Source organism: Lynx canadensis, chromosome A1, assembly GCF_007474595.2.
Source record: "Lynx canadensis isolate LIC74 chromosome A1, mLynCan4.pri.v2, whole genome shotgun sequence".
NCBI lineage: Eukaryota > Metazoa > Chordata > Mammalia > Carnivora > Felidae > Lynx > Lynx canadensis.
In genome coordinates, this window is record NC_044303.2 from 168,354,965 (window position 1) to 169,256,295 (window position 901,331).

Here is a 901,331-nt window from a genome sequence, read left to right on the forward strand (position 1 = left end):
TACAAAACTAACAAGAAAACATTCCTTGACCTTCAAGTTGCCATCATGTTGCTTTCCTTTGCTTCATTTCTGTTGACCAATCTGTATTCATTTTTCTCCATTCTCCAGATAACTTTCCACTCAAAGTTAGTCAATGATCTTCTAATCATCAAATCCAAAGGTCTTTTCGTATTTTTCATTTTCTTGGACCCTTAGCCTTTTCATGTTACACTTTATATTCCTGACTCTCTCCTGGGCACATGATAAGTTCTCAATACATATCAGTCCTGTTATAATTGCATCAATTTCAAAACTGTTCCCCCTACTGACAATCTCTCTATCCATCATGTGTTCCACTGCCACAGTTATTTTCTTAAAGGAAACTCAACTTTGCTTAAATATCTTAAATAATCTAGTCCCATATCCATTTCCAGCCTTATTGCTTGTTTCTTGATGTACCAACCAAAGTGGATGACACAAAATGAAGCCGTTTCCTCTTTTGCAAACAAAATACTTTCATTTTGCTTATGCTGTTTTTTCTTTATTTTTTTAAAAAAATTTTAATGTTTATTTTGAGAGAGAGACAGAGACAGAGTATGAGTGGGAGAGGGGCAGAGAGAGAGAGGGAGACACAGAATCGAAACAGGCTACAGGCTCTGAGCAGTCAGCACAGAGCCCGATGCGGGGCTCAAACCCACAAACCCCGAGATCGTGACCTGAGCCGAAGTCAGACGCTTAACCAACTGAGCCATCCAGGCACCCCATTTATGCTGTTTTTTTCACTTTGAACTTCTCTTCCTTAGGAGATCTTTATGTCATAGTACTACTTATTCTTTAAGATCCATCACAAATGCTACCTCTGTGAAGCCTTGCCTGGTTCCTTTAAATGGTAACTTCTTTTCCTCTAAATTTCTATAGCTTATTGGCAACCCTCATATTATAAATTCAGATGCACAAATGTGAATAATTATTAAATTTAGAGAGCATAACACTTTTCCAAAATGACTACATCTTTCCTACATAGGGAAAACAATATAAACTACTCTACCTTTCTTGTCTTGCATTAGTTTAGACAAAACACCATCTGAGAACTGGGAAAACCATAATTTTCTTTAATGTTTTGCCTGTAATTTGTAAAACAACAGAAACTATTCCTGTGGACATGTTTAAAATTTTTCCCAGATGCCATAATTTTAGAACTGTATGGCAATGTCTTCATGACACCCACTGAACATCCAGATGCTGAAAGAGTCTGGAGGACCGGAACAAAAATGATTAGCAATTTTGGAAATAGGCTCTATGTGGAAGTAATTTATAAATGAAGGAGGAGGAGGAGGAGGACAAAGAGAATGAGGAGGGCAAATTATTTGACTCAGAAAAGAAAAGGTAGGGGCAGGAAATGTTAGCAATTAGTTTGTGAGTGTCTGAAAAAACTATTATATGAGTGACAGTGAGCAGCTGTTTCATGTTCCTACTCAGAGGAGAACAAATGTTTCGGGCTATTGCAAAGAGACATTAGGAAGAGTCTCCAGACTCTAAAGTTGGGAGAATTGTGGGGTATGATAGCATATGGTCAAAGAAAGGAAGAAGAGACATCTTTCCGCACTGGGGTCAGGGTGGTACCATGGCTGGAAGAAAAGATACTGGAGATAAGGCTCATTTAGGGTTTTTATTTCAATGAGGCCATACATATGGAGAAAGAAGTGATTCTATCTCACAGTATATTAAAAATTTAGGAATATAATCTATCCTCTAGAAAGGAAGAAAGGTTCTCAGAATATGGCGTTGTGGGTGAGTGCACAGTCTTCAGAATGATATTCTGGTTATTTCTCCTAGGCCACGTACTTCCTAGCTTTGTGACCCTGGAGAAGTTACTCAGCTGCTCTAAGAAGCAGTTTTCTCATCCGCAAAGTGGAGATAACAGTTGTGCCTCCTTCACAGAGATATGAGCAGTAGTGAGATGATGTTCAATAAATGTTACTGTTTATTGTTTTGTTAGATATGTAGAACCTTTTAGATACTATATTAGGCATATTCCCAATCATTTCCTTTACAGAGCTATCATCCAAGCCCTATATAAGATAGGACGATATGATGACTTTTCACCAGAGTTCTGTTCTTTAATTAAAAATGAAAGCCCTAGGTATCAAAGACCAGCCTGCTGAGTTTCCGTACCTTTCCCAACCATGAGACATTTCCCTGATGTCTGCAGCACGTCTTTGACGTCTGGGACAGAAGACCAATTTGCCTCCACCCCCACGTGGCTCCACCTGTCACCATTATTATGTGATCTTTATAAAATTAAACTGAGAATGAACCAACTTTTTTTCATTAGGCTTTCAACCAAAGCCATTAAGCTTACAAATATGGTGTCTGTTTAAAAAAATGAATGGATATAGGAAAAAATTCCTGTTTTTAATTTCAAATCTTCAAAACAGTATTTATACCAACTAATGTATTCATGTTCAATTTGAGCTATAAATGTATTTCTCACCATCTGATTAATTTGTGATAGGGGGTCTATTTGTAGCCAGTGGTTAATAAACAAAGTATATTTTCCTCTAGGTCATTGTTTCTTTCTTCCTCTACCATACATCTTCAGAAAAAGGCATTTTCTCAAGGATCCCAGTGTGTGAATCCTTTAACTCTTCTCTGTTTATATCAAGTGAAGAGATCATCATTCTGATTTTGGCAGTACTTATTGTATATCAATATAGACACCTGGTAAGATTTCAATTCCCCACTTGAGAGTCAGTTAGAAAGCACAGAATGCTACCTGTGTGGCTTTATTAGAGTTTGTATGTATGTGTATGTATGTGTTTGTGTGTGTGTGCATATATATTTCTTTTTTTAAGGAAAGTTTAGATTCTCAGGAGCAAGGATAATGAAGCATATGTTCCACTCTTAGCAAAACAAAGAGTTCAGTACGAAGTGTTATGTGTAGCTTAATACAAAAATATATTAATGACTATCTCTACACTAATTGTGAAATTAAAAAATCCAAATCATAGGGTTGAATTTATATGGCTGAGTCAGAAAGAGTCATCATAATTGGAATTTCAGCAACGTTTGGGTGATAGAAATCAGTGGGGCATGACAAGCTTTAGTTTGAGTTATACATAAAGATAGCTTAGTACTGGAATGAGACATACATGATGTATAAAGGAATCCTTTGACACTATGAAAATAGTTTACCACTGTGAAGAGAAGAGGGGAAGGTTAAATTACTTTGGCTATAAAACCCCTTGTAATGCAAAACCAACTGAACCGACTTTGTTTCCCAGATGTCTTCAGCACTGCATAATTACAGAAGTTGGAGGAGTATCTGAAGATTTCAGGGTATGCCTTATACAGAAACAGCAACCATAATGATAAAAGTTTTAAAATATGCTAGGATGGACAAAGGAAGTACCATTGTATAGATTTAGTAAAGATGCCAAAAATGTCAGCCTTTGGAGTAAGAAGAATTTGAGTTTGAGCCCTAGCACCACCACTAACAATCTGTTGGACCTTGAGAAAGTCCTTCACCTCAGTGAGCTTTAGTTTCCTTGCCTTTGAAGTGAGCACAATAACAAGGCCGACTATATGCGGTTGATGTAAAGTTTAAATGAGACCTGAACTAAGCCCTTAGCATAGGGTTGGGGCACAGAGGAAGGGCTCAATAAATGTCAGCTGTGATGTTGGTAATGATAAGGGTGAAAATGATGAAAAAGAAGAGAAGGAAGAGAGTGAAGATCAGCCAAACTCAAATCTATAATCCTTTTAAAAGAGATCCCGGAGAAACAATTGTCTGGTGATGAAGTGGGAAAATCCTTTTTTTCCAAGGGTAAAATAAAGTATAGCACAGGATTTAGGTGCATTCCTTTCCCTGTCCTTGTAGAAAAATATTCATTGTAAAATTGAAATGGAGACATATGCATTTTGTCAGAATGGAAAGAGGAATTTTTTCCCTAGAATTAAGAACAAACCTTAAATATAGTATTTTAAAACTTCTGTCCCTTGGCTAAAGCCCAATATAGCTAAGAGTTTATTAAAGAAGGCAGTTTCTTTACTCTCTCTAGTCTGTAGGGACAGTGGAGATGGAGTGTGGCACATCAAAAGTTAAGGCTCAGTGAGCAGGCTTTCTTGAAATTGACAAGCTGATCCTAAAATTTATATGGAAATGCAAAAGACTTTGAATATTCGCAACAGTCTTGAAAAAGAAGAACAAAGTTGGAGGACTTACGATATTCTGGGAAGCTACAGCAATCAAGACAATGTGATACTGGCATAAAGACTAGCAGAGCAATGGAACAGAATAGAGAGCACAGTGGTAGACTCCCACTTAGGTGGGAATTTGTTTTTTGACAAGATGCCAAAGTAATCCAATAGGAAAAGGCAATTCTCATCAATAAATTGTACAATAAATAAAAGGAAATAGGGGCGCCTGGGTGGCGCAGTCGGTTAAGCGTCCGACTTCAGCCAGGTCACGATCTCGCGGTCCGTGGGTTCGAGCCCCGCGTCAGGCTCTGGGTTGATGGCTCAGAGCCTGGAGCCTGTTTCCGATTCTGTGTCTCCCTCTCTCTCTGCCCCTCCCCCGTTCATGCTCTGTCTCTCTCTGTCCCAAAATAAATAAAAAACGTTGAAAAAAAATTAAAAAAAAAAGGAAATAAATATCAATAAATTGGATAACCATATGGAAAAAGGGTGAACATGACCCCTACCTCACATTATACACATAAATTAATTCAAGATGGATTATAGACTTAAACGTAAAAGCTAACATCATAAACTTTTAAGAGAAAATGTTTCAAAGATAGGAAAATATCATGCTTTGGGGGCAGGTTAATTTTTTTTTTAGATAGGACAAAAAAAAAAAAAACACACTAACCATGAAAGAAAAAAAATTAATTCAACTTCCTCAAATGGAAAATTCTCTCATCAGAGGACACTGCTAAGAAAGTGTATAGGCACACTGAAGACTGAGAGAAAATATTTGCAAAGCATATATCTGGCAAAAGACTGGTATTCAGTATGTAAAGAACTTCTACTACTATAACTTAATAAGAAAGGGGGAGGGGAGCCTGGGTGGTGCAGTCGGTTGAGCGTCCGACTTCAGCCAGGTCACGATCTCGCGGTCCGTGAGTTCGAGACCCGCGTCGGGCTCTGGGCTGATGGCTCAGAGCCTGGAGCCTGTTTCCGATTCTGTGTCTCCCTCTCTCTCTGCCCCTCCCCCGTTCATGCTCTGTCTCTCTCTGTCCCAAAAATAAATAAAAACGTTGAAAAAAAAATTTAAAAAAAAATAAGAAAGGGGGAAAAAGATGTGAAGACACTTTGCAAAAGAAGATATAGGAATAGCCAAAACTACATGAAAAAAATGCTTAATGTCATTAGTCATTAGAGAAATGCAATTAAAATTGCAATGAAATACCATTACACACCCACAAGGAATGCTAAAGTTAAAAAGAGACAACATCAAAAGTTGACAAAGATGTAGACTAATTAGAACTCTTATAAGGTATTGGTAGGAGCAACAAATGGTAGAACCTGGAGTAGGTATGAGCTACTTTATGTCTATAGAAATTCCACTCCTAGGCATTTAATAAAAGAAATTAAAGCATGTGATCACAAAGGCATATATATGGTAATGTTCATGGATTTATTCATAATAGCTAAAAACTGGAAATAGTTCATCAACAGGATAATGTAGAAATAAACTCTGCTCTATTCATACAATGGAATACTACTCAGCAATTAAAAGAGGGAAAACTATATTGGTTATGTACAACAATCAATTTTGAATGCATCAAAACAAGGCTGAGGGAAAGAAGCCTTATACAAGATTCCACTTTCAGAAGTTTTAGAAAAGGCAAACTAATATATGGTGGAAAATGTCAGAAAACTGGGTGCCTGAGGGGGCAACAGTGTACTGGGAAGGGGAATGTGGTAACTTTCTTCAGTGTTGCTAATGTTCTATATTGGGATAGGGCTTGTGTTAAACAAATATATACATTTGTCAAAACTCGGAGAATGTTTACTTAGATTTGTGCATTTCATTATATGTAAATTTTACCTCAAATAATGAAACTTAGCTAATGACATGCATGCTGAAATGTTTGGGAAGAAGTATACTGATGCTTGAACTGTCTTTGAAATTCTTCTAAAAGTAAGATGGATTGATAGATGCATTGAGGGATGGATAGATGGACTGTTGTGTGATAAAGTAGGTATAGTAAAATATTAATGGTGTAATCTAGGTAGAGGGTATGTGAGTATTCACTGTAAAATTCTTTCAACTTTTCTATATGTTTGAAAATTTTCATAATAGAGTGTTGGGAAAAAGTTTAAGGCTGAATGGGTTGCCAAGACCCAGTTGAGTGAGTTTTGTCCTTCTCCTGTTGAATATAGAATATGGAGCCATGAAGGTTTTAAGCAGGGCAGTGCTAAAATCAGATTTACATTTTAGAATGACCTCTCTGCCTGAAGTGAACAGGGTAAATTGTAGGCATAGGGGTAGGAACTAACTTCAGCCTAGGAGACCAGTTAGGACACTATTCCAGTATTTTTGTGAGAGATTTAACAGGATATGTCCATCAACAGATGAATGGATGAAGATGTGAGATAGATATATATATAGATATAGATAGATATATAGATAGATAAAGATATAGATATAGATAGATATATATAGATATAGATAGATAGATAGATAGATCTCACATCTTTATGTATAATGTATATACATAATGGAGTGTTACTCGGCAATCAAAAAGAATGAAATCTTGCCATTTGCCACAATGTGGATGGAACTGGAGGGTATTATGCTAAGCAAAATTAGTGAGTCAGAGAAAGACAAATATCATACGACTTCACTCAAATGTGGAATTTAAGATACAAAATCGATGAACATAAGGGAAGGGAAGCAAAAATAATATAACAACAGGGAGGGGGACAAAACATAAGAGACTCTTAAATATACAGAACAAACTAAGGGTTGTTGGAGGGGTTGTGGGTGGTGGGGGATGGGCTAAATGGGTAAGGGGCATTAAGGAAGACACTTGTTGGGATGAGCACTGGGTATTATACATAGGGGATGAATCACTGGAACCTACTCCTAAAATCATTATTGCACTATGTGCTAACTTGGATATAAATTAAAAATAAATAAATAAATTTAATTAAAAAAAACAGGATAAGGTCTATAAAATGACAGTAGGTGACAATAAGATATTGGGGGAGAGGGCAAGGAAGGAGACTAAGATGGCTCCCAGATTTCTGGCATTGTTCACAGAGTGAATGGCAGTGACAACCTCTGAGAGAAAATAGAGATGAAGCAAACGAGGGGTTGGTGCGGGGATGAGAAAAGATGTTTCACGCCACATGAACATGTTGACTTTGAGGTTCACTGTTGTTCTCTGAGGTGAAGATGTTAACGTGGCATTAGTATGGGTCTAGAACTCAGAGAATAGGTGAAAGTTAGAGATATGGATTTTATTTTATTTTTTATTTAAAAAACTTTTTTTTTATAACATTTATTCATTTTGAGAGACAGAGAGAACAGAGCGTGATGGGGGGGAAGAGCAGGAGAGTGAGGGAGACAGTATGCAAAGCAGGCTCCAGGCTCTGAGTTGTCAGCACAGAGCCCAACGCGGGGCTTGAACTCACTGATCACGAGATCATGACCTGAGCTGAAGTCAGACACTCAACTGACTGAGCCACCCAGGTGCCCCTAGAGATATGGGTTTTAAACTCATCAACTAAATGATGGTGTTGAAGCCATGCCAATGAAAGACTGTCCAGGGAGAGAACCAAAGAGAGAGCCCTACGGTTACTGACACTTTAGGGGTTAGCTGAGGAAGAGGATCAAGGAAAATGAGGCCAAGGAGGAAAAATGTAGAGAAATATCTATAGTTCTCAAAAGTAGTAATGACAAAATTCATATAGAGGCAGTACAAATAACTCTATTATATAGATTTTGGGAAAGGAAGGAGAGAAGTCAGGAAAATTTTCAAACAGGCAATGTCATTTGAACAGGACTTTAAAGGGTAAATAGGAGTTGTCAATGCCAACAAGGGAGATAAAAGAAAGGCAGAAGGAACAACATGATAGGCTAGAAGCTTCAAAGACTATTTGGGGAATTTCAGGCCATGTCTTTTTAACTTTCACTTGGGGACTGAAATATGGTATTTTCACCAAATATGAGACTATTCACCAAATATGGATATAGTTATGGGGTTTGGGATGATCAGCTTCTATACTTCTCCCTGATTTAAACCACTAGTTTTCAACTAGGGTGCATTGGAATCTGCTGGATTGCTTGTTAAAACCAGATTGCTGGGTCCTATTCCCTGAGTAACTGATATAGTATGTGTGGTAAACCCAATACTTTGAATTTTTTAGTAAGACCTCAGGTGATGTCAACGCTGCTGGCCCCAGGATCACGCTCAGATCCACTGAGGATTCCAGGGAAGAAGACGTGCCACACAATCCCCAGCATCACCTCACAGTGTCTTTCTTATCAAAGGGACTAGTTATACAGGGAGAAAGGATAGTTCCATTGCATAGTCCTCGCATCCTTCTCAGGAGTTTTTTGTTTTGTTGTGTTTGCTTTTGTTTGTTGTAGAAAGATCTTTCTTAAAAAAACATTTTTTTAATGTTTATTTTTTGAGAAAGAGAGTGAGCAGGGGAGAGGCAGAGAGAGAGGGGAGACACAGAATCTGAAGCAGGCTCCAGGCTCTGAGATGTCAGCACAGAGCCCGATGTGGGGCCTGAACTCACGAACCACGAGATCATGACCTGAGCCGAAGATGGATGCTCAACAGACTGAGCACCAGGTGCCCATCAGATCTTTCTTATCTAAACTTTAATTTATAGGAATTTGGGGAATTTTTGAGGCTGAGATCCCTTCAACAAAATGACTCATACTCATGGTAAGGCCTAGGCCCTTCTCTGTCCACACACCCTGAGATCTAAGAGAAAATGACTACCATGCATTTCTCCCCATCCTTGGCTGCTCCATGGAACTGATGGCTGGATGAGATTACCAGAGTAAACCTATCTGATAACAATATTTTTTGGGTGTTTTGTACATTTTAAAGTACATTGACATCAATTCATCATTTTATCTTCCTGATAAGCCAGCACTGTTATTACTGGTAGATTAAAAAAAAAAAAAAAAAGGCAAGCACAAAAAGATGATGGTTGTCAAAATCTCTACAATGGTTCCTGGTCTAGTGGTGACCCCAGTGACATCACAAGCCTCTCCTAGAAACTGGTGACAGTTTTGTTAATTTCAAAGTTTATCTCTTCCACAGGTCTGCAACACATCCACAGCACGATCTAATGCAAATATTCTAAAGTTAATCAGGAATTGTCTGTGGTAGGAGGCAATGGCAAAGGATTGATGGATTTCAGCTACATGCCACTTGTGGGCTGGAGAAGTAGTGCAGGGCACCACAGGATTTCAGAACAACTGTAAAGAGTTTATTCTCTGCAGTCTCTATTTCCACTTGTAGCAAACAGCATCATGACTACTTCTACATTCTAATGGAATATTTTCCGTTTTGCCTTAGCAAAAGCACTAAAGCTCACTCCCAAAACTGCTTCTGCAATTTTAATATCTTTAAAACTGTCTGTAGATGACAAATACATTACCATAAACTAATAAAAGTCAGCTTGAGAAAGAGTATTTCGCATCATGGTAAGGTCAAGGGACGCTCATTCACTCTTTTATTCATACTTATAAGTACTCCATATGTCGGGCACTGTCTAGGCACTGCAGATATTTAGATTCATATTAATAAACTACAGTCCCCGCCTTCAAGGGAATTTATAGTATAGTCACATGGTTAAACAAAAAATACAAAAGATTAATAGCCACTGTGCAAAATGAACCTAAGGGAAGCCTTTCAATAGTGAATGAGAGTCTACAATTCTACACCTTTTGGCGTGGTCAGTAGCAGCAGCCCTATGGGCAAATTTAGTACAGAGAAGAAACCAAAGCAAAACACACATATAAAAAACACTCAGCAGCCTAGAATCAGCCTTGAGGTTGTATAAACATGTTGAGTTAAAGGCACTGAAGGTCACTATACTTTTGAAACGTAAAGTGTAAAGTCAAGAAAGAGCAATCCCTGTGTGATAAAGTAGAGAAATGATTTCTTCAGAAAAAAAAACACAAAAATTCTTTAAAATAAAATATAATGTAAAAGGTAAAAACCTACCTGGCTCTAATTATAGTCATTGTGGTATTATACATATGTTAAGTTCAGATGCGATGGGGTAGATAAACAGCACAAAAGATAGATTGTTGAGAACCTTTTGAAAACTACATATTATAGTTTAGAAGCTGGATGAAAAATTCTGTTGCTAAAGATAAATTTCACAAAGAATATGATACAAAGCGAGAATTCAAGAGATGAAGTTTCAGCAAAAGAAGTTTAAAGTAAAACAAAAATGTCCCCTGTATTCATTTTTTGTGAAATGTTCATGGAGAATAAAGTCTTCCAGGAAGTCATTACGTAGCACTTAAGACATGTGAGTGTTTCAACTCTCCAAAGCCAGATGGTATTCATTGTGGGGTCCCAGGAGGACTCACATGTGAATGGCCATAGCATTGGTCAGGACATAAAATACAGCCTCAATGCTGCGTTCTTACCTAAACATTGGGCTCCACTGGGAGTTTTTTCTTGAATAAAGGTTTGAGAATTGGGTCCCATCATCTGTTAGTACAGAGGGATTATTTCTGGAAATTACAAAGGTGTTTTGTCCTCAGGAGATATAAGAAACTCAAAAACTCTGAGCCTCCTGAATTCTAAAACACTACTTCAAAGACTAATTGAACCAATATGCAGTTTATAACCTTGATATATTCTGAAGCAAAAAATGAAATCAATATTCAATTTAAATCTTTCTGGGGAAGTACAAAATGGGGAGAATATAACTAATCCAACATACTTTCTAAAAGTGATTTATATTTTCTGTTTCCCCCCCCAATTTTCTATTATGAATATGTATTCTTTCTATAATCAGAAAGATGGTTGAGACAAATAACTATAATACGCCATATTAAAACATCTCTTAAAATAGTTATCTTAAGAGTATAATGAATCATGGTGGCTTTACTCAAAAAGATTTAGGATAGCCAAGTATAATAGCTTAAGGCAACCACTCTCAAATAAGACCGCCAAATAGAGACTGTAAGATGGATAATCCAATACATGGTATGAATTGACAGTCTAGCATGATTTTATTAGAATAGAGAAAAATTAATAGAGATGTTAGTGAGCTATTTAAGCTCTAAAATGAAATCTGGGCATCCTCATTTTTACCTGATTAAGAAAAAAAGGACCACTATGAAATTAATACCAAAAAAGTTAATAAAAATATAAACTAATACCTCCACTTTGCATAGAGCTAAAATATAGAATACTGTGTCAAGATTACAGTAAAAAAAAGATCATGGAGGTATATAGTCTTATGATCATTAATTATATTTTCTCTCCACAAGTATAGACATTTTCTATCAAGCTCTCCTTTTTTTACAATTTTTTAAAACATTTATTTATTTTTGAGAGATAGAGACAGAGCAGTTAGCAGGGGAGGGGCAGAGAGAGAGAGGGAGACCAGACTGAAGCAGGCTCCAGGCTCCGAGCTGTCAGCACAGAGTCCGATGCTGGGCTCGAACTCACGGACCGCGAGATCATGACCTGAGCCAAAGTCGGACACCCAGATGACTGAGCCACCCAGGTGCCCCTCTCAAGTCCTCTTATTAGGTAATTTGAAGCTATCAAAATCCATAGGATATTATATTTCCCAGGGAACTGAAAGTGTTGTGTAAAATAACCTCTATTAAGCATGAGATAACATCTGTCTCCAGGTCAAAGAGATGATATGCAGTGTTGCAGGACACTGGTTCCTTTTGTTCCCATTGGATTAAGATAAAGTCAGACAGACATTGGCTTCAAGTGACTGTGCCTATCTTATACCCCAAAATTTACCCAGGGCCTAGTGTCAATCAACAGTCTGGAGGGCAGAATCTCGTCCTCTGTAAACAATAAAACTTCATTTTTAACTGATAGCTGACATCCTCCATAAGAGCTATTAGCACACTGCAAACTCCCAGCAATAACCTTGTGGGGGTAAATATAAATAGTTATGATTAATGTCTTGGCCAAGGTCAAGGACTACTGTTTTATTGTGCTCATATCCTTAGTTAGTATATACATCTTCTATTAATTTGCTGATCACATATGAACTTCAGACAGTGTACATATTTAAAATTTGGAGAAGTTGATTCTATAGAAAACACTACCCTGTGACGCTTTAATTGAATTAAAATGGTCTAAACAGTCCTGCCAATACAATTCTCCCTTTGCATATCTGACTTTCTGAAAAACACACAGTCTCTTTGTAGTGTTCAAGCAAGTAGCCTTGAGCTGGAAGCAAGAGTGAAGGTCAAATAAGAAAGGAAACCTCAAATCAGATACATTTCATTTTGCACCAAGAATTTTCTATCACATTTGCCTCTATCAAAATCAGCCTATCTTTACCGTTTGCTTTTACCTGGAGTAAAAATTAGAGTTACAAATTGTAAATATACAGGGAAAAGATAATTTAGCACACTGTTTTATCACTGTCAACTCAGTGGTTTTCATAACTGAATCCCACATATTTTGAGAATGTCATTACTCCTTTGCAGTGTTATAGAGCAGAGTAGAGCAAGCCCACCTCCACCAAAGGTCAGAGAGAGAGAACCAAATGATCCAGGGAAGGACAGAATGTGACCTGTTCATAATTAAACCTTCTAAAAAAGATCAATCGAGTAGGATAGTGGCCAGGGTGGGAGGGAATAAAGGTGCACATGTTAGAGAACAGTCCCATTTTCTGAGCCTTCTTATTCCCCCCCACCTACCCTGATGATGCCAAGGGTGATAACTGCTCTTTTAGATCAGGGCATAATGCTCTTCAGTGCCGTCATTAGAGCCCGGGGAAGGTGAGGCTCTTGTTTCGTGATGCTAAGATGCACATCTGTTTATTCCTCTGTACCTAGGGACAGAAAAAGGCAAGGGGAGTTTACTCTGGGTTTCAACATCTGTCAATATCCCGGCAGAAATTTCCAGCAGCTGAAGTCAATCAGTTTCTGGAAAGTGCTAAGCAGCCATACCAAGTGCTCCAACTAACATTACCTCTGATGTGCATGACCAGGCATATTTCACTGTTCTCTGCCAGGCGTGTTAGTAATGCAAGCAATATGCAGCTCACTTTACTTGCTGACTGGCTTAAAAAGAGAAAATTAAATACATTTCTCATAAGGATATTTTGTGGAATTTTTCCCACATCATTAATAAAATGTAGCCCTGGTTTAGAGGCATTTCCTGAGAGAAAACATTTCTTAACCTAAACTAACTGAACTATGTGAAACAGTCTGCCTGTATACACCATCATATTTTTTTCCTGATTACGTGTAATGGCTCTCCTATCATCCTGCAAGCTTACCCATATCATTGAATTGTTCCATGGCCATCTGAAAAAATTGACTTGCAAACTTTTTAAAGTGGTTCTCGGGAAATGGGCGGTTATTCAATTTTCTCCTCATAGTTACAAAAAGACTGGATGGTATCAGAAATGACATTTCTGAATAATTATGAAAAATAACGACATGCTTTCTTCAGCTAGGTACGTACTTCCTCCACAACTTTGACATAACAAGCTATAACATTGCTTCCTTCCTTATGGCTAGAATAAGGAAGATAACTCAAATGTGACAGAAAGTAGCAATGCTATAAATAAGTACAGAGTCAAATGAAAGCTTTCCTGTTTGCCATCAGGATGCATATTTTCACCTTCTTCCAAAGAAGGGGTTGCATATCCCAGTGATGCTTTAAATCCATTCCGAGTTAGGTTTTGCAACATTCCGTTTAATTACTACTCCAGATCCCCAGTGAGGCAAGTTGCTACTCCCAGACTCCTAAGTTTACGGTTTCCTGCTAGGGACGGAGGTGCTGTGCGCGATTTGCATTCTTTTTATTTTCCATTGGAATAGCCACATGAGATGTTCTGATTTTTCAACAGACTCTCTTGGCCTCTGTCTCAGTCAGAAAATTTTCTATTAAAAAGAAGGAAAAAAAAAATGACCTTACAAGAAGATACCACACATCTTCTGTTTAATCCCAGGAGCCCTCTAGCCAATTTGAAAGTCAACATCAGACGAGAGGTAATGCTTTTTTGTTTTGTTTCAATCTGAACTCTCACAGTTGCTCAAATTGAATCAAGAAGCAAGAGTTTCAAACTAAGTGTGAGCTAAAATAAAACTGGGAGACATCCGCTTTACAAGGTTGTGTGGTGAGAACTTGCTGAGTACACCCTGAAGAGAAATAAAGGAGGGGTAGGCTTCCGTAAGAGATTGCAGCCACACAACAATCCCCAGAGCAGTGTGTAGGAAGAGAATGTACATGCCTCCCGCAGCATAATCCACGTTGCTATAATGTGGCTTGGTGAATATATTTCAGCACTGGGGTTTTTGAAAGAACTCGGTGAGTGAGATGCCCTCAGAAATAAAAACAAAGTCTGGTTCCAAGAATTTTAGTGATTCTCGTCCCCATCTGGCAACACTCACCACACACACACACACACACACACACACACACTCGCACACACACGCACACAAACGCACCACACACGTTAAATGTACCATAGGGACAACGGTGCTGTGTCTAAAGAGAAAAATAGAACAACTTTCTCTCTGGGATGCTGGATCAAATTCCCAGTCTCCTAACTAGGTTAGGACTCTGTCCCTGCTCTGGGCATTGCCTTGTGGCAGAGAATAACCTCCTGCTCCATTCCTATTCCCTGAAAAAATAAAGCCTTCAAGAAGAAAGAATGTCCTATTGTTGGAGCAGAATTATTCCTCCAGCTTCTCAAAGAGGAGGTATTTTTGGCATCTGGGAAGAGATTGTGTCCAGAGGGGCTTCTTAGTTTTACAGCTGGGTCCACTCAAACCAGTCCAACAAGCCAGCATTACATAGAGGAGCCCAGCCAAACACAGGCACTTCAATCATGTTCAATTCACTTGGGTTTTGGTAAATGAAATAAAACCCCAAGCTTGGCTTTTTATTTTTCTTAGGGCAAAGTCCATTAGAATTGATATAATCGCTTGCTATGGTTACATATGCCACATTTATTTTTAAATAACTCCACATCCCAAGGGCTCCTGATTTCCATCTACACGGCAGGTAGGACGGTGCAGGAAAATCAGTTTCAACACAGTCTACATTTTACCAGGCTCCAAAAAAAGCACATCTGGAGATGCACACCTAGGTTGATAAGAAACTGGGCTGCTTGGTAAATGTGTCTTGCATTTTGTGTCCTGCAAAAGGGCACCCAGCCAAAGGCATGGCCGGGGGATGAAATCTATCCTGTAATCTGCTGGCCAAGCCGAGCATCCTGCCATGGGGTTCCAAATGCCTGGATGGAAGAGGCCTTTTGCATGCTCTGCATAATATGCCATCCATGTATAACCCGTTATGCACATGGGACTGTATCCACAAAGCACCTGAGAGGCTCATATTGGCTCTAAGAGCACCGAGTAGAGTCTGGATCTATTGGAGGAGGTTTCTCTACTGGGGGAGGGCTCAGGTGCCGACTTCTTCTCTTGGCCCTTGTGAGAAGCCAAAGTTGCAGACAAATTTTGATATTTGACACGAGCTTCCCCAACTCTGTTTGCTCTGCTTCCTGGCTAAATGGTACTTTGTGCTTCTCCTAAAGCAGTTTACCTATGCTTTTGCTTAAGCTACCCAAGTCTCACGCTTGCCTTCTCTTCCTGATCGGTTTCCTTGCAATTAGGAACTGGGTCATACTCATCTTCAAATGCTGAACCTTGCTCGTTAATGTTTTGTTTAATCCAGAGATTGCAAACCGTGGCCTGCAGACCACCTGGCTGGTTGCATATCATTTGGCCCAACAGAGTTTTACAAATTGTGAATTAAGCTTTACATTTTACATAGATATTTACATTTATGAACGGAGATATCCCACATTAAAATTTGCATTTCTATTTCTTCGGAAAAATTGGAGTGCTGGCAATATCAGACTCTCTTTCCTCTCACGGCAGCTCTCACCCAGAGCAGAGGAGCTACTGCCCTTTTTGATCCGGTGTGTTCTCTGGGTCACAAAGTCACCGTGGTGCCCTATTCTTTCTGTGAATTGTCTGCCTTGCTCTTCTGGGCATATTGGTTTAACTGAATAGGAGCCCATTGGAATAAGTGATCCAGTAATCTCCCTTATATTCAATTACTGGGTGTAATGCTGTAGTGCAGAGTTATCATCATGTTTTCCTCCTTCTCATCCATGGAAGATGACTTTCACATGTGCAACACACTCTCAAGGGCACTGTCAGGGTTATTCTAGCTGTTACAAGACCGTGAGAGGGTTGCTATAGCTTGGAAAATCTCTTCTTAGAAAAAGAAACCAATACTTTGCAGGCTCCAAGAAAACTATTACTGGTAACAAATTTCTTGTGACATCTCACAACTGATCATGACACACCTGTGTGGAGTGAGAGTGCATTGAGAACAGTTCTTGTAGCTGAGAAAGGAAAGCATAAATAGTTTAGAGAATTGTGTTTATAAAGCATGACAGAAAAGAAGCATCAACAAGACCTCCAAGTAAATAATTTTAGGTCAGGGTAAATACTAGTTTACTAACTTCAGTTCAATTTCCCACACATATACTTATAGCCAGGGCCAGCCCACTGCATGGGAGAAATTGGCAGCCGCCTTCTTCTTGTGATTGGACTGGTAAAGAATCTCTACTATTAGACTCATTTCTAGGATTTAGGTAAAGACAGGGTATCCTCTCTAGGAGACTCTTGAAGACAGAGAACACTAGCAGACTCTTTCGGACGCTCTCCTAGAACTTGAATTAGGATTGGTGTCTCAGATTAGTAGTTTGTATCAAGAGAGTGGCAGGAATCTTGGGTATGTTTCAAGAGAGGTGGGGGAGGCTGGGAGCTTGGCAGCAATAGGGAGGGAGAAGCAATAGGTCTGAAGCAGGGGTGATAGAGCCAGATGAAGGATTAATAGAGAGCCCTGGGGTGCTGGGAACTGATTTAGGGAAAGAGATCAGGAGATGAGCTTTGGAGGAAGAAGAATAGAGTTGTGGAGAAATCCATGGGGGTTCATTACTCGGTAAATTCTCTCCAAAGTTGGCTTTCTTAGTGATTTTGAAAGTCACCAGTGTTATACCAGTTCATTTAAAGCACGGTTGATGGATTGCATCAGAAGCCAGTCTTTGCCTGTGGAGTAAATGGAAAGTCAGATGCTAGCCCCTAATGTCGAGTGTGGTTTTTGTCTTGATCACCAATCCGTTTTTCAGGATTTTTAATAGGGTGACTGGCATTTTGCCTGAGAGCAATAGATTTTTAGGGTAAAGTTTTGAAAGTGTGATGTTTCTAGGAATTAGATTGTTAACGGGCACAGTAAACGGATAGGGTAGTTCATTTTTCTTTGTAGGCTTGGATTACTTACAAGTTTGGCCTGAGCAATTTAGGAACCGTCTATCGAGAATTAAGTATTTATTACTCTGCCAAGGTTTTCTTCTAATTCAAAGTGAAGAATTTGAAAGAAAAAAGAAGGGATTTCAGAGGTTTGTAAAAATGTGGTACAGGCTAACAGTTTTTGTCATAGCTCTTTAAAATGTTTTTACCACCTCTCAGAGGGATTTAAATTTCAGCCGTCTGAGGCCGGCTAATTACGGAGGGTAAAGTTAAAAGTTGTTTCTGTGCTCAGGGAGGACAGGGGGAATGAAAGCAGTGAACCACAAAACTGTGTCAGGAAAGTTTACTTTTCGTGGTCATTGAATTAATGAAGGAACAAGCCAGCTCTGGTCCCTCTCTGTCTGTCTTCACACCACCCTGGCCTCCCGCCACAAAGAGAGACACTTGTCAAACCCAACACCTTCTCCACCGGAGGGGGACTGACAAAACAGACCCTCCTTGATTAGAAAAAAAAAGGTAGGAAATTTCTAATTCTCAGTTTCCACCCACTCACTCACTTAAAATGTGACAAGTGTGTTTCTGGGGTGTCCTTGCAAGGACACAAGGATGAGAGGTCATGGGGCAGAAAACACAATGGCTGCCTCTTTCCCCGCCTCTGTCAAAATGGAGAGTGAGCAGATGGCCCCATCTGTAGCCGGAAGGAAGCAATGATTTGGGAAAAGAACTCTGTGGTTTTTTTTTTTTCTAATTGCAAAAAGAATTAGAAGAAAAAGTTAATAGTTGCAGCTAGAAATAGGCCTGAAGAATGGCCTTTATCATCTGCTTTTGAGTAGGGCTAAGAAGAGATGAAGCCAGGCAGGGAACTGATGAGGGCCATCAGGCACTCAGAGCTCTGTGGGCACCCAGACACAGTTGATACCTGGAGGGACAAACGTTGCTGTAAAGTCATTTCAAACTTGCTCAGTGATTTAGTAGGAATAATTTTACAACGGGCTTCTAAATGTTGTATCCCTGTTTCATTTCCAGACAAGAATGCAAGAGATGTTTATAACAGATCCCCAGCCTCTGTTTAGGGATGGCTAAATACATTCTGGTAATTAGCTTAACTTTGATCCAAAGCAGTGCTTTTTCCTTGGTAAAATAATAAATCAGTGAAAAGTTTTGGAACACTCTCACCTTTGACATCTCTGCCCATGAATATCAATGGATATTGTTAAATTTGATGTTAACTTTTAAAAATCTCAGGTCTGGTTGTCCTGTTAATAAATAGTACTTAATATTTATTAATGAGTTCAAAATGAAAACTAATCTATTAATGACAGTGTCTATGTGTTTCTGTATAAGACTGCCCACACTTTGGTAAATTCTTATCGTAAAATGCTTCCCAGTTTCTCACTTTATTGTTGGAGATGCTTGCTTAGTCACATGGCACAAGCAATAAAGAGAGAAGACAGACTTTACCTTCCATACTAATGAATGAATTATGTTCAGCTCTGTTTGCCATGTTTATGTATCCCTCTCCCTTGAAACCCAGAAGGGAAAGAGTGAGATACAATTACTATTTAGCTAAAAAGTCATCACAGGCAAAAGTGTATCAGATGTACTGTCTACCCTTCTCATTCCTGTTTCCTGGCATTTCCTCAGCTGTGTTGTCTGTGAAATGGGCTGACCCCATATTGGACCTGGAAATATAAAAGGAGGTGCGATTCCTTTTATATAGGGGGAGAAACAAATAGCTATACTTAAGTATCTGATATGAATGCTTAATTTCACCAATATAGAGCATAGCCTCATTATACTAACAACTGGTATCTTCTAAAGAAAGATTTAGAATGCTACTTCAATTGTATAATTATAAGAGTTTCTAGAATATCATTCTCCTGGACAAAATAGTCCCAGCCCCCAAATAATAATCAAAACAGACTTTAAGGAAGAAAATTTACTTGTATCTCACCACTTAAAGATAATCACGATTAACACTATGAACTATTCCCTTTTAGACTTTTCATATGCATATTAAATGCCATTTTTATAAAGTTGGAATCCTGCTGTATACATGATATTGTACTCTGATTTTTTATTCAACATTAAACCCACTCTCCCATGTCATCATATGTTATCTAAAAATTAACATTTGAGGGGCACCTGCGTGGCTCAGTCAGTTAAATGTCTCTTGATTTCAGTTCAGGATCATGATCCCAGTTTTGTGAATTCAAGCCCCACATCGGATTGGGATTCTCTCTCCCTCTCTCTCTCTCTCCCTGCCTCTCCCCTGCATGCACTCTGTCTCTCTCAAAATAAATAAACTTTAAAAAATATTAAAATGATTAACTAAATAAAAATGAACATTCACTTCTTGTAAATGAAAATTACACCTTTACATGCTGGGGAAAAAAATCAATTCACTGGAAAATGTGATGTGATGGGAAGCAATTCTTCCCAATGTAGACCTCAGTTTTACTCCCCAGGGTTAATTAACCATGGTCAGTAGTTTCTTGTAGACATCAGCTTTTAGTGACTGGGTTTTTATCACACTAATGCAATGGGCAAAACATTTCACAGAATTTCAGTTAATGAAAAAGGGAAGTTCCTATGCTGTTCTTTTAAGATGATGTGAAACCATGTCCATTGTTCATATCAGTAGGATTGTTGTATGTGATTGGGCAGGTAAACAACGAGAAATCTGTATTGGTAAGTGCAAACAGCTCTGGAGAGTGTTATTATGGTCAAAGGGTTAGAGCAGCCAGTAACATTGACCCCTAACAAAAAGACCATGGGATCCATGAGAAAGGCAATATATTGTCACTCTTTTTCAAAATTTTTTTCATATTTACTTTTGAGAGAGAGACAGAGAGACAGAGTGTGAGAGGGGGAGGGACAGAGAAAGAGGGAGAGACACAGAATCCAAAGCCGGTTGTAGGCTCTGAGCTGTCAGCACAGAGCCCAACGTGGGGCTCAAACTCACAAACTGTGAGATCATGACCTGAGCTGAAGTAGGACGCCCAACCGACTGAGCCACCCAGGCTGAAAGCACCCTGTCACTCTTTTTTTTTAATGAATATAATTTATGGTCAAGTTGGCTTACACACAACACCCAGTGCTCATCCCAACAAGTGCCCTCCTCAATGCCCATCACCCATTTTCCCTGTCCCCCACTCCCCCATTCACCTTTAGTTTATGCTCTGTATTTGATAGTCTCTTGTGGTTTGCCTCCCTTCCTCTCTGTTTGTATTTATTTGTTTTTCCCCTTTCCTTTCCCCATGGTCTTCTGTTTAGTTTCACAAGATCCACATATGAGTGAAAACATATGATATCTGTCCTCTGACTGACTTATTTCACTCAGCATAATACCTTCCAGTTCCATCCATGTTTCTGCAAATGGCCAGATTTCATTCTTTCTCATTGCCAGGTAGTATTCCATTGTATATATAAACCACATCTTCTTTATCCCTTCATCAGTTGATGGACATTTGGGCTCTTTCCATAATTTGGCTATTGTTGAAAGTGCTGCTGTGAACATTGGGGTACATGTGCCCCTATGCATCAGCACTCCTGTATCCCTTGGGCAAATTCCTAGTAGTTGTATTGCTGAGTCATAGGGTAGATCTGTTTTTAATTCCTTGAGGAATGTCCACACTGTTTTCCAGAGCGGCTCACCAGTTTGCATTCCCACCAACAGTGCAAGAGGGTTCCTGTTTCTCCACATCTTTGCCAGCATCTGTCGTTTCCCGATTTGTTCATTTTAGCCACTCTGGCCCGTGTGAGGTGGTATCTCAGTGTGGCCTTGATTTGTATTTCCCTGATGATGAGTGTCACTCTTGATTTAGGATCTCATACTCCACATTTCTTCCTAGGCATGCTCTTGCATCTTGAAGGTCACCATTTCAGGTGCCTAGGGGCCAGGGCACATGCTCTGGGCAGGGGCGGGGGGCGGGTAGTTGCTTCTCAGAGTACTACTTTATGGAAGTGCCATCTAGTATTAACTTTTGATTTCCTTTCTTTTTTTTTTTTTTTAAGCTTATTTATTTATTTTGAGAGAGAGAGTGAGTGAGCAGGGGAGGGGCTGAGAGACAGGGCAAGAATTCCAAGCAAGCTCCATACTGTCAGCACAGAGTCTGATGTGGAGCTTGAACCCACAAATGGTGAGACCATCACCTGAGCCAAAATCAAGTGTTGGATGCTTAACTAACTGAACCACTGAGGTGCCCCCACTTTTGATTTCTTAATGAGAAATAAAAAACCTAAATTTTCATGTGAATGTGCCCAATTTTTAAAGGTTGGCAATTTATTAACAAATTTACCAAACTGGACTAATGAAACTTGCCTACAGGCTTCCTTCAAGTATGGCCTCATTTTTCTCTCGTAAAAGCCCCCTGGTAGAGGACACTCATCGCTTTAGCTTTACTTACAATCCTTGACATCCCCCTCCCCATCTCCTTCCTGACAGGAAGCTGTGTGACACAGCTGGCACTGACCTAACACCCTAGCACAAGTGTAAGCACACCAAGGGCAAAAGGTGGGCAGGACCTCAGGGCAGGGCAGAATGAGGACAGTCCCAAACTTGCCATAGAGAGAAAGTGGCATTTTGACCTCTTGGTTCTACTGCTGTGATAATATAAGGGGACCCCCCCCAGGCTACAGGGCTACAGTAGTACTCATTGCCACAGTGCCTGCCTTGTGCCTCCCTGGTGGAATGTTTTTTTCTTTGACAAGGGCGCTCAGGCCAGGGCAATTGTGGGTGAGAGATCTCAAAGTGGTCTAATTATCTTTTTTTTTTTAAATCCACTTAAGATGATCTAAATTCTTCCCCTTTCCCCTGCTCCCTACCCCCCTCCCCACCCCACCTAAAATATTCTTTCTGAAATCCACCTAACTCCTTTTGTTTGACTTAGCAGATGTGCCCTTGAGTGTGCCTGGGTGAGTTTATTCTGTCACCTAAGAGGCAAAAGAAAGCAAATTCAATTTTACATAAGTAGTGAAAGAAAAATACCATCAGGAAGCTTCAGTGCAGCAACTGTAGATGTTTTTCACAAAAGGAACTTGAAAATGTTCTTTGTAAAAATGACAAAGTTTGATAACAAGAGTCAACAAACCAGTCTGGAAGCTGATGGCCCATAGACATGACGGCCATTTGGCTTGGAATGGTAGCCATTAAGGGCATTGAAACACGATATAGATCTCAGGTCCCATCTTTAACACAAGCAGACATTAGTTTACTCAAAATGGCTTACAACTGATGTCTTTATTCCTCTCCTACTTAAAGAGGTGCCTTACTATTTGAATATTGAAACATGGAATCAAACAAACCTATCAATCTATTTTTTTCTAATTACTAGCATTCTAAATTAATGAGATCTTTTAAAATATTCATGTTCTTTGACTTGGTCACACCACTATTCCAAGGAAACAATTCTAAACAATAGTAAAAAATAGAAAACACGTTCAATAGCCAATAATAGTGGAATGGTTAAGTAAGCCACAGTTTATGATATCAGTGCAATGTTATACAACTATTGCAATGATTATAAAGATTATGCAATACTGTAGAAAATACTTCTACTAAAATGTAGTCAGAAGGGCAAGATGCAAAATTCTAAATAAGCATGATTATATATTATACAAGCCATCCAACCAACAAGGAAAAAAAAAAAGGAAAATAAATCCTTTGTAGAGGAAATACAGGAATGGACAAAAATGTATTGAAAAGTTAAAAGTAGCTACAACTAAGTGATAGTACTTTTTCTCCCTCTTTCCTTATTTTTCTGCATTTTCTTTAATGATCACATATTATTTTTATCATGGAAACAAAGTATAAATGTTTAAAATGGGGCTGGCCCTAATGCTTTAGAAAATGGCAGCTAACATCAAAATGGATTCAACAAAGTGGATTTCAGGCTGACATAAACAGGATTTTCTGAAGCAAACGTTCATCCAGTGCAATGATGATCCCAAAGCATGCTTCTGAGGAGGGAAAATAAATCCCACTCTTCCCTCGAATAACTCTGCCAACACTATGCATAGAATCAAGTTAATCATTCTGAGGATGGTTTACAACCCAAAGCAAGAGATTTTCTTATTTTTTATCATAATCTCAGCAAAAGCTTGTATGAGTGGTACAATCGGTCAGAAAATTAACCTTATTAAAATCCAACCACAGTATTAAGTCAGGGATTTCCATGGAAGCAGATTCAGAAGGTTGAATGAATGTAATGTGAAGTGGAATTTCCTTTCATTTTGTACCCCCTTCCCTCATAAATCTCTGCCCTTCAATTTCATCAAGTGATCCTTTGTTCTGACATTCTGGGCAGGAAGTATGCAGAGAACTGATCAGCTTTCCCAACACCTCTCGTGATTTTTGAATATGCACGTGTTTGAATACATCAAACACATCTGCTTCAAGACAGTCCATGCTAAATATTCTCAACATGTGTAATTCATATACCACGGCAGCTCCCTTCCTCTCCTCTCCCCTTTGTGTAATAGCAACTTACACATACACACACCAGAGTTTTCCCAGCCCGATTTTTAAAATGAAGGAAAACAAATTTACAACAAGAATGTGTAAAGAAAGCAGTATGCTCCTATGTCCAAGTAACCACCAAGAGTGAAATAGATCAAATTCAATAAGTAGGAAGAGAGATGGGAAAGGCAGAGAGGATTGAGGCAGAGGAGAGAAATTTGGGCTGGAAATACAATTGTGTGGTTTTCAGAGGCTTTTCTGAGCTTTCTCTTCTCTATTATCACCTTACAAATAGCCCATTGAGTAGAAGAGAATACAAATATTTGTTTTAGATTTCTTGGCTAACGAAAAATTTTAAAGAAGATATTTTATTATTCTTGTATAGTTTTTTGCTTTATTCCTTTGTAGTGGCAAAAACACACAAAATGAATGCACAAAACAAACATTACTATTGATGCCACATTGACTTACTTTTCATCTTGATTTCTTGGTCTCCGTGGCTCAGAAAAATGTACTGATTGGTTGGCAATCATTCCCAAGACCTTTCCATAGGGATGTGTAAGAATTAAGTCTGCAGGTATAAGAATTAAATTTGAAATAGACCAAGTTCATATTATCTTTCCCCAGTCATTATCATCTTTCCCTTCATTTATCCAAAGAAAATATTACATACTCTCTCCCTGGCCTCTTTCCCAATTTTCTTGGTTGTATTTGAAAAGTCTTCAAACTCAACATGGCTTATCCTTGAAGGAACAGAATCACTGGCATTGAAAATCTATAACAAGGCTTCAAATTTTGTTCTGAAGGCAATCTGGGAGGAATTATTTTCTGTCCTTGGGATTTAGTTAACCTATTTGGATCCACTCAAAAAATAAGGATAACTATAGAACTTGATAGACTAGAACTCCTAAGAAGTTCAGGTGAACATCACTTTCTGGTAAACCATATTTAGTTCATCTTCCTATCAGCAACACTCAACACGGGTGAGGGTCAACATCCTACCACTAAATGGTGCCTCACAGCCCCTGGTTCTTCCCTTTCCTGACTAGTTTTCAATTTTACAAAGAGATATGACCTTTACTCTATGGTTTCATATTTCCTTGAAAAGACAGGAAAAAAATATGGAAGACTTTATTAAAATGTCTTATAAAATCCTGCCCATTCCTTAAAAGCTGGCTCTAGCTTCCCAGCTTCTCTCTTCATCCATTTCCATTGGAACTTGAAATCTTACTCTAGTTACCCAAGTCACGGTGGAAGTTTCTCATCATTTCCCACGGATTCCTGTGACCAGAGCATGCATTTAAAATAGCAATAGCGGGGCGCCTGGGTGGCTCAGTCGGTTAAGTGCCAGACTTCAGCTCAGGTCATGATCTCACGGTTTGTGGGTTCGAGCCCCACGTCAGGCTCTGTGCTGACAGCTCAGAGCCTGGAGCCTGCTTCAGATTCTGTGTCTCCCTCTCTCTCTCTGCCCCTCCCCTGATTGTGCTCTATCTCTTTCTCAAAAAAAAATAAACATTAAAAATTAAAAAAAAATAGCAATAGCTTGCAAATTTGAATATACAAGTCTACAAGAGTTCCAAGTGCCCACTAGACTTGGGGTTACCAGGAGGTGTGGAGACGGCTTCTAAAATGTTAGTAGACTGGCACACTGGTGTTAAAATTAACCCAGTGGAAGTGTTCCTCAATGAGTTACTTCTCAGTTAAAAAAAAAAAAACAAACAAAAATAGGGTTCCATAACTACTGTGCACTGTGTGAAGAACATTATACATTACTTATTCAAATTTTGAAAGATTCTCTGGCCTCTATGAACCCTTCATTTTTCCTCCCGGGCTTTTCTCCCAGGAGGGATGTTGCTATGTGTGACCCTAGAAGCCACCCCAAATCTTTATTGGTCTCAGTTCTTTAGTAATTCCACTGACATCCACCTCAAAAACGTTGACACTTTCTTTTATAGTGACATTGGACAGACTATCTCTTTGGGATTGTCTTAATGAAAATGGAATCCAGCTAAAACACACACACACACACACACACACACACACACACACACACACCACATTCTTCTCTTGCTTCCAAACCCAAATGCTTTTACTTTCCTTTGATTTTCAGCATGCCTCTTTGGGAGTAAAGACCTACATTGTTTTAGGCAACTTTCAGTGAATGGATCATTTCCCTGCCTTATTTCTGCATTATGAACACACTCATGATAACCATTAATGAGAGGAAGGGTTTTTATGATAGCGTCTAGCATCCGGTTTTCAGCTCTTAAATTCTCCCTATATGCTCACGGATCCTATTACCTCTGGGAGCGCTCTTATTAATCTCAGTGTCAGAGCTGTTTCAACAAATCTACTGTAATAATGAAAAGTCATCTTATCACACTTTGCTCTCAGTAAATTTACCATTCTTTGATAAGGTTGCAAACAACTGGGAAGTAATTGATCTGTAATTAGTGTGGCAACTGCTGAAGAGAGTCTGTGCTGGGGTTTCATCATTTATCTGCCCAGCACAGCGCATCCTGCTCTCGAACACTAAATTATTTAGCACTCCTTTCAAATACAAATGGTCTCAATGGGTTCTCCATTATTTTAAGAACTTTATGAAGAGGAGGCTACCATTTAAATTTGTGATTATCTGTCACCAGTGCAGTGCTTAAAGGGGTGGGCCTGGAAGGGGATCATTTTTCACACATGACTCGCCTGCGGAAGCTGCCTGCACTATGAATGGAGAAGAACAGGGCTCTTTGATCTGACCAAACTTGCACAATTTATCTTTCAAACGCACTAAAGCTTTTGATAAATGTCAATTTGACAATTAAATTCTTCAAGGGCCACAATATATCACCATCACAGTGTCTATTTTTGAGGGTCGGTCAGCCGTAACATCTTTCAGCAGACTGCAGCAAGCAGAAGTCAGAGGGGAAATGATAGCTCTTAGGCCTCGCTCTTCTACACCAGGGTATTTTTATCTCTTACTAAGTGAAAGAGCTGTGATCTTTCTCTTCAAGACAGGGCACAACTCCAATGGCAGAGTTTAAGGTCTCTCTTGCAACCCAAAGTGATTATGTTCAAGATCTGTTCTCTATCATCCCTCTGATCTTTCAGGGTTGAAATGAATGAACCCTCACCTGTCATGTGCTCTTTTTGACAGTCTATTGCTATAGTTCATATATATATAGGTAGATTTTTTTTTTCTCCTCGCAAAGGTATTTTCCTTTGTGTTTTGCAAGAGACAAGTTAAGGCAAGGTTGTCGTTCTCCCGTGTCTCAGAGTTGGTAGGAGGAGGGGGGAGTTGCGACTTTGGTTTGATGCTAAGACTCAGTTTATCCTTTGATTACAAAGGTCACTGATGGAGTCAAAAAATGTGGAGTGTAGCTGCAGGTTGGAGGGAACAGAGAAACTAAACAGGAGGCATGAAGGTTTCAGGTGAGATTTCACCGTCAAGGCCGTTCCAATCATTTAGGGTACAGGAAGTTAAAAGTTATTTCATGCCTAAGCTTGGATCTTTCTATGCCTCTTTGAGAACTAAAATAGCTATCAGATCATGAGGAAGGATTGGTCTCTGCCTTCTCAGGGTTTACATTCAAAAGCACTTCTCCTCTTTGCTCTTTTTGCTCCATGAAAATGCAACCCTCTCTGGAAGAATAACAATTGTAATGTGACATTTTGAAATGTTTCACATGAAAGATGATTTCGAACTCCATGGTTACGAAGGAGTTTCTGAAGAGCTGACAAAGGAAGATGCTTTGGACACAGCAACAATGCCTCTGTGATCACCTTTCAGGCTCTTCCATCATCATAGATAATGTCGCCAAAGCCCAGCACAGCCCCACCACCTAGACATTCGGCGTAGATATGATGCTATCTTTTGACAAAACCGACATTTCAGTACGATTGCAAAGAAAACTAAAGCTCCCAGATCAGATGGCTGACCTGCTGAAAATACAGACATAAGTTGCTGTTCTGATGTCTGTGTGCTCTCCTTTCTCAAGGACTGAGGAGAATCACTGTAATCCTTACTATCTCTAAGAAAAAGTGAAAAAGAGCCAACTGACTAAGTGTCTTGAGGGCATCTCACTGTTTCCAACACAGATTAATTTTTTGGATGGTCTATCATGCAGTATTGTCAATCAGACCCTCCTCGAATTGTAATGTGACATTAGCCCTCAATACAGCTGGAGTCCTGAGTGCTGAGAGTGAGCACACACACACACACACACACACACACACACACACAAATTGAGGTCACTTCCCTGACCTTCGAAATGTTTGCAGTTCTCTGATGTTTTGTAAAGGACTGAGAATAACAATTATTTGTAGTTGGGGCTACCAGAGGATTTTATCGTGTTATTTCAAAATGACAAAACTGGGCGCAATGACAGGGGGTGGAAAGTCATCCTGGTGAATGCCATTTTAAGGTACAGTTCTATATAGCACCAAGAACTCTAGATAAAATTTACCAAGTGATCATTTAGCTTTTCTATGGCAGCCATATGCTATTTAGCTCTTTGCTCTGTTGTGTGTCTTAATTTAAGGTACAAACCTTCCCAACTCTATCTTATTGAATTGTTTTTCTCCAACTCTATCTTATTGAATATCCTTAAAAATATCAGTGGTTAGGTAAATCTCTATTTACTGATGGATAAACAATCACCTATTTTAAGTACTGATATTCAGACATTCCATCTATCATAATATTTTCTTCTAAGAGACTGGCAAAGTCCTTTGCAATGATATTGCTGATGTAATAAACTTCTAAAATATTCTCCTCTGTGTAAATTGTCTTCTGAAACATCACTAAATGAATCAAGCACATTAAGTTTATGGAAATCAGACTGAAAAGTTAATCCATAATTGAGAATTTCACCATTTACTCCAAAATTGCACTTTGTAAGTATCTTCTGTTATCTAACAGTCTCTCCTGCTTCTAGAACTTCCCAGGTCTTTGTTCCTTGCACTGTCTTTTGATGCTTCACATGCTGTAGAACAGGCCCATCTCTACCACTGGTGGGTAGGGTCTCAGGCGGGAGCACAAATCCAGGCCAACATATTATATATCTAAATATTGAAAAGTTACACTGTATGTCTGAAAGGTTACACTGATTGAGGTTAGCACGCTCAATAAAATGTTTATTCTTCTATCCTGACAAATAAATGTTCATAATAACAACATTGAGTAATATATAAAAAGACATAGTTCTTATATGACTAAGAGTCTGAAAAATAGTTTAAAAAATGACAGAATTCAGTTACTCTTGCACATGTCTGGATGTTTTGTTGATATGCTGCTGTTTGAATAAATAATAAAATAAGACATTCATAATTCATAAATTATTATATATTTATCTCCTAAAATTTTTTTCTTGCCTTCCTTTCAGCAACATTATGTTGTTTTATTTATTTCTTAAAAATTTTATTTAGGTGAAATCCACATAACATAAAATTAACCATTTTAAAGTGAACGATTCAGTGGCCATGCATTCTCAATGTGCAACCACCCTCCTATATAGTTGTAATACACTTTTATGACCCCCTACAAAAAGCCCCACAGCTACTAAGTCCTTACTCCCCATTTCCCACTTCCCCAGCCTCTAGCAACCATGAACAAAAATATATTGTAATAATTAAGGTTTTCACATAATTTTTGTTCTATTGCCAAAAATGATCTGGTGTTAAATATGAAAGGAAATAGTAATCAAATATGAAATCTGAATACATTTGCATCAAAACTTTAAATCAAACATAAAAATTATTTATATTTAGTTTTCAAATATTTCTCAAGGAAGTTAATTTTCTTCTACAATGTTAAAATTATATATTCAAATTAAAAGGCTAAATATAAATTATCATCACCGAACATAAAAATTTTAAGTAAACTTTAAAAAATAATGTTAACTTTCTAATTTACTTTTTGAAATTTCGTTAGTTTCACAAAAATTAAATATATGCAATCCTAACATTCAATGTTCAATATAAGATACCTACAGGTACGCAAATTTAGTAGTAACATTAGTTATTCAATATTGCAAAATGTTCCCCAGCTACCATATGAAACCTGCAAACACCAGGCTAAGTTGTGGGCACCTCCAGAACAGTGAATAAGGACATAACTAGAAGAAACAAAAACAGATACTTCTAACTAGGGATGTGCTGCTAAACCAGTGAGGGATGGAAAGTGCCCTGATTAGTAGTGTTTACCAATTACATGGTGTAAATACTCTCACAATGGCTAATTTCAGGCTATCAATGATTTAAAAACCAGGTCTCAAGATATCCTGCCTCTAACAATTGGCTCTTGGGAGCAGGTATAAGCTAGCCCCAACACTCTGCTGTTTAGCACCTTGAGAAATGATACACTATTATGCTATTATGTAGGGGTGTGTAACATCCATTTTATCTGAGAGGAAGAGCTTGTCTTTTCTTACAAGGCATCCTCAGCTCAATGGTCCCCATACTTAGAAACAGTCTCTATTTCTTTCTAACGCTAAGTTTCTTTTGAGCCATTTGGCTCAATTTTCTCTGGTACACAGGATTCCCACTCAATTTATAGAGTTCGGGATGCTTTTATAATGGTAAAAACATTGAATTATAGAATTATTTCTTTTTCCATTATTGATTCTTATAATTTTGTGAATTATAAATATGTGGATAGTGGATCTCCTTCACTTATCTCCTATATCTATCTTTACCTATAATTTTTCTTTCCAAATGCTTTTTAACTCTTAACATTTCCAGGTCCCCCCCCCCCCCCGCCCTGACACATTACTAATTTATATTCTCTTTATTGTCTTTCCTTTCTCGGAATCCTTCCAATTTTATTTTTATTTTTATGACAGTTTTGTTTTTTTTGTCTACTTCCTCTTTTAGTTCTGCCAAGTCATTTCATCTCTCCATTGGCTCATATCTTTCTGTAGTTTTTGCATTTCTATATTGTGATCTCCCTGGTCCAGCAGAAGGCTACACACAGCTCCCATCCATCACTCCAAACAAATAAGGTATAGCTTGCCTTTTTCTGCATGAGTCTCACTTTCAGAAAGTGGATTTAAAACTGAGGTGTAATTTACATTCAATGAAATGCACAAATCTTAAATGTTCAAGCTGACGAGTTCACAACTGCTTATGCCTTATACCTTGTAACCCTCACCTTTACCAAGTTATGGGACATTTCCATCATACCAGAAAGTTTCTTTGAGTTTCTTCCCTGTCAGTCACTACTTTCTTCCACCCCATTGTCTTATATGTCAACTACTATTCTGATTTTTATCACCATAGATTAGCTTTGCCAGTCCTATGATTTGTATAAATGGAATCATACACTATGGAATCTTTCTGTATTTGGCTTCTTTTACTCAGCATAAATTGTTTAAGATCCATTAAACTTCTGGGTAAGACAGCAGTTTATTCTTTTTTGTTGAGGATTGGTGTTGTATTGTAAGAATAAACCTCAGGCCATTTATCCATTGTTAATGGAAATTTCGGTTGTTACCTAGGTTTCACTATTATGACTAAAGCTGGCATGAAAACTCTTGTACACATATTTTCATAGAAAAACACATTTATTAATTTGGAGTAAAGACCTAGCAGTGGAATGTTGGGCCATAAGTATTTTTAACTTTATCACAAAGTTTTCTACAATTTTACAACTGCATAGGAAATGTATGAGAATTCTATTTGGTCCACATTCTCAACAATACTTCACAGTGTCAAATCATTTTCATTTTGTCCATTTTAGTGGACTGTAGTGGTATCTGCAGTGTTAATTTGCATTTCCCTGATGACTACTGATTTGAGCAATATTTGGTGTACATATTAATCAATCACATATCTTCCTTGGCAGAGGGTCCCTTTGCCATTTGTAGTAAAAAAATTGCCAAGGAAAGTTCTGGCCTTTGTGCTTGTTTTCTGGGAAGTAATTTATGTTATACTTTTGTTTAGGGCATGGGTGCTGGCCACCGAAAGATCAACCTTATGAATGGAGGCTGGGTGCTTTGGGTCATGTGGAGTCAGTTCACCTATAGGCTGAGATCAACCATGTAGGCAATCAATCAATCAATCAATCATGCCTATGTAATGAATTCCCATTAAAAAGTATGGATCCCAAACTTTAGATGAGCTTTCCAAATTGGCAGTATTCTGTATATACCGTCAAACATCAATGCTGGGAGGGTAAAGTATCTTGGGGACAATAGAAATCTCAAATTGGGGACCAACCCAGACTCTGCCCTAGCAGTCTCTTTCTTTGACTAATTTTCTGTATTTTTTTTCTATAATAAATTGTAACCGAGAGTATAATAGCTTTTGGTAAGTTCTGTGAATACTCCAGAGAATTATTGAACATGAAGGTGGTTTTGGAACCACCCCCCACCAAACTTGAAATTGGTGTCAGAAGTGAGAGTGATCTTGTGGAAGACTGTGCCCTAAGACTTTGCAGTTTAGCTAACTTTGGGTATATCCATTTTTATAGGATTATTTGGTATTTTGTTATTGAACTATAGATGCTCTTTACATATTTTGAATACAAGCACTTTGCCAAGTATATCTAAGGCAAATATTTTCTCCCTGTGTGTGGTTTGCCTATTTGTTTAACAGTGTGATTAAATGAGCAAAAGTTTTGACTTTGAAGAAGTCTAATTCATTATTTTTTTCTTTTATACTTATTGTTTTCTGTGTCCTGTCTATGAAATCTTTTCTTGTTCTGGTGTAATACAGATATTTTGCTATGTTTTCTCTAGAAGCTTTATGCCCCTCATATGTTATCTTAGAATTTATTGATTATACCTGTCTCCTATCTTCTTACTGAAAAGGATGTTCACTTAAATTTCTTCATTTACTTTCGCTTTTATATGGAGGAAAGAGAGACAATGGTGACCCATGCTGCTCTGTTCATACCGGGAGTCTACAGAAATGTAATTTTAATTTAGAAAAACAGTATCAATATTCCATTAGTTTTGTATATTTGAGATCAGTTGCATTACTAAAAGGCATGAATTTACAGCTCTTTTGAAAGTAAACTTTACTCCAGGAGATTATAGTACCAGCCCCATATAGGTGTATGATATTGAAAGAAACACTTTACTCCTTCTGAGAAAGGAAAGACCAATGGCATATGCTTTTGACACGGGGAATGGGGAGTCAGAGACCCAATGGCCCACACTCAAATATTACCGGATGGCACTGAGGTAAAGGAAGAGCAATGGAAGAGACAAGACAGAAGAGTCCATGATCAATTTTTCAATGTAGATGCTTCCTTTTTTCTTAAAAAATACTTAGACAATTTATAATACCTATTTCTATAATAAGCCGAAAACTCCCTTGTGACTTTTAGAAATGCTGATCTCGTCCAATCAGAGGAAGGAGGACTTTACACAGAAAATAAATACTTGGAAAACACGATCTGGAATAAGATTAATAAACTGAAATCATAAATGTATATATGCTGCAGCCAAGCTCAACTTACTGCTAATAAAATGTAAATGGGATCAGAATTTCAGTCTTGAAAGAGCTTAGGCAATGAGTTAGTAAGGCTAATGGAATGTCTATTATAGCAGATTTAACTATTACTGGGCATTCCGTACTTAGCAGAGATCACATCAGAGAGTTTGCTGCTATGACACTAATCAACCAGCAATCCTGGGAAACATCTTCTACATAGACATTTTGCTGAAGTAGAAACCAAAGGGGCATCTATATGCATATATACAAATATGAACGAGGATTATTTGTAAAACATGCACATGGTTTTCCTGTTTATCATTTCTCATTTAATAATCGAGGGCAAGGGCAAGATCTATAGAGGTTAAGACTAAGTAATTCTCTAATTTTATTTATTTTTCCTTTTGAACTTTTAATCGTAAAAGTGGCTAGTTTTATCTATCTATCTATCTATCTATCTATCTATCTATCTATCTATTTTAGAGAGAGAAAAAAATGTAAGTGGGAGAGAGGGGCAGAGGGAGAGAAAGAGAGAATCTTAAGCAGGCTTCACGCTCAGCAGGAACCCTGATGCAGGGCTCCATCCCATGACCCTGGGATCATGACTTGAGGCCAAATCAAGAGTCAGATGCTCAACGGACTGAGTAAAGGTGGTAGTTTTAAAACTAGAGATGTTATATGAGGTTTGGGTTCCACTTGCAAGTCTTATGATATTTAATTCAGACTCTTTATTATACCCTTCCCCACCCTCATCTTCCTAAATGACAGTCTGAAGTTTTTTTTTAAATAGGATATAGACCAGAGTTGGCCTTCTTGTAATGGCACTGCTGATGTTTTATAGTCTCCTGTGTTTAGAAATGCAGACTTAATTTTTGTCACTGGCTATAAAATACTAATTTTCTTTCACAGACAGCTGCTGAAATCACTATACCCAACAAAAGAATCTTCAATTGGTTCTTGCTAATATAAGTTCATGAAAAATATGAAGCATAACTCCTTGTAAAATAGAAAATGTTCTTTCTCTTTTCTCTGTTTCCACAAAATGACAAGAGTATCAATGAACTGACAAATGTGCCAAGTACCAATTTCATTTGAGGATTTTACTATTTCAGAAATACAGGTGCAGATTAATATGTCTTTAGATTTATATTTCGAGATGAAATTTTAACACTGCAATACCCTTGATATATAATAAAATATAAATAATATTCAGCTGTTATGTTCCATGCCGAAATTATCCTATCGATGCTCATCATTTATCATTTGCTTCTAACTATGGAAATCTATAACTCTTAAACCGACAAGTTCTAACTCTTTCATTTACTTTGAGACTGCAATTGTGGCAGGATTCATAAATTCGTTTCTTGCCTCAGTTCAGTGGCCATCTATAATCTCTATCTGACATATTTTTAATCCCTTCCCTAATTTCAATAAAAAAACGTTCTTTAGAAATAACAGAAGAAAAATAAGTACATTATATTCAAAGCCATTGATTATCTTCCAGAAAGCTTACCTATTAAAGCCATCATGTCATTTGAACTTTTAATAGAACTGCATTGTGCTAATACCGCTTTCCTTCTAATTTCATTTTGCAATGAAAATCCCTGTAGCAGTTTTTTCCAAAGTGTTTTCCTTGAGTCCTGGAGGATACAACATGTCTTCAGCCAGAATAAAGGGAGGCATGATTTAAGAAGCAAGTGTATTTGAGAAATTCTGGGTTAAAATAAGGTAAGGAGTTTTCACCTTTTATTACAGAATTCTCAAGATTTTGGAGATGTTAATGTTATTGTGACTTCCCAAAAAGGTCATGACCTCCAAAACTTTTCCCAAATATTGGGGACTGTAAAATCGTTTCAAAATATATTAAAAAAGGGGCGCCTGGGTGGCGCAGTCAGTTAAGCGTCCGACTTCAGCCAGGTCACGATCTCGCGGTCCGTGAGTTCGAGCCCCGCGTCAGGCTCTGGGCTGATGGCTCGGAGCCTGGAGCCTGTTTCCGATTCTGTGTCTCCCTCTCTCTCTGCCCCTCCCCCGTTCATGCTCTGTCTCTCTCTGTCCCAAAAATAAATAAACGTTGAAAAAAAAATATATTAAAAAAAATGAAAACAGATCTTATTAACCTCCAAGTTCCCATTCTGTTGAGGTACTAAAATCAATCTTAAACATATCAATAAAGGAAAACTAAGTAAATTACAGAATACACAGTTGAATATTGTACAGCCATCAGAAATAATTCTTCAAAGATCTTTGGTATGAGGACATGTTAATGATATATTAATATTGAGTAAAATAATACACAATTACAGAGAATTTGCAATATTACTGAAAGTTATTGAAAATTTGAAAATTATTGAAAGGTGAAATCACATAAAAAATGGCTCATGATTTTATGGCTGATTTTTTTTCTTTGCATTTTCCTACAAATTCCACTTCTTAAAAATTAATATGTATGAATTTTATAATATGAAGAAAGTAAAAACTGTTTCCTTTTTGTTTTCTTTATCATCATCAGCTCATCATTATTTTTCATTTGAACATTTTAATTGACTCTATTTTCCCTTTACCTCCAATCAATCCTTTGTCTCAGGAGTTAACAAATTTTGGCCAACAGGCCCCATTGGGATGTTGCCTGTTTTTGTAAATAAAGTTTTTTTGGAACAAGGTCATACCCACTTGTTTGCATATTGTCTATGGTTGTTTTTGTTCTGTAACAACAGAGTTGAGCAGTTGTGATCAAGACTGTCTAGCCTGAAAGTCTGAGTTATTTACTCTGTTGCAGGGCTGGGACTAGGGATGCAAATGAGGCCGTCAAGGGGCACTCACTCTCAGGAGAGAGGCACTCACTCCCAGGACAATTATGTGCTCAAACATGTGTAGCACTGAACTATCCAGTAGATGCTTGCATCTTGGGCAATGAAAGAAATAGATATGCAATAGATTTATTGGGGGAAATGCCTGTGCAGAGTAAGTGGAAGAAGATCAGGAGTAGGTGGGGAGTTCTTCAGACCAATAGTCTGGCCTTTTTGTAGGAGAAGGAAAAAGAATAGTAGGTCTGGCCTTTTTGACAGGAGAAGGAAAAAGAATCAGTTAAGAGCAGCCTTAGGATACAGCGCTGTTCTGTGAAAGTCTCAGCCTGGCCAATGTGGAGTTCAAGAGTGAGACTAACAGTACAGGAATCCCTCGCTGAGCAGGAATGGCCTGAATCTAATACTCCTGCTTTAGTACAAACACCGAGGTGGGCCCACAGGTGCCAAAGTTGGAGGCCATCAGCTGAATATATGTCCACCCAAAGATCTTTTGAAGAAACATCTAAGTGGTACACCTCCATGTCACCACAGTGCTTATTAATACTTGCTTATGTGATTTGAGGTGTGTGGATATTGTGGTTTAGTCCTACAAATCATTATATCCCTCCCTTCCCACACACACTTTTGGCTTGATAGAGATTGACTCCGTTTCAGACTAAGGGAATCAGGGGTGTGTCATCCCCAGTGCCATAGTGATTGGTGCATGGGTGGTTCAATCAGAATGAGGTTTAGGACTTTTAGTCATTAGGTATAGTTAGAGGTGAGTTCTCTTCCCTTGGATGTAAAGGAAGCATGTAACTCTGGTTGCTGCCAGTAGGACACATTAGTCAAGAATACTTTTGGCTAGGGGCGCCTGGGTGGCTCAGTCGGTTGGGCAGCCGACTTCAGCTCAGGTCATGATCTCACGGTCCGTGAGTTCGAGCCCCGCGTCGGGCTCTGTGCTGACAGCTCGGAGCCTGGAGCCTGTTTCAGATTCTGTGTCTCCCTCTCTCTGACCCTCCCCCATTCATGCTCTGTCTCTCTCTGTCTCAAAAATAAACATTAAAAAAAAATTAAAAAAAAAAAGAATACTTTTGGCTAAAAGTAACCAAAATGCCCAATTAAAGTAATTGGTTACTGTTAAAAAAATACATCAGAGATGAGAGTTTGTTGGCTTAAGTTCAATGGTTTTTCGGCAACAAGTCCATAATTCACTTTGTCTTATTATCGCAGCAGATCCATTCTTATGCATTTGTAGTCAGCAGCAGGGGGCAGAGGGAGCACAAAGCACAAAGCATCATTTTCCTCATATGCCTTCCTCCTATCAGGAGAAAAAGTTTCATTCTCAAACACCCCTGAAGCAAGGACTGGGTTACACAGCTACCTTTTAAACCAGATTCAGAACCTTGATCTCTGAGATCAGAGGATCTCTATTACACACTAACCAAAAGTAAATTTCCATCTAGTGTAGAGGTGTGAAGCGGTGGGAAATGGCTGCTGGAAGGGTGACATAGAATCACCCACTTAGTTAGCTTGCAAGGCCAGCTGAACATGAAGCTAATAAAAAGAGAAAGATAGAGCTGGGAAAAAAGATAGAGGAATGGAACCAGAGTTCCCATCATATCACACTTAGGGTTCATTCTATCTCAGGAATATTCTGTTATATGAAACAATGGAACCATATGATGATCAAGTAAGACTGAACTGATTTTCTCTTTCCTACAACTGAAGAATCCTAGTTGACTGAAGGGAAGAGAATGTTATCTTTAGAGTTTCCAGGACAGAGTAGCAAAGCTGAAAATCAACCAAGGGGGTTGGGCTGTATTAGTTAAGATGCTTTCTGTTGTAAGTTATAAACAAACAAACAAACAAAAATCCCTAAGTCAAAGTGACTACATAACAATGTAATGTATTATCTTTATGAAAGGAAATCTAAAAGTAGGACAGGATCCAAGAATTTGGCAGCTCAAGAACACCATCAACAACTTAGATTCTTAACAAGCAATGGGTCAATAAAGAAATCAACAGAGAAATAAGAAAAAATACTTTGCGATACATGAAAATAGATATACAACATGCCAAAATTTATGAGATGCAGTGAGAGCAGCTCTAAGAGGGAAGTTCATAGTGATAAATGACTACTTAAAAAAAAAAAAAATCTCAAATGACCTAACCCTATACCTGAAGAAACTCCAAAAAGAAAAATAAATAAATCCCAAACTTATAAGGCAGTAAATAACAAAGATCAGAGTGGAAATAAATGAAATAGAGACCACAAAGACAATAGAAAAGATCAATGAAACAAGAGCTGGTTCTTTGAAAAGACAAAATTGACACACCTTTAGCCAGAGTCACCATAAAAAAAAGAAAGGGCTCAGGAAAATACAATCATAAATGAAAGAGAAGAAGTTACAACTGATACCACAGAAATGCAAAGGATTATAAGAGACTACTATGAACAATTCTATGCCAACAAATTGAACAACCTAGAGAAAAATAGACAAATTCCTAGAAACATACAACCTTACAAGAGTGAATCATGAAGAAATAGAAAATCTGAATAGGCAAATTACTAGTAAAAAGACTGAATCAGTAATAATAAAACAAAACAAAACAAAATAAAACCAAAAACCTCCCAAGAAAGAAGATTTCAGGACCAGACAGCTTCACTGGTGAACTATGCCAAAAAAAAAAAAAAAAAATCAAAGAATTAATACCAATCCTTCTGAAACTCCTCCATAAAATGCAAGATGAGGGAACACTTCCAAACTCATTTTACAAGGCCAACATTACCTTGATCCCCAAACCAAATAAGGACACTACAAGGAAAGAAAATTACAAGCCAATATCCTTGATAAAAACAGATGCAAAAATCCTCAACAAATTATTAGCAAACCAAAATCAATAGTACATTAGAAGGATCATACACCATGATCAAGTGGGATTTATTTGAGGGATGCAAGAATTGTTCAACATCTATATATCAATCAATATAACATCACTTTAACAAAATGAAAGATAAAAATCCTATGATCATCTCAATAAATGTAGAAAAGCATTTCACAAGATTCAATATCCATTTATGATAAAAACTCTCAATGAAGGGGGAATAGAGGTGCCTCAACATAATAAAAACCATATATGGCAAGCCTATAGCTAACATCATACTCAATGGCAAAAAGCTGAAAGCATTTCCTTGAACACCAGGAACAAGAGAAGGATGCCCACTTTCACCTTTTTTATTCAACATAGTATTGGAAAGTCCTAACCAGAACAATTAGGCAAGAAAAAGAAATAAAAGCACCCAAATTGGAAAGGAAGAAGTAAAACTTAGACTATTTGTAGATGACATATTACATTTAGAAAACCCAAAAGTTCCCACCAAAAAAACCTGTTAGAACTAATAAATAAATTTAGTAAAGTTGTGAAATACAAAATAATATACCCAAATCAGTTGTATTTCTATGCACTGATAACAAACTATTAAAAAGAAAACTTAAGAAAAGAAATCCATTTATAATTACATAAAAAATACTAAAATACTTTGGAATAAATTTAACCAAGGAGGTAAAAGACCTGTACACTTAAACACTAAGACATTGATGAAAGAAATTGAAGAAGGGACAAATAAGTGGAAATACATTCCATGCTCTTGATTTGGAAGAAATAATAGTGTTAAGCAGCCCATACTACACAAAGCAATCTACAAATTCAGTGCAATCCCTATTAATAGTCCAGTGGTATTATTCACAGAAATAAAACAAACAGTCCTAAAAATTTGTATGGGACTACCATAGATCCCTGATAGCCAAAGCAAATCTGAGAAAGAACAAAGCTGGAGATTCATGATGTACTCCCTGATTTCAAAACAGTAATCAAAACAGTGTGGTACCGGTATAAAAAGAGATGAATGGAACAAAATGGAGAGCTCAGAAGTGAACCCATGCATATGTGGACAATTAATTTATGACAAAGGAGCCAAGAATATCCAACAGAGAAAGAAGTTTCTTCAATAAATGGTGCTGGGAAAACTTGATAGCCACATGCGAAAGAAGGAAACTTGACCACTATCTTATACTTCACACGAAAATTAACTCAAAATGCATTAAAGACTTGAATATAATATGTGAAACCATAAAACTCCTAGAAGAAAATATAAGTGGTAAGTTTCTTGATACTGGTCTTGGCAATGTGTTTTTGACTCTAACTCCAAAAGCAGAGACAACAATAGCAAAAATAAACAGGTGGGACTACATCAAACTAGCAAGCTTATGCACAAAAAAAGAAACCATCAATGACATGAAAAGGCAACCTACTGAAATGGGAGAAAGTATTTGTAAATCATATATCTGATAAGGGGTTAACATCCAAAATATATAAAGAACTCCTACTACTCAATGACAAAAAAATCATAAACAATTCAATTTAAAAATGAGCAGAAGATCTGAATAGACATTTTCTAAAGAAGACATATAGATGGCCAAAAGGTACACATGAAAAGATGTTCTATATCACTAATGGGGAAATGCAAATCAAAATCTCAGTGAGATGTCACCTCATACCTGTTAGAATGGCTATTATCAAAAAGCCAAGAAATAACATGTGCTAGTGAGGATATGGGGAAAAAAGGAACTCTTGTGAAATATTGGTTGGAATGTAAATTGGTATATTCACTATGGAAACCAGTAGGACATTCCTCAAAAAAAATCAAAATAGAACTATCATATGCAATTCTACTTCTGGGTATTCATCCAAAGAAAACTAACCACTAATTTGAAAATATATATGCCTCTCATGTTTTGATGAGTCTGCAGTATATTTTCAATAGCCACGCAACCCAAATATCCAGTGAGGGATGGATGAATAAAAAAGATGTGATATATGTGTGTGGAATACTATTCAGCCATAAAAAAGAATGAAATGCTGCCATTTGCAACAACATGGATGGACCCTGACAGCATTATGATAAGAGAAATAAGTCAAACCGAGAAAGCCAATACTGATATAATGGTCTCACTTATGTGCAGAATTTTAAAACAACAACAAACCAAGCTCATAGGTACAAAGAACATTTTGGTGGTTGTCAAGGGTGGAGTGTAGGAGATGGGAAAAATGAGTGATGGTGGTCAAAAGCTACAAACTTCCAGTTACAAAATAATTAAAACATATGGATATAATATACAGTGTGGTGACCATAGTTAATAATAATTTGTTACATATTTGGAAGTTGCTAAGAGAGTATATCTTGAAAGTTCTGCAGTGCCTGGGTGACTTAGTTAAGTGTCTGACTTCGACTCAGGTCATGATCTCATGGTCTATGAGTTCCAGCCCTACCTGGGGGTCTGTGCTGACAGCTCAGAGCCTAGAGCCTGCTTCAGATTCTGTGTCTTCCTCTCTCTGTGACCCTTCCCTGCTCATACTCTGTCTCTGTCTCTCTGTCTCTCTCTCTCTCTCAAAAAAATAAACATTAGAAACATTAAAAAAAAAAAGTCCTAATCTCAAGGAAAAAAACTTGTAACCGTGAGGTAACAGATGTAAACTAGACTTACTGTGGTGATCATTTTGAAATATATACAAATATCCAATTATGTGGTGTACCCAAAACTAATACAGTGTTATAGATCAATTATACAAAAGAAGGAGAAGAAGGAGGAGAGAGAGAGAGAGAGAGAGAGAGAGAGAGAGAAGGGGAGGAGAAGGGAGAGGGGGAGGGGAAGGGAGAGTGAAAAGAACTGAGATTCTGTCTCCCTGCTCAGCCATCACCACCAAATTTAGCCTAAGGTAAAGATGGCTGCCTTTGGCAACGGAAGCAACATCTAACATGAGAGAAAGGGTGTAGAACCTAGGTCTTTCTCTTTAGTTTGATAGGATCAATCTGGACCAAAAAAAACCACATGAAGCAAATGATTGTGTAGAGGAGCAGCAGGGCTGAGATTTGGGAATAGCTGAAATGTATATACTGGCGCATATACACACACAGCTAGTGGCCTGTTTCTTCAGTTTGGAATAAATCTAGTCTCAAGTACTGCTTTCATCATCATAATTACATAAACTAATAACTGCTAAGTGTTTACCATATGCCAGGCACTCTTCCAAATATCTTTACATGCACTATCTCATTATCCTCACCAACTGCAACAGCCCTTTGAGGCTGTTTTTATCATCCCTGCTTTACAGAGGAAGCAACTGAAGCCACAGAAACATTAAGTCATTTGGACAAAGTCACACAGCCAGTAAGTGGCAGAACTGGTATTTGACTGCAGGAAATCTGAATACAAATTTCAGTATCTGACACTCCTGGATTTGGATTCTTCCCTCTGTTATTTCCCAGCTGTGCAACCTTGGGCAAGTCACTTCACTCTTCTGAGCATCATGTTCCTGTTCCATGCAATAAGATCACATGATAGATTATGATTTACGTCATAGATACTCTCATCACTGTGCTAGAGTTCCCCAAGACTACCCTCAGATTCAATGATTCACTAAAATGACTCAGAACACAGAAAAGCTGTTTTACTTACAGCTTATTATAGTGAACAGACACATATTAAAATCAGGAAAAGGAGTATAGGGCAGGCACAAGTTTCCAGTTATCCTCTCTCAGTTGAGTTTACAGACAATGCTTATTTCTCCCAGTAATAATGTGTAACAACATGTACAGAGTATTGCCAACCAGGGAAACTTATCTGAGCTGTGATGTCCATTGTGTGGTAATGTGGGCATGGGGTAATCCCACCCTTCCCAAGGTCACAATGATACAACATGGCCCAAGGCCATCACCATCAGTTACATCATTAACATAAAGTATTGGGGTGGCCCAAGGCCCCAGGTATAAAAAGGCATTGTTATCAAGCAGGATATTCCAAGGATTTAGAAGTTATTTCCCAGAGCCAGTCAAGGGCCAGTTTTCTTCTGAACATGAAGGGTTTGAACATCTCAGGCCTGGTAGTTAACCCTCTCCTTTACCCCACTGTCACAGCCAGAAAGCATTATTTAGCAATTAAGGACCTGAGAGGATCCATCCAGTTTAAACTTATTGATTACCGCTTTACAAAGATTAATATTTGCTATTTCTGGTCCCATAACTCATAAATATCAATAATCTGCTCTATTTTAGAATCTCAAAACCAACACATTTTTTGAAGGTTTATTTATTTTTGAGGGAGAGAGAGACAGAGCACAAGCAGGGGAGGGACAGAGAGAGACGGAGACACAGAATCCAAAGCAGGCTCCAGGTGCTGAGCTGTCAGCACAGAGCCCCACCTGGGACTGGAACTCACAAACCCTGAGATCACAACCTGAGCCGAAGTCAGAGGCTTAACTGACTGAGCCACCCAGGTGCCCCAGAACCAACAATTTTAAAAGGGAAGATTTCTCAAAAGCCATAGTACTTATCATAGCAAGAAGTACAAATGGTTTGGAGTTATACTGTATTTATCATACAATATATGATTGGTGATAAGTACATCAATTTGTTTCCTTCTAAAGTCAGATGATCTCTTTTTGTTTTATTCAGGAATATGTAGACAGATCCAGATGTTTATTTTTCTATTTGGACTTTTATGCCAGTAATCTCAAAGATTTTTTTGAGTGCACACACCTTTTTAATATAACTTTGACCTAGCCACTCTAATTTATGTGTATTAACTTATTTATAAATCATGTGCCCTTCACTAAAATAATGCATGTATGATAAGTTACACAATAGAAATCTTAAAATGATGAAATTGAAAAGTAAATGTAAATAGAAGTTCTAATATGGTTTTTCCTTAATTGAGTGGATCATCTTGTGAATCACTTGGGTACACATCTTCTCTGTGGATATTGTTATTCTACACACTGAAACCGTACCCCAAGTCCTTAATATCAGGCTGTCCTGGATAGCCTGGATCTCTCTGAGGCCCTCACCTTAACATTATTGTAATAGCATTATATTATGGAGGATATTATTTGATAAGGTAGTAGGAGAAATAATCGATATGTATGAAATAACACACTAGAACATTAAGCTGTATGGCAAAGAGACTAAGGATTCAAGGCAAGCTCCAGAAGTTGGATTTATCAGATGAGGGAGATCAGGAAGAGTCCACAAAAGAGGGCGGCATGTGGCTGGCTTTTGAGATGAACGGAATCGGGTTGGCAGGTGAACAAAGTGAACTCAAGTGAGCAAAGGCCTGGAGGGAGGACTAAATGTGACCCAAACTGCAGAGAATGTGAGACCAGTCTAACTGAAAGACCCAGCCAGGCCAGTCTTGAAGCTCTTCACCTCCTCTCCCATTTGGCCACTAAAGTGATTCAATCTGCTTCTTTTCCTAACTCTCAGGAGCTCCAGTGGCTGAAAGCTGTCCTCTCAGACATCAAGGTAACTAAGTTCTGTCTACTATCCTCACGTGTCAGCTCCTTAAAAATTCCTTTCCTGAGCTTTCTAGCCTCTGGCTGGCTTTCAAACTCTTCCTCAAGTAGTTATCAATCACAGGCTTTTTCTAGGTGGGACTAGGTTGGATAGGTGATAGGAGAATTTTAGTCAGGGGTAAGCCCTCCTTGCGATGGTAAGCAATTCATGTTTTCAAGTTAAAAGTCCTGCCAGTAAGCTATGTATTGTCTTGTGCTGTGTGCAGTTTTTATTTAAAAATGTGTAGTGGGTAGAGGCTGAAATAAGATTCCACTGATACATCAACTCTCTCAGTAAAGTTCACTTGGGATCATGCCTTGAGAACGTTCCATCTTCTGAGAGTAGGTCTGAAGGAAGCTCACCAAGAAAAGAGCAGGGAGGGTGGGTGATGTGGCAGGAAGTATATGTTAATGCAGTTAAAAATTAATTGGCATGTGTGTGGTAATAGGAAAACTGAAAGGAACAGATGTTGAAGAGAGGCCAGTTGCCAGCACACAGGGATAGATTGCCTGTCTTTCTGCCGGTGCTCAAACCGAGCTCCTAGGAGAAATGGTTTTGCTACCTCAAGGTCTTAACGGAACATTAGTCAGGACCGTGGAGACTGAGTTTTTGCCAAGGAGATGTCATCATCAACCAGATTTCAAAGAGGCAGTGCAAGCATACTATGTGCAAAGAGGCTCTGTTCCTTGTACACTGTTTCAGACCAAGCTCTTCCAGGCTCGGATGCTCACATAGCCCCTTCATGGAAGCAAAACTCAAGAAGCCTGTTGTTTTCTCTCGGCACTCAACATGTATGGTCCTTGACACATTCAAGAGTCACCAAATCTCCAGATTCAATCCAGCCACACAACTGGCCTCAGGCTGCACCTATTATTATTTACGGCACTACGATCTGTTAGACCAATGGGACTTCCGCAAAGATATGTTTCCATATCCACATAATTCCATTCATTAGTTAATTCACAATAAAAATATAGTGAGTGTTCCCACAATGCTTTGTGCAAGCACTGGTTATGTACTGGAGATCTATCAGTGAGAAGAAATAAATATTCTTGCCCTTATGGGGCTTATATTCCAATGGAAAATAATAACCAATAACCAATAAACATAACAAGTTATATATTACAATGGAAGGGATATGTACTATGGATAAAGAGAAAAAGCAAAGCAGAGTAAAGAGGATAGAGAGTGCCAGGGTAGGAGTGAATGACAATTTCAAATTGAGTGATCAGGGCAGGCTTCTACATTACAGGGAGCAAATGGATATTAGAGGGAAGAGAATTTAAGTCAGTGGAAACAGCCAGCAAAAGCCCTAATTTGGGAGGTGCATGAGCAGAAGGAGCAAGAGAAAGAGGAGAAGAAAATGAAGTCAGAGAAGAATGGGCCCAGAATACCAAGGACCTTTTGGGCAATAATAAGGCCTTTTGGCGTTGGGTCTAGGTGAAATGGGAACCATAGTAGTGTTTTAAGCAGAGGAGATACATGATCTGACATGTTTTGAAAAGATCTCTCTGCTTACAGAATTGAGCTAAGAGACAATTATAGACACAGAGAGATGATTTAGGAGATTATTACAATGATCTAAGCAAGAGATGATGGCAGCTTAAACCAAGGTAGGAAGAAGCAGTTAGATTCTAGATATAATCTAGACTATCCTCTGCTTTAGTTATGCTTGAGTGTCCTGAAGTATAAGCTACTGCACAGCCTTCACCATGTGTTAGCAATACACTCTGTCTTGAATTTCCCAAACTTACTTTTTCATGTAATATTTATTATGATCAATGTTGAATGGTGTTTTTTTAATGTTTATTTATTTATTTTGAGGGGGGGAGGGGCAGAGAGAGAGAGAGAGGTAGAGAGAGAATTCCAAGCAGGCTCCATGCTGTCAGCACAAAGCCAGACACAGGGTTCAACCTCATGAACCATGAGATCATGACCTGAGCTAAAATCAAGAGTCAGACACTTAACCAACTGAGCCACCCAGACTCTTGGATAGTGTTGCTTTAATGTCTAAGCTTCAGGGTAGAAATTGGTAACTGGCCATCTGCCTGTATCTGTTATAAAGTGTTTTGTTTTTATTTTTTGTTTTTTGCTTTTTAAAATGGAACTAGCATCCTAAGAATAAGAGATACAAATAAAAATCTGAATTCCTAGCTTCACTTTAAAAATTGGAATATCTGGCATTGCATTTTCTCATGATAACCATCAGCTAAAACTGAATGGCTATTCCCATTACAGCCACCCACTCCCCCAAGTCCCTACATGGTATATGTTGACATTACTTGCCTGGACCATGTAGGCATCAGGGGTTGTGAAAATGCCCTGGTCCAGAAGGAGTTTTGAGGACCAAGAGGGTCATTGATATAGGTCAAGGCCAAAGATGCTACCAGGACATTAGACTCTGGGGTGTGGGACACTCAAGGAGACAAAGAAGTTTAAAGCTCATTTGTACATACAAATACCCTTTTTGGGTTTTTCTCTAAAAACATTTGTCTTTCTCCCTGGGTCCCTCTGTCTCCTCTCACACAGTTGGTATGATGAGACAAGCCAGACTTCTTCCAGCTTGTGACAAAGATTACTTCTCTCCCTTCCTCCCTTGTAAAGAACCTAGTGGATATAAGTGGGGCTTCAGGTATCAGAACCCAAGGAGTGGGTGGCAGAGGCCACATACTCTAGACTTTAGGAAGAAGACTACTATCTTGCTGTTGAGTCTACTATTTTCTGCCTTTTATTGACCTGTGACTAGTAATACCTGGATGACCAACACAGGTATGAGGTTCTAAGTAATGACTTGAGCCATAGACCTTGGGCCCTCCAGCTCTCCACGGTCAGGGGTTCCATGGAGGCCTCTGGGATCAAATTCCTCTAGTCATGAAACATGTGCATTTGCTTAGAGTTTCCCTTGTGAACCTGGAGTATCTATATTCAAATTGTCAATGAGATGGTGACTGGGGGTTCTGGCTATCTCTCTGCATAAGAGATATGTGGCCCTCAAATGAGAGCACTGAATCAATGAAAAATATCTCAAAGGCTTTATTTCTGCACTTATTAGAAAAAGACAAGGAAAGACTCATTCTGTTCTCTATCTCCTTTTGCTATGGATCGCAAGGATGGAGCAACAAGGTCTACCTTACTCGTTATATGATACAATGTCAAGCACACTCCTGCATGACTCTTACCAGAATCATCCATATACTTGAGAAGGCTTGAAATTCCAACAGTCTTTCATTTAACTATTTAAAATGAGATTTGACGTGTAAACCATAGAAGCACTAACCCCCTGGCAGCACTAGGCCCTATTAAGTTCTCAGGGTAGCACAGAGAAAGCAGAGATGATAAGACAAAGAATCCAAGTGTGTTTACTGACCACCTTTCACCACAAAATGAGATCAAGCAATAATCTTGGCCCGGGCTGGACTCAGGAGGAGACATCACAAAAATTTTTTTTGCATCTCCTGGTCTTTTCCAAATTCCCATCCTCCCATCACCATGGCATGGCATGGCAACCCACATGTTATAAAGGGAGAAAAGGCGATTTGTGAATCTTAGCTCCCTGACCTTCAGGACTCTTTAAGTTTTATTCTATGCTTTTGAAGACCAATTACCTAATTTGTACATTGCAAGGGAGAAGATTTCTATGGAAGGATGTTGGAAGTAGCATAGAGTTTCTAAATGGTTAGGTAGAAACAGCAAGAGGGCTATCATGCTAATGACTGGCCACTCAAGGTTATTCCATCAACAGAGGAAGATGTCAGGCCCCTAACTGAGAATGGATGGGGCAGAAAACTAAAATGCTTATGACTGATCTAAGTTCACTTAAAGTCCTGTTTGAGTGTTAGACCTTCATATCACTGAAAATTTTCTCTGCATGCTTAACTTATTATTACTGAGAAATAAAAACATCTGGGAGAAGCTATACACATGCTTTAAATTCTCACTATGGTAGAAACGACTGATTCCATACCACTCCTGAAGAGCACAGCTTTAAGTAGAGGAAGGGCAATACCAAATCTAAGATCATAGATGAGTACAGTGGAGATAATAAAATCAACTAACTAGGGACACCTGGGTGGCTCAGTCAGGTGAGCATCCAACTCTTGATTTCATCATGATCCCAGAGTCATGGGACTGTGCTCTGCACTGAGCATGGAGACTGCTTAAGATTCTCTCTCTCTGCCTCTCTCTCACTCACATGCAATTTCGCTCTCAATAAATAAATAAACTAACTAACTAACTGGAGTTCATACACAATAGGTACAAAAAACCCTGGAGTCTATCATTTAAACAGTTTGCTTTTAAGGGTGCCTGGGTGGCTCAGCTGGTTAAACAGCCAACTTCGGTTCAGGTCATGATCTCATGGTTTGTGAGTTCTAGCCCTGCATTGGGGTCTGTGCTGGGAGACTGCTTCAGATTCTGTGTCTCCCTGTCTCTCTGATCCTCCCCTGCTTTCACTCTGCCTCTCTCTCTCAAAACTGAATAAATGTTAAAAAATTTTTTTTAATGTTTTAAAATTTTAAATGTTTAAAAAAAACATTAAACATTAAAAAAAAAGTTGACTTTTAGTTGTATGAATTGACCTTGAGTGTGGAATGCATTGGGCATGTGATGTTTTAGGTATGGTCGTTGCCCTCACAAAAGAGCTTATACAGAGAGTTTGATAGGGTTTTAAATTCCCACACATGTCCTTAACTCTGGAGAATAACCTGATGGTTACCAGAGGGGAGGTGCATGGGGGGATGGGTGAAATAGGTGATGGGGATTAAAGAGTGCACTTGTGATGAGCACTGGGTGATGTATGGAATTGTTGAATCACTATATTGTATACCTGAAACTAATAACACTATATGTTAATTATACTGGAATAAAAATAAAAATAAAATTTTTTTTAAAATTCTAGGGGAGGGGTGCCTGGGTAGCTTAGTCGGTTAAGCATCAGACTCTTGTGAGTTCAAGCCCTGCAGCATTGGGCTCTGCATTGCCAGTGCAGAGCCTGCTTGTGATTCTCTCTCCCCCGCCCCCCCCCGCCCCTCCCTCCCTCCCTCTCTCTGTCTCTCTCTCTCAAAATAAATAAAAATAAACTTAAAAAATTCTAGGGGTGCCTGGGTTGCTCCATTGGTTGAGCCTCTGACTCTTGATTTTGACTCAGGTCATGATCCCAAGGTTGTGGGATTGAGCCCTGCCTCAGGCTCTGAAATGAGTGTGATGAGTGTGGAGTGTGCTCAAGATGCACTCTCTCTCTCTGCCCCTCTCCCCCTCTTGCTCGTGCTCTCCATCTCTCAAACACACACACAAATTCTAATGCATGTCCTGATTTGGGGTGAAATAAGCATTAAATCATCCCTGGTATGAGGCAAGTCCTTTCAATGTGGTTCCCAGATGCCCCTTAACAAGCTCTAATTTGAGCCAGGTGCTCAGGCATGATCACTTCCCTATACCTAAGTCTGAGCTATGGCCCAAGTAGCATGTCCATTTTTCTGAGCCCAAAGGGGCAAGAGTCAATGCATTATTGTTAATGGGAACTCGTGACCTTGCAGAGGTCCGGCCCCGAAAGGGTCTGGTGTTATCTCCTTGCTCTGTGTCACATTTGTTACTGACCACAGCTAAAAGAATTGTGTTTTGTTTTGTTTTGTTTTGTTGGTTCATTTGCAATCTGAAGAAAGATTTGGACCTCAGGATGCAAATGACAAAATGTACTTTGTACCCTTGTAAATGATTTGAGCCCCCTAAATTCTTAGTGTTGTAGTACTGACACGGGGACAAACAGCCCAAAGAATAGAGATATTCTGGGTCCTCAGAGAGCCATTCCTGTGGATGTCCTGCTGCTCTCAAACAATAGCAGCCAAACAGAGAAACAGGAAAACATGATCAGCCATCCCGGAAATCAAAAAGAGATTGAGTGGGGGATGAGGAGGGGTAAGACAGCAAACATATGGAAGAGTTTTCAGTTATGGAGGAAGGAAGCCAAACACAGGGGCCATTATTTCAATTTTCTTCAGTTTTCAACCTTAAGAGATGCCCAGGAAATACTTTGTGCTAATTCTCTTTTCTTAAAAAGCTGAAAAATCTTTCAAAACCAGAAAGAAGTAAATGTGGCTTACAACTGCTTTGGCTTTTTTTTTTTAAATTTCTTTTCCCTGTATTTCAAAATAAATTGCATTTCTTCTACCCAGGAGTTAACTAGTTCAAAGCTGTTGCATGAGTGACAATTTCACTAAAATAACCAGAAAATATTTGCTATGCAGAAATTCTCATGAAGTTAAATATTGCATGGGACCGTTTTATACAACACCGGATTCATTCACTTTTGAATATCCTGGACACATAGTGGATACCTTCTGTTAAGAAGGGCACTCTAGGGCTTTTATTCATTTCCATGGTGCTTCTTGGCCTATTTTCACCTTTTTGTCAGTAATGTTCTCTGTAGAGAAGCAATTTAGCTGAGAAAAAAATAAACAGACCAGAATTTAAAGAACTCTTTTATCTTCATAAGCCTCACATGACTTCTGACTCATATTTCAAAAAACATAGTCTAAAATTTTCATGGGGATAAACATGCTTTTGTAATATTTTTCTAACAAAAATATTCATACTTCTTTTCAGAAATTAATTAGTATTCACAGCCATCAGTGTTAAAATTGTATGATTTCTATTATGAAGTCATTTTAATCACTCAAGATACATAAGCTGTTGAGTGTTTCCTTGGATTGCAAGACAAGACAATCAAAATAACAGAGAGTAAAAAATAATCTCAGGTAAACAGACCCCATGATCTTTTCATATACAAGTGCAAATATGTGAGTGTGTGTGTATGCAAGGTACATTTTAGAACAAATCTTAACTCTCTCAAAATGTCACTTCAAAAACAAAGAAAGATTAAAGGTGAAAATTTGAAAAAAATTACCTCAGCAATAGCTCCAACTTTAAGCTTAGTGACAGTGTCACCCTTTAATATATACTGTTGCTTGGAAAAGAATGCTCTTAACAGTCTTCATCCTTATATTCATATATTAAAATTAAGCATATCTATCACTTATACATCTCTCAGGATCACAGAAATCATTGTATAGTTTGCCACAATCAAGAAGTGAACTATCATTATCAAAAGTGGTAAGGGGAATTGGGATACTCACGGTCCCTTGGCTATGAAATCCACCGTACTTCCCCAAATCCTTGTGATGTCAGAGTAAATCCTACTAGAGGCTCTGTAAAATACCATACCAATCCTTTAACCAGTGTCAATGAGGCAGGTACTGAAGCCATGGGGGCAGGAGTGCGGGTAGGGAAAGACATCTGCTGGAAAATAATCAGAAGTTCTGCCTCCTATTGCAAAATTGGACAACCTGGCCACAGAGCATGCATTCCTACCAGGAAATGTGAGGCAGCATCAGAAGAGCCCTGCCCTCTTTAGACTCGACAGCTCACGTTCTGTCTGTAAAGCCTCATACCTTGCCTGTTTCACTCACCTGTTTCCTTCCTCACACCTGTAGGCATTTGAATTGACTCTAACTTTAGAGAATACGTAACCCAATACCCTTCAGCTTGCAACATACTACCTGGTCTTAGGTGTCCTCATTTCCTTGAGGCCTTCCCTACTCCTCTGAAGTCCAGGGCTGGTGTCTTCATGCCCACAGGGCCCCGCACATATCTCTGTCATTGTGCTTTACAATGATGGCTTAATGTGTTTGCTGCCCAGGGTTAGTATATAGTCCCTACTCTCTTGGCTTCGCAGGAACACTAGGATAAGCACATTCCCCAAAGCCATGAAGAGATACAAGATGAGATAAGATAAGGGCCATATTCATATTTAATTAAGGAGATCATGAAGTGGGGGACTGGGGGCCAAGTAGTTAAGCGTCTGACTCTTGGTTTCGGCCCAGGTCATGATCTCATGCCCTGCACTGGGCTCTACACTGACAGTGTGGAGTCTGCTTGAGAGTCTCTCTTCCCTCTCTCTCTCTTTCTCGAAATAAATAAATAAACTTAAAAAAAAATGAAGTCCCTTCTGGGAAGACCAACGACCTTGATCTTCCAAATGAAGAGGTTTATGCACAAAACTTTCAGTGGTACAACTGGGGCTCTTGGTTCTCTCACAGGGAGCCCAGAGGAAAGAGTCCTACATTCCAAGGTAGAGGGGCAGCGGTGCCAGGAAACTGTTGGAAAAGAAGTAATGCTGTAACTGGACAGCAGGGGTGCTAACACAGTAGCAGGCACCAGCATCCCTGAAAGGCTTCGTGAGACACAGTACTGGGTGCCACCCCAGAGTTTCTGACTCAGTGGTGTGGGGTGGAAGCTGGAAATTCGCATTTCTAAAGGTGATGCTGCTGGTCTGGATTCATCTTTTGATAGACATGGCTTTCCAGTTTGCAAAACTCTTCTGTAGGCCTCGGCTCGTTTGTTCCTCCTGATGACCTTGTGGGGAGCTCTGTGACTACTGGGAGTGTCCAAGGGTAACTGACGGCCTGAACAACTGTACCATCTCAGAATAGGGAAGAAATAAAAATGGCTGTCAGACAAGACAGTGCCTTGGAGTCCAGGCCCTGGGGATTTATCTGTACTTCCTTGTCAAGAACAACCCTGCTGCTCCAGTATCAGTACACCCTTACCCCCCGGAGAGCTTTTATGTATGGTGAATGCTCTCCTCAAGTCCCAGCATTCATGAAGTCAGTCTCTTATCCCTAGACTGGATCATGAAAGTCCTGCCTTTTCCCACCATGTGCTGTGCATTGCTTACTTCATGATCCAGAGCAAATGCTTTCTACTTCCCAGGAGTGCTCTTCTAGTAGCTGCCCTGTCCTGTTGTTCACAGTGGTTCCTGGCTATAGGAGAGGAGCTATTTATTTGTAATTAACAATTTCCCAACAGCACCCCTAAGTCTTTATCTGACAGTTTGTGGACGAAGCCAGAGGTTGCTTACATTAGCTTTTATGCATAACTATTGAGGATGCCAGTTGGACATAGGCGACCAACTTTTACAGAAGAGATTAGAGGCAGAAAGCTTATTTGTATGTGTTCCTTATAGTTTACAAAGTACTTGCATGGGTCATGTCTAGTTAATCCTTATAAAATTGCTCTGGGTATATTCCACATTTTATAGATGAAGAGGATAAAATGACATATCCTGAGGTTGTCAGCTAAGAAGCAATGGAGTTGACACACCTCTCTCCTACCCATTGTCTACCTCTGCCCATCATAAAGGCAGAAAGTCCAAGCAGCCTCATTCTTTCCCATGTATATCACGAGACATGTATTCTTTCAGATGAATGTCCCGCCTGTGGTATATTCAGATACTAGCCAGACCTTCACACTCCTTATCTCCATAGTGAAGCCCTCCTTCTGTCCTGTGGTTCTTTTACTGCTTTGTACCATAAATTTCACATATACCTGCCTATTTTGTCCACTCAGGAGAAGGTAAGACCTAGCAGAGAGAGTCCTGTATTCCTTCCATTCTCCCTATGGCCCTACCACAATGCTGCAAGCATAGCAGGAGCTCTGTGAGCACATGCTGAATGTTCACTGACTAGGGCATAAGAACCTGGCCTTTGTGCAGTTCTATAAACACCAGACAGGGTGAGATGCGTTTTAGTTTTCTATTGCTGTTGTAACAAATGACCACAAATATAGTGGCTTAAAGCAACACAAATTTATTATCTTACAGTTCTGGAGGTCAGAAATTTGGAATGGATTTCATGGGGCTAAACCCAAGGTGTTGGCAGGATCGCATTACTTCCGGAGGTTCTAGGAAGAATCCCTTTCCTTGATTTTTGCAGCCTCTTGAGACTGCCTTCCTTCCTTGCTTCCTGGCCTCTTTCTTCCATCTCCAGCAACAGGGGGTTTGAGTCCACACATTGCGTCACCCTGGCCTTCTCTTATGCTGCCCCCTTCCCTTGTGACCCTTGTGATTACATTGGGCCCACCTGGATAATCCACGCTAAATCAGCTGATTAACAATCTTTTTTTTTTTTTAATTTTTTTGTGTGTATTTATTTTTGAGAGAGAGACAGAGTGTGAGCAGCAAGGGGGGATGGAGGGTGGGGGGCGCAGAGAGAGAGGGAGACACAGAATCTGAAGCAGGCTCCAGGCTCTGAGCTGTCAGCACAGAGCCTGACGCAGGGCTCAAACTCACAGAACACGAGATCATGACCTGACCCGAAGTCGGACACATAATCAACTGAGCCACCCAGGCGCCCCAACAATCTTAATTCCATACTCAACCTTAAATTCCCCTTTGCAAAGTAACACAACAAATTCCCAGGTTTCATGGATTAGGGTGTAGACTTCTTGGGAGGGGAAGGGGAGCTTATTCTGCCTGGCACACTGAGGGAGCCAGAGAGTAAAAGATGTCCAGAAATTGATAAAATTCACACAGACATAACTCACTGAAAGCACCTGCTACCACTGCCTACTGTCTGAGCATCACTTGTAAGGCATCTGCCTCTGTGCTAAGGGCCTTATGTATATTTTGTGCATACATTTAATCCTCACATCTATCGAGTGATATTGGTATTAGCCCCACTTTTAGATTAGGAAACATAGTCAAAGAGAAATTATGAAACTCGCTTGTGATCCATAGAAGCATTCAGTAATGAGCCTCTTCATACCACTCCACACCTAGGCCCCCGGGGTCCTCCTCAGCTCCACACTGTGGGCCACACACAGCTCTGCATTTTCATAGTCCCCGTTTCCATAACTCACAGCCTAGATCCCGCTTAACTATACAGAAGGTAGAGTAAAAGGAGACCTGGCAAAACCCTCCAGCAGGTAACTCTTAAGGGATTTGTTTTCCCTCTTATTCTTGTTGTTCAAGGAGACAGATGATAATTAAAATGTCAGAGCCCTTCATGCTTCCCTGATCAAGATAACTACTTTACCACAGGTGATAGAAAGAAAAGGAGGAAAATGTCTGCTGTGGAGGAACATGGGTGATGATTCTGAGAAGGGGGCAAAGCTGGGGAAACTGATCCCCTGGACTCAGGGGAGAGCCAACTGCAGCTCCAGCTGAACCAGAGTGAGTGCTCCCCTATAGGGTCTCCAGAGGCCTTCCCTTTCCAGCCCTCCTCCCAAATTCTCATTCTGACCAGCTTGAAGAAAGCCAATTCCCAGCAGATACATCCCACGGCTTGCTAATTCTATCCAGTCTCTCCAATTCAGTTAATTCCCAGTTTCAGTAACAGAAGCAGCAGCTGTCAAGATCAGCAGCTGTGTTCTTTGTCTCTAGCTCTACCTCTCTGCCTTCTCTCTCCAAGTTAACTGAGTGGATCACATACAAACTTCTGGGGGGGGGGGAAGGGAATACAGGTTCTGGGTAACATGAGAGAAGAAAGGAGAAATGAACTTGCAGGAGCTTCAAAGCGTCAGGTCGGCTGGAGACAATAGAGAGAATTCTTCCGCAACCTCCAAGTCCCAGTTTAACATAAAACAATCTCCTCAGTGCCCACACGCTCTCTAGAACATCCAGTTCTCAAACTTACTGTGACAAGGAAGCAGCTTTGTACCTTCCAGTGTATTGCAGACCGGTGCATGGTTCTACTGCGCGTGACCCGTGAGCAAGCTCACAGCACACGTGACTCATGTTGCACAGCAACAATACCTGGACTGGCCTAGCCCATGGTCAAGAGACCATATGCATGGGTGTCAGGCCAATGTCAAGTTGCTATAAAAATTCCTACACATTCTAAGTTTCTGTATTTATCTCATTGACAAGCCACAATATCCTATACGCTTCATTGAGGAAGTATGATCTGTACAAAGATTTAAAGCATGTTAGCTGGCAAATTTCTGGAGGTAGCTTTAGGCAGAGGAAACAGCCAGAACAAAGGTGGGAGACAAGATGGCTAGAGTTCAAGGAGTGAGGGGAGAATTTAAAACGATGAGTTTCTGGGGGCACCTGAATGGCTCTGTTGGCTAAGCATCCCACTCTTGATTTAGGCTCAGATCATGATCTCATGGTTGTGGGGTCTAGCCCTGTATTGGACTCTGTGCTGACAGTGTGGAGCCTGCTTGTGATTCTTTCTCTCCTTGTCTCTCTGCCCCTCCTCCCCCACTCTCAAAATAAATAAATAAATAAATAAATAAATAAATAAATAAAAGCTGAGGTTCTGCAAGTGAGGGAGGTAGGAGGTCATGTTGGGTTTTGTAGGTTGTTGAAGGATTTTGAATTTATTTATCTTTTTACTCTGAGCTAAATGGTGTGAATTTTAGGATTTTGAGCAAAGGAGTGGCATGATATAGCTTCAGTGTCAGGGGGCAAGGCTGAAGGCAGTGAGCCCAGTCAGCTGTTGCAATAATTCAAGCAAGCGATATGGAAGGCTCAGACCTGGGTGTCAATGTTGGAGGACTGACAGGAAGTACCAAATTAAATATATTTTGAAGACAGAGGGTGGATAGGTTACTAGAGAAAGACAGGAGCCAGGGATGGTGCCATTGTTTTTGGCCTGAGCAACAGGAAGGGTGGAGTTGCCATCACGGAGTTGGGGAGGGTGTACCTGAAGTCAATTTGGTGGGAAAGAATCAGGCGTGTGATTTTCAACATGTTAAGATTGAAATATCCAATAGACCTCCAAGCTGAGATGAGAGATGCAGTTGGATAGACAAGTCTGGAGTGTGAGGGGATGTATGGGGAGGAAATATAAGTGAGGGATTTACCAGTATTTCAAGCCTCAGTGGGGTCACCAAGGGAGTAAATTTAGAGAAGAAAATACTCCAAAATTAAGAAATGAGGAAGAAGAGGAGGAACGGGTGAACGAGGGGTAGGATGGAAACCGAGAGTGTGGAGACTGGAAAGCCAGTGGAGGAGAGTGTCTGAAGTAAGAATTCAGGCAAATGTCTGAGCTGCACTTTCCACATCTGCCAAATGGGGATAGTAATGTCTCAAACAAAGTCACTGTGAGGATTATGAGTTAATCCATTTGATAAATATGTATAAAGTGTAGTTGCTGTTCTAGGTACTTTCATTTGAGTAACACACAGTTCCCTACCTCAAACGGGAGGTTACATATGTATGAAACACCTGGCGCCATGCCTGACCCCGGAAGGTGCTCAATAGATAATGTTACTTCTCTGCTCAGAATAGTAATTGCCTGTGTGTGGCCTATGTGGATTCACACTCTCCTCTGCTTCTTGAGACCAATTAAAATTACTTAGCACTAATTAGTTGGTATGGATAAGCAAGGGAATCTTTCCTTTCTTTACCACTGCAACCCTTTCACTCTAAAGCTCTAATACTCCATCGAATATGTGGGTTCCTTTTGTGATTAGGGAACGAGAAGAATCCACTTTGGGAATTACTAACTAGTCTTTACCTAGGCTGATCCAAGGGCCTGTGGTCCCCTGAAGGAGGCCAGAAGCCCAATCACACCATGTACACAACTCAGCCCGATTCCCCTCCTCCCAAGCCTAGAAGGAAGTGGAATAAAGCAAAGAGAGTTTCCAAAAAGGGAAAGGAATCAAGGATGGGTAGCCTCAAATAAGTGGCCTGGAAGGCCCTTCTTTACCCAAGGCCCATGGAGAGGCTTGGAGTGTCCATTGTGTGCGTTTCCAGAATGTGCATGTGGGTTTATGTGTGTAAGACTCCTTTATTTCCCTGTAAGCCAAGCAGCCAGCTCCTTCAGTTGTCCCCTTTTGAGTGTCCAAGCAGCCTACAGCCTGGAACAGCACCTTCCCCTCCTTTCCCTGCCCTCTCTCAAGCCCTTCTGTCGAAAGGATGCATCTGATACTGGGACCCCGTGGGCCAGGTAACCAAGGCAGCCAAAAGCCCCCAGAGCCTAGGCAGGCCTACCTGAGAAAGCAGTCAAGGTGGGGCAGTTCCCCCCTGGCTATGTTCTTTCTCCCTTAATGTTGTCCTGCCCATCCGGGCTGCTGCTGAGGGCAGTCCTGTGGGGCCTGCTGTTTGCTGTATGGCTATGGGTGACATTGCTCCAGTTTCTCTCACATCACCTTTGTTTTGATCTACAGAAGTCTGCTGAGTTTCTTCTGGGCCTTGTCATGTTAACAAAAACAAATGTAATAATATGCACTTGAAAAGGCTCGCATGTCTTGATATTTTAATAAGCTTTTGATTCTACAGGGACCTCTGAGGCTTTTAAAAGTTTAAAGTTAATAAAGAGAGTAAAAGAAAAAAATATGAATTGTTTTTAATTATTATTATACAGGATTAACCAAGCCAGTTGTGTATAATTAGACAGTAGCTACCTTGCATTGTAGAGGCAGTAAATAGGCCCACAGGGGGGCTTCCAGAAGGCTGAGGTGTTTACAAGACACTGGAGATGTTTTCGCCAAGCACATAATCCCTGTTGCAGTTACTATTGCTTTTATAATGGATGTGTTCATTACGACCAGAGACTAATCTGCGTATCTATCATCTTTCTAGCCCAGATGACTCTGGAGTGGGGGATGACAGTGGAGAGTGTACAATATAATTCGGTGGTAAAATTATTAAGAGAGCCTATTAGCATACAGCTTTTTTTTTGTGGCTTTATTTTTGTTGCCATTGCTGAAAGGAATTTTAAGAAGTTAAACAATTGCCAGAGGAGTGATGATTAAGATATTGCTAAGAAAGTTTTTTTTTTTTTTTCCCTTAAATACCTCCAGCAGTGAAAGCAATGGGCCAGGAGTCCTAGGCCTCTGTTATGAATCCGTCTATGACTTTAGGGAATTCATTCATTAATTTAACATTTATTGAGTGCTGCCATATGCCAGGCATTGTTGTAAGTGTTATTGGAGGAAAATAATGACTAAGAAATACTGGATCCTTCTACCTAGGTGTTCTCAAACAGAGATATCCCTCAGAGTTGCCAGGGGAGCTTCAACATACAATTAATCAGTGAAGACCCCAGCCCAGACTTAATAGAGCTGGAAGCATTTCCAGGATATGACCTGGGCATAAGCATTTTGAGAAAGTGTTTCAGTAATTCTGAAGGTCTCTGACTGGAGTGGAAGTGAATATAATTACACAATAAAATATATGAGTGCTATGAAAGAAGAGTGTGCTCTGAGCTTCCAGTTCTTTATTTTTATAGTGGCAATAATAATACCTGTCCTATATATCTATGTTAGGTCGGGTTCCCAAGGGAGCACGCTCCAAGAAGGAGCACGTAGGAAGTTTACTGAGGCGTGCTCTCGGGATAAGCCATCTTTGGGAGTGAAATGGACTAGTCATTGGTGCCTCCCTGGCAGGGATGTGATTTGGGGCAAGGCAGCTCGCTCCAGCTCGGGGCCAATTCCTGGAGTGGATCAGCTGACAGCCATCAGCTACCACCTCCACCCGCAGTCCCACTAGGAGGAGGAATGAGACCCTTAGTCTTGAAAGGGCATCTGGGTGACATGCCACAGCATCCGCTACAGTATCCTACAGAAACAGATGTTGAAATGGAGACTGGGAACTACTTCAGAAGATAAGAGGTTGCTCATTTTCTATTATTAACCCATAAATAGATTTGCTTTTGACAGTGGCTTTTGAATTCTATGCATTTTCGATGTGAGAATGATCTATGACATATGTCGCCTCGTGATTACCACGGTTGATTAGGCTGAGCTGGCTGGCTGGGCTAGCACCCTATTCTTCTCCCAAAGCTTCTTGGGTCCTTCTAAAAACTGCACCTGACCACTTGGGCTGAGAAGGTACATTTCCAGGGAGAGAATAATCAACTGTTGATAAGAGACATAATGGGGCTGAGCTACACACTTTACACCTGCTTGCACACTTTACACACTTTACACCAGCTTGCACGTTCTACTTGGTGGCATACCGTAGCCACATCAAAAGTGGGAGTTCTTTTATTTACATTTGTTAAATATTTTTCCTACTCAAAGATGAGTTGCTGGAGTCGTCTCATGCATTCAAACAAAGAGCTTAAACTCTGTGCTTCTCCATTCCAGCATCTAGAAATGCAGGGGCTAATTAAAATGACCTTTAAGATCTATCTCTCCGGCTCTAACATTCTATGATCCCTTGAGTATTTATCTGGGGCTGGGAGAACCATATTTCCTCCCAGACAAGAATAGGCAATGTAAGGAGACCTCCACACAGAAGCCTGTTTTGCTAGAGTGGAAGCATTATAAAATTCCTCTAATGTAACAACAAACCTGCAAGGAGATTTTTTTTTTCTATGCAGCTTCTCCACTGCCATCTCTTCCATATCTACACTGGAGCTAGGAGGTCAAGAAGTACTTAGGCATGACTGCAGGTGAGATGCAAATAGGAAGACAATACCAACAGGACGAAGAAAAATAATTGAAATTGGGTACAAAGTTGAAGCCTCCGCCATTGTCTTGGCTGGACATATATTACAATTAATCCTCAAATCATGTTTACCCATGTTATTGATGCAGTTAAGCAATCAGGATGAGAAGTATCAATTTAAACAAAAAACTTTACATTTATTTAAAGAGCCGTCTTTCATCAAGCTGCTCCATGTCTCAGCATGGTCAAGAATATTGTAAATAACAAAATACGCTCCATGCAGCTGCCCTGGAGCCCAGAACTCCCTGTTCTGGGAATTGAAAACTGCAAAGCGGTTCACTGGGGGATAGTAAGCTGAAGTATAAGTGGTTAGAGCTAGATGGATACTTGGAACTCGAGAATGCTGGTTGTAAGCCTAGATGGCAAGGTGGAGAAGAGTTTCCAATGTATTCGCTTGGTTTTTAGGACTTTGAGTTTCAACCACAGGCCATTGGATATACGAATAGGTATTTGTATAAATACATGTCTGTATAACATTTACATAATTTTCTTCTCCCTGGGCGGGAACCAGAGATGAAGCCACCAGGATAACCGGCTAGGCTTGGGACCAGACTACTTTGGGGACCTGAAAAGGAACTTTGGAGGTGAGGCAGTTGCCAGGATTTGGGAACTTGGAAGACTGAATGAAATGACAAAATGGTTTTAAAAAAGATAAAAGAATTACTTTGGAGCAGAATTGGCTAGGAGGAATGCTAATGGTCTGCTTTTATTATGTCGTACAGAAAGAGAAATCCTGAGAAGCCACAAAGAACACTCAGCCCTATGGAATAACTGTGAGGTGTAGAAGAGGAATTTAAAAAGAAAAATTTGAGACAGGCATTAGGGAAGAGACAGAACTTCCATATTCCGAGGGGACAGTGAGCACACTCAAGGCATTTAAAAATTGAGGTTGAATTAAACTCTTGGAAATATTTTCTATTGTCGGCAACGATTCTGTGCTGGCCCACTGGGATGGAGTACATCATCTAACAAGACGTTTTCATTTCTAATTTCTTTAACTCCATGGAAAATCCTTCCTGAATTCTCCACAACTCTCTGGGTGTTTACTAAGTGAAATAACTTAGTGCCCTCCACAGCCTTCACTAACGTACTATCTACTTGTTCCTCCAAATCAATAATAAACACATTAAATAACATTGGTCCCCAAACGGACCCAAATGCACCACATTATTAACCTCCCTCCACTCCAGGAGACCAACTGACACTCTTTCCTGCTGCTTAGCTGGTTTTGTGAAAACCCCCAGACTTTGATTGCTCCTGCCCAGCTTAAAGAAGAGTCGAACTCTGCTTCCGTTCTTTCCGGACTAGCGCTGCATTACTATCAGGCTGGGGGCCTGGACTCCTGGGTGCCGGGGGTTGGGGATAACACCAGTCCATGTGATGGGAGGCCCACGTGATTGAGCAAAGAAGGAAAAGAAAACAGAAAAAAAGTTTATTGTTCTGGCTGAAAATTCAATTGCTCTACCATTTTTCAATCCCATTGAGAAATGTCAATGTTCTTTCCCACCGTCTGGCAGTGGCAGATTTGACCAGGTGTCTCCACACAGAGTGGGTTCTCACAGTTGGGCTGCGTGTGTGTCATAAAGCTAAATAAGGAGCCAGTTCAGTCCGCCACCCCCCTTTGCTTCTGCCGGCCAGACACACTTCCCCATATGACAGTCTTATAAATAGCTGCTAAGCAGCTGGTCCTCCTCTCACCTCCTGACTCCATCAGATTCCCCCACCAGAAGCCCCTGACAGTCATGCAGCTGGGAGCTCTCCCTTTTCCTCCTTCTCCCCTCTGTACCCTCCACCTCTGACATGTGGCCACCCCCTCAGCTATGTCCACTATAACTACCCAGGGATTGACTTGGGTGGGAAAAGGACTCAAGGAGGTGAGGGCTGGATTTGACCACAGAAGCAAGCTGTCACCCAACTAAACGAGGGGATGGAAGGTTGGGAGACACCGCAGTGAGACTCCCGACAGCCTATAGTACAGGAGCCAGATGGCTGACCCAGCAAAAATCCCAGGAATCATTCTGGAGTGAGTCAAACATTATAAATATCTGTGGGTATCTGCTATGCCTCTATACATGTACATATTTGAGGATCGTTTTTGGGCAAATAAATATATAATAAAATGCATTATTATTAAAGTTTACAAAGTACTAAGAATATATCCTGAGTTCAAACTGAAGGTAGGATTTAGAATAAGGAAAATATGTAAAAGAAAGATTTGGAAGCCAATATGTAATAAGGAGGTGATAAAATAGAAGTGTTTTCTTCCTAAATACTGTTGACATTTATAAAAACTCAGGCACTACTTCACGTGGTATCAGGGCTGCAGGGATGGCCGAAGGGACTCAAGTCATTTTACAGGAATTAATTGAGTGCCACTATGTGCCAGGCAGGTGATGCAAAGAGGCATCTCCTGGTCTTGATCAGCCCCTGGGCTGGTGACACAGCCACACAAGTAGAGGGCCAGTAGATGTTGTAGAAGGTGGAGTGGTCAATTTTGCTTTTGGGAAAGAGCATTGTGGGGGTCTATAGAGAGGATACAAGGCAGTCTAGTCTATACGGACAGCAGGAGGTCAGGTAGGAGACAATGTATAGTTGTGGCAGGTCTAGGAAATAGTGAACAAACAGATCTCGATTGTCACCTGAAGAATCCTTCCATTTTCTTGTCTACTTAACATGGGTGGACCTGAATGTTTAAATCTCTCATAGTTTAAATCTCCTATCAGGGAGTCTTCAAGATAAGTTTCCCAAAATACCCACACATTTCACTGTAAATGCGTAGACATGCCTGCCACTGAGGGACCCTTCACAGACTGGACATAATCTCTGCCACAGCTAATGTTGGCCCAGGACTCCCTCCTGTGTTAACAAACACCTAAACACTATTTGGCTCTTTCATGGGCAAGGCAAAGGCCCAAGGGCAGATAGAACAGAGATCACTGTGAAGGGGGAGCACAGACACATCCTGAAGTGCTGGTGGGGCCCAGGCAGAGGGCAGGTAGACAGGGCTGGGCAGAAGCTGGCAATGCCCTCTTCAGAGGTCAGCCAATTTGCCACATTCTCAGGGAAGGCTTTTCCAGCCCTTCATTATATATTTTCATCACACCATGTATCTTTTCTTCACAACTCCATTGTCCTTGTATGATTATTTATTGATGTACGTTCCTTTCTAGAGGACAGTCAGCAGAATGGCTTTCTTTTCCACCGAATTTCCGACTGCTAGCACCTGCCTTGCATTCAAGAAATAACGATTTCTTAAAAGATTATAGGAGCTGATATTTATTGAGAAGTTTATATTATACAATTTAACCTTCAACAACCACTCTTGAAATAAATAATATTAATTGACCCCATCTTACAGATGAGTGAATGGAGAATCAAAGGATTGAGTAACTTACCAATGTTAATGAGTAGCAGAGCTGGGGCTGAACTCTGGCCATCTGACTTTAGAGTCCATGCATTACCACCTTGCATGGGCTAGGACAGGCCACCAGGTGGGCCTGGTGGCTGAAGAGGAAAGCAGAGTGGCCCAGCGAGGGGGAAGCAGAGAAAGTGTCAGATAAAGTGGTGGGGGGCATACAGAAATCCACTCGTCCGTTTCTGCGGAAGAGGCCTGGAATTCTGGCTTCACCACTAGCTAGCCTCCATCTCAGCTGTTTCGAGAGTATTTTAGCCTGTGAGTGAGGCTGGTCTTCCTTAACAGATGCTGCCCACCCACTTGGACTGGTCTCCCCAGCTGTGCATTGCTGTATTCAAGCTGTTGAATGTTTCCACAGGTGTCCCAGAGGGAGCAGGTGCCTCCAGCTCCTTACAAAGCCTTTCCTACTGTCACCCCTGACCTAAGCCCTGTTCTTGGGAGCCTTGGCACAACAGGTGAGAGGCCAGGTGGCTGGGGATTCAAGGGTCACGGAGTTTCTGGGAAATACAGAAGGCGAGACTCACAAAGATTGTCATCACATGGTTAAATCTGAAGTGGCCCGTGACCCCTCAGAGCCTGGGATTTGGATGGTCTCCTGCAAGTCCGAGACTTTCTCTATGTCAAAGCTATTTCATTACTTCTAAGTATTAATTTGATACCAACTGAACAATATTTTGTAATGTCCTGAAAGTCAAGCTGGCTTCATCAGAGTAGTTTTCTTCAGTGAACTGAACCTGTTAAGTGCTCTCTACTTATTGTCTCGTTTGATGCTCATCTGGTGATTAGGTATTAGTATCTGAAGTTTACAGATGAAGAAACCAAGGCTCGGAGGAGTGACTGTAATTATTGGATGTTGTCAGGGAGTGAATGGTGGTGTTGGGAGCAGAACCTTGATCTTTCTAAATGTAGAGTTCAACATCTTGGCAATCACGGAATTCTGGGTTAATAACTCATTATGGCTGCTAAGATACTACCTGTACATTTTTTTCCATTTTTGACTCTTGAAAATGAGATCCTTTGAACAGTCAGATCCATTACTTATAATATTGTAAGGAGTTAATGTGAGATTTTCTTTCTTAATCAACAATTTGATTATTTAATGACTTTTTTTAAGATATAAGGAACCAAACTAAAAATCCCATCTCAGTCTGCAGTCCAAAATCTAGGGGACCTAACCTTTATTTTCTTAAAGAAAAATGCCAGGGGGAGAAAATGGGGCAACATTGTTTGAATGGTTTCATTTGGGGATTATTATTATTATTATTATTGGTGCTCAACTGAACAACAGCTTTTGTCTAAAAAATTAAATGTGACAAGAAATTAATCCACATTGTGATCTAATTATTTTTAGAATTATGAGAAAAATGTAAGGTGTCTCAAGCATTTAGCTTTGAAAAGTGTCTGTGGAAATTAACTTTCATTACCTTTCATAAAGGTTTTTAGTTTTCTTGCCATCCTTAAATGGCATTTTCAACAGTCACTAATACCACTATTGCTGTCATGTAAGGACACTAGCATAGAAGGCAGTGTTCCATAAAAAGCCTGACTTTAAAGAACATGTGACTTGTGATGGTCTGGGCTTGTTCAAAGTGTAATTTATTAAATTCGTGAATCAGAATGTAGAGTAGGATCAGACACCCAGCCAGTTTCCTGACTTCCTCACATCTCTGAAGGATCAACGGTTAAGTACGAAGGAATATCAAACACAGGGAGCTTCCTTAAGGGATGTGAAAAGTAATAGCAATTTGACCTTTGAAAATTAGATTACATTGGACTCAATATAATGCAAAAGTGGAATAGAATTAGTTAAGTGAATTAAAAATATTGGAATTAGGAAAATAGAAATCGTGATTGTGGCATTTTTTTTAATAACAAATGCTTTAGAAATATTCAGTACACCCATCTTCCCCAAAATATGTCCCTCCCTGTTGTAGGCCCCAGTGACCTATATACTGGTTATTAAAGTTGATCTTTGGGGAAGAGTCACTGAATCCAGAAGACATCAACCAAACTCAAAAGGTAATCTGGGAAGGAACTTGTTATGTTGTCTATTCTTAGGAAAAGTGGTGTTTATTACACCATTCAGGAAAGAAAAAATCACAGGTTAACTACCAGTTTTGTACCAGAAGTAGCAGAAATTCTATTGTGAGGAGAGTGAAGGGAAAGTAACAGGAAAGGGAGAAAACATATGGCCTTCACAAGAGAGGGAGCCACAGCGAGTAGTGAGCGGAAAGTGCAAAACCCCCAGAGCTGAGGGAAGTAAAGAAAGGAGCTCTGGACATGGAGAAAGCCAACAGATGCTAAACTTTATTTACTACGCAGTTCTGTGGCCCTTTCTGCCATTTGAGATCCAAAGTTCAATGTTAGCACATGGTTGGCTATCTGCATTCTTTTTTTTTATTTTTTTATTTTTTTAATTTGTTTTTGAGAGACAGATAGAGACAGAGCACAAGTGGAGAAGGGGTAGAGAGAGAGGGAGACACAGAATCCAAAGCAGGCTCCAGGCTCTGAGGTGTCAGCACAGAGCCTGATGCGGGGCTCGAACTCACAAACCTCGAGATCACGACCTGAGCTGAAGTCGGATGCTTAACCAACTGAGATACCCACGTACCCCAGGCTATCTGCATTCTTTAAAAAAATTTTTTTTGTTTAAAATTTACTTATTTTTGAGACAGAGAGAGACAGAGCATGAATGGGGGAGGGTCAGAGAGAGAGGGAGACACAGAATCCCAAGCAGGCTCCAGGCTCTGAGCTGTCAGCACAGAGCCCGACGCGGGGCTCAAACTCACGGACTGCGAGATCCTGACCTGAGCCGAAGTCTGATGCTCAACCGACTGAGCCACACAGGTGCCCCCTATCTGCATTCTGAAACATCTATTCTCCTGAATAATATTGTTAAGCCCCAGTGAAGATTGTCTTAGGTCCTCAAAACAAAAGGCGACCACATCCGAATTCCATGGAGGTCTATGGTTAGGTGGGAGATGATGGGGGTGGATTCTGCCCCAGAATACAAAGAGGAATTCAACAGTGGAAGCACTTAGGTGAGAGAAATGACAAACTAACCTGTCAAATTCATCCTCTCACAAATCTTGAATGCAGTGAATTCTTACATAACAAAGCACCATTTCCCAATGGTGTCAAGTATCTGTTTGCTTGCTTCTCTTCTTACTCCAACTGGGAATTACAAGGTACTCACACATGAGTATGGCATTCACAACACTTACACATGGCTGCCGATGTGTATTACTCTGAAATTTGTATGTACACATGGGTCTATATGTAACATGAATGAACATGATACTGATGCTTTACATTGACGGGTAGGTGGGAATTTAAGAGTAGGGTTGCAAATAGTTTTTTTTTTTTTCCAATGAGACTATGTGATAAGATTTATGTTTAAAAACTTAAAAATCTAGCTTTTATTTTTTTATTTTTGTTTTTTATTCTCAAGTTAGTTAACATACAGTGTAGTCTTGGCTTCAGGAGTAGAATCCAGTGGTTCATCACTTACGTGTAACACCCAGTGCTCATCCCAAAAAGTGTCCTCCTGAAAGCCTATCACCAATTCTCCCCACCTCCTCAACCCTCAGTTTGTTCTCTGTATTTAAGAGTCTCTTATGGTTTGCCTCCCTCTCTGTTTTTACCTTATTTTTCCTTCCTTTCCCCTAAGATCATCTATTACGTTTCTCAAATTCCACATGTAAGTGAAATCATGTGATATCTGTCTTTCTCTAACTTATTTTGCTTAGCATAATAGCCTCCACTTCCATCCACGTTGTTGCAAATGGCAAGATTTCATGCTTTTCCATTGTTGTGTAGTATTCCATCATATATATATATATCTATATATATATGTATATAGTGTAGTATATATATATATCTATATATATATGTATATACATACATATATATGTGTATATATATATATATATATATATCACATCTTCTTAATCCATTCATCAGTTGATGGACATTGGCTATTGTTGTTAGCCAAGAATTGGCTATTGTTGATAGCACTGGCATAAACATTGGGGTAAATGTGCCCCTTTCAATCAGCATTTTCATGTCCTTTGGATAAATTCCCAGTAGTGCAATTGCTGGGTCATAGGGTAGTTCTATTTTTAATTTTTTGACAAAACTGCACACTGTTTTCCAGAGTGGCTGCACCAGTTTGTATTCCCACCAACAGTGCAAGAGAGTTCCCCTTTCTCCACATCCTTGCCAACATCTGTTGTTTCCTGAGTTGTTAATTTTAGCCATTTTGTAAAGTGGTATCTCATTGTGGCTTTGATTTGTAAAATCTAGCTTTTGAATGTTTATTTTATAATTATTAAAATGATAAATTATCATAATTTGTATAGTGCTTTTTAATTTTAATAGGTTATTTTGAATATTTTAAAAGAAAAATATTTTTATTGTAAAAACACATCACATAAAATTTATCATCTTCGTCATTTTTAAGTGTATAGTAGTGTTACTATATGCCTTTTGTTGTACAACAGATCTTTAGAACATTTTCATCTTGCAAAGCAGAATATCTATATCCTTTCAACAATAATTCCCCTTGCTCTCCCCTTTCCAGACCTGGGCAATCATAACACTGCCTTCTGTTAAAAGAAAAATTATTTAAAAATATAAAACAATTTTAACTTTGTTAAAGTTTTACTTTCATTTGCATTTTAATGAAAATAAATTTTTCACATTTTTATATAAGCTAATAATATAACTATATCTTAATGTTTTAAGATATTTAGATGTTACTCTTAATAGAACACAAATTATATGAAAATGTTACCTAAAACATCTTAATTAATGATTTTGTTAAAATGAATGAAAAATTTTTATGACATAAATATATGATAGTTTATGAATTATGTATATCTTTATTTTGTTATTCATTCAAACACCTTCAGCTCATCAACGGAACACTCAGACATATGCAATAACAATTAATTCAGTCATTTTTGACATTTTGCCAACTTTAGATCATATAAAGGCTATAATTTTACCTATATTTTTCAATTTTGTCTCTATGAAATATATTTGTCAAGGAAGGGAAATAGAACATATTTTAACAGCTTATTAGCTTTAAATATTTCAGCATATGGTATGCGGGTGTTTATTTGTCATCTTGTCCTGGCCCCTAAAATATGGGCTGCCTGATTTCAATTGCATGCCTAATTATCTGTCTTTACCAGGCTACCATAAATTTTGGAAGAACAATTATTTGTTTTGCTTATTGTATCTCCTGTGTCTGGTATAGACCTGGTATATAATTGATCCTCTTAGAAATGAGTTGCCCTTCATTGAACTTTGAAGTCACCTTCATTGATGACAACTCATTGAGCTATTGAGCGTGGGCCACTGTATTAAAAATTCACGTTAAGTGCACACTAAGTACTACAGGCAGTAAGTCTTGCTAAATCCAAGACTATAATATGGGGATAATATTACCTACTTCACAGGGTTGTTGTGAACATTTGAAAAGATAATTCATACGAAGAACTTAGCACAGGGCTGGCGCAGAGTATCCACCCAGTTAAATGGCGGATGGTGGCAGTAGTAGAGGGAGTAGTCAGTGAACGTTGGTAGTAATGGTGGTAGTGGTGGTAGTTGTAAGCAGTGATGCTGATAGGGAAGCTCAGCAGTGAACTGTATCTTTGGGCTCAGAGGGTCAGGAAAGGCATTATGAAGGAAAACATAGAGGTATTAGAGAGTTGAGGGTACTTGAAAGAATGTTATTTTTTAAAAGATATATCAAGGAGTCTAAGCTGGCATAAAAAAAAAAAACTGAAGAGGGGCACCTGGGTGGCTCAGTCAGTTGAGCGTCCAACTTCGGCTCAGGTCATGATCTCAGGGTTCGTGAGTTCGAGCCCCACATCGGGCTCTGCACTGATGGCTCGGAGCCTGGAACCTGCTTGGGATTCTGTGTCTCCCCCTCTCTCTGCCCCTTCGCTCATTCTCTGTCTCTGTCTCTCAAAAATGAATAAACGTTAAAAAAATTAACAAAAAAAACTGAAGAAAGATAAAGTAGAGGAACCCACGGGTCAGTTGGAGAAAGAATAGGGTGGTAGCACTGAGTGGTATAATTCACAAAAGAACTGGCATGGAGGGAAAGAAGGCAGGGGAATCACAGTTAAGGTGTAGCAGCAGAAAGCAGAGAGTACTGAGTCAGCCTTCCTGCTAGCCTTGAGGCATACTAGATGGGAGAGAATTAACAGCCAGATCTTGAAAGGGGTGAGGAGATGCAAAATCCTTGGGGAAGGTCCTCCTTGAGAAGAGAGTTAATGAGAGCACTCTGAGAAATGATTATATACCTGTGGGCTGGTGGGGAGGGTGGGGTGGAATATGGCAATTCCAGACAGCAAAGTAGAAGTTTTGTTGGTAGCAGGTGGGGACTGGGGAGCTGGGTCAGGAGCAAGGAAGAAAATGGTGATGGAGCAATTCAGCAGGATATGAAGATCTGAGTTTGTTGAGAATCCATTCACTATGGAGCTTATGTTTGCTGCTCTGACTGATGAAAACAGGGAGGAGAGGTATTGTGAATTTATTTTCACCAGTTTCCTTGGAAAGGAATAATATATCATCACAGTCCTGTCACCAAACGTGTCTGAACTTAGATAAATGACGCAGCTTTCTGTGACCATCTCTTCATTTAAAATATAAACTCAGTAATACTTGCCTTGTGTATCAATGAACATTTAAATATATATTTATTATATATGTTTAAATATATAAAATCTTAAACATAATAAAATTTTAATATATATTTAAATATACATATTATGTATATATACAATTGAAGGCTTAGAAAAAATTTTAAATGCTTTTAAAATATAAGGTATGATTATGATACTCATATATCAAGTCGGATCATGTTCTCAGTTCAAATATTCCAAATACACTAGTGCTGTAAATATGTGGAGACCTGTGAGATATGAGCTTTTACTGCTTTCTAGATTTTTGTGAGACATGAATGATTCGGAACACTGGTCCTAACAATAACCTCAACGATCGATATGTTGCAAGTCAAGTTGGATGAAGAGGTACATGAAGAAAGAAGAGTAAAGATTAGAAGAAGGTAGGCTAAACAACTAGATGGTTCCATGAAACCAAAGAAGAGGTCGTGGTGGAGAGCACTCCACAGATAAGGCTTCTACTTCCCAACTGGAGCCATGTCTCCATTCCGTGCCACACAATGCAGCAGTCTTGAGTGGGGAAATAAAGAAGAACTTAACAGGATAGAAATTAAATTAGCAACATGAAAGGACCTGAGTCATATTTGGGTAGAACAGTGATATTACTTCCCTGGATGTAGCAATATTTTTTCCCAAAAGCTTGGCCATGTACAGCTTTAGTCATACATCTCTCCAGAAAGTTTTAATTCACGTATTTTCTCCTGTGTTAATGTATCACATTGAGTGTTGACAGACTAGGCATTTAATTATCTCAGATTGCTGTACTTTCCTTCTCGAATAATGAACTGGATCCTGTACCAAAGTGTGAGGTACATACAACTTCTCTGAGACACGGGGGACTCTTCCTTAAGTTGCATGGGGATTCAGCTATTCACATATACCCCAAGGGGGTAAGTGAAGCAATTATCTGGAGATTTCAGGAAAACTACTGACTTGTCTTAATTATCTGGATATAAGTAAAATCCAATTTCAACAAACTTTAAGACACTAATTGTTTTGAATATTGAATATTGTTTGCAAGAAGTATGTCATCATTTGGGCATTAGACCTCTGTTATATAGGTAGTTATCATTGTAATGATGTCTGTTATAATCAGATTTAACCTTCTTAAACTATCTAGAAAGTGGCCCTAAATGATCTTTTTTTTTTTTTTTAAGATACATAATCCACACTTTGAGTAAACACAAACAGAAAATGCACTTATCAGTGCTATTTGGACTTGCAGACTGTGAACTCTGCCATACTCTAGTTGTGGTTCTTGCAAAATAATTTATTCTGAGTTCACTGAAATGAAGGCAGCAATGGGTTTGGCTTCCTTATCCTAGTCAGGTTAGCATTCCAGGATGTTCGTTTAAATCAGCTTACACATGGTATCTGAGCATTGCCTTCCCTTAGGCTGGCCCTTCATGTGGACTGGTTATATGAGCTGCTGCATGTGGCAAGGTCATCACTCCCAGTGCCCAGCCTTCCCCCTCAACATGTTTAGGCAATACTACAAGAGGGGTTCTAAGTAGTTTCTCTGTAAGCATCTTTGCCTCAAGCATTTTCACCGGAAGCATTTTTACCACATAACCAATTGGCTGTAAGGCAATTTTGCTGTAAAAGAAAATCACAAAAAAATAAAAGGTGGGCATTCATTAAAAAGAATATAATGAAACATGAAAAATGAATAACAGAATTTTAAAAACTTTATTGCAAAATACAGTCATTTGATTACATTTAAAATGTGTGTAGTTTCAGGCAATACTGTGCAAATAACTGATTTTATTTTGTGAATTGTACCTAAGCACTTGTCTTCTAAGTCTTTCGTTCATAGTATTATACTTTCTTTTGGTTGTTGATTCATCTTGCTCAACATTGCACTTTTTCTATTTTTACTAAAATTTCTTCCTTCATTCAGAGTCAGTTTCCAAATATTAGGATATATATTTGCAATTGACCTTTGTATTGCCTGTTGAAAGCTTTCTCCACTGCTCTTTGTTCTTGGCATGTTGTTACATGTCCATTGATGGATATTCCGAAGTTCTATGGGAAGCATAGGATCAAAACTCTGCACCAGTGTATAGACCATCATAAGGGCTGAGATTTATATAATATAAAATCGAAGTTCTGTGTCAATGGAGAAATGAAACCAAACTGTCAAACCAAACTGTCAACCAGTTATTTTTTTATCTTTTTACAGCAAAATTGCCTTATGGCCACTTAGTTATGCGGCGAAAATGTGTGCGGTGAAAATGCTTGCAGCAAAGATGTCTACAGCAAAGATGCTTATGGTGAAAATATGGAACAGGAGGGTATGTGGGCTTGCCACCTCATATTTTCATGCCACTACAAAGTCTTTAATTACTACAAGACCACAAGGGGTTGAGTCCCGTTAAGAAATAGAAGAGCAATACACCAAATTATTATCTGAAGGCCTAGCATAGCATCTTACAACCAGAGGGTGCTAGAATATTTACTAAGTAAATGAGAATGTATCTATGGTGTGCCCCATATTCAAACACAGCTGCCACAGAACTATCTAAAAAAAAAAAAAAACCTGCTTCACACACATTTATAGTTTGATCCAACTTTCCATCTCAACTTTAAACCTCAATTTTCAACCACCCAACTGACATCAGCATTTTAAGGCCCCATAAGCCATTCAAAATCAACATCCTAAAAAGCTGGTATGGCAGGCATCCCCTAAAATGGCAGCCAATGATCCTGATCCTGCCTCTTGGTATTCATGCCCTTGTGCAATCCCCTCCTCTGCAATAGGCTGGGTCTGGCAACGTGCTTCCAACACACAGAATGTAACAAAATTTATAGGACATTAATGGTGGGTTTAGGTTCCCCAAAACCTCTGGCATTTGTGTTGCTTGCCCTCTCTTGCTCCCTCATCCTGTCTCTCCTTTGTTCACACTCTCTTTTTCTTAGAGCCCTTGCTCTAAGGGGAAACAAGCTGCCATGCTGTGAGTAGCTCTGTGGGGAGGCCCATGTGGCAAAGAACTGATATCTTAGCCAACAACCAATGAGAACCTGAGGTCTGCCATAGCCACGTAATTGACCGTGTAAGTGGGTTGTCTGCGACCTCACAACACCTATGTGAGTGAGCCTAGGCATGGATCCCTCTGAAGAAGTCTTCAGTCTCAGTCAAGCTTGAGAAGAATGCAGTCTCAGGTGACACCTTGATTGTACCCTGTGAGAGACCCTGAGTCAGAAACACCCAGAAATCTGTGTCTGGATTCCTGACCCATAGAAAATGTAAAATAATAAATGTTTATTGTTTTAAGCTACTACATTTGGTAGCTAAAAACAATATATATTAGATAACCAATATAGCCAGTCCTGTGTTTTCTAGGGTATTATAACAGTTGAATAAATGGTATCCTTGCTCCATACTGCATTTTCTTACCACAAATCCAATCATACTCACCTTATTAAAAATATTTTATGGATCCTTATTGCTCTAAAAGAAAAATTCTAAAAATCCAGCACAGAACATCCTAGCTCCTTTGTAATTTGGCGTTTACCTGCAGCTTTTCAACCTATTTTCTGTTAGTGCTACCACTCGAAATGTCTCTGCTCCAATGACACCAAATTACCGGCAAATTCCCAAGCACACCACATATTTTATGTTCTTCTATTTTGTCTTGGCTGTTCCTTCTGCCTGGAATGGCCTCTCCACCTTTCTCCTCTTTCTCCTGGAAAACTGCTACCCATCCTTCAGGCCCCAGGCTCTGATCTTCCTCCCTGGAAAGCCTTCTCTGTTACAGGCAAACTAAGGCACTCCCTCCTCTGTGGTCCCACAGTTTTTGCTCCTATCACATCGTAGTGTCTCTGACTAGAACACAAATTACTCACAGGCAGGAAACTTGATTCCTAGAGCATGATCATTAAAAGCAAAGAGTTGGGAGCCAGGCTGATGGCGTTAAAAATCCTGACCTTACCTCTTCACTTAGCGGTGAGCCTTGGACAAGCTTTTAAACCTAAGTCTCAATTTCCAAATCTGTAAAATGAGGATGATAAAAGAACCTACCTATAGGGTTGTTTTATAGTTCAATGAGGTATGTGGAAGGTACTCAGCACAGTGGCTGGTGGTACTAAGAGTTCAGTACATGTCATTTTTACTCATATCTATAACCACAGAGAATAGCATATAGTACAATTTCAATTAACATTTCACGATCCTCGGAGAATTATTTGCATTTCCAATGGGGACAAAAGTAGGCAAAGAAATAAATGTTATAATAGTGGAATTTCAGACATTCTGGATACCTGGTTTGCTTCCTTCTAAGATTGGTCCTAGGTATTAATATGAAAACAACTAATAAATTAACAGGTAAGAGACAGAGCAGGGTTCATTTATTCAGTGGTAACTATTTGTGAAAAGTCTGGAAATGAAAAGATTTTCCCCAATAATTAATGAAGTGATTGTAGTGTTGAGGATGAAGAAACCATTTGCATTAAAAAAAATTGCCAGGGTATCAATTTGAAGGATCCATAGTCTTTGACAAGCTCTTTCAAGTGGTAGGATGCAGTAGAAGAGGCATAGGCTGAAGAGTCTGAAGACCTGAGTTCTAGATCCAACTCTGCATTTATTGGTATGTCTTAGGGGAGGACATACTCATGCCATCTGTGAATGGGGATTGGCAATACCCATTCTTCCTAATTCACAGCAGGTTGGGAGGAGCAAATGAGACCATGTATGAGAAGACAATGTTAGAAAGTTTAAGAAAACAGAAATGCATGATGTCTGTATTTTTTGTGGTTTCCTATTTAAATAAGAAATAGTCAAGCACGTGTAAGGACAGCAATGAAAGACATAATTGATTCTGCTTATGTAAATGTGTTTTTTTTTTCTTATATGCTTTCCAAAAAACTCAAAAGGAAGTCATCAGACTAAAAGTCATTTTAAGGAGATTTTTTTTTTTAATTGGAGTAAAAGTGATTTTTCTTTTTTGGAACTAACAGAACACGACTTTAAAAAAAATGAAAAAAAGAAACCCTGAGAGATCCAATATTTATCACAAAGGAACTAAAAATTAAGAGCTAAGAAATAGCTTCTTTACTCAGTGCTTGAGTTCTTAAAGATGTCATTGGGCCAGGTAGATCAACTCTTAAATATTAGCAAGCCTCTGTTTTCCCAGGGGTCTATCTGGAATCTCTCTGTAGTCACTTAAACAACTTGTCTTGAAAGGGGAAACTTACCCGATCTTTTCCAAAACCTCTGTTGTAAGTAAAAAAATCAAATGCAAAAGACAACTCCAGGTAAACTAGATAAACATGATTATCCTTAAAGGGTGATTCATTCCAGTAGAAAACAAATAATGAAAGAAAGTGGTAGACAACCAACATGGTCCACATATTAAATGGGGTATTCCGATTCCAGAGGTTTCTTCTTTGATGATCTCTCAGAGATAAAAACCACTTTTCACAATTTGAAACAAAAGTAAATGGAAGTTTGCAATGCTAAGAACCCCTGTGGAAATAAGGCGAAATAAGACAAGGCCTTCAGACCTGTGAGAAAAATCAATCTGATGGAAAATTGACAAACTTGTTTAACGTGAGGCACCAGAGCTAAGGGCTGACCTCAGAGACCTCCACTGAGACACCCGTGAAGTTCCCGTCAGTTCCCTTAATCCGTTCAATTACACAACAGCATTGCAAAAGGAACCGTTTTTTTTTTAACCAAACATCACTTTAAATTAACTTTTTTTGCCATTGTGCTTTAAGTTCCAATTTCTTTCTCTTCATTCTCTCCTCTATACTAAATTATTAAAATCACCAACTGCTCTAAAATCAAAAATATTTCAGAAAGCAGTGATGCCAAATTTGGATTGACTAAAGTGAAATCAGACAGAAGGAAAGATATTTTGAACATTTCCACGCTTGGTGCATTGTTTAAGGATATGGCAACAAGTAATTAAAATTGACTACTTGGCTTTTCCCCCATGAAACCAACGCTAAGCTCAGTGTTTGGCCCCATTATAGCCTAATTCAGACCAGGCAGGCATCTGAATGAAATGAAACACACTAATATATTTACAAACAGACTGGCTTTTTTCTTCATCTATAACTTGTTTCTTTCTAAAAATATATTTATGAGCTCTAATAAGATGATAGAATAAGTAAAATTAGATTTTAATTGAAAAGCCAAATTGGAAAGTCAGAATGAAAAGACAAAGTAGATAAACTTTCACAACTAGAGAAAGGAAGAGGTCTTGATTGTTTTTAATAAACAGATTTTATGTCACTTAAATGGACCTGCATGTGTAGCTAGCCATCAAAATTCCCATCATCTATTTATACATACATTTACACAAATAAAAATGTATACACAAGCTCACAGAGGGAGAATTTTACTCTCAAATTACAGACATGCTCCCACCACTGGCTTTGTTGCCTTGGGTGATCGCTGCTATCTCCAGGCAGGAAGTCTCTGTTCATACCTGTCAGCTCCTGGCCTACTCCCTCACTTTACTGTACTGTTACAGTGTTGAGGAAGGTCATTGAAGAGACATGACTGCTGGTTGACCCATGAGCTGGCTGCAGGCAATCCAAGGCTCCTCTTCCCCTTCCCTGTCCTTGGAATGTGGGTTCCGCTTGCCTTTCCCACTCCCAGAGACTGCTCCAAGGACATAGCCTTGAGATAGTGATGTGGTGTTCAGAACACCTGCATAGTATACATGACTGAACCTGGTTAAGGTGTCTGTAAGCTTTCAGATTTGACAGGCAGGTGCAAGGATTTAGTCATCTTGCTCCTACCCAAGACAGGCCTTGTGTGTAAGTTCCCTTTGCTTATTAAAATTGCCACCTACCAACCTGAAGAGGCCTGCCCCTTTCCTTGGCCTCTCCCTGCCCTCTGAGTACAGGGGCCAGTTTCAGATTACACCCGAGAAGCTCCAAGAGGGTTGCCAAACAATATATACACATCTGTTATCCCTATTCCATTGTGCTCAACAATTGAGTTCAACCAACTCACTGAATCCTCTCTGTGCCAAACACTGTACCATGTGCTAGATACACAGAAATGGTCCCTACTGTCAACAAACTTATGGAATAGTGAGTCCTTTACAGTTCCTGCATGGAAGGGCCCTGTACTCCAGGTAGCACTGAGCAGAATAAAATAGGTGACTCCCCAACTAACAAGTAGGTTTTATTTAAAAAGACAAGTGGGGGGGCTTATTGTTTGATTGGGAATTGATTCACATTTATTTCTCTGAAAAAAAAATTTTGCAATGGTTCTTACATGCCTAGGCATATGAAAGCTTGTTTAACTCCTAATGTGGTTGAAATTCCTCATGATGCCAAAGAAACGTGCAGTTAAAGGAAACTGCACTGTTGTAAGTGTAAACCATGTGAGATATGAGTTCCCTACTTTTTAAAAGTCTGTACTATCAGAGTATAGAAAAGACTTTCAAATATTACCTCATTTGATCCCATGAGTTCAGAAGCTTATTGATGTCAATTTTTATGAATTAAGAAACCAGGTTCGGTGAGACCATGTGACTTGGTAGGGATCACCTAGTTAGGAAGTGGTGTGTGTAGGCCTGGGAACCTCCTGATGCAAGAACCCGGGTTCTTCCTTCTACCTGAGACTGTCTCCGAATATCTCTGCGGTCATATAAGCTATTGCATTAAAGAATTGAATTTTAATTAAAATTAGAAGTAAAATGATTACCTAGAACTTTCCAGTGTTCCTGGTATATTTGATTTCTTCCTTGTATCTTCAAAGAATAAATGCTCTTGGAGAAGGACGAATTTATCCTGAAGTGGTTTTTATTGGCAGTGGATGAGCAATGGGTGAACCATAAATTACTAGGTTTACCAGTTGTTGGTGCCATTTCTAGATAATGACCATCCTTAAAATTTTTTCTCTTTTGATGTTCAGGTTTCAAAATCAATATACTGATTACTTTAAAAAGAGAGAAAGGAGCTGCTGCTAAAATAAGAAAAAATAAAAGTAAAAGGAAACTGGTCCGATTTGATTTAGACATGGATCATCCAATTTTTTTGTTTGTTTCTTAAATGTTAGAGTGAAAGAGAAATCTCAAGACAGTCATTAAGACATTAGTTGTACATGGGTTGCATATTTTATCAAGCATTTTATGCAAAAGATGAGCTCTTCAAGAAAATCAGACTTAAGTAGACTTTCTTTCTTTCTGAGGGATCAAAGGTGTCATCAAATGATTGATACTTGTAAAAACTGACTTCAAAATGAAAATGCCTGAATTCCAGTTCTGGGCTGAGGATAAAGAAACAGAGGCATTTACACCACAAATTGCTAGACTGAGTGTCGGAGGTGAATCTGTTGAGAAATGCAGTATCTCCTGCTGTTTCTAAGTTCACAATACACCTTCTGTATGCAGACTAACTCCTGCCCCCTCCACCCAGCTCCATTTCACTTATACTACACACATAGTTTATTACTGTACCATATAACGGTGACATATTACTTTTACTTTGTGAGTAGCATATTGCACTTTCCCACATGTTCCCAAGCTGCAAGCTTTTGTTAGGTCTCGTGGGAAATTTGTGATGGTGTGAAGTGAACTCCTGTCACCACTCGATGGATTGCAAAAATAGTGTAGTTCTTGCCAAAGACCAAGATCGTATCTTGAAAGATGGCACTGATCAAATCAGTATCTTCCAAGATTTGTTGTAGCCAACCTTATTTCAGTGTATGAAATGCATATAGTATAAGGACACATAGTTGGCTATCTCCTTTTATTGTATTCCTTCTAGCTAATCCTTTGGCACGGATTTCCAGAAGTATAAAACACGCAAGGTGGGTATGTCCAGACATCTCCGTTGCCACTCTGTGGGCACGGGACTGACCACAGCTGGTGGTCAGCGATCATGAAGAGGATATCGTGGAGTCCCACAGACCTAGATTCAAAGCCAAGCTCTGTTGCTGAGTGGACATGTAACCTTGGGCAAGCTACCTAACCCTTCTGAGCCTTGGTTTCCTTCTCTGCACAGTGGAGCAGAGCAATAATGTTTACACCACAGGCTTGAGAAGTACCAGGCACACAGCAGGCACACCTTATATGCTAATTTAGTCTTTTATTCCCTGTGAGGCACTAATCTCTTTTTCCTGTATGATCCACTCACTTTTCATCTCTATATTATCCCACTCTTGAGTACATATCTGTACTCTTATAGGTGTTCTTGTATTGTGTGGATTTATGTCTTTATATGCATACCACTGAATATTGAGCTCAACAGCAATTTTTCCTGTGCTACCTTTAGGAATTTCAAAATAACTTTGTTTTCATGTTTCTTAACACAGGCCATTTAAAAATTTTTAATTTTTTTAAAATTGCTAATTGGTACAATCAATAAAAATAAATATTCCTTTTAAAATGGGATCCCTGATGCCAAAATATGCAAAAGGACTCATAATTTAAAAAGACTGTCTGAATGAGTTCCATTTACTTGAAGCTTATCTGACAATACACTGAAAAATTAAGCATGTAAAAAAAAGAGTGTCTGTTACAAATTTGCTCACTTATTAAAGAAACTATTGAATTCTAAATGGGAAAAATGTAAAGGAAAATACTTAGAAGAAATGCTAGAGAAGAGAGAGCAGAATCTTACTGAGGGATACATTCTCCACTTTCATATACATTTTGACCTCAGGATATACCAGGCAGGGAACAAGACAGATAATGCTAGAAAGAGTCCTAGTGTTCATCACCATATTGGTAATATGGTCTTAGAGAGTGTCTGCAGTCCTTTGCTTAAGCAAGGACGTTAGAACACAACTATTTCAGAAAGCAGGAACAAACGTTAGTGTGCCAAAAAGCAGTCACATTTGAAAAACTAGTGCCAAAATTCAATTGAGTTTGCCCAGGGCCTTCATCCCGATACACTGCTATGCTTCGCCCTTTAGCAAGCAGTCATTAGGAGCTTCATCAGAGGGACCCTCTGAGAGATTTTTGTTTATTAAGCTATTTTATCCTTGTGGCAGAATAATACTTCTGAAACTTTAATCAATGGATTTTGTACCCATTCAAGCAGCTGGGCCACTTTATGCTCATTGCTTCAAGGGAAGGATGCTACACAAAGTGGAAATCAAAATTACATTCCTGGCTTTTGTCATCCAAAATCCTGGGCTCTTGCGTGTCCTAAGGAGAAAAAGTGACAAAAAGTTTGAGAGCTATGGATTTGAGGGAGAAAATGTAGAAAAGTATTCCTCTTTACCCGTAACTCCTCAGACCAGAAAAAAATTCCCTGAGCTGGAGAAAATGGAAGAGAGACAGGGAGGAATCCATAGAATATAGATGGTGGTGGCTCCTGGACACAAGGGTCTTTTGGCCCTGTCTCCTGGGCTGAGGCCCCAGGGAGGAGAAGCAAGGTGCTTTCCCAAACCTGAGACCAGAGAGCACCTGTGCCCTTTCCCAGAGGGATGAAACGGCAGTACAGTGAATCTAGGTAGACAGGGCGGGCCTATGATGGCCTTGCAGAGATTTTCAGCTTTCAGAATGGCACGTGGCATGAAAACAGCAAAATGATGGCTCTAACATCAATCATGGCACTGAACAGTGGAGAGAGATATTTGACCCCACGGGTCCAGGTGAACAGGAGCAAAGGACCAAATATGGACTCCTAAGTAGAGACTTGGGTGGCAGACACTCCAAACACCAAAAGCACCCCCCCCCACCTCTTTCCACCTGCCACTCTGTACCCTCTGAGGATCCCTGGCCCCCAGATGCCACCCCCTGGAGAATGGCAAGAGGGGACCTTAGATTAATGGAGGGTAAATTTCCTCCACCTCAGCAGAGCCAGGGCTTAATCTAAAATTAAGCAGAGTTAAAGAAAAATAAATCCTCACACACCAGATTTGTGATGTGCAGTCTCACTGAAGCCCTCATAAAAAGTCCTGAGATGAAACTAGAGAGCCCGCCTGAGAGACAAGAGCAGGTGAGAGAAGAAGCCTGAGAAGGAGTAGCCGGAACGCGGATGGGGCAACAACGTCTCCTGCGGTCGGAGGCACACCCTCCCCGCTCTCTTCCCGAGTCTCATCTCCAGCTCTGTCTAAGTTTTGAAGCTGAGAGAAAAGAAGGCATGTCAGAGGGAATTGGGGCCTTTAATACCGTGCGCTGCAGTTAGTTCTTGAAGCAGAGTAACTGCCGAGGTGTTTAAAAATGAAGTGCAGTCCTCCACTCTGAGCGCCTCACATGCAGGAACTTCAGTGAGCTCACATCCCTTTCACATTTGTTCCAAAGGCTCCCCTCACTCCTGAGGGTGAAGCTCTGGGTTTTTCAACTGTTCAAATGCAGTGTTTAGAGACGGGCACAAAGTTTCCGATTCCAAAGCAGTAGCAGTGGAGAATGGAGCCCGAGGAGCCTCAGGGCTTCCTTGCCAGGTCCCGAGCAATGGTGGTGCCCCCAGAAGGCAGCCCCCCGAGGAGCTGTGGCCTCAGACCCTCCAACTGGAGCCACAAAGAGCCTGAGTCCAAAGGGAGCCTCTCTGCTCGTTAAAACACCGAATGGCTGAGCCGAAAAGACTCCATGTCGCTAAATCATGATAAAGCAGGCTTTATTTTACAATATGGTATGGGTGTTGGTCACTAATACTGAAGGCAGCTGACAGATGAGCCATCTACATCCCAGGAAGGAAACAGGACTGGCTGAATTTTAAGCAAAAGCCTTGGAACGACAAACACAAATATGTTAAGGCCTGGCCAAGGGCAAGTCAATAAATAAAAAGGGAAAGACAGACTCCCTGGTGTGGCTGCCAGAGGTTAAGATTGATTACTTTGCATGTGTTGTAAGAGAAGTTGCATGTAATGCACTTCATATTTTTGCTTCTAATCGTACCATTTCTGGCTTTCAGAGGAGTTCCCTTATCCCGGATGCACACTAGAAGGCCTGGCAGATAAGGGAAATATATTCCTTCTGGACAGCCTCCCTATAACGTGTGGTCACAATGAAATCAATTGTGTCGTCTCAGGATCCCTCTCAGGGCATGGGAAAGAAGATGACAAGAGCATCTCTTGGGGTCTGCAGGGTCCTCTGAAGCCCGAGAGTAGGGCCTTTGAAGGTACAGATCTATCTGGTAATATTTCAGGGACATGTGGAAGGCTCCTGCCTCCTCCAGTTGCTCCCAGGTACACAAAACTCTTTTAAGTAAATACAATCTTTCTTTCCACTGCTAGAAGGAAGTTCACATTGAGGTGTAAATGACTGATATCAGATTCTTTTCCAAGGATGGCTTTTGAGAAGAGGAAAAAGGAGGGAGCCTGGGACTATTATTGGTAGCTGCCGTTGTGCCTTGGGGAGGAAGGGGATGCTGTGTGGGGGAGAATGATGAAAAATGTGAAACGTGAAGTTGCCAAGTTGATCACTTCATCATTTTCCACGGGGCCGGTCTTATCCAAAAGTAATGACATGGCTCTGCTGTGCCATGCGGAGGTGTCATTTAGGATAATCCATCAATGGGGAGATCTTATATGTTCCACATTATTAACAATGATGGAGGTGGAACTGCCACCAAAACACATGGCCTTCTCCAGCTCTGGCTTTCTGGGTTATTTAAGCTTCGTGTAAAAGACAGTCCTAATGTCTGCCTAGCAGAGCTGACAGCTGAGTCTGGGTGGGGAGGGCAGTGGTTGAAAACCAGCAGGATCTCCTTGGACCTTTTACAAATGAAGGACCCAAAAGGTTCTTGACCAAAAAGTCTTTTCATCATGAATATCTCAATTCTCCTTAAATTAAGTTATAAATTTAACATGAGCTCAGTAAAAGTACTCTAGTTCTTTCCTGGACCTAAACAAATGAGCTGAATTTAAAGTTCAGATGGAAAAAACAAATAATCAAAATAACCTGGAAACCTCTGAAAAATAATTGGCCAGAGCAGGGATTTTTAGAGACCAATTCTAGTAGATACTAATAAAAAGTTCCAATGTTTAAACACTGGTGTTGCCAGATAAAAAGACCTTTAGACAGGATAGATATTATAGAAGAAAAATAAAATACGTATACATATAGAATTTAGTATATGCTAAAGACTGACTTTTTATACCAGACATTGGGAACACTGAGTGTCATGTGCTGAGCGATAAAATTGGATCCATACTTTATACTATATACAAAGATTAATTCTTTACATGTGAAAAATGAAACACAAAAATACCAGAAGGAAACGTGGGAGAATCTTGCTGTAGGAAAGCCCTTTCTAATTATGACTGAAAATTCAGAATCCATAATGAAAGAGATTGATAAATTCAGCCACATTAAAAATAAACAAAGTTCTCCATGCAAAAGTAGCATAAAGAAAGTAAAAGAGAAAAAAAAATAGTTGCAACTCATATACAGACAAAGCGCTAATTTCTCTATAAAAAGAACCCCTAGAAAAGAAGATAGAATCCAACATAGAATAATGAACAAATAACATGAAAAAAAACTGTAGAAAAAGAAACACAAATGCCAAACATACATCAAAATGATCAGTGTCACTCATTACAAGAGAAAAGCAAATTAAAAATATCCAGAGATGCCATTTCTTTCCATGAGACAAACAATAATCCTGAAGTCAGACAACACATTCTACTAGAGGGGCAGGGAAAGAGGAGCACGTAGCCATTGCTGATTCAGAAGATGAAATGGGAAACTCCCAAGGGAGGAAATGTGACAGCGTCCTTCAAAATAATAATGCATCTGCCCCACTTCCACTTTCAGTTAAGATAGAGTTAAATAAAACTAAATGTATTCTCTCACCTTAAATAACAATAGACAGAAGAAATGTTTGAAGGAAAAATGTTTATACATTGGACAAAAGCAGATAGAACAGCGGTGACGGTTAACTTTATATGTGAACTTGACTGGGTCACATGGTACCCAGATATTTGGTCAAACCCTACTCTAGATGTGTCTGTGAGGGTGTTTCTGGATGGTATAAATGTATGAACCATATGCAGTAGACTGGATAAAGCAGATTGCCCTGCCTAGTGTGGGTGGGCCTCATGCAATCAGTTAAAGGCCTGAATAGAACAAAAAGGCTCCCATGAGTAAGAAAAAACTCCTTCTTCCCGATTGCCTTTGGGCTGGGATATCATTTTTTTCCTGTTTTCATACTCAAACTGAAACACTGGCTCTTTCTGGATCTCAGACTAAAATTACACCATCTGCTTTCCTGGGTCTTCAGCTTGCCGACCACAAATCTTAGGACTTGTCAGCCTCCATAATCACTGGATCCAATTCTTTATAATAAATTATATATATCATATATTATATATCCTGTTGGTTCTGGTTCTCTGGAGAACTCCAAGGTGAGCCTGTGGTTGCCACAGCCTATGTCCGAAGAGAGTCTCCAGGTTCCAACCCAGGGACAGGGGAGTCCCAAATCACCTGCAGCAGGCTAAGTTGAGGAGACAAAATTTAGATTTCAGGGAGGTTAAACTTCACAGGGTAAAGCACCAGGCAGGTAAGAGGTCACAGAGAGAACACTTCAGAGATCCCAGTGTTCCCTTTCATTCACTGCCTAGGAACACTCTTCATCCATGAGTTGGTCTCAACTGTAGGTGTCATTTATTGCGGCAAACATCTTTACAGATTGTGATCCTTGACTTTAAAGACCCGTTTTCTACACAATGTAGCCTCTAAGCCCCAACCCACTGCTTCATTTGGTGCACAACTTGAGAAACAAAGATCTACTCTCAAGGAAAACTTGGTTGTGTTGGACTCAGTGGAAGACAGGTGCTTGTTTGCAGCACAGTGCCCTTCTAAGAGATTTTCAGAGACCATTTTGACCACCTGCTATTTTCACCTGCATTAGACTTTATCTCTGTGCGAAATGCAAGTCAAACAAAAAAGAATACTAGATTTTAAGTCAGGAGACTTATAGGCTCTAGTCTGTCACATAACTGCTCTGGGTTTGTTTTCATCCTTACAAAAAGGAAGTTGCTTCATTACGTGATCTCTAAAGACCGTTGAGTTCTACAATTCTAAAAAAATTTCTAATAATACATCATAGTTACAAAGAATTTACAACACTCTAAGATAAGGCATAATTGCACTCATTCTAAAATATATAGTTATGCTACTTAATTTTACAATGAGACTTAATTAATTCTCTTTTCCCACCGTCAAAAGCCCCAGTGGAATAATTGCCTTTGCAAGTAGTGCAGAGATTTGGTGCCCTGATTGGACACTCTGGATCACAATTTGCTTTCATAGCAGCAGGAGAAAACCTTGGCAAGTAGCAATACTTTATTCACTGGAGAAAAGGAGAATGTGGTTGCCATAGGAAAGCCACCTCTATCCCTCTCTTTACAGCCCCAGAAGCCCCTCCTGAAGAGCTGTCGCCAGGTAAATGTTGCCAGGTAAGTGCCATGGGAAGGATTTAGCTCAGTGGATAAATCTTGTTCCTTCGCCTGCCTTGAACAGGTGAATCCATCTGAAGCAAATGTTCTGAATTGGACTTTTTCATAGAGACTTGTTGAAATAATCAGTGCCCCTAGGCCCCAGAGCCACCAGGGAACGTCTGACTTAACCACAGTTTTACTCATCTTTCAGCTGAAGCAGACCTTCAAACATAAACCTGAGTTGTCAGGGGCACTGAGTGGATTTGTGACCCTCCCTGGAGGTGGTTGGCTCCAAACCCCGAGAATGTGTTACATGAAAAAATAAATGCCTTTTTTTTTTAACCATCTGTGAATGAAAAACATTCTTCATATGTTTAACTGTTTTAAATTGCCATATGTCACACACACACACACACACACACACACACACACACACACCCCACATGCCTGTTTTGGGGTTGGGATCAAGTCAGCACTATAGGTTTGGACTCCTCTTTCAACCCTCGGCTTTTCCTTTCAAGGAGGCTATGTAGGTAAACAACTTCCAGGTTTGGACCTACCCAGAAATAGAGCAATTTTAGTCTTAGCAGGGGTGCTATGACTGACTTTTCTGGAATTTCAACCATCTGCTGTAATTCTCCCCCTCCCCTTTCAACCATTCACTAAACTGCCCCCATGCTGCCACAGAATCACAAACATGTGAGGCCCCAAACCATGGCAAAATAGGGCAATGGCACTTTATGTAGCTTTATTTTATGAGTGGGATAGATGGGTAGAGAGGAAAGGGAGAAGGAAGAAACTAAAAGAATTCAACCGTCCCTCATTAACTCTGAATAAAAGAACTCATTGGCTTCTTTCAAAGACTTTTTGTTTGGTTGTTTGTTTGAATTAATTTTTCTGGGAAAACTAGCAAACTAAGCTTTTCTTATTGTCTGAAGTCCACCATTCATCTCTCAAAGCTGTTGGAGGAATAAGGCAAAATCCTTAACGGTACCTGTCGCAGGATCTGTTTTGGTCTGACCCTCCCATGGTGATTAAAGAATTGTCAGTGAGCAAGGTGCTAACTCATGGAGGCATTATTTTCTAGATCTAGAATCAAATCCTCTTATGAAGGACCTTTTTAATAGACTTACAGATATTGCCAAGTAAGTCCATTTATAGCATGCAGAGGGTACTGGTGTTTGCCTACTCAGATCAACCCCCTTCCTGACTTGCTGGCACAAATGTTTCTTCGCACCAGAGTATTGATAGTGATCCATTCTCCCTGAATGAGGTTTTCATTTAGCCATAACCATGTGACCCAATTCGAGACAAAGAGCTATAAAAGACTTGGGGCTTCTGGGGGAAAGCTGTCTTTGGAAGACATAGCTAACGTTCACTATTATCTGGTTCTCCTCTACTAGACATACATGGTAAATTGTGCTTCCCTATTTCCTTGAAGTGAGGCAGGGACTTGGTAGAATTCTGGCCAATGAAATCTAGGAGGAAGTTACATGTGTCACTTCAGGCCAAAAGATTTAACAGCAGGAGCTACACTTTCCAACCTTCTCTTCCCCTGTCATTGCAACATCTGAAGTTCTTTTTAAGATGAGAGCCTCAGTTAGCGTGGATCCTTTACAGTGAGTTAGCAAATCTGTGCAAGACATGGAGCATGAGCAAGCAGTGTACTAGTACTGTCTTAAGCCATTAACATTTGGAGGTTTGTTTGTTACTACAATATATAATCTATTTTATCATGACCGATGCAGCTTTTCTTGCTCTTGAGAAATAGACATAAATGCAAGAAGGAACAGTTTCTGGAGACTATTTGGTGAGGATATGACACTTGGAGATGCTGCTGCCATCTTGTAACCATGAGGGGACAGAGTGGATCAACTCAAGTCAGAGGAGAATGCTTACACATAAAAACAAAGCAAATGGGCCCTTGACAATGTCATTGAACCACAAAATTAAACCTGGAAGAGCCTGTCACCAGACTTCTTATGTGAGATAATCAACATCTCATTTTTATGCCACTTTCAGCCAGATTTTCTCTTATTTGCAGCCAAAAGCATCTTAACTGATACATTGCAGAAGAGGTTATCTGCCTGTCTCTTTCTCTCTGTATCTTTCTTTGACTCCATCCATCCATCTATCCATCCATCCATCCATCCATCCATCCATCTATCCATGTGATAAACAAATATAGCATTTAGTTTTTAGGTCATGCCAGTCATGGGAAACAAAACAAAACAAAGGAACACCGTAGTTTTAACTGAAGCTGTACAAGGATTTGCTGGAACTCCAAATTTCCTGCAAATCACCCCAGTGATCACTGGTGCTGCTTTTATTACTGACCACCTCCAGAAGGCCACACTGAATCTTTTAAGGTAGTGCTGGAAAGCTGAAGGTTGTCTGAGCCATAGGGCCTCTTTGTTGGCTACTTTCAGTTTAGTCCTTCTACAAATATGTCTCCTGTGTATAGGCTTCGTGCCGGGTACTGCCATAGCTACAGGGAATGACACATAGTCCCTGCCATGAAGAAGAGACAGGATGGCTGGGCAGGGAGGTGAAACAGAAAAATCAAGAGGCCACTTGAATACAGTTGAATGCCACTGTGATCTGCAGATCCCCTGCAGCTTCTCATCACCTTCTCTTCTGGACCCCACTCTGCCCACCACATCTGTGTCCAATGCTGGCTTCTCATCACAGCGGTCTGTGCCTGTCCTATAAGCTCCAAACCTTCACAGCCAAGTATTCATCAAGCCCTGAAATGGCTTTGCTCTGTGAGGTCTAGACTGATGCCTAGAGGTGGATTAGGGTTTTTCTTTAACTCTCTACTGGCCACATTACAGCCTTGTTTTGACCACTCCTAACCAGTGAGTGTTTCAGGACAGTCTCTTACCTGCAAGATGGCTTCCTGAGCACCCATCATGAGGACTGGAAGGCAGTCTTTCTGTCCCTTGATTCCTGGCTCTGGGGCCAACAATCCTCTCAGAGCTGGAAATTCCAATTATGGAATGAACTGTCCCAAAGCAGATGCTTATATAGAATTTGGGGTACAAGATTTTCTTTAGGGAATAATAGCTGTGAATGGAAAGCAGATAAGGTGGGATTAGACAGAGGAACAAATAAAACGACAATGCTCAGCCACCCCGGTGTGAGTACTGCCCTTCAGAAGATACAGTGTTGGACTGTAATGCCCAGGCCTTCATACTGCTCCTCTTGCTCAGTCTCCAAATGAGAGCTGCCTTGGAAAGAGCATGATCACAAGCAAGGCACCCTCCGCAGCTTGGGCTGACCATGACGAAACTGATGGCTGGAGCTGTGTCTGCCGCACTCCCACAGTACAGCAGCAAGTCCTTCCCTGAAGGGGATCTGGGAGGCACATCTCAGTGTCCACCACAGTCCACCCTTTGAGCTGCTTGGATCTAATTCTCCATATGTGTTCAGGGAGCAGCTCCTCCAGGGTTCCCATGAACCTCTTTTAAAAAGGGGAAATCAGTGAGTAATTACACTCCCAGTGTGGTTGTCTGAGCAAGGCAAGTATTTTCAGGGTCCACAGCGATGTTTATTTTCTTATCTTCCAGTCACCCTCATGTACCACCTCTGCTAACCTTGGTGGCTGGACCCAGACCACCCTCTCCACGGATCATTATATCTTTCTCTAATGGCATTGTTAATTCTGTCTATTTAGAGTGAGAATTCGGGGCGCCTGGGTGGCGCAGTCGGTTAAGCGTCCGACTTCAGCCAGGTCACGATCTCGCGGTCCGTGAGTTCGAGCCCCGCGTCAGGCTCTGGGCTGATGGCTCAGAGCCTGGAGCCTGTTTCCGATTCTGTGTCTCCCTCTCTCTCTGCCCCTCCCCCGTTCATGCTCTGTCTCTCTCTGTCCCAAAAATAAATAAAAACGTTGAGAAAAAAAAAAAAATTTAGAGTGAGAATTAGGTAAGGCATAAAAAGTGGCACCCATCTGGTTCCACACATAGTCCTCCCTGTTTCCACATTATAATAGAAGCCCACCTGCCCCTGATGACCAGGGTCACTTATCTCCATAATTCATCTTGCCTACCTCTCCCTGCATACAAGGATCCTATAATGCTTAGGTAGCTATAGTTAGAATTTAATGGGACCCTTGCTGTGTCCCCTAGAGGAAGTCTATCTCCTTTGGGACATCTTTGGGTTGCAGGGACATGAAGCACAATGTTCCCTAGTGGGTCGTTGGGAGTGGGGTCCACTCCTATCCCTATGCCTTGGTTCCTAGACACATGAATTCTTCCTATCGGAAGCATAGTGTTGTAGGGACATAATGCCCTACAAAGGCTTTTGGTTCAATGTATATATTATATCCTTCTGGGCAGTGTGGAATATATATGATCAACCCATGGATACCATGGTCACGTGGGGATACCACAGCTTCTTTGAGGGCATCTGCTCAGATGTTCATTTGTCAAGGTCCTACGTTTCCCCGCCAGGAAAACCCTGACCTTGGGTTAACAGATCTTTCTTGGTTGGTTCATCCAGTCTGACTTGAAGTCCTGGGCTTGGTCCTTGGCTTGCTGCACTCTCTAGCTAGAGGAGAGGAGAGCTTCACTGTGTGCAAGCAAAGAGGCCCTAGGCTTTCACCTCTGGCTTTCGGTTACCTATTTCTTGCCTTCAGTTGTTTGTGATCTTTCCTTGGAGCATCATCGATACTTAGCAGTAGTCCCCTAATCCTGTTATCTTTCTGTCCACACCATCATAAGTTTCAGGTGCCTCACATATAGTTGTCACTAGTAAATTCCCTTCCACCAATATGCCATAGCAATCCACCACTGAGGGGAGTTTTAACAAAAGGACCACCACCTGGTGCCCGAAAATGGGCCCTAATTGCCAGTGAAGTGGTAAGTGGTTTGGCTTTAAAGCTCTATCTTATCACCCCCTGCTATCTTAGACTTCTCTCAGTATTGAAAGGCTGATTCCCCAGAAGCAGTTCCTGAGGCAATTTGGGGACCATGATATTTATTAAGTATTAATACCTATAAAGAGAAGGGGGAGAGAAAGGATTGGTCCAAGGAAGAAGGTGATCTGTGATGCAGGCCTGACAAAGCTTTGGCCAACCTGGCAGAATGCTCTGGAATAAGTGTTATCTAGAGAGTCTCACACAAGCTTCCCTGGAAGAACGTGACCAGCCAAATGCCTTCTGCAGCTGAGGCTGATGCTGAAGTTGCCGATGGCTGAAGGCTGGCTGCTAGCTTCACTCCCTCCCTATGGCCGGCCTGGAGGACCCTCCATGAATGGGAATCTGCCCAGCATGTGTCCAAGTCTAACACCTAGTTCTCCTTAGGCAACTCAGAGACCTCACGAACAGGTCTGTGGCATTGCACAGGGTGGGGTGGGTGCAGGACTGAAGCCACGCCGTGGTTCCTGTTGCACGGGTTCTACAAACTCAACCCTTTATTTTCCCATTGTAGGAGGGGGAAGATGACCGGGAGGGCCCAGAGAAAGACTGTGTATAATTTAGGAGGTAAAAAGAAAAAAAAAAAAACCCACAATGATCTAAGGAAAAGAAAACGGAAAGCTTTCCCTCCCCAAATACTCTCTTTCATTGTCTTTTCTCCCTCATCTTTTTTCATCCAAAACCCAGAATAAGAACATCTGGGTTGGGAATTTCCCTATAGCCTCCAGGAAGAGAACCAGACATGTCTGTGTGGACTTTCCTTCCAAATTTTTGCTGGAAGTGTTCACAGGATGGTTGCTCTTCCTTGTACAGTAGTCCCCCTTAACTGCAGAGGATATGCTCTGGGACCTGCCTAAAACCGTGGATAGCACCAAATCCTATACACATGTACCTGCAATAAAGTTTAACTTATGCATTAGGCAGAGTAAGAGGTTAGCAACAATAACTAATAACAAAAATAGAACAATCTTAACAGTAATCTGTAATAAAGTTATATGAAAGTGGCCTCTCAAAATATCTTACTGTATTGTACTCACCCTTCTTCTTGTGATGATGTGAGATGATAAAATGCCTACGTGATGGGGTGGGAGGTGAATGACTCAGGTAATGATGTAGAGTTAGGCTACTATTGACCTTCAGATGATTCGCCAGAAAAAGGATCATCTGCTTCTGACCGCAGTTGACCACAGGCACCTGAAACAGGAGAGCAAAAGTGCTGATAAATGGGGACTACTGAATTTGGAAATCCAAACAGGAAAAGAGATATCTCTTACTGGGCTCCATAAATGCCAGTCCCAGGAATCCCACCACTGGTCCTATTTCCCACCCTATCCCTAACCATCTTGTGCCCTCCACCCGATGACCATCCTGCAGGAAACTGATCAAGTGCATCATTTTTTCTGGTGTGACCAGCCATGCGAATATAGTGAGGCATTTTCTATAGGCCTACAACATTGCATGTTTAAAAAGTTAAGACCAATTTAAAGTGCAAGTATTACTCTGAAAATGCTCCCTAATTAATAAATGTTCTACATTTTTATGTGGGAATGTTTAATATTTAATTTTTCAATAATTTTATCATTTATAATTTATTAAATTTATTTTGTGGCTTGTATTTATTAAAAATTGATACACTTCCTATTTTTTTTACTCCAATGTTAGACTATTTTTATGCAAAGTGAAAAAAAACTGTGCTTTTAAGTCACTGAATTCTTTTTTTAAAGCCTCGATGGCAGGGTATTAAGGTTCCAATATCCTCAGCCTCCTTTATGATACTTCTCCCAACATTTTCTCAATGACTATTGTGTTTTCTAGGTCAGGGGATCGGCAACCTTTTAGATGTGAGTGAAGATGTTCAGCTTTTTTTCTCCGATGATCTGGGAGCAGAGGTTTTTGCAGTGCTAAATTTCATGGAATAAGAATGGTAGGACTTAGAGCTGCAACAGTCTATAGGTCCCTGAAAACTCAGACCCAAGATGTATGAAGATAGGTTGAATTGCTGAATGATAGCTCAAGCATATGCAGCTTGCCATCAGGCAAGATAAAAGGTGACAGAGAATACTAGGGGTTGGTGGTAAATGTCTCAACCATTCAAAATGAAATGTTTTCAAAGAAACAAAACGCGTATGATGTCTGTGGTCTGGATTCTGCAAGGAAACCCTTGAGTCTTGAAACTGAAGTCTGAATACAGCCTCTGCAAGGAAACCCTTGAGACTTGAAACTGAAGTCTGAATATAGGGCTGTATGTCCTCCTAGGTGGTGGGAATGGTATTATTAAACTTCTTTCCGTACTGTGGATTTGGGGCGGCTCAAGTTGTGATTGAGGTCGGAAGACCACATGTGTGTTAAATGGAGAGAAATACTAGGATAAAATTCGGTAAACACACAGCAGGCCCAATTCATTCAGTGCACATGTGTTTATTTACTAGGTGAGGTGCCCATGAGGTCAGATAAAAAGAGAGACACGAGGGGGTGTGAAGGGCATTGTGGTGAAAATTGGCAGCATGAACAAGGAGAAGGGAAGCATGATCTTTTTCGCACTGTAAGGCACCAAAATTCTACGAACCAAAGCCAGTTAAACGGGGATGTCAAGTGTTGCGAGGTGCTGGGTTCAAAAATAAGATATAAAATCATTAATGTCAAAATCTACCACTCACCGCACTTGACACTTTTTTTTTTTTAATTTTTTTTTTCAACGTTTATTTATTTTTGGGACAGAGAGAGACAGAGCATGAACGGGGTAGGGGCAGAGAGAGAGGGAGACACAGAATCGGAAGCAGGCTCCAGGCTCTGAGCCATCAGCCCAGAGCCTGACGCGGGGCTCGAACTCACGGACCGCAAGATCGTGACCTGGCTGAAGTCGGACGCTTAACCGACTGCGCCACCCAGGCGCCCCTCGCACTTGACACTTTTAATGACAACTCGTTTCCTCACCCCAGCTAGAACCCAGGGCAGAGTCCACATCTGTTTTATCTTTATTTCCCGGCATCCCACACAGTGCTTTGCTCACAGTTACTCCCATAAAGATGGGCCAACTGAATGAATGCTTATACCCAGACCATCTCTAGCTTGTAATCCACAGGCAGATAGGGTGTTTGTATTTTTCATCAATATGCCTTCCCAAGAGCCTAGAACAGTGCTCTGCCCTGAAGGTGCTTGAATGAATGCTGAGCCAGTTGAGGAGAACCCTTTGATACTCAATTCTTTTCCTGATCCAGGCCTCCCCCAGTGCCCTTCTCCCAACCTGGCAAGGCTGAGTTGGGTCTCCTTCAGTCCCAAACACTCCTGTAATCTAGCTGCTGAGCGTCTGTAGCATTTTGATATAATGCATTAAAACATTTCCTCAGCCAAGCGTTTTACACAACATAAAATATTTTCCTATGCTAATGTTTCTTTTATTGAGTTTTTTACAAAAAAAAAATTATCACACATTCTACGGATATTCAGCAACACTTACTCAACTGAAACACAAAATAAAATTACAGAAACACCAAATACAGACATTCTCTCAAATTAACCGGAAAGAACTTATTGTTAGTGAGGAATAAATGCCACAAGGTAAACTGCAGCACAGCACTTGGCTCGGGCTTTCTTCCATCAAGCATCATCACATCGGTGGGGGACCTCACCGGTGGGTCAGTTCTGCTGTCCCTTTATCTGCTGACCCAGCACCCAGGACTGAGCACTTCAAGTTTAAGTCATAGAAGAGGGTTTACACTGTAGCTCCAGGCTCCACAAAGCAGACAGATGCTACACATTGTACAGCCTCAAATGAATGGAAATGAGGAGGATATGTAGACTTGGCAAAAGCTACTGGGTTGAGAGAACACTCCCTGCCAGAGGAAAGTAGAAGTGGCCTCACTCTGGGGAAGGACCATTGCCTGGGAAGAAGATGATACGGAGACGTCAGAGGTGAGCAGATATTAAAGATCTGTGCATGGAGGTGAGACTGTGACAAGGAAGAGGTGTAGGGAGCATGTCAGATAGGAGGTCAGTGAGGGGACGTTATGTGGAGGTGCCTCTGTTCTGGGAAGTGAGGTCCAAGCTTGTGTATGGCACTCAGGGAAGACTTCGAGTAGAGTAACTGTGCAAAGCTTAACTCTTTATGCTTCCATTTGCAACTGTGAATTCCACCAGTTTGGACCCCTGTGAGTCACAGGCCAAGGACCAAGGAGCCTGGACCCCGGCCAACAGGGTTAATGGCGCTTGTGCATGCATATATGCGTCACATCTGATCCTCGAAATCACCCACAAATTTGTCGTGAGTGTTTTTACTTCTGCTTGACAGATGAGGAGGCCAAGGACCAGGAAGTTTGAATAGCTTGCAAAATGTTGTCCTCCATTGAGAGAGGGAGGTCAGTTCCTCCGACCACTCACCCACTGGTCCTCTCTCTTATTTCCGTTACATCTCTGTTCAGATTTCACCCTTTCATTGAAGGTTTCCCTGATCACCATTTATAAGTAGGAACCTCACTCCACATCAGCACCTCTCTCCCCTTTCCCTGCCCCCAAACTTATGACGCTCAGAAATACTAATACTTCCTTGTCTGCTGTTTACTGATCTCTCTTCCTCCCCCACCACAATGTGGAGTCAACGCAAGAAGGATTTGTCTATTATATTTACTGCTATATCCTCCCAACCTAGAACAATGCCTGGCACATCACTCTTGCCTAATCTTATTTGACATGTATGGACCAGGACTTCTGAATCATCTGGGGATCTTGTGCAAATGCAGATTCTGATGCCTGGGATAGGGCCTGTGGTGCTGATGTGACCTGTCTGGGGACCGTCTTCCACGAAATCTGGCGTTCCTTTAGCTCAGATTGGGTAGTGGGCGGAGATGGCCATAGAAGAGGGTGAGGCAGGGACAGAAAGGAGGAGAATAATCAAAACAAATCCTGTATAAATAATTTTCTAACCTCAGTAATTCGTCTTTGATCTCATGAGCATCTTGAATGTGTGATATTTCTAAATTATAAACCCCACAGCACTCTGACCAGCCACCAAGCCTCAGATCCACCAGCTTCCCTGAAGAACACTTTAGAAGTTGTTCTGCAGTGGAAAACCTGGTTCAATTGCTAAGCACACCTTAAAAACAGAAACGCCTCGAAGGCTGCGGCCAAAGAAACCAACTCTCTCAAACAGGGATTTTCTTTAGGGTCTGTTTGGCAAACACGTATGTTTCTTACTTTGAGGCAGGTCATGTCAGCAGTTTAATTTAAGACATCAAATGAGAAACAATCTGTCTGGTATAACCTTTTGCCGGTGAAATGAACAGCCTCTGAGCCAGCTCCCAGAGAACACTCTCATTATCCTGGTCTCCGTGACATGGGACATATTGTCTCTTTTCTTGACTTGACCTTAACACATCACTGATGCAAAACATATTTCTAGTTTGAAAAATAGTCATCTAGAAAATAAAACCATTTCATCGTCTCAGCAACAGTTCTGAGCCTCAGCACTGTTGAAAATGTGTTTTATTTGTTTGATTTGTACCACTGACTGGTTCTAGCCTCTTAAAAAATTAGGGAAATATTTGTGAGCAGAGAGGTACACTGAAAAAATTTATTCTTTCCATTCCAAACATAAGGTCAGCAGACTAAGATCAATGGGAACATGGATTCTTTGATTTTGATCACCAAAGTTTCTTGGAAACTCAAGGAGAAAGAGGGTGTTGTTTGGAAGTGAAGATTCATGATCAAATTAAAGGGGAAAATATATGAAATCTCTAAAACTCTTTAAAATAGCAAAAACGTGGGGCGTCTGGGTGGCTCAGTCGGTTAAGCAGCCGACTTCGGCTCAGGTCATGATCTCGCGGTCCATGAGTTCGAGCCCCGCGTCGGGCGCTGTGCTGACAGCTCAGAGCCTGGAGCCTGCTTCGGATTCTGTGTCTCCCTCTCTCTGACCCTCCCCCGTTCATGCTCTCTCTCTGTCTCAAAAATAAATACATGTTAAAAAAAATTAAAAAAAATAAAATAGCAAAAACGTGACTTATATCGTGTAGAGTTCAGCGGAATGGGGGGAGAAAGATTAGGGTCCATTTAAGTTAATGAGAGACTTTCATAGATGAGGAAATTGTGGCTTGCAGAGGGAGACTTGCTCAAAAATATGTAGCGATAGTTGGAAGACGCAGGACTAGAATTCAGGGCTCCTAGTTTGCAGGTTAATGACCTTTCCACTGCACTTACTTCTTTTCCCTGACAAAAATCCTATACAATAGGTATGCTTGTATTTATTGGTGCATTAATTATATGAGGGCTTCACTGGACCTAGATCAGTTAGGATTAGCATCAACTACCACCAACAATGGCTGAAATAAGATAAAAATTTATATTTCACTCATTTGAAAAAAGATTGGTGGTAGGCAGATCTGCTGTGGTAACTCCCCAGAAATTAGGGACCCCCACTCTTAACGTTTTGTTCCATCTTCCTATTGTCAATTCATGACCCAAGATGGATGCTGAAATTCCAACCATTATGTCCACACTACATGCTGGAAGATGAGAAGAAAGATAAAGGGCAAAGGGTCTTTGTTTTGCTGTCTTTTTCTCTTTTAAGGAGGCTTCCACAAATTTCCAACAATTTCTTCATATATCTCACCAGCCAGAACTTATATTGCCTCAAGGGACAGTGGGAAAGGTGACTCCACATCAAATTAGGGTTCTATTCCTGAGGAAGAAAGAGAACATGGGTCTTTGGAGGCAATGAGTGGTCTCTGCCACTGGACAGTGTGTATATAGCATTAAAAGCACCCCTGTGGCATGTCTACATTTGGCTTCCTTAAAATCAAAACATTAGGAGTTATGGTTCTGGGAGTGGTAGATCAGTTTGTCTTGGACTAACCGTTGCACAGAAAACAATTAAACTCTGGGGGTAGAAACAAAAACAAAAACAAACCTCTTGACGTCACAGGAGAACACCCTAAAGTAAGCAACTATTAAAGGGAATTCAGCCATTTAAAGAAAGGAACCACACTCCCTTGGGTGAGCCCCACCTTTACATGGCTTTTCCCCTGAGGGCACTCCCCAGTTGTCATGGTACCAAGATGGTTGGAACCTGAGCAGAAAGCTGCTATCTATAGACTTGAAGGCTCAGAGAAGCCTCCAAGAGATGGGACATTGAGCGGGGACATTCTGGAAATAAAAGACACCATCAGAACCTGCATACAAACTCTCCGACAATCCTTGGCTGAGTTCTGTTGTGTGCCTGCATGGGGAAGACCCCAGTAAAAGCCACAATTGGAAGGCTGGAAAGATTAAAAAGGCATTTCAGCTCTGCCAACACAGGCAAGAAAGCGTTTGGAGTCTAAGTCCCTCCAAGTTAGAGGGACTTGGCTATTATTTTTTTAAAATATTTTTTCCTCTCCTATTCTTTTCTTTTTTTTTCTTTGTCTGGGATTTTCACATGTATTAGGGTACTTGTACCACAGGCCACTGAGGCTTTGTTCTTTTTTCTTCCCTTAGCTTTTTTGCTTTCCATTCTTCGGATTACATCATTTCTATTGCTATATATTCACACCCAGTGACTCTTCTGCCAACTCACATTTGCTCTTAAACCCATATTCAATGAATTTTCTATTTCAGATATTGTACTTTTCAGTTCTAGAATTTCCATTTTTTAAAATATAGTTTCCATTTCTCTGCTAAGATTCCCCATCTGTTCACTCATTATGATCATTTTTTTTTTCTCAAAGTACTAGGGCATATTTATAATAGTTTCTTTAAAGTTCTTGCCTGCTAACTCCAATATCTGGATCGTATCAGGTCTATTTCGACTAATTTTTTTTCTTGAGTGTGAGTCAGCTTTTCCTTCTCCTGAACATACCTTTTAGTTATTTTTATTATACACAGGATCTTGTAGATCATATGTTGCAGAGTTTCTGTCTTCTGTTATCTTCCTGTGTTGACTTTTAACTTTTTTTCCTTTAGGCAGTTAGATTATTCGTTGATGACCTTGAACTCATGAGAGAGAGTTAGAGAGAAAACACAAGTCACTAATAGCAGAATGGAAAAGAGGTATCATTATAGATCCTACAAACATGAAAAAAAACTAACAAGCGACTATGGACGATTTTATGACAATAAATTCTATAACTCAGATGCAATGAAGAAAAAATCCCTTGTGTTATGCTGACACAAGAGAAAAGAAAAAAATGGAAAACCTCACAGAGAAACTATAGGCCCTATGATTTCACTGGAGAGTTCTTTCAACCATGTAAGAAACAAATAATACCAATTTTACATAGTCTTTCAGAAAATAAAGAAATATTACAAGGTCATAATATAACAGATAAAAATAAATGTGAGAATCTATATGATTATATAATTAATTTAAAAGGAATTTCTTCAGGATAAAGAAAAATGATATTAGAAGAAAATAAGTCATTACTTTATGTAATGAGGATCACCAGAAATAATAAATATGAGGGTAGATATTAAAAGATTAAGAAAAACATTTGACAAAATTCAACACTTGTTTGCAATGAAAACTCTCAGGAACTAAAAATAGAAGTGAATCTTGACAACCTTATGGAGGTCATCTACAGAACCTTATAGCTAAGAACATAATTGTGAATGACTAAATGCTTTCCCCCTCAGATCAGGAACAAGGATGTCAGCTCTCACCAGGTCTATTCAATATTCAACTGGGGCTCATAAGCCAGTGCAATAAATCAAGCAAAATAAATAAAAGGCATAAATATTAGTAAGAAATAAGCACTATCCTTATTATTATGATATTTTGGACTAAAAAAAACCCTAGGAATCTGCAAAACAACTAAGATGTAATAAGTAAGTTTAGCAAGGTTGTTAGATGCAAGACAATAGATAAAAGTAAACTACAATTCTATATACTAGTAGCAAACAATTTAAAAATAAAAAATTTAGGGGCACCTGGGTGGCTCAGTCGGTTGGGCATCCGGCTTCGGCTCAGGTCATGATCTCATGATTTGTGAGTTCGAACCCTGCGTCGGGCTCTGTGCTGACAGCTCAGAGCCTGGAGCCTGTTTCGGATTCTGTGTCTCCCTCTCTCTCTGCCCCTCCCCTGCTCATGTTCTGTCTGTCTCTCTCTCTAAAATAAATAAACATTAAAAAAAATTAAAAATAAAAAATTTAAATTCCATTTATAATAACATCAAAGTATGTAAAATACATAGGAATGATTTTAATAAAAGCAGTACAAGACCTCTATTCTTAAAGCTACAAAACATTGAGAATAATTAAAGTTTAATAAATGGAGAAATATGTTTATGGATTAGGAGGCTCAGTATTGTTGATAAGTCAATTATCCTTAAATTTATCCAGACTTTTTTTTTAAGTTTATTTATTTTGAGAGAAAGTGTGCATGTGTGTGTGTGTGCACGTGCACACACACACACACACACACACACACACAGGAGTTGGGGATGGGCAGGGAGAGAGGGAGACAGAAAGAATCTCACAAACCGTGAGATGAAATCAAGGGTCAGATGTTTAATGACTGAGCCACCCAGGCGCCCCTATCCAGACTTTGAAATAAAATCCCAATTAAAGTTCTAATGGACCCTTAACATGGTTAAATTTAAAACACTGACAACATCAAATGTCAGGATGTGGAGTAATAGGAACTCTCATTCATCGGTAGTGGTGGTGGTGGAAAATGGTATAACCACTCTAGAAAACAGTTTTTCACAAGGTCTATGTTCATATACATATTCTATCACTCAGCAATTCCACTCCTAGGTAGTTACCCAAGAAATTTGACTCCTAGGAATATACCCCATAAGAAGAGTTGTACAAAGTTATTTACAGCTGCATTATAAATAGTAGTCAAAAACTGGTAACAAATTTCAACAGAATGGATTTAAAAATGTGGTATATTCATACAATGGACTCAGCAATGATTGATACATATAACAGTGTGGATAAATCTCAAAAACAATTATGTGAGGGAAAGACATTATACCCAAAGGATATATACTGTATGATTCCATTTATAAGGTGTTCAATAAGAGGCAAACAGAATAGGGAATAGAAATCAGAACAATGGTTGTCTGTGGTAGGGTGAGAGGATTGAGGAAATTTCTGGGGTAGCATATACACACATATGTGTATATGTATACACAAACACACATATACATTATATATATTGTTTTTTTTATAAATTATATAGCTTGTTTGTGGGCTTGTTACAAAAGTCTACACCTTTGTCACAATGCAGAGAACTGTACCTTAATATATATGTATTTTATTGTAGATGAACTACACTTCAATTGAAAAAATGGTATTTTTAAAACATGATTTCTCATCAGTTGGATATCTGTTTTGGTTTAAGCAGGTCAAGTAAAAGCCCTCTTATTAGCAAATTTAGGACAGCTAGTTAGCTACTTAATTGAAAAAGTTTATTTAAATATCATTTAAACATATATACGTTCATATATTTTTTCAGTATTTTAATATAAAACATATATGCACATCTATATAAATATAAAACACATATATAAACACACATAACTTATATACAAATTTATACTAATATAAGACACACACATACACATTCAATGGCCAAGGCCATTTGTGTTCTACATTGTCATTCTTGTATAAACCATCACCATAACATACCATTTATGATTTCTAGTGTCAATTTCTTTAAAATGGAATAAGAAATTAAATTCATTGTGGAAGCAATCTAAATGCAAACTCCTTCTAGGTTTTTATAATTTTTCCCACATTTGTGAGCTCTCACATCTTGTGAGCTCTGTAACTGACTTGAAAGATTTTTGTGTGTGTGTGCTTTTCCTTTCATCTCAATTTCCAAAGCACTCAACTTTGTTTTCATAGCAGAGAAGTGACACTCTCTTTTTCCCATTCTTATTTGATTGGTTTACATCATATTTAATTTAATTACATCGTCACAATAACCATATAACCTTGCATTAAGGCACTGTTCAGATCCCTGTAACTTCTCATTTAAATCCAAGATAATGGCCTCCTTCCATACATCAAGATGTAATAAAGTCACAGGAAGGTAAAGCTTTGTTTTTTTAATCTATAAACCTCTTTCAGGGTCCCTCACCTTCCTTGCCCTCTTTGCATCGCTTTTGCCCCAACAGCTATAATCCACAGTGAAACTGTGGCAACCCTCTCAGCCCTTTCCTATGTGCTTTCTTTTCTCTGAAATGGTTTAAAGATCTTTACAATCATTGTTTCCGAAGTGGCCAATAAACATGTGAAATGGTACCCAGCTTTTTAAATATTCTGGGGAATGCAGACTAAAACCATGATAAGATATCACTACATGGCAATCAGAAGGAAATAAGTGATCACTAAGCACTTCCATACTCTGCTGATGGATATGTGAACTGGCTCACCCAATTTGGAAAATGGTGTGGTATCATCTAATAAAATTGAAGATAGGCAAATAGTAGCACTTCCTCTCCTATGTCTGTATCTGGAGATGTGTGCTTATGTGCACTATGACACTTGTACAAGATTGGTTTTGGCAGCAGGATTTGTAATTGTCCCAAACTGGAAACAAGCCAAATGCTTTTCAATAGCAGGATGGATAAATAGTAGTGCGTCCACACAACAGAATATTAAGCAGCAATAAAACCGTATAAACTAGAGTTACACGCAATAAAATGGATGGATCCTAGAAACACTATCAAATAAAAAAGAAAGTCACAAAACAATACACACAATATGATTCTTTCATGCAAAGTTCAAAACCAGGCAAAACCAAACTATATTTTTTAAAGTTTTTTTAATGTTTATTTGTGTGTGTGTGTGAGAGAGAGAGAGAGGGAGAGAGAGAGAGAAAGAGAATGAGTGGGAGAGGGGCAGAGAGAGGGAGACACAACATCTGAAGCAGGCTCCAGCCTCTGAGTTGTCAGCACAGAGCCTGATGTGGGGTTCGAACCCACAACTGCGAGACCATGATCTGAGCTGAAGTCGGACACTTAACCGACTAAGCCATCCAAGCACCCATATCTTTAAGGATGCATACAGGTAATACAGCAAAAATAACAAGAAAATGATTTGCATAGAGTCCAGGAGAGTGGTTGCATCTGGAGACAGGGTGATGCATGGGCCAGGGAGGGGGTACTTTTGGTGAGGGCTTCTAGGATGCCAGTCATGCTCTATTTCTTGACTTAAGTGGAACTTAGTTCACAACTGTATTACATGAATGTGTTATATTCTGTTGTATTCACAGCAAAACGTTTTAAAACACTGAGTGTTTTCTATGTTTGGGGATCAGTTTCAAATATATAGTTAATCCTTACAGGCATGAAGATTCTGATCACTAATTTTCTTAGACTGTTTGGTTAATGATTAGAGTGAAGTAGAGCTAAGAAGAAACAGGAACAGTAACATTCAACAGCAGGGAGAAGAGTAGAGAAGTGGACCACACATTCATTAGTATACATTTGAGGGAAGGCAGTCGTCTTAAGTTATCTAATAAAGAGGGGTGCCACTTAATTTCACATTAAGCCAAATTATTTAAGTTATCTATAAGTGTACTTCCCAGTATTTGCCTCTCCACATCCATGAACCCCGTATAGTAATTCAACTTTTGATTTGGAATCAAAAAAACATTAATAAAAGCTTTATTGAAATCCAATTATCAAGATGTCTTTTCTCCCCCACTTTAGCCAGTAAGTGACTCAGTTGCAAGATATTCCTTAAAATACCATAAAATTATTTCTATTAACAAAATCAAGTTTGCTGAGATTTCTCCATTTATTTTAGCATTATTTGTAAAAATTACCCTTGTTATTAGCCACCGAGGACCATCAAGGCAGAATATATTTTTATAGCACTTCTTAAAAAGCCCTTCTTTAGGCACTACTTTTTCATCTTTCGTTATGTTAATCACTAAAAACTTCAAAGAACAGAAGATTGAACAGACTGCCGTCAGTAGGCATCATTTATGACTGGATGTTACATATGAGCACATGTGTGTGTGCATGCATGCGCGCGCGCGCGCGCGCACACACACACACACACACACACACACACAGGGCCACAGACACACCACTGGGAGATTTAAGGCTGGAGAAAGAATCTGAGCGAGTGCCCGTCAGCCTGTCTCGCTAGGCATTCCCAGGTCACTCAATGTTAATGCCTCTCATGTCCAGATCTCTCAAGTGATGCCAAACGGGGAAAAGTACAAGAAACATCTATCACGTGGTGAATACAAGAGCCAAAACAAACACTTGCCCTTTGGGTGTTTCTCTTTTCTTGGACTGATGGCATCCATACATAGTTTTATTATCCAAGAAGAATCATAAAAAGGGGGATGCTATTTGGAGTTGTTACAGAGATGATTTTACTGTGCTCAAGTTTATTTTCTGGAGATGGTTGCATTTCAGGGACTGAGGGAGCTATATTGCTGCATTTATAACTACAAAATATATCAAGAAACTAGAAATAATTTTTAGAAGCATGATGCCCCAAACAGAAAGCAACCTAAAATCCACCACTGGTAATATGGGTAAATCAACTGTGGTTTATTCATATAATGAAGCAGATATACTTGACCCTAAAACTGCTCGTTTCAGCGATAGGTTATCACATTATCAGACAAGTCTCTGTATCTCTAAAAGGTTTGATATCAGATTTATCTGTGTAATTAAAAATGAGGTGATAATGAAAGGGTCCCCCACTGTTTTACAAAACAGTGTGGTGGTCCTTCGATTCCTGTGGTAATGACATGACAGGCCGCAAGAAATCCCATAGCTGCCTCACCGCCACTTGGACAGCTGTTCTGCTCACAATTCCAACGACAGTCGGCTAGAAACCAGGAAGTTGGACAACACTATGCTCCCAGCGCAGAAGAGAAGGGTGAGTTACTGTGTTCCCCACCTCTGCCACCATTTAGACACGGGATTGTGTAAACCCTGCTTCACACGGAGCTAACCTCCACTACCAAACCAGGAGGGAACCTCACAATTCTTGATAATCAATCATTTTAAACAAGGTATACAACCCTTTTCCTTTAAAAGTTAATAAGATATTTGATACAAAATATTTTTTTACATAAACATACATTATGAAGCAGATTAATAAAACAAATACTCTGAAGCCACCTTCAACTTATAAAATAGAATCTACAGATTCTTTTGAAGTCCCTTTGTGAGGTCCTATAATCCCAACCCACTGTCTGCTCCCCACAGAGGTAACCACCACTCTGAAATTTGGCAGTTGTTACCTTTATCTTTCCTCCTTTTTATAAATACATGTGTGTCCCTAAATAACAGCTTACTTAATTTTGCTTGTTTTCACTTGATTCTAGGATAGAACACACTCTAGGTTTTCTTCCTACCTTTCAGGTTATTCCACCTCAATTTCCTTGCTCTTCCAGTCTTAGAAATCTAGCATGCCCGGACACAGTCCTTAGACCTCTTTCCAGCTAAATTAATGGGTGATGACCAAGTATGATGGTTACAGACAGGTGCATACATGGTTTTAAATGCCACCGATAAGTCCCTCTTCTGAGCTGACCTTCCGTATCTGACTGCATACTCAACATACTCACTGAATGTCTAATAAGCATCTCAAAATCAACTCATCCAAAACTGAGACTTCGATCTTCTCCAAAAATTTTTTTTCTTCTCCAAAAAATGGAAACTCCACTATCTTTTTTTTTTAATTTTTAAATTTTACTTAAATCCAAGTTAGTTAACATATAGTGTAATAATGGTTTCAGGAGTAGAATTTAGTGATTCATCACTTACATATAACACTTAGGGCACATCCCAACAGGTGCCCTCCTTAATGCCCATCCCCCATTTAGTCCATCCCCCCACCCAACAACCCTCAGAGTGTTCTCTGTATTTAAAAGTCTCTTCTGGTTTGCCTGTATCCTATCTTATTTTTTCTTCTGTGAGATTAGAGAGATTGTTTGGAAAAGTCTCATACTATATCCACGTGTCTTAATCTCTCAGTCTTCCACATGGAAATTATCCATACAAAAGAAAAAAATGTCTTTTCTTTAACTTCTGTTTCACTTTACTCAGATCTACCTTTCAGTTTGCAAATTCCCCCTTTGGCTGAATACCACTACTATTCAAGCCTTCCATCTTCATTTCTTTTTTGTTTTTAATTTTTAATGTTTATTTCTGTGACAGAGAGAGACAGAGCATGAGTGGGGGAGGGGCAGAGAGAGAGGGAGACACAGACTCAGAAGCAGGCTCCAGGCTCTGAGCTGTCAGCACAGAGCCCGATGCGGGGCTCGAACACACAAACCGTGAGATCGTGACCTGAGCCGAAGTCAGCCTCTCAACCGACTGAGCCACTCAGGCGCCCCCTTAATTTCAATTATTACATTTTGATTTCTAAAAATTCTATTTAGCTCTTTTAAGAATGTATCTGTTCATTTTTTGGATAGCTTTTTTCTTATATGTGTTTTAAATAACTTTTTTATATCTTTAAGTGTATCAAAACTTTTTGTATTATGGACTTGAAAATTTAATATTGACGCCTTTGCAGATGTGTGTTTGTTTTTTCTTTTCTGTTGACTAGCAACTAGTGTTGGTTTATTTTCTGTTCTCTGTGATTTAAATTTTTTTTTAATGTTTATTTTTGAGAGACAGAGAGAGAGAGAAAGAGAGAGAGAGTGTGTGTGTGTGTGTGTGTGTGTGTGTGTGTGAGCGGGGGAGGGGGAGGGGCAGAGAGAGAGAGAAAGACACAGAATCTGAAGAGGCTCCAGGCTCTGAGCTGTCAGCACAGAGCCTGATGCGGGGCTCGAACTCACAAGCCGTGAGATCATGACCTGAGCTGAAGTTGGATGCTTAATCCACTGAGCCACCCAGGCGCCCCCCGCTTTAAAAAAAAAAAAAATTCTTTAAAACTTCTCTGTGATTTTAGACTGTGAGTTTAAATTAGTTGCCACTCTATTTGGGGGGGGGGTTCTTTTAAGGACTGGATTAAGGGTACCTTTCTCAAAGGATGATTTTTGTTTGCTTTTGTCAGGCAATGAGCATTCCTGTAATGAATCCTTTTAAAATACAAATAAGCAACACAAACTATGCAAGTACTGTAGATTCAGGTACTAAACCATGTGAATGGTAGCCAGTGGCTATTAATTTTCAAGAAAACCTTAAAAAAAAAAACAACAAAATAACTCGAGACTAGCCAAGGCTGAAAATGACTATTTGCATCTTCAATTTTTGTTTGTTTTATTTTAGTTCACTATTTGTAAAAGGATGTTGCCTTTCAGGGATCCTGGTTTTATGTGAGGTGAACTCTTGATTTGTGTCCCAATTATCCACAGGCCCAAAGTTTTATACACATTCTCTAGGCTGCAATGATCAGTATAGTCTCCCAGATTTTGCAAGTTTCCAAGCTTCTCTAGAGATAAAAGTTTTAGCAAGCATCACAATCACCCAGAGGATTTTCTAGAACACAGATTGCACGGTCTTTGCCACAGTCACTCAACTCTGCTGTTGTAGCACAAGAGCAGCTACAGATAAGACATAAACAAATGTGTGTAGTTGTGTTCCAATAAAACTTTATTTACAAAAATATACATCAGGCCAGGTTTGGTCTGGGGCCATAGTTTGCTGACCCCTGTTCTTGATGGATGTCCCTACTCTGTTCCTGGTCACAAGGGGTTCCTTTTGCTTTCTTGCAGGCACAGCTAGTCATTTAAAAAGGTTTAAAAAGGGGTGTCTGGGTGGCTTAGTTCGTTTAAGCGTCCCACTCATGATCTCAGGGTTTGTGAGTTCTAGCCCGGTGTTGGGCTATGGGTCGGGCTATGCACTAACAGTGTGGAGCCTGCTTGGGATTCTCTCTCCCTCTTTCTCTGCCCATCTCTCTCTGTCTGTCCCTCTCCCCACCTCCTCCCTTCCACACTTGTGTGCACATGTGTTTTCTCTCTCTCTCAAAATAAATGAATAAACTTAAATTTTTTTCTAAAGGTAAAAGGGTTTAAAATTATTTTACTGAAAAATTTCAGAGGTTACATAGCAGAAAATCTTTCAGGATCTTCATTCTAACATATTGCCAGAAATAGAAGTCCTGCATTTAAATTTCTACTTGTTGAAAGAATTTAGGGCAAGACTTTTCTAGTGGAAACGATCTTCCCTCCCTACAAATCCAATCTCTTTAGTAGTCCGTGAAAAGTTTATGATTAGGCTTGGTTTTTCTGTAGAGGCTTTTTCTACTCTCTGACCCTACAGAACATACTTTTCTATTTCACTTGGCCGTCTACCTACCTACCCAGCTACCTACCTTAACTTGGCTACACCCTGAACTTGCCTTGCTGTCTCATTCCTGCATGACTTTGCACATACTTTTCCATCTTCTAGGTTTGCTCTCCCTTCCTTCCCCACACTAAGTTTGTAAATTCCTGTTATTCCTTCAGCCCTCATTAGAAGTACGTCTTCTATGAAGTTCTTCCTCTCCAAAGCTGCTACTCTGTCTCATGTGTGCCCTCTAATTATGCCTATTATTACACCTATTGTACTCCACTGCCATTGCTAGTTTTCAAGAATGTCTCCTTGCTAGGCTATGAGAAACAAGGATGGGAATAAGTCTTATTTATCTTTAAATGACCAGTGCTGGGTACATGTTTTTTACTCAATAAATTTAACTGTTTACTTTTGAAAAATGGAATAAATGGCAAAGCAAATGAATGACTGTTTAGGGAATGGGATTTTAAACAAACCACTTGTTTAAACCCTTAAGGTTTTAATCTATCTCAGTAATCACTGGCCAGATTAGAACCTCCTAAACCCAGTCTTGTTCATTATCCTGGTTAGTCAAACCAACATAAAGTCAGGAGTGAAACACACAAGGACGTGGACCGCTGCATGCATCACACCCAACCAGCAATAGGGAGGCCATTTATTATCTCTAAAATAAAACAAAAGACAAAGTATTTTGTTTCTCTTTTATTGCAACCCATTGCAAGGTCAAAAGATTCACGGAAATATAGAAACTACAAACTGGGTGAATTTCCTTTATCCACTCAAAAAGACATTAAAGACAAAGGACCAGAATTTTTCACTACAGCAATATATTTCATAGTCTTTATTCTGAAAATACTGTTGACATTTTGGAGAGGATACAAAGCCCTGCATTAAACGTGTTCACATATATTTATGACATTCTAAGCAAAACAAGAAACTATATTGCCCAGAAATCATTTTAAGCCTCATTTCAAAGCATCTAATGAGAACACATTCAACAACCATCACAGGATCACTCAAGGTGATGCTTTTTTTTTTTTTTTTCTGGTTGTTTTTTTTTGAGATTAATGCTTTGAGGCTGGATATGATGTTTCTACAGATTTCTACAAATATACCAAAGCAGTTTTCCAGGTTTATGTTGCATCAGGCTTTCTGGATTAGTCAACATCTTAAAGAATAAGTGCAAGTTCCCCACCCCACCCCACCCCCAAGCTAAAGCATGTTATAGTGCTGTATTTGAGATTCAAACAACGCAACATTATAAAAAAAATCAATTTTACACTTCTGAAACCATTTGACAAGCAAACTGTAACACTCTAAAGATGACAACTTTGAACTGAAATGGCACCATCCATATCATCAATGGCTCTCCCTTCTTTTTTTTTTTTAACTATTTAAAATATAGTGTGACGTATATAAAAATTAAACTTTTGCTTATTCACTCAAGCTACTATTTCTATACATACTGTCTTATAAATTAGTTTTGGATTAAAAACCAGTTAAAATATTGTGAATTAAAATATTTTTCAGTGGTGGGGAAATGAATATGAAAACGATACTATTTCATGTGCAAGATGAACTCTTTTATTAATAATAAACAGTTTTTAATCTTACACAAATTGTTTTCCTTTCAAATTAAATTAGTAATCTATCTAGTGATGGAAAAAATACCCTTGGTGCTTACTAAGTAGATTTTCTTAACTGATTGGGATTAAAAGCAAAACAATGCCACATCAGAAACATGTTGACGTAATCAAAGGAAACAGTGTTTACAAAAAAGGAGTCTTTATAAATAAGTGAATAGTATTTGAATGTAAAGCTATATTTTGTTTCTTACAGCTAGTATCATTTTAGCCATATTGGGGCTTACAGAAAGTGAAACTCAAACCTTAGTATATCTGTTAAAGACCAAAAAAAACCAGTTATGTCCACATTGGGGGAGAATAAATAGCAAACTCACAAGTCAGGGTTTTGTATCTAGCTCTACTGTGAAAGATGATCACTCTTTAGCTTAAAAAGGCTCCCTGTGGTCTTGATTATAAATCTAGACACAGGCAAGTTTACTTGAGCCTGAGTCCCTACTATGAATTAATTGTAAAGATGTGTGAAATCAAAACACATATTCATTTACTTATTGATATTGTCTTAACTGAAAGCTGGCAATCTTTAAACAAAGAAATGCTTATTTCTGACAAGTTGTAAACAAAATCTTAATGAGAAGACTTTCTAATTTTTCCTCTTAACTCATACATTAACCAGCAATAGATCTTTGCAGTAGCACAAGAACTATTCAAAAATAACATGCATATATCCATAAAACCTGTTCTAAAGCTCAAAGCAAAGCAAAGAAAAAAAAAAGAAAAAAAGAAAGTAATAGGAAGATTGTCTACTTATATCTCACTCATTAATTTTCTATTCATGTGACTACCTCCAAATTTCAGAAATACACGTTCATAATTACCAAAATTAACAAAAAAATAATTAAATGATCGGTAGGGTTGTTTTTAAATAACTGCGCACTATTAATTACATTGGTGCCTTTAATGTGGAGAATGCTAAGGTTAGCTCCAAATATCATTAAAATATATCTGGACCAGTTACTATCCATGAAATAAAAGCTAACACAACGTTAACACAAAACTTCACTGAAATATTCAGGACTCAACAGAACACATTTGCAAAATAATGAATAATTAACTTTTGTGAGCTGGCCAGGGGAGTTCAGATCGTTGCCTCCATATAAAAACTTCACAGAAGGCTTAATTCTCTCTAGTCCCTACATCATCTCCAGATAGCAAGTTGACCATCTGTGGATACAGTGAGTTAGGCAGAGCCACAGTGGATGACATGTTTCCTCAGTGACCTGGAGGAAGGCCCGTGTCAGAAATGGTCTAGAAAGAAACTGCCCTGGAGTTGTGTACGCACGCACGTGTGCATGTTTATGAAGGAGTGTAAGAACGTATATGTGTGTATGTGCTTGAAATTTTGCAGGGTACTGGTTTCCTGGTTTCCAATTAGTGCAACATCACTTCTGGTCTGGTGATCATCAGAAGTGCAGGATTCTATGCCATCAAAAGGCAAGACAGTTGCATTTATTTTGGGGCGTCTTCAAGAGGCAGTAGTTAGAAGCTCAAAATAATAGACCGATGTTTTTTTGGTTCTACAGGAAGAAAAATTTTTTAGAGAAACAAGTCTTTGAACTTAAAAACTAAAAGGTGTGTGTGGATTTTGAAATCTTTAATTTTTAAGGAAAAAAAAAAAGAACCCCAGCTCACCTGGGAACAAATAGCAATTGCGCTTATGCTATGCAGTATGCAAACAAGACACAAATATACACACTCGGGTACACCCGTACACGTGGAACAGTTAAAACCCTTCCAAGGGATGGCCTGTCCCAAATCTCCTGCTCTTCTCTGCCCTGCTGACTGATCTGAGTGGACCTACGTGGGAGCAGGAGTGTTAGGAGGAGGCAGCAGACATGTTGGGGGTCCAGCCCATCTGATAGGCTCTCTCCAAGGTCCTCTTGCAGTCCTGCAGCACGGTGCTGAAGGTGATGTGGGGGTACTGCTGCACCAGCTGCTCCACTGTCACTTCATTGACCTGCAACCAAAGAAGAGCCATCGTCAAGCACAGGACGGGACGGCTGAGACCGCCCACTGCCCGTGTCCTCTGACTGACGTGCTAATGGTGGTAACAGGAACTCTCACCTCATTCCCCATCAGCAATGTGAGCCAGTGTTCTGTGAGAAGGTATGTGTCCCTTTTTGCCTGACCTTCCCAATTTCCTGAGTACTACATTCACCCTCAGGGATTTTTTAAAGAAGACATAGGATATCAAGAAATCAAATGTGTTTTCTAGAAGCATAAATGATAGCGACTTGTTGAGATCTTAACAATGCCCACTGAAAAGCTCGTGCCTGGGAGGAGAGGCAGCAGGGAGATAGCATTCTAATGTGCATTTAGCTACATCATCAACCTGACAGCTTTTTTAGGACAAAACTGTAGAGTGGTAGAGAGGATCCACAGGAATCTAGATGGAAGTGTTGGGGGAAATGTTTATTTTTCTTCCCTTTAAATGTTAAGGCACTGCAAACTTCAAGTCCCTTTGTGAAAAGGGCTGAAATGTGAGGAATCAATAATTAAAACATACATGGCTGGCAGGTCAGGGATGGCCCCAATAGACCTTAACCATCAAAGATACCACCTTGATTCTTGATTAGACAAGGCAATCAGACAGGCCTAATTAAAACTAACACCTTTACAATTGCTGTGCTGTGAAGGGATTAATTTGTCAATTATTTTTAAGCTGATTGCAGTTCATATCACAGAAGTAGACAGCTTCCTTCATCCTTTAGATAAATAAATGATTAACCTAAGAACCACAACTTTTAGGTAGCTTTATTTAAAATCTTTATTGAACACTTGGGCACTTTCAAATGCATCAATATTTCATTTATACTGAGTAAGCTGGTCTGAAAGAAGGTGCTTATGATACATAATTTTGTGCTCCCTCTCCATGTCTGTCCATTCTTGAAAAAGATCAGGACCACCAAGAAATGCCTAAAACAACATCAAACCCTTGCTTTTTGCTTTGAAAGCCTGCTTAGAAGTATGACAACCATGACATTCAGTCGTCTACACTTTTCTGAGATAACATGATGTTTTCTGGGTGATTTGGAAAACTGTTATATATAATCTTTTTTTTTTTAAATTGAGAATTGATATTTCAACATTGCACTGATGATACTTAATCTGTCAGAACACCTCTCTATTCAAGACTTGCTTGTATTAAATCAACTTTCACTCCAAATTCAACCAAACCATGTAGTTAATTCTTTTTGTGATAGTTATGATGTATAACATTGTTTTCAAAACCAAGAAGAAAATTATTTAAAGTAAAAAAGAAAAACTGACATACAAATTAGAGTTGAGAATATGAATTGATGGCCTTAAGAGGATTCTTATGCAACATTTTTAATTTTTTAATTTCAATTTATGATCTGAGTTTTGCTTGGGTTGAGGCAGCCTAAGACAGTACACTTAAGAAGGCCATGCACCATCTGGCTCTATATATCTCGGTAGTGTATTTTTGATACTCCAGTCACCTGACTTAATACCAGATAATCAAACTGTCCAAGTTCTTTCTGGCCTCAGGGTCTTTGCACATGTTATTCTCTTTACCTGGAATACTTTTTAACCCACTTCCCCCTAAAAGCCCTCTCTTCATGCCTACTTCCTACCTACTCTTGAGTTCTTAGCTTCAGTGTCATTTCCCCAATGTCATTTCACTGCCCTATCCCTGCTCCCCCCCACCCCAAATTAGGTAAGGCTTTTAGGTTATTTACTCTTCTAACATTGCCCACTTTGTCTTCATAACACTTATAAAGTTAGTTTATAATTACTTAATTTAATATCTGTTTCTCCTGCCCCAATGTACAATCCACAAGAGCCATGATCGTTTTTGTACCCACAAGTCAGGCCTAGTTATTAGTGACAGAATGATAAAAAAAAAATACCAAAAGGCAAGTAAGAAATGGAAACTCAAGAGCAAGGCAAAACCAGACATTAAATACTAATCACACAAAGACCAATTCCCTGAGGAACTCTTATTTGGCTCAGGAATCCCCTCCTTCAAGAAGCCTTCCCGAAGCAAGCCTATCTCCCAGAAAGGTAGGGTTAGGTACCCCCTTCTCTGTGCACCTGTGGTGGGCACCCTGCATGGTTCTTTCTTTTATTTAAGCACTCTCACTGTGTAATCATCTCTTTACTTGCCTATGGCTTCCACCTGCATAAGAAGAGCCTCTAGGGACCAGAGACTGTCTCTTACCTTTAAGGCTGTCAAGCTGTGTGCAACGTAGAGAAGAAAAATGGCAACTGTGGTTCATACCATGGACTTGAGAGTCAACCAGAAACAGGTTTGAACCCTCGTTTCACTTTACTTCTTTAAGATTTAGTTTCCTCAACTATACACACAGGATAAAACTACTTAAAAGTAACAGGATTGTTGTAAGGCTTAAGTGTAATGATATGCTTAACACTGTGACTGACTTAAAAAGGTCCCCAAATGGTAGCTCTTATTATTAGAGCAGGCACTTGGTAAATGGTTATTAGGTGCATGAGTTAATTAACGATACGCTAGGGTGACTGATTCTCTGTCGTGATGCTCCATATTGTTCAATTTCTGAGATATTTCAGAAGTGAACCTTGGTATCATTAGTTGTAGTGTTCAAAATAAAATAATCATAGGGTGAGAAGTAAGCTTTAAAACATACATCATATACAGGAAGAGTCGATTCTACCTTATTGGTCTCTGGAGGTGATTCTAGAACTTTCCTTAATGGAACAGTGCAGGTTTTAAATATCTACTTTCAGAAAATCCTCCCTTTTCTTTACCTGATATTCCCCACTTTGCTGTTAGGTTACCTTCCTCCCTTCTGTCATAAACAAACCCATAAGGATGCAGGTCTCATTAAGAAAGAACTGAAGTCATTTGGTCAGACAGGATGCATGGCAAGGGGAGAAAGTCCTGACCACTCAGTATTCAAGGAACAATGACCAGGAAAACGGATAACAGAAAACCGAGAAGAGAAAACATTTAAACCCACTGTAAAGATGGGCACTGTCTTCTGTGCTGCCTCTTTTCTGATCTACATGTGGGCTTGCACAAAGTCCGATACCTAGGGATTGACAGGCAATCTGTTTTGGAGGTCCAATTTTTAAACACAGAAAAAAAATATTTCTATGTGGTAACTGTTTTGTGGGAAGAGAGATACAATTTACCTTAAGCAAACCTGATATATAAACACAAATTTATGAAGTATATAAATTAGGGGATAATTATTCACTTTGGTAAAGGCATCCACGGTCAGGTTAACTGATTTTCTCTGCCAATATTGTATATATACTTTGATTTACCAAAATTCAATTTACCTATTTCAGTTGCTTAAAGTAAGGTATACCCATAGCTGAGAATACAGAGTATGTTAGGTCTCTGGCTTTCAAAGGTTATGGGCAAGAATAGACAGTAACTTGGTTTTGTATAGTTGAATTAAACCAGCAATCCTCTGTGGATATAATATGTCTTCTAAGTAATCTTTTTGCTAACTGTGCTCTGTAAATTCTAGAAAACAAAGCAAAGGGGAAAATGCAAATATTCCATTTTAGAGCTTTGTTGGGTAGAAGCTATTCAGGGGAAATACATGTGTTCCCACTAGGGAAGTTTCTATCTTTTACTTAAGTGTCTCCTGGCGATACAGTGTGACAAATTTTATACTAAAGTTATTTTCATTTACTCCTCAGAAGTACAAATTATGCTCACCTCTTTGTATAGAATCCATAAGCACTTTGGTGCCTTAGAGAAAAAGTTCAGCGTTAGACACCAGGAGGGTCCAAAGCATTTTAAATTGTTACGCCTACATACACATTTCTGCAGACATTTTGTCATGCACAACTCCACTTGCTAGAATGAAAGGAACAATTCTCTGTTCCAACTCATAAAATGTGTGTAATATAAAAAGGGAACATAGATTAATTTTTTTACATTTCTCCATGATCCCTGGTTTTCTGTATTCAATTTCTTTTCCTCTTGCTGAAAACCATCAACGGCAACTCCTATATTACACTTGAGATTTGAAAAATGCAGCCTATCTTCCTAAAGAAATATGCAGTGGTGTCATTTGAAGAAATTACTGTGATTAAAGGAAAAAAAAAGTGTGTACCACAGGTTATTTTTTAAATATAAGAAAGATTGGATTTTATAGTTCTCTCCAAAGACTGCATAACCATAATTTACATTTTCAAAATTATTATAACTCTTTTCAAGGTAGTAGCAATTTGTCTGGTATTTTAATCTATTTTGAGTTAACATCTATTAGCACTTTTTGAAAATGTGAGGTAAATTGCTATGCTAATTAAGGTAAATCATACCATAGTTTCATTCTCTTCCTGTTACTACTATGGAAGGATGAGAAGAGACTCTTCGAGCTTCGGAGATTCAGTTCAAACAATTTCTCTAGACCATCACACTCATTCCTTCACCTTATCAATACTTTCCCCAGAAAGTTCCAGCTAAGTGCAAGCCCAAATCTGAAGTATCTCCCCAATGATACCTACCATTCAAAAAATGCTATTTCTGATAAAATTTTCAGAAAAAAACATTTATGTGAAGTGATTATTATTTCCTCTTTGTCTCATGTTTTAAAATAGGACACATTTCTTGTGAGGGGGGAAATATTTGACACCTGAGTGTATGAAACTCACATTCATGAATATAATAAACCACTTAAAATCACTTTTTAAAAAAAATCATTTTTTTTAAATGGAGAAAGTTTCCACGCAAAGGTGACCACTACTGAAAATATCAATAACATTAAAATGTATTACGCTATTGCTAGACTGTGTTTCTTGACAGCAAAGAGTATTTGAGTCATCTCTTTGTTTTCAGTCCTTTGCACACTGGCTGGCATATTCTCGCCCCCATTAGATTATGAGCTCATGAGATAAGAGTTTTTGTTGGTTTTGTTCACTGCCACATCTCTGGCACCTATAGAATGCCTAGCACCTAGTAACTACTCAATAAATATTTGCTGGCTAAATTAATGTAGTAGTTGTTCAATGAACAGGTACAGAGTAAACACAAAAGCACGAATTAGTTCTGCATCAGAAACAGTGGACATAACCTCACCTTGTTCCCAGACTGTTCCCACTACAGGGGTAGCAGTCTCTAAAGTCTGGGCATTATGGCAGCTCCAAACTCCTTTCATCCTTTGAAGTTCATACCTAAGGCGATTCTCTGTGTTACTCTCCTTTCCAACCGACATCACCGGGCGCCTCTTTCCAGATGCACCTTCCCTCGGGTTTCCAATAATTTGGCACAGGACACCAAAGTAGCTCATGCTGGTGGTTCAGTAATTTCTGCTGGGTCATTCTGCTGTCAGACAGTACTAAGGAAAAGCTAGGCCATACTGGAGTTAAATGAGGGCAGCCTTCCTTACTGGAGATCAGTGACACACTAGACTGGATGGATAACACTGAGAAACACATTACTGGTCACTAGATATGAGCTTGTTTCCAAAACGTTGCAAAAACCCACTTCTGCTTCCAGCGTCAGTGCCCTGCTCAGGGCGGCAGGCCCAGGTGGGCCCCACAGAAGATTCTGAAATTTTCTGACATTTAACGTGCCTTCTCATGTCACAGTTATCTGGAGGCAGAAGGAGAACTGTGGGCAGATCCCCTGACTCAAAATGATGCTACCTCAAAATAATGCTACCCAATTTCTTGGGCTTCAGAAATTCTACCTGCCTTTACTGCTCCCTGGGGGGCAAATGGAAGTCCGAAGAACTTTTTGTTGCTATCGTTGGTGTTGTCATCACAGTGACGTGTGGCATTTGTTGTCCCAGATAGCATGAAAATAATACTGCAACTCACAGTACAGTCCTGGGCAAGGAAGAATTCTTCAAACCAAATTGTCCTACGCCCCCCACTGAGAAACACTGTGCTCATCAGAATAAGGCACTTGTGTGGTAGGGGATAAATCAAACACATTTCTTCTCTTCAGCATGGTTTACTTTGGCAAAAAGTTGAACATAATTTGTTAATTCTTCACCATAATGACCAATAAAGGCAAAACGAAGTATGCCTCCACTCTAGCAAGGAGGGAATGGGAAAAGTATTAAATGAACATCTACTATTTTCCAGGCATATACGCATTAATACTCCTTATTTCACATGAACTGTGGCTCAGAGAGGATTAGTATTTCACACAGGGTCATGTACCTTGTAAATAGAAGCTAGCATTTGAATCCAGGACCCCTAAGCAAAGATGTTCTCTGCACTGTGCCATGTTGCCTTGGCACATAGGTAACAGCAAGACACAGGAAGTGCCATACTGTGGCCTAGCTGATCACCTGGCCAGTAAACTGTTCACTGACATTCCTTTTCCATCTATGGTACAAAAAATGATTTCAATTTACATATAAGCACATTTCAAAGTCCTTTACAATGTCTTCAAAATGGCTGCTCTGTGGGGATGTAAATTATAATAGATCTCACTTTGCTTGTGGAATATTCCATGGTGCAGCTGTGGTTGCATGAGACTTTGAAACACGATAGAAACATGATGAAGCTGCAGGACTAACAAGGGACCTTCTGGCAGGGCAACTGCCCATGACATAAACAGGCATTGCTTTTTCTCCAGTCTCCCGCCCATCAACACGTTTTTCTGTGTCCCAGACAGAGGTAGAATGGCCAACTTGACAGACAAGGTTCTTGACCCCTTGGAGCAAGGAAAATGGACAATTATACCAGCAACAGCAAAGCTTGAGGATTGATTTCTAGGGGAAGTGCAGATTGCTGTGGACAGAGGCACCTGACCTTTTCCAGGAGAGCTGGAAAAGGCTTTCCAAAAGAAGGAATATTTAATTGAACTTCTGGACAGGGAAGCATCAGCCTGTGTACACATTTGTTAAATACACACATATTATTCAGGGAAGAAAGGAAACCCATTCATGAGCCAGAATAAACCACTATCCTGTCCCTTACTTTGTAAGCTTTGTAAGGTAATGTTTCTCCAGCTCATCTAGCAAACTCAAGTGTGTAACTTCAGTACTTCTTGCTTCACATAGCTCCATTCTGAGGAAAGGGGAGTGAAGAAAATGGATCCCCCCTATCTTCAGGTGGGAAAAGTAAGGAACCCACAGTACATCTGTGAAGGGGCTGCAAAGAGCACATTCAACTACTCTCTCCTAATTCAGGGCTCTTGCCCTCACACTGGTCTGTCATTCTTCACAGACTCCCTGGGCAATGTCACTCACTGCTAACAGCCCCAGAGGCTGACTCCTGGCGGCCCAGAGGCAGAGTGTTGTCTGTCGGGCAATACGCCTCCGGAATCTGCTTCTCTCTGAGTTTCCTGGCTCTCTGGGAAACTGTACTGGCTATCAGTGGAACCCGGCATTCACAAGGTGTAGAAAAAGTCATCTCAGACAATGCATATTCAAAACAGGCCCAATTGCTCTTTAAGCAAGTGCCCACTGGCCCCGAGATGGGCACATATTAAAATGGATAAAATAAGGGTAATGTGAATTCTAGTAATATGTCAACTTTGCATGTAAATGAGATGAGTCATCTAAGTGCAGTTTAAAATATTTTAAATAGGACACTAAGAAAAGAATAAAACAGCAGATGATACATTGGTTTTCCCAGGACCCTGCACAGCCAACAACATGCAGCAGGCTCTCTTTGGGGATTCTATTTTCTTCCCTTCGCAGAGGGATTTCTCATGTCCCTGCTTGGGTGACATACCATGTCTTACCTATGTTTCCCTACGTTAGAACAGGGAGGTCCAGGACACCAAAAATTTGGAGGGACTTTTACAGTCTCTTACTTCATTCTCTTCACACTCTTTCTCTTCAGCAGCAAGGCTAAGCTTTCCAGAAGTCTGGAGGAGGATACAGCAGTAGCTCAGTATGCATGAACAGGCTGCAGGCAGAGCCCACAATGAAGATTAAGGGTCTTTCCCAGACTGGTGAGAGCTGTGAAAATGATTCTACGTGTGAGCCAAAGCACCTGCTCTTTGTCTCTACTCAACAGTCAACTTCGCATTCCTTTCCTTCCCTCTGTCTCTCTTAGTCAAGCCAAGGCCCTTCACCACAAACCCCACAGCAACTCAGACATAACAAATGTTTGATAAACATTTATTGACGTGGGATGAGTTAAACTGTGTCTGCAAACAAGAACACAAATAAGAATACAGTGGATCTCAGCATAATTGCTCACTAGAATCACCTGGGGATCTTTTAAAAACCCCAGTGCCCAGGTCATATCCCAGACTAACTGTACCTGCATCTTGGGGATGTGGACCCAGGCACCAGTGTTTTTTAAAGTACCCACCCCCCAACCCTCCAGGAGATTCCAATGTGCAGCTTGGGCTGAGACCCACTAGGTTAAAGTTTTCAGCTGTGAAGTTCCCAGAGGGCACAGGTGATTTCTGCTCCTGGGAATCTGAAGGCAAAGTCTGAACTAAGATTATCTGAAGACAACAAGTAAGCACTTGCCTCCCACGCTGCCCTATTAAACTGAGTCAGGGGTTATGGAGAAAACAAATGGTTGCTCCTACAGCTTATTGGCCCATCTTTTTACAAATACTCACCCCTACCCGAAACAAAAGGTATATTCTTTGAATGTGGTAAAAACAGACTGGCTTCCTGTCACCATTGGTCTTGGATCTCTAGTTGGGCACAGCCCAAGGAGGCCACCTCCTGAGTTTTCCAATAGCTAATGGAAGGGAAGATTCCCCTAAACCCAGCTATACATGGATGGATGTAGTGCTTCCTCAAGGGACCACCCATAAGGTGAAGGACAGGGCACGCACGACTAAGTATTTAATATAATTTTAAGAAGAAAAATTGATCATTTTATTGGAGACTAAAAGCTACCTGTTACATATGGGAGTCAGGTGTCTACAGGCCACCCACAATGCACTATGCTTCATGCATGAACCTCCCTGAGGTCTTCAAGGATGGATTTTTTTTTAATAGAAAGAGGTAAGAAATATTACTCTTGGGTGGCAAAACACTCATCTAAAAGTCCCAAAGCATGGAAAGAGACAGATACTGAGAATGCAATGAACCTGACAGAGGCAGGCTCATAAATTCAGTCAACTTTGTCAAATGCAGTCATTCCATTTCAGAATCTGCAATGATTGGAAGTGTTATGCTCTGTCAATATCACAACAGGCCTGGCTTCATGCTGTCTCTTTTTCATGAGATGTGGGTAGCCTGTTAACACTAGCATTGCTTTCTATTCACTTGAATTAGCACAGTGAGGAAGCAGCAAAGAACCTGGGAGGATGAAGATCACAGAAACGCCTGCAGTGTTAAGTGAGAATCGGGGCTCGCCAACCTGAAGCCTCTAATTAGAGATTAGTGTGACAGGAGTCCAACAACCAGACTGTCAGAGAGAAATTAGTGACATTTTCATTCCGTTTATCCAAGCAATCCTTCACCAAGAAGGCTGTTTCAAGTCAAGTGTAAGCTCTATGCAGAGCCTTGCATAGGCCACTCTGAGGCCACTGACCGCTGGCCATGGAATTGACCTAGCGCACAAATGCATACATTTTTTAGTATAGATTTGCATGTGCGGTACAGATGAGAACCAAAGCAGACCTGTGTGGGACATCAGGATGGAGATAGCTACTTGGTGAGTCATCTGCAATTCTCTAAATGGTTCAGCAAAAGATCGACTATTTGAGAAAAACTGGGCCCTTAATAAGATAATTAATGTAGTCACTAACTGAGCGGTAAGTACAACGTATTTATAGAACACATCTGGGTGTTTCTAAATTAAACTCACAAAGTTAAGCTAAAAAACACAATCGAGAAAGAAAACTCTCAGAACTAAAAATGTCTTCTTGTACGCTTAATGGCTTTCTTGATTTCAGTTTTTATTTTCTTACAGAAAGCCTGGGGCAGTGGTAATCACCAGTGGACACCTGACCAAAAAAAAAAATATCTTTCTAAAATGGCATTTGCCATCAGGTAGAATTTATGGATTTGACCTGTTTCCTAAAACAAATTTATTACCAACAAAAATTTATTCTGCATAAAAGTGATCTGTAAATCTGTAGATTAAAAAGCCTGAAAACAAGTGGTATTTCTGGTTTTCAGAAGAGAGACTCTACATAAATCAAAGAATTCCAGGGTTAGGCTCAGAAGGATGCTGAGCCCAATCACACAGCAGATGCCTGAACTCAGTCTGTGACTGTCCTGAACCCCAGGGGCTTTCAGCTACACTCAGAATTCCCCAGCTACAGGAAGCTGGTGTTAAATCCAAGGTGTTACCTTTCTAATTTCCCTCTGTCCAGATACTTCTTATAATCTATAAAATTATCAGGAGGAAGTGGGATCTAATGTTTTTCAAACTTGCTTTTAGCTGTACAATACTTCTGCAAACCAGAATAATAAATAAATACACAAACCAAATAAGTAAACTAAATAAACAAAGCAATAAAAGTGGGGTTGCTCTGGCTGAAGTCAGTTAGATGGTAAGGACCAGGCACCCTGCCCTCTTAGCTGCTCTGTTATTCCCAGAGACTCTGAGGAACCTCCTCAGAACCTTGGAGCTACACAGAATGCAGATAAGAAACACAATCCATTCATCCATCATCCAATACGTATTTTTTAGGTAACTGTTATGTATCAGCCCCTATGGCTGGGTCTGGCAATATAACAGAAGGAGAAATCCATGGATCTTACAACCTAGTGAGGAGGAGAGTGATGGGGATGAAGAAGGTAGGAATTCACCACCACATGGTTCTTGCTTGCAAATGGTCCTTGCTTGCTTCATGTAAGGAAGTTTACATGCATTAACTCATTTAATTCTCTCCATAGTCTATGGGATGGGTGTTATTTTTATTCCCTCTTTACAGATGAGAGAGGCAGTACGGGAGATGGAGATAGAAAAGCCAGGATTGTGGTGACATTGAAGGCAAGAGAAAAGCGTTCTCATGAAAGAGGGCATGGTTACCATATGCGTGCAGTTGCTAAGGGATGAGACCAATTGTGGACAGAGAAGTGGCTGCTGCATGTGGTGACAAGGAAGTCACTGGTGATGTTGAACAGACTCAGTGGCATGATGAGGATGGAAGTAAGACTGTAAGGAGTGGTGAAAAAGGAAGGATGACTGTTCATAGTCTATCCTTTGCAGAAAGGAGTTTAATAGGAGAGTGGCAGAAAATAGAACGGTAGAGGAATGCAGCTGAAAGAAGTTGTGGGGTCAAAGCAAGGTTCTTCATGCAGAAGAAATATACTTTGGGGTACCACTTTCAAAAATTAATTTGCAGTCTTACTGCATTGTAATTGCCCATTTGCTGGCCTGTCTCCCCTAGGAGACTCCCCTACCTATGGGGTAGGAACTGCCTTGTTTGCTGTTTTTTCTGACCCGTCTCCTATCACCGTGACTGGAACCCAACAAGCACACTCAACAAATATTTCTTGAATAAATGGATAAAATAGATAAAAATTGGGAGAGGGGAAGGAGTTTGGGTTTTTTCTTGAAAAACCACTTGCCAAATAAAACTTTCACTGCAAACCTGCTGCTGGATGGCCAGGTTTCATGTGCGGGCTGAGCCTGTTCCTTCCCAAGGAGTCCCTCAGTCTCCTGAGCCACTGTGGGCTGTCTTTGTTTCTATTCTGTGAAGTCAGGTGCTTAGGAGTTCTGGGATCTAATCTGAACCCTGTTAAGAAACTGCTGTTACCTTTTCTGTTTCTAAATTAGAAAAATAATATGATCCTGCAATCTAATTCTTTCATATAATTACTTAAGCCAAATCAAAGTTCCAAGGAGATTATTTACTACAAAGCAATGACGCTCCCTGGTGCCTTCAGGCAAACTCCAACATAACATTCTATTCCTCCAGCATTTGGGGAACAGTAGGCCCTCTGCTTCCTCCTTTCTAAAAAAAAAAAAAAAAAAAAAAATTCATACATCATTCCCATAATAGAAGTGAGCAAAATAGAAGCAGCTCCTTACAGCACTCTCCCTTAAAGCGTTCTAGGTTGGTGTCGATTTTCCTGAAGAAGCAAACCAAACAAGTCCCAGCCTGCACACTGAGTGGCCTTCTAACTTGGCAAGTCTTTACTCTGTTTACCCCAAAGGACTGAGACCTATTGGTCTCTGAGTTTCTTCTTCCTTTATAATAAGTGGAATTGTTACTTAATGAATTTTAGCTATGATAAAAATAGATTCTATTTGTTTCTGAGAACTGCTAAGTCTCGGGGCCTGGTGTTTCTCTGTAAGATCTTCGCATGTGAATTTCTATTCATGGCTACAATATCATGAGCCAGGTAGTTCATGTCATGGTTGAATATCACAGACCAGATTCTAGAACAGATACGTATATATGAATAAATATAATAGCACTAGTAGTGGACATTTACTGAGGGCTTGCAGCGTGCATGACTTTGGGCTAAGTGCTTTATTGCAATACCTCATTTAGTCTCATGACAACCCTATGGAGTAAATACATCCCAATTTTTCAGATGGTGAAACTGAGGCTTTTAGAGATTAAGCTGTCCAAAGTCCACAGGCAGTCAAGTGAAGTAGGTAGAATTTAAAAACCCAGCAGTTTGACACCAGTGCTTACCAGTTTAACCTTTGCCATAAAAGCTCCATGCTGTGTTTCTTGCTTTAATGCTTAAATACAGGGAAGGCTTTTCAGGTGCCCAGGATTGGCAGAAGAGGAGATGGGAGCGCTTCGCCACAGTGCGGTTGTGAGGTAACCTCTGAATTTCAGCTGATGTGTTTTTCTGTTTCAATTACCAGGAATAATCAGGAGAGGGTTGTAAAAATGTGTTTTAAAGTGTTCCTATGCGAAAATCACCTGGAGAAACTGTTTTATCAGCAAAAGGAACAAGATGCTGATACTTCAAGCGAAGGACTTCAGTTCAGATTTTAGAGTCCCAGCCATGCTGTCACCATTTTTCATCTTCCCTCTCCCTCTGAGCACATGACTACGGGCTGTCAGGGCAATGGTTATGTCGCCTAGGCCTTGGGCTGCACAGTCTAACACAGGCAAGACCACTCCCACCTTATCAGCACAGGACGGTTTGTTTCGTTTTGTTTTTTCACTTTATTTTCTTTGATAAGGCATAAATTTTCAATTCTCAGTTTTGGCTATGGGCAATCTGGAAACAGCTGTGCATGAATGGCAGGGAAGAGGGGAGTCCCTGCAGGTACACACTTTGTTTCATGGCTGAATTGCTACCCAAACAGTCCTGGACACAGCGCCCCACAAATTATTTTTCCTTTAAACTGATTTTTCCAGTTAGTTCTGTGTATTAGTTACAGAGTCCTATATTATTTTCCCCATAGGGCTTTCCTGCTCCTGATTCCTAAACAAGCTGATAAAAACTCCATTTTCTCCACAGAAATATTTAGGTTGTTGAGGCTTTCTCTTACCATAATTACTTCCTGAAAAATGCAGTGGTCAATTTTTCCTGAATATTTTTACATTAAATTGGGCACACAAAACTTGGCCCTTGATATTTGAAGGCTGTAAAGTAGATTTCTGGCTTTAAAGAGATGACTGGTTTCTATTACTTGCTTTCTGGGTTGGCTTCTTATTGATTTGATTAAATCTCCCTACCATTTAAATGAGGAACTCTGTGTGAAAACAAGAATTTCTTATGACCTGAAGAAATCATTTCTTATTGAAAGAAATCATCTATTTCACTCCTCGACTAAGTACTTCAGGAATTGGAGCAGGTGAGGAGAAAGGTCTTGGCAATGGTAGTTTGATGAGAAATGAATTAATTCGATTATTTCCATGGTGTGGATCAATAATAGTCAGTCTCGCAGAGGCCCCTGGCCTGAAGGCAGCTGGATAATCAATAGGATCACACAGAGGCTTCTCCTCCCCCAGCAGCCTCTCTGATCTTTTCTGGGCGGACTCTTCACGCCTGTGTAATTCTAATTTATGTCAACTAGAAATCAAAGAAATTCCAAGAGGCTTTGGTCATAGGACATTGGGGTGGACCTTTCAAAATCTATTTGCGTCTATTCCTTCAGTAATGTGGCCCCCACAACCCTCCTGGCGCCTCTAGAGGCCAAGGAGAAGGAGCCTCCTCCCAACAGAAGGGCAGCTACCTGGTCCCGGCCTAGGCAGAGGGGCGGCGTTAGGTAAATCGAGGTACACTTTCTCCTTCCTATCTACAACTCTCCAGGGACATAAGAACAAATAGGCTTTTTAAGCCAAATGCTTTGCCAAGAGTGGCTCCCTCAATAACGCTCTTTAATGATACCCCAGACGCTGGCATTTTCAAATCAAATGAACAGTGTGTAAAATTAGTTCTGCATGAAGTTTAAAAAAAAAAGAAAGAAAGAAAGAAAGAAAGTGAAAGGGAGCTTTTAAAAGCTCCAGCATTTCTTCATCCAACTGCTTTTCACAAGGGTTTGGCATTTGAGAATTGCTACATTTATGATGTTATTCGCTGCTCATAATTCAGGCCCTCTGTCTCCGAACTTCTGTATTAACACACACTGCAGAGGTTTCCACCACGACTTTTTATCACCGAGGTTTCCCAAACCAGCCAGGCTGCCTCTGGCGAGGTCTGGTTTCTCAGCCAATGCCATGCCACTGGGCTCCCTCCCTTCTCATCAACCCTGTTACCCCAAACATTTTTCATTAACCTTGAACATTGCGTTTCCATTTGCCCTACAGCTTTCCCATGATTTTTTTTTGTCCTTTTCAGTTTTGTTCTCCATCCAAATGGCCTTGTAAGAAATGAGGAAAATATCCTATTATGAGAAGAAACAGATCTATATGGACTCTAGAATTCTACAGAATATTCTATTCTAAGGTTGTGAAAATATTCTCTGACCAAAACCACCTACTGTCTATAATTGTGGAAAGCAGAGTAAACATATCACTCTTATTAGAGAGTCCCGTTGATTATACAAGCAGTTTTAACTAAATCACCAAATAAATGCGTGTTAAGTTGATAGGTGATTTTGGGTCAACTCTAATTCCCAAGGTCAAGTAAGCCTTTGAACAGTCTTTAAGAATATAAGTTCACCCCAATTCATCAAAGCCGTCTCACACAGCGTTTTCTTCTCTTGGTTCTTACAATGCACTGAAGTTTAGGAGATTAAGTGGCGTCGGCTTTAAAACTCAAAGTAATGCCTCTAACATGCTTATCCATCCAGCAATCGGAACAGCTACTCAAACACGGGCTTCTTAACGCACTTCCTAGTTTTACAAGTGTTCAGGGAATGCTGCATTTGTGGAATGGCTGGAGGACTCCTCCCTACAAGTCACCAATGTTGTAGCCAAACAAGTTGTCTGACAGTCTAAGCGTACGTTGCTTTTATCTGCTAAGAATATGGTGAATGTTTCTCATCTGTTCTTTGTTTACCAAATGAGAGAGAGAAAGAACAGGGAGACGGAGGAAAACACCTTTTCCTACAACAAATGCAATGCATTTCGTCATTCTTTCAATTCCTCAAAAGCCCAAGTGAGGAAAAAAGCTCAAGTTCGGTAAAGTATAGCTTCCAAATTAAATATAAGTGGCCCCAAATGAAACTGGCTGTGTGTGAAAGAAAATATAACTGCCTTCACTATTTCGCAGAACTATAGGATCGCAGATCACAAGCCCGGGACACAAAGACATCACAAACCCCATCTTTCCCCCAGCGCAGGGATCCCAGTGACAATATTCCTGACAAGGGGGTTAATGGTGTAGAGCATTGAGGTTTCTTGCTCCTCTTTTGGATCCAGTTGGTGTGCAGAAAGGGGAAGAGCTCAAATTGATGACTTATTAACGGTTAGCAGATTTGGTTAAGGGACAGAGAGAAGAGTGATAGACCCAAATAGTTTTGTTCTTCAATTATTGGTTGGCACAGATGCTCACCTTGAGATAAATCGTGGGTCTTCATGTCCATATGCTGATCATGATTTCTCTGTGTTTTCTATTTCTATTCTTATTTTTCTCCACTATTTTCTTATTACTCTCTTTTTGTTTCCCTGCCTATTTGAATTGTCTTCTCTTCAATTCAGCCTTTTCTCACCCTGCAAATCTTTCTTTATCCCTACACCCTGGTTAGTAAGTTGATTCTAAATACAGATTGTCCTATGGAGGCATTAGTTTTCCTTTGTCGAGTATGTAAAAAAAAATGTAATTTTGACATCTTAGTATAGAAAATAATAACCTTAATTTTAACTGAGGAAAAACTAAAAGGGCAGCATCTTTTCTAATCTTAGTTTATTTTTTCCTGTCTAATTTCCTTTCAAAATCAGATAGCAGGCAGTACAATTTTTTCTCATTTGGAAATTTCAAATATCAAAACACAGGTTAATATGACATTGATGATAAGAATAATCAGTAGAACTGAGTATTTTATATATAACAAACATGATTATTCTAAGGGCTTGGTATATGTGCATTCATTTAAATGCTCACAGAACTCTACAAGACAGGTACTATCATTATCTTCATCTTACAAATGAGGAAACAGAGGCACTGAGTAACTGCCCAAGATAACACTACTAAGAGCAGAGCCCAGATGTGAACCTAACTCTGGCCTCTGAACCCATGCCCTCAACTATTAACCTCTTTGTTACTCACATTGTTACTTTGAGTCTTGATAAAAATTTAAAATCTGGAGACAGATTGCATAACACAAATTTTGAAAGCTGAGTAGCTACTTACTCTAGGTTTCCATCCAACTAAATCAACAAACAAGCGATTATGTGCAAGGCTTTATTTGCACTTTGTGGGTGGCTTGGAAACTTCTTCTGTCCTCACAGAACCTCTTGTGTCTGGTTCTGAGCTGCCCTAAGCCTAAGGACGCCAGGCAGTAAGGCTGGCCCCAGCATCCTCTGGGCTGGGCCGCACCACAGCAGGCTATGGGCAGACAGCATGGTGCTGGAGCCAGAGGCTCTCAGAGCAGTTCAGTGGTTGGAGACAGGATTCAGAGGCCGCCAGAGGAAAGGACTAACGCTCTCTCAGGGAGCCCACTAATCAGAACAGCCTCCCCATCCCATTTTGGACTAATTTGCGTCTGGGTAGAAAAGGATCCTTTCCTTAACTTAAAATAAGCAAAATGCTGGTCAGCAAATATGTCGGAAATAATCTTCTCCTGTACTAACTGGAACATAAACTTTTACCATTCATCTCTGAAGATGGAGCTGACCTCAACAAATCTAAGGAGTACAGACTAGAAATATGGTAATTTCTAAGAGTGCTTGTGGATATACAGATCCGTTTTGAACGCATACATTTTGGCGTCCTTGGTTCAGGTAGTACCCAGGTAGTAGCAGTTTCTTCTGGCAGACATTGAGCAAAGCTGCTGTCATTGTTTAGCGTTTCTAGAATACTCCGCCTACTGTAGATTCTTTAACTTGTTTTAAAAGAAGTCTTTAAAAAAAAAAAGATTTTATTTTATTTATTTAAAAAAAATTTTTTTTTCAACGTTTATTTATTTTTGGGACAGAGAGAGACAGAGCATGAACGGGGGAGGGGCAGAGAGACAGGGAGACACAGAATCGGAAACAGGCTCCAGGCTCTGAGCCATCAGCCCAGAGCCCGACGCGGGGCTCGAACTCACGGACCGCGAGATCGTGACCTGGCTGAAGTTGGACGCTTAACCGACTGTGCCACCCAGGCGCCCCCAAAAGATTTTATTTTTTAAGTAATCTCTTAACCCAACATGGGTCTCGAACTCACAACTCTTGTGAGATCAAGAGTCACATGCTCCACTGACTGAGCCAGCCAGATGCCCCTCAGAGGAGTCATTTTAAAGTGAAAGGGTTAGTAGCAGCATTAGGTTAGTTAGTAGTGAAATCTGAGGGAGACTTGCAACCCCTGGGTCTAAGTGCTGTTGCTTAGTAACAAAGTCAGCCAGCTTTTTAGGCTGGGCTGAGAATATATAGTAAAATCTCTCTAAACATAACTAACTGGCAAAGGCCTAGTATAAGCTGGGATTTTAAAGCATTTAAAGCATTTGGAGAAAAGAACTAGGTCAATTAACAAAAATGACAAAAGCACACAAAGGATTTGGGCCATTCTTCTATTGGCCCCCAAATTTGGTACATTTAGAAAATGCGTGGGGCGCCTGGGTGGCGCAGTCGGTTAAGCGTCCGACTTCAGCCAGGTCACGATCTCGCGGTCCGTGAGTTCGAGCCCCGCGTCGGGCTCTGGGCTGATGGCTCAGAGCCTGGAGCCTGTTTCCGATTCTGTGTCTCCCTGTCTCTCTGCCCCTCCCCCGTTCATGCTCTGTCTCTCTCTGTCCCAAAAATAAATAAACGTTGAAAAAAAAAAAAAAAAAAAAAAAAAAAAAAAAAAAAAAGAAAATGCATGTCCTTTGAGAGACATATATATTTAGTTTCACTCTCTTTTGCTAGATCTGTCCCTAATCACCAGTTGCAAAAGTAGCACACATGTGTAAATTATTATAAGATGCTAGCACTTTCTGAGCAAGTGTCTGAGGTGGATCTGTTCCCAGGGGGCAGACCCCGTGCCTGGAGACGGCACCCAGGGTGTGCCACGGGCACTGGGCCCAGACCCTGGAGACCTGCGGTAAAATCTTGGATGACTGGCCTCAGGCCAGGGTCTGGTCTCACTAAGTCTCCATTTTCTCCTGTTCATAGCACAAATAACCACTTCTTAGACTTACAGGGGAAACATGGAAGCATCTCGGTAGTACTTGGTGATCAATACAGATTTTTATCATTTTCCTTCGTAGTCTTCAAGGGCCCCATATTAAACGTGGCACAATTTCCCAAACTCACACTCACATCTCTGGCCAGTGCCACACACCTTCAGTGGGACCTCTGGGACCATTTCTCATCATGTACTAAAAGTGACATCTTAAGTGCAGAAAGGCACAAATTCCCACATAATATTCCCTCACTGGCCCTTTCTTGCCCCCAGATGGCCACAATACATACATGTTAAGCACTGAAACCACACACTTCAAATTGTGAAAAACCAGTTTGGCACTGTTCTTTCCACCTTACTGTTGCAGGAAACTTGGAATCCAGAAAAGAATTTTACCGTTAGACCCTGCACATTGCTGTGTGATGTGCAAACACTTTTAATTTTGGTCCGTGGACTTAGGGACAGGAGGCCAAATATAATTTGTGCGTATGATTGCTTTTCCTTTCTGCATAAGCACAAAATTCATTTTTAAATAGAAAAATGCAAAAATAACCTCAGATTAGTTTAGAAAACCAGGCATCTTGCAATGCATAACTGTAACAGTACATGTATGTGCACGTACACATACATACATATAGGGGGAGAGAGAGAGAGAATATGATAGAAAGCTATTAACTACAAACTTGATAGGTAACTCTTACTTTATCACATCTCATCAGTCCCAAATATCTTAGAGATTTGCTGCTCTGCGCAATCAGGGTGGCTCCTTGATCTGTAATTTCTTTACACCATCCAACATCCACAGTCTCTATTGTCATGCTGTACCGGCCAATGGCTATCAGTGCTGCAGAGAGGGACAGAAAGAGAGAAAGCAAGCATAAATGTTAGCAGTGTATGGGATCTCTATCTTATTATGACTATTTCTCTCATTTCCTCAGTAAATTTGTTCCTGAAATGTTGTGTGTAAATGAATGTTTTGTAAACGAAATTAAATTTGAAATGCTTTAGGAAAGCTTGCTCTATGACAAACCCTTTCACAAAGTGAATAATCATTCCATAATTCCCCTTTCATTGGAACACAGCTTCTTATCAGTTTTACTCATTACAAGGTTACCTGTACTTTCAAACATTCATATCTGCAGAAGGAATAAATTAAAATGAATTATATATATAATGTTACAGAAAATGCTGAGTAGAAACTAAACTTTACCCAAGATAACTTTAATAAATTTTTTAAAAGAAAAATCCATGTAAGCACCATTTTGAGGTGTATTATACCGCATATAAATTTCTTTACCGATTGGCATAATTTTTTCCAGCTGTTCACGATCTGTAAAATGTAAGACTATATAATATTTTTCACATTAGTCCTTCTTGGGACTGTTAGGAATTAAGAGTACATTATACATACAGTTGAACTTAATTGGTGCCATGCTACAGTGTGGTAAAGGGAATGCATTTGTTATGCTGAATTTCCTCACCATTATCAGAAGTCTTCCTTCTATTAACATATAAAATGAAGCCTGTCATCTGAAAACTATCAGTATCTCTAGTCTTCTTGACTGTTTAGCATTGGACCACTACTAAAGGGCAGATGCTTATCCCATAATCTACGATGAGCACCACTTATCACTGCTCCATTACCCAGCACCCTGTCAGAGCGACCAATCAGTGAAGGTGGCTCTTTGCTACGGACTTCTGACTTGATAGACATGCACATCTCTACATTTGTGGAGCAGAAAAACAGATTTCAATACCTCCAGCCAGAATAAGTTCATGGTGCATTGGTTTGTAAAAGAAAACCCTGAAAACAATGCCACACATTTTAAAAAGGACAGAGAAATTGTTTGCTAATTATTTCCTCATTCTAAGATAGGATGAGTTGATTTCTGTGACATTAAAGGCGGATGATATTTTCCAATTGACTAGATTGATAAGAGCAGAGTGAATTACTCACGTAAATAAATGTTAACTCTTACAGCTCACAGAAAAGGACTTGGCAAAATCTCTTTGCCAATTACCTCAGTAATATTTTTTTTTACTAGAAAATTCATGCCTATGATTCAAGTATCAAAGCACTCCTAAGTAGCCTGATATTTAAGGTTTACAAAAACACCCATCATCTCAGTGTCTTCCAGTGAAAATGCGATGAAGGACACAAATTTTTTTTTTCCTAGAAATTCCTCATGCCACGAATTTGTTCATGCTTTCACCTTTGCCCACCTACTTCGACATTTGTTATTTTTTTTTAATTTACTTAGAAAGAGACAGCACAAGCAGAGGTGAGAGAAAAGAGAGAGTGGGAGAGAGAGAATTCCACCCAGGCTCCACACTGTCAGCTCAGAGCTTGACACAGGGCTTGAACTCACAAACCATGAGATCATGACCTGAGCCGAAATCAAGTCAGATGCTTAACCGACTGAGCCACCCAGGTGCCCCGCTAGTTTGACATTTAGTTTTCAAGGAAGTGGAGCAGGGTAGAGGGGGTTTTGCCAAAGGTTTGCCAAGTGGTCTGAATGATATTTTGTGCGCAGAAGTAATATCCCGGGTTAATCCCATCGGTGTCCCTGCCCTAAGAAAGCCATGATCTCTGGCACCATCATAATTTCACTAGTTATGCTATCCTAAGGATCTCCTATGATGACTGAAGTAGAATATACATAAAAGAAATTTCTTTCAATTTCAAACTGTAATTTCAGAAGATGACAAATCATAAGTTGCAGAAGGCCCCAGGTTGGTAGATATGTACTTTTATTTAGGTTTGAGGCTAGAACATGAAAGCTCTGCCCGGACAGAAAAACATAAAAATAATGATCTGAGAAGTTTTTTAGAAGCTGCTTTATAAGCAAATGAAGAGTCAATAGCTTTTGATTCTAACTGCTAAGAACACTGGTGTTTATTATTTCCCTTTTTTTCCTTTCTTGTCCAAATTAAAATAAGCAGTAAACAAGACAACTGAAGATAAATCAGGGCATTCTATGTTTGTTTTGACATGGCTCTATACCGTAAAGTAAGAACTGAACTTTATTATTCCTTAACTTGTTCATTTATTCAGCAAACACCTCCTGAGTACTTGCTCTAGAGCATTTTGTCTAATGTCTATTGACTATCCATGGGCTAGGCACTGGGCTAGGAATTTTAGGCATATTATTTCATTAAATCCTCTCAGAAACCCTATGAAGTTTTATTATTATTTCCATTTTAAAGATCAGAAAACTGAGTCCCAGAAAGAATGAATGACCTTCCCTGTCACAAGACACTAAGTGAGGGATAATAGGCTGAGAATTAGGCTCTCAGTCCCGGCTGCACATGAGATCTACTAAGTCAGAACCATGGGGCCAGTCACCAGGCAGTTCTAACATGCTGCACCACTGGCGTGTGGAAGTGGAACCGTGGGTGTGACATGAGGGGCCTGTGCTAGGTGCTGGGGACAGAAAGATTCAGAACTCAGAGGCCAGCTGAGTGGGGTGGAAATGAGGAACACCCAAGTAAATAGTGACAATACAATGCTCATCCCCCCTCTCTTCCCATTCCTATCTCATTCTGGCTTCTCAGATCTCAAGTCAAAGGTCAGCTTCTCAAAATGGATCACTACTGGAAATGCTATTATTAATTTGTTTGGTTACTTTGTTGGCTACTTTGTTGTAGCCCATCTCTCCCATAAGTATGACAGCTCCTATTCACTGCTGTATGCCCAGCCCCTAGCCTGTGCCTGGTACGGAGGTAGTTCTTAAAAGTATTAGTGGAACGTACCAATGACTGGAATATGGTTTGGGTCTACTACAGAAGCATGCCAAGGGGGCACCGGAGCCCCTCACTCTTCAAGGGAGAAGAGAAATCATAGGAGCTCTCATGGAAGAGCTGAGCGAGGTCTTGAGGGATGAGTAAGGATTCTCTAGGAGAACAAAGGAGCTTGGGCAAGTATGTTGGGCTAAGGAAACAGCATATGTAAGCATAGAGAGATGTGAAAGGGTAGGGCAGCTGTAGGCCATTCTGTGCAGCTGAAATAAAAACAAGGCCAAGAAGTGGCAGGATTTATTTTAGAAATATTTATTCAATGATTAATGACACTTCAGTAGGTATAAGAGACACAGAGTAGCAAAAACAAGCAGAGTCCTTGATGTCCTTCAACTTACATTCTAGTAGGAGAGACAGGTGTGAAGCAAATAAACACACCACCATATATAAATCTAAATTGTAACAAATGTTCTGAAGGAAATTGACTGATTACTTTAGGAATAACACTTGAGGGGGAGGGGGGGGAAGGGGGTGGGCACTAGGGAGAGTCTTCCTGATGAAGTTACTTTTAATCTGTCCAATAGCCCTGCAAAAACAATACTCATTTTATGGTAGAAAACTGAAGTTAAATACTTCAGCCAGGCCCCACCCCTACTAAGTGGCAAAACCAAGGTGCACACCGAGATAGTTTGGCTCCAAGGCCAGTGTTGGTTCTACCATAGCAGCACACAGGTCGTTGAGGAGCCTGCATGTGTACAGAATGTATTTTTCCCCTTTACCACCATTCAGGACTTAACCATTACAGCTTGCAGGGAGCCAAGTAAAACACGGTGACCATAAAACACGGTCCACCAGAATCTGTAAATTCCAGAATATACAGAACAATTTACATCTTTGTGACTATATCCTACCTTTGAATATTTTTTCATTGTTCTTCACAAGCTAACCATGACACTTGTAGTGTGGTACAGTCTCAAGTTCATTTCCAGGCTCACTACTTAGTAGATGTCTGACTTCAGGATATTTCACTTTTCTGAGTCTCAGCTTCCTCACTTGGACAATGGGGATGTTGACTATATGTCCTGCTTACTTCACGGGGTTGGTCTGAGGTTCAAATGACATAATACATGTAAGGGGCTTGGCACTACATAAATGTCATGATTTATGTGATATTTTCCCAAAGCATTCTACAGTGGTGCAGTTGATATAAAATGAAAAGACTTTAAAGAGTTTTGAAAAATAAAATGCTCTGGGAAAATGAGAACATTATATAAGTATTTAGTCATTATGTCACTGCTAGAGCTCCTGAACTGCCTACTCTCTATTGGTGATCATGAACTTGTAGATTGCACCTGGGATGATAGGGCTGCAAATGTAATGTGTGATTACTACCTTCACTAGGGGCTGTTGACACATTACAATGATATTTATTGAGCCTTGAAAAGAGATAAATTATGCAAGACTAATTCCTAATCTCAATGCAGTTTGAATATACGTTTTTATGTGCTAAGTACAACTAGCAAAAATAGTTAAATTCTAAAAAAAATTACACAAGTTAAAAGCTATAATCCAGTAACATATCATTATCAAGAAAATACATTAACCCCCTAAAAGGCATTTCCATAGACAGAGAAAGTGAAAACCATGAGCACATATATATTAAATTTTGACTAAGAAATTCCATTTCCAGGGGTGCCTGGGTGGCTCAGTGGGTCAAGCATCTGCCTTCAGCTCAGGTCATAATCTCGCGGTTTGTGATTTTGAGCCCTGTGTCAGGCTCTGTGCTGACAGCTCAGAGCCTGGAGCCTGCTTCAGATTCTGTGTCTCCCTCTCTCTCTGCCCTCCCTCTGGTTGTGCTCCATCTCTCACTCTCTCAAAAATAAATAAACATTAAAAAATTAAAAAAAAAGAAATTACATTTCCAGGAATATACCCTGGAAATATACTTTTTGAAAAAGATACTTTTAATAATACTAGGAACTTTTAAATCATTCAGTGAAAAAAGTAAAGGTGCAAGAATTTATATGGTGTGCTATCACCATATAAAAGAGAATACAATTAAAAAAAAAACACAAATCTGCTCCTTTGTGAAAAAGGAATATGGGAGAGAGAAACCAGGAAATACAGAGACTGTTAAGTATACGGGGTTGGTGGGAAAGGGGAGGAAGGAAGGGGCATAGAATGTGGAGGTGGGGATGTGAGGAGGGAGGGACACTTCCTGGAGTATCTCTTTGAATATAGCTTTGACTGTGAATCATAGTAATGTTTTACATACCTCCCAAAATAAAAAAAAAAAATTAAAACTAACAAGGATGTAGGGGAATGGGAAGTAGAATACAAACAGTAACAAATGAAGCTAACTGTATTACAAATGAAGAGCGTGACCCAGACAAATAAAATAACCACACAGAAGAGGATGGGAATTAAGAATTCAGTCACTTTGGAAAACATTATTTTGGCAGGATATTGTAAGGTGAAATCCAAAAAGAACTGTCAGCAAACATTGTATTCCAGTTAGTAATTCTATTTCTCACAGGGCTATGAGGTAGCAATTCAGTAACTACTTTATGTGTAATCTAGGATTGTAAATGATGAGAGCCAGTCTTTTTACTGTCAGAGAAAGAAGTTATAAATAAGAAAAGGGGAGAGGCTTATAATAAACCCTGTGGTATTGATTTGGAATCAGAGGTACTAGAATGAACTGTTGGTTCATAACAGATACACAGATATAGAAATAACTAATAAATATGAGGTATGTGCATGCATGGGTTAGTATACATGCATATATTCCCTATCTTTTCAGCTGAGAGAGACTAGGAGCAATGGCACTCTAGTAGCAGTGATGTACAGGCACCCAGATCTTTTCAGCTGAGAGAGACTAGGAGCAATGGCACTCTAGTAGCAGTGATGTACAGGCACCCAGATCTTGATTTATAAATATCATTCTCTAATAAAAAGAATTAAGTCTTCTTATAGAAATGGTTGATTCCTGCACTGGGGCAGGGAAATACAAGATAAGTCTGAAACATCTTGTGATATCAGAAAAAACAGGTGCTTAAAAGAGTGAGGGCATACAAAAGGACACAGGATCCATTCAGAAGAAGCTGCCAATGGCCACAGCTGGAACAATGTGAATCTCAAAATAAATGAGTGTATTGGACTATACTTGACAAAACCAAATAAGCATCCACAAATCCATATTCATAGAGGTAGAAAGATAGAAGATGGATATACAGTCAAGGAAGGACAACTCTTCCTTACAGAAAAATTCCAATGAATCAATTTGGAAAGAATGGGGGAAATACAAAAACATCATTAGGCAAAGACCGCAGTAATAACTGTTGCAGTCCAAGTTCACAAATGGATGCTAAAATCAGTGGGTGAAAGTTTTGGGAGAAACAGTATAATAGCATAGTGCCAAAGATATTTATCAACTGCAAAGGGAAGTCAGTATAATTACTAACATCACAGTGGAGAGACCCAGCAGCCATCACCTTAACCAAAAGACCAAGGTTAACATCACCAGTAATAACACATACAGACATCACATGTACCACCTGATCACTTCTTCAGTATTCTTGCCAAAATAATCTCAATCCAAACATCACACAAACCTAAGCTGAAAAACATTCTACAGGTCTAGAGGGTAAGGGTAAGGAAATATAAGAAAAGAATGAGGAAGCATCAGAGATAGGAGGAGACTAAGGAGACAGGACAAGCAGATATACTGTGAGATCCTGGATTGGATCCTGGAATAGACAAGAAAATTAGGAGGAAAACTGGTGAAATTCAAATAAGATCTATAACTTAGTTATCTTATTGCTTCAATGTTAATTTCCTGGTTTGATAATTATACTATGGTTATAGGAGTTGATCACACTAGAGGTAGCTAGGTGAAGGGTATTATGTGAACTGTCTACTAGTTTTGCAACTTTTCTGAATTCTAAAAGTATTTTGGGGTGTCTGTCTGGCTCAGTCAGTAGAGCATGCAACTCTTGATCTTGGGGATGTGAGTTCGAGCCCCACACTGGGTTTAGAGATTACTCAAAAATAAAATCTTAAAAACAGTATTTGAAAATAAAGATTTTAAAAGCGTAGATAAGCTAGTAACAGACAACAAGTGAATGAACTAAGGAGAGAACTAAAATTTTCTAAGTGAAAGCAGGTATTACTTTCACAGCGAACAATCTGATATATAAATGTTACAACTAAAAATACATTTTTTTCTTCATAGGAGGAAGATTAGTCACACGAGTGCATTAACAAGTAACCTGCATGTGCCATTTTGTCCTTTCCAGTTCTATTTTCTGCTATGGATCTATGTACCTGCAATACAATCAGAAGAAATGCCCTGGTGCTTGAAAGAACTAGGGTTAAAATTTAACAGTGGGATTAACATCTTTCATGTAATACTTGGAAAAAAGGATTTGCAAAGAAATTTCTTGGCATGGATACAAAGAGATAAATATGAAAAGCACTCTTCTTTGTAGATGCCACAGAAGCCCCCAAAACAAAGAAATGACACTTTCAGAGACATTCGTTGTTGTGTGATTGTCTCTGGGAAGGCTCCCTCCACCCTGCAGGGACTATAGCAGTGGTTCCTAGCCCTGCCAGTTCAGGAGAATCACAGGTGCCTAGAAAAAGTACAGATGCCTGAGTCCCACCCCTGGAGATTCTGACTCAGGAGAAGCCATAAAAACTCCTGTGATCCCGATGTGCAGCCAGGGCTGAGAACCACTTGAAGAGAATAACCTGTAACTCGGGCAAAGTCAGTCAACTAAAAACAAAAGAACTAATTTTCAAGGATATAAGTAGCTTTGTGTTCTGATATTTTAATACAACTTTGTCTCTCAAACAGTAGTGACTTCTTGTACACAATCCAATACTTTTTAACTTCTGTATTTCTAATTTATATCCTTTCCTTCCATTTTGATATATTACTATTAAATTCCTCCTATCATTTTTTTTTAATGTTTATTTTTATTTTTGAGAGACAGAAAGAACACGAGTGGGTAGGGGCAGAGAGAAGGAGACACAGAATCAGAAGCAGGCTCCAGGCTCTGTGCTGTTAGCACGGAGCTCGATGCGGCGCTCAAACCCACAACTGCGAGATCATGATCTGAGGCGAAGTCGGAAGCTCAACCAACTGAGCCATCCAGGTGCCCCATATTCCTCCTATTATTATGTAGTAAACCTGACAGTGACCATATGCTATTTTTCCAGGTTGTCCTTTTTAGTAAATATTTTCCTTTAGTTCATTGCACTTATTTATATTTCTAATACAGCACTTATCAGAGTTTGTTTCATATTAGAATTATTTATCAAACACCTGTCTTCCTACTAGATTGTAAAGTCTTTGAAGCAGCAAATGTAGAGAATGCTTTTCTAGGACCTCTAAGTCTCTGAAAATCAAGTGTCACTCATTTTTTACAGCTTCAGTGAATTTTTTGGAAGTATAACATGCATGCAGAATATTGCACAAATCCTAAGGGTACAATTTGATGAATTTTGACAAAGTTAACCCAGCTATGTAACACTCTCTAGATTGAGAGACAGGGCATGACCATAACCCCTGAAGCTCACTCGTCCCCAACTCCAGTCACTGTTATTCTGCCACTAAGAATAGCTACTAACCTGACTTCTAACCACACAGATTAGTATTCTTGTGTTTGAACTTCAAATATATAGAGTCAAACACCCAGTACTCTTATTTCTGGTTTTTCAGCAGTCTGTTATGTTAATGAGATCCATCCACATTGTTAAGGGTATGAATAGTTTGTTCATTCTCATTTCCAAAGTGGCGATAACATTTACATTCCTACCAGTAATGTGTGAAGATTCCAGTGTCTCTACATCCTTGCCAGTACTTAGTGGTACCTGTCTTTCTGATCATAGCCATTCTGGTGGGTGTGAGGTGCTACCTTATTGGGGGTTATAATTTTCATTTCCCTAAGGACTAATGATGTTGTGCATCTTTCCATGGTTTCATACACTGCTTTAAAATCCCAGCATAACAGGGGCGCCTGGGTGGCTCGGTCGGTGAAGCATCCGACTTCGGCTCAGGTCATGATCTCACGGTCTGTGAGTTCAAGCCCCGCATCGGGCTCTGTGCTGACCACTCAGAGCCTGGAGCCTGTTTCAGATTCTGTGACTCCCTCTCTCTCTGCCCCTCCCCCTGTTCATGCTCTGTCTCTCTCTGTCTCAAAAATAAATAAATGTTTAAAAAAAAATTAAAAAAAAAAATCCCAGCATAATATTATGTGCCTTTATCCTTTCAAGCACTCAGTAAGTATCTATTAAATTAAATTGATGAAGAAGGAGAGGCACGTAAGTTTTCTATTATTAGACTACCTAGCAAAGAATAGCAAAATATCTGTTTCTAGACGACAGATCATTTTCCACATAATTTGAGGGAATGTACCAGTAAAATAAACTAGTCTAGCCTCTGGAGACACGAAAAAAATCTTCAAGTTTCTTAAAATAAGAGAGTAAATTCAAAAAATTTACAGTTATAGAAAACTTTCCAAATGCTCATTTATTTGTGGAATTTCAAAGACTGTGGAGTATGCTTTATTTAGGAACTCTAAATCTCTTACAATCAAGTGAAAAATAAATATAATACAAAAATTGTGGTGGATAACATTGGAGTGAAAATGTTGAATTATGGTAGAATTTTCAAGACACTTTATGTAAGGGCATTCATTTTACAGAACTCTTCTTACTGAGTTCAGAACAGCAACATGCAAGTCTTATCTGACAAAGGGAAGAAGCTGGCTGTGGCCCCTGACCTTTCGGGGAAAAGACTCTCCTGCCCTATACATCCTGAAATGGAAATACAACATTATTTATAGGCTGCACCTGCTTTCCTTCCTAGGAGATTAGCAAGTTCGTGGAAAGTAAGAGTTCACATGAAGAATTTTTTAAAGAATTTTTTAAGTTCATCAGAAGCAAGGATAAGTATTTTTTATTTTTTATGCTTTCCAAATTATTTTTAATAGCAGAAAGACACAAATCACATTGGGTAGGTAGAAACTATTTTTGAGTATGTGACTTCTGAAAACGTAATAAACAAAAGGCATATTTAGAACTAACCTTCATTTAACAGGAATCTGATCCACTGCTCTGGTTTTCAGTGGTGCTGTTTTTGGTGGAAACCAACCCTCTGAGAGGAATGTTAGGTTCCCTTGATAATCCCCTTATTAAATTTTGGAATCCAAGATGAGGAAGAAAAAAAAAAAAAGCCTTACTAATCTTAACATTAGCTGAGAACCTTAAAGTCCCTGGTTCAATGATTCTTTTTTATTCTAGCTAGCCTGCATAAATACATATATTACTTATCAAAGAATTATGCATATTTTTAAAAATTCTGACATTATATTAGATTTCCTCACTTTCTGAGAAGTGAATTCTGGGCTTCAATATGTTGGTTCATGGATATGGAAAAGTATATCAGTGTTTCTGACACAGATTTGCCTTGTCCGCCTTTCTGAGCTGGAGTTTCCAGACTGCCATAAAGATGGAGCATCAGTATCAAGCAGGCATCATATACAAATATTTATCTGACCCCACGTGAAGCAGAGCAGGATGCCACGGCAGCAACTACCGCTTGAGAGATACCAAGGTTGGTGACAACATAAGTGTTACCAGACTGCCCAACAGGCATTGTAAAAATATCTTGACATTGAAGGGAAGGAAACCGAAGGAAGAGGGAAGAACACACGAGGATGTCAGCAGAGTGAATATATCATCTCTTCCTTCTTTAAACAAATACTAATCAAGTGCCTCCTAAGCACCAGGGAATGTTTCAGGAACTGAGCATAAAGAGAGCAAATCCCTGCCCTTGTGAGGCTTGTATTTGGAATACAAATAAATAATTAGAATACCTAGGTTTTCAGGTGGTGATTAGGCTTCTGAGAAAAATTCAGCAGGGCCTAGAGATGGGAGTGCTACAATTTTAATTAGGGCAACCATGGAAGGCCTCACAGAGAAAATGACATCTGAGCAAAGATCTGAAGAGGTGAGGGAACAAGCCATACAGATATCTAAGGGAAAGGCATTATGTTCAGAGAACACCTAATGCCAAGGCCATGAGGCAGGAAGGTTGCTGGTTTGTTTTAGAGTGAGCAAAAGAGCAAGGTGGTGAGTAGTGGAGAGGAGATTGGGGAGAGTTAATGGAAAAGGGGGTGGTCAAAATCATCTCATAGATCATTTTAACGACATTGGCTTTCCCTCTAAATGAAATCAGAAACCACTGGAGAATTTGGGGCAGAGGAGTGATATGATCTAATTTAAACTTTCTCTGGCTTCTGGGTTGAAGACAGGCTGTAAGAGGCAAGAGCAGAAGCAAGGAGACCAGTAAGGAGGCCACTGCAATGATCTAGACAAGAAGTGACAGTGGCTTGGCCAAGGGCTATGTAACAGAAATGGGGAGGAGTTGAACTAGACTACAGTAGAGAGACCCAACAGTATTTGCTGATGGACTGGGTGTGGAGTAAGAGAAGGAGAAGAGTCAGGGTGTTAAGAGAAAAGAAATCTTTTCTTTTCGGCACTTAGATTTGAAAGACATTTCCTGCATGGAATTTTACATAGCTGTTCCTTGGGTCCTTGTGTGTCTAAGTGTTCTTGCACTAGTAGGAATATATCAGTTTCTTCTCTTGGATATAAACTCTGAGAGGGGCAAAGACCACCTTTATTCATCTTTATATCATCATTATCTAGCATAGGGCCTTTACTTGTTAGTATTCAATATATGTTCATTTAAATATGTACATCTTAGATATCACAATTAAAAGCACTTAGGGAAAAACAACTTAGAAAGGGGTCTTGTTTGCATTCTCTAGAGTTCATATTCATTCTTTTATTCTAAAAGTATTTACTGAGTAGCTACAGTATATTAATCACTATGATGTTTGTAGGTACCTTTGAGGAGATTATAGGTAATAAACATTTCCCCCTATATGTCTCTGCATTTAAAAATTTTCAAGAGTGTGGGCTACCTAGGTGTCTCAGTTGGTTAAGCATCTGACTCTTGGTTGCAGTTCAGGTTATGATCTCATAATTCATGAGTTCGAGCCCCACACCGGACTCTGTGCTGACAGCACAGAGCCTGCTTGGGATTCATTCTCTCTCTCTCTCTCTCTCTCTCTCTCTCTCTCTCTCTGTCCCTCCCCTGCTCTCTCTTGGGCATGCTCTCTCTCTCTTAAACAAACAAACACACAAACAAACTTAATTTTTTTTCTAACACTAGGCATGTTTTACTTTACCAAAAAATCGGTTTTTAAAAAGAGGAACTAGATAGATTTCTTAGTTTTACCAGAGTAAAGGGACAAACTTAACATTTTTTTTTTAATGTTTCATTTTACTTTTTTTTTTTTAAATTTTTTTTTTCAACGTTTATTTATTTTTGGGACAGAGAGAGACAGAGCATGAACGGGGGAGGGGCAGAGAGAGAGGGAGACACAGAATTGGAAACAGGCTCCAGGCTCTGAGCCATCAGCCCAGAGCCTGACGCGGGGCTCGAACTCACGGACCGCAAGATCGTGACCTGGCTGAAGTCGGACGCTTAACCGACTGCGCCACCCAGGCGCCCCTCATTTTACTTTTGAGACAGAGAGAGAGTGAGCAGGAGAGGTGAAGAGAGAGATGAAGACACAGAACTTGAAGCAGGCTCCAGGCTCCAAGCTGTCAGCAGGGCTCAAACCCACAAACTGTGAGATCATAACTTGAGCCAAAGTCAGATGCTTAACCAATTGAGCCACCCAGGTGTCCCAGAACTTAACCTTTCTGAAAGTGGGGTTTCTCTCTAACCTTGCTCGTCAAGGCAAACAAACACATTGACTGGTACCAAAATTCAATACCTAAAAATCATGAAATCCTGTGAAAAAAGCATAAAGCTATTTGCAAACTAAAATTAAATACAAAAAGGTAAGTTCACTTACTCCTCCTTAACTATAACCACAGCAGTTATTACTCAGGGGCCGTTGTCCAGACCATAGATTAGCTTAGATACTGGCAAAAACTTGCTTATGGATCTTTCTGCCATAAGAAGGGAAAAGGAAATAAAAACATGAAATTCAAAGCATTTCAATTTGAGTTTTTCAAGTTTATGGGGTGCCTGGGTGGTTCAGTTGGTTAAGTGCCCAACTCAGGATTTTGGCTCAGGGAATGATCTCATGATTCCATAGATAGAGCCCCATATTGGGCTCTGTGCTGACAGTGAGGAGCCTGCTTAGGATTCTCTCTCCCTCCCTCCCTCTCTGCCCATCCCCTGGTCATGCACACGTGAGAGGTCACTCTCTCTTTTAAAATAAATAAACAAACATCAAAAAAAAGTTTAGTGGAGAACCAGATTAAAATTCAGGGAACACTAAACTTTCTATATTCTTTTTGTCTTCCAGGGGGAAGAAGAAATCCCAGTTCTCACACTAGAGCAAATGCTCACACAGGCAGGGAGACACAGACACAGACGTATATACATATATTATTCTTAGGCCCTAATTCACAGGTAGACTTATCTTAAAGCTACTGAAGGGCCTTCTGAAGGTCCAACATTTACATGGACCTTCACAAGGTCCTGGTTCACAGAAATGTACTCATAGGGTAATGTATTTTTGTAAAATTCTGTAAAAGCAAGATGCTTTTGTATTCTTTTCTTTAAGAGAGATCTCAAATTGTTTAAACCTCAGGTCCTGAAAAATCCTGAATTTGTCCCTGATCCAACACAGAATATTCTGATTCAGTGGCTTTGGGGGTGGATATCAGGAAGCTGTATCTTTTTCTTTCCTATTTTTTAATGTCACCAAGTGATTTTGATGCATAGCCAGGTTTGGAAATCACTGACGAAGGACTTACAGACTGATCAGTTTAATGAGTCCCTGACATCTAGGTAGTATTTCTATCTGGAGCTTTGCCACCATTGATTGGGACATAAACCATATAACACTATGTAGTTTGGAAAAAGCTGACAATTGGCAACATTCACTTCCACATTGCAGTGATGAATCACATAACCCTCTGTGCCGAGTAATTAACTATCCATTTGTATGTACTGGCTGTAGCGATATAGTTCTTTTCAAAGAGGAAGGAAGGGAATTTGGACATAACATTAACAGTTGTTAATACCAAGCAAATAGAGTAAATTGGATTTATTAAAAAGAGTATGTGTGTGGATTTTTCCCTAGGAATTGATATAATTTGTCTAGCTTTCTAATTATAGTTGGGACAGAAAATGGCTGAACCCCAAGACCTCTCACGGTATCTAATAAACTTTTACTTACAGGGAGAATATTTCTTGGGTTGGAGAATGACAAATAATTTACTAAGCTTTTCCTGAAAGATAGCTAAAGGTGTTTCACCTATATCTAGCTGATGAATTAGCTTTAGCTAATAATCAGTGTCATGAGACAGGGAAGAAGCAGCCTGTAATTACTTTGAAAGGAATGAAGGAACAGATCTGATAAAGAAACTAAATCAGCTAATTCCTCTAGGGGTATACCGAGTGGGAGAGAAGCTCACCTCCCTGCCAGTTTAAAGTGAGGCAAAGACAGGGGGCATGGGAAGTTTTCACATGCCCGGCTTCCATTCCCACTTCCTGGTAACAAACCCTTAATTTTCCTTTCCAAAGGTGCACCATGGGGACTGTAATCAAAGGTTCCCTCCCATTCTCCAACATGCAGGTGGGCATGTGTCCCAAATCCGACTATAAGCATACTCACTTCCTAGTATGTGATTTCTGCCCAGAATGACTTAAGAAGTAAAACAGCTGGAGACACCCATCCTGGGGGAGGTTACCGAAAGAGACTCTCATTAGTCCCAGCTATCTAGAGATCCCATGTTCTTATCTTTCCCACAGCCTGATTCTGGGAGTTACCCCATCTTCTTCCAATAATTTCTTTGCTTTTGTTCTGGGTTTTGTTTTCACTTAAAGTAGTCTCTGTTGGTTTCTATAACTTGCAACCAAAGAATCTTAACTCATACAGAAAACTATGTGCATGACAACTCAGTTTTTTTTCTACAATAACAAAAAACCCAGACAGATTCTCAACAATGCCCTGCTGAAAGAGTCACACCAGCAGAAAATAGAAACATGGCTCCGTAAATAAACATTGGTTTTGTTGGTAGATGTTACTAACATATCTGTACTCACTCTTGGGAGAATTAAAATAACTCTATTTAGTTCCACGATATCTTTTTAAATTTTTTTTTTAATTTTTTTTTCAACGTTTATTTATTTTTGGGACAGAGAGAGAGACAGAGCATGAACGGGCGAGGGGCAGAGAGAGAGGGAGACACAGAATCGGAAACAGGCTCCAGGCTCTGAGCCATCAGCCCAGAGCCTGACGCGGGGCTCGAACTCACGGACCGCAAGATCGTGACCTGGCTGAAGTCGGACGCTTAACCGACTGCGCCACCCAGGCGCCCCTAAATTTTTCAAATAATAACTCTATTGTTTGCACAAAAATGGTTCAAGTTATTGTAAAAGTTAAATCAATGAAGGAAAGTACAATAACACTCTAAAATTATCCCAAATCCCATTATCCAGAAATACCATCACTAATACTTGGTAACCATTCTTCCAGCACCTTCTTCCACATATAGACAGAGCACAAGAAAGAGAAAAATAATTTCAGAAATCTTGGAAATAATTATGCATGCTTTAAAAAAGTATTTAATTTGTTTTTACTTGAATTTAACCAAAGTAAAGAAATTGAATTGAAAAAGAATCATAGAACTTTGGTAAAATATTTCTTTACCAAGATAATTCTTAAAAGAGTCTACATAAATTCAGAACAAAATGTATGAAAATATGAAGAATTTGGAGTCATTTATAAGATTCTATACTTTACCTCAGACAAAAATCTATCAACTCCCTTCTAGAAAAAAAAAAAAAGAAAACTGGTAGGCATTTCTACCTCTTTCTTCTTCCTTTCATATTCATCACCTCTATTATTATTTTTAACATTGTCAGGTTTCAGTGTTCCCACCTGCTTTAGTAACCACAAGTCTCTTGGTTGTTTTGCTCTGGTTCTGTATTAGGTGGATTAAATACCATGAGTTCCTTCATGATTTTTCTTTTTTCATTCCTGAGGTCTTTTTTTGATTAATCTTTTGGGTGACTAGATACTATCTATAAGTAGTTTGTTTGTGTTTTTTTTTTAGAAAGATTCATCATATATTCCCTAAGTTCTGAATGCTTGAAAGACTGTTTGGCTTATGTTTAAGGAACAACATGGCTAAGTATTAAATTTGGGGGCATACTTATTTTTTACCTTCAGAGCTTTATATACAGGTGTTTCAGTGTTGTTGTGGAGAAACTAAGTCCAATCTGATTTCTTCCCCTTTATACGTGTCTTTTTTAATGTCTGAAAGCTATATGATTCCTCCTTTATTTCTTAGGATCAATGTATTTATCAGGGAGTGTCTTTATTATTCTGCAGTGATTTATTTTCCTAGAACATGGGGGACACTCTTGATTGTTGTAGATTTAGAACTCTTTAGATGCAGGATCCACGTGTTTCACTCTTGTTCTGTTGGCTTCACTTGTTCCTCCCCCCCTCCCTTGTAAATGATGCACTCAAATAAAATGCTAGGTACAGACGCTGTAAATGGTCTTATGTTTGTTCCTTTCAAATTCTTCTTTGATTACCTGTGGCTGGCTATCTGTGTGCAATATGGGGAGGTGAGTAATAAGTTGGAACTAACTAAGAATCTTTGGGTCCAGTATCCTCACCACATGTCTGTTATTTCCTTTATCCTGACATACCTGTTCTTCTCTCGGATTTCTATGTTTAAGATGTTACGTGTTACTAATAACAAAACCATTTGAACCATTTTTGTGTTTAATTTTAGCACCTTCTTCTTCTCTCCCTCTTTCACCCATTTTGCTTCTGGAAGTCTCTTCTGTTCCAAAGCAAGGTGGCAGAAGATGGTGATGGCTCATCAACATGGTTTCTCCTTTGGTGACCTCTTACTCAACACTTTTGGGATGTAAAATTGGGACTCTACATGGGCATAGAGATTCATGGCTTGAATCAATGAATTATCGCTATCCCTTTCTAAATGGGATATACCTATTACATGTTAATCACAGGTATCCCCCCAAATTTTTTTAAGAATTGTGAGGTTTGAATCAATAATGTTGACAAAAGAGAATTCTTAAACTGTAGACTAATTTGGCTAATATTTATTTTATGATTACTACACACAAAATAACAAGCGAGATAAAAAGATGAGTAAAACAGAGTCCTTGTCCGTGCTTTCAGTGCGATAGGGAGAATAAATTACATACATTTTTAATGTTATTTATTTATTTATTTTGAGAGAGTGAGAGAGAAAGCATGATCAGGGGAGGGACAGAGAGAGAGAAGGAGAGAGAGAATCCCAAATAGGCTCCACACTCATCATGGAGCCCAATGCAGGGCTCTGTCTCAGGATTGTGAGATCAGGACCTGAGCCAAAATCAAGAGTCAGACACTTAACCAACAGCCATCCAGGTGCTCCTCATCTTTTGTATTTTTTAAATGTTCCTACAAATAGTTCAAATCCCCATCCATATTTTTCCAAAAGCTCAAAAAAATAAATCAACTGAATAGTTCCATTACCCAACTACACCATCCTGTCTCCATGCCCTCTCTTCTGACGTCCTTCAAACTCCTGCTTGTAAGATTTCCTCTTTCAGCTCTCCTATGGGTCCAATGTCTTCTCCTTACCATGCTTATTCATTTTTGTGATGAAACACATTTTTTAAAGGGTTAGTGGGAGACAAAATTTGAGTCCTTAAATGCCTAAAATCACCTTTATTTTACTCTCACAATTAATTGTTGGGCATTGTATAGAAGTCTAGATTGAAAACCATTTCTCCTTAGTTGTGAAGGCACTGCCTCATTGTTTTCTAGCTTCCCATATTGCTTTTTTCTCCAGCTTTATTGAGATATAACTGACATAGAACATTGTGTAAGCTTAATGCATACAATGTGTTGATTTGATATACTTAAAATAGTGCAAAATGGTTACCATCCATATAGCTTTTAAGAGATTTGGTGTCACTCTTACTTTTTATCGGAAACATCGATCCTACCTTCTTAGGAAACTTTTAGAATCCCCTTTTCATCCTTGGCAATCTAAATTTTCAAGATGATTTGCCTTCATGTAAATCTATTTTTATACATGGTGCTGGATATTTGGTGGGCCCATTCAATCTGGAAACTCAGGTCCTTTCTTTCATAGCAGCCTCTTCTTTGTCAAGGAAGGAAGTGCTCTTCTTATTTCTGAGAATAGTACTTACAGTTTTTGAAGTCTTCTTCTGCTATCTGCATTGCCTCTGTTTTCTCTTAGCCTAATTTCTCTGTTTGTTTTAATATCTCTCTTCTATGTTGGATGCTTTTCTCAACAGTCTGGCCATCTAAGGATCTTTGACCATATCACTTGGGGTTTCTAGAGTACCTAATGCCTCTGAAGGCTAAGCCTTGCCAGGGTTCTGCAGGCCAACAAGCTCACCTGTTGTGGAGTCCCTCTCTAAAAACATTTGGGTTGTGAATTCCCCTGCTTTTGTTAAGATGGTTAGCACTCCTTCTTATTTCTGATTTCTAATAATGTGTTGACATCTCTCATCCTTTCTTATCTCCTTTCCTATTTTCTTTGTCTAAAAAATTCCCTTTAACATCGTTTTAGCAAGATTTTACAACAAAAAGATTAATGCACGTGGTCTGTTGGCTATTTTAATTGGTGAGAAAAATCATGGGAAAGGTATGGTCTTTCCTAATTGTTCCCCGTTTTAGGCATTCATTAAAAGTTGCTTCCTCTGAGCTTGAATGAAATATATCATTAAAGGAAAGGTCAGTTTCTTTACATGTGTATGTGTTATATACCCAGTCTATTAAAGGCACAGTAAAAGCAGGACAACTCAGCATCAAGGGTGAGCAGTATATCCTGGAAAATGTAAGTAAACCTTCTAATTAAACAATAATATCTTTTCAGTTATTCCTGGCCCCTGACCTATTATTTTCTCCGTATTTAATATTACTCTGCTTTAAATTTACATTAATCCATATGGTTAATAGCTTGTTTAAAAAACATCTATTGGGATGCACTTTAACTATTTTATCAAGTGGAATACTGTATTTACCACTGAGTTAAACAACATCTGAAATTAAATCCCAGATGCTGGAAAATTCTCCATATATTCTCAAGGAATAGTTTCTGTAATTTGGCTGTTCCCTTCCTAATATATTTGAAACACTTTTTCTGGTTTCACCAACACCTTAATAGATGAAATGTTTTTATTTTAAGATATTTGAAAACAAGTAAGTAAACACCTGGTATTTTATGCAAAAGAATATTTTCAGTAAAGAAACCATTTTTGCTAACATAAGTGTATTAGCATGACTTGCTCAGTGCATCTTTTTAGAGATAGAATTCCACTTGGTTAATTGTAGCAAATCTTAATGAAATAGTATTGTGCTTCCATTCACTTCATTGCATCATCTATCCACAATATATGCCAATATATGCAATAGTCATTAAATTCAGCCAACTTTTTTTCAGGTCCAAAGAGAAAGATGTCTTCAAAAAAGTAGCCTGTGAGTGACATTTCCCTCAAATCGGTAATATCATAAATATTTATATATACAGTTATAAACAAACTATTATTAGTTTAAGAAATGCAATTTATCCTCAGCGATAACAGCTTTAAAAGTTAAAAAGCAGAATTTACACATTTTAGTTCTCTAGAATTTTATGCTTTCAACAAAAAAAAATGTTCTAACTAAAGAATATCAGGTAAGATAATTCTCTATTTACTAATCATTGCATTTCTTTTTTTTTTTAGATATGTATACAGAATGTAGTAACCACTATGCGACTAAAAATTATTTGTGTGCACTAAATAAATTACTTTTAAGAACTGTTCAGATGCCAGGAAATGAAAGATTTTAAATAAAATTACATCCCCCAAAGCTTCTATTTAAGTTAAACGCTTCGCATTTATTGAAGCTTCTTACAAAATCTACTGAATTTCAGGTAATGATTTCTTTTTAAGATGAACCCTATAAAAGCAGAAAGTAGCACTCATAGAGGGGAACCAACAAAGTGGAATGTAGTTAGTTTCTAGAACATTTTTATTAGATGCTAAATAGAGAAAGCCTCTCCCAAGACAGCATTACATCTCAGGGGATTAGAAGATTTGTAAAGCTACTATCCTCTCCTAATGAAGGGCTTATCTACTACAAAATATTTTCAGTCATAACATTCAGAGTATATTATCATATCCATGAACATAAGCTGTATTTCAGACTGTAATCAGGCATGGTACTGTATGTTTTAATAAGATTCATATAATATCTGTAACTGTTCTTTAGCATATTATGAATTTTATTAACCCAGATAAAGTACTCTCTCATTAATATGGAATTGTGGGAAAGAGAGTTCCATATAAAATAAAGAGGTAGCAGACATTTACTACTTTACAACAAATTAATTGATGTGAAGTTGCCATATTTATGGGTCAAAAATTATTAAATATGGCAATTCTATATGGTTCAACATTTATATACCAAATGATTCTTATTTTAACTATTTTGGAGAACAATAGTTCTGGAAAATTTTTACAGATTTCTTTATCTTTTAAAATAGCATTTATTGTATCTAGTCAAACTTTTCCTTGGTTATCATGACTTTACTCTACTATAATAGGCCAGGCACAGAATTATAGAAGGGCTCTTTAGTAAGCCCACATGCCTAAAGGGTGATGTAGGTAAACTAAATGAACAAAGTTGCTTTATTACATTATTTGACACACTCTGTTTGCATATTACACACAGAAATATTCTTTTCCTCCTTAAAAAAAATGTAGTTGTTCCCTTTCTTTCTACACCACTCAGCCCACAAAGCCTGTTTCCCCCCATTCCTCCCTTTGATGGAGACTCAGATGTCACAAATATTTTGCTCAGTTTCTTTTAAACCAGACTGTTAAAAATACATATATGCAAAGATAAGTGGCAGCCAGCACGAAGCCTCAGTGCTGGGGAGACAGTGGGGCTGAGTGGCGATTGTGAAGATCAAAATGGCCTCCCTAAATGGTGGAGGGTTGGCAAACTGGATAGATACCCCATACACTGCAGTCAATCAGAACTGCCAAGAGCTAATGCCTTTTAGGAATGTAAATCAGTGCTGCTGGATCTTCAATCTTTAAGAGAGGCTTGAAATCAATTTTTAAGAATGTGAATCTGTTACTTAAGTGTTAGCAACTGAAAAAAAAAAAAAAACAAAAAACACTGTGCAGATCAACCTAATGGGAGCTAAACAGAACATATCTGTGAGATGAATATGGCCTATTAAGCACAACTGTGGAATCTCTGCTCTAGTTGGTCTCATACTATGCTGTGTGGTTTTAGGTCTTTCTACGTATTTCTCTCTTCCCGGTTGTCATAGCTATTTTTCAGTGCCTCCTTAGATTGTTGGACAGCTTGAGAAATCAGATAATCCCACGTATCACAACAGTATATAAAGTTGGAATGAATGGGCTCTACAGGAGTAAAGGAAAAGAGGTTTCTTTGAAAATAACTTAATTTTAATTTAATTTATTGATTTCAACGTGACATCACAGTATGGGTTTTAAAGAAATATTTACTATTGATGCAGTACTAATGCAATTAGGAATGTAAGAGAGACTGGCAAGCAGAATAGTGCCATGCACTCTAACCCTATCACAGCATCCCCCATTTAGGGTAGGAGTTGCAGTCAAAATCGTTAACACTGTGAGATTTCTTTTTTTTTTTTTTTCAACGTTTATTTATTTTTGGGACAGAGAGAGACAGAGCATGAACAGGGGAGGGGCAGAGAGAGAGGGAGACACAGAAGTGGAAACAGGGTCCAGGCTCTGAGCCATCAGCCCAGATCCTGACACGGGGCTCGAACTCACGGACCGCGAGATCATGACCTGGCTGAAGTCGGACGCTTAACCGACTGCGCCACCCAGGCACCCCACACTGTGAGATTTCAAACAGCTAGGTTAGGATTATCTTTCAGCACCCAAGCAAAAAGCATGGTAACTCACAGTCTATTTTCTTCCTTCCATAAAGTAGAAAGCTATCTGAAGATGATGCACTCTTAAAAATCATCTAAAAATATCTTCTCATACTTTCTTCTCATCTGCCTTTATTTATTTTTTAAAAGTTCTTATTATGGAAATTTAAAAACAAAAGTAAGAGATTTTATGCATGTACTTTGTGGTATCTATTTTAATTGCACAAAGTGGTTTTTTTTTATGATAACTTGCAGGCTTCTGGTTTGTGTTCTAGTTGAAGTTGGTTGGTAATTGATCTCCAGACAATTGAAATTTTACTGTAGTTTAATAAAAATCATCATTCATGGCATTGCCTGAACAAAAAGTGAAGAGAACAGAAATCTGTGTTTTATCTCAGTAATTTATGAGGCTGAAGAACTTTCCTTCAACCTATTTCATCAACCTTTATATATAAAAATGAAAACCATTAAGTAGTTTTGATTTTGTCTTTGTAACTCCATTTATAATCGAAGTTTAAAGAAAAAGATTTAGGCAACAAACTTCTGGAAAATATTTCCCATTTCACAGAACTTTTAGTGAGACATTCCCCCTAACACTTCAGATTTTCAACTTAAGCAATTTTAGTTTTCCTTGATATTTCAAAGAATTTAAATTTAGAAAGAAACTATCATTGCATATAGTTAATTGAGGTACATTTATAGTGGCAGCAGTAGCCAGTCACATAATAATTATTGAAAAAATTATTTACTGAGCACCTTCAAGGTAGATTAAACACAGTATTTCAGCCTCACTATACGGTTGCACAGTATTAGTTTGAACCCCATGAAATTGCTATTTTGGTAGACCAAATACCAGCAATTGCAAATGATTCAACCTAATAAGTAATATTAGCATGAGTCTTATATCACAGCAAAGAAAACTAAGCAGATGCTGGTAGAATGAGCTATCCAAAGCCACGCAGCTCGTTAACAACAAAGTTAGGATTCACAACCAGGTCCAGCTGGTCCCAAAGTCTGTATTCTTATGTGGTGGGGGAACCTGATGACAGGTGTAGGCAAAACTAAGGGGAAAAGGGAGAAGACAGTACCTTAACTGTAAGAGTTTTTACCATTTGCTTAAGCGGAAAATAATAATATCAATATTAACCAGGAAAAATAGAAACCATCATACCACAAAGTGCAAAATGGTTGGACATTTGCTTTCGCACCATGACTTGAGCTTTACTGTTGCAACTTCAGAAGCAATTTTGCACTGTTCCTATTCATTCCCCCAGAACAGATTTCCTGAGACCATCAGGATACCATGTCAAGAGTTGGTAGGAGGGAAGCCTTGGTCATATGATCCAAAGACTACAAGGGCAAATTTCTCCAATGCATTTATAAGCACACATTTGTAAGAGTAACATTGTGACTTTTATAATCAGTTTATTCACTATAAAAGAATGAACTTCCAAAGCATTAATGACTCTAAGCCTCCATACCTCTCCAGAGCTCCAGTGCATTTTTGCATCTGGGGGTTCCCCTAAATTTTCCAGAGGTACTCAAATGCAACATGTCTAAAAATAAACTCAGCATTCTTGACTCCAAACCTCTCATTCTTCCTATTCCTTATCAGGTGATGGCACCAATAAGTTGCCCAGATCAGAGCCGGGAGGGTCATCCTTTGCTTTTCCTCTTCCTTGGCCTTCATATTCAATCAGTAACCTAGGACTGATTCTGTCTCTTGAACAGCTCTTCAGTCTTTCCCAATCTCTCCATCTCAAAAGCCTCTATTCTAATTTGGATCCTCATCATCTCTTGCTAACCAGTGACCCAGTCTAACTGGTTTCCCTGCCTCCAGTCTCACCCCCACTTCAATCTAGGCTTCACATAAAGAAAGCTTTCCGATATGTTCACTCTCTAGTTTCTAGTCATATCAAGCTGTTTAAAAAGATGAAAAACCACCTTCTTAACTTGCACATGCTAATTTGGGGCTTGAACCCAAAGGCAGGGGCATAATAACTACTAGATAAGTCTATTTCGTGGCAGGTAAGTAACACCCACTGACAATAAAGCTGGGCCTATTTACTTAGGTTCTTGTTTAAAAAAATTTTTTTTTGTTTATTTTATTTTTGAGAGAAAGAGACAGAGCGTGAGCAGGAAAGGAACAGAGAGAGAGGGAGACACAGAATCTGAAGCAGGCTCCAGGCTCTGAGCTGTCAGCACACAGCCCAACACAGGGTTCAAACACACGAACCGTGAGATCATGCATGACCTGAACTGAAGACAGACGCTTAACAAACTGAGTCACCCAGGCATCTCTTTACTTAGGTTCTTAAGGGAGTGTTTACTTATGCCAATAATCAAATATCATAGCAAAAACCAAGTGTATTTTCCCTAAATAAAGTCCTAAAGGATTAAAGGTACAAAACAATAACAACAGCTACAATTTCAATGCTTATGTCACTTCTATGAATTTAACATAAGCTGAATTGTTATTAGACTTCCAGCAGACTGCTAAAGAACCTTGAATTCTGCTGAAGTACTTCCAGATACTACACCAATTCCAGGGGTGGAGCAGAAGGAGGAAGAGGATGAAAAACAGCAGCAGAGAGAGAAGAGAAAAGGGAAACTCTAAGTAAGTCAGATCCCTGGTACCTGCTTCCAATCCAAACAGGGCAGCTCAACATTTTTTTTTTTTTTAAGCTAAATATACTGTGGCTCTTCATCAGATTTAATGATAAAAGGGCAACAATGCTTAAGATAGTTGTTTAAAAGTTACTGCTCTATAGTCTAAAAATTTACAGTAGATGAAAAATACTTCAATTTAATGTGTAGTAACTAATTGTTTATGTAAAAAACAGCTTTTCACTAAATAATCATTAACACAAAACCTATCCTTCTTCCATATAAAACGATCTTTAGTGTGTCTTTTTTTAAAAATTTTTAAAAATGTTTTTATTTATTTTTGAGACAGAGAGAGACAGAGCATGAGCAGGGGAGGGGCAGAGAGAGAGGGAGACACAGAATATGAAGCAGATTCCAGGCTCTGAGCTGTCAGCACAGAACCCGATGCAGGGCTCGAACTCACAGACTGTGAGATCATGACCTGAGCGGAAGTGAGATGCTTAACCCACTGAGCCACCCAGGCGCCCCCGTTTCTGTGTCTTCTTAAAGATTTTCTGCTTACAAGATACTTAATATATTTCTAAAAAGAGTTTATCCCAGGGGCGCCTGGGTGGCTCAGTTGAGCAGCTGACTTCCGCTCAGGTCATGGTCTCGAGGTCCATGTGTTCCGGCCCCGCGTTGGGCTCTGTGCTGACAGCTCCGAGCCTGGAGCCTGCTTTGGATTTTGTGTCTCCCTCTCTCTCTGCACCTCCCCCACTTGTGCTCTGTCTTGCTCTGTCTCTCAAAAAATAAATAAATGTTAAGTAAAATAAAATAAAATCAAAAGAGTTTATCCCAAACTGAAGACTTTATCCAACATTATTCTGATAAATTCCTTTTGCTTTGATTTCTCACAGGCTCTACTTTTGATTATCAAACAAGAGTACTCTTAAAACAAGGTGCGTGGAGGGGCCCCTGTGTGCCTCAGTCAGTTAAGCCTCTTGAATCGATTTCAGCTCAGGTCATGATCTCATAGTTTGTGGGTTCGAGTCCCACTTTGAGCTCAGTGCTGACAGTGCAAGCTTGCTTAGATTCTCAGCCTCCTGCTTTCTCTGTCCCACCCCCACCACTTAACACCAGCATGCACACACTCTCTCAAAAATAAATAAACATTAAAAAAAAACCAAACGACCCCCCTAAAAAACCCCAAGGTGTGTGGAACACTTCCTCAGACTTCTATGTTAATATTTGTTTACTATTTGTGAAATGGTGTATACCTATTAGTATAAACTATGAAAATGAGACCTTTAAATAGATCAAATACAGACAACTGCAGACATTTGTAGTTAAATGTGGCCAGTGACAGGTAAACCTGAACATACCATCACAATATATGTGTGTGCCTATGTATATACATGTATGTATATGTATGTATATATTTATGTGTGTGTATATATATACATACATATATATGTATATATGTATACACACACACACACACACACATTTCTTCTTTTTGGATATATAGACGAGGCTATAACTCACCTATACTAAAATGTCATTTTTAAGCTTTTATCCATTTGGAATTATTTTTATAATGGAATTTCGTATCATATTTTGGGGTGAAGACTTACCTTTTAATAAACTGTATATGTTTCATATTTACTCTGGGCCTCATCTACCTCAGGCAGCTGTGGCCTCCTGTGGTAATTTGTGGGTCTACCTTCGTGCCTCTGGGCAACATTTCTTGAGAATGAAGTATGGGACTGCAGTCAAACTCAGCAAGAATATAAGGGCATGGCCACGCTGGGAACCAATCTAATATGATGCCCAAATGAACTGAAAAGGAAGAGAGGCAGACTACATGCCTAAAGCAAACTTTTTTTTTTCCAGGAAGTTTAGCAAATCTGGTTAAATTCCCTAGATCCAAATGTACATTTTGACCTTTTCTTGGAAACTAGATGACAAGCCAGTCAAAGAGTGAGAATCATTTTTACTAATTCATATTTTTTGAAACCACACTCTTTAAACGTCACAACTATTCAAGATGTGTTCTAGTTAGCATTGCTAAATGTAAATAAGATATACCTGGAAATTATTACTTTAAGCTTCATATACTACAGCAAAATTGGTAAAAACCATTTTAAATAAAGGGAAAATAAAAGAGAAAACAATATAGTGTCCACCAAAGAGACTATGAATAATATAATAATCATGAAAGGAGGAATGGTTTACGACCATGTGCTATCTGGTAAGTGCTTTTATATACATTTCCTCAATTAGTCTTCATCCCATTCTCATGACATAGATGCTAATGGTATTATATAAATGAGGAGGCTATACTCCAAATGAGGCTGAACAACTACAACTTAAGTTCCATAGTTAATAAGAGGTAGGGCCGGGACTGGAGCTCTAGCACATGGTCCATTGACTGTCCATCTCACCTCAGAACACTAAATAATTAGAAACAACTTGGAAAGGAAAGAAGGCAAAAGAATTTGGGTGGCGAGAACATGCCTATGAACAGGTCTATTAAATACGAATTGTTATAAATAGTAAACTAAAGTAACCAAAGAGATTAAAAAACAACTAAGGAATGGGCTATCCTCTCATTTAAACAGTCTGAACAAGACAAAGAAATTACACGGTCATAAATGCTATGCAATATTTGGTAACCTATAATACTACTGTCACATTAAACTTAATTTTCTTTCAGTTAGGTGTACATCTCAAGCAGTCTCCATTCTGCATGGATACAAGGCAGATATTTCCCAGTCAGACTGAGAAATATAGTCAACTTTTGAGTCACAATTAATATTTTAGTAAAATAGATAAAACCCCCATGACATGTATAGCAATTCTTTGATAAATGGAGCAAAATACTAATAGCTAATTTGCACCCTCCTACCCTCTTGTCCTCTACCTCTCCTTGACCATATCATCCATTTACACTTCACACATTTACCTTATAAAGATCTATGAAGTGTGACTACAGTGTAATGAATAAGGAATACTTTCAAAAGATGACTAATTTGAAGGAGATGACAGTGATCTAAATAGGGAAGTTCTAGTATGCTGGTTAAAGATTAGTAACATTACTTTATAGATGTTCTTTGTTCATTGTGAATGAAATTATGCAGTAGCCACAGGCTACTGAATGTACATATAAGCTCAGTACTCAACACCTGTGTAATCCCAGCTCAGGATGGCTGCAAACTAATCCCTCTTCAAAGCAAAGCAAAACACACACACACACACAAAAGGAATCAACCAAGCAAACAAATAATGCACAGGATTCTACTTGGTATTCCCTTTACTTAGTAATATGCTAATAACTAATTATCACTATTTTGGTTACTTACTTATAAGGAGATTTATTTGCTAATTTCACCAATACTCGAATACTGCCTTCTGCATGAAGAGAAATCTATTCATTTATTCAACAACTATCTAAGTATCTATTAGGTTCCAGGCACAGTTCTTAGGCACTGCAATATGAAAGAATGAATTGGGTGGGATACTGATAGAAAATATATTCTTTTTTTTTTTTTTTAAGTTTTATTTATTTATTTATTTTGAGAGAGAGCAGGGGAAAGGCAGAGAGAGAGGGAGACAGAGAATTCCAAGCAGGCTCCATGCTGTCAGCGCAGAGCCTGATGGAGGGCTCGAACTCACCAACAACAAGATCGTGACCTGAGCTGAAACCAAGACTAGGATGCTTAACTCACTAAGCCACCCAGACACCCCAAAAATATGTTCTTTTTAAGCCAAAATGTCCAAATACTAAAATTTAAATGAACCTGGAGCCCTCATTACAGAAAATGATATATATGAAAACTGAGAAACATAACCAAAAATCTGTATAAAATTAATTCCCTATAAAGAGCCATGTGTTCAAAAATAGGGAGAATACCATGTGTGTTAGGGTAGTCAGGAAAGACTCTTGTAGAAGTGGGCTGTAAGCTGAGCCATGACACTGTGGGCTGGGAAGGGATGAGGGGGCATTCTAGAAATGGGGTAGGTGATTGGGGCGCCTGGGTGGCTCAGTCGGTTAAGCGGCCGACTTTGGCTCAGGTCATGATCTCGCGGTCTGTGAGTTCGAACCCCGCGTCGGGCTCTGTGCTGACAGCCCAGAGCCTGGAGCCCGTTTCGGATTCTGTGTCTCCCTCTCTCTGACCCTCTCCCATTCATGCTCTGCCTCTGTCTCAAAATGAAATGAATGTTAAAAAAAAAAAAAAAAGAAATGGGGTAGGGGAAGCAAAGGCTCTGGGTAAGGAATGCACATGGCAGCATGCAGTTCAACAATCATATCAGTGATGACTTGATCATATCAGAACACATGAATCTATGGAGAGAAACAACGGGCATCAACGTATGGTCTTCCTGGGAAGGTCGTAAGTGCTAGTCTCGGAAGCTGAACTGTACTGAAAGCCCCCAACAGCCTTACACTTATAAATCCATGACAGTGATCTCCTTCTGAAATGATTCTTCTTGCTGTGCTGACACACACTTTTGCTGGCTGCAGCATGGCAAGTGGCCACAGTGATAAACTCTGCCCCATGTTAATTATGATTAACCAAACTTGTGACAATCCCACTTGTGCACTTAAATGAACATAAACAGATATGTACAGCAACGTATATTGAGATTCTGAGGGGAAAATGAACAAAATTAAACAGAATTCTGTACTATAAACCAATGTAGAGCGAGTAAAAATACAGTGAAGTAGTATTTCCAGGCAGACCATTTTGAAGTCTCATTATTAACTCCTTTAAGTGGGTCCTGAGTACTTCACAACAATTGTGCCAAGTTTCCATGGAAAGAACCACAATTTGTGCATAGTGCTTCAAGACTGTCAAATTAGTTTCAATAATGATACCTACTGTATGTGAACAATGTTTATTGCTCAGTGGCTACACATAACTTGAATATTCTTTAGACTAACAGAGCTTTAAACCATAATTAGCTGCCTTGCCTAATGAGCACATTGGAACTTTAGGAAGGTGATTGAATGAAATCGTCTTCAAAATCCTTAAGCAACTGTGTGAATGATGGAAATACAAAGAATAGCTATTAGCTTTGCAGGCCTTTGAAACATTTTCCTCCTGCACTAAAACATTTCGCCAGCCTATCCTGCTTCATAAGCTTAAGTAGCAAAATCTTACTTTTCTCACTAATTAAGGCCTTTTGCCTCAGGGATTGTTCAGGAAAACATAACACAAATGGCAGCATCCCCTTCACTTCCTTGCCCAATGAATTCTGAGACTTTAAATAAAATATAAAGCACGAATGCAGGGATAATAGAGGCAAGTGGAAAGGTGCATATAAAGATGGGAAGGATGTTAAAGTTAACCTATGTTAATGTAGCTTCTCCCAAATAATCCCAGGCAGAATTCCATAAGCCTCATGCTCCAGGTGCTGGGACCAGACCAGAACTGGCCTCTACTTCAAGGAGGTCTAACCATCTTGGGGATGAAAGTCAATTTTGAACAAGGTAAACACATATGTTTACAATTACATTACAAAAATTGATGCCTAATGGCTTAATATGTAGAATATATATTGGTTGCATTCTAAGAATACTCCTTCCTTAGAAAAGTAAAGACACTAAATTATTCTTGGACAGCTACACACATTGAACTAAAGTGACCTCACCATAAGCCACTCACATCAATGCAGTTAGAATCTTCAATGTCATTTGCTTGTAGGAAGAGAAGTTATCTAGACTGGGTGAAGGCCTGGCCATGGGGGATTAAGAGACAAACTATTCAAAGAATTCAAGAAAGTAACCATTACAGAAAGAAAAATAATAGAATCGGGCCTGACTCTTGAAAACAAAGAGAGAAGCAAATAAAAATTAATCAAAAAATCTTACATTCCTCAAAACTTAATCAGTGGAAAATTACAACTAAAACTACGAGGACTTCCACTTCACAGATGAAGAAGGCTGACACAGACTTCTAAGGCTCATTGTTTCAGTCTTCCAATGTGCAAAATAAGAACCAGTGTAGTATGATACAGGCTCAAGAAAGAGTGTTTCTCTGAAACCCACAGCAAGCAAGCATCAGACTGGAAGGGGTAAAAGTGTAAGTGTCCATTAGAGCCAGAAACATGCCAGAGACATCTCTGATATTCCTAGAATCCAGGACATTCATGGTCCTAGAAAATGGCAATAAAATAAGATATATGAGGCAGGGCACCTGGGGGGCTTAGCTGGTTAAACATCTGACTCTTGATTTCAGCTCAGGTCATGATCTCATGGTTCATGGGATCGAGCCCCACATAGGGCTCCACACTGACAGCACAGAGCCTGCTTGGGATTTTCCCTCTCTCCCTCTCTCTCTGCCCCTCCTCTGCTCATGCATTTGGTCTCTCTCTCTAAGTAAATAAATAAACTTAAAAAAAAAAGAAGCTATATGAGGCAAAATATTAGGAGACAAAGATAATCAGGAGTTTCACAAATTACGATTACAAGAGACTCAAACTAACAAACTTTAAAAAACACTAAGAAAGTTTGGGGTACCAGGGTGGCTCAGTCGGTTAAGAGTCCGACTTGTGCTCAGGTCACAATCTCGCATTTAGTAGGTTCGAGCCCCATGTGGGGCTCTGTGCTGACAGCTCAGAGCCTGGAGCCTGCCTCAGATTCTGTGTCTCCCTTGGTCTCTTCCCCTCCCCCACTCATGCTCTGTCTCAATCTCTCTCTCAAAAAATGAAAAAAACATTTAAAAAAAAACCTGTTTTTAAATACTAAGAAAATTTAGTAAGTGAGCCAGTTACAAGATCCACAAAACCAAATGCATTCAAATTTAGTAACAACAACCAGTTAAAATTTAAAAGAAAAAGATCTCACTGATAATAGTAAAAAAAAAAAAAAAGGTATACAGGAATAAACTTTAAAAAATGTGAAATAGCTTTGTAGAGAAAATTGTAAAACTTTAGTAGAGGGCATAAAAGAAGACCAGAAATGGAGAGCTATGTCCAATTTATGGATGGGAAAATTCACTGCAGAAAAATCTATACACTGAATGTATACCAACATAGTTTTTAAGTGAAATTTAAGAAATTGGTTGTAATATTACTATGGAAGAATACTGTGTAAGAATAGGGAAGACAATTTTGAAAAAGAATTCAGAGAGGATAAATCTACCAGATGTCCAGTCACAACATAAAGTTACAATAATGAAAACAGTATTGTACTGGCGAGGGGATAGACAAATAGAAGAGATCCCAGAAATAGGCCCCAATACATGGAAATGTTGTTTATGAGAGAAGCACCGTATCAAATCAGGGGCGAAAAGATATCAATAGATGATTCTGGAGACAATTCACGATCCTTATATAAAAATATGTAGATCCCAACCTCATCTATAAAATAAATTCCAGGTGGATTAAAGACCTGAACTTTAGAAGAAAACTAAAATAATTACTAAATACTATGGAAGAATATTTTTTGGACTCTGGGTTGGGGCAGGACTTAATAACAGAAAACACACTATGTCAGCTCTGTGGCTGGCACTTTACATGTATTAATTCCTATACCTCATGACAACCTATAAAGTACATGTTATTATTATCCTCATTTTACAGCTGAGAAAATGAAGGCATCAAGAGGTTATGTAAGTTGTCTAAGACCTCAGAGTCGGTAAGTGGCAGAGCTAGGATTCAAATCTCAACTGTCAGAGCCTAAAGCACATAAAAGAATAGATTGATAAGTGTGGCCCTATAAAATTCCATCTTTTTAAAGACAAAGATACTTTAAGCTAAGGGAAGTAAGTGGCAGATCGAGAGAAAACACTTGCAGCACGTAACAAAGGACTGGTATCCAGAATACATTTTTTAAAACTTGGCAAAAGCCTACAAAAATAGAAAACTGTACTAGGGCTACAAATAATTTAGAGGGGAAATAAAACTGGCTAAGAAACACATAAAAAGTATTCATCTTCATTTATAATTAGGAACATTCAAATTAAAATATCACTTAAGGGACATTTCTTATTGGACAGAACAGCAAATAAAAAGGTTTGATGATATAATGTGTTAGGAGGAGTAAGGAAAATGAACACTCTCTTATACTGCTCAGGGAATTATAAATCAATGTGACCACTTTAAAGAGCAATTTGGAAGTACCAATTAAACTGAAAATGAGTACAACTTGGGATCCAGACATTTACGATACTAACAGCTCACTTTATGGAGCGCTTACTAGGTGCCAAGCCTGTAACTCAGCACCTTGCATATCTAAACCCATCTAATCCTTAAAACAACTCTATGATGAGGAGAATGAAGCTTAGATTGTTTGGGTAACTCATCCAAGGTCCCGTAGCTAGTAAGTCAAGAGCTGGGATTTAACCAGCAAAATACATTGCGTCACTATGCACAAGGAGGGCCACTGAGGAATCTGTAATAGTGAAAGCATGAAAAAAGGAACTTAATGTTCTTCAAAAAGGGAGATGAATAAAATATGGTATATTCCGGAGCCTGGGTGGCTCAGTCGGTTAAGCGTCTGACTTCAGCTCAGGTCACGATCTCGTGGTCCGTGAGTTCGAGCCCCGCGTCGGGCTCTGGGCTGATGGCTCAGAGCCTGGAGCCTGCTTCAGATTCTGTGTCTCCCTCTCTCTCTGCCCCTCCCCCATTCATGCTCTGTCTCTGTCTCAAAAATAAACGTTAAAAATTTTTTTTTAAAAAAAATATGGTATATTCATTTCATGGAGTTCACAAAGTGGTTAAAAAAATGAGCTAAATCTGTATGTATCAATACAGATGAATCTCAAAACAATATTGTTGAATGAAGAGGCATGTTGTTAAAAGATGTTTACACTAGAATTCCTTTACATAAAAAAATAAATACAATACTACATGTTTTTGATGAATACATACACATATGAATATATATAAAGATAGCCTAAAAGAACTACACATATTACAGTGTTTTCCACTTGGGAAGTAGGGTGGTGGCTAAAAGGTATTTATTTACCTGCAACATTATACAAGTTTTTAAAGGACAAAGTATCCATGTATTATCAGTGCAGTTAAAATGTAATAATAAAGTTCACAATTTGGCCCAAAAGGCTCGGGTTCAAGTTCCTGCTTTGCCACTTACTTTTCATACTTGCCCAAGGAATCAAATGTTATAAAGAGGTGTACTTTAAGGACTTAAGGAAGACTTTATGTCTGATGTGTAGGCAAGCCCTGGGACCCTTTTAGAGAGAGAGTTTCAGTGGCTTGACTAGGTGGGAAACAGCTATCATAAGATTGTTAGGTGGTTTAAAAGCAGTGACTATATTGAATTTATTTTGTATCTTAACACACCATTTTGTCTTTTCACACAATACCTCACAATAAATATTTATTGAATTATTAGAAACTTTAGGAGGATGTGTGCTTGTATGGGTGGGTCAGGGCAAAAACTGAGGAAGCTGGTATGGACTCTGAATGACTACAGGACAGCAGCTATGAAGGAGAAAGAGATGGTGACATTTTTGTGGGACCGGCAGATTGGAGGGGTTTGGCAAGCTGCCTTCATTGCATTCTGAGTAGGCAGAAGTGGAGGTATAGAAACGATGTCAAGTCTCGGAGCTGAGCAGAGGACATGGGACGAGAGAAGCACATGCGCAGATCACTGGTTGAGAGAAACATTTTCTCTGGATAGGAGCAAAGGAAAGAAGAACCATGAAGAGATGGTGGTGATGCTGATGATGGTTCCCTTGATCCTCTGGGGACCCTACTTGGGTACAAAAGCTTTAGAGCTGCCTTAAGAATTGTGGAACCTTCAGTGATGCAGATCCAGGATCTCTTCACTGCACCCCACCCTGGAGAAGAGGGGTGCAGGCTGGTAGGGATGAAAGGCCACATTCTAATCCTTAGACTCCTCTCCTTATGTATGTCTAAGGAGAGCATTCAGGGCTTGGCATCATAAACTCAGCACAGGAGGATGCTATCTGCTAAAGGCAACAGTATCACTGCTCATTCTGAAAATACGGACGGTTGGGGGTGGAAATGCAAATCCAAGTTGGGGCCAACCGGGGCAATTTAGGGCTGCTAAAAACATGTAAGACCATGTGCCACGCAGGACTGAAATGAACATATTTGGATGAGCTTATTCAGAGAAACAGAAAAAAATAGAGGGGAAAAACTTGCGATTTCATTCTGTGAGGTTTTTTGTTTTTGTTTTTTTCCACACAAGAAGCACTTCACACAATGACATGAATATAAAATGCAACCATAAGTCCATCATATGAAAGTTCAGCATTCTACAGGAATATTTCATTATAGATTTAGTAGGAAATCTGGTAAAATGCTTCCTGTTGAGTCTAGCTTTTCTCTAAATCCTACATGCAGTTTGTTGTAAACCAGAACAGTGTTCAAACCAGAGTTTGGTCAACTGAGGTGGGCACCTGAGGTACTAGAATCAATGGGGAAGTGACCACTTATGTCTGTGGATCACACCCCTCCTAAATTAACATTTTGAAACAAGATTGCAATGTCCCTACTGAAAACACCCACATAAGGGAATTGCATTGTCTTTTGAGAGGTAAAAGAGATGATGGGCAAGATAAACTTTTCCCAACCAATTTAAGCCTAGGCCTGGAAGACACTACTCTTTTTAGGTACACAGTTGCAAAAGATATTCACTGGCTGCCTCCTAATTATTTGGTCTCCATCCTCTTTCCCTTGTTCTAAAAACACTCAGATTTTCCTTTAAGAATTAACCCATCCCCCAATTCTTAGCTGTACCTAGATGGAATTCAACGTATCTTCAACTCTGGAGCTAAGGCTTTGAAGAGCTAAAGCACACTTGTGAATCCCATCTACCTGGCCAAAGTGATTAGTGAACATTTGACATTAGTCAATCCCCCCAGAGTAAATCCCAGGGCTTCTTGCTGGGAGTGCTGGGACAGACTTTTTCCTCCCTTGGGACAGTACTTAATGATGTCTTAGGTCTAGAACCACTATAGCCCTTTTTGTTACCACAAGGAGGGTTGGCCTAAGGACAACACCAATACATTGAGGGAGGCAGAGTGGAAAGAGCTACAGAAATACAGAGCTGGAGGTTGAGAGCCTGGAACTGCTGGTCCAAACCCTGTGTGTAACTAGAACTACCTCTCCAGTTCCATGAGCCAATCAAATTCACCCCTCCTATTTTGTTTAGATCAGTTAAGTTTGTATTTTTATTAATTGCAACCAAAAGATTCCTAACTGAAAGTATTTCATTTGTTTGATTAAGCGTTTTAAAAATATAGATAGAACGCCGAAATACATTTTGGTCTTTGATGGAGAGGCTAATAAACTATCTTTTGTGTATAGAAAAAAACTAGTTTCTTACTGTAATTGAAAATTTAAAATATATTATTTGCTTAGACCCAAGCATCCCTTCATTATTTTGGCACTTCCTAAATTTATTCCATATGGAATACGGAGGGGATGTTTGAATTCTAAATGAAGAGTCTCAACCATTACAAGCTGCATAAAACATAAGTAAAACATTTTTGCCAATTTTTTTTTATTTGTATACCCTATTTTAGATCTGGGAATCTGACACTAAAAATGGTCTCAGATTTAATGTTGATTTGTATTCAATGCCAACAATAAAAAGAAAAAAGAAGCCTAGTTAATATGTCTTTGGTGTTTTTATTTTAGAGAACTGCTATTTCATAAGAGCGGTTTCCCAGATTGTGTAGGGGCTGGGGTAGGGGAATGGTTTATTCTTTATATGTTAAGAAAAATCTCCACCAATAGTCTGGAAAAATATACAACAGTCTTTTCTGTAAGAACTTATGAAAGTAATGAGATTTTCCCCCCTTAGCTTCTAAGAAATGTACAGTGAGCCACATTGTTCTTGCGTCATCTAGTCTTGGGACATATAATTTTAGAACCTGAATGTACCTTTTTGCATGTAAAAATAAAAGTAATTTTGGTGCTGATAATAAATCAATAGCTAAACAGGAGAGCTGTGTTTACTCCAGCCGTGTCCGCTGCCTTGTTCAACGGCTAGAACCAAATACCTTAATCCAAACTTGACTTCCCAAACATTTCATCGTTATTGCTAGCTCCTGCTGTCTCCCGTCTGTGTTCAATCAGGCTGACATCTATTGGTTCAGAGACCTTTACACATCTGCCAGCAAAGGATGCTTGGTGCCAGATCTCCACGCTTACCAATAGGCACCTCTGGATTTCTCACCTCATCGCTTTCCAGGTATTTTCTCTCACTATATAAAGGCTCACTTGATACTTTCTTTGCTCCAAACAATAGATTTTTCTTCTTGTGATGGGCAGTCTAATGAGAACCTAAACTGGTTGCTTAAATATCTTCTGTGTAGCACAGACCTCACCTAAGCCCTGCCGGGCAGTGGAGATGGTGTGGTAAACACAAAGTCCAGATCCCAGGTATTATGTCCACATTTAGTCAATAAAGACTAGCTGGTTTGGGACTATAATAATCAATCCGTTGTTTTCACAAGGTTTTATAAAATGGAAGACCACCTAAACATGTTTAAGGTCATGCTTTTAAAGTCTAAAACAAAACATACCACAGAGGTTGGGAAGGCTCTTAGTTGAGGCTGACGTCACCATAAAACCCCACCTTCTCCACATCCCAGGGGAACACAGGGGTGAGTAAGGTTATCTCACTTCCCCCAATCTCTTTTCTGACATTGCGATTTTCCTTAAAGCTGCCTCACTTCCTACTTCCCTTTTTAAATGTAGTTTCATGAGATAAAAATGACACCAAGTAAAGAAGTTTGGGAATATACAATTCTGACAAGACTGTTCTTTCCTCCAAGAAATTCAGCAGTAAATAGGCATTATGTTTAATCATTTTAAATGAAGTCAAGTCTAAAATTTGCTATTTTTATTCCAAAGCACAGGCTATACAAACATCTTTCTTCTTTCTTACATTAGGAAATAAACTTCTTAATAAGCTAACCTATTTCCCGTGGCTGCTGGGCATAAAATGTGCTATTTAACTGAAGAATATTTTACCTCTTCCCTTTATCTTGTTCATTTCCCACAAAATAATGTACACACTTCACCTTCAGACTGAATACGAAAATGTCTTAAAAATATGTGGTTAAAGAAGTTTGTTTTCTGAATCACAAATACTCAGAATGAGAAACTGTTTTGTCAACATGCTAAAAATTTAGTCTTTGAGCGTGATCAAAGGTATGCCACTAAGACATAGCAACTTTTGGTCGAAGAATCCTATTTAGGATTTCCTATTCCACAGCCTGTCAGGGCATTTCTATCCTTTCCTAAGGGCACTTCAAAGAAACGAGTAAAAGTTTCTAGAATATATATAAACCTTAAATATATTTTACCTTGTTAACTTGCAAATATTAATAGATTACCGCCACCACCACTGCCCCTATTACAAGTAGTATCATTACCAGTTGCCGACAGGAACTGTCAGCTCACCAGAAGGGAACAGATACAGGGTGGGGGAGGGCTTCCTATTTTCCTATTCCAATTTCTAAGATTCCTGAGGGTTTAAAATGTTCTTGTGAGAATGCTAGTAAAACCACAGCTGAAAATCCAGAGAATGAGCATTCTATAAAGCCCGATATGAAATAGTATCGGAAGCTTTAGAAAGCTGTGGATTTTTTTTAAGAAGGTGAAAGATGAAAGGAAAACCTGTACAAGTGGCACACCAAGAAACAGATGGTCTTTTTAAAAAATGAACCAAGAGTGTGCCTTCCACAAGCACGCTTCTTAATTGTAGCATACTGAGCACTTCGATGCAGATTATTTCAATTGCTAAGCACAGAGCCGAATAACAGGTTAGCTCATTGACATTAAATGACATAGTGTACTTGAAGCTCATCTACTATTTAGTCTGTAAACACCTGATATGCAAAACTGTATGAGGAAACTAGTGCCAAGATGGTGGTAAGATCAACCAGTGTTCAGTGAAGACTTAAAAGCTTGGCTTTCGTTTTGCTAAAGATGCTCTCTTTCATATTTAATCAATGAACTCAGTTCCGTCTTAAGAGCTTGATTTAGAATGTACAATTTTGTTTCATTTCGGCTTATTCCAAAACAAGTTAAAGGAAGCTTAGAACTGGGGAGGGGAGGAATAGCTCAAGAACTTATAGGAGTTAAAAAGCAACAAAATTTCACCAGAAAAATTAAAAACAAACAAATAGGTTTAGTGAGTATATCTTCTGCAGGGCAGACTGAGGAACACAGATACAAGAATGATGACCCTCAGCCAAGGTCTTGTGTCTTTCTCACTTTGGTTTGCCAGCTTTGTGTCCCCTCATTGCTTCCTGTAGAAGCCTTTCAGCCAGGGGAGAAGCGCAACCACTGATGCTTAGGAAAGCAAGCTGTTCCTCGGCTCCCTGGTGGGAGAGGAGTCAGAGCAAGGGGGGCCTCCTCCGAAGGAGAGGCAGATCTCCCTTGCCAGGCTGAGGAGGGCACAAAAGGGGGCAAAGCCGGAAGTGACTGAGAATAGCACACAACTGCTCTCCAGCTTCCTTGGAGAGCTGTAACACAGCCACGGACACCTTTTTGGAGCTGGCTGGGAACTCTGGGCACCTTTGGGAGAGTTGCTGAGATTTTAATACCTGTTATGCAATGCACAGAAATTTTCTTCAAGAAATCTTGCTCAATATATTCTCATTTATTTGGGTATTAAGTTTCCAAAGTGAACTTTTTAATGGACTCTCAAGTTTACTATTGCTTTTACTCATCACAGTGGCCAAACACGTTCTGAATACTAAAATTTGGAACAAGGATACGAGTAAGTTTGTAGCCACATACCTATACTGCTGGCCTATACACACATAAAAGACCATACATTGAAATATCTATATGAATCTATATTTAATATCTCTATACGTTTATTTGTAACAGTTTCATTACTGACATGTATCTCTGCAAATTATATAGATAAAATCCTGGCGCTCCACTGAGTCATGGAAGGCAAGTGCTTTCAATAGACTTTAAGTCCTCAAAGGCAAGGAATGTGTCATATTCCTTTGTTGATTTAACAGCACTTTGCCTTGCTGAGTGATTAACTCTATCAACCAATCTTTGCTCAGCCCTCCTCTGGATTTTGTGTCTTGATCCAGGGAAGTCATGCATGAGCTCTTGTTTTAGTTCCACTTATTTTTTCAAACTTGGACCCTCTCTTTGCTGCCTTACTGGGGGAGGGGGGCTGTGTTAGAGGGGTGGTATTTGTTAACTTAATTTTCAAGTAGCAGGTCTATTTTATGTTACCCCCTAGTGAAACTTTGTTGACTCTGCAACAAATACTTCTTGTATCACTTTAGTCTTCTTAAAGACAAAGAAACAGGTTTTCACAGTCAGTAAGAAGAAAAAATATATAGGGTCCTGAAAAGAGGGAGATGGGATTTCTTGTTTTGGCTATTACCTTAGCAAGTAATTGGGATTATAAGACTGGCAGTCTTGACTCCTCTCTTGGTCTCACAGCCTTAATTGATCCAGTAGCAAGTGCTGTTGGCTCTGCCTTCCAATGATCCAGAATCCAACGGATTCTCCCCACCTCTTGTACTACCCTGGGTCCAAGGCAATTTCCTCTCTTGCCTCGATTACCAGTGATTGTGACAGCCTCCTGACCCATCCCTCTTCATCTGCCTTTGTCTCCCTAGGATCTATTCTTATGAATGGCCAAAGGAATTCTTTCAAAGTGAATCAGCTCAGGGTGCCTGGATGGCTCCCACTCTTGATCTGGCTCAGGTGATGATCTCATGGTTCAGTTCGTGAGTTCAAGCCCCGCACTGGGCTCTGCACTGGCAGCAGGGAGCCTGCTTGGGATTCAATCTCCCCCTCTCATGCTCGCTCTCTCTCTCTCTCTCTCTCTCTCTCTCAAAATAAATAAATAAAACCTTAAAAAAATGAAGTGAATCAGCTCAAGTCCCTCCTCTGTACATCAGCCAGTTGTAAGGGCTCTTACCTCACTCAGAGTATTGCCATAAAGGCTTTATATGCTCTGGCCTCCTTTACCTCCTGGTCTTCATCTCTTTACTTCTCCCCATCTTGCTCACTCCACTCCAGCCACACCGCTCTCATCACTGTTCTACCAACAAATGAACCATCCTCCCAACTTGGTGACCTTTGCACCTACTGTTCCCTTTACCCGGATATGCTCAATCCTCCCTCCCCCCAAAACCTCATGGGCTCCACTCTCACTTCTTTCAGATCTTTCTTTTACAGTTTCCTTCTCAGTGAGGCCTTCCTTCACTCCTTTTGTTAAAATGACACTTCTTCCCACGCTCTCCTATCCCCCTTGATCTGCTTTATCTGTCTCCGTATCACTTATCAGCTGATTCTATGGATTTAGTTACATTAGAATGTAACCTCCTCCACTCCGAAGAGGGCAAGGATTTTTGCCTGTTTTCTTCACTGCTTTGCTTACAGTTGCCCTAGGACAAACCCGGGGTACAGTGCTCAATAAATACTTAAAGAATAATGATGATGGCTAAAGAGTGCAACCAAGCAACTTTTTAAGATCCAGTTTTACACTACAAGTTGCAAAATGCATATTCAAAAACTTCAACAAAAAAAGCAAAGTTATTTAGTGTCCTGACTCTTCAGCCATTAGATATTTTTAAATGACATGCTGGTTCTGTTTGACAAATCTGCAATTTGAGAGCTGAAGTGACTGGGCCTGCCACATTCACATCTAAAGTGTGTATATGAATCTTAACATATGGTTCACAAGTCTTAGCACCACTGACTTTGTCACTTAATCAGCACAATTCTGGTGGCCAGAAGAGTTAATATAATGTTCAGGCATATATGAAGTACTACAAAGGATTAGAACAACCTGGCTCAGTATGAATCTGGGAAAATTTTTTAGATGGTCCACTTTAAGGACAATGGCATCCACATCTCAAATCCTGAAGTGAACTTTTGAGAAAATTGAATGACTTCTGTATAGCACCTTTTATAAATCTAGCAGAAACCAAATTTACATCAATGCCAAAGGCAGAGTGAATCTTTCTCCAGGAAGTGCCTAATCCTGCAATAAACCTGTTGAAGAGACAGGTTTAATGTTCGGCAAGGCTAAGTGTTTAAGAGGTCCCCGTGGTATAATTTATCACCACTACAAGTTTCTCCTTTCCTTTAAAAGCCATGAAAATTGCCCCACAATCCCACTAGGAACTAAGTTTCTTATGTCAGGACCATGGTTTACAATTCGTTTCTACTTTCATAGCACTTCTTTGTTTATTCCTTGTTGAAAAAAAATACATGCTATTATATATACTACAGAGCCACAGGATATAGTCACATGAAAATTCAGAGGATAAAATATTTAAAAACGAACACTACAATAAACTGAGTAAAAACAGCATTATATTGTTTATTTGACATGGCACAACAAGTTGAATAGGAGGTTTCAAATGTAAATGGGAATGAAGGAGGTGGTCATTGAATTTTTATTTCCAGCCTAGTCATAAAATTAATTATCCACATACTCTTAGCACAGTGACTATATTAGAGTCCATGAGGTTTATTCAGGAATTCTGTAAAGCTGAACATCCCTGAATTCTTTTCATCATACTAGTTGTAAAAGAAAACGTGTGCTAAATTTACCAAGAGCAATAGTGTTCAAAATTAGTGTTTCAGAAATGTAAAGAGAACTTTTTTTGTATTTACATGCCAAACACATAAAAAGAATAAATAAAGACACAGTTGGCAAAGACTTATTTTCCTTTTAATCTGCTTTAAAAACAAACCAATTTAAAAAATTATGCAAGTCTATAGGCGCACACATATTTATTTGATGTCAGGGTCCATTTTCAGGGACACGCCCGTTTATAACAATACTGTTTATTAATAAACAGTCACAAGAGGACTGGTAGGGCATGAGGAATTTTTTATCATAAATGATAAACTTGAACTTCTCAGATTTCAGTTCAGAATATCCTTTGGTAGGGTTTTATGTAAAGTTTTAGGAGGGGTTCGGTGCTAGTCTTTGAAAATTCTGAGTATGTAACCCTGCCTTTTGACTAACGTTTCTGATTTTGGCCTAGAAGTGCTTGCTTTCCAAATGAAACTTGCTTCATACCTCCCTTGCCTCCATTTTATGGACCATATAGGATGCAGAGAGCAGTAGCTGGGCATGTATATTCCAAAGTTCATATACATTCCCATATTATGCCACTATTTTCACATAAAGTATTAAGATATCAACAACACAAAACTTGGCATCGATCAGCTCTTCTAATGAATTTTTCTTAGCAGAAAGCAATGCAAACTGAGAAGCAGTGTGGCAAAGGGCAAGGCATAGCAGGTAGCATGGCATGAAGGAAAGGGCTGGTCATAGAAGAGAATGGAGAAAATGGAGGCAGCACGCCAAAATTTTCATGCTTTTTTTTTAATTTTTTTTAACATTTATTATTTTTGAGACAAAGAGAGAGAGAGAGAGCATGAACAGGGGAGGGTCAGAGGAAGAGGGAGACACAGAATCTGAAACAGGCTCCAGGCTCTGAGCTGTCAGCACAGAGCCCGACGCGGGGCTCGAACCCACAGACCGCGAGATCATGACCTGAGCCGAAGTCAGACGCTTAACTGACTGAGCCACCCAGGTGCCCCAAAATTTTCATGCTTCTTACACAAAACACAACACATAGAACTTGAGGAGTTAAATCTAAGCTGGCTGTCATTATGGATAATGAAAACTTGGAAGGGGCTGTGGGAGCAGCCAGGGTGAACAGACCAACACTCAGGCATCCCTGGTGAGGGGTTAAGGTGTATGGGGCAGTCTCCTGTGACCCAGGAAGGGGGCCCAGGATGCACACTGCATCACACCCATGCTCTTGGCCAGGAAGCTGGGTGACTGAGAGGTAAGATCAGGAGAGAAGCATCTGCTAATAGAAATCAAGCATGGGTCAGAGATTTGTGCAGGGACAGTCACAACCTGGGATGGGAGAGGGAGACACTCCCTCCTCAATCTATACATAAAGGAGATCTCTTCTCTTATTGTGCTTGAGCCTCTATTGAAGGCCTCTATTGAAGCCTGAAATTGAAGAAGACTTGATTTCTCTCTCCTCTGCTGTCACTGCTACTCCTCCCTCTACCTCTTGCTTTCCAGTGAAGATATAGTTCACACAACTCAAACCTGATTTGGCTTGGATTTACTAACTCCTGATTCAATTCAATTTTAATATCTACAGAGCACCTGCTGAATACAAAGCTCATATTTCCTGTGACCACATGGGCAGATGGTACTGCTGGGAAACAGAAGAGTGAAAGATGGATCCTAAAGCCCTTGGCAGAGACCTGGGTATCACCAGGCAGATTCTGAGCAAGAATGCCTGCCACTGGCTTCCCTACACAGCTACCAAGGGATGGCAGGAAAGCTAGAGAGAGGCCCTTAAGACTTTCTTTCCCTTAGTGTATGGAACATTTTATTTCCAAAATGGATTGAGGTCAGACAGAAATACCACAAGGCATGCTGAATCTCTGAATGTGAAAAGTTTGCAGTGTGTGCTGTGGGCACTGGAGTCACTAATATGTATGAAAGTCCATGGGACTCTTTCACCATGTAATACATTACAACGTCTGAAAAATCAATGTCCTAGGGCACAGAGAGATGAATACAGAGCTTTTCAATTATCTTTTTTTTCCCTAAAAATATTTCTCCCCTCAAACAGATTCAAAGGCAATATGATATTGTTTTCATTTTTGTTAAGAAGATGTTGAGTCTATGCAAGGATCTCACCCGGTTCAATCCCACTGGGTAATGGCCCACTGGGCAGAAGACTGTATAGACCCTGAAAACACAGTAGGTTAATAAAACTCTCCCCGAGAGCTCAATGAATGAGGATGAGATATCTTCAGCAATTGACTTGTCTGTTTAACAGTCTGGCTGCACCCAATTTCTTTCAGATTGACATTGTCTTTTCCTTTCTTTTCTTTTTTTTCTTTTAAGCCAATGTCTTCTGTCAGTAAGTACACGGATCACGGTATTGTTTTAAAATAAAAATTTCCTGTCACACTCACATCTGGGGAAATATAACAGAAGCAATCCAAAAATCCTTGCTTTTTCATATTTCAGTCAAATAAGAAACCAGAGTTAGTTTAATACAACAGCAGAAACCTAACTTTCAATCTCAATTGCCCAAAAGGCACAGGGTCACCTGGTACCTTTGAAGAAAAACAGGCCTGCACATAAATGATGCAATCCCAAGAGTAAACTTGAACACTTCTGAACTTCTTGGGAGGGCAGAAGGGAGTATTTTAGTGGGATTCATTCTGTGTTTTGGAATAGGTATATTCTACCTATACCTAAAGCACTCTCTACTAGTGTTAACAAGGTGTGAAAAGAAGGCTTGCTGGCCTTGTTACAGTGGCAAAGCCCTTTCTCCAAACCAAATTTTACACAAAAGGCCAATAAATAATAAAACCAAAAGCAAAGTGTCTCTGTAGCAATGGGTATGCAAGTGTGTTGGGGGCCAGAGAAGGAAGAGACGATGAAGGCTGGAGTCTAAATAGTGCTAGTCCATAGGAGGTCCTTGATAAATATTTGTTAAAAGAATAAATGGCTTATCTTTTCAGGAAAGGAAAGACTGGATTACTCTAAAGTCCCATAGTGTGTTTACCTCAAATAGACTCAGCTCGTCCATTCCTCTGGTGGCCTATTATGGCATTTTCCTCTATTCCTGGTCTCAGTAAGAAGGCCCCTATAACCAGGGGATGCCTCAGGTGCCTGAGCCCTGAGAAGGTGGGGATTTACTGAGCCTTTGATCCCTCCTGTTTCTTTGCTGATTCACATTGTCTTAAGTCCCTGGTACTTTCCAAATACAGTTCCACAGCTGCCTGGCACACTGACCTTCTGGCCACCCAATCCCTGCATCTACTGTTCCCTTGTCAGCAAATCTGTGCTCAACAGCTCAAGATTCTACTGAGAGGCTGCCTCTTTGTCAGATTTTACATTATTGCTGCAGTGAAATTAAATGCAATTTTTTAAGCTACAAAGAGTTAAGATTCTTCCCTAAAACACTAGGGTACTTGATATGCTACATTTATTTTCAAGGACACAGGATTCTTAATATCCACTCTTTCATTGATTCATTCAACAAAAATTTATTGAGTGCCTACTCTATGGGAAGCACTGCCCTTGACATTGGGATATCACAATGAATAAGACTGATAAATTCTCTTCCTCCATGGTAGTAACATTCCAGTGCGAGAAGTCAAACATATAAACAAATAAAGGAACATGAAAAAGTAAAGAAAGAACACAAGATAGTGATGAGTGTGCTGAAGAAAATTAAATAGTGAGGGGATGGAGGTGAGGGGCCAGGATGAGGGGCCATTTTAAATGGAATAACCAGGGAAGTTCTACCTGAGGAGGTAACATCTGAGCTCAGTGAGACTCGACTTTTGAGAGCATGTTCCTTTGAGACGTCAGTTTATAACTTTCACCAGGAAATACCAAAAATATGAAAGAAGTACATATATATTTTTATTTGTCTGCATTTATGTGGTTTAGGTTCCACTAAAAGCTGAGCTTCATGGCAAGGAGCCACATACATTTCTAGTTGGGTATGAGGAGTCTTATTAGACAAATATTTATTTCATGAAACTGGGTAAAATGCTCCAGATGGTATCTAGGCATTTGCATTGAGCTTCATGTCAAATTAATAATCATTAATTAAGGTTTAGATTACTCAGAATAAGCTGGATTGAACAAAGATAAATAAGTCGTCAGGCCAGTCCTTACTCCCTGTAAAACCTTCAAGCAGACAAAGTTTGGCCTTGAGCCTGCTCTATTCTCCTTCTAGCATCCTCTTTTTATCATATTCACCACCAATGTACCCAGAGTCTTCATACTTTACAGTTTAGCAATTCTGGACTTAACCAAGTAATTGAAAGGATCTGCCCTAAAAAGAGTCTGAAGAACCCTCCTTTTAACCTAAAAGCAATTTCACCCGATGATCTGTTTTAAATTGGGTAAACCATCCATCACAAAGTTCTTGAGACCAATTTAAGAATTCAACAAAATTTCTTGTGCCTAATAACACCCTTGCTCTGCTGCAAAGGAAAGCTACAAAGATAATATGTGAAATAGAGCGATTCTGAAATCTTTGCATTTTCTGATTTGTGTTATGGTATAATACAATGGAAGAATTGCTTCTGACCCTGTCAAGTGGAACCTCAAGGACAAAGATTTTATCGTTTCTTTTCCTGGAAAATTGATGTAAAGATTCAATTTACTTTGGAGTGTCCAAGTGATTCAGCAACTAAGAAAAAAAAAAAGATTGATTTTTTTTCATATAGATGTTAGGTAATTAAGTTCTAATTTGATAAAAGACCTGATCAAAACATGGTGACCATTCTGAAACATTCCCCAGTGCCAAACAATTACTTGTGATGCTTTAGAAAGAAAAATGCTCAAGTACATTCCTTTATGTAAGTCAGGGTTGTGTTTCCATACTAATGCTCCCACCTTATCTGAAAAAGGAATTATAAATCTGTTTGTACCGCCTCTCATGTTTCTACGTATTTTGAGCTTGCCACATATAGTCTTTAATTGTGGTTTTGGGGGAAGAGCTATGTAGCAAATGCTATTGGTGCCCTCCCAGATCCCTTCAAAATCATAGTTTCTGAAAAGGCCAAGGGCTTCCTGTTGCAAGCACCTGTGATTGCTGAGAGCATCTCTGGCCCAGAACATGCCTGGACTGCACATGGTGCTGGATGGAAATGCTATGGAATTAACTCCCAGAAACAGCCCTTGGCCAATGACAAAAAGGCAAGGGTTGAAAAATACCCCAGTTTCTTTTCCCCTTGGGGAGACAACTCAGAGGCATTCCCTATGTCATCTTCCAGAGACCCCCCAAGTGGGACAGTCTCAGCTGCCTACTGCTGTAATGTGTTCATTAATGTATCCTCTAATGGCATTCCCTTCCTGCCCCGTTTTCCATCTGTACTCCCTTACCAGTGCTTCTTGGGATAGCCTCCGAAATAAGCTACTTGCATTCAAATCCTTGCCTCAGAGTCTCTCAAGAATTACAACCTAAGTAATCTACATCTTAAATATGCAAACAGACTATTAATGCTAAGAACAGGCCCAAAACAGACCTTTTTTGTGCATTTCTTAAAACAATGTAGTACTTTGTACATAATATGTGTCATACATAATGATGAAGAAAGCATCTAACAACTGAACACATCTATGTCATGCACTGTATCAAACTTATATCCTATTGACTTTCTCAACAGCCTTGTGAGGTGGATACTATTGAAGGAATAGACTATCTGGTTCACTGTTGAGCCTTAGCTCTTTGCATCATTATACCTGTTGCCTAAATCCCATTTTACAGATGATGTAACAGTGACTTAGAAAGTAAGTTACTTGGGGTGCTTGGGTGGCTCAGTCAATTAAGCACCTGACTCTTAGCCTGGCTCAGGTCACGATCTCACAGTTGTGAGTTCAAACCCCATATTGGACTCCATGCTGACCGTGTGGAGCCTGTTTGGGACTCTGTCTCCTCTCTCGTCCCAACCCCTCTCTCAAAACAAATAAAATAAACTTAAAGAAAAGAAGAGAGAAAAGAAAAGAAAAAAAAGAAAGGAAAAAAAAAGAAAAAGCGGAAAACAAAGAGAGGGAAGAGAAGAGAAGAGAAGAGAAAGAAAAGAAAAGAAAGAAAAAAAAGAAAACAGAAAAAGAAAGAGAAAAGAAAAAAAGAAAAGAAAAAGAAAAGAAAAAAAGAAAAGAAAAGAAAAGGTAGGTAACTTGCCGATGGTTCTGTAGCTGTAAACTGCAGAGATGATTCCAGAGTTCAAGCCTTTAACGCCACGCTATCCTAGAGGATGGCCTAGATGAGGAAGAGGACTAAGGAGTCCAGTTAAAATATTTATTTGCTCTAGGCTTGCAGAGAGATTAAGTTATATGTGGGGTTGCTAACATCGTTGTCACACACATAAAATCTGCATTTCTTGTATCTTCATTTATTGATTATAGTGGTCATAATCTTTCTGGCTGCCTGTATCCTTCCCTACTCTTTCTCCTGGTGTCTTCTGAATAAGCAAATTCATGCGTCTGTCCTTGTATATGTATGGTAAGAGTATTGCAACATTCAATTTGGTGATTAACGTGTGTCACAATCCCTTGACCAATAGCCATTTCTCAGGTCAAGTTAGAAAGGCAGAATAACTAGCCTGCCTATGCTAGGTGAAGAAGTGAGTGGCTCCCTTTTATCATCATCATCATCATTATCATGAAAAAAAAAAAGAAACTAATATGGAGGGAAGCAGGTAGAGGGATATATGTGGCAATATTTATTTTCTGCCCTCAAAATAAATTAGGAACATTTAGTACGTCAATGAAAAAAAATCTTTTCAGTTGCTAATGCACATTTTTGAGCTATCTATACCTTTTTTTAATAAGTTAATGATGTTGCTAGCCCATCAACTGGAAACCTATTTGTTTTTGGACTCTTGACTTGAATTTGTTTGAAAACACAGCACAATAAAATGCTAATTAAACATGTGAAGACAACAAACAATTTAAATGATGTATCTAAAAATTGCCACAGGTGAATGAGCAATTAAAAATAAGCTAAACTTAAAGTGAATCTATAGAACAGGTCTTAGTGGTTATTAAAATAATGCCCCTAAAGTCCTATGACTTAATAAAACACTCCCCAGAAAAATAAATGCTAAATCAATTTCTCTTCAAATATTTAAAATGTTAAGGTTAATCTATTTGGGTGAACTAGCCATGACAAACTGACATGCTGTAAATAATAAACGACCTCTAATAATAAGAACTGTAACTACATTACATAATAGGCAATATTTAAATTATGGCTCAGAGCCACAATGCATGCTCTAGGCAATTCGCTACAGGAGGAAGAAGTGCAATGGTACCTCGTACTATCGACTTCCGTTACCCATGATTTTGTAGAGGAGCACGTGAGTGAGAGTCTTTGGAAAGCTTTTAAAGTCTGTTTCTTGAGCATCCCATCTGTCCAATAGCTAAGAACAATTGCTTCCTTTTATATAAAAGATTATGAACCAAATGTGGAAACCAAAACATACAGAAAAGAATTTCTCCAGTTAATAAGTTCTCATAAGACTTTAACTGTAAACACACAATGATTCTCTAGTAATAAAACTCGATATAAAAAAGCATTTTATCTATCACAAGGTCATACTTTTCACTATACATAGTAATTTTCTTCTGAAGAAAAGGTTCTTAACTTTACATAAGCATTCTTTATAAGGGACCAAAACTTTCAATAAAAAAAAATTATGAGAAATTAACCCAACATACGCCACCTTTCTCTTGAAACTTACTGATGGTATTCTACATGTCTTCCAAGAAGTTAAGGAGCAAGAATGAAGGAGGTGGCACACTGCTTTTTTCCTATCATGTTAGCAATACTCTTTTAAATCACCTGTTCTTATAACTGACCTATTTGGCACTAGTTATCAAGTATCCAAATATTTTAAGGATGGCAAACAATATTATAAAATGACTAATTTCTTACCATTCATCCTCAGAGCCTTTAACCACATTAAGGTACCCTGGGAAAAGAAATTCTGGGACAGTTCCTCTCAACCATGACAAAGGAAATTCTAAATAATAATTAATATGAGAAATATTGACTGCTGCGAGCACTGGTGTAGGAAACGTGGGTATATCTTAAAGTCTGGTAAAGAGAAGCAGCGTGCAGAAACACATAAAGAGAAAATAGGGCTCCTATGGGCCTGCTCTGAAGCTCTAAGGAAGCTTTTTCACTAAGATTAAAGAGGTAGTGGGAGAAAAAAGCCTTGACTAGCTTTGCAGGAAAATACATATACAGTAGCAATCCATCACATCCTTAGTTGTGAAACATTTATTCTTTTAAACTTTATTTACTTAAGAGAGTTTGGCTGTAGGATTTGTTCTAAGAGACAAAAAAGCTTCTTTGATTTTTAAACAAGTCAGCAAAGATGACCTCCCAAAATGTGTGCTAGATATTCCTTTTGAAGAAGCTATATTGCATTTAAAATAAAATTACATTTTAATTTTACGTACAGAAACTCACAATTACTTCTTTTCTTAAAGGGATTCTATGCTTGGGCTTAAGGAAGGCATACACTTTGCATATTTCATTCACTGCTCAATAGCTTCAAATTTTTACTTTATGGAAGGACAGTGTCTAAGAGAAGGAGGTAGTGGTTTTAACTGGATTAATACCTAACATATTATACTATGTGAGCAAAGGCATGTATCCCTAATCTTCCGAATAAAGTTATTTCATGCTGTATTTAGCTGTATGGCCTGCCTATGATTATGCAATCATCAATGTAAGTGCATGCAGCCGTTTTGTAGAAGACGTGCTCTTAAAACAGAAGTTATGTATTTCCTAATTACCTCTCTGGAAGAAGAATTCTGGCTAAAGCAGATTTTTTCCCCTCCAAATGCACACTGGACACCAGAAAAAAAAGAAAACAATCTCCTTGTGCAGGAGTGAATATCTAAGGCTCTCCATCTCGTGCACTGCCATTTTACCATTTACCTTTCTTTACATAGTTCAGTAGAGGGGAAATAACACAAGGCAATGAAAGGTGAAATCTCTCTCCACCTCAAAGGAACTTGCCATATTGGTGGTGAAAGAAACTCTCTGTCAATATTGAAAACTGTGAAGACTAAACAGACACAATAAGAAAGTCTTCAGAAAGAATTTATTTTAAATGGCTTGTCTTTTATTCTTTGAGGTAGGGTGGAGGATATGGAGTCAAGAGCTTTTGAAAGCCTAAATCTAATTATTCTGTGGTTTCCGATTTTTCCTGATGCTTCTTTTCCTACTCTAGTCTCATTACTTAAAATGAGCTGCATTTGTTTGGCATTATTAAATCTGATAAATTAACCTAAATGCTATAAAATTACTTTTACTACTACTTAATGGAAAAACGTATTAAATTATTATGAAAACAACATTTTAACTACGATGGATATGTAGTGTATGCTAGTAAAAGTGAAAATATTTTAATACGTTATTTTTTTCTTATTTTTAGAGATTCTAAACACTGTGGCAGATTTTCTTGGATTTACTCTCAATCTAAAATGTTGATTTATTAAAAATATGGACATGGCATAAGAGGCCAAAAATAGGAGTTGGAATCAGATACCTATGAAACACAATGGCTCCAAGGAAACATTTGCTGATACAATTAGAGGACTACATAATGCTTACAGATCTCTGTGGGAGGAATCAAAGAGAGAAGGCTCACTCCATCTCCTCCCCCATCAGTGTACGCAAGCAAATGTTTTTGTTATGACTTCCCCAAAGAGGATGCAGCATAGGGTGGAAAAGGATGGGAGCCAGCAGCTGTGAAATTTTCTTGCCCCATTTCCTTACATTTCTACACCTATTTAGTCTGGATGTTATATATATCCTTTCTGAAAATCATACTCTTAAAAACTCATGTACTTTCCATCAGCAAAGTCCATTTATTCTGCCTCTAAAATATACTTTGAATCCCTTCACTTTTGTCCATCTCTATTCTTACCATCATCTCTCCTTAGACCACAGCAAGAGTGGCCAAACTGGTCATCTTTCCACCACCCCCTCCATTAATTCTGTACACAGTAGCCAAATAAAACTTTGTAAACAGTATTCTGATAGCACTGCTTTGCATAATACTCTTCAATGGCTTCTCATTGCATTTAGAATACAACCCAAGCACACTGCCACTGCCTATATAGGATAGTCACCTACCTATCTGACTTCCTCTGTACATTGTCCTTATTTTTCTGGGTTGTGTTGGAATTCTGTCAGTTCCTTCAACTCACCACCTTCTCTCCCTCTGCACGGCCTCTGTGGCTATTGTTTCCTTAGTTTCTTTTATCCTGCCCCTTTCTCATCTTGGGTTTAGATATTTCCTTCTAAGAGTAGTCTTCTCTGATAATTCTGTCAGGTTGGACCCCCCCACCCTGTTCTTTGTGTAACAGAGTCCTGTAAATTTCCTTAAGAACAATTTTGTTAATTGGTTTGTTCATGTTGTTATGGACCACTCTCCAACCAGTATACAAATGCCAAGTGTTGGGCAGGATTATGTGTGCTTATTCTAGGCCTGCAGCCCAGTGGCTAGGAGAGCACCTGGCATTGCCACTCAATAATCACTTGTTAAATGAATAAACACAAGAGAAAAAACTGAGGTGAAGAGGAGATCTAGCAGCATCCTAGTGTTGTTTTATATTTCACTTCACTGTGTTACCTGTTTATATGAAACTGTGACCTACAGTTCAAACTGTTACTGCAAGCTTATCTATAAAAGGTGAATGATTTTAGAAATTCACACCTTACTAATAAATACTGCAAAGTTATATCCTTTTTTAAAAAAAGCTTTATTTACACTAGTTTGTCAATAATTTCTACCTTGACATTTCCTATTGATTGTTAAGCATCTTTTGGAATTTAGCGCTATCACTTTTTCGTGCTGAGTAAAAAGTAAATAAGGACATTTCTCCTTGGGGCTATATATACATACAGCCCATGTGGCTAGCCTTTGTGAACCGCCACTTGTGGTTGAGCTGAGCAGTTAGTTGGACTGAACCAAACAGTAAAACTAAGTGATGGATACTTCTGAGACTCTCAGTTGCACATCTAAGCAGACCAGGCAGTAGGGTTAGCCTCAAGTAGAGCCACTTGATCCTGCTTTTGCTATGAAATATGTAAGAAGCCAAGACCTCTTTAATATTTTTGAGCTATTCAAGTTAAAGAGAATTTTTTTAATTGAGTAATTTAAACAGGTATCTATTTTATTCTTACTCCTTCCAAACATGACTTCATTATGACACTTCTAGTTTAAAACAGACAGAATCTCTAGACCAATATGTTTAGTTAATTTCTGTGAAAATATAAAGGCATCTGAGGCATGGAATTCTAGATAAATATTTATCCATGTGCTCACTCCATGTGATAGGTCATATGTTTACATTTTACATTCATTATAAACATAAATTTAAATCAAGCATTTATCAACGCCAATATCACTAGAGTAATTATCACTTAGTGTTACACTAATTTCTTTCTGTGTCTATCTATATTCTTGATATACAGGTGCCTCTCAAATTAATGAGCCTCACAATCACTGAATAACTTGTTTAAAAGTGCATCTTCCTGGGTCCTACCTACAGATTATGAATCAGTAAGTCTGGGGTGGGGTCCAGGGATCTGCATTTTTAACCAATTTGGCAGGTGATGTGGATGCTGATGGAAAGAGGCACACATGCTCAAAGCCACCGGTCTAGTCTTTCCTCCTTTGCAGAAGGATTTTTATCTAGCACTTTTTAATGTCTCCTTCAGCACTTTGCACATTACCTGGCATCTCATGGGCATCAATAAATTTTCACTGAATGAACTAACTGTTCATGAGAATAGAAAGTTTATTATATGATTTTATGAAACAACTAATGGAATATTTTCATTGGTATAATATATCTTTTGAATAGTAATATTGGCAAATACTAGTTTTTTGGGGGGAAAGAGCTACATTTAAGGAATACATTTATGTTTAAAACTTTCTAAGAATACAACGAAACTGGATATTTTAATGACCTGCATGTGGCTAGCAGCAGGTGGAATTATTGTGAAGAATAGGAAAGCACTTTCTCCTACTTGATCTATTTTACGCAATTCCATTAAGCGGCTTGAAATAAAGTGCTGACTGTTGTCTACTGAACTCTCAACCCCAAATATATTTAATAGAACAAATTTGATTTGTTTTAAAAGCATTATCGTATCTCAAGTCATTGAACTAAGACAGTCTTTTTTCTCCTTTAGCATATGGCGAAAAGATTTTTAAGAATCAAAGACAATCCTAAAATATTCGAATTGAACATGATTTATTTCAAAATAAGACAGTCTTTTTTCTTCTTTAGCATATGGTGAAAAGATTTTTAAGAATCAAAGACAATCTTAAAATATTCAAATTGAACATGATTTATTTCAAAATAAGAGATATCTGTTAAGTTTAAAGAGAAACTGGAAAGAACAGCAAAGGGGGGGGACCCCATAACTCTCTCTAAAACAGTGTTTAGAATCCAAATTACTCTAAGCCTGAAAAATCTATCACCACCAATAGTAAGGAGCCTGCTAAGAAATACACAGGATGTCTAGTTCAGTGTTGATTGTGGATATAAATAGGAATTCTAGAAATTGGGTATAAGGTTATGGTTATTATGAGAGCAAAAATGGAGACAGAGATGGTTTGAAAGGGGTAAATGAATAGTATCAGAAGACAGGAGGAGACAGATGTAAGGAAAGGACAGGATTTTGAATCAGAAGATACAAGTCTGAGATCCAGATAGATGACCTTAGCTGGATCACTTTAAAAGAAGTCTCAGTTTTCTTACTTAAGGTATGAAATAGTATGGAATTTACAGGCTTATTCTGAAGACATATATATACTGTTCTGCAGATTTCAAAGAGAAAAATTCTAGTGAATCATTCTTTGACTGTCACCCAATACATTAAATGAGGATTTTATATAAATTAAATGAATTATTTTCTTAATTTCAAAATAGTCAATATGACAGAATAAGCAGATGATCACATAACAGATAAGCAGATCACATGATACTGTAATATTTAAAAAATATTTTAAAATTATTATCCCTATGTCAAAATTATTGAAAATTTAGTCAAGCCTGAAAACTTTTTTTGAAGCAGGATAAACTTCACCAAAGGTGTTTTTTCTTTTTGAAACTAGGTACATGCTCCCAATGTTAAAGATGGGGTGGGTTTTTTTGTTTGTTTTTACTTTCTTTCCTATTTTGTTTTCTTAATTTCATTTTCTTCTCATTCTTTCACTGTGTGCTCTTTATTTGCAGAGTGACTCTGGTTACCAGTTCTGAAACATGTCCCTTACTGGGGAGAGGTGGGTGGAGAGGCAGATTTCTAGCTGTCACCATGAGTGCATTTCAGATTGGGCCCTGACGGCAGGAGTCTAGGAGCTTGATTCTCTTACTATGTACTGTATTTCCTATAAAAGCACAGTAATGCATTTTGAACTACTGCCCTACTTACACACATTTTATCACATTTATGTACTTGTAGAAGTACATAAAGTCATGTTAAAAAGGTAGGTGCCAAATGTCACCCTAAAGCACAGTGCTCTCATGACTGGAAGTAAAATGGGTTCCAAAAATGTGGACTTCAAGTCAGGTGGCCTGTGAAATGAATTGTTCTAAGGAGTTATTGTCATCTGTCTACAGTAAAGAATGGTCAGTAGAATAGTAAGATGATGTGTTTTGTTTTACTGTACTTTTTACACACAATATGCCATTTAAATAAAAAGTGGTATTTTTATATATTACTTAAATGTGTATTTCCTCACAGAACATGCAAAGAATGCCTAGATTAGACTCTCTGGTTGTTATGTGTGAATAGCTGCCTTCAAAAATCAAGGACTCTGAGGAATTGATTTGAAAGTAATTGCTGTCCTTTTTACATTAGCAGGAGACTATAGAAAAGGTATATAAATATTACTGACTTGCCTTAGCTTCTCTGTAAAAACCATACTAAAGCAAACAAAACAATGCTCTTGATTCTCAAAACAACTTTAAAATAAAAGGCACACACACACACACACACACACACACACACACACACACACTCCTCTCAAAAGTGTTGTCAGCGTTAACAGAACACTTTTCACAGTGATTGTTAGGAGTCTTTAAGAAAGAAGGTAAATGAGCTTTCAGGGTTTACCTTAAAAATATTTTATACTCTAGTGTTTTAGAAGTAATGATGAGACAAAAGCTTTATAAAGTAGAATTACATCATTTTTTTTCTTAGACACTTTTACAAAAGGTAAGCATGTTAGCTGGCATGAAAGGCCACCTTCCTTCTACTAACCCAAAAAGGAATGTTAGGTAACACATATGAATAGAAATGCCACCACTAGTTTGCCCAACAGGTTCACAAGATCTCACTCTACAAATAAGTCAGAGCAGGGGAAGAAGCAAAGGAGGGGAAGCTAAGATTCTATCACCATAGCAACCTGAGAGGGTGGGGAAAGGCAGGGAAGCACATGCTACCAGCTAATCAATTAGGAGAATTGTTGGCAAGCTCAAGAAATCCTGGAGAACCTGAGCAGTGCTGTAGAGACTGCTATAGATAAGAGTCAAGTAACACAGGAACTTAATTGGGAATTCTCTTTTCAACTTATAACATGCCACCATATTGTTAACACCCAGATATTAATAATACTATATTTCATACCAGCCACTTTGCTATATGCCATCTGTTCCCAAGAAATCTTATTTCTTTATGTTATTACTAGAAGTATGATAGCCATAAAAAAGTTGTGCTGATAATTTCCTTTTAGTTTGCATTAAATTGCACTATTAGATGAGTTTGAAAATGAACTTGATTTTTCAAATGCAGTTTCTCACCAAGGCATCCTGTAGCTTTGACGTTTACATCACTGTCTATTTTATATTCTCAAATCTGCGCAAATTCTTAATAGCTTACGAAGTCAAAGTATAAATTCCTTCCTAAGATTTATTTGTTTCGTGTGGCAAGATTATTCAACTTACTGTTGAGTGGGGTCAAAAAAGCTTGTAAGTCACTTAATTTACTATTTATTTTTTCTAAAATTATTCCCAAAGGCTGAGAATCCTCTTAAGTTTGCTACTTTTCTTTTGCCTTCTGGCTAAGTATTCCTCCTCCCCTTCCTTGTGTCATCTTCCACCTTGGCAGATCTAACAAGTATTCTTTTGTCCTACTTTTCTTGAATTCAAAACTGTTGATGACTCTACATTAGAAAGATGACTGATGTGTTACACAAAGGCCCCTATGTAGGTGAAGTCTGGAGATGTGCTAAGCAGCCCATTATTTTCACAGTACAGTGATCTGCTTGTGGAATTTTCAGAAAACATTTCCAAGGGACAAGACATCAGAGCCTCCACTCCTGTTTTATATTGACTTTTGACCTAACATTGGACCAGTAAATCCCACGTGTAAATATGAGGCTGGGTGGCAAGACTACTTTCTTAAATATTTACATTGGTAAACCCTGCAGGTTATAAATTACAACAGAAACAAGATGATCAGCTTTATCCACCATGAACTTGTCTTTAGCACTTACTTTTTTATATTATATTAAGCAGGTTGGCAAGAGTTTAACTAGCAGTTAAAGAAACTCAAAGAGGAAAAAAATTAAACAATTCATCACTGAAAATAACCATGGATAAGAAAAATGGCTGAGAATAAAACCACAATGGCCAATGTCAGCATAGGAAAGTGTTTCCTGAATTAAAAAAAAAAAAAAAGTCAAGATAAAACTTGAGTAACAAATCTTATTATTAAGCAAAAATTCTATATTCTCATTTGTAAACACAAAAGGGTATGAATTAACTTAGTGATAAAAACATATTATAGGACGCATGTGAAACATCCAATAATCATCTGAACATAAATAGGCTGAGATGCTCAGTCACCAACTGGTGAAGCAGGGATGCAAATCAGCCCGTCTTATTCAATCTATTGTGTGCAGTGATTCTCTGAGAGTAGAATAAAGGGCTCAAAAGCCTGTGTTAGACTGATTTTTGTCTTCTGGGAAACACCACTTAACAGCTCGGTATATCATTAAAAGCCCGTGAGATAGTCATTCAAGGGCTGCTGCTGTAGGCTGACATGGGAGCTTTCAAAATGCATACAGAGAAAGACAGCTCATGGTTATAGGTCTTTCTGCAGAATAAGTCCAGTGGCCAAAACACTGAAAAGCTTACTGACCTCCAATATCATTTCTTGTCTGTCCCTCCAAATCATGAGATGGACTTTTATCATCACACAAAAATAATGTAAGCTTCTTGAAGGTAGAAACTGTGCCTGTATTTCTTTCTATCCTGTGGCACCTTGTATGTTTCTAGGTGAATGGAAGATGTGCAATACATAGATGCTGAATTGAATTCCACCATAAGATCACGTACTTGTCCCCATCAGCAGAACCCCACATACTGCTCACTGCCAATATTGAGATTACAGGGGTCACTGGCAGCACTCTGCCTAATGGTGTGCTGACTGACAGAGTAGAAAATCAAATCAAGAAGGCCAGCATGACCTTTGTGTCAGGCAGACAGGGAGCGCACTCACTGTAGCAACAGGGTCAAGATCAAAGTGACGAATGTCCAACCTTCTAGTACGTGGCTAGAGACCTGAACTGACCACATCGGATTATCTGCGCAATTTCATCAGCATCACCTGTGAGTAATACTTAAGCTCCTAGTAAGCAATGAGAGAGAAGCACAAATATCACATTCCCAGACTGCAACAAATTTACCAGCTTGAAGAAGTGCACTTGACAACAGGCCTCTTGTGGATTATGCAAGCCTGCCGATTAGACATGAAAACAACTGCTTTATGGTGACCTGAAATGGGATTAACGTAAGCTGGACGAGTGTTAGAAATTCTTTAAAGAACCCAGTGAAGTAGCATTCAAAATGATACAGCCTCACTGTTTAAAAAAAAAAAAAAATCCTGGGAAAACAGGGAAGATGAGATGAATCTGGTTACCAGTAATCAAGAAATGGGACAGCTCACACTGAGAAAAACTGTGGGAAAACATGGTCCTAGCCATCAAAGTCACTAGTTTCTGTGAATCTAGGGTGACAAGGGTTATTAGTCACTTCTCTGTCTTTTAGCCACATCAATTGTCACGAATGGTAGTCAGAAGCAGTAGCATTATCTTTAAACACTAAGGATATAAATAAATACACTGTATGTAAACATACGTCCAAAGGATTTCAGCTATTGAAAAGCTCCTTTAATTCTAAGAGAGATAGTCACGTCAGTAGGTAACTAAGGCACTGCAATTTACATCTGCTTAGTGGTGATATATTAGTCTAATTTCCAGAGGGCTTCCAACTTGATTTTCTCCATATGTTACCCATATGTTATATTACCATAAACATGTCTTCTGGAAAACAGCCATATGCTTCACTTTTATACCTGAATAATAGTGGCCCTTTTTTATCCTTTGGTTGTTATCTCTTCTGTGGATTCTGAAATATTTACAGGAATTAAATTTGAAAAGAATTGTTTTAAAATCAGTTCAAAGTAATCCCTATTATTCACAATACTGCTTTTCTAGGACCTAGGAACTTCTTTCTATAATAATAAAATCCCCACGCTCGAGTATCAAGGTAGTATTATTGTTTAAATTTGGGTCAAAGAAACCTTAGCATGAATTTCAATATATTATCCCAACCAATGTTCCTAAGTATACTCTAAAAGTAGAGGATTTTCTCCTACTGACGAATGAGTCATGGATAATTATCATCAATCATCTGCATCAATCTCATGAGATTAACAACAGTTTATAGTTACTGAGTACAGATGACAGACCAAGTATTGTGCTATGGAACATAATACGTCATTTTTATTTTACCTACAAGTAAAATGTAGTAAAAAATGTAGTAATGATGTTTATAGCTACATTATTTAAGGTTGAACTCACGGTAATTTTCAGTCATCACAATGGTGATTTTGCATATATATCAGACCCTGATAATCCTCATGCTTCTAGGGCATGCAACATGAGAAAGAGTAAATAAATGATCTGATTCTTTGATTACTCTCTGTCTTTGTTCCCCATTCTCTTCTTCTTCTAACCTTCTAACTACTGGAATCTCCAGTCTCATACCAGGGATCAGGAAGGGCTGTGATGATCTGATTTCAATAAATGCCTCTGGGCAGATGACTGTAGCCATAAAGTATCAGTGTGTATACAATTTTTTATTTCTGCCTTAGAGTCAGAAATTCATAGTCAGTGTCTACCCTTGGTAGATTCTCATTATTTCATGTCAGTTTGGGGGAGAGGGGTTACCCTGTTTCCAGTATTTCCTATTTCTAATCATGTAAAATTGTATAGAATAATTCTGTTCATATGTAATCTCAGTTGTTTCACTCTCTTGCTATAGCATATCCTTTACAAATCCAGGATCCTCTGTTTGTCTTTCAAAGTATCCTATCAAGGGCCTGGCTCAGTTGGTAGAGCATGCGACTCTTGACCTCAGGGTCCTGAGTTCAAACCCTAAAAACTCACAAAGTATTCTAACAGTCGATTCCATGGAGCTCTGTCTACTCCTTTCTCCAAGCCAGCCAATAAGACCTTGAAAGAAAGGGCAAGAGGGTTCAACCAACCTACACCAGATGAATCCAAACTTCACAGACCACGTTTCACCTGTTTCCTGCTCTATCACTATCCCACATAGTACTTACAGTTACATCCATATGGAAATCAATGAGGAGGCAGTAAGAATAATACCAGTGAATATTTAATGCTTACCATGCACTAGGTACTATACTAGCCACTTTATAAATAGTATCCCATTTAATTCTCACAAGCTTAAGTAGCAAATAATATTATTCCCACTTAATGGATAATGAAATTGAGGCTCAGAAATATTAAATAACTTGCACAAGGTTACAAAGCTAGTATGTGGCAGGGCTATCACTTGAACCCAGGCTGTCTGACTCTGGAACCCATGCTATTGCTCCCCATGAGTTTTTAGAATAAATTTCATTTATTCATAGGTTGAGTACTCATTATGTTCTAGGCCCTGTATAATAGTACAAAGAATAGTAAAACATGGACCCAATCCTCAATAACCTCAGTGTTTTAGAGGAGGGGAGCATATAGATAAATAGTGATACATCAGACAACTGAGTGCCTGCAAGGTGATAAGGATACACAGTGCAGAGGGAAGAAAACCTCACCCAAGAGAACCAGAAAAGGCTTGCTAAGTAAGGGTGCTGATGCCTAAGGGGCATCTTAAGAAATGGGAAAACTTTGGTGGGCAATGATAGGGTCTCTTCTCCAAAATATTTTTTAACACATGGAGATGGAGGTAGGACCGCCTATTTGAGAAAACGGAGTATAACTGTGGTAATCATTTCACAATATATGTAAGTTAAATCATTATGCTGCACACCATATACTTATATAGTGTTGTATGTCAATTACACCTAAATAGAACCAGAAAAAAGTGGTGTAGTTAGAGGGTGTATACAGCAGACTAGCATGAGCTTACTGGACAAGTAGCGAAGCCATTCTATGAAGGATCTTAAATACTAAGGAGTTAGGCTGTTTTCTGTTCACAAAAGTTATAAAGTGTAGAGGCGCGCAGTAGGATTTCCATTTTAAAAGGCAGTGGTTCACAAACCTGGCTGCATATTAGAATCATCAGGGGATCTTTCAAAGAACTACTGGAGCCCCGACTTCACTCCCAAAGAATCGAATTCTAAGGATATGGGGCAGGGCCTGGGCATCAGTATTTTAAAAAGCTCCCTAGGTGATTCAAATATGCAGGCTAGGCTGAGAATCATGTTTCTTGGCTTCCAGTGTCTAATTTATAAAAAAATTGACTTTCATTAAATATTTGCCACACAAGCAGCAAAACATAACCACCAATCCAGAAGATTCCACCTAAGATACAAATCTAAACAATGTCTCACAAAATTGTTGCTAAATAAAGTGAAAATTAAAAACAAAACACTTTTGCTTGTGATTGCATGCTGAAGGTAAGGGTCTGCTGGCAAGATGTGGGCCAGAATGTGTTAAGTTATAGCACTAGATGAGGAAACGGTGTGGAAAAGCCATGACATTTAAGGGGTACAAAGAAAGTCAAATGCTCATCTTAAAAACCTTTTCCTCAAATCTCCTACCAACGTATCTTGGGTAAAAATAGGTAAAAATCCTTTTTATCTTTACATTATTCTATGGAATCATGGCTAAGCTCTGCCATGGCAATTGCAGAACACTCTCAACTGAGTTATGTAATGGAAGTACCTGCAGCAGTGAAAGTTATTCTAGTTCTTGGGTAGAATGATAGATGCTCCAGAGTTTCTTCCAATGTGAAGCCACCAGGGACCTAGTTGCAAGCATGCGTTTTTATAGATACCTCAGCTAATGTAAAAGTCCTAATGCAAACTTTAGTGCTTGGGAACATTAAGTAGGTTTGGGATGCTTCCCCAGAGAGTTTTAGTTCCATTAACACAAGACTTGGTGGCTGAGCATGGATGTAATCCTGATCCCATGTTAGAGATAGAGAAAGAGAAATTCTTCACTGTCTTCAACTTAGCACTCACATTTCAAAAGATAAGAAGAACCTTTCAGTGTCAACAGAACTAAAGATTCAAGTGGAACCTAATTTAGCATCTTGCACACACCCTTTCCCCCAAAAGAGCTCAAGTGGCAGAATATAGCTCAACTATTTCAACTGTAAGAAGAGAAGAAGAGAGATTTTTTTAGGCCTTATTCAGAAACTGTCATGACTGAAAGTTCTGTTGTTGAACTTAGTGGTTCCCTTAGTGGTTCTGACAGCTGGCTCTCAAGTGGCAAAAGGATGCATCTCCTTGTGAAAATGTCTGTTGCCAACTTAGAGATGCCATGATGGTCACTGCCCATAGAAGTCCACTGTACACAGATGTTCCCATGTGGAATTTTCTACCTCTTGGCATAAGGCTAAAGTAGCAATACCAGCAAATATGCTGAGCTTGCATAATTATCCACAGGGTGTCTAACATTCCCTCACTAGGCCTTTCCCTACCACCATGGTCCATCAAATCATATAAAGCAGGCTCTAAAAAACAAAACAAAAGCCCAAACCAAGACTGTTCTCCTGGAGAGTTCAAAAAAGAGGTGACGGGATCTCCACGGACATTTAAGGCTTCCCAGAGATAGATCCCACCATCATTTTCACCTCAGTACCAGCCCCTCTCCATTCCAGAACACCACCAGTTCTGCCAAGTATTTCTGCAACATTTACTCAGTCATCCCTTTTTCTCCATCCAGTCTTTTTTTTCCGTTTCCTTTCTTCCCCCCCCCCGCCCCCCACCACCAAATCCAGCCCAATCATTCTAGGCGATCTTCCCATCTCTGCTACATCCTCTCCTCAATCTGTCTCCTATTCAGTGGTCAGGAAACTATGACCAAGGGCTGGCTCCTGCCTTCTGCCTGTTGCTGTATATGAAGTTTAATCAGAACGCAGCCACACTCATTCATTTATGTATTCTCTATGGCTGCTTTCATGCTACAGTGGAGAGAGAGACCACGTGGCTCACAAAACCTAAATTATTTACAATCTGGCCCTTTATAGAGAAAGTTCACTATTGCCAGGATGAGTTTGATTAAAAGTATAAATCTGATCACACTGCTTCCATGCTTAAAAGATTTTTGTGGCTACATTTGGTAGTGAGGGACCAAACTATAGTTCCCAAATACAGTATTTCTGGCCCACTAAATAAACTCCTGATCTTGAAGGTGACTTGCACATACACATCTTCTTTATTTCCTAACACTTAACATATTGTTCTATTCGCATTCATCTCTTGGTATTTCATTCATGCATCTATCTACAGATACGGTTGCCTAGCTAAGTTATAAGAAATTGGCTTAAACTTAACAGGATTAAACTTTCAAATGAACATAATGAAGATTTTACGCTGCTATTTATATTGAGGCTACTGTTATTTCAAAATAGTTTGAGAATTTCTCCTAGATGCCTGCCTTCAGAATCCCTTTATATTCATACAAGGAAAAGAATTTTAGGAGTTTGCAGTCATATCTCGTTTTAAGTTAAATAAAAAGTCACTATCCAGCTTCATCACCAAGTTTATTCTAAATGAAATCTGACCTTAAAGGGAAAAATATCTGCCAATGGTGGTAGGTAATAAATAGTTTACAGCAGGCTTTGAATGCAATTTTAAAAAGGGACACTCTCAGGGCACCTGGGGGGCTCAGTAGGTTAAGCATCTGACTTCAGCTCAGGTCATGATCTCATGGTTCGTGAGTTCGAGCCCCACATCAGGCTCTGTGTGATCACATGGAGCCTACTTGGGATTCTCTCTCTCCCTCTCTCTGTCTCTGTCTCTGTGTCTCTCCCTGTCCCTCCCCTGCTTGTGCTTCTGACTCTCTCAAAATAAATAAATAAACTTAAAAAAGTTATTTAAAAAAATGGGGCACTCTCACAGTTTGTGAGTTTGGGCCCTGCATCGGGCTCACTGCTGTCAGCGCAGAGCCTGCTTCAGATCTTCTGTCCACTCCCCAACTTGTTCTCTCTCTCTCTCTCTCTCTCTCTCTCTCTCCCTCCCTTCCCCCCTCCCTCCCTCTCAAAAATAAATAAACATTTAAAAAAGAATGTAATTAAAAAAAGAGAAATTTCAAAAATATTTTCAGTGAAGGCAGCCATCTTGAAAGAAATACTTCTATTTAGGCTGTTAGCTTTGATGGGAACACTCTGTGGTCCAGAACATATTTTTTGTTTAATGAAATGACACTGTGTAAAGGATGGAATACCCAATAAGTGGTTAGCTACATTAAAAAAAAAAATTGGATTCAGGTAGATAACAGACCTAGGTATAAAAACAAATTACAACTTTTCGGAGAAAATGATCTTCCTAAATTTTGGATGGGGAAGGGCTCTAAAAGACAAAATAGAAGAAACAAAGCAAAAGATGATAAATTCAACTCCATTAAAATTAAAAACTTGTTCATGAAGATACCATACATAAACTCAAGTCAGATTGTAGATTTAAAGAAGGTATTTGCAAAGCATACAACTGACAAAAGATGAACATCTAGATGCCCTAAGAATGACCGTAAACCAGTAAGATAAAAGCAATCTCCTAAAACAGGGGGAAAAAGATATGAACAGGCAATCCAAAATAAGATTGGACTTGAAGTTCCAATAAACATTCCTAAAGATTCTCTACCTCATCATAAATCAAGTAAATACAAATTAAAGTCATAATGAGATATCATCTCACACCAATCACATTGGCAAACATTAAAAAAATCTGCAACACCAAGTGTTGGCAGGGATACTGAGCAATGAGAAATCTTATACCTGATGGTAGGAGTGTAAATTAGCACAACTTTGAGAGCAAATTGGCAGTATCTAATAAAGCTAAAGATGCACTCCTACATTTATTCTTAGACACAAAGATACACACACCCACAGAAGGATATTCATTGCAGCACTGTTTGTAACAGAAAAGAGAAAAATCACCTAAATGTCCTTCAACTGAAGAGTGGAAAATTAAGTTGGGGCTGTTTACAGAATGGAAAAATGAATGAATTAAGACACATATACCAACGTGGATAAAACCTGGAGGTATACTGCTGAATAATAACCAAAAAAAAGTGAGAAGCAGAATATGTATGTATTAAAAAAACACACATATAAAAATTTAAAACCTGCAAAGGAACAATCAATTATATTGTTCAGGGATACATACAAATGAAGCAAAAGTACATAGATGTGTGTGAGAATGATAAATACTAAAATCAGGAGAGTGGTTACTTTTGGAGGAGGAAGGAAGGCATGTAATTAGGGACTTTAATTGCATCTGTAATCATTTGTTTTTTTAAGCTAAGGTGTATTGATGTTTCTATACTATTCTCTATGCTTTTCTGAATACCTGGAATTTTCACAATTTAAAAAGTCAATCGCTTTGAAGACCATTATTGTTGAAGGAAGTTGCCATAACATCTACCTCCAAAATATAAATCTAACAGCCAGACATATTCCAGTCCCTGAACATGGGAATATCTCATAAACTGGTGAGATTTTAAACTACTCAAACAGGGTTTTCAGTCCTAGAATTAGAATTTAAAGGTTGGCCAGTCTAACCCTCTCCCATTTACAAGTAGGAAATGGCAGGAATAACTCAGTCAGTATTGTCTATTGGCCAGTGACAGGGTTAGAGCAGTTGGGTCCGTACCCTAGCGGCTACAACCACAGACACAGAGTGTAATGAAACAGAGGGATTCTCAAGCACAATATCCAACATTCCAGTATTATTACTTTTGTCAATCTTACTTAAGCTTGAATCACAACTATGTATCTTGAAACCTTCATTAAGGACAGGAGCCCCTGGATACATTATGGACTTGAGATGTCTCTGTATTATGACAGTTCTTATTTATCAAATGAAAATAGTGAGGTACAAAACAGAATGTATAATACAGAGCCACTTTATAAAAAAAGAAGGGAAACAAGAATATCGTATTTGTTTGGCTCACATATGCAGAAAAATACCCACAGAGGATAAACCCAAACAGCAGTTAGCTGTTAGCAGGAATGGGTACTGGGCAGAGCAGGTGACATGATTCGGAAGGTGACTTTTCACTATATACATTTTTATACATCCTCTATTATGAAAGATACATCGTTTTTCTCAGTTTCTTCTCTCAATGAACTCCAGTTCCAGCTTCTTTTCATGCCTGCACGACTTTTTCATAGACTTATCAGAAAAGGATGGTGATGGTCAGGGCCTGACAGGTGGAATACAATAGCCATTACCTTGGCAATGCTATAGACCCAAATTTCAAGAGCTCAGCCTCTCATGTACTAAGACTTTCATTTTCACTCCAGAGTTCAGGTGCTTAATGCCTACTGCTTTTTGCAATTAAGTAAAGCTCTCTAAGCTCTGGCAGGTAACATGGTGCAGGCTTTGCCTGGGCTGTGAGGTGCTCAGGTTCCTTTTGGTGTCTGGAATATGCCTGCCAGCCCACTTGGCAAGCATGTCATACCTTGAGCCCTAGCTCCTGATGCTTACTGGCTCTCATTATCCTGACTTGTTTGGCTGACCTTGACCCTGTGCTGCTGATTCTCACTAGGGTATCTATGCTAAGCTTCTTTCTCCTCTCTTCTCACCCATCTCACCTACTGATCCCCAAAATGTGAAGTTCTTGCTGATGTATTTTTCTGTTACGATCACTGTCGCCACTCAGATGGAAGCTATTTCTTCCTTAACTTTAAATTTGTTTTCTTCCTCTACAGCTCCTTTCTGAAGCGCAGGGTTCTAGATGATGGCTTTAAGAAAATTCATGACCATTGAGAAATCTCTAGACTGAGGACCTAAGACTCCCAGGCTGGATTGGAAGAATACCTTCTCTGGTCCTTACTTCCTCAACTCAAAAATGAGCAATTTAGTAGACATTATCTATAAGGCTTATCACAGAGCTAAAATTCTATGACTTTCCTTTTTTTAAAAAAAAAAATTTATTCTACCTCCTTCTAGCTCTGTTCCTTCTCCTACCTAAACGTTTCAAACATGCTCTGAACAGAACAGATGTGTTTGGACACATGTACCCATGATTTAATCTCATAGAAATATATCAGAGACGACTAAAAAGATCGGAAACATAAAGGAACAAATGGGAATTGTTGCCTGCCAACTTTCCTCATGGGAAAAAGGCATTCTCTCCCAGAGAGAGAGGTATTATGGCTATAAAACAGTCTTCATTTTCTCATAAGGGCATTGTCTTATATAAATTTTTTAAGGATATGATGTAATAGAGAAGTAAACCTTTTGAAAGTAGTATCTTATTTTTAACTTTAACATATAGCATCCATTCGTTTAGCACCCACTAAGATATTTTCTGAGCACATAATCATCTAAGTAACTAGTTCTCCTTAACTAATTTGTATTTTTAATCACCACTGTCATCTTGTGGGAGTCACCTCAGAGTTCTCCTTTCCCTTGGCAACAAGTCCAACCAACCACTAAATCTTGACTCAACCTCCATAAGAGACCTTGAACTATCCACTTCTCCACAGCTCCCTTGCCCACCCACCCATCTCTTGTCTAACCTTTAAAAGTCTTGAGGTGACCTCTCTGCCCTCGGGCCATCTTCGTCTCCCTCCACAGAGTAGCCAAAGCAACTTTTTAAAGCCCATACCTGGCTGCACCACTCCCCAGGAAACACTCTTCAGTGTCATATTGATGGCTTGCAAATCAAATATACACTCCTTCCCTAGCTTTCAAGCATGTAGGATTTGTTTCCTGTCCACCTTTCCATCATTATCAATCTATATGAGCTTGATCAAGTTATGGAATCTCTCTTTACATTATAATTTTTATGCTATCAAATGCAGCTAAAGAGCAGAACCTTCCTGTAAAGTGCTTATGACACTTCTTGATACACAGCAAGCACTCAGTGAGTGTTAACTATCTGAATATTTTACACTCAGCAGACTCAGAGAACATCCACTGTGTGTATGATACTAGGCTAGGCACCTCAAAAAAACTAGTAAACTCTTTCTAGGACTTCTCCCACTATACACCCTTTTCTCATTGTTATGCCAACAAGGAGATTACTACATTTAACTAAACTATATAAAGTCTTACACTTGGGTTAAAATATCAATAGCACTAAAAATGGCTTAGGGCATTTCACAGTTCATGGAAAAAGACCTTATGAATTTTAGGTGACTGCAAGCATGTAAGAGAAAAGACCCTGGTGGTTTCCAGGCTGCTTCCCTATCCCAATGCACACACAGAAAACAATCTAAAGAAATATTAGACCATGATACTATTTAGAACTAAAGCAAGAGAAGCCACATTTTGCCCTGGTCAGGTAACACTCGGTTTTATTCTAGGCACTATATTATAATAGCAGGATTCACATGTGACTTAAGGATGAATTTAGGACAAGTAGGAAGGTAAAGGGCCTGCAAACAATGTATGAGATAGTTAAGAGAACCGAGGTAATTAGCCTGGGGAAGGAAAGACCTGACAGAGAGGATGGATGAGATATTTCAAATATTTGAAAAGTCTTTTTATAGAAAACACATTACATAGGTCTTAATGAGCAGAGTTAGACCCAAAGTATAGAAGTCACAAGGAAGAAGACCTGAATTTTCCTTATTAGGACTACTCAAAAAATAGGAGGAAAATACTTAGAGGAGTAACAAATGGCTCTTCACAGGAAAAGCTTTAAGCACAGGCTGAATGATCATCTTCTAAGGACCATGAGGAAAGAATTTCTTTTTTGGACAAGAGAGGGTAATAGATAATATTTACTAAGCACTTAATGATGTGTTAAGAGCTTTACAAAATTACTCACTTAATCCTCACAATAACTCTGTGAGATAGATACCATCATTTTGCCGATGAGAAAGTTGATACAGGTTAAGTGACTTGCCTATAGTCCAACAGAAAACAGTTGAAACAGGAGTCAAGTACAGGCTGCTTAAGTCCAGAATTTGGACTCTTAGCCTCCATGCTACACAACTTCTAAACCAGCTGATTTCTGAATGTTTCCACCTGTAATTCCCGTGTTTCCATCTCTCACCCCTTTTTGCAGTCACTTGTTAACTGGCATCCCATGTGCCTATAATTTCCTATTACTAAGATCTGTCAGAAAAGGAAATTTTACTGGAATAGATGAATGTGTACCATTTCCTGGAGATATACAGGAATTCATAGGTAAGAGACATAGCTGCAGCAGAAGGGAAACGTTAATCTATACAAACTCTGCAAGAAAAAGTCTCTGTAATCAAAAAGGACCCTATTAGATATTCCTGTGCTTATTCATAAGGAGAATTATTGGGATGGTTTTAGATATGCAATCATTTAAAATATACAATACTTAAGAAAGAGATCCAAGAGAAAAAACCAAAAGGTATAGCAACCTTTACAAATATCTTCTTCTTGCCATTAGATTAAAAAATGGTAATTGTAGGTAATTATTAAGACTGGTAACATTCTGAAAATAGAATTACTACACAATATTCCCCATAAGGAGAGAGTTAATAAAGTAAAATTTTTTGGAGTATTTTGAGATCCAGGTAAAAATGGGGTGGATAAATGAGATAATGACAAAGAGCAAAACACCCCACAGAATGCACAGATATCTGTTCTGATAAAAACTTCTGGGTGTATTACTATGCTCAAATGTCTCAGATGGTCTCATCTGGCACAATTTGCAGTGACAGTAAAAAATACAATTTGCTCATTTAGAACATGTTTTAGAGCTGGGTGAGAAATAATTTCCCTAAATTGAATATTTGGGAACCAATTACAACCCCAAATCTGCTATTAACCTCAAAATAGGTAATTGCAAGTTTGTGTCTAAATCCATTTGTCATAATGGAGCAAATTAAGAATCACGTGATGGACGTGATTAATGTGTGACAGTTATCATGAACACCATGAGCCAAACTAATAACAACATCAAAGAGAGATTCCAAATGTGATGCAGCCATGAAGGCAAAACTAATTTTCAAATTATAATAGCAACATCCAAGAAAACTAATGTTTTCTTTGTGTGACAGTCACGGCTGGGCATCTGGAGGATGGCTGTCCACTAATGTCCCAATAAATGGCAGGCACACACTGGAAAGGTTGTCCTCATGTGGTGAGCTGAGCACAGTGGTTGCTGCTGCTGTCATAATGGACCAGTCATGCAGTGGGTCACAGCGTGCTGGAAAAAAGGAAGTCTCATTACAGGCTCGGGCTCAGGGCTCTATGTGCCTGTCAGTTCTGACTTACACTGCAGAAACACATTTTCAATTCCTATAAGTAATATTCCTGCTTTATTCTTGTGCAACATTTCTTCCCGATTTTTCTGTTGAGAGAATACCAGAAGACTTGGAAAATACTTGGGAGTGTTACAGCAAGAACTTGTATTAGACAATAGCCACCTTGGAGTTAAGATAGAAAACTGCCTGTGGCTTCTGTGAGAACAGGGGCTCTAGCTGATGTCACTTGATACCTGGAGGGAGCACTCAGCCTGGCAGCCACTGGCAGGCCTGGTGCTGCCAGGTGAACCACACAGGAAAGGGCAATGACCTTACTCTACCAGCCTGAGTGCCATGAGATCAGAAAGAAAGTCTTTCTCATCTTCACATCCCTGGCACCAAACATGGTGTCTGGAGTAGACGGCCAAGAAAAAAGGGCGCATTACATATGAGAGTTAAGCAAATAGGCTTGGAATCCTGGCTCTGCCATTGACGAACCTCTGACGCTGGGCAACTTATTTCAGTTAAGTCTCCATTTTTCCTTTGCAAAAATGAAAAACAATTGTGAGGATTAAATTAAATAATGAATAAAGCAGTTAGTACATAGTGGTGCTAAAAACTGCATCAAGTACATTTTAATGATGAAAGCTGCCTAGAAGTATGAGGTAAGGGAAGCCAGAGAAAAAGCCCAGCGTAGTCACTTTTCATAGATCAAAGATAGCAACAAAAGTTTCCCACATAGTGCTCTATGGGGTGAATACAAATAACCTGTGCTTGTCTAAAGTACTTAGAGAAAAATCTAATTGGCTTTTTGGCATTTTTCTTGTAATGGCTAAAACTTTTTCCCCCAAAACGATAAATTCTCATGAGAATAAACACTGATTAGAATTAATATTTCTTGCCTGGTTTTAGCCCAACACGTTTCTTAAAATCTTGACTACTTTAACACTTGTAAAAACTCAAGGACAGGAATACACGTATGTTTAAAAAAAAAAAAAGCAAACTCCTTTTTACTTTTAGTCAGTTGGTATATGTAAGAATATATCTGCCAATTTAAGTGTCAAAACAAAATCATTGATGGCTCCTCTTTTTCAAACATTTTTACATTTACTCCTTGCATTCTTCTGTAATGACCTTTATATGATTTTATCTCTTTGGATAGGATAAAAATTGGATTTTTTTACATTGCTAATAGTCTTTTTTTTTAGTGTTATTTATTTTTGAGAGAGAAACAGAGTGCGAACAGGAGAGGGGCAGAGAGAGAGAGAGAGAGAGAGAGAGAGAGAGAGACAGAATTGAATTCCAGGCTCTGAGCTGTCACAGCACACAGCCCAACAGGGTCTTGAACCCATGAGCCATGAGATCATGACCTGAGCCGAAGCTGGACGCTTAACCAACTGAGCCACTCACGTGCCCCTGCATTGCTCACAGTCTTAAAACTCAGGATATTTTAGGTGTTGGCAGTTTTCCACATCTGCCACCAACATTACTGCAACTATCTTAGTAACATGTCGGAGGATAAACAGCATTATTAGTTATTTGGAGACTCCAGTCACAGAGTTGGTTAGAAATGATGAGTATTTTAATACAATTGTTTTTTTACTGAAAGATTGTGCAAAAAGGACTATTAGGCCTTTGAGGAGCTCTATGAATTACAGTTTTCTGATGTATGTCAAAGTTTGGGTTCTAGAACGTGTCTTTTACTATATCATCAAATAGCATAGACAATCAAATGATGTGTTCAGTAGTTTTGTTTAAAATATTGGCCTGTTTCCAAAACTTGGACCTGGAATAAGTAATAAGAGATGAAACTGAGGTTGTTCAAACTATTTAAATGGCATAAATGGGCTATTAAAACATATTTAGACTTAACTATACTGGGTGTGTGAATCTGATTTAGCCTAAAGAGGTCCAGCTTTTCTTAGAACAGGCAATAAGTTAATTTGACTTTCCTGATGCATAATATATAAATATTCAATTGATATAACAAGGTGAAATCCATATGTATGTCTTGTGATTTGTGATTATAACCTTCTAAGAAACACTACTCTGGTGCCACAGCACAATGTCTGTCTCATCAGACACAAAGACTGGACAGATAGTCAGGAGACATGAACTGTCACTCCTTCCGCAATTCTCCTTACTTACTCTGCCTAAGCTCTCTGTCATCTCACATGCTGGTCATCTCTTCTCCTTAATCCTATCATCTGCCCCCTGACAACACATTTCTTTCTACCTCATTTTCCAATTTGAAACTGCTGTGTTCCTCCAGACTCAGCCCTCCTCCTTCACTCTCAGTAAGTATCCTCTTTTCTCAAAGGTCAGTGTCCTTTATGCATTCAACTATGGCTTCTATGTGGGCAAGTTGGAATGTTTCTTTATGAAATGTTAAAATGTAAGGAATCTCAGGACTCTGTTATTTTATACATAAGAAATGGAATTTGGAAGCCATGAAGTCACTTGACTAAACCTACCCACCTAGTTGGCATCAGGGAGGGCAGTAGAACATAGGTCTCTGCCAACTCCAGTTGTCTGCTCTCTAACTATACAATACTGCATCCATTTTTAGCCTTGGTGTCTCATTTGATCTAATGTATTTCTACCTTCTTACTGGATATCACATTTAAAATGTCCAAAACCAGATTGTTGACCTTCTGCCCCAAGCCAGATCCCATGACATCTTTTTTACTAATCATATTTCACTCTCCAGGGTATCCTAGCAGGAATCTTTAGATCACTATTGACTCCTTCCTTTAATCTGCTAAATATAATTAATAAGAGATCTTTGGTACAGAGATTATATAGAAATATACCCATCTTTCAAGGACAAGTGTGAGTACTAGCTCTTCAACCAAGCTTTCCAAGGTCATCAACTTACACTGATTTCTCTTTCCTCTGAAATCGTAGAGCATTGCCCGAGTTTACCAATTATTTTGATACTTAGTCATATATCTTACTGTCACTAATTACCAAACTTTAATAAACTTTTTTGCATTTCTCATAAGACCTAGAAAAGTTCATGCATATAGTAGGTACTAAATAAATCCTCATTATTGAATCATATTTCTTTGTAACTTGTTATTGGCTGACATATCTCTAAAATATGAATAAGATGCTTAAAAGTATTATCTGATAGTTTTGAATATTAAAACAAAGAAACTGAGTTCTGAATAAATATTTCTCTTAGAAGAGCATCTTATTTAATATAGGATTTCCAAGTGAGCAGAAGGTAAATAACAGGCACAAAATAAAATGGATATAAAATAACTCTATCAAGTATTATGGATATTACCAAAATGGGGGCATTTAAATAAATATTTTTCCTGACACATATTTGAAACACACAAAAATAATTTAAAATAGCAACAGCTTTAAGAGGTCAGTGCTGTCTCATTAGGAAAGATCAGTTCAGAAAATAGGCTGACTTGTGCACTGAATAGCAGTCACTCAGGCTGCAGGGCGATGGAAGGTGCACTGTTACAGAGTGCAGGGGTGCTCAGAAGGAAAACATCCCATTCCAATTTCCCACATCTAACTTGGGGAATCACTAGCAGGCAAAGACAGATGATTTAATTGTTCAGACTGGTACACAGGAGAATGACAACCTCAAAAGTAAAGAATTGTTTTCCCCTTCCTAATTAGTCAAAGAAAGTTGACATACCATGGCATATTCATGAGTCTACAGGAGAGGAAACAGATTTTAAAAGGAGAGATGAATGAAAAGATAGCAGATGGAGAGAAAATGGTTTTGATCACAGGAATGAAGGGAAATCGAGATAAACTAGAATCAGAAAGCTGAAATGGTTAGCACAAAATTAATAATTGTGGAAAACAGAAAAGAAGTGGAAGAAGGGTAATTATGGAAAACTTTCTCATTTTTATTATTATCTATAAAATTAGGCTCAAGGAACTGACTATAGATTGTGCAACGACTGCTCTGATACAAAATAGACTTTAAAGCCAGAGATTTACTCCAGAAGCCACACGGGAAATTTAATCTCATTAATTTACTGATAGACTTTAGATATGTTAAGTATGGAACACAGAATGCATTTTGAAAACTGACTCTCTAAATTTTATGCAACTTCAAGGAAAGATTTTTTTTTTTTAATTACAAAGCCATTTCTCACAAGTAAATCTTGACAACTAGTAAACTATAAGGAATTTCATTTTTTTATTATATTTGTTGATATTTGTTAATTTGAAAATAAAATTTGTTATATTTGTATATATATATTTGTTTGATATTTTATTTCCAATAAATAATAGCCGTTTATATCAACAAAATTAATGCATTAAGTAGGAGGAAATACTTGTCCAAAATTCAATACATTTCACAAAATCATTCTCTCTTGCACCTGACTAACCTAGTCTGTAGAGGAAAAAAAAAAATTAGAATGGATAATACCAGCAGCACAAGTATGTGATTTTTTAAAAACAAATAACTAAGAAAGATTACAAAGACGTTCCACTTTTAAAAACTAATAACTAAGAAAGATCACAAAAATGCTTCAGTTTGCCACAAACTGATTCTGAAACCCTATTTAATGTTGATTTTGCAATCAGAGTAGAGGCAGCTCAGAGCCAGCGAAGCTCCCAGTGACAGGAGTCTCCGAAGGAGATGAATGAGATCATCCTATTGATAAGGTCGCAATCGATCTGAAGCAGACCTTTTTTAAATTAGCAAAATGTTGCAGCACTTTAGGGAGTGTCAGCAACCGCCTTTCTCCATGAAAAATGCACTGGCTTATGGAAAACTAATTTTTTAAATTAAAAATTTGTCTTATAACAAAAAAAGTGTTGCTGCACCTATTTCCCCCCAATTCCTTAGTAGCTCAGAGACACGGGTTCTCAAGGCAGCCTACTCTTACATCTGGTTTCAGAACAGCCCACCTCCCAAAAATCTTGTAGAATTAAGTTGTGCTCACTAATTAAAATCAATGTCTGTGGCTAAGTGTGTCAAAAGAAAGATTCCTCAAAATACTAATAGATATCAATCTTAAATACAATTGTGATCCCATCAAAATGAAAACATCTTTAGCATTACTTGGAATGACTAACTCAAAACCAATGACCTCTTGAATTAATCTGAAGAAAGCAAACCAATGGCTTCAGTTTTCTTGGGAAGAAGAAAGTGGGCAGAGAAGGAATGCTTAGATTGTGAAGGGGTTGACATTAAAGCCATCAACAACTTAACCATCCTGTGGCAAGAGAAGTTGATTTCTTTTTCCTTCAAGTAAAGATTATTATAGAAACTCTTCCAGATGTATATACACATGATGAATGGATGAATAGATACATACGGTTAATTTTGGTAATGCCTTTAGAAAAGCAATTCACTGGGGCGCCTGGGTGGCTCAGTCGGTTGAGCGCTTGACTTTGGCTCAGGTCATGATCTCACAGCTCTGTGGGTTCGAGCCCCACATCGGGCTCTGTGCTGACGGCTCAGAGCCTGGAGCCTGTTTCGGATTCTGTGTCTCCCTCTCTCTGCCCCTAACGCACTTGCATTCTGTCTCTGTCTCTCTCAAAAATAAATAAACATTAAAAAAAAAAAAAAAGAAAAGCGAATCACAATGTGAAAAACTGTATCAGAATTATCCAGGGTACTTGTTAAAAATTCAGATCCCTAGGAGCACCTGGGTGGCTCCACTGGTTAAGCACCTGGGTGGCTCCATTGGTTATTTGGCTCACGTCATGATCTTGCAGTTTATGGGTTCAAGCCTTGTGTTGGGCTCTGTGCTGACAACTCAGAGCCTGGAGCCTGCAGCCTGCAGCCTGCTTCGGATTCTGTGTCTCCCTCTCTCTCTGCCCCTCCCCCGCTCTCTCTCTCTCTCAAAAATAAATAAACACTAAAAAAAAATCAGATTCCTAGAATCTGCAAGTATGGCAAAAAGCTTGCAGTATTACAATGCTCCCTGTGTGATTATTTTGCACCATAAGGTTTCAGAACTATTGCTGTAGTAGCCACTTCACTTGTGTACAGCGTGCTACAGGTGATCTCTAGCTTTCTTTCCAAAGGCATAAGGTGCAGTGATCAGAGATGTCAGGTAGACTGAAGGCTCCAACTCTTGTTCTTCCCTTTATAATATAACATTCTGCAAGTTATTGAACTCTCAAAATCTTGAAAATAAAGCTTTTAGTACATCATAGAGATGCTCTGGGGATTCAAGAAAATTTGTGTTAAGAGTCTGGCATACGGGAGGCTCTCAAAGATAGCATTATTAGTTCAATCCCCACAGTGACAATTAACTTGTTGTGCAGCTGGTCCACAGAATTTACCTCAAAACAGCAGCCAATAAAGAAATGGACTATTTTGGGGTTGTGTGCTCCTAACTATCCAAGCCATGGTGATTTGATGAAACCCTAACAAGTTTTACAAATACTTCCCAAGGTTAATTTTGTGGGAATGGGTAGAAAAGAGACTGTTTATTGGATAATTAAGGGCAAAGTCAAGAAAAGCACTGAAAAGAAATGGTTCCAAAACAAAAGTAAATTTTTGCATTTTCTCTGTGCCCAAATCTAAGAACCTATAGTGTTGAGAAGGTAGCAAGTGAATTTGCATAGATTTCACATTTAAAATTATGACATAATTTGTCACCTTCAGGACCGTGAGATTGATTTCTTTAATTTTAAATTTACATGGTTTCACTGCTTTGCTTAATATAGTCACTTCTTGATTATTCCTTTCTTTCCTTTGTGCTTTCTCAACCTTCTAGTGTCACTGATTAAGAATCCTTATACCAGAAAGTATACATCCAAAACGACAAAGGGCACTGGCTTTATAAGTAATCCAGGTGAGGATAATGGAGATAGAGACCCAGGAAGAGTGGTTGTAAACAGCATCTGGTTCCACCAACTGTTCCACCACACTCAGCCAATTAGTGTGATCAGGAAGTAACATGCTAATAAACAGTTCTAACACTGGAAAGGAGAGAAAGGAAACAAGATTTTTTCATTGGTTAGAAAAAATGGCTTCAGGCCAAATTACCAAAAAAAAAAAAAAAAAAAAGAATCACCCAGGAAGAAGAAAATCTTTAATTCCTGTTTAGAATATACATTTAGAAATACATTACTTAAAAAGGACTATCCTTAAAACTGATATTTTAGTGAAGAAAATGTTACATGTCATTTGTTGGAGCTTCCCAAAGACTTTAATGCATTGGAGATATTAGATTCCTCAAGTTGGGGTATATTCCATGTCTCCATCTAACAAGCTGTGTAGCTCTCTGTCCATATTATCTCAAGTACAACCTAAGCTGCTTTGTATGTCCAAACACAGCATAAGCACACACTTATGTACATGTATAACAAAAGTAAGTAAGCACTCTTAATTGTACTTTGACAACAGAGCATATAGCTGGTGATTATTTAAAACATAATTGTGGTAGAAACTTCCTAGTGATTCAGTTGGATTGAGAAAAAACCAGAAATGTTTAAAAATGAACCCCCATTTCCCATTTTCACTTAACAGTTTTAAGATGACCTAGTTAGGGCACCTGGGTGGCTCAGTCGGTTGAGCGTCCGATTTCGGCTCAGGTCATGTGTGAGTTCAAGCCCCGCGTTGGGCTCTGTGCTGACAGCTCAGATCCTGGAGCCTGCTTCAGATTCTGTGTCTCCCTCTCTCTCTGACCCTCCCCCGTGCTCTGTCTCTCTCTGTCTCAAAAATAAATAAACATTTTTAAAAAATTAAAAAAAAAAGATGACCTAGTTGATTCTACAGGGCGATGTACATCAACATGTAGAATGCATCCTTAAACAGCAATTTCTGAACCAACCATCCTGTGCAAGCCTCAAGGCCCTGTGTCCCTGTGAATTTGTAACTGTCGATGTGGTAGAGAAAAGATCTAAGTGGAAATAGTACAATGGCCATGTAATACAGGTAGAAAGCATAATTACCTCCCGTATGACTCAGTCAACTATGGTGCATAGAAATGGAGTGGCTTGGGGAAAAAAAAGTGAATCATGAGTAAAAATAGGAGAAAAGATAGCCCAGATTCTTTTTTTGTCAGTTGTTCAAAGCACAGAGAGATATAGAACTGTTCCTGTAGCTGTCTGTAAGTTTAAATATCTCCTCTCTTCTCACTGACCATCAATATTTCCCCGTATTTGGCTTTAAGACTCCTACTGACTAACATAAAATCTTTACTCTGAGAACTAAAGGTACACCGTACTGATCTCACAATCATCTACACTAGCGCCAGCCAGCTCAAAATTTGAGAATCGACATCTCACATACTTTTCCTACATCCTCTTGTGAAGAAAGAAAAGCCTAAATTATTTATTCCTCTGCAGTAATTCCAGTCAAAATTAACTTGTCCTTAAAAAGCAGGAAAACACAAATGACTTAGCCGTTTGATGTAGAGATACTTGTTATGTGCTCCTCTGTCTTATAGGCTCCTTTTTTTAAAATCATCCATTTCCTCTTTAATTATATTTCAAATTGATCTTACTTAACCACTGAGTTCAGTAAAAACAACATGACACATTAGAACTTATGATGTTCTTCATTTTATCTAAAGATGTGAACTACGGCATGTTGCATTTTGTACACCTCAAAAAATACTTTAAGAGCTCCTTCCTCATGCCCACATGAAAAGTTATCAGTGTCCTTCCATCCCTCAATAGCTGCTCCTTCAGTGACCACTGCTCATGCCCAAGCTGTGACCTGTTCATCGGCAGCCTATGTTTAATGCAAATGTAATAGAGGTTTGGAGATCATTCAAGCTCTGAGGAACAGCGCAAGGGTGCTAAAATGAACACTCCTGTGCGTGCTCCTGGCATACCCCTGAACAATAGGCTCTTCCTCTAGTCCGGGTCTCTTCCCACTTAATGTGGCTGCCAGCTAACACCCATGAACCACTCTCCTTACATTGGACAGACCTCTGCTTTCTCAGAGGTATCTAAATTAAACGGATAACTTTCAAAATTACATGTAAAATAATCTTGTCCTAAAGCTAAGACATAGAAAGTGAAGGAAAAATTGCATCAAGTTCTAAATTTTATAGGGGTTATTGTACATCTTTCAAAATTTTGCATCTTCAGTTTTATGAATGATGGGTAATCACACATTTTCTTAAAATAAATTCTGTCATATTATAGTTTAAAATGTCAGGTATGGTCAAGGTTCTGTGGAAATTAGTGGAGACACGAAGATCAGGTGCTTTAGCATCAGGAAGTGACTTGAATCATGTGGTCTCCATGGTAACAGCCTTGGTGCTTACATCAAAGGGCCTTCTCTTACATGCACAATACCCCATGATGTTTCTGATGAGTGCTTGGGCCATAGGATTGTTCTCCTCATAGGTGGGGGCCCTCTGCATTCAGGGCCGGTTATTAACCTAAGTTTGGGATGCTGATGGTTGAAATTATCAATCACAGAACCCTGGGTTTAGCAGAGTACAAAAACCACTTCATATAAAGAAGAATGTTCAGGAATCATTTAGAAGAACCTCATGTATTTTCAACTTACTTTTATTCAGTTACACAAGAAATTAAAGCGTTTTGAGCCATGATCATTATTTAATATACGGGGCCGCTATATAATCACACATACAAGCACTTATACGCACACAGGCACATCTTTAGTATCAAGATAAATTTTATTTCTGTATACATTTTGTGATGTGTCTCACCTGCCTTTCACATGGGTCTAATCAATACCCTTATATCTCCTTTCATTCACTCATCAAATTCACTAGCTTATTTGCTTGGTACATTTCAACACTCACACTGTAAAAGCATGTTAATCACTCCATCTTATGGTATATTTTAATAGCAGTAGCTTTTATTATGCAAAAATGTTTATATCCCCAACATACAAAGTTATGTGAATTTATAACATGGGAACTATGTCTGCTGTTTATTACTAAAAACAGTTTCAGGTCCCTTCCAATGTGGTCTTGATTGAAGCAGAACAGAGCTTAAAGTGGTTTGCTAAGGTTGCGGCTAGAAATGGCCTCTTAGTTCCCTGTTTCTTTTATACTGTGGGTTTTTCTTTTCCTTCCTTCCTTCCTCCCTTCCTCCCTTCCTTCCTTCCTTCCTTCCTTCCTTCCTTCCTTCCTTCCTTCCTTCCTTCCTTCTTTCTTTCTTTCTTTCTTTCTTTCTTTCTTTCTTTCTTTCTTTCTGTCTCTGGAACTAACATGGTCTCACAAAAGCAAGAAAGGCTCTGGGAGGTTTATTCAGCACTTTGTAATAAAATCCATACTTACTGCAGGGAATGTTTCAGTAGATCTGTTCTCAATGACTAAAATTAATCTGTGTACCTTCCTTTTCACGTGACACACAAGTCCCAGGGCCTTATTCTGTTGTGGAAACTGATATTCAGATTAATCAAGAACAGGAATGATATGGGTAGAAGGCAAATTTGGAGAATTCTGTGGTTCCTGTTGGTTTTCAATTCCTTTTTATTTTTGCTCCTCTGAATACATTGATTTTCATGTGGGCTGGAGCTTGCTCATTTATCCATGGTTCTGGGATTCAGCTTGTCCTAAGTCTCCTGACATGCATAGTTGCTCATTCATCAACTTTCTTCTTTACAGTAACCCCCAAAGGTTTCTGATAGACTGAAAATATAGCAACCCATTGTTCTTGGGTCTGACAGGTTGGCTACAATTGGAAATATTCTAATATGGTAACATTCAGTAACTATTTACTGACTGCTTCCTCTGTGCCATGTACTGTGCCAGGACAGAGGAATACAAAAGTTTGAAGTCACAATCCCAAGCTTTAGGGAGTTCCCAATGTAGAGGGAAAGAAGGATGGTAAGTTTTAATTCTCACAAGAGTGGGATGCAGGCTCCATACCACAGTATAAAAATAGGAAGTTATGGGTGTGCAGAGGAGATGCAGGTAGGCTGAGTGCCAGAGAAGGTTTCCTTGAAAAGGTGAAGTCTGAGCTTAGCACAAAGTGCTAGTAAGAACCAGCCTGTCTGCAAAGAAGTGGAGTCCAAGCCAGGGAGGGACACATAAGGTGAAATAGGCAATACGTACAAGAAACATAGACATAGGACGCTCGAGTGCAGTCAACTTCAGATGAACCAAGGTAATGCGGTAGGGAATGGGCACCAAGAGGGTGGAGCAAAGACAGCGGAAATAGTCATAGGTGATTCAGACTCATGGTTCAAACAAAATCAAAACCTGGAACAATGTGGATTAAACAGAACTAACAGAAAATGTTTTTCTTGGTAAATATGCATTTCTTGAAAGACACCTGGTTTGAGAATGTTTTCATTTAGAGATGGGAGACTATCTCAGTTGCACTGATTTCTCAGCTAAACTTTTTAACTTCAAGTAATCATGGGTTGGGGTTTATGTATGTGGGGTTAGGTGGGAGGGAGCAAAGGATCGGGGATCAGTTCTGGGGAGTCTAGGGAAGAGAAGATCAAGATTTTTATAATGATAACTTTTATTCATTAATTCCTTATGGTAAATGTGACTTAGAAAAGAGTGAAATGCCCTTGGAATGAAAAGGGCGAATTCAATAAATTTTCACCACAGATCTGTTAAATGCATTTTTTGTTGTCTCAGTCTTTAAAAATAAAATATTTACACTGTTTCTGTTTGGAAAGTTCTTTAAATGGATGATGATGTTGGCTGCACAACACTGTGAATATACTTAATGTCAATGAATTGTACACTTAAAAATGACTAAAATAGCAAATTTTTTGTTTTGCATATTTTACAAAAAAATTAAAATATATATAAAGTTATGTATAGTAGGGTCCCCCCTTTTCTGTGGGGGATATGTTCCAAGACCCCCCAGTGGATGCTTGAAACCAAGGATAGTACCCAATCCTAAATACACTATGTTTTCCCTATACTTACATACCTATAATAAAGTTTAATTTAGAAATTAAGTACAGTAAGAGATCAACAATAACTAAAAATAAAATAGAAAAATTATAACAACATACGATAATAAAAGTTATGTGAATGTGGTCTCTCTCTCTGAAAAAATCTTATTGTCCTATATTCGCCCTTCTTTTCGTGATGATGTGAGATGATAAGATGCCTACGTGACGGGATGGATTGAGGTGAATGATGCAGTCATTGTGATGTAGGACATTGTTACTGACCTTCTGATGATACATCAGAGGAAGGCCATATGCTCCTGGACAATGGCTGACCATAGGAATTGAAACCATAGAAAGTGAAACTGCAGATGAGGGGAAACTACTGTATATATTATATGTGATGTAAAATATATAAAATATACATTACGTAAGTTAGGATTTACAGTACAAAACTTTTTATATAGTGTAAATCAGCATTAACAACATTAGTTAATAACCCATGCCTTCACTGTGACTATAAACAGTCCACTGTATAAATAGCTACCAATTATTGACCATTTACTCCAGCAGGCCCTCTACACAACATACCACACATGCTCTTTGATACTGATATTATTCGCATTTTACAGATAAGGAATATATACTATTAGGATAACAAAAATCATTTACAAGCAAAATTTGAAGATCATCATGTAAAAGTTATTGCTATCACCTTGCATCTCAAATGCCTGTTTCTCATACTCTTAAATGCACTTTAAAAGTTATCTATGAGCCAGGTTCTTTGAAACTAATAACTGAGCATGTATCAGGTTTTTTTTTAATGAACAACTTCTCATTTTATTTTTTTAAAAAATGCGTCTAACCATAAGCTAATTATTTTCTTGGTAAATTAGAAAAGAGTAGTGGTTATCAATAAATTTACATAGCTGATAAAATTTTTTAATGACTTCATTAATTTCAAGGTCCATATAGGCCTCCTTGTAGATAATGTCTGAATTTGGCAAAAGAATAAAATTTCATAAAGAAGACAGTTGGGGTGCTAGGTGACTCGGTTGATTAAGTGTCTGACTTGGGCTCAAGTCATGATGTCATGGCTCATGGGTTCGAGCCCCGTGTCAGGCTCTGTGCTGACAGCTCAGATCCTGGAGACTGCTTCAGATTCTGTGTCTCCTTCTTTCTCTGCCCCTCCCCCACTCGTACTCTATCTTTCTCAAAAATAAATAAACAATAAAAAATTAAAAAAAAAGACAGTTATTTTAAACAATGCATGCCACCCAATAATCTAGTTCTAAAAAGCTATCTGAATAATTTCATAGTACAAAATCCATCCTCCTTTAGGGTGGTTTTTAAATTTGTAACAGCAAATATCTGTTCATGATAGGGAAATATATATATATATATATATATATATATATATATATATATATATTATTTGGGAGAGAAAATCATACACTATTAAAGAATATTTTCTTCTTAATATTTGTAGGATTCCAGAACCCTGATCTTTTATTAAACTACAAATATTTTATAAACTCCAGGACTTTACCAGAATACTTAAAGCATTAACTTCAAGTTAGAAGCCTATGGCTTAGGTACTGGTACACCCATCCACCTTTTCATTGAGGGCCTACTATGGGCCAGACAACTTTTTAGGCACTGATGAATAAGACAGACATAGTACATTATTTCTAAAATGTGGAATGAGAAATTAAACGAAACAACATATAGATGTAAACTGTAAGTCCTATATAAGAAATATACAAGGTGCTAAGACTAAACATAAGAGAAAGGATCTTTTTGCCATTTTGCCATTAATTTCAATGAACTGGGAGCAAAGGCTTTGAAGTCAGAAAAAACTGGATTTTAATCCTGACTTCTCTAGTCAGTTGCTGTGTTACTTAACAGCTGTGTTACTGAACCTTTCCAAACTTTAGTTTTCTTTACCTAGAAAGTGAAGATAGCACTTCTTTTTCTTTGAGTGTCATTCTAAGAGGGATAAAGTATACAAAATGCCTAATAAAATCAACGATATACATAGTGGTGCCATTATTACCATAAGCCCTCCATTCATTATAAAGTACAAAAACTGAGCATGAAACACATTTAACTCTGGGAGCACAGAAAATCATGTTACTTCTCTGTGACAGTCAGTTGTTCTGCCATTGTTAGCATACAGACAGTCCCCAACTTAACAACTGTTCAATTTAGGATTTTTCAACTTTACAACAGTTCAAAAGCAATACATACTCAGTAGAAACTGTACTTCGAATTTTGAATTGTGATCTTTTCCTGGGCCAGTGATGGGTGGTAAATACTCTTCTGATGGTGGGCAGTGGCGGCCACAGCTCCCAGTCATGTGATCACGAGGATAAACAACCCATAGACTTATAACCACTCTGCATTCATACAGCCATTCTGCTTTTCATTTTTGGTACAGTATTCAATAAACTATGCAAGACATTCAACACTTTCTTATAAAACAGACTGTGTCTTAGATGATTTTATCCAACTGTAAGCTAATATAAGTGTTCTGAACACATTTAAGGAAGGCTAGGCCAAGCTATGATGTTCAGTAGGTTAGGTGTATTAATTATATTTTCAGCTGGGGCGCCTGGGTGGATCAGTCAGTTGAGCATCGAACTCTTGACCTGGGCTCAGGTCATGATCTCACAGTTTGTGGGTTCAAGCCCTACATGGGGCTCTACACTGACAGTGTAGGGCCTGCTTGAAATTCTCTCTCTCTCTCTTTTTCTCTGCCTCTCCCCCAGGCTCTCTCTCTCCCAAAATAAATAGAAACCTAAAAAAAGTACATGTATTTTTGACTTATGGTATTTTCATCTTAGAATAGGTTTACTGAGACATAACCCTACTGCAAGTTGAGGAAGAACTGTGCTCAAATTTTGCAGAGGCAAGTCAACAATTTTATTATTCAGAAACTCACCCTAGGGTTTAGGTAACAGAAAGTAAACTGTGGTAAGTAGATTCTTTTCTAGTTAATGAGGCTAATCATCAGATAATTTATAACATCTAAAAATTCTGAGTAAATGCTTAAGTTTGATTTCCTTTGCTGGTACAAAAGAGACCTAGCACACTTATCACCTAGGCAAATGTCCAAATAAACAAAGTTTGAGGAATATGAACAAAGTAGAATAGCTTTTATGTCAGTAAGAGCTTTTTAAGATTTATTATAGTCCCAGTCTAACACACACAGGTGAACTTACCACACGGCTGACAATTTTTTATTTCACTTTGTGTAGGGACAACCTGGCATCAGGCAAAGGTTCCCATTTTCTTTATCCAAATGGATAATTTTGCCCAAAGAGATCACTTTGTCATATGAGCTTTCATGTGGTGAGCTGGCAGATTTGCTGCCGCCTTATATGATCAAACAACAACAATAAAAATCACAGGGGAGGCAGTGCATGGGCAAAGCACAATTAGAGCCATGAATAATTCTCAGGGATAAAAATTATTACTTGGAGAATAAACACTGTGAAGTTGTTTATTATCTATTCCTTTCATAAAATTACCCAAAGTGAAGAGTACTTAAATGTAATACAAATATCAAATGTAATACCAATATCCTAACTGGATCCTAACTGCACGATGACAATCCTGAGCCAAGAAGCTACCCCCAACTCTCATAATTTAAATGAAGTATCTTAGTAAAAATGATAGTTCCATTAAATGTTGTTCCATTATCATTAGCACAGATAGCTTTACCTTCAAGGCTATTTATAGGAAGCTAATAACTGAGACCCCCAAGACCTCGATTTGCATAAAAAGAAGGCAAGGCTACATTCACTCAGGTATACAAATGGCAACCACATAGACAAAAGCTCTAAGAACTCATAATCTCTTCTTTTCGGATTTCGTCAGAGATGGCTGGCTAATTGGAGGAACTCATGAAAGTTCCTTACAATCCAATTAGCACTTCAGTGCAATTAAGTGGTAGAGGCTTCCCTATTCTGCAGAGACTGCCTTTGATCTTGCAGTGAAAAGTGTCCTTCCTTAAAGCTGAGGTTTTGATTTTTTTCTCAGTAATTAGTGCTAATTGTAAACCCAAGCCTGACCTGCTATAAACAGAGTGTTTTACCGCATTTGACACTAGGACCTTAAATCAGTGTTCTCTTTTGTCTATATTGTACTTGCTTATTAGAAGTCTGGCTATTTTGCTCATTATTTGATGCACAATGGATAAGTACATACTAAAGTCAGCTAAAACAAATGCCTTGATCTTAAGAGCTTGTGTGGGTATTTTCACTGATGTCTTTTAAGCCCAGTTACCATAAAAGTAGTTGATTGAATTTCACTTAAGGAATATACTGTAGTTTTTCCAAACAAAGAATGACTATTCAAAAGCAATTTCTAAAGAGGTTTAGTGACCCTTGTATGTTTGGAAAATAAAAACAAAAGATGAAAATGGTCTTTTCATGGGAGCAAACATAAAGAACTGCATAAATCAACTGCAGTAGTCTGCTGAAAAATACCTATTATAACAATGTCTACTAAACTCAACTCATTTGTTTAGATTCATAAAAACGAATTAAAATATAAGCCTATTAGTGAGTAGGGCAATGAGATAGCTCTATACGGAAATAAGATACTGCAAAATAAAAAATCCCAGATCTTCTCTAAGGTATAGCTAAGACCCTCTGAAATTAGCATACATTTTCTATGCAAATTCAAAGCGGCTGGATAGTAGATAGGATGTTCCTCCCCCAAATATGTTTTTAAACATACCCTATTCCGTTACTTAGTAAATGGTTTCCTCAGAAAAAAATTATAAATGAAACTAGGCCCAACTCTGATGATACTATTAGACATTCTGAATTAGGACCAAATTAGTGATCTTGAAGTAGACATAGTCTAGTGCACAGACACAAAATTACCAGAGGGAAAAATAATGTATCTAAGTAGAAACACACACTACACATAAAATATGATGACACCAATTAGCACTCCTTAGAAATGGCTATTTTGGTGAATTTCTTTTCCTTGCAGAAAAAAGTGAAGAATCTAGAAAGAGTAGTCAAGGACATCGTGCCTGAATATGACCGAAACAAATAAAAGCAAGATGTGCTCTTAGAAATTGTCCCTTGTTTTATGTCTTTTAAATTTATTTTAATCATCTAAAAAACTGAAGTATTACATGCATATAGTTTGGAAATCAAGTAAAAGGTCTGTTAAAAACTTAAGAGTGACTAAAGAGAAACAAAAAAACCCCAGATGCTTAAATACAGAAAACTAACTGGTGGTTGACACAGAGGGAAGGTGGGGGGGGGGGGGGGGGTAAAAAAGATAAAGGGGATCAAGAGTACATTGATCACGATGAGCCCTGAATAATGCATGGAATTAGTGAATCATTATATTGTATACCTGAAACTAATGTAACACTGTATGTTAAGTACATGCCAATAAAAAAAGAAAAAAATACCCTTAGGGATATTTATCCCATCTCCTCTTCTCCTCCTCTCCAAAGGAAATGACTATCAACTCTTTCAGTCATTGCTTTGGCTCTTCACCTCCATAGTTTTACAAGACCCGTGCTCTAACCCCTGAGCTATGGAGCCAACTGACCTCCATAGTTTTAAATCACCTAAGACTTCTCTAGTGAGATAGCTCACAGGGATAACCCCTGACTATCTGTATTCTGGGGCTCATCTGGAAGAAGACCTCATATTTAGTAGTAGACTTCCACTTGTGTTTTCAATGTGGTCCCTCATGGTCTTCAGTCCCTGAAGTCTCTGAGGCCTGAGACTCTCTGATTCAGTCTCCCTGACAGCTTAATCTCCTGCCTGGATAGAAGTGGCCAGGTCATCTGACTAGGCACAGAGGAGATGTGGGGGAAAGGAAGATCAGGAGCTCTAGCTGCAACTTGTATACCTTTTCAAGCAATCCGTTTTCAGTACCCTCACCTTCTATTACTAGAAATTTCTGAGCCCTTTCTGAGAAGCAGATTGGCTAGCTGTTCTTTGGTACTTTCAACTTGTAAGTGTTTTTGTTTGTCCTCTCTAGTAAATTCTCTCTAGTAAATAACTTATTTTTTAAAATATTTATTGTGGTAAAATATATATTAAAAACTTGCCATTTTACCTATTTTAAATGCACAATTCAATGGCAACGATTAAATTATTATGCAACCATCACCAATATCTCCTCCCAAAGATTTTTCATTATCCCAATCATTTTTCATTCTTCCATTTATTTCTAGCTTCACAACTGCATTCTTGGGGTAGGGTGAGCTCCTACTACTTTAACCACAATTGAACTTTATGTGTGTGCTTCTTTTTTTTTTCTAGTTTTGGGGTGATTTTCAAGAGTAGGGTACAGAAATGTTTTTATTCTGTCATCGTAAAACCTAAAAGTCCTCTTTATTTTAAAGATGGAACAACTCTTGCCTGGAGTTGAGCAACTTGCTCTGGGTACTGATGATTTGCCTAATTACCCACCAGGGCTGTTTCCATCAACTATACCATTCATGTCATTACTGGGGTCCCTGTGAGTTTAGATTTTTTTTTTTGGCACAGTTTTAAATTGTGTATACCATGGAGATCAAAGACATAATTGTTGGACAGTTGATGCTTAGGAAATTAACTAGAAAATTAAATAATAGAATTAAATCTCTAGAAATTCCTGGAAGTGCAATCATGGAAGAACTAGACCAATGTCGACAGTTAAACTTATCATCTTCTCCTTGAGCTGGCAGACTTTATTTTAGGACCTGTGTAATACAAACTTTTCAATATTTTGCTGAGCATGCACCCCGAAGTAGATGTAGGTAAGACCTAGATTATCTAATAATATAAAAGCAAAAATGATAAAATAACATTTTCTGTATCATGATGTGGCTTTTTATGTTACAAATCCTCACTCCCTGTATGGCAGGTATCACTGTGACCACCTATTTTAAAGTGAGAGAAATTATTTTAATCTCAGGTATTACCTCCTTCACTGATGAACTGGAAAGAAAAAAGAGTCTTGCTAGGATAGTGTAACTAAAATGACACGTCAAGAGTTAAACCTATAGTTGATTTGAGTGTCACTGGAGGAAAGGAAGAAAAAGAGGAGGATTAATAAAGACAAAAACATCAAAGAAATGGAACAACAATGCTCTCAGGTAGGTATCCCTGTACCTATTTTATAGATTTTATAGATGAAGGAGCTGAGGCTCAGGAAAGTTAATCAACTTGCCTTACATCACATAGCTATAGGCGATAGAGCTACGATTTGAACCCAGATCGAGGGTTTTCAACAACTCAGTTCTGTGTGCAGGCTGAAAAGTTCCCAATAACTCAAAAACAAAGTTTGGTTACATGAATAAAGTAAATCTAGAGTAAGCACAAAATATTACAGTAGACTGATCATGGTGAGGGCAGGGCAATTTCTTCTTGTTTGAAAGGCAATTTAGTCTCTTCTTTTTGAGTAGACACATCTGTTACTCTTGATAACTAGTCATAAATATGGAAAACACCGGACGAGACACACTAAACTATGCCCATGAAAATGTAGTTGAAAAATTTGTTGTTACTTTTAAGCGAATTTGATGTCTACTTATAAAAACCCATTCAACCAACTTTTAAGTGAATTTGATGTAGAGTTATAAAAGCCCATTGAACCACAACAAAATTATTTTAACATAAAACTTACTTTACACATTAACAATTTGGTCAAGAATCTAGAAATAAATAAAAATGGCCTCTGAGCAAGCATGGAGAAGAAAAGCCAAAGTAAATGCACTGTGTGCTTTCCCTACTAGAAAGCCTAGGGCCCCTCCCTTGGGAGTCCAGTGACTCTTATTCTAGGTACAATTCTAACAAGTCAGTTTTTTTCTCCTTGTACACCAAAGCACATCAACAGCAATAAACAGAAAGAGATGATATATTGCCAAAAGAAGGAACACAAGAACATCAAAAACACAGACAAATGACCATGATGAACTTCTAAAAAATGATTCAAGAAAGATGGTGGCTGAGGTCAGAGGTTGTCAAACCACAGCCTGCAGGCCAAATTCAACTGCTGCTTCTGTTCAGTGACAAAGTTTTAACAGAAATCAGCTATGTTCATTCACTGTATATTTTCTATAGCTGCTTTCACAGGGCAGTGCCAGAGCTGAGTAGCAGTAACAGACACCACATGGCCTGCAAAACTTAAAATATTAATATCTGGCCCTTTAAAGAAAAGTTTGTTGACGGTAGAATCTAGCTCATTAAAAGTGTGGATAAACAGCTTCCCATAACTCACTGGGGCCTATGGACATAGCATACCTGAGCTATCCAGAAATTACTGGCTTGTGTTTAGTAGGCTTCAGCAGGCATTATTTAATAAAGCATTGAAGGCTATGACCCATTTTATAAAGGTTTCCAGGAAATATTATTTTTAACTAACACAGAACTAACATTTCAGTTAACCAGAAAACTATGTCTATAGAACACCTGAATGAATTACGTTCCTAAAGGAAAATCTAGTATTTCAAAACATAAATGACTCAGAAGTCAAAATCGTACAGTTATTTACTGGCACAAGCAGGTCAACAAAATGAAATCATTTCAGATGCCCTTGCTGAAACACTTTTTTCCTTTAAGATCAAAGTTTGTGTTCTAATTTCCTTCAGGTGATCCAGTCTCAGGGCTATAGAAGTATCATGTTCCCTAACCTGAGCACACTGGAAACACTGATATCAGACAAGTGAATTGGCATTTTTTGAAGAACTACCACTGTAATTTAAACTACTCCTTGATCTTCCCCAAAGCATGCTAGAGAACCTAATTTCCATAAAACTTTCTAACCCAATTTGAACAGTATAATGTGGACAGTGGGGAATAAATGGGTTTGATCAATTATGAATTTATATGATATGTTAGTAAGCTATTCAGGCTAAGTCTTACAATTCAGTATTTTGAACACTAATGCCATGCTACATAATTTTAAAATGGTGCATTTCAGAAAAACCTCACTAGGGCATATTTGCATATTTGGAAATCTAATTAACCCAAGCATATCTTAAAGCTTTCAAGAGAGAACATACAATAACATTTTTGTCAGCTGAATGTTTGCTTGAGGCCATGTAAGGATTTTATCATCTGGTGTAATTTAACCCTTCAGCTCCCAATTTTTATGCAGGAGCTGTTTAACCTGGGAGTGAGGGGTGGGCAGATGGAATCTTCCTTCTCTCTAGGCCTGCAAATGGGGGGCTAAGCATGACCAAGAGGACTCTGACTACATCAAGAACACTATGAAGTGCCTGTGATGACTCTCTTCACTACCAAATCCAAGTCCAAAATGGTCTTTTCTCCCCCGCCTTGGATAGCATAACAGAGCTGCTTTTCTTTCAGGAACTACTTGAATTAGGTGGAAAAAAACAAAAAACCACCACATTGCATAGGTGAAAAGCATTCTGTTAATATTTTTTATGGGGAGGGGGAATACTTCAAAAGGAGACAGGGGCCCACTGAGGGACACTGCCTGACCCACCTTCCCAGATGCTACCTCCACTGCCCATTAACTATAACTTCCTCCAGTGGGATTTTCCTCTCCCCCTAGGCCTGAATCTAAGTCCACTCTAGAAAGCAGAAAGCAGAAAGTAAAGGCCAGTTCTTTGGACCTACTGGCTCCCTATGAAAATGAAGCACTTGGATCCCTATATGCATCACTGTCTCTGCATGCCTGGTAGTGGAGACTGATCTTTGGTCAAAACCCCAGTGTCCTGAGATCTTTCCTTTGCAGTTTTGGCCATTTACCTTACCAGAATGAAAGAAAAGACCTCCTGTCCTTGTTATTGCATCTCCCCAGCGGTTGTTGCAAACATGGGGGCTCAGACTGCAAGACACTATTTGTACTCGCATGGCCTTCACCTGTTTTTCCAAGTTCCCTGTGGATGCTCCCTGTTACAGAAGCCTAGAGGAAATGTTGTTTGGGGAAGAAACGGAAGTCTCTGTATTAGCATTAATTGAGCAGAAAACAAAATTTATGAGGAATGCTGATATTCCCAGTAGAATCTAAATAAATGATACTTGAAATTTCAGGAGATATAATAAAAAAATTATGAACTTAATCTGCAACCATATACCGTCCGTTCGCAATAACACTCATTTTAAAATAAAAAATCTGTTCCAAGAGGACTGGTATATTAGGGAACACTCTGAGCATAATGTGAATTTTGCATTTGCTTATGTGGAGTTCTTGGTGAGAAATGCTAGGTGAGCACAGAAAACTGCACCCAGCTGAACTGAATTGTGGAGAAATTTACAAATCACACATAAGCATACATCTCGAACTTCTCATTTCACTTCCTGTGTTGTGACGCAGTAATGAGCCACATTCATGCCCATCTGCTGTCACAACTTCCCATCAGATTTTAGATTATCCCCTTCCACGACTTTACCCTCTGACTCTGACTTCCACAAGTAAACTCCAGGTCTTTTTCATGGGACACTGCCATATTTATTATAGTATCTAAGTAGCACTGTAGTATTAGTATGTATTCCTTAACTAACATGTGTAAAACTGCACTGCCATTTTTTATTAGGTTCCTATCTGTTTGTACATCTCTGATGAAGTTTTTTCATGTTTGTCTCTAACCCCCTTTCCTAACCCTAAGCTATAATGTTCTGTGCAGCATGATGAATCTAGAAACATGCATGTCACCTTAAAACAGAACTGACTGTAAATCAGATTCATTGTTTTATTCCAGACCAAAGAAAGGGCAGAGGGCAGAATCAATATCATTTTAGCTGATAAAATGAAACAAATGTTTTTATGTGTCTTGCTAAGCAGAAACAATCAGTTCACATAGGGTAGTCCTCTTGGAATTTTAAGGCACACAGGGCTCCCCTCCCATTGCACCTTGATTTGGCTCAGATGTCATATCCTCCAGCACAACCTTCCCAACTTCCACAACCACCTCAATCTGTATTAGATGCACCCACTCTGTGCCATGTGTTTCAAAGCTGCCTGCTCACTCCTTTGGCACAGGCCTCATCGCATCACACTGCAACTCTGTTTACTTATTATTCTCATTCACCGCACTGTGAGCTCTTTAGAGCTGTCTTTGCACATGTGTTTGGATTCTGAGCATGTAGCATAGTGTCTAGCGCAGGGGAGGTGCCCAGAAGATGTTTGTGAAGGAAGAATAAAGGAATGTCCAGTTATTTGTATTACTCACAGCCTTGAGCATAGTGCTTTTCACAGAACAGGCACTCAATAGACACTGTTGAATAAATGACAGAAAACAGAAAACGAGAAGTATACTTGTTTAGAGACAAGAAAATGGGAAGCAAAGCCATTTCTTGAATATGTCAAATAAAGTCTTAATATAAATATTGTGAATTTGTCTTTATAGATGCATAAGAAAGGAAGAGGATTACGACATTTTATAACCACGAGAGAACAGTTAAATTCCTCAAGAGGGGTCTGCCTCAGTTCCCCCATCAAACAGGTTAACTGTAAAGCTTTCCAGCCAGGAAGGCTTATTCCATTTTAAACACCTTCAAAGATTGTATTATGTCTCTTGGTAGCCTTAGACAATGCTTAATGATATTTTATAATCAAGAAATCCCTACCAATGTAAAAGCAAGCTCTCCCTTGCTACTTTAAGCTAATTTTCTTTTGTTCTTTATTCTGTAACGATGGAGAACTGGTCAGCATTCTTATTATAAACCTCTGTATACTATAAGACAGTTATTAAGTCATCTCTTAGCTTTCTATTTTCCTGGCTAAGCAACGGAACTCCTTTAATCTTTCCCCACATGACCTATTTTACATCCCATTAAGCATTTCTGTTGTTCTTCTACAGACCTTTCCCAATTTTCACAGTTCTTTTTCAAAGTCGACAAAATAGTTTAATAAAAGCTCATACAACACCAAACATAACAAAGGATTATTTCCTAACTCCCCAAATCCCAGTATCATACGAGTTTTATAGCATGCTTTGCTAAAAGCCAACCAGCTCTTATCACCTCCCTGTGCCTCTTAGTCTACATGCACTCTCTGAATGGGTGGTGTCTGAAGAGATCCTGACACCCAAACTCTCCTTGTGAACAGCTGTTCAAAGGTGCCCTGAGCACATGCGACACCCTCTGTGTCTGTTCCCACCAGCTTGCTGAACTAGGGCTCTGAGTCGCGAAGCACATTCCGTGTGTGCCTCACCTTAATTTTCTGTAGCCCAGACCATGAAGGAGCTAAACATGTCTTTTGCAGAGCAAAGCTGGCCTTTGTAATCTTGTTTTAGGCTGGGCACTACTCTGCTGACTCACCTTGAGCTCACAGTCCTTTTCTTGTCATTGCTGTGCTTGGATAATCTTCCTCCCTCTGCTGATAGTATTGTTTACTTTCTTCTCTCAGAATATAACCTTGAATTTGTTCCATTTTTTGAAATGTGATTTATATAATTTATTAAGATCATTTCGAATTCTAGTTCTAGCTTTCCAAATGTTTGTAACCTCCTGTTAGCTTAGTGTAATCTCCAAACTTAATCAGTATGCTTTTCATTCTGTCACCCAAGAAATAATGAAATGCAGAATGGAATCTAACATAGGCACCAGGACTGAATCCTGAAGATCTCCAATTAACGGACCCCTATGGCTTATGATAAGGACTTCAGAGGGTAACAGCCTAAATAAAATTTTAAAAAATTAATTTAAAAAAAGCATATGTACCTAATTGTGATGGGATCTATTTAGACATAATCTTCTTATTTAATGATAATGGGTAAATGGGTAGCAGTATATGGGGTAGAATTAAAGGTGATCACAAATAGATAATTACTCCATCACATTGCTTTCCTTTAGTCTGTATAGATTAATATTTCATCACAGAAGGAAATTATATCAGTTTGGGTAGCTTTCCCATTCGAAAAACAAAAAGATAAAATTATAACCAAGGTTTGTTTGTTTGTTTATTTATTAAATAGGCTCTTTGCCCAACGTGGGGCTTGAACTCACCACCCCAGGATCAAGAGCCAGGCACCCCTATAACCAAGATTTTAAAATGGTGGTCTCCTTTGGTTATTGTCACTGTGGAACTTAAAAGTAAATCAACAATTAATTATTTAAAATATAAAAAGTAAAAAGATTTTTAAGTCAATATAAGAAGCTAAATATAGGGACCTGAACAATCTAAGTGATTGTGATAGTCATACTGTCTTGAGATCAAGTTGCTGAATGACTCAACAAAATATTTACTGCGTAACTGTACGGAAAGGCAAAAACTAGTGAAAAGTAACTTTAAAATTAAATATATTCACTAAAAGGATTCCATTACTTTCTAAACTTCAAACCAAATACTGTACACATTTAAACAAAAAAGAGCAAAGCAATTATGTCTTAATGGTTGTAAAGGCTTTCTTCATTGGTAATTTTAAACTAGATAAGTAAATTTAATTTCCACTCAAAAAATATTTGATCCTAGAGAAATTTCCATCAGACAACATTTTTGTCACTATCGCAACCATTTCCAAAAGTCATAAACAATACACTTAGAGACAATTAACAACAATGTCCTTAAGGAACAGTGTTTAGTCAGTTCATCAAAAATAACTATTGACTGGAAATTTGATTGCGATATAGAACCTTACTTACTTACTTCTTTTAGCTCCACGTTCAGCTATTTTGTTATTTTAGGCTACTAGGTTGTTTTGTGCAGCTGTTAGATGTTTTCAAAACTGCACAGAAATGGGTCAAGGGAAAATTACAAAAAACTCTCTCAGTAGAATCAGATTTATGGAATGTTTGATAAAGGGATATCTTCTGTTAACAGAAAAAGGAACATATATGAAAAAGAAGAAAAAAATCTGAGCTGTGCATTCAGCAAAGAGTGAACTGACCTTGGAATTGTATTGTATAAACATACAATTTTCCCCCATTAGTTTTCTGCTGGCATATACACTCTGTCTGCATATAATGTTAATGCATCATTTATTTATATCAAAAGCCTTCTCTAGACAAGCGTCCTAAAAATATAGTAAGATTATTTGTTCTGGGAGTAAAGAACTTAAGAAAATCCTCATTCTTAAAATACGCTCTTTTATAAAATCAATTCACAGATATTCAGTGTCTAGTCAATAAGCTATGGATTGCCAATAAACATGCTCAAATACTTCTCCTCCTCTTCCTTCCCTTTCTTCATGTATTGGCTTTGACTGCTCATTAGCACACCCAGGACAAGACAAGATGGGTGACACAAATCTATCGATTTAGAAGACTTGCCAAAAACTTCTGGAAATTTACTTCCCTTCAGTAATCTTGTTTTTCATTACAGTTCTTGAAATATGTTTAATTAATGGGATTAAGTCCAAGGTCAAGTAAACAGGTCATATAAAGAAATAATATCATAAAATATAATTTCATTTCTAACATCCCATGAGCTTACAATGTATTCTTACAAAAATACTATTTGATATTTGTGCTTTAAAATTTTATATAGTATTCAAGATTAAAAATGGATACATGTTTTTTATTTGCTTGGGCACAATCTACTACATTAAAGAGTATTTGAAAAAAAAATGTGTCATTGCCTGAGATTTGGATACTTTTTTATTATAGTGGGTTTTTCTTTAATTGTAATGGCATTAGGATTAATAGAATTTGACTCATGAACTGAACATGCAGAATGAACTTACTGTTTTCTTCAGTAACACACAAAGAATTCTAGAAATCAAAAGATAAAAGATGCATGGAATCTGAATCAATCTAGATGTAAATTTGACAGTTCATTTTTATTACAGATGATAGAGTTTTTGAGATAACAGGCTTATAAATAATATCAAAGATTCCATTTGTAAGGTTCAGCTAGGAGTCTTGCTCAACAATCAGATTGTTCTGATTTTCCTACTTTAGTTAAAGTGGATTTTTCAGAAAAGAAATTTAAACATGGTTGACCTAAAACAGGTAACAAAGCTTCACAGGGGAAATGTTTAATATTCCAACATAAAGATAATTATACCAATAGTGGGCATGCTGTAAAATCACTTTATAATATCAAAATTAACATAAATAATAGTTTATGCCAGCCCTTTGTTTAATAATACATCCAACAAATGTGGATATGGTAGCAGGAAATTCAACAGAAGTTAGAAAGGTTATGTTTGTATGTTTGAATTCCTGGTGATGGCAATTTTTTCCCCCTACTATTTCTGTGGTTTTCAAATGCTTGACTATGAATAGCTATCATTTTACAGACAGATAAAAAGATGCTAATATTAAAAAAAAAAAGTTTAAAACCCAAATACAATTCTGAGAAGATTGGAAGATTTCTGCTAGCATTCTCCAAGGGATCATAAATCTCCAGATATTATATATGATGTACGCTGACTTCTCTCAGGGTTGATATACAATCACTTGGAAGAATCATGACTTTATTTTAAAAGTCTATCTTATCTCCACTGGTTACAAGTATAAAGAATATTTTAGGCATTAAGGAAGCAGAAAAACCTAAGATTCTCTATCTGCAATTTTTCCTCACATTGCTAGATTTCCCTCGAACCAATTACTGAAGTTGATATAAGAATGTCTGAAATACAGGGAAAAAAGATATTTGAATCATTCAGGCTATTTGAAGCAAATTCATAATAGTGAGTCACAAAGTGTTATTGGATTATTTTACTCAGTACTAGATGCTGGATAAAAATGACGAAAAAAAGACCCTACCCTTTTCCTCTCAGGTCTCAGCAATGTGTAAACTCAGAGTCTAGGTGGGGGTGACACTAGTGGCAGGGTCTGAGGCAGGACAGGTCTGCCCGTGATTTCTTGTGATTGTGTAGTTTGTGCTCTCCCTCTATTTGGGGATACCTTGTTCCAGACAACAGTAAAGAAACAATACAGGAGATAAGTTATGAGTAGAAAATGGAGCACATTTCATTTTTTAAAAATGCTTTAAAAACTTTTTTTTTACTCTTTTTGAGACATCTCATGTAATAGCAAGCAATTAGAGGGAAAGAAAGGGTGAGACAATAAAAGAGATCATGGAACAGATTTCAATATAAATAAATAGTGTTTAAACTGAGGTCTCAAGCTATAAAACAAGTGATTCTAGTCTTGTGGCGGTGGGGAGAGAGAAGCAGGTATTGTAAGTACTAGAATGTACTTTGAGTGTATTCTCATAGAAGAATAAGAGACATTTTAAGCCCATATTCGCCTCCACTCTTTTCCCTCTTTCCAAGGTCATTATCACTGGGAATTGGCTGGAGAAGAGGGCTGGAAATTTCGAGGGTGTTTGCTATTTAAGTACAAGTTTAAAAGTAAAAAATGTGCATCCCTGCCACTATTATAGGACAAAGAATATATAGCTGGGTGTAGGCAGGCAGGGATTAAGTCCTATTTGTATATTACACTAAATTATTCATTGGACATAATTCTTCCTAAGCAGGTTGACAAAGAATCATAATAAAGTGTTTAGTAAAAGTGGGATTTACTAAACTGTGCATATTCCAAATGCCGTTTTAGAAATGAGAGGCAAGTGGGTTATCTCTACGTTATCATTTATTTAGGGGTTATCACTGATTTTCTTTGTAATATTCTGTATTTTCAAATGATAAGGAATACACACACACATACACAATTTAAGAGTATCCTGCTGTATTGCTAGGAGCTTTAAATTTATTACTGCTAAATTTTCAATGATCCCACAGTTTATAGAGAAGAGAGCGAGAGTATAGAGAGAGTTTATACCCCTAAGTTTATAGAGAAAAAAAGACTGTGGCTCAGAGAAGGTTAGCTGTGCTTAAGTTCACACATAGACAATTAAATGTCACAGGTCAGATTTTTTTTTTCTTTAAGAAAAATACTAAAGAACAGAGATGAACTGAGTATTACTGTTGCTATGAAGGGCATTTGTGGGCCTTGGATATTACCTTGACAAATCTTTCTTTTTTAATGTTATTTTTGGGAAAGAGAGACAGAGTGCAAGTGAGGCAGGGGCAGACACACACACACACACACACACACAGAAGCAAAAGCAGGCTTCAGGCTCGGAGCTGTCAGCACCGAGCCCGACGTGGGGCTCGAACTCACTGTGAGATCATGACCTGAGCCGAAATCAGACACTCACCGAACAAGCCACTCAGGTGCCCCACCTTGACAAATTTTGATAGCCACTACCTGAAGTCTTCACCTGAGTGACAGGGATATCCCATGGATTGGCTCCAAGAAACATGATTAACAAATTCTACATGAACCTGCATATGTGTCTGGACAAACCTATTTGTCTGGGCAGAAAGTTTCTAATTTTCATCAGTAATGATTAAGTACTTGTTCAAGAGAAACCTTATACGTAGTTTCTTCTTCAATAAACTTAGGCAATATTCCTTGTACGGTTGGATTCATTAAACATAGGCAAGTTATTAAAGGATGGGCTGGGGGCTTGTGGAGGGCGGGGTGGAGCTGAGGCAGATGCAGGCTGGTAAACCTGGCTGGGAACTTACGCTTTGAGAATAGTGGAGCTTGATGATTCTCAAACTTCAGCATCATCAGAATCAACTGGAGGGCTTGTTAAAATACAGATTGCTGAGCCCCACCCCCAGAGTTCTGGATTCATTCAGGCTGTGGTGAGGCCCGAGAATCTGCATTTCTAACAAGTTTCCAGTAATTCTGCTGCTGCTGCTGCTGCTGTTGCTGCTGCTGCTGCTGGATAGGGAAGAACACACTGAGTCGAGGCACAGACTCGGGGACCCAATGGGGTTTAAACCCTTGGCCTACTACTTATGAGGGTGGTATCATTAACAAGTTACTTAACCTCCTCCTACCTCTGTTTTCGAATCTGTAAAGTGGGCATGATTATATCTAATAAAATTAAACAGGATAACATATGTGAAGGTTATTCCAATGTATGACACACATTAAGAACTCAACAGATTTGATGCATAAATCAGTAAACTCAATAGTTCAAAAAACATTTATATACATCTAATAAGGTTATACACACACACACACACACACACACACACACACACACAACACTTGGATTAAATAGAATTATAAAGTACTGAAACAACTCCATAGGAGAGGACAATATATTAATCAAGGCAAGTTGAGCATAGTAAGACAGTTTTAATCGTCTTTCAGATAAATAAACCCTTTCAAATTATGAGTCAAACTAATCATATCATTGCTATTTCCTTAAATTTGCAGCCTCTCAATCACCGCAGGCCCATCAATGCTAACAGAATCCATGGTAACCACACAAAGTAAACATCCACCTACCCATTAGTGCCAGCAATTATTTGGCATTTGTTATGTTAGTTAAACTGTGTAATGGTGTGTGAGAAATCAGTTTCTGCTTCCTTGACCCTTTGGAAAGCTGGTTTTCCAACCCAGCATGCCTTGCCGAGACTCCAAAGTGTGACAGCTGTGACTCCAGGCACTGATTCTCTCACAAGCCCCTTCTGGAAATGAGGCAGCAAACATCAGGGTCTCCTCCAAAAGAGTAAGAATCTATTATGGGCACATGATTATTGATAATGACCATTTCTATTTGGGGCTAACAGCTAACTAGGACTTATATTGTTCGTTTAACAAGTATTCATCATGAACCCTGAACTATCCCTCAGAGAACCTTAATTTGGATGCATGTGATACACAAGAACACAATGAAAGGATTATTTTCATGCCTTTAGATTTCAAGAAAACATATCCTGTTTACTTATGTTGAAGATGTACAAAGAGATTTAAAAATAGTTAAGAATAGCTTTAAATGTAAATGCGTTTTCATGCTCTCACAAACCCTTGACCTTAATTCTACAGATACTGTAGACCTAAAACTACACAGAAGTTTACTTAATACACAACATTTTGTTACCTCAATAGATGTTTACTATGTCTCCTTAGTAAAATCTCCTGTAATAAATTCTGGGAGAGATACAAAAGTGAGTAAGTGCTTGACTGTCATTAAGGAACTGATAATTCATAGAGGAGATGAGATACAGTCATGAGGGGAAAAAGGGAGGCATCTGGGGCATGGCCATGTCACAGAGACTGGATTGAGGATAAAATGCTTATGGCAGAGTGAGAAGCAGCCTGGCTTGGCTTGCATAGGAGTTCATGTTGTAGAGACGTAGGACATATGGTGAAATAAAAGAAGACCTGGGGGTGAAAATGAGTTCTGTGGACCTGATCATCCCATTCATAGCCAAAGGTTTCGCTAGCCAGAATCCTAATGTCAACGATGTTTTTTTCTTTACAGTTTCTGCACCTTTGTGCCACTCATGGATATACCTAAAAAATGTTTACAAGGAGTGACCACAGCCTGGCTTAGAGCTCTTCTCTGTCTCCACAGGCAGAGGAAAGCAACTCTTGCTAGAAGCATAACAGAAAGAGTAGAGGTGGAAAGCTGCTCAGTCAGGGCAGGGAATGGTGAAAAAAGAACTAACAAGGTCATCCCCTACCCCCTCCATTCAGCCTGCAGGGTCCCACTGGTCTAACGAACACTTGCTCTATTCTGGCCTGAAGAGTGTGTTCTCTTTAAAGAAATCTGGGTCGGCAGTGGCAGCTTCTGTTTTAAAGCATAACACAATATGGCACCAGGGCAGGGGACAGAATACAAGGAAAATATTCTCCTTGACATTCTTGTTGGCATGTGAAGGAGAGAGAAACCAATGAATAAACATAGTAAGTAAACCAAATATTTATTCTACAGCCATGCCTAGATGACTTTTTAATTCATGTTGGTTGCCCTCTTCCACTATTTCCCTTCATCGCAGCCAAAACACAATGCCTCTCTATGGATAAAGCTATATGTACATGTGACCTTATCAGAGAAATGAACAAAGAGATCTGAACTAAGCCTGATTAAGACAATGTCAAACATGGCTGCTTGTTTACTGTCTAACATTTCTAATATAAGTTTAGAGTAATACTGAGTGGGGTCATAACTACAAGGATAATGAGAAGAGTTTCACATAATATTTTTAGGTGGAAAAAAAAAAAGGCAAGGATGAATCCTGAGCACAAAGGTAAATAAAATACATTTGAGAATACTTACTCTCCACTTAAAGCCAGAGAGATTCTCATCCTTAACTGCTATAAAGATGAGAATAAAAATTCTCATCTTTAACTGCAGATAATACATAAATGAATTTTCTTTCATTTGTAAGCAGAAAAGCTTAAAAGGATATTTGTACTTGAAGGTACATCAGGGCATACTTTACAGGATTACAGTACTAGGCCATCAATATTGACCTTATCTATACAAAAGATTTTTATATTAGGATGTCAAGGAAATGTACCAGGTTCATACAGAAACAAATTCTTCAACATTCAGTAACACAACTATGAAGTGAGTACTCTGTTTTATAATCCTTTCACTTGGTGCACTGATGAATATAATACATGGCAATGAACTTGCTATGAAAACAACAACTGATATTTCAAAATGAAACTTTCCTCTGCAGAGAACCAGAGAAAGAATGCATCCATTTGCTCAGGGCGCTGCCTGGCTACACTTCATTTATGCAGATTTTAGGTTAATTGATAGGACTCACAGACAAGGGTTCTATAAACCATTTTACCGAGCATATATCCTGATTATAATGTCATGTTAAGAAATGGAGTGCAATCTGTCTTCATGTCATATTTAATAGATTTCTAGTAAATAGCCCACAAGTGCTCCTTCTAACAGGTGGATATTTAATGCCCTGTTGTACTTTCATAATTAAGGGTCTGGCAGGATTTCCATTACAATCAAGACTCATGGTAGGGAACAAAAGGAGTGGTTTTCATGTTTCCTGGCCCGGATGACCACAGTGCTCCCCTCATGCCCACAGCCACTTTGGGCCATGGGGAATACACCTAGGAGGCTACTCTCAGAAGAAAACTGAGGAAGTTGGCTGTTTGGTTATCAGCAACCTCTGTTGTTATGGAAGCATTCCTTTCCTTTTCCTGGCTCATTTGCTCCTTCTGAGTGTCTGTTCTCTCCTTTTTACTCATAAAAGTCCAATACACCTTCATCAGGAGCAGACATGATGGCTTCTCTTTGATGTCATTTCCTTTCCAAGGCTTGGCTGTTGCCCTGCTGTTTCCTCTGGAAGAAACCTGGCCGCCCTGTACCTGGGATGCGCAGTGGCAGCCCTCTTTGCCTTTTGAATAACAGTGCATGAAGTTCATAAACAAAACCAATACAGAGATGGCAAAGGGGGAGGTGAATATGATGCATGGGAAACCTTTCCCCACGAAACAAAGATGCATTTACCAGAAATTCAGGGGATAAAACTACCCCTAAGGTCCATTCTAAAGTAGGTCTTCAAACAGTAGGAATGTCAGAAGAGTTAAGCCAAGGGAGGAGGGCAGAGTCCAGGCAGGACTGGAAACTGACCTGGTGTCATGTTCCCTATGCTCTTTTGTGTGGATGTATCACACCCCGCGAGTGTTGAGACTCATCAGAAAGAAAAATAGAAGGGTTTGAGTAGCATGGAGAATAACATAAGTAGAAGGAGAGACAGGAAGAAGGAATACATGATGAGGGAAAAGGTCAGAGGGGTGTTCTGGATTGGTTTAACCTGTTTTGAAGTAAAAAGATTAAGGTCCAAAAGGGGAAAAATGGAGTTGCCAATCATGCCCCTCAAACATTAGCAATTTTGAAAATTCTTATTAATTTCATCACAGGCAGACTATGTGGTCTAGTGAGCAAGCACAGCCTTGGGGGTTTGTATACATGAGGTTTCTGATTCTCGGCTTTCCCCCCATGAGCTAGTTGCATCAAATTTGCACAAGTCACCTGGGAATAACGACATTAACTTCCTAGAGCTATTATGAGGGCAAGCTTAGATATTTAAAATACTTTCAAGGAGTCACGGTCCCATTTCCATCTCCCTTCAAGCCATATAAATTTCAAGTTATTTAATTTTAGAAATTTGTAATATAAGTTATACTTAAGTCTTATTTTTTAAAGAAGTTTATTTATTTATTTTGGAAGAGACAGGGAAAGATAGAGAGAGTGCATGAGTGGGGGAAGAGCAGAGAGAGAGAGAGGGAGAGAGAGAGACTCCCAAGTAGGCTCCACGCTCAGCAAGGAGTCCGACACAGGGCTGGATCTCACAACCTCGAGATCATGACTGAACCCAAATCAACAGTCAGAGGCTTAACTGACTAAGCCACCAAGGTGCTCCATTCTTAAGTCTCATTTTTACAAAACTCAGACACAGTATATTAACTAATGAGTACATATGGTTGGAATGACAATATTAACAAAGGTCTAGTCCCTCATATGGTGAGGTCTGCAGAGGTACTCTGGGTCTGGTTTCAGAGTGTAAGAAGCCAGCCATACAACTTCAGTTCCCAGATGACCATGAGTTCCTGTTACCTCCTAGCTACAACATACACTGTATCCTTCTAATGACCTTTCCCTTTGCTCTTGCAACCAAAACAGCCTAAAACAATTGAATCAAAATCAGATAAAAATTAAAAACCGGTTATCATGGCATCCAAATTCCTACCTGTTTTGCACTGGAATTATATGACCATAGAGGGGAAAATAATTTGTTATGCTTTTAAGGTAGATAAGCTATTTAAATATTGAGAGATACTATTCACAAAACTAGTATCCATTTTATTTAGCACGCAATAAGGATTTTATGCACACCATTCTCATATATGCATTTCTGGGCAAAAGGAAGAAAGTATTTTTGCTGCTGAAGTTGCATATACTTTTCTAGAATAAAAACTTTATACTAACCTTGTGGAGAAAATCAGAATGAATTAGTATGGTATATACAATAACCTACTATGTCATCGTGCCAGAAGTTTGACCAATTCCTTTTCATGGAAGTTTGAAAATGTCAAGTTCATTTTTAAACCCATGGCTAGTTTCATCTACTTTAAACCAGAAGTGACAAAATAGGAATTGACTGGGGGGAAAATTCTGCAATCCACTGTTCTTAATATTTGATAATCCATGTGAAGCAGGTTTACCACAAACTGCTGTGACAGAACAAAGATGACAGATAAACTCCTGTGACCAAATTAATTGGAAATAGATGCCTCAGTCTTGTGATCCTATTTCAGTTTTTGAAAGAATTATATGCACCTTCAGAGCATGCCACGTCTAAGGATGATTAGTCCTTGTACTGCTGGCATCAGGCTGATATGGCATGTTGCCAAGTGTCTCAAGAGAAAGCTAAAAGTTCAGTGGAGGTGGTGCAGACTGTGTAGCTATTCCAGGATTACCTCAGAGAACATCCTGGCTTTTCCGCTGAAAGCTTGTCAGAGTTTGATATCTATTCTCTTTGTGCCTGTGATGTGTGTTTTCAGGCTGCCATAAATGGACTTCCTTAAATTGGTCTCTTGTTTTTCTCACTTTTGCCATATTGCTGAGAAACATAAAGTAACTTCAGGCATTTTATCAGGCCATCTATATCCACATATCTGTTTCCACTTTTATTATGATTTATACATGTCAGAGTGATCTGGTGTTAAACTATGGCAACCAATCCCAAAAAGAACTCTTAATGTCTTCCACTTGTCTGAAAACAATAACATGATGTTAATTATTACGTAGAGGTAAATGGTCAACCATCTATCAGTCTGCAGCCAGCCAAAATAGAGCCGAATATTAAACACAGCCCAAATTAAATGATGAAATATCCTACAAATTACTAATTATAAACATATCATAATGTCTCTTGAATTTGCTTCCAACTAATTCAGTATGCGGGAAGAGAGCAGAGAAGGTGAGACTACAGACAGAACCAGTTTAGCTGTCTATTCAACTACTGAAGTTGGGTACTACATACACAGGCTTTCATTACAGTTTTCTGTAGAAACTTTGGTTAACATTTGAAATTTTCCATGATAAAAACATTTTAAAAACATGAAACCTAGCAACTTTGGAAGGTTATATTATCTAATGTGGCTGAAACAAATTTACTTTTCAGACTAGAAATATAATCTACTGAATCATCAGTATCAAATCTACTCTACACAGGAACCATAATAAATATATGAGATAAAATATATCTGTAGCTAGAGTAAATATTTCAATGTCTCATATAGATATATGCTCTTTATACTGATAAATCCTCTTCTTGCCTTGTCAAATCGACCATAACTAATGTGATATAAGGAAACCAGAAAGAAAGGATTAATTTTAATAGGGACTTTTTTTGTTGGCATGTTTAACCTCAAATCACAAAAGATGTAAATGCTCTCAAATTAACCTTTTTTTAATGCTAAGGAAAAGTATTAGATTAAACATACGTAAAAAAACAGTCTACTCAAATGTTAGAACAATGTAACACAAATTTGACACTAATTTATACATATTTATCCTTTTATTTGCAATGTGAATAATGTTGCAATAAGTATCTGCATTTATAGCAAAAGAATTCAAGTCTCCATATCATATCTTGATATACTTTTCAATGTAACAAGGATACATACTGAAATCCAGTAAACTGTTTAAAACAGACCTAATCATGTCACTTAATGTAAGTTTAAGTAAAATAGTCTTTCAAATCAAATTATATCAGAATTATTTTGACAACTTGGTAGTCATTCTCACTAAGAAAACATATTACATATTAACACACTAAGTGCTTTAGTTAATAGAGTGACACATTTACAACAGTGCAGCCCTATATATAATGACAATTTCAAAAATTATCAGTCACTCAAAAATTAATAATACATTCCAAGAATCAGATCTGAGGATGTAAATATCTAACAAATGTCATAATTTTGTTACTTGTAAGATCAATTGTGGGGAAACTATGTTGATCTGGCTGAGCAAAATTTTTAAGTCTATACAAATTTATTGATATCCTAAATTGAAAATTACTAATAAACTCAGACATGAAAAGTCAGATTATTGAAACTTTAACACATTTTTGATCAACTGCTTTATAAAAAGGTGACTGGAGAAGATTTGCTCTTTTGAGAAGACGTAGGGAAACACAGGAGTGGGAACTTAGAAGTATATTACAGTTCATGTATTTTAGATATTTTATCTTTATAGTCTTTAATTATTAAAAACAGAAAAGGTGGTATTAAGAAAACAAATATTTTAAAGTGATATATAAGAGCCAAAAAACACATAAGTACTGTAGATTTTCAGCTATTTACAACTGTTACTGCTTAATGTGTTAGCCAACACTCCTCTTTTTTTTTTTTTTTTTTTTTTTTTTTTTTTTTTTCAACGTTTATTTATTTTTGGGACAGAGAGAGACAGAGCATGAACGGGGGAGGGGCAGAGAGAGAGGGAGACACAGAATCAGAAACAGGCTCCAGGCTCTGAGCCATCAGCCCAGAGCCTGACGCGGGGCTCGAACTCACGGACCGCGAGATCGTGACCTGGCTGAAGTCGGACGCTTAACCGACTGCGCCACCCAGGCGCCCCAACACTCCTCTTTTCTTAAAAAAAAAAAAAAAAAAATACATGCACAGAAAAACCCTTTAGATTCATAATGGTCATTTCTCCTGTGCTGGGGTTAAAACAAAATTTGTATTTTAAAAGAATAATAGCAAGGTGCCTGGGTGGGCTCAGGTGGTTAAGTATCTGACTCTTGGTTTCCGCTCAGGTCATGATCTCACTCGTGTTTTTGAGCCCAGCATCAGGCTCTGCACTGTCAGTGCAGTGCTTAGGATTCTCTCTCTCTCTCTCTTTCTCTCTCTCTGCCTCTCCCCTGTTCCCTCACACACATGCTCACTCTCTCTCCCTTTCTCTCAAAACAAATAAACTTAAAAATAAAATGAAATGAAATAAAATAAAATGTAAAATAAAAGAATAAGGACAATTATTGAATCAAACCTAATAGACGTGGTGCTTTGTACAAGTTCTCTCATGACCTCCTTCCTAAAGTCGTGAATTTATTTTCAGATTAGGAAAAAGGCTCATGTAAATTCAGTAGCTCAAGACACACTTCTAGTAAGACAGTAGTAGTGCCTTGGCTCAATGCCTGCTCAGGCTCTTTGCATACTGTGTGTCCAGAAAATAAAACCTGCCTTCAGTGGGCATCTTGTTTATTGTTTTTAAACAATATTTACAATAAAGGTATTCAAAGCCAAGAAATTTAGCATAATTTAGCACATGTTGAATAGATGCTCTGAACCATGGGTGAGAATGAGAAAAGGGAGAAATGGGTTTTGACAATTCTTGGGAATGAATAAGAAGCTGTGGTCAGGCCAAGCAATGATTAAGTCTATACCCACCTTAATGATAAAAGACAATACTTTGACAGTGTTTAATTCATCGTGGATGTATTAGGTGAAATTAAATTGATGCTGATGATTGAAAGAATTATTTTCTAAATTCATTTGATTCTCTTGTATAAATATTGGCTACAAGAGAATACTGCTGGAATTTCTGTGTGTGTATGTATATATATGTGTGTGTATGTGTGTGTGTGTGTATATACTTGATAACAAAAAAATCTAATGATAAGAACTAAACATCATCAATACAAACATGTGGTATCACCAGATTTTCTTTAGTGCATAGGGCCAATTTTAATATATTTCTTCTTTTATCAAATAAAAATAGTTTTTAAAAATAAGGATCAAATGACATAAAATTCACAATCTGCCCCATAATATATCCTGTGTGTAATACAACTACAATATCCTGAAATCCATGATTAGTTTGAAACCAAGTAACTCTATATCCAGGAGTCTAGCAAGATATCACCTTTCAACTCATTACCACTTTTTCTGCTGCAGAAACAGATTAATCTGAGAACTTACTGGTCAAACACTTTTCCTCTGCTTTCGCAATTAAAAATTTTTTTCAATCATTTTTTTGAAGATGTCATACAGGGTGCTAATGCTTTCATAAGCACAATCAATACCTTTAGAGCACTGAAAAGTTGATATGAGTTGAATATATAGGCTGTTACAAATAAAGTTCTCTTTCTAGGTAGTTCAGTTTTAGGAGTGGTATTCTTGTGAATCCAAACAAATGATTTTATAAAAAGTAGAGAAATACAGTTAAAGATCATTTACTATATATGAATGATACATCAAACACAAATAAACCAGGACTATTGAAAATAGACCAAATTTGAGTATTTAGTTTTAAAATGAGAATATTGATTAGATTAAATTGATTAAAATAAAATTAGTCATCTAGATATGACAGCACATTTGAATGTTTTGATCCATTAGTTTAAAAACGATTCATTAATTATGGGGCACCTGGGTGGCTCAGTTGGTTAGGCGTCTGCCTTCAGTTCAGGTCATGATCTCACAGTCGTGAGTTTAACCCCCACGTTGGGCTCTGTGCTGACAGCTTGGAGCCGGGAGCCTGCTTTGGATTGTCTCCCTTTCTCTCTCTCTGGCCCTCTCCCATTCATGCTCTGTCTCTCTCTGTCTCTCAAAAATAATAAATAAATGTTAAAAATCAAAAACAAATAAAGATGATTCATTAATAAAAAAGAGCATGATAATCTGATCTTTTATTTAGCCTAATGTAGGTAACCACCCACCTGGAATTTAACCCCAAGCTAAATTTTCTCTTAGACAACAATGAAATTTGGCAAAGAAAGAATTTTGTGCAAAGAAGCCACCTTTTGACTAGACTGAATAAGAAAGAGGATAATCCCTAATGGCTATTTAACCTCATATCATGTCTATTTGCCCATAGAATGTTCTCATCTGAACATCTAAATAAGGGTGTATTTGATGTATTTGGAGTTGCTAATATTTCCAGAAAGATATAAGGACATATGTGACTCCCTGAATTAACTTAATTTCTCCACTAGGATCTCCCTGTTGGAACTGTTTATGGATCTTTACTCAAAAAGGCCATAATTACGGGGCTCCAGGAGGGAGCTTTGAAGTTTCTTTCTGTTCCTCCCCTAACTCCTCCACGTTTCTCTCCATGGAGGAAGAGTGTGGACTTCAAGTTGGATTCTAGCATGGCAATTGAGCAACAAGTTCTAGGGATGAAATTCTCAAAAGAGGTAAGAGCTTTTCTGTACCTAGTATGGTGGTTGCCTTCTTCCAGCATCCTTCTGTGAAGTTCCACTCAGCATCTTCCCCATCATCCCTTTTCCTCCAGCATGGGCAGACAAAACTGGAGCTATTGCCCCAGGAGTGAGAGGTGCAGACGATCATGCCTTTTTGTTTCAACGTGGTTACTAATTCTAAGGATTGGTGTTTGGGGGCAGAAACCCGCTTGGTTTGTTCTTAGATGAAAGGAGCACTCCATGTTTTTTTTTTTTTTTGAGAGAGAGAGCATGAGCACAAGTAGGGGAGAGGGGCAAAGGGAAAGAGAAAGAGAGAAAGACAGAATCTCAAGCAGGCTCAAGGCTCAGCACGGAACTTGATGTAGGGCTCGATCCCACAACCATGGGATGATAACCTAAGGAGAAATCAAGAGTCAGATGCTCAACTGACTGAGCCATCCAGTTGCCCCTATTTATTATTTTTTTTATTGGAGTTCTGTGTTAGGTTTGGGGCCAAAGATTTTCATTATCATTTCTTCATTCAACAATTAATTATCAAGTGAGTAATGATTCAGGGTGCAAACTCTAGAATTAGTCTCTATAATTTGAATTCTAGCTCAATCACTGAAAAAACTGCAGAACTTTGGATATGAATTTCTTTGTGTCTTACTTTTCTCATCTGTAATTTGGGGATAATAATAATAAGTCTCTAGTAGGGTTGTTGTAAGAACTGATTAAGTTAACAAATGTGGAAACTCTTAAAATAGACCTGACATATAACAAGAGCTCAATAAACATTAGTTACTATTATTGATAATTTTTTAATATAATAAATATTGATAATGCTAGTCTTACTTGGCAAGCAGCTAGCAAGGGAGGACACAAATATGCACATGAAAGATAAGGTCCCTGCCCCCAAGGAACCTGTCTTATGGTACCGAGTCTTCATCTTCCTTTTTTTTTTTTAATTTTTTTTAATGTTTATTTATTTTTGAGACAGAGAGAGACAGAGCATGAACGGGGGGAGGGTCAGAGAGCAAGGGAGACACAGAATCTGAAGCAGGCTCCAGGCTCTGAACTGTCAGCACAAAGCCCAATGCAGGGCTCGAACTCATGGACCGCAAGATCATGACCTGAGCCGAAGTCGGACGCTTAACCAACTGAGCCACCCAGGCGCCCATGAGTCTTCATCTTCTTTGGGACTCTAGAATTTGTCTGAAACATGATTCTTGACGTAAAGTACCGTCTTAATACCAATCTAACATTTTATCTTTATAACAAACATCAACTTTCAGAATAAGACCAGGCTAAAATCTTTTGTATATTTAAAGAGGCCCAACTTTATACTTCAAGCTTGATTTACTAACAAATGATTTTTTTAAATGATAATATTAGCTAATAAGACTTCATGAGAATGAATTGAAGTGTACGTGATGACAGATAAATGGAGGCCCAAAACATAAAGGATCCCAACCTTTCTCCTCAGTTCCTTATACCTGTCTTCAAACATGGGGTCTTGTTTTCTAAAAGCATCTGGTTTGTTTAACATGACTACACAGCTATCATGGCTGTGTATGAGAACAGATGGAGCAGGTAAATGGGCTTTTTTTTTTTTCTAATTTTTTAAAAACGTTTATTTATTTGAGAGAGGCAGAGAGAGAAAGAGTGCAAGCATGGGAGGGGCAGAGAGAGGGAGACAGAATCTGAAGCAGGCTCCAGGCTCTGAGCTGTCAACACAAAGCCCGACATGGGGTTGAACTCACAAACCGCAAGATCATGACCTGAGCCGAAATCAGACGCTCCACTGACTGAGCCACCCAGGCACTCTGGTAAATGGGCCTTCTGAAAGCAGAGACAAGAGTGTAAAAGGCTGAGATCAAGGAACAGTGCTGAGGTTTTATGGTCTATGGTCCTGGAGGCCTGGGAAGTATCATGCATATGCCCATAGAAGATGTATTTTTTTTCTAATTTACCTTGTTTTGATTTAAAAGAACATAGGGTTCTTTGAAGCAGTGATATCTAAATATAACCAATCGTAAAACTCACCAGAGAACTACTAAATAACATTAACAAAAAACCACAGAGCTCTGCTCACCACCCCTAAATCTCACCCTACCCCTGGCAAGAGTCAGATTTAGTAGGTCTGATAGAAGGATGATCACTTGTAGTTTCCCCACTCCCAGAGCTGCCCAGAGTATTTGAAGAGAGTACCAGGGTAGGATGTACTCACCTCAGTTTGATATTTAGAATTATCATGCAGCCCCCAACTTCCACAGAGACTGTGGTTTTACCAGTCTAGGGTGAGACCTGACACTAGTATTTTAATAAAGCACGCCCACCTGATTCTAAGGTGTAGTCAGACCTACGGACCATGGGCCTAGTTCAACAGTTTCCTTCTGAGCAGTTTATAGCAAAACTGGATGTGATTTCTGTGCTTCAAAGCTAAGATATGCCATTGTCATTACCAGTAGAAGTTATATGAGCTCTGACTCTGCATTACAGCACTGAGTGAAGACACAAACATAACTTGGGGTACACATCCCAACTACTAATGAAGCCAAATTATAGATAAGATTAAAAAATTAAATTCCAAAGTGACAGATGTACTATGTAATCTTCATCCACTCCCCCAGAAATAACCTGAAGACTGCTCTTTCATATCTAAGTTTCTCTTACTACTTTATCTCTTTCTCTTTTTGGTATTTAGATACTACTTGTGCTGGGAGAAAAACAATCCTGCATGGTTTATCTGCTTTTTTACAATATCCTTTCATCAGCTTAGAAAAATGAAGAGTCAACATAATTTATTTTCAGGGGTACCCTACATAAAACACATATCCAAGCATTCATTCCAGTGCTTAGGGTAAGGAGATTTAATCATGGTATTTAGTGAAATAAAACCTACCTGCCTAAATCAGAATTTCTTCCAGATGAAGTGAGAGGGGTGATGAAACAGGACCTCACTTATTTGCATCTAAAAATACTGGGATAAAAATTAGACACACACACACACACACACACACACACACACACACAAACCCACACACTGACATTTAAAGATATAAAGTTGGGGCAGGTATAGGACCATCTAGACAGTATAATACCATGTAATACTAAGAGTTTCCTTACACCAAACAAGAATTAGGAAGTAGTACATCTCTTTGTACAGTTCAATGACCAATAGATTTAGTCAGACTGGAAAGGAACTAATTTCCCACTCTGGGAACATATCACAAATATCCAACCTAACATGAAAAGTACAATATCATTAAATACAGACAGTAATGAAATTTTCTATTAGCGCACATCAGATAAGAATACTTTGTCTCCTTGAGACTGGAACACAAATCCCAAAACTATTGTCCTTGAAAAAGATGTATAAACAAGGCCATGACTCTGCGAATATCTATCATTTTTTTCATGTTAAAAATCTTGCCTTTACTAAGCAGATTTTCCTCTTTGTCCCTCTACATAATGTAAATGGTAACTGATGGCACATTGAAAATGGAAGAATTATTCATATCAGTTCCAAATGTACTTTGGGGGACAAATTTTTAAAACTTTTTATCATGAAAAATTTCCAACATACACAAAAGTAGAAAAAATAGTACAATGAACTTCCATGTATCCATCCATCACCTAGCTTCAATAATTAATTAACCCACTCGCAAAACTGTTTTTGTAAACACCCCTACCTACTCTCCCTACCCTAATGGACACACTGACTGGATTGTTTTAAAGCAAATTCCAGGGGCGCCTGGGTGGCGCAGTCGGTTAAGCGTCCGACTTCAGCCAGGTCACGATCTCGCGGTCCGTGAGTTCGAGCCCCGCGTCGGGCTCTGGGCTGATGGCTCGGAGCCTGGAGCCTGTTTCCGATTCTGTGTCTCCCTCTCTCTCTGCCCCTCCCCCGTTCATGCTCTGTCTCTCTCTGTCCCAAAAATAAATAAACGTTGAAAAAAAAAAAATTTAAAGCAAATTCCAAATAGCATGGCAGATCATTGGATGGGGGCAGGGGGCAGGGCGGGCAGAGGGCATTTAGTCAAGCCATTATCCAGCATCTGAATAATTTGATTTTGTGTTCTTTTTAAATGCATATCTCTTGAAATGGGCAGAAAACATGAATAGACACTTCTCTAAAGAAGACATCCAGATGGCCAACAGGCACATGAAAAGATGTTCAGCGTCGCTCCTTATCAGGGAAATACAAATCAAAACCACACTCAGGTATCACCTCACGCCAGTCAGAGTGGCCAAAATGAACAAATCAGGAGACTATAGATGCTGGAGAGGATGTGGAGAAACGGGAACCCTCTTGCACTGTTGGTGGGAATGCAAAATGGTGCAGCCGCTCTGGAAAGCAGTGTGGAGGTTCCTCAGAAAATTAAAAATAGACCTACCCTATGACCCAGCAATAGCACTGCTAGGAATTTATCCAAGGGATACAGGAGTACTGATGCATAGGGGCACTTGTACCCCAATGTTCATAGCAGCACTCTCAACAATAGCCAAATTATGGAAAGAGCCTAAATGTCCATCAACTGATGAATGGATAAAGAAATTGTGGTATATATACACAATGGAATACTATGTGGCAATGAGAAAAAATGAAATATGGCCTTTTGTAGCAACGTGGATGGAACTGGAGAGTGTAATGCTAAGTGAAATAAGCCATACAGAGAAAGACAGATACCATATGTTTTCACTCTTATGTGGATCCTGAGAAACTTAACAGGAACCCATGGGGGAGGGGAAGGAAAAAAAAAAAAGAGGTTAGAGTGGGAGAGAGCCAAAGCATAAGAGACTGTTAAAAACTGAGAACAAACTGAGGGTTGATGGGGGGTGGGAGGGAGGGGGGGGTGGGTGATGGGTATTGAGGAGGGCACCTTTTGGGATGAGCACTGGGTGTTGTATGGAAACCAATTTGTCAATAAATTTCATATATATAAAAAATAAATAAATAAATAAATAAATAAATAAAATAAAACCATTAAAAAAAATAAATGCATATCTCTTGTACTTTTTTCATTCATAAAATTTTTTCTCTTATGTTTTAATGCTTTTATAGCTTGCCCAGAAAATAAAGGTTCTCTTAAACAGGCATACTAAAGGTGATGAATGATCATTCTTCACACATGTGTATTTTAGATGGGTAATCTGAGACTCTATTAAAATAGATCATCAGGTAAGAAATTAGAGATGCAGGGATTTATTAAACACACATTTGCAACTATGTTCTAAACAAAGCTATTAAATACATGTGGTTTTCTCAACATTTTTCATATATCAGGAAAGCTCAACTTTTTCATTCCACTTTTACATTCATTTGACTAAGCAACAAATAGTCTACATAGATGCTTTTCATGTATCTAAAAACCAAGGCCCGCATAAATAGGACAATTTCTTATGTTTTCCTTTTTAATCTAATATATGTTTTTCCTAGGGTGTTTCATTTTTACATGTAATGTCTTCCTTTAATATAATGTGTATTCAAACCTTCCTTCAAATCATAATCCTTTGTATCATGATGTTATCCTAAAGAGTAAAGTCATGGCAGTACTAAAACAAAATGTGGTGGTAAATCAAAATTTGTATCTGAGAATTCCACAGTCAACCAATTTTTGAACACAGCCCATCCCACCAGATCAAGCTCACTTCAAACTAACATCTTTTAGTTCAAGAATACATGTTCCCATTAGTGTCCTAGTCAGGACTGTGGTGCAGAGTTTGAAGAGCTAGTAGTGATTTTCAGTATTATGTTAAAATCACATCGAAATTATCCTTATGGTTAATTCTACATATTTAAAAACAAATTTAAAGGTAAAAATTGTATCTTACTAAAGAAGGCTTGGAAGAGACACAATAACACTGATTCATAAATATAATAAACACTGATTCAAAAGCTGGATTGTTTTTTCTGACTATTCTGGAAGATTTCAAAACTACTTCCAATAAAGATTAGTGACATGGTATCCAAAAATTGTTTTTAAAAAGAAAATCCTCCATTTCGATGCTAAGTAATTCCAAATGTTAAAAAGAAATCATTGAAATAGTGTTTTCTTGCTATTGTAGTGCTTTAAGTCAGATGAATTTGTGATAGGGCAAAATCTTATTGTGTGTGTGTGTGTGTGTGTGTGTATGTGCATGTGCGTGCAGGTACCCACATATGCACAGATTATAAATCTCCCTCCCTCCCTTTTAGGCCACAGGTAATTAATTTAAAACTAGTTTATCTTCAGGCTGAAGACAGCAATGAAATTACATATTTAAAATAAAACATACAAGACAATAAACAATAAATTTTAGAGACTTCTATAATGCTACATTTATTTAAAGAAAAATGCTCTTGCAGAAAAGGAGGAAAAATTAATCTGTCCTATTAGAAGTAATGATACTGATTACCCTTGGGGTAGGGTAATCACTGGAAAGGGTCAGGAGGAGTGAGGATTGTAGTGTGGTGGAAATGCTTTTTGATCTGAATGCTGGTTACAGGGTATATTCACTTCGTGAAGATTTACTGAACTTACAATATGTGCATGTTTCTTTATATATACTTTCAAATTAAAAATAAAAATAAAAAAAAAATTAATGTTTACTTATTTCTGAGACAGAGAGAGACAGAGCATGAGCAGGGGGGCAGAGAGAGGGAGACACAGAATCAGAAGGAGACTCCAGGCTCTGAGCTGCCAGCACAGAGCCTGACGCGGGGCTGGAACCCACAGACAGCGAGATCATGACCTGAGCCGAAGTCGGACGCTCAACCGACTGAGCCACCCAGGTGTCCCTATACTTAAAAGATTTTTAAGTAGAAAATGAATTAAAAGGATATTACACCATTTTTGTTTATATTTTTATATATCAGTACATATTTTCACATTCGTAAATATACACACCACCAAACATATATATGAAGCGGTTCTTTTAATTTCAGTGCTGTACAAGGCAATTATTTCTTATTTAACCTGATTTATTTAAAATATATGCTCCTTTGAGCAATTCGGAATAATTTGGGATGTGACTTGGCCTCCATTAGGAGTAAAGATGGCTAAATGAACTCTTTTAGTATAGGATATTTAAACTATCTCTATCAGGTAAACCAAAAGAACCGAAAAACAAAGATATATTCTTCATCAATTCTAACAGGCCTTTTTTAGAGACTACAAAATTTCCCTTACTTTTAAGGAGTAAAAAAAAGTAGCATGTTCCATAAAAGTTTGTACATATGTGCATCAATGTAACCAAAAGCCTGATGAACTCAAATTTCTGAGGGCTTTTATAAATTATTCAAGATCTTTAAAATAGATCTTATTTTTGAAAAATGATATGAAATGTACAGTAAGATATTCAAGTAGTATGATCTCACTGAAAGTTTAATTTAATAATATTATCAGATAAATAATATGTAATACCCAAATAGTATTAGGTCAATGAACATTTAAATGAATTCTATGAAACCTAATAAAAGACACAAAGCTATTATCCTAAAAGAAGGTGAAGTTTCTAGTCATGGAACATTGAAAATGAAAAAAATGCAGACATCAAACAAACCTGAAATCGGCCTATGGTGAAGTACACAGGATAGCTGAGCGTGGAAGAGACAGCTCGCTATAACAGATTTATTTATTTAGAATAATTAGACACTCAGGCAGAGGAAGCTACTTAATTTAAGGTTTAGCTTATGACCAAAAGCTCAATAACTTCAACAAGGTTAAAATGCTCAAAATCTTTACCAATTCTGAATATTCTCATATATAGCATATCTGTTTTCCCCTTTGTTCCTATGATACTGCTCTCTGTATTGCCCAGTTTGCCTGCCCAAATCGTTCCTTCGTTCCTCTACCAATCTGACATTCATCCTCTCTGAAATCTTTGATCACACCCCAGCTCCCAATGATCTTTTTCCTTCTCTAGAATCCTCTGGCACTAGGAGCTTAACTTTTATGTAAGACGTGTTTTATGAATGCAACTCATTTTTTTCTGATGGGAAAAGTAAAGAAAGGACAACTTCCATGTACCACATTTTCTCATTGAATCTTTCCAGCAGTCCAATTCACAGATGAAAAAATTTAGAATCACAGAGAGACTAAATAATTTGTCAGTCTTCACAGAGATATTAAAAACCAATATTGGGTTCTGAATACGGAGGCTGCTTGACTCCAAAATATTAGAGCCTCTATCTACCTTCAAGCAGATGGTGATTCTGAAGGACAGGGAAGACTGTACTTCACCATGGTACCTCTTCTAGAAAATGGGTTGCATGACTAACTCCACTACTCCTTGTACATTGCCAGAGATAGATGTCAATAATGAATCTGCACATGCTCAGACACCCTGTTAATAGTAGCACAGGGACTAGAAACTATCTTCTGGTTCCTCTGCCCCATGTTCCACTGAACACTCAAGGATGAACAATTATATCTAAGTGGACAGCATATTGTGTGGAAAGGATACCAGATTTAAGGGCAGAGAAATCAGGAGACTATAGATGCTGGAGAGGATGTGGAGAAACTGGGAACCCTCTATGCACTGTTGGTGGGAATGCAAATCGGTGCAGCCACTCTGGAAAGCCGTGTGGAGGTTCCTCAGAAAATTAAAATAGACCTACCCTATGACCCAGCAATAGCACTGCTAGGAATTTACCCAAGGGATACAGGAATACTGATGCATAGGGGCACTTGTACCCCAATGTTTATAGCAGCACTCTCGACAATAGCCAAATTATGGAAAGAGCCTAAATGTCCATCAACTGATGAATGGATAAAGAAATTGTGGTTTATATACACAATGGAGTACTACATGGCAATGAGAGAGAAGAACGAAATATGGCCCTTTGTAGCAACGTGGATGGGAACTGGAGGTGTGAGGCTAAGTGAAATAAGCCATACAGAGAAAGACAGATACCATATGTTTTCACTCTTATGTGGATCCTGAGAAACTTAACAGAAACCCATGGAGGAGGGAAGGAAAAAAAAAAAAAGAGGTTAGAGTGGGAGAGATCCAAAGCATAAGAGACTCTTAAAAACTGAGAACAAACTGAGGGTTGATGGGGGTAGGAGGAAGGGGAGGGTGGGTGATGGGTATTGAGGAGGGCACCTTTTGGGATGAGCACTGGGTGTTGTATGGAAACCAATTTGACAATAAATTTCATATATTGAAAAAATAAATAAATAAAAAATAAATAAATCCTATCTCTAGCATTACTTTGTATCCTTAGGCAACATTTGCAAATACTCTCAGCCTATTTTCTTATCGGTACAACAACAGTAATAGAGGTATTGAAGGTCTGTAATGAGAAGACTAAGGGATCTGATAAATGTTAAATTACTAACAAAATACTCACAGCTAGTCTTCTTGTTCCCTCCCAACTTACATGTCACAGTGAAATGCTGAATTCTGGTATTCTACTGAAATGTCATCATCTGCAGGGGTTCATCATAAACCACAGTCCAGAAATGTACAGTGTATGTCCTCTACAGGGGATCTACTCCACCTGGTCTTCCATGACCCCTCCAGGTGTCTATAAGAGAACCGTGCTCCTGGCTACTCATTACTCAAGAGTATTAAGGAGATGGCATCTTGAAAATAATTTCAAGCATTCATTATCATATCAAATAAGACAGATTTCAATAGAAGAGGGCAAGGAGTTGTGAAGGATATGGGTTCCTTTTTATTTCTGATTTGTTCCAGTCTACCTTCCAGGATGTCAGATGAACAGTCTTTATTTATAAATTATCCTACAGCTGAGAACAAAAGGATGAGATTATAAAAGGCAGGAAAAAGCTTCAGAAAGATGAAGAAGGAGGTAAACTTAAGGTCTATTAACTACATGGATGAATTAACACCCTGAATCAACAAGGCAATAAAATAAATGAAATCCATGTTCAGTGACTGGTTGCATCATTGCCACAAAGGGGAAAAAAAAACCAAAAGAAAACAAAAGTCAAACTGACATCCATTTTTCTCATGTTACTAAATTTAGAATGAATCCGAAAATGGAGTTTTACACTAAAAATGGCTAACCTATGGGGCACCTGGGTGGCTCAGTCAGTTAAGCATCTGACTCTTGGTTTTGGCTCAGATCATGATCTCACAGTTTGTGAGTTAGAGCCCCACATCGAGCTCTGTGCTGGCAGTGCAGAGCCTGCATGGGATTCTCTCTCCCTCGCTCTCTCTCTGCCCCTCCCCTACTTGGGCTGTCTCTATCTCTCTCAAAATAAATAAATAAACTTAAAAAAAAAAGATGGCCAATCTAGAGCTGTACTGCAATACAGTAGCGACTAGCCATACATGGCTGTTGAGCACTTGAAATGTGGATCATCGGAATTAAGATTTCAAAGACTTAATATAAAAAAGAGAATGGAAAATACCTAAGTAGTAATGTTTTTAATTAGTTATGTGCTGAAATAATGATATTTTGGATATGTTTTGTTATATAAAATACATTATTAAAATGAATTTCATCAATTTCTTTTCACTTTTTTCAATGCACTTATAGAAAATTTGAAATTACATATGTAGTACACATTTGTGGCTTGCATTACATTTCTATTAGACAATGCTGGCCTAGAATGAGAATCAAAGATATGTGACATTCAAGCAAGTGATATACATGAGAAATACTCTCTTCAACTCAAATAAGAGGAGTTGAACTTCATTAAGAATTATATTTGCCAACTGCTTCCTGAGTCACAGATGTTCATGTGATATTATGCAGTAGGTATTTAGCATGTTATCACATTGTCACCCAAAACGTTTTTGATCTTTAAGACAGTGATCTACAGAGATATGATTTAAAGAACTTAATTCTAAATATCTATTTTAAATGTAAATTCTAAATATATTTAATGACATAGATGTCACTAGAATACCAGATTTCAATGTGTGTGTGTATGTGTGTGTGTGTGTGTGTGTGTGTGTGTGTGTGTGTGTGTGTTTGTTTGTTTACAAGGTCAGGAAGTCAAAAGCAAAAGCAAAAGCTCTGAGAAACCTGAGACTTGTCATCTCTTTCCCAGACTATTCCAATGTCTTCCTTATTTATTTGTCTCTTCACTGGTCTCTTCTCAGTGCAACCCATCCTCCACACCACTGCTAGAGTTCTGGTTTGGAAGATTAATTGGATTTTGTCACTTTCCTCCTCAAACACCTCCAACAACTCCCAACATTTATAGCATAAAGTCTAAATTCTTCAGAGTTAAAGCTTGCCAACATCTCACTCCAAACCTCTTTCCACTCTCATCTCTGAGAATTTTCCACCACTAGCAAATGCTTTGCCCTTCCCAATTATGCCAAGCTTGCTCAGGAGCTCTGCTGCTCCCTGTCTCCTCCTGGTCTGGTGGTGATCTCCCCTTGCCTTTAGTGATATTCCCAGATGACTTGGGATGGCCTTTTCTATACCCTTCGGGTATCTGATATATTGATATCTTCATATATCACACTTATCACATTATATTGTACAGGGCTGTTGCCCCACTGAAGATCAGTTTGTGAAGGAGGAGATGAAGACAAGCATCTTGACATTATACCTTTGTGCCCCTAGATCTAGGAGAGTGACAGACATGAACTGGATCTCCAATAAATATTCACTTTTTCCCTTCATCTTAGGTATGACCCACATAAGACTCTCATGTTTTTGAAGCATCTAGTGCTTTCCTACAAATATGACCAACATCCCTACTGTTCTACCAGTTTGGAATGCTTTTCTTTTTGAAATTTGTTTCCTTTTGTTTTTACTTTTATCAGAACAATACATGTATATTGTTTCCAAAAAAAAGTTAAATACTACAACCAGCAGTCTCATGTTGTACACTTTCTCATTTTCAAGCCCTACTTCCTAAAGTCCATGACTTCCAACTCCTTTAGGTGTTTCTTTCTGTTCTTCCCTTCATTCTTATATTTCTTAGACTGTGCTCTTAAGGAGCTCAAAGGCAAAAGCAGATTTATCTGAATCTTTATGCTTCCTAAAATATCTTGTAGAGTACTTTACACATAATAGATACTCAACAAACACTTGTTGGTTGATTGAATGAATGGAAACGTGAATATTCATGTTCTCTGGTGCTTGAGCATAAACTACTCAATAGTTTCGAAAGTGAAAATGCATTCATATACTACTATCAAGGCAAAGAAATAGGATAAAATGGGGTACCCATTAAGAACAAACAAGAAGGAGATAATGAAAGACGAGACAAGGTGGGCAGAAACCAGGCATCTTCCAAACCAAAAAAATCAGTCAGGGTAGCCGGGGAATATAGGTTACCTGAATGAGTTTTAAAATCGGATACATTTAGATTTGCATTCTAGCTGAATAACCTCAGGCAAATTACAGAACTTTCCTTGGTCTCCATTTACTTATCTGTAATTGGTGATAATGCTCCCCCCCTTCAAGATCTGCTATAAATGAGCTTCTATTATGACCTATAAATGAAAGCTGCTTTATTATTTTGTGTGCATATGGGAATAATAATAACAAAAACAACATCACCCTGACAACCTCAAAGATAAGGCTGACTTCTGGTCTAACCAGAAGCTTCTTGTACACTTACTGCTGAGGCTTCCTCAGGCGAGGGCGGAAACAGAAGGAAGTGGTTATAGTAGGTAATGGCAAATACGTGGGAAGACATGAGGACAGATTCCTTCCTTCTAAAGGCAGAATTCTACTTACATCTATATGTTAATCATCTTTTTTGTTGCTTGCTTCAGAGATTCTACCAAGAAAAATAAAGTCTCTTTTTTAAATGGCACACTCAAAAGCACAATAACAATATTTTAGAAATGACAACAGATATCTGACTGCTGCTAAAATTTAATTCATATACTTGATGGAAGAGTGTATTTCATAAACATCCTATACTAATGTAATCCATACACTGAGTAAAAACTCTATCTTCAACTTTCTATTAAGATAGATACGCCAGGATCTCAAGACAATAAAATCTCACTAGAGAGTATCATATACCAGAACCTTAAATTGCTCTCAGCATCTCCCTGATGATTCACTGCATTAATGATAAGTGATTGGTTAAAAGCATTTAAATCAACCTTATGATCTTGAAATTTTCCATGAACAAAAACAATATCCATTTAGAAAGATCTTGCAAAAATGATTTTGTTGTATAGAAAAAGAGAAACATAGCACAATAAATTATTTTAAAGCATTTGGCTAGTGAAGTAATTTCCTCTACTAGGTGGCATATAACACAAGCCCCTGAATCGCAAAGTGCTTATAGGTGACGGGTAATCCAAAATACTTGTGCCCCCTTCCATCTACCACAGACACATGAAATTATAAAATAGGTGATGCACAAAATCATTAAGCTGATCTGAAAATATAAAACCTCAAAGCAACTAACAATATCAGAATGTTGTCCTCATAGCCCTAAATAACCTAAGGGTGGAGGGAAGAAAAATTATCTTCACATATGGTGGTAGACTTTGCTAGTTGTACAATATTTTTTTATATATAACAACTGTAACTACTTACTAGTTGTGGTCCACTTTAGAGAAAAGAAGACCCCAAACAGAGAAATAAGGATGGTTTAAGTGGGGATGTTTTTATGTTTTTAATGAAAGCACAGGTACAAACCAAGTCTCTGAAATGGAATTAATTTCGAATTAAATGACTTTATCATTACAACTTTTTAAGTCAATGCTCATTCTAATAACAAAAGTAGAATTTAAGTAATCTGGATTTGGACATTTGAATAAATTAAAAGCGTATTTCTTTCAACTGAATTCTTTGGCTGACAGGGCATAAGAGAAATTCACTTCTTTGGGGAAGGCAGCTCCCTGTGTCCTAGAATAAAAACTAAAACAAATGACAAATAAACAAAAATATCTTGTGCCTAATACATTTGACATTCTATTGGTGTCTTCCTCCTGTGTTATTAAGGGCCTTTGATGACTATAATAACTACAGAGAGAGAGAGAGAGAGAGAGAGAGAGAGAGAGAGATACACACAGAGGGAGAGAGTAGAAGGAAAGATACACACACAGATATGATCACTGTCTTGCAAGTGGATATTTTCAAATGTCAAAAATTTCAACTCACAAATTTCTGTTATTAAATTGTAGATTAAAAACCCAAATAAAAAGCTTCTCTTTCAAATACTGTTAAGCTCCAGATATACAAAAAAAAAAATCTTTTTACTACAAAGTAGCTAGAAATGCTGGATGAAATTTAATAAGCATTTCTCAAAATACACAGCTGACTTTGTAAGAAAGCAAGCAAAAATTTACCATACAACTCAGCAATTCTTCTTATAACCATCCACTCAATATAAAAAACAAAAACAAAAACATGCGCTCATACAAAGACTTGCATGAGAGTGTTCATAGCAGGATTATTCATAATAGCAAAAATTTAGAAACAACTCAAATGTCCATTAACTGATAAACAGATAAACAAAATATGGCATATCCAAAAAACAAAACAAAACAAAACAAAACAAAATACGGCATATCCATGCAATGGGATACTATACAGCAGTAAAAAGGAATAAAACATTGAGATATGCCACAACATAAATGAATATCAAAAACATAATGCCAAGTGAAAGAGGAAGATGCAGAACACCACACCTTTTATGATTCTATTTATATGAACTGTCCAGACAAGGCAAATGTATATAGATAGAAACTAGAATAGCAGTTGCCTAAAGTTGGATATGGGAAGAGAGATTAACTGTAAACAGACAAGAGGATCTTACTGGGGTGGTAGAAATACTCTAAAACTAGATTTTGGTGATAGTCATACAATTGTTAATTTACTAAAATAATTTAACTGTGTACTTAAAATGGGTGAATTTTATGTTATATAAATAAAGTCTTCCTAAAAAGAATGTGAAAAATTTAAGGACTCCCAAATTAAGGAAGAATGCCACAATTACCTGGAAGAGACTTGTTAATCTTGGTAGCCTGAGTTTAATGGCCATGTAGGCCTGAAGGGGGAAAAATGAACTCCTCTGAGAATTAAAGTCCTAAACCATCCTTCACATAAATTTGGACTGTGAATTACCCTTTAATACTGCTCTTGGAAACCTCTACCCAAGTAATAAACTCAAACTCACCTGTCCAAAAAGATAGTGCCCCAGAGCTCCTGATGGAAGCAAACACAGATTTTTGGAGGCACATCCAGTAGCCCAAGTCCCACTGGAGTTCTACAGATAAAGCTCAAATCAGAGCTCACATTTAAAACACAAAACAAAAACAAGACTAAGTCCCAAAGGAGTTCAGATTTTAGATTACAAGATCATAAATGTAATAAATGTATATTTAAAATGTTTGAGAAATAAAAAGGAAACTGAAAACATGAACAAATAAAGACTATATGAAAATGAATCAGAATTTCTACAAATCAAAACCATGATTACCCAAATTCAAAATGCAACAGACACTTAAAGAGACAATTAGACAGAGCTGAAGAAAAAATTAATTAATTGGAAGACAGATCTGAAGACAGAATCTTTTATAACCCATGGAAGGATAATATAAAAGAGAGTTTAACAGACAAGAAAGTCTAATATATGATAAACTAAATTAAATTAATTAAATCTCCAGGAAAAAAGCATAGAGGTAATGGAGGAAAGGTAATGTTTGAGAACTTAATAATTGAAACTTTCCCCAAACTGATTAAAGAACCGAGTCCTTAGATCCAGGATTCTCTACAAAGTCTAAGCATGGTAAATAATAATAAATATATAAATAGAGCTGTCAGAAAAACTGCAGAACGCTAAAAGGAAAAAAAAAAAAGGATATTATCAGCATTCCAAAGAAAAAAGGAATCACTAAAAAGGGATGATGACTGTCAGCTCTCTCAATATAATAGGAGCCAGAAGATAGCGGAATAATATCTTCAAAATACTGAAAGAAAGTAAGTATAATTTTAAAATATTATGTACATAGCTACATATCACTCAAGAATTGGGTACCCTAAAATGTGATCTTATATTTTTAAAACATTTCTGCATAGAAGGCCCACCACACATCTTTGTTCGTGAATACAATGTTCCCCATTCTTGAATAAACTAACAACAATGTTATCCTGCCTAATCTAAGCTATCAGGTAAGAAATTATATATTATTTTCTTAATGTATATAAGAAGTTAATAAAGAACATTTCTAAAATCAGTACACAAAGAAATAATACCCTTTTATCACATAACATGACTTACTTGAGTAATCAATATATTTTCTACCCCCCATTGCAATTCTGAGGAAAGGTAAGCCTAGTAGGTCTCCCAAAGAAGGCTGACAGTGGGAGGTGGGAAGTCTTATGGTCTGTAGGAGAAAAAGGCCTCCAGCTGGGGAAAGAGGACAGCTTGGTTTTGGCTTCGTTTCTTCCTCTGTAAAAAAGTAGGGGCTTCATAGACATCAACATTTTCTGATGGCTGCTATGGCTCTCAAGCCTGATAATCTTTTAGCCCAATCCTATAGGATGAAATTTCTGTCTTCCATAATTTCAGAAGCCATAATAAAGCTAGTTGGAAATATTTCTAGATGGAATTTGTAGCACATTATATAACACATTCTTGCAAAATTTTCCCACTAATAATTGTATTAACTAGAAGTTTCCAGTCTGGACTCCTCATCCCATTCCCCAAGCCCCAAAAGATTTAATAACAGCAACAGCGGTTTTGAAAGAGGTTTACAAAACTGACAGCTTTTTTCCCCAAGAATACAGTGCTGGGTAGGGGATACTAGGTGCCAGTTTACAGGTCTTCCCAACAGTACCAAGTATATTGCTACAGTGGCAAATTTTCAATGACTTTTTTTCTTCCTGTTTAGTTGTGTCATTTGGGACCAGACTGATACATTAGGCATAAGCAATATTCTAGGTGATTTTGCTGCCTGGTGTTGGCTAGGCTTTCCCTCCCATGTAAAAACAAAATGGAAATTTAAAAGTGCTTGTACCTGCCGCTAAGTCTAGACCATGTCTAAGGTTTCAGAATCCCCAGTGAGGCCAGGCCTAGCTAATCCAGAGTGGTCCAGAGGCTGGAACAGAGGGGTGTAAACACAGCAGTACCATCCTGTCAAATGGCTTACTCCTTTCACCTCAATTTTAGGAGTAAAATGTCTGTTTCTTTAAAACCAAAAACAAAATACAGTGCCAGGCAGAGAAAGCAAGAAATATGGTAGTTAAATGTCTGCCCTCTAATATAACATAATGTTAAATTTAAGGCCAAGTCTAATACTAAAAGATACTCAACATCACTTATTATCAGAGAAATGCAAATCAAAGCCATGAATAGATATTACCTCATACCTGTCAGAATGGCTAAAATTAACAAAACAAGAAACAATAGATGCTGGCACGGGTGCAGAGAAAGGGGAACCCTCCTATGCTGTTGGTGGGAATGCAAACTGGTGTGGCTACTCTGGAAACCAGTAAGGAGCTTCGTCAAAAAGTTAAAAATAGAACTACCCCACGACCCAGCAACTGCACTACTACGTATTCGTCCAAAGGATACAAAAATATTGATTTGAAGATATACATGCACCTGGATGTTTATAGCGGCATTATCAACAATAGCCAAATTATGGAAAGAGCCCAAATGTGCATTGACTGATGAATGGATAAAGAAGATGTGATGTGTGTATACATATATGAATGAATATTACTCAGCCATCAAAAAAGAATGGTATTTTGCCATTTGCAATGTCGTGCATACAGCTTGAGTATATTATGCTAAGCAAAATAGGTCAAAGACAAATACCACATGATTTCACTCATATATGGAATTTAAGAAACCAAACAGATGAAAATAGAGGAAGGAAGAAAAAAAAAGAGAGACGGAGGCAAACCATAAGAGACTCTTAACTATAGAGAACAAACTGAGGGTTGTTGTAGGGGAGGTGGGGCAGGGAGATGGGCCAAATGGGTGATGGGCATTAAGGAGGGCACTTGTTATGATGAGCACTGGGTGTTACATGTAACTGATGAATCACTAAATTTTACTCCTGAAACCAATACTACATACACTATATGCTAACTAACTAGAATTTAAATAAAAACTTGAAAGAAAAAAAAAATAAGAAAAATAAAATTAAGGTAAAATCTAACACTGACTTAAAAATCCTACAGTGACTAGAGAGCTAACAAGCTTGTCCCTTTCTGAATGAGAAGTTGACCTTTGGTTAACTTCCTAGATCTGTTCCTCTCAAACGGTACATTAACTATGTTACTAGGCAACATTGCTTACAGTAACAATGGCAGCTAATTGGTAGACAGCATCTGAGTGGTTTAAGAGAACTATAAATACCTGATGGGGACACCACGGCTTTGGATTTCTTTAGTGCAGTCATTCTTGTAAGGATTCATGTAACTTTCAGGGATGCTAGATGCTGTGCCTATTGACCATTACAAGAGACATTCGTTCATGGGGGTATGAAATTTCTAAGCCAGGGCAGTGCCCACACCCACACCATGTGGATCTCATCTCCTTGCACTTGAACTTTCATCTGGTGGTGAAAGAAAATACTTCCCTGACTGCTGGGTGAGCTGTGTGATGGACTGGTGCAAGGCCTCCTAGAGAAGAGGACTGTCCTCTGGCAAGAGAAGGTTCCCATCCTCATCCTTCTGAATAAACTGTGCCAATGGTGGTCTACGATGGCTAAAAGTCTAAATGTTCAGTTGAATGCGGGCAAAACATCCGAATGTTTAATTTTTTGTGTTTCTTATGGTTTTAGGTCTATAAATCAGGACAAACAGCATAATGCTAAAGTCACAGACAAATTAATTTTAATAATATTTGTATTGGTTCTTTCACTCAAGAATTTTTTTAGAAGGTTCATTGTAGTTGCTCTATGATAAACAGATGGTAAGGTAAGATGACAAATAGGAAATACAATTAAGTAGCCAGTGCAGTTATGAGTGGAGCTGGCTTTATTTGAGATATATTTCAAGGGTGGAGCTGCCCTGGCTTATTAGTGGATGTGATGAGAGGTATAAAGAAGAGTGAAGCATCAGGGACACCTAACTTTCGGCTAGAATAACACGGTGAACAGCAATGCCATTTACTGAGTCAGAGGAGACCAGCAGTGGTTATAAAGAAGTGATAGAAATGGTGGTGAAGAATAAACAGGCTTCTACTCTGCATTTAGATTAACCCCCTGAAAAGTAAGTACTTACATACGGCAGTGTGGGGAAATGATGCTTTGAGAAAAGTGATAATACGGATCCAGTTTTATAATCAGAATTATATACTTAATTCCTTTTACAGGAAGTGGGGATGAATAAAGAAGAAAAAGTAAGAAAGGCAAAACACAGCTTTAAGTGTGCAGCACATCATGTGTTAAATTGAAACAACCCCAAAGTTCAACTTCCTTTACTGTTCAAGGAGAAAATCCTTCACTATGTACTTCAGGATAAAGGATTTGCAACTATATGGTGCTTGAGAAATATGCTATTGCTGTAATTTAACTCACTGTATGTGGGCTTCAAGATGCACAGTGGCATTCCAAACCAACTTTTAAAGAAAATTGCATGGAATTTTCAAGACATCAGGAGCGTTCTTTAAAGTTATGCAGAGAAAACGGATTTTTGATAGTTATGAATTACATTTAGTGCTGCCAGATTGCAGGGAACACTCTCTTTGCCTCAGTATGGTTAGAATTACTGTTGACAAAGTTTTAATTTAAATTTTAAGGATTTAAATGGAAGAATATAGGTCACTGAATTTTCATTCATTGTGTAAGTATTACTAGTGGCAGAAAGCAAGCTTTGTTAGTGAGGGTCCAATTTTGGCCCTGGAGTCCATCTTTTCTGTAGTAGTTGGGAACTGAGTATGTGTTAGTGAGAATAATTTGGCCCTCAGTCAGTCAATCAGTGGACTGAACACGCACAGTTAGAAACCTGCCTGGCACAGAACAGAAGCTTGGTTCAGAAATAATAAATGCATTTGTGAGACAGACTCAAGTCCACACAAATCATTTATTACAATCACAAGCTAGAAGGGATTCGATCTTTCCTAGCAGGTTGTAGATTTAGATAGATTTGCAATAGTCGGAAAACACACTACACAGCCCCGAAGTCTAATTCTACAATTTTCAACTGGTTTCCTAAAGTTGAAAAACAGAGGTAAATATTTGTAGAGCCCACTGCATATAAAAAGATGTTTTCAAGAGCCTTGCCATATCCAGGAAACCATAAGAAATTATAGTAGGTGTCTAATTTAAACGTTGTATCTTAAAATAACAAATGTAAAAGTATATGCTATATAATCTATTAAAAATAAAGACCACTTCCTGGAAGAGGAATTTAAAAACTGTATTTTTTCATAAATCCGAATGAGTAGAGTAAGTTTCAGATCAACAATCTAGCAAAAGGATGAAGTATGAGTGGCACAAGAAAACCAGCATACTGTGGAAAGGCATAGCCTTTTGAGCCTTTGTGTGTGTAGAGGAGAGGATCTTTCTTCAGGTTTGTGCTGTTTGGTGTCCCACTGTCCTCATTGGCCCCCAGCTCTAGAATCTGTGTTTTCCTCCAGAGAATGATGAGTATAATGGGTAATACTGACACGTATAGCACATACTCGTGTGCATTCCCTAAATGTGCTCTAGCCCCAAAACGTTGTTGAAGTAAGAACACAACAGAAATTTGGAGGGATATGCGTATGGGGAGGAGGTGACTGACTTTCATAATAACACATGTCACAAGCATGTAAATAATTAATAACAGTATACTGGTAAGTACCACATGCCAAAAGCTGTGACAACAAAGAACCCATAAATTATGCGCAAATTTCAATATGCTTCCTAAACTCACCCCTCCTTCTGCTGCTCAAGAAAATTTTGCCAGAATCCAAGTGAGTGAAAAGAAGAAATTACTAAATTTGTTCTAATTTATAATTCTTTAGAAAATAAATCCTTTCCAAACCTTGATTGCAAGGTGTGTTGTGATGGCAAAGTTGAAAACGAATGCTTTAAAGGATTTCATGTGATTTCTTATGTAAACCAGAGCAGAAGGTATGATTCTCAGAAAAAGCCAAGTACATTTGCCTCAACATAAAATAGGACTGATTGAATTTCAAACTCTTCGTTTATTTTGTAGAGCTGAAATGTTAAGTTCCTTATTGCTGTTCAAAATTGGCTTCAATTGTATGCTATTATATATGTATATATATATATGTATAAAAAATATATATATTATTCTCATTCATTTGAAAGAAGTGTTTGGTTACTATAGGATATACGTGATTTAAAATTTCAAATATATTCTCCTCAAGCACATTCAGAATGTCATGCTGGATGATTTCAGCTTGGTCATGAGCTGCTTCACGCACGCCGGTCTTGTCCTCAGTACACCAGAGAAGCATCTCTGGACTTCTAATCTCCAAATCTGACTTTCCAAGGCTGACTTCAGAGAGATTCTCAGACAGAGGGCAGGGAAGGGGATGGAGCCTACCAGGGTATTATTGTGATTTTAAATCTAAAAGAACAGAAGAATCCTTTCTGAGAGGAAATACAATATCTTCAAAGCAAAACTGCTTTCTTGGAGAAGCTCCTAGACATAAATGTGAAGAAAGAGATAGTAGGAAGGGAAAAAGTGGGAAATTTCATCTAAGAAAGAGAGACAGATGATTAAAAGTCGTCATTCAATCATCAGACAGTACTCAGCTAGTTTCTACTAATTTTTTTTTTTCCTCTAAGAATGATTTGCCACATAAAAGTATCATGGTAAGCAGGTTTTACATTCTATCAGTATAAAGGTCGTTCATTTTGAAAGGATACATTATATAACAAATAGAAACCTACCCTAACTCACTGAAGACAGACAGAATTTTCTTTTGTTTACTTCTTATTTCCAATTTTTAAAATCTCCTTTTCTCTGCCCACATTCAGTCATTCGTAATGAAAGACAAGTCGCTTTCAGGTACTCAGCACACATTGCACACAGACACACACAGGCTGGATCAGCCACGTCAACTCCACACAATTGTTTGAAAAGTTGAAAAGTTCAAACTATTTATTTAATGTCATGCAGATAAACCCAAGAAAAGGAACATATTTGACAGATAAATTTTAGGTGACTGAGTCTTATAAACCCAAGGAAATGTTTTAGGATAAGCGTTAAAATGAACACTTTAATATTTAAAAGTACACTGGATTTACCAAATTAGGAAATTAACAAAACTACCTTTTTGCCTCAGGAGAAAGTTCCATTTAGTAACTATCTAAGGTGAAATCAATCATCAAGAGAATCTCTTTGGTTCTCTTACTCCCAAAGATACGAGACAGAAGCACCACTAACCCCTTATTCCATACATAATAAAAGCAACATGTGGGATTTGATGAGCATGGGAAGATTGGCATCTGCTACCCCAAGAAGAATGGTGACCATTCTGTAGCAAGGAAATCCATCAGTTTTCTACTCCTGAGCAGGTCACTGACAGATGTATTTCTTACCTATACACCGAAGGAGAAGTTGAACCAGAGCAGCATCAACTCCTGGTTATTCTGGTAAGTGATAAAATCAATTTAGTGAGAGTCCAACAAGCATTTTAAATGCAAAACGTATTTTTCACGGTAAGACAAGAAAGTATGAAGGCCCTGAATGAGATTATAGAAGACCATACAGTTTGAACAATTTTCTACTTACTTCCAAATGGATCCAAGAGGTCTAATTTTACACTTAACTTAAAACAAATGCAGCAAACAAATCATAAACAAAATCAGAAGGAAACTCCAAAAAGCTGGAGTAGCTAAAATGTAAAATTACTTCTCCCTTCTAATTCCCACCTCTAACTTCTCCAAAAGCAGAACATGCAGGTAAGATGAAGAGAGTGTTGAATACAAGGAACTAGAAATTTCTAGTGTGTTGGGAATCTCTAAATGAGGATGCTTTAAAACTCAGGGGCTGAATTGCTGAGTTGTAATGGGAAGGTTGGACTTGTGATGAAATACAGAATAAGTTTTAAGCTGGAGGAACAAAAGAAAACAATAATAGTCTTATATGGTGACATAAGATTCAGAGCGCAACAGATTTTAAAAGATGAAATTTTCTAAATTAAAAAAAAAAAAAAGAGAGCCTAATTCACTCAAAGAACCAGAGCTCTTTAGAAAAGCAGCTGATGCCACATCTCTAATATGAAATGCACAAAGCCTGTTGTATCTGGCGTAATCAGTCTATATCAAAGGCACATGGGAACCAACTTGAAGAAGCTTCCATTACCAAAGATAGGACAAACTGACTGTAAGGGATTGCTGAGTTTATAATGATAATTCAACAACAACAACTCTTCACTGGCACCTTTGGAGGATGATGGAAACATAAAGAGAGGAAAGGTAGTAAATAAAGAGAAAAAGTCATGTATTAGTCTTTTCTTTCCTATATAAACTGAACGCAGGTAGACCAAAAAGTTGATCATGGAAAGTTGCTATTACTATAAGGAAGCGCTGCTAAAAAAAGAAAAGAGAAAGACCTTCTATAAAGTCTGTAAAGCTCAATCCTATCAGTGTTAGTGGACATAATGATGTGAGCCTAACTAGTGACAGACATGCATGCAGTAAAATCAATTATTTTAATGTTCAATTTATATTTTATTGTAAGTGCTACCACTTTCTAAGGGGAAACATAATAAATGTTTTTGTTTTGTTTTAAAATAAATCAGATGCCAAGTATCTTAACTAGGTAATTAGTCAGCAAATAATGAAAAAAGATTTAGTCAAACATCAGCTGGGGAGAGTAAAATCATTTCAAAGGGAGGGTGAAACCCTAGAGAATGCTTGCAAGTGGAGGAGATGTGGTTTGATGCTTTAGAAGGAAGAGATGCAGGCCTTATTTTTTTTTCTCCCTTTCTACTCCTCCTTTTCATATCTCAGAAAATGGGGAGCTCTAAAATTAAAGGGCGTAGAGGAGGTAGACTGCAAAGCCACACCGAAGAGAGAGTCCATTCTGACTTTTCTGAGAACATTCTTGGAAGAGGCTCTCCTAAGGGAAGGAAAGGAAGGGGCACCTGAGACAGGTGATGACACTGAGGCCCCAGGAACCTCTGGGCTCAGGTTCAAGGGAGATGAACTTAAAGAGGAGCACAACTGCTTATGTTTTTGAGAACCGTATGACTGCTTATCTCTAGAAATAACTGTACTTTTAAAAAGTTGCTATGAAATTAGGTCATTTAGTATTGGCTAAAATTGCTTTTAAAGACTGTTTCAATGAAAAAAATCATTTGTATATGAAAAACAGAGACATTTGAGGAGTTATCTGCACATAATCCAGTAAATGATTTGAAGTAGGAGATTTTAGTTCCAGATTTGCTAACTAATTAAAACCTGTCTGGGCTCAACTTTCTCCTCTACTAAAAAAGAGCAATAATATTTCTGCTTCCTTCATAAATTTGGGGGAAAATTAAATTTTTTTTAGTGCTTATTTATTTTGAGAGAACGAGAGAGAGGGAGAGAAAGAGGGAGCAGGGGAGGGGCAGAGAGAGAGAAAGGACACAGAGGATCCAAAGCAAGCTCTGTGCTGACAGCAGGAGCCCCACGGAGGGCTTGAACTCATGAACTATGAGATGATGAGCTGGGCTGAAGTCAGATGCTTAACCGACTGAGCCACCCAAGTGCCAATTCTGGAGAATAATTTAGGTAGGAGATGTAAGAAAAATTTTTTACTTATGAAGAATTATATATAGTGTTGAAATTATTAAGAAAATATTTGTTGAATACATGATTACACATTGAACATCAATGAGAGTCTCCATCTTCTGGCTAGGGAATGTTTAATCACAGCATGCAACTGATATTTGGTGCTGGCATAACAAACTTATGGTGAATAAGCACATTAAACCTATTAAGTTCTGTAACTATATAATTAGATCTTACAGGGTAGCTTTGTGACAGTGTTTGTCCACAGATGGATAAACATGGTGGCGTGCAATTCAGTCACATTTCTTAAGCTCTGACAACTGGGAAAATCTAGCAAAGCTTTCTTAGTAATAAATACTTTTAAGCACATCACTGACCTATGAGTGATTATACAAGAGAATGACTTACTATTAAATCCTTATCATACCACTACTTAACAAACTATGTGAACCTGAGCCTTTCTAGGCCTCAGTTTCTACATCTGTAGGCCTGAATATTAACAGTACTATCTAAAGTGGGGCATTAAGGGGGTTAAACAATGCCTACAGAAAACACCCAAAAAATGTTAACTATTCTATCATTATGATTATTGTCATGAAACTTTACATTAGATTTCTTTCAATTGAACTGGATACTTGATTAGTAGTTAGAACCCAAAGTGGTGTTTCCTTTTATATATGTTAAGTGAAGTTGTTACCATGGGAATGGTGAATAAGACAGGAAAAGTTGAGATGAAAGTTGGAACTTACCCTGAATTTTCAACTAGAATATTTTCATAAGGTTTCTTCAAAATTTGCCCGTGTGTGCACGTAATCACTTTGGATGATTTCTGTTCTTTCTTTAGATTAACCAACGCATACAAACTCATCCATTCAGACACCTGTTCTTGCTCTGAGCCTTTCCTAGGGCTGTACTACCTCAAATGCCCTTCCTTCTCATCTCTGTCCTCCCATGCCTCTTCCATTACAGACACTTCCCCAGTGATTTCAATCCCTGATGATTGGCCCCTCAAAACCCTATATCTCGTAGGGCCTATTTTTTTTCTTTGACCTCATCTTATTGTTTAATCTGTTAAAAAACTTTTCACTGTTTCTATCTTCCTTCTCAATGTTAAAGAGTAAACTTCCTATCCAACTCGGTATCCTCCACGGCACCCAGCCAGCAGTTATACAGTAAACATCTGCGGAATGAAACAAAACATAAAACCAGTCCAGAATAAATCGCAGGATTAGAAGGAATTTAAACATCATATAGGTCAATTCCTTACTCAATGCTTCCATCTTTCCACATTCTCCTAAAGAGATTATCTCAGCTTGAATAATTCTTTTTTAAAAAAATTTTAAAAGTGATCTTTACAGTCAATGTGGGGCTCCAAACCACAACCCCAAGATCAAGAGTAGCATGCTCCACTGACTGGGCCAGCCAGGTGCCCCTCAGCTTGAATAATTCTTGTAATAGAGAACTCACTACTATTCAAGGCATCTATTTTCAAGAAGTTTTAAACACTAGGAAATTGTTTCTCATGTAGGATACTGGAAACATAGTATTATTGCAATTATCTTGGTGTTCACTGTAGTCCCCTTTAGATCTAGTTGTCACTGGTAATAATAAAAATTCAATAATAATACAGCATACTACAGGGAAAACAAATGCTTAGAATGCATACTCTCAAAAGTGTGTGATTTGGGACAAATTTCTTTATCTATAATAGGCCTCCTTTATAAGATTAATGTTAAAAACAGCTAATTAAAATTAAAATTAAATGCTACATTTTAGAAATGTTAGAAGTAATTGAGGAAAGTTGGAAAGTGAATGTTTTAGTTAATGATTCAGTTAAATATAGAAATTTAGTATTTATTTATAAAAAACTAATTAATTTAGAGCAACAACATACATGCATCTGGAGGTATAAGAAAGTTTAGGAGCAAGCAAATAGAAATTGGTCCATTTGTCTTGCTAATGTAGGTTAAAGGTTTCTTAATTAAAAAAAAAAAAACTTCTTATATTAATGAAGCTAAAGCGGGCCTGTGAATTGGTTATGGGAGCATTAGCTTGAAGAAACGTCTTTAGTCCTTCTCAATAGATTTGAGATTCTGTAGTCTGTTAGGTCAAGGCAGAGTGATAAGCATTGTTACTGCTCAGCCTTTTACTTCAAGGTTATGTAGATGCAGTCTTAGGATGACCTAGGAAATAGGGAAGGAAGTCAACAAATTCTTTGCTGTTGAGTAAAGAAAAACATTCGAAAAAATTGCAATTAAATACCAAATGTTTGGTGAGAAATTACGACAATTACTGAGAAGAAAAAAAAGAATATAATATTTGCTAAGTACAACAGTAGGTATATCAATCTAGCAGTGAGGAACTTCAGGAATAGAAATAGAGAATTAGAAGTGAAAAGAAGTAACTTTCAAGATGGACACATAAACAAGGGAAATTTGCAACAATAGAAGATTTAGCAATTTAGTACTATTTTGTTAGAAACAATAAAAGCTATCTATATTTAAATGATAGAATGGAAAGAAAGCATGAATAATCAACAGTAAACAATAAGACATTCTTTTTGACTTGCAAATGTATTTTCTAAAGTTCTTCTCTGTCACTTTACAACTATTAGAGTTATTCCTGCTGACAAAGGGAGCTGAATCTTACCCAACAATCTTGGAACACTTTGAAATACAATTTGAAAATGAAACAAAATGTAAAAGGAAAAACCAGAGATTTAATTTTAAGTGGAATATCATTGTATGTAATGCATACCTAATAATATGAAAAATAAAGTAATATAAAAAAGAGCAAAATTATTTTTGGTATGAGACTTTTTCTTGAATACTTTATCAGTGTTGGTTTGACAAGAAAAGATGAAGCCCTCTTGATACGAGTGTAATCCAGAATACTTGTCAGGGTTTCTTTTTGTCTCTTCAGCATGCATACTTGTTTTTTTTTTTTTTTTTTTTTTTAATTTTTTTTTTTTTTTCAACGTTTATTTATTTTTGGGACAGAGAGAGACAGAGCATGAACGGGCGAGGGGCAGAGAGAGAGGGAGACACAGAATGGGAAACAGGCTCCAGGCTCTGAGCCATCAGCCCAGAGCCCGACGCGGGGCTCGAACTCACGGACCGCGAGATCGTGACCTGGCTGAAGTCGGACGCTTAACCGACTGCGCCACCCAGGCGCCCCCATACTTGTTTTGATAATGCATCCAGGATCCCAATTTGAGTTAACAAACAGCTGAAGAGATCTGGTATCTCAAGAAGAGGTAGGGAATGCACAACCTAGAAATCTTTCAATAATGTTCAAAGTTCAACAAGGCTGGGGTGTGGCGTGGATTACACCAAAGCACAGATTAATGTCAGCAGGCCACTCCCTGCCATTCTTCCTGTCTGGAAGAAGATGCATTACCTTTTTTTTTTTTTTTCCTTTTTTTTAAATGAGCAAGTTAGCCCTGTCCTCTCAATCCCATCAGAATGAAATCTCCAGGAATACAGAAACTATATATGTCTTGCACGTAGCATGGAACACATCACATAGTAGGTGCTGAATCAATCTGCTGACAGAATAAATACGTATCACGTCTTCTGTGCAGCAGGCCAACTGAAATGACATCTGAAATGATCACCATGGGAATAGTGACCTCCTTCACTTGGGAGACCTTTTGCTCAGAGCAATCCAAAAGCTTTTGTGGCAAGCCTTGAGGTTAGGTTTAAAAGTCCCAAATCAGGCAGAAGACCAATGGCAAGCAGAAGAAGGGGTAACCAAAGACTGTGCTGAAAGAGTAGCCCCAGGGCCTGTGGGAGAGACAGAGGAGCCTGTGGAACAGCACAGAATGACCCTGTGGGTTGTCAGTGACCTTGTAGGCCCCAAATATTGATGTCAGAGTTAAGTGTTTACAGTCCTCTTTAATTAAAGGTTATTTGACAACTTGAGAGGGAAAGCAAAAAGATATCCTCTAGAGTGTATTTCTAGGGCCCTTAGGAGTGCTAAGGTCAAAGGAAATGTGATAACAACCCAGAAAGAAAACAGGGCCCTTTTTACAACTGCTCCCTGACATAGGGCCACACTGGTAAAACTCACTGGAAACGCTAGGGGAGGTAAGTGCTTTATTCATCCATCCCATTCATCCCACCACATGCTCTGTGCCATGCACTCCAAGACAGACTGGCTCTGATGCCCACAGGCTTGAAGGATACACATGACTTTCTACTCCTCGTATTCCTTTTAATCCCAGGGATACAATTTTCCAGAGAACTTTGAACAGAAAAGCGTTTGAAGGTAAGCAGAAAGTAGGTTAAAAACTATCAGCTGACAAATTCTTATAGGAACAAAAGAAAGCATAAGGGGAGCCAGGAGAAAATTATCCAAACAAAAATGAAGAAGAGATGAGGAAAAAACTAGGGAGGCAAACAAAAGATTTTAAACTTTCTGCTGCATCTTTCCCTTTATTCCCTACTAATAAGAATGTGGTTGACATAGCTTAGGTATGTAAGTCAATGAAGCAAGTACAGGTCAAACTTCTAGATCATGATTCCCACAGACAGGAAAGCCACACTAGGAGGAAGAGGAGGAGGAGGAGAGCCGATTCTTCTTCAGAGAAAGAGATGATTCTATTATTTTAAGAACTGCTAATGAATGAATACCCACTTATGCCACTAGGTACAACGCAGATGTTTTATATTCATATTCGCTACCTTTTATGGTACATTTTATTATGTGCTTAATAGATGACAAAACTAGGAGGTTAAGTAACTTGCTCAAGGTCATAAAGAAAAGTAGAAGCAAAGCTGGATTCTAACCTAACTCTCTGACTCCTAAGTTTGAGGGTTTTTTCCCCCCACGATACTGCCTACACAACATTTATTTGTTCAGGGAAAGAAGAGTGACGATATTAGATTTCTCTTCAGGGAGCAATTTCCCAAGACTATATTTTCCATTTAGCTGTGCCTGAATTATTGATTTGTTTATAATTGCCATCCTTTACCATAAAGATCTATGTTCAATATGGGAATAAGAAGCCTATTAGAATGATAGTTTTCTTCATGACGACTATATCATACATCAATTAAAATGAACATAACTTCATAACAGCCTGGCCAGGTGTTGCTAAGTACTATATTACCGCATTCAACATCTGTGAGAATCTTGACAAAAATTACAAATGATACGCCAGGCGGGCTGCTGTTTCTGAATCAATGCATTCTGCAAAAAACTTCAAAAATCTTGGGATACTATAATGAAAGCATGTACAAACACAGCATCACAGAGGGAGGAGATGAGGATGAGACTAACTAGCTCGAATATGAGTAAAGCAATAGGAAGCAGAATTATGGAGGAGTCTCTTAAAGGATGAAACTCCCCCAGTATCAGGTGTGCATCAAATTTCACAATTTTAAGTAGCCTTAATAATCTAAAAGTTCTATGGAATATATCTCTACTTATCCAGCTAAAGAAGAAAATAGGCATCTGTTTTTCCACCCCAAAATTTATAATTAACACAGAGCAAGGGATCACAGCCAGCCTCCCCCAGCAGAGCACTTACCTCCAATAACACACTGTTTCTCTGGTTAACAAAGGATAATCCTTTTGCTGTCTTTCTGACAAAAATTATTCATGTGTTATCAGCATGTTACCAGGGAAAAAGAGATGAACGGATCTGAACTTTCAATGATTTGTTTTAATTTTATAATCAAATAGCAATTATAGTACAATCGCATAAACTATCGACCTTTACCCCTCCTCCTCAATTGTGCCCCAACATTTTGAAGAACAGAATCAATAGATGAACACTGACTTTCACCATTAACCCTTTGAATACCTAAAACCTCAGGAAAGATGGAAGAGAGATGAGGTGAGACAGAGAGCTTAACGCTGAAGGAACTAAGATACTGGAAATATTGTGACAGATTTCTCATCAACATGGCAAGGAAGTCCCCTAACTGTCCATCTCTGGTGCTTTCAGATGGACTGGATCAGTTGTTCTCAACTTTGGCTGATATAACATCATTTAGGAAGGTTTTATAAAACCTTTGCCTGGACCCCACCTCACAGAAATTCTGATTTAATTACTCCTGAATAAGACTCAGGAATCAGTATGCTTTAGAAATTCCCCAGGTGATCCTAATGTGCAGAAATCCACCGACTTAAAATAATTCAGAGATATGAATAAATGTAAATCATATTGGCAAGGTTTTAACATAGTTTTCACCTCACTGGAAGAAAAAAATTCTAAAATTTCTAAACACCAAAACATGATAATTTCAATAAACAATAGCAATAAATAATAACAACAGACAACAGCAACACTAACAATAAAAACCTCTTCCAAAACCCAGGAAAGGAAAAAGGGTAGAAGAATTTTGTATAAAAATTTTTCCCTCTCCACCTCCTATATAGGAAAGCAACATTTTTCAATGCTAATCATTAGACCTGGTACCAGGTACTTAAATATGAATCAGACATGAATTCCCCATTTTTAAAAATGAGGACACTGAGCCTCAGAGATGTGAAGGAACTTCTCTATGGCCAAAGAACAGATAAAGAACAAAGATTGAACTTGATCAAGTCTCAAGTCCAAAGATTTTTCTCCTCTCTGTATCTTCTGAATCATTTCTTTGCACTTGCTAACTTAGGTGCTGGGACAGAGTGTCATTTTAGCAATATTTTCCACTGTAGGACCTTGAAGAGTTCATTCTAAGGAACTTAATCCATAGCTCTAGTGGCAATTAGCAACCTGACATTGGCACTGAATAGGTAAAGGAGAGAAATATATAAAATTATATTGGAGGGGCAGGTAGGAGACTAAGAGTAAAGGAGCTTGAATGCTAAGTAAAGAGTCTGGAATGAATGAATATATTAGCTGATTAACAAGTCCATAGGTATTGAGTATATGCCCTGGGTTGGACAGAGAGAACTCTCTAAGGTCTAGACAATAGGGAGATATTGAAGATTTTAGAATTACTGTATCTAAGGGGCAATCTAATATGCCAAACCAGAAAACAAACTATAAGAAAAGAAAAACCTATCAAAACACTCCTTTTGCCTGGTATAAGTAAGAAAAATAAAACAAAACAAAAACCAACAACCCAAAAACATTATGAATAAATCAACATAAGGCTCATTTACCATTATAAAAAACAAACTCTGAAAAGAAATTAGCATTATTTTAAGCCAAATCTTGTTTTATGTTATTTTTTATTATAGCTGCATAGAATTTTTCTTTTTTTTTTTTTTTTCAACGTTTATTTATTTTTGGGACAGAGAGAGACAGAGCATGAACGGGGGAGGGGCAGAGAGAGAGGGAGACACAGAATCGGAAACAGGCTCCAGGCTCCGAGCCATCAGCCCAGAGCCTGACGCGGGGCTCGAACTCACGGACCACGAGATCGTGACCTGGCTGAAGTCGGACGCTTAACCGACTGCGCCACCCAGGCGCCCCGCATAGAATTTTTCTAAAGGCTGAATTTAGTAGCCGATAAAATACAACTCTCCAACCCAGGTCAGATGGTCAGCATGACATCCTAGGATTGGAGTCATTTATTAGCATATGTCAGAGTTAACAATAAAAAAAACTTGATGAATTATTAGTTTCCCTCAAGGTAGAAAGCATATTCTCAAATTTAAATGAACAAATTAAAAAATCAGAAAAGAGGAAAGAAAACCATTTCAGTCTCCCAGAATGCCAAATATCTGCTTAAAACTCTATATTTAGATTAAATATACAAATTAATAAGAAAAAATATATAAATGTGAACAAAAAAGAAAAGGCTAGGTTACTCTTTTATTACTCCAATGAGATGATTTCGTACTTTTCATTTTTTTCTAAAACAACTTGCTCTTCTCCACTTTAGAAAGATACTGAAAATTAAGGTAATTTAAAATCTTGCATCCAAATGTATACCCTTTACTTTTTACATATCTACGTGTGGAAGTTTCCAAAGCTTTAAGAAATTTAAAGCATTAAGTAGCATGCCATTTGGGGTGTCAGCAGGGAATGTATTTGACATGACATTAAATTAAGCATATTAACTCAAGTAATAACTTTTTAGTTATACTTATTATTATATCAAATATTAAATTATGCTCATGCTTATTTTCACTGGACAGCTTTTTTAGACATACTTTTTAATCCAATGTGAGTGTGTATGTGTGCATATGCACATAGTGTGTGATTGCATGTGGTGAAAAATTGACACTGCATGTTCATTTTACTCTGGGCCCTCGTCTCATGATTTCTTAATTTACTTTGGTATCATCAGACATCATAAGATGAGCAGTCTCTATGAGATAGTAGCTCTTGATTTCTTTTAAAAAGTTTTCAAAGATTTTGTAACTTTTTAATTCTAGAAAAAGGAATAGGACAAGGACTCATTACATACCATAATCTGTGATTTTACAGGACACCAAATACAGCTCTTTCAGGTTTTGTCCTTCCTTTGCAATGACCTCCACACACCTGAAACACACACATAAAAAGTGGTGAGTTACACTAATGCGTTTCAAGTTAAATTAGCAAGAGTCTGGCCATGACTGTAACAGGAAGAGGTCAGCATTTGATGAATGCCACAGCTCTCTTCTCTCAACAAACTTCTTTCAAGTGTGTCAGGAAAAAGTGTTATATTCTCTGCTTTAAACTCAAGTGTAGTAATACCTAAATGACTTTGATTAAATACATTTATGACTAGTGTATATTTTAAAACCAAAGTGATGAAAAAGAGACGGTTCTGTAAAAGTAATGTCACATTTAGTAACAGATTAGTAAACACAGGCTATATAAAGAACATGTCATTTACATAATAAAACGATATATAACAATTATAATGAAACTAGAATATAGATGGATGGGCTCTTGGTTCAATTATTAATGATGGAGTTTGATAACACTAAAATATACATTTTTGTGTGCTTTATTCCACAAAAATCAGAAATATTTTTAAAATCTATAACATTAATTATAGATGAAAGAAAAATCTGAACACATAAGAACCTTAAAATCTATTACTTTAAAATGTTTAATTCTTAATATTTTAAGTGAATTATTGCATAGATATAATAATATAGATAGATATGTAATATAAAGATATGTAAGATTTAAAGTCTTATCTGGTTTCATTTAAGTTAAAAGGTTTTTGAATGGTGCACTCAGCTCTAATAGCTATAGCGGAACATGTGGTAAAGAACTGAATGAACTTTAAAAATAATGATTAACAACGCCATCCGTTTTGTGGCTCAGTCTCCCATAATATCAGAAAAACCTGTACAGTCATACTGAAATGTAGGAATATGCATCCTTCAATGTAGTCCCTGTTTTAATCTTTATAAATAACAGTTAAGTAAAAGGGTAAAAGCAAAAAGAGTCATTAACCTTTTCTAGGAAGTAAGGATCAAGTAATTTGATACCTGTGTGTATAATCCATCAAAAAATTACTGAGTATCCATCTCTGCCTTGCAGATATTTTATTTGCTGTCTGGCTTATTTGTAGGAATCTTCATAAAATGTCAGAAAAATTTATATGATTTTACTTCACATAATTCATTACTGAAGGTTAAATTAGTTATAAAGAAGACATACTTTTTCCTTTAAGATATTTTTATAGAATGTTGTTTTAATGAAATGATAAACATTTCAAAGTTCCTCAGAATAAATGAATAAACATTGTTTTTGGCTTTTTTAAAAAAACGATTTATGACAAAAACAGAGAAGTTATTCCATGGCTACAACAGAAAACTTAAAAACAGCAATACAATGCAATTACCATTGATAGAGCTTATTATGAAAGGGAAATTTTAAATCTAATTCCATGTCATTTGGCTTTAATGTAATATTTGAATAAACTCATAAAAAAGGAAGGGCAAAAGGAGATGAAACATTACAGGCAACAACTATGTTTTATTTACAACTTTAAAAATGAATTTTCACATGTGAAGGATAAAAATAAAGACCCTAGATAAATACAAAACCCTTAAATTAAAAGAAATGACTACCTTCTCTCATGCCAAAGGTACGTTTCATCATCCTCCTCTAGCACCTACCAAAAAAGTTTAACAGATGCACTATTCTGTATGACTACTACAAAATAAAATAAATTAGTACAGAAATGTTTGTGTCATTTATTTTATTCTCATGCTCTTTCCAAATAGTCCAAAATGCCTGATTTTACATTTGATTGTGAAAAAACTCTAACCAGATGCAATATCCTATCTGTGTTCCTGTCACTTGATTCTTTATAAGATATGCCACAAGCACATAGGAACATTAAAGACACACAGAGCAAACTACAAAGAGCAAATAACACAAATTGATTTCACTGTATAAGCCAGATCAAATGCTATTTCATAGGCAACAAGAACCAGTATTCACATAAAATAAGATAATCAATCACTGGATGAAAACTCTTGAAAAACTGATGAAAGGCCATGAGCATCAGGTTTCCCCACTGCGTGTCAGAGGAAAGTTATCATGAATAGATATGGCAAGTAAATTTAGCTTATTCAAGAGGCGACAGCCAAGAGATAACACATGATTAAGAAGAAAGCAGTAAATATCTTTTAGACAGAAAAGGAGAAAAGAAATATAAGAGAAAAGCACTTTGCTTTTACAAAGTATCACCTAGGATTTTTGCTGTTTTTAAAAGTTCAGCTGCATGAGGTTTTCCAAACACTTTTAATTACCCTGTAATCACAGCCAGTGTACTAGAAGTTACACACAACACAGAGGTACTCCTTGAATAAAAATTCATGGAGAGAAAAAAAAAATTCCTTGGAAGATGTGTGGCAAAACTTAATTTTTTAATGTAAATATCACATCATTCCAAGGTGTGATATTTGAAGCAAGGAACCCCAAGTTCTGTGAATGTAGGCTGAAACTCTTAACACGATATTACGCAAAATTGAGTGTTTCAAATAAGTAGCTAAAATACCTGTTGTTTTGAGAGTTGAAAGTGGAAACAGTTTGTATTGTCTTGTTACTGCAAATTGATGGAAATGGAGCCCCACATCAACTGGCTAGTGCCTGAAATCCAGGGATTAGTCCAGGTCTAGTTTCCTAGGCAGCCTGCAGTGACAGCAGGTCATGATGAGACAGACACCTGCATGGTGACTGTCCTTTCCTCCTGAAACTTTTAGAGTCCATTACAGTATGTATTTACAGGAAGTATGTGAACATAATACTATAGTCTGTGGACCACATTTACTCTAAATAATTGTTTCGAGTCTTGGCTCTAGTCTGACCTTTAGTGTATTAACATTACAGCATTTCCCAGTTCACTGTATAGCACTATGCAGGCAACAAACAAGGTGGTAAAACGTAGCAGTTATTGAAACTTTTGACTACAGGTACTTATATAATTTTTTAAGGGTCAGTTTTTAAATGGTAGCAATAAAAAAGAAATGTTTGTAAAGTGATAATCTTTAAGGAGAGCGAGAGAAACAAGGACCACATTTAAAACCTTTGTTTCTCCATCCCCTCTCCTATTCACAGATAATGCATAGGAGGATATCCATTAATTTCAGTGATAAATTATAGTTTTGTCCTGAGGGACAAGCCATGAGTCCCTAAACTCAGAATCTAGAATTCAATTTTTACCCATTCTTCACCCCATGCTTGTCCCCACCATCCCTAAAGACAAATCTCAGAATATCGTATGACTGGACATTCTCTATGGGTCAGTACATTCAAAGCTTTCTCACTTAATGCATGACAACATAAAGAATTACAAAACTTGGAAAAAGAACTATATCCTTAGGGAAAGAAACAATCTATAAGATTATTAAGGAGAAATTAATAATGAGAAAATGGCATAAAGGAAAACTTCAGATTATCAAATAAAAAAATATCCAACACAAGTCTGCTAAACTTTTCCCTAAATTCTGAGAAATAAAGTGAGACATATCTTAACAAGAAGAAATAAAAAATCTGGCGAAATATACCCTATTCTCACGTCCATGGACCCACAGAACCACCTAGCTCCTTTGAAAGCCTGTATTACCATTCTCTATAAACATGAGGGCCTATATGAACAATTTATCCAAATCAAATGTTCTAGGATCAATATATTTTAGTTTCTTCTGAATTGCCTCCCTCAAATTATTTTCTTCTTTTATGCTTTGGCAGGGTTCTGAAAAAAAATTTAAAATTTGCAACCACTGTAAATTCTTGAGTAACAGCTGTTGAGTACATATGTGTGTGTGTATACATACATATATACATATAAACTCTTTTAGAATTCCAAAATGTGACAGAAAACCTGCTCCAAAGTATACAAAGCATCCAGAATTATTATTTATAATAATGCAATGTTATGCTCACTTGCTTTTGATAATGTTTTAAAATGCACCTGAAACATCTGATGAAATTCGAAAAGCAACAAAAAGGTTACTTTTGTCAGCTATAGAGGATTTTTTTTTCAGAAGAAAAAGCATTTACTTAGTTTCAGTGGAGGGGAAATCTGTCTCCTTAGCAATAGATTCCTAATCACCTGATTTATGTGAAGGGTAAAGGTTAATGAATTAAGCTGTGTAAGCTTCAAAACTATCAAAGGAATTCAAAAGAGCCTTGAATTATGGAAAACAATGGCCCATTCTACATACATACCAAATTTTTATGTTTTTTGTCTCCTACTCAAAAGCTAGAACATGGCATTAGTGACAATTGAAAAGAACTAATGAGGAAATATGACTACATTGCTTGCAAGAGGAGTGTCCTAGGAGACCTTGTTACTGTTTGTGATGTGCTTCAAACCCAAAAGAAGCTAATTGGAGCTGCCAGACACTGGTTTGCAAATCTCACTTTAAAGGACAGGCTCAATCACCTTAGAGGTGTGGAAAGAAATGTCCCCATTAGAGATGCATTAGTATGTGGCTTGGTGAATTTCTAAATAAACTTTAGGATGTTCTTTCCTAAGTCACTTTTAGATTTGAATAATAGATATAACTTCAAGGAGAGGAAAAAATGCAACAAGACAAAAACAACCCCACAGATTTAAAACAAAAAGTATGAAAAGTGCTGTAAAGTAATTGGCAAATAAGTACAATGGGGAGCTAGGTATGTTTAAGGTTGAATAAACATGGAGATCAAACTTTAAAACTCCTGAAATGCAAACACATTGTAAAAGTGATCTATTGGGGGGTTTAAGGAATAGAACTTCATTTTCATCATTTCTTGAAACTGAGCAAGCCAATAAGCCACCCTATGCTACATAGCTTATAAAAGCATAAGAAGCTGCAACTCACAGACACATACAAATGAAAAAGGAATAAAAAGGATTTACAAGATCTAAGGAGAGCAACAACAGAGCAAACTTACTCCAATTCTGTGCTACAAAAGCTCATCCTGACTTCAGGTCATTTAAATGATAGCAGAGGTCACCAAAACACAATTTGGCATCTTATGGAAAGAATAATGATATTTGATTGATTTTTCTAAATCCTCCAATTGAGTTTTACTGAAGAATAATCCAATCCCAGTGCAGCAAATGAATTGGCATGATTTACAGGTGTATCTTGCTTTCAGAAAATGCCCTATATAAACGATTTCTATTTACAAAAAAAAGACACATTTACAGGTAAACATGTACAAGACGAATCGACCCAATAATCTATTAATAATAGTACATTTCTCCTTATTACATGTCACTATAATTTCATCTATAAACATTCCATTTACAGTTACTTTTTCTAGTAATAGGACACCTTAACCTCACAGAAATGGTATGCAGTAGTTATTGTTGTATTTAACTTAAACAACTACACATGACAAATGAAAGACACAACAGCATCAAAATGATGTGCTGAGTGTGCTTTGTATTTTATGATACACTTTTGTGTAAACATTCTTCTAGTCTATTCCATTTACAACATGATACCAAAAAATATGCAAGTCTATTTTCTCATGTAAACTTCCGAAGATATTCTCATAGTAGACATGTTCACCATAAGATATTTTTTTTAAAGGTTGACTTGCAATGAAAATGCTAAAAGCATTTGCTCAGAGCATGTTCTTAATATACCACAGGGGCAAAGACTAGCAGTGACATGTAAAATGTCACCAGCTCCACCAGTTAACAATAGTTATTGTGGGACACTCATTAAGTTCTCACATACGAAACGTTATTCTCTGGAAAGCCGATATCTGATTAGTGGACCTAAGATTAATTTAGGCATTTGCTACTTAAAACAGTAGAGAACTGATGCCCATTTTGTCACATGGATAGTGGAAGAGAGACTTACTACAGTAAGTAGTACAGTAAGTAGACTTATTACAGTAAGTACCTACTACAATAAGTGACCTATAAATTGAAATGTTATTGAAACCTAAGTCCTAGGGGTTTGCACCTTTAGACACCTTTGAGGAGGCAAAGCAGATGTTGTCATTGCTGATCCTTCTGGACCAGCCTTTCCGTAAGCATCTCTAACATTAGGTAGGCTTCCCAACTGGAAAGCTAGAAGGAGTCAGTGCTGAAAAAGGAGTACACAACAACAAAATAATATTTTCCAATATATTTAGGAATGACCATTACAAATCAGCTCTAACTGAAATATTTTGCTTCTTCATTTATATAGTAAAATATGTTTTAATATAATTTGGATGTTTCTCAGAGTATTTTAAAAATGTTTTTTGGAAAGAATGAAGCCTGTACTATTTTAAAAATGTACATCTTCTTTAAGCTACTAAGAAACAAGATGGTTAAAGGTTTCCCCAAAGGGAGCTTAAACCAACAAATTTGTGACAAACATGGATTTGGCTTTAATATTTCAGATACATTTATCCAAAGTCTTGTTTTTAATTTTAGCCATTGTCCCATCCTTTTACCACAACTACACTAAATCATTATTTAACAACTTGAGCTCACTTAGTCTGAGCATTCCTCAAAATATGCAAGAAACAGAAAAAAGATCCAACGCTTTTATTTATTTATTTTTTATTTATTATTTATTTATTTATTTATTTATTTATTTATTTCAACCATGCTTTATTGAGTGCAAACTATGTGTTAGAAACATTAAAAGATATAATCAGAAAGCCACATTATTATAAAATGATGGACATAATACTTATAACCTTGATAAATCAACTGTTGTTTATTTTTGTTATTGTTAATAATAATGTTCCCACCTAGGAGCAAAAAAAACACAAACATATCATTGAAAACAGTTATATTTCAGGACTAAAGGAAATCCTAGAAAGAAAGGAGGAAGAAATGTAAAGGCAAGACTTTCTAATTCAGCATTGTATTCATTCCTCAATGGGGGAAAACATAGTTACTTTGAAACAGGAAAAGTTAAAAAACCTCCTCTTCCTTTAAACTTTTTGGGGTTCCATCAATTTATTACCAACATCTCTGGGGGAATACGGCACTGCACAATGTTGATACTGTTAAGACTGGTGCTACTTCTATGGTTTTCTGGCATATTTTTAGACAAAGGACAAAAGAGAAGATTTTATTATTCTACATGTTACAAAAATTTATTGTGTGGAAGCAAAATCCCAGGCCCTTAAAAAAAGACTCAGGAATATAAAAACATATAAAGCTATGGTCCATTTTAGTGAATTGTAATTCATCAGAAGCCACTCCCCTTCTGAAAAAAAGTGATGCAAGATTCTGGCAAGCTCCACACCACGCCCCACTACCACCACCAATAATAAAGAAAAACTTTAATGTTAAAGCTAGAAGAGATTTTTAGGCTTCCAAACAACTAAAATGAAACTGAGGTGGACTATTCCACATATAATTGATAATAATCACCCTGCCCATTCCTACCCCATTTACCCTAACTGCTGTAAGTAGATAAGAAAGTCTCAATCTAACGGACATCATATCCTTCGTGCTCACCTTTGATTTAAAATGGCTAAGACTGAATTATTTTACTGGAATATAAAAGCACCCAGAAGATGAGATTTCAGGCATCATTCAGGAAGGAGTTAAGTACTTCCTTACCAGAAGACACCACAAGTCGGCTTTGTAGTGACTAATTGCCTCTTTAACCTCTGTACTCTGGGAGCTGGCCTGTGCTTCAATACTAGTTCTGTGATAGAGCCAAAGACTGATGTTCAACATAGACCTCCCATGACCTGCGTAGCCAAGGAGTTAACTCAGACAAGATGCTGACAAAAGGTTTCCTTCTCACTTGGGAAGGCACAAAATCTCTTTTTGGATAAGCCAAATTCTCAGAAGACTATAAAACACAGCAGGTAAAGACAATTTATAAAAGTCAAAAGAATGGTTTCACTCTGGCTAACAGTGATTTTAAACATCCAAATGTATCATTCAAAATTTTGCTTGAGAAATGGTTTTAGTGATAAGAAAAAAATAGATTATTTATTTTAACATGCAATGAAGAGGGCACCTAATTTGATTTCTTTGAAAGCTTATAATTAGATAGCTGTAATAAAACACAAAGAAAGGAGGTCAACGTTCTCCACTCCAAATGTTTCCCCTACGCTTCAAGTATTCATACTCAGGAAGCCTGTACTTTGTCATTAAATTTTTAAGCTTGGAAAATTTCTGGCTTTAGCAAAAGCCAACAAAAGAATTTTTACAGGTGATTTTCAGTAGTGATTACACAAAAATAATTAATTCTGCAATTGGGAGAAAAGCATAGTGAAGGCCTCTTGTCAGGTTCTGAAAAAAGAAAGGGAAAGGAGTGAGTTCTAGATTAAGGAGCTGGAAAAGGGAGGGCACTGGGAACAAAATAACCTGCATATTCATCCACAAAGAAGAAAACGGAAAGCTCACACAGACTTGATGAAGGCAGAGACATTACATACATTTGACTTTACTAATACTTGGCTAGACTGAACTCTGAACCCTTTGAGGCTTAAGGATCATTGCTGCTGAATTCATAAAAACCTATTCCAAAGCTCTGAAACTGCCACTGCTTTATTCTTGTTTTCTCCCATATCATTACATATTAATGTTCGTGTCAGAGGTAAAATAATCTTTGCTCTAACACTTATGGGAAAGGGAAGCATTGGGTCATGCTTAATTGTTCTGCTACATTGTAGTTACACAAAAAGATAACTTTTTCACTTTAAAAAAGAAATAACAATTACATTTCTTTTTCAAAAAAAAAAGAAAGAAAGAAAACAGCCACATATTTCTACAAATGACAATAAGGGGCATTGACCAAGAATTCTCTTATGAAAAGTATGCAGTTTATATTTTGTAAATCCCAACAAAAGAATAATGGCTGGTTTCAGTTAATTTTTATCTATCTGAAGGATATAGAAACAAAGTCCTCCAAATTTTCTTCTTAAATAATATTTAAGTAAATACAACAGAATGAATTTCAGAAATTCCAGGGAAAGGCTATTGAATCTTACTTAGCTTTTCTGGCTACCAGGCCGATTCAATGATTCCTAATATAAAGTTCATTTGCCTATAAAATACACTTCCAGAGGATTCTCTCTTACCTCTATCCATCAATGAAAAGACTTGATCATCAACCATTTAATTTATATTCAGAAGAGTATATAATATATATGTGCATGTGTGTATACATTTTTGAATGTAATTCTTTTGTTATAACTACTTTTTAAAAAGTTTTTATTTATTTTTTTGAGGGGACGGAGGGGCAGACAGAGAGTGAGACACAGAACCGGAAGCAGGCTTCAGGCTCTGAGCTGTCAGCACAGAGCCCCACATGGGGCTCGCCCGAACCCACGAACCACGAGATCGTGACCTGAGCTGAAGTCAAACATTTAACTGACTGAGCCATCCAGGCGCCCCTATAAATGTAATTCTTAATACATTTTCCCTTACCAATACTATCATTAAATGAGCAAACACATAATTGTTATAAATGCACTTAGTACAAATTTTAGCAGTCTTGACTCTGAAATATCATAATCACTAAAATCCAGGTTGCTCTGCTTGGACTAGTCATCGGTCTATTCCCTATGAAGGGGAAACACATTTCTGCTCCTAGGGAGAGTGGTGGAAAGCTAATGAAACCAGTGTGTAAGACTGATAGAAACCATGGAGGGAAGCATTGCCCAATTTCTCCTTGCAGAAAGTTGCAAAAACATGGGGAAGGAAGAATCATTTCACCATTTGTTTCAGACAGTGGGTACCTTGCAGGCAACATCATGTCTGACAGCAAGAACAAGCAACACTCCCAAACCCAGTACTCAGCTTTATGTTATTCTAAAGTTATATCAAAATGAACGGCACATCTCTGGCATATTTCTCAATGCTCTACTGTTGATTATAGTTACAGTTCTGTCTGCATAAGCAACAAACCATGTAGCAAAATGGAGTAACAGTATTAACATTCCTGCTCTGCATAAAAAAAAAAAAACAACAAAAAAAAAAAACAAAAAAAAACCACTTCTCTCAAGTACCCAACTAAATAAAGGAATTCATTCTGCTATTCTGAGAAAAAGCAAGATTGAGAGTTGAGAAGAGAGTTTACTGTTTTTAAAAGTAATTAGTGGAATAAAGAGGCAAGAGCAATGCCAGGTGTTTGAAAGGGATGTCAGGTAAATGTGCTTGGAATCTGATGATCAGTTTTGTGCTTCTATGGGTCCTGAAAGTATCATGAGTCCTTCCCTGGTAATGACAGAATTGTATTAAAAAATAAAATTAGAGCACAAATTCCTTTTTGTGATCTTTTATTGAAAGGTAAATACGTAGTCCTCAGAAACAAAACACACTTAGGCCATTTAGCAAAATTTGGGGCTTTGGGGAAAATAATGGCAATTCAATGACACACCAAACTTTTAAAAAGGTGAATGAAAATATAAAGAGTAATAATAGTATAAGCAAGTCAGAGAATGTGATATAAACTCAGGGATGTACTAGTCAAACTAGTGGCTTCAGTTAAGATTGTGAAAGAGTATTATAAAGAGGAAAAAGAAGAAAACAATATATATAACATGTAACAATACAAATATGTAACATACTACATTACATATAACATGTGTAATGATTCTTGTTATAAATAACATATATATGTAATAATGAATATATAAAAATATATTCATTTATTTCATCATTAGTAGGGGACTTGAATTTATTTTGTTTACTTACATTCAGGTTTTTTCCACTAGAAATGCATACAAAATTATAAAGAAAATATTTGAGGCAAGAAAGGTAAGAAATACGGATAGTAAAATAATGTCAGGGGTATACTCACCCTGAAGGGATTCATACGATTCAGTGCTGAAAAGCCTCTGCAAGTGGGTTAAGATTTTGGAATAAGCTTTCAAGGAACCAAAGTAAAGAGGAAAGTAGGATTATTTCTAAGATTCATAATATCAATGATTTTTTAAAAATCTAATGTTCAAAAGAACCTACAAAAAGACTAGATATGCCTGAAGCAGTTCTGGGTAAAGGCTAACGTTTCAAAAAAAAGTATCAAAATATTCTGCATCATTTAGAAAATGTCCTCTCATTTCTTAATACCACTATGGACTTAACCCATGAGAAACTGGCCATTCAAAAAATTTAAAAATTAAAACTATATTATACATGATTAATAACAGTATAATAATAAAATAGATTTAGTTACATCGGAATTTTGCTAAATTTTAATGTTTCATATACAAAATCAATCAGTTACAGATACTGGAAATATGTTTCAGATGCTCAGACTGTCATCATCATATGTGAGTGTGTGTATATGGGTGCATCCACTGTCCTAGTGTTGGGAATGGGGTTCAACATTCCCCAATCAAACAAAAACATTCCCAAATGAACAAAAAGATTTCTAAATCTTTTCTGTAAAATGGAAATTACGATATCTGCCTCCAAGGATTTTATAAAGGTTACATTTCATAATGTCTGCAAAGATGCTTTTAGTTATTCAACAAACATTTACTAACCCTTACTATGCCCCTAACTATATGGATACAAAGATGGATAAGCCAAGCCTCTTCCCAAGGGGGATTCACAATCTTGTCAACTTTAACATCCTCCACACAAATAAGACAGGGTTATTTAGAATAGAATAGAATTTCCTAACATACATTTCTCAGAAAACTAGCACTCTGGGGCTTTAATAGTTGGCATATGCAAGAAAGAAATGTATGGTTCAATAAGTTCATGCTAAATCAAATTTTTTCTTAATAAAAAAATTAACATAAAACACATAGGATAGCACCTGGTACACAGTAAGCAATTAAATGTTAATTAATATTATTTAGGCCCTAGCACAGAACTTGGCACATAAAAAAACACCTGTGGTAGGCTGAAAAATGGCCCCCAAAGATAACAATTCTTATTCCATGGAACCTATAAATGTAGGTTTTTTTACAATTATACATTTACATTTTTACATTTTTTTTACATTTAGGTTCTTTTTTTATGTTTAATTTTTAAATGTTTATTCATTTTTGACAGAGAGAGAGAGAGAGACAGCAAGAGGGAGGGAGGGGGAAAGAGAGAGAGGTAGACTTCAGGCTCTGAGCTGTCAGCACAGAGCCCCACACGGGGCTTGAACCCACGAACCTGGAGATCATGACCAGAGCCGAAGTCGGAGGCTTAAGGGACTGAGCCATCCAGCCACCCCTAAATGTTTATTTATTTTGGGGGGGGGAGAGGAGGGGACAGAGAGAGATGGGGGACAGAGGATCTGAAGCGGGATCTGTGCTGACAGTAGGGAGCCCCATAAGGGCCCTAACCCACAAACCGTGAGATCATGACCTGAGCTGAAGCCCCCTGTTTAACTGACTCAGACACCCAGGTGCCCCTATAAACGTAACCTTATGTGGAAAAAAGGGTCTTTGCAGGGGGAGGTTCTCCCGGATTATCTGATGAGGCTCTTCAAACAATACCTAGTGTACTCCTAAGAGAGGCAGACGGAGAAGTGACACAGAGGGTGAGGACAGGTGGAGACAGCAGTGATTTGGCCACAAGCCAAGGAATGCTGGTAGCCACCAGAAGCTGAAAAGAGGAAGAATGGATTCCTTCCTAGAGCCTTCAGAAGGAGGCTGACACCTTGACTTCGGCCCAACGAAACTGATTTTGGATGTTTGTCTTCCACAGTCATGAGAGGGTACATATTTGTGGGGTGTTTGTTGATTTGTCCTTTCTTTTGGAAATAACAGACACGTTTAACTGTGCCTGGTTAGAGATTTGTTTCCTTTTGGGAATTTTAAAAGGAAAGGAGGCAAATTTCTCTTCTACAAAAAGTAAACTGACTTGCCTTTCTGCTGTAGGTGGCTCCAGAAGTTAGTTTTGGGGGTATTGCTCTGTAATTGGTCAGGGTTGCCATAGGAAGAGTTTAAAGACAGAACAAAAGTCTGACTTGGCCCCTCAACCCCCCGAGGTCAGGAAGCTGAGGGAGCAGCGTGCGCTGCCCGGTCGCCCCTGTGGCAACACCCTGTGACCCTCAGAGCAATGCGAGCGGTCCGCCCGGCCGCGGTGGCTTCTGAGAGCACCCGAGCCGGCCTCACTCGCTCCTCCCCCGACGTTGAGGGTACAAACTGGGAGCAGGAGAGGAAGCGACGCTGGCGGAGGGAGGCTGTGTGTCCCGAGGCGCGAGTGTGGGGGGAGCGAGCTCAGAAGCCGAGAGCGGCTGACAAGGCGCTGCCTGCCGACTGCCAGGGCGGCCGACTCGACGCCCCGGAACGGCTTCCGGCGGAAAGAGCTCTCCGTTAGGCTGGGATCCGATCCTACCGGAAGAGTTTTACCCGTTCTTGCTTGCTGGCTGTGGTGCTGAGGAAAAACTATGATTGGATGGAGTGTGCTTCTTTTTTTTCTAGAAGATTCCATGAAGCTTCCCAGCAACTCTTTCGTTTCCTCCTCGTTACTGTCTGGAACATCCAGTTTTCTAGTAGGTTCTTTGTCTTTGGGTATTGTAAACTTCCTCTCTTTCCAGAATGTGCCTCTCTGTTCTTGAGAACCCTCCTGCCCCACCCGCTCTCGGCGAGTTTCCCGGGCTTGTCTCTGGGGGGTTTGTCTGTGTTGTGTGAAGGAAGTGCCTCTGTTCTCCCGGGTGGGTCTGCTTGCCGTCTTGCAAAACCATCCATCAGAGGTCAGGTTCCACCTCCGGTTTCCTGCTGCTGATTTCCCTCCGAGCCTGCTTCGTGGGCGCGGGGTTGGCCCTGGGCTTCCAGGCGGCGGTGGCCCACTCCCCACATGGGCCTTTAATTTCGGGACTGTTTTACACCGTGAGTTTGGTTTCTTTTTAGAAATCTGCTATGACTGGGTGCTATTTTGGAAAGACTTCGACTGAAATTCAAGTTTCTGAATTCTTCCATTTTTGCATTTTCTAAGGAAATATCACTGAAACCACCAAAAATATTGCACGTGGGATGGCTGGTTTTTCTTGTTCAGGCCATTCTGCCAACGGGCTAACTTTTAGCTGGAAGGACGTGGTGAAGGGGAAGTAGAGCGCGCTGGAATGTCGACACCTATCTTTGTTCATGCTTGCAGCTGATGCCAGGAGAGGACTCAGCCCAGGCCATTCAGTGGGTGACAGGGAAAGGCTGACTAGGAGGCCAGGTATTCTGGCATCTTTGTTTTTAAGCTACTAAATTTGTGATAATTTGTTATAGTACCAATAGGAAATGAATCCAAAGCCTAATAAATGTTATTAAACTAACCATTATACATGTGGCACCAAGGAATGTGATTTATAAAGGTAACAAGCTAAGTGCAATTATGATGATGTTACTGGATAAGACAAAATTTTAATTTGTGAAAGGGACAAAAAAGGAAAACTTTAAAGAATGTAACCATATCTAAAGCCTGAATTAGAATAAATTCCAAAAAAGGTATGTCTTTTTTAGAATAAACAATCATTCCCCCCCAACATTTTATTACAGAAATTTGCAAACATACAAAAAGTTGAAAGAATTGTTCAGTGAAAACCCATTATCCACCACCTAAATTCTATAATTAACATTTTCTACATGCGCTTTATGTCACATGTATCCATCCATCTATTTCTCTATCCATCCAGGTATCTATCATCAATTTAACTTATTTTTTGGTGCATCTTAAAGTAACTGCAAACATTTCACTCCTAGCCACTTCAGCATATACAGCATTAACTAGAGTTCAATGTTCTTTTTTTTTTTTTAAGTAAGATTTACCTACTGTGAAATGCATAAATCTTAAATGCAATCAGTTTTGACAAAAGCACACATCTGTCTACCTTGAACTGCTATCAAGATTATTTGTAGCACCCCACCAACTTCCCACATGCCCCCTTTTAGTCAGTCATTGCTCATACCCACCCAAAAAGGCAACTACAGTTGTAGATGTTTTGTTATTTTATTTTACCATAGCTTAGTTTTGATTGTTCTAAACCTTCATAAAAATAGAACATACAGTATGTACTCTTTTGTGTAAGGCTTTTTTTTTTTTTTTACATAGCATAAAGGTTTGAGATTCATTATGTTGTTTCATATTTCAGTAGTTCTTCCTGATTGTAACTTACAATTGACAACAGGCATTCCATTATATTAATATACCAAGTTTCTTTATCCATTCTTCTCTGGAAGGGCATGTGAACTGTTTGCAGATTGGGGGCAACTGCGAATAATAGTGCTTCTAGGAACATTGCTGTACAATCTTTTTGTAGATATATGCTTTCATTTCTCATAGGTAAAAACCTAGGATTGGAATTGCTGCGTCATAGAGTATTAGCAGTATGTATTTAGTAGATGATTAGTTTTAGAAGAAACTGACAAATCTCCTTCCAAAGTTGTAGTACCATTTTACATTGCCACAAACACTTTTGAGAGTTGTAGTTGCTTCCTGTCCTCACCTGTTGATGTTATCAGACATCTAGACATTCTGGTGAGTATGTAATGAAGACTAAACATTAAAAAACATAAATGTTCTATCACGATAATAATTAAATTTTTTATATCTGTTTTTTGAGTTTATTTATTTTAGCAATCTCTACACCCAGTGTGGGGCTTAAACTCCCAACCTGAAGATCAAGAGTCAGATGCTCTTCCAACTGAGCCAGCCAGATGCCCCTACTCTTTTTATCTTTTAAGAAAATACTTACACAATGACAAACTATATTTGGAAACGGATCAATATTTTAAACTTTATCTTTGTATTTCCATAATTTTTTAATGCACACAACATTAAAAGTACATATATATGATATGGATTTACTCATTATACAGACAAAGCTTGGTATAGACTCTTTGTAATAGCTTTTTGGCCCAGATGCAACATTCCATCTGCTAGGTCTTTGGGACATCTTCATGGCTAATTCCATTTCTTTTATCATCTTTATCCCAGGCAGTGTAACTAACAGTAATCAGATAATTTTAGGAAAGAAGTCTTAGTCATTTCATATAGCCCTCAATGTTACCTTATATGTTGCTTTCCACGTTATCTCTCGTAAGTTGAACTAGAAGTTAGAAACTAATTTAAAATCAGCTCCAAACTATGATCTCCTCTATAACCACCAAGCTTTTCATCATTTAAGGTTTATAACCTAAATCAGTATTTGGTGGAAGACATTATAGAATGTTGTGACTTACAAAGTAGGCTGCTTATTCTATTACCAAGAACATTGTAAAAAAATATATAGCCAGAAACTAGATTAGGACTTTGGCATTCGTCAGCAAATAGTAAAAGTTGGATACCGTGGGTCTCTCAGAATTTTCTTCAATTACTGGGGATAAAAACAAATGATTTTCCTTTCTTTTACTATTTATAATTATTTAAGCAAAATGGCCAATTTTAAGAAACTTGCAGTCCACTGATTTTCATAGCTACATATAATATATATAAAATAAAAATCTTAACTGAAACATACAGAAAATTTCAAGTGAACATTAAGATGCTTAGTACTGCTGAAGAGATAAAGTCAATGTTTTTCTATAATCATATGTGAACACAGAAAAAGAAAAGATCAAAGAAAATTTAACCTGACAGTTTATCTTTTTCCACTCCATTGTAAATTTTATTTATGTCTTACATACAATGATTCACCTCTGATCTAGATGATTTGGGTAAAGCAACTAAACATCAGGTATTTAAAGAATTCTGTAAACATGGCTTCCAAATAGGATCAAGGAGGGAAATAGTCATGAATCTTTTAAAGTATTCGATTAAGGCTCGAGACATATAAAAGTTCGTAGTAAGCCATACTAAGATGTGCCAAGCACATATTTGAGGATTTCAGCTACATCTGAAAGAGCCTTCTGATACATAATATAAAGATAACTTGAAGATATTAATAACTTTAAGCATATTACTAAAAACCTTACATGATCAAAGTCTGGTATTCAGTGAGGGAAAAAGATACCTTTATTTCACAATTATGTAAAACTACAGTAAGAATTCTACGCACTACTGTATTATTTTTCATAATATCAATATTTAAAAATGGAAACCACTAAGAAATAATTGCAAAGTTATTAACTGTGTGGAAGCTTTTAAAAGTCATTTTATACTTCTACATTATTCAATTATCCCATATAACTTTCAAAACATTCAGTCTAATTCTTTTTAAAGTGAACTTTAAACACTGATTAGAATCAATGTCTATAAATCCCTGCAAGGAAAAATAAATGCATGTTTACTGCAAAAATTAATACAGAGCTGAAATCTTTAAGTTTGGAAATCTCTCTTAACAGATAGTACAACCAATATCAAACATTAATTATAAAGAGGCATTCAGAATTATTTGGGGGAGAAAGAAGTCTTAATGGGCATCGGGCTGTGTATTCATATATTAGTACAGGGCCATATTTGTTATTGAGCCTAACTTCTTTTTTTTTTTTTTTTTAATGTTTATTTATTTTTGAGAGAAAAAGAGAGAGAAAGAGGAGCTCAAGTGCAGGGGAGGAGTATAAAGAGAAAAGGGAGACACAGAAGCTAAATCAGGCTCCAGGCTCCGAGCTGTCAGCACAGAGCCCGACACAGAGCTCAAACTCACCAACTGTGAGATCATGACCTGAGCCGAAGTCAGCCAAAGTCGGATGCTTAACCAGACTGGGTCACCCTTATTGACCCCAGCTTCTAACACCCATACCCAGTCACCCTGAGTCTGGTCTTCAGCCAAACACCTAGCCCCTCTATTCTTGGAATCTTAAATTTTATTGCCTTATCCAGGCCAGATAAAGATGAGCAGAAGCCATGAAGTCCTCGACAAACAAAAAACACCACATGGTTTCTCTCTCACCTGTAATTGCATAACAATTAAAAAATCCACTAAACTGTACAATTTATAAAAGGAAGATCAAAGTTGTTTTCTTTTTTCCCCCCAGATTGTTTATGTTGTCCCTGTGGTGCTGATACACTAAGCATGCACTTGGTCTGCTTAACAATAATCTAGTAGAATGCCTGATCTTATAATGACTGCTACTTCACTGGGAACACTCTATCCCCCCATTTTATGGACTACAATGATTCCGCCACTTTTTTTTTGTTCAAATTTTGTTCACCACCTATTTCTTTCAATGTAGATTGAAAACTAAGAATGACTTCTGGCACTTATATTTTGCATAACTGTCTGACTTGGTGCACTGAACACATTTATTACCTAGATGTTTTCTCAAAACACTATGCCTTTTAATATATTTAGATCTTACCAGAGCCATAGATATAGGGTCCAGCCACATTTTATATGGCTGAGTCTGTGTTTTAAACAAACATTTGAATATGAATGCTTTTAGATCAGACATGTGCTCTTTAGTTGTAACAGTCCCCACCATTCCCTAATGAATACATTTGATCTACTTTACTCGTGTACATTCTTTGTCTGGCTTTTATGGGCATTTAGGTTTGCAATTCCTGAAAATACCATGTATATTCATCCACATTGGTTTAAAACCCTTAATTCAGACCCAAGTGCTGGTCTCTTCTCAGACTGACTGTTGCTCCTGACCCGTGGTTTTCCTTCTCCTCTGCTGTGACCACTGTATGAAGTATATAGCTCATCATCCTGACCTGACTTCTAGTTCTGACCTCATGCAGGGTCCATGTTTTACTCATCTGTGATGCGATGCTCAGGACAGGTTTGTTGAATGAAATGAGTGAAGGATTGGTGCTGACAAGTCATGCCCTTGTATATACTTAGAATTCTAAATAAAAGGACTAAATACATCACTTTTATTAAGAATATGTCAATAAGGGGCACCTAGGTGGCCCAGTTAGTTGAGTGTCCAACTCTTGATCTAGGCTCAGGTCACTATCTCCCAGTTTGTGGTATCGAGCCCGTGTTGGGGTCCCTTCTCGGGATTCTCTCTCTCCCTCTCTCTCTGCCCCTCCCCAGCATGCACAAGCTCTCTCTCTCTCTCTCAAAATAAATAAATACAAACTTTAAAAAAAGAGAATATATCAACAAAGTAGGACATTATTTTTAAGCAGAAGGACTAGATGATTTGTAGTTATGAGGAGAAATATCTATGAAAAATCTGGCTACCATAAAGGATAAAAAGCATGTAATAACAAAATGTAAAGGGATTTAAAAGGAGAAAAACTGTATATGGAAATCCATAAAGTTAAAAGTATAATAATAGGATAAGAACATGTACTAGAAACATGAAGTGGGCTCTGCTGAATTCCTAGTAGACTTATCTTCTACACTAGATAAGCCAAAATGATTCAGAAGACGCTATAATATTCATTTTTAGGTAAGCAAAAGAAGGAACAAAAACTGTAATAAACTCTTAAAAAATGTGACGGCTACTGAAAATTATAAATTGCTATTAATTTCAAGGAGCTCATCTTACACTTCTTGATCTTGGAAAGGAAATATTTACCTGAGGGAAGTAAATTCACTTTCCATGACAAGTTCTACTTCAGGACAAAGAAAATACCACAATTTGTCAATGTGAGAGTAAATATCACAGCAAGAAAATAAATATGGTTTACAAGGTATTATTTTCAAAGAAGGAAGATGAGGTAAACAACATAGTTCAAAAGTACTTTTTATTTAAAATATATACCCTTTAACATTTATTTGCTTACAGAATTAAGACGGTATGTTTACTAGAAGGATCTGGAACACATTTCTTTTTAGTGTAATTTGGAAATGTCAGTGCTTTCAAGAGGCAGAATGGCAGAGTGCTATGGAGCACAAATTCCGCAGTCTGAGAGCCAGGGACCAGACCAAATCTGGTCTGTTACTAAACCTCCCTGTGCTTTACTCTGCTTAACTGTGCAGTGGGGTAAATAACATTCACTTCAAAAGGATTTTGTAAAGATTAAAATAATATATGTAAGTTGTTTAGAATTCTACCTTGCACATATTAAATGATACATATCTTAGCTATTGTTACTTTATTTAAAATTTCCATTATCTCTAGATGTGATGCACCTCCTGATTTAATTAAGACATATCTGGTACTACCTATCCAGTATATTGCTGAAAAACCAGAAACCTCAATTTAATCAAGCTTCTAATTTACCTATCAATTCATAGGCAATATGGGGGATGGGCAAGTAGCAAAACATATTGTATGACACCATAAGAAGACAATCAGCTAAATTCTACAATGTAAGAAATTTGTAGGACAAACAATTCATGATCTTCAACAAATAAATGACATGCAAATGTAGGAGGTGGGGGTATTATTCACCAAAAGAAACTAAAACATGTATCAACCCAATGCAACATGTAACCTAGTTTAGATCCTAATTTAAACAAATAAGCTGAAAAAAGACTTTAAAGAAATTAGTGTTGCTTGTTAGCTGTAATAATAGTATTGTATGTGTACACTTAAAAATCTCCATTCATCGGGGTGCCTGGGTGGCTCAGTTGGTTAAGTGTCTTGACTTCAGCTCAGGTCATGATCTCACAGTTCATGGGTTCAAGCCCCACATGAGCTCTGTGCTGGAGCCTGCTTCAGATTCTGTGTCTCCCTCTCTCTCTGCCCCTCCCCTGTTCATGCTCTGTCTCTCTCTGTCTCAAAAATAAATAAATGTAAAAAAAATTATTAAAAAAAAAGGTGGGGGGCACCTGGGTGGCTCAGTCGGTTAAACATCTGACTTCGGCTGAGGTCATGATCTTACGGTTTGTGGGTTCAAGTCCCACGTTGGGCTCTGTGCTGACACCTCGGAGCCTGGAGCCTGCTTCAGATTTTGTTACTCCCTCTCTCTGCCCCTTCCCTGCTCATGCTCTGTCTCTCTCTGTCTCTCAAAAATGAATAAATGTTAAAAAAAAAAATTAAAAAAATAAATAAAAATCTTCATTCATTAGAGATAACCGAAGAATTTACAAATGAGGGGAGTACCTGGGTGACTCAGTTGGTTTAAGCGTCAACTTCGGCTCAGGTCATGATCTTGTCCTTCATGAGTTCGGCCCTAAGTCAGGGTCTATGCTGACAGCTCACAGCCTGGAGCTTGCTTCAGGTCCTGTGTCTCCCTCTCTCTCTGCCCCTCCCCTGCTCACACTCTATCTCTCTTTCTCTCTCTCTCTCTCAAAAATAAAATAAACATTAAAAAAAAGAATTTACAAATAAGTATTTGCTCAGGATTTAATTTAAAAGACTCCAGGAAAAAAAAAAAAGTTAGAGGGAAATCAATTAATGAATAAGAACAGCAAAATGTTGGTAATTGTTTAATTTGGGTGATGGGTACATAAGAGTTCATTTTTTGATTCTACACTTATATATGTTTGAAACTTTCCATGATAAACTTTAAATTTTTAAAATTTATCATATGGTAGTTTAATGTGTTTACCCTAAAATCTCTTTATGCTATCCATATTTGTTCTTCTAATTGTGCAACTTAACTAAATGTTATAATAAATTAAATGTAAAAGTGAAAAAGAGATAATTATTTTTATAAAACTACGTCGAATGCTTTGCATATATCTGATAAAAGTAACTCACTAAAAATGCTTTTGAATTAGGTGTGAGATAATCTTAAAAGTTTAGGGGAAAGTCTAAAATTTAGAAGGTTTGTACTTATATTGCTTCTTAGTGCTAAGAAGTATCTTAGTGTACATTCCACTTTAATGTACTGAAAACTGGAGATCCCTGATGATGCAATTGGGGTTGGCAGAGGTGAGATGATATGAAACACCCATCAGAACGCTCTTGTACAAATAAAAGGTCTTAGTCCTTCAGCAGAACACTGGTGAATAAGTGGGCATTTATAGAATTTTAAATGATACAAACTACTTTAATATTTTATTTTACAATCCCTACCTCCCCCTTAACTCTTGAAATAAACAAATACTAATCCCCATAAGGGCAGAAAAGAAGAGTTTCTACTGAGTTACAAGTTTGTTTTGTTGTTCTTTAATAAATGTTTTGGACCCCCTTTTTAACTTAATGGAATCCATAGATTACTTCTGTTTTAAATCCTGTCCCAAATATTATTTCTATTTAAGTTAATTGATTCATAATATCAGATTAAAGTGGTATAGATTGAGAAAATGATATGATGTTTATAGTTTTAGAATGAAGATCATATTACCACAACTATGGCCTCTATAAATCAGAAGTTGGGGGTCTTTCTAAATTGCAAAAAGCTGTGTTTTGCATTTGACCAAAGATAAAATACACAGTAAAATGTATTGATATCAACTAGACTTAGAAAATGACAAGTTATTTATTTATATTCTGCTTACTTAACAAAAGAATTGGCAGTAGCTTAAAATGAAAGTAAATGTTCATTTTAGCTAGTTATAAGACAATGAGATGATGACTTTGCTCTAAAAGGAAAACAAATGCTTAAAATAAGCTTCCTTTCCAAAAGCCAAGTTATGTAAGATATTCAAAGTCACTATAATAAAGCACCAGAATTAAAATATTTTTTCCTGTTAAAAATTATCAGTCTTCATTTGTACAGTGGAATATCAGTACTAATTAATTTTGAGGTTTATTCATACACTTTGGGGACAATAATCACAGAAAGCTACCCCAAATCCTAGCTGTATGTTCTAATATACTGAAAATAGAAAAAAAAATTATCTCAGTAAAATATATTTTGCTATAGTTTTGATTTAATTATAGCCCCTATCTCAAAGCTGTTGGAAAACATGACAATGCAGCAAATCAGCATAAAATGAATACATAATAAGTGCCTAAAGCCCCATGCCAGAATTCCTCATCATCATAAATTTAAAAATGACATTGTTTGGTACTTTATTTAAAAATAGTAAAAATGGTGAAGATATTACTTTACATCTTGGGAAACAAAATAGAAAACTTTATATTTTAGTTTCTCTAAACCAAACTTTCAAAATGATAAGAATTACATATTTAGGTATAATAAAATCTTGAATTATGAATAAGCATTTAGAAATCTGACACTGCCTTTTAAAACTGCAGTGGATATTATGACTGCTGTCTAGGAGCCACCCCAAACACAGCTGCCGCTATGAGTTTTGATCATTTGGAGCTTCTAGACTCACTCAAAAGGCAGTTTATTTATAAAAAGACAATGTGGACTTAGTTGTCAACTTTCATATCTGGCTGTGGGAAGGATATGGGGAAACAGATACACATGTGGCAGGAGCATAAATTATCAACATCATTCTGGAATGTAGTCTGGTATTATTCATCCCTTCATTTTATATACTTAAGGACCGCCATACATGGCCTAGGGATATTCTGGATCCTAGTGATATAGGATGGACAAAACTAAGAAAACTTTCAGTGACTGTGTCCTATGACACAGAAATTCTATTACTGCAAACATAAGTAGAATAGGTTAAATAAAATTATGGTATCCAGATGCACACATGTAATAGGATGATACATATTTTCCTTGACATGTCAAGATTTCAAGAAACAGTCACAAATAAGAATATATCACAAATAAAGTCACAAAGCAGAATGAATAACATGGACACTTCTATATTACAGCTTTTTAATATTTCTTCCATATTCTTTTTTTTTAAATTTTTTTAATGTTTATTTATTTTTGAGACAGAGAGAGACAGAGCATGAACGGGGGAGGGTCAGAGAGAGGGAGACACAGAATCCGAAACAGGCTCCAGGCGCCGAGCTGTCGGCACAAAGCACGACACGGGGCTCAAACTCACGGACAGCGAGATCATGACCTGAGCTGAAGTCAGCCGCGCAACTGACTGAGCCACCCAGGCGCCCCTCTTCCATATTCTTAAATTGGTTTAGATTTAATATCTTTCTTTCAAAACATTAATTACCAAAAGATTTGTAGGAATAAGGAGATAATTTCTGAGGTTTTGTGGGCATGAGATTTTTATCATGAAAGTTGACTATCAGACATTAAATATGTAAGAATATAAAGGTAGAGTGCAGATTTGGTAATGTAGGAGTGATTTGGTTTAGATATTTGGGGCAATAAAGCAACTATAAAATTTGTAACAATGTATCAGTAGATATGGAGCATTATAGCACAGAACTTGGAATCAGAGGTCTAGGTTCACACATGGTTTTGTCTTGTGATGTATGACCATGAACCAGATTATTTAACCTCTATGGTCTATGACCTTAACAATAAAATGGAGATAATGGCTTCACAGGATTATTGTGAAGATAAATGGTATAATACACATACAGTGATTCATAATCATAAGCACTCAATTATTATTTCAGTTGTTAGCCATTATTAATACTTCTAAATCAGAAAATATGTATTTGTAAAATATTTTAAGGGTTTTTTTTCTTTAGTATTTTCTTACTAAATTTAAATTAAATTACATCTTTAGGGGGCATCTGAGTGGCTCAGTTGGTTAAGCGTCCGACTTCAGCTCAGGTCATGGTCTCACAGCTCCTAAGTTTGAGCCCCACATTGGGCTCTGTGCTGACAGCTCAGAGCCTGGAGCCTGCTTCAGATTCTCTATCTCCCTCTCTCCCTGACCCTCCCCAACTTGTGCTCTGTCTTTCTCTCTCAAAAATAAACATTAAAAATTTTTTTAAAAATTAAAAAGATTTTAAAAAATTAAATCTTTAGTATTTTATTAAATATTAAAATTATTGGCATGAGAATGTTCCTCTTTCCAATACAGGAGGCTCATGTTTAATCAAATTTCACGACTAGGTGTTAAGCAGAAGAGATTTCTCATGCCATGGTTTTGATATAGTGCTGTGCCCAGAGATGGAACTTAGCATACAGAAATTTATGGATTCACATGGTCTACAATAAACTCCTATAAAAACATCTATGAAGCACTCTTTGTCATCATTTATGGCATGAAAATAGACACCTGGCCTATGATCTTTACCGATTTAAGCATATCTTAGATGGAACACAATGTTACCAATGATTTACATGTTTTGAAATATTTTCTCAACAATACAATTTTAAGACTTTTTCTGTCTACACACTTAACTCCTACAGGAAATTACAGAATGCCCATCTAACTATTGACACTTGGAAAGTGAATTATGAATAGATGGCTGCAATAGACAGAATAAGCATCCAGGGCTTTAGAGACATATCCCAGAGGAATCTAGATCTCTCTCCTAAATATCCAGTAAGGAAATGGAGATTTATCAAAAAAGACAGGTAAGCTATCAACCACCCAAAAGCATTTTGCAAATGCCTTCAAAACCCAAAGTCTATTCAAGAGATCAGATATACAAATGAAAAACTTAGGAAAAAAAAATGTTTGACATAATGTAAGATAAACATGTCTCAAAATAAAATTTAAATTTGTTTTAAAAAATTTTGTTTTGTACTAAACTATTAAAATTTCACATCAGAAATAAACTTTCAAAACAAAATGCTTTAAGATAACTTGTACAAAATATCAATGCCAATAGTATCTTCGCATTGTGAAATAATTTTCATAATGGTGTGTCTTTAATGTAATAGAAGAAATTAACATCATAAGTTTCATTATGAAAATTTCAACAAGAAATTCTTTTCATGTTAAGAATTTACCAAGAGTTAGTTTCCCATAGTTCTAAAATGTAGTTTTAAGTGTCTCAAAAACACATTTTTTTAACGTCTTTCCCATTTAAAGTTCCCAAAGACTTATAAATTTTTAACTCCATCTCCCCAGGCTGTATAAATTCTCTTTTTGGAGGCTTTTGGATGCATGGATTTGATCTATATACAATTTAGCTAAAAATTAAATGCATAATCTTCAAAAACTCTAAATCTTTTACAGTTGTGCTGTTGAAGATGAAAGAACTTGTATACAAATGTTTAAAAGTATATAAACCTTCCTATGTAAGATGGAAAACAAGAGGCTCAGTACTTTTTGTTAAATCTGTCCAAAGGGATTTTGTTAAAATAGTATGCTTAAACTTTCAGCAATCTCATTACAATAGATATTTCACTGGCAACAAAAAGGTTCCACTGTCAGAGTAATAGTCAATAATAATTTTACTGCTACTAAAAAATGGCATTATTAATTGGTACTTTAAAAATCTTTTGAAATAGGGGCACCTGACTGACTCAGTTGGTGGAGCATGTGACTCTTGATCTTGGGAGTGTGGGTTTGAGCCCAATGTTGTGTGTAGATTACTTAAAAAAATAAAATCTTAAAAAACTGAAATTAATTATACATCTATTATCTTAGTTTATACTTGAAAACACTGTGTATGTGGTTTTATTTTCATTTGATAATTGCGAGGACTGAGTTGTAGGGATATTAAGTCCTGGGGGCAACAATATAATATGTTGTGATAGTAATAAGTTAGTAAAGGAATGAGACCAGGTTACTAGTTCCTATATCTAGGACCTCTCTGCTAGATAATGAAAGAATTAAGGCCAGTAACATTAGTGAGCATTCAATAGCTGGTAATTTGCCAAATATTTACCTATTTAATTCTGTGATATATTACTCCATTCTACCATTTTCCATTTTCCAAATTCAGAAATAGGAGCACAGCCTTACTGTTATATCCAGTAAGTGGCAGATTTAAACTGAGGTTGGCATGATTATGATTACAAAGTGTGTGCTTTTTCTCTAAGAGAATAAACTTAAAGCTAGAAATAATTCAGAATCTATGATATGCACTCCTTCCCTACTAGTTATCTACACGGACACTTTCTTATATGAGAAAAGGGAGGGGAATGGAACTCAAAACACCAGGTAAATCTGGGCCAGGTCTGTAGCTTCTTACTATTCCGATATTTCTACACCTCTTCCTAAAACTGAAGTCCTAGACTAATGCTTTGAGATACTTCCACAAAAGTTGTCTCTGGAGACAAAAGTAAGCTAGGAGAAGGGCAGACTTTAGGAAGAAAAACACTCACTATATTTGATGTTTATTTAGCTGAATACTGACAAGAGCCAAAAACATTGTTTGCCAGAATGCAGAGACTTTCCAAACAAAAAAGACAGACTTCGTTCAAATCAGATGAAAAAACTGATTTGGGTCACAATGCATATAAGCACAGAAAAAGCTCTGTATTGCAGGCCCATTTCACTTGACTTGACCAAGTATTTTCCCAAGTGTAAATTGTTCTAGGGAACAACTTCTGATATTTCAAACTTGACTGTAATAATAATCTACACTATGCTTTTTTTTTCCTTTTTACAATAATTACTACATAGAGGAATATTTATTTAGTACATTATCCACTAGGTACAGACCTATAGTGCATTTTCTAAAGGTATAGACAAAGACTAGCTCCAGGGCAGATGAGGCTAAATGGCATAATCTCTGGATATTAAATCTGGCAGGGCCTTAAGGGTTTTATCATCCTTTCATTTACATATGAAGAAGCAAGAGCCTAGAGGGATTGAGGACCTGCTCCCACATCACTGGACCCTGGAAAGTGGCTGCACTGCCAATGAGTGGTGGCCTCTCCTCATCGGATTTGGCCATGGTGCCTTAGCAGGAGGACGTGTCAGAAGCTTTTTATCCAGCACTTCCCTGGCATTCTCTGCAGATCTGGTCCAGAGCCACCAGGCTAAGCAGGAGTAGCTACGGGCACTGAAAAATATTGCCTCAGGATGCTGTTGTTCTGCTTTTTTGCTATGCTGCTTTGTTCTCCAGAGGAACCATCACAAACATCATGGTCAGGTTGCAATTTTGAGCATGAAATGTTTGCAGTGGGAATATCAGGCAGGTGTCTGACATCTTAGATATTTGTTTCTAGACTAACATACCCACAATTTTCCCCCAACTACTATATTGACAGGCATTTATGACACTCGAGAGTATTTCTAAATTTTATAAGGATAATTTGCGGGGGGGGGGGGGATCAAGTGCTTTTCATCATATCTACATAGGGAGTGATTTTACACTCTACACAGGGGAAATAAATATATATACCTTGGAACTCAGGAGGAAATCGTCAGTATATATGTACTACTATTTGCTAAGTATATATCTACATTTTACCTAAATATCACTATACCCAAATATGTGTATATAGAGACATTGCACAGCTAAAAAATATATTGACTGGTATTAGTAAATTCTACTTCATGCCATTTTTCAGTTAGATGGAAATTAAAGTTTTTCTTAGAATTAATTCAGTAACTATATTACTTAGGAAATTAATCTGGTTTGCATTATAAATGGCAGAGAGATATAGTGAGATCACATGGACGTCCCTTTGGTGTTCACCCAATCCATTATTTGATATACTAAGCTCTCAGCCACCCATCTCTAATAAGAGTTTATGGAACACACAGCACTTTTTAGCCTATTTTTTTCACCAGACAGAATGTGTCACATGCCAACAAATTCAATAATCTCTTACAGATTAGTACCTTAGCCACTCGACTCTCACTATTAGTTACACTTCTGAAAATCCTTTTCAGAAAGCTACCTTCCCAAACACTCATTCATCACAGAAAGCAACGACCTCTGACTTCTACATTTAAATCTCTAAATTCACCCATCACTCTCTCAAAGACACAGCCTTCTTTGGTTTTAATTTTTCTCGTTCCATCCTCGCCTTCACATCCTATGCCTTCCTTCTCAATGTAAGTCAAACTCCCCCCACTTTCACCGCCACCCCCACACATATTAAACCAAGTCTGCACAACACCACCGTCACCAAAAGTGGAGGTGGCAAAAGACCTTCTAAGTCCTCCCCAAGGCCCTGCCCACAGACCCAGTGCAAGGCAGGTTGAAAACCACAGACTTAAGTCTAGACATACTCAAAATAAGATGGTCTTTTATTATTATTATTATTATTATTATTATTATTAATTCCCTATTTTCTGTCAATCTCTTACTCGCGCTTTTGAATTGTACCACTGAGATCATTTATGTCTTTGGCAAAAAAAGAAAAAAAAAGAAAAGGTGGGGGAGGTAGGGGAGGAAAGATAGGAGGGAGAGGGAGTGGGAAAGACGGAGGAAGAAAGAGTGAGATTGATTAAATGAAGGGGGCTAATTCTGGAGACTGGCCTTTCCTGCTGCCCTACTAGACCCCATACAGAGGTTGCTCTTTCTTTGGCCCTTTCAACCCTAGTAACACTGAAAAGCCCGACCCTAAAAAGACTTTTCCTTTCCCATTGAGTTCTTTTTATAATCTCGATATTTAAAGGCATTAAATGAATTAGTCAAGTTTATGAAGTTACTCTACATTAGAGCTCATTTTTGTTATGTTACCATTTCCCCTAACTGACAAGAGTGTGCTAGTATTAATTTTTACTCTCCACAATTTTGTTACTCTTCAAACATTGCATATAAATTGATATCCAGGTCAAGGAATCCTGAATACTTTCATAGATATATATTTAATTAAAATCACGACTTCCATTGTTGCAGGTGTGGGCCTCCTTCAGTCATTTAAGCTCTCTAGACTTTATTTTTCCTACTTAAAAAAAAAAAAAGCCAGGGGAAATGCTACTTATGCATAAAACACTTTGAGCTCCCCAGATGAAAGCCCGCATATATAAGTGTGATGCGTGTTTATTGCCTCTTCTCTGATGAAAAGTGGCAGCCTTCTGCTTGAAATGGGATTAGAAATTCTGACTATAACAGAGAAGAGAGAAGCACAAATGAGTAACAAGCAGTCAGAATAAATAAAATTGAAAAGATGGAGAGCACTCCTTTTACAAAAGGAACATCAGTTGTGAAACTTGTGGTTTAATTTGGTATGCTTTCCACTTTTAAAAAATTGGGCTCAACTGCATGTATAATGAGCTACAAGCAGAAGGTACATTCAGTAGTACATGAATAAAAAATGACCTTTTCATTTGCTCTTCCGTAGCTTGGCATTCCTATATTATTAAAATATAATGTATTAAAGATTAAGTAAGCATATTAGCATACAGACATCATACTTATGTGGCCATGGATACGAGGGCTATACAACATAAAGCTAGAAATCCAGCTATATAAAATTCATATTTTTAAAAGTATAGGTATCAATTAAAAAGAACACAAACTTTTCTAACAACAAAGTTGGCAATTCTACCAAGGATGAAAAAGAAAGGAATGAGAGGAGAATCTCCAAAGTGAGCCACAAATAAGAATCACAAACTATTCAACAGCTGGGAGTAAGCTGGATTCTATGTTCTAGGGAACATATTAAATAGATAAACTCCCTAGCCTAATGAACCTAGTATTCTCAATCTAGGATTTAAGATGCTAAGGCAATTTTCATGCCAACATTTTGGAGGGGGGCAATAGCCATTTATTAAATATTCTTCTGGTATTTATTCTAAATTTTCTATGGCTTATTTTCCTTTCTCACTTTTTCTTTTTGACGTTATAACATACAAATTTATAGAATATTAAGATTGCACAAAGGAGTGACTGCAAAAACATAAAAACATAAAATTACTACATTTCCAAAGGACAGGGCTTTCTTTTCACCTCATTATTATGTAAGCAATACAGGTTCATAAAAGAAAAGTTAGAGTTCAGGAAAATAAAAAGAGAAAAAAAAATAATCCTATGAGTCTAATGCAGTCACCAGTCACTGCTTATATATTTCCTCTTATTGTTTTCTAATAATGTAGCTTTTTGTGTTTGTGTATGTGTGGGTTTTTCTCTCTTTTATCTCATACACTGTTGGAGACACAATGTTATATCACACTCTTTTCAGTTAGTATGTCAAGAAACATTTTACACCCAAAGCATGCATTTCTGTTTTATTTAAAGTTCATTTTTTCATTTCAAAAAATTGCTTTATCCATCACAATGGAAAGTTGACATTCCCCAGAACTTTGTCATTTGTCCTACAGACTGTTCCCCAATGGCTTGAGAAATGATGGTGATGGTCTTATTTGGAACACTCTGAGAAAAGGAGATGCTGCAATGAATTGGTTATCTAAACCCAGAGAGGCACCATCATTTCTCCTAGTCAGCTATTCAAGAATTTAGCCTCCTGTCTCATTTGCAAGCAAGCCTGAGGTGAGGTTCAGTACAAAGCATAGGCCATTCAGTAATCTTAGTTTAATGTGGCTTTTAAAGACCTGAACTGTCAATCCCCTACCTTCACGGCCTCTCATTCTACTGTTTTCACTTGAGGAGATAAGAAGCCCAGTCTTTGAACTATATTCCTAATCTGTCACAGTCGTGAGTGAATGATCTGTATGTGTACCCACAATGCAACCATGTATTGGAAATTCCTTCATGCATGCATTCATTGAAATGAATAAAATTCTTTCCTAAGTTTAAGAAAATAGGTAAGACAAAAATCAAACTAAATTGAAAAGTTGATGGAAGAAGCAAACCCTTGCTTTTAAAATGATGTAAATATGAAACAGGCATTTATAACAGATATGTCTTTCTTGTTTTCCCTGTCATTCGCTTGCATAAAAAGCAACAGTGATTTTTTAAAACAGTTTGCTATGAATAAAATTTATCATCTACTGATGCATTATTTCTCACTTTCTTTTTCATATTATCTCTCAGAGATAAATGGCAATAACAAAGACATTAAAATGACACTAAGAATAGCTTTTTATAGTTTTAATTATTTTTTCCTTTTTGGCAATAAAAATGATGTGGTATGTTTGCATGTGTTATATATTGAGAAGCAATAATACTGTTTAAATATTCATAATTGTGGAGATAGTTTTTACTTGATATTTTAAATGTGAAATAGATTGCTTCTGGTCCCTAATATTACGGCCCTGTTTATTAATATATATTGCAGGCACACCTATATTTATGTCAGTCAATCACTTACCATGCTCTTTATTCTATTCTGAAGTATTCTCCACACAGATAATATTCTTTTATGGGTCCATCAAGTTTCACTTTCTGAGAAATAACTTCACAATTTCTAATGTAGATAATGAGCACTCATTTTCCTACTTCTCTTGGAATCTGAGCTCATTTTAGTCTATGAAATAAAAACTAAACTTCAGGGCAAGGGAGATCCTGATGGGTGGCAAACAACATGTGCACCCAGCCCTCCAACAGTCACAGAGCAGACATGGCATCTATGGGTGGGTGCCCAGCGGAGGCATGGCAGGCCTCTTGAGGATGACACTTCACCTGGGTCGGCAAAGTTGGGACCTAGTCCTCAGTACTCCAGGAATGATTTTGTGCTTTTAGGGAAACTGAGAAGTCTATCTGGGATACACTCATGAAAACTCAACTCCTATAATGCTACCTTACCAATTTAAAATGACACCTTTCTGAAATGCAAGCGGACTCCCTGGCCTGGTCAGATGGGTGCATTCTCCCCCACATGGAAACTTACAGGTCAGAGTTTGTGAGATGGACAGTTAGACCTAAAGGGCTTGGTGTTCTTATTTCAGGGTTCCTGGGCTTAACAGTTTGGGGCAGTCTTCCTTTCTGCACCTTTCTTCCATCAAAGGTTCTCACCTGGCCTGCTTCTTTTTACTTTTAATTTTAAACATCCTATCTATTTTTAGATATATATTTTAAGAGAGATTACATTTAAATGATACAGCTGTAAGACAGTGAAAATGAAGTCAGACCCCCCCACTCTTCTATCCCTAAATGCCCTGTTTCTCTCCTTGGAGGCTAGCTATCTACCCTTTAGCAATTTCATGAATAGCCTTCCACAGATAACCTATGCATTTACAAATATACGCCATATGTGTGTATGTGTATATATACATGGGTAAGTTATATATATACATATTCATATGTATGTGTATATATATAGTTTGTCTCCCATAAATAGCATTGCATACATGCTGTTTCTGCATTTCACTCTTTTTTTTTTTTTTTTTTTCTTTTTTAATAGCTGAGTCACAAGATCATTGGGAGAACTTTTCTTTGGACATTTTACCAACCTCCGTCTGTTTTGTTTTTGTTTTTTTGTGTGTTTTTATTTTGTTGCTGTTATTTTGTTTTGTTTTTTGTTATTTGTTTTTTTTGTAGAGCTACCCTGATTGTGTTTTTGTCCTCTAACTATGTCTTAGATAAATTTAGTTCTCCTTCTACTGGTGTCTTGGGCTTTTCTTTACTTACTCTTTTTCTGTCTTTGACAGTTAAATACTTGGACTTTATCCCCTGAGATGTATCTACTTATCAAGACAAGTTCTGCAGGAGAAATATCTAAATCAACCTCCAATATTAGTGGGACCAGAAAGTCTGATGGTAATTTCCCAGTGATCTTTCAGTTCTTTTTTTTTAACCTGAATAAAAAAACATGCTTATAAATTACTTACATAGTTGGACTATATACCTCTCTAGGTATCTTTGACCAGAAACTAATTTCAGCTTTTAAGAGGCCTAGACCATCTGAGATCATTCTTTTAATCCTAATGAAAATGTATAATGCCTAAAAGAAAGATGCATTTTACTTTTAAACTTCTCATATAGAACTTGTTAGTTTTACATTGTACATACAAATAACACATACAGTAAGCATCCTTAAATATTATTTTACACACATGGTTATTTGTTAGATAAGTACCTCAAAGTAGAATTCCAGGTCAAAAGGTATACACATTTTTTTTTTTAAATTTTTTTTTCAACGTTTTTATTTATTTTTGGGACAGACAGAGACAGAGCATGAACGGGGGAGGGGCAGAGAGAGAGGGAGACACAGAATCGGAAACAGGCTCCAGGCTCCGAGCCATCAGCCCAGAGCCTGACGCGGGGCTCGAACTCACAGACCATGAGATCGTGACCTGGCTGAAGTCGGACGCTTAACCGACTGCGCCACCCAGGCGCCCCTACACATTTTTTATTTGGAAAGTATTGCCAAGTACTTTCTCATATTTTATAATGGTAAAAACTTGAAATTCGAAAACACAATGTAGTAATTGACCCTTTCCATGTTGTGACTATAGAATGATTTACTATGAATTTTTACAGAGGAGGAAGACAATTCAAAATTAATAAATTCTGCTTCTAGTTAACCTCTTACTCTCGAAGCTAATAATTCAAGGTATATGTTTGATTCCTATCCCTAGATAGGAAAACAAGAAAACTACTTGGATTGAACCTGAAAGAAAGGATTTTAAATCTCAGTTTTAAAAGAGTCCTTCTTTCCAGTAGCCTTCAAATTGTAGGGCAAAATTCCTCTCAAGGAAGAGGTGATGAGGAAAAAAAAGAAAAAGGAAAAGAAAAAAAAATGAGAAAAATGAAATAAAACCACCAGGACTTGAGCTAGAAATCCTATGGTTACCAATACATCTCATATGAGAAAGGAAGGGCTACCAAAGAAAAAATGGACAGTACCTGAGGAACGAATGGCTTCATAAGGAGACAGAGAACTACTGAAAGTCAGGTTCCTGGCAGGGATTTTTACTTTATACCGTTGCTGATGAGAACGTCTTCCAAATGCTAAGAAGGGAAAGAATGGAAGAGAAACTGGGCAGACCTAGGCTCTGAAACTCAAAATGCTTTTCCTGGGGGACATCATGAAATTGATTATAAGGAGGGTTATGAAATCTTAGAAATCACTCAAAGTCTGCAAACTACTACTGTTTGTTATTAACTAAGTCACTGTGTTGGCCAATGAAAGAAGCATTTTAAATCTCTAAGACATAATAACCATTAATGTTAATTTATGTAACAGGTAAGTTAAATATATAGATTATCTTTTAAATCTTTTTTTACTTAAGAAGGCGCCTGGGTGTCTCAGTCAGTTAAGTGTCTGACTTCAGCTCAGGTCATGATCTTGCAGTCCATGAGTTTGAGCCACGTGTCAGGCTGTGTTGACAGATCAGAGCCTGGAACCTGCTTGGATTCGGTGTCTCCCTCCCTCTTTGCCCCTCCCCTGCTCAGTCTCTCTCTCTCAAAAATAAATAAAAATTAAAAAAAAAGAAGAAGTTTGGCATATAGGGGTACCCAGGTGGCTCAGTTTGTTGTGCGACTGATTTGATTCCAACTCTTGATTTCAGCTCAGATCGTGATCTCATGGTCATTAGACTGAGCCCCACAACAGGCTCCACACTAGGTGTGGAACCTGCCTGAGATTCTCTCTCCTCCCATCTTTGCCCCCCCCATTCTCTCTTTCTCTCTCTCTCTCTCTCTCTCTCCCTCCCTCCCTCTCTCAGAAGAAGAAGAAGAAGAAGAAGAAGAAGAAGAAGAAGAAGAAGAGGAGGAAGAGGAGGAGGGGGAGGAGGATGAAGAGGAAGAAGGAGAAGAAGCAGCAGTAGTAGTGGTAGTAGTTTGGCATATATACTTGGCCTGGTCTCATGCGTACATGTACATGACCCCACCATCGTATCACATACTTAAAATAAAAGCATTGATCATAGTGCTTGCTTCGGCAGCACATATACTAAAACCGGAACAGTACAGAGAAGATTAGCATGGCCCCTGCACAAGGATGACACGGAAATTCGTGAAGCTTCCATGTTTTTTTTATATGTACAATGGAATACTACTTGGCAATGAGAAAGAAGGAAATCCTGCCATTAGCAGCAACGTGGATGGAACTGGAGGGTATTATGCTAAGTGAAATAAGTCAGGCAGAGAAAGACAGATACCATATGTTTTCACTCATATGTGGATCCTGAGAAACTTAACAGAAGACACTAGGGGAGGGGAAGGGGAGAAAGAAAAAAAGTTACAGAGAGGGAGGGAGGCAAACCATAAGAGACTCTTAAATACTAAGAACAAACTGAGGGTTGATGGGGGTTGGGGGAGAGGGGAAAGTGGATGATGGACATTGCGGAGGGCACCTGCTGGGATGAGCACTGGGTGTTGTATGGAAAACAATTTGACAATAAATTATATTTAATTAAAAAAAAAGCATTGATCATAGTAATTATAATCTCCATTCTAAAGTGACTTCAAACAACTGTATAATTCTTGGGAACTATAATGCAATCTTTTAAATTAACTATATATGAATTTTCCTGAATAAAGCAGGTTTCAAGTGTATAATTTGTATCTAAAATTTGAGGCCAGTGTCAAAACTTTAAAGTGTTCTTTTCATTATGTATCATTTTGGAAGGTGAACAACTGCAATTTTTCTCCATTTTATTATCTGCTTTATAAACTTGGATATTTTCACAAGGCTATCACCTGTTTTATAATTACACTGTTTACCTGAAGTAGGATTTAAGAATTTCTCACTTTTATTCTCAGTTATTCAAAACACAACATATATGCCTTTACAGTATGGTTTTCTGATTTATATATGGAAGTAAATGAGATAATTATATCTTACATTAAATAAAGCACTGGATCTTGAAAATAAGCACTGAGCATATAAGTGTAAAATCTAAATAAGCATTTAAAGCAAAAATAAATTTTACAAATGGATTATTTAGTTTATCTTCTAAAAAAAATAAATTATTAATTTTCTTCTTAGATGTACAATAAAGCAAGGTCATGGTATCATATAACTCTGAATCTAGACTATGTTTTAAATAGATGTCCTAAAAGACATAACTAGATTATATCTCATTGAAAAGGTATTCTAAAAGGAAAGTGGTGGATATCAGTAATAATTTAAATAACAGAAAAACTTGTTATCATAAGAATGTGGGGGGGCTATACACTAACTAGACGGTCTGTCTGAGTCATGTAAAATAGACAATACCTAACTCTTATGATTACATTGTTATATGTGTACTTTTTAAAACCTTCCATCCAGGACCATATATATCATTGCATTCCTATTAGCAGGCACCAAATCTCAAAAATATTAGCAGCTCAATAAATGATCATTCACTGAATACTGATTAAATGAATTGACTATAACATTCAAGTTTCAGTTAAAACATGCACAGGCACTCCTAAAGTAAGTGGTAAAATAAGAAAAAATACTTTTTTATGTGACTAGAAAGTGAAAACTTAAAGGAATAATTATAATCACTAGAAAATTAGTTTCTGTAATCTTCGAGCTTAAGGGCCTCTACGTTCCATGAGCCCTTCTAAGGCCTGGGAGCAATCCTTGCGTTGTATTTGCCTGGTCATATGTTCTCATAAATTTTTTGTATGATATTTTAACTATGACTAAGACTAATGCACATTTAGAATTCAAGTTTTTTGTTTATAATTTTGTGTTTGATTTCTTAAGGAACGGAGGGAAAGTTGTAAACCTGAAGGCTCTACCGACTGGGATGTGCTCCTCCACAGTTTCCTACCACCCAGAGCCGAGTACACCTTAACACAAGAATGGAAACTGAACCAACAGTGGGTCAGGAAGTCCAGATTTAGTGTACATTCATAAATATTTGTCACTGTTTGTAGAAAAATAAAAATATGACCGATTCTAAGTTAACAGGCGAGCACAGTATTCTGAAATACACTTTATCATCTAACAGATCACGTGGTGAGATTCCAATCATGTATCAGCACGTGTTCTCAAATTGCAGTCTTCTTTACTGGCAATTATGCTTGGACATTTATTGACAGATAACAGCTGCTCTAGTACCTCACTTATTTTACTTCATGTGTTGACATTTCCCATTTCCTCATATTTTCAGAAAGCCTAGAGTACTTGAAGAAAACAGACACTTTGATATTACTTCTTAAATCCTTTATGTTTCATTCAACATGTGAAAATATCATAAAGTTGCTAATTCCTGCCTCTGTGATCTAACATGTCTCATTTAAAAATGTATAGCAATTAAAATACACATATAGCATTCAATTTGCAGTTAAATGTTTTGACATGCTTACTCTACCAAAATATCTAAAGTCAACTATCATGAAAACACCGTGAAATACTTTGAGCCAATGATGCTTTTGTTAAAGCACAGCACACAAAAAAAGTTCTCTTTATACAAATAAAATACAAATACTCCTAATTGCTCACAGACTTTTTCTGACAAGTGTTAGTCCAAAACGAATATTTACAGTCTATGCTGAGCAATGAATGCCTGGAAAATAGCATTCACAGTGCAAACACTGACAGTTTTAACCAAAAAAACAAAATAAAACAAAACAAAACAAGAAACAAACAAAAAAACCCACACCAAAACAACAAAAAACCCAAAAAGCAAACTTGTACATTGGTGCTAACTAATGGGGCAACTGAAATACTCTCGGCCTTGAAAGGATGTAAGAAAATATTTCAAGAACATCTGATTCCGCTGAAAATAAGATCATTAGATTTCTTCTTAAAACAAACGCCTGAAGGTGTGAGTGTGATATTTTACACACACACCACACATACACACCATGATCTACAGCAAGGAATATTTTGATCCTTTCATGTGACATTTTGTTACTTGGGGAGTAGAAGAGAAATACGAAAAACTGACACGGAGAAGATGTCCTAAAATGTACAAATGAATCATGTTTACTGCAGCTATAACATCATTTGCTTTTCCTCCCTGTGCTATGCTATACCTACATTTAACGAGTGATTTTGTATTTTAAAGGGGGAGATATTAAGGATTTAAGGACTTAATTTTAACAGTTTGGCTATTCAAGAATGCTTATTTATTCTGAAAATAGAAACCTTAAGGACATACCTTTTTTTAAGTCAAAGAAGATAAGGAATATGAGTGATGTCTGTGTGTAAAGAAAGAAAAAGGGAAAATCAGTTTTAAAGGATAATTTTGTGTTATCTCTGCTAATGTGCTTTTGTATATGCATCATTCCAGCAGTATGCATACATAGAAAATAAGGGCTCATAGGACAAAGTCACAAAGAAAATTATCCTCATTAAAAAGCTGGATTTTATAACCTGTAGGTCGGGGTATCACAGAGGTAAATTTAACTTCTTACTGATCATGGAGAAAAGGAAGATTATTTTTCCTGCACCCTCACTGCCCACCTTGGACTGGTCAGTAAAGAAAGGAGTCTTATTTTTTTTTGGGGGGGTGGGGGTGGTTTGAAGGGTGTCACGCCCCCACGTAGCTGGAGGAAGAAATGAGAGCTGACGACTCTTTGCATATATCTTTCTAATTTCAAAACCTTCCTTATGCAGATGCCTGAAATCAAGTTCTATAGTATTGATAACTGATTTTTTTTTTTCATTTTATATTCTAGATTACTAGCTATAATTATTTTGAAGCCCTCCAGTGGTCAAATAACAAAACTAATCTGTATAGAATATTCTTACAAAGAGAATTACCCATCTATGTTAGTTGCTTGATTCTTCCTTTATTGCTGTCCTAAGAGGTTTCTTTGGACATATAGCATATATTTCAAATTAAAATATTATGCATTAAAACAGCAGATTAAGTACAAGTATTTCTCCAAATAACAGATTTGTATATGAATCTACCAATGTTGGAAAATCTCAGCATAAATTAATATATTCACTATATCATTCCATTTATACTCAGTCAGGTCCTGCAAAGCCAAATTTGGCAAAAGATTCAATAACACATCCAATCACAAGGCTCTGAGCAGGTTAACGATGGTTTTCTTCAGGATTACATTCATCTCCATGAAGTGTGGCTATCTTTGAACACTCCTGTTAAGTTCAGAGACAATAACTTTTAAAGATACTCTTAACAGGTCTTCCCTATTACTAAAAATCTTATCTCTCATGCTAGCAAATGCAAAGAGCTTTTCATGATAGCATGAAGAAAGAAATTGCCATAAAATGAAAACTGAAAAATTACACTGTTTTTAAGTCACCGACAGGGTTTATTTCGCAAGGGTACACTTCATCACTACAAATGCTTCGAACCCATCTCACAAGATGTATCTGCTTTCCTGCTGTTGTTTCTATTGCATAAATCAAACCAGTACTCATTAGTGTAAACTCATTAGGGTAAACCAAACCTCAATTGCAAGATCTCAGCATTTTTGAAAACATAGATATAAAGATATCCAAATTAATGTCACTTAATTAAAAATATATAGTTTGCTTTGGACAGTTTTTACTAACTCTGATCCTTATTATCTGGACTAGTGAGATTAAGGTAATTTAGGGCTGTATAGTTTCAGAGTGCAGCAAAGCATAAAGACCTTCTAAAACAGAGAGGCCCAAACCCATAATAGCCACTACCATGTAACTAACACTGAGAAATGCAATTTTAATTTGCAGCAGGAGCTTAAGGAAACACTTTGGTGTAAATAAAAGTGAATCCTTAAAAAAATAAAAAAAAATTTTGGTAATTTTGCACATGAAGTGGGTAAGGCACTGACATAATACTTTCTTTTTAAACCAACGAAATACAGTTTCTTGATGGAGAAAGAGCTGTCTGAGCTAATCAGAATCCAAAGCATCTTGAGATCAAAACAAAAAAATCAATGTGTGAAACATTATGTGCTACTGAGATACAAATGGCACTAGCATCTTAGGTGGCACTGCTGGGACAAATTCAGTCTCCCTGAAATTCCCAAAGTGTAACTTGGCTTTGTTGCCAAAACACACATTTTAATATCCTGTTTTGAAAGTAGAAATGTAGACACTAAGAATTTCATGATCCTACTATACTCAAATGAAGTATATCTGTATGAAGTTTTCAGGTGAAAGGCAATGGAGCACAATCTGTAACAGGAACGACCTGCTTCAAGACTCAGTAACGCTGGAAAAACAAAATTCCATTTGTGTCACATATCTCACGCATAGGCTTGAAATTAGATGGAAAACTGCATCTCACTCCTGGCATCTCCAGTTGTGAAGATGACTTCAGCAAACTGCATGGGTTCCTCTCTGTCCAGTCTCAAGCTAGATCTAAACTGACACAAATCTGATTCCAAGTCACCTTCCTCATCCACAACCCCTGTGAGTAGGTGGGTGGGGAGAGTCATTCAGTCCTCTTCTAAACTTGCTTTGATGTCACAGAGGAAGTAGCTCTACTCCTTTCCAAGCCTAATCTCTTCAGTCCCTTTGTGATACCGTGATTTATAATAAATATAATAAATACGTATGTGGTCTTCCTCCTTCTTTCTATCACAGAGCTCCTAAAACCCTTGGGGAATATCCTAAGTGATGAGGGAGATAAAGGTGTCTTTTGTTATGTTAATGAGGTGGTTTTTGGTCCTGTGCCCAAGGAAGGGTCTGGCTGCTAGGAGAACCAGCCCTGTGATTGGAGGGCTGTAACTTTCTGTCATTGCCCCACCACACCCCTGGAAGGGGAAAGAGGCTGAAATTTTAATCAATTCTCAGTGGCCAATGGTTTAATCAATCATGCCTATGTAATGAAGACTCCATAAAAACCTAAAAGTATGGGGTTTGGAGAGCTTCAGGGTTGGTGAACACATGAAGCTTTTGGGGATAGCCATTCAGGGATAGCATGGAAGCTCCTTGCCCTTTCCCAAGACCCTGCCCTCTGCTTCTCTTCCATCTGGCTATTATCTGCTTTTATATATCCAGAGTTATATCCTTCTATAATAAACCAATAATCTAGTAAATAAAATGTTTCTCTGAGTTCTGCGAGCTGCTCTAGCAAATTAATCAAACCCAAGAAGGGGGTTGTTGGAATCTCCAAGTTACAGCCAGTTGATCAGAAGCACTGGTAACAGCTGGGCATGCACCTGGCATGTGAAGTAGACTGAGCCCCTCATCTATGGGATCTGATGTTATCTCTGGGTAACTGGTATCAGAATTGAGTTGAACTGCAGGACATCCAGCTGGTGTCAGAGTACTGCTGGGTGTGACAGAGATCCCCAAACACTGAAATTGGTGGTCAACCTTACCTACTCATTCTAGACTTGACCATTTTTTCTCTCTTATTCTTCTGTCCCAACCTTAGTCAGCCTCTCGATGCCTCTGTGTTTCTCAAATTCTAAAAGGAACTTCCCTTATTCTACTTTACTGTGAAATCATTGTCACACATGTTCCTGCCCTTCGTGGTTACAGGCCAAATCATTTACACTTGCTGTCCCTTCTGTTTCTCTTTCATTTACTCCTTGGTACATTCTAATTCAGTTTCTCTTCCCTACATTTTAGAGTACAACTCCAGTAAAATTGCCTATCACAGAATTTCCTAAATCAAAAATCTAGAACAGAATCTCATCTTAACACAACTTCCACAATGTCCGGATCTGCCAAAACTCATTGATGAAACTGTCTTCTCCCGGGCAGCCATCAGATTGGTTCTTTTCCTATCTTCCTGATTATTCTGAGTTTCCTAACACAATGTTGGAGATGTTTCCTCAGCTCCCTTGAATGGAGTGACCTTATCTATTGCAAGTGATGGGTACATGACTCTGCCTGAATGACTCCCAAATGCATCCCAGGCCCTGAGCTTTATTCTTAATCTTTATGCCCTCAACACATCTCTACATACACTTTGAGATTCAACTTCTCTGAAACCCGTTCATCATCTTTATCTCCTTATACTTTAACCTAGATAAAGCTTTAGACAGCTCATTTGAAAAAAATCTAATGAGTTTTAAAAAATCTTATTAACACCCCAAACTCTCACAACACACTGTATAAATGAGAGAGCTATTACTACAAATCAAGTACGACCAACAGCAAGTCAAAAACAGTTACACAGTCATGATCTGCAGAAACTCTCCCAGAAGGTATGACATGGAAGTCCTCAGCCATATCTTGATCCCAACCACTAATAACACTTTCTAACTCATCCCTAATTAACTCTTTTGCATTAGAAACATTTGAGATGTCTAGAGCCAAGCTAAGGGGCACTCAGCATCTCTCTCAACATGAAATATGTTGCTTTTAGTGGAAAGATGTTAGGGAGCTAAACAAATAAAAGGACCTCATCTTAAGTGAAAAAGATAAAGGTATATAGGCTCATGTCCATAAAATTATTGAAATACATATGCTTATTTAATGATAGCCTGCTTTCACTTACACATATTTTTGCTTCAGGAAGAACACTTTTAGTCGTCAAGTTACAAGAGTTAGAAGGCCAGTAAGGCAATATTTTAACGATATTTCATGGTAATAGCTGGTTAAATGGCAGAGTAAAGAGGATAAAACGAAAAATGAAAAATTCTGTGTATATATTCCTACATTGAATAGCACCAAATATAGGACAAACTACACTTAATGGGTAAAGATTGAACTACATTGGCTTTGAAATTTAGACCTAAAATGAGTACAAGGGGTGAAGAGAACAGTATTTTAAATAGTTATTACCACCTTACTTTTTGTAGCAGCTGTGAAGACTTGAGACACAAGTAAAATGAAAGAAAATGTTACTTGTGAATGTAATTACTACCAGTTATAAAGTATTATGTGTAGGGACGTAAATTGAAGTCAAAACCTATCATGAAAAATATTACACATGAGGAAATGAAAGATAACCAAAATTGAAAAATAAATAAGTAATTAACCTGCTCTACCTGAAGGCTTAGGAGATGATGATGACTAAACAATACGGAGGCTTTACATCATAAGCAAGTTTCCCTCTAAATCCCACACAAGAAGGCTCTTACTATGGAAAGCATTCAGCACTATATTTATAATGCATTTTCTATACTTAGACTGACATAGATATAAATTCTTACTGAGGATTAGGTCAATCTCATGAAACAGGCTCCAGAATTTAACTATATTTAGCTAGGAGAGAAGTAAAAAAAAGGAGGGTACAGTATTACAATTCTATGGTAATGAAAATACTACTGGAAAAATTAATACGAAAATCTTTTCACAGTTTCTATACATGTTTTATAATAAGTCATATAATAACCATATCATGCAAAACCAAGTAGATTTTTATCATTTTCTTGCCAGAAAAAGGGTGAGACACTGAAAGCTATATGGGTGCTCATTCATTCACTCTTCATCCAATATTTACCTGTTATCCATTAACTGATGGACTTGTTGCTAAGTAATAATGAAGACAGTACCTTTCCTCACAGAAACAGACAAACAAATACCAAGTAATATGGTGAGGGCCATCACAAATGTTTGTGAAGGTGCTGTGGAAGCCTCAGGGAGAGGTACATAACTGAGCAGGTCTCTCTTGTTCAATGTGAAAGAAACTCAGAAGTAGGCTGGATGCAGAGAAAGAGGATCTCTTTTTCACTGCTGGTGGGAATAAACACTGGTGCAGCTACTCTGGAAAACAGTAGGGAGGTTCCTCAAAAAATTAAAAATAGAACTACCCTACAACCCAGCAATTGCACTACTAGGTATTTATCCAAGGGATACAGGTGTGCTGTTTCGAAGGGGCACATGCACCCCAATGTTTATGCAGCACTATCAACAATAGCCAAAGCAGGGAAAGAGCCCAAATGTCCAAAGATGGATGAATGGATACAGAAGATGTGGTATATATATACAATGGAGTATTACTCAGAAATCAAAAAGAATGAAATCTTGCCATTTGCAACCACGTGGATGGAACTATGGGGTATTATGCTAAGCGAAATTAGTCAGAGAGAGACAAATATCATATGACTTCACTCATATGAGGACTTTAAGACACAGAACAGATGAACACAAGGGAAGGGAAGCAAAAATAATATAAAAACAGGGAGGGGTACAAAACAGAAGAGACTCATAAATATGGAGAACAAACTGAGGGTTACTGGAGGGGTTGTGGGAGGGTTGTAGGTAAGGGGCATTAAGGAATCTACTCCTGAAACCATTGTTGCACTATATGCTAACTAACTTGGATGTAAATTAAAAAAATAAAATTAAAAAAATAAAATTAAAAAAATAAAATAAAATAAAATAAAATAAAATAAAATAAATAAAGGAAAAGAAAAGAAAAAAGAAGTAGGCTGGATGCCCTGTCAGAATGGTTAAAATTAACAACACAAGAAACAACAGGTGTTGGCAAGAATGCAGAGAAAGAGGAAACCGCTTACACTGCTGGTGGGAACGATGCAGTCACTCCAGAAAACAGTCTGGAGGTTCCTCAAAAAGTTAAAAATAGAACTGCCCCATGATCCAGCAATTGCACTACCAGGTATTTACCCAAAGGATACACAATACAAATTCGAAGGGGAACATGTACCCCAATGTTTATAGCAGCCTTATCAATAATAGCCAAATTATGGAAAGAGCCAAAATGTCCACTGACTGATGAATGGACAAAGAAGATGCAGTATGTAGTTATGTATGTATATGTACATATTATCATATATATGTATATGTATATATATATATATATATGAATATTACTCAGTCATCAAAAGGAAATAAATCTTGCCATTTGCAATGATGTGAATGGAGCTAGAGTGTATTTTGCTAAGTGAAATAAGTCAGGCAGAGAAAGACAATGCCATATGATTTCACTCATATGTGGAATCTAAGAAACAAAACAGATGAACATATGAAAAGGGGGAAAAAGAGAGAGACAGAAAGAAAGAAACAAACCATAAGAGACTCTTTAGGATAGAAAACAAAAGGAGGGTTAATGGAGGGAGGTGGGCAGGGGGATGGGCTAAATGGATGATGGGTATTAAGGAGGGCACTTGTTGGGTGTTGAACACTGGGTGTTACATGTACGTGATGAATCACTAAATTCTACTCCTGAAAACAATGTTACACTATATGTTAACTAACTAGAATTTAAATAAAAATGTGAAAAAAAAAGAAGTAGGTTGTATGAAATGCCAATAAATTGGGTTCCACACAAAAGTAAGGTACATTCAGGAATAACTGAAAGTAGAGATAATGAAGTCCCTTTCTGTCTTTTTCCTTTTTTTTTCTAATATAATTTATTGTCAAATTGGTTTCAACACCCAGTGTTCATCCCAACAGATGCCTTCCTCAATGCCCATCACCCTCTCTGTGTCTTTTTCCACTTCTCTCTCTAAATTGACTTCATTCTCTCAGAATCATTTTGTCGACAATGCAGAACCATGGCTGAGGAAGCTCTGGGCTCACACTCTCTCATTCTTTGTGCTGGACTAGTGAGCTTGAGCTATATTTACAGTTGATCCAGAAAAATCACTCTCAGGAACACGACCTTAGAGGTTCAAAGCCAAACATATCTGATTTTGGGGAAGATGGTGGAATGTGAACAGCAAAGGTCACATGGCTAGTCCTGGTCCAGCAGGAATTGTACTTCCTGGGTATGCTTACTTTTAGAAAGCTGGGTGCTTCCCAAAGAGACCACTGGGAAACTTTTAGTGAGTATCTTGACTATTTTGCTGAAAAATAATTTGTATAACAGGGCAGAGTGATCCTGAAACTCTCTCTGTGAGGGTCCTTTATAGAATTTTGGGTATATTCCTGAAACAGGAAGTCTCAAGATATAATCGCCGATTCCTGATTAATAATAAAATATAAATAATATATTTCATGTTGTTTGATGTGATGAAAGGTACAGGGTGGAATTTCAGTGCTGTTAAAGAGAAGACATTCTTTACCTGTATTTTAATCCCCTATACTATACAAGAACCAGAGAAAGTCATTAGAGAAAAATAAAATAACCTCAAAATCAAAAATCCCATCATTATTAACCTCTGTTTGAAAAAGTTAAATGTGTAATTATAGGCTCACTGGGAAAACATAACCAACATGGTTATAAAAAACTGTATGGTTATTTTGTGGGTGCAAGCAATGAGGTTTTAAGGATTATCTCACAGGGGGGTTAGAAATGGCAAATTTGTGATATATCTTAGGTTGCATAAAGCTGGCTTGTCTCCTGTTTACTACCCAGCAATTGCAATGGGCCTAATTTACACAACAATTACTTAGAAGTAACTCCTTTGAAATGCATTGTGTGATTAATTGACTTGGCTTCAGGAATGCAATGTTGTTTCTACATTGTTGTTCAGTTCAACCTAATGCCCCCTAGAGCACTGATCCAATTAAGAAACAAGGCAGGGAGGCAGATATTAAGCATAGTATTTCTATATTACACAGCACTTTGTACAGGATCGAACACCACCATCTACTGTCTGCAGGCACTTGATTTATTCAGTGCATCCTTGTGACACTGGACATATGGCTCATGGAAATGAATAAATAGGATTTAAAGTAAGTATCTTAGAGAAAAATTAAAACCAGATAAATTTAACTTATTGAAGCATGCTTTTAAAAATAAAACCCTGTGGGGAAACAAAAACAAACTATTGGGACTTCATCAAGATTAAAAGCTTCTGCACAGAGAAGGAAACAACCAACAAAACTAAAAGGCAAACTTCAGAATGGGAGAAGGTATTTGCAAATGGCATTTCTGATAAAGGCTAGCATCTAAAATATAAAGAACATAAAATATAAAGAACTTAATCAAATTCAACACCCAAAAAACAAACAATCCAGTTTAAAAATGGGTGGCTGGGTGCCTGGGTGGGTGGTTCAGTCAGTTAAGCATCCAACTCTGGATTTTGAGCTCAGGTCATGATCCCAGGGTTGTGTGATTGAGCCCTGCGTAGGGCTCTGTGCTAAGGGTGAAGCTGGCTTGAGATTCTCTCCCTGAAAATGGGCAGAAGACATGAGTAGACATTTTTCTTTTTTTTCTTTTTTTATTTTTTTAACATTTATTTATTATTGAGAGAGAGAGACACACACACAGAGCATGAGCAGGGGAGGGGCAGAGAGAGGGGGAGACACAGAATCCGAAGCAGGCTCCAGGATCTGAGCTGTCAGCACAGAGAACTCACAAACTGCAAGATCATGACCTAAGCTGAAGTCAGTTGCTCAACCAACTGAGCCACCCAGGTGCCCCTAGTAGACATTTTTCTAAAGAAGACCTACAGATGGCCAACAGACACATGAAAAGATGCTCAACATCACTCATCATCAGGGAAATACAAATCAAAATACAATGAGATATCACTCACACCTGTCAGAATGACTAAAATTAACAAAAAAGAAACAACAGGTGATGGGGAGGATGCACAGAAAGGGGAACCCTCTTACACTGTTGGTAGGAGTGCACTGGTGCGGCCACTCTGGAAAACAGTATGGAGGTTACTCAAAAAGTTAAAAATAGAACTACACTATGACCCAGTAACTGCACTGCTAGTTATTTATCCAAAGGATAAAAAAATACTGATTCAAAACGATACATGCATCTCAATGTTTATAGCAGCATTATCAACAATACCCAAATTGTGGAAAGAGAGCAAATGTCCATTAACAGATGAATGGACAAGGAAGATGTGGTGTATATACACAATGTAATATTACATACCCATTAAAAATGAAATCTTGCCATTTGCAATGATGTGGATGGAGGCAGAGCGTATAATGCTAATTGAAATAATCAGTTACAGAAAGGCAAATACCATATAATTTCACTCATGTGTGGAATTTCAGAAACAAAACAGGTAAATATAGGGGGGAAAAGTGAGGCAAAGCAGAAAACAGACTTTTAACCATGGAAAACAAACTGGCAGGGGGATGGGTTAAATGGGTGACGGTTTTTAAAGAGGGCACTTGTTCTGATGAGCACTGGTGTTGTATGTAAGTGATGAATCACCAAGTTCTAATATTATGCTGTATGTTAACTAACTGGAACTTAAACAAAAACTTGAAAAAAATAAAATGAAAATAAAAGCTTAACTACAGTTAAAACTTATTTTTCTCATAGAAGTAAAAAGGATAATGATCTGGCCTAAGGATTACTCCTGTCTGTAGTAAAAGAATTTTCTTCTGGCATTAGAAGTCTCCAAACAAATTGCCATGGGGAAACAATTCTTAAATTTCAACAAGGGTTTGCACTTCCCATTATTCTAAGAAGAAATCATCCACTTGGTTAGTAGAGACAAAGTCTGGACTCAGCAGAGTCACATACCAAATGCCCATGCAACACAACCTTTGCATTTTGGTAAGTTAGGGCCCTGCCTGCTAAGACTGCCTTCTCTAAGATAAAAAACCATACGCAGTCACAGGGTCTCCTTATAATCCTATGTTCAGATAGTACTCAAGCTTTGCCTGGCAAATAATGTCCAAGTCATTCCCCCAGGCCCTGTTCCATCTGTACCCAACCTCCCTTCCTTTTCTCTCCTCTCCAACTAACTTTCCACTCTACCTGCTTAAACTTCAGCACCCTCTGGGCTGTAACATCATCAAGAAGAAAAAGCTTAAGGACACTCTCAATTCTAGATACAGCTTGAGGAAAGAGGCTTCCTGGTATAACACATCTCCAGTATTACCAGGGAAGAGCCCCAGAGGATGAGAAAACCTGAAACCAGAAGCACACAGGCTTAACTGTATTCTACCTCTATCCGTACCATCTGACCCTGGGAAATATACTCAGTGTCTCAGAGCCGGTTACATATTTAAATATGGAGACATTTGTAAAATGAGGAGGGTGATAGAGGATTTCCCAAAATTTCCTCTGGTACCAAAACACTATTGCTGTAACGTAGAAAGACAGTGGTTTCATCATGTTCTGTAGGCTCACATTGCGTGGTTCAAATCTCACCTTCATCACTTCCTAATGGTAGATGTCTAGTTTCTCATTTCTAAAATGGCAAGAAACCTCATAGCATTGTCATGAAAATTAAACTACTTAATATTATTGGTAAGTGCCTGGGGCGCCTGGGTGGCGCAGTCAGTTGAGCGTCCGACTTCAGCCAGGTCACGATCTCGCGGTCCATGAGTTCGAGCCCCGCGTCAGGCTCTGGGCTGATGGCTCGGGGCCTGGAGCCTGTTTCCGATTCTGTGTCTCCCTCTCTCTCTGCCCCTCCCCCGTTCATGCTCTGTCTCTGTCTGTCCCAAAAATAAATAAAAACGTTGAAAAAAAAATATTATTGGTAAGTGCCTAGAATAGTACCTGACACATAGTAAGTACTCAATATATGGTAGTTGTTCTCCTTGTTACTCTAAAAATTTCCAACCAAAGACAGGTGTACAAGGAGACACCTGACTTGCTGCTTCTGTCTCACAGTAGACAAAATTCCACATTAACAGCAATCTCTTCTACTTATGTCACATTTTCTTATCTCCAGTTGCAGAAATATTCCTTCATATTCTGCAATGTGCTCTAAGAACACGAACCCCCGTGACAACCCAAAGTGATCTACAAATTCCTGTTAGCAAAACATCAGAATAATAATAATAATGAAAACAAAAATATCATATAATAGCATTGTTGTTTTCTCTCCAGTACCCTTTGCAAAATTTATTTCCAACCTTTGATAAACAGATTGAACTATGCTATGACTGGATCATCTTTGGTCAAAAGTATTAAGAAAAGACTGTGGAGCAAAAGTGAAAATAGCTGAATTCTTGCAATACCTAGCAGGAAGTGGAGCCTTTCAGCAATATCTGGATAATAAAATTTGTTATTTAGAGAAATATTGCACTTGTAAGTCAGCTATTTGGATTTGTTTAGGAAACAACATTATACATCAGTATTGCCAAAATTTTATGGAATTAATGCATTAATTTGTCTTTGCCCATGACTGAAGGTGGGGGGGATACAATGAAAAATATAATCTTATAATAATGTTTAAGAAGGTATAAAATGTGAAAAATCTTTAAATGGTAGAAAACATCCACCAAATGACTGTTTTGGGAAGAGGAAAATAAAGCAAAAAACACCCCTCTCCGTGGCTTTTCCTTCACTTTTACCTCAGAAAACACACACGCACGCACGCACATACCTTAAGGTAACAGCTACTTTGATCATGCACACAGGAATAAACATTTTCCATTCCTTCCCCAGTTCCACAAGTACTCACAAAACATTACTCTCTAGGATTTTCCCATTTGTGAAACAAAGCATCAGTCTCATTGTTTATGAAACCATTAGACTATACTTAGCTTAAAGCATACTGGAAATGTAAATGTTCTCATAAAATAAGATTACACATGAACAAAATATAAAAACGTAACTGCACCAAACAAAACAGAGCAGGCAGTCATATATTGGGACCTGGACCTTGAGTCCTGACCAAATTTCCATAATTTGGAGACCAGTGCTTAGTATCATCCATGTAAAGGATCTGACTGACAGCGAAGAAAGGGGAAAAAAAAGCAACTTTGCAAATGGAAAATAGTCTCAGACTGATTTTCATAAGAAAGGTGGAAAACTCACTGTGTTTAATCGTTTCTACTTAGCAAAGAATTTATCTTTCATATTCTTATAAAGTGGCTTTCTTCTGTGTTATCAATAAAAACTAACACTGACCTTCCTCCTGGAAGGTTAAACTTCTAGCTTCTGTTTGAAACGCTAGAGTGCCTTTTCTCAGAAGAAATGCTACATATACGTGCCGCAAGCAATGAGAAAGAATACACCATCTCTCCGACCCTTCATTAGTCAGAGGATCTTGGCAACAGCAATGCTACTTGTATACGGTCTCTGCATGAAAAACTGTTTTCAAAGGTAACCTTGCCAAGGGCTATGTTCTGTCTTGGCAAAAGGAAGCAAACTTTACTTTTCTACCAATCGGTTTGCTCTGCATGAGAAACAGGTGTTAAGGTATGAAACGGGGCTCGGAGCAGTAGCAAAATAAAACTCACCCAAAATAAGTTTCATCTGGAAAAAAATACAACTCAGATAATAAGCCTGCAGGGCCGACATGTTTTTGCAAAATGCAAATCATGAAAACTGGTTAAGGGATTAAATGCTCTTTTGCAAAAATGACCATGGAGATTATAATCATTAATTAAAATCATGTAAATAATTTTCTGAAAGAACTCTCCCTTTTTATCTCACAGGTTTCAAACAGCCTAATGGTAAAAAGGTTTAGTCTCAGAAGACATTCTCTAATTAAAACCAGAAATCTGGTATAATTAATAAGTGTCAGTCTGCAATCTCAACCACTTAGTAAAGGCAGAGAAATCAAATGCTGATATTTTTGTAAAAACTCCAATAAAACCTCCAAGAAAATGAAATTTTTTATAGAGTCTACTTCCTATCTATACAATAGGTGTCCCAAATGGGACTAGGAACTTGTTAAGTGGATAAATATTTTAACACTTACAATTCCTATATGTCAGTTTTATTCATTTTTCTTTTCTCTTTGGCCCCAGGAACAGACCACAGCTAAGTCTCTCAGCATCTTCTCTACCTCTGCCACTGGACTATGCTCCTGCATTCAGGCAGAGTGGTCCCGGGACTATGCCTGAGCTCTCCTAGCACATACATGATACTCCTTCCAGCTCTGGCCTGGGTAGTATGCAGACACAGGTCCCTGACCTTGGCTGCCTGCTACTACCAGAGGTCAACCAGAGGGAAGAGCCTGTGGTATGCTGAAGATAGCAAAGAGAATCCCAGAGAATGGAGCTGGAGCTGCTGGATTAAGGAAACGGGGAAGGCCACCTGACCTCTGGGTCTCTGTTTGCATGAGCCAATGAAGTTTCTGACCGAAGTGACTGTAGCTGCTTATAACAAAGAATTCAAACCAATATAAGTATATATAAAGCATTCGATTCAAACATGTGGGAAATTACATGACAGTAACGTTAAAGACAAATGAGCTGCTCAGATCCTCCTTCCAGCAACGGCTTGCTGCCAAGTTTGGGGCATCGGCAGCACCAGACTCAGATGCTGGCCTCTGCCACAGGGTCGACCTCCCTGTAGACAGCCACTTCGCCTAAGCAGCAGTCTGCGACGGTGGCTGAGCAGGGGGTGGGGGGGGGGGGACATCAAGAGCCACCCATTCAGCCCTAAGCAGGACACCTGGACAGAAAATGCTGACTCCGGAACTCCCTGCAGGGCTGGCCAAGACCTTCCTATGGCTGCATCAGTTTGAATTTTCCCTCAGCCCAAGCCTTCCTGCATGCTTCCTTTCACAAGGCTTGATCCCTAATACACACCTTAGACCCTGACCTCCATCTCAGTGCCTGCAGCCAAAGAACCCCACAGTGACAGACACGGTCTCTATCCAAGTGAGCATTACAACATATTGTTAACAAAGTAAGACAAGAGCATAAAAACAAGTATATATGTGAAACCATATGAGGAAAATCCTCACCAAATCTCTACAAACAAAATGTACAACATAGATTCTCTTCTGTCCCACCTCAGCGTCTCATTTTCCAAACTTTCTTTGATAATACAAATTCCTTCAGGCACATGTAGAAGAAATCTTCATAAGGGAGAAAGGCATTATTTAATAAATTGGATTAATACTATTAAGTTAGCTGGGAACCTACTTAAAATCGACAAGGCTATGAGCAATGTGATATTTCCCATGAGTCACCAGTTTTGCTTTTTTTAGTCACTCTGAATGTTGCAATGATAACCTTTTTTCTCATTATTGCTGTTTTTTATTAAAGGGGATTTGATGTACAATCTGGGTAAGATTTAAGTATTTAGGTGATGGCAAATAGATGTTTTCAATCAAAACTTTCTGTGAAGCAAATTTCTTTTAAGTGAATCCTATTTTTTTAATTAACTGCCATTATAAGAGATCAATTGAACAATAAAAAGATCACACCTGGGAATGAAGGTTTTCTTTAAAACTAATATAAAGATATAAACAACTTCGATAAAACAACCCCAATTTAGGGATTCTATCCTCATTGCCTCATCAAAACATTTCTTGCTCTAGACACCAAAGACATTCACAGCACAACCCCATGGACACTCGTTAATCCTTTCCTACAGACTTAATTTTCTGAAGTATTATCACTCCGTTGGCAATTCTCTCGAACATCTACCACATAACACTCTTGGCTTCCCTCTCATCTTTCTCCTTTTCCTGTACACTTTCCAGGCTCGTTCCCTTCCGTGCAGTCATGAAAAGACATCACTTCAAGCTTGGTCCAAGGACCTTAGCCCCCTCTCATTCTATAAGCAATCCTTAGTGTCCACACCATACCATGGTTCTAAAGCAGCATCCATCCAGAGATACACATAATCCACTCATACACAGACCACTCACAGAACACTTCAGATAAATGCCTCAAAAGCACCTCCAGTTCCACATGCCAAAGACTAAACTCCTAACCGCCATTCTCCCAAGTTGCCTATCTCAGGGAATGGTGCTACGGTTCATCCTATAATGAAAAACCAGAACCAAATAGCCTTAGTGATATCTCCCTCTAGTTCACTGTCTCCCCACATCCAAATCCATCATCAAGTACTGGTGGTTCAGCCTCAAAAATTTTCACATGATGATAAATTCTTCATATTTATTTTTCCAACATGTGAAAACGTAAAAAGCCACTTTTAGCTCTTGGGCCAATTTTAGCTCACAAGCAGTGAGGTGGATTTGACCGATGGGCTGTAGTTTGCTGACCTGGGTCTTGTAAGATACCCTAGGGGGTTCTCAAAACCGCATGCCTTACTAAGTTTATATCACATGAGGGTTTCTTAAGGGATTTTCAAATGTCTGGTTCTATTTTGTAGGTTGTTACACATTAACACAACACACAACACTCTCTCTCTCTCTCTCTTCTTTATATACTAAAATAACCAATGAATTAACTTGTGCCACCAAGTTTTCTTTTTTGCTCCAGTGCGGGGAGGGGAGTCTGCTTAAAGGAATTTCTTCTCTTGTCATCTTGATTTAACTGAAGACTATCATAAGGTGACATCAGCAAAGCAAACTATTAAAACCAAACAAAACCTTACCATGTAAAACTATTTATCTGTGTGAGTCAAGATTTTTCTCTGAAATGTGCAACCGAAACAAAATACAGAAAAGAATTGAAAGCTGAGGCTAACATTGTATTGCAACTGCTATCCAAAGCATATAATTTAAAACTAATAGCAATCACAAGAGTAATTAACATTTATCGAGTCCTTACTATGAGCCAACCCCTTTGCTACTTATTTAAATTCTTTGGTTCATTTAAATACCCTTGCTTTTTAAATATTTTCTTGAGTAAATATCATATACACCTGAACTTGTACAACAAAATCAGAGCACAAAAAAACCCACATTTCTCTGTCTTCTGCGTTGGCATTTTGCATAAAACTTCACTTGGGAAGGGAAGCCTGTATTTTTCCTTTAATATGCTACCCACTTTGACACTTTATTGCATATTCTTATTATTTGCTGCTCTGCTGTTTGTTTTATATAAACCTTGCTCCTTCTAGGATCAGGCTGTTCTTGAGGACAAGCATCAGGCCTTATGCGTTTTCTCCCACTCTTTATGCTAACTCTTCACTCCTTACACACAAAGCCTGTATCCCACGTACCCCCCTAAAACAGGGCTTAGCACACAGCAGGTCCCCAAGAAATGAACTACTGCTTATGCATGTGAATTGTTAACATAATTTGTGAATTCTTCAGTTGTACATTTTGTTTAAATGCATTTCAGTTAAACTGAGGTGCATATAAAAATTCTTGTAAATTTTTAATAAACTCTAATCCTTATATTACAGATCAGAATATATGTGGGTAGCAAAATGAAATATTTAGTTTTAGTAAAAGCAAAAAAAAAAAATCTGTAACAACTTGTTTTCTTTTGTTAATTTATGTGTCAAACTCTCCTGTCCAGAAAACACAATGCCCCTCCTACGTTTATACTCTGGCATTAGCTTTGCAATCTGCTAGGCTGGAAAAAAAGTGTGACTCTGGACACAATTAGTTCCATATATTACTTTACAAACTAAAATTTATTTGAATGTGCCGACAAAAATTAATCAGTGTCTTTTTTTTGCAATGAAAAATCAGAGAACCTCTACAAAGCCTCTACCTTGTACACTTGGACCAGGCTATCTGAACTCTTCCTAATGACTGTCACACGCCAGAGAGAGGTAGGTATTCACAATGACGATAGCTAAATGAGACAAAGCATTGGTCTTGAAAATCTAGAGGGTGAGGCTGGAGCTGAGTGGTTCTGTATTTATATAAATATGAAATTTACAGAATTTGGAATTATTTTCTTTTCATTGCCAAGAAACATTTAAACATCTCATTAAAGGCTTTCCCCTACATAAGTACACAAACAGGTCTTTTCAATTACATACCTGAGGGATGAATATTTCCCAAAGGGAAGAAAATGAAAACAAGCAGTAACTACTGGATTTGTGCATACTGTTAAGATGTATTACATATTTTAGAAAACTTGATCACTTTTGTTTTGTTTTAAAGAAAGAAAAGACTATGAATTGAGGAATTTAATTAGAGTATGTTCTCTTCAATTCCCAAACTAAATAAGTATATAATCAATCTGTGAGATAATTATGTGGAGAATCAGCAATGGAGAGCAAAATAAAACATTTCTAAACCATTTACTTAGACAAATGATAAAGTATTTAATAATTACATTTTTAACCTCACACACACAGACCTCTTCACACACATACTCCTCCCCAGTACCACTGGTCAGGCATACTTCCAGGTATCTTTTTAGGGAGACTCATTTAAAATTTGGTTTTTATAATTTGTTAAAATTGTTAAAATTTTATAATTTGTTAAAATATTCCACTGTTGAAAAGATTCCTTTTTTTTTTCGTATTTTACATGGCATAGTCAACTTTTATGATAATAATCCCACTTAAAATCTTAGTCTACTTTAAAAAAATTAAATGCAGTAGTTTAGCACAGTTACTATCTTCCTTCCCCTGGAACTACTGCCCTTGTGAGTTTTATAAGAAAACTCAGTCCTTCACCACGCCCCACAGCATTTTGCCAGTAATTTACTAAGAAAGAGCAAAACTTTATGAGGAAGCAAAGGTGAATCCACTGATGGGGAGCATTAAAATGATTACTAAAGAAGATTTGCTTTGAATTTCTAATAAGGAATTCATCTTGAAATGTATCCAAAAGCTGAAAAGGCAATTTACACTGCCAGATATTCCCTAGGGGTCACCAATGAAAAAATATTATATCATACAGTGTTTAGCGTCTTAGCATCCTAGAATAATTTCCTTTACTCCCCATTCAAGTTCACAATCCCACACTGACAGTTTTTAACATCTTTTGATTTAGTAATTTTACTGCATTTATATTTGCAATGATTATATGCAGACCTGAGAGTTAAGTGGGTGGATCTGTCTAAGGGTAAGGACAATAGAATAAGATTTAAAATCTTTAACTCAGTAGGGTGTCTATGTTTTATTCTAATGCCTAACTTTATTTCAAGATGTAATGTAAATGTATGATAATGTGGAAAGAAAGGAGCACGATGTTTAAAAAATCAAAGCCATCAAGTACTTAGAAAGCCACAGATTCAGGATGCTAGAGCCAGAACACATCTGCATGTACTATAATCCTTAATTTTAGATGTCCATATTCCCCTTTGTAGTTCTTTGAACACTCAGTGTGCCAACATAGCATAAAGCCAATGGTTTAAACATCAAAATCTGTACTTGCACATAGTATGCTCTCTAAAGGCTGCACAGTCAAGACCCCTGGGCCCAGAAACTTAAAATGATTACTAGAACACAGGTATAAAACACAATCAGTGGCACTTAGCAGGGTGTGCTTTTTCAGTCATTATTTTGTGCAAATTAAGCTCCCTGTGACCAGTTAGTTCATCAAGAAGCAAGGGCAAGACACGAGGGACAAGCTCTTCCGCACAAACAAGTTATGAAATCATCTTTCTGATAAAATGGTTAAAATTAATTATGTATCTCTGTGTATCTTACATCCAGGAAGCTGTCCAAACCCTGGTAAACTCAGCGATTCTAAGAGACAGAAGCAACTATTATATGATCAAGTTTCCATCATGCAAATGCCAGCAGGACAAGCGTATAACACTGGGTAAACAGCATGTGCGATTTGGAGAAAAACCAAGGGAGCCTCTCCCTACTCATTCATTCTCTTTCTCTCCTTTATCTTTAGAGAATACCAAAACTATTCCTCAACTCCACTTTGCATGTTCATGTGAACAATAAATATTTAGAAGTTTCTCATTCATGTATAAAAATGGGTCTTATGGTTAAATAACACAAACAAAAGCTGCAAGTGTGCTATTGTTTTATGAGAGAAAGAGCTTTTTGCAGTTGAAAATGGATTACTTACAAAATCTGTATGGGCTGTCATATTCTGCTCTAAAGATGTTACTGTTCTAAACCATTTCTGGGGACTAATTATTATATGATTTGCTATGATTAGGAACCTATGGAAACTGAAGCAAAGTGAAAATGATAAAACCTAAAGTTTGAAAGGCTCTCATCAAAATTGATAGAAACAAGGGTACAACTAAGTAAATCAGTGAGTGATCTCTTATGAAAAATCAACCTAAGGTTTAGCTAGGCCTGCCTATTTCTTATGCATTTTATCAGAGCATTTCAAAACAGATAGGGAAGCAATGCGACCAATCATCACACTGAGGAAAAAAAAAAAACAAAAAACCTGCTTCTCTGGCCACATATGTTAAGTGATATATTTAGTTTTTCTATTTTATATATAAGTGAGTCTTTATAGAAGGCAAATGTGTTATTTATAACATTCATTTAAAAATCACAGCACGTTGTATGTTTACCCTTGAGGGACAGGAGGACTTGTATTTTTCTTCCTATTAATAGTGTTTTACATGTGCTCAGAATCCTACTTTTTATCTCTAAGCAACTTGTATAAATACCATCAGATGGCAAAGTTGTTTACCTATAGTATGAAAATGAAGAAAGAACGGGGAACAGAAATCAGTGGAAACCTCAGATGCTTTCTCACTTAATATGTGGTGTTTATTTAACCTTTACCCTACTGTTAGAAAGAAAAAGAGGGGATGGTATTTATGCCCATTATGCGGGAAAACAAGCTATGTAAAATTTAAATACGTTATTTTAGTAAGCTATTAACAAAGAAATTAGAGAACAGAAGTTTCTTCCAGCCTTAACCCCATATACTATATTGAAAAAAATCAACTGAGTAGCTATTCTATTCACATTAACAAAATGCTATCTAGCATCTGACTTGATAATTTCCTGACAACTGAGAAGCTTTTCCTGTTACTTCAACAAATCTTAATAATACGTGTTGTGTTAGGAACACATTATATGTTAGGAACTTTTCTGTATCATTCATCACTGTTAATATCAAGCCAGAGGTAACAAATGGCAAATATAGTTACATTTTATTCACAATAAGGGCTGATGTGATGATAAATGGCATCATTCATAGAGTTTTCACCTTTAAGTCAGATGTCAGAACAAAATGACACAAATTCAATTGTTTGAAAAGAACTAGGGAATTTTATGAAGAGAACTGTCTTCTTAGAAATAAGAAAAACTGATAAATCAATATCCTAGACAGGTAAAATCAATGCCGGACATGGACATGCTATCTATGCCAAAACATAACTTTAAAAATATAAACTTATTTTTTTTTAAGTTTAAAATTCTAAAGAGCTGAAAATGTTCTGGGTCTGTTTAAACAGCATGATTACCATATCAATCTACTTATCTTCCTCAATATAGACTTAGTGTTCTAAAACTGTTATGCTTGTTAGCAATATCATAAAGTTAAGGGAGTGAAAAAAGCGTGATTGATTACTGCAATACAAAATATCCTATCTGATTTTGTTTTTAAATGTTGGTCATCCTGTTGTATAGGTACTGAAACAATAATTTATTTAGGCATGGAGATCTTACACATGAAACATTAGCAAAGTGATCTTTTCAGCTCAGTAGGAAGCCATTAATTCATTATTGATAACATTGTTACTGTCCAAGTGGAAAATACAGTGCTTTTCAGACATGAGCAGGAATAGTACTTAATTTAGACAGTTACCCACATAGGACAACCTTAGTGTTACAAGACTCATTATCTCCATAATGCCTTTGGTAGCAGTCCAAAATTACCACCAAAGTTGTGGACCTTGTCCCAAAGGACCACCAGAAAATGTGCTTATGTTGCCCTGAAGGGAGAGAGCATGATAGCTCGGGGGAGTGGAGTGAGTGACAGAGGAGAAGGTAGTAAAGCTTTCTAACATTCACATATTGGCTCAGATCTGGACATTAGATTATCCAGGAGTACCCTCTGGAAGAACAAGAGTTTGGCATCAAGCAGACAGAAGAAAACAAATTAGATTTCCCTTATTTTGGGTGTGAGGGTTTAGGCAGTACCAACAATGTACCTGGATGGTCAGACACATGGAAGAAAAATATCAGGAAATAAGGAGGTTTCTGAGCAACCAGAAAGCAGTATGAAGTTCTGGGGGAGAGGGAAGGCCCCACAGCAATGGCTGTAAGGCCAAGAGAAACACGTCAAACATAAGCATCCTGTTTTGAGTTTTGCATTGGAAGTTAGAGAGAAGGGCTTACAATGTGTTATTGAATGAGGCAGTGGTGTGGATTCAATGCACTTCTGTGGAACATTTTAACCAGTCCAGTGATTGGTCAAGTAGAATCAAAGTATACCTATTATTTGGATAAAACCCTACCACTATGAAAGTGAGGGAGAGCTTTAAGATTTAGTTTTTAACACAAAGAACTAAGCAACTCACTTCTGCAAGATTGGCTCTGTGCCATTCAGATCTCAGTTTAAATTTTTTTTTTTTTCAACGTTTATTTATTTTTGGGACAGAGAGAGACAGAGCATGAACGGGGGAGGGGCAGAGAGAGAGGGAGACACAGAATCGGAAACAGGCTCCAGGCTCTGAGCCATCAGCCCAGAGCCCGACGCGGGGCTCGAACTCACAGACCGCGAGATCGTGACCTGGCTGAAGTCGGACGCTTAACCGACTGCGCCACCCAGGCGCCCCTCAGATCTCAGTTTAAACATTAAATCTGCATAGGTGCCCTCTCTGACCACCCAACATTTCTCTCATGCCACTCTAACTCCCGGAAAAACATTTTATACTATCTGATCAGTTTCTTATTCACCTACCCACAAATCCTAAAACAAAAGCTTCATGAAAGCAAGGAACTTGCCTATCTTATTCACCGCTGGATCTCTTACACACTTAGTAAACTCTTACTAGGAACTAATAAACATTAGTTGAATGAGTACATGCACAAGTGCATGGTCAGATGAATGAGCACATAGTTACTTCAGCGTATCTTCAATAAATATTTGATGATTGATTGTACTCTTTAAGGACCAGAAATTTCATCTAGACTGTCAGGTACTACAGACATTTTTAATACCTGTTTATAAAAATCCACAGTGAGGGGCGCCTGGGTGGCTCAGTCAGTTAAGCATCTGACTTCAGCTCAGGTCATGATCTCACCGTTCATGAGTTCTATCCCCACATCAGGCTCTGAGCCTGAAGCCTGCTTCAGATTCTGTGTCACCCTCTCTCTCCTCCCCTCCCCTGCTTATGCTCTGTCTCTCTCTCAAAAATAAATAAACATTAAAAAAAATTAAAGAAAAAGTCCACAGTGATATCACAGATGCATTTAAAAAAAAATCAAGTCTTCAATCTGAGAGCATTTGCCTCCTGTTCATTTTAATTTGGAGTTAACTTGCCCCAGAAACTACTATTTTTTTAAAATCCCTCTTGAACAGAATGTTACCAAACATTCCAAACTGAAAAAAATAATAACATATTTTAAAATTTTTTTAATTTATTTTTTATTTTTTAACATGTGTTTATTCTTGAGACAGACCAAGACAGAGCATGAGCTGGGGAGGAACAGAGAGAGAAGGAGACATAGAATCTGAAGCAGGCTCCATGCTCTGAGCTGTCAGCACACAGTCCAACGTGGGGCTTGAACCCACAGACCATGAGATCATGACCTGAGCCAAAGGTGGATGTTTAAATGAATGAGCCACCCAGGCGCCTCCAAGATAATAACTTATTTTAATAAAGAGGAAATAAAAGATTGTAAATATGAATACATGAAGGATGTAGCATTATTCAGAGTTTAGAGAACAGAGGACCAGTTACCTAGACTCTTAAAATATTTTACTCAAGCAAATATGAAGAGGAGCACCACAGCAAAAAAGTCATCAAAGACAAATCATGCTTACTTGAGTCATCGGCATCTACCTGATGTTTGCTTTGCCTCTGACACCAAAATTAACAGCCTCATTGGATTAAAGCTTTCCCACTGGGAATTCACCAAGATATGCTTATTCTCCAACTAGACAATACTATATACATAGGATTTTTTTTAATGTTTATTTTTGAGAGAGAGAGCATGGGCCCACACGTGCAAACGAGGAAGACACAGAAAAAGAGGGGGACAGAGGATCCCAAGCGGACTCCTCCACAGACAGCAGAGAACCCCATGCAGGGCTTGAACTCACAAACCTTGAGATCATGACCTGAGCTGAAGTCAGACGCCTATCCGACTGAGCCACTCAGGTGCCCCTATAAACATAGTTTTAAAAACTGAACTCTAATGTAGTTGATTGGTGGTTAAACTAAGCCAAAGAAAAATGAAGTATAAAATAGTTTATTATATGACAAAAATAGACATTAACATACTTATCAATTACCTTTGGTACACAGAACATCTTTCATTCTGTTAGCTGAGACTCTATTAACCAAACCTTTTCCATGTCCACAACAGTATGGTAAGTCTTAACCATAAAAATGTACCATTTTCTTAATTACTTTATGGAGAGTAGATTATGCCTGGTATGTGCTTACTGCTTGTATTACAATATAGCAGGGTTTTAGAAGATTGTTCATCTGTGTATAACCTATATTAGAGACAAATTAAACTATTCTAATTATGTCAAGGACCTTTGCATTTCAGTTAAGATACTATTTATAGTATGATTTTTATATCTATATCTACCATTAGCATTCTAAAAACAGTCACTGAAGGAAAAGTTATTTATGTATCATAGGGTTATTTGAATATCACAAAAATTTTTAAAGTTTTTAAAGGTATTTTACATTTTGAATTTCTTTACCAGGAGGACATTTCATTCCATGAAACCATTCTGAACCACAAGAAATTATTGTTTAACTTTATATTATGAAAAATTTCATAATAAACCATTAAAACCATGTAAAAAAGTAGAGGAAATAGTATAGTGAACATTCATGTATGTACTGCCCCCGGTCAACAATGACCAACTCATAGCCAATCTTAAGTCATTTATACACTGACCTAACTTGTCCCCAACTTCCGTGTCCACTTCAAATTGTTTTTTAAGCGCATCTGAGAAATTGTTATTATATTTCTAAGTATTTCAAAATATATATGTTTTAAAATTTTTTAATGTTTATTTTTTTGAGAAAGAGACAGAGTATGAGCAGGGGAGGGACAGAGAGAAAGGGAGACACAGAATCTGAAGCAGGCTCCAGGCTTTGAGCTGTCAGCACAGAGCCCAATGTGGGGCTCGAACCCACGAACCACAAGATCATGACCTGAGCTGAAGTCAGACGCTTAACCGACTGAGCCAGCCAGGCGCCCCTCAAAATATATTTCTAATAGATGCTCAGATTTTTAATATTTATATACCATAGCTTTTTGATGGTTTCATTTAGCTATTTATACCATACTAGGAGCCTGGTTTTATAACCCAGAACTAAAAGATGCTTTAAAAGGGCTTGTTAGGAGACTCTCCTCAATAATTTAGAAAATCCGAACCAGTTTTAAAACAGCTAAAATAAGTTTCTATTCTGGCTTCTTCAGGTACTTTCTGGCAGGCTCTGATTACAGAATTTTTGTTCTGTTTTTAAGAATAAAAGTTAGAATGGAAAAGCAAGTTATAAGGTCATAGTTTTAACCAATCACTAGGGCTTAATTTTTCTTCCTTTCTTTGCTTTCAAGGCGAAAATACTCAGAAGAAGATCAATTCATTCTTAGAATTTAGATGTACTGAGACAAATTTAGACATTTCAGTACAAATACAGATGGAGCTGTAAACATAAAAGATCAGAACATCAGAAATTCCATAGCAAAAATCTGTGGTAAATTACCCCAGCTTTAAGAGGGAAGACATTTTATGGAAGAGAAAACAGTGAATGTCCACACTGCTCTCTAGTTTAAAGAGTTTGTTCTTCAGGTCTTTGATGTGAATTTCGGAGAGCTATCAAATAAAAGCGTTGGGCTATGTCATTTTTACATCAGCCACTTGTTTCTGGGCATGCTAGGAGGAGAGGCATTCAAGAACCTCTTCAGAACTTCTCTTTCAAAGTTTAATTATGAATGGAATAGCATAGCAGGAAGACAGAAATTCAATGTGTGTACATAGACCTCTGTCCACAGGCCAAGATTTTATTTCCAAAGGACACAAGGCCTTCTCATTGAACAATGCAATGGTTAGCTCATCATACTGACACAGGGCCTGTGCCAGGACATTTAAGCCTTTCGATGTTCCACTATTCATTACTCTCTGATGCTTGCCAAGGACCAGACTGAGCCCATTCAGTATAAACTTAGTGCTAGGCCTAATCAAAGGGGTTCAAGGAAAACATGAACAAGTGTTTTGTATGCAGAATCCAGCCGCTGGCAGTGTCTATTAATGTAACACTGTTCCCAGCTAATTCTCATTTAGAAAATGGCTTTTGAACTAAATTGAGTTACCTCTCTCCTGTATTTTAACATTAACTGACACAAAAAGGAGAAAATGTTTATAATTAGTCATTTTAAAATGTACTTTATAATAGTGATTTCCCAACCTATCATCTCCTACGCTTGCAACGGCACTCGGGCAGGGAAACCGGACAACAAGTAGCAACTTTTAATCATCACCTACACTAATCTGTTGCTTTTATTTTAACTAACAAAATTATTCAAAACCACTAAAAATATAAAACGGAATGTATAAAGGATGCCACTTCAGTTGGGAGAAATGCTAAAGATATACTTGCAAAATTTTCAAAATAGACATCACAGAAGCAAAAAGCTCTTGAGAAAATGGTGTATGTGACAGAAACCTGTGTGAAGGGGTTCACCAGTTCCCAGGGTAGCTGAGCTCCTGAGCAGCTGGGACTCAAATGAGATGAAGTGAATCAGTTTGGGCAGCCTGTCCTCAAGGAACAAGGATTAAATACAGTCTACCACACCGCTACACCTACCTCCCACGAAGAGGTGGCCATTACAGACTTAAAGGGTTTTTGTCTCTAGAGAATGAGATTCATGAAAATGGGATATGGAGAGATTCGGGGACATCAGAGATTCTAACCCGAAAATGAAACAAACTTGTAACATGTACTATTTTTAAGTAGTAAAAGTTTTAGTCCTAAACTAGTTTTCAGTCTCAGATTAGGAAAATAATTTATTACAAGTTTCAATCCCCTCTGACTGAAAGTGGCTTTTTTTTCTACCAAACTTTTAGAATTGAGGAAACAAAATCCTAAGTGTGATGATTAAAGGGACAGAATTTTGCATCAGACATACCTGAGTTCTATTCCTGATTTCAACACTAATTGGGACCTTGGGCAAATTATTTAATCTTTCTGAGCCACAGATTCCTTATGTGTAAAATGGAAATAATGCCTACATTGTTACTTGGAATTTGGAGTGTGTGATGGTAGGACTCTTTCCTTTTCAGCTAAGTCCGCCCTTGATCAGGAATGGTCCAGTCCAAAAGCAACTGTCGCACTGTTGGCCCTGTCTTTGGTTTTGCTCTCATTTAAGTTCACCGGTGTACATGAGGCTCAACAACAAAAAACGGAAGACAAAAAACCTTCCTGACAAAACATTTCTGCAAACAGGACACAGGCATAGTTTTTCCTGTGTTTCACCAACGCTTAATTAATTGTCTAAACGGTTCCTGGCAGAAGAAATATTTAAATCATACCTTTTACAAGACTGAGGCTCTTATGACAAAGCAATTCTCTCGTGAAATTTTTTTCTGCCAATAACATTTACTATTCCAAACAATGTAAAGTCAGAGATGAGAGACTAAATAAAAGAGGTGATATTGACTAATAGGAAAAGGTAAATATGCTATAAGCACTACAGTGAAGCCAATCAGAGGGGGAGAAAAAGATATTTGCCATCAGAATTACTGGGTGCTTTGCAAATATGTATAACACCTTGTGAAGCTGTGGGACTATTTAATTTTTCTGTCTTTAAAGGTTTTATTTTATGTGAGCCAGTTTATCTGTCCTTACTCTGCTTAAAACCAGCAGCTGTGAATTCACTTGGCTAGAATTTAGAAAGCAGTCAGAGCAAAAGACACCCATTTCATCAGCTTTATACAATTATGGAGAAGGTAACCTGTATTCAGTAATCCAACTTCTAAAACTTCAGAAAAGTTGCTCCAGCATAGGGTTTTAGGCTGCAGCCACTTCGCTTTCCAGTGGCATGAAGAATTTTCAAATTCAAGAAGAGTTCATTAGAAAAAAAGCATAAGGCTGGGCTATTGCCTCTGCCTCAAAAACAGTACACTGGTTATCTCTGTTGTTGTTTAAATGATCGCTTGGTCAGCGATCCCATCACTGGTACCTTCAATGTAAACCTTTAGTATAAAACACTACTCACCTACTTTAAGAAAAAAATAAAATATAACACTGGTCAACAGATGATTATGAGCATCGAAAGCAAAGGAAAAAGCTGTGAGAAGATTAACTTTGATTTTTTTATGTCATGTCATGTATTTTATTAAGCAATCTCATACACTTCTGCAGTAAAGCATTTTATTTTTCAAATGTTTCCAGCCAATAAGGTATTTGCTCTTTCATTTACTGCAAAGCTTATACCTTTTTATTTTGATGGAATACGTATTTTGGGGGGCAGTAGGGTGGTCTCTTCCACAGTGTTTGTATTGACTATTTTACTTCTCAAGAAGTCTCCCTCTATTCACCTTTTTTTCTCAGTCGACAACAAGTTGTTCTTTGGGTTTTTGTCGATTTTCCCTTTCTATTCCCCTCTAGCTGCTATCCTTTTCCTTCTTCCACAAAGCAAACTGTGCCAGACACCAGCCTGTGCTGGACTTTCTCAAATTCCCTTCATCAATTTTATTGTCTTCCCTCACCCAAATATTAATTTCACTGCATTTCTAAGTGTTGTTTTCGTTAGAAAGATTATCTACAATGAAAATAAAGAAATTAATCAATCCTCTAAGGATTCTCCTGAATTTACAGAAGATCACACTGAGATACAGGCTCAAAACGTCCAACTCAATCTATGATCTTTAGTATCTCCTAGAAGACAGACCTCTGTGCATGATGGGGAAGAACAAAAGCTGAAAATACAGCCTCTGTCCTCCAAGAAGCTTCTTATTTTAGTTGGAAGAGTAAGGCTAACACACATGCGAAAATTAAATAAAAACAGATGAAAGAGTAAAAGATTCATTCAATGAACGTAATAAATGATTCATAGTTTTATGACAGAACAAGTGTGACAAAACAAAATGAATAGGATGTTTCCACTTCTGTTAAAAATGTATTTGGCTATATATTAAAAATGACCAGGAGTATACATACAGAGAACTCTGGGAGTAGACAGGACTTCACCTTTTTCTTCACATAGTTTGGATATGCCAGATTTTTTTTTTATTTTATTATACTTTATTATTTACTTATTTTAAGATTTAATTTTTTTTATATATATGAAATTTATTGACAAATTGGTTTCCATACAACACCCAGTGCTCATCCCAAAAGGTGCCCTCCTCAATACCCATCACCCACCCTCCCCTCCCTCCCACCCCCCATCAACCCTCAGTTTGTTCTCAGTTTTTAACAGTCTCTTATGCTTTGTATGCCAGATTTTTTAAAGTATGAATTGCTATTTGTATTAACAAAGAACTGACAATAAATAAAATGGTTCATATGAGTAAAGAGAAGAGAAGGCTTCTTGAAAAAGGCAGAACACGAATGAACCTTGAAGAACAGGCAGGGAGTGATGGGCCAGGCTGGTGGCAGAGAAAGCTCAAAGCACTGTGGGAGCAAAGTTTTGGCACTCGCAAAAGATGATAATTATGCCAATGTGGTTTCAGAAGATGATTCAGGTAAAACTGCAGGAGAAAAGTTGGGCTGTTGGGGTGCCTGTGTGGCTCAGTCTGTTAAGCGTCTGACTCTTGATTTTGGCTCAGGTCCTGATCCGAGGGTTGTGGGATCGAGCCCCACACTGGGCTTGGGCTGATAGTGTGGAGCCTGATTGGGATTCTCTCTCTCCCTCTCTCTCTCTACTCCTCCTCCTCTTGCGCGCGCACACACACACCCACACACACACTCTCTCTCTCTCTCTCTCAAAATAAATAAACTTTAAAAAAAAAAAAGGCTGTCGTCAAAGGCTTTGACCTGATGTTGTTATTAAGCCACTAACTAGATCTTACATGTGTTTCTGAAAGTTGCCTTAACTACAAAAAGGGTAAAGGAGAAAACATAGCTTTCTTTGAATACATATCCAAGTTACAAACATAAATAGAGCAATTGTGGGAAAAAGCTTAAAATGTTAGAGAGAGAGCTACTTCAACTCTTAATTTTTGTGTATGTTATTGATTATGTGCTTCATTTCTTATCCTCGACAAGTTATAAAATTCTTCCCAAAATGAATAGGACAGAGACAAACTTTGCTTTCAACATGTGTGCTAATACAACTACTTCTAAAGTTAATCAACAATAACGATGGGAGGAAAGAAACTTATTTTTAGAGTTTATACTGTATTAGAAAAAGGTCTTTAAAGCAAAAATACTTAATATCTCCCTCTATTTACTTAAGAAACAAGTATCAAGCAGAGAGTAAAAGAGATGGTGACAAGAAGGAACAGCAAGAAGAATCTGATGCTCTATAATTTGCAAATTAATTCTACATATTATTTTATTAGACCATTGTTGGAAAGTGGGGAATTAATCCTACTTGAAACAGTGGAAGACTGAGGCTCTCAGGAGTGAACTGATTGACCTACTCAAGGTCACTCAGGCTGGGTAAGAAGTAATCAACTGGATCTAGAAGCCAATTTGTCTAAGTTTAGTGTTCGTTTTACACCACAGCTAACAACTGCACCATAGTATGTGGCAGGAGAACTAAGTATAAAACAACCAAGCAGGACAGGATTCTAGTTCGTCTAAATATGAAAATTAAAGGAAATGAAAGTTAAAAGACAGATAACAAGTATTGGCCAAAACACAGAAAAATTAGAACCCTTATATAGTGCTGGTAAAATGGTGTAGCCACTTTGGAAATGAGTCTGGGGTTCCTTGAAAATATTATACATAAAGTACCATATGACCCAGCCCTTCTACTCCTAGGTGGACAGATATATATATATATATATATATATATATATATATATATATATATATATAAAATCTCCAAGGGAAATGAAAATATATGCCCACATAAAAACTTGTACACAAATGTTCATAATAGCATTACTCATAAGAGCCCCGCCCCAAAAAATAGAACTCAAATGTCCATCAACTAATGAATGGATGGACAAAATATGGCATATCCATACAACGGAATAATATTTCCAATAAATAGGAATGAAGTACAGATAAATGCCAAAACCTGGAAGAACACTGAAAAAAATGTGTTAAGTTACAGACACCAGATGCAAAGGGCACATGTTATATAGTATTCCACTGATACGAAATATCCAGGTAAATCTATAGCAACAGAAAGTAGACTGGTTGCCAAGGGCTGGAAGAAGGGGATAATGGGGAGTGACTGCTACTGGTAACAGCGTTTCTTTTTAGGTTGATTAAAATATCCTAAAATTAGATTTGGTGATGGTTGCACAACCTGTGAATATAGCAAACACCACTGGATTGCACACTTTAAGATGCTGGATTTTACGGTATGTGAAATACATCTATGTAAACTGTTATCTTAAAAAGAGGTGAAAAATTAGGGGTGCCTGGGTGGCTCAGTCGGTTGGGTGTCTCAGTCAGTTGGGTGTCTGACTTCAGCTCAGGTCATGATCTTGCGGTTCTTGAGTTCGAGCCCCGCATCAGGCTCTGTGCTGACAGCATGGAGCCTGGTGCCTGCTTCGGATTCTGTGTCTCCCTCTCTCTCTGCCCTTACCCCACTCATGGTCTGTCTGTCTTTCTCTCAAAAATAAATAAACCTTAAAAAATTTTTTTAAAGAGGTGAAAAATTGAAAGAAACAGAAAAATATACATATATATACATACACACACACACATACAGTATCTTTCTTAACAATGTCTGACTTTTATTTTATTTTATTTATTTATTTTTTTATTTAACGTTTATTTATTTTTGGGACAGAGAGAGACTGAGCATGAACAGGGGAGGGGCAGAGAGAGAGGGAGACACAGAATCGGAAACAGGCTCCAGGCTCCGAGCCATCAGCCCAGAGCCTGACGCGGGGCTCGAACTCACGGACCGCGAGATCGTGACCTGGCTGAAGTCGGACGCTTAACCGGCTGCGCCATCCAGGCGCCCCAACAATGTCTGACTTTTAAACACAACTGTGGGTTTTTTGTTGTTGTTGTTAATTGACATAGCGAAATGAAGGATTTCCAACTCTGATTAGGCAGTATTTTATTTTATAATTCAGCTTCCTTTATAGTTGGAAAACATCATTTCAACAGCCTCCTATAAGGGAAACCTCACTCTTGTCATTCGCCAGTCTTAAAGACATGAGGAAGGTGAATTACAGAATCAAACTATCTTTGGAAAATACTTCATTTGAATGGAATATGGAGAGAGAGATAAAGTGAAAAATACTTTTAAAGGGAGAGAGGACACGTACATAAAGTAAATATGCCTCGGGAGCCATGAGGACTTTGACGGGTCAGGATGGGCACCCATTTTCTTAGGACTGACTCATGTAAGTCCTTCCCACCTTTTCATTCAGCTCATCTCTCTTCAATGACATGTATCCTTCTAATGGATGTCTGCCCCCAAAGCCTCTTATTTTGATACTGTTTTTATTGAAACTGATTAATTATACCCTAGGCAACATTTTTTTCCTAAGCTTACATCCCTTTTTGTTTTTCTAAAACTTGAAAATCTGTACTATGAAATGTAAGGAACATTTTCCCGTTTCATTTGATCCAACACATGTACTTATTCCTTGTGAGATGTATGGTGTAAAGAGTAAGAGCAGAGCAGCAGAGCCAGACTTCCTGGGTTCTAATCCTGGCTGTGCTATTCATTAGCTCTAATTCTATAAACCCAAGGTAAGTCACTTGACCTCCCTGGGGGGTCAGGTTCCTCATCTTAAAATGGTAAAATAATAGTAACTTCCTTGCAAGCTGTTGAGGATTAAATGAATTAATATACATAAAGCACTTTGATCAGTACCATGTACATAATACAACATAAGCACAGCCTAAGAGTTAACTAATTCCTTAATAATGAAAACAGGAAAAACCTGCAGTCCCTTAATTTATTTACAGCTTGCACCAGGGTCAGCCTTATCCCAGCTGAGCATCTGGGCTGACAGAGCACAGGGCAAGGAGCTGGACTATTACCTGTGTTCCCTATTTCACCTACTCAACTGAAACCACTGAGTCACCTTTTGCTCTGTGGGTCCATATCAGAGAGAACAGATGTTGGGTCCATCACTAGAGAGAGAACAGTATGCAGCAAAGAAAGTCTGCACAGAAACTCATTTTAAATTCCCAATGTTCCTTTTCGCTATCCATTTATTGCCTCTATTTTCTATTCTGTCTCTGCTCTGTAAGAGTCCTTTCTAAGTATTCCTCTAAAATTTTACATGGCTGTTAGTCACTCATTGCTATACTACTTGGAAACGGTTGCATGTAATAGAAGGGAGGAAACAATCTTAAAGAAATTGATCTAAAATCTTGAGTGTGTTTCAAAAAAAAAATGAAAATTTCTGTAATCTTCACAGTGATAAAATAATGTGTTCATTATATTTGTAATGTTGATATCCACAATATTACCTCCTTATTTAAATGCAGAATGGTCTTAGTTTCCTGAATAGGAGGAAATGGAAAAAACGATGGATTAGAAAAAGAGTTCAACATTTTTTTTTTCTGAGCTAGCCTAGGGTCTGAAACAGAAGAAGGCTTGGGAAAGTACATTTGACCCTGGAACAACACAGGTTTGAACTCTGTGGGCCCACTTGTATACAGATTTTTTTTTCCCCACAGTACTATAAGTGTATTTTCTCTTCCTTATGACTTTCTAAATAACATTTCCTTTTCTCTAGCTTACTTTATTGTAAGAGTACACTATATAATACACCTAGCATACAAAATATATGTGAATCGACTAATCAACTGTTAATGTTATCAGTAAGACTTCCAGTTGACAGTAGGCTATTAGTTATATGCAGATTTCTGACTGTGCAGGAGACTGGTACCCTTAATCTGGAGTTACTTAAGGGCTAACTATAAATAGCACCTTGGAAACTCCATTCCTTAGCTGCAATGTGGAACAGCTGCATAGGGTTGGTGTAGGTACCAAGAGAGGTCAAGACAAGCCATTCTCTACTCTTCTCTTTAGTTCCCAAGCCAGGCTGTAGCCTTAGAATGCACACTCTATCCGACCACTTGCCACAATCTCCACTGCTATCATCCAGGCCCCCACCACCATCAGATCTCGTGTAAGCTAATACTGCCTAACTAATTTCTCTGCTTCCATCCTTTCCTTGCTGTGTATTCTCAACTCATCAGCCAGCATGATTCTTTTACACCATAAATGAGGGGCACTGGGTGGCTCCACTTTGGCTCACGTCATGATCTCAAGGTCCATGAGTTTGAGCCCACATTGGGCTCTGTGCTGACAGCTTGGAGACTGGAGCCTGCATTGGATTCTGTATCTCCCTCTCTTTCTGCCCCTCCCCTACCTATGCTCTCTCTCGGTCTCTCAAAAATAAATAAATGTTAAAAAAAATTAAAACATAAATGAGATCATGCCATTCTCTCATTCAAACCTTCCAACAACTTTCCATCATATGTAAAATTCAGCCCCTTCACATGACCTATGAGGCCCAACACAATCTGCCTGCCGGCTAGCACTCCAATCTTATTTCCTACCACCCCTCCTTCCTTTAGTGAGTTTGCTCTGGCTACACTGCCCTCCTCTCTGTTTCTCAAACATACAAATGTGGTCCTGGTTTAAGTCTCTGCTCCAGTGCCAGCTCCTTGATGAGGCACATCCTCACCACCACAAACAATAACAGGCACATCCACTGAAACTCTTACACTTGTCTTATCACTATCTGATGTAAAGAGCATTTTGACTTGTTCATTTTCCATCCCTCCTACTAGAATGTAACTCCACGAAGGCAGGGTCTGTTATGTTCACTGTTGTAACTCCAGTGCCAAGAATAGGGAGCTCAGCAAGTATTTGTTGAATAAATGAATAAACAATCAGACGAGTCTCAGTGAAAGTGCTTAGAAAACTATGAAATATCATCAGCTCTTCAGATACAGCAATCATCTTAGTGCCCTTAGGGCTGAGCATCTAGTAATTCTGAAGGATGGATAGATGGATTTATGAATGAATGAAGTTATTGTGTTTAAATATAATCAGGTTAGGATTGAGCTATATATTTGAATAAAGACATGAGTAGCTATTACTAAAGGGTTTTAAAATTTCCTTTGGCTTTCCTATTATATATAAAAAAATTGTTCATCTCCATTTTTTTCAGCACTAAGTAGAACACACCTTACATAACCAGTGTCCTTACTTAAAACAAGACAAATTGGGGGAAAGCACACCCATTAGATCTCATTCCCCGGGGGGCCAAAAGACTCACACCCTCAGACAAAGACCTATTAGGAAAGCAGAAAGGAGAGCAGACAGAGAAACACATGAGATTTGCAAAAAGATAGGACAAAGGGTAATAGAATGTAATACTTGCCAGAGCTCCAATTCCCAGGATTCCCAAACATGCCGTTTTATGATCCATATTCTTTTATTGTATATTCTTAATATAAGCAATATATACCAATAGAAGGGCAATATATGATTAAAACACTTTATGATATTAGGAATACTACCTTTTATCTAATCACTTTTTATACAACAAATACATTAATACACTGCCCCCCTTCCTCTACCATAGAAGATGGGGTAAGATGGACTTCAAGCTGTACTACAAAGCTGTAATCATCAAGAAAGTATGGTACTGGCACAAAAAACAGACACTCAGATCAATGGAACAGAATAGAGAACCCAGAAATGGACCCACAAATGGATGGCCAACTAGTCTTTGACAAAGCAGGAAATAATATCCAATGGAATAAAGACAGGTCTTTTCAGCAAGTGGTGCTGGGAAAACTGGACAGCGACAAGCAGAAAAATGAACCTGGACCACTTTCTTACACCATACACAAAAATAAACTCAAAATGGATGAAAGACCTAAATGTAAGACAGGAAGCCATCAAAATCCTCGAGGAGAAAACAGGCAGCAACCTTTGTGACCTCGGCCACAGCAAATTCTTACTCAACACATCTCCGGAGGCAAGAGGAACAAAAGCAAAAATGAACTATTGGGACCTCATCAAAATAAAAAGCTTCTGCACAGCAAAGGAAACAATCAGCAAAACTAAAAGGCAACCAATGGAATGGGAAAAGATATTTGCAAACAACATACCAGATAAAGGCTTGGTATCCAAAATCTATAAAGAACTTATCAAACTCAACACCCAAAAAACAAATAATCCAGTGAAGAAATGGGCAAAAGACATGAATAGAACTTCTCCAAAGAAGACATCCAGATGGCCAACCGACACATCAAAAAATGCTCAACATCACTCACCATCAGGGAAATACAGATCAAAACCACCATGAGATACCACCTCACAGCTGTCAGAATGGCTAACATTAACAACTCAGGCAACAACAGATGTTGGCGAGATATGGAGAAAGAGGATCTCTTTTGCACTGCTGGTGGGAATGCAAACTGATGCAGCCACTCTGGAAAACAATATGGAGGTTCCTCAAAAAATTAAAAATAGAGCTACCCTATGACCCAGCAATTGCACTACTAGGTATTTATCCAAGGGATACAGGTATGCTATTTTGAAGGGGCACATGCACCCCAATGTTTATAGCAGCACTATCAACAATAGCCAAAGTAGGGAAAGAGCCCAAATGTCTATTAATGGACAAATGGATAAAGAAGATGTGGTATATATACACAATGGAGTATTACTCAGAAATCAAAAAGAGTGAAATCTTGCCATTTCCAACTACATGGATGGAACTAGAGGGTATTATGCTAAGCGAAATTAGTCAGTCAGAGAGAGACAAATACCATATGACTTCACTCATATGAGGACTTTAAGATACAAAATAGATGAACATAAGGGAAGGGAAGCAAAAATAATATAAAAACAGGGAGGGGGACATATTAAGAGAGTCTCATTAAGAGACTCTTAAATATGGAGAACAAACAGAGGTTTACTGGAGGAGTTGTGGAGGGGGAAAGGCTAAATGGGTAAGGGGCATTAAGGAATCTACTCCTGAAATCATTGTTGCACTATATGCTAACTAATTTGGATGCAAATTAAAATAAATAAATTTAAAAAGAAATGGAAGAAGAACTGAATGGAACTGATAACAAGTTAAAATATAGTAACATAAAATTTCTCAATGTGAATGTATGAGTGTGTCATGCACGTATATATATTTTAATTAATTTACCCGAAAAATAATATTAGGCTCTAATTAAAAGTTGACATTATGTACCTCCAAACTTAAAGGTAAAGTATAAAATAAAACTAAGTATGTTTTCATTATACTTTCCTATTTAGATCAATATTAACCACTCAATTATTTAAAAAAAAAATTCCACATGAGCATATATGCTCTTTGAGGAGTATTAAGCGTTATGTGAGGTCCAAAGATTAATAAGGCATTGTCCTTGCCCTAAACTGATTCAAAAATTGTTAAATATAATGTTGCTTAAGCATTCTCACCATACACACATACATAAAACATTATTTATGTTAGGGGATAGATGTGTTAATTATCTTGATCTTGGTAATCATTTCTCAGTGAATATGTATATCAAATTATCACATTGTATACTTTGTATCACATTATATACTTTGTCAATTATCCCTCAATAAAGTTGAGGGAAAATAGATGTAACCTTGAGGATGTATCCTAATATGTTTACACTATTGTTATAATTTACAAATATGTTGGAGCCATAATTATTATTTAGAGTGATTTTTCATTTCTAATTTTTATTATTTTTAAAGCATAATCTTCTTCTACTGAGGTAATAGTTACCACAAAGATTTCAAAATTCAAACTGGTTTTACAAAGATTTATATTTCCTTTCATTTAAAAAAAAAAAGTTGGGGGAAGAGGGGCACGAGATACATCCATTCTGTCAAAGTCAGAGAAAGAATTCTTTTCTGCATAATAAAGATTTTCTTTTAAAAGTCTGTTATATGCATAACATAAGGTATAGAGAAGTTGAATCACTATGTTGTACACCTGAAACCAATAGAACATGGTGTGTCAACTATATTCAAATAAAAAAAAAATTTAAGTCTGTCATATGACAGAGTCAAATGCTGTTACTCTCTTCTAGCTTACAGACCAATAAAGCAATTAACATCATAACTTACAGACGCTAAAGTGTGACCCCTGTTCGTCTCACAGCTCCTGGATGGGATGGGTGTACCCCCATCTCACCCTGGTTCCCGGGCCTGCCTTGCCAACCTCTCACTGTTCTGTGAGCACTTGTTCTCACTCACCTTAAAATGGATATGAAAAAGATCTGTGGATTCAAGAACACCCCAGAAGAACCTGAAGTATAATTTTGAATTAATCTCTTAGATTGTCTCTTTGAGTTTAATTTGAAGCAAATTCTTCAGGAATGCCAGATATTTATTTATATTAACAACTGAAATGGACTAAGATATATATTTCCAAATATTGGATTCCTGAGATTTCTTAACTGGACATTAATAGAAATAACCACAGTCTATTATAATCAGCTATGCCATTAAAAAAAGAAAAAGAAATTAATGAATTCATACATGTATCATAAGCAAAAATCCTATCTGACTGTAGGAATTAGATTTTAATTAATGGACCCTTTATCAAGTTTGTAAATAAAGTTGACTTCTTAAAAATAGTTTCCTGTTTAGAGTCCTACTTTCCACACAGAGGAAAAGAAGGCTTAGAATGATTTCAACTTTCAAATGCTGAGTAATGTGGAATATTTTCTAAGTATTCTTTATTTTACTATATAAGAATTTGTTATTTTTGACGAGAATCATCACTTGCCAATCCTACTGCGGCTTTCTTTCTTTCTTTCTTTTTAGTACACTGGCATGCTTTGAGAAAGGGGAAAAAAAAGCAATTCTGTGCCTGAAAAATATCACACAGCCATTTGCTGTACCTTAATTTTTTTAACACAAAAAAGCCCCACACATTTTAATTAGGATGGCATTTTATGCATTTCCTTGATCCTAATTAGTGGTTCAAATAAAATATCATAATAGTTACTAAACCTGGGATCTAAGCCTTCTTACCCCTCTCAGCCAGTACTGAAGAGTCCGTATTCACCAGCATCAAGCCTCTTTCATGAGGACAATGGCAACAAGAAATCTTCAACAAGTGCTGGCCTGACCCCCTTTCTTTTTCTACGATCCAGCTGAGCAGCAAAAACTGCTTGAAATTCAGCAATCACATTTCTCACTGTTCCAGAATGACCTATTTCGCACTAGAATGAACCAGTGAATTCATACATATAAATAACTATCTGCAGACACTGCTTTTCAAAATACGAACAGGAATAGCCAAAAAAGGGGGAGCAGCAGTTAAAAACGAAGGTTTGACTGAATGGGTACTTTTCGACTGTTTGATATGACAATTAGAAACAAAGCAGGTCTGCAGAACTTAGATGTCAATGTTGTATTTAAACTCTTTGAAATTATCAATACATAATATCCATGACAGTACTAGCTAAACCAAGTTAGATTTTTTTCTTAAAACATGTATTATCATATTCCTAGTGTGTATTTATTTAAACTGTCTTTTCTAGAGAACTAAGAAATAAACAAGTTAACATTTCTGAGCAGAATATGCTTCTGAAGGATTTGCAGCATCCTTCATCCACAAGCATTTATTGAGTGCTACTCTGTGCAAGATCTAATTATATGTTACATCCAGCAATCACAAAGTGTTCTAAGACCTTCTGATCTCTCAGGAAGAGTCTTCCCCATTCTCATAACCATTCAGTCAATGTATAAAATCATACACGCCAGCTTTCTCCACTAGGCTATGGGATCATGCTTTATTCATTTCTGCATTCTCCGTGACTGACAAAATCCGATCACATAATGAACTCTCAATGAATATTTGCCAAATGGATTGATTACTTAGTCCCAGCTCTTCAGTTTACAGAAGGTCAGGCATTGTTCATGGAGAAACCACTGCATGACTCATGTTACAGTTCTGTGTCACAAATTCATAAGGTCCTAAAACCTATCTTGAACTGACTAAAAATTCTGACTTCAGGCTTCTGATCAGATGATCAAAAATCTTAAATAAATTAAATTCATGTTAAATATTTTTAAATGTTATAACAATAAAGTTTCAGTGGATTCTGTAACTTCTGCTTCTAGCCATGATGAGAAAAGAAACCAGATTTACCCTCCTACCTCAGAAAACTACTACGCTAGACAACATATATAAACAAACAAACAAACAAAACTGGTATTCATACATTAAACAGGCAATGCAGGACAGTGATCTCTGAGAGAAGGGAAAGAAAACAGGTAAGCCCTACACGTAAAACACTCCTGCCTAGAGAGTTTCCAGCATGATGCATGGGGCAGGAGATCCCACACAGAGCACAACAGCAGTGCTCAGTTCAGGAGACAGAGTTCAGAGTTGTGAAACACCAAGGTGGCCAGAGTCTGCTGGACAGAGTGCCAAAAAGGAAGGAGCTGCATAAAAAGAGCAAATGAGCAAGCTCTGGAAATATACACAGGAGTCTGGTCAAGTATTTGTATGAGTACTGGTCTGACTGTGCATAAAAGAAAGCTACTGAGGCTAGAGAAAGAATCATCATTAAGAAGCAACTGGGACAATCTCTGGAGCTCACAAAGGCCTGGAAATATTTGAGTTTTCCAAGAGCCAGGATAGAAAGAGCTCCTAATCTATATATAGGGCATCAAGTCAAGGCCTCAGAAGGGCAATGCCTCACTGCTGTAGCCAAAATTTCCCTTGGCTAACGGTTGTTCTGGATGCACCTAACAAAGCTTAAAAGCAAGCCACAAATGATCAAACTGTGCCCAAGTAACTTAATTGCATCCCAGGACAAAATCCAGAAATATTTAAAGGAATACAAAAAACCTAGTACTCGACAAATTCATATTCACGATGTCCGGCATCCAATCAAAATTACTAGTCATGAAAAGAAACAACAAAATATATCCCATAACCCAAGAGAACAATCAATCAACAGAAATAGACAAAGTAATGACATAGATGATAGCATTAGTGAAGAAGGATATTTAATCAGCGTTATAAATGTATCATTGCTCAGAAGGGAGAAGAGAAGCATCAGCGTGAAAGAACTGAAAAATGTAAAAAAAGATCCAAATTGAACTTCTGGAGATAAAATAATATGCTGATATGCTTTAAGGTCAAAATATTCTACATTTTAAAAATTTCATATTTCCATAAATCTTTAACTTCTTCCTCTGATTTCCTCTGATATTTGAACTCTAAAATAAGGGTAAAGTAGGGGTATGTCACAGCCCGTTGGTTCCAAACTTTCTCTTAATCTGATATTCATAGTCTTAATCATTCTTTCTAATATTTCTCGTCATTGCACCCCCATTTGCAAGTAAATAGTTACTCTTCTAAAATTACATAGCATACAGTAATCCAGTTGAATGCGATCTAGATTTTCTTAATACCTTACCCTCTCTTTCTCATACTTTCACTCTAATCTAGATCTCTATCCTCCAGATGTGTTGGTGTCATAGAGGAGGTGTGGGTAGGACATCAGGAGACATGTACTCCCATCTGGTCTCTGCCTCTGTCTGAAGACCTGAAGAGCATATGCCTAATGTGGCCGGATCTCAGTCTCTTTACCTGAGAAGATAATCTTTGATTTTAAGATTAAGACCTTAATATTGTCTTGGTACGCCTGGGTGGCTCAGTTGGTTGAGTGTCTAGACTCTTGTTTTCGGCTCAGGTCATGACCTCAGGGTCATGGAATCAAGCCCCACAATGGGCTCTGCACTAAGTGTGGATCTCATTTAAGATTTTCTCTCCCTCTGCCCCTCTACCCTGCTCATGCACACACACTCTCTCTCTCTCTCTATATATATATAAAGAAAAAAAACCCAAAAACTTAATATTGTTTTCATCAGCAATTTTAAATACTTTCCAGTCACTGAGTCCCTTAGGCTAAATAAGCAAGACACACATATGTCATCCTACTCTTGGAATGGGTGTATTGGAGAAGAAGCACAGGAGAAGGGATGAGACAAATCCCTTCTCACATATTCCATCCCTTCTAGTTCTGGTTACCTATTTTTAAAACTATGGATTATCTCCACTAGTCACCTCCAATGTCAGACTTATTCACTCATTCATTTACACGCACTTACTGAGTATCTGCTATATGCCAGCTATTGGGTGAGGCAATGGGATATAATGGTGTGTATGATAGCATGACTGTCCTTTACAAGGTTGTAGATGAAGGAGGAAAGATGGGAAGGATGGAGAGGAACAACATACCATCTTTTATTAGAGTAGGGGTGATTGAGTGTTTATTAGTATCAAATTAGTATGCTATATCACTCTGATAATCAGAAAAATATTGCTGCATTGCCCTAATCTAGGTCCCATATATAGGCCAGTTTATTCCTAATATAGTCAAAATTTAAACAATGAGTATTTGTTACTAATAGTCATAGTAGTTTTAAAATGACTAAAGCTGGTATCTGTGAATATAGAACGAAGTCATTTAACCATTGCAGATAATATAAAATCATGTGTTGGGAAAATTCTATCTTCTTAAATTTGGCTTTGAATACATAAAGAATGAGAGGAATTATGAACAGGGGTAATATATATGAATCAATCCAATAAGTAATAAATACTGGCACATGGAAAGAAAAAAATACTTCTGCGATGTCTTTCTCAGAGGCAGGAAAACTACTAAGGGACTCTCAAGCAGACACCAAAACACCATCAAAAATGGATGAGTCTCTGAAAAATATCCCCTTACAAGTGAACACACCTCACATTAAAATAATCCAATTTTAGGGATGCCTATTTTAAAATCATCCTTTCTTGTTTGTTAAAAAGAAAAACACAGGCCCAAAGACATCACTTAGGTTAAGGTCCCAAGTCAGTAAACCAAGACTTAATTTCCTGGTCAGCACCAGGAAATTTACTGATAAACCGCCTCTGTTCCCCTTAGGAGGGCGACCTTGTCTAAAACAATGGATGCTTTGCTCATAATTTCCTTTTCTCCGCTCCCTCTCTACCTTTAAAAACCTTTCCTTTTCTGTAGCCCTTTGGAATTCTCCTCTGCTTGCTAGATGGTATACTGCCACATTCATGAATCAATTAGTAAAGCTGATTTGATCTTTAAAACTTACTCAGTTGAATTTTTGTTAACATAGAGAAACTGAAAAGTCTGTCCCCAGAATCTCTCTACACACTATGTCCTTCTGCCTTGAGATAACTCCTGAAGACTACACCTGAAATAAGCAAGCTAGGGATGTAGCTGTGTAAGCTATTCTTCAGAAAACTGGTTTTTCAAAAGAAAAAGTAAACAGAATTAAGGCACAAATAATTATGAAACATCGTTTAAATTTCTTCCATTTCTTTTAGAACTTGTGCATAGGGAAGAACCTTCTAATACTTTTGTAAATTATTTAAACAATAATCCTTTACATTCTTTCAGTTATAGAAAAAGAATTGTGGCAACAACTCTTTGGATTACACGATAGTGTTATACATGAAGGTCATAAAGCTGACCTTGATCATCATTATCCATAATAAAAAAACTAGAAAACACCTTCCCCCAAAACAGTTTATATGCCACTTTGTGATTATAACATGTATAGATTGTATATACTCCAACTCCTAGAACTTCCCAATTGTTTATAGATTTATTGTGCATGGTAACGATGTGTTTACTCTTAAAATACTTTTGATTTGTTAGTGTCTTAGTGAATTCATTTCATTCAATTCCCTATAAGTTGTTGTCTCTGGCTTCCAAATTACTATAAATTCAGTATGACATCAAGCATAAATCATCATTTATATTAATTGAGTGTTATTATTATTGAAAGACAATTAGGTACACATCACTAAATGTCTGATTGAAACAAATTAGGCAAGAAAATAATTTTATAGACAATAATGAGGAATAAAGTTGTTGTATGTTCAGTAGCCCCACATTCTTTGTTTGTGATGGTGTAGGATATCAAGTGACTTTTATATTCGTATCTGTGGACATTTGTTTTTCAAACTATGTATATCAGAAAGACATTCAAATGGGCAAATTTTACCCTGATACTGAATGGAGCACACAAATGCTTGGCACATTGCAAAATGTTTCAAGCTTGGTTGACTTTTAAATGCCTGAAAAGGGAATTAGAGATAGGCCACTGAATGCTAATCACACTGCTGCATCTACTCACCACAATTTAAATTCTTAGGGTGAACATATTTATCATTGACTTGTGATGCTACATCATTTTTTAATATTGCTCTCAAGCTGCTGGATAGAATTTCATGTCCTAAGTCCAGAGAACCAAGGTAAATGACAAACATGTTGCAGATTTCTTTTCTTATCTGGAATATTAATAGAGTGCCTCTAATCCTATATAAAAATGCAGTCTGAAAAACGCAGCCATTTCAATATGGTATGCACTCTTTTCAGTGTATACAAGATCACAGTCCCCAAGCAATTTTCTAAAAGAATGCATCAATCACACGACAATTGGGCAAATTCAAGACATATTAGAAAAAACTGAGGAATAATCATTAGGAAATATACGTGCAGGTGCAATAATCTGATAGAACAGTAAGTATTCAAGTTATGCAAACAAAACTATTTGCCCCTTCCAAGAACCCATGGTAAAATCAGAAAGTTCTTACTAGTGGGGAAACAAAACAAAAACAGGAAAAACATGGGCTTTTATTCATTGGATTTTTTAACGTTTATTTATTTTTGAGAGAGAGTGAAAGAGAGACAGAGATAGAGCGCACAAGCGGGGTAGGGGCAAAGAGACAGACAGACAGACAGACAGAAAGAATCTGAAGGAGGCTCCAGCCTCGGAGCTGTCAGCACAGAGCCCGACACAGGGCTCAAATCCACAAACCATGAGATCATGACCTGAGCAAATGTCAGATACTTAACCAGACTGAGCCACCCAGGCACCCCTCATTGATTTTTAAACTAAGTTTTTTACGTGTGAAAATTTAATATATATTCATACTGATTCTGGTATATAAAATGTCTTTATAGTAAATTAAATTTTTTTCTTTAAAATGCACATACCATCACATACATAAACATTAATCCTTAACTTCTACACTGCCTCACTTTTTAGACTTGTTTTTTGGTATAGCTCATAGGCTCACTTCATTACAAGAAGAGTGTGGTGGGGACTAGGGCAAACTGGAAAGCACAGACCCATCCATCCAGAGGTGGTAATGAATATTCAGCTCAAGTTGCCTGGGGAGAAGTGGGAATGCAGATATGGTATTTCCACGTCTTCCAATTTTTAGGAAAAAAGAAAAGAATTTAAATCTCTCAATTTTTAAATTATTGCAACTATTTCAAAATTGAAAAAGTTATTTCTCTGAGTAGTTCTAGAAAATGACCACATACATAGACCACGTTAGTAGTAAGCAACTGAGCAAGAAGAAAAGGAACAAGAATTGGAGCCATCAGAAATGAAAGAGAAGGTGGGGTGCCTAGTTGGCTCAGTGGGTTAAACATCCGACTTCCACCCACATCGTGGTCTTGCAGTTTGTGGGTTTGAGACCTTACATTGGGCTCAATGCTGTCAGCACAGAGCCCACTTCAGATCGTCTGTCCCCCTTTCTCTCTCTGCCCCCCTCTCTCTCTCTCTCTCAAAAAAAAAAAAATTTTAAAAAAGGAAATGAAAGAAAAAAAATCCAAAATACTGCCTCATTTGGACCCTGTCCTCAGTCAGGTAAGACTAAGTTTAAAAAGTTTAAAAAGCTGACATGAGGGGCACCTGGGTGGCTCAGTGGGTTGAGGGTCTGACTTCGGCTCAGGTCATGATCTCGCAGTTGATGAGTTTGAGCCCTGCACTGGGCTCTGTGCCAACAGCTCAGAGCCTGGAGTCTGCTTCAGATTCTGTCTCCCTCACTCTCTCTCTGCCCCTCCCCTGCTCATGCTTTGTCTCTGTCTCAAAAATAAACATTTAAAAAAAAAAAAAAAAAAACAAGCTGACATGACCAAGGCTCAAAGGGATTAAAATAAACACAATCACACCGAAATTAAATAACATAACACAGTTTGGCCACTTTTCATGACTGTTTTTTGTTTCTTTGTTTGTTTTTGAGCTATATAGAGCTATATAAACATAGGTTTACAAATATCTTTTCCCATTCCATTGGTTGCCTTTTAGTTTTGTTGATTGTTTCCTTTGCAGTGCAGAAGCTTTTATCTTGATAAGGTGTCAATAGTTCATTTTTGCTTTTTAATTCCCTTGCCTTTAGAGATGTGTCGAGTAAGAAATTGCCATGGCTGAGGTCAGAAGGTTTTTTCCTGCTTTCTCCTCTAGGGTTTTGATGGTTTCCTGTCTCACATTCAGATCCTTCATCCATTTAGAGTTTATTTTTGTGAATGGTGTAAGAAAGTGGTCTAGTTTCAACCTTCTCCATGTTGCTGTCCAGTTCTCCCAGCACCATTTGTTAAAGAGACTGTCTTTTTTCCATTGGATATTCTTTCCTGCTTTGTCAAAGATTAGTTGGCCATCCATTTGTGGGTCCAATTCTAGAGTCTCTATTCTATTCCATTGGTCTATGTATCTGTTTTTGTGCCAATACCACACTACACTGATGATTACAGCTTTGTAGTAGAGGCTAAAGTCTGGGATTGTGATGACTCCCACTTTGGTTTTCTTCTTCAATATTATTTTGGCTGTTCGGGGTCTTTTGTGGTTCCATACAAATTTTAGGATTGCTTGTTCTAGCTTTGAGAAGAATGCTGGTGCAATTTTTATTTGGATTGCACTGAATGTGTAGATTGCTTTGGGTAGTGACATTTTAACAATATTTATTCTTCCAATCCATGAGCATGGAATGTTTTTCCATTTCTTTGTATCTTCTTCAATTTCCTTCATAAGCTTTCTATAGTTTTCAGCATACAGATCTTTTACATCTTTGGTTAGATTTATTCCTAGGTATTTTATGATTCTTGGTGCAATTATGAATGGGATCAGTTTTTTTATTCTCTTTCTGTTGCTTCATTATTGGTGTATAAAAATGCAACTGACAAATGACATATCGGATAAAGGGTTAGTATCCAAAATCTATAAAGAACTCACCAAACTCCACACCCAAAAAACAAATAATCCAGTGAAGAAATGGGCAGAAAACATTTCTCTAAAGAAGACATCCAGATGGCCAACAGGCACATGAAAAGATGCTCAATGTCACTCCTCATCAGGGAAATACAAATCAAAACCACACCGAGATACCACCTCATGCTGGTCAGAGTGGCTAACATGAACAAATCAGGAGACTATAGATGCTTGCAAGGATGTGAAGAAACGGGAACCCTCTTGCACTGTTGGTGGGGATGCAAACTGGTGGAATCGCTCTGGAAAACAGTGTGGAGGTTCCTCAAAAAATTAAAAATAGATCCGCCCTATGACCCAGCAATAGCACTGCTAGGAATTTACCCAAGGGATACAGGAGTGCTGATGCATAGGGGCACTTGTACCCCAATGTTTATAGCAGCACTTTCAATAATAGCCAAATTATGGAAAGAGCCTACATGTCTACCAACTGACAAATGGATAAAGAAGATGTGGTTTATATATACAATGGAATACTACTTGGCAATGAGAAAAAAATGAAATCTAGCCATTTGTAGCAACGTGGATGGAACTGGAGAGTATTATGCTAAGTGAAATAAATAAGTCAGACAGAGAAACACAGATAACCATATGTTTTTACTCATGTGTGGACCCTGAGAAACTTAACAGAAGATCATGGGGGAGGGGGAGGGGGAAAAAGTTACAGAGGGGGGGAAAAAGTTACAGAGAGGGAAGGAGGCAAACCATAAGAGACTCTTAAATACTGAGAACAAACTGAGTGTTGATGGGGGGTGGGAGAGAGGGGAAAGTGGATGATGGGCATTGAGGAGGGCACCTGTTGGGATGAGCACTGGGTGTTGTATGGAAACCAATTTGACAATAAATTATATTTTAAAAATAAATAAACAAACAAACAAACAAACATCGGTTTGTTTAGAAATTTTACTAAAATGGTCCTGGCTTGAAAAAAGATAGAACAAAAATTTTGAAATAAAGAGGACTGTGAATAAAATCTCCTTTGAAGGAATGTAGTGAACCAGAAAGAAAACAGAAAGAAGAAAGAGAAGTCCTAAAAGTCAAGGAAGCACACAGTGTGGGAGGTGGGAAGGCCTGCAGCCGGACAGCAATAAAATGACTCCAGAAGGCAGCTCTATGAGAAAGACGGGGAAGCAAAATAGGAAGTAAGTGAGAACTAAGCCAGATCATGAGAGATTACCAGCAAGCCACAAGGGGGTAAAGAATATCAGCAATTCGACTAGGTAATTAACAACAGTAGAAGAGGTTAAAATAAAGAATAAGGGATGAAGGATGCATAACGCATTTTACAGAAGAAGTTATGGGCACAAAAAAATCTCATCACTCTGTTCAAGCAGCTTAGAGAGATCCATCCTGCAATGAACACCCAGGTTTTTCATTTCCAGTTAGGCCAACAACCCTGAGTCCTTAGCTTCAGCAAGGCTCAGACACTTACTCTTTCACATATTTCATCATGTATGTGACTCTACAACCCCAAAAAGAGAAGGGGCACATACAAAAATCATGAGGTAGATCAAAACAATTTTAAAAATCATACTTTTGTTAGGGTTAGGAATGTTTTGTTTGATAGTTAGGGTGTCTGAAACATTTAAGGGATTCTGACATCTTAGGAAAGCTGTCATTTTAGGCTTGCGACTTTTATTTAAAATACTTAAGAGAAGTTGACTAATGGTAAACTTGAGATTTTCATTAGAAATATTTAAGGATAGTTTGACTAAGTTTATACACAGTGTTTGAAAAACTAATTGACTGACATATATGTTAAGCTTTCAATTTGTAAATTGTATTTAAGGGCTCAGGAAGATTTCTGGAAGATCTCTAAGGCTATCTTGCTAGAAGTTTAAAATGCTTGAGAAAATTAAGTATATTAGAGGTTAAAGTTTGAAATGTTTACAGGAATTTAATTAATCAAGTTTAAAAATGGTGTAAAATGTTTAGAATTTGTCAAACTTATAAGCTAATTAATTGATCATTAATCAAGGAACACATGAAAGTGAGTATTTAAATCTAAACTAAAATTACTAAGTTTTATTTTTTTTAGTAAGTCTTATTTATTTAAGTAGCTCTATACCCAACGTGGGGTTTGAACTCATGACCCCGAGATCAAGAGTCCTAAGCTCTTCCAAGTGAGACAGGTAGGCACCCCTAAATTACTAAATTTTAAAATGACAAGATTAAAAAAAAATTTTAACGTTTATTTATTTTTGAGAGACAGAGACAGAGAGACAGTGTGAGCAGAGGAGGGCCAGAGAGAGAGAGGGAGACACAGAATCCAAAGCAGGCTCCAGCCTCTGAGCTATCAGCACAGAGACCGACACAGGGGCTTGACCTCATGGACCACGGAGATCATGACCTGAGCCAAAGTCAGACGCTTAACTGACTGAGCCACCCAGGCACCCCTAAAATGACAAGGTGTTTAAATTGAGCTTAAAGGCTTATAAAACTTAGGTTTAAGATTTCAAACTTAAAAAAATGAATAATAATTAAAAATGCAAGGAATATGAGTTTTCCTTTCAAATATAAGAAACTCTCAAAGATTAAAAGCCCAAATGACTGTATGAAGATGACATTAATTTCCCCAATCAAGCGATAAGCATTTTTTTCAATACCTTGAGATATCAATACTTAATGCATGAAGAGAAAGGCCTGTTGCTTAAAATGAGAAAAGCTCAGGGGGCACCTGAGTGGCTCAGTTGGTTAAGTGTCTGCAGCTCAGGTCATGATCTCACAGTTCGTGGGTTCAAGCCCCGTGTTAGTCTCTGTGCTGACAGCTCAGAGCCTAGAGCCTGCTTCAAATTCTGTGTCTCCCTCTCTCTGTGCCCCCTCCCCCACTCACTCACTCTCTATCTCTCTCTCAAAAATAAACATTTTTTTAAAAAAGAAAGAGAAGCTCAGGAAGAAGCTATCAACTGTCTCCCTTCCCCTAGAAATTTCTAGTGTACATTCTTAAAGGTTTTAAGAAGTCCTGGAATAAAGTAATGTTTCACTTTTGCTTTTTTCAACGTGAAAGTTCATTTAATGCATTTTAACATCTTGCAGAATTGCAGAAGGTGCTCCACAGAACAGAGTTTGGGAAACCCTATACTAGATAGTTGTGAAAAACTCCTTCAAGGATTCTTCTTTGTCAGAATACTGGAACCATAAGGAATCAAAGAGCAGTTATAGGAGATCAAGGTTTCCATTATTTGGTACTATCACACAACAGTTGGCAGGTAGGTTGCCTTAATGAAATGGGATAATGTTCATATATTTATTGTCAGGGTCCACAACCAGTGTTTGTGCTTTCCTGAGTATTATACACGAGCCTTCTCTTTTCTTTAAGCCCCATCCATATGCATGATTTTCACTATCATCTACATCCTGGTGGCTTCAAAATCTTTATCTTCAGTTTGACTTCCATCTTTGGATTGGGATGAAACTTTTTAGGTATTCCTAAGGGACTTCTCTAGTCCCTCAAGCCTTCATATCACTAAGACTTGGAACACTCATAATGACTCTCAAATTTATCCTTTCCTTTCCATTCTGCTTTTTACTACTGATGTTCAGGATGTCTACAATTTCTCCTGGACCTCGGCAATAGTCTTCTATCACGTCTCCCTGCTTCTGACTGCCCTCTAATCTACTTTATATAACTCTTTGGCTTTTTGGTACATTCAATGCCTCCCCATAATCTATACACAATAATTTTTTAAATTCTCAGTATGATATCACTATCCCTCATGCTCTGTCTCCTGTTTACCTACTTAGACTTTCCTCTCATTATGACCGCCACACGTAACCCTGTGTTCTAGACACTTGCAACTTCTTACACTCCCTAGTATCTGCCATGTCCCTCCAAATCTCTAAATGTTTTCACATGAGGCTTTCTCTGTTTGGAGTGCCCTTACTATTATTCCTTCTTCCAAAAAACTCCTACCTCATTCATTAAGACTCAAGTGAAATGTCTCCTCCTCAGGGAGCCTCCCCTGCCCTTTGCATACTTCCCAGTCTGGGCTAATTCACTGCACTTTATTCAAATATGTAAAAGGCACTCATTTCAAACTGCTGCAATTATTTGCTTTACATCACTGCCTTGCCCACTAAGACTGAGGTGGCATGGATTATTTTCTAGGTATTTAAAATATGTTTTTAATTATCTACTACACTACCTACATTGAGTCAGTATCTCTAAAATAAGTTTTTAAAATCCTAAGTTTGCAATGTGATCATTTCCTTCTTTGCCTTGTTCTAATAACCCTCTTCGAAACTCGAGCAGAAATCCTTATCTCCCATCCTCCATCTATTCCCTCAACTGATTTTCTTTCCTTCCCTTCTAGTCCTTTCCCCTCCCCTCTCTTCTCTTTTCTTTTCTTTTCCTGGCCAATAATAAATCGTAAATGTCTACTTCTGTCTTCTACAACTAAAGCACAAAATATACTAAAGTTTCAAATACCTTAGTTTTCATGTGGGTCTCTCTTGGTCAGAAATCCTTATGCCTTGAAGGATATGAGAATCTGGAGGTCCTGTGCTGACTCTGCTGATAGTGTCAGAGACCTCAGTCTCTCTTCCCTTAAGGAGAAAACTGATTCAATTCAACAAATATTTACTGAACAACCACTAAGTAGAAGTTACTCTTAGGAGAGATGCAGCTCCAGCTAAGAAGACACAATTTACCCTACCGGCCAAAAACTACTCATGACAGCTAGCCTTCCATTCTTTTGGACCCTACTGAAATATTCTAGGACTTCTAGTACAATTTACTATCTACAAGAAACCTTTCCTAGTCACCTTCTCTCTGTGATGTGTCCTTTGTGTTTAAATATAACTTAGGTATTTGGTTAGATCACAGTATGTACGCTTTGATTCATTCATATGTTTTCTTCCATTCATTTCTCAATTTCTCCGTATCTCTAGGTTTTTCTTGCCTCAGGAACAGAAACATTGTTTCCTGTTATATTTTTGTTGTCGCAGATAGAACCTAGTATAGTGCTCTGCATACATTATAAACTCAAAGAACACATGTGTTCTAAAAGGCAATATTCCAGGATTATGATTTTCATGTATTAATATCGTTCATCTAACAACTCACTGGGTTAACATCCCTTTTGTTAATCAAGTTACTATAAAGTCAGGCTCAGATAAAAGCAAAAGATGTCCATACCTTATTAAAAATACAAATAAATGTGAAAGAATATGACATTCCAATAGCCTCTTATCACTCTTGTTAAGTGCTCAGGGTGAGGACTGCGCAGGGTCAGAAGGGAAGCTCCCACCTGACCCTGGCATGGATAATCATGTCCTGAGGTTGTGCAAGGGGAATGCCACTAGTCCCAAGTCAACAAGCTCATTCTATTCATAGCCTGGAATAAATTAGGCACTTCAGGGAATGGAAACTGCTATTCTCCCCAGGAGGAACCGGGGCTATATGAGCAGGTCAGAGTACCTGCCTTGGGCATGTCAGGTGCCCAGCCAGCTGTGAAGTTCTTCCTAGCCTTGCTCAGTTGGAAGCAGCATAATAGGGCCCATTGTTAACACTGTGAAAATCAGGAGCCTCAACTTTGGAAAGAATGTGTTTTCCATCTCTCCAAAACTCAATGAAGAAAGTTCTGGAATGTAGACCTTAAGGATTAATAAAATTGTAGCATTCATATTTTTGCCAGAAAATTAAATAAGTACATCTAGTACTCTAATGAGGAGTTGGCTGTATAGTAACTTGTTAACACACATTAGATATTTTGCAGAAGTTTCTATGTAATGAGAATACAGGCCAGCATGGTCGACTCATTTTGATATTTATTTGTCCCCTTACATCATAACAAGAACAGCAATTCCTGATCATTTCTCTACATTTTCAAATAATTCCAGAGAACCAGGTTTTAAAAAGATTACCCTGTGTAGATTTCCGTGGTATAGAACTTTACAAAATAGAGAAGGTGGCCGTGGAAATAGTGGTATCTGATGAGCCATCCACCGGCTCCAGGGCACTGCCTGATCAGGCCCTGGCATTAGCCTTGCTCCATATGGTGCATTCACCATTGAAATGCTATAGTGTTAACATATGCTGCATTTGTGCTATTCGTGTTGCCTTTACAATTAACATTCATCTACCCTTCATCCCATTCCAAAAGCAAGGTGCTAAAGAGAAATTGACTTGAGAGAAGTAACTTATCTTTACTAGGAGGAACACAAATTCCCTGTGGGGCCGAAAATTCCCCAATCCCAGCTCCTAGGCCTACTGGAACAAAGAGGATGGTCCACGGGCTAAATAAAACTATTTTAAATCAGGTAGCAGGGACCACTTATTCAAACTTGATGAAAACAGTGGCTCATGTCAAGATGGAAGTTCTATGAACAATCCCATTGTGGTTAATCTCCCCTTTGTAAGAGATACTGCATACAATATCTAAGGTATTTTATGGAAGAGAATAAAAAACCATTTGAACTACATAACACAGGTAAAGAAGAACTCAGTGACCTGAATATGTATCTGGATGTTATCAACAATTATGACCATGAAAAAAAAATGTGTTAGTTTAATTCTGACCCAAAACTTTCACTGATGTATCCTACAGCCTAGAATAGTTCAAATTTTAACTTGTTGATTAATTGAATGAATGGGTCTATCCTTACCACCATGATTATTATGTTCTTTGTATTAGGCAAAAGCTCAAAAGGATAAAGGGGTTTCAGATTTAGTCTGTCACTTTACATACTTTCCAAGTAAATAGGCTACAACATTAATAAAATTTTAATGTTTTTTGGCAATGGAATATATAAAGTGATAATAGATAGACACACATGTATACTCCCCACATAAACAAAGGCTTGACAAAAACAGAAAAGAAGAAAAGAAATATTTCTAACTCATATGAGGCTATGCATATTTTAATGTATAACTGTTCATTATACAAAAGGAAAAGGCTACATAAATCTAATGCATACAAAAATGTGGTTACAATTTAAATGTTTTCTTCATGTTATTTTTAAAGTCCCTGAAAAGTAACACTTTATTACTACTACACTTGGTATTATGATAATTCAGCCTAAACATTTTAAATTATTTTGGATAAGTAATACTCTAATTCCATGCACTGGAAGAGAGTGGAATCAAATTAATAAATAGTAAAAACATCTGTGAAAGTATTAAAATACTATTTTCTAAATTACAAGCCAAATGTTGACACTATATTGGGCCTTCAGAATAAAAATACCAACAACAGCAACAGCAAACTCTTTTGAAGAACTTATTATGTACCAGATAAGTAGTATCTATGCTATATATAATTTTTTATATAATTTGTATAACATAAAATAAAATACCAAGTTATATATAATACATATATATATGCATATGCATATTCATACACATGTACATGCATAAATATATATATTTGGTCCTCATAAAAATCCTATGAAGTATATACCATTATTTCCTCCATTTTAAACATGAGGAAACTGAAGCACACAGAGGTTAAGTAATTTGTTAATAAGTCACAAAGCTAATAAATAACAGAGCCAGTATTTAAGTTCAGACAGTCTGGCTCCTGAGTTCATAATATAAACCACTATGCCGTATTTCACAAAGCAATGATTTTAATTTTGGGGGAAGGTATCATAAATTAAGTACATTGTTAGAATATGTAAAGTTAAATATTTGTAATATCTTCTAATAATTCCACTAATGAATTGCCCTTAAAATGTGGACCTAACCTTTATTACCACAAACAGGAGGTACACACATACAGGAGGCAAGAAACAAATAACCTCTAAGGACAAATATCTAAAACTAAAAAATCAACATTATAGGACTTTAGAACTATATGCCAATTTTGTATTCCTACAGAAACAAGGCCTTTGAGTAACATATACTCAAAGTCAGTGAGGCAAACGCAAATGACTCTCAATAGTGTCTGCTGCATTATTTGTCAGCAAAAGGCTTTACAGAAAATGCCCACGAGGAGCTGCTCAGACAGCACTGCCCGGCTTCTTCCCGTGGTGTGTTCTCATTCCTACGGCATTTCGGAAAAGTACGTGCAAGAAGACAGCATGCTCCCACGGTTACCCCCTGATTATTGGTGGGGCTCACACATTCAATAGTACAACATTTAGTTCACGAGAGCATGTGCTTTTGATACGGCCAACACACGACCTTAACCTGGGCTGAGGGATGCAAACATTATTATTTCTCATCTCTAGCCTGACTTTTACTCCTTATTCCTTAGCTACGTAGATTTCCTACTTTACCATGCTGGATCTTTTAGGAAAAGGGTGTTTTTGTGGTGATGCTGCTTTGTACACGTATGTACTTGGTTGAGCTTTTTGCCTTTTTCTTTTTTTAATCGCCACCACACAGTTTTGGCAAAATCTTCCACAGGAAAGTCAAGATTCTGTAGGAATTACTCAAGTGTCTCTATTTTTAATATAGCTTTCTCTAAGGAGAAGTGCATTAGCCTGTTAATTTCCCTCAGCCTCACCTCTTTATTCTCCTCTCCACAGGCAAAGCTCTGAAAAGTAACATCAAGCAACTTCAAGCAACTCTTAAAGTAATCGAAGGATGCTACCTAAAGATTAGCAATTAAGTATGCACGCCAATTCCTAAAGATAAATCTTCAATATCACTGTGGGCATAGATACATTCTGCTACTATGTGTACATTTCCATTTGATAACTTTAAGGTAAACAAATTACATCCTGGTGTTTTTGTATTATTGAATTCTTAGTAGAGACATATCATGAAGTCTTTCCCTTAGAGCTTACTTTCCAGAATGAAAGAAAAAAAAATAGCTGTCTGAGTGAAAGCAAAGCCTAGTTTTCATCCTATTTCAACACACCTCAAACTGTCACCTCGTTGTCGCCTTTCATTAGCTGATGCTCCCTATTCCCGTGTCTCTTCTATATACCAATAGAGAAAAAAAATACTGCAAAGCATGAGATTTCCTAGATTCTGCTCATAGGTAAAGGGGAAGCAAAACCAAGAAACTACACTCTGAAATGGTCAGTCAAAATCAATATCTTCATATACAAAACACATCACATTATTATTAGGAGAAGCCACTCACAAAATGAAGAATTGCAATTTCCCACGTAACCTCAGGCTGTAAGTTTCTCGCCTGAGTCCCAATCACACAGCACCTACCTGCTAGTATTCTTTTTGAGATTATATTAAAGGATGTACTAAGTTTGAGTCAGTGACTGCCAATTTATTTGGGGTAAAAAAAAATCAGACTCCCGTTGTTGACATTACTAAACTGCCTTGACAAGGTGAGATAAACAGTGGATTTGCCTGTGCTTACTTTGTTCTATGGTTTTAAAGTTTTACCCAACTTCAAGTAAGTTCTACAAATTCATCTAAACCACTGCAAATTTCAGGTCATCTGGAGGTTAAATTAAGCTGATAAGAAGAAGAGGCATTCATATTCCTGGAATAAACATATACTAAGCATAGCAATTCCCTAAGGTAGGAAGTAGGTCGGAAAAGAACCAAAGTAAGTAATGAAAGAAAACTTAATTTTAGTTTCATTCATGCAAATTTCTAGGTCTCTGACCTTGGCATATATTCCTTAACTCCTTAGGCCTCAGTTTCTTCCTACGGAAGATAAAAAGGCTGGACCAGATAAACTCTATGGTACCTTACATTTTTTAAACTTCAAATTTAAGCAAATTTATCAGCGTTTTAAAGAACAAACATAATTATAGGTATTTAAGCCCTGAAATGACTAAATTGGCCTATTACAAAAATATACAATACTACTGAAAACATTTCACTTTGGCTTAAAATGTTATTCTACTTTAATAAGAGTGCTACCCAGCTAGTAAGCAAATACCTGTACATTGAAAATATTTTTACAGCAAGCATAAACAGTTTGACAGTAATTTGTATCATTCTCACGGGAAAATAACTTCTCCAATCTCATCTTTCTAGTCTATGTAGCAGTGCCAATTTATAGGCATATAAAATTCGAAATCTCTTCTGTGCATCAATTATAACTTACGCAGCTCCCTGAGCAGCATTTAAAAAGCAAAGAAGTGCAAACAATATTCTGCTTGCTGACATAGTAAAAAATTTAGCTAACATAGCTTTAGAACTTCACAATTTAACTGCAATCAAATATCCTCTTTTTGAGAAAGTAAAACGACTAGGGTAATATCCGAAGTAGAAAACTCCATGTCCAACTAAACCATACCTGAAATTATCTAATTACCCAACGAAAAGGGCTATGGGTTGGATACCTGGTTAATAATACTTTTCCTTGTTATCAAGGTACTAGAAGCCACAAAATCCTGCATTTTACTTTTAAAAAGGAATGCAATTAAAATCACAGATATAGATATCTATGGAACATACAAGAAAAGAAATTAATGCAACATAAAGAAGGGATTGTAATCACCGGAGACTTTCCTGCGTTTCTGCACATACTATTCACAGAGACAACAAGATAAATGTAAATAAAAATAAACTAGACAAATTTGAAAGTTTCATGAAAGTTCCAGAAAAATCAATAAAATTAGATCAGAGTCAAAACTGAACAAAATGAGTAAGACCTAACATCAATTACAATATAAGTTAGACAGAAGTAAGAACTTCCTGAATGAGATATTCAAAATTTGTATCTATGAGTAACTATAGGAATCTTTGAGGGGGGGCGGTTAGCTAATGGAATTCTATGAAACCTTTTAAAAATGGCAGGTAGTTTATCAACAGTGATAGCTTTGGTAGGCTATGTTAATGGATATTTTGGCAGACATTTGCATATAATTTTTATGGTGTTACTAGAACTATTTTACAGTCTGTGTAGGGGAGCGAGGGGATTCTTTTTAAGTTAGATGAATTTCTGCTATTGTCATTCAAATAATATCCAAACCCCAGAAGCAACCAGAAAACCTTTCCTTAGCTATACATGTTCTTCTATTTTCCTGAGAAATGTAACCAAGTGAAACACAACACCTGTATATTCTCATAGTCCAAAGGGCCCAAAGAGTCAACAAAAATTCTGAAAGCCCACAAGTGTAAAAATTCTATTTCTCAACTCCTTAATTTTAGATTGCTCTGATGGAATGGAGCTTTTGAGAGTTTTCTCTAGAGCAATCATGTGCAGTTATGAGAGATGCAGAGGCAAGTAGTTTCTGGTCAGCTGTCGACCAGAGATAGTCCTAGGTTCCCTGCTAATAGCACATGGCTTAACTAAAATAGAGAGCATAATTTAGCCTCTAATTTGATCAGTTTAAAAATCAGGTAAGAAAAAAAAAAATGGGCCCTCGCCTAGAACCTGGCATTTGAGATATCAGCCCAAGGGCACATTTTCTTAAAAACTATTTTGGAGGTTTTGTAGGTAAAATTAGCTAAGGTTTACTCACTTCTCTCTCTTTTCATTTAAGATTCAGTTTCTTTTGTTAAACCATGAAGTATTTTTTTTAATTTATCTGCTAAAGTACTAAACCTGAAATTTTCGTAATTCAAATCAGACTATTTTTACTTCAGATTAAAAATGAGTTTATTAACATTCTAGACAGTTAAGACCCTATGAGAAACTGCCAGTTTGTATTTTTATCATAGTTATAATTTGTTTTACACACACACACACAAATGCGCACGCGCATGTGTGTGTGTGTGTGTGTGTGTGTGTGTGTGTGTGTGTGTATCATTGATTCTTAGAGCAAACGTGTAGTATGGGTCAGCTAAAGGCATATTTTCTCAAAGAAGGGGCAGATGAAAATACTTGCTGACTTTACAAGGCACATTTTAGATCACCAGGTTTGGTTTATTCCTTAGTTCACTGAAAGACACATTTGTCGGGAAAAGAGTCATTGAGGGTCAAAGAAGAGAAGAAAACATCTCTGTGGTCAGTGAAGACAGTATTACAAACATCATCAGACAGATTCTATTTAAAGCCACCAGAAGCCTTTAGGTATCTAAAATCCTCAAATCAATACAATTTCAATATTGTCTTTGCTTCTCTATATTGTGCTTTGTGGTGGTGGTGGTTTGGCTTGTGCCAATAGGAATAAGAAGAAAGATATCAACTGGAAATTTAAAAAGTCATTTTTGTCTAAATATAATTACAGATTTGGAAGATTCAGATATGTATGTCTTTGTAGAAGGAGCTTTCAAATTGCCTATTATCCTCACGATAGAATAAGTGAGGCAATGGTGAGACCGCAGTGTCAAATTCTGATACTCAACTACAATGATGATGAATACCAAACTGTTGTCATTGTCCTGTCCAAAACACCATAGGAAGGAAAACAGTGTCGAAAAGCTGTGCAGCTCCAGGGGGTCATGCATCTTGATTCCCTTTTCAAAACTGCCATCACTGCTCCCTCCACTCATATAAGTGAGCTGCAGAGTCAGCATAACTAATAGGACTTTGAGTTTCAAAGGTTATTGACACACATTTGTTCCCCTGGAGAAAGGGAGGTGCTTTAGTGTTAGATGATGAGAAGAGGTGCTTAAAAACATAAGAAACTAGGAAGGAGGAAATTCTGTAGCAGGCCATTTTTCCAACAACAACAACAAAATCTTCAATATATTTTTAAAATTCTGCTTCAAACAACTCTATGTACTAGAACTCTATGTACTAGAACTAGAACTATGAACTAGAGATCACAGTTTTCAGCATTAAAAAAAAAAACACTTCTTCCCTAATACCAATTTCTTTTAATTAAATCAAACTACTAAAAAACAAGCATCAATTAAAAGTTGATTTTTAAATACGCTATGTGGAAAATTCACTGAAACACTGAAAAATGTTTCGATAACAATCCCACATAAGGTTTTTTAATTAGAGTTGTGAGTTTTTATGAAACAATTTGTTTTTCTGCTTTTTCTAAAAACTTATCAATTATTAAGAATTCCTCCATAACCTTCCATTAACCAGAAAATTCAATCATTGCCGTCATAACTCTGCTTTCCCTGGATTTCTCCTGTGATGAAGGTCAATGTTTTATGCTCTTCATTTCTGGTATTGTTTCGTCTAACATTAACAGTCAGTAGTGCTACTGGGGATACCTTAGTCATTGAGCCTGGCCCAGCTTCAATATTAAAAATGCTATTACAATAAGAAAGAAGGCTATGAAACAGATGACAAGTGAAAGGGTTAAGATACCGACAATAACTTATCACCTTATTATGCCTTGCCCTGTGGCACACGGAAACTCGATGATAAAAACAACAGCCAAGAAAACTTCCTTTAATTCAGCACTTCTGATGGCCTGTCATGATAGCTGATTAAAATACCAAAACCAACAAGGGTCTACAAAGCACAGTTAAAAATTATGTGAAGATCCATAGCACAATTTTTTTCAAGCACTTTAAAATTTTAATGAGATATAGATCGCAGAACACTAGCTAAAGAATGCAACTGGGATACGCCGGGGAGTACAGCTACCAATGTATAATTTCTGCAGATAATGCCAACGGTAAGGAAAATAAACTTTTCAATATGATATATAATTTCAGCAGGAACATCTGGATATTTAAATATCTGCAATATAAAAACAAGCTAAACCAAGTTCAATTATTACATTTATGTTCACAGTATGTAGAAATTCATTTCCCCATCTAGCTATTTAAATGGAATTTTCTGGTTGATGTGATTTTTAAGTAGATGTGATACCAATTGCTACTGAAAATTGCATTCCCAGAGAATTGCATCAAATAGATTGACTTAAAAATGCTCTCAAGTCTTGATTATTGTTAGCAGAAAATCTGAATTTAAGTATTTTCTTTCAACTGTAAGCAATCAATCTACCTATATTACCTCCTGACGGAGCACATGAGTTAAGAAAGAGAAAACCAAAAGAAAGGCTCTTTTAGCACCATCTTTTCACAAAGTAGGATTTTACCAATTTGTTCTGCAGTTGTATAGGGTGTCAGGTATTATGAAATCAATGCAATGTATTCACTAGTTGTCAGTCACAGGATGACAGTATTGTAAATTAAGGGGATGCATCTTCGAGCAGGGTTGCATACATATTTCCAAGGAATCCATTTGCAGTCTGATTTATGCTCTTAAAATAGACAACCTACCACTATCTGTTGAAAAGTCTCACAGGTATGAAATTGTCTAATTGAATATCATTTTCCTTTATAATCAAAGTAGGCTCCCATTTAGCTTCAATCACTTTGCAGTTTTAACCTTAATATTTTCTAAACAGTGAAAAGGAGTCAAAAGACTTCACGAACAGTTTTGAATAACATTACTTATTTAAATATGTCTCTACTGAGATGAAAATTACTGAGTAAAAATATGTCATGGTAGTTACGTAACTCCTGAGAATATATCAAATAGTATTCCTTAAAGCAGTAATTCATTACCATGGTAGATGGCTAAATCTATTCTAAAGCCTGACTAGAACAAGAATTCTTCAAAATAAATGAAAATAATTACTGGCTGGTATACTCAGATCCTTTAAATTTAAAATGATGTTAAATTACCTTTTTTTTCAGAGAGGTTTTTTTTTTTTTAACAGGCTGCTTCATAGTCTGTTATCTAAATAAACTATGTCTTTTAATCACACATACTTAACAATCTAATAAAAATGACCAGTATAAATGTAAGAATTTATACAAGTTCTGGTAAGTCTATATAAACAATTCTATATTTCATGATTTTGTTTATTAAAATAATATTTTAACAGAAGAAAACTTGTTTTAAAGGAAGGATAATTATATGTAAATTATTTGTATTTTTCATGTTCCCATCCAGACCGTGTCATACATTTTTATATAACCATTTACATAATAATAAATATAACTGATTTTTGAAATGTAATTTTTATTATAGGTGAGAAAACAAACACTAAAAAGGCTTCATGACATCAAAAGTGAGACTTGGAATAGAAAATAAATGAGAAAAGGAAAATTTCTCTTTCTCTCATATACATATGTGAACTTGCCATTCTAACCTAAGAGTTGCAAACCTTAAAACTGGCAAAAAATCACATATCTCACCTAGTGGGTGGGCATGGGAAAGAAAAAAAGAAAAAAATAAAAAAGTAAAAATATTCATAAATACCTGCAAGTAGTAATATAATTTGGGGAGAGGTCCTTAAAACTACACTGAAATGATTATGTGTCAATCCTATGGATAGGATACCAAAGGCTGATATTATACACGGATTTAATCTATATGGATAAAAGAAAAAAAGGCTATCTGTTCAAGATTTTACTCCAGCTGGTTAAATTTATAAAGTCTCTTTTTCTATATGCTGCAAATTTCCCAAACCAATTCTTTTCTATTGCCGCCTTTTTAAAGGCATATTTATCAACTTCTAGGGTTTAAAGGGTTAAAAAAAATCCATTTTAATATCCCACCTTGTTTTTTTTTTTAAACTTTACATTCACTGTTGGTTGTGTTCTAACTTCATAATGAAATTTATGTACTCAAAGATGGCCACAACCACACTCGCCAGGTGTGCTAAGTTTAGGATGGTTCTTACAAATTCATTAATAGCTCAGTATTGTTATGACCTCACCTAAAAGACTGACTTTAAGTTCCAGTTCTCATTTTTCATTTATTTCTTACTTAGATTTTGTTTCTGAGAATGAAAATAGACTAAGCAATATTTTTTATTATTCCAGATTTTGCAATCTTTCTAAACCTTCAAATTTTAGAAAAACAGCAAAACTCAAGAGACATACTATCCACATAAATCTCTATGCAATTCTTGACTCTGCTACTGAAATAAATAACGTATTTCAAGCAGGAATAGGAACAATTTTGCAGGTTTAGATCTACTCCTGTTTTATGTCTATTCTGACACAAACTTCTTGGTTCAAGTTATTTCTGACACCAGTAAATTATTACTTCCTGGTTACATTAAAAGGTTCCTTAAGCATCTAATGAATCTTAAATAATAAATGTGTTTCCTTGACTATTCACCATTGGAAGTTCTGAATTCTATTATAAATAAATCCATGACTGTTTGGTAATAATATTTTGCTCTAAGTGTGATTTGTGAAAGATTTGCAAGCAGCCCAAGAATTCAGGTACCAAAATCACAAATGAAGAGACCCCCAGAGTCCTCATTAATAGGATGACTATAAATGATTTAAAATTGTAGTGAGGCAGATGCTTCCATAGAAAGACCACTTACATGGGCACTATTGGTTTTAATAATGAGAATCCACACCTTTGAAGGAAAATCCTAATAAAACATTCCATTAGGAAAAAAAGTGGGAGAGAGAATATACTCCTCACAAGCTAATCACCACTGTGAATTCTCTTACATTCTCAGAGCAGCAAGAGACCATATTTTCATCAAAATATAAATTCTTACTACAGAGGGAATTTAGAACATGGACTGGTTAGTAAGACAGAAATAATTATTATAGTATTTATTATAATTATGAATGCTAATTATCATATAGCTATTGTAATTATGGTTCCATTATAACCTCTATTTTTCTCTTGTAATTTCTAAAATTATCTCAATAAATGTCAAGGCTGAATTTTAGTGATTTTTTTCATAAAATCCTTTTAGTTATTTAGAGAAATTGGCACACTAATTTACATGTACAACCATACTCAAACTAGTATTCTATTAGAAGTATAATCATGTGTTTTCTCCAAAGAATTATTTTATATTAACTTTGACTGAAGGTAGTCCCCTTTAAGAAATGCAAAAATGTGAACAATTCACATGGAGCTCTGAAAACTCAAGTTATCTCTTATATACAGATAACAATGACCATATTAGACTAAAATCTCTGAGCTGTTATTAATGCTAAATACAAAATAATGGAAAACCCTAATTAGTTAATACACTAATATTTATGCCTATTAACAGATATTGGCCAAAGTGAACACTTTACCTAGGAATATTACTTGGGTGTGTGTTGTTTTTTTATGTAAACTCTACACCCAACATGGGGCTTGGACTCACAATCCAGAGATCAAGAGTCATATGCTCTATGGTCCGAGCCAGTCAGACCCCCCTATTTGGATGTGTTTTGTATAAATGAATAACATTTTTTTTTGCTTTTTATAACATGTTATGTTTATAACAAATATTCAAAACTTGTATAAATAATATTTTTTTCTTTAAGAATTACTAGAAGGATTTTCTAATTGATTTGATTGGCAAATTTAAAAGTTTACATTTCAGTAGACTTTCATTCAAGTAAACCATGGTCTGCAACACACCTTTACCTTCATTATTACCTCTTCTTAACAAACATGTCATTTAACTAATAACAATTGTCTTACAGAACAAGAAGTATTCTGATTCTCAGGACAGTCTGCGTAAACATCACCACAAACCATTTAAGCTTACTTAGCCAGATCTCACCAACACTCTGTAATCCCAAATGTGAATAGAACATCTCCATTTGGATATCCTGCATTAGTTTACCTCAAACCCACCACATAAACATGGAACCAAGAGAAAAGAATGTTATATGCATAAAGGGGTTGCCTGCAGTATTAAAAGCAGTGGGAAAAACTAGAAATAAGCTTAATAAATTATTCCTAGGAATACAAGCTGGTGCAGCCACTCTGGAAAACAGTTTGGAGGTTCCTCAAAAAACTAAAAATAGAACTACCCTACAACCCAGCAATTGCACTACTAGGCATTTATCCAAGGGATACAGGTGTGCTGTTTCGAAGGGACACATGCACCCCCATGTTTATAACAGTACTATCAACAACAGCCAAAGTAGGGAAAAAGCCCAAATGTCTATCGATGGATGAATGGATAAAGAAGATGTGGTATATATATACAATGGAGTATTACTTGGCAATAAAAAAGAATGAAATTGTGCCACTTGCAACTACATGGATAGAACTGGAGAGTATTATGCTAAGTGAAATTAGTCAGTCAGAGAAAGACAAAAATCATATGACTTCACTCATATGAGGACGTTAAGAGACAAAACAGATGAACATAAGGGAAGGGAAACAAAAAGAATATAAAAACAGGGAGGGGGACAAAACAGAAGAGACTCATAAATATGGAGAACAAACTGAGGGTTACTGGAGGGGTTGTGGGAGGGGGGATGGGCTAAATGGGTAAGGGGCACTAAGGAATCTACTCCTGAAATCATTGTTGCACTATATGCTAACTAATTTGGATGTAAATTTTAAAAAATAAATAAATAAATAAAGTTAAAATACAAAAAATAAAATAAATATCTTCAAAAGAAAAAAGAAAAAAATAATAAAATAAATTATTCCTTCAAAGAGGAAAATGGAAATGGTTACATAAAATGCAGTAAATATCTACTCAGAGGCACAACTGGTAGCAATCTAGTCATTAATATGATCACTCTGAAGATCCTGCAGAAACATGGAGGCAAACAGTGAAACTGCATAAGCACTATGATTACAATTTAAAAACCACTACCAATAAAGGGATGAAAGAAGAAAACATTAAAAATTCTGAAAAAAATTTTAACATTTATCTATTTTTGAGAGAGAGAGAGGAAGAAAGAGAGAGCACGAGAGAGAGAGAGACAGAGAAAGAGAGAATCTCAAGCAGATTCCACACTGTCAGCACAAAGCCCGATGTGGGGTTGGAACTCACCAACTGCGAGATCATAACCTGAGCAGAAATCAAGGGTTGGATGCTTAACTGATTGACCCACCCAGGCACCCCAAAAAGTCTTAAATTTTTAAGGTAAATTTTAACCTTCTCTCATAAACTATTTCCTCTCTGAACTATCCTCTTTCAGAATGCCCATACAACTAAAAATTTTTATATTAAGTTTAGATTTTTCTTTGAGGGGTCACCAAATGATACTATGCCTGAAGGAAGTGGCCACCATTGAGATTTTAGTACACTGAATTTAAATATTTCCTAATAGGTTATGCATTTGAATTCTATCTGACAATTTAGTCTTATTTACTAATAGCAATAATAAGCTATTCAGAGCTACGAAAGAAATCTAAAGTTTCTATTTTGTTTTCTCCATTCATTCATTTTTTCATTCACTCATTCAGAGTACAAATGAGCAGCCCATTCTGGAGACTGAACTTTAAACCCCCCAAGGACAAGCCACATTGAATTCCTCATGCCAACCACAGTGTCAGGAATCCAGACAGTATACAGAGATTTGTTGGAAGAGAAGAAGAAAAAAATGGAGGGGTGAGAGGAAAGGAAGGAAAGAAGGGTGGCCTGTATGTAGCAAATCAAAAGAAGGGAAAGATAAGATAGAAGAAAGGAGTTAAAAAACATTTTGGCTTTGTAGTCAAACATCTCAGCTTGGATTCTATATCTATTCTTACCAGTTGAAAATCTTGAATGTATTTAAAATGCTCTCTTTTCCTTCCCAGTTAAAATGAGAGTCAAATGAGGTGGCATCTGTAAAAGGCTTAACAGAAGTCCAAAACATAGTAGGTGCTCAGTAATACCCTACTACTACTGCCCTACTAATAACTACTAATATACTTTGAAGAATTTGTATTTTAAAATCACTTCTACTGTTCCAATACTATAAATTTAAGCACTACAAGTAAAGTGAGGCTGAACACTGGCTGTCCTTATTAGCTGTTTTGAAGATATATAATCATTACTTAGAAAAGCCCAAAGACCTAGCTTTAATTTCTTCAAAAATGGCACAAAATAATAAAGAACAAATTTTTGATCAGTCCAATAGCAAACAACTTTAGTACTTGCTATATATGACTATAATAACCCACTGAGGGAAATTATATGTAAGGAAAAAAGCCCTCAAAATTTGAGTTGAAAGCAAATATATGAATATATATGTGGTAAGAAACATAGAAAATGTACCAGGGGATCCAAAGAGTGACTCTTCTTTTTTGTTTTCAGAAATCATTCTATAATGAAAATAATCCCATCTTAACTTTGTCTCATTTTTCAGTTTATAATTGAATATATCAAGTTTTTCTTAAACTGGGGCATACTTGTATATCTACCCGTAAGTTTTAAAATAACAGATAGATGTAATTTCAGAAAATGACAAATAAAAAATGTAACTGCTTTTTTCCTCAAACCATGTAACCAAACTGTAGCCACTCTTTCTGGGATAATAACAGAGTTCTCTTTCCAAGGAGTGTCTGGCAAAGGATAGTGAAAAAAAGAAAAGCACAAAAAAAGAAAAAGAAAAAGAAAAGCACACGGTATGTGCAGAGGCACCACAGGGGACTAACATTATGACAACAGTAAATACTGCAAGTTCTCCATGAAGGAGTCGATTTGAAAATCATACATATGTGTAAGACATGTGAAATATGGATGTATCCACTGATTTCCAATCCTAATTCCAACAGCCTCCTAGCTCCCAAAGTCTCCCACAGGTTGGCAGTTTCTTCTGTAGAAATCCTCAGATTATGATTCCTTACCCTCCATTCTGCTGCATGTTAAACCTGCATTGCATGTCCTTTTCTTTCTCTTCCTTATTGACAAATAAAGCTGCTAGGAACTTAGTGAAGTGTTTAATGAGTTTGTATTTTAATAATCACAACAACATCTAAATGATTTTTTTTTTGTCATTCCATGTTTAGGTAGAAAATATTACTGCTATCTCTTATCATCTAAGAAAATGCTTTGCGATCAGAGAGTTAAAAAGGTTAGCAACCATCTATCTAATATAGTCTATTGTCTTTAATGGCAGCTTCAGAGTTTCATTAGAGAAGGGACCGGGGGGTGGGGGTGGCGTCAATCAGATGGGAGAAGGAGCATCCACAGAAATCATCTTACCCGTGTGTTCACATAACTGCCCCAAAGCTTTTATCTGTTCATTCAGCATAGCTCTTAGAGGGAGAAAACTGGTGGTGGTTCTGAGAAGAGCTAAGACCCCCATAAATCACTCCTTGATACAGCTCCTTCATGTTTAAAGGGGATGGTTTCAATAAGGAGTAGGGTTAAAGGTACGAGTCAAGAGAAGCTTACTCATTGTATGCTGCTTTTGTTCCTGGTAATAGTACCGACATTCAAAAGGGTAAGAATTATGCAAGCATCTGGATTTTGATGAGAAAATGGCCTTGGTTAACTTCACACATCCTTGAGATTCAAACCATGTTTGTAAGAGATTCAGTCCTTCACTAATGCCTTAAATACTCATCAGTAGTGAAATGAACAAATCTAGATTCTCCACTGTCAATTCTCCTTCACAATTTTTATACTCGTAAAAATTTCTTTCTATTTAAACAGTAAGGAACTTATGTTACACATGGAATTTTGACAAAACCAGAGAAGAAAGGGGGCTAAAAGGATCTTTATCTTAATTGTGGCATCTGGGGGCACCTGGCCGCCTCAGTCGGGGGGGCACGCAACTCATGATCTCAGGGTCATGAGTTCAAGCCCCATGTTGGTTGTATAGATTGCTTAAAAATAACACCTTAAAAAAATAATTAATTAATTAGATGAATATTTTATGAGGCAGCAGGAAAGGGGCAAAACATTGTAAAGTTGTAAAACATTCACCTTATCCTCTTACAGCATCTACTTGTCAATGCCTCCAACGTAGGTCTTTGTAGGCACCTTGAGAATAAAGGGTATTTGAATCATCAATGAGCAACAATGGTTTCTGTTTCAACATAAGTAGGATTACTTTTGAAGAAAACATTTTGTTTTCACCTCAAAATATATGTATACATGTGTGTCGTATATATGAAAAAGAAAAATATTGCAGATAGGTTAAACCTCTTAAATTTACCTATTTCTAAACTTAACTCCAGAACTAAGTCAAACTACTACTGAATAATGTTTCTTTTTTTTTAATTAATCACTTTATTTATTTATTTATTTTAATATAATTTATTGTCAAATTGGCTTGCATACAACACCCAGTGGTCATCCCAAGTTGATTAATGCTTCTTAAATCATTCATTTCCTCTGAATAAGTTTCATTCATTCTCACAAAAGGGAAAATGGGCTAATGTATTTTAAGCTTGCTGCATGTAAAAAATTAAGTATTCAAATATCAAATTCAAAACCTAAGTTATAACCACTAAGTTATAGTGATAGCAAGTTTCAGTAACATGTTTCTTGGTATGCTATAATCAAGTTTAAACAATGGTATTTCTTTGGGGCTGTGGACATAACTAGTTTTTCTTGCCCATTTGAGCAATACAGAATGAAAGACTATGGCCAAAGAAGTGGCTATAAAAAGTACTGTAGCCAATCCATGCAAACACAATTTGGTAGCACTCTGCTCACATAAAACAAAACAAAACAAAACAAAACAAAACAAAACACACACACACACACACCACACACACACACACACACACACACACACACACACACACACACACTGATATATAAAATTGATCCTTCGGGGGGAAAAAACATCGAAAATCATAATAAATTTGCAGTGTGCAGAGAGCCCAACCTATCAAAAACTTAAGAGTGCTTGGTAATTACAGAATTTTCTAGAAGTGACTATTATTAGGTATGTGGTCTAAACTCAGAGGGAACCTCATGTTTCTAAGTTATCCTGAAAATCTGTTTTGATTATTCTAGTTTTTCTTAATACAGCAAAAAAAGTTAATGAATCCAGGAATAATCCAGATTATTTTGAAATCCAGCTTCAATGTATTGATTACTTTAAAGCTATAACCTAAAATTTTATATATGTTACTATATAACATACATACATATACATATACATGTACTATATGTATATATATAGTAACATATACTTTAATTTCTAAGAAACTTTTCAATAATCAGATAACATCATCCAGTTTTTTAAGCAAAGGACAAAAAGATTTAAAACCAGAACCCTCAGGGGGCGCCTGGGTGGCTCAGTCGGTTAAGCATCTGACTTCAGCTCAGGTCAAGACCTCACGGTTTGTGAGTTTGAGCCCCGCATCGGGCTCTGTGCTGACAGCTTGGAGCCTGCAGCCTGCTTCGGATTCTGTGTCTCCCTCTCTCTGTTCCTCCTCCACTCGCGCTCTCTCTCTCACTCTCTCGCTCTCTCTCTCTCTCTCAAAAATAAAGATTAAAAAAAAAGTAAAAAAAACCAGAGTCCTCAGAAATTAGATATTAACCTTAGAATTGTAAAAGTTGCCATTAACTGGAATTTCCTAGGAGATAAATACATTTCCTCTATGATGAACATCATAATGTTAATTGTGAAATAGGGAAAAATCCTAAAATGTAACTCAGTGTACATTCAGTATGATCTCTTTTAAGTATACTTTATTTCATTCTAACTCTGTAGAAATTGGTTATCTGTGCATGATATATAGCACATGTTGGCAACCTGAGGCTGTGGGGGGGTGGGGGGGGAGGGTACAAGGATCAGACACTGCTCTCTCTTTTGCATTACTTGGAAAAGCCCCCTCCCTTTTCTTTGTCTCCACACTGTGACATGTTGCTCCTTATCTCCCCACCACCCACATTCACAAAATCAGGAACATCACTAATAACCTCTGTGTTTTTAAAAACTAGCATGATTGGATCACCTGCTAGTAATCAGGCATGAGAGTAAAGTGGCATTGCCACTTTTGAAAAAGCTGCTGCAGATGATAACTGCCCACTGACGAGAGTACTTAATTATCCTCCAGCTTATCACTGCCCGACAATTATCTGCTTCATAAAATGCACTAGACTTGTAAATTATCTATTTGCAGTGAAAGTCATGAAGACAGTTTGATAACCAAAATTTCTGGACAGGAATCTTAGCCGTGCCCCTCTTCCTCATAATAAATAGTCTAATGTGACCACTTATACATTTATTTTGTATAATATCTGTTGAACTAAAACTTCAAATGATGGGAAAAAGAGGAGCATCACATTTAACTCTTGGTCCAGTGAAAATCAGATGAGTTATTAAGAGATGCACTACATACAAAAATACCAGCATAGAATCTAACATCAATAATGGAAATTTTAACACTATATTATTTGCCCACATACATGAACCAAAACAGGTCATTTATTAAAATGTAAATTTAATTTAAAAAATAAAGATTAGAAAACCTTAGAGAGATTGTCATTAGTTTCCGTGGGATATCAAGTCAACAACAACAACAAAAAAATGGGGTATCAAATTGCCTTCGTGTCATTAGTGAATGTCACTTTGTCAAAAGGGCCTATACCTAAATACTATGTAAATAAACCTTCTGTTTTCTATAGTTTTTCGGAAAAAAAAAAAAAAAAAGGCATGATATATACCAAGCCTATTGATGATATGGGTGTAACACTTTTTTTTTTTAAGAGATTATTTTTAGGTAATCTCTTTATCCAACATGGGGCTCAAACTCCTGTTCCCAAGATCAAGAGTCACGTCCTCTACTGACAGCCAGCCAGTACCCTGGGTACAACACTTCTAAGACAAAAGCCCCAGAGCTATTAAAACTATTTATAACTGCTTCCTACTTGAATTTTAAGCTGCCTTATTTTTCTAGAATTTTTGTGCCTATTTTTTGTAACTTCCCAAAGAAGTTTTCAGAAGTAACATCTTTTATGATACCAAGATGACTTAAAAATTCTAAATCAAAAGGAAAAGATTATTGGCAAGATAATACTGTTCAATAATTTGTCCAAAGTTATTTTAAAAACAGACTCAAGCTAATTGGGGCAGTCTTATAAGCAAAACAAGGTCAAGCAAAGAGAATATGTTTTAGACTGCAAACCTCAAGATTACTGACATTTTTAGAAAACCTTTACTTCTTCCCATTTTCTTTTTCTCCCTAATATGTCTGGCTAATTTTTCATTGGCTTTGTTAAAAATATGCATTATTTATAGAATTTTAAGCATAGAAAAGAAAAGAGAAAATTTACAACTCTCAATTTTCTTTTGCCCATCAGTAACTTTGGTAAGACTTTGGGCTTTTGGATTGTATATGGATTTTATGCTTTTCTCCATTCCAATGCCCAGAATAATTGGGTCTGATATCAAACAGATAAGTAAACACCTCTTCTTGAATTGGTTACAGGTAAACCAGATGATACTGCAGTGGGGAAAAGAGGTAGAAAGAAATTAGCATCACAAAGTTTTATTCTTCCTTTCTCTCACTCATCGCTTCTATACTGAAGAAGTAATAAGTTATTCATACACTTATTATTACTTTTTATTCATGTACTTATTATTTACTTACTGCTGATTCAGTGTCTAATTTGGGCCAGGCAATAAGGAGACACAGGAAATAAATACAGAGATGAGTAAGACTCAGTCCCTGTATTCATGGAATTCAAAAATATACAGAAAAAGTCATGAAATTCTGTGACAACTGCTGTATGGAAAAGGTATGGAAAAAAGGCTGTAAGAAAAGGCAGGTAGAGGAGATCAGGTTATTTGTCCAAAAGGGGGAAAAACCTTAGATAGATTTTAAGGAGAGGGCCACATAAGAGCTAGACTTTGAGGTAAAAAGTGTCTTAGATTTACTAATTCATTTGGTAATAAGCATTTAACTCCCTTCAAGGGACATCACTCATCCAGACATAAACTCTTATTCTTACGTGACCCATGTAGAAATTTTTAATACTCAGATGAAATGATCTGACTGAAATAAGGAAAGTTCCAGGTATAAAATAGGCACTGGACTTAGAATTAAGATCACATCCTTGGGGGAGTGGGGGAGGAGGGTGGCATGCGTGGTGATGATGCACAGTGTTTAAGTAACTGAGGATATTCCTGAATAGGAAACACTAAGTGGAAAACAAATTATGTCTACTTAGGACCCAAGATACAACATTTGTTAATTTTAGAATTCACAGAATTATTCAGTCTACTCTGAAATCTACAAATTTGAATTCATGGAATTTGATAGCTGTCTTATGCCATCCTTGGTTCACAGAATCTCCAGATTCAGTTTCAATCAACATTTTTTGAGTTTTCATAACTGGGCTGTTGAGTTCTGCTGGAGGAAATACAACAATCATGTTGGACTGATGCCACTACAGATTTATGGTTTCCAAGCTCGCACAACCACTCAGCAATTCTACATTCTGCTGGTCAGCTCCCTCTGCCTCAGCAGCTCTTCCAAATGTTAGCTCCTGTCCCCAGGGGCCTACCCAACTCCCTCCTTTCCTCAGGCTTTTATCTCAGAACTTGTTTGGCTTCAAAGAACAATGAGGGGCCATCAAGTTGCACTCTTTCAATTTCTTATACTCCACAAACCCTATGAGTGTTTAATCAGCATCCACCCTCTCTTCTCAGAGTTCTTTCTTCTCAAGGTTAATTCCTCCTGACTTCTCGTATTCCTAACCGGTCCCTTGAATTCCTCTGAGACCTCACTTCATGAACCACCCCCTTTTACTTATATCTCTCTCCTTCTCTTCTTTCCTTTGCCTCCTCTGCCAAACATACTCAAGTGTCACCCACCTTAAAAAAGCACACAAAACTCCTCAATCCACTATAATCTGGGGTTTTTCCCCTACCACTTCTTTGCTAAAACAGCTTTCACTAGAATCAGCAAGATCCTCTGAAATGTTTAATCCAAAGGTCTTTCCTCAGTCCTCAACTTCATACCTACCGCTGAAGCATCTGATACCTCCCTCTTCCTTTGGTTTCAAGTAACATCTGACATGCTTCAAGAAGCATCTGACACCTCTCTTCCTTTGGTTTCAAGTAACAACAACTTGCCTATTTTTCGGATAACCCTTGTTCATCTCTCTCTCTGGGGCATCAGCATCCTCTACCCACTCGTTAACCAATGGTATTCACTGAGGTTAAATCTGGAACCTTACATTACGGTACTCTCAAGAGAGCACATCCACAACCCAAGGTTTTAACAGCCACCAAATATTGATATCTCCTAATACCTGGCTCAGATTTATTTCCCAAGTTCTACTGCCTAGATTCAATAGCCAAGTAGGTATAAACTCAAGGATACCCCACCTTATTCTGTGAATGGCACCACCCAATTACACACACAAGAAACTTGAATCATCCCTTTTCTCCCTCCCCACATCACACCAGATACCAAAACTCATTAAACCAACCTCCTAATTTTTTAATGTATTTCCCCTAATACTTCCTCCCTAACCCTGCCTTAAGCCTAGACATTGTCATCTCTTGCCTGGACCACCCAAATTGTCTCCCTACATCAATAATCCTGAATCCTGATCTTAAACTTCTATTTGTCCTGACATAGAAATGTGATGACATCACTCCTCCACTTAGGTGGCCCCTGTCTACCTCTCTTGTTTCATCTCCTACCCTTTATACTCTAGAATCAGTAATCTATGTCTATTTCCTGCTATGGCCTAATTCAGTCTGCCCAAAGTGACTTATTTACCTGGCAGAATATCCTTGACAAAATTCTACTCAGCTTCCAGGTTTTAGGTCCAGTGTAAACCATCTTTGAATTCCCTCCTCTGACCCTCTACCAACACACATACAGACCTGGCAGTTTCTCACATTTCTTTCCTTTTTTTTTTTTATTTATTTAAAAAAAATTTTTTTAACGTCTATTTATTTTTGAGACAGAGAGAGACAGAGCATGAACGGGGGAGGGTCAGAGAGAAGGAGACACAGAATTCGAAACAGGCTCCAGGCTCCGAGCTGTCAGCACAGAGCCCGACGCAGGGCTCGAACTCACGAACCGCGAGATCGTGACCTGAGCCGAAGTCGGCCGCTTAACCGACTGAGCCACCCAGGCGCCCCACATTTCTTTTCCTTTTATCAAAATGACGGCTCTGACTGTAGACCTTTCCACACTATATTCTATTTTGTCGAAATGCCTGTTTGCCTGCTATTCTGTGAGCAGGACCAGTTCAGGTTTTCTTTGCTTTGTGACCCCAGAGTTTCAAATCATGCTCAAGCCACTGTAGGAACCAATCAATAGTTTTTCAATGAAAATAAGGGCACCAATCTTTTCTCTTTCTGATTACTTTTCTCCTTCCATACACCTATGAGTTCTACTTCTAAAGGCAGATCTGATCAGGTTACACCCCTAATTAATCTAAAGGCAATGAGGAACATTTGAAGAAATTTTCAAATACCTCAATTTGGCATCCAAGTCACTACATGACCTACTTGATCCTTGTTTGCTTCTCCACAATCCCTTTCTACCCACCCTTACCCTTAAGCCAGACATTCTAGCAATATCAGAGTACATGTTGTCTTATGCCTCCAGGCTTGCACACATGGATACTTCATTCCGCCAGGGTCCCAGTAGAAAAATTCCCCTCATGCTTCAAGACATTACACCTCTATGAAGCATTTAGTGTCTGGGCATCACACCTCTATAAACATCAGAAGGTCAGAAATGTGACCTAACTACTGCCATCCCTGGCTAAGTTGATTCACCTGCTCTCTGGGATACCTTTCATGTATTTTCCATTCATTTCATGCACTTTAACTTATTTGTTTAAAAGTTTGTTTCTCCTACTAGAATGTTAAATCCTCCAGAGTAGAGACTGTAACATTTATCTTTAAATGTCTGGAACACAAAAGCCTACGTTTCACGTGGCTGAGTAAGTGTCAAGGATGAGTAAGAAGATGAGCATTGTACAAACACAAAAATACAAACACATTCTAACTCACTTTAGTTGACATTAATTTGTCTACACTTAAAATACTCTCCCCTTCCTCCCCATCTATTCTTATCATATTAGCACTGGCACTTTAGAAACTATAAGAGGCTATGCTTCTAATGATAATTATTTTGAATTCAACATTTTGCTTCCCCAGTAATCTTTTTTGCAAACAGTAATTTTTCAAAGACTGGTTAGGGAATTTTTTCCCACTCTGCTTCCAGAAAAGGAAATTCTTGAAAGGTGTTTAATGAGCTAAATCTGTACAGACCCAAAAATGATACAGTAAGTGGTAAATCAGTTGGGCTTGAATTTCCAGATGCTCCTTATTATTTCCTTAAATCAACTCAAAGCAGCAGTTCTCCGGCAATCACAAGAACATCTCTGTCCAAAAAATGCTGTCTGTTTATAAATAAATATCAATTTGTTAACTGATTTTTCCCCCTGGAGCATACATAAGTAATACTAATTATTGCATTTAAGAACTAATTGGAAACAAGGAAAACCACAGGAAAAAAATGTATTGATGAGGAAGGCGGGCAAGATTTCTTTTAACTGTAAAAAGTACTTATATGATGAATTCCAATGCTAAAAAAAGAAATTTCTGATGTTGCAAGTATTGCCATGTAGAATTATTCAGATATTAAATATATTCTTCAATAAACAAATACAGACTACTAGCGTGTCTTAACAGAAGAAGAGCATTCACATATTCATAAGAAGAACATGCCATTAATTTATTTATTCATTGCTACAGTGTTTTATAAAGGATTTCAAATGCAAACAAGCATCCCTTCATGCCCAGACTTTCTACAACAGACATTCAGTCATATGAAATACCTGGCCTTCTGACTAGACCCTGCTCTCTCCTGCCTCTGCTTGTGCCAACATCTGCATCAAAAATCCTTCCATCCTCATTCATGTATGTGAATATTTAAATATATTTTGAAGCCCAACAGCCCTAACAAAATCACATCCAGTAAACCTTCTTTGAGCCCCTTACTTGAAGTGAAGGTGTTTCTATCGCTCTTTACACCTGTGACCTTACATTTTTCATGAAAACAGAATATACGCAAGCTTCCTTCTTAAATGGACACACATCCTGCCTGTGGGTGCTTCTGCAATATGCCTCCATGTGAAACTGGGGGCAGACCTCATTTTGGCAGGAAAAACACAACTCACATTCTTTAATTCTTGAATTTGTGTCCCAGGAAGCTAGCAAAGAGATCTTAATTAAAAAAAACAAAAACAAAAACAAAAAACAAAAAAAAAAACTGAGCTAATGGAAAGAACTTATGACTGAAGAATTATAGAGAAACGTTGTAACATCTTTTCATTTGCAGCTTTTAAAAAATCAACTAGCAACTCATGTTTCTAAAGTCATAGTAGCACCAAGGATGTGTGACGCCTTTGGAAACCTCTCTTAATTTTATAATTCTTTGGTATTTCTGACAGACTTAGACCAAATTGAAAATAATCAAAAGTTAAATAAAAGTTTTTTATTCAAACCATTTCTCAGAAAAAGGAAACTGACTACTTCACTAGATTAATGTAATCTAATACATTTGATTATACTCCAATGCCCTCCACGAGCTAATGCATGTGCTATGAGGGAAGGTGATTCTTAAAAGGTGTTTAATGAGCTAATCCTATATGAACCTAAAAGGATATGATAAACATTAAATTATTTGGCTCACATTTATGTACTGTCATGGACCCATATAAATATACTGGAATTATTTCTAACATGAAAGAGACCTCATTTAATCATTTGTCAACTGGAGAAAGCAATTTCCCACAGCTAAAAATATTTAAAAATCTGATATGAGAATAAAATTGTATTAAAATGGCATAATACATGGATTGGCAACTTGCCAAGGGTAGATACGGACTTTTGCAGATTTCTCTTTCAAAGATATACCAAGCATTCCAACAATTCTAATCATTTGATAGTCAACTGCTGTAGGCAAAAAACTGTACCTAGTAATTCTGTACTGCCAATATATTTTAAACTATTTCATAAACATTGCTCATACAGTATGTCTAATAGATTTTGCATACTTTTTCTTATCAGAAACTTCTTTAACACATACAATCTACAGAAATTCTCAAACTAAATTAAATCATAATAGGAATGAAACTGACAAAATCTTTTAGTTGGCCTATTTTACCTGGAGAAACTAGTAAAACAGGGCTCATGACTGAATCTCCATATATATTGAAAATAAACATGTTTAATATTCAAGTAATTTGGTTACACTCACAGACTGATAATTTTGCAAACTTTTCTATATTTAAAAATGTAAATGTGATGAGAAGCACAGTAACATTTTAAACACATTGTTTTAGAATTACTGACTTTCAGCCCAAACCCACCAGAACCAAGAAATTAATAGCACTAAATACAGAAAACAGTTGCTTCATTATCAGAGTTTCACAAAGCTTTTTTTTTTAAATGGTAAAACAGGACCCAATTTTCCATATACTTTGATGTATTCTAGCTTATGGCACTTGCCAATGATGAATTGAGAAACATAATTTGTGACTTAAAAAGTATGCATGAAGTTTACTTGACAGATCATTTTCTACTTCTGTCATCGTGCATTAAGAAATACTTGTAGAATAAATACATCAAGAACAAAACAATCAACTTCATAAAAGTAAATGAGTAGGGATCACGTGGCAACAAGCAGAACTCGATTCTTCAAGGACACCAGCATCTCAGATCCCCTCTCTCAGAAGTGTTAGCGCTAGACAGAACTTTGAAGTTTGTATAATCCAATGTCAGATAGGTCGAGACAAATTCCATTTTATCGCCTCACCAAACCAGCCTACTTAAAAATTTCCCTCATTAAACACATACTACATTAAACACATACTAACTCACAATTTCCTTCATTCTCCACTCACTTTCATTTAAAAACACAAACGTTAAAAAGCGTCTTACAATGTTTATTACTGTGGGGAAGTCAAGGATATGAAACAGGTTATATTTTTAGACTGAGTTCTGCAAAAAAGAAAGTGAATTATTAAATAAAGAGAATTATACTAAATAACAGAAAGGTCAGTTTTAAAGACTTATTTGAAATTAGAACTTTAGGCGCCTCAGTAAGTTTCCAAAGGGTCTTTTTAAAGGACAGAGAAAAAACCCTTCTAGAATATAGGATGATGACAACCTCTTGGTTACCTTAATTAAAAACAAACAAGCAAACAAACAAAAACCTTACAAATTAGAGTTAATCACTATCAAGACTGATAGAAAAATGCACAAAGATACTAAGAGTAAACATAAGCTATTAAGCCTCTCACTGCCAAAGCAGAATCTTAGAATCTGAATTAAACTGTCACTCTTTAACATAAAAAAGGATTTTCAAATCCTCTTATTTACATGAGGATTATCTTAATTCATGGCCTCTAAATTAACTCTGGGGTTACTTTCTGTTTCATTATCACTAGAGTAGGACACACCAAAAGTTTTCCCTTCCAGCTTAGGTGCTAGTATGCAATGTCCTTCCCCTAGTCCAAGTGGCTAGGACAATCTGCACAGTCTTAGAGAAGGGATCTGAGGAAAACAAGAAGCAAACTCTTCTTTGAGTTTCACAAACCCAGGCTTTTAAGTTGCAATGACCTGGTTTTTAAGCTTCAAAAGTCTTACAGACTTAAGCTATGTGGTTTACGCCATCAATCAACAATCTATCTAAAATTTCCCCACAAGAGGAGGAGCTATAAATTCAGAAATGTTGTGTCCTGGGGTGGGTGCACTGGTAGTGTAGGCTAGAGACCCCCAAACAGGTTCAAGCAGAAAAGAATCTACCTAGCTGAGATCCTATCTAGCAAAGGCTAGAAAAACGATTATAAACTCAGAGGTTTCCACATGAAGCACGAACTGGGAGCAGAGTAAGAATCTACTAACGTAACAACATCCTCTTCTCTCACTCTCCACTTGCTCTCCCCCACCAAACCATCAGTAGCAAATATTGTGCTTAGGAGAAAACTGGCAGGAACACAATTTTGATGACCTTTCCGCACAGAAAAAAGAAAACAATTACATTCTTACCTTTTCAAAATAAAATACAAAACATTAATAATTTATCAAATCCTATTTTTCATTTATGTTTTATAGAGTTATTTTTTTTTTTTTTTTTTTTTTTTTTGGAGAGAGAAAATCTTAAGCAGCCTCCATGCTCAGGGCAGAGCCGACCACAGGGCTCTGCCCAGGACCCTGGGATCATGACCTGAGACAAAATCAAGAGTCTGCTGCTCAAATTACTGAGCCACCCAGCTGCCCCTCTACAGAGTTACTTTTTTTTTACAGATATTCCTTTTTTGGGTATTGTTAAACTATTTACATTTTTTGAAGGCTTATTTCTGTCTCTTAAATATGTATATATACTTTCATATAATTTTTAACAATGTGTAATTAATGTGTTGTTATTTTAAAGTTTTTTTCTCCCTTTTAAAAGAACTTTCTTTAAAATAAAATCTATGGCCACGGTTTTTATTTCCTTTAAAGGACCTTTCTGTTTTGTTCATTACATGCCTACTTGAAATTTAATTGAATTTTTAAAAGGAGTATCAAATTGTTCATCAATTCAAATTCAAATAAACATAAGTGTTCACTGATAATGAGAAGAAAAAAAGAGAAAAGTTCAGCTCTAGCTGAAGCAGGACTTTAAAAAGTAAAAGATTTCTTTTAAACTCACATTAGAAAAATTTGATACAGATGACAGACAAAAGGTAAAAGATGTAAAAAAGATTTAAAAAAAAATAAGAAAGAAAGAAAGAAAACCTTGAAGTTAGCCCTGGTTCTGTTGACTTGCTTTTCAAATTAAGAAGTGACATACGAGATTTTTGTGAAAGTAGAAAATAATTTTAGATACAATAAATAAAAATCTCAATCCACATAATTATTTATGCAAGAAATGTAATTTTTTCACTTTTCTATAGGACCGTGTGATTATTCTACTGGAGTAAGCTATGGAGACAAGAGCAAGTTAATTCACTTTCATGCTTAACATTTTATTGAATATAGTACTAAATCTCAGTTGCCTTGACTGTATTTTTTTTTTTTTGTAATTTAGAGACTATCAAAATCAAGACCAACATAGTTCAAGATAAATCTGAGGAAATTATCCAGAATGGAGCACAAACAGATGGACACAAGGAGAGGTAAAGAGATATGGAGTAGGAGTTAAATAGGAGGAAGCAACACATATGTAATCAAAACTCCAGAGAAACACACAGCATGTGGGAAAGTGAAAATTTTCAAAGAGATAATGGCAAAGGTGTTTGGCAGCTGATAAACACCAATCCTCGGACTTAAAGAGCTCAATGAATTACAAGCACAATAAAAAGAAAACTGAACCTCAATACATCATGAAATCACACTATATGAAAGACAAAGAGGAGGGGCGCCTGTGTGGCTCAGTCAGTTGGATGTCCGACTTTGGCTCAGTTCATGATCTCACAGGTTCGTGAGTTCCAGGCCCGCATAGGGCTCTCTGCTGTCAACTCAGAGCCCACTTCAGATCCTTCGTCTCCCTCTCTCTCTGTCCCTCCTTCTGTCTCTCTCTCTTTCAAAAATAAATAAACATTAAAAAAAAAAAAAGAAAGAAAGACAAAGAGGAGATGTTCAAACCTGCCAGAATGTAAAGACTGATCATCTACAAAGAAATATTAATTGGACCTAAAATGACTTGTTAACAGCAACGAAGAATGCCAGAGGGCACTAAAATAATATCTTTATTGAGCTGAAGTAAAATAACTTATAAACTAGAATTCAACACTCAACCAATCTTCCAAAAGAAAAATGAAGAAGTTAAGACATATTCAGAAGAACAAAAACTGAAAGAGCTTCTCATCAAAGCAAATTCTACAGAATACTTTTGAAGGAGGAAGGAAAATGATCCCAGAGAGAGAGAAATGCAAAAAAACAAGGTTAATGGAAAATATTAGTAAATATATTGTAAATCTAAATAAACATCAATTTTATAAAACAATAATTTCTGATGGGAGGGAAAGGTTAAGTTTGACAAAAAATTACATATTGATTACCTTTATACCTTGTTAATTATGCATATTAAAATAGGTATGGTAGGGGCGCCTGGGTGGCTCAGTCGGTTAAGCGTCTGACTTCAGCTCAGGTCGTGATCTCGCAGTCCATGAGTTCGAGCCCCACGTTGGGCTCTGTGCTGACAGCTCAGAGCCTGGAGCCTGTTTCGGATTCTGTGTCTCTCTCTCTCTGACCCTCCCCCGTTCATGCTCTGTCTCTCTCTGTCTCAAAAATAAATAAACGTTAAAAAAAATTAAAAAAAAATAGGTATGGTAACCATTAAAAGTACAAACCCAGGGCAGGGGGGAAAGGTCAGTGAATCCAAAAGAAGACAAAAGGAGATGGGGGAAAGGCTGGGAGAGAGAAAAAAATAAAAAATATAACTTTATCAGGGGTGCCTGGGTGGCTTAGTCGGTTAAGTGTCCAACTCTTGATTTCAGCTCAGGTCATAATCTATCTCAGTTTGGGAGTTTGAGCCCCGAGTCAGGCTCTGTGCTCACAGTGTGGAGCCTGCTTGAGATTCTCTCTTCCTCTCTCTCTGCCCTTCCCTGCTCATGCTCTTTCTCTTTCTCTCAAAATACAGTTTTTAAAAAAGCTTAAAAAATATAATAACTTGGTCCAAAATATCCAAAATATGGACAGTCTCCAACTTACAACAGTTTAATTCATGATTTTTCAACTTTACAATGGTGTAATGATACCCGTTTAGTAGAAACCGTACTTCAAATTTAGAATATTGATCTCTTCCCAGGCTAGTGATATGGGATATGACACTCTCTCATGACTCTGGGTGTGGTAGCCACAGCTCCCAGTCAGCCAAGTGATCACAAGGCTAAACAACCCTTAAGGGCACAAAACTTAAAACCACTCTGCACCACACAGCCATTCTATTTTTCACTTTCAGTATAGTATTCAATGAATTACTTGAAGCATTCAACACTTTATTATAAAATAGGTTTTTTGTTAGATGATTTTGCCCAACTGTAGGCTAATGTGAATGTTCTGAGCACGTTTAAGGCAGGCTAAGCTAAGCTATGATGTTCAGCAGGTTAGGTGTATTAAATGCATTTTCAATATAATATAAATTTATCTTAAGATGAGTTTATCAGGACATAACTCCACTGTAAGTCAAGAAAGATCTATATTAGAAGTCACACAAATGCAAATAACTCAGCAGCTAAAATTAAACTACGTAAAAAGAAAGCCAATCAGCTATATTAATATCAGACAAAAGATACCTGACGTTAAAAGCATTAAAAGAGAAAAAGAGCATCATGATAGAATAATAAAACATTCTCTTCAACAGAAATATACCGACATTCTAAACTTGTAAGACTCTAGTAACAAAGCCCAAAGGAAAAAGAGTTACATAGCAACAGGTAAGAAACAAAACTGCCATCATTTATAAATGTTGTGACTGTCTATGTAGAAAACACCAAAGAATCTAACAGATAAGATAATAAGAGAGGACAGTAAAGTTGCTGAATATAAAAATCAACAGTAAAAAGTCCACTGTATTTCTATATACCTGTAAGAGTTACAAAACTTTTTTAAAAATACCATTTACAGCAGCAATACCATATCTAGGAATAATTAACAAACTATGTACCAGTTCTTGATGCAGAACATTATAAAATCTTATCGTAGGACATTAGAAGAGAACTAAATAAATTGAAAAGCATGCTATCTAATCCAGAAAATGCAAATTAAACTACAATGAGATTTCTTTTTAAACTTTACTAGTTCAAGCAATAATTAAGAAGTTGGTTTCACAAGCATTTGTGAGAATATGAGGCAAAGGGACCCTCATCTACTGCTGCTTTGAGTGTAAAATTATTCAACCACTTTGAAAACCAGTTTGGCATCCCATTGGGAAAAGGCACAATCCTACAATTCTTGAGGTATATGACCTCAAGAAACTTTTGCATATGTGCTTCAGAGACATGCATGAGAACATTCACATGAGCAACATTGCTCATAAGACCCAAAAATTGGAAACTATCCAAATATACAAAATAAAATAGATAAATTAAGTGCACCCACAGATTAGAGATTATTATCTCAGGGAGTTTTCGAAGGGCACAAAACATCAAGTAATTTCAACCTCTACATCAACATATATAATTCTGAGAGCTGCCATCAGGCGGCAGTTGATGCTATAGGTTCTGGAGAAAATATAGAATAGGGTCACAAAGATATCATTATTATTATCTATGAAGTGCTATTTGTGAGTCAGTCACTGTGCTATGTTAGGACATTATCGCTCCTCATGACTCGTAAGTGAAGAGGGAGTTTCTCACTTTGCTCATGATAAAACCAAGATTCAGGTCACTTTGTCAAGGTTACATAGTATATGGCAAATGATAGGGTTCTACTTATGTGACTTCAAAGCCTGTTCTCTTACCACCATTGTTTTGTGGCATGTACCACGGTGTAGCTTGTAGGATAACCATGATTTGCAAACATTCCATATCTCATTCAACAACCTATAAATTCGAAGGGTAGGATTCACTGTCCTTATAGCCTTCAAAATAAACATTCAATTTAAAAATACCTGAATTATGTATGGAGTAAACATTTAAATTTCTCTACCCTTTTCACACACATGATCTCATTTAAACCTTGCAACAATTTCTCTGAGGAGGTACACAGAAGACATACTGACTGCTGAGTTGGAAGGTCTAGGCTCAGAATGAACCATGCCACCACCATGCTCAACCTACTTTGGCCTTAGGGCAAGTCATTTAATGATGTACATTCCACAGGCTTTAATGGAGAAGGAGGAGACTTTTATTAACTGAAATAGAACAACTAAATAAGTGAACGTGAATAATCGTCACATATAAACATTAAGAGAAATTGTCATCTGAGGTACGTCATAGCTACAAATTTTTTCCACTTTTTTAGTGTGTCAAGCACGTGTGAAGCATAAAGGAGCTGGCAGCTGGTTCTAACTTCATTTCCTACCCTTGGCACATGAGTCTCTGGATAGTCGGTGCCAGGGGCAGCCGCTTTGTATTCCAAATACCATCCCCCAGGGTTACCAACAGATGCTAACCATAGTCCATACTCTTGGTACTTTCAGTTAGTCACAGGCATTTCTTCTCATACTAAAGTCCAAGTTAATTATCCATTAATTTATTATAATTAGAAAAAAGCCCTAACTTCAAAATATCCCATATTCTTGACACCTGGGTGGCTCAGTCGGTTAAGCGTAGGACTGTGGCATAGGTCACGATTGTAGGGTTCGTGAGTTTGAGCCCCATGTCGGGCTCTGTGCTGAAGACAGCTCAGAGCCTGGAGGCTGTTTTGGATTCTGTCTCCCTCTCTCTCTGCCCCTTCCCCACTCGTACTCTGTGTCTCTTTCTCTCAAAAATAAACAAACATTAAAAAAAAATCTTTTTAAATATCCCATATTCTCTAAGTGTTTTTTCATGTACCATATGACTTGTGTTTTAAAAACAATCCTCATTACTTTGATTATTTTTCTGCCCCTAACTCCAAGGCATACAGTCCAATGAAGGGAACTCGTGGGAGATTTCCCCTTAAATTTTAATCCTGTATTAATTAGGGATCTGAAGCTTACTTGTTTGATTTTGGCTTTTACTTTTGAAAATTTGCAAACATGCTGAAAAGACGAAAGAAGAAAATGTATACCTATAAAACTTTCACCTAGATTTATCAATTGTTAACATGTCACCAAATTTGCTCTATTGCTCTCTCAAAATATATATTTTTTCCTTTGCAGAATCATTTAAAGTAAATTTCAAATACTAAAACATTTTATCTATAAATACTTTATCTATAAATACTATAAACATATCTCCTTAGAACCAGGACTTTCTCCTATTAAATAACAGTATCTTCTCACACTCAAGAAATTTAACTTTGATACAACCATGTTTCTCTAATACAGTCTACCTCCATTTGTCCCAATCATGTTCTTTTTTTTATTTATTTTTATTTTTTTAACGTTTATTTATTTTTGAGACAGAGAGAGACAGAGCATGAATGGGGGAGGGACAGAGAGACAGGGAGACACAGAATCGGAAGCAGGCTCCAGGCTCTGAGCCATCAGCCCAGAGCCCGACGCGGGGCTCGAACTCACGGACCGCGAGATCGTGACCTGAGCTGAAGTCGGATGCTTAACCAACTGAGCCACCCAGGCACCCCGTCCCACTCATGTTCTTAACAAAAGTTTTTTTCAATCCGGGATCAAATGATGGATTATTCATTACATTTAATTGTCATGTTTCTTTAACTTTTACTCTTGCATTTCATTAAGCTACATTTTTAGGGAGTCCATGTCAATTGTTTTCTGGATGTCCTGTAATCCCAATTTGTCTTACTACTTTGTGATTAAATTCAGCTTAAGCATTTTTGGCAAGATATACTGTACTTCCCAAAGGATCCCAAATGAAGGTACATAATGCCATTTTCTCCACTATTGGCGGTAATGATTGATCACTCGATTAAAGTAGAGTCTGCTGGATTTTACCATTGTAAAGGTACATTTGCCCTTCACAATAATTTACCCTTCACAATTAGTAATTATAAAACTATTTTTTCCCCAACAATTTTCCATACAATGACTTTCGCATCACTGATGAATATGACAACCTTAATTTTCACGTGGGCCCCTCATTCCTTATGTTGCTATATTAACCAATCTGTCCTCAGAATGCCTGCTTAAGTAACACACCATAAGGTCCTTTTGTGAGGCCTATAGTTTTAGCGTAATGGTCTGCTGAAGTCCTCAGTATAAAGAGCCCCTCCCTTTTTTCCCCTTTCTAAATCTTATGAAATTTCTTTTAATAAGAGCTTCAAATATAGTTTTTTACACAGTAGTTGTCTCATCGCTCATACTGAACAAACTCTAGTCTATTTGCTGGCCTTACCTTCTATAAAAAGAAAAAAAAATCATCCATACACAAGCAGAACTAAACTAAACCCATCAAATTTGAGCCCGTCTGTCTCATTGGTTAATAAAGAAAATTGTCTTTGCTTCACAAAATTACAGGACAATCTGTCAATCAAGCTCTTAGCTTGTCTCCTAAAAGACTTGTACCAGGCTGTCTGTCATATCTTTAGTGTTCTGTATTTGCTATGGATCTTACTTTATCAGCTCTAATGAATCAAGCTACACAGGAAGGTGAAATAAGGTTTCTATCAAAATCTTAATTCCCAAATCAGAAGTCAAGAGGGCAAGCACAGGAAGAGCATAGGCATCTGTAGACACCTACAAGAAACTTTGCTAAGACATACAATTACAATAGTAGAACTTTTTCAGAAAGTAACTGTGACCTAGGCTCAAATGTTACCCATAAAAATCAAAACTGAGCTTTCCATTATGCAAAATGGAAAAGCAATTTTAATAAAGACACCTATTTTTCCACTTGATATTTTTTCCTCTAGAAAAACCTGCAGACTTTTTAAGTAAGTAATCTAGGGATGAACAATGTGCATTGACACCTCCAATAATGAACACCGATATGCTCCAATGACATTCTTTATTCTCATGAACTTTAATACCAAAGATAAAAAAAAAAAAGTTTGATTTAAATTATGCATTCTCCCACAAGGGAGCTTAACTGACCAGCAGAAACCACAGTGAGCAAGGAACTCTCGTCTGAACTTTGCTACTGTGATCATTTCTTCCTCTATGAATAAGAGGATTAGATTTGATGAGTTCGAAAGATGTTATTTTCAGAGTCATCTATGAACCTAAATGTATTGCTGACTAACATATAAAAATATAAGCTGATACTCAAATAAAATAACCCCTTGCATTCCCCCCAAAAGATTTAACCAGAAGCACAAGATTTAAAGAGGCACTGAAAATACTCAGTAATCAAGGGGCGCCTGGGTGGCGTAGTCGGTTAAGCGTCCGACTTCAGCCAGGTCACGATCTCGCGGTCCGTGAGTTCGAGCCCCGCGTCGGGCTCTGGGCTGATGGCTCGGAGCCTGGAGCCTGTTTCCGATTCTGTGTCTCCCTCTCTCTCTGCCCCTCCCCCGTTCATGCTCTGTCTCTCTCTGTCCCAAAAATAAATAAACGTTGAAAAAAAAAAATAAAAAAAAAAAAGAAAATACTCAGTAATCAAGATAACTAATAGTTTAGTACAATATTTTTTAAAAATAAAAATAATGCAAAAATCCATGATAAACAAAATACCAAAATGTTAATAAACAAAGACAGGTCGTTGTTTGTTTGATGACCCTGAATTACTGTATAACAGGAACAGATATTTACCATCAGCTGGCATTTCCCAGTCCAGGAGGCTGTTTCCTGCCAGGAAGGTTTATTTATAAGGGTTGAGAAAGGTGTCCAACACATTAAGCAATATGTCTTTTATATATAATCATAATTTTGTTAGAGAGCTTTTTCCACTTGATGCAAAATATGGGAGGATATTTTGATAAGTACTTACAAGGGCACACATTTTTTTAATAATTATGCCTTAGGCTCTAATGTGGTTCAGTAAGGATTCATTCTTTCAATAGGCGAAGCACCAAAATGTCTAAAACTAAATTCCTCTATTCTAGATTTCAGTCTCAAAGAAATGGAGAGTCAGTTTTACAAAAACGTAAAATGAAATACAACGTACCATAGAGAGAAAACAAAAATCCTAGAATTCAAAGAGACCAGAGCTTCCTGTTTGGGAGCAGGAATGGGGTGGGAACTAGAATTAGGGAAACAACCTTAGAAGTGGAGTAGAGCCCACAGTTAGCAAATATAAATACAAACATTGCATGAGATATATTTCTACTAAAACATACTTGTTGTTTTTTATCTGAAATTCAAATTGAACTGGGCATCCTGTATTTTTTTTTGCAATCCTAAAGTGGTAGGTAGTATACAACGTAAATCATGAAATACGGATCTAAATAAGAAATTTCTATTTTACTATTGTGAAACTATTCAACAAATAGGCAGCATTGTGACACAAGGCACTGAACTGAATTCAAATACAATTTTAGCACCAACTAGGTGACTAACACTGATAAATTACTTCTGTGTAACTTCACTATTTCCACTCAATATTTTAATATCATTTGCCCTACATACCTTACAGAGTGGACAGGCTCAAGAAACTTAATATTTCTGAAAATGCCTTATCGGGCATAAGCATTAGAGAAATAAGATTTTAAGATAAAGCATTGTTTTATTGTGGAAGCCAACATCTTTCCAATCTAACAGGCAGTAACCCCACCATTCAATGGAATAGCACTTGGTCCAGGGACTGTGACATCTGTGACTAAGAGTTGGATAATTTCACTGAAAAAATATCAAGGACTAGCTTGCTGTCTTGAAAACAAAGTTTTATCCTCTGAGTAAAGGGTAAAATTCACAAGAACACTCACTTTCACTGTTGTCAGGACTGCTGACAGAGGATCAATTATTATGTAAAAATATGTTTAAAATTGTTTTTTAAAGTCCAAAATGCTCAAACAACTTTGACACTGAGGTCCATGTGTATTACCTTGGTGTCCATGGCTCAGTCAACTTGCAAAAGTTTCCCTTGCAGGCAGTACTTTCTTCCCCGGGCTGTGTAGGGATTTCAACACATTCCAAAGACCCACTTGTCAAATCTGCTAACTGGACCTTCAGGTGAATGTCAGCATGATGTCAGTAGCAAGGGGCGAACTTGACTATGTTCCATGCACCACCAAACACCCAAGGTGTGAACACTTGATTTGGAAGACAAGATTAACTTCAAAAGGGAAGGGTGGAAGACAGACAAGAGAAAGGGAAAATATAGAACTAGAGATAGGTAAACTCAAGACAGGAAAGAAAAAAAATGGTGTGAAAAGGATTACAGATCATCTCAAAGATGAAATGAAAGAAATGGGGGTGAGTGGGAAGGAGACATGACAAAAGAGACCAAAGAGTGATGTGGAAGAATATGAATAAAAGGGGTATAAAGAGGAAACCTGGAGATTTGCCCAGCCATTAGCCCTGAAGAGACCTGCCTAAAGAAATCAGGCAGGACCATAATCTTCCCAGACTGCTCTGAAAGAAGACAAAACTAGAGTCAAGAAACTACTACTACAGGATTATAAATAAAGAGACTACCTTTTGTAAAAAATGGGGCACTGATTAAAACTTAATTTTAATTTTAAAGAAGCAACTTATATATAGTTCTGGTTAGTTGTGTACAGCCTTATCCACCATAGACTATTAAAATTTAGGATGAATATTTGCTATAATCCTGTTAAGGTTTTTTTGTTTGTTTGGGGTTTTTTTTTTGCTTCTCATAACTTCTATCATAATAAGCATCATATCATACTATAGCTGTTGATTCATAAATCTGCCTTTCTACTTATTGACACCTGTGAGCAACTTAACACAAGAAATCACATTATTTATTTACCTTTTTGTGCCCAGCACTTAGCACAGTGTTAGAATAAATGCCTAATAGGTGCTCAGTATGTATGTGTATGTATGGGGCATAAGCATTAGAAAAATAAGATTTTAAGATAGAGAATATATATATTCCACAAAAAACAATATATATATATATATATATAGAGAGAGAGAGAGAGAGAGAGAGAGAGAGAGAGAGAGTTCTTGAGTTCTTGAAGTTAACTGAGAGGACAAAATACTCTATGGAATATAAAATGTAAATATATTCAACCTAGAAACAAAATCTGTGTACTTGATATCAATAAATAATTTCCAGAGACACGTACATTAATGTTTTCCTAGCTACAAAATCCTATTTGTATATCCTAGATATACTATATTGAAGTATAAAAAAGAATAGATGTCTTTTTTTTCACAACTTAAGGATTCAAAAATTTCTGGAGTACAGAAAGTATCAAAGCTTGCTGGTATTTTACCATCTTACTCTAAATCAACCTCTATTGTTTATTTTTCCTTACTTAGAGAAATTATAAATGTGTTGTTATAAAAGCACTTGATATCAAGTTTTCAACAATTTTCATACAGACAAGTTTTAGGAATCATTTTATGATTCTGTCTAAATGAAGTTTTTCTTAAAATATACATCTAGCTTTACACGTCAAATAAGAAACAAAAACAAAAATAATAGTAGGAATTATACTCCTGCTCTATTCTGAAGTTCCAAGAATAATAATTTGATTCTAATATACAAGTTAGCTCTTATGCATGACAAACAGACACCAAAAAATAAGGAAATTAAAATAGTGAGGATCAGTATTAGTTATACAAAGGGCTAAATTTAAAATCTCTTAAGTTATATACTTTTATTTTTAATCATTCTTGAAATGATCAAATAAAAAACAAGAGTTTTTTTATTCAAATAAAAAACAAGAGTTTCAGTAATTTACTTTATATAATGAATTAAAACACAGAGTTAGATCTAGCTGTTAGATATGCAAACATCCACCATCTGATAATATGCATCGTGTAGTATTTGATTTTTCACTTCATGCACTCCTATGAATGGCACTGAACAAAGTAGAAAAAAATAGTAAGCTAAGGACAACATAGAAATGTGAAATAACTGGATAAGTTTTTTAAAATAAACAAATGGAAGGGGGAATGATTTTTTTCCAAAATTCTTTTCCATTCCAAATAATTCATTTTGCTGTGCAACAGAGTTATTAAAATACATTCTGTCAACAAATATTCTACAACTCTAAGTCACTAGGAAAGTATGTTTTAGGAAGATCTAGCCAGGGAAATAGCCCAAGTATCTCTTACAGGAAGGTTCTTTTTTTAAAAGAGAAAATGTAACAAAACTCAATCCAACACTATTTTATCTTATCTTATTTTATTTTATTTTAAAGTTTACTTATTTATTTTGAGGGAGGGAGGGAGGGAGGAAGAGAGAGAGAGAGAGAGAGAGAGAGAGATAGGAGAGGGGCAGAGAAAGAGGGAGAGAGAGAGAATCCCAAGCAGGCTCTGCAGTGTCAGCATGGAGCCCAATGCAGGGTTTGAACTCAGAAACATGAGATCATGACGTGAGCTGAAACCAAGAGTCAGACACTTAACTGACTGAGCCACCCAGGCACCCCAACCCTTTTTTATTTTAAAGATCATGTTTGGGGCGCCTGGGTGGCGCAGTCGGTTAAGCGTCCGACTTCAGCCAGGTCACGATCTCGCGGTCCGTGAGTTCGAGCCCCGCGTCAGGCTCTGGGCTGATGGCTCAGAGCCTGGAGCCTGTTTCCGATTCTGTGTCTCCCTCTCTCTCTGCCCCTCCCCCATTCATGCTCTGTCTCTCTCTGTCCCAAAAATAAAAAAACGTTGAAAAAAAAAAATTTAAAGATCATGTTTATTGTGCTCTATGGAGTTTTAGGAACAGTCTATAAAGACTCAATAACCAGTGAATTCAACCTTGATCTTTCTTAAAAAAAACTTTTAATGTACTCAACCGTGACATATTCAGATTAGGAAGTTCAAGACAATAGCATCTGAAATCTAAAACTAGAAAAGAAGGCCTTGATAAGTTTACTCAGCCTTACATTTTCTCTTGAGGATAGAAGACACTAGAACAGGCAAATACAGCAATGGGAAGCTTCAAAGGCCCAAAAGTACAGCTTGAACCCTACTCAAAAAAGAAAAGGGAACCAAAGTAATAGGTTCCTATAAAGTAAATAGTGGTATTTCAATCAGCAATTCATCTTTTGGATTTATAAAGGACTCAGAGAATAAAGATCAAAATGTGCTTACCCTAATATCACAAACACCCTGAATACAGAAATCTACTCTAGAATATCAAGTGGTAGGTATGTTCTTATATCCCTCACAAGTCTAAGCTGGACAAACTCAACTTTCCCACCCCCTTTTTCATTGTTCCAAACACTATGCAATTTGATTTAAAAAAACTACTGAAGTAAAAGGATTACTTAGGAAGACAACCTTTCCAATTTGTATAAATCTGGTGAAATGTGACACATCCTACATAGCATATAAAGATATATTGAGAAGTATTTTCAGACTTTTCATAAGGGGTGAAATTAACACTAATATTTCATTTTCTATTATATTTTCTTAACTTGTACTAAATCCATGATGTCTTGTTAAAAATCCATAAATACTACATGAAGATATAAAAGTGAAAAGAGCAATGATAAATCAACTTAGATCCCAGAAATGTTTTCTCATTAGGATAGTAAAAGTTTATACATTTTCCTCATATATAAAATAAAACACAACCACAATGAGAATTTTAGTTAAATAGTATATCCCTGAAACAGTCACTGAAAAAAAGTAAGAACACCTAAATCTCAACAGATTATTTTACTTTTGTCCAATACCTAAAAATAAAAGAATCAACCAGTGACTTGGAGTGCCTATTTCTACTCATTATGGTGACTGGGTTTTACAAAACCCAGATCCTAAAATCTATGAGTGAAAGGATGCACAATTAATACAAGTTGCTTGCAATAATCTCTTCTCTGCAGTACCAAAGGCCTTTAATAGGGTGAGTGTACTATAATACCAAGATTAGATTTATATATCCTAGAAAATGGGTTACACACTGATGAACAGCATTAAATTGACATAATGGCTCTTAGTGGTTATAAATGCAGCTTTTTTCCTACTTTAATTGGCAATGACTACACTGACCTTTTCTCTATAATTGTAACTACAGTACAGTAATTAGACAAACCACTACTTACTTCTGAAATAAAGAGTAGAGGAAGAAAGCTCTCAGTCACTAGCTTTGAGGATGCAGAGTAAAAATGGGATTGGCATTCTACTGGGGGAAAAATGAGTTATCAATAAGAAAAGGGTTTTCACAAATTATATTCTATGTTTAGTTTAACATCTGAATTAAGGACAAAAATCCCAGAGGAAAAGTCCTTTTCACATACATAGAGGCAATCCCCCTACTTGAGGGCAAAAACTAGTACCGGAAACAAGTTTGAATGATAAGGGGTGTTTGGTTGGCCCAATCAGTAGAGCATGTGACTCTTGACCTCAGAATCCTGAGTTTGAGCCTCATGGTTTAAAAAAAAAAAAAAAAAGTAAAAACAAAAAGAAAAAAGTCAGAAACCGGAATTAAGGATATTATTTGAGACAGTTGGAAGAAGGGTAGGAGTGGAAAAGTTGAGTCCCAGTGATCTAAAAATAATAATGATAAAAATCCCTAATTGTGGTCCAGGCAGGCAGGCCTTCCTTGGGCCTACTTGATTCCACAGGAAGGTAAGAACCTTGACTGGGGCCCTGGAGAGAAGTCAGCTGCCAGTCATACCAGAGGACTCATGACTCAGGCTGTGAAGCAAGCAGTATCCCCTACCTGAAAGCAACCACCCTTTTCTCCACCCTGTTTCTGGGCCTCCAGAAAAGGTCAGCCAGCCCTCAACCCTTCAAGACTCCACAGTGGGAAACACGAGGTCCCTGGAGGAAAGATGCCAGATGTCTTTTTCATCAGCCAAGATTGTGCTTCAGTGATCACCTGTGTGAGAGACCCTGGGGAGAAAATCATGGCGTGTTGGAAAAAAACAAAACAAAACAAAACAAAAAAAACCAATGCAAGTCAACCAGTGGGTCAGTTCTTGCTGCAAGTGGCTAGCCGCTGGCATCTCAAGGCTTCCACACAAGCCAGACTCTTCCCTACCAGCTGCGGTAGCTGGCAAATAATCACACCACTGGGCAATGATGAACCAACTCAAGACTCAGGATTACTTTCCCATTAGGACAGTAAAAACTTACTCATTTTCTCTACATGTAAAAAGAAATACAGTTGGAATAGGAATTTTAAACAGTATATCCCTATGTGTCACTGAAAATAAGTTAGAAAATCTACATGAGAGCCAGGTACCGTCTTTTGTCAGCTAGAATAATGAAATTTGGCATATGAAAGGCAGTTTATTGAAGTCACTGTACAATATTTGAAAATCCAGGTGATAGGAAAGTGCAGTGTATAGTAATTAAAAACTATCCACACATGCAAACTGGAGACCATTAATTTTGCCAATTATAGGAATAGCAAACAAGGCTTCAGAGTGTGCTCAGCAGAGTTAAAAGGAGTGAGTAGAAATGATGAAAATGAAAAGTAACAGAAGTATTATACAATTATCCAGAAATCCCTTGACTATATCAGAGGCAAGGATTACTAAACTATAAACTCTGTGAAGGCAGGGAACACAAATGGTTCTGCTCACGGCCCTATCCTAAATGCCTAGTCCTGGTAGGTGCTCAACAAATAGCTGATAAATGAATAAATGAAGAATAAGTGATATCATACAGTAATTTTCCCTTACATACTCTTGGATTACACAAGTAATTACTTCTTATAATGCTTTTCAAACACAAAGCAGACACATGTGAAGAATGCTTCTCAAAAGAATTCACTTGGGATAGAATGCTGTATTCTACCTGTGCGACACTGGACAACCTAATCTCTTGTGCCTTGGTTCACTCACTTGAAAAATGGCAATAATGGGGCACCTTGGTGGCCCGGTCAGTTAAGCTTCTGACTCTTGATTTCGGCTCAGGTCATGATCCCAGGCTCCACGCTAAGCATGGAGCCTGCTTAAGATTCTTCCCCCACTCCCCCGCCCTCTGGCTCCCCTGCTCACTTGTGCGTGCGCTCTCTCTCTCTCTCTCTCAAAAAAAAAAAAAAAAAAAAAAAAAAAAAAAAAGGCAATAATAACAATATCAACCTGACAGACAGCATTATTAGGGGTTTAATACACAGAAAGTAGTTAGAACAATGACTAAGTAAGCATTAGTGGTTTCTGCTGTTATTTTGTAATAATGTCCAAGGATGTTTTTAAAACCCTGTGGCTAGTCACTGGTTGTTGTTTTTTTTTTTTAATTTTTTTTTAACATTTATTTTTGAGACAGAGAGAGAGAGAGAGCATGAACAGGGGAGGGTCAGAGAAAGAGGGAGACACAGAATCTGAAACAGGCTCCAGGCTCTGAGCTGTCAGCACAGAGCCCAACGCGGGGCTCGAACCCACAGACCGCGAGATCATGACCTGAGCCGAAGTCGGATGCTTAACCGACTGAGCCACCCAGGCGCCCCAGTCACTGGTTTTATTAGCCCTTTTCCTGACCCCAGGGCACAGACCCATTTGCCAGTACTAAGCACAATGCCAGGCACAAAATAAATGGTCCAAAAGAAAAAAAGGAATACAAATTGTGCCAAATCAAACACTAATATTACAATACTATCATCAGAAAAAAGTCATCTAGGCCTGTTATGATTCAGAGCATGAATTTCCTACATAATAAATCCAGATGTGACAAGAATTTTCCTCTAACATTTGATAATATCTAATTAAGAGACAGTTATAATGAAAGAGCTTAAAATATTTCATTTTTGCCAAGGCTCATCATACAGTCAATCTCTGTTCCTCTATCCTCTTCCTTACCATTTATTCATCATGCAAAAACTAAACTCTCAATCCTTTCAATGTATTACTGTGACATCAATGACAAGGATAGCAGATAAGAAGGTTCAACTGACAATCAAATATTGGGAAATGGGCTAAGATGTCAACAATGCAGGACATTAAAACATTTTTAAAAATCTGTACTGAAGATATGGAGAACTATCCATTGCTCCAAATGTGTTTAGCATTACAAGCACACTTCTGTGCAAAATAATATGTTAGAACTCTAAGAAAGAGTGGATTTGTTTTATTTATAAATCTAAAATTTTCCACCCAACTGCCATTATTCACCCTGAAATATTTCTCCCTTTGGTTTTAGAGAAATAAAATCTCAATTGCTACCTCAATACAACATGCTGAATCATCTAAAACCTGGCAATAAAAGTTTTCCGTGGTTTCCCTCCTAACATTTTAAGCAGTACATGATAGGTAAGAATGAGCTTTCCCCTGAGCACCTAGAAACAAGACTGTCTCCTAAGTTAAACCATGAAATGAAAAAGAGAACAAATGAGCAATGATAGTCAAAAGAACTATATTTTGACTACAAATAGTCAAAAGAACTCCCAGGCTACAACAAGAATTTAACATCACATCGTCATCACAATGACAACCACAGAAAGAAGATATCAACTGGCAACAGGGCAACCGTATCATTTATCATCCAACCATGACATTAAGCCAGACATAAATCAGGACCATGCTACACCAATTGAGACATACGATCACCCTACATTACAAAAAGTTTTGGTCAAGGTGCAAAATAAGAATACAAAACAGAGAGCAAACTTCACTATTGCCTTTCCAAGTACTCTAAGAGGGTCCTGTTGCATGAATATATCACATATTTGGTAACTCGTAATGTTTTAGCCCAAGTCTGTTCTTATGATGCAGTTTTGTGTTGTTATATTTAACTTACATTTGTAACTTTTCATTTATTTATGTCTTATTTCTTCTAGTATATGGTGAATGTTTTTGATCACTGTGACAATGTCTCATGGTTTTTTTTCAAACTGCACATTCCAGCACCGTATACTATATGCTACACACTGTAGATAGAAATTGAATGCTCACTGGCTGACAGTAATAATAATTCTTATTCTAGCTGGCATATGTTGAGTAATTAACTATGTGCCAGAAACTTTTCTGAGTACTTTACATGTATAATCACATTTAAATCGTACAAAAACTTCCTAAGTAAATATTACTGGAATCCCAAGTTTACAGATAAGAAAATAAGAGAGGTTAAGTAACTTGCCTAATGACAAACGAGTAGGAAGTGGCAGAGCCAGGTATAAATCCAGACTGTGTGGCCCCAGAGCCTGTGCTTATAACCACTACGCTACACTGTCTCTTAGTAGAAAATACACTTGTGGCTACATAATTTATTACAAGTTATTTTTTCAGCTATTAAACCTTAAAGTCATTTTTAAATGCTCCAAAACAGTTGTGAGAGCATCAAGAATTGGTAGATATGGAGAAACAGACACTCTTCTGCGGGGATCCAGACTTACATATTCTACAGGGAGTTAAGCACAATGTATAAGAAATTTAGGTGTGTATTCACTTAGATGCGGAAATTCCCACTGAAGAATTTAACCTTAAGGACAAAAATAAAAGTGTACAAATATACAGGTATAAGAATGTTTACTTTACAGTTATTTATAGGAATAAAAAGTGGAAATAGCTGAATGTCTACCAATAAGAAATTGTATAAATACATTGTGCTGAAACACATATGAAACCATAAAAAATGGTGACATAAATCTATATTCATTAAACCAAAAATAAATCCATAGTACACTGTTGACTTTCAGACACAGATTGCAAAATAGTATGCACAATGAAATTCCAAAAGGAAGTAGGGGGAGTACACATACATATGTGTACATCTGAAAAGATGTTCATCAAAATGTAAACAGTATAAATGTCTGAATGGCAGTAATTTAGGTTGTCTCACTGTTTTAAAAATATTTACTAAAAATTTACTTAAGTGTGTGTGTTATTTTGTCATTCAAAGGAGCATACAAGAATTACAAGAGCCTACAATCCAGAGACACATTGTAGGCCATGAAAGAAAATAAGTGTTGGTGGCAAATAAGTGGCCAGCTAATAAGAACAATGAGAAAGGAGCTCAAGCAAAGCGGGATGCAGCAGCCTATGTATGAGTCAAGAGGAAGCAGCATTCAGGCACCACCTTCACCACCAGCAAGCTGAGTAAAGCTTGACAAGTTACAGATGATCTCTGCACCTGTTTCAGAACTGCACAATGAAGGAGTTACATGGGGTATTCTCAGAAGTTCTTTTCATTTCTAATGGTTTGTGGTGTAAATTTTCAGAAAGAACAGATATGAAAAGGACAACTCCTCTATCCCTTGCTAGTCACAAGTGGATTATTTTTTTTGTTTGTTTATGTTTATTTATTTTTGAGAGAGAAACAGTGTGAGTGGGGGAGGAGCAGAGAGAGAGGGAAATGCAGATTCTGAAGCAGTCTCCAGGCTATGAGCTGTCAGCCCAGAGCCTGACAGGGGGGGCTCGAACTAACAAACTGTGAGATCATGACCTGAGCCAAAGTCAGACACTCAACCGACTGAGCCACCCAGGCACCCCAGATTATTCTTTTTGTTAATGTCTATTCATTTATTTTGAGAGACAGAGAGAGGGTCAAAGAAAGAAAGAGGAGCAAAGAGAGGGAGAGAGAGAATCCCAAGCAGGCTCCACCCTGTCAGCATAGAGCCCAACACAGGACTTGATCTCACAAATCATGAGATCATGACCTGAGCCGAAATCAAGAGTCAGTCGCTTAACCAACTGCACCACCCAGGCCCTGGATTATTCTGCAGTTTGTTAGTATACACTTGAATTTGTTTGTGAAGGATGTGAAATATCAAAGTCTGGAAAATGAGAACAACAGTGCAAACCCACAAACCCACTCAGACAACTTGTTTTTGGAAATATGATTGTTCCTCAGAGAGTGGGATAGTATACTCTCCTAAGAAAGGAGCCCCCAGGAGACCCTCTCCATCCCAATAAAAGTTCATTTCCAAACAGCTGACAGTTCATTTATAACATTTCACATTTATACAGATAAAAAAAAAGTCTATATGATCCATCTGACATTGCAGTATTTATCTGTCTACTGACAAAAATCTAAGGAATAGTCAAGTGAGACTTTGATGTTGCATTCCACTGTTATTCAGATATATCAATAATCAAATCTGGAGAGCTGCCAATAAAAGCAGAATAAACATCATTAGCATTTTAATAAACCTGCAAGCCACAGGGCTGGAAAAACAGAGCGAGACAGAGCAAAGGGAAATCAGCATGTGCAATGTCTTCCCTCCAGCGGTTTGCCCTTTGGCAGCCCACTATGTCCTCCCTGCTCCACTCCCGCAAAACACACACTCCGGAGACTTCTCTGGATTTTAAAACCTCTCATAGACCTGTCCAAGCTCTAAAGTTAGGAGGGTGTATCACAGTTTTTTTTAAATCAATAATAAATAACCTGATTTTAAAAACACTTTAAGAAACTGATCTTGTAGTTATAAGAAGCATTTTGAGTGTCATATAGTCAGAGTATGATTTTGTATGTTAACTAAATAGACCCAGATGATAGATGAAAGAAAAGGTGGTACGAAGATGGAATGAAAGAGAGAGAGAGAGAAACACAGAGAGAGAATATATGCAATGGATGAAGAGCCAGGAGCTCAGGAGCACAGAAGGCTGAAACTACTTCCAAATCAAATCCTGTGACTCTTGGAATATATTAAATTCAGAATAACATACAAACATTCAAAGTAAATAGTTAATTTTTCTTAATTTTCAGTCATTACATTTTCTCAACTGAACTAGAAATTAGAAATTAAAAGCCCTGCTTCATAGAATATATTGAATTTCACATAATCTCTCATTACCCACATCATGCATGTATGTGTGTGTGTGTGTGTGTGTGTGTGTGTGTGTGTGTGTATAATGTTAAAGTGTCTTTTGAAAAGTGTAACTCCTTAAAATACATTTGGATAAAAGCTGTGAGTGAAAAACATTTCATAAAGGTAAGTAGCTATATATATAAATTATTTTATGGCAATATAAGTAGGAGACACTGTTGTGTTTCTTTTTAAATCTCTACTTCTGAATCTGAATGTACTTTGTCCATTTAATCTGAAAACTCATTTGTGAAAATATATAACAATTAGTACACTCTAATTGTCTTATTTTCTTCAGGTAATTGTAAAAATTGCAAACACTTCAGTGTTACTATACGATAAGCAATTAAGTAACCTTCAAGAGTCTGCTACTATCTTAAAAACCATATGACTTAAGATGTCCATTGTCAATTTGAAGGAAACTATGAGGCTATAATGGTGATGAAGCATCAGTCATAACTGGTACCACCCAAGCCACCATTCTAATAATGAACTAATGATTCATACTCAAGGTGCTTTCGAAACATGATTAAGCCTCCAAACATTCCACTAAGGTAGGTTCTCATTACCCCAATCTTATAAAAGAGAACTTAAATAAGTTTACCAAGGTTACACATACAGTGGCTGACTCAATGACAAAAGTTTGGAATAACAGAAAAACAAGAACACAAAGGGCCCCAGACTCTCAACTCCCACTGCAAGCCCCTATTCGTTAGTATTGCAGAGAAGCCTTTCAAGAGTAATTTATTTCTAACTGACCTTCTCTGGTAGCCACAGGCAAGTGTTTGCCAAAATGTCACTGACCAAAAAACTCCATACAATGCCATATATTATAAAATGAATATGTCAAGAATCAGATGAAAATGTCATCAGTGACACTGACAACAATAAAAGAAAATATTCTACAGATTTAAGGAACGAAAGAAGATCCAAGTTAAAGGGGGAAAAAACTACCTGAGAAAATGTCATCAGTGACTACAGCAACAAAAAATAGACCACAGCTTTAAATAAAAGAAGACACAAATCAAAGGGGAAGAATTACCTGAGAGTCCAGTGCTCTCTAATGGATCAGAAAGGAGAATAAAGACTCCTTTTATGGAGGCTTGTAGAAAAACTACGTCTCCTTTAGAAATCATGCTATTTTTTTCTGGGAGGGACGGGAATAGGCAATAGATGGAGGCAACATGTCTGAGCACCTGTGAGAGCTCTTTAGCTCTGAATCCCAAAGTCACTCATTTTCTCATTTGCATGTCAAAATGAATGACATAATTTGTGAATGTCATAAATAGTCACAGAAAATTAAATAGAAACTGAACAAAAATTTCCTCCTTGTTGCCCTTAAGATAGAAAGTCAAAAGTTGTTGATTGTCCCATTTTACAGTCTTTGGAAGTAAGTTTCACTTGTAAAAATACTTAAAATTAAACAATCCAGTTGGATAGGTTTACCGTTCTGAAATTTATATAAATACATATGATATATGTGTATACATGATTTTATTGAGAAAATTATTTTACACTAAGATTTTGGATTTTTTTCTAAATGGACCTAGTTTAAAAAATAAATTCATTAAATTAAATTTAAAAAAAAATGTACCTAGCTTCAAATGTGATTATTGAAATCAGTGATTACAATCAATGGGGCTCCTGGATGGCTCAGTCAGTTGAGATTATCGAAGTCAATGACTGCAATTCATGGGGCTCTTGGATGGCTCAGTTGGTTGAGGGTCCAACTCTTGGTTTCAGCTCAGGTCACAGTTTGTGGGTTCAGCCCCCACAGCAGGTTCTGTGCTGACAGTGTGGAGCCTGCTTGGGATTCGCTCTCTCTCCCTCTCTTTCTGCCCCTCCCCTGTGATTTCTGTCTCAAAACAAATAAACAAACTTAAAAAAAAAATTTTTAATGATTACAGTTCATTACTGATGATCAGAATATATTTTTTTCTATAGTCTGGAATTTTCATCTGCATATGATTGGCACTTTTAAATAAAGCTTTAATAGAACCTTCAAAATAACACATTTACACTTTTGATTACCTGCCTGAGGATAAACTGTTCTGAAGATTACCCACAGTCCAAATTTAATTTTAGGCAGTTTGTTCTAACTAAATGCTCACAGGACACCTATCCTCCCAACAATGAAGCAAATATGAGTGTTAACATATGAATGCTAATATGAGTGTTAACAAAGCAGAGAGAGGTGCGCATTGGAATTTCTTGCTACCAACTATTATCCCATGTTTCTCTCATATACACTCCCAAGCCCATCAGTGTGGATCATCACAAATTCTAAAAACTTTGTCAAATGCAATATGCACATACAGAACTAACTTAGTGGACTGAAATACACTGTGCAACAGCGACAAGTTAGTGAAGATAAATGCAACCATTCAAAGTAAACATTAGAAAAATACTGTCAATGGAAAAAGAATCACAAGTAAAGTAAATGTGCATACAAGAATCAACAGGGGTGTAACACTGTGAAGTTACTGTGACCTTGTCCCTTCCTAAATAGCTACATTTTCAAAATGGGAGAGGACCTTCCAGTAGCAGCAATGTCTGTGTGGATATCTAAATATCTGTCAGGGCCTCCTTGGTGCTACTTTCTACTTCTCTGCCTCTTACAAGCTTCACTGTTACATTCTACTTGGAGATGGATGTCTGCCAAGAGACATCACCCCCCAAAAAGCGCTTCTGTAATATAATGATGTCTCCATACTGAGAATAAACTTGTGAAGAAAAATCTCGGAACCAAAAAGAAGATGGACATCTCTTTAAAGATATAAACTACTAAACATTTCTAATTTCAGTAAGACTATAATGAGCAAAATATTAACTGTATGGTAAGTAATATATATTTTTCAAAGACAGTTATCCCATAAATGTCTATAAATCTGCAGAAAGAAATGTTATGCAACACAACTCTTTTTTTTTTTTTTTTCCAAATTGATTATTCAATTTAATGAAGCCAGGGCATTGTCTTGACACATTTTGTCATCCCTTTTCCCAATAAATGGCTGTCACAAGGGTATCATGTTTCTTCTGGGTTTTTCTTCCCCCTACTCCACCTTCTTCATTCAGTTTTCTTATTCCAGTAAGGTTAACATGTCAGTTAGACGAAAATTGTCTCCACATACCTCACACACAAACCACCACTCTCTGTTAGAGAATTCAGTTAGTGTCTCTTTAACTCTTCAGTTAGAATCTCTTTAACTCTGCAAGTGTTTTTAAAGGTTATGTCTATACCCATTAAATGAAGTTTACTATTTTGAATGACTTATTTTGACTTGCTCTATTTCTGGACCAATTTGAGCAGTTCTTTTTTTTTTTCCTATTACCTTGAACACAAACTTATGGTCTGATTGCCATGTAATCAATCAACACAGATTTACTGAACTTCCCGTTAGGAGCCCAGGAACATGGAAAGGTCACAATGTCTAGATACAGTTTTAATACCTATGCTGCTATCCATGTAACATTCTAAGAAATGTATAAACCATCTGAGTGTAAATTAAAACTAGTAGACAAAAACGCAACTTCTCTCTCTCTTCTCTCCCCAAACATCAAGTAAGATTTTCTAGATATATATTCACACAAAGCAAAATATTTGTTCATATTCATGTAATACAATAAAATATCAAAATAGTAAAAAACACTGGTGATTTACTGGTTGAAAGAAGAGATTAAGCAAAACCAAAAATAAGAATTCAGCTTAAATTCAAGTTAGAAGGAAAACAAATGGAAACTGCTTTTCCCAAACGAAACCAGTTCTCAAAATACTGTAATAAATCATGGAGGAAATGCTCCCAGACTTTATTTAACAGGCAATAAAACCCTGAGGCAGGTCCGATTAGTGTGCTGTTATGGTAAATGATAAGATGAGCACTGATACATATGTCAAAATCAACTACTACTATTAACTGGTTTATTGATGTATAGTTATTAAGGTGATACTTAAAACTAACAATAAAAGCATTTCAAAAATGAAAAGATCCTCGCTTGTATTTGTGGGATTTTTGTGGTAGGTATTAAGTGCCATTACTTACATATGCCCTAGAAGCTATGTCCTTATAAGACTTATTATTAGAAGACACAAATGCTGAAGGTAAAAATATGGTGATTAAGCTCCAGCCACAACACTTCCTTCTAAGAGAGGGTCTCTTCCTTTTCATTTCTCCCTAATGTGACAATTGAGTAAAACAGAATATACTATTAAAACTATAAAACACCTAAAATTGTTTTTACTATAGGAATTGACCACTGAACAACCAGATTTGAACAATGGTCTGTTTTTTACACAGATTTTTTAAATAAATACAATACAGTACTATAAATGTATTTTCTCTTCCTTATGAGTTTTAAAGTAATATTTTCTTTTCTCTGGCTTACTTTATTATAACAAGACAGTATATAATACATACAACATAGACAAATTGTGTTAACTGACTTCTTACGATCTATAAGGCTTCCAGTCAATGGCAGGCTATTAGCAGTTATATTTGGGGGAGTCAAAAGTACACACGCCAATTATCAGATGTGCAGGGGGTCAGCACTCCTAACCCCCACACTGTTCAAGTCTCAACTGTATGCATAAAATTGAGACCTTATATTTATGTATTTTTAAATCTATATTCACACTGTTCCCTTCAGACTCAAAGCTGGTATGACACCAGTAGAGCTGTCTTTTTTTCCACACATCTTTTAGATGAATACTCAAGATTAAATAGTACCATGAGAAACTGCAAATGGATGTTATTTTATTGTAATATTTATTTCATTCAATGATATTTATTTTATTATAATGCTATTTAGCTAGCACTTCAATTCAATAGACTCCACTGGTAGATTTAACTGCTTATGGCAACCAACTATATTTTTAAACTCAGAATAAGCTGTTGGAGGCAATTTGATAGATGGGATTGAGGTCAGACATATCTACATTCAATCCTGACTCTGCATTTACTAGCTGTGATCGTCAGCAAGATACTTTACCTCTGTGAGTTTCATCTTAGTTCATCTATAAAACAGGGTATAATGATACCTATGTCATAGAGTTAATGTGATGATGAAATAAGATAATAACTAAAACACTCTTGGTACCTTACCTAACAATATAAAATTCTCAACACAGAGTCGCTATAAAATCTCTGTAATTAACTGCTGTATAACAAACTACACCAAAACTTAGTAGCTTAAAAAAACAAAACAGGGGCGCCTGGGTGGCTCAGTCGGTTAAGCGTCCGACTTCAGCTCAGGTCACGATCTCACGGTCCGTGAGTTCGAGCCCCGCGTCGGGCTCTGGGCTGACGGCTCAGAGCCTGGAGCCTGCTTCCGATTCTGTGTCTCCGTCTCTCTCTGCCCCTCCCCCGTTCATGCTCTGCCTCTCTCTGTCTCAAAAAAAAAATAAATAAACATTAAAAAAAAAGAAAAAATTAAAAAAACAAAACAAAACAAAACAAACAAACAACAACAACAACAAAAAAACAGCGCTTATCTGCTCACTACTCCATGGGCCAGCAATTTGGACTGGGCTTAGCTGAGTAGTTCTCCTGGTCTCATTCACTATACAGGACTGCAGGAATCCAAAGGCTTGACTAAGGCTAGTCTTGGTGGCCCTGTTCACATATATGATAGGTGATCCTTGCTGTTGGCTTGCCCTCCATCTCCATGTGGTCTCTCATCTTCAAGAGACTGGCCTGGGCTTCTTCAGGTGATGGCAGCATTCCAGAAAGGCGAGAACAGAAGTTGCTAGGTCTCTTAAGCCAAAGCTTGGAAGCCTCAGAACATAATTTCCACTATATACTACTGGTTAGAAAAAGTCACAAAGCCTGCCTAGATGCAGAAGGATAGGGAAATGGATGCTACCTATGGATGGGAGGCTAGGCAGCATCACACTGCACAAAGGCATGCATACAGGGATGGGAAAAAGTTATGGCTGTAATTTGCAATCTTCTGAAGGGTGCAAAATAGTGACAAATTCTTACAACTTTAAATAATTGTAGAATTATTTAAATTCTTATTATTTAAATAATTGTAGAATCCAAGTTTGTAGAAGGCCAAGAAGTACTAGGTTGAGTTTTCCACCAAACATTTCTTCTGCTGCTTCAATGACAGATTTCAAAAGATACCCAACAACCAGTCCCAGTGACTGATATCATCATGTAAGTTTCTTTGGTTGCTTTTCTCGTCTAAAGCTCCTCAGCACGTTTCTATTGAATTAATCAATACATTTATTTTCATCTGACTTGATGGCTTTACCTTCAACAAGCAACTGTCTAACTAAAGATTCCACAACAAACAGCATCACCAAGAAATTGGGATGGAGTATGAAGTACTTCTAGAGACTACGAAATGTGTAAAAGAAAATAAAGAAAAATCTATCACTGTAAAAAGTATATACACATTTGTTCTTCTCCATGAAAATGATCATTAGAGAAAAATTTAGTTTTGTGATACAGTCAGCTAGCTATTCATCCTGAATTCAGGAGAAATAAAATAAAAAGAAATAAATTAAGAAAACAATTTTTATATCTTTCATCCAACAGAAAGTATAATGCCAAGCAAAACTTGAAACTTATCTTTAAATTATTGTGTCAAATCTCATTTTAATGAATATCTTTCTAAATTTCTTATCACAGCCTCGGAAAGTCACAAAATGATAACTGCTACCAAGACTTTCTTTAAGATGTGTGTCTCTGCAAGATTTATCTTGAGCCACAGTCCTTAATACAATAAAATCTGTTTGTTTTGGAGAATTTCATGGGGCAGGATATGCCACCAAACACACTGAATGGTAAGAATTGCTCCTTATGGAAGGAGAGAGGTGAAAGAAAGAGCTACTTGCTGTTTGACAATATGGTGAGCAGAGGAGGGGTCGGGTAATGGCTAATTCCCCCAGTGACATTTCTACATTTTCCAATGAAGAACTCATTCCTAAACTTGCCATTTTTTTTCAGCTGAGAATCTGTTACAACATAGCTTCATAGAGAAACAGTTGGAAACTCAAGTAGTTTTCAATTTTAGACAAATTGATGCTGCCAAAATTATAATACTCAATAATGGAAAACTTCAATAACATGAAGTGTGCCTAATCTGGTTTTTAAGACATTAAAAATCCTGATTACTTTATGAGAAGCCACATGAGAAGCCAAATACACATTCGGCTAGAGGAAATATCACTAGCTGGTGCCATCTTCGGTGGCTAGGTATTTCTTCTCCTATGTGAACAAGGCAACTTAGCATGCATATTGAAATTAGATAATCCTAACTGATAATTAAAGATTAAAGATAACCCCATGCTACAGCTCCTGTACAGGTAATCTACTTCTCAATTTATTTTTGTAGGAAATCTTGTAAATATCTAAAACACTCTTATTTTGCTTTAATTATTTTGCAGCCCTACACGAGTGATAGATACACTATATAGGTTCGTACGGAATAGTTACCACTTTTGAAAAATAGTGACTATTCTAACATTCTTTAATTATACTGCTTACTAATCTTAATTGCCACGATTTCAAAAGACAGTTCCAAAGTGCATCTTGAACAAACAGAAAAGCAATTAGCCTAAATTAATTGCTTTGCTGATGTGATTTGCAGTAGGTATGCTTGGTGGTTTTGAAACTCCTGCCAGTGCTTTCACAACTTGATGTTCTGATGATTTTTTAGCCTATTTTTGCACCAGAGCAATTAACCAGATAATTGTTCTAATGTGAACCTGGCCTTAATCAGTATGTTTAGGTTCATGGTAGCAATTAACCAAATATTAAACATACTTTAAAGAACAGAACTTAAAAGTGCTACAAGACGAGTTAAGAACAAAACTGTGTGTTTTTTTTTCCCTCAGACAGTCATACTTTTCTCACCAAGAAGCAGAAAAAAGCTGTAACTGTCTCCTTTGCATCTTTTCAATTAACACAAGGTATCATTACATATGAAAGGCAAGTGAAGTTTCTGGTTCTTCATTTAGAAGTATTCCAAAGACCCTATTAAAAGGGCAAACCCAAGGATTCAACATTAAAATCCTATTTATTGTTCAAAAAATGAGGCTACGAGTTTCAGATAAATAGCATGCAATACATAAAGCAAGCTCTATCCGAATCCAGACAATGACATTAAATCCTCACCTTGTGAAGTTTCAACTTTATTCAGAAATAAATAAATCTGGAAGAAAGAGGGCATTTGAACCAACCGCCTGGATTTCAGCCAGAGTTCAAGCCAAATTTAAAGGCAGATTTATACATCCTACAAAAGCAGCATTTATAATTCTTGCACCATGCAGGTATTAAATGGCTTCTCTGAGCTGGGCCCTACACGAGATGCTAGGGGGTGCTGCGATGGGGGCAGGGGACCCAAGATGAAGACACAGGTCCTCCTTACCAGGAGAGAAACTCATACACAAAACATTATGCAGCCACAAAATGATCTACGCCACCAACAGAGTGACTGCTGTGGATTCAGCCAGACAGTAACACGATACAGCACTTCATTACAACCACCATCATCATTTCTTCTTTTCTTTAAATATAAAGAAATTCACATTCAATTTAAGGGAAATCATCAGTAGTACAACCATAACTGTTAATGAAACAAGTCTGATCTTTTGGCTTCAGTAAGTGAGGAGTTATTTGATACTACTTTAAATTAAATATTTTATCAGCTGGGGAATAATATACCTAAAACCTTTCTGTTTTCACGAAGCAAAGGGTTCAAGCTGCAAGTACTCTGTCATTCTTCATGTCTCCACGTCTTCGTGTCCTCTTTCTTAATTTCTGAAAGGACTGTCACACAGAAAATAGCCCAGGCACATATGTGTCAGGTCTGCCATTTTTAATTATTACCAATCAAATTCCAGCAATTTCTCCTCTGGTTAAACATGTGTGTACCTATCTGCTAAAATATTTCTTTATGCCACAGTTCATAAAATATTTTAGGCTGATGCAAATCCCTTGCACTAAATTAATAACTAATCACAGGAGATATTTATCATCTCAAGCCTTTTACAGGAAAATTGTCAGATTTAATCACCTTTCTCATATTTTCACTATTTACTAGGCTTCATTTATCATACATTCAAAAATTTTGACAACAGTGAGTTATTTTAATTACCATTTCTGGTTGGGGATTAAGAAAAAGACAACTCCTGGGGGAAATGGAGAAGGGAGGGATGGTCCTAAGTTTGTCCGAGCAATCAATAAACGATTACCATTTTGTCAATAAATGAAGATTTTCTTCACTGTTGGCAATTTTAAAGCAGGTTTGAGGTTAGGAAGCCTCTAAATCCATGAGCATATAGCACTGCATCTATCATCACATAAAACACATCCCATTCTTCCCATAATCTGATCATGAATTCGGATTTTATACTATGCAAGACATATGTTTTTTTTTTAGTCCCCCAAACTGAATGATTAATGTATGTTTACTTACATTTATATTGCCTGAAAAACACAAAAGCAATAGCAGTGTTTAGAGTACCACATCCAGGAAAGCTAGTGATACACTTGTATGGAAGCTCTGTTAATTATTATTTACAGAAATCTTTACTTATGTATTTATCACACAATAGGAACCACACACAAAGCAGAAATTTAAAGTTGCCATTACATGTCAGAACTACCATAAAAATTCACATTATTCTGTAAGACAAAATAATGTGAACATGGAGAATCAATAAGACAAACTCATCCACATCAAATCCAGCTTCCATCCCATCTTCAGAAATGCAGTTAAAAATTAAAGCAAACTGAGACATATACATCTCATACAGATTTTCCTTTCAAGTGATTTTGTTAGGTTAAATACTTTTGAACATATATCAATTAACACTTCCTTAAAAATGAGACTTAGCCACTAGATGTACTAAAAGAACAAATATCCAGTATCACTATGTACCAAACAATGAAAAAGTTCCTTTCATTTGAATGCACTAAAAATGTCATCTGAGGATAGATGCACAAATCATTTTATCAGAGACTTTGCCTTTTGTACAAAAATATCATCAGTTTTGTGAAAAATCACATATACGGGGAAACCAGTACAGACTAGTTATAGCAATTATTTTTTGTCAAAGGTACTGAGACATTCAATGAACTTCCTTCTTTTTAACCCAGAGACAACTTACTCAAAATATACACCCAGTATTCTCCTTTACTCTGCAATGGTTAAGTATTTGCTACAACTGTGAGGGAGCTTTTATAGATAATGAAATATCTGTAAAAACAAATGTGTGTCAGCACATGCTTAAATAAATCCTTATTCAAATTTCATTTGTGAAATTCCTGTTGATACCAACTATGAACGAGGTGTCGTACAAGACACAAAAATGGGCAAGACTCTCTACTTCTCCTCAAGGAACTTAGTATGAAATGAAGAGTATTTACAAATAAAGCCAGTGGGGAAAATTTGCTCTTCATTACAAAATTAGCTGTTTTGTAAATCCACTTTATGTACACAGTAAGATATCCAAAACTTGTCACCTATCAAATATCCTGAAGGGAAAAGAGAAGGTAGCATTCTGATGATGTTTAGAGTGATCAAGCACAGCATGATGCCTGAGATAGGATGACCATATAATTTATCACACACACCAGGACACTTTGGACCACAGAAGGGAACAGTGAAGCACAAATGCTAAACCTGACAGAATTTCAAAATAACAAGAATGGGCTGGAAATGTTCTAGCAAATGAGAACACTAGGTCACTCCAGGTCTGAGGCAGAACGAGGTACTGGGAGAACATGAGCCCCTCGTGGTTAGAGCTTAGACTTTGAAAACATATTAAAATGAATTCATTTTAATATGGATTCATTTTAATATGTTCTACCACTTACTACTTGTGAGCTATCTAACCTCTCTGGACCTTAATCCTTTCATTTGAAAACGGGGTTAATTTCTTCCTCAGGGCTGTTGTAAAGACAAATGAAACACTGTGTGTAAACACTTAGCACAGTGTATGGCACAAACTATAATAAATGATAGCTATTATTAGCTATCTTCATTATCCTTGGTCCAAAAAACAAAAGGGAGAAAATATTATACCCTCTGGCCTCTCTAACATTACAAGAACCAATCACAGTTTTAAAAAGATGGTCTAATGGATAGAAGGACACAGAAGACATATTTACAGATAGCTTGAGCATCTGAATAGTAGTTACTCTAATATCATACTATTCTTTTAGGGACGGTCTTACAAATAATTGTGAATATAAAAGAGAGTGTCAAAAAATATGCCAAGCTTAAACAAGTGTCACTAGCTCAGAAAGACTCCGTTCTGTCCCTAGAACTCCCTCGGAACTCAATAAAACATTTCTTATTCTTTTTGCAAAAAATATGAATATCAGAGAAAGCATACAAGATTATTCAGATTACAAAAATATGCTAAAATTCAGTTGCACAAAAGCTGGAGCTGACCAGCCCAGCCACAATATTAGGCACCAAAAGTATGCAGACGGAGCGCTCCACATACTCTACACACGCAGGGCAGTGCTGCTGTAAATGCCACCACAGCGTTGCTTCAATAGTCAGTGTTATTTTTGCTGCCTCTTTATTTCCAAGTTTTCAGACTTTTATAAGAGAAAATTGTTCAAACTTCACACCACTCAATACTCCAAGGTGAAAAGTATTCCTCTCCTCCAGACCACTTAACTTTAATAGAAAACAAAATATTCTCAAACTCAAATTCAACTATGCCTGCTGGATTTAATGGATAGGTTTGTCCCCCCTGGGCAATCTTTAAACCTCAGTCTCTAGGAGAATTAAGTAATATTAGGGGATTGAAATGAAATAAAATTCTAAGTCCACTGTGACATGACATTCACAGGAAGATGGTAGATTATCCACCCAGTCCTCGAACACTTATAAATACAATATATAGCATATGCTCACAAAACAATTCTTAGAAATAAAACACAATGGGCACTCAGCAAATAGTTTATATCACCAACACCTGCTCAAATCCTCTCTGAACTTTATTTCTAAATGTCACCGTTTTTTATTGAATCAACGGAAATTTGAAAGAAGAAACAGAATAAACATCCAGAGAAGATCAAGGGAGTTAGAAAAATCTTTATAGAAAGCCTCATTGAGTTTTCCATGAGCCAGGGCACTGTCAGTCTCCCTCAAAGGGGTGGTGGAGTAATCTGTCATTCTACAACTTCAACCTAAGTACACCTAGAAGACTAAATAGGGCTACCCACAGAAGAAGAGGAGAAAGAATAGTATTAAGATTTTTCTCAATGCTATAAACAAAGAAATCAAGATTCAAATACTGAGCACTGAAAATAAATTCATTTCATTTTAAAATAAGTAACTTTAAATCACAGCCTTGAAGTTGGAGGGAATTTAATAAACCAGCTCAGCTCTCTTTGTAATTCAGGAAACTTTTTTTAGAACACTCTTGTTTGAACACTGAGTGGAAGCGTCCGTTTTGGATGGCAGTGGATGAAATTAAAGTGTTTAGCTAATTTTAAGCTGAATTCTGTCTCTTGCTGCAACTTCTACCCTTTGGCCAAAGCTCTGATGCCTAAAATAATGAAGAACTAATTTAAGTAGACCAATTAACTCTCTATTGTCTGTTAATATAGTTTGTCAGACTGGACTTAAAAAGAACGATTTGTTTTGAAATAAGAAATACCCTTTAAAAACCTCTACATTCTTGATTTTTCAGCTTGTAGACTGGGGATAGACAGATAATACAAAAAAAAAGGACAAAAGTACCACACCTGGTAGGAATGGTGGAGGACTGGAGAATCGCCAGAGAGAATAGCCTATTTGTCTTCCCAGAAAGATTGAGTCCAATGTTGCTAGATCTGCAAATTTCCAACAGAGAGCCCAACTTCATAATTTTTATGTAAACTATTCCAATTTTTAAAGTGTTGGCAACCAGTTCAACTTTTTAAATATTTTATAGGCCAAACAAAGCAGCTTTATGGACTGGACTCAGCTGTAGACCACCAGTTTGCAGCTTCAACTTATTTAAAAGTGTCATTTAAAGAGAAACTATCCATAATTACTATTCTAAACACTAGGACATATAAAGTGAAATGTTAACATATTATAGATGCTATTTTATGTTTGAAAGAAATCGGTCACAATAGTCTAAGATTTAAAATTCTCCAAATTTTAGAATGTCCATTGATAGAATAGACATGAATAGAAGATTCACACAGCACAATTAACTCCTTTACATGAATAGCATATTCACACAGCACAATTAACTCCTTAAAGAAAGTGTTCTCAGTTACTAATGTTCAACAAATTTAATACATTCAATTTTTTTAACTGCAAATTCAAAACATAAATCGCTAGCTAGGCAAGTTCAACTGGTTGGCAACATAACTTACTTTAACAACCAACCTGGTATTTATTATGTTTTGTGACTTTAGCTGATAGATGCTAGAGAAATTTTCATTTCTCTTATATTGTTATCCTAATTCATTAGCAAGCATGGTCAACTGTTAATGAGTGGATCATATATTTGATAATGGGTATACATATCATGCGATTGAACTTTTTTCAAGACTAATGTTAAAAACTGAAAATGGGAGATTTATTACGTCTTTAATAACCAATTTTAAAATTTTAAATAGTTTTTGTAAAGATCTATTAAAATCAAGTAGATTTCATTTAATTCTTCTTGGCAAAAAGGAACAAAAGAGCCATTATAAGCTATCACTAAAGATGCTCAGAACCGTTCAGTTTTTTACAAATCAGTTTGTTATATCCAAAGCATGCTGCTTTTAGACTCTGTGCCAAACATACAAAAATGAAGAAGACCAAATTGGATGTGAAATAACAAAAGATTTATATCAAATACAAATAAACATTTCACTAAACTTAGAGTCAGAGAGAGTAGGGTAGATATAACAACCAGACGTTTAATTTAAGTCACTGATAGAAATAGTGTCCTCTTTTCATAAACCACTTGGATTTTATTTGTATTCAAAAGCAATGGTAAATGTCAAATGACTACTAGACCATCCTTCTGAATACAAGAAAATATCATGCTGTTTAACTCTCTAAACACAAAAAGTGCTTTTAGAAAAACAAAGATAAAGAACAGCATGTCTTAGTCACACACATCGATAGAAGAACCAAAAAATGCTAAAAGATACCAAGAGCATAACAATAAAGACCTTCAATTACTACATATTTTAAGTTTTTGAACTTCAAAAGAAACCTTACAGATAAGAATTTTTAAGTTCAAGATAAATCTTATGTGTAAAGTTCTGAATATCAAAGTTTATCTTCATGTAAGGATTCCTTTCTTAAGGCTAGAAGCATTAAACATAGATCCTTTTCAGATGTACTACATATAAAACAACATCTAAAGTTTCTATTATACTTTTATTAGAAAAGAAAATAATGAGAGTCCTTTTAAAAATTAAGAAATTTACATATTAATGTCAGTTGTGTGTGAATCCCAACTATGAAATGGAAAATTGACTCATTAGCCACCATGTGCTTTTTCTCATTTGTCCTCACCCAGTTTTTAATGCAGCAATGATGGAAAAATACATCTGCTGGAAAAGCTAAAGAAAAATCATACAAAGGTCTAAATTTAATAGGAATAGTATGACCTTCCACTAAACAAAAGATCTGAAAGAATTAAAAGAGAACATGTATAAAGTGCCTATCAATTACCTGGGTAGTAAAGGTTACTTTCCTCCCTTCTCTCCTTACAAGGCTCACTATTATCTATCTCACTCATTAAGTCTTATGTCACCTAAAGAGAGCAACCTTTGAGAGCACGAGGGACTCAGTGCCCTACAGTCAGAGACACAGTACCAAGTATTTAGTAGGGGGTTAATAAATGCTTCCTGATTTACTAGAGGATAATAATAATGAACAAATGTAAAACAGACGCTAATTGATAGGCTAAATGCATTAGTGCATTCCACTGCCCTCTATATGAAAGGTTACTAACCCATCTTGGCTAAGTGCTGAAATTATAATTAAGTCTGACGAGAAGTCCTAGATTTATACCAATATAATTACGAATATTACTTAGCTTAGTGATAGAGTATGGTAAGAACAATGAGATGAGTAATTTAGATGATACTGCAAAGTGGGTTTTAATGTTTGAAACTTCTATTACAGTACACAGGATAAGTGCAAGTAGTGTAATTAAAACCTAAAAGAGTCTGATTTTTAAAACTCTACCGCTCACCCTCATTAAAATGCATGTTTTCTCAATTAATCCAAACTTTTCCATTAAAAACATAAAAATACACTTTCATTCCTTGCAAATAAATCTCTACAGTACATATATTTAGGATCAAATACCAAATAACCATTACAGTTAAGTAGGAAAAAAAATTATTGAAATAGCAAGAGCTTTGAAAAGATGGAGCCTAACAAAGGAAAGGAAAGGAAAGGAAAGGCAAAGTGAGGGGTGCCCATGTTCTCATTTGTAAATATCCAGTTAGGACTAAATATGCATTTGAAGAGTCAGAAGATTAGAAATCCCTAAATATCTTTATTTAAATGATATAAACCTAAGCAAAATGTTTACTTAGAAGACAACCTTTCTAATTATACATGGGCTGCTTCTTATTTACCTCTGTATTCTTTAATTACTGATTCTTCCACATATGTCAGCTACACAGAAAATTGTTGTGGAATAAAAGGAAATCATTTTCATAATCATTTTGTTGAAGAAACAGTTTTTTCCTTTCAATTCGTTGTATTACTAAGTAGTTTATCTCAATATTAAACTAAGGCAAAACATCACAGGATGTTTCCTTATGCACTTTATCTTATTAGATGTTATGAGAAACACTTAAAAGATTATTTTAAGATGTCATAAAATTGACTGTAGAAGAATGTTGATTATAAAGAAGAATTTTTTAAAAACATTTTTATCAATTTTCTGTAGGTTTCAATATATCCTATATGGAAACTATTACTCAAAAACAATAAATACCTTTTATAAATGATGATCATGTGATCTGGATTGGAAAATTTGTCAAGAAAAATTTTACTAAGAAAGAGTCAAGTCAAAGGCTATCACATAACTGTAAGGATAATGCGGGTTAAGTTACAAAACTGTCACTAGAACTTACCATAATGGGGGAAAATGGAGTCCATGTAACTTTAATTTTAAGTACAAAATTAAAAGAGGAGGGGAAAAGTATTTTGATTTAAAACATTATCTGACACAAACTTAATAAATCCTATTTATGCAAAAGTATTTAAATTTAAATAGGTACTAATTTTAACTGAAATAGTACTCTCTATTCTGAAAGCAAAATATTTTTGGTGGCTTATCTTTAAAAAAAAACAAAAACAAAATTTATCCCTCAAAGTTATTGGACCAACATCTTGTCTCTTGTCTGTATTTCAGAACCTACCTACATTAATCATTAGCAGTGGAATAGTCCTACTCCACATCTGATTTCATTATAAAGAAGTCTACTCTCAAGGGCTCCTCCATCTAATTTTCTTTCATGCAATAGTTCAAAGAAAAATGGGTTTATCATTGCTTACAAGAAGAAAACTACCCATTTTATACATTTTGACACTATGTATTAAACTGTCCATCACGTGACTTCCATTTTTAAAACTAATTATATTGATGCAGAGAACAAAATGTCATCCTTGAGAAAGGACCTGAATGCATAATATTTGAAATCATTTCTTAGAATCATTCTCCTTGATAAGTGAACAGTAAATCAAGCACAAAAGTTGCAAAAATATTAAAGTAACAAACAATATATCCTGGATGGGTGACAAAGAAAAATTCAATAGACTGCTGTTATAACTGTTTAGGCAAACATTTGAATCAAAATGCATAAAACCTTGTTGTAAATATAAGCAGTGGATGGATTAAAAGTATACGTCTAGATGGTTTTCAAATCTTAAACATATCTATTTCAAAAGGCATGGCTACATTAAATTTTCCTTAAAATTGTCATGCCTTGTTATAATGATAATTAGTATTTGGTCAGTAGAACACATGTTTCCCTCTGGAAAACTGTTTTCAAGATGTTACAATGGTTACCTGTCATTTATGATCCAGTTCAGGCAGAGATTGAGAGAGCTAAGATTTTTGCACCTCTTGACAATTTCCATCACGGTTTCATTATCCAGTTCAGTGATATGACGTAGGTCCAAGCTGGAAAGATTTCGTAGCTAATGAGATAAAAAAAAAAGTGAAAGATGAGAAAGATAAATGCTACATTCATTCTCAAAATTTATATAGTTTATTACAAAGTAGAGTATCACACTGTATGATACTGAAAATAGATAACAGTCTAATCAAGTTAAACTCATTCATATAATATTTTATGTACTAAATTAGAAATGAATGGAGAAGTATATATATATATATGAATGGCTATATATATATATATATATATATATATATATGAATGGCAATAAATGTTAAAATCAAATAGATTTTATTGACATTTCATAAGAATCAAAAATAGCAACATAATACGTGGGAAAGCTGTTAAACACATCACATTAAGTACCTACAGTTTAGTAAGATTATTCTAACATTGTTCAATTTCAGATATTTATCTTCAGGATTATAACACCACTTTTGTATAGGTTTTTGCACTTTTTAAGAGATGAGATATGAGTAAGTGGTTAATTCGGAGATACTCTGGTGATATTTTATCAATAAACTCCAAATAGAACTATTACATGTAGTGTGTTTTACCAAGTGGAAAGCAATATAAAATGCTGTTTAAGTAAAGATTTTTCTCCAGGTGTCACCTTCCCCATTTCTCCCTTTTCTCTCCTCCTTTCCTGAGGTTTGTCTTCCCCTGATGTTTAGTCTCCAAAGAAAATTAATAATATCATTTAAACAAAGATGGAAATCATCCTCTTCAAAGAAGCTACAAATCAAATAAGGTATTTTTGCTTAATAACACGTAAAGAATTATTCTGGATGCAAGTGATAAACCAAGTAGCACCCCTTCCAAATATGTCTAAGCCCTAATATGTTACTTACCTGGCAAATGAGACTTTGCAGATGTGATTAAAGTTATGGATTCTGAGATGGAGAGATTATCCTGGATTAACAGGGTAGGCCCAATCTAATTACATGAGCCTTTATATGCAGACCACCTTTCCCAGCTAAAGTCAGAGAGATGTAATGGAAGGTGGTGTAGGAGACATTAGAATTGTGAAAGGGATTCAACATGCCTTTATTGGCTTTGAGTATGGAGAAAGAGAACTAGGAGCTAAGGATTGTGGGCATCCTCTAGAAACTGGAACAGCCCTGAGCTGAAAGCCAGTAAGAAATAGGGACTTCAGATCTACAACCTTAACTGAATTCCATCAAAAACCTGAAGGAGCAAGAAAACAGATCATCCATCCCCTTAAGCTGCTAGAAGGGAACACAATCCAGCCAACACCTTGATTTTAGCCTGGTGAGACCCATGTTGTACTTCTGACTTATGCAGCTATGGGATAGTACATTTGTGCTATTTTATGCTATTCAGTGTGCGGTAATTTTTATGTCAGCAGTAGAAAATGAGTATAGGGCATTTCTAGCACTGTGAGGGAGCTTTCCCAGAACTGGCCAGTCTTCTCTATGCTTACCCTCAAATCCTTCCGTAAAGGGATCAGGTTAGTCCTTCAGGAAGCTGACCTGCAGGTGTAACCCAACCCAAAGGCCTCAGAGGAATAAAACAGTCAAGTTCCACCCAAAGGTTCATTGAGCTTCAATCCCAAGACAACCTAAGACACTGGAATCTCCACTGTTGTCAGGCTACAGGGAAAGAAATGCTCTAAAACAGCATGGTCCCAGAGAACTTTCTGATGATGGAGATATTCTATATCGTTGCTGCCCAATATGGTAACCATAGTCACATGCAGCTACTGAGCACTTAAAATGTCACCAATGTGAGGGAGGACCTGAATTTTTATCTTATTTAATTTTGTTTAATTTACATTTACTTTTTATATATGTATGTGGCTAGTGGCTACAATGCTGGGCAGAGCAGCTCTACAGAACTGAGTCCACTAGGCAGCACTCAAACCCTCTTTTCCACCTCAGCTCACAAAGGAAGTAGTGACACAGAGAAGGTTCACACAGAGCAACTACTCACTGCTCCCTGATATATGCTGCAGAACTGAGGAAAGAAACAGAGATAGCTAAGAGAGAGGAAATATGAAAATGTCCACAAAAGTAGGTACATTCTTTCTAATTGAGACAGCAAGCTTCTGTACACTAAGGGCTGCATTCTGAAGATTCATAAAAAGATTTAGGAAAATGTCTCTATAATCAGCCTATAGGGTCAGATAATCAAAGCCACCAATCCAAAGTGAGACTCAGGACAACACTCCAGAATGGAGGCAGAACCAGGAAAGAAGAAATGGATTCAGGGGCACCTGGGCAGCTCGGCTGGTTAAGCATCTGACTCTTGATTTTGGCTCTGGTCATGATCTCACAGTTCGTGGGTTTGAGCCCTGCATCGGGCTCTGAGCTGGCAGAGCGGAACCTGCTTGGAATTCTCTCTCTCCCATTCTCTCTGCCCCTCACTGCCCTTTCTCTTGAAATAAATAAACATTTAGAAGGAAGGAAGGAAGGAAGGAAGGAAGGAAGGAAGGAAGGAAGGAAGGAAGGAAGGAAGGAAGGAAAGAAAGAAAGAAAGAAAGAAAGAAAGAAAGAAAGAAAGAAAGAAAGAAAGAAGGAAAGAGAGAGAGAGAGAGGGAGGGAGGAAGGGAGGGAGGGAGGAATGGGTTCTAACAAAGTTCCTACTCAAGTTACCATGGTCTCAGAGCCTTACCAACAACAGAATATGATCGGTACTTGGCAACCAAAGTACACAGGGAATGCACTCACTTTGTTAAAATAAAACAGACTGTTCTAACCACTTCAGTAGCTCCAGATAGCTCACCAGTCAGAATCAGGGCAGCCTCCCTGTTTCGCCTTCCCCAAGGTTCTCCTCATTCCTCTCTCTGATGACGAGAATCAATACCAAGCCCAGGGCCCAGAGATGAGCTGCTCAGGCTCTAACATTCTGCCTCAAACGTGACTCCTGATCCTTATCCTTTGCCCCTTATATATAAGGCAGACTGGCATTAAATAAAACAACAATGATCAAAACTTTTCGAAGTATCTACAGGAACAAAAAACAAATACATAAAATACAAAACAAACAGCAAAGTATGTTTTTTTAAGTTAAAAAAAATGTTTATTAATTTTTAAGATGGGGGAGGAGCAGAGGAAGAAGGAGAAACAATCCCAAGTAGGCTCCATGCTGTTCGTGCAGAGCCTGATATGGTGCTTGAACCATCACCTGAGTTGAAATCAAAAGTCAGACGCTCAAGTGACTGAGCCATGCAGGCATCCCCAAAGTTTTTATAGTCTTTCTGATATTACTAAAATTCTAATAAGGAATCAAAGGGCTAATACATATGTTCCTTATTATGTTTTCTTTCTGACATATCTCTATGTGATGGGCACAGAAACTGAAGTCATTCAGAGTAACAGTTGGGCATGGAACAAAATGGAAGGCTGTGAGTCAAGTGCCGAAATCTTTGGCATCCAATATCTCTATGAAGGAGCAGGAGATGCCAGGAGTATAAAAGATGGCAGTAAAATGGGAGACAACAAACACCAAATGGCACAGGTTTCAAAGTCTCAGTGTTTTATTAATTATATTTATTGTTATTATTTTTCATGAGGGTAGAAGATTGATAATCTGAAAGCAGCTGAGAGCAAAGATCTTGCCCCTACCTCCTGACCCTGAGAAACACAGTGAGAAAATAAACAAGTATGGTAGGCAGAATGCTAAAATAACCCAATGATCTAGGCCCTGGTATAATTCTGACCCTGTGTGTGAATAGGATCTGTGAATATAATGGGGGTATCTTCCTTATAAGGTGAAGCTGAAGGGATTTTGCATCAGTAATTAAGATGCCTGACCAGTTGACACTGAATTAATCAAAAAAGACCATATCCTGGATGGGGCTGACCTAGTCAGGGTCTACACTAATGTTCTAGAGGTCAGAGACATTCTCCTGCAGGTCTTGAAGCATTCATTACTCAGCCATATTGTGAGAGGAACTGCAAGAAGCCTATAGGAACTGAGAGAAATCCCTGCATGAAGGCCAGCAAGATGATGGGGACCTCATTACTACAACTATAGGGAATTGAATTCTGCCAACAACTACATGAGCTTGTAAGAGGATCTAAGTTCTAGGAAGAAATGCATCCCCAGTTGAGACCTTGATTATGGCCTTGTGAAACACTGGAAAAAAGGCCACATTGGAGTGTCTAGACTCCTGACCCTTGGAAATGTACATTGGTTTAGGTTCTAAATTGGTGTTAATTTGTTATGCAGCAATAGAAAATTAATACAGAACAGCTTCAGGGTTCTCTATCTGTGAAAAGAAGCCAAGTTTCTCTTAAGACAAGGGTAATATCTTTAACCACCTTAAACACTGAGGCCCACTTCCCTCCTTTAGATGTATATGCTCACAAAGGCATAGAAGGAGATGCGTGGTCCATTCAGCCTTCTCCTCTAGATGTATCTTCAAAGGCCAAGAAAATACTTCCTGGGAAAATAGGCAACTCGAATTGGCCACTCCTGTTAGCTCCATACTGTAGTGAGGGGAGGTCTTGTTAAATTTTTCAAACCAATCCTCACTCACGGAAAGATGAATTTATTAGAATTGCTTCATGAAAATGTTTGCATATCCCCTGGGTTTTACTCAATTTGTATTTCTTTAAATTTTTTGTTTATTTTTTTGGGAGAGAGAGTGCAAGTAAGGGAAGGAAAAAAGAGGGGAGTAAAGAGGATCCGAACTGAGCTCTGGTTGAAAGACCAAGAGCAGTGAGCCCCATAACTCATGAACCACGAGATCATGACCTGAGCTGGTCAGACACTCAACCGACTGATCCACCCAGGTGCCCCCTCAATTTGTATTTTGTAAACAGTCACATTTCCTATAAATATCTTAATAGTGTAAGGACCTATCTTTTTACTTTCACAAATCTTTTATTTTTCACAAGAATTTGTACAGGGACTAAAAAAAGTAGCTAATTGTTTCTTTGGTCAAGTTCTCTTGTTCTCAGTTAAGCAAAGATGAACTTGTACATATCAAGGATTAGTCACTGTTACATTTGATACTCTTATTATTAAAGCTCCTCTTAGTAATGTATCCTATACTTGTATTTCCTATATAAAAAATAACCATTTTCTTAAACCACATTATTTTTATAGTTAGTTTTCTTTACAGGATATGTTTTTGTATATTTAAACTGAATTATAATTAACATACAATACTACATTCGTTCTAGGTGTACGACATACTGATTCAACAATTCTTTACGCAAGGTTCACGACAAAAGTATAGTCACCATCTGTCACCACACTATGTTATTTTTGACTATATTCCTGGACTTTTCATCTCCATGACTTATTTATTTTACATCTAGAAGTTTGCACCTCTTAATCTCCTTTATCTATTTCAACTATCGCCACCCCGCAACACATGCCCAATTTCCCTTTGGCAACTACTTGTTTGTTCTCTGCATTTAAGAGTTTGTTTTTGTTTGTTTGTTCATTTGTTTTGGTTTTTAGATTCTACATATAAGTGATATCAGATGGTATTTGTCTTTCTCTGACTAATTTCACCCAGCACTATACCCTCTAGTTCCATCCATGTTGTCACAAATGGTAAGATCTCTTCTTTAAATGTTTGGTAGAATTTACCTATGAAGCCACCTGATCCTGGACTTTTATTTGTTGGGAGTTTTTTGATTATTGATTCAACTTCATTACTAGTAATTGGTCTATTCAAATTTTCTACTTCTTCCTGATTCAGTTTTGGATTGTATGTTTCCAGAAATGTATCCATTTCTTCTAGGTTATATATCTGTTGGCATATAGTTTTTTTATATATAATATTCTCTTATATTCCTTTATGTTTCTATAGTGTCAGTTGTTATTTCTCCTTCTTCATTTCTGATATTATTTCAGGCCTCTCTTTTTTTCTTGATAAGTCTGACTAAAAGTTCATCGATTGTGTTTATCTTTTCAATGAACCAGATGTTGGTTTCATTGACATTTTCTTTTGTTTTTGTTTTTTTTTTTTACTCTCTATTCCATTTACCTCTGCTCTAATCTTTATTATTTCCTTCTTTCTACTACCTTCGAACTTTTTTCTTTTCCTAGTTCCTTTAGGTGTGAACACCCGAAAGTCTGTACTACTGTTAAGTATATACTGTTCTGGAAATGCATAAAGAAACAAATAGCCTCTTTGAATTGCAGGTGCTGGATGGCTTGCTGGGCTTATGTCCTGACATATCTGTACCACAGCAAAATCAGAAATACACAAAATGGACCCATAGAGATGCTAGAAAATACTTTGAAGCATGACTATTAAACCTGAGTGTTAAGGATGAATTTTGCTATGTGTAACCGTATGCATATGTGAACTATTAAATATAGCCATGTATAATACATATACAGCATCACTTTATTTCCAATTATTCTTTATTATAGTCCCTAGGAAGACACAAATTCATAAAATTTTTACCCAGTCACATAAATATTTCCTACACATGTATATTTTGGAGTCTACCACAGCTTCTGAGACAAAGTTTCTATGTGAATTCTTACCTATCTCTTAGGTTCCTTCGCTGTAAATTATCTTTATCATAACAGAACAGTGTGAATGTACTTGGTACCACAGAAGTGTACGCTTAAAAATGGTTAAAAAGGTGAACTATGTATGTTAGGTACATTTGGCCAAGATACAAAAGAAAAATCACTTCATCAACCAGGACATAGAAGGAGGCTGTAATAAAGTTGTGTAAAGAAGAAAATTTAAAGCTGTTTGTGCTGTTCAGTCCCCTCACATTATGGAACATAACTGAGGACCAAACAGGTTTGAATAACTTATTAAGGAACAGATAACAGGGAGAGAGATGTTAGCAAATCTAAATTATTTTATAGACTTAAGAAAATCCAAAGCTATCTTCTAAAATTAATGGAATAGTAAGAAGTAACAATTCCAAAAACTATCTCTATGTAATAAAACCTCTAATTTTAGTTGGTTGATTCTTTAGCTTTTAGAAATCCTGCATCCAGGACCATTCCTCACTGCAGGGCAGGTCAAATGATGACACTGGCCCACCTGTGGCTGATGCCTCCCTGTTTATTGTCCATAAATGGAACATTTCTTACTCTTACAATGGAGCTCAAACTCATACATGGGGAAACAAGTTTACTTTGGCTATCACATGTAGCATTCTGAGATCTTGAAAAGAGCATTTTACTCTCGGATCCAATTAAGGCTCATTTTATTATGAGCTGACAGTCATTGACTATGCTCATGTGGTCTTCCCTATGACTATTTTGGCCAGTTCAGCATGAAATACAACAGTATCCAAAGGCAGTTTCAGAAGGCTAATTCCTGGAAACCAGCATTATTACAAGACACGTACTGAGGACTTTTTATTGAAAACTCCACAAACAGCTCTGTCAAATTTATCACATTCCTTCCCTCGCTATGGGAATTTCATAATAGTGCCCTCAAGTGTTTCATAAAAAGCTACCTAAAATAATCCTTCATAGTATAAAACAAATAATTACATTTAGGAAACTGGCATTTTAATTAAACTTACTTTCCTTATAAATTCACTGGTAGCTGGGTTATACAAATCACTGAGGATCTGAATAAACAAAGTTTACAACCAAGATCTTCTAAACACGTCACTCCAATTCTTAAACATGTAGTAAGGTATTTTAAGAGAAGCCCAAGTCAGAATGTAGACTACAGGTAATCAACTTTCAGTTTAATTTTGCTTTTATTGAGAAAAAATATTACTTGTAACTAATTTAGGTTAAAGACTAAAATTAGTCAATGATTGGTATGGCCATGTATGTACTTAAGTATAAAATGAGACACTAAAATGTTACCTAGGAAACAGTCTTAAAGGTTTATAAAAAGACCTCAAATGGCTTCCAAGTTCTCATAAGACTCTGGAAAAGTAAAAAATTAAACAAAATCCTCAATTGTGCAAATTGACTATGGTGGATGAACCAACATAAGAGGACTCACGGGACCTTGGCAGCGGCAGCAGGGATGTTCCATCAATTCAGGCTAACAAGGATAATTCAGATGAAGCCAGTTGGAGGTAATAATTTTTAAAAAGAATAAAGACTTCTGCATAGTTTAATATGTTCAAAGGCCAACCAGTCCTAAATTACTTCTTACCAGCCCTACAGATGTTGGTTTTATTGGGACTGGGTTTCAAAGCAATCAGTCATAATCTTTAGGGAGCAAAGTCAAGGGTTAAGACAGGCTGCCTTGTGATATCAGGGTTACTGGGGCTGCAGATCAGCACCACATACTCATCTGCCAAGATGGAGGTCATGGGAGAGAGCAGAGGCACAGGGAGACAGAAGGATCAGAGAAAGACAGTTTCTCTGGGGAAGAGTCTCCTATTAGCGACAGGGAGGGAGACACAAGAAATAAAGGAAAGGAGTTGTAGCACAGGTCTTGCATGGGAAAAACAGGAAAAAAAGTGGGGGGAGGGGAAAAATTAAGATTGCTGGGAATGGGAAGGAAAGGGGCAGAGAGGGAATTTCTGTCCCTGAGCATAGGATGGCTTCTACATCTTGACAGGGTCTGATATCTACATTTAGAGGATTTGGTTGGACAAAAGAGAATGAGCGGCATCCCTTCTGCTCATCAACTAGCTCTGAATCTCAGCTTGGTTAAGGCTTGCACTCAAGTATAGAAATGGTAATAAAAGCTAGATAAGCTACATTTAGGAAATCAGGTGAAACCTTCCCAGCACCTCACAGAACCAAGAACCTCAGGATGTAACTGAAAGCGTTTAAACAGCCTGAGATCCTGGCATCGACAATAAAAATTTCTAAATCTAACCACGAAAACAGGACTTTCAGGGTATTGAATGCTGTCACACACACAGTAGCTACTATGTTAATTCTCTGACACTTTATGTATTCCTTCCATCCACTGCCTTCTTAATCACACTGGGCTGCTGTTTCTTTGCATTATTTCCAAATCCAAGGTCTGTTTCACTCTGCCATTCTCCTACTAGATCTGACATTTTTTGCCATTTTATTCACATCCTGTTTTGCTTTCTAGCACACTTTACTGCACTGTGTCTCAGAGCTGTACCTTCTAACTCCTTATTGGCACATCACCAGCCAGATTAATCTTCCTTAAATAACTCTGACCATATCTCTCACCTTCTCTGAAACTTTTAGGAAACAAAAATATTTCAACTGCAAAAAAGAACCCCAGAACTTGCCTATCAAAGCCCTTCACTATTACTGCCATTTTCTGAAATCTGTTAAGCTAGCTGAAATCTCTTTCCCCAAATTTTGAGAGGCTAGTCTCAATGTACTCAAAGAGCTGTGCTCATTACTTTAAAATTGCTCTCACTTCACTCTTTTTATGCAGATAACTTGGAAGTGTGTCTTCTTCTCTCCCTGCCACTTATTCAACTGCCTAGTTCCTACCTCAACTTCTCCACAAAACCTTCTCAATTACTTTAGAGAGAGTAAAAATTAGTGAGTATTGGAAATACAATCTACTTGCCTAACACAAATTATTAACCAGACAGTCTCCAATATTAACTATGCCCTTTAGACAGGAACCATCAATTGGCAGCAGCTGCCAAGGGACCAGGGTCCAACCTTCCCTTCCTGCTACAAGTACCTGGGAGACCCCTCTTTGTCTTTCCCAACTCTTTCACTTCCCCTCCACCTCCCCTCCTACTCAACCAGCCCTTCCCAGGCTCTTCTGCTCAGGAACAATCTTTCACCCCAAACACTTGCCATCCAGTCTTAATGCTTGAGCTGGTCCATATCTGGATAGTTGTGAATTTTCATTCATTTGTGCATACTTACTTAAATGTCTCCTCAACACCTGACTCTAACTTGGCTGCACATTAGGATCACATGGGGAACTTCTAAAAAAATACTGATAACGAGGCCCCATCCTTAGGCATTCTGATTCACTGACTTGAGGTATGGCCAGTCATTAGTATTTCTGAAAAAGATACCCAGCTGACCGCAGCCTAAATTGGGAACCACTTCTCTAATACAGAGCTATTGAGGTTTAAATCCTGAAAGTGTAAAACTAATTCATAAAGCTCAGCCTCTTCAATCACTCAAATAAAGAATGCAGAAGAGGGGCACCTGGGTGGCTCAGTCGGTTAAGCGTCCAACCTCGGCTCAGGTCATGATCTCACCGTTTATGCGTTCAATCCCCACGTTGGGCTCTGTGCTGACAGCTTGGAGCCTGGAGCCTGCTTCAGATTCTGTGTCTCCCTCTCTTTCTGCTCCTCCCCCGCTCATGCTCTCTCGCTCTCTCTCTCTCTCTCTCTCTCTCTCTCTCAAAAATAAACATTAAAAAATTTTAAAAAAAGAATGCATAAGATATTATTCATATGATCAATAACTATTTATTGGGCACCTATCATGGACCAGACACTATTCTAGTTGCTAAAAATACAACAGTGAACACAGCAGACAAAAAAACCCTGTCCATAGGGTGCTTATATTCCTACTTGGAAAAAAGTGAGGAGAAAAATAAATAAGTAAGTAAATTATATAGTATGTTAAAAGTCCTATATAAAAAAAAGTACTATAGAAAAAAAATAAAACAAAGCAAGGCAGATGGAAAACAGTGGAGGGAAGGGATGAGATGGGGTATGATTTTAAATAGGCAGTCAAAGATGATCTCATTGAAAAGATGATCATTGAGCACAGATTTGAAGGAGGCGAGGAAGCACACAAAACATGTTGATGTCTGGGCCCAGACTTAGTGCGAAGACCCTGGGATGAGAACAGGAGGAGCATTTTGGAATGGGGAGCCAGAGGTATTGCAGCAGAGTGAACAGAAAGAAAACTAACAGGAGACATAGCCAAAGAGGTGAGTGAAGACAGGCAGACTGTATGAAACCTTGTAGGACAAGGTAAGGATTTTAGCCTTTGCTCTGAGGAATTTGGGAAGCCACTGGAGGGTTTTGTGTAGGAGTATGACATGATCTAACTTACATTTTTAAATGATCTTCTAGCTTCTGCGTGAGTCTATAAGAGAAGCAAAGGCAGAAGCAGAGAGAGACTATACTGAATTAATGTAGTCAATCAATATCTGACTTGGTCCACAGTGATAGCAGCTAGAGGTGGTATGAATATCAGATTCTGGATATATTTGAAAGAAGAATCAACAGAATTTTTTGACAAATGGATTATGGAGCATGAGAGAAAAAGAAGAATCAAGGACGATTCTAAGGTTTTTGATTTGAGCTCCTGGAAAGTATTGCTCCAATTAACTAAGATGGTTTGGTAGCGGATAGGAAAAGAGTTTGATTTTGAATATGCTATGTCTGAGATGCCCATTAGATGGCCAAGAAAAGATGTCAAGAAAATTTGGAAGTCATCAGCACACAAATGGCACTTACAATCGATTAAATTTGTTGGGTTAGCCGGATACAATGATAGTAGGGTACAATTAACAGTGAGGGAAAAAAAAATTAATTGATTGATTAAATTAATATCCAAGCATACATAAGCATAGTAATAGAATATAATACATAGTCGGCTAATCTGATTCTAAAAAAATTTTTAAATGCATTAACAGCAATCGTATCCTGAGCCACCCTGGGGCAGTGACAGGCTGGCTTCATTTCCCATCAAAGCATAATTCAGCCTTCACAGCTCCAGGGCACATCCTCTGTAAAATCATCTGGGATGCCCACTGTCAGAGTCAGAGACTGCCCTACGTACACCCACTGATGGTGGTCATTCTCCCACCAGGGCCTTCAACACGCTGCTCTACAGTTTGGTCTAGTAAGTGTTCCTCCCACTAGAGTCAAAGGCAAGCTACTATAGGTCAGGGCCATGGCTATTCACCTTCATGTCACCAGTGCCTTACATGGTATTAGGTGCATCAAACTCAATTCATTAAATGCTCTTGCTGACTGAGTAAATCTGAAATTAGGGTCAAAACTTTAAAGATATTTTCATTTATTTACATTTCCAGAAATCAGGTATCTGTCCCTCTAACTCTATCAAATGCAGGATCTAAGGCTCTGAAGCTACGTGTTTTTAAAAATGATATTTTTGAACATTAGTGAACATAAAGTTCACTAAGATGTAAGTATTAAAAAATAAAAAAAATCTTATTCCACACAATTAAAGGTCATTTTAGAACAAGAAGCACAATCAGTTCTCTATTTACATATTTGTTTTTAAAGTGAAGAACAGTTTTTCTTTTTTTTCAAGCCTCTGTAAATTGTCAGCATTTTGATGTGTGTGGCAGGAATTCTGAAGAATTCACCAAAATTGTAATCACTGTCTTCTGCTGCAGAAATGTGAATTTGTTAATTGGATTTCTGCGTCTTGGTGTACCAATTCAGAATGGATGCTCTGCTCCTCATCTTGTACTCTGGCAGGCAGCAGTCTCTAATTGACTTTTTTCTAGGACTTTTCTTTCCACCAGATCCCTTTCTTTTCTCCACATAAGATTTCTGGAGCTCATAACAAACTACAAACAGCACTTAAAGTTAGCAGCACTAAGCAGCCCTGTCACTTTTTTACCCAGCAGGAGCTAAGAAACAGAACTTCTCCTCAATTAAAAAAATAAAATGTTCACACTGTTTCACTCACATAGGAAAAAAAAAATCAAAGCTTAAATAAACTAAGGGCAAATTAAGTCAAATGTGAATGCAAACAAGGAGAGATTATTTCATCTAACGGGACTGGTTGGGTACTTGTCCTTCATTTCTTTGCAACAAGGTCCGAGATCTATTATAAAAACAAAAGACAGTCCATGGAATTTGGAACCTATCTCAGTGACTGGCATCATATACCACACTTCAGTGTGTCAGAAGTTTGGGAGGTACCTTCCAAATAAAAGTTTCATGACCTAATTTTTTAAAGTAGGAAAATAAATGAAACTTAGCCCAGGACAAAAGCTTGTCATATCCAAGCCAAGCGACCTGTACGTTGACCTCTTGGTCACATGCTACTCAGGCAAAAGTCTTATCATTCCAGTCTTTATTTTTAAATGTATGCAGCTGAAAAACAAAAGGATGCCATTAATGCTTTTTAACTTAAAAAAGTATTCTGACATATATATTTTTTTGGCATTCCAGAAATGTTACCGAAATGTTGTACCTACTCTGTAAAATAAAATGTCTGTTTTTTTCTTTCTTCCCAATTTAGAATATGCAACTGGGACTCACCTTCACATCGAAAATCTCATAGCCTTACACTCTCATTTCTGGGCCTCAGCCTAAAGCCACAGCTCAGAGGGAAAAGTGCTTAAATCTTAATTTCAGAAATGATTCTTCCTATTCTGTGACCAGGTACTGTTTCAGGGAGTGTGAACCAAAAAAACGTTGGTGCCCAGAATAACCACCAGCGGGGCCACCGACCAGTGTTCCGCCTTCCATGCCACCAGAAAAAGACTTCCTAACACACATGGCGGAACAGCATGGGGCCTCTGTCAACAGGTACATGCAGCTTCTCTCTGAGGTTTGCCCTATAAGTCTGGAGCACCCTGAGTCACCAAGGGAGAAAACAGCTCACCTAGGCATCCATCAGCAGCATTCTCTCCTCTCAATCTCAAAGCCATTTTTATGAGGAGAAACATTCCAAAACATATATGTCATACTTCTTTCTACACTCCCCCTTACAGTACCCAAATAAAACCCCAAATATTCCTTCTAGTTGGAAGACATATCTGATACTAACAAACTTACAATTAATCAATTGGATCACCACTACTAGCGAGAAAGGAGTCACTGAATCCATCCGAAAAGAAATCAAGATGTAAGTTGGGAAAAAATGCTATTTCTTCCACAGTCTTCATTTCTGGCAATGTACTTGATTTAATTGTTCATGGTACTATCCAAGTGCCCCAATCACCTATGATAATGAAAGAATGAACACTTTCCACATGAGAAAAATCTTAGAAGACTCAAACTTTTTAAAGGGCATGTAAAGATGTGTACTCAAAATCCAAGTCAGGAACTCTCCAAACACTAAATCAGATTTCAATTGTTTTACCTTTGTTCTATAATAACCATTTTGAGAAGCAACAGCATTTGGTTAAAATATATTTAAATTTGAAATTGGTAAACTTTAGTTCCTCACTCTGCTAATGGCACTCAAGAGCTAAAAGTGAATGATCTAAATATCAAAGTTACTATCTATGCTACAGGCAGTATATCGGTTATCAGTAAGAAACGGTAATCATGGGACTCCTGGATGGCTCAGTCGGTGGCTTCCGACTCTTCATTTTGGCTCAGGTCATGATTTCACGGTTCATGGGTTCGAGCCCCGCACCAGGCTCTGCACTCGAAGTGCGGAGACTGCTTGAGATTCTCTCTCCCTCTGTACCTCTGTACCTCCTTCTGTACCTGCCCCATTGACACACACACTCTGTCTCAAAATAAATAAATAAACTTTAAAAAAAATGGTAATTAAATAATATAGATCATGAAATTACATTATCATTAAATAGAAAATACAAGTTTTTCCAAAGTAAGCTGCAAAAATTTTATAACTTTGCCTTATATGTTAAAGTATCACATTCTGATACAAAGAACTATCCATCTGTAATGCTACTCTCTCAACCTATTTTGTCCATCTATGAGTAAAAGGCTTCAACCGAGATGAATTTAAAATAAAATAGCCAGTGTACATCTAAGGTATAGCTTTAATATCAAATTATGGTTTACTTTAATAATATGTACTCTGAGTCACTTATGCCCTCTCATATCAATAAAAAAAAGCATGACCAAGATTTTTGAAAATGAAAAAATAAACAGAAGTGGACATGATAGCATGTTATTTTTAAATTATCAGTCAAAACCATCTAAGATGTAACTTAAATAAACTAGTGACTAATAACCAATAACTCAGATAACTAGTTCACAACTTCTTATTTAGTCAAATATTTTTCTTCAAATTTTCCTCTATGAATGGACATTATAGATTATAGCACTGAGAAAACATTTAAATTTTGTCTTTCTAGGAGCATGTATACAAACTATCTTTTGAGAATTAAGCAGCTAGTCCATCATCCTATTTTGGGGACTCACCATGGCCTTGTAGCTTCATTGTTTTTAACTGTCACATAGCTAGCTGTCTCTATCTCTCTAGCTATAGCTTGTCTAGATCCAGAGCAGAAGTACAGGTAGTGATAATTTTAGGAAGGGTCAAGAATAACTTAAATCTTACATTATGTGCAATTCTCTGCTTTGTGCTTTGATCGCCACCATTACAAGATCCTCTGAGAGGAAATAATTATTGGTTCTACTCTCTTAAAGGGGGTCTCATGTAAGAAACATGGAATGATGCAGAAAGAAAGATGCATTAGGGTCAAACAGGAAAACAGAAACCACTATAAGTATTTATTAAAATTACACGAAGGGAATTTCATTAAGGAAATTGGTTATTCTGGTGAAGCAGAGGCTGAGAAGAAAAACTGGAGAGGCTAGTGTAAGCCAGAGATTTTGCAACAGCAGGAAGAACATGCACCCAAGGAAGGAAGGACAAAAGGACGGGTCAGTGTTACTGGAATCCATGCACTATGGCCATCCAATACAAGCTGGAGCTGCAGGGGATCTGTCCAGGGCTAGAACCATGGAGGAAATAAAGCTGTCGCCAGTAATGTTACCTCAGACAGAGAGGGAGGGAGAGAAATACACTAGTTTCTCACTTCCTTTGGCCTAGCTGCCTCCCACTGAATGCAGCCTGGAGAATGAAGCCCTCTGTGATGCAGAAGCACATAGCTTAGAGAGAAAAAAAGGATCTGAGGACTAACAGACCTAGGGGTGAGAACAAAGTAAAAGGAGAGGGTTAGGAGATCCAGTTTCCAAAAATAAGAAAAAAGTAGTCAATCTAATGGGAGTTCTTTATAACAACCCAGAAGCCTAACTGCCAGAGTATTCCTGCAACTTGCCTGAGAAACGCAGTGCTAACCAACTTTGTTGTCTTTTCCAGCTAGATGAGATCTGTAAAAGTCATCACTTGTGCTGCCTTCTCAGGCACGGGGGTATTGTTTCATTTTTAAAGATCCAAGATTGATAGCCAATTGTATGTTGAAAAAGTACCTCTGATCAAACATAATAACAAAGCATTTCCTCTAGTGAATATAAAAGAGAAAGCTCTAGTGGAAAGCTTTCTCTTGGGAAAAAAAAAATGTTGATGGCCAATCATCCCACTAGGATACAATCAATTGCAGGGAAGTCTACAGGAGGGGAAGCAGCTATATTCCTAAAGGTTTTGTAAATACAGTGTGATCAACAGCTTTTGTGTAAATGCCTGTGATACCTCTGGGCTGGATAGCAAACATGTGAGAAGCTCAATTGCCTTTAGTCAATGGACTCGATTGGCCTCTATTATTGGGCCAGGGTGTCTGGAGAAGAAGCAGCTCAGAACCAAACTTTATTCCAAAAAGAATTATGGAAAATAATGAGTAAAAATATGTTGGCTCAAATTCTGGTTAAATACTGAGGATTCAAGCTAAAATTTCAGAACACATACCTCTACTGTCACATAAATAAATTAGCTTTTGACTAACAGAGAGTTACTATGGAAATGAATTCCCTATTGTCCAAGAATGCGACTATAAAAAAGGCACAACATAATTTATCTTCCTTTCAGTATCCAGGAGCCCCTTCATCATTATAAACATCATACGATATTAAGCAAAATTGTAAAGAAAAATCTGGTTATTTGGTTTCTGAGTAATGATTAATGATTGGCATGGTGTGGGTGTGTACCATGTTTCACTATGTGTGTGAATGAATATAATATGTTCATACATAGGCACTTCCCTGTGGCTAACAAGATCTGCCCAGGTGCAGTGAAATTAGTACTTAAGTACACAGTTAAATTAATTAAAAATAAAACGCTGGTAAATATTGTATAATCATTCAAAGCTATTAAGTGAATATAACTGTCAATGGTTTTATATAATTGACTATGTCCCTTAAATAAATTTGGTTTCTATTTAGCTCTAATTCTCAATAAATGTTTATTTTAAATTAATAAATGAGATCTGCTTACTTTATTTTTTCCCAGTAATATATTTCCTCATTAAGTTTCATTATAATTTATTTTCATTAGGCCCCAAATATGGTTTCTCTAATTCCGGCAGTCTGTTCTGTTGGGGCCCCATCCGTGTCTAATATTACAATTTATGTATAAACCACAAGACTGAGTGAAGTAGACTCACACTGTTCCTTAAATAAAATTTCTCTCACAAAACAGTGTGAACGAATTTGAAAGTCTAAGAAAGCATGAAAGCAACATCTCCTAATCTTTCTTAGATAAAGACTGACCTCATGTGTTAGAGACCTGATAAATAAAGTTGAAATCCTTTTTCATACGAATATAAGAATATCTGCCTCAAAACCACAATTTATGAATAAGAAGTATGTGATAAAAAGTCAAGGGGTAAAATGAGGATAATATAAGCAATGTAAAACAATATTTAAAATATAAAAGCCAAGATCCAAGAAAGATCCTTTCAAAAAAGATTGCCTACTTTCTTCATTTTATATTATATATTTATATTAAAGCCTGAGGCAACCATTTTATCAAAGGATAGATATAACAAAGAAACTCATCTGTTCATTTTACTTGTTAGGACTTTCACAAATGGAGTCATTTGAAAGATGAATTCATTTATTTTACTCGTGTCACATTGATACATCCTGCCACTGTAGTTGTTGAAATGAAAAGGTAGCACAAACAAATATATATTACAACTAGAATGTGAGCAACAGGGTTATAAAATATAAAAAGAGTAACCTCATTGGACAGGTGTTACTGATTTAACAGAATAAAAAACTAAATGTGATAAATTGCCATAGCTTATGTAGATACTGCCTATACTAATTTAGCAAAGTAAAAATCAAAGTCACTAATTTGTGCAATAATAATAAGGTACAAGAGTATATTCTGATTCAGTGTACTGCTGCAGTAAGAATTTTTTAATAATTTTATTAAAAATACTATTTTAGTTGTTCAGTGCATGAACTTACCCATAAGGGTGTTGGCAGGGAAAGGAAGAGAACAAAACAAAACAATGAAGAGCACACATATGGTTATTAATCTTAAGATTCAGTATTGGCACTGAGATAGAAATAAAAGGATCATAAAGATTTTAAATAAGATTTATTTTCATGAAAATTTATTTTACATTTTTATTTTAATGAAAGAATAGGAGTAGATTAGGACTAAAGAGTTACCAGGAACTTTTGGACACCAGGATGAATATTTTTCTCATTACTTTATTTATTTTATTTTTTGACTACTTTAGTTACAGCCCAAGCACACTTCCTCTACAACCCAAGCAGCAGGTAGACGCTATTATTATCCTTATTTTATAGATGAGGAAATTGAGGCAAAGAAATTAGGTGATTTGCCCCAGGTCATACAATTGGTCATCATACCATCAGCTTTGATGACAGCAATAAGTGGTTTGCTGTCCATTGCAAACTTCTAAAAAAAAAAAAATCAATTAATGGATCACACCAGATCTAGATAATCATCGCCAATATTTTCAACATTCAGGTTTTGGGCTCAACTCCTAACTCTGGAGGCTAAATAGAACCAAAGCATGGTCATTTAACAAACACATCTTCATAATACTCACTGGCTCATACTTACTACAAAATATTTTAGAGCTGAATGAATTTAAGAACACGTATTTTTCCATATCTCAAAATAACACTCAACTACTATAATTACTTAGAAAAAAATGAAATGATAATCTATAACTAAACAGCAACATCATCCTTAAGGCAGCAAAACATTTTATTCTAACTGTAGAATAAAGTACTCTAAACTGATCAGTTGTTTGGAAATTTAAAAGGCAAGAAAGTTCATCTTTCATTTCTAGTCTCTGGATACACAAGAAAGGGAAGACAAAAATTGAGTTAGTTGCATGAATGAACATTCTTTCAGTTACTTAAGTTAAATTGACTGAAAAAAATCAATTTTGTTTTTCTTTAGAAAACATTTCATACTTTCAACCATAAGCACTTTTAAAATACGTGTTTTTTTTTTTAATTCTTTAAATGTGATTATGGTCCAAAAAAATATCAGAAGTTTGGGCATTTTGTTTAGTTGTCTGTTACCTTGCCAAAAAAATTCTGTTTAAAAACAGAAACAAACATTAAAAACTTCAACCAAAACCATACCTGACATATCCCAAGAATTCAGGTCATGTTTATAAACTGAATAACTAAAGCAACAATAAGACCTAATGTAGCATCAGAATTATATTATTAACTAATTAACACTCACAGCTTTATAATATTTAGTAATCTTACTATATTCATATTTTAAAATAATATCAACACACATAACTTTAAAATATATCAGCAATCTAAAAAATACATCTACCTTTAAGTTATGACAAATATGAATTTTTTACATGGTATATAATAAAAGTGAACTTTTTGTCAAAAATTCTTCCCCACCTTCCATAGTAGTAATTTATTTTTCAATTTTTTTTTAAAGTTTATTTATTTGAGAGAGAGCGTGGGTACACACATGCACCCAAACAGGGGAGGGTCAGAGAGAGAGGGAGAGAGAATCCCAAGTAGGCTCTGTGCTGTCAGCATGGAGCCCCAACATGGGGCTCAAGTTCATGAACCGTGAGATCACGACCTGAGCCAAAACCAAGAGTCGACGCTTGGTGGGCCACACAGGTGCCCCCGTTAGTAGATATTTAAAGTAAGACCTAATAAAAGATTAAAATCATTTTAGCTGATCTGATGTAAACTTACAACGGATCTGCAGCATTAAATTCACGAACCCACAGCATTTCTGAAGTTTGTACTCCAACTACAGGTAAAAATAACTTGCCACTTTGACATTTCAGACTCCATAGATCTATCTGTTCAACTGATTTTTAAATTAATATTATATGCTAATATAAATTATTGTTAATTATTATCTTGAACACTTCCCATGTTCGTATGCATTCTTAAAAAGTATGATACTGAATGGTGTGATTTTATCATGTGACATTAATATCAACATTTTTAGATTTTTGACCTCTTAAAAGCTTTTTTTATTATTATGGAAATTTTCAAATTCAAACAACAGTAATGAGGATAAGGTAATAAACCTCCATGTCCTATAATCTAGCTCAATTATCTATAGTTTGCCATTTTTCATCGGCCAATCCACGTTTTCTTCTTTTTATCTTCTTTGAAATACTTCAAACCAAATGCCTAAACACTGTGTTACCAGTAAATACTCATGTGTATCTCTTACTGATAAAGTTTTTTAGTTAGATTGTTTATTTATTTTTTAAGTTCTACACCCAACATGAGGTGTGAACTCATGACCCGGAGATCAACAGATGCAGCCTCTACCAACTGAGCCAGCCAAGTGCCTCAAAGTTTTTAAATATAACAAATATTTGGCAGAACTCACCAGTAAAGCAATTTGGGCCTGGAGTATTATTGGAGGGAAGGTTCTTAACTACAAATGCAATTTCTTTAACAGATACAGAGATATTCAGATTATGTACTTCTTGAGTGTGCTTTGGTAATCTGTCTTTCAAATGAATTTTTCATTTCATTAATTTATTAAATTTATAGGCATAAACACATACAAAATTCCCTTGTTATCCTTTTAACATCTGTAGAATTGTAGTTATGACATGATATTGGCAAGTTGTGTCTTGTCTTTGTCTCTCTGTCTCTCCTTTTCTTAATCAGTTTAAGTAGAGATTTATCAATTTGATCTATTTTATCATAGAACCAGTTTTTAATTTCAATGATTTTTCTTTTATTTTTGTTTTCCATTTCATTGACTTCCACTTTGATCTTTACTATTTCCTTTCCTCTGCTTACTTTGAGTTTAATTTGCTCTTCTTAAGTTTCATAAGGTAAAAGTTTATAACGTAGAAAGTCACCAAATTCAGATGTTCTTTTTTTTCTTATATAGGTGTTTAGTGCTATTTAATTTTACCTAAAGGGTAATTTAGCAGGATCACACTAAATCATCAGTGTTGTGTTTTCATTCTCATTCAGTTAAAAATACTTGCTAATTTCTCTTTTGATTTCTTCTGTACTCATGGGTTATTTAGGATTGGGTGCGCAAAAGAGATCATCTACAGACCTCTGGGATTCCCTATGAGTTCTCTATGGGGTTCTCTCCACTCTGGTGGTCTGTCCTCTGAACTCTGGCTGCCTTGGTCTCCCTGGACTTCCTGTTCTGTCTTAACTCAAGAGTGTCTGCTGAGTTTTGCCTGGGTTACCCGCCCCCCCCGCCCATGCCCACCCTGTGCTATGTGCTGGAAATTCTTTCAATGCATTAGATGGAAGCAATCATAGGACTCCTCTTGCTTCTCATATCTCAGGGATCACTGTCCTTAGTTGTCTGACAGCCAGTGTCTTGAAGACTACTGTTACATATATTTTGCCTGGTTTGGGGGATATTTCAAGGAAAAGAGTAAATCTGGTCCCTATTGCTCCATCTTAGCTAGAAAAATAAATCATTTTATTCTGTTTTTTATATATCATTATGAATTCAAGATTTTTGTACATTTGGTTTGCTTTAACCCATTGCAGCCATTTTCCTTTTTGATATTCAAAGTAAGCCAACTTAGGCCACTGGGAACCATTTCATGTTTACTTTGGGTCCTTTTGACGTGTTTCTATTAGTTCATTCAGTGGCAAATGATATTTAGGCACCACCATCTAGACGCTAGGGGTTAATTACATATTTGCATTTCTAAATCTGTTTTTGAAGAGTAGGAGGGAAAACAATATAGAAATATTTTATATTTATAAACAGATACATTGCAGTGAAAGAACAAACATACCTGTGTTGGAGAAGACTCAATTCTGTCACATACAACACGTCACTAAGATTCTCAACTGTTAAATGGAGACCTCAAAAGTTCTTATTATTGCTTCTTAAATATGGGTCTCAATGTTTCCAAACACAGCCTAGTTAACCTGACTTTATCTTCTCAACTTGGCTGCATTCAGTCTTAGCTATTTCTGGACTCTAATTTGCAATCATAGGAGCCTAGAAGGAAGACCTCCTACTCTAAGATTATTTGATATTAGCAGAATTTATCTGAAGACTAAGGGTATTTCGTCAATAAATATTGCAAAATGAGTAACAGTCTAGTCAAGGCTGAGAGCATCAAAGTAAAATTGAGCCCAATGAACCATAGTAATAGGATATCAATATTTTTCCACCTATTCCAAATCTTCTGTCTTCTTGCCCTTGGTGTAACAAATCCCCAATTTTCCTTTCTAAATTATTAATTTGGTTTCTTAGTTTCAGGGAAACCCCCCTCATAGTCCCTTCTAGGTTAATGATTCTGTTTTTAAATTTATTTATTTAAGAGAGAGAGAACAAGCATGTGCACAGGAGAGGGGGGAGCAGAGAGAGAGGGAGAGAGAATCTCAAGCAGACTCTGCACTGCCAGCACAGTGCCTGACACAGGACTCAATCTCAAGAACCATGAGATCAAGACCTGACCGAAATCGAGTAGGACTCTTAACCGACTAAGCCACCCAGGGGCCCCATAGGTCAATTACTTTTAAATGCATAGGTTCTTCTGGGTACAAAAAACTCTGAAGATAGATCATCTAATTTAGACACATCTCTTCATAGACAGGAAACTAAATCATGGAGGTTTTATGTCATTTGCCTCTTTTAGCAAACTGAGAGCCAGAGACTTAGAAAAGTAATATATTGGAAAGAATTTCTAAACCATGTAAACTTAAACATATTTACACCAATAGCTCTCAACACTCTGCATCTCACATCTCTTAAATCATTAATTTAAAAATTATATACCACGATGATAAGAAGGGTAACACAACTTCCTCGGAGCATTTATATATTTATAAACATTTTGTGAATGTAAATTACATTTTGTGCAATATCTGAGTATGAAAACTGTCAGAATGCAAATATTTTAACCCAAAAGCTTTTATTTTATTAAAACCTGAGTTCTTTTTTTAATTTTTTTTAATGTTTGTTTATTTTTGAGAGAGACAGAGACAGGATGTGAGTGGGTTAGGGGCAGAAAGAGAGGGAGACACAGAATCTGAAGCAGGCTCCAGGCTCCGAGCTGTCAGCACAGAGCCCCATGTGGGGCTCAAACTCACGAGCTGTGAGATCATGACCTGAGCGGAAGTCAGACGCTCAACCAACTGAGCCACCCAGGTGCCCCTAAAACATGATTTCTACCCTTAGTATTCAAGAGATAAAAACAATTAAAATAGCTTTAGAGAAGCTATGCATGCTTAAAATTCTATCTTGCCTTTATTTGAATCCAGGAAAATAAGCAATATTATACCACCAACCAGTCTTCTCATCAGAGCAAAAGACTTTATTGACCAACAAAGAATGATCCTCAAAAGTCTGTGGACTGGCTTTGATATTAATCCAGTAGATCCAAACTACTGACAGTCCAAACCACCAATTCTGGCCTATAATCTTCAGAAGAACATTCTCAGCAAATTCAGCCTTCCAACGCAGACATTTGCTATTTGCTATAGCTGCTATTTTGTCACTGAGAGTAATTCTGATCTTTTAAGTACCAGTGTACCATAATTTTTGGCCATCTCAAAATGCTCAGGGAAGCACTTACTGATCTAATAAGTCTTGTTTTGTCTTTAATGAGTACAATTTCTAGCGATCATAAAAATCCCACATATGGTCATTATAACACTTGTTGTGCACAATCTGTTCATCCAAAGGCATTTCTACTCTACACTATAAACAACATTAGATGTGACTAGAAAAACATTCATCCACCAAGATGTTCCAGGCCAAGGTTATAGGAAATGAATAAAAATTATGGTCATGTATGGTCTTGGTTACACTAAGATATTCTGATAGAACAATAATTGAGAATGATGTGTTTTTCCTCTCCACCAGCTTTAGTCTCTGATCCTTAAAAAACAATTAAAGTTGGTCAGTTATCAGTCATTTAAGACACAGGACAATCACAGGATCTGTTTCAGACACACCAGACCAAAACAGTGATTTGAGTCTCTATCAACTCACAAAAAAACAAAAAAACAAAAAAACAGTGATTTGATATTCTTCTCTCAAAGTTTGCTCTGATTTTCAAGCAACTTAGATATAACAAAATCCATTTTAATACTAGGAGTAACATTAGCTTAGCATTTACTGCAATTTTGACACTGAGGCAAGCACCTTGCGTGTATTATTTCAATTAATACCCTGAAAAATATTTGTCTACTCAGCTAATAAGTGCCAGAGACAAGATTCAAACTCAAGCAAACAACAGAGCCCAGGCACCTATCCCCTGTGCCTTTATTGGAGAGTCCCACGTAACTCATTATCATTTGCTCTCTTCCTAGAAAGAAAAGGAAAAGATTATTTCCCACTAAACTGTAAGCTTAAAGAGACCTGAAGAGACCAAGCCCTAAGAAACCTGGGATCTCAACCGGTTTATTTCAACATTGTGCTGCTAACACAACAGTTTCCTAAGAGTAGTGAAATGAAGGAAAGGTGAATGAAAAGGTTACTCAACTACAAAGTGGGAAAGGTAAGGACTCATACCCATTATCCTAAGTATAATATGATGCAGCTGAAATCTATCCAATGACAAATTTCAGATAATACACAGGTAAATTTTATAGTCATCCATTCTTCATTACACACATGTAAGAATTAGCTCCTAATTATTTTAAAGCTCTGGAGTAAAGATGACACATAAGTGAGAGATTACAAAGGAACTGGCATTTTCATCATTGCCAAAATATGATATTTTATATATTTGGTATAAAAGTGAACTCTCCTAGAAGGTTAATTTTTGACATAAATTCACCTCTCTTTTCACCTTACATTTTCAGCTTAATCATATGCATGAGACATATGTACTTCCTAAAAGCCAAATGCAATAAATTAACATTTAAATAATTTTTGTTAGATAGATCAGTTTCTTTAATGCATATATTTATCTCATAGTCATTGGCAATGAAAAAGCAAGAAAGTAAGCTTTCTTGTTTAAATTAATGTTCCATTTAAGAAAGGATAGATTTTGTATTGTTGCTTTAAACTGATCTCAACTACCAAATCCTAGTACACTTTTATTTTTTTTTAATGTTTGTTTACTTTTGAGAGAGAGACACACAGAGTGTGAGCAGGGGAGGGGCAGAGAGAGGGAGACACAGAATGTGAAGCAGGTTCCAGGTTCCAACCTGTCAGAACAGAGCCTGATGCGGGGCTCAAACTCAGGAGCCGCAAGATCATGATCTGAGTCGAAGTCTGATGCTTAACCAACTGAGCCACCCAGGCACCCCAATCCTAGTACACTCCTGTAATGGTCTGACTGTTCCTCACTCAAATACATTTACCAATGCTAGGGTGCTGATATGAATGATAGAAAGGCTAAGGAGATGCAGCCACAGAACCTACCTTGGTTAGGTGAATGACTCCTTTAGAAGTAACCGAACAACCCATGAAGCCAACGTACTGAAGTTCAGGACAGTGCTCAGCAAATGCTTTCACTGACTGATCTGTTACCTAGGGAAGGGACACGAATAAAGTTATTCAAAGTGGCATCCCAGCGAGTTTAAGGATTTGGCTCCTGCAAATTCCCTCTGCCCTACCTCGTGTCATTAATATTTCCCTTTCCGTTGGCTCATTTTAATCTGTTTGCAAACATACAGCAATATCTCCTGTGGGTTTTTTTAACTTTATTTCTTTTTCAAGTAATCTCTACACCCAACATGGGGCCTGAACTCACAACCCCAAGATCAAGAGGCACATGCTCTTCTGACTGAACCAGCCAGGCACCCAAGATGTCAACACTCTCCATCACCACTTCTTCCTAACAATCTCTCTCAATATACATATTTTCTATTGACATATAATCCACACACTATAACATTCACCCTTTCAAAGGGTACCGTTCAGTGGTTTTTAGCATATTCACAACTGTGCACCCATCTAACCCTAGAACATGCTTATCACCCCCAAAAGAGTTGCCCTCAATTCTTGGCAACTTTCCACCTCTATGGATTTGCCTGGTCTGAACATTTTTTATCATGGAAATTATATAACTGGTTCCTAAAAGACAACAATGGTCTCTTTATAAGGTTTCTACCTTCAAGTATTTCTTTCAAGGAATCTGACTTTGCCCCTCGCTGCTTCAAATTCTTTAAATTAGGGTGGTGTGATGATTAATTTTATGTGTCAACATGGCTATACAATGGGGCACCAAAATATTTGCTTAAACAGTGTTCTGGGTATGTCTGTGAGGATATTTGTGATGAGATTAACATTTGAGATGGTGTACTGAGTAAAGCAGACTGTCCTCCCCAATGTGAGTGGGCCTCATCTAACCCACTGGAGTTCTGAATGTAACAAAAAAGCTGAGTAAGGGAGACTTGGCTCACTCTCTCTCACTCTAGCTCTTTTGTTCTCGCTCTCGCTCTTTCTCTCTCTACCTGGCTATCTTCAAGCTGAGACATCAGTCTCCTACCTTCAGATTCAAACTTGGACTAGAACTTACACTGTTGGCTCTACTGGTTCTTATGCCTTTGGACTCAGATTAGAACCATATCATCAGCTTTTCTGTGTCTCCAGATTGCGACCTCAGGTTTTAGAACTTCTTGGCTTCCATAAATGTGTAAGCCAATTCCTTACAATAATCTCTTTATAGAAACACACACACACACACACACACACATTTTCTCTCTCTCTCTCTTTCTCTCTCTCTCTCATACGGATTCTGTTTCTCAAGAAAACCCTGACTAATGTAATACATATTAGAATTCCCTGAGGAGTTCATTAAATATTCAGAGCCAAAAGGGTGAGGCCCAAGAATCCCTATTTTTAATAAGCCCCTGAGTGACTCCTAGGCATGTAAAAGCTTGAGGCCCAAGTGCTGCCAAGAAGTTACCTTGACAACTTTTGACATTTCCACCTGGCCCTGCTTTAAACAAAGGGCAAAGTGAAATTCCTTTTTTGTCTTCCCCCACCTCCAGAAAATTTCAGTGTATAAAATTATCCTCTTGTAATTGTGCTAAAATTCTCTTCACTGTTCCACAAAGTGGTAGTTTATAAAAGAAGGTCCAAATATTCTCTACCATAGGCTTAATTTCAGTTTCATTTTCTTCACAGTCAAGATGAGATCAACAAGTTAAACACCTTTGTTAGTTTTTCAAACAGCAGTGACAAATCTCTTTTGCATTAGCTTTAATATGGGTGACACTTTGTATCTTCCTTATCTATTCTGAATAGATATTGGAAAATAAAGGTATGTGGGTAGCATTAATTCTAAAACAATCACAAGAACATTTTCCTAAAATAATGAAACCAACAGCATCCATGTTACATCTGATAAAAGATTAATTCTGCACTCAAAAGTAAAGTATGCTTTAGCATATTAAGGCTAAGGGTGCCATTGATAAATTAAAAATGGGCCTTCCTGACACTCAGCTTTCTAAAAAACATTATGTTAACAAAGAATGTTTCAAGCACTAAAATCGCCTGAAGCCTCAATGGAAACCAATTTCTATTTTTTAAAAAGAGGGTAGGGGTTAACAGAGGTTAAATACATATGGTCAGGTGGTTAAATACCCTGCCCAATCTCACTCTAACATCTAGCCTTTCCTACCTCCATCTTCAAGGAGGGGAGAGGAACTCAGATAAGGATTAAGGACACAAGAAAGCTCAGGTCCAAGGTGTTAAATCTTGCAGAGAGAAGAAAAAAGAGTATTAAAAATTTGGTTTGCGGGTCTTCCTCGTTCAGCTCAAGCAATCAGAACAAGAGAACTCAGAGGAGCCTCCAGCACCAACAGAGTCCTATAAGTCAAGCAAGACCAGAGTAAGTCCTTGGGATATAGAAACACTCTTAACTACGCTTGGGAATGTTTTAGGAGACTAATCAAAGGGCCTTGAAGATTCGGGCAGGGTCTGGCTCCATTCCAAAGAATAGAAGATATGTTAGAAATTTGGGGTTAAATATCTCACTTGTTTCAGGCAGAAATAAGTATAGACTGCAAGCAGCAGGTACTGGTGAGTATCAGCTTCTCTGGGACCCAGTAGTCTGCCTAACTCTTTTCAAATCCCAGGTGGACCACTTATTAGCTGTGTGATTTTAAGCAAGTCATTTCATGTCTCTATACTTTGTTCCTTCTATAACACAGAGAAAATAACAGTACCTAGCTCACAGGGTAAAATATGAGGCTAGATAAATGCATATAAAATGTTTTGAACAGGACATGGCTCATTGTAATTGCTTAACACATTTTAGCTATTATCATCATAATCATCCCAGGCTCCCCTTTCTTCTGTATTCTAGTTCTTAGCCAGGACTAAGGGGTTGACATGTGTAAGAAAATAATTCAAAAAAAAAAAGTGTAGTCAAAGCCTGCTGGCTTACCCTCCTACTTATTCCAAGACATTCTGATCATAATTTGGGGGCTCTAAGTTTTGGGCTAAACTGTGGGACGAGAGTGAGGGAGACATTGGTAGAACATTATTGAACCATTATGGTAAAAAGAATCCCATTTTGTTAAGGTTCTCAGCCTGACTGCACATCAGAATTACCTGAAGAGTTTCCTGATTTAATTTCTGGTGGAGATATGCCTTAATTTTATTCTAAAAGCTACCCCCCCAACCCAGAGAGAGTCTAACATGCAGCCTGAGTTTTGAACAAGTTCAAAAGCCTTTCATTCAAAATGTGGCCAACAGCACTGGCATCAACTTGGAGGTTGTTAAAAATGCAAAATCTCAGACCCCATCACAGACCTACTGAATCCTAATCTACAGTTTAGTAAGATCTCCAGGTGATTCCTTGTTTATTTGTTTTACTATTTATGTAAATAATCTGTACACCCAATGTGGGGCTCAAAATCACAATCTCAAGATCAAGAGTCTCATGCTTTACCAACTGAGCCAGCTAAATAGCATCCCCCCCCCCAGGTGATTCTCATGTACCTTAAAGCTTGAGAAATACTACTGAAGGGACAAGGAGCTATGACATCTTCTTGGGGAGAGGGGAGCAAAAACTGGGTAGTTATCTCATAAACCAAGTGCTATGGAGAATTATTTAAACAGATTTATTGGGGTATAGTTTATATACCATAAAATTCACTCATTTTATGATATAGTTTATTGAGTCTTAGTAAGCTTATACAGTTGTGCAACCATCACCACAATGCAGTTGAAAAAAATTTTTTTAAGTTTATTTTGAAAGAGAGACGGTGCAAGTGGGGGAGGGGCAGAAAGAGGGGAGAGAGCAAGAGAATCCAAGCAGGCTTCTGCTGCCAGCACAGAGCCCCACGTGGGGCTTAAATTCCCAAAATCGCAAGGTCATGACCTGAGCCAAAACCAAGAGTGGGACGTTTAACCCACTGGCCACCCAGATGCCCCACCACAATCCTTTTAAAGTGCCTCCACTGCACCATCCCCAACATGCCCTTCATCCTTTTTGCCCATATGCAGGCAATCACAGCTCCCACCCTTAAGCACCCATTGGTCTTGCTTTCTATCTCTATAGTTTGCCTCTTCTAGAAATTCCATATAAACAATTATACCATAAGTAGTCTTTGGTTTCTATCTTCTTTCACTAGCATAATGTTTTGGAGGTTCACCCTTGCTACATGGATCAGTCGTTGGCTCATTTTATTGCTGAGCAGAACTCCACTGTATAGCTCTACTACCTATCTATTCACCTGATAATAAATATTTGAATTGTCTCCAGTTTGGGCTTTGATAAATAATCATGCTGTGATCATTCACATATAATACTTTGTATGAACATATATTTTCATTTCTCTTGGATAAATATCTAGAAGTAGAGTTGCTGAGTCATGTAAGTTTCATTTTTTACACATTTTAAAAACTGGTTTGTTGTCTAAGTTTAAAAGTGCTTTATATACTCCAGACACAAGTCCTTTATCAGATATTTGTTTCATAAATATTTCCTTCCATTCTATGCCTGGTCTTTTCATTTTCTTAATAGTGGTCTTAGCTCTAACCTTTAGGTCTATTGTGCTCTAGGAGTTAATTTTTGTGAACAGCGACAAGTAAGGTAAATATTCACTTTCTTGCATATAAATATCCAACTGTCCTACCACCATTTGTTTAAAAAATTACATACTGTGGTTTCCAGAGTACAGATCTTTTACCTCTTTGGTGAGGTTTATTCCTAAGTATCTTATGGTTTTGGTGCAATTGTAAATGGAATCGATTCCTTGATCACTCTTTCTGGTGCTTCATTCTTGGTGTATAGAAATGCCACAGATTTCTGTATGTTGATTTTACATCCTGTGAATTTGCTGAATTCATGTTATCAGTCTAGCAATTTTTTGGTGGAGTCTTTGGGTTTTCCACGTAGAGTATCATGTCATCTGTGAAGAGTGAAAGTTTGACTTGTTCCTTGCTAATTTGGACGTCTTATATTTCTTTTTGTTGTCTGCGTGCTGAGGCTGGAACTTCCAGTATGATGTTGAACAACAGTGGTGAGAGTGGACATCCGTGTCATGTTCCTGACCTTAGGGGAAAAGCTCTCAGGTTTTCCCCATTGAGGATGATATTAGCTGTGGGTCTTCCATATATGGCCTTTATGATGTTGAGGCATATTCCATCTATCCCTACTGTGTTGAGGGTTTTTACAAAAATGGATTCTGTATTTTGTCAAATGCTTTTTCTGCACCTATTGAGAGGATTGTATGGTTCTTTCCTTTCTATTATTAATGCAGGAATGATAAAAAGCTCCAACCTGGAATCGTTGGCCTTGAAGGATCACACTAACTCAAAGACTGTGGGAAACCAGGCAGCACATAGGAATTACCATGCAAACAGAAATGTAGCTCAGGTTTTGGAAAGAAGCAACAAAAAATAAGGGAAGAATGAGATCAGCTTACAAAGCAGATTTTAATCTTTGAGTCAAAGCTGTGATGGAGAGAAAGAGGAAGATGAACCTCAGATTCAATAGCATTATCTCTTCACATGGCAGAGGTAGAGAAGGACCATATCCCTAAACTGGCATTCTAAAAGCCAGGCTACACTTTTATATCTGCATAAAGAGGATGCAGGTCCATTTAGTGTTACAATGAGAAAAAGCAATGATGGCAAGGAGTGTATGTCTTCAGAGTTGAGAGAACCATGAAAAGCCTGAATAATACAAACATGCACAAAGATTCTAGTAGAGCTTCAATCTGTGAATCTTTATTTAAAGTTATTTATTTTGAGAGAGAGCACAAGCGGGGGAGGGGGAGGACCAGAGAGAGAGAGAGAGAGAGAGAGAGAGAGAGAGAGAGAGAGAGAATCCCAAGCAGGCTCCACACTCTCAGCGCAGAGCCCAATAAGGGGCTCAAACTCACAAGCTGAAATCAAGAGGCAGATGCTTAACCTAATGAGCCACCCAGGTGTCCCTTAGTTTGTGAATCATTAAGAGGGCCTTCTCCAGTGGCTAACCTAGAAGTAAATGAAAACCAGAAATGCAGGGTACAAAGGGACAAAGGAAAAAGATGTTGGTTCTCATAAGTTCTTGGGAACTACACTCAATCAGATATATTTCTTCTGAGATCTAATTGTGGAGACAAGAGAGAAACATCTTCAGGAGGTAGAAATAATGGGCTTATGGGGCACCTGGGTGGCTCAGTCAGTTAAGTGTCCAAATTCGGCTCAGGTCATGATCTTACAGCTGGTGAATTCCAGCCCCACGTTGGGCTCTGTGCTGATAGCTCAGAGCCTGGAGCCTGCTTCAGATTCTGTGTCTCCTTCTCTCTCTGCCCCTCCCACACTCACACTCTGTATCTCTCACTCAAAAATAAATACTTAAAACATTAAAAAATAAAAAAAGAAAGAATTGGCCTAGAAAATTCTAATACAGGGGAAGTGTAATAGCCACTGTGGCAGAAATGGCCATATATGACTGAAAAACTCTTGTCTGGAATAGAAAGAGCAGAAGATAGACAGTACAGGGTCACCAATTTTGCTTGGTGAGTAAATGTTTATAAATGTGCTTTTGGATTGTGTTTTCATCTCTTGACACAGCTCACACTAAACCAAGATTAGGGGTACTAGCAGCCAAAGAGTTGAAGAGGGAGTAGGTAATAAAACAGCTAGATAATAATAAATGGCCATATTTACTAAGGCATTACCATATGCCAAACTAAGTCTTCTCTATGCATCATCTGGGATCTTCATAAGAGCTTTAAGAAGCATCATAATTTCCATTTCATAGGCCCCTAACATAAGCCTATTAGAAATTGACTTCCTCAAAATTACACAGCTAGAAGGTGGCAAAGTGGGGCTTACACTTTAGTCTTTTAGGTTTTTTTTTTTTTTGGTTTTTTTTTTTTTTTTTTTTTTTTTTTTTTTTAATTTTTTAATTTTTTTTTTTTTTTCAACGTTTATTCACCCTTGGGACAGAGAGAGACAGAGCATGAACGGGGGAGGGGCAGAGAGAGAGGGAGACACAGAACCGGAAACAGGCTCCAGGCTCTGAGCCATCAGCCCAGAGCCTGACGCGGGGCTCGAACTCACGGACCGCGAGATCGTGACCTGGCTGAAGTCGGACGCTTAACCGACTGCGCCACCCAGGCGCCCCTAGTCTTTTAGGTTTTGAGACCCATGCTCTTTACCTTATACAAACTAGAACCCTATCCCTAAACTGGCATTCTAAAAGCCAAGCTACACTTCTACATCTGCATAAAGAGGATGCAGATCCATTTAGTGTTACAACAAGAAAAAGCATTGGTGGTAAGGAGTGTCTGTGATTCATTTCATGGTGCTAATCTCACTCAAATGCAAGAGCTAAGTCAAGGCCTTCCCTTCAGCCCCAAAGAAGCAGAGTGACAGGGTAACATATAGTGTAATAATGACTTCAGGAATCGAATTTAGTGATTCATCACTTACATATAACACCCAGTGCTCATCCTGGGTGCTCTCCCTAATGCCTATAACCCATTTAGCCCATCTCCCTACCTAACACCCCGCAAGCAACCCTCAGTTTGTTCGATGTACTTAAGAGTCTCTCATGGTTTGTCTCTCTCGTTTTACCTTATTTTTAGATGCAATTTATTCTTGTTTTAACACTTAAAAGTTTTCTTGGAACTTGGGAGGAGAGATCTATCTTTATCAGAATAAGATAGATTCAATGAAAGGGATTTTTGTAATCTGAGCTGAAAGATTAACTTTGGGGAATGATTGTTAGCATATCTGGGAATGAAAGGAATTTGTAGTGACTCTAAAAAGGTAGAGCAACCTTTCGATACGTTTATGCTGCTGGCATTATAGAACGTACGAGTGTACTAAATAGTACATGAATGCACTAAATAATATAAAATTATTTCTTGACCTTGCTCAGAAAACTTCAATGTTTTTCCTAAACTTCACCCCAAAACTACTAATCCAGGACCCAGAAATACACACTTTTAACAAGTTTCCTTGATTCTTATAGAATCCATCCAGAAATAGCCCTATTTTTGCAGTCTTTAAAAAAAATTTTATTTAAATTCCAGTTAGTTTACATACAGTGTAATATTAGTTTCAGGTGTACAATTTAGTGGTTCAACACTTACATACAACACCTGATGCTCATTATGACAAGTGCACACCTATTTAACCATCTCCTTCTCCTCTGGTAACTATCATTTTGTTGTCTTTAGTTAAGAGTCTGTTTCTTGGTTTCTCTCTCTCTCTCTCTCTCTCAAAAATAAACATTAAAAAATTTTTTAAAAATAAAGATAAAAGAAACAAATGATCAGATAAAAAAGAGACAGACAGACAGAAACAGAGAGCATGAGAAGAGGAGGGGCAGAGAGACAGGGAGACACAGAATCCAAAGCAGGGTCCAGGCTCTAAGCTATCAGCACAGAGTCAGACACGGGGCTCGAACTCAGGAACAGTGAGATCATGGCCTAAGCTGAAGTCGGAGGCTTAACAGACTGAGCCACCCAGTGGCCCCTGATTATTTGTTTCTTTAATTCCGCATATGAGTGAAATCATATGGTATTTGTCTTTCTCTGACTGACTTTAGTATAATACTCTCTAGCTGCATCCATGTCATTGCAAATGACAAGACAGAAACAATCCTATTACTAAATCTAAAAACCATAGCTAACTACAACTTTCAAATATTAGTATTTAAGATGATCTTGGGTACACTTCAGGGTTATCTCTTTGCCACCTCTACTGCCACAATAGACCACCATGGTCCACGATGTGCCAGCCCTCTCCTGCACATTTTCAATATCCTGCACACTGGACCTCTTTCTGCCTGCCCTTGATTCCGCCTGTCTGTTTTCCACCCATCAAGCCACAGTGATCTTTCAAAAAAAAAAGTGATTTTAAAAATCAGATGTCAGTCTGCTATTCAAAATCTTCCACTAGTACCAATTACTCTAAGAATGAGATCCAAATTCCTTCTATAACCTACAAAGCCATACATGATCTGCCTCCTTCCTGTCTCTTATATCTCCTTTCATCCCACCGTCCTCTCTCCTTGTTCACTATGTGATGGTCTCCCCATCTATCCCATTCACAACTGTATCCTCAGTGCTGGGCACAGGACCTGGCACACAACAGAAGTTCCAAAAATAAAAATGAACAAAGTACTGTTTTGGTGCACGTTAATGGCTTGTTGGCCCAGTATTGAAAAACAAATCCTTCTAATGCCAAGAAAATGTGAATTGTTGGTCTTATTTGTTCCAAGAGTCTAAGAATGAGACAAACGGCGTCATGAAGTGAAGGACAGGATTTTCAAAGAAAGCAACAGCAGCACTTCGATTCTGGAATGGACTGGAAAACTAAGGTGGGGAAATTATTGGCATGACTATCTAATCTCACTCAAGACCTCAGAACCAATTCAAAGCCTTCTTTCTATCTCCAGGAAAAAAGAATAACAAGGATCAAGGGCATAGTCAATCTACTTCCTAGGGAATTTTTCAGGAGGAATGCTAACCTTTAATTATTTTTTTCATCTCTTACAGCCAGAGTGGTCAGTGGGCCTGTAGAGTGCCCTCATCTTCTGAATGCAAAATAAAGCCAGCATAAAGCAATCTGCTTAGGTTGGGTTCTAACTGAACATTATAACCAAAGGGCAAAATATTGCCATGTGTTCCAGTTTACAAGATTCACCAGAGAAGAAAAGCCTTATGGATTCTGGACAAAAGCCAGGTGGAAAAGAGTTTGGTTGTCTGAGTAATAACCATTTGGTAATAATCATTTGAATGAATTATAAGTTTAAGAAAGAAAAGTGACCCCAGTAGTAAATGACTACCCGAGTCTACTAAATCAGCAATATCTTTAGAAATAAAGACACACTTACAGTGTTTTTAAGGAAGGGCTTATTTCACTCAGGGTTGCTCAGTTTCTTAAGCCCCTTTCAATCACCAAATATTTGAGTACCTATTATAGTCATACCACCTCATGTTAAGCACTAATGCAGCATGAAGATAAGGTACAGTCCCTGCCTCTAAGAACAGAAGCTACAGGTTGTAATAGGAACAGATCTAGCTCCCACAACTATCAGAAAGCTTCCTGGGAATATTTCAGTCTGTATACTGCATCCCAATTTAGTGGAGTTCAGTTTCCCAAGGCCTTCTGATTAGATCTGAAGCCAAGATGGAAGACGTAACCAGATAACGGAGGGCTGAAAAACAGACAGGATACTTATGACTTGATAATGAGGGTATCTATCCTATTGGCAATGTATGAAATGCAAAGCTAACACATACCGCAGGCCCATGACTAACAGAGCCATTAATTAAAGGCTCTAAGAGAAAGGTGAAGGGAGAGTTGTACTTCAAAGTCCAGCAGGTACACACAGAACCAGCCAAAGGGAGATTTTGGCCTCAGAGAAGCAGGCCAGAAGGCTATCACCACAGCAGGGTCCATGCCCCCTAGGAAACAGCAGAATACCACACCACAGGTTACCTCAGTTAGGCCTAGACACATGCCACAATCAGTAAGCACCCACATCTGACAACTGACAAAGAATATGTCAAGTACTATAATGATAAAAATCCCAAATGGAATAAATTTTATTTAAATACCCAGTGACTATACATTATACTTATAGGAGCTTTAAAAATGGAACACAATAGGGGTGCCCGGATGGCTCAGTTGGTTAAGTGACCAACTTTGGCTCAGGGCATGATCTCGTTTATGAGTTCAAGTCCTGTATTGGGCTCTGTCCTGACAGCTCAGAGCCTGGAGGCTGCTTCAAATTCTGTCTCCCTTCCCTTTGCCTCTCCCCCACTCATGCTCAGTCTCTCTCTCTCTCTCTCTCTCTCTCTCTCTCTCTCTCAAAAATAAATATTAAAAAAATCAGAACAGAATAAAATGTCTCCTTTTGTTCATTCAAATCTTGAAAATCTACAAAAACTATTTCATTTCCATCTTCCTTTGCTTTCCTATATTATACCTTTCAACAGAGTGCAGTAGGTACACTCACAATTAATGCATTAGAAAGCTTTCTCCTTTGACACAGTATTGCAAAAAAAACAGCAAAGAATGGCACTTGTCACATTAAAGGAAATACCTAATTACGAAGACAAACACTTAGTATAGCTTTGCTTTATAAATCATTTCAGTAAGACCTTCATCACTGGGCTCTTCATTTAATAATAATTTCGTATCTTTAACATTTTTATTTTTTTTAATGTTTTTTTCAACGTTTTTTATTTATTTTTGGGACAGAGAGAGACAGAGCATGAACGGGGGAGGGGCAGAGAGAGAGGGAGACACAGAATCGGAAACAGGCTCCAGGCTCTGAGCCATCAGCCCAGAGCCTGACGCGGGGCTCGAACTCACCGACAGCGAGATCGTGACCTGGCTGAAGTCGGACGCTTAACCGACTGCGCCACCCAGGCGCCCCTTTAATACATTTTTAAATGAAATCTAAAGGCAGATTATTTAAACATAGTTTTCTCTTAAACCATGACCACACAATATTTACTGAGCACATGTTACATTCTACACACTGCGTTCCACACAATGATTAAGACCTACAGACTGACTTCATGGAGTTTACAATTTAGTGAGAAGGACAAATGTTAAACATTTGTTACAATTGTGTTCACTCTATTAATATAGTCATTGAATTATAATTTTCTATATATGCCATACTTAGGTAGTTCACATGGGAAGGAACCAAAAATATGACTAAAAATTATACTTGTTACAAATAAGGTTTTTCCCAAACACTTTAAGCTGAGTCTTAATTACATGTCTGATATCTTTTTAATAGAGAGCTATAAAAAATATTAACTTTTAAAATTTTTATTTTTAAGCAATCTCTACACCCAATGTGGGGCTCGAACTCACCACCGCAAGATCAAGGGTTGCACGCTCTACCAACTGAGCCAGACCGGCTCCCCTGATTTTATAGATCATGAAAAAGACAAGGATTTTTTAAGACTTCACATTTGCCAGTACAACTCTGACTTTAAATTAGCATGACACAATTATTTCACTAAGTATATCAGAAACACAAAGTACTAAAATTTAATGTTAGGGTTTTTTTACTATTGAACTATAGTTTACAATGTTAGACCAGTTCCAAGTATACAACATAGTGATTCAACAGTTCTATATATCACTCAATGCTCACCACGATAAATGTAGTTATCCTCTGTCACCATACCACATTATAACAATATTATTACTATATTCCCTATCCTGTACTTCTCATCTTCGTGACCTATTTACTTTATAACTGGCAATTTGTATCTCTTAATCCCCTTAATCTCCTTCACCTATTTTACCCATCCTCCCACCCACCTATTTTTATTATAAAAAATATCAACAATTTACAATAGTAGACAAAACAGTAAAATAAACCTCCGTTTGCCAATCACCGAGTTTCAATAATTGCTAATTCATGGCCAACCTTGTTTCATCAATAGCCCCATCTACTTCTAAAACATCACAATTATCAGCAAGTATTTCAAAAGATCTCTAAAAGATAAGGCTCTTTAAAAAATCATAGCCATAATACCATTATCTTTTCAGTAAAAATGTTCATGTGAGACTTAATATGAACTATGTATCGTTTTTTATGCAGATAATAATCCAACACAGTGATTTAAAAATCTCATTAAGATTTTACCATAATTTTACAAAAACTGACCCTTTGTCAACAGGGCATTGAAATTCATAACTAATCATTTTCTAAAAGTCTAAAATTCCATTAGTGTCCAATGAGAATCTGATCATTTGATTGCTTATTTGACCTTCCCTGATTTTTACTCATTCTATCTTGCTTAATGTTAGTCTGGGTTTGGAAAAGTCAGATTGGCTGATAAAGAGATTTATAAGTTATGCATTAAAAGTCTTGTGAAAGGGAAAGACATTGGTCCAGAACTAATGGCATAGATATTTTTCCCTATTAAAAAGATGTATGATAGGCTGGGTATGACTTAACCACTTCCTTGCAATTTGCTGACCAAGTTTCTTTGACTAATACTGCTTTAGTTTATTGAAATTCAATATTTGGATAATCTAAATGAAACAGAAGAATTAGTCTATTCTGTATCTGCTCATCTTTTAAGTAATGGAAAGGGGAATCTAAAAGCAATATACTAATGTAACAACCATAGGTGTATTTAGCAACAATATCTACAAGGTATTTTCTAGTACACATACACATTTGTATACTCACCCAGTAAGATAAACAGGCAGGTGTGATTTCAATTTTACAAATAAAGAAATAGATAAAGTAACCTGTCCAAGTTTACATATCAGCCCAGTGCTCTTTTCATTGCAAAATAATCAGTAAGGTACTTAAAATAAAACCAAATAATCTATTTGAGCACTAAATTTGGAATCAATTAAGTAATAAGTATACATAATTGAAAATAAAGTAGTTGTTTCATAAACATATAATTCATTCTTTGGTCATATCACCAAAAAAAAAAAAGTTTCCTTCTCTTAAAGTCTCTTCTATTCTGTCAAACTTTGTTTGTAAATAAAACCTTTAAATTAACAGATATGGCTAGTTTGAGGATTCATTTCAAAAGTATAAAAGAGAAATTCACAAGAGTATGATTGAAGACTAAATTAAATCCATCAGACAGATCACTTACCAAAATTTCATTATGCAGATGTGTATCATGAGTTATGTAAGAAAATAGGAAAAAAAAAAGAATATATACAACTTGAATTCTGAATCATCCAACTTTGAATGAAGTTTCATCATAAAGGATGAAATGAAATTAAGTCCCAGAAGGCTAACACACAAAGAAGAGTGAAAGAACTGTGAATTGCAGAAAAGTCAGTATTCCAAAAGGCACGCTGAAACTCACAAAGCAAGGGAAAAGCCAGCCATGAAAAAAGTAATTTTACTTAGACTTCTAAGCTGTCTCTGGTTCTTTCCTTACCTATGTAACTAGCATTCTCTGCTTCCTTCCTCAACCTCTGCCAGAATCCCTCTCCGTTTGTTGTCCTCTCCCCTTTCAATCGGTCACCTCACCTCACCTCCTTTCTCTGGGTCCTTCCTTTCCTTTTCCTCATGTTTCTTCTGCATCTTTTATGGCCACTGTCATACGTTTTCATAAGTGGCTGGTCATAATGTGGCATGAAAGCTTTTTAAATATAATTATTGCAACAATTTCAAATCAGTGATATTACATTTTTTATTTATCTCAAAAAGAAATAGCAGTATTATACGGCTGTCTAAGAAATCAGTGAGCCCAGACTGCCTGGGTTGCAATCCAGATCCACCTCTCTCTAGCTGTGTGACTTTAGGGAAGTTATTTATTATCCAAAAAGTGTGAAAATAAGATATGAACCTAATGGAATTCTTATGAGCATTCCAAGAGACGTGTGCTACACACCTACCATGCAAAGTGCTCAAAAAATTTAGCCACTACTCAATGTACACATTTCCTTTCCCCAATTCCTTGGAGCTACAACATTACTATACTAAGTTAATTTTATTGCTATCATTATACTTGCTAGAATGTAAATCGGCACTTAATGAAACTCTCTGTTATAATATGTCCCACCTATCCACCACCAAGTCATTATAAATAGAAATACCAATACCTAAAATGTTCTAGTCTATACATGTCCACCAGTCTGAAGTTTGGTATCGAAGGGAAAAAAAACACAAGTTAAATGAGTCTTTGGGTGGTAAAATATCAGTAACAAGTTTAACTGTACACAACAGGTTTACCTGTATTTTGCAATACATTTTAAATAATAAGTAATAAAAGGAAATAACCCAAATAACTTTATTTTGTTTGGGTACATTGATTCTATTATTAATGTTCTCACTTGACAAATTATTCTACTCTAAGCACTTAGGTTTGACAGCATATTCCTACTGTTGTTAAAGACTTTGTAAGGCACAACCAAGTATACACACCCAAAATGAGGCTTTGTAACAAGCTTTTAAATATACAAGGTGCTGGGTAATAAGTAGAATAGCAAATTTTTTTTCACCTGTGTTTATAAGGAAGGTTTCTACAAAGGTGTTTAAGTCATGAATATATAAGTGGACTTCATTTGAATGTACAATATTCTATAGCAACAAAGAACACACCCCTCTCTGAGAGGCTGATATATAATATGCAAAAAGACAATGCACAGAAGCAAGAGCACAACCTTCAAAAAGTCACTTGTGTTTGTGAAAATATTTCAGATTAGGCTTTAATATTTTAACAGGAGAAAATGCTTCCCAGGATGAATAAAATCTACCAAGGTATAAAGCCTTAACAATCTGTGTTTTAATCATAAATGAAAGACAATAATGACTTGTTTTAAAAAAAAAGAGTACAAACACCCTAATGTATGAATATAGAACATTTCTTACATATTCACGTTAACATTCTTTAAACAAGAAAACCTATCATCAAAAAACAAAACCTAAAATTAGGTTATACATTTTTCATCATGTCAGACAAATACATTCATAGCTCACTAAATGTTCTTTCTTACATTTCAAACAGCTTATGAAATCCCACCTCGTTTAATAAGGTTCCCACAATAATTGGAAGTAAGATGGTGAGTCCATTACCCACCCTTGACCTAGTCCACTTGGTACACACACTTAACCTTCACAAAAGAAGTCATGCTAAGTAACATGAATGCAAAGGAGGCATTTTCTTTGTCAATTCTGGCAGAAAAAAATTAAAATGTCAATTGTATAAATCTGTTTCACTTCATTTTTTTTTTTAATTAGAAGCTCAGAAGGGGAGAGCTCATGTTGTACAAGATCAAGAACTGATTCATTTCTCTAGGTATAGGGGTCAAGGAAGTTTTCAAGTATTTCCATGATGCTTTCCCCAAGTCCAAGTTAACATGTACCAGTAGCACAGGGCCTGACAGATAGTAGGTGCTCAATAAACATCTACTGAATAGACGAACGAATGAATAAAAGAAATCCAGGAGGGGCAACTTGCTACCTTGGTAGGTAGAGTATGCAACTCTTGATTTCAGGGTCACAAGATCGAGCCCCACTTTGGCTATACAATTTACTTTTTTTAAAAAAATCCTGGAAAGGCAGGTAGTGGAAAATCAATCATCAATGAGGATGAAACAACAAATAAAATGCAGAATTTCTACTGCTAAGAAAAAAGTCAGTATTTGAGTGCCTATTCGCCAGGTACTATGCTAGATGATTTCATTTATATTTATTTAAACTACAGTGTAAAGTCTTAAAGATGTTTACACATTTTAACCCAGGAAGAACACTTCTGGGGACCTCTATACAACAGGCTAAGCAGAGAAGCAGACAGATTTGTGGACCAGAATGCTCACTGCAGCACTATCTGTAGTAATGAAAAAACTAAAAGCTCCCAAATGTATTAAAATGGTTGAATGATGGCATGTATTTTTGATAGAGTGCTACATGGCCAGGAAAAATCGGATTTCTTAAAATATTTAATGAAGTAGGAAAATATAATGTAAATGAAAAAGCAGAATATATAATTATTAGTAGTAGAAATATGATTCTATTAGGTATATATGCAGAGAGAAAAAACTGAAAAATAAAATGTTAACTACCTCTTTGGGGTGGGATTATCTAAGTGTGATTTTAATTTTCTTTATGCTTTTCTCATTCTCCAAAGTTCTACATCAATATTTTTACTCTTATAGTCATAAAAGAAAACTGCTAATAAAGGAAAAAGCACAGGAGAGGGCTTTTTAAACTTTATTCTTTTTCTAAATTCTCCAATTTAGAAAAATTTAAGAAAAAACATAAATTTTCTTAGAAATTGGAAAAAATAGAACATAAATTATTTTAAGTTTTAAAATATTAAATGTAAATTAGTACTATACTTCTCCCCGGCCTTTATTTTTTTAAGAGTTTATTTTTAAGTAATCTCTATACCCAACGTGGGGCTCAAACTCACAACTCCGAGATCAAGAGTTGTATTCTCTACTGACTGAGGCAGCCAGGTGCCCCAATGGCCTTTATTCTTCTAAAATTGCTTCTATAAACTACACAATAAGAAGAAAATATACTGGGTTGCTCTGTTGGTTAAGCATCCGACTCTTGATCTTGGCTCAGATCATGATCTCACGGTTTGTGAGTTTGAGCCCCATGTCGGGCTTTGCGCTGACAGCACAGAACCTGCTTGGGATTCTATCTCTCCCTCTCTCTACCCCTCCCCTGCTTGCTCGCTCTCTCTCTCTCAAAATAAATAAACTTAAAAAAAAAAGAAGAAAATATACTATAAAGCAATATATAATACATCTAAGTACACTTTGCTTGCATAGACCAAAGCGAAGTTTTTAAGAATCTGCTTATATCTTTTTCCTATATAGTAAAAACATGTAAATTTTTTTTTTATTTTTTTTTATTTTTGGGACAGAGAGAGACAGAGCATGAACAGGGGAGGGGCAGAGAGAGAGGGAGACACAGAATCGGAAACAGGCTCCAGGCTCTGAGCCATCAGCCCAGAGCCTGATGCGGGGCTCGAACTCACGGACCGCGAGATCGTGACCTGGCTGAAGTCGGACGCTTAACCGACTGCGCCACCCAAGCCCCAAAACATGTAAATTTTTAAAAATTATTAAGGAACAAGAAGAATACTATATAGTCAATTCACTAATTTAGAACCAAAATACAAATAGGAAAATTTTCCAACATACAGCTAGATTACAAAACAAGATATACGCTAGAACTCAGTATTAAAAGATACTTCCAATGTACGGAAATATGTGATGTTTAGTGGAGGGATGCATTCCAGGGATTCACAAAGCAAACCGCTTCAGCAACATAGTGATAATATGCTTGTATCACACAGCTTCTCACCTGTAGTTTGTCTGAAAACAATATAAATCAAATGTATCCCAGACCTCATTCATATGGGACTATAAAATAGGGTCAAATTTGCTTTTCATGACCTAATTAGGGAGCTAAAATTTCCCAGTTGCCTGATGCATGGAAATTAGCAACTCTAAATTTTCTCCACAGTCATTTGTGAGGTGTCCGGAGTAATGCCTCACTCCTGCCCAAATGCCCATCTGTTAGATGCTATTCCCATAAGGTGCTGACCTGTTCTGCTCCTCCTGCTCTGGCTCCTGTTGCTCCATGTCTGTTACAGCACAGCCTCTCAACAGAGCTGCAGGTTTGTCCTGGCTCTCATGACCGCCCCAGTGTCACAGGGTGATCTCCCGCAGCTCCTGAGATTCCATTCCTGGAATCTCAGCAGAAGTAGAACCAATGGAACCAGGGGAATCAGTCCTCCATGACTTTTGCCAACCCCCTTCACCTGAATCACCAAAGCTTTTCTGTTGGGGCCCACTACCTCACAATGTCTGTCTCTCATATAGCTTCAGGCCCCTTCCCTCTAACCACAGAAATTAAAACCAAGTACAAGGTGTTGAATGAGGAAGAGATGACATACAACTTGCCCCTTTCCTTAGTCCTCTGACCATAGATCTTTCCCACTTCTTCCTGTTTTCAAAATGCACACACCAGACACTGGCAAACACTATGCATATAAGCATGTATATAAAAAGAAATGGGTGAACAGCATCTCTACAACTTCAGATGGTTAAGACTTGGATCTGGAGTCACAAAAATTGGATTTGAAATACTAATTTACCACATACCAGCCACATACTTAATCTGTCCAAATTCCAATATTGTCATCTTAAGTAGAGCGACTATAGTATTTGCCCCCATCAAGTTGTAGTGAGAATTAAGAGATAATGCATGTAAAGGACCCATGTATAATACAAGCTCAATGTAATTGCTTTCAAACGAATCTGTTAATTTGGCAAAAGATAGAAAATATTACATGTTAATCTGGAGTAAAACCTAAGTTTTCACAATTTCATAAAGAAAACCAACCACTAAAGCATCAAAACGAACATCTTTGTTCAATCAGGCTTTTGGTTTAGTTAGGTGAAGAGGCTTGGTCTCTTAAAATCTTGGGCAATTTGTACCTACCCAACACTGTATACTTCATTATATTCAGAGAATGCAATGCAACATAGGAAAGTAAGTCCCTAGCTGGGAGTCAGATTTTAATCTTAATTCAGTTAATAAAAGTTTGTCATCAACTATGTAAAGGGTCGGTCTAACACGTATGTGTGTGCAGCGGTAGTGGAGGGTAATATACACAAATACCCATAATAACATGAGACAAATGCTAAAACAGTTTTGCAAAATTGCTTTGGGATCACAGAAGACAAAGCAATTTGTTTTATAAATGTGTAAAGGGACCAAATGGTATCATAAAAGTTGCAAAAGGAAAGACCTTTAAAAGATCATTCCAGGCATGGAGGTAAGGAAGGACCACAACAAAATAAGAGGCTCAAGGGCCTAGAGATGTGAATATACAAAGTATATGGAAAGAATGAAAACATCCAGGTATCAAATTCAGCTCTGCCCTAGGCAGCACTGTGGCCACCTTGGATACATTACTGAATCTTCTTACCCCAGTTTTGCCTTCTGTAAAATGAAGATAAGACTATCAGATTAAGGCTTTTTCATAAATAAGGTCACTCACATAAAAATATAAGATATTATAATTAAATTTTTTTCTGTTAATATCAGATTCATTCTAACCTCAGATTTGAAATTTTTAACACACTGTGCCCTTAAAATTAATGTATATAAATTTATGATATTCAAATTTTATTTTTAAAAAGTTTTGAGCATATTTTAATTTTTATTCATGCCACTTAACTTTTACTGCCTTCTAAACATCTTCGGAGTGCTCATGGCTTCTGACAAAGCTAGGAAGGGACATGATTCCTACCCATCAGGTGTCAGGGATTAACATTCAAGCTAGCACTGTGGTTCCAGAATAGGATGAACTATTCTACTCTTCCTCCTAAGTACAGCAAAAACCCTGGGCATCATATATAAAACAAACACATTCAGACTCTGATCCTTTGACCAGAAACAGTAAGACAGCAGAGTTTTCCTGAGGCCATTTTCTTAGGGGTTTTTCGTTTGTTTGTTTTTTGTCTGTGCTCATTGATGTTTCCAGATTGCTGGCTTCTCCAGCACCCAGTCAGGGATATATAAGGCAAAAAATAATCCAGAGAATTTAGCTACGTAAAAAAATTAGTTAAAGAAATAAACCTACAAATTCAAGAAGATGAGTGAACCCCAAACAGGACCAAAAAAAAAAAATGCTAAGATGTATCATAATCAAACTCCTAAACATTAAAGACCAAACAAAATCTTGAAAGCAGCTAAATCTATTGTGGAATTCAAAAAACAATTCAATATTACAATAGGTTTCTCAACAGAAACCATAGACACCAGAGGCAAATGGGACAATATTGTTCAAATGCTGAGAAAAGAAATGCAAGCCAGAATCCCGTAACAAGCAAAAATATCCTTCAAGAATGAACTGGAAATCAAGACACTCACAGATAAAGAGAAACTTAACAAACTTTGTTGCCAGCAGACTTACTCTAAAGAACAAGAGGAAGTTCTTGAAATGAAAGGAAATACTAAAAGAAAGAATCTCAGAACATTGGAAAGTACAGAGGAGCAAGAGAAAAAGTTAAAATATAGATTAATACACTAGATTTTCCTTCTCTTGAGTTTTCTAAATTATATTTGACATAAAAACATTAAAGCAGGAACAGGCTGAGAATAATTCAAAGCCAGATTCAACCAAGAAGCCCACTGCAATCTCCATTTCCCATTCCCTTCCCTCTCTCAACCAGCAAATGGACACATGATCTTGATTCCCTGGCTAACTCCTTCCTGATCCTGCACTGTAATGACTGAGCATACTTTACACCCCCCACCCCCCCACCCACCCCCACCCCCACCCCCGCTTACAGCTTTAAGAAGGAGGATTTCAGTCTCTCTCTCTCTGCTACAAAAGGGACGCAACAAGCCAGGAAGGCACCTGACTTAGAGAAAATCCTGAACATTATTTTTAACTATGGTAGGAACAAAGGATTAAAAATGAAAGCTGATTCTACTTATGATCTGGCCAAACAGTATAAAATATACTGTTTTATTCTGTACCAGCATGTTAATTTACAGAAACATATCTAATCAGTATTACATACAGCACCATGCATATTTTGTTGCATGTTAGGAGAACTCTGTATTTCACTTATTTGCGGTTTTTTAAATTTTTTTAATGTTTATTTTTGAGAGACAGAGAGAGACAGAGTGCAATCAGGGGAGGAGCAGAGAGAGAGGGAGACACAGAATCCGAAGTAGGCATCAGGTTCCGAGCTGTTAGCACAGGGCCCGACCCGGGGCTCAAACCCAAGAGCTGTGAAATCATGACCTGAGCCAATTTCAGACACTTAACTGAGTGAGCCACCCAGGTGCCCCTACATTTAACTTATTTGAAGAGTGAAGATCTGCTACCTTTTGTAAGGTCATCAACTTGCATAGGAATGCAACATATACAGAAAGAAAATGGAGCACTGCTCTCCTGTATTCAGAAATACTCTCACCTCCATTCATAATCCACTACTCCAAGCAAGATGCCCTGAGGAGCAGTGCAGAGCTAAGACCCGTATTTTCTAGAACATGCTATTAGAGGTCACCTGCCCATAATGAGACACGTTCCTATACTAACAAAATATGAGTGCAGGGAAAATCCCACTAGAGCCACCACATTAGAGCAGGGAAACCACCTTCTCTTTCCTTTACCCAAAAGTAAACCCCAATGAATAAAGAGATTGCAAAAACAGTTAAGGAAAGCTGACAACCCTCCTCTACATCTAGGAAAATACATTTTTCGCATGCAAGAAAAAAGTGACCTTATTATTTTTTAAGAACTGTTACATATCTAAGCGCCATATAAATCTCTTCAAAGGTTTTTAAAAGGTTTAAAAGCCAGGAAATTTAGATGTTTCAGCACCATTAAAATGCTAACCTTGGCACTGTGACTGCTACCAATCAATTTTTTCCTTTTAGAAAGAATGAATAATTTTGACGAATACTATTGCAAATTACACACCAAAAACATAATTTGTCATACGAATGGGGCCAATGTCTTTTGGCACGCTTGTCACCATCACAATATAACTGCTAATCTTCAAATACAGTTATTAACAACTTCTGAAAATCATTTAGAAGACCAATTCTCCTTTTTAAGGTCAATGATTACCACAGTTAATGACCAATTGGCTTTAGCCATTACTGTCCTGACCTTTGCATCATGTTTTAAACTAACAAGACAATAAATAACTATTAATAATGACCTATTTTGAAGGGTGTTTTTCACCGTCTCTGCTCACTGAAAACATAATTGTTTTTGTGTTTTATATAACCCCTCAGTCGCTTGCTGATTTTTGTTTCCTTGTTGTAGCTTGTGTCATTTTATCATTAAAGGAGGAATGAGGGTGGAGGGTGAGGAGACAGAAAATCTGAGGTAAATCCTATCGCCATTTTAAAAAACATTACATTAACACATCTTAGTTTAAAAAATATAAAGTGTAATTAAAGGTACAAAATGAAAAGTAAAAGCCTTCTCCTCTTCATTTTCATCACCCAAAAGTTATTCTTAAGATTTCTTATAATCGCTTATAAAAAAAATTGTTCGATGTATATGCTTGTGTATAGTATATGTACTTGTTTATTTTTCCTTTTAATTTTATAAAATGACAGTTTCGTACTTGATACACTGCTCTGCAGCTTTCTTTTTTCACTTACAGTATCTTAGAGACCCTTCTATCTCAACAAGCAGAGGTCTATCTTAATCACTGCACCGTATTCTATCATGTGAAAATACAAATTTATTTAACCAATCCTATACTGATGGGTATCTAAGTTGTCTCCCATTTTGTTATTTATTTTGTATTATTATTGCAAACAATACTTCTGTGAATATCCTTATTTATAAGTACAATTTAAAAAGCATGTGCAAGGTATCGGCAGTCGCTCCTTAGAGTGTGACTCCTGGATCCAAGAATATGTGCCTTTTTAATTTTGAGAGATTTTGCTACACTGTCTTCCAGACAGACTACACTGACTGATACAAGCTACTGAAGAGAATACCCCTTCCTGCACATCCTTGACTCTAGTGAGAATTATCATACTTCTCACTTTCACCAACCTCCAAAGTAAAAAAGATAACAACATTGTTCTCATTTAGGGTTTCTTCATTATTAATAAGGATGCAAATCTCATATGTTTATTCAAAGATGGCTGTTTTCAGTTATTATTATCTTGTTTAGTGAGAACAAGAAAATCAAGTCTGATCCCTTTAGTTTGGAGCTTGATATATAGCAACTACTCAATAAATGCCTGATTCTTTCTGAGATAAATAGAAAAACAGTTTAATAGAAATCTTCCCCCAGCCAGACTTTATTATTCTGATACAAGCTAATATCTGCTTTTGTAAATTCACAAGATTCTTTGACACTGAGCCAAAAGAAGCTGGCAAAACTACAGGACAAGCAAGTTACAAACAGAAGGATGCAGAACAGTAAACACATTATACAGCCACTTCCCTGGAGCTATAATCATAGACAATTTTCTACTCTGTTATACACAACACACATTTCTCCACATTGTATAAGCCCTTTATAAAGCCAAATAATATTCCACCATCACATAAGTGGTGTTTTACAGGTTTTATTATCTATATAAATCATATATTGTATATATATCCTTCTACAATTTGCTTTCATCTTTTCATTCAACCTTATGTTGCTGAGATGTAGACATAGTGATTGATAGAGAGCTACTCCACTAATTCCTTCCTATTTTTTTTTTTTTTGTTTTCTTTACAAGAGAAAATGAATAAAGTATATCGGATCTTGCCACCAGATGACCCCCCTACTTGGCCCATCCTCCTTGGTTCTAACACCTAGCAGTAGTCATAGGGATAATTAGAAGTAGCTACACTTTAAGAAGTAATTAAAGTAATTTAGAATTTGTAAAGAAGTATCCAGATACAAGCACTAATAAATGTGAAACCACCTTTTCCCACAATATAGGTATGCTTAGGTAAATTTGCATTTTTGTACTCATGGAAACAAGACAAGAATACTTTTTATAACATTTAAAACTCCAAATTAAAAGAGTTTCAAGGTACATTACATAAAAAAAAAACCTTACTGGTAAATGAGAAACTTACTAGTAAAATAGCTCTTAAACAGTAAACTGTGCTTCTAAAAGAGAAAGAGGAATAAAGTTTAAAAAAAATTGTAACATATTCAAGTCCATTTCCCCAGTTGAGCTTGAGTTGGCTAAATTACATATTCTCTTATGTTTCAGAAGACACAAGACACCAATTACTAATGTCTAAAATTCTCTGCCTATACATAGCTTCTTCCCTAATTCAATACCCACCTAGAGAGAAAACTCTGTCCCCCATGCTTTCCTTTCTTCCACTGTTTAAATCACTGATGTGACTAAGTTTGAAGATCCAGTAAGGACACAAAATAATCATCAAGACATCCTAAAGACATCAGTTATTCCCAAAGGGTGAATCAAACAGAGAGAAAATGGAAATCATAAATGCCTCTAATTTCTCAAGCATCAATTCTATAATATTGAAGAGTGACAGATTCTTATTTAATTGTATTCCAAGGAAAGATACAATATGATAATTTGTAAAAATAAGATTTAATAATTTAAGATAAGCTATAATTTCACAAAAATATACTTTTATCCCACAAAGGTGAGATAAATTATAATGGTGAGAACAGAGAACAAAGGACAGCCCTACCCTCTGCTTTTCCCTCCATTAGGGCTTTCAGAGGTACTGCATTATGCTCTTCAGAAAACCATTTAGTATCAATGTTTAAATTAACTCTAATGTCCTCCTCCTCGAATTGGCTACACATATGCTACTCAGCTATGAGATTTATTGCAGTGGAGCACTGTACAATCTGCATACGAAATATGATGCTTTACTCACTCATCTCTGCTATGTGAGATAATTAATGTGGCTTCTGTGAGTGCACAAAGAACTTGTACAACTTAATGGAACAGAGTGTTGAGCAATATCTCCATCAAAGAGATTATGTAATCAATCTTAAAGAAAGGTCCATATACACATATCTCAACATACATTTATCGTTTATTCTCTGGCAAACAGAGATATATTTTTTCTAAAATCATGAAGAACATTAAGGCAGAACATAATTGTGGCAGAAGATAATTATTTTATAAATAAAAAGAAGTATGTTCCAGTGTCCTGAAGGCTTAACATGAAGAGTATTTTATTTTTTTAATTTTTTTTAACGTTTATTTATTTTTGAGACAGAGAAAGACAGAGTATGAACAGGGGGAGTGTCAGAGAGAGAGGGAGACACAGAATCTGAAACAGGCTCCAGACTCTGAGCTGTCAGCAGAGAGCCCGACGCGGGGCTCGAACTCACAGACCGCAAGATCATGACCTGAGCTGAAGTCGGCCGCTTAACCAACTGAGCCACCCAGGCGCCCCCAGAGTATTTTAATATATATACATTGTAAAATAGATTTTAACTTTTTAATTTGGTTGTTCCTATAATCTTTTCTTTGTAGTATTTTCTAAAATCAGAAACTTAGAAATTGATAGGATTTTTTAATATCTACCACGAATCCCTACATTTAGGCAGATTCAAAAGCAAATTCATAAAAGAGAAAGAATAGGTTTCAGGTGTGTTGGGTTTTTTTTTTCTTCAACACAATCCAAAAATTGACTTTTAATTCAGTAGCAAGGTTTTCTTACTTCCTATTTTCCCACAATAGGTTTGAGGGAATATAACAGAACTATGGTGGGTTCATATTTAGTCCCAACTCCAAGCAGTCCTCTGGGTTTGTGCTCATAAAAGACTGATCAGGCCCACTATGTGATCTAGTTCCAGTTCCTAGGATGCTATTTCTAACATGTCAGACAGGTTAACTTATTTCCACACATTAAATTTGTTTACACAGATTATATTACTTTAAATTGGTTGTAAATCAAATAACAAGGGTCTTAAAACCCAAAATGATGCAAACTTTTCCAAGGTTTTGTTATAAACAACACATCCTTTTTTCTAAAGCATCTTTCTAACAAAGCAACCTTAGATAAATCATTTGGGAAAACTCAGATTTGAAGGTGTTACTAAAAACAGATTCCACATTTTTTAATCTGGTCACTGGGGAGGGGCAGAAATAAAAACACAGAGATCTTGTGATAGAATGGAAATCTATATAAAAGTGCTTAGCAAAAACAAAACAAAACAAAACAGGCACATGATAAACATGTATAAATTTTAGCAAAAACTTTGAATACTGGCCCCTCTGTTGACTCCAAAAATAACCAGCTCCCTGCCCTTAAGTAAACCATTAAACCTCCCTAGGGCTGTTTTCTCATCTGTAAAACCCAATTTCTGGATTCTAACCCTTTCAGTTAGAAGAATTTCTGACTCAAAGGACTGGTCTGGAAGGAAATCTGAGAGGGTGTCTTGTTCTTATCTCATATATTATAAACAACCTTTCAATTACCTTTACCTCTGCCCATTATAGGTACTCAAAAAACATACTGACAAATAAAGAAACATCTGCTCTCGTCTAAGAGTAAAATTTGAAATGAAAATGGAGCAACTGATGAAGACATCCTGCCTACTGGATTTCTCTGAGCAAGTGTCTTCCTAGGTAAAGTCCACTCAAAAAAAAAAAAAAAAAAATGCTAAGAAGCCATGAGGAAAAAAGGGCCAAGATCACCAAGACTGGAAACAGATGAAGACCTAGAATTAAACCAAGTCTGCAAATCACAAACAAGGCCAATATCACTAGAAATGTGAGCTATATTGTTACCCCAAGGCCTGAGGCAAAGCTCAGAATCAACAAGGCTCAGGAAAGCCTGCTCTGCTGGTAGGTATTCTGTACTATTTTCCATTTAGGTTATTTGCATATATCTCATCTCTGACTAGATCACAACTTCCTTGGAAGCAAGGATTATTGTCTAATTTACATTTATATCCCCTGCTATGCCTAGCACATTGCAGGCATTCAGTTAATATTGGGCAAATTAATTAACTATGATGCCTTCTAAAGAAAATCAATGCTTATCTCGACATTCAAACAAAACATCAGCTAACTTAAAGTCAAAATATTTATGATTGGGCAAAAGTTTGTTTATTCTTTATTTCTAGCTTCATTTTATTAAAATTATATATGTATCTGTCTTGAATTAGCAAATAACTTCAGAAGGTTTATTAAAAAAAAAAAATTGCAGACCTCTCTCCCCCACCCCCACCTTCATTTCTCCTTTCCAAAAAGTAATAAGGATTTTCAGTTCTTTCAGATGATTATTTGAATGTTCATTATGTCCACTAGTTTGATGTGCATTATGACTGTTGTGGCCCTTTGGCATTTTTAGAAGCACCACAAATATTTAATTTGTTCTTAACAGTATTTTAGTCACCAACTTCTTGTTTCACTGAACAGGATTCTGTTATGTCTGGGTAACAAATTACCTGGGCTTTATAGGAGTTTCAGATATTTCAAATGTTACAAACTTCACACTAATCAGATATCATTTGAAAGTGCTGAAGTGTTTTTAATGAACTGTAATTGAAACAGCACAAGATATGGGGGCAGAGAGGCCTGACAGAGAATTCTGGCTCAGCCTGAGACTCAGTTTCCTCATCTATAAAACAGGAGTGCCTGGCTGGCTCAGTCTGTTAAGCATCCACCTTCACTTCAGGTCACGATCTCAAAGTTTGTGGGTTCAAGCCCCACATTGGGCTCTGTGCTGACAGTTCAGAGGCTGGAGCCTGATTCAGATTCTGTGTCTCCCTCTCTCTCTGCCCTTCCCCAGCTCGTCCTCTCTCTCAAAAATAAATATACATTAAATTTTTTTTAAAGCAGGAATTGTTGGGATATTATGATTCCTGATGTCTCTACCACTAGCATAATTTAAGAATAAAAAAAAAAAACTGGATAAAATAGCCTATAATTATTTACCCTTCCAAGACACAATACAGAATTAATTGAAATCTACCAAGGCCCTAAGGGACAAAGGGAGAACTTTTTAGGTCTACTACAGAGAGTAAATAAGCTAGTCATTTGGGCCCCAAGAGTCAGGAGGAGTAGCAAAATAAGATGATAATAATCATTATTAACTGAATATTTACTATTCAGGAGGCACTGACTCCTTTATTCCTCAGTGTCAGCAGCTGAGAGGTAATTTTGTCCACCTTACCAATGAGCTGAGGCAGAGTGACAAACACCCTCTCCAAGTTTACAGACACTAAGTGGCCAAACAAGGATTCAAATCTAGGAATTCTCATACCAAAGAATGTGCACATGTGCACTCAATCATGACCTGATAATGACTTCCACTAAGATTTAAACAGCGATTTAAATGGGTAAAATGATCTTAAACTAATCATACACATATAACTTTTTACATTAATTTTTATATGTTTTTTTTAATTTATTTTTGAGACAGAGAGAGACAGCATGAGCAGGGGAGGGGCAGAGAGAGAGGGAGACACAGAATCCGAAGCAGGCTCCAGGCTCTGAGCTGTCAGCACAGAGCCCGACGTGGGGCTAGAACTCATGGAGTGTGAGATCATGACCTGAGCTGAAGTCGAACGCTTAACCGACTAACCCACCCAGGCGCCCCACATATAATAACTTTCTGAAGGAAAACCCTGTCCTTGCCTGAATTAGGGAATTGGGAACAATCCTATGAAACTGTGTGTGCTTTATCAAAGTTTGTGGAAGAAATTGTGCTTACATCAATCTGCTATCTCCTCAGACCTTAACAGTGATCCATTAAGAATTATAAGGCAGGCATGTCAGCAGCTCTAAGGGATGCTAGCTACTTCACAGGGTTATGATACACAAAGCATGCTATGGATTGTTTTGTGTTCCTCAAAAATTCATATGTTGAAGCCCTAATCCCCAAGTGACAGCATCTGGAGATAGGGTCTTTAGGAATTAATTCAGGTCAAATAGGGTCATAAGGGTGGGGCCCTTATGGGACCAGACTATGGCCTTATAAGAAGAGAAAGAGATGAAAGAAAGGAAAAAAGAAAAGAAAAGGGAGGGGAGAGGAGGGGAGGAGGGGAGGGAAGAGAGGAGGGAAGGGAGGGGAGGGTAGGGTAGGGGAGGGGAGGGGAGAGGAGAGGAGAGGAGAGGAGAGGAGAGGAGAGGAGAGGAGAGGAGAGGAGAGGAGAGGAGAGGAGAGGAGAGGAGACAAGAGGAGAGGAAAGGGAAAGAGATCTCTCTCTCTCTCTCTCTCTCTGTCTTCCTCCCCCATCCCTCTCCCTCCACCTTCCCTTCCCTTTCTCTCTCCCTCCCCCTCTATCCCCCTCCCCCACCAGGTGAAGACACAGCAGAAGTAGCTGTCAAGAGAGCTTTCACCAGACAATGAACTACATCTTAGATTTTCCAGACCCCAGAAGTGTGAGAAAATAGATTTCTATTGTTTAAGCCACCCAGTCTATGGTATTTTGTATGGCAGGTCAAGCAGGCTAACACAGAGCATCAATGGAGAAGGGACTTAATAATGTTAGCTCTCTTTTTTCTTTCTACACTTTCACATGTTGGGGGAAAAAATAAGTAGCAAAGAAGTAGTCAGTTGTTGAAAAGAAAAAAAAATGTGAGATCCCCTACAAGAGAAACAGATTCAAATAAAAAATACAAACTTTCTCTGTACCATTCATTAAGGAGATTAAGTGGTATAGTTTAAAGAACCAGAGTTGGAGTCAAAAAACCTGAGCTCTGGGGAGGCTTAAGCCCTTATTTGTAAGATGACTTTGGCCAAGTCATTTAATCTTTCCATTTGCTCAGATATAATCAAGGAAGTCAGGCTGGATGACCTTTAACTTCTTTTTTGCTAAAACACTGTAGGATCCTATAATCTAGGTAGTAGAAAACTAATCAACAAAGAGTCTACTCTAGATATAGTCCTAGAGTGATAACAAAGAATTTAAAAGAAATTCCAATGACACAAATTAGATGCCAGTAATCAAGAGAAAAACTAAACATAAAAAAAAAAAAAAAAAACCTGTGAGAGGCTAAATCCAGAGACTACATATTTCCAAGGCAGTCTATAGATCATAATGAAAACAATTACACAATTTCCATTTAAATAACCAGTTTCTATGATTCAAAAGTGGCAGGTGCCCCCCACCAACAAGAAGTCCTTGGCTGCTATCAGCTATTTTCTCAGCATAATTTGAATTGGAGAAATTTCTTTCTCCAACACAAACAACACTGTTTTTCAAGCTGTGAAAATCGGGAATTGAAGAGATTTGATCTAGGAGAAAAGTCAGGTACAAAGCAAGTATGTTGGTTTTTAAAAGAAATACAGCACAACCCATCAAAAATGCCTGTCAATATAGAATATGTGGGTTTGAGAAAATCTTTAACTTAAAAGTTTCTAAGCGGCAAAAACTGTGAAACTCATTTCTCCACAAAAAAAGAATAAAGAATAATTTTCAAAGAAATCAGAGGATTCCAATATGAAAAAAACTCCCAGTGTAGTTGTAGTGTAGCAGACAGAGCCATGGAACTGAAGCTGGTCCAAGGTTTACATTCTTGCCTTGCCATTTGTGTCATTGTGTCCAAAAACTTGACCTCTCTGAGCCTTACAGTTTCCTCCACACAATGTCAGTTATAAATGAATACAATTAATATATGTGAAAGAGCTCTGTAAAAATGTTGTTGCTAAAAAATGTGACACCTTCCAAGAATCCAGGGCATGTTCAATTTCTCAGTGTCGAAGATGTGATAATATGAGATATAAAAAATACAAAGCCAAACAAAAGGCAAAAGGAATTCCCAAAGTGACGGAATCATATGAGGATACAGAGTACCCTAAAAGAAAATTTTTTCAATAGCTAGTGAAATCAAAATATAAATACCAGAAGGCAATGCAATAAAATACCATTTTTAAATTTACCAACTTGAGACTAATTGTTTTTTAACCTAGGCTAAGAAAAAATTTGCTTCGTGGTTACCTATAAGGTAATATATTTTCTTGTTCCTATCAAGATAGCAAACTCCCTCTACTACTGACTTCTTCCACAACAATCAATCCTGGGCAAAACCATAGCTTGATGAAGGAAGTAGTTACATGGAACTTAAAAAAAAAAGAAGAAGAAAAGCAGACAAACAAAAACAAAAAACTATGTTAGAGTCAGACTCCTGGAGCCTATGTTGGAAGGAAACAGGCTGTTGGAAAACTTTTCATTTCTACCCCTGCCTCTCCTCTGAGATAAGCAAAGCATTCACCTTCACCATATCATAGAAACTAGGCAGTAGGTAGCTGGTCGTTAATGTCAGCAAGGTAATATGGGGCAGTTTAAAAGTTCTTGTGAGGTGGGGATGAAACTTCTAGGCAGAAAAGAGGCAATGAGTGATCAACAGGAAGTCGGTGGTACCTGTAGTTCAATGCCGGATTAACAACCACAAGAGGCTGGCCGTCAGCCCTTCCCAATTCATATTAAGAAACATAGTGATTATATCCTAGGAACAAGATTAGATCTAGAAATCTAGATCCTTGGACAACTATGAAGAACATCCATAATTAAGTAAATACACAAATCTAAACATCTAAGATTGACTTACCTCTCTGGGATGAGTAAGGAAAGAATGGGAGATAGGAGTGAAGGGGAAGACAAATCCATGACGAGCAACACCATTCCTAGAAGCAGGGAGAGAGAGAGTGGGTTCCTATACTCCCCTATTTTTCCCAGACTAATCATTCCAATCGGCCCCACAAAATGAAAGACAATTAACTTAAAATTATATTTGCTGCTGCTGCCTTGCAGCTCACAAAAGAAAACTAAATTGTGCCCATGGAAATTTTAGCCAGAAGAGGCAATGGCCAGTAGGGGGCACCAAACCACAGCAAGGACCAGGACAGAATGGGCTGTCAGCCCAAGACCCAGAAATCCTGGATGGCAAACTGCACAGGCTTCCTCTAGTTATTTTATCAATATCAACATCACACATTCTTGCACCTACATAATTAAAAATTTGGACTCTCTTATGATCTTCTGGAGGAGTTTTACGTATCTACTAAAGCAGAATTATTGGAATAGTTATATTAATAATTTAAAACAAATAAAATATAGCCGTGGCAATAAAGAAAGATATCAGCAATGTGAGTCATAAATAAGAAATCATTAAAAATAATTTAAAATATTGGTATAGGGGTATTGCCTGGGTAGCTCAGTCGGTTAACCCTCCAACCCTTGATTTTGACTCAGGTAATGATCTAACGATTTCCTGAGTTCAAGCCCCACATAGAGCTCTGCACTGAAAGAGCAGAGCCTGCTTAAGATTCTCTCTTCCTCTCTCTTTCTTCCCTTCCCCCACTTGCTCTCTCTCTCTCTCAAAATAAACATTTTTTAAAAAGACACTTAATATATATGTGAGTATATATATATATATATATATATATATATATATATATATAAAATATAGCAGCTGTAATAGAAAATACAATAGAGGAAATAAATAGCAGGATGGATACCACTAAGAATGAACTACGACTTAGAAAATCAGATTGGAGATTCTTCCTAAAAGACAATACAAAAGGATAAGATATAACAACACAAAAGGGAGGCCAATAGATGGAAGCAGATGTGAACAGCCAGATAATAGGAATCCCCAGAAAAATGGTGGAGAGAGGGAAGTAGAGAGAAACACTGAAAATTTCTGAAGGAATAATTAAAATAAATGTTCCAGAACTAAAGAAAGATGAAATATCTCCAAATGATCAGAGTCTTTAAAAGAACAAATAAACACTCTATACCATAACACACCATGGATAAATTTGAGACCAAAGAGAAAAAGACAAAATTCCTAAAGCTTCCAGAGAGAAAGGAGATAAATTTTGGAACAACACTAGATACAATATAATATAGTAACATTTTAAAATGTTTAAGTAATATTCACTCTAGAGTTTTATATCAAGCCAAATTATTTCTCAAAGGTAGGGCAGAATAAAAATCACTCAGGCATACAATGGATCAGACAGTTTGCCTCACAAAAACCCAAACTGAGAACACTCTTAGAGAAGGTACCCAAATTAAAAACAAACAGGGGTGCCTGCCTGGCTCAGTAGGCTGATCGTGGGACTCATGATCTCAGGGTCATGAGTTTGAGCACCACTCTGGGTGTAGAGATTATTAAAATATAAAGAAACTTAAAACAAGCAAACAAACAAAAAAATCAGGAAAAAAATGAAAATACACAGGATTATAAGGGTTATCAAATATCTTACTGTTATTGTCCTATAAACTAAACACAAAGAAAAGGGGAAAACAAAGAATACTCACAACTGAGAACAAAAACTCTAAACAAAAACAAGAAGCAAAGATATAACATTAACAAGAACAAGAAGCTAGGAAATAATAAATAATAGAAATCAACAAAATACCAATCAAAATATCAACATAACAAAGATTGCTTTTCATGGATTAAGAATATTAACAAATATTGACAATCTTTTCATCAAAAATAGGTGTGAGGTTGGGATGTGGAACAAAGAAGCAAAATACAGAATGAAAAGGGGGAGTATCAAATGCTAGATTTTTTTAAAGTGGTATAACAAAGTTGAATATTGAGATGAAGTGGATAAATTCCTAGAAAAATATAACATACCAGAATTAGCAAAAGAAGAAATGAAGACCATGAATATACCAAATATCATGAAATAATTTGAAATAGTCAAAACTCCACTCACTCTCACAAGACCAAAACCCAAAAAAGGGGGGTTTTAATAATGACTTTCTAATATGAGTTGTACCAGCAAATAGGAAGGGTGAAAATTCCCAGTTCAATTTCAGAAGCTATTAATGGAATCTTGATTCTAAAATCAGATATTATAAGAAAAAAAAAAAAAAGGCCCATTTCACTTATGAGTTAAATACAGAGAAAATAAACCAAAAAGAATCTCTAAATAAAATTTTAGCTAACTGAATCTACAATTATATTAAAAAATGATAATACATAATGACATCATAAGGTATTCTATAATGCAAAGGCAGTTCAATATCATATGATTATATCAATTAATACAGGAAAATACTTGATAAAGTAAATTCTTATTAAATTACTTATTAAATTACTTATTCGTGATTTTTTTTTTAATGGAATAGAACTTCTTCAGGTTGGTATAAACTATACAGGGATACTGTCCCATCTGAACTTAGCTGCACCCCTACCAGTGAAACTCAGTAACAAAATCAATTCAAATACATTTTCAGTTTTAAATTTTCCTCATTATCTTACTTCTCACCACTCACTACTCAAAATTCATAAACCATATATAACCAATTAATTGAGATCTCCTTGCTCTACCATCAACTATTTAAATTCAGGCTCCAAGCAATCTTGGATAGCCAAGAATACTCGTATAGCAAAAACCTACAGGAAACATTATATTTAATGAAGAATCTTTAAGATTGAGAACGAAAGAAAGGAGACTACTAGCATCACCGCTCTTAAATTCAGTTCTAGAGGTCATGGTCAAAATAAAATAGAAAAGAAAAGGAAACGTGTCAAGCTTGGAAAGGAAGGGAAAAAACCATTATTTTTAGATGATATAAATATCCACCTGGGGCAGGGGGGACATTTTTTTAAGGTTCCAAATAAAAGAGTTCAGGAAAGTTGTTGGATAAAGGGTTCTTGCCATAGAGTCTGTTACCTCTAATGGATATGTACATTTGGATGGAAAAATAAATTACATTTTTATATTCAGTAACTTATTTACTTTCCCTATAACATTTTACTTTCACTTTCCTCTACCTAGCACTTACTTCAGTTATGAATATAGGCAACAAAATACAGTGGTTATCACCAACAGAAATCATGGTTCTTTCCACATTATATTATAGTTATTGCAGATATCTTGAAATGGCATTGATGTTCATTACGGTTTCAAAATTATCAGTTATTAGCCAATATTATTATTTAATACATTAAAAAATACACATCTATGTATTTTCACATATCTTTGTATTTTAACTTTATCCTGAGAAAGTTTCCATAGTCTTCACCAGATTGTCAAAGTGTTCATAACACTTAATTAATTCTTCAAAACCATAATTATGGAGAAAGAGAAAATTATCTTGATTTGAACACATTACCCAAAATGGAAAGAAACATTCAGTATATAATGTGGAGTATTTGTTTTAAAGAATGTCTACAGCTTTTTTCCATTAACACATTCTTTTCAGTAACTTGTTTGGTCCCAACTGAGTCAGAAAGACAACGGGTACTCTTGTCCTAGTTTGGTCTCTATAATTTAAGAGCACTCACAACATTCAATGGGTCAGGTGCTCTGTCCCAAATGATCAAAACATAAGGGGAAAACCAGTGATGAATAGAAAAAAATATTAAGCCAAATTTATGAATCATTACACAAAAATAACAAATTAGTCCCTGTCTCTGTGCTGCTTCTTTGGCTCAGTGTTTATAAACTTATAGGAATAAATAGGGTTAAAATGAAAATGAAGTGATTCCAATTCAAAATAAGTTAAAATTTTCTGACACTGAAGTGAATTACGAAGTATGCAAGATTTTCATATGGAAGACTTTCTAAATAGATTTTCATTTGTTAAAAAAAGGTTCAAGGCTGAAAGAAAAGACAAGTTAAGCTCTGCCAGCTTTACTGATCCATGACAGTAACTTCAGTAGAACAAATCTACTAGTATGAAAGTACCAATCATAACTCTTCAAATATCCATGAAAGATGAATAAACCAGTCTTTTCTTTTCTGTTAAGATTTTTTTAAGTAATCTCTATACCAAACATGGGGTTTAAACTCAATCTCTACACCCATCATTGCTGTGAATCACAGGATCAAGAGTCACACATTCGGGCACCTGGGTGGATCAGTTGGTTAAGCGTCTGACTCTTGATTTTGGCTCAGGTCATGATCTCACTGTTGCTGGGATCGAGTCCCATGTTGGGCTCTGCACGGACAGCACGGAGCCTGCTTGGGATTCTATTCTCATTCTCTGTCCCTCCCTCCCTCACTCGCTCTCTCTCTCCCTCAATTATTTATTTTGAGAGAGGGAGAGAGAAAGAGAAAGGACACAAGCAAGGGAGGAGCAGAAGAAAGAATGCCAAACAGGCTCAGTGCTGTCTGCGCCCTCCCTCCCTCCCTCCCTCTCAAGAGTCTCAATCAAGAGTCAGGCACTTAACTCACTAGGCCACCCAGGCACCCCTACATAAATAGACATTAAAAAAAAAGTCACATATTCTACTGACGGAGCCAGTCAGGAACACCACCAGTCCATTTTCTATTTCCCTAGTTTACATTTCCTAATGTTATGTAATATTAGTAAACATAAAAAAAAATGTGAAGAATTATAACAACAGTTGAGAATATATTTTCAACTTTTATTGACATTGAGATAGGGCCAAAGCCATATTTCTTTTATCCATGATCCATGGATTAGTTCTATATTCAAAAACTATTAGATGAATTAATACTATCAAGAACACAAAACTCTATTGTAGGAAAAGCAATAGAATAATTTAGAATTTTGTTTTAATCAATGATTTGTCTACATTGAAAGATCTTTTCTGTTTTTCATGTTTGGACACTTACTATTTCATTGCCCTTTTAGTTGCTTTGATGATATGACTAACCCCAGGCAGTTGTTCTCTGATTTCCTAAAATACTGATTTATCATTCTACGTAATCAGGGAAAAGAACAAAACAAAACTATTGGTACTCATCTTCAGGAAAGGACTTTCATTTTGATATTCAGTGATCCTGATACAATTCTTAAATCTAGACAACTGACCCAATACATTTTTTAAAAATGTTTTATTATTTATTTTTGACAGTGGGAGAGACAGAGCACAAGCGGGGGAGGGGTAGAGAGAGAGGGAGACATGGAATCTAAAGCGGGCTCCAGGCTCTGAGCTGTTAGCACAGAGCCGGACACGGGACTCGAACTCATGAACCACAAGATCATGACCTGAACCAATTTTGACCACTGAACCAACTGAGCCACCCAGGCATCCCTGACCCAATATATTTCCAAGTGACAGAGCCAGAAGCCATTATTCCCAAAACTACTTACTCTTCTCAACTATTCCCATTCACTATATCTAGAGTATGTTCAACCTAATACTATTTTATAATAAAGATTTAATGGAAAACACCAGCACACAGTGAAAAGATCCTACTTGTGATTTCTCAAAGCTCCACTGACTTTTGTCAATCTTGTACCATTTACAAGAGATAACTGAAGCAACCACTGTTCTCAGGGCTCACATAAACAGTAACACGCCTACTCCCAGCAAGACTTATGGAACTTGTGCTATTCTTAAATATCTAAATCTCTGAAAAACAATATTCACCACCCTAAAGTCAGGTCCTGTTTTCATTTTTATTTGACCAGCTTATTCTAAACCAGAGCACCTCAAACTTTAATGTGCATACACATCACATCTTGTTAAAATGCAGATTCTAACACGGCTGAGCCTGATGGGGGGCCTGAGATCCTATAATCTCTAACAAACCTTAAAGTGCTGCTGGTCCTCAAATCATACTTTGAATAGCAAGGTTCAAGACTGCATTTAAGTTTAACTTCTACAGAAATGTAATATACTTCTCTTCATATACAGAAATACTTAAATGTCCTTTGGCTTTCTCTCACACAGGTGAACTAATTCCAATTCCTTCAATTTTCCAAATTTTAGAATGTGACAGATGAGTGAGTGTGGTAGAGTTGAAATATAGATACTACAAGAATCTTTTCAAGACTTAAAAACATGAAGCAAGATTTCCTTGAAATTTCACACTGTAGCTTTACGTAAGGTGCAACTACTAACAGTAACCACATTACTAACTTTAATGTTTGAATACTGGGAAATAATTTTTAATAACTCTAATGATTGGGAAATGTAGATTTATTCTACAGCATAATAAATTGCAACTACTTACAGTTCTCACAAAAATTATTAAAAAACAGTTTTTTACTATTAAAGGTAGTTAACACTATACTAGGAAAAATTTTTAACTAGCATAATGTTTTCAGGATTTTCCCACAACAGAGTAGTAGTAACTACGTAGGGAATCCCTAAACTAGTTGGCATTACAGAACCAATTTCTCTAAATAAAAGTAAGAACTTGAACTAAGAAAAATTAATTCTATTATCAATACTTTGTATATGTTGCATTATGTTACATAAGCCAAATATCAAACAAAAACTGTTTACATCTAAATGTTCAAAGTATTTGTGGAAAATCCTGCATAATGTGTACACCTAATTTTATTTTTCTGGATTGTATGGACTAAAGGTTTGTTAAACAACACTTGCAAATGCCACTTTGAAAATACTGTGAAGTCTGTAAGTGCATTTTCTAAAATGTTTACCCTTACTATTATTCCTAAATTTACACACACCAATCTCAATATTTGAGATTACTTTTTTCAATAAACTTCTCAGTTAACATATAACAGAAAATCTAGAGTTTCTGAAAGAGCTATATACAGAATTCTCCAAACATAGCAAAAGCAGTATTTCCAAGATATGCTTTAGAACATATTTATAAAATAGACCAAATTTTTATTACTGGACTGAAAGTCAAAAAACTCCATTATGAAATGATACATAATTACAAATTATTTCACTTCTAGTTTATACACAGATTAACAAATTTAGGTAGTTGGAAATTCTTACTTATGTAAATTGTCAACACTTAAGATATGCATTGTTAAGTTTCAGGGTGTTACTTAATCCTACCCCCACTAGGAGTAATTTAACCTTGGTAAATTATTATCTTTAATTGTTACTTTTTATTTCTATAGCACAGAGAAAATTGCTTCCTTTGTCTATGGTTTATTTAACAAATATTTTGTGCCTACTCTGAAGCAGGCACTATGCTAGAGTAAGACCAACTACCTCCACAGCACTTGTAATATAAACCAAAAGACAATACACAGGTGGACAGATGAATTAAATATGCCCTATGAAGACGGATAAGGTTGGATAAGAGGATAACAGTGAGTAAGTATGCTTTATTAGGCTGGGTTAAATCAGGGAAAGCCTATCTGAGGAAGTAACATACAGTGTTACAGTGGAGACCTACCTGTAGGATGTTATGAAAAATTAATGATCATGTTGTTTCAACTACATTTTCTGAATTTTATTATTTAAAAAGCCAAATTTCTGAGTTCTTGGGTGGCTCAGTCAGTTGAGCATCCAATTCTTGATTTTGGCTAAGGTCATGATCCCAGGGTTCTGGAATCAAGCCCCGTGCCAGGCTCTGCGCTGAACGTGGAGCTTAAGATTCTCTCTTTCCCTCTGCCCCTCTCCCTGCTCACGCTCTCTCTAAAAAAAAAAAAAAAAAAAAATTTAAGAAAGTCAACTTTCATTTATCCCTTATAATAATAAATAGGAACAGCATAAACAACTATATACCAAAGACAAGTCTCAACTAGTTCTCGTTCTTAGTTTGATCACTGTCAACAAGGAACAAAGCTGGCTAATTTAAATTGCTGTGTGGCCAGACACATCCCACCCTCTAGTAGAGTTGGTAATGAGAAAGAAAAACTAGAGGTTTATGAGTAGGCAGCTGATGGGCCAGGAGAAGAAAGAGAAATAAAGTGTCTGGATGACCCATAAAGTGGATAAGCAGCGCATGAATAAATCATGAGTAAATGACATTTCTATTTTCATTTTATTCCAAAAAAGCAATAATTTTAATGGAGTAGGGGGTGTGTGTATGCACACATGCATATATGTGCCATGTCTTTTATACTAACTTCACCCAGCACTTTTCTCTTTTTACTTTCAAAGTATTTTATCTCAAAGTGTAAGGTTTAAAAGCAAATCTGTAACTATGAAACGGCTCTGGTTCAACGTTATCAGAAAAGGACCAGAACTTTAGATTATATAAATTCTCATGTTTTTCTTCCGAGATGCATCAGCCACTTGGCACAATACTTCAGTTATTGCAGAAAGCCTGATTCTTCACTCCTTCCCCGATAAACTGTTCAATCAGAACTATGCTGGATTTACGTATCAAACTAAAAAGCTAGAATTCAACCCCTGAAAAAATGTCAGAGGGGAGAAACTCATTTTCTTTAAAGATATATAAACACTACTCAAAAAAGGTAGATATCACTTATGACATGTTATACTCTTTTTTATAGGTTTTTAATTAAAGGACTTTAAAATTGACTATAGGAATTACCTTGCAATGTATTATTTCCTTATAGTGTTATGAAAGTTTTCAATCTATAACTTAGATGAGATCCATCATCACAGCAAAAGTACTGAGACCATTATCTCAAAATAATCCAAGACGGGAATAATCTGAAGAATTTAATGAGAAGAATGTACACAACAGGGCTAACTCCATCAAGCTTAGTTACTGGAGACAGATGAAGAAATGTGTGGATTCCTTCATTTTTTTAATGAAGAATTTCTGTTTTGGGGTCACCTGGCTGACTCAGGTGGTGGAGCATGCAACTCTTGATCTCAGGGTTGTGAGTTCAAGCCCCATGGTGGGTGTAGACATTATTTAAAAATAAAATCTTAAAAAAAAAAAATCTTTTTAGGAGCAGTTTTCGGTTCACAGCTAATTGAGGGGAAGGTGGAAATATTTCCCATATATCTCCTGTCCCCATACATGCATAGCCTCCTCCTTTATCAACATCCTCCACCAGAAGGGTAAGTTTGTTAACAACTGGTGAACTTACAATGACCAAAGTCCTAATATTTCACAATATGGTTCACTCTTGGTGCTATACATTCTATAGGTTTGGAAAATGTATAATGGCATATATCCATAATTATGTGTCATACAGAGTATTTTCACTGACTAAAATCCTCTGTGCTCTGCCTGTTTGTGCCTCCTCCACCAAATTCCTTCATTTTTATTTACTTTATTTTTTCAATGCAGGTTGATTTTTTTATTTTTTATTTTCAGTAATCTCCCCACCCAACATGGGACTTGAACTCACTAGTCTGAAATCAAGAGTCTCATGTTCCATGGGCTAGACCAGCCAGGCATCCCCATTTTATATACTTTTTACATCAGCACTGGCCCCACATGATCATAAGGCTGGTGCACAGAAGAATCTTGATTCCCCACACTTGTAGCAATCTGAGGTAAGGCAAGGATATGAAAATACAATCATTGGATCTCCTCCTCACCCTCTCTACCCCTCTTCTACAACCCAGAGATCTTCCAAAAAAAGAAGACTATGCATTGGTTATCTCTGAAACTCCAGCACCTAAGACAGTACTGGCATAAAATATACATTCAAAGAATAAAGAATATTAACCAAAATCTTTTAGATGAGGTTTTCCTATCACGTTAATTTATTACTTGAAATACCAAAGAAAATATTGGTACTGCCCTGAAACGCACTTCCCCCTACTATTACTACAAATATCCGTGTGAAGTATTGTGGCTGTAGCCTGAGAGACTAGGTACTGAGAGACTAGGTGAATCCTGACAAAACCAAAAACAGCAGCAATACCAAGTATCCAAAGCGAAAAAGTCTCCTCAACAACTCTGAAACTAAGTTTTGAAACATGTAGATTGAAAGACAATTTTTATTATCTCCAATCATCTATAAGACATCCATGGGAGGGGCGCCCGGGTGGCTCAGTCGGTTAAAGCGTCCGACTTCAGCTCAGGTCATGATCTTACAGTTCTTGAGTTTGAGCCCCGCATCAGACTCTGTGCTGACAGCTCAGAGCCTGGGGCCTGCTTAGGATTCTGTCTTGTTCTTTCTCTGTCCCTCCCCCACTCATGCTCGCGCGTGCCCATGCGCGTGCGCGCTCTCTCTCTCAAAAATAAATTTAAAAACATTAAAAATTAAAAAAAAAAAAAAAACACATCCATGGGAGGTAAAAAGGAGGGATGCCAGGTATGATACTAGACAAAGGGTTAGATTCTTAAAAACAGTAGAAACACTTAAGAATAAAAAGGAACCTTAAATAAGAAAAACTCTCAATGTCTGTAGAGCCCTATGAAGAAGTGATGGATTTCTTTACACTCCATTCCAGTGTTCAGCTGAAAAGAGGGTGCCTCCCTAGCTCATTTCCAAATGCAGCTAAGTCATGCATTTAACAGCCATTTATATAAAATGAAAAAGACTAGAGCTTTAGATTCCTTGTTTGAAAAAGCACACGTTTCTAAGGAAATTTATCTATTAAAACCAAAGCAACAGAACATTCATTAGCCATAAATCTTGAAACTAAATCCCATTTAAAATTTCTTTTCTCAGTACAAAGTTTACATACACTTCTATGTTAACAATATTTTATTAAATTATTCCTCCCATATCCCCTTTCAATATTACCAGGAGGAAAATTACTTAAAGAATAACAGATTACTGAAATTCACCCCAAAAGTGTAATTCTTGGTAAACATCCTATTCTGTCTCCTCTCCCCTTCCCTTACCCCTGGTGGGCACAAGCACACACACCCCTTCCCAATAATTACATCCAAGCAAGTAGTAGAAATGATGAAGACAAATGATTTGGTAAATAAGGATGATGTAAAAAAAGAAAAATAAGAATAGCAACAGCAAAGAACATAAATAATGAAAATCAATATCTAATAACGAAGCAAATTATAATAGAAATCATGACACCTGATGGGCCCATTGTTCCTCATGAACCACTGAAATGAACAATTCAAATTGGAGCTTTCTCCCCTGTCTGTTAAAGGTCTATCTTCTCTAATATCCTAAAATGTCCCAGTCACATCCACATGTGGCAGCTGCTTCTCCTCCCACTTTCCACCTAATATCTGTTTGATCGTGATGAGAAAATTCATTTCACCCATTTACTTATATTAATTTATCACATTTTTATTAAGGGCCTTCTCAATTCCAGGCCAACCTCAACTAGAAAAGGTTCACTACTGAGGTTAAGGAAAAATGAAAAGGAGAGAGGTTGCTCCAAACCCAAGACTAACTCCATGGAATAAGTCTGGACTCTCTTATACTTTTTCTGTTCCTCCCCCACCCATTCAGGAATCTAGCAGGTGGTAGGTAGCACCCACACATGCGCATAGGCGTGGATAGCACAAAACAGCTTAAAATTGCTAATGAGCCCCTGACACCTGTTAAAGCCATAGAAGTACTCTTTATTCATCACAACATAGGATCAAACGCTAGAGAAAATATTGGAAGGTGCTACAATGCACACATTGTGAAAGATGAGTCTTTACCATGAAGGAAATTATTATTATAGGCAACTTCATGAGAATATATTTATGGACTGGTACATGCTTTGAGTTGGCTATATCTGCCAAAAAACTACAAACTATAACAACTATAAAATAACCTGCTCAGGGAGACTCAATTATAAATGCAAGGTTTTGCCATGGATCTATCTTATTTGTGACATCTTAATATTTCATGGAGTTCCTTTCACCCAGTTGGAAAACACCTTCCAAGTACTTGGTAAGAGAACTAAAGAGGAAGTGAAAGTAAGAACTCTTCAAAGATCTTCAAAACAAGGATCTCTGGCTCCCCCACTTACTACCTATGTGACTTTGAGCAAATTAATGTGTCTCGGTTTCTTCATCCATAAAATGTGGCTGATAACAACATGGACCTCACAGGGTCATAGTGAGGATTAAATGAACTAATATACTAGCATAGTGTGGGACATATACAAAGCAACCAACAAATGCTATGACTTTTATATCAAATTACCCCACACTTTACAAGTAACACTCACAATAAAACTAATACTCTCTTTGTCAGAAATGTATTATGTATGATTAGTGACTTAACTGTAAAAAGTTACATTATAAAGTTATTTTTTATACATGTGGACATGTATATAAAAGTAAATTAATCCAGAGTATGGTATGAAAACCGTAATTATAATTAACAGTTAACAATAGATACTCTGTGTATATTAGGACTTTTACATGTGTTATCTTTTTTAATTGAGATATAACTAACATATACCATTTTATTGATTTCAGGTATACAACATAATGATTCAACTATTTGTATATATGTGAAATGATCACCAACCAGTCTAGTTAACATCCATCACCACATATATTTTGTTTGTTTGTTCTGAAAGAGAGAGAGAGAGAGAGAGAGAGAGAGAGAGAGAGAGAGAGAGCTAGCATGCACACAAGTGACAGGAGGAGAGACAGAGGGAGACACATTATCCCAAGCAGGCTCCATGTTTAGCATGGACACAGGGTTCAATCTCATGACTCTGAGATCACGACCTGAGTCAGTATCAAGAGTCAGACACTTAATCCACTGAGCCACCCAGGTGCCCCCATCACCACATATATTTATAAATTTTTCTTATAATAAGATCTTTTAAGATCCACTCTCTTAGCAACTTTCAAAAATATAATGCAGTAGTGTTAACGATAGTCACCATGCTATACATTGCACTCCATGACTTATTTTATAACTGGAAGTTTGCTCCTTTTGACCACCTTTACCCACTTCTCCTAACTGCCAATCTAGTCTCTACATCTATGAGGTGGCTGAGTTTTTTGTTTTTGTTTTTTTTAGAGTCTACATGTAAGTAAGATCGTATGTTATTTGTCTTTCTCTGCCTGACTTATTTCATTTAACATATTGCCCTCAAAGTCCATCCATGTTGTCGTAAATGGCAAGATTTCTTCTCTACAGTTGAGTAATATTCCACTGTGTGTATACGTACACACACATATATATACACACAGCTGACCCTGAATAACATGGCTTTGAACTTTATAGGTCCACTTAAATGCAGATTTTTTTTCAATAAATACAATATAGTTTTATAAATGTATTTTCTCTTATGATTTTAACATTTTTTTCCTCTAGCTTACTTTAGGAATGCAGTATATAATACATATACAAAATATGTGTTAATCAACTATTTGCTATCAAATCAACAGTAGGCTATTAGCTGTTAAGGTTTAGGAGAAGTTAAAAAGTATACATGTATTTTCAAATGCACAGAGATTTGGCATCCCTAGCTCCTGAGTTTTCAAGGGTCATTGGTATATATAACACATTTTCTTTATCCATTCAGTCACTGGTAAGACACTGAAGTTACTTCCAGGTCTTATCACGAATGGCTGCAAAGAACATGAAGGTTGCATGTATCTTTTCAAGTCAGCTTTTTCATTTCCTTCAGATAAATACCCAGAAGTGAAATTGCTAGATCATATGGTAGTTCTATGCTTAAGTTTTTGAGAATCTCCATACTGGCTGCACCAATTTATATTCCCACCAGCAGTGCAAGAGGTACCTTTTCTCCACATCCTCACCAACACCTATTATCTCTTGTTTCTTTAGAATAGCCATTCTAAAAGGGGTGAGATGTTATCTCACTGTGGTTTTGATCTGCACTTCCCTGGCGACCAGTGATGTTGACTACCTTTTCATGAAACTGTTGGTCATCTGTACGACTTCTTTGGAAAATGTCCATTCAGATTCTCTGCCCATTTTTTAATCAGATTGTTATTTTGCTATGGAGTTGTAGGAGTTCTTTATATATTTTGGCTATTAACCCCTTATTAGATACAGTAAAACCTTGCTTTGGGAGCATAATTTGTTCCAGAAACATGCTTGTAATCCAAAGCACTTTATATCAAAGTGAATTTCCCCATAAGAAATCATGGAAACTCAGGGGCGCCTGGGTGGCTCAGTCGGTTGAGCGCCCAACTTTGGCTCAGGTCATGATCTTGCTGTCTCTGAGTTTGAGCCCCGTATCAGGCTCGCTGCTGTCAGCGTGGAGCCTGGAGTCTGTTTCAGATTCTGTGTCTCCCTCTCTCTGCCCCTCCCCCACTCATTCTCTCCCTCTCTCTCTCTGTCAAAAATAAATAAACATCAAAAAAATTTTAAAAAAAATAATGGAAACTCAGATGATTCATGCCACAACCCCAAAATATTCATATAAAAATGATTATATTACTGTAATATAATACAAAATAACAAAGAAAACCCAAAATATAAAGAAATAAATAAATTAACCTGCACTTACCTTTGAAAACGTTCATGGCTGGTGTAAGGGAGACAAGAGAGAGGAGGATTTTGCGCAGGACTATCACTATCACTAACGGAATCACTGCTATCTATTGGCTGACTGGAATCTTTTTCTTTTCAGGCAACTTTAACAAGGAACCTATCCAATGAACCTGCTTTTGTCTCCTTTTGAGTATTTGCAGAAATGTAACACTGTGTTGCTGATCTCCCACAATCCCAAAGCAAGCCAGCAAGCAAGTGACCAAGAGAGATGGAAGAACCAACCAATGGCTCAGTTGTGATCATGTGACATTCAGAGTCACATACTATTCACATTGCAAGACAGCTCACTTATCAAGGTAAAATTTATTAGAAACGTTTGCCTCTGGAAACCAATTTGACAATAAATTTCATATATTGAAGAAAAAAAAAAAAAAGAAACGTTTGCCTGTCTTGAGGAACACTTCACAGGACAAGTTACTCACAATCCAAGGTTTTACTGAATATGATTTGCAAATATTTTCTCCCATTCAGTAGGCTGCCTTTTCATTCTGTTGATGGTTTCCTTCGTTTATATAAGCTTTGTATAGTTTGATGTAGTTCCACTTATTTTTTGCTTTTGTTGCCTTTTGCTTTTGGCATCAAATCCAAAAAAATCATTGCCCAGGCTGATGTCAAGGAGCTTACCATTTATGTTTACTTCTAGGAATGCTATGGTTTGGGTTATATGTTCAAGTTTTTAACCCATTTTGAGTTAATTGTTGTGCATCATGTAAGATAGGGGTCCAGTTTTCCCAATGCCACTTACTGAAGAGACTATCCTTTCTCCATTGTACATTCTTGGTTTGTCATAAATTAATTGACCATACATGTGGGGTTTATTTCTGGGCTCTCTATTCTGTTGTACTGACCTATGTGTCTGTTTTTATGATACTACTATACTGCTTTGACTACTATGGTTTTTAATATACTTTGAAATCAGGAAGTGTGATCCTCCAGCTTTGTTCTTTTTCAAAATACATATACTATCTTATTTAATTAAAAACAGAACCACAAATGTCATTACTATTAGTATCCTAATTAAGGATATAATTAGGAATATCCTATTCCTATATAAGGAAACTGAGAAGCAGAGAGGTTAAATAACTACTACTTAAGTCCACACAAGGTAAGTGACTGACTCACAATTAAAATCCAGGTCTGTACAACCCCAAAACCAGAGCTCCTCAACAAAATGAACACTCCCTCCACAACTATCAACTTGCTCAGAATTCCAGATAGATAGATAGATAGAAAGACAGAAATTAATGACCTTTAAGATTACTTACCATGAATGCTGAATGAAATGCAAATGTGTAACTTATAAAGTAGATGACAAGGGTATTTCCTTCACCATATAACTACAGTGATAGTTCTAGTTGACTGAGGTAGTGCCTAGGACACAAGACTCCAACAAATCATTTGGTCAAATAAGCTAATCCAGGTTTTTGTTTTGTATGGGGTGAGGGGGCAGAGGGAGATACATAGTAATTTAAATCAAAACAATTACATGAAATCACTAAAACAATTTTTTAAGCCACAATTTTTACTTTCTAATAACCTTGGCCTATGGTAAGCCTTTTGTGACTAAATCTTGAGTATATTTTCATTCAAATGTAAAATAATAACCATGCCTCCCTTCTACCTACCAATACTGGCATTTTAGAGACCAACTGTTTTATTATCTTTGTTCTCATACAGGAGAAGTGAAGAAGTAAACTAAACATCTTTGAAATGCTACTTTGTGTCCAGAACTGTTAAGTCTCCTACAAAAGCTATGAGATTAATCTTCACAACCACCACATTGGCAAGGTATTATTATTATTCTCATTCTGCAGGGGCAAAACACGGTATTTATTCCTCTAAATTAGATCACCCATCCAGCAAAAGACAGAGCCTAAATTTGAACCCGAAACTACCTCTAAAGCTTTCTCAACCAGTGAGCAACATTTACCCTCACTTTCTTCACCAGCACTACTCTCCTAACTCAGCAGTCCTCCTCAAGTACTATCCCAGAACTAATTGGATGGGGAATCTGGGTAGAAGGGAATTTATATGTAGATTTCCCCCTCATGATAATCAAGAGAAAACAATTTGAAGAGTTGTTAAACATAAAATTTTTAACACTGTATTAAAACTTGAAAACAATTAACAATAAAGTGAATGTGATCCAATATCAAATTATCTTTTATGTGTATTCCTTAGCCAAACACTTGAGTAAACTATCACTGGCGAGAAAACAATATGCCTAATTCCAAGGATGAAATAAAATGCTTAATGAATTAGCTGGACTTTTTTTTCATGTTTCCTAACCTTTTAAAACTTTGTATTTCACAACTTCATTGTACCACAGAACTTTAGGAATTGGACACAGTAGTTTATTTAAAATACTAGAATTGTTTTGTTATAATATGAATACTTTCAGAGAAGCTATCAAATGACCTTGATGATCTACACAACATTCATTATAGACTGGTAAACATTTGTGAAAATCCTTGCTGTGATGATTGATTGCATTTTTCCCTGCTTCAGTTACCTCAAACTAAATTGCCTGTCATTAAAATGATGACTTCTGTCAATGTAGTTCCTTAATCCTTCCTCAGTCCTTTCTAGCAATGACAACCTTAGAATAATATACTGTAAGTCTTTATGGATCAATAATGCTCACTATAAAACACTGCAATCTACCACCAAGATTTTTATCCCCCTATTTATAATGATGTCTGACAAGCTAACTAACAGTAAAATTTCTTACTAAGGAAAAAAAAAAAAGACATCTAACAAATAAGTCAAATACAATACTATAAACAGCATATGCCAATCTAAACAAGTTAAGAATTTTGAGTGAAGCTCAATGTTAGCAAAATGCTTTTATCCTAAAGTAGTTAATGACTGAGATGTCATTTGCAGACTACTCAAGAAAAAAATTATTATGCAGGCCCTTACTTAGACATTTTGAGATGATTTATGGGAGGTTATTTATGTGAAAAGGCTTCTCTGCAATGTCAGAAACAGAAAGCTTCCACTTAAAAAACATAAAAGATAAACCAACGTGCATACTCTGCCTAATTTTTTCCATAGGCAATTATAAAAGACTTTTTTTCCCACTTAACCTATATTTAGATTGTATCTTGGACATCTTTATATGGAAATTAGATTATAATTGCTTTTAAACACTACAATTTAGATGTTTTCATTTAAATCAAGAATTATTTAAAGTAAATGCCATTATATCAATGAAAACAGAGCCATGACACTCTTTACAACTGACATTTCCTCTTTTATATAAGGAGTTATATTAACCATGCTTTCTCTAAATTTTCATGTGCTTCATCATTTTTTAAATTCAACCTTAAGTCTTTGACAGTAGTAAACTGGAGGGGAAAGTTTCAACAAGGTAACAGTTCACCATATTTTTCCTCCTAAATTATTTAATTATAGGATAAGAAACAATTTGTTTTTACTATTGGGCAGTTTGAAAAAATATCAGATTTTATTGTAGTTACAGAAGAATTAACTCCACATCAATGTATCACTTTAAATTCTCCAGGGGGGAAAATGTAACCTCCCTGCATTCTTCCTCAAAACACTATTAGAGGAATTAAAATTGAAGAATTAAAACAAGTTAGAGAAAAATACAGATACCAGGAAAAACAGGGCTCTAACACAGAAAAGAGACAAAAGAAATCTTAATTGGGGCGCCTGGGTGGCTCAGTTGGTTAGACGTCTGACTTCGGCTCAGGTCATGATCTCACAGCTTGTGGGTTCCAGCCCTGAATCAAGCTCTGTGCGGACAGCTAAGAGTCTGGAGCCTGCTTTGGATTCTGTGTTTCCCTCTCTCTCTGACCCTCCCCTGCTCACGCTCTGTCTCCCTCTCTCTCTCAAAAATAAAAAAAAAACATTAAAAAAAAATTTTTTAAAGAAATCCGAATTGAAGGAGGGCTTAGGGCTCCAGAAAGAATGTCTCTAAGAAAAAAACAAACAAATACTAATTATGTTATTAATTTGATCATATTGAGATGAGTTCTGTTTTGCTCAGAATTTAAGGTAAGAATTAGTAATTTGTACAATGAAAACTAAGAAAATGGGGGGGGGGGGGAGTTAACAACTCAAAAAATTCACAAAAGAGAAAAAAAGTGAACATAGAACTTTACATAGCTCTGTTGTAAATATTTACAGTTATAATAATGTGATGTAAATACAACAAAAAATGAGAAGAGAAAAAAAAAGAAAACAAAATGGTGTGGGGGCGGGGGGGGGGGGGGAAATGCTAAATCATTGTCTTTCACAGTAGAAAGACATAATTAAAATTGAAAAGTCAGGAAATACCAGAGTCAATGGGGGGTGGGGGAGGGGGCAGATATAGAAGTAAATAAAGGGGGAAAAAAGAGCACCAAAAGTTGAGAGCAGGGGTGCCTGGGTGATTTAGTCAGTTAAGTATCCAACTCTTGATTTGATAAGACTCAGGTCATAATCCCAGGGTCGAGTGATGGAGCTCCATGTTGAGCGTGGAAACTCCTTGAGATTCTCTCTCTCTACCTCACTCCCTGCTCCTCCTCTGCTCATGCTCACGCATGCTCTCTCTCTCTAAATAAGTAAATAAACATTTTTTTATATATATATGAAAAGCAGTTGTCTCTGTGAGAAGGAGTAAGGAATGGAGAGAGAGGTATCCATCTTTCACTCTAAGCCTAACATACTTTGACTTTTTAAACTAAGTACACTTACTGGTTTTTGAAAAATTTTAAATTAATTGAAGTGGAGCTACATGAATCAATACTGACAAAATCTCAAAAAGAGTATTGGGCAAAAAAAAAAAAAAAGGAAAATTTCAAACTGTTGAGTTCACTACTGAAGTTTAAAAGCAAACAACCAAAACAGACAGTGAGGAGTGTAGCCATTGTTAGGCGAACTGTAACTCTTCTTCTTACTAGCAATGACATGGTGGACTAACTGACTTACCAGCTGGTTGCCTGAGTCTTCTCATGTAACAAAATAAAGATAACTATCGTACTGATGATTATGATTATGTTACTTTGCGGACTGAGATAATGCATGTGAAGTGCTTGGTACATAGTATATTCTTCCAAAATATGTGTTATTAATCTTTTTTACTCACTTTTCAATTTTTCTGTCATGAAATATAAATTCTTACTTGAAATTATTTTTCCAAAATGTTCCAAAGTTCATTGAATTAAGAAGTGGCATCTACTATTTAATCTATTAGTGGTGTCAAAAAAATAGCCTCAATTAACACCTACCCTGTGTGATCCCACACAGAAATAAACATTAAACAAATATTTAAAGAATTATTGAAGAGGTGCCTTAATCTCCTCTAATTTTACACATCCACCTAGTAGGTTTAAGGAATAAATAACAAGATATGGGGAATACAGAGATACAAAACACATGGTTTCTGCAATCAGCTAGCTCACTGTAATCAGGGTAAGGGAAGCAGAGAGGCAGAAATGCAGTGTGATGTGGTATGTCATGGCTTTGAAGTCAAGCAGTCTGGGGATCCAATCCTGGTTTTGCAATCTTAAACTCCAAGCTCGTTTCCTATGCAAAAATTTGGATAACAGTAATTGCCTTGCAGAGCTGCCTAAAGATCAAGACAATACCCTTAAAGCAACTACCTTGGGACATACAGTAGGTCCTCACTATTTGTTAACGTTCAGTCCTTTTAGAATTACTGTTGATGATACCTACACTGAGAAATGGGAAATCTGAGAGGAAAAGGCTTTGTACACATCTGTTGTAAAATTTTCACAAAAAGACACAAATAAATGCTCTGCAAATTCTTAGTGAGAGAACTTACTTCAGATAAGAGAAATCAGGGAATATTTTTTCTGGAGACACTGGCATTTTAAATACCATGTTCCAAAGATCCTAAGACACATATTTTCATGTTTTAACATCTCTGAAACAACATATCCAGCAATGATGATGTGTCAGTTCAATTGGCAACTTTTTTTTAGTGGTATATAAAATAATAATGCATTTTAGATTCAGTAAAGTACAATATATATGGATGAAGGGAATTCTGTAGAGAGTGGCAATACCCAAGGCACAGTGTTGCAATTCCCAGCATGATGTTGGCATGTATAGTTCAGGTTGGCTGGCATATAGTTGCATACAAAGAGGAGTCAGGAAATAAGGATGATGAGGTAGACTGTTCCATCAGTTTGTTTACCTGTGTCATTATCATTCTAGCTAATTTACTGTTGTTTTATGTGGCAAAGTATAAATTTGATATCTGCTAGGATGAGTCCACCCATACTGTACTTCAAAACCAATTCGCTCTTCTTGACGCTCTTCTATGTCAATTTTTAAATCAGACTGTCTAAGCACACCACCCCTGAGGCAGGAAGGCTGTTCGCGAATGCACACAGCGCCCCCTCGTGGCGAAAGGGCGTTTGCACATGCGCAGAGCGCCCATTCGAAATGCAAGGTTATTTGCATATGCGCGCAAACCATGCTGGGCGAAGTAGGCCATCTACGCTAATGCTGAAAAAAGCTACTAGTTGGGATTTCGATCAAAATTGTATTGAACTTAATGGTTTCATTTGGGGAGAATTTCTATTCTTGTATTCCCATCCAAAAACGTGGTATCTCCATTTATTTAGATCTTACATCTTTCAATAAAGTTGGGTAATTTTTTCCATAGAGGTCTTGTACATCTTTTGTTGAATTTAGTCCCTGGTATTTATTTTTGGGATCTGTTATTATAAATGGTGTTTAAGTTATGTTCGGTAAATTTATGGAATATTTAGCAATCTCAAGTATATAAGACAATACAATATGTTTAATCTTGTTTTCCTATGTTTATACATATCACAATTTAAAAATTAACAAAAATATTTCCATGATACACAAAATACTGCAACTTCAAAAGTCCAAATAAAAGATTCATAACTCATATGCAACTTCATTTAAAATAACTAAAGCACAGATATAAACTGTCCTGGAAATAACATAGCATCCAAAATTATATACAATACATATAAAATGTTGGATTAAATATTGGATTAGATCTACTTCTGCAATTTTGAAATAAATAATGGCATCAAAACAATTATTCTTGCTCACTTTAGTGATTTTATTCTGTCAACTCCCCATTTGCCATACCAACTGAAAGAAACACTGACACATACAACAACAACAAAAAAGCAGATATTGTGCCCACATGAGTTAAATGTACACTAAAAAGTTAGGCATCCCCTAAATTTGTAGGTATCCAGAACAGCTGGGTCATTATCCACTCTCCTTTCCCTTAAGACAACTTCACTGATCACATGAGATAGATGGTGGCAGGGAACTGAATTTACTGGCAGGAGAAACAAATCCCAGATAGTTCCCTTAAAATCCAAAATAGACTATACACAGACATTTCTTTTCCCAAAATTTCTCTGACCCAATTTCTAAATTCTCCTTACTCTTTTGCTGTTTTTCTTAGAGAGTCATTAACAAGCTAAAAAACAAAATCAACAAAATGAGTTTGGGACCAGTTTGGCTAACTTCCAAATTTCTATCTCTTGGGCTCCAGATCTTTGGACGTACCTAAGCTAGCGTTCTCTCACATCTCAAAAATGGCATGCTTACTACTAAAGTCCAACCCTATCTCAAAACTATGTCCTCTTTCCATTAGTCCCAATGTCACTGGTAGTAGTTCAAACTAGATACCTGTCCTTGAGTACTCAAAACAAACAAACAAACAAAACATTGTGAACCTCAACAACCAATTAATCATCAAGACCTGCTGGCTGACTCTATCTCCTTAATACCCTCCTTTTCTACTCTCACTGCCACCTAGTTCAGGCACTCTCTTTCCTGTACTGCAGTAATTTCCTAAATTGCCCTTTCTTCCTTCATCCTCCATAGTATGACCAGAATAATCTTTCAACATGTAAATGGGTACATGTTCCTCTCCTGGTTAAAATTCTTTAATGCCTCACCAATGCCTCCAGGATAATATCCAAAATTATTAGCATAACATCCCAAAAAGTTTTATAGACTATATCTCTAGTCAGCCTCATGGTCCACAGCCCCCTCTTTCAAGCCCTGCTCTCTAAATGTCCCCACACCTCTGCACATACTGCTCCCTCAACCTCAAACCCCTTCTTTATTTTCTAATACCACCTGGAAATATTCTTCAATCCTTGTAAATGAGGTGAAGCAAAATAATCTCACAAAAACCTTCCCTGAATCCTTAAAAAGACTTAAGCACTGCTCTAAGTTCCTTTTGTACCCCTTCTTATAGCACTTGTAACACTGCATTTTAATTCTCTATTATGTTTTTCTCTTCCTAAATAATATTTCATTAAGAAATACCCCAACTTAGGGGTGCCTGGGTGGCTAAGTCAGCTAAGCGTCTGACTTTGGCTCAGGTCATGATCTCACGGTTTGTGAGTTCAAGCCGCACGTTAGGCTCTTTGCTGACAGCTCAGAGCCTGGAGCCTGTTTCAGATTCTGCATCTCCCTCTCTCTCTGCCCTTCCCCTGCTCACGCTCTGTCTCCCTCTGTCTTTAAAATAAACATTTAAAAAAATTAAAAAAAAGAAATACCCCAACTTAAATCATAGTGTTTATTAGACACCGAAGTATTTGTTGAATACACATTGTATTTCTATTAGCTTATTATTTTGAAAATATTGTCATCACTGATATTTTAAAATTAAAATATTTCTTGGTAGGAATAACAGTTACATCTTACAATGAGAAATTTTCATTATAAAGTGAAATGCCACATATTAATATGGGTTATATATTGAATATAAAAATATAAAATTGAAATATTTCACGCTAATGTTAAGTGGTTTATTCATTTAAGAAATACTGAAAGCTTTCTGATCTAAACAAAACTCTGAAAACTAAATCAATAATTAAAAGGTATTTTCAAGTAAGGAAAGATGTATCATTCTATTCCTAGAAAATAATTTTAAAATATTTGTTTCTTCTAAGTTTTAACATCCCTATGTTATTCTGAATACACAACTCTTAGGGAATAATATACGATTTACTAAACAATAAAATAAAATTCAAGATTATAAGTCTTCAGACTGTATTCATCCTTGAATGTTTAAATTCCCCAAATAAATTAATTTACTAAATTATGGCATCTTTTATAATCATAAGATGAAATAACATACAGATTCAACAGAAAGCCATTTGCAGTTAAATTATTAATTGTAGACTGCACAAATTATTTAAGAATATTATCAACAGTAAGCATCTCACTCAGGAGTAATGTATGTCAATCAAAAAAGAAAAAAATTCAAAGCAGACACACATAATATTAAACACAGACTGTCAAAGGTATACTTGTTTCCAACATAAGCATTCACAGAAAGAAAATGATACATACCAAGATATTTTAAAGTTATGCAATATGTTAATGATACTAGATTACAAAATATAAGATCCAACCCCACAAAGAATCAAATTTCTTTTTACCCCACTGTCTGAAAAAACACCTTTTATAATTCCAAGAAGTTGTAAACTCCTTAAAAATACCTTGCGTTTACAATCTAAGCTAATATTAACATTACTCAGTGATTCTCATTCATTATGAATGCTTTTATGAATTTTTGAGGAGAACTGTCTAGATTCGGAGGTCTATTTCCCAATGGATGTTTTTAACCTTTATCTCCCAATGCCAAATGGTAAATAAAGATTTCTAACTAAAGAAATAAAATTTAACTATAACATCATATATTATAAAAAAATTGACATTTCCTTATGTACCCATCTATCCTCCCTCTAAAACCATGGGAAGAAAATCAGGGAAATATTTACTTTGAACTTGGCTGGAAATGATGAGGAAATTCATCAAGTCATTAAGGATGGAAGAAAGTAAAAACAAACAAACAACCAAAAACACTAGGAAAGCTAAGACTGTCAAGTCACAAGGAAGTCTATTTCTGCCATAAGCCTTGTGATAGAATGACTTATTTCAAACATTCCACAGTTGTCTTTTAAAACCTTCTACTAATATTACTATAATCCAGACTTTGGAGGTGGGGGGAACCTATGCTAGGCCTTCATCTTTTAATTTAAAAGTCTACCTAAAAAAAAAAAAGGTGTCAATTTTTTTTATTTATCTTCTTAACAATATTTCTCTGTAGCTGTAAAAAACATTTTGGTAAACAGTTTAGAGTGATATTAACATAATATGACAACTTTAAGACAAGATTAAGCAGTTATTTGTATATGTACACATATTTTATTAAACTCTAAAGAGCAAACTCACTAAAACTTTAAACCATTCATTACTCAGTTACAATGGTTTTCATATAGTCAAGATTTTAAATTAGCTTCAAAATGTGATATTTTACTACAAAAGCATCTTTAAATAATTGCTTCAAATTTGTGTACTTCCCCCAATTTTGAATATATTAAATGGCTTATTTTGTTTTCTAAATGTTAACATTTATTGAGGCTTTATTATGTATCAGGCACTGTTCTAAGCACATTACACATGTAAATACATTTAGGGACTGAGTAATTAAGTAAATTGCTCTAGGAGACAAAGTAGACAAACTCTTTAAGTTTATAGCCTCTTATGTGCCAAGGACTATGCCTGGGACTTAAAATTCAAAATTCAAACAAACAAACAAAACCACATAGTCATCGGTTTCAGGGACTTCATAACTATTTATACCAGTATAAACTAACAACTGTTTCAGTAACAAAAGACCTTCTAGTAATATGATCCAATTACTGGTAGAGCTCAAATTAGTATAATTAAATTCTTCAAAAGACTGTTCACAAAGGAGAGGACATTGGTTTCAATGGGTGGGAAAGGGAAGAGGAAAAAGTAAGGCAATAGATTGGAACCTGATTCTAAGGTCCCAGTAAAATGCCATCTGAAGGAATTTAGATTTGATTGCATAGTAGGCAATTGAGATCTAAAGAATAATTTTAATATGACCAGCCAAGTGTTTTAGTAGAAAAACAAAACAAAAAATGTCTCAGTGCTATTGAAGATAAGGTGAAATAGAAAAGAGATTAAAAACAATAAAATTAGGTAGCTACTGGAATAGTCAGAGGAATGAGGAAGATTGAAGCAGAGCAGCAGTATGGAGAAGAGAATGAAGAGTTTTTGCCAGTGCTTAGAAACTGAGTTTGATGGGGAAGATGAGACAGGACTGACTCTGAAGTTTCTAGCTTGGAAAACTAGCAAGAAGTGATAACATTAAAGGGATATACGAAAAAGCAACAGGAGTTGAGGGGAATTGGGGTATGATTCATGATTTGAAATAATCTAATATAACTGACACTACTAGTCTTAATTTTTATATAAAAAGTCAGTTACTTTCAGTTATGATATATAAAATACCAACGTAAATTTCTTAAACATTTCTTTTGGCTGTATTTATACTGTTTTCTTGGCAAAAATACATCTAACACTAAGCATGGAATTTCTTCTTGGAAAGTATAACCTAAAATAAAAAGATCAACCTCCCTAAAACCCAAAAGGACTGATTTATTTACTGTACATTATTAATGTATGAGGGGTTAAGACTTTGATACAGCTGTAGCACTCACTTTGATGTCAGTAGTGAAAGAAGTACCACAGTTGCCTTCTGCAACTAGTCTTAATGAAAATATAGTTTTCACATCTCTGAGAGTATCAAATGTCACTTCAGACCTTTTTTGCTTTGCTCTGAGTAGTTTTATTAACATTCGTATTCATATCAATTATTAAAATTAACATTTTAAAATTAGTAATTTGCTTTATTAATGTCTACTTGAGTTATAAGTATCCATTTCAAGCAAAATAAAACATTCAGCATGACAGTGTAAAATTATTTTAAAAGCTGCAATAAAAACAGTAATTGCTTTTTCTAGTGTAAGAATTCTTACTTTCTTTTTACTTCAGACTGTAACTAAGAAAGAAAAACAAATAGAAAAGGATTTCTTTTTCTAAAACATTAAATCCAGCAGCATTCAGCTAATGCATAGATAACATAGGAAACGTCAAACTGTTCTTCCTCAATTTGATAGTTTCCACATAAGGCAAATAAAATAATTATTTCTTTTAATAACTTAATAGGTACACAGAGGGTTAAGACCATCCACTTCCTTAAGAGGGTAACATATAATTCAGCAGAATATAGCAATAAAGTTAGGAAAACTTACTTATACAGTATATCTTACTTATACAGTAAAGACGATAAAAGTGGATCATTTTATAATCTGTAATAATAAAGGCAGTCGGGTGAACTTTATGAAATACAGTTTTTAGACATAAATCTATACTGTGACAGAATTATATAAGACCTCTGTTGTTAAGAAATGTAATTACTTAACAACAAAATATTTTTGCTGAAATCACAAATGAAAATACATATGTTTGACCAACAGGTGGTGCTCAATTTCCACTTACAAAAAAATAAATCTTCCCCAAAGCATTTCCAGCACAATGAAATCATTTTCAGACTATGTGGCAATTTTAAAAACTCAAACATCAGGAGAAAACCCAGTGCATAAACATTATTTTAACTGTTTCTACTGCACAGAGAAAAATAATTTTGGTTACCTTGCAAAAGAATTTTAAGACTGACACTGACTGCCCATTCATCTACAGAAGAGTGCTAAAACAGTTTTAAAATTTTGCTGAAACATTTCTTTTCAAAATTAACATTGAATACTGCAAAAAATGTTAAACAACTCAGAAATATACTTTAAAAAATTAACCCAGTATTTATTATAAATTAAAAAATAATTTTAGGTCATTTTATACCAAATCATGCTTCAGAATTCTAAGTATTTAACATTCTATCCTTTGCTGGAAAGACAGCTTTAAAAACAAAAACAAACAAACAAAACTAAGAAATTCAGCTAAGCCAGACATCAGTATATTTCTGAAAATTTAGGTTTCTATAGGCCATTATACTCTTTATTCGTAAAAAGAGTTGAAGCCCCAATTGTCTGGCTGAATTCTAACTCTGAGTGCCATTCTCACCAAAAGCAATGCTTTTACTTCTTACCAGAAGAATGATAAAACAATTTCAGTCTTGCATTTCCACAAATACCCAATTAGGGCTTCTATTATACAATTTGAAATTTATCTATTATACAACTAATTCTTTCTTCTTCTAATGGGAGAAACAGAGTACTACAGAAATTCTGCAAAACCTAATAGCATTATATGATAAAAAATACTCCAACACAATAATCTTTAATCTATTCAAGCTACACTGTTCTTGCTACTTAATGTAAAGATAAGGCAAAAAGTATTTAGCTACTGAATGTCAAAAAGAAGGATAGAAGACATTAAGAAAATTTACTTTTTTGCATAAAACCTGTGCACAGAAAAAGGCACTGCTAATCTATTAGTCAAAGGGAGAGCTATAAAGCAGGATAGACACAGATTTAAACTAAAATCCAAACAAAACAATTTCAATGGCTTTTTAGTTCTATTGGAAGCACCCAAAGCCCTAAGTTTTGCTTTACAAAAATTAAATGCCACTGATTACTAAGTTGCTTAATGGTGTTAAGAAGAAATCAGTTCAAATTCAGTCTGAGAGATGGGAAACAATGTTATAATTGCAGAAAATAGAAATAAATTTTTAAAAATAGCAAAGCTCCCGATCAACACAAAACACAATTCATCCCTTGATAATACACTATTTTCTCATACAGAATTTTAAAGCGTCATAAGTCTTAACAATTCCTAATTCATTCTATTTGATTTTTAGAATCATGCTTATTTATTCCCTGTTATTAACTAGTCATTAATCAAAAACCTAATTTAGTTCTTACATATTTTCAAAAAGCAGCAAAAAAATTTAAACTTTATACTTTAGCATTTAAAAATATATATATTTATTCTTGCACTTTATAAGGTGACTCTTTTCTTCCACATCCACATCAAAATTCTGGCTGGCTGAGCTAAACAATATTTAAAATTAACTTTCAGTTTTATAAAGTGCCATTATTTCATTAAAATACAACATATCAAATTTTCCTGTTACCTAACTGCCAATAGAGACACCTAATTATAATGAGTACACATCGAAAAAGTAGCCCCAATTTTTTGCTGCTATTCTACAGCAGTCTGATTTATACCAGTTTTTAGAATTCTCTAACATTGTTAAAGTCATTTAGTCGAGTCTACCAAAATCTTGTTTTTCTTTTAAACTGATGGCAGAATTATACCTTTATGATATACAAGATAAATTCCCAGTTTGCAACTAGTTTAAAGCTCCTCAAATAAATCCCTCCCTTCTACTCCTTAGTAAACCCCCACAAGACACCATATTTTGTGCATACAGAACAGCTTCTCATTGTTTTCTTCATATCTACACAAGCATGTTTACATTACAGAAATATGTACCAGAAAACAAAGATATACTTAGTTTAGAGATAGAAAAATGTTTCAGTTACAATGTAAAAGTTACTGACGATGGAAAGAAAAGCCAGCAGGTAGTTAGGCTCACTTCTACACAATCTTTCCACTTCAGATAAAGATATGTATTTCCTACAGAAAACTCACTGGCTTTTACTTTTCAATAAATTGCCAAAATGAGTATCTATACTTTAAAACGCAAAAAATATAAAAATTTAAGTCAAAAAAAAAAAAAAAAGGCCAGTCTGTCCCTGTTCACAATTGCCTGCTTGTCCAGCAAGACCTGGGTCCCTAGGTAAGTTATCCACTCTGCAGGAGCTGATGAAAGTAGTGCATGTGAAATTCGGAAGGCTCCAGAAGGAACTAAATAGCGTGGAACACAATAACACGATAAAATGTCAGTCGAGAATCTGAAAAAAAGGGTAGATGTCATGGAAAAATCATTAGATATTTCTTCCCAGAACATCTAAAATGATGGGTAAATGAACCTAAATGTGCAAATTTAGACCCTAAACTTAAAGGTTTCAGAAAATGAATTTCTTAGAGCTCAAAAGTAATGTGTCCATTCTCACAGGGAATTTTGATTACAGTTCCAAGTTTGTACAATCTATAGTTTCTAAAGCCAGAAATAAATGGTTACATTTCAGACTCTCATTTGAAATTTTCAAAAAATGTTTTAAACTAATCACTGGTTCTGCTCATGATTAGAGTACATGGTTTCATTTTTATATCTCTGGCTCAAGAAATTTTAGTGACATAACTAAAATAATTTTATATACACTTTACTATTCAAAAATCTAAAATGAATAATTCTTTACACAGAGACACACTCTCTTTCCCCTACTTGTTCAAAGTGGCCTAATTTAGAGACAAATAGATTCACAATTTTTTTCATGTACAACTTTCGGAATTGTACAATAAATGTGTCCAAAAAGAAAGATAATGGTTTTAATTAAATGTGCAGACCAAATTACCTACTGTATTATAGGGCAGTTGTTAAAAATTAATGGCTATAAAAGACCTGATTCTTTTATATTACTTAATTATCTCCATATGGAGATTTTTACTGTAAAGTAAATATGTTTAACAATGTTCTATATACAGAAAAGATGTATTCATTCTATGGAGTTTTACTTAGTTTTATTTTGCTATGGTAGCAATTTGAGAAAACCTAGAGGGCAGCTCCTAGACCTAAAAATTATTCATTAGTATGAAATAAGTCACTTAGCTTCTTTTACACACACACACACACACACACACACACACACACACACACAAAGCAACAAAGAGAAAGGAAAAAAATAAAGATGTGTATTTTTGGCTACATTTTTATTACCTAGAATTTATATAATGAAGGCCTACATGGAATTGTTTTATATATATAAGGGTAGAGTTCTGCTAGTTCCAAAATGTTGTTGACTCAAAATGATTTATAATTAAAGATCACAGTTAGGAAAATAAAATGAATATCAAAGAATATATGTATGTTTAAATATGTTTATAGTTTAAAATAATAGCTTAAAATATGGTCTATAATTAGATTATAGACTGTAGTAAAGTATATGTATACATGAACATAATAAAAAGCAACATACCTACTAAAGGTTTTTTCTATGAAATGAAACTGATTCATAAAGTAACCACTGTAGCATTTTAATTATAGCTTTTCACTGCATTTTTGTCTACTGAATGTAAGAAACAGTACAAATAAAACTCAAGGATCTCTGAGTTGTTATTTCTACCACTTGTTAATTCTGAGACCTTTGGCTTTATTTTGTTGCTTGGTTTTCTATCAACTACTCTCAAAATGGAGGAGGCACATATTTATATAGATAAATTAAGTGATAAAAACCTAAAATGAGTTTGAAAGCTTTAAAATGCATATTAATAAATGGAATTTTTAAAACAAGTCACCTTTTCATGAAGAACTGTTGGCACCATCTGAATTACAAAACAATTTTAAGCCAGTAATTTTACAACATTTCTTTTAGCACACAGTTACTACAGTTTACCTATGCTGCAAGATTCTGACATCTTTCTTACACAGCACTTGAAGTCACATTTCTCATGGACAAAGATTTAAATACTATGTTAACTACTATCTTTATATAATGGAAATTTAATTCAGGTAAGTTTTATATTTTTGTTTTTATTTGTAATTCTGTAGATCTACTCTTAAGAAAAAAATTAAAAGCTGGAGAAATAATACTTATTCTTGCATCGATGCTAAGTGATAAAGCTTCATTATACCTGGAAAATTACAGTTATCAGCATAAATGGAGTTACCAGTTATAGTCAATTATATCAATTATAAGTCATCAGTATCAACAGAGTAGGTTATTATTTACTCAGAGACATATTTTCCTATTTAGAAGAAGAGTAAAAAATTCAGAATCCAAAGAAGTTTGGCACATTAATTCCTCGAATGATAATTTCTATGAATTTATAAATAAACTGGTAATAACAAAATCTAAATATTTCTCATTCTTAATGGGAGATATAAGTATTGATATAACAGGATAACTAATTTTAAGAATACCTCCTAGTAGGACAGGCAATCCAACCATTTCTCATGTCGTGATTGAAATATGACATTTCTGTGCGCCAACCCATCATAAGTCTTTCTGAAAAACATGCCACAAATTTGGACCAATCAATAAAGCAGTTGGTCAAGGCTAATTTAGCTGAAAATACAGATGTCATCAATGTAACTAAATTGACACATCCAAGGAAAAACAAAAGTGTACACTAAAATAGACAAAGATAGTCTAATGATTACTCCTAAATGAATATAAAGTCATCACTAGTCAAAAATACTTCAAAAATGAATTATATCAATACAATATCATTGAGTAATTTCCCTAAAAAAAGTGAGTGGAGGGTTCATCTTTGTTTTTGGAATAATTACTTCAAACAGAGTCTCAAAAAGAAAGTTAGAAATCCAGATTGCTTCCTGACTCTACTCAGTTAAGTTGTTACAAGACTCTCCAAACAAATCTTTAGCCTGAAGAAATAATCACTTCCAAATTAGCCCTTTTAAAAAAGTGAATTAGCTCATCATTGCCTAGGCCTCAGAGAGGCACTGAAAAATTAAGATACTTAGAAAACATAATTCTACACACAAAACCTGAAAACTTTCTTCTAAAGAAGCAACTATAATTAAGATAATAATTTTCCTCATCAAAACGCCTAAACCTAATTGAACCATTTAGGAAATATATGCAGTATTTCAATTTAAGTGATATTTACTATATTTAAATATTTTAAGGAATAGTATGTTTGTAATTTGTGGGATATTTTAATTCAAAGTGTTTTACAGACATTGGCATATGGCCCTTATATATATATACATACACACTAATAGATTTTTTTGCAATGTACTCTATGGAATTCATATGTAGATATAATTTGTTTTTGTTGTTTTTTTTTTAAGAAAAACCTATGCTGAATGAAAAACTGGTGATAATTCACAGTTCAAAATAATTTTTTTTATTTTATAAAAAAGCCACAGAATTGAGATGCCTGGCTGGCTCAATCAGTAGAGCATGTGACTCCTGAAACCAGGGTCGTAGTTCAAGCCCCAGATGGGGTGCAGATTACTTAAAAGGAAGGCACAGAATTCCTCTCAGCCAAAAATGTTACAATTAAGTTAACATGTAACTCAATGTAAAGGGGAAAAAAAAGGTGATTTGCATGCACTTACTAAATAGAGTACCTAATATATAAGGGGCAAATACTACCGACTTTTTAAAAAAACAGTTGTAGGGGTGTCTGGGTGGCTCAGTCGGTTTCAGCTCAGGTCATGATCTCACGGTCTGAGAGTTTGAGCCCTGCGTTGGGTTCTGTGCTGATAGCTCAGAGCCTGGAGCCTGCTTCTGTTTCTGTGTCTCCCTCTCTCTCTGCCCCTCACCCATTTGTGCTTTGTCTCTCTCCCTTTCAAAAATGAATAAATGTTAAAAAATTTTCTTTTTTTAAAAAACAGTTGTACACCAAATTGTACAGCTTCACCATTACATTAAAGTCCCTGGTTCAAATCCAGCTAGTGTTAGTAACAACACAAAGTGCTTAAGTCTTAATATAAACATCCTTCCTAAGGCTCAGAAAGATCATGAGATTCTTTCATATATAAGAATGTTTGAAAATATACTCCCTTTACTAACTGTGGTCTCTAAATTACCTGGTATAGGACTCAAGTAACAGCCATATAGTGAACCACAATGTATGGCTAAAAACAGAGCAAAATGACCACCATTAGATGAGCCACAGAGATCACATTTCCAGTACCAGCTCAATTCCATTTGACCAAAACACTTCTCCCCAACACACACACACACACACACACACACACACACACACACACACACCTACCATCAACACTATCCATCTCTTTTTTTCTTCATATTTTGGTCTTCCAATCTAAAACTAAATACAAAGTCAACTCAAATTGTTTTCTTTCATTATGTAAAATAACTGAATTTAAGAGTGATGAGTTTGCTCAACATAAAATATACACATTCTGAAAATGGTTTATTTCTTGCATCAACTTTAGAAGACTAAAGTCTTCTCCCATTTCAAATAAAGAGTTTCAAAACAGAATTACTATAACTACAGGAGCAGTCTTCAAAGTTTGATCCAGGGTTTCTCACTCAGGACCTGATCAGGATAGCTATAAAGTCAAAACTATTTTAATAATATGGCTAACAGGTTAAATGCCTTTTCTACTCTCATTTTCTGAGTATACAGTGGAGTTTCTCAGACACTATATGACCTTGTGATAACATAATCACTCTGATGACTAATGGAATGTATGTTTCTATATTCAATATTTCTTTTTTAATTTCAAGTACAAAAAATATCAATAGACATAACAACATAAACAAAAATTCGTTGGTGTCCTGAATAACTTTTAAGAGTATAAAGTGGTCCACAGACCGAAGAGTTTGAGAACCAATGAACAGAAATTTGGTGCCCACAAATAATGCTTTTAACATAGGAGGTAGGGATCATGTATCATGTTCCTTTCCCTCTATCTTTCACAGACCAAAGAAATATATCTCCATCCTTTCTCACTTCATTACAGTTTTAAACACAAATTATCTGTCATGGATACTAAACACCTTCAATACAGTTGTTTTAAATAAATATGAAGCAGCCAAAACTGTCATGTAAATTTATATCTACTACCCTATGCTTCTTTAATTAAGTCTGCTTTTCTTCAGGTACCAGCATTTGAGAAAAACTATTTTAGTCTTCATTTGAATCACTGACTTTACTTTAATAAACATATTTCAATAGTGTTATCTATTTTTATTACATAATAATATATAGTAGTTCAACCTGATATAACCTATATGAACTAACTAAAGAATATAATTATCACTTATAATTGTTTTCATGAGAAACCATTTTCTACATTCCAATCAAATTCATAAATACACTTCTGGAATATAATCACTTTTCAGTCAAGATTTCCTCTACTTAATTGAAACTAAGCTAGCAAATATATGCAAATATACAGGTCTGCTTTAATTTGGACCTTTAGGTCACAAAGAACCAAAAATCAATTCAAATGAACTCCAGAGAAAGGAAGTCTCTTACAGTTATCAACACAAGAATGAAAAGACCTAGCCACCAAGAGAGCCCTTACCCTCTCTCCTCACATGGTGTTTCAACCCCTCATATTCAATTATTTCCTTTCCATCACCTTCAATCTCAGCCTCATACATAATAAAAAAAAAAAACAATTTCCTTCCCCTGTGTGGAGGGAGATCTCTTCCTGATCTTGCTCTATGATAAAATAAAAATAAAGTTTTTCCATTAGGAACTGATTCTCTACTGTATGTCTACAATAAAATTTTTCTATGAGGAATTGATTCATTTTCCCAATTTCTAATTTCTAAGGCAGGAATTTGATCAGTTCTTGAGAAAGATAAACTTTCTAAGCTTTAATTTCCTCATATGAAAAATGTAGAGATAAGAATACCTACCTGATAAAGCTGTCATAAACCAACAAGTCTTAAAAGATGAGCCTGATGGAAAAGAGGGGAAAGAGAAATTTGAGCAGGAAAGTAAGTGTGAACATCATGTTCAGAAAACTACACGTGAATTCAGCTAAGGCACGGTAGGTTTGTAAGGGCATAGTAGGAGCAAGATTTGCTAAGTGGAAGTCAAGCCAAGAGGGATACTGCTAACCATTCTAAGGAATGTGGAATCTCTACGGAAACAAACATTGAAGGATTTTACCCAAGAACAAGAACTCAAAAGAAAAATAGATTCAAAGAGATAGATAAGATTATGAGTTCAGTCCAACTGAGCTTTGAGCATTACTCAGTTTGAACTGAAAATAAAGGTTTATACAGAAAGAGAATAAGACTAAGAATTATTTAGCAGTCTCCGTTTACAGGAGGTAGTTGGAGTCAATACTCAAGCAGTTGCTAAGGGTCCTTTTCCAACAGTTTTGAGCAATCTCCACAGAAAGAAACATCCATACATTTACCTATCTAGTTCTGAAACTAAAGTTTCTCAAAACAATATTGATCTTGGTACACCTGAGTGGTTCAGTGAGTTGAGCGTCTGACACTTTATTTCGGCTCAGGTCATGATCTTGCGGTTCGTGAGCTCAAACCACGCATCAGGCTCCATACTGATAGTATGGCGCTTGCTTGGTATTGTCTCTCTCTGCCTCTCTCTGCCCCTTCAGCTCTCTTTCAAAATAAATAAATAAACTTAAAAAAAAAATATTGACCTTTACTGTTTAATACATCTGCTCACTTCCATTCCTATTTAAAACAACAACAACAACAACAACAACAACAACAACAACAACAACAATAACAACAACAACCAAACCTGACAGTTTGGATCTACTACATTTATATCAAAACCTACTGCTTGAGCCTTTACTAGCAAAGTAAAACTGATCTAAAAGTACCACTGTAGTACTCAGAGCAGACTCTGATATCTAAGGGCCATTACACTGGAATTTTTAAATCTTATTCATAATTGTCTACATTAATGGAGATACATGAATTTGTATATTTTTAAAGGATCTTTTTACTTTGGGGGTAAACTTTTATACATTTTCTTGAAAAACATGTAAGTATATTTATTATTGTTATTATCCTATGAGCATTTAGATATAGGGAAAACATACTTCCCAGTGTCTCAAGTAGGCCTAGAGATTTAATTTTGTAATGCTATGAAATGAATGAGAAGGACACAATAGTGGTTATACATTTAATATAAATTACTAAAGGATACAGGACTCCAAGAGGAATTTTTACTACTTTTATGCCTGAAACAACATTAGGCCTTATTTGCTGTAACAGAGGCAGCACAAAGCAGTGGTTAAGCAAATGGATTTTAATGCGATAGTGTCCAGATTCTAAGTTTGGCCCTGAAACTTACTAGCTTTCATTTCTCTGTGCTTCAAGTCTCCTCATATGAAAAATGGACATAATATTACCTACCTCATAGAGATGGTATGAAAATTAAACTAGTTAAAATAGGTAAAGTATATCACAGAGTGCTGGATTCACATGTTAAGTATTATTACTTACCTTGGAGCAAGTTATCTAGCCAGACTCTTACTTCTTTTAAATAAAGGGGCCTTTCACTGTGGGTCTGTCAAGTACTTTATCATTCTCAGTATAAAGAATAAGGCTGCCATTTTTCCATCATGATGTCCACAGAGTGTTGAATCATAGTATTTTAAGTTATGTGCAATTTGAAAGTCTTACATAAAAGACTTGAACCTTCATACTCTCTCTCTTCTCTCATTCTCACTAGTTGGTATACAAAAAACCCAAAGTACTGACACTAGTAATTGTTCCATGCCATTAAATATATTAATTCACTGTCATGATTATGTCTACTTCAATCACTGTCATTTATTGGTTATTACACTATCCCTCTCTTTTGTACTGAACACATTGTTTTTAGGTATCCATCATGAAACCTAAAAAATAATGGTCTGGGGCCACTGACTATCAAGTCAAGTACTCCTATACCTCTCGATTGACCCTGAGTGTATTGATAGTTATAGTGATGACCCTCAATCAACCAGAAAAGTCTATCTTAATATATTCTCTTTAACAAAGTATTTTAGAAAGGTTGAAAAAGGTTTAAATTTAAATGAGTGACCTTTAGTTATCTAGTCTATGGTGTAAACTCTTCTGTAGATGTTCTCCCAAATTACTTCTTGTTATAGGATAACATTTAAAATATATTAATTAGTGAAGTCATATATAAAACATAACATTTTTTGGAAAATACAAATTATATTTACATAGAAAAATCCTGACAATATTCATTCAGGTATAAACAGTGATTGATTTGTCTTTGGGTTCTGGGTGATTTGTGATTTCTGCCATTTTGGCTTTGTGTTTTTCAAGCTTTCCTTAATGACGATGTACTGATTTTGTAATTTAAAAAAGCAAAATAAAGAAATAAAAGGATTCTCTACCTCTTCTCATCTGTTTATGTTTAAAATAATACTCCATATCTAATAATTCAAACGAAAACTATTCTATTTAGGATAAGTCTGACAGCTAAAAATCACTAAAAAGTTTTTCTAAAATTTAAAATTTCTATCAAATGCAAAGTATCATTCTATAAATTAAATATTTAAGGTCTTTCAGGGCAGGTGAATTTCTGTGCATTAAGAGCTACTTTTAAATAATTGTTTGAGAATTATCCAGGCCTTCCTAACCATCACCAGGATGTTCTGAAATAGGATATCCTATAGAAGATCACAGTTTTAAAACTGCAAGGTCTCACAAAACAGGTAAAATTTGTGAGTGGACTACCGTTTCCAGTAGCTGCAAAAGGACAGTGAGGTTAAGAAAGAAGCACTTTCCACACTATTCATTTACCCTGACCCATAATATATGAACTAACTATTCCTTTTCTACCCAAGTAGCTCCCTATTACCAAACTTAAAAACTGTTTTACTCTAAGAAATCATTTTTTTTTAAATCCTCTACTCCAAATTTACCCACCGTTTTCATTTAATAATCCTCTTAGACTATCTATATCCCACAATGTTTAATTACGTCAGAAATTGCCCATTTAAACTGTGTAGCTTCAATAAATAACCTAACTATGGTTGCAACGTGTATCATTTGAAACTTTAGCAAGTTTCTTACATTAAAAAAAATTCCCTTAGAACTCTTAAGGTATTTTTTTAAATTGTCTCAAAAAAAAATCAATTTAGAGCTATATCTACTGAAGAATCAATAAATTATGTATGTTAGAATACTTACTTAGTTTTCTTGCAGGGCCCTCTACCACTGCCCTATTAAATAACCATTACATCATTATTTAACATCAAAGTGTGGAACATAGGCTTCTTTTGCTTTAAACAAAAAGCAGTATGTGACTTGCAAGCATCACCTACTTACACATGTCCTACATGGCCCAAGACTGAAAATCCACAGATAATTTTCCTTCACTATCTGCTGCTGCCTGTAGAGATTTAATCTCCTTTCCTCTCCTAGCCAAACTGTCGGCAAACTTCTTCAGAAAACTCCAGCCATCACCATTCTGGCTTCAAGCAGGGAACAAGTCAGGACCAGGTCAACACAAATTAAATTTGGGACTAAAGAGGAAATGGAAATAAGGGAAAGGTAAGCACCACTGAAATGATCGCATTCTAGTTTCAGTTCCCCATTGCAAAAAAGTTAACCTACCTACCCTTCCTTCACATACATTTTTAACACTAATTCTTTTCATGATCTCCCTTGGAGATGCAACAATGAAGTCTATACAGAAAATGACTTTTGGTTTCTGAATCCCCAAATATCCACCACTGCTATCTGTCCTTGGACTGAGCTTTCCCTAAGTGTTTTTTATTCCTTCTCCAAATCTCTGTTATTTGTATAAACTCTTAGAAAACCTCAAAAAGATAGAAGACTTGCTCTGATGATAGGAAAAGAGAAGGGAATACTAACACTATTTTGTGTCTTAGTTGAAGAAAGGAAAAAAAAATCCTAGTTACAAAAAGAGTGGATGATAACAAGAGGCTAGTAATGAACCTAAGAAGAGAAGAGATGAAGGCCCAATGCCAGGAAATAATGAGTGTGTTCTAGGTATTTTCAATGGAAGAGTTCTAGTCAGACCCTTTAGCTTCCAAAGTAAAAAACCTGTTCCCCAGATTCTAACACCTACTTCTGTGCCCCCAGCTAGCTCACTGCTGAAGTTCCTGTCCAGGTCTTTGGAGTCATCATGAAAAGACAGAAATGTGTCCTCTGAATCTACTAACCTAGTGCTCTGAAGATATTTTTCTATAGAAATATTCTTATCAAAAGCAGCTAGGCCTCATAATCGCAGCAGTATTATAGTTCATAGGAAATGCTACGTAGACTAGCTTAGAAACACATTACATAAAACACTCCTAGGAAAAGGTGTTCCTAGTTCCACTCAACTCCTTAAAAAAAAGCACATCTTTAAAAATTCAATGCTGGAAACTGCTCATTTGTAGGTCATGAACTACCTCTACTTCTGATGCAACCATAGCTAGTATGGCAACCTTTCCATGTAGAAAAGCAAGTTCCCTTATTCCTATTTAAAAAAAAAAAAAAATAGAATCTCCTTTTTCTAAACTTAAATATCCTGAGTAGCAGATTGCCTGATTATAGCAGTACAAGCCATTGCTGGAAGGCAACCCAACAGTGGGATGAGAGTCATTTCACACGTATCTTCTATTTAAGCAGTCACACATGTTACGACACTGCACAAATGCCAAAGTGTGAGCAAAAAACCCTAACTTTTATAAACCTAAGTTTCAGTTGAAGAGCCCTGTAAAACTTAAGGAAAATAAGCCTGCTATTCTAATCCTGAATTTGTTACTTAAAAAGTACTTTAATAGAGTAAAATCATTTCTATCCTTAAAAATACAAGTATGTAAATTTTTCACTATTCTGAGGAAACACAAATATATGTTATTCTATATAACATTCACAAATATATATTCTTTTTTTCAGGACCTTCTAATTAAAATGCCCAATACTGACAATTTCTAAGTTAGTGCCTAGTCATACCAGTAGTTACAGCATACTCTTCCTGCATTCCACCATAATAAGCTAATGGCAGTCATCGATTTCCTGTTTTCAGGTCAGACCAAAGTTACTTGTATGAAATACAACTGAATTTAAATTGAATCAATTAACAAAGTCCAACTGATTGTTTCTGTCATATTTTTAAGTGGAAGTGAACATTTACATACAGCCAAATCTCAGTTGCTAAAGATTCAACAACTATCCAATGCTCATACTACTTTATTTGTCCTTCCAACTTCCACTTTCAGTTCTTCTTCACTTCTTACCCATTGAATAGACAGAATTTTGTTTTCAAATGGTGCATAAATTAGACAATTGCAAGGTGTTAGAAAGAAGAATTCACCTCTCCCAACTTGCTACCTGATAATAATTCTTCTAACACCACCAGTGTATGTATAAGCCATTCTATTCAGGTAAGTAACTGGGATCACAACTCTTCTGGAATAAGCCCTACCAAACACCTACATTTACTTCCAAACTTGTGCACCCACACTGGATAAACATGCTTTGAAAGCAGATATTTCAATGTGAAAACAATGGGCCATGTATCTTCAAAAAGCAGAAGCTTAAGGCCATTTAATGCTAACTCTACCTTTTGCTACATGGAAGTACATCACTGTGTTAGTGAGGAAGGAATTAAAACAGACAGACCTAGTTCTGTCATTCATTTATAGCAAGCTAACAACTGCAAAATATAACCTGAGTAGCTATACTAAACTATTCAGCTCATTTACATTTCAGCAAGAGTTAGACCTCAGCAAAAGAAGGATGAAACAGTCTAGTATTGAGTTTGGTAATTATCTTCAATTGTTTATATTTATATATTACTGTATTTCCATTATTCCTGTACCCGCTACTAAGATAAGAGCTATCATTTCACTCATCAGCCTCAGTGAAAATGAACACAACAGATTCTGTAAAATATTTAGGTTCATATCACCATTTATAATTCTGCACACTGTATTTAATGCCTCAGTCCCAAATATATCTAAAACTATTTTTTGAACATCCAATATAGTAACTTCATAATAAAAATTTTACAAAAACTATGTGAAGAAGGTTCTGATACTAAAAGATCTAGAAATAAAAATCATAGTACTATGAATAGTTACCATAATGAAAAATGCATTCACAGTCAAAATAGAGGATAATGGGAAATACCGTATTTGGTGGCAAAATGCTAAAAATGAATAATTCTAGGCAAAGGGTATAGGAGTTCTTTGTACTATTTTTGTAACACTTCTACTTTGAAATTATTTCAAAATACAACAATTTAAACACCTAAAATGAAACCAAAAAAAAGACCGTATTTAAAACATTTTCCTTAAAATACTACTAATATTTAATAAGTAACTGAGTAACCTTAAACACTAACATTTTTCTACAGTCTTCTGAATATATTCCCCTGAACTGTGGTAAAGAGAAAAAATCGATGACTTCAAAAATACTCTTAAAAATAACCATAAACTTTACATTGTCAGCCAGTATTGAAATGGTATAGTCAAGAAGTTTTTAAACTATGTTTAAAAAGATTCAATTTATAATTTGGTGTGAAACAGCAAATTGCTAAGATTTTCCCATAAGTGAACTCAGAAAAATAGCACAAGGGAAATAATTTATAATTTAATGTTCTACTATAATGACTGGCACATTTGATATTATAATTAACAAAGCACAAATTGATATTATTAACTTTAATCCTAAATTTTGTTTTTAATCTAAGTATTTCTTCTTCCACATTACAAATTTAATTCAGATTAATATAGTATTAGAAAGTTAAATGGTCTGTCTATACAACCTAGATATTAGCCCCCACAAAAAAGCAAAAAATAACATTCAGTTTCTGAAATTACTACTTATAAAAGTGATAAAATATGTTTATTTCATTTCATCATTCTAAAATAAGGCAAGAAAATCTCTGGAGTCCTAACATCTGGAGTAATAATATATTTGTATAACACTTATAGCTTATAAAATCCTTTAAAAGCTCTAATCTTGTTTTAGTCTATAATCTTACATCCTAAGTAGGACAGGTATCATAACAGCAATTTAATAGGTGAATTTTATAACCCATTGAAATATTAAGACCATTTATTGTCTTATTTTCCTATTTTAAAAAGTTTTTCCATTTTATTTAGTTTTATGAAGAAAAATATAAGTGCCATGTAATACATCATTATGTTCAATATGACAACTATCTCTAAAAATCACTTAAGAATGATAGATGAATATTTTTTTTTGAAACTGATCAAGTAACAAGGTTGCAAAAATGCAGCTCATTAGAAAGCAAAAATAATCAAAACTTAGGAAAAGAGCATATCAGTAAGGTCACATTATTATTGAAGCAAAAAAGAAAAATACATTCAAAAAAATTGTAATGTATCTTCTTTAGAATCTATCTAGAGCTTATAAGATCTAGAGAAGTAAGAAGAAAATGTGCTTGAGCGACCTATTTTTGGTTTTACTTATTTTGAATCTGTTGTTAAAAACAGAAATACCTTAGTAAGATCGGGAAGATTCTCCCCTTTATAATTTAACTTTTGTGCATCTGAATGGTGAGGTGAAAAGTTATATATAATTTTAGTAATGTTACAGTCAATAAACTTTAAATGTACTATATTTCAAAATAGTTTTCTTATATCAAAAAAGTGAAATAGCACACTAAATATCACCCCAAACTTACATAATTTTAATCAAACCTGATAACAGTTTTCTCTCAGTATTTTTCTTCCAATCATAATACAACTAGGAGACTTTTTATTTTCTTTCAAAAATATGAAAGTTGTCAAAAAAGAAAAACGCTTCAAAAAAATAATAAAAAAAAAGAAAAAAAAAGAAAAACACTTCAAGCAACCAGGCATCAAACATATTTAATTCGGCACCACATTCCCATAAAAACTCAAAGACTCTTCAACTACAATTAAAATTCTGCTTGCTAATGTATATCATTTGATAATTCAATTAGGATATAAATCTAACATCTTCCAATATTTTAAAATACAGAGGGTATTTAAAAACAAATTAACACGTTGTAACTCTACAGAATACTTTAGAATGGATAATAGGAAACATTTATCTTTGATATACAGAGTAAGTCAAATAAGTAAATAGCCTTCATTTTTAAATGTCCCAAAATGGACACAATATATAACTAATGTCTGACCACAATGCTGCCCTGTAAACACACACACCTTGCTGATGAGGCCATCTCTTGACATCTATTTAACAAGGGTCGTCAGTAATGAGACTCTTTAAAAAAAGTTCCACACAGATCTATCCCAAATGGGATGTATTATGATTCATGAAAAATGACATAATATGAACTCAATGAAACTCTACCCTTAGGAAAGATTAAGACTTTCAGTAAAACCCATCCTGCTTACCTGACCCTCTAAACTCTTTAAAGAAGAAAAAAAGATGATCTACTATGATTAAAATACTTACAAGAGAAACACATTTTTAAAAGATTACCAACACGTACTAGAATTGTATTTGAAATGTAACCCATTTTCATAAGGCAAAATCAAGTTCTAATTTCTCATGAAATAACTCCCTGTAACAACAAATTTCTTCTGTCATAGATCACAAGTTAAACCTACAAGACACTTAATAGATGATTAATAAAATCCTACCTTTCACAACACAAGCACTAGTCATCATTGTGTAGAACCTTTTATACAGCAGGTATTCAAAAGTTTATACATATAAATGATAGCTATCTTTAAATATGAACTGTAAAATTTTTAACATTAAAATATCAAAACAAAAAAGTGAGAAACATCTTCACATTTAGAAGACAACACTGATTTCTCGTGTTGAATGATGCCCACTCATTATTAAACAAACTAGATTCCATATAGTTTAGCCTTGCCTATCAAGTAGTCATTTTTAAACAGCAAGGCCATGTTGTAAATACAATAAACAAATGAATTAAATAACTGCACGCCATTAGATACCATAGAATAAACACAAAATGGAAATTATACTATTGATATTTTAGAGATCAGTAATCACTAAATCACACCAAATCATTAAACTATTAGCAATCTTGTAAGTTATTGTAAACCCAACTAATCACACAAAATACCACTTGTGATATGGAGCCAATATACATTGTTCCATTTTAGGTTTTTAAAATTTAATTTGTGTATGTATTAAAACCATCACATTTAAAATTCTTTACAGTAATAATTACCAATCATACAAATCATCTCAATTTCTAGTTCTGAGTTATGTTTCTATCAAGTCCCATCAGGTATTAAGTGAAACAGGTGTGTTGCTAAATGTTAATTTCCTGTATTATATTTTCGATTAAAAAGTTTTTAAAAACATGTGAAGTTGACATATTAGTTCTCCAAAAACTAAACCTATGTATATTCATTTATTTGTTACAATCATACTACCAAAACCTTAGTCATAACTTTTAACGAGCACTTTTAATGATAACAATAATTTTCCTGCAATCTGCTAAAGAAAACACTCTTAAGTATTTTGGTATAAAAATTAAGATATGTTACATTGAAGATTAATCACCTTAATTAAGTACAATAAGAAAGCATTTCCATACATCTTAACATGTCAAATTCATTAAAAAAAATATGCCAGTATCCACATAACACTTAGTCATATTAAAAATGTTATCGTAAAGCAATATTAAATATCTATCCCAAAACCTGTAAAGAATTTCAGCAATCAAATGGAACAGTAATTTTAGTATAAAAGTATATGCACCTTACATATCCAGTGATTTAAAGGCAAAAGCATTTTATGTATGTATCCTATCTATCAGTCTATGTATTAGCAAACAAATAATCACATGAAACTTAACTGTTTTTACTGGAGCTGTATTTTCCAAAATAAAATCTTTAATAGATCATTAAATAACAATAAAATTAAATATATGGTTCTTGTCTAAAATGACTTTCATGAAACAATTCACAAAACATTTCATTGCCTGTACATACAACAAAATAACATACTAATTAATAGACAGCTATAAAAACTGTGAACGTTTTTCCTTCCTAACAAATGAATGTTAGATTCTCTAATATTGAGAAAAAGACCAACACAAACAACAAAAAGATGACCTATTTTAAAATAATAGTAATGAGGTACATACTCATATATCATGTTCAAAAACAGAGCAATACCACATCCAGTAACTTAATGTCTTAGCAGGTTTTCACCCTTCCTACAGCTTTACCAAAACAGTAAGTTGCACAAATATCAAGCAAAAGTATTTACCAAACTCCTATTATACACCTTATATTATATGGTGCTATGTGTTAATATCTTTGCAATCATTTTTATTTTTATTTTTAAATAAATCCCAAACAATCCAATATTGTTTTAAAAAGAGTATATAGAAAACAATGTTCTTCAATAACCAACAAGCAAAGAGGCCCTGACATTTCTGAGGCAAGAAGTGAAAACTGGTTTTAAAAACTGACAGCATTTGGTAACTTTTACTATTTGTATATGATATTTTCAAATATGAGATATTATTTTAGTTCTTCTTCATCAAAACTGTGTTTAATTAAGCCTTTCTGAGCACTGTATGCAATCATAAACAGAAAACAGTAGCCCAATATATCATAGGCATGAGAGACTTAGAATTTAAAGTATATGGAATCAACAGCACACAAGATAAAGATACAATACAACTGCTCTCAGAATGAAATGTTTAACATTCTCATCCATGGCATTAAAACCATAAGCCAAACAAGTAATGGTTATGAAAACAACTGTCTAATATCCATCATATTTGTGATAGGGCAATTGCAATTAATTAGTAAAAGGTTTTTAACACTACTCTTTTAAAACCCACAGCAGAAATTAAATATTCATTTAAAAAATAAGTTATAGCACATCCCCAAAACAAGGCCAAACCCAACCATGACTGACTATGCTTGATGTGACACAGCTGGAACATTCTGCTTTGTCTACTCCCCCTTAGAGACACAAGGTGGGGACAAACAGTGCTTGCCTTCCAATGTTTTTATTCTACATATACAGACAACAAACGAAGTATTTTAAATAAGCCATTCCACTTCATTTTTTCTTCCATGTAATAGTGTTAAAATTATATTATCAATCTCATTCTTGAAATTGATCATCTAAGTACAGCATGAGCAGAGTTAGCAACAGGAAAAAAAATCACCATTCCCATTAAGAGATTTTTAAATACATTAATATGTACTTTCTCTGAAATTTTCTTTGATAGTAAAATTAACAGTGTGGCATTACTCCTAAAATAAAACAAAATTAAATATCATATTTCTTGGATTAAAGCATTTCTAATTTGGTTAGGACAAACAACTACCATTGTGGAGAGGTTATATCTAATGAATTTTATCTGTGCACTGCAATGCAGAAAGTATTCACAATGAGACAACTTGAGTTACTTAACTTTTTCAGCAGAATTTACTTTATAAGACATCTGAAATAATATGAAGATTTCAATGTTTTCATAGCAGCATTATATTAATATTTCTTAAATGCAAAATAATTTTGAAAATAGTTATAAACATGCCTAATATATTTTAAATAGACAAAAATCAATAATCTAAAAGTAATTATTTTAGTTGGATAAAATTATCTCAGAAAAGCAATTTAAATTTTGATAACTTTCACTTTTTAAATTAGTTATTTGCAAATGTGCAACTATTAATATACAACCTAGAATAATTACCTCTGGAATCCAAGCTAGATACTACCAAAAAGTGAACAGCAATATTTTTCCTCAAATAAGTGTATCTGAAATGTGTGCAGTGAAAAATAAGTTTATCAAACATGATCCAAAACTGTTCCCTAAGATCCAAAAGTGACCTATTGGCATTGAATGCTGTTTATACATCATTAAAAAGTACTCAATTTTGATAATATATTCTTTAAAAAATATCTACTCTCTTAGCTCAAAAATCATTTTCTGACATGATAATAAGACCTTTCTTTAGAACATTTAGCACTCTATACTTATCTCTCCTTACTACTTTGAACTTATTTCATCATTTTTAATCCTCAATGTTTTCCTGTTCTTTTACCTTGAACAGTATTCCTTTCCTTACCTTCTTTTATGCCCTTCTTTTTGTCTTTTCATATTTCATTCTTTCTTTAAGCCAGCAGCATATGAAGCCAAAGTGACCTATGTCACCAGGTCTGAGATAGCTATAAAAAACAAATTCTTACTGTTTTTAAGGGAAGATAAACAAGGCAGTTACCATCTGGGAGAGGATGAGGGGATTTTAACCCACCAGCAAGCCTGTCCAATAAAACTCAGACTCGAATCAAGTGATTATAACTTCTCATGCACACACATAGAGCTCTTGGAAAGCATCCAAAAATTTTTTTTGATTTCTTCTCTCTTGTCTAGAAAAGAGAACTAAAAGCATAATTGGGCTATAATAATCCAAACTCTTTCACAAGTCTATTGAACTCAAAAATGTTTCAAATAAAGTCTTTATAAGCTAAGACTCTAAATGTCTTGAAAATTTTTAATTTTATTTAAACATTTAAATCTGAGGGAAAGCTAAACTGTTTTATGCTTCCCACAATTTTTGCTCCAACTAATAAGAATATCGATTACTAAATATGTAATTACTACATTATTCAAAAATGAAAACCCCAGATTTTGCAACTAAAAAAAATAGATAAAATAATTCCCAAAGCCTTAAAAACTTGATTTTCAACAATCTTGTTTGAGTAGACTACTTTCAAACAGTGTTTTTAAAAACAGATTAACTTTTAACAATTTATAGATCATGCTTATTTTAATTTGAGAAGAATTATAAAAATTTATTTAAAGGAAAAGCACAGGTTTAATGCCTATCTGCAAACAAAGCTTTATAATAGATATCTAAAATTAAATAATCACCAAATAGTTCACTTAGCAGGGGTGTCCTAAGGGTATGTATTCAATAATATGAAAATAATTTTCATGTTGCCTATAATTTTTGCTTATAAAAACATTATTATTAATATCGTTACTACTACTTACCTGTCATATGGGTATGCATGCATTTGTTGTGTTATGTTTAAATCTATAACAATACTAACATTTCAAATCTTTAATTACTGAATACATTATCAGTAAAGCACTGAATTACAAGACATTGATATCAGTGACTCTAACTAGAGATACAGTCACAACTTCTGAAATATTTATTCTGCTTCTTTGAGGACAGATGAGTGGATAAAGAGGCTTCTTCTCAAGCGCTGATAAAATTAAGTGCATGTCTTTTGTTGGTGCAGATTTAAAGAATAATGGTTAGACATCCTTTCCCTACTTCTTTCACATTAAAAAATGGCCTCTGGTTTGTAGAAACGTAGACTGGTGTTGAATGCTATTATGTAAGAATACATCTGCATACTGTTGCCCTAAAAATGTTCCAATGTCTCTGCCACACCACCAGTTGTACAATTTATGTTGCTAATGTTCCTATTACCTGAGGCTATTCCAGTCCATTCAGAAAGTACTGTTTCTGCCTTTCTAACTATAAAACAAACTTTAGAGGCCAAAAAAGGAAAGGTGATAAATGTAACTTAAAAAAATAAAAATAAAATAAAAAACTTCTGCATGGTAAAAGTGCTACGGGCAAGGCTAAAGTGAAATGACAAACTGGGAAAAAATATTTAGAACTCTAATCACATACAAGAAACTAATATCTTGAATAAATAACAACTGCCTAGGAATACATAAGAGAAAGATCTGCAACTTGGTAGCAAAATGAGCCATGGATGAATAATCACAGAAAAAGAAATCCCAATGGTCTTTAAACATATGAAAAGATGCCCAAACAGACTTTTAAAGAGGGAAATACAAATCAAAACTAAGTAAGATACCATTTCTTGCCTATCAAAATGGCAAAAACCTAATATACTGAAGACATACTATGGACAAGGCTGTGGGAAACAAGCACTCTAACTCCATTTCCACTATTTATAGGAATACAAAATGACACAACCCCCAGAAAAGAAAATCTGATAGTATCTACCAAAATCACAGGTGTCTGCACCCTCTGACCTAACAATCCCATTCTGAGAATCTTATATTTGTACAAAATAATGTATGTGTAACTAATCTGACAATTCTTGTAATAGCAAGAATGGATACACCCTAAGCATCTAAGAATCACATGCTGAATGAATTATGCTATCTCCAAATAATAAACTACTATATACTAGTTACAGAAGAGGAGAGAAAAAATGAGTGATATGTTATGTAACTGTTATGAGAAATCTGTGAAATATAATACACATGGTAATTTAACATTTCTGTAACTAGCATACCTCCCTTTTTGTAAATACTAACTACTTTTTGTATAAAAAATATATAAGAATATAGGCTTCTACTTTCTCATATTTTCATAAACACTGGTTACACATAGGGAGCAAGATTTCCTGGGGTATGTATTTTTAAAAAGAATTTTATTTTTGAAGCAGTAACCTTTCCAAAAAAGTGGTGACTTTGCCAAATATGAGTGGGAAAAACTAAGACTTTAGTTCTCTCAAATCATTTGTAATATTGCCATCAATTTATTTAATACATGTTTCCAAACAGGATGATAAAGTAGCAAGTGCCATATCAATGCCTATACTGTCATTAAAAATATTACTTGAGGGGATGCCTCGGTGGCTCAGTCCGTTAAGCAGTTCTTGACTAAGCTCAGGTCTTGATCTCAAGGTCATAAGTTCAAGCCCCGCACTAGGCTCCCTATTGGGTGTGGAGCCTATTTAATATGTGTATATTCTCACACACATACACACACACACACACACACACACACATAGAATAAAAAATATTACTTGGGAACTTAATGTATGCAAGCCTGCTAAAAAAAAACAAAAAAAACAAAAAAAAACAAAAAAACAAAACTCCAAAACTTTATTTAATGCCAATACAGCAAAACTAGTTTATAGCTAGAAACAGTACTCTTTATTACGGAATGTGACCAATACTACTCAGTAACAAGTGATAGAAAAGGCCCACAGCTAACATCATATTCAATGGTGAAAGAGTAAAAGCTTTCCTTCTAAGATTAGGAACAAAGCAAGGATGCCCTTTTTTGCCATTTCTATTTAATATGTACTGGAAGTCACAACCAGAGCAATTGGGTTTGGGGTAGGGGAGAAGCATCCAAACTGGAAAGCAAGAAGTAAAATTATCCCTGTTCATAGGTTGTATGATCTTTTATATACAATAACCCGCAGAATACACCAAAAAAAAACTTTTAGAATAGAGTTACAAGACATATAACCAACATACAAAAATCAGTTGTTATTTCTCTACACTAAAAACAAACAAATCAAGAAAATTAAGAAAACAATCCCACATATAATAGCATCTAAAAGAATAAAGCATTTAGGAATAAACTTAACCAAGGAGGTCAAAGACCCGTATAATGAAAACTACAAAATATTGCTAAAAGAAATTAAAGATATAAATAAATGGAAAGAAACCCCATGTTCATGGATTGAAAAATTCAATTATGTTAAAATGTCACTACCACCCAAAGTGATCTAGAGATTTAATATATTCCCTGTAAAAATCCCAATGGCACTTTCTTCAGAAACAAACAAAAAATCTATCCTAAAGCATATATGGAATCTCAAGGAACCCTGAATAGTCAAAACAATCTTGAAAAAGAACAAAGTTAAAGCTCTCACCCTTCCTCATTCCAGAATTTATTATAAAGCTACAGTAATCAAAAGTATGATACTGGCATAAAGACAGACATACAAACAGAATACAAAGCCCAGAAATAAATTCTCACATATGTAAGTTAAATGATTTTCACAACAAGGGTGGTAAGACCATTCAGTGGAGTAAATCTCTTTAGCAAATGGTGCTGGGAAAATTGGACATCCGTGTGGAAAAAAAAAAAAAAAAATGAAGCTGGACCCTTACTTTCACCATATACAAAAATTAACTAAAATGGATCGAAGTCCTAAACACAGAACTAAAACTACAAAACTCTTTGAAAAAAAACAAAAAAGAAAAGCTTCATGACAGTGGATTTGGTAATAATTTTTTGGATATGACATCAAAAGCACAGGAAATAAAAGTAAAAACGGATGAACTGAACTCTATCAAAATTTAAAATGTCTGTGCATTGGAGGATATAATCAACAAAGTGAAAGGCAACCTATGGAATGGGACAAAATATATGTGAACCATATTAATTTCTACTAAGGGGTTGTTAATATCCAGAATATATAAGGAACTCAAAGAACTCAACAATAGCAACAAAATGACCCAATTTAAAAATGGCAAAGGACTTAAATAGACATTTTTCCAAAGATATACAAGTGGCCAACAAGCACATGAAAAGATGCTTAACATCACTAATCATGAGAGAAATACAAATCAAAACCACAATAAGATGACATGTGACACCCATCAGGATGGCTACTACCAAAATAACAAAACAACAGTTTTGGCAAGGATGCATAGAAACTGGAACTGTTTTGCAATGTTGGTGGAAATGAAAATGGTGTAGCTGCTGTGGAAAAGCAAATGGCAGTTCCTCAAAATATTAAAAATAAAATTTACCATATGATCCAGCAATTTCACTTCTGGTTATATACCCAAAAGAACTGAAAAGTAGGGGTCTTGAAAAGATATCTGTATACCCATATTCATATAAGCATTATTCACAATAACTAAAACATGGAGGCAACCCAAGTGTCATTTAAAAAACGAATGGATAGGGGCGCCTGGGTGGCTCAGTCGATGAAGCGTCCAACTTCAGCTCAGGTCACGATCTCACGGTCCGTGAGTTCGAGCCCCGCGTCGGACTCTGGGCTGATGGCTCAGAGCCTGGAGCCTGCTTCCGATTCTGTGTCTTCCTCTCTCTCTGCCCCTCCCCCGTTCATGCTCTGTCTCTCTCTGTCTCAAAAATAAATAAACGTTAAAAAAATAAAAATAAAAATAAATAAATAAATAATAAAAAATGAACGGATAAACAAAATCAAGTATATAAGACACTATTCATCCTTAAAAAGGAAAGAAATTCTTTATGCTACAATATGCACAAATTCTGTGAGAACATCATGGTAAGTGAAAGAAGCCAGTCACAGGAAGTTAACTATTGTATGATTCTATTCATATGAGGTACCTAGAGAAATCAAATTCATAGAGACAGAAAGTAGAATGACAGTTGCCAAAAGCTTGCGGGAGAAGGAATAAACCTTGTTGTTTAGTTGGTATAAAGTCTCAGTTTTGCAAGATGAAAACAATTCTAGAGATTGCTTACACAATAATGTGCACAAATTTTTTAAATAAATGTTTATTTATTTATTTTGAGAGACAGACTGTGAGCAGTGGAGGGACACAGAGAGAGAGAGAATCTCAAGCAGGCTCCATGCTGAAAGCAGAGCCTGAAGGGGTGGGGGGTCAGGCTCGATCTCCTGACTGTGAGATCATGACCTGAGCCAAAGTCAGGGGTCGGACACTTAATCTACTAGGCCACCCAGGTGCTCCTCAATGTGAACGAATTTAACACCAGTAATCTGCATACTTAAAAACGGTTAAGATGGCAAATTTCATGTTATATGTATTTTACCACAATTAAAAATAAAATAATTTTTAAAAGAGATGAAAAATGAATATAAAGGTACTCCCTTCCCATGCAGTGCCACCATGAAATTCAGTCAAGAAGAAAAGGAGTGATCAACCAAGAAACATCACCTCTATGATGTTCTTCCTTACAAAAGAAGCAGAAGGCATGAATCTTACCTCGAGGGAAAAACAATCCAGAGAGGCAAAAAAATAATGTTGAGAAATACTCAGCAAGATGATAGGCAAAAACCCGATCTTAAAAATAAGAGAAAGGACCTAAAGAATAATTGAGATTTATTTCAGCAGGAGGAAAAGGGATAGTATTCCAGGAAGGAGAAGAATAGATGAAGATGAAAACTATGAAAAGTAAAAAAAAAAGAGAGAGAACTATTAAGATAACAGATTCTACCTTACCATGTATAACAGAGCTTTAACTGGTTCTTAAGGAAGTACCAGTGAGAGAGTAAATATCTTACTGATTTTTTTGGAATTGATTTAAAGGCAAACCTAACAAGCCTAATGAGATACTGCAACTCACACAAAAATAAAGGGGCTAGGACTAAAGAGTTAGCAGTAGGACTGAAAAGCAAGGAAGCAATCAAAGGAAACAAGCCAGTCTAACAATGAGTGAAGTACAGAGGAGAGAAGAGAGTAAGACATAAACAATGGCTAAAATATTTTAGTCTATCAGACCAAAATAATTCACTCAAAAATTACTTTAGAGCAACTATCACATTGCCCCACTCTTCTAGACAGAGAATACATGAGTGAGTCAGACAGATGGGCTCCCTACTCCTACTGAGTTTACACCTTAGTGGAGCAGCATAATACACAATAATAAAGAAAAACAGCTGACACTAAGCAAAGATTTTACACAAGACACAAAGCACTTACCACTGAGGAAAAAAAAGACAAATTTGACTTCATCAAAATTAAAATCTTCTGCTCTTCAAAAGAAAATGAACGGAAATGAAAAGGAAAGACACAAAGTAAACACAGTGCATATATTTGACACAATAACCTGTATCCAAAACATATAAAAAACTCTTACAACTCAGTAAGACAACGAAATTTGTAAAATAAATAAATAAATAGGCAAAATATTTGCATAGATACTTCACAAAAGAAAATACAAGAATGGCTAATATGCACATAAAAAGGAGTTCAGTATTATTAGACATGAAGGGAAAAAATGTAAAACACAGTAAGGTACCATTACACACCCATTTAGAATTTCTAAAATTAAAAAGTCTGACATTACCACTTGTTGATGAGGATATAGTCAAACAGAGCTACCAAACATTGTTGGAAACACACAACCACCTTGTTAAACTCTCTGGCAATTTCTCATAAGGTAAAATTTAAACAAACACTTAATATCCAACCCAGTTATATGAACCCTAGGCCTTTACCAAAGACAAATGAAAGCCTTTGTCCACTCAAAGAGTTATTCATGAATGTTCATAGCAGCTTTATACATAACAGTTAAAAAATTGTAAATAGCCAGGGTACCTGGGTGGCTCATTCGATTAGCATCCAACTCTTAATTTTGGTTCAGGTCATTATCTCACAGTTCATAAGATCGAGCCCCACATTGGGCTCCATGCTGACAGTGCAGAGTCTGCTTGTGTTTCTCTCTCTTTTCCCTCTGCCCCTCCCTCAACCTCAGACGTGCACATGCATGCACACTCTCTCTCTCAAAATAAATAAACTTCAAGAAAATCATTTAAAAAAATTATAAATAACCAAAATGTCTGTTAACAGATGAGAAGATAAACAAATTGTTGCATGTTTACATTCTGTACCAAGCATCAAATTGAGTACAACATTCTCACCAATCAAAATGAATTAATGATGATATACACACAAAATATACTTAGGAATTGTTGTCAACCATCTTTGAACTACAAGTGGATTCAGATTTAGATGAAAGATGACAACAAAGCATAAAACTAAGAGTCCAAAAGAACCAGTTCTATAAATAAACTGTCAAAGACACTGAATCAAATCAACCCTAAAGTCTAACTACATCTACATAGTTATGAATAAATGAATAAACTTAATTGAGCAAGTTGAGTCAGGTTTTCTGTTACTTGAAATCAAATGAATTATAGATGATATGAGGTAGCTCATACTTAATGATTTCAATATTCCCCATTAAAAAGTAAGAGAATTTAACTTCTGAGAATGAGCATTCAAGACAAAAAAAAAATTATAGGAACACGGGGTGCCTGGGTGACTCAGTTGGTTGATCGTCCAACTTCAGCTCAGGTCATGAGCCGGTTCTTGAGTTGGAGCCCCACATCGGGCTCTGCTATCAGCCCCGTCAGCATAGAAACTGCTTTGGACCCTCTGTCCCCTTCTCCCTACCCCTCCCTGCCTTGTACTCTCCCAAAAATAAATAAGTAGTAAGTAAATAAACAAATAGATAAGAAAATGATAGAAAAAAAAATCAACCAGAATAACCACTGTACATAAGTTACTAGGAGTACAAAATATAAAACTAGTAACCTTCTTATACCAAACACAAAAATAAATTCAAAATGAATGAAAGACCTAAATGTAACACAGGAAACCATCAAAACCCTAGAGGAGAACACAGAGAGCAACTTCTTTGACCTCGACCAGCACGTTCTTATAAGACATATCTCCAGAGGCAAGGGAGACAAAAGCTAAAATGAATTATTGGGACTTCATCACAATAAAAGGCTTCTGCAAATTGAAGGAAACAATCAACAACACAAAAGACAACCTACAGAATGGGAGAAGATACTTGCAAATGACATATAGGGTAAAGGGTTAGTATCCAAAATCTATAAAGAACTTACCAATTCAACACCCCCCCCAAAAAAAATAATAATCCAGCTAAGAAATGGGCAGAAGACACAAATAGATATTTTTCCAAAAAATATATACAGATGCCAAACAGACACATGAAAAGATCTCAACATCACTCATCATCAGGGAAATACAAATCCAAACCACAATGAGATACCATTCCAAACCTGTCAGAACGGCTAAAATTAACAAGAGAGGAAACAATAGATGTTGGCAGGGATGTGGAGAAAGGGGGACACTGATACAGTGTTGGTAGGAATGCAAACTGATTTAGCCGTGGTGGAAAACAGTATGGAGGTCCCTCAAAAAGTTAAATATAGAATTACACTACAACTCAGCAATTGCACTACTAGCTATTTACCCAAAAGATACAAAATTTATTTTGAAGGGGCACATGCACCCCAATGTTTACAGCAGCATTATCAATAATAGCCAAGCTATTGAAAGAGCCCAAATGTCCATTCACTGACGACAGATAAAGAAGATGTGGTATATATACAATGGAATATTACTCAGCTATCAAAAAGAATACAATCTCGCCATTTGCAACAACTTGGATGGAACTGGAGTGCATTATACTAAGTGAAATAAGTCAATCAAAGAAAGCTAAGTACCACTGATTTCACTTATATGTGGAATATAAGAAACAAAACAGATGAACATAGGGGAAGGGGAAAAAAAGAGAGGGAAGCAAACCATAAGAGACTCTTAACTATAGCAAACAAACTGAAGGCTTGGAAGGGGAGTTGGATAGGGAATAAGCTAAATGGGTGATGGGTACTAAGGAGGGCACTTGTTGTGATGAGCATTGGGTGTTAAATGTATTGATGAATCACTAAATTCTATTCCTGAAACCAATACTACACTATATGTTAACTAACTAGAATTTAAATTAAAACTTCAAAAAATATACAAATTAAAAAAAAAAAAACTAGTAAGAAGCATAGGTGGAGTTTTGAAAGTATCAAGCAAACACTAGAGGTTAAAGATCACTCTTCCAGAAATTCACCACAAGATGAAAGGTTCACTGAACTCTCTCAAATACATAAAGCAACCATCAGTTACTTCTCCCCCTTTCTAAGTTGCTAAAAAACAAAAGTGTTCACTATTAGCAAGCTCTAGCAATGACTTCCTTCCTAATTTCCTTTGGTCATGAAGAGAGAGAAGAGATATGGCAGTTGGGAAGTTAACAAGAAAAGAGGGGAAGCTATTATTTCATGATGCCAAGATGTTTTGTTGGACAATTTACATATACCATATCTCAGTCCATTTAATTTTCTCAATGCCCAAAGTATATTATATCATCTCCAATTTATAAACAGAGAATCAAATCTCCAAAATATTTAATTGCTTAAGAAGGAATCTATAACTTACAAACTGGTAATGCTAGAACTGGAATTTCTATCTGTCTGACACAAAAGCTACCTTTCTGCAAAACTCTTGATAAAACATCAAGAGGTCTGTCACAATGTCCGTTGGTCTGGCCCAAAGAAAAGGATCAGTTACTTTTCACAAAAAAAAAAAAAATATGTTCCTTAATGATATGACTAAGTATAGAGTATCAAATATTTTTTAAAGCACCTTGTTTATTCTAGTATCTCTGCCTCCAGGTGTTAAACTATTTGATGGTCTCAAAAACATTCCAGCAGATATAGTCACTATTTAAAAGAAAAAATAAAAACATGAGGAACGGAGATAAAGGACCATATGTAGAAAAGACATGCTTCTGGGTTTTACTAAAATTATCAACAAAATATCATAAAAAGGCACATAGGAAGATACATTTTTCTAATGAAAACCACTGAAAGTTGTGGCTTTATCATTTGTTATAGGGGGAAAAAAGAAAAGAAGTGCCCAGCAAAAATGAAGTGCTGTAGAACAGAATATGTAGTATAATTTTTTAAGTAAAGACATATGTATACATATTGGTATATGCATTAAAAGTTGACTGAAAATAATCACCAGAAGGATTAGCAAAGTTTTTCACATTTCATTTTCTACTTTTCTATATTAGAATTTCATAACCATGCACATGTATTTTTTTTACAATAGTAAGGGTTATTTAGGTCTATTTTCTTATATTTCCCAGTATTATGTAAAATCCTCCCAAATATTTTTTTATTATGGTTAGCTTTTGATATATAACAACAGCTTGACAGATAAATTTCTGAAGGAAAAATCTTACTGATCACTTAACATGAGACTACCACTTGAACATAAACTACCTGAGATAATATTTTCATTCATGCTACAAATGAAAAAACCACCTCAGAAGCACTCACTCAAGGTTACTCAACTAAAGGATACAGGTAATATTTAAACCTGTATCTTCCTAATTCAAGCTCCAAAGCGTTTCTCATTATACCACAACTGCCTATTCAAAGAATGTATTTTTTTTTAATTTTTTTTTCAACGTTTATTTATTTTTTTTGGGACAGAGAGAGACAGAGCATGAACGGGGGAGGGGCAGAGAGAGAGGGAGACACAGAATCGGAAACAGGCTCCAGACTCTGAGCCATCAGCCCAGAGCCCGACGCGGGGCTCGAACTCACGGACCGCGAGATCGTGACCTGGCTGAAGTCGGACGCTTAACCGACTGCGCCACCCAGGCGCCCCTCAAAGAATGTATTTTAAAGTTAAAATGTGTTTATGTAAGTACTTCTGTTTGTATTAAGATCTATTCCTCCCCTTTCCAAAAAAGAATTGAGGCAATTCATGTAATAAACCCTACAGGAAAAAAAAAGTAGAAGAAAACTGAGGCAAGGGAAATTAAGGGTTAAAATAAAAGTCACTCTACAATAAAAGACGGAAGTTGTGAATGTTTTGTCCTAGATGAATTACTAACTTGTTTCTTGATATCTAAGATGCCACACTAAAGCGTGAAAGGAAACCAAAATGTCCTTTATAAAATTCACAGTAATAAAATAATAAAGGAAAATAATTGCTCAGAAGTCTAGCTTTCCATAGTACTATGACCAGAGGGAGTATTTAGCTGAAAATTCTCATAAGGGAAGATTCTTTGTGATATAGTTAACAATGTCCCTTAAATATCCTAATAATAATTAAAATTCAGTTCAGCGGAATAATGCCAAAACTCAATTCATTATATTTAATTCTTTAAGTATTACAACCCATACACTACCCAAGTACTCCTATGGCTCAATGAAGCAAGTCTTTAAAAGTAAAACTTCTGATAAACAGCTAATATAAACTTCAATTTAAAAAAAAATTTTAAGTTAAAAAAAAAGACCAAGTCATTATAATATCATGTTTTATGCTATTTAATAATATCTCCTTTAGTTTTAATTTTCAAAATATTTCATCTTAGTAAAGATGAAATAGACATGAAATAACTTCAAGGTTATTATTATTAAGTTATTAGCAAATAAAATATTATCTACATTCCATAATTTTCAAATTCTTACTCTTAAAATGTAGTATTCAATATATGAAAGTTTAAGAGTCCAGGCTCTAGAGCAATGGCTTTGACAGGGGTTATTACTACGTTCTACATCAGGCTCTTTCATAGATAAATACAAGATAGGAAGAAATTTCTCATAATCCTTAAAAGTTACTAGAAAGTGAGTTGGCACGCTAGATAAATGGGTCTAGAAACATGGTGCTGTATATGTAGTTAGTACTCAAGAAATGCTTAAAATGAATGAGTGAATGGTAAAATATTGGCCTTATAAAAAAAAGTAATTGATCCATGTAGCTAATAACCATAAAGAAGTCAAGGAAAATTATTTTACACAATTATATCACCTGAAACTGCAGCATCACTTATTTCCACGTTTTCAATATCATTTACTAGAGCATACAATGTCACTCCACTCTCAATCTCTACCTCTAACCTTAGCTTCTATTCTCCCAAACCCTAAATCAATGTATTTAATGACCACTATAAACCATGTGATAACTTTTTAGATTAAATTAAGAAAAAACAAGGAACTATATCATTATATCTTTAGAAAACTATTTGACACTTTTAAAAAGCATGAGAGGGTAGGGTGCCTGGGTGGCTCAGTCGGTTAAGCATTCAGACTCTTGATTTAGGCTCAGGTCAGGATCTCAGGGATCGTGAGTCTGAGCCCCACGTGGGGCTCTGCACTGATAGTGGGAAGCCTGCTTGGAATCTCTCTCTGCCCTCCCCCGCTCACATTCTCTGATAAATAAACTTAAAAAAAAAAAAAAAGCATGCAAGGGAGTATTATTTTGCTTCTTCAGATGTACCATACATTACAAAACAGCGAATAAAGCTCAATGGAATGAACTAAGTGTAGCTTCTCAAACTACAACCTACATACTTTCTGCCAATTGTATTTATCACTCATAAGCGATCTCACCAAAATATATTTTGGAGAGAAAAGATGAACCAACATTCAATATGGACCTCTTGGACACCATAATAGAGCAAAAAAAAGCATAGTTCATCAGTATAAAGAAGGAAACAAAAAAATCTCCCTTTTAAATTCAAATTACATTAACTGAAATCACTTTACCAACTTTATTTTATAAATACATACATATACAAATACATGTATGCTTGCATGCATACACACATATTTACACACACACAAAGGGATGTGCATGAGTTTTCCACTTAGATCAAAAGTCTCCTGCAAATGAAGACTGGTACAAAAATGTATATTCTACATTCTTGTAAATGTGATTGATCATAACTTGCTCAAGAGGAAAAAAAAAATCTGTGCTAATCAAAGTTGAAATGTGCTAATTTGATCTCCAGTAATATTAATTAGCTCAGTCAATATATTTGCAAATCATTAGCCATTCTGAATATTGACTATTCTTATGTATTATCAACTGTATTCCCAAAGGATTACCAAAAACATGAAGACAATATGAATATTGATTTTTATTTTACAAGGACTACAGTTAAAAAAATAGAAACTAGAGTAAAATCACCTGTAGTCAAGCAAATATGCTATTTGATTTGATTTCACCAAAACTTGTATACCAGACCAATACTGAATTACCAACCAATCTAATGAACTATGCTGAGAGAGGAAAACAAAAAACAAAAAAACACTTTTCTGCAAATTAGTAGCTCTGAAATCATAGGAAGTCTTAAAAACCAACCTAAATATTTAATGTAGCTTTCTCTACACAACCCCCCCCACCACCAAAAGCTGTTTTTAGAACAATTGTATATCTAGCAATCAAAGAAATTCAGCTCAATCATTTTATCCTTAGGAAAATGGCAATGGTTGTATTTATTATATTACTAATGACACATTAAACTAAGTAAAACATAAAGGTCATTTGGTAAGCTTAAAATCCACTTACTTCCATACCAAACTGGTAATTATTTAGCTATTCCTGATCAACTATTTCTATCACCAAAAAGAGGAACTTTTCTTTTTTTTTTTAATGTTTATTCATTTTTGAGAGAGAAAGAGACACAGAGCATGAGCAGGGAGGGGCAGAGACAGAGAGAGAGAGAGAGGGAGAGAGAGAGAGAGGGAGGGAGACACAGAATCTGAAGCAGGCTCCAGGCTCTGAGCTGTCAACAGAGAGCCCGACACAGGACTCCAACTCACAAGCCGTGAAACGATGACCCAAGCCGAAGTTGGAGGCTTACCCACAACTGAGCCACTCAGGAGCCCCCAAAGAGGAATTTTTCTAAACTGTACAACAAGTCATAGAAATTGCTACAATTGTTATAAGCCAAAACTGAGAAAGAAAAGGCTTCATCCTCTATATTTATAATTTATAAATGGAAGATTCAAATTGCAAGGGACCAACATACAGATACTGTACAATCAAAAGATCTAAAATGAAAATACAGCAGAGACTATCTCACAAATTAGATTTACTTTAAATAGTATCAAGTTTAAGTTCAGAAATATTTCCTTATATTAATTGACTAAATTACATTACTTTTAAATAATGCATTGAAATATCTGAGAAAGTACTGTTTTTACCAGTTCAATGGCCCCTTTAGAAATGTACTTAAAAAAAAAAAAGTAGGGGCACCCTGGTGGCTCAGTTATTAAGCATCCAACTTTGGCTCAGGTCATGATGTCCCGGTATGAGAGTTCGAGTCCCACATCAGGCTCTGTGCTGCCAGCTCAGAGCCTGGAGTCTGCTTCAGATTGTGTGTCTCCCTCTCTCTCTGACCCTCCCCCATTCGCACTGTCTCTATCTCAAAAATAAATAAATATTTTTAAAAATGATAAATTAAAATTTAAATTTAAAGAAACAAGTAAAAACTGAACTACTTATTGTTTAGGCACATATACATATGTAACAAAATGGGAAAAATTATTAACATAAAATTCAGGATAGTGGTTACTTCTGGTTACCTCTGAAGGGGAGTCAGAGATGAGAGAAAGGAGGAATACATGGGTGGTTGAAAGTTACTGGTAATATGCTATTCTTAGAGGAATAAGTTCTTGAGTAAATGTTAAATAATTTTTAGATAAATTGGCTTTTATAAGGAAATAAGAGCATGCATGGACTAATGATAGCATGCTATAAAACCAAAGATTATGACTAGCAAAATTTTATACTGAAGTCCATTTTGAAAAACAACTGGAATTTCCTTATAGAAATTTACCTTTTACAAATGTTTCTTCCTAACAGTATTAAAATATTGGCAAACTCAAATCCATTTTGCAAATATTCAGACTGAAGGGCAGACTGGAGAAATGTTCTCAAAGAACCAAGACCCAAGCCAAAATTATTCTCCTCCTTTAATCAGAGTAATATAACCATATTGGTTTCAATTTGAAGTCCTTCAGAGGCTGTTCAGGGCAAACATGTTAGAAGTTATAATGCTATATACCTGAAATTTATATAATAAAAGAAAGTAAAAAAAAAAATGAGTCTAATTGTATTTAGATGTGTGATGTATCTTTATTAAGATTTTTTAAATTTCATAAAGCTTCAGAAATAGAGAATCTTAATTTATAACACATTTTACTTCAAAGAAAATAAATCAAATAAAAAAATTAAAATGCATCTTATTCAATGTCAACATAAAAACTCCTAAGTCAGGGGCGCCTGGGTGGCGCAGTCGGTTAAGCGTCCGACTTCAGCCAGGTCACCATCTCGCGGTCCGTGAGTTCGAGCCCTGCGTCAGGCTCTGGGCTGATGGCTCAGAGCCTGGAGCCTGTTTCCGATTCTGTATCTCCCTCTCTCTCTGCCCCTCCCCCCATTCATGCTCTGTCTCTCTCTGTCTCAAAAATAAATAAACGTTAAAAAAAAAATTAAAAAACAACAACAACAAAAAAAAAAACTCCTAAGTCAAACTACCTTAAGAAAACCCTAAACAAACATATTTATGATTATTTATGAGCAAAGTTTGTTTAAAAGCCAAATCAGAAATATCAGTAGTTAGCAGTATGCTCAAATACATTATTCTGAAATTTCTCAAGCATAAAATATATTTATTATTAACAGTAATCTAGAAGCCAAATATTAATTTAATATGAAGGTAACACAACATAATGTATATCATGTTTTATATTTCTTTATAGATCTAAATATACAAAAGAGGAAGATTTAGGTTACCTAATAGTATCAAAAACAAACAAATGTAAGAGTTCATGCAAAGATGTAGAGCCAGACAAGTTATTAGGTTAAAAATCACTTTTAAAAGGCAGAGGCACTAAGACTCTTTATTCTTCTTACTGGAAAATCAACAATTTCTAATACATTCTTACTGCTAGAATTTGAGGACAAAATGACTTTTAATTGCTTATGAACTGAATGAAATTCAGCAGTATTTAAAATACCAAAAGTTGAGACAGTAAAGAACTAGTAAAGGTTAAATCTTGGCTATTAATATAAAGGAAAACACCATAAATGAAATTTTTAGAAATAGGTCTCAATTGTCAATCTATCACCATACAGCAAGCTAATGAAAGATAAAAATAGCATCCTTCTTCTAGACTTTAGTCATATGCATTAAACATATGCATGGAAAAAAGAACCATACATAGAAAACCCCAACAAGATTCTCTTTAAATTTTCTTTTAATTGACTTGATTAGAAAGCGTTATCTGAAGAGAAAATATAATAATCACTTAAGGAGAAAGAATTAATTCAAACTCATTTGAAATGACTTAGATAAATTCCAAAATTATGCAATGAAGGGACCTACTATGTGACAAGCTTAGCACTATCCACTTTGTATTCACTGTCATAATCATACAAATGCTCTGCGTAAAGTTGTAATTCGATACTGAAAAGAAGAATTTGGTAACTTCTAAAGCCTGTTCTATACTATACTGAAACTTGCTTGTTTATTAGTACTTACCTCTAAATATATAGTGTTAACAAAGTTAGTATGGGTAAGCTTTAATATTTAGAAGAGAATGACTTCTCTAACTTCTAGACAATTAAAGTAAAAAATTTAAACACCCAAATTGCCCAAGAACTAGGAAGTAAAAATCTTCTGTACTCCAGTTAAGCTTCCATTCCGACTTCTAATTCACTGTACATCAAAGAAAATCAACTTTCCCTGACACATAAGGACTATTCCCTTCAGTGATCAGGCAGGTGTTGAGGCCAGAAAGAGAGCCTATTTTCCACAGCCCTTTACCTTGTTTGATCACTGGTTACTTTTGATCTGACACTGCCCTCTCTCTAGTAATGACTTCCCCCTCATAGACCCTACCTCACATCTGTCAGAAAGAATAAAGGGCATCAAACTGAGACCTGACAACGCCTATGGGCCATGCGATGGGCTGCCAACTGAATGTTCCCCAGCTCCCACAATTTCCAATTCAGTTTCTTTTGTTCTGGTAGGTACAGGGTTAGGGTACCAATGACAGCAGAAAGGATTATGCAGCAACTGTGAAACCAAGCCTTCTTGAATGTGTATCTTTTATCTTTGCTTCTTCATCTTCTTAAATGCTGCAAACTTCATGGTGGTTACTATGAAATACATATTCAACAAGTGCAATAGAAAGTTTGTTTAAATCCTTTTCCAGGAGAAAATAAAGGACACAATGTATTGTAATTCAACTATAAAGCTTTAAGGAAAAAGTTTCAAGCCCATGGTGTGAGATTAGTAAAGGCCAGCTGTCAAAGAGCATGTTAATAGTAAATGAAACCACAGAAGTTTTACGGGAACCACTAACTTAGTGGGTATTGCCATACACCACCGAAAAAAGGAAAGGTCTCCTAAAACAATGCACATATCACAAAAGGTGATGATTTCAATTGTTAAATTACAGATTTTCAGACTAATTTGATGTGAGAATAAGCTTCTCTAGTCTTGTTTAAATAATGTGCTAAGTTTATGTAACCTCTTTTTTAAAAAGGGCATTAATTAATAACCTAAATGCTAGAAATAAGAAAAATCTGGTCAAATATCACTTTGGAATATTATTAATAATTTTTAAACTGTCATTAAAATATTGCATGAGTTCTTGAATATTTATCAATAAATCACCCTCTCAACACAGATGCACATTGATGGACAACTCATTATCAGGCATGCACTAAAGGAATTTGTAGGAAGTAGGTTTGGGAGCCTTCTAAGGTCACTTTCAAGGTTAAGTCATTACCATTTTTGCTTAAGAAACAGGACTTTTCTTACTTTAATAAGTAGGGTCAGAAGAAGGAAGTGCATTATCAATAAGACATGCAAACAAATCTAATGTACCTTTAATATATATAATGTATTAAGACAAATGAATAATTAACCTTAGACATGTACAAATATAGAATCTCAAGAATGGGAGGTAAGCACTGAGGTGATTACAAGTTGGCTGTAATAACTGAAAGAAGTTACTTTCCACAACAGGTAAAGTAAGGTATGCTTTAATAGAAAGAAAAGGGAAAAGCACAAACATCTGAAGAATTAACCTGTGACACTAGGGAAATGCAGACAGTAGAATGAAAATGATTCACCACTATGGAAAAGACTATATGGAAATACCTCCTAGTCTTACACTGATCCACAGTCAGCACAAGTACTTTATCTTTAAAAAAAAAACAAAACTGCCTTGACTGTAATAAAAAAAATTATAATATAAAGTACATTAAAAAATGTAACTGGTTTATATAGACTTTAATATATGAAAAAGATGAAATATATATATATATATATATATATGAAAAAAAGAGGATTCCTATATGCTTGGACTTACTTTACAGTCAAAAGCCATCTAGGTGTACTAGAAAGAAATATCACTTCCAGAATGAAAAAACACAATCCAAGGTTAAAATAGTTGGTTGAACAAATACTTGCCCATTTTTTTCCTTAAGTCTTCCAAATGGCACTTACTCCTCCAAGAAAAGAAAGAAACAAATTGCATTGATTATTCTAGTCAGATGCCTATTTACGCTCCTTTCTGGGTATTCTTTCCCCAATTTTTGATTCTACAAAACCATTAGAACATTTTAAAGAACAAAAAGATACTAATATAAATGGAATCAATTTATGAAAGTAAGAACTATGACTTTTACAGGAAGTATTTTTAAAAGAATACATGTCAGTGTCATTTCTGCACAGTATATTACCCTCAAAGCATGCAGTATCAGTGTTCTAACTAAACTTAACACCAGATTTATTTGGTGCATTTAGCTAGTATCAAGCAACCAAGATATGCATCAAATATTACACTTTATCTATCTCTAATTGTAGCAACAAAATCAAACTCATCTAAACAAACTCATCCACAGAAACAACTTGGTAACTTTCATCTCCTGAACATCCAAGTGATTAAAGTTTGACAAAAGAAAAAAAAAAAAAAACACAATTCTTAGCAGTCTTGGAGAGAATTTTTTTTTTTTAATTTTCTTTTTTTGAACGTTTATTTATTTTTGGGACAGAGAGAGACAGAGCATGAACGGGGGAGGGGCAGAGAGAGAGAGGGAGACACAGAATCGGAAACAGGCTCCAGGCTCTGAGCCATCAGCCCAGAGCCTGACGCGGGGCTCGAACTCACGGACCGCGAGATGGTGACCTGGCTGAAGTCGGACGCTTAACCGACTGCGCCACCCAGGCGCCCCTAGTCTTGGAGAGATTTTTGTTACAGTTGTCAGAAAGCAGGAAAAAATGCATAGGTGGAAGCACTAAAGTCAAATATTCTCAACAAGATGTAAATCAAGAAATGCCATTTACAATAAAAAGATTTTATTTTTTAAAAAAAAATTTTTTTTTTCAACGTTTATTTATTTTTGGGACAGAGAGAGACAGAGCATGAACGGGGGAGGAGCAGAGAGAGAGGGAGACACAGAATCGGAAACAGGCTCCAGGCTCTGAGCCATCAGCCCAGAGCCTGACGCGGGGCTCGAACTCCCGGACCGCGAGATCGTGACCTGGCTGAAGTCGGACGCTTAACCGACTGCGCCACCCAGGCGCCCCATACAATAAAAAGATTTTAAAGACACAAGTTCAACGTTCACTTTTAAGAAATCATTTCCTAAAAACTACTTAATTCTTGAAGAGGGTAGACTTCTCTGGGGTTTCACTTCCTCAAGTTGTCACTGCCATTCTTCTGGTATAAACATTAATGAAGAATCAGTTGACACTGCTGCAGAATAAAGCTTATTTCACCAATTCACTTGTTAATAAAAATTTATGTACCACAAGCTAGGCTATGTGTACATACCAAAGTATAAATAATCATCTTTAAAGTTACTGACATGTGTTTCATTGAAAATGTTAATTTTTAATAGCTTTCCTTCCTGTCACAAAAGTAATTTTTCCAGAACTAAATCAAAAAGACTTGAGTATAAAATGTTTCATCTTCATTAGCAGTCATTTTCAAAAACTTTACAATTTTTACATAGAAGATCTTTAATTTTTAAGAACTTCTAATATCTATTTAAGTAGCCAAAACATTGGCAGAGGTAGTCTGATACTTAACTACATGTTTTAAAAAAGACATTATCATCCCCATTTACAAAGACCTTACATGACTAAACTGAAACCTTGAAACCTACAACAAGGTATCAATGGATTAATAAAAAATTATAAAGTACAGGAAAAGCTGATAGTATATGGGAAAGTAATAAATGTGGAATTCCTAAAGAAAATTTGACAAAAAATATTTAGCTGAGCTTGAAGGTATTGAACAAATATTAGAAGATGATAGCAGAAAAAGAAGAGTAAATGAACAAGTTGAGAATATAATGAGAATAGAGACTAGTAACTAGAGAAACCTGTGAAGGAAGCCATTACAGATTTTCTGAAATGATAAATAGTATTTTATCAAGAGCATTCCTGGGTTGTGGATGTGAAAAACAAAAGGTCAATCTACGGAAATGTCTTAGGTCATGACTGAATTCAGTGGTATACCTTTCACACTGTTTTCCATTAAGCTCTTCATTCATAAGCCTAAAACAACTTTAATTTATGGAATGTATATTAGATTATGTAATAGAACTGCCTACAATTATATATAATGAGAAAAATATTTATTAATATATCAGCGGTAGAGGGGTATGTACATGTGTGTACAAAACTATGTCCTGCAACAACTTAAAACATATGACATATTAAGCTATTCAAATTACATGCCAATATTTAAAGTTAACATCAACTTAGTGAAAAGTCATAGAAATACATTTTGACTCCCCATTCAGAGAATCTACAAATCAAAACTTAACCTAATTCTATCATGTTCTCTGATGAGTCAAAATGAAGGGCTAGCATAACATCATGCAAATAATTTTACAATCTGTAGGTATTCAGATAGGCATTTTAAGAACACTGAATATAAATAAATGCCTTCCTCTTTATTTTTACAAAGACATGTTCAAAAAGAAAAAAATAAAAGATTTACTCATCGCCCAAATGTAGTTCAACTAGAAGGACTCTGATTTATGACTATTTTTCTTTGAATTACATATTCTTAATGTATCCATGTATATATCATCTTAGAGTGAATGATAAACACCTAGATTTTACGCTTAAATCAGAAACAGTCAGTCCCATAAAAACCTGGCAACAGACACTATAAATTTTCTACCCCAAGAACTCTTCTGAAGTAATCTACTTCTATTATATTTTAGAAACCAAAAATAGTGAAGTACAGTAACTACTAAAGAAAAATACCATGTTGATCTTTTCTGCGACCTAAATTTGATATGGCTACATAAATAAGATGCAATAAGAGAGTTTAAAAAGTGAGTAAATATCAAAATAGTACAGACTTCATCTGGCTTTTCAAGTTCTCAACTACTAAAAACCAGAAGACACAGTCCAAGGCAAAGAATTTACTCCAACACTCTCAGGACAATCCATCCTTCCACCCAGGAGGCAACTCCATGTTTAGACTTTTATCAAAAACTTCAAGAAAGACAACAAAGGAAGACAATCTACGCAATATGAATAAGCAAAGTATGTAACAGAAATAGGAACAGTACTCACCACACAAGTTACCTAGACAGAAGCACAACCTGTACACCTTTTGACTGAAGAAGAATCACTGGTGAAAGCCCAAGTAGCATAACACTTTCATGACAACTTATCTTTTTGATAACAGCTGTAAGAAAATGCTAGGAAAGATGCATCCTGTCACCTGGTAGCCAGACTCAACTAATGATATTCAGAAGGGCAAACCTAAAAAACCAAAACAAAAACACTAATTCTTTTCCCCTTAAGCTTAACGACTAAAATAATAAATGGGATTAAGTCTTGGATATCCTAAGACCCTAGCACCTCATTACTGTGGAAAAAGAAACACATAAGGCAAAACTTCTCCCTAGATCCAAGCAATACATCTTACTTGGTGACTGACAGTCTAGAAAGGTAGCTGAAGAATATGTGCTCATAAATGACAGAATTAATGTACTCCCAGCATCCCAATGCCATCCAACACTATAAAATTTCTATTTGCTAAGTCTGATGACTAGGCTCTTTATCTCAATCCAATATCTCCTGTTACCAACACTTGAGCACAAAGCCCTAGACAGCACTTTCACACTTATAGCTGAGAGATAATTTGATTTGCTCCAAATCTTTCTGATTTTTTAAAATATGCAGTGCCAAAAGAAAAGTAAACAAAAATTACATCTTTAAAGAAAAAGCAAGATCTAAAGTATAAAATATATAAGTGAAATAACATCAGCAAAAGAACCGCAATACTAGAAATAACCTACCAACTATAAATTTTAAACCAAAACAAGTTGGATATTTTTAGCAATCTAGAATATCACCCCAAATTTTTTTTTAAGAATATGTAAATACCACTTGGAGTCTCCTATTTTTAACCATAATAAATTCTGCATTGTCAACACTGGGTATCTGTATTGGAGTTCTTAATAATAGGCTAGCTTCCTCCTGAGATGCTTTTTGCATTTGAGCATCTCCTATCATCAGTCGTAAGTCCCAAGTTTGTGAACTAATTTTAATACTACTAAACTAATACAATTAGGCAAGTAAATATGCTGGGTAAAAAAAATTACTAAATCCCAAAGAAAAATTATTTAGTTATTATCCAAGTCACTGCCTGCCTCTGTGTCACACTGGTACACAGAAGAAAACACACTCTCTCACACACACACACACACACACACACACACTTTATGGTTTTTTATACCTTCCAAATGACATAATACAATTCATTTATGTTCTTACCAAAATACCTGATAAAGATACCCAAAGAAGTACACTTATCGTGATGGCACTGGGTAATGTACTGAATTGTTGAATCACTGTATCATACACCTGTATGTTATACATCATACATATAACATTGTATGCCAACTACAGTGGAATTAAAACAAAACTTAATAGAAATTCCTTTAATTTTTAGAAAGAGAAAAAAATAATTTTTAAAAAAAGCATAAAAAAAGATATCCACACGAGAAAGATACCAATAGATTAAAAAGACACATGATAAGCTTTAGCAAAGAATATATAATGAGTTCATTATATTCTTCAGATTGAAAAATATACCAAATAATCTTTTAACTTTGGTTTTCAAGTTATTTGGATGCCAAATAACTTTTGCTTTTAATTAAAATTGGTCCTTCAAATACCATTGAGAAAATAAAACCAATTTTATTAACAATACAAGTCCACATAATTCTGACAAGAATACAAATCATATTCTAGTTGTTGCTCAAAACTGCATGTTGTTAAAAATCCACCATCCTAGAAAATACCTCTTGAGTGCTTAATGACAATGGCTGGATAAATTTGATACACAAAGAATGGCATCATTAATACAGTAACTAGATCAAAGAAATTTACTTATTTGAAAAGTCAGAGGAGGCTGGGTGGCTCATTTGGTTAAGAATCTGACTGTTGGTTTTGGCTAGGGTCATGATCCCGCAGTTCATGAGATCGAATTCCACGTCAGGCTCTGTGCTGACAGTGTGGACCCTGCTTGGGATTCTCTCTCCCCCTCTCTCTCCCTCTCTCTCTCTCTCTCTCTCTCTCTCTCTCTCTCAAAATAAATAAACATGAAAAAAGATTTTAAAAAGTCAGAAAACTACTGACTCTGAATCTGTAAGCTATTTTTCAAGCTTTTATTTACATACGTAAATCTATCTTCTTTTTAAAGTACATCGCCAAAATACTTGAAAAAATACATTTTAAAGTTTATTTATTTATTTTTGAGAGAGAGCATGAGCAGGGGAAGGGCAGAGAGAGACTCCCAAGCAGGCTCATGGGGCTCAAATCTACGAACCGCAAGATAACGACCTGAGCCAAAATCAAGAGTCAGACACTTAACTGAAAGTGAAGTTTCAGTTAACTTCAGTTAACTTAACTGACTGAGCCACCCAGGCACCCCTGGAAAAATACATTTTAAAAGTATGTTCAACTCAGTAGGAACCCATTTGTCACTAAGCCAACACTTACTGAATGTCTATTACGTGCACAATGAGGGATGATGGATAAAAGAATAAGTAGATACTCCCTGCCCTCAAAAGAGTTCATAATCCATCAGCAAGATAAACCTGCAAAGCATGATTTTAATTACTCCTGAAGAGCAATTTGGCATGATCTAATAAAAATTGGAAAATCTACATTTCTTAGCTCCCTATAATTACATTTCTAGGTACAGACCCTAGAGAAATTCTTATACATAAGCGCAGGAGACTTACATAAGGATTTTACTGCAGCAATACCTGTAACAGTAAAACACTGGAAGCAATACAAGAGTCCTTCAGTAAGGAATGGATAAACAGGATATACATATCTATATAGAACACTAAGAGTTACAAAGAATGAATTACATATTATCACTAGATCTCAAAAACAACTTAAAAAAGTAAAAATGCCACACTATATAAAATGTATGTTAGCTAAATTAACAATACATTATATTTTAAAAAACTAAAAAATAAGTAAGTTTAAAAGTAAAAATGCAAATTGTTGGCTGATAATTTGTAAGAACAGATATTTAACAATACAATATCAGATATAAACTATATGTGACTACAAACTAAACAATACTATATCATTCATGGTACCAATTATGTCTATTAAAGTTTTTTTTTTTTTAAAGCATTTTAGGTCATCATAGTAGTTGTCTCTAGGAGACAGTGGGAATGACATGGGGTACAAGACAACAGAGGCTCAAAGTTTATTTTATTAACTCAAAAAAGAAGCAAATTGAACAAAATGTTTAGCAACTGTCAATGTCTAGATGATGGGCATATAGATGTTATTACTTTTTATTATTCTATATTTTTCAGTTTCTCAAAATAAAAAAATAATACAAGACCTCAAAACCTGATCGCATTTCACATTTGCTGAAACCCCATGCTATAGTCCCTATTACCTCAAGACATACAAATTCCTTTAGCATAATGTTCAAAAGTCTCATCCTGATCCCTATCCTCCTTTACAAACCCAAATATCAACACTTCACCCACCACCCTGCCTGTAAAACTAATCTTACTTTAACACCCACCACATATTAAACATTCCACATATTTTCCCAGTGCCTTGTCTTTGTTAGTGCTGTCTCTCACAAATGCAAATACCCCAACAAAAATGGTTACCTGCATCATAATATCACAGCACTATATATCATTCAAGACTCAGCTCAACTGTCACCTACTACTTATAGTACAATTTACAAACTACTTTTGTCATTGGTATTTCCACAGCACTTATAACTAAACAGGAATCTCCTCCCTTTAGCAATAAAACTTAATTTCTCAATACTTCTCACAGAGCCTGGCACACGCTAGTCAAATATTAAATGAACCGAATGAACATCTGAAACAATATTAAGGAACAGAGTAGAAGGTAATCAGTTCATTGACTTATTCAAATTTCTATTAAATCTACTGGACAAAAATAAAATGGTATTTAGCTTCTGAATCCAAATTTCACAAAAAACTGAAATAAACTACTATGCTTTTGCAAGTAAAAAAATTTTGCATAAATAGTGCAATTCTATTAAAGTTAACTATGATCATATTCATACAGGATTAAGATGAAAATTAAATGCCATCTTGAAACGCCTTTCTTCTTTGATAAGTTTACTCATTTTCTAGAAAAGATTTCAATATGTCTCCATTGGTACTTCCCCTGAAATCAGTTATCATCCTAGCAAAAAGATCTTCTGCTCATGATAATAATTTCTTTCTTTGATGTCTCAAAGTACCTGTCAGCAAGTGTTTTAAAGGGGGAAAATGTCTTTTAGAAATTACTGTATGGTTAAAAGGCAAATAGATTATTAGCTCCATCTGTGATGTGTCCATGAAAGGGCTTGAGGACAAAGGTTTGGGATTCTAACAGATCTGGGTTAGAATCTTAACCCTGACACCTGTTTGTCGTTACTTAACCTCTCTAGGTCTCAATTTCCTCATCTGTAAAATAGAATAAAAATAAACTACCTCATATGATGGTTTTGAGGACTACTTATGTAAAACTGCACACTGCCTGGCACATTATAAATACAAAAAGAAAAACCTAACTATGAAATATTTTTAAATATCAACAAGTGACAGCAAAATCCTGAAATGTAGCATTCAATAATAAGATAAAGCCCAGTATCTTTAGGTCACCTATTTTAGAGTGCCACATTCATGCACCGTGTCTACTGGAAAGTAAGTACCACTCTGGATGTAAGTAAATGCCTCATCCATTAAGAGGGGAAAGGACAATGAAGGCAAGTATCTACTGTAAGAGACCTGGAAGTTGAAATGAGTATTTTGAAAAGGGAATCCCTCACAAATATAAATTATTTAAGTCTGGGATTACAAGTAAACTTGTTTCACAAGGAGTATTTCAGAAATAAGATATAAGAAATGTAGTGGGGTGTTGGGGGTAAAAGGGGAACCAAATCCCTTAATATATTAACTCTAAGTTGAAAAGCAAAGAGTCAGGAAACGCAAGCCTTAATATAAATGCTGAATTAGCTACTGCTATTTAAATTCGGACGAAAATGTTTACCTCACATACTCCAGTTGATGATAACATGGTTACCAGTGTATTCACTTAGCTGCTGCAACAACCTCAAATCACAGCAAGCAGCAATCAGGAATTAAACTGTGAATAGGTGTGAAATCAGAATATAGTAGATGATAGCCTTAATTCAAATTGGTAGATTCCAGAAAGTAAACTCTGGAAGGAAGAGGAAGTAAAGTAAACTTTACAGAAGACTTCCTATTTTGGGGACCATAAAACACATTTGCTACTTTACCTCTTAATCTCATTTAATCTCTTTAATACTCATAAGAACACATCTGAGGTAGCATTATATCCTTTCTGCAAACAAAGAAATGAAAGTACAAAAATTAAGGTAACTAACCCAAGTCACATGACTGAGAAACCTTAGGATCAAGGTATGAACTGAGTTTTGTTCAACTCAAATAGGGCATTTGCCTCAATCACCCCTTGAAATGCTTCCAGGCTACAAGAAGGAGGTCTGAAGAGGTGAATTTATATCCTACTTCATACATGTAAGCCTCCAAAAAATTATAAAATGAAAAAATAAAAACATTATTAAAAAATTATGGTAGCAGTCAAAGAACTCTATGCCATGTAATTATAAAACTAATAAAATAATAATTCACCAGGAGATTGAAAAAAAATAAAAGTTCACAATTAACTCTCAGGACATCAAGTTTTAACCAGGAAACATTTATCACTTCCCTAAAACTTTCTAAAATCTATTCATAATACATTACTACTCTCTTGGTAATAATTGAGACACCCTATACTAGATCACAACCCAACTCTATAGAATAGAAGGTGTTAAAAAAATAGACCAAATAAACACAACACATATAGATCTAAATAAAATATACTGACCCTAGGACTTCACATAGAAGCTATTTTCTAAATAAATTATAAAATCTTAGTACTTTAAAGCATCAGGTTGGATGACAATTGACAGATAATCCATCTGATCTTGTCACAACTAAGTAAGAAGCTGCCCAAAGAGCTTCTCTGTCCAAAGAGTAAAGAAGAGGAATCTGGAGCAACAAGAGTAAAGAAGCAGAGAGAATACATTTAAAGAGGTGTCTAGATCATCAATAACTGTACATTTAAGTAAGTATGGATTAAAAAATAACTTTGTAGCCAGTACTGCACAGAAGAGATACAAAAGCTATCACTAGAAGAAGGGAGATAGTTGTATACAATATGCTAGAACCTCACTACAGTTGCATTCCTCAAATCTATTTCTAAAATCTATACCACAGTTTTATAGCAAATACAAAACATGTCATATAGGAGCATGGCATCTGTATCACTCAAAAAGAAGTAAAACAGAAATCTCTTTTGAGTAAAATTTTACATGGAAGTCCTCAATTCTTTGCCTCACCATAACTCACTGAGTCTTAAAATGTAAAGTCATTGTCCTCATTTTCCACCGGAATAAAACTCGCTCTGATAAACACAGGAATCCTTCCCTAAAGTTTATCTTACTTAAATCAGTCCCACAAATAAGAATGTTCAAATATCTTTCTACTTTGTGTAAAATAGCAAGTTCATCTTTTAACTTCTAAATATAACTAATATTTCAAATTATTTTAAGAAATTTTCCCATTAAAACCACCTAAAGAACAAAAATTGAAAACAAACCATAATACCTGCAGAAACTATGTATAAGCATTCTACCTTTATAGTTACATCAAGGACACAAAAGCGATGTCATTGAAATATACAAAGACAATGCTGCCATCTAAAGGCCAAGATACAATATGAAAAAAAAATGTATACTCAAATACTGCCAATATATAAAAACAATTTGATATTTTAAAGGCAGCAAAGTTTACACTTTTAAAGAAACACTATGCTATGACTATTTTTAGACTATAAACAAAATTCTAATACTCTTTTGAGAAGATTCAATTTAATAAGAGAATTAGCAAAACAATTTCATTAATGATCGGTATCTGCACAGGTCAAATTCTGTTGGCATCCTTTCAGACACAGCATTCTCCTAAATATCTCTATTAGTTGTTAACTTACAAAATCTGTCTTATTTAGTGATGTTTAGTGATATTTCCTACCTGTAATTACATATGGAGTATAAATATTTTTATAAATATATACTGCATAAAAATATAAAAGTATATAAATATAATTTGCCTTTAGCCAGACTGCTATTATTTCTACTCACTCCATTTAAAATATTTCTTGTTAAAAGACTAATAATAACAGTTCTCAGAGTGAAAAAACCTGAACTACTTAAAATTATAGCTTTGAAAGGATTCAAATATTTCTCATTGTTCCATAAATTCTAAAACAACAAGGTGTAGCTCCTATGGGAGGATAGATAATAATTCAACTGTCCAGTATGAAGAGCTCAAATGATTCTAAGATTCCTTTTCTAGAACTTTAAATTGAAGGAACTTTATTGAACCGAACTTTAAGATTTAGCAAAATTACTTCAAATTTCCAATGAAATCAAATGTTTACTGAATAGCACGACATACAAAATTGATTTCCTTATCATTTAAGTATATCATCTTTTTAATGAACCACAATAATAAGGAAAAACAAATGTGAATGTAAGTAGAAACTTCAGAACATATACAATTAGTTCCTCTGGGGAACCATGGACTAAAAATGTTAATGTGTAAGAAAAATGTTTCTCTGTGTTTACTCAACAAGGAAACAAATATTAATCTCCCAACAAATATTCCCAATATGTGAAGAATATAAAAATCTCAAGTTGGGTTTACCATCCTTTCATTTCTCTTGAATGTAAACTGGAAACCAACAGACAACAAATACAGACAGGATTTCATAAAAATTACTAGTTTTAGTGTCTCTTATGGGTCAGAGTTTGTACTAGACAACGTAAGGACATTATGCCATTTAATCATCAGAGCTACAACCTGCAAGAAAACAGGTATTAGTAACCCTCTCTGCAGAAGAGGTTCATAGAGCAATTTCCCTAGAATCACAAGTGGTTGTACACCAGGTTTAAAAAATTCACCCTCTCTGACCCAGAAAACCTTATTCATTCTATAAGATCATACTGCTTTAAGAGAGATTATTAAACTTGTAATAAATGTAAAGAGAAATGTGGAGGATTTTTACTATATAATTTCAGAGGAAAATATAATTCTATGTGGTGATAAAAGCATTTCCTTTTAACTTATAGTGTTTTGATTTTTCTAACTGGAATCTTGTTTTAAAGTACATTATCTCATTTGAAGTGCTGATGGTTCTAGAGACCTTTTAAAACTTACATTAATTTATGAGACACATTTATCAAATATTGTAAACTAATCCCAAGAAGCAACAAAAAGATCCCTTTATTTGGGGAATACAATTAAGAGCAGGTCTCCTCTGAAAATATGCAACATATTCAGTACCACCTTGCCTACATTTTAAAGTACACGATTTCTCAACCTTGAGAAATCTACTAGTACCTCCCTAATGATAACCTGTTCTGTTAACTTTTACTAAGCACCCATCAAATCAAAATTGTAAAGGTTTGGAGTATTATTCAACCACTAAAAAAACTGAAGCTCTGATATTTGCTACTACATGAATGAACCTTGAAAACATTATGCTATGTCCAAGAAGACAAATACAATATACCACATACTGTGTGATTCCATTTCTATAAAATGCCTAGAACAGGCAAATCCACAGAGACATAAAGTAGATTACCAGGTCCCAGGGGCTGGAGGAAGGGGGAAATGGAGAGTGACAACTAATTAGCAGACTTTCTTTGGGGGTAATGAAACTATTCTAGAATTAGTGATGATGACTACACAACTTTGTGAATATACTAAAAACCATTAAGTCGCAATACTTTCAAAGAGTAAATTTTATGGCACGTGAATTACATCTCAATAAAAGAAAATAAACAGCTGTAAATATATATATTAAGTATGAATGAGTTACACATGTATGTCATTAAAATATAAAATCTATATAACTAAAAAGATTATCTGCCTCAGTTTACTGAATCTCATTTTTCACCACACTAAGTGAAAAGCTTTAGTTCACACATACACATCTTTCTGAACCATAAAAAAAAAAAAAATCTAACTACCTAGAATTATTCCAATCCCTAGGAAATCAAAAGGAACAACCACCACAGACTTATGTTTAGCAACTAAATTTTATTTTTTCCAATTTACCTGAGTTAATTAATTGCCAGAATTTAGACAAAAACCTATTAGCACATGCTAATGAGGAATCTTTAACACACAAGTACCACATGCAAGTACCTACAGAGTTATAGGATCAATTTATAAAACCATTGTTTTGAGAGGATTCTTGTTTTTAAGTAGTATTTGCCTCTAAACCATCAAAAGAAGCAGATAAAATTTTATAAGTTATAAAGATATCAAAGGTTAGAAACAAAATTTTTAAAAATGAAGATTATAACAAGTACTTACTAATTTGTTTTCCTGCATGTATATTCTTTGTAATTTCAGACAGCCCTTAGCTATGACGATCATGCCTTCATCTGAGATCTTGTAACATTGGCCGAAATGAATATCTTTGAGTTCTCTGCACTTTGAGCCCAGCTGTAAACAAAGAGATTTAGCTGAATGCTCAGAAAATAACAAAGATAACATATTTCTAGTGGAATTTCCATATAATTTTTTTAAATAGCCATACCAAAGTTAAATTAACTGCTTATAAACTACTTTTAAAATAAAGTAGAATGTAGGCGATCTATAACTTAAGATAGTATTGTGTAAGCCTTTTCATGTGCTAATTACTTCCCTGCTTCAACTACCTCATACTATATGCCCACCTAAGGCGTCCAGATTTCTTAACACCTCAAAATCACATATGTATTTCTCTTGAGTCAATTATATTGTTACACTGGTGAAGCCCAGTTACAAGGAATAAAACAAAGTTCCAAGAAGCAAGGCAAAGGTCTAATGAGTGAAAGAATATTTAATTCATTAGATCTACTTCTACTCCTGACGACCCCAATGAATCATTTCCCTCCACTGGCTCATTACCCTGGGAAAAAATAAAAAGTCTAAATATGCTGTAGGTAATATTTTAGAGTACTTATTTACACACTGTACTGCATAAACTGAAAACAAAAGGACTATTTCCTGATTGAAATTCCAACTGTACCTTAGTTACCAAACAGGTACAATGTTCCCATTAAAACCATCAAGTATCACAGAGAACAAATTATATACATTTCCTTTCAAAAGCCATAGTGTAGATGATCAAACTATAAATGAATGCTGTTTCATGAGTACTACATATGAATGGAGTCATTTTAGAGTTAAAATAAGCAATCTCCTTTAGTAACAACTTATACATCAAAAATTATCTAAAAAATTACATTAAATAATAAAACTCAGTGTCAGCAAAGATTCAAAGTGTCATGATATACCACTCGTAAGAGTGAAAATTAGTACTGAAAAGTTTCCTTGGAGGGGAACCTAGCATAAATGAAAAAAATTTGTGTAACTGAAAAATGTACAACTCAGCTTATAAATATTTGCAAAAAAATTAATGACAGAGGGATAGATAATTAGATAGATTATATGATAAAGTAAGCATACTAAAATGTTAATTATAGGGTGGTGGGTTAAATGGTGATGGGGATTAGGGAGTTAGGGAGTGCACTTGTCATGATGAGCATAGGGTAATGTATGAAACTGCTGAATTACTATATTGTACACCTGAAACTAATAAAATGCTGTATGTTAACTAACTGGAATTAACATAAAACTTTTAAAACATATAAAAAAGATGTTAATTATACAATCCAGATAGTGGGTATATGGGCATTCACTGTAAAATTCTTTCAAATTTTCCATTAATATAAATTTTTTCATAATAAACTGATGGAACAATTAAATAAAAGTTTTCGGTAAATTTTAGCTACAAGCAATTAGCAAATGGGATTTTTTTAAATAGTAAAATAGAGAAAACAACCTAAAGATACAAATAAGTGTTTTCATAAAACTGAATATTGTACAGCCATTAAATTGAAGTAAACACTTGACAAAAATTAAAATTTTATATGTTTTTAAATATAATCCAATTGAATTTCTGTAAACAAATTATGCACATTTAAATATACCTATGTGTATATGTGTATAGAAAAGAGAGTGGGGCACCTGGGTGGTTCAATCAGTTAAGCATCCAACTTTGGATCCTCTGCTCCCTCTCTCTCTGCCCCTCCCCTGCTCACACACTCTCTCTCTCCCCCAAAAATAAAAACATTTTTTTAAAAAATGTTAAAAAAAAAAAAAAAAGACTGAAATGTACACCAAGGTTTTAATGGTGCATTTTTTTTCTTTTCTGCCTATCAATCTTCTCACATCTTTTTAAAAATAAATGTTCCTTTAGTAATTTAAAAAAACTTTAAAGTTCTGTTTCAAGTAAAGTAATGACATTATAACAAAGACATGCGAATTCCATTATTTTCCAGGGATACGTAGTTAAATTATGTTATTTTCATCTAGACCACACTATAAACAATTACATATTCAACTAGAAATGGAAGTTCCACAAAGACAGAAGTTTTCCTGTTAACTATCCCTGGTGCCCAGTGTCTTCTGCTTAACTCAGCTGATACTGAGTAAATATTCGCTGAATGAATGAAAAGGCTGATACATATATGTAAAGAAGCCTCTTTGAAAAATGGATGAATATAGGAAACCATGATCATGTTCTCATATCCAGTTAATCCAGGAATTCTAAATTGAGTCCACAGGTAGACTTCAGGGATTCCAGGAAAGCAGATGAAAAAAAAAAGAGTACATTTTTATTTTCATACTATCCTCTAAATGAACTCTAGCCTTTACTTCACTTATTAATGTAAACAAAAAATCACAATAGTTTAGCAGTACATGTGATTTTGTAAACAATGGAAATCAAAGACAATTTCTTATAATATCACTGCTGTTGCAGCTATCATGAAATTCCATTTCTGTTCATCAGTATTCATTACATTCACAACCAGATCTTATAATGCATAAAAGAGGCACATATATTTCTAGAACAAATGTATAATGGCACATTACTTACACCTAAGAAAGCTAATCCAAAGCCAACAGCAGGGAAGATGGAAAATCAACTTGATATCACTACAAAACTCCTCATAGGCTCACATATGTCTGGCATTGAGGGCAAGGATGGCATTAAAAACACCAGAATTCTTTAAAGTGTACTTAAGAAGTGGTTAACCACTCAGATCACCTACCCATGACTGCACAGCCTGATCTTGCCCACTCTCTCACAATAGCAAAAGACTGGAGTAAGTAAAACACAGGGTTTTTGGACTGAGGTACACCATGCATAGCTCAAAGCAAAAGCATACTCCAGAAAATGTGGGGATGACATGAAAGTTTCTAAGGTGAAAATGAAGAAATTCAAATAAAGAATTCTGTAAGATGTTCCAGGATTAAAAGATAGGGACTTTGGACTGAAAAAGCACATTCACATGTCCAGCACAAATGACAAAAACAGACCAATGACAAGGCAAATCTCCATAAAATGTCAGAATTAAAGGGTATAAAAAAAAAAGATTCTACAGACTTCCAGTGACATATTTCATATAAAAGACTGCTATTAAAAAGGCATCAAACTTCTTAATGACAACACTGAAAGAAAGCAATAGAGCAATGCCATCAAATTCTCAAGGACAAGTATTTCAAACCTAGAATCCTATGCTCAGGATTGAGACTATGAATTAAGTATGAGTATAAAAAGGAGACATCTTCAGACACGCAAGTTCTCAAAAGATTTACCTCCTATATTCTTTATCAGGAAGCTACTAAAATCTGTGCTCTACAAAACAAGAATACACCAAGAGAAAGAAGATATAACATCTAGGTAACAGGATATCTAATACAACCACAAGATCAGGAAAACCTTAAGGATGATGGTGAAGGTTAAGATACTTTGATGACCACTAACGCAAGAGCACTTGTATACAAGAAGTCCAATGTGGACCCTACAGACTATGCCAGGCAAATCTGCTATATGAAGATATATATTAACTAAGTATCTACATATAGATATACTAATGCAACTGTGGAAAAGCTTTTGACTCCATTCATGATAAGACTATAAAACTCAGTAAATGGGGTGCCTGGGTGGCTCAGTCAGTTGAGTGTCTGACTTCGGCTCAGGTCTTGATCTCAGTTTGTGAGTTTGAGCCCCACATTGGGCTGACAGTTTGGAGCCTGGAGCCTGCTTTGGATTGTCTGCCCCTCCCCCACTCGTGCTCTGTGTCTCTCTCTGTCTCTCTCTCTCTCTCTCAAAAATAAAATAAAAACATTTAAAAAATCATAAAAAGTCAGTAAACTAAATGGGATGAGAAGATTAATTTCAAGAACCACAAAATTCTATAGAGAAAAAAGGCAGGTATGTAATTATAAAATGTAAATACCAAATACTTAATCAAAATTATGGAAGAATTATGTTGGGAGGATGAGTGAATAGGAGACCGGAAAGGATAAGTAAGCTAAATTCTCATCTTCCATAGCAAGGAATCTGCCTAGATGGTCTAAAATGGATAAATCAAGAAAATACAGATAGGCTTAGAAGAGTAATGCTTCCTTCTTCTGGAGAAAGTTCAATTAGTCTAATTCCTTATCTCTCCACTGACTAGTTTGTGTTTAATACACTGGATATGTTCAGCTCATCTCTATCCTTCTTCCCCCTGGAAACAAACTGCCCACAGCAAACAAGCATGCACTTCTATATTTGCAAGGCCACTCTGCTGGTGTGGCTGAGTTGATGATGAGTGGGTCTGCTGGCCAACCTCCAGAGTTAACAAGCCCATTCTGCTCCATTTTAAGCAATATTCTCCAATCTAGCCTTTCTGAGTAATAAAGTTGACTTGATATTTTTCTTCTGTCCCTATTACCTTCTCTTGTTAATTTGTTCAGATCCTAGGAAGTAAAGAGGCCTCAACACTTAGTGCACCAACCAGGACCACTGAAAAAATACAGAGGAGTCTATACAGAAGGAGTGAATGAGGTCTCTGGTAGGAATGTAGACATTAGTTTGTATGAACAGGTTGGTAGAATCTCATGTCAACACATGTAAGTCACACTGCTGCAGCCTGCAAAAGAGTTTGAAGCTGATCACCTGGTATTTTGACTTATCAAGTGTCTTTTGGTTTATATAAAAACAAGTGACTTTCCATAGAAGTAGAAGCAACATGGGCTTCAAGAGACATCAGCAGCAGGAGAGCCTCAGAAACTTATCAAAAAAGAGTGCCTCAGGGGATAATTACTGTCATTTAGTCTCACTGCAGAAACTGATGTTCTGTTTTAAACATCATCACTGGACATGATAGGCAAGACTGCATTTCCATCAGTACTTATTTGAACTAATCATCATTTTCCCAACCGTAAGTATCCTAAGGTTCCAGACCATCCAATCACCGGAGAGTCAATCATTTTACCCAATATATTTCCCAGTTATGTTAATGTTGTTCAGATCTCTCAATGCTGCAATCATCTTGTCCACTGTCCATAGGAAAACATTGAGAGGGCATCAACCTATATGAATAGCCCTGTCACGATTCCCTAAATTTCATACAATTAGTCCTCTATCTAATAACTATAGAAGTTGTATACAACTCGTCTAAAAACAGAATTCTCTATTCAGAAAGAGAGTGCTAGAAATATTAAAGCTCTGGCCCTACCAAAATGGAGAGATCTTGATAAGAACACTGGCTTTCAGATGAGACATGGAAAAGGTGGTACTATGGAGTAAGAACCAAGCCCCAGTATAGGGACTATTCTAGATTATTTAAGTTAAAGACGCTGGACTTTTCACTAATCTACCATATTAAAGCATATGACTGAGTATAAACAAGATCAAAATCATCATCCAGTAATAGTAATGCCTTTAAAAAAAATTAACCTGCAGTTTCTAGTCCAGCAGGTAAGGAATTTAGAAGTCACCACTCCAGGGGCACCTGGGTGGCTTAGTCGGTTGAGCATCCAACTTCATCTCAGGTCACGATCTCATGGTTCGTGAATTTGAGCCCCGCATTGGGCTCTGTGATGACAGCTTGGAGCCTGGAGCCTGCTTCGGATTCTGTGTCTCCCTCTCTCTGTGCCCCTTCCCTGCTCACACTCTGTCTCAATCTCAAAAATAAAGAATTTTTAAAAATTTTTTAAAGAAGTCACCACTCCATACTAACAAGAAAGGAAAAAGCTTAACTGAAAAATCAGTAACTCTTCTTACAGAAATGAGGTTACAAGAAAAACCAGTGTCTCCAAAACTGGAGAGACAAAAAGGTGGACACAGAAAAACAACTTGCCAGAGCAGAAACCCACTAGAAGACACCTCTACCAGAACCAATGCTAGGGTAGGAAACACTAAATTATAATCCATCTCCTCCTATATCAAGTAAATAATCTACCCCCATTATTCTTATCCCAGCAAAAATCAACACCTAAAGGATCTACAAACATCTCAAAATTATCTCCATATTACTTCCCACCTTACCAAAGAACACTGTGAAATGATAACTACTCATCACCAGGTAAGATACCTATCTGGTTGATGTTGACTAGATGATATTCATACTTACCTTGGCTGGATACTGGAAAACTGCTGCCTGAAGGCCTTCCTAGGTAATGGAGATTATTAACCTTGTGGAATTTTACCTCCAACCACACCTCTCCATTTTCATTCAACCTGCCCTTTATTTCTACTTGAACCTGGCACCCATGTCAGGTGCAATCCTAACTCTCACTCTTCACTCAAGTAAATGGTCTTAGTAACCTAAGATATAGAACCCAAGTTTATCATTTAAGAAGTTCTGATTTTGGGGGGCGCCTGGGTGGCTCAGTCGGTTAAAGCGTCCAACTCTTGGTTTTCCCTCAGGTCATGATCTCACAGTTTGTGAGTTCAAGCCCCACATCAGGCTCCAAGCCAATAGCTCTGAGCCTGCTTAGGATTCTCTCTCCCTCTCTCTCAGCCCTTCACCCACTTGCATGTGTGTATGTGTCCTGTCTCTCTCTTTCAAATAAGAAAGAAAATTTTTTTAAAAGAGAAGTTCTGAATTTTTATCAACATCAGTTCAATATCTGGCTACCCATGAAAGGTAAAAATCAGATAAATAGTAATAGAAGACCTCTCTCTAACTCAGAAAGAACAATAATATATAAAAGGCACTCAGCAGTCAACCCTGAAGGAAAGTGTTTAATGAAAAGCATGCTGCTGGTCACTCCATCACCTAAAAAGAAGCTACTCCATCCACCCATGAAGCCATGGTTCATTTTCACATGTGACAGTAATCAGGAGTACAAATGGACTGAAGTAAACAAATATAACAGAAAATAGATTGCCCTTGATTAATTCTCTTGTTCTTTATAATAATTATTCAAGATTATTCACAAATTTGCTCTAAAACATCCAAAGGTATTTTTCAAATTTTTCTGTAAAATGTTGGGAGGTGATTTTCCTAGCATCTCAAATTTTAATTAAAATATTGCATACTACCCTGGAGCATTTATAAAAGAGAATTTGTTTTAAGAAGCCATCTGTTATTACCAGGTTATTTTTATAATTAAAAAAAAAAAAACACCTTAGGAAGAATATACTTCAAAGGACAATGAATTTAGACAACTGAAACCACAAACTGGTGTGGGATAAAAACAAGATTAGGTCTTCCAATGTCACATGAAAGTTGCTCAAAATCAGTATTAAGAAAATATTTTTAAAATATGCTGCCTTCACTAGAAAAGGAAAGTTATTCCTTCTACTTTCCATTCCCAATGTGTCACTGCTGTAATTATTATCCACATGCAAATGAGAACAGTGAATAAAACTCAATCCATATCAAAAATGCTATTTCAACACCAAAACACACCAAAAAACACGACTAATGTTTCAACTAAGAAAATACTGTGATTAAAACTTTTTCAACTTCATTTTTAAAACATAGAAAGCTATTAAGTGTCCATCAACAGATGAAAAGAAAAAATGTAGTTTTATACATACAATGGAAAATTATTCAGCCATGAAAAGGAATGAAACTCTATTATAGCTACAACATACATGAACCTTGAAAACATAAGCCAGACACAAAATATTTACTGTTGCATGATTCCACTTATAGGAGACAGCTAGAATAGGCCTAGAATTCATAGACTCAAAACAGAGCTTACTAGGGCATGAGGGAAAAAGGAGGAATAGAAAGTAAATGTTTAACTGGTATGGAGTTACTCGTTGGAATGATGAAAAAGTTCTAGAAATAGATATTGGTGATAATCACACAATATTCTATTCTTAATGCCACTGATTTATATGCTTCAAAAATGATTAAAATGGTAAATGTTATGTATATTTTATCACAATGAAAAAAGGACACATTGAAATAGCAAATGTCAACAAAACTTGAGAGAAAAAAACTGCCAAGAGGCAGGGATGCTTGTTCCCAAATCTGTTTTTCTAATTGTAATTTTTATAACACAATTGCATTAAGAAAAATAAATAAACTGACTTCAATGAGAAGGAAAAAAGAAAGCTGTAGCTATAAAAACTAGGCTGAATGTTGCATTCATGAAAGGAAAGCCATAAAAAGCTGCTGTCATATTAGTTTTGGGTAAGACAACCATATGGTCCAACCTAGGATGGTTTGCCTTATGATCTCTTTACTTTAAGATGGTGCCAAAGCAATATACATTCAGCAGAAACTATTCTTCAAATTTTGAACTTTGATCCTTTTCTAGGTTGGCAATATGTAGTAAGATACATTCTCATGATGCTGGGCATGAGCGGGGAACTGCAATTCCCAGCCAGCCATGTAATCATGACAGTAAACAACCTGTACACTTAAAATCATTCTGCACCCATACATTCTATTTTTCACTTTCATACAGTATTCAATAAATTACATGAGATATCTGACACTTTATTATAAAATAAATTTGTGTTACATGATTTTGCCCAAATGTAAGCTAGTGTAAGGGTTCTGAGCAACTTTAAGGTCAGCTAGGCTGTGATGTCAGGTAAATTATGTATACTAAATGCATTTTTGACAGGGTATTTTCAATTTACAACAGGTTCATTGAATGCAATCCCATGGTAAGAAGAGCTGTACTGGAAAGATCATATTCTAAATTAAGATGCACTCATATTCCTCTGTTAGTAGTTTTAAGTTCCTGTATCACTTAAATGAAAAAACAACTGAAAATCATGAAGGTGACACCATTGTAATAGTTGAACCAAAGAAAGTCAAAAGTATAGCCATTTCTAACTCAAGAAAAAGGCCTTAACCCTATATCAAAAGACTCACGAATGAATTACATTTATATTGCTTTTTAATTAAAATGTTTATGACACACACTGATTTTTGTGATTCCTTAATTTAATTGATTTTCAGTTAACTGACCAACTTCCATTCTCAGGCCCATCATCAGGCTTATAATGAATTATAATAATGCCTACCTATACCTCACAGAGTTGCTGAGAAGATTAAAAATGACACTGCACATAGAAATGTTAATTAGCATACTGCAAGGCATATAAAAGTGCTTAATAAATGTTGTATATCATTATTAATCATTATTAATGGGTAAAGAAGGAAGCTATTAGAAAACTATTCATTAGGATCCATGGGAAAGGAATGTTTTAGAAATGCTATACAGATGAATTTCCTGAAAAAAAAAGCCTCTTGACATTTATATAAAAGCTCTACATTTCTAGTTATCACATGATTCAGAGATCAAAAACTTGAAAGAGAATATTAGCTCCATACCTTCCTAGCTATGTGAACCTGGGCAAATAACTTACAAGAGATTCCATTTTTCATCTTGAAATACCACCTCAGTTTTGTTGTGAAGATTAAATTGTGTAACATATATAAAAAGAACCCAATATATATTTACTTCCTTTTGCCAATTGTGATGCTAAAGTAGAAAGAATACCTAAAATATCCTTTAACTAAACACAACACATTTTGCCAAAAAAGGCTTTTCAAGATCTCTAGTTTTTCAGTCTTATTATTAAACATCAATCACCATTATGAGGGTAAAATGTGTGTCATGTCATCTGTAAAGTGGAGGGAATGAACTGAGTAGATTTAGTATGAATTCTAGACACCCCTGGATATGAGTCAGTCCTATCATTTACTACTTCAACCTCAGATAAATAACTTACAATCCCTCTATAACTGCTTCCTCATCTCAGAATAGATGTGAATCAAAAGAGAAATTTAATATGAACATGTAGTTAGAATATATAAACAGTGCCTGACACATAGTACATGCTCAATATACACCTGTTCATTCCCTAACCCGACTGAACATCATTGGAACATGTAAAGATAGATTAGGGGAGACTGACATTTTCCTTTATCTTACAGAAATTTTGAATCTAAAAAACAATTAGATATTTTACTTTTTTCCTTTACTGTGATAAAATGTATAGAACATAAAAATTGCCATTTTAGTCATATTTAGATATACAATTTAGTGACATTAATTACATTCACAGTGTTATGCAACCATCACCATGCCTCCTTCCAAAACTTTATCACTCCAAACACTCTACCTATTGATTTTTTTTTTAATGTTTATTTTTGAGAGAGAGAGAGACAGAGCACGAGCAGGGGAAGGGCAGAGACAGAAAGGGAGAAAACAGAATCTGAAACAGGCTCCAGCTCTGAGCTGTCAGGATAGATTCTGACACGGGGCTCGAACTCAGGAACAGTGAGATCATGACCTGATGAGATCATGACCTGAGCCGAAGTCAGATGCTTAACCGACTGAGCCAGCCAGGCACCCCAACGCTCTACACATTTAGCAACAAGTCCCCATTCCTGACTTCCCCTAGCCCCTGAAAACTCCTGTTTACATTACATCTCTGTGAATTTTTCTATTCTGGGTATTTTATATAAGTATAATCATACTATATTTGTTCTTTGTATCTAGCCTACTTAACTTTGCGTATGTTTTCAAGGTTCATTCATGCACTAAGTAACATGTATCAGCATCTCATGCTATTACACGGCTAAATAATATTCCATTATGCATATATATTTTCTGTTTACTCATTCATCTCTTAATAGACATTGGGTTGTTTCCACACCTTGACTATTATGAATAATGCTACAAAAACTAATAAGTATCTACTTAAGTCATCTTTTTCAATTATTTGGGGTATATTTTGAGGGCAGAATTGCTGAGTCATATGTTAACCCCGTATTCAATCTTTTGAAGAACCACCAAACTGTTTTCCACACGAGGCACACCATTTTATATTCCTAACCAGCAATGTACAAAGTTCCAGTTTCTCCAAATACACAAAGCCACACTGCGTTATTTCGTTTTGTGGGTTTGGGCTTATTTACATGAGAATAGGTATAAACTGGTATCTCATTGTGGTTTTGATTTGCAATTCTCTAGCAGCTAATGATGTTAAGCATCTTTTCATGTGCTTCTTGGCCATTTGTATCTCCTCTTTGGTAAGGTCTATTCAAGCATTTTGCCTGTCAACTGAGTTTTGGGGAGGGCTTCTGTTGATGTTGAGCTGTAATAGTCCTCTATATAGTCTACATATTAAACCCTTTTCAGATACACGATTTGCAAATATTTTCTCATATTTTGTGGGTTGCCTGTTCACTCTCTTGATAATTTCCATAGAAACACAAAAGTTTTTAATTTTAATCAAGTCCAGTTTATGTTTTTTACATTTGTTGCCTGCCTTTTTGGTGTCGTATTTAAGAAATCATTACCAACTCCAAAGACCTAAAGATATACACCTATCCCTTCTTCAGAGTGTTATAGTTTTGGCTCTTAAATTCAGGTCTCTGACCCATTTAATTTCTGTATATGGTATAAATAATCAAATTTCTTTCTTTTGTATGTGGACATCCATTTTACCAGCACTTTTTTTTGGAAAAGTGTTCTTTCCCCCACTGAATGGTCTTGGCATTATGGTAAAAAATCAATTGACTAAAGATGTGAGGGTTTACTGGACTCATAATTCTATTCCATTTTTCTATACATCTGTTCTTCCACTAAGTATCACACTGTTTCGATGACTATACCTTCATAAGAAGTTTTAAAATTGAGAAGTAGGACTCCTCCAACTTTGTTCTTCCTATTCAAAAATGTTGTGGCTGTTCTGGGTCCTTTAAAATTCCTTATGAATTGTATAATGAGTTTTTTTAATTTCTGCAAAACCACCAGTGGAATTTTAATGGGGATTACATTAAATCTGTAGATCATTTTGGGTAGTATTATCCTCTTAAAAATACTGTCTTCCAATTCAGGAGCTCAAGATGTCTTTCCATTTATTAGGTGTTGTTTAGTTTCTTTCTAACCTGTTTTGTAGTTTTCAGTGTGTAAGTCTTGCATGTGCTTCGCTAAATTTGCTCCTTAATATTTTATTTGTGAAGCTATGGTAAACGCAATTATTTTCTTAATTTCTTCCTTGGATTTTTCACTGCTAGTTTGCAGAAATGCAACTAATTTTTGCACACTGATTTTGTATCCTAGAACTTCACTGAATACTTTTATTAGCTCAAACAGTTTTGGGAAGAGTTTTTTTTAGGGTCTACTCTATATACAGTCAGAGCTCATTTTATTGTACTTCATCTTATTGTACTTCACAGTTATTTTTTAACAAATTTACAACCCTGTATTGAGCAAGTCTATCAGCACTATTTTTCAACAGCATTTTCTCATCTTATGTCTCTGTGTCACATTGGGTAAATTCACCATATTTCAAACATATTCATTATTATTATACTTGGTATGGTGATCTGTGATCACTGAACTCCAATGTAACCATACCCTATAAACGGCAGACTTAATTAATAAATGGTACATGTGTTCTGACTGCTCCACCAACTAGTTGTTTCCATTTCCCCCACTCTCCTTGTGATTCTTAGTCTCAGGACCATGAGTTCAGCCCCACACTGGGCAAAAAGCTTGTTTAAAAAAAAAAAAAATTAAAAAAAAAAATCTTCCAGAAAAGATTCACCATTCTAACATCATTAAGAACATTCCTGATTCATGGGAAAAAGTCAAAATATTACATTAATGGGAGTTTGGAGGAAGTTGATTCCAACCCTCATGGATGACTCTGAGGGTTCAAGACTTAAGCGGAGGAAGTAACTGCAGATGTGGTAGAAATAGCAAGAGAACTCGAATCAGAAGTGGAGCCTGAAGATGTGACTGAATTGCTGCAATCTGATGATAAAACATTAACAGATGAAGAGTTTGCTTCTTATGGATGAAGAAAGTGGTTCTTAAGAGAACTGCCAGAGCCACCCCAACTTTAAGCAACCACCACTCTGATCGGTCAGCAGCCAACAACCCCAAGGCAATCAGCAAAAAGATTATGACTCCCTGAAAGCTCAGATGATGGCTAGCATTTTTTAGCAATAAAGTATTTTTTAATTAAGAAATGTACATTATTGTTTTAGACATAGTGCTATTGCACACTTAATAAATTACAATTAGCATAAGCATAACTTTTATATCCACTGGGAACTCAAATTCATTTGACTTGCTTTATTGTAATTTGCTCTACTGTGGTGGTCTAGAACCGAACCTGCAGTATCTCTGAGGTGTGCCTATATAAAACCATGCAAACTGAGATAGTTTTACTTCTTCTTTTCCAATTTTGAAGGCTTTTATTTCTTTTTCTTGCCTAATTACTCTGGCTGGAATTTCCAGTACAATGTTGAAGAGAAAAAGCAAAAGTGGGCATCGTGGTTTCATTCCTGAACTTAAGGGAAAATTTTTCAGTCATTCACCATTGAGTATGATATAAACAATAGTTTTGATATATATGGCCTTTATTACGTTGAGGAAGTGTCCTTCCATTCCTAGTTTATTGCGTGCTTTTAACATGGAAAGATACTAGAATCACCAAATGCATTTTCTACACCAAGTAAGATGATTATGTGAGTTCTTCCTCCATTCTAGTTATGTGATATAGTACACTGATTGACTTTCATCAGTGGCTTGATTGAGCCACCTTTGCAATCAAGGAATAAATCACACTTGGTCATAATACATAGTCCTTTTAATATGTTTCTGGCTTCTGCTTGCTATTTTTTTGACATTTTTTTTGCATTTATACTTATCAAGGATACTGTTCTGTAATTGTCTTCTCTGGAAGTGTCTTTGGCTTCAAAATCAGGCTAATGCTGGTCTCATAGGAGTTAGGAAGTACTGCTTGCTGCTTCTTAAATATTTGGAAAAGTTTAAGAAGGAACAGTAATAATTCTTTATATGTTTGAGGAAATTCATGAGGGAAGCCATCTGGTTTCTGTCTTTTCTTTTTGGAGAGGATTTTTATTACTGGTTCAATCTCCTTACTTGTTGTAGAAGATTTTCTACTTCTTCTTCAATCAGTTTTTGCCATTTGTGTATTTCTAGGAATTTGCCCATTTCATCTAGGCCACCCAGTTTGTTGGTGTATTGTTGCTCTTAATTTTCTTGTAGAACTGTTATTATTTCTATAAAGTTGGTGGGAATGTTCATGCTTAAATTTCTGATTTAGTGAGTTGAGTCTTCTTTGTTTTCTTACTCAAAGATTTGTCATTTTTGTTAGTATTTTCAGAAAAACTAGTTTTCTGTTTTCTGCTTCATTTATCTCAGATCATTATTTCCTCCCTTCTGCTAACTTCTTTTTCAAGCTCCTTCAGGTGTACATTTAGGTTACTATTTCAGATTTTTCTTTCTTTGTAATGTAAGCTTTCACAGCCATGAAATTCCCTCTGAGCATTACTTTTGTGCATCCCATAACTTTTTGTGTATTGTGTCTTAATTTTCATTCATTTCAAGGTATTTTCCAATTCCCTTAATCATTTCCTCTATAACCCAATGGCTGTACAAGAGTGTGTTGCTTAACTTCCACATATTCATACATTTTCGAATTTTCCTTTTGTTACTGATTTCTAGATTTGTTTGATTTCAATCTTTTCAACTTACTAAGACTTGTTTGTGGTCTAATCTTGAAAATGTTTCATGTGTACTTGAAAAGCATATATATTCTATTGTAGAGTGTATTATATATGTCTGTTAGGTATATTGGTTTATAGCACTGTTCAGGTCCTCCATTTCTTCGTTGATCTTCGGTCTGGTTGTTGTAGCCATCACTGAAGTGCAGTATTAAAGTTCTAATTATTAATGGAGAATAACCTATCTCTCCCTTCAAACCTTTCCACTTTTGTTTCCTATATTTAGGAGCTCTGTTATTAAGTATATATATGCTTATAAATGTTCTATCTTCCTGAGAAATTGAAACTCATCAATATATAATGAGCTTCAGTGTCTACTATAAACTTGTTTGACTTAAATTGATTTTTTTCTGATGATAATATAGCTACTCCAACCATCTTTGGTTATTAGCATTTGAACAGAATATCTTTTTTTTTTTTTTTTTTACTTAAATTCAAGTTAGTTAACATATAGTGTAGTATTGATATCAGTAGAATTTAGGGATTCATCACTTACATGTAACACTGAGTGCTCATCCCAACAAGTGTCCTCCTTAATGCCCATCACCCATTCAGCCTATACCTCCACCCACCTCTCCTCCAGCAACCCTCAGTCTGTCCTCTATAAAGTCTCTTATATTCTGCTTCCCTCTCTGTTTCTATCTTATTTTTCCTTCTTTCCCCTATGCTCATCTGTTTTGTTTCTTAAACTGTACATCTGAGCAAAATCACGTGGTATTTGCCTTTCTCTGACTCATTTCACTTAGCATAATACTCTCTAGTTCCATCCACATTGTTGCAAATGACAAGATTTCATTCGTTTTGAATGAAACAATGGCTGAGTAATATTCCATTATACATGTGTGTCACACATGTATCCATCAGTTGATGGACATTTAGGTTCTTTCCATAATTTGGCTATTGTTGATAGTGCTGCTATAAACATGGGTGCATATGCCCCTCTGAACCAGTATTTTTGTATTCTTTGGATAAATACCTAGTAGTGCAATTGTTGGGTCATAGAGTAATTCTAGTTTTAACTTTCTGAGAAACCCCCACCCCATGAGCTTTCCAGAGAATACATACAAATGGCTAACAGACACATGAAAAAATGCTCAACATCACTCATCATCAGGAAAATACAAATAAAAACCAAAATAAGATACCGCCTCCCACCTGTCAGAATGGCTCAGATTAACAACACAGGCAACAACAAATGTGAGCAAAGATGCAGAGAAAGGATAACCCTCTCACACTGTTGGTGGGAATGAATGGAGTATTTTTTTCCATCCTTTACTTTCAACTTCATTCTGTCTCTATCAAAAAATGAGTCTCTTATAGACATGATAGGTACAGTTATCTTCTTATCCATTCTGCCAATCTTTGTCTTTTACAGTATAATCTAACTTTTTTTTAAGTAGACTCCACACCCAATGTGGGGCTTGAAGTCATGACTATAAGATCAAGAGTTGCATGCTTAGGGGCACCAGGGTGGCTCAGTTGGTTAAGCAGCTGACTTCGGCTCAGGCCATGATCTCACAGTTCATGAGTTCAAGCCCTGCATTGGGCTTGCTGCTTTCAGCACACAGCCTGCTTCAGATCCTCTGTTGCTCTCTGTCCCTTCCCTGCTCGCACTCTCTATCTCTCAAAAATAAATGAACATTTATTTGGGTTGCATGGGTGGCTTAGTCAGTTAGGCGTCTGACTCTTGGTTTCAGCTCAGATCGTGATCTCACAGTTCATGAGTTTAAGCCCCACATTAGGCTTTGAGCTGGTGGTGTGGAGTCTACTTGGGATTCTCTCTCTTGCTCCCTCTCTCTGTCCCTCCCCTGCTTGCACTGTGTCTGTGTCTCTCAGAATAAATAAACTTAAAAAAAAAAAATGAACGTTAAAAAAAAAAAGGAAGAACTGCTTGCTTAGGGCACCTGGCTGGCTCAGTCGGAAGAGCATGTGACTCTTGATCTTGAGGTTATGAATTCAAGCCCCACATTTGGTGTAGAGATTACTTAACATCTTAAAAAAAAAAAAAAGTCACATGCCCTACTGACTGAGCCTGCCAGGTGCTCCAATTAATCTATTTAACTTAAAGTAACTACTGAGAGGGGCGCCTGGGTGGCTCGGTGGGTGAAGTGTCTGACTCTTGGTTTCAGATTAGTTCATGATCTCACAGTTTGTGTGTTCAAGCCCATCAGGTTCTGAGCTGGGGGTGGGACTCTTTCTCTCCCCACTGCTCTCTGTCCCTCCCGTGCTCTCTCTCTCTCAAAATAAAATAAACTTTAAAAATTAAAAAAAAAAAAATAAAGTAAATACTGGCAAGGAAGGATTTACTTCTGCCATTTAGAAACTACTTGCTTACTGTAGGTCTTAAATGTTTTTTGTTCCTCAATTCCTCCATTACCACATTTTTTGTATTTAATAGATTTTATGCAGTATACCATTTGATTCTCTTCCCAGTACTTTCCTACACATATTTCAGTTATTTCTTAATGGTTACCATGGAGACTACAATTAACATCATAAACTTATAATAGCATAATTTGAACAATACCAACATAGTGTCAACAGTATACATGATAGTGCTATGTGTCAACTCCTTCTACTTACAGTATTATCATAGATTACACTTTTACACATTACGTGCCCATTAACATAGATTTATAATCTTCATTCTATACATTTGCTTTTCTTCAATCACATAGAAAAAATGAGGAGTTACAAACCAAAGTGAAGTAAAACTATTTTATATTTACCTATATAGCTATCATGCTCTTTTTAGCATTTCATGTAAAGCAGATTTACTAACGATGAATTCCTTTTTTTTTTTTTTGAAGATTTTTTTTTTTTAAGTAATATCTAATACCCAATTCAGGGCCCAAATCTACAGCCCCAAGATTAAGAGTCACATACTCCACTGACTGAGCCAACCAGGTGCCCCTTCCCTCACTTTTGTTTACCTGAGAATATCTTAATGTTGACTTCATACTTAAAGAATAGTTTTGTCAAATATCAAATTGTTTGATATTTTCTCTGTCAGAACTTACATCAGCACACTGCTTCTGGTTCCAAGGTTTTGCATGAAAAAATCAATTGTTAATCTTATTAAAGATCCCTTGTATGCTAAGAGACACTACTCTTGTTGCTGCTTTCAAGATTCTCTATTTGTCTGTGGCTTTTGACAATCATACTATCATGTGTCTCATTGTAGGCTTCTTTGAAATTAATCTGCCTGGAGTTCATTGAGTTTCTTGGATATACAGATTCATGTCTTTCACATCAAATTTGGTACGTTTTAGTAATTATTTCTCCAAATATTCTTTCTCTTTCTCTCTCCCTTCTCCTTTTGGGACAATCATAATGCAAATGTTGTTCTCCTTAGTGATATCCCACAGGTCCTTCAGGCTCTATTCACTTTTCCTCATTCTTTTTTCTTTTTCTTCTCAGACACAATAATTCACTTTGTTTCATCTCCAGGTTCACTCATTCTTTCCTGCCTACCCCTATCTGATGCTGCATCCCTCTAGAAAATTTTTAATATCAGTTATTGTACTTTTTAGCTCCAGAATTACAATTTAGTTCCTTTTGATAATTTCTAGATTTTTATTACTATCTCAATTTTTGATACATCATTTTCTAGAATTCTTTTAGTTTCTAAACGTTTAGTTGTTTGTCCATACTTTCCACTAGCTCTTTGAGCATGTTTCCAAAAATTGATTTAAAATATTTGCCTGTGGGGCACCTGGGTGACTCAGTTGGTTAAGCTTCTGATTCCAGCTCAGGTCATGATCTCTCATGGTTGTGAGATCCATTTGTGAGATCCTTTGCCAGGCTCTGGGCTGAGAATGGAGCCTGCTTAAGATTCTCTCTCTCCTTCTGCCCTTTTCCCCCACTCCCGTGCACTCTCTCTCTTTCTAAAAATTAAAAATATATGTATTTAAAAAAAGAGCCATGAAAATCTGAAGCAAACATCTAATCATAAATTTATAGGTTCCAAGATATCTTACATTCTAGAGAAGTTGTAGAGGTTAGATAAATTCACGGTACTTGATTGGCATATTAACTCTTGTTCCTTAAAGGACTTTTTATTTTCCCTCTATTTCAATCATAGTTATGATCTTATTCTTACCACAAACACCCTTAACAGTCTGCTCAACTATTCATATTATATCATGTTTAAAAATACAACAGATTTAGTCAACTTTATAAATACACAGACCTCTATAAATGTCTCATTATAAAGTATAATTTGCCAACAGGTTTCTATCACAAAAAAAATAATGCCATGTCAACAAAATTTATAATTTCCTGTTAAAGATTAATTTGTTCTAATACATATAAGAACTTCATTCACTAGTGGGTGATCATATATATAGCAGAAATGATCGGGACAGATATTAAAACAAATAACGGTGTTATTGCACAATTTGCCTTTGCAGACAGAACAGTCTCCCTTATACATTTTAGCATTTTTAATACATAAATTAGATTGACACACCCAGTACTGCTTAAGATAGAATCTCCCCAAATTCCTTCTAATACTGAGCTTTCAATTAATTCATATGTAATGTTTAAATTTAGCGATCTTCTTCTAAGTTCATTTCAGATCAGATTTAAATCTAGGACTTTGCCAATATTCTGCTTTTACTGGGAAGTGTCAGGACTACACCCCACTTCTAAATTTAAACTTTAATCCTGACAAGTTCTTGAATGAAATTATTAATTCACTCTTTCTTCAAAAATGTTTGTCAAGAAAACCGTAGCTGGAGTGGGGAAACGTGCAGGGCCTCTGCCCTCACAGAGCAGGCCCCCTTTTTCAAAGTCTTTGGAGTGGGAAAGTCAAAAGATGGAAGAGATTTTGGAGAATCTAAGCTTTAAACCCCAGTTCCACCACTTGCTAAACATTAGGTGAGTTAATTAATCTTTCTAACCTTAATTTCTCCCTTTACAAAATGAGTTTAATACCAACTATTTCACAAAGTTACTTCAGGGTTACATGTTAAAATACAGTAAGTACCTAGTACAAAACTGGAAACATTACTAAATATTCACAATATTCACAAATCTAGAGCCTGGCACATAGAATCCATTCAATACTCATGAATGAATAATCTACTCTGAGACAAAAAAATTTTAAATGGCATTTCCAAAGGAAGTGCATCAAAGATAAAATATAGTATTTTAATCCAATTATTGTTCCAAATATGGGTAATGAGCAGCTTTACTTCATTCTACACTCCTTAATTTGGACTTTCATTTAGTAATCATATCATCTAGTAATGTAAAAGGGGAATTAAAAGTCAATTTTTAAAAACCTCATACTAACCCAAAATGCATACTATTGGAACCTAAAGCCAAATTTGGTATAAAATTTAACTAACAAAAAATAAATAAAATGGCTTGTCCCAGAAGTTCAGGCACTCACTACAAAACACACCAAAGTTATTTATCAATTTTACTGAACCAACCACTCATGGGTACAAAAAACAAGATGGCTTATTTTAGTCTCTGAGCATTATTTTTAACATATAATAATGTGTTAAAGTGTAGCTTCAAGCAAACATTTTGAGTTAATCAGAGTAAAACCATTTTATAGATGCTAATATTTACCTGTTTGAGTCCTTCATCAGTAAGTTTGTCCTGGTTGCCTACATGAACTTTCTGAAGTAAAGGACAATGAGAGGCAACCGCAATAATAGAAGTGGTCAGAAAGCTGTTTACAACCTGTAGGCTGGTATACCTAAGAAGTCCAGGACACTTAAATGCTAGAACACATACGCCTGTATCAGACATACTTGCGACAATCAGAAATGTTGATTTCATTATATTCTGACTTCTTGATGCATTTTTTCCAATAATTCATCAGTGACCTAGGAGGAAAAAAAAAAAAATAAGTTTAAACTTTGCTAAAAGTAGAAACTTACTTTCTATTCTTTTATTAAGCTTTCCCCAATAAATAAGTAATAATTAGATTACAGCATGAAAACCACAATCAAAGAAAACCTTCTTATTGAATATTAAAGCATAACAAGAACTGTGGTATAGTATAAAATGCATACTTAGTCTTTGTTCTAATTCCTAGAACAGAGCCTCCACAACTCTTGAAATTTCCTGATAGGAGTGTCCTTTGTTATTCATAACAAGCCCCTTTTGACCACACCTGAGTTTATACTAATGAAATGACTTAAACTGGGGCCCCTAGATGATACCTTTAGGATGAGGTCTGGTCACCAGAAAAAACCAAAAACCATGTGATTAGAAAGTGGTAACTGTCAGCCTCACCCCTGACTTCCTGGGAGGGTACAGGAGCTAGAGACTAGGTTAGAAAAACTTTTCAACAATGAAAATTGAAGAGCTTCTAGGTTGGCAAACACCTTAAGGAGCCAGGAGGGGGACAGGCCCACAGACTCTATGGAAGCTCCACATCTTCTCCACCCCCCGTACTTGTGCCCTAGGCATCTTTTCCATTTGGCCAGTCCTGAGTGTATCCTTTACAATAAACCAGTAAAAGTATTTTCCTGAGTTCTGTAAGTCATTTTAGCAAATTATCAAACCTGAGGAAAGACTAGAGGGAACTCTTGAAGTCACAGCTGGTCAGTGAGAACTACTGGTGACTCCTGGGACTCGTGAGGGGTGTATGAAGAGGGGACAGTCTTATAGGACTAAAGCCCATAATCGGTGAGGTCTGCATTAACCCCAGGAGTTGGTGTCAGAATTGCACTGAATTGTTAGATACCCAGTTTATTATCAGAGAATTTTTAGAATGAAAAAAACTCCACACATCTGGTGTCAGAAGTGGTATGGAAAAACACCAAGCAAAAATATATGTGTTAATTTTCGTTGAAAGCCTAAGATCTATCCTTATCGGGAAAGTTACTTTAACTTTCAAAGTAAACTTTGAAAAAGTTTGAATACACAAAATTATACTGAGATTTAATTGCTTGTTTTCTATTTTTAACCCAGCAAACAGTGTGTATCAGTCATCACATTATATGAATTGTAACTTATTATACCTTGTATTAGATGATCCCTATCACAAAATATAAATTTTAATTGTTTTACTACTTTTTATTTAAATTTATTTTTTATTTTTTAATATACATTTATTTTTGTAAGAGAGAGAGAGAAAGAGACACACAGAGTACAAGTGGGGAAAGGGCAGAGAGAGAGGAAGACAGACTCTGAAACAGGCTCCAGGCTCTGAACTGTTATCATAGGGACCGATGTGGGACTCGAACTTGGGGAATGGCGAGATCATGACCTGAGCTGAAGTCACCACTTAACCAACTGAGACATCCAGGTGCCCTTTTAAAAAAAAAAAAAAAATTAACGTTTATTCATTTTTGAGACACAACAAGAGACATAGCATGAGTGAGGGAGGGGCAGAGAGACAGGTAGACATAGAATCTGAAGAAGGCTCCAGGCTGTGAGTATCAGCACAGAGCCTAACACAGGGCTAGAACTCACAGATGTAGAATCATGACGTGAGCTGAAGTAGGACACCAAGCCAAACAGGTATCCCTTTACTACTTCTATCAGAATACTACCTCATATACATATACATATATATATATATATATATATATATATATATATATATAAAACACATCATTTGTTTATGAACAATCCAAGATTACATACAAATGTCCATATCAATACCTTTTAGATATTTTAGCTAGAGGTGCTTTAAGTGTCCAACTCAACTCAGATCATAATCTCAGGGTTCATGGGTTCAGGCCCCATATCAGGCTCTGTGTTGACAGCTCAGACTGAACCTGCTTCAGATTCTGTGTCTCCCTCTCTCTCTGCCCCTCCCCTGCTCGCACTCTGTCTCTGTCTCTCAAAAAAATAAATTAAAAAATGTTAAACAAAATTTGTTTTAATTTATATAAAAAAAATACCTCAAAGCTAAGTATGAGTAACCTTAGAATTCATGTGGTAAAAAACTCACATGGCCGTCTGAATTTAAACATAATTTTTAAAAAATCAACCTGTACATATTCTATACCCAATCATGGAATAAGTCACAGGGATGAAAGGTACAGCATAGGGAGTATAGTGAATGGTGTGGTAATAGCCTTGTACAGTGAGAGATGGCAGCTACACTTGGGATGAGCACAGCATTACGTATAGAGTTGTCAAATCACTATGTTGTACACCTGTAAAGTATACTTCAATAAAAAAATAAGTAAGTAAACATAAAGAAAAAAGAAAAAGAGGGTTAATATTATTCAAGTTCCTTGAGTACAAATAATGGTCAAAGAAGATGCACATGACGAAATTTAGAACAGAAGTAAAGAACTGCAGTGCTGAGGAGCACTAAAAGTAAGAGACAAGGCTGAAACTACCTTTATGCTCCCTGGAAAAAGCATAAATACAGACAGTTACCTTCAAAGTTAAAACCTGGACATAGCTCTCCTTTTATCTTTTCTTCTTTTTTCATCTCCAGACATAACTACCAATAGAAGGGTAAAGCTATTCTTAGCCTGAGTTTGTAACAAACAGCTCAGATATCCAAGAGTACTAAAGAGCCAATGGATTATTTCACATTACTTCTTTCCACTCTACCAGCCACAATAACTAAATACTCACTATTCTCCCTGGACACAAATTTCATGGACCCAGGCAGGGAAATGACTAACTCTGTAATTATTTCAGCTTCTAACCAATGAGGCAGAAAAACAAAAAGAAACTTACACATAAATGTCCAGGATTTGCTTATTTTGTTTAAAGTGAACGAGTGATACACACACACACCCCCCACGTAAACTACTAGTGGTATGCTGCATGCAGTTGGCTTGTACCAACTCACAAGAGCCTGCAATGTGTACCTCTTTCCAAATCAGGGACATCACCGCATTCAGTGATATCACATCCGTAGCCTGAAATAGGCCATCGTGGGAGCATATGCACCACAAAAAACTAGCAAATATTACAAATCACAGCTTTCTATTTGTTTGTTTTTGAAAGGAGTTGTTAAACATGTGGCAGCACACCAGTACCCAACAGTATCATGGATTTAGAACAGGTCACTACTCCAATAAAATCCTATTCTTATTGAATATTTTTATGCATTTCAATGCAAAGTTCTAACAATCAGTCCAAAAGAAGTTCTAACAATCAAGTCCAAGTCCAAAAGAAAAAAACACAAGTCCAACAAATTGTATGCAATAAGCACTATTAACTCCACCTTTTTCCTAACTTATGCCACCATATGAACACATTGGGCAGCCAGGCAATAGGGAAGATTAGAAAATTAATCAAAAGGAAAATAAAAACAAGATATCTTAGACCATTTTGCTTCTATTTATTCATCTATAACAGTAGTGTGAGAATGCTTAAACTATTGGGGCACCTGGGTGGGTCAGTCAGTTAAGTGTCTGACTCTGTTTCAGCTCAGGTCATGATCTCACGGTTCATAGGATTGAGCCCCACATGGAGTTCTGCACTGACAGTGCAGAGCCTGCTTGGGATTCTCTCTCTTCCTCGCTCTCTGCCCCTGCCCCGATCTCTCTCTCTCTCTCACACACACACACACTCTCACTCTCTCACTCAAAATAAACTAAAATCTTTAACAAAAAAAATTTTTAAAAAATTCTTATACTATTCACCTATAACAACAGTGTAAAGATACTATAATAATAGTATAATAATAACACATTAAAAGGTATAATAATAGTATCAACTCAAAACGTTGTTACAAGATTCAAAATGCTTTAGTATGTGTAAAGCCCAGAGAACAGTACATGGCATATCAGCAGTACTATATAAACATATGCCATCATGTTCTACTACTAAACTAAAATTCATGATATAATTCCCACAAAAAGGGGGGGAAAGCTTAATAACTTTCTTTAAACGTAATGAAAAAAGGGAGAAGACAAAGAGAACTTAGACAAAAGGATTAAGAAGCAACCCAAAATTACCAATCCACATTAAATATCTTCTTCACCACAAGAACCTAGCTATAACATAAATTCACACAAAAAAATTACTGAAGCATGGAATTATAAGTTACAGTCATTCGAACTATCTTGAAAAAACTCCAACATGAAAGAAAATGATTTCTGAAGAGAAATAAAGATATTTGTTGAGTAGGCCAAGGTGTTTTCTAGAATTAGATTCCATACCTGCTGACGACTACTAAGATCCAGCTGCTTCCAAAACTGGAAATCTAAACAAAGGTCACGCCAGTACTTGCAAACCAACGAGGCAGAAAGGCAACGCTCATCCAGGGATAAATTGGAAAATATCTGTAAATAAAAAAGGAACCATATAATATGTGCTAAATACTTCAAAAGCACAGGAACAGGTTTTTGTTAATTAGAAAAAATTAACTTTTAAAACAGAAAACCATCTTGAATACAAGTGGCCATTATTAGAAAAGTCATCATTAGGGACAGCCTAAGAGGGTATGAGAGTTAAGAATGTGTGTTAACATTACCTTCTATGTAAAAAGAGTGGGTGTGAGAGCAGGGGGATTTCTCTCTAGAGAGAGAAAATGTGTGTTTGGCCAGTATTAAAATTTTTACAATTAAGGTATGTATCTATAAATACAATGTGTGGACCATATTGGGATCCTGAACTGAACCAACTATAAGAAGGTTCTTCTGAGACAATCAGATAAAAACTGAACACAAGATATTAGAAATCAGAAAATTATTATTCACTTTTTAAGCTTTGATTATATTGTAGTTATATTCATACTGTGGTTACGTTTATAAAAGTATTATGCATTTAGATATATACTTCAGTGTTTATAAATAAAATGATATCTAGAATTTGCTTTCAGATACCTTATCAAAAACAAAAAAAGTTAGTGAAAAATAAAACAAGAAGGCAGAATACTGAAAACTAATAAACTGGTGACGATACACGGTGGAGGGCGGGTTCATTACAGTATTTTCTACTTTGGTTTTGTATATGGTAATTTCCATAACACTAAGTAAAAATTTTAACCAGAACATGTGCTCTAACACTAAATTGTCTTATGCTGGGTTTAAATCATGGCTCCACCATTTATTATCCATGCACCCTTGGACAAATTACTTACTCTCTCTGTACCTCAATTTATCTTTAAAATGGGGGATAATAGGGATTGCCTGGGTGGCTGACCTCATCTCAGGTCATGATCTCACCATTCATGATTCTGAGCCCCACATTGGGCTCTCTGCTGTCAGCATGGAGCCCCCTTCAGATCCTCTGTCCCCCTCTCTTCTGCCCCTCCCCTGCTCTCATTCTCTCTCAAAATAAACATTAAAAGTAATAACAATGAGTAAATAAAGGGGATAATATAGTATTGACCTGATAGAGTTATTGTGAGGACTAAAGGAGTTTAAAGTTTTGGAAACAGTATCTGGAACAGAGTAAATAGTATATAAATGATTCCTATCATTACTATGACCTAAAGTGGGTAAGCCTCTGGGCAGGCAAAAAGTTGTAGACATCTCAGCTAGAATCTCTACTATATTTAAATCTTAAGCCTGGGGAAAATAACTACCTTCTCTTCACAACTACCATTCTTTTTCCAAGGGTCTACTGAGAAATAAAAATGTGGTAAGAATCACCAGCAAAAGATGACGTTTAAGCCCACTACAGTCTCTCACTGCCCACTCATGACAACTAAAACCTATGGACAACATACTAAAAGCAATTACTCAGGACTCCAAAGGTTAGTAAATAGGGGCACCTGGCTGGCTCAGTCAGTAGAGCTCACAACTCTTGATCTTGGGGATGTGAGTTTGAACCCCACAGGAGGCATAGAGATAAAAATAAAATCTTTTTAAAAGTTTTTAAACATTAAAAATAAATAAAAGGTTGGGTGCCTGATGGCTCAGATGGTTAAGCATCTGACTTTTGATTTCAGCTGGGTCCATATATCACAGTTAGGAGAACTGGGCCCTGAATCCAACTCTGCACTGATATCACAGAGACTGCTTGGAATTCTCTCCCCCTCTCTCTGCCCCTCCCCCATGCTCTCTCAATAAACATTAGACTCAAACTCATGCTCTCAAAATAAACATCAAACAAATAAATAAATGTTAGTAACAGAGGATTGGGGAAGTGAGCCAAAACTTAAAGAATAGTCAGTAATAGGAATGAGTTTACTGAGTTTTTTGTTTTTCTCCCATCATGGAATAGGATGGCCCCTGTGCAGAATTGTACATAAGACACAACTAAACTACAGAGATAAAACCATCTTTCTGGACAGAATGTGAGACAGAAAATGTGAGAACCTTCATTTTGGGTTTCTTTCCTGTCCCTTTTCTTTTCTCTCTCTGTTGGCCATGTCCCAATACAGCCTAAGTCACAGAGCTGCAATGTGGCAGCTGTGTAGACACCTAAAACTCTGAAAGTAAAACCATTTTCTGGCCAGTAGAACCAGCAAAGAGAACTCTGTGGACCAAAGAGTGTGCAAGGAAATCCTCACTACCCTTTTTTTGCCACAATGCAAGGGGATGACATATTTAAAGTGCTGAAAGGAAAACTGTTAAGCAGAACTCTGTATATCTGGCAAAACTATTCTTCAAAACTAATGGAGAAATTAAAATATTCCCAGATGGGCACCTGGGTGACTCAGCAACTGACTTCGGCTCAGGTCATGATCTGATAGTTCATGGGTTCGAGCCCCGCATCAGGCTCTGTGCTGACAGCTCAGAGCCTGGAGCCTGCTTCAGGTTTGTGTCTCCCTCTGTCTGCTGCCCCTTCCCTGCTTCATTCTCTTGTCTCTCTCTGCCTCTCAAAAATAAATGTTTAAAAAAATATATTAAAAAAATATTTCCAGATAAATAAAAACTGAGGGAGTATGTCCTAGTAAACCTGAGTGTAAGAAATGCTAGAGGAGCTCTTCAGACTTAAATGAAAGAGCATAAGCCAGCAGCTTGAATCACATGCAGAAATAAAAAACAACAGTGGGGCGTCCTGGGTGGCTCAGTCAGTTGGGCGTCTGACTTCGGCTCAGGTCATGATCTCGCGGTCCGTGAATTCGAGCCCCCGCGTCGGGCTCTGTGCTGACTGCTCAGAGCCTGGAGCCTTTTCAGATTCTGTGTCTCCCTCTCTTCTCTGACCTTCCCCCATTCATGCTCTGTCTCTGTCTCAAAAATGAATAACGTTAAAAAAAAAAAAAACAGTAAAGATAGGTGTTTATGTAGGTAAATATAAAATTTATAACTAATGTATTTTGGACTTGTACCCCTTTTATTTTGTACATGATTGAGAAGAAAACTACAAGGGCGTCTGGGTGGCTCAGTCGGGTAAGCATTCCACTTTGGCTCAGGTCACGATCTCCTGGCTCATGAGCTCGAGCCTCACTTTGGGATTCTCTCTCTCTCTGCCCCTCATGGGTAGTGTCGCTCTCTCTCTCTCTCTCTCGCTCTCTCTCCTCTCTCTCTTCTTCTCTCTCTCTCTCCCCCTCTCTCTCTGCCCCTCACTCACTCATACTCTCTCTCTCTCTCTCTCTCTCTCACAAAAATAAAAAAATTAAAAAAATATATGTAAAATAATAATTATAAATCTATGTTGCTGGGCACAAAACACATAAAAATATATGACAGGAAGTACATAATATAGAAACAAGTTTTTATATATCATTGAAACCATGGTATTTATATTTGTAGGTTAAGTGTCTAACAATAAGGTTTTTTTCAAATTTGTAATTCTATTCAGTTAACATACAGTGTAATATGGTTTCAGAAAGAATTTAATGATTCATCACTTACATATAATACCCAGTGCTCAATACAAGAGCCCTCCTTAACGCCCATCACCCATTTAGTCCATCCCCCACCAAGTTCCATCAACCCTCAGTTTGTTCTCTATAGTTAACAGTCTTTTATCGTTTCTCTCTCTTCTCCCCCTTCTCATAAGTTCATGTTTTGTTTGTTAAATTCCACATGAGTGAAATCCTATGATATTTGTCTTCCTTTGACTTATTTCACTTAGCATAATATACTCCAGCTCCATACATTGTTGCAAATGCCAAGATTTCATTCTTTTGATGGCTCAGTAATAATCCATTGTGTATTATATACCACATCTTCTTTATCCATTCATCAGTGGACATTTGAGCTCTTTCCATAGTTTGGTGACAGTAAGATTTTTTATTGTAGTGGGTCTACATTAAGCTTTTGATCGCCATGATATCCATTTCAAAAACATTTATCTTGAATAACATATTGCCAGCTGTATGACACAGCTACTAGAAAAACCACCACATAAGCAATGAGGCTGCCCCATCTGTGAAGTTCTTGTCAGAAAACCCCAGGTAACCTAAATAACTGACTACATGAGTGACCCTATTTCTCCTTCCTCAGGCCCTAATTCCTGCCTTTCTGCTTTAAATTAGCCAATAGAGTGAATGAGCAAAACCCTAGACACTCCACAACTGTGACCCTAATAAAGGCTGAGCCCCAAGTCTGCTTTCTCTTTCTCTCTGCTCTCAACCTGGCTACATGGTCCTGGGCATGCTATATATCATAATAAGAACCAGCAGAGCTGGCCCAGCAATAAACGGGGGCCCTGGTTGGTGAAATGTCTGTGGAGTATGCCATGAGTAATGGTGCCTGAGTGAACACTGCAGACATTTCTGACATAATGTACTACCATAGACAGGCTCAAGACCAACCAAAACAGTATTAATTCAAAACTAGGTTGTTATAAATTATGAATGCTTATATCCACCAGAGCAAATATAAGGAACTAACTAAATATACAGTACATAGAAACAAAGAGAAGGGAATCAAAATAGTACACTTAAATATTTCATAAAAAGGACAATGGAGAAATTGATGAACAAAAAGTTATAAGACAGAAAACAAGAAAAATGCAGAAATCTTTCCTTATCAGTAATTACATCAAATATAAAAACAATTAAACTCTCCAATTCAGAAAACAGAGAATGAAAGAATGGAACATAAAGATGCTCAAGGGGTGCCCAGGTGGCTAAGTTGGTTGAACATCCAACTTCAACTCAGGTCATGATCTCACCATTCATGGGTTTGAGTCCCATTTTGTGCTCTGTGCTAACAGCTCAGAGCCTGGACCTGCTTCAGATTCTGTGTCTCATTCTCTCTGCCCCTCCCCTGTTTCCCTGTGTTTCTATCTCAAAAATAAACATTAAAATATTAAAGAATAATAATAACAATAAAGACGATAAAATACATACTGTCTATAAGAGACTGACTTTAGACCCCAGGACATAAATGGATTAAAAAGATGGAAAAACGTATTCTATTCAAATAGTAACCAAAAGAGAACTGCAGTGTCCCCATTAATGTCAGACAAAATAGACTTTAAGACAAAAATTGTTACGAGACCAAAAAAATTACAGAATGATAAAAGGTTAATCCACTAAAACGATATAACAATTAAATATGTACATGTAACAGAAGTCCAAAATAGATCAATCAAAAACTGATGAAGAGTTGAAGGGAAAAATAGTTCTACAAGAGAAACACCAAACCCCATTTTTTTTTTTTTAACATGTTTATTTATTTTGGGACAGAGAGAGACAGAGCATGAACGGGGGAGGGGCAGAGAGAGAGGGAGACACAGAATCGGAAACAGGCTCCAGGCTCTGAGCCATCAGCCCAGAGCCTGACGCGGGGCTCGAACTCATGGACCGCAAGATCGTGACCTGGCTGAAGTTGGACGCTTAACCGACTGCGCCACCCAGGCGCCCCAAACCCCCATTTTAATAACAGATAAAACAACCAGACACAAGATAAATGAGGAAACTGAAAATGTTAACGCTTAAACCAACTAGGCCTAACAGATATATTTATACAGCACTCCACCCAACAACAGCAGAATACACTTTCTTCTCAAGTGCACATAGATAAGCCATATGTTAGCCACAAATCAAATCTCAATAAATTTTAAAAGACTGAAATCACACAAAATATCTTTTCCGACCACACGAATGACATTAGAAATTAGTAACAAAAGGAAATATAGAAATATGTGGAAATTAAACAACACATTTGAAACAATTTAAAAATCACACGGAAAAGTAAAAAGTACTTAAGATCAATGAAACAAAAACACAATATCCCAAATTTATTTTTTCTTAGATTTTTTTTTAACGTTTACTTATTTTGAGAGAAACAGAGAGCATATAGGGGAAAGGAGAGAGAAAAGAAAGAGAGAGAATCCAAGCAGGCTCCACACACTCGACATGGGACTCAATCTCACAAACTACAAGATCACAACCTCAGCCGGAATCAAGGTTGGACACTCACCCTAATGAGCTACTCAGGCACCCCTAAAGATTTTACTTTTAAGTAATCTATCCCACCCAACATAGGACTGGAACTTACAACCCTGAGATGAAGAGGTTCATGCTCTACCGACTGAGCCAGCATGTGCTCCCAACATCCCACAATTTATGGAATATAACTGTAAATAACTGTATTAAAAAGAAATAAAGATCTCAAACCAATAACCTACCTAACCTTCCACCTTACAGAACTACAAAAGGAGAAGAAAACTAAATATAGGCCAAGGAGAAGGAAGAAAATAAAAATCAGAGCAAATGTAAATGAAATATAGACTAGAAAAATAGAAACAAAGAAAACATAAGTCCCTTTGGAAATATCAACAAAATTAACAAGCCTTCAGCAGATAAAAAGAGAGAACACTCAAATTACTAAAAATATGAATGAAAATAGAGATATCGGGGTACCTGGATGGCTCAGTCAGTTAGCATCTGGCTTGGGCTCAAGTCATGATCTCGAGATTCTTGAGTTCGAGCCCTGCATTAGGCTGTCTGATATCAGCATGGAACCCACTTCAGATTCTCTGTCCCTCTCTCTCTTTGCCCCTCCCCTACTAATGCATGCACACTCTCGTTCTCTCTCAAAATAACCATTAAAAAAAAATAGACATCATTGCCAACCTTGCAGAAACAGAATTATAGAATCCTATGGCAACTAAACAACCTAGATGAATGGACAAATTCCTAGAAGCATACAAACTCAAAAAAAAAAAATAATAATAAACTGACTCAAGAAAGAAAGAGGAAAATCTGAATACAAAGTAAAAATATTAAATCAGTAATCAAAAAACTTCCAACAAAGAAATGCCAAGGAACAGAGGGCATAATTAGTGATACATCTGAAGAAGAACTAATACTAATCCTTAAATTCTTCCCAAATTGGAGGATGAGGGAACATTTCCTAACTCATTCTATGGAGTCAGATACCAAAGCCAAACAAAGACATCACGAAAAAAACTACAGGACAATGTCTTCTATGAAAACAGATGCAAAAATCTTCAACAAAATATCAGCACACTTATACAGTACATATTAAAAGTATTATATACCATGGCCAAGTAGGATTTATCACAGAAAATGCAAAGTGATCCAAATTGTAAAAATAAATCCACTTAATGAACCATATTACTGAAATGAAGGGGGGTTTTCTGTATAAATTTTTATTTTTAATACCTATGAATTCTAACCTCCTCCCCTAGATCAAGAAGGCAGACACAATAGCATTTTTGAGGGTTTGCATTCCTTTTTGAATATACAAGTCTCCATTTGTTTCATTGCTTTTCAAACTAAATACATCTTTTAGAATTTCTTGCAGCTCAAATGAGTTGAATGAACATTTTCTCAGGTTTTATTCATGATATAATATCATTGTTTCTTTTTTCCTGAGACAATTGTTGATTGTATATAGAATTCTGGGTTGATAGTTTAGGGCTTTTGTGTTTTTTTTTTTTTTCCCACTCATCACTGTAAAGATGTGGTCCAATATCCTCTAAAATCCATTATTTTTGAAGCTATGGATCCTTTGAAAATATTGTTCCGTTTAGATACAGTGCAATTTTCCTCTCACCGTTTTAGATGTAATGAAGGGGGTTTTTTAATGACCATCTCAACAGACAACAGATACACAAAAGCACTGGACAAAATCCAATACCCCTCTTGATAAAAATACTCATAAAAACTATAATAAAAGGAATCTTCCTTAACTTGATAGATGGCACATCTATTAAAAACCTACAGCTAACATTATACTTAATGCTGAAAGATGAAAGGTTTTTTCCTGAGATAAAGAACAAGGACAAGGCTGTCTGCTGCTCCATTGTACCAGAGATTCTGGCCTGGGCAACTATGCACGAAAAAGAAATGAAAGGCATCCGGAAAGGAAGAACTAAGGTGTTCTCTAGTCACAGATATCATGATCTTATATATTTAAAAAATCCTAAAGAACACACAAATAATTTAGAGCTAATAAGCAAAGTATTTCCACATATTACCAATGAATAATTCAAAAATGAAAACATTTCCATTTATACTACTAAAAAAATAAAATACTTTTTATAGATCCATTTCCTTCTATTGAGAGTCACCATTTGTCGGGTCAGTATCCATATTCTGCTCTCATTTGAAATGTTTCCTTCTATTCTTTTAACATGTTTATAATAGCATTTTGAAGTTTTTATCTTTAAGTCTAATATTTGAGTCCACTCAGGTATTTCTATTAACTGCACTCTTTTTCTCTCAGTATAGGTCACGTTTTTCTGTCTCTTGACATGTCTCCTGGCTTTTTGTTAAAAACAAGACATTTTAGATAACTATTATCAAAAATATACCAACTCTGGAATTTTTCAGAATTTTTTGAAAGATTTTATGTTAAAGTAACCTCTACACCCAAAAAGGGACTTGAAATCACAACCCTGAAATCAAGTCATATGTTCTAATGACTGAGCCTGCCAGTCACCCCCAGAATTTTTTAATTTCCCTGGCCTTAAAGAGTGGGATCTATGTCTCCTGCAGTGTCAACGTCTCTGCTCAGGTTTTAATACTTATCTTTTTTTTTTTTTTTTTTTTTCACCTATGGCTTCCTAAGGAGGTTACCCTTATCTGCATAGCTTAGTTTTCAGCTAGTTATCTGGGCAAAGTATGCTCACACATTTCAAACCTGCTCTTCAATCTGTGTGTGGGATGGGACGAGCACATTCAAGCCTTGGCCAGTTCTCAAGTTTGCCTTGGCCCCTGCTTTCTGCTAGACACTTTTCAGGTGTCCCCAGCACATGTGATAGTTTCACCAGGGATACATGGAGAACTTATCCCTTTATGGTATCTCAACTCCAGGTCTGCCTGTTAAAAACCTGGCTGGTCCCCCACGCATCCCAATTAGCACCACAATCTCACCACTTGCAACTAATGTGAGTTTTCCCTGTTTCCCTCAAGTTCATGACTTTAAGTTGACCAACTACATGTTTTCACTTGCTGCCACAAACAGCAGGGGCGCTGGTTTCCCAAACTTTCATTCTTGCCACAGAAACTGGGGAGAGGTGGGGCACACAGTAGGGGTCTTCATGCAAGAATGCTGTAGATATCAAACCGTTCTTAAAAGCTCAGCTGTTTTTCCTAAAAATAAGTGCTTCTGATTTTTGCCTGCCAAATTTCCATAGCCCAAATAGTTTCAGACAATTTTACCTAGTTTTACTTTATTTTTGTGGAGAGCAGTCACCAAACTCTTCATGCAGCCATAGCTGGAAGTCCCTCTCTTGTGGATGTTTTTTATGCTCACCTTCCCCATTTTATAAAATGAGAAATAAAGATTCTGGGAAAGTAGATCATTTGTTTAAGGTTAAAGGACTTATGTGGTTTTAAAGGGCTAATTTGTCCCTTAACAAGTAGAAGATATGTGGAACATGGTCAGTGGAACCAAAAAGCACCTTGTTTAAATTACATCTGACTTTGGGGGTGCCTGGGTGTTTCAGTCTGTTAAGTATCTGATTCTTGATTTCAGTTCAGGTCATGATCTCACAGTTCCAGTTTGTGAGTTCAAGCCCCGTATCAGGCTCTGTGCTGACCAGTGCAGAGCCTGCCTGGGATCCTCTCTCACTTCCCTTCTCTTTCTTCCTCTCTCTCTCTCTCTCTCTCTCACTCACTCACTCATTCAACGCTCCCCTGCCCCGCATCGGCCTGCCCACACCCCCACTCCCTGCATGCTCTCTCTCAAAATAAAGTTTACAAAATAAATATGTCTGAATTTGGTTTGTACCTTCCTTGAACATTAGTTTTCTCTTTTGTAAAAGTGAGATGATTGTTCTAATCCACAGATAATTGACTAAATCTAGGTGGAGCTACATGAGTCTTAGTTATCCAGCTGAAAGGAAATTTAATAAGCAGGTGAAGTGTAGATAAAACCAGTACTAGGAAAGATGGGTATGAGTAAAAAAGTAAAAACACTAAGCTGATATGCCAACGCATACTTAATAGATCTTTGCATATTGTTTGTGGTAGGCAACCTGCACAATGGTCCCCAATGAGCTCACCTCCTGATATTTACACTTGTGTAATCCTCTCCTTGAGTGTGAGCTGGATTTAATGACTCACTTATAACGAACAGAGTATGGCAGAAGTGACAGGATGTTACTTCCAAGATGAAGTTAAAAAAATGCTTCCATTTTTGGGTGTTCTAGGATCTGTTGCTCTGGAAGAAGTGGGCTGCCATGTTGCTATTATCTCTATGGAGAAGCCATAGGGCATGGCAAGGAACTTAAGCATCTAGCCAACAGCCAATGCGGACCTGAGGCCTGCCAAGAATTTCACAAATAAGCTTGGACAGGAATTCTGGAGCCGCAGTTGAGCAGATCCAGCCAACACCTTGATTACAGCCTCATAAGAGACCCTTGACCAAAGGGACCCATCTCAATCTCACAGGGATTATTATCCCACAGAAAATATGAAATAATAAATGTTTGTGGTTTTAAACTGCTAAGCAGTGGGATAATCTGTTACATAAAAATAGGTAATTAAAATAAAAATTTTCCTGTTCTTGTCATTAAAATGCTCTCTCTCCCATATCTTAACTCCTGAAAAAGTAACTACCTCTCTCCCAAATTATCTTAACTCATTTAACCAACATTTGTGTGTATGTACCCAGGTTTCTGCTGGAGACATTAAGACATGAGATGCATTCATTGGCTTTAAGATTATATAGTCAAAGGCATTTCCAAATTATCTTTGGATAATTTAAGACTTAAAAGAAAGAGTATTTCGAAGGTTGTTTTTAAAAAATTTTTTTAATGTTTATTTATTTTTGACACAGAGAGAGAGAGAGAGAGAGAGAGAGAGACAGCATGAGTGGGGGGAGGGGCAGAGAGATAGACCCAGAATCTGAAGCAGGCTCCAGGCTCTCAGCACAGAGCCCAACGCGGGGCCCGAACTCACAGAGTGAGAGATCATGACCTGAGCCGAAGTCGGACACTCAACCGACTGAGCCACCCAGGTGCCCCCAAAGGTTGCTTTGAATAAAGAGACCACAGGTCAGTAAAGGACTGACCAGAAACATTTTTGTTGAATAAAGGAAACTACAAAGGGAAAAAATAACATTGGAAAAAAAACTTGGATGTTACTTGCCACAAGCCAGGAAATTGCTTACTTTACCACAGGCCTGTTAGCAATAGCTTGAACATAACAGAAATCCAAACTAAGGAGGTGTAGGTATTCTAAGGATGTAGAAGATCCAGGGATCCATCATCTTGTACCTTGTTGCTCTTCCCTCACTGCCCTCATCTACAGAGTGGAAAATGGCTTACTCTTATAATCCAGGTGGTCTAGCCCTGAAAAACGGAAGAAGCAAAAGACAAACAGCTACTTTTATGGTATGACTAAGAATACCATAAAAGTGAACAATACTTCCATTTACATCTTATCACCTAACATTTAATCACATAGCTACACCTATGTAGAAGAAAGGCTGAGAAACAGTTTCTAATTAGGTGATTATGTGCCACTAGAACATGGTAGATTCCGTTACTAAAAAGAATACGAGGGGAATGGCTACTAGAAAATAGCAGTGACTTCTAAACAGGACCTGGATTGAAAACAATATTCTTGATCTTTAGTGGTGAATCTGGAAAACACAACTAAAATATGAATTACCAGGGGCGCCTGGGTGGCTCAGTCGGTTGAGCGTCCGACTTCGGCTCAGGTCATGATCTCGCGGTCCGTGAGTTGGAGCCCCGCATCGGGCTCTGTGCTGACAGCTCGGAGCCTGGAGCCTGTTTCACATTCTGTGTCTCCTTCTCTCTCTGACCCTCCCCCATTCATGCTCTGTCTCTCTCTGTCCCAAAAATAAACAAACTTTAAAAAAAAATTTTTTTTAAATATGAATTACCAGAAAAGGTACAAGTCATATTACAGATATAATCTGAACTAATCACCACAAGGTGATAGCCAAATATTTCTAATCTTTAAAAGATTCTATTTTTAGGGGCACCTGTGTGGCTTAGTTGGTTAAGCATCTGACTTCAGCTCAGGTCATGATCTCCCAGTTGGTGAGTTTGAGCCCTGGGTGAGGCTCTGTGCTGACAGCTCAGAGCCTGGAGCCAGCTTCAGATTTTGTGTCTCCCTCTCTTTTTCTGCCCCTCCTTCTCCCCCTCCCCCCCTAAAATAAATAAACATTAAAATTTTAAAAAAAGAAAAAAGATTCTGTTTTTAAGCAGGGCATCAGTATAAGATTTCAAAGACTTCACACTGAAGAAACTTCAAGAGAATGCACTGTTGCTTAGCACTTGGTCATACCTACCCCACAGAACCTTAGAGTACTTGAAAATCAACCAAGCCAACACTTACACTTGGCCATTTTATTTCTTGATAAAGAGGTCTTATCTGCTATCAAATATTACTGCAAAAGTTTATGACTAGGCAGGTAGCATGCAAGTTATAGAAATACTTGAAAAGACTGGGGCGCCTGGGTAGCTCAGTCAATTAAGCATCCGACTTCGGCTTAGGTCATGATCTTGTGGTTTGTGAGTTCAAGGCCTGTATCAGGCTCTGTGCTGACAGCTCAGAGTCTGGACCCTGCTTCAGAATCTGTGTCTCCCTCTCTCTCTGCCTTTGTCCCCCACTCATGCTCTGTCTCCCTCTCTCCCTCTCAAAAATAAACATTAAAAATTTTTTTTTTTAAATACCTGAAAAGAAGTAAATCTGTGCAGCTATTTTATATGGGGTCCTTTTGTGGCAGGGACTACGCTAGGTGTCATGAGAGAGACAGCGATATTAAAGATACAAGACAATATTCTTGACTACATAGTGTATGATGCTATTTACATGAAATTTCTAGAAAAGGGAAACTATATAGGCAGAAAGCAGATCAGTGGTTGCCTGAGCTCCCTAGTTGCTCATACCCCTTATGAGCAAAAATTGACCGCAAAGCAGCAAGGGAACTATTTGAGGTGTTATAAAACTCAATTATAATGATGGTTGTACAACTCTACATACTTCCTAAACTCAAAGTGTATATACTTAAATTGGGTAAATTAAATATCATATAGCTGTGTTTTTTTTTTAACAGTCCATGAGCTCTGTATTTCTATCATTCCATCATTTTTCTTCCCAGAACCTTTGATTCCTATTGAGAAAACATACACACATACACACAACAATCACATGTTATAGTCAGAAACAAAGCAGGTAATATTCTAAAGATTCAGATAGATTCCCTCGTTGTAATCTTCTCAACATGAACCATTTCAACCATATTCAACTTTTCTGGTCTTTTCCTTTTTTTTTTGCCATGTGTATCGTACCTTGCCTCTTACATGTTCTACTTGCATTACCTGCCAAAAGCTTGAAAGCAACATTTATTAAGCAGTCTCTTGAATAAAGCACCATTTGGAAACACAGAGGCACAAAACATTTCTGGTACTTTTCTAACTACATAGCCACACAGAAGTCACAGACTCGAAAACTATTTTCTAATCTATAATTTAAAATAATTTCTCACAATTTAGTGATTAAAATTTAAGGCACAGCAAACTTACAAAATCCCAACTATTACTACAGAGTGCTACTCTATAGCAAAGTATTACGAAATTTACACAAGAATGAGTTCTAAAGTCAGTCACAGAATTCAATAAAATACAAAACTTTTCTTTTTAAGTATTTTGGAAGGAAATACTATGAAACGATGTGTCCTTCTGACACATATCTATTATCCTTTGAGCTCTTCATTGTGTTCTGGCACAAAATGTTCTAGGCTCATCTTGTACTTTCTTCGTATCAGCTCTGTAATCAGCCATTTCTCCAAGAGCACAGATTCCTTTTAGTAGAGAATGTTTTTTAGAAGCTAAGATATGGATGCTAAGTGCATACATTGTTACTGGGTATTGCTGCTCTAAGGCCCTCTCATATGAACAGAACTAGAGAATTTACATATAAATGTATGCATGTAACCATCACTCAACACTATTCTAGCTTCTTTCTCCACGTAGATGCACTTAGCACACCACTTGACTCCAAACTGGCCAAGACTTGGGCAAGACTCCGGACAAGCATAAAATAAGATATTTAGCCAAAATTAAACAATTTTTAGGAAATTATTATGCTAAATTAAATACTTCCAAATATGCCTTCACTTACCTTCTCATATTCCCTATCATTTATAGGACTTGGTATTCCAGGGTTAGCAGAAAAATTTGGCTCAGGGTTATCATCTTAACAGCTACTCATCACAAGGCACCAAAATTTATAGACTTCTCAAGATAAGAAGAAAACAAATCTCACCTTTTATGCCTGATTAAGTTAATCAAGATTATCTGGCATTCTTCAGCAAAGAAAAATCTTGAACCTGACTTCCTCACAACATTCCATTTCAGAGCTGACTAAAATCATCCATAGAACTGCAGAGACATACCTTCTAGAGGTAATCTGGTACTGAAGGCTTAAGTCAAGCATTCATGAAATGTTACATATTAATTTAGTTTCTCTTACTCACTAGTAATCTACATTCAAAGCTTTGAAAAGTGATATTACTTCTTTTGTTTGACTCCCATTTCCATTGTTTTCATCCTTATTTTCATATCTGGAAAAAAATAGCAAGTACATAAGCCTTCCCCCAAAACACATTTCTCTTATAAAATTCTTCCTCGATCACTAAAGCAACCTGTTGGTAATAAAGCTGTAAAAGCAAAGATTTAATACCTAATGACACATTATCAGGGGTGCGTACATGGTGAGGCAGTTTTCTAATGGTGGTAATAGACTTTGGATCTCTCACCTCATTTCCTTTGTAAAGAAACAGGTCTGCTGACAGAGAGCAAAATATCTAAATATAAGCACACAAAGTCTCTAAGCCTTAAATATAGATCTCAAAATACGCAGTCCCTCAAATAGTAACTACTTGAAGAAAAGTATTTCACAGCTATCATTTGGTAAAACTGTTGCATAGTGGTTCCACAATATAAAAATCTAATTGTTGGGGGTGCCTAGCTGACTCAGTCCATCTGACTCTTGATCTCCAAGCATCTGACTCTTGATCTCAAAGTCCTCAGTTCAAGCCCCACATTGGGTGTGGAGCCTATTTGAAAAACAAACAAATAAACAAACAAAAAAACATAACTGTGATATCAGAAGGCAGAATTGCTTTAAGTTCTGAAGGCAACAGGTACCAGAGACTGAAGCTACCTTATTTGATTCAAAGCAATCCATCAACCAAATATCAACTATAACAGGCATAAGTACTAACAAAAAGCTATTCCCACAGTTGACCTTTCAAGAGTCATTCCCTACTTCTCAAATTGCTTATATTTACAGGCCACAATTCAACCCTACAGACCCAATTATAAAATTAGCCTCTGACTCATAAGAGCTTACAGTCTTCTGGTGTAAGCTCCTCCGTGCCATCCCCAATTCAGGAATCTCTTTCATAAAAATCTCTGAAAGAAGATTACTCAGACCCTCTTTCACAATACTGAAAATTCTCTAGACCTGGACACAGTGAGAGGGGTTTCAGCCCAGTGTCTGCCTTTCATTATCTAAAATGTCTTGGGGAAGCCATTTCACTTCTCCATGCCTGTTTTTTCATGCAGAAGTGGGGAGTAACCAGATGATCTCAAAGACCCCTTTCTGTTCTGAAATTACGTAATTATGATTTTCGGTGAGGCTCACTATTTCAGGACATTTTCACACAGTTCTTATTGTTAGAAAGGACTTTTTAATTCCAAATATATACATTCTTCAATCCTAAAATTTCACTTCTTGAAAGCTACCTTAAAAAAAAAAAAAGGACTCTATGTGCACAGAAAACATGTATTAACATTGTTTGCAGGGGCAATAAGTTGGAAACATTCAATAGTAGAGAAATACAGTATAACAGTATGGAATACTATGCAGCAGTTAAAAATAATGAAAGGGTACCTGGCTGGCTCAGTCAATGGAGTATATGGCTGTTGATCTCAGGGTTTTGAATCTGAGCCTCAGGCTGGGTGTAGAGATTACTTAAACTTTAGGGGCACCTGAGTGGCTCAGTCAGATAAGCATCCGACTCTTGGTTTCCACTCAGGTCAAAATCTCACAGTTTCTAAGTTTGAGCCCAGCATCGGGCTCTGTGCCAATAGCTTAAACACTGCTTGAGATGGCCTCTCCCTCCCCTGCTCATACTCTTTCTCAAAATAAATAAATCTTAAAAAATAAGTAAGTAAAATAAACTTAAAAAAAAAAAAGAAAACAATAAAAGAAATCATATACACTGCTCACTAGGAAAGAAAGACTTCCAAACCATACTGTTAACAAAAAGAAAAAGAGCAGAGCATGCACAATTTGGTGCCATTTATCAACAACAAAACAAACAAAACACCTATGAAGGCTTACACAGGTCTTTCTTCAATGATGAAATGTTCTGATCTGTATAGTCCAGTATGGCAATTGTGACTGAGAAACTAAATTTTAAATCTGATTTCATGTTAAGTACTTTAAGCTACTGTTCTAGAAGCAGTTCCAGAAGTACAATCTAAACTGGTAAGAGTGGTCAGTTACCTCTGGATAGGAAACTAGATGGGAGGGTAGGGGTGCACCTAAGCAAACTTTTGCCTTACCTGTGTTACTATTTTAAGGCAAGTTACATAAAAATAAAATTTAAAAAGAAAATCTTGTTGATATTGAGCCAAAAATCTGCCCTATGAAGCACCATAAAAAAAATTGAGTGTTTCTCCTTTTCTGTTTGTCTGGAGAAACTTTTACCTGGAAACAATCCCTTAAAAGCAACCTTTAAATCACATTTCCTTACATTTCTCTCCCAAACTCTCCCTCCTCCACCTCCCCTTTACAACTACAGTAACTTCTGGTACAAAGATACAGCAACACAATCATAAAGGCTACTGACCCACTATTAGGGAAGAAGGGCATGCTTTCTAAGAATGTTTCCAATAGTGGTGATGGATTTGTACTTCTCTACCCAACAATTCTTCTTGTACTATAAAACATTGTAATAGCTCCCAAAGTCTTCTTTTCTCCAGGCCAAACACCTCCAGTTCTTACCAGAAACAGAGCCAAAACCTTTTCACCATCACATGGCTTTTATTGAGACTCAAAACAACTCAAGTCAGGACATAAACATTTCTTAGAGACTGCTTAGTGGCATGGCACAGTCACCCACAGTATCAGCCTAGACATCCTGAACACCTGTCCATTCATTTGTGGATAAATATTTACTAAGAGCTACTTCACACCAGCCACTGCACTTAGGGAAGGAGATAGAGCAAGAAACAAAATATATGTTGACAGAGCCTCTGCTCCCAAAAGCCTTATCCCTAAAAGTTGGAATGGATTAGTAAACACTGAAAAACCTCTATTTCCAATACTCCAACAGTCCCAACTTCCTTTGTGCCGAATACCACTAAGACCATGAGATCCACACGAAGAATCTTTATTCACGTTTCTATTAACAAGGAAATCTACCCAACATGTCTAAGGCAAATCCAGTAGGTAAAATTCTCAAATATCCCTTACACCAAGTTCTCAACAGTCCACACAAAAATATGAAAAAAATGTTTTTTGTAGATATTCTATTCTAGCAAAATTTATTCTATACAAATTTTCTTTATTATAAGACCATGTACTTTTTTTTTAATTAAAATGTTCTCTACCTCCTGAAATTATGATTTGGGTAGAAAGTACCTGGGTTTTGTTTTGGTTTGCTTTTAAACAGTCTTACTGACCAAGTAACAAGAGTAATCAAACTTCTATACCAAGTATTTGTTGATATTTTGTCATTACTGATTTAAAAGGACTCAAGAAAGTTCGCTCTGCCCTAAAATGCCCACCCTCAACACAGAGGAGGCAATTACTCCTCCAACAAGTACAACTCCTTAAGAGTTAAATCATTACATTTTGACTCAAGAACAGGTTATGCTTTCCCATTCTTTTGCTGTATCAGTTACAAGAACATTACAGTAAAACAAATCTTAACACACAGGATTATAAATGTTCAAAAGGTCTAATCAGAAAAGTATATTGGTGGCAGTAACACTGTAACTGAAGACAGTTACTTCAGTAACAATAAAAGTCGCCAAATTCTTATCTAGGTTATTTTTGACTAAGTATCTTAAATATCTTAGTCTTAAATATCACCCACAGTGAAAAAGGTTTATATTTATTAAGTTCTAGGAAGGGGCTGAGAAATGAGGAAAAAACTTGCTAGCAGTAACTTAAAACTAACTTTGTCACTTAAATTTCTCAACTAGCATTAACAAAAGTGCAAATTTAACTTAGTAGTTGAAAGTGTCCTGTAGTCTCCCAGAGGACACCCACCTCTTCTCCACTCACCCATTCCCCCATGAAAAATACATTTGTCTCTACTTTCTGGCAAACTGTATGCTTCTATATAAGGGTTAAAATGTAGGAATGCAACAAAACATAGAATAAATCACAGGGTTTTCAAGTCCAAAAGGCCTAAATTCCCCCAGATGTGCCCTTACTTTGTGTGTGTGACCTTGGACAAGTCAAGCTCTTCAAGCCTCGCTAGACTCTAAGCTCCACAAAGCAAAGACCACCTCTGCCTGAGTTACTATTTTGCAGTATCAGTGTCTTCGTGTATAAAGTGCGGTTAATATTTCATAGCGTTAATTGGAGGATTAAATGAGGTATGTATATAAAGCTCTGGCATACTGCCTGACCATAGTAAATGTTCAATTAAAGGTCATCGTAACTGACCTCAACTAGTTAGCTACCGAGTCGGAAAGTACGGTTTGAATACTGTCAAAAACTAATAGACGAAATCTTTACCAGTAAATGTAAATTGCTTCAAGTGATAAATATTTCGCAGAACGTCTACGAATAATTTCTAAACCACTGGGAATAACAGACGAATCCTGAATTGTTGTAACAAACCCAAACTATTAAAAACCACTGACGAGACTCCAAGTTTTTCTACTTCAAAAGAGCAGGCCATAAGCATCTTCCCCATTGGCTTTCCAATCTCCCCTTCGGACTTCTCTGGCTATCAGGGAACCCCCTCCTCCACGCTCAGGGGAGGAGAGAGAAAACCTCCGAGGCGGGGGCCGGGGTTGGGGGAAAGCACGCATCCCTGCGCCACTCGCCCAGACCCACCTTGAGCAGGATGGATGGCGGCAGCTGGTTGATGTCTGGGGTTTCGGGGGGTGGATCCCTGTGACAGTCGCAGGGGTTTTCGGGGGGCTCCTGACAGTCCGCGTCGCCGCATTCACGCTGCTGCTGGGCGGGCGAGGGGGCGGTGCCCCCCGCTCGGACGGCGTCCCCGCCGGCCTCTGTGGGGGTACCTTCGGAAGTGGGAGAGGAGGACGGGGGCAGAGAGGCTGCGGTGGCTGCTCGGGGCCCTGGCAGCAGCCGGCGTCGGGGGGCCGCGGCGGCGAGGCGCCTCCCCCGGCAGGCCCGCCACCGCCGCCGCCGCCGCCGCCGCAGCCCCCACCGCCGCAGCGGGGCTGCTTACACGGGGTACAGGCGGGGACCCCGGCCCCCTTCCGCTTACACACCATCTCTGGGGGCGTAGGGGGCTCGGCCGGCGGCGGCGGCCCCCGGAAGAGTTGCACGGCAGCGGGCGGCCCCAGGAAGCGCACGGGCCCCACGCTGGCCAGAAGAGGCTCCGGCCCTGCTGCTCCCAGCGGCGGCCGCGGCCAGCCCCAGCTCTTTGCAGCAGGAGGCGGGCGACGAGGCCGAGGCGGCGGCGGCGGCGGCGGCGGCGGCAGAGGATAGCAGGAAGCGGCGGGCGGCGGCAGCGCAGTCCTCGGCCCAGGGCCGCGTAGCGCCGCGCCAGGTGCTGCGAGGAGGCGGCCGCGGCGTAGGCCCCGTCCCGCGGCGGCGGCGAGAGCGGCGGCTCCTCCTCTGGGCCGGCGGGGGCGGGCGCGCCGGGGCTGTGCACGATGAAGCAGAGCATGCAGGGCCCGCGGAAGACAGTCCCGGCTCCGGGCGCCGCCGGCTGGGGGGCGCCTTGGCCGGGGTCCGGCGGGGCAGCCTGAGGAGAGGGCGGCGGCGGCACCAGCTGCAACAGCGAGGCCTCTTCTGGTTCGGGCGGTTACGCGGCTCCTTCGAGAGAAGGTGGCCCATATAGAAGGCCCCGAGGAGGGGGACCGGGACAGGGAAGTAAGGAGGCCCCGAAAGGCGAGCTCCGGCAGCGGGGCAGGCCGCTCTCTGGCTCGGCCTCAGGCCCGCTGCGGGGTCGCCCGCCCTGCGCACACACACGCACACACGGGCACACACGCGACGGTGGGGGTGGGCGTCAGCTGCGGGCCGCCCGGGCGCCCGACGGGGGCTACATGCTTTGCCCCGGGAAGCCGGGAGAACGATGGGCGCGAGCTTTGGGGACGCGACGGAGGGAGCGAGCCTGCCGGCTGGGCGACCAGTCCAAGCCTGGTTCGCCGGCTCAGTCAGTCAGTGCGGCGGCGGGGGGAACGCGAGGTCCCGCTCGGACCATTTTAACTGCGGCTCCGCCGGCGGCGCGCGCGCCCGCGACACTGCTCGGAGCCGCAGGAGCGCGCGGCCCGCTCGAGGAGGGGGCGGAGCTGGCGGCGGCGGCGGCGCGCTCGGGGCGGGCGCGCGGGCGCCCGGCTGCTCACCGGGACGGCCGCTAGGCAGGGACTGCTGGGAAGAAGCGGACCGGCTGGCGCGCGGGGTTCTCGGGAGCGGCGCGCGCCCCTCCCTGCCTCGCCCAAGGTTTCGCGGAGCCGCTGGGCCCACGCCTCTTTTCTGAGGCGGGAGGACGCTTCCGAGCCAGCTGTGTGACATCCGTTTGCTGACGTCTGTAGGTGTAAGTTCAAGAACTGCCATTGGCCGGGAGCCGCTGCGCTCTTCCCCTCACCCCCTCCCCCAGACTCGGATACCGAGACCACGAAGGAGCTGTAAACAGGGTTCCGCCGGAAGCCCACTTGGCTCCCTGGTAGCCTCTCCGGTGCAGTACTAGATGCGTGGCCCTTGGGTGGTGTGCCCCTGTGTTCTCACGTGAGTGGCTAATTAGTGGTGCCGCAACCGCTGTGTATTTCTCTTGTGTTTATACTTGTTGCTTGTGGCCAACTGCAGAGTTCATAACTTTATTTCAAAGTGAAAGCGTTCATCACGTTACTTTTGCACGCCAAAAAGATACAAAGTTTCCCAACCGAGTGAGTCATCCGGCATTCCAGACTACAAGCTACAGAGGACTATGGTCTGCACTCCTGGAGTCCCATCGACCATCCATCGTATACCTTGAAAATGTGCAGTGCCTACTATAGGATAAAGCGTTCTGAACGGACCCTGATGATCCCCAAGAGAAAGAGGGAATAGGCTTTGCAGACAGCCATTTACAAGGTTTGAGTGTAATGGGATCCAAGAAGTAGGACAATGATCAGAGCAGTACCTAGTATTGAGAGAAGGTTAGGTTTCACGAGGGACAAATTCGAAGAGGCTTAAATGATGGGAATGCGTCAGTATAAGGAGGAGATAAGCCAGCAAGGCCCCTGAGATGGTGGAATGGCAGAGTATCTTAGGAGGAGTATCATCTTCACTGATTGGGAGGAATAGGGAAAGATACATAAAAAATGGCCTACAGATAGGGAGATATGAAAGTGAGAAAGTTCCTGTCACATAGTCTCTATTTCCTTTTAAGTGGAGCCTGCTTACCTGCTGAAGAGTGGATGCAAAGTGGCAGGTGTTTTTAAAAGCTGCTAAGGATAACTTGAGGAAAACTGAGGAAGCAAATATTCAAGATTCAAGGCCAATCAGTTTAGAGACCATGGTCTGAGTCTGTGTGACTCCCACCCCTGTGGCCAACCTCCCCCAGCCTTTGCTCAAACATACCATCCAACCTTTGCTAATAACAGCCTCTTGTCAAGAATGACTTTTATTTTAGACCTTCCAGCACTCAGGGATCTCCATTTCTGAGCTTGATCACAGCCAGGTGGAATCCCTGGGATCCTAGAGGCAAATACTGGTCGGAGGGTTTTTACGTATCACTATCAGAAGTCACTGCCCAAACTACGTTTCTGCAGATGTTATACACACAGCTTTCATTCCTCTGGGACTGTATAGGAATCTTCTCTGGCTCCAGAGGTCCAATACTGAGGAGGAGAATTAAGGGGTGACAGGGGTTGCCTGAGGCCTGTAACTACACGTCCTTTGGGATCTCTACCAAGCTGCACTCTGAACAAAAGTTGATGTTCTAAATCTTCTTATATTACTTAATGTCAAGATTATGGACCCATTAGTTCCCTATTAATTAAACATGCACTATGACATAACAATTCCACTCCCGTATTTACTCAATATAAAAGCCTATATGCACAAAAATACCTGCACAAAAAATATTCATAGCAGTTTCATTCATGATCAGCAAAATCTGTAAACAATCCTGAGGTCCATCAGTAGAGAATGGATAAATAAGCTAGTACACTAATTTGATGGAATACTACTCAGTAATTAAAAAGAAAGAAAAAAAACAAAAAACGTGGATAATGTCCCAAACTTAGGCTAAATCAGCTTTTCGACTTGGGGCCCTCAAATCTCTACCTGATTTTAACAAGCTCCCCACGTGATCATACCCAGCTTGACACCATGCAGATCTATCAGAACTGCACATATAATCTAACTCCAACTTCTTAGCTTTCAGAATATGAGGCAAGTGACTGAAATTGTTGAAAGGGTTTCTGAAATTCACAGAATTCTTCCAATTCCAGAGGCATTCAACCTACAAACAGGTGGCTGTTTTTCTCTTTACCACAGCATGTAGCAATCTTGTGTATTTTAGTAATGATTAGTAAGCTACTGCTGTGGTCATCAGAGCTGTGATGAGTTTTAGAACTAAGTATCCTAAATAATAACACTGATAAATATTCAGGAAACAGTTATGAGTAAGAGTTGTAAGTAGCAACTTAGAAACAATTGTAACACTTGATGGTTTTGTTAGAAAAATAAAAGCAGCTTCTGAACAACCAGAAGCTGGCTTGGAACTCTTAGCTAGGCCTTGGTGTCCTCTGGCATTCTCAGCTAGGTCTGAGTGTTCTGTTGAACGTAAAACAATCTTACAAAAACATCAATATCAGTCATGGCCACTCTGTAACCATAATAGGCCCAATATAAGACCCCTCCTGGATAGCTCAATTGGTTAAGCGTCTGACTTTGACTTAGGGCATGATCTTAACAGTTTGTGAGTTCAAGCCCCATGTCAGGCTCTATGATGACCTCTCTAAAACTAAAAATAAATTAAAAAAAGAAAAGTCTCCTCTATAATTCTGTCTAAACAAAGCAAATACAAGAACATTCTTCAAACCACAAAAATGACCAAGCATTTCTGGTTAATATAAATGACCCTGTTTCTTGACCTATTACAACCTACCCTTGCTCTATCTTCCTACTAGAAAACAGTTATTAAAATATTCCATCAGGGGCGCCTGGTGGCTCAGTCAGTTAAGCGTCCGACTTCGGCTCAGGTCACGATCTCACGGTTCCTGAGTTTGAGCCCCGCGTCAGGCTCTGTGCTGACAGCTCAGAGCCTGGAGCCTGCTTCACATTCTGTGTCCTCTCTCTCTCTGCCCCTCCCCCGCTCATTCTCTCTCTCTCTCTCTCTCTCTCTCTCTCTCACTCTCCGTCTCAAAAGAAATAACATTCAAAATATTTTAAAAAATAAAATAAATATTCCGTCATAGATTTACCTCTGCTTCCTGACAGCAGCCAATCCAGAAGAAAGCCTTGAACCTTTCTAGAATCACCTAACACAAGCCCAGTTATAATATATCTTTTACAACACCTTTTTACTGAGATTCTCCACAGTTCCTCTTGTTATACTGTGTCCTTGTGACAAGTCAATAAACCCAACTTGGTTTGACTATGGGTGTATTCCTGCTGACATTGACTGAAGGTCATTAACATTTGTTATAATCAAAGGTCACAACCCTACCTAAAATTACTCCCTCTTGATGCACACACTCTGAATTTATAGTGCTATATGTCAGTTACATCCCATTAAAACTGAATCACTCCCTCCTTAATCTTCCTTTTACCCTAATTCTATTTTCTTTACATTCAATATCACATGTTTATTTTGACTTTTTTTTTTTTCTTTTTTTACTTTCAGTCCCTTCCACTAGAATGCAAACTCCATGAGGACAGGAACTTTGTTCAGTTTTTAGGAGCATAATCTGGTAACTGTATAAAGAAGGACTAGAGAAGGAAGAGGCTCTTAGGAAGACTAGTTAAGATTGTTCAAAGATCAATGGAGAGAACTAAAAGCATGAATTAAGGCAATCGTGGGGAGAATGAAGTAGGGGTAGGATTGAAATTATTCTTATGTGGAGTTTTCAGGGTTTTGTAATTTATGAATAAGGTAGAGAATTGGGGATGATGTATAGGGAGGGAACGAAGAACACCGAAATAGTGACTTGTATATTTAAGTTATTTTATTAATGTATAAATAATTGTGAAATAGTTCTATAATATAAAATATTTTCATATTTGAATAAGCTCTTACCTAGGGTAAACGTGTTATGACATAGAATCACACTGAAAGCCAGTATATAGATTTAAAAAAGCCAGTATATAGATTTAAAATTCAACATTTAAAAATGTTTGAAAGGACAGCTTTTCATTTAAAGCCTTTTCTTTCTTCTTTGCTGACCAAGAATGTACCTACTTTGAAATTCACATTGCCTATAAGAAGACACTTTTGTATAAAATGCTTTAATGCTTGCATTTGGGTAATGATGGTTGTTGTAAATAGCTACAACATCCTATAGCTCCAGGGATACAAGTAGAACACAAGTAACATGCTATTGATCCCACTGATTGTGGTATGGTCAACAGATGACCTAAAAGAACACTCTTTAGGAGAACACCTTCTTTTATGCGTGGAAAAAGCATACAGCACCCTAAGCGTTCAATAAATTTAATTCCTTGTTGGCCTTCTTTTTGAACTACTCAAAAACAAAGATAATACACAGATCGGCTTTTCAAATACTCAAAGTCAAAGATAATAGAGAAAACAAGCTTTTGGAGAACTCCCAGGAGGACAATCTGTACTCTTCATAGTTTGTTTCAGACATGATATTAAAGTTCAGCTGCTGCTGGGGCGCCTGGCTGGTGCAGTCAGTAGAGCATACCACTCTTGATCTCAGGGTCATGATTGAAGCCCCATGTGGGCATAGAGCTTATTTAAAAAAAAAAAAAAAAAAAAAGTTCAGCTGCTGCCTGCACTGTTCTTCCCTCAACTCATCTCATGACTGATTGATGCTCATCTTCTGGGTCTCAGCCCAGATATCACCTGTCACAAGAGCTCTTCCCTCTTCCCTAGTTGTTCTGTCACAGTACATTGTTCATTTCCCTCACAGCAGCTACCGCAGTCTGCAGTTGCAGTGTTTCAGCATTGGTTGACTATTGCCTACATAGAATAAGCCCTACTCCCAAATTAAGTTTACTCCTGAGTCGCCAGCTCCTACAGTTGCTACTCAGTTGCATTTTATTTTTTTTTAATTTTTTTAACGTTTTTTATTTACTTTTTTGGGACAGAGAGAGACAGAGCATGAACGGGGGAGGGGCAGAGAGAGAGGGAGACACAGAATCGGAAACCAGGCTCCAGGCTCTGAGCCATCAGCCCAGAGCCCGATGCAGGGCTCGAACTCACGGACCGCAGATCGTGATCTGGCTGAAGTCGGACGCTTAACCGGCTGCGCCACCCAGGCGCCCCATCAGTTGCATTTTAAAGAGAGAGTATTTTGAGTAGGTATGGTGTAATCAGGTAAACTCTTTAAAAGTAAGTCTAGGGGCGCCTGGGTGGCGCAGCCGGTTAAGCGTCCGACTTCAGCTCAGGGTCACGATCTCGCGGTCCGTGAGTTCGAGCCCCGCGTCGGGCTCTGGGCTGATGGCTCAGAGCCTGGAGCCTGCTTCCGATTCTGTGTCTCCCTCTCTCTCTGCCCCTCCCCCGTTCATGCTCTGTCTCTCTCTGTCCCCAAAATAAATACACGTTGAAAAAAAAATAATAAAAGTAAGTCTAGAATTCAGAGTCAAGGAGAAGTCAGAGAGATTCAAAGCAGCAACAGACGCTTTACTATTGGCCTTGAAGAACCCAACTCCCATGTTGTGGAGAAGACTATGTGGCCCCGAGGAACTAAGTAGCCCTGGTGATGGCCAGCAAGAAGGCCAGGCCTCAGTCCTGTAGAATCCTGAATTATGCCAACAAATACGTAAGCTTAGAAAGAAGATCCTGAGCTGCAGAAGGAACACAGGCCCACTGACACCTTGATTTCAGCCTTGTAAGAACCTGAGCAGAGAATCCAGTTGGCCCCTTGCCAAAACTTCTGATGTACGTAACTATGAAAATAATAAACAAGTGCTGTCTTAAATACTCCATTTGTGGTAACTGTTGTTGTGGGAATAGGAAATGTATTCAGCCAGCAAACATAGTCCTCTGGAAACCAAGACTTAAGATAGTCTACCAGGAGGAAAGCAAACAATTCATACCTCTTCAAAGATTCATTCAGGGTCATGAAAGCAACCAACCAGGACTTAATACAGTGAATTCCTTGTTCTCCCACCTTTATATGAATTAAAGTAATAATTGAGGCAAAGCTGGGGCTTTAGTTTTCTTTCTCTCTTTTGGTTAAGAATCACATATTTATCTTCTACTTAAATTAATACACCACAAAGATGTTCTTCCATTTATACTTCCTCAATTCTGTGTCCAGCTACATTCTATATTGTAATTGATAGTTTCTCATTTTCTACTGCCAAGACAGGAACTTTAGATAAAACAATTGAGTTACATGTGTTTCCCTAACAAATTTTATATTATCCTCTTAAGTTTAAAAGTTCTTATTATATAATTTTAAAACAGTTACCTACTTGCTCACAATAAACAAAGAAAGGCCAGATAATTAAAATTACTTTTTATTACTCAGAAATGGCAAGCCACAATTCCACATGTTAACAATTTGTAGGCATCAGTACAACAATCAACTGAATGTCAGTGCTCTGGCCTTGTTTGCTTCACTTCCAAGTCTGATTATTTGTCGCAGGTTGCCTCTTCCTAGCCCATTCCCATTCATAACCAGCATCCACAAACTGAAGGGACTAAAAAAACATTCAAGTTACATGTGTATGCCTTCCTGGCACAGGTTGAGGACAGAGGAAGGGTGGCAGGAGTGGTGATGTGGGGGTCAAACTCACCTCTCCTCTGATATTCCCATACTGCTGGCTGTATTAATCCCTGGATTGGGGGAAGTTATATTGCCTCCTTAGCCAAGTGTTGAGACATTGTTCTTTGTCTCAGGGAATGAATAATATGCCTTGGATATAGAAAGGGATAAAAGTACTTTTTTTTTTAAGTAGGTGTTAATTAAACGGAGCCCAACACAGGGCTTGAACTCATGATTTTGAGATCCAGACCTGAGCTGAGATCAAGATTAGGCCACTTAAACAACTGAGCCACTTAGGTGCCCCAGGATGAAAGTATTTTTTTAAGTTATTTTTCTTCTCTAAAAATAGACAGTTAGGGTCATACCCATGTGTGAAAGCAATGGAAGAATGATTTGGAACTCTCTTTAACCTCATAAATTACATAAATTCCCTCAACTTTCTGGAAGGACACTTCATCAATATATCACCTTTGTTATATTAAGTAGCATTGGGTTTCACTTCTGTTCTACTTGCTATTTAATTATATATTACATTTTTTAATCATTTTAAATTTAGTTTGTTAGTTTAGTGTCTTTGTCCATTATGCTCACAGTATGTGATAATGCAAATGCATCAGTCCAGTTTGGGGTCCATTATTTTCTACTAACTACATGTTAAGATCCAAGTAGAGGGACTAAAAATTATGTTGTCTATAATGCAGTTGTTAAAGCAAACATAAACATAATCTTTTTTAGATGTGCTTGGTCAGTAACGCTTGCTTTTGAGTCCCCTCTCCTACCCCCATCTGAAAAATGGGTGTGTGTAAAATGTGGATGTCAGGGTCTTTTGTCACCGCCAAGAGAACTGATCCCAAAAGCTTGAGAACCACTCTTTTAGGAAGCATACTGTCCTTTGTGAATTCTTTTCCTCTCCCCATCACCTTGTATATTAATTGCAGTCTTATTTTCTGGAAGAGTGTGTGTGTGTGTGTGTGTGTGTGTTGGGAAGTCAGGGCTTCTTCCCAGTTCCTATTGTTTTCCCAGTGATTTTCCCTGATATGTCAACATATTTACTCTGTTTTCTTCCATGTTTGTAAAAATTGACAGCCCTAAACATAAATGAATTAGGTCTAGCTTGAATAATTTGAATCTTTATTAGACTGTACATCAAAGGTGTTTCACTGCTGGCCTACTGACAGGTAACAAGTGCAGATAGTGATAGATGCCATTTTTAAGGGCTGTAGACCTAGAGGAACTATTTCTAAAATTAAGATAGTCACTTTCCATGTCAATTTTGAAAGGATAATAGTTCTTCAGTCACCAACCCTGTACACATTCTTATAAATTAAAAAAAAAGAAGAAGAAGAAAATTTACTTTAGAAGTCTTAGGGCCACCAAAATGTGTTAGGATCTTCACCAAAAAGGTATGTGAAACACATAGCCAGTAGAAAGTGACTAGAGGGGCGCCTGGGTGGCGCAGTCGGCTAAGCGTCCGACTTCAGCCAGGTCACGATCTCGTGGTCCGTGAGTTCGAGCCCCGCGTCAGGCTCTGGGCTGATGGCTCAGAGCCTGGAGCCTGTTTCCGATTCTGTGTCTCCCTCTCTCTCTGCCCCTCCCCCGTTCATGCTCTGTCTCTCTCTGTCCCAAAAATAAATAAACGTTAAAAAAAAAAAAAAAAAAAAAAAAAAGAAAGTGACTAGAATCTATAAAGAATTATAAGAAAGTTTGTTATTCCAGAAGAAACTCTAATTCTAAGGGAAATTAACCCTAAGACCTAGTTTAAATTGTATTGCCTATTTCATGCTGTTTCATCTACTTTCATTAACAACCAGCCTCCCACCACCCCTGAAATGTCTGTCTCATTTCTGACTATGCCTTGCTATTCCAGACTATACCTCAACAATATTGAGATTTGCTTCATAGTCTCTTCTTAGAGATGTAGTTTTGGAGAAGAGTCTATGAAGAAAATTAACAATCCTTTTCAGGCACATTATAGGAAATAGATTTGCTAAGATCAAGTTGGATAACGATTACTCTGAATGGAAATTTTGAAGAGTGGGTTAATGGAGGAGTAATGGTTTCTAAAATAAAATAGGGGGGTACCTGGTTGGCTCAGTAATGGGAGCATGTAACTCTTAGTCTCGGGATTATGAGTTTGAATCCCAAATTTTGTAGAGATTACTAAAATAAATAAAAACTTTAAAAAAATTAAATAAAATAAAATATGAGCCTGGGAAGCCATCAGTTTTTAGACTACTGGAGGTATATGGGAATGTATATGTGTGAAAGAGCGAGAAAGAGAGAGAAGGCTTCTCCTTGTGTATTATGCTACCATCAAAAATAATTTTCAAGAAATACCAAACAATTTCTAACGTTAACTCAGTCTCTTCATTTTGTACAGAAACTGATACATATAAGCAAGTAAGAGTTTTCAGGGTTGGAAAAATTCTTGCAGCCTTATGACTAGACTGAGACAGGCATTGGGGCTAGGTTTATAATCTCAGCCAAAAGAGAGAAAACTTGAAAGGAGAAAACAAAAAAGACAATAGAGAAATGACTTTAACATTTTGGTGGGGTCTTTCCAATGGCACACAGTCCAGAAACTATCAATTCCTGTCCCTGAGACATAGACCTCAAAATCATTAAAGTAATTTAAATTGAACTCATAATGCGGTATCATCACACACACCTACTACTAGAATGGCTAAAATTAAAAAGATTGATCTAGCAAGTGTTGGCAAAGATGGGGAAAATGTAAAACTTTCATGTACTGATGGTAGAAATGCAAAATGGTAGCTTTGGAAAACATGCTGCCAGTTTCTTATAAAATTAAACACACAGTTACCATATGATCTAGCAATCTTAGTCCTAGGTATTTACCAAAGAGAAATAAAAATGTACGTTTACACAAAAGCCTATATGCAAATATTTATAGTAGCTTTATTTATAGTTGTTAAAATCTGCACACAACTCATTTTTCCACTGGTGAATGGATACATTGTGTTATATCCACAACAATGGATAAATCTCAAACACATCTTGCTAAGTGAAAGAAGTTAGACTCGAAATGCTACATAGCATACGATTCCATTTATATTACTTTCCCAAAAAGGCAAAACTGTAGGGACAGAAAATAGAGCCATGGTTACTAGAATGGAACTTTGGGGGGAGTTAGCAGTATTCTATAACTTGATTGTGGTGGTGCTTACAGGACTAAAAGCATTTGTCAAAACTCACAGAACTAACCACTAAAAAAGATGAAATTTACACTGCATAAATTATATCTCATTAAACTTAACTTTAAAATGAGGAACATAGGACATTAATTTGTGAGACATCTAACCTAGACTCTTCAAAAATTCAATATTATAAAAACAAAAAGTAGGGTATCTGAACTATATTTAATAGACTGAAGAAAGAAAAATACCAAATAAAATATATGAACCTAGAATGGATTCTGGTTTAAAATAATGTAACAAAACAACTAAGAAAATTATCTTTGTACATATGGAATTTTTCAATATAGACTGGGTTTTAGATGATATTATATAATTATTGTTAATTTTCTTAGGCATTAAAAGAATATGATTATATAGAAGAATGTCTTTTTTGTTAAGAGACTCATACTAAAATATTTAAGGTAAAATATGATATTTATAACTTACTTTCAAATGGTATTATAAAAAAGGGGGAAGGGAGACATGACAAATGCTGATCTTTTTTTTTTTTTTAATGTTTGTTTGTTTTTTGAGAGAGAGACAGAGCACGAGCAGGGGAGGAGCAGAGAGAGAGGTAGACACAGAATCTTAAGCAGGCTTCAGGCTCTGAGCTGTCAGCACAGAGCCCAACATGGCCCTTGAACTCACAAACCGTGAGATCATGATCTAAGCTATAGTCAAAGGCTTAACCAGCTGAGCCACCCAGGCACCCCAAATACTGATCATTTTCAAAACTAGGTGAGGAATCTGTTGACCTGAGTTGTGCTTATCAGAAAAATGTCTTCTTAGTGATAACAGTCTGATCTAAAATACTACCATTATTGGGGCGCCTGTCTGGCTCAGTCAGTAGAGCATGCAATCCTTAATCTCAAAGTTGTAAATTCAAGCCCCCAAGTTGGGTGTAGAGACTGCTTAAAATAAAATAAAATAAAATAAAATAAAATAAAATAAAATAAAATAAAATAGTCATTATTATATACCAAATGTCCACAGTGGTTATGATTAAAAGGAAAATTCTAGAAAAATATATATTGCACGATTGTAGGTCTTAAAAATATGTGTGTGATTAGTGTATATAGATCTATCTTTATAAGTTCCTAAATAATTTGGTGTTGATACACATGATAACGTAGGTAGAGGTACCTACTGGTAAATGAGATGAAGAAGCAGAAATTGGAAGTACCCAAGTAGAAATTTTATTTAGTACTCTATACTTAACACTTTATACACTTTAAAATGCTGAAAGTCTTTTAGGTGATCTCTACTTCTGTGGTAAAAGACTCAAGGTGGAAAGGAGGTAGAGAGGAAGTCATCTAAAACCTTATTTTTGATCCTTAATTTCACATCTGCACAATGAGATTATAATTCTTTCCAAAAGACTTTTGACTCTTTGTAAAACCAAATCCTCCTAAAATCAATGAATATCTACATTTAAGTACTCATAAGAGAGCACTTCTACATTTCAAAGCAATCTTAAGAATTTCGAGAAATCTTTTCAGGAATAACGGTATCATTGGAAAAGGATATGCAATCCATGAATGATATAGGCAATTTCCAATGCAACAGCGTAGTTGAAAATTCATTTGTAAATTGTTACTAATCTTGTAGTGAGACAAAATTATGAAAGTAGGACCTTTTCCTCTTCTGTTTGAGAAAGCCGTAGAAATGTTACCAATGTTTTTATTTAATCAACAGAAGTTGCTTGGAATGTACAACACATAACATTTCCCCCATAGCAACGTTGTTAAGCACGTTGGTAAGACATGAATGCCAAGTATGATGGAGCTATAATGCTAACAGAAGGCTTCAGTAAATATCTATAGTATGAGAGAGTGAGTGAATGAATAAATCAATAGGAAGGACCAGTAGGTTCACTAGATTGTGAACTCTAAGAGGAAGGAACTGGATTTCCTTATTCATGTTTATATCCCCAACATTCTGCCAATCAGTAAGTGTTGAATGAATAGAATATCCAAGAGCTATCCTCACTTTACCTGGGTATGGAACTGGACTTTAATAGTAAGTTATGTTTGTCTTAACCTGTTGCTAAAGATACTTTTTTTTTTTTTTAATTTTTTTTTTCAACGTTTATTTATTTTTGGGACAGAGAGAGACAGAGCATGAACGGGGGAGGGGCAGAGAGAGAGGGAGACACAGAATCGGAAACAGGCTCCAGGCTCTGAGCCATCAGCCCAGAGCCTGACGCGGGGCTCGAACTCACGGACCGCGAGATCGTGACCTGGCTGAAGTCGGACGTTTAACCGACTGCGCCACCCAGGTGCCCAAGATACTTTTTCTTTAAAGATAATATCATGAATATGTTGTACAAAAATAAAATAAGCATGTGTTAAAAAATGTTTTAACTAAGTTATTGAGGAAACTAGAAAAGTATAAAAGGCCAGTTCAAAAAGATTGGGAAAGCAAGATGCAAATAGAGGCATTCAGGAGTGCTAAAATGAATTTGTTAATACATGGAAAAAAAAAGATCAAAATTCACAGGGAAATAGTGAAGTAATTTACTATAACTAACAGTGGTAAAGACTCAGACACAATGAAAGATACAAATAATGAGGAAGAGTGGGCTAGACAACACCTGGCATTTCATAGGACACTCAAAGATACTTTTTCTTTTGTCATTTCAAAGTCTTTCACAATCTTTCTGGACAGTCTCTTCTTCTGAGAATGATAATTTCAAAGATTACTCTTAATCACACAAAAAGATTGGTTTTATTAGGTTTGGCTTCATTGTTTACATAGTTGAAGCAAAGGCAGGAGTTAGCTGTTAAAAAAAAAAACAACAGCAAACCCAAAATGGAATGCTAAACCCACATCACCGATGGGAGACTTATACCTAACCTAACTGCAATTTCAACTTCTCCTAGGAATGTTATCTTAAACCAGCATATCTGGAATTTCCTGGTCAACATCAATGAGGTAATCCACCATATAGACCCCTGTCCCCCAAAGAAAGATGAGGTAATCCGCTATTTTCTTGTCCCTGCCTCTTTCTGCCTGTAAAAGTCTTCCATTCTGTTCAGCTGTTCAGAGCTGCTTTCTGTTTGCTAGATGGGATGCTGCCTGATTCATGAATTGTTGAATAAAGCCAATTTGATCTTCAAATGTACTCACTTGAAATTTTTTGGTTTTTTTAACACAGCAAGCTACAACCTGTGGGCTGATTTCAGCCTAAAGCCTGTTTTTGTACCTCCTGGAGCTAAAGATAATTTTTACATTTTTAAAGGGTTGAATAGCATCAAAAGATACATAACTTTTTTGTGATACATGAAAATTATGTGAAAATCAAATTTTGGTCTTCATAATTAACGATTTATTGGAATACAACTGTGCTCATTCATCTACATATTGTTTGTGGCTGCTTTCTCTAGATAATGGCAGAGCTGAAAAGTTGTCACAGGTCCACAAAACAAGGCCAGAGCTAGGATGAAACAATTGAGGTGCCTTGGGCACGAGATTTAAGGGGGCACCAAGAACGAAGTAATGAAAAGAAGCACCTGGATGGCTTAGTCAGAAAGGCATGCAACTCTTGATCTTGGAATCATGAGTTTGAGCCTCATGTTGGGTGTAGAGATTAATAAAAAAAATAAATAAACCTAAAAAAAAAAAAACCTAGTAATGAACAATGAATGAATTATACTTTGATGCAATATTTTTTTTTAATTTTTTTTTCAACGTTTATTTATTTTGGGGACAGAGAGAGACAGAGCATGAACGGGGGAGGGGCAGAGAGAGAGGGAGACAAAGAATCGGAAACAGGCTCCAGGCTCTGAACCATCAGCCCAGAGCCTGACGCGGGGCTCGAACTCACGGACCGCGAGATTGTGACCTGGCTGAAGTCGGACGCTAAACCGACTGCGCCACCCAGGCGCCCCTTAATGCAATATTTTTAAAAATCAAAAGGAATGCAAAAAAAACCCACCCAAATGTCAAAATTTTAAACAATGACAGGATGAGTATTACTGATTTTCCCATTTGCCTCAGGTTCCAATATGGCTTGGCAAAACACTGCTACGTCTCACTTGCCTCACCCTGATCCTAGCCCTATTGAAGGCTTAAATTATTTATTACTGACTACTGAGAAAAGTTTATAAACAACAGTTATTAACCGACTATATCACCTGCCTTGAGGCTGCTATTCCAACTTAAGCACTAAGCTTTAAGACCACAAAACAAACTTCTGATTGGGAGATTTCATAAAGAATCTTAGATTGGAATTTTAAAAGCTCCTATTATTGACTATCCTAAAGATAAGAAATCAAGTGTCAAGGGGCACCTGGGTGACTCAGAGGGTTTGGTGTCTGACTATGGATTTCAGTTCAGGTCACGATCACGGTTCATGGGTTCAAGCCTGGCATCAGGCTCTGCGCCAACACCACAGAGCCTGCTTGGGTTTCTCTCTCCCTCTCTCTCTGTCCCTATCCTGCTCATGGTCTCTCTCTCTCTCTCTCTCTCTCTCTCTCTCTCTCTCTCTCTCAAAAATAAAATAAACATTAAAAAAAAGAAATCAAATCTCAAAACCTCTCTCCACCAGATTTATTCTGTAGTGCTTATACATTCAGTGATTTCCTCATTTCTGAGGTCCCCAAAATAGGCTAAGGTTTCTGGCCTCCCAGTAAGTGAACTTATTCTTATCATTTGTCAACTTTTGTTTTCCATTAAAATGACCTATCCTCGCTCATTTAATAAGTACCATTCCCAAGTCATAAATTCCAGGCAATTGGCCCTCAGGCAAGCTTCAAAGCTACACAAATGAACCTATGTGTAGATTACAGAGCCTCAATGGCTATGGTTCATTTATTACTGCACCCAATAATTTCAGAATGGAAGAAAGTAAAATTCTCTATTGGGGTGCACTGCATAACTATTTCATGAATTGTATTCTGATTTCCCCCGAAACTAAAAATATTATATACAGCAAGAACACTAACAAACCTCTGGGGATGTCCCATAAAGCATGCAAGCTCTGAAAACATATAATAACATTTGTCTATACAAATCTATGCTAGAGAAGATGAACATCTCTTCTGATCTGACAACTCTTCCCATCCACTTCTCACAATAAGAACATTTCAAACAAACCTAATTATTTGTAGCATCTCTCTTTTTATAAAATAAGAAAGCAAGTCTTTGTGATATTTTTCTTGGGATCCTTTGAAAATCTCAAAGATACAGGTATAAAAGTTATCCTGAAATGTTTATTTACTTGTTTGTTTACTTATTTATGAAATTAGGGTTCTGCTTTGAGGAAGGCTATTTATTTTTAATGTTTATTTCTGAGAGAGTAAGGGAGAGCCTGGGGGAGGGACAGCGAGAGGGAGACAGAGGATCCCAACTAGGCTCCACTCTGACAGCAAAGAGCCTGATGCAGAGCTTGAACTCACAAACCACGAGATCGTGATCTGAGCCCAAGTCTGACGCCAAACCAACTGAGCCACCCAGGCACCCCTGGGGAAGGCAATTTCAAAACAGTTGTCAGAGGATCTGTAGATACTTAAGGCAGGATCAAGGGTTGCTGAAAAACAATACTTAGTTACTTATTTAATCAAAGTGACAATAAAAGATTTTTAAGGTAAACCTAGAAGGTTAATATGATTGTAAAGAACTTTAGCTCTTTCAGGGGTGCCTTGGTGACTCAGGTAAGATTCCGACTCTTCGTTTCTGCTCAAGATCTCACCGTTCGTGGGTAGGAGCTCCGAATTGAGCTCTGAGTTAACAACCACAGTAGAGGCTGCTTGGGATTCTCTTTCTCCTTCCCTCTTTGCCCCTCCCTCCATGTGTGGGTATGCATGCTCTCTCTCCCAAAATAAATTAAAAAAAAAAAAAAGAACTTTAGTTCTTTCAAAAGTGGAAAGACTGTTCTTTTTTCTTTTCTTAATCACGAACACAAAATCAACTTAAAGCACAAATAAAATTATTCTGATAAGCCACAGAATCTTTCCTATGTAGTCAGATAACATAAAAGATAAAGAGTGAGCTTTCATCTTATAAATGATAGTTATTAATCAGTCAACCAAGGAAGTAAGCTATTAAAACTGAGTTATCTTTGCTAAAATTTAACATATTTTATAGCCTCTTTCAGACTGAAGTATTATAAAACCAAAGAAAATAAAATTCCCTTTATGAGTCTTCTCTATTATTTTATTTTATATTCTAGAATAAATTGACCCTTTTCTTAAGGATTATCTTAGTTCATTTGGGCCGTTGTAACATAGTACCATGGCCTGAGCAGCTTAAATAACAAACATGTATTTGTCACAACTCTGGAGGCTAGGAAGTCCAAGATAAAGGCACTGGCAGATTTAGTGTCTGGTGACAACCCTCTTCTTGATTCATAGACAGCTAACTGTAGTGTCATTACACGGCTGGAAGGGGGTATGAGAGCTTTCTGGGGTCCATTTTATGAGAGCACTAAACCCATTCATGAAAGCTTCACCTTTATGACCCAATCACTTCCAAAAAGCCTCACCTCCTAATACCATCACATTGGGGATTAGGTTTCAACTTACGAACTTTGGGAGGACACAAACATTAAGTCCGTGGCTAGGGCAGAGTATGGTCTCAGGACCCGTAGGGTCCCTAAAACTGTTTTTTTTTTTAAGTTTATTTATTTTGAGAGAGAGAGATAGAGAAAGAGGGAACAAGCTGGGGGAGGGGCAGAAAAAGAGGGAAAGAGAATCCCAAGCAGGCTCTGAGCTGCCAGTGCAGAACCCGATGCAGGGCTCAAACCAACAACCCATGAGACCATGATGTGAGCCGAAATCAAGAGTCAAATGACTAACTGACTGAGGCACCCAGGCACCCTGGTTCCTAAAACTCTTTTAGAGGATGCACCAAGTCAAGACTATTTTCGTAATAATATTAAGCTATTATTTGCCCCTTTCATTCTTATTCTCTCACAACTGTACAGTACAGAGTGTGATATCACAGCAGATTAAATTCAGTAGCAGGTATGAGAATCCAGCCATTTTCTAGTAAGTCAGACATTTAAGAGGTTCCCAATAATGTAAAACAATGCCATTCCTCTTGAATTTTTTGGTTTTAGAAAACAGTTATTTTTTATTAAAATGTTATTTATTTTAACATGCAATAGGTTCATATGATATTGCTGTTTTCCAAAGATTCAAAATATAAATATTTTTTACATTTCTCACATAAACAAAAGCTCTGGAGTCCTCAATACTTCTTAAGTGTAAAGGAATATTGAGATTTTTAAAAAATTGCCTTGTTTTAAAAAGATTTTATTTATTTTTATTTATTTTAGAGAGAGACAAAGAGAGTGACTGAAGCAGGAGCAGAGGGAGAGGAGAAGAGAAGATCTTAAGCAGGCTGCACTCCCAGTGGGGAGCCTAACACAGGGCTTGATCCCTCAACTATAAGATCATGACCTGAACAAAAATCAAAAGTCAGACACAAATGACTGAGCCACCTAGATGTCCCCAAAATTACCTTTCTTAAGGGAAAAAAACCCTACTCTTTTTCTTTGAAAAACAAAAACACATAATTTTATTTCTCTGTCATTCTTGCCCCTATTATGGTCTCAACCACTCCTAGTAATTATAACTTTAGGGGTGCTTGGGTGGCTCAGTCAGTTAGGTGCCTGACTTTGGCTCAGGTCGTGATCTCATAGCTTGTGAGTTTGAGCCCCGCATCAGGCTCTGTGCTGACAGCTCAGAGCCTGGAGCCTGCTTTGGATTCTGTGTCTCCCGCTCTCTCTCTGCCCCTCTCCTGCTCACACCCTGTCTCTGTCTCTCTCAAAAAATAAACATTAAAAAAATTTAATAAAAAAAATTGTAACTTAAAAAAAAGAAATTGGCTTTTATTTCAAAGAGAAAAATGATGGTATGGGGTGAAGCAATTAAAATTACTTTAAGTTTCAAACATCTGACCAATCAGCAGCCACAGAAGGAAACATTTAAACTGAAGCAGAAACAGTAAAACCTTGGATTGCGAATAACTCGTTCCATTGAGTGTTCTACAAGATGAGCAAACATTTCTAATAGATTTTGACTTGATAAATGAATGATGTCTTGCAATACAAGTAGTACATGAACATCACATGATTACAACTGAGCCAAAGGTTCTTGAAATTCGCTTTGATATACAAGTGCTTTGGATTACAAGCATGTTTCTGTAATGAATTATGCTCACAAACCAAGGTTTTACTGTTCTCCCCTAAATATAGCTGCCATTGACCTCTCTGAGAGATTTTCTCGTTTGGAAGAAGATTGGTCCTTACCACTGGGAAGTGCAAAATTATCTGTTCATTAGCATAATAAAGACCAATAGAACCTTCCATGGTTTCCAGTTGAAGCCCTAAACCTATCTCTTTGTGAAGCTGGTATATAAACAGTTACCTCTGGCTATTCAGTGAGTTATTCATTACTGGTGACTTCTGTGAGAGTATGTAAATAAACTTTGTCTTTTCTCCTGTTTGTCTATTTTTAGTTAATTTGCATGTCCCTATGAAATGAGCATTAGTGAGTACAGGAAAAGTTTCTCTCCCAACAGGGATCAATTGTTTAACTGTCTGTCATACACCATCATTTGAGCAACTAGCATGTGAACACATATAACACAACTTCTACAACAACATACATCTCTTTTATACCTTGTTAAGATGCAAAAAGGAACACTTCATTAACATGAATGAAAGATATAGCCTCTTTGTAGCATATGACCTAGGATGAGAAGTAGATAAAGTTCAAACTTTGCTTCATAATCAATGATTCAGTATTCTGGTTTATCTAGAAATTGTCCTGGTGTTGAATGATGCTTATCTATTAATTACTCAATTTAGGGGCACCTGGGTGGCTCAGTTGTTTAAAATCACGTGTTAATCACATCTTCAAAATACCTCCCAGTGGGGCGCTTGGGTGGCTCAGTCATTAAGCATCTGACTCTTAATATTGGCTCAGGTCATGCATGATCTCAGGTTCATGAGTTAAGCTCCACATAGGGCTCTGCGCTAGCAGCATGGAGACTGTTTGGATTTTATCTCTCCCTCTTTCTCTGATCCTCCCCCACTCATGTACTCACTCTCTCTCTCTCTCTCTCTCTCTCTCTCCCCCTTCCCTCCCTCTCTCAAAATAAATAAATAAACTTTAATAAGAGTCCAAGGTTTTAAGTTACCTTAAGATCTTGGAAATTATCTTGAAGGTGACATACTGGAATACAAAATTACTGTTGAAATTAAAAGTTTGTCAGAATAAGGACTTAACTTAGTTAAACAATATTTACATTTAAAAAATTCTAATCATGTAGAAGTGATGTCAGCTTATTTGATTAATGAAACTGTAGCTTAGGAAAAAAACAAATCCAAGTAAAATAAAATGTACATAAAGGGCATAAAAATGGCATAAAAATGTGGCATAAAAATTACTTTGAGCAGAAGGCATTTGAGTTTCTGAATTCCTTATCTGCCTAAAAGCAGAACCTCTCTGAAACTTAAGGGAACCCAATTGTCATAAATTCCATCCCTGGAAGCAAACAGGTAAGACTGACTCTTATCACCAAAGATGAGGAACCTCTACATTACCATTTAACAGAGAAGTTTTTCTCCTGTCTATTGCTGATTTATCTTTCCAAAAACCATTCATTTTTCCCATAAGTGCCCTGATCCGTCTGTATACGCCAATGAGGGAAAAAGTCAGCAAAGTTAGTTTTGTGGTTGTTTGGTATTCACCTATGGGAGCCACAGCATTTTGCTGGGGCTGCTTTTGAGATACGCTTCTCCATGGTGCGTGTTCCCTGACTCTGTCAGGTAAAGCCATTGGGCATCTTGGAGGATGAGCTCTTAAACTTTTGAACTTTAAAATTTTGTACAAGGAAAATCACAGTTGTCAATCAAATGTAACATGAACACGTGTCAAAGATTTTCTACAACCCATTAATCAATGAGAGAATCAGGACGGTGTTAAAAAAAAGTCAAAGGAGAAATCAGAGAGCAGCCAAATGTATAGACAATCAGATACACTGAAATGAATTTGGTAAGAGATCAAGACTGGGTAACATTCACAGGGCAATAATCAATCACATTACCAGTAGCAAAACTTCACTTGTGTTTCTATAAAGAAGAATTATTTGTTTTTTCGAAGAGGAAAGAAGTTTCCTTCTACAAGTTTAGGTGCCTGACTGGGTCTGAAAATTAAACTGACAAAGACAGATTAGCAGGAAAAAATCGTGAGTTAATTTACTATTAGATTTACATGACAAGGGAGGCTTCTTAAGGAAATGAAGACCTAAAGAAGTGGTTAAGCCTGAGTGTTTGTATGCTAGATCTGATGAAAAGTGAACAGTCATGGAGAAATAAGATAGGACAGAGAGTAATAAATGGTAGGTGTCATATATGGGAAACCAAGCAAGGCCTGCTTGTTTAGATTCCTCTTGGTGTCCCTCTGTCTTGGAGAGAAGGATAATTCCTTTCTTCTGTGTATAGGGAGGGCACTTCTCAAAAGAGGGTCTTATGACCTACTTCAGTGAGAGAGGCCATGGAAGGGAAAGACAAAGATACATTTCTGCTTCCACTGTTTCCTCAAACTGAGCTTAAAATTTTCAATATGCAAGTTGCCACGTTTAGGGTTAGTGTGTTCTGAACCCCATCATATTATTATCTGCTTACTACAACTAACAGAGCAATAAGATAGCTCTGAGACAACAAAAGATGTAGATAACAAGGAAGATTAGGCTAGAAAACACCCAGCATTCCATATAACCCCCAGTAATCTCTTACGCCTCTTTTCGAAGTCTTCTGTACTCTTTCCCGACAGATTTTCTCCCACCTCTCAGCATGCCTCTTCCCCAGTATCCTCATAGAGTCAGCTCAGTGAGATCTACCCTTTCCTTTCTCCATCCTTCTCCTCCCTTAACATCAGTCCCATTCCCCTTTGGCTCCATCTACTTTGTCTCTGTTAACTTTTGGAAAAACCACTAGAAACGAAATACTTTACAAGAAGCTCTTAACCCTATCTGTACACCTTGCCTGCCCCAAAGTGCGGATATGTTAAAAGAAACAATAGTAATGATGCTTGTCCTCCGTGAAATCTCTAATTCAAACTCTTTTTTAATGGGTAGCAAAATGAAGTGAAAATTCTTCAGATGGTTTATAGGGAACAAGTTTTTGATGTGGGGCAAACACATAGGCAGTCCAAACCCGACTGTTCTCGACCTTCAGAATTTCTGGCTTCACAGACAAGTTCACAGCAAAGGTTATATGATCTCTAGTGGTCAGGGAAGTAAAGGTGAGGTCAGCAGCAGCCCAGGTATATTGGTGGGTCTTAGGTAAAAGGCATGTTTAGAAACCTGGAATTGTGTGTTCTTTGAAGGGGACAGTGATCACTAGGTAAATGACTAAGTCATGGTGCAAGTCATCTTGTGGTGACAAAATGCTATGGTGGTATGTTTCCCATTCTGTAGAAGGTAGGGGAATTGTCATGAAGTTTTTTATCTACTTAAAACAAAAGTAGATACTTTAAGGTGGTGATTTAGATTAATTTTGTAATATTTTTTATTTTTAGTTTAAAAAAAGGGTTAAAATAATTAAAACTTTGGACACCTGGGTGGCTCAGTCAGTTAAGCTTCTGACTTCGGCTCAGTTCACAGTCTCAAGGTTCGTGGGTTTGAGCCCCATGTTGGGCTGTGTGCTAAATGCTTGCTCAGAGCCTGGAGCCTGCTTCAGATTCTGTGTCTCCTTCTCTCTCTGCTCCTCCCCTTCTCGTGTTCTGTCTCACTCTCTGTCTCTCAAAAACAAATAAACATCTAAAAAATCTTTAAAATAATTAAAAATTCAATGTTACAGTATTTAATATTATTTTTATTTTCACATTGTTTCATCTCCTGGCATTTTTAACATTTTGGAGTTTATTGAAACTTACTATGTATGTCTATTTTTAAGCTATTGGAAAATTTTCTCCTGCCGATTATGGCAACACAGCTTCTTCACTTCACTAAACTTTAGTCAGGCTCCTGAACCTTTTCCTAGGCCTATCTGTGTACTTCCTTGTAAAATCTAGTTGTAGCAAGAACTCCATTAGTTTAACAAGAACCCCCTACTCTGCGTATCTGATCGCCCCTGATATCTGATCAAGTTCACCATCCTGTACCTACTCCCAACCCCCCCCCCCCCCCCCCGCCGTGATATCTGATCACCCTGGCCTGTCTCCTGTCTTCAGCAAGAATCCCGTTAGGTTGGTTTAGCCAGAATCACCCTCACCTCTGATGTTTCCTTAGTAATTCTTCATTCATGGACCTCCGTTCTGCCTCCCAGCTATAAATTGCCACCGACCTGTGCTGTATTTGGAGTGGAGCCCAAGCTCTCTGTTGCTCACTATAAGATCCCATTGCAGTGGCCCCTACACCTGACTTGATGGTCCTGAATAAAGTCTGCCTTACCATCTTTAACAAGTGTTATTGATTTTGATTTTCTTTAACAATGGTTGAGAGAGAAATTCTGTGAGGAAATTTATGTATTTGATTTTCATTAATTAAGGAAACACAAGAAAAGAAAGAAGTGAGGACTGGTGGTATCTTAGAAAAGATTCTCATTATTGTCATTTTTGAGAGAAAGCAATCAATAAAGATTAGTATTCATTTTACCATCTTTTCAATCCCTAATTTTATGATCTGCTATCTTCAGACAGCTAGAATTCATTTCTAGCTCTCATCACTTTCCTTTCTCCAAACGGAATTTCTAAGAATATTTTGAGGAAGTGCCAAAGGTATATGTCAAAGCCATAGCATTAACAAATTTTTCTCATTTGCTCTCATTTGCCTCTGACGGGAGTTAATGACTCACCCCAGCTGTGTCAAAAAGTCATAAACAATATCCACCATTGCCCAAATCTTTTAAATGATCCTCAAAGCTTGTAAGATATCAATTGTATCTTTGAAAGACACTAAAATAGGTTTCCTCTTTTTATACATCTGGTAGAAATCTTAAGGATATACATGGCAAATTTTGAAGTTGAATATGACAAGATTCCCTCATTTGAAGAACAAGGGGGAGCAGCCAGGAATAAACAATTAGCTAGGAAAGAGACAGAATAAAAGGAATACTGAGGATGAGGAGTAAAACAAGTCTTTCGGAAGGCCGGAAAAAAAAGGATCAACTAATCCCAATGAGGGAGTGAGAGAGATCTTTTGAAAAGACTTCTTCAGAATAGGGTAGCTGAAGGGGTTTTAAAGGATGATACTGATAATGACAACAATTAACATTTGTTAGTGAGATGCACATCAATGCTGCCTATTGGTGGTCTAAAGCTGGAATGAAAGATAACCTGGGAAAGGTGATTTAAATCCAGGTTATGTAAAGTCTGGAATTACACCTAAGGAATCAGCAATAGATAGGCAAACCTTAGCAGATCTTGACTGGCATAACCTGCCAGACAAAAGTCACTGTTCTCCTCACTCGATATCCTGATTTCTCTACTCTTCCCAGGTTAGTATTTTTATGCTCTCTCAGCTGCTATCACACAACTACCCACAGCTTTTCAGTGAATTTAGTGACCCTTCAAAAATCCTATTTGTCACAATTAACAATTATAAAAAGTACACAATCTTCCACCTGTATCAACCCCACAGTTGTACGTAAGAGTAGGAAAAGAAGTTTTGTTCTTGTGATTGGTGGTGATAGTGTCAGAATTTCCTAGGAGAGGTTTCAGTTACTTCTTAGAAAAATACTAATAGTTTGTGTAACCCAAAACTCACTCTGGCCCCTTGCCTTCCAAAATTTTTCCATTTTGATTCTACCTTCAGTCAGTTAGTCAGTACTTCAGTCAGTGGGTACTTCCCCTACTACCCCCAACACACACACACACACACACACACACACACACACACACACACATCCTCTTTGGGATGGTAATAGTGCATTTAATTGGTTTAAAGGCAGCTATCCAAATCCCTCAGATGGAGATAGGATTCATTAACATCTCAATGATGGCTATCTCTAATCTATACCTTTCCTGCTATGCAAAGGAAAAGTCTATTTAAATCCATTAATTCTCTGATAGAGTCTCCACCAGGTCATTTATAAAGATGCTAAGTAAGACGGATACTACCACTAATCCTTAAGAAATGAACTCTTCACACTTCTCATTTATCTCCTCCATTCGCTTCCTTCCTCCAGGCCAGCTATCAGTTTTCAGCTAATCCCACCCATTTCCCTGTCTTTTATGGTGAATCATTAGGAAAATTATAACGTCAGTCCTTAGTCCCCTTTATCCACATTTTCTGCTTGGTAGAATTCCAATAAAGCGAAATTTCACTATATATTCACTTAAATTTTATATGATTTTCACCAAAGTACATTTCACCAATGTACTTGTTTTTTGTTTGTTTGTTTTTGTTTTTCCGTTTGGTAATCCTACCATTTATAAACTCACTAATTTCTGTGCATAAGAAAGTAGGAGAAAGTTAAGGCAGGTTACTTCTCCTGGAGTCAATTTCCTTATCTGTAAAAAGGTCTGCACTACAGACCTTTTAAAAGGTTAATGAGCAATTAAGAGTGAGAGGCCTTACCTAACACAAGGTCTGCAGGTTCTTAATCACCGTGTTCTTCTCCAGCCCAGCTGGAAACTGCCTCTTTGGCACACCATGGATCTTCTCTTACTGGCTTCTGAGGGTCTACCGGTATCATAGGTTTGTGGGGTCTGGCCAACAGTCATTGAGTTTTATCCTCAAATGTCTTCACAGTTCCCAGATATTTTACTCATTTTTTTTTCTGCCTTAAATCCTTTGATTAACCAAGCAGAGTAGTACACAAACATGCATATATTTTTTCAACGGAACTTGCAGAATTTTAGATGAATCTCTGTTTGATTTAGTAACTCACATATATACAGTTTGGGTGATCATTTATTCGTTCAATCAGCAAATAGTTTGAGCATCTACTCAGAATTGAACACTTCGAAGATAGTGCTGAATAAAACTTTCTTAATGTACCTGCTCCCAGGGAACTTAGATTGTAGAAAAAAGAGTATGTATGTTGGGGGCTGAGAGCTATTTTAGATAAGGTGGTTATGGATAGCCTCTAGATTAAGTAACACTTGAACAGAGCAAGGAATGCAATATGTAAGTAGGCTATGCTGTTATCTGTTGGTGGGAGGGAATGGAGAGTCCAGTAAATGCAAAGGCCCCGAGGTGTGAATCCCAGAACAGCAAGGAGACAGTATGACTAAATCAGAGTGACTAAAGGCAGAGTATAGTAAAAGTTACAGTGGTAGGTAAGAGCAATATCATGAATGACCTTCTTAACCATGATAATAACTTTGGACTTCATTCTGAATGGTGTGGAAAACCACTACGCAGAATTCCATTTCCAGGTGGATTTCTCTGCTTTAAAAAAGGACAAATGCTGAAAATCAACTCAATCTGTACACCATTTTATTTCTACCCTGGAGCAGACTTTTAATTGTTTGATAATAATCTGATGTAGAGATCAGCAAACATTTTCTGTAAAGGACTAGATAATAAATATTATAGACATTTAGTTCCATGTAGTTTCTGTTGCAACTACTCAACTTTGCTTTTGTAGTGCATAAGCACCCGTGGATAGAAGGATGTGGAACACCAGTAAAACTTCATAGACACTGAAATTTGAATTTCATATAATTTTTGTGTATCAGGAAATGCTGTTTTTCTTCTGATTTTTCCCCCACACATTTAAAAATGTAGAAACCATTCTTAGCTCATGGGCCATACGGAAATATGTGTTGGCCCAGATTTGGCCCACAGGTCATAGTTTGCCAACCTCTGACTCAACCATAACTTATTATAATAATTAGGTTTTTATTAATTTGGCAGAAAGAGGAAAATTAATTACATTTGAAATCTCTTGACTAATGCATTTATATATTTAAGACAAACATACTTGAAAATGTACTGAAATCTTCTTAGGTGAATACAATATTAAGTCTTTATGGCCAGAAATATATAAGATTATATATAAAATAGGAAAACATGTATAGATTTCGTAAGTAATCTGAAAAAGATACCTATGTTTTAATAGCTCAGAAGTAAAACATAGGGTATATCCAGAAATAAAGCTGTAAATGTGGATTTTTCTCAAGAATCTAATGCCAGAGTGGACTTTACTCTAGGCAATAGATGACTACCATCACTGAGTAATTTCCAGGGTGATGGACAAGTTTCAGTGCTGTTAGAGTAGGCAGTTAATTAGGTCCTAACAAGATAGCTGGAGGTCAGCAAGGAGGATGTCATGGCCAGCTATCACGAAAGTCAGAGGTCTGTCCATGCAGTACCCCAGAAGAGGTCAGATCTAACCAGACAGGCCCAAGATGACAGACACCATGACAGGAAACCCTTGACCAAATTAGGAAGAAAAAGCAGGAAACCCTGCTTTCCACCCCAAGTAAAAAGTATTCTGCACCCTAGTTAAAAACTGTCAATAAAAGATAGAAACCCAACCCCCAGGGTGCCCAACTCTTTCTTTAGAACTCACTGGCTCTCCTCATATCTCAAGAGTGGACTTTTTGCTTTAATAAACTTTCCCACTTGTGTTACTCATCCATCTGCTCTGTTTTGTCTCCTTGAATTCATTCTTGTGGACCAAAAACCTCGGGTGACTCCTTGTAGTTTGGCTGCATCAAGGCCCCAGGGTTCAGGGACTCCCCAGTTCACCCAGCAACAGCACATTCCCAAAGACTTTCACTATCAATTCATGATACCTGAAGTTTCTTTAAACAAATGAATCTTTTTATTCCATAAATATAAAGTTTAAAATAGAGTTAAGTTTTGAAAGATAACAATATGTATGCATACCATGGTTATAGCTGAAAACTTTCAAGTACGTGCATTTACGTGAATAGTTTTACAGGATATCAATATCCTTATGTTTTTCCAAAATTGAGCTCCCTGAAATGGCCAACTCCCCATTGTTATACAAGGATAGCATGCCTATCTTCCTCTCCATCTCAAATCTTACTACAGTGCTTGGCTCTGAAATGTAAATACTTCTGAGGAGCCAAACAAAGAAATATTCAAGTTTTTGTTCAAGGAAACCCCTGTCAATTATTAATTAAGGCATATGTATCTTATATGCCTTTCTTTTAAAGGTGAAGTTCTGAGGGGCCCCTAGCTGGGTCAGTCAGTAGAGCATGTGACTCTCGATCTCAGAGTTGTGAATTCAAGCCCCACATTGGGTGTAGAGAGTACTTAAAAATAAAATCTTTTTTAAAAAGAAGGTGAAGTTCTGAGAAATAGGGTGTTTGACCCATGTTGAGGCATTGAATTCACAATAGGAAAGGAAGTGTGGATAATGATTCTTATTCTTTTAAACAGAAATGGCATGCTTTGTGAAGCTACCAAAATTTTGAGGTATATTGGATAAAACCCACAGATAAAAATGTAATATCACTTCTTTAGGTGGAATATGCTTATTCAAAAAGGTAGTTTAGACCTGTTTCATCAAATCTTATCTTCATTCATTGATTCCAATTATAATCAATCATCAATTTAATCTTATAAAATATTTAAGGTGCGCCTGGGGGACTCAGTCGGTTGAGCGACCAATTTCGGCTCAGGTCACGATCTCACAGTTTGTGAGTTCGAGCCCTGCGTCGGGCTCTGTGCTGATAGCTCAGAGCCTGGAGTCTGCTTCAGATTCTGTGTCTCCGTCTCTCTCTGTCCCTCCCCCACTCATGCTCTGTCTCTCTCTGTCTCAGAAATAAATAAACATAAAAAACATTTTTAAATAAATAAATAAAATATTTAATATTCGGTATCTTCCATCAACAAGCAACAAACATTTAAATGTATGATAACATTTTAGCTGTTAACTTAAAAATGGGCAAGAGGGTACACAGATTTCCATATTTATTTCAAAACTTTTGAAAACAATTGGCCTAGAGAACTGGGAGGGGCACTTGGTCACTGCCGGGAGAGCAGGAAGACTGGGAGAGGGGAAGACCTTGGGAAATTTGGAGACAGCACAAAGAGGTTGCTGAAGAACCCAAACACACACATCTATTTTGCAATTTTCCCACAGAGCAGCCCTAATGCCATCTACTAAATCTACCCCCTTCCTGCCCCTCCATTTGAGATTGGGCAAAACAGAAGGCAAGTGGAAATCAGCTTTATTGGGGTTTTCTTGGGCAGAGTAACAGTTTAGGATTGGCTAGTTTGAATAATTGCAGCCCCAGATCTATAGAGGTGGTCTCTGGTTGTCTGTACCTGGCCCTGGGATAGTTTAAGGCAGGGAAAACATTGGCTTGGGGTGTGAGAGTTAGACAAGGAGCTGGTTGGGACTATTGATTTGGGAGTGACTGGTGTGCATAAGAAGATGTGCTCCCAGCCCAGTCTTTGCCCTCTGAAAGAATTGGCTAGTCCTGGGAGGGTCAGTCTCTCCCACACTAGCAAGCTTTGTAAGATGTCAAAACATCACAAAATAGAGAAAAGTTTTAAAAAATGATTAATCAAGTTATTTGCTCGTATCTTTTGCTCACTTCTTTAATTTTTTTTTTAACATTTATTTATTTTTGAGACAGGGAGAGACAGCATGAATGGGGGAGGGTCAGAGAGAGAGGGAGACACAGAATCTGAAGCAGGGTCCAGGCTCTGAGCTGTCAGCACAGAGCCCGACACAGGGCTCGAACACACGGACTGCGAGATCATGACCTGAGCCGAAGTCGGATGCTTAACCAACTGAGCCACCCAGGCACCCTCTTTTGCTCACTTCTTAATTGAGTTGTTTGTCTTCTTACTACTCAGTGGTAAGAGTTCTTTGTAAATTCTGGATAAACACAGATTTGTGTTGTGCAAATACTTTCTCCCAGTCTTTGACATGTCTTTTTGTTAATGATTAGACAATTATTTTTTTTAAGTTTATTTATTCTAGGAGAGAGAGAAAGAGAGAGAGAATCCCAAGCAGCCTCCACACTGTAAGTGCAGAGCCCATGTGATGCTCGATCTCATGACCCATGAGATCATGACCTGAGCCAAAATCGGGAGTTGGACACTTAACCAACTGAGCCATCCAAGCGCTCCAATTAGACAATTATTATTGAATTCACTATATCTTTCCTTAGTATAAAATTACTTATTTAATTGATTCTTAATCCTGACTCACACATTAAAACCACCTGAACAACAGATATCTTTGCCTGCCGCCTCCAAAGTTCTGATTTCATTTTTCACTGCACCCCCCCCCCACCAATTGTTTTTTTCAAGTTCCTTAAGTGATTCTTATGGGTAGCCAGGAATGAAAACCACCATGTTGGAGAAAACATGTAACAAGACTTTTATAGGCATGAAAGTAGTCAAAGGAACTGGCTTGTTTGATATTCTCTGTTCCCACCAATCAATACCCCAGCTACCTGATCAACTCTCTTCGGTATCAGGATCTGATTACTTCTCCTCTGGACACGTTCCTAGATGCCAAGTCCAGTGTTTGGCACTTTTATGTATATCATCAAATTTAATTCTCCCGACATCTCTTGAGGGAGTAGATATAATCCCCTCTTCAGCAGATAAAGGAAATAAGGTTGAGAGAAACCAAGCAAATCAATTACAAATACACAGTTAACAGGGGGTAGTGACAAAAAACTTGAACTCTGTATTCTAACTCTAAAACCTGTGTTCTTTCATCTATCCCTCAATTTCACAACCACAAGGCAGCACCAGGTTGAGTCAATTCTCATTACATGATGTCGTTCTTCATCAGAGAACACCACCTCATGTCTTAAGGCTTGGAGAAAGAACAGGGTATTTGAAGTGGAAACAAAGACTACAGCTTCATGCAAAACTTCTTCAATAATTAATTCCCTAGTGCCTTTGAGATTTACTAAAGCAGATCTCTCACAAGAAGCCAGTAACTGTTAAAAGTGAAAAAGAAGCTGTGAGACCCAGAAAATTTTCATGTTTAAGAAATTCACCCTCACTTTTTAAACTAGGCTACTAGGAGGGGAAAACCCTTCATTAAAAAACCTTTTCTAGCTCAGAGGAAGGAAAAAAACTTCTATTAAGTAGAAGAGAAAGAAGTAGTTTCCGGGACAGCCTCCTAAAGTATTCCCCAGGGCCTCCTTTGGAATTTTCAATTTACGTCCTTATGGTCAGGCAGACCAGAAAGAAAATACCGAGAAAGAAAAAAAAATCAAATTACTCTGAAGCCTCTCATTTAGAAAAATCTACCAAGGTCTTTAAGAATATAAATTTGGCAAAGAAAGAGGAACGTCTTTTAAAAATTCTCCTAATTTTCCAGAACCCCTAAAGCTTTCACAAAGACTCTTCAGAATGTTTAAAGCTCCATTGATCAAGAAAGAATTCACTGAAAATTTAAGCAAATAGGCATTTATTTGGGCAATTAGAATTGCAATTTAGGAGACAGAGATTCAGGTAGAAACCTGGATCATGTTCCAGGGAAGAAAAGGAGGGGGCAGAGTTCTACAAGTAAAAGACTACTAGTATAGTCCTCATTCAGGCCCTCTATGATCAGGGGTTAAAACCAGGTTAACTGGGATTGGTTGGATTAATATGCAAATGAGAGACTGAAACTTCTTAAAACACTGGCACTGGTTCCTTTTGAAGGGAAGAATGCAGATCACTAAGGTGTCTTGATGAGGAGGAAGTTAAGTCCGGGCTGAGGACCTACAGCTGGCTGAAAAGTTGTTTTTTTAAGTTCATGGTTTCCCTGATGAGGACTTGAATAAATTCCACCTCCCTTATGGCCTCCTTAACCTAGTTTTAAAAAAAGACTCTTTTAGTTAGGCTTGTTTGCTCCACTTTAAAATCTCCTTTTACAACTCAAATGAAGAAAATGGTAGAACTTACTTAAAAACATACAGTCTTAGGTCTTTTAAGACTATGAGTAAGTAAGAATATTTGTAGGGAAAATAGACAAGCTCCATGAAAACTTCCAAGAAAAGAAAAGAAAAAAGCCCAGGTGCAAAATAAAGAGAGGACAACACAAAGACAACACAAAGAGAATACATTTAGTGGGAAAAAATGAGTAAATTCATGTAAAAATCTACTGAGATGTTTGAGGATATGGATTATACCAACCTGACATTTTTAGGCCAGGCTGCTAGAAAGATAAGAGGCATCAGCGTTGGATGAAAAGTTCACAGAAGTAATTACTTTAAAAAATTTTTCCCAAAAAAAAAGAAAAAAGAAAGAAAAAGAAGAGAAAGAAGAAAAGCCATTGTTCAAGATTTCCTAAATAATTAATTCCCCAGCGCCTTCAATAATTAAGATAAACTACTTCAGAGGGGGAAAATACTGGAGAAAGAAAAAAGAGTATTGAAGAAACTATTTTTGCAAAATGACAGGTTTTCTAAATGTAGTGTAGTATTTAAAGCTATACATTTAGAGGAGAGGGTTTTTAATGTAAATGTTTTGTAAATAAATTAATATGGTATTAAAAAACAAACCCATCCTAGGCTTTATACTATGCAAATACAAAGAAGATTCAGTTTCTCTTTTTAGCTAACTTATCAGTCTGGGTAATTGATTCCCAACCATAGTCTCATATTAGAATCACATAGGGGAATTAAAAATGAAATGTATAGGGGCGCCTGGGTGGCGCAGTCGGTTAAGCGTCCGACTTCAGCCAGGTCACGATCTCGCGGTCCGGGAGTTCGAGCCCCGCGTCAGGCTCTGGGCTGATGGCTCAGAGCCTGGAGCCTGTTTCCGATTCTGTGTCTCCCTCTCTCTCTGCCCCTCCCCCGTTCATGCTCTGTCTCTCTCTGTCCCAAAAATAAATAAACATTGAAAAAAAAAAAATTAAAAAAAAAAATGAAATGTATATGCCAGTCCTCACCTTCCAGAGATTTTGATTTAGTTGGTCTGGTATAGAGAATTTACACTATTTAAAAAAAATATTCAGAGGCGATTCTTTCAAATTATTCTCGTGGACATAGCAGAGGTAGAGGACCAATGGTAGCACAGAATGGAGGATATGTATTAAGAAACTGTTATGGCCAATTTGACAGAATAATTTTGTGCTATAGAATTTAATGGTAAAATATTTTGGCTTGTATTTTATTTGCTTTTATTTTTATTTATTTTTCTAATTAATTGCTTTTAATTTACCAACCTATTGGTCTACAATAAAGTGAAATCTCAAAATCAAGAATCACTATTATAAAGGCCTTAAAATATTTTCAACATGGATTTTAAAGATTTTGCTGAAAATATAGAAAAGTCTTTTTCTAGCAGAAAGAGCAAATTACTTTTTCTTTGTGATGGAAGTAATAGATGTTGTAAAGTCAAAAGGGTGTTCAGAAATTAACTATACAGAGAAGTGTAGGCAATAGCATGAGCAAAGGCCCTTGCGGTAATCATACAGACCCCAGAGGAGGTCTAGAGGGCAGGAAGAGAAAGTGGTCAGCATCTTTGTCCTTGATAGGTGGATGTGGTTAGCTGTGTGCCTCTGTGGAAGGCCCCAGCTTCTGTCAGATGCCCCTTCCATTTCCCTTCTGCTTGTTTTATCCGCTCCCTTTACTAATTTCTCAGGCCAATAAGTGCCAACCTCTACCTACTTTCCTTAAATCCTACCCATGTCTTAAAGTGTTGTCATATTACCCTGTTTAAGGGTGTCATCTTCTTCAAACAGGCCCCTGACAAACACTATCTCCACATTTTAATACTTAAAAGCAAGACAAAGCCACACATGTCCCGATTTCCTTGTTTGCTTGAATGCAAACATGAATGAGATTCTACCAATAGGATGTAACCTTCTGGGATTTGCATTTGGGGCTGAATTTTGCAGGGAAACAGGTGGGGTACAGGACATCTTTTCTGCTGTCATGGATTATGGGAGAGGGAGTGTTTCAATGAAGTTCATTCAGGGAAGCAGAACCACTATGAGTATACGAAATAAGGATTTATTATAGGAGTTGGACAGTACACAATTAGGAGAAGGGCTGTGCCAGTAAAGATGTCCCCAACACTGGAAGATCAGGGAAAAGGACAGTGGTTCTGAAGCACTGGCACAGGTGGACAAGTCAGAGCTTATGGGAAGCCAGGCACACGCAGCTGCTAATATGAGCCCCTGAAAAGCTGGTATTGAAGTCCCTGGAAAGCTCTTCCCTCTTCTTGGCTGACATCTCTGAGTTCACAGTAAACAATTGGTAAACTTTTGCTATTGGTCAGAACTGCCAGCTGTAGGGCAAGACTGGGAACTGGGGCCAGAAAGAATGAGTACAAACTGGATCCCACCTCTATGTCCGTCTCTTACATGGTCTCTAACCACAGTGACCTTCAGAGAGCAATGGCTGCTGCTTCACTTCTGCTTTCTAGATCTCTTTCCTATTTCTCTTTTGGCCAACTCCAACCCAGAGCCATGCCATGTTCTGCAGGCTTTCAGGGAGTTTTAGGGTCTGCATTTCCATTAACAGTCACTAGATGACAGTAAGACACTGATTAGACTCCAATGTGTTGTTAATCTGCAGAATCACATGAAGCCCCAGATTTGGTTGGCTGTCTTCACAGATGCTGCGTTGGCTGAAGTTGAAGTTATCCACATGGGGTTTGGCAAATGTCTATGAAGTTTTCCCCTGTGGCCCCAGGGTTATGCCAAGTTGTCATTTATATTTTGATATCACCTGGACAGTCATGTGACTCCACCTGGCCTTGCTGGACAGACCACAGCAGTGGGAGAGTTTGTTGGCGTGATTCGGGTTGTACTTGGCACGGTGAAGAAAAGCCCCTAGAAAATGGTGACCATGTGATCTGCAAGGCTCTCAAAATGAATATCACATTCATTTTGTCCATTTTACCTGCAACTAAATTCTTGCCCCAACTGGAAGCTACTTAAGAACTGGCACCTGAAGATACAGAATTTCTAATCTATTATCAACTAAGGATGATTATTGTCTTCAGAAGAAAAGGAAAACCTTCATTTAAGAAACAAAGCATGGGGGCGCCTGGGTGGCTCAGTTTGTTGAGCGGCCGACTTCGGCTCAGGTCATGATCTCACGGTCCGTGAGTTCAAGCCCCGCGTCGGGCTCTGTGCTGACAGCTTGGAGCCTGGAGCCTGTTTCGGATTCTGTGTCTCCCTCTCTCTGACCCTCCCCCGTTCATGCTCTGTCTCTCTCTGTCTCAAAAATAAATAAACGTTAAAAAAAAAAAAAGAAAAAAAAAAAGAAACAAAGCATGGGTGTCATCAGTTGTAAAGCAAAAGGTTTACATAATCTGCCTTGTGAAGAGATTTACTAGAGAAATCTTGTAATTTGCCTCTGCATTTTCTTTTTATAAAACATTTGGCAGTTAAAATTAAACGTTGGGGCACCTGGTTAGCTCAGTTAAGCATCCACCTTCGGCTCAGGTCATGATCTCATGGTTAGTGAGTTCGAGCCCGTGTCTGGCTCTCTGCTGTCAGTGCAGAGCCCTCTTCAGATCCTCTGTCTGTCTGCCTCTCTCTCTCTCTCTCTCTCTCTCTCTCTCTCTCTCTGCTGCTCCCCTGCTTGTGTGTGCGCTGTCTGGCTCTCAAAACTAAATAAACATTAAAAAAATTAAACATCAACAAGAGTATATAACGTGCAAAGTATAAAGAATAAAATAAAAGCCTCACTTTCTTAAAAGAAGAATGATTCATCCAGCGAGTTGTAGGAAATCTGTAAAGATGGAAATGCATAAAGATAAACGTAGTCCTAGCCTCTCCACATCTCCCTCTTGGCCAGCCGTTTTTCTACATTTCCTTTTATCCAGCTTAACTTCAGTGGTTTATTGTTTTAATAACGCCTTGCCTTTTGCCATTCTCTAAACTATGTCCTTTTATCTTTTCATCCCATGTCTGGCAAAACCTTTGTCTTGGATAAACCTAACTACCCACTCTGTTCATGTCTGCAAAAGTACAAGTGAACATTGATGACAGAAGTCACACAACAGAGATTATACCCACTACAAACTCGTGATTATTGGCCTCAAACCTGCTGGATTTATTTGTCTGGGCAGTTCACTGTCTTGCTCTATGAGGCTATTTCTAAACTTCCAACCTACCTGGTTCCCCTCTGCATCCGCTCAAACCCCCAAAACCTTCCTCTTTGCTCTAAGTAATGACCTCATCCCTTACTTCATAAAGAAAATGGAAGCAATTAAAGACCCTCCCTTATCTTCCCCCTTCCAAACATTCAAACTCCACCTCCACTGTGCTCTGTACCCCTCCTGTTACGCTGGCACAGAACTTTATACCTGGGCAGTCCTCGCCACGCATTTTGACTTCGTCATAATAATATGTGAAGTGGGTCTTATAATTCCTTTTTCTAATTTTTTAAATTATGAAAGTAATCTTGTTTACAGTGTTTGCACTTTTCAGAGCTCCCCTCTTAGTATTTTATATTCCTTGGGGCCTGATTCCCTTGACTGAAAATGTTTAGCTGGGGAGAGGTACAAATGTAGGCCCTAGTTTGTGCCATCCTAGATTAGTTAGACGTGGTGCTGTGTTGAGGAATAAAGCAATCTGGGCTCGACCACTCATTTATCTCCTAGGAATACTGCTCAGAGAAGAGAGGCTGCCTCCCTTTATTATAACTGCCTAGCCCATGGTTATTGGGGGTAGAGGGGGTGGAGGTGGATACCTATTTCTATGATGACATAGAAAGGGGGTGAGATGGGAGAATACAAGCCTACATGACCCTTATCAGCTCTGGCCTGTAGCTGAGTTCTTGCACAAGCCAAAGTGACCCAACATCCCCGGCTGGCACTTGGATGGGGCTGCTACACAATGCGTTGCAATATCCATTGGGCTTGTCTGGGAAATGTGGGGAGAAAAAAGGGAGGAAATAAGGAAGCCCTCCCCGGCCCATGCTTGTTCCTGGCATCTGGCCTTCATCTCCTCTAACCTACACATTCCCCTCTCTTCCACAAAGGTATCCCCTCCAGGTACATTCTCCATGACCAATGTGCTTCCCACAACTTGGAGGTTAGCACTGGGACAAACCAACCTCTCCCTAGCTTCAGCACCACATTTGTAGGGGAAGACACCACAGCCCATGATTGCTAGGAACTGGTGCTACTGCTTTCTAATATGCTTTCTTTTCAGTTCAGAATAACTTGAGAACATGTTTCTATATCAATAAATATAACTCTGTGACAGTTTGGGTGCAAGTGGTTTTATTTGCAAGGTGATCTCAAGAAGCACAAGGCAGAAAGTGGTAAACGCGAGACAGGGTGACAGTGAGAAGAGTAAAAGTGGACAGTCATTATGAGTGCATTAAGGAGCCTGCCACCACCAGGAGAACAGGGGCTCAGGCCTGGCAGAGCCTTCTGAGTAAATGCTTGGAAAATACCACTGAGTTTTAGTCTGGAGGGAGGAAGGATGGAGCATTTAATTATCTACTTCCTTCCTCTCTGCTTTGCCCCTCAGGGGCTGCAACTCCCCTATACTGCCAATTACACCTGCTGGCCAGGAGTAAGCTCTTTCTGTGCCATACAAAGCTCTCAGGCAGAGAAGTGAGCCCAGGCACTGAGGGCGGGCACCCTGCCATGCTGGAAGCTGTTCACAGCAGATGCAAGTAAACACATGGGGCTGAGGGGACGGGGGATGGGGACCGACCATCCTTGCTGCATACAGAGTGACAAAAGTAGCAGGAGGATGGAGGGAGGATGGCTTAGGGAAAGGGTAATTAATAATCAGACCTTTCGTGTTTTAAGAATTAAAAATAAAAATGCTGCTTACCTTGTGGATTGTTCCATATAGTGAAAGGCAGACATGGTTCTGACATTATGAAGAGACCAAAACCAGAACCTGGTCCCACCTCAGTATCACTGGCCTAAGATAAACCCTGGGAGAGGTCTGTGTATGAAAAATGGAAAGAGCTGAGCACAAAAATTCCTCTCCAAGGCCCCCAGTGAGGGGACAAACTTGGCTGGGATAGCATTGAGGGGAGGGATCACTCACTCCCTTTCAAAGGACAATATGCCCCTACAAAAATCTGTGTCTGGAGTCAGTGAATTTCTTTTTAAATATTTTATTGACTGATTGATTGATTTATAAAGTTTATGTATTTTGAGAGAGACAGAGAGAGCACAAGCAGGGAAGGACGGGGACAAAGGATCCCAAGCGGGCTCCTCCTTGGACAGCAGAGAGTCCTACGCCCAGCTTGAACTCATGAACTGCGAGATCATGACCTGAGCCAAAATCAAGAGTCTGATGCTTAACCAACTGAGCCACCCAGATGCCCCTATATTTGGCTTTCCACTGTCTTTCTTTTGTACCTTTCTGTTATATTTTTTTTGTATCTCTTTTTCTTTCCTAAAAAAAGGGATTCCTCTTTTTGTCTTTTTCCTCTGCTTTGTGTGGATATCTTAAATGTGTCTCAATGTCATTGGTTCACTTTACTGTAAGGTAATATCTACTCCTAATGAATTGGACGTCCTGTAATGCCATCATTTTTCTCCTAAAACACTTCACTGTATTTTTATTTTATTCTTTTTAAAAAAACTTTTTTAAAGTTTATTTTATTATTTACTTTGAGAGGGGGGTGGAGCAAGGAGAGAGGGAGAGAGAATCCCAAGCAGGATCTGCACTGTCAGTGCAGAGCCCAACACAGGGCTTGAGCCCATGAACTGTGAGATCATGACCTGAGCAGAAACGAAGTGTTGGATTCTTAACTGCCTGAGCCATCCAGGTGCCACTATTTTATTCTTTTATGTCAAATTTTCTCTGACATTATTAAGCATTGTTTTCTATTTTTTTCTATTTATTGGAATAAGCTTCTTCAAGAGTATGCTCTTTGGATGCTAGTACTCACTTTCTTTTTTCCTTTTGCTACACTTTGCATAGCATAGCACTTTGCATCGTTAAAGATTATCTCTTTTATTCTCAACTTTGAATCAGAATAGTTTATTCAGAATTATGATTTACCCTCCTAATACCATATATGGCTTCCTTTTGACTTTCTTTCTTATTTCCTTGGGTACTATTTTGAGTCTTCACCTGCAGCCAGAAGACTAGATATGTTGGTTTGTATTATCTGTTCAATTATGCAGCTGTATGAGATGGATGGGGAGGAAGCTACATCTATTGTCAATCGCATTCGGGGAAATATATTTCTGCTCTCTCTTTCCTCATAATTCTGTTGAAATTCCTGCACCCAAGGCTAGCTGAGTTGAGATAGTGATATTTCCTAACCAAGTATAAGGATATGTTACCTTCAGGGTTTTGCTCTTCTCTTCAGGAGAGTGAAACACTTTGGTGAACAGTTACAATATTTTTTGTCGTGTGTGTGTGTGTGTGTTTGTGTGTGTGTGAGAGAGAGAGAGAGAGAGAGACACAGAGAGTGTGTGTGGCTGTACCTATACCCCTGCACTTATCTGCCTTTATTTGCCACTATCACTCAAGTTTGAGATAGTGGTCCCTGGGAATTACCCCCATCTCTCTCCCACTTTGTGTTGTATCTAGGTGAAAGCCTCTCTTGTTTGGTTTCTCTTCTAGCTTCTATGTTGGAAGGTTGGCTAAAGGACTTCACAGAACATAGTCTGTATCTTTTTCTTAGTATGCTACTATCCTCAGTTCTGGTATTCCTGAACTGGACAGAAGTTTTTGTTTGTTTGTTTTACAATATCCTACACTACCATCTTGACCTTCCCACAAAGGAAGCCCTCTTTGACTTTGGTATTTACATTTACTGTGCTCTAAATTGAATTATTCATTATTGATGCCACACGAAGTTTGTAGACAAGATCAGATATGTTCCCTTTGTTTAGTATTGATGATATTGTCTGTATACTTTGCTTTTATTTGTTGTTGGATTTTTTTTGTTTTGAATTCTTTTAAATTCATTTACGGGAGGAATCTTCTGTAAAATCCCCATATAGTTTCAGAAGAAACATTCAGAAGAATGCTTTATGCTACAAAAAGCATAAAAAGCAAGTTTCACCTCTCCTACCAATGAAACAAGATGTATCTAATTGCCATTTTTTGTGCTTTTGAAGTTCAAAATATTCCCTAGCTGATTTTCATTGTACAGCAAATCTCTTACTACTTTCATAATCTTTTACATGTTTTGCCTTTTTTTTTTTAACATTTATTTATTATTGAGACAGAGACAGAGCATGAGCATGGAAGGGGCAGAGAGGGGGGAGACACAGAATCTGAAGCAGGCTCCAGGCTCTGAGCTGTCAGCACAGAGCCTGATGTGGGGCTCAAACTCACAAACCGCGAGATCATGACCTGAGCCTAAGTCAGATGCTTAACCAACTGAGCCACCCAGGTGCCCCAGTTGTTATTATTATTATTATTATTATTATTATTATTATTATTATATATTTTTTGAATTTTATTTTATTTATTTTTGATTTCACTTTATTTTTTACTTTTTAAAATTTACATCCAAATTAGTTAGTATATAGTAAAGCAATGATTTCAGTAGATTCCTTAATGCCCCTTATCCATTTAGCCCATTCCCCCTCCCACAACCCCTCCATCAACCCTCTGTTTGTTCTCCATATTTATGAGTCTCTTTGTTTTGTCCCCCTCCCTGTTTTTATATTATTTTTGTTTCCCTTGCCTTATGTTCATCTGTTTTGTCTCCTAAAGTCCTCATATGAATGAAGTCATATGATTTTTGTCCTTCTCTAATTTCACTTAGCATAATACCCTCCAGTTCCATCCACGTAGTTGCAAATGGCAAGATTTCATTCTTTTTGATTGCTGAGTAATACTCCATTGTGTGTGTATGTGTGTGTGTGTGTATATATATATATATATATATATAATCTTCTTTATCCATTCATCCATCGATGGACATTTGGGCTCTTTCCATACTTTGGCTATTGTTGATAGTGCTGCTATAAACATGGGGGTGCATGTGTCCCTTTGAAACAGCACACCTGTATCCCGTGGATAAATGCCTAGTGGTGCAATTGCTGGGTCGTAGGGTAGTTCTATTTTTAGTTTTTTGAGGAACCTCCATACTGTTTTCCAGAGTGGCTGCACCAGCTTGCATTGCCACCAACAATGCAAAAGAGATCCTCTTTCTCCGCATCCTTGCCAACATCCGTTGTTACCTGAGTTGTTAATGTTAGCCATTCTGACAGGTGTGAGGTGGGATCTCATTGTGGTTTTTATTTGTATTTCCCTGATGATGAGTGATGTTGAGCATTTTTTGATGTGTTAGTTGGCCATCTGGATGTCTTCTTTGGAGAAGTGTCTATTCATGTCTTTTGCCCATTTCTTCACTGGGTTATTTGTTTTTTGGTGTTGAGTTTGATAAGTTCTTTGTACATTTTGGATACTAACCCTTTATCTGATATGTCATTTGCAAATATCTTCTCCCATTCTGTTGGTTGTCTTTTAGTTTTGCTGATTGTTTCCTTCGCTGTCCTTTTTATTTTGATGAGGTCCCAGTAGTTCATTTTTGCTTTTGTTTCCCTTGCCTCCGGAGACGTGTTGAGTAAGAAATTGCTGCAGGCAAGATCAAAGAGGTTTTTGCCTGCTTTCTCCTCAAGGATTTTAATGGCTTCCTGTCTTACATTGAGGTCTTTCATCCACTTTGAGTTTATTTTTGTGTATGGTGTAAGAAAGTGGTCCAGGGTCATTCTTCTGCATGTCACTGTCCAGTTTTCCCAGCACCATTTGCTGAAGAGACTGTCTTTATTCCATTGGATATTCTTTCCTGCTTTGTCAAAGATTAGTTGGTCATATGTCTGTGAGTCCATTTCCAGGTTTTCTATTCCGTTCCATTGACCTGAGTGTCTGTTTTTGTGCCAGTACCATACTGTCTTGATGATTACAGCTTTGTAGTATAGCTTGAAGTCTGGGATTGTGATGTCTCCTGCTTTGGTTTTCTTTTTCAAGATTGCTTTGGCTCTTCGGGGTCTTTTCTGGTTCCATACAAATTTTAGGATTATTTGTTCTAGCTCTGTGAAGAATGCTGGTGTTACTTTGATAGGGATCACGTTGAATATGTAGACTGCTTTGGGTAGTATCGACATTTTAACAATATTTGTTCTTCCTATCCAGGAGCATGGAATGTTTTTCCGTTTCTTTGTGTCTTTTTCAATTTCTTTCATCAGCTTTCTATAGTTTTCAGGGTATAGATTTTTCACCTCTTTGGTTAGATTTATTCCTAGGTATTTTATGGTTTTTGGTACAAGTATAAATGGGATCGATTCCTTGATTTCCTTTTCTGTTGCTTCATTGTTGGTGTATAAGAATGCAACCAATTTCTGTGCATTGATTTTATATTCTGCAACTTTGCTGAATTCATGAATCAGTTCTAGCAGTTTTTTTGGTGGAATCTTTAGGGTTTTCCATATAGAGTATCATGTCATCTGCAAGAGTGAAAGTTTGACCTCTTCTTGGCTGATTTGGATGCCTTTTATTTCTTTGTGTTGTCTGATTGCAGACACTAAGACTTCCAATACTATGTCGAATAACAGTGGTGAGAGTGGACATCCCTGTCTCGTTCCTGACCTTAGGGGGAAAGCTCTCAGTTTTTCCCCATTGAGGATGATATTAGCCTTGGGTTGCTCGTATATGACTTTTATCATCTCGAGGTATGATCCTACTATCCCTACTTTCTTGAGGGTTTTTATCAAGAAAGGATGCTGTATTTTGTCAAATGCTTTCTCTGCATCTATTGAGAGGATCATATGGTTCTTGTCCTTTCTTTTATTGATGTGATGAATCACGTTAATTGTTTTGTGGATATTGAACCAGCCTTGCATCCCAGGTATAAATCTTACTTGGTCGTGGTGAATAATTTTTTTAATGTATTGTTGGCTGCGGTTGGCTAATATCTTGTTGAGCATTTTTGCATCCATGTTCATCAGGGAAATTGGTCTATAGTTGTCCTTTTTAGTGGGGTCTCTGTCTGGTTTTGGAATCAGGGTGATGCTGACTTCATAGAAAGAGTTTGGGAGTTTTCCTTCCATTTCTATTTTTTGAAACAGTTTCAAGAGAATAGGTGTTAACTCTTCCTTAAATATTTGGTAGAATTCCCCTGGAAAGCCATCTGGCCCTGGACTCTTGTTTTTTGGCAGATTTTTGATTACTAATTCAATTTCCTTACTAGTTATAGGTCTGTTCAAAGTTTCTATTTCTTCCTGTTTCAGTTTTGGTAGTGTATATGTTTCTAGGAATTTGTCCATTTCTTCTAGATTGTCCATTTTATTGGCATATAATTGCTCATAATATTCTCTTATTATTGTTTTTATTTCTGTTGTGTTGGTTGTGATTTCTTCTCTTTCATTCTTGATTTTACTTATTTGGGTCCTTTCCTTTTTCTTCTTGATCAAAAGAAGTGGTTTATCAATTTTGTTAATTCTTTCAAAGAACCAGCTTCTGGTTTCATTGATCTGTTCTACTGTCTTTTTGGTTTTGATAGCATTAATTTTTGCTCTAATCTTTATTATTTCCTGTCTTCTGCTGGTTTGGGGTTTTATTTGCTGTTCTTTTTCCAGCTCTTTAAGGGGTTAGGTTAGGTTGTGTATCTGAGATCTTTCTTCCTTCTTTAGGAAGGCCTGGATTGCTATATACTTTCCTCTTATGACCGCCTTTTCTGCATCCCAGAGGTTTTGGGTTGTGGTGCTATCATTTTCATTGACTTCCATATACTTTTTAATTTCTTCTTTAACTGCTTGGTTAGCCCATTCATTCTTTAGTAGGATGTTCTTCAGTCTCCAAGTATTTGTTACCTTTCCAAATTTCTTCTTGTGGTTGATTTCAAGTTTAATAGCATTGTGGTCTGAAAATATGCACGGTATGATCTCGATCTTTTTTGTACTTACTAGGGCTGATTTGTGTCCCAGTATATGGTCTATTCTGGAGAACGTTCCAAGTGCACTGGAGAAGAATGTATATTCTGCTGCTTTAGGGTGAAATGTTCTGAATATATCTGTTAAGTCCATCTGGTCCAATGTGTCATTCAAAGCCATTGTTTCCTGGCTGATTTTTTGATTAGATGATCTGTCCATTGCTGTGAGTGGGGTATTGAAGTCTCCTACTATTATGGTATTACTATCTATGAGTTTCTTGATGTTTGTGATTAATTGATTTATATATTTGGGTGCTCTCATATTTGGTGCATAAATCTTTACAATTGTTAGGTCTTTGTGGTGGATAGACGCATTGTGATGTAATGTCCTTCTGCATCTCTTGATACAGTCTTTATTTTAAAGTCTAGATTGTCTGATATAAGTATGGTTACTCCAGCTTTCTTTTGTTGACCATTAGCATGACAGATGGTTCTCCATCCCCTTATTTTCAATCTGTAGGTGTTTTTACGTCTAAAGTGGGTCTCTTGTAAACAGCATATAGATGGGTCTTGTTTTCTTATCCGTTCTGTTACTCTATGTCTTTTAATTGGAGCACCGAGTCCATTGACGTTTAGAGTGAGTACTGAAAGATATGAATTTATTGCCATTATGATGCTTGTAGAGTTGGAGTTTCTGGTGGTCTCTGCTCCTTTTTAATCTTTTGTTGTTTTTGGTATTTATTTATTTATTTATTTATTTATTTATTTATTTATGTATTTATTTATTTATATTTTCATCTTTTCTCCCCTCAGAGAGTTCCCCTTAATATTTCTTGCAGGGCTGGTTTAGTGGTCACAAACTCCGTTAATTTTTGTTTGTTTGGGAAACTTTTTATCTCTCTTTCCATTTTGAATGACAGCCTTGCTGGATAAAGAATTCTTGGCTGCATATTTTTCTGATTCAGCACACTGAATATATCCTGCCACTCCTTTCTGACCTGCCAAGTTTCTGTGGATAGGTCTGCTGCAAACCTTATCTGTCTTCCCTTGTAGGTTAGGGACTTTTCTTCCCTTGCTGCTTTCATGATTCTCTCCTTGTCTCAGTATTTTGTGAATTTGACCATGATATGCCTTGTTGATGATCGGTTTTTGTTGAATCTAATGGGAGTCCTCTGTGCTTCCTGGATTTTGATGTCTGTGTCTTTCCCCAGGTTAGGAAAGTTTTCTGCTATGATTTGCTCACATAACCCTTGTACCCATATTTCTCTCTCTTCCTCCTCTGGGACCCCTATGATTCTGATGTTGTTCCTTTTTAATGAGTTACTGATTTCTCTAATTCTTAAATTCTGCTCTTTTGCCTTAATCTCTCTCTTTTTCTCTGCTTTGTTATTCTCTATAAGTTTTTCCTCTATATCGCCGATTCTCTGTTCTGCCTTGTCCATCCTTGCCACTGCTGCATCCATCCGTGATTGCAGCGCAGTTATAAATTTTTAAATTTCATTCTGGCTATTTTTTACTTCTTTTATCTCTGCAGAAAGGGATTCTAATCTATTTTCGACTCCAGCTAGTATTCTTATTATCGTGATTCTAAATTCTGGTTCAGACATCTTGCTTGTGTCTGTGTTGGTTAAATCCCTGGCTGTCGTTTCTTCATACTCCTTCTTTTGTGGTGAAATCCTTCGTTTTGTCATTTTGAAGGGAGAAAAGGAATTAATGAGGTAGAAAAATTGAAATTAAAAAAATTAAAATTAAAAAATATTAAAATTAAAAATTAAAAACACACCCACACAAAAATCGAATAGATGATGCTAGATCCTAGGTGTGTTTTGGTCTGGGTGTAGAAAGTGGTTTGACAGATTAGAGAAACAAACAAATAAGCAAGCAAACAAAAAAAAAGGTGGGGGGAGAGGAAAAAAAAGGAAATTGTTTGAGAATTTGGAAAAATGAATACACTAAAGTAGACTAAAATACATGAAAAGTAGAGAATATAGTAGAAAAAAATTATAGAAAAATATTTTTAATAAAAATTAAAAAGAAATATGAATTTTTTCATTTTCTGTATTTCAGAAAAAAAGAAAAGAAATGAAAAAGAGAAACAAGATAGAAAAAAGAAAAAAGGAAAAGACAAAAAAAATCATTTGAAAATTTGAAAAAGTGAATACACTGTAGTAGACTGAAATAAAGTGATGGGAGTAAGATAGAATTTGAAAAAAATTACATAAAAGCAAAAAATATAGTAATAAAAATTAAATAAAAATATTTTTAAAAGAAATTGAAAGTAAAAATGAAGTTTTTCTCCTTCTGCATTCAAGAAAAAGAAAAGAAATGAAAAAGAAAAAAGAAAAAGAAAAAAAGGAAATTGTTTGAAAATTTTAAAAGGTGACTACACTGAATAGACTAAAATAAAATGATGGAAGTAAAGTAGAATTTGAAAAAATTTACACAAAAGTAAAAAATACAGTAATAAAAATTAAAGACATATTTTTAATAAAAATTGTAAATAAAAATGAGTTTTTTCTCTTTCTATATTCAAGAAAAAGAAAAGAATTCTAAAAGAGAAAGAGAAAGAAAAAAATTGAAGAGATGAACCTGCTAACAGATTGAAGAAGGACTGAAATTGCTTTGTTTTCCCCTAGAGGTCAGTCCATGTAGCTCTTTATAGTCCACACAAGCCAGCGGTGAGGTTTGTGTTCTTGAAGAGCGAAGTTGGCCCAGTTGGGCAGGGCTCGGTGTAACAGCTCCGCTCTCCCCTAGATGGCGCTGTTGGCCTACTGGGATGAATTGTTGCGGTGCTCTTCGGTGCGCATACGCATGCACGGGAGCGCTGAAAAATGGCGCTACCCAGCCACCCAGTCTGTTCTCCTGGATCAGCAGTCACACACCGGTCCTCTGTCTTCAGCTCTCGTCCACTCCCCACTTTTCCACTCTCTGTGACCAGGCCCCAGGCAGTACCTGTCTCCCAAGTTTTGTCTCAGATGCAGCTGTTTTCCCCGGCCCCTTACTTCAAAGGACTTCGGCTTTGACCCCCTCCGCCCCTCTGTGGGAGGGTCTCACCCAGCGATGGCCGAATGAGCAATAGCCGAATATCGGCTGCACCCAGGAATGCCTGCTGGATCCTGCTGTTGCTAGTGCCCCGAGACTGCAGCCAGGTGCCAGCCTGTCCCCCCAAAAAATCGTGAGACAGTGTAGCCTCAGCGTTTCAGGGACCATGGAAAATTGCAACACGCATCTGGCACCAGGCTTCACCCTCAACAACCTTGCCCCAGCACCAGCGAATGTGGCTGCCTTCCAGGGTCTGCTGGGACCAGGTGGCTTCAACAGTCTCTACCAAGTGATCTTCCAGCAGTGGAACCGCTTTTCCCAGTGTGGCCCGAGAACCTCCCGGACCCCACTCTGTTCCTGGGGATTCACCTTTCCCATCAGAGCACCGCCAGGTATGGAGCTGTGGAGTTGCAGCCTTTGCGCTCCCCTTGTTTACAGTCTTAACGGAATTTAAACCCTCTCCTTTCTCATTTCTCCGTTTTTAGTTTGGTCCCTGCAGCTGTTTCCAATTTTCCACTTTCTCTCCAGCTGCTTTTGGGGAAGGGTGCTTTTCCTGTATGCTCCCCCCCCTCCCCAGTTTCTGTCCTCTCTCCGCCCACAAAAGGGGTTCCCTTCCTTTCGGGGCTTCTTGCTCCCCAAGTTCAGCTCTTAGTGTCGCGTACCTACTGAATTCTATGGTTCAGGTTGTGCAGACTGTTGTGTTAATCTTCCGATCGGTTTTCTAGGTGTGTAGGATGGTTTAGTGTTGGTCTGGCTGTACTTCACGGATGCGAGACACACAAAAAGCTTCAATGCTGTTCCGCCCTTTATTTTTTAATAAAAAGGGGCCTTAAATGAAATAATTCCAAGGAATAATTAAGTGTGATGAACTCATATGACCACCAGGTGTCAGTCTTGCTCCATGCCATATTTCAATTAGTGTCTATACAGAAAAGTTAACTGCAATGCTGGTTTTTGAGTGGTGAAATATTTTTATCAGCAGAGAAGCCTTATATCCTCTAATTAAGCAATAAGCCATAAAAGGGAATTCATTTTGGTACTAGAAAGACAAAACAAAAAGAATCCCTTCCTGATTGGCTTTAATTATCAAAAGAAAGAGGTAATTCTTTAAAACATGTGTCAGCTAAGGAATGAAGAAATTATTTCATGGAGCTTAGCTTGTTGTTAATTATATACTGGTTTTATTAAATTGACATATACAGTGGCTGCTTCCTAGTTTTAATTTATGCTAGCACAATTATGGTGGAAATTTAAAGTATCATTTTCTCCTAAGTTTTGGCAGAAATGATTAAGTACAAACTGGAAATTCTTATAAATGTCTTGAATTTTCCTGTTAAGGAAATACCAAGTGTTAACTTTTTGAAGATCACTCTTTTCAATGTTATGTAGGATTATTTAATTTCATAAATGTTATACAAAAGTTATCTTAAGGATCTGCACATTTAAAAACAAATTAATGTCAATATATTAAATTGCATTTCAATTCTAATTCCTGACATTTATTGTGTAATCATTGGATACCAGGCACTATTCAAAGCCATTTTTATGTTTTCACTCCTTTAATTCTCTCAATAAACCTATAAGGTCCACACTCATCATTTCTTTTTTAGAGTTGAACAAACTGAGTCTTAGAAGAATTCCATTAACTCTTCAAGGTCTGATTTTTAAACTCTTCTGAAGTCTGACTCTGGGACCTATTGCTATGCCATCCGGTAAACTTTTATATACCAATCGACTTTAAAAAATTTGTAGATGTTAGGACACTATAGAATATAGAGTAGCTAGCCATTTTAGAGTAATTTTACAAGTGTGGTTATACATTAGAAAGCTTTACACCTCAGCTTACAGGCTTGATTATTTTTGTGTCAGTCTTGCCTACTCACTTGTTCTAGTAGGGAACACACTTAAACACTGCTCAGCAGCTAGAAGAAAAAAAATATAAAATTTGCTATTAAAACTATTAACACTGCTAGGTTAAGATGCCGAAAAGAATATGACAATGATATTGTCACAGAGATGTATGGGGACAGATGGTAGCTACCCTTGTGGTCAACACAGCATAATAAATTTATTGAATCACTTTGATGTACACCTGAAACGAATCCAACACTGTGTGTCAACTATACTCAAAACAAACAACCACAAAAAATACTGACTGGGATAAGATGGTGCATCTAATTTAATTCCTTACCCAAACCATATTAAAACTACACACAAGGTATATTTTCAATAATCAAAGCCCCTCAATGTGGTGACAACAGAATTTTGTAAGGTGGAAAGCTAGTGGTTGAGGGCAAATTAACTAGAAGACCAGATCTCAAGCTAACAGCCTAGAGGCTACGAATAAATACAGTTCACAATTTACTCCAGAGTCTTGAAGAAGTTCAGGAACTGTTAGTGCCAGGTGCATTTGGAACTGCATGTGAAGTGTATCCATTTATGGGTATGTGTGTATTGGAGTCATGCTATAATAACAAATATGGGTGAATGCTGTTCGAGAAATGGTTGGATTTTAAAATTTCCTCCTTCTCTCTGTCACTCTGGGTAAACTGTCCATTGTCCATCCACGTAGAGGATTAGAGGTTTAATTCTGGAAAGTGTAAAACAGGATCAGTGCCCTGGAGGTGATGGGAAGGGGCATTTTAAACACAGTTGAGGGAACATGGCTACAATACTAAAAACAAGGAGAATGGGTGGCCATATGCCTAGTGTTGAATGCAGAACCCTCTAGCCATCATCCCTTATGTGGCCTCCAGAAGAGTCAGCTAGACTCTCACTCTCCAGTCAGTGTCAAAATATTCTTAGAAATATGACTAGGCAAAGAGGAAATATCTAAATATATCAACACCAGGGCTTTCCTAACAAATGGCCTGTCCAGATAAAGAGAAGCCCATAGTTGATAGGTCTCATTCACATGCCCAAAACCTCTTTTTTAGTTTCCTATTCTTTTTTTTCAATTGAATAGTCTTCTTTTTTTTAACATATCTGTCATTAGCAGAATCATTCTTCAGCATTCTTGTGTGTGTGTGTGTTTTACCATTTTATTTAATTTATTTTTTTCATTTACATCCAAGTTAGCATATAGTGCAACAATGATTTCAGGAGTAGATTCCTTAATGCCCCTTACCCATCCCCCCTCCCACAACCCCTCCAGCAACTCTCTGTTTGTTCTCCATATTTATGAGTCTCTTTGTTTTGTCCCCCTCCCTGTTTTTATATTATTTTTGCTTCCCTTCCCTTGTGTTCATCTGTTTTGTATCTTAAAGTCCTCATATGAGTGAAGTCATATGATATTTGTCTTTCTCTGACAGACTACTTTTGTTTAGCATAATACTCTCTAGTTCCATCCACATAGTTGCAAACGGCAAGATTTCATTCTTTTTGATTGCTGAATAATACTCCATTGTATATATATACCACATCTTCTTTATCCATTCATCCATCGATAGACATTTGGGCTCCTTCCAAACTTTGGCTATTGTTGATAGTGCTGCCAGAAACATTGGGGTGCATGTGCCCCTTCGAAATAGCATACCTGTATCCCTTGGATAAATACCTAGTAGTGCAATTGCTGGGTCATAGGGTAGCTCTATTTTTAATTTTTTTTTTACGTTTATTTTTTTATTTTTATTTTTTTCAACATATGAAGTTTATTGTCAAATTGGTTTCCATACAACACCCAGTGCTCATCCCAAAAGGTGCCCTCCTCAATACCCATTATTTTTAATTTTTTGAGGAACCTCCATACTGTTTTCCAGAGTGGCTGCACCAGTTTGCATTGCCACCAACTGTACAAAAGAGATCCTCTTTATCCGCATCCTCGCCAACATCTGTTGTTACCTGAGTTGTTAATGTTAGCCATTCTGACAGGTGTGAGGTGGTATCTCATTGTGATTTTGATTTGTATTTCCCTGATGATGAGTGATGTTGAGCATTTTTTGATGTGTCAGTTGGCCATCTGGATGTCTTCTTTGGAGAAGTGTCTATTCATGTCTTTTGTCCATTTCTTCACTGGATTATTTGTTAGGTGTTCAGTGTGATAAGTTCTTTATAGATTTTGGATACTAATTCTTTATCTGTTATGTAGTTTGCAAATATCTTCTCCCATTCTTCTTGTTGCCTTTTAGTTTTGCTGATTGTTTCCTTTGCTGTGCAGAAGCTTTTTATTATGATTAGGTCCCAATAGTTCATTTTTATTAGTTTCCTATTCTTAATGAAGGGCAGGCTGCCAAGGATTTCCAGGCATATGAGGAAAGCTAACAAAGAAAATAAGGACAAAACAGAAAACAAAACAGCAAGTTGGAAGAAACAGAAGCCATCTAGGTAGAAAAAAACTTAAAAACAAAACGAAACTAAACCAAACCCCAAACCAAAACTATTTTTTTAATATTCTTAGGGAGATAGAATGTTGTAACTATGAAACAACAATATGATACTAAAATTTTTATAAAGAACAAAAAAAGAAAGAAGATTGGAAATTAAAAACATTATAGCAGTGGGAAAAACCCAGAACATTAGGAGATGAAATTGAGGCAATCTCTCTGTAAGCATAACAAATATATAAAGAGATGAAAAATAGAAATGGAAAGATAAGAAAATTAGAGGAATGGTCTAGGGAATCCAATGTCCAAATAATAGGAACTTCAAGAAGAGAAAACAGAACTGAATCAGTAAAAAACTGAAGAATGTGAGCTTTCTGATTGAAGGGGACCAAGAAGTGTCCAGAACAATGGATGCAAATAGGCAAATAGACGGAAGGGCAGTGGGAGGAATAGCTAAAATTCTCACTGTGGTACTAACTGTGAGTCATCTGGTCAACAAGCTAACCAGAATCCAGCTTACTTTCTCTGCCAACTGAGTGACTGCACCCAGGTTCAGCTTCCCATGGGATCAGTGACTTCTGTCCCCTGGAATAGGGGGTCCTATGCCTTTCTACAGTCTCCATTATCCCCAGCTGCAAGCAGCTAGTTCTCATACAACTCCTATAAAAGCTGGCACCCCCAAACCAGACTATGTAGTCCCCTCCCCTTGCATCTAGCTAGGCTTGCCTAAGAGACTTGCTTGAAGAATAGAATGCAGTGGGCATGACATTCTGGGATGTCCAAGGCTAACTCCTAAGAAGCCTTGCCGCTTCCACCCAGGTCTTTTAGAACACTTGCTTGTGGAATCCAGCTCATGGGGGAGAGCTCAAGCAGCCCTGTGGAAAGGAACTGAGGCTCCCCTAAAAATTCCAACTAGCCTTCCAGACAATAGCAAGTACCAACTTGCTGGCCCTATAATGAGCACACCTGGAAGCTGAATTGCTAGCCTCAGTCCAGCCACCCCAACAAAAGTTGTATGAAGCAGAAGTGAAGCGTATCTACCGAATCCAGCCCAAATTACAAGTTTATGAGCAAAAAATTATCAGTGTTATGTTTTTTTTTTCCTTTTAATCTGTTAAGGTGGTGAACTGCGTTAGATTTTCTGATATTGAACTCCTTATGTTTTTGGAATGTACCCTTTTTTATCTTGATGTACTGCCACAATTTGGGCACTCTACTGAGCATCATCATCTCTTATGGGAAAAAATAAATTTACCAAACAAGTTAATAATGTAAAAAAAAATGCATGAAAAATGTTTCACCTATTTCAGAAAATTTCAGGCGCAGGGGTAGAATATCATTAAGTAGTTCAGAGCAATCCCTGGCTGGCAACACTGAAAAAACAATTTGCTTTATTTTACATAATTAGAATTTTCTTTAATTTGGAACACTTACTCCAAACAAGCTAGTTTCTCGTACATTTTCAGCCATTTTGAAGGTTGCGTTTGAAGTTCAGTTTTTCTGTTTGTCTTTTTTGAGATTCAACTTAGGGACTTGATTAATGGCATTCCGTTTAGAAATTAACTGAGGCTTCACTAATCTGAAATAATCAGAGGTGGAATTCTCTCTCTCTTGCTCTCTCTCCCTCTCTTTGTCTTATCCCATTGAATGTTTCATTTAATGAATGTAATCAACTGTTTATGTAAAAATGGAGAAACACAATAAGCCTTGAAAGGCTTTTGAAAATGAGAAGAAAAAAAAAAGTAACAAAGCAACCTAGATAGAGGCTTTGGGCTGCTCTAGTTTGAAAAATTTATCAAGTGAAGTTTTTTGGCTTTTCTTTTTATTTATTTATTTTATTTTTGAGAGAGAGAGAGAGAGAGAGTGTGTATGTGTGTGTGTGTGTGAGAGAGAGAGAGAGAGAGAGAGAGAGAGAGATAATCCTAAGCAGGCTTCATGCTCAGTGTGGAGCCCAACATGGGGCTCAATCCCACAACCCTGGGATCATGACCTGAACTGAAATCAAGAGTTGGATGCTCAACAAACTGAGCCACCCAGGCACCCCTCTGCTTTTCAAATACAACAATATTTAAGAGAGAACCTTCTACTCACTCCCTGCTCTCCGACTCTCCAACTCCTACCCCAGCCACACACACACACACACACACACACACCCCAATCACTCACTCCCCTACACCTTCCTGCCCCTTTAAGGTGATACTCTTTTAACTAATTCCCCAAAGGGTTCTTCCCAAGACAGAACTGATGATCCCTCCCCTTCCTCCACCACCCTATCATCACCACCTTAAGAAACTTACTTTCTAGGAAAAAGAGACCTAGAGGGAGAAACCTAGAAGCCTTAGCAAATCCTCTTTCAGTACATTTCCATTCCTAAGTTTTTTCCGTAAGAATTTCCTCTAGAAAACTGCCTGCTTGGAAAAATTTACTGAAGTCCCAAATAGTGAGGGACTGGCATTTATTGCCAGAAGTGACACTAGCTGAGAGTAGAGCTCCCATCTGGGAAGCTGTCATTATGTAAATGTATCCTTGTGACAGCCTTTGGAGGAGGACAAATGACTTGTCAGTGACTTCTTAATCAGCTTGTCTCTAGCAATAATAATCTAATCACTGGTCACCTAATTAAAAATGAAAGAAATTAGTGCCTTTCCAAACACTGAGCTTCTAGAATCTCAGGTTGCAGACTGTCATTAAGCAGAGAGCTGTCAGCTGTTTGCATGTCACACCACAGAGAGGCAGAACTTTGTGAGGTGCCTCATGTTCATGTCTGTGATTTGATTACTCTTGCCATCATTCATTTAATGCATTGATCTGGATGATTTGCTGCTATGAGCCCCTGGTCATTTATTTATTCATTCATGATTTCTACCACAAGTATTTATTGCAGGCTTACTGTATGCTAAAGGTATATCCTGGGGATTTAAAGATTAATAGGAAACTGTTCTAGCATTTGGAATGTCTCACTGTAGGGGAAACAGATATAAAAATGTTTAACTATGATCTAGTTTGATCACTATGTATTAGAGATAACAAATATGCATGCATATTGCATATTATGGAATAGACAAAATGATGGCCCACTGCCAAGAACCAAGCTACAGAATCTGAGATCCTTTGACTTGGGGTACGTGTTCTTCAGGTTACCAAAGACTCCACCATATCCTATTCTTGTAAACTTAGTCTGCTTCATTCATTTGTTATATGCCTGGTCCTTGTTAAGCACTTGAGTTTGAGATCCTAGTATGGAGATAGGTCTAACAGACACCCGCTGGAAGATGATATATTATAATTTAAATACTGATCTTTTAAATGAGTTTTTTTTAATGTTTATTTATTTTTCAAGGGGAGAGAGACAGAGCATGAGTGGGGGAAGAGCAGAGAGAGAGAGGGAGACACAGAATCCGAAGCAGGCTCCAGGCTCCGAGCTGTCAGCACAGAGCCCAACATGGGGCTTGAACTCACGAACCGCGAGACTTCACCCAAGCTGAAGTCAGACGCTTAACCGACTGAGCCACCCAGACGCCCCTTAAATGAGTTTTAAAGAAAATTTTGTGTGGTGTGTTAAAAAAATCTTTTTTAAAAAAGTTTATTTATTTTGAGAGAGAGAGAAAGAGAGAGCGGGGGAGGGACAGAGAGAGGGAGAGAAAGAATCCCAAGCAGTGGGGCTCATACCCATGAACTATGAGACCATTACCTGAGCCAAACCAAGAGTCATACACTCAACTGACTGAGTCACCCACGCACCCCTAAAAAATTCTTAATTATACTCCTCTCAGGAAGGAAAAAAAATACCTCACAAGTCGTCTGTGCTGAAAGCAGGGAAAATAAATTTTAAACTTATCGGTCGATAGTATCTCAGTAGTATCTGTTTCCATTTTAATTGTCTTTTGAGGATGTTTATTCTCTTTGGGCTTTTTTTTTAATGCTTTATTTATATTTGAGAGGGAGGGGGGACAGAACCTGAGCGGGGAAGGGGCAGAAAGATGGAGACAGAATCCGTCTAGAATCTTAGAGCGTGCTCCAGGCTCTGAGCTGTCAGCACAGAGCCAGATGCAGGGCTCAAACCCACCAGCAGCAAGATCATGACTGGAGCCCAAGTGGGACACTCAACCAACTGAGCCAGCCAGGCACACCCTCTTTAGGCTTAGTGCTCAGTGTTTGATTTCTCTTCCTTCTCACCTGCTTCTTTCCAGATAATGTTAGGTGTTTGGCAGGCTTTCTTGACTTTGAATGGTAGGGAGAAAAGCATCCTCAGAGTCATTGATGGTCTTGCTGCCAAGTGTCTACTCTGCTGCCCCAGACCGGCGACTACAGAAGGGAAGCTAGTCCTTAGCTTCTTGTGAGCTATTTGGGCACAGGGACCACTGCAGAGTCCACCATCACAATCATTTGTCCTTGCATCCAACATTTCCATTCATGGTGGCCTCTTTTTCCTGACCTGGGGTTCCTGCTCATGTATAGCCAGCCCTCTTAGCACTTTTAGGCTATATTTGGACACTGAAACCTTCTGGATTCCCTGAAATTCATGAACAGATTGTTGTTTTAATTATACTGGGATCAAAGAATATAGTTCATGTGACATCAGTTATTTAAAACTTGCGGAAACTATCCCTGAGATCTTGTTTGTGATCAATTTTAATAAATACTGCATGTGAGGTTGAGAAGAATATGCTTTTCTAATGGTTGAGTGTATATTAGCTAAGATTAATACAATCTTAGAGACTTAAAATGACATCCATTTTTATTATTGCGCAGTTTCTGTAAGTCACAAGTCTGAGCATGGGTTCTCTGCTCAGGGTGTCACAAGACTGAAATCAAAGTATCTATCAGCAATGATTTCATCTGCAGCCCAGGATCTTCTTCCAAATGCATTCAGATTGTTGGTAGTCTTCGATTCCTTGTCGTTATAAAACAGGCCCTCATATTTTTTGTTGGCTCTTGGCTGTTGGCCAGGGGTGGCTCTCAGCTCCTGGAGCCCCCTCTGGTTCTAGCCATGTGGTCCTTTCACACACAGGAGGTTACATTTTTTGAAGCCAGGAGGAGAATCTCTTTCCAGTCTGAAAAGATGGAGTCCTGTATAACATAGTGTAATCAAGGATGTAACTATCCCATCATATCCACGGGCCTTGCACAAGCTAAAATTCTTCCTACCGCAGAGCATAAGGGTCTTTATATGTTAATTAAATCCAGCTTTTTAACTGTGTATTCCAGTCTCCTCAAAGCTCATTTTTTTTGGGGTCCTCTTGATCTATTTTAATCACTGATGGCAGTTGTGTCGATTATAGACGTATCTGTTTCTTCTTGTAGTTCCATTTTTTGCTTTTTTTCTGTTTTATATACTTTGAGACCATTTTACTAGGTGTATACAATTTAGAATTATGTTGACGCTCTTTAACTCTGATAATGGCTTTTGTCTTGAAATCTAATTTGTTTAATGTAGAAAGTTGGACTTGAATCTTGTTAGTATTTGCCTTATATATGTATATATGTGTATGTATATGTATGTATAGATATATTTAATCCTCAGCCACGATATACCTTATATTTTAGGTGTGTATCAGTTACCTCTTGATCCTTAACATACTGCTCCAAAATTTAGTAGCTTATTAGAGCAACCGTTTTATTTGCGCATGTTCCTGTGGGTCAGCAATGTGTGTTGGACTCAAAGGCAGTTTTTCTGCAGGTCTTGCCTGGAATTATTCATGTAGTTGCAAGTCACATGGCAATTTGGCACTAGATGGTTCAAGATGTCCTTATAGGTCTGGCAGTTAGTGTCAGCTACTGACTGAGCCGCTCTCTTCATATAGTCTCTCATTTTCTTTTTCTTTTTTTTTTTTTTCAACGTTTATTTATTTTTTGGGACAGAGAGAGACAGAGCATGAACGGGGGAGGGGCAGAGAGAGGGAGACACAGAATCGGAAACAGGCTCCAGGCTCTGAGCAGTCAGCACAGAGCCCGACGCGGGGCTCGAACTCACGGACCGCGAGATCGTGACCTGGCTGAAGTCGGACGCTTAACCGACTGCGCCACCCAGGCGCCCCTAGTCTCTCATTTTCAAGGAGAATGCCTTGGCTTCTTCATGTGTTGTTGGCATGTGAAAACTGAGAGCAGAAACTGAAGGGATCCTTGAGGACCAGGATGGGAAATTCACAGGTTATATCTCTCATACTTTCACTGTGTTCAGCCATTGGCTAGGAACAGTCAGAGGCTATCTGGTCTTGAACCAAGAATCCAGAGGTGTGTCCATCAATAATGCTCCTCATGGCAGGTTCTCTGAAAGGGAAGAATGGACAGTGTGCCTCCATGGCAGCCACATAGATATGTTTAATACAATAATTAAAAATCTTTCAGGCTTTTGCTACTAGTGAGAAACCATGCTGTTGACTTCTATTTTGAGTTTTCAGTGTTTGTGATTTCCTCTCCCATGTATCATATAAAGGATTCAAAATAAGAAAGAGGATATACCTTTTGGGTAGGGACTCACCTTTACAAAACCAATTATCTTATCCACTGATCAATTAACTCATGCAGAAATTGTAAATTCGTTTCCTGATTTTTGGAGAAATTCAAGTACATTTTTCTTCTAAACAACTAGCTTTAAATGACTATCATTAAAACAATGAAATTATATAGTGGAGATTAAAATTTTTTAAATGTTTATTTATTTTTGAGAGAGGGAGAGAGGCAGGCTGCAAGCAGGGGAGGGGCAGAGAGAGAGGGAGAGACAGAATTGGAAACAGGCTCTAGACTCTGAGCTGTCAGCACAGAACTCGATGTGGGGCTTGAACCAATGAACTGTGAGATCATGACCCGAGCCTAAGTCACATGCTTAACCAACTCAGCCACCCAGGCACCCTAATATAGTGGAGATTTTAAAAGACATTAGAACACCAATTAACTTCTGTTTATCAACTCTGTTTTTCAGCCTAAGGGTGTAGTGTTCAGAATAATATTCATTCTGATTCTCTCCCTTCTGCAACACAGTCCATCGTCTCTGAATATTTATCTTTCGTTCTTCAGTTTTTTTTTCAATATATGAAATTTATTGTCTAATTGGTTTCCATACAACACCCAGTGCTCATCCCAAAAGGTGCCCTCCTCAATACCCATCACCCACCCTCCCCTCCCTCCCACCCCCCATCAACCCTCACTTCGTTCTCAGTTTTTAAGAGTCTCTTATGCTTTGGCTCTCTCCCACTCTAACCTCTTTTTTTTTTTTTTCCTTTCCTTCTTCAATTTTTATCTGGGTATACGGCTGCCACTAATGAAGACTAGTTGTAGTTGTATAACTAAGTTCTGGGAAATGGGATTTTGGTAGAAGTGATATATGTGACTTCCAGAAGTGTCTGTAAAGAGAAGATTAGTGCTCATCTCTTCTTCCTTTTCTCCTTCCTATTGGTTTAATGTAGACCAGACAATTGGAGCTAGGGCAGCCATTTCGAATTAAGTGATAGCTGCATGATGAGGTTGACAGAGTAGTGAGGTAGAAGAAGCCTAATGCTATCATTCCAACCCTAGATCATAGATCTAGACATTTTGATGAGAGAAAAATAAAATTCTATCATGCTAACGTCATTGTTATTTGGGGATTTCTGTCATTGCTTGTTAAAGTGAATCCTAAGCATTCCTTTTTTATTTGCTTGTTTTTGCTCAACATTTTATTGCCAACATCTGCTATAGGATGTGATGGGAGCTGAACTATGAGAGACAGCCATCTAGGAGGATAAATATGATGGGTTTTTCCTAGCCTGGAAAGGGAGATGTAAAAATAGGAGTTAAAATTGGGGACAAAAACCATCTCTAGCATAAAACATACAGTCAATAAATATTTGCTGATTGGATTAATGAATACAACAGGTAGCTGTCATATTTTTGAATCAAATATTAAACCTGTCTAGAAGATCTTTTTCCTATACCAGTTAGTCAACTCCTACTAATCTCTCAAGATCCAGCTTAACTGAAACATTTCTGTCAAGCCACCTCAGCTTCTCCTGGCATTGGGTAGTGCTTATCTCCTTGAATATGTCTGTGCATCCCTTATATCTCTGCTATCATCATATCATATTGTAACTTCAGAACAGTGCCCATGACTTTTCTTCTTTGTGCCCTTAATACTCAACATGATGACTGGAAGGATGGAGGTGAAACAAGGAAACAATTCTTCCAAACATACAAAAATTCGTATAGGACTTTCCTCTGAAGATTTACTTTTTTTGCAATTTAGGAACTGCATATATATATATATATACACACACACACACATACATATATATATATTTATGTATTTATATTTATGTATTTATATTTATATATTTATGTATATATATACACACACACACACACATATATATGTACATATATATATATATGTACATACATATATATATATATATATATATATATGTAGAGAGGGAGAGAGATTTTCTTTAAGGAATTGACTTATAAAGTTGTGGGTTCTGGCAAGTTTGAAATCTGCAGGATGGAATGGCAGGCTGGAGACCCAGGGATTGAGTTGATGCTGCAGTCCCACATCTCAAGGCAATATACTAGCAGAATTCCTTCTTCTTGGGGCCCTTACTTTTTTCTTTAAGGCCTTCAACTCATTGGATGGAACTTGTTACAGAAGGTAATCTGCTTTACTCAGAGTCTGTTGATTTAAATGCTAATCATAATATCTGGATTGGCGCTTGATCAAAAACGAGGGTACCATGATCAAGCCAATTTAACACATAAAATTAACCATAAGAGGAACAATAAAGAGATGTGAGTTTATTTACTAATTTTAAGTTCATGTAGTATTATTTAGATGACCTTGGCCAGGAAAGTTGCATTTATTATTCAGTATTATAGCAAGTCACCATGAAGCAAGAAAAAAACAATTGATTATGACAAATAAGAGCGAGGCCCTACAGAAAACAATTAGAAACATAATCAAATGTGTTTGATAACTTCAAATTCATTGTTACTGCTTATATAAAGAAAGTTCACTCTCATAGAGCGTTTGTTACATAAAAGAATTAAGCCAAGCTCATGTAAACCAAGAGATGTGGGAGAAAAACAAAAAGAATGTGTACATCAACAATTTAATTTAAGCTTAAAAGATTTTTACTATCAAGATTTTATCTTGATTTAAATATCAAGATTTATTTTATCTTGATTTAAATATAAAGATTTAAATCAAATTAAAATATTTTAATCAAGTATTTGAAAACCTGAAGATATAATATTTCTTTGCCCAGGACAAGATGCCCTATTCATAGTGCAGACGAAAACGATATAAAAAGAGGGAAAGGAAAAAGTGGTCCCTAGTATGTGTTGATCTAGATTAATAGTTGCAGTGTGCAATGTTGTAAATTTAACTTTTCTTGCTGTTTGTGCACTAAAGTGTACTCAATTGGCCCAAAAGAATTAATGCAACTTCTAAAAGTAGGCCAACTAATTTATAGGCAATAGCTTACATACCAGGAAAACTGGATCAATAAAGTAATGTTATATTTATTTCCAAGAAACCTAGTAATATTTTTCTCATTGAAAAGTGAGCAGGAATGAAGTCAATCATAAAGTGCTTTTTTTCTGACAGTGGAATGAGCATAAGAAAACACCTCTGAGGAAGGTGTATGAATCACTGACCAGGAAGGCGAGGAGGAAGAGAAGGAAAATGCACATGGCAGGAGAAATCTGATAAATCTTTCTCAACCTGGCAGAAGGAGAATGTAAAGATCTAGGAATTGGGTCAAAATTAAGGCCAACACCAAGAAAGAAAGAAAAAAAAAAAAAACAGTCCTGACATTATCATTACTGGAATCCCATTCATCCTCATTTTTATTCATTCATGTATCAATCTTCTGTTTATTCAGCTGTAATTTATGGAGCACACACCAGGTGCCAGAGCCTGATCTGGGAACTGAGGCTATCTGGGAACAGGCCTAGTCTACACTGTTCTTGCCTGGCCCGTGTCTGCCCAGTGTTCTCTGGAGGCTGCTGGCACACAAGTTCCTACAGAGGCTGATGGCTGCTTAAGTTTCTCTGCTAAGTGTGTTTGCCAGGCCTGTGCATGTGCTCAGAGATGTGATAACACCTCTGATAGGCTCCTTCACCAGTGGGTCCCAGCAGATGTTTGGTAAATGCCCCAGTCTCCTTACAGTTGGAGGACTGAGGTCCATTTTGCCTCCCAGTGTTGACCTGCTCATTGAGGCTTTCTTTATTGGTTTTCCTCCCTTCCCTGTCTCTCTTCCCTGTTCCCTCCCTTCTAGTGTTGCCTGGGCTTACCTCCCCGTCACTAAATATTTTTCAATTTTGAGGGTAAACCAAACTAAGACAGGGAAAAAGGCAGACATGATCCCTTCTTGTGGAACTTATGACTTGGGAGAGAGGGCAATAAAAAAGTGAAAGAAATTTTATTTTTATTATTGTCAGAACTTAAAGAAGGTAATAACCAGGACTATTGAGGAGTTAGAGGAGAGTGGGCCTTGTCTGGGTGCGCTTGGAGGGCCTCAGTGAGGAGGTGACTTATGAGCTGAGGCCTGAGAGGAAGGAGCCAGGTATGTAAAGAGATGAGGGGAAAATCCCATTCCCATGAAGCTCTTTCTTCTCTCACTACCATCCCAGGGTCCTAGTGACACTTAATTCTCTTCTAGAGTTGTTCCCCCATCCCCACAGAGTCCAAATATATTTGGCTGTGACATCACTCCTGGTTCTGGAATGTGCTCTATGTCCACTGAAAGGAAGGGGGTCCGCAGAGCAGCATGGGATTTATTGCTTTGGGACCAGGCACCACAGGACTTTGGGTTAGGTTTGGGGTACCTGGCCTCCCCAAGATCACGGCCTGAATCCTTGGCTCTGTGGTAAATGGCCTTTGCTGAGATCTAAGCCCCTTCTCTGGATCCATCCTTTTCTGTCCTGCACAGCCAGGAGGGCCTCACGCCCATCCCTGATCAAAGGACAGACGACTGGTGTGGAAGAGGGGAGAATCCGTGGCTGCAGCTACTAGGACTTTCTCTCTCCCTTTCTGCTGGCCACAGCCCCATGAGGCTGCCACTCTGGGATGCTTTGGATGAGGCAGAAAAGCACGTGAAGCCACAGCAAAGGGGTTTTCGGATACCAGGTTTTTCCTTTATTCCTTCCATCAGAGGGGAAGGTGAGTCAGGTTCTCACCTGTGTAAATTCTGGGGCATTACATAGGTATTGTGATTACCTCGTGGTAATAATGTATGTTGGGAAAGAGGGTAAGAATAGTCCACTGAATTTGGTAATAAAGGCGTCATTTTCTAAGGAAACATTGCTGACTTCTTTATAAAATCACATCCCATCCTGCGATGACTGTGGTGGAGGACACAAGCGGGGGGGTATCCCCGTTTTTAGCCTGCAGTGGGCCATCTCGCTCCTGCACGCACACCAGCCGTTTACAGCATCCGGGTCCTGCAGCAACGCCGAAGTCCTCTGTGCAGACCCGACTCCTCAGTTTGTGCAACCGCTGCCGCCTCTCTGTCCCCTTCAGAGTTCCTGTTTCCGGTGTAGAGATGGGGACTTGCTTGTTCCCCGGTGACTGGCGGCCTCTGCTTGGAGGGTTGGTCTCACCAGAACAGCTCGCAGAGCGCAGCGTACTTAGCTCCGTGTTCCCGAAGGTTGCTCGGGCCATGTCTGCACCAGGTTTGGTGGGGGTGGCAGTGGGAAGGAGGTTGTTTTGCTCCCCTTGCTGACCTTTGAGAGAAAAATTTCAACATTGATATTGTTCTGGGAACGGGGTTATGACATGATGGGAAGCGCTGGGCAAGAGGAAATAGGGAAGAAAAAGTGTGTGCATCTGAGACGTGGGCCATGAAAAGAATAGAAACAAACAAAAACAAGAATGGGAACTCGAGGAATCCACAGGGTAAAGGAATTTTTTAATTTTTAACGAAGACGAGAGATACCTGAGCATATTAGACAGGAGAGGGACTGAAAGAGGAGGAGAGACGAGAGGATTTATGAGGGCAATTTCTCAGTGTCACAAGCCTGGTCTTACTTGCATTGCGCAGTCCCCAATATTGACAGCAGTCTCCTCCTCCATCACTTCCTCCTCTTTTGTCCTTCTCCCTTTCATTGTCTTCGTATTTCATGCTGGCTCTGTGTAGAGAGAATATATAATATAAAAGATAAAGTTCTCAGACTCTGCACCCCAACCTTGAGGTAATTACTGCTATCAACAGTTTGGTAAATATTTCTACAGATTTTTTTAATATGTTAATACACACACAAATGACTATTTTTGCAACTTATTTTTTCAAATATCAGATCATATTATATGTTAGCAATTCTTTTCTACTGTAATGACATATTTCAAAGTTTTAATATACCTACCATTTCTTTTCTAAGAGGTATTATTGCCTAGTGGTTAAGAGAAAATGTTCTGGTGTCATACTGCTAGTCTTCAAATTCTAGCTAAGCTATTGCAGTCAGTTCTTTCTTTGCGTGAATTTCAGTTGCTATGGTTTTGTTAAAAAAATACCAGACTCAACAACACAATTCATATTTCACTTACCATGTGAATAATTGCGTAAAGAACAAAATGTTGCTGCTAGCTCTTCAAACCACACATCTGTATGTAAAAATAGATATATATTATGATCAGTCACCAATCACATCACTTCTTTCAAAATCTGTTGATGATTGGTCATTGTACATCTGTTACCAATTCACACACACACAATAAAGCACATATTTTTTTTTAATATTTATTTATTTTTGAGAGCGAGAAAGAGAGAGTATGAGCAGGGGAGGAATAGAGACACAAGAATAGAGAGAGAAGCAGGCTCCAGGCTCTGAGCTGTCAGCACAGAGCCCGACACATGGCGTGAACTCATGAACCATGAGATCATGACCTGAACTGAAGTGGGATGCTTAACAAACTGAGCCACCCAGGTACCTCAATAAAACACATAGTTATGTTGCTTCCATGTTTCCCATTGATAAACCTATGTGACATTTTGGAAAAATGGGTACAAAAAAGAAAGAATTGGCTAAAAAAGATGAAAGGGCAGCAAAGAAACAAAAAGTAATAGTGCTGAAAGTGAAATTCGAGTAGAATTTCTAGAAGGAATGACTGACCAGGGGAATGTTAACATTGCGGCTATGTGAGAGACCCTAGATATGCAGCCAAGGAACTCAGTGAGGGTGCATTGACATAAATGAAGAAAGTGCTTGTGAAGGAAGGGAGGAAGATATCCCAGAAGAAGTAACACTTACAAAAACTTCACAGCACAGAAACCATGAGAAATATTTCACAATATTGAAAGCATTAAGGATAAAATATTGGAAAGTTATCCAAACTTAAAAAATGACGTTACACGGATGCCTTGGTGGCTCAGTCGGTTAAGCGTCTGACTTCCACTCAGGTCATGATCTCACAGTTCATGAGTTTGAGCCCGGAGTTGGGCTCTGTGCTGACAGTTTAGAGCCTGGAGCCTGCTGTGGATTCTGTCTCCTTCTCTCCACCCCGCCCCCTCTTGTGCTGTCTCTCTCTCTCTCTCTCTCTCTCTCTCTCAAATATAAATAAACATTAAAAAATTAAAAAATAAATTGGAGTGTATTAAGTATTATTTGTATTATTTTCTGTGCATTTATAATAGACAGCATGAGTATTTTTAATATTTTGATTAAAAAACTTTATATCAATTATTTTCTTAATGATTATGGTCATTGTATGATCCTACATTACTGTGTAAAGCCAGGACTACTTACATCTAGCTGAGTATCTTGGGTGAGATATTTCAACTGTTTATAGTTCATTTTTTTCCACCTGAAAAATGGAGATATGATAGTATCTACCTTATAGGGATGCTGTGATAGTTATCTGAGTTAATATCTATAAAGCAACTAGAACAAATAATAGGTTATTGGTAAATAGCATTAATTGAATGCCCTATTATATTTCATTGTATGGCCATATCTTAACTTTCAAACAATCCCTTATTGTTGGATATTTATGTTTGTAAATGTTTGTAAAAATCTTCTGTGATAAACACTGCAATGATCATCCGTGTACATAGATCTTTGAACAGTCTCTGTTTCTATTAGGTAAATTCTTTTTTTTTTTTTTTTTGAGAGAGAGAGCATGCCTGTGTGGTGTACATGAGTGGGAGAGGGGCAGAGGAAGAGGGAGATTTTTAAGTTGCCTCCATACCCAGTACCAAGCCAGAGGCAGCACTGGATCTCACAATTCTGAGATCATGACCTGAGCCGAAATCAAGAGTTGGATGCTTAACCAACTGAGCCACCCAGGCACCCCTGTTAGATAAATTCTTGAGAAGAATAGTAGCATTACAAAAAAATGACCACAGGGCTGTCTGGATGACTCAGTTGGGTAAGCATACAGACTCTTCGGTTTGAGCTCAAGTCTTGATCTCACGGCTGGTAGGATCGCTAGTCCTGTGTTGGGCTCTGTGCTGACAGTGGAGAGCCTGCTTGGGATTCTGTCTCCCTCTCTGTCCCTCCCCCACTTGTGCATGCTCTCTCTCTCTCTCTCTCTCTAAGTAAATGAATAAACTTTTAAAAAGTTTATTAGGTTAAAAAAAAACTCTTGGGCGCCTGGGTGGCGCAGTCGGTTAAGCGTCCGACTTCAGCCAGGTCACGATCTCACGGTCTGTGAGTTCGAGCCCCGCGTCAGGCTCTGGGCTGATGGCTCGGAGCCTGGAGCCTGTTTCCGATTCTGTGTCTCCCTCTCTCTCTGCCCCTCCCCCGTTCATGCTCTGTCTCTGTCTGTCCCAAAAATAAATAAAAACGTTGAAAAAAAAATTAAAAAAAAAAACTCTTAAAAATTTAGTAAATATTTCCAGATTGCCTTCCAAAAATGTTCCAAGGACGTAGATCCCTATTTCCCTATAGTCACACAGATTCCTTTAACATTTTTGCTAATGTGAAAGGCAAAAATGATGTCTGATTTTAACTAGTATTTCTTTGATAAGGAATGGGCTTGATCATTTTTCACATGTTTTTTGACCATTTTGTATGTCTTTTGCTGAAAGGTCTGTTCTAGTTCTTTGCTTATTTTCCTATTGATGTGTCACTTTCATAGTGATATTTTTCCTCTTTTAATTTATTTTCACATATTCAATAATGAAACATTGCAAAAACAGTTGCATATACCATCTAACTAAGGTTAAAAGCAATTTTTCCATATTTAGAAGTCCTTCATTCTAGGCAATAACGTATTTCCTCATAACTTAAAAAAATCTTTGTTTTAAAATAATTATAGACTCCTACAAAATTGCTAAAACAGCACACAAAGCCCTGTGAACCCCTCACCCAATTTATCCCATTGATCACATTTTATATAGCTGTAGTGCAATATGAAAACCAGGAAACTGATACTGGCACAAAATTGTTAACTTGATTACAGACTTTATTCCATTTTTATTCCTCTGTGCATATAAAATATTATGCGGTTTTATCTCATATGTAGATTTGTGTAACCACAACCATAATCAAGATAGAACTCTTATCTCTGAAAAGGACTTTCCAATTTGTAGTTGTTCCCACACTCATCCTTGTCCCCTAGCAACCACCGATCTGTTCTCCATCTCTATAGTTTCGTCATTTTAAGAATGTATACAAGCACAAATGTACAGTATGTAACCATTTGAGATTGGCATTTTTACTAAGCATAATGACCCTGAGATCCATCCAAGTTGTTTGCATCAATAGTTTATCCTTTTTACTTCTGACTAGAATTCCATTATATGGATATACCAAGGTTTCTGTAACCATCCATCCACTGAAGGACATTTGGGTTGTTTCCAGTTTTGACAGTAGTGAATGAAGTTGATATGAACATTCATGCACAGGTGTTTGTGTGAACGTAAGTTTTCATTTCTCTGGGATAATTTTCTACAAGTGTGACTACTGGGTAGTAGTATAGCAGATGCATATTTAGTTTTATAAGAAACTGCCAAGTTATTTTTCAGAGTGGCTGTACCATTTTACATCTCACCAGTAAAGTATGACTAATGTAGTTTCTCTGCATACTTGCCAGTATTTGGTGTTATCAATAATTTTTATTTTAGACATTCTGATAGGTGTATAATGATACCTCATTGTGGTTTTAATTTGCATTTCCTTAACCGTTAATAATGCTGAACATCTTTTCATCTTTCTTAGTTACCATTCATAACTCATCTTGGGTAAAATATCTGTTTACCCATGTCTTGTAGAGTTGTTCATTCTTATTGAGTTGTTTATTTGTTTTTGCTATTGAGATCTGAGAATTCTTTATAAATTCCAGATGAAATTCCCTGTCAGGTAGGTTGTTTGCAACTATTTTTCTCTTGTCTGCAGCTTGTTTTTTCATCTTCTTTTTTTGTTTTGTTTGTTCATTTATTTATCTTGCGGGGGAGCACGTAAGCAAGTGGGGGAGGGGCAGAGAGAGCAGGAGAGAGAATCTCAAGCAGGCTCTGCACTGTCAGCACAAAGCCCAGCGTGGGGCTCAGTCTCACAATTGTGAGATCATGACCTGAGCTGAAATCAAGAGTCAGATGCTTAGCTGACTGAGCCACCTAGGTGCCTCTCACCTTTAAAAAAAAAAAAAAAAGTTTACTTACGTATTTTGAGAGAGAGTGTGCGCGTGTGCACTTGCATGTGGACAGAGAGAGAAGGAAAGCAGGAGAGGGGCAAAGAGAGAGGGCGAGAGAGAATCCCAAGTAGTCTCCTCGCTGTCACCACAGAGCCCCAAGTGGGGCTTGATCCTGTGAACTTGAGATCATGACCTGAAGGGATATTAAGAGTCGGACACTTAGTTGCAGGTAGTGCCCCCTCATCTTCTTAATAGAGCCTTTCACAGAGCAAATGTTTTAGTTTTGTTAAAGTTCAGTTTATCAGTTTATTCTTTTATGGCTTTCTTATTGATTTTTAAGTGCTCATGTATTAGGGAAATTAGTCCTATGACTGGTCAGGCATGTTAGAAATAGTTTTTTTTTTATATAAAAACAAAATTTTAATGTGGTTATTGATAGTACTTTGTTCCACATTAAAGTTTTTCTTTCTGTGTAGTCAAATCTTTATCATTTTAGTCTGTTGCATCTTTTGTGCTGTGCTTTTTTTAAACCTCTTCCTTAAAATTCTTGACCTTTTTGGCTTCTCTAATATGCTCTCTGATTTTATTCAGCTGCCCAAAAGTGTAAGTCTTTAGAAAAAACTCTTAATTATTGACATTTTAATACACTCACTTTTTTCTCTCCCTGTATAATTTTTTCCATCTGATCTATCCATTGTCACAGCTTCAGCTATAATCCCTAGCTTTGATTTGTATTTACAGCTCCAAACTGATTGGACTTTTTCACAAGGCTATCCTTCCATCACCTGAAATTCAGATGTCCTCAGGGGAAATCATTATTCTCCCCCTTTGGTTATCATCCTAGGCTAGAAGCTGCAACATCATGTTAACCTTTTCCTTATAAACAGATATCAGTAGTCACCATTTCCTGCTTATTTGTTTTGCAGGATCCTTTAAATCTGGTTTTCTTTGGTTCAGATTCCAGTTATTACTAATTAGAGATGAGATAGCTATTTCCTAAATGGTCCCAAGTTTGTCATTTTTTTCTGCTCAAAATTCTACAATAAATGAGAAAGTAAAAAAGATGTAACACTAATGATTAAAAATAATACATAACCATGGGTAGACGAGAGACTCAAACTTTTATGGAAGAATATTATGTACAACTCTATGACAATTTAAAAATCTGGGAAATTGATGTTTTTGAAGAAGAATATAAATTACCAAAATTGAATAAATAAAAAACCTGAATAGGTCCAGATCATGAAAGGGATGCAGAAGATTTATCATTTGAAAAGGTACTAGGGAGTGTTAGCTGCTACAGAGGAGAAAAAAAATCCAAACATACCCTCTACCTACAATGAATTTAAGGCCCACTATAGAGCACAGGTTGAATCAAGCAAGCAAGAGCATGAGACTGGTTAGATGACTTATTGATTCTTTTAAATTAATGGCCTTTATGATTTTTTCCCCCAAATCGAATACCTTGCATATAGAAACAACAAATAGACACAGGGTTTTTTTGTTTGGTTTTTCACATTATTTTTGTTCTCTGGAAACCTCAAGATGGCAGCATTTTACTTTGGAAGAAGCTGTTTATTGCCTGTAGTGCCCATCGTGCTTTTCTATTCATAACAACACGCAGAAGCCAGGTTGTCACAGGAGGAGGGGGTGGGAGATAAGGTGTTATATGTACTTCAGAATATTCTGACCTTTTACACTCTTCTCTAATTTAGCATCCATCCACAAAGAACCTCTGTAAATTGGTACTTCAAGTAAGCCTTCAGGTGAGCAGTTTCTCTACAGTCATTATAGAAACAGGTATTTTATTCTAGCTGCATCTGTTCCGCTTCAGCTAAATGGCTGATTTTTCTGTTCCCAACATGGCACTTGCACAGAAACAATTTTATTTTCATCTTGGATATTAGGCAGTATAGAGTCAATATTTTAATAGTGCAATAGTGTCATACCTTGCCCAGATTGAAATGGTCTCCTTGCCTCCTTAGAGCCTCTTTTCCGGACTTCCTGTCCTGTCACTGTCTTATTCCCAACCATCCTATGGCTTCCCATTGCAATTAAAGTAAACGCAAACTCCTTACTGTGACCTGCATGCTCTGTAGGGTCTGGCTCTTCCCACTTCTGTGACTTCATCTTTTATCATTTTCCCTCTGACCTTTTCACTTTGTTCTAGCTACCATGGTCTTGCTGTTCTGTAACACAGTGAGATTTGTGCATCGCAGGGCCTTTGCACTCTAATTTTTGCATGGCTTACTTTCTTATTTGAGTTTCAAGTGTCAGTTCTTCAGAAAGGACTTCCCTGATCACTATCCTTCTCTCCCCAACCTTGTCCTTATCCTCTTTATTTTTCTTCATTGGAGGAAAAATACTACCTAATAATTTATTTTTTGTCTTTCTCAAGCAGAATTAAGTTCCTTGGAGGATTGGAACTTTGTCTTATTTACTCCTGTCTCCTTTTAGAACCTAGAAATATGCCTGACACATTATAGGTGCTCCAGAACTAGTTACTGAGTGAATGAAAAAAAATGAAGCAAAGTTCAATCAATCTGGTATCTCTATTTTATCTCTTTTATAGGTAGCAGTAAGCCAGATACTTGGAAAGTAGAAGTCTAAACCCTAGTGAGGCAGTCTTATTGACACTAACTCATTAAATTTTTTTTAGGCACCCATGGTTATCTACATTTATTTTTTTTCTTAAGGACTTCTGATTGAAAAAATTCTCTCCCAAATCGTCCTAAAACAAAAATGGTCAGATAAATGATAGCAGTTAGGTATCTTTAGCATTTAAGTAATTTAAAAATGTCAAAATTAGCATCAGATTATCCTATAATAGATCTGTGGAATTAACTCTTAAATGAAGTAAATTTTACTGAGACATTATGTGAGTTACCCAAAAGAACTTGTCACTTATGTCAAAAGAGTATCTGCGTTACTAATCCTGGATGATATTTTGTCTGCAAAACAGCTCTGAGGCATAGAATATTCAGGCTGCAAAGAGAAGAGTGTAAATAATTAAGATGTAAATTCAATTATGGCTGTGTCCCTATTACAGTTCTTTTTTTGGTAATAGCAATATACCGTGTCCTCAATTTATAAATGGAATTTCATCGGATGTAAGCATGTGGAAGGAGAAATTATGAAAAGTTCTTGGTAAATAAAAAGCAATTCATTAAATATTCCCAGCTGTATGGATCTAGTTGTACTCAAAATATTTAATTCAGTTTTGCGGCTACATAGAATCCCAAAATTTAATTATATCATAATTTAAATAGTATTCTGTTCTGAAACATATTAAGATATTTCCCTACTTCTTTTTTTTGCAATAATAAACATTTATTAAGCTGAAATATATTAAATACCATCTTTTTAAAAAAATGTTTATTTATTTATTTTGAGAGAGAGAGAGAGAGATTGAGAAACCCAAGCAGGCTTTGCACAGTTAGCTCAGAGAGGGGCTTGATCCCATGAACCTTGAGATCATGATCTGAGCTGAAATCAAGAGTTGAATGCTTAACTGACTGAGCCACCCAGGCACCCCTAAATGCCTTCTTATATGAAATGGAATTGGGAATTAAAACAAATGGCTTGTTTTTTCATAGTAACTGAGTGTTCCTGTCATTTTTGTAAATACTCATTGGCTTAACTCTTAGTATTTTAAAAAACCATTGTGATCGTTTTGTTCATGCTTACCATATTATAACAAATAATAACATCTATAATCTGTGAAGTGTTTGCAGTGTGCTAGGCTCTATATTAAGCACATACAGATTACTTGATTGATACTAGTGGTCTAGCGTTGGAACCCAGTCTCCATTTCTTATACATTTTCAATGGGAAAATGGACTCAAATTTTAAAAACACTGACTTACAAATGAAACAAGTTCTTCTGCTTCTTCCTCTTCTCCTTCTTCTCCGTCTTGTTCCAAATGAAACTTCTTAACACAATATATTTAAAAGAGAACTATTTAAATTGGGTAACAGCAATGAATGGAAACCTGTGTAGCATGACAAATTGGATTAAATTAGGGTAACTTTTGTGTGCAGGAGAATATTGAAGTTCTTTCCTATTTTATTTCCAAATAGCATTCTCGGCATTAAAGATATTACTGCTGACAACATTGTTCTCTGCCTATTTGCAAAACTACAAAGTCTGATGCATATATTATTTGCAGTTACTTTCACAGTAAACGTTATCATGTGAGTTTGACCTGTTGACTGTGATGTGGCAAAGTACTTTACTAGCAGTGCCTCTTTGCCCTCTCTGCTAAAGGTTGCCTTTGCCCAAATTAGCCCCACCATCTATGACTGCTATAGTTGCCTAAGTTTTCTGCTGCTACTGCTGTGTCTACACATCTGCATTGATATGATTCAGTGAAACCTTGTTAATGTTCTTCAGCTTGCTCTTGTTTGACTCAGTACAAGTTAGTCCATTATCAGGAAGTCATTTTGAACTCAAAATCTGCTTAAAGTGATGACAAGATGGCAACTTGTTCTGGCATGCCAGGAAAGAAATAATGGACATTTGTGGCTTATCTGTACTCAGCATCTGTTTCCCTATATCGGGGTAAAAATATTCTCCTATAGGGAACTATAGGAGATTGTTGAGTTGATTCTCAACTCTTTCATTGATTCAGTTGAGGCCTTTGGTTCAGCTGGAGTTGAACCTGCCTCTAGAGCCAGTGGTTGGTGCATGGAAGTTGAGAGCAGTATATGCCGTGGCCTAGAGACTAGTTCAGAGGCAGTTTATGTGATCCAGGCAGGCCAGTCACCGTTGTAAATATCAGTTTGAGACTTTCTGCTGGAACCAGTGGTAAAGAGAAACTCTCTTTTGTTTTTTGGGGTTGCTAAACCTATACCTTCTTCCGGCCATTTTGCCACTACTTGAGGCCAGCCTGAAAATGAAGGCAGCATGGGGTAGGCCAAGCTGGGGGGTGGATGGAGGATATACAAACTACACCGCTTGAGTACCTAGATCTAGCTTCATGTGAAGCCAGTAGTGAACCCTTAATATTATGGTAGCTTAGGTTAGTTGAGTTGGTTTTTGCCTTTTGCAATTGAAAGAATCCTGAATAACGCAATGGTGAAACCATACACCAAATCTCAAGAGCATGATATGCCTATATTTGCCTTAACAAGGATGCAAACAGTTACAATGAAGACTTCTGTTAATATTGAGGAGGGGGCCACAAAGTGAGTTGTTGACATTTTCCTGTAGAGCAAAAAGTGTACTCTAGGTTGCTCATGTTGTGTTTTAGAATTCTGCTTTGCTTTACCCTATTTGTAAAACTGGAGTGACAGATAGCAATAATTAGGGAAATATTGGTGCTGTGTCATCTTGTCAACTCTATAATCATAAAACAAATCTTAGTATTTGGTTGAAAGGTGTAGTAATTAATCAGTAGAAGAGGAAATTTCAGTTGAGGTACCTAAGAGTTTCCATGTGATAGACATGCTTTGGAATTTAGGCTCTGCTTTCCAGCTTTGTGATCATGGTCAAGTTACTCAATCTCTCAGCCACATTTGCCTTGTACTTAGATCTAATAATCCTGTCTAATAGTGCTTTAAAAAAAAAATTAAATGGGTTAATTTAAGGAACAAGCTTAGAACAGTACCTGGGCATAATAAGTAGTCAAAATACATTGCTATGATTATTATTCCCCCCTTGTTTTTAGGCATTACAACATGTGGTGCCAGAAAGGAACTCTGGATTTGTACACGATGATTCCATCCTCATCTGTGTTTCCTGACACGTTTGGACAGGAGTCTGGCAGCCCAAGGTACAAAGAGAGACCCTGGGCTACACTTTAGCATGTTTTCAGTTTCTTGTGGGTTAATGGTTAATATAGAAATGCAACAAAGTATGACTGCTTTATCAGGGTTGCATTCAGCCTTGAAGCAATTTCCATTTTTATATGTTCACTTACACCAGTTTGTATGATATGAAATCAATGAGAAGAGAACTGTGTTGGCAAGAACTCTGCCTGGTAAAAAAGAGACATTTTCTTAGACCATGTATGCCTTTAAACACTGTTATTTAAAAATTTGTTATTTCCTTGCAAAAACGTGATTACAGCATTACAAGGAAGATATTGCAATTGGACAGTAGCCTTCTTTTAGCTCTCTTTGAGCAAATATTGTAAATGTCTAGTGTGAGTGCAGTCACATGTTATAATGGGAAACTAAATAAAAGGATGTAACTAACATTTAAAATTGGTCAGAAAGTCAGAGAAAGGTTGGCTTTTTGGTACATTTTTAGATCATTATTGGTTGGCTTGAACTGCTTCATGCTGTTACAGGAACAAAATTATTAGAGAATGAAAATAAAGCATTCAAATGATTTAATGAAGATTTTTGTTTTACTGAGGTAATTGACCTCAGTAAATACCCACATCTCTCAATTAATAACTATTTTTAATACTTTTTCTGCTTCCTTCATTGTCTCACTGCCAACCATCAATTATTACAACTGTGAGAATGCCTGAATCTAGAAGCTACCCCTTTTAATTTCTTGCTTCTAATCTGCAATGGGGAGGGGAGTTAGATCCTTTCTAAAATAAGAGTGAACAAGCTCTGAGTGAAAGTCAGTTTTCCAATGGTGAATGGGGTAACCTTAGTGTATTGGTTTGTGATTTGTACCCCCTGGATATTTAAAGGCTCCTGTTACTTACTTCGAATGTTCTCAGCCATGTCCAGATGAGGATGTAACTTTTGGTTAAGTAATATGCTTTTATAACAAATTAAAAATTTCAGGGACATCAGGCTAGCTCATTTGGAGGACCATGCGACTCTTGATCTCAGAATCTTGAATTGGAGCTCCACATTGAGCCTGGAGCCTACTTAAAAAGAATAAATAGGAGCGCCTGGGTGGCGCAGTCGGTTAAGTGTCCGACTTCAGCCAGGTCACGATCTCGCGGTCCGTGGGTTCGAGCCCCGCGTCAGGCTCTGGGCTGATGGCTCAGAGCCTGGAGCCTGTTTCTGATTCTGTGTCTCTCTCTCTCTCTGCCCCTCCCCCGTTCATGCTCTGTCTCTCTCTGTTCCAAAAAATAAATAAACGTTGAAAAAAAAATTAAAAAAAAAGAATAAATAAATTAAAAAAAAAAAACAAAAATTTTAGGGACTTTTTATATAGCTAAGCTCTATACTTGTACATAAGTTATTTTCACTTGGTTATTACCTTGCTCAAACCTTCCAAGTATTTAATGTCAAGAGAGTAATGTCAAAAGGAACATATCTAGAGTCTCTATTTTGTATGTCTTATTCTTCTAAATTGACCCCTTTCCCTTCTCTACCTATCTGTGACATGGCTTCATTGTTTCCTGGATATCCCTTGCTTGCTTTTACCTATACATAATATTTAAACTGTTGGTTTGAGTTAAGGCAAATTTTCCTACCTTCTCATCCTTTTAATTGCCTGTAACTGCATAGTTTTTCCCATTGGGAAGCTGATCAAATACTGTCTTTGAGTATGCTCTTATCTGCTCTGAACAAATGTATGTTCCTTCTTCAGTAGGAAGATTCTTCAGAAGGAAAGAATATTATTATCTCTTTTATATTCTTCCCATTATCTTGTCTTATGTCTGGTACGTCTATTCAGTCAGGGATGATGGAGCAACACAGGAAGGCTAGTGATTTGAGCAAAATTGTTTGCCCTTCTTTGTATATATCTTTACTTCTCCTGGCACAAGCCTTCTTTGTGTAAAGGAGTCTGAATGTTGTCTTGCTACATCAGAATGGATGGGAAAAAATGATTACTTAATCACTCATGTATATGTGTGCAAGGCTTTAAAGGAAACGGGTTCGAAAAATCTGGTTGCATGCACAGAAGGTGAGACACCAGGTCCACTTGTAGACATTGGATGGTTTCTGGCACTTTTTTCAAATGAGAGGATTTCTTGTCTCCAGTATATGGTTCACATATATGACTGATACACTCTCTTGTCATGGACCCTTTATATATCTAGTTATATAGGTAATTTTTGTAATTGTTATTCCCATCTCAATGTTTATATTTTGTCAAAGGGAATCTTTTCCATTATGTTTCTTCTCCATTTTGAAACGACTCTAATGGAAAATTTGCTGTACTTATTTTTTTACATTCAAGATGAAGGTTATTTTACTCTACTTATTAATGAGTCATATAAATCCTGTAGGTTTTCTTGACCAAATTCCAAGTGTTTTATTATTTTTTAAATCTCACAACATGGTAAACACTTACTAGAGATGAATAAATCCTTCCTGGAAATAAAATGTATATCATTAATTGGGCAAGCCATCAGACTCTCCACTTAATAATTCATGGGACCCAGCAAAGGATTCAAAGGTATCTGAGTTGTTTGGTTACAAGATGCTAATGATGGTAAGGTTAAAAGAGCCTCATTTCTGCCCAGTTAGTTTTATGCTGATGAAATTTCTGCTTTAAATATGTACACTGTTTTTTCAGTGTAGGCAGTCATCTCAGTGATCCACCTGCCCTGTCAGGAAGGAAGAAAACTTGAGTGGCAACCTCACCACTGCGAATAAAATTTTGAAGCAAAGTGCCCACAATTCTAGAGATTCAGGGTCAATGTATGTCATACCATCATTATCTATTTCTAAATAATCCTAGAAATTAAAGATCTCTGTGATGCTGTGTTCCAATTGGTGTTGACTCGGCCCCTTTCTTTTTTTGGCACCATAACTAGTCCACAAAATGACACAGGGCATCAACCTGCCACGATTTCACTACCCGTACTCCTACATTCTTCTACAAAGCTTATAAAGGAGAGTTAATTACAGATCTGACTAACTACACAAAGCTGACACATATAACATATAAAAAGCTTTTTATTGCCAGATAAATGCTTTCTCAGTTGCAGTGATATTGAACAGCAAGTGATGATACCAAAGGTAGCTAATTACAGGTCTAAATTCCCAATAGATTATACTGAGGTACCCTGGACTCCGCCTCCTTTTTCAATGCAGAGGCACGAATTTGAATTAGGTAAAACGTTTTGCTATACCCGTTATAGCTAAAAACTTACATTTCATGACTCAAAAGAGCAAAGGATTAGTGTAAACTTATTTTACATTTAAAATACATTAAGTAACCAGATAATGCTGGCATTTGGCATTCTTGTAATTTTATACAAAGAGAACCCTGATATTCTCATTTTTATTTCCCACGACTTTCTTGTGAAAGACTTGTTCCTTTGTAATCTTGGTGGATATTTGGAAGTTGCAAGGGAAAATGTTATATAGGAGGAAAGGTTTGAAAAATAATCTAAATTTTTATTCTCGAATACTTACAAGTACCTTTTGAGCTCTTATCACTCTTTAGATGTCTGATGGAAAAAAAAACTTTACAGTGCTTAGATTGTTTATGTTGTCACTTTCTACTTTCTGGCTATTTTCCAATTGTTCATTTATTTTTTGCTTATAGAGGAATGTGGTTCAACAATCATACAGTAGGCCAAGCTTATCATAACATCAATTTTCAGTGTGGCTATACATTAATGAAAGCTCTCTTGTGGAAAATTTTTATGTTTTGTTAAGAAAAGGATCTCTTTGTACAAGATTATTCTATCTGCAATTTTGGGTGTCCTATTGACATCAATTATCCCATTTAAAAATTTAAAGCTTTATTTGTAAATAAGCAACACATGCACATGAAAAAATTTTAAGAGTTATATACTAGTAAAAAGGAAGTCTCCTTACTCATGTCTAGGGTAACCACTGTTACCAACATTTTTTTTTTTTAATCTTGGGAGATATATTGTGCATATATACACAAATAAGGAAAATGGTCCACTTTTATGTATAAATGGCAGCATGATATATTACATTTTTACAACTTTGTTTTTTGTATAACCATGTAACTTGGAATTTTCTTCATATTCAGCTGTGTTATTGGCTTTTATGGTGATATAATCCATCACAATTCTTAAATACACAAAAGACCTCTGACCTTTTAAGGCATATTTATGTATTTAAAAAAATTTTATTTACTTTTGAGAGAGAGAGAGTGTGCAAGCAGGGGAGGAGCAGAGAAGGAGGGGACAGAAGATCTGAAGTGGGCTCTGCACTGATGGTAGAGCCCCTAATGTGGGGCTCAAACACACGAACTGTGAGATCATGACCTGAGCCGAAGTCAGATGATTAACCAACAAAGCCAAAGACATATTTAAAACAAAAATACATTATTTAAAGTTTATTTATTCTGAGAGAGAGTGAAAGAGAGCATGAACTGGGGAGGGGCAGAGAGAAGGGAGAAAGAGGATCTCAAGCAGGCTCCGCCCTCCTAACGCAGACCCCAATGGGGGCCTGAACTCATGAACTGTGAGATCATGACCTGAGCCGACATCAAGAGTGAGACACTAAACCAACTGAGCCACCCAGGTGTCCCTAAAACTAAAATACATTTCTTTTCCTGGCAATCAGAATACATGATGGTTTTTCTTCCCATTCTAATTTAAAATATTTTTGTGCAAGAAAATCAGTATGTTGCAAATTCAGTATGGTTTCCAGTACTGACACTTTCTGAGTGACTTTGGACATGTTACTCTCTGAATATGAGGTGGTTTTTTTTTTCATTTGTAAAATGGGAGAGTACATTTCAAAGGATTGTTGGAAAGATTAAATAAGCTTGTGAGCATGATACACTTAAGCTCATTACATGGCACATAGTGCTGTGTCTAGAACATTGACATCTGTACTTATCTATGTATCCATAGCTGTATCTGTTTATAGCTATACATACCTGTGTCCATGTCTACAAGAATACCCATATCTTTACTGTGTGATGTTAAAATTAAGATGACTACCTCATCTATAACAAACCCCATGTCTCTGTATCCTTTTTCTAGGCTTTATTTTTCTCCATAGCACTGAGTGACATGTAAGTGACATAGCATACCTGATATTATATGTTTATTTAGTGTCTGTTTCTACTAGAATATAAGCTCCAAGAGAGCAAAGACCTTGTCTGCTTTATATACTACAAGGTCCTATAGAGCCTAGAATTATGCCTGACATGTAATGGGTACTCAATAAATATTTGCTGAATGAATTTAATAATTATTTATTAAACTTGACTCTTAGAATTAAAGTGTACATTGAAATATATTTACTTTCCTTTTAAATATGGTGCATGCTATGTGATAGAATCTTAGAATCAAAGCAATGTGATATTCTTTTTTTAAATTTTTTTTTAACATTCATTTTTGAGAGACAGAGAGATGGAGCATGAGCAGGGAAGGGGCAGAGAGAGAGGGAGACACAGAATCTGAAGCAGGCTCCAGGCTCTGAGCTGTCAGCACAGAGCCCAACATGGGGCTCGAACTCATGAACCATGAGATCATGACCTGAGCCAAAGTCAGACGTTTAACTGTCTGAGCTACCCAGGTGCCCTTGTGATATTCTTGATGTGTACTATCACAGCTTCTGATAAAATAAAATAATTAGCATTTGTTAGACTCAGATTGCAGCAGGTGAAAGGGATCTGAGTGATTAGGGTACAGGTTCTTCATTTCACAAATAAAAAGAATTCAGTATGAGGAACAAATCTTGAATTAAAAAATGAGATCTGACTCAGGTACTTACTACCATATTAGTTTGGTACTGATGTGTATTCAACACTCTACAAACCACTTAGGGGTATAAAGCAAGGTCTCTGTCCTCAGGAACCTTATTTGAAAAGATAGGTCTAGCACATGTGAACTGTTAGAGAATATGAGGAGACAGCACAGTTCTAAAGGCTATAATACATAGTAAACTAATTCAGAGATGGTCAAGGAAAGGCATCATGGGAGTCATGGAACTTCACCTAGGCCAGGAGAAATGAACTAATTTAGATTGGAAAACTGGGAGAAATATTACAGACAGGGAACACACGTGGAGAACATGGGATGAGCATGAGCGTTCATGAATGAGAAAGACGGGAAGCAGGTGACACATTGCAGAAGTACTTGATAGGTAAGTAGTGGGAAATACTGTTGGGATGGGGATGTTGGGCAAGTAAAACAAATGTTTTTCACATTTGTTTCTCTGTGATATAAGAATTGAGACTGTTCACTTTAAAAAGGAACTGGTGAAGGAACTGGAAAGAAATGGAAAGATGTAAGAAGGAAACCGAAGTCTTGAAAGTGGTATTTGAGGCCCGTAGGTGTGGCAGTGGTGTGCTGAATAGTTTAGGTGGCACTTAGGGCAGCCAGAGATATGGAGGGGAGATGTTATTTCTGTGTTGCAGACTTTTGGGTCCTGCAGCTCTTCACTTGCATGCCATTAGGACTGGCTGCCCTTTACTCCTCTTTATCATTGTCAGCTATTTACTTCCTAATGTAACTTTTTCTAGTAACTCTGGCAAGTATTACATTCTTGGTGAAGTCTTCTCTGAACTTGCCAAGTTGTTGACTACACCTTCTCCTTTGTATGCCCACTACAGTTAGGTGGGTATTCCATATCAATTACTATTTATCACATATTAAATGGGATATATTTATTTACCACTTTTACTCTGAACAATATTGTACACTCTTTTAGTTCATGTAGGGTCTGACCCATCACTTAATGCAGTACCTGAGGCAGAGTGGGGCTTTATATTACTTCATCAAATGGTTGCATTATTCCTTACCTGAAGTCATTCTGTGTGACATCAGTATCTATCTATTCTATTAGCATTATGTTTGCCTTAGGATTCCTACCCTCTGTGTCTCTAAGAACTTTTGCCACCTCCCACTTAGTCACCTGCTCCATGGCTGATCCTTGAACTAGATTGGACCCCAGTTAAACATTAGACCCCTAAGTGTTCTTATATGACTAGGACATCCTATCATTTTGGTTCTCTTACTGCCTTATCCCCTAATATCCTGTCTCTTAATCCCTTCATTGTTTCTCAGGCCATCAGCTTGGTTCTGGGTCCACTTCTTCCTTCTGGCAGAGATCCATGATCTACAGATACTCTTAACGCTTTGGTCCTTGTTTTCACTGTACCAGCCATGGAGAAGAACCACACAACCGCCCCTCCCTTCATATCTTCTAACTCATCATTGCTCTCAAGAAAGGATAGGGGCGCCTGGGTGGCGCAGTCGGTTAAACGTCCGACTTCAGCCAGGTCACGATCTCGCGGTCCGTGAGTTCGAGCCCCGCTTCAGGCTCTGGGCTGATGGCTCGGAGCCTGGAGCCTGCTTCCGATTCTGTGTCTCCCTCTCTCTCTGCCCCTCCCCCGTTCATGCTCTGTCTCTCTCTGTCTCAAAAATAAAAAATAAAAAACGTTGAAAAAAAATAAAAAAAGAAAGGATCTTGACTCCCACTTTACAGACAAAATAGAATTAATAAGGCAGAAACCTCTTCAGTTTTCCCCAAGAAACCTACCAATTTAATTGCAATGTGTATCTAGAGCTGATCTCGCCATCTCTGCTCACTGTATTCATACTCCTGCCTTTTCATTTACTAGTTGGTCCACTGCAGTCTGATTCTGCCTGATGCCCTCATCTTGTCATACCACTGAAATTTCTTTTGCTAAGGAAATTTATATTCTTGTAGTTGCTAAATTTCTTAAACAAATTTCAGTCTTAAAATCTCAGTTATTCTCTGTGTTTGACCCTGATAACCACATCGCTGTTTTTGGTCTTTTCATACCCTTGGTTTCAGTAACTTGTCTTTCTTTGGACTTTTCTTCCTTTCTCTGATTATTTGTCCTTTATTTCCTTTAAGAGATACTCTTCTGTATTTTTCTCTTAAATGCCACTAGTCTTGAGCTTCACCCCTTCTCCTTTCTCTTCTATCCTTCTCTCTTTTTCTCTTGATGTATGCACATCCTATAAGTCATGTCATCACAACTCATAGCTTCAACTATTGTTGATAGATAGAATCTCTATCTCTGCCTCAAACTGCCCTTGTAAACTCAAGAAAATATAATCAACTGAATAGTTCCATTTTGATGTCCCATGGGCACTATAATCTCAACCTGTCAAAGCTGATTTCATTTTCTTTCCTATACTTCTCCTTTTACACCTTACTTTTGCCACTACAAACCTGAGAGTCAATTAAGACTTCTCCTTTTCTGTGTTACAATATTGTACCAGTCTTTATTTTTTATTAACAAAAAATTTTTTTAAGTAAGCTCTGTGGCCAGTGTGGGACTTGAACTCATGACCCTGAGATCAGGGGTCACATGCTCTATTGACTAAGTCAGCCAGGCGGCCCTGAACCAGTCTTTAAGTCCCATCAATTTAAACCCCAATATATGATCAATTTTCTTTATATCCATACTGCTACTAACTTAGTCTTGCTTTACAGGATTCCTGTGTTACTGCAACAGCTTTCTAACCAATCTCCTGTTTTCAGTTGTCCTTTCTAAATTGTCCTTAAGGTATTGTCAGTTTCTAAGAAGCAAAACCATCATGTCCTTCCTATGCTTAAAATATTTTATTAGTTCCCCATCTCCTTCAATATAAAATTCAAATTTCTTGGCATGGTAAAAATAAGACCTTGGTGATTTGGCTCCAGCCTCCCTTTCTACCTTGCCTTTTATTTATTGAGAAGCAAAGAATATGTGCCAAGCGCTCTGCTAGGCAATGGAAACACAGAGAGAGTGAGAGGCAGTCCCTGTCTCTGGTGAATTCACAGTATCTAATAGGGTAGAATGACACATAAACAAATGTTTCCAAATGGGGTAGCAGGTAGAATACCAAGAGCTTGGACCAGGCCACCTCTATAGTCTAATGTCAAGCTGGGCACACAAACACACATGCCACGGACAACTCAAAGAGCTGAATCAGGTTGGAAGATCTATTATTTTCCTGTGGCTGTTGTAGCAAACTGCTATGAACTTGGTGGCTTAAAATAACACAGATTAATTATTTTCTAGTTCTAGAGTCCACACATTTGAGATCAGTTTCACTGGGATAAATTTAAGGTGTTACAAGGTTGGTTCCTTCTGGAGGCTTTGGGAGAGAATCCATTTTCTTGCCTTTTCTAGCTTCTGAGACTGCCTGCATTCTTTGGCTCCTGACCCCTTCCTCACATCACTCCTGCTTCATGCTTCCATCATCTCCTCTCCTACTTCTCATCTGTAATCCAAATCTCCCCATTTCCCCCTGTTCTAAGGACACTTGATACTACATTTAGGGTCCGCTCAAAGAATCCAGGATGATCTCCACATCTCAAGGTCCTTAATTTAATCACATCTGCAGAGTCCCTCTTGCCACATAAGGTAACATATTTAAGGTTCCAGGGATTAGCATCTGAATATCTTAGGGGCCATTATTCAGCCTACCACAAAATACATAATATGTTTGATTTCACCTACTGAGTGGTATTAAAAAAAAAGTTGCTGACAGTGAAAAAGTTTAAGATATTACATAAACATCCAAATTCCTGGCTGCCTCTGGCCTCTCTGGGCCTGCAATCCCACATGGCCACTGTAGGCTGGTGCCTTCGAAGTGGCCTGCATTCTCCAGTCAGCTCACTGCCTCCCAGTTTTTGCTGCTCTGCCCTGAGCCAGCTTTGCTCATCCAGACTGACTTTGGGACCTGACTTTGGAACTGACGTTGGAACCCCCTGGAATCTGTTTCTTGTCCTCAACTTTCCACCTTTGTAGGTGTTCATCCCTTCCTGCTGGAGTTCTTTCCCTTATTCTCCCTCCTCTGCAACCACCTAGGTACTCCTGCTCATCCTTTAAGAGTAGGTGGAAGTGTCTTTCTCTGGGAATCCTTCTCTATGTCTCCTGTTCATGTGAGTTAGTACCTCTTAGCACCGCTGTTTTAACATTTGGTCCACCATATTTGTTCCCCCATGGAGGCAGAGCTTGAGTCTTTTTCTGACTTTAGCATATCACCCACCGTAGGAACTCAGTAAATGTTTGCTGAATGCATAAATGTGATGTGCAAAAGTGGTGACACTATTGGTGGGTGCATTTATTGTGAAGTAAAAAGTGCTATTAAGAGTTTTTGGCTATAAAACAGGATAATTTAAATTTTCCACTATAAGCAGCTTCCTGGAAAGACACGGTGGGACCGGATACCAGAAAAGATTTTTAATTCAGGGAGAGTGTTGGAGACTATGGAGAGGAATCAGGGCAGGTTCAGGGAGAGTGGGAAGTCCTGAAGCAAGGCTAAATTCTGGGATTTTGCTTTGTCCAGGAAGACCTGGTCAAACTCGGCTTTGGATCAAGGCCTAAGAACAGATCTACAAATAGTAACATCAGAAGGTGTGATGCCTAGTATCATTTCAATTCTGACATGGCTGAAGTGCTCTAAAGAGACACAGTCTGAATAATAAAACTGGTAAAATCTTGTGGAAGACACAGAAGAGGTGGGAAGCTTACCTGAGTCATGAATTATTCATGCTTCGCTGGAGAACAATGAGGCAGAACTTGGCTTTTATTACTGCTTCTGATACAAAGTGATTAGTTTTAATTTAGATGATTGCACATGCTTATGTAACACACTAAATTCTATTTGGTTATTAGCATTTTTGTTTTGACCATTCCAATTTGAGACGATTTACTTGAGGTTATGGAATTGTTTCTTCCTAATGAATGCATTAGAATTGAATATTAAGATATATGGAAGACTTCTTCCCAGTCCTCACAGTTAATCAAATAAAGTAATTTTTTCTCTGATGCAGAACCAGAGATGAATGACTCTTTGAACTAAAATTAGATTAAATTGACACAGTCATCTGAAGAGCAGAAATATACACACCCTTTGCTAATATTTATTACAAGAGAACATTCTTGTTATTGCTGTTGATCATAGGAGCTCTGGCTATACCATGCAGTGAAACTGAACCTAAGTCACAAGTCTCTAAAGTTGGCAAAGGTGGTTTGGCTGTTTCCCTACAGCTAAGAATATGAGCTATATAATGGTAAATAGAAACAATTTAATGTGAGTTGTTGACCATAATAATCATAATATGAATTTAGCCATAGATAATCTGTTCAATTTTTGCTGATTCCCAGTTGCCACAGGGCTTTTAAATCCAGATTTTTTTTTTTATTTTCTTGTTTGTTTTCTGCTTGTTTTCAAGTTAGGGAGAAGTAGGTATGGATCCCTTATAAAGCTTATTTGAAAACTCGTGGTACTTTTATGTATGTTAAAGTAGACTCAGTTACTTATTGTTTTGCACTCCTAAAAATAAAGTTAATCAAAGCAGAGAAAATGGCCATTCTCCCTGTGATATCCTGAGTTCTGTTGCTATAGGGAAAGTCAAAAGAATGGCTGCGATAATTTAGAAGACAACGGGATGAAATTATTTTTCAGTTAACTAATACATATGAATAGAACTATAACATTCAAAATCCTGATTTTAGTATTGAGGTGATGATAACCTTTAATCATATGATCAAGACTTAATTAGATTCTCAGGCAATTAGAAAATAATAAGTTTAAATGCCTTTAAGCCTCTAGTGATCACAGACTGTGTAAACCTCCGTCAGAGTAAAATGAGTCCCAATAAAATGAGTCCCACGTATCTCTCAAAAAGACACGTGGCCTGGATCCGAAGAAAAGTTTTAGGTTCTACATTTTGAAACATGGGAAGATTTAACACAGATTGCAGAAAATGATTTTTTTTAACCTTGCTTTATGCATTTTTGAACTAAGAAGGTATATTTAGATCCAATAGTGGTTGTAGAATTAATTATATACCCAAATGCATGTCTCTGCTCAGATCACCTGTTAACTTGTCTACCGTTTTTTGCTTTTTTGTTTTCTGAAATAACAGGAAACCTACACCCTAATATTTGGAGATAATTTCAGTGATTTAATTGTATTTAATATGAACTGCCTGGGTGGCTCAGCCGGTAAAGCATCCAACTCTTGATTTTGGCTCTGGTGATGATCTCCCAGGTTTGTGGGATTGAGCTGGGCTGCCTTGGGCTGTGTGCTGAAGCACAGAGTCTGCCTTGGGCTGTGTGCTGAAGCACAGAGTCTGCTTGGGATTCTCTCTCTCCCTCTCTCTCTGTGTATGCACTCTGTCTCTCAAATAAATAAACATTAAAAAAATATGAACAAAGATAATATTGATTTAGGAAATCTAAAATGTAATATTCTCTCCCAAATTATAAGGATGAAGATTCATTCCTACCAACTCTTTCAATTGACATTTCTTAAAAACCCTTTTGATAGAAGACAGGAGATAACAATATATTTTCAGGGACAAGAATGACAAAGAGGCTGCTGTTTAGTTGCCCTCAGTCTGGATCTAGCCACTAGTGGCATATCTTCTACTATTTTTTGTAGGTGTGTCCTATCTTGCCATTTCAAGTGCATTTTCTCATAGCACAAAGTGGAATGCTCTCCTCTCCTTTCTGTCTCAAGGGTTATTGTGGTAATGTCCCTTCCTCATGCTTCATGAGAAGCACTGGCTTTCCCCAACTAATCAGAAGAGTTGAAGATCTACCACCTGCTTGGCCCCTCCTCAGCAAGCTGGCCTTAGTCATATCACAATCAATCCCTCCCCACCCCCATGTTTCCCACTCCTGCACTTTGAAAACTGAAGCCCATTGAGACAAATGACCATTAGGATATTGATTCTGAAAGATTGATGGCACATACTTGAGAGACTTTGATCAGATTCTGAAGTTCTTTCCTTTGTCTTTGATATTTTTTGCTTTAGCTTCTCATGTAATACTTTCTCAACTGGAGAAGCAATTCAGTGGTAACATCTACTTCCTCTTCTCATCATTTCTAATATTGCTTTTGTTTGCTTACTACTTGAAGATTCTTGGAAGAAAACTGCTATGTGCTTATAAAAGGTATGGGATTTTTTTTTTTCTATTTGTGAAGAGATTTACCAAATCGAGTGGCTTTTAGATTGAGATAGAACAACCTTGCCTGGAGAAGAAAACCAGGAAAATGTCAGAAAGCAGTGTATTCTTCTGAAGCTTTAAAAAATCTCTGTGAGTTCAATTTCGGATTTTAGATGGGGTCAAAACTAGAGTGAGAGATTTGGTTGTGCTCAGTCAGTGGGTTTCAGTCCTCAGTAAGGACTCTTGCTTAATGTCCTTGGCCTTTATACCTAGAGAGGAATCCTTCTTGCCTAGCTTGAGGAGTTTTGATAGTGACAGCAAATCTACAAACCATGATGTCTGAAAACATGTGAAGTGCTTGTAAGGGATCAAGTGGCTCTGACACACTCAGATGACTACTGAGGAGAAGCACTGGGAGGACCTAACACACTCTGAGACCTACTTTCGGGAGAAATAATCACATTTTATAATGTAGTAGGATAAAATGCTATATTCTCCTCTTACTCTGAGGAAAAAAGTTCCCAATTTTAAATTTGCATGGGAGAGAAAATAAAACCCTGGGAAGAGGCAACATCTATGTCTTAAAGAGGGTAAGGTGTGTTTATGATAGACATAATTTACTCATTCATTTATTGGGTCTATAAGCATTTATTGAGTAACTAGTGTTATGTGACACGTACTGTTAATTCATAAATAACTAAAGCATTATGCCTCTCAAAGAGGGATTCAGATCAAAGGTAGATGGACATATAATGAAATAATTAATTATAACTGTTTAGATGAGCTTTTCAGAGAACAAAAGTGACTAATGTTTTTTTTTTTTTTAATTTTTTTTTTTCAACGTTTTTTATTTTATTTTTGGGACAGAGAGAGACAGAGCATGAACGGGGGAGGGGCAGAGAGAGAGAGGGAGACACAGAATCCGAAACAGGCCCCAGGCTCCGAGCCATCAGCCCAGAGCCTGACGCGGGGCTCGAACTCATGGACCGCGAGATCGTGACCTGGCTGAAGTCGGACGCTTAACCGACTGCGCCACCCAGGCGCCCCTGGAAGTGACTAATGTTTTAGACATTGTCAGACGTAATTCTGTGACAAGTCATATTCTACAGACCTTACTATATCTTTTCTATATGGATATCATAGGTAATATTGTTGGCTTCTTGGCAAGGCCTTGGCATATGGCCATAGATTACAGGTGCCTGCTATGCTCTGGAGACAGCTAGTGCACCACCTACATAGACCAGATGTGATGTCCCTGTGCCTAGGAGGGATGACTTATGGAGTACGCAATTTATATTAGGTAGGAGAAGAAGGAAAGGGAACTGTAAAGGTGAAGCAGTTTTGCCTTGTTTCAAAATAAAGAGGTCTTCATAAAATAGAGAACAACCCCTTTATAATAGCAGCAGATATTTAAGAATAAAGTTTAGAAGTATCTAAAATCTTGGGGCATCTGGGTGGTGCTCAGTCAGTTGAACATCCGACTCTTGATTTCATCTCAGGTCATGATTCCAGGGTTGTGGGATCAGGCCCCACATTGGGCTCTTAAGCATGGAGCCTACTTAAGATTCTCTCTCTCTCTCTCTCTCTCTCTCTCTCTCTCTGCCCCTCTTCCTGGCTCATGCTCTCTCTTTCTCTCTAAACAAAACAAACCAAAAATAAAGAAACATTCAAAACCTATGTGAAGTAAACTTAAAACACTTCTGAAAGACACAAACATGGACTTGAAGAGATGCAAAGTATATCCTCTATTCTTGAATAGGAAAACTTAAGACAGTCTCACTACATGAATTTATTAATATGATGCAACTCCAATAAAAACACCACCAGTCTTTAATATAGGGGTAGAAAAGTTGATCCTAAAGTTTCTGTGGAAAACCAACATATAAGAGTTGCCAGGACCAAAAAACAAAACAAACAACCAAAAAAAAAAAAAAAAAAAAAAAAAACCACTAAATGAGGAAGGACTACTCTTACCAAGCATTAAAACATAATACAAAGTTCCTATAATTAAAGCAATGTCATACTGGTATATGAATAGACAGAGAAGTAGAACAGAATAGAAAGCCCAGACAGAGATCCAAGTTCCTACACAAATCCAGTATATGGTAAAGGTATATCTCAAATCACTGGGTCAAAGATGGACTTGGGTAGCCATCTGGGAAAAGATAAAATGAAATATCACAATATACCCAAGAATAAACTTCAAGTTCATCAGAGATCTAAGTGTAATATTCTAACAATTTAAGTACAAAGAAAACATGGGTGAATACATCTTTAATCTTAGTATGGGGAAAGCTTTCTAATTATTCAAAATCTAGAGACAATAAAAAAGTGACAAATTTGATCCCAAAATCAATATTTTTTCCTCATCACTTCTGTGCTATTCCTACCAAAGGCACTTAACCCTAATTTAATCATAAGGAAACATTAGACAAACCTAAATTGAGGGGCATTTTACAAAATAACTGGTCTGTAATGTTTTAAAGCAACAAGATCATGAAAGTCACTGAAAGAATGAGTCTCTTTCCACACCAAAGGGATGTGATAACTAAATGGAACACATGATTCTGGGCTAGATCATTTGGCTGTAAAGGACATTTTGGGTACAATGGGTGAAACCTAAATGAAGTTTGATGATAAGATGGTGGTGATATATCAGTGTTACTTTCCTGAATTTGATGCTTGCATTTTGGTTAGAATGGGGACTTTCCTTGTTTGTAGGAAAATGACACTAATATTTGGGATAATGATGTATCATGCCAACAGGTTACACTCAAAGGGTTTATGGAAAAGATAAACACTTTATAAGTGTTTTGTAAGTTTGAGATTTTATTTATATATGTAATATATATAATGTTGATATTAATATCAGTGATATCAATTAATATAAAAAATAAAATGTTTAATTTCATAGAAAAAATTAAACTAGCAAAACTGATCTTAGAAGAGATTTGAAAATGCAAACAGGAATTAGCAGAGAAGAAGTATGGGAAGTTGTCAGAAAGCAACCCCAAAACATCATTAGGTCCAAATGTTCTCACAGGCGCATTTTATTTAGCTCCTAAAAGTCAGAGTTCCAATGCTGTGTAAATTGTTACAGAACATAGAAGAAGGACTAAAGCTTCCAGATCCTTTTTATAAAATGAGCAAACATTGATACCAGAATCCAAATATGACAGCAAAAACCCCACAACAACAGAAAATGACAGATCAGTCTTATGACTATGTAATACATTAAATAAAACATTAATAAACAAAACTCAGCAGCACGTTAAAAGGATAATAAATCATGACCAAATGGCATTTTATCTAGAAGTATAAGAATAATTTAACATCAGAAAAAACTAATAATATTTATCATATTACTCAAAATGTAAACTTATGTGATCATCTTTATAGATGCTGAAAATATATTTAATAATACTCAACATCAATTCTTTATTAAATAATAAGTAAAGTGGGAATCAATAGATATGTTTATCATGTTAAGGAAGAATTCATCTTTACCCTCAAGTGACATCATGTTAATTGAACATTGTATACTGGAAGTAGTCAATAAAGTGACAAGCAAGACAAGGATGTCCCTATTAATATTGTTCCAGAAATTCTGGTCAACGCACTTAGATAAGTCCAAGAAACCAAATGAATGAGCATTGGTAAAAAGGACACAAAAGCATTGTTATTTCTAGGTGATATAATTGTAAACATTACAGTATCATATGTACATCATTATATACATTTTATACCTAGAAAACACCAAAGAAACAAATAAAAAACTATAACACTGACAGGATACAGTAAGGCAGCAGGGTATAAAATTAGATAGAAATATAATAATATTTCTGTAGAAATAGAAATAGATACAGATAAGCAATGTTGAAAAACCCAACTATGGGTGAAGGGCTTTAGCATTTCTGGTAACATTTTTGGGATTTTTTCTTTATTATGTGGAGACACTTCAGAGGCGAGTTACCCAAGCCCATTATTGTTCTTTTGTAGATAATCTGACTTATCTCTGGTAGTTTTTAGGATTTTCTCTGTGATTTTAATATTCTCAACTTCATTATGATGTGGTTAGATGTGCATTGGTTTTACTGTCCTCAGGACGCAGGGTGCCCCTTTTGTGACCTCATGTCTCTTTACAGTTGGAAGAATCTAAACCATTTTTTAAATTTAAATATTGCCTCTCCCCATTCTCTCTATTCTTTATCCTGAAACTTCAGTTAGATAATGGACTGATCTTTCTGTTCCCCATGTCTCTTATTATTTCTTTCATATTTTTCCATCTCTTTATGTTGCTTTTGAATTCTCAGTGAGATTCCTGGATCTGTCTCCCAATTCATTACTTCTTTTTAGAATGTATTTAGTTTGCTGTTCAGCTTGTGTATTGAGGCTTAAAGGTCTTTTTAATTGAGATTATTTATATATTAAAAATTTTTTAACTTTTTTTTTTATTTTAAAACGTTTATTCATTTTTGAGAGACAGAGCATGAGAGGGGAAGGGGCAGAGAGAGGGAGACACAGAATCTGAAGCAGGCTCCAGGCTCTGAGCTGTCAGCACAGGGCCCGAAAAATTTTTTAACTTTTAAGTGAAATTTTAATGTATTTGAAGCAGAGGAGAAATATTTCACAAGCTCAAAACTGTCATACTGACCAGAAGGCCATAAATATTTTTTAGGTGTGAATAAATATTCGTGATAGCATTAATTTATGGCTATCTAATATGCCATTTGTTTAACATTTTCCTATTTTTGACTACTGAGGTTATTTCAAATTTTTGGTAACATAAATAATTTTGAAATGAATGTCTTTATGCATGAGATTCTTTTATTCATTTTAGATTATCTTCTTAGGAACTATTGAACCAAAAATAGGTAGTTTTAACATTCTCACTGCTTATTGTCAAATGTTCTTTAAAGGGATGAGCCAATTAAAATGTGGTCGCTTGCATCAGAGTGACAGATTGCCACTTCAGCAGCATTGGTTATTTTAATTTGATTTAATTTTTTGCTGATTTAAGGGATGAAAACAATATCTTCTTTTTCAAATTTGCATTCATTGGGTTACTGGTAGGAGTGAACATTTCTCCAGGTTTGCTTACTGGCTAAATTTACTCTTTTGAGGGTTGTCCTTCCATGCATTTGATACTTCAGTTATTAGAGCCTTTCTGGTTTTCTTATTGAGGCGTATCCCTTTTTATAACACCCATATAAAGCTGCTGTCATTTTTGTGGCAGTTTCTCCCAAAGAAAACTCCCAAAGAAATTTATTTATTTCTCCCATAATAAAACTTATGGTTTTATTAATCCATAAGTTGCTGTGAATACATTCACTCTCCTCGAAACAAAACCAGTTCTGTGTTCATTTTAGTCAGCTTAAAACTGAGGAATGCATTTTCTTCATGGAGACCTAGAAACTGCAGCTCTGATTTCAACTTGACGCACTTCAAAATGGCCTGTAACGGGGGGGGGGGGGGGGCAGGAAGATGGCGGCGTAGGAGGACGCTGGGATCACCGTGCGTCCTGCTGATCACTTAGATTCCACCTACACCTGCCTAAATAACCCAGAAAACCGCCAGAGGATTAGCAGAACGGAGTCACCGGACCCAAGTGCAGACGAGAGGCCCACGGAAGAGGGTAGGAAGGGCGGCGAGGCGGTGCGCGCTCCACGGACTGGCGGGAGGGAGCCGGGGCGGAGGGGCGGCTCGCCAGCCAAGCAGAGCCCTCGAGTCCGGCTTGCAAAAGCGGAGGGGCCTGACGGACTGTGTTACAACAGCAAGCGCGACTTAGCGTCTGGGAGGTCATAAGTTAACAGCTCTGCTCGGAAAGCGGGAAGGCTGGAGGACAAAGGGAGGGTGAGCTGCGGAGCCCCCGGACGACAGAGCTCAGTTTGGCGGGGAACAAAGGCGCTCGCCAGCGCCATCTCCCCCGCCCATCCCCCAGCCAAAATCCCAAAGGGAACCGGTTCCGGCCAAGGAAATTGCTCGCTCCGCGCAAACACCCAACTCTGTGCTTCTGCGGAGCCAAACCTCGGCAGCGGATCTGACTCCCTCCGGCTGCCACAGGGCCCCTCCCGAAGTGGATCACCTAAGGAGAAGCGAGCTAAGCCTGCCCCCCCTCCCGCCGTGCACCTTGCCTTCCCACCCCAGCTAATACGCCAGATCCCCAGCATCACAAGCCTGGCAGTGTGCAAGTAGCCCAGACGGGCCACGCCACCCCACAGTGAATCCCGCCCCTAGGAGAGGGGAAGAGAAGGCACACACCAGTCTGACTGTGGCCCCAGCGGTGGGCTGGGGGCAGACATCAGGACTGACTGCGGCCCCGCCCACCAACTCCAGTTATACACCACAGCACAGGGGAAGTGCCCTGCAGGTCCTCACCACACCAGGGACTATCCAAAATGACCAAGCGGAAGAATTCCCCTCAGAAGAATCTCCAGGAAATAACAACAGCTAATGAGCTGATCAAAAAGGATTTAAATAATATAACAGAAAGTGAATTTAGAATAATAGTCATAAAATTAATCGCTGGGCTGGAAAACAGTATACAGGACAGCAGAGAATCTCTTGCTACAGAGATCAAGGGACTAAGGAACAGTCACGAGGAGCTGAAAAACGCTTTAAAGGAAATGCAAAACAAAATGCAAACCACCACAGCTCGGATGGAAGAGGCAGAGGAGAGAATAGGTGAACTAGAAGATAAAGTTATGGAAAAAGAGGAAGCTGAGAAAAAGAGAGATAAAAAAATCCAGGAGTATGAGGGGAAAATTAGAGAACTAAGTGATACACTAAAAAGAAATAATATACGCATAATTGGTATTCCAGAGGAGGAAGAGAGAGGGAAAGGTGCTGAAGGGGTACTTGAAGAAATAATAGCTGAGAACTTCCCTGAACTGGGGAAGGAAAAAGGCATTGAAATCCAAGAGGCACAGAGAACTCCCTTCAGACGTAACTTGAATCGATCTTCTGCACGACATATCATAGTGAAACTGGCAAAATACAAGGATAAAGAGAAAATTCTGAAAGCAGCAAGGGGTAAACGTGCCCTCACATATAAAGGGAGACCTATAAGACTCGTGACTGATCTCTCTTTTGAAACTTGGCAGGCCAGAAAGAATTGGCACGAGATTTTCAGGGTGCTAGACAGCAAAAATATGCAGCCGAGAATCCTTTATCCAGCAAGTCTGTCATTTAGAATAGAAGGAGAGATAAAGGTCTTCCCAAACAAACAAAAACTGAAGGAATTTGTCACCACTAAACCAGCCCTACAAGAGATCCTAAGGGGGACCCTGTGAGACAAAGTACCAGAGACATCACTACAAGCATAAAACATACAGACATCACAATGACTCTAAACCCGTATCTTTCTATAATAACACTGAATGTAAATGGATTAAATGCGCCAACCAAAAGACACAGGGTATCAGAATGGATAAAAAAAACAAGACCCATCTATTTGCTGTCTACAAGAGACTCATTTTAGACCTGAGGACACCTTTAGATTCAGAGTGAGGGGATGGAGAACTATTTATCATGCTACTGGAAGCCAAAAGAAAGCTGGAGTAGCCATACTTATATCAGACAAACTAGACTTTAAATTAAAGGCTGTAACAAGAGATGAAGAAGGACATTATATAATAGTTATAGGGTCTATCCATCAGGAAGAGCTAACAATTATAAATGTCTATGCGCCGAATACCGGAGCCCCCAAGTATATAAAACAATTACTCATAAACAGAAGCAACCTTATTGATAAGAATGTGGTAATTGCAGGGGACTTTAACACCCCACTTACAGAAATGGATAGATCATCTAGACACACAGTCAATAAAGAAACAAGGGCCCTGAATGAGACATTGGATCAGATGGACTTGACAGATCTATTTAGAACTCTGCATCCCAAAGCAACAGAATATACTTTCTTCTCGAGTGCACATGGAACATTCTCCAAGATAGATCATATACTGGGTCACAAAACAGCCCTTCATAAGTTTACAAGAATTGAAATTATACCATGCATACTTTCAGACCACAATGCTATGAAGCTTGAAATCAACCACAGGAAAAAGTCTGGAAAACCTCCAAAAGCGTGGAGGTTAAAGAACACCCTACTAACGAATGAGTGGGTCAACCAGGCAATTAGAGAAGAAATCAAAAAATATATGGAAACAAACGAAAATGAAAATACAACAATCCAAACGCTTTGGGACGCAGCGAAGGCAGTCCTGAGAGGAAAATACATCGCAATCCAGGCCTATCTCAAGAAACAAGAAAAATCCCAAATACAAAATCTAACAGCACACCTAAAGGAAATAGAAGCAGAACAGCAAAGGCAGCCTAAACCCAGCAGAAGAAGAGAAATAATAAAGATCAGAGCAGAAATAAACAATATAGAATCTAAAAAAACTGTAGAGCAGATCAACGAAACCAAGAGTTGGTTTTTTGAAAAAATAAACAAAATTGACAAACCTCTAGCCAGGCTTCTCAAAAAGAAAAGGGAGATGACCCAAATAGATAAAATCATGAATGAAAATGGAATGATTACAACCAATCCCTCAGAGATACAAACAATTATCAGGGAATACTATGAAAAATTATATGCCAACAAATTGGACAACCTGGAAGAAATGGACACATTCCTGAACACCCACACTCTTCCAAAACTCAATCAGGAGGAAATAGAAAGCTTGAACAGACCCATAACCAGCGAAGAAATTGAATCGGTTATCAAAAATCTCCCAACAAATAAGAGTCCAGGACCAGATGGCTTCCCAGGGGAGTTCTACCAGACATTTAAAGCAGAGATAATACCTATCCTTCTCAAGCTATTCCAAGAAATAGAAAGGGAAGGAAAACTTCCAGACTCATTCTATGAAGCCAGTATTACTTTGATTCCTAAACCAGACAGAGACCCAGTAAAAAAAGAGAACTACAGGCCAATATCCCTGATGAATATGGATGCAAAAATTCTCAATAAGATACTAGCAAATCGAATTCAACAGCATATAAAAAGAATTATTCACCATGATCAAGTGGGATTCATTCCTGGGATGCAGGGCTGGTTCAACATTCGCAAATCAATCAACGTGATCCATCACATTAACAAAAAAAAAGAGAAGAACCATATGATCCTGTCAATCGATGCAGAAAAGGCCTTTGACAAAATCCAGCACCCTTTCTTAATAAAAACCCTTGAGAAAGTCGGGATAGAAGGAACATACTTAAAGATCATAAAAGCCATTTATGAAAAGCCCACAGCTAACATCATCCTCAACGGGGAAAAACTGAGAGCTTTTTCCCTGAGATCAGGAACACGACAGGGATGCCCACTCTCACCGCTGTTGTTTAACATAGTGCTGGAAGTTCTAGCATCAGCAATCAGACAACAAAAGGAAATCAAAGGCATCAAAATTGGCAAAGATGAAGTCAAGCTTTCGCTTTTTGCAGATGACATGATATTGTACATGGAAAATCCGATAGACTCCACCAAAAGTCTGCTAGAACTGATACATGAATTCAGCAGAGTTGCAGGATACAAAATCAATGTCCAGAAATCAGTTGCATTCTTATGCACTAACAATGAAGCAACAGAAAGACAAATAAAGAAAATGATCCCATTCACAATTGCACCAAGAAGCATAAAATACCTAGGAATAAATCTAACCAAAGATGTAAAGGATCTGTATGCTGAAAACTATAGAAAGCTTATGAAGGTAATTGAAGAAGACTTAAAGAAATGGAAAGACATTCCCTGCTCATGGATTGGAAAAATAAATATTGTCAAAATGTCAATACTACCCAAAGCTATCTACACATTCAATGCAATCCCAATCAAAATTGCACCAGCATTCTTCTCGAAACTAGAACAAGCAATCCTAAAATTCATATGGAACCACAAAAGGCCCCGAATAGCCAAAGGAATTTTGAAGAAGAGGACCAAAGCAGGAGGCATCACAATCCCAGACTTTAGCCTCTACTACAAAGCTGTAATCATCAAGACGGCATGGTATTGGCACAAAAACAGACACACAGACCAATGGAATAGAATAGAAACCCCAGAACTAGACCCACAAACGTATGGCCAACTCATCTTTGACAAAGCAGGAAAGAACATCCAATGGAAAAAAGACAGCCTCTTTAACAAATGGTGCTGGGAGAACTGGACAGCAACATGCAGAAGGTTGAAACTAGACCACTTTCTCACACCATTTACAAAAATAAACTCAAAATGGATAAAGGACCTAAATGTGAGACAGGAAACCATCAAAACCTTAGAGGAGAAAGCAGGAAAAGATCTCTCTGACCTCAGCCGTAGCAATCTCTTACTCGACACATCCCCAAAGGCAAGGGAATTAAAAGCAAAAGTGAATTACTGGGACCTTATGAAGATAAAAAGCTTCTGTACAGCAAAGGAAACAACCAACAAAACTAAAAGGCAACCAACGGAATGGGAAAAGATATTTGCAAATGACATATCGGACAAAGGGCTAGTATCCAAAATCTATAAAGAGCTCACCAAACTCCACACCCGAAAAACAAATAACCCAGTGAAGAAATGGGCAGAAAACATGAATAGACACTTCTCTAAAGAAGACATCCAGATGGCCAACAGGCACATGAAAAGATGTTCAGCGTCGCTCCTTATCAGGGAAATACAAATCAAAACCACACTCAGGTATCACCTCACGCCAGTCAGAGTGGCCAAAATGAACAAATCAGGAGACTATAGATGCTGGAGAGGATGTGGAGAAACGGGAACCCTCTTGCACTGTTGGTGGGAATGCAAATTGGTGCAGCCGCTCTGGAAAGCAGTGTGGAGGTTCCTCGGAAAATTAAAAATAGACCTACCCTATGACCCAGCAATAGCACTGCTAGGAATTTATCCAAGGGATACAGGAGTACTGATGCATAGGGGCACTTGTACCCCAATGTTCATAGCAGCACTCTCAACAATAGCCAAATTATGGAAAGAGCCTAAATGTCCATCAACTGATGAATGGATAAAGAAATTGTGGTATATATACACAATGGAGTACTATGTGGCAATGAGAAAAAATGAAATATGGCCCTTTGTAGCAACGTGGATGGAACTGGAGAGTGTAATGCTAAGTGAAATAAGCCATACAGAGAAAGACAGATACCATATGGTTTCACTCTTATGTGGATCCTGAGAAACTTAACAGGAACCCATGGGGGAGGGGAAGGAAAAAAAAAAAAAAAAAGAGGTTAGAGTGGGAGAGAGCCAAAGCATAAGAGACTGTTAAAAACTGAGAACAAACTGAGGGTTGATGGGGGGTGGGAGGGAGGGGAGGGTGGGTGATGGGTATTGAGGAGGGCACCTTTTGGGATGAGCACTGGGTGTTGTATGGAAACCAATTTGTCAATAAATTTCATAAAAAAAAAAAAAAAAAAAAAAAAAACAAAATGGCCTGTAACGGTGCACTTCTGAGGAGTGGAGATGATAGTGATGTCCTCAAGACAAAGCTGTGTTGCTGCAGCAAGGGACAAGTAGGGGCTGGCCACCTGAAATAATTATGGCCGGTGTATTTTGGCCAAGGGAGTTATTACAAGATCAGCACGCAAATCCAAGCTAGTTCATATAACTTACCTCTGAAGTGTATTCACATAATCAGAAAAATTCCAAAAGAAATTATTGGATATGCTGAATAATCTGCCCAGTTAAGTTTCAGAATGTAAACCATGGAAATGCATGTATTTTGAGGTTGAGCCATTTTCCTCCCTCAGGTAGTATGGGCTGAATTATGAAATAAGCAGTTAGCCCAACCCTGATTTTTTTTAAGTTTATATATTTTTGAGAGAGAGAGAGCAGAGGAGGGGCAGGGAGAGAGGGAGAGAGACAGAATCACAAACAGGCTCTGTGCTGTCAGCACAGAGCCCCACACAGGGCTCATGACCAAAACCAAAATCATGACCTAAGCCAAAATCAAGAGCCAGACACTTAACTGATTGAGTCACTCAGGCACTCCAGTCCACCTCTGTTTTAAGAGTAGCTGTGTCTGGAAAACAGTGTGGAGGTTCCTCAGAAAATTAAAAATAGACCTATCCTATGACCCAGTAGTAGCACTGCTAGGAATTTACCCAAGAGATACAGGAGTACTGATGCATAGGGGCACTTGAACTCCAATGTTTATAGAAGCACTCTCAACAATAGCCAAATTATGGAAAGAGCCTAAATGTCCATCAACTGACGAATGGATAAAGAAATTATGGTTTATATACACAATGGAATACTACGTGGCAATGAGAAAGAACGAAATATGGCCTTTTGTAGCAACGTGGATGGAACTGGAGAGTGTTATGCTAAGTGAAAGAAGTCATACAGAGAAAGACAGAGACCATGTTTTCACTCTTATGTGGATCCTGAGAAACTTAACAGAAACCCATGGGGGAGGGGAAGGAAAAAAAAAAAAAAGAGGTTAGAGTGGGAGAGAGCCAAAGCATAAGAGACTCTTAAAAACTGAGAACAAACTGAGGGGTCAATGGGGGGTGGGAGGGAGGGAAGGGTGGGAGATGGGTATTGAGGAGGGCACCTGTTGGGATGAGCATTGGGTGTTATATGGAAACCAATTTGACAATAAACTTCATATATTGAAAAAAAAAGAGTAGCTGTGAAGGAGCATCTGGGTGGCTCAATTGGTTAAGCATCTGACTTCAGCTCAGGTCATGATCTCACAGTTCAAGGGCTCAAGCCTGGTGTCGGGCTCTGTGCTGACAGCTTGGAGCCTGGAGCCTGCTTTGGATTCTGTGTCTCCCTCTCTCTCTGCCTGCTTTGGATTCTGGAGCCTGCTTTGGATTCTGTGTCTCCCTCTCTCTCTGCACCTCCTCCAGTCACGCTCTGTGTCCCAAAAATAAATAATAAACATAAAAAATTTTTTTTAAAAAAGAGTAGCTGTGAAGACTCACAGGTATGGGAGATATATTCAAGTAGGTGTTACACAATTTGTGAATATAGATAGTATAAGAGATTAAACAGGGCATATTAGAGAAAACATATCATATGTAATAATCAGCATTATTCAACTTGGAGCTAGTTGGTCCCAAACAGCCAAACCCAAATCATTGTCAAATGACTGAAATTGAACTGGCTGTGGCAGCACCACTAATGCCAGTAAAGCTAGAGGTGAAAGAATGCTGTCCCTGAATGGAAATAAAAATTACATCCTTAAATGTAGATTCTACTTCCCTTTCCCAGTAGAATTACTTAGGTTACCCTCAAGGGTAGGCATATTTGAGGAGTGAGTGGGGGCAGGGAGGCTTTAAATGTAAATCTACTTGTCTGTATATTCTAGTCTTCCTGCCCAGTGCAGGGTGACTCAGAACTGATTTTTTGCTACTGTGCAAGAGTCAGTGTTGTCTGGAGGTCCTTCCCTTCTGCTCAGGGATCCCAGTGACCTTCTCCAGGGCAGCAGCCTTCAGACCCCACACAGTCTCCCAATCTACTTGTACAGACAGTTGTAATCAAAAGAAACCAGAGCCCCATCCTCATCCCTCTTATTTCTGAAAGCTAACTGGAGTGATGAATTTTATTTCAGACTTCCTACACAGAGCCACAAGATTTATTTTCCACTCCTTGGCTTCCACTTCTCAATAAAAGCAGTTAAGCTGACCACGGTAATCAGGTCTTTTCACTAGCAATAAAGCACAAATATCACAGGTTTGAGTTCATTTTTAAAAGAAGCACAATTTAAAAACCTTTAGAAAGTTGATGCCTGGAGCTGGGTGGTATAATGACCTCTCCTTTCAAATCAACATTAGATCCAGATTGCATTTCCAAGTGGGAAGGCTGCTGGGCTACGGAAAGTGACCTTTGGCTGAGTGACTACTTGTTACCTTGTCAGCTTCAGTGCTGCCTGCCATTAGGAAGAACTCCGGAGTAATAAACTATTTACAGCCTGCACTTATCTATCCCCTACAGGGCACTTTCTGAGCAGGGAAAAAAAGGCAATTGATTTTCTCTATTCGATAGTCATCATCTTATAGTTAGGTCATCTAACTGCCTAGTACTGCTTATGTTCAATTCTCAGGGTACCTTCTGTAACAAGGGCCACTTTTTTTTTTTTGACAGATTTTAAAAGCCTCATGCTTTTGTACAACATTAAAAAAAAAAACCTAAAGCTGTAGACAAATGAGGTGCAGAGACAAGGAAGACAGAAAGAGGCTCTCCTGTCCTGAAGGATCTCATTTGAACCAAACTATAAAAGGAATGTCTAAATTCTCTCCCCATCCACTCCAAATATTTTTATTCTGATGAACTAAGAACTATCTTGAACTCTGAAAATTTCCTTTGGAAAATGTCTTTAACAAATGAGTTCACTTAATCTCCAAGTCTTGGTTTTCACATTTGAAAAATAAGATAGTTCTTTTCACCTCTAAGATAGTTTAATTTTAAGAAGTAGGTTTGAATAACATGTAGCAAGAAACTTCAATTTTTATGATTAGTTTATGTGGTAGAACACACTTTTAGACAAGGAGGCCAGTGTAATATTTTTAAAAAATAAAAGTAAGTTGCATGTCAATGTTTCAACAGGTATGTATTTTGAAGATATATTCACCGGCATCAGAGATCACCAGAAGCCTAAGACATGGTTCCTGTCTTCAGGTCTTATTGCTGGAGAGATAAGATGTGTAGAAATATAAACCAAGTAGAGATCGAGATAGCACACATATTCATCTGGAACTAACAACAGACAGGACGGACTACTAAGCCAGGTGTTGGGGTATAGGTTGGACGTGAGCTGAGTCATCAAGTACAGTGAATGTGGCTTACGGGAGAGGCAGAAAGCAAGCTCCCACGTGGTCTATAGGACTTATATTTTGTGGAAGATAAATTTAGAGAGAGGGGTGGTAAGAGGTTATGGAGGAGAAATATGATCTTGAACTTGGACCTAGATGCTCTGGGAAAAGCCTTTTATTTTGGGCCTTTAGATCAGTAGTCTCCAGTAGGGTGCACACACACTAGGAGTGTCACAACACAGTTCACTGGGATGTGGCAAGAAAATAGAACTTTTATTTATAATTGTGTCTATAAATAGAAATACTGTGTTGCATCCTGCAGACAGTTCTATTTTAACACATTGGTGTATGTGGATATAATTTATAAAGATATATATATATATATATATATATATATGTTGGAGATACACTATTCAAAAAATTTTTTCTGATAGAAGTGAATAATCAAAGATATTTGGAGATCATTGCTTTATATCATTGTCAATATCATAATAATTGCTGCCATTTGTTGAGCATTTAATAAGTGCTAGGGACTGTACTAAGTCCTTTATGTCACTATGTTCTTAAATCTAACCTGTACAATAAACTCTGTGAGGTAGGTAGGTAGTGTATGTGATCCCTATGGAATTTGAACCTCATACAGGTAAAGTAACTTGCCCAAAGTCACTCAGATGATAAATGACAGAGCCAGGTTCAGACCCCAACCTGCTGGCTGGCTCCAGAGCCTATGAAATGCATTTTCATTTTTTTGGTCTGACAAAGACTTAATTGTCAGATCCTTGTTTGATACAAATGGTTTGGAGTTTTTACTCTCTCATTTATAGAGCAACGGTGAACTATTTTCATAATAATAGTTTGTACTCACAAACCACGTGGCAGGAAGCTTTCAGATTTTTTAAAAGTATTTTTATTGCATTGTATGGTATGCCAATCCTAGTGTAATTCCTTGCAACCAGTAAATACAGTTGACCCTTTATGAACTGTGTGGATCCACTTACATATGGATTTTTTTGATAAATACAGTACATCACTATAAATTTATTTTCCTATGATTTCCTTTCTTTTAAGGAAGCTTTTTTTAAAAAGTTTATTTATTTTGAGGGACAATGTGCACATGTATGCACAAATGTGCATGGGGGAGGAGCAGAGTTAGAGGGAGGAGTATCCCAAGCAGGCTCTTTGCTGACAGCACAGAGCCCAACACAGGGCTTGAACTCTGGAACTGAGACCATGACCTGAGCCAAAATCAAGAGTAGGACACTTAACCAACTGAGCCACCCAGGCACCCCCCCTATGGTTTTCTTAATAATATTTTATTTTATTTTTTTTAGCTTACTTTATTGTAAGAATACAGTATATATTACATATAACATACAAAATATGTGTTAATCAGTTATGCTTTTGGTAAGGCTTTGTGTCAACAGTAGGCTATTAGCAGGTAAGTAAATTTGGGGGAAGTCAAAATGGATTTTTGTCTGCACAAGGAGGGGGGATGTTAGTGCCCCAAATGCTGTGTTGTTCATGGGCCAACTGTAATTCTATTGATTTGTCAGCTAGTTCTCTAAATTCTTTGGGCATTTTGGGGGTAGAGTTAAGAAGTGATTTAGCTCTATATGTCATACCCTTGGCAGCCAGGAGAGGGCACCGTCTATATAAAGTTAAAGGCATGGGGCAGACCTCCCTTGTTACTTGAAGGTAGAGCATATATGGAACACAAAACTAGAAAAAAATAGAGAAGCGAAAGGTTAAATTCTGTTCTGTAGAATCCCCTGTGGGGACTCTTCTACTTCTCTGTGCTGCCCAGGACCACATTGACTGAAAACTACTGAAACCTGGGAGTGGCAGGGACTAGCTATGGGGCCATTTCATAGTTGGGGGGTAGGGAGACATTTTCCACCATGTTGCGCACACCCACAGTTGGGAATTTTAGCAATTGTAGTACACGGATACGGTGCTTGAAACCAACCAAATCAAAATGGTCCAGTATTGATGCAACTGTAGGGCTAGTTGACCTGAAGACTATAAGACAGAAACTCTTCAGTAATGGAACATATTAGAATCCATGTCCTCTCTAACACATTTACAGCTTCTGTGACGTGGAATAATTCTTACAGAAGCCCCTAGCATGTATAAAATCGTGTATATTATGATCATATATGTAATTTTGGAATAAATACAACCACAAATATATCTAAGGCAAAGATACTGAGTTTGTGACTTAAAAAGAAGGTAGCATGAGTCTATGTTTGCTAGAAAATTGCCTAATAGTTTCTCTTGACTGCCTAGTTAACATCCAGGCTTTGGCAAATTGTAGTCGTTTACACCACTTTTACCATTAGAAGGTCCATGTTGCTAACCATGCTGTATAACACAGTTGTTTTTCCTGGAAAGTTGGTTCCGCCAATTGTTTAGCTGTGAGATTAAGGCAAATTACTGGACTTTACTCAGTGTGTTTCTAATTTGTAAAATGGTTAAAATAGTAGTTCCTAGCTCCCAGGCTGCTGACAGGATTAAATAAGGTAATATGTTTAAAATGCTTATCTCAGTGCCTATCTCATGCCAAATGCCCAATAAATATTAAGTATTGTTGCAGTTATTTAAAAAACTTCTGAATGGCCTCTTGTACCTGTTATCCCCAATTCTACAGGGCATGGGAGCTTTGTCTTTGGAGCTGAAAGTTTTGCCTCAGTAGTGGTCTTCTATCAGTGAACCAGGCTGTCAGGCACCATTGTTTGGGGTTTGCTTACCAGAGAGAACTGTCTTCTCTTTGGCCCATGCTTACCACCTCCGGTCTGCAGAACAGTGGTGCAGAGGGTGATCAAAGAATGGGTGGGACAGTGCAAGATCCTGTTTGGCTGACATAGGGGAGGCAAACATGTTTCTGCCCTTTACCTCCATTTTAGAAATGGTGACCTTCTCACTGACTAGGGAGAAGTCTGGTGTGGCTTGTCCTGTCCCTTTAGTTTAAGAGGAAGTTAGAGGTTCCGAGGGAAGTGCCAGGAAGTGATGTAGAGCCAGGGGCTTGAAAAAGAAAGGTCAACTTTACCGAAGACCTATTATATGCCAGGCACTATTGTAAGTGCTGAGGATATAAGCAAAATAAACACTCTTCCTTCCATCGGAGAATTTAAGAGATTGATGAGGAAGGAAAAGCATAAGAATTGATAGAATCAGGGCCTGACCCAATCAGGAAAGTTCTTCTTGAGGAAGTGACATTTGAAATAAAATCTAAAGATTTGATAAAATACAGGTCACTGAAGGGATGGCCACAGGAGGTGGTAGTTAACCGATGCCAAAGACCTGAGGCAGAAGAAATAGTGTTCCCAGATCTGAAAGAAAGCCATTGTGAATGGAGTGCAGAGAGCAAAGGTGAGGATGTGCTAGATGCAAATGGAGAGGTCACCAGAGTCAGATCACACAGGATGGAGACCATGGAGAAGCTGCTGCAAGAGTCCTTGCTAATGGTGAGAATGCTGTGGACTAGCAAGGTTGTCCACCAGATGCACTAGATGTATTAGATGTTGTGGACAGGAAGAAACCCTTATCTGTGATGTTTGCTAGGTTCCTGTTTTGCACTAGTGGCTATATGTTTGTGCTGTTTACCAAGGTTTCAAGTGCAGGAAGAGGACTGGTTTGAGGGGAAAATGTAGTCTAGTTTGGAATATACTAAGTTAGAAACACCTTTGAGATATTGAAGGAGAAGTTTTGCATCAAATGAGATTTCCAACCCAGGGCCTTTACCCTTGCTGATTTCCCTGTCTGAAATTTCCTTCCTTTAGGTATCTTTATGACTTGCTCCCTCATTTTGATCAGGTCTTTGTTCAAATGTTAACTTATGTGAGGGAGCTTCCTGACCAAGTTGTGTAAAAGAGCAGTCCCATTGCTCTTTGTTATACAGTGTGAGGTCCCTGCCTTCTCTGGCCTCTGTTGCCTTAGGATGGACAATCCCACCTGATGGTTTCCTGATATCCCTTCCATCCACAATGGCCATTACCTTCCCAGGTTTCTTCTGCTCTAGCAGTGGCCTCATCTTGTACTGAAGCAGTAGCTATATCTTTTTCCAAATATCATAGTTGTCCTGGGATGATTTTTTTTGGTTGTTTTTTAACATTTTTTCAAGTTCTAAGGACATGTTTGATCTTTCTAAGGGTTAACCCTAGAAAGCCCTAATAAATGTGTTAGGTTATTTCATTTTCCCCAGGTAACTGGAACACTTAACATTGTCATGAATAAGAACATGATGGTTCAAATCTATTTCCTTCCTGAATTTCAGAAAAACAATTTCGGATTTAATTTTTTTTCCATTTTGGTCAACAACCTTTTGCTATTTGTTTTAATTTTATTTTTTTAAAATTTACATCCAAATTAGCGTATAGTGCAACAATGATTTCAGGAGTAGATTCCTTAATGCCCCTTACCCATTTAGCCCATCTCCCCTCCCACAACCCCTCCAGTACCCTCTGTTTGTCCTCCATAATAAAAGTCTCTTATGTTTTGCCCCCCTCCCTGTTTTTATATTACTTTTGCTTCCCTTCCCTTATGTTTATCTGTTCTGTATCTTAAAGTCCTCATATGAGTGAAGTCATATGATATTTGTCTTTCTCTGACTGATTTTGCTTAGCATAATACCCTCTAGTTCCATCCACATAGTTGCAAATGGCAAGATTTCATTGTTTTTCATTGCTGAATAATACTCCATTGTATATATATACCACATTTTCTTTATCCATTCATCCATCGGTGGACATTTGGGCTATTTCCATACTTTGATTATTATTGATAGTGCTGCTATAAACACGGGGGGTGCATATGCCCCTTCGAAATAGCATACCTGTATCCCTTGGATAAATACTTAGTAGGGCAATTGCTGGGTCATAGGGTAGCTCTATTTTTAATTTATTGAGGAACCTCCACACTGTTTTCCAGAGTGGCTGCACCAGTTTGCATTCCCACCAACAGTGCAAAAGAGATCCTCTTTTTTTGCATCCTCGCCAACATCTGTTGTTGCCTGAGTTGTTAATGTTAGCCATTCTGACAGGTGTAAGGTGGTATCTCATGGTGGTTTTGATTTGTATTTCCCTGATGATGAGTGAACTTGAGCATCTTTTCACGTGTTGTTTGGCCATCTGGATGTCTTCTTTGGAGAAGTGTCTATTCATCTCTTTTCCCCATTTCTTCATTCGATTATTTGTTTTTGGGGTGTTGAGTTTGATAAGTTCTTTATAGATTTTGGATATTAACCCTTTATCTGATATGTCGTTTGCAAATGTCTTCTCCCATTCTTCTGGTTGCCTTTTAGTTCTGCTGATTGTTTCCTTCGTTGTGCAGAAGCTTTTTATTTTGATGAGATCCCAGTAGTTCATTTTTGCTTTTGTTTCCCTTGCCTCCAGAGACATGTTGAGTAAGACGTTGCTGTGGGCAAGATCAAAGAGGTTTTTGTCTGCTTTCTCCTCGAGGTTTTGATGGCTTCCTGTCTTACATTTAGGTCTTTCATCCATTTTGAGTTTATGTTTGTGTATGGTGTAAGAAAGTGGTCCAGGGTCATTCTTCTGCATGTTGCTGTCCAGTTTTCCCAGCACCACTTGCTGAAGAGACTGTCCTTATTCCATTGGATATTCTTTCCTGCTTTGTCAAAGATTCATTGGCCATACGTTTGTGGGTCCATTTCTGGGTTTTCTGTTCTGTTCCATTGATCTGTCTGTTCTTGTGCCAGTACCATACTGTCTTAATGATTACAGCTTTGTAGTATAGCTTAAAGTCCGGGATTGTGATGCCTCCTTCTTTGGTTTTCTTTTTCAAGATCGCTTTGGTGATTTGGGGTCTTTACTGGTTCCATACAAATTTTAGGATTATTTGTTCTAGCTCTGTGAAGAATGCTGGTGTTATTTTGATAGGGATTGCATTGAATATGTAGATTGCTTTGGGTAGTATCAACATTTTAACAATATTTGTTCTTCCTATCCAGGAGCATAGAATCTTTTTCCTTTATTGTGTGTCATCCTCAATTTTTTTTCATCAGCTTTCTATACTTTTCAGTGTCTAGATTTTTCACCTCTTTGGTTAGATTTATTCCTAGGTATTTTATGGTTTTGGTGCACTTGTAAATGGGATCGATTCCTTGGTTTCTCTTTCTGCTGCTTCATTGTTGGTGTATAGGAATGCAATCGATTTCTGTGTGTTGATTTTATATCCTGCAACTTGGCTGAATTCATGAATCAGTTCTAGCAGTTTTTTGGTGGAATCTTTAGGGTTTTCCATATAGAGTATCATGTTAATCTGCGAAGAGTGAAAGTTTGACCTCCTCCTGGCTGATTTGGATGCCTTTTATTTCTTTGTGTTGTCTGATTGCAGAGGCTAAGACTTCCAATACTATGTTGAATAACAGTGGTGAGAGTGAACACCACTCTTGTTCCTGACCTTAGGGTGAAAGCTCTCAGTTTTCCCCATTGAGGAAGATATTAGCGTTGGGTCTTTTGTATATGGCTTTTATGATCTCAAGGTATGATCCTTCTATCCCTACTTTCTTGAGGGTTTTTATCAAGAAAGGATGCTGTATTTGTCAAGTGTTTTCTCTGCATCTATGGAGAGGATCATATGGTTCTTGTCCTTTCTTTTATTGATGTGATGAATCACATTGATTGTTTTGCAGACATTGACCCAGCCCTGCATCCCAAGTATAAATCCCACTTGGTCATGGTGAATAATTTTTTTAATGTATTGTTGGATGCGGTTGGCTAATATCTTGTTGAGGATTTTTACATCCATGTTCATCAGGGAACTTGGTCTGTAGTTCTCCTTTTTAGTGGGCTCTCTGTCTGGTTTTGGAATCAAGGTAATGCTGGCTTCATAGAAAGAGTTTGGAAGTTTTCCTTCCATTTCTATGTTTTGGGACAGTTTCAAGAGAGTAGGTGTTAACTCTTCCTTAAATATTTGATAGAATTCCCCTGGAAAGCCATCTGGCCCTGGACTCTTGTTTTTGCAGATTTTTGATTACTAATTCAATTTCCTTACTAGTTATGGGTCTGTTCAAAGTTTCTATTTCTTCCTGTTTCAGTTTTGTTGGTGTATATGTTTCTAGGAATTTGTCCATTTCTTCCAGATTGCCCATTTTGTTGGCATATAATTGCTCATAATATTCTCTTATTATTGTTTGTATTTCTGCTGTGTTGGTTGTGATCTCTCCTCTTTCATTTTTTATTTTATTTATTTAGGTCCTTTCCTTTTTCTTTTTGATCAAACTGGCTAGTGGTTTACCAATTTTGTTAATTCTTTCAAAGAACCAGCATCTGTTTTCATTGATCTGTTCTACTGTTTTTTTTGGTTTCGATAGCACTAATTTCTGCTCTAATCTTTATTATTTCCTGTCTTCTGCTGGTTTGGGGTTTTATTTGCTGTTCTTTTTCCAGCTCTTTAAGGCGTAAGGTTAGGTTGTGTATCTGAGATCTTTCTTCCTTCTGTAGGAAGGCCTGGATTTCTAGATATCTCTTATCACCGCCGTTCCTGCATCCCAGAGGTTTTGGGTTGTGGTGTTATCATTTTCATAGGCTTCCATGAACTTTTTAATTTCCTCTTTAACTTCTTGGTTAGCCCATTCATTCTTTAGTAGGATGTTCTTTAGTCTCCAAGTAACTGTTACCTTTCCCAACTTTTTCTTGTGGTTGATTTTGAGTTTCATAGTGTTATGGTCTGAAAATATGCACGGTATGATCTTGATCTTTTTGTACTTGTTCAGGACTGATTTGTGTCCCAGTATGTGGTCTATTCTGGAGAACGTTTCATGTGCACTGGAGAAGAATGTATATTCTACTGCTTTAGGATGAAATGTTCTGAATATATCTGTTAAGTCCATCTGGTTCAATGTGTCATTCCAAGCCATTGTTTCCTTGTTGATTTTTTGATTAGATTATCTGTCCAGTGCTGTGAGTGGGGTGTTGAAGTCTCCTACTATTATGGTATTACTACCAATGACTTTCTTTATGCTTGTGATTAATTGATTTATATATTTGGATGCTCTCACATTTTGGTGCATAAATGTTTACAATTGTTAGGTCTTCTTTGTGGATAGGCCCTTTAATTATGATATAATGTCCTTCTTCATCTCTTGATACAGTCTTTAAAGTCTAGATTGTCTGATATAAGTATGGCTACTCCAGCTTTCTTTTGTTGACCATTAGCATGATAGATGGTTCTCCATCCCGTTACTTTCAATCTGAAGGTGTCTTTAGGTCTAAAGTGGGTCTCTTGTAAACAGCACATAGACGGATCTTGTTTTCTTATGCGTTCTGTTACCCTATGTCTTTTGATTGGCGTATTTAGTCCATTGACGTTTAGAGTGAGTACTGAAAGATATGGATTTATTGCCATTATGTTGCTTGTAGAATGGAGTTTCTGGTGTTGTTCTCTGATCCTTTCTAGTCTTTGCTGCTTTTGGTCTTTATTTATTTCTTGTTGTTGTGTTTTTTTTTTTTTTCATCTCTTCTCCCCTCAGAGAGTCCCCCTTAAAATTTCTTGCAGGGCTGGTTTAGTGGTCACAAACTCCTTTAATTTTTGTTTGGGAAACTTTTTATCTGTCCTTCTATTTTGAATTACAGCCTTGCTGGATAAAGAATTCTTGGCTGCATATGTTTCTGATTCAGTACATTGAATATATCCTACCACTGCTGGCCTGGCAAGTTGCTGTGGATAGGTCTGCTGCAAACGTGATCTGTCTTCCCTTGCAGGTTAAGGACTTTTTTTCCCTTGCTGCTTTCATGATTCTCTCCTTGTCTGAGTATTTTGTGAATTTGACTATGATATGCTTTGTTGATGGTCAGTTTTTGTTGAATCTAATGGGAGTCCTTTTTTTGTGCTTCCTGAATTTTGATGCTTGTGTTTTTCCCCAGGTTAAGAAAGTTTTCCTCTATGATTTGCTCACATAACACTTCTACCCCTATTTCTCTCTCTTCCTCTTCTGGGACCCCTATGATTCTGATGTTGTTCCTTTTTAGTGAGTCACTGATTTCTCTAATTCTTAAATTATGTTCTTTTGCCTTAATCTCCCTCTTTTTTCTGCTTCATTATTCTCCATAAGTTTGTCCTCTATATCGTTGATTCTCTGTGCCTTATCCATCCTTGCTGCTGTGGCATCCATTCGAGGTTGCAGCTCAGTTATAGCATTTTTCATTTCATCCTGAGTAGCTTTTACTTCTTTTATCTCCACAGAAATGGATTCTAATCTATTTTTGACTCCAGCTAATATTCTTATTATGGTGATTCTAAATTCTGGTTCAGACATCTTGCTCGTATCTGTGTTGGTTAAGTCCCTGGCTGTCGTTTCTTCCTGTTCTTTCTTTTGGGGTGAATTCCTTCGTTTCGTCATTTTGAAGGGAGAAAAGGAATTAGTGAGGTAAAAAAATTAAAGTAAAAAATAAAATTAAAAAATATTAAAATGAAAAAATTAAAAACAAACACATACCAAAAAAATTGAATAAATGATGTTAGATCCTAGGTATGTTTTGGTCTGGATGTTGAAAGGGGATTGATAGATTAGAGAAAAAAGGGAAAAGAAAAAAAAAAGGAAATAGTTTGAAAATTTGAAAACATGAATACACTGAGGGAGACTAAAATGAAATGATGGAAGTAAAATAGAATTTGAAAACATTTACACAAAAGTAAAAAATATAGTAGAAAAAAATTAAAGAATATTTTTAATAAAATTAAAAAAAATGAATTTTTTCTCTTTCTGTATTGAAGAAAAAGAAATGAAAAAGAGAAAAAAGAGAAAAGGAAAAAGGAAAAGAAAGAAAATTGAAAAGATGGACCTGTGAACAGACTGAAATATGACTGAAATTACTTCGTTTTACCCTGAAGTCAAACTATGAAGCACTTTGTAGTCCATAAACTAACCAAGCGGAGAGACTTGTGTTCCTGAAGAGCGAAGTTGGCCCAGTTGGGCAGGGCTTAGTGTAATGGCTCCATTCTCCACTAGATGGCGCTGCTTAGCTTCCTGGGGTTGATTGCTGTGGCCCTCATAGGTGCGTTTGCACATGTGCAGGAGCAGTGAAAATGGCATCACCCAGCTTCCCAGTCTCTAGTTAATCAGAACTCTGTTCTCCCCGGTCAGCAATTGCACACCCATCCTTTGTCTTTAACCTCTATCCACTCCCTGCTTTTACACAATCCGTGACCATAACCCAGGCAGCACCTCCCTCCTGAGTTCTGTCCCAGACGAGGCTGTTCTTCCTGACTCCCACTTCTGAGGGACCGCAGCTTTTACCCATTCTGCCCTCCCCTGCAGGAGGGTCTCACTGAGCAATGTCCGGGTGCTGGCTGCACCCAGGAACGTTTGCGGGACTGTGCTGCTGCTGATGCCTAGAGACTGCAGCTGGGTACCAGCCCACCCCAGAAAAAGTTCGCAAGATAGTGTAGCAAAGTGTTTCAGGGATTATGGAAAATCACAACACATATCTGGAACCAGGTTTCACCCTTAACGGCCTTGTTCCAGCACCGGTAAATGTGGTTGTTCTCCCGGGTCCACTCGGGCCTTACCTTTGGGGCACCCACACAGCCTCTACCAGGTGTCCTCCAGCAGGGGAACTGCCTGTCTCCATGTGGCCTGAAGAACCCCAGACTCCACTCTGCTCCTGGGGATTCGCCCTTCCCACCAGAGCACTGCCAGGTATTGAGCTGCAGAGTTTCAGACTCTGTGCTCACCCTTTTTATAGTCTTAATGGAATTTAAACCCTCTCCTTTCTCCTATCTCCCTTTTTAGTTCAGTCCCTGGGGCTGTTTCCACTTTTCCACTTTCTCTCCAGCTGCTCTTGAGGGGGGTGCCTTTCCATATTCTTCCCCCCACCCCCGTCTCCGTCCTCTCTCTGCATGCAAAAGCGGCTCCCTGCCCTCCGTGGCTTCTCTCTCCCCCAGTTCACCTCTCTGCACCATATACCTGCTGAATTCTGTGGTTCAGGTTGTGCAGATTGTTGTGTTAATCCTCAGATCAGTTTTCTAGGTGTGCAGGATGGTTTAGTGTTGGTCTGGCTATATTTCATGCACATAAGACACACAAAAACTTCCATGCTGTTCCACCATCTTGGCCCCTCCCCTCAGGTTTAATTTTTATCTAAGCAGTATATTTATGTAGCAACGAGAACACCAAAAAAGAAAAGTTGTATAAAGGTTTATAATGAAAAGTAACGATACCTAAGCCTATTTTTTCCAAAGAAGCAACCAATTAAATGTCCTCTCTCTGCCCCCAACTCCGTAATTGTTTCCATGCCACTAAATATACCCATAATACTCATTCTTACTTGTCAGTTACATGATTGTCTGTACTGCCTGCCTTGAAAGATAAGGACTTAGGTAAGTTCTTTTCCTTAGCTTATTTTCTACTTATTCCAATTTTTGATAATTATTACTTTAGTTCTTTTGGTTACATTTGAATATTTAAATATTTATTTAAATATTTCCCCTTGTATTTCTTTTAGAATATTTAAAATTTTTCTTAAAAACTTTTTAAAAATAAAGTTTTTCGGGGTGCCTGGGTGGCGCAGTTGGTTAAGCGTCCGACTTCAGCCAGGTCACGATCTCGCGGTCCATGAGTTCGAGCCCCGCGTCAGGCTCTGGGCTGATGGCTCAGAGCCTGGAGCCTGTTTCCGATTCTGTGTCTCCCTCTCTCTCTGACCCTCCCCCGTTCATGCTCTGTCTCTCTCTGTCCCAAAAATAAATAAACGTTGAAAAAAAAAATAAAGTTTTTCTTGACTCCTACTATATTAGATGAGAATATTTACATTTTTCATTGTGTAAAATATGGTCCATTGAATAGAAAAGGAGTGTGCTGGGTCCTAATGTCATGACCTCTGGGTCACTCAAAGACTAATATTCCTGTAAAAAATATTCCCACATGAATTCTCTTTTAATATTTTACATTAAATCTAGCCATAATTTAGTTTGCTTATTTGGACCATGAATTTTATAGTTTGTTTTTTTCTGAAGTTTATAATTTTTTCTTCTTGAAGGAGGAAACTTTTTTTTATTATGTCACAAACATCGTCTCTTCCCCTTTTGCTGTTTACTGTCTTGAGTCTGTTCATTTTTACTCAAAGACATTTCTTCTAATGGTTGGTTCCATTTTCATAGGATTTTTGTTTTGTTTATACAGTTTCTTTTTTCTATATCCTCCATGCTGATGGTTTTCTTCCTATGTCTGTGATGTTTGACTGTGTTGATTGTTCCAGATAACTGGTTTAGAGTGCCTGTGCTGTTTTTCCATCTGTTCTGTAGCCTCATCAGAATGGCTGACCGGGAGTTGTGTAGACATGGTGGGTAGAGGCTAGGAGGGAGCTGGCCATAAGGCCGTGTTGGCCCCAAATGTCAAAACAGTAATGGCTGCAGTTATTAAGCTACCCTAATAACTCTAATTCTCCTCAGGCAGTTCACTAAATTCTTAAGAGAAGGTCCCCGTGATTTTGCCTGGGAATAACTTCTGAGTAACCTGGACAGAAAGGTGGAGAGCAGGGGAAGGGGACTGCCAGGTGGAGCTGTTCAGGAGAAAGCTGGTCTATCAACCCCTCTCTTTTTGGTTCCTACCTTCCCATATTATCTGCATCCCTCTTTTTATCTTCCAGAAATTTCTCAAAATCTCTCCTCCCTTGATGTGATAGGGATTTATTCCTTTTTTAAAAGTGAAGTATAGTTGGCATACATTGTTATATTATGTTCAACATAGTGATCTGACAATTCCATACATTATGTAGTGCTTACCATAATAAGTGTAGTTATCATCTTTCACTAGGTTTATTCCTTTACTATATTATTGGGGTCTAGGGAAAGAGAGGAGAAAAGCACTTGTTCTAAATTTGCTGTTGAACAGGAAATCCCAATTTGTATCTTGAAATATATGTGTATCATATTTCTATAGAACATTAAATGTTTGAATAAGAGATTTAAGTATTTTACTCATTGACAATGTCACTTAGATTGAGAGATTTTGGCCTAAAATAGAGCTTCTTGCACTGAACCCAAGCTGAGAAAATCATACTGTATGAACTTCACTGGCCTAGCCTTTAGATGAAATTTTAAATATGGCATTCAGATAAGTACCTCCTGTAAAATATAAAATGCTGACTAAGCACACAATTGTAAAACACTCATCAGACCCAAGCTCAGATAAAATGGAAAACTTCTTAGGAAGCAAAAGCATGAAAGAATATGGAAGAGGGTAATGAATTCATGAGTCAGCTAGTAGAACTTCTTGTATCAGAAAAATGAATACCACATTTTCCATAAACATTTAATTTCCATTTGAATGTTGCTATTGGGTTTGCTATAATTACCTCTTTAGGAAAATGGTTCCACTTTCTGACCATAATTAGCTCCAGGAATATTTTCCCAATTTCAGTTTGAGTCTGCCCTTTGCTCTTGCTTTACTGTTCTTCAGACCTCTTCACTCTAAAGTCTGTTTTCCTCTCAAGTCCCTCTTTTTAAGTGTTTTGCTACCTGAAATGTCATTTCTTTAAATAAATCAGATCTCTTGACTTCTTTTTGGTAGCTTTCTTCTCATACTAGCAACTGTTTTTGTTTATTTCTAGAATTTAAGGTTTCTCTTAATATTCGATCTGCCAAATTCAATTTTCACATAAATGTATAAATGAATCTTTTATCCAAATATAAAACAGCATCCTAACCATTTGGTAGTGAAACCCTTGCACCACCTTTCAAATCACAGTTGGGTAAACCTTCCTTTACTAGACGCACATGTTTTTGGTGTGCTTGTAGATAGGTGTCTTGGGGTGCACTCCTAAGGCAGTTTTGAAGAAATGTGCTATTCACTGCCTTATATAAACTTTTTTTGTGTGCTGTCAACTCATAGATTTTGCAAGGTTACTTTATCAACTGATAAGACCCACAGCTATTCATGCAAACCCAGTCATTCATTTTTTCAACACCAATTATGTGTTAGCCACTATAAAGCAGTAGTGAATTGCAAACAAACTGGATCCCTACTCTCATGGAGCTAGGAATCTAGTAGTGGAACAAATGTCAACTGTGATAAGCACTATGAAGGAAAAGCATGGAATTAACTCGGAATGGACAAGCAGTGTTCAGGAAAGCTTGCTTGGGATCACGGGTACAATATGCAAATGTATTTTTTTGGGTGCATGTGTGTAAATGATATTTGAGGAGTATTTGGGGCTTAAGCAGTTTTACTTTAAAAAAAACTATTTATTTCTGAGAGAGGGAGACAAAGCATGAGCAGGGGAGAAGCAGAGAGGGAGACCCAGAATCCGAAGCAGGCTTCAGGCTCTGAGCTGTCAGCACAGAGCCCTACGTAGGGCTTGAACCCATTAACCATGAGATCATGACCTGAGTCAAAACCAAGATGGCCACTTAACTGACTGAGGCACCCAGGTGCCCCAGCAATAGGTTTTAAAAATAGATTTGTTGGAATATTATTCATATGACACAAATTCATCCATTTAAAATATACAAGCCAAGTTTTTGGTATGTTACATTATTAATTTTTAAAAATTGTGGTCATATATATATATATATACATACATACACACACACACCGTAATATATATATGTAAACCATAAAATTTGCCATTTTAATGATTTTTATAGGATTCAGTGACATAATTACATTCATACATTAATACAGTGTTAGGCAACCATCACCACAAGAACTTTTCATCACCTTAAATTGAAACTCTGTTAAGTAATAATTCCCAGTTCCCCTCCCCATCCCCTGATAACCTCTATTCTAATTGCTGTCTCTATGAATTTGCCTATTCTAGGTACCTCATATATTTGGAATCATATAGTATTTGTCTTTGTATGCCTGGCTTAGATAATGTGTTCAAAATTTATTAATGTTGAAGCATATATCAGAACTTCATTTTTATAACTGAATAATATTTTATTGTGAGTATATATACCTCATTTTGCTTATCAGTTCATCTGTTGATGGATACTTGGGGTCATTCCCACCTTTGGCTACTGTGAACAATGCTGCAATAAACATTGGTATGAGGGCTGCCTGGGTGGGTCAGTAGGTTAAGGGTGTGACCTTGGCTCAGTTCATGATCTCCCAGTTTGTGAGTTTGAGCCCCATGTCAGGTTCTGTGCTGACAGCTCTGAGTCTGGAGCCTGGTTCAGATTCTGTAGGTCCCTCTCTCTCTGACCTTCCCCACTCGGACTCTGTCTCTGTCTCTGTCAAAGATTAGTAAACATTAAAAAAAATTTTTTTTAAATCGGTACATGAGTATTTGAGTTCCTTCTTTCAGTGCTTAAAAAAATGTTTATTTATTTATTTTGAGAGAGACAGAGACAGTGCAAATGGGAGAGGGGCAGAGAGATGGGGAGAGAGAATCCCGAGCAGACTCAGTGCTGTCAGCTCAAAGCCCGACAACGGAGCTCAAACACAAGAAACCATGAGATCATGACCTGAGCTGAAACCAAGTTGGCCACTTAACTGAGCCACCCAGGTGTCCCTTTCAATGCTTTTGAGTAAACATCTGGGAGTGAAGTTACTGGTTCATACGATAATTTTATGTCTAACTTTTTGAAGAATCACCAACCTGTTTTCCATAGTGGCTGTACCATTTTATATTCCTGCCTGTGATTTATGATTACCCGTCACACACACCTGTTATTATCATTTAAAAAATTATAGCTATCCTAGTAGGTATGAAGTGTGTTCTATATCTAACTTTTGGGGAAAACATCAGACTATTTTCCAAAGTGGCTACATCACTTTACATTCCCACCAGCAGTGTATGAAGGTTTCAATTTCTCCATATCTTGCCAACACTTGTTATTACTTGATGATTTGATTCTAGCCATCCTAGTGAGTATCTCATTGTGATTTAAATTTGCATTTCCTTGGGGGCACCTGGCTGGCTCACTCAGTGAAGCATGCAGCTCTTGATAGTGAGGTTGTGGGTTTAAGCCCCACGTTGGGTTGTAGAGATTACTTAAAAAAAAAAAATTGAAAAAATTTTGCATTTCCTTAATGACTTAATGATATTGATCATCTTTTCATGTGCTTATTGGCCACTTGTATGTCTTCTTTGGAGAAATGTCTACGTAGATCTTTTGCCCATTTTTAAATTGGCTTATTTATCTTTTTATTATTGAGTCATATAAATTCTAACAGCAGTAATTTCAATTCATAGCTACTGGGCAATGGTTCAGAAAGGAGCTCTTCTTCAGCTCAGTAATAAAAAATGCCTGTCTGTAATACCTGGGATGTTTTTATGAGTCTTTGATTCCTTTGGGGTTTTCACATGAAGTCAAATGTTTAATTCTAAAAAAGAAGAGAATCTCATTTTAATCGAAAGTAATAGTCAAGTAGCTAAATCTTACTGTTTCCCCCCACAATTTTTTTTTATTGTTCTGTGCAACAATTTTCCTTGAGTTTTCAAAATTGTTTTTGGTATAGTGTTTAGCTATTTCCCAAAACCTTATATTTATTTCCACTATTTATTCTTTCTTACTTGGTTAGAATTATTGAGTTTCACAATATGTCATTTATTTTTTAAAATTTTTATTGAGGTATAATTGATGCACAACATTATATTAGTTTCAGAGATACAACATAATAATTCGATATTTGTATATATTATGAAATGATCACCACAATAAGTCTAGTTAATATCCATCACTGTATGTCATTACAGATTTGTTTTTTCCTGTGATAAGAACTTTTAAGATTTACTCTTTTAGCATGTTTACAGCATGGCAATGGTAGTTAATAATACTGTATTGTATAATTATATCATTTATAACCACTCATGGGTCATAGGCAATTTTCATGTCAAATTAATTCACATTTGACTAATGTCAAATGCATTCAAGGTTATTAATGAGAAATCATACCTGGGATTTATAAAGCAATTTCTGCATACAAAGTACTCTTCAGATAGTAGCTAATTATACTTTACAATATACCTGAAAGATAGATTTATTATTAATAATATTTGTCCTGATGTCAAATTCCATGAAGCACCCACTTGACACAAATGTCTAATGTGATATAAATTAATTGAGAAGAATCTTTGCTTCTCAAGTTGCAGGCAACTGTTTATCCAGATATCACATCATTTATCTCTTGGCAGATGTTTTTTCCAAAGCAATACTCAAAGTGTTACAAATACTTGATAAATTATACCTTGTCTTAATAGAGGAACCATGAATAAAAATCTGCCTTTTGGTATTTGATTTTGAGATAAAAGGAAAGGAAAATTATTAGAAATGTTTAGTTTGAAAGGTGAATGTCTTGAGAAGTGATCAGCCTCTTCAAAGCACTGTGAATTTCAAGTGGGTTATTTGAATACATAACAGTGGAACAAGTTCAATGATTACTTAAGATAAAGGGAGTGCTAGGGCCCACAAGAATTGAGTTCTAATTTAAACCCTGACATTAAGTACTTTAGTGATGTTTGGGCAGGTCTCTTAACCTCAGTTATTTTACTTATATGATCATGAAGTCACTATAACATAGTTCTATAAACTAATAGTCTGAATGCATTCCTAATTAGGAGTTGTTCATCCCACACAATATTTCTTTTAAAATTTGATCTAGTGTCCTAAATTTTTTAAAATGGCAGATCATGTGTACAAATTCAAATTTGTGACATCTCTTGGAAAAGGTGATCTGGCAGTAGTTATCTATGTGCTTGACTGACATTTGCTTGGGAGTAAATAGCTACCTACTCCCTCCCTTCCCACCCCCAGCTCAGCAGAGCATGGCTGTATCATTTGTCACAACAGGTTACTCGGTTTTTTTTAATTTATTTTTTTTAATTTACATTCAAGTCATCATATAGTGCAACAATGATTTCAGGAGTAGATTTGTTAATGCCCGTTACCCATTTAGTCCATCTCCCCTCCCACAACCCCTCCAGTAACCCTCTGTTTTTTCTCCATATTTAAGAGTCTCTTATGTTTCATGCCCCTCCCTGTTTTTAAATTATTTTTGCTTCCCTTCCATTATGTTCATCTGTTTTGTCTCTTAAAGTCCTCATATGAATGAAGTCATATGATATTTGTCTTTCTCTGACTAATTTTGCTTAGCATAATACCCTCTAGTTCCATCCACGTAGCTGCAAATGGCAAAATTTCATTCTTTTGGATTGCCGAGTAATACTCCATTGTATATATATACCACATCTTCTTTATCCATTTGTCCATTGATGGACATTTGGGCTCCTTCCATATTTGGCTATTGTTGATAGTGCTGCTATAAACATTGGGGTGCATGTGTCCCTTTGAAACATCGTAACAGGTTACTCATTTATGTCACCTGCCCAGCTTCTGTAGTCAATTCAGTGTACTACAACGACAGAAAAATAGAGTATTTTAAGTTAAAAATATATATATATATATCTGTGGTATCTATGGTAGAATTCTAAGATGACCTTAAGATTCCTACACCCTGGTGAGCAAACTCTGTATAATTTTCTCTCTTGAGTGTGGTCTGAACCTGTAAAAATGATGGATGTCACTGTTGTGATTATGTTATCTGGCAAAAGAGATATTATAGATGCAATTAAGTTCCTTAAAGTTTGACTGTGACTTAATCAAAAGGGAGATTATCATAGGTGGGCCAGACCTAGTCAAGTGGGCCCTGAAAGAGACAAGAAGCAACAGCAGATTCCTTGCTGTTAATCTCAAGGAAGAAGAAAACAGTCATGTTGTCAACTGCCCATAGTGAAAGGTGGTCTTCTAGTAGCTCAGGTCCTTGATCCCACAACTGCAAGGAACTTAATTCTGCTATCAACCTGAATGATGTTGGGAAGAGGACCCAGACATTACATGAGACCCCATCTCTTGCTGACATCTTAATTTCATTCTGGTGAGACCCTGAGTAGAAAATCTAGGTAATTCGTACCCAAAGTCCAGCTCCAAAGAAACTGAGATAATAAAAGGCTATTGCTTTAAATTATTAATTTTTGTGGTATTTTGTTATGTAGCAATAGAACACTGATATATTATCTATGAAGGAATAATTAAAAGGATAAATATTTGTAAATGAAGGTATAGGCTAAAAAATTGAATCTTTATGTAGATATTTATTTCATTTAAAAAGAAAGTAATTGGGTGCCTGGCTGGCTCAGTCAAGAAGAGCAAGTGACTCTTGATCTTAGGCTCAAGAGTTTAAGTCCCACATTGAACATAGAGATTACTTTAGAAAAAATAAATAAATAAATAAATAAATAAAAAGAAAGTAATGACTATAAAGGGTTAGCATCAAAGAGTTTTTTGGGTGATGAAACTGCTCTATATTCTGATAATGATGGTGGTTACCCAAATCTATCCATAAGTTAGAAGCCATAGAACTATATACCAAATGAATAAAAGTTCAATTTTACTGTAAGATAAAAAGACAAAAAGATGTAAAAAGGTAAAAAGAGAACATAGTGACTTAAGATGAGGATCTGAGAGATTAAAAATCCTGAGTTTTTATTTTTATTATTTATATTTATGTACTACTTATTTTATTTTTTGAAGTTTTATTTATTTAAGTAATCTCTACACCCAACGTGGGCTGAGACTCTCGACCCCAAGATCAAGAGTCAGATGCTCTTCTGACTGAGCCAACCAGGTGCCCCCACCCTGAGTTTTTAAACAAGAGTTTGTCTTGACTACATATTTACTTTTCAAAGGCTCAACGTTATGAGTCATGATTCTCATAAGGGCACTAATCCCATTCATGGGGGGGTCCACTCTTATGACCTCATTTAATTCTAATTACCTTCCTAAAGCCCCATCTCCAAATGTCATTATATTTGGGGTTTAGAGTTTCAACATGCGAATTTTAGAGGGACACAAACATTCCGTGTATAACACTGCACTATTTAGCATTATTCTGGAGGCATTAGCCAATATAATTAGACCGGAGGAAATAATTAGAGGTATAAGTACAAAAAAGAAAAAGAAAACTATCTCTGTTTTCAGGTTACATGGTAGTATACCTGAAAAATTCTTGAGATTCATGATGAAACCAACAAACAAAGAGCATGGAAAGGAAGTGACATATACAATTAACATGCAAAAATAAATAGAACTTATAAACAGGCATAAGAACTAGTTACAAGATAAATCAGAAAAGCCCTATCCACAATAATAGCAAAAAATAGAAATGTTAAGAATTTATGTATTAGTTTCCTATTGCTGCCATGGCAAATTACAATAAATTAAGTGGTGTAAGAATTACATATTTATTATTTCACAGATCTGTAAGTTCAGAGTCCAAAACAGTGAGAATGGACTATAATCAAGGTATCTACAGAGCTGAATTGATTTCTGGAGAGGCTTTGGGAGAATGGTTCTTGCCTTTTTTTTTTTTTAATTTTTTTTTAACGTTTATTTATTTTTGAGACAGAGACAGAGCATGAATGGGGGAGGGTCAGAGAGAGGGAGACACAGAATCTGAAACAGGCTCCAGGCTCTGAGCTGTCAGCACAGAGCCCGACGCGGGGCTCAAACTCACGGACCGTGAGATCATGACCTGAGCCGAAGTCGGCCGCTTAACCGACTGAGCCACCCAGGCGCCCTGATTCTTGCCTTTTTTGTTTTTGATGCTGCTTGCATACCTTGGCTCATAGCCAACTTCCACCTTCAAAGCCAGCCATTGGTTGATTCTTTCTCATACCATGTCACTCTGACATTGACCCTTCTGCCTCTCCCTTCCACATTTGTGCACTTCAGAATCTCTCCCTCTTTCCTTCCCTCCCTCCCTCTCTCTTTCTCCCTCTGGTGTGATTATGTTGTGCCCATCCAGATAATTCAGGATAATCTCCCTATTTTAAGATCAGCTGATTAGTAACCTTAATTTCATCTGCTATCTTAATTCTCCTTTTGTCATTTAATGTAAAATCTTCACAAGTTCTGAAGATTAGGATGTAGGCATCTTTGGGAGGCCGTTTTTATGCCTACTGCAACTTATATGAAAAAAATTATAAAACACTGCTGAGAAACAAAAAGTAGATGTGAACATTAAAAAAAAAAAACCCTTGTTCTTGGTTAGAACTTCTAAACATTATCAAGATATCAGTTCTCCACTAAATTAATATATATGTGTTGTATTACCCCAACAAAAATTCCAGCAATTTTTTTTAAGTTTATTTATTTATTTGAGACAGAGAGAGAGAGAGAATGTGCATGGAAGGGGCAGAGTGAGAAGTAGAGAGAGATAATCCCAAGCACGCTCCATGCTGTCAGCACAGAGCCCATCATGATCCAGCAAGTTTTTTTTTAAGTGAAGCCAAATAAGTTTGTTGCAAGATTTATGTGGAAAAATGAACACAAAAGAATAGTTTGGAAAATACTGAAAAGTAATATTTCTGAGAGGGGACAAGCACTACCAGCAATTAAAACATACTCCAAAAACTTTTATAATCAAAACAGTGTGGTATTGGTACAAGGATAAAGAGGTCAGTGGGGTAGATAAAAAGTCCAGAAATAGAACCAAATATATAAAAATAATAGTGTATGATTAAGGTGGTATCTCAGATCACTGAGTCAAACATATATATATATATAAACTTTTAAATAGATCAGAGATCTGGGGTGCCTGGGTGTCTCAGTCGATTAAGCGTCCGACTTTGGCTCAGGTCATGATCTTATAGTTTGTGAGTTCGAGTCCTGCATCAGGCTGTGTCCTGACAGCTTAGAGCCTGGAGCCTGCTTCAAATTCTGTGTCTCCCTCTCTCTCTGCTCCTCCCCAACTCATGCTCTGTCTCTCTCTCCTTCAAAATAAATAAAAAAAAAAAAAATAGATCAGAGATATAAATGTAAAAAAATAATACAGGTATTAAACAAAGGTGAATTGCTCTGTGGAGAAAAGTTGAGTTAAGTGGAATTTAAGTCCAGAGGCAATAAAAAGAAAACATTGATAGACTGGATGACATAAAATTTAAAAACTGCATGGCAAAACACACTATAAGCAAATTCAAAAGACAGTTATCAAATTGTGGGGAAAAATTGCAATATATACCACAGGTGAAGGCTAATATCCTTAATATATAAAGAACTTTTAAAAATTAAGAAAAAAAGATAAAGGGCTTGATAGATAAAATTGAGCAAAAGAAGTAAACAGACAATTCATGGGGTGTCTGGGTGGCTCAGTCAGTTAGGCATCAGACTTCGGCTCAGGTCATGATCTCAAGGCTTGTGAGTTCAAGCCCTGTGTTAGACTCTGTGCTGGCAGATCAGAGTCTGGAGCCTGCTTTGGATTCTGTGTCTCCCTCTCTTTGCCTCTTCCCCAGCTCACACTCTGTCCTCTCCTCTATCTCTCTCAAAAATAACACTTAAAAAAATTAAAAAAAAAGTAAACAGACAATTCATAAAGATAGATATAAAACTCGCTCTTTAATATTTACAAAGATGTTCAACATTACTCATAATCAGATAATACAAAATAAAGCTACACTGAGACAGCATTTCTCAACAGAATGGCTAAAATTCAAAAGTTGGATGGTACTTTCTGTTGATAAGTCTGTGGGAAAATAGGCACTTTCGTGTATTTCTGATTGGAATTCAAAATGGAAGTGAGTTTGGCAATGTCAAACAAAATTACGCATTCATTTATCCTTGGACTAGAATCTCACTTCTAGGAATCTCTCCTAAAGATACACCTCCAACAATTTAAAAATATGTATGCATAATTTTCAGATCACAACACTATGAAACTTGAAATCAACCACAAGAAAATATTTGGAAAGCCTCCAAATGCATGGAGGTTAAAAAACATCCTACTAAAGAATGAATGGGTCAACCAGGCAATTAAACAAAAGAAAAAATTAAAAAATATTGAGAGCAAATGAAAATGAAAATATGACAGTCCAGACCCTTTGGGATGCAACAAAGGCAGTCCTAAGGGGAAAATACTTTGCAATCCAGGCCTATCTCAAGAAACAAGAAAAATCCCAAATACAAAACCTAACCTCACACCTAAAGAAAGTAGAAGCAGAACAGCAAGAAACCCCAAAGCCAGCAGGAGAAGAGAAATAATAAGGATCAGAGCAGAAATAAACACTATAGAATTAAAAAAAAAAAAACAGTAAAAGAGATCAATGAATGTAAGAGCTCGTTTTTTGAAAGAATACCAAAAATGATAAACCCCTAACCAGACTTCTTAAGAGAAAAGAGAGAGAACCCAAATAGATAAAATCACGAATGAAAGAGGAGAGATCAAACCAATACCACAGAAATACAAACAAGTATTAGAGAATACTACGAAAAATGATATGCCAACAACTGACAACCTGGTAGAATGGGACAAATTCCTAGACACCCACACAACTACCAAAACTCAAATGGGAAGAAATAAAAATTTGAATAGACCCATAACCAGTGAAGAAATTGTATCAGTTATCAAAAATCTCCCAACAAATAAGGGTCCTGGGCCAGATGGCTTCCAGGGGAATTCTACCAGACATTTAAAGCAGAGTAATACCTATCCTTCTCAAGCTATTTCAGAAAATAGAGATGGAAGGAAAGCTTCAGACTCATTCTATGAAGCCAGCATTACCTTGATTCCTAAACAAGACAGAGATCCCACAAAAAAGAATTACAGGCCAATATCCCTGATGAACATGGATGCACAAATTCTCAACAAGATACTGGCAAATCAGTATATTAAAAGAATTATTCACCATGATCAAGTGGGATTCATTCCTGGGATGCAGGGCTGGTTCAATATTCACAAATTAATCAGTGTGATATATCACATTAATAGAAGAAAGGATAAGAACCAAATGATCCTGTCAATAGATCAGAAAAAGCATTTGACAAAATATAGCATACTTTATTAATGAAAACCCTCAAGAAAGTTGGGATAGAAGGAACATACCTTAATATCATTAAAGCCATATATGAAAAGCCGACATTTAATATCATCCTCAATGAGAAAAAACTGAGAGCTTTCCCCCTGAGACCAGGAACATGACAGGGATGTCCACTGTCACCACTGTTGTTTAACATACTGTTGGAAGTCCTAGTCTTAGCAGTCAGACAACAAAATGAAATAAAAAGACATCCAAATTGGCAAAGAAGTTAAAACTTTCACTTTTTGCAGATAACATGATACTCTACATGGAAAACCTAAAAGACTGGGGTGCCTGGGTGCTCAGTCGGTTAAGCTGCTGACTTCAGCTCAGGTCATGATCTCGAGGTCCTTGAGTTCGAGCCCCACATCGGGCTCTGTGCTGACAGCTCAGAGCCTGGAGCCTGTTTCAGATTCTGTGTCTCCCTCTCTCTGACCCTCCCCTGTTCATGCTCTGTCTCTCCCTGTCTCAAAAAATAAATAAAACGTTAAAAAAGAAAAAGAAAACCTGAAAGACTGCACCCAAAAGTTGCTGGAACTGATACATGAACTCAGCTACAGTCACAGGCTATAAAATTAGTGTACAGAAATCAGTTGCATTTCTATACACCAATAATGAAGCAACAGGAAAAGAAATCGAGAAACCGATCCCATTTACAATTGCACCAAGAACTATAAAATACCTAGGAATAAACCTAACTAAAGATGTAAAATCTCTATGCTGAAAACTATAGAAAACTTATGAAAGCAATTGAAGAAGACACAAAGGAATGGAAAAACATACCATGCTCATGGATTGGAAGAACAAATATTGTTAAAATGTCAATACTACCCAAAGTAGTCTATACATTCAATGCAATCCCAATCAAAATTGCACTGGCATTCTTCTCAGAACTAGAACAAACCACCCTAAAATTTGTATGGAACCACAAAAGACCCTGAATAGCCAAAGAAATCCTGAAAAAGAAAACCAAAGCAGGAGGCATCACAATCCCGGACTTTTGCCTCTACTACAAAGCTGTAATCATCAAGACAGTATGGTACTGGTACAAAAACAGACACATAGACTAGTGGAATAGAATAGAGAACCAAGAATTGGACCCACAAATGTATGGCCAACTAATCTTTGACAAAGCAGGAAAGAATATCCAATGGAAAAAAGACATTCTCCTTAGCAAATGGTGCTGGGAGAACTGGATAGCAACATGCAGAAAAATGAAACTGGACCACTTTCTTAAACACTACACAAAAACAAACTCAAAATGGATGAAACACCTGAATGTGAGTCAGGAAACCATCAAAACCATAGAGGAGAAAATAGGCAACAACCACTTTGACCTCAGCTGCAGCGACTTCTTACTCAACACAATTCCGGAGGTAAGGGAAGCAAAAGCAAAAATGAACTTTTGGGACCTCATCAAGATAAAAAGCTTCTGCACAGCAGAGGAAACAATCAACAAAACTAAAAGGCAATAGACAGAATGGGAGAAGATACTTGCAAATGACATATCAAATAAAGGATTACTATCCCAAATCTATAAAGAACTTACCAAACTCAACTCCTGAAAAACAAATTCCAATGACGAAATGGGCAAAATACATGAGAAGACACTTTTCCAAAGAAGACATCCAGATGGCCAACAGACACATAAAAATATTCTCAACATCAGTCATCATCAGGGAAATACAAATGAAAACCACAATGAGATACTACCTCACACCTGTCGGAGTGACAGGTGTCACTACAACATTAACAACTCGGGAAACAACAGATGTTGGTGAGGATGTGGAGAAACAGGAACCCTCTAGCACTGTTGGTGGGAATGCAAACTGGTGCAGGCACTCTGGAAAACAGTGTGGAGATTCCTCAAAAAATTAAAAATAGAATTGCTCTACGACTGAGGAATAGCACTAGTAGGAATTTATCCAAAGGATACAGAAGTACCCCAATGTTTATAGCAGCACTTTCAACAATAGCCAAATTATGGGAAGAGCCCAAATGTCCATCAACTGATGAATGGATAAAGAAGATGTGGTTTATATATACAATGAAATAGTACTTTGCAATGAGAAATGAAATCTTGTCATTTGCAAAAATGTGGATGGAACTGGAGAGTATTATGCTAAGTGATATAAGTCAGTCAGAAAAGACTATGTTTTCACTCATGTGGAATTTGAGAAACTTAACAGAAGACTATGAGGGAAGGGAAGGAGAGGGAGGCAAAGTTTCAGAGAGGGAGGCAAACCATAAGAGATTCTTAAATACAGAGAACAAGCTGAGGATTGATGGGGGTGGGGTGGTGGGAGAGAGGGGAAAATGGGTGATGGGCATTGAGGAGGGCACTGGTTGGGATAAGCACTGGGTGTTGTATGTAAGCAATGAATCATGAGAATCTACTCCTGAAGCCAAAAGCACACACTATATACCCTATATGTTAGCTAACTTGACAATAAATTATATTTAAATTAAAAAATAAAAATAAATAAAAATATGTATGCATAGTTTATTTACTTCAGCATTATTTATAATTACACAATATTGGAAACTGCCTAAATATTCCAACATAAACTATGGTACATAAAATGGGGGCACTATACAACTGTAAAAAGAATGAGAACAATCTCTATGAAATTATATAGGTATGTGCAAAAGAAAAGACAATAAAAAATCATACTTGCATCTTGTTATTACAAAGTAAAAAAGATCAGAAATGATAAACAAGAAACCAATTTTTTTTTTTTCCAACGTTTATTTATTTTTGGGACAGAGAGAGACAGAGCATGAACGGGGGAGGGGCAGAGAGAGAGGGAGACACAGAATCGGAAACAGGCTCCAGGCTCTGAGCCATCAGCCCAGAGCCCGACGCGGGGCTCGAACTCCCGTACCGCGAGATCGTGACCTGGCTGAAGTCGGATGCGACGCTTAACCGACTGCGCCACCCAGGCGCCCCGAAACCAATTTTTTTAATGGTGACCCATAAGGTGTGGGTGTGGGGGCATAGTGTGGAAAGGATACATGTGAGAGTAATACTTCTCTGAGTGTAACTTTTTATATAGTTTTGGCTTTCCAAGGCATGTTAATATCTTATATATTCAAAAGTAAAACTAAATCAGTAAGTATGAGAACAGGGACAAAACCTTAAAACTGAAAGAACTTATTCTGATTTTACCTCAAATAAATACCAGAACCATACTCAGGAAGAGAAAACAAAGAAATCAAAAAAGAAGTGATACAAATAACTTATGCACATGGAATTTCCCTGTATACCCTCAGTTTGGAGTAGGGAAAGGCTGGAAAACGGGAAGAATTGCAAACAGGCCATGATCACTTCTTTTTTAAGACTTTTTATTTTTAAGTAATGAATGTTTACACCCAACGTGAGACTCAACTCACAACTGCAAAATCAGGAGTCACGTGTCCTTCTGACAGAGCCAGCCAGGCACCCCTATGATCACTTTTAAGTAGGTGTATTATGTCATGGTATGGCAAAAAGTTCTGAGAGGACTTTGGATGCCTAATAGGATTAAGCTAATGAGTAAATATGTTGATGTTGGAAGCAAGAGTTCTTTTTTTAATTTTTTAATTTTTAATTTTTTAATTTACATCCAAGTTAGTTAGCATATAGTGCAACAATGGTTTCAGGAGTAGATTCCTTAATGCCCCTTACCCATTTAGCCCATCCCCCCTCCCACGATCCCTCCAGCAACCCTCTATTTGTTCCCTATATCTAAGAGTCTCTTATGTTTGTGCCCCTCCCTGTTTTTATATTATTTTTGCATCCCTTCCCTTATGTTCATCTGTTTTGTATCTTAAAGTCCTGATATGAGTGAAGTCATAATTTGTCTTTCTCTGACTAATTTTGCTTAGCATAATACCCTCTAGTTCCATCCACATAGTTGCAAATGGCAAGATTTCATTCTTTTGATTGCTGAGTAATACTCCATTGTGTGTGTGTGTGTGGTGTGTGTGTGTGGGTGTGTGTGTGTGTGTATATGTATATATTTGTCCTTTCATCTGTCGATGGACATTTGGGCTCTTTCCATACTTTGGCTATTGTTGATAGTGTGCTATAAACATGGGGGTGCATGTGCCCCTTCGAAACAGCACGCCTGTATCCCAAGGATAAATACCTAGTAATGCAGTTGCTGAGTTGTAGGGTAGTTCTATTTTTAATTTTTTGAGGAAACTGCATATTGTTTTTCCAGAGTGGCTCCACCAGTTTGCATTCCCACCAGCAGTGCAAAAGAGTGCCTCTTTCTCTGCATCTTCACCAACATCTGTTGTTTCCGAGTTGCTAATGTTAGCCACTCTGACAGGTGTAAGGTGGTATCTCATTGTGGTTTTGATTTATATTTCCCTGATGATGACTGATGTTGAGCATCTTTTCATGTGTCTGTTGGCCATCTGGATGTCTTCTTTGGAAAAGTGTCTATTCATGTCTTTTGCCCATTTCTTCACTGGACTATTTGTTTTTTGGGTATTGAGTTTGGTATGTTCTTTATAGATTTGGGATAGTAATCCTTATCTGATATGTCATTTGCAAGTATCTTCTCCCATTCTGTCTGTGGCCTTTTAGTTTTGCTAATTGTTTCCTTCGCTGTGCGGAAGCTTTTATCTTGATGAGGTCCCAATAGTTCATTTTTGCTTTTGTTTCCCTTGCCTCTGGGGACGTGTTGAGTAAGAAGTTACTGCAGCTGAGGTTCAAAAGGTTTTACCTGCTTTCTCCTTGAGGATTTTGATGGCTTCCTGTCTCACATTAGGTGTTTCGTCCATTTTGAGTTTATTTTTGTGTAGGGTGTAAGAAAGTTGTCCAGGTTTGTTTTTCTGCATGTTGCTGTCCAGTTTTCCCAGCACCATTTGCTGAAGAGACTGTCTTTATTCCATTGGATATTCTTTCCTGCTTTGTCAAAGATCAGTTGGCCATACGTTTGTGGATCCATTTCTGGGTTTTCTATTCCTTCCATTGATTTGAGTGTCTGTTTTTGTGCCAGTGCCATACTGTGTTTATGATTACAGCTTTGTAATACAGCTTGAAGTCCAGGATTATGATGTCTCCTGCTTTGGTTTTCTTTTTCAAGATTGCTTTGGCTATTCAGGGTCTTTTGTGGTTCTATACAAATTTTAGGATTGTTTGTTCTAGCTCTGTGAATAATGCTGGTGTTATTTTGATAGGGATTGCAGAAGCAAGAGTTCTGATGAGGAAGAAGGGACACACAACTGTGGAATGTGAGAAGGGATTGGAATTGGAAATACCAGTATATACTCATGATTTCTAAAGTGTGTATGTGTGTATGCATATATTAATCTATAGCCCTACAACTATCCTAAAGTTTAGCAGCTTAAGACAACAATCATTGTTTATAGTTTCTGTGGGTTAGGAATGCAGGAATAACTTACCTGGGTGGTTCTGACTCATTGTCTCTCATGAGGCTGCAGTCCTCTTCAAGGCTGATTAAGGCTAGGGGATCCACTTCCAGGCCTACTCATAGGATTGTTGGCAGAAAGCTTCAGTTGTTCATTCTGTGGGCTTCTCCATATGCTGCTTACAGGGCATCAGACTTTTCTCAGAGACAGTAAAGAGAGGGAGAGGGAGAGAGGAAAATCAAAATGGAAGCCACAGTGTCTTTAATAACCTGATCTCAGAGTGACATATCCTCAATTCTGCCATGTCCTGTTGGTCACTCAGACCAAACTTCTCACGAAACTTAGAGACAGGGATTGTTGGGGGCCATCTTGGAAGCTGGGTATCATAAAATATGTGTATATATCTGTATGTCTTTTTGTTTGTATGTATGTGTATGTATATGTGAATACACATACATATATTTCCTAGCTCTGTCTACTGAAGGAGCTGAGAAGTAAAGGCATGCCGGTAGCAGTCAGCATACCTAGCATCCAGATTTTGGTCTCTAACATTATTGTCAATAAAAACAACTAGAGCTTCTTAGATAAATAGCTGATTCTGGAATTGGAGCAAGTAGGTACAGATGATACAAGAACATCTTTTGTTACTCCAGAAAGTAAAGAAATACTAAAAACATGATAGGGAAATGTCACAAGGATCTACCACCAAATCTGTGACCATTTGAACATCTAATTAAATAAAATAAGCCATCAATGATTGAAAAAATATGAACTTATGAATTCTTACTGATGATGATGGTAGGTAGATAGATGACTTCTCTTACTTCAAGTAGAATGACTGGGCCTTACTGGTAAATGTAGACTGAATGTTGGATTTAGGAAATTATCACTTGCAACCATAATGGTAAAGACTAAATCATATAAGAATCATCAATGCATGTTAAACTTAGGAGGAAAGTTTAGTGAAAAGCAGGATATTTGCATAGTCTTAAAGTATCTCCCCACAGACCACTTATGGTTGCAACTGAGGAAAAATCCAGTAATTACAGAGTGGGAAAATTGGACAACACCTTGACCAGGTGATCAAATTAAGATCATCAGTGAGGGACAGATGCACATTGTGTGCATCCCAATGATATGCTCTAAGAATACAACATTGCTGTCCTGTGTAGTACTCCACCTATGAGTACAAAACCTTAATCTGATCAATAGGGAACATCAGACAAACACAGAAAGAGACACTTTCTATGTAAAAAGAAAAGTATACAGAGCAACAGTATTCTTTAAATATGCCAATGCTGTTGGGGTGCCTGGGTGGCTCAGCCAATTAAGTCCAATATCAGCTCGGGTCATGATCTCACGGTTTGTGTTTGAGCCCTGCATCAGGCTCTGTGCTGACAGCTTGGAGCCTGGATCCTGCTTCAGATTCTGTTTCTCCCTCTCTCTCTGCCCCTCCCTGCTCACACCCTGTGTTTCTCCATCTCAAAAATAAATAAACATTTAAAATTTTTAAAAATAAAAATGTCAATGTTGTAAACGAGAGAAAGATTGTGGAGATGTTTTAGATTAAAAGAGGCTAAAGAGGCATGGTGATTGCATGCAGTTTCCCAGCTCTAGACTCAGTCCTGTGCTAGAGAAGGGGAAAGTGCTATACAGGTCAGCTGGCAAAATTAAAATATGGGCAGTAAGTAGTTTTTACATAAAAGTACTGTGGTAGAAGAATATTGGTCCATCCTATTGGCCAGAGATTGGTTTTAATGCTAGGTCCATCACTCCTAAATGTACAATCTCTGTGTCTTTGCTTCCTTGTCTCAAAAGGTAGATAACTAAACCTACCTCATGTAGCTATAAAAATTACTCAGCCAAACTTAAGTGCCTGGTGCAGAGAGGCCTTCAATAAATGCCTTGTCTTCGACAGCAGGAACACCAACTGATAATTATCTGTTTAGTTTTTTTTCCATGTAGAAAACCAAATATAATCACTATAAAGTGATCTCTCTACCCTAATGGTATGAGAAATTTAAATAATTTTCCTAAGCATTTATCTTACCACCATAGAGCAGTCAAGGCCATTGCAACATGTGCTTTGATTTTTTTCTAACTACTTTAATAAATGATATTGGCACAGTCACTCAGATTGACTGTATAGCCCCACCATTTGATAATTAACTTCCAAAACCAGTTTTGATTATTTTCAGAGTGTTAGATACCTGCTGAACACAAAATAAGACATGACACTAACCCAGCAAGCTGGTTGTCTTAATGCCAAGACTGTCTTTTCTTGTGTCTTATGGCTTCTATTTAGGGCATTCTGTAAAGGGCATTCTTCAGAAAGATAAGCAATATTTTTTTTTTAATTTTTTTTTCAACATTTTTATTTTTTGGGACAGAGAGAGACAGAGCATGAACGGGGAGGGGCAGAGAGACAGGGAGACACAGAATCGGAAACAGGCTCCAGGCTCCGAGCCATCCGCCCAGAGCCTGATGCGGGGCTCGAACTCCCGGACCGCGAGATCGTGACCTGGCTGAAGTCGGACGCTTAACCGACTGCGCCACCCAGGCGCCCCAGGATAAGCAATATTTTAATAAATATAAGATTGAATTAGAATATTCAATTAGAATTCAAATTAGAATTCAAATTAGAATAATACTGGATTGAGTTAGAATATTGAATTAGAGCATCTACATTCTTTAACTGATTTCTTGGATTTCTTAGACTAATGAAACTAATATTGAAAGAGACTACATAATTCCCTACCACAATTTTACCTATTTAGTAGTCTTTTGGAAATTTGACTGATGAGAAACACCTCATTAGAAGTCTGAACAGTCTCTAAAAATCAGCATACAGTACAAAACAAAACAGAATCTCTGGAATTTTCACATAATTGTGCCCCATACATTAATTACATCTCCCATTGATCCTTTAAAGCAGGATGAGATCAGTTTGTGCACCTATAGTGCTTCTTATCTATTCCAATCTTTAAGGCATTTTAGTAACACTTAAAGGAAGAAATTCATGGGCATATTTTAAAAAATGTATCCTTGTTTAAAATAAAAATGTATTTTCGAAACAATACGTTCAATGTTCGGAAGATGTAAAAGGCCATATAGTGAATGTCCTCCTTGAGTTTCTGTTCCCAAACCACCCAGTTCCCCTCTCTGAGCAATGGTGGGACTTTCTTGTATATCTTTCCAAGCATATTTTGTGAATATACATGAAAATATTAATACATACTGTCTCTCGTGGGTGAATGATAGTGTACTGTACACACTATCCACAACTTGTTTTTATTTTACCCACAGTAGTTCTTGGAGATCCTTCTATATCAACTCACAAAGAACATTCCCATTCTTTTCTGGGGTTGAGAATATTTCATTGTGTGACTGTACCTCCAGTCTACTGAGAGATGTTTAGGTTGCTTTCCATCTTCTGCTCTTGTAAGCAATGCTGCCATTAATATTCTTGTATATGTGTCACTTTGCACATGCTTAAACATAACTGTAGGTTAAATATTTAGAAGTGGAGTTGCTATGGCAAAAAAATCCATTTGTAAATATGACAGATACCATCAAATTGTCCTCTATGAAAATGTGACCAGTTTGCATTTCTCTACAGTAGAGAAGTATGTCTGTTGATCTCCTTGATCTTACCACAGAGTGTGATCAACCTTTTTGTTTTTTTCATTTTTAGGATAATTCTTTTCTTTCTTCTTTCTTTCTTCTTTTTTCTTTCTTTTTTCTTTTTTTTTTCTTTCTTCTTTCTTTTCTCTTTCTTTCTTTTCTTTCTTTCTTTCTTTCTTTCTTTCTTTCTCTCTCCTCTTTTCTCTCTCTCTTTTTCTCCCTCCCTCCCTCCTTTCCTTTCTTAGAGTCACACGTGAGCAACGGGCAGAGAGAGAGAGAGAGAGAGAGAATCCCACGCAGGCTTTGCACTGTCAGTGTGGAGCCTGAAGCTGGTCTCCAGCTCACGAACTGTGAGATCATGACCTGAGCCAAATTTGGATGCTTAACCAACTGATCCACCCAGGCACCCCAGCCTTTTCTGACTTTTGACAAGCTAGTAAACACAAAGTGCTGTTTCAATAAAGTCTTATTTGCATTTCTCTTGTTCTAAATGAGATTTAACATTATCTTATATGTTTAAGATCCACTTGTATTTCTTTTTTTTTCTGTGAACACTAAGTTCATATCCTTTGCACAACCTTTTTCCTTGGGTTTTGGATCTTTCCCTTTTTTATTTTATTTTATTTTATTTTTTTATTTTATTTTATTTTTTTATTTTTTTATTTTTAAATGTTTATTCAATTTTGAGAGATAGAGAGAAAGACAGAGTGAGAATGGGGGGCCGGGGGCGAGAGAGAGGGAGATGCAGAATCCAAAGCAGGCTCCAGGCTCCAAACTATCAGTACACGGCCCCACCCAGGGCTCACACCCACAAACAGTAAGGTCATGACCTGAGCCGAAGTCAGGCACTTAACCCACTGAGCCACCCAGGTGCCCCTCCTTTTTTTTTTATTTAGAAGGTTTATATATAATTAGGAAAATTAACCCTTGGTCTTTGATATAAACTGAGAATATTTTTTCCAAGTGTATTATTGTAGACGTTTTTACAGCAAGTATTAAACAATTTATTGAGGTATAGCACACACACAAAACATACTTAAAGTAGTGATTTTTTTAAAAGAAAAGTGAAGACACTCATGTACCTACCATCCAGATCAAGAAATACAACACTTTCAGCATTCATGGACATGTTAATTCCAAGAAAAAAATGCCAAAATAAGTCAAACAGATAAACCATTTTGGACAGATTAGAGACTATCGACAATTAACATTTTCATTTTCATTATTTAGTGGAATTGTTTGGATAGTGTTATCAACATGGTGTATTTTATAAAACAGAAAATTGTAAGGAATAATGATTTTTTTCTGGCTACATTGCACATTTTAATACCAGCCTACTCATATTCTTTTCTGATTAAGTAAAACATCCCTACAGTAAGTACAATAGAGATTGGCTTGAAGAATATTAATTTTAGATGGGCCCCAGAAGAGTGATTCATCACTTGCTCTTAGAGCAAGATTTAGGGATGTTCCACTGTACTCAGATTTGCTACTAATTATTTTAGGATTTCTGAAGCATTTTAAATACCATAGAAGCTTTTCTTGTTTGGGTCAATGATTCATTCAAATGCTCATTTCCTCTGAGTATTCTAAATGTTCTAAATGATTGTCCATTGAAACTTCTCTTCAAGTACATCACTGAGAGCCTGTGGCAGCAACATCCAAGCAAATAATTTCAAGGCTGAACACACAGCATCAAAAAGGCCTCTTTAAAATATCTTGATTTTAAAAGGCATGCATGAAGTTTGACCTCAAACCATTACTAATGGCTGTTAAGACTGATAACGGAACTCTTTGAACAAATACAATCCAACCATAATCTCAGATTGGTTCAATTGTTTTGTCTTCCCATTTTAACTTAATTTTTAATAAGAAATCTTCACACCCAATCTGGATTTTAGAAATGCCCAAATTTATATCAGCTTGGTAGCCCATGAAAATCGCAAATGAGGAACAGAAGAGCTCCAACCGCATGAAGTACAAGTAATCTGTAGCAGTACAGTTGTTCCAGACTAAATTTGATCATTTGATTTTTGGCTTTGGCTGAGCCCCTGGGGAATCATGGAGAAAATGTATCAACTTTGTAAATTTAGGTTTTTTTTTTCTTGCTTGCTTTACATATCAAACACACCAAAGACTCCTTTCTTGCATAGCAATATTTTAAACTCCCATCATGGGTGATGTCCTTTGTATAATAAGACTTCCCTGTAAAAATGAAGAAATCAGAAAATCAAGGCTACAGAGATTAAGAGAATAGCTAGAAGCCATAATGCATGGAAGAATTTTTATAGATTAGGAAAGAGCTTTGCCAGCTGTGAGACAATTTCACCTCTCTTTTTTTGTAACAAGCAGAATGTGATATCATGAGCGAGAAATCCTCTTTTCAACCCCAGGACAAGAATAACATTATCCTCACTGGATATTCAGATATGTGCTCTGTATATGTGCTTTGAAGAGCTTAGAGTATCTTGCAAAACTTCACTAGGAAGGGGCACACATCAGCTTTTTTTGAGGCGAGTTCAGTATTTCAAAATATCCAAAATTTGACTAAAATATCTCTTAGTCAAATTTGATCAAGAGCTAGATCTCAGCACAGTACAAAAGCAGGCAATGCTTTTCATCCCTGTCTTCCTTGTTTGTACCCACACTGTTAGTATTCAGAACTCAGCCTAAATCATTGAGGATCCTTGACCCCACTTCTACAAAAACACCCACTCTTGTCTCCACCATGAAGAGGCAAGGGTGAAAAAACACTGAATGGATATCTAGGTTTTAGTTCTGACTCTACAATGAAGTACATGTCAGCTAAGATGTTTCTACATTTCATTGGTCTCTAAGTATCCCAGAGTATCAGCATTCTGTATTTTACACTGAAGTATAAATGACTGACAACCAGGTTTGTTAATTTACTTCACATAAAGTAAGTTCAAAACCTGGAAATAAAAGTCTGTCCTTCATCTCAGCCTGTCTGTTGGAATTGGGGGAAGACAGAGCAAAGCAGGGACCACATAAGCATGCAGGAAGAGGGACAATGAGAAGAGATCATCAAAGGTTATATGCTGCTATTTCTGTTGCTTCTGTTCCTTCTAAAGAAACCAACACAAGGTTGGCTGGAGGTGGCTAGAAGCTGGGTTATAATAGGTATATCTGGCTTGAGTGTTGCCAGGCTAAAATAAAATATTGGCCCATATTTCTATAGCTCTGATGCCTCCTTTGATTTTTTACAGAAAGTATCGTTATCTTTCCCTTATTAAAATTTCATCTGAAGAACAGGCATAAAGACCTATAGACCAATGGAATAGAATATAAAGCTCAGAAATAAATTTTTGCAAATATAATCCAATTATTTTTGACAGGAATGGCAAGACTATTTATTCAGTAGTCTTTTCAACAAATGGTGCTGGGAAAACTGGATGTCCACATGCAAAACAATGAAGTTGGACCCTTGCCTTACAGCATATACAATAATTAATTTTAAATGGACCAAAAGCCTAAATGTAAAAGCTAAAACTATAAAACTCTTAGGAAAAAAAAAAAACATGGGGAAAAATCTTCACGACACTGGATTTGGCACTGAGGTCTTGGATATGACACCAAAGGTATAGGCCACAAAAGAAAAAATAGGTTGCACTTCATCAAAATTAAAAACCTGTACATCATTGGACACGATCAACAGAGTGGAAAGCAACCTGCTGAATGAAACAAAATATTTGCACATCATGCATCTGATAAGGGATCAATATTGAGAATATATGGAGAACTCCTAAAGCTCAACAGCAACAAAGAACAAACAATCAGATTTTAAAAAGGCCTTGAATAGACATTTCTCCACAAAAGATATAGGGTGGGCAAGAAGCCCATGAAAAGATCCTTAATATCACTAATCATCAGGGAAATGCAAATCAAGACTACACTGAGATATTACTTCACATCTGTTACTGGGATGGCTACTATAACAAACAAAACAAAACAAAACCTTAAAATAACAGTGTTGGTGAGAATGCGGAGAAATTGGAACACTTGCACACTGTTGGTGGGAATGTAAAACAATGCAACCACTGTGGGAAGCAGTAAAGTGGTTCCTCTAGAAATTAAAAATAGAATTGCCATACAATCCAGCAATCCCACATCTGGGTGTATACAAAAAATAATTGTAAGTAGGATCTCAAAGAGACATTTGTATATCCGTGATCCTAGAAACATTATTCACAATAGCTAAGACATGGAAGAAACCCACGTGTTCATTGACAGATGAGTAGAGAAGGAAAATGTGGAATACACATATAATGGAATATTATTCAACCTTAAAAAGGAAGGAGATTCTGATGTGCTATAATATGAATGGAACTTGAAGACATGCTAAGTGAAATAAGGCAGTCACAAAAAGACAAATACCATATGAACCCACTTATATGAGTATCAGATAGTCGTAATCACAGAGACAGAAAGTAGAATGGTGGTTGTCAGCAGCTAGAGGATGAAAGTTAGGAAGTTATTGTTTAATGGGGATTGAGTTTCAATTTTGCAAGATTAAAAGAGTTGGATATGGATGGTGGTGATGGGTACACGGCAATATGACACTATTAATATTATAATACTTAATACTACTGAATCGTGCCCTTAAAAATGGTTATGATGGTAGCATTTTATGATATGTGTTTTTACCACAATAAAAAATTAAAGAAAAAAGATTTATAGGGGTGCCTGGGTGGCTCAGTCAGTTAAGCATCTGACTTCAGCTCAGGTCAGGATCTCATGGTCTGTGAGTTCAAGCCCTGTGTCGGGCTCTGTGCTGAGGGCTCAGAGCCTGGAGTCTGTTGTGGATTCTGTGTCACCGTCTCTTCCCCTCTCCTGCTCACTCTCTCTCTCTCAAAAATAAATAAGGATTAAAAAAATCTTTTTTTATATATAAATCTATATAAAGAATTCCCAGATTAATTTTAACCAGATAAGGGTTGCACTTTGAACTTCATGTACGTAAGATGTGAGGCTATTGGCTAAGCAATGTACTAGACCAAACAGTCCTTTACCAGTCTGTGAAATCTACACTATTCATCACTAGATCCTTAGAACCCAACAAATGCTTGTTCTGTAGCAAATGCCCAATAAATATTGGTTGAATGAAGATACAAACTTTGGTTGAATGAAGTTTTTCTTTTCCCTTTCTCCTTTTGTTTAGTGGAAGAAAGGGAAATTAGAAATTAGTAGAGTGTTAGAAAAAGGGCCAGTCCCAGTAATTATTCATCATGCTGAAGTGCTCAGAGCTAGCAGTTGTGAGAAAAAAGTTTTTGATAACCACTGGTTTGATTCTGGAACTATCTTCTAAGATAGAAGTTCTTAGCCCTAGCTGCACACTGAAATCATCTGAGCCATTTAAAAAAAAATGCAGAAGTCCAGATCCTATGAGAAAATAACTGAACCAACTCCTAGGCATCAGTGTGTTTTATAATTACTCCAGATGGTTGTAATGCATAATGCAGTTTCTAGAAGCAATATAGCTTCCAAGGATAATTTAAGACAAGTTGGAAGACAATTATTAATACCACATGGAGAATTAGCCAGAGAAATATTAAACTATAGTATCATAACAATTTTAGGATTAATTATTAGGAAAGGTATCAAATTATCTTTTTCAGGCAGTAACTCATTTCCTTGTTTGTTTTTCTTCTCTCCCACGAGTTACTTCAAACAATTGTCCTTACATGCAGTTCCACCCCATTTGGAATCCATTCCAGTAGGAGGCAGTAACAATATGGAGAGTCATCTGCCATCACTTGGTGATGCTTGTACTTCTGACCAAACTACAACTGTAGCACACTCCCTCTTCAACACAGCCTATGACTTAAAAAATAATTATAGCTAATGTTTATTGAGCTTTTACTGTATGCCAGGGTGCTATTCTAAGTGCTCTATATGTGTTTATGCTAATCTTCACAACAACACTATAAGTTAGGTGCCATTATCATGTCTGTTTTATGTATGAGAAATTTTAGAGAGGTAACTTCAATAAGTTGTAGAGCTGGGAGACCATTCTTGGTTGTCGGGCAAGCAAGCACAACCTCTGTGTGTTCCCAGCTTACTCCTTCCTCTCCACTGACCCTAGTTGGCCAGGGTCCCCTCATCCTTTGCAGCTGATCCAACCCCTCAATTAACAATTTAATGTCTTTATTTTGTTGGAAGTAGCTGATAACACTAATAAAATGAATATTTTTTAGATCCTCACAATGTGCTGTTAACTGTTGCTGCTGTGTAGGACTCATTCTTTCTGAATACTTGCTTCAGCACTACCAGCTCACCCCCACCCTGCCCTCTGAAGATCTAGGGTGCATCCATATGAGATGTCAGAGATAGGTGCTGTCAGTCAAGAGCTACAGCAGATTGCTCTGCTAAAGCTACCTCAAAATGTTGACATCCAGAGTGATAATTCCATGGCAGAAAGCTAAGGTTCAAGTACATTGAGGAAGGAAGGGCTTACAGAGCTGGGGATTCAAAACCAAGTCCATGAGGTCAAGAGTTAACATACACTGGTAGGAGCTCATAACTCACATCTGGAGGTTTATTTTACAAACACCTTTCAAGATGTGTTAAAAGCTCAAGTTCAATGCTACATTCTCACACTAGAATGATACTTCCACGAGGGCAGGGTTTTCTCTACTCTTGCTTATATCTCCACTATCTAGAGCTCTGCCTGCCATATAGTGGATGATCATAAATATTAATCATAAGCATTTGTGGAATGAAGGAATATGTGCCTCATATTGTAATGTGCATGAAAAAAATTTTAAAGAACCACCCATCTGGTTTTTTCAGCTTCCTAACATCCTCTGGGCTCTCCAAGAGTTGGGCCATTGATTTTTAAAATTCCAGGGTCTAGGTCCCACTGGTTTTAAGAACTCATGAAATTTGGTCTCTCTCACTTTCAAAATAAAGTGTTATGGGAATCTGTCTTCTCTTTGTGGGCTTGCTGGTGTGATAGTCATTTTATTCCTTTAACACCCATTTACCTCAAAAAGGCTAAGGAAAAAAATGTTTTCCTCTTTCAAAATTATAGTGTCTTTCCCCAAAATACTCTATGGCATATTATATCTAAACAATGCTACCGCAAAAAGACGAATGATAAAATGGGGAAATGATGAGTTAAAATTTTCTCACCCTTCTGCTGCGCCACCAACTCCCTCCTGACCACAGATAGTCTGTTTAGCTCTCAAGCCACTCTCTCGGCCTTTACTACATTCTTTAATGTGGGCCTCCGCTCCTTTTTAGTTGTAGAGTTGGTTCGCCAATCTTGGGTCATTTTTGGGGTTATTTATGGTGATGTGAGTGTTATCTAGTTATATCTGTGGTAGGAGGTAGTTTAGGGCCCTACTACGCCACACTCCCAGCCTTCACCAGAGAAATCTTCAAAAAAAAAAAAATCGGATCATAGTAGTTTCCACTTATCTCTTCAGGTCTCACATCACACCAAATTATCCCGGAGATCAGGCAAAGTTCCTTCATAAGATGATAAAACAGGGAAATTTGAAGAGAGTTAAAAGTTATAGGCAGTGGGAACAGGGGCAGTAGTAGAATGACGGGACCACCTGATGGCTGATGGGGCAGGTGGGGAAGACTCACCGTTATAAGGAGATAGTAACTGATATAATATGTGGCTTTGGTTAGAAGGAGACAGATAATCCATGACTACCTGTCAGGGAACGTGCTGGGGAGCAAGTAATCTGACTCATTCTCTTTCTACCCTCTAGCCCCGTCCTGGTGCCTCTCATTGGTTAAACTCAACCGAAAGTCAAGGGTCCAAAAGAGATCATTGTGACCATGCATCAGCTCCAGGGACCCTCCAGAACAGGGCAGAGAAGGCAGATAATGACAAAGGCAAATGGAAGATAGCTAGGATATTTACTAACTCAGGAAGAATTTTAAATACAGAAAGATAAAGCAAAATAAAAACCACCTTATACAACCAATAAAAAGCAATCATAATCATAACTTCAGATAGAATAATAGTCTACTTGAGTGCTATATGCAGTTCCAGAACAAGACTTCCCAGGTATTGCAGAGTTCTTTTTTCCATTAGCATTGACTAAGAGTTACACTTGCTTATGTTGTCGTCACTAACCCCCCCCCCCCTTTCCAGACATCGGACCCCTCCTTCTATCTGTGTAGTCGACCCAGTTCACGAATGTTCCCTCTCACTAAGCCTGGCCTAACCACTTGGAGATTGTTCTTCTTCTTTTGCTTTTTAACTACTTATTGCCTCTGAAATATCCCTTTGTTTTTATACTAATGAAGGAAAAATTGGTTAGTTTTTTTAACCTATTAGGCATGTGGTTATCTCTATTTAAAAAAATTAAAAATATGTTTATGTAAACAAAAATGAATCATAAATATTCACATTGAAACAAAGTGAGTTATTTAGATGAAATTGATACATGTCTTTAAAAATCTAGTAAGTGGGGAACCTGGGTGGCTAAGTCAGTTGTCCAATTGATCTCATAGTTCATGGGATTGAGCCCCACTTTGGGCTCCACACGACAGTACAGAATCTGCTTGGGATTCTCTCTCTCCTCCCTCTCTCTACTCCCCTGCTCACTCATGTGCATGCATGCTCTCTTCTTCTCTCTCTTCTCTCTGTCTCTCTCTCTCTCTCAAAATAAATAAATAAACTTAAAAAACCTAGCACGGTTTTGTAAATATTTCAGCTATTTAAATTGTGACAGTCTTATGGGAATGACTGTATGCTTGTGCTGCCTACAATATATTTAGAATATTGAGGAATTACTTTCATAACTTTTACTTCCAGAAATTGGCAGATTAGATGTCTGAAAAACTCTCCTGCTATAAGCACCTTGAAATGCTGCATAAGGTCAAATATACATCTTTAAACTGTATACATGAGCTCACAGTAAAACAGTAGAAATCTACAAGTGTCAAAAATGGAGGAGAGAAGCCCCTGGGTAGTGATGTCCACAGGCCGCCCTGGGGCATCTCAAGTCTTGAAAAATCAAGAGAGGAGAGGCTGTGGGGGATCTAAGACTAGGCATAGGACCCTTTCCACGTGGGGAGCTGGAACTCACATACCTACATGAAGTCCAGACCCTCAAAAGTCAGTATTTCTCTTTTTCTTTCTAGAAGAGGATGATAAAGTTTTTAAAAATAAAAACTTGTATTAGATATTTGGGGGAGGAGATATAAAATATAAAGACCAAATTCTGCCTATGGGAGGAGGATAAGAGGGAGAGGAAGGAAGTGAATGCACTGAAAAAAGGACACTCTAGTATATGTGCAGTGTTTTTACCTCGGGGGTATGGCCACCTCAGTTGTGTATATTTTGTGAATATTTTAGAATGAAAGACCATAAAGAAAAAAACAAGGTCACAAGTAGTTATATATGGTATGTCTGTCGTATCTGTGCTATGTAAATGTGCTATGTAAATGTATCTGTGCTATGTAAATGTGCAGAACTTCTAGAAGGATGAACTCTTAAACATAGACTTACAAATTGCAGAAGGATTCATATAGTTAGGTAACACAATTTAAGACATGGAACAATACTATCTATTAGCACTTAAAGATACTTATCTACATAATACCATTATTATAAAGAGATTGTATATATGAGAGATTATGTATATGTAATATATATGTATATATATTATATATATGTATATATATATACACACATATGTATATATATATTACATATATATGTATATATATATACACATATGTATATTATTACATATATATGTATATATATACACACATATGTGTATATATTACATATGTGTGTGTGCCTATGTATAAAATATGTAAAAAGAGGGGTGCCTGGGTGGCTCAGTCAGTTAAGCATCTGACTTTGGCTCACGTCATGATCTTGCGTTCATAAGTTTGAGCCCTGCATCAGGCTCTGTGCTGATGGCTCAGAGCCTGGAGCCTGCTTTAGATTCTGTGTACATACATACATGTATAAAGAGATTAATGAACACCAAATTAAGTAGTGGTAATATTGCAGGGCAGGGTGGAGAAGGCACCTACAAAGGGCCACCCTAGGTAAATTGGAACAATTTTGATAATAATTGTCTCTAAAGCTGGGTGGGAGTAGTACATGAATTTCAGTTATGTTATTCTTCATTCCTCTTTTTTCTCTCTTAAATATTATAAAATATACTGTAAAGCTTTTATAATGAAATATTTTTTTTAATTTTTTTTTAACGTTTATTTTATTTTAGGGACAGAGAGAGACAGAGCATGAATGGGGGAGGGGCAGAGAGAGAGGGAGACACAGAATCGGAAGCAGGCTCCAGGCTCTGAGCCATCAGCCCAGAGCCTGACGCGGGCTCCAATTCACGGACCGCGAGATCGTGACCTGAGCTGAAGTCGGACGCTTAACCGACTGAGCCACCCGGGCGCCCCTATGAAATATTTTTGGTGTCATAATCTTCTGAATAGCACTTGGGCATGCTTGAGGTCCTAAAGAAATGCTGGTGATCTGATACTTTTATTTATTTTTTTATTATTAAAAATTTTTTAAGCTTATTTATTTATTTTGAGAGAGAGAGAGAGAGAGAGAGAAGCGGAGAGAGACAAGTCGAAGCAGGCTCCACACTGTCAGCACAGAGCCCCATGTGGAGCTTGAACTCATGAACCATGAAATCATGACCTGAACCAAAACAAAGTTGGATGCTTAACCAACTGAACTACCCAGGTGCCCCAATCTGATACTTTTATGGAGTGACCACCTCAGCTCAGAAGTGCCTCTTTGATTTTTTTCTAATGCAATGATTTATTTTATTAATAGTATTTATCGAACTCCTACAATGTTTCAGTCCCTGTTTTACATGCTGGAGATACATCAGTGATTAAAACAGACAGAAACTGTAATCTAGTGCATATCAGATTCAGACAATCTTAAGAAAGTCTGGAATCTGCAAGAAAAATTGTTGGATATACTCTCTTATCTGCTGTTAATGGGGTTAGTAGATAGTTGGTAGAGAGGGCTGGAAGGTTTTTAGATTCATTTCTGAGAGTGCTGTATATCCTCAATCTAGAAATTGCAATCAAATCCTGTGTCAGAATATGCTAAAGTGCACCTATAATTACTATATCACATCCTATTTGGGTAGACTCATCAGATAGGCCTGGAGGAAAATTGAGTTAGAATTAAATTGAATATTATGACAGTTTTTTTCATTTATCAGTTGTCCTGATAAGATAGTCTTGATATTGCTGTGGTTTAGATTTGCATCCTAGAAAACACACAGGAATCTTCTTCTGAACCTGAGAAGTCATCATATATCACACTCCCTTCCAAATATTGATTATGATTAATTTGTTCCATATTACTGACTGATAACAAGTATCTTTTTCAAAGGAGTAGAGGATCATGCCTTCTTTGAAGGATAAAACTCAGTCTACTTGCTTGTCCTGTCACCCATCCTCTCACTTAACAGACCACCTAAAACATGATGACTTACAATAGGGGTGCCTGGGTGGCTCAGTCAGTTGAGAGTCCTACTCTTGATTTCGTCTCAGGTCATGAACTCATGATTTGTGAGATCAAGCCTGGCATTAGGCTCTGCGCTGACGGTGCGGAGCCTGCTTGGGATTTCTCTCTCTCCCTCTCTCTCTGCCCCTCCCCTGCTCACATACACATACTCTCTCTCTCTATCTCTTTCTCAAAATAAATAAATAAACCAAAAAATACCTATGATGCCTTGTAACAATAGTCATTTCATTAAGCTCAAAATTTGTAGGCTAGGAATTTGGACAGTGTTCAGGTAAGCAACTCTTCTGCCTCATGGAGCCCTGATTAGGGTCACTCAGTTGTATTCAGCTAGTGGTTGTTTAGATTTGGAAAGCCCAAGATGGATTAATTCATGTGTCTGTTGCCTTATTTGTATTGACTGATGTCTGGGCTCAGCCAGGCCCCTCTCCCTTTTTTTATAGTTTGAGGGCTGTCTACATGGTTTCTCCACAGGGTAATTGAACTTCTTACATGGTGACTCAAGACCCTAAGAGAGTGTGTTCCTAGAGTCAGGAAGTATGAGCTACCAGTCTCATAAGGCCTGGACCCCATACTGGCACGGCACCACTTCCAACCCATCCTATCAGTCAAAGCAGTCACAGAACACACCAGATTCAAGGGGAGTAGACATATATTCCTGAACATATACCAGGGAGGAAGGTCAGTGAATTTGTGCCAATCTTTAATCCATCATACCATCCTTTATCCCTGTTAGCTAGTGAAACTACATTAGGGTCATTGGTATTCATTGTCAGAGCCCATACATAGGCATAGCTCACTGAGACAAGCAGAATCAGTCAAAGCACAATTGGTCAAAAGGTGACTGATATATCAAAGTGTCTCTTGGGGTGCCTATAAACCAGAGGAAAGCAAGATAATATAATATTGGGAAGCAGGCCAGCCAATTAGCTGGAACAATGACTCAGCAACTGGGAGTTAGGGGTTACAGCCAGAATGTCATTCCTTCATTTATTCAGTCCATTCCACTTAATAAATACTTATAGAGTGCGTAACCACCTGCCAGTTACTACTAGGTGCAAGGGTGAGATACCTGTTCTCATGGATCCTATAGTCTGTTGGAGGTTAACAATAAATGGGTAAATGATTCAGTAACCTACAAAACATTACAGATTTGGCAGGGAGTGAAAATCTATTCGTTGTCAGAAATAACTCTGTATAGCATCCATGTTTAATCTGATTATCCAAGTGGTACCGAAGAACCAAGATCAGGAGGAAGCACATTCTAGAAAGAGTAAGAAGAAAGCAAGGTAGGAGGAAGTGGATGAAGGTCAGTGTGTTTGGAGCACTATGAATGATGAGAAAGTTGTAGGAAATGAAAATGGAGAAAGATGCAGAAGTCAAATAACTGAGGGCCTAAAACTGTGGTTAGAGGAATTTGGATTTTATTTGGAGTGTGAAAGGAAGCCAATAAAAGAGTTTGATTCAGGAGAGTGGCATAAGTGATTGATGTTGTAAAAACACCTCTGGTTACCGTGTGGGGAATGGACTGTGAGAGCACAAAACTGGAGGAAGGAGACCATAGATTAGTGCAGTGTGTGTGTGTGTGTGTGTGTGGTGTGTGTGTCCCGATAAGAACTGAAGACCAGGTTTTAGTGGTGGAGATGGAAATAACAGATGGGTTCAAGAGATATTCAGAAGGAAACCTCGGTAGGGCTAGGTGATAGATTGGAAGGGTACAGAGGGAGAGGAAGGCATCAGAAGGAGTGCTAGGTAACTGGGATCCCCTGTCATCTCAGCTCCCTTCTCACCCAAGTTAGGAGAGAATATTTAGATCATTATTTTCACTCATCTCAAGCTCGCTTTTGAGAGTGAGGCTTCTGTATCACCAGGTGGCTTCTGTAAATGCTACCAGCAGTGAGCCCAGAAATGTTCAGAGACACTAAATATATTTTCAAAGTGCCTTTCAATTCACTAAGGGAAAAAAAGAGGGGAAGTGCCTTCCTCACCTTTTCACTGTCAGCATATTAGGCTGAGCCAAGAAACATGAGCTTTCCCTCCATATGAGTGTCATAGTGCATCTTTGAAAAGTAGCTAACCTGATTATGGAAATGAAGTTGAGAGACTCAAGCTCTGTGGGAGACTATGACTTGTTCCCCCTGCCTGCCACAGAAATAGCTCTAGGATACCTCACTTCCCTGCTACATGGTGCTATTCCTCTTGATTTATTTTCTCAGGTGAAGGAACATTGAGTGATCACGACTCCAGCTTTGTGCCATTGCGCCCAGCTTTCATCAATCACAGCTTCAGACACTGGACCAAACAAGATGCCAGAAAAAAATCTGAGTGAGAATTATTTTTGGGGCATATCTTTACAATTCTTCAGGTTGTCATTTATCATATTCTAGTCTGAGTGGGGGTGAGTTTGGACTCACATAAAAAATAAAACATAAAAAAATGTAGAGTGGAGTTATGGACAGGCATACCCTGAAGACACAGCAATGGAGGGATATAAATGTGCTCCACTAGCCAGATGTTGTGGTCTCTGACAAGGAAATGTTGTGGGTTCAAATTTCAGCCTCCTTAGCTTCACAGCTTAGCTCTTGTTCATCTCCCTTGTTAAAAATTTCTCCCTTGTTAAAAGATTCATGTGAGCAACTTGTACAAATAAATCTAACTATCAGAGTCAAAGCACTTTGGTATTCAAAAATCTGTGGTTCAAAAAATCTTTGGTCCTTACTTCTAACCAGTAAATTTTGCTTCAACTGAATTGTTTCTCTGGCTCTTCACATTCAGCAATATGCTCTGTTCAACTAGAGCAAGATATTTTAGAATTATTTCTAAATCAGTCTAAGATATGCACAAATAAATAGAAATTTGTGGTCAGTATCTTCTGTTCTATCTGTATACCATGCTAACAGTTCTAAAGACCATAAATGTGCATGGGGCGCCTGGGTGGCGCAGTCGGTTAAGCGTCCGACTTCAGCCAGGTCACGATCTCGCGGTCCGGGAGTTCGAGCCCCGCGTCAGGCTCTGGGCTGATGGCTCGGAGCCTGGAGCCTGTTTCTGATTCTGTGTCTCCCTCCTCTCTGCCCCTCCCCCGTTCATGCTCTGTCTCTCTCTGTCCCAAAAAAAATAAACGTTGAAAAAAAAAATTAAAAAAAAAAAAATAAAGACCATAAATGTGCAGAGTAAATATTTGACACTCAGCCACTGCATGGAACACTCCAGTGGATGCCATTTGTACTGTCTTTGAGTCCTGGCCACTGGATAGTTAGCCAAGCGAGGCCCTTCACATGCCCCATGAAAGTTGTGGAATGAGGCAGCCTTGTTGTTCACCATCCATGAATCAACTTCATGAACCTGTTAAATGCCCCCTTCCTGCCTGTGGCATGACCTGTGGTACCTAGGGGAAACCTCCAGGCATTCTTGGACTTACCCAGCTACAGATGTCACCTGATAGTGTGCTTATATAATTTATAACTTGGCTTTTGCTTTGGTTTCTGAATGTATTCTGTCCTACTGTACGAGAACCCTAACCCAAGCCCCACCTAGTTATTTTCATTCTCTTTTCCAGGGGAGTGGAATCTGTTCCTTGTGGCCACCCCATGCTGTATTCCAACACTTGGCTAGGATCTTGGCCTAGCAAGCCTAATTTTCCTTAGTCTCCTCCAGAAATTCTTTCTGTAAACCTCATCTGCCAGATCCAATTCAGATCAAGGCCAGGTGTGCTCACCCCCTAAAACTCTGTACCTTGTCCTATTGTGAAATCATGCCCAACCTTGATTCTGACATTTTGGGCTTAGTCCCCACTTCTTGCAGGATCACCTTATTTAAGGATCTTGTGGGCAACACAAGAGATGACATTATCCCATCATAAATCCATGTCATTGGACATGTAAGTGTGGGCTAAGTTATATATAACTTCAGTTAAGAGCCTCTTGACACAAAGTTTTAAATTTAATTGCTGAAACATGTCAATAAATATCACATATTTTCTATTTTCATTCTATATGAAAAGCACAGAATATTTGGAAGATCAGTTCACAAGCTTTGGATCCTCTTGCATACGGTCAACTAGTGACAAACTTTCTCATCCTGAACTGTCATTCTCTCCTTTCCATCCAAGCTCCCCTATCTTTTCACCCTAGGGAACCCTTAGAAATTTGGACCAAAGGAGGAAGTTAGATATAAGAGATGCAAGCCACAGGTTATCTTCAATTGTTGTTTTCCTTTGTGGTGAGGAGAATGAGATCGGCCCTTGTCTTCCTAAAGAGACCCATAAGGCTCTGGACATAATGAGTTCTATTCTGGGAAATAAACCAAAAAATGAAATTTGGATTATTTTAATGCTGCGCTTCAGTGATCCAAAGAAAACAATGAGTTGAATATTTGCAAATACTGTAATGTGACTTAGTTATACCATTGCAGTCTAGATACAGATTTAAGACACATGAAATCCCTCTGCTTCCTGGTGGCCCCCCAGGGGTGACATCACTTGTTATGAAGTTAAGAGGGAGTAGCTCAAAGAATGTAATGGAAAAATCCCAAATTCATATGTAATTTGTTATGAATTCCAGAAAGTTCACTGTGTTTACCCTGGAAGACTGCATCTTTTAGGAATCAGGAGTCTTTTGTTGAACATGAAACTGTTGAAGATCCTATTCCTCCTACTTACACACCCAGATTTTGTTGATTTGAAACTCAGATGTAAGCATGGGGACCTTCAGCCGCTCCCTTTTTGGCAGGAATGGGAGGTAGGATATCTCAGGACAAGGGGCAAAACCCCACTGCTTGTCTTGAACAACCTCTCCCCATTTTCAGAATGGGAGGGTTTGGGTAAATGGCCAAAGACTGTTTCCCTGGTTGTGTGCAGTAGGCACAACACAGTGAAAAGAGCAGTGCTTTGGTGTTGGGCTGCTGACCTGGGTTTCAACCCTATTACTGACTGTGTAATCCTAGGAAAGTGCCTTGATCTCTCTGAGTCTGTCTCCTTATATGCAAAATTGGGGATAAAAATACTTACCTTGCAAGAATTGTTGTGAGAATTGAAGATAACTATTTTTCATGTTTCCCAAAGAGTAGAAATTCATAGCCAATAATAGCGGTTATAAGTATTTGTGATTATTATTACTACTATTATTATCTTATCATCTCCCTCTCCTAATACTTCCTTCTGAGAATTCCTTACAAATTCCCCAGTGATGACCATGCTCTGAGAAACACTCTATTTCTTCTTTTGTCTTCGGGTGGACTATCTCCCAAACTTACCCCAAACTGCTGAGATTTCCTCAGCCTGACTCACACCCCACAAGGGTCTTCCTACTCAGAACCTGAATATTGCTTCACTCACCTTTGCAGAGCCTCCTGTCTCATGCTCAGAGAGCCCCAGAGACAGTCTGTGCCTCCACTGTGGTGGTTAAAATCAAGCCACCAGCATGAAGTCTTCAAAGAAGACTCAGTTATTGTTTGTGCCTTGAATAAAGGAATTAGCTTAATCATTACACTTTGCTATCAGAAATGGCAAACACATTTCTAACTTTCAATAATTTTTATGCCATAATCATAACTCTACCTATGACCATAGATTTTAAATTTATATATGACGTAAGTGTAACTTAAGTGTAACTTTTATAAGTGCAACTTTTTATATCTCCATGATTTAATTAAACTAACTCGGGACTCTATCCTATCCCCACTCACTGTAGAGGGAAAGATGATCTTGATTTTGCAGATTGGACATAATTTAGTCACATTCAGTTGAAAATTTAGCCTCTCAGTTAATTATATTCAATTCAGGATTTAGAGGCACACAATTCAAAGTTTGTAACCTTTCCTTCCATTCGCCACTCTGTACTGTTATGTCGGGGTAGCATGTCTGGTCTGCGGGCCAGCCTCAGCTCTTCAGCAGCTGCCATTGGCTTTTTAGGGATCTACCTCTGAAGCACTCTATCTGTTGCTGATGTATCTGGTTGGGGATCTTGGACAGAAATATGATTCTGATGTTTATTGTCCCTGCCAGAGCCTCTGGTGAGGGGATCCATGTCTTCTGCATCCTTCTCACCCTAATTGGGACTTCTTTAAAAAAAATTTTTTTTTTTTTTACATTTATTCATTTTTGAGACACAGAGAGAGACAGAGCACAAGCATGGGAGGGACAGAGACAGAGGGAGACACAGAATCCGAAGCAGGCTGTCAGCACAGAGCCTGAGTCTGTGCTGAGCTGTCAGCACAGAGCCTGACGTGGGGCTCGAACCCAGGAGCTGTGAGATCATGACCTGAGCTGAAGTCGGACGCTCAACTGACTGAGCCACCCAGGTGCCCCTGACTGGGACTTCTTTTATTCCTCTGTCCCTTATGGCCCTTCTCAGTGCCATATAAAGGATGCATGAACTTCTGGATAACCACCGTATTGTTCTTAGGTCGTTTCCCTGCTTAAACATACCACCCCTGCCTTCCTACTCCACTCCATCCACCCTGTGACAATGCCAGCACATTGAGAGGAAGTCTCCTTTCACAGATCCAGACAGCAAGTGGAGCAGAAACCTTCTCTATGTTCAGCCTACTCCCAAGTTACCTGGGATTTTTGTAGTCTTATGTTCCTTCCTTAGCCTGAGGCCCAGGGGATGGGAAACATTGCTCGTTGCTGTTCTGATAGCTTTTCATCTTGTCTTTCTTGCTAAAAGAAACCCAGTTTTGTTCAGGATACCAATGTGGTTAGTGTCAATATTCATCTTTTCAAGTTCCCTTTCACTAGGGATGGGCAATAAGGTATAAATGGGGAAAAAAGATATAAATGGATATAACTGGATAGGCCTCTCCGAAGGTATTGTTTCTAGGACTTGAAAAACTTAAAAAGCTGATATGTACCTTTGACTTTTCTCCTTCTTAATTATTGAAGTGCATCCATGATGACAGGAGGTAGAGTACTCACCTTGTAACTGACCAGCCATAGGCTAACATGGCAATCGGATGCCAGGAGAAGTCTGGAACGTTGATGAATTACTTACCTTCAAACTTCTTGTTAGAGGGGAAAATAATCCCCTACTTACATAAGTCATTGTGATTATGTCACTTGTACTTGTAGCTAAAAGCAATAAAATGATCAACTTGGACACCATATAATCCTAGTCTTGCCACTTCTAAATATGTGTGACTTTTCAACTTCCACTTGCACCCCTAGACTAGCAAGTGTTTTTATTAACATTCTATATGTCAGGAAACCGCTGTTATATCATTGTGGGGAAATGAAACTTCTCTGGATTCCTCAGTGCTCCTGCAAAAAGCTCCAGTCGCCTGAGACAGAGAAATGTGAAAGATACAAAGATAGAGAATACTGGCTTTCACTTCCCCTGGATGCATTTTCACATGCCATAAGGATTAGATCTGTAGCCATTTGTTTTTCTAATGATGTAGCTAATTGTTCTGATCTGAAAGGATAATACAACTTCTCTTATCTCCTCCAAATCCAAACATCCTGAGATAGGCACTTAGATTAGCTCCTAGGAATTTATGTATAAAAAGAGATTAAAAACCAGGACCTCTCTAGGTTGGAACACACCAGGCTTTTTGACTCCTGGAGAGATTTTATTTACAATCCAAATAGAGTGAGAACCCAGCATCCTTTCCATTCTCAAAGGATCAGAAGTTTTTAAATTTCTTTCTTTTCATCTTTTATTTGGGGAAGGACATAGAGGTGGCAGCTTCTTTCCTGTGTATAAATGGAGAAAATCCATTATTCTCTGCCCCTGCCCCACACACCTAAGTTAAAAGATTCCATGGCTCTCATTGAGAAGTCTGGGGGATCAGTGTGAGGGACAGACTCTGCAGTCCTATTCTGGTTGTTGATCTGGTTGTATCAATAAAGAATTCCCAGATGCTTTATGTCCATAGGATTCGCATATAAAAAGTACAAGGAGCATAACACGTCCCCAGTTCTTGACAAAACAATCACATCTTTATCCGTACTACTCTGTGGTCTAGTTTATAGCCTCTATTGTTTGATTCCACTAAGTTCAGACTCATTTAAAACTGCAAGTTCTACTTACTCTAAACCACCCGACTCTTTTACATTCTTACATGAAATGGACTTCATGAACTTAATTTGGAAGTCCAAGTAGGAACATTAAATCTTTTATCTTTGCTGTACTCTTCCCTTACTCTGAAGAGGGCCTTTAGAGAAGTAATCTTACAGGAATAAAATATCCATCATACAATATTTCAAAATATGAACCTGTTGTACTTTTCTGTGTTAGCTAGTATGATATAATGTCACGTGATGCTGTAATCTCTCACAACATTGTAAATTTAAACTGTTGTCAGACTTCTTCAGAACCACAGTGAGCAGCACCTCTGCTGACCTTATTGTTTATTTTGTGCTATGCCATTTCCCTCTGTCTCTTTTTACAATGTCTTTCTTGCATGACATGGTGCTTTGCATCTTGTGGTGGTGTAATGTGTGCCCATCAACCAGCTTATCTTCTTTTTCCCTTCAAATCTGGTATGTTAAGTGGCCACAAATTCTTTGATCCTTTTCCCATTGAGAGGTGAGGTCAATTTTCCTTCGCTCTGAATTTGTGCACTGTCTGTTAATGGCAACAGTAGAGTACAGCAGAAATGACACTGCACTAGTTTCTGAGTCAAGGCCCTAAAAGATCAGCTACTTCTGCTTCATAGGAAACACTCCTGCATCTTAGCCACCATGTAAGCAACCCAATTACTCTCCAGAAAAGATCACACGGAGAGGACAAGGGTCCAGCTTAGCTCATGTTTCTAGCTCTCCTTGTCAAGGCATTGAGACTGTGAAGGAAGCTATCCTGAACCATTCAGACCAATTCCAGTTAAATACCCAAGTGACTCCAGTGGATATCTCGTGGAACAGAAGAATTGCCCCACTGAGCCTTACTTGAATTCCTAACCCCCCAAATTATGAGATATAATTAAATTGGATGTTGTTTTAAGCCACTGATTTCAGGAGGACTTTATTACACAGCAGTTGATATCCAGAACACCCAGGCTCATCTCTGTCCTTCCTCTTTGTCACCAGCATCCATTTTTTCCCTTCTCCTGAGGACAGTCTCATAGCATCCCCAACATTGATTATATCGAAATGCTATTTATTATGATAACAGTGGTTCAAGGAACTGTATAGAAAGTTAATTGCCAGACAAATTGCTTAATAGCCTAGAATGTGAATTGTAATAATTATGTTTAGATATCTGCAGGATCTAGGACTGTCTTCTATTTGGTTAGACACTGTGTTCACTAAGAAATAGATTTTTTATTTTTTTTGTTTTTGTTTTGTTTTGTTTTTATTTTATTATTTATTTATTTATTTTTTATATATATGAAATTTATTGACAAATTGGTTTCCATACAACACCCAGTGCTCATCCCAAAAGGTGCCCTCCTCAATACCCATCACCCACCCTCCCCCCCCCCCCCCACCCCCATCAACCCTCAGTTTGTTCTCAGTTTTTAACAGTCTCTTATGCTTTGGCTCTCTCCCACTCTAACCTCTTTTTTTTTTTTTTTTTTCCTTCCCCTCCCCCATGGGTTCCTGTTTAGTTTCTCAGGATCCACATAAGAGTGAAACCATGTGGTATCTGTCTTTCTCTGTATGGCTTATTTCACTTAGCATTACACTCTCCAGTTCCATCCACGTTGCTACAAAAGGCCATATTTCATTTTTTCTCATTGCCACATAGTACTCCATTGTGTATATACCACAATTTCTTTATCCATTCATCAGTTGATGGACATTTAGGCTCTTTCCATAATTTGGCTCTTGTTGAGAGTGCTGCTATGAACATTGGGGTACAAGTGCCCCTATGCATCAGTACTCCTGTATCCCTTGGATAAATTCCTAGCAGTGCTATTGCTGGGTCATAGGGTAGGTCTATTTTTAATTTTCTGAGGAACCTCCACACTGCTTTCCAGAGCGGCTGCACCAATTTGCATTCCCACCAACAGTGCAAGAGGGTTCCCGTTTCTCCACATCCTCTCCAGCATCTATAGTCCCTGATTTGTTCATTTTGGCCACTCTGACTGGCGTGAGGTGATACCTGAGTGTGGTTTTGATTTGTATTTCCCTGATAAGGAGCGACGCTGAACATCTTTTCATGTGCCTGTTGGCCATCTGGATGTCTTCTTTAGAGAAGTGTCTATTCATGTTTTCTGCCCATTTCTTCACTGGGTTATTTGTTTTTCGGGTGTGGAGTTTGGTGAGCTCTTTATAGATTTTAGATACTAGCCCTTTGTCTGATATGTCATTTGCAAATCTTTTCCCATTCCATTGGTTGCCTTTTAGTTTTGTTGGTTGTTTCCTTTGCTGTGCAGAAGCTTTTATCTTCATAAGGTCCCAGTAATTCACTTTTGCTTTTAATTCCCTTGCCTTTGGGGATGTGTCGAGTAAGAGATTGCTACGGCTGAGGTCATAGAGGTCTTTTCCTGCTTTCTCCTCTAAGGTTTTGATGGTTTCCTGTCTCACATTTAGATCCTTTATCCATTTTGAGTTTATTTTTGTAAATGGTGTGAGAAAGTGGTCTAGTTTCAACCTTCTGCATGTTGCTGTCCAGTTCTCCCAGCACCATTTGTTAAAGAGGCTGTCTTTTTTCCATTGGATGTTCTTTCCTGCTTTGTCAAAGATGATTTGGCCGTACGTTTGTGGGTCTAGTTCTGGGGTTTCTATTCTATTCCATTGGTCTGTGTGTCTGTTTTTGTGCCAAGAAATAGATTTTTTAAAAGCCAAATCAACACTATCATTCCTTATTGTGACGGAAGTATTAGTATTAATAAACCATGAATAGCCTCAGGGGTTGATTTCTTTTCCATTTAGATCTATTAGGATTCATAAAACATAATTTTGGTTAATGCAAAGAAATACATCCAACATGCAATGATGCAGTTTTTGTCCCAAAGCTTAGAGGAAAAAATAACATTTAAAAATTTAAAGCAGAATCAAGATTGAATTTCTGTTTCTTGGAAGGATTTAGATGAGAAAGGAGGAGGTGAAGAGGTTGCAGTGTGTTTGCATAATCATGCTGTTTTGATTTTCCTTTGAAAATTTTAGAGTCCTTCTTCCTCCAAAGTTCTTTTTTGTGCCGGAGCCTACCCAAGTGTCACGGTAGACAAGTCTAGGTCCCAGGTTCCTCCAGCAGTGAGTATTGGTCCAATCGGACCCAAACCCCCTTACTGTCCTGAGATGAAATTCATAGGTAACATAATCTATCTCTGCAAATATTTTGAATAAAATATATAATGCCCTAATTTTAATGTAAAAGAGAAATAGAAGGAAATAATTTATGGCACAGTATTTTAACATATAAGAACTTGCACTCAATAATACTGCAAAAATAATGAAGAATCACGTCCTTGTACACACATACACATAGAAGCACTGTGATGGTGACAGCCACCAGTGATTCAGAGGTGATATATTGGTGACTCAAATTCCACAAACTCTGTTGCCACGGGTGATATGGTTTTCTGGGATGATGGATTGCCATTAGTAACATACTGAACAAAAAGTAAAATGATCCCTTAATATACATAGTTGTTGCACTCTTATTTTTAACATTCCATTGCATGTTAAACTCATTATACATTAAAACCATCCCAACTTACTTTGTTTTCATGAGTGTCCAGTGGGATATTCAAAAGTCATGTGGCTATGAGACAGTTTTCTATTATGTAAGATTGTTTAGCACATGAACAATATCCAGCATCCCTACTCCCTCCTTCATCACTGTGATGAAAATACTTCCCTCCACAAATTTTGGAAAAGCTCCCTAGAGTAGAGTTGCCAGATTCAATCCAGGATGCCTTGTTATATTTGAATTTCAGAGAAACAACAAAATATTTTTCAGTATAAATATGTCTCGTGAAATATTTGGGACGTGCTCTCACTATAAAAATAACTGTTTCTCTGAAATTCACATTAACTAGGCATCCTGTATTTTTACTTACTAAATCTGCAACCATACCCTAGATGGAGGTACCAATCTCTTGAGAACCTCTGCTCAGCAGGCCACTCTCAAGACTTCAACATCTGGAATCCTGGCCCTGGGAAACACTGAGCATCTCATGAGGAGAGGCATAGGGTGTGAGGACACAGTCGCTTTCCCTCTGTTTCATCCATTGCCTGCAACATGCAGAAATTCTCTAACGCTGGAACTGGTTTTTGGGTTTGTCCAAACTTGCCTGTGGCGCTGCATTTTATTTGTAATTCAGTTTTCTATGCTAATTTTCATTTAAAGGAAATCAGAAAGGAATCCAAGTCTGAATTTTTCTAAGAAACCATCTAAGACGTTTCCTTTGTGAGGAGAAAGGGACAGTTAACCTGTCATTGATTTTCACGTTGGCATCTTTTCTCTCTGGAGATAATGAAGATAAATAGAGAAATAGCATAGCACTTTATTGCATCTTTTGCTGCACATATTTCGTCTGAATACCAAGTACAGACATGGGTGATATTAAGAGAAAGGAGAAAGAGGATAAGGGGGGAGGAATTAAGGTGTACATGTCTGTCTATCCTATATGACTAAAAGCTTTTCTGAGGAGGGATGTTAGGATTCTTACTCATATGTCTCCCCAGAGGTGTCTAGCGTAGTACCTGGAATGGTGGAACTTCAGTTTCTCCCTAATGTGACAGAAACAATCAAAGGCACCAGAGTAAAGCAGATTTCATATTAAATAACATGACATATATGAGTCAGAAGTGAATTATTTTTACAAGAGCTAAAAAAAAGTTTTGGAGCAAATTTCCTCAATTTTACAGATGAAGAAAATAAGATTCAAGAGGTCTTAGCTTCTTAGAATAATATGTTGGACCTGGAAGCCGGGCCTCCTGAAAATGTCTCCAGAATTTTATTTCATTAGAAATATTTCAGAAGGTTTGAGCCCCAATTTGCCACAGTAGCCACTGTTATCACACACACACACACACACACACACACACACACACACCCCTCTTTTTTTAGCTTTTTTCCCTGCCTCTCTCACGTCCTCACACCATCGCTTCTAAAATAAACTACTTATAGTTTTTCTTATCTCGGAGTCTGCTTTTAGAACCCAAGTTAAGACAATGGTGTGATGGTATAATTTTCTTTTTTTATTATTTTTTTAAATTTGTTATTTTATGCACTGATCTTTTTGTAATTGGTGAATTGGCCTACAGAGACCAAAGTGATTTTATTGCATAGACAAAATGTGGTTGTCATTGGGGCTATTGGCAAATGTTTTGTTTCTCCTCTTTCTAAGCATGTAGTGGGATTGCATGCCTCCTCTCCCAAAGCAGATATGGCCATTTGACTTGATATGGCTGATGAAAGTAGTGGAGGTGATGTATCTTTAAGAGCCAGTGCATGGCCCCTTATGTTAACTAGTTTTTGTTTTTGGTTTTGGTTTTTTGTTTTTTGTCTTACTGTGTGGTGGACAGACTCCAAGATGACCCCCACTGATCCTCACATCCTGTGTCCTTGTGCAGTCCCTTCCTCTTGAGTATAGGCTGTTCTGGTAACTTGATACTAACAAATAGAATATAGCAAAGGTGTTGGGAAGTCATTTCCATTATTATATTTATTAGATTGTAGATTTGTCTTGCTAGCACATTCGCTTCCTTCCTGGCTTTAGTGAAACAAGCTGCTATGTTTTGAGTTGCTCTGTGGTGAGGCTGACATGACAAGGAACTGAGGCCCCCATTCCAACCACGTGCAAGGTACTAAATCCTCCCAAAAATCACATGAGTGAGGAAGTGAATCTGTCCCCATTCAAGCTTTCAGATGAGAGTCCTAGCCTTGGCTAACGTTTTAATTACAGTCCTGTGAGAGACCGAGAAGCCAATAACCCAGTTAAGCCATGTCTGAATTTTTGACCCAAAGAACCTACAAGACTCTTGTGTGTACTGTTTTAAGCTGCTAAATTTGTAGTAATTTGATATACAACAATAGAAAACAAGTTGGCAATTGTGGTAGTACAGAGATATAACCTCCTGCAAACTGGGTCCCAGCTGAGCAAGTGGACATGGAGCGCTGTTGAAAAATAAAACTTTGGGGGAGGAGTGCCTGGCTGGTTCAGTTGGTGGCGTGCAACTCTTGATTTCCAGGTTGTAAGTTTGAGCCCTATGTTGGGTGTAGAGATTACCCCCCCCCCAAAAAAAAGAAAAGAAAAGAAAAAAAGAAAAAACTTTGGTATTTAAGACTACAGTGGTTTTGGAGCTGTTGCTGAAGCATAGTTTAGCCTACAGCAGCTGAATTGCAATGCAAGTCTTTTGCTTTCCCCACCTGTTTACCTACATTATTAAATAAAGAAAAAGTTCCAAGGGCACCTGGGTGACTCACTCAGTTAAGCATCTGACTTGGGCTCAGGTCATGATCTCACGGTCCGTGGGTTCAAGTCCTGCATCAGAGCCTGGAGCCTGCTTCAGATTCTGTGTCTCCTTCTCTCCCTGCCCCTCCTCCACTCGTACTCTGTCTCTGTCTCTCTTTTTCTCTCAAAAAGTAAATAAAAATTAAAATTTTTAAAAAAGAAAGAAAAATTTCAGTTGCGATATATGATAGTCACCTTGAGTTATGCAGAGAACAGAATTTTGAATGCAACCAAACTTAGTTACAAAATCTCCTCTAAATTAATATTCATCTATAATCTTTGTCTTTCTTAGCTACTTGTTTTAAAACGTAACCTCCTCAAAGTTAAGGCCTATTCAAATCTCATCTTTGACATGCAAATACCCTAATACTAAGTGCTAATATCCTGCCAAATTTCTGAGTAGTTGCCTCAAACCTAAAACAGCTAGTTCTACCCTTGTTGAAAATAACAACAGCCCAGCATCTTGCTGTAGCTTGGTGATTTGCCTTTCTGACATTTGTGTTTAGCAGGAGGTTAATTAGACACAATTGCAACACTGCTGTGCTGCCCTAGGGCACAACACAAAGGGCCAATTTGGAGACAACTGTATCTTGGAAACCCTAGGAGATACCAGCTTGAAATTTCCAGCAGGTTTAAAACAGAATCTTCTTTACAAATTTAGTAGCTTTATTGGAACCTTAGGTCTGCAGCATAAACCGTAATTGGACTAAAGTTTTCATGGCAATGATCTGCTCAAGGACATAATGAAAAGTCAACTTTTCAATGTGTTTATCTGCTTCTTGACTCCTAGGCACAATTGGAAATGCTAATATCCAGATGCCCTTCTACAGAAAAAAAAAAAAAAAAAAAACCTGAAGGCGTTTAATTTGAATGATAGAATGCGGCTTTTTCTGTCCCCAAAACTAACTCATACGTTCAGACCACCAGTGAAAGAGAAAGCAAATATAAACGTGGGAAATGAGTATAGTACAGACAACTGCTTAGCGCACTACAGTGCATACATGCTACAGAGCATACATGCTCTAACAAAAGGAAGAAGTAACCACTCCTGGGATTTGAGGCATCTCCTGGGTAGGCAGGCAAGCCTGAGGCTCCCAATTACCTCAGATGCTAACTCTGAAAGCCCTTGTTCTTCTTTTGGCCAAATATGCCCTCCTCTAAGACTTGGCATAGGTCATGTCACTTCTCCCTGAGAGTCTAATTGGTCCTCTAAATTCAAGTCATTGATGGAGACAGGTCTGATTCCAGTCCCAGACCCCTCACTTACTCATCGCATGAATTTGATCAAATTACTCTGTTTTCCACAATGGGGATAATACTTAAGAGGTTGTGGAGAAGATTAGGTGAGACAATAACTGGAAAGTCCTTCTTGGCCACCAGCTGGGTGCTTTGTTAAGAATTTGACTAATTTTTTTTTTTCCAAGGATGGAAAATTTATTCAGGTAATGTTTGAGAATTCATATGTGCCACAATAGGATATTAAGAACGAAAAGGTAGAAATCTCACTCTTCCTTAACCCTGTCCTACTGCCCAACCAGATCCAGACACTGCATCACTGTCACTGCCATTTTGCTAAATGGAAGCCCGCAGGCACTAATCACACAGGCAACTGCATGTGTTGTAAAAATGCACAACTTTTCCATTAAAAGCTGTCCGTCTCTTTCTCTCTGGCTACACTGGCGATTCTCCAGTTAGTTCAATACTTTAAAGGCTGCAGCAGCATGCAAAAGAATTTCATTTCATTTTGTTTTTTTTTTTTTTTTTAAAGTTAAGAAAGGTCTCCAGGAGATGGTGAGTTTTATTGTCTTGTCTGGACAGAGGTTTGATTTGCTCTCGAATGTTCCAGGGTGGAGAGACTAGGAGGAAGCACAGGATGCAGAGGTCTATTCGGTGTAATCTTCTCCCTCGTTCTCATCTTCGCCATCAATGGAGAGAGCAGCATACTTGCTTGCAGAACTGAACTTGGAAGCTGTACTTTCTTCAGGTTCTTTGGCTTATCTGCAGATCGGGAGTCTTGATGCTTTTTGCCATCTTTCCTATCTGACCCCTTCCAGTGGTCTTTGTTCCCTCCGTGTCCTGGACCATGGCTGGAGTGCCCACTTTGGCCTTTTGGGACACTCACCCCATCTACTTTGCTTTCATCTTCCCTTGCTGGTCCTTCCTCAGATGGTTGAGCCGGAACTACTTTCCCCCCACCACTTGTAGGGGACTGCTGCTCTGTGTCTGAGCTCTGAGATCGAGCAGGAGGGTTAGAACTTCGCTTCACCCAAGCATTCTCCTTTGGCAGAGGGGCTGGCAATGCCTTTAGAGGTTGTTCAGGTTTGGGAATTTGACTAATTTTTTACACCACTCATTCTATTTAGCAGTTAATTAATTTGGACTTTGAAATCTCTGAAAAAGTGTTACACTTGTCATGTTTGTATCTTGCTCCTCAGCTATCCAATAGATTTTGTAAAAGCAAGGATGAATTGTCATTATTCTTTAGGTCCAGCCAACTCCTACCATGGAGTAAGAGATGATTTTACGGTATAAATGGGAAGGCATTCCTCACACGGCGACCTGGACCTGTCACAGGGCCTGGCTCTCAAGAGTGACTTAATATATTGAATGATTGATGAGACACAATAGAGAGGTCACCGTAATGCTAATTTCAGTGACCTTGATGGAATATGATAATTTCACTAATGTGAATTGTAAATGTGAGCATTTAAAATGAATAAGTTCTATTTTCAACATCTGTGTGCAGGAGGCATTCAGTTTGCTGTTTTAGAAAGTTAGAGTCATTTGATTTGTCCCTATATGAGTGTTTTCAGGCACATTCCTGTATTAATTAAGTCTGGTTTTTTTTTTTCAGGGATTTCCAGCAGTACATGCCCCGTGTATTCAGGCATGAAAGGCAAAATCCTCTATACATATACATACATATACATTTGGAGAGGAGATTTGGAGCTTCTCAGGAGAGGGTAAAATTGTGGCAGGAAGGTCTCAGATGCTCGAGGCTGTTTTCTCTTCCAAGGAGAAATTCTCACATTGGCCTCTTTTCCAAACTGTACAAAGGAATACATGCATCTATGAAACTTCTAAGACCCAGAGACATTGCTCTGAATCCAGTGTAAACTCTTTTGTGTGTAGCTAAGCAGGACTAGTGAATAATACAAGTATACTAATATATTCCATTGCTGCACTAAAAATCCTTGGAAATGGAATTGTAATAGCAGAGAAATTTAAAGACAACTTCACTGCCAGGAGCTCCTGTCAGCCTGCAGCTGCCCGGAGTGTGAGGAGTGGCAGAGAAGAGGCCTGATCCCCAGCAGTCTGAACAGGTGATGGATTTTACCTACAGGCACAAATTGGATGATGCATGTTATTCCTCTGCCTTTTTGCCCTCTGTGGGTGCTATGTTTGCCTGCAAGTTTTACTGAAACTGTCCATTTTAGTCTAAAGATATATTTAGTACCAATTACTTAGCAGCAAATGTGTTTCTAAGAGAGATAGAACTTGTGGTTCCACACTTTAGCCACATCTCTCCATTTTCATTTCCCAATCACATTCTGGCCTTTTTCAAAGGATCCGGGGGCACGTCACCTCCTCTCCGACACTCCAGTCTTTAGTGAAGAGATGTGAAATCTGCACATGCACGTTACTCAGCACAAAAATGCTGTTCAGGGTGCACATTTACCATTGTAACCTGCACCGTGTATTGTATTGCATGCATTACAGTGTATGCTGTTAATGTTGATTTTTTAAATAAAATCATCTTGTCATGAGCAGTGTATTAGTAGATACATCAGGTGATAGCAAATATTATATCATGAGGACAAAGATAATGATGATGATTATGCTGGTTCTCACAGTAGGTGAGGTTTTCTGGGTTGTTCCATCAGTTAGGACATAGGTTAAGCTGTGGTAACAAAGAGATCCCAAAATACAGTGGCTTAAATTAGATAGAAATTTCTTTCCTTTTCGTGTAGCAATCCAGAAGCAAACACCTATGTGACTAAAGACATATGTTTATCCAGACTGGACTGCTGGGTTGGCCCAATCATCCTTAATATACAGAATTACATTCAATTTAGAATCCTTCTCTGGTTTTGCTAACTGATAAGTGAAAGAGGTCACTGTTTCTAGAGCTGAACCCTTTCTCTAGTTTCATGAGGCATAAATAGCATCAGGTAATTATTGATCGGAGTGTAAATATGCTTGTCTTTTTGTTAGCTCCATAGCCTCCATTTATCTAATTCAGGGTTCTTTTGGTTTCTGCACATAGCTGATGAAGGAACAGTCTTCTGAAAGCAGAAATTTAATAATTAAAATGGTCAAATTTGTACAGAAAACTTTTTGGGAAAATATGTATTTTTAAAATGTAACTACAAAGAAAAGTAAATATTATAAACACATTTCTGTGATTGCATTTTATGCAATTTCCAAAGAATTACGTATATAAGTGTAAGCCTCTTTCTACTCTTGAATCTATAGTCATATTTGTATCACTGTACTGAGCAAAATTTATTTGCATTTCAGAGGTAGGTTGATACTTGTAAAATATCATGTCACTTATGTTTATACATAATAAATTCCTTAGCTAGTTAGTAAACAATTCTCAAAATGGGGGAAGGGATAGAAAATTTGTTTAGTGTAATTACAGAACACAGAAAAGCCTTTAAAGAAAATAAAAGACTTGTTTGTTTTGACTCACAAAGTTATAATATAGAATTTTTTTCATTATAAATGATTGAAAATTAATATTAGACCACTTTTCTCTTTTAAATACTCTAGTGAATTGAATTATATAATGTTGCAAATAAAAATTTAGTCATGTACAGCAGATTCTTAAAAGTTTACATGTGATGAAGAAAATAGCTTTCCAATTCTCAGATTGCTTTTCAGTTTTCTTGCTGTTAAAATAAAAAGTGTCATTGAATTTACACTTCTGACTTCCTCTCATCCTTCTATGGATCAGAGACTGAAAGGTCTGGTTGAGTGAGTTTTATAATATGAATCTTCAAATCAAATCCAATTAGGGTGGCCTTCAAAAGGACTAACCAATTCTATATTTACGCTGGAATTCAGCCTCAACTTGTAAAAAAGCAAACTATACAAGCATGTTGGCTAAGACTTAGGGAAATTTAAAGTCTGTAAAGATTTCTACTGGGATGTTATATCCAAAGTTGGGATTTAGTCTGGGACCAAAAAAGTGAAGCCTTGCAGAAGGGCCACTAGGTTAATACTATCACAGCAAATAACAGCCAAGAATTGGGAAGGGGAAGTAAGCACAGAATCAGGCAGTTAGTCTCAACATCACTGATAATTGATGATGTTGGCCATAAGCAGGTTGTATGATAAGACTAGAAATATCAAGGAAAGAGTGACAGAGGAGAGTTAGCTGTTTATGTTGTATAAAACGAAAAGAAACAAATTTGGTTGGGAAGATGGCGGCGTAGGAGGACGCTGGGCTCACCGCATCCTGCCGGTCACTTAGATTCCACCTACACCTGCCTAAATAACCCAGAAAACTGCCAGAAGACTAGCAGAATGGAGTCTCCGGAGCCAAGCACAGACGAGAGGCCCATGGAAGAGGGTAGGAAGGGCGGAGAGGCGGTGCGCGCTACACACGGACTGGCAGGAGGGAGCCAGGGCGGAGGGGCAGCCCGCTGGCCAAGCAGAGACCCCAAGTCTGGCTTCCAAAAGCGGAGGGGCCAGACGGAGTGTGTTCGGACAGCAAGCAGGACTTAACATCTGGAAGGTTATAAGTTAACAGCTCTGCTCAGAGAGCAGGAAGGCTGGAGGACAACGGGAGGGAGAGTTGATGAGCCCTGGACGACAGAGCTCAGCTTGGCGGGGAACAAAGGCACTCGCCAGCACCATCTCCCTCGCCCATCTCCCGGCCAAAATCCCAAAGGGAACCAGTCCCTGCCAGGGAACTTGCTTGCACCGCGCAAACACCCAACGCTGTGCTTCTGCGGATCCATCCCTCCATCGGCGGGTGTGACTCTCTCCTGGTGCAACAGGACTCCTCCTGAAGCAGGTCACCAAAGGATAAGCTAGCTGATCCTGCCCCTCCTGCCCCTGTGCATGTTGCCTATCAACCCCAGCTAATACGCCACATCCCCAGCACCACAAGCCTGGCAGTGTGCAAGTAGCCCAGACGGGCCACGCCACCCCACAGTGAATCCCGCCCCTAGGAGAGGGGAAGAGAAGGTACACACCAGTCTGACTGTGGCCCCAGCAGTGGGCTGGGGGCAGACATCAGGTCTGACTGCGGCCCCACCCACCAACTCAAGGTGTTCAAGACAGCACAGGGGAAGTGCCATGCAGTTCCGCACCACCCCAGGGACTATCCAAAATGATGAAACGGAAGAATTCCCCTCAAAAGAATTTCCAGGAAATAACAAGAGCTTGCGAACTGATCAAAAAGGATTTAAACAACAATCCTAAAATTCATACGGAACCACAGAAGGCCCTGAATAGCCAAAGTAATTTTGAAGAAGAAGACCAAAGCAGGAGGCATCACAATCCCAGACTTTAGCCTCTACTACAAAGCTGTAATCATCAAGACAGCATGGTATTGGCACACAAACTGACACATAGACCAATGGAATAGAATAGAAACCCCAGAACTAGACCCACAAAAGTATGGCCAACTAATCTTTGACAAAGCAGGAAAGAATATCCAATGGAAAAAAGACAGTCTCTTTAACAAATGGTGCTGGGAGAACTGGACAGCAACATGCAGAAGATTGAAACTAGACCACTTTCTCACACCATTCACAAAAACTAACTCAAAATGGATAAAGGACATGAATGTGAGCCAGGAAACCATCAAAACCCTAGAGGAGAAAGCAGGAAAAGACCTCTCTGACCTCAGCTGCAGCAATTTCTTACTTGACACATCCCCAAAGACAAGGGAATTAAAAGCAAAAATGAACTATTGGGACCTCATGAAGATAAAAAGCTTCTGCACAGCAAAGGAAACAATCAACAAAACTAAAAGGCAACCAACGGAATGGGAAAAGATATTTGCAAATGACATATCAGACAAAGGGCTAGTATCCAAAATCTATAAAGAGCTCACCAAACTCCACACCCGAAAAACAAATAACCCAGTGAAGAAATGGGCAGAAAACATGAATAGACACTTCTCTGAAGAAGACATCTGCATGGCCAACAGGCACATGAAAAGATGCTCAATGTCGCTCCTCATCAGGGAAATACAAATCAAAACCACACTCAGATATCACCTCACGCCAGTCAGAGTGGCCAAAATGAACAAATCAGGAGACTATAGATGCTGGAGAGGATGTGGAGAAACGGGAACCCTCTTGCACTGTTGGTGGGAATGCAAACTGGTGCAGCCTCTCTGGAAAACAGTATGGAGGTTCCTCAAAAAATTAAAAATAGACCTACCCTATGACCCAGCAATAGCACTGCTAGGAATTTATCCAAGGGATACAGGAGTACTGATGCATAGGGGCACTTGTACCCCAATGTTTATAGCAGCACTCTCAACAATAGCCAAATTATGGAAAGAGCCTAAATGTCCATCACCTGATGAATGGATAAAGAAATTCTGGTTTATATACACAATGGAGTACTACGTGTCAATGAGAAAGAATGAAATATGGCCCTTTGTAGCAACGTGGATGGAACTGGAGAGTGTTGTGCTAAGTGAAATAAGCCACACAGAGAAAGACAGATACCATATGTTTTCACTCTTATGTAGATCTTGAGAAACTTAACAGAAACCCATGGGGGAGGGGAAGGAAAAAAAAAGAGGTTAGAGTGGGATAGAGCCAAAGTATAAGAGACTCTTAAAAACAGAACAAAGTGAGGGTTGATGGGGGGTGGGAGGGAGGGGAGGGTGGGTGATGGGTATTGAGGAGGGCACCTCTTGGGATGAGCACTGGGTGTTGTATGGAAACCAATTTGACAATAAATTGCATATATTGAAATAAATAATTAAATAAACAAACAAATAAATAAATAAGAAAAAGAAAAGAAAAGAAAAGAAAAGAAAAGAAAAGAAAAGAAAAAAGAAAAGAAAAGAAACAGATTCTTTGCCAGACTGGTCACATTTGGAAGACATTTTCATATTATAATCATTGTTTTGTGTGTGCATGTTCCTCACCACTGTATATATAGTTGATGGTGCTGAGTGCTTTATTAAATATCTTATCTTTCTAGATGTTCTGAAGTGCCTGATATGTGTTGAAAATAGAGATTATAAAATCTCACATTTTGTCAATATATTTTTATTAAAATTCACATGCAATATTGTTTTGGGGGGATAGAGAAAATATCTCTTTAAGCAGGAAAATTGTATTTGTGCACTGTTCTGGGGAGGGAGAGGAAATGCAGAGACCACTATTCCACTGTGTTTATAATGGGGCAAAATTAACCATTGTTCCTTTTGTCTGTGCATTTTTATTACTCTACAGGATATATAGTGTATAAAATAGACAACTGAGTTGTAATTTATAATATCCAGCCTTTCTAGATGTTAAAAGAGGTTGCCAGTCTATGACAAAAGTAGAGTTAGTAAACTAACACATTTTGAAAAATTTGTGCTAAAATTCCAAGGAAAGATTGTCTTCTGAAAATTTGAGCATTACAGGGGCGCCTGGGTGGCGCAGTCGGTTAAGCGTCCGACTTCAGCCAGGTCACGATCTCGCGGTCTGTGAGTTCGAGCCCCGCGTCAGGCTCTGGGCTGATGGCTCGGAGCCTGGAGCCTGTTTCCGATTCTGTGTCCCACTCTCTCTCTGCCCTCCCCCGTTCATGCTCTATCTCTCTCTGTCCCAAAAAAAATAAACGTTGAAAAAAAAAATTAAAAAAAAAAAAAATTTGAGCATTACAGTCCCCTGGGTTAGTGGAAGAGGGAGAGAAAGGAAGGATTTTAGGCCAGAATGTTCACATTTTGAAGACATTTTCATATAATAATTGTCATTACATGTGTGTGGTTTATTCAAGACTGCTGTGTATTCAGTTGGCAGATGAAGTCTTTATTTGAAACATCTAGTAGAAATACTGGATGCATGTTAAATGTAGAGGAGGTAGTAAAGTAGCACTTTGTAAATTTTTTTTTGCTAAAACTCATAGGAAATATTGTCTTTTGGGAATGAAATTGTTAAATCACCTGTGTAAGCATTGTACTACTATTTGAACTGGTTCAATGGTTTGAAGGAAGTGGGAAGGAACGAATTTCAAAAGTTAATAGGCTAATGTTTTCATCAACATTCCCAACAAAACTGTTTTTCTGTATGTTATGTGCATTTTTTTGGCTGTATATAGTTTAACTAATGAACAAACAAATCCTGATATTGCAATGTCTAGTCTCTAGATGTTAAAGAGCTTACCAGTATATGACAAAGTAGTAAAATTAGCACATTTTGTACCTTTTGTCTTGAAATTCAGAGAAAAGCTTGTCTTTTGTAAATGGCTTTTGGATATAAATTTGTTGCATCACCTCTAAGCATTACACATGCCTGTGCTTGTCTACTGGATTGGTGGAAAAGATAGGGAAGTGAGGAGGGAATGTTATAAGGCCAAAATGGTTATATTTAGAAGATACATCAGATTATAACCATTGTTAAATGCATGCAGTTTTCTTTAACAGTGCTGTATACATAGTGGGTAAATAAGCTTTTGTGAAAAATGTAGTCTTTTTAGATATTTAAGTGCTTAATGGATTTAAAATCAGAAGTAGTAGAATAACACTTTTTGTAAACAGCTTTGAAAACTTGATGGAAAATGTAGTCTTTAGAAATGGAATTCTAAACCACCTCAGTGGACAGTACACTCTCTATACTTGTTCATTGGGTTAAAGGAGGCAGGAGGAAAGAAGGTGTTTTGCTAGTATGTCTTAGAAAATTTCAGTTTATTCATTGCCCTATTTGTTATGTTCATTTTATTTAACTTTACTGTGCAGTTATTTCTACCTACCTCTCTGTCCTTCTCTGGTACTACATCCTGATTTCTTCTCAGAATCATCTTCTCAATTTCCATTTCATGTGCCCCACAGAAGTTCAGGTGACTCGGTTAGCACTGCACATTCCGAAATTTATAGTAACGGGTTCAGAGGTGGACACACACACACACACACACACACACACACACACACAATCAGAGCTGCTGAAATGTAATCAGACTTTGTGCTGACTTGTGTGACAGGGAGGTACATTTTTTTTTTTCTGTTAAGACTTGCACCTGGAAGATGGGTGGCCTGTAATTATTTTTGCCATCTTGTCACCATCTAGAAGCTAAGAATGAAGAAACAGGGACAAGAGCAGAGCCACAAAAAGTTGGAGACACACTAGGTTCCAATGGCATTGCTTCTCTCTCTTTTTTAATTACAGAATAGCTAACATACAGTGTTATATTAGTTTCATGTGTACAAGGTAGTGATTCAACAGTTCTACACATTACTCAGTGCTCACCATGTTAAGTGCACTCTTATCCCATTTCATTTTCTTCATATAGCTGTTTCTAAAGCCAGATCTGCATTGGACCTTTCAGACACAAGAAACAATAATTTCCTTTGTTTGTGTAAACTACTTTGGGGTTGAATTTTCTGAAACTTGTAACCAAAAGAGTTATGAACAATCAACTGAACAAAATGATGATTTGCTAAGAAACAAAAAGCCAAATAGTGCGTTGTTGTTTTTTTTTTTTTTTTTCTTGTCCTGACTCCTGAAAGAGAGGTCAACACAAAGTTTCTGAAAGTCTGAGCACATCTACCAGGGGGAATTTAAGTGTTTTTCTGTTTCAGGCTCACTGAAGAGGCTTGCACTAGAACAATAATAATCATTTATTATCTCTCATGGTTTCTGTGAGTGTAGATGACCTGTCTCTGCTCCACAATCTTCAGAGCTTCAGGTGCAAGGTTTGAAACTCACCAGCTAGAGTCTTCTGAAGGTTATTTATTCACATGTTTAGTGGATGATCCTGGCTATTGGCTGAAGACCTAGCTGAGGTTGTAGGCCCATAGGCCCACGTGTGGCCTCTCTATATAGTTTGGGTTTCCTTACAACATGGTGGTGACTGGTTTTCAATGGCAAGTATCCTGAAAGACCAAGCAGAAGTCACAGAGCATTATTTCTACCACATGTTGTTAGAAGTGAGTCCTGCCTATAATCAAGGAGAGGAGAATTAGATTCCATCTTCTGAAAGGAGGAGTGTCAAAGATTTTGTAGATATGTTTTGAAACAGCCACAGATGAGCAGGGAGAAGAACTTCCCTGATATTAGGGAGAACTGTGACTAGGGAAATTGTCACTAGGGAAAAAAGTGTATTTTTTTTTTTTTTGATAACCACTTCCATTCAGATTTCTCATGTGTATTTAGGCATGATTGGGAGAAATGATGTGTGCTTTTGTATTGGCTTTTCTATGCATTTTTCAAAGTGAACTGTTGGGGATACTGTGTAGTCATTATGATTTAAGTTTTTGAAGACCATTCAACATGAAGGAAAACTATTATGAAACATTACATGAAAAACAGAGCATAAGATTTTGTTTACACTTGGTAACTATGACAAATTTGCCAATGTGTATGAATAAAAACTGGAAAGGAACTCAAAGTTTTATTTGTTTGGGTGTCAAGATAGTGGAGGCACATTTCTCACATTTTCATTTCCATTGACTTTGCTTGAACCATGAATATTCATTTAAGAAGTTGTTTGTTAATTTTAAAATAGTGCTGAAAAAGTTGCTTTGCTCAGTCATGAGTGGCATAGTCACTTAAAGAAGTGATTCTCCTTTGGTTAGGTGAAAACATGGGGCATATTTCCTGATTAGGTAAAGCATGTTAAAAAGAATGGGCTTGGTATCATTAAGTCAGAGAATAGAGATTTCTATAAAATTTAGAAATCAAATGAAATCTGTAAGTTGTAGATATATACCCCCAAATTTTTAAAGTGCCCTTTAAAATAGTATCATAATAAGAACAGAGTTATATGTGATTCTTCTTTTTTTGTTCAAGTATAATTAAAACACAGTGTTATATTAGTTTCAGATGTAAAATATAATGATTCCATTCTATACATTTGGGTACAAACAAAAACAAGTGCATTTTTGACACTAGCTTTTATGAAAAGAGTATATGATGCCGGGCAATGGTTGCTGGGCTGATTCAGTAACCACTAAGCCAAAGTGCAAATTAGATGGATCAATCAAAATGGAAAGAAAGATGCCCCAGTGAGGCTCTGACTTGTACATTATACAAAAAAGAAATAGAGAATAATGTATTTGTTGGACAACTTCCTCCCAATGTCAGTTGAATAAAGAGCATATTTCAAATCTTTTTTCAGAATATGTGCCAAAGTATGCTCAAAAGGTGCATTTTGGAAGAAAATGTTATGCCTTTGTGATATTTGCAAATTCTGGAGAAGTGACACTTGCTCGTCAGAAATGTACATATAGGACTTATGAAGGCTGAAAGCTGATTTTGAATATGGCACATGTTTCCCATAGAAATTATCTGCATGCAAAATGACAGGATCTGAGGAAGAAAGGACTAGTTATGTGTAAAATTGTTTAACTGCAAGTGACATTGATGTAGTGTAACTTCAGGAACAGTCTGGACTCCCATGAATACCATAAATGTGGAGCACTAGAGCTTTCAGATGAAAGAACTTGGATAATTGCTCCCCTGCTCCAGAAATAGTGGAAAACATTTTGAAAAGTGAGCCAAGTTAATTATCTATTGTCTGACTTATACATCCTTTTTATTTGTCCCCCAGGACTTCCCAACAGCTCCTATAGGCCATCTCACTGTCCCCAAGACAGCCATGAATGAGAAAAAGGACAGCTAGAGAAGTCTCTAACTTAGGCAAGAGTTCACCTGGTCAGCTGAATGAACATATGGCAGAGACTCATGTCTATGCCCACATCGTGCCTAGGACAGATTGAGAAGTCAGTCAATGTGTTGAATTAAACACTTCGTATTAAACTCAATTGAATTTTTCAAAATGACAGCAAAGCTGCCCTGACTCACAGACCACCAGGCCAAGAACATTCTTCTTATGAAGTCAACCCCAGTTCAAAGAGGACAACCGAGATACTAAATGTAACCTCTCTTTTTAAAACTGTTCTCCTCACTTTACAGAGGGCATAGGCTTTATGTCCATTGTGGCAAGGAAAGCCCCTGCTTAAGCAGAGTGCCCAGAGATCCTATTTGAGGGGCCATTATTCAAACTGTTAAGCCACAGTGACTCATATCTTTGCATTGCCAATGTGAAATGAAGGCTGAAATGTGAAGCTGAGAAAAGCAATCAGCAAGAGTGTGAAAAGCATGCAGATGGTGAAGATGCCGACAATAAACCTCGTCGTGATACCAATGTTTCAATTCATGTAGGCAGAGAAGTGCAGGCATATGATGAATATGAATGTAATTTCCTTGCCCAGTCACTTAGCAATCTCAACATGCTGCCTCAACATGGGGGAAGAAAGAACTTCCCACTGCAAATCTTTATGTACTGAAAGAAAGAAAAAAGAAAAGAAAAGAAAAGAAGAAAGAGAAAGAAAGAAAGAAAGAAAGAAAGAAAGAAAGAAAGAAAGAAAGAAAGACAAGAAAAAGGAAGAAAGAAAGAAAGAACCACTCGTAAATCTTTCCAGAAAAGTCTAGGATCCTAAGTTGGCTCATTGGTGGGTCAAAGAGTTGACCATGAATGAAAAAGACCAATATACAAAATCAGGGTGGAAGAACATCAGAAGAAAAATCAGAATCACCCTTTCTTAATATTTTAAGTAACTGGCATGCTCTTGAACAGAGCTTTACTTCCACACACTTATAAATTTCAAAATACATTTACTATAACACAGAATTAATTCCCTGCTCTAAGTCAGGTTAAACACAATTCATTGGGGATGACTAAGGGAATGAATTTGTTTCAAAATATTAATCCTACAGATGGAATATCCAAGTCAATTTTGTAAGTGAGGATTTGGGGGGGGGGGGATGTTCTAAATTTTCTCTTAGATAACTGGGTCAAGAAATCTCATTTTAAAGAGATACTGGAGAACATCCAGCCAACCCTTTCATTAGGCTCATCGTTCTGTCATTCTTTTTGACCACATGCTTTCCTCTGCCATTTTTCCTCCTAAATAAAAATAACCCTGAATATCCAGTTCATCTGGAATAAGCAATTTGGCCAAACACTGAGCTGTTAGTATCCATTATACTTAAAAGCTTAATAATGAGATAAGTGAGCTAAAAAAGAAAAATAAACAATTCTATTACCATCCATACTTACCTGAGTCCAATTTCCCATAACTGGATTAAGGTTAACTGAAAAGAAAGTTAAAGACAAAATTAATTTTAGGGTTGAAGACATTTTAGTAAAGCACTTATGAAACATATGACTTACAAAAGAAGGATCTTCATTATGGATAATTAGTATCCAAGTTTTAAAATCTGGCTTCTAGAAACACACTCTTCTGCCAAAGCTAGGAGACTTAGAGAGCTGCTGTTTGGCTCCATCTTTTTATAAAATACCAGTCAGGACACAGGCTGTTTGATATCAATGCTGTGATATCACTTCTCTTTGATAGAATTCCGGTCCATGTTCAAACTTATTAGAGCTTCCATGGAAAAGTAAAATGTAAAAATGTTAATTTTAATAATTTAATTGTATGTCTTTTGCCTTTTTGGGTTTCTGTTTTCTCTAAAGAAAATTTTCAAGTTTTGTCTAATCAAAAATCTGTTTGGATATTCAATAAAAATAAATGAAAAAAAAAATAGGCAAGTGGAGAGGATAATAGTGCCTTTAAAATTGTAATCATAGAAGACTGGTCAGATTTTGTTTTAGTTGCACAATGAAGCACTATGTTGTCATTTAAAATGATCCATATAGGGGCACCTAGGTGGCTCAGTTGGTTCAGCCTCCAGCTCTTAACTTTGGCTCAGGTCATGATCCCAGGTCATGGGATCAAGCCCTGTCCTGGGCTCTTCCACTGAGTGTGGAGCCTGCTTGAGATTCTCTCTCTCCCCCTTTGTCCCTGCTTGCACTGTCTCTAAAAATAAAAAAATAAAAATTAAAAAACCTATAAAAATAAAAAATGATCCATATATATGTTTATTGAAATTAAAGAGATTTTTTTGCACAGCATCATGGGCTCAAACACCATGTTGGGCTCTGCACTGAGTGTGGAGCCTGCTTAAGATTGTCTCTCTTTCTCCTTCTGCCCTTCTTCCCCACTCTCTCTCTCTCTCTCTCTCTCTAAAATAAAAAAAACTCTGTTGTATTATATATAAAACAAAATTATAAAATCTGTTATATTAACAACAACAAAAAACCTATTACCCCTCATTGATTGGGGATGAAGGGGAAAGATCCTATTTGCTACCTTTGGAGGGCCAATAGCACCATTCCTTATTCTGAAAATTGGGATTGAAAGAGAAAAAAGCAAAGACTTACTAGTTCTTTTTAAGAGAAACTATTGTTTATCCCCAGTTTAGAGAAAGTTCTTTATTACAGAACAACATCAGCTAATAAATATGGAATGAGTGAAATAGAAAAATCACGATTTTGTGGCCCCATTTGAAATAATATTACCAGTAAAAATCATCAATGAATGCTAAAATCATGAGATGAAAAGTTGTGAGGAGCAGAACATATTAAGGGTCCTAAAATATTATTCCACGGATTATTTGTTAATTGCAAAGGAGATAACATGCATTTCCAATGGAGATATCTGGTGATCATCACCTTACCTGAGATTTCAAACCTAATATTACTGATAGCGGGGAACCGTGACATTTTGTGCTTCCTGATGTGATTCATTCTGAGGTATATAGTATAACATATAGAGTATTCACACCAAACATTTAACCTCAGCCCAATCAAAGTTTAATCCTTACTGCCTGTATGCAGAATATAATGTTGACAGAGAATCAACTAAATGACATCAAGAACAATCAGGAAAATCCAAAAATGTAATGAGGCATTATTCTAGAAGACAACTCATTTGATTTCTTAAAAAGTTAATGTCAGAGAAGCAGAGGGTAGAGAGCTTAATATACACACACATGCACATACACAAACGCATAAACATACACATATAAAGACAAGTGGATAAATTTGAATGTAGAGTGGAATGAAGATGATATAGAATTTCTGCCAATTTTCTTAGGTTTGATAATGGTTTTATGATTATGTAGGAGAATGTCATCACTATGAGTTACTGAGGATGATCGACTGTCCTAAGCGGGGTTCTCAAGACACAGGGCATTCAGTTTAAAAACTAGGACAACTGGGCACCTGGGTGGCTCAGTTGGTTGGGCATCAGACTTTGGCTCAGGTCATGATCTCATGTTTTGTGAGTTCGAGCCCCACATGGACTTGATGCTATCAGCCTGTCAGCATGGAACCCACTTGGGATCCTCTGTCCTCCTCCTTCCTCTCAAAAAATAAATAAAACATTTTTAAAAACCTAGGAAAATCAATGGCAAATGAGGATAAACTGATCACATTGTATCCATGAAAGAATTTAGGGGTGAAGTAACATGGTATCTGCAATTGATTTTCAAATGTCTTAGCAAAATATACATATATACATATGTAGACATAGATAAAAACAAAGGTAGTAAAATGTTAACAATTATTGTATTTGGATGGTATATAATTACCGAATTTGGGTAGTGTGTGTATGATTATTATCACTCTACTCTTTCACCATTTGTGTATATTTGAAATCTTTGGATTAAAATGTTGGAAAAATAGGCTTACATAACAAAAGGTAATGCAAATTTGAAAACAGGATTAAGGTTCTAATAGAACTAAATTTATTTTTAAAAATACTAGAAACTGGAATGCCTGGGTGGCTCAGGCAGTTAAGCGTCCAACTTCAGCTCAGGTCATGATCTCATAGTTCATGAGTTTGAGCCCTGATCAGCACAGAGACTGCTTCAGATCCTCTGTCTCCCTCTCTCTCTGCTCCTCCCCCCACCTCAAAAATAAATAAACATTTAAAAAATACTAGAAACTGAAAACCTATTAGAAACTGAAAATACAGCAAAAGTGAATACCTCAATAGAAGGATTGAAAGATAAAATTAAGGAACTATTCCAGAAAGTAGAGCAGAGGAACAAAAAGATGGAAACTAAGACAGGAGAAAATGAAAAGCACATTAAGTTTAATATTCAAATAATTGGAATTCCAGAAAGAGGAAAGAAAGAAAAATACAAAGGAAGAAATCATCAATGAAGTAATTGAGGAGGAAATTCCTAGAATTACACAACTTAATTTCTAGATTGAAAGGGTGCCCCAAGTATATAGCACAATGGATGAAAAAAAGAACTATACTGAGATTCATCACTGTGAAATTTCAGAACACAGGGCACAAAAAGAAACAAAGAGAAAGGGAAAAAATTGATCAAATACTAAAGAAGCTAGAATCAGAATGCTTCAGACTTCTCAACAGCAACATTGAAAGCTAGAAGCTGATAGAATAGGGGGCCTCAAACAATCTGAAAGAAACCGGTCCCAATTTAGATTTATGTTCCCAGCCAACAATGTGTTAGGGCAATATAAAGCAACTTCAAACATGCAGCTTCCTCAAAACATCACCTACCATTTATGTATTTTCAAGACTCTTGGAGATTAAGTCAAGAAAGAGAAAAACCCAGGACAAAGAGACCAGGAGAGTCAACCAATGGGGGGAATCCCAGGATGAGAGTTGTCCATCAGACCTGGTGTGCTACCATTCCAGACTGGAAGAAGTCAGAGGCTCTGTAAGGCTCTTTATTAGGAAGAGAAAATGGAGGTAATGCTAATGAATCTGACAGTCTTGAGAGGAGCTTTTGACAACTGATGAGAAGTCAGGGGATGAATTAGTGAAAAGTAAATAAAAAATCAAGAAAACAAAGACAATTGTTAATTCCAGAGAAAACAAAAAGTTGTACAGGAAAGAATAAATCATCAGACTTTACCATTTATTTCTCCTAGACCTAACTTTTACATAATCATAATAAAATAAACTGATATTAATCTAATTAAAATTATGATATAATCATATCCGAAGTATAAGATAAAGGAAAGGTAACACATGTATGGTAGGAACACGGGAGGAAAAGGAGTAAAACTTCCATCTTCCATAATGGGAAGACATTACATAATGTCTAAAATAAAAATCAATGGTAGAAATTCAAGTACATTATTTCAAGTCATGGAGATAAATACCAAAATATTTAGCTGAGATCAAATCTGTTGTTTCTTCAAGAAGTAAATGCTGGGGTGGGGATGGAAGAATATTCTCTTTCATTACAAACTTTGTAGAGCTGTTTGATTCTAAAATATATGCATTTAAAATTAGGTTTTATTAGTTAAAAATAGAGAAAAAGACAAAGAGCTGGAAAAGAATAGAGTCCAGAAAAATAAAACCAGTAATTAATGCACAGATGTATAAAGGGAAGATATGGACTGTTTTTGAAGTCTGTGGAAAAAATATGAAAAATAACCCTTTTCAAAATGCAGTCTGAAAAGAGTATAAGACATTTATTTAATAAATCCAAAGTGACAATGATGTGACACACATCCAAGCATAAAAGGACCTAAATGGTGTTAAAGAAATATACGAACTGATCACTTCCATGGAGAACTAGGACATATTGCTGAAAATGAAGACAGGAATGTAGTAGGTGGAAAAATGAATATAAAACAAAACAGACGTGTAATCAGTTTTTAAGAAACAAGTGTGATTCGAGTCACTATCATCTGGTTGTTCTTATGTCAACAGATTAAAAAGTTATGGTGCAGATATTGAAAGAGAAAAATTGTAAACAAGTAGAGCACAGTGGAGCTATGTCTAACATAAAGCTTAGATCTGTGGGGAGGGCACATCCTACCAAAAAAAATTCCCAAGGAGGAAAAGAGAGAATGCTGCATAATTGATGGATGTAGGTGTCAACTGATCATTGTATGTTAGCCCTCCAAATTTCATTGGCAAAATTAATTTAAAACAGACTTGAATAAGAATCTAGTTCTATTAAAAATGCTTGGGTGATTATAAACAATGGGCAAATGATTAATGATAGCATAATTAACTCTAGGGCGATGTGTAGTCGGGTGTTGCAAGGGTCTGTGTTGGGTCTGGTCTAGTTTAATGCCTTTAATGATCTGGAAAAGGGAGTGAATAGAATTTATAGATGCTACTCAATTTTCCACTGAGTTCATGGCCCTAAATAGAATGTTTTCCTGGCATGGTATGGATGGCACTCAATCTGGCAGAGAGAAGGATGGATTACAATCTCTAGTCCTTCACCCTTGAATGCTTGCCTTGTATATTAGAATTAATACTCTTTTCACCTGGTCCATTTTGCAAGACTTAGCTTTCTTTGAAACATTTATCCCTCCAATTCCCTTTACTATACTTTCTGCTGAGAGAACATGTAAAACAGCTCTCCTCTGTCCTGTATGTCAGTTACTATTACTCTCTCAGGGCTTGAATTTATGCTCTGGTCTCTCGTATGCATTTAGCGTACAATTCTACTGGAAATTTAGTTCAAATCTGACTGTCTTGTTCTGTGAGTTGGACAAGCAACTTGTGTATATATTTGTATATATTTATAAGTTGTATGTGTCGTTTGATCTAAATACTTTTATGTCCCTTTCAAAATCTGCTTCTTTAAAATCTTTCCCTTTAATTATGGGCTGCACTATGCCATATTATCTGTTGATAAGACATTCTGCACTCTGTAGTCCAATTAGGAAATATCATTATTGTCTCTGAGGTTGTGCCATCCACTTCCATCTTAGTTCCCTAAAAGAGGTTATCAACTTGATTCCATTTCCTTTGTGCTTTTGATGGCTTATTGAATAAGCCCATTTCATCAAAATGTTCCAGTTATTTGAAGGTTATGACAGTGCTTCTGTTATCCACGCATTGGGTATTCAGGTGGGGAAGAAATCTAATACTGCAGGGCCTTCATTTTAGGGAGAAATTTTAACCAAAATCAACTTTTTCCCACAATGGGTGAACACAGAAGCAAAAGTGGTATATGATTTTCATAACTGCCTTCTCTCTGTTCTCTTTATTTAGGGAGCAAAAGAGGGAAGAACAAAACTTAGGAGAGTGAAGGGGTGGGTATAACAACTTGAGAGTTGATGAAATCATCTGCTTGTACACAGTTGGCCCTAATTGCAAGAAATCTTGATGTAAAGTTAAAAGAATCAAAATAGAAATGAGAGCAAAACAATGGATTGAGCACATGCATTTACCTCTCTCTTCCTAGCTCAAATTCCTTTTAGCAACAGAAAATATATTTTACTGTGAATAAATCTTCAGCAGCACAAGAAAGCAAATCTACAAATCGTGCTATCAACATATATAAAAAAAAGATGGGAAATTCCCAGAATATAGAAAGCAGATAGGACAAAAATGGAGGAAAAAAATAGCCTCAAACATATACACACACACACATACCCACACAAAACCACCACCGCCACCAACAGCAACAACAATAACAACAACACAATAACTTTAAAGGTAATGATACATCCAGAGAAACTTCAACCACAGACTGGATAACAGACTAAGCTAAGTTTTTCAGTGCATCCACCTATTGTGAAATCTAAGGGGAAAAAATGGGTACCTCCAGGAAGAGAAGGTACAGGAACACTGGTTTGCCTGGGGCAGGACACAGGGAAGATGGGGTGACTCTACAAGTGAGTTTAACGTTTCAGATCAAAGCTTTAATGAATTGCTGGACGTTGAGGGTGAGCAAGCTTAACAACACGTGGCCTCTGGGAGTTTCAAACACAAAGGCTGTCCTAACACTTCCAGTCCATCTCACAGATGCCACGAGTGCCTGCAGAGACCAAGGGCAAGGTAGAGACGGTAGAAAGCCTCCCTCCTGGGGCAGGCAGGGAGGAAGAGAGCAACTGCCCCTGAAGAGACTTGACAACTAATTGTTAGGAGTCTGGCTCTTCAAAAACACAAAAACAACAACAAAAAAAAAACTGTACAACATTACTGAGACAATTGGGAAAGTATGAACACTTAATTTACATAAGACACTTTTTAAAATATGAGAATAGAATGTGGTTATGTAGTGCTGATGTGGTCATGTCCTTGTTCTTAGGAGATCCACAGTGAAGAATTTAGAAGTGAAATGTAGTCACGTCTACAATTTACTCGTAACTGGTTCAGTTAAAATGGTACAATTTACTCTTAACTGGTTCAATTAAAGTGGATATGTATGTGGGTGGACAGAAAGAGAGAGGGAGGGAGGGAGAAAACAAATGTAAAATTTTGACAACTGGTGAATATAGGTGTACATTTACTTGTGTGCTTATGGTATTAACAATTTTCAACTTTCTGCGGGTTGTAAGAGAGAGTAAGGACCCGTTTAACATTAAGTTCAGATGTTACTTGATTTTTAAAACTTCTTATTGAAGTATAACTGCTCTAAACAGATGTATAACATTTATTACAGAGAAGTAAACAAATTGTAAGTGCGCAGTTGCATGCGGTTTTACAAACTGAGCATACCTGTATAATAGCACCCAGATAAAGAAACAGTGTGTCATTAGGACCCCAGAAACCCATATAAAGCAAAGGTGAGGCACCTAGGTGGCTCAGTTGAGCAGCTGACTCTTGATTTCAGCTCAGGTCATGATCCCAGGGTCGTGGGACTGAGCCCCACATTGGGCTCTGTGATGAACGTGGAACCTGCTTAAGATTCTCTGTCTCTCTCTGTCTCTCTCTCTCTCTCTCTCTCTCTCTCTCTCTCTGCCCTTCTCCTCCACTTGCTCTCTCTCAAAAAAAAAAAAAAAAGGAAACTTGTACCTTTCATGTTTGAATCTGCAGCCCTCTTAGAATTTTCTTTTTGTATATAATGGGGGAGGGGTTACATATTCTTTTTTTTTTCTTCCATATTGATATCCATTTTACCTGGCACCAGTTATTGAAAAGAGAATCCTTTCCTCCATCTCACTGCAGTGTCACCTTTGTGATGAATGAGCCCTGAAGACCTACCGTAGAGCATGATGACCATAGTTAACAATAGTGTATTGTACGTGCGAAATGTGCCTAAGTGTTCTCATCATTAATAAAAAGACAAAGAAAAGTATGGTAACTATGTGAAGTGATGGATATGTTACTTACTTTGATTGTGGTGAAAATTTCACAATGTATACATATGTTAAAACATCAAGGAGTACACTTTCGATATATATCATTTTTATTTGTCAATTATACTTCAATATATCCATTAAAATATATATAAGTATCCTAGACAATAGATATTATTCAAATAAAACCCACTGATTCATACTATTCTAACAATTAACTATCCACTCTGAGTCCAGTTTTCTTACATCCCAGGGTAGTCAAGGCAAACAATGATGAGTGAGAAAATAGAAAGAAATCAGAGCTCAGAGTTCACATGAAACTTGCTAAAATCATACATGTTTGCAATTCCAATTGATAGGTTACACTTCCCTTCATTTTGCTCCTTTACACTCCTGTTGAAAGGAAACAAAAGTGGAGCCATGTCCCAGCATTATCACTCCTCATGCAGGTCATGGCTGCTGTCAGCTTCTTCTCTAAGGAGCAGGCCCTCACTCCCCAGCTGTTCTGTGTCATCACGGCCTGCATATCTTCACTGTCTTTCGTCCTAATTTTCACATTCCACTTGCTGCTCCTGGGTTTGCTCTGTATCATTTCCATGTTGTCTCTGAATGACATGTGAGTCTTGTAGTTACTCTCTTTTCATGAGAGTGTTACAGTATCAAACACTAACTAAATGCCATGGTATCTTTGTGAAACTGATGGTAATACTGTCAAACCTATGGAAAATTTCTTTAGACAAGGGAATAGAGAATGTATCTTTGTCAACAGGCTTCTCTGTTCATTAGATTGAGAATTTCATGCCAGCCACATTTAAAGTCTTGTATGATATTAATACTAATCAGCGTTTATTAAAATTCAGATATGTTCACAACTGTTGTAGCAGCTGAGTGCCTGTAAGTTAAATTGATTTCAGTCCTTAGATACCCATTAACAGCACTGCTTCCCATTTTGGTAATGGAGTACAGTTGTTAGGGGGTGTTTATGAAATGACGTCTATTTGATTTGTAAGTAACCTTGACTAGGAAATCTCTGTGTGTTAGAATGTAAATGATCACCTCCCCCACTTTGATTGCCACTCTGCAGCTGTGCATTCCCATTTCCAAATCGTAAGAGACCAAAAAAGATCTGCAAACACAACAAATACTAAGTTAGAAGAATCTTTCACCCTCAAAGCAGATATAATAGGGGTGATAGCGTTCAGAGTTGCTTTTAACCAGCCCAACTGTGAGCCCTCTAAAGGAGACTGTGTGGTGATGTAGTGAAGAGACCTCAGGAGGTTTTCTGTATTCAAAAGAAGAAATTTTTGAATTCTGGCTCAATATGCTGGCAACCTGTTCTCAGGCACATTTTAATCCTCAAGAACTTTAGAGTGTGACTTGCATTGTATTGATTTGAAACATTCTATCAAAGCATGCTCCAGAGCTTTGGAGGGCAGAAAATAACACTCTCTCGATTTCTGCCCCAAATGGGACTTAAAGTTGGTTCAGAGACTTGCTGGAATCAACCTGATTGCAGAGCTCAAGGTCTTGGCACCTCTCTGATGCTCTGAAGAAGTGTACGTAGAGGGAATAGAAGGATGGACATACCGTTCCTCTGCTTCAAGAATATTCCTTTCAGGGTACATGTATCTGAAGAACTTTTTTTTCATCTTGACAGAGTATGAGTGCATTGGCCAAGGAAAGATAAGAGCTACTCTTCTCTAGGGAGGGGTGCAGAGTCAGGCAAACACTTTGAGAGGGTTCCCATTCCAACCTGAGTCCACCTCCAGGTGGTAACAATCTACTTTCCAAGTTTTAACTTAAGAATTGCATCAGTGTTGGGGTGCCTGGGTGGCTCAGTTGGTTAAGCATACAACTTCAACTGAGATCATGATCTCGGGGTTCCTGAGTTTGAGCCCCACGTTGGGCTCTGCTCTGACAGCCTGTTTTGATTCTCTGTACCCCTCTCTCTCTGCCCCTCCCCCGCTTGTACTCTCTCTCAAAAAAAAAAAATTTAAAAAAAAAAAGAATTGTGGGTGTGCCTGGGTGACTCAGTCAGTTAAGTGACTTCGGCACAGGTCATGATCTCACATGAGTTCATGAGTTTGAGCCCCGCGTGGGACTCTGTGCTGACAGCTCAGAGCCTGGAGCCTGTTTCAGATTCCATGTCTCCCTCTTTCTCTCTCCCTCCCTTGCTTGTGCTTGTCTCTCTCTCAAAAATAAACATTAAAATAAGCTAGGTTTCTATAAAAAAATAAGAATTGGGTCAGTTTTATTTTGAGCATAACAGCAGGCTCCACAATGTTTTGTATTTCAATGTTTTATTATTCAATATTGAATCACAATGTCCCTTACATAGGTGTTGCAAAACAAGTTTATAATAGTGCTTACTTAACTTCTAGGGGGACTCTTTATGTACTAGATTATTCTTTGTGTAACACTAAAATGGAATATTTGTATAAGACAGGTTTCCATGGGCTCCATGGCTAGAGAATTATCTCCATGCTGATGTTCTGAGTGTCTCAATTTTACTTTACAGGTAATAATGCACTGTTTCCAGAGACTATAAATCTTTTTTCAGGGAACTTTGTGAGAAGGAGGCACATGAATGATTGTACAACTCAGTAGGAAATGTAAAACCATGCAAGTCACATTTGGAATAATGTAGATGATAGAAAACATGGCAAGAAAAGGGAGGTAAGAAAATATGTAACATTGAAGCACAATGACCTGTGTGCATCAGGAAGATTATCCTCACAGAAAGGAAAATGACAAATGTATTCTCCAGGGGAAAGAATGGAGCTGTTGTTGAGATTGGAAACCTTGCTGACCTAAGGTAATATGATAACAATAACAACAATAAAACCCACATGTATTTTATGGATCATTTTTGTGAGTCTCCATTTTAGGTACTTGTCCTATCTACCACATATTACCCATCTTACGTGCGGTATACTTTAAAAATTGAGCCATCCCAAAGTGAAAAGTTTTACGTATTCTTCAACGCTGTTCGTGGTGATCGTCCTCACTCTTTTTTTTTTTTAAGTTTATTTATTTTGAGAGAGACAGAGACAGTGTGAGTGGCAGAGGGCTGAGAGAGAGGGAGAGAGATAGAATCCCAAGTAGGCTCCATGCTACCAGTGCAGAGCCTGATGCAAGGCTTGAACTCATGAAACTGTGAAATCATGACCTAAACCAAAACCAAGAGTTGGATGCTGAACCCACTGAGCCACCCAGGTGTCCCGTGATTGTCCTCACTCTTGTTCTGTCCTTCTTGTACTTAGATCTCTGCTTCCACCAGACTCTAACCTCTTGGCTCTATACTTTCAGCTTCACTCCTACCTCTGACCCAGTCCTGCATTTCTCCTGCAGAGTGTTGGCTGGCTTCCCTTGTCTCTCTAAACCCTGGGCTCCCTCAAGATAAACCCTCAGATCCACCGCCAGCAATTTGAGCAGTGTCTAAGTCAGCCAAGCTACCATTCATTTCCAATGTGAGTTCCTCAATTCATGATGAAGTCTCAGACCAATGATTTCTTTCTGTAAGGAGTTTACCAGCCAGGCTAGGAGACACATGTAGAATTTGCGTGTGTGTGTGTGTGTGTGTGTGTGTGTGTGTGTGTGTGTTCCTATCATTTTGTTTGCTTGTTTGTTTTGTATTTTTTTTTTTTTGGAAGGGTAACTTTTGATGAGGGAAAGAATTATATGGATTCCCCTAGGCGGCCACTTTTTTAGAGGAATATAATTACATTTCTCTTAGAATTACTGTTTTTATGCTATTGTAAATCCCCATGCTTATGCAAATAGGAAAAGGGAAGAGAAGGTTTTAGAGATGGAAAAACAGGAGAGAAAGTTTTATTACTTGAGGTATGAGTAATTTACTCCTCCCAGAAGCAATATTCCCATATAGGACTTATTCTTAAAATTGATCAGGCCCACAGTGGGAAAGGTTTACTTAAATCTGCTTTCTTGAAGTCATATGCCCAAAATTGAAATATGTAATGAAAAGAGCATAGAGCTAGACAGGTCAGATTCTAGTTCACTCACTCTCTGTGTAGAAACTTGGCCGATTTAAATATTGTCAACTTCACTATTCTTACCTGTAAAAATGGAAGTTATAATTTTATCTAACAGGGTTTTCTAGAACTATAGGAGATAATGCACATGAAAATCCCTTACACTGAGGCCTGGCCCCAAATATGCACACAAGTATTTCCCTTCCTGTCACCATTTTTGTGGATACCAACTAGTGCATTTAATTTATTGCTCCCATTCTTGGTGGGGTTAACAGTTATCTGGGCATATTAGAATGAACTGGTTGTAGATCTCTATTGACTGTTCCTTGGCAGACATGTTTATTTTATTTTTTTTATGTTTATTTGTTTCTGAGAGAGACAGAGACAGAATGCGAGTTAGTTAGGGGCAGAGAGAGAGGGAGACACAGAATCCGAAGCAGGCTCCAGGCTCTGAGCTGTCAGCACAGAGCCTGATGTGGGGCCTGAACCCGCAGACCTCAAGATCATGACCTGAGCCGAAGTTGGACGCTCAACCGACTGAGCCACCCAGGTGCCCAGCAGACGTCTTTAATAATGAGCCCTTTTCCTTCTAATCATGAGGCTGTATAATACGGGTATTTCAAAAACTAAAGTTGTCTTTAAACTGCATCTACTGAAAGGGAGGATCTTTATTTATTTATTTTTTAATATATGAAATTTATTGTCAAATTGGTTTCCGTACAACACCCAGTGCTCATCCCAAAAGATGCCCTCTTCAATACCCATCACCTACCCTCCTCTCCCTCCCACCCCCCATCAACAGGGAGGATCTTTAAAATATGTTCTGAATTTGGGCACCTGGGTGGCTCAGTTGGGCATCTGACTTCCACTCAGGTTATGTTCTCATGGTCCGTGGTTCAAGCCCCGTGTCGGGCTCTGTGCTGACAGTTCAAAGCCTGGAGCTTGCTTCTGATTCTGTGTCTCCATCTCTCTGGCCCTCCCCCTCTGTCTCTGTCTCACTCTCTCTCTCTCAAAAATAAATTAACATAAACACTTTTTTTAAAAAAACATGTTCTGAGTTTGCCTAAAGAACACTATCAAACAGAGAAGAGCAATAGTCCCAAGGGAATATTTAGTCGGAATGAAGGAGTGGAAATCTGGTTGAAGCCAGCTGACATGTTACCGAGCTTTGTGGCCCCTTCCCCTCTTGGGGCTCTCAGGCCCTCTATACCTTCACCTGACAAAGAATGTCACAGTTGGAAGAGGTACTTATGTGTCTCCAGGCTACACAGCAAGTCTCTGCTCCTATTTGTGTTTCTGGCCCATACTCCAAGCTGGGTGCACTGGATTTCCCCTGTGCAGTCTGCTCTCTTGGTTGCTGTTGACAATTAAGATTTGCAGCCTGGAGTGATTTGTTTGAGGGAGGGAGCAGCAGCTTTGGGTGTCCTTTGCTGTGATTGGAGGAATGGGCTTTCAGCCTCCATAATAATGCACAACAGCTGCTGAAGGACATCTCATTCTAAGTGACACCACATTGGAAATGGAGAACCAGCCTCCACAGTCATTTGTACAGTCATTTGTATGATTGAATTTCCCATTTTGAGGGAGGCAGATGACATTTTTATCTCAAAACAATTTAGCTTTCTTTCTGTGTTGAGGAGGAACTAGATCTACCAGCAGAATGCAAAACAGGTTATAGAAAGAGAGAGAAGGTCTTGATGGGAGGAAATGAAGCAAACCAAACAAAGCAATAAAGTGAGGAATTTGCATCCACCTGTTTTTGTGCACAATGATAACAAAATAGCTATGTCTTCCCTTGAATGCTTATTCCCTTAAATTGGCTCTCCCCAGGTGTTCATAATAAAGTTGGGGACAGCCAAAAGTTTAATTTGTATTTATCACATGGTTGAATTGCTGGGCATTTGAGCTGCTTGGGAAATAGGAGAGATATCTGGGAGAGGAGTGAGAGCTGTCCTGAGACATCGAAGGTGCCATAGCACAAGAGCCTTGAATGATTTAGATGGATTGTCCACTAATGGAACTCCAGCTCTATCCAATCCAGGAGTGGATGGCATAATCTTTTATCCATTGTCGTATCCAAGGTGGTGTCAGACTGTATTCTGCTTGGTTTTGATATCTAAATCAAGAAGGGCATTGTGATGGGGAAAGGCTGGATTGTAGGGCCTAACTCCATGTAGGGTCCCAAATAATGGCATTTTGAGAGAGAGAGTTGTGAACTTGAACCACCAAATATATTGTTTGCTACAACTTCTGGGCTATTTGTGTGGTGTTTTCCAAATTTCCAAATTCCTTTCTGCTCTTTTAAAATTTATCAGAAATTCTCTTAAGACGGACAATGCATTTCCTCCTGACTTCCCTCAGGCCTTCTTTGGTACACCTCTATACATTTCACAGACACAGAGTCAGAGTGTTGGACCCTGGCCTTGGGAGATTACTAAGTACCACTTTGACTACATCTTCCTCTAATCTGATTTCCTTTGTAGTTGAACACGTGGTTGGATGTTCTAAGTAAACCCATATTACGCATGAACATCTAATACTTGAGTCTGCTCTTAAGAAAGTGGATTGAATCTATTTGGAGACCATAATATGTTTGCCTATGCCTTAGTGAAAAGGAATAGAACAACAAGAGCTGATTCTAAAATACAGATGTGCTGGGTACAAAGTAGGGACGCGGGACCCTCTGCAGAGTTGGCATAGAAGTGAAGGAGCAGATCTCACTGCAGCCAGATATCTAAATTCCAGGGTGTATGTGTAAGGTGGTAACATCATCCCAAAGATATGTGTCTTTAGGGTGACTTGTTCCTCTTTCTACTGACACCTCTAAGAGCAGGAGTGGATCAGAAAGGAAAAAGTAGCATAAAAGAGTGTTCTATCCTGGGACAACTTCTTTCCCAAAGACTTTCCAGTTTTACCAAAAACCATATGTCCTCTTTGCTCTCAGACATCAATTTGGAAATAAGGAAAATTGTCCTTTTCAAGAGCAAGAGGAAAATTTAAATGGGTCTTAGAGTCTGGTAAGAGAAAATCTGCTTAACATGAAGTGTCGTGAAATAAAATGCTTGTGAAAATAGGTGAGTGGACTGAGATCTCCTATCTCCTTATTTGGTGATGGGATTACATTTTGTCAGGAGTACCTGTTGAGTTAGTACATGAAGATGTGGAAATGATTAACTACAACTTAATTGTGAACCAAAGCTTCTCTCTATTGTGTGACAGAAAAGATGTGAAAGTTAGAGAGAAATTTATTATTTGTAAACAAGAAACACGTAGTCTTGGTAGCCATTGGCAGCCATTTCACTACCATTAGGGAAGACAACCTAAGACCAAACTAACACAAAGAGGAGGGCAGAGCCAAGCACCACAGAGAAATGGGGCCAGAGCCCTGATCAAACCATGCTTGAAGCCTACATTACCTCCAAACTGTTTATTACATGAGCCAATAAATTACTTTTGATGTTTAAGCCGTCCAGCATGTTGCGTTACCTCCAACCAAATTTATCTTTTATGTCAAATATATGTTTATTTGACATAAAAGATAAAAGCCCGATGTGGGATTCAAACACACTAACGGTGAGATCGTGACCTGAGGTAAAATTGAGAGGCGAACACTTAACCAACTTAACCACCCAGATACATCCCAACCAAATATATCTTAACGGGAACAGAATTTGTTCCCAGAAATAAGGTGTTGAAAATAACAGACTATAAAAAGTGAGACTTGCTGACTGGAAACTGGGTAGAAGGCAGTGAACACACCATTACAAATTGGCAGTCATTGTCATGTGATAGCAAAACAATTAGTTAAATATAGGAATTGTGACCATGTGCCTACTGAGTCTATAGCATTAGAAAACCTGGTAAGAAAAATTCAGTAGGTTAGAATGCCATGTGGTCTTCAATATGATTCTAAAATAAAAAGGCAAGCTGAGGCTTAAGAGGGCTTGTACAATTACAAAGCAGAAAGTATATACTTCCTTTTTTTAAGTTTATTTATTTTGAGAGAGAGAGAGAGAGAAAACAAGTGAGGGAGAGGCAGAGAGAGAGAGAGAGAGAGAGAGAGAGAGAGAGAAGCCCAAGCAGGCTCCACGCTGTCAGCACAGAGCCCAACACAGGGCTCGATCTCATGACCGTGAGACGAGTGAGGAGCAACTCCTAAGAGAAGGGGACAGGGGAACATTCTGTTTAGTAGTGAGGTGAGTGTGCATAGTAACATAATTGGTGACTTACATACAATAAATCCTCAATAAATGCTACTGAATGGATGGACTAGTCTTGAATTCTCCAGCCTTAGAAATGATTTTTACTCATTTCTCTTAGTCTGGGGATGTCTGTTTAACCTCTATGTCACCCCTATTCTCAGTCTGAGGTCTTTGTGCCTAACTTCTCAAGAAACCGTTATGACTCTTTCAAAAGTAAAGCCACCAGTAGGTCAGGCCATTTACTTGTCCCATTCCTTCTGCAAACTGAAATAGCCTCTGTTTCTAAGTCTTTGCTATCCCTCAGCCTCAACTCTTGGCTCCCCTTTGAACTTTGTGGTTTCTTCAGCCACAGTCATGAGAATTTTCTAGAAGAATCATCTTATCTTTCAGATGCAAGATTTACTTAAGGTATGTAAACGCCAATGGCAAAAGTGCAATCACATACATTTAGGAACTTAACTACCATTCACATGGGGATTCTCCATTTATTGTAATTCTCTGATTGTTACTGGTGATGAGTACAGAATGAGTGCTTCCTGAGTCCTATTTCTAACCAACAATAAACATGGAAAATCCTCAAGCCAGTTTTTGAGGGGTTTCCTCATTGAGCTTTCTTGCCAACTGACTGCCTTATTCCAACCAAACATGTGGAACACAGACAAAGTTCCGGAAGAGTGATCATTAGTTGACTATAAATAACTGGGAGACAAATGGCCACTGAAAGTACAAGGAGGATTCTCCTGGCAACTAATATGACACAGAAGAAATGGAAATGGATAACTGCTTCCTTCTTCTTGGTACAAATATGGAGAAATGGAATCGTTTCTCAATGTCTTAGAAATAAGAAAATTCATTCTTCTAAAAAATAAGGCAATAAAATCTTTGGGAGAAAAGAAAACTCAGAATCACACCATCTTGCAGCATAACTACAAATAAGAAACTCAGATAATTTCAAATAGAAACACATGGTATACGGTATTACCACTGTGAATCCTGCTGTCTGAAACCAACACAAGAATTTAAAATATTGATTCTGGCAACACTTTTATGACTTTCTGAAAAGGAAACGTGGACTGCCATTTTGCAGAAAGGATAATCTCAAAAATATGACCATCTTGAGAACAAGAACATGCAGACATTGGACTCTTTATTTCTTGTCTATTATTGCTAGATTTCTCAGAATTTACAAAAACAAAACAAAATACTTTGGTAGCATTTCCTAAGTTGGAAAAAAATAAGAATCTCCTATCTGGCATGTCAGATTAGTCATTGAGAAAAATGCAAATTAAAACAGCTTGTGAGGAAAATGTGATATTCTGTGAATATATCTAACAGGTTTAAAAAAAAAAGTGGTAGAGGATAAAAGGAAGCTTATGATATTAAGAATAGCTTATGTGAGTTGTTCAAAAATATCTATCAGGGACTTGCATGCTGAGAGCTTCATAGCTAAGCACTGGAAAATGTCATAGCCTCTTTTATTAAATAATGGTCATTTATTGACCATTTAGTATTAATTACAAATACTAAATTTTTTGTTACTGTGTTTTTTTAAAGCAAAATATATTTAATGAGAAAATCACGAGAACTAAAAACTCAAGATAATTTCAAATTTTGCACCAAATAAACTATTTGTGGAAATTAAGGATTTTTTTTCCCAAAGAAAGTCGTATTTTAAATACATATATACTGTATTTCTCTTATGGTAGGAAATGGGTATGAATCTCAAGATTTGTGTCTAGAAGATGACATAAGTGAGTATTGGCATGTTCTCAGATAATTCCCAGTCATCCAGAAAAATTGTAGGCGGGGTGGGGGATGAGGAGAATCAAAGTCAAAAGAAAGAAGTAAGTGACTTTGAACTTCCAATAGTCATGGAGAGATAATGGCTGTGACCAAAGCTACAGCATTAATAGAAAGGCGGTGGAAGAAGGAGTGGTATGTGGTGTGGGGGGCGGGGGGGGGATTGTTTTTTGTGTTTTTTTTGCTTTTTTTTTATTATGAAATTTATTGTCAAATTGGTTTCCATACAATACCCAGTGCTCATCCCAACAGGTGCCCTCCTCAACGCCCATCACCACCCCTCCCTCCCACCCCCCATAAACCCTCAGTTTGTTCTCAGTTTTTAGGCATCTCTTATGTTTTGGCTCCCTCCCTCTCAACCATTTTTCTTTCTTCCCCTCCCCCATGGTCTTCCGTTAAGTTTCTCAGGATCCACATAGGAGTGAAAACATATGGAATCTGTCCTTCTCTGTATGACTTATTTCACTTAGCATAACACTCTCCAGTTCCATCCATCTTGCTACAAAAGGCCATATTTGGCAGGGGGTTTTGATCTGATGCCCTCCCTTGCTGGTGGTGTAAAGGGAGATCACGAGTTGATTTCAGGAGTGTGTGAAATCATGGAACATTTGCCTTGGAAGAGACCTTTGATGAGCTCCCACCCTGCATTTGACAGACAGGCAGACCAAGCTGGGCTGGAGGGTTAGCTTGGGGTCATGGCGTGTCTTCAGCTCTTGTTGGCTGATGACCATTTATAGGTGAGAGCATCTTTGGTCCTCAGCACCACAAACACAAAATATTTGAAGGCTCTGCCCTTGGGAAAGAAGCATAGGTTTAGTTTCATTTTCTAAATTTTCATTTTCTGTCTTTTAAAAGCAGCTTCAAAACTGTACAATGGAAAATACGTACTTTGAAGAATTCTAAAGTAACCAAGATTTTTCCTATGACTTGAATTTTGGATCCACCTGGGGGCCATGGTGAAATTTAGAGGTGAATTTTAGAATCCCAGAATATTTGCTTTTAAAAGGCCTTAGAGAGCATGTAAAAGCATATCTTTTTTAAAACTGGAAAGAGCTGTTTTTATGGCTATCTCCCACGCCAGCATTTCTCAGGAAGCTAAGTGACTACAGAGCAGAAAGTGGGGCTGTCTCTCTTGGCCTCCACTCTGACACTACTCCCACTGTTCCCTGCTTCCTCTCTTGCTCCCCTTTCTTCCTTAGCAAGAAAAGAAGAGAGAGAAATCTGAAATTCTCATAGTGACCTATAGAGGTATTCGATTGTGCTACTATATAAAGCCTTTTAAGTATCTGACATTTTTGCCAACAATCTGTAGTGTCTATTTGGGGAAGTCATTATTCAGGCAAAAAATCACTAGTCTGGGCCTCTCATTTATAAACCATTGTGCACGGACTGTTTTGGAACTGCACTTTAAGAACCCCTGATGAAAAATGATTCTTTCCTCCATGCATTCATTCAGCAAATGTTTATTGACAACTTACTCTCTGCCAGAAACTGCTAGGTATGGAGACAAAAAAAGTCAAAACACAAGCCCTTGCTCTGAGGGGTTTACAGTCTAGTGGGAAAGAAAGACCTATGTCAAACATAAGTACACTCCCATGTTATGGGTGATGTGCCTCAACAACTGTTGATAGCACAGTACTTAAGCGTGTGGATACTTAACTCACGCGGCCAGTGAGGCATCTCACTTGTAGGCACTTCTTAAAAATTACTTAATCTCTCTGAATTTCAGTTTTCTCATTTTCATCCTGGAGACAAATAATAGTTCCTATGGCATAGGATGTTATAAGAATTGAGTGATATATAATTTATAACATTACTGGCACATGGTAAATGCTCAGTAAATGTTAGCCATTATCATTATTCTTTCTACGGTAGAAGCACAAAAAAAGTGTCTTATTTGACTTGAGAGGGTCTAAAGATGCTTCATGGGAAGATTCTACTCTGCCAAGTCTTGAAAATGCACCACATTTCTGCCAGATAATTGTGGAGAGAAATAGATTGTGGGCGAGAGGAGTTATATGAGTAGAGTGCTGAAAGCAGGACACAACCTGACACACTGGAGAATCTTCAGGCCTTAGGGAGTAGCCAATGCTTAGGATGCAGGCCTAGCTCTTCTATATATATGCTAGCCACTCCAATGCCTTGGCCTTAGGTTACTTATTGGGGAATTAAGGTGGTAAAACTAGATGATTTCTACTGCCCCCTAGCACCATTCTATGGTTTTAACTTAGGATCTAATCAGGTCAAGCCAGAAGAGTTATCTTGCATTCTGGGCAAAACCAATGAGTGTTATGAGTTGGCACACTGCTTAACAAAGGTATCAGGGCTTTAAGGAACTCTTCGTGGGGAGGTGGGGAAGTATGAGGAAAGGATGGAGGCAGACTCCTGAGCAGCCACTGTATTAAAAGATTGACTCATTCTTATAGTACACTAAGCACTTCCTGAAAAGTGTAGGATTAATATGACATGTATTTGTACTGTCTTGAAAACTAGTGAACTTGTTCAGTTGCTACTATGCTCTGTTCAAGTGCGTCTGCTTCTGTCATTATGCGGTTTTTCAATCAATGGATATAAATGATAATGTGGGGATCTGGAAACAGTTTTAACCTGTTGAACAGTTTAACCTGTCTTAAGTAGGACAATCCTGAGAATCACTGGATACTGCTACATTGCTATGAATTGACTTTTATCCCAAGGCTAAAGATTCATCCACACCACATGAAGCTTAAAAAAGTTTTTTAAGAAAGTAAAATGATGCCAAGGCAGATAGAATAATACTAAGGGAAATAAAATACGACCAAAAATGGAGAAGCATCCCTTGAAGAATGAATAGTCTTAGAACTTTTGGAGCTTTTCTATATCAGAAGTCTTTTTTGTTGTTGTTGAGTTTTTCATTTTAATTCCAGTATTGTTAACCTACAGTGTTATATTAGTTTTGGGTGTACAGTATAGTGACTCAACAATTCTGTACATTACTCAGTGCTCATTGTGGTAAGTGTTCTCTTTAATTCCCATCACCTATTTCACCCATCTCCTCCATGCACCTCCCCTCTGGTAACCATCAGTTTATTCTCTGGAGCTAAGAGTCTGTTTCTTGGTTTGTCTCTCTCATTTTTCTCCTTTGCTCATTTGTTTTGTTTCTTAAATTCCACATGTGAGTGAAATCATATGCTCTTTGTCTTTCTCTGAATTATTTCACTTAGCATTATACTCTCTAGCTCCATCCACATTGTTGCAAATGGTAAGATTTCTTTTTTATTTAAATTCAAGTTAGATAACATACAATGCAGTCTTGTCTTCAGTAGAACCCAGTGATTGTGTCTTACATATGACTACCAGTGCTCATCCTGAAAAGTACCCTCCTTAACGTCCATCCCCCATTTAACTCATACCCCCTACCACATTCCCCTCTAGCAACCCTGTTTATATTTAATAGTCCCTTGTGGTTTGCCTCCCTCTCTGTTATCTAATTTTTCCTTCCCTTCCCCTATGTTCATCTGTTGAGTTTCTCAAATTCCAATATGAGTGAAGTCATATGATATCTGTCTTTCTCTGATTTATTTCGCTTAGCATAATACCCTCAAGTTCCATCCACGTTGTTGCAAGTGGCAAAATTCCATTCTTTTTCGTTGCGGAGTAGTATTCCATTGTATATATATACCACATCTTCTTAATCCATTCATCAGTTAATGGACATTGGGCTCTTTCTATAATATGGCTATTGTTGATAGAGCTGCTATAAACATTGGGGTGCATGTGCCCCTTCAAATCAGCATTTTTGTATCCTTTGGATAAATTCCCAGTAGCACAATTGCTGGGTCATAGGGCAGTTCTATTTTTAATTTTTTGAGGAACCTCCATACTGTTTTCCAGATTGGCTGAACCAATTTGAATTCCCACCAACAGTGCAAAATGGTTCCCCTTTCCCTACATCCTTGTCAACATCTGTTGTTTCCTGAGTTGTTCAATTTAGCCATTCTGACTGGTGTGAGGTGTTATCTCATTGTGGTTTTGGTTTGTAGTTCCCTGATGATGAGTGACTTTTTCATGTCTATTAGCCATCTGGGTGTCTTCTTTGGAAAAGTGTCTATTCATGTCTGTTGTCCATTTCTTCACTGGATTATTTGTTTTTCTTCACCCAATTATTTGATTATTTGGGTGTTGAGTTTGGTAAGTTCTTTATAGATTTTGGGTACTGAACTTTTATCTGATATGTCATTTGCAAATATCTTTTCCCATTCCATCAGTTGCCTTTTACTTTTATTGATTGCTTCCTTTGCTGTGCAGAAGTTTTTTTTTTGTTTTGTTTTGTTTTTTATATAGTCCTAATAGTTTATTTTTGCTTTTATTTCCCTTGCCTTGGGAGACATATCTAGAAAAATGTTGCTTCAGCTGATGTCAGAGAAATTACTGCCTATGGTGTCTTCTAGGATTTGTATGGTCAGGTCTCACATTTAGGTCCTTGATCCATTTTGAGTTTATTTTTGTGTATGGTGTAAGAAAGTGGTCCAATTTCATTCTTTTGCATGTAGCTGTCTAGTTTTCCCAGCACCATTTATGAAGAGACTTTTTCCCATTGCATATTCTTTCTTCCTTTGTCAAAGATTAATTTACCATATAATTGTGGGTTTATTTCTGGGTTTTCTATTCTGTTTCATTGATCTATGTGTTTATTTTTGTGTCGAACCATACTTAATACATCTTTGTAATATAACTGGAAGTCTGGAATACATCCAGTTTTGTTTTTCTTTTTCAAGATCGCTTTGGCTATTTGAGGTCTTTTGTGGTTCCATACAAATTTTAGGATTATTTGTTCTAGTTCTTTGAAAAATGCTGTTGGTATTTTGATAGAGATTGCATTAAATCTGTAGATTGCTTTGGGAAGTATAGACATTTTAACAACATTTGTTCTTCAAATCCTTGTGCATGGAATGTCTTTACATTTCTTTGTATTATCTTCAGTTTCTTTCATCAGTGTTTTATAGTTTTCAGAGTACATGTCTTTCACTTCTTTGGTTAAATTTTTCCTAGATATCTTATTATTTTTTATGCAATTTTAAATGGGATTGTTTTCTTAATTTCCTTTTTGGCTGCTTCATCATTAGTGTCTCTGTCAGAATTCTTGCACTGAAGATGCTAATAATATGAGAAGAATTATGGACTTTCTGTAATCACTCCCCACCTGTATGCGTTTGGAAGCTCCCTAAGACACAATTTACATAAAAGAGATTTGCATGGCAGAAATTACACCAGACTCTGATTGGTCCTACTTGGCACTGACTTCACATTTCAAAAGCCCGAGTGAGCTCCATGTTTAAAGATAGGATTCATTCATTGTGGAAACTGCCCTAGGAAGGCTGCTGAACATAGGTCAGTATCTCCAAAACAGTCTTTACCCTAACCCAAGGACATTATCCTCCCTCCATTAGGCACATCTCAGAATATTCACAGAGATGCTGTTCTGGGATGTTTAGGCTCCAATGTAAGAAATGCAGAGCGGTAGTGGGGGATTTGAGACTGGAAGGGACAAAAGTGTGAAAATCACTTGTTAACTGGGGTTAAAATGGCATGCATCCTTCAGTCTGTGCACAGGGTTCAAACTATGACCTGAAAAGTATTTAACATTAACAGAAGGCATTGTCTACTCCTACCACCCCCATTCACCTATGCTCTTCTCACAGACTAAGCAAGAGTTCTTCTCTTTGTACCTGGTTACCTACCCTCTCAAACAGCTCCTTCTCATCCCCTGAACTCCCTATCCCTCACTCTGTACTAGGCAGAGCTGGGTTGTGTTATGGGCAATGCCTGCCTAGAAAAGGAAATTAGTTTGTTTCTGTGGATTCAGAGGATAGATGTAGAGCCATTCAAATAGATCGGGATCAGCATGGGCTCCCTAGTTGGATATTCAGTTCTAGATCTTTAGAGGGTCAAATGGGGATCTAGATGACCATTGACTAGTTATAGACTTTGCTGAGGAAAACATGGGCCTCTGGCTTTATCACCTTTCTTCCAATGACAGTTCATGACTTAATGATGTCTTTCATTCATTTAAATTAGTTGAATACTAGATAGAACTTAGGAATTACCCATAAATAAGTTAAAAATAAGGCAGTCATTGAGACATTCACATCAAAATTCCCTAAATGTATGCACAGAGACAGGAGAAAGTCTAGGCAACTCAGAAATAAAAGAAATTTCCAAAATACCATGGTTGGAAAAAAAAGTCTGGGGATTTGGAGTGAACTATCAGCATCCATTTATTGGAAGCACAAAAGGATGAACACTCTTTGGCAGATATTCCCAGCATTGTCTAAAAAACAAACCCAGAAACCTTCAGCCCATCCTAATGATACATTTGTGAATATGCCATTCTTCTGAACTGGTGAACTCTAGAGCCTGTGGTTTGGTGTATGGGAACTGATTGCTTTGCTTAAATTATACAAAGATTTCATTATTACAATTTCCTTGTCTTTATGGATTCCTCCTAGCATTCCCCATCTTTGATAAGAATTTAATCAACAAATAAGTTCTTTTCAAAAATCTCAATTTAGGGCAGTAGCAATTTTTTTTTTAATTTGAAGAGGCTTTTTCTCACTTCTACTTATATAAATAATTTAAGTTATTATGATTTTTGGTCTTTTTTTTTTCATTCTTAGAAAAATCTTCTGTTTGTGGTTGGATAATTTAGGTCCTGGCTGTATCTTATGGTCCTGACTGTATCTAAACTCTGAACCAACAATTTGGTGGAGTTCTCACTCTGAAGTCATCATAGCTTACGTATTTGGTAATCCACAATGTTTCATACACTGAAATACAGAAACCACGGAAACAAATCTTGCTACGGTGTTAACATCATATAGATGCTTCAGGGTAATAGGCAGCAAGTGTATCAAATTCCATTGCATTCTGGACTGTGTGCTAGCCGAGGTGGGAAGACATCATAAGAGAGATGTGGGGAAAAAAACAGAACTCCCCATGATGACCAGCACTGCCATGTAAAGAAAGTCAGAAAGTACTGGAGTGAAGGTGCCAGAAAGAAGTGAGAAGATGGATTTTTAATGCCTGCAGGACACACACAATTTGCATGTTTTATTTCATTTAATCTCCGCCCAAACCTCTACTGTTTTATAAATGAGGAATCTTGTGTGTACAGAGATGAAGCAACTTAGAGAACTAAGAAGTGACGGTGCCAAGATGAAAATCTTGCTATAATTTCAGGTTCAGGAGAAAGAACTTGCTGGGAGGACAAGTTTACCCCCTTACTGACTGGTGCACGAAAGTTTGTGGTTTCAATTAAATGAACTTTATGTGGTGTTTTTCTAACTACATTCTTAAAATAATTACTGTTCTGAAGCTCGTTCAGTGGCTCCGGGATGTTTTATTTTAGTTTCATTCATAAAATAGAGTTCCACTGTTGATAAAATGCACGTTATATACCAATGCCTAGGAAATAATGAAATTAGTTGTTTAAATGATTACTGGTGAATTTCATAAGTAAATGTAACACATTGTGACTTATAAAGAAAGGATTCTATTAAGAAGAAGACACTTCTTTGTTGCTGTGCAATTGGAATTCTGTCACCATCCCATTTCTTTCCTCTTTTTAGCAATATTTAGTGAAAGAATTCATATTGTTTGATTATATCTTCTGAACAAGCTCTCTGCAACCCACACCAGTCAGGGCGCAATATCTGCCATGTCTACTTTCTTGGCCAAATAGAGCCAGCCAAATTCAAGGTCTTTTTTTTTTTTTTCTCTCTTGTTGTATGTGACCTCTCTGAAACATTCAGCATAGATGATGGCTCCATTCTGCAAACCCTTTCCTTCCTTATTTTTGAGGATAGTGCATTCGCCTGGTTTCCCTTTTGCTTCCCTAACACCTCTCTCTCTCTCCCTCTCCCTCTCTCTCTCTCTCTCTCTCTCTCTCTCTTAATGTTTATTTATTTTTAATAGAGAGAGGAGGGAGGGACAGACAGAGGGGACAGAGGATTGGAAGCAGGCTCTATGCTGACAGCAGAGAGCCTGAGGTGGGGCTTGAACTCACAAACTGCGAGATCATGACCTGAGATGAAGTTGGACACTTAACCAACTGAGCCACCCAGGTGCTCCCCTAACACCTCTTTCTCAGTGCTCACTGCTGGATCTTCCTTTTCAGTTCAGCCCCTAAATATTGGAGAGATCAGCACTCTCCTCTCTGTTCCTCTTAGCCACCCTCTCCAGTCCCATGGCCTTAACTATTATCTACATGCTCAATAACTGATCCCTACCTTTAGTTTCAGGTTCATGTATTAATGAATCTCCACTGAGAAGTCTAACAGGTCTTATATTTAATGTGCCCAAAATAAAATTCTTGACCTCTCCCCTCTCAACCCATTCCTTGCCTATTCTGTCCCATCTTGGTAAATGACTGTATTGTCTACCCATTTGCTCAGAGTGAAAACATGAGGAGTCATCCTTGACTCCTTTTTCCTTTACTTCCTACAGCCAATTTATCAGTAGGTCCTATCAACTCTATCTCCAAAATATATCTTGAGTCACTTTACCTTGCCACTGACAGTTTAGTCCAGATAACCATAATTTCTCCTTGGTTCCTGCCCCAGCCTTCTGCTTCCACTCTTCCCCATTCCTGAATGATCTATTCTCCATACCATAGTTCAGGGGTTCTCAAACACAGCACCACTGATATTTTAGACTGTTTGCTGTGGGGGCTGTCCTGGGCATTATGGGATGTTTAGCAGCTTCCCACTAGATGTCAGCAGCACTCACCAGTTGTGATGACCAAAGAGTATCTCCACACGTTGACAAATGTCCCCTAGGGGGAAAAATCACCCATGTTGAAAACCACTGCCATAGCCAGAATAATTTGTATCTAAAAAATGAATCATGATTAATACTAATAACAAATATTAAAATAAAAAATGAAATTAAAACTATGTCACTTCACTACTTTGAATCCTCGAGTGACTCCCCAAGTCCTTCATCATGTCAAGGAAGGCTCTGCATGATCTAACCCATGCCAACTTCAGGTTGACTTTGAGGTCCCTGTTGGCCTTATTTCTTTTCCTTACATGAATTAAGCTCATTCTTGCCTCAGGGCATTGCACTTACTGTTCTACCTAGGATGCTTCTCCTGTAACTTCCAAACTTCTTCATGGCTATTCTCTCCATATATTGGACTCAGCTCACCACCCCACTTTACATTTCCAGGTCTGCTTTCTTCATGGCATCTATAGTTACTTGAAATTACTTTATCTATTTGTTTACTTGTCTGTCTCCCCAGCCACAACATAAATTCTGTAGAGGAAGCCCCTAGTCTGTTGTATACCCCTCCTACACCTCCAGCACCTAGAACAGTGCTGGGCACATAAGTTAAGTGCCTGAGAAATATTCATTGAGTTTTAAAATTCTTCACGTCTTGGCGTAACATATTGATATGGTTATATGTGAAGCTTCACAGTCTAATGTTTATAAGTGTTTTTAATAGAACAGGATACTGGTCACACAGAGCTCAAATGAATTCCTGTGTTTGATGAAAGCGTGGAGAGTGTCCCCTTTGTAAAGGAAAGCTGCCCATGTGATTGGATTGTGATCGGAGCCCAAATGCCAATAAACAAAGTTTGGCAAAGTTAACACCATGAAACTCATCTTTTTCAAGTGACCTAAGCCGTGTTGAAACCCATTCCCAGAGGTGAAAGCCTCATGAATCTATCTATTGTGCCATCGAGCCTTCTGTTTGATATAGGCTTTGTCAGGGGGATGAGGTATTGACGTTTTAATGTCTGTGGATTATGGTAATGTGCTTAACTATATTGATCTGTTCAGCATTCTGTACTTGCTTTGGCTGCCATCCCAAAAACTCCAAGAGAAGGAGGTGTCCAGATGGCCATCACATGGGCTATGAAAAGGGATCAAAGAAGCAGCACATCAGTGTAATTCATAAAATAGTAGTCATCAAATTTTGACACGTCACTTAAGCCACAGGCCTAATGCGAAGGTGCTTAATGAGCTAAATTAATCCTACCAGTGACAAAATTGGTGTGTGTGTGACAAGAATGTGGACTTCCCAGCTGACCTGCAGTCTGGGAGCTACAGAGAAGTAACTTTCCATGGGTGAGCCCTGGGGCTCTGCCATTCAGGCAAGGATCTCAGAAGCAATGCAGGAATGGGCCACACAGACAGGAGGTGCAGAGTACTGGCGGGTCCAGGCGGACCTGGCAACAAAACCAAGACAAGAGTTAGTGGAGTGAAAAGTACTCAGGGTCTGAAGTTGGGCGGGCCTGGATTTACCCCCGCAGCTCTGCTGCTTACTAATAACTTTTTTTTTTTTTTTTTTTTTTTACTACTAACTTCTTATCTGCATGCCTGCCCTGCTTCCTGGTTATTTCTTTATACCCTCCTTTTTTTTCCACCTATAAAATGAGGGAAATAATATTTCTTTTCTCCTAAGATGGTAAGAGCATAAACTATGCTAATGTAAAGTACCTGGATTGGAATAAGCATATAGTTCTCCTTTCCTTTTTTTCTATTCCCTTCCAGACTTTGTAGCGTCTGCCCTAATTAAGACACTATGTGCATTACCTACCTGACCTTGAAACAGCAAGGACCTTCAGAGAAGGAGCCCAGAGTCAATCTTCTGTTCTCAGCAGCTTTTGTCAACTGCCTCAGAGGGAAGATTAGCCTGTGTGAGGTGCTGACATTGAGTTACCCTCTGTTCTGTAAAGGTGATCTAAGGTTTGGCAGGAGCTGTTGGGGAGGGAGCGCTAGGGGAGCATCTGTGCCCACCTGCTAGCCCACAGGAGAAGAGCAGGGAACAGCAGACCCCTGTCCTGCCAGGCTTATCCCCATCACAGATGCCACAGACACTTTACAGCCATTATAATAAAAGCTGAGTCTGCCAGCCCTGGCTTCATGAGACAAGGGGATAAACAATAGCTAGCAGATTAAATAACACGGGACATTTTATATTCAAGTTTGAGAGTTTACTAGAAACCGAGAGCTTAATAAATAAAAAGGACTGCAATAGACTTTAATAAAGCAAACAGACCAAGGAGTCATTCATTTACAATATGAAGGATTTGTTTTCCAGGGCAATCATGCAAAAAGGCTTAGCCTATCCTGCAGATGAAAAAGTAGCCTGACCCTATCCTGCCCAGCTGAATGAACTCTGCAAACAGGATTTTCAAAGTGCTCTTTTTCAATTAATGTTTTAATATTTTGAGCCTTTTCATGGAAATTATAGCTTTAGCTGTTCAAGATGACTTAGCGACTGCCTGATTTACAAATGCACCCAAGCAATGCCAATGGCCTTTGCAAATTAGATTTTTAAAATAATTCACATGGTGGCTTTTTAATGTACTCAAGTGCTTTCCATATGCCGCCTTCCAGCCTCATTCTGAAGCACAGATTTTTCAGAGTCTCGGACACATTTCAACTTTTCTTTCATACTCTTCCCTTTCCCTTTTAGATAGCCTCAACACCGCTTTTATTTATCACATAATGAAAAGAGAACCACAGGACTCAAGATGACGAGATGTCAACATTAAGGCTTCCTTCCCATTGAGTCTCAGATCATCACCAGATCTTCAACCCTCTCTCATCATTCTGCATTTATATTGTTGTCATAGTGTCTTGCTGTTTTGATCTACTCTATACACTGTGACAAAAGTATTCTTAAAACATCATTCTTACCACATCGTTCCCTGCTCAAGAAATACAAGAGCACCCTGCTATTTCCGGTCTAAATTTTCAACTCTTCATCCTGACTTGTTTCCCCCACTTTTAAAAATAGACTATTTTTTTAGAGTTTTAGGACCACAGCAAAAATTCAGCAGGGATTATAAAGAGTTCCCATACACTCCTTGACCTCACACATGCACAGGCTCCCCACTATCAACCTCCTGCATGGAAGTGGTGATTTGTTAAAATCGATGAGCCTACATTGATGCGTTATCACCCAAAGTCCATAGTTCATTCATGATGCTGCACATTCTTTGGGTTCTGACAAATGTACAATGACATATATCCACCAATGTGGTAGCATATAGAATAGTTTCACTGCCCTAAAAATCCTTTGTACTCTGCCTATTCATCCCTTGTTTCCTCCCCGATCCCTGGCTACCACTGATCCTTTTACTCTGTCCATAGTTTTGCCTTTTCCAGAATGTCATATAGCTGGAATCCTATATCATGCAGCCTTTCTAAATTGGCTTTTTCCACTTAGTGATGTGCATTCAAGTTTTTTCCATGTCTTTTTGTCCTTTTTAGTGCTGAATTCATTGTCTGGATGTACCACAGTTTATTTATCCATTCACCTACCAAGGGACATCTTGGTCACTTCCAAGTTTCCACAATTATGAATAAAGCTGCTATAAACATCTGTGTGTAGGCTTTTGTGTGGACATAAGTTTTCATCTCATTTGGGTGCCTCCTAAGAAGCACGATTGCTGAAATGTATAAGAATGTCCTGGGTTTTTTTTTTTTGTAAGAAATTGCCCAAATGTCTTCCAAAGCAGCTATCCCACTTTGCATTCCCAGCAGCAGTGAATGAGAGTTTCTGTCGTTCCACATCCTCACCAGGATTTGGTGTGTTGCCAGTGTTTGGGGTTTTCATCATTTTAATAAGTGTGCAGTGTGACTTTTAAATCCATCTTTTGGGACACCCAGGTGGCTCAGTCGGTTAAACATCTGACTCTTGATTTCAGCTCATGTCATAATTTCATGGTTCATGAGTTCCAGCCCCAGATCAGTCTCCGTGCTGACATTGTGGAGCCTACTTGGGATTCTCTGTCTCTCTCCCTCATTCTCTCTCTGCTCCTCGCCTGTTCATGCCTGTGTTCTCTCTCTCTCAAAAAAAATAAACTTTAAAAAATCCCTCTTTCAATTCACCTTGTCTTTCAAAATGTATTTTCACTCTTCTCAAACAAAAGCCTTGACTGTTGTCTAGCTTGTGTTCTGGGTTCCCACCAGCCTCTGTCCCAGTTCTGTGCCTTTGCCCATGTTTATTCCCACATAAAAGTCTGCTCCCTTCTGTGTCAAAGCATCTTATGCCCTTCTTTGTGGGATCTTCTTCACTGTAAGACATTACATTTTTTTTCTCTTGCTATGAATTTCTCTAAGGATATGGCTCTCAGCCTTCAAGAACTTTAAGTTATACTAATGACTGGGTCCCATACCCAGAGATCCTCATGTTATTGAGTTGGGTTCATGGGCTTTTAAAAGTCTTCCAAGTGATTCTAAATATGCTACTAATGTTGAAAACAAGCACTAGGACTTGTAGTCCTCACCGGACAAATTCTTTACTATATACTAAGTACATCATATAATGAAGTTCTCTGGAGGTAGGACTCAGCATTGGTATTTTTTTTTAAGTTTACGTATTTATTTTGAGAGAGAGTGAGAGAGAGAGAGCGAGCAAGTGGGGGAGGGGCAGAGAGAGAGAGGGAGAGAGAATCCCAATTAGGATCCACGCCATCAGCACAGAGCCCTACACAGGGCTCAAACTCACAAACCATGAGATCATGATGCAAATTAAAGTTGGATGCTTAACTGACTGAGCCACCTAGGTGCCCCTCAGCACTAGTAGTGTTAAAAGCCCCCTAGGTGATTCCAGTGGATAGTTAAGGCAGAGAACCACTGGCATTCTACCTTACAATTTGCTTCATATTTTATCTACCCAAGTAGATTGCCAATTAATAAATGGTGTTTCTGCATTTTGATTGCTGATCCCATACCACTCCTCCATCTTTAACACATGCCACAATACTGAACACACCACAGAAAATAGTAAATAAATATGTATGTAGATAAGTACTTCTGGTGGACTGTTCGATTTTTCCCCATATAGGGTCCATGGGTTAGAGGCAAGATCATGTATTTAAATCTCAAATGGGTCACTATCTTCACTCAGATTAAATTCCCATCTCACAGCCAAAGGCTAAATATTTACTCTTGCTAATTTCCCTCCAAATGTATCTGATCCTCTAGAGCAGGAACCAGCTGAACATGTGTAGATGATTTAGTACAGTCTATTAAACCACTGAGGAAAAGAAGAATGTCAGTAAGAGATGAGGCAAAAAGCATTTACATTCATTACTATTTTTTTGTTTTGAGGAATTTGCTGCTGCTTTCTCTGTAATTGTGTTATAATGCCTTCAATACCAACTGCTGACTTAAAAAAAAAAAAAAAGATAACAGTAAGATAGTTAACAAGACAACAAATGCCTCTTGCTGGCTGAGCTGAGTTTCTAGGTTTTTCTTGCCCACTCCAGCCCATCCTGAAAATACGATTCAGCCTTCTAGAAATTAGTCTGCATTTCTTTCCCAAGTGCAAAGTAGATCAGGAAAAACCCACTGATGGTCAGTCACAGCAAAGCTGCCAAGGGATGAATTCTTCCCCATATAGTGAGACCACAAATTAGCCCATTGACTCAGTTGTTGGCAGTAGTGTTTGGACTTTGCCTTTCCCAAAATTCACCTTTTTAAAAGTTTCCTGTTCATTATACCAGAGCAGTAAGAAGGGTTATTTTGTGAAAATATATTGTTTTCGGGGCGCCTGGGTGGCGCAGTCGGTTAAGCGTCCGACTTCAGCCAGGTCACGATCTCGCGGTCCGTGAGTTCGAGCCCCGCCTCGGGCTCTGGGCTGATGGCTCAGAGCCTGGAGCCTGTTTCCGATTCTGTGTCTCCCTCTCTCTCTGCCCCTCCCCCGTTTATGCTCTGTCTCTCTCTGTCCCAAAAATAAATAAACGATGAAAAAAAAAATTAAAAAAAAAAAAAAAAGAAAATATATTGTTTTCAAGGATGCAGGTGATGTTGAAATGAACTAAGCTCATCAAAATGCGGAAGCTGGTTTCTGGTTCAGGAGGTTGACTGAAAACCTGTATTTATTTCTCCTTTCCAGTGTCCCATAGAAATGACAGTAAAGATACCGGAAGAGGGATAAACCCATAATAATATGTGAGACTCATCCTTTCTTTTCCTCTTTCAAAAAAAAAAAAAATCCCCTTCAAGAATCCTTTACACATTTCTCTAAAAAGAGTTGATAACATTTCCCAATACCACAACAATGTAGAAATCCACCCTCTCCTTTACCATTTGTATGCTCTTCTAGGACCTTATTGTTGACCGTATATGTCAGCTATACATTATGAGCTGGCTTGTCATTGATGGGTCAAGCTTTGGAATGTCTGCCATGCCTACAACCCTTTTCAGAGAGATCATCCCTAAAGGGGCCTTGCTGGTGCATAATGCCTTAGGGGAATGAAGCAGGGTAGCCAATCAATAAACCTGACTGGAGACACTTTAGGGGGCCAACAGGTGAGCTTTGGCTAAATAGGTCTCTCTCAAGGAGTTCTGAACTTAACGGCATTAGAACGAACCATTCATTTTGGGAACAAAGTGAAATGCACAAAGAGAGAAGGTAAGACACTGAAGTTGTGAATACTCAGAAGCAATAAGGGGCAATAAATAGAAGCCACGTAGAAGAGAGAAGGAAAGTAGAGAGAAGGTGGTGGGAAGCAGCAGGAACAGTAAAAGCAAAGATAAAAAGTAAATGAATGAAGCCAACAGAAGCTAGATGGGGCTTCGGCAAATCCTTTTAAAAGAGGACAGCCTTGGTCAGCATGCATCTTAGGCTTTAGCCTTTCATAAAAATGAAAGTCCTATACACCCGAATATCAGTGCAGGAAGAGATAAGGAATCTCATTCTTGTTTAAGCCACTGCAGTTGAGTTTCCCACTATCGAAAAATGAAAAGTTTCAAGTGACATGTTTTTCCTTTTCATCTTTGTTGTCCTTTGTTTCTTAACTCTGGACTTCTGATGCACAGAATTGAATTCACCTTAAATCTTGGTTAATGGCACACTACCATCATTGGTCCATTCGTAGCCCTGTTTAATTTTATTTCTTGGTAGTAAATACCCACAAACGATCACACAATCCAAGAATTCGAACATTAACAATTATTTGATTCTCCCATGTATTCCTCCCCGTAGTATGCTCTTGCCTTACTGCCAGAAATAACAAGTTTTTCAAAGTTGGGGTTTATCATTGTCTTGCTTTTCTTATTCATTGTGTGAATGTATGGTTAAACAAAATGTTAATTGTTTTTGAACTTTGCTAAAAGAGTAAAATATTGTATGCAGTCTTCTAAGATTTGCTTTTTTAATTTAACAGTATGTTACAAGATTCATATATACTCTACATGTAGTTATAATTCATTCATTTTCACTGTTGTATAATATTCAATAATTTGTACACTTCCTTGCTTCTGGGTATTTTAGTTGTTTCCAGTTTTTGTTTGTGTGTTTGTTTATTGCTGTTATAAGGTTGCTATAAACATTCTTGTATAGAACTCCTGGTGCATGTTCCTTTGGGTATATACAAAGTATAGTTTCATGCCATAGGGTATGTGAGTGCTCAACTATACAAGATAATGCCAAATTATTTTCCAAAGTAGTGGAACCAATTTGCACTCCTACTTGCAACATACGAAAGATGTTCTTTATCTACACCTTCCCAATACACAGAATGTTAGATTCCTTAAATTTTGCCCATAAAGCAGTTATAAAATGGTATTTCATTGTGGCCTTGTTTTTTAACAGTGAATATGTATTGCTTGTAAAATCAGGTAGAAACAGTAAACATTTTAGTTCAGACACTCACATCACATACATAGAAACCCCAAACTTACAAGTTCCCCATGTTTCAGTGTTCATAAGAAAAACATTTCCCAGTGATATTATGAGCCGAATATGGACAAGAGCATAGACCATCTAGAGTTTCCTTTCTAAGCTGCTTACCAAGACAAACATAAATTGAGGGTTTTTTTTTTTTTTTTCCTCACTTAACTGTAAAGCAGCTCTTCAAGGGGATGGAGCCTATGGCAGTGAGGGAAAGAAAGGCCTGGATTTCAGTCCTAAGATTTCTTTTGAATTCAAAGTCTGGTTCCATAAGTTGTATTTATGTGACATCAAGGTAACTATTTTAACTTAAGGGGAAAAAAGTGGGTCTTTAGCATCACGTAGACAAGAGATTCAAGGCGTTGGATTGGATTTTTCGTGTTTAACCAGTCAGTTAACATTTATAGAAAGAGCCCCTCTTCTGCCAGACTATGGTGTAGTTACTTTCCTCTTCCAGAGAGGAGCTAAAAATCATGCAGAAGATCAACTGGCAGGTATTATATAAACACCAAATGCAACTAAAACATTCATTTCAAATAGGGCTGTAGTAAAACCAACAAGGCTCAAAGAATTGCAGTACTCTGAAGGAGAAAGCAATACAAAAGCCTCAGAAATACTGATATTATTAGTGAAATAAATCCACAATATTGAATTTGAGAAAAATACATCCCAAACACCAAAACAATGGTGACACCAACAAAAGAACAACAAAATCTCTATGTCAAAGGAAGCACCCAGTATTAAAGTAAATAAAATTCCTTTCTGTAACCAGAAGGACTACTGCTTCCCACACGTTCAAACTAAAGTGCTTTTATGCTGCAAAATTATAGTTTATAGTGGCATGTGTGGTTAAGGAAGTAGCAGTGAAAATGTCTACCTATCTGCTGGAAGAAACTAAAGCCATGTGTAATGTAGAAAGGATAAACTATTTCCTGTTATTTTCCTCAGGACATAAAGTCAATTCAACTCAACAAGTATTGACTTCATTTCTATGTAGGAAGCCCCCTCCTTTTTAGTTTGATTTAATTCACATGAGTTTATTGTGCATCTAATGTGGGTCACTGGTGAAGGATGTTAAGTGTTTAATGGCACAGAAGGCTCCGTGGCAGTGGGGGGATTCAAATGGGGGCAAGACCCTATGGGGCTGAAGGGCAGAAAAGACATCAGATGGGAGTTAACATCTGAAAGAGACCTTAAAAGATTGGACTGGTGGAGATAGATGGCTGCAGTGTTCCAAATAGAACAGCACAAGCAAAAGCACAAATATGTAAAATCATTAGACTTTGAAGCAAGACCGATAGTTTAGCATAGCTGTAGAAGAGGAGGAGAAAACATTCAAAAGGATAAGTGGAAGCTGCATTGGTCAGAATTCTTTAATTTTTTTTATTTTTATGTTTAATTTTTTTAAATGTTTTATTTATTTTTGAGACAGATGGAGACAGAGCGTGAGCAGGGGAGGGGCAGAGAGAGAGGGAGACATAGAATTTGAAGCAGGCTCCAGGCTCTGAGCTGTCAGCATAGCGCCCGACATAGGGCTTGAACTCACAAACTGTGAGATCATGACCTGAGCCGAAGTCGGACGCTTAACCCACTGAGCCACCCAGGCGCCCCTGGTCAGAATTTTTTAGATTGAAGGTCACTGCAGCATAAATAAAACCGGACAAACTCAGAAAGACATGCACTGTCCCACATCACTGGAGAGGCCAGGGGATGCTCTGGCTTCAATCAAAGCTAGATCCAGGGACTCCCATCTTGCTCTCTAAATGCCACTTCTTTTCTCTCTGTTGACTTCATTATCATGTTATGCTTGTTAACTCCTGGCAGCTCCAATCTTTTATCATTGTTACTCCTAGCAGTGTCAACACAAAATGAGTTTCTCTTTCTCAAATGTTTAGGCAAAAGCCTCAGAATAGAGACTCATTGTTCCAATTTAAGTTATTTCTGCCTCTCCCAGAACTATTTACTGTGTTTTGGAGGATAAGTCACATGTCCACTTCTAGAGCCAAAGAAGAGGGATCAGTGCCAACCAAACCATATGGATTAGGGAGGAGGGAAACCCCAAAGGAAACTTAAAGGCGTCTACCAAAAAAGAACTGCCTATTGGGTAGGAAAAATTACAGATGTCCTATCTTGGGGCCATATTTTGGGGGCTCTGAAACCGGTCTGAAGAACATGCACCTGATTCAGCAATGGAGGGCCCCTAAACCTTTTTATGCAGAAAAGCACCAGGATTAGAGCTGTTCCAGAATGAGCTGTTCACAGGATGGAGGGCAAGGAAGAGTTAGGAGTGACTGCAAGTGAGATGAGAGATGAGAGGAGCCAGTGGTAAATGTCTGAAGAAAATAAGGGTATGAACTAGAAATGTGGCCCTGATGTTTGAAAGGCAGTGGATTCAAGAGACATTTTTAAGTCATACCAATTGGTTATTGGCTTCATTCTTTGGAAGAGAAAATGAGGTATCGAAGATAACTGTTGTTTCAAACCTAGTCAACTGGAGAAACAGGGGTGTCAGGAGGAGAACTTATCTGGGAATGAATCTAGTTTAGCTTGTCAGTGCTGAGTTTGAGGCTAAGTTGTGCTCCCAGTAGAGATTTTATTGGGCATCTGGGAAGCGAAGTCTCAGCAAAATGCAGAAGCAGAGCCAAGTCCAAACTTTGGCACCAAGGTAATCCCAGGAGGCAGAAAGGAGAGAATAGGCAAGAGCATTCATGAAGCAGGGAGTGAGCAGTCTCTCTGGTTTCTTGTGTGGTTTCATTGGAAGTTTCAGTGGAAGTCTCAAAGTACTGGGGGAGAGGGTTATGAGCTCAGGTGTACAGGGCAGCTGGGAAGATAGGTGATGAAAAGGAAATGGTGCCATCTGGGAGAGAGGCAAAAGGCAGGACTTTCTCCCTGTCCATTTGCTGCAGATTAGAGTCAAAGTCTATTTCCTCCTTCTCTTTTAAATATTGTGGCATCTCACCAAAAGGAGTGAAGCAGGAGGATGTGGATAGCCACCATATCCTTGCAGGGGACCAGGAGGTCTGCGTATGCTACCGTGGGGACCATGCACAGCAATGCAGATTCCTCATTCCTACAGTGGGACCAGGCCAGCACCAAGTGCATGTGTAGGAACGAGTCTTTAATGAATCTTCCTGTTTTGAAAAGGCTGTTCATCTGTCAGCCTGACCAAAATAAATAGGCAGAAAGAAAAGAAAGCCCTAAAGAAAGCCCTTCTCTTTGGCACTCTGATCATAGCTGAAGCTGACGTTCCACAGAATGTAATGATTTATTCAATCGGAAGATGACTGGCTTCAGGGCAACAGGGGGATTTTCTTCTGTAAGAATTTCTGTCATGGCCTTTTTTGACCCTTCACCCTGGTGATTGAAATTTAAAAGTAAAATGAATGCCTTTGCCATGAGTTATTGAGTTTTCCTACCCTGCACTTAGCATAGCTTGCTGTTTGGGGGGAAATGGGATAAAGGGCTCTGTTCAGTCAAATGTCTGAATTAATGATCTCCCCAAGCATCTTGGATTTAGATGGCGAATTTGAGGATGTAGAGAACATGGGTGTTTTGAATAAGGGATACGGCTTTACTGGGGCTTGTTAGAGAAAGAGAAGCGTATCGGCAAATTGATGATGAAACTTTAGTGAGGAGGGCATTTGCAGTTGGAAGGGTGATTTTAGGCTATTCCAGGGAACCAGACAACCTCGGTTTCCAAGTCCCCTCTGCTCGTGTCGACCTGGTTTCAGGAAACTAATGCACAGAAACACCAGCCCTGACCTTACCAAACAGGCAGTAGAAAGACAATGAACTGTCTTGGATTGGCCAAAACAAGTGGTGATTTAATTGAAAAAGAATGGATATCAATTAGATCATGGGGCAGACAAGGCCAAAAGGAACGATAAGACAGTTCTTTATTTCCCTGAAATTGCTTTAGTGATAGTTTTTATATTTAAACCAAAATTTTCCAAGATCTTTTTTTCTTAATGATAGTCATGTGAACTACAGGAAAGGCCACATCAGAAAGTCGGAGAGAATGAATGTGTGTTGTAATAATCTGTAGTGGACAAAAACCTATGCACTCAGGACCAGCCTGTGGTTGGCATTATGTTTTTCAAGCTAGAAGTTCTCCATGAAGTCATCAGCATCAGTGACAAGGCAACTTAAAGACAGTGAGGCTAGAAATAGAGATGTCCATGTTAAACAGCTGGGACAAACAGGAGAATTCAGAGAACAGTGTCTGATTGGAGCTAGGAACACCTTTTTCTAAAATGGCTGCTTGAACTGCACTGACTACAGCAGCCTCACACTAGAAGGATAAAGAGAGCTGAGAACTTTCTAAAATTCTTCTATCCACTAAGCATACCCACTGTGTATCAAGTGCCAAGGGACTGTTCATAGAAGCAAGGCATTTAAGAGGTTAACAAGTGAAAAACAAATACATGAATATTTACAGTGTAACACATAATATGGTAAATTTCATAAGCATACAAAAATCTCACAGCGAGCTCTCTGGCAATCTTCAGGACCCACTGAGCTGATGAGTGACTGCCTGGCAAATCAAGATGTGACTCCGGTATCCAACAAACATTAATTCGGCAGTACCTGCTAGGAAGTAAGTTCTACGGGGCAGGGCATTTTGCCTGTTTGGTACACTAGTATTGCTAGTTACAGTAAGGACAAAGACAGCAACAATAACAGTTCCTCCTCATTGAGGGCCTGTTATGGCCAGCACTGTGGTACAAAGTTTACAAATATTAGCTCATTTAATCTTTCACCAGCCTTATGAAATAGATATTTCTGAGGCAGTTGCGAATTGGGTTGGAAAATCAGCTTGCCTAAAGTCACACACAGAGAAACAAAGATGAGAGCTGAGCCAGACATTGAAGAACAGGTAAAAGGGCAGGGAGGGGGCTGAGCAGTAAGAAATATGGAAGAAAAGTATAAGATTAGCTTGATGCAAGTCACAGGGCAAGTCATGGTTTGGCAGCCAAGTCCATATAAGAGAATCATAGGTAACAGAGAATGTTCCTGCTGGAGAGCATCTGGTCTAAGACTTCTCACACTTTAATGTATATACAAATCACGTGTGGATCATTTTAAAATGTAGACTCTGAATTTAGCACTTCCAACAAGCTTCCAGGTGATATGATGCCCCTGGTCTAAGGCTTCAGTTTGAGTAGGAAGAGTCATCCATTGGTCTCAAATGCTGATCTAAGAACCAGGGCTTAACAGTGTATACAATCCATGGTGAAATGAAAACAGTAAAAGTAATAAACTGAACTTTTTATATAGTTAATTCTATTCAGTTTTTTCTTGTTATTTATGTTGTTTACTTTATTTGCAACACAATTCTATTAAAATAGACTATATGAATATCAGAATTAATCAGTCATGGACTAAAACTCTGGCAACCCTATGTCAGTCTTCAAATTTTTTTTTTCCAAAACACCTAGGAACCACTGATCGACTCAAAACTCTCATTTTATAGATTCGGTAACTGAGACCTAGAGTAGCAAAGTGCTTTCCAATTAAAAGAAGGTGCAGGCTGAGAGTCTTCTGGCCCTAAAAGGCAAAAGCTAAGGCTATAAAAGTAGGTACATTAAAATACACTGCAGACAGCAATACCTGTCGCATGGAGAAACCTAGATTTAATCATGCAAGCAAAGGCAAGTTGTTGAATATTTGGATAAGGGGAAGTGACATAGTGAAAATTATGACTTAGGGCAACTGATCTGACAACAAAGTATAGCCTAAGTGCCTAGAGGCAAGGAGATGAATTCAGAATCTAATGTCTGATTACCTCAATCTATAAAATAGAATCTAAGATGCCATCAGTTATAAGAAGCACTTATGTACCCCAAAGAAAGAAAGGTTCCTATCAATAAAATTGTAACAAAATGATTTATCATTTTGGAACTTTATTTTATGTGTATTTAATTGCTCTTGTGTACTTATTTGGACATTGTTTTCATTTTTATCATATGTTATTCTTGAGCATTTATAAAAGTAAACTCTGAGCCAAATGGATTGAGCAAGGCCATGGTTCCTGTAACATGTACCAATCCTCCTCAAGGAACTCACAGTATTATAGGATATTTTACATTTTTAAGGGAAGCACAGTGATACTTCGACATCTGTTAGACATGGTACCAACTATGAGCTTGAGATTATTGGAAATTTTAATATTAGCTCAGGCTACATCCCTTTTGATGACATTGTATTGTGTGAAGGTGGGTTATTGGCAATCGCTGTGAGAAAAAAGCAGGTACTAAGCTTTCAGTTATGAAATATATTAGTCATGGGGATGTAATGTACAGCATGGTAACTATAGTTAATAATACTATATTGCATATTTGAAAGTTTTCTAAGAGAGTAGATCTTAAAAGTCCTCATCACAAGGAAAAAATATATAACTATGGTGATGGATACTAACTAGACTTATTGTGGTGATCATTTTGCAATATATATAAATATCAAATCATTATGCTGTGCACCTGAAAATAATATAATGTATGTCAATTATACTTACTTTAAAAAAAGCACATAATGCAAAAATAATGTGGAACAGGAAATGAGGGTGGCAGTGTCCAATCTAATTCCAAGGATTTAGAGTTGTGCGGTACCCAAAAGCATTACCCCGTTAGAAGGTAATTCCAGTTATTTAGGAATGAAAAAATATATATCATTTTTTCAAATTTTCAAATGGCTACTAAATTGTTGGACCTAAGTAATTAATAAATGGAACTATTGGCCTTGGCATGCTGTGAACAAGTACTGAGACCCTAGTAAGGCTGAAACCAAGAAAATTTGTGAATCTCTGGGTTAGGATGTTCGTAAAACTTCTTCACATTCATAGTGCAACTCTTCTGGATCACTCTGATTCAGAGTAGTCTGCACCCATGTTTTATCTACACATTACTAGCCTCTGTGCCAGTAGATGCATTGGTGATGCATCATCTTCTAAAAAGTGCTCCACTTGAGTCTCTGCAAGTTTTTTCAAGCCCTATTCATTCTCAAAATGTTGTTTCTGGAAGACATCTTAGGATGTTTAATAGAAGTATTTAGATAATAATCGGGACTCATATTCCTTCCTTAAACAATCTGTTAGGAGTTAGCAGTTGAGAACAGTGAGTTCCATTCATACCATCGGGAAAAAATATGTCAGACTGAGCTAGCAAGTCAAGGACAAACATACCACAACTGCTATCTGGCTAACAGCAATTGTTAGTTGCCAGTGTGTAAAACCTATTTCACTTGCAAATATGTTACAATGTGAAAAAAGATAGATGTATCAAGAAACCAACAAAATGTATTGATATCTATCTCACATTGCTATGAGAGTTGAGGTAATAATGTGAAAAGATGATTTATAAGCCATAAAGCACCACCGGTAGAATTTTGATGAGGCACCAGGTGATAGGACTTGGACACGGGTATTGAAAGCGGCTGTAGACAAAGGGCTACGAGGTTGAGGCACTGAAATAGAATCAATGGGGTTTAAAAATCAGAACACAAAGTGGCTTGTTGAGCAAGTCTCAACTCAAGAAGACTGGCCTATAAGTGCTTGGTGAGGTACGATGAGAAATGTATAGGGAATCTGTTGGTCCTTTTTATCATATCCCATTCCACAGTTAGGGCCATAGACTCAAGTTATATGCTTCTGATCCTGATGTTTATTCAATGGTAAAATCTAGAGTCCTTGGTAAAATTATGATGGAAGGGAAGAAAGCGTTCTAGATACTTTTATTAGTAAATCGTTTATATATTTCACTTTTGAAAAGCAGTTTAATTTGTAGTTAAGTTATAAATTCACTCATTTTGGTAGAAGCAGACCTGAATTACAAGTTCCAACTATACTTTTAAAAAAAAATTTTTTTTAATGTTTTTAAATTTATTTTTGAGACAGAAACAGAGCATGAGCAGGGGAGGGGCAGAGAGAGAGGGAGGCACAGAATCCGAAGCAGGCTCCAGGCTCTGAGCTGTCAGCACAGAGCCCCACGCGGGGCTCAAACTCATGAGCTGTGAGATCATAATCTGAGCTGAAGTTGGTTGCTCAACCAACTGAGCCACCCAGGCGACCCCCCCCTTTTTCTAAAATTTTTTAAAATGTTTTTATTTATTTATTTATTTATTTTTGAGAGAGAGACAGAGCATGAGCAGGGGAGGGCAGAGAGAGCCGAGGATACCTTTTTTTAGTGGTATGACCTTGGACCTCCAAGCCTCCATTTCCCTATCTCATAAAAAAGGAATAATTATAATAGCAATCCATAGGGTTGTAATGGGATCGAATGAGATAAAGCATACGTCACAGTGCTTGGCTTACATTTAGTATTTAAATGTCAAAAAGACAAAGATATTTTAGTTCTTTTGCCAATTAATAAACAGATGCAAATGTGTATCATATGTAAGGTCTTTCTGTTGATTCCATCTTCACCAGTTTGCTATAGTCTATGCTGCTGTCATGTTTTTTTTTTTTTCAACTCAGAATCCTTCTAACTGGAAATCTTGTTTCCACTCTTGACCCACTGGAATCCGTTCTCCACCCTCATTTCTAAATGTTCTTCCAATTCTGTCACCACTCAGTTTAAAATCCTTCCAACGGTTTCCAACTGCACTGAGAATAAAACTCAAATTCAGTACCTAGATTTTCCAAGTCTGATGTTCCACTTCACCTCCTAACCATATCACTTCTCTCCAACCATGTTGATCTGCCTTCTGTTCCTTCACCACACCAAGCCTATTCCTACTGTAGGGACTTGTATGTTCCCTGTGCATAGCACTTTTCACTCTGTGATATTTTTCTTGTTCATCAGTTTATTTAACAGCCATGTTTTCTCCATCTACCCCCAGCCCCATCCTTCAGAATGTACACTCCATGACAGAAGACATTGTCTTGTCCTTTGCTATATATCCAGTGCCTAAAGCACTATCTGGCACGTACCAAGTATTCTATAAATAATTGTTTAATCATAAATGAACACATATAAATTAAACATCTGCATATACCATTGTATATATTTACCCTTTTTTATATACATTTCTTAAGAGACAATATTCTATAAGCAGTAAATAACAGCATAGATTACAATTTATATCTGGTAGTGAAAGATTGAAAGAGTCCTGCCCAGGTACTGACAGACTGAATTTACACAAAGCCAAGGAAATAATGTCTTATTGTCATTTCCTTTTGTTTTAAAAGTGTTCGGTAACCAAGAGCTCACTGTAGTGTTTTTCCTTTTATATCTAGGAGGCTTTCTGGTTCTAGTTCCTGAAAGATTTCCTTGTCAGTTTATTTGAGCAAACAATATATTGCAAAGATTGACTTTCTATAGCAATTTGAATCCCTTATAGTTACTTGATTCTTCTAGTATTCAACAAATAAACTATTCTAAGATACCAGACTAGAGTGTGCTCTGAATAGCCATCAAATGGAGGAGACGTTTGTCTCTCTATGTATCTATACACGTATGGGAATCAATCTCTCTCTCTCTCTCTCTCTCTCTCTTTCATTTCCTCTATTTGTTGTTGGTAGAGAAATTTTCAATTTACAATAGAAATGTATGTCTTTGAATCCTTTACTCACAAAGCTGGCAAAAACTGTGAGCCAAACACATTCATTCCAGTATAAAGAACCAGTCTCTTTTAAGTACTCAGCAGTAACAGCTTATAAATCTGTCTGCATAATCGTAGTTATTCAAGGAAAATCTGTAACTTAATTACTGGGATAGTACAGCAGAAGGAAATGGTCCTCAAACTCTGAATCAGTGTAAAAAGATTCTGTTTGATTTATGTAAATTAAAATGTTTATTGGGGCGCCTGGGAGGCTCAGTCGGTTCAGCATCTGACTTGAGCTCAGGTCATGGTCTCATGGTTTGTGAGTTTGAGCCCCATGTCGAGCTCTGTGTTGACAGCTCAAAGCCTGGAGCCTGCTTCAGATTCTATGTCTCCCTCTTTCTCAGCCCCTCCCCCACTCACACTCTGTCTCTCTCTCAAAAATAAATAAACATTAAAAAAAATTTTTTTTTAAAAATTTTTTTTTTCAACGTTTATTTATTTTTGGGACAGAGAGAGACAGAGCGTGAACGGGGGAGGGGCAGAGAGAGAGGGAGACACAGAATCGGAAGCAAGCTCCAGGCTCCGAGCCATCAGCCCAGAGCCTGACGCGGGGCTCGAACTCACGGACCGCGAGATCGTGACCTGGCTGAAGTCGGACGCTTAACCGACTGCGCCACCCAGGCGCCCCTAAAAAAAATTTTTAATAAATTCAGATGTTTATTGAACAACTACTATTACTAGTGGTAATAAGACTAGACACAGGAAATTACTCAGCAAATATTGGCTTTCCCCTCAGTTTCTTGGTTCCTACTATGATTCTGGGGACTTATCTTCAAAGGTACTGTAACTCAACTCAGACATATACTGAGGCTGGTAAAGGTGGGGGCAGCAGCCCAATTGGACAGTGTGCTGTGCCCAGCATTGGACAGGACATTTCATATACATAAAATCTCATTTTCATCCTTGTAGGTAGGTATTTTATTCCTATTTACCAAAATAGGAGATGGAGTCACTGAGAGATTAAATAGATTGCCCTATAATATGTGGTAGACACAGAATGCCAGTTAAATTCTGGTCATTCATAGCTACATTCATTTCACTCAAAACACTTTATCGATCACCTTGAACTCCTGAAGCTGAGGATTCAAACAAACAGGACATGCTCCAAATGCTCAAAGAGCTTTTACCTAATGTGGGATGAAACATACAAAACAAGTAACTTTTAAAAAGTGAAAATATTATAACAGAGGTATGCTTGGTAGGACAAAAGAGAAGAAATGTATGACTTTGCAAGTGTTAAGTGACGGTGAGCGATAGTGAAGACTTCCCCAGGATGTGATAACAGATGAGTCTTGAAAAAATACAGAAGCACCCATGGGGCAATGTACAAGAGGAGGAGAATGAGGAGATGAGGCATTATGGGAATGAGAGGGGAGGAAGGCAGTCTGGGTGTTGGGAACTGCAAATGCTAGGTCCGGAGGGCTTTAGGGGACAGCAGGTCTTCCCATTTGGTCTGGAATGTGAGTGTGTGATGCCGGTGGCAGAAGATGAGCCTGAAGAAGGGAGTAAACGTGTGGCAGGAGGGGCTTGTGTCAAGATAAGGAGTTCAGACCTTACCTTTAGGTAATGGGGGCCCAATGAAAGATACCATTCTCAGAATGGTATCACCTAAAGGTCCCCTATCAGTGGTATGGAAAAAAGACTAGAAAGAAACCTATTCAAGGAGGCAGGGAGACCTGCTGTCTTGGCAAGAGAGACTAAGGTTTTGAATCAAAGTCTCAGTAATGCACCTATCTGGTTACTTTCCACTGTCCCATTTAGCTTGGTGTGCTCTTTGAGGAATTTTTGACCCCTTGACAATGTTAACCAACTTCAACGACAGGAGACCCTGTTCATAGTCAGTGTCTGGCACTCACTAGTCTATTCAGTCCTCCAGTTGGATTTTATGTAGGTTGTTGTCCCAGTGATGTTGACCTCACAAGGTCCTGAAATTAGCCCATTAGTCACTCCTTGCTTTGAGCTAAGGAGACTCCTATTAAAGTACCTCAGACTCCCTGGGAGGAACGCAGCATTGCCAGCCATTAATGCCCTGCCTTTAATTGCTTCACCACATTAATTGGGTGTCTCCCCAGCAGGGCCCTAATCAAAGGGGGGCATAAGAGGTAAATGTTGATAAAGTGATGGACTAAATGAGATTCAAAGTGTTTGGCACAAGCTGGGGAGAAAGAACTGTGCTCAGCAAACTGGGCAGAAGTGAAGCATCAAATACATGGAAGGAAAAAGTCAAGAAAGAAGGAGGAGCAAAGAGCTTTAAATATGAAGGAGGCCAGATGGGCTCATCAGGTAAGGAACCCACTTAGAATATCCCTTTCACCATCTATGACAGGTCATCTGTCCTAAAGAGAGACCATCACCTGAGATGGGAATGTAGACTAATCAATGTCGTTCCTTCCTTCATTTCATCCAGCTCTTACAATGTGCTGAGCAGAGTACTGAATGCTTTCTACACATTTTCTCACCCAGGCTTTACTACCATGCAATGAGCTAGGCTTACTGTTTCCAAGTTTCCCAGGAGGAGACTGAGGCTCAGAGAGCTTAAGTAAATTGCCCACAGTCATTCAGCTGAGTAGCAGAGTCAGAATTTGAGTCTAGATGTATCTGGTTCCCAAGTCTTAACCGGTAACTCACCTGCTTCACCAATCCAGCAATCACTACCTTGACTCTTCTGAATGGTGTGGGTTCAGCCTATAGAGGTAGCCTGACCTTTAGGAGTCATTGGATACATTTTTAAAGATTCCAGCCCCAAACCAGCTCCCATTTACATCAAATTTAGACACTTTACTACATCCTTACCATAGCACAGAGCTGCACTCCATGGCTTATCAGAAAACTCATCCCCGCAGTTTGAGTACTAACAGAGGAGTTTACATCCCCCCCCAGAACTGCTGGATTCTTGCAGCAGTAAGTCATAGAGTTGGTATTACAACCCAGGTCTGTGTGACCTTAAAGCAAAGGCATGTCCACTTTATGACTCTCTCAGGAGATGATGCTTGCACTGAACTTGAAGCATGGGTCATAGAGGTAAAGAGGAAAAGCTGCAGGCAGAGGCAATACCATAGGCAAAAGTGTGTAGGCATGATGCAGCAAAAATTGCTTGGAGAATGGTGAGGAGCTTAAGGTGCTTGTGGGGTGGGAGAAGACAGATAGACAGCAGGAGATGAGAATGGAAAGGCCATTTGGGATGACATTGGAAAGGTGATGACCTGGGAAACACCCAGTGGAGAAGAATGCCCTTGTCAGCGAGATGATGCAAAAGCATCTGATAAATACTGAGAGGACAAAGACTATAGTGGAGTTGGCTGGTTATTACTAAGTTGTATTGAAGCCTTACAGAGGGATGATTAGAAATCCTAGTAAGAGCTGTTAACAAACAGTTAAAAGCTAAATGTGAGAGCTTACCTGACAGTTTACAAAAAACCCTTATCTCCTGCTGTGTGGGAGAGCAATCACAGCTAAGGAGCAAAATCAACATCTGATAATTGAGGTTGCTGAACTCTAGTGATATTTAAATGCTCAAAGTAGGTCTTGTGTACAAGGGTAAGGGCTGAGGTCAGGAAAACCTGGGACCCTGAAACATGAAATGGAAACACCCAGAGTGAGTGTTTCTGTGAATCTTAACTCTGTACAGTCCCCGAAATCTCAGAGTTTGAAAATGTGGCCTACCTCTCCAGAGGAAGAGTTCCCAAGAGGAAATATTCTGCTGAGCTCTCTTCCTCATTAAACAATGGATAACACCCTCAGGAGCTCATCCCACCTTCTCTTCAGGCTGCCAGACTAATTACTAGGATTAAATCCCCACATAACTTTGCTGGAAACATACTGGGCCTGAGAGAAGGAGGAAAAGAGATTTCTGTTAAAGAAGTTGGAAGAATTAAGCAGTATGTATACACATGGACTGGGGGAATAATCCTGGGATTGAATTTTGAAGGTGCTTGATCAAAGGGTCAGAGCATAAAACTGGATAAGCAAAAAGTCAGCAACTGGTGATGCTTTCTCGGGACATAGGATTTACCACCCTGCATTGGACCCAAGGGGATGAGACAAACTTTCAACTTGGGTGACTCTTAGAAGTCTGGAAAAAATGATGTCTTGTGCTGGACAATGGGAATGCCTGAACTTCCCTGTATATGGTAGAAGATGGAATATAAAGGCTGCAGAAAGTGGGATGCTGGAATAGATACATTATGTGAAACCAGAAGACATTCTGCAGGATAACATTCCATGGAGGGCCCCAGAGGATATACCATTCACCAAGGCTTTCAGGAATGTTTTGGTGAGAGGGACACAAGCAGCACTCAAAGTTTCAGTGGTGGCCACCTATGCAGACCAGGGATCATGGTAAGATAGCAGGTCACAGAGCTGGACTCATGATGAGAAGTGAAGTAAAGAAGACCAAGCAGTGATGATCAGCTACTAAAAGCCAGCAGGCCACAATAATCATAACAACCAGTAAGGAGAGTGGAACAGCCAAGGATGCTTGACTTCAGGGAGTTGTGGAAAATTAATAGAGCAAAAATTGGCCAGTTTTGCCTAATATCTATAATCAGAAGCAAGACCAGAGGGCACAAATAAGCTGCATGAGCAAGTAGTCTACCCTTCCACCACAGCTGCCCCAGAACCACTGTCCCAGATAACATCTATGAGTATATGTGGGGCCCCTTATGACCAGCTGTAGGTGGAGGAAAATGTCTAGGTTTGGTCTGCATATGGATCAGCTTAGTATGTGGGTACAATCCAAAAATGGATTGCAGCTGTATAGCCACATTCAGGGATGGCCTTGCAATATGGTGGAAAGGGAAAATCTTCCCAATGAGCAGGTGATATGCCTCATCATTTACTTTGTGTGCAAGAACAAGTGGCCCAAGGCAAGACTATAGGTTCTTGGGCAGTGACCAATAGCCTAACAAGATGGCCAGGGGCCTAGAAGAAAAAACACTAGAAGATCAGAAGTGGCCCAAGGCAAGACTATAGGTTCTTGGGCAGTGACCAATAGCCTAACAAGATGGCTAGGGGCCTAGAAGAAAAAACACTAGAAGATCAGACATAAGGAGTTCTGGGGTAAAAGCAAATCGATAGCGTATGGTAGTGGGTACAAAGTATGAAGATTTTCACACATTAATACCCAGGAGAAAGCACGCACTATGGAGGAGACCATGAGCAACTAAACAGAAAAAATGACAGTTGGCATTCACCAGCTTTCATCACTGCCACCTCAGAACTGGAATGATGGGTACATAATGAGAGTGGCCCAGTGGCAGAGATGGAGACTGCACATGAACCTAACAACATGCATTATCATTTGCTAACTGCCACTGCCTCTGAATGTCCAACCCATGAGCAGAAGAGAAAAATCAATGTTGATCCCCCAATTTGGCACTATTATTTCAGCAAACTGACTATCTTCTTGGTAGCAAGTGAACTACATTGAACCCCTTTCACTTTAAAATGTTCTCCCTCAGGAGTAGATACTTATTCTGGATATGAGTTTACCTTTCCTTTCCATAGATCCTCAGGCAGGATCACTCTCCGAGGGCTTAAAGGATGCTTGATCCATAGGATGTAGTCCACATAACATAGCATCCAATCAGGGAAACCACTGCTAAGCAAAGAATTCACTGTTTGCAATACACATTGCACCTTCTGGAATCTGCCACCCTCATAGAGTACTAGAAGAACCTATTGAAGACACATCTGAACTAACATCCTTAAATGCAGTACTCTGCAGGGATGGGGTGCCATCAGAGACCTCTAAATAGCCTCAGTAGGAAGAATACATGGATCTGGGAACCAAGAGTAGAAATAGAAATGGCCTCACTTATCATCATTCTCAATGACCCACTTGAGATCTCTGTGTTTTTCATTCCTTCAGCTCTGGACTCTGCAAGGTTGGGGGTCATGGTCACCAAAGGGGTGCATTCTTGTGAAGGAACAGAATAAGGATCCCCATGAACTCTAAGCTATGACTGCTGCCAGATCACTATGGACTCTTTGTGTCCAAGTACTGGCAGATAAGACATGGAGCCACCATCTTGTCAGAAATAACTTAACCCAACCAGCAGGAAGAGGTAGGGCTGCTATGACAAAATGAGGGCAGAAAAGAAGATGTATGGAACCAAGGTGGTTTGCTTAGGTGTTTCTTGATACTTTCTTGCCTAATGGTAACTGTGAATGTACATGTGCAGCAGCCACAGCCTGAGAAGGTTATGATTTCTAAGAAATCAGACCCCTCAGGAATGCGTTTTTGAGTTATGCCACTAGGTAAGCCAACAAGACTGGAAGAAGACAGCTTAGTATGGGAGGAAGCGAGGGGAGGTTTGAGATCAATGGTAGAAACAGGGGTTGTAACTTATCCTTGTAGGATAACTCCCTCTTCTAAGTTTCCCTTAAGAATAGAGGCATGTGAAGACCATGGAAAGCATGAATGGAGAAGTGAATCTGGGCAGTATATGGTATAGACTGTGACAATCACGGATATGCTGTCCAGATCTCCAAATTGTTGTATGAAACATAACTGATTGATGAATTTTGTCTTGTACCATGGAAACACTGAGACCATACTTTGCACAGACTGCCCCTAATGACTGACTGAACACTGCAGGGTCATAGAACCAGCCCACTTCTGCTCAACACAGGATCCCTCTAACAGGAAACTTTTGCTCAGTGATGTCTCATCATCATCAAAGATGAGATTTTTCTTAGAGTACCACTGTGGTCTGTGGCTTTTCCCATCCAACCCTTCCTTCCTTCTCTCCTTTCACAGGTATCAGACCTGCAATGATCAGTTAAGACCAGTATGACCAGTCTTACCTGAAAGACCAGTAAGATTGGGGGTTGAAGGTGACTAGAAAAGAAAGCAGAACTGAAAGGAGCTCTTCTTGGATTAGAGAGGCTTAGCTTCATAAGCTCAGGAGAAGTCAAAGAAGAGGGAAAGACTGAAGGTACCCCAGAAATGGGATAGAATTAAAGACATGAGGAACAGAATGAGGATGAGGGCAAGGGAAGGGGTAGGAAGTTTAGCAACTGCCTTAGAGTCTATTTTTTCTAATGTTACAGGACTGAAGATCATCTACTGAGAGAAAGAATGGGGAGTGAGGGATAGTGGAGGCCAAGAGGGGGACTGAGTGAAATAGCCCCCAATGATGAATGGACACGAGAACTTTCTGGGACATGTGGAAGGCTGAGGGGAGGGGCCTCTGCTGAAGCTGGAACCATGCACGTGTAAAATCAGCAGTGGGATTTTCTTCAACATCCCCTGGGTGTCCCTGTGTGGAACTGGAGGTATCAGACAACATGAGAAGGATACGGGGTGGGAGAGTAGCAGGCTCTGACAGGGACTCTGAAGTGGAACAATGGTGAGCAAGAAGAGAGTCTTGGTAACTTATTTAAAACAGTGATTTACCAAAATCCAGATTTGGAGGAAGGAGACCTACTCCCACTTGATGGAAAAATAAACTAAGTACCTTTACTACTGCATCTTGCCTCACTGTACCACATGAAAGTATTTTTTACCCACAGATGAAGTCCTGGTTCCCTCAACTTTCGTGTATGGAAAAACTCTTCCAAGGTCTGGAATTGGATGGATAAATCTCATCTAAATCTTATTTTATACTTACTTTTAAGATTGTGTACTTATTTGAGATTTTATACTTACTCTTAGGAATATTCAAGAAGGGTGGCTATGACTTACTTGGTTAGAATCCTAAGTCATTAAATATATTAGTAGTAAATACATTCACTTTTTAAAAAAAATTTTTTTAAATGTTTATTTATTTTTGAGAGAAACAGAGACAGACAACGTGTGAACAGGGGAGGAGTAGAGAGAGAGGGAGACACAGAATCCAAAGCAGGCTCTGAGCTGTCAGCACAGAACCCGATGTGGGGCTCAACCTCACAAACTGTGAGATCATGACCTGAGCCTAAGTCGGACATTCGACCGACTGAGCCACCCAAGTGCCCCTAACTACATTCACTTTTTAAGAACTGATGAACAAGTATTTGGGCTGATTCAATTTTCTTCTTCTCTTTTTACAAACATCCGGGCTATTTTACATATAAATAAAAAATGATTTTTACCAAGCATGTGGAAAGAGTTTTATAGCTGGGTATGCCAATCTTTGCTATGTGTGAGATGAGACCCCATATTTTTATGGTGTGATTGACAATCTATGTGGATTTCAAATTTCTTAATCTGCACTTTTTAAGTGAGTTTATGGTTTTAGCTGGTGTTGTCATTACATGTTAACTGTGACACATCATAGATAGTAGCTAGGTCAAGGAGATTTTTCTTAAAAGAGAACAGAAATAATTGCCCTGGCTGTGTTCAAAATGGGCTCTCACAAGAATTTTAAGAAGTTTCACAAATGAGATTGCTCTTGGAAACTTGTTTACTCATTATGAGAACTCTCATCCATTATCAGATAAAGATAATTTGAGTCAAGTAAGGGTGAAGTTCAAAATGAAAGCAATAAAGGATTTATTTCCAAATCTGATGATGACTATGTTCCCATAAGCATTCTAGTGAATTTAGATTTATGCACATATGTGACTCTGCAACATGCCTTAAAATTATGGTGGATTCCCTGTGGTGCCATCTTCGCCAGCTGGCCCCGTGCAAATGTGAGACTGGACTATTAACCATACAACATTACAGACAAATATGAGAAGCATGGTCCGGGCTGTCATTCTTTTTTTTATTTTTTAAGAAACTAACTAGAAGAAATGTGAAAAGATTCATTATACCCAAAAGAGGCAATGGAATTGCTTTCCTCATGTTTTTCCTATTGGAGCTGAAAGAAAAAGTTTGCCAAATTATGTGTAATGAATAAGCACTTCTTGGAGGAGAAATATTATTAAAATACTATTTTAAAAATCCAAAACGAATCAAATCTGCCAAAATGTTTGTGAATTGTTAAAAGAAAAAGTAGTTCAATGACAGTGCCAGGAAGAATTTGTGCGGCAGGTTGTGGACCACTGTTAATGAGGTAAGACCCTCACATATGTGATACACAATTTACAGTGGGTTTATGTGTCTGTTTGTTCTGTAAGTGGACAGTTCAGAGCTCAGGATACATCTTGCTAAAGAAAAAGACTGCCACAGAACCACTGTGGGCCGGATTCATATCCTAATAGGAGTTTTAGACACCTAAGCCTTCAGATACCTAATCCCACAAGGCTGCCCATTTTCTAAGTGAGAGTGGAGGCCCAGAGGTAACCTGCATGGAGCTACCGTCAGGACCAGCAGTATCAATCTGGGCTGTGTGTCCTGTGAGAGGGCCATGACACTTGAGAGGAAAGACCTGAAGCTCAGAGAGATTCTACGCCATTCTTAGTCCAGGGAACTGCTGAAATAAAGATCGCCACTTCCATATGCAAATCTTTCTCTGTGGCCTAGCTGACTTCCAACTGTGGTGTGGCAGCTCTGACCTCCCCAGCCTCCATTCCAGAAAAGTTGAAGCTGTTTCTTGCCCAGGCTGGAACCTGATTCCCCAGCAGCGTGCCCAGGGGTAGAAATAGTATTTGTGAGTTCTAAAATACACAGAACTGCAAAGACTGATCAGAAACAGAACCCAAGCCAGCTTAGTTTAGTCCCCAGGAGGAGAGATAATCAGGACTTGGAGCAGTGGGACCAAAACTGACAGTAAGAAAGCTCTACAAAGAGATGGGAAATGGAAGGGGAGTAAATTTCTAAGCCAGAAAGGTTTGCAGCAGCAGCCTGGTAATTATGGGTGGACACACAGGAGAAGGATAACCAAACTGAGAAAAAGTTGTTTCTTCTTTCTTTTTTCTTTTCTTTTCCTTCCTTCCTTCCTTCCTTCCTTCCTTCCTTCCTTCCTTCCTATAAACTCTTGGGGTGGTTTTTAAGTATATCCACAATTTTGTTCTTTCTCCTCTCATCAACTGGTAAAATCTGAGGAGCCTCTCTTGAATCTGAGCGGACCTTTTGGCTACCCACACAAACAGAATTCAGTGGAAGTAACATTGCGTCACTTCCAAGGCTTGATTAGAAAAGCCCATACAGCTTATGCTGGTATCTCTTGGGATATTTGCTCTACTCACTCTGGGAGGCTTTGGCCACCTTGTAAGAATTCTGCTACCCTCATGCTACCTGACACCACATGGAGAGACCACAGAAAGAGAAAGATCCCCAAGGAATCCAAACTCTTCTAGCTCTAGCTGTTAGAGTTTTCCTAGTCCAGGCATTAGTTTTGTGAGTGAAAAAACCTTCACAGTGACCCCAGGCTCAACCACCTTTCCACTGCAACCATGTGAGAGACCCCAAGTGAAAACTGCCTGAGTCCTGTGGACTCCCATATTTGAATGCAAAATAAAGAATTGCTATTGTTTTGAGTCAGACTGAGTTACCTAGCAGTAGATAACCTGAACAGACTATCTATAAAAGAAGCAGTTACTTTTTCTTTCTCAAAAGGACAAATACCCTGGAGGTCTGGAGTCTTCTTTGCTCAGAAAAGTTTAAGAAGTTTTAGTTTTCAAAAGCCTGCCCCCTCCGTTTTTAATAGCAGGATTATTATATAGAGAGGATAACTCTGTTGATTGAGCAAGAGAGAACCTAGCTATTAGAATGGATGCCCTGCAGAGACTAGAAAAAGTGGAGGGTCGATGGTGCCTGGTGGTTGACATTTATGCCAGTGGCTAACTTGGGTACAGAGGTAGAGGTTGTCATGATTAGCAGAAAACCATGTAAACACTGAGGATCTCAGTGCAGCTATGATGAGCACACCACCAGATTCTCCTCTCCACGTTTCCTGAACAGCATAAACTGCCTGGAATTCTTACATAATGCTAGATGGAGGAGGGCCTCCTAAACATGTCTGATACTGAATTTCCCATCATGTGATATGATTTTGAAATCTTAAGAAAAAAAAAATCCTTTCTTTAAAAAAATTTTTTTTTTAATGTTTATTTTTGAGAGAGAGACAGAGTGTGCACGGCGGAGGAGTAGAGAAAGAGGGAGACACAGAATCCGAAGCGGGCTCCAGGCTCTGAGCTGTCAGCACAGAGCCCAACGTGGGGCTTGAACCCACAGACTGTGAGCGTGACCTGAGCTCAAGTCAGACGCTTAACCGACTGAACCACTCAGGTGCCCCCCCCCCCAAATCCTTTCTTGTCCCGAAGATTTGTTAAAGCAACCCCACCCAGATATAGACACACATTTGTAAATGACAGAGATTCCCTTCACCATCCCAGAGTGTTTGTTATCCTTGCAAGAGGATTTGCTATTAATAAATTAAATTAATGTCTCATTGAGGAGAATTTTAGGCATCTAAAAAAAATGAAAACTTAAGAATAAGTCAGGGAAAGATAGTTATCTGGGGCTTTGGAAGATCCATTAAGCCACCCTTGCTCCTGAGGATCCCTGTTCCTCCATTTCTGAAATGACAAAATCTTTCAAAACTCCAAGATGTTTTGAGCTTTTAAATCTCCAAGGTGATATTTGTTTGCATATTTGCAGAGATATCAAATGTGAAGTTTGTTTGACACAAAATGCCCAGCCACACATAGCTGTTGCGATGAATCATATCCTCTGTATACCGGAGAAGATATCTCAAACTGTTCCCATTTGATTTCCAGATAGCCTTTAAAATAACCAAGTGAGATTAGTCATTTAGATTTAGAGACCTGAAACTGATTGTTGGAAGCCCTTAAACCTTAATGTTGCCTCCTCTTCCTTCCTGGTTCCCCCTAAAATATCCAGTCATTTGTCTTTGTCCCTGAAATAAAATTAGATCCACTAAGGTCTCTTCTCAATATTTTTTTTCTGTCTTAGCCATGTGTTACAATTGATCAGAGTAATTAACAGCGATCCCATCTAGGTGGGAAGGTATTTTGATAACCTGACTACCGATCTGAATTCCAACTCCACAAAGGAGACTTGGCAGAATGTTGTTAGGGTGTTCAAATATATATGCACTGTTCAGAATCAAAGAGGGAAAAAATGAAATTCTGATAAAGGTGGCCCAAGATGAAGGCACTGAACTCCTGTTCCTGAGAACTGCTGAGGAGCTCTTTTCTAGGTAAGGTGTGCCCTTGCATGCAGATAGGACATAAAGGTATCAAAGGAACAAATAAACAAACAATGTGTTCTCAGAACCACCCAGCCTGATTACCTCAAAGAAGAAGTAGAAATAGATCAAATCAAAGCATTTTTTAAAAGATGCTGGGTGACTTTTTAAAGATAAGCATCCTAGGGGCGCCTGGGTGGCGCAGTCGGTTAAGTGTCCGACTTCAGCCAGGTCACGATCTCGCGGTCCGTGAGTTCGAGCCCCGCGTCAGGCTCTGGGCTGATGGCTCGGAGCCTGGAGCCTGCTTCCGATTCTGTGTCTCCCTCTCTCTCTGCCCCTCCCCCGTTCATGCTCTGTCTCTCTCTGTCCCAAAAATAAATAAACGTTGAAAAAAAAAATTAAAAAAAAAAAAAAAAGATAAGCATCCTAAATGCCAGATGGCTAATGAAGGTCAGGCAGGCAACCTCTGTAATTTGTCATTATGTGTTTAGTCATGTGCCTTTATTAGGAAATGATGGATAACTTTCTCCTTCGCAACTGTTAGGGAGTATTTTTTCTATAATATGTAAAAAATTAAAAATACGACTGCCAAAATGTAGCATGAAAGCAATTTAAAGTTGTTGTTGTTTTCTTGTAGAGTTAAGAGGGCAAATGAACCTCACAATAGCCACGTTTATGCAGCCAAATGAGATTGCTTACACCTGGAGGAGTCTTAGTGAATCTGAATCACATTTTTGCTAACTTTTGACTTCAAGAACCAAAGTTGAAGAGGATGAAGCTGAAGCAAACACTGTTAAAATGGCTTTTGCAGTACAGTTTTTGGAGACTAGAGGGCATAATTGTTTTAGCTGATCCAGGACGATGAAAAGCAAAATCTATTAATGTTTATTACACAGTGACCTAGAGGTTTTAAAATTTGGATCATGAATGCGAGCTTGTTTTTCATTCCAAATCCAAATCACTGTCCAGTGGAAGGAGCAGCAGAATAAAATGTGCATTTTCTGTGGCTGTTGTGGATGTTTTTGTGGAGGCCCTGGGCTTGTGAGTAAAAATAGAGCACACTTCAATGGGTCTTTTGCTTTAGCATATTTTCCTGTCTGAGATCTATTAAGCTGTCCACTCGGTCTTTACTTGGGCTTTTCCTCCCCAAAATAGCAGCTCTCCTCCCCCCGCAAAAAGATGTGTGTATGCATGTGCATATGTATGTATTTATACATTGTACTCAACAAGGATCTCCATAATTAATTGAATATTTTTATAAAATTACAAGGTTGATTCTAGGTAGGGAGATTATCTTTTATGAAAAAAAATTTTTTTTAATGTACGCCTCACAATAAATTTTTGTTTCCAAACAGGTTAGCTAGCTGATGACACTGTTTGGTCCTAACGCTGTTTTTACCTTTATTTGTCCTCTTCTTACTTAGGACTTCCTGGTAAAGACTTCTTTACCATTTTAGCTTCTTTAACATAATCTACTTCTGGTTTCCTCTCCTCACATATTATATGTGACCCCAAGCTCCAGATCACTGTCCTCTGCATTAATTTCTTCTGCTTCTGTTCATGCCAGCACACCCATATGGATGAACAGTGGAAAAGTGACTGCCACACTTACAAATTCCTGCTTAATTTCACCATGTCTTTGCCTCACAAACCACAATTCTTATTACCACTGTTAAAAAAGCAAAATTCAACCAAGTAAATGTAAAGATCCAGTTGGCTTTACTCAATGATTCATGAATTGGGTGGTATCCCATCTAACAAGGAGAAAGGAGCTCCTAGGAGCTATACAAAATGGAAGGATTTTTTAGAAGCAGAAATAGGGCAGGCCAAAGAGACAGGATTGTTTCAGACATGGCCACTTTCCCTTCGGGGCAAGGGCAAGGGGTCTTATTTTGCAGATTACCTCACCAGCGTTGATCAGGAAATTCCAGGATGATTGGTTTAAAATCCACTCTTGGGAGAAGCTGAAATTCAGTTAGATTAGATATGAGGTCCCACAGGGGCTTAGCAAAAGTGACTCCATTTGGGGTCTCTTGTTTCTTTTTAACACCACATTCAAATTTTCCTGACTGATAGTTGTCTTTCCTCTTTTTCTGCACATTGAAAGCCCTCAAGCAGAATATTTGTCAACTAATGAATACAAGTACTGAAGGAAAGGGTGAGGGCTTTTAATAAGTTTCTAGATAGGGGATACACATCTCACTAGATAAAATGTTAAATACTTTTATTTATTTAAAAAAATTTATTTATTATTTCTGAGAGAATGAGCAGGGAAAGAACTGAGAGGGGGTTGGGGTGGGGATAGAGGATCCAAAGCAGGATCTGTGCCGAGAGCAGAGCCTGATGCAGGGCTTGAACTCATGTACTGTGAGATCATGACCTGAGCCCAAGCTGGATGCTTAACCGACTGAGCCACCCAGATGTCCCTTAAATACTTTTTGAAACAAACTTTTTACCTCCACCTCCAAAGTATATTTCAAATCCGTCTATGGTAAGCAGAATTTTGGTCCCCATGACCTTTCCCCCCTGATTTTACTCTTGTGAATGTTACTTTCCATGGCAGAATGGATTTTGCAGATGTAATTAAAGTTACTAATTAGATGACCTTCAATAAAAAGATTATTCTGGATTATCCAGTGTAATCACGTGAGCTCTTAAAAACAGAGCTATTTCTCCAGCTGGTAGTAGAAGATGAAGTCAGATATTTGAAGCATGAGAAGGATTTAATATGCCATTGTTGGCTTAAAGATGAAGGGGCCATATCAAGGAAATGGGAGCCTAGCTCTGTAACCCTCAAGGAACTGAATTCTGCCAACAAACTGAAGGAGTTGGAAAGTCGAATTTTCTTAAAGGCCTCCAGATAAGAACCCAGTGCAGTTGATACCTTGATTTCAGTCTTGTGAGACCCTGAGTAGAAGACCTAGTAGAGAAACGCTGAGCCAGACTTCAGGGCCATGGGACTGTGTAGTCATTATTTACAGCAACAATAGAAAAGTATTGTATCATTAATTTTTCTTATGTAGGATTGAAAAAGTCTTTACTGTTTAAGCTGTTTTCATTTCAGTTCTTCTGTTGTTTATAATTGAAAAGGAAAGTTTATGTCTCCTCAAGCTGTGAAAAATAAGTCCTTAAATTAGAACTTTTCTGTCTATACCAATGGGCTGTTGAATGTGTTAGCACTTTGATGAAAGAATGCAACTCTCTGCATTAGCTGAATGGCTGTCAAAGGCTAGATTCTGTATATTCAGTGTACAGATCCTACTTTCAATCCTTGTAACAACTTTTATGTCCCACAAGGAAATATAAATAATCAAATTGGGGGAAAAAATAGTAACCATCTCTGATGATGAAGAACAAGAAACATTCAAAAAGGAAGCAGGCATATAAGGAAACAGTTTATTTTTGAATCTGACTCTAATGCAAAATATCCAGGATTTCAGAAGCCAGCTACAGAGCAGAAGTATTTCTATTTTTAAGGCTTATGAATTTCAGGCCACAAACTGAACTGAATAAATAAAAAAAAAAATGTTTTAAGTTTATTTTATTTATTGAGAGAAAAAGAGAGAGAGAGTGCATGGGAGTGGCAGAAAGAGAGGGAAAGGGAGAATCCCAAGCAACCTCTGCACTGCCAGCATGGAGCCTGATGTGGGGCTCGAACCCATAATCTGTGAGACCATGACCTGAGCTGAAATCAGGAGTCGGACGCTTAACCGACTGTGCCACCCAGACACCCCCAAAATTTAAACTTTATATGGCAGCTTAATTGTTTACTCTTGAGTCCTGTAAAAGAAAAATTGTGCCAGGCCAGTTAAACAGGCAAGGAAAACTTTATTCAAGATTATTGCAAAAGGAGAGAGAGACTATTGGAATAGAGGAGAGAAATTGAACTCTACTGAGGCAAAAGTCAGGAGGATTTCTAAATCCTGGGGTGAGCTAATGGAAAAGTACTGGGGAACTTGAGAAGTTAGTCAATGAGATTAGACCATCTGTATTTACTAAGTGTTGCTTATCAAAGTTAGATTCTATCCTCCACCAAGACTGAGACAGGGTCTCCGTCTTGATGATTCCATTTCAAAAGGATGGCTCCCCTGTTCTCAAGAAAAACATTTTTGGTTGTAGAAAATTTACATTTCAAAGAGAAGTAGAGAGAATTTACAACTGCAAGTTTTCTAAAGTAAAAGCCAGGGGTGCCTGGCTTGCTCAGTCTGCATAGCATGTGACTCTTTATCTCCAGGTTGTGGGTTTGAGCCCAATGTTGAGTGTGGAGATTACTTTAAGAAAAGATAAAATCTTAAAAAAAAAGAAAAGAAAAGAAAAGAAAATGGCAACCAGACGCCTATAGTCAGAAAGAAGTTTATCTAAAATTTAGTCAAGTTAAAGGGAATGTTAGGGCCATCTTGGTCCGTCCCCATTTTACTTAGCTTTCAGAAAATTTAAACATAGTCTTTTTGAAGTTTTATTTCCCAACTGCTGGAGTCATTCAATCCCCTATCTACCTTCCACCAGTTGTTCCATGGTTCCAGGCACCAAGGGCCAAGGTGGACTCCTCTGAATATCAATTGTCCACAACCCAGTTTATGGCAGACTGTTCCACTATGCTGATTAGCACAGCTCCTTGCAAGACCTGTAGTTATCCAATGCTTCCATATTTAGGGCATGGGAATTTTACTTATAAATGGTCCATGAGCCAGTCTGCCTAGATAACCAGGATGGTTCTCTCTCTGACACATTCTTCATCTCATCAGACTAACAAGCCTGAATGGGGCAAAAGGGGGTAGAAGTAGAAAGAAAAATAATTAACTTCTCAAATACATTTTCCTTCCACACGTCCTAAAAAGTAGGCTGATTCACTCAACAAACATGAAAGCATAAGATGCTAATGTTGTGCATTTATGTGCTATTTAAGGAAAACAAAGAAAATGCATCTTATTAGCCTCAAGTGATTAGAGTCTGAGTTTAACCATCCATCCATATAGTTTATATAGTATTTAAAGACTTGTCTGAATTGGAGCAGTAAATTTAAATACTAAATTTTTTTTCTCAGCACCTATACTAGAAACCATAGTAATCATTCATTTTTAAATATGCTTTTACTATCTTATTCTTAAAGGTTTTTGATTATAGGCTATTGCTAGCTGTACGGGGATTTTCATATTTTAAGTTTTTGTCTTAACCTTTCTGATAATCACTTTCAGTAAAAAAAAAAAAAAAAAAAAAAGAGGGCAGTATATAATGTACCACACAGAATTTATCTATTTGTGTAACTCTGCGAAAACAAAGTTTGGTTTTGCACATAATCTCTGTATATGAGGAGAGGCCTGTGATAAAATCCTTAGAGATCATTTATGTGTTGCATATGGCTCTGGTATTCCTGTCAGGAATAAGCATAATAATAAGTCCATTCAATGATTTCTGAGGAGATTGAACAATAAAATATCAAGAGTTTTTGTTTTTGTTTTTAAGAAAACCTTGCAGTTTTAAATAACATAGCAGATACCAACAAACATTAAGGTTGAACTAACTACTCAATTCATGACGTTGCCATGACAACAGATCTTGAAAACTGAAAGTGAGGGTAAAGATGAATAAAAATTTGGGTTGTGGACCTCATCAAAGGATCAAATCCTTAATTTTTTCAACAAAAAATGTTCTAATGCCTGCCCCAGGTTTCTGTAGCTCCCTGGACAAACAGACCCCCTCCCTACTGGATTTTACTTCTCTCTTTGCCTCCTAAGGGTTTCCTGATGCTGCCACTCCACCCAGCCTCCTGAGTCTTTCTGCTTCCCTTGACTCTTAACTGAAAAGTAGGAAAAAAAAAATTTAATTCCATTAAAATGGAATGGCAGTACAGCAGAAACAGACTGGAATGCTCCAAGGGAGATTTTAATGAGAAAACAAAGGAAAACAAAAATAATAGTTTAGCCTCCCAAGTCATTTTTCAATGATTTCCAGGTGTGGCTCTCTTGGCTTGAGCAGTTTATGGAACTGTGACTAGGGAGACCTAACCCATCCCAGCTTTCCCAGGAACTCATTCCCTGGCTTTAGCATACAAGCTAGGAAACCTTTTGGTCTTGGGAAACTGGGACGGTTGGTCACCTTACCCGTCTGTGAGGGAGGATACCCTAAAACCTTCTTTTCCAGTTCTTGGACTTTTTCCTACCCAACTCCTATGGTATCCCTTGAAGGTAGACATTGATGATAAGAAGGTTGAATGAGCTGGTCTGTCTGAGAATGGAAAGGTTCCACTTATTCAAATATGTTAGTGTGGCAAGAGCTAGTCAGAAGGCCATTGTGCCATGAACTTGCAAAGGAATATTTCACTACCTTAACAAGTATTTTTAGAAGTAGATGTCCTCAAGCCCCAGTAGTGGATGGCTTGCCAAAAGTTTATCACAAGTATTGCAGGGGCTGATATCAACGATAAACTAGATCTTTGGGTAGTGTGAATAGTCCGATAATAGCTATTCAACTGAGTACTGTGTAAAAAGTCAAAACAAAATGTCTTTAAAGACCTCCTGATCAAATAATCCAGCACACATGATCTATTGTAGACCCAACCCATAAGTATGGACAAATACCCTCAAAAGTGTTAAAATACCATATACAGTGAGTAATTGGAGGTGAATAATTGACTTTTCTAGAATTAGAGCTACCATTAACCTCAAATTTGAGTGAAATTTTTATAAATAACCTATTCTTTTTAAAAATTTTTTGTTTTGTTTGTTTTAAGTTTATTTATTTTGGGAAAGAGGCGGGGGGGGAGGGGCAGAGAGAGAGTTTGAGATAATTCCAAGCAGGTTCTGTACCATCAGCATAGAGCTTGAGGTGGAGCTCAAACTCAAGAACCATGAGATCATGACCTGAGCCGAAACCAAGAGCCCGATGCTCAATTGACTGTGCCAGGCACCCGTTTAACTTTTATACTTTTTTACGTATATCCATCCATATAGAAAGGAATGAGAAATACAGAAAAGAATAAAGACAAGAAAAGACATCAATAATCTTATTACACAGAGATATCCACAGCTAATATTTTATCATTTCTTTCTGATGTCTGTCTGTATACACCAACACATGTACACGTATGTATCATTTGGCTATAATGTGCATGTGCTTTTCTAATTGCCTTTTTTTTTTTACACAACATTTGTTTTCAACAGAACATTGTATCCCCTTCCAAATTTATGTGTTGAAGCCTTAATCACCAATGTGATGTTATTTGGAGATGAGGCCTTTCAAGATGATTAGGATTGAGATCATGAGGGTAGGACCCTCCTGATGAGATTAGTTCTCATATAAGAGGAGACAGCAGAGAGCTTGCTCTCTCTCTCTCCCTGACATGTGAGGACAGAGGAAGAAGGCAGCCAGGAAGAGAGCTGTCAGCAGGAACTGAATCAGCCAGTACCTTTGATCTTGGACTTCCCAGCCCCCAGAACTATAAGAAATAAATTTCTGTTGTTTAGGCCACCCAGTCTATAGTATATTGTTATGACATCATAAGCAGACCAAGAAAACATTATATGATAAACAAAAGTTTTTCTATGTTGAGCATTCTTCAAACACAACATTTATAATGGCCAGTCATCTAACATACAGCATGAATGTCCTGTACTTATTGTACCAAACTGCTCATTTAATTCATTTAGATTTATAATATACACTTTTGGTTGTCCTTTCTGTTTTCCAAAAAGAACAATGAATTTGGTCAGGAGTATACTGCTCTTCCAGGTAACCACGCACCTCAAAGAGAAATGATTCTACTAGGAGCTCCAGGAGTGGCCCTGGTTAGTGTAAAAATACAATTCTTTTTCCCAGTGATTATTTCAGAAATGGCATGTGACAACTACTAACCAATAAGATGTGAAAGGAAGTTCTGATGAAGAGATTCGGGGAGGTTTTCTCACATCCAAGACAGAGCCAACAGAAATGATAGTCTCTCTTCTTACAGAGCTTGTGAATTGTGGATACACAGCCATCTTACTTTCTGCCAGCTCTGAAGATCACAGAGAAAGGAATGAAACCTGGTTCGTTGATGACATCAGTGAACCACTGAATCACAACCCTGAAGCCTACGTCCTCTGTTCTTCCTCTTGTGTGGGATAACTTTCCTCTGTGTTTAACTCAGCTTATGTCATAGGACTTCTGGTACTTGTATTTTATAAGTCTTGCTGTTACAGCCATCTTTGTGCATAAATCTTTGTTCATATCTCAGATTATTTCCCAGAATGGAATCTCTAAGGAGAAAACCCTGGGTCAAAGATAATGAACATATTTAATATTTTTCGTGACTATTCCTAAATTTATTCTGAGAAAGGCTGCATCAGTTTACACTGCTATCAGCAATATGTGAACAACTATTTCAATGCACCTTTACTAGCATCAAATGTTATTGTTTTAAAACTTTTTAGGGGCGCCTGGGTGGCGCAGTTGGTTAAGCGTCCGACTTCAGCCAGGTCACGATCTCACGGTCCGTGAGTTCGAGCCCCGTGTCAGGCTCTGGGCTGATGGCTCGGAGCCTGGAGCCTGTTTCCGATTCTGTGTCTCCCTCTCTCTCTGCCCCTCCCCCGTTCATGCTCTGTCTCTCTCTGTCCCAAAAATAAATAAAAAAACAAAACAAAACAAAAAAAAAAACAAAACTTTTTATTGATGTGGTGGAGAAATAATGGTGCCATGCTGTGATATTAATCTGCATCTTTGTTGAAGGGATTAAACATGTTTTTATATACAGTACTTATTAGTCACTTGCATTTAGCCATCTGTACGTTGTCTATTCATGTTCTTGGCTACTTTTTCTTACTGTTTTCTTGGTGGAATTTAAGGGTAATTGTACTTGTTATTTTGATATATATCTGGTTTGGATGGAAAGACATATTATCAAAGGACACAAATTGATCTTGGCTTTTTAGTTTATAAAATGAAAAAATAAAAAACAACATGAAACTCACTAGAGACACACAAAAAAAGCTTCTCTTCTTTAAAAGATGTTCATATCTATGGAGTTTGGGTAAATTCATGAAAGAGTTTAATAGTTATAATCCAAATTCACATGGAGCCTTCTAACTTTTTTATTTCTCTAATCAGTACTCTTGGGCTATTTAACTGCTCATTTTAAAGCTTCATTTATGACCTGTTCAGCAATATTTAGGTTTCCCTCCACTGCTTTAATAACCCACTATGACTACCCTCATGCACCCTCTTGCTAAAAATTGTTTTATGTCAGAGCTTAGCAAATTTATGATCGGCTAGAGAGAAATATGGGTATGTGAAGGAAAAAATGAATTCTAATAATAATACATACTCGAGGTATAGGAGGCAACACTTGTTCATTTTTATTCTGAAAGAGCCAGTTTTCAGCATTTCTGCAACCCTGGAAAATAGCATAATGCAGTCTTCATTATTAATGTGTTCGATTATACCTTTTTATTTAGGTTGGCATTAGCTAGGTACTCTCTTGAGAGAAAAAGGGAGACATGATGAATGATACTCATTCCCTCATTGCCAAACTCTTCCCACAACTTTGGCTGGATTATAAAGAAGAATATTACATAGTACAGCAGCCTGCTTTGCCCCACAGGAAAGTCTATATCACTTTTGGGTCTGGCTTGCGTGGAGGAAGAGTGGCAGCCTCTTCCATGTGATTCAATAGGTCCCTCTTAGGCTGGAGTGTAGGAGCTAGGAATCCTGAGTGGGTGGTCCTTGAGTTAGATGGGCCTTGTTCTAGAAGTCATGCAAAAGGGCTGCAGTCACTGAGGTTTGCAGCAGGGCTTTAGTGACCCAGGAACAGCTTGCAAGGGGAAGATGAGTAGCAGGATGGAAAGAAAAGCAAATCCTGGAAGCTGAAATACACAGTGGTGGAAAGAGTTTCAGTCAGAGGACAACAGGTCTCTTCCAGATTTGACAGGCAGCAAAGGACATTCAGAAATGTGGGATCCCAGTGGTTGACTTTGGAAAACCCAAATTCCAGGTCTGTTGAAGGGTAACAAATTCTATAAACTCATTTTAGCAAGGAGAAGGGTACGAAAGGGGTATCGTAGGACCCAAGGGCAGGTATTCAAGAAGAAATTGGAATCAAGAACAGGAAAGTCACCAGGAACTCAGGCCATGGTCAGCCATCTCTCTTCTTAATGTATATCTGTTATATTCTTCTCTCTACATGTCTCATAACTCATTGTGGCCCACAAAGAATGTGGCATCTCCCAGCCTCTGAGTTTATATATCATAGTTCAACCACACAGATTCTGAATCTCTGTTACCCTTAGTCTCTTGCAATTTTTTCTCTCTAGAAAGGTAGATAGATGACAGATAGATAGATAGATAGATAGATGATAGATAGATAGCAAGAGTCTATTTCAATTTCTATTCACTAATCAGCCCGTTTCTAGTCCACTCATTTGTGTTCATGGCAGGTAGGGTCACAGTGAATAGACAGGACGATGGGAACTCAACCTTGGGGATTAGAGTGAGAGAGGGGTAGCAAGATGGGCAGTTAAAGAGTTATTGTGAGCCATCTACTCAAAGTCTGAATTTCATTGGATTGGAGAGGAAGAGTGGGGCTCTCACTGTACTGCCTGCTCCATATTGAGATTGGTCTTTGATATATGGATCCAGCTATTGTTGAGTTAAGGACAGTAGACTGAGTTAAGTTGAGTTAAGGACAGTCTTAAGAAAGTAACTGACAGGGGTGCCTGGGTGGCTCAGTCGGTTAAGTGTCCGGCTTTGGCTCAGGTCATGATCTCACAGTTTGCGAGTTCGAGCCCCATGTTGGGCTCTGTGCTGACAGCCTGGAGCCTGCTTCAGATTCTGTGTCTCCCTCGCTCTCTGCCCCTCCCCCACTCATGCTCTCTCTCAAAAATAAATAAACTTAAAAAAAAAAAAAAGTAACCGACATAGTTTCTGCCTTAAGGAATACTTGTGAGGAGTGGTTATATAAGCACTTATAAATTCTTCTAGTAAGTAAGTATATATATATTTAATACATATTTGTTTTTATGCTTTAATAATTACTGAAAACTTTCTGCTATAATGGAGTAATAAGGTCTGGATTTGGCCTCCCATCCTCAACAGTTAAAAACTCAGATGAAACCTAGACAGCAAATGGTTTTCAAACATGAAATAACGGGTAGTGCCAGGACTGTAATCCACAGGAGAGGAAACCCATGATTACTTCAGTTTACTGCCTGGAGAGGCTATAGCACAGATAAGGGAACTCAAACAGGGCCTGGCAGTTTCATGAGTTGAAAGTTCAAGGAGGCCAGGGTGGCTAGAATTTGTGGGACAGAGTAATGAAGAGAAGGCAACTGCAAAGAGAGAGAGCTCTGGAGATCTGCAAAGGACTTTCTTCAAATCTTCATCTGAGTAATGATCTGAGCAAGTATGCATGTGAGAAAACTACCCAAGGCCAGGGAATGAACCAACAAAAAGGAATAGGAACAAGCATAAACATCACTAAACATCACATAGTAAGAAGTAAGTTGTGTTCACACAAGCCCAAATGAAGATTTCCTAATACGTGAGACATTGGGTAGTCCTCTCAAATGGCTATTGCCTTACTGGTGGGGCCAAATTAGCTCTAGGCCAAAGACTGTTCTGGGTCAAATCAGACAAAATTTAAAAGTAAACCTCTAAATGATCAAAACAAATTCCAAATGTTCCTGAACAAAGCCCTACGATAGTTAAATGAAGCAACAAAATATAACACTCAACAAAATAAAATTCAAAATGTCTGGCATCCAATAAAAAACTACCAGGCATGCAAAAAACAGGACCATAAGATCCTTAGATAGGAGAAAAATCAATCACATATATTTTAGAATCAGCAGATAAAAACATTGAAACAGCTATTGTAAATATATTCCATATGTTCAAAAAAGTGGAAGAAATATGAACATGATAAAAAGAGAAATTGAAGATTTAAGAAAGACTTAAATAGAACTTTTAGAGATGAAAATACAATATATGAAATGAAATCTGAAAGCAATATCTAAAATGAAAAATACCTTGGATGGAATTAACAGCAGATAGACACTACAGAAACAAAGATCACTGGACTTAAAGACTAGCAATAGAAATTATCAACAGAGAGAAAAAGACTGAAAAAAATTAATAGAGCATCAATGACCTGAGGAATACTATCAAGCAGTCTCATATACATGTATTGGAGCCACAAAAAGAAGAGCGGGCTACAAAATGGGAAAAAAATTTTTTTGAAGAAATATTCTCCCAAGTTTAATGAAACCTATAAACCCACAGATACAAGAAACTGAAAACACTTCAAGTCAAGAAATATGAAAAAAAAATGGGCGTCTGGATGGCTCAGTCGGTTGAGTGTCTGACTTCGACTCAGGTGGTGATCTTGTGGTCCATGAGTTCTAGCCCTGCATAGGGCCCTGTGCTGACAGCTCAGAACCTGGAGGCTGCTTCAGATTCTGTGTCTCCCTCTCTCTCTCTCTGCCCCTCCCCTGCTCATGCTCTATCTCTCTCTCTCAAAATAAATAAATAAACATTAAAAAAAATAAGAAATATGAAAAAAACAACACTTTGGTAGGCAGAATTGTGGTGGTCTCTCAAAGATATCCATGTCTTAATTCCTGGAACCTGTGACTATGTTACCTTATATCATTTGCAAATTAAGGATCTTAACTTGGGAAGATTATCTGATCTATCTGGGAGGACCCAATATAAAGGCCTTGTAAGACTCAGGCAAGAAAGTCAGAGAGAAGCAGATGTGGCAATGGAAGCAGAGGCTGTGATGATGCAAGGGCAGGCCAGGGGCCCAGGAATGCAAGCAGCCTCTGGAAGCTAAAAAAGGCAAGCAGTGGATTCTCCCCTAAAGCCCCTAAAAGAAGGCAGCCCTGCCATGACCTTGATTTTAGCTCCATGAGGCTTATTTTTTTTTTAATGTTTATTTATTTATTTTTGAGAGAGAGAGAGAGCATGCAAGCATGGGAGAGGCAGAGAGAGAGGGGGACAGAGGATCCAAAGCAGGATCTGTGCTGACAGCAGAAAGCCCCATGTGGGGCTCAAACCCGTGATATCACAACCTGAGCCGAAATCAGACGCTTAACCTACTGAGCCAATCAGGCGCTCTGCCATAGGACTGATTTTAAACTTCTGACATCTATAACTGTAAGATGATAAATTTGTATTTTTTAAAATTGAAGTATAGTTGATACACAGAATTTGTATTCTAAGCCATTAAATTTGTCATCATTTGTTGCGGCAGCAATAGGAATCTAACATGAATAGGAATCTAACATGAATCTAACACGATGAACAAAGTACATCATAGAGAAATTGCCAAAAATAAGTGATGAACAGAAAAATCTGAAAAGCAGTGAGAAAGGAGAAAGGAACACATTGAATATTGAAGAAAAATATCCTAAAAGCATCCAGAGGGGGAGAAAATGTACATTATATATAGAGGAACAGACCCATTCTGAACACCTCTGATTTGATGTTGGAGTTCACTCACTATGCCTTCAGTATATGTTTCAGTTTGAAGGTTGTCCCGTTATGAGTAGTAGTAATTACTTCCCTTCTAATGAGCCCCTGCTAGAATCCAGGCTTTTCGGGTAGATTATTACTATTGTCAACTAAACTAACCAGTGAGTTTGAACCCAAAGGTAGGTGATTAGTAATGGAAGAGCAGCATTCAAATCCAGATCCTCTTGAGAGGATCTGCTCATTTCACCATGAGCACTTACTTTTCTTTCCTTAGGAAGAGCCCACATATCCCTCAAAGCCTTACTTAAGTCCCATCTCTTCAGTGAAATGTTTTCCTCCTAATCACAATAAATCTTATTGTCATTAAGCTATGGTAGGTTGTCTTTAAGGATTACGCCATCCCCTCCTCCACCTCTGCGAACCATACCACGGCTATCAAGGTCCTGTGGAGCCCTCCCCTGGGATGACTCTATAACTCACTTTTGGCCAATAGAATGCCATGGAAATGGAACTGCATAACTTCCAAAGCTAGATATTGAATAACCTAGTAGCTTCTTTCTGGGTTTCTGAAATGAGTCCCTCTTGGAACACTTGCTCTGAGGGAGGCCAGCCGTCATGCAAAAATATCTGACTACCCTTAGACTGCCATGCTGTGAAGAGGCCAAGGTAGTTACATGAAGGGACATGTAGAGAAAGAGTCAAATGTCTAACTAACCCCAAATGGTTCCAGCATCCCAATCCCAACTGAGACAGAAGAAAATGGTATCCGATGGAAATCTGAATGTGGACAGAGAAATGAGAAGCAGCAGAAATGGCAAATATGTCCAGAGATAAAAAAAATAACTATTTTTTTTCTCATTTGAAAAATCTTAAAAAAAAAAAAAAGATAGTTGACTTTAAACAAACATAACAGCAGTATATTATGAAGGTTATAGCATGTGTAGAAGTAAAATTTATGGCAATATGACAACACCACAAAAGAAGAGAGGCAAGAAATGAAAGCATACTATTAGGTTCTGAAAAGACACTTTGAGGTGGTACAATAGTATTTAAAGGTTTACTGTGGTACGTTAAGGATGTATGTTGTAAACTCCAGAGTAGGAGTTGCCAAACGAGGTTCTGTGAGCCAAATTTATTTTGTAAATTCAGTTTTATTGGAACACAGCCAAGCCATTTGTTTTCATATCTGTATGACCCACAAAACCGAAAAGACTTATTCTCTCAAATTTAGAGAAAAATTTGTCAATCCTGCCTTAAACAACTACTAAAAACCCCATAAAACAAAGAAGCATAACTAACCAAGTCAATAGTGCAGAGAAAACAGAAACATAATAAAAACTCAATCCAATCCAAAGGTAGACAGTAAAAGAGGAATCAAGTAATAATCTCCCCACTGCATGCCACACAGTTGAGAATGCTAACCTTGAATTTTCTTCTCCCTTTCTGGTTGCTCCTTCTCAGTCTTTTTTCCCTTCCTCGGTTCCTTTCTTAAATGTTGCCTCCCCCCCCCCCCCCCCACCATCTGCCTCACTAGCTTGTCTGCCACTTGCCACATGCATCTTCTTTTCCACACATGCAGAATCATCATCAGTTGTAAATACTCCATGCTGTTTCATGCATCTGAGTCTTACTTAGCCCATGATATTCCCTCTACATGGAGCTCCTCACTCCTTCCATCCCCCAGTTCTTACCTCTGCTACTGCCCTGTGCCCTTGCTGACTCTAGTTAACTCTTGCTCAGAGGATTCACCTTAGACATGATCTCATCCATCCCACAAGCATTCCCTCATCCCATACCGCCCATGCCCAACCTTCTTTCTGCTACAAAAGTACCTTCTGCACTGAATCATGATTATTTATTTACTTGTTTGTCTTTTCCATGAGACTCTAGGATCCTTGAGGTCAGGAGTAATATCTTATTTGACTTTATTATTTTTTATCCCTGTTACCTATATAGAGTGGGTGTTGAATAAATATTTGTTAAATAAATAAATAAAGGAGGAAATGAATATCTACTTGTAAAATAAGGCTATTATAAAATAATAATAACAGAAGCTAACATTTGTTAAAGGACACTTAGACACTGTCCAATGTGCTTTACATGCATTGGCTTACTCAATTTTTAGAACAACCCTGTTAGGTATGTAATTCCTAAGTTTCCTGAGGTGGTGAAAGATTCAGACCTAGGTGTTCTGATGCCACAGCCTAAGTTCTGGAATGTTAAAAATGAAATAAACTGTAGAGACTATGTGTCCTACCCCCTCACTTTACTGATGGAGAAGCTGAGATTCACAGAGCTGATGTGTCTTGAGCTTCAAAAACGATAATTGAACGTTCAAAAGTATTTATAAATTCTCTGTCTTATTTAATTGATAAACTTAGTATCTTCAAGCCATGGACACCTCCCAAAAATGGCACTGCGTGGGGGCGACTGGGTGGTGCAGTTGGTTAAGCAACGGACTCTTGATATCGGCTCAGGTCCTGATCTCGCAGTTGTGGGGCCAAGCCCTCTGCACTGAGCCTGGAGCAGGCTTGGGATTCTATCTCTCTCCCTCTCTCTGGCCTTTCCCCACTCCCTCTCTTTTTCTCTCTCTCTCAAAATTAAATAAACATTTAAAAAAAAGGAAACGGGACTGCGAGGTTACAATTGGGTAATAGTTGCAGATGCAGAAAGCTTCTTCTAGGACCTGCCGTCTTAATGAAAGAGTGGAGTGTGCACCACCTAATAAATGTGTAGAAGTCCTTGGAAGAAAGGGAGCTGCTGCCAAAGATAGAGGAAGAAGCTTCATTCAAAGAGAATTTCTAGGATAAAATACAGCTGCAGAAATGTTTGTACCAAACATTGAAAGCAAAGGAGAATAGAGACAGAAATATAACTCTGCTATCTGTAAACAGACACCCATCACTGGCACTATATGAAACCTATCTGTGCTTGTGTTTATGCAGATGTGATATCCTAAAAGTCTATATGCTGGAGTCCTGCCTTCCTATCCAAAACCTAGTTAGGTTTTGTGTTTTCAGCTTTGAAAAGAAGTAAGACAGAGTCTGAGATTGGTCATTTTTACCACCCCCTAAAGTAGAACTTAAATTTTTTATGTCATGTTTTGAAATTATTATGTTTTATTATTTCTAGCAAAGGTTTTGTTTGTTTTTTGTCTCAAGTATTTAACTGGTGAGCAGATATTAATAGCAAAATAATCCTGTATAATAATGCTAATGGTGAGATGGGTAATATTAGTTGCAAAGGACAGGTAGAATATGTTTTGTATTCCCCATGTTCTAACATAAACAGATCATAAAAATAAGTTGCTACTGAGACCTAAGAAATCAATACAGACAAAGCAGACAAGCAGAGAATTTCTCAAGAGTAACCTTGTATTTACAGGATACAAAGTCTGGTGGTTTTAGGTTAAGTTTTTTCCTAATGAACTTTCAGCAGAAAGATTCCCCAGATTCCCAAAAGGTAGGCCACTTAGGTGGGTTCAAATACTGAATGTTAAATTAGAAACGTGATTGGCTTTGATTGTGATGGAGATATATCTTCTATGAAATATGTTGTCTATTATTTATTCTCAATTTATTATTGGTAGAGAGGATCCCAATTTATTATTCAATCTAATTGTCATTTGAGATAGTTTTCTAGATTTAAAGAAAATATCCATGGTGACAACCGTATATTTAAAAAAAAAAATTACATCCTAAAGCACATTTGGATCTTTTGTCCACTTTTATTACAAAGCAAAAAAAAACAAAAACAGAAACAAAAACAATTCCTTTGAATGAGCACGCATTTCCCGTCAACAAGAATAGTTTTCAACTTTCCAAACTCTGCGGACTTTTAGTCCTCTGAGACCCACTTCTGGATTAAACACCAATCTCTCTCCTTAAGGAGATAGGCTGTAGATGCTTTCTTTTTATGAGGCAATAACTGCAGTCTCTACTGAATAAACTCAGTGGCTGAGGTGTTTGTAGGAAATAAACTCAAGGCTAAAAAGCTAAGGGTGTTTTTAGCCTAGGATATAATGATAATTGAGTATTTCCAGGAGTGTACCCTTAGGTTAACTCTATTATACTCAACTGACATCTCTCTCCACCTTTCTTTTTTTCTTCAAGCTCTTTATTGACTCCACATTTAGAAGATAGCTCAAAATTTTGCAATAAATTTCTCATTTTTTCCATAATAAATGCTTTATTTTTATTAAGCCAGCTACAAACTTGCTAATTATTAGGTCATCACACAGCTTTCAAAATGTAAAAAAAGGTGCTTGGGTCTCTGAGGAAACTCAGCTATAAGAAGCACAGGGAAAATATTTATTAGAACCGGATGTTCTAAAACCAATTAAAAACTATAGTCATAAGATAAGGAAACAAATAAACAATTTTAAAACAGCCTTAGGCTCTATCCTTTAGGGAAATTGGGATTTGACTGTTTACTACCTTAGCTTAATTTCAGTTCTGAAATCCAGTTTGTTACCCATATATATAAGACGAGCTCTCTGTAAATAAAATGGAGTCTCTCTCTGCTTGCTTATTGCTTCATCGTGAAAAAAGTAGCTGAACAGATTTCACCAAATTTATAGGGTCTGTTTAGGGTGGTCTGATACAAAAAACAAAACAAACAGAATTAGGTTACAAGTGTATCCACACAATTCATTTTGAAAAGTCATTAGGATGGTACTTCAAAGACACGAAACCACAGGCTTTCAGGTTTGCAAGGGTGATCTGATCCCATGGGCACACATATTCCATAGGTCTCCAGAATGAGTAAAAGGAGTGATAATTTATTCGGCAATGGTTAGTAACTGTCTAGCACAATGTTTGGTTGGCCTGCTTGCTGCTGCAATTATTTTTTAATATATGGCTCTATAATCAATTCTAGTATGTTCTTAGAACTGAATATCATTTTCTTTTTTTTTTTTATTGTAAGTTCCTTAAATGGGAATTTAAAGGGTGAATGCTAATTTGTTTTATGATACAATTTCACAGAAGCACAAATCTATTTATTTATGAAATAAACTGTTCTGACACAATAAGAAAATTTCTGATAATTAATTGTTCTGAATTAATTCATATCCTGTAGCAGATGCTATTAATGTCCCACTCAGATCCCGTGGGCTAACCTGAAGCTCACCGGTAACTTCAGTGCTTCCCACATACACCAAGCACTTCCTTCCTTAAGTGCCTGGATCTCCTGCTCAGCCCATGTGTGCTGCAGACTAGGAAGGCCAGGGAATTCATCCCTTGAAGAACAACAGTCAATCAAGGAAGGATGAGAACTGGAAGATAAATGTGCCAGCTTCTTTGCTCCTTGGCAGGTCAGTTCTGAGCCATGTTCTATAGTCTCACAGAGTTGCCAAGGAGATTGAGCCCACACAGTAAGGTATTAATATCCTTTATTGGCTGACCTCCTTTCTCTGCCTTACCTCCTCATACTTGTGCTTCTGAGATCACCTCTCAGATGAGCTTACATACATCCAAAACCTTGTGTCAAATTTGCTTTGAGGGGAATCCAGAGTAAGATAAACTTAAAGCTTTGGCAATTTCCTATCTTGGTAGCACTTTTTTTTTTTTTTCTTTTTTACATCTAGTTTGGTGGTTAAAATCATGAGCTTGTGCATTAAGTAGGCCTAGATTTAAATCCTGGTTTTTTTATACTTAGCTGTGTAATTTGGGGGAAGTGACTTAACCGGTCTGAGCTTCAGTCTTCTGTATCTGTAGAGAGGGGTTAATAATAGTACCCACTTTAAGATGTGTGTCTTGTGTCTATTAAGTTAGATAATACACTTAGCACAGTGTCCAATACATATAGTAGACAATAAATGTTAGCTGTGGTTTAATAGCTTTCTGTTTTGTGCTAAAAGAATTTTAATAAGTCTGTATTCATCTAAAGTAATTGATTAGGCTTCAGATGGGCTCATAAGGAAGGTAAATGGTTACTCACTGAGAATGATATACCAAGAAACATCTAGAAGCAGCCTACTCTCCAAATCCCTGTCAATGACTGTCTCAATGGTGAACAGGAAGATGGAAGCTCTAACTATCTTCACTTACCCTTAAGCCACACCACTTACATGAAGCTTTCCCCAGTCGCTCTAGCTAAGTGGGTATTCTCTTCCTTCAGTGATGATAGGTAAGATTTACCACCTGTGCTATTAATTTTAACCTTTAACCGTGTGCATTGTGGTGGTTAATTTTACATGTCAACTTAGCTAGGCCAGAGTACCCAAGTATTTGGTCATAAATTATTCTAGACGTTTCTGTGAAAGTATTTTTAAAATGAGATTCACATTTAAATCAGTAGACTTTGAGTAAAGCAGATATAATGTGGGTGGGCCTCATCTAATGGACCCTCTATAATGTGGGTGGGCCTCATCTAATCAGTTGAAGGCATGGATGGAAAAGACTGACCTCCCCAGAAGAAGGGTGAACTCTGCCAGTGGACTGCCTTTGGACTTGAAATACAATATTGGCTTTTTCCTGGGCTTCTAGCTTGCTAGGCTACTCTGCAGATTTTTGGACTTGCCAGCCTTCATAATCTTGTGAGCTGTTGCTTTAAACTAACCTATCTCTGTCTAAAATTTTCTATTGGTTCTTTCTCTCTAGAGAATCCTGATTAATAAGATCTTCATAAAGTTTTATGCACATTCAACATTTAGTGTTTTAGGAAAATGCTATGATAAAACCATCTTTGGAAGACATTTAAGAACCTATTTACTAATATATAATTATTTACTTGATAAAATTAATTTTAGTATAATATAAATATTTAAGACAATTATATTACACAGTAATATAGAAATTATTTTTTCTTCAGACTTTTTGATGAAAGTTAATGTTTCAGAGTCAGGAAGACAAAATTACATCAGTAATAAAAGCAAAGTTTATTGTTTATTACTAGAAACACACAACTTATAGATATTTTTGAACAATAAGTAAATAAAATGAATTTAAAAATCACAACCTTGGATATCCGGGATGATCAAGGACACTTATAGAATCTTAACACAGGATGAACTCGTATGGGTTCCCCTCATTGTAAAGCATGAATGAGAAACTTAGGCCTGTAAAGGTCATCTAACTAGTAAAAGGCAGTGCTTGAATTAGAACTCAGGCTTCCACGTTCTTTTACTTCAACCTAACACTTCCCTATAAAGCAGGTGACACCCAAGGACCTACCAGAGGCAGCCTGGAGCCCCTCCTCCTGCCAGTCTTGTTCGTGGCAAGGACCCAAGAATGTCCTTCAAGCCATACCACCCACCACTGCCACTGAGGACACCGCCACTCAGCGCTCGCAAGCCCCTGCCCCAAAGCTCCTGAACATCCTGTTCCTCTAGACTCTTGATGGCAAACAACGGCTACTGATTCTGGCTAATTTAGTCTAAGAACAAACAAAATGAATGTGTTGTAAGGTTATTGAATAGCCCACTGAGCTGGCAGGGCAGCTGGAGGCTAGGCAGCTGGAATCCTGACCTGGAAACAGACAGGAACCAAAAGGTTCAAGTTACAGTCAGAATCACATCACTGTAGCAGTCTGTTGCCATCCAACACTCATGCCCTCTGCCCGACTCCACATTCCGGGGCATTGGCTGCGATGAGGCAACTGTCATGGGCCATCCCCTGACTCTCACCTCAAATAGGAGTATCTAATTAGCCAAGACTGGTAACGTCCACCTCATCCTTCTGCCTCCCCAAGAGAATGAGCTGCTGGGAGAGGAAATATTTCTCACTCTGGAAGTTCAATCATGGGAAGTGGGGCCTTCTTTAATTTTTGTCATTATCGTGGCAACGTTTTACTAGTATATTTTGAAAAAAAAATCATTATTGTCTTTAGTAGAGACTAAGATTAAAAATACATGTAATTAAAAATACATATAATTTTCATACAGGTAAAATCGAACTGAGCATATAATGATGCATTGCTTGTTACTCCAGTTGTGCTAAAACTTTAATATATTCACTGTCAGAGACACTTTATAGATTTTTTTCCCCTATCATACCACCCACAGTGGTAGATTAATAAAGTTACAAACTGTAACTTTGATAGGATTGTAGACAGGAGCATACTTAAAATGACATTTAAAAAGTAAAGTGTAAAAGATTTTTTTTTATGTTTTTATTTTTATTTTTGAGAGAGAGAGCATGAGCAGGGGAGAGGCAGAGATCGAGAGAGGGACAGAGGATCTGAAGCGGGCTCTGCACTATCAGCAGAAAGCCCGATGTGGGGCTCAAACCCACGAACCAGAAGATCATGCATGACCTGAGCCCAAGTTGGATGCCCATCTGACTGAACTACTCAGGTGCCCTAAAGTGTATAAGTTTTAAAATTTCACAGGACATTACAAAGATATTGTGCTATCTTTTACTCGAATTGGTATTCAGATATTTGGTGTATAATTATCTATTCACTACAAAGTGACTGAAAATTCCTTGAGAGCCTAAGGCAGGCTGTAGCTTGCATTGTTTTCTTGGTGCCCACAGACCTCCAGGATTCTGTGACTAGCAACCAGTTAATAAATGAATTACTGGCTGGCTGATTAAATATATATATATATATATATATATATATATATAGTGTGTGTGTGTGTGTGTGTGTGTGTGTGTGTGCTATGCATTGCTTTTCCAGCAGTAGATCTGATCTAATCTGCAGTTACTTTCTTGCTTGGCATCATAATGAGAACCACTGGTATGAGGTGGGCTTTGTGCCTGTAGAACATGTGAATTGTCCTGAGACTGGGGTTCCATCTTGTTTGGCTACAGAAAATATTATTAGTTCCTTTGCCTCAGCCGGATTCATATTTCATGAATTCGTGCTTAATCATGAGAAATAGAACAAATTCCCACTCTGGGGGGAGGGGGGCTGGCCTTGACCATGGGCAAATTCTTTGCCTCACTGAGGATTATTTCCTCATTTCTACATGGGGATAATAAAGGTGCCTATTCCTCATAGGATCATCCTAAGCATTAAAAGAAAGACCAGTGTCTGACCTCTGGCAAGCACTCCAAGAATGCTAATCATTGCTATTACTTCTGCCTGTGGGTGGTGTAGGTGGTAAGAATGCTTCCAGCCCTTGTGGCCTAGTTAATTTTGCACTAAATTGTTGGCCACACCCTTCTTGGGCTGTCCTTAGGGCAGGATTGGTAAACACTATGAAGCCACAGGGGAATGGAGATTTTGGTGAGAAGCAGGAACCTGTAAACCTAGCTCTACTGTAGGGTTTAAGATAGGGGAATAAAGGTGTTTCTAAAACATTTCTGTATATCACAGGAGAGCAACTGGGGGTGTGGGGCGTTCTTCTGTATGATTAAAATATTACATGATTCACATTTAAAAAATGTAAAAATCTACCCTTGATGACATAATTGAGCTACAAATGTCATTTTGTGTTTCAGGCAGTGTGGGATGTGTTTTTTCCTTTCTTATTATGGAACGATGTATACAGCCAACTGATAACACCACTAAGTTTACTGCTTAGAATTTGTTGTATTCTCAAAGATACTCAAAGACATATTTAGACTGACATTTATTGCCTCATAGTTTATAATACAAAATACTGTAAGTGGCCTACATTTCACCCCCCTTCATACACACACACACACACACACAGCACAGCACAATGTCTATGGATACTGTGGAACACTGTTGTTTATAGTCAACTAGCCCTCAACGTCCATTTCTACCCTTTTCTACATTCTTTCCCACAGGATAGAACTACTTTTCTCACTCTCTTTCAGCTGTGGTTCAGGATGAGCATTTGCTTCCACCAATGAGAAGCACGTGAAGTTGGAAGTATGAGGGAGGCCTTTTTCTTCATAGTTAGCTATCAGCTCATCAGTGTTTGCAGTCAGACTCAGCATTCCCGTGTGGACTTACCAGCTTTGCCATTGCAGGGCAGTGTCCCAGAGGCACTGGCCATCAACTTCAGTGGGAGCTGAGGAAGTTCAGCCCTCCAGCGGTGGAAACGGCAGCAATTTGCCGACCTCTGGGTGAAAGTGGTGTGCCCTTGAAATCAATATCTAGTAGCAGAATACTGTCTTCTACTCCTTGGACCCATCTCACAATTTTGTAAGTACCTAGCTTCTGGCTTCAAGTTCCTTTCTATCTGAAAAATACCTGGAGTGATTTCTCTTTCCTGTACTGTATCCTGACAGATACTACATGGATGTCAAGAAGAATTAAAATCTGCATAGGCTATAAAACAATATATTAGAGTAGAAAAATAAAAGTAGAGACACATATATGCTTTTTTATGCATGGAAAAACATCAAGATTTTAAAGAAAATGAAGTTAGTAATTGCTTCTGGGAGAACAAAAACAGTCTGAGATGGGAGAGAGATTTACATTTTGTTTATATACCCCTTAAATTGTTGGCTTTATTTTTTTTACCATGCTCACGAAATACATATTTTTCAATCAAAAGATTTTAAAATACAAGAAAATGTCAAGTTTCCATAATAATTTGCAAACAGAAGAAAGCATTCATTAACTCATCAATCTAACATAATATCATTTGTGTTTTTACATAGTCCCTCTAAATCTTTGTTAATTAAAGTTTTATAGTAAGTGAGATATGTACACAGACAACTTTATAGTCCTTTGGGGGGGTTGGATTTTTTTGTTTTTTCAGTTTTTTGTTTCTTTGTTTCTTTTTTGCTTGTTACACTTAGGAAGTACTGACCATGTGTCAGCCATTGTTTCCTTGAATTGTATTTCATTGAAATTGAGATACTGTTTGTAGGATGCACCATTATCTTATGTATCATTAAGAAAGAACTTAAAAACACCTGCTCACTAAACTCTAACACAGATAACATGTAGGCTTTTTCCGCCTCAATTGAAGCTCACATCTCTAGAAGTTAAGCAACTTCTATCTAAAGGTGACAGGACATTTCTGATAATAGTGACACTTGACCCTTTAATGATGGTTCCTCACAAGGTGTGAATTGGTTACACTAGTCTCTATTACTTTAAAATTTCTTTCATCTATTTCAAGAGATTTCACAGTTCTCTTGCTTTTGATAGCTTTGCTGGTGTATGATAGGCTCAAATTTCAGTCCCAAAATGTAACACAGCTTCCTCTTCAGGGTTGCTTTGCATGAATGTATGGAATTGCAGTCTCTCCATCAGGGACAAATAGTTGTTTGCTAATATCGAGTTTAAGCCCTCCTATTCTATTTCTGTGCCTTTGTCCATACACACTAGCCTTTATTTCCATGCTGAATCATAATGTAATTTTTAAGGCATTTTAAACAGCAATTAAATTCAAATTATAGAGTACCACCATGTACATAATTCAGGTGATGTGACAACCACATGAATGGTGATGATCAAGTTGACATGTATAGGCAATGATAACTCTGTGATTGTAAGATACCATCAATTGTCAGTGACAGCCCAGCACCAGAGATGTTAAAATGTGAAAAAATTCTCCTTCAAATAGATAAAACATTGTCCATTTGATCCTTAAACAACCTTTAAGTCAATTCTTTAGTCCTCAGATGAGAAAACCGAAAAACAAATTGGTTATCAATGTGCTTGGTTATTATGGAGCAGGTCTTTTTAAAATGCAGTCAGTCTGGTTCCAATGCTCACCATCCTAACCATTAAGCTCTGTTGTCCCTTTATTGTTTTAAGACTTTTCCTTTATTGCTACATAATACTCATATTATAGCTGTTTAATATTCCATCAAAAGGACAAACCAAAACTTAATTAACCATTATCAAATATTAGATAATTAGATTGCCTCTAATTTTTCCATCATAAATGATGCAATTAACATACCAATGCATGGCTTTTCACAACCCAAAGGGATATGTTTTATTTTCTAATAAAAATGCAATACTTATTCTAGAGGTTTTGGAAAATACGGAAATTATAAATAAGCAAACAATAGTTACTATAATTTCATCATCTAGGGGCAGTCATTGTCAACACGGTGGTGAGTTTCTTTTCACATTTTTTTCCATAGATCTTTTCATGTAATTGAAATTATAGTAGAAATGCCTTTCTGTGTTCTACTTTATTCTCCTGGAGTGTTGTATTAGTTTCTTGGGGCTGCCATAACAAATTACTGCAAACTTTATGACTTAAAACAACAAAATTTATTGTTTCATAGTTTTGGAGGCCAGAAGTCCAAAATCAAGATGTACAAGGGCCATTGTATGCGCTCACTTATGACTGATCAAAACATGTTGCTTTTCTTATGTTGTAAGATTATAATCACAAGTGAAGAGAATAACTAGTTGTGAATATTGGCATCTCATTGCATTCTCTTTGGGATCTAGACATACTCAAATCAAGGGAGACTAATTCTCTGTCATTAGTAATTAACACTTTTGTGTCTTTAAAGAAGGCTTGGAGAGATGGCACATGAGGATGTGACTCTTTGTCAAGTTGACAGGTCCCGTGCCCTGTGTGTTGCCAGTCAGTCTACGCTAGACATGTTCGCTTCAGGTCTTTGTTCTAAACACCACAAAGTAGAAATAAGACATTTCCAATATCTTGGTGATTATCTTATTAATAATGTTGCTTTCTGGGGAGGTGCACAGGGTGGAAAGAAAAAAATGTTGCTTTATGAAGAGACTGATGATTCCAGTGTGTTGGACTTATAAGGACTGCTGTCCTGTATATTGAGGTGGTTAATTTGAATGTAGAATTACACTTCAATCTAGATAACAGATCTGGTGGAAAGGCAGTGCCATATAGAAAGAGGAAATATGAACTCAGACGGATCTGAATTCAAATGCCAGCTCTGACTGCTTTGTTTTCTGTAACATTGGGCAATTCAACTTACTTTTGAGATTGAAGGCCTTCTTTGGTAAAAGAAAGATTTTGCAAAGATTATTTTAGACAGTTATGAAGATTAGAGACTGTATGTAAAAAATATCGTGCAGCCAAATTATTTTATACAGCAGATTATTCTTATAAGGAATAAGGCAATGGAATGGGCAGCTAATGCTCTTGTTCATTCCTGGGATGTCATTAGGCTTCACAAGTAGTGACACCTGCTACCTTAATGCCAATGTTATTTGTTTTGCTTCAATAATGTCAACCAATTAAATCCTTGGTGACAGATTTCCCATGGACAAGTATATTCTCTTTCTCCCCCTCGTAAAAGAAAAATTTTGCAGGGTGAGACACAATCATGGAGTCTACCTACATTTAAGGATATGTCTATACTGTAATAAACCAAATGAATGATTCACTGTTTGCAGCACATTGGAGAATTGACTTGACACAGATGCTCTGACCTTTCAAATAAAGTAAATAAAATGATGGACGATAAATTGATGTTTCTAGAACAGCACAGCTTAGTAAAGTAAATATAATTAGCAGACTAGCCTATGGTACTTCAGCACTGATAATTTTGATTCGAGGGTGATCTTGAAAGGACTTATCAGTGAATGAAACATTAATGAAGACATGCTATTCTTTTTCATATTGTAAAATGAAATTATCATCCTGTTACATTAAAGGTCTTTTGATACATTTATTATATGATGCTTTAAATTTACAAAGTTTTGTGGTATTTAGAGAAGTCTAACTGCTCATTTGGGAATTAAGCCAAAATAACTTTGTCAAGAAGAAACCCCTGAGTTCTGCCGTCCAGCAAGGGACTGACTTGGAGAGCAGCTGAAGGGTCATGTACCATGGGCTTCTGAAGGAACAGCAGGGACAGGAGTTCTGAATGCTGAAGTTCATTGCCCCATAGTCATGAGTTCTTTGAGAGCAGAAATGTTGTCTTTTATATATTTATTCTTATATAATCTGGAACCTAGCACAATGGGGCTGGAACAGAGTCAGTGCTTCATAAATGTTTTTGAATGAATAGTCTAGCAAGTGAGGCAGTGTTTTCCATTGTGGGACAGCATCATTGGGAAGTTTTTCACATTTAGAACCTACAAAAGTAGTTATTTAAAAATATTTGCATTTTTATTCTCTACCCCTAGCATTCTCCATGTGATAGTGATTCATTAGATAGAAAAGGGAAGCATATTAAACTTAGAATTAACCTTTTCTCTTGACATGTAATTAGCTAGGATTTATGAGATGCTAAAGGCTGAAGTCTCTGAGAAAAGGAGCATAAATAAGGATTTTTTGTTTTATTGAGCTTGGAATAATACAGTTGTTTATTCTCATGGAAAAATTATTTCTTATATATTTTGACTTGAAAGAAGCTAATGATCTTCTGAACAGCTTTAGAAATATTGTTCTAGTCCGGTCCAGGAATAGAGATCTGATTTTAGCTTTTTCCACTAAAATTGAGGATCTGATAGGTCAAGTCTATGTAAAACATTGCAAAGTGTGAATTCATTTTTCATCCTCATTTTGTTAAGCTAATTTTATTATTGTGCTCCTATCACAATTCAAAATTATACTGTTGATAGAGTAACATTTTAGATGGACCAAATAAATCTTAAAGGAAAGACATATTAAAACTTACATTGAACTAGAAGTTATAAGGATTTGTACTGTTTTACACTATGTTGCAAACAAACTTTTACCAACTAATTAGTTTTTAAGCTTGCACTTTTGTTTAGGAAGAAACATCTTTTCCCTCAAACATATAGGCTACCTTCAAGAGAAAGAAGTGCCTTATAGTAATGAAACATTACAAAGCATCAAATTTTTCACTTATTTGGAAAAAAATTTAATTGACTTACCAAATGAAATATGAGAGATTCTTAACTTTTGGAATCCTTCTCCTAAACTTAAAAATGGCTCACATTCTCTGTGTTGTCAAGAACATAGACAACCAACCTCATTCCCATACTGTCTTTTACTTTATAGTTCTTAAGCTGCTTCTTCTTCTTCTTCTTCTTCTTCTTCTTCTCCTTCTCCTTCTCCTTCTCCTTCTCCTTCTTCTTCTTCTTAGCAGGCTCCATACCCAGTGTGAAGCCCAACATGGAGCTTGAACTCTTGACCATGACTGACAGAGCCACCCAGACACCCCTGGGCTTCTCTTATGAAAACCTCTCTAACATCACTTAGATATTTTCATATACTATACTTTGTCATGTCATCCAGTTATGGAGGCTAAAACAAGCAACTGGACCTCTGGTCCAAACATCACTTTTCCTTATCCATACTATAGTAAATCACTCTTTAAAAAAGTCTTTTTGGGGGAACCTGCGTGGCTCAGTTGGTTAAGCACCGACTCTTGATTTTGGCTCATGTCATGATCTCAGGGTCATGAGATAGAGCTCTGAATGGGGCTCTGCACTGAGCATGGAGCCTGCTTAAGATTCTCTTTCGCCCTCTCCCTCTGCCTCTCCCCTGCATTCTCTGTCTCTCTCAAAATAAATAAAATAGTTAGAAAAGTCTTTTAAATTCACTTTCTAAACTTTAAACCATTAAAAGGAGACATTTGTATTAGATTTAACAGTCCTCTGTGGTTTTCTATTTATTGCAGTTTTCAAATAGGAGCTTTCCCTATCATTATTGTCATTATTACTACAATTACTATTGTAATTATTACTACCGTCACTAGTATTTCATGAGTACAACTTATGTTCTGCTAATCCCCCTTCCCTTCTTGCTAAAGATAGGTGATCTTTTGCGAATAGGCTTTTATTATAGTCTTCACAACCCTCCTTTCCCATATTGGCTTTTTCCAGTCATTTGAATAACATTTATTTGTTTTCCATGATTTAACAATTGTTATTGCAATGACTTTTATAGTAGACTTTTTTATAAATATATTTTAAAAGCATAAAATATGTTAGTGAAGGAAGTAAAAATGCAACAAAAGTTAAAAAGATATAGGGAAAGAAAGAAGCAAAGTTACTTAGCTGAATTGTGGTCTCTTGCTCGAAAAGTTCCTTATCGTTCTTATGAGACCTGCCGTTAAGTCAAAGATAGGCTGATCTAGGTTCTTCTTGATCTGTGATGAATATGGGCAGGAAAAATGGCTTCTAGTTACCTGTTCCATTACGTGGTCACCAATAATCTAATCTGGGTATTAGTTTTCATTCTGTATTTTGACTACCATTCTTGGAAAATTTCTTGTTTTCTGTGACAGCAATGGTTTCTCTCTCTTAGAGTTGCTGATCCAAGGTTAAAGCTAATTATTTCCCCAACCTTTTTTTTTTTTTTTTTTTTTTATTTTTTCAACGTTTATTTATTTTTGGGACAGAGAGAGACAGAGCATGAACGGGGGAGGGGCAGAGACAGAGGGAGACACAGAATCGGAAACAGGCTCCAGGCTCTGAGCCATCAGCCCAGAGCCCGACGCGGGGCTCGAACTCACGGACCGCGAGATCGTGACCTGGCTGAAGTCGGACGCTTAACCGACTGCGCCACCCAGGCGCCCCTCCCCAACCTTTTTAAAAGTGTCTTATTAAATGGCACCTGTCTGTGCTTATATATTAGGTACCAGAGCTATTAGGAAGGAAAGCCAGGAGGATGGCAGACATAATTTTTTTTTTCTCTGCTGCCAGGACAAGGTGACCTGGAAAACAGTCACTGTGTTAATGTTAATGAGGATAAACAAGCCCTGCAACCAAACTCGGATCGCAGAGCCCAAGTCACCATGTTTAGATCCAAGCACAGTAGGCTCTGTGGTCTGAATACAGAGATGAATGAGGTGCTCTGACCCCAAGAAGCTGGTGTAGCTTCTTTTTTTCCTGTGAGGATGGGAAACCCCTATAGATCTGGGGCATCACTGTTGGAATAATGCAGTGGAACTCTTGGAGAAAACCAGTTGAGCAAATCTCAGGAGGAGAAAAGTCAGACTTCTTGTGACATAAACTTTTCGAAAAGGATCGGACTGTTTGCAATTAATACTATCAAACTCCAGACTTTTAGTACTAGACTTATCAAAGAACTGGCATGCCACCACCATCTTTATTTCCTCACCACCAAATTCCTTAACTTCTTGAGATCATCTAGCCTGATCACTCCTTTGAAACTACATCCTGATCACTGAACTGAAACTACATACTAAAAGGACATAATTTCCTGATTGTTAATTTAATGGTAAAATATAGACAGACCAGCAAGGTAGTTAATAGAGTGGGCTTGGAATCAGGCAGACCTGCGTTTAAATTCTGAGTCTACTGCTTACTAACTAGCTCTGTGACCTTGAGAAAGCATTTTAAAACCTCCTCTGTGAAATTGGGATAATAAAATCAATCTCATAAGATTATCATAAGGATTAAGTGAGATAAAATATGTAAAGCACCTGGCACAGAGCAAGGCACATAGTTGTTGCCCAATAATTTCATGATTATTATTTTTCTTTCACAGTCTTTATTTTTCCTGACATTTCTATAGCATGTAAAAAATGTCACCATTTCATACGCACTAAAAATTTTTCTTTCTTCTTGTAGGCCACAAACCTTAAATAATCTTTAATGTCCAATCCTCGGACTGGTATTCTTTATTTCATAAAAAGCTATTATCGGTCTTTGCCTAAAGGAATGAAGGGAGAGACTCAGAATCAGAGAAAGTTGTACCACTGTGAGAGAAGTAGCCCTCAGTGGGACAGAGCCAACCCAAAGCAACCCTTGCAGGAGCTGGAGTAGTCAATAATATCCTGACCTCACTCTTCTTTCTGATCTACTTCTGGGTGCCTATTGGCTGAATCCAACTGAGGCAGAGAGCATAAGAGGCCATGGATATAGTCCTCAGAGGTCGGCCTCCCAGAGTAGAAAGCAAAGTGGAGAAGAATAAGGAATAGACATGGACAGCCAAATGGGAGATACAGATACGTAGAAACAAATTTAAAAATATGTGTAAGATGTTTAAATGAAAAAATATAACTTTTTCTAAATAAAAACCCACGTTTATGGAGAAGTAGACTCAATATTCTGAAAATGTCAATTTCCCACAAATGAATTCATAAATTCAATGCAACTTGAAAAAATACCAAGAGTATTTGATGGAACTTTTTTTTTTTAATGTTTATTTATTTATTTTGAGAGAGGAAGAGAGATGGGACTGCAAGCTCGTGCAGCCACTCTGGAAAACAGTATGGAGGTTCCTCAAAAAACTAAAAATAGAACTACCCTATGACCCAGCAATTGCACTACTAGGCATTTATCCACGAGATACAGGTGTGCTGTTTCGAAGGGACACAAGCAACCCCATGTTTATAGCAGCACTATCAACAATAGCCAAAGTATGGAAAGAGCCCCAATGTCCATTGATGGATGAATGGATAAAGAAGATGTGGTGTGTATATATATATATATATACACATATATACATACATACAGTGGAATATTACTTGGCAATCAAAAAGAACGAAATCTTGCCATTTGCAACTACGTGGATGGAACTGGAGGATATTATGCTAAGTGAAATGAATCAGTCAGAAAAAGACAAATACCATATGACGTCACTCTTATGAGGACTTTAGGGGACAAAACAGATGAACATAAGGGAAGGGGAACAAAACTAATATAAAAACAGGGAGGGAGACAAAACAGAAGAAGAGACTCATAAATATGGAGAACAAACTGAGAGTTACTGGAGGGGTTGTGGGAGGGGGGATGGGCTAAATGGGTAAGGGGCACTAAGGAATCTACTCCTGAAATCGTTGCACTATATGGTAACTAATTTGGATGTATATTTAAAAAAATAAAAAATAAAATTATAAAAAAAAAGAAAGAGAGAGAAAGCACATAAGCAGGGAAGGGACAGAGAGAGAGGAAGAGAATCCCAAGCAGGCTCTGTGCTGTCAGTGTGTAGAGCCTGACATGGGGCTGGATCCCACAGACCACGAGATCATGACCTGAGTTGAGATCAATAGTCAGAAGCTTAACTGACTGAGTCACCTAGGCACCCCGGAACTTTTATTTTTTTTTAATTTTGTATTTAAATTCAAGTTAGTTAACATACAGTGTAATATTCGTTTCAGGTGTACAATATAGTGATTCAAAACTTAACATACAACACGGGTGATCATCATAGCAAGTGCACTCTTTAATACCCATCACCTATTTCACCCATTCCCCCCAACCCACCTCCCCTCTAGTAACCATCAGTTTGTTCTCTATAGTTAAGAGTCTGTTTCTTGGTTTGCCTCTCCCTCTTTTTTTCCCCCTTTGCTCATTTGTTTTTTTCTTAAATTCCACATGAGTGAAATAATATGGTATTTATCTTTCTATGATTTCTTTTCTTTAGCATAATACTCTCTAGTTCCTTGATGGAACTTTTAAAGTTAATTGTAAAATGTATAAAGAAAAACCAGGGGTGCATGGCTGTCTTACTTGGTGGATCATGTGAGTCTTGATTTTAGGATTATGAGTTTGAGTCTCAAGTTGGGGGTAGAGATTACTTTTTAAAATATATATAAAGATGGGGCACCTGGGTGGTTCAATTGGTTGAGCTTCTGACTTCAGCTCGGGTCATGATCTCATGGTTCCTGAGTTCAAGCCCCGTATCAGGCTCTGGGCTGTCAGCATGAAGCCTGCTTTGGATCCTCTATCCCCCTCTCTCTTTGCCCCTCCCCCCCCCACTCTCTCTCTCTCTCAAAAATAAGTAAACATTAAAAAAATGTATAAGTTGGGGCACCTGGGTGGCTCAGTTGGTTAAGCGTCCGACTTCAGCTCAGGTCATGATCTTGTGGTCCGTGAGTTCGAGCCCCACGTCGGGCTCTGTACTGACAGCTCAGAGCCTGGAGCCTGATTCAGATTCTGTGTCTCCCTCTTTCTCTCTCCTCCCCCACTCATGCTCTGTCCCTCTCTTCTCAAAAATAAATAAACGTTAAAAAAATAAATTAATAAAATAAAATAAAATAAAATAAAAATTAAAAAATGTATAAGGCAAACCAAACAAAGCAAATGAACAATACCAAGACAATTTTAAAGAACAAAGTACAGGATACTTGACCTAGAACTCTCAAGCCTAATTATAAACTTATGATAATTAAGACATTTCCAAAGCCCCCAAACAAGCCCACATATATATGGAAACCTAATATATAACAGAAGTCACATTATTGAACAGTGAGTAAAGTGTTAATGGTGCTAAGAAAAATGATTATCCATGGGGATTAATTTTTTTTTTATTTCCTACCTCACAAAATATACAAAAATTATTTCAGGTTAATTAAAGACCTAAATGTGAGAAAAAAATGTAAATAATAAGTAAATATAGGAAAATATCCTCATGATCTTGGTATAAGGAAGGATTTTTTTAAATCCTAAAAAAAGTATTATGATCTTTGATAGAAAAAAATACCTGAAACAACTCACAAAAGGCATAACCCATAAAGGAAAAGATTTATTTATATATTTGGTTACCTTAAAATTTAGAACTTCTGTTCATTAGTAGACATGATAAACAGAATAAAAGACAAGTCACAAAGAAGGCAAAGAAGGCAAGTATTTGTAATACAAATACTGGCAAAGAACTAGTATACAAAATATAGGACTAACTACAAAGCAATAGAAAAACACATGTAGCCCACTAGAAAAATGGGCAGATGACTTGAACAGGAACTTCTCTAAAAACTCAATGGCTAATTCAAATATGAAAAGATGCTCAATTTCATTAGTAATCAGGAAAACACAAATTTAAATAGCAAATCTGACAATACCAAATATTAGTGAACACTGGAAACTCCTAATCCTATTAGTAGAACTGTTAATTGGTACTATTTCCTTGGAACAATGTTTAGCAATACCTAGTAGAGTTGATTCTACTCATATTCTACCCCAAAGGAATTCTACTCCTGGGCAAGTGACTTAGAAGAATTCTTGCCCAAGTGCACAAAGAATTATATATAACAACATTTATACCAGTTTGGTTTATAATGTGTGAAAGCTGGAGATAACTAATGGCTCCATTACAGTGGCGTGAATGAATTGTGATACAGTCATACAACTGAATACCCTATAGAAATGAAAATAGACCCTTAGAAACATGATGGAATCTCACAAAATATTGTTGAGTGAAAGGAGCAAGAAAAATAAAATACACAAGACATGGTTCCATTATATGCAGTACAAAAATCAACAGTATGTCATTAGAGATGCATATATAGGCTGTAAAACTATAAAACAAAGCAAGAGAACATATCACAAAAGTAAATATGGAAGTTACCTCGGGGGAGAGGGAAAACACTATGTTCAGGCAAAAAGCACTAGGAGCTTCCAAGTATTGACAAAGTATTTTTTGTAACCTGAATAGTAGATACTCAATGTTTACTTTATTGTTTTTCTTTGAATTGTGTATATACATTTTACACACTCTTATGTATACATATTTAACAGTAAAAAAACATACTTTCTCTCTTTGTTAAAATAGATTTACATATAATACATTTGAACTGTTTCTTAAAAAAAGAAAAATATATTTAATTTACATATATAATAGTTTTTGAAAGAAAATATTGGTAAATTCAAGTATATTAAAATTGAAATAACTCATTTTTATTATCTATATTATGTATTATGTATATTAATTCTATATTTTTATGGTTAGCAATAATATATAAAATTAATCAGCATTTACTACATGGCTCAACTATGATTAATGTTTGCATATATAGTATATTTATTTACAGATTAGTTCTGATTCCTCAACAACCTGAAAGTTAGACATCATTATCCTTATTTTTTACATAGACACTGAAAACCCAAGTTAACCAAATTGACACCAAATAACTTAGCCATTTGGCCGACAGCCCGGTCATACCAATAATGCCATTTGAATCTGATCCCTGAACTGCGTTGCTTTCAATTATATTACGGGATGGTCCTGTTCTTCACTCTGCTGTGGTCTTTAGATACACTTTTTCATAAGTGTTATCTGAGGAAGCTTTAGGACTTCCTAGGAAGAAATGATGCCAAAGCTATCAACACTGGAATTAATTACTTATTCCAAAATTCACTTTCTTGATATTCAAGATGAAGAATCTAACAATAATTCCTTTTTCATAAATTGAGATATAACTGACAAGGGGTATAATATAACAAAGTGTATAATCCTTTCTTTAAGCATTAAAGTCTGTGTTATTTAATCATGAAAATATAAAACTGTCCTTCACTTTTAGATTAATGGTGTCCCTTTTTTGGCTAAGGGTAGGAAACTGAAAAGTGGCCTAAACTACAAGAAAAGAACATAAATACAAGCCAGGTTCTCACATCAGAAGGCCTTTTTTTTTTTTAACACTTATTTGTTATGATAACTTCTCTCTAAATCACCTTAATTATGATACACCCAGGATAAATTTATGAAAAGTCTAAACTATGTAATATGCTTGACAAAATATCTTCTTTCCAAATTCAGTTCAGAATTATTTGATCAACCTAAAAGTACAATACCTAGTAGTTAAGTTGCTTTTATGGTCCAGATGTAATGAATGATATAGAAAGATTTCTGCTTAGTATATCAGTTGCTAAAGTCTAAATGGTAATTGAAAGTACTTAAGGATACTTTAAAAATTATATTCTTAATAATTAAACTAATACGTAATAATTTAAACATTCTTCTTGTCACTTGTTTACTCTTAATCTGTTGAAGAAGAAAAGGCTTACTAAGTAAGCACCGCCTACTTCAACTTAGCTCCATTGAGTACTGAAACTTTTTTTAAATTAGTTTGATACAAATTAATTCTTCTACTGATACTACTTTTTAAAAAAAAAATTTTTATGTTTATTTATTTTTAAGAGCAAGAGAGACAGAGCATGAGCAAGGGAGGGGCAGAGAGAGAGGGAGACACAGAATCTGAAGCAGGCTGTAAGCTCTAAGCTGTCAGCACAGAGCCCAATAGGGGGTTCGAACTCACAGAACGTGAGATCATGACCTGAGCCAAGGTTGGACACTTAACCAACTGAGCCACCCAGGCACCCCTACTGGCACTACTTTTAATATGCTCTGTAGGAAATGTATCTCTGATTTTAAGAATGCCTAAGCATGATATATAGAGCAGATAAAATTAGAAATAATTTCAGCAATGATGAATTATCCTATTAAAGAATCTGTTATTTTAAAATATTTTAATCTTCAGGGCACCTGGGTGGCTCAGTTGGTTAAGCGTCCAACTTCGGCTCAGGTCATGATCTCACAGTTCACAAGTTCGAGCCCCGCATAGGGCTCTGTGCTGACATCTCAGAGCCTGCTTTGGATTCTGTCACCCTCTCTGCCCCTCTCCCACTCATGCTCTGTCTCTGTCTCTGTCTCTCTCTCAGAAATAAATAAACATTAAAAATTTTTTTAAATCAAAAAAATAAAATATTTTAATCTCCTATTTCTCACTGATAAATTTAACAGGTATATATCATCCTCTAATGGTTCTCAGGAGGAACTGATTTTGCTTCCCAGGGGACATTTGGCAATGTCTGGAGACATTTTTATTTGTTATGGTGGGTGGGGGTCAGTGCTAACAGTGGGTAGAGAAGCTAGGGATGCTTCTAGACAGCCTACAATGCACAGGCCTGTCTCTTGCAATAAAAAATTATCTGGCCCCAAACAGAAATGGCAATAGTGTTAAGACTGAGAAATCCTCCTCTAGGCCCAAACTAAAGGTCTCACTACAGACTTTTGTCTCTAAAAGTTTAGGATATATAAAAAGATAAAATAGAAATTATATACATATATATATGTACATATATACACACATATATGTATATATGTACATAGATTGTATGTATACATATGTATACATATATACATATGTGTGTGTATATGTTCATACTGAATACAAATGTATGAGATGTGCGTATAAAGTAATGAGACCACTTTGTTAGCATGTGAAATTAATTGTTAACATTTAGATAATGGTTTACTGTTTATAAAATACTTTCTTGACACTCTCTCCCAGGTAATATTATCTATACCCATAGAGTCAGTTTTCATCTCCATGATTATGGCTTTCAAATATTTATCTATAGCCCAGACTCCAGTATGTTACCACATCCTGCTGATTTTCTGTCTTCATATTTCCTCCCTCCTGCCCTCTGCCCTCAGGACCACTGCATTGGTTTGGCCTCATTGTTATTTGTTTGGATTACCACGTGACTCTGTTGTCCACAGTCACACCATCTTGCGGCTAGAAAATAAGGAAATCCCTTTTTCTTAGTGCACAAATTATAATAGCTTCAATCCTGACTAATTCACAGATCAGCTGTCATCAAATTACCTGCCAGCCGCTTCCAAGAGCTCCCAAGGTTCTTTCATGTACTCTTCTGAGGAGGTCCACAGGGTTCTTGTGCCTACTAAGGCTGAAGGCAGCAGTGTATTCCTGCAAGGTCCCACTGACCACTCAGCTGGACACGGCTTTCTGCAAACTGGTACCAGCACATTGATCCCAAGGAGGAGGTGTACTGCTCTCACCTTTTCATCTCTTTCTGAAGCACAGGATAAGCCCTTCCTCAATTCCCCACAGTATAACTGAATCCAGACTACAACTTTTGACAAAACTTTGCTTCAGGTTTAAGAGTAAAAATAAAGAATGTAGAATGAGGTACTTATGCACAATGTGCACAGGCCAGACCCATGCAAAGATTCCATAGGGGAATCTCATTCCAAGCCAGTCTTCCCTGGCCAGGATGGCTTCTCCTCTAGAAATGCCCCAGGAATCTCCATGACTTGGAATCCATTCCAAATGGATGCTCGTGCCAGAAACAGGAGATTTTCCCCTCACCTGTCTGAGATGTACTGGTTTCCATTCTCCATATGATTGACAGAAGAATTTAAATTCCTTGCATACCTCCCTAAAAGAGATATGATCCAGCCCCCAAAGATAATCATATCGGAAATACACTGGCCAATATTAGTTCACTTCCTAAAGTTTGGATAATTCAATGTTAAGTAATCTCTCCTGGGACATCAATAACCGATGGAATCTGGGCTACATCAGCCTCAGTCTAGTTCATTTTCAGTCTCTCTTCATGAAGGGTTTAAAATCTTGGTGTCAGTCTCACAAAGAATCATGTTGTTATAGCAGAGGTGACTTTCCAACTAATCTCCTTCCATTCTGGCCTCATCAAGTCCACATCTTTGCTGCTGCCAATGGTTCCATAAGGAATGCAAATCTGATAAGAAACTTTTAAAAACTGAGAACAAACTGACGGTTGATGGGGGGTGGGAGGGTGGGGAGGGTGGGTGATGGGTATTGAGGAGGGCACCTTCTGGGATGAGCACTGGGTGTTGTATGGAAACCAATTTGACAATAAGTTTCATATTACAAAATAAATAAATAAATAAATAAATAAATAAATAAATAAAATAAAAAGTAAAAAAGAAATCAACTAAACAGCAAATAAAGAACTAAAAAATTAAAAAAAAAAGGAATGCAAATCTGATCAGTTGCTGCTGCTGTTGCTGCTGCTGCTGCTTTTCTTTCTAATTCTATTAAAACTGTTTTAATTTGCATGCAGTTCAGGAGTTTAAAAAATAGGAACCTAGGCAAAAGTTGTAGATATTGCTGAGAAAGGGCCTAACCCTGACCCAGCCCCGTGACTATTTATTTCCAGGGCTTTGGAGACCTGGTAGTTGACTCCAAGTGGTTTAATGGATGGGAATGTGGGCCAGGAGTAGAGTTGATAGGAATGGTGTGGAGAAAGAAGTCCCTCCGTATGTCCCTCCTCCTCCTCCAGAAGGGGAGGGATTCAACAAGCTCACCCACGGGGGGCGTGTAGACAGGCCCCTGGTGTTGATATTGAAGCCCTAAGTACATAGTTGCTGACTGCATTGTCAAGACCTGACATGTGCTAGCAGTCATTCATTCAGCTTCTGAGCCCACCTCCAGCTGGCTGCTCAGTCACATCAGGCCCGGAGAACCTCAGGCAGGGTTCATCAGATGTGTGTCCCTAAGCCACCTGGGCCAGGCCGAGGATGCCTCCTCCCCTGCCTGCCTCTGCCTGCCCTCTCCTGTGCCCTGCTGTTTCTGGAGCTCCTCTTACCACCTTCTTGGATTGACTTGTTGGATTTTTAAATTTCAGTTAAGTGGGAACTTCATACTGTGTTCTCAACTAGTCTTTTCTTTATGTAAGACTCCACCGTGGTTCAGGGCCCCTAGGTGGTTCAGTTGGTTAAGTATCAGACTTGATTTTGGCTCAGGTCACAATCTCTCAGCACAGAGTGTCTTAGAATTCTCTCTCTGCCCCTTTCCTGCTCTTGCTCTTTCTCTCAAAGTAAATACATAAACTTAAAAAAAGAAAAAGAAAAAGAAAAACTTCCCCAGTAGTTTCATGTGGACTTCATGACTCCCCTTTTGTTGTTTCCTTAGCCCCATCACTTCTCTTTTCCCCACCTACACCCTATGTTCAAGTACAGACATTCAGGACTACTACAAATCTCTAAACTTGGATTCTCTCTCGTGCCTCTGTCTTTGCTCTTGTGTAGGCCAGGAATGCCTTTCACCCCATCATCAGTTTCCATCTCCTCCAGGAATTCGTTCTTTGCCTCATCCCCAAGCCTGGGTTAGGAACACCTTCTCTCTGGTATGGAGCACATCGTACTTCCCTGTGGCACACCTCTTATCACAGTGAAATGGTTTGTCTTTCCATGAGTCATGGGAGCTTCCTAAGGCAGAGGAAATGTTGTTGCCTCTGTATTCTCAGATACCTGGCACAGGGCCTGCATTAAACTAAATGCTCAGTTAAGTTTCATGAAGGTTGACTCAGTATTTTCATTTGATCCCCTTGATAACCCTTGGAAGCTAATATTATTTCCAACAGTGCTTGTAAGCATTAAATCTATTTAAGACTAAGATTAAAACAACCATGAAAATTATGGTTACAGATTAGAACATAAAGTGTATGGATCATGACAATGTAGAAACAATGTAACAAATAAGAGAAGAGAGGAGAAAGGGGTGAAAAAGTAGGGTGTGTGGAAGATTTGATTTTCTCTATATTGCAGCCGAGGTTATAAAGTCAGGTTTTAAAGCTGACAGTTCAAGTCACAAATGTACAACCACATTTCAAGATATAAAAGTAAACATTAGAAAACAGAAAAACAATGCAGTTAATTAAACTCAGGTCTTAGAGGGCAGGGATATTATTCATGGTTGGGAATATGTATAAAGGAAAAAGAAACAGAAAATACAGTATATAAAGTTATGGTAAATTTTAGCCTAAAAACAACCTAGAATGCAATTTTTGTTTTACATTTCCAGAAGAAACGCACACATAAAATATAAAATACAAACATAAAAATATAAAGATCATAAACAGGAAAAGCTAGAAAACATAAGAAGGGATGTCTATTATATCAATTAATTTACCTATGGAAACAAAATGACCCTCAAAAAGATTATGAAACAAAATCTAATTAAATACTATACACAAGAGATACCTAATACGAAGTACCTAGAAAAGTTGAGAACTAAAAAGTTAAAAAGTCACAGAATGAAACAAACAGAAATAACTCACTGAGAAAATATTTACTACAAAATAGTAAGAAAAAGATTGAAGGAAAACTCAATAGAAAAGTGGGCAAGAAATTTGACCAGATACTAAGACCACATCTTTTAAAAAATACACAAAAAGGTGCTCTACCTCATTATTAATCAGGAAAACACAAATTAAAGTCTCTATAAACCCGCCAGAATGGCTAAATATTAAAAAAGACTAAAAATACTAAGTATTGGCAAAGATGTAGAGAAAAGAGTACTCTCACACACTGATGGTGGAGTATATAAATTGGTAGAACCACTTTGGAAAGCAATTTTGTGTCATGTCATAAAGTTGATGAATGTGTTCTCTATCCTGTAGCAATTGCATTTCTACCTACATACTCAGCAGAAATGTGTGCATAGGTTACCAGCACTTGTGCATAAGAATGATCATTGGCCAAAAACCGGAAACAATTAAATGTCTGTCAAGGGTCATGACATAGTCATACAGTGTAAAACAATACACCAAATGAATTCTAGTGGAAGGCATGGTGCAGATGAATCTCAGAAACATAATGTTGGGCCAAGGAGAAAAGTCTACACAGCGTAGATTCCGTGTATATAAATTTTAAAAACAAGTGAAACTAAAGTCTAATGTAAACAAATGCACACTTAGATGGTAAAAGAATAAAAAGAACAAGGAAGTAACTACATAATGTTTCTCATTAAAGTAAGAAAGAGGAGAACCAGGAAGAGGGAGGAGGGAGGTGGAGGAAAGAGAGGAAGAGGGGAGTGTGAGTGGGAATGGAGGTGGAGGTAGGGTGCTTCTTGAGCTTTATCAGTGATTTACCTCTTGATCTGAGTTGGTGATTACATGATGTTAGCAGTAGTTTGTTCTTTCAACTGCATGTCTACATTCATGCAATTTTCTAGATATTTTATTTCTAGATTTTATTTAACAATAAAACATTTTTTTAAGTTAAAGATAACAAACTCTAAAAACTTCCCCTGAACTTTTCAATGGCCTTTGAAAGATGTTTATGAATTTTTGGTATAAGAATATCCTCCTTGGGGGGCGCCTGGGTGGCTCAGTCGGTTAAGTGTCTGACTTCGGCTCTCATAGTTCATGGGTTCGAGCCCCGCATCGGGCTCTGTACTGACAGCCCAGAGCCTGGAGCCAGCTTCAGATTCTGTGTCTCCCTCTCTCTATCTGCCCCTACCCTGCTTATGCTCTCTCTCTCCCTGTCTCAAAAATAAATAAACATTAAAAAAATTTTTTTTAAAGAATATCCTCCTTGGGGCACCTTAGTGGCTCTGTCAGGTGAGTGTCTGACTCAATTTCAGCTCTAGTCATGATCTGATAGTTCCGGGTTCGAGCCCCACGTAGGGCTCTATGCTGCCGGTGCAGAACCTGCTTGGAATTCTCTCTCCCTTCCTCTCTCTCTGGCCCTCCCCTGCTCACACTCTATCTCAAAATAAATAAATAAACTTAAAAAAAAAAAGGATATCCTTACTTTAGAGGTCTTGAAAACTAAAAATACAAAAGAGGCTATAATGATAAAAAATCTGTCAAATACACATTTGTGTGTGGAAACTATCACTCATTTAGCAAATTCATTTCTCTCAAAGGCTATCAGTCCTAATGCACTTATAATGCTACCAGGTCTTTGCTTTGAGATAATATTCCTTTGTTCACTCAAAATCAACTTTTAAATTTTAAAAAATAACAAATCCATGGGTCATAAAGAGGACATAGTCTAAGATGATAAGAAATTTCTGTGAGTCTGGTGGCATTACTTCAGTGTTTGGCAAAAAGTGGTAAACAACTAATTTTTAAAAATTTCTAATATTCATTTGATAGTAACTATTTCTAAAAATATATATAAATTAAAAAGTCAAGCATTTACAATTGATTTTCTAGTAGCCATTAGATAGGTATTGAGAAAAAATGATTGAAATTATGTATTCTAATATATTATTATATTAATTAATTTAGTCCCCTATGGGGCATTTGGCAACAATGTTTGGAGACATTTTTTGATTGGGGCAATAAAGTGGGGGAGTGGTACTAATGGCATCTATTGGGTAAAGTCAGGGATGGTGTTAAATATCCTACAATGCACAGGAAAGCCCCCTGACAACAAAAAGATGATCTGGCCTCAAATGTCAATAATATTGAGGTTGAAAAACCTTGGAATAAATTAGCCAAGAGAGAAGAGTTATTAGATATTGTTAAGCAAAAAAGATTAAAGTTAATTGGTTCCATTTCTGTAAAAAAAAAAAAAAAGTGTGAGTATATGTAATGTATATAAATATACACATACATGCACAAAAATGTTAATAATGGTTGAATGCTGAAATCATGGTTGAATTTTAAGGTTTTTTGCTTTCATTTTGCTTATCTGAAATTTCTGGGTTTTTTTTTTTCTGTCATTCATTACATTACTTGAACCATAAGAAAAAACAAAGTTTAGTTTCTACCAAAGAAAGAACATTGGTTTTGGTACCAGAAAGAACTGTTTTGTTTGTTTTTTTTTTTTAATTTTTTTTTTTAACGTTTATTTATTTTTGAGACAGAGAGAGAGAGACAGAGCATGAACAGGGGAGGAGCAGAGAGAGAGGGAGACACAGAATCGGAAGCAGGCTCCAGGCTCTGAGCCATCAGCCCAGAGCCCCACGCAGGGCTCGAACTCACGGACCGCGAGATCGCGAGATTGTGACCTGAGCTGAAGTCAGACGCTCAACCGACTGAGCCACCCAGGAGCCCCAAGAACTGGGTTTTAACACCAGTTGTCTTTCACTGAAAGTATTACTATTTTTAATGTTCTGAGACTGCTTTCTTTCGGTAACATGGGGAATTGATGCCTCTCATATTGCTCTTTTTGTTTTAGTTTAAATACAAGTACACACACATACACACACACACCTCAAGAGAAAAAAAAATTGAGTAAGAATTCATTTTACTATTATCTTTAATGTTTGAGGGAAAGTATATTTATTTAGAGGGTAGGAAGATAGATGAAGGTGTGTGCAGATTCTGAAGGTCATTTCTAGGCATGTTCACAAGTTAGAGGTTAGCCTCCCATTTACATCTATGTCACTTAAAAACTTTGATTTAACAATGAATTCCTTTTTCTTTTTCCATTCAAAATACAATCAACAAGTACCTATAATGTACTAGGCATTGTGCTAAGCACAGTGAAAATAAATGGGGGAAAAAGACTCAATCTATTTTCAAGGAAGTCTAATGAGCAGAGAATAACACAAACAACTGGTTATAACACAATGTAGCAAATACCATCACAGACATATCCACAGGATATTATGGGAATAAAGAGGAGGAACAATTAGCTAGTACTACTAGTATGCTAGTTAGTACTATGCTTATGCCATTCTCATGATTAGATCTATTTTTGGTTCATAAATAAAACAGATTGATAAAGTTTTTTGGGTTTTGTTTCATTTTGTTTTTTTCTTAGAGCATGTAAGCAGGGGAGGGGGTAGGAGAGAGAGAATGAGAGAGACAGAAAGAGAGAGAGAGAGAGGGAGAGAGAGAATCTTAAGCAGGCTCAACGCTTAGCATGGAGCCTGCCATAGGGCTCAATTCCACTACCCTGAGATCATGACCTGAGCTGAAATCAAGAGTCAGATGCTCAACCAACTGAGCCACCCAGGTGCCCTGATAAAAGTAATTTTCTAACCACAAACAGGAAAGAAGACAGTAATGGATATGAAGGTCTAGAAGGTGCCTAAATCAGAATTACAGTGTTGGGAGCAGCGATAAACAAAGGAAATTAAAGGATATTATATGTAGACAATCTCCCTTAAAGCAGAAATTAGATGGTGGGGTGAACTTGAGTCTGTTTCCATCCTGTTACCATCAGATGGTTCTGAAATGCCTGGCTGTCATCTGGGGTAGGAGATGAAAGGCTCCTGAGTGGGAAGAAAAAGGATCAGTGTACAATAAATAATTTATATGTTAGATTGGGATAGAGTTCTTTAAAAAAATTTTTTTTTAATATTTATTTTTGAGAGAGAGAGAGAGAGAGAGAGAGAGAGAGACAGAGTGTGAGCAGGGGAGGGGCAGAGAGAGAGGGAGACAGAATCCGAAGCAGGCTCCAGGCTCTGAGCTGTCAGCACAGGGCCCCAACTAGGCCTCAAACTCACAAACCGAGCTGTGAGATCATAACCTGACTGACACTCAACCAACTCAGCCACCCAGGCGCCCTGGGATAGAGTTCTGTTAAAAATCTGCCTAGAACTGCAACTATTTAACGTGCTAGTATTACTCTCTTGTGCTAGCAGGAAGTGGTTAAGAAATAAACATTTTGTGGAGATATGAAGATATTTGGGATACCAGGAATCAGTGTGCTTCATACTGGACTATGCTTTGAATAGCTGGTGGATTAGAGAATTGAGATGAAGAGTACATGGTTCCAAAAGAAGTCAACATCAACTGAAGAATACAGTGAAGAGAGCAGCAGAACAGAGGTTCGAATTGAATATGGGTCTTTGGTTGACAGAGAACTTTTCCAGCAACTTAGTTGTTTATACAGTAGTTCCTCCCTTATCTTCTGTTTCACTCTCTGTGGTTTTAGTTACCCATGGTCAACTGTGCTCCAGAAGTAGATGTTCCTCCTTCTGACATACAGGTTAGCAAGTAGCCTAACGCTATGTCACAATGCCTATGTCACTCACTTCACTTCGTGTCATTCACCTCACTTCGTCACATCACATAGGTATCACCTCACATCATCACAAGAAAAAAGGTGAGAACAGGACAATAAGGTATTTTGAGGGGGAGGGAGAGGGAGAGAGGGAGAGAGGGGGAGAGAGAGAGAGAGAGGCCACATTCACCTATTACAGTACATTGCTAGAATTGTTCTATTTTATTATGTTATTGTTAATCTCTTACTGTGACTAATTTATAAATTAAACTTTGTCATAGGTATGTATATATAGGAAAAATCATTATATATATGTATATATATATATATACATATACACAAATACATATATATTTATACATATATAAACATATATAAACATATATATATATATATATATATATATATATATATAGTTTCAGGTATCCACTGGGATCCTAAGCCTTATCTTCTACAGATAAGGAAATAACTACATTTCATTTAGAAAGCAATAAGAAACCGTAGACGATATATTGTTGTTTTCAGATTTTCGAAAATACCTGTTTTGATCAAACTGGAGATCGTAAGAAACTGCATGATGCTTACAATAAGGTAAGACTATTAGAACCAAAATTAACTGCCAGGTTCACTGCCCTACTATGAGGCCACTGAAGATAATGGGCAGAGAACATACTGGGTAGTCCCACTGTTGGTGCTAGGCAAATACTGGAGTCTTCCAGCTTAAGTCCTCACACATTCTATTCCCTAGGTCTAGAACACCATTTACGGCGGCTGATTCCTCCTCATCGTTCAGTTGTCAGTTGAAATAGCACTTCCTCAGGAAAATCTTTCCTTTTCTCCTCTTCCCCATCTCCATTCCCTCCCCATAGGTATCTCCCAGTAATAAGCTCTCGAAGTTGTAATTAGATAATGGGTTTGGTGGTTAGTCACTTCCCTCTTCCACACCTCAACCTCTCATCCTTAAATAAGCTTTAGAAGGGCAGAAGGGCGGGGACCCTGTTTTTCTCACAACAGGTGGGCATCATCTCCAGTGCCTTGCGGTACTGGTATATAGCGCGTAATCGATAAGCACGTGTTGAATGAACGGATAAGCTTTTGTTAACTGTTTACCAATGCCAGGCCCATAGAAGCACTCAAATAAACAGCACTTACTGAAATACACATTCATTAGCTCATTTCATTTGCACAAAACCAGAAGTAAGAAACCCGGTATTGCGGTCTAGAAAACTACGGCAAGTTAAGCAGCCCGCCTGAGGTCAGGCGACCGCAGAGCAACAGCGCCGGGCCTGGGAGCCAACCCTGTCCGCTTCCTTGGTCGGGTCCTTCTCGGTTACGCCAGGAGGCAGCCCTCAGGTTCGCCCTCCGCGGCTCTGCCTTCGCTGCCGACCTGCGCCCTGCAGAAGCTCCTTTCTTCGGTTCGAAGGAGTCCCCCCAGCGGGAAGTCGCACCGAGGTGGCGAAGAAGACCTTCCAGGGGCGGCGGGGCAGGCGTGAAAGCCGCTCCTGGAAGGGAACCGCTCCGCCTGAGTCGCATCCTGGCGTGGGGACTCAGGTGAACAGCGCCCAGAAGGCCACAGGCTCCGCCACCTCTAGGACCAGGAACAGTCTGCGGAACCCTGGCTCAAGATTCCCCAACCCGCGCCTCCGGCCCCACGCGTGCTCCCCGCGGCCGCTCTAGGACGCCGGAGGGGCCTCCTCTCTGTGGTTGGGACCCGGCCTACCGCCGGGAGCCGCCCACCTTGGGGACGGGCCGCTAGAGTCCCAGGCGAGGCACGGGCCTTGCGTTAAACCCAACACCCCGGGAGCTGGAGCAGAAGCTGTGAGAAGGCGAGGAGGCCCGGGGGACGCTCTGGCCTCTGTACCTGACTCCATGCCCTGGCTGTCTCCGGAAAGTCTTTTAAATATCTTGGAGAACAACGCGGTCAGTTTTGCCCAAAATTACACCTCTTTTGCTGTGTGGCAGAAAGAAAAAAAAAAAAAAAACACACACAAAAAACAAAAAAACCACCCTACCATTTCTTAGTTTGTCATTACTATTTTCTAGTGATTTCTCGTGTGTACCCCTGGTTTTGTTTCTAATTGTTGCTGTAGAATCTTTGATGTGATGGAAGCATTTGAGTTACCCCTCTGCAATTCCCTGAGCACTGGGTGGAATATGGCACCTGGACTTCTTTTTCCTAGCAGAGCTAACACCCTTAGAGAAAACAATTGCTCTACCTAATGTTGTGGTTAGAACCACAAGCATTAAAGATGAGCAGGGCTAGAGCCCAAAGCACTGGCCCAAATGCAAACAGAAACAACTGGTAATGAAAATAGAGGGTAATGGAAAGAGCAAGAAAATGAACTGCTATGTGTATTTCTAAATGTGCAGTTATTGACTAAAAAAACCTTTCATGAACTAGTATGTGTATTTCTAAGTGTACAGTTATTGACTAAAAAAACCTTTCACGACTAGGTTTACTAAGAATTAGAGTGCCTGGATGGCTCAGTAGAGCATGTGACTCTTGATCTCAGGGTTATGAGTTCCAGCCCCATGTGGGTGTAGAGATACTTTAAAAAAATGTGTATTACGAATTGTTAATAATTCTTAAATGTTCTGCAGTAGAGGAGTTTCTGCATTATGAAGGCAATTTAGATGATTTTAACAAGATGGGGAAGCATGACTTCATATGTTTATTCTTTATTAAAAAGGCTTTGTCAGTTCCCCAGGTCTTTAAGAAGCCTAATTCCATTTATTTTCACAGTTGTACTCTGATAAATACCAATTCCAAAACAAATATTTCTTTATGTTTAGATAGATATAGGTAGAAACATTCTTGTGTGGGTCAGTGAAGAGATATGAATAATTTAGCTACACAGAAAAAAATAGAATTGATGCTCCTGACTAGTTAAAAACCCCAAGGAATTCGGTTTCGGTTGGAAAGTCCTAGAGCTATTTCACAATACTTATTAACGAGCTTATTATATTATCCATTTTAGGAATCTGTCTTGGCAATCTTTTATTCTTAGTGGTTCCTTCTAATAACGTCCTCACTTTATTGCTGTGTGCATAATGATGTTCTTTAGTATATCCAAGAGAGTTTTTGATGTTGGAATATGCAATGACTCAAGTTTCACTCTAGCAGCTTGAAAGAGTGATAATGAGGTGCTCTCCTTTTTACATTTATACTCCCCTTCCGGGCGTATAATTTCATTTAAAAGTTGGTATTATTCTTCTAGATTTTCTATTCAATAATGAAATACAAAGCAATGATTGTTCCCCTAAGAACAACTTTAAGTTTTCTGAAAGCTAGGATAAGGACTTTGCAGCAAACTCTAAAGGTATCATTTGGGAATTTAACACAATATGCTTCAAACCCAGATAAAAGGAAAGGTTCTAAATTAAAGTATGTGGATGAAGATCTATAGTCTGGCACTAAATCAATGGAGATGTCATGGGTGGCAAATAGAATTGCAGGAAGAAAGTGAAGCTATCTGGTTGCCTGGAGCTTTTATTTGTAGGGCTCAAGTCCAGCTCAGCATTGCAGGAAAAATTACTTAAACCAAACAGACAGAAGGAAAAAGGGTATTTGAGGGTGTGAAGCTCAATACTAAAAATAATAGTAACAGTGACTAGCACTTATGTAGCATATATTAAATCCAGGCACCACGATAAATATTTTGTGTGCCTTAGGCCATTTAATCCTCTCAACAACCCTGTGAAGTTGGGTTAAGACTATCCTCATTAAGACCAGTTAAGTTTCCTCAACGTGGGAAATTGCGGAGAGTGTTCTCAAATTTAGGTCTGTCTGATTTTTAAACCTATAAAGGGATTTTTATGTCAGCTGTGTTCTTTTTTACTTTAAAAGAAATGATCTTCCTTACTGTTTCATCATTTTGCACACATGCTCCTTTCCTCTCAAATTCACTCCTCTTCTGAATCAATAGACCTAACTCGCGAGGCAGGATGTTGAGTAAGTGATTCTTGCATTAGATCACCTGGATTCAAATCACAGTGCCTCTAATAACAGCTGTGAGACCATGAATCATGTATTTAACCTCTCTGCTTTTTTTCACATCTGATAATATTAGTGCTACCCCACAGGGTTTTAAATAATACTTAAGTGAGAGTGTGTATAAAAAACAGTTGGTGAGTATCTGAGCATATAAGTACTCAGTTTATATTATTTTTCCTAGAACCCAATAGTGAATGTGATAGCATTCTCTAACAAGAGCCTAAGAAGCCTCAGAGGCATAGCTGGCATTTGCTGTAGGAGAAAGAAGTAAAACATTTACCTCTATCTGCTTTTGGAACATGTGAGGGTTCACTCAGGGTTGGGAAGAAGAGATAAGTAAAAGTTTGTCAGGGACTAACTCCAATTTATGACTGCTATAGTGATGGACTGAGTACCTAAGAGTTCTTTCTAAATTTGAACACTCGTTAACATCACCAAATACCCAGTAAAAGCTCAGGCTCACCCTCTAAAAAAAAGATGTATAGAGAATGCCTTTGTCATGTGGATCAAACCTGGCTTTAAAGGTTTCTGGTAGATCTTTTTTTAAATTTTTTTCAATGTTTATTTATTTTTGAAAGAGAGAGACAGACAGAGCATGAGTGAGGGAGGGGCAGAGAGAGAGGGAGACACAGAACCTGAAGCAGGCTCCAGGCTCTGAGCTGTCAGCACGACTCTGGGCTTGAACTCACAAACTATGAGATCATGACCGGAGTTACTTAACTGACTGAGCCACCCAGGTGCCCCACTGGTAGATTTTTCTTAACACACATAATATGGATGGTCATTATTGCTGCACTGTGGTTTGAATCTTAGTATGAACATCCAGATTCAGAAAACAAATACATATGGATGTGATTAGTCTAAGTTTATTTTAAAAAGGATTCACAAAAGGATTTCTCAAAATATGTTTTTTGTAACATTTTTAGGCATTTGAATTTTACTGTGAATCAAGAGTGCTATTGAAATAACAGTAGCAAATGTTTAGTGAACTCTTACCATTCTAAGCCTTTTATACATATTACTGTATTTATTTTCAAGACCAAATAAATTAGAAGTTGTTTTGTGTTATTATCTTCATGTCACAGATTGGGAAACTGAAGTACACAGTTTAAATAATCTGAGTAAGATCATCCAGCTATGATTTCACCGGGGCCGATTGTCTCCACAGCCAGAGCTTTGACTCAACCATTCTCCTCAGAAAAGTGTGCCTTATTGTACACAGCCATATCACATCATCTTCCAATTTTCCATACAATTTTACAGCACATGGACTCTCTGAAGTCCGATTGTAAACCCCGTGATAAAACCTATTACAGATAGTGATTATCTCTAATACACACACCCACACACACATTCCAAAAATACAACTTATAGACAGTCTTTTAGGAAAACTTTGTAATTAGAGAAAGGTTTTAATGTTCTGAAATGGAAAACACCCTACAGAATCCCCATATTATCAGTCCTCTTTTAGCGAACCATGAGCAGTCTTTTTGTAGCTGCTTGTACAGTATGTGGTAGTAATTAGCACCCATCCCTTCTTTGGAGAACTGCTTTGTCCCCATAAAGTGTGTGATTCCAGCAGAAGCTGCCATACACCAAGCTTCTAACATTGTCAGATTTTAGCTTGCATGTAGTATATTTCCTTTAATGACACCTTATTATCCTTTGACATTGCCTATTACAAGCATCATGCTGCTACAACTTTGATTTTGTTTATAGTACTTCTAAATATATCTATCACATTCACTTGTCTATTTTGTTTTTCTATTTTGTTTTATTTTCTTTTGTGTCAAGTCTTTTTTTTTTTTTTAATTTTTTTTTTCAACGTTTATTTATTTTTGGGACAGAGAGAGAAAGAGCATGAACGGGCGAGGGGCAGAGAGAGAGGGAGACACAGAATCGGAAACAGGCTCCAGGCTCTGAGCCATCAGCCCAGAGCCCGACGCGGGGCTCGAACTCACGGACCGCGAGATCGTGACCTGGCTGAAGTCGGACGCTTAACCGACTGCGCCACCCAGGCGCCCCTCTTTTGTGTCAAGTCTTAAAAGATTGTGTTTATTTTATATGAAAAATATTATTGGGTTCACATTATCGGTGTGAGTCAGTCCCTTGGCTTGTGTGTAAGTGCTAGGGCTGCCATAACCAAATACCACAGACTGGGTGCCTTAAACAGCAAGAATTTATCTTCTTACAGTTCTGGAGACTAGAAGTTCAAGATCAAGGTGTTGGCAGGTTTGATTTCTTCTGAGGCCTTCCTCTTTGGCTTGCAGATGGCTGCTTTCTTTCTGTGTCCTCACATGGTCTTTCCTCTGTGGGTATGCATCCCTGGTGTCTCTGTGTATGTCCAAATGACCTATTCTTATAAGGACTCCAAATCAAAATGGATTAGGGCTCACCCTAATGGCCTCATTTTAACTTAATCACCTGTTTAAAGGTCCTATCTCTTAATACAGCCATATTTTGAGGTACTGGGCTTCAACATGTACGTATAGGGGAGACACAGGTTAACCCATAACAGCATAGCTTTTGGGTTTTTGCACATTGCAATACCAAGTTTATTTTCTTTCCAGAGCATGCCATGGGGCTTCTTTCTAAATATTGCTTAAGATAAATTACATATTAAATTTGTATATTGGATACCAGGATTCCTGGTGATTATTTAGAACTCTGTGAATTTTCAATGTACCCAAACAAGGTATCTGAATCTCCTTACATGCCAGTAGTTTGACAGTTTGAGAGACAGCTGAGTACAGATCTCTTTTCCTAAAGTTTTATTTCTTCTTTTAGAGATAGACTGTGATAAAGTTATTTATTTTTATTTTTAAGTTTTTAATGGGCTTTGTTTTTGGATGACTTGTTTTTTTTAATGTTTATTTATTTTGACAGAGAGAGAGAGAGAGAGCATGAGTGTGGGAAGGGCAGAGAGAGAGGGAGACACAGAATCTGAAGGAGGTTCCAGGCTCTGAGCTCCGAGCATCAGCACAGAGCCTGACGCAGGCCTCAAACTCATGGACCGGGAGATCATGACCCGAGCCAAAGTCGGATGCTCAACCGACTGAGCCACCCAGGTGCCCCTGGATGACTGTTAAAAATTGTCCTTTAGACACAGGAGTGCTGATGCATAGGGGCACTTGTACCCCAATGTTTTTAGCAGCACTTTCAACAATAGCCAAATTATGGAAAGAGCCTAAATGTCCATCAACTGATGAATGGATAAAGAAATTGTGGTTTATATACACAATGGAATACTACATGGCAATGAAAAAGAATGAAATATGGCCTTTTGTAGCAACGTGGATGGAACTGGAGAGTGTTATGCTAAGTGAAATAAGTCATACAGAGAAAGACAGATACCATATGTTTTCACTCTTATGTGGATCCTGAGAAACTTAACAGAAGACCATGGGGGAGAGGAAGGAAAAAAAAAAGTTAGAGAGGGAGGGAGCCAAACCATAAGAGACTCTTAAAAACTGAGAACAAACTGAGGGTTGATGGAGGATGGGAGGGAGGGGAGGGTGGGTGATGGGCATTGAGGAGGGCACCTGTTGGGATGAGCACTGTGTGTTGTATGGAAACCAATTTGACAATAAATTTCATATTTAAAAAAATTGTCCTTTATTGGAGATTATTTTATCACTACAGAAAGCTCCACAAATATAATACTTCTTTTGCTTCTAGACAGCAGAAATACTTTATGAGTACAGATTTATACAGCAGAAAACTGGGGACATGTTATATAATAAATCATTGTTGGATTGAGTTGAATTATATTTGTAATTTTTTGTTAAAATTATGTTCAGTCATTTTAGAATCTATTATTTTACAATACTAATGTCATCTTAAAGATACTTCTTAATACATCCTGTGTTCTTTACCTGTTTTCCATCTTAATGTTACCATGGTAATCCAAACCAACCACCATCATTGTTCCCCGGACCACTTCAGCAGTTTCCTGGTTTCCCCTCTTGCTCTTCTACAATTCAGTCTCCATGTAGGAGCATAAATGATCTTTTTTCAAAAGAGTAAAACTGATCACTATCACCTTGCTTTGAACTCTTTGTTGGCTTCTCAGTGCAGTTAGAATAAAATGTAAAGTCTTGTTCCTATAAAGCTGTCCTCAATTTCTAGTTTATATACCTGCCTCCTTTCCCCTAAGTTCATTATGTTCCAGTCACACTGGTCCTCCTTCTGTTCCTGGGACATTTTAAATTGTTCCCATCTCACTCTGTGCTGACAGCTCAGAGCCTGGAGCCTGCTTCAGATTCTGTGTCTCCCTCCCTCTCTGGCCCTCCTCTGCTCACACTGTCTCTCTCTCTCTCTCCCTCTCTCTCTCTCTCTCTCTCTCTCTCAAAAATTCAACATTAAAAAAAAAGATTTTTTTAATTGTTCCCATATCAGGGCCTTTATGTGGGCTATACTTTGTAATCATTGTTAATCATTGTCTAGAATATTCTATTTCCAGACCTTCCTATGGCTGCCTCCTTTTGTCTCTTCAAGTCTCGCTTTAAGTGTCACCTTCTCAGACTCTTTATCTAATATTAGCAAAAACCATATCTGCACCTAGTAACACATTTGTCATATTACTATTTGTCATATTACTTTGTTTCATTTTCTGCATATTGTTAGCAGTATCTGAAAATGGTCTTACTTACTTAACTGTTTATTATCCTTCCCCATTGAAATGGAAGGTTTACTGCTGGTACACATTAGAAACTTAATAGAGTGCCACTTGGTAAAGTAATAAACATAAAATGCAATAATAAATTTCAAAGTATTTATTTAAAAATGAAACTTCCACAAAGCTATAGTAATTAAAACAGTATGGTACTGGCATAAAAATAGACACATAGACCAATGGAACAGAATAGAGATCCCAGAAATAGGCCCCCATATATATGGTCAACTAATGTTTAACAAGACATCCAAGAACACTCATGGGTAAGGGATAGTTCTTCAACAAATGGTGTTGGGAAAATTGGAGAAACACATGCAGAACAGTGAAATTGGACTACTGTCTTACACCACTCACAAAAATTAACTCAAATGGATTAGACCTGATACTGTAAACTTCCTAGAAGAAAACTTCCATAGAAGAAAACTTCCTAGAAGAAAACTTCCTAGAAGAAGCTCCTTGACATTGGTTTGGGGAATGATTTTTTTTGGATGTGCCAATAAAAGCAAAAATCAACAAGTGGGACCATATCAAGCCAAAAAGATTCTGCACAGTAAAAGATACAATTAAAAAGTGAAAAGGCAATGTACTGAATGGGAGAAAGTATTTGTAAATCACATATTGGATAAGGGGTTAACGTCCAAAATATATAAGGAACTCATACAACTCAATAACAAAAAATTTGATTAAAAGATGGCAGAGGAACTAAATAGACATGTTTCCAAAGAAGACATTCAAATGGCCAACAGACACATGAAAAGATGCTTAATCATCAGGTAAATGCAAATCAAAACCACAATGATCACCTCATACCTGTTAGAATGTCTATAATCAAGGGGCACCTGGGTGGCTCAGTCGGTTAAGCGGCCGACTTCGGCTCAGGTCATGATCTTGCAGTCCGTGAGTTCAAGCCCCGCGTCGGGCTCTGTGCTGACAGCTCAGAGCCTGGAGCCTGTTTCAGATTCTGTGTCTCCCTCTCTCTGACCCTCCCCCATTCATGCTTTGTCTCTCTCTGTCTCAAAAATAAATAAAACGTTAAAAAAAATTTTAAATAAAAAGAATGTCTATAATCAAGAAGACAAGATAACAAGTGTTGGAAGGATGTGGAGAAAAGGGAACCCTTGGACATTATTGGTGGGAATGTAAATTGGTTTGGCCACTATGGAAAACAGGATGCAGTACCCCTCAGTATAAAATGAAATTCCCCCTCTGCTCAAAAAGCAGGAAAAAATGCTTCCAAGTACTAAAATAAAGGTTTTTTTTTTCCTTGCTTCTTCAGCCTCTCTCCCAATTTGTAATGGTGGTTTCATTTACTAAGTAAAGAGAATCTTTAATTTTAAATTATTAGTATGACTTTTATTGTTCATCTTTCTATTGTATAATGCCAATTTTAATGCAAATATAAGAACATTTAACCTGTATATGAAATCAGCAAAATTACAGAATTCATATTTTGTAGCTTGTATATGAATATCTGTTTCATTCTTACCAGGATAATGAAAACCACACAAAACTAACTCAACTTTTTTATTTCACTTCTTGAAATGTGCGCATCTATCAACCCTCTCTAACTTTCGCTGATAAGTAGGAAAGGACAAAAAGGGAAGTTAACTCTATGATGCTTATCTTTTCTTTCTTCCTGTGTCTTCATTTTAGTATGAGTAGTTGGCCAATACAGGAAGTGACACAGTAAGAAAGAATATAATAGCATTCTTCGGATGCTCAAGTTTCTTGGAATGCCACTGCCTTCTTTCTGCGTTTGCAGCAAGTTCTGATTTGAATGACAAGTATGGTCTCTGGGGATTGTCAGTGCCTCTGTTTACTCAGTCACAGACATAACACACTGAACCTTATACTCACTTCAAACTCATGCATTGAATTTGAATCTCTTGCATTGTGGGTTCACTGGAACGCTGTACTCATGAGGTGCTGAGAATACTAATGAGAATAGAGTGGAAAGGAAAGGTGGTCATACATATTGTGCATATCTTCTGTGTTTATTTCTATGCTCTTTTGTCCTTTTAGATTTCATTTACAAAATACAAATTCAAAGATAGAACTATCAAACGTTTCAAGATGATGGGATACATGGCTGGCTCAGTCACTGGAGCATTCGACTCTTGATCTCAGGGTTGTGAATTCGAGTCCCATGTGAGTGTACAGATTATGTAAAAATAAATTCCTAAAAACGAATTCAAGATGGTGATCAAGGACGGGGCCTTTCTGAGTATAGGGACCTATACAACAGCACTATACTTGTGTTAACCTCCCTGAATGTGTCCACCTTTCCTTTAATGTAATAGGGAAACTGTGTATATAATAAACCTATTATCTTAAAATCTTTGAGGGAAACATCAAGGTTACATATTTTCTAGGGCCCCTGGAATACCACTGTCCAAGGTATTAATTTATTAAAAGCTTTTCAGTTGATCCTTAGTAAAAGGAGCTGCATTTAAATTTAGCAAATCAAGATTTTTTGAAAAACAAGGCCAGAATAAATGGTCTCCGCAAAACCAAAGCTTTTGACTTTAAAAGCAAATAATAATGCAACAGTATGTTTGGTAAGAGCTAAAACTGAGTGGTAGAGTTACTATTTCAACAAAATAAATGAAATATATGTTAGATTTTTTCCAGTTTTTAAAACTTTGTATAACTGTATATAGACAAATATACATTCAAGACATTATATGCAGTTAAAAATATATACCTATTCAGCCCTGCCTTCATTAGAAATAAACTCCCTAGAGCTAAGCTATAATGTGAGCAATGGGGGATCTGTAAGGTGAGCCCATCCATCCATGGCACTTATTATTTATTTCCTGTCATTCCATGGTAACATATTGCAATATGACAAGCATCTGGCAAATAAATAGAGGGTTTTGGTTAAAAAGGGGACCAGAATATTAGTGTAAGTTTATTAGAGTATATTATTTTATAGGAAAGTAATAATGGCTGAGAAATATTCATTCATTCACTAGTGGTCCAGACATGAATTCTAGTTAATCATTGATGTTGTCATAGAGATGATTTGAGTTGAGCCTGAAATAATGGAAAGCATTTCTTTAAAAGTAGAGAGTTTTATACTGGCTACATGCCCTTTGTCAGATGTGTGATTTGCAAGTATTTTCTCTGGCTTATTTTTTCATTTTCCTGCCAATATCTTTCACAGAGCAAAATTTTCTAATTTTTTTTATGGGCGCCTTAATGACTCAGTACTTAAATGTCCAAATCTTGATTTCGGCTCAGGTCATGATCTCATCGTTCATGGGTTCAAGCCTCACCTCGGGCTTTGCACTGACAGCACAGACCTTGCTTGAGATTCTCTCTCCCTCTCTCTCTGCCTCTCCTTTGCTTGCATGCACACTCTCTCTCAAAAAATTTTTTAATAATTGTTTTGTTGTTGAATTATAATTAACATCCTATGTTATATTAGCTCCAAGTGTACAACATAGTGATTCAACAATTCTAGACATTAGTCAGAGCTCACCATGATAAGTTCAGTCACCATATGTAACCATATCATGTTATAATATTACTATTTCCTATACTGTACTTTTCACCTCATGACTTACTTATTTTATAACTAGAAATTTATACCTCTTAATCAACTTTATGTATTTCACCCATCCCCCCCATCCATCTGTCCTCTGGCAACCACCAGTTTGTTCTCTGTATTTAAGAGTCTGGTGTTTTTTGTTTTTGTTTTGTTTTTGTCTTTTTTTTCTGTATTTTAGATTCTACATATAAGTGAAAGCATATTTGTGTTTGTCTGACTTATTTCACTTAGCACAATACCCTCTTGGTCCATCCAGGTCATTACAAATGACAAAATCTCATTCTTTTTTATGGCTGAGTAATATTCTATACTATACATTCTAAATTTTTTAAATGTTTATTTAGTTTTGAGAGACAGAGACAGAATGTGAGTGAGGGAAGGGCAGAAAGAGAGGGAGACACAGAATCTGAAGCAGGCTCCAGGCTCGGAGCTGTCAGCACAGAATCTGACGCAGGGCTCAAACTCATGAACTGTGAGATCATGACCTGAGCCAAAGTCAGATGCTTAATTGACTGGGCCACCCAGATGCCTCTATATATCACATCTTCTTTATCCATTCATCTACAGGTGGACACTTTGTTGCTTCCATATCTTCGCTAGTATAAATAATGCTGCAATAAACATAGAAATGAATATATCTTTTTGAATTAGTGTTTTCACTTTCTTTGTGTAAATATGCAGCAATGGAATCATTGGATCATATGGTATTTCTATTTTTAATTTTTGAGGACCCTCCATACTGTTTTCCACAGTGGTTGCACCACTCTATATTCTTACCAACAATGCACAAGAGTTCCCTTTTCTTCACATCCTCACCAACAATTATTATTTCTTGTCTTTTTGATACTAGCTATTTTGATAGATGTGAAGTGATATCTTCATTGTGGTTTTGATTTGCATTTGCCTGGTGATGAGGGATGTTGAGCATCCTTTCATGTGTCTGTTGGCCATCTGGGGTGTCTTCTTTGGAAAGATGTCTATTCATGTCCTCTTCCTTTTTTTTTTTTTAATTAAAAACTGTCATTCTTATTATTTACATTCCCACTTGTATTCCCTTTAGAATTCTCTTCCCTTGTTTTTTTTTCCCCCCTTTTTTCTCTTTGGTATTTTTAAAATTAATTTTTTAGTTTTAATTCCAGTATAGTTAACATATAGTGTTACATTAGTTTAAGGTGTACAATATATTGATTCAATAATTCCATACATTGCTCAGTGCTCATCATAAGTGTACTCTTAATCCCCATCACCTATTTTACCCACCTCCCTACCTGCCTCCCCTCTGGTAACCACCAGTTTGTTCTCTATAGTTAAGAGTCTATTTCTTGGTTTCTGAGTATTTGTGTTGTTGATGTTCAGATGTATGAGTTTTTATATATCTTGGATATTAACCCCTTATTGGATATATCATTTTTATATATCTTCTCCCATTCACTGGGTTGCCTTTTTGTTCTGTTGATGGTTTCCTTTGCCATGCAAAGCTTTTTATTTTGGTGTAGTCCCAATAATTTATTTTTACTTTTGTTTCCCTTGCTTGAGGAGACATATTCATAAATATGTTGCTAAGGGTAATATCCAAGAGACTACTATCTATGTTTTCTTTTAGGAGCTTTATGGTTTCAGGTCTCCCATTTAGGTCTTTTATCCACTTTGAGTTTGTTTTTGTGTATGGTGTAAGAAACTTGTCCAGTTTCATTCTTTTGCATGTAGCTGCCCAGCTTTCCCAACACCATTTCCCTCATTGTATGTTTTTGCCTCCTTTGTCAAAGATTAATTGACCATATAGATGTGGACTTATTCCTCAGCTGTCTATTCTGTTTCATTGGCTTGTCTTTTCATTCTTCTGCCAGTATCTTTTATAAAGCTAAATTATCTAATTTTGATCAAGTCTAATTTACCAATTTTTTCTTTTATGTACTGTGTTTTTGATGTTATATCTAAGAAGTCATTCTTAAGTAAAGGTCACAAAGATTTTTTCTGTTTTATTCTAAAAGTTTTATTGTTTTAAATTTTGTATTTAGGTCTAAGATTTATTTTGAGTTAGTTTTTATATAGGGGGTGAAATATGGGTCAAAGACAAGCCACAGAAGATATTTGCATGTTAATGTTCAATTGTTCCAGGACTATTTGTTGAAAAGATTATTCTTTCTTCACTGAATTGCCTGTGCACCTTGCCAATAATCAATTGGCCATATTTACATGAGTGTATTTCTGGACTGTTTATTTTGTTCAATTGATCTGTGTGTCTGTTTTCTCCAATACCCCACTGTCTTGATTACTGTAGCTCTGTAAGTCTTAAAATCAGGTCATAGGAATCTTTCAACTTTGTTCTTTCTGCTAAAAATAACAACCCAGCTTTAAAAACGGGCAAAAAGCTTCGGTCAGACACTTTACCAAAGAAGATTCATGGACTGGGGTGCCTCACTGGCTCAGTCAGTGGAGTGTGTGACTCTCAATCTCAAGGTCATGAGTTCAAGCCCCATGTTGGGCATGGAGCCTACTTAAAAAAGAAAGAAAGAAAGAAAGAAAGAAAGAAAGAAAGAAAGAAAGAAAAGATATGTGGATTGGTTTGGAAATAAACACATGAAAAGATGTTCAACATTATTAGTCATTAGGGAAATGTAAATTAAATATTGCTAGACATCTATCAGAATGATAAAACAAACCCATCACTCCAAGTAAGATGAAAATTTATGTTCACACAATAAAACCTGTATGTGAATGTTTATGGGTACCTTATTCATAATTGTCAAAAGCTGGAATAAAAATGTCTCTCAGCTGGGAAATGGATAAACAGTGAAATACTACACTGCAACAAAATGGAAGAAGCTACTAATACACACAATAACGAGTGAATCTCAAGTGCATTATGTTAAGTGAATGAAGTCAGAATCAAAAGGATATATACTATGTGATTATATTTATGATGTTTTTGAAAAGGTAAAACTATAGAAATGAAGAATAGGTAAGGATTGTGTGGGGTAAGGGCTGACTACAAAGAGATAATGTAAGGAGATTGTGTGTGTGTGTGTGTGTGTGTACATGTGTTCAGCACACAGATTTGAAACTATTCCACATTTTGATAGTGGTGTTGGTTATATGGCTATGCATTAGTCAAAACTCATAGAACTGTACACCAAAAAGAGTGCATTTTACTGTAATGTAAATTAAAAATAAACTACATGTAGAGGTATAAAGTATTTCATGCTGGAGGGGAAGTGGGAAGGGTAACAGTGAGGAGGAAGAAAAGTCTTATATAGTTAAATTGCTTGTAGATTTGTAAAGTGCCCTGAAGCCAAGTTCAGAAACTAAATTTGCCTCTAAGCCAAAGTTTGAATGTGAGAACATCAAAACAAAAACAATGGTTAGGTGGCTCAATCTATTGGCAGTGTGCACCATAGAACCCTAAGGAAGCAGAGAAAGAAACCAGTTAAGAACTGACAAGGGCTCCCCTATGGTAAAAATCTTATATATTAATAGAAATTTATAAATTGAAAATTCACTCATTTACTCCATCTAAATTAATCCTTGTAAGAACCAGTGAAGTTAGAAGTATTATCTGTGATTAATAGACCCCAAAATGGAGGGTCAGAAAGGTTATGGTTATGCTAAAGTTCATACTATATAACTGTGAAGCTAAGGCCTGAATCCTGGCCTTTTGATTCTTTCCAGTTCTCTTTATTCTCTCACATCATTTTATTCCTTTCCTTCCTTGCAGTTATCACAATATGTAGATGGTCTGTTAATTTATTTTCCTTGCTTAGTGTCTGGATCTCCCTCTGAACTCCAGGGGAGGAGCCCCGACCCTATAGCTCCCTGTTATATCCTCAGAATCTCTCACAGTGCTTGGCACATAATTGGTGTTCAACAAATTCATTGAATCAATAACCATTGGAGTTAGAAAGCAAAGATAGAGCATAATTATGTCTAGTATTATCCTTTTAAACGTGTGTGCTAGTGCTTTCAACAATAGCCAAATTATGGAAAGAGCCTAAATGTCCATCAACTGATGAATGGACAAAGAAGATGTGGTTTATATATATAGAATGGAATACTACGTGGCAATAAGAAAGAATGAAATCACGCCATTTGCAGCAACGTGGATGGAACTGGAAGGTATTATGCTAAGCGAAATGTCAGGCAGAGAAAGACATATATGTTTTCACTCATATGTGGATCTTAACATATGACAACATATGAGAAACTTAATGGAAGACCATGGGGGAAGGAAAGGGGGAAAAATAGTTACAAAAAGAGAGGGAGGGAGGCAAGCCATAAGAGACTCTTAAATACAGAGAACAAACTGAGGGTTGAGGGGGGTGGGTGAGAGAGTGGGGGAGTGGGGGAGAGGGGAAAGGGGATGAGGGGTGGGGGAGAGGGGAAAATGGATGATGGGCATTGAGGAGGGCACCTGTTGGGATGAGCACTGGGTGTTGTATGTAAGTGATGAATCACAGGAATCTACTCTGGAAGCCAAGAGCACACTGTATGCACTGTATGTTAGCCAACTTGACAATAAATTATATTTGAAAAACAAGAAAAGAAATCCTTCTATAAATAATAATTGACTGCATACTTTCAAAAAAAATGGTGTATCCTATGTGCAGTGATGGGGACAGGTGCTCCTTGTTCTGTTCTTTAACCCAGTAGTTCTCAAATCTGGCTGTACAATAGATGACAGATCTGTACCTATTGATCTTTTTAATTATTGCTTCATTATTTTAAAATTTTTTATCAAAGCAGTACAAGTGAAATGACACCCTAAGATTTATAACAGAAAGGATCCCCTAGTCCTGTTATTTTTCAGGTCTCATCACCAGCCCCATAGTTGGACTCTCCTCTCAACACTGTTGTTTATCCTTCCTGTCATGAAACATGCTTACTGCACCTTTTATTGATTTTTCAGTATTAGGAATTATCTGCTGACTTCCTACTATGGAAAAAGTAGATTTAGCTCTCTCACATTACTTCCACTCAAGAGTTTCCCTCATCCTGTTCTTAAAATATTGGAATAACTACAATATTATAATATGGGACTAAATATTCAACATTTAGATTAGGATAATTATGTAATTTTTTTAAGGTTGAGCCGCATGTATACTATGATTACAGTTTTGAAAAATGAAGTTTTCTATAAATTTTTTCCTGTAAGTAATAATTGCTTCGTTTTCCATTTACTTTATTTCTTAGATGCTTGCCCTTAAGTCATCCCCAAATTGTGTTACAATACTAATACATCTCTCTGTGTAGTGAAATACATTGATCTCACTTTTTTTTTTTTTTTCCTCTTGGACACTTCAGTTCTGGAGAGTTTCGTTCTCTTGCCTCAGTCTGTACTGGCTGCTTTTTAGGCCTGTCATACAGTTGTAATGCTAGAAATTTTCCTCCTCATCATCCTGGGTATTCCCTTTTCGTTTCTCTGGTGTTGATTCATGTCTTCATCTTTTTCACATCCCCTTTTTTGGTGGAAAACATACCTCCCTGAGAAAAGGTTTCATAGGAGTAAAGCTTTTTGTAATCTTGCATGTCGGAGAACACCTTTATTTTATCTTAGACTCGATTGATTGGTTGAGTTTGTAGGGAATTCTGGATTGTAAATGCTCTCCCTTTGGAGTTTAAAGATATTTCTCTATTTTCTTCTGGTTTACAGTATCATTATTGAAAAGTCCAATTTCATTCTTTGTTATCATGCCTAAACTTTTGTCTGCAATCTGTTATTCTATGTGAAGCATTCAGGGAATTTTCTTTATCTCTGCTGTTCTGCCGGTTCAGGATTAAA

At 37.5% G+C, this 901,331-nt stretch overlaps 1 protein-coding gene and 1 non-coding gene across 2 annotated transcripts; one reads left to right on the forward strand and one right to left on the reverse strand.

Annotated features, from left to right (window-relative positions):
• Window positions 1-108,937: 108,937 nt before the first annotated feature.
• FBXL17 (F-box and leucine rich repeat protein 17) lies at window positions 108,938-609,079 on the reverse strand. Its single transcript, XM_030326099.1, is given in 15 exon segments — window positions 108,938-111,850; window positions 131,102-131,244; window positions 274,562-274,638; window positions 428,923-429,053; window positions 454,328-454,435; window positions 563,804-563,935; window positions 583,924-584,159; window positions 584,162-584,183; window positions 588,444-588,566; window positions 607,667-607,872; window positions 607,875-608,168; window positions 608,171-608,197; window positions 608,200-608,324; window positions 608,326-608,512; window positions 608,515-609,079. Coding segments are annotated over 15 exon segments (2,076 nt in total). The 5' UTR covers window positions 608,639-609,079; the 3' UTR covers window positions 108,938-111,709.
• On the forward strand, window positions 309,599-309,705 carry LOC115526165. Its single transcript, XR_003972562.1, has one exon. It is a non-coding gene; the product is annotated as a U6 spliceosomal RNA (small nuclear RNA).
• Window positions 609,080-901,331: the final 292,252 nt, after the last annotated feature.